This window comes from Geotrypetes seraphini, chromosome 1 (assembly GCF_902459505.1).
Source record: "Geotrypetes seraphini chromosome 1, aGeoSer1.1, whole genome shotgun sequence".
NCBI lineage: Eukaryota > Metazoa > Chordata > Amphibia > Gymnophiona > Dermophiidae > Geotrypetes > Geotrypetes seraphini.
This window is the reverse complement of record NC_047084.1, coordinates 262,187,315-263,146,384: the sequence shown is the minus strand read 5'-3', so window position 1 is coordinate 263,146,384 and position 959,070 is coordinate 262,187,315. Positions and strand designations below refer to the sequence as shown.

Sequence of the window (959,070 nt, the reverse complement as noted above, 5' to 3'; positions counted from 1 at the left end):
CAGCACCTCTTCTCCACTTCCTTACTTGCTCATCTCGTATCCATCTCCCCCTCCCTTCACTGCCTCCACAGTCACTGCCCTACTCGCATCAAGCTAAATTTGCAGTTGGACAGCACTGGTATGGGGCCTTTTATTTAAATTGTTGGGTTTAAAAAAAATAAATAAAAATCATTTTTATTGAAGAGGCAACCAGAGAAACAGGCATGACACAATGAGCATATATGCAAACAGGAGGAAGAGTACAAAACTGACAATAGTCGCCAACATCACATATCGTACCAGAATACATAGGCAAACAGACCGGAGGAGGAGCCCAACAACTCCCACCGTTTATGTGCAGAAAATGGAACCTGTACAGATCTAACAGAATGTGGGCTTGTTTAACAAAGCAGGTCCGCTATGCCAGAAAGGAAAAAAGAGAGTCACAAGGCTCAAGGCCTCCCTCTCAAGGCGGTCCAGATGGATGGCCATCCCGTTCCCTTCGTCGACCCCATAATTTTCCAAGCCATAATACCTATCCTCAACAGCTCCCTGTTCAAGGGATAACATGCACACCACACTACTCAAACCAGACATCCAAACAGACAAACCACATACACACTCCCCAGTCATGCCCCCCCTCCTCCCCTACCCTGTTGGGAGACTAGAGGTAACTGCAGGACCATCTTCCACAAAGCCAGATAGGCCAACACCTCAGGGTTTGACCAGCGTGTATAATAACAAAGCTCAAAACGGGCCAGCTCAGACATCTGACTTAGCCAACTCTCCAAGGGTCTAATGTTGTAAGATTGTTCTGTGAACCACCAACAAAGTCATATAGATAAATCTACGCTGTGGTACAGTAAGGCCTTGTGCTTTCAGCAGGGTCTGATCACCTAGAAGCAATGTTTTATAGTTCCACTCAAGGTCCCGCTGCAATACCAAATGAAGCTGTGCAAAGGAAAAGTTTCATAAGGAGAGTTTGGGACACTCCAGGAACGAATGCAATAGCGTCCCGGGGGCCCCCTTACATTTGGTGCACAATGCATCCCCCCACAAGCCCATATGGGCATCTCTCACTTTAGTAGGCCCTAATCCCACACCTCTTCTGCAATCCCTTTCTTCCCTCATTTTCCTTTTCAATTTATTTTCTGCATCCATCTAGATTATGTTCTTACTACTCTCTCATCAATTTCCTTTTTTACTGTCTACCTACAGCTCGCCTCCTCTTTCCCTCACCCCCTCCAGTATTTCCCTAACTCAATCCTTTTCCCCCTATCATGTGCTCTCCTTTTATTATCTCCTCCTTCCATCATGTGTCCTCTTTCTCTACATCTTCCATCTAGTACCTTCTCCTCTCTCTGTCCACTTCCATCTTCTGCTCCCCTCTTTCTCTCCTCCCATTTCCTTCCTGCATTTGCTCCCTTATCTCTCCCATTTGCACTTCCATCCAGCATAGGCTCCCCCTCTACCTGCCACACTACCATCCAATGTCTGCCCTTTCTCTCTTCATCCACCCCTCTTCAATCAGCATCTGCCCCCTTTCTTTCCCTCCAATCCAATTCCATCCAGTATCCTTCCCCCTTATGTCTCTCTCCCCTTTCCCTGTACATCAATTCCATCAGCACCACCCTTCCATACCACCCTGCCCTCTTTCTCTCCCTGCACCACTCTTTCATTCCAGCAGTCCCGCTCCTTTATCGCGATGACTGTAGCTGCCGGTCCACCCCACTCCGTCGTACTAGCTCTGGAGCAAAGTCGGCAGCCACGTGCTGGAAGGTCCCGCGATGACTCCAGGCTTTGCTCCGGAAGAAGTTACGTCGAGGGTGGGGGGGTTTGGCCCGGCAGACACAGGAAGTTGCGGCAAGGACCTGCGATGACTGCGTCTGTCGGGTCCACCCCCTCCAACATAACTTATTTCTTCTGGAGCAAAGCCGGAAGACGAGTCATTGGGGGACCTTCCTGTACCTCAGCGCAGCTGCCAACTCTGCTCTAGAGCAGTGTTTTTCAACCTTTTTACACCCATGGACCGGCAGAAATAAAAGAATTATTTTGTGGACTGGCAAACTACTAAGACTGAAATTAAAAAAACACATTTCCGCCCTGTCTCTGCAAGCTCAGTCCCCACAAACCATCTGATCCCATCTGCACAACTCTCAGTTATGATTTTATATTGAACATATTTTACTAAAGTATAAAAAGAAACAATATTCTGTACAATTGCCTTTTATAAATATATATATACAGAGTAAGGACCAACAAAACCCCTGTCTCCCTCCCCTTCACATATATCCCCTCTACTATCAAGAAAACTGAACAAACCAAATTATTATATAATGCTACACAGAAATATCATGCTAACAGAATACTGCAGACACACATGACAGGAATAGTGTTAGGGGACTGCAACTAGGGCAACTGCCCCCTGGTCCAAGAGAGCCCTAAGCCAGCTGGAAGCTAAAGAAGCACTGCCTGGACTTTGCAGTCCCCAGTTCTGTCTCTAACAGGATATATATTTCAAATCTGATATTTTCTAATGACAAAATAGAAATACAATGATTTTTTTCTACCTTTTGTTGTCTCTGGTTTCTGCTTTTATCTTCTTTTCACTGTTTTCCTTCCAGCGTCTGCCCTGTCTCTTCAATCCAGCATCTTCCCGTTCCATCCACTGTCTGCCCTTTCCAGAAACTGTCTGTCTCCCCCTGCAATCTCTCCTCTAGACCCCCCCTTTGGTCTAGCATCCATCATCTTCCCTCTGTTCCCTCATGGTCTGGCATCTTTCTCCTTTCATCTCTCTTTCCCTCCCCCATGTGGTTTTTAGCATCTCTCTCTTCTCATTTCCTCCGCTCAGATCTGATATCTTTGTCTCCTTCCCCATTCTTTGGCATCTCTCTCTCCTCTCTCTCTTCCCTTTCCTTCTCTGGTCTTCCTTCTTTATTTTCTGCCTCCGTCTAAATTAAATTCTTTCTTACTATGCAGTCCACAGTTTCCCTCTTTTCACTATGTCTACCCACACCATGCCACCCCTTTCCTTCACCCCTCCACTATCTCACCAACTATCTTCTTCCCCTATCCAGCATATGTCCTTTTTCTTTATCCCTCTTTCCATCCAGTATGTGTTCTCTTTCTCCACTTCCATTCAGCATTTGCTGTCCCTTCCCCCCACTTCCATCATATGCCCCTTCTCTCTCTTTCCCCCCCACTTCAAACATCTACCCTCTTTTCTCTCCCCACTTCCATCATCTGCCCCTTCTCCCTCCCCCTTCTCTCCACTAACATCATCTGCCCATTCTCCCTATTTCCATCATCTGCCCCCTTCTCTCAATCTCTCCATCCACCACAGGCCCATCTTTCTTCCTTCCTCACCTTTCCGATTTTGGCAACAAGATCTGCAATGCACCCCCCCCCCCCCGATGACACTTAAGATCGGCAACAGGCCTCCTTTTACCCCTGGCATCAACAGAACTTCAGATAGGCAACACAGTGCTCAGTCAAAAGCAGAAACAGGAAGCTGAGTCAGAGGGAAGCTTTTAACGTGAGCACTAGAGAATGACACGGGGAAAAAAACTCCCCGTCACCGCCATTCCCTTCACCGCCATCTCATTCACCGCCCTGTTACCGTCCCTGCAGCATACATACAAGCCTCAGTACTGCAATATTTAGCTTATTCCTTCCTTATAAATCAAAGTTCTGGCTGCTGAACTGGAGAAAGAGATATTCAGCTGGCAGGGCTTTGTTTATAAATTTTTATCAACACAACTAATATACTACTTTATCCTGAAGAAAAAAATATATAATTTTTTTCTACCTTTGTTGTCTGGTTTCTGCTTTCCTCAACTTCTCATTCAATTCCCTCTCTTCTCTCTGCATCTTCCATTTGCTCTGTTATTGTGTCTCTCCCTTTCTCCCCCCTTCCAAATTGGTCTGGCACCCATCTTCTTCCCTCCGCTCCCCCCATAGTCTGGCATCTCTGTCTTCTTCCTTGCCAGTGTCTTCTCTCCACTCTCTCTTCCCCATTTCCCTTCAGCGTCTTCTCCCCACTCTCTCTTCCCCATTTCCTTTCATAGAACAAGTCTACCCACTCAAGAACCCTCCCTCCCTTGAGAAACCATCTTTTAAGCATACTCTGTAGCAACCCCACCTGCCTGTCCCATCAACTCTTGAAGTCGAGCACGCTACTAGCCTCAACCACTTGTCGTGGAAGACCATTCCATTCCAAGATCAATTACCCTTTCGGTGAAGAGTATTTCCTGGTGTCACTATGAAATCTTCCCCCCTTAAGTTTTAGCGGATGCCCTCTTGTCGCCGTGGGACTCTTAAGAAAAAAGATTTCTTCCTCCACTTCAATGCGGCCCGTGATGTATTTGAATGTTTCTATCATGTCTCCCCTTTCTCTGTGCTCCAAGAGAGAATATAAGCGCAATCTGGTCAGACGTTCTTCATATGGGATATCTTTAAGTCCTGAGACCATTCTAGTGGCCATTCTCTGGATTGACTCCATTCTCTTCCTATCTTTTTGATAGTGTGGCTCCAAAACTGGACACAGTACTCGAGGTGAGATCTCACCATGGATCTGTATAACGGCAGTATGACTTCAGGTTTTCGGCATATAAAGCTCCTTTTAATGCAACCCAGCATTTGTCTAGCCTTTGCTGAAGCCTTCTCCACCTGATTGGCAGCCTTCATATCTTCCCGGATGAGTACTCCCAAGTCCCTTTCTGCAGTAGTTCTTGTTAAGTTTTCACCGTTCAAGGTGTATGCTCTGCATGGATTTCCGCTTCCAAGATGCATTACTTTACATTTTTTGGCATTAAAGTTCAGTTGCCAAGTACTGGACCATTGTTCCAGTAAAAGTAGGTCCTGTTCCACAGTGTTGGGCCTGGTTGCGCTGTCAGGTTCCGTTGCCCTGCCCGCAATGTTGCAGCGTCCTTCTCCCCCATGTCCTTTCAGCGTTCTTCTCCCAATTCTCTCTTCCCATTTCCCTTCAGCGTCTTCTCCCCACTCTCTCTTTCCCATTTCCCTGCAGCATCTTCTCCCACTCTGTCTTCCCCATGTGCTTTCAGCATCCTTTCCCCCCCCTGTCTTCCCCATGTGCTTTCAGCGTCCTTCTCCCCCCTGTTTTACCCATTTCCCTTCAGCGTCTTTTCCTCTCCACCCCACCTTGTGGTGCTTCCCCCCCCCAACAACAGGTCCGGTCCGACAAACCTCCCTGCCCTGTGGCCGGCGATTTCTAAACTGCCTTCTTACAGCAGCCGGAGTGTTGTAGTTGCATATGGCTGCCGTAAAGGTCGTCTCTGATGCAACTTCTGGTTGCATCAGAGATGACCTTTACGGCAGCCACACGCAACTTCAACGCTCCAGCTGCTGTAAGAAGGCAGTTTAGAAATCGCCGGCCACAGGGCAGGGAGGTTTGTCGGACCGGACCTGTTGTTGGGGGGGGGGGGGAAGCACCACAAGGTGGGGTGGAGAGGAAAAGTCGCTGAAGGGAAATGGGTAAAACAGGGGGGAGAAGGCAGTTTAGAAACCCTCTGTCTACCATTATAGGCAGAATAGCTCACATCTCCCACCCAGTCTTTGCACAGCTTCTCATGTTCAGCAGCAGTTAAATGGGTTTCTTGAAGAAAGGCCACGACAACAGTGTTGTTTACAGTGTTGTTTAAGCCAAGTAAGAATTTTCTTTCGTTTGATTGGAGAGTGGATACCATCAACATTAAAAGTAGCTACAGTCAAGTTAACCATAGCTGCTAAGTAAAAAAAGCCACCAGAACACCCAGAGGTTGGTCAAAACAAAATAGTCCAGAGAACGGACCCCCCCCCCAGATAGATCCATCTCCAGGAAAAAGCATTGGAAAAAACAGCAGTGCTCCCGCAGCTCCCCTTCTGCCAGAGATCCTACTCCCCCCACCCCCTGGCCCCCGACACACCACCCAACAGTCAACCACAGCCATAACACCCCCCCATCCTTCCACCACTTCCCCTGCTGCCCCGAAAGTCCACCCCTGGACTTCATATCCCCCGTCCCAAAAGAAACTGCATGCACTCCCACCTCCAATATCTCTCCCTAACCCGGGATAGAAAAAACTAAGGAGAAAAAACCCCTCCGAATTCAGCCCCTACTCCCACTCCCTCCCCACACTATCCCTGGATCGGCTAATCTACCGGTGGGACCCCCCTCCCCCTACAGAAGGAAGAAAGAAAAGGAGGGGGTGAGACCGCAACCTGTGCAGGACCACAAGAAAGTCATCCCAACACCCGTTGGGGTTCCGTACCCACTACCGGAGGATCCCTACACCCCCCTCCCATCTCCCGATCTTAGCGGATTGATCCGCTCTCACCCCCGGTAAATCTGTAGGGTTCCCCCCTCCCCACGATCCCTGAAGCCAACCCTCCTGAGGCAAGGAGCAGGACAAAGAAACCCCAATGTACAAGAAGCAAAAACCAAAATAGGCAATGGTGAACAGTGAAACAGCAGGGTAGGGGAACATATTTATACTAGCAGAGTACAGTAACAGAAGCATAGATACTGGAATGAGCCTGCTGGTCATGGCCCCAAGGGGCCAATAGCCATCAGATGCAGCAAGAGCACATATCGTCCAGCGGCCCCAGTCCTGCACATAATCCCCTCAATCTGTCCAGGAAAAAAGTGAAATGTGTAGGAAATGAATAGAGAAAAATACAAAATGGGGTAGCAGTCCCGCTTCAGAAGTTACGTGGGCCCCTGTTACTGCCACGTGCAGAGTCAGTAAATGGCTATGCAAGCCCCTACCAAGCACACGGAGGCCGCTGTCATGGCTAGGCAACAGAGAGAAAAGATAGGGGCCAGCAAGACTCACAAGCAACCAAGAGCAGTAAGAGAGGGATAGTGGGAAAGCTAAAAGAAAAATATAAAAACCAGAAAGATAATGAGAAGAGAAAAAACAAACAAACACTAGAAGGAACCCCACTAAGCCAGGAAAATGCCATGCATGAGGCAGAGGGAGGAGGACCCGAGCCCACTAAACAAACCACCAGGCAGAGTCAGTCAGTGTCCCCAGGAGCCCCAGGATCTAGGCAGTAAGCCCGGCAGGCCCTCCAGCAAGGTGCGGATTTCCGCTGTAGTAGAAATAAAGAGTGGAATAATAAGATAAATCACCAGCAATCACTAAGAGCAAATGAAATATTAGAAAAAAAGAATAAGTATGGAGGAGGAGGTACCGCGGGGCAAATGAAGATTTTATACCCTTCAAACTAAGCTGTTTGTCGGGCTGTCTGATACCCCTTTTGGACCTCATAAAAATCTATATCATTACTGCAAGGATTATATCTCAGTGGACTCTGTGAATATTTATGTGTTGAGATATCTTTACTTTACCATTAAGGAGAAATTGGTTGTTATAGGGGAGAGCACCCTTCAGGGATTCAAGACAAGGTTGGATAAGTTCCTACTGCAACAGAACATACGCAAGTAAGGCTAGACTCAAATAGGGCACTGGTCTTTGACCTAAGGGTCGCCGCGTGAGCAAATCTTATGTTCTGTTTAATGTACCTGGGGCAATGGAGGATTAAGTGACTAGTCATATTGAGCACCTAGATTCCTGTAGTGCTCTACCCAATCACTCCATCCTCCCATGCTCTCCCTAATTACCCTCCCTCTAAACACCAAATTAGAATCATGTCTTATGGTCTCAAGTCACTTCAGCAAACCTACAGCTACAGTATTCAAAATTAAGCTTCAGGCAAACAAGTATCCCAAATCTTCAAAAAACTGTTTGCCTCTCGAGTGATGGGGATCTTGTGCCTCCAAGATCAGGAGAATGCGAAATTTGTTTCTCTAGTTCCAGTATCCCGGTGGGCTATTCTGTGTCCAATAATGCATAATAACTTCCCCCATGATCGCTTTCCCCAATAAGAGTCTTGCCCCAGTAGTTTGTTATCTATGGACAATTGCTAAATGAGTGGGCAATGAGCTTTGGCACAAGGCCTTTAAACATAAGACAGTGCTCAAGCATTGCTGAGTCCCCTGCTCCTCCAGACGGTAACTCTTGCATCTGAAGGGCACTTCAGCACAGGCCTGTGTTTAAAGGCCTCACTCTGGTGCTGATTCTTTCAAACTTTGGCCTGGGTCCAGGAAGAGGTGGAGTAGTGAGAATAGAGAAAAGGGGAAAATGCTGGACATGGGGGGGGGTGTAGAGAAGGAAAGCTGAAAGGAGATGCTGAATGGGGAGTAGGGAGCATAAAGAGGGATGCTGGCCCCATGGAGGGTAGGGTAGGGAAGGGGCAATGCTAAAGTAGAGAGGGATAGGGCTTAGAGTCACTCCATGGGAGGTGACACACACAGATGAAGGTTTGCCTAGGGCATTAAATATACTTAGGCAGATGCTTCAGGTATAACTAGATTGTGAGCCAGTTTGGGCAGGGAAATAACTCATGTACCTAAATTTGTAATTTGCCTTGAAGACAGATTTAGGAAAAAGTAAGAAGTACATTTTTTAAAAAAATCCAAAAAGGCTTATAGAACAGTGCATTTCTTTCATTTAGCTAATCAAAGAGCTTGGTTACAAATTTAAGTTATAAATATTACAGTAACAAACAAAAATAAATTTATTTCTCTATATAAAGGTATAAGGCTTGTATTATTTTTTAATAATTGTTACAGTTGTCATATGGAATAGCATTCCATTGGAAGTGAGACAGGTTATGAATTATCTCAAATTTAGAAAGATAGTCAAGATGATTTTTTTTAAGAATATCTAAACTGATTTGACTTTGGGAAGTATAAGGTTGACATATATGAATGGCTTTTATGATTTTTTTTATGTAATTCCTGAATGTTTCTTGCTATCCAGTCTATGAAATTTGTAATTCACATAGAGCTGAGAGGTTCAGTGGTGGAATATAATAAGTACTGTATTGTATTGTTGCTAGGTTGGCATATTTTAATATATTTCTTACAATGCTCTACAGGAGGGACGGACTGCACCTGAGCACGGTTGGGACGAGGTTGCTGGCACGCAACGTCCAGAGCAGCATAGACTTGGCTTTAAACTGAGGAGAAGGGGAAAGCCGACAGTCGACCTGACCTCGACACATCGGACCAAAGTATCAAACAAGGATACTGAACCAGAAATTTGTAAAAGAGGGCTCGGGACTGAGAGGGAACTTTTGGGAAAAGGATACATGGATGCAATGCAGGGAGCCAATGCACAAACGAACCTAGCAAGCAGAATTAAGAGAGAGCAACAGGAGCCAGAGGGTCATCCAAACATGGGGGAGCAGGCTGAGGACAACATATACACACCGCAAGATGGGGATGAACACAACAAAGCTCCGGGGCTGGCAACCCATGAGGAGGTTGGCAGGGGCGCCAAACCACGAGGAAAACCAGCGGAAAAGGCAAACAACCAGGACTTAAATTGCCTATACACTAATGCTAGGAGCCTAAGAGCCAAAATGGGAGAACTAGAAGTCATAGCCAATACAAAGGACCTGGACATAATAGGAGTCACAGAAACGTGGTGGACTGACGACAACAAATGGGATGTGGCCATACCAGGGTACAAACTCTACAGGAGGGACAGGACACACAAGAAGGGTGGAGGAATAGCGCTTTATATAAAGGACTCCATACCTTCAACCAGGATAGAAACAACAGTAAGGGCGGACGACTTGGAATCACTATGGATTAAGCTACCTGGAGGAGCTGGAGCAGACATAAAATTGGGCCTGTACTATCGCCCACCTGGACAAACGGAAGCACTCGACCAGGACCTGGAGGCTGAGCTGAGGCAGATATGCAAAAGCGGAAGCGTGATGGTGATGGGAGACTTCAACTACCCTGGGATAGACTGGAGTATTGGACACTCAAACTGCACAAGGGAGACCAAATTCCTGGAAACCACGAGGGACTGTTTCATGGAACAGCTGGTCACGGAACCAACACGGGGGGATGCAACTCTCGACCTAATCCTCAATGGGCTAGGGGGACCTGCAAAGGAGGTGGCGGTGCTAGAACCCCTAGGAAACAGCGATCACAACATGATCCAGTGCAAGCTGGAAATTGGACCATCAAAGGTGAAAAGATCCACAGCGACAGCACTCAACTTCAAAAAAGGGAATTATGATGGCATGAGGAAACTGGTGGGAAAGAAACTCAATGGTAGCGAAAGGAAGATGGAGTCTGTAGAAAAAGCCTGGTCCCTACTCAAGGGCACGGTGCAAGAGGCACAGAACCTGTACATCCCCAGATTCAGGAAGGGGTGCAAAAAAAAACCGAACAAAAAACCCAGCGTGGATAACAACTGCAGTGAAAAAGGCGATAAGTGACAAGAAAACATCGTTCAAAAAATGGAAAAAGGACCAAACAAAGGACAACCAAATGGAACACAAAGAACACCAAAGGAAGTGTCACCGTGTGGTTAAAAAAGCTAAAAGGGAATATGAGGAGAGACTGGCGGGGGAAGCAACAAACTTCAAATCGTTCTTCAGATATGTGAAGGGGAAGCAACCGGCAAGGGAAGAAGTGGGGCCATTGGATGATGGAGACAAAAAAGGAGTGGTAAAAGAGGAAAAAGAGATAGCAGACAGGTTAAATAAGTTCTTCACGTCAGTCTTCACGAGGGAGGATACATCCAATATTCCGGAACCGGAGGACATCGTAAATGGGGATCGGGATGAAAAGCTGGTCCAACTAGAGGTAAGCCAAGAGGATGTCCTCAGGCAGATAGACAGACTAAAGAGCGACAAATCGCCAGGTCCGGACGGCATTCACCCAAGGGTACTAAAGGAACTAAGGAACGTAATAGCAGAGCCACTTCGCCAAATATGTAACCTATCCTTAAAGACTGGAGAGATCCCGGAGGATTGGAAAATTGCAAATGTCACGCCCATCTTCAAGAAGGGTTCAAGGGGGGACCCGGGGAACTACAGGCCGGTGAGCTTGACCTCGGTCCCGGGAAAAATGATGGAAGCACTGATTAAGGACAGTATCTGTGAACACATAGAAAACAATGGACAGCTAAAGACGAGCCAGCACGGCTTCTGCAAGGGTAGGTCATGCCTCACAAACTTATTGTACTTCTTTGAGGGAGTAAATAGACAGGTGGATAAAGGAGAATCCATTGACATCATTTACCTTGACTTTCAAAAAGCCTTTGACAAGGTACCGCACGAAAGATTGCTTAAAAAACTGTGGAGACACGGGGTGCAAGGGGAGGTCCACCGATGGATCAAAAACTGGCTGGCAGACAGGAAACAGAGGGTTGGAGTGAAGGGCCATTACTCAGACTGGCATGGGGTCACGAGCGGAGTTCCGCAGGGGTCGGTGCTGGGACCGCTCCTGTTCAATATATTTATTAATGACCTGGAGGCGGGAACAAATTGCGAAGTTATTAAATTTGCGGATGACACCAAACTCTACCGCAGGGTTGAAACCATGGAAGACTGCGAAGATCTGCAAAGGGACCTAACGACGCTAGAAGAATGGGCCAAAAAATGGCAAATGAACTTTAATGTAGGGAAATGCAAGGTCATGCATGTAGGGAAAAAGAACCCGATGTTCAGCTACAAAATGGGAGGATCACTGCTAGGGGTAAGTAACCTTGAAAGAGACCTGGGAGTGATGGTGGACACGTCTTTAAAGGCGTCGGCACAGTGCGCCACAGCCTCAAGAAAAGCAAACAAAATGTTGGGTATCATTAAGAAGGGTATCACGACCAGGACAAAGGAGGTCATCCTGCCACTGTATCGTGCAATGGTGCGACCGCATCTGGAGTACTGTGTCCAATATTGGTCGCCGTACCTCAAAAAGGACATGGCGGTACTTGAGAGAGTCCAGAGAAGAGCAACTAAACTGATAAGAGGTATGGAAAACCTCTCATATACTGACAGACTGAAAAAGCTGGGGCTGTTCTCCCTGGAAAAGCGGAGACTTAGAGGAGACATGATAGAAACCTTCAAGATCCTGAAGGGTATAGAAAAAGTAGACAGGGACAGATTTTTCAGATTACGGGGAACCACAAGTACAAGGGGGCACTCGGAAAAATTAAAAGGAGACAGGTTTAAAACAAATGCCAGAAAGTTCTTTTTCACCCAGAGGGTGGTGGACACATGGAACGCGCTCCCGGAGGCTGTGATAGGCCGGAGCACGTTACAAGGCTTCAAAGAAGGTTTGGATAGGTTCCTAGAGGATAAAGGAATTGAAGGGTACAGATAAGAGTAGCGGTAGGTTATAGGGATAGTCTGGGACCATTGCTCAGGCATTGCTCAGGCCTGATGGGCCGCCGCGGGAGCGGACCGCTGGGCGAGATGGACCTCTGGTCTGCCTCAGCGGAGGCAACTTCTTATGTTCTTATGTTCTTAATGTTAGCCTTTTACACTTCAATCCTTTTCCAAAAAATGTAATCACATTTACTTTGACTCTTTTCCTTTGGGAATCTGAAATGTCTGTATGAGAGCCAATCCCCGGAAAATGTTTTTGATTTTTGACTGTTGGAGCTAATAGAATTCCCTCTGACTTGTCCCTGCCCAGAATCTAGCACAGCCCAGGGACATTTCACACTGTTTTACTAATTAGCAAGTCACACTTTCCCAGAGAAACCTTAACTCCAGCTAAGAAGCATTGAAGCAATACTTCAGGAAAGTCTGTTCTTTCCTTTAACCCCACAGATTGACTTAAGCCTAACAAGCATTAGTATGATTTCTGGTGGTCAAAAAACCCCAAATTTTTATTGCAGGCTATGGTGGTAAAAAGTAAATTCGCTGATGACACAAAGTTGTTAAATTGCAAGAGAATTATGAAAAATTGCAAGAGGACCCTGTGAGACTGGGCATTAAAATGGCAGATGACATTTAATGTGAGCAAGTGCAAAGTGATGCATGTGGGAAAGAGGAACCCAAACTATAGCTATGTGATGCAGGGTTCCACGTTAGGAGTCACTGCCAAGGAAAAGGATCTAGGTATCATTGTTGAGGATACAGTATTCCCCGAACGGAACCCCTGCGAATGTTAAAAAACCTCAAATACGGTTTTTAGCAAGGGAGGCAGGAGAGGACAGCCGGAGTGCCGGCGAGTGAAGGAAATCACTAAGTTGTGGTATGCTCCAACTGCCTCTTCTTGTACTAAAGTTGGGCCTCATCAATCAGGAGCTGCTTTGACACGCAGCTCCTGATTGTTAAGACTGGCAGGAAGTACAGCTGCCCTCTCCTGCCCGGTCATTTGCAGTCGGAAAATACCGTGAATGACTGGGACCGCAAATCGCATACTGCAAATTCGCGGGGGAGCACTGTACTTTGAAACCATCAGCTCAATGTGCAGCAGCGGTGGTAGCTAAGAAAGCAAATAGAATGCTAGGAATTATCAGGAACGGAATGGAAAACAAAGATGAAAATATTATAATGCCCTTGTATTACTTTATAGTAAGGCCATACCTTAAATACTGTGTGCAATTCTGGCTGCCGTATCTCAAAAAAGATATAGTGGAAATAGAAAAGGTACAGAGGACAACAAAAATTATAAATGGGATAGGATGACTTCCCTATAAGGAAAGGCTAAAGTGGCTAGGGCTCTTCAGCTTGGAGAAGAGATGACTCAGGAGGAGATGATAGAGGTCTATAAAATACTGTGTGGCATGGAAAGGGTAGATGTGAATCGCTTGTTTACTCTTTCCAAAAATACTAGGACTAGGGGGCATGTGATAAAGCTATTAAGTAGTAGATTTAAAACAGACTGGATAAAATATTCCTTCACACAAAGTATAATTAAACGCTGGAATTCATTGCCAGAAATCAGTTAGCTTAGCAGGGTTTAAAAAAAGGTTTGGATAATTTTCTAAAAGAGAAGTCCATAGGTCATTATTGAGATGGCCTGCGGAAATCCACTGCTTATGCCTAGGATAAGCAGCATAAAATCTGTTTAGGTACTTTGGACCTGGGTTGGCCACTGCTGGAAACAGGATACTGGGCTTGATGGATCTTCAGTCTGTCCCAGTATGGCAATTCTTCTGTTCTTAGTAGATTGCTTAATGCTTGATTCCTGGTATATTTGATGTTTCTCTTTATCTTAGGGTTGTTTTTTTTTAGGGGGATATTAGTGGGTATTTAAAAAAAAGGAAAGTTATTGTTATGAACTGCACTAAATAGATCTTTGTGACTCAACATATACATATCTATGATCTACTTGCATTGTGAACTGTTACTATGGTAATGTTGCATTGGTTATTGTGTCTTGATTCACAATAAAATTGTTTAACAAAAATAAACATGAACATCTAATTATAAGTTTTAGACAATTTATCAAAGCCTGCTGTAGTTTATTAGTCATAGAAAACATGTCAAAATTAGTGTTACTGGGAAAAATGGATGACAAGCCACTTGGTGGTAGCTTGCTTATTTGGTAGCATTTTCACACTTCTCCTGTCATTCTCTTACAAAAAAAAGTTATAAACAAGGCTTTCTTTTAAGGCTTCTTCTGTTTGCTTGATTCATAAATAGCAACCACCCAGGTTCCCGTAATTTCAGTTTTAAGACCAAGATATTCAACTGCAGACTTAAGTGCAATGTAGGAAATAAAAGTCTGTCTCAGATGACCTTGCCAAGTTACTCCATATCTCAGAATCAACTAGCTACATGAGGCCCCCAGATGACAGCCTGCAGCCTGCAAAACAAATGAAATCTGGGTCTGGAGACTGTACCATTAACAGACAATACAAATTACCTTTTTGAGATATGAGGGCGGTTTGAAAGGTTCAGTAATAATACAAGTTAAACAAATGTATTTTTAAAAATTTGACAAAACCTATTTTTCTGATGGAATGGAAAAACTGGACACTTGCTGGACTAAGGGCTCCTTTTACAAAAGTGCGTTAGGGCCTTAACGTGCGGAATAGTGCGCGCTAAATTGCCACGCGTGCTAGCCGCTACCGTCTCCTTTTAAGCAGGCGGTAATTTTTCAGCTAGCGTGCGCTAATCTTGTGCATGCGCTAAAAACGCTAGCGCACCTTAGTAAAATGAGCCCTAAGTGTACAGCCCTTGATGGAGACTATGTTGGGGAATACAACTTTTAAAAAATATTTAACTTTTTTTTTTTTACCAAACTTTTCAAACTACTTTGAACAGCTCAAAATTGACATCCACATCTTACCTCTGCTAATCTTCTTTCTTCTAAATCCATACTCTATTCCTGGACAAGTAAGTTGTGAACCTATCCTTGCCAGACAGGCTTATAGGGAGACATAAATATTCATCTCCTCTCCTCTCGTTTCAGCACTGCCTCCCAGAGAATCAGTTTATACAAAAGCAGACAGCAACATCTGGAAAGAAAAGAACAAAAGGAGGGGAATGGGGAAACTCCCTGGCACATTAGTCTATTCTGCTCAGAACATGAACATTAAACGATCATGAATAATTGCAAATAGGCAAGAAAACAGTAGAGTCTGACCAAACAGTGCTATTAGGAGACACAGCCTGCACCTATGAAAGGGGGCGCTAGGATTAGAAATTCTAAGGAAAGTGCAAAATACATTCAGGTGGTAATCTTCAAAGGACTGGTCAGAAAAGACAAACATTCAGCTTACCATTACTTGTCAGGGTAGACGATCGGCGAATCAACAGGTTTCAGGAATAGAGTGTGGATTTACAAGAAAGAAGATTAGCAGAGGTAAGAACCTAATCTTTCGTTCTTGTACAATCCCACCATATTCCTGGACAAGTGGGACATAACAAAACCAGAGCCAGCCACCAAAATGGAGGAACCAAAAGTAGAATTTTGCTTGGCCATCACATCAATTTGGTAAAAGATATGCAGAGGACCAGGTAGCCGCCCTACAGATCTCCTCCAAAGAGATCACTGATGGCTCCGCCCAAGAAGAGAAAATGACTCTGGTAGAATGAGCCCTCACCAAGAGGGGGGGAGGGGTTTCTTCCCTGATGCAACGTAGGCAGTTGAAATGGCAATGTGAATCCATCTGGAGATGGTCACCTTGGAAGCTGGACGGCCTCAGTGGGCAGGACCCACCAGGATGAACAGATGTTCGGAGACCTGGAACTCATTTGTGTCCTCCAGGTACGGCAACAGAGTCCTACGCACATCCAGGGACTGCAGAGCCCAGCCCCACTTTCTTAAACTGGAGGGCACAAAAGTTGGAAGCCTAACCTCTTGGTTAACATTAAAGGCTGAAACTACCTTAAGCAGGAAGGATGGAATAGTGCACAAGGAGACACCCGAGTCTGTACACAGAGCCTGAAGCTCAGAAACCCTGTGGGCCAAGTAATGGCCACCAGGAAAACCATCTTAATGGTCATATCCATAAGAGAAATGCACTCCATTGGCTCATAATGTGGATGAGCCAGAAATAAGAGAATCAGGTTAAGATCCCACGTCAGACAAGGCACCTGGAATTGAGGCCATAGCCAGAGTGTGCCTCTCAGAAGCCAAGGAGAACCCTCGGGGGCTTCAGTCTGAGACAAGAGAGATGGCCAGTTGGACCTGAAGGGAAGCCACCGCCAGCCCTTTCTCCAAACCATCCTGAAGAAACTCCAGAATTCTGAGAATGGACAGAACTGAAGGATCCTCCTGTCTCTGCACGCACCATACCTGATAAACCTCCATGCCTTTGCATAAGCCGCCAGCATGGACTCACCACTGATGAGTATCCATTACTGACTAGGGCTGTGTGCTCAAGAGCCAGGCCATAAACCCAAAGCAGTCTAGATCCTGGAGTGCAATCGGACCTTGCATGAGCAGATGAGGGTGACAAGGAAGCTTGAGCCCCGGACCTTGTTGGAGACAAACCAGGTCGGTGTACCACAGGTGTCTCAGCCAATCGGGTGCAATAAGAATCACCCAACCCGTGTGAGATGCAATCTTCCTCAACAGGTGAAGAAGAGAAGACATATTGAAGACCCTCCTGTGGCCAGGGCTGCACTAACACATCCAAGCCTTTCGCTTCCCTTCTTGCGCCAGCAGCTGAAGAAGCGATCCACTTTCCTGTTGATTGTTGATGCCATGAAATCGAATGTCAGAAGACACCACCAGTCTATGATGTAGTTGAATGCTCTCTGGAACAAGGACCATTCCCCGGAATCCAGAGTATCGGTTGAGATAGTCCACCTGGATGTGGTCTACACTGGCTATGTGAGCCATAGAGATCACCAGAAGATGGTGCTCCGCCCAGTGAAACAGTAGTTGGGCCTCTACACCCAGGGAGGTATTTTTGATGCATCCCTGTTGATTGATGTAAGCCACCACTGTGGCACTGACCCACAGCTCATGCCTGAAGACATTGCATGAAGTGAAGCAGAGCCCGGAGAATCGCTTGCAACTCCAGTCAACTGATGGACCATCTCTGCTCAGTCCAAGACCACTGTCCCTGCACCAGATTGTGGTGACAAACCACTCCCCAGCCAAAAAGGCTGGCATCCATCGTCATGATCACCTAGCTGGAGATCTGCAGGGGAAGGTCACGGACCAGCGTCCGGGGACACAACTACTAGGCCATGCTGACCCGAGCCTCTGCTGTCCAGGGGAGGCACAAGTGTAGTGGGTCCCTCTATGGACTTCAGTGTGAAATGAGCATGTTCTGTAATGGGAGCATGTGGGCCCTGGCCTAAGGAATCACATCTATCATTGATACCATGGACCCCAGGACCTGGAGATACTGCCATGCTGTGGGAGCCGGAGTAGTCAGTAACAAAATGTTTATACGTAAACAGTTGCATTGATGAGAACAATATAAAAAGAAGAACTGAACAAGAAAGATGGAATGGTATTACAACCATGTCATCATATATGTACTTTGTAACCCTCCTCCAAACCCCCAGTGTGGATGAAAAAGAAAGAAAAAGGGAAAGTCATGTAAGCTAAGCTGCTTAGAATGATATTACAGTAGGTTTAAAGTTTGACCGTGTATGCTGTGTGGGAGGGTATGCAAGTAAGGATCCCAAATACTGAGAAAGTGCTTCTTCCACTTGTAAATACCCCTGGAGTAGCTTGCCTCCCATCCCATTAGTTCATGAATACTCATTCTCCACCCTCAATAAGAGGGCGAACTATCTGAAGTCCACTCCTTCAATATACATAGAAACATAGAAATAGACGGCAGATAAGGGCCACGGCCCATCAAGTCTGCCCACTCCAATGACCCTCCCTATCTATCTTTGCGGATAGATCCCACATGTTTGTCCCATTTGGCCTTAAAATCTGGCACACTTCTGGCCTCAATAACCTTAAGTGGAAGACTATTCCAGCGATCAACCACCCTTTCGGTGAAGAAGAACTTCCTAGTGTCACCGTGCAGTTTCCCGCCCCTGATTTTCCACTGGCCTTATAACCCAATATGCACAACTTTCAGACTCATAATCTGGGGCCTCTACCCCGTATCCTGCAAGAGCCCAACAACCCCAGTAAAAGGGCCTCTGGGGAAGCTATCAGATTCTGTCCCAGAGTCCGCCAAATATACTCCCCCACCCTCCTCCAAAAGGCTTGAACAGCCAAAAGGCATGAAAGAAGTTTGCCTCTTCTAAAACACATTTCAGACAATAGCAGGACTGTGAATAGCCCATCTTATGCATTTGGGAGGGTGTGAGATATGCCCTATGAAATACCCGGAAAGCACATTTCCATAGCAGAGAACACCCCAGGTGGATACCACTCCCCCCAAATACTGTATTCAACATTGTCGTAGTAGGGAAAAATCTTTGGGCTGGCCAGTAATGAGAAATGCTCTATGGGTCCCCGAAATTTATATCTTGCTGGAGGAGATAGAAACATAAAATTCTTTGAGTTTAGTTCTTATGGGAAACATCACCGCTCATCTATAAAGGGACTGATAGTAATGTTTCAGCTGACAGAAAGTGAAACAATCCCCCCACCTTGGGGTCACCCTACAGAAAAATTCTGTATATGAGATCAGATTTCCAGATGGGTCTAGCAGATGTTCTAAGGCAGGGGTGTCCAACCTGCGGCCCCGTGAAGTATTTTGTGCGGCCCCGGTCGAGGGTGATGCAGTGTTTTCCTCTGCTGTCCCCAGGTGTTTACCATCTTGCCGGCACCCTCCACTGTCTTGCTGCAGCGTTTGCACGGCCCCAGAAACATTTTTTTCAGCCAATGCGGCCCAGGGAAGCCTAAAGGTGGACACCCCTGTTCTAAGAGAACAATACCCGCCTCTTCCCAGTGCAGAAATACCTTGTTCTTCTGGCTTGGTTCAAAAGCTAAATTCCCTCTAATGGGCAGCAGAGTTGAGACTTGTAGATCACTTCCTAATTGGGAGACTAGGAAGCTCCATGCCTCGCGTAACGGCTCAACCACCCAACTATGTTTCAGCTCTATCGGTAATAATTTCTTTGAAACTTGCAAAATAGAAGTAAAGTGGAAGGGGGCAACAAAAGCCCTCTCCGTCTGTATAGGGCTGTAATGTTGACTACCTCCTAGCCAGTTGTGAACATGACGCAAGAGACATGCCATATTGTAAACTCCGGAGGTCAGGGAGTACCAACCCCCATGAGCCCAAGAGCCCCATATAAAGGGTAATCTGACCTTTAATTTCTTTATTAGCTCAACAAAACCTCCTGACTAACTGGCTGAAAGAAGATCAGAGGCCTTCAGCTTCAATGGTAGAACCTGCAACATAAACAGCCACTTAGGAAAAATTACCATTTTATACATATTAAGCCATTCTATAAGTGACAGGGGAAGATGTGCCACTTTGAATTCCTAGTTGCCAATCGTCACCCCTTTGATCTCAGAGGTCCCCACTATCTCCCAAAACAGGGGGTCCAGAGTTAGGATAAATAGAAGGGGTGACAGGGGGCAGCCCTGCTGGGTGCTTCTACAAATAGAAAACTGTGTCGAGCCATGACCATTCACCCAAAGATAGGCCCGGGAATTGCTAAATAACGTACAGATCGTCTGTACAAAGTACCCCTCAAACCCATAGAACTGAGAAAAGAAAGTCTCAGCGCACTCGATCAAAAGCCTTCTTCGCATCAAAACTAACAGAGAAGGCTGATGATCCCGCATTACCTTTTCTAATGACATAACAATCTGCCTCATATTTTTCACAATATATCTTCTCTTCACAAAGACGCTCTGAGATTTATGGACCAAAGAAGGAATAACCCTCGCCAATCTGTTGGCCATCACTTTGGCCAGCAGCTTTGTTTCAAAGTTTAGCAGGGAAATAAGCCAATATTAACTAGGGAGTGTGGGGTCCCTGTGAAGTTTAGGAAGTACTATTATCTTAGCCACATTGAGGCCTGCCGGCAAACTCCCTGCCTCTATACATGCATTATAAATCTCCATCAATGAGGGGGTAATCTCAGTCTAGAGAATTTTATAAAATTCGGCCTTGTAACCATCCACCCCAGGGGCCTTGAACAAAGCACTCTGGTTGTTGGCCCATTCGACCTCTCCCACTGTGATTAGGGCATTCAACTTAGTAAGATCGGAAGTGGCTACCTGTGGTAATGAAACATTGTCCAAGTAAATGGAACTGTCTAACTCTAATTCTGGGGGTGGCCCATACAGCTTCGAATAGTATTCCTGAAAAATCTGACATATCTGTTGAGCATCCGTGGTCTCCCGTCCTGTTTCTCTTTTCAAGCGTAATATCGGGGAAGGGCCCATCGCTGTATTGATCAACCTAGCTAAAGGTTTCTCACCCTTGTTCCCATATCTGTACAATTGATATTTGTAATAAGTAAGACTTTTTTGTTCTGTGATGTAACGGGGTATTAAGTTCTATCTGCTTGGCCAGCAATTTCTCCCTATCTCCCAGTGCATGAGTCTGCCCTTAAGAAGGATTTGGCGATACTTGAGAGGGTTCAGAAAAGAGCGACACGATTGATAAAAGGTATGGAAAACCTTTCATATGCTGAAAGATTAGAGAAACTGGGACTCTTTTCCCTGGAGAAGCGGAGACTTAGAGGGGACATGATAGAGACTTACAAGATCATGAAGGGCATGGAGAAAGTGGAGAGGGACAGATTCTTCAAACATTCGAAAACTACAAGAACAAGAGGGCATTAGGAAAAATTAAGAGGGGACAGATTCAGAACCAATGCTAGGAAGTTCTTCTTCACCCTAAGGGTGGTGGACAGTTGGAATGCGCTTCCAGAGGGTGTGATAGGACAGAGTACGGTTTTGGGGTTCAAGAAGGGATTAGATGATTTCCTGAAGGAAAAGGGGATAGAAGGGTACAGAGAGAGGATTACTATACAGGTCCTGGATCTGATGGGCCGCCACGTGAGCGGACTGCTGGGCATGATGGACCTCTGGTCTGACCCAGCAGAGGCACTGCTTATGTTCTTACAGCGACTATTCTAGAAAAAATAATTACTGAAAATGATATTGGGAGCTCTACCAATGCTCCCATTCCAACAGCCACCTACCTAATCTGAAACAAAATTTAGTGAAAATTAAATTCCCAATAAAAACTGAAAAAGAGAATGGCATATATTGCTGCAATATATCAAGCTGCAAACTATGTCAGCACATATCACAGGACCCCACAGTCAGTCACAATGGAAAAAATATTCAGCATAAGAGGATTCTACACATACTTATCTTCAAATGTAGTGTATAATATTCAATGCAAAAAAATGTGAAGAAGAATGCTATGTTGGAGAGGCACCACATTGAACACCATATTGCTAACCAGGGTGACACTTCTAGATAGGACAGCACTTTGCAAGGCTAGATCAAATCAGACCACTGCATCAATGACTTTATAGTGACAATAATAAAAGGACATTTTTAAACAATCTAGGAACTCCCTTCCTAATTTGAAGTTAAAATGATGAAATATTTCAACACTCACCACACTACTTAAAATTTGTGTTTTCTCTCACATTATAAACCATAAAAGTACTGTATACTGCTTTGCCACCCTCTGATCACCCATCCATCTCTTCATGTTTCTCACCTCCCCCATCCCTACCTTTTATCTGTGAAACTATTATTGGAATACTTACATATGTAACATAGTAACAAAGTAGATGACGGCAGATAAAGACCCGAATGGTCCATCCAGTCTGCCCAACTTGATTTAATTTAAATTTTTAAAATTTTTCCTTCTTAGCTATTTCTGGGCAAGAATCCAAAGCTCTACCCGGTACTGTGCTTGGGTTCCAACTGCTGAAATCTCCGTCAAAACTGACTCCAGCCCATCTACACCCTCCCAGCCATTGAAGCCCTACCCAGCCCATCCTCTCCCAAAAGGTCATATACAGACAGACACAGACCGTGCAAGTCTGCCCAGTACTGGCCTTAGTTCAATATTTAATACTATTTTCTGATTCTAGATCCTCTGTGTTCATCCCAAGCTTCTTTGAACTTCGTCACTGTTTTCCTCTCCACCACCTCTCTCGGGAGTGCATTCCAGTGATTCTCGACTCAAACCTGTTGCTCTCAGATCATGTATCAAAATTAGTGTCTTCATGTTTCTATTACCTATGCCAGCTAAAGTGCATCTGTGCTTACTTTTCAGAGAACGATTTTGCCCAGCTACTACTATATTTGATTTGATTTGATTTCTTATATACTGCTATACCGCTATATGCGTTTGTGTTATCCCGCTTAGATTATTGCAACACGCTACTAGTAGGCTTACCTGCAAAAACCATCTCCCGTCTCCAAGGCGTGCAAATTGCTGCAATCCAACTCCTGAAAAACCTGGGCTTCCACACCCACGTCACCCCTGCACTAAGATCCATGCACTGGCTGCCCTCCGAAAACGATGTGTCTTTAAAGCCCTGGTTCTAGCTTTCCCCAACCTATCACTGAGATCCCAAGCAGAAAAATGGCTAGCCATTCCACCCGGACACTCACTCATATCTGAAACAGCCCGGAAACACTCTTATTCCCATTTCATACCCAGATTATGGCACATCATTCCCCCATCTGTCAGATCTTTAAACAGTCTATGGAACTTCAGGAAGGCCTTGAAAACCTTCTTCTTTACAAACCCAGCTCCTTAGCTTACATCTGCATCTCTGACTAACCCTTATGTCGGACCACTGGACCAAAAACCCACCATACTTCAATGACGCACAAACCTACGAAGCTATTTTACCTTAAGTTAGGCTATGTCCATATGGAAAATGATGTAATTTAAACCACCATAGACTAATGTTGCAATTTTAACATTAACTGTTCTGATATTTGCTATCATTTGCTCATTTCTGATTTGAAGAAAGTATTGCCTTTGGAAGCTAATAAAAAATGTATTAAGTTAGTCCAATTAAAAAGTATCATTCCAGTTTCTTTTATTTTCTTTGGTTTGGAGAATGCCTGGAAAGATGGCACAGACTCACAAACTTGGAAATAAATCCTTCTGTGGTGTCCCTCAGGGTTGTCCACTATTCCCCATATTAGTCAATCTATTCAAGATTTCTCTAGATAAGGTAACATATCCTTCACTAAGGGTGATTGCCTCCTATACTATGCAGATGACATTTTTCTACTCATTCCACTTGGAAATGACTTGAGTGAAACATCCGCAAGAATATCAGAGAGCATAGAAATAATCTACTTCTGGGCTCTACACATCCAAAACCAAATTACTATGGTTCCACAACACATTCCAGACAGTCCTCACATCTCTGACTACCAACAGGATCATTACTAATAGACAAAACTGCTGAGGTTCTAGGAATCACACCTGGCTCCATCCTCTCATATGAACCCCAGATCTTCTATTTGTGGAGAAAAGCAAAAGACTGAAGCAACTAAGACTGATCCGTCCTTACTTCCATATTCACCACTTTGCCTTCTTAGTCCAAATGCTGGTCTTGTCAGTTTGACTACTGCAACTCACTCTACGCTGTCCTGAGTTCCTCTCTACAACACAAATTACAGATGATTCAAAACACAGCAGACTGATCTTCAGACTAAAAAAATATGATGCTTTATCAGAATATTACCACAAACTTCACTGGTTACCCATACATGCACAAATCACATTCAAGCTATCTTGCATCATGTTCCATACCTTACATGTTAATATCTCAGAGCAAATAATTCAACTCTTCTCCAAATCGCACTTATCATCCAGACTCCACAGCACAAACCTACTAATACTTCCTTCATTCAAAGGAGTCAAATACAAACAAATTTATAACTCTCTATTCACCTATTCAACAATCAAAACATGGAACAGTCTCCCAACAACCATTAGGACTGAACTACCTCAGCTTTCAGAAAAATAATCAAAACCTATTTATACGACATACCTCTTCAACCTATAACTTAAACACTACAGCTACCTCAAGAAAACTATCATCAGTAATACACCAATACATTATCACGGACATAGTATATGCACATGGAAAAGCCCCCCAAATTGTAATATACATATCTGACCCTCCACACTTATCCCTATGAAAATTTTTAAATTTGTAACCAAAATGTCATAGTATTTCCCCATATTATATGTGGGCCTTTTAACTTGTAAATCGCCTTGAACCTATTTTTGGATAAGAGTTATATGTAAATTCAGATTAGATTAGATTTATATTTAGTTAAGAGTGGATGATCAGGGCTGCCACACTACTTTACCTGTTGCCTTTAGAAGAATGCAATATATACAATGATGAAGGGAAAGACACAAATATAAATGGCAAGGGAGATCTGTGTAGAGCAGACAGCCGATACTTGATACTTTTCTGCGGTAAGGCCAGTTAGTGTGGGAATAATGAAAATTTTAATCTGCGTGGAACACTAAAGAGGGTTTTACAACAGGAATCAATGTGTGTACCAGAGTGTGAACCAGAGATGGACAAAACTGTATAGTCAAACAAATGTTAAAGATGTCGTTTGCTATGCCTTCCCAATGCTCAGAGAAGAGGGTATAAACAAACCTTGTTCGAACTGCTAGAAAAATAATACTAGCTCGGAACTGGTGGTGGGAGAAGGGGATTTGAAGAGAGGATTTCTTTTGGAAGAAAGCCCGTGCAAGCCTTAAGTGCTTGTACTGAGAAATACATGTGAGTCCAAGTAAACCCACTACCAGATTTGAAACCTGAGTAAAATGGTCTGGTAGCCATGCTAATCCACTTTTAAAGGTAATATATAGAAATAAAACAAAACAAAACATAAAGGAAATAAAGTGATACCTTTTTATTAGACTAACTAAGAATGACCATATTAGTCCATATTATCATTTACTTCATTGGCTGCCTTTGGAGGCAAGAGTATTATTCAAATTTTCCTGTATCTGCTTTAAGTTGATATCGGGATTGTCTCCAGCTTACCTTTTTCCTCATTTTGTGTTGCATAGACCATCAAGAGAAACTAGAAACTTCTACTTATTTGCTTATCCAAAAATTAATGGGTGTAGATATAAGACCTTCTTAGATAGGACCCTAGCATTTCAAGGCAACAATCTTGGTTAGGTAAATGTATTCAGCATGCTATGTTATTCTATTACAGTTTTTGGAAATTAATTAAGACCACTTTGTTCGATAAGTTTATTACTTAGTGAGTGTTATTATTGAAATTCTATTTTACAAATATTTGTATTTTTTACTGTATTATTGTATTTTGCCGATTGTCCAGCTCTTTTTAGTGTAAACCGCCTAGAACTTTTGGTTATGGCGGTATAAAAGGATAGTTATTATTATTAATTGATTTTTTGATTAGCTTTCAAAGGTACTCTTCTTCTGATCAGAAAAGATTTGAATCCGAAAGTGGCGCCTGTTTTGTATGCATAAATATAAGTTTTTCAAGTAAAAAAAATCCTGAAAAGTTTAAACTGTATTTAAAGGTACAAAAGAGCTGCATCAATATATGCTTCACAGTTGGGTTTACATGGCATATGCACACAAGAGCTGTGCTTACTGTAAAACTCTTGTGCATCTACCAAGCACATTCCTCCTCCTCGCTTTTGTATTTACACTATACATATAATCAGTGGCGTACCGGGGTCCATCATTTTTTGACACCCCCTCCATCTGTATGAAACACATGATTTTTAGTAACAATCCACACATCGCACAAGAGTGTACCTAGGAAAAGGCAGCATCTTACATACTGTAGTGAACAGTACATCAATACACTCATTGTAAAACTAAACAAGCCAGACTGGTACAGATCAGTCCCTCACAGTCAATCCTAACATAAAACCATGTCTTTCGAGCACACAAGTTTCCAAATTAATTCTATATTTAATATACTGACCATCAGTGAGTATCTGATCGGTTTACAGAGTAAAATTATAATGTAAATTACACTATTAAATTTAAAATATAGTTCTAAAATAAAAGAAAAGAAAGGTCACTAACTAAGTATTTACATAATTAATGGACAGGTCTTAGAATGGTTTGATACATAATGTAGAGGGGTTAGGGTGGGAGAATAAAATACATTGAAGTAAAAACAACAACACAAGTAATCACAAACGTAACCCTTCCCACCTTTAGAAAACTGTAGTGCGTTTTTTAGCCACAGTGGTAACAGCTCAGATGCTCATAGAATTCTGAGCATCAGAGCTGTTACCACCACAGTCGGCGCTAAAAAACACTGTACAGTTTTGTATAAGGGGGGGGGGGGATAAAATAGAAATATGTAGACAAAGGTTAAACTGAACCACCAAGAAGCTGGACTCTGCATACAATGCAACACCATAGAAACGGTGACACATGTCCCCTAAAGCAAAAAAAAGAAAAAGAAATTTTTTTTCCAAAAAAATCTTTATTACTAATTTATATACATTTTTAAAACTTTTATCTTTCATATTCAATCATTAATTAGTACATTAATTCATTATAAATCTCATTTCATAGTATCTAAAAAGAAAAAATCTAATTTCTTATACAACTTCTCTTAAGCATACCCTCCCTTCCTTCCCTCCCCCAACCCACCCCACCATCCCGGTGGAAGGATGTGTGCAGGAGATTCATGAAATATAAAGATATAAAAACTTTCAGTTAAGTAAGGTAGTATCTTTTTGGAGACTAATCCAAGTTTCATATGCCCCCCCAAATTATATTATAGCTATGAATTTGATTTCTGCAAAGAGCGGTCAGTTTCGACATCTGTTGTATATATTGAACTTCAGTCAACAATACTCGAAATGCCGGAAGATCTGGTTGTTTCTAAGCAGATGCCATAAGTCGACCTGCTGTCATTATCAAATGTATCCATTTCTGCTGCTTAAGCGGGACATCATCTGGTCCTATATTCAATAAGTAGCACCCCATAGTCTTAGGGATCTTAATGCCTAATACTTCCTCTATAAAGTAAGTCACTTTATCCCAATAGGCCTGTGCTTTAACACAATACCACCATATCAAGTTCAAGTTCAAGTTTCAAGTTTATTGGTTTTTTTATACCCCGATCATAAAACAAATATCTGACCGGTTAACAATAAAATTTAAATAGGAAAGAAAGATATATTTAATTGTGTTTAGAGAGAGTAGTGAGAAAAATAGAAACATATAAAACGTATAGACAAACCTGACAGTGAGGGTAAGTGGGAAGGTTAGGAAAAAGTTACATAATCTTAGGAGAAATGAGATAGAGGGAAGGGATATAACACAGGGGGCGGGGGTGCCTGGTATGAGTGATATGCTCTGAGGATGATAATTAGATTGAAAAAGAAATCAACAAGTGGACGAGAAAAAGATTAAGATTTAGCATAGGCATCTTTAAATAGATAAGTTTTAAGAAAAATCTTAAATTTTGGTAATTGAATTTCGTCCCGAAGAAATTGGGGGAGAGAGTTCCATAATGTGGGTGCAGTTATGGCGAAGTTAGTATTCCTGGTGTAAAAGGATTCTTTTAGAGAAGGAATGAAAAGGAGTTTTTGATCAGATGATCTTAAGGAACGAGGAGAACTTTGGGGGATTAAAAGTTTATCAAGAAATAGGGGTAGGTGTGAGTGTTTGATTTTGAAAGTAAGTAATATGATTTTATAAAGTATCCGATGAGAGACGGGGAGCCAATGAGCCTCTTTGAAAAGAGGAGTGACATGTTCGAACTTGCCGACGTTGTAAATGAGTTTAATAGCAGTATTTTGAACAAGTTGCAGCCGTCGTAGTTCTTTTTGGGGGAGTCCATTGAGAAGAGAATTACTATAGTCTAAATGTGAGATGACTAGGGAATGAATTAGTATATTGATCGAGTCGGTAGTTAAAATAGATCTATTCAAAGGTATATGTTCAAAGGTACCCACTTCTACACATCCTCTCCAACATTTAGCTGATCCTTTACCATACATAGCCCATAATCGTTCCAGAGTATAGTACCAACAAAAAAAATCTTATAACCATTTTCTATCATATTACTTGCTATAGTGCCATAAAGTTGGGAATGCATTATTTTAGACCATTCTTTATCAGTATAACATTTACCAATTATCTCTTTCCAACGCCGCCTATAAGGTGGATGAAGATGCTCCAATTGCGGTGATACTACCCCTCCCACTTTCTTTCATCATGGCACTCTCTAAATTTGATTGTTCAACAGTAACTAATTCTTTAATGATCGTTTTTTTAATATAGCTTTCAATTTGTCTGTAGTAGAATAGGTCTCTCGGTAAAAGGCCATATTCGTCTACCAATACTTCAAAAGGGACCATTTTCCCATTGTCCAATAGTTGACCCAATGTTCTAAGACCTTTTCTACCCCATATATGAAAGGCCATATCAGCCTCGCCCTGGGCAAAATTATGCATATATATAATAGTTGCCCCCAGAAAATAGATCTTATCTCCATACCATCGCCTACGTACCTGGGTCCACAAATCTAAAGTGTGCCGTATTACGGGGCTAGACATTTTAGCTATAGTAAAGAGTTGAGGTAGTGGGAGCCAGGATTATCGCCCATAACAGAAATGTACTCACTATGTTTTGCTCCATATTCACCCACGATTTCTCCATGTTCCATTTCCAATTAACTAAATATCGCAATTGAGCTGCTTGATAATAATATTAAAAATGTGGCACTGCCATTCCTCCCAATTTCCTAGGTTGGTCCATCGCATGAGTTACCCTTGGTGTTTTATATTTCCAAATATATGCAAATATCTTCCGCTCCAAATGGAGAAAAAAAAATTGGGGGAGGGAAATTGGCAGGGCTGAAAATAGGTAGAGCAATCTTGGAAGTACTACTATCTTAATTGTTTGCACTCTGCCTAGCCATGAAATATTAATATCAATATCCTGGTAGATTGCTTTCAAAAGGGGAGGGTAGTTAGCAACATATAACATCTCAATTTGCTTAGTCAAATTAATCCCCAGATATCGTAATGATTGTTGTGCCCATTTGAAGAAGTAATTACTAGTGATCCATCTACGGTCTAAATCTGACAGGGTAAGATCCAAGATTTCCGATTTAGAAATATTTATACGAAATCCTGAAATTTGTCCATAACTTGTCATAGTTTCCACTATAGCTTTGAGCGAAGTAAGAGGATCTTGTATTGTAAAGAGAATGTCATCTGCAAAAAATAATATTTTTGTTTCTAATCCGCCAATTTTATACCTGAAATATTTGAAGCCTGTCGCACAAATTATGCGAGAGGTTCCATAATCAATACAAAGAGTACAGGTGACAGGGCACAACTTTGACGGATTCCTCTCCCCAATGTAAAGCAATCAGTATATCCTCCATTTATATTGATTGATGCTAAAGGGGCCTTATATATCAACTGAAGCCAGTATAGAAAATTCCCAGCTATTCCCACCTTTTCTAAAACTTGAAACAGATAGGGCCAGTAGACCCCATCAAATGCCTTCTCGGCATCAGTGCCCAAGATATGAGTCGAGTCTTGTCCACCAGTTGTCTGCTATATTAAATGACAGACTCATCGTATGTTATCAAAAGTCTGGCGACCCCGTATAAACCCAGATTGGTCATCAACTATTAATTGTGGCATATATTTTGTAAGCGTTTAGCTAAAATCTTAGTAAATAATTTATAATCCACATCTAATAATGAAATAGGTCTATAAGAAGAACAGGATGTCTGATCTTTACCTGATTTTAATATCACAGTTATACCAGCTAAACGCCATGAATAGGGCAATTCCTGTCCATTTGTCAGCGTATTTAAAAAACGTAATAAAGGGGGGATCCTGGAGATTTTCTACCTTTGTCTTCTCTGGTTTCTGTTTTCCTCATCTTTTTGTCACTCTCTTCCTTTCATCCACTGTCTGCCCTCTCTCTCCATCCACCCCTCTTTTATCAGCATCTGCCCCTTGTCTCTCCCTTCCCCCCACTTCCATCAGCATCTGCCCCCTTTCTTTCCCTCCAACCCAATTCCATCCAGTATCCTGCCCCCTTTCTCTCCCACCACTCTTCCATACTAGTATCCTGCTCCATATTAAAAATCTTTGCCCTGAACGAGGGTGATGAAGTCTGCATTGTATTTGTTATTGTAGAGTTTCTCTTCCAAGTCCAAAGTTCTCTTACCTTCAATCTCGTCATCCTTTCTCTCTCCCTTCATCTCAATGCCATGCAGCAAGGTCCCGCGATGACTGCAGCTGCTGGCTCTGCTCCGGAAAAAGTGACGTTGGAGGGAGTGGACTGGCAGACATGGGGAGTTGCTGCAAGGTAATGCAATGACTGTGACTGCTGGTCCACCCCCTCAGACGTTACTTACTTCTTCCAGAGCAGAGCCAACAGACGTAGTCATCGCAGGACCTTCCTGTACCTCAGCGCGGCTGCCGGTCTACCCCCTCTTACGTCACTTGTTCCGGAGCACAGCTGACAGACGAAGTCATCACGGGACCTTGCTGTACCTTTCCACAGCTGCCGACTCTGCTCTGGAACATGTATGTCAGAGGGGGTGGACCAGCACCTGTGGCAGAGTAGGGCGGGAGGTTCCAGACCCCCTAGGGCGTGCACCCAGGGCGATCTCCCCTCCCCCTCATTTCCTTTGAGCTAGTTTTCTGTGCCATTTCAGCAAGATGGGGTGTGCGTTGTTGGCTTTACCATGGGAGTTCTGAGACTCAGCCTGAGAGACAGACCTTTTGTGTGCCCTTTCTTTTTCTCCACTCTTCCTTTCTCATGCCTTCAGTCTTCTTTGAAGAGTACTGTACTCAGCGTATTACTTAATTCCTCTCCCCCCTGCTTCTGAGAATAGTCACTAGAGATAAAGAAGGTATGCTCAGGTCTTGGTGACATACAATGGTGGTTTGAAAAGTTTGTTAAAAAAGCAAGTTAAACAACTTCACTCTCTAAATCTCAGAGCTGACTATCTCAATTCTGTATTGCTGTGTTGTCTTTTTATAATTTTTTCTAACCTATGACGTGTCTTACCATATTCAATTTGTCACGTCCCTGCCTAGTACAGATTGAAATTTCCTTTGCTTAATAGAATTTTCTACCTTCACATTTCTCTATTACCTAAACTTATTCTACAGTAATATTTTAACTTTATGAACTTCGTTTCCATAGTTATTACCGTAACTTACCTACTTTCCAGGGCACGTGTCTTCTCATAAGATCCGTTTGCTTTTCCTCAGGTGTATTCAATCTTGTCATCTCTGTACTTTGATTCCCCTATGCACTATCGGTTTTGTTTTTCTGCCTCTGTCAGTAACTAATTATGTTTTCATAAATTTTTATTGTGCTCCTGTCACTGCTTTCAGGGCTTCATTCTTCTCTCATCACAAATCTCAGGAGCTCACTGTAACCTCATCCGGCTCTACTGTCTTACTTTCTTATAGCATGATCACTTACTAGCCTCTCAGCTATACATGTAGAGGGGTATAATCGAAAGGGATGTCTAAGCCCATTTACGTCCATCTCGCAAGTCATCCAAAATAAAAAACAGCCTAAGACACATTTTCAAAAGATACGTCCAAATTTTTTTTCATTTCGAAAATCGTCTAGTTATACGTCCTGCCGATCTGATCGTCCAAGCCGCTAAATCGTCTATCTTTATACCACATTTCCGTCCAACTTTCTGTCCAAGTCCAAAATGCCTAGAACAAGCCTGGTTGGATGTGGGAGGGGTCTGCAAAGTGATGGATTGAACACCTAGACATGCCACTGCTGTGAACTTCACAAAAAGAGTGCCATGTCTTCTCCTCCCTACAGCTCCTTTATAGGTCATGATGAGCCTACCAAACCACCACCAGAATCCCCTAGACCCACTTATCTACCACCCCAATAGCCCTTATGGCTGCAGGAGCCACTTATATGCCAGTACAAAAGGGTTTTGAGGGTGTATAGGGGAGTGCACATGTTTCAGTATCAATGCAGTGATTACAGGGGCTTATGGGCATGGGTCCTCCTCTCTATGGGTCCCTAACGCACCCCCAAGATGACTTAAGCTGCCTCTGGGCTGGACGACTAGGCTTTCCTATGCCAGGCGGCCAGGTGATGATGGTCTGGAGGATGAATTTTAAAGTTACGATTAAACTTTTTATGGGGGTTGGGGGGGTTGGTGATCACTGGGGTAGTGTGTGGGGGTCTGTTTTATGTGTTTGCAGTGCTTATCTGGTGACTTTAGGTGACTTAGACCATGCTTTACATTGTCTAAGTCACAATGTCCAAGTTCCGTCTAGGGTCTGTTGTAAAACTTTCGGTTATAAATGCTGTACGACTAAGTCTAAGCCGGCCCACGTCCCGCCCTCGACACGCCTCCTGAAACGCCAGTGGCATACCAAGGGGGTGCACAGCTGGCCACCCACTGGGGAATAGGCTGCCACTGCTGCCATCGGGAACACACTGGCGCCGAGTTCTCCCTGCATTTCTTCCCTGCGGGGCCGACCAACTCTTGCCACCCGATGTCAATTCTGACGTTGGAGAGGACATTCTGGGCCAGCCAATCGCTGCCTGGCTGGCCTGGAACATCCTCTCCGACGTTAAAATTGATCTTGGGCGGCGAGAGTTGGTCGGCCCTGCAGGGAAGACAAGCAGGGAGGGAGAACTCGGCGCCGGCCTGTTTCCGATGGTGGCGGTGGCGGCCTTTCCCCAGCAGCGGTGGCAGCAGCATGTTTCCCAATGGTGGTGGCATTGAGGAGTGCAGGGAGAAAGAAAGAAAGAAAGAAATGGGGCACGGAGAGAGAGAAAGACAGACATAGAGAAAGAAAGGGGGCATGGAGAGAGAAAGAAAGAAGGGAGCAGGGTGAAAGAAAGAAATGGGGCACGGAGAGAGAGAGAAAGACAGACATACAGAAAGAAAGGGGGCATAGAGAGAGAAAGAAAGAAGGGGGCAGGATGAAACAAAGAAAAAGTTGAGGGAGGGAATGAGGTCTGGAGGAGAGGAAGCATACAGGAGGCTGAAAGAAGGGAAGAAATATTGGATGCACAGTCAGAAGAATGAAGTGCAACCCGAGACTGATGAAATTACCAAACAAAGGTAGGAAAAATGATTTTATTTTCAATTTAGTAATCAAAATGTGTCTGTTTTGAGAATTTATATATGCTGTCTATATTTTGCACGATGGCCCCCTTTTACTAAATCGCAATAGCGGTTTTTAGCGCAGGGAGCCTATGAGCGTCGAGAGCAGTGTGGGGCATTCAGTGCAGCTCCCTGCACTAAAAAACACTATCGCGGTTTAGTAAAAAGGGAGGGGGTATATTTGTCTATTTTTGTATAGTTGTTACTGAGGTGACATTGCATAAAGTCATCTGCCTTGACGTCTTTGAAAACTCACGGAATATAAATAATTAACATTTTCTCTGCATATAGTGTGCTTTGTGTTTTTAAAATTTTATTGTTGGTAGATCATTTTGACTTGGCTACAAAGTTAAGGGGGAGGGAGGGAGGGAGGAGAGCTGCTGAAAGACATCTAGTAATCCTTGCAGGCTTGACTGTGCAGGGAATTATTTTTGTAAAATCATGTTTTGTTATGTGACTGGCATTATTTAGACTTTAATTTCTATGAATAAATAGAATGAATATGATATAAAATTACTTGCTTGTTTTTTTGTGCGTGCGCTGAAGGAAAGTGGAGAGAGAGTGGGTTGAGGACGCTGAAGGGAAATAGGGAAGAGAGAGTGGGGAGAAGACGCTGATTTATAAATTGACAATTGTACAGAATATTGTTTCTTTTTATACTTTAATATAATAAGTTCAATATAAAACAATTCAAGGCTTGTGTGGATGGAATCAGGTGGTTTGCAGAGATGGGGACCGAGCTTACGGGGATTAGTCCAATAAAATGGTATTTTCTTATTTCTCATTATTTGTTTTATTTTTATTTGTTAATTTGTTATGGTGATTGTTATATATCAATTTTTTCAAATTTAAATTTACTGTCTTTATATTCTGCACAATATTAGAGGACATGTGTTACTGTTTTTGTGGTGTTGTGGTGTTGCATTGTATGCAGAGTCTGGTTTCTTGGTGGTTCAGTTTAACTTTTGTCTACATATTTCTATTTTTAGTTTGTGATTATTCCATAGTGGGCGAGGGTGTATCTCTGTTCTGTGTGTATGAAAAGAACATAGTTTTCAGTTGGCATTGACTGCAGGATCAATTGACTGTGCGGGATCTGGCTTGTTTAGTTTTACAATGTATGTGTTGGTGTTCTAGTGCTCACTGCAGTGTTTAAGATGCTGCCTTTTCCTAGGTACACTCTTGTGCGATATGTGGACTGTTACTAAAAATCATATTTTTCATATAGATGGGGGTGTGTGTCAAAAAATGATGTGCCCCGGGTGTCACATATGCTAGGTACGCCACTGCAAAACGCCCCGTTTAGCTTTGGTTGTTCAGCGGCACTATGAAGGCCTAGGTCATTTAGAAATACGTCCAAAACCCATTTTTAGTATCGGCACTTGGACGTTTTTGAGAAATTTTCGTCCAAGTGCCGACTTAGGCCGGTTTTTGGACGTTTTTCTCTTTCGATTATGAGCCCCTTAGTCTAGAGTTTCCAATTTTTTTCATAGCATAGGAAAAATAGCTTTTGATAAAACCTAGAAACTCATTGGACTAAGTGTATAGTCCTCGATGGAGACTACAATGTTAAAATTGCTTTTTTAACCAAACTTTTCAACCCACCCTCTTATTTGTATTATTGCTTTGCTTTATCTGCCTGATATGACCTTTTGAATAAGATGGGTATATTTAAGCCAAAAATTTCTTTGAGTGTATTTTTCTTTGCTTAATTGCATTTGCTTATATACATGAAATCCAACTTTTAACTGTTTTAAAGAAGATATGCTCAGATTTCTTCTTGCTGGTGAAAAGCACCTGGCTTTTCTTCTGTTGACCTCGCAGGAAAGCAGTGACCATGATTAGTGCACCAATCGCAAGGTTCTGATGAACGAGAGAAGCACGAGAAAGAGACAAGCCTTCTACTGAATGACATGCTCAATAAGCGAGACTTAGAATCTCTGTACTCAGTTAGCCTAAAGTCGGTCTGTTTCCTTCTGAGTAAGAGCAACTATAAATCAAGGACTATATGGAATTGCTTACCAGTCCAGTCGACGGAAGAACAATAGACAAGCAAGATCTAAAAAAAAGCGCCTAGTTTTATTTAAACAAAACAAGATTATTTTCTCTGAACACAGCACCACCTTCATTTGAATGATCTTAATACTGGAGCGCCGAAGCTTTAAGATTATGCAAATATAACTTAATACAAAGTCTGCGGTGTCTGAAAAAAAATTATAAAAATCCCAAAGGATTTTACTACTCTTTTCTTCCAATAGATTATCTAGTCTAGGCCATCAACAAATTTGTATTCTGCGGACTGCACTTACTCTGCCCTTCTCCTATCCAGCTTTTTCAAAGATACCGGGCCAAGCATATTACGTCATTATCAGAGCAAGGCGGCGCGCGCCGTCCTCTCTGCTGCAGTACTTTGCCGTCGCTCGCGCGCGCGTGGAGCGTGTGGCTTATCGCCGCAACTAAACTTGAACTTTCCTCTTTCACAGAAGCAGCGGCTGGAGTCTGCCATTTCCCCCTTTTTCTCCGCCCCCAGGAAACCTACGGTGGGATTGGTCGTCGGAGCTGGCAGTGCGCAGCTTCGCTCCGCCCAAGTTTGGTTGTGCTCTCCTCTCTGTCAGTGGTTGTGTTTCCTCTTGCTGCGGAGTTGGGGAGGGTGATGGGACGGTTGGAGGGTGTCGGTGAGCGCTGAGTCCGGCGGCTGCCGACCATTTATGTGGGTGCAGAGAGGCCCCTCTTTTCTCTTCATTTGCTTTCGTTTTGACCGGCGCTGTGGTATTTTGGAAGAGGACGGGCTGATTTTTCGGACATGGCCACGATGGAGAAGCTGATGAAGGCCTTTGAGTCGCTTAAGTCTTTCCAGCAACAACAGGGACCGGTGGCGGCGGCGGCTGCTGCTGCAGCGGCTGCGGTGGTTGTGGTGCCCGAAGAGCCGGTGCAAAAGCAGTGAGTGCAGATGATGGGCCCGACTTTGTTAGATTGATTTATTCGCCCTCCCCTTTCTCTTTCTTGCCACCAGCTTGCTTAGTAACTTTTCCTCTTCCATTCCCTATCTGCTTTGCCACCTGCTTGCTTAGTAACTACAGTAGTCTGCTCCACTGCCTTGGAAGCAGGAGCTCCTCACTGAATTTATCTTATGAAACCTTAAGTGCGACTCGCGCGGTGATGCAAAATGGGCAAAGAGCCCCTTGATCGGAAATTGCCAGAGAGCATTGCTATCTGTTTTCTTTAAAATAGACTCTCTATTAAAGAGGAATATTTTACTTTAGCTACGAATGTAAGTTATCTGCTCAATTTGCTCACTTTTGTTAATTGATGGCAGCATGAAGCTTGTTTTCCTAGTACTTTTTCTCTGGAGTGAATGTCGTGCTAATAATAGTAATTTATTTTGTTTGAAGTGTTTCAAATGATCAAAGCCAGTGTTTTTTGAGTAAAAAAGTATTTGCTCAAACCCTATCAGAGACTTTGTTGTTTTTGATGTTGGTCTGTTTCGGCACTCCTCTCTCCAGAGCGATGAACAGACTGCCTGGGCAATTATGAATGAGTGTGTGGCTGTCACCAAGTCTGTATGGAACATCCATTCTTCTTATAGGACAGACCAAGATGAAAGTGTTATCCTATCTGACTAGTCCTTCATCTTTTCCCCCTACATTTTCTTGACCCTTTTCCCTAGAGAGATGATGGGATTTTGGAAAAATATGATAGTTTGAGGATGGATGTTTTGAAAATTGTTTTTATGGACCACGATAATAGTAGTTTATGTGTTTAGCACTTTTGATATTCACATTCACAGTGCTGTAGAGGATATTTGGAATATGTTTGAACACAGGTTAAGTAAGTTGATAAAGCATAGTGACCCATTATTCAATTTCCTCAATTGGTATGCCATATTTCTGGCTTCAAATCTTTTTAAATTGTGTTTTTTTTTAAAGAACATTAAGAGATAAACATTTAACTGATAGTAGTTGGCATTTTTTTATGGCTGTCACTGGTGTTATGCTGAGCCATGTCTGGGCAGTGGCATTGAATATATGTGTTTATGTGGCTGGCTATCCCTTATTTGGTTAAGTGGGATATTCTACTATTGCTACTAGATGTACACAGCACTGTATACATTATATGTAGGTAATGTGTCTGTCCCTGGTGGATTTACAATCTAAGTTTTTGTACTTGGGGCAATAGAGGGTTAAGAGATTTGCCAAGGGTCACAAGGAGCTACACTGGGAATTCATCTAGAGAGCTGCATAGGAACAGAGCTGATGGGAATCATGTTTGGATGGAAGCACCTCTTATGGGGCTCCCGCGTTGTGTACCTGTCTCCTGGCGTCCTCCTCCTTTTTCCTTCCAAGCAGCCGTACATATTTCTTCACAAAGCTATGGGCAGCAGTTCCAAAGTGCTGCTCACAGCTGACCTGGAAGCCTTATTTGTAAATTGGTCTATACCAGAGCCACTAATTCAGTAGCATAATTAAATCAAATAACTACTTCTGAAGTTTATGGGGATGGGCGGGGACGGAAGAGATTACTTGTGATGATGGATGGATTTGATTCTAGCGGGGACAGGTTTGATTTCTGTCCCTGCACAACTCTCTAAATTGAATCCATTTGCCCAGAGTCACAGTACTTAACTCTTTAAATGAAACTAGATAAAGATAGGACTGAATTTTATATGGTTCAATTTATCGGATTAAGTTCTATTAGAATGTGCTAGCAGTTTATAGCACAGTGAGCCGCGCTGAATGGCCCGCGCTGCTCCCGACTAGAGAATGACACGGGTAAAAAATTTGTCTCCGTCTTCGCCCCGTGAGCTCATCCCCGTCTCCGCCCCGTGAGCTCATCCCCGTCTCATCCCAGCGAGCTCAGTCCCTTCCCCATCCCTGTGAGTTCGGTCCCCGTCCCGTCCCTGCAAATCATCTGATCGCATCCGCACAAACCATCTCCCTTCTGTGTTCCTATTCTCCCCATTTCTAATATCTCCCCTCTGTATCTGTATACTCCCTCCTGTGTCCGGCATTGTCCCCCCTGTGTCCATATACCATCCCCATGTATCTCCCTTTTATGTCTCTGTCCCTATGCACATAATTCCCCCCCTATGCACATAATTCCCCCCATGTATCTCCCCTTTATGTCTCTGTTCCTATGCCCCCATGTACATAATTTTCCCTCTGTTACCTTCCTGTGTCCAGATTTCCCCTCTCTTCCACTTCGACACCAATGTGTCTCTCTCCTCTCCAAGCTCATCTAGCTTCTTTTCCTCTTTCTCCCTCTGCTTCCAGCATCTGGCTCACCTGCCTTTCCTCCCCTTTCTCAATATTTGTCTCCCTCTTCATCCACTTGGCCCAGCATCTCTTTCCCTTTCACTCCCTCCTTCCTGCTGTGAGGGAACACGCGCAGTCAAAGTTTGCGCGGTCCAGCAGCCCTCTTTCGCCCGATTGCAGCATCCTGCCATTTCTCTCCCTCTCTTTCCCTCACCTTATGTGGCAAATTTAAGTGTTCTCCCAGCGGCACGCACGCTTTCATCAAGTCGTGTGCGGCTACTTAAGTTGAATCTTCTCCTCTGACACAACTTCCTGTTTCTGGGTGTGTCAGAGGAGGATTCAACTGAAGCAGCCGTGCCCGCGCGCCGCTGGGAGAACAACATTTAAATTCATCACATAAGGTGAGGGGGAGGGAAGGAAATGGCAGGACGCAGCGATCGGGCGGGATGCGTGACCGCATGTTGTGTTCCCTTCACTGCGGAGACAAGACCATTCACTGCTCCATGGGGTGGTGAATGGTCTGGTTCCCATCCCCAACGACTATTATCTTCTCGCTCCCCGTTTCGGCGGGGGTACCCGAAGGTATCAGCCACCATGTCATTCTCTACTCCCGATGCTCATAGAGTTTGTATGAGCATCGGGAGCAGCTTGGGCCATTCAGCTTAGCTATCTGCGCTTAAAGACTGCTAGCGCAGTTTGATAGAAGAGGCCCTAAATGCTCAATAGCAGCATTTTCACTGCATATGCGCCCACTATGCCCCCAGGATGTTTACAGAATCACTGTCTATGGCTTTAGTAGTTAGTTCTGCCGAAGATCAGTACTAGCTGGTTAAGTGCTGCTGAATATCAGCAGGTATAGTAGATCTGCATAAGTGATTTAATTGGACAGGAGCCTCTCCTGCTTAGTTAAATCACTTTTAGTGACCCCTAGGTATCCTTTGATTCCTGTTATATATTATGTGCAGTCTTATATCAAGCCGAATCCTTGCAAATTGGAGTTCTAGGGTTACAAGCAGCATATTGCTACATAGATTGCATAGAATTATACATACTACTACTAATCATTTGTATAGTGTTACTAGGCATACTTAGCACTGTACATATTCTTTGCAGGTACTTCTGTCACTGGTGGACCCACAATCTAAGTATTGTACGTGGGGCCATGGAGGGTAGGTGACTTGCCCAAGGTCACAAGGAGCTGCGGTGGGAACTGAACTCAGGCTCAGATTCTCAAAATTTTAACGCCGTCACTAAACCGTTTTCCGGCAATTTAGCCTATATGCAGTTTAGCGGCAGATTATCAAAAGGGATTATCTCTGTCTTTAGCAAGGTTTCTAGCAGTCTCTGACACTGACATGCAAATGGGCTCTTCAACAATGAAATGAGCCCTCCAATGGATTCTTTAAAAAAGCTGAGCCATTTTCAAAAAGCGGTGTTGGCTTTTGGTGACAAAAATAAGTGACTGGTCCAGGGGTGCCGGTCAGTGTCAGAGACTGCTAGAAAGCTCCGTGTTGTGATGCAGTGGGAGAGATGCCCATTCTCTCTGCTGCATCACAAAACCTGCAACAGCAGCGGCGAACACCCCCCACCCCCCCAGAACAGTGGTGACATCACCCCCTGCAGCGGAAGAGATGCCTACACTCTCCTGCTGCCCTAAAATCCCCGCCACGCCACGACCCGACCCCCTTGCCCTGCAGCGAGAGAGATGCCCCAGAGGAAAATGACAAAAATGGTAGGGGGATTTGCGCCAAGCCAAAAGAAGTACAAGAGACTTGAAGACCTCAACATCTATGCTCTGGAGGAGAGAAGAGACAGGGGTGATATAATGCAGACATTTAAATATTTGAAAGTATTAATATAGGACCGAATCTTTTCCAGAGAAGGGAAATTGGTAAAACTAGAGGACATAGTTGAGAGGTGGTAGACTTAAGAGAAATGTTAGGAAATTCTTTTTCATGGAGACGGTTTTGGATGCCTGGAATGGCCTCCTGAGGGAGGTAGTGGAATTCAAAAAAGTGTGAGATGAACACAGAGGATCATTAATTAGAATATGAATGAGTAAACTTTCACAGTCTGAAACCAGCTAAGGACAGTACCAGATAGACTTCTAAGTAGAGAGATTTATGGTGACAAATTTCATTACTGTTCCCGTCCCTCAGATAACTGCAGGAAACAATCCCGTGTCATTCTTCACCAGGGTTCTACACCAGGATTCTTCCGTGCAAGGCTTTGAGGGTCAGTGGTTATGCCCATTTATATTCTGATTCTTCCCTCTCTCCTTAAAGAATGACATGGGGATGGTTTCCTCCAGTTATCTGCAGGAATGGGAATGGTGACGAATTGTGTCATTCTCTACTTCTAAGGTCTATGGCCCAGAAATAACAAAGAACTAATGAAATTGTAATGCATGTAATTATAGGGCAGACTGGATGGACCCTTAAGGTCTTTATCTGCTGTCATTAACTATGTTAATATGTTTATACTTTCACACCACATCACTGTTTAAAAAAAGTAACTGCAGCAGGTTTCCTGAGTAATTATACTATGTATTTGTGCCACGAGTGAAAGATAATCAGCATTTAGCCTTCCTTTAGCCCTTTAGTGGCATGAAGATGCTCTAATAGTTAAGGTAGGGCTTCTCATTTTTCCCCTTTGCAAACTGAATTCCTCTATTATAAGGTTAGGTTAGAAAGATATGTGTGTGCGCATGTGACACATTTTATTTTTGTGTATTTGTACACCTCTCTCTGTAAGTAGAGCATTGTAGACATTCTTATGCTTCTGCTTCCCCTGGAAAAGGATTCCTTTAGTAAACATGCATTCCAGTCTACATGGATTACCAGTTTTACATGTTCAAATATTTTAAATCTCTTTTTAAACAATTGTATGATTTTCATCAGTATCTCCCATCACAACTCAAACAATTACAGCTCTCCAAGAATTTGTTTACTACTGAAAGTTTATGGCCTGAGCAACTTTCGATGTCTCCTTCAGAATATCTGTAGCTGTTGCCATTGATCTTGAGCATTGAGAAATTCACAGTGCTCTCCAAACATTTCAAGACCGTGTTCTTCACCAAATAGTGCTCATCTGCACTGACAATCAGGTTACCATATTCTTTCTCAACAAACAAGGAGGAATGTGATCTCACTCTCTCTGCATGGAAGCAATCTAGATTTGGTCTTGGGCAATTGCTCATGGAATCCTTCTTGGAGCAGTTTATCTTACAAGTAAGCAAAATGTGTTGGCAGACAAACTCAGCATACTCCTTCAGCCCCAGAGTGGTCTCTCAATATGTCTGTTCTGCGCCAGATTTTCTCCAAATGGTGTTTCTGGACATAGATCTCTTAGAGCACGGCTGTCAAACTCAAGGGGCCAAAATCTGAAAAAAAGGTTTAATCACGGGCTGAATTTTTAATTAAGATACTTAGGGGTCCTTTTATTAAAGTATGCTAACTGATTTAGCGTACGCTAAATCGCACCTTAATAAGTGACTAAGGCTTAGTCTTAGAAGTATAGGGTTATAACGTCTCCAACCTACATCGACTCTGTGGTGTAAACAAAATAAATATTGTAATAACAAAACAGAAAATAAAATTATTTTTTTCTACCTTTTGTTGGTCCCAGGCTCTGGTTGTTTTTTTGATAACTCGCTTGCCAGGGTCTCCTGCCCATTTGTCGTTTTCTTCTTTCTCCGTGGTAACCATCAATCTTCCATCTCTGTCCTCCCCGTCCGTTTCCCTTCCCTTCCCCGGAGGTCTGGCATCTTTCCTTGTTTTCGTGTCCTTATCCGCAGCTGCAGTAATGGACCCCACCATCCCCAGATCCACCATCTATCCTTTTCTCAACTACTCTTTTATCCAGCATCTCTCCCTCCTTCCCCACCACCCCAGAGTCCACCATCTCTCCGTTTCTCTTCACAACTACCCTCCTATCTAGTATCTCTATCCCCCCTCCATACCATCCCTTGTGTCCAACTTATCTCTCTTTTTGTTCCTTCCTTCCCTCCCTCCCTCCATCCCATTGCCCACCATCTCTGTCCTTCTCCTCTGTTTTATTTCTTACCCACCCCACATTCCACCCAGTCCGGCACATACACGTTAGGACTCCTCCTTCTCTCTCTCTTCTACATCAGGACCTATCCTGTCCCGAAGGCCTGCATGTTTTCCCCCTTTCTTCTTCCCGGTCTCATCTTCAGATTTGGCCTGCCGTTCCTACCCTCCCTCCATCCCAGCTTCCTGGTCTCCTCTTCAAATCAGCCTGCTGAGGATCACAGGCCGGCTGTAGCGAACCTCGCAAGCTGCCATTGACCTCAGTAGCACGTTCCCTTTGCCGCGGTCCCACTCCTTCTCTGATGTACGGGATCACATCAGAGGGAACGTGCTTCCAAGGTCGATGGTAGCCTGCGAGGTTCGCTACAGCCGGCCGGCGATTCTCAGCAGGCTGCTTTGAAGAGGAGACCAGGCAAAGGCAGACGCGAGTCAAGAGCAGCAGCATTGGTAACGGTTCGTGCCGGCGGGCCAGATTTAGTATAAAGTTGAAAATGTCTGGCGGGACAATTTTTAACTCACCGCGGGCCAAATTTTACATGTCTGTCTTAGAGGTTCCAATAATGGTGAAAGAAAGCCAGGAGGCTTTAAGGGGAAGACAGAGTAAAAGACTCAGATTTTCCCTGTCTTCTCAGCAGATTGTAGTTGCAAGGAAAAAACACAAAGTGTCTGTATACAAATGCTAGAAGCCTAAAAAATAAAATAGGAGAGTTAAGAATATATAGCACTGAATGATAAGAAACATATAATAGGCATCTCAGAGACCTGGTAGAAGGAGGACAATCAATGAGACACTGGGGTACCTGGGTACAAATTATATTAGGAGGAGTGTGTGGCGCAGTGGTTGGAGCTACAGCCTCAGCACCCTGGGGTTGTGGGTTCAAACCCTGCGCTGCTCCTTGTGACCCTGGGCCAAGTCACTCAGTTCTCCATAGCCCCAGGTACGTTAGATAGATTGTGAGCCCACCGGGACAGATAGGGAAAATTCTTGAGTACCTGATTGTAAAACCGCTTAGATAACCTTGATAGGCGGTATATAAAAAAAACCTAATAATAATAATAAATATTTCAAGGCTAGAAAAGATGAAATTGGAAGGTGTGTGTGCTATATGTTAAAGAGGGAATTGAATCAAATCAAATAAACATTCTGCATGATATGGATAGCAGTGTGGAATCCTTATGGATAGAAATCCTATGTGTGAAGGGAAGGAGTATAAAGGTAGAGTTATACTACCGTCCCCTGGGACAAAATAAGCCCACAGGTGGGGCCTAAGGCTACTGGGCCGATTCTGGTTTGAGGCGCCTGGGCCAATCAGGCCCTAAGGCCCGCCATTCGATGGATGGCGGACGGGCTTGGGACTCATCCGTCTGGCCAACTTATTTTCAGGTATGGGGGGGATCTCGCGGGTCAGTGGGTGGGGGGCCGATTGGGGGTTTTGGGGGGCGATCGTGGGAGGGAGGTGCACCGAGGGCAGGAGAGCTTGGGCTCCCTCCTGCCTGGATTGTGTCGGGGGGGTGGGGGGTGGGGTGGATCGCTGCAGGAGAGATGGCTCATCTCTCCTGCTGCTGTAGCAATCCCAAGTGCACTTGGTGGTATCGCTATTGTGGCAGGGGAGATTAGGCATCTCTCCTGCCGCGATGGTTGCGGTGGGGGTGGGTAGGTTGCCGGGCCGCTGAGCTGATCGCCGCCATCAGCTCAGCGGGCCCTTTTTCGGCACTTACACCTGTTTTGACTTGGTCTAAGTCAAAACGTATAAGTGCCGACCAGGCAACCTGCCTAAAATTTTGGTTATACCTGCTGTAGGCCTATGTCTAGGTCGGCCCACCTCTCGCCCTTTCCCCTCCTCTAAAAACGCCTCTCTTTGCTCTGTGCGTTTAGAGGCAGGGGAAAGGCTTAAGCTGGTTTTAGATACATGTAAAACCAGCTTTGGTTATGGGTACTTGGACGATCAGGCTTTTTAATCGTCCAAGTACCTATTCAGGCCACTTTTTAGACTTTTTTTTTTTTTTAAATTATGAGTCCCTTAGTGTTTGGATGTGACCAGTAGAGAAAGCAGCTTTTGGGGTTTAGGGATTAGGACAGAGATGTTTGTTTCCTTTCCATTTGGAAGACTGCTTTGTAACATCCTACAACTTCATGGAGTGAGTGTTTGGATGCGACCATTAGAGAAAGCAGCTTTTGGGGCTTTAGAGATCAGGACAGGGATATCTGTTTCCTTTCCATTTTGAAGACTGTTTTGTAAAATCCTACAACTTCATGGAGTGGTTCTAACCAGATTTTCAGAATCCAACAATGAATATGTATGACAGAGATTTGCATACAGCAGTCTGCATGCGAATGAGAAATTAGGTGTTGGGGGGGGGAATTGTGTGTTAGACAAGGCTACACACTCTCAATCAACCAGAAAAACAGTTATTTCGTATCCACCAATCCCCATGGGTGCTGGATAACTGAGATTCTACTTATATTCATGGTGGGTATCCTGAAAACCTGGTTGGCTGTGTCTTCAAGACTGGGTTGAGACCCTCTGCTCTATAATAATAACAAAATCTTTTAGTTTAGTTTTTTTATTTTTAGGGGTGGAGGGGTTCTGATTTCTTCCTGGTACTTTAAATGCTCAGGTCAACTAGAACCAATCTTCCTATTTAACTAACCAGACTTGTGCTCACAATTTAATTAATTTAGTTTTGCACCAACATACTATCTTGCAATAGTTCTTAGCCAGTGTTCACTAGTGCTGCCCGATTCACTATTCGAATCGATTCAATTTTAAGAAAAATCAGCCTCCCGATTCGATGGCTGACCCTTCCCCCCGTGCCTTCCTAAAGCAAGAGTGGCAGCGCTGCCTCTTGCTGGCCGTCCGCTGCCGCTCCTGCTTGAGGCGGGAGGGTCAGTTGGAAAGGCCTGAATGTTTCCCCAGCTTCCTCGCTCTTACCAGCTTAAGCTAATACGGCAGCCTGCAGATCGCTGGTGCTATAGCGATCCCTGCAGCTGCCTGTCATCCTCAGCGGCACGTTCTGTCTGCTACAGTACCGCCCCTCGTATGATGTCAGGGTCAGGATCACGGCAGAGGAAATGTGCCACTGAGGATGACGGCAGCTGCAGGGATTGCTGTAGGGATCGATCCTGCAGGCTGCCGTATTAGCTTAAGGTAAACGTGGGGAAGCTGGGGGTAGCAGGCCTTCATGGGAGGAGGCAGGCCTGTGCAGAGGGAGGAGGAGGAAGGAGTAAGAGAGGGGAGGGGAGATGCCAGACCTGGGGTGAAGGGAAGAGAGAGACCAAACCAAAAAGGGGGAGGAAAGCAGAGGAGAGGCTGGACTAATGGAGAGAGGGAAAGAGAAATGCAAGACCACAAGGGGAAGGGTACAAGAGGGATATAATACTCCAAAGTAGGTGGGCAAGGTGCAGGATGGCAGGAGAGATAGTAGGAGAAAGCCTGTACCTGGGGAAGGGGATACAGGAGGTAAAAAAGAAGAAGCAGGATATCAGGAGAGATAAGATGCTGGGCATGGAGGGAGCATAGGAACAGGGACACAAGGGGAACAGTACTGGAGAGGAGAATAGGGACAGGGACACAGAAGAGAGATGCTGGATGAAAGGGTAGTTGAGAAAAGGAGAGATGGTGGATCTGTGGATGGTGGGATCCATTGCTGCAGCTGCGGGGGGATGGAGATGAACAAAAGGAAAGATGCCAGACCTCCAGGGAAGGGAAGGGAAACAGAAGGGGAGGACAGAGATGGAAGATGGATGGTTAGCACGGAGAAAAAAGGGGAGAGTCTGATCAGAAGACAACCAGATCAACATGGGACCAACATGATTTGAAAAATGACCAGACAACAAAAGATAGGAAAAATTATTTTATTTTCTGTTTTGTGATTACAATATATCAGATTTGAAATGTGTATCCTTCCAGAGCTGGTGTTAGACCACGAACGTGAGCTGGGATTTAACAGAGAGAGGAAAAGTTTATTTTGTTTACACCACAGGACTAGTGTGGGTAGGAGAGGGTATAGGGGGTGAAGAGGTTATAAAATAAACCCACCTGGATGTTTGGAAAAAAACACCTAATTGGACAGGAAAATCGAATCGAAAAATCGAATCAAAAGGCTGAATCGAATCAAAAAATTTTTTTCCTGAATTGGGCTATTGTTCACCCCCCTGGATCCAATATATTGTGCTTTTTTGTGTGGTCTATTATGTGTCATTGTTTGTGTGATCTCACTACACTTTCGACCTGGTTTACAAGCACAGCACAACTACTCATGAAAGATCAGCAGAGTCCACAAAGAGAAGTACTAAACATTCCACAGGCATATAGTTCCAGAACAAGGCAGAAAAACCCACAATTCACACATCAGCAACGCTTCTTCTGTGAAAATTATTAAGAGGAGGAAAAAGCCTCAGATCCCCCCCCTCCACCAAACCGAGAAACTCAGGTTGAAAACAGGTGGAGTTTTACAGGGTGTAATAAAGTCACTGGCATAAAAAACCTCCTCAATAATATTTCAATAGAGAAAAGCCTTGTGCAATGCAAGTGGAATATACTCTGCCTTGTATCAGGACCCCTTATGATCTGAAAATGATTTGAAAAGCCAAATTCTATTGAGTAAACAGAAAGACACCGCACATCGACGGTGGCCAGCGTTTCGCTAATTATAAGTTGCCTCAGGATATGAATCACAGTCAATCCTGCAAAACACAAAGTTATATATGATCAAATACTTAACGTTTGAAGGATAGCTGCTCAAACCTCTCAATGAAATGGACCGGATTATATTGTTTGGTTTTTCGAGGGGCTTGTGTTGTGTTTGATTGTTTGTGTGATGTCAGATGTTCTCTCCATCCAACTCCCACATTCTCTAAGAGCTCTGAAATATATTTTTATGGAGTGATTCATTTAGATCTAATGTGCTTTATTGTTGTTGTGTGTTTTTTAATAGAAAGAGGGAGCTTTCAACTACTAAGAAGGATCGGGTGAACCACTGCCTAACAATATGTGAAAACATAATTGCTCAGTCTCTAAGGTAATTTATTTTGTTTCTTTAGTTAAGTGTTGTTGCTGTAAGTATGAAACATCTCATATTCAAAATTTCACCTTTTTCTGTTCTATTACTTTTTTCATTTATTTTTCTTAGTCATAGAACCTTTTTCTAGCTAAAACTCCCATCTCTGCTAGATTATCACCAGTTCAGGACAGGGATTTGTCTGATAGAGCTATAGCTCAGTAGAAAGTTTTAACACAGATGGCTTAGGGCTAGATTCACTAAGCAAACCGATCGTGTACCGATTGGTTTGCGACCCCTTAACGAGCAAATTTCCTTCTGGCCTGATTCACTTACCTCTCCTGCAATCCGCTTCGAATCCGTGCATGGAAATGAGGAGAAATGCATGCAAATTGGACAACGACCCGATTCACTACACAAAATTTCACATTGGATAGGGCTGGCTGATCAACACAAGAAGCGACTGCTGGAGACCAGTCGTTCAGTGGTTTCCAGCTGCATATCCTGCTCTCTGCCCCAACTCAAGCACAAATCTCCTGCCTCAAAGTCCTGCCGCCCTGCACTGCCCCGAAGTCCTGCTCTCTGTCCCAAAGTCCTGCCGCCCTGCACTGCCCCGAATCTCCCTGAAGTCCTACCGCACTACACTGCCCTTCCCCGCCCTGCGAGCCCGTGGTTTTAACCCGCGAGTTTAAAGCGGGTTAAAACCACGGGCTCGCAAGGCTCAAAACTACCCCTCCTGCTCCTTAGGCTCACCAACCCTTCAGCACCCCTTGACATCCAAGTTGGGAGCAGGAGAGGTGCTCGGTTGCTCCTGCTCCGTAAGCCCACCAACCCTCCCCCGGCCAGGCCCCTCCTACCTCCCCATGCGATGCACAGGGAGGAGCCTAAGGCCCTGATTGGCTGAGGTGCCTCGGGTTCCTCCCCCCTTGGGAGCAGTCTGAGGCACTTGAGCCAATCAGGGACTTTCAACGGGCTTGCACTGTAGGGAACAGCGGCAGAGAGCAGGAGAGTCCGGGAGCAGGCAAGAGAGATCTGGGCAGAGCAGGGCAGGCAGGAGAGATCGGGCTGAGCCGTGACAGGAGGCTGCTTCTCCTGTCTCTACTGGCAGCGTGTGCGCATGAGCGGGGATCGCTCTGGCCATGGGTAGGGGGCGTGTTAACGATCGTCCCCATTTGCATGCAGGCCTTTACTGAATTGGTCGGCCGGCATGCAAACGGAAACGGATCGCACACGGTTTGGAAGTTTAGTGAATCCTGCCCTTAATAGGCATTTAGGGGCAGAGGAGTCTTTTTACTAAGGTGGGCTATCAAATTAGTGTGTTAAGTGCTATGAAGTCCAAAGGTATACAATGGGTTGTGTGGCATTTAGCGCATGCTAATTCCATTAACACACCAGGATCCCATAGTTTTATGAGCTACCATTAAGACCTATTATTTTTGCCACTATTCTATTTTAGCACAAGTCCCATTTTATGCTGTAAGACTTAATTACTATTGACCCAAATTATTAGTAATTACTGTATATACTCAAATATAAGCCAAGAATTTTGGGCAAAAGAAAATGGCTGAAAAATGGGAGTCTCGGCTTATATTCAGGTCAGCGCCCACCAACCTGGTCCTGTTGCAGGCCTCCACCGGGCCTGCCATAAGACCTAGTGGGCAGGAACAGGAGGGATCCCTTCCGCCTCCTGTCCCAGATGACTGTGACGACTTTTAACTCCCTCCCACCTCTCCCATGTACCTTTGAAATTCCTGGTGGTTGAGTGCTGAGCAGGTGTAGTCTTACCATGCTTCTGCCCGATGCTGAGCTGCTAGCTGAATGGCTGCCACGAGTTCTTTCTGGTCCTGTGAGAACTCGTGGCAGCCTTTCAGCTAGTGGTTCAGCACGGGAAGAATGCTCCTGCTCTGGCCCACTGCTCGACCACCAGGGATTTAAAAGGTACGCGGGGGAGGTGGGAGGGAGTTAAAAATCGTTGCAGTTGGCTGGGACAGAAGGCGGGAGGGATCCCTCCTGTCCCGGTCCACTGCTGGACCACTAAGGGGAGACCTGCATGGCATCGGGAGGGAGGGGGGACAGGGCAGTCAGGGGGCAGGGGAACAGGGTGCCGAGCCTGGCAGGACAGAAAGGGAGGGGAGGGGTTCAGCTGGGCAGGGCATGCCATGGCACTTGAATATTAACTCCGCTGGTTTATATTCGAGTCAACTGTTTTTCCTCCTTTTTTGAGGGAAAAAGGTTACCTCGGTTTATATTCAGGTTGTCTTATATTCAAGTATATATAATAACACACATTAATAACATTGATAACTTTTCCCTCTATGCATCAAGGCTGATAAGCTATGCTTGGCTTTAAAGAAATGGTCTGCTAGTTTGCAAAATATTTGTGTATTGCTGGCTCATTTAAAAAATATTATTGTTTTCTGAGGCTAAAGTTTTGTGAGCATGTCTAGGTGAAATTGGACATCTTAGGGAAAAAGCTTAACTATTCCTTCCTGAGGGTGTGAAGAAAATTTGGAAAATTGTTGCCTTTATGAAATGCTTCATGCAAGCTTTTACTACAGTTGAATCATTTGAATAAAATATTCTCAGAGGACAAGCAAACATCATATTCCTTAGCGCCAGCAGCAGATGAATCCAGAGACTAGTGGGATAGCACACATCTACCAGTGGAGATAGAGAACTGATCCGCAGGAGTATATCTTGGATGGAACATATCCTGGCAAGCCAGTATGCTCTATCTCCAGCAGGTTGGATGGCTGCTATTCATCTAGCTCCTGGCTTCAGCTCCTGAAAACAAATTGATATTTTTTCTCCTGTTGCTTCGGCTTCAGTAAGAGAATAGGGGTGGCGGCCAGATGGAGCCGACTTTGGGGGCAACATCTGGGCTCCCCCAGGTCCCTTCCCCACCCACCCTGCCCGTGGAGAAAAAAAGAGGAGGTGGTTCAGAGTTCTTCTTTCCCTTAGAATCCTCCCCCCCCAAAAAAACCCCAAACAAACTCTTGAGCCAGGTTTGCAGGCGCAGTTCTGTGCTTTACAATGCAGGATATCTTTTTTGGTCTTGCAGTTACTGGGTGCACGTAAGTACAAGAGGGGCACGTTGTGCATGGTGGCGGAAGCGGCAAAACGGTGTTCCTGCTGTGGGAAGCAGAGAACGCCAGTGGGTGTGTGTTCGGCTGCTTGTGCGGGGAACGCGGGAGCGGCTTTGTAGGCACTGGGAGGTCCGCTTGTTCTCAGTGCGGCCGATGTGGTTGTAGACGCGAAGGTTGCTTTAGCTGTTCCGGCACAGGAACGGGCTTCCTCGGAAGTGGAAGTGTGTCGGAGTAGTTTGAAACCGGCGGTGGAGGAGAGGAAGGCGCAGGGAGGAGTTGCCGTACAGTGAAAGATTGGAGAAACTGGGCCTCTTCTTCCTTGAAAAGAGGAGACTGAGAGGAGACATGATCGAAACATTCAAAATACTGAAGGGAATAGACTTAGTAGATAAAGACAGACTGTTCACACTCTCCAAGGTAGGGAGAACGAGAGGGCACTCTCTAAAGCTGAAAGGGGATAGATTCCGTACAAACATAAGGAAGTTCTTCTTCACCCAGAGAGTAGTGGAGAGCTGGAATGCTCTTCCGGAGTCTGTTGTAGGAGAAAACACCCTCCAGGTTTTAAAGACTAAGCTGGACAAGTTCCTGCTAAACTTGGACGTACGCAGGTGAGACTGGACTCATTTAGAGCACTGGTCTTTGACCTGGGGGCCGCCGCATGAGCGGACTGCCGGGCAAGATGGACCACTGGTCTGACCCAGCAGAGGCAATTCTTATGTTCTGATGAGATGCGGCCCAGGAGTTGTTCCAGGCAGGGTCTCTGCCTTTCTCCCCGGAGTTTGTTCTTTTGCTGCATAAGGCTTTTTTATTGCAAAAGGCAAACTCAGATAGAATGGGGGAGAGTTCAGGGGGTAGCTTGGCTCAGGTTTTACTGGCCCTGCCACAGATTAGTTTTGGGGAGTTCAGTAGGGGGCAAAGTGGCGCAGGGTGGATCCTGATGAAGCAGAAGGACAGGTTTACAACCCTGAACTCTCTCACGCTCTTGGTTCCGCGCGGGATACCGATGGACAAGATTTAGAGATGGACGAGTTGTTGGGGGTCAGAGGTGGATGATCCCTTTGCGCTGCATCTATTCCATAGGGAGGAGTTGCCTTCATATTTCTCACTCTGACCCCAGGGGTGTCTGCCACGACCAATCCCCTTATGGCTGGCACTAGGAGGCCTCATAAAGCCTTTCTGGTACATGAGGCAATGCAGGAGTTAATTTCTGCGCAGTGGACTGTGCTGGAATCAGGGCTTAGAATGGCCAAGGCTATGGGACAGTTATTTACATTGTCTCAGGGGAGCTGGACATGTTCAAGCTTCCGAAAATGGATACGCTAGTGGCGGCAGTTACTAAGAAGGCCACTTTGCCGAGGGTGTGTGTGTGGGTGTGGCACTTAAGGATCCTCTCGACAGAAGACTTGAGTTGACCTTAAAGTCATCCTTTGGCGTGGCAGCCCTGACTCTGCAAGCGACTGTGTGCAGTTCTTATGCGGCATGGGCTTGTCTTCAATGGGTCTAGCAGATTACGGGTGGACTAGTTGAGTCAGGGGAGGCTTTGCCTCTGGAATTTCCCGATGTGGATTCAGGGCTGGCATATCTGGTGGATGCCTAATATGATGTTGTTTGTGCCTCGGCGAAGCAGATGTCTCTGTCGGTGGTGTCCAGACAGCAATTGTGGCATCGGCATTGGGCAGCGGATGCGGCCTCTGAATTGTGTTTGATCCGGCTCCATTTTAAGGGCCAGTGATTACTTGGATAAATTGGTAAATGATTTTGGTGACTCGAACACGTTTTCTAAGCATTAGCGCTTGGATTTGGTGGAGCGCGTGGATGTGTCCTTTGGTGCTTCGGTCATTGCAGAGGCGGTATGTTCGTCCCACCCGGTTTGAGGTTGGCTTTGCTATATCCAACTATTCTCTGTATTCATCTCCTGCTGGCGTTAAGGAAGGAAAAATTATGTTCTTATCTGTTAATTTTCTTTCCTTTAGACGCAGCAGATGAATCAATAGTCCCACCCAGTCTGGAGTTCTGCTATTGCTTTCCGTGCGGGTTAGCTCTAGTGATGGTTTAGGTTTCTGGATATAGTTGGTTCTATTATTTTTTTATGGGAAAGAAGTTTTGAGTTGAGGGGCATTGTTCTGATTCTTGGGCAAGAGTGATACTGGCTGGCCAGGAGAGGTTCCATCCAAGATATACTCCTGCGGATCAGTTCTCTATCGCCATCTGTTGGTAGATGTGTGCTATCCCACTAGTCTCTGGATACATCTGCTGCGTCTAAAGGAAAGAAAATTAACAGGTAAGAACATAATTTTTCCTTCTCGCATGTGGATAAAATATAAGAACATAAGAATGGCTGCTGCTGGGTCAGACCAGTGGTCCATCGTGCCCAGCAGTCCGCTTACGCGGCGGCCCTATGGTCAAAGAGCAGCGCCCTAACTGAGACTAGCCTTACCTGCGTATGTTCTGTTTCAGCAGGAACTTGTCTAACTTTGTCTTGAATCCCTGGAGGGTGTTTTCCCCTATAACAGCCTCCGGAAGAGCATTTCTACCACTCTCTGGGTGAAGAAGAATTTCCTTACATTTGTACGGAATCTATCCCCTTTCAATTTATAGAGTGCCCTCTCGTTCTCCCTACCTTGGAGAGGGTGACAACCTGCCTTATCTACTAAGTCTATTCCCTTCAGTACCTTGAATGTTTCAATCATGTCCCCTCTCAATCTCCCCTGTTTGAGGGAGAAAAGGTCCAGCTTCTCCAATCTTTTGCTGTATGGCAACTCCTCCAGCCCCTTAACCATCTTAGTTGCTCTTCTCTGGACCCTTTCGAGTAGTACCTTGTCCGTGTTCATGTACGGCGACCAGTGCTGGACGCAGTACTCCAGGTGAGGGCGCACCATGGCCCAATACAGTGGCATGATAACCTTCTCTGATATGTTTGTGATCCCCTTCTTTTTCGTTTCTAGCATTCTGTTCACCCTTTTCACCGTACATTGCATGGATGGCTTCATCGACTTGTCGATCAGAACTACCAAGTTTCTTTCCTGGGAGGTCTCTCCAAGTATCGTCCCAGACATCCTGTATTCATGCATGAGATTTTTGTTACCTACATGCATCACTTTACACTGATCCACGTTGAACCTCATCTGCCATGTTGATGCCCATTCCTCGAGCTTGATTATGTCACGTTGCAGATCTTCGCAATCCCCCATGTGTCTTCACTACTCTGAATAACTTTGTATCGTCCGCAAATTTAATCACCTCACTCATCATACCAATGTCCAGATCATTTATAAAGATGTTGAAGAGCACGGGTCCAAGCACCGAGCCCTGCGGCACCCCACTGTTGATGCTCTTCTAGGCCAAGTATTGTCCATTTACCCCCACTCTCTGTTTCCTATGCTCCAGCCAGTTTTTAATCCACGTGAATATTTCACCCTTGATTTCATGGCTTGCAATTTTCTGAAGTAGTCGTTCATGTGTAACCTTGTCAAACGCCTTCTGAAAATCCAGATATACAATGTCGACCGGGTCGCCCTTGTCTATCTGTCTGTTTATTCCCTCAAAGAAGTGCAGCAATTTCGACAAACATGATCTGCCTTTGCTAAAACCGTGCTGACTGGTCCTCATCAGCCCGTGTCCGTCAAAGTGATCAATGATGCGGTCCTCTATCAGCGACTCTACCATCTTTCCTGGTACCGAGGTCAGACTCACCGGTCTGTAGTTTCCCGGATCTCCCCTCAAACCTTTCTTGAAGATCGGCGTAACATTTGACACCTTCCAGTCTTCCGGAATCTTTCCCAATTTGATTGACAGATTGGCTATTAGTTGAAGCAGTTCAGCTATGGTCCCTTTCAGTTCCTTGATGACCCTCGGATGGATGCCATCCAGTCCCGGGGATTTATCGCTCTTAAGCCTATCAATCTGCCTACACACTTCCTCTAGACTGACCGTCAATCCTGTCTACAGAACCTGGTACACTACCAAATGCACTGTTGATTTAATTTTTTTAAGGCAGTGCCTTCCCGCCCAATGTTGGCCTAAGGGACCTACAGTTCTTTGTTTTCTGTGGCACTGAGTTTTTTCTTTAGCATGTGAAACCTTGCAGGTTTTTGTGCCTTCCCACTCTTATTTTTCAGTTTTTGTCGTAATCCTTTGTTTTTGTGTTCCTGTATTTCTCCCATTTTTTTACAACTTTTCACTTTTTGGCCTTCGGGCAACCTTGAACTTTTTTTCTTTTCTACCTGGGACAATCCCTTGTTTTGGGGTTTCTTTACCCTGGGCCTTTGATCCCTTTGACTTAGTGTCAACTGTTTTCCCCTCCATGTCAGAGGTAGTACTGATTGGCTTTAAAAAATGCTCTTGATATAATCTTGGGCTCTGACCCGCATAATTAGTGCGTCCAGTGTCCGAGTCCTGAACATCGGGGCATTGACCATACTCTCTGTCTTTGTATGCAGAAGAGGTCACTTAAAGCCCAGAAACTTCAATTCAGCAACATTTTTAGTACCACATAGGCATCGACATCTGCTGTGGAATCCGACACACAGCCTTCTACGACTCTGGCATCAGTGCCAAGTGCATTGACACTGAATTCAGAGTGTCGGACGTAGGTCCCCTTACAGAGCCAGTACTCTACATCAGTGTTTTTCAACTTTTTTACACCTATGGACCGGCAGAAATATAAGAATTATTCTGTGGACCGGCATCGGTCCGTGCACCGGCGGTTGAAGAACACTGGGCTAAGTCGTGGGCCAGACCCCGCCCATCTCTATCCAATCTCCACCTCAGACCCCGCCCCCTTAATAGTACTAATTGCACCTTGCACGTCCTGTGCCTCATCTGGTAGCCTTCCCTCTGACGTTGCAACTTCAGAGCGAAGGCTTCCAGTTCAGGCGCAGGATGCCCATTGGAGCCACTGCCCGTGGCTTTGTGCACTCAATCAGTTAGGAAGAGGGAGCTGGCTCGAAGAGAATGCCGCATCGATCGTACCGTGGACCAGCGGTTGAAGAACACTGTTTAGGGCTGGCCCTGTGGACCGGTAGGAAATTTCTGTGGATCGGCACTGGTCCATGGACCGGTGGTTGTAGAACACTGCTCTACATCATCTTCGTTGATGCCTCGACTCTGAAAGGGCATAGCATGTAAGAAAACTATGGAAGCGCAAACAATGTTTCCCTATTAGGCATACCACTGCATCTTCCCAGGCATAAACTTCCTCAACAAACAGTAAGCATCAACACAAGGATGACCGGTGTCCTTCCATGCAGACGATGGCTCCTCATAGGCATGCCTCAACATCGAGGTCTCCCACGCTGCACCAACTGGCACATGAGATCTGCTGCCATGTCATTGTCTCTCCCAGTTCTGGCACTCACTCTCCAGTAGGGCTATATTCTAGAAGGAGTTTTCGGGGCTGCTACAATTGCAGTCTACACAGGCATTAAAGGCTCCCATGCCTGACTCAACCCAGCCCAATAATGTGTCAGAGCATCATTCAAGGACGAGGTTATGCACATCCTCTCAATGTAGAAACATTTGCTTGAAGTGGACCCACTCAATACTCTCTTCAACACATGCGGGAGCCTGTAAAGAAGCTGCTCAACACCGAGCAGCAGTGCCAAATTGCGCGCCTGCTCCTGCTGCTCAGCGGCTGAAGAAACTTGCGGCAGCTAGTTAGCAGCGGGGCAGGAACTCTGAAAGTTCGTTCCTGCCCGCTACACCTCCACCGGGGATCAGCAGTAGAGGTATGAAGCTAGGGCAGGGAGAGGGGCACGGTTCAGAGCCTGGTGGTGGCGGCCTGCAATAATTTTGGAAAGGGGTGTATTGTTGGCTCGAATATAAACCAGGACCCCCAATTTTGGGCCAATTTTTTGGCCCAAGAATCCCGTTTTATATTTGAGTATATATACGGTACCATCCCTATCTACTGGAAAATATATTATCAAGGTAAGATCCTAATCTCTCTGTGTTAGTGTGCCCTACAAAATTAAAATCTGAACACAAATAGGGTAAACTTTAACTTGGAATTCTTTACTTGTTTGGTTGCTTTATCATTTTTGTTGACAGAGAAAGCAAAGTTGATTACATTTAATGGAGATTCTCTTTAGTCATTCTCACTGACTTACCCGACTGTCTACCTACCTTACTGGAGAGCTGACTCCTTTATGTTGAAATAGACTGAGGAAAGATGTAAGTCTTTGGCTTCATGGGAACTTTTGCACATAGACTAAGAGAACTCTTCCAGTTAACACACTGGATAGCATCAACCATACCTGTCCCTGACTCTAAACTAAACTAAACCTTAAATTTATATACCATATTCTCTCCATGATTATAGAGCTCAGCACGGTTTACAAGAGCTTAATAAAGGAAGGTTTACAAGAGCTTAATAAAAGAAGGTATAACACATTGTGTTTGGTGGTTCAATATAGGGGGAGGAGAGCATTACATTTTTGTGAAAAGCCTAGTTTTCAGGTGCTTTCGGAATAATTGGAAGGAGACCTGATTCCGTAGTGGGGTAGTAAGGTTATTCCAAAGCCCTGTGATTCTGAAGAAGAGAGATTTTCCCAATTTTCCCGCATAGAGGATACATTTTAGTGAGGGGAAGGATAGTTTAAGTTTTTGGGTGGGCCTGGTGTTGTCAGGACTCGAGGAGTTCCAAGATAGTGGGATTAGGGGAGGGAGGATGCCGTGTAGGATTTTAAAAGCTAGGCAGGTGCATTTAAAATGAACCCTGGAAATTATTGGGAGCCAGTGGAGTTTGGACAAAAGTGGGGAAACGTGGTCAAATTTGCGTTTTGCGAAGATCAACTTGGCTGCAGTGTTCTGAATTAGTTGAAGTCTTATAAGACTTTTTTTTTAGTTAGACTTAGGTAGATGGAATTGCAATAGTCTAGTCTGGAAAGGATGATGGATTGAACAAGGATGGCAAAATGTTGGTGGAAGCAGGATCTCACTTTCCTCAGCATGTGGAGGCTGAAAAAGCATGATTTTACCAGGGAGTTGAGGTGGTCGTTGAAGGAAAGGGAAGAGTCAGTGATGATGCCTAGAACTTTGCTTGAGAACTCAAGCTGCAGTGTGGCGTCAGAGGGCAGTGTGAAGAGAGTTGGCAGCTGTTCTAATTTTGGACCGAGCCAGAGAAGTTTTGTTTTGGATTGAGAGGGACTAGGATTGGAGTTTCGTTATGCAGGCTGTTATGTTCTCAGAGATATTGGTAAGGTTCGAGTCTGTCTCGAGAAGGACAAGGATGTCGTCAGCATATGTATAGATTGTTTCAAGGGAATATAGATGGAAGAGTTTCAGGGAGGACATGTAGATGTTGAAGAGAATAGGGGATAGAGGTGATCCCTGCGGGACTCCGCAAGTCAGTTTCCAAGGAGCGGATGTGGTGCCATTTGTGTTGACAGTGGAGGAGCGGGAACGTAAGAAGTTCGAGAACCACTCTAAGACTGTGGAGTCGATGCCTATTTTGGAAAGTTGATAAATTAGAATATCGTGGTGGATGACATCAAAAGCTGCAGAGAGATCGAATTGTAATAGGACAGCAAACTTATTATGAGAGTGTAATTGTTGCACCTTTGAAATTAATGAGACCAGAAGGGATTCGGTGCTGAAGTTGGGTCTGAAGCCGTATTGGTAAGGTAAGAGAATGGAGAATCTCTCTAGGTAGGATGAGAGCTGGGTGGAAATGATAGCCTCTAGCATTTAAGTCAGGAGAGGGATGTTTGCTATGGGACGGTAGTTAGAAGGATAGGAAGGGTCAAGATCAGCTTTTTTTCAGTAATGGGGACAAGGCAATATGTTCCATATCTGCGGAGAATAGGTCCGATAGTAAAGCACAGTTTATAAGTCTGGTGAGGGATGAGATGGCCTGCGCAGAAATATTCTTGTACAGGTAGAAAGGGAATGGATCCAGGGCACATTTGCAGGATTTCAGTTTGAGGCAGGGTTTAGAGATCTGGGGTTCAGATACGAGTTCGAAAGTAGTCCAGGATCTGTCTGCTGGGATAGGGTTAGAGTCGTTGGGGGCCAGAGAGTTGTAAGAGACTGCTTGAGGGAAGGAGTTCCTTATGGTAGTGATCTCTTCGTTGAAGAATTTTGCTAGGTCATCTGCTGATGGGGAAGAGGGGGGAATGGTGGATGGGCTGGGGAGGATTCAATGGCTGGGAGGGTGTAGATGGGCTGGAGTAAGTCTTAACAGAGATTTCGGCAGTTGGAACCCAAGCACAGTACAGGGTAAAGCTTTGGATTCTTGCCCAGAAATAGCTAAGAAGAAAAAATTTAAAAATTTAAATTGAATCAGGTTGGGCAGATTGGATGGACCATTCGGGTCTTTATCTGCTGTCATTTACTATGTTGTTTTTAGAAGTTAAGGTGCGCCAGATGTTAAACAGTGTGCTACTCTGGTCGTTGGATCTGGAAATTTTATCACCATAGAAGTTCTTCCTTGCTTTTTTTTAGTACTGAGTTATAAAACTTGATATTGTTCCTCCAGGATTGTCTGTCTGAAAGGGATTTGGATTTTTTCCATTTGCGCTCCAGTGCTCGACATTTCTGCTTCAGTTTTCTGTGGTACGGAAGATACCAAGGGGCCTTACAGGTGTAGGAGATAGATTTGGTAGATAAAAGGGCAAGAGCACAATAGGTAGTCTCGGAGAGGTTTACCCAGTTGCGCCAGCTGGATTCTGGGTCAGCAGGCTTAGGACAAGAGGGAAGTTGTTTGAGAAATTGGGTCCAGAACAGTTCGCTCGCGATTTTTTTGCGGAAGGTGATAGGATTTGTGGCACAGGGTGGAGATCCAAGGTGGGACATGAAAATGGAGAGGGAGGAAGAGCCTAAAAAGTGATCGGACCAAGGGACATGTTCCCAACGAGCATCTTCGGCAGAAGTTTTGTGTTCGGTCAGGTCGAGGAAGCTGCTGATGTCTAGTGTGTGCCCCTTTTCGTGGGTTGGGGAGGACGCTGGAGAGGGGAAACCTAGAGAGGTGAGGAAATTGTTAAATTCGGTTGTTGAATTGTTGAATTCTGCTGTCTATGGAAAATCTTTATTACCGGTAAACAACTTTACTTTTTTGCATCAAAGCACAACTTTAATTATTTTTCAGAGAAGTTGCTTTCTTCTTACACTTACTTCATATAGAGAGGCTCCTGAAAATGAGTTCTTTACATATGTAAACTAATAACTACCCTCTCTGTGACAGGTAGAATATGGGAGAAACCAATTAATATTTTAAAGGAAGGGAAAGTGGAAAACTATTCAGAACTCTGCTGTAGTGAGTCCAGTGTTTTCCCCAGAAATGTTTTCCAGCCGGGTGGCATGAAAAAGTAGCCGGGTGGGGCGGGACGGGGAAATTTGGTGGTGGGGAAAATTAAGGGCTCCTTTTACTAAGCTGCAATAGCATTTTTAGCACGTGCAGAATTGCCGCGCTACACGGCTAGAACTAACGCCAGCTTAATGCTGGCGTTAGTGTCTAGCGCGTGTGGCAATTCTGCGCGAGCTAAGCGCGCGGTAAAATAGCTATCGCAGCTTAGTAAAAGGAGCCCTAAATGTGTACTATTTGTATTAGTTAATTATTATTAGTTATTTTCCAATGCTCAATATGACTTCCTTTCTTAAGTTTTTACACTTGTTCCATAATATTTTTATTAAATTTAAGAAGTATCCAATTCTAGAAGTGAATAATTAGATATTTGGCAGCGTCTCTCAAACTTTTTTAACTCTGGCACACTAAATGCAGCAAATGTTTTTCATGGCTGGAAAAAATTTCTGGGGAGAACACTGTTGCTATTAGTTTTCAAGGTCCAATCACATCAAAGAATGATGCTTATCTGGGCAGTTGTATAATAAAAAGAATGGATAAGATAACATGAGAAGTGAAATTGTCATGAATCAGAGGGATACATACCCTGTAGGGCCTAAAAGCAGGCTTGTGGATTAGATATAAACTATGAAGGCAGTGGCGTACCTAGCATCTGTGACACCCGAGGCCCATCATTTTTTGACACCCCCCCATCTGTATGAAAAACATGATTTATCTCATGACAAGCAGGCAGGTATTCTCGCATATGGGTGATGTCATCGACGGAGCCCGGATGTGGACGCCTCACAAGCAGACTTGCTTGAAGAAACTCGAAGTTTTGAGTCGCCTGCACCGCGCATGCGCGAGTGCCTTCCCGCAGTTCTCAGTTTTCCGCGGAGCCGAGAAGTCCGTCTTTGACTCTCTGCGTTTAACTTCGTTCCTTTGTGCCTTCTCTCAACTGCGGTTTGTGTTTTTTTCTTCATGAATCGCTGTTTTTAATTTATTTCTTTTATTTTCAGTAAAAAAAAAAAATTTTTCTTCTTATGTTCGTTTTCCGGGAAAGGCCGCTCGGCCGCAGCCCAAGGGCTTCGATTTTGCGACGGCTGTTTTTCCTTCTATGTCCCGGCCTGCAAGTATCGGCGCGCGATCTCTCTTACGGATGCTGCCTCAAGTGCCTTGGGCCGAAACATCATCCTAGGTCGTACCTGCCTTGACAAACACTTCAGCCTCGTGCTTTCAAGCGTCGTTGCATTTTGGTGGACAAACTCTTCGAGATGGAGTCTTCTACTGATCCCTCGACTTCGAAGGCGTCTTCGGCCTCGACTCCTCCTTTTGCGCCTACTGCTTCCACCTCGAGCCTCATCAGACCTTTGTCGTTTGCAGCAGCTCTTGCTTCAGCATCATCTGCTGTATCTTCCCCTGTTTCCTCAGGTCAGATAGCTCAGCAGTCGGTTCCACCGGTGGTGATTAAAGTGTCTAAGAATCCCAGGTCAAAGTACACTCACACTACCTCGAAGGAACTGCCAGCCAAAGCAGGTCGACCGATTTCAGACTCGGATCCATCCTTGCCGGCTTCTTTAGAGAAGCAGTTTATTCAGTTCCTTACTAAAATGGGGACCCAAACTGCTTCCTCTTATCCAGCCTGGGCATTCAGCAGACTCCCGCGAGGTCGAGCTGCTTCCTTTGCCCCGGTCTGAATTTGCACACTCTTTGCATGGAGCAGAGTCTCTGCGAGTGTCTGATCTGGCATCCAAGCACGTAAAGCAAGGAGCAGATTCTTTGCAAGTGCCTCAACGGGAATCCTCACACTCTTTACAAGGAGCAGAGTCTTTGGGAGTGCATCGAGGTTCCTCCACCAAGCCTCTGGAGTTTCGATCTACAGCCTCTAGTCCTATTCATCTGATGGCATCGGCTACTCTCGTCTCCGAGGCGAAGTCTCCTCGATCCTCGAGATCTGGTTCCAGACACAGTTCTCATCAACGTTCGAGGCCTTTCTCGAGGCATCATTCCAGGCATAATTCGTCTTCTCAAGACAGGCCATCTTCCTCTAAGCCTCGCTCTACTCCAACCTGGTGAAAAACTAAATAAAAAACCCAAACCATGATAAAATGCCGAAACTGACTGCAAGTGGTAGTGAAAGTAGCATAAGGCACCCGTAGTACTGTTAGTGCTAGAGCTGCTTAGAATAAAGAACCATGAGAAAAAATAAATAATAAAAGAATGAGGTGATAAGATGTAAAGTGCTGTCCCCTCACTGCAACACTTGATAAAACTAAGGAGCGATGTTCTAGAGAAATGCTGTTGGGTCTTGCCTTCACGGAAACAGAAAGTAGGTGGGACCCGGCAGCAAGAACAGCAAATTGTAAGCTTCACTGACCTTAGCCTTAAAGAAATGGCCTTCACATGATTGTCTGATAACAGACTCCAGTGTTCTCACTAGGGTCTTTTAGCCGGGCGCTCCGCCCGGCTGTCATCCGATCATGAATTCTGCTGCTGCCGCCGCTGCTCAACATTAAAAAAACCCAACCGACTTGGAGATTTCACGCCTTAGCCCATAGCGAACTTATGCTCCGGGGCTCTAACATGTGCGTGCCGGCTTCCCTTCTCTTCTCTCCTCCCCCCCTCCCCCGACATAACTTCCGGTTTCGGAGGGAAGAGAAGGGAAGCTGGCACGCACACGTTACAGCCCCGGAGCATAAGTTCGCTATGGGCTAAGGCGTGAAATCTCCAAGTCGGTTGGTTTTTTTTAATGTTGAGCAGCGGCGGCAGCAGCAGAATTCATGATCGGATGACAGCCGGGCGGAGCGCCCGGCTAAAAGACCCTAGTGAGAACACTGGAGTCTGTTATCAGACAATCATGTGAAGGCCATTTCTTTAAGATATTTTTGAGAATTAAGAAATGAGATTTTTATGAGTTGAGCTAAAATGAGGCTCTGATGGGAGAGGACAGTTTCAACAGATGTTTAGCAGGGATGGCCTTACAGAGTTGATCCAGTGTGTAGGTGACTCCTATTATGAATGTAATTAGTGACTTAAGTTTGCATATATGTGTGTGTATGTATCCCTGGGTATTCCAGAATATTCAGCTTACCATCAATGCCATCATGCTGAACATCTGTGCCGGACCTGTCTTTTAACATCCGAGTTACATCTGATTCAGTGTGGGATGCTTTGCTCCCATTTGGTGATATAATCTACAACACTGGGTTAAGAATAGGTTTTCGATGCTGGATGTTCCAATGAAGGAGTGCAACTTATTCTCTTTTGGGTGGACTTTGGACTAGATTCATCAACTTGCCCGATCTGGCCCAATCCGGGCAGGTCTGACAAATTCTGGAAGATAAAATATGCAGATGGGGCGATCAGAAGAATGCCCCCATCTGCCTGCACGGATCGCTGTTCCGCAGACCAGCTGTAGATGGTCTGCGCATGCCCATCCGAGACGCAAACCTTTTTTTTTTTTTTTACTTTAAACTTTTTAGTTTTTAGCCCTGTGAGCCTATGGTTTTAACCCACTTTAAACCCGCAGGTTAAAACCACAGGCTTGCAGGGAAGGGCAGGAGAGATTCGGGAAGGGCAAGAGAGATTCGGGGAAAATTGAGGCAGAACAGGGCGGGGCGAGCAGCAGGAGACAAAAGAAGGGGGCAGAGCAGGACGGCATTCGAGGCGAGCAGGCAGGAGAGATTGCAGAGCAGGGCAGAGAGCAGGGCTTCCAGTCGGAAAGACGTTTTAGACTGGTCCCCAGCAGTCGCTTCTTCAGTTGGATCAGATTGATCGTGTTGTGAATCGCGTCCCTGCCTACTGTGCATGCGTTTCAGCCCATTTGCATGCACGGATTCCAAGCGAATCGCAGGAGAGGTAAGTGAATCAGGCCGGAGGGAAATTTGCTTGTAAAGGGGTTGCAAACCAATCGGTACACGATCGGTTTGCTTTGTGAATCTAGCCCTTTGTGCAGACTTCATGCAAGAGTGCTGGGTAATGGTTTTTGACACTATGGTATATGGAATCCTTGATAGTCTAGACACCGGGTCACTACACATACTCCTTCGAAATCAATTGGACCAGTAACAAAAGCATTCCAATTACTCAACAAACAACTTACAACTCACGCAAACATATAAATCCCACCACATTCTGGACAAAAACAGACACCATAATCCAATACTACACACCCAAAGACTTCATCTCACAATGGAACCACCTAAATACTGCTACCCTGGATGAACTAGCCCCAGAAAAACCTAAAACCAAAATAAACAGAAAATCAGACAAATGCAGCATGGATAGTAACAAACTGAAAATATAAACAAAAGCTGAAAGAAAAAAGAAAGACATACTATTGAACAAACTGAAATCAATAGGGTTAGGGAACACTCTAACTACATGGGTTGAGGATTGGCTGAGTGGTAGACTTCAGAGGGTGGTGGTTAACGGTACCCCTTCCAAAACGTCAGGCGTGATCAGTGGAGTGCCGCAGGGCTCGGTCTTGGGCCCGATTCTATTCAACTTATTCATAAGAGATATTACCCGAGGACTTAGAGGAAAGGTATCAATGTTCGCCGACGACGCCAAACTTTGCAACATAGTAGGTAAAAGCATTTTACCTGATAATATGACGCAAGATCTACTACTGCTTGAACGGTGGTCGGCAACATGGCAACTAGGCTTCAATGCTAAAAAGCGTAAGGTAATGCACCTGGGTAAGAAAATCCCGCACAGAACTTACATACTAAATGGTGAGACCTTGGCCAGGACCACGACGGAACGTGACCTAGGGGTGATCATTAGTGATGACATGAAGGTTGCAAATCAAGTGGAGAAAGCTACCTCCAAGGCAAGGCAAATGATGGGTTGTATTCGTAGAGGTTTTGTCAGCAGGAGACCTGAAGTTATGATGCCGCTATACAGGTCCATGGTGAGGCCTCACTTGGAGTATTGCGTTCAATTCTGGAGACCACACTACCGGAAGGATGTGCAGAGAATCGAGTCAGTTCAGCGAATGGCCACAAAGATGGTCTGGGGGCTCAAGGATCTCACGTATGAAGAAAGACTGAATAAACTGAGGCTGTACTCACTTGAGGAACGAAGAGAGAGGGGTGATATGATTGAAACATTTAAGTACATCATGGGCCGTATCGAGTCGGAAGAAGATATCTTCTACCTCATGGGACCCTCGACCACCAGGGGGCATCCGCTAAAAATCAGGGGAGGGAAGTTCCATAGCGACTCCAGAAAATACTTCTTCACTGAAAGAGTGGTGGATCATTGGAACAAACTCCCACTGCAGGTGATTGAGGCCAACAGCGTGTTGGACTTTAAGAGAAGATGGGATATTCACAGGGGATCCCTAGGGGAGTGAAACCAGAGGGCGGGTATTTGGAATGGGCAGACTTGGTGGGCTATAGCCCATTTCTGCCGTCTTTTTCTATGTTTCTATGTTTCTACTACTCAAAACAAATAGGAGAAGGACCCCAAGATACAAAAAAGCTATTCCAGCTACTAAAAGTTCTCACAGACACCACACCCTATATAGCCAACAGCAACTCCACCCCTCCTTCAGCCACCCTCTTAGCCACATACTTCAAAAACAAGATTGCAAACATCAGAGCCACGTTCAACGGAACCCCCTCACACATAGAGACCTCATTTCCCCCCACAGAAAAAGAACCAGTTGCAGCAGATAGAACCTGGTCCCATTTCTCACCCATACAATGGTCAGACTTCAACAACCTATGTAATAAATATAGCCACGCAGCCTGTGACCTCAACCATTGCCCCCCATAGCTATTGAAAACCTCAAGTATATTATTCCATTCCCTGCTTCTACAATTGATACAATCTTTACTATTAGAGGATCATTTCCCACAAGAACTCTGCAAAATCATCATAACTCCGATATTGAAAGACCCCAAAGGAACAACGGACCAACCATCCAACTACAAACCCATAGCTTTTATCCCACTGTACATCAAGCCGATGGAAGGCCTCGTAGCCAAAACCTTAACCTCATACCTAGACAAACACAACTTACTCTACCCACTCAGTCAGGCTTCAGAGCCAACTACAGCATGGAGACCCTACTAGGAACACTAATGTACATTGCCAGACAATACCTCTGTACAGGCAAGAAAATCCTGCTCATACAACTAGACCTCTCTGCAGCATTCGACCTGGTTGATCACGACATTCTCCTACAAACTCTAGACTCCATAGGAATTTCAGGCAAGGTACTTTCATGGTTCAAAGGCTTCCTAGAATCCAGGACCTACAGGGTTAAAACAAAGCAAGAAAAATCAGAACCATGGTTCAACCCCTGCGGAGTTCCCCAGGGATTACCCCTATCACCCACACTGTTCAATATATACATAGCCTCCCTCAGCTTCTACCTAGACAAACATGACATAACCTCATACAGCTATGCAGATGATATCACTATTCTCCTCCCCTTCGACCACAATGACAAGCACAATACACAGAACGCTTGAAACAGTAGCAACATGAATGACAGAGCACAAATTAAAACTTAACCCTGACAAAACAAACTTCATCCTCTTAGAAAACAATAAAATTCCTATCTTAACAAATCTAGTAATAAACTCGATCTCATACTCTATTCAACCCACACTAAAACTTCTGGGAGTACTTTATTGACAGAGGCTGTACCATGTAACCACAAATCAACAAAGTAATAAAAGCATCATTCGTGACCATGAGAAATCTAAGACAAATCCAAAAATTCTTCGACAGGAAACAATTCCTACTTTTGGTACAATCCCTTATCCTTGGACTAATAGACTACTGCAACATACTATACATCCCATGTACAGCGACCATGATAAAACAATTTCAAACTATTCAAAATACAGCCCTAAGACTCATCTACTCATTGAAAAAATATGACCACATCACAGAAGCATACCATAACTCTCACTGGCTCCCAATACAAGCAAGAGTACACTTCAAATTCTACTGTCTACTATTTAAAGCTATTAACGGAGAAAGCCCAACCTACTGGAATAACCGACTAACCCAATCCATTTCAACCAGCCACAGGAGAACCCACTCACTATTCACACACCCACCAACCAAAAATGTTAAATGAGGAAAATTATATGACAACCTAATAGCCACCAAAGCAGCTAAACTGGACAGACAAATCACCACTCTATTGTCATCGACCACAGACTACAAAACCTTCAAGAAAGATACTAAAACCCTACTCTTCAAAAAATACATAAAACCTATCTAACACGACCAGTTCCTGCCCAAACCCCACCTACCCACTCTATACCCTTAATATACTCTAATATGCCCCCAACTACCCAACTAATGCTAAATGCCTCTATTTACCCAACACTTACCACCTTAGATCTCGACAACTCTCTGGTAATTCATATTACCCAAACATTTATCACCTTGAGATAATAATAATAATAATAATACCACAAACAGTTCAAAGCGGTTTACAGTGTAAGAGACTGTACATTTACAGCGAAGATACAATGAGGACTGTACATATTCGGTAAAGGTGTTTATACAGCAAAGAACATATTCAGTAAAGGTGTTTATACAGCAAAGAACATTGTAGATTTACCATGCAGGAGACTATACATATACAGCAGAGATAAAGGTGTTTATACAGCAAAGAACATATTCAGTAAAGGTGTTTATACAGCAAAGAGCAGTGTAGATTTACCATGCAGGAGACTGTTCATATACAGCAGAGATTTGTATATAGTGGAGAGGCAGTGCGAGAGGCTTATAAAGCACAAAGCAGTGTACAAAACCAATGCAGGGTGGTGAATGTCAAGAAGACAACCAGTGTCAGTTATAGGATGGAAGTACTTGATTATTTGGTGATGAGGGAGGTTCAAGAAATTTGTCGTAGAGGAAAGATTTGAGAGCTTTCCTGAAGGATGAGTAAGATGGGGCAGATGAGATGAGGGTGGTCAGGCAGTTTGTCCATCTGCCAGCTTGGTATGAGAGAGTTCTATTGAGGAATCTTTTGTAGGTGCATCCCTTTGGGGAAGGGTATGTGAACAGGTTGGCATTACGCGTGCGAGTGGTTCCAGGGAACACGAAGTGGTGAGACAGATAAATCGGGGATAAACCAGTTAAGGTTTTGAAGCAGAGGCAGGCAAATTTGAAGATGACTCTCGCTTCTATTGGCAACCAGTGCAGTTTTCTATAGTAAGGGGTGATATGGTCTGACTTTTTGAGGCCAAAGATTAGGCGGACCGCGGTATTTTGGATAAGTCTCAGTCGTTTGATGGTTTTCTTGTAGGAGCCCATATAAATTATATTACAGTAATCCAGTGTGCTTAGGATTAGGGATTGGACCAGCAGTCTGAAGGAGGGGAAGTCGAAGTAATGTTTGATGGTACGGAGTTTCCAGAGGGTATAAAAGCATTTTTTGACCTGGGCGTTGGTGTGGTCCTCGAAGGTCAGGCAGCGGTCTAGGATGACTCCAAGGATTTTGATGGTGGGGTTAATAGGGTAAGTTAGGCCGTTGAGTTGTAAGGTGGTGTTCGTTAATTTGTGGTTGGGACTTGCTAGGAAGAGTTTAGTCTTTTCTGGATTTAGTTTCAGTTTGGACTGAGTGGTCCAGTGTTCGACCATGGTAAGTACTGATGAGATGTGTTGTTCTGTTTCTTGCGAGAATGAATAGTTGGGGATGACAATTGTGATGTCATCTGCGTAGATGTAGGATTTCAACTTTCGTTTAGATAACATGTGTCCCAGTGAAGTCATGTAGATATTGAATAGGGAAGGTGATAGGGGGGAGCCTTGTGGAACTCCACAGGGGTTGGACCAGGTGTGGGAGTAGGTTCCCTCGTTGTCTACTTGGTAGGTGTGGTTTTTTAAGAAGCCTGTGAGCCAGGTTAGTACCTGTCCCGAAATGCCTATGGAATCGAGGTAGTTGAGTAGAATGTCATGGTCTACCAGGTCAAAGGCACTACTGAGGTCAAACTGGAGTATAAGGGCACTGTTTCCCTGTGAGAATAGTTGGAGGAGGTAATCGGTTAGAGATGCTAGGACGGTTTCCGTGCTGTAGTTAGTGCGGAATCCAGACTGGGAATCATGAAGGATGTTAAATTTATCGAGGTAAGACATGAGGTTCTGGTTTACAAGGCCTTCCATAATCTTGAGGAAGAAGGGTATGTTGGCGATGGGTCTGTAGTTGGTGGTTGTGGAGAGTGGTTCTTTGGGGTTTTTGATGGTTGGAGATATGAGGATGTGGCCAAGTTCCATTGGGAAGTAGCCAGTGGACAGGCAGAGGGTAATCCAGTTGAAGAGCTCCACTTTGAGAGGGGGGAGGGGGGCAGGGGGCTATTTTCATGATGGAGGGTGGGCAATTGTCTAGAAGGCAGTTTGATTTGGCATATTTAGTATATAGCTGTAGGAATAGGTTCCAGTCTGGGTTCTCAAAGCGATTCCAGGTCATGTCGGTGGTAATACCTTCATTGTTTGGGTTGGGCAGAAGGGTTGATGGGCTGGTGCTTGTTGTTGCGAGAGAGGTTTTTAAGTTGTGAATTTTGTTGGCGAAGTAGTCAGCTTGGTTTGTTGGGGAGGGTGGAAGGTCTGTGGGGGAGCTTTTATATGAGTTGATGTCAAATATTGAGTTGATAAGTCTGAAGAGTTTATTGCTGTTCAGGGTTGGGGTGTTGATTGATTGGGCATAATATTTGGAGCGTTTCTCCTTGATCATTTTTTTGTATTCGGTAACTTTAGTACGCCAGGCATATCTATCTGTATCTGTGCCGGATTTGCACCAGATTCTTTCTAGTTTGTGTACTTCTCGTTTCAGAGCTAGTAGGTTGGCGTCAAACCAGTTGGCAGATGAGCGGTGATTTTTCTTATAGGGTTTCAGTGGGGCCAGGTCATTTAGAACCTGGGTGCTGAAGTTGTTCCAGCCTGGGATGAAGTTGGGGTTTGGGTCTGTGGTGGATGTTGGGTCGTAGTGGGACCAGAATTTTTCAGGGTTTAGTTGACCTCTGGTCCATATTGTTTTTTCTTTGTGAGTAGTTCTTGGAGTCCTTTGGCTTTGTTTTTTGAGCCAGTGTAAGTTAAAGTTGCATCGGAGGTGATCTGACCAGGGGGTGGGGGTCCAGGTTTTGTCTTTGAAGCTTATGCTGGGGGGTAGGGGAGGAATTGGGGAGGAATGAGATCAGGTCTAAGTGATGTCCTTTGGTATGTGTTTTGGTTGGGGGTGGTTTAGAGTATCCTAGGGATGTTAGGAAGGAGATCTCGACAACTCTTTGGTAATTCATATGTAACTCTTATGACATCTCTTATGCTATTCCTGTAAACTTTTATGTAATTTCTGAAAACTTTTATGTAATCCGCCTTGAACCACAAGGTATTGGCGGAATAGAAATCACTAATGTAATGTAATGTAATAGTGATCGTGTTCCTCCTTATTCAACTCCTTATCCAGAATTAACCTTATTGGTATCAAGTGCATTAATTAACATCCAGTTAGAAATAGAATTAATTCATAATTTTATTAGGGATAAGAATTTATAGCAGGCTAAAGAAATGACAATGTCTTTTTGCGTTTTCAATTACGTCCTTTGTCATAAGTTAGATCTATAGGAAGCCTTACCTATTTTGACTTGGGGAGAGGAAAGATAATATTTATACATAACATCAGTAAAACATGAGATGTGGGATAAAGTCTTTGGGAGTTATGCTTGATTGATTCCCATTTGAGTATGCAAGATCCCATTTGAGTATGCAAGATCAGTGTACATGTGGTTAGGTCATACAGTGGTGCCTCGCATAACGGACGCCTCGCACAGCGAACGCTGCGCACAACGAACTTTATGTCTTGATCCGTACAACGAACTTCGTTTCACACAACAAAGTCGCCCGAGCTGCATCCTTCCGCGCAGGCACTGCGCTTAACTGCCCTCTCTCCGCCTGGTTCCCTCTTGCCCCCCCGACTCCCCGACACGATCGGGGCAAGAGGGAGCTCAAGCCCTCTTGCCCCCCCGACTCCCCGACACGATCGGGGCAAGAGGGAGCTCAAGCCCTCTTGCCCCCCCGACTCCCCGACACGATCGGGGCAAGAGGGAGCTCAAGCCCTCTTGCCCCCCCCCGACTCCCCGACACGATCGGGGCAAGAGGGAGCTCAAGCCCTCTTGCCCCCCCGACTCCCCGACACGATCGGGGCAAGAGGGAGCTCAAGCCCTCTTGCCCCCCCCGACTCCCCGACACGATCGGGGCAAGAGGGAGCTCAAGCCCTCTTGCCCCCCCGACTCCCCGACACGATCGGGGCAAAAGGGAGCCCAAGCCCTCTTGCCCCGCCGATTCCCCAACCCCCCGACAATATCGGGCCAGGAGGGAGCCCAAGTCCTCCTGGCCACGGCGACCCCCTAACCCCACCCTGCACTACATTACGGGCAGGAGGGATCCCAGGCCCTCCTGCCCTCGACGCAAACCCCCCCTCCCCCCAACGACCGCCCCCCCCAAGAACCTCCGACCGCCCCCCCAGCCGACCCGCGCCCCCCCTGGCCGACCCCCACGACACCCCCAACCCCCTTCCCCGTACCTTTCTGTAGTTGGCCGGACAGACGGGAGCCAAACCCGCCTGTCCGCCTGTAGTTGGCCGGACAGACGGGAGCCAAACCCGCCTGTCCGGCAGGCAGCCATCGACGGAATGAGGCCGGATTGGCCCATCCGTCCCAAAGCTCCGCCTACTGGTGGGGCCTAAGGCGCCTGGGCCAATCAGAATAGGCCCGGGAGCCTTAGGTCCCTCCTGGGGGCGGGGCCTGAGGCACATGGGCCCAACCCGACCATGTGCCTCAGGCCCTGCCCCCAGGAGGGACCTAAGGCTCCCGGGCCTATTCTGATTGGCCCAGGCGCCTTAGGCCCCACCAGTAGGCGGAGCTTTGGGACGGATGGGCCAATCCGGCCTCATTCCGTCGATGGCTGCCTGCCGGACAGGCGGGTTTGGCTCCCGTCTGTCCGGCCAACTACAGAAAGGTACGGGGAAGGGGGTTGGGGGTGTCGTGGGGGTCGGCCAGGGGGGTCGCGGGTCGGCTGGGGGGGCGGTCGGAGGTTCTTGGGGGGGGGCGGTCGTTGGGGGGAGGGGGGGTTTGCGTCGAGGGCAGGAGGGCCTGGGATCCCTCCTGCCCGTAATGTAGTGCAGGGTGGGGTTAGGGGGTCGCCGTGGCCAGGAGGACTTGGGCTCCCTCCTGGCCCGATATTGTCGGGGAGTTGGGGAATCGGCGGGGCAAGAGGGCTTGGGCTCCCTTTTGCCCCGATCGTGTCGGGGGGTCGGGGGGGCAAGAGGGCTTGAGCTCCCTCTTGCCCCGATCGTGTCGGGGAGTCGGGGGGGGCAAGAGGGCTTGAGCTCCCTCTTGCCCCGATCGTGTCGGGGAGTCGGGGGGGGCAAGAGGGCTTGAGCTCCCTCTTGCCCCGATCGTGTCGGGGAGTCGGGGGGGGGGGGCAAGAGGGCTTGAGCTCCCTCTTGCCCCGATCGAGTCGGGGGGGGGCAAGAGGGCTTGAGCTCCCTCTTGCCCCGATCGTGTCGGGGGTGCCAGGGACTACACGGAGTCACCCACCGTACCACCCGATTCGGGTAAGCGCAGGTATCGGTGGGTGGCTTATTTGCGGGGGGGTGCCTTATTTTACATTTTTTTCTAAAAAGGGGGGGCTGTCTTATTTGATGGCCCTGCCTTATCATCGGGGAAACACGGTAGAAAAAAAAAAAAAAATGAACAGTTAAGTCCCAGTTTTTGGCGCTGAGACTCTGCCCTCTCACTGTAAAATTAGACTCTACTTAGTCTGTCTTTAAATTTAAAAAATGTGTGTTGTTTTAAAAAACAATTATGTTTTTAGATGTATCTAAATAAAAATAATAACCAAAAATTTATCTTTTTTTATGTCATCTTAGCATATTTTATGCTACAGGACGAATTATTTTTTTTAACATGTATTGTTATGGGAAAACGCGTTTCACACAACGAACGTTTCACATAACAAACTTGCTCCTGGAACGGATTAAGTTCGTTGTGTGACGCACCACTGTACTTTGATTCAGCTATGCTTATTGAGAGGCTAAAGACTGTTAACGAATTGATTTTAGGACAGTGGTTCATAATCTGGTTCTTTCAAAGGTGGACTACTATTAATGCTCAATACCTGGGTATTTTGATATCTAGGTATGGGATTGTTGCAAGTGGTCCAAAATACATTGGCTAGAGTGGTAATGGGAATATCAAAACATTCACACATCACTCCAGTTTTGAAATAGTTGCACTGATTGCCCATTCAATTTAGAGTTACTTTCTGGTATATGGTACAGGATTTGAAACTTATGCTCAGAAATTGCTATGTGGTTGTCAGTTCATTAGACTTTGAAACACATTATGCAGAAACTAGAGGCACTGTCTCTTCTTTTGTGAAATGCATAGCAGATCCAATTTTATGAAGTGTTGCCTCTGAATGTGCACCAAATCACTAATATATCAGTTTAGGAAGCACCTTAAAACACATTTATTTCAGCTTTTTTTTAAAAGCGATTAAAGATGGATTGATGATATGGTATGACTGCTATGTCAATAAGTGCTTATTGTTATAATAATTTTTATTCATTTATTTGTTAATACTTTTTACAGTTTTCATTGTTTTATTGACCATTTTTGTAGCATTTTGTATATAATGTTACCTACTGAGACCATTGGATACAGCAGGCTGTTAAGTTTTAATAATTATAGTAATCTAATTTTGGTGAAATGAATGCTAGTTAAGACAATTCTTTATAAATATGTACCTTTTATTTTTCATTCTATATCTCTGATTGATGTGTTTAATTCTTTTTTAGAAATTCTCCAGAATTCCAGAAACTCCTGGGTATTGCTATGGAGCTTTTCCTTCTCTGCAGCGATGATGCAGAATCTGATGTCAGGATGGTTGCAGATGAATGCCTTAATAAAGTGATAAAGGTAAAATCTGTGTGAAGTATAATAATTTCATGAAACTTATGCAAAATGTTCTGTTCTAATATTTCTATTTCAACTTTTAAAATGCACTAGCTGAGCTGTTACTACTCTGGGTTTTGGCCAGGTACTAGTGACCTGGATTAGCCACCATGGGAAGGGCTTCTGGGCTTGAAGGACCATTGGTCTGACCCAGTAAGGCAGTATTTAGTTAGTTAGATAGATTTATATGCCGTCCTCCCTGAGGAGGCCAGAACGGGTTACATGGTAATATACATAACAGTTAGCAAACAAGACACATAACAGTTAGCAACAAGGAACAGAAGATTAAGGTGATTGGGTACAGTGAGATGAGTCTAGTTCGGTTGTTCTGGATTAGTAGGCACTTGGAGCCTGAAGCATGCCCAGGAAGACAGTTGGTGTGTGCAAAGGGAGAAAGTCAGTTGAATATCTATTAAGATTACTATGGTTTGGGAGTAACCGTCTGAATGCTAGCTTGCCCTGAGGAGTCAGATGAAGAAGTAGGTTTTTATTACTTTCTTAAAGCTCAAAAGTCCATTAAGATATTTGATGTTAGGAGGTAGCTGATTCCAGTGCTTTGGTAAAAAGTGAGAGTATGACCTGCGTCTGACAATTTCTAGTTTGAGGCTCCGACCAGGAGGTATTTGAAGACACGTTTCCTCCTGGGAGCAGAGGGATCTGTTTGGGACATAAGGCGGGAGTTTGGCTGATATGTAGCCAGGCGCTATGTCGCGTAAGGACTTGAACGCAAGTACTAAGCCTTTGAAGATGCAACATTTGGCTATGGGTAGCCAGTGGGCCAAAGCTAGTGCTTGGGATACTGAATTCGGGCGCAAAGGTTCTTCAGTAGTCTGATTACTGCGTCTTGTACATGTTGGAAATGCTTAATATTTTTTACAGTCAGTCCGTTGAATAAAGTGTTGCAGTAGTCCATGCGGGAGAAGACGAAGGCATAGAGAAGTCGTGAAAAGTCTGGTTCAGAGAAATAGATTATTTTCCGTAGTTGTCATAGATAGTAGAATGAAGTCGAGACCACTTGCAAGATTTGGTTGGTAAGTGATAAGTTTGAGTCGAGAAGTACCCCTAGGCTGCGGACTTGGTCTTTGGAAGTTATGGTAGATGATTCCCAGTGGAGAGAGGGGCGATTGTAGGCGCAATGTTCTTTACGGATCCAAAGAAGTTCAGTTTTTGTGGTGTTTAGTTGGAGCTTGTTTGCGGACATCCAGATTTTGATTTCTGAGAGGATCATTCCATGTCAAGTGGACCAGGAGCCCACGCTCGACCCCCCTCCCCTTGAAATCCAACCAAATTTTACAGGAGTGCTGTCTAGGGTCTCAAATGAAACTGCAAAATTTTTTGGATCTATCTCAATTTGGTCAGGAGCTAGGGGTGGTTAAACAAAAGCAATCAGTCCACTCCCATGCCTCGTGTGATCTAAAACGCTAACTTTGCATAAGCACTACGGCAGTAGGAAACTACCTAGGAGTCTGAAATTTTGCATTTTGGTAGAACACCTTAGGGCAAGTTTCTGTGCCAAGTGTGTTTCCATTTCTACAGGTCAGCAAATAGATAAAAAAAGTTCACGAACGAAAATTTTTGGCAAAGTTTGGCTCCATACTGCTGCTAGTAGGTAAGTCAGCTGAAGGTACAACTTTATCAGCAGACATGTACCATGAGGTACTTCAAAGATTTGCAATATGAGCCTTTACACTGAAGTGAAGCTGAACATATGACCATCTAAAAAATATTGCTTTATGCATTGATTGAGTCGTCGTTATAGATTTTCTTCTGCTGGGGTTGTTTCTTAGGTGGTGATTGTTTTGTCATTTATGAGTGATTGAATGTGATAATGTGGTGGTCAGACCAGGGTACTGCTTTGATGGAGCAGTTGGTAGTTGTTGTGTTGGTAGATGAGTCATTTTGGATGAAGGTTAGGTCTAGCATATGACCTGCTCAGTGGGTCGGTGAGGAGACTATTTGGTGGAAGCCCAATAGGAGGAAATCCACTGGGGATCTGGTCTCATTTGGGTAGTTTGTTAAGTTAGTCTCCTAGGATGGCGATCCTGTTGTAAGAGAGTGTCACCTTGCCAAGGATAGCTAGAAGGTCATCTAGGAATCATCGATGAATATCAAAGCTATTGTAAGAAATCTGTTGTGTCCTACTGAAACTATGAGGCATTAAAGTGTATTTAGTGTGATAGCGCCTATTAATCTTGAGTTGAGGTTGGATTTGATGATGTAAGCGACATCTCCTCCTCTGTAGCTTCCATATTCTTATAGATATCTCTCTTGTTTATAGTTGTCATTTTAGTTTTTATGCTTTGTAAACTCTTTCTCTTCTCTCTTCCCATATTTTTAAACTTTGTAAACCGTGTCGAGCTCCACTTCATTGGAGAAGATGCGGTATATAAACCTAAGGCTTAGTTTAGTTTAGTTTATTTATGCTAAATTACCAAATAGTTTTCCCTGTGTTCTTTTTATTTCAGTAACAAACTTGAGGAGAAGTCAAGAGCTAGTTCTTGCTCAGGAAAGGAGGAAGGTGCTGGCACTGAATCAGGAGGAAAAAGTTAATGAAATCTTTAGATGGAGAAAGAAGGGCGAGAGTGGGATTCAGTTTGAGGATGGGAGATCTTACTGTATTGAGTTGGGAACTTTGATGTCTATAAATTGACAACTCTAGGTTGAAGGGATAAGTAAACCTAAAGTATCATATCTGGTGTTCAGTAAAGCTTTTGATATTGTTCCCTGCAGAATGATAGTGAGTAAGCAAGCTAACTAGTTTGTAGAAAAATTGGTTATGGTTGGAATGGTGACTCATGTTTCCTTTGCGATTGTGCCATGTTCTCAGCATCAAAATGCCTAGATTATATAAAGATAATAAAATATTAGTAGACACTTGGAAAACATTAAGATATGTGAGTAATTTAATACCTATTCCAATTCACAAATCAACAAATTAAACGATATGGTTAAACTCCAAGATTCAAATTGGCGGATTTAAAGTCATCTGGAAGCATTGGATGATTGCAGGGAATACGTGTAGTAGAAGATGTTATTTCTAATGGTAAACTGCTTGATTTTTCACAGTTGCAACATAAATATGGCCTCAACAAATCACAAAGTTTTAGATGGATGCAACTGAAGCAGGCCATTCAGGTGGGGTTCCCTGAATGGAAAAATCTTAACGATCAATATAGCTTGGAATTCTTATGCTTTCAGGTGGACTTCCTGGGAAACCAGGCCGCTCAGTGGTACAAATTAATATCTGGATTTATGAATAAAAAAACAAAGACTGGGCTTAGAGACATTTGGAGCATTGAGATTAAGCATCAAATTACTGCGTCTCAATGGCCACAAATTTGGTCTTGGAGGATGAGATGTACAATGTCTGCATCTATGAGACAAACATGTTTTTTTCTGTTGCATAGAGCATTCTGGACCCCTGTTCGTTTACAAAAATTAGATTGCTCTAAGTCTTATAGATGTTGGCATTGTCATCTTGAAACAGGGACTTTAGACCATTTATTGTTCTATTGTCCATTTATTATGGATTTTTGGAAATCAATGTGGGGCCAAATTAATAGTTTATTAGAAAATCATGTGGCATTATCATATGATACAGTACTATTTGGAATGTCTATGAGGGCTAGGAGCCAAATATCTTACAAAAATAATAAACTCTTACTTATTTTAACAGGAGTTGCCATACAACAAATAACATACAATTGGAAAAATTGGAATAGATTAAACTACAGTTTTTGGTGGAATTCAGTGTGCCATATTTATAAAATGGAAAGAACATTAGCTATTCAGAAAGGAAATTTTAATAACTTTCAAGATGTGTGGGGGCCATTAACAAATTATTGCAATGAATAAGTATTATTTTCCCTGATTTGTACAAATGTAAGAATGGGGTGGGGGGAGGGGGGATTTTATTATATGGTATAAGCTTTATGAATTGTTGAAAGAATGGGAGGGAAAGAGATAATTCTATTTAATATGAAGAATTGTAGAATTTCAAGTGATATATTTAAGTTAAAATGGTTGATACCTTTTGATGCACTTGATGTAAGTTCTAAAAATGAATAAAGAATTACCCAAAAAAGAAAAATAGCATAAATTATTGTATCTGACGTTGATGAGGCAGCAGGAGTCGTAGAGATGGGCAGTAAGATCACTTTTGAAGGATTGGTGACCAAATGTACCATAACTTAGGAATTAGTTGTAGATCAATCCTCTTCAACATTTTTTTAAAGTATTAATATTAAAAGAACTAAAAAGAAACGTATGCTTGTTGTAGATTTTCACAGAACAGCACTAAAAGTCTGGTCGGGGAGGGAAGGAGAAGAGTTGGGAGGGTGTATGTCTTTTGTGTTTATCACCTGTATGGGGAATATAAGTAAATTGAGAAAAGATAATTAAAAATTTAATGCCTTTATTTGATGAAATATTTTTAAAAATATCTTTTTGATTTTTAGACATGTTAGTGTTTATGGTTGTCTGTAGTCTGAGCTGCCAAGAATAGCTGTCCATTTGAAATAGCTGTTTGTTAAATAAGTTGTATTTCTTTATAAGTTACCTTTTCCTTGTTTCTAGTGGTGGGAAAAATGTTGCTTATTTTTGTGAAAAATTTATTCTAGTGCTACGTGTCTAGTAGTTATGCATCTGAACCTGCATGTTGCTTACAGAATTCTGTCAATCATCTTTGAACTCTGTCTCCTTCCATCTTTGAACTCCTGACCCCTCAGGTGTTTTTTTTCTGAAAGCAAGTTGCTCAGAACTGTTTCTGCTCTGCAGTTTTATTATTTTCAGGTATTTTTTCTTAGTGTTTTGTTGGAAGCTCGATACCTAGGAGTTCCCACTTGTTGGTACCTCTGCCTGGGAGAAGGTGTAGACTTGCGCTGCAGAAGTCTGCTGCTACCAAGATCAGCACTCATGGCACATAGCTAGTCAACCTGTTTTTGTATTTTTGGGAGCTTACTTACCTGCATGCATCCCTGATTTATCAGGATCTTGAACATAGGCTTTTTGGCTTTATCTCGGCTTGGCCAGGCTTAATAGTGAGATGGCTGCGTAGTCCTCTTCCCCTTTGCAGCATGAGGTTTTCCGGGTGTTGAGGCTTAGTCTGAGATCAGACCTACTGGCAGCCTGAAGACCAAGTTCATTCTACAAACCTGTGAGGCAGAGTTCTTCTCCATTTATCCCAGCTGTACTCCTAAGCTGAAGCAAGCAGACACATGGCACAGTGAGAAAGGCTATTATAGCCTATGGGGAAAATTGAAGGGAGTGGGGTTGTGTCCAGAAGTGAAATTTAAAAGTTTCTGCAGCCAGAGCAAAGGTCCCCCACCTCTAAACTCCTTTCCCTGTTTTTGGTGCGATTTTGCTGGCGGCAGCCATCTTAGGAAAAGTCCATAGCCTGTTATTGAGAAAGACATGGGGGAAGCCACTGCTTGCCTTTGATTGGTAGCATGGAATATTGCTACTCCTTGGGTTTTGGATAGGTACTAGTGACCTGGATTGGCCACCGTGAGAACATGCTACTGGGCTTGATGAACCATTGGTTTGATCCAGTAAGGCTATTTGTATGTTCTTAAAAACAATCTTTTTTTCTAAAGCCTCCATGTGCCTCAAAACTCCTCAATTTTACATAAAATCAATAGGAATGGACTCTTAAGCCAGGCTTGCACTGGATGTCTGGCCAAGGAATGTCCATGTTGCACCTTAGACTCAGCCTCCTCTGAGTCCTCCAGGGCTGGGGATCCACAGGAGGTGCGATCCCAAGGGAAGAAACCATTTTCAGAGTCCCCTGAAGGTGAATTGGCTAAGTGTAGATGCGTGTTTGCCATAGAGTCAAGGAGGACCTGCAGGGATTCCCTGCCAGGGTCCTTGAGACCCCCAGTACAAGGCTTCACCCTGGATTTAGTAAGCCTCATGTGGAATGGTTTTTTGAACTGCCAAGGGTCCTCAGCATCTGCTTTAAATGCAATGGCGGTGGGGATATCCCCTCAGAATACGCCCCGATCAGATGAGGACAAAGAGCTGGACCAGGATGTTCAGTCTGACATAGACTAAGAGGAAGAAAAGTCCTATTCCATGCCATTATTGTCCCAGGATGCAGTTTCTCTGGCAAAGTCTGGTTCTCTGCATGAGAGTAGCGATCAAGAAGTGGACCAGAGGAAGACCCCATGTTGTGCCGGCTGTTCAAAGCCTCTATCTCATTGCGGGAATTGAAGCTGGAAGTTCCTCCAGCCCCCTTGTCACAGTGCTCAATTATGAGCAGCTTAGTTACTCCGACTGCGTTCTTTCCCTCGCATTTGGACATCACAAAGCTGGTCATAGACCACTGGGAGTTGCCAGACGGGTCCCTCCGAGTGGCTATGTCCAAGCTTTAAATTAACTGAATTCTGGAATGCTTTACCGCTTACATTAAGAAGTTTAGATTCTTTTGCTTTATTCCGGAAAGTTCTGAAAACTTTTTTGTTTGCTAAACATTTTAGAAATTACGGTAACGATTTCACTCTACTTTTCCTTGTGAAGTTTATGTATTATGTATTACATTATTGTTAACCAAGTCGAGCTTCTCTTGGTTGATGACTTGGTCATAAGAACATAAGCAATGCCTCCACTGGGTCAGACCCGAGGTCCATCGTGCCCAGCAGTCCGCTCACGCGGCGGTCCAACAGGTCCAGGACCTGTGCAGTAGCCCTCTATCTATACCCCTCTATCCCTTTTTCCAGCAGGAAATTGTCCAATCCTTTCTTGAACTCCAGTACCGTACTCTGTCCTATTACGCCCTCTGGAAGCGCATTCCAGGTGTCCACCACACGCTGGGTAAAGAAGAACTTCCTAGCATTCGTTTTAGTTTAGTTTATCCTATGACTCTGGATGTCCAGCAGTTTGTTCAGTTGTGGATTCGCTGGTGATGCAGATCACCAAACAATTCTCGTTGCCTAGTGAAGGAGGTTTGCGATGTGGGAATGTTCAAGGCTCTCGAAGATTTCGCCCTTATGCAGGAGGCCAAGTGACTGAGTTCCTTTCAGAGGTCACAACAGAGGTTCAGTGGGGGCAGGATACAGCAAGCCTCTGGCTCTTGTCCCTCTCCAGACGCCAGGACAGGGGCCAAACCCCCCTAGATAAGGGGAAGGCTGTCAGATTATTTGTCGGTCTAGGCTCAGATTGGCATAGACCGTTGTGTCCTAGAAGTTGTTAAAGAAAGTTGCAAAATCGAGTTCTGTGCCTCCTTTCTGAATCTTTTTGTATATTCTCTGACTACTTTCCTTGATTTGACGGAAGCCTATCTTCATATTCCCATTTTTCTGGCCCACAGGAGATATTTGTGATTGCATATCCTGGAGCACCATTTCCAGTTTTCTGTGCTCCCCTTCGGCATAGCAACAGCCCCTTACACCTTTACCAAGGTTATAGTGGTGGTAGTAGTGCACATCCACACGGCAGGGATCTAAGTGCACTCATATCTGCATGATTGGCTAATCAGAGCCCTGTCCAGAGAGGAAGGAGATCGGGTAGTTTTGAGAGTAGTCCAACTCCTCCAAGACCTGGGATGGATGGTTGACTTCAAAGAGAGTCGGCTAGAGTCAACCCAGATCCTGGTGTACCTGGGAATTTTGTTTGACACAGCCTTCAGCTAGGTTTTTCTTCCATAGCCATGCAGACTGGAGCTCCAGAAACAGATTTTGGACCTGCTACAGAGTCCAATTTCCATGATGTGGCATTATCTGCAGGTTCTGGGGTTGATGGCGGCAGCTATAGATGTGGTCCCTTTGGCAAGAACGCACATGAGACCTCTCCAAGACTCTCTCCCCTCTTGCTAGTCTGAGGTGATAGCTTCTCTTTTGAGGGGCATGCCTCTCATTTCCTCCTGGGAGATACGGCCAGTGCCAACCTTTACACTTGTGGGGGTCATTGCAACGGACACCCTGATCAGGTTTCTTGGTCACTGGCTCAGAAAAAGTGGTTCATAAATTGTCTAGAACTTGGAAGCATTCAGCTAGCACTGCAGGCACTGGAGAAGTCTCTGAAAGGCAAGGTAGTTGGGGTCTTCTCAGACAATGCGCCAGTGGTGGTCTATGTCAACAGGCAAGGAGGCACCAGAAGTACCCCGTTATGCCTAGGAACACAATACCTCTTTTGGTGGGAAGAAGCTAGTTTGCAGGCTTTCTCAGCTGTGCACGTTGTGGGAGTGAAAAATGAGCATGTCGGCTTTCTCAGTTGGCAAACTCGACCCGGGGGGAATGATTGCTGCCTCATAAGGTGTTCAACTCCATTGTTCGGTGGTAGGGACGTCCAGAGATGGATCTATGGTCTCAGCAGTAAACACAAAGGTGGCTCACTTTTATAGCCATAGATATGAGCTGAAAGTGTGGGGTTGGATGCATTAGTCCAACTATGGCCGGAGAAGGGGTTCTTGTATGTTTTCCCCACAGCCCATATTAGGTCCTGCAAGTCATCCGGGTTTGTAGTCCTAGTAGCGGTAGACCATGGTATGTGGACCTTTTCCACCTCCAGAGGGACGAAGGCCTCAGTGTATTTTGTCACTCGGGGACCATTCCCTAAGAGAATTTGGAACACTTTAGTCTTATGTCATTCTCTTGAGTGGGCTGCCCTGACGAGCAAGGGTTACTTGGATGTGGTCATCGCGATGCTGCTAAGAAGCCATCGACGGTGGCAGCCTATGCTAAGGCCTGGAAGGCCTTTCAGCACTGGTGTGCTGTGGATGATAGAGATCCCTTATGAACTCCAATTTCGGTAGTCCTGGACTTTTTTGCAAGAGGTACTTCAGAAGGGTCAGTTGGATTGCTGAAAGTGAAGATGGTAGGCCTTTCCTGTTCCGAAGCTTGGGGGGGAAAGAAGGTCTTTGGCTTCTCACCCAGATGTCACCCGGTTCATTAAAGGGGCCCTCTGATGTGTCTTCCATTCCTGTCTTGGAATCTTAACATCATGCTACATAATCTCATTATGAGCCCTTATGGGAGGCTTCCTTTCTGGATCTTACGGTCAAAAGAGTGTTTCTGATGGCGATTATGTTGGCGAGATGAGTCTCCAAGTTACAAGCTCTATCCTGCAGGGAGCTGTTCCTTAAGATTATAGAAATAGGGCTTTCCTTTTGCACAGTTCTTTCCTTCTTACTTAAAGTAGTCTCTGCTTTCTACATCAATAAGGAAGTCTGTTTGCCCGCTTTTCACCCTATGGAGTCTAAGAACATAAGAACATAAGAATTGCCGCTGCTGGGTCAGACCAGTTGTTCATCATGCCCAGCAGTCCGCTCATGCGGCGGCCCTCTGGACAAAGACCAGCGCCCTGACTGAGACTATCCCTATCATGGTACATCCTTGTTCAGCAGGAACTTGTCTAACTTTGTCTTGAATCCCTGGAGGGTGTTTTCCCCTATGACAGACTCCGGAAGTGCGTTTCAGTTTTCCACCTCTCTTTGGGTGAAGAGGAACTTCCTTATGTTTGTACAGAATCTATCCCCTTTCAACTTTAGAGAGTGCCCTCTCATTCTCCCCACCTTGGAGAGGGTGAACAACCTGTCTTTATCTACTAAGTCTATATCCTTCAGTACCTTGAATGTTTCGATCATGTCCCCTCTCAATCTCCTCTGTTCGAGGGAGAAGAGGCCCAGTTTCTCTAATCTTTTGCTGTACGGCAGTTCCTCCAACCCCTTAACCATCTTAGTTGCTCTTCTCTGGACCTTTTCGAGTAGTTCTTCTTCATGTACGGCGACCAGTGCTGTACGCAGTACTCCAGGTGAGGACCATGGCCCGGTACAGCGGCATGATAACCTTCTCTGATCTGTTCGTGATCTGCTTCTTTATTATTCCTAGCATTCTGTTAGCCCTTTTTGCCGCTGCCGCCGCACATTGCATGGACAGCTTCATCGACTTGTCGTTCAGAACTCCTAAGTCCCTTTCCTGGGAGGTCTAAGAAAAAGGATAAAGCAGTGCATATGCTGGATGTCAAGTTAGTGCTTCTTCAGTAACTCGAATTTATAAATGAGGTTCATATATTCAGATGATCTTTTCTGACCAGTCATGCTAAGAAAGGGATGCTGGCATCTAAGGTCTCAATTTCCAGATGGATTAAAATGACTATTACCTCCGCATAGGTGGCCTGCGGTAAGTAGCTGCCGATTGCATTGAAAGCGCACTTCACCAGAGGTGTTTCTACCTTTTGGGCGGAGACTTGGGTGGTTTCACCCGAGGAAATTTGTAGAGCAGCTACATGGTTTACTTTTTATACCAAGTAAACACCAAAAAGTCCAACAGGACAGAGAACCCACGGGTATAAAATAGTATAAAAGGAAGTGGGAACAGACAATGAACACTCCACTGAAGATTGCTGATGTAAAACCAACTTGTTTATTTCAGAAAAGGAACCAAGCAGAAGCTGTGGACCCGACACAGCACTGTGTTTTGGCATCTGAGGAACGGCTGCATCAGGGGTCACTAAACATAAAAACATAACACAACATATTAAATCACATCATATAAAAATTAAAAAATTTCCATAATCCATACAAATAAATCAATACCAGAGGCCTTCAACAGGTTTTATAAAGTAGACATAGCAGCTAGGAAGAACTCTGCTTTTGGGTCCTCTGTTTTGAAAGCAGGCTCTGTGGGCCTGCCCTAGATTCAAGGGACTGCTCTGGTATGTCTCTAGCATTCAGAATTACTAGACACATTGCACTAGAAAGAAAGATTAGGTTCTTACCTTGATAATCTCTTCTTTCTTGTAGATGTATCTAATAGTGCTGAAGCACTGTTCTGTAAGTAAGTTTCACCTGCCTTCTTCCTTGGGATCAGTCTGGATTTGGAGACTTCTCTGTCTCTCAGATGAGCTGGGAAAAAACCCCAAACAAATCACTCAAGAAAGTTAATTCTGGTCTAAGTCTCTGCTTGATAGCTGGACATGTAAGTAGCTATGAGCTCTATATAATACGTGTATTAGTGCTGGTTGGTATTTGGTATCTTGTTTTGATCATTTACTTAAGAACATAAGCATTGCCGCTGCTGGGTCAGACCAGTGGTCCATCGTGCTCAGCAGTCTGCTCCCACGGCGGCCCTTAGGTCAAAGACCAGCGCCCTAACTGAGTCTAGCCTTACCTGCGTACGTTCTGGTTTAGTAGGAACTTGTCTAACTTTGTCTTGAATCCCTGGAGGGTGTTTTACCCTATAACAACCTCCAGAAAAGCGTTTCTACCACCCTGGGTGAAGAAGAACTTCCTTACGTTTGTACAGAATCTATCCCCTTTTAACTTTAGAGAGTGCCCTCTCTTTCTCTCTATCTTGGAGAGGGTGAACAACCTGTCTCATCTACTAAGTCTATTCCCTTCATTATCTTGAATGTTTTGATCATGTCCCCTCTCAGTCTCCTCTTTTCAAGGGAGAAGAGGCCCAGTTTCTCTAATCTCTCACTGTACAGCAACTCCTCCAGCCCCTTAGCCATTTTAGTCGCTCTTCTCTGGACCCTTTCGAGTAGTATTGTGTCCTTCTTCATGTACGGCGACCAGTGTTAATTGATATATTTGTTACAGAAGTGCAGAACAGAAATGTAGTGTTAGGGTTATTTCCATTTCCCTCCTTCCAGTTATGTCTGTCATTACAGTGCTGCGTGATTGCTTTTGTACAAACTAAGGGGGCAGGAGCATCTTCCAGGGAAGGAGGTGGCATTAAAAGATGATTGACAGAATTTTGCAAGCAACTTGAGGGTTTAGATGCATAATCCTACAGTAAAGGACTACTAGACACATCTACAAGAAATAAGATTATGAGGTAAGAGCCTATTCTTTCAGCTTATTTTAACAGATTTATGAATGCATTTTTTTTTGTTTTTTTTCCCTATATTACCAACTTCTGCATTTTGTTACAGACTTTGATGGATTCTAACCTTCCGAGACTACAACTGGAGCTTTACAAAGAAATTAAAAAGGTGAACAGACTTCCTTTTATTTTTGAAATCAGTGTTTCAGTATATAATACAAAATAGCCAAGTAGGTGTGTAGTGCAATTACATGAATAAAACATACATGGAATGTAAGTGGATGGGAAAACAATAGAGGAAGCAGAGGTTTTTTAAAAAATGTTTCTTTGAAGACAAGCAGGACAGTGGTGGTCTTCTGGGTAAAGTCATCCAGTATGGATGCTACCCAGCACTTTATAACTTTAAGAGACATTTTGCAGAGGCCTCACTCAACATGCACTTTGCCTTAATTATACAACTGATAATAGAAACATAGAAACATAGAAATAGACGGCAGATAAGGGCCACGGCCCATCTAGTCTGCCCACCCCAATGACACTCTCCTACCTTTCTCTGTGAATAGATCCCACGTGTCTATCCCATTTGGCCTTAAAATCAGGCACACTGCTGGCCTCAATAACCTGAAGTGGAAGACTATTCCAGCGATCAGCCACCCTTTCAGTGAAAAAGAATTTCCTGGTGTCCCCGTGCAGTTTCCCGCCCCTGATTTTCCACGGATGCCCCCTTGTTGCCGCAGGACCCTTGAAAAAGAAGATATCTTCTTCCACCTCGATGCGGCCCGTGAGATACTTGAATGTCTCGATCATGTCACCCCTCTCTCTGCGTTCCTCGAGTGAGTACAGCTGCAACTTATCCAGCCATTCCTCGTACGGGAGATCCTTGAGTCCCGAGACCATCCGGATGGCCATTCTCTGGACCGACTCCAGTCTCAGCATATCCTTACGGTAATGCGGCCTCCAGAATTGCACACAGTATTCCAGGTGGGGCCTCACCATGGATCTATACAATGGTATAATGACTTCAGGCTTACGGCTGACGAAACTCCTGCGTATGCAACCTATGATTTGCCTTGCCTTGGATGAAGCTTGCTCCACTTGATTGGCAGTCTTCATGTTCTCACTGACGATTACCCCTAAGTCTCGTTCTGCTTCAGTTCTTATTAGGATCTTGCCATTAAAGGTGTAAGTCTTGCATGGATTTTGGCTGCCCAGGTGCATGACTTTGCATTTTTTGGCATTGAAGCTGAGTTGCCAGGACCTAGACCAGCACTCCAGTAGGAGTAGGTCGTGCATCATGTTGTCGGACATTGAATTTATGTCTGTTGTGCTTTTGCCCACTACATTGCTTAGTTTGGCGTCATCGGCGAATAATGTTATTTTACCTCGCAGCCCTTCTGCCAAGTCTCTTATAAAGATGTTGAATAGGATCGGGCCCAGGACCGAGCCCTGCGGCACTCCACTGATTACCTCTGTCATTTCGGAGGGGGTGCCGTTCACCTCTGCCTCTGAAGCCTCCTTCTGAAGCCTACCTCCAAGCCAGTTCCCAACCCATTTCGTCAATGTGTCGCCCAATCCTATAGAACTCATATTGCTCAGCAACCTGCGGTGTGGTACGATATCGAATGCTTTACTGAAGTCCAGGTATACGATGTCCAGGGACTCCCCAACATCCAGCTTCCTCGTCACCCAGTCAAAGAAGCTGATCAGGTTGGATTGGCAGGATCTCCCCTTAGTAAATCCATGTTGACGGGGATCCTGTAGATTCTCCTCATTCAGGATCGTATCCAATTGGCGTTTGATTAGAGTTTCCATTAGTTTGCACACTATTGATGTGAGACTCACCGGTCTGTAGTTTGCTGTCTCCATCTTGGAGCCTTTCTTGTGGGAATCAACACTGCTCTAACTCATCCAAAACACTGCTGTAAGACTAATCTTCAACCTGAGAAAACATGACTCGGTCACAGCCTTCATCAAACAACTGCACTGGCTACCCATCCCATCACAAATAACTTTCAAAATATCATGCATCATTCACTGCATACTTTACAACCTCCAACCATGCATCATTCACTGCATACTTTACAACCATTCCAAGTTTTTAATCATAGAAAGGTAAGCACGTTTTTACTCCTAGAAAGGTAAGCACGTTTATACTGAAGATTTTTTGTGGATAGGAGATTTATAGTATTCTGTTGAAGGTTCTGTGAGAAGTAGACCATGCCATTGAAAAGTACTAGATGAGAGGAGCCGTTTTGGATCTGAAAGGTATCAAAAGAGCGCTCTGGGTTCCATACTTTTGTATGGAAACCCTGAAGTCTTTAATTCTTGCTGTCCAACCAGGGGAATTTCTGACTTCTCTCGATCTGACAGAGGCATATCTGCATGTTCCCATTTGGGCCTCCCATAAATGATTCTTTTGCTTTGCGATTTTGGGAGAACATTATCAGTTTTGTGCACTTCCCATTGGTCTAGCTAGGACGCTGCACACCTTCACCAAGATTATGGTAGTGGTGGCAGTGGCCTTGCGCAAGGATGGCATTCTGGTGCACCCCTATCTGGATGATTGGTTGATTTGAGCAAAGTCGTTGCAGAAGAGTTCCCGGGTTACAGCTTGGGTTGTAGAGTTCTACAGTCACTGGGCTAGGTGGTCAACCTGTCCAGAAGCTGGTTGATTCTGTTTCAGCTTTTGGAATATCTCAGCGTTCTTTTCAACACTAGCTTACGGAGAGTTTTCCTTCCAGAGGCCAGGGTGTGCAAATTGCAGATGCAGATTCGCTTGCTGATGGTTTGCCGTTGTCTGCTGGTGCAAGACTTTTTGCAGGTCTTGGGGTCCATGGCAGCCTCCTTGGAAGTGGTCTGGTGGGCTCTGACTCATATGTGTCCTCTTCAGTATGCGCTTCTTTGGCAGTGGTCGCCACAGATTCATTATCTGGATTCTCCGGTCCCTCTTCGGGGATTAGTTCGTCACAGCCTACACTGGTGGCTCCAGTCTTCCAATCTGGTTCAGGGAGTGGACAGTGCTCTGGTGCAGGCTTGACTGATGGCTGGCCTTCTTTATGTCTTTCCTCCGTGGCATCTGGAGGGCAGAGTTCTTTGGATTGCCTGGCATGCAGGCCACATGATTCCTATGGCTCCGGACTGGCCCATGCACCCGTGGTATGCGGATCTGGGTTGTTTGCTAGGGGCAGATCCTCTACACCAGTGGTCTCAAACTTGCGGGCCGGGGGACACATGCGGCCCGCCAGGTACTATTTTGAGGCCCTCGGTATGTTTATCATAATCACAAAAGTAAAATAAAACAGTTTCTTGATCATATGTCTTATAATAATATTATTATTAAGACAGCCAAAAGGAAAGATTTATAAACTGTAAAGAGTTTTACCTCATGCAAAATTGTCATCTAATATAATAAAATGGTAGGACGCGCATGCGCACTAAAAAAAATCGTGTTCCCTGAGCTGTCGCGTTTTTTTTAGTGCGCATGCGCGGGTTGCACGTCACCAGCCAATTGCCTCCACAGGCCGGACCGCAGCCAGACGGACCGCGGGAAGGAAAAGAGGGAGGGGAGGAGGGCTTCGAGGGAGCCGGCTGTCGGAGGAGGGCAGACGCGGGCCCAGGAGCAAGTCCAGCTGTACAATCCTGTCCCTAAAGCCGCGGTGGCGGCTTTGAAAACGGCTCCCTTAGTTCTTTGTTCGATTTTTTTTTAAAGTTTAATGCTGCCGCCGTGGCTCCTCTCACGATCCCGGCCTGTGTCAGAGAAGGCTTCCGACGCAGGCGGGATCGTGAGAGGAGCCGCGTCGGCATCTTTAAACTTAAAAAAAAAAAAAAATCCAGCAAATAACTAAGGGAGCCGTTTTATCTGCATGCTGCTACGAAGGAACAGGTGAAGGGGAGGGAAATGCTGATGCTGATGCACAGGGAGCAGGCAGGCATGGCAGGCAAACAGGGGGAGAGGGAAAGGGGCTGCTTTGGGGGTAGGGGTGTGTTGGGGGCACACAGCAATCATGGGCAGGGGATCACAGAGCAAGCAGGCATGGCTCAACAAGGGGAGAGGGAAAGGGGGCTGCTTTGAGGTGAGGGGTTTGCTGGGCCAGCAGCAATCATAGGGGGGAAACAGAAGGGGGCCACGGAGCAGGCAGGCATGGCACAAAAGGGGGCAGGGGCATTGGAAAACGGGGCTGTTTTGGGGGGAAGGGTGTGCTGGGGGCACACACCAAGAGATAGGCAGGCATGGTGCAATGGAGAAATACAGGCAGGCAGGGCACAAGGCAGAGACACAGACAGAAAGAATGACAGACAGACAGACAGCATCCAAGCACAGAGAGAGAAAGGAAAAAAAAACAGTCTACTCTAGCACCCGTTGGACAGGGGGAGAACGAAAGAGATGCTGATGGACAGGGGGGGGTGAAAAAAAAAGGAACGGAGGACTAATGTTGGACAGGGGGAGAAGGAAACAGGTGCTGCTGGACAGGGGGGAGGTAAAACAAAGGGAGAAGGGCTGCTGCTGAATAAGGAGAGCAGTGAAGGGGTGGTGGTGGACACAGGGGAGGTAAAAGGAAGGGAAAATGGACAGGGGGAGCAGGCAAGGGGTGGTGATGGACAGCCAAGGAAAAAGAAAGGCAGAAAGAAAAAAAGCGGCTAAGGAGAGAGAGAGAAAGAAATAAAGACACACACACACACATATGTTCTAGCACCCGTTAATGTAACGGGCTTAAAGACTAGTTCTTTAATAAGACATTAACTATTTTTTCTGGGGCCCTCCAAGTACCTTCAAATCCAAAATGTGGCCCTGCAAAGGGTTTGAGTTTGAGACCACTGCTTGACACCCTGCCCCTCTCGCCCGATCTTCTGACTCAGGGTCCCATTCCAATGTTTGATCTGAGTCCCTTTTGTCTTATGGCTTGGTTCTTGAAAGGGCTCACCTAAGGAAGAAGGGATATTCGGATACGATGATCTCCACTCTCTTAGGGTTTTGGAGAATTTTCACCTCTCAGGCTTATATCCACATTTGGCGTCTCTTTGAGGAGTGGTGTAGCATGGTTCCCCTTTGGGCTACTTTGCCTTACATCCTGGAGTTTCTGCAGGATGGCCTAGAGTGTGGCCTTGCCTGGTCTTCCCTTCGGGTGCAGATTGCCGCTTTGACTTACTTTTGTGGTCTCTTTAATGGTAAGAGTTTGGCCTCCACTGTGGATGTGATTTGGTTCTTGAGAGCTGCAAAATTACTCTGGCCACCAGTTCAGACATCAGTTCCTGCCTGGGTTCTCAATCTAGTTCTCTTCGTGCTTATTCATCCTCCATTTGAGCCTCTCGTCACCTGTATGTTGAAGGACCTTATTCTTAAGGCGGTTTTCTTGGTGGCCATTACTTCCGTGAGATGCATTTCAGAACTGCAGGCCTTTTCATGTAAACCTTCCTTCATGCGGCCGGTTCCCTCCTTTCTTCCAAAAGTGGTCTCGCCATTTCACATGAATCAGTCTATGGTTCTTTCGGTCTTGGGTAATCGAGAGGGCTCGTTGGAGCAAGTTGGATGTCCATATGGTCCTTCGCTCTTATGTTCAACAGATCCAGGAGTTCGTAAGTCGAATCGTCTTTTTGTCCTCTTAACGGGTCCTCATAAGTAGGGAGTTGAGATGTTATTGTTTTTCAGCCTTGTTGTTTTCTGCTTGGCTATTCGTTAAGACTGATTGTAATAGGGACTTCACTATCCACTTGTACTGTAGCCAAAAGTTAGTGTCTCAGTCTCCACCTGCTGGCAGAGGAGTGTAAACCCATCTGTTTCTGTGCCAGTCTGGAGCGTCTAAAAGAAAGAAAATTAACAGGTAAGGACCTAATTTCTCCTTTCATGAGGTAAATCAGAAATTGGAAGAGAGTTGTGATAAATAAAGGCTTTTCCCTTTCCTTCTTAAATGGTCTAGAGGCAGAAAGCATGGAGTATTCAGAGATGAGGGCTTCTTCTCCTCTTTGTGAGATTAAGAGCAAATATTTTTTTTATGTATGATAGTATCGTGAACTCTGTGGCTTTAGGTTGAATAATTTGGCAATTCAATAAAGCACATTTTGAGGTGGGCAGACATTATCTAGTAGAGAACATAATTAAAACATCTTACCTGAGTTTATGTTGATCTAGATGACTTCCATAGTAGCCTGTAGCCCCAAATCATTAGGATGGATTCCAGCATAATTTACTTTCAAGAAGCAGTAAGAAATGAGAGGTAAAAGTATTAATATATGTGATGCAATTAAGATCACTTCATGGTGTCCCAGAGACCATCCTGTTCCTTGGATATGCTCCTTTGGTGCTCACCCATAGTGCTGTCACGAAAATTTTTTTCTGGTTCACAGAAATGGCACTGATGCCAGACTTTGGCTGATAAGGGTGGGCATTTGATCAAAGCTTAACAGGTCATGCACAAGATTCATCAAAACCAAGGAGGCACACAGATGTCTAGTTCCCACTCAGCTGCCCTCTAGGACTCGCATGTTTATAACTGTTGAATGATATAGTTGATAACTTGACTAATGGTCATCTTTTCCCCTTGTATTATGGAACATGTGACTTAACATTGTATTGCCTTTTGCTTTATATGGGCAGATAATGACATTTTGATTTTCTACATTTTTAACAATTCTGTAAATGCATAATTTTAAAAAATATGAAAAAGGGGGAAGGAGAAAACTCTACTCTTCTGTAATTAGTGATGTGAGTGGAGTTTTAATCAGTTATTAAGAATGTCACGACCATATGGTATTACTAAGACTCCTCCACTGTTTTCATTAAAGTGTTGAGCAAGTAAATGTTAGTGTAAGAGCAGACCTTATCCCAGGACAAGCAGGCAGCATATTCTCACATGTGGGTGACGTCATCCACGGAGCACCGGTACGGACAGCTTTAAAAGTGTATCACCACTTTAAGTTTTTAGAAACTTTGCGACTGCCCGTACCACACATGCGCGAGTGCCTTCCTGCTCGAAGTAGGCTCGCAGTTCCTCACTTCTTCATTTTTGCATAGCGAAGAAGTTGAGTTTTCTGAACTCTGTTCAGTTTTTTTGCCTTGCCTTCCTGCTTCGTGTAATTTTTCTGTTTTTTCTCTATTTCCTTTTTTTGTACCTTTGTGTTGATGTAAAGAAAAAAAAAAAGAGACTTTCTTTCTCTCTCTTTCCTCATGGGCTTTGCCCTTCGAGGGTTCATTTTTTCTTCAGCAATTGAGTTTAATCTTGCTGACATGGTCTTTTCCGTCTGTCTAGACCGTTTACAGGTAGTGCTACACGTGTCGGATGCCTATTTTCTTCATCAACCTGTATAGTTGGTGCTTGCAGTGTCTTGGGCCTGAACACTGGGTAGAAACCTGTGCCCTGATGTCCCACCTTGCAGAAGCGCTCAATAAAAAACCGTAGTCTTTCAGCAGAAGAAATTGTTTGGGGCTGCTATGGACATTGACAAGACCTCACAACTATTGACATCGAAGACTCCTGCATAGACATCAACATCGGTATCGGGAGATCTTGCACCATCAGGCAAGCCAGCTAAAAAGTTGCCAGCTTCCCAACAAGCATCGCAAGTCATACCAGTATCAAATCCCTTGATGCATACCAAGCAGCATTGCCTACTTTTAAGGCTTGTCTCTCCTTCAAGGTGTGCATCCTCGTTGAGGTCACACTCTCCAAGGCAAGCCGCGGCACCAATGGTACTGGCAGATAAGCTTTCTGGGAAAAGAAAGATAAGCTTTCTGAGAAAAGCTCGATGGAGGTTGGGCGATATTTTCAAACTTCATGCACCAGAATTGACTCCCTAGGTACTGGCCCAGTCTGAGCATACTTCCTCGAGGCCCCATGGTACCTCAGTCAGCTCTCTGGCAGAATGTCGGCATGAATCTTCATCCAGTCACCATCGATCCTCTTGACGCTCTACTCCTAGACATTGATCATCACATTGACAGTCAAGTTCTCCATCGGTGCATCGATCTACTTCATCAAAACATTGACGCTCGTCTTCTTCCTCTCGACATTCGAAGTCAAGGAAGCACCGATCTCCATCATGTACTTCAAAATGAAAGAGAGCTTTATATTGTACTTCCTCAGATTGGTACCAGAGTCATTGAAAGCGTCAATCCCCTCAATGCACACCATCTCCAAAGCTTTTTAATGACTCTGATTTACAGTCTGAAACAGACGCTGATCTCTCTAGTTCTGCAACTGAGGTTTATGTTACCCCTTCAGAACCCTCTTCTCAGAAATCTCCGCCAAAGACAAGATCACATATCGAAAGACTGCCTTTTACTAAATTAATTAGGCAGGCAAAGACCTACCTGTTAAACTGGAAGCTGACTCTTGCCTTCAGTGCTGAATATTTAGAGGCTTTGGACTATGTTGAGCCTCCCAAAGAGCTCCTTAAATTACCATTGCATGGTATTTTCAAAAAGATTCTTCACAAGAATTGGAAAACGCCCTTGACTATTACAGTGACTTCCAGAAAGCTGGATTCTAGTTATAGAATCTTTTCTTCTCCGGGGTCTTTGCTTTGAAAGTCTATGCCTCAGTGCCACCAGGGCGTGAAGGCTAAACTATGGACAAGTTTGGACATCGCCTTTATCAAAATTCCATGTTGGCGAACAGGGTCCTTAATTACAATTTCTATGTATCCTGTTACATGAAACATCTTGTACAGAAACTACCTTCTTTTATTTATTTATTTATTTATTTATTTATTTATTTATTTATTTATTCTGTCCTCCCAAAGGAGCCTAGAACGGGTTACAAAGGTACATTCATAGTATAGATAGGACAAAATTAAGTGAAAAACATATTTGGCAGACATAGCTTAGAAGAATTTGCAGCATTCATAGAAGATATTACATGACATAGCATCGTTTTAGAGCAGCATTTACTGTACTAACAGAACATAACATAAAGGTACTAAAGCTTTAGTGTTGTAAGAGAGTACATGATTGGTGATCGGCAGTTAAGTTCTCATGAATAGCGTTGGTCATTAAGGAACTGGATTACATTAGGGATTTCTATTCCGCCATTCCTTGCAGTTCAAGGCGGATTACAAAAGAATTATAAAGGAAGTATTACAAGAATATCTTACCAAAAAAGAGATTTGGACATTTTCAAAGAGAGTAAGAAATGAGTTTGGTTATTTGTTTAAGATTATTGGCTTTAGTGAGAGGTGGTGTTTGAAACTTGCGGTGTTTCTTTTTGAAGAGGAAGGTTTTTACGGCCTTCCTAAAATTCCATAGACTTTCTAGTGATCTAATGGACGTGGGGGAAGATGTGCCAAAATCTGGGTATAAACTGTGAATAAGAGTGTTTGCGGGCTGTTTCAGTTATGAGTGAGCAGCCAGGTGGTAACATAAGAACATAAGAAATGCCTCCACCGAATCAGCCCATTGGTCCATCCAGTTCGGTGACCCGCACACGCAGAGGCCAATCCAGGTGTTCCCTGTTTACGTCCTAGGTGTTCCCTGATGAAGACACTGTTTTCCCGTATCCCTCAATGTGATTTGCAAGCAGGTGTGCGTCCAACTTGCACTTGAATCCCATAATGGAGATTTCCGTCACCACCTCCTCCGGGAGAGCATTCCAAGCGTCCACCACTCGCTGTGTAAAACAGAACTTTCTGACATTAGTCCTGGGCTTGTCGCCCCTCAATTTTAGTCTATGGCCTCTCGTCCGAGTCACATTTGACAACGTCAATAATGATGCTTCTTGTTCTATTATGTCAAAACCTTTTAGTAGTTTGAAAGTCTCTATCATATCCCCTCGCAGCCTTCTCTTCTCGAGGGTGAACAATCCTAGTTTTACGAGGCGTTCTTTGTAGCTCAAATTCTCAATATCTTTTACTAGCTTCGTGGCTCGCCTCTGCACCCTCTCCAGCAGAGTTATATCCTTCTTTAGGTAAGGAGACCAGTGTTGGACACAGTACTTCAGGTGTGGTCTGACCATTGCTCTGTAAAGAGGCATGATGACTTCTGCCGATCTACTTGTAATACCCTTTTTTATCATGCCCAACATCCTGTTTGCTTTCTTTGCCGCCGCTGCGCATTGTGCTGATGGCTTCAGGGTCCTGTCTATCAGTACCCCCAGGTCCTTTTCTTGTTCGCTTTTGCCCAATGTCACACCTAACATTATATAATCATGTTCCTTGTTTTTCGTACCCAGATGCATCACTTTGCATTTGTCTACATTAAACTTCATCTGCCACTTTTCTGCCCATTTTTCTAGCTGGTTCAGATCTCTCTGGAGTTCTTCAATGTCCTTATGTGATCCAACTGGTCGACATAGTTTCGTGTCATCTGCGAACTTGATTATATTACTCGTGGTTTCCTCTTCCAAGTTTCAAGTTTCAAGTTTCAAGTTTCAAGTTTATTAGGATTTTATATACCGCCTATCAAGGTTATCTAAGCGGTTTTTACAATCAGGTACTCAAGCATTTTCCCTATCTGTCCCGGTGGGCTTACAATCTGTCTAACGTACCTGGGGCTATGGAGGATTAAGTGACTTGCCCAGGATCACAAGGAGCAGCACGGGGTTTGAACCCACAACCCCAGGGTGCCGAGGCTGTAGCTCCAACCACTGTGCCACACACTCCTCCAGGTCATTTATGAATATATTGAATAATATGGGCCCAAGAACTGAGCCTTGGGGCACACTGCTTGTCACATTTTCCCAGTCCAAGAACTTTCCATTTATGCTTACCCTCTGCAATCTGTTCCCCAGCCAATTTGCTATCCATTGTAGTATGTCCCCTTCAATCCCATGGCTTTGTAGTTTCCTCAGAAACCTAGCGTGTGGAACCTTGTCGAACGCCTTCTGGAAATCCAAATATATTATATCCACCGGGTCTCCGCTATCAATTTGTTTGTTCACCTTCTCAAAAAATTGAAGTAAATTCGTCAGCCATGACTTCCCCTTCCTGAAGCCGTGTTGACTAGCTCTCATCAGGTCATGATTCTCCAGGTGTTGCACTATGCTATCCTTGATTATTGCTTCAACCATCTTCCCAGGAACAGACGTAAGACTCACAGGTCTATAGTTGCCCGGTTCCCCTCTCGATCCTTTTTTGAAGATTGGAATGACATTTGCTATCTTCCAGTCGTCTGGTATTTTTCCGGTTCTAATTGACAAGTTGGCTAGGGTTTGTAAAAGCTCTCCGATTTCCATCTTAAGTTCCTTTAGTACTCTTGGGTGAATTCCATCCGGTCCAGGGGACTTGTCACTTTTTAGCCTATCGATTTGATAGTATATCATGTCCAAGTCCACATCCACTGTAATGAGGCTATCCTCAATTTCTCCCCTGAATGCCTTCCCTGGTTCGGGCATTGTTGTAGTGTCCTCCTCGGTAAAGACAGATGCGAAGAATGAATTTAACCTATCCGCAATTTGTTTGTCTTCCTTGATGCACCCTTTTATTCCTTGGTCATCGAGAGGGCCCACTGCCTCCTTTGCTGGTTTTTTCCCTTTTATGTATCTAAAAAAGGGCTTGAAGTTTTTGGTGTCTTGCGCTATTTTTTCCTCATAGGCCTTTTTGGCGTCTCTTACCGCCTTATGACACTTCTTCTGATCGACCTTATGATTGTTCCAGGCTTCCGTTGTTCCTTCTCGTTTCCATTTTTTAAATGAGTTCCTCTTTTCCCTTACCGCTTCCTTCACCCCTTTATTTAGCCAAGCTGGTTCTCCTTTGTTCTTATTTTTCCTTCCTTTGGATATCTGCGGAATGTAGAGAATCTGTGCTTCAATGATGGTATTCTTTAGTAGGGACCATACTTGGTCAACCGTTTTGATTTTGGCTGTCATTTTCTTGAGTCGTTTTTTTACCATGGCTCTCATGCTATCATAGTTCCCTTTTTTGAAGTTAAAAGTTGTGGTTTGGGTCCTGGTTCGCTTCCCCTTCCCGATGCCAATTTTAAATTTGATCATGTTGTGATCACTCGTCCCCAGCGGGACCGAGACTTCCACATCTGTTGTCCTTCCAGTTATGCCATTTAGGACTAAGTCCAAAGTTGCGGTTTCTCTTGTCGGTTCTCCCACCAATTGTTCCAGGAAGCAGTCTCCTATTGTTTCCAGGAACTTTGTTTCCCTGCCGCAATTTGAGGTTCCTATGTTCCAGTTTATCCCCGGAAAGTTGAAGTCTCCAATGATCGTTACGTTTCCTGTTCTACATTCATGGTTGATTTCCTCCATCATTGCTGTGTCTGCTTCTTCCGTTTGTGCTGGGGGTCGATAGTAGAGGCCAATTTTTGCGTCTGCTCCGCTCTGTCCTGGAATCTTTATCCAGAGGGACTCTAGTTTTTCTTTTCCTTCCGTCTTCCCTTCTCTAATGGACTCGACTCCTTCATGGACATACAGGGCAATACCACCCCCTTTTTGCCCCATTCTATCTCTTTTGTATAGTTTGTATCCCTGAAGTACTGTGTCCCATTCATTTTCTTCATTCCACCAAGTTTCGGTTATTCCAATGATATCTAGTTCTTCTTGTCTTGCTAGTGCTTCTAGTTCCCCCATTTTGTTTGATAAGCTTCTGGCATTCGTGTACATACATTTGAGATCCCTTTGTGTTGTCTTCTTTGACTTTCCAGTCTTTATAACTCTTTTTGTTTCTTTTTGCGCTCTTTCTCTGTCACTTTCAATTTCTGCATGATCTTCCCGTTTATTTGAGCCGTCTCTCTGCTTGAGATCTCAGTGATCTGTTTGGGATGTAAATTTGTGGTTTTGATGTCATGTAGTTCGGTATCATCTTGTGGAAGGTCTTGAAGGCTAGGACCAAGCCTTTAAAGGTGCAGCATTTTTGGATAGGTAACCAATGCATGGATGTTAGTGCTGGTATGACGTGGTCTCAGAAGCTCAGGTTTTTCAGGAGTTGGATGGCTGTGTTTTTGCACACTTTGGAGGTGGGAAAGGGTTTTTGCAGGTAAGCCCACTAGTAGTGCATTGCAATAATCTAAGCGGAATAACACAAATGCATGCAGTAGTTGGGCAAACTCGTTTTTTGAAAAGTAAGCAAAGATGCACTTCAGTTGATGGAGGTAGTAGAAGGATGAAGACACTAAGTTGGATATGTGATCTGAGAGTGATAAATTTGAGCCAAGGTTCACTCCTATTCTGTGGATGTTATCTTTGGAGAAGGATAGGCGGGGATATGTGCAGGTGTCTTTGTGTATACAGAGGAGTTCGATCTTTGAGGCATTAAGTTGTAGTTTATTTGCGGTCATCCAGTTCTTTCGGTTAGGCAGCTATGGAGTTTTTTGATTTGTGCGTCTCGATGTTTGCCTAGGGGAAGGTAGAGCTGTATATCGTTTGCAAATGAGTGGATTTTAATTTGGTATTTCTCCTGTGATTTCGAGTACTGTTTTGACATAAAGGTTGAAGAGGAGTGGGGATAACAATGCACCTTGGGGAACTCTGTAGTGGAGTGGTTTTGGTTATGATATGGAGTATCCTAATAGTACTTTCTGCAATCTTTTGTTAAAGAAGGAGGACAGCCAGGCTAGTGTGATATGATGGATCCCGATAGAATGTAGTCTGGATAGAAGAGGCGAGTGATCAATAGTATTGATAAATATATTCCTGCATAACATCTTCAGGAATTTCACAACATCTTTCGCACTTTCCTAAACCAGAACATATTTGGTGAGCTCTGCTTATGATCCCTTTTAGTTATCTTCTAGAGCTTCAGCTATGTCAGTGGCGATGAGATGCCTGGCATGGTTGAAAGTCTCAGATATGGACATCAACCTTCAAGATAGATTAGCTAATATTCCCTGTTTGGGGAAAGAACTTTTTGGTGATTCCATTGAGGTGGCCACATAAAAACTGACTGTGAAAAGAATTGGAATGCTTTGGTTAAAACCAAGTCTAAGCCTCCCTTGGCTTCTCAGTCATCTAAACCACCTTCTTCATACCAGAGACATTTTTCTACCAAACCTACTGTCTCTTGTCCGCCTCAGCAGAAGACGCAAAAGCAACAGTGACCTCAATCAACAGCTCCTCAAAAACCTACTCAGTCTTTTTGACGGGCTCATGGAGAACATAGCTGCTGTTCTCTCTCTCAGGCTCTCCCTCAGCCAATCATATGTCAGCTCCAATTATACCATCCATGTTGGGCATTGATAACAACATACCTTTGGGCTCTTATAGTCATTCAGGAGAGTTACTCTTTTCATTTCATCACTACACCTCCTGAGCATCCTCCAAGAGAGTCTTATTTAAATCTTTAGCAAATGTCCCTTCTTCTTCGGGAGATAGAATCTCTACTTCTTCTGAATGCCATAGAGACTGTCCCTCCTGCTCAAAAGAATCTGGGTTTTTACTCAAGGTATTTTCTTATCTAATCTAGTCTTCAGTTTATATTCCGTGTCATCTCCCAACGGAGCTTGACTCGGTTCACATGTAATTAAGACTAAAATGCATAAGAAAGGGAGCATAGAAGATAAAAAAAGCTGGAGTATCATCAGTTCTTTGATACTATAGTTAAGCCATTTAAGTTTTGTGTAAACAGCAGAGTTTTCAGGGCTTTACAAAATTGTTGTAGCTGGCTTATCTGTCCAATTTTAGACCTTGGGGGCCTGAACAAATTCTTAGTAAAGAAAAAGTTTTTCATATTATCCTTGGCAACTCTTCTCTTAGATCAGAATGATTGGCTATGCTCTCTGGATCTAAAAGAAGCTTATACCCACATTACAATTCATCCTGCCCATAGGAAATTCCTCAGTAGCTCGGAGTATTCACCAAGTGCCTGGTAGTAGTGGGTAGTAGCTTTATAAGGGCTCAAGGTCTTCAGGTTTTTCCTTATGTCGACAATTGGCTAATAAAAGAAGCCACTCCTCAAGGGGTGCTCTCAGCAACACAGTCAACAATCCTATTGCTTCAGCAGTTGAGGTTCGAAGTCAGCTTTCCGAAATCTCAACTTCAACCCTCTCAAACTCTAAAATTCATAGGAGCCCTGCTCGACACTATTCAACTCAGGGTGTTTCTCCCTCAAGCAAAGACAAGACAATTTGATTCAGCTTTGCAACCAGGTTTATCACCTTCCCTTCATCTTGGCTAGGTGGATGATGGTACTAGTGGGCCACATGGCATCTGCGGTCCATGTTTATCCCCTTTGTGAGACTTCATCTTGGGTCTCTAGCATCTCAATGGTCTCAAGCTCTCAACCCACTCTCACAGGAGATTACAGTTACATCTTAACTTCATCAATCTTGCAGTAGTGGATAAACTCTTCAAATCTTTCCAGAGAGTTTTTGATTCAAATCCCTCCACATCAGGCAGTTCTGACCACAGACTCATCCGAGTATGCTTGGGGAGCTCATCTGGATGGTCTTCATACACAGGGTCACTGGTCCGCCCAAGAGCAACAATTCCACATCAATCTGTTGGAACTCGGGGCCATTCACAATGCTCTCAAGACTTTCCAGCATATTATAGCCAATCAAGTCTTCCTAATACACATAGACAATCAGGTGGCAATGTATTACATAAACAAGCAAGGTGGAGCAGGTTCTCTCCTTTGTCAAGAGGCCAAAGAGGCCGAGAAGATTTGGCACTGGGCTATTGCTCACAACATATTCCTCAAAGCGATCTATATTCAGGGAGAGAATTCTCTCGCTGACAAACTTAGCAGATTTCTCCAGCCGCACGAGTGGACGCTCAACTCCACAGTTTTGCATCTTATATTCTTTATTTGAGGGACTCCTCAGATAGACCTATTTACATCCTCCCACAATCACAAGCTGCCTCAGTTCTGCTCCATACAATACTCTTCGCCATGTCAAGAGGCAGATACTTTTCTTCTGGATTGGGCGCACAAATTCCTTTGTGTTTCCACCAATTCCTCTCTTAAGACGCTCACTCGAGGAACGCAGAGAGAGGGGAGACATGATTGAGACGTTCAAATACCTCACGGGCCGTATCGAGGTAGAAGAAATCTTCTTTTTCAAAGGTCCGACGGCGACAAGAGGACATCCATGGAAAATCAGGGGCGGGAAATTGCACGGCGACACCAGGAAATACTTTTTCACCGAAAGAGTGGTGATCGCTGGAATAGACTTCCACTTCAGGTGATCGAGGCAAGCAGCGTGCCTAATTTTAAGAAGAAATGGGATCGTCACGTGGGATCTCTGCACAGAGATAAATAGGGGAGGGTCATTAGGGTGGGCAGACTAGATGGGCCGCGGCCCTTATCTGCCGTCTTTTTCTATGTTTCTATGTTTAGTGAAGCACAAACGAAAATCGGCCATTATGATCCTCATAGCCCCTTGGTGGCCCAGACAACCATGGTTCTCCCTTCTACTTCAGTTCAATCTCAAGGAACCAGTACCCCTGCAGATCTTTCCAGCTCTTCTCATACAGAGTCAAGGATCTCTTATACATCCCAATCTCTAGTTCTTGCACCTGACAGCTTGGTACCTCTCGGGATGACCTCAGCTGACACTGATCTTTCTGATCCTGTCCGGCTCATTTTGGATGCATCCAGAAAACCAACAGAAGTGGACACAGAGAAATAGGCAACAGAAGTGGACACAGTTTTCTACTTGGTGTACTCTTCATCATCATGATGCTTCATCCTTCTCTATATCTTCAGTATTGGATTATCTTCTCCATTTATCCAACTCAGGTTAGAGTTCATCTTAGTGCTATCAATGCTTTTCATGGACCAGTCAACGGTAAACCTCTGATTGCTCATCCTCTTGTTTCCAGATTCATGATAGAACTGTTCAATGTCAGTCCACCTCTCATACCGCCTCCAGTGGTTGGGATCTTAATATTGTTCTCTCTAGACTCATGAAGCCTCCTTTTGAATCAATGTCTTCAGCTCATCTCAAATATCTCACTTGGAAAGTAGTATTTCTCATCTCTATTACTTCTGCTCGTTGAGTGATCGAGCTTCAAGTGCTGGTGGTGGGACCCGCCTTTTACAGTTTTCCACCACGACAAAGTAGTGCTTCGCACACATCCAAAGTTCCACCCAAAGATAGTCACTGAATTTCATCTCAATCAATCAATTGTGCTTCCAGTGTTCTTTCCCAAGCCTTCATACTTTGGACTGCAAATGAGCCTAGGCTTATTACTTACAGTGAATTCAGTCAAATAGAACATCTCCTCAACTGTTCATCTCCTTTGATCCTAACAGGTTGGGATAGCCTGTATCCAAGAGAACTATTTCCAGATGGTCCTCGACCTGGCAGCTGGGCTTCAACTCTAAGAAATGTAAGGTTATGCACCTCGGTAGCGGTAATCCTTGCAGAACTAACACCTTGAATGGAGAAACTTTAACTAGGACTTCAGCAGAACGAGATTTAGGAGTAATCATCAGTGCAGACATGAAAACTGCCAATCAAGTAGAGAAGGCTTCATCTAAGGCAAGGCAGATGATAGGATGTATCAATAGAAGTTTCGTCAGCAGGAAGCCTGAAGTCATAATGCCATTGTACAGAACCATGGTGAGACCTCATCTGGAATACTGTGTACAATTTTAGAGGCCACATTACCGTAAAGATGTTCTCCGAGTCGAATCGGTTCAGCAGATGGCCACCAGGATGATCTTGGGCCTCAAGGGTCTCTCGTATGAAGAGAGACTAAACAAATTGCAGCTTTACACTCTAGAGCAGGGGTGTCAAAGTCCCTCCTCGAGGGCCGGAATCCAGTCGGGTTTTCTGGATTTCCCCAATGAATATGCATTGAAAGCAGTGCATGCAAATAGATCTTATGCAGATTCATTGGGGAAATCCTGAAAACCCGACTGGATTCTGGCCCTCGAGGACCGACTTTGACACCTGTGCTCTAGAGGAACATAGGGAGAGAGGAGACATGATTGAGACATTTAAATACATCACAGGATGTATCGAGGTGGAAAATGATATCTTCTTTCTCAAAGGACCCTTGGCCACAAGAGGGCATCCGCTCAAACTCAGGGGCGGGAAATTTCATGGCGACATCAGGAAGTATTTCTTCTCAGAAAGAGTGGTTGACTGTTGGAATAAGCTTCCAGTGCAGGTGATTGAGGCCAGCAGCGTGCTGGACTTTAAGAATAAATGGGATGCCTATGTGGGATCCCTACGAGGGTCAATCTGAAGAATTGGTCACTAGGTATAGACCTAAAAGGATGGGTCAGTAGAGTGGGCAGACTTGATGGACTATAGCCCTTTTCTGCCGTCATCTTTCTATGTTTCTGTATGGTTCTGTTATGCTCAGGCTGGGTTGCAACTCAGGAGTATTGTAACACCACACAAAGTCCAAGTTATGGCAGCTTCAGTTGCTTTCTTACGTTCTACTCCTATTGATGAGATCTGTAAAGCTGCTACTTGGTCACTTCGACCAAGTAGTATTGCAGAATTTATTTTCTTAATGACCAACACTCCTTTGATCCCATTCTAGTAAGCTAGGGAGTCCCACATGTGAGAATATGCTGCCTGCTTGTCCTGGGATAAAGTACAGTTACTTACTGTAACAGGTGTTATCCAGGGATAGCAGGCAAATATTCTCACAACCCACCCACCTCCCCTGGTTGGCTTCTTAGCTTCCTTACCGAACTGAGGAACAACAAGCCTACGTTGGGCAGGAAGTCACTCGTGCATGCGTGGTGTGGGCAGTTCACAAAGTTTCTGAAAACTTAAAGTGGAAATGCACTTTAAAAGCTGTCCGTACCTGGGTTCCGTGGATGACATCATCCATATGTGAGAATATCTGCCTGCTGTCCCTGGATAATATGTGTTATGGTAAGTAACTGCTTTATGGCTCTTTGGCTTTTTGAGCAGGGGGTAGATTTGGATAATCTAGATCTCTTGCATGGGCCTAACTTGGCCTAATTGTTTTCCCTTTGTGCTGTGAATGTTGCGCAGTTCTCTATTTAGAGAGAGTCCGCTCGATATTTAGTGCTATTTAGCCAGCCAAGAACAGCTCCCGGTTAGTTAAATAACATTTGACTGGCTGACAATATTCAGGGAGAGATAGCTGGCTATCTCCACTGAATATTAGCCATTGGCGGCTAAACGTAGCTGGCTATGTTGCACAATAACCATGGATTTAAGCGCTGACAGGCCAAGTTCAGCAGCCAAATCGGGTTGAGCAAATAACAGATCTATTTGTGGCCAACCAAAAATAAACTGTATATTCAGTGCTGGTCACCGGAAATGGCCCGGCATTGAATATCTGAGGTCAGCACTGATTTAGAGAGTTAGCTGGTCTGCCTCCCCTGGTCTGAATGTCGGCCCTATAGAAACAAAGGTTACTAAGGAGGTGATTATTGTTGACTACAGAGACTAACAACTCACTGAATCTTTCTAGAATGGTGCTTCTCGAAGCCTTCGAGCTGCTCTTTGGAGGTTTGCTGAGCTTGCTCATCTTGTTCGTCCTCAAAAATGCAGGTAATGTATGCTAGAGATTAACAATCTTAAGACAACTAAAAATAGCTTGAAAAAATATATGGTCAGAGGATGTGTTTGGTCATTTTTACCTTTGTTAGAGAAAAATTAAACTGGCTATTTCTCTCGTTAGCTCTTCTATCTTAACTGAAATAGGACTCTATTAGATGTGGTACTGTGTCCCTTTGTTTTCTAGGTATCTATTCTCATTGTTAACCCCTACCAACTTCTATCTAGCCCAACCATCGCACTGATACTGTGGATTCTTCTGGCTCTCTGTACATATGTACCCTTGAGACATTTTGCCCTCCAGGGCAGTGCTTCATAAACTTTGTCACAAGTGTGACTTGAGAGTCACAACTTAGACTTCAAGTGACTTCAGATTTTGATTAGAACAAAATAGTAGGCGCCTCCTTTCTTTCCCTAACCCATTCATTTCTTCCCACATACTTAAAGTAAAGACATAGAGGTAGCAACAGTTTGTAGTGGTATCTCGGAGTAAGTGCTCCAGACCCAGGCTCTCTGCATTTATTCCTATGTATCTCTTTGGTGTTGCATGCATCTGTTACGTGCTTTACAAGTATATGATAACCTTGTACATGTGCTCAACGCTAAATGTATAGTTATAAACAGCGAAGTTACAGTCTTCATGCAGGATATAGTCTTCAGAAGCCTCAGTGCTAACTAGTTTCACACGAGCCACTCTGCCTGTGATTCACCTAAATCTTCATAGGCTTCAAATATTGTTTAGTTAAATACTCATAAAACACATATTTTTGGGAAAAAAAATCTTTCACAATAATTCATATCCAAAAAGATACTTAGCTTGAGAAAGTGTATTTATTATTAGAGACTTGGGCCACAGAGCCTTACATGGACCATATTTTTGCGCATGCTGTATCAAAGGCTCCAAACATTCTAAAAACCACAGACTCATCCGAGTATGCTTGGGGAGCTCATCTGGATGGTCTTCATACGCAGGGTCACTGGTCCGCCCAAGAGCAACAATTCCACATCAATCTGTGGAATCACATCAATCTGTGGAATCAATCTGTGGAATCCACATCAATACTCATAAAACACATATTTTTGGGAAAAAAAATCTTTCACAATAATTCATATCCAAAAAGATACTTAGCTTGAGAAAGTGTATTTATTATTAGAGACTTGGGCCACAGAGCCTTACATGGACCATATTTTTGCGCATGCTGTATCAAAGGCTCCAAACATTCTAAAAACCACAGACTCATCCGAGTATGCTTGGGGAGCTCATCTGGATGGTCTTCATACACAGGGTCACTGGTCCGCCCAAGAGCAACAATTCCACATCAATCTGTTGGAACTCGGGGCCATTCACAATGCTTTCAAGACTTTCCAGCATATTATAGCCAATCAAGTCTTCCTAATACACATAGACAATCAGGTGGCAATGTTTTACATAAACAAGCAAGGCGGAGCAGGTTCTCTCCTTTGTCAAGAGGCCAAAGAGGCCGAGAAGATTTGGCACTGGGCTATTGCTCACAACATATTCCTCAAAGCGATCTATATTCAGGGAGAGAATTCTCTCGCTGACAAACTTAGCAGATTTCTCCAGCCGCACGAGTGGACGCTCAACTCCACAGTTTTGCATCAGATATTCTTTATTTGAGGGACTCCTCAGATAGACCTATTTACATCCTCCCACAATCACAAGCTGCCTCAGTTCTGCTCCATACAATACTCTTCGCCATGTCAAGAGGCAGATGCTTTTCTTCTGGATTGGGCGCACAAATTCCTTTGTGTTTCCACCAATTCCTCTCTTAAGACGCTCACTCGAGGAACGCAGAGAGAGGGGAGACATTATCGAGACGTTCAAATACCTCACGGGCCGTATCGAGGTAGAAGAAATCTTTTTTTTTTACGTTATATACATAGCAATTCAAATATGCTGCAACCAAAATAAAAAAAATGTAAAAAGAATAGAGCAAAACTCTCTTCTTTGAAAGCATACACACTATAGACAACTAACTCAAAATACCTAATAAATCCCATACTCAAGGTCAAATGTTATAAGGACCTAGTTCGTCTTCAGACAGGCCCCAGTCTCAGACTATGAATGCAACCAGATCTCCTTTCTCAGGGACAAGTGGTCATAGAAGATCTGGATCGCTTTGCTCTTATGGCATGATTTTTGAGTACGAGGCATTAGCACATAAGGGATACTCAGAAGTAATAATTACTACTCTGCTCAGACTTCGCTCTGAAAAGCCAGCAATAGTCTTGGCCTATATTAAGGCTTGAGAAACTTTCCAACACTGGTTGTGTCCAGGAAAAGGAGGAACCTTTCTATGCTCTGGTCTCTGTGGTATTAGCCTTTCTCCAGGCTGGCCTTGGTAAGGACTTTCAGTGGCTTCCTTTAGAGTCCAAGTTGTGGGACTCTTGTTTTAGGGCTTGAGAATGCAGATCTATGCTGGTGTCTCAAATGGACATATGCAATGCTCCTTTTAGGAAACTGGCTCTCAGGCTCCCAGTAAATGTTTGTTTGGCATTCTTGCACTATTTGGATTGTTCATTGTTTAACATGTTTTTATCCATTCCCTTCTTGCGATCTTACATGATTTTGTAGGGTCTCAGCCAGGCTCCATACGAGCCACTAAAGGAAGTCTCCTTGATGGATCAGACACTCAAAACAGTTTTTATGGTGGTCATTACCTCAGCAAGGTCTGGAATTTACAGGCTTTTTCTTGCAGAGAGCTTTTCCTTAAATTTACTGAAGCTAGAGTCTCTTTGTTCACCGTTTCTTCTTTCTGCTGAAAGTGATTTTGGTGTTCCATATCAATCAGGACATCAAATTGCTAGTGTTCAAAGAAAAAGGACCGGATTCTGAAGAAGTTGGATGTTTAAAAGGGTGCTGGCTGAAGGTTTCTACGGAGGTTCACAGCCAAAACAATCTAGGCATTGTTTCTAAGAGGACAATCTCTTTTTAAATGATGAGGATAAAAACTATTGTAATGTAATAATGTATTCCTTGCAATAGATTCACGATGTACAGTGGTCTGTATGGAAGAACCAACTCTGTAAAGATTGTAGCTACCACCTGAGCCACTAAGCAGGTTTCAACAGTGCCCCTAGTGGCTACAGCAAAAATCGATCTGGGTGTGTGACTCAGAATGAAGTCAACCCTGCAGGGACTGAAATACTATATATAACCCCCACCCCCAAACTTCCAACAGCAATGGTTCTAAAAAAAATATATATAGTTTTAATAGTCAGAATGTGCCAAGTCAAAATGAAATGTAATTTCCAAAAAACAAACTTAAGAGGAAAATCCTGTGTAGTGCTCAGGATTTCTCCACACAATTCATTCAACTCCCAAAACTTTACTTTTTCACTCAAACAGTTTCTTTTCCAAAATTCTTTCCCCAGCCTGCGCAATGCAGGTCCCAGGTAAGTCCAGCTCCTTAGCTGTAGCATTCCAAGCATTCAAACTGCCCAAACACAAGAGCCTCCAGCTAACTCAGCACTGCTGGGACCAGGAGAATTGCCTCAAGTTTTGCAGAGCATACCTCCAATCAATCCTCCACAATAGTCTTCTTTCATTTCTCAGCAGACCGAACTCCTTCAACAAGAGCTCTTGGCTCTTCTGCAACTCAATGCCATCAAACCAGTATCCCTTCTGCAGAGAGACCAGGAGTTCTATCTATTCCAAATACTTCCTCATACCGAAAAAAGACTGGAGGTCTATATCCAATTCTAGATCTCTGTGCCCTCAACAGGTATTTGAGGAAGGAGAAATTCTGGATGCTCTCTCTGGGTACCCTATTTCCACTCTTGAAGAAGGATGATTGGCCTCCCAGACTTATTGCAGGCCTCTGCTGGGCCGTCTGGCTCTGCACCCTGTCCCCCTTCTCTGCCCTGTCCATTGTACCTCCTCTGCCGCTGGAATCCCTGATGGTCCAGAGGTATAGCAGGCAGGAGCAAGCTTTCTGCACTCCTGTCCCGCTGCTAACCTGGTCAGTCGCTTCTACGAGTTCCGGTTTCAGCCACTGAGCAGTATCGAGCAGGAGTGTGCTTTGGCGCTGCTGCTCACTGTTGAGTGGCTTTGTTGAATGGCTCCTGCAAATTCTCATGAGAATTCATGAGAATTCATTCATGAGAATTCATGAGAGCCATTCAGGAAGTCACTTAGTGCTGAGCAGCAGCGCCAAAGCATGCTCCTGCTCAGTATTGCTCAGTGGCTGAAGCCAGAACTCAGGGCAACCACTGACCGGGTTAGCAGTGGGGCAGGAGTGTGGAAAGCTTGCGCCTGCCTGCTACACCTCTGGACCACCAGGGATTCCAGCGGCAGAGGAGGTACTATGGACAGGGCAGGGAGGGGGGACAGGGTGGAGAGCCTGATAGAGGAGGGAGGGAAGGGGTGTGTGCGCAGTGCCTGGCAGGGAAGGAGCTGGGTGCAGAGCTTGACAGAGGAGGGAGGGAAGGGGGCTGGATGCAGTACCTGGCAGGGCACTTGAATATTAAGCCACCCGACTTACATTCGAGTCAACCATTTTTCCTTCTTTTTTGGAAGAAAAATGGGTGACTCGACTTATATTCGAGTATATCCAGTAATTAGCACAGTGTAGTGACAGAGTGGTGAAAGTGTATTTTTGTCACTTCATAGTGAAGTGAATTATCACTATTGCACTATGTTTATACTATTTCTCAAGATTTTTTTTCAGTTCAGTTTAGACATCCATGTTTTATTCTTCTGTTCCTAAGTTAGCTTGTGAAACAATGAGACTCCATTCTTCTGGAGTCTCTTACATTATATCAACATCCTTGGACACTTAGCATAACGATGAGAACATTTTTGGGCCAGATTCTATATAGGATGCCTACATTAGACATTGCTAGATGCACTAATCAAGGATGCCAACAATGCAAAACGTCAGAATCTGCATGGAACCTTTTTTAAAATTGGTGTGGTAATTAACCACACTAATTTTCAGCCAATCAAAGAAAATATATTAAACTAGTGTTTAAGCCCATTACATTAATGGGTGCTAGAATAGATGTTAGCCATTAATCAGTCAACAGGGATCACTATTAGACTAATAGAGTTTCTTTTTTTGGTATGCATTCTCGATACAGGTAGGGTTACAATATTTGTGAAGATAAAAAAAGAGGACACAACCCCATTCCCACCTATACCCTGACCCTGGCCCCACCCATGCCCCACCTCTACCATACCCAGACCCTGACTCCCACTGATCCCAGTCCCACCACCTCACCTTTCACAATTTCCTTAGTCCTCTGTACCCTTTTGGCCCTCATTGATCCTCCACTGCATTTATCACCCTTTCAGTCCCAACTCCATCCCTATCTATCCTTCCTTCCCTTGCCTCCAAGGCCATTCTTCCTGTCCCTATATTCCACCCCCACTCAGCTTCTCTTACTTTTTTACTCTTTCTCTTGTACTCCACCCCAGGACTAATTTCTCTCTTGTCTCTCCCCTGCCCCTCCCCACAGTACTGCAGCTCTCCCCCTCCCCATTCCATTTTAACCCTTTTCACCCAACCGCACCCAAACACCAGACCCACCTACCTCCTCCCCGGTCACTGCACTGAATCTTTGGGCAGGCTGGCAGAGGCTTGCCCCAAAAGCTGCATCTCTGTAAACCCAGCTTCACCTGTACCCTGATCCTGACCCCACCCATGCCCCGCCGCTACCATCCCCGGACCTTGCCTCTTATCCCTATCTATCCTTCCTTCATTTAACTCCAAGGCCATTCTTCCTGTCCCTATATTCCACCCCCTCCCAGCTTCTCTGCCTTTTTTACCTTTTCTCTTGTACCCGGCACCAATTCAGACCCCCCCCCATGGTATCCTTAGACCACTCTCTCCAGCTCCTGACTCCTCCACCTATCTCCTCCCCGGCCACTGCACTGAATCTTTGGGCAGGCTGGCAGTGGTTTGCCCCAAAAGCTGCATCTCTGTAACCCCGTCCCCACCTATAGCCTGACCCTGACCCCACCCATGCCCTGCCTCTACCATGCCCGGATCCTGCCTCCCTCTTATCCCAGTCTCACCACCTCACCTTTCACTATTTCCTTAGACCTCTGTACCCTTATCGTGCGCTGAGACGCTTCCCTGCTCGGCGGTTCTATTGTACTGCGCATGCAGAGGCATGGAGGCAGGAAGTTTCAATCCTGGTGCGCATGCGCTAACTAAGGGTTTTATTATTATAGATTACCACATGGAATTCTTAGAACGCCTAGCAACGCCTAATGACATCTACCTGAAAAGTATGCATGGTTAGGAGCAGAGAATAAGCATAGTAAACTTAGGTGGTGTTAGGCGTACGAGACAGGCGCCTGTACATTAGGCCAGATAAATAAAACCCATGCATATGAGCCATGGAGCTCTGGAGGGTGATAGGAATTGAGGTACTGAAACTTTTTCGAAAGTAGCAACGAGGAAGTGTTGAGTGTGGATGTTTCATTAACTGTGTTGAGTGTGGATGTTTCATTTTGACATTTCCAGATCAGGATGTGCCATGCTGTGTCTAAGCATGAAATTAGATTTGTAATGGGTAATAATATTCTGGTTCTTGTTGGGGAGCATCATGACACTCCATGCACTGATTGTCTTCAAATCTAATAATTTTAGAACAGAGTAAAACTCTTGTGATGTACAGCTGTGGGCTTCATTTCTTCTTAGGTTGGGAGAAAACGATTGATTTTCATGAAGGGTCCTGACTTCTGTACCTCAGTAGGAACAGATAACTGAGGAGAAAGGAGAATAAGCAGTTTAGAGTAGGGATAAATAACTTGTCTCTCTTTTGTTAATAGTTTTGTGGGAGGTGGCAGAGAATTTCTTTAAGCAGCTGGCTACCTCTGTGCATATAGCTCTGGGGACCAGTGTCCAAAACTCTGTTTATACTGGTAAAGGGGGAATTTCAATTTCTCCTATTTACTCTCTTTTTACCTGATTGTATTCTTCTGGCCTGCCTCCTGTGCACATAACTGACCACAGTTTCCCTAGTATTCTAGTGGTGCAAAGTAGGAACATTCCCCCTTTGCTCCTGCTCACTAGCTTCTAGGGTTCTAAGTAATATCCATGACAACTTACAGTAGTCTGGTAGTGGTAGCACCATGCAAATACTACTAGGGGTATTAGGCACAAGCTTGAACCCCAGTTGCTAGTGGGGTGGGAACAGAGGAGGGTGTCACTCATGCCCTGCTCTAGTAGACTACTTTGTAAGCCCCTAGATGGGGGAGTTCAGTAGAGAGGGGTTGTGATGGTGGGGGGGGGGTTGTGGGGGAAGAACAGATCGTTTGGTTTGTTGCTGTTTAGGGTGAATCAGATTGGGGAGGGAAGAAGGAAGTTTGGTGTAGCAATAGTCTGTTTATTATTATTGTGCTGGGACTTAAAATTCCACGCCTCAGCAGGTAGTACAGATGGATACATGCTGTTTGTTGAGGCATGTGTTGTGGGCTCATGTAATAAAGGCAGAACAGATGCTAGCCATATCTCCTGTGTGTACTAAATTTACTTTGCAGTTACCTCATCTTAAGTTTCGTACTTAAGGTGCAGTAAGCACAAAAACGTATCACAGTTTAGTAAGCATATTTCATAATGTAGTAGAGAATATAAACTGAGGAGCACTACAAACATACTGTGTGTGAAATAAAAGATACTCTGGCCTGTTCCATCCTTGCCACGTACCATTATGCTATAATAAGGAATGTGCTTGTATTGGATAACTTTTGAATTGATCTCTCTTAGCTGACTTGGTAATTTATTTCAATAGGCCGTACCTTGTGAATTTGCTACCTTGCCTGACCCGAATATGCAAACGACATGAAGAATCGGTACAAGAGACCTTGGCTGCTGCTATACCAAAAATAATGGCTGCTTTTGGCAATTTTGCAAATGACAATGAAATCAAGGTACTGGTGAAACATTTAAATGTAATTCAGGAAACTGCATTTTTTAGCATATCACCTTAAAATGACCACTGAAAAAATCAGCCCTCTTACATGAGTGTAATTCACTTTTATCTGTAACAACAGTAAAACAATGTATTCCAATTCAGGATGACTTTTATTCATGAAAACAAAGTTAGTGACTGACTCAGTAGCTGTCTAATTCATCATCATCATTATTATTATTATTATTTTTTTTAATGATGGACAGCATTTCAGTATTCTGTTTTCCCAAAGGATGGACAAAAAGATGTGCTTGTGCTTTTCAAGACACCCAAGGCAGGAGCTAATATAGTTTTGAACATCATTTTTCTTCAGGAGATATAAAAAAAAATCAGCATACATTAATGAAATACATTTTCTTTTTGCTGTGTTTCCTTATTTTGCATTCTCCTTTTCCCTTTGAAACATGGAGGGGTGTGGGGAATACCGTGTTTGTTTTTTAATTTTTTTTATACAGGGTTCTAATTTCTAGGAGCAGTTTTAGGTCATCTCACCATGGACATGGCCTATAGCACAAAGGGAAGATTAAGAACATAAGTGTTGCCATACTGGGACAGACTGAAGGTCCATCAAGTCCAGTATCCTGTTTTCAGCAGTGGCCAATTCAGATCACAAGTACCTGGCAAGATCCCAAAAGAAGAAAACCAGATTTTATGCTTCTTTTCCTAGAAATAGACTTGGGAAAATCCACTGCTTATCTTAATAATGACTTATAGACTTTTTTTTTTTTTTAGGAAATTATCCTAACCTTTTTAAAACCCTGTAATTCCAGAGTTTAATTAACATTCCCCTAGTCCTAGTATTTTTGGAAAGCAGTTTTTGTCTACCCTTTCCACTGCACTCAGTATTTTATTGACATATCATATGTCCCTTCACCTGTCTCTTCTCCAACTGAGAAGCCCTAGCTGCTTTAGCCTTTCCTCATAGGGAAGTCGTTGCAACCCCTTTATCATTTTTGCCACCCTTCTCTATATCTTTTTTGAGATGCTGTGATCAGAATTGCACACAGTATTCAAGGTGCAATCGCACCATAGAGCAATACAAAGGAATTATAACATTCTTCATTTTGTTTCCCATTTCTTTTCTATTAATTTTAATAATTCCAAAAGGTTATTTCTTAACTGCCTTCAATGTGTGATACTTAGAACCTTTTCATTGGCAGTAAGTCATTAATGTGGAACCTTGCATCATGTAGCTATAGTTCAGATTTCTCTTTCCTACATGTATCACTTTGTACTTGCTCACATTAAACGCCATCTGCCATTTTGATGCCCAGTCTCTGTCTCACAAGGACCTCTTGCAATTTTTCACAATCCTCTTGCAACTTAACTTTGAACATCTTTGTTACATCAACAAATTTAAATATCTCATTATTTATTACCATATCTAGATCATTGTTAGGATTGTTCAAAATTAGTAGTTCCAGCATAGACCCTTGGGGAATCCCACTGTCTACTGAGATTTATTATTATGGTTATGATTTGTTTACTTCCAATTTTACAATTTTAAAATCTTTTATTGAGATTTTTATAATTACAAACAGAAGTACATTATACTGTAAGTATGGTACAGCCAGAAACAAATGCAAGCAGGGAGCAACAAGCATCCATGTACAATGAGTGAATGAGAAAAATTATATGAAGCCATAAGAATAAACTATTAAGTTCAATAGGAGACTCATTAGAATTATACATAACTAGTCTTATAGCCTGTTACATTAACGGGTGCTAGAATATATGTGTCTGTCTTTATTTCTTTATCTCTCTCTCTCTCTCTCCTTCTGTATTTCTGTCTTTCTTTTTCCTCGGCTGTCCACCCATTCTCCCTTTCTTTTATCTTCCCTGTGTCCACCACCACCCCTTCACTGCTCCCCTTATCCAGCAGAAGCCCTTCTCCCTTTTTTTAATCTTTCCCCTATCCAGCAGCACCTCTTTCCTGTCCCCCTGTCCAGCAGTAGGCCTCCCTTCCTTTTTCTCCTCCCCGTCTCTTCCCCTGTCCATCACCACCTCTTTCCTGCTCCCCCGTCCAGCAGTAGGCCTCCCTTCCTTTTTCTACCCCCCCGTCTCTTCCCCTGTCCAGCAGCACCCCTTACCTCGCGTCTGCCCTCTGCCGACAGCCGCTGCGGCCTGCAGCCGCCGACAGCCGCCATGGCCTGCAGTCACCGACAGCCGCCGCGGTCTGCAGACGCTGACAGCTGCGGCGGCCTGCAGATGCCAACAGCTGCTGCGCCGCCCAAAGCCGACATCCGCCTTGGGAGAGAGAAATGCGTGGAAGTGCGCATGCACACTCCTACCTGCGGGGACCTACACCGCATGGAAAACGGGAGCATGCAGGTAAGAGTGCGCATGCGCGGCTTAGGCTTTTATTATATTAGATGTAGTCAGCATGAGATGCTGGGAAAGAAAGGAATAAAGTTAATGGTTGCTATTATTGGATCAGTTGGAACATATATAGACTGTCCCTGCTCAGAAGAGCTTATAATCTAATTAGGACAGACAAATGTGACAAATAAGGGTTGAGGAGTTTCTTGCAAAGAGAATGATAGGATGGACATAGGTATTTTACGGTGAGTTGGAGTTAGGAGTTGAAAGCAGCCTCGAAAAAGTGGGTTTTAACTTGGATTTGAATACTGCTAGAGACAGAGCTTGACAAATGCAAAGTGATGCATATTGGGAAGAATAATCCAAATCACAGTTATCAGATGCTAGAGTCTGCCTCGGGGGTTAGCGCCCAAACTAAACTAAACTAAACCTTAGGTTTGTATACCGCACCATCTTCTTGGTCGTGGAGCTCGGCACGGTTTACAGGAATTGTAATGAGAAAGGAACTCCAAGGAAAGGGCTAGATGAAGATCGGAGGAAAGAAGAATGTTAGAGGGCTAGGATGTCAGATGAGGAGGGAGTGTTAGATTTTTGAGAAAAGCTAGGTTTTCAGATGTTTACGGAAGGGTTGGAGAGCACTCAGGTTCCGAAGAGGGGAGGTAAGGTTGTTCCAGAGCACGGTGAATCTGAAGGGGAGGGAAGTCCCCAGTAAAAGGATCTGAGTTACATTGTAGACAGTGCGATGAAACCTCACAAAAGCTCCAACCTCTAGCATAATAACGCCAATGATTGGCATTATTATGCTAGAGGTTGGAGCTTTTGTCAACTAAGAAGATTTCTTCTGTGATATGTCTCCAACTTGGATTTAACTGGATGTTTCAGCTCCTGAAGAAGTTTGTGAAACGGAGTTCTGTCAAGCTGAGACAATCATTTGTTGGGATTCAGATAAGTCTAATGAATGGACTGTGATCTGTGACTATTGTGTGTTGGGACTTATTTAAGAATTTCCTTTTAGACTTTTTTGCACTTTAGCACTTAACACTTTTGGTATTTTTAAAAATCATTTATTTTAAGGGTGGGGCTTTTTGAGCTGTTTTTTTTGGCCCTCTATTTTGCTCTTAAGGCCTCTCACTGAGTGTTTATTTACCTTAATTATTTATCATTATAGAGACCGAATGATGTATGGGCAGGACTTATTAAGATTTTCTAAACCTGGTGCTGGTCACCTATGAGTTAATGTATTAAACTTAAGCCCGTACTGAGGTACTCATGGGTTGTTTTTTTCTTTTCAATGTATTTTATTAAGTTTTCAAAAAAAATAACACCAAACAGCAACATAGTGTATAACAAGAAGCAATGAATACAATAGTTCAGCCCAGTTCCTCGCCCGTTCCTGTCTTCCTTCCCCCCCCAACAACAACAGAAATCACAAACTGCAATAGAAATATTCCAGTCCAGTGTGTCTCATACCAGTGGAGATCATACATTAAGTAAATGGCTGCGAGGTCTGAGTGTCAATGTATTCCAAAATGGCTCCCAACGAGTACAATACTCTTGCCCCTACATTGAGTCCAGTGAGGAATGGTACAGATGTTCCATGGAGGCTTGTTGTAACAAGGATCTTAATATCCACATTAATAAGAGAAATTGGGTGATAAGAGTCAATATTGGCCTCTGGTTTCCCCGGTTTAGGGATTAAAGTGATATGGGCGTGATTCGCTCCCATGGGGAACCCACCCTCTGCCAGGGCCGCCGTGTAATAATCCACTAAAGGACCACAAAGAGAAGGAAATAATTTGTAAAACTCGGAGGAAAATCCATCCGGGCCTGTGGAAGTACAATTTTTGAGTTGGTTGACCACCCTCTGAAGCTCCTTTCCCTGTATAGGCCGATTCAAATGCAAGCGATATGGAAAAGACAACCGTGATACCCCCGCGACGGCCAAATCACCGGCCTCAGGTCCCTCTAAGTTTTCCTTTGCGAAATAAAAAGCAGCATAATATTTGCGAAAGCTATCTGCAATAGCAGGCATAATGGTCACCTCCACTCCCGACTTAAGGAGGAGGCGAGGAATATAGCGATTGGGACGAGGTCTAGTCAATTCGTCAACAATCTCCCAGATTTATTTCCAAATTTATAGTAATGAAATCTATAATAATAAAAATAGCGCTGCGTACGCTCATGTAGAAGAGTGTTCAGGGCAACTTGTGCCGCTGTCAGGGCCTCCCTCGATTAAGAAGAGGGATGTGCAATGTGTGCCCGCTTCAGGGTTCTATAGTCCTGTTCCAAGCGTAAAATCTCCTGAGAGAATCTCTTTCTCTGGGCCACGACGTAGGAGATAATGTCTCCCTGAAGAACGGACTGGCCGCCTCCCAAAATAATAACGGGGTATCCTTATGTTGAGAATTAAAAGTGACATAATCCTCCCACTTTGAAGTAAGATACCGGGTAAAGCCCGAATTATTAATTAAATAGGAGGGAAATCTCCAAGTCCCTTGAGTAGGAAATCCATCCCCGTGTAAAAGATCCACCCAAATGGGACAATGATCTGATATAGAGAGAGGGCCCACCTCTGAAGAATGAACCTGGGAGAAGGAAGCTGTAGAAAGCAATATATAATCTATTCTGGAAAACGTGTGATGCACCCTCGACTGTTGAGTAAAATCTCTGTCTGTAGGATGCAATAAGCGCCATGGATCAGTCAAATCTAGAGTATCGCAGAGAAAGGGGATACCCCTAGTTATACTAGGTTGTTGGGAAGGACCCGGTCCCGTTCTGTTTAAATCGTGGTCCAACACCTGATTTTAATCCCCCAATAATATCAGTGGAGATGTCTGGCCCCTAAGACTAAGGCATACCAGAGAGGAAAAGAATTTGTGTTCATATTGATTAGATGCATACACTACCATAATAAGATAGGATTTACCAGACATTGTAAGTTTACACGAGAATTCTCCCATCGTTGTCACCATATAAACGTTCCACCCTGCCGGGGAACCCTTTCTGCATTAATAGGGCTACACCTGCTTTCTTATTAGGCGAAGAAGCTGATATGACTTGTCCCTCCCACCCTCTCTGTAGTTTGGCATGTTCTGCATCCATAAGTCGGGTTTCCTGCAGGCATGCCAAATCTGCTTTGTGGTGTTGGAGACGTTGAAGCAGCTTAGTTCTCTTTACAGGAGATGTGATTCCACCCACATTCCAGGACAGTATTCTAAAGGTCCTACCACTCACTGCCTAGAGAATAAGCACATACCAACATGCCCACTGTAAAGTCCTCCCGGGCGCCAAGCCCTCGCCCGGGAGGCAAAAGATTAATCCCCACTATATGGGTTGGAGATAAACCAAAAAGGTGCTATACAAAGACACACTGGAATATAAAAAAAATACACCCCAACTCCCTCCCCACCCTCCTCTTCCAAATCCAACCGCTCCCCCTCAACCAACCCCAATGTTCCCCACCCCTACCCATCCCACCAAATACAGTGGTATCCCAAAGCCAACCAGGCAATAGGAAAAGAGAGCATGATAAAGAAGCCTTCAGAGCCCCTTTGCCTAAGTTAAGCTAGTAAACAAGAAAGAGAAAATCATGCTCGCAATGATTATGGAGCAAACCATGAACCACCTGTGTAGTAAGCAATTTTGTAAAACCAAGAATGCAGGAGCAGTCATGTAGGAATCAATGATGAGGACTCCAAACTATTAATAAACTCTCCTGGCAGAGTCGCTGAGTCAAAGACATGCCACTTTCCATTTTTCTGAATTTTTATCACTGCCGGATAAAGAAACATAAAGCGGCATTTCTGTTCAACGAGTTTAGCACAGAGAGGGTGGAACACCCTCCATTTATCCATTAAGGCCGCTGAGTAATCCTGGCCAATCCGCACTGGAATAGATTCATAATTCAGCAAGTCTCTCTTAGCTGGATAAGCCCAAAGCAATTCTACCTTGTGCCAGTAGTTATGTAATTTACCGATCACCACCCTTGGTCATTGGTCTGTCCCTGCGCGGGATTCCACATGATGTACCCGCTCAAAGCGTGCAGAGCCCAAAGAGGTAGGCATCGGCAACTCGCTGGCCAACCAAGATTTCACTACAGAAAGAAGCACTGAGTCAGCGATATTCTCCGGCAATCCAATATACCTCAAATTGCCCTGGCGCGATCTGTTCTTTAAATCTTCAAGCTTTTCTTGGCAAGTGCGTAATTGTGTCGTGAGGGTCGCAACATCCGACGCTATCGAAGTGGCTTCGTCCTCCACTGTGGAGACCCGGTTCTCTAATTCAGTTACTCGAGTAGAGTTGTCCTCCAGAAGCGATTCCAATTTGGTAAGTTGTGAGGAGATTTGCTCCATACGAGGACCTAGAGCTTGTAATATTGCCTGTTGTAGTTCCACTCTCATCTCGGAGTAAACGCCGGGCTAGCTGCATGAGGCGTGTCCGCCATTTTGTCATCTCCGGGTTTACTCTTCTCGGTCTTTTTTAGTAGTTTTTGAGGTCATTGCTGATTGCAATTTTGCCAAATATTTGTCCATGTAACAGCAACTAAGTGCACTGTAAAAGGCAGTCAAAGTACACACAACAATTCTCTTTTTATGGCTAAATGAGGAACAGGGCTCTGGAGCCGGCGCGAAGTGCTGCTTACCAGCTCACAGCATCACGTGATCTCTCGTACCTCATGTTTATTAACTCTTATTTATTTATAGCCAGTGGATATTCTTTGAGAGCTCAATACAGGGTACAGCCAATGCTCTAATGGTTTCAAGCCATCAGTTTGTTCTCCCAACAGAAAACTGAGCTCACATCTCCAAAAGTCACTTCAGTGATGGTTATTGCTGAATAATCTGCCTATTCAGCAAAGAGTGCCTTTTAAGATCATTGCAATCATTCAACAGATATTGTATCAAATTTCTCCAAGGGTACTACAAGAATTGTTTGAAATTTATTAACCTAGGAGAAACTTGAGATCTGAAAATGCAATGAAATTGAACTTAGAGGGTAGGATGTCTATTATGCATATTAGGATTGGAGCATCAATGATGTCAGTGGTGGGTATTAAACTTTGGAATGCTCTGCCTGGTATTCTGCGATTTTGTGCTGGGAAGATCAACTTCAAGAAAATGTTGAAAATGCATCTTTTTGTTAATGCTTTCCTATGAAAATATTGCTACCTTTGCTACCGTCTTAAGATACAGTGTTAATGAATATTTGGTCTTGAACTTTCTGCAGTTTTATTGCTGAAACTCTTGATTGATACTGTGTATGTCTATTGTTTGTATATATGTATGCGACCTAAGAGCAATTAGGATAATGTGTGTGTAACCAATATGTTAATTGAATAGTTTTATGCGGTGTATGAATTGTTAAATAAATAAATCTTTCCAAGGTCTCCTATTCCAGGTACCACCACATCAAAAGATTTTAACATATGCCTCAATTTTCAGTTGGGGAGCACATCTTGACAACCTCCAAAATGAAGATAGCTGGACTCCTTACAAGAAAACTCTTCATATCAATTTTCTTGAACTTCGAGCAATCCGCAATGCTCTATGCACTTTTCAAGATTATCTCCTCAATCAAGTAGTGCTGATCCAAACATACAACCAAGTAGCCATGTATTACGTGAACAAATAGGGTAGAACATGGTCTCTCCAACTCTGTCAAGAAGTGATGCAGATCTGGTCTTGGGCGATTCTCTGCATCATTTTCCTGAAGGCAGTCTACCTAGCATGAAATCAGAATGTCTTATCTGACAAGTTGAGAGACTCCTTCAACTGCACAAATAGTCATTCAAGTCCACCAGACCTTTGTGGATTGGAGGACCCCAGAGATAGATCTCTTTGCATCCCCTCACAACCACAAATTTCCACTCTTTTGTTCCATACTCTACACTCCCAGTTATCTGGAGTCAGATGCATTCTTTCTTTACTGGTGAAACAAGTTTATTTATGCTTTTCCACAATTCCTTTAGTCAGAAAGACTCTGCTCAAACTTGACAAGACCAAGCCACCATGATTCTCACAGCACCTCGGTGGCCAGGTGTCAACCTTTGTTCCTTTTCTGCAACTTATTGCATGGGAACCCATTCCACTCTGTGTTTCCAACATCGCTGACATAGAGCTAGAGATCTCTCTTCCATCCCAATCTACATTTATTAGCACTTACAGCAAGTAGATGCTTTCACACTATCTGCACTAGTGTTAGCCATCTTTGAAGCTTCTAGAAAACCTTCCACAAAACGTTGCTATCATTTCAAGTGGACTCGCTTCAAAGTGTGGTGTAATTTCCACTTGCTAGACCCAATCACTTGTTCTCTCCTATCAGTTCTGGACGATCTTCTACTCCTTTCTAACTCTGGGGTCAAGACTACTTCAGTCAGAGTTCATGTTGATGCTGTTAGTGCTTTTCATACACCATTGGACAAAAAACCATTGTCTTTACATTGTTTGGTATCCAGGTTCATGAAAGGCCTTTACCTTATCAAGCCACCTTTGAAGTCGCCTCCAGTCACTTGGGACCTTAATGATGTACTTTCCATTGAAATGAAGCTTCCATTTGAATCACTCCCGACTTCATCCCTCAAGCATCTCACTTGGAAAATAGCATGCCTCATATCTCTTACATCTGCACGCTAAGTCAGTGAACTTTCAAGCACTTGTGTCAGATCCACTTTATACAACATTCTGCCGCGTGATTCTTTGCACTCATCCCAAGTTTCTCCCAAAAGTCGTCTCTGAATTTCATCTAAATCAGTCTTCTTTTCAAGATCTCATTATCAACCTGGTGAAGCTGCACTCCACACATTGGACTGTAAACATCCTCTTGCTTTAAGGCAGGGGTGTCAAAGTCCCTCCTTGAGGGCCGGAATCCAGTCGGGTTTTCTGGATTTCCCCAATGAATATGCATTGAAAGCAGTGCATGCAAATAGATCTCATGCAGATTCATTGGGGAAATCCTGAAAACCCGACTGGATTCTGGCCCTCGAGGATCGACTTTGACACCTGTGCTTTAAGGTGACCATATGTCCTGTTTTCAACGGGACCGTCCTGTTATTGAACCGACCATCCCGTTGTCCCGAGCCATCGCTTCAGGACGCCGATGTCCCGTTTTCAGGGACAGTGTCCCGAAGCTGTGCGTGGGGACAAGGGGACGATCCCTCCAGCGCCAAACCCCCGCAGTGTTTTCCGCGCCCGGCTAATCCTGCTGCTGCCACCCATGTTCCTTCCCGGGCTGACTCCAGCATTCAAATTGAACCCACGCTCTGGGGCTCTAACGTGTGTGTGCCGGCTTCCCTTCTCTTCCCTCCAAAACCGGAAGTTACGTCCCGGGGGGGAGGAGAAGAGAAGGGAAGCCGGAACGCACACGTTCAAGCCTCGGAGCAGGAGTTTGCTACGGGCAGCGACGGAGGGAAGCTAAGGGAGACAGGTCAGCGACAGAGGGAAGCTTACAACTTGCTTCAGGCTTTCCTCGCTGCCGGGTCCTGCCTACTTTCTGTTTCTGCGAATGCAGGACCTGGCAGCGAGGAAGGCCTGAAGCAAGTTGTAAGCTTCCCTCCGTCGCTGACCTATGGAAGATAGGTCAGCGACGGAGGGAAGCTTGCGACTCTGCCGATGGGAGGGATGGGAAGAAAAATGCTGCTGCTGCTGCTCCCAAGGGAGGGGAGGGGGGAAGAGAAAAGCTGCTGCTGCATATTTTAAAGTCATCTGCCTTGACATCTTTGAAAACCCCCCAAATATAAATAATTAACATTTTCTCTGCTTATAGTGTGCTTTATGTTTTTTAAAAAAATTTATGGTTACTATTATGATTTAATAAGATAATATGTGTACATGAAAAATGAATGGAAGAAATTGAGGGCGGGGCTAGGGCAGGATTGGGGGTGTGGCTAGGGCGTGGTTGGGGCGGGACTGAATATTAATAGATGTCCTGTTTTGATGAAAAAAATAAATGGTCATGTTATCTTACTTATTACTTGGATTGGATTGGAGCAGACCTCATAGAACTTCATTCAGCTGTTCCTCTCATTTGATGCGGAGCTCCTGTAACCAAGAGAACCACCTCTACATGGCTGGCAGACTGTATCACATTTTGTTATGCTCAGACTGAGCTGATGCTTGAAGGCACATACAATTCAAGCAATTGCAGCTAAAGTAGCCCATCTGCGTTCTATTCCCATTGAGGACATCTTTAAAGCAGCCACCTGGTCCTTAGTTTACACATTCACATCCCTCTACTTTTTGGAGAATTATTCCAGACATGATAGACAGTTTGCCCAAGCAGCTCTACAGTTTATTCTCTATTTAGATGCCAACTTCCCTCCATGTTGGTTTTCCCAGGCTCAGGATAGTTGTCAATAACCCTCTTCTCAGATGCATGATCCTAGCAGCTAGGGAGTACAAATGTGAAAATATACTGCCTGCTTGTCCTCGGATAAAGCAAAGTTACTTACCTGTAGCAGATGTTATTTGAGAACAGTACACATATATTCTCATAACCCTCCCACCTCCCCTTCTTCGCTTTGTTACTGAACTGATAGTCCTGTGAGCCGGCTTCAGGCAGGAAGGCACTGGCGCATGCACAGTGTGGGTGGTCTTCAAGCTTTTGGGCAGTCTTCAAGCTTTTAAAGTGACAGTGCAGTGTTTTTAAAGTGACAGTTAAGTTGACTATCTGACAGTTAAAGCTGACAGTTAAGCTGACTATCTGTTCCGGGGCACCGTGGATGAGGAGTGTGTGGCGCAGTGGTTGGATCTACAGCCTCAGCACCCTGGGGTTGTGGGTTCAAACCCTGCGCTGCTCCTTGAGATCCCGGGCAAGTCACTTAATCCTCCATAACCCCAGGTACGTTAGATAGATTGTGAGCCCACCGGGACAGATAGGGAAAATGCTTGAGTACCTGATTGTAAAAACCGCTTAGACAACCTTGATAGGCGGTATATAAAATCCTAATAAACTTAAACATTTCACCCATGTGTGAGAACATCTTCTTGCTGTCTTCAGATAATATCTGCTACTGGTAAGTAACTTCGCTTTCTCGTGGTTGTTAAAATATGAAAAAGCTTTGTGGCAAGACATAGAGAAGTCTTTGATTAATGTTGGTACTTCTATCATTTATATTCTGCCAACTCCCACAGAGGTTAAAGCAGATTATAATCAGCTTGAGAATTTACAAAAAAAGTAGTAAAAGAAATTGCAGTACTATTAAATATGTGATAAGACATTTTCGAAAAGAACAATATGAATTCAAGGTTCTCAACACCTTTGGTAGGGTGCACCAGATCTGTACGGCCTGGAACAGACTGAGTTTTGTCAGACCTGACACTAAAGGAAAATATATTAAGCAAGAATTGCCAGCCTTAGATCTAACACTGTAAGGGAACAAAAACAGATCGATTAAGTGACATGAACTGTCAAAAATTTTATAAGTTATACATTCCAGTTTAAAGCTGATACATGTAGCCAATGTAAGCTTGCCTGTACAGCCCATGTAAGCGAATCAAAGCAGGAATAGCTCTGTCAAATTAATTCAAATGAAAAATCAGTATAATTGCAGTGTTTTGAAGAGTCTGAAGTTTGGAATGAAGTTTTACCATAGTAATTGAATACAAACTGTTGCAGTAGTCCAAATAGAGAAAGACAAGTAACCTGAACTAATACAAAGAAAGGTTCTTCAGAGAACAGAGAAAAAATAGCATGTAATAGATGTAATTTTAAGAAGGCATCACTCACAGTATAGTTAACTTTTGGTTCAAATGATGATGCATCCAAAGGATTCCCAGAACTTTAGAAGTATGTTCCCTTTAAATGACAGCCTATCTAGTAATATTGACTCCTCTGGAGTACTTGTATGTTTATCTACCTAGTATAGTAGAGAACCAATGAGGGGGGAAAGCAAAACTGGCTTAAATAAGGGGTAGTATCCTTCAAGTGGCCATGGTGCTATAATTGGCACTTGAATATTATTGCTTTTACAGGTACAGTGCCATTATCTATTATGTTAGCATGATTTGTGTATTTCATTTTTTTAATTTTTAATGTTTTAGGTTTTACTGAAGGCTTTTGTAACAAATCTTAAATCCAGTTCCCCTACCATCCGTCGAACAGCAGCAGGTTCTGCTGTAAGCATCTGCCAACACTCCAGAAGAACACAGTATTTTTATACTTGGCTATTCAATGCACTTTTAGGTAAGCTCAAGGAAACTTTTTAAGGTTTAAACAAAATGCATTTGATGCAATTGCAGATATACATATATCAGAAACCTGGGGGTAACTGAATTGGATGGCAATTAACAATCTTAAACAGGAGTAGTATGATACCTTAGGGTGGTCCAAAAAATAAAGTTCATGGGATATGATATGACCTCCACAAGGCTATTCTTAATCTATGTCTAGCTACTGTTAATTGTGCCAAATTATAAGCCTTTTGGTAGACATTTAGAGATTGCTCAATTTAATACATCAAATGCAAGTACAGAATTTATATTAATTTTCCATCTAAATCTAAATTGTAAGCAAGTGCACATGGAAAGAAGTTAAATACGTACTATGTTAACATACAGCTGAAAATAGGCTTGCTGGCCTAATGATTTATTATGCATTGTTCAATGTTCAGTGATGACTCTGCCCCCTTCAGTCATTCTGATCTGCTCTGTATATTTCTTTATTTTTTTGTGTGTGTGTTTAGCTCTGTCTGCATCTTCATTCCACAGTAAATACAAAATATTTGTTCTAGTACAATGTGTCTAGTGGTCCTGAACTCTAGGGTTTTGCATCTGAACCTGCAAATTGCTTGCAGAAAACTCTAAATCATCATTTCAATGCCACCTCCTTACCAGGGTGCTGCTCCTACCCCTCAGTTAGTTTTCTGCAGGCAAGTTGCTCAGAAGTGTTTCAGCTCTGTCTGTGGTTTTATTATTTTCAGGTATTATTCTAATTGTTTGAATGGAGGCTTGGTGCCCAGAGGTTCCCACTTGTTGGGACCTCTGCCTGGGAGAAGACTCAGACTCAAGCTGCTAAATGAAGTCTGCTGCTGGCAGGATCAACCCTTGGAGACACCTAGCTAGCCAGCCTTCTTTTGCATTTTTTTTGAAGCTCATGGACCATCCTCGGCATAGCTACTGTCATCCTTGCTTTATTTAGGAGCTTTGGTGCAGGCTGTTTGACTCCTCGGCTCAGATAGGATTAATAGTGGGCCAGCTGCATGGTCTTTTCTCCCTTTGTGGCGAGGTTTTCCGGAAGTTGAGGCTTAGTCCAACCTTGGTTCGACTGGCAACCCGAAGACCAGATTTGTCCTGTGAATCTGTAAGGCAGATTTATTCTCCATTTGTTCCAGCTGAATTCCTGTGCTGAAGCAGGTAGTCACCACATGGCACAGTGAGTAAGGTTATTATAGCCTACTAGTCTTATAGCCCATTACATTAACGGGTGCTAGAATATATGTGTGTGTCTCTCTTTATTTCTTTCTCTCTCTCTCTCCTTAGCCGCTTTCTTTCTTTTTGTCTTTCTTTTTCCTTGGCTGTCCATCACCACCCCTTGCCTGCTCCCCCTGTCCATTCTCCCTTCCTTTTACCTCCCCTGTGTCCACCACCACCCCTTCACAGGTCTCCTTTTGCAGCAGCAGCCCTTCTCCCTTTGTTTTACCTCCCCCCATCCATCAGCACCTCTTTCCTTCTTCCCCTGTCCAGCAGTAGACATCCCTTCCTTTTTCTCCCCCCTCCTCCTTCTTATCCCTATGATACACTTATCTTGCTCTGCCCGTGATCAGAGGCTCCCGACAGCCGCCCAGTTGCACCCATTGGAAAAGATCCCTCTGCGGCATCCCGCACCCCTCCTGACGCGACTCCCGCTGTCCCGCACCTGCCCCTGTGTCTTCTTGTCTTTCTGTGTCCCTCCCTCCGTCTGTCTGACCAAAGCAGCATTTCCTCCCCCCACACCAATTCCCTGTGCACCTGCCCCTATGTCTTTCTTCTTGTCTTTCTGTGTCCCTTCCTCCCTCTGTCTGTCTGTCCAAAGCAGCATTCCCTCCCCCCACATCAGTTCCCTGTGCACCTGCCCCTGTGTCTTTCTTCTTGTCTTTCTGTCTTCCTTCCTCCCTCTGTCTGTCTGTGCAAAGCTGCATTCCCTCCCCCCACACCAGTTCCCTGTGCCTGCATTAGCGTTTCCTCTACCCTCTTTCCCTTCCCAAAGTCGCGACTACAAACAGTCGCGGGCTCGAGTCATTTGACGGCCCCCCCCCCTCTTCCCTTACCGCGGGCCCGACTGGCGATTTAAGCAGCGTGTCAGCAGTCTTCACATGCTGCTTGGGGCCCTTCTACTGCCCTGATTTGCTCCAGAGTAAATCAGGGCAGTAGAAGGGCCTGAAGCAGCGTGTGAAGAGTGCTGACACGCTGCTTAAATCGCCAGTTGGGCTCGCGGTAAGGGAAGAGGGGGGGCGGCAAATGAGTCGGGTCTCGGACAGCGGAAAGTTGCTGGGCTCCTCGGTGGGGGCGCTGAGTGGCCGCAATCCCTCTCCTCCCAGACCCCCCCCCCCCAGAGGAACGGAGATCGATTTGCCGCAATTTTGAAGATCGTTCTGCCCTGCTCCTTGCCTTAGTATATTTTAAAGTTGAAAGACGCGGCGGCTCCTCTCAAGATCCCCGACTGCATTGAACTTCTGACGCAGGTGGGGATCCTGAGAGGAGCCGCTGCCTGTTCTTTCAACTTAAAAATATAGTAAGGCAAGGAGCAGGGCAGAGCGAAGAACATTGATTCCCATAAGATCATCCGCCTCGGGGGAGAAAGCTGCCGCGTCCGACATCCGTCTCTGGGGAGGAGAGAGAGAGTGTTTCCGGCGCACTCCTATCTGAGATGCTGTACGTCTCACGGAAAACGGACCCACGTGATGGAACTGCGCATGCGCGGCCTAGCGTTTTATTATATTAGATGGGGAAAATCATGGAGAGGGAGGGGGTGGGGGCGACCTCAAAAGTCAAATTTGAAGATTTCTGCAGCTAGAGCCTAGGTCTCCCTTCTCTAAAACCCCTTTCTAGTGCAATAGGTGTGCCATTCTGGATGGACAGGTATTCTCCACATGTTTGTGAGCCAAAATGCTGTTGCGGCGGCCATCTTGGATTTCACAATTTATTTTGGGCCAAAGTTCTTCAGAACCTTCAAAGCTCGTTGTTTTGCCTCAAAATTTGCAAGGATGGAGTCCTCAGTCTCTTTTATCCCTAATTTATGCCAAATTTACACTGGATGGATGCCGGAAGAGTTTCCTTGTGTCACATGCCACACAGTGCATGATTGGGGGGGAGCTTTAGGCTTAGCCTCCCCTTGGGATTCTAGGGCTGAGGAGACATTGAATGGCCTGTTGGCCAGGAGAAAATCTCTTCCAGAGCCTTTGAATAGCGGTTTGCCTAAGCATGGAAGCTGTGGAGCCCAAGAGACACAACATGGAATTACCTAAAGGGGACTTTGTTCTGCATAATACAGCATTTTCTCCTGAATTTGTTAATCTGATATGGAGAGCTTATATTTGGATGGATGGGATCCCCAGGGATACAAGCTATATCGCAGAGACAGAGTGGGTTAAAAAGGTGGGGGTATTGCCCTATACATCAAAGAGGGAATTGAGTCTACCAGAGAGAACACGCCAGAAATGAAAAATAAGGTATAGTCTCTATGGGCCAAAATTCCGGGAACAAATGGAACGGAAACACAGATCGGCATCTACTACCGACCCCCAGGGCAGTCTGGAGAAACTGATGGAGAAATGACGGACAAGATTAAATGCAACTGCAAGGGAGGCAACGCAGTTATCATGGGCGACTTCAATTCTCCGGGGATAGACTGTAACCTAGGCACCTCCGGCTGCGGTAGGGAGACCAAGTTCCTGGATGCTGTAGGCGATTGCTTCCTAGAACAGCTTGTCAAGGAAAATACGAGAGGAAATGCAATTCTGGACTTAATTCTAAATGGACTACGAAGATCGGCGCAAGGTGTAGAAGTAGAAGGGATGCTGGGAAGCAGTGATCACAATATGATCCACTCCAACCTGGACACAAGGGAAAACATCGATCCAGAACGACGGGCATAGAAACATAGAAACATAGAAGATGACGGCAGAAAAGGGCTACAGCCCATCAAGTCTGCCCACTCTGCTTACCCACCCCCTGTCTATGCCTTAATGACCCAATTTCCTTATCTTGACCCTCGTAGGGATCCCACATGGGTATCCCATTTATTCTTAAAGTCTGGCACGGTGTCTGCCTCGATCACCTGCACTGGAAGCTTGTTCCAATGATCAACCACTCTCTCTATGAAGAAATACTTTCTGGTGTCGCCATGAAATTTTCCGCCCCTGAGTTTGAGCGGGTGCCTTTTTGTGGCCGAGGGTCCCTTGAGAAAGAAAATATCATCTTCCACTTCGACACGTGAGGTACTTAAATGTTTCGATCATGTCTCCCCTCTCCCTACGTTCCTCGAGAGTGTAGAGCTGCAATTTGTTCAGTCTCTCTTCGTACGAGAGACACTTGAGGCCCGAGATCATCCTGGTGGCCATCCGCTGAACCGATTCAATTCTGCGCACATCTTTACTGTAATGTGGCCTCCAGAATTGCACACAGTACTCCAGATGAGGTCTCACCATGGCCCTGTACAACGGCATTATGACTTCAGGCTTTCAGCTGACGAAACTTCTATTGATACAACCCAGTATCTGTCTTGCCTTAGATGAAGCCTTCTCCACTTGATTGGCAGTTTTCATGTCTGCACTGATGATTACTCCTAAATCTCGTTCTGCTGAAGTCCTAGTTAAAGTTTCTCCGTTCAATAAGTACGTCCTGCATGGATTTCCGCTTCCGAGGTGCATGACCTTACATTTCTTAGCATTGAAGCCTAGCTGCCAGGCACTGAACTTCTGAAAAGAGAATTACGAAGGGATGAGACTCATGGTGGGGAAGAAGATAAGCACTGTAAAAACGCTAGAGCAAACATGGTCCCTTTTTAAGGACACAATCACCGAGGTGCAAAATCTATATATACCATGTATCAATAAGGGATCCAAGAGGAAAAAGAACAAGGAACTGGCGTGGCTCACTGTAGCAGTAAAAGAAGTGATCAGAGATAAGAAGACTTCGTTTAAGGAATGGAAAAGGTTAAAAGTGGACGAAAACTGGAAAAAGCACAAACAACATCAAAGCAGGTGCCATAAGTAAGAGACTACAAGTTAAAAATAACCAAGGAGGCAAAAAACTTCAAGCTGTTCTTTCAATATATTAAGGGGAAATGACCCACGAAGGAAGCGGTGAGGCCGTTGGATGACCATGGAATAAAGGGAGTGCTAAAGGAGAACAAAGCCATCGCCGACAAAGTGAACACATTTTTTGCATCTGTATTTATCGAAGAGGATATACACAACATACCGGAAGCCGAATGAAGATGGGAAACTGACAGGGTTGACGGTCAGTCTAGAAGAGGTATGCAGGCAGATTGATAGGCTTAAAAACGATAAATACCTTGGACTGGACGGCATCCATCCGAGGGTAATCAAGGATCTGAAAGGGGTTAAAGCTGAACTGTTTCAACTAATAACCAATCTGTCGATCAAATCAGGAAGTATTCCGGAAGACTGGAAAATGGCAAATGTTATGCCGATCTTCAAGAAAGGTTCGAGGGGAGATCCGGGAAACTACAGACTGGTGAGTCTGACCTCGGTACCAGGAAAGATGGTAGAGGCGCTGATAAAGGACCACATCATTGACCACCTTGACGGACATAATCTGATAAGGACCAGCCAGCACGGCTTCAGCAAAGGAAGATCTTGCTTGACGAACTTGCTGCACTTCTTCGAGGGAGTTAACAGGCAGATAGACAAGGGTGATCCGGTCGACATTGTATATCTGGATTTTCAGAAGGCGTTCAACAAGGTCCTGCATGAACGACTACTTAGAAAAATTGCGAGCCATGGAATCGAGGGTGGATTAAAAACTGGTGGATTAAAACTGGTTGGCGAATAGGAAACAGAGAGTGGGAGTAAATGGACAATACTCAGACTCGAAAAGCGTCACGAGTGGAGTGCCACAGAGTTTGGTGCTTGGACCCGTGCTCTTCAACATATTAATAAACGACCTGGAAATTGGTACAACGAGTGAGGTGATAAAATTTGCAGACGATACGAAGTTATTCAGAGTAGTGAAGACACAGGGGGATTGTGAAGACCTGCCACGTGACATAAACATGCTCTAGAAATGGGCCACGACATGGCAAATGAGGTTTAACATGGATATGTGTAAGGTGATGCATGTCGGTAACAAAAATCATATACAAGAATACAGGATGTCCGGTGCAGTACTCGGAGAAACCCCCCAGGAAAGAGACTTTGGAGTACTGGTCGATAAGTTGATGAAGCTGTCCATGCAGTGTGCGGCAGCGGCAAAAAAGGCGAACAGAATGCTTGGAATGATTAAGAAGGGGATCACGAATAGATCGAAGAAGGTTATCATGCCGCTGTACTGGGCCATGGTACGTCCCCACCTGGAATACTGCGTCCAGCACTGGTCGCTGTACATGAAGAAGGACACAGTTCTACTTGAAAGGGTCCAGAGAAGAGCAACCAAAATGGTTAAGGGGCTGGAGGAATTGCCGTACAGTGAGAGATTAGAAAAACTGGGCCTCTTCACCCTTGAAAAGAAGAGACTTAGAGGGGACATGTTTTAAACATTCAAGATAATGAAGGGACTAGACTTAGTAGATAAAGGCAGGTTGTTCACCCTCTCCAAGGTAGAGAGAACGAGAGGGCATTCTCTAAAGTTAAAAGGGGATAGATTCCGTACAATCATAAGGAAGTTCTTCTTCACCCAGAGAGTGGTGGAAAACTGGGATGCTCTTCCGGAGTCTGTTATAGGGTAAAACACCCTCCAGGGATTCAAGACAAAGTTAGACAAGTTCCTGCTGAACCAGAACATACGCAGGTAAGGCTAGTCTCAGTTAGGGCGTTGGTCTTTGACCTAAGGACTGCCGTGTGAGCGGACTGCTGGGCACGATGGACCACTGGTCTGACCCGGCAGTGGCAATTCTTATGTTCTTAACAGAATGGAGATTAGGTTTATATGTTCAATAATCTTCTTTCTGTTAGTCCCTGGAGGATTCCATACAACCCACCCTCTCTGTATTCACTCAATTGTTTGTAGTAGCCTGCTCCTTTCTACCTCATTACAGGCTTGATGATTTTCCAACCAGCTGCCAGATCCTGTGGGGAGTTTCTGTGAGTATGCACATTACCGAAGGCCTTTCTTGGGGTGCTCGTTACACACTGTAGGTTAGTACTACATTGTTCCTTAAAGTTTTTCTAAGTTGCCTTTGTGCTTGTTATCACTTTTTAATATTTTGCAGAGCAAACCAATTCATGAATTATTTCTGTTGATGGGGATTCTCCCCTGTACCCCCTTGTCATGGATTTGTTCAGGTATGTTGCTTGGCTTTGGGACGTAACTGGATTTGTTTACCAGCTCTCTGGCTAAGGGGGTGGAGCATGTACTCATAAAAGTTATGGATTTCTGCAGTACCCAGACTGCGGGTTGGGATTGAGCGTATGGAATCCTCCAGGGACTAACAGAAGATTATCAATGGTATAAATCTAATCTTCCAGCATTTTCCTCAAGGCTCCCTTTGATGATGTAATTGATCAGTGTTACATCTTCTCCAGGTTCCGTACATGTGGTGATCAATTCATTCCCACGAACTAAATTTGTAGAAGTAAGAATACTTACAGCTTTGAGTACCTACCATATGGAGGCGGAGCCCAGTAAACCTTCCTGTTTTTCTTCTGCAAGCGAATTGTGCGGAGGTGTTTCTGATCTTCTCTGCTTAGATTTTTTTCTTTCTTGTGTTCAAAGTTCATTTTTCTGAAGCTTCAGTGCCCTCATTTTTGGGGATTCTCTACCTGTGAAAGGACACAGGTTCCACTGAGCTGGACTGCAACTGTGCAGGGCAAGCCTTCGGGAGGACCTGGAGGGCCTGCCTGCTGTGTTACTTCTGCGCTCTTGGTCTGTTCCTCTGGATGCTGGCTCGCTTTCTAAGTTTCTCAATGGCTTGAGTGCAGGTTGTGGATGCCCTGTGTAAAAATTCTTGTGATATCAGGGTGCTAGCTGCATATTTACCTACTCCTGGCATGCTTCGAGGTCCTTGGGTGTGGAGGTTGGTATCGGTCTGGCTGGTAGCTTTGAAGATTCCTTGGTTTTGGAGATTCACAGGAAGTATATGAGACTGCAAATCTTTTCTACCTTTTCAGCTGCATTAAGAAAGCTGCAGACAGGCACCAGCAGAGAGCTGCAAGTACAATTCCATTGATTACTATGAGAAAATTGGGGTGGGTCAAAAAATCCCAAATTGGAGGGTTTCTGGGGTTAGGGTTCAGGTCTCCTACTTTCAAAATCCTTTTTCTGTGTTTTTGAACTGGACCCAAGGGAATGATCACTCTCGTACAGGGTGTTTGATCTAATTGTGCAGCGCTGGGGCAGACAAGTGATGAATTTGTTGGCTTTAGCCAAGAACGCGAAGGCCAGATGCTTCTTAAATCGAAGAAAAAACCAGGAAGCTTGGGGTTGGATGCTTTGGTCTAGCCCTGGTCAGTCTCCTTTATGTCTTCCTTCCTTGGGCCATGGTGGGCCAGATCATCTACTGGATTGCAACTCATCCAGGTCTTTTGATCCTGATGGCTCCAGATTGGCCTTGTCGGCCTTGGTATGCGGACCTAGCATGTCTACAAGAGGACAAAGACCTCAAGCTGTCTCTTTATCATAGTCTTCTTAGTCAGGAGCCAGTCCCTATGGAGAATCCACAGTGCTTTGGTCTTATGGTATGGCTTTTGAACACTCAGCACTAGTTATAAGGGCCATTCCAATGTGGTTATTGCTACGCTGCTATGGATTAAGAAGATCTCTACTCTGGCGTCTTACGCAAGGGCCTGGTGGGCTTTTCAGCAGTGGTGTGCTAAGGACTGGGTAGAGTCACTTCAGGCTCCCATTCCAATCATTCTGGCTTTCCTTCAGGCCTGGCTGGCTGTGGCTTCTCTTAAGGTACAGGTGTATGGTTTTTCTTGCTTTCTGATACAAGATCACAAGTCTTTGCTGACTGCTTATCCTGGTATGACGAGATTCCTCCGGGGAGCTTTCCAGTTGATGCCTCAACTGCGGTGTCCCTTTCTGACTTGGAACCTTATATCTTTTTTGAGATATGGCAACTAGAACTGCACACAGTATTCAAGTTGTGGCCGTACAAGGACATTATAACATTTTCATATTTGCTATGGAATAAAAACTTCTGCAACAGAACGCCCAGCACATCTTTGGGATCCAAGCACTGTTGCAGACGTTTTTATTCCGTAGCAAACATATGAGCTACCCACACGCATTCATTCATAACATTATTCGATATAACTTTGAAGACTCTCAAGACTCCTGAGGCAGGCCTGTTTGATCGAAACATGTACATGTCGAGTCATTGAGTTGTTGGATGAATAAAGTCATTTGAATCATCAGATGAGTTAAAGGACATTTGTATTTCTGTGTACATCATTCTGATTAGGACAATTCCACTCTATTTTTTGCATATTTGATTTTGTGGTTTTGTTTCCCCTGTTCTATTCCTAATCTTTGAATGATAACCATGACTCCTTTTAAACTATTGGAAGCTGTGAACACTGCCTCCACAGCATCCCTATCCAACATGGTTAGTAGAAAACTAGGCTCAGGGACTGAACTAGGGAATCTTCGACATGACAGTACAGAGCACTTCCACTAAATGGCTGGACCAGCCTTAGCAAAGTACTATTTCTAAATAAATGTTGAAGAAGTGCCTAAGAAAGGCTTACACTTGTTATCACCAGGAATTTGTAGATAAATGTTAGTAAAATGCTTGGTTTGTTTATCCCTTATTTTCGATTGATTTTCAACTGCATATACAATTCCACAAGAAATAAAGAAAATGAATATCCCTTATTTTTGATTGTAGGTCTGCTAGTGCCTGTGGAAGATGAGCACCCTACTCTACTCATTTTAGGAGTACTGCTGACGCTAAGGTATCTCATACCATTGCTGCAGCAACAGGTGAAAGATACCAGCTTGAAGGGCAGCTTTGGTGTGACGCAAAAAGAAACTGAAATTTCACCATCCCGAAAACAGCTTATACAGGTAAAATGCTTCTGTAAAACTAAAATAAATGTGCAGATTGAAATGTGTGTATGTTATCTATCCAAGTAGAGGAACTAGGAAATCACAAGCCTTTTAAAAAAATAAAACTATTGAGTTGCTGCTTTTTGCTGATGGAGAAACATCAGCACCACAAAGCAGCTACTAAAATACTTCTTGGGAATAAAGTCTGCATGGAATTCTCTGAGGACAAGGAGAGTATGACCTCAGTTCTGGGTGATGTCATCCATGGAGCCCCAGTACAGATAAGAACATAAACATCGCCTCTACTGAGTCAAACCACAGGTCCATCATGCCCAGCAGTCCGCTCCCGCGGCGGCCCCCCAGGTCAAATGACCTGTAAGTCATCTATTACTCGAAAGCATTCCGTATTGCATAGTACCCCTCTATTTGTACCCCTCAATTCCCTTTTCCTTCAGGAACTTGTCCAGTCCCATTTTGAATCCCACAATCGCACTTTGTTCTACCACTTCCTCTGGAAGCGCATTCCAGGTGTCCACCACCCTCTGAGTGAAGAAGAACTTCCTGGCATTTGTTCTGAATCTGTCTCCCTTCAACTTTTCCGAGTGCCATCTAGTTTTTGTTTCCCCGGCCAGTCTGAAGAATCTGTCCCTCTCTACTTTCTCTATACCCTTCATGATCTTGTAAGTTTCTATCATATCCCCTCTAAGTCTCCTTTACTTTCTGAAAACTTTTGGCAGGTCCAAACTCACTTGTGTGTGTGGCTTCTCACTTGTCCAACTCGTGTAGGACTTAGTTTCATGTATTCTTCGGAGCTGCTTAGACGTGTTTTTGCCTTATTTCTGATGCGCGGTTTCACTTTGCCCTTTTACTTGGCTTTCCTGTCTTAGTTGCTGTGAATAGTGCAGGACCTACTTTCTTTATTTTGGTTTGTGCATCCTTTTTTATAGTTTGCTTTCAACATTTTTGAAATTTTCTTTCTTTTCCATTGCTTGTGACCTTCTAAGGCCTGAGCTCCTGGTCACAGTTCAAAAAACTCCCAAAACATGAATTTTAAAAACTGAGCCATTTCATTTCACTTTGACCATGTTTCTGGATGTGTCCCAGTAGCCTTCCATAAGTTTTAAAAATGTTTGAGGTGTAGTAGGACTATGTCTGTGACAGACATTTGCAACTGGTGCCTTCCGTGCTTTGGTCCTGATCATTTGTCCTCTCACTGTAAAAACTGTTTTCAATTGCAGAAAAGAACACAGCAGAATAGAGAGGCCCAGCACAAGAAATTTCTTGGCATGCTGAAGTCTAGTTCATCAACATAGACATCAACATTGCAGGCATCGATCCCAACTGACATTGGGAGCGGCATCGAACACCAGAGAGACACTAGCACCGGGTATTGGTAGTATCTGCTTGGACTGAGTATCATCAGACCCATGAGCATTCTGCATAGTCATTGACGCTGAAGGATCCTGATGTCCTGCATCGAGCAAAGATGAAGAAGCATGGACGTTGGTCCTACTTGAAACATGCTGCCAGGAATTCTGGGACACTAACATTGCTGGTGCCCAAGAAGCATTGGCGCTTGAGGAAAACTCCTCCTTGGAAGCAGAGCCGATTCTGTAGCCTCCCTGAAGTCTGGACCCCACTTCCAATTCAACTCATACATTTTGACATTGTCTTTGCACCAGTATCAGCCCTGCTTTACTGATGCTTGACCTTGAGGAGTGACTCTGAATCATGTTACAAGAGCAGCTGGAGCACATCCTGGATTGACACAATCTTGAGGCATCAATGGTGTTGGTACTGACTATAGTGCTACTACACCCCATCTTGGAAATGCCATGTGCTGTCTGATGCCGGACAAAGTAATGCCATTTACAGGAACCTGACAGTCAGCACCAACTGATGTAGTGCTCCTTTCCAGCTCTTCCCTTTTTTAAAGCCCATGCGGTTGAACTTGTTCTACCAGGGGAAGAAGAGAAATGATTCTATTCCAAAAGGATGGGGGAATTTCTTCCAATGCTAGTCCTAAGGGTCCTGTACAAATATCTGGTCACTGAAAAGGTTTAGGATGATTTCCCTGGGCACCCTTCTTTCCATGATTCAGGGAAATTTTTGGCTATGGTCTCTGGAATTAAAGGATGTTACATCTGCATTATATGTCAAAGTCACAGGAGGAGTTTCAGATTTTTTTTAATTTTTTTTTTCCCTTCTTTATTCATTTTCAAATTTGACAATAAGTGCACAAAATAATATATTTCATCAAGTTATTACACAATAGCACTTTGATATCTACTACATAAAGTTTCAGATTTTGAATAGGGAAACACCACTGTCAGTATTGTGTTCAAGTTTATTATTATTAAGTTTCAAGTTTATTAGGTGTTTATATACCGCCTATCAAGGTTTATCTAAATGGTTTTACAATCAGGTACTCAAGCATTTGCCCTATCTTTCCTGGTGGGCTAACAATCTCTCTAACGTAACTGGGGCTATGCTCTGCCATTTGGCCTCTCTCCTGCTCCTAGAGTGTTTACGAAATGTCTTGCAGTCTCTTCAGCAATGCTAAGCAGACTAGGGGTGCATATGTTTACCTATCTCTAAATGATTGGTTGGTAAGGAGCCAGTATTCTTGTGGAAACTGCCTAGATGTAATGATAGGCAGGTTATTTAATAATAAACTTGATAAGAGTACATCAAAGGAAGGTGTTGATGAATCAATGTGAAGAACTGTTCAGGGGTTCATAATCAACTACCCAGAGTCCCACCTGCTTTCATTGCAGCAATTGGAGTACATTGGAGCCCTGCTAAACAGTGGTCAAGTTCAAGCCTGCCTTCCTCAAGTAAGGGTGGATGTGCTTATTTGCATCACTCATGAGGGTTGCAGCAATTAGCAGGTCACAGTTCAGCAGATGTTGAAATTATGGCAGATAAAGGCCAAATGACCGATCCATAGTAACCATTATTTCTTCCTCTCTCTAAGAAATCCCATGTGACTAAGCCAGACTTTCTTGAAATCAGACACAGTCTCTGTCTCTACCACTTCTACCGAGAGACTGTTCCACACATTTACCACCCTTTCTGTAAAAATGTATTTCCTTAGATTACTCCTGAGCCTATCACTTCTTAACTTCATCCTATGCCCTCTCATTCCAGAGCTTCTTTTCAAATGAGAGACTCAGTTCATGTGCATTTACATCACTTATTTAAACGTCTCTATCATATCTCCCCTCTCTTGCCTTTCCTCCAAAGTATACAGATTGAGATCTTTAAGTCTGTCCCCATATGCCTTATGACAAAGACCACACACCATTTTAGTAGCCTTCCTCTGGACCGACTCCATCCTATTTATATCTTTTTGAAGGTGCAGCCTCCAGAATTGTACACAATATACTAAATGAGGTCTCACCAGAGTCTTATATAGTGACATCAATACCTCCTTTTTCCTCTTCCTCTTCCTATGCACCCTAGCATCCTTCTAGCTTTTGCTGTCACCTTTTCAATCTGTTTGGCCACCTTAAGATCATCACATACAATCACACCCAAGTCCCCGCTCTTCAGTCGTGCACATAAGTTTTTCACCCCCTAAACTGTATCCTTCCCTCGGGTTTTTGCAGCCCAAATGCATGACCTTGCATTTCTTAGCATTAAATTTTAACTGCCAAATTTCAGACCATTCTTCAAGCTTCACTAGGTCTTTCTTCATATTATTCACACTATCCTGGGTGTCTACTCTATTGTAGATTTTGGTATCATCCACAAAGAGGCAAATCTTACCTGACAGTCCTGCAGCAATTTCATTTATAAAAATGTTAAAAAGAATAGGCCCAAGAACAGAATCTTGAGGCACACCACTGGTAATATCCCTTTCCTAAGTGTGATCTCCATTAACCATTACCCTCTGTCGTCTTCCACTCACCCAGTTCTTGACCCAGCCTGTCATTTTGGGGCCCATCCCGAGGGCACTCAGTTTATTTATTAGATGTCTGTGTGGAACACTGTCAAAAACCTTGCTAAAATCTAAGTACATTACATCTAGCGCACTCCCTCTATCCAATTCTCTGGTCACCCAGTCAAAGAAATTGATCAGATTTGTCTGACAAGACCTACCTCTAGTGAATCCATGTTGTCTCCGGTCCTGTAATCCACAGAATTTCAGAAAATTCACCATTCTCTGTTTTAAAAGCGTTTCTATTAATTTGCTTACCGCAGAAATCAGACTTACCAGCCTGTAATTTCCTACTTCTTCCTTACTTCCACTTTTGTGGAGAAGGGACCTCAACTGCCCTATATAGCTTCCACTGTTCATGTCATACCCTCGGTATGTTTCCATTTATGAAGTGCCAGCAGATTCTGATTTCCCCCAGTGGTCACAGACCATAGGGAGTCTGAAGGATGTCATCTCTGTCATCCCAGAATTACAGCAACCCATTCTCTGGTGTGTAATTTGAACCAAGTTGACCCAGGAACTTTCATTCCAGATTCCTCATCCCCAGAAAGTTCTGACCAAAGATACATCTAACCTGGGATTGGGTGCTCATGTAAATGGGCTTCACACTATGGCTCACCGGTCTGTTCAGGAGACTCAGCTTCACATCAGTCTTCTGGAGCTATGGGCAATGTGGAATAATCTAAAGGTGTTCAGAGATGGACTGTTGAACCAAATTGCTGCCATGTTCCTTCCTATCAAGTAGGGGCTATGGGATCCTATCCCTCGTGTCAGGAAGCATTTGATATGTGGCAGTGGGCCACCAGCCATGGCATCGTTTTTGGAGCCACTTACTTGGTGGGGAAAAACAGTCTGGTGGGATAGACTGAGCAGGATGATGCAATTGAATAAATAGTTTTTCAGTATGGGCATTGCCCTCAAGATCTTCCACAAGCAGGGCACCTTTCAGTTGATCTCTTTGCCACTCCCCTCTATAATGAAATCCCTCGGTACTGCTCCAGACTCAGATCACACGACAGGCTAGCATCAGATTCCTTCATCCTCAATTTAGGGAGGAAGGGACTTCTGTATACCAATCTCCAATCCCTCTAATAGGAAAGGCTATGCTGAAACTCAAGGCAGAACAGAGAACCATGATCCTCATTGTACTTTATTGGCCAAGGCAGATTTTGTTCTCTCTTATTCTGGAGTGTCCTCTGAAGAACCTTGGTAACTGGAGTGTTTTCTGACCCTCATGTAGAACAAGGGGTCTCTCATGCATCACAACATCCAGTTTCTGGTCCTCATGGCTTGGATGTTGAGAATATAGAATTTGCATACCGTCAACTGCCTGAGGGTGTTTCCAAGGTCTTGCTGTCTTTCAGGAATGACTCCACTAAGAGGTGGTGTTCTTTCAATTCAATTTGCTGTCTGGTGTGAGGGGCAAGAGCATAGATCTTTTTTCTTGTCTGATGCAAAAACTATTTTGTAAACCTCTGAGTCTGGTTGAAAATCCAACTCTGTAAAGATACACCTCGGTGTAATTAGTGTTTACCATCACAGTGCAGGCAGTAAGCCCATCTCTGTACAGCCTCTAGTTTCAAGTGAGGTTTGCTTCTGAAAAATTCTCCCTCCATGTCATACCTCCCATTGTGTCCCACTGGCCCTCCTTATCTTCACCCTACTGATGCAGATCATACCACAACTTCTCCAATCTTATTCCTGTTCCTCTTCTCTACCAGCATTGTCTACCTTTCTGATGTGCCCTGTGGAATACCCACTCTTGTCTCCAAAAAGCTTGCTTACATCCATGACCTCTTTTTCTCTCATTCTTTCCACCTGCTTGCACTAACTGAAACTTGGTTCTCCTCTGAAGATTCTGTTTCAGTTGCCTCCCTATGTTATGGACATTACCACTTCTCCCATATGCCTTGCCCAATAGGTTACAGAAGAGAGGTTGGGCTGTTACTCTTGCCCTCCTATAGATTTCAACCTCTTTGCCTGCTTCAGACTCACTGCTTTGCCTCCTTTAAAGTTCACTCTGTCCATCTATTTTCTCTTCTTCCCTTCCAAATAACGGTCATTTATCTACCTCCTAACAATCCCCTATCATCTTTTTCTCACTGACCTTGACCTGAAAGTCCTATGATGGAAAAACTGATTTGTGGAAAGTCATAAGGAGAATGCTGCTTGAAATCATTGCTTTGATTGCTGCTTTGAACGCTGCTTGAAATCATTGCTTTTGATTGGTTTGATTTCTGTCCCCAAGCAACTCTTTATTTTGGTGTTCTATCTAAATCACTTAATTGTTCTGCCAACATTTTTTCCCAGAACCTCATACCCATCCTGACAAAAGTACACTTCACATCTTAGACTGCAAGTAAGCTTTAGCCTTCTATCTGGAGTGGACTAAAGCCCATAGGCCAGGAGTGTCCAAAGTCGGTCCTCGAGGGCCGCAATCCAGTTGTGTTTTCAGGATTTCCCCAATGAATATGCATTGAAAGCAGTGCATGCAAATAGATCTCATGCATATTCATTGGGGAAATCCTGAAAACCCGACTGGATTGCGGCCCTCGAAGACCGACATTGGACACCCCTGCCATAGGCAGTCCACTCAATTGTGTTGTTTCTTTTGACTCAAAAAGGATGGGGGAAGCCATCAGTAAACACACTATCCAGTAGAGAATGACACGGTGACGGAATTCATCACCGTTCTGTCCCCATGGATAACTGCAGGAAACCATCCCCATGTTATTCTTTAAGGAGAGAAGGAAGAATCAGTATGAATGGGCACAACAACTGGTCCTCAAGCTTTGCATTATAGAATGCTGGTGTAGAAGGACTGAGGTTGAAATACACTAAAGAATGACATGGGATAGCTTCCTGTGGTTATCTGCAGGGACGGGAACAGTGATGAATTCTGTCACTGTGTATGCAGTTGGCTAGCACATTGTATCTCATTTACTTATGCCCTGGCTGGGCTGATTCTGAAGGGTCGTGTCACAGCTCATAATGTCAGAGCCATGGTGGTGTCTCTTTTCTATTTGAGATCAGCCTCCATTGAAGATATTAGCAGAGCTGTGATGTCTTCAGTTCCACACATTCATATCTTGCTACTGCCTTGAGCAGAATACCTGATGTGATATCTTGTTTGGTCAGGCAGTGCTCAGAATTAGTTTGGAGTCTGTAATCCAACTTCTCTTCTAGGCCCATTTTTTTGTTTCAGACTGCACCTTCACAATAGGAAAGTTTGTTGTTAGTGTTATTAATTCACGTTGACCTTGCTGCTGCAAGTCCTCATTGACTGTTTTTGTTTCTTTCAGTGAGCCTGGTATCTAGGGATTCGTAGATATGAGGACATAACTGTCCTGCTTGTCCTTGAAGAATACAAAGGTACTTGCCTTTAGAAGGTGTTCTTCAAGAACAGCAGGACATATGTTCCCATATACTCTCCCTTCTCCCTTAGGAGTTCCATTTTTATCTAACTGTGGGATCCATGTGAGTTGGGCAAGTGGGAAGGCATGCATGCATGTGTGTTCGGGCCTGCTAATTCTTCCAAAAAGTAAAGGCATGCTGGGTAGATTCTGCACCAGGCTCTGCAGATGATGTCCCACAGCTGTGATAATATATGCCCCATTTTCCTCAGAGAGAACCTGCTACAGGTGAGTGGCTTTGCTTTAGTGTACTATTTTAAAGTTTTATAAATCTTATAGTGTTAACTCCTGTGGCATCTGTAATTAAATAAATTTTGCATGCACGCATAGATCTATTGATGGCTCAAATCAGGAGTTGCTCCAAAGAATATAAGTATATTAATACAATAACTTGAAAATCATGGACAGGCTATCATTTCATATACATATGTTGCTAAGTATTTGTCCAAAATTGTTACAAGCCATAAGAGATTGATACAGGATTAAAGTATATTTTTTTAATGACTTAAACATCTATTTAAAACTCCAGGTGTATGAATTGACCTTGCATTATACTCAGCATCAGGACCACAATGTGGTGACTGGAGCATTGGAGTTACTACAGCAGCTTTTTAGAACACCGCCACCTGACCTCCTTCAAGCCCTAACCACATCTGGCAGCATTACAGAGGTCAGTGTATCCAGAGATGAATCAACTGGCAGAAGTCGTAGTGACAGTATAGTTGAACTTATAGGTAAGCCATGTTTTGAATCATTCATCTAACTATGCTTGCTAAAATAAGATCTCTATTCACTGTAGGTCACAAAAATGAGGGTTTTTTCCCCATAATCTTATATCTCTAAAACTAATGTTGAAACAGGAAATAATTAACTTAGAGGTAACATACTAGTCACCAACAGAGAAACAAAACTCTAGCACAGTTTGTAGCTTTTCAGGAAGAAAGACTTCAGCAGTCATAGCACATAACATTATAGTCAGTGTATTTTAAATGTGACTGTGTTTGTTACCATTGAGACTCTAATATTGTTCTTCAGGTTTAAAAACCTCCCCTGTTTTATATTTTTCTGATTTCAACCCTTTAACTCGAAATATTCAAAATATAAATAACACAATCACTTATTTGGATGATGGCCACTGTATTGGAAGAAATTGCCCAAGTTCCCATTTTATGCTTAATTGAGAAGGAACTGCTCTCTGGATTTCTGTTCTTCAAAGTTGATTGCAGAAAGACAGCGAAGTGGCTCACAGATAAAACACAGACAGAGACCAATATCTGAGGAAGCAAAATTTTCCTTTCTCGGATATTGGTCTCCACCTGTGTTTTATCTGTGGATCATTTTACTGCCTTTCTGCATTTTTTCTTTTTATTTTGCTGTTTTCCTCTGGCCTGTTTGCTTTAAAGTTGATTGCCGTTTTGTTCATCAGCTTGGCTCTAGTTCATTTTCTGTTTCAATAAATGTTTATTAAAAGTTTTACAATTTAAACAGAAAAGCAATTATAAAGTAGCAGCCAACAACAAATGTCTACCAAAGACAAAAAAAAAGACTATGGTCCTAAGGATTTCACCAACAGAGCAAAGAACCCAACGCAGTACAGTACTCCCTTGATATTAGCGGGAGTTCCGTTCCAGGAACCCCCGCGAATGTTGAATGTTCCGTTCCAGGAACCCCCGCGAATGTTTTTAGCAGGGGAGACAGGAGAGGGCAGCCGGAGCGCTAGCGAGTGAAGGAAATCATTTGCAGTATCGACTGCCTCTTCCGGTACTAAAGCTGGGCCTCACCAATCAGGAGCTGCTTTGACACATAGCTCCTGATTGGTGAGGCCCGACTTTAGCACAGGAAGAGGCAGTTGGAGCATACCGCGAGTGATTTCCTTCACTCGCCGGCGCTCCGACTGCCCTCTCCTGCCTCTCCAGCTGCCCTCTCCTGCCCGGTCATTCGTGGTTGGAAAATACCGCGAATGACCAGGACCATGAATTTGCGGGGGAGCACTGTATATTACAGAATCAGGTATCACCCCATTCACCCCCCCAAAAAACCCACTATCAACACAAACCAGCTATTGTGGATTGTGTCATAGTTGTCAAAGTTTGCGCTACCACTGTCCAAAAGAGTTGTATTTCCATACAATTCCATACAATTCCACCAAATATGCAAGAATATCCCTTTTTCTGATACACATCTGCAACAAACATCAGAAGCTTGAGGTTACATAGTATGTAATCTCTCAGGAGTAAAATACCAGCAAATTAGAACTTTATAAGCATTCTTCTGTATCAATATACACACATTCTAGCCCACTCTTCCCCCATAAAGGTACAGGCCAAATCATCCTCCCATCTCTTGAACTCCTGCCCCCTCAAGTAACAATAGGTAACAGAAATGGGCCTCGGAACCTTCCTCAAAAGTAGCCAAAGATTCTCTGGGTCCTCTGTTGTTATAGGTGAAGACCTCCCACCCTAGAGATACATAAAGTGTCTCGACTGCATATGTGCCAAGAAAATCCGCCCCCCCACCCGGGAGGTCATATTTAACTAGTATCTCCTCTCTACCTTTTGTACCAAGTCTCTGTCCATCGTCTGTATGTGTCTGGCCCTCTGATAACTTTGTTTATTCCTTCTCTGTTTGCTTTTAAATTTATATATACACCGCCTAGACTGGTTGATAGGTCGTATATCAAAATAAAAATAAACTTGAAACTTGATATTTATCTACTATGTCACCAAATGTTATTAGTCTATTCCCCCTCGAGTACATCCCAGAAAGTAACCTTACCTCTATGCTCCCATCGTTCACCCCCCCCCGCTAGAAATTTGGGTTACCTTCATATAGATGCTAAAGTGAATACCAACCTTTTCTGTCTCGTTGTAATGTCACACACAGCCTCACTAGATGCCTCATAAAGGGATTCTTCAAGCCACACAATCTTTCCCCCTCCGAACAAGAAGCCCAAAGCCAATATTTTAATTCACACCTGGCACCTGCCACTACACGCAGTTTGCGATACATTGCCTTAGAGGGAACAGCTATGGGAAGATTTTGGAACAAAAACAACAATCTCAGGAGTACATTCATTTTAATCACAGCAAATCTTCCCCACCATAACCCATGCCATTTCTGTAAATCTGCATGGACCTCACAGATTATTTGGGAAAATTTTAGCTCAAATAATTAAATCTTTAGGAAGCTGTATTCCTAAATATCTAATATGCTGTCTTGCCCACTTAAATGGAAAGAAGTATAACAACAGACTTGCACGGTCTGTGTCTGTATATGGCCTTTTGGTTGAGGATGGGCTAGGGAGGGCTTCAATGGCTGGGAGGGTGTAGATGGGCTGGAGTGAGTTTTGACAGAGATTTTGGCAGTGGGAACCCAAGCACAGTACCAGATAGAGCTTTGTATTCTTGCCCAGAAATAGCTAAGAAGAAAAAAATTTATGTTACTATGTAACTGTTGCTCCTCCAATTCAGGCAAAGTAACTCCCATAAATTCAGATTTATCCTTGTTAACTTTAAAACCCGCTAAATCACCATACTGATGGAATACATCTAATAATACAGGCAGCGTAACCTAGAACCTCGAATATAAAGGCAGGGTAACCTAGGATCTCAAATATAAAGTAAGATATTGTCTGCAAAGAGTGCTAATCCATGTTCTACCTGACCCATATGAATTCCCCATAAATCAACATGATCCCAAATCCAAATTGCCAATGGTTCAGTATACAGACCAAAACGTAATGGTGAGAGAGGGCATCCCTGCCGGGTACCCCATGCTATGGAGAAGAAATTAGTATAGGACCCATTAATCTTAATAGATGCCTGTGGAGAAGCATACAGTGCATACAGAAGCATACAGTGACTGGGTAACAAGAAAGTTGGACTTGGGAGAGTCTTTGGACGTCGTGTACCTGGACTTCAGTAAAGCTTTTGACAGTGTCCCACACCGCAGGCTGCTAAGCAAGATGGAATCGATGGGGTTAGGAGAGACACTAACTGCATGGGTCAATGATTGGCTGAGTGGCAGACTTCAGAGGGTGGTGGTTAATGGTACCCTCTCTAAAACATCGGAGGTGACCAGTGGAGTGCCGCAGGGCTCGGTCCTGGGTCCACTCCTTTTCAACATATTCATAGGGGATCTGACTCAAGGGCTTCAAGGTAAAATAACACTATTCGCCGATGACGCCAAATTATGTAATATAGTAAGTGAATGCAGTTTACAGAATTATATGGCGCAGGACGTGCTTACATTGGAAAGTTGGTCCTCAACCTGGCAGCTAGGCTTCAATGCTAAGAAATGTAAGGTCATGCACCTCGGAAGCGGAAATCCATGCAGGACGTACTTCTTGAACGGAGAAACTTTAACTAGGACTTCAGCAGAACGAGATTTAGGAGTAATCATCAGTGCAGACATGAAAACTGCCAATCAAGTGGAGAAGGCTTCATCTAAGGCAAGGCAGATATTGGGTTGTATCAATAGAAGTTTCGTCAGCCGAAAGCCTGAAGTCATAATGCCGTTGTACAGGGCCATGGTGAGACCTCATCTGGAGTACTGTGTGCAATTCTGGAGGCCACATTACAGTAAAGATGTGCGCAGAATTGAATCGGTTCAATGGACGGCCACCAGGATGATCTCGGGGCTCAAGGGTCTCTCGTACGAAGAGAGACTGAACAAATTGCAGCGCTACACTCTTGAGGAACGTAGGGAGAGGGGAGACATGATCGAAACATTTAAGTATCTCACGGGACGTGTCGAAGTGGAAGATGATATTTTCTTTCTCAAGGGACCCTCGGCCACAAGAGGGCACCCGCTCAAACTCAGGGGCGGAAAATTTCATGGCGACACCAGAAAGTATTTCTTCACAGAGAGAGTGGTTGATCATTGGAACAAGCTTCCAGTGCAGGTGATCGAGGCAGACAGCGTGCCAGACTTTAAGAATAAATGGGATACCCATGTGGGATCCCTACGAGGGTCAAGATAAGGAAATTGGGTCATTAGGGCATAGACAGGGGGTGGGTAAGCAGAGTGGGCAGACTTGATGGGCTGTAGCCCTTTTCTGCCGTCATCTTCTATGTTTCTATGTACTCCTCGCCAAACATCCCACCCCGTCCATTACCACCTCTTCTTGATGCAAATTCTCTTTATATCATAATTCACTCCCTTATAAATCTAAAATAGATTATTGCAACATTGTATAAAGGGCTGTGCCAAAAAGATATTAGGTGCCTGCAACTCATACAAAATACAGTCATCAAAATCATCTCAGGTTCCCAATTTGATCATGTCACCCCCTTGTTAAAGAAAGCCCATTGGTTTCCAATCCTGCATCGCATAACCTATAAAATTGCTCTTCTAACTTTTAAAACTTTACAGACTAATGCTCCTGCGTTCATAGATAGATTATTAATTCCTTACGACCCTCCTATAAGATCAGCTTCACAACATTCTCTTAATATCCCATCCTTAAAAGTAATTGGCACCCGTCGTACTCTTATTTTCTTAGTTACAGCACCTTCAATTTGGAACTCTCTCCCTTTATACCTCAGAGCTAAAGAAAATTTTGATAAATTCAAAAGTAGTTTAAAATGCTTTCTTTTTAAAGATGCCTACAATTGTTTTATCGTATACATATATTTATTTTATTAGTACCTGACTTGACACATTCCCCCCTGTTGTTGTTCCCATTTATGTGCTTTTTTAAAATAAATTGTATTATCCCAGGACAAGCAGGCAGGTATTCTCACTAGTGGGTGACGTCATCCGACAGAGCCCCGATACGGACATCCTGCAAGCATGTCTTGCTTGAAGAAACTCAGAAGTTTCGAGATGCCCGCACCGCGCATGCGCCAGTGCCTTCCCGCCCGATGTACCGGGCGTGTCTCCTCAGTTCTTTTCTTTCCGCGGAGCTGAGAAGTTATCTTCATTCTGCGCTGACTGAATTTCAGTTTTTCTTTGCCTTCTTTACCCGCGTTTTAGTTTATTTCTTTGAATTTCTTTCATTTTTACTTTCTTTAAAAAAAAAAAAAAAAAAAGTTAAAATTATTTCGTCCGGCGGTTCGGCCGGGCCGGCCTCGTGGCTGCGGCCTACCGCTTTCGACCTTGCAGCGTCGATTTTCCGGCCTATGTCCCGGCCAATCACCGGTTTTAAAAAGTGCAGCAAGTGCCAGCGTGCGATTTCGTTAACGGACCCGCATCGACGCTGCCTGCAGTGTCTTGGTCCGGAACATATTCCGAAATCGTGCCGGCCTTGTTCCACGCTCACTGCGCGCTCGTTTAAGAGGCGTTGCTTGCTTTGGGAGTCGATGTTCAAGATGGAGACTGCCAAGGATCTGTCTGCTTCTACGTCTGTTGAGGTTTCGCCGGTCCGCTCGAAACCTGCATCGACGACTCCCGCATCCAGCATCGTGAAGCCAGCATCGTTTACACCGGCTACGGCTTCAAGTTCAGCTGCGGCGCCTGCCTCCGTCTCCTCGGTTCAGGTACCGCCTTCCACTGTCCCTCCCGTGGTCATCAAAGTGCCCAAAGCTAACAAGCAGAAGCACTTGGCCACGAAGGAACGCGAAGACCGTGCAGGAGGACCCCCTTTCGGTGCGGATCCCTCCTTATCGGCTTCGCTTCGGTCCCTGCTAGAAGCTGAGTTTGTACAGCTTATGCAGACTATGGGGCCCCGGCTTATCGCCAACATCCAGGGTGAAGTCCGGGCACCGGTTCCAGGGGGCGGTCCGCCCCCTCCCCCTCCTCTTCGCCGTTCGATCTTGCTGCTCGACGAGGGGGATCGGCGGAGGGCGGCGGAATCCTCCAGAAGGGCTTCCCTTCCTGATATGCCACCTTTAGAGCCCATCACACCTCCACGCCAACAGGGTGCTGGGGCGGCCCCTGATAATCGGAGTCCTGGGCATACTGCATCGCAGGAAGAGTTCTTCCGCACTCCTTACCAGACTTGGGTGGCGCTGCGTGAGTCCGCTTCCTTGCCACCTCTGCGGTCCACCGCATCTAGCCCCATCCATTCCTTAGAGGCTTCGGGGGATCGTGCGATGCATGGAAGATCTCGCTCCCCATCCCGTCACCGGGAGGGGCATCGATCTCGACACTCATCTCGACACTCCTCACGCCATTCGGAGGTGTCTCCGCAGAAAAAAAATGCAGCGTTTGGGATACTCATCGTCAGATATATCCCAGCCGGAGGGACCAGAGTATGAGGAACCATCTACCTCCTACTCTCCATGCCGGTCTCAGCTCTCCCTGGACCCGGAGGCTTCCACTTCGTCTAGTCCGTCTCGACGACCGGCCTTGGCAGACCAATTGTCTTTCTCATCTTTTCTCCGACAGATGGCGGATGACTTGGATGTGACTTTGGACACTGGGTCTAAATATTCTAAAGAGTATTTGGATACTATGCATTTGCCTCACCCTCCAGCGGAGACTCTTCGGCTTCCTTTGCATAAATTGCTGGACCAAACTTTCATGCGCTGTTTTGAGACACCGTATTCTATCCCTGCGGTTCCCAGTAAGCTGGATGCTCGATACCGCATCGTTCACCACAAGGGGTTTGAGGGGGCTCAACTTTCTCATCAGTCCCTTCTGGTCGAGTCTTCTCTCAAGCGTTCTCACCCTTCCCAGGTCTACGCTTCGGTGCCTCCGGGCAGGGAGGGGAGAACGATGGACAAGTTTGGTAGACGTGTATACCAAAACTCGATGATGGCGACTCGAGTGCTCAATTACAATTTTTTCTTCTCGTCATATTTGGATTTCTTCTTGCCGGTACTCCGCAAGTTCATCCCTTTCATCGATGCTCAGGCTCGTTTCCAGTTTGAGGAGGTGGTGGCGACCCTGTCCCAGTTGCGGCTGCAGCTGATGCAATCCTCCTACGATGCCTTCGAGCTCTCGGCACGGGCTGCGGCCTGTTCAGTCGCCATGCGTCGCCTGGCCTGGCTTCGCACTATTGATATGGATCCGAACCTCCAAGACAGACTGGCTAATGTGCCTTGTGCGGGAGCGGATCTGTTCGATGAGTCTATCGAGACTGTTACTAAAAAGCTTTCGGACCACGAGAAATCTTTTCAGTCTATTCTGCGTCCTAAGCCTAAGCCTCAGCAGTCTCGTCCCTCTAGACCGCCTCAAATCTATCAGAGGCGTTATCAACCGAGGCAGGCTCCCCTGGCGAGACAGCCTGCGAAGAGGCAGCCTCCACAGAAGACTCAACAGAAGCCTCAGATGCCGGCTGCACCCAAGGCTACTCAGCCTTTATGACTCTCTTCCAGGGAGCATAACCGACTTCGTTCTGTCTCCTCCCGTTTTTCCCATCGGGGGTCGTCTCCACCATTTTTGTCATCGATGGGAGACGATCACCACGGACCTCTGGGTCCTTACCATCGTAAGAGAGGGATACTCTCTTCATTTCCAACGGGTCCCCCCGGACCACCCGCCAAGAGAGTATCCTTCCAACTCGACGCAGACCGCTCTTCTTCTACAGGAGGCGCAGGCTCTGCTTCGGCTTCGAGCCGTCGAGCCAGTGCCCGTAGATCAGCAAAACCAGGGGTTCTACTCCCGGTACTTCTTGGTTCCGAAGAAGACGGGCGATCTGCGTCCCATTTTGGACCTTCGAGTCCTCAACAAGTTTTTGGTCAAGGAGCGGTTCCGCATGCTGACCCTTGCTTCTCTCTACCCCTTACTCGAGCAGAACGATTGGTTATGCTCTCTGGATCTCAAGGAGGCCTACACTCACATCCCGATACATCCGGCCTCCCGCAAGTTTCTCAGATTTCGGGTGGGACATCTCCATCTGCAGTATCGAGTGCTTCCATTCGGCCTTTCCTCGTCTCCCAGAGTCTTCACGAAGTGTCTGGTGGTGGTGGCCGCTGCACTCCGGAACATGGGTCTCCAGGTGTTTCCATACCTCGACGACTGGCTCATCAAGGCACCGTCGGCTCCATAGGTCATTTCGGCGACCTTGACTACAATTTCTTTTCTGCAGAGTCTGGGCTTCGAGATCAACTTCCCCAAATCACATCTTCAGCCCACCCAGTCTCTCCCCTTTATCGGGGCTATTCTGGATACCATTCAACTTCGAGCATTCCTTCCTCCTCAACGCATGGATGCTCTCCTTCTACTCTGCCAGTCGGTGTCCTCTCGCCCGTCCATTTCGGCGAGACACATGATGGTCCTCTTGGGCCACATGGCCTCTACAGTTCATGTGACGCCTTTTGCCAGACTACATCTCAGAATTCCTCAATGGACCCTGGCATCTCAGTGGACTCAGGTGTCCGACCCGTTGTCCCGTCACATTGTCGTCACTCCTGCTCTACGGCAGTCTCTTTTCTGGTGGATGACCTCTTCGAATCTATCCAGAGGTTTGCTGTTTCACTCTCTTCCCCACCAGAAAGTTCTCACGACCGATTCATCGAACTATGCCTGGGGGGCTCATCTGGATGGTCTACGAACTCAAGGGTTCTGGACCACTGCGGAACGACTCCATCAAATCAATCTTCTGGAGCTCAGGGCCATCTTCAATGCTCTCCAAGCTTTTCAACATCTGCTTCACGACATGGTGGTCCTTATTCGCACAGACAATCAGGTCGCCATGTATTATGTCAACAAACAAGGGGGCACGGGCTCGGCCCCTCTTTGTCAGGAAGCTCTTCGGGTCTGGGATTGGGCGGTTCGCCACAACACCTTCCTCAGAGCTGTCTACATTCAGGGGAAAGACAACGTCTTAGCAGACAACTTGAGTCGTCTTCTCCAGCCTCACGAATGGACGCTCCATTCCAAACCCCTTCATCAGATCTTCGCTCAGTGGGGAACGCCTCAGATAGACCTCTTTGCAGCCCCCCACAACTTCAAACTGCCTCAGTTTTGCTCCAGGATCTACACTCCTCTCCGCCTCGAGGCAGACGCCTTTCTACTGGAATGGGGGAATCGCTTCCTATATGCGTTTCCTCCCTTTCCTCTCATTCAGAAGACTCTGGTCAAGTTGAGATCAGACCATGCCACCATGATTCTGATTGCTCCTCGGTGGCCCAGACAACCTTGGTACTCCCTTCTACTTCAACTGTGCAGCAGGGAGCCAGTACTTCTTCCAGTGTTTCCTTCACTACTTACTCAACATCAAGGTTCACTGCTTCATCCCAACCTGCAGTCTCTCCACCTGACAGCTTGGTTCCTTTCAACATAACTCCGCACCAGTTCTCTCAAGCAGTGAGGGAGGTCTTGGAGGCTTCCAGGAAGCCTGCTACTCGTCAATGCTATTCCCAGAAATGGACTAGATTCTCTTCCTGGTGTATTTCCAATGCTACGGAACCTCAGCGAGCTTCCCTATCTTCTGTATTAGACTATCTTCTACACCTGTCCCAGTCTGGTCTCAAGTCTACCTCTATACGAGTCCACCTGAGTGCTATTGCGGCTTTTCATCAGCCTCTACAGGGGAAACCTTTGTCTGCTCATCCTGTGGTTTCCAAATTCATGAAAGGACTTTTTCATGTCAACCCTCCTCTCAAACCTCCTCCTGTGGTTTGGGATCTCAATGTTGTCCTGTCTCATCTTATGAAGCCTCCGTTTGAACCTCTCAACACGGCTCCACTTAAGTATCTCACCTGGAAGGTGGTTTTTCTGGTGGCCCTCACGTCAGCTCGCCGAGTCAGCGAGCTTCAGGCCCTGGTGGCGGATCCACCATTCACTGTATTCCATCATGACAAGGTGGTTCTCCGTACTCATCCAAAATTCTTGCCTAAAGTGGTCTCTGAATTTCACATCAACCAATCCATCGTGCTTCCAGTGTTTTTTCCAAAGCCTCATTCTCATCCTGGGGAATCTGCTTTGCACACTCTGGACTGTAAACGTGCTCTAGCTTTCTACTTGGATCGCACAAAGCCTCACAGAACTGCTCCTCAACTTTTCGTCTCCTTTGATCCAAACAAGTTGGGACGACCTGTATCGAAGCGCACCATCTCTAACTGGATGGCGGCTTGTATCTCTTCTTGCTATGCCCAGGCTGGATTATCACTTCCCTGTAAGGTCACAGCCCATAAGGTCAGAGCAATGGCAGCCTCTGTAGCCTTCCTCAGATCGACACCGATTGAGGAGATTTGTAAGGCTGCCACTTGGTCCTCAGTTCATACATTCACCTCTCATTATTGTCTGGATACTTTCTCCAGACAGGATGGACAGTTTGGCCAAACAGTGTTAAAAAATTTGTTCTCTTAAAGTTGCCAACTCTCCCACCATCCCATTGGGGTTAGCTTGGAGGTCACCCACTAGTGAGAATACCTGCCTGCTTGTCCTGGGATAAAGCAATGTTACTTACCGTAACAGTTGTTATTCAGGGACAGCAGGCAGCTATTCTCACGTCCCACCCACCTCCCCTGGGTTGGCTTCTCAGGCTAGCTACCTGAACTGAGGAGACACGCCCGGTACATCGGGCGGGAAGGCACTGGCGCATGCGCGGTGCGGGCATCTCGAAACTTCTGAGTTTCTTCAAGCAAGACATGCTTGCAGGATGTCCGTATCGGGGCTCTGTCGGATGACGTCACCCACTAGTGAGAATAGCTGCCTGCTGTCCCTGGATAACAACTGTTACGGTAAGTAACATTGCTGTTCCTCCCTTCTATCCTATTGTTTACAAGTCGCAACTTCAACCTCGTATGTCAGTCTGGAAAGTCTATGTCCATAATTGTTGTTTGTTCACTATTTATACAAATTTTTTTTTTTTTTTTTTTTAAATGCACAACGCTTTTTATCCCAGGAGAAGCAAGCGTTCCATCAAATTTTTAATAAACTATGACACTCTAAAAATTCTCAACTCACTTGATTGAACGCTTTTTCTGCATCAATAGCAAATAATGCTATCTTATCCTGGGATTGTTGGGACCCTCACATCAAGTGTAATGTCGTCATTCCTGGTCCCCCTCTTAATAATTATCCCTCAGACTACAGCTTTCAAAGCATCCCAAAGAACACCATCACCTACTGCCCCAGTGACATTTTCCTGAACATCATTCACCATCTTAAGGTCTCCCAACAAAGATTCATTCAATCTCCAGTAGTGTCGGACCTGTTCTCCCCTCATCCCTTGGTACTCTATCCAGATCGGGGCATGATCTGACACTTGTATGGGGCTTATTTTTGCATTCCCTATGGAACCCCATAAATTCCTATGCACCCAAATGCCATCTATTTTAGTATAAGTTTGAGCGGCACTCGAGAGGGTTCAGAAGAGAGCGACACGTTTGATAAAAGGTATGGAAAACCTTTCATACGCTGAAAGATTAGAGAGACTGGGGCTATTTTCGCTGGAGAAGTGGAGACTTAGAGGGGATATAATAGAGACTTACAAGATCACGAAGGGCATAGAGAAAGTGGAGAGGGACAGATTCTTCAAACTTTCGACAACTACAAGAACGAGAGGGCATTCGGAAAAATTAAGAGGGGATAGATTTAGAACCAATGCTATGAAGTTCTTCTTCACCCAATGGGTGGTGGACACCTGGAATGCGCTTCCAGAGGGCGTGATAGGACAGGGTACAGTATTGGAGTTCAAGAAGATATTGGACAAATTTCTGAAGGAAAAGAGGATAGAAGGGTTTAGATAGAGGGTTACTATACAAGTCCTGGACCTGATGGGCCGCCGCTTGAGTGGACTGCTGGGCATGATGGACCTCTGGTCTGACCCAGCAGAGGCACGGCTTATGTTCTTCCTGGCCAGTCGTAGAGCCAGGACCTTTGCAATAATTTTCACATCTACGTTCAACAGGGAGTTAGGTCAGTAGGACCCGCAAAATGCTGGGTCTCTACCAGGTTTCAATAAAATTGTTACCCCCGCCTCACCCATGGCACTAGGCAAAAGGCCCCCCCTGTGAAACCCCATTCATGAATCACACCAACAAAGGTCCTACCTGATCCCCAAATTTCTTATAGAAACAACTCGTGTACCCATCTAATCCCGGTGATTTCCCCAGCTTGGTTCCCCGAATGACCTGCAAAACCTCCCGCAACGTCACCGGCTCATCAAGCTGTGCTTGATCATCAGGTGACAGAACTGGCAGCTCTATCCTTTCCAGAAAGCCTTCTACCTCCCCCTCTTCCCCCTCCCCTCCATGACTATATAGTCGTTGATAAAAATCCAAAAAGGATTTTTCAATACCCCTATCTGTAACCTGTATGTTCCCATCCTGATCCCTAATATGAGCAATAGTAGCTCGAGCTTGCTTTATTTTAATATAACGAGCTAATTGAGCACTACATTTGTTACTATGCTCGTAAAGACAGGACTGGAAGTGCTACCGTATATGATTATAATCCTCCATCTGGAGCTGCGTCAACTCCCCCCTTACTTGGCGCAATTGTGCCAAAGTTTGAGGATCTGGAAAGTTCTTATGAGCCAATTCCAAAGAAATCAATCTTTCACGTAAACCCAATTACACTCGAGCTCTACTCCGTTTAAATCGGGCTCCCCATTTAATAAATACTCCCTGCAGCATCGTCTTCAGCGCATCCCACAGGACTCCATCTGGCATCTCCCCCGTGTCATTAATCTGAAAATAGTTAGCTATGGTGTCAAGAACCTCTGTTACTACCTCTGAAGCTGCGAGTCATTAAGTCTTCAGTACTGGACACCACCCTCAGACAGGACTCCCGTGCATTCCACTGAAACCGAGGCATGATCTAAGACTTGAATCCCACAAATCTCTGCCTCCCTTATTTTGCTCCATTGATTTTGAGAAACCCAGATCCCATCTGTGCAAGTGTAGGTGTTCTGAGCATGAGAATAATGAGTATAATTACGCTGATTCCCATGAAGAAGACACCAGCAGTCCACCAACCCCAGAGTGTGCATAAACGCCCTAAATACCCACGAGTTCCTCCTCTGAGCACCCCTATCTCCCTTGGAATGATTCACCCTCCCATCCGGAAATGCATTGAAATTCCCCCCCCAAATCACAACAAATCCTCCTTCAATCCACTTTAGAACCCCACCTGATCCACATTGGGGGCCATAAATATTTATGATAGTGACCCTTTGCCCCTGTAATAACCCTTTCAGAGCTAAACATCTCCCCTGAACATCCCTATAAACCTGATCAATGACCAAACCCAATCCCTTTCTGACCAAAATTGCAATCTCACCCTTTTTTTGTGGGTGTGCGGACCTTGATGTGACCATATCTGTTCCTAGGCTGGATGTTGCAATAACGCTGCATCCCTGGGCCTCAAATGCGTCTCCTGTAACATGCAAATATCCCAATCCATTCTCTTCATTTCCCGATAAACAATACTCCTCTTCCCTGGACTGTTTAACCCGTTGACATTCCATGACCCGATCCTGAGTAAATTCCCATCCTTTCCAGTCCCCTTAGTCCCTCCCCTTAAACTCTTAGATGTTCCCAACTCCCCACACACTTGCCGATCCAGTATATGCCAGACCAGCCAACGAGAAAAGATGAAGTCTTCCCCAAAAGGCACCTGACTCCGTATGCTCCCCAACTTAGCACATACCCCCTTAACAAAGCAATAACTCCCAAACCAAAACACCCAATCACAAATCCCACCAATCCCCCAACAGCACTCCACAGATCCCTTTGCACACAAGCCATTCCTCAACCAAACCCAGTTTCAATGTTCTTATACATCCCTTACCTCCCCCCTGTCCACTCATGCTCCCTGTCCACAATCATTCATCCCAACAATCTCCCCCCCAATCAAGCATAAATTCAACTCTCACGCAGCTCCCCCTACGTTCTACTCCACTCAGCTAGATCCGCAAAGTCATCAGTTCACAAAGTGTGGAATGTAGCTGTACTTCCAGGCATCCGAAACAGCAACTGGAGGTCCCCCACGGAATCCGCCATCTCTCAGGTCTCCATTGGGTTCGACTTTTTATTGGCCCGGGTGACCGTGCACCAGGCCTCCATCGATCTGCCACCCTTTGTAGGTGTCCCCTCCACTGGCACCACCGGCAAGTTGTTATATCCTAAATCCTTCAAGGCCAGCCAGGCATCACCCACCGTATCCATCCGCCTCGACTTGCCATTCACAGTCATCCACACCCCAAACAAGAACAGCCATCGATTTCGGTGGCTTCTGCTCTCAACACTTGAGTCACTTCTCGGAATGTCCGACGTTTTTGTAAGATGGATAAAGCCAAATCCTGGAAGACCCCCACCGTAATGCCATGCCATTGAAATTGTGGCTGTCTCCTGGCTGCTTGTAATATTTTTTTCTTTCACCAGATAGTCTCCAAAGTCTCCTTAGGTGCCCCCGATCGACTTGCTCCCAAGCCATGATGTGCCCGCAATAGTACTATAGATCCAACCTCCATCTGCTCCTCAGGTCCCAGCAATTGACTGCAAAAGTCCTGTACCACCGGTTTACAGTTCTTGTGTCACATCTTCCGGTATACGTTTAAACCGTAAATTGCTCCATCGAGACATATTTTCAAGGTCTTCAATTTGCACCTGCAGTCGGCCAACTCTTTCATCTGCTGTGCCAGTGCAGCCTTATTTTCCTCAACTGTCACCTCCAGTCGGGATACATGCTGTTCCGAGGCCTCCACCTGGCCTCCCAAGTCACCAACCTCAGCCCGGAGTTCTGCCATTGCTGTTTTAACATCCTCTCGGACCCCTTGCATTTCTGCTTTCGTGAAACCAGGTCTGCAGCTTCTGATGCAGCACTGACATGCTGTCTCCAGGCAAGGCCAAGATTGGGGACTGCTGAGTTTGTCCCAGAGACTGCGCCATCTTTGTTTTTGCTGTGGGCAATACCGGAGTTTTCGTTGTCTTTTTTTCCGCTCACAGATTCGCTAAATCTAAATTTCTCCAGCCGCCTGCGACTCGCCATGCATTCCCCCAGCAGTGGCTCCGTCAACCGGGAGTTAAACAGCACTCGGGAAGCTATTTTTGCTCTTTGAAATACAAGCCCCACTGGAGTTCAAATTTTACCCTGCCATTCGGTAGAGTGACATCACTTCCTCCCCACATCTCTAGGAAGGCTACATATAAGTTTCTTTAAATATGGTTGTACTTGCTTTGGGAGTATTCTGATAAGGTTTGCCAGCTGTTTAGTATAATCCAGTGTGGGTTTTCCACAGTCAGTTTCCTGTAGTACATTTTGGTGATTTTTTGGGATTCGGCTTGAACCTGAGTAAACAAGAGCCATTACCATCATCGCCAGAGCTGAAGACCTGGGTGGCTGATTCCTTTCGTTATCTTTGTATCTCGCTCACGGTCTCCATAAGCTGACTTTATTCAGTTAATGTTAGGGAGTTACTGCATCGTACTTCCTGTCAGGTGGCGAGATGGAGAGACCTGCCCCTTACTTGCTTGGTAGAATCTCTTTGATCCGCATGGTATTTTTCCCACAATGGCTATATGTTTTTCAGATTCTTCTGTTGAGACTCTTAAAGAAAGACTTGAAAGCCTTACATTGCAGGCTGTTGCATTTTTATTGGTATGGGAGGAAACTTAGATTGCATTATAGTTTTCTTGAGGGTTGGGGGCAGGGGGAATTTGGTATTCCAAATTTTTGCCTATATAATTTAGCCTGTCTCTTTTGGCATTTGAAGGACTGGCTGTTTGGGAAATATCAGTATACCCCCACGTCCCGCGAGGCTGTCCTTTATGCTCTGTATTCTCTTCATGCCTTACTCCATCTGCCTAGCAGAGCTTTACCGAAAGAATTTTGAGGCAGTAAGCTTTTGGCTTCTATGCAGGTGGCCTGGGAGAATCTGACGAGACGTTTGGGTAGGGATCCAAGTGTCACTAATCAGTTACTGCTTTTGGGAAATCCTAACTTTGAACCTGGGATGGGCAATGCTAGCTTCTGCTGATGAAGGGAGCAGGGTGTTACTGTGGTGGAACATCTTTTGAATGAAGAGGGTAGTTTACACCCTCTTGCTACTCATCAGAAACAGATGGGGAATTGTTGGGAGTGACACGTTCGCCTACTGTCAGGCTAAACATTATATATTGTCTTTACCATGGGATAAACTTCACCACCCTATGGTATGCCATCTTAGAGACTTCCTTGACAAGGTTGAAATCTTTCAGACCTCTGTGTTGTCATTGTACAGAGCACTGCTTCAATTTGAGACCCCTAAGGATTGTCAGCATATATGATAGCTGGACAACGGAGCTTCATATTGGTTTAGATCATTGGCATGTTTCGCGGAACCTTGGAGGCCTCCTTCTGTTGATACGGGGTGCAGTATTGAGGGAGTGTTATGCTCGTGTGTTGTATAGGGCACATTTTACTCAGGTTCAACTTCATAAAATTGGAGGAACTTCATAAAATTGGAGGCATTGACTCCCCCTTGTGTCTCAAATGTGGCAGTGCACCTAATACTTTCTCATTCATTTTGGGACTGTTGGCATATTCCAGTATTCTGGTCTAAGGTGATAAAATACTTAGGTTTGCTTTGTTGCGGGTACGGTGGAACAGCTGGTGCTGAACATCCCAGGTTCATTTTGGGACTTATCTGTGGAGAGGGAATGATGTCTGTTTTGTCTTGTAAGTGTATTTTGCAACAATGGACTTCTTTGGATCCTTCCACTTTTTGGCAGTGGAGGACTTGGATACATACCTTGACTCTTTGGGAAGCACAAGAGGGTGGAGGGCCATATTAAAAGGTGACGTAATTTCTTGCTTTTCTGGGATTTTTATTTGAAGTCATTACATCCTAAGAGGTGTAGCCTTATTTTAAACACCCTTGCCTGATTGCTGGTGGGTCAGCTGAATACCTCCCTAGATTAGGACGCTAGTATATCTCTGCTCTCTGTTGCTGGGGTGGAATTATATTCTTGGAAGGGAGGTTGAGGACTGTTGGTTGCCCTAGGGCTATAAGAATCCAGGCCCTGGATTTGTCGTCTTTTAGAATTTATTTGGATGTATGTCCATCCTTGGTCATTCTTGTTTATTATGATGATGGTTGGGGAGGTTTATTGATAACCCATTTCTACTATTTGGCAGAGCTTTTGTTTTCTTTTTTGTGTATTTTCGACTCTGTATTTTGTTGTTATGAAATCTCAATAAAAACTGTTTGAAAGTAACATTATACTATCTATCCTTATGAAGTCTTCCTTTGAACTACTTACAACGTGCACTTTCAAACTTCTCACTTGGAACATCATTTTCCTCATAGTCTTTACATCTGCACACCATGTGAGTAAACCTCAAGCATTTGTATCTGATCCTCACTACACAAGATTTTACCACGACAGAATAATTATCTGAAGTCATCCAAATTCCTGCCCCAAATCATCTCAGAATTCTCCTTCATCTAGTCCATAGCTTATTTCCAAAGCCACAATCCCATGCTGGAGAAGTGGCTCGTCACACCTTGGACTGCAAACATGCTCTAACTTACTACCTAAACTAGTCTAAACCTCATAGAGGATCCTCCCAGCTCTTTGTGGCTTTTGTCAGTAGCAAACTTAGAGTTCCTGTTACAATCCATCAGCCAAGTGGAGATGGTATCTTCTTCATGTATACTCAGGCTGAGTTGACACTACAGGAATGTGTAGCATACCACAGTGGCTACTTGATCCTTCACCTCTTCAGTACTGTTAAGAGCAAAACTCCAGGAGAGACAATCAATTTGGACAAGCAGTTCTGCAAAATCTGTTTACTTCTTGAGCGTCAAGTTTCCCTCCAACTCTATTGAGTTTCTCTAGGATTATATTAATATATCCATTACCCTCATCCAGGGTCATGATTCTGGCAGCTTGGGAGTCCCACATGTGAGAATAGAATGGCCTTCTTGTCCTCAGAGAAAGCAGATCCTTACAAGGCTTTCAGGGACAGCAGGCATAGATTCTCACATCCCACCTACCTCCCCTATTTGACTTCTTAGCTTTATTACTAATCTGTAGGTTCTGCAAGCCGATGTCAGGTGGGAAGGCATTGGCATGTGAATGGTATGGGTGCTGTTTTAAAAAATTTAAAATGACAGTGCACTTGGTAATGTCCGTATGGATTCCTTGGATAACGACACCAACATTTGAGAATATACAGCTCTCCCTCCGTATTCGTGGGGGTTAGGTGCAGAGCCGGTCCGCAAATAAGTTTTTGGGCTGACTCTGACCCACCCCCATCTCCCTCCTGCATCCCCGGATCTTACCCTGTGGTTTAGCGGTGACACGGGGCAGGATCAATCGTCCTACGCTCCTGCCCTATGCAAAGCAGTCATCGAAATGGCTGCCGTGAGTCCCAATTGTAGTCTCGAGACTACAACGGGAACTCACAGCAGCCATTTTGATGATGGCTCTGCACGGGGCAGGAGCATAGGACGATCGATCCTGCCCCGCGTCACTGCTAGACCACCAGGTAAGGTCCAGGGAGGTTCGGGCATCCTGCAAAAAGAAGAAAAAAAATTGCGAATAATCAAATTCGCGAGTAGGGAAGCCACGAATCCGGATGGAGAGCTGTATGTCTGCTGTCCTCTAAGAATACCTGCTAAAGGTAAATATCTTTGCTTTATAAAACCCAGTATAACATTAGAATTATACTTTAGAATTGGTGGCTGTATATGGCAGGTGTGCTATATGTATGACATGAAAATCTGAATATTTTTGGATTGTAACTTCTATGGAGAAATGTTCTAGTTCTGATCTTCAGCTATCATTGGGGAGATGTAGGGTGTTTGTAGCTGCAGAGCATGTTTATACTTTCTTTATAAGAACTACTATCTTGTGTCAGCCAAAAGGTCCTTAAGCATCATGTGTGCAGTATATCACATATGTGAGCATCCATCAAATGTTTCCCAGCTGATAAAAGGTTGAGAACCATACTCCTCTAGAGGAAATGAGGGAGAGGGGAAATAAGATACATTGTTTAAATATTTTAAAAGTATTAATATAAAAACAAGTCTTTTTAAGAAATAGGAAAGCAGTAGATGACATGAATTGAAGTTGCAAGGTGGTAAATTTAGGGATAATATCAGAAAGCACATTTTTACTGAAAGAGTGATGGATGCCTGTGGTGGCAGATTTCAGAACATGTGGGATAAATATAGACTCCTTATATCAAGTTTGAATCAAAACGAGGCATAAATGACTTTCCCACTTTAAAAAAGGTATAAAGAGCCTGCACAGGGCAGCAGGTACAACTTTAATAATCTTAGACTAGATCAGTGATCTCAAACTCGCGGCCCACCAGGTACTATTTTGAGGCCCTTGATATGTTTATCATAATCACAAAAGTAAAATAAAACAGTTTCTTGATCATATGTCTCTTTAGCTATAAATTATAATATTATTATTGACTTAGCCAAAAGGAAAGCTTTATAAACTATAAAGAGCTTTACCTCATGCAAAGTTGTAATTTCTTTAATAAGACATTAACTATTTTTTTCCGAGACCTTCCAAGTACCTACAAATCTAAAATGTGGCCCTGCAAAGGGTTTGAGTTTGAGACCACTGGACTAGATGGACCTGCTTTCAATTTACTATGTAGTTGTAACCCCACATGCATGACATGGTTTTTTTCAGATGTCTTTGAGGTAAACAGATTTGCTTTACAGGGATGCACACAGGTCATATAATCTGTGGTGGGTCTTTTGGTATGCTATATTTGAAAGATGATTATTGGTAAGTAATTAGTCTCTTTCATCGAAAATTAATTAATAATATTTTGCAGAATAAAAGAATTAGGGCCCCTTTTACAAAGCCGCAGTAGCGATTCCCGGCATGGCAAATGTGATGGGCTTCATTGTATTTGCTGTGCGGGAATCGCTACAGTAGCTTTGTAAAAGAAGTGCTGTTTTTTCAAAGATGATTTTGATTACATTGAAGTTCAATATTAGCATTTATGAACATCAGATTTTAATTTTTTTAAAGGTACATTCCCACAGACTCCTTCCACTTATTTCTCTAGGTGTCCTCTAGGTGTTTGGGAGAATGCTTTTGAAATGCATGTTTTTATTGAATAAGCAGTGTAAATCGGATTTTAAAAAAATCTAACCTCTAATTTTTTAAATTGTTTTTTACTTTGCTATCCTAACATTTCTTCTTTTTAAAAACATGAAACAACCAATCTGATATCTCATAAAATGGCTGCTATTAGAAGGCATTCTATTAGCTGACAGATTAAATTATTTCTTCATTCCGTTGTTTGGCCTGTTTGCCCTTAATACTGTGCCAGGCATCTAATTTGTTATTGTGTAGTTCCTTGAGAAGATTATATGTGAGAAGGGGAACCATTTGAGGTTTCAATAAGTCTAGTAATGGAGCCTGTTAGTTCTTGCTCTTTGCTGCTATGAGAGAGGTTTTACATTCTTTCGGTTTCAGGCACCTACTTAGCTGTAAAGCAGCATTACCATTTCTTGCCTGTAATGGTGGGGGAGAAAGTTGTGGTTATTATTAAGGGTAGTTGGATTGAGAGCAGCATAAAGTCTGTTTTAATCTTTTGAGATCTTATCAGGTATTTGTGACCTGGATTGGCACAGTTGGAAACATGATAGATTTTTTTGGTTTGTAACAATATGGCAATGCTTGTGTTCTTATGATAGAGTTCCAGAAAGATCTGTAGTGCATGGCTGAACCTAAGAATTGTTGCAGTGACCTAAGAGCTGGGGGTGGGGTGGGACAGTATATTAAAATAGCACAAAAATTCCTAGATGGTTGTGACTAATTCCATCTTTGGTTTCCTGTTGAGCTGAAAGTAGAAAGAGAAAGGAGAATGAATGGAAATAAAAATAAACCAAATAAATCCAATTAAGTTCTGGTGCTTCTGAGCATTCTCATTAGATCCCTGTGCAGATGTTACTTAAGGTTATATGTAGGACAAATAGGACCTTATTCGCTAAATGCACATTCCAATTGCAGGCGGTGGAAGGCATCCTACTGTCATCTGGCAGCCAATCGGGACGGAAGAAGGAAAAAAGCACAAAGGGCCTTCAAGTCCAGGCAACCAAACTAAATTTATTGAACCCGACACGGGCCATGTTTTGATTAAATTGCCTGCATCAGGGTTCAATCGTTAGAGTAATAGTTACTAAAATGCCTTAAGGTTTCTAAATTTTAAATGAATGCACAACAAAACCTCTTTAAACCCAATACCACAAACACATCAAAACTTAATGCATGTGTAATTCCAAAATAGAAAAGCGATTTTGTTCTGGATTCTTCTGTTTGGTTTGTACTTTGTTTCCCTCTCTGTTAGCCAATTGGGGCACATCTTTAAAAAAAAATTGTGCAGGGAAGGACGCCTACATTGTAAACATCTGTAGTGTGTCATGAGTGTGGTTTTGCCCGGAAGTGGCCTTGGGCATCCCTACACGTCTCTGTAGACGCGAGACAGACAATTTAAATGTAGGCCTGCAAAATGTTGGCCTACATTTTAAGGTGTGTGTTCAGTAATGAAGACATGATTCTGTAAAGGACGCTGATGCTTGATTGACACATGATCGGCAGCTGCCGATATCGGCGACCTTTACAGAATCAGGCCTGTAGTAAATTCTAAGATCAGCAAGTAAAATGCATTTTATTCTACAAGTAGTACAAAAAGATATGTTCAAGTTCAATATATTTGATATACCACCGCAAATATAAAACCGAGGTTAAAATCTCAGCGGTTTACAATATAAAACAATAATTATAAAAAATAAAAAAGGTGAGAGAAGACAAACAGACAAAATTATCAAAATTGGAGACATAGGGAAAGGAGAAAAATTGATTGGTTATAATAAAAACAAAAGAGTGGGGAAAGGGAAGAAGTGAAACATAGAAGGTAGGGGTAAAGTGCTAGGCGTGTATGATTTCCGCCTATGCATGCTTGATTTCTGCCCATACATATTGGAATTTGATGGAAATGCCGAAAGAAGGTAAATTGCCCACAGATTGTCTGGAGACCAAAGAGAACATTCAGTGCAGAAGTAGTACATAAAATTACCGGAAGTTATAAGCAACCTTATGATAGACTAAAAGGACAAGGAAATAAGTCCATCATGATGTGAGCAATCTACTAAAAAACCTTTTAATCTGAGGCTGGAAAGGGGGAGGAAATAAAGTAATGTCCATGTACTAATTGGATCACCAGCATTATGAATAGCCACCTACTTTGCTTACTATAAAAAAGGCTGGCATATTGTACCTGTGAATGCTAGTTGGTTTAAAAAGATTTGGGTTTCTTTTTGTAATATAGTTCTATAAATCTTTCACCACCAGCTTCTTTGGAGACACTGTAATACAGGGGAAGGGAAGTATCCATTTTAGCTCCGCAGAAAATAATGAGATGTTGCTGGTAGATCTCTTCAAGTGCAAATTACCATACTTTTCCTGTGTATAAAAAGGGTATAGGAAGATGGAGAAAATCCTGAAAGACTCCTCTTTTCCTAAATATAACTTCTCAGACTATATAGGAAGAGCACTTACTTGTATGAAAATCCCAGAGTAGGGATTTTACACTTTGGTTGTGGTGTAAAGTAAACCACTTACATTTTTATGCTTGATGGTAGGCTATTAGAATTCCTTCTAGATTTCAGCAGCCTGTTTCTTATCTTCACTTCTTCTCTCCTGTGGATTGCAGCTAGAGGGGAGTCTTCATGCAGCCCTGTTCTTTCAAGAAAGCATAAAGGTGATTATCTCAAAGTTAACTATATATTTGAAATTCATCTCTGTTTTCATTTTCCTCCCTTATTTTGAAAAACATTCAAATATTGTCTCTTGTGAAAGCAAAAGGAGCATGAATTCATTCTTTCTCCAACTGAAATTAAAAATATTAATGTATTTGATAACACCTATTGGATAAAGTAGTGTGATTAGCTGTTAGTCCACTTGAAAATTAAGGTTAATAAATGAAAACAAAAAAAGTAAGTTTCAAGTTTATTAGGATTTTATATACCGCCTATCAAGGTTATCTAAGCGGTTTTTACAATCAGGTACTCAAGCATTTTCCCTATCTGTCCCGGCGGGCTCACAATCTATCTAACGTACCTGGGGCTATGGAGGATTAAGTGATATCCTTTTATTGGGTTAACTTTATATTTCTTAACAAGCTTTGGGACAACCATATTTTATAACTCAAATCTTGTTTATTTTACTGCCTGTTGCATGGAAGATTAATAAAATATTTTTTTCCAACTAACATTGTTTATATTTTTATTTTTTTTGTGCATGTGGCTCTCACTTATGATGAATCTGTGGAAGGTGACTGAACTGGGTCCAGATGCTGTTATGATGATACAGTATTTAATAGATGCCTATATTATCATTAGTCTGATAATTTTCTAGGTATTCATACACTGCATAATCTTTAGTCACAAGCTCAAAACTGTTAACAATTTCAGTCTGAAACCAGTCCATCAGATATTACAAAAATCTCAAACATAATAAATAGAAAACAAATTCTTTAAATAAGTAAAAATAACTTTATAAATCAAAAATAATGAAAATTTTGGTATACTAAAATTAATAGCTTATTCCAAGATTTCACAGCACAAAATTTGAAGTTGTTCTCAAAAAGTAATTTAAAATGATCCTTTTACAAAACTATGAAAGTGTTTTTTTAGCACAGGCCAGCATTCTGAATGCTTTGCGCTGCTCCTGGCACTCATAGAGTTCGTATGAGCATCAGGAGCAGCGCAGAGCATTCAGCGTGCCGGCCTGCGCTAAAAAACATTTTTATGGTTTTGTAAAAGGGGGGAGGGGGTAGCTATCAGCTTAACATCTGTATGTACAGAGAATTTCAGTTATCTAATTGCGAGAGAGTTAGCACCTATATTAATATCCTGTATTGATCTATTAAATAAATAGGAACAAATAAGTTGCAACTGTTTAAGTCTAAAAAAAAATGCCTTTTTGTATCATCAAATTAACTTGAGACTGCATACTCAACAAAGAATCTAATAGAGCACCTAAAACTTTCAATTCCTTATCCATGTTCAAAGAATAATTTTTGTGTATTTTATTGTTAAGTAGACTGGTTTGGAAGAAGTATTTTTCATGTTATGATTTAATGTTGAATAGTCTTATTTGGGAAGTTAGAGAAGTAGCCCAGTGTTTCTCAACTTCTTCAAGCCAAGTACCCCCTAAGTCTAACAAATATCAACCAAGTACCCCTGCCCAAGATCCACCCCAGACCTGCCCAAATTTCGCCCATAACCCCATCCCATAATAATAGTACTAATTGAAATGCAATTTCTTCCATTCATTTTTCATATATACACAATACAATCTTATTAATTTATAATGGTAACCACAAAATTAAAAAGCCCCCACAAAGCACACTGTATGCAAAGAAAATGTTAATTATTTATTTATATATATATATATTAGTGTTTAAGCCCGTTACATTAATGGGTGCTAGAATATATGTCTGTCTTTCTTTCTTACTTTCTGTGTCTCTCCCTGCCCCTGTCTCTCTCTTCCTTTCTTTCTGTCTTTCTCCCTCCCACTGTCTGTCCTTCTTTCTTTCTGGTTCTCTCTCTGGCACCCTGTCTGTCTGTCTTTCTTTCTGTCTCTCTCCCTGCCTGCTGTCTTTCTGTGTGTCTGTCTTTCGTTCTAATGCGCTGCCTGCCTGTCTTTCTGTATCTCCATGGCCCCCTTCTGTCTCCCCTCCCCCAAAGCAAACCAAGATTGCTCCCAGGCCCCCTTTCCCTCTCCGTCCCCTCCACTTCCCTGTGCAGCAGCAGCATTTCCCTCCCACCCTTCCTATGCAGCAGCAGCATTTCCCACCCTTCCCTGTGCAGCAGCAGCATTTCCTGGCCTTCCCTGTGCAGAAGCAGCATTTCCCCCCACACACACACACACACTTCCCTGTGCAGCAGCAGCATTTCCCAGCCTTCCCTGTGCAGAAGCAGCATTCCCCCCCCACACACACACTTCTCTGTGCAGCAGCAGCATTTCCCGCCCTTCCCTGTGCAGCAGCAGCATTTCCCAGCCTTCCCTGTACAGAAGCAGCATTTCCCCCCCCCCCACACACACACTTCCCTGTGCAGCAGCAGCATTTCCCAGCCTTCCCTGTGCAGAAGCAGCATTTCCCCCCCCCCCACACACACACACTTCCCTGTGCAGCAGCAGCATTTCCCAGCCTTCCCTGTGCAGAAGCAGCATTTCCCCCCCCCCCCCACACACACTTCCCTGTGCAGCAGCAGCATTTCCCAGCCTTCCCTGTGCAGAAGCAGCATTTCCCCCCCACACACACACACTTCCCTGTGCAGCAGCAGCATTTCCCAGCCTTCCCTGTGCAGAAGCAACATTTCCCCCCCCCCCCACACACACTTCCCTGTGCAGCAGCAGCAATTTCCACCCTTCCCTGTGCAGCAGCAGCATTTCCCGGCCTTTCCTGTGCAGCAGCAGCATTTCCCGCCGCCCCCTTCCCAACCGCCGCATTTAAATTCAGAGAAAAGCGCTGCACCGTGCTACCGCTGGCTTTGGCGTCTTCTATCCACTGCGGCCAACCCTAGTGGAAACAGGAAGTAGTCAGAGAGGGCGGGCCGCAGTGGACAGAAGACGGCGAGGCCAGTGTGCAGCACTTTTCTCTGAATTTAAATGCGGGTGAGCCGGTGAGAAGGAGGAGGCTTTGGCGGTGAGTGAGGGCGGGAGGGAGGAGTCGCCGGCTGTGCTGTGTTTCTCCGCTTTCCGATTTGTCTGGCCGCCGCATATGCACTCCTGATGGCCACGGACCTACTGATCACAGATCAGAGATCACAGAAGCACGCAGGTAAGTGCGCATGCGCTGCTTGGGTTTTATTATATAGGAGATATATATATATATATATTTTTTCAAAAAGATCAAGGCAGATGACTTTAAAATATACAATGTCACCTCAGTAACAACTATAGAAAAATAGACAAATATAGTGTAAAATATATACAGCAGATATAAATTCTCAAGACTGACACATTTCGATCACTAAATTGCAAATAAAATAATTTTTTTTACCTTTATTGTCTGGTGATTTCATGAGTCTCTGGTTGCACTTCCTTCTGACTGTGCATCCAATATTTCTTTCTTTCTGCTTCCTGCATGCTTCCTCTCCTCCAGACCTCATTCCTTTTCCCAACCAATATCTCCAATTTTTATTCCTCCGTCACCCCTATTGGCAACATGACTCCCTCTGTCTTTCTCTCATTCCCTCCCTTCCTGCAAAGGGAGTGGGGAAAAAGAGAGAAATGGATCCAGGGTGCATCTCTCCCACCCCCTCTACTGCCACATCCAACATTTCTCCCTCTCTCATCCCCCGGATCATGTGCTGCATTTTTCACCACTGCCCACGAGTCCCATGTCCATTTCTCCTTTTATCACCCCTCTCCAGCACAATGCCACAACTCTTCCTCCATCAATATGTCCAACATTTCTCCCCCTTGCATCCCCTTCAATCTATCCCTTTGTTCCCTTTCCACCACCAAATCCAACATTTCTCCCTCTCATTCGTCTATTCCCCATGCATCTCTATCTCACTCCTCTTTCTCTCTATGCCTAATTTTCCTCTTTCTTCCTTTCCCCATGTCTACCATCTCTTTCCCTCTTACTCACACATCCATGCCTAACAATTCTCCTTTTCTATTCCCTCCCTCCTATGTCCCAGGTTAGTGCCCCCTTCCTCCCTCCCTTCTGTGTCCCCACCCCCATCCCCTCGATCCACTTTATCCTGCTCCCCAATTTCATCTACTTCGTTGCCTGCATCCCTGTTCAATTTAATACTTAACTCTATGTAAATCTGTTCAATTAATATTTAACTGCATGTAACTATGTTTAAATTAATGTGAACCGCCTAGAACTCACTGGGTATGGCGGTATACAAGAATAAAGTTATTATTATTATTATTATATGCATGCCCCCTCCCTTCCTTCTGTGTCTCGAGTTTGTGCCCTTCCTCCCTGTCTTCCAGCCTTTGTCCCAAAATTGTGCCTCTCCCATGTTCCAACTCGCTTCTTCCCCCCTCCTTTCTCCCTTTGTCCCAGATTATGTAATAAAAGATTAAGTAATAATAGTTATAGTAGTTATATCTTATCCTTAAATAGTCCCCAGACCTTCTCCAACTTAGTGCACAATTGAGCAGACAACAGCAGTTAATTTCTCCATCTTATATATTTAGTGGAACTTGAGTACACGCTCAAAAAAAGGAGATTTGTGTGCAGCTTGAGTAACAATTCACACATGGAGAGCCACATCTGGCTCCTTACAAACTGCAACCAGGATCAGTCAATCTTCAAGCACCTTAGCTCCAAGCAAACCTTCCTCGGCCTCTAGGTTTTTGGGGAATTTGCAGCCACTCCTGCTCTGCTCGTATTACCTCTTCCCAGTGAAACCAACACCTCTTTGGGAGAAGAAATGCTCTGTGGGATAGAACCCATGCTGGATGTTGTAGGCTGCCTTGGAGGACTCCTAAGATCCTGGTCCAGGAGAGGCACCAGTAGCATTTGCTTTCTGATGTTTCTTATGCAGGTTATCAGCTCCAGATAACAAAGGATCTGATGCTTCCTGGATGAACTGGTCTAACGGACCGTTGCAGGAATGATCCTGGTCTCTGAGGGAAGGCACAGAGCTTCCCTTTACGCTTCACTATAGCAGCAAGTAAAGAAAAAGGCCAAAGAGCCGATACTATACCTCCATCATCTTGACTCCACCCCCTGGAACTGTTGCCATTTCTGATCACACTCATACATGGGTAGAAACATAGAAATATGATGGCAGATAAAGGCCAAATAGCCCATATAGTCTGCCCATCCACAGTAACCATTATCTCTTTCTCTCTCCGTGAGATCCCACGTGCATATCCCAGGCCCTTTTGAATTCAGGCACAGTCTCTGTCTCCACCACCTCTTCTGGGAGACTGTTCATGCATCTACCACCAGATACAAAAGACTCCTTGCCCATTAAGCCCAAGGTCTTGATGGCTTCTCTGGAGAATTCTGCAAGACTTTTGCTTCAGAACTAGCCCCATTGCTTACAGATAACCTTAACACAGTACATAAGGGTGGATCTTTATTGGCTACCATGATAGAGACATGGATTGCAGTGATTCCTAAGCTGCAGAAGGATGTGTTGGCCTGTCAGTCCTTCTGTCCTGTATAGGTACTTAATATTGATGTACAAATTTTACTAAAGTTTTGGTTAGTAGGCTTCACTTTGATCCTACTGACCTTAATGCATCCTGACCCGGTAGACTTTATTCCAGGGGTGTCAAACTCAATCACATAAGGGGCCAAAATCTAAAACATAGGCTAAGTCGTGGGCCAAATTTTTTATTAAGATACTTAGGAGTCCTTTTATTAAAATACACTAACCAATTTAGCGTGCACTAAATGTGCACCTTAATAAAAGGACCCCTTAGTCTTAGTAGAAGTATAGGGTTACAACCTCTCCAACCCCCATTCTGGCTCTGTGATGTAAACAAAATAAATAAAAATGACTTTTCCTCTCTTTTAGAACCTAGTTCACGCCTGCTGTTTAATACCAGCTTTGTAAGGTCAACGGCCATGCATTTGATACACCACCTTTCTGTGGTACAACTAAAATGGTTTACCTGACTTACAACAGACCTGAGAAGCGGGTAGAAGGTAGTGACATGGAATCAGAGAACATTTAGAAGCAGGAGAAAGACAGTGTTAGGCAGATAGAAAGCACTAAAAGGAGAAGAACAGTAAAGTGACAGACAGCTAGAGGGCACCGAGAATCGGGAATAAAAACAGCAAGAGGCAGGTAGGAGCACAGTAATGGCAGCGTGACAAGTAGGTAGAGAGCCCCAAGTAGCACAATGACTAGTAGGTAGAGAGCACTTTGAAGAGGGCTGAGAACAATGACATACAAGTAGACAGTACTGGAGCAGGTAGGCACCCCTCCCCCCATCTTTGTTTCGTGAGCTCCTGCAGTCTATTACGCCTCATTCTCCAGGCTCTTCCCATCTACCGGCAGCGTTTTAATTCTTTTTAAAGCAGGCGGTACCAACTGGCCCCAGGAAACTGAAGCACTACCTCCAAGCTACATGAGCGGCCTCTTGGGCGCCGCCACAGATCTGCACAGCTCAGCTGTTGCTGTAAATGTGCATCACCAGAGCCAGGCACAGGCCAAAGAGGAGCTCAACAGCGCACAACCATCTCCAGGTGCAGCCATTAGGTGAAGCGCAGCTCTGTCAATGTGAAAAGGAGCCACGTTGAAATCGGAGGGAATGTGCTGCGGCAGGGCTCCGATTTCGACGCGGCTCCTTTTCACATTGGCGGAGCTGCGCTGCACCTGATGAAGGGAAGGAAGGAACGGCGGGCCAAATCTCTGCGATGGCAGGAATTGTTTGGTGGGCCAAATTTTATTATGGAGAAAATCCACCAAATAATTACTAGAGAAGTGTCACTCCCAAATGGATACACAAAATTCACTTCTACAAACACATGTAATAAATCTAATATTTATACCACGCCTCAGAGACCGAGTATTTAAAGCAAAATTTGCTAAATACTTGGTTCGGTCTTAGTCTCTATCATTGGCAAGTGGTAAATTTGAGTATTATTTGTACTTTCAATGTTAATCAATATCTCAATCGTTCTTTATTTTAGTTATTTCAAAAATTTATCTTTCTTTAACCAGATGTATAGAACATCTTAACACACACCAAATACTATGAGAAATGTAAAGAAAGTGCTTAAATTCAAGGAAAAGCACTTATCTTATAAGAAGTTCACACTGTTTTGATCCCAACGGGGCCACCGTTTCACCTGAAGTGGCTTCGTCAGGGGAACGTCGTGGACAGTGTCTAAAATGGGCAAAAAGGTTATAATTTATAAGCATTATAGTATTTGAATGCAAACAAGTACTTATACTTTAACTTATATGTGTTAAATCAGTTAGCAAACTTACGGAACCGGTGTTTACTTCAACGTATATTTCTCAGAAAATGGCGTCGGTAAAAACCAACGCTGAGCTATTTAAAGAGCTCTTAATCAGCTGTCGGTACAGCGTCAAGAACGTTCCCCTGACGAAGCCACTTCAGGTGAAACGGTGGCCCCGTTGGGATCAAAACAGTGTGAACTTCTTATAAGATAAGTGCTTTTCCTTGAATTTAAGCACTTTCTTTACATTTCTCATAGTATTTGGTGTGTGTTAAGATGTTCTATACATCTGTTTAAAGAAAGATAAATTTTTGAAATAACTAAAATAAAGAACGATTGAGATATTGATTAACATTGAAAGTACAAATAATACTCAAATTTACCACTTGCCAATGATAGAGACTAAGACCGAACCAAGTATTTAGCAAAATTTGCTTTAAATACTCGGTCTCTGAGGCGTGGTATAAATATTAGATTTATTACATGTGTTTGTAGAAGTGAATTTTGTGTATCCAAATTTTATTATCCCACGGGCCAAAGTTTTACATGTCTGCTTTATTCTGAAATGGTAAGCATCGGATAGCATACACATAACCATTAATCTAATGAGGATTGCTCATGCCTCTCAACCACCAATATGCTTTCTTGGCATTGATACTGAGGAGACATTTTATAGAGTTCACGTAGACTCTGACTAAATTTGGGCTTAGCACCCATTTTTGAGGTTGATTAAAAGCCTTTTATGCCACTTCCTGGGCCTGTGGGAAAATCAATGGGGCCAATTCTCAAATGTTTGACTTGAGTAGGAAAGTATGCCACCCCAGTTTTTTGCTCTTGTTATGGAACCTCTGGCGGTGGCAATTATGGAGAACCCAGATATTCAGGATCTGAGTGGGTGCTATGGAATACAAAATTGCACTTTTCAGTGTTGATGTTTTGCTGTCCCTAACCAAATCTCATACTTGTTTCCAAATTTACTACAAGTATTGAATCGGTATGCTTCTTTGTCAGATTTTAAAGTAAATATGAACAAATCAGAGGTGTTTAGTATTAATTTGAGCAGTGCTACTTTAGCCTTCTTAAAGAGATCTTTTAAATGTAAATAGGTGGAACATAAAATTAAGTATGTGGGGGTATATCTCAGTGCTTCTCAGTATGCTAGGGGTACGCGAGCCTCTTGTAGGGGGTATGTGGTGCTGGCGCTGTATGTCTCCCAGCTTCCTTCTGCTGTCACGTATATGCAGCACTGGTGCTGTATGTCTCCCTTCCTCCTGCTGTCACGCATCTCCCGCCTTCCTCGTCTTCTCTCCCCAGACTCTCTCCCCTCTCCCACCCGAGAAGCAGCATCTCACTGTGTGACCTATGCTAGGCCAGTCTGCCTCTGATGAAAGAGGAAGTTGCATCATCGGAGGCAAGCCAGAGTAGCAAAGGCCCCGAGGCTGCCTGATGGAATCACTGGCTCAGCAGTACCTCTCCTCTCCCTAGAAGCAGCTCACTGCATGCTTTTAACTTCCCCACACAGCTGCTGCTAGCTTTAGTTTAGCTACGGTTCCATCAAGCAGCCTCGGGGCCTTTGCTAGGCCAGACTGTCTCCGACGAAAGAGGAAGTTGTATCTAGCAAAGGCCCCGAGGCTGCCTGATGGAACCGTGGCTAAACTAATGCTACCGGCAGCTGTGTTGGGAACTTAAAAGTACGCAGTGAGCTGCCGCTAGGGAGAGGAGAGGTACTGCTGGACAGGTAGAAGAGGTACTGCTGGACATGGGGAAGGGAGAAGGGGTACTACTGTACGTGGGGAAAAGGAGAGTTGCTGCTGACAAGGGGGGAGGGAAAGGGAAGGGAGAAGAGGTACTGCTGGACCTGGCATAAGGAGAGGGGAAGGGAAAAGGTGCTGTTGAACTTGAAGGAGAAATGGAGAGAAAGGAAAGGTGCTGCACATTGGAGGGAAGGATGAGATGGTGCATGGGGAAAGAGCATATTAGTTGTGAGTGGGAATGGGGGAGAGAAGGAAGGAAAATTGTTGCAGGATGAGTGAATGATGAGAAAGGGAGAAATGGACATGGTGTGGAGGAGAGGGAGAAATGGGACATGGGGAGAGAACATCATGTGAGGGATTGGGGAGAAATGGACTGGGGGTGGGAAGGAGGGATGTCACACTTGAGGGAAGGAGCGAGGAGAAAGTGTGAAGGAGGCAGAAAGTGTTGGACTCATGGAGAGAGGGAGAGATGGATAGGGAGGGCAGAAAGAAGGGAAGGAGAAATGCCACACTCAGGGGAAGGGGGAGGGCATAGAGTAAACAGTTGGACTCATGGAAGGGGAGGGAATGAGGACTGGAGGAGAGGAAGCGTGCAGGAGGAAGAGATAAAGAAATGTTGGACTGGTGGATAGGAGGGAGAAATGTTGGATGTGGCAGTAGAGGGAGTAGGAGAGATGCACCCTAGATCTTTTTCTCTCTTTCCCCACTCCCTTTGCAGCAAGGGAGGGAATGAGGGAAGGACAGTGAGAGAAGAGAGGGAGACATGTTCCAATGGGGGTGGAGGAGAGGAAGAAAAGTTGGATTCATGGAGGGACAGAGAGAGATGTTGGTTAGGGAAGGGAATGAGGTCCTGAGGAGAGGAAACGTGCAGGAGTCAGAGAGAAAGAAATATTGGATGAATAGTCAGAAAGAAGTGCAACCAGAGACTCATGAAATCACCAGACAACAAAGGTAGGAAAAATTATTTTGTTTGCAATTTAGTGATTAAAATGTCTCCGTTTTTTGAGACTGTAAACAGAGTGTATATTTTGCACTATATTTGTCTATTTTTTAATAGTTGTGACTGAGGTGACATTGCATATTTTAAAGTCATCTGCCTTGACCTCTTTGAAACCCCTCCCCCCAATATAAATGATAATTAAGATTTTCTCTGCATACAGTGTGCTTTGTGTTTTTTTAAGTTTGTGGTTACCATTATGTATTAATAAGATTATATTGTGTGTATATGAAAAAATGGTTAGAAGAAATTGCATTACAATTAATACTATTATTATGGGTTTGGGTGTGGGGCGGAGCTTGGGTGGGGGTACTCGGTTGATATTTGTTAGATGTAGGAGGTACTTGGCTTGAAGAATTTGCGAAACACTGGTATACCTCACAGAAGAGTATCATGCTTTGTTGCAGGAAATACAAGTGAACCTTGATTGCTGGGATCAGCTATCACTTTCGTGATTTGGCCGTATGGCTACAAATTTTGCCTATCTCAATATCTAAGTCTTTATTATCATACTAGTGTTTAAGCCCGTTACATTAACGGGTGCTAGAATATATGGCTGGCTGTCTTTCTTTATTTATGTCTCTCTCCCTGCTCCTGTCTCTTTCTTCCTTTCTTTCTGTCTCTCTCCCTCCTGCAATTTTTCTCTCTCTCTCCCTGGCACCCTTTGTCTGTCTGTCTTTCTTTCTGTCTCTCTCTGGTCCCCTGTCTGTCTTTATTTCTATCTGTCTCTCTCCCTAGCCTCCTTTGTCTGTCTGTATTTCTTTCTGTCTCTCTCCCCCCCCCCCCTTTCCTTTGCAGAAGCAGCAGTGATATTTCCCTTCCCCTCCAGATCCCTGTGAAGTAGTAGCAGCATTTTTCCCCACCCACCCCCCATTCCCTTCTCTCCCCCCCCACCACCACTTTCCTTTACAGAAGCAGCAGTGATATTTCCCTTCCCCTCCAGATCCCTGCTGAAGCAGTAGAATCATTTCCCCCACCTCCCATTCCCTTCTCTTACCGTGAGCTGCCCTGCTCCGTTCGGCCCCTCCCCCTTCCCTTCCCGCGTGCTGGCCTGCTGCAGGCTGAAGGTTTTTTTTTTCGGCGGCTCTTCTCACGATCCCCATGGTGGCTGATCCTCCTGTTCAAAGCGGCCTGCTGAGGTTCGCGGCCGGCTGTAACGAACCTCGCAGGCCGCTCTCCAACTCAGTAGCATGTTCCCTCTGACGCGATCGCGTCAGAGGGAACGTGCTACCATGTGGAGAGCGACCTGTGAGGTTCGTTACAGCCGGCCGCGAACCTCAGCAGGCCGCTTTGAACAGGAGCGGTAGCGATTGTTGCGAGAAGGGGGGGAGTCGGCGACGTGCTGTGAACAGGAGCGCCAGCGGCGGCAGGACCATGAGCCCTCCTCCCGCCATCCGCTGCCAGCCGCGGGTTTAAAGTTAGCCGGTCAGGTATTCAGAGCGGCAGGGGGAGGCAACCGGGTAAAGCGCCGTGCCGAGTAGAGGAAGCAAACGCCGTGGCAGGAGAGCAGGGAGTGAGTTTTTCCTTTGCGTTTGTTGGGGGGGGGGAGGGGGGGTTTGAACAGGAAGTAGAGCAGAGGCGTGAGTGAGCTGTTCAGCTTCCCCTATCTGGGCAAACCGCTCTGGCGAAAATGGAGTGAAGTGCCGCGTGGGGCCGTAGAAAGAGCGGGGCATGCTGCAGTCTTGGCGGCCACGGACATACGGCAGGGGGAGGCAACCTTTTATTCAATGTTTGCCGGGTAAAGCGCCGTGCCGAGTAGAGGAAGCATTGATTGAGTTTTTCCCTATGTGGAGAAACCGCCGTGGCAGGAGAGCAGGGAGTGAGTGAGTTTTTCCTATGCGGTTGTTTGGGGGGGGGGGGTTGTGAACAGGAAGTCGAGCAGAGGCGGGAGTGAGCTGTTCAGCTTCCCCTATCTTGGCAAACCGCTCTGGCGAAAATGTAGTGAAGTGTCGCGTGGGGCCGTAGAAAGAGCGGGGCATGCTGCAGTCTTGGCGGCCACGGACATACGGATCACGGAAGCACGCTGATAAGACTGCGCATGCGCCGCCTACGGTTTTATTATATAGACTAGTCTTTAAGCCTGTTACATTAACGGGTGCTAGAATAGATGTGTTTTGTCTTTCTTTCTGCCTCTCTCTCTCCTTAGCCGCTGTCTGTCATTTTTTCTGTCTGTATCTCTCCCTGGCCCCCCTGTCTGTCTGTCTTTCTTTCTTTCTCTCTCTCTCTCCTTGGCCGCTGTCTGTCTTTCTGTCTGTCTCTCTGGACACTGTCTTTCTGTCATTCTTTCTGTCTGTCTCTCTGGCCCCCCTGTCTGTCTGTCATTTGTTTTCTGTCTGTGTCTCTCCCTGGCCCCCTGTCTGTCTTTCTTTCTGTCTGTCTTTCTTTCTTTCTCTCTCTCTCTCCTTGGCCGCTGTCTGTCTGTCTCTCTGGCCCCCTGTCTATCTGTCTGTCTTTCTTTCTTTCTCTCTCCTTGGCCGCTGTCTGTCTGTCTTTTTTTCATTGTCTCTCTCTCTTTAGCTGCTGTCTGTCTGTCTCTCTGGTCCCATGTCTGCTTGTCATTCTTTCTGTCTGTATCTCTCTCTGACCCCCTGCCTGCCTATTTCTCTCTGTTGTGCCATGCCTGCCTGTCTCTCCATGGCCCCCTTCTGTCTCCCCCCCCCGAGCAAACCAAGATTACTGCCTGCCCCCCAGCACACCCCTCCCCCCCAAAGCAGCCCCCTTTCCATCTCCCCTTCCTTGTGCAGCAGTAGCAGCCAGACTCCTCGCAGCGTCCAGGCCAAAGGACACCCTCCTGCCGTTGCTCTCGGCGGTGAACCCTACTGCCGTTGCTCTCGCCGTCGCTAAAACCGCTGCACGTGCCACAAATGGAACACAGCCACGGAGGTACAAATCATGGCAGAAGGGATCACGTCGTTTCAACTGCGCATGCGCGGGGTAAGGGTTTTATTATATTAGATTCACTTTATATGGATCAATAAATGCCCCCAATTACCCAGAAGCATTCTTTATAGAGACTGTAAACAGAGAAGCCTTGTTTTTTTAATTTGGCCCTCTTTCACTGGCATGGTCAACTATCAAGTGGTTTGAAACACATCCGCATAAGTTGCGAAATCAAATAGGATCTGTACATTTGTTATCTCTGCTCTGAGTGCCTCAATAATTGAGATGGTTAGGTATCTCCACTTTCCCAACTACTCATTACACTTTACAGGTCTGGGTTCTGATTTCCACTTTACTTAAGTTTTCCCCAGATTATCCAGTTTTTCTTCCAGGACAAATCTTGGGGATTTTTAAGCATTAGAAGCTGAATAATTTGGCTACCTAGTAGCCACTGTTTGTTGAAACTAAGTTGATTCCTTTTGAAGAGCTGGCTCATGATTATTAATTATTGCCAAAAGACTGATATACTACTTACAACTTGTTCATTTTTTTAATTTACTGGACAATAGGGGGGGCGTGGCTTAACGCGAGCACGGATGGAGGTGTGATCGTGAAGCTCCTCACCATCCAGGCAATGAAATAAAAAAAAAATTATTTTTCCTTCAAAAAAATTATACAGAAAATATATATATAAAAAGCTGAACAAAAGATACAAGATAAAATCCTAAATTGCGACATTTAAAGAGAGGTATGTGCTGACAAGAGTCGGGAAATAACTCCCTATACAGCACTGCATCGGGAAAGCAGAGAACCGTTTGTGTTGGCGGTTACATAAAATTGAATACAGCGCTGAAGTATATATTTATATTCCGATCAGATATAACAAAAAACTGATAAGAGTCGGGAAAGCAGTCTGTGTTTTCGGAGGTATTAAGAGGCTTGAAAGCAGTGCTGAGAATACGAGATGAACGAGAACTGAAAAAAAAAAAAAAAAAAAAAAAGCTGATAAGAGCCGGGAAGCAGAGAGCTGTCGGTGTTTTCGGCGAATTCAAGAGACTGTGAGTTGTATGTTTGATTGAGAAAATATAAAGAAAGGTTGTGTTCTGACAAGATATAACTAAAAAAAAAAAAAAGCCGAATTACTATAGTTGAAGCGTGATATGTGCTGATAAGAGTCGGGAAGGCAGAGAACCGTTTGTACTGGCGGTTTATTGAAGTTTAAATGCAGCGCTGAAACCGCGAAGCAGAGGTGATTAAACAGTTTGGCGAAATTGTGAAAAAATAAGAAAAAGTTTATATTCAGAACAAATATAACTGAAACAGAAAAAAAAAAAAGCTGGTAAGAGTCAGGAAAGCTGAGTGCTGTCTGTGTTTTCAACGGATTCAAGAGACTTGAAAGCAGTACTGATACTGCGAGATGAATGTGAAAGACTATATAATCTGATTGGGAAATTGTGAAGAAAGATTGTGCTCAGATCAGATATAACCAAAAAAAAATTGAATTACTACAGTTGAAGTGAGAAAAGTGCAGACAAGAAACGGGAAGGCAGAGAACCATTTGTATCTTTGGTAGTTTCATTAAACTTGAATACAGCGCTGAAAACGCGAAGTACAAGTGAGAGATCAAACAATTTGATTGGAAAAATTGTGAAAGAATTTTGTATTCTGAACAGCTATATTGAAACCAAAAAAAGGGAAAAAGATTATTCTTTGATAAAAAAAAGGGGATTAAAAAAAAAAAATTTGAGAAAGAGGAATACTTGCATTTTCTCTCAATAATTAAGTGCTGAAGCACTGAAGACAAATAAATATCAGCTTACTAAAATAAATACTGAATATTAATTTCCTCTGACAGAGCTGCGATTGGGCTTGTGAGAGAGGAGACAGAGAAAAGGTTCAACGGAACTTTAAAAAAAAACTGGAACAGTAAGACATTGAGCAAATTGAGAGACGCTGAGAAAAAAACAGAAGAAAATTGCTTAAAGCTGGTCAAAATAGGAAAAATAACTCTAAAAAAGTGTTGCTCTCCTCAATCAGGGCTGCGATTGGGCTTGTGAGAGGAGAAAAAAAGAGTTCCCCTACTTCAATGAAAAAGTGAAAATGAGAAAAGAATTTTCAAACTGACATAGGTAAAGGAAAAAGAAAAGAGCTTAAAAAGAAAAATATCTACTTCAAAAGATAGAACAAAATCTTGGAAGAAAAGAGATTAAAAACCTAAGAATACCAAATCTAAAAGACTAAATACAAGAAATAAGAATAACCAAGAAAAAGAAAACAACAACATGACAAGTACCAGACAAAACAAAAATGAGGCTGGTACATCTGCAAAAAGACAGAAACAAGAACAAATAACACCAAGCAAAATACCACTTCCTATCGAAGAATCAGACACATTAAGCAAAGCTGAAGTCATGGAAGAATTAAAACAAATCAAACAAATGCTTAAAGAAACTATAACAAATATGTCTGAAATGAAAGAGGAAATTTTAAATATACATAGACAAATGGAAGTTAACAACAAAAGAACAACTGAACTAGAATCAAAAATGGAAAATATAGAATGTGAATCAAAAAGATGTAAAAACGACAGCCTGGAACTAAATAAATTAAAAGATCAACTGGAGGATTACGAGAATAGAGGAAGAAGAAAGAACATCAAACTCTTTGGAATACAAGAAAATCTAGAGGGAAAAAATACTATCCTTTTCCTTGAAAATTTAATTCCAAAAATTCTACAATTAGACTTGAAACAACCAATTGAAATTGAAAGGGCGCATAGAATCCCAATAAAAAATCTAGAAAATAAAAACAGACCAAGACCAATCATTTTCAAAATGTTGAGATACCAACAAGCACTAGAGATACTAAATGCTGCAAAAAAAGATAAAAACTTAAATTATAAAGGATCAAGATTATGGTTTTTACCAGACTTCGCCAAAAACACAGCAACTAAAAGGAAAAAACTACTAGACATGAGACCTCTACTCAAAGAAAAAGGATTTAAATATGGTCTATACTATCCGGCGAAAATGAGAGTGTCATCAGGAGACAAGTCCTTATATTTTGAGGATCCCGAAAAACTAAAAGAGTTTCTCTCTAAACCAGAACCTATGATATATTAACATAATATATTAAGATGGTTTTGAAGACTCTATGAAAAATTAGAAAATATAATATATCGAAATATTTGAAAAAATGGAGGAAAACAATACAAAGAAAAGACAATAATAATTATATGAAAGAAAGAACAGAATATAGGAAAATTATTAAATAATACACTGCATATATGTTTAAAATAATTATATGTTGAAATCATAATACTAAGGAAATACAAATTAACATATTGTTAAAAGGAAAATGATACATTAATAAAATGTTATGGAAAATGATTAAATATATATAAAAGATTAATATAGATAGATAGAAGGGAAATTTGTTTAAACAATTGAATATTGATTGCCTGGAATGGGGAGAATGTTAGGATTACAGTTCCAATGTGTATCCGTAAGCAGCCAATATATTGGGTGGGAAAGGGAGGGATAAGGAGAATATTTATTAGAATAATTAAGGGAGATACATTAGGGTTAAATATGTGTGTCATGAAGAAAATTTTTTGGATATTAAATATGAAAGAGGAGAGGAAGAATAAGATAATGAAAAGTATTAAAATATATAATGTCTTTTAAAATATATTCTATAAATGTCAATGGCCTGAATCACGTAATTAAAAGGAAAAAAATATTAACACTTTTAAAAAAACAAAATGCAGATATTTACTGTCTGCAAGAGACCCATCTTAATATGAAGGAATCACAGAAATTATCAGGTGGATGGATAAAAGAATGTTTTTTTGCTCCAGCAGTGGGCAAAAAAGCAGGGGTTGCAATCCTTATAAACAAAAAATGTATGGCCAATATAAAGGTTAAAAATTCAGATCCACATGGTAGATGGATACATATCGATATAGGTATGGGAAAAGATACCCTGACGTTATTTAATATATATGCCCCTAATTCGAATCAATCAGAATTTTTCAAAAAGTTACAAAATATGTTATTACCACTGGCTGCCTCTAATTTAGTGGTGGCTGGAGATTTTAATGCTGTAATGGATCCATTATTGGATAAAAAACCAGGTAAAAATATTAAATCTTTAGGTCTAGATAATTTGGTTCAGTCATGTGATTTGAAAGATATATGGCGTATTCTTCATTTTAATGATCAGGAATATTCATTCTGTTCACAGGTCCATAAATCATTTTCAAGAATAGATTATATTTTTGTTTCAACAAATAAAGTGCAACAGGTGAATAAAGCTTCCATTGATCCTATAATTATTTCGGATCACGCTGGAGTATGGATAGAATTACAATTAGATCAATTAGAAAATGATAGACCTCTTTGGAGATTTGATAATGCATTGCTTGTGGATGACAAATTTTTGGAAAATTTTAAAACACAAATTAATGAATTTTTTCAAATAAATTTAGTGGAAGATACATCTATAGAGAATGTATGGGATGCATTTAAAGCAACTATGAGGGGTAATATCATATCATATTCAGCTTTTATTAGGAAACAAATTAAAAAACAATATATAGAATTAGAAAAAGAAATAAAAATATTAGAAGCTAAATTGATAAGTAAATGGGAATATGAAGTTTTGCAAGCTCTTTTGAAAGTAAAAGGTAAATATAATGAATTAACTTCAAAAATGATAAGAAAAGATTTGTTTTCCAAACAAACGATGTATTATGGAAATTCTAATAAGGCGGGAAAATTATTAGCAAATTATCTTAAGGCAAAAAAAAGGAGAACTAATATTAATGGAATAAAAGATGATAATGGTATAATAACAAATCAAACAAATATAATATTAAAACAATTTTTAAATTTTTATAAGGATCTATATTCTTCCGAACCTTATTTGGAGAAACAAAAAGATGGGAAAAAATTTTTAGATTTAATAAATGGACCTAAGATTCCTGATCATATGAAACGAAGTTTAGAAGAACCTATATCATTAAAAGAATTAGAAACAGCATTGAGATCTCTTAGAGTTGGATCCGCTCCAGGTGGTGATGGTTACACAGTAGAATTTTATAAAACATTTCAAAATATCCTCTCCCCACATTTATTAAAATTATATCAGACACAACTTATAAAAGGTAATATAAAAGGTACTATGGCTGAATCAATAATAATTGTTTTGCCTAAGCCAAATAAAGATCCTACTTTGGTTTCAAACTACAGGCCTATATCTTTGATAAATGTTGATAATAAACTATTGGCGAAAATTTTGGCTTTGAGATTAGCCAAAGCTCTCCCACATATTATAGATATGCATCAAACGGGTTTCGTTGCTAAAAGACATTCCTCCAATAACTCTAGACTATTATTTCACATGCTAAACTTGTCAAAAAAAATGGATGAACCGGCATTTACAGTCTCATTAGATGCTGAGAAAGCATTTGATAGGGTAGAATGGAATTTTATGTATCAGGCTTTAGAATGGTTTGGTATAGGTTCTGGATTTATACAAATGGTAAAAACATTGTATAGCTTCCCGATTGCAAGATTAAATATTAATAATAAGATATCTGATGGTTTTCAATTGCAAAGGGGAGTTAGACAAGGTTGTCCTTTATCTCCTTTGTTATTTGATGTTGTATTAGAACCCTTATTGTTAGCAATACAGCAAACGAGGGAGATACAAGGAATTCCATATTCAGATATGGAATATAAAATTTCGGCTTATGCTGATGATATTTTGCTTTATTTGAGAAATCCAGAGTCTACCTTATCTTCTTTATTGGAATTAATTGATAAGTTTGGCAAATTTTCAGGTTATAAAATTAATTGGAATAAATCTGAAATTATACCCTTGAATGTTTACTGTGTAAAAGGATTATTTGATATTTTTCCATTCATATGGAAAGAAGAAGGATTTAAATATCTAGGCATTCAAGTTAAAAAAACAATTGAAGATACTGTAAAAGAAAATGAAAAATATGTATTAAAAAAAGTAATGGAGTTATGTGAACAATGGAACCCATTACATATATCTTGGTGGGGCAGAGTTCAAACTATTAAAATGATGATGTTGCCTGTGGTTTGCTACCAAATGAGTATGATACCTATTTATTTTCAGGGGTCCTTTTATAAGAAGCTTAATAGAATTTTAACAAAATTTCTTTGGCTTGGTAAAACACCTAGAATAGCTTTAGTAACCTTACAAAAATCAATTAAGGAGGGAGGGGTAAATTTTCCAAATTTCTATAGGTACCATCAAGCCTATATTCTACGTCAGGGTATGTATTGGATCCTCCCAGAACTTATAGATAATGCACCAGATTGGTTATATTTGGAATGGCGCCTTATGTTTCCCCTAAATTTAGTTCATTTACCAAGTATTAATATACCTAAAAGATACAGAGAAAATAAAATAATAATGGATACTTGGAAAACATTGAGATTTATTGATAAATTAACACCCATCCCAATATACAAATCAACTAATCAATCCATATGGATAAACTCCAAGATCAAAATTGGCGGAGCTCAAATCCTTTGGAAGAACTGGATTATTGCAGGAATTAGATCTCTAGATGATATTATTTCAGAAGGTAAACTGCTGGATTTTTCACAATTGCAACATAGATTTGGTCTTAATAAAACACAAAGTTTTAAATGGTTGCAATTGAAGCAGGCCATTCAGGTTGGGTTCCCTGAATGGAAATCATTAAACAATCAATATAGTTTAAAGTTCTTATGCTTTAAAGCAGACTTCCTAGGACATCAAGCCGCATTGTGGTATAAATTAATATCTGGATATTTAAATAAAAAACCAAAAAATGGTCTAAGAGACATTTGGAGCATTGAGATTGGACATCAAATTAATGCATCTCAATGGCCACTAATTTGGTCTTGGAGAATGGGATGTACAGTGTCAGCGTCTATGAGACAAACATGGTTCTTTTTATTACATAGAGCTTTTTGGACCCCTACTCGTTTACAAAAACTAGACAGTTCTAAGTCTAATAGATGCTGGCACTGTAATCTAGAACCAGGGACATTAGATCATTTATTATATCATTGTCCTTATATTAAAATATTTTGGAATTCAATTTGGCCACAAATTAATAAATTAATGGAAAATCATATTGCAATATCATATGATACAATTTTATTTGGAACAATGATGAGAAAAAAAAGTCAAATTTCACCAGAAAATAATAAACTTCTATTAATTATGACAGGGGTTGCCATTCAACATATAACTAATAATTGGAAAAATTACAACAACCTAAACTACACATTTTGGTGGAATACAATATGCCATGTTTTTAAAATGGAAAGAACAATAGCAGTACAAAAGGGGACATATAATAAATTTATAAAAATATGGGGGCCATTGACAAAATACTGCAATGATTAAATAATAGAATACTTTTTCTTCTTTTCTTCTATTAGAGATTTTCTTTTTTTTTATGACACACATATAGGGGGGATAAGGAAAACAATTTATATATAATATATTATAATATATGATACAAAATGTAATAAATGATTAAAAAATAATAGAAGGGTGGGGGGAGGGAAATTTATCTAGAATATATTGTAGTAGATATAAATATGTTATTGAATAATTATCAATTGTATTCCAATATGTTGTATACTTTTATAAAATTTGAAAATATTATATTAAGGCAATAAAAGGGTGGGGGGAGGGTGAAGGGGAAAATCAAATTCAGACATACATTGTGTTATATATAAAAGTGATACCATGCATATATCAAATGTATTTTATTATTATGTACACTTTTTGCAAAATTTGAAAATAAAAATATAATGGAAAAAAAAAAAAAATTTACTGGACAATAATGAACCTATGGTCACTAGAGAGAATACTTGTTTAGAAGACCTTTGTGAAGATTTTTGGAGTACTTGCAAGCTGATTACAGTATTATATTAGCAGCCCTATAAGTTGTCACATAGGTTTAAATTGGAAAGTAAATTAGGAATAAGTTGAGAGGAGCATGATAGAAACTGTCTTTTCTGGCTTATATAGAGCTGCCAATTTACAGGAAAATGGTGTTTAAAGTTATGTATTTCTCAGTCCAGCTGAGCTGAGTCATATGTTTCCTTCCGTTTCTCCACTTTGTTGGCAGACTTCATCATTTTTGGTGAAAACTCTGCGTTAACAAATTGAGGTATGTTTGTAGTTTATGCTGAATCTTATGTATTGCATTATTTAAGCACTAAGGGCTAGATTCACTAACCTTCCTGATTCACTCCGATCTGATGCAGGCCGACTGATTCACAACAGGCCTGTATTCAAATGGGGATGATCGGAGGAACGCCCTCCACTGACTACACGGATCACTCTTCAGCGATCCCGACGCATGCTCAGACCATCTAATTTGCCTGTAGATGATCTGCGCATGCATTTGATGTCTGTGTGTTTTTATTTTACTTTTTTACTCACAAGCCCGTGGTTTTAGCCTGTGGGTTTAAAGCGGGTTAAAACCACGGGCTTGTGTTGCAGGGAAGGGCGGAGAATCAGGCAGAGAGGGGGCAGAGAAGAATCGGGGCGGCCAGCAAGAGTTGGGGCAGTGAGCGCGGGGCGGCAAGCAGAATCGCAGCAGAGAGCAGGGAGCAAATTGTTCACATTCTCCGCCGCAGCTCGTGCAAGCCGGGCCCCCTGGGACTGCCTTGCGCCTCTCATCTCTGCTACTGTGCTAATGGGCCAGCTCTGCAGCTCCCTGCCCCCATTGCTGGCTCCCCCTGGGGCCCCACCTCCTGCCCACCACCGTGACAGCTTTCATTGCCCTCACTTGCTCCTCACAGTACAACAGCCCAAAACTCCAATCCTTGTCTCCCACTCAGGGAGGTTGCAACTGCCAGGGAACGAGATCTTTGGGAGAACCTGCATTTCCACCCAAAGCAAAAAGAGTTAACCCAAAGGGATCCACCATCATTTAAACAAATCTCCCCGATTCTTATGTGTGAGCAGTTGATGGGGGGATTGAACCCTCCTGAGAGGCAGCACATAGACAAGCCGACAAGCCTCAAACTAATAGTGGCAGAGAGCGGGGCAGGACAGTCGGAGCAGAGCTGTAAGTTGGCAGGGATTTCAGGGCGGCAATGGAGCAGGAGAGTCGGCAGGGACGTGTGCGACAGGTCCTCAGCAGTTGCTTGTTTTGGAATCAACCAGCCCAGTTGGTATTCCTCTTTTTTTTTTTTTTTAGTGAATTGCTGCCTGCCTATATTTGCATTCCATTCCCCCTCATTTGCTTGCGCGGATCGGGATCGGATTGGAGGATGATAGGCACAGAGGTTAGTGAATTGGGTCGGAGGAAAATCGGGTCACAAACTGGTCGAGACACAGTGTTCTTAGTGAATATAACCCTAAATTTGACTTCTTTTAAGTGCTTTCCTTGTAGGGGTTTAAAAAAAAAAATCTAATAAGATCTCTAAAAAAATAATGCTTTGGTGGGAGTTGGTATGTATGAGCTAGAGAGTTGTATGACGAGGTGGACTTCTACTACTACTACTACTACTTATCACTTATATAGCGCTGAAAGGCGTAGGCAGCGCTGTACATTTTGACATTTCTAGATGGTTCCTACTTGGAAGAGCTTACAATCTAACTTGGACAGACAAACATGACATAGAGAATAGCAAATGCAGAACCCAAGGCGAGAGGAGATAAGAGTCGAAAGCACTCTCAAAGTGGTGGGCCTTGAACACTGCCAGAGACAGAGCTTACTGTAGGGCTTCGGGCAGCTTGTTCCAAGCATATGGTGCAGCAACGCTGAAGGGACGGAGTCTGGAGTTGGCAGTTGAAGAGAAGGGCATAGATAGAAGGGACTTACCAGCTGAGCGGAGCTTACAGTTGGGGGGGATCATAGGGAAAATAAGTGAAGAGAGATAGTGAGGGGCAGCCGAGTGAGTGCATTTGTAAATCAATAAGAGGAGTTTGAATTGTATTCGGAAATGGATGGGAAGCCAATAAAGTGACTTTAGGAGAGGAATAATATGAGTAAAGCAGCTCTCCCAGAATATGAGTCACGCAGCCGAATTCTGGACAGATTGGAGGGGTGCGAGTTGGCTAAGCGGAAGGCTTGAGAGTAGCGAGTTGCAGTAGTCTAAGCGCGAGGTGACTTTCCAAATAATTGGCCCAAAGTTTTGTTAGCCCTTGCCTTTCTTAGTTCCTGAAAACAATAGAAAATAAACCCAGTGGAAAAAGATTGCTATAACATGTTGGTGTGAATCTAGAAAGCCTTAAATCTGGGGTTTTAGTCATTGTGCACCAGGGTTACAGGGTATGCAAAGTTGTAGTGCAAATTTCCACTGCAATCAAGTGTATCTCCTTGGGAGCCACATTAAATACTGCAAAGGGAGAGGGACTATCATGACCTACTCAATTCCAACCCAAAGTTTATATGGGTGGTTCTGAAAGCATTCTACAGCAGCCCTCATGTGGGCAGCTTTATTACAGAGCCCCAAATTTGGGACTCCCAAGCCACCAGCTCTGCTGTCATGAAAGAGAACATTCCTAGAGAATCAAAATGTTCATTTTAATTGCGGCAAGGTGACTGAACAAACACAAAATTAAACTTTTCCATCTTAACAAATCATCCCTAATTGCACTAAAATTTTTTAGTAGAAAACAGTCCAGTGAATTGAGCTTTCAATTGCACATCCAAGTATTTCAAACTCCCAGTAACCCTGTGAAATGGAAAGACGAACTGCAAGCGTTGCACTATTACCTGATATAACAAAACATTAAGGGCTTTGATCTTACCCATATTGGCATTAAAACTAGAAACCCAGGAGTAGTATGCAATTTCCTTTAACAAATTAAAGAGAATCATTAGGGACAATGTCAGAGAAAGGAGGATATCATCAGCAAATAAGCTAATTTTAAAATTCTATGTTCCCTATATAACTCTACAGTAAGGTTCATTACTGGTTTACCTAAGACAGATCATTTCACTCCAGTTTTGAAACAATTATATTGGCTTCCAGTACAACAGTGAAAATGTTACAAAGTGCTTTCGACTGTGCTTCAAGTTTTATACTTGTCTGTCCCACTATGTTTTCAAAATCTCTGGACAATCTATCAACCAGGTAGAAAGCTGAGGTCCAAGGGAGGGATGAGGTTTTTTACTTGACAAAGAAGATAGTTTATTATGTAAGATCGAGGGTGTCCATGTTCTCCATAGCTGGAGTAAAAGTTTGGAACTCTCTTCCCAGAACCTTGAGATTATGTATGGACAGCTTGGCCTTTAAGAAACTGCTGAAAACTCAGTAGTTTGTGGATGCTTTCATGTAACATATTATAGGGACATTGACCCCGGTATGGCTATTTTATGATACTGAGATCGAGAGAGGTAAAGGAAGAGAGGATCTTGAATTTTACATAGTAACTTTATTACAATATGTCACTGAGAAATGTAAACATTACTGTTTTTGTTAAAATCTGAGCTATATGTTGTTTGTTTTAAGATTGTGTGTTCTTATGTAAACTGCTTAGACTTAAGCGTTCTATAAATTTTTAAATAAATAAGTCGATGGATATAAGGGATTTCCTGAATAGAGACGGCAAAGAGCTCCTTAGTCAAAGCAAAAAGCATCATGAACAAGAGAAAGCCCTCTGTGTGCCTTCAGTTAAAGTAAATGCATCAGTTATCCCCATTTTTACTTACACGAGCCTTTGGTGTAGAGTATAGTTCTTGAACCTAACCTCTATAATAGTCCCCTGTTCCTTTATCAAGAACACTAAAAGGAAATTCCCCTTGAATCTGGTCAAATGCTTTTCTCGCATCAATACCCAGAAGGAACATTAGAATTGTTCTTTGCTGGGATACAGAAATTAAATCAACAATTCAGTAAATATCAGCTGCTTGTTTACTCAGGACAAGCCCTACTTGATCAAGGTAGATTAACAGGTGTAGGAGTGCCCCAAACTGGACTGCCAGTACTTTAGCAATAATTTTTTTTTAAATTTATTTATGACTTTTCAAATACATTCACAAGAATATATCTTGTTACATGAAATACAGGGAAAACAATGAATTTAAACAAATATAGAACAAAAGAAAATCAAAGCCTTTTATTTAGGTACCTTTTTACCTCCTTCTTAGACCACAATAGTGAGAGGAGGTCATACAAATTAATTGAAGATAATTAAAGAAACATTACCACTGAAAAAAGGCCTAGTATGCAGACAGTTAAATTTTATTTTTCTGCCATCTCTTTTTTTTAAATCATTTAATGATCTTTTTAACATCTATAAACTCCTTCAAATGAACCGGAGAAAAAAAGATTTACTTGACTCCCAGATATCTAACCAGGCATTTACAGGGATATGCAAGTAGGAATGATGCACCCAATTTCATAATATCCTGACGCAAAGAAAGAAAACCTTTTCTCCGCTCCTGAGTAGTTTTGGACACATCAGAGTATATCCATACTTTGTGATCCCCAAATAATTTCTGAGAATATCTGAAGTACAACCTTACCCACTCTTCTACGAAACTGTGCTAGCAGTTTCTAGCGCGGGGAGCTGCGCTGAATGACCCGCACTTCTCCCGACGCTCATAGGAACTCAATGAGCGTCGGGAGCAGCGAGGGCCATTCAGCGCAGCTCTCTCTGCACTAAAAACTGCTAGCGCGGTTTCGTAGAAGAGGGAGTTAGAATCATGTTTATATCCTGCTCAAAAACAAAAGACACCAAAAAAGTGGTTCAGTGTCTGCTGTTAAAGTTTGTTCTAATAGAGACGATATATTTTCAAAATCAATCTGGTTATCTCTCACTTTATTTTTTCCCTCAGTTCATTCTGCGGAATCTTTTTATTAGGTAAATAGTAAATTTTATTAGGAGGAATAATATTGGGGGGAATTTTTAAGATCTCAATCGGATATTTCTTGAAAAAGTCAATAGGCATAACCCCTGGGGCTACAGGAAAATTAAGGAGACAAAGATTTAACTGACGGTTAAAGTTCTCAAATTGTTCTAATTTTCTGTGAATCAAGGTATTGTTCTTAATTGTTGCTAGCTTGAATTGTTGTATACCCTCCTTATTCTGTTTGGTTTGTTCTGAAAAGTCAATTTTCATGGAATCTACTGGCTTTGTTAAAGAGTCAAAATTAGAAGCAATTTTTGATACCTCTTCAGTTGATTTTGTAAGTGTAGTCTCCAGTCTTTGGAGTAGTTGCCAGATATCTTTTAAGGAAGTCTCTGTGGGAGCTGGAAAATTACCTGCTCCCTTAGTTGTCTCTCTCAGTTCTTCTATCGCCGAGTCTGCTCCCTTGCTAGGAAACCCTGTAGGTTGCGTTTCTTCTGCATCAGATTCCCGGCAGAGGCTGGACATGGAGGGTCGAAGGTAGCCGAAGGAACAAGAGATGTCTCAAATCCCAAAAGGGAAGAAGGTTCTTTTGTATCTTTCCCCAGCGCCAGGTCCACTCCTCCAATAGCTTGTTCCACTGTTGGCAAAGCCGCAAAAAAGTGGTCAACAGTCAACTGCACAGGGGTTGAGGTAAGTGCTGGCGAGGGCGCAGCTCTAACCACCCCTTTCCTCTCTGAGCGCAGCATTGTCAGGGTAAGAACAGATAGACACTACCAGTGCCATATTTTAAACGAGGCAATAAGTAATACTGCAGGTTCAGGAAAATTATTTTGTAAAGTCAATAGGCAATTGAACAAAAATGTTCAATAGCGCGATCAAAAGATCAACAGAGTGCCAGTAACTGTTGCTGTGTTGTTAGCAGCTTCTCATATTGCAGCCATCTTGATCTTTGAGATCAAGATCAAACTTTGAAGCACACCACTGATGACATCCCTTTCCTGAGATAGATCTCCATTGACCATTAATTACCCTCTGTCACCTTCCATTCAACCAGTTCCTGATCCAGTCCGTCACTTTGGGCCCCATCCTGAGGGCACTCAGTTTATTTATTAGACATCTATGTGGAACACTGTCAAAGGCTTTGCTAAAATCTAAATACACCATATCTAGCGCACTCCCTCTATCCTATTTTCTGGTCACCCAGTCAAAGAAATTGATCAGATTTGTCTGACAAGACCTAGCTTTAGTGAAACCATATTGCCTCCGGTCCTGTAATCCACAGGATTCCAGAAGCATCGTTGTTCTATGTTTTAAAAGTGTTTCCATTAATTTTTTTTAACACAGAAGTCAGACTTACCGGCCTGTAATTCCCTACTTCTTCTGTACATCCACTTTTGTGGAGAGGGACCACATCCCTCCTCCTCTAATCCTCTGGTACCACTCCCAATTCTAGAGAAGCAGTGGAGCAGCCAGAACCTCCCTAAGTTCATTCAGTACCCTCGGATATACAACATCCGGCCCCATTGCTTTGTCCACCTTTAGTTTAGCTAGCTCCTCATGAGCACAATCCTTTGAATTTCGATCAGTGTCTATCTCACCTCCATCCCTACTTGCATTTGTCTTCTGAGGTCCTGCTCCCAGCGCTTCAGCTGTGAATACAGAACAGAAATATTTGTTAAGCAATTTAGCCTTATCTTTATCAGCTTCTACATATTCCTCCTTTTTATCTTGCATCTCATAATGCCACTTTTTCTTCCTATCAATAATATATATATAAAAAAGTCTTGCTTCCCCATTTTACTGTGTTTACTTTACTTTTCTTCCATCTGCATTTTTGCTCTCCTGACTACCTGACCAGACTCTCTTAATTTTTCCAGATATTTTAGCCTGTCTTCATCTTTCTGTGATCTTTTATAGTTTATGAAGGCTAGCCTCTTTTTTCTTTACCTTTTCAGCCACTACTTTTGAGAACCAAAGCGACCTTCTTTTCCTCTTACTTTTACTTACTTTCCATACAAAATGGTTTGTTTCCATTACAATAGATCCTTTCAGTTCTGCCCACTGCTTTCCTATTTCTTCCAGATTTTCTGATCCAGACAACAATTCCTTGATGTAATCCCCCATCTGAACAATGTTAGTTAAAAAAGGGAAGTCTAGAACCTTTACTTTTGAATGAGCCCTCTCTATACCCATCTTAATATTAAACCACATAGAGTGAATCGTTATTTTAAACCCATACTTTTCCATGATAGAGACTTGTATCTATAAGTAGTTTTCTAGCGTTATCAGACAGTTATCATTTTGAAGGTCTTGAGTACCATCTATCGGATCATCATCGGTACCCTGGAGGCATGCTTTTTTTTTATAAAGCTGAAACATAGACCATGTCGAGTTTGCAAGATAGATAGATAGATTGATTCTGATATACCGTCCTATGTAAATATACAGTAGCATGTTTTATTTTATAATGGTTAATTGTTTTAAATAAACTCTTCTTTATCTCAGACTTTCTCAGATTGATGTGTACATGTTCCTTCCCTAGTTTCTCTCTATAATATTTCTCATAGGGTTTCTTTCCTTGTTGTTTGGAGCAGATTAATATTAAACCACGCCATTGATCACTGGATGCTAGATGATCATCTACTGTAACATCTAACACTTTCCTTATTTGTACTAAGTCCAGTAGGGCCCCATCCCATGTGGGTTCCATTACCAACTGGGTGCCGAGGCTGCATTTCCAACCCCTACGCCACACTCTGAGACATAGTATTGTAGGAGGTAGCATGGCAAACATTGTCAGGGGTGGCAAAACATAGCAAAGCATAATATGATAAACATAGTATGATGAGAAATAGTACGGTGAGCCTAGTATTACACAGCATGGGTAACATAGAATGACATGATTTGGCAAAGTTGGTAAGGCAAGCCTGTGTGGTGAAACACAATATAGAAGACATGGAACAGCAAACACTGTGTGGCAGACATGGCATGAGAGATTGAAGCATGATAGATAGTTTGGCAAATATAATATGGTAAATATAGCGCACTGTACAGTAGGACAAATATGATGAATAGTATGGCAGAACATTGTATGAAAAAACTTGGTATGGTAAGACATAAGACAAAGCACAAAGCGTTTTAAATTTGAGACAGTATAGGGTCGGGCACTTTGTCAGATGGTTTGATTGGCGCACTCTTGTAGAAGGTCGGGGAAGAGGTGAGTTTTTATTGCCTTCCTGAAGTTCAGTAGGCCTTCTGACGATCTTATGTGGTTAGGTAGTTTCTTCCAGAGGTGTGGTAGGTAGTGCAAGTAAGATCTTTTCCAGGTGAGGCGGAGGGCTCGTCCCGAGGACATACATAATCACTTTTCATCTTGCGAACGAAGCAGTCGATTTAGAGGTTTCATTCTGCGAGCGGTGCAGTTGATTTGGGGCATAGGGTGGAAGTTTGGAGGCCATATAGGCTGGCACCATGTCATGGAAGAGTTTGGAGGCCATTATTAGGCCTGCAGGGTGCGTGTGTCGATCCACCCCTCCCCCGAACCAGCGGGGGATACTTAAAAGCAGCAACACCAACGAGAGTTGCCTTCCCCACATCGATACCGGTGGGCAGGCAGAGAGAGGCAGGAGCCCAATCCTGCAGGGCACGTGTGTCGATCCGCCCCTCCCCTGAACCAGCGGGGGATACTTAAAAGCAGCATCGAGGTGCACGGCAAAGGCACGTGCGCCTTAGTGCGACTAATGCAAACTATTACCATTAGATGACAGATTTGTTGAATTTAAATGTTTAAAACTAATGTTAGTTGAATTTAAAAATCTGGCTAATGCAAACTGCTACCACTAGATGACAGATTTATATTAGATTAGAAACTCAATATATTAAAATTGATTAGAAACTCAATATATTAGAATTGATTAACCCCTCGAACCCATACCATACACAATATATTAATTCAAAGATCACAACACTTAGCGCCATCATGAGAACCACATCACCAAATTTTCCACAAGCAATCCTACTGATAATCCTGCTCCTAACTGACTGGAAAGCAACTGCAAACAATTTATATCCAATACCAATCATAGCACATTCCAAGGGAATTACCCAACCATTCTGGTACCTCACAATAGACAGAAACTCAAACCATCAGCCTTACACATACCATCAGCCTTACATAAAATCAACAAGTAGAAAACCAACAAACCCATACAAGACCATAAAACAACCCCACCAAAGATCACTCATTTACCCAAAAACAACTCACAACATATCAGTAGAATACACCACTCTCAAGTGTGCATATGTGAACATCAGAGCCATTGGCCCTAAAACAGAACACATAAAAAACTGGATAGAAGAGGATAACTTGGACTGCCTTTTCCTCACGAAAACATGGCTTACCTCTGACTCGGACCCCAGAATAACTGAAGTTTTCCCAAAGAACCACAAAATAACGTTAGTCTGCAGAGAAAATAAAAGAGGAGGAGGAATTGCCATTATAGCCAGAAACACCATAAACCTAAAAATACAAGACAAAACAACCAACCAATACATGGATTTACTAGCCTGTTAACTTTCAAGCACATCACTTAAAGGAACGCTAACTTGCATTCTATGCTACATAACCCCAAGTAACTGGAACACAGCTAAACCAATATTTGAAGAATTTATTTATCAAAACTCTCTAACGACAACCTACTCCTAAGAGACCTTAACCTTCACCTCGAAAATCAGTCCTGCAAAAATGTAGAAACCTTACTAGCATATCTCGAAGCCCTAACATATAAAATCTTAGATCCTCAAACCACACACGAAAAAGGACACCAACTAGACATCACAGCCTACATGACCCAAAAGCCCACACAACCAAAGATCCAAACATCAAACGGAAATTGGAACCATTCCCTTTGGTCTGATCACTACATATACTCCTTCGAAATCAACTGGACCAGTAACAAAAGCATTCCAATTACTCAACAAACAACTTACGCAAACATATAGATCCCACCACATTCTGGACAAAAACAGACACCATAATTCAATTCTACACAACCAATGTCTTCATCTCACAATGGAACCACCTCAAGTACTGCAACCGTGGACGAACTTGCCCCAGAAAAACCCAAAACCAAAATCCTCAGAAAATCAGACAAGTGGTTCGACAACGAACTACTCCTACTCAAAAGACAATGCAGATAACTAGAAAGAAAATGGAGAAAAAGCAGCCAAGAGTCCACAAAAACAGCATGGATAGTAACAAACCGAAAATATAAACAAAAACTGAAAGAAAAAAGAAAGGCATACTACTCAAAACAAATAGAAGTACCCCAAGACACAAAAAAGCTATTCCAGTTACTAAAAGTTCTCACAGATACCATACCCTACATAGCCAACAGTAATTTCACCCCTCCTTCAGCCATCCTCTTAGCCACATACTTCAAAAACAAGATTGCAAACATCAGAGCCTCGTTCAACGGAACCCTCACACAAATAGAGACCTCATTTCCCCCCCACAGAAAAAGAACCAATTGCAGCAGAAAGAACTTGGTCCCATTTATCACCCATACAATGGTCAGACTTCAACAATCTATATAATAAATACAGCCATGCAGCCTGCAACCTTAACCATTGCCCCTATACCTACTGAAAACCTCAAGTACATTATTCCGTTCCCTGCTTCTACAATGGATACAATCTTTACTATCAGAGGGTCATTTCCCACGAGAACTCAGCGAAATCATAACTCCAATATTAAAAGACCCCAAGGGAGCAACAAACCAGCCATCCAACTACAGACCCATAGCTTCAATCCCACTGTACGTCAAGCTGATGGAAGGCCTCGTAGCCAAAACCTTAACTTCTTACCTAGGTAAACACAACTTACTCCACCCCACACAGTCTGGTTTCAGAGCCAAGTACAGCACAGAGACCCTACTAAGAACACTAATGGACACTGCTAGACAATACCTCTGTACATGCAAGAAAATCCTACTCATACAACTAGACCTCTCTGCAGCATTCGACCTGGTTGATCACGACATTCTCATACAAACTCTAGACTCCATTGGAATCTCAGACAAGGTACTTTAATAGTTCAAAGGCTTCCTACAATCCAGAACCTACAGAGTTAAAACAGAACCATTGTTCAACCCCTGTGGAGTTCCCCAGGGATCACCCTTATCACCCACACTATTCAATATATACATAGCCTCCCTCAGCTTCTACCTAGACAAACATGGCATAACCTCATACAGCTATGCAAATGATATCACTATTCTCCTCCCCTTCGACCACCCAGAACCCACCATGACAAGCACAATACACAGAACACTCGAAACAGTAGCAACATGGATGACAGAGCACAAATTAAAACTTAACCCTGACAAAACAAACTTCATCCTCCTAGAAAACAATAAAACTCCTACCTTAACAAATCTAGTAATAAACTCAATCTCATACCCTATTCAACCCACACTAAAACTTCTGGGAGTACTAATTGACAGAGACTGTACCATGCAACCACAAATCAACAAAGTAATAAAAGCATCATTCGTGACCATGAGAAATCTAAGACAAATCCGAAAATTCTTCAACAAGAAACAATTCCTACTTTTGGTGCAATCTCTTATCCTAGGACTTATAGACTACTGCAACATACTATACCTCCCATGCACAGCGACCATGATAAAACAATTACAAACAATACAAAATACAGCCCTAAGATTCATCTACTCATTGAAAAAATATGACCACATCACAGAGGCATTCCATGACTCACACTGGCTCCCAATACAAGCAAGAGTACATTTCAAATTCTACTGCCTACTATTCAAAGCTATTAACGGAGAAAGCCCAACCTACTGGAATAATCGACTAACTCAATCCTCCTCATCCAGGCACAGGAGAACCCACTCTCTTTTCACACACCCACCATCCAAAAATGTCCAACGAAAAAAACTATATGACAACCTAATAGCCACCAAAGCAGCTAAACTGGACAGACAAATCACCATTCTATTGGCATCAACCAAAGACTACAAAACCTTCAAGAAAGATACTAAAACCCTATTCTTCAAAAAATACATAAAACCTATCTAACAGGACCAGTTCCTACCCAAACCCCACCTACACACTCTATACCCTTAATAGCATATTAGAATATGCTTCTATCTACCCAACCAATGCTAAAATACCTTTATTTACCCAACACTTATCACCTTAAGATCTCGCCTACTCTTTGGTAATTCTTATTACCCAAGAGTTATTACCTTAAGACCTCGACAACTCTGGTAATTCTTATGTAACTCTTATGACATCTCTTATGCTATTCATGTAAACTTTTATGTAATTTCTGAAAACTTTTATGTAATCCGCCTTGAACCGCAAGGTATTGACGGAATAGAAATCACTAATGTAATGTAATGTAACATCTTCTGTCAATCAGCAGCCAGTGCAATTCCGGTCAGAGGGCTGGAAAGTAGCAAAGAGAGGTGTGGATTAGTGCTGCCTGATTCATGATTTGAATCAATTCACTGGTTGAGTTTGGCTGAATTGATTCAAATTGATTTTATTTTAGGTGGAAAAAACGGACTCACTGATTCAGGCCCGCTCTTGAGCTCTGCCAGGGTCCTTCTTTCTGATTTAACTTCCTCTTTTGCCCAAGAGCAGGCCTGTGAGGATCAGTGGTGAGGGCTGAGATGGTAGGAAGGGTGGTGTACTGCACTGTTTTCTCTGCTACCAATGCCAAACACGCAGTGGGGGGTGGGGCATTTCTGCCGCTGTTGCCGCTATTGGACCCGTGGAGGTGGGGTGGGGTTGCTGCATTTCATCTCTGCTACTGATGGGACTGGTGGGGGTGGGGTGGGGGCCTGGAAGTTGGAGGGAAGGGAGAAAGGATACTGGACCTGTGGGGGGGGAGGGGGAGAGGGTTCAATTTGACTGGCTGAGGCTAGAGCTGGTGGGAAGGAAAAAGAGAGAGGGTGCTGGCCATATGGGGTGGGGAGACTGGAGGGAAAGGATGAGAAAGACGGTGTTGGCCATATGGTGTGTGTGTGGGGCTAAGGGATGAAAGAGGGTGCTGGCAATATGGTAAGGGGGAGGCTGGAGGGAAGGGAAGAGAGAGAAGGTGCTGCCACATGGTGTGGAGGGAGTGCTGGAGGAAAGGGAGAGAGAAACACTGGTCTTGGGGATAGAGGTGGAGGGGAAGGGAGAGAGGGTGCTGACCCTTGGGGTGCTGGACCTGCAGGAAGGAGAAGAGGAGGGAAGGTGCAAAGATGGATGGTGAGCATGGAGAAAGAAGGAAATGGTAAATGGGCAGGAGACCATGGCAAGCGAGTTAACAGTAGATAAACAGAAACCATAGCCTGGGACCAGTATGATTTGAATAATAAAATAACCAGACAAAAAAAGTAGAAAAAATAATTTTATTTTCTATTTTGTGATTACAATACATCAGATTTGAAATATGTATCCTGCCAGAGCTGGTGTTAGTCAGCAAGCGCGAGCTAGAACCTAACCATGTTTTTGTTTACACTTATCAAAGGTAATTACTAGCACCTATGTCAAATAAATCTATAGCTATAATAATTCTTCAGTTGCTCATTTGTCTTACACACACTATAGTGAATCGTTCTCACCGAAGTTCCTCAGATTACCACACTCGCTCTTTAGATTTAGCAAATTTGTGTGGTGGTCTTCCTCACTTGATTTGATTCGGTGTTTTCTTCTCTATTACATCATTTGTGCTTTATATGTATTTTCTATATTTCATATATTCTTAAAGTGCCTGTGCTTATACTTTATGTTCAAATGATTTTTATTAAAGAGAAGAAAACAAGGGCAATGCAAACACTTCAAACATTTTGATCAAGAAGAAACAATAATCCCCCCTACCACCCCCAATACCCATCCCCATCCCTCCCAACCCAGGTCATTCTCAAAACAGCAAAACAAAAGACTATCAAAATGAAAAATTGTAAAGTCAAGCATCAGGAATTCAAAAGTCAACTCCACGCTAGAGGAGTCGACATATTCCAAAAGGGCACCCACACTTTATGAAAGAAACGTCCCTTGGGGGAAGAAAAATCCACAATGTCCCTGCGTTCCCATATCAAAAAGGAAATAACATGTGTCCTCCACAAGGAAATATCAGGAGCTTCTGCATCCAACCAACACAGGAGGATACACTTCAATGCAATCACCAATGTCCATTTGAGGAAAGTAAAAGTGCCCCGCTGCCGGGGATGGTATCTAGGAAGAATACCAAAAAGTAACTAAGGAGAACAACATAATTTTATCTGCCAAATACATTCAATGAAAGTGAAGATGCAGTCCCAAAAAAGTCTCAATCAAGGGACAAGACCACAGCATATGGCCCAAACTCTCCTCTGGACAAGAGCAACGTGGACACTGGGCAGAAGATCGAAAGCAGGCCAAATGCACTCTCTTAGGGAAATATAGAGATGCAACACCAATATGTAGTGTTGCTTCCAAAAAGTCATATTTCCAGTAAACAGTCAATTTCTTAAGAGCTATTGAGACCACATCTTCAGGTAACAAAATCTGTAAATCTCGGGCCCATGCTTCCCGAAGCTTTTGATGATCAAGCAAAGGGGACTCATCTTTCAAATGGCGGTGATGGAACTTAAGAGGGACCAATTGCTGGGCTCCAATAGTTGTGCTTATACTTTAAAAGTTTTCTTTCAATATTTACTTAAAATATATAAATAAAAAGACTTAGCTTTGAACAGTTACTGGTGGGGAATGAGATAGTTTACGTGCAATTACATCACTATTTATCCAGAGATAAATGATAAAATCATTTGACATCAATATGTGAACATTTCTTAAGAAAGAACTGAATATTTCATGGGATGTCCTATTTTTTTTCACATGACTGTATGTGTGTATACTATATATATATATATATATATATATATATATAATTAGAGACAAAAATGGAATTCAAAAAAATATAATTCAAAAATTTTTTTTTACCAAAACAATATTTTTAATCCTCTAATATACCCAGGAAAATGATCATGGATTGTCAGAATATTCTCATATATTATCACTTATTACATAATAATATATGAACCTAGAGGATTAAAAGCATTGCTCTGGGTTTCTAACCCAGAAATGTCTAAGAAAAAGGACAATTTAAATCATTAACTTATAGAGCGCGTACAATTGGGCAGACTGGATGGACAATTTAGGTCTTTATATGCCATCATCTGCTATGTTATGTTTAGAGGATTAAAAGTATCGTTTTGTTAAAAAAAGTTTGAATTACACTTTTTTGAATTCCGTTATTGTCTCTAATTTTATATAAAAATATATATATACAGTAAAACCTTGGCTTGCAAGTAACTTGGTTTGCAAGTGTTTTGCAAGACAAGCAAAACATTTGATTAAATTTTAACTTGATATACAAGCAATGTCTTGCAATACAAGTACATACAGTATACACACATCACAACTGAGCCGATGGTTCTTCTCTCTCTGACGCTGCAAGAGTGTAGTGACTGTTCTAAACGAGCAAAGTCTTGCAATGTGAGTATATACAGTATACATGTGTTACATCATCACAACTGAGCCGATGGTTCTTCTCTCTCTGACACTGCGGGAGTGTAGTGACTGTTCTAAATGAGCGAGGTCTTGCAATACAAGTACGTATAGTATTTTGTATTAAAGATTTTGGGTTGTGGAACGAATCGTCTGAGTTTCCATTATTTCTTATGGGGAAATCTGCTTTGATATACGAGTGCTTTGGATTACAAGCATGCTTTTGGAACGAATTATGCTCGCAAACCAAGGTTTTACTGTATCTATATATAAACATATATATAGTGGTACCTCGGTTTACGAATGCACCGGTTTGCGAGTGTTTTGCAAGACAATATATATATATACATATATATAATGTTTTGCTTGTCTTGCAAAACACTCGCAAACCGGTGCATTCGTAAACCGAGGTACCACTATATATATGTGTGTATATATAGTAAAACCTTGGTTTGCGAGCATAATTCGTTCCAAAAGCATGCTTGTAATCCAAAGCACTCATATATCAAAGCAGATTTCCCCATAGGAAATAATGGAAACTCAGACGATTCGTTCCATAACCCAAAATCTTTAATACAAAATACTATACGTACTTGTATTGCAAGACCTTGCTCATTTAGAACAGTCACTACACTCCCGCAGTGTCAGAGAGAGAAGAACCATCGGCTTACACACACACACAGTCATGTGAAAAAAATTCGACACCCAATGAAATATTCAGTTCTTTCTTAAGAAATGTTCACATATTGATGTCAAATCATTTTATTATTTATCTCTGGATAAATAGTGATGTAATTGCACGTAAAAAACAAAACTTTTCCTCGATTACTTATGAAACGAAAAATATACACAAAAATGTGTATTCTAACTGAGGAAGGTTCAAACAATTTTTATTGATGTGAACAGCAACAAAGACAACGCCAGGGCACCCCAAGGGTACACAGTACAAACAAGGATGCATCATATACAATAAAATAACAAGCATGTATAGAAGAAAAGTAACAGCAACCAAACTACCCCCCCCCCATCCTACTTATATAGGGCGAGCGAGATTAAGGAAGCGGAAAGGCACTCTGAGGCCCTGGATTCTTATGAGCCCCTAAGATGCCACACCACCTCTTCCCCCATCTATGCCCACTGATCCCATCCATAACTAAGTGCCAGAAACTTCCAATACCTGCACCTCCCCTCCCCAATCCCCCCTCTCGTCGCCCCCCAATGGTACACTCCACCCCGCCCCACCAGTACTCACCAGTACTCTCCCAGCCCAACTAATGAGCGCTCAGATTAGGACACCCATCGTAAGACCGCACTGCATCCCTTTGGATGCAAGGCTTGCAGATATGGCTCCAGATATTTAAGAACAACATCTTTTGCTTCCTAGCCCCTCCGGTATCTCGCGCTTCCCAGATGGCCAACTGATGCAACTGGTTCCACCAATGCCAAAACTCCAGAGGTCAGGGACCGTCCAGCACTGAAGAAAACATTTCCTGGCCAGTAAGCTCATTTTCCTACACAGAGCCCGATGCCCCCTAGGCAAATGGCCATAAGTCTCTGGCAAATCCAAGACAAAGTGGGCCAGGGTACTGCACAAGGCTCTCCCAATTGACCCTGACATGTAAGAGATTATACGCCTCCAGAAGTGCTGGATAATGGGGCAGGATCGAAAGGCATGTCCCAATGTGTATGCCCCCGTACCACATTTATGACACAGTGGTGTAGGGAGACCCCCACTATAATACAACTGTGTACAAGTGTAATAGGCGCATAAGGTCACCCTATAATATGTTTCCCGCAACCAAGCACATGGGGTCACCCCAGGCGTCGCCTGCAAGGTATGGGCTACATATGTCTCAAATTAATCTGCAATTCCCCTTCCCATTTACCCCGGATGTTCTGGTAGTCCTTGGCTGGTTGTAACTCTTGCAAACTAGCATGAATGCTAGACACCGAGAGGGATACCCCCTCCTCCCGCACAAACAACTCCCGTAGCCTGGCCCCCAAATGCAAACGCAATTGTGTTCTGTCGAGGGATCCCACATAGTGCTCCACTTGATGACACGCGAACTGCGCTCCACAGGTCTCCCCCACCTTAGCTAACAAATCTGCATGGATCATCCTCCAAAATATGTTCTAAACTTGAGACTCCTTTCACTCCCCAAGACAGGTACTCCCTGGATTATTCTAACTGAGGACACCTCCACATATCCTCCCATTTAAAGTTGCTGAAATCGCACACAGGTGTATCACATCAGGTGCACATGATTAGAGCATCGTTACTCAGCATTTTGAAGGAGGTTTGCCCTACTTAAACCTCAGACATTTACCTCCTCTTCTATGAAACCACACTAGCGGATTTTAGCGCCGAATGGGCCGCGCTGCTCCTGACACTTATTGAGTTCCTTTGAGTGTCGGGAGCAGCGTGGCTCCCCATGCTAGAAACTGCTAGCGTGGTTTCGTAGAAGAGGGTCTGGCCGTCCAAGCAAGTTGACCCCCAGAGTAGACCAAAAGATGCTAAAAGTAGTCTCTAAAAACCCTAAAATGTCATTATGGGACCTACAGCAGACTCTTGCTACTATTGTTGATGTGAAAGTGCATACCTCTATAATCAAAAAGAGATTGCACCAATTTAACTTGCATGGGAGGTGTGCAAAGAAGAAACCTTTGCTGTCTAAGAGAAACATCAAGACTGGACTGAAGTTTGCCAGAGAGAATGTAGACAAACAGCAGGACTTCTGGAATAGTGTTCAATGGACAGATGAGTCTAAAATTGAATTATTTGGACACCAAAAAAGAGGACATGTTTGACATACACCAAATACAGCTTTCCAGGTAAAGAATTTCATACTAACTGTGAAGCATGGAGGTGGGAGTATCATGGTTTGGGGATGCTGTGCTGCAGCAGGACCTGGCCAGCTCACCATCATAGAATCCACCATGGATTCTACCGTGTATCAGATGGTGTTTGTGGAGCATGTGAGACCATCTGTAAGAAAATTAAAGCTGAAGTGGAACTGGACCCTGCAACACGACAATAACCCAAACATACAAATGGAGAGTCCTGGAGTGGATGAGTCAAAGCCCTGATCTTAATCCCTTTGAGATGCTGTGGGCTGATTTGAAACGGGCTGTACATGCAAGAAACCCCTCAAACAGAATTCTGCATTGAGGAGTGGGCCAAACTTTCCTCAGACTGATGTCAGAGACTTGTAGATGGCTACAAGAAGCATTTCACTGCAGTTATTTCAGCCAAAGGTGGTAGCACTAGCTATTAGGGTGTCCTAATTTATTCCTTAGTTAGAATACACATTTTATGTCTATCTTTTGTTTCATGAGTAAATCAATGAAAACTTTTGTTGTTTATATGCAATTACATCATTTCCAGAGATAAATAAAAAAAGATTTGACATTGATATGTGAACATTTCTTAAGAAAGAACTGAATATTTCATGAGGTGTCCTAATTTTTTTTCACAGGTAAAAAAAAAAATAAAAAAAATATATATATAACAGTCAAACCTCGGTTTGCGAGTAACACGGTTTGCGAGTGTTTTGCAAGACGAGCAAAACACTTGAGCAAATTGTGCCTCGCAAACTGAGTATTGATTCGATTTGTGAGTGCCCCCCTGAGAACTGGCATCGCCCGCCCAAACACAAGCTCTTACCCAGATCTGGCACAGGCACGCAGCACCAACTCACAGGACGTGCCGATGTCTGAAGATCCTGCCTCTTGCCTGGGCTGGGCCTTGAGCATACACAGGGGAGGGTGTGTGGAAGCACAGCACATCCGGGGGGGAGGGGGGTGAAGCAAGCCAGTGGCTTCGGGAGAGGGGGGGGGGGATCTTTTTGGGATGTGTTAGGATGAGGTGGAGCAGCGCCAGCGGCCTCACGGGGGGGGGGGGGGGGGAACCAATCAAGCGAGTTTCCCTTCCAATGGGGAAACTCGCTTTGATATACGAGTAATTTGGTTTACGAGCATGCTTCTGGAACAAATTATATTTGTAAACCAAGGTTCCACTGTATCTATATCCTATCTATCTATCTATCTATATTATATATATATATATATATATATATATTTTAATTTTTTTTAAACCTCGATTATATATCTTTTCTCTAGGTTGCATATTGTCTTCATGACAAAGGGTCTTTCCTATTAACTGAAATTATTGGATTGTTCTATGCTTATGAACAAAATGTATCATAGTACATATAATTTGTAAACAGTCATTTTATTCAGCATCATTATGGATAATTTATGTAAAGTGTGACTTCTTTGGTAATATATCTATATTACTTTAATTTTAGTACTGTGTTAGCAGTTAACACTAATAGTGGCTAACAACAACATACTATATGTAGCTGTTAGTCATTAGTACATGTGTGGTTTAAGAAGGTGGTGTGATGGTTTCATTGATAAGTTAAAAGGATGCAGGGATCAAAAACTGTCCTTTGACCTAAGGAGTTCATTGAAACATACATGTTAAACAGGAGTGCTTACATTTTGTATACAACTGTAAAAGTTATTAAAAGTTTGCTGTCTATTGGTTGCTCTTTGAAATATTTAATAATTTTACTTTTAAGAGTTTATTATTCATTTAGCAGTGATAATACAGAATTTCTTGGTACATAATTATTAGGTAAAGTGCTTTTAGGAGAAGAAGAAGGCTTAGAGGATGACCCTGAATCAAGATCAGACAACTCAAGTTTTGCAGGTAGGTTTGCATTTTTATACTGTTGCATAATATATCACATTTTCTTTTGCAGGTAAATTAGCACTGGTTCATTTGAATTTAGGAACCAGCAGCTAAGCCCTCCTCTTTCATCACATGTGGTGGTAGTGGTGGTTGGGGGAGGGGTGTGTGACAAAAGATCTCTTCTGAGATCTATTGCAGCTCCTTTAGGGCATTATTTTTTTTAATTTTTTATAAATCTTTATTCATTTTTAAATCAAACAATAAGTGCATAAAAATATATCATAAAAATAATTTCAATATAGCACTATATTATCTAGCACATTTAGGGCATTATTTTCTAAAATTGTTTTCCCATTTCTTGTCTTGGATAAAAGAAAGCTTAGTAATTCAGGTCCTTAATGTGCACATTTTCAGGTCACTGGTAGAAGTACATAGCCAGCTGCTTTCCCCTCCCTTCCCGCCCATCTTGCTTTTTTCCTTCCCATATTCTCATCACCTGTTTTCACTATCTTTCCCCCTCCATCCTGTTGTCACCTAATCCTCCTTCCTTTAAAATTGGGTCACTGAGGCTTAGATGCACTAAAGTCAGTGATCGTCGCTAGGCCAGTTTTGACTGCTTTAGTGAAAATCACATTTGCCAACCCGATGCACAAACAGCTCATCACGTGCTTTTCCTCTCGATCACCCATTTTCCAATCCAGCCATACAAATTAGCTGTTTAATATTAAAACCCCATGCAAACTAATTGTGCAATTGATGTACAAAAAAAGCCATTAACCTTTTCCTATCGTGTGTCCCGGATGACGGGACATTCCAAAAATGTTGTTGCCATCGTATGTCCCATGGCATGGGACATACAGTACACCTTCTACCTATCATTTGTCCCATCTATTTATTACCAAGTAATTCGGAGTCTGAGTTGGATAATGATTCGGACTTTGATGCAGAAAATGTATTGGGCAGTAGCGATAATTACGATTGGAACCAGCATAACGTAAAATTTATTACGATAGGAAAAGGTTAAAAAAAGGCGACTGTTCAAGACCAGTCACTTACCCTGTCTTACCAGCACTTTTTTTTAATGGGCATAGATGTTGTGCATGTATTACACATGCACAATATCTGCCCCATTAAAAAGAAAAAAGCACCCCCATCCTCCTATGTCTCGCCGATGAACTGGCACTGGGGATCGACCCCCCTCCCCGTACCAGTGAAAATCATCAGGAGTGATGCCCACTCCCTCCTCCTTGGTGACTCCTTCCCCCCCACCCCTGGCTACCGCGAGAGAAAATAGGGCATCCCTCCTGCCAATTTTCTCTCACGCAGAGGGGGGGGGGGTCGGTCGGCATAGCAGGAGGGAAGTGAGCATTTCTCCTGCCGATTTTTGCTGGCATGGGGGGGGGGCGTTTGTTCCCGGTGCCGGTTCGTTGGCGAGACAGGAAAGACTCATCGAGTGGGGGGTCTTTTTTGGTCAGTCTATTTAAGTAGGTGATTCACAATATGAGTAAGTAATGTAAAAATGCCATCAGAAATTCTAAATTACAGCAATAAAGGCATGGGAAATACAACAAACAAGAACAATAGGGGCTTACAAAAAGTAGTGCACAGTTAATATTTGTGGCTTTTATTGGAATGTTATATTGAGAAATATATTTTCGGATTCTTCTACATATCTAAATAAGCTGAATCTAGGCAATAATTTTCAGCATTTAATTAATGTCTGCATTCTCTTTTAGAGCTAACTTTTTTTTATTTAAAGAGACTTGCTCTCTAGTTTACAGTATGCCAGTTCTTTGGATTTTTTGGGGTTTATCATAGTCATGCAGTGTTCTCCCCATAAATTTTTTCCATCTGGGTGGTGTGAAAAAGTAGCTGGGTGGTGCAGGATGGAGCAATTTGGTGGTGGGGAAAGTTAAATGTATACTATTTTTAGTAGTTAATTATTATTATTTTCCAATGCTCAATATGACTTCCTTTTTTAAGGTTTGACACTTGTGCCAGTATCCAATTCTAGAAGTGAATAATTAGATATGCACTCTCTTTCAAATGGTATAGAGGTTTAAAAAAGGGAAATGCGTTAATGAAGTCATTAGGTTCAAGCTAGCCATTTATTTCTGCATGAATTTAAACAACTGAAAAAAAAGATAAATATAGCTCATCCAGTCATACAAGAAACGGCTCTACAGCACCTCTAATAATGTTTTGATCACTAGGTTCCTTCCTGAGGTCTCACTGAGGATATGAAATAGATGCAATCCCCACTTCCAGACCTCTTCCACATAATTTATGGAGAGGTGTTACTGAGCCTTGAAGGAGACCTGTGTGATTGCACTACAGCAAAATAAAAAAGTAGCAGATAAAGGTCAAAGTGAGAGCTAGGGCAAAACAGTTTAGATGCAGGTGATAATTAGCAATGTATTAAAAAATATATATTTTTATTTGCTTATAATGTCATTTGAAAGCTGCTTGATGTTAATACAACTTTAATTTAATTCTTAATTGTGTGTGTGTGGGGGGGGGATAACACCTACGTCAACAGCAGTGTTCTCCCCAGCGCCTTTCAGCCGGGTGCCCCGCCCGGCTAGATTAGGTGAGCGCCCGGCTGTCATCTTGGCTGCAAATTCGCCTCCGCCTGACTTTTTTTTTTTTTTTTAAGCGCCAAAAAAAGGGTTTTCAGCTTTACTTTTTTAAACAATTTTCCTACTGCTGGTCGATTTTTACAGTCGCAGTTGGAGGCAGGGGCTGCAGGCTCATTATGACCCAGTGCACAAACAGGAAGAACCCCGACGTCGTGTTTACTTTTGTTCTGCAGCTTATCGCACAAGACGCTCCTGCACAAAGCGAAACCAATCGGAAAGAGGGGAGGCGGAAGCTTGCAGCCGCGTGCTTCAGTAACTGCTGCTGGCTAACGGAGGGAGAAGGTACCGAAGAGAAATGAAGTAGGTCCGAGAAATAGATTCGCTACAGGCTAAGGCGGGAGATAGGGCAGGGAGGAAAGCTTACAATTTGGTGTTCTTGCTTGCTTCGGGTCTTCCTCGCTGCCGGGTCCTGCCTACTTTCTGTTTCCATGAAGGCAGGACCCAGCAGCGAGGAAGGCCCGAAGCAAGGAAGAGCTCCAAGTTGTAAGCTTACCTCCGTCGCTGACCTATCTCCTGCCTTAGCCTGTAGCGAATCTGCCGACCGAGGCGGGGGGTGGGGGAGGAGAAGAGATGGGGGAGAGAAATGCTGTTACTGCTGCACCCAATTAGGGGGGAGAGAAATGCTGCTGCTGCACCCAATGGGGGGGGAGAGGAAGACCAGGGAAAGGAGAGGAGAGGAAAGAGATGCCAAGACCATAGGAGGGAGGGAAAAAAAGGAGATACCAGACTATTGGGGGGGGGAAGAAGGAGACAGATGCCAGACCAGGGGAAAGGAAAGAAGGAAGGAGGGAGAGAAAGGAAGGAGTGGAGATTACAAGATAATGGAGGGGGTAGGGGAGAGGAGTGAAATGCCAGGGCATGGGGGAGGGGAGGGAAAGGAAACTAAGGAGACAAATGCCAGACCAGAGGGAAAGGAAAGAAAGGTGCCAGAGCAAGGAAGCAGAGGGAGACATAGGAGAGGAGAGAGATTCTAGGGCATGAGGGGAGGGATGGGAAGAGAAATGCTGCTGCAACATCCAATTGGGGAGGGGGGGAGAGGAAGAGAAGTGCTGCTGCTGCACACAATTGGGGAGAGAGAGGGAAGAAGGAAGACCAGGGAAGGGAGAGGAGAGGAAAGAGATGCCAAGACCATAGGAGGGAGGGAAAGGAAAGGAGCTACCAGACCATGGAGGGGGGAGAGATGTCAGGGCATATGGGGGGAGGAGGAGGAGACAGATGCCAGACCAGGTGAAAGGAAGGAGAGAAAGGAAGGAGAAGAGATGCCAGATAATGGAGTGGAAGGGGGAGATGGAAGGAGAGGAGAGAGATGCCAGGGCATGGGGGGAGAGAAGGGGATAGAGGTGCCAGAGCATAGGGGAAGTGGTGGAGACAAAAAAAATGGAGAGGGGGTGAAGCTGAAATGGAGAGAAAGGGCACAGGAGTACAAAGGCACAAAGTACAAAGGTCACAGAGTACAAATGAGAGAAAGGGCAAAGGATATACAATTTATTGGGACATAGAAAGAGGGAAGATGCCATATGGAACAGAGAGAGGGCGGACACTGGATGGAAAGGGCAGAGAGGGTGGACAGTGAGGAGAGAGACAATGGGGGACAAGGGGGAGAGAGAGAGGGCAGAGGTTGGGTGGAAGGGTCAAAGAGAGAGGACAGATGTTGCATGGAAGGGAGCGAGGACAACTGCTGAATAGAAAGAAGAGAGTGAAGAGAAGATGATTAAAGCAGAAACGACAAAAGGTGGAAAAAAATTTGTTGTTGCTTTATGTAGAATCAAGTAGTATTGTAACTGTATTGATTAAAGTTTATCAATAGAAAATGGAAATATGGCAGTTTTTTTGGGACTAAACCCCTTTCCTCAGGTCAGGACAGGATACCATAACAGCAGTATACTGTACTGTCTTGAAGAAAGATTTGGCCTCTGAAAGCTAATTACTACTAATTGAAAAATGGATTAGTCCAATAAAATTGTATTTTCTTATTTCTCTCTTCCCTGTTTTATTTATATTTGTTAATTTGTAAAGTGGTGATTGTTATGTAGCAGTTTTTTCAAATTTACATCTACTGTCTTTATATTTTGCACAGTATTAGGGTACGTGTAACTGTTTCTGTGGTGTTGCATTGTACGCAGAGTCTGGTTTATTGGCGTTTCAGTTTAACTTTTGTCTACATATTTCTATTTTTAGTTTGTGATTATTCCATATTAGGCGAGGGTGTATCTCTGTTCTGTGTGTATGAAAAGGACATGGCTTTCTGTTAGCAATGACTGTACAGGATCAATTGACTGTGCAGGATCTGGCTTGTTTAGTTTTACAATGCATGTGTTGGTGTTCTAGTGCTCACTGCAGTGTTTAAGATGCTGCTTTTTCCTAGGTGCACCCTTGTTGTGTAACTCATGGATTATTACTAAAAATAACTTTTTTTATATAGAGGAGGGGGTTATTAAAAAATGATCAGCACTGGCTGTCATATATTCTAGGTACGCCACTGGATTTAATGATCCTATGCTAACTTTACTGTTGATGTAGGTGTTGTCCCCCCCACACACACTATAATGAATTAAATTAAAGCTGTATTAACATCAAACAGCTTTCAAATGACATTATAAGCAAATAAAAATAAAATATTTTTAATACATTGCTAATTATTACCTGTATTTTTACCTAAACTGTTTTGCCTAGCTCTCACTTTGATTTTTATCTGCTACTTTTTTATTTTGCTGTAGTGCGATCACACAGGTCTCCTTCAAATTATGTGGAAGAGGTTTGGAAGTGGGGATCGCATCTATTTCATATCCTCAGTGAGACCTCAGGAAGGAATATAGTGATCAAAATATTATTAGAGGTGCTGTAGAGATGTTTCTTGTATGACTGGATGAGCTATATTTATCTTTTTTTTTAGTTGTTTAAATTCATGCAGAAATAAATGGCTAGATTGAACCTAATGATTTCATTAACGCATTTCCCTTTTTTAAATCTGTATACCAGCGGTCTCAAACACGCGGCCGCGAGCCACATGCGGCCCCCCAGGAACTATTTTGCGGCCCGCAATCTGTCCTTGCCTAAAGCAGGGGTCCCCAATCTGCTTCCCTTCCCCACTGCCCTCCCCCAAGCCACTGCAATCGGGGAACAGGTCAGCGCCCGAGGTCTTAGCTCTCCCTACATATCTTCCCCAGCTCGGAGCCGACCAATTCTCGCCACCCAACGTTCAATTCTTTTTTTTTTTTTAAACATATGTTTATTGACAGCGAGAGAGAATACACCGCCCAGCAGGGCGCAACAGTAACCGGTTGAAAAGACAAATAACAGTCCAACACTCAGAACAGGCATCAACAATAGCAATACGTCCCCCAGGGTACCCCCCCATGCATGTGATAGACAAAAACAGAGCAAGGCAAAAAGAGCAATGAGGGCGTAAGCTGAGAGGAACATTCGAAAAGGAAAGTCACCCGTCTGGAGCAGTGATCTCCCGCCTTTTTCCATAAAAAGAACCCCCAAAAAACCCACGCGACACTCAAATCATCAAGCGCACTCAGCATCATCCAGTCGTACAAACCAGTCACTCATATCCCAGGAAACTCCCTCCCCCCCTCCCCTCCCCCCATCCCAGGGCACTAAAGTATAGAAAGGGAAAGCAAAAGAAAAAAGAGAGAGAAAAAGAAGGCTATAAAGAGTCAGTTAAAGGAGGCAAAAACCCCTAGGGCCAGCCAAGAAACGGAAAATCAGTTCCCTGCTAAAAAGGCCCCTGATCCCCCTCTCGTGCGTTCGACGGCACCAGGTCCCGCAGTCTCGCCCATAATCCAGCGTAATGTTGCTTAAGCACGCTCGTTGTTCTTGCTTGGGATCGAATTTCAAACATAGCTACCTCTCGAAGCCGGCACCGCCAATGCGGCAGCGGAGGGGGCTCCTCAGACATCCAGTATGTCAAGATCAGTTTCTTTACTACTAAAATAGCATTATAGAGAAACCTGCATTGGGGTGTGGTGAAACCCTGGTCCTGGAGGGGTGTCTGCAGACCCAGGAGTATGAACCCATAGTCCCATTCCACAGTGCGCTGCACCACCTGTTCCAACAAGGGGAGGGCTTCCCTCCACACATCTAGTCGTGGGCACTCCAAAAAGGAATGTATGTATGTTCCGGCACTGCTCTTGCATTTAATACAAAGACCGCTCTCCCATATTCCCATTCGCGCTCCCCTCTGTGCCGTGAAGTATGCCCTATGAAGGATCTTATATTGGAGTTCCTGGAAGTCTGCTGATTTAGTGTAGGAATATAATGTTGTAAAGCAGGCGGTGAACTGTGACTCAGAAATATCCTGCCCCAGGTCTCGTTCCCAGGATGTACGCACCGGTGTAAGTACCGACGTGACAAGAGACAACTTAAGGACACGATACCAGCGCGCCAGGGAATTTAGCGCGGGCCGAGTGGCCGAGAACAAGATATCCAGAGGGCCCCTGACCCAGGCTCCCGCCACTCCCCTACGTTCCGTCTCCCAGTAGTGACGAACCTGAAAATAAGAAAACATATAGCTCGAGGGAAGGCCCCACGCGTCCCGGACCTGCTGGAAGGAGGGAAATCCAGACGGAGATAGGTCAAGTACGTTTTCCATCAACCTACAACCCTGGGCCGACCAATGCTGAAACACAGATCGCCCCCTGCCCGGTGGGAACCTGGGGTTGCCCTCCAGGCGTACAAAAGGGGATATGTCCGGTGGTAGTTGCTGTCGTCGCCTCCACCAACGCCAAGCCAGTCTGAACGGGCGCAGAAAACGAGAACAAACCGTATAACGCCTCCCAGGATCATCATGTCGATGTATGAGGTTCAGAAATTGAAAGGGGGCACTCCAGCTCGCCAACCATCCTCGAGGGGAGTAGCGGGGGCACTCACTATAGTCTTCGTGAATCCAACGGAGGAGGGAGGCAACATTATAAAGCCGAATATCCGGGACATTAAGTCCCCCCAGTGATTTATCCAAGATAAGCTTGGCCATCGCTATCCGAGGAGTGCGAGACCTCCAAACAAATCGAGAGATAGTAGATTTAAAGACAAGTTCATCCCTCCTGGTGAGCCAAAGTGGCATGGCCTGCAATGGATACAAGAGCTTCGGTACCAGACTCATTTTCACTAAGGCCACCCGACCCAGAATCCCCAGCGGCAGGTCCTGCCAAGCTTGGCACAGTTTTGCGATGGCCTCAAGGGGCCGGCGGATATTTGCGTTGTAAAGCGTGGGAAGATCAGTGCTGAGGTATATGCCGAGGTATCTCATTGGTTTAGTCGTGGGTGCGATAGGTAACACCGCGTGCCAGGTCTCCGCCCGGCCCCCAGCCAGTAGCAGAAGTTCCGATTTACTACAATTAACTTGTAATCCCGACAGTGCTCCAAAGGCTCGAATCACCTCCAGAGCTCTGGGCAGATGCACGGAAACATGATCCAAGTAGAGTAAGATGTCATCAGCAAACAGGCTGATCTTGCATTCCTGTCCCCGTACCGCAACTCCCTGAATTGACCCATCCTGCCGGATTTTCGCCGCAAGGGGTTCGATAGCCAGTAGGAAGAGGAGCGGTGAGAGCGGGCACCCCTGTCTAGTTCCTCTCTGCAGACCGAAATCCTCCGTCAAACCCCCATTGATCATTAGGCGCGCCCTGGGGTTGTGATATAGGGCAGAAGCCCAGGCCAGAAAGGCACCCCGAAATCCGCCCCGCCGTAAGACCCAAAAGAGATAATCCCAAGAGATGCTATCGAATGCTTTCTCCATATCCAGTCCCGCCACCGCCTCTTGACCCCCCCTGCCTACCCTGTCATGAATCGCTCCCAAGACCTTCATTAAGTTCATAGAGGCGTAGCGACCCGGCACAAACCCAACCTGATCTGGGTGAATGAGATCGGGAAGAAGGCCATTCAAACGTCTCGCCAAAGTCGCAGCCAGAAGCTTAATATCCTGATCTAGTAGGGAGATTGGGCGGAACGACCCCACCAGATCCGGGTCCTTGCCCGGCTTAGGGAGTAGAACTATATGAGCCATGTTATCCGGAAAGGAGCCCCCTGATGTTGCCACTTCGTTATACATTGCACTCAGGGGCTTCGCCACCAGATCTTCTAGGATGCGGTAGTATTCGGGCCCAAACCCATCCGGGCCGGGCGCCTTTGCCAATTTAAGGGACTGAATGGTGACACGGAGTTCAGCCTCGGAAATCGGCAGGCTCAAAGATGCAGCCTGATCCTCCTCCAGGCGAGGTAGTGATAACCCCCTGAAAAAATCCTGAAGGGCCATCTCATCTAGCGGTCTCTTACCGTATAGAGTTTCATAGTACTTAACAAATTGTTCCGCAATTTGTCTCTCCCCTTCATGTCGAGTGCCCCCAGCATCGCGGATTGCCGTAATAATTTGACGTTTCTTATAAGGTCTCACTAGGTTCGCCAGAAGTCTCCCCGTCTTCCCTCCCCATCTATGCAGGTTATACCGTTGAAACGCAAGGGTCTGCTCCGCTCTTTGATGAAGCAGAGTCTCAATACGGTCACGTATAGTCTTGTATTCCTGTCGCTCCGTATCCGAGAGAGAGGAGATGTGGGCCCTGCGAAAACCATGCAGCCGTCTCGTGAGTGAGAGAAGCTCAGCGCCCCGGGCTTTGCGTTTAGCCGCAGTGTATGCGATCACATGCCCCCTCAGGACTGCCTTGGAAGCATACCAGTAAGATATTGGTCCAATATCCGGGGTGTCATTTGTAGCCTGGTAATCCGCCCATCGTGCCCGAAGATACGTCCGGAATTCCCGGTCCTGGTACAGGTGTAATGCCATTTTCCAAGAGGAGGCCTTCCTGCCAGCTGCCAGTGTCAGTGTGAGATCCACAGTAGCATGATCCGAGATCGTGGAATCCACTATCTCCGATCTAGTAACCCTAGAGAACAGCCGTTGGTCTAGTAGTATATAATCCAGGCGGGCATAGACCTTATGCACATGAGAGTAGTAAGTAAACTCCGAGTCATATGGGTGTAGTGTTCGCCATACATCCACCAGACCTAAATGCTGCATCAGGAAGCCCACCCCCTTATTATCATGATCTCTCAGACTGCTCCTGGGAGGTCTGCAATCCACCCCCGGGTCTGCAGTGATATTCATGTCCCCCCCCAGAACCACCTGATAATCCGGGTAAGCCGAAATTAGGGAGAGAACAGAGGAGAAAAATTTATGACAGTAAGAGTTGGGGGCGTACAAATTACAGAGTAACAGTTTTAGACCCCAAAGTTCCCCCAGCACAAGTACATATCTCCCCTCCCGATCGGTCAATTGTTTATGCAAGGTAAAAGGTAGTCTCTTGTGCAACAGTATCGCCACCCCGCGTTTCCTGCCCCCGGAGGAGGAGGAATAAACATCCCCAACCCAATTTCTTCGCAACTTAGAGTGTTCGATCTGAGTAAGGTGAGTTTCTTGCAGGAACGCCACCTCCGCCTTCAAATGTCGCAAGCTGGTAAGAATACGGGATCTCTTTACCGGGGACCTGATGCCATCGACATTAAAGGTTACAACTCTTAAATCAGCCATAACAGTGAGAGAGTAGCTCTATGCAGCACAATAATCCAGAAAGAAACACCCCTCCCAAAACGTGTGAACTCATCCATTTTCCACCAGCCAAATACGCATTCGTCCAATACAAAAAGAATAAGTGGGCCCAGGCGAAGCCTCCCAGCTAAGCTTCGCTGTCCCTGGTATTTCTGTGCCCTCCAGACCCACCCCCCAGACCCCCACCCTTCCCCCCTGCTCACTCATCCCATACACACCCACACGCTCCCATTCACTCCCCCCCCCCTAAACTCTCCCTCCCCCCTCCCCCCCCATTCTTGCCCCCCAGGCTGATCCCATCCCATCAGCATACAAACCCATACAGTTCCCCCAACCTGCCCGGAGCCCTCCCCCCCCCACCCACTGAACAATACTCCTAACATATAGTCCCCGCAGTGAATGCAAAAGCAGGAAGTTAAACACAAACAGTGAACAGTGAATAGGTGATACCAAGAAGTCCAAGAAAGTGCTCCAGAGCTGCCGCATGCCACTTCAAAAGGAATCCCCTCCAGCCAGGGCGGCCCGCACCAAGATCAAAGAGAGTCAATCAAAGGTTAGTGTAGCCGGCGGAGATACAGGAGTCCACTGGAAAGACGTAAGCACCACTGCCCCTCAATGCCAAGCGCGTATCACTCAGGCACTCCAGCCGCTCGGATTCGGGAATCATATCCAAGTCGAGGAAAGGAGCTCCACCACCGCAATGGCGGCTTGATCTCACGGGTCCGCTGAACGCTCAGGGAATAAATTCAAAAGGACTCCAACACAGCTCCCAGGAGTACTGAGCCGCATCTGCAGGTGAGCCGCAAAGCAGCCACTTCCGGTGTAGGGTAACATTAGGCAGGTAAAGTTGCCAGAAACGCCCTGGCCTCCTCTCCGCTGTTAAAGGTGAGAGTTTTGCCCTCATGCCAGACTCGGAGCTTCGCCGGATAGACCAGCGCGAATTTAACTCCTCTGTTGTGAAGGTCAGTGCAGGAGGGCGCCATAAGCTTGCGTTGGGCCGCCACCCGCACAGAGTAATCATTGAATATAAGCACTCGGGATCCGTTGTAATCCAAGGTGCCCGCCTTTCGGAAGGCCCGGAGTATGAGTTCTTTTTCCCTCCAGTTAGAGTAGCGGGCTATGGCGGTCCTCGCCCTACCCCCCTCCAGAGGTCGATTTCCAATGCGGTGCGCCCGTTCGCAGGCGAAGGCCTCCGCTCCCCCCGACAGATTCAAGGTCTCAGGGAGCCATTTGCTGAAAATCATGTAGAGGTCCTGGTCACTCACCGACTCCGGGAGCCCGACCAGCCGCAGGTTGTTCCGTCGGCTCCTGTTCTCCTGCTCCTCTAGGGCCGCCTGCAACTCCCGAGACGTCCGCGTGAGTTCTTCCACCTGGGCCGTCAGCGTCACACACGTGTCCTCCTGGTCGGACACGCGCTGCTCTACCTCTGTTAGGCGTTGGCTGTGGGAATCGAATTTCTCGTGCATTTCATCCACCGCTGATTGAATTTTATTCAGTTTATCTGCCAGCGCCGCCGTGACCGACCGCGTGATGTCTGTGATCCAGTCGCCAGCGGGGATAGTGAACGTGGCCTGCTCCGCCGCCATCTTGGAGGGGGTAAGAGAGGGTCTGTCCCGGGCGCCTTTCGTCGCTTTTATGGGCATGCCCCGTGCCGCAACAGTCGCTCCCGAGGACCAGGAAGGGAAAAAGCGGTCTGTTAGTCCCCGGTCCACCTGCTCGTTTCTGCCTTGGGGTCGCTGAAAGGCCTGTAGCGCCCGTCACTGTGAGCGGGGGTATGGTAAGAGCTCTCCTGCACGCGACCACCCAGGCAGGCAGCACCACGTGGCCCCCCCCCCCGCCTCTGCTTTCTCCCCCGAAGATGAGCAAAAAACTGGGTGGAGATCCCCTTCCTACCTGCTCGTTTCTGCCGCGGGGACTCAATATAATTAATATGTGTGCCGGGCTTAGCGGGGGTGAGGCCGGGATTGTCCGCCACGCGGCCTTCCAGGCAGGCAGCACCACGTGACCCTCCCGTCGCCGCAGTCGCCCCCAAGGAACAGGGATAGAGAGGCGGATTGTCAGTCACCGTCCCGCCTGCTCGTTTCTGCCGTGGGGTCTTAAAATCTTCGGTAGGAGCGCCGAGGCTAGCGGGGATGAGGCCAAAGTTCACCGCCACGCGGCCGTCCAAGCAGGCAACCTCACGGGACCCCCCCGCCGTTGCAGTCACTCCCGATGATCAAAAAAATAACAAATAGAAAAGCGGGGTGTCAGTCCCTGTCCCGCCCGCTCGTTTCTGCCGCGGGGACACGAAGGAGTCGGTAGTTTGGCCGGTTTAAGCAAGGGTGAGGCAGGAGCTCTCCGGCGTGCGACCGCTCAAGCAGGCAGCATCACGTGACCCCCCCCCAACGTTCAATTCTAATGTTGGGGAAGAAGTTCTGGGCCTGCCAATTGCTGCCTGGCTGGCCTGGAAGTTCCTCCCCGACGTTAGAATTGACGTCGGGTGGCGTGAATTGGTTGGCCCGCGCTGTGGAAGATATGCAGGGAGAGTTAAGACCTCGGCACTGGCCTGTTCCCCGATTGTGGCGGCGGCGGCCTGTTCCCCGATTGTGGTGGCGGCAGCTTGTTCCCCAATTGCGGTGGTGGCGGCCTGTTCCCCGATTGTGGCAGCGGCAGCTTGTTCCCCGATTGCGGCGGTGGCGGCTTGTTACCTGATTGCGGCGGTGGCGGCTTGTTCCCCAATGGTGGTGGCTTGGGGGGGGGACAGAGAGACAGAAAGAAAGAAGGGAAATGGGACACATACAGAAAGGGGCATGGAGAGAGAAAAGGTGGGCATGGAGAAAGAAAAAAAGAAAGGGGGCACGGAAAGAGAGAGAGAGAAAGACAGACAGACACATAGAAAGAATGGGGGCATGGATAGAAAGAGAAAGAAAGAAGGGGGCAGGGTGAAAGAAATAAAAAGTTGGGGGAGGGAAGGAGACAGATGCCAGACCAGGGGAAAGGAAGGAAGGAGGAATGGAGAGAAAGGAAAGAAAGAGATGCAGACCATGGAAATAGGGACAGAAGAAGAGAGAGATAGAAGGGAAGACATGGAAACATAGATTTTGAAAAGAAAGCAGAAAAATTGAATATTAAGTTAATGCCAAAGATGGATGCAAGGCAGAAAGTGAAGACGGAGAGAAAAACAGTCAAAGTTCAAGAAGACCCTGGAAACATAGTTAAATGGACAGAAAAATAAAGTCGATGCACAAAAGGGAGAAAGAAAGTCCAACGTAGTCTGTAGTAAACAACAGCAACCAAAAAACAACGAACAGACTGCAGATAATGTACAAGATGCAGGCGTTGTTTATTAGTAAATGCAGTAACATACAACCTTATAGCCAACCAAGGGACCCGACACGGTCCGTGTTTCGGATAACATGCCTTCCTCAGGAGTCCATGGTTAAGGTACAAAGCAAACTGCATAAAAGATAACAAACACACGCCAATCACGATCAAATGGCATTGTGTAAGACTTGCTTGACCCCATTTGATCGTGATTGGCGTGTTTGTTATCTTTTATGCAGTTTGCTTTATACCTTAACCATCATGGACCCGTGAGGAAGGTGTGTTATCCGAAACACGGACCGTGTCGGGTCCCTTGATTGGCTATAAGGTTGTATATGTTACTGCATTTACTAATAAACAACGCCTGCATCTTTGTACATTATCTGCAGTCTGTTCGTTGTTTTCAGAAAAATAAAGTCACCAGACAACAAAGGTAGGGAAAATGATTTTATTTTCAATATAGTGATTGAAATGTGTCAGTTTTGAGAAAGGAAAGATATTAAACTTTAAATGTGAGGGCTGCAGAAAAAATAAGGTACTTGGAGGACCACAGAAAAAAAAGTTAATGACAATTTTGCATAAGGTAAAACTCTTTATAGTTTATAAATCTTTCCTTTAACTGTTAAAGGAAAGATTTATAAACTATAAAGAGTTTTACCTCATGCAAAGTTGTAATTTCTTTAATAAGACATTAACTATTTTTTCTGTGGCTCTCCAAGTACCTACAAATCCAAAATGTGGCCCAACTAAGGGTTTGAGTTTGAGACCACTGCTCTATACCATTTGAAAGAGGGCGAATATCTAATTATTCACTTCTAGAATTGGATACTTCTTAAATTTAGTAAAAATATTCTGGCACAAGTGTCAAACCTTAAAAAAAGGAAGCAATAGTGAACATTGGAAAATAATAATTACCGTATTTGCCGGCGTATAAGACGACTGGGCGTATAAGACGACCCCCCAACTTTTAGTTAAAATATAGAGTTTTGTTATATACTCGCCGTATAAGACTACCCCTTCTTCCGCACACCTTCTCTACCGCCCCGGGTGCAGCACAGCTGGCCAGGTCCCCTTACTTTTGTGGCACTTCCCCGACCGACCGATAACAGCCCGGGTCCGACAAACCTCCCTGCCCTTAACTGCGAATCTAAATTACCTTCTTACAGCTGCTGTAAGAAGGTAATTTAGATTCGCGGCTACAGGGCAGGGAGGATTGTCGGACCCGGGCTGTTATCGGTCGGTCGGGGAAGTGCCACAAAAGTAAGGGAACCTGGCCGGCTGTGCTGCAACCGGGGCGGGGCGGCCACCCCTCTCCCTTGGTAGCCACTCGAACCGCGAGGCTACTCTCCTTCTCCTTATCTGCCCTGCCTGCAGCACAGAGCCGAACGGAAGTCTTCCCGACGTCAGCGCTGACGTCGGAGGGAGGGAGGGCTTTGTTTAAGCTTTGTTTAAGCCCTCCCTCCCCTCCGACGTCAGCGCTGACGTCGGGAAGACTTCCGTTCGGCTCTGTGCTGCAAGCAGAGAAGGTAGGGAGAAGAAGAGCCGCGTACATCCAGAAGACTGAGCATCCAGCCCCGCAGGAGCCCCGCAACCCTCGGAGGCGTCCCCATGGGATCCCCGCGACCCTAGGGGGCGTCCCCACGGGATCCCCGCGACCCTAGGGGCGTCCCCGTGCAGCTCTCTAAACAGTACCCGGCGTATAAGACGACCCCCGACTTTGGGGAGGATTTTAAGGTACTGAAAAGTCGTCTTATACGCCGGCAAATACGGTAATAAAAATAGTACACATTTAGGGCTCCTTTTACAAAGGTGCGCTAGTGTTTTTAGCGCACACACCGGATTAGCGTATGCTATCTGAAAAACTACCGCCTGCTTAAGAGGCGGTAGCGGCTACATGAGCGGCAATTTAGCGCACGCTATTCCGCGCATTAAGGTGCTAACGCATCTTTGTAAAAGGAGCCCTTAATTTTCCCCACCATCAAATTTCCCTGTCTCGCCCACCCCACCCAGCTACTTTTTCATGCCACCCGGCTGGAAAAAATTTCTGGGGAGAACACTGAACAGTATAGTTAGACTAGGGTCATTAAATCCAGTGGTGTACCTAGTATATATGACAACCAGTGCTGATCATTTTTTAACAGCCCCCTCCTCTATATAAAAATGTTATTTTTAGTAATAATCCATGAGTCACACAACAAGGGTGCACCTAGGAAAAGGCAGCATCTTAAATACTGCAGTGAGCACTAGAACAGCAACACACACATTGTAAAACTAAACAAGCCAGATCTTGTACAGGCAATGCTAACAGAAAACCATGTCCTTTTCATACACAAAGAGCACAGAAACACACTCACTCAATATGGAATAATCACAAACTAAAAATAGAAATATGTAGACAAAAGTTAAAGTGAACCAAGAAACCAGACTCTACATACACCACAGAAACAGTGACACGTCCCCTAATACTGTGCAAAATATAAGACAGTAGATGTAAATTTGAAAAAAACTGCTACATAAAAATCACCATTTTACAAATTAACAAATAGAAATAAAACAAATAATGAGAAATGAGAAAATACCATTTTATTGGACTAATCCATTTTTCAATTAGCTTTCAGAGGCCAAATCTTTCTTCAAGACAGTACAGTATACTGCTGTTATGGTATCTTGTCCTGACCTGAGGAAAGGGGTTTAGTCCCAAAAAAATTGCCTTATTTCCATTTCCTATTTATAAACTTTAATCAATACGGTTACAATACTACTTGATTCTATGTAAAGCAACAAAAACATTTTTTTCTACCTTTTAATCATCTTCCCTTCGCTCTCTTCTTTCTATTCTGCATTTGTCCTCGTTCCCTTCATGCAACATCTGTCCTCTCTCTTTGCCCCTTCCACCCAGCCTCTACCCTATCTCTCTCTACCCCTTGCATCCACTGTCCACCCTCTCTCTGCCCCTTGCATCCACTGTCCAGCTTCTCTGCCCTTTCCATCCAGTGTCCGCCCTTTCTCTCTTCCATATAGCATCTTACCTCTTTCTATATCCCTTCAATAAACTGTATATCTTGTGCCCTTTCTCTCCTTTGTACATGATTCATTTCAGCTTCACCCCTCTCTCTATTTTTTTGTCTCCACCCCCTCCCCTATGCTCTGGCATCTCTCTCTTCTCCTTTCCTTCCTTCCTTCCCACTCCACCCCATGGTGTGGCATCTCTGTCTCCTTCCCTTCTCTCCCCCCATGCCCTGGCATCTCTCTCCTCTCCTATCTCTCCCTCTCCCTCCTTCAATGGCACCTCCTCTCCTTTTTTTCCCTTTGGTCTGGCATTTTATGTCTCCTTAGTTTCCCTTCCCTCCCCCCATGATCTGGCATTATCTCCTCTCCTTCCATCTCCCCCTCCCACTCAATAATCTGGCAACTCTTCTCCTTCCTTTCTCTCCTTCCTTCCTTTCACCTGGTCTGACATCTGTCTCCTCCCTCTCCCCCCATATGCCCTGACATCTCTCCACCCCCATGGTCTGGTAGCTCCTTTCCTTTCCCTCCCTCCCATGGTCTTGACATCTCTTTTCTCTCCTCTCCCTTCCCTGGTCTTCCTTCTCCCCTCTCTCTCCCCAATTGGGTGCAGCAGCATTTCTCTTCCCCCCTCCCCCTATTGGATGCAGCAGCAGCATTTCTCTTCCCATCCCTCCCATCTCACACACCTGTCGGCAGCTTCCGTCCATCGCTGACCTATCTTCCATAGGTCAGCGACGGAGGGAAGCTTACAACTTGCTGCTCTTGCTTGCTTCGGGCCTTCCTCGTTGACGGGTCCTGCCTTCGCGGAAACAGAAAGTAGGCAGGACCCAGCAACAAGGAAGGCCTGAAGCAAGCAAGAGCAGCAAGTTGTAAGCTTCCCTCCGTCGCTGACCTGTGTCCCGCCTTAGCCTGTAGCAAACTCATGCTCCGGGGCTCTAAAGTGTGTGTGCCGGCTTCCCTTCTCTCCTCCCCCACCCTCCCGGGACATAACTTCCTGTTTCGGAGGTAAGAGAAGGGAAGCCGGCACGCACAGGTTAGAGCCCCGGAGCATAGGTTCAAATCACTTGCTGGCGTTAAAAAAAATAAAGAAAAAAGTCAGGAACACTGAACTTTCGGTGGCGAGTTAGCCCTGGAAATCTAAGCCGGTGAGAGGGTTATAAAAAAAAATGTTGAGTAGCGGTGGCAGCAGCAGGATTCACAATCGAGATGACAACTGGGAGGTCATTTAAACTAGCTGGGCGAAGCGCCCGGCTAAAAGGCCCTAGGGAGAATACTGTCATAGTAGTAGCACAAATGATTGGAAGGAAATGATTGAAGTGTTGAACATACACAGGATAAAATATCTTTGGAAGTAACATATTGGAAAATTAACTAACCATCTTCTTCTATTGACAATATTATTATGATTGTATAACTATTAAACTATGATTGTATGACTATTAAAGAAAATTTTTTAAAATTAATCTTAACTAGGTCTTTAACGTTGCTATGAGAGATAGATGTGTGTGTTAGAATTATTTGGGTTAGCCTGATGGTTTAGTGGCAGTGCCATCTGATTCCCAAGCCAGGCTTTTGTTTGTTGGACTAACCTGGTTAAGGATGTGCAGAGGCAGCATTAACTGCTTTTGTTAAGAAGTCATACCAGTCTTTTCATAATGATGATAGGACGGTGTCTCTCAAACCTTTTTAGCTCTGACACACTAAATGGAGCAAATGTTTTTTGTGGCATGCTAAATGAAGCAAATTGTTTTCGTGACACATTTAATTGAAATTATAAAATTGCAAAACCAACAAAAAAATCAAATTTGAGAGTTATTTAAAGTTCTTTAAGCTATTTTGGGTAATTATAACAATGGTGAAACTAAAGTAGATAGAATAAAATTGCTAATCAATGCAATGGATGTGTTTGTTTTTTAGTGCAAATTAACTCAAAACATCCTATATAATAAAAGACTAAGCGCACATGCGCACTTAGGATTTCGTGTTGCCTGCCTCTGTGGTGTGTGATCCGTGGCAGCCAACCCAGCGACAGGGAACATTCTGGCCATTCCCCTCCTCCCGCCCTCACTCACCCTGGAAGCCAGTCTCTCCCTGCCCGCGTCTTCGGCAGGGAACACACCTCGGCCCTCACTCGCCGCTGCTGCCGCCGCCGCTGCTGCTGATCCTCCTGTAAAGAGCAGCCTGCGATGGTGGCCGGCTTTAGCGAACCTCGCAGGCCACTCTCCAACTCGGTAGCATGTTCCCTATGACGCTCCCATGCGTCAGAGGGAACATGTTACCGAGGCTGGAGAGCGGCCTGCGAGGTTCGCTAAAGCCGGCCACCATCGCAGGCTGCTCTTTATAGGAGGATCAGCAGCGTGAGAGGAGCCGCTGCCGGTACTTTTAAAACTTAAAACAAAAACCTTCGGCCGCAGCAGACCAGCCCGCGGGAAGGGAAGGGGGAGGGGCCGAACAGAGCAGGCCAGATCGCAGGGAGGGGCCGAACGGAGCAGCAACAACAGCAACCAAAGAATAAGAGAAGGGAATTGCTTCAGCAGGGACCTGGAGGGGAAGGGAAATATCAGTGCTGCTTCTGCAAAGGAAAGTGGGGGGGGGGGGAGAGAAGGGAATGGGGGGTGGGGGAAAATGCTGCTACTACTTCACAGGGACCTGGAGGGGAAGGGAAATACCGCTACTGCTTCTGCAAAGGAAAGTGGGGGGGGGGGAGGGAGAGAGACAGACAGAAATAAAGACAGACAGGGGACCAGAAAGACAGACAGAAAAATAGCAGGAGAGAGAGAGACAGAAAGAAAGGAAGAAAGAGACAGGAGCAGGGAGAGAGATATAAATAAAGAAAGACAGACAGGCATATATTCTAGCACCCGTTAATGTAACGGGCTTAAACACTAGTGGCTCAATAGTCAACAAGCAAACACACCTTTCATTATCCACCATCATGCAATTGTTCAAAAAAAAAAAAAAAAAGATTTAATTTCTGTCAGATCTGAAAATCCATGTTTGCAAAGATAAGACAATCCAAACAATAACAGAGTCTTGATTGCTTTGTTGCTCAGGTTAGGATAACTATTGCATAAAAAATAAAATTACTTGCCATTAGTTTTCAAGGACCATTACTATTAAAAAAAAACAGCCCATACTACTCAACAAACCCCTGAAATCAACCTAACACCAAAAGAACCATCTCTACTCTCTAAGACAATCTAACACCACTAGAACCACCTCAACTTTCTATATCAACCTTCTCTACTCTCTAATTCCTCTGGAAATGACCAGATTTCTCCTTATGTAATCTGCCTTGAATCGCAAGGTAATGGCGGACTAGAAATCACTAATGTAATGTCAAAGAATGACACTTGTCTGGGTGGTTGTATCCTTTCACACACAGACGCTCATAACATTGACAGACCCTTGTGTAAGCGATGTGCATGTCATCTATTCTAGTGTATATTATGAAGGGAATTTTTAAAAATAAAGTAAAATTCTGGTATATCTCGTGGCACACCTGGATTCTCTTCAGAGCACACCACTGTACCTTGGCACATAGTTTGAGAGAGACTGTGATAGGAAATGGCTAGTATGCCTTTGGACTATGATTGTCCTTTTAAGGGCGTCTTATTATTTTTAGATGCATTTTAATCTTGCTTCACTCTCAGCTGTTTTGTCTTCCCTCCCTTTTCATTTTACTCTTTTACCTTCTTATAAAAATATTGTAGTTTTTCCCTCATTCTATCATTTCACTTTCGTTGTGATTTATTTTTGTCTGTTTTTATCTGTCTTTTGGATTTTTGTATTATGTTACCCTATTTTATCTTTGTAAACTGCCTTGTATACTGATTTGGCGATATAGCAGCAAATTTTAATAAAAATTTGAAAAAACCCCAAACCACTTGGGGCTTCTTTTACTAAGATGCATTAGGGCATTAATGCGTGGAATAGCGCGCGCTGAATTACCACGCGTGCTAGACCTTAATGCCAGCATTGAGCTGGCGTTAGTTCTAGCCACGTAGAGCGCGGTAATATCCTACGTGCGCTAAAAACGCTAGCACACCATAGTAAAAGGAGCCCTTGATCAGTGTGTCTTGAATGGGAGCCATGGTCTGTCTGTACGGTTCAGTCATAAGCGTGTGAGACAAATGCGCGCCGACAATTGAAAGCAGACAACTGAACGCAAGACTTCAGCGCGCCGCTCTAAAAGCTTCTTTTAATAGGCTACGACTGGGGGTTTGGGGGGACCCCCCCAGTTTACTTAATTGTTTTGGTGCTGCCGCTGGAGGTGGTTTTGGGGGGTTGTAACTCACCATTATACTGAAAATGTAACTTTTCCCAAAAAATAGGTAAAAAGTTATGTTTTCTGTATCATGTGGGGGGTTACACCCCCCACACCCCTCCAAATGTTTTGAAAGTGTCCTGGGCGTAGTACAAGACTTTAAGAATAAATGGGGTACCCATGTGGGATCCCTACGAGGGTCAAGATAAGAAAATTGGGTCATTAGGGCATAGACAGGGGGTGGGTAAGCAGAGTGGGCAGACTTGATGGGCTGTAGCCCTTTTCTGCCGTCATCTTCTATGTTTCTATGTTTCTATGTATGTAACATGGCAGCGCGAACACTATTACGTAAAGTGGGGGGTTCAACCCCCACACCCCCTGTCAGAGCCCATTAAAAGAAGCTTTTAGAGTGGCGCGCTGAAGTCTTGCGCTAGTTGTCCGCTCTCAATTGTCTGCGCGCGTTTGTCTCATCACCATCTGTACAGTAGTTTCAGGTAGAGGATACTCACTGTAATGGTTGACCTAGATGCTGTGGGACTTAAAAAGATTTTAAAAAAAATCTTAATTGTGAATTAAGCTTTGTGATACTGTAGTCCTAATTAGATGGTATTTTTCTGAGTAATCTGGGAATTCAAACAAGCAATCTTGTAAAAGTAGTAAAACAGAACAGAGAGGTGTTAAAACCATTAAACAGCATTCAGCTTCAAACAAATGATAACTTAATTTTTAAGGATGTGCAGAGGAAACCCCCCCCCCCCCATTTTGGTTTTGTTCTCTTTTAGCATACACTAAAATGGAATGATGTGCTAATCTGCCTATAGACATAATAAGTAAAATACAAATGATTTATAATTATAGCCTTTCTGAAATGAAGCAAATCCAGAAATCAGAAAAACAGATTTGCCTGCACGGTTACTATCTTTCTTTTTAAATTTTTTTTTACTTGTCAAAAAAACCTGGATAACTTCATTTTAAATCGCTCTACTATGAAGGTAAATTAGTAATTGAATGATTTAAAAAAAAAAAAATGGCTGGCAGACATCTACTTTAAGAATGGAGTTTGGAACAGTGTCATATTCCTCCCTTTCTTATACTTGTATGACTTGTGATGGTATCTACATGCTATGTGATTTCAATAAATTACAAGTTATTTGTACATTCTTGTAACCAGTTTACTTCTTAGTGTATTCATTTTCTTCTATTTCAGCTTCCATGAAGAGTGAACTAGGCAGTGAATTGACATCATCTGGTATATCTACTGCTGGATCTGGCTCAGCGTCTGACTCTACAGGGCATGACATCATTACAGAGCAACCACGTTCACAGCACACATTACAGTCTGACTCAGTGGATCTAAATAGTTCTGATTTGATCAGCACAATTACTGAAGGGGAAGAAGATGACACGCTTAGCCCAACTTCCAGCCAAATCAGCACTGTTCAGTCTGATAATGCTATAGACTTGAATGATGGGACTATCCAGGCTTCCTCACCCATTAGTGATAGTTCGCAGACAACTACAGAAGGTCCAGACTCTGCTGTGACCCCTTCGGACAGTTCTGAAATTGTAAGTGTGCAGCGGGCAGAGGGGGGATCCCAGTCTTCCACAGAAGGGCCCAACATATCTCAGAGCTCCTCCATGGAGGGCCCAGACTTGGATACATCTACTTACTCCTCATCTTCCTTTCCGTCCTCAGCTAGTAGCAATGGAAAGGTCAGCAGCTCATATTTTTACCTGAGAGCTTGACCTCATTTTTAACGCCTTCACTAGAACCTTCAAATCTAATGACATTGGTTTTATTGAATTGTTAAATCAGCACTTGGCTTTAAAATGGTTAAACAATGTCCAGAGTGTGAAATGATTTAATTAAGGTTAATTTCAGTACTTGTAAACAATTTGGAAAATAAACTAAGCACAACCAATTGGAAAATAAAAACCCTTAAGCACAATTAAATAGAAAATTATATAAGTCAAAGTGTAATTAGTAGATTGTAGAATTTAGTGATATATTGTGGTGCTAGGGTTTAGAGATTTTTTTATTTTTAAATATAGCACATTGTAGGACAATCTCTTGCATTTTAATCAATGTTCTAAAAGGTCTAGTGAAAGTGTTAAAGGATGAACATGCATTGTGATGCTGTCATTGTGGATCAGTAGCTCAGTTACTTGCAAGCCTCACTGTTAGGTTTCTTAGTTCATTGCTAAGACCTTGCTAGATTCTTGATTTTTGAATTGAGCAGAAGCATTTTTTAGCTCTGTACTGCAATGTTTACATTTCTCTATCGCTTAAACAGTGTTTGACTTTTTCTTTAGCCCATGTACATATTATAGTAACATATTATTTCTGCACATTTTAAATATTTATTGGCTGCGCATGCCAGTGTTAGAATAATTTTTATTCTGATCGGTTATGCAGTTACTTCTACATATTGGGACTGGAGGAACAGAAACATATCTGTATACAGAAATTACAGTGTATACACTATATTAGCTAATTGTATGTCTTTGTGTACTTGGTATATCATCAGTCTGATGTGGTGATAAAACATTTTGGGCTGGATTCTATATAGCAGTGTTTCTCAATTTCTTCAAGCCAAGTACCCCTTAAATCTAACAAATATCAATCGAGCAGCCCTACCCTGGCTCTGCCCCAGACCCGTCCAGGCCCTGCCCCAGACATGCCCAAGCGCCACCCCTAACCGCACTCCCATAATAATAGTACTAACTAATGCAATTTCTTCCATTCATTTTTTATATACTCACAATTATTAATACATAATGGTAACCACAAAATTAAACAAACACAAAGCACACTGTATGCAGAGAAAATCTTAATCATCATTTATATTCTTCTTTTTTTCAAAGAAGTCAAGGAAGATGAGTTTAAAATATGCAATGTCACCTCAGTAACAACTATAGAAAAATAGCCAAATATAGTGCAAAATATAGACAGCAGACATAAATTCTTAAAACTGACAAACTTCGATCACTAAATTGAAAATAAAATCATTTTTCCTACCTATGTTATCTGTTGATCTTATGAGTCTCTGGTTGCACTTCCTTCTGACTGTGCATCCAATATTTATTTTTTTCTGTCTCCAGCACGCTTCATCTCCTTTGGACCTCATTCCTTTCCCCAACCAACATCTTTCTTGGTCCCTCCATTAATCCAAGCCTTCTCTCTGACGTTAGCTCTGACATTGGAAAGAATGTTTTCGGGTCAGCTATGTGCAGCGTGTGAACCTTTGCCCGCAATAAGTGCCACTGAAGGCAGAAGGAGTGGATGCGGCTTGAACAAGGAGGTAACTGGGAACTCCCCCTACCCCCGCTGACCTGGAAGGCTTGCCTGTGATGTCAGCTTTAACATAATAAGTAATATCAAAATTTTGGGGGTTGTTTTTGATGATAAACTAACTTACCATAACCACATTAGTAATATTGTCAAATCTACCTTTTACAACTGCGTCAAATTCGTTCTCTATCCAAATTTTTATGCCCAAAGCCATTATTCTAATTCATTCCTTGATTATCTCAAAAATTGATTACTGCAATGCTTTATTCAAGGAAATAGCCCAAAAAGAAATTAGACGCTTGCATGCAGATTGTTCAAAACGCCTCAATTAAACTTATAATGAAAGCAAGGAAATTAGATCATGTCACTCCTCTTCTTAAGAAAGCGCACTGGCTTCCAGTTGCACATCGAATTCAATATAAATTAAGTCTGCTCACCTTCAAATCTCTGGTATATAAGACCCCTTCCTTCATTTATAAGTTATTAATTCCTTATACCCCATCCAGATCACTGAGATCTATCGACCAACATTTACTAGTTACACCATCACTCAAAGTTATCAACACACGGCGCCATTTTATTTTTTCTGTTACAGCTCCTCAAACGTGGAACTTCCTTCCTATTTATTTAAGAAAAGAAAATAACTTAGATAAATTTAAAAGTAAACTTAAGAGCTTTCTTTTTAAAGATGTCTATGATGCTTAGGAGTCCGTACCTACCGCTATAAACTCTTACATGGTTACTATCTTATTCCCCTCCTATTGTTCTCTACCATCATTGTTCCTCTTTCTATCATCAATATTGTATTTCCTTACCCATTCATTCCTTCTGTTTCTTCTGTTATTGTTTACATTGTTAGTTACTAATCTGTTATGTTTGCTTAGTGTCTACTTGTTTTTAATAACTCCAGTTTTAATCTGTAATTTGAAAGATTTGTTCATCGCTTAGAAATTTGAGTAAGCGATTAATCAAATACACAATAAACTTGAAACTTGAAACATCGGAGGGAAGCCCTCTGGGTCAGCTTCGGTGGAAGGGGGCAGGCAGGAAGGAGGGATCCCTGGCGGCTTTGGCAGGTGGGTGGAGGGCAGGAAGGAGGGATCCCCAGCGGCGGCTTCAGCGAATGGGCAATATTCTCAGCGGTGGACAGCGCCATGTACCCTCAACAAGCGGCTTGCGTACCTCTAAGGGTACGTGTACTGCATGTTGAGAAACACTGCTGTATAGGATGCCCAGTCTCAGCAGCCGCCAAAGCAGCTTTTGAGAATCTCACATGGGCATCCTATATAGAATTGCTTCTGGTCCTGACGGACAGATGCCTAACCACTCCGATTCTCTATCCTGCGTCTATGTCGCAGGCGCAGATTAGAGAATCATGTCGCTGCTGAGCTGATCACGACAAGGGAATCTCCCTGCCGTGATCAGCTCAGTGGCCGCTGCAGGAAATCCCCCAGTTGAGAAACACTGTTCTAGACTCTCCACCCTATCCTTCCTGTGCCTGCTTTCAGTTTTCAGTCTACTTATGCTTCTCTAAGCTGATTCATTGTGACCGGCCAGCCCTTTGGGTTTGTGAAGAATATGTACATATGTTCAACTTGTTAAGGAGTAGTTTCTGAGCCCCTTTGAAGCATGTGTTGGCGGTTAACGGTACTGTTTAGTTGTTTGTGAGCAGAACAATAGTTTAGCCAGTGGTTACTGGTGCCTCTACTTCACATGTGTGGGTGCCTTTCTTTGCTTGGGTACTGACTGCTAGAGGGCGCTAAGCTGATCTGTGAAGTACACTGGAGGCAGAGTAAAAAATCCGGAGTGGATTCCTTGTGCAGTCCATGCGAGTATGGGGAAATAACCCTGTTGTCTAGAATGTCTCACCTATCTACTGGAAAAGAGCTTACCAAGGTAAGTACATAATCTCTTTATCTAGCTGCTGCAGATCATTAATTACAATGGACAAGGTGGCATACAGACACAACAGACGTTTATTAAGGCTATACATTTAACAGGTGAACACAAGAACAGCCATACTGGATCAGACCAATGGCCCATCTAGTCCAGTATTCATTTTCTAGCAATGGCCAATCCCAGGTTACAACTACCTCTCAGAAGCACAAATTGTAACACCTCTTTATAAATTCTATATGGTAAACGCATTAGGCTCCTTTTCCCCCTTCCACTACTATCTGGCATCTCTTTCCCCACCACCTCCTTGACAGCCTTCCAAATTTGTACTAAAAGGAAAGTCTATAGTATACTGCAGTACCCTCAGATACCTGCACTGTTAAATTATTATAGATTTCGGCAAACAGCTTACACAGTTTCTGTGTTTTTTTATATATGTAAGGTGCAAATGCTTAGTGCAAATTCTCCAAAAATAAAGTGCTACAGTGTAACTGAAATAAGACAGCACTTATCTTAAAACGTTGTCGATTCTGATGTGATATCGATACATCCCACCGACTCCTAGTTCGAGGTCTCCGATGCCGGACCTCAAGGATGTCCCGGTCTCGATTGCCTTGTCCAAGTCACCAGGTTTCTTTGATCCAATCATCTTATGATGCCTTCGAATTATCTGCCCGAGTGGCTGCTTGCTCTGTAGCTATGCGTCATCTTGCCTGGCTTCGTACCATTGACATGGACTCTAACCTTCAAGACCGCTTGGATAACATTCCTTGTGAGCCTAATGACCTTTTTGATGAATCCATCGAGACAGCCACCAAGAAATTATCTGACCATGAAAAATCATTTGCTTCTATAGTCAGACCTAAGCCAAAGCCAGCTCCTGCTAAGCCTGCAAGCCCTGCTCTTATCTGTCAAAGGCGTTTTGCTCCAAAGCCGACTCCTTATACTTGTCCTCCTCTGAAAAAACAGCAACCTCAGAAGCAACAGAAACCCCAACCTTCTGCTGCTTCTCAGCCTTTTTGACTGTTTACAACAGAGCATAACCTCCACCGTTCTGTCTATATCTCTTCCCCCATAGGAGGTCGTCTCCATCATTTTTACAACCAATGGACGATAATTACATCCGACCTCTGGGTGCTTACCATCATCAGGGAAGGATACTCTCTTCATTTCACTCAGGTTCCACCAGAGCTTCCTCCAAGAGAGTATCCTTCCAATCCATCCCAGATCGCCCTTCTTCAGGAAGCTCAAGCTCTGCTTTCTCTCCATGCCATCAAACCAGTTCCCTTGGAACAGCAGAACAGGGGGTTTTACTCCTGTTACTTCCTTGTTCCGAAGAAGATGGGCGATCTGTGGCCCATTCTGGATCTCAGGGCTCTCAACAAATTTCTAGTCAAAGAAAAGTTTTGAATACTGTCCCTGGCATCTCTTTATCCCCTTCTCGAGCAGAACGACTGGTTATGCTCTCTGGATCTCAAGGAGGCCTACACTCATATCCCCATTCATCCAGCCTCCCGTCAATACCTCAGATTTTGGGTGTGGAATCTGCATTATCAATACAGAGTACTACCCTTTGGCCTGGCCTCGACCCCCAGAGTGTTCACCAAGTGCCTGGTAGTGGTAGTGGCAGCTCTCCAAAACCATGGTCTTCAGGTATTTCCTTACCTTGACGATTGGCTCATCAAAGATTCCACATCTCAAGGGGTTATTGTAGAGACCCAAGGAAATCAACTTTCCCAAATCTCAACTTCAGCCCTCACAGAATCTACAATTCATTGGAGCTGTTCTGGATACTGTCCAACTCAGAGCATTCCTTCCACAACAATGTCTGGAAGCTCTTCTTCAATTCTGTCATACAGTGTCTTCCCGCTCTTCCATCTCAGTGAGACACATGATGGTACTTCTGGGTCTCATGGCCTCCACAGTACATGTGACTCCTTTTGCCAGACTTCACCTTAGAATTCTTCAGTGGACCCTGGCATCTCAATGGAGGCAAGTTTGCGATCCTCCTTCTCGACACATTTCAGTCACACCTTCCTTGAAGAAGTCTCTCTGTTGGTGGATGTTCTCTTCCAGTCTTTCCAGAGGCTTGCTCTTTCAAACGCCACCTCATCAGAAGATCCTCACGACAGACTCTTCAACCTACGCTTGGGGCGCTCATCTAGATGGTCTCCGTACACAAGGCCACTGGACCAGTACGGATCGTCAATGTCACATAAATCTGTTGGAACTCAGAGCGATTTTCAAGGCTCTCAATGCTTTTCAACATCTTCTTCGCGACCAGGTAGTCCTCATCCGGATGGACAACCAAGTCACCATGTATTATGTCAACAAACAAGGAGGGACGGGATCTGCCTCCCTTTGTCAAGAAGCTCTGAAGGTTTGGGACTGGGCAATCCGTCACAACTCCTTCCTCAAAGCTGTCTACATTCAAGGGGCAAAGAATTGCTTGGCGGACAACTTGACTCATCTGCAACCTCACGAATGGACTCTCCATTCCTCGCCTCTTCATCACATTTTGCGGCTCCAGGATATACTCTCCTCACTGCCTCGAGGCAGATGCATTTCTTCTGGAATGAACGAATCTCTTCCTCTATGCATTCCCTCCATTTCCTCTCATTCGCAAGACTGGTCAAGTTGAAGAACGATCATGCCACCATGATTCTAATCGCTCCTCGGTGGCCAAGACAACCTTGGTACCAGTGTTCCCGCTAAGCTGCGTTGGCCTGCGCTCACGCACAAAATATTATATCGCAGCGCACAAGTTTCTCTTCACAGCGCACACACGCGTCGCAAAGGTAAGGGGAGGCTATAACAGCTCCTGCAGCTCTGCACTTCCCCACAATTGCCATGCTTCGGTTCCTCTTCTTCCTTCCTTCCTCCCCCCCCCCCCCGCGGGACCCTGCGGCACCATCAACTCTTACTCCCTCTAATGTCGGCCCTGCAGCTCCAGACTTCCTCGCACCTTCTCCCCTCCCCCTTTGGATCGCTATTATTTTAAATGTTATAGCCGCAGAGCTGTATCCATCAGTGGAGATGTCTAACCTCGGCCTGCCCCGGAACTCTTACTGCAACAGTGACTTCCTGTTCCTGCCTAGACGGGCGGCTGCTGCAGTAAGAGTTCCGGGGCAGGCCGAGGTTAGACATCTCCACTGATGGATACAGCTCTGCGGCTATAACATTTAAAATAATAGCGATCCAAAGGGGGAGGGGAGAAGGTGCGAGGAAGTCTGGAGCTGCAGGGCCGACATTAGAGGGAGTAAGAGTTGATGGTGCCGCAGGGTCCCGCGGGGGGGGGGGGGGGGGGGAAGGAAGGAAGAAGAGGAACCGAAGCATGGCAATTGTGGGGAAGTGCAGAGCTGCAGGGAAGAGTGTTGCGGTACCCAGCTGGAGGGAGAAGGAAGATGAGGGAGGGAATTAAAGGAGATGCCAGGGCTTGGAGCATAGGAGGAAGGTATGCCAGTCTAAGGGAAAAGGAAGGGGGAGATGTGAGAGCATGGAGGGGGAACGAAAGATGGAAGAAAAGGAAAGGAGAGAGATGCCAGAGAATCAGGGAAGGGGAGATACCAGACTATGAGGAGAGGTGTGGGAGAGGGAAGGCGAGGAGAGAGATGCCAGACCAATGGGGTGAAAGGAGAGATGGAAGGGGGAGGCATACAGTTTCTGGAAGGGGCATAGAAGGAGAGAAGATGCCATATAGGGGAAGAGAGACGGCAGACAGTGGATGGAAGGAAGAGAGTTACAAGAAGATGAGGAAAGGAGAAACCACAGAAGACAAAGGTAGAAAAAAATTTCTATTTATTTATTGCTTTAGGAGACATGTGTCACTGTTTCTGTGAAGCATTGTATGCAGAGTCCAGCTTCTTGCTGGTTCAATTTAACCTTTGTCTATGTATTTTTATTTTATCCCCCCTTTTACAAAACTGTGAAGCGTTTTTAGCACCAGCCTTGGTGGTAGCAGCTCTGATGCTCAGAATTTTATGAGCATCAGAGCTGTTACCTCCGTAGCTAAAATCCACACTACAGTTTTGTAAAAGAGGGAGGGGTTAGTTTGTGATTACATATTCCTTACTAGGCGAAGGTGTTTTCTGTGTTCTGTGTGTTCGAAAGACATGGTTTTCTGTTAGGATTGACGGTGTAGGATTGATCTGTGCTGGTCTGGCTTGTTTAGTTTTACAATGGGTGTATTGATGTACTGCTCACTGCAATATGTAAGATGCTGCCTTTTCCTAGGTACTCATGTGTGACGTGTGGTTTGTTACTAAAAATCATGTTTTTCTTACAGATGGGGGGGGGTGCCAAAAAATGATGGGCCCCGGATGTTACATATGCTAGGTACGCCACTGTATGTAAAGATACCAGAAAGCTGGCGTAGCAAAAACTTCTAAGTTTTGAGTATTTAACCCTCCCACAATCTCACGGGCACTCGTTTCAAGTTTATTGAGATTTTGATTTAAACGCAATATCAAATATTTTCAATGCGTATAACAAAAATAAATTTGGGGAAATAAATAAAACCATTTGAACCAGTGTTCCCGCTAAGCTGCGCTGGCGTGCGCTGGCGCACAAAATATTACATCGCAGCGCACACGTTTCTCGTCACAGCGCACGATCGGAAGAGGCGTACGGCAGATGGCAGGGCGGCGAGAGGAGAATCGGGCGAGTTGGCTCATAACTTGCTGGCGCCCGATATTTTTGGCTCACGGTGAAAAAAGTTTGCTCACAACACCCGCCCGCTTAGAGGGAACACTGCTTGGTACTCCCTTTTACTTCAACTCAGCACCAGGGAGCCATACCGTCTACCAGTTTTTCCTTCTCTGATTACACAGAGTCAAGGATCTCTGCTTCATCCTAACCTGCAGTCTCTACACCTGACAGCTTGGTACCTTTCAATGTAACTCCTCTTCAGTTCTCTCAATCTGTAAGAGATGTTTTAGAAGCTTCTAGGAAGCCTACCACTAAACAATTGTAGCCACATTGCAGTCTCAGACCGGGGCTCAACAGTGCTCCCTGTGGCTGCACATAGAAAGAACACCAGCGTGTGACAAAGCCTGGAGTCACCCTGCAGGATTGAACTGACACAAAAAAAGTGGGAACAAAAATCAAAACGCACACAGGAGGTTTAAATGAAAAAGACTTCAATTTACTGATCAAAATATAAAGGTGAGGATGGCAGGTAACACAGTCCATAATGCTCAAAGCAAAACTTCATTTCAAGCAAAACTTAAAAGAAAAAAAAAAACCAATTCAGGTAAAGTTCCAACTTTATCTTTCTTTTAGATTTAGTCTCTAATGCCTATGAGGTATGGCTCTCCTCAGAACCTACCCAGCCTGCCCTCCAAGCAGGTTGTTATGAAAACCAATATAGTTCACTGCACTGTTCCAATAATTCACAGTGTCTCAAAAATAAAGCCTCCAGCAGCATTTATGGTACCACTGGGAACAGGAGAGTGCCTTAGGTTTGCCTTAAACAAGCTTTTCAAAAAGCCTTCAAAATTCCCTACCTGGGTGACTGCAAACCTCTCCCCACTTAGGACACTTCCAGCTTCATAAAGCAAAAACCAAAAAGTGCTGAGTTCAAAACAAACAATTTTCACAAACAAAACTCACTGTTCTCCAGCTCACTGTTTAAAGCTGGTGAAAAAACCTACTTCCATGTCTTTAGGAATTACATTACATTACATTAGGGACTTCTATTCCGCCTATACCTTGCAGTTCAAGGCGGATTACAAAAGAGCTAACTGGACATTTCCAGTGAAGTTACAACAGTATTGTTTTGTTTTGTTTTTTGTTACAAGGGAGGAGCTGGATTAATTCCGGAAGAACTTGCAAATTGGATATTAAGTTGACTGTACGTTACTGTGTGATATAACAAATAAATTACAGTTAGAGTATAAATAAGATTACATTACATTTCAGGGATCTGAATACTTGGTTGGTGTTTTGGGGAGGAAGAGATTATTTAAGTAGAAGTTTTGGGGGAGAATTTATTTAGGAGGAGGGGGAAGGGTTGGGTTAAGATATCTGGATAAATTTTTTGAAAAGTAGAGTTTTGATTTCTTTTTGAAAAGTTTTGAAGTCGCCCATTGACGTCAACAGGTTGGAGATGGAGTGGTTAAGTTTTGCTGCTTGCGTCGCCAGAAGGTTATCAAACATCTTTTTGCACTGAGTGCCCTTGAGTGGAAGGAAGGCAAAAGGGTTCAGAGTTCTTCTTTGTCTTGAGGTGAGGATCTGGTTTAGGCGGTTGTTTAGATAGGGGGGGGCGGAGCCGTTTAATGCTTTGAATAATAGATAGTAATGTAATGTAATGTAATTTATTTCTTATATACCGCTACATCCGTTAGGTTCTAAGCGGTTTGAAGAAAATATACATTAAGATTATAAATGAGAAGTAAGAAGGTACTTAAAAAATTCCCTTACTGTCCCGAAGGCTCACAATCTAACTAAAGTACCTGGAAATTAATAAAGAAGAGAAAATAAAGATGGTTGAAAAAAGAAAAATTCTATGTGAACTTATAGGATGGAAATTAAACTGACAGTGAAGAACTGTATGAAAAATACATATGGAATGCAGTTAGAGAGGGTAGGTTACAATCTATTTATGGTATTTGTTTAATTGGAAGGTGTTAAGGTGGGTAATTTGGGGGAAGGTTATCTGAAGGTAGGTGAATCTTCTGGAGGTAAAAGAGGAGGGGTTAAGATATTTGGATGAATTTTTTGAAAAGCAGGGTTTTGATTTCTTTTCTGAATGTTTTGAAGTTGTCTGATATTGTCATAAGATTGGAGAATTTGAATTGAATTTGTGCTTGCATAGGTAGCCAGTGAGAGTCTAGGAAGGTAGCTGTAATATGATCATATTTTCTCAGGGAGTAGATCAGTCTGAGGGCAGTGTTTTGTATAGTCTGAAGTTGTTTTATCTTGTTGGCAGGACAAGGTAGATAGAGGGAATTGCAATAGTCCATTAGACCTAAGACTAGGGATTGGACAATTAGCCTGAATTGTGCTGGGTCGAAGAATTTTCTTATTTTACGTAGATTTCTCATAATTAAAAAAGCTTTCTGGGATGTTTTATTGATTTGGGACTGCATTGTGCAGCATCTGTCTATCGTTACTCCTAGGAGTTTGAGTTTGGGCTGTATTGGGTATTTTGTGTTTTTAATTTTCAGTTCTGTAATGGTGGGAGTTTTAGCCTTTTCGAACAGAAGGAATTTTGTATTATCTGAGTTTAGTTTCAGTTTGTGGTCTACCATCCATTTTTCCACTGCATCTAGGATTATTTCCAGTTTTGCTGTAGTGGTGGGCTCTGATTGGTCGAAGGGGAGGAGTATGGTGATGTCGTCTGCGTAGCTGAAGGATGTAACATTTAAGTTATCTAAAGTGGCTCCAAGGGAGGAAATAAAGAGGTTGAAGAGCGTAGGTGATAGAGGTGATCCTTGTGGAACTCCGCATGTGTTGGACCATGGTTCTGATTTGATATTATTGGACTTTACCCTGTAGGTTCTTGATTTGAGGAATCCTTGGAACCAATTGTAGACCTTGCCTGAGATCCCAATGGTGTCAAGAATCTGTAGCAGTATGGAGTGGTCGACCAGGTCAAATGCTGCGGAGAGGTCAAGTTGGATTAGCATCATCTTTTTGCCTTTGCTAATTTGCTGTCGAGCTGTGTCTAGTAGTGTTTCTGTGCTGTGGTTGGTTCGAAATCTTGATTGTGAGGGGTGAAGTAAGTTATGGTCTTCCAGGTAGTTGGTGAGGTATTGTGCAACTAGACCTTCTATTATTTTAACGTATATTGGTATTGAAGCGATTGGTCTGTAGTTGGAGGGGTTATCTATTGGGCCTTTGTTGTCTTTCATGATTGGGGTGGTTATGATCTCTCCAAGATCTTGAAGGAATTGACCTCTGTTAATGTGGTTTGAATCCATAGCATGAGGTTGGCTCTAAATGTGGTGGAGGAGTTTGATAACAGGTAGGTGGGGCAGTTATTTAGGTCGCAAGAAGCTTGGCTGTATTTTTTGTAGAGTCGATTCATATCCGACCAATGTAATATGGGGAAGACTGTCCAGCTTCTGTCTGCGGCGATGGCTTCTCCTGTTGAAGGGTTTGTTGTTATCTTGTCAAGGTGGGTGTGAGTATTGTTGAATGTGGTTCTGATCTTGGTGATCTTATTTTTGAAATGGTCTGCTAGTTGGATAGCTGTCGGTGGGTGGTTTCCTTGTGTAGCTAAGTGAGGTTTGATATCGGTGAGATTCTTTACTAGATTGAATAGCTTTTTTGTGTCTAGGGTTTCTGTGCCTATCATTTTGGAGTAGTAGGCTTTCCGTTTTTCCTTGAGTTTGTTCTTGTATTGGTTGATTTGAGTTCTCCATGCTGTTTTTGTGTGTTCTAGGCTCTTTTTTTTTCCATTCTCTTTCTAGTTGTCTGCAGAGCTTTTTTAGTTGGAGAAGTTTAGTGTCGAACCATTTGTCTGACGGTCTGCAGATTCTGAATGCTCATCAACTCCTCTGGCAATGGCTCTTGTACTTCCATCGGCATTTCCACATCAGGTGAAAACAAATTCAGGGTTTCACCGGCTTCCTCCACCTCCATAGATGTAGCTCTATTGCTCCTGTTTGGCCCAGGGAGGTCCTCAGGGAGAAAAGGCCTTAACCTTCTCCCTATCCTGCCAGCCTGACTGTTCCCAACTGCTGGCTTTTCTACTCTAGGGATACGCCCTAATCTGTCTGAGTCAGCAGGGAACTGGGTAGCTCTTTGGCTCCTCTGGTGGTGACCTAAATACTGACTGCCTGGAAGTTTCTTAGTTAGCTCAGGCCTGGTGGTCAACTGGGAAATTATCCTGATCAGGTTCAGGTCGGACTTTGTAAACTCTTTTCCTGGGTTTCCTATTCCCTTTCCCATCAACCTTTACAGGGACGCTGACAGACATGACGCCTGACTGGTCACACAATGCTATCACCAAAAGTGGACTAGATTTTCTAAGTGGTGTTTTTCTCATCATAAGGGTTCTCAGCATTCCTCCTTATCTTCTGTTTTGGACTACCTTTTGCACTTATCCAATTCTGGCCTCAAGTCTACATCTATCCGAGTCCATCTCAGTGCAATTGCGGCTTTCCATCAGCCTATTGAAAGGAAACCCCTCTCTGCTCATCCGGTGGTTTCCAAATTTATGAAAGGACTCTTCAATGTTAAACCCCTCTCAGACCACCTCTTGTGGTTTGGGACCTCAATGTTGTCCTTACTCAACTCATGAAGCCTCCATTTGAACCAATTGATAAGGCTCATCTGAAGTATCTCACTTGGAAAGTGGTGTTTCTCATAGCCCTCACTTCTGCTCGAAGAGTCAGTGAACTGCAAGCTTTGGTTACTGACCCACTATTCACTGTGTTCCATCATGACAAGGTGGTTCTTCATACTCATCCTAAATTCCTACCTAAAGTGGTCTCGGAGTTTCATCTCAACCAATCCATCATACTTCCAGTGTTTTTTCCAAAGCCTCATTCTCATCCTGGAGAATCAGCTCTTCATACTCTCGACTGTAAACGTGCTTTGGCCTTCTACTTGGAACGTACCAAACCATACAGAACTGCTCCTCAACTTTTTGTTTCCTTCGATCCAAATAAGTTGGGCCATCCTATTTCTAAGCGTACCATCTCCAACTGGATGGTGGCTTGTATCTCTTTCTGCTATGCCCAGACTGGATTACCCCTTCACAGTAAAGTCACAGCCCATAAAGTCAGAGCAATGGCAGCTTCAGTAGCTTTCCTCAGATCTACACCTATTGAGGAAATTTGTAGAGCTGCTACTTGGTCCTCGGGTCATACCTTCACTTCTCACTATTGTCTGGATACTTTCTCCAGACGGGATGGACAGTTTGGCCAAACAGTATTACAAAATTTATTTTCCTAAATTGCCAACACTCCCACCATCCCATTCTGGTTAGCTTGGAGGTCACCCATATGTGAGAATACCTGCCTGCTTGTCCTGGGATAAAGCACAATTACTTACCATAACAGGTGTTATCCAGGGACAGCAGGCAGCTATTCTCACAACCCACCCACCTCCCCTGGTTGGCTTCTCTGCTAGTTATCTGAACTGAGGAGACGCGCCCTGTGCTGGGTGGGAAGGCACTCACGCATGCGCGGTGCGGGCGACTCAAAACTTCGAGTTTCTTCAAGCAAGTCTGCTTGTGAGGCGTCTGCATCCGGGCTCCGTCGATGACGTCACCCATATGTGAGAATAGCTGCCTGCTGTCCCTGGATAACACCTGTTACAGTAAGTAACTGTGCTTTTTGGATATCCCCTCCTTAACAATTTGTCGGAGAGTAATTCTACCTCTTTGTAGAAGTCTTCAATAGAAGTACAGATACGGCGGATTCTAAGAAATGTCCTATGGGTAAGGCTTTTTTTAAAATTAATGGGATGGCAACTTGAATATTTGAGGTACTGTATTTGCTGGCGTATAAGACGACCCCCCAACTTTTACAGTTAAAATATAGAGTTTGTTATATACTTGCCGTATAAGACTACCCCTTCTTCCGATTCGCGACCCCCCCCCCCCCAAGCCGGCAAAAACAGCTTTGCACCGCAGGCCCAGCCGCCCAAGACGAGTCGGAGGCCCCTACCCGCCGCATCCTGCACGTGGGCAGACTCACCACAAACGCTGCTGATGGCCCCAATCGACACGCTGACCTCCCCGCGCACGCTGACCATCTTCTCTCTGCCTGCACTTTCCCCGCGGCCCTCTTCGGCGACTCAGCAGGGGCAGCGATCAAGACAGGCTGCAAACGTCGGGACCTTCCCTCTCTGAGTCCCGCCTATTTTGTTTCAACTTCCTGTTTCCGCATAGGCGAGACTCACAGAGGGAATGACCGCCTGTCTTGATCGCCCGAGGCTGGGAGGAACAGAAGATTTCTGCAAACACCATCGGGGCAGAAAATTTAACGGGTCCATCTCGCCGGTCCTGTGTGGACCGGCAGGAATTTTCTGCGGACCGGCACGTAAACAGTACCCGGCGTATAAGACGACCCCCGACTTTGGGGAGGATTTTAAGGTACTGAAAAGTCGTCTTATACGCCGGCAAATACGGTAGTTGTTTCTTTCTGTAACTTTAATGATGAACTTTGGTGTGTAAGGAGTTGCCATGCTTGACAACTTCAGTATCCAGAAAGGTTACTTGATGTAGATCCATAGTAGCTGTGAACTGTATGTACGTATCTCTATTGTTCAACCAGAGGAGAAAAGAGTTCAGTTCCTCCTGGGACCCATTTCAAATCATGAATACATCGTCTATAAATCTGGTCCACAAACTGATGTACTTAAAAAATGTTGAGACATACAGATGTTGTTCCTCGAATTGGGATTGGCTATCCTTCTATTATCTCTGCCAACTAAAGTGCATCCGTGCCTATTTTTCAAAAAGCAATTTTGCCCAGCTACTATATGTGTTTGTATTATCCAGCCTAGATTGCTGCAATGCTCTATTAGTGGGCCTACCAGCAAAAACACTCTCCCGTCTTCAAGGGGTGCAAAACGCTGCAATCCAACTCCTAAAAAACCTGGGCTTCCGCAACCATGTCACCCCTGCACTAATTTCCATGCACTGGCTGCCTATCCAAAAATGATGTGCTTTTAAAGCCTCAGTGTTAGCCTTCAAGACTTTCCACAAGATGATACTGAACTACATAGCATCAAAATTTATGTCCCCAACCGATCACTGAGATCCCAAACAGAAAAACGGCTGATCCTGCCATCTGGCAGTTCACTCAAGTCTCAAACAGCCAGAAGATGCTCTTATTTTCATTATTTACCTAAATTATGGCACACTATCCCCCCATCCATTAGATCTCTAGACAGTCTCTGGAACTTAGGAAAGCCGTGAAAACCTTCCTCTTTACAAACCCAGCTCCTTAATGACCCGCGTCCACATCCCTAATGGATGGACTGCAAGGACACCACTGAATACACCAATCGGAATCTCATTAAAACTCTCTAGCCACCGCAAATATAATCATAATTAATACCACATTCTCAAACAATCAAAGATGCACCCACCTGCTAAGAAAAGCTCCTATATCTCCATGTCCACTAAGTCTATATTTTAAGGGGCTTATAATCGAAAGAGAAAAACTTCCAAAAACCGGCCTAAGTCGGCACTTGGACGATCATAAACGAAAGACGTCCAAGTGCTGATAATAAAACGGGTTTTGAGCGTATTTCTAAACGACCTAGGCCTCCATAGTGCTGCTGAATGATCATTGCTAAACGGGGCGGTTCAGGAGGAGTGTCGAGGGTGGGAGTTGGGCAGGACATGGGCTGGCTTAGACTTAGTCGTACAGCATGTATAACCGAAAGTTATACAGCCCAGGATCGACGGAACTTGGATGTTGTGACTTAGACCATTTAAAACATGGTCTAAGTCACAAAAACCCACCTGAAGTCACCAAATAAGCACTGCAAACACATAATACAGATCCCCACATACTACCCCAGTGATTACCGAGCCCCCTCCCTTAAAAATCGTAATCACACCTTTAAAATTCAGCCTCCACCTGGCAGCCTGTCATAGGAAAGCCTAGTCCAGCACAGAGGCGGCTTAAGCCATCTTGGGGGTGGGTTAGGGACTCGTTGAGAGGAGGACCCATGCCCATAAGCCCCTGTAATCACTGCATTGATGCTTAAACATGTGCAGTCCTCTATACACCCCCAAAACCCTTTTTACTGGCATATGAGTGGCTCCTGCAGCCATAAGGGCTATTAGGGTGGTAGATAAGTGGGTCTAGGGGATTCTAGAGGTGGTTTGGGGGGCTCACCATGACCTATAAGGGAGCTGTAGTGAGGAGAAGACATGACACCCTTTAAGTTCATAGCAGTGCCCTGTAAGGTACATTTAGGTGCCATTTCTGAGTGTTCAGTCCATCACTTTGCAGACCCCTCCCACATCCAACAGGGCTTATTCTAGGCGTTTTTGACTTGGACGAAAAGTTGGACGGAAATGTGATATAAAGATAAGATGATTTAGCGGCTTGGATGATCAGATCAGCAGGACGTATAGTTAGACGATTTTCGAAACAAAAAAAATTTTGGATGTATTTTTCGAAAATGTGTCCTACGCTGTTTTTTACTTTGGACGACTTGCGGCGTAGACGAAAACGGACTTAGACATTCCTTTCGATTATGCCCCTCTATGTCTGTATGTTATGTCCACACTGTAAATGCTGAAATGTAAACCCCTTTGTCTATACTGTAAATGCTGTAAACTCTGTATTTCTCACTAAAGCATATCCTACCCATACTATGAATGTATTCTTGTAACCCTTCTGGGCTCCTTTGGGAGGACGGGCTAAATAAATGACTAAATAAATCTATCACCCTTTCTATGAAAAAGTATTTCCTTAGATTACTCCTCTTAACTTCATCTTATGCCCTAATGTATCTTAAGCCCTAATGCATTTTTTGGACCCAAAATTAATATGACACTGTCTTATTTTCGGGGATGCCTTATTTTTTTCATGTACAACAATCATCTCTCCCTTCCTCTTTCTTTCTCCCCTCCTCCCATGTGCATCATCTTTCCTCCCCTCTCACCCTTCCCCTTGTGGAGCACCTTTCTATCCCTCCCTCCCTCCCATCTCCCTGTGCAGCAGAACCCCATCGACCCTCCCACCATGAGACTGATATACCTCCGCTCTGAGGCCTCCTAAAGCAGGGATGGGGGTTGCTGAATCGAAGAGCCCAATTTGTTCAGCAAATCAGGTAGCACTAGTGTCAGGGATAGAGCAAGGGAATGTTGGGGACATTTGGGGGGGGGTGCTTCAGGGGTCGATATTAACTAGGGCTTATTTTTTGGGTAGGGCTTATATTAGGAGCATCTTTAAAAATCATGCTAGGGCTTATTTTCGGGATAGGTCTTATTTTCGGGATAGGTCTTATTTTCGGGGAAACGGTATTTAAATGTTTCTTTCATATCTCCCCTCTCCTTGTAGAGAATCCAGTATCTCTCTACTTCTAGAAGACCCCACAATAAGGGATACTGCAATTAACATCTGGCATGTTAAAATCACCTATTAGTAATACTTCCTCTTTTACAGCTATATTCTGAATGTCTACTATTAAATCTGTCCCCACTGTAAATGCATTTTCCATTCCCTCTTTCCAGTGCCTTTTTCTTACTCTGCAGATACTGCAGTTGTGAGACTTTAATATGATCTTTGACATATAACGCCATTCCCCTTCCTTTTCTTCCTACCATGTCTTATCCCAGGACAAGCATGCATCATAATCTCACATGTGGGTGACGTCATCCATGGAGCCCCGGTACGGACAGTTTTAAAAGTGTATCGCCACTTCAAGAACTTGAGAAAGTTTGCGAACTGCCCGCATCACGCATTTGTGAGTGCCTTTCCGCCTAATGCCACTCTCAGCGCCTCAGCTCTTAGTTTTCCGCAGAGCTAAGAAGTCGTGTTTTTGAACGCCATTCAAAATTTTTGCAATTTACCTTCCTGCTCATGCATTATTTCTACTTTTACTTAATTTTAAGTTTACTTTTCTTTAAAAATAAAAAAGCGGGGAAACTTATTCCTCTCTTTTCTCCTCGCAGGCTTTGCCCAGTGAGGCCTTTTCTTTTTCCTCAGCCATTGAATTCGATTTGGCTGAGGCCCTCTTTCCATCGATGCAGGGTTTTAAAAAGTGCTGCAGGTGCAAAAGGCAAATTTCAATCATTGACCCCCCATAGATGATGCTTGCGGTGCCTTGGCCCGGAACACCATGTAGAATCTTGTGCTCAGTGTTCTACCCTGCAGAAACATTCCATCAAAAGCCAGAAACTTCAACAAGAAAAATTGTTTGGCACCGGCATGGACACAAGACGTTACAACCTTCGACATCGAAGACATCAACACTGGCGTCGGGAAACATCACTCCATCTGGTAAGCCAGCTAAGAAGCCGTCAGCTTCCCAACAGGTGTCACAGGTCACCCTTGCATCGAGTTTCTTGATACCAACCAAGCGATGACATCTTGCGCCTTGCCTCACCTACATCGAGGTATGCATCCTCTTTGAGATCACCTTTTCTGAGGCAAGACGCGGCACCGATGGTACCGGCAGAAAGGTCAAATGTACTGGTGCTTTCCTTCTGTGGAAAGCTCGATGTGCTTTTCCAAGTGCTTACCCCGACATTGACTACTTTGTTACTGTCCCAGCCTGAGCATAAGGCCACCAGGTCCTGTAGTACCAACACTGGCTTTCCATAGTAGCATTGATGTTCCACGCCCTAGCATAGACCATCTCATCTTAGGTCAAGTTTTCCATTGAGACCCCGCTCCAGTTCATTGATGCATTGTCATTCTTCCTCCTCATCTTGACTCTCCAAGGTGGGTGGGGCTTCAGTTCAATGAGGGAGAGATGCGAGGTTCAGTGGGTTAAGGAGGGAAGATGGCAACTCCCTTTCTTCTTACTCTTCTGGATGGTGAAAAACCTGCTGCCACTGGAGTCATTGCTGGCTCTTTAAGGGCTGAAGAGAGAGACCCTAGAGAGAGGTGGGTGGGGGTTCAACTGAACAAGGGAGAAAAGTTGCAAGGTCCAGTGGGGTAAGTGGGGAAGATGGTGACACTTTCCTCCTTACCTTCTAGTTGGTGAAAAAGTCCAAAAATTTAGATGTCAGAAATTCAGACCAACTGAGAATTCGGACCCTTTAAAATTGCAATCCAGACTGCCTGAGAATCCAGACTTCTGGTAATGAAGGTCTTATGTCTCCAGAGGATAGCGTGAGGAAATGATGGTCTCTTGCTGAAAGAAAAGTTCTTCAGTTGCAGAATACGTAGAAGAAATGTCCAATAAAGTATGTTGCAGGTCCAGAGAAGAGTTCAGCAAGATGTGTTACAGATGTCCACTAGCGATCTAAGGAGAATATATGCCTGCTGTCCTTGTAGAACATCTTCTATAGGTATGAATCTTTGCTGTTTAAGCAATTACATATCTGGATCTATTGCAGTGAACAATTTTCAAATCTATAGGTAAGCAATCTATACCCCAAAACTACCACTGCATGTTAGACCTTTTAAAAAGAAAAATGCCATGGTGTTAATTATGACTGTCTTAACAATTAATTTCTGCAATTGTCAACTTTCGGTGGCCAAGGTAGGCGCTGAGGGGGGAGTGTAAAGATGGTGCATGAAGTGAACTGCGGTTAGGTCTTTTGTTTTTTTTTTGGTTTTGAGTTTCCTAGTGATTTTGCCTTGCATCATGCTGCATACTAAATGGAAGGCTGAAGTTAAGAACATAAGAATTGCCACTGCTGGGTCAGACCAGTGGTTCATCAGTTAAGGTGTTGCCCTCGAGCCTTAGGAACTGTTCCTACCTCATAGCTGACTATTGAGGCCTTCGCGGTCCGAGTCCCGATTCAAGACTCTGGAAGATTTCTATCATTGGCTCAGGGGGAAGGAGACTCTTTGGTATCAGGATTGGATTTGTCCTTCTCACCTCCAGAGAGCAATCCACTGCCTTGCCCCTTGGTTCCTGCAAGTTCGGAGGGATTTTCTCCTACGGAAGTCATTGGATTGGAGGCCCCTATCAGGGGTGAAAATGCATTGAATCTCTGGGGTAGTCATCTGTTAGCTGACAAGAAAACTTCTGAGACTGTGTTAGAGAGCATTTGGTTTGCTCGCCAGAATCTTGGTATAAAGGTAGAAGCATCGATTAAATAAATATCTTCTCTTGTGAATAAATCTGATAATTTGTGAAAAACTTTGGAAGGGACAAAAGTAGAATTTGCTATGTAATTGTCATCATTAAAACATAAAATAAGAACTTTAAAAGATACTACACTCCTCCCTCCGTATTCGCGGGGGTTAGGGACAGAGCTGGCCCGCGAATAGGAAAAAATCGCAAATAGTGTTTTGGGCCTGCTGTGACCCATCCCTGCCTCCCTCCTGCTTCCCTGACCTTACCTGGTGATCTAGCGGTGATGTAGGGCAGGAACGATCTTCCTATGCTCCTATCTTGTGCAGAGCCATCATCAAAATGGCTGCCATGAGTTCCTGTTGTAGTCTCGAGACTACAATGGCAGCTATTTTGATGACGGCTCTGCACGGGGCAGGAGCATAGGAAGATCGCGCCTGCCCCTCATCACCACCAGGACAACAGCTTAGAGCACCAGTAAGTGCTATATTGTGTACTACAGGATCAGCTCAGGCAAACATGATTTTTAGGATTCTTTTTGATAATCCCATTCAAATCGCATCAACTCAGTAACATAGCATTGCAGCTTAAACGGCAAACTTGAGTGTACCAGCCCATAAACTAGCCTACGAGAAGTAGTCCGGGGAGGTTTGGGCAGTCTGCAAAAAATCGCGAAGAATCAAATTCGCCAGTAGTGAAACCGCGAATCCGGAGGGAGAGCTGTACTTCATCTATAATTAAAGACAAACATGATTAATAAAAAGATTGAGATGTTAGAGAATCATAATAGGAATCATAATTGGAACTTCTCTTATTGATGTTCTGAAGAAATATTTGATAGAAGTATTAAAGTTTTCCTCATAAAATTTCCCTCCAATAAATAAAGTATATTATATTCCCTCAAAGCGAGTAAGAAAATCCTTGGAAATTAACAATCAAAGAATGAGAAATGAGGATCTCAATATCTCAGAAATTCTTGAATCTTCTATAACTGAGAATTTGGAGAGATCAACATTATTGGCATAATTTGTCTTTGAACAGGACATGAACTTAATAATTAGAAAATGAAAAATATAAATTAAAGAACTAAGGCCAGTACTGGACAGGCTTGCACGGTCCTTGTCCCATATGTGATGATTTGGTGTAGGATTGGGCTGGGGAGGGCATCAATGGGAACTCCACTAACTTAGAACTCGAGGATGAAACTGGCCAGGCTTTATGGTAGATATCCTGCAAACAGGATGGTTGGATAGGCTGGAGTGAGCTTAGATGGCAACCTTAACATTTGGACCCTAGGACAATACCAGGTGAACTTTACAATCTATGACCTAGATATATCAAAGAAGAGATAATTTAAATATGTATTTTTAATAGGTATAACTAATGGGCAGACTGGATGGACCGTTCATGCCATTTATCTGCTGTCATTTACTATGTTACTATGTATTTTCGGAATGCTCAAGTTTTGTTCTTTGGGAAAAAAAACTGTGGATTTAGCTAGATGTGACTCAACAGACACAAGATACAAGAAAAGCTTTCTTAGATTTGAGACAAGAAGTTCTATCTTTAGGAGATACTTTTTGTTGGCTTACCCATGTAAATGTGGTATAAAATATTTGGATGTAACTTATGTTTATTATCAACTGGAACATCTGAAGGCCTTTATCGATTTGAAGAAGATATCTACCGTATTTTTCACTACATAAGATGCACCTGACCATCGCACCCTAGATTTAGAGAAAAAACCATTCTGAACCAAATTCTGTACTAATATATACCAGGCTCTGCACCTAGCCCCCCTTACTCCCTGCCAGGCTCTGCACCCTATCCCCCCCTCTCTGCCATGCTCTGTACCCTGTCCCCCCTCCCCTCCCTGTCTAACACCAGCTCTGGCAGGAATTTCAAATCTGGCATATTGTAATTACAAAATAGAAACTAAAATAATTTTTTCTACCTTTTGTTATCTGGTCATTATTCAAATTATGTTGTGGTCCCAGGCTCTGGCTGTCTTCTGATAACTCGCTTGCCAGGGTTTCCTTCTTCTCTTCCCTCCCTCCATCCTGGCAGCTGAAGACAGGCACCTCCCTCAGTGGTCTGAGAGAGGAGGCCAAAGAGGGGCCCAACAGCCAAAAACAACCATCCAGGAAGAAGGCAGGCCACAAAGAAGGCAGGCCCTGATGTCAGCATCAATCCAATCATGACACTCAGGCAGGCCCCGCTGGGGGCCAATCAACCGCACAACTATGTCCAGGCACAGCGCAGCTCCGCCAATGTAAAAAGGAGACTCGTCGAAATTGGAGTCCCATATGGCTGTGTTGCAACCACCAACGTCCATTCACATTCCCTCCCCTCTCTCAGAAGACTTACCAGTATGTCCGCCTAAAAAGCCTTCTCTGCTGCTTCTATGGGACCGTGGCAGAGGGAACGTACTACGGTGCTGGCAGGGCTCTGAATTCAACTCAGCTCCTTTTAACATTGGCGGAGCTGCGCTACACCTGATGGAGGGAGAAAAGGAACAGCAGGTCCGCGGGCCTTGATTTAAAGGTACTGGGGGGGTTGGTTATATTTGCTCCTTAAGACGCATCCTTATTTCCACCCAGTTTTAGGGGAAAAAAGTACGTCTTATGGAGCGAAAAATACGGTACCTGAATTTCAAGCTAATTTGCTATTTAAGAATGTCTGGGCTTAATTCACGTTATGGCCTTTTTTACTTGCCTGTTATTCCTCTTAGATCTACTTAATCATTTATTCACTTTCTCCTCATTATTGGTCTAAGGAAGAAGTTTCTTTATGCTTTTTTTCCTTATTTAATGGATTTGAATCCTAGATTATTGTTTTCAGCTCTGTGTTTCCTAAACAAGTGAAAGCTTACATTGATTGCTGTATATACTTGGATATAAGTCGAATATAAGCCGAAACCCCCCATTTTCCCCCCAAAAAGGAGAGACTGGGGCTTAATATTCAAGTGCCATGCCCTGCCAGGATCTGTACCCAGTGTCCCCTCCTTCATGCCCTCTCCTGCCAGGTTCTGCACTCAGCCCCCTTCCCTCCCTTCTCTACCAGGCTTTGAACCCAGCCCCCTTCCCTGCCAGGCTCTGAACCCAGCCCCCTTCCCTGCCAGGATCTGAACCCTGCCCCCCTCACTCCCTGCCAGGCTCTGCACCCTGTCCAACCTTCCTTCCATGTATTCTCTTCCCCCTCTAGTTGTCTAGTGGTAGGCTAGGACAGAAGGAATCCCTCCCGTCTCCTGTCCCGGCTGATACTAACAATTACCCCCACTTCTTCCTCCCTCCCTCCGTCGCGTACCTTTTCACTGGTGGACCAGTGGTGTATCCTGCGCTGAACCCCACCTGCCAATCTTGCAGCCAGCGACGCACTCCAGCACACAGGAGTGATATTTTTGAGCTCTCACCTGGCCCTGCATCGCTGCTTGAATGGGAGCAGCAAGTACTGGCAGCAGCCTTTCAGGAAGCGATGCAGGACCAGTCGAGAGCTTGAAAAGTTCACTCCTGCATGCCGGCCCGGATACGCTGCTGTCTGCTGATTGCAGTATCGGCAGGAGGGGTTCAGCATGGGATGCACCGCTGGACCACCAGGGAAAAGGTACGCGACAGAGGGAGGGAGGAGTGGGGGGGGGGGGGTAATTGGTAGCATCGACCAGGAGACAGGAGGGATCCCTCCTGTCCTGGCCTAACAACAGGCCTGCAGCAAGTCCGGGATGGTGTTGGTCACTGGGTAATGACCTGAATATAGGGTGAGACTCCCATTTTTGGGCCATTTTTTTTTTGCCCAAAATTCTTGTCCTATATTCAAGTATATAAGGTATTTGAAATCCATATTAAAACAAAAAAAATGTTTGAATCAAAAGTCAGGTACTCTATCAGGGCCAGGGATATTTTCAGTATGGATTTCACACCTTTGATTTTTATTTTAGGCCATTCTATAAGCTTTATGTGGCTACAACACACCAGTGTTTAACCAAAACAACTTGTAAGAATACCCTAGCCTTTAGATAGTGAAAATATATCCTGCCTTTGTCTAAAAAAGTAATTTGTAAATATCATGAATTATATTCAGATTTACCTATATTTTGTATGCAGCGTTTGCAGATGCTTGTGTGAGGTTAGTATAATACATAATGGTTTTTTTCCCCAAAAAAACTATTGATCACCACGTAGGTACCTTTATGCTGTATATTTAAAAGAATGGTTATTCAGCTTATAAGTATTATCTGCGCATTGTATCTTTTTAAAGAATTTTCTAGTTTCTCCATGTTGAGACAACTATTTGAACTGAAAAGAAATGATTTGGAAATTGAAACTTGTTATGGTTCTTACACTGGATCTCGTTCATGAATGATTGAATGTAATGCATTAAGTAGTTTGGTATTATACTCTAAAGAAACTGTTTCTAATAATGACCTGCTTGAATACTTTAGGTATTAGATGGCACTGAAAACCAGTATTCTGGGATGCAAATTGGACAGCTGCAAGAAGAGGAAGATGACACGACAAACATTCCTCAAGAAATGTTAGATCCTTTCAGAAATTCATCACTTGGTATGTTTGCCTTTTCCCCTGTTGATTCTCTGGTAAGTCTTTGTAACTGTTTGGCTATCAGCAGTTTTTACTATATTAGCAGTGTAGCCTCATCTGAGTAATATGTGTACTTTAAAATCTATCCTGTTGCAACTGCTCCTTGAGTTGCACCTGCAGGACGTCAGCAATTCGCTCGCAACAGGCATAAGCTTCTAGTCACTAGAATCTAGTGTAAATAGAGCTACTCTCATATATTGATTTTGCAAGAAGAGTATGCTTGTATTAGTTAATATATTGCAAGGCTAGAATTAGGGTACTGTATTTTTTGCTCCATAAGATGCACCCTAGATTTAGAGAAGGAAAACAAGAAAAAAACCATTCTGAACCAAATTTTCCCTTCCAGGCTCTGCATCCAACCCCACACTCATTGCCAAGCTCTACACCCTATCCCCCTTCTGGTGTTCTAGTGGTAGGCTTGGACAGGGCGAGTAGGGACAGGGCACAGATATCAAGACAGATGACTTTTTAAAATATGCAATGTCACCTCAGTAACAACTATAGAAAAATAGACAAATATAGTGCAAAATATAGACAGCAGATATAAATTCTCCAAACTGACACATTTTGATCACTAAATTGAAAATAAAATCATTTTTCCTACCTTTGTTGTCTGGCGGCAGCGGGCGAGAGGCGTGCGCCTATCTAAATAAGGTAATGGGCGGGGGGGGAGGGTTGGGTATTCGCTCTATAGGACGCACCCTTTTTTCCACCCACTTTTTTGGGGAAAAAAGTGCGTTTTATGGAGTGAAAAATACGGTAGTTTGCCAATATGGTTTATTAAAATAGTAACATAGTAAATGACGACAGATAAAGACCTGAACAGTTCATCCAGTCTGCCAATAAATTATACTCACTAAAAAATACATGATTAGATTAACTTGGTCTTTTAGTCTTAATATACTACCTTTTATCCCAGGACAAGCAGGCAGCATATTCTTGACTGAAGGGTGACGGCACCGACGGAGCCCCGGTACGGACAATTTTAGAGTGATTGCACTCTAAGAACTTGGAAAGTTCTAGTAGGCCGCACCGCGCACGCGCGAGTGCCTTCCCGCCCGACAGAGTCGCGTGGTCCCCAGTTTCTTAGTTTCCGCGGAGCTAAGAAGACGCGTCCTTTTCAACGTCTGTTGAAAAGATCTTTTTCTATCGCCTTCCCGCTAGCGAAAACCCTTCAGGAAATATATTTTCCTTTTTTTATTTTATTCTTTGTTGTTTAAAAAAAAAAAAAACCTTTATTTTTTTTTCGGTTCGCCCCGGCGGGGCCTGTTGCCACCATCGAGGCCTTGGCCTTCGATTTGGCAGAAGCCATTTTTACGTTCATGCCCCCCCAACCCGGGTTTAAGAAGTGCCAGTGGTGCGCACGGCCCATTTCTCTCACCAACCCGCATAACTGGTGCTTACAGTGCCTGGGTCCTGACCATCGGGCGTCCACCTGCACCCGCTGTGCCACTTTAAAAAAGAGAACCTTGAAAAACCGTCAGATCCAGCAACGGTTATTGTTTGGTGCCAATATGTCTGATTCTGCGGCACTGGCACCGACATCGGCCCCGTCTCAGTCGGCACCCACCTCGTCGACACCGCACCGGCGTCGCACCCTTCAGGCAAGCCGGCTAAGAAGCCTTCCCCGCTGGAGCGTCCTCCGGTCTCAGTAGCAGCAAGCCCAGTCCTGCCGACCTCGAGGCGCCCGCAGAAGCGCTCCGCACCGATTGAGGTGACCTCGGGTTCCTCCTCTTCGGAGTGTCGAGCGGCACCGAAGGTACCGCAGAAGAAAAAAGCGGTACTGGTGCCTTTGCTGGACGAGCGAATTGCTGCCGTCCTGCAGGTGCAACTCAAGGAGCAGTTGCAACAGCTCCTTCCCGCACTATTGAAACCGAGCCTTCCAGTCCCGGTCCGGTCTGAGCCACCGGTACCGACAGTGGAGCAGCCCCTTTTATCTGCATCCACTTTGTCGATACCGGTACATTCTGCTTCATCGGTATCCATGCCGATCTTAGCATCGGAACCGAGGTCCTTACACCAGGCTGTGCAAACTTCGGCACCAACACAGCCCTTAACATCTCCCGGTACCGCTTCTCTAAGGTCGGGTAAGTCAACACGCAAAACTCGACACCTGGAACCTTCCACACCGGAGTCCCGGGATCGCAGCTTCCAAGTTAGGGATCCTGATCTGTGGGGTGACTCTGAAGAGCCTCTTCTCTCTGAGGGGGAGTGTTCATCAGCTGACAAGGATCCTTCTGTTTTAGATCCGTCCTCTAAGCCAGATGCAACCTCTTTCACCTCATTTCTGAAAGAGATGTGTGACTCTCTCTCTCTATTCCCTTGGAGGCTGAGTCCAAAAAATCCAAAGCGTTTCTTGATGCATTAAATTTTGACCAGCCTCCCAGGGAATTTCTGAAATTACCCCTCCACGATATCTTGAGAGAGACTTTTTACAAGAATCTGGAGAAACCTTTGACCATCCCAGGAGCCCCTCGTAAATTGGACTCCTTGTATAAAGTCATCCCCATTCCTGGCTTTGACAAACCGCAACTCCCACATGAGTCCCTCTTAGTGGAATCCACACTAAAAAAATCCACGGGAGCTAGTGTGTATGCCTCAGTCCCTCCTTGCAGAGAAGGTAAGGCCATGGATAAATTCGGCAAGAGGTTGTATCAGAATGCAATGTTGGCTAACAGGTCAGGGAATTATGCCTTTCATTTTTCTTTTTATCTAAAGCATCTCATTCAAAATCTGGCTGCTTTTGAAAAGTACCTCCCTGACCGCAAGAGAGCTGCATTTCACCAAACTTCTTCATCTCTCCTACAGCTTCGCAAATTCATGGTCTGGTCGATCTACGACACATTTGAACTGACCTCTCGAGCCACGGCCATGTCGGTTGCCATGCGTCGTCTGGCATGGCTCAGAGTTTCAGAACTTGATGTCAACCATCAAGATCGACTAGCTAATGCGCCTTGCTTAGGCGATGAGCTCTTTGGAGAATCCATGGACTCCACTACACAAAAACTCTCTGCCCATGAGACTAGGTGGGATACTCTCCTCAAAACTAAAAAGAAGACCCCACCTACCAGGCCTTTTAGGCAGCAATCGGCCTACCAACGCCGCTATGTGGCTCGTCCTTTACCACCGGCTCCTCAACAGCCTAGACGTCAGCGCCAACAACAACGGCAGACTCCTAGGCCAGCACAGCAACAACAGGTAAAGCCTCCTCCACCTCAAAAGTCTACCCAACCCTTTTGACTTGGTTCTCCAGGGCATAGCCAGCGTTCTACCATCTGCCCATCTTCCACGACCCATAGGAGGACGTCTTGCTTTTTACATCAGCCGTTGGGAAATCATCACCACGGATCAGTGGGTCCTCAACATCATCCGCCACGGCTACTCTCTCAACTTTCAGACTCTTCCTACCCAAAGTCTGCCAAGAGAGTCTGCTTCAAACACTCCTCAGTCTTCCCTCCTTCTTCAAGAGGTTCAATCCCTCCTCCTACTGAATGCCATAGAGGAGGTTCCTCTGGATGAAAAGGGGCAGGGATTTTACTCCTGTTATTTTCTGGTCCCCAAAAAAACAGGAGATCTCAGACCCATCCTAGATCTTCGCGATCTCAACAAATGCTTGGTCAAAGAGAAATTCAGGTTGCTTTCTCTGGCCCCTCTTTACCCTCTTCTCAATCAAGGTGACTGGCTATGCTCCCTCGATCTCAAAGAGGCATATACTCACATACCGGTCAATCTGGCCTCCAGACAGTACCTCCGCTTCATGATCAATCATTGTCATTACCAATACAAGGTGCTGCCCTTCGGTCTTGCCTCCTCTCCAAGAGTGTTCACCAAATGTCTGATTGTGGTGGCTGCCTTTCTACGCTCTCACCACCTTCAGGTCTTTCCTTACCTGGACGACTGGTTAATCAAGGCCAATTCATCTCAGACAGTACTTCTGGCCACCAACCAGACCATCCTATTTCTGCAGCTTCTGGGGTTCGAGATTAATCTACCCAAATCTCATCTCATCCCCACTCAGAGACTTCAATTCATTGGAGCGGTGCTGGACACAGTCCTCATGAGAGCGTTCCTGCCGTCCAACCGTCTTCTAACTCTTCAGTCTCTATGTCAGCAGGTGCTTCCACAACATTCCATCTCTGCCAAGCAAATGATGATACTCTTGGGTCACATGGCCTCCACAGTTCATGTCACACCATTCGCACATCTCCACCTGCGCACTCCTCAATGGACCCTAGCTACCCAGTGGTCCCAAGTGACGGATCCTTGCTCACAACACATATTTGTGACATCATCTCTTCGTCAGTCTCTGCAATGGTGGTTGATGTCCTCAAATCTCTCCAGAGGTCTTCTGTTCCATCTACCTCCTCATCAACTTGTCATCACCACCGACGCCTCCCCTTATGCCTGGGGGGCTCATTTGAATGAGTTCCAAACTCAAGGACTTTGGACAGCCCAGGAAATGAAGCATCACATCAATTTCCTGGAACTCAGAGCGATGTTTTATGCCCTCAAGGCCTTCCAACATCTTCTCTTTCCTCAAGTCCTACTTCTGTGCACAGACAATCAAGTTGTGATGTACTACATCAACAAGCAGGGTGGGACAGGCTCTCGCCTCTTGTGCCAGGAAGCCCAGAAGATTTGGGCTTGGGCCACAGATCACCAATTATTCCTGAAAGCTATCTACATTCAGGGAGAACAGAATTCCTTAGCGGACAAACTCAGCAGAATTCTCCAGCCTCACGAATGGACTCTCGATCCTTTAACTCTACAGTCCATCTTCGTTCAGTGGGGCACTCCTCAGATAGACCTCTTTGCAGCTCCTCACAATCACCAGCTGCCCCTCTTCTGCTCCAGACTCTACTCTCCTCACCGTCTGGCAGCGGATGCCTTTCTCCTCGATTGGTCCAATCTGTTCCTGTATGCTTTCCCTCCGCTACCTCTCATGTTACGAACCTTGTTCAAGCTCAAGAGGGAACAGGCCACCATGATTCTCATCGCTCCACGATGGCCCAGTCAACATTGGTTCTCCCTTCTACTTCAACTCAGTTCCAGGGAACCTATACTTCTTCCACTGTTTCCTTCTCTGCTTACACAACATCAGCAGACCCTTCTATATCCCAACCTCCAGTCTCTGCACCTGACAGCTTGGTATCTCTCGGGCTGACTTCGAATGATACTCTTTTGTCTCAGCCCGTTCTTTCTATTCTGGATGCCTCCAGGAAACCGGCCACTCTGCAATGTTACCATCAGAAGTGGACAAGATTTTCTTGCTGGTATCTTCTTCATCATCATGATCCTACGTCCCTTGCAGTGGAGACCTTGTTGGATTACCTTCTTTCTTTGTCTGACTCTGGTCTCAAGTCTACTTCCATCAGAGTACACCTCAGTGCTATTGCTGCTTTTCATGAGACAGTTCATGGAAAACTCCTGTCAGCTCATCCTTTGGTTTCCAGGTTCATGCGGGGTCTTTTCAATGTGAAACCACCTCTTAAAGCTCCCCCTGTAGACTGGGATCTCAATGTGGTTCTCTCCGCCTTAATGAAGCCTCCGTTTGAACCTTTGGCTACGACTCCTTTCAAGTTTCTCACTTGGAAAGTGGTCTTCCTTATTGCTCTAACCTCTGCCAGGAGGGTCAGTGAGCTACATGCACTAGTTGCGGATCCACCTTTTACAGTCTTTCATCATGACAAGGTGGTTCTGCGTACACATCCAAAGTTTCTCCCTAAGGTTGTCTCTGAATTCCATCTCAACCAATCCATTGTTCTGCCTGTCTTCTTTCTGAAACCTCACTCTCATTCTGGAGAACAGGCTCTGCATACTTTGGACTGTAAGCGGGCTATAGCTTACTATTTAGAGCGTACTAAGCCCCACAGATCATCTCCCCAACTCTTTCTGTCCTTTGATCCAAATAAATTGGGACATCCTGTTTCTAAACGTACGTTGTCAAATTGGCTTGCAGCGTGCATTTCATTCTGTTATGCTCAGTCCGGACTGACACTGGAAGGTTCTGTCACGGCCCATAGAGTTCGAGCTATGGCAGCATCTGTGGCTTTCCTCCGTTCCACTCCTATTGAGGAAATCTGCAAAGCTGCTACTTGTTCCTCAGTTCATACTTTTACATCTCACTATTGTCTGGATGCATTCTCCAGACGGGATGGACACTTCGGCCAATCTGTTTTGCAAAATTTGTTTTCCTAATGGCCAACCTTCCCTCCATCCCTCTTTTTGTTAGCTTGGAGGTCACCCATCAGTCAAGAATATGCTGCCTGCTTGTCCTGGGATAAAGTACAGTTACTTACCGTAACAGGTGTTATCCAGGGACAGCAGGCAGATATTCTTGCGTCCCACCCACCTCCCCGGGTTGGCTTCTTAGCTGGCTTATCCTAACTGGGGACCGCGCGCCTCTGTCGGGTGGGAAGGCACTCGCGCGTGTGCGGTGCGGCCTACTAGAACTTTCCAAGTTCTTAGAGTGCAATCACTCTAAAATTGTCCGTACCGGGGCTCCTTCGGTGCCGTCACCCATCAGTCAAGAATATCTGCCTGCTGTCCCTGGATAACACCTGTTACGGTAAGTAACTGTGCTTTACAAAAAGTAGCAACATGGTTTACCAACTCTTAGGGAAGTGTTTTTTGGTGCAAGGACTGTGGGACAGTGGCGGCCCCGGGGGACCTCTTTGGTAGCCCCTGATGTCATTCTGTCTTTTTTTTGCAGCTGAATACAGGCACAGGACTTGCATTGAAGAACACTTGGACAATGTATATTGGGGGCATGCTGAAGGAGCAATAGGTGGGGCTGTAGGCCAGGCCCCAGCTTTGCTCTGCTTGTAAAAAAGAGAAAGGTAATGTGCATAAGCACAGCTGCCTTCTTGCTTGGTGCACATGTAGCTTGGCTCCTGAATATTGCTGACCAGAATCATCTTCCTGCTGAAGGTGGGTGTCATTTAAACACACTGGTCGTGCAACCCCACATTGAAAATTTTTTGATGGCTCTCATTCTGCTCATTTGGATTCAAATTGACCCCAACTTAAAAATTAATGAAGACCACTGTCTTAAGGTATTAAAGTGAAATGCAGCCCTTTTAACTATAGTATAGGGCGGGGGTCGGCAACCTGCGGCTCCAGAGCCGCATGCGGCTCTTTTCCACCTTTGCTGCGGCTCCGGTAGTGTGTCACGCAGGCATGCACCTTACAAGTCCAGCGTCGCGGCGGGAAATAGCCATGCTGAGCAGTGAGCTCAGCACATACACAGATGAAAGCCTTGCTTGCTGATTGGTCCGGCGGCCCCGCCCCGCCGTGCCGCCGGACCAATCAGCAAACAAGGCTTTCATCTGTGTAGTGCTGAGCTCACTGCTCAGCATGGCTATTTCCCGCCGCGACGCTGGACTTGTAAGGTGCCTGAAAAAGAAATCATCCTGGCCGGGGTCGGTGTCATGCTCCGGAGATCTACAGCCTTCCTATCTCCCTCTCCCTTCTACCTGCTTCCGGCCACATCCCCTGCTCCGCGGCTCTCTTCGGCAACTCAGCAGCAGCGATCGACACAAGCTTCTGACGTCGGGGCCTACCCTCTGCGAGTCCCGCTTGTTTCAACTTCCTTTTTCCACAAAGGCGTGACTCGTAGAGGGAAGGCCTCGATGTCGGCAGCTTGTCTTGATCACCGCTGCTGACAAGTTGCTGAAGAGAGCCGCGGAGCAGGGGGGTGTTGCCAGGTGCAGGTAGAAGGGAGAGGGCCAGATGCAGGACTCGTGGGTGAGGGAGGAGAAGAGAAAGAGAGAGGGGAGGGAAACAAAAGGAAATCTTTCATACTGGGCTGGGCCGGAGTGGAGGGAGGGTGGAAAGATTCTAGCTACAGGGTGCAGTAACAAAGGAAAAGGGGGGGGGGAAAGATGAAAATGGAGATAGTGACACAAAGAAGAGAAAGGGTAAGCAGGACCTACTGAATAAGGATTGAGATACAGAGGGGACATGAAGAGGAGGTGAAATAGAGACATAGAAGTAATGCTGAAAAAGTGTGGGGGGGGGAGATAAAGACATTGAAAGGGCAAATGGTGAACATGGCGTAAAGATAAGGACAGAGACAAATGAAGATTCTGAAAAAGTGGTGAGATAGGGATATAGGTGAGATGGACACAAAGAAGGGTGATGCTGGAAAATAGGTGGAATGGTAATTCTGACAGACACAGAAGGGAAATGCTGGATCAAGGAGAGATGGGGCTCAGGCTGGATGGAATGAGGAGAAATGCCTTGTTGGCCCGGAACTTCCTCTCCTACGTCAGAATTGACGTCAGGGAGCGGGATGCTGGTCAGCGCAACACTTCTGCAGGGAAAGCTTGGGACGGCGGTGGCTTGGGGGCTGTTCCCCGATTGCGGTGGCAGCAAACCGAGTGGCTTGGGGGAGGGCACGGAGACAGAAAGAAGGGGGAACAGGGAGACAGAAAGAAAAAGTTGGGGGAGAGAATGAGGTCTGGAGGAGAGGAAACATACAGGAGGCTGAAAGAAAGGAAGAAAGATTGGATGCACAGTCAGAAGAAGAAAGTGCAACCAGAGACTCATGAAATCACCAAATAGCAAAGGTAGGAAAAATGATTTTATTTTCAATTTAGTGATCCTGTATATAGCATTAAGATAAGAAACAATATATGCAGTGTTAGATTTGTTTTATAATGGTTTTGCGGCTCCAAGTTTTTTTTTCTTTTCGAAAACGGGTCCAAGTGGCTCTTTATGTCTTAAAGGTTGCAGACCCCTGGTATAGGGTATGCTGAATTTCATATTAATCTAGAATCATCCAAATATTCTGGATTATATATAGCTTTCAGTGTTCTCTCCAAAAATTTTTTCCAGCTAGGTGGCATGAAAAAGTAGCCGGGTGGGGCGGGACAGGGAAATTTGGTGTTGGGAAAAATTAAGGGCTCATTTTACTAAGCTGCAAAAGCGTTTTTAGCGAATGCAGAATTGCCGCGCTACACAGCTAGAACTAACGCCAGCTCAATGCTGGCGTTAGTGTTTAGCACGTGTGGCAATTCTGCGCGAGCTAAGCATGCGGTAATACTACTATCGCAGCTTAGTAAAAGGAGCCCTAAATGTGTACTATTTGTATTAGTTAATTATTACTGTATTAGTTATTTTCCAATGCTCAATATAACTGCCTTTCTTAAGGTTTGACACTTGTTCCATAATTTTTTATTAAATTTAAGAAGTATCCAATTCTAGAAGTGAATAATTAGATATTTGGCCTCTTTCAAATGGTATAGAACAGCGTCTCTCAAACTTTTTTAACTCCGGCACACTAAATGGAGCAAATGTTTTTTGTGGCACACTAAATGCAGCAAATGTTTTTCATGGCTGGAAAAAATTTCTGGCGAGAACACTGTTGCCGTTAGTTTTCAAGGTCCAATCACGTCAAAGAATGATGCTTATCTGGGCAGTTGTATAATAAAAAGAATGGATAAGATAACATTAGAAGTGAAATTGTCATGAATCAGAGAGATACATACCCTGTAGGTCCTAAAAGCAGGCTTGTGGATTAGATATAAACTATGAAGGCAGTGGTGTACCTAGCATATGTGACACCCGAGGCCCATCATTTTTTTGACACCCCCCCCCCACCATCTGTAAGAAAAACATGATTTTTAGTAACAATCCACACATCACACAAGAGTGTACCTAGGAAAAGGCAGCATCTTTCATACTGCAGTGAGCAGTACATCAATACACCCATTTAAAACTAAACAAGCCAGACTAGTACATATCAATCCTACACAGTCAATCCTAACTGAAAACCATATCTTTCGAACACACAGAGCACAGAAAACACCTTCGCCTAGTATGGAATATGTAATCATAAACTAACCCCTCTCACTTTTACAAAACTGTAATGTGGTTTTTAGCCAAGGTGGTAACAGCTCAGACTCTCATAGAATTCTGAGCAATTACCACCATGGCTGGTGCTAAAAAACGCTCTACAGTTTTGTAAAAGGGGGGATAAAATAGAAAAACGTAGACAAAGGTTAAATTGAACCACCAAGAAGCTGGACTCTGCATACAATGCAACACCAGAGAAACAGCGATGCATCTCCCCTAAAGCAAAAAAATAAATAAATATAATTTTTTTCTACATTGTCTTCTCTGGTTTCTGCTTTCCTCATAGTCTTCTCACTCTCTTCCTTTCATCCACTGTCTACCCTCTCTCTGCCCCTTCTATATGGCATCTTCTCTCCTTGTATTCCCCTTCCATCTCTCCCTTCACTCCTATTATTTTGGCATCCATCTTCTTCCCTTCCCTCCTCCAGTGGCCTGGCATCTCTCTCCTCTTCTTCCCTTTCCTCTCCCACACCCCCATGGTCTGGCATTTCACTCTTTCCTCTCCCTTCCCCCCACTTCCAATAGCATCTGCCCCCTTTCTTTCCCTCCAACCCAATTCCATCCAGTATCCTTCCCCCTTATGTCTCTCTCTCATTTCTCTGCACACCAATTCCATCAGCATCTGCCCTCTTTCTCTCCCTCCAGCCCCCTTCCATACCACCCTGACCCCCTTTTTCTCCCTCCACCACCCTTCTATGCTCCTCTCTCCCTCCAAACCAGCAAAGTCCCATGATGACTGCTTCTGTTGCCTCTGCTTCTGGAAGATGTAAGTGACGTTGGAGGGGGTGGGCCGGTAGACGCAGGGAGTTGCGGCAAGGTTCCGCAATGATTGCAGCTGCCGGTCCACCCCTTCCGATGTCACTTATGTCTTCCGGAGGCAGAGGCGGCAAATGCAGTCATCACAGGACCTTCATGCACTTCAGTGCGGCTGCCAACTCTGCTTCGGAATAAATATGGCAGCCGCGCTGAGGTGCAAGTGCCATTTAGAGCAGCTCGGAAGGTTCTGGATCCAGCCGGCTGTGTACCCCGCCTAGGGCTGGCATCCGGGGCGTTCTGCCACTGTATGAGGGGGACAAAAAATAATTAAAAAAATGGATAACTTGATTGATTTAGACATGTCATACAATTATAACCACAAAAATATGTCATAAAATGTAGTTCTAAACTCAAAAGACTCCAGACGAAAAGCAGACTATAGAAAGGAAACCAGAAAAGACCAAATCCATAGTACTAACATCCAAATGCTAAAATTGGACATGTCCATTATGAAGAGACTAGTGCATCACCGCTAATTATAACGAGTGAGTCTTTAAAATATGATACGGTAACGGATAGCCAGACCTTGTGGATGGAAGTGGCAAATACTAGAGCCAAAACCAGAGCACCTTGATGAAACTTGAATGGAAATATGGATACCTATTTATACTTTTGAGTAAAATTGCGATGCGAACATGTCATAGAAAAGAATAAATAATGTATAAACTAAAAACCAAGAACAATATATTGTAACACCGAACTCAGAATTTATGAAATAACATGCTAAAAGAACTTAACACCCCCACCTAAAATAGGGCATATACATACTTAAAATGATGGCTGGTTACAAACAGTATGCCTAGACTATATAGACCTAAACAGGGCAAAAGTAAACGTATGGGAAATGAACAGCTGATAATACAGTGTATCTTGAAATCATAAGCCGATAGTAGCTCAAAGACAAGCTGACCGGGTAGATGAAAAGTGAAACCTGGGAAAGATCTAAATTATTATTCAAATGAGCTTCTATTAAAACCAAAGAATAAAACCACAGCACTCGGGAAAGTAAAAAAGGGAGAGTAAAATGGACTTACCGAAAAGGTCTCTGCACTGATGAGATAAACTCATACGCAGAATAAATGTGAACACGCAACAGTGGGTCTATGATATTTGATCCGTTGAAAGAGGCGCCAAAAAAGTGTTGGCAGTGGATTGGATGCACACTGATAGGGGAGGGGCATCGGGCTGTTAAAAAAGGCTGCTTTAATAAATAAATGAAAATACTTGTGAAAAACCAAAACCATGATTAAATGCCAAACCTGACTGCAAGTGGTAGTGAAAGTAGCCTAAGGCACCCATAGTACTGTTAGTACCAGAGCTGCTTAGAATAAAGAACCGTGCTGTACATGAGGAGATAAGATGTAAAGTGCTGGCCCCTCACTGCACTGCTTGATAAAACTAAGGAGCGATGTTCTAGAGCAGGGGTGCCCACACTTTTTGGGCTTGCGAGCTACTTTTAAAATGACCAAGTCAAAATGATCTACCAACAATAACATTTTTTAAAAAACACAAAGCACACTATACGCATAGAAAATGTTAATTATCATTCCTATTCCGGGGTTTTGTCAAAGAGGTCAAAGCAGATGACTCTATGGACTGTCACCTCAGTAACAACCATACAAAAATAGACAAATATACCCCCTCCCTTTTTACAAAACCACAATAGCAGTTTTTAGCGCAGGGAGCTACGCTGAATGCCCAGCGCTGCTCTTGACGCTCATAGGCTCCCTGCGCTAAAAACCTCTATTGCGGTTTAGTAAAAGGGGACCATAGTATAAAATATAGACTGCAGATATAAATTCAGACACATTTTGATCACTAAATTGAAAATAAAATCATTTTTCCTACCTTGTTGTCTGGTGATTTCATGAGTCTCTGGTTGCACTTTCTTCTTCTGACTGTGCATCCAATCTTTCAGCCTGTATGCTTCCTCTCCTCCAGACCTCATTCCCTCCCCCAACTTTTTCTTCCTCTCTCCGTACCCTTTCTTTCTCCCTGCCTCCCTTTCTTTCTCTCTTCATGCCCCCTTTCTTTTTTTTCTGTTTCTCTTCTTTCCTTCTGTTTCTCTGCCTGTCCTCTTTCTTTCTCCCTGCTCTTCCCCAAGCCACTGCCACTGCCATCGGGGAACAGGCTCCCAAGCTGCCGCCTTTGGATAACAGGCCCCAAAGCCGCCGCAGCAGCGACTCCAAGCTCTCCCTGCTTCGGGCTGACCAGCATTTCTCTCCCCGACGTCAATTCTGCCGTCGGGGAGAGGAAGGCTGATCGGCCCAAGATCGCGATCAACCTATTGGGGAAATACTGCCAGGTACTGCCTTCGTGGAAACAGAAAGTAGGCAGGACCCGGCAGCAAGAAGAGCAAATTGTAAGCTTCACTGACCTGTCTCCCGCCTTAGGCCGTAGCGAACGCATGCTTCGGGGCTCTAACATGTGCGTGCCGGATTCCCTTCCCTTCTCACCTCCCCCCTTCCCCCCTGGACATAACTTCTGGTTTCGGAGGGAAGAGAAGGGAAGCCGACATGCACACTTTAGAGCCCCGGAGCATAAGTTCGCTAAGGGCTAAGGTGTGAAATCTCCAAGCTGTTTGGGGTTTTTTTTTTGTGTTGAACAGCACCGGCGGCAGCAGCAGAATTCACAGCGGATGATAGCTGGGCGATCATCTAAATTACCAGGGCGGACCGCCCGGCTAAAAGGCCATAGGGAGAACATTGTCTTTGAATGTTTTACAGCCTCAGCCTTACCACTCCACCACTAATATAAATTTATAGGGTGAAGAATTATGTGAACTTTCATCATCAGCCATAAATTCATAATCTACTTCATTTTATCATCTCAGTTAATATTTAATTGTGTTTTATAAATATATAAATTAATTTCTTTCAGTAATAGTGTTTAAAACTTTACAGCCACTTATCTTAACAGCTGACATGATTCAGGATATTTATTGGTGACTGTTCTGGAACACGAATAGTTATAAAATTTTACATCATTTTTTTGCTATAAGTTGGGACTTCATATTAAGGCACTTATAATGACTGTTCTTCTATAGTATTTTTCCTGATAGTTGCATATTAATATTGTAGCTTGTACCAAGTCCTGAAAAACAATGCTTTCAAGGTTTGTATTCTTAATTTGCACATCTTAAAATCTGACAACAAAAGCCTCACTTGGAGTGTAGTGTTAGGGTTACCAGATTTTACCTTTGTAAAATCAGGACCAGTGGCCACGCCCCCAGGCCTGCGTAATCCCATCTGAGTTAGTGTTCCCGCTAAGCTGCGCTGGGGTGCATAGGCGCACAAAATATTACCTCGCAGCGCACAAGTTTCTCGTCACAGCGCACACAGTGTAGAGCACAGTTCTTCAACCGCCGGTCCGCAAACAAAATCTTGCCGGTCCGCGAAGGATTCGGTCCCCGCCGCAACGAAAGGCCGGCGTCAGCTGACTTGCAACTTCCTGTTGCAGTCGCTGTGCCGGGACTCCTGCCTTCGCCGGGACTCCTGCCTTCCACCGCGTTTGCCTCCTGCCTTGTCTCCGCACCTCCAGACCAGCAGCGGCAGCTGTGTATGCTTTTAACTTCGGCACAGAGCTGCCCCTAATCAATAGTTTAGCGCGGTTTCATAAGGCAGCCTCGGGGCCTTTGCTAGGCCGGCCCACATCGCATCATCGAAGCGGGCCGGCTATCAAAGGCCCCGAGGCTGCCTCATGAAACCGCGCTAAACTATTGATTAGGGGCAGCTCTGTGCCGAAGTTAAAAGCATACAGAGCTGCCGCTGCTGGTCTGAACTCTTGGGCCGCTGAAGGAGGGCAAAAAGCAGCTGTCCTGGAGGTTTCCCTTCCTCTCGCCTTTACAGGTTCCTTTTTTCCACCTTTTTTTTTTCCTTCAAACGGCAACGGGCCCCAGCATCGACATCAATCAAGTAAGTTCCACTGTCAATCAAGCGGTTCTGCTCGGTCAAAGCTTCCCCTGTGACATGAGCCACCCTCAGGGGAAAGAAAGTGACCCACAAAGGTGAGGGGAAGGGGGGCAGATGATGGAAGTTGGGGGGGGGGAGAGAGAGAGAGAGAGAGAAGGGGCAGATGATGGAATGGAGGAGATGAGAGAGAGAGAGAAGGGGACAGATGATGGAAGTGAGAAGAAGGGAGAGAGAGCAGAAGGCAGATGGATGTCAGTTGATTTTTGGCAAAAGAACATTATAATGCAAAAAAATAACATTTTCGCTATATTTTCTAATGCTTGGAGTACATGTTATAACAATCTCTGAAAAATTAAAACAGTTTGCCTCAAATTAGATTTCCCCTCCCTCCCAGTCCCCCCTGATAATCTTGGTAGTGTTAGTGACAGCTGTTTTAAAATAAATTTGAGTTTTTCTGGTAAAAAAAAAAAATAAAGAATTTTGTACTTTCAAGAATTAATGCGTTGTTTTGTGTTCTTAAAAATATTATTTAACGTTATTTAATTTAGCGTGTAGGCCTAAAATTCCTTTGAATACCTCGTCCTCATGTATCAGCAACTTTGACAACATATTTATTTGGCTCATAACTTGCTGGCGCCCGATATTTTTAGCTCACAGTGAAAAAATTTTGCTCACAACACCCGCCCGCTTAGAGGGAACACTGCATCTGACCCCTATCCTGTTCCACTCAGGTCACATCCCAGTCCCTTCCCCAGCCCCAACCCCTCAACCTGGCCTCTTGCTCAGGAGCTGTGTCAGAACGGCATCTGCGCATGTGCAGGTGTGACGCGATGACATCACAAGCATATGCGTGGCTTCACCAAGTCACACCTATGCATGTGCAGATGCCCTCCTGTCATCCTGGAAGCAGATGCTCTCCTGACCTGGAAGCTTTTCAAAACCTGGATGAAGTGCTAGGTTTTGAAAAGCCATCTGGATGCCTGGACATGCCCTCTAAAAAGAGTATGTTTGGTATATCCGAATATCTGGGAACCCTATGTAGTGTTAACTTATATTTTATCAAAATATTTTCACCACACTATATATAAATGAACAAGTGATCAGTTACTCAAAATATAGACAGTGAAGGACTTTGGAAAAGATAGCTCAATGTAGTTATTTTTCATTGCCTAAGACCCCTTTTAGGTGATTATCACGATGGTCTGTGATAATCGCTCCAATGCCTATAGCAGTGTTTTTCAACCGCTGTTCCGCGGCACACTAGTGTGCCGCGAGATGTTGCCTGGTGTGCCGCAGGGCCGCCGGGCCCGGAGCTTACAGGGGGCCCGAGGCAGGGGCGCCAGTAGCTCGCCAAGGCAAAGTGAGTCGATCACCCAGGACTCACTTTGTCTTGGCGATCTAATCCACAGTTCTTCAACCGCCGGTCCGCGGACCGGTACCGGTCCGCAGGAAATTTTTGCCGGTCCGCGCAGGACCGGCAAGATTGACTCATTTGAACTTCCTGCCGGTCCGCGCAGGACCGGCAAGATCAGCATCGGAAGCGTGCGCTGGGCCGGAGAGATCTTGGGGAGCCTCCGACAGTGCCTTTCTCCCCTCTCTGCAGCTCTCCTTTACTTCCCAGCGCAGCGATTCACGAAGGCAGCCTCGGGGCTTTTGCTGAGTCGCGGCTGCCTCCGATGATGCAACTTCCTCTTTCCTCAGAGGCGGCGCGACCCAACAAAGGACCCGAGGCTGCCTTCGTGAATCGCTGCGCTGGGAAGTAAGAAGAGCTGCTGGGAGGGGAGAAAACCACTATCAGTCTAGGAAGCTGCTGGGCAGGGGAAAAAAGGGACAGCTGCTACTGGAAAGGGAGAAGGAGAGATGCTTCTGGGAGGGGAGGAGGGAAAGGAATCTGGGAAGCTGCTGGGCCAGGAAAAAAAAGGACAGCTGCTACTGGAGAGGGAGAAGAAGGAGAGATGCTTCTGGGAGGGGAGGAGGGAAAGGAATCTGGGAAGCTGCTGGGCAAGGAAAAAAAGGGACAGCTGCTACTGGATAAGGAGAAGAAGGAGAGATGCTTCTGGGAGGGGAGGAGGGAAAGGAATCTGGGAAGCTGCTGGGCAAGGAAAAAAAAGGGACAGCTGCTACTGGATAAGGAGAAGAAGGAGAGATGCTTCTGGGAGGGGAGGAGGGAAAGGAATCTGGGAAGCTGCTGGGCTAGGAAAAAAAGGGACAGCTGCTACTGGAAAGGGAGAAGGAGAGATGCTTCTGGGAGGGGAGGAGGGAAAGGAATCTGGGAAGCTGCTGGGCCAGGAAAAAAAAGGGACAGCTGCTACTGGAGAGGGAGAAGGAGAAGGAGAGATGCATCTGGGAGGGGAGGAGGGAAAGGAATCTGGGAAGCTGCTGGGCCAGGAAAAAAAAGGACAGCTGCTACTGGAGAGGGAGAAGAAGGAGAGATGCTTCTGGGAGGGGAGGAGGGAAAGGAATCTGGGAAGCTGCTGGGCAAGGAAAAAAAGGGACAGCTGCTACTGGATAAGGAGAAGAAGGAGAGATGCTTCTGGGAGGGGAGGAGGGAAAGGAATCTGGGAAGCTGCTGGGCTAGGAAAAAAAGGGACAGCTGCTACTGGAGAGGGAGAAGGAGACGGAGAGATGCTTCTGGGAGGGGAGGAGGGAAAGGAATCTGGGAAGCTGCTGGGCAAGATAAAAAAAGGGACAGCTGCTACTGGAGAGGGAGAAGAAGGAGAGATGCTTCTGGGAGGGGAGGAGGGAAAGGAATCTGGGAAGCTGCTGGGCAAGGAAAAAAAAGGGACAGCTGCTACTGGAGAGGGAGACGGAGAGATGCTGCTGGGAGGGGAGGAAGGGAAGAGAGTTACTGCTGGACAGGAGGCTGGGAGAAAGAAAGAAAGGGGGCAGGCAGGGAAACAGAAGGAAAGAAGAGAAACAGAAAAAAAGAAAGAAAGGTCAGGGAGAGAGGAAGAAAAAGTTGGGGGAGGGAATGAGGTGTGGAGGAGAGAAAGCATACAGGCTGATAGAAGGGAAGAAAGATTGGATGCACAGTCAGAAGAAGAAAGTGCAACCAGAAATCACCAGCCTGGCTGGGCGGAACTTCCTCTCCGATTGCAGAATTGACGTCAGGGAGAGCATGCGTCGGCGTCGGCTTTGGGGCCTGTTATCCATTGGTGGGTCCTGTTCCCCGATGGCAGCGGCAGTGGCTTGGGGAACGGCAGGGAGAAAGAAAGAAAGGGGGCAGGCAGGGAAACAGAAGGAAAGAAGAGAAACAGAAAAAAAGAAAGAAAGGTCAGGGAGAGAGGAAGAAAAAGTTGGGGGAGGGAATGAGGTGTGGAGGAGAGAAAGCATACAGGCTGATAGAAGGGAAGAAAGATTGGATGCACAGTCAGAAGAAGAAAGTGCAACCAGAAATCACCAGACAAGGTAGGAAAAATGATTTTATTTTAAATTTAGCAAAGTGGAGGCAGTATTACCACAGTTTTCAAAGGAATTTGCCCAAATAACTTAATAGTTAACTGGGTAAATTCCCAGAGATGAAAACTTCCCTTCACTTACTATGCACAGTTCTGAATTTATATCTGCTGTCTATATTTTACAATATGGTCACCTTTTACTAAACCGCAATAGTGGTTTTTAGCGCAGGGAGCCTATGAGCGTCAAGAGCAGTGCTGGGCATTCAGCGCAGCTCCCTGCGCTAAAAACTGCTATTGTGGTTTAATAAAAAGGATGGAGGGTATATTTGTCTATTTTTGTATGCTATAAAAACCAAATACAGAGAGAGACTGAGAGCTGTTGACGAAGAGCTACGTGTGTGTCTTTCTTCGATTCCAGCCAGAATATCAGCTTTGTGTTCAGCCAAACAGGCCCAGGTTTCGCACTGAATAAAGTATTTTATAATTTTTATAATTTTTATTTCATAATAAAGTAATTATAAAATACTTTCTTTGTGTTTATTTGATTCCTATTCAAGAGAATTACTTTATATATAGTCAATATAGGCAGAGAGTTAAATTTTTTAACATTTTCTAATGGTGGTGTGCCTCGTGATTTTTTTCATGAAACAAGTGTGCCTTTGCCCAAAAAAGGTTGAAAAACACTGGCCTATAGTATTCAGTGGGCATTAGAGCATTTGCTGCACGGTAGCTACTAATGTGCCTTTGTTAAAGGGGGGGGGGTAAATTTGAAGAGTCCCTGTTTTAATATTTATATATGTATTTATATTCTGCCAATGACCATGGCAGATTACAACCTCACATAGACCATATTACCAGATATAAAAATAATAGACTAAACATTTATACATACAAATTGCTTGAAATATCAAGTCTCACCCTAGTAGAAAAAAAATGAAAATCACCCCCTCTTTAATATCAGTGCACATCACTTAAGCATTCATTCAGAAGCTCCAAAAGGAGGTATACATAGGTTATTGTTAGTTCTTTAAATTTTTATCTCTTTAAGTCTAATGGAGACTGGACACCCATCCATTTCCAGAATATTGCACTTGAAAAAAACCACATTTTTTCATCATCTAAAAATTTGCTTCAGGGGGAAATTGTTTTGGTGTTTTTTTTTTCTTCTAATTCTTTATTCATTTTTCATCTTACATCAAGTACACAATATTACATCAACTGAATCATACACATCACTTGAAATTCTTTCTATTATCATCTTAAATGCATAAATTATCTCCCTCCCCCACCTCCCCTTCTCACATACATTTGTTATATTCATAAATATTGATTAAACCTTTGATCCCATAATTATAATTATACTTTCAGTGTAAAAAGACATCTAATCATTACAATAAGTTATCAATGGCCCACAAATTTTTAAAAAATTATTATAATTTCCTTTTTGTATGGCAATTATTCTTTCCATTTTGTATATATGGCACAACGAATTCCACCAGAAGGTGTAATTAAGTCTAGTGTAATTTTTCCAATTTCTGGTGATATGTTGAATGGCGACTCCTGTCATTATCAATAAAAGTTTATTATTGCTTGATGAAATTTGACTTTTTATTCTCATTGACGTCCCAAATAGAATTGTATCATATGATAGAGCTACATGGTTTTCTAATAAACAATTAATTTGAGACCAAATTGATTTCCAAAAGGCCATGATACAGGGACAAAAGAATATCAAATGATCTAGAGTCCCTGCTTCCAGATTACAATGCCAGGGGGAAATTGTTAATAATCTAGTTCTGATTCAACTCGGTGTTCTGTCAGCTTGATTGCACTTAAGAATGGAGGACAGATAATAAGGAGCCTCCTGTCTAAACACTTTCTGAATCAATAGTTGAATCTTGAATTTTATTCTAAATTGTACTGGCAGCAGGCAATTTAGCTGAACCAACCAAACTGTGATAGTACAAAATGTGACACACATCTGAATTTTCTAACTTTGAACTTATCTGTAATGGTCAGAGAGTTGATGATGATAGTCCAAATATAAACAGACAAAGTAGTATAATTTAGAGAAAACTAGATTCTGCATCACTGCAAATCTGCAAGAGAAATAGTTGGCTTTAATTTCCTTGATAGATATAACTTAAAGAAGGAAGCCATTACTACTGTATTTTCACGCATATAACGCGCACCCGTGTAAAACGTGCACACGGGTATAGCGCGTGGGAAAACAACATTTATGTAAAAAAATTCCCATAGAGCGCGCACACGGGTATAGCACGCATTGAATTACTGGTAAAACCTCCTCTTGCCTTGCCGCCCGACTCCCCTCTTGCCGCTCTGCCCCGAATAGCTGCCCTGCTCCTGCCTTGTCGCCCGACTCTCCTCTTGCCGCTCTGCCCCGAATCGCTGCCCTGCTCCTGCCTTGCCGCCCGACTCTCCTCTTGCCGCTCTGCCCCGAATCGCTGCCCTGCTCCTGCCTTGCCGCCCGACTCTCCTCTTGCCGCTCTGACCCGAATCGCTGCCCTGCTCCTGCCTTGCCGCCCGACTCTCCTCTTGCCGCTCTGCCCTGAATCGCTGCCCTGCTCCTGCCTTGCCGCCCGACTCTCCTCTTGCCGCTCTGCCCCGAATCGCTGCCCTGCTCCTGCCTTGCCGCCCGACTCTCCTCTTGCCGCTCTGCCCCAAATCGCTGCCCTGCTCCTGCCTTGCCGCCCGACTCTCCTCTTGCCGCTCTGGCCCGAATTGCTGCCCTGCTCCTGCCTTGCCGTCCGACTCTCCTCTTGCTGCTCTGGCCCGAATTGCTGCCATGCTCCTGCCTTGCCGCCCGACTCTCCTCTTGCCGCTCTGCCCCGAATCGCTGCCCTGCTCCTGCCTTGCCGTCCGACTCTCCTCTCGCTGCCCTGCTCCCAGCTCTGTAAGCATGCGCAGACCAAAGAAGATGGTCTGAGCATGCTTGTGCTCAGTTTTCTGCTGCCGGGTTGTCAGCGCGCCTTTGTCGGGGTGCGCTTTTGATCACTGTGACCGTGTCCCCCTTCATCTCAATCTGTTGTCTATCTGGCCTTGTAATTTGCCCAGTGACCCATTGAATAGGATTTTGCCTATACAACATCATCCCAGCCTTTGGGTAAGCCTATAAAAGATCATTAATGCTGCATGTAGAGCCCACATTTTAATTTGATCTCTTCAGATTGGTATTCTGCATTTATCTAGTAGAGTTTATCAATTAAATTTAAATTTACCGCCATAATGCCAGGAATGAAACGAAAGTCATATACAGCGGACTTTAAGCTTAAAGTCGTTGCGAAAGCTGAGAAAATAGGCAACCGGGCCGCAGCGAGAGAGTTCGATGTTGGAGAAACATCGGTGCGTGAATGGAGAAAAGATAAGAAGGAACTGGAGAAATGCAATCCGCGAAAACGGGCACGTCGTGGGGCCAAACCAAAATGGTCTCAGCTGGAGGATGACTTGAAGCAGTGGATTCTGGGGAGAAGGGAGCAAAATCAATCAGTCTCTACCATTGCAATTCAGATGAAGGTAAAACTACTTGCCAATGGAAGAGGAATACCCAACTTCAAAGCTGGCTTCACATGGATCTCAAAATTTATGAAAAGGAACGGACTATCTGTTCGAATGAGAACAACTGTTGGCCAGCGACTTCCGGATGACTGGCAGCAAAAATTGATCAATTTCCGTGACTTTGTTGCCAAAGAAATATCTGAACTTGTCATCACTGCAAAGGGACGTCATCAACATGGATGAAATTCCAATGGCATTCGACATTCCAGCGACAAGAACCGTAGCCCCCACAGGTACTAAATCTGTTGCCATCACCACAACTGGGCATGAAAGAACGTGTTTTACAGTAGTTCTTGGTTGCTCAGCTAGCGGGGTTAAGTTAAAGCCCATGGTCATTTTCAAAAGGGTCACTATGCCCCGTGAAAAACTGCCCACCAGTGTGGTTGTGCACTGCAACAAGAAGGGATGGATGGACTGCGACGTAATGAGATTGTGGGTAGATAAATGCTTTAGGGCAAGACAGGGTGGATTTTTTTCAAAAAAATCCTTGTTAATTTTTGATGCCATGGCTGCCCACAAAGAAAAAAATGTTCAGGCATACATTAATTCTACTGGTGCCCACATCGCTGTGATACCTGGAGGCCTGACGTGTAAGCTGCAGCCACTTGACATCGCAGTGAATCATCCATTCAAGACTTTTGTTAGAAAGGAGTGGGAGGAGTGGATGCAGAGCGGCACGCACGAGTACACACCCGCGGGGCGGCTGAAGCGGGCAACTTTCACAGAAGTCTGCAAGTGGGTGGCTTCAGCATGGGATAAAATAACACCAGATACTATTCGAAACGGATTTAGAAAAGCGGGCATTGTTTATGAAACCAATGACACTACTACCAGTAATCATGCAGCGGAAGGAGGCAACAACACGGATATCGGCGATGATGATGATGACGATATCACTTCGGAAATAAATGAGGATCGTCTGCAGACCGTGCTCACTTTATTTAATGATGATGATGACAATTCGGATTTTGATGGATTCAACGATTCAGATGACTCTGATAATGATTACTGAATAAACCAGCAAACTTTGTTTATTTACAACTTTACCGTAATTACGGTAACTGTATTTAGATTATTTTGTCCTCGATACTTCGTTTGATCTAGATTACCGGTAAATGTTATAGTTTATAAGAATGAACATGTGATTTCTGTTCTTCTTGCTGAATTCATACTCACTAACTCTAGATTAAAAGTTATACGGTAGTTTATTAGAATGAACAGTTTTTTTCTTTTGACGTTTGTGGTTGGAGGGTGTGTGAATGGTGCGTGAGTTCTCCTATGTCTGGTTGAGGTGGATTGAATTATTTAGCTGAAGAAATTACGGTAGTTAACCCCCCCCATTCCACACACATTATGGTAATTCTCTTCCATTTTTGTTCCCATTATAAAAAAACACTAATAAGTTCCCAGAAAAAAATACATTAAAATAAGAAGTGAAAACAAAGGCCCCTATAGATGAGAACGTAAGAATAGCCTAACTGAGTCAGACCAATGGTCCATCATGCCCAGTAACCCATTCTTATCTTAGTCTATCCAGATCACTACCTGGTCAAAACCCAAAGAATAGCAACATTCCATGCTACCGATCCAGGGCAAGCAGAAGCTTCCCCCATGTCTTAATAACAGACTATGGACTTTTCCTCCAGGAATTTGTCCAAACCTTTTTAAAACCAGCAACGCTGTCTGCTTTTACCATAACTTAGATCTTTCCTTCCAAACAGAGACCTTGCTAGATGTCAAATACAGAAAGAACAAGGTAACTTCACAAGAACTTAGCTGTGCAGGAAATGTAAATCTCCTCATACACCCACCATATAGTGCAAAAATGTGTAAAGGTCTGGTTTTTTCTTTCGGTCACTACATAGCCTAATGCCACACAAGCAGCGCTGTTACAAACATATTCTGAAGGTCAATGCTAAGGTTAACAAAGTTTCCTTCCTTGGACCACAAGGAGATACTGACAAACCACTAGAAGAGATCCCAAAACAACTACCCAGGCACAACACCCAAAGACCCACTCAGTGTTTGAACCAGTTGAGTGGAGTGGACTAACTGGGGGGTGGAAATGGGCCCAGAGTTTGCTCAGCAGAATTTCCCAGACCACCTCTTCCTCTCAACACATTGACACGCTGGTAGGTTTATTTTATAGCTTTTTCACCCCCTATGGCTTCTCCTAACCACACTGCCCCCCCACCCCTTGAAGTCCTGTCCCCCCCTTAAAGTCCTGACCCCCTTGAAGTCCTGTCCCCCCTTAAAGATCTGCCTGTCCCCCTTGAAGTCCTGTCCCCACCCTGAAAGCCTAATGCCCCACTCCGAAGGACCGCTGGCCCCCCCACCCTGAAGGACCGCTCGCACCCCCCGACGTCAAATTCATCCCCCAGCCCCTCCCGCATGGAGAAGCAGCCTACCGTGGGTTCGTGATGCCAGTGAGCCCTGCGCTGCTTCCTCTGCCGCGGCCCCGCCCCTTCTCTGACGTCAGAGAAAGGGCGGGACTGCGGCAGAGGAAGCAGCGCAGGGCTCAGAGAAGGGGCGGGACTGCTAGCAGAGGAAGCAGCAGGGCTCACTGGTATCGTGAACCCATGGTAGGCTGCTTCTCCGTGCGGGGGGGGGGGCTGGGGGATGAATCGGACGTCGTGGAGGGTGCGAGCGGTCCTTCAGGGTGGGGGTGCGAGCGGTCCTTCAGGGTGGGGGGGGCCAGTGGTCCTTCGGGGTGGGGCATCAGGCTTTCAGGGCTGGGGGATGAATCAGACGTCGGGGGGGGGGAACCATGTTAAAAAAAAAAAATTGTACAATGCACTCTCTAATATAACGCGCATTGTTATGCTCGGTTTGTAAAATCGTGTATAATGCGCGCGTTATATGCGTGAAAATACGGTACTATTTTTATTTGCAACTTCAGTGATAAAGAAGAGTCCAGGATCATACTTGGAATACAAGAAATCTCTAACAATTCAATATGTCTTATTGAAAGTTCTTCCATTGCACATAAAATCAACAGTAAAATGTTACAGGTTTTTTTTAATGCTTATAAGTCTCCCTTTATTTTGTATTCACTTTTAATATTTTATGTAGTTCCCTGTAAACCGTTTTTGAAAAAACGGTATAGAAATTTTAAAAATAAATAAATACCTTTTTCATGTCCTACTCAAATTTCATCAACTTTGCTTCAGGAGTCTCAGACCCTTCATTATCGGGGAATAACTTATCTCAGTACCAGTGTCAGTCAGCATGTTGTGCCACTGTTATGTCGTGTCATTGAAATGGATATATATAAGAACATAAACAATGCCTCCGCTGGGTCAGACCTGAGGTCTATCGTGCCCAGCACGTGCTCACGCGGCAGCCCAACAGGTCCAGGACCTGTGCAGTAATCCTCTATCTATATCACTCTATCTCCTTTTCCAGCAGGAAATTGTCCATTCCTTTCTTAAACCCCAGTACCGTACTCTGCCCTATTACGTCCTCTGGAAGCGCATTCCAGGTGTCCACCACACGTTGGGTAAAGAAAAACTTCCTAGCATTCGTTTTGAATCTGTCCCCTTTCAACTTTTTCGAATGTCCTCTTGTTCTTTTATTCTTTGAAAGTTTGAAAAATCTGTCCCTCTCTACTCTCTCTATGCCCTTCATGATCTTGCAAGTCTCTGTCATATCCCCTCTAAGTCTCCTCTTCTCCAGGGAAAAGAGACCCAGTTTCTCCAATCTCTCAGCATATGAAAGGTTTTCCATCCCTTTTATCAGACGTGTCGCTCTCCTCTGAACTCTCTCGAGTAACGCCATATCCTTCTTAAGGTACGGGTACCAATATTGGACACAGTACTCCAGATGCGGACGCACCATCGCCCGATACAACGGCAGGATAACTTCTTTCGTTCTGGTTGTAATACCCTTCTTGATTATACCTAGCATTCTATTCGCTCTCTTGGCCGCTGCGCACTGTGCCGTCGGCTTCATTGTCATGTTCCCCATTACCCCGAAGTCCCTTTCTTGGGTACTCTCATTCAATAACATCCCTCCCATCGTATAGTTGTACCTCGGGTTTCTGCTTCCCACATGTAATACTTTACATTTATCAGCGTTGAACTTAATCTGCCATCTCGTCGCCCATTCCCCAAGTTTGTTCAAGTCCCTTTGCAATTCTTCGTAGTCTTCTTTAGTCCGAGCTCCACTAAATAATTTGGTGTCGTCCGCAAATTTTATTATCTCACACTTCGTTCCTGTTTCTAGATCATTTATGAATATATTAAATAGCAGCGGCCTGAGCTCCGAGCCCTGCGGAACACCACTCGTGACCCTCCTCCAGTCTGAGTAGTGGCTCTTCACCCCTACCCTCTGTTTCCTACCCACCAACCAGTTTCTGATCCATCTATGTACGTCTCCTTCCATCCCATGGTTCTTCAGTTTCCGGAGTAGACGCTCATGAGGCACCTTGTCAAAGGCTTTTTGGAAATCTAGGTATATGATGTCTATGGGGTCTCCTCTGTCCATCCGTTTGTTAATTACTTCAAAAAAGTGCAATAAGTTAGTTAGGCACTATCTTCCCTTGCAGAAACCATGTTGGCTGATCAGAAGTTTGTTTCTTTCAAAATGTTCATCGATGTTTTCTTTTATCAGTGCTTCCGCCATTTTCCCTGGAACCGAGGTCAGACTCATCGGTCTGTAGTATCCCATGAAAAACAATGCATGAGATTATATAATGATGTGATCGCATCAAAGACAACGCTAAATGTCACCCTTCACATATGATTAAAGTGTTTGAGTGCTATTAAGTAAATATATCTGTGGCTGTGTTACATTTTCTTGATCAGGTGGGAATACAGCATGAAATGAGTAAATATATTTATTTTTGAAGTATAGTTTTGAGATACGGTGGTTAAAAATCAATGATTTAAAATTTTTTAAAAAATCAGATTTTTAAATTTTAATAAAACTTTTTAAATAAAATTATTTTTGGAGGAAATATCTATCTAAGGATAGCTTATAAAATAAGGATTAGGTTTTAATTATGTAGCATGAGGCTGTAAATTCATGCAACATTTAAATTTTTTGGTAAATGAATTCTATTAATCTACTATAATAAAATCCTAAGCAGTGCATGCGCACTTCAAACTTTGTGATCCCTGCATCCGTGATCCATAGCTCCTTGCCGGTAGAACAAGTCTGTGGCGGTATTCTGGCTCCTGCGCATGCGGAGTTTGAAATGGTGACCACGGACGCAAAGAGGTGGAGAACATACCGGCGACTCCCCGCTCCCACCCTCACTCACTGTAAGTCATGACATGTCAAAATCTGGCCTGCGGGGTAGTAAATCTGGTCCGCTGGTACAAACCGCTGCCACTGCTGCTGCTCTTCATTCACGTCTGCCCTCCTCTTCAAAGCAGCCTGCTGAGGATCACCAGCTGGCTGTAGTTAACCTCGCAGGCCATGCTCCACCTCGGCAGCGTGTTCTCTCTGACGCGAACCCGTACGTCAGAGGAGGGGGTGGGATCGAGTCAGTGGGAACATGCTACCGAGGTGGAGAGCGGCCTGTGAGGTTCGCTACAGCCGGCCGGCGATCCTCAGCAGGCTGCTTTGAAAAGGAGGGCAGACGCAAATGAAGAGCAGCAGCAGCGGCGGCAGCGCTTCGTGCCGGTGGGCCAGAAGAGACCAGGAAGCTGGATTGGTAGGAACGGTGGTTTGGGATCAGGTATTAGGGAGCAGGGAAGAGGTGCTGCTGGACAGGGGGGGAGATAAAACAAAGGGAGAAGGGCTGCTGCTGGACAGGGGGAACAGTGAAAGGGTGCTGCTGGACAGGGGAGAGGTAAAATGAAGGGAGAAGGGCTGCTACTGGACAGGGGGAGCAGGGAAGGGGTGATGCTGGAGACGGAGGAGTTAAAAGGAAGGGAGAAGGGCTACTGCTGAACAGGGGGAGCAGGCAAGGGATGGTGGTGGACAGCCAAGGAAAGAGAGAGACAGAAAGAAAGAAAGACAGACAGACAGATACACACATCTATTCTAGCACTATTCTAGTTTTTCTGTCTTGAAGATATTATCACTGATGCTTGGTTTTGTATGTTTCAAAACTGAATTTATATCTGCAGAGATAAACATTCTTCACAGCAAAAATGTTATAAAATATACAGAGTTGAGAAAAAGACCTTAGCCCCATTGTTTCTTTGCAAATCAATATACACAAAATTAATCCCTTACCTCTTAAGTAATAAATTTATATATCTGTACAAAGAGGTAAGTGTGAAGAGGGAGGGGCAAGCAGTAAAAATGAAAGTGACACCTTATGAGCAGAGTACTGTACAAGTTTTGAGATCTTTGTGTGTATAGCCTGAGGTTTATCATATTATTTTGTTCTTGGAGGAGAAAAACTATAATGGCAGTATGCCGTAAAAGAGACCCAGTTTGGGAATACTTTAATGAAGTTCCTCTACCTATGTGTAAGGCAGACATACGTTAAAAATCAAACACTGCAACAAAGAAATGCAAGGCCTGGTGGCCCAAATGAAACAATATCATACACTTTTTTGGATTCCTAGCCTAATGTGGTTCATTTCCTGAAGGGAGTACAACTCGTTTGCCTGCCTTTGTTGTGACTCTGTCCGGATTGGAATCTCAACTTAGTTCTTGGTGGTTTTCTTAGGACTCTTTTTGGGCTTTCGCTTGCTGCGTCAATCTGGGTTGGCATCTTGAAGTCGGTCTTTCTCGTGGCCATGGGGCAGGTTCGATGGCAGTTGGTCACGCGTTGTCCTTCAGGGTTCAGTTTTTGCGCTTCCCGGATTAGAGAGTTTCAGTTCAGATGGTTGCTTCCTTTCTTATTAAGCTGGTTTCAGCCCTTCATGTCAATCAGTCTCTTTTCTTCCTTCAGGGAGGAGGATTACGGGGCTCTAATTCGATTGCTACATTTGCTTGCTGCGCATAATATGATCCTTCTCTACCTTCAGTTTCCTGGCGCTTTGCCATTCGGATCATCTTTTGGTCTTGTTATTGTTCGCAGGGTGTGACAGCGGTGTGGTGGCATCCATGGCATCAGTGGCCCATTGGGTCGGAGAGGCTTTTGCTTCACCTTATTTATTGAAGTGCATTCAGGGATATAAAGTTTGTAGACACAAAGCCAGAAAAACTATGATGAAAACCAAAAGGAACTGGCCTGTATAGATGACTAGCCTATGAAGGGTGATCAAAAAGTTTATAAAAAAGCTCAGAGATTTGAAACTCTGAAGGGAAGGTTGTGAGACCTCCCTTGGAGAGAGAGTTTACCTTCCAGTCATTGTCCTTTTATAGAAAATCTTTGATCACATCCTTCAAAGGTGTATGTGAAAACCATTATTAAAAGCTTCAAAAAATTGTCCAAACAAGGTACTGCCTTATAATTTGCAAATGTCACTGCACCTGTGGCAGATTCTAAAAGATTTACTTAATTTATAAGCAGGATTGAGGGGGTACCAACGCGGTCCCGTTTTGATCCCTACTTCAGGGGACCCGATTATAGACTCTCTAAACAGGTTCCTATAGTCGATTTCATGCTGGAAAAGTTTGCTTTCGTGACATGCAGCTGAAGATTCTAAAGCAAACACATAAACATGTCACGTGTGAGTGAACTACTATAATAAACCCACACCGACAAAAGAGTAATACATATTAAGGCATGAACCGGGCACAAGATGCATTAATCTCAAAAAGTCTAAAGAGAGGCGTACATACCGCTGATGAAACGTTGGTAGAGGTAGCTTCTAAATCTTCAAACCGCCAGACCAGAGCGATTATCTTGGCATGTTAAATACTAAATCACATGCTGACGCTGAGAACGTGATGATGTCATGACGTTGAAAAACGAGTCCTTAAGCAAAAATAGCAATATCCTTCCACTGCTCTGAATGTAAGCTACTAAGGTATAAAAGAGGGCTGGAAAACCACAACTGAAAATGTACATGGTGAATGCATATTGAATTTATTGTACCTACAGAAATGCTACCCACTCTATTTCATGATTAAGTCCATGGGGGCTCAGTGTATGCAAATTATAAATCCACTTCTGTTCTTTCCTCCACAACATTTTAGCTACGTCTCCCCCTCTTGTAACTGAGACTACATCCAAAATAGAGAATTGTAAATCTGACAGTTGATGCTGTGAATCTATCCAGTGAGATACTAGAGGGGCTTCCTTAACCCCTGATCTAATTCTGCTCAGATGTTCTCCTATTCTTACTCTAATGCTGCGAATAGTGCAACCTACATAGTGAAGATGGCAGGGGCACTGTATAATGTATACAACTTGTTCTGTGCTGCAATTAGTGGCTAAACAGCGGGATCTGGGTTGAACCCTAAAGGTCATATCCGATAGTTTAACGCTATGTGCACACTCTTTTGTCGGTGTGGGTTTATTATAGTAGTTCACTCACACGTGACATGTTTATGTGTTTGCTTTAGAATCTTCAGCTGCATGTCACGAAGGCAAACTTTTCCAGCATGAAATCGACTATAGGAACCTGTTTAGAGAGTCTATAATCGGGTCCCCTGAAGCAGGGATCGAAACGGGGCCGCATTGGGACCCCCTCAATCCTGCTTATAAGTTAAGTAAATCTTTTAGAATCTGCCACAGGTGCAGTGACATTTGCAAATTCAAAGGCAGTACCTTGTTTGGACAATTTTTTGAAGCTTTAATAATGGTTTTCACATACACCTTTGAAGGATGTGATCAAAGATTTTCTATAAAAGGACAATGACTGGAAGGTAAACTCTCTCTCCAAGGGAGGTCTCACAACCTTCCCTTCAGAGTTTCAAATCTCTGAGCTTTTTTTATAAACTTTTTTTGATCACCCTTCATAGGCTAGTCATCTATACAAGCCAGTTCCTTTTGGTTTTCACCTTATTTATTGGCAGGTAAGCTGTTGTTGGTGGTTCTATATGCTCCTTCAACTACAGTGGTAGCTATTTCATGGGCTGAGTCCCAGGAATTCTCCTTGGACTGGAGTTGTGGTGCTACGATATGGTCGTTCTCATACACGTTTTCTAATCATGACTGTTTGAATGTGGAGGTGCATGCAGAGGCATCTTGTTGTGCTTCAGTCATGGAGGAGATGATGTTCACTTCCCACCCGGATTAAGGATTGATTTTCTGCATCCCATTAGTCTCTGGATTCATCTGCTGCTGTTGCCAAGAAGGAAAAATTATGTTCTTACCTGCTAATTTTCTTTACTTTAGACACAGCAGATGAATCCATAGCTATCTCATGTTGTTTCCCTCACAGGGTGTTTGTTCCATGTTGCGGTTTGATTCAGTTCGAGGAAGTGTGTGATTTGTCATTGTTTCTGGGAAAGAAGTCTTTTTACTTGTGCAGTTGGTCTGTTCCTAATGATTGGGTAGAGAGCGATATTAATTGGCCAGGAGGAGTTCCATCCAAGAGGAGCACCTACAAATCAGTTTACTATCTCCACCTGCTGGTAGATGTGCGCTATCCCACTAGTTTCTGCTGTGTCTAAAGGAAAGAAAATTAGCAGGTAAGAACACAATTTTTCCTTCTTGCAGCCCTACAAAATACTTAATGATGAACTGACTGAAAGCAAGCTTTAAAATTTGAGTTTTAGAAGGGATTTAATCATAATTGAGGTATGATTCTCCTGGATGTGATAATTGAACTTGTTCTGTAGTTTTGGTACAAGACAGACAAGACCTAAAACACAGAATCAGCCTATTGAATATGAGGTACATCTAGTAGCTGTCACAAATTTGAAATGTTGTGCTATAGAGTAATTGCAGGAAAAATATAACTTCAGAAAATTTGCTATATCACTATATTTTTCCTTTTTTTAGACTTAAATTTTTTAAATAAGCCTAGTAATCATAATTCTGAAATTTTTAGGAAAATTACTATGAATATCACTTGAATATAAACCTTAATTACATTTCTCTTTTCTCTCTGAAGCACTAAGCCAAACTCATTTAATGAGACATATGGGACATAGTAGACAGTCCTCAGATAGCAGTGTGGATCGCTTTATAACCAAGGAAGAAACTGTGGAGCCTGGAGAGCTTGAGAACAAGGTGAGCAATATTATAGTTGGTATTAAAATGAGCTCTGTAAATAAACATAAAATATACTATATTATTCAAGGGCAGGCAGGCAGTATACTGTATTCTCACATGTAGGTAACATCATCCATGGAGTCCTGATACGGACAGTCAAAAGTGTACTGTCACTTTATCTTTTGAAGACCATCTGTACTACTCATGTGCTGTTGCCTTCCTGCCTCTTGTCTGCTCATGGGACCTGTTCTTTGGCGTTCTCTTCAAACGCAAAAAACTTTACTTCCTTTTGTACCTTCCCATTTTTTCATTTTTACTATTTTTCTTTTGTTTTGTTGTAAAAGTTTTGAATGTTTTGGGAACTTCGGGCTCTCAGCCTGTTTTCAGGCCAGGAGTGTTGAGCTTTTTTTCGGACTATTATCTACCGTATTTTCTCACATATAATGCGCGCGTTATACGTGGTTTTTATAAACCGCGCATACCCTTGCGCGTTATATGTGTGAGCGCATTGTCAAAATTTTTTTTGCATAGTTCCCCCCCCCCCGACACCCGATTCATCACCCGGAAGGAGCGCTCGCACTCCCACCCCGAAGGACCGCTCGCACCCCCACAGCCTCCCCCCCCCTCCCCCATGGAGAAGCTGTCTACCTTGTTTCCAGATGCCAGCCCAGCTGCTTCCTCTGCCGGCGGTCCTGCCCCTTCTCAGAGCTCTGTGCTGCGCTGCTTCCTCTTCAGGCGGTCCCGCCCTTTCTCTGACGTCAGAGAAAGGGTGGGACCGCCGGAAGAAAAAGCAGCGCAGCAGGGCTCAGAGAAGGGACGGGACCGCCGGCAGAGGAAACAGCTGGGCTCGCTGGCATCCGGAAACAAGGTAGACAGCTTCTCCATGGGGGAAGGGGGGAGGCTGTGGGGGTGCAAGCGGTCCTTCGGGTGGGGGTGCGAGCGGTCCTTCGGGGTGGGAGTGCGAGCGCTCCTTCGGGGTGGGGGTGCGAGCGGTCCTTCAGGGTGGGGGTGCAGGTGCGTGCGAGCGGTCCTTCAGGGTGGGGGTGCGAGCGGTCCTGTGGGGGGGTGAATCGGACGTCGAGGGGAGGCATCAGGCTTTCAGGGTAGGGACAGGACTTCAAGGGGGAAAGGAGAGTCGGGGCGGGCGAAAAGAGAGTCAGGGTCTCCAGAGGAGAGTCGGGACGAGCGAAAGGAGAGTCGGGCAGCATGCGCGGTATACGGGTGTGCGCGGTATATAAAAATTTCTGTACATAAATTTGTGTTTTTTGCGCGCTATACCCGTGTGCACATTTTACACGGGTGCGCGTTATCTATGTTAAAATACAGTACTACTCCAGACCATAGAGTCCTTCGATCTTGTGTCGGTGGTGTTCGCCTTGACATCCAAGCCTCCAAGTAAGTGGCTTCATGCAATGCACCCGATGCCAAAGAAGCATTTTGACTACAGACTCACATAATTGGTGTGTCTAGGTCTGGAGCACTGTGATATTTCTGGTCCACTTTGTTCTAAATTGCAAAAGAGGTCACTCAAGGCAAGACAACTGCAGTATGAAAATCTTTTTGAAACAGTCATGTATGCATCAAAAATGCTCACAGACTCCTACTCTCAAAATACTGCATCAACACCAGCATCAACGGAATCAATACCTTGGTCTGCATCTTCTTCATCAGTGTTGCCTTCCTCAGTGGGCACTCGTAAGAAAGCTAAGAAGCATATATACCTTTTTTCCTCTAGGTAGGCATCGGCTTCTTCTCAAGTATCTACTTCCACTCACCTATTCCTGTCATTTGATCCAAGCAGACTAGGAGCTCCTGTCTCCAAGAGAACCATCTCCACATGGCTTGTGGATTATATTTCCTGTTGCTATGCATGGACTTGCCATTGCCATTGCACATAAAGTTCGAGCAATGGCAACTTCAGTAGCTCATCTACGTTCCGTACTTAGAAAATGGACTCTATCCCAAAACAATATCAGCTGTAGGGTTGATAACCATACTTAAATCTGCAAACCTTGACCTGACTAAAGTAGAAAATTTCAAGCTGGTAGCGGGGATTCCATGGCCTTCCAAAATACTTGAATTCTGTGTTAGTATGCAACTAGCTAAATTCATAGACCAAACAGATGGATTCCACAAATCACAACATGGCTTTAGGCCAAGGCACAGCACCGATTCCCTATTACTTTGAACTAACATCTAAAGCAGGGGTGTCATATTTCCCCAATGAATATGCATGAGATTTATTTGCATGCACTGCTTTCATTGTATGCTAATAGATCTCATGCATATTCATTGGGGAAATCCTGAACACCTGACAGGATTGCGGCCCTCGAGGAGGGACTTTGACACCCCTGATCTAAAATAAGATATCAACACTGCAAAGGCAAGCAATCTATACTACTGCAATTTGACATCTTGGTAGCTTTCGATACAGTGGACCACTCACTCTTTTCAAGTTAAATGAACTTGGAATACAAAGTATGGTACTGCAATGGTTCTTACAATTCTTTTTTTTTTTTTTTTTTTAACTTTATTGATTTTTAATCTAAAACAGTGCCAAACAAAATAAAAGAACAATAGATCCTACATACAATGCACTATTATCTGTACAGGTAACACATATATCATTCACGATTTCTTACAATTAATAGTAACATAATATAACATATAATATAAATAAATATAATATAAATGAAGAATAAAGTTACCTAAATGCCACCATCAATATATAATTCCCTCCCCCCCATGGATATGTAAAGGTAAATGAACAGAAGGAAAGATAAATAATTAGGCATTATTATAAATCCACAAATTTAGTCAATGGGCTCTAAACCTTATTAAATACATCACTAAATCCCCTACATTCTGCATTAATTCTTTCATATTTGTATGTAGTGCACACATTCACCCACCAAAAAGTGTAACTTATTCTGTCATGGATTTTTCCAGTTACTCGTGATCAGTTGAATGGCTAAGCCTGTCATGATCATAAAAAGACGGCCCTTATATTTATTTAAAGTGGGTTTCACATGTAAAATCGTTCCACAAATTATAGCATCATATGATAGTGGAACATTTGAATCCAAAACCAAATTTATTTGTCCCCAAATTGACTTCCAGAATATAAAAGAACAAAAATATAACAGATGATCCAAAGTCCCTATATCAATATGACAATGCCAGCATCTATTAGACTTAGAACTATCTATTTTATTTAATCGAACTGGGGTCCAGAAAATCCTATGTAATAAAAAATAACCATGTTTGTCTCATAGATGCTGACACTGTACATTTCAATCTCCAAGTCCAAATTCATGGACAACGAGACACAGAAATATACTGTTTTATCTCGATGCTCCAGATGTCTCTAAGATTATTTTTTGGCTTTTTATTCAAAAATCCAGAAATCAATTTGTACCATTGGGCAGCCTGATGTCCTACTAGATCACTTTGGTAGAAAAGGATTTGTAGACTAAAATATGTTTTTAAATTTTTCCATTCAGGTTACCCACTCTGAATAGCCTGCTTCAACTGCAACCACCTATATTGTTGAGACTTTAAAATGCCAAATGATTGTTGTAGCTGTGAAAAATCAAGCAGTTTTCCACTAGATATAACATCATCTAATGTCCGAATATCCGCCTGCATCCAATTCTTCTAAGCGATCCCAGCACCACCTGTTTGAATCTTGGAGTTTAACCATAAGGACTGCAAAGTAGATTTCCCTATAGGAACATCCGTTAATTTATTAATAAATTTAATTGTTTTCCACATGTCAATTAAAATCACATTGTCTTTAGCATAACTAGGTATTCTGATATTTAATATATGAGAAAGTCGCATTGGGGACATAATTTTCCATTCAAGATATAACCAATCTGGCTGATGTTCCAAGAGCTCAGGGAGAATCCAATACATTCCTTGACGCATTATATAGGCTTGATGATACCTATAAAAATTGGGAAAATTTACCCCCACCCTCCCGAATTGGTTTTTGTAGAGATACTAAAGCAATTCTTGCTTTTTTCCCAAACCAAATAAACTTTGTCAAAATACCATTCAACTTTTTGTAAAAGGACCCTTGAAAATAAACTGGTAACATACCAATTTGGTAACAAACTACAGGCAAAATCATCATTTTCACTGTTTGAATTCTTCCCCACCAAGACAAATGTAAAGGGTTCCATTGCTCACACATCTCTCTGACCTTTAATAATAGAGATTTTTCATTAATTTTCATCGTTTCTTCCAATGTGCTTTTAATCAAAATACCTAAATACTTAATACCATCTTCCTTCCAAATAAAAGGAAATTCATCAAATAAACCTTTTGTACAATGTACATTTAATGGAAGAACTTCTAGTTTATTTTGTATCCAGAGAATTTTCCAAATCTATCAATCAGCTCCAATAAATTTGGGATAGTAGTTTCAGGATTTCTCAAATAAAGCAAAATATCATCTGCATATGCAGAAACTTTGTATTCCTGACCTGCATAAAGAATACCATTTATCTCCCTCGCTTGTTTAATAGCCAATAATAAGGGTTCCAGAACAATATCAAATAGCAATGGAGATAATGGACATCCTTGTCTAACTTCCCTTTCCAAGCAAAACTGCTCAGAAAAAGTATTATTGATATATAATTTAGCAGAAGGGGAGCTATGCAAGGTTTGAATCATTTGTATAAATCCAGATCCAAAACCAAACCATTCCTTAGCCTGATACATGAAGGACCATTCTACTCGGATCAAAAGCCTTCTCTGCATCCAAGGATACAGAAAAGGCCGGATCAGCCATCCCTTTTGACAAATTTAACATATGAAAGACTAAACTCGTGTTATTTGAAGAATGTCTATGAGCAACGAACCCTGTTTGGTGGATACCAATAATATAAGGAAGAGCCTTGACCAAACGTAAAGCTAATAATTTAGCTAATATTTTACCATCTACATTAATCAAAGAAATCGGCCTGTAATTAGAAACTAACAAGGGATCTTTATTTGGCTTTGGCAAAACAATAGTTAAAGATTCTGCCATAGTACCTGTTATACAACCATTCTGCCATAGTACCTGTTATACAACCAGTTGATCCTGATATAAATTTAGTAGATAAGGTAACAATGTATTTTGAAATGATGTATAAAATTCTACTGTATATCCATCACCACCTGGAGCGGATTCAACTCTAAGGGTCTTCAATGCAGATTGTATTTCTTTTTTTGAAATAGGTGCTTCAAGATTCCCCTTCACATGATCAGGAATTTTAGATCCCTTAATCAACTTTAAAAATTCTAACCCTTCTTTTTCTTTAGTTGAATAATGCACAGAAGAATATAAGCTTGTATAAAATTTCAAAAACTGTTTTTTTGTTGTTTTTTAAAAAATCTTTATTTATTTTCAAATCAAACATGAAGTGCACAAAAATATATCACAAAAGTACTTTCCATATAGCACTATAATATCTAACACATAAAATCTAATAGTGTAAAATCCCCATCCACCCACCCTTCATCACATTCTCAACTAAAATAGAATATACTATATTATACAACATATTCTAACATATCGTATTAAATTACATCCCAAATCCACCCTCCCCCTTGAGTGTTGCTAGATATAACTAAAAATGAAAAAGATAAGGAACAGGAAAGAAAATGATGTCTATTCATCACAATACTTTTCCAATGGCCCCCATATCTTTACAAAGTTATTATATGACCCTTTTTGTACCGCTATTGCTCTTTCCATCTTAAAAATGTGGCATAACGAATTCCACCAGAATGTGTAATTAAGATTCTTGTGATTTTTCCAATTATTGGTAATATGTTGAATGGCAACCCCTGTCATAACTAATAAAAGTTTATTATTATGTGATGATATTTCACTTTTCTTTCTTATAGCCATTCCAAATAAAATTGTATCATATGAAAGCACAACATGGTTTTCCAATAAAGAGTTTACTTGAGTCCAGATTGAATTCCAAAATAACTTGATGAAGGGACAATAATAAAGTAGATGATCTTAATGTCCCTGGTTCCAGATTACAATGCCAGCATCTATTAGACTTAGAGCTATCTAATTTTTGTAAACCAACAGGGGTCCAAAACGCTCTATGCAACAAAAAGAACCAAGTTTGCCTCATAGATGCTGACACTGTACATCTCATCCTCCAAGACCAAATTCGTGGCCATTGAGATGCAGAAATCTGATGCTTAATCTCAATGCTCCAAATGTCTCTGAGACCACAATTTGGTTTTTTATTCAAATATCCAGATAGTAATTTATAACACAATGCGGCTTGATGTCCTAGGAAGTCTGCTTGGAAGCAAAGGAACTCCAGACTATATTGATTGTTAAGACTTTTCCATTCAGGGAACCTCACCTGAATAGCCTGCTTCAATTGCAACCATTTAAAACTTTTTTAATGTATTGCTAGTTTGATGATGAATTGTCTTATTTTCATCTATAATTGCTGTAATATTTATTTTCTTCTTTTTTGCTTTTAGATAATTTGCCAATACACTTCTCCCTCCATATTTGCTGTGATAGGGGAATAACAGAACTGCAAATACAGAAAAACCGCAAATAAGTTTTTCATATGTTATTCGCTGTTTTCTGTGAAAAACCATCGTGAATATAGTGAAACCGCGAATAACATTGTGGGAGACCTGGTCTGTTCCTGAAGGAGAGGCAAAACACTGTGAAGAAAGTGCTGGGAATCAGCGATTTTCTCTGTAAACGCTTGAAATCAGCGATTTCTCTATGGAAGCTGATGTAATTTGGGGGTGGAGCTAGCAAGCTAAAAACCGTGAATAATCGAAACCGAGAATGCTGAAACTGTGAATACGGAGGGAGAAGTGTAATCTTCCCGCCTTATTCGAATTCCCATAATACAAAGGCTTATGAGACACCAACTGTTTTCTAGCCAATTGAGAAGAAATCTCGTTATAATTAAATTTTGCTTTTAAAAGAGCTTGATAAATATTTGGATTCCAATTTGACTTCAATTGTAATTCTAAATTTCTAATATTTTGCTCTATTTGAATAAACTTTTTATTTAATTGTTTTCTAAGGTATGATGAATATGAAATTATGTACCCTCTCATAGTAACCTTAAATGCATCCCATAGTGTTTCCATAGATATTTCCTCCGAGGCATTAAACTTAAAAAAATTCACTCATTTTTGACTGAAAATCTTCTATAAAGTTGGAGTCTGCAAGCAATGTATTATTAAATCTCCATACAGGTCTATTGTTTTCTTGTCCATCAATATCACATTCAATCCAGACACCTCCATGATCCGATAAAATAATTGAATCTATGGTTGCCTTTTTAACTTTTTGAACTAAATTGTCTGATACAAATATATAATCAGTTCTGGAAAATGACTTATGTACATGTGAACAAAATGAAAATTCCCGATCATTAAAATGGAGAATCCTCCATATATCTTTTAAACCACAAGCATTTACCAAATTATCTAATCCTAAAGATTTTACTATTTTACTAGGTTTTTTATCCAATATCGGATCTATTACCGCATTAAAGTCCCCTACTAGTATTATACTAGAGGTAGATGATGATAAAATCAATTTTTGAAGATTCTTAAAAAATTCTGCCTGATTCGAATTAGGTGCTTATATATTGAACAGCAACAAGGTATCTTTCCCTGAGCTCATTTCCACTTGAATCCATCTTCCCAATGGATCTATAGATATCATGTTGAATGTTGCTAAACACTTTTTATGTACTAGAATAGCAACACCAGCAATGGTACTGCAATGGTTCTCACAATTCTTAAAAAATAGAACATGTGAAGTTTGGAAAGACAACCAGAAATCACAGCAATGGAAAGCTATCTGCGGCATTCTTCGAGGCTCTTCTCTATCACCTGTGCTGTTTAACATCTATTTGAGAGCATTGGGAAATAAACTGCCTTCAACCTAGGATCACATTTTCTGCTATGCAGATGATATCTTCATTCTTTGTATAGCCAAGGCATCCTTTGATAATACCCTACATTACTTGAAAAACATTATCAATGACCTAAGTGAATGGACAAAGAGAAACTTTCTCAAACTAAACAAATCAAAGACAAGAATATTATAGTTCGGAGACTTTACCCAGCACAGAACTAGTACTGTCCACAGGCGAGAGACTAAAGATAGAAAATCCCTTCAAAGTAAAAAGTCTTCTTTTAGATGAAACAACTGAGAATAAGACCAGGCCAGTTTCAGGACAATTGCACAATCTGTCTTAATACCATACCTGGACTATTATAACTCATTATATTGTGGTATTACAGAAAAAGACATTGAGACTTCAGCTACTACAAAACACTGCTGCCAGACTAATTTTCAGAATGAATTGGTATGAGAGGGCAAGTTAGAATAACTGCACTGGCTGCCGATGAAAAAGCGAATCTAAGCCTGCATGGTCCACAAAATGATTTATAGAGAACTCGAATGGACTAACTTCTGATATCAAAGTCCTACACTCCTCCTTCAACTCACGAGTATTGCAACATTTCAAATTATCCTTCCCATCACCACAAGAAGCTCGGAAGAAGATGATGTTTGAGGCTACCTTTTAATACCATGGTCCTCTTATCTGGACCCAACTGCCAGCATACCTATGACAATTCACTACTTACCTTCACTTCTAGAAGAAACTAAAGACGCATCTCTTCTCTCTATAACCAACCTCCTATTCTCCACTTCTTCCCTTTAACAACCACAAGATCTGACTTAAAATAATGTAACTTCAAGAACTTGATTCAATTCTTATTGTAAATCTCATAGATTTGGTGTAAAGAATTGTTCCACTCCCATTGAGGACATGGTAGTTATAAGTAACCTTCATCTCTGAGGCATGACCCCGACAGCTAGGTAGTCCCACATGTGAGAATATACTTCCTGTGTGTCCTTGGATAAAGCATAGTTACTCACCTGTAGCAGGTGTTATCCTAGGACTGCAAGCAGATATTCTCATACACTTCCCACATTCCCTAGTTGACTTCTTAGCTTTGTTACTGAACTGATGGTCTCACATGTTGATGACTGTGGGAAAGCACTTGCGCATGCACAGTGTTGGGCAGTCTTCAAAAGACTTGGTGACATCCACTTCTTGACATCAGGGCTCTGTGGATGATGACACCCACATGGGAGAATATCCACCTGCTGTACTCTTGTAATACCTTCTACAAGTGAGTAACTATGCTTTTTCTTCACTTTAAAGAAAATATATTTATAAGATACTTGCAGGTTGTAATCAAATATTTTCCACAGCCTTGCAGAATAAAGGGAGACATTGGTCATTACACAGATGGAAGTGCAGCTCCAGTAGTTCATTGTGTTCGTCTCTTATGTGCTTCATTCCTGCTCACTGAGGAAAAAAGTGGTAAGTTCATAGGTTTTGCCTCTTATGTTCTCCATCTGTCCAAGAGCAGTGCTCTTTGATCTTGGTCCCCCCTTATCAGCCATTGACTGGAGAGAATTTGATCATGAACCTGAACACTCTAGTGTCATTCTTAAACCAGTAGCAATACTCTTATTTTGTTTCCTCCTGGGGCTCAGATGAAGCATTTCTGTGATATATTCATATCTCAAAATATGGGTGAAACAGATGAAATTCCCATGGTGGGGGCAAAACCTAAACATAAATCTGTCAGCTTTCAGCTTAGGGTATCCTATTTCTGTGTCAAATCTATTTAATTTTTCCAAGTGCAAGTTGCTTACTGATATTGGGTATTCTCTACAGACAGCAAGATAAATCAGATAGTTATATACCACCTTCGCAGTTGACTCCTCAGCTGTGTAATTTATTGAGGAGACTCCTGAAGTAGATGTGCTTATAGTTCTATACAAACTAAAAAAAATTGTCTCTGATCAAGTTGTATCACTATAATATTCTTAGCATTTGACTGCACAACTCATATTCTGGGAGAACTGCTTTACTCATGTTACCCCTCTCCTAAAGTTAATTTATTGGCTTCCCATCCATTTCCTAATACAATTCAAACTTCTCTTACTGACCTACAAATGCACTCACTCAGCTGCCCCCACTATTTCTCTTCACTTATCTTCCCCTATGATTCCACCCCTCTGCCCCTCCATCCGTGAACTCCGCTCATCTGGTAAATCCCTCCTTTCTTTGCTCTTCTCTTTGGCTGCCAACTCGACTCCGTCCCTTCCGCCTTCCTGTGCAGTATGCTTGGAACTAGTGGCACAAATCCCTACAGTGGGCTCCATCTCTGGCAATGTTCATGGCCCAGTTAAAAGCCCACCTCTTTGAGAGTGCTTTCGAATCCTAACTCCTCTCACCTTGTGCTCTGTATTCCTAACCCTATATGTCATGTCTGCCTGTCCAAGTTAGATTGTAAGCTCTTCCGAGCAGGGACTGTCTATAAATATGAAAATGTACAGCACTGTGTATACCTTTAGCGCTATATAAGTGATAAGTAGCAATAATAGTAGTAGTAGTAGCATTATCTAAAGCTTCCTGAATTTTGGTAGAATGCCTAGTGATAAATTAAGATTTACTGTTTCAAGAATATTGTCAGCTCAAAACAGAAAATGTTTTTGCCAAAAATGAACTGGGACAACATTGGTGGAAATTCACCCGCTATTTTCCAGACTAATCCGTGTTTGGGGATTGAAGTTAGAGAAAGTATTTTGATTTGGGCAAGTCAAAAATATTAGGAGACATAGAAGAAGTGTTTTGGGCCAGCGCTTTTAAAAGAATAGCAGAAAAGTATATCAGTTACACTGGTCAACAAGCGTTTTGCTACTGGAGTTCTGTCACCTGTATCTTAACAAGGGCTACATGCTGACTCTAAATCTGAAAACAGTTTTTGTCTATCACATCCTGTTTTAAAGTTATACGTCAGTTTGTATTTATATCATTTTTGTTAACGCTACCGTGAAGTGTTGGTATTTTACTGTTTCTGTAACACAATATTGAATTTTTAAATTTTGTTTGTTTTTGTCTAAGATATTATAATTATTATGAACAGATGAGGCTGTGTTAACCATCCTGATAATTTCTGTTATGTCTGCGGATAATTTACTGCACAAGATCAGTGAAAGAATCTGTCCAGTAGACTTCAAAGTGCATACAAGCATTATTTTGGCTGTAAAGTTGGTGACCAAGGTAAAGCGTGGGCACCTCATGTGTGCTGCATGTTTCTATTGTGGATTAACACAGTGGCTGAATTGGAAACGGAAGAAGATGCCTTTCACCGTACCCATGGTGTGGCGTGAACCAACAAATCATCACTCACTTATTTTTGCTTGGCAAAAATTGCTGGATTCACAAAGAGGAATAAATAAAAAACTGTGTATCCTGATTGTCTGTCAGCAATTAAACCCGTTCCTCATGACTCAGAGAATCCAGTTCATATTCCTTCCACTTCTGCAGCACAATGTGCCAAAAGTTCAGATGAAGAATGTGCCTCTGCTGCTGTGGTAGGATTGTTTGAACCTGAAGTGGATGAAAAACAATCTCACTGTTTACTCAAGATCTTGATCTGGTTAGAGACTTGTCACTGTCAAAGGAGAAAGCAGAATTGTTGCGTTCAAGGCTGAAGCAATAGAATCTTTTAAGACAGGACACCAAAATATCTTTTTTCCGTTATTGTCATACCATTCTGGCTTCCTTTTACCAAATGGAAGGAAACATTTGTTTCTGTACTGATATTAATGGTCTCATGCGTGAACTGGCTTATGAACATATTTCTGGCGAATGGAGACTATTCATTGATTCAAGCAAAGCAAGCCTTAAAGCGGTACTTTTACACAATGGAAACCAAAAGCCATCTGTTCCTGTTGCTCATGCAGTTGGGTTGAAGGAAACGTATGAGTCAGTGGAGACACTTTTAAAACTCATACGCTATACAGATCACCAGTGGAACCTCTGTGATGATCTCAAAGTTGTCACTCCTTCTGGGTCTGCAACTTGGGGTACACCAAATACATGTGCTGCTTGTGTCTTTGGAACAGTTGTGATGATTCCAACCACTACAGGCAGAAACAATGGCCAAACCGAGATGAATCCATACTTGACAGATACAATGTGAAGCACCTGCTGTTAGTACATCGTGAGAAAATCTATCTTCCAATACTTCACATAAAACTGGGTCTGCTGAAAAATTTTGTCAAGGCGATGGACAGAAATGGTGATGCGTTTCAGCACCTAAGAAGTATGTTTGGTTTTGAGAAAAGTGAAGCCAAAATCAAAGAAGGTGTTTTTGTTGGACCCAAAATCCATGAACTAATCTTTGATGATGCGTTCAAAACAGAAACTGAACCCAGCTGAATCAGCAGTATGGGAAGCATTTGTGCTGGTGGTTCAGTATTTTCTTGGTAATCACAGATCAGAGAATTATGCTGCGCTTGTGGAGAACATGCTGACTATATCGGCTAGTGGGTGCCAGAATGTCACTTAAAATGTACTTCTTACATTCCCACCTTGACTTCTTCCCACCCAATCTTGGTGATGTTAGTGATGAGCATGGGGAAAAATTTTATCAAGCTATCAAGGTGATGGAAAGCAGATATCAGGGAAAGTTCAATCCTAGTATGATGGTAGACTATTGTTGGTTCTTGCAAAGAGAGAGAAATGTACAGTACAAGCATAAAAGCAAGCATCTCAAACATTTCTGAACAAGCTGACATCACTTTTGTGTGAGTTAAGAGAGGTGTAAATATATGCTGTAGCATGTCGTCTCATTGTCTTCAGAGTAAACTCCTTAGCACAAATTTTGGGGGACATAGTTCATACTCACAATATTGTGCCGATATGGCAAACTGTCTAAAAAATCAGTAATGTGTATCTCAGAAACCTGATTTGCTAGCTGAATTTCAATTACAGATCTGAAATTGGTGTCATTAATTTAACTTAATTTAATTAATTTAATTTAACTTAATTAATTTAAGAACACTTCTTAAGTTCTCAGTAGCAAAGAAAAATGGTTTTGGTTTATTTTTGGTATTAATGGGTTATTAATATGAGACTTGTTGATCAAAATTGTAGTAAAGGTCTCCAAGTATAACATAAGAATATAAGAATAGCCTTACTGGGTCAGATCAATGGTCCATCAAGCCCAGTAGCCCGTTCTCATGGTGGCCAATCCAGGTCACTAGTACCTGGCCAAAACCCAAGATGTAGCAATGTTCCATGCTACTAATACAGGGCAAGCAGTGGCTTCCCCCATGTCTTTCTCAATAATAGACTATGTACTTTTTCTTCAGGAACTTGTCCAAACCTTTCTTAAAACCAGCTACGCTATTTCACTCTTACCACATCCTCTGGTAACGCGTTCCTGAGCTTAACTATTCTCTGAAAAAAAAATTTCCTCCTATTGGTTTTAAAAGTATTTCCCTTCATTTAAATTGAATCAGGTTGGGCAGACTGGATGGACCATTCGGGTCTTTATCTGCTGTCATCTACTATGTTACTATGTTACTATGATGCATTTAGGCAGAAAAAACAAGGAACACAAGTATAGAATGTCAGGTGCAACTCTGGGAAAGACCGAACAAGAAAAGGATAGATAAGACACGGAATCCGTCAGCGGAATGCGCAGCGGCGAAGAAAGCAAATAGAGAATGCTAGGCATGATAAAGAAGGGAATCATGAGTAGATCGGAGAATGTAATAATGCCACTTTTAGAGTGATGGTTAGACCACACTTGGAATACTGGGTCTAACATTGGTCTCCATACCTAAAGAAGATGAAAAACTGCTGGAGAGGGTGCAGAGACGAGCAATGAAGCTAGTGAAAGGTATGGAGAAACTGGATTATGAGGAACGACTTAAGAGGCTGGGGTTATTCTCCCTTGGGAAGAGGAGACTGCGAGGGGATCTGATCGAGACTTTCAAAATTCTGAAAGGAATCGACAAATTAGAGCAGGAAAAATGGTTATTTACAATGTTCAATGTGACATGGACAAGAAGGCATGGACTGAAGCTGAGGGGGGACAAGTCCAGGACAAATATCAGGAAGTTCTGTTTCACGCAGCGAGTGGTGGACACCTGGAATGCTCTCCCAGAGGAGGTTATTGCAGAATCCACCATTCTAGGATTTGAGGGTAAACTAGATGCACATCTCCGTATGAGAGGCATAGAGTGATATGGGTGACTAAAATTAAGCCAGGGTACACTTGGTGTGGCCTCCGCGTGTGCGGTTCGCTGGACTTGATGGACCTAGGTCTGATCCGGAGATGGCAGCTCTTATGAGTGTCCCCTTGTCTTTGTAATTTTAACAACTTTAAACAGTTTAGTGTCATCTGCAAATTTAATCACCTTACTCGTTCCAATTTCCAGATCATTTATAAATAAGTTAAATAGCACCGGTCCCAGTACAGACCCCTGTGGCACTCCACTGTTTACTCTCTTCCATTGAGAAAAATGACCATTTAGCCCTCCCCTCCCCTCCCCAAGAACCAATTCCTAATCCACAACTGAACTTTGCCACCTATCCCATGACACTTTAACTTTCTCAGAAGCCTCTGTCTTAGGGTTATTAACTAAAGTATTGGCACCTTGTCTACTTTTCTATAGACATTCCCCCCTTCTATGGTTTAGAGTAATTAATTCTCCTCTTTCCCTTTCTCTTATTTCAGATTTTTAAATTTGTTTCCTCTTGTGTTCTCTGCTAAAACCTATTTTTAATTTCTATATGATTTTATGTTAACTGCTTCTGTTACATATACACAGGAGTCTGTACTTTAGCTGTTGATTCCCAGTAACCGCGAATCTGAAGAAGGGTGTCATTTTAAGATCTTGAACTCCTCTCCTTCTGCAGTAGAGAATAGCCCCCTCTTCAGTTTACTCTTCTGCAAGTGAACTCAGAAGATGTTGTATTGTATTGTATTTATTTATTTATTTATTTATACCCCGCCTTTCCCAATAGAGTACAGCACAACAGGGGGGAAGGACAAATGCCTGTATCTTGGTGTAGTATACAGACCCCCAAGACAGCAGGTTGACCTGGATATGGAATTAATCAGAGATATAGAGAATATCACCTTGCGTGGGGACACAGTATTGTTAGGTGACTTCAATATGCCTGATGTGGATTGGACCACACTTTCCTCTGCAACCAGCAGCAGCAGGAGGCTATTCAACTCTATGCAGGGAGAAAGACTCAGGCAACTGGTATTGGAGCCAACAAGGAATCAGGCAATACTGGACCTGATACTTACCAACGGAGAAAGTGTCACAGAGGTCTCAGTGAGCGACACGTTGGCCTCCAGTGACCACAACATGGTATGGTTCAATCTCAGGAAAGGTTTCGCCAAATCTAACACATTAACCAAGGTCCTCAGCTTCAAGGACACCAACTTCGAGGGCATGGGGGATTTCATCCATCAGGCGCTGTAAAACCGAGCAGAAACAGATAATGTAGAAGAAATGTGCTCAACTCTGAAAGCTACCATAGAAGAAGCAACCAACCGCTATATAAAATCAGTAAGTAAATGGCGAAGAAACAATAAGCCACAGTGGTTCTCTGCGGAGATCTCAGACCTCATAAAAGAGAAGAAAAGAGCGTTCATCTCTTACAAACAATCAGGGAAGCAGGACTCTAGAGAAGACTATCTGGCCAAGTCAAGAGCCGTCAAAACAGCAGTCAGAGAGGCCAAATTCCGAATGGAGTAGAATCTAGCAAAGAACATCAAGAAGGGCGATAAATCCTTCTTCAGGTATATTAGTAACAGAAACACAGGTGGGATAGTACGCCTTAGGAAACCAGACGGGAACTATGTAGAATCGGACTCCAAAAAAGCTAAACTTTTAAATGAATACTTCTACTCAGTCTTCACCCGCAAGGCGCCGGGATCCGGCCCTCAGCTGCAGACAAGGGATAGCTCGGTAGACCCGTTTCGTAATTTCGAGTTTACGCCCAGCACTGTCTACTGTGAGCTGTCTAAACTCAAGGTTAACAAAGCGATAGGGCCAGACAACCTACACGCCAGGGTACTCAGGGAGTTAAGTGATGTCTTGGCGGAACCGCTATCCACGCTCTTCAATCTCTCCCTTAGTACAGGTAGAGTCCCGTCATTCTACTCCACAAAAAAGGATGCAGGACGGAGGCTGTGAACTACAGACCGGTGAGTCTCACATCAATAGTGAGAAAGCTAATGGAAACTCTAATCAAACGCCAATTGGATACAATCCTGAACAAGGAGACTCTACGAGATCCCTGTCAACATGGATTTACAATCAGCTTCTTTGACTGGGCGATGGGGAAGCTGGATGTTGGGGAGTCTCTGGACATCATATACTTGGACTTCAGCAAAGCATTCGATAGTGTACCACACCGCAGGTTGTTGAGCAAGATGAGTTCTATAGAATTGGGAGACACATTGACAGCATGGGTTGGCTTCATAGGGTGGTGGTGAACGGCATCCCCTCCGAAACGACGGCGGTGATCAGTGGAGTGCCACAGGGCTCGGTCTTGGGCCCGTCCTGTTCAACATCTTCATAAGGGACTTGGCTGAGGGGCTTCGAGGTAAAATAACGCTATTCACCGATGACGCCAAACTATGCAATGTAGTAGGCAAGAACACAACAGACAAAAGCATAGTGCCTGAAGAAAACTCAATGCCCAACAGTATGGTGTACGACCTACTCCTACTGGAGCGCTGGTCCAGGACCTGGCAACTAAGTTTCAATGCCAAAAAATGTAAAGTCATGCACCTTGGCAGCCAAAATCCATGCAAGACTTACACCCTTAATGGTGAGATCCTAGCGAGGACTGTAGCAGAACGAGACTTAGGGGTGATCATCAGTGAGGACATGAAGACTGCCAAGCAAGTGGAGAAAGCTTCATCTAAGGCTAGACAGATCATAGGTTGTATATGTAGGAGTTTCGTCAGCCATAAGCCCAAAGTCATTATGCCATTGTATAGATCCATGGTGAGACCCCCATCTGGAATACTGTGTACAATTCTGGAGGCCGCATTACCACAAAGATGTGCTGAGACTTGAGTCGGTCCAGCGAATGGCCACCCAGATGGTCTCGGGACTCAAGGATCTCCCGTATGAGGAACTGCTGGATAAATTGCAGCTATACTCACTCGAGGAAAGCAGAGAGAGGGGAGACATGATCGAGACGTTCAAATATTTCACGGGCTGTATCGAGGTGGAAGAGGATATCTTCTTTTTCAAAGGTCCCACGGCAACAAGAGGGCATCCGTGGAAAATCAGGGGCTACAAAGGTGCTCTGCTCTGATGCAGAGCCTTACAATAGAGGGCTTTGTTCAGGTATGCTTCATCATACTGCCTTCCTCCATGGGGAAATGCGCAGAACACCTTTGGAGTAGCATCAGAAGAGGTAGACTGACAGCAGTCACATGAGAAAGGCAAATCTCTGGAAGACATCCTGAACCTCATAAAAGCTGCTGTTGAAAGCCTGAGTACTAGGGCCCAAAACAATTTCCTTAAAATCAACAAACAAAAGACCAGGGTGCTCTGGTTCAGCAATTACAGTCAAGCTACTTTGCAAGGAGCTAGTGCTACTAATTGGTGCTAATAACGAACTCCGTTACAGTAGATTCAACGCTATCATTCAAGGGCCAAATCGCCTCTCTGACAAAGAAATTTTTTCTTCAGACTGAGACAACTGAGAATAATCAGACCAGCCCTGTCTCAAAGCAGCTTTAGGAAGGTGGCACAAGCCGTCTTACTGCCGCACCTAGACTACTGCATCTCCCTATACTATGATTCCACAGAGAAAGAAATAAAATGCCTACAATTGCTTCAAAATTCAGTTGCAAGGCTTATCTTCCAATCACACCGCTTTGAGAGGGCCAGCCCACTGCTACTCAAACTACACTGGCTACCTGTGGGAAAAAAGAACTCGCTATAAGTTAGCCTATATGATTCACAAGTCCATCTTTGGAGAAAACTCCAGCAGACTAGTGGACAGCATTCCAATCTCACACACCTTCCTTAACTCAAGGACCCCACACAGTGTTTTAAAATACCATTTCCATCTTCTCAAGGAGTATGGTGGAAGAGGATGTTCAACTCCACTCAGACATCCACTCAGGGCTGGATTAATGGATAGGCTCAGTAGGCACGTGCCTAGGGCCCAAAATAGTCAGGGAGGCTCGCTGAAGGACGACTTACCATGCAAACTTTTTTCACACGGCAACGGGCCCCCACCTGACAACGACGACAACACCGGCCGGCCTTCCCTGGCATCGACGGACGGCAATATGGCCTCCCACCTGCATCAATGGCAACACGGCCAACTGAGCTCCAAGAAGGTCCCGCAATGAATGCATCTGCCAGTCCATGTCCCTCCCAAGTCACTTACTTCTTCCGGCAGACGCAGTCATCGCTGGATCTTCATGGAGCTGAACCGGCCGCGTTGCCGTTGATTGGGGGGAAGGGGGGCCGTGTTGCCATCCGTTGATGCTGGGGGGAGGGCTGGTGTTGTCATCATCGAAGCAGTGGGGGGGGGGGCATTGCTGGGGGGGGGGGCGTTTCCATTGCCAGGTGGAAAGGGTGGTGGAGAGAGAAAGGGGGCAGATGCTAATGGAATTGATGTGCAGGGAAAGGGGGAAGACATAAGGGGGAAGGATACTGGAGGGAATTGGGTTGGAGGGAAAGAAAAAGGGCAGATGCTGATGGAATTGGTGGCAGGGAAAGGGGGAAGACATAAGAGGGAAGGATACTGGATGGATTTAGGTTGGAGGGAAAGAAAGGAGGCAGAAGCTGATGGAATTGGTATGCAGGGAAAGGAGGAAGGATACTGGATAGAATTGGGTTGGAGGGAAAGAAAGGGGGCAACTGCTGAAGGAATTGGTGTGCAGGGAAAGGGGGAAGACTTAAGGGGGAAGAATACTGGATGGAATTGGGTTGGAGGGAAAGAAAGGGGGGCTGATGCTGATGGAAGTGGGGGGAAGGGAGAGGAGAGAGTGAAATGCCAGACCATGGGGGTGTGGGGGAGGGAAGGGAAGAAGAGGAGAGGAAAGAGATGCCAGACCATTGGAGGAGGGAATGGAAGAAGATGGATGCCAGACCAATGAGGGTGAAGGGAAACATGGAAGGGGGAGGCATACAGTTTCTGGATGTAGCATAGAAGGACAGAAGATGAAAGGAAGAGAGTGACAAGAAGATGAGGAGAGCAGAAACCAGAGAAGACAAAGGTAGAAAAAAATTTTCTATTTATTTTTTTGCTTTAGGGGACATGCATCACTGTTTCTGTGGTGTTGCTTTGTATGCAGGGTCCAGCTTCTTGGTGGTTCAATTTAACCTTTGTCTACGTATTTCTATTTTATCCCCCCCTTTTACAGAACTGTAGAGCATTTTTTTTAGCGCTGGCTGTGGTGGTAACCCAGATGCTGAGAATTCTATGAACATCTGAGCTGTTACCACCATAGCTAAAAACCATACTACAGTTTTGTAAAAGGGGAGAGGTTAGTTTGTGATTACATATTCCATACTATCCAAAGGTGTTTTCTGTGTTCTGTTTGTATGGAAGACATGGTTTTTTGTTAGCATTGACTAACAAAAAACCTTGTTTGGCGAAATGCATCGGGCATGGTTCTTGGGAGTACCTGATTTGAATCTCCTTATTTTCTGCCAATCTTCTTTTGTTTCATGTTGGATTCTTTGGTGGACTCTTGTCTTGTTGTTTCATTGCAAGTTAACATACATGGAGTGGAACATACTAGAGGAGTTACAGATTTGGTTGTTTATACATACCTATGGGTTACAGTTGGTTGATGTAGAGTGAGGCAGTTGAGAGACGTTGTAAACTTGATTATTAATATAGACTTATATTTCAGATAGTATTACTGCTTTATAATATATTTGAACACTTTTATATAGTTCATGGAAAGGGTTCAGAGTTAAAGTCCTGGGTAAGTAGGTGGGAAGGGAAGGAAGGGGGATTTGTTCAGAGATGTTTGGGGGTTACATAGAAGAAAAACTGTGCACTGGTATGTGAATCTTTGTTTGTTTTGAATTTAAAAAAAAGAAATACATGTGGAAATAAAAAAGTAAAGAACAAAACAGATAAATAGGGGTGAGGCATGGGCAGGGCCAGGGGGGCCCAGTGTACTTGTGTGCCTAGGGGGCCCTCGAAGAATTAATTCTGTCCTGGCTCCACTTATGAGTTCCTAGGACCACATATCTGGAACAGTCTACCAACCTACCTGCGACAACTTCCTACACATTGCCTTTTCAGAAAAAAAAACCTAAAAACATCTCTCTTCCCTAAGTAGGCTCTACTCTGTCCCAGCCCTCTTCATCCCACAGACTTATCTGGCATTACTAATCTCACTTCTCAACAACACTGTACTACAAATGTAACCATCTTGCTGTAAGCTGCAATGAGTTCCTGTTGAAAATTGTGGGATATAAGAAGTTGTAATGTATTATAAAGGGAAGAAGATGTTGGCTACAGGACTGGGAGAGGGAATGGGAGAACAGATGCTGCACCTTGGGTGGTAGAACAAGGAAAAGGGAAGAGGAAGTGAGAAATGAGAGACTGGATCGGGGAAGGGAGATGCTGACCATGGGACAGGAAGAAGAAATGTGAGAGAGATGGTCACCTGCCATGCCATGCCTCTGGTATGCAACCTAATCACAAGTCATGATTTCTCAATACTTAAAGGTGTAAATTATGATGTGATGTATACACGTAGCCAACCTACTGTATTTGAGTATCTATCTTAAGTTACACTGATTTTCTAAAGGATCCGATATTCATATTTTCTCTTTGACAATTATCCCATAGAAAGTACATGCATACACTTACACATGTTCTTTGGTATAACAGATCTCTAATCCCATTCCAAGCCATTCCTTGGGATCACCTCTGCAGAAGTCAGATAAACTTATGTGCATACATCCTAGGTATGAAAGTCCATTTACCTGTAGAAATGCCTTGAAAAATTATTTATTTAGATTTAGCGCACATATTTTCAGTAATAGCTCAAGGTGAGTTATGTTCAGATACACTAGAGATGCTTTCCCTATCCCCTGTTCCCTAAAATTTCCTGACTTCAATTGGAAAAAGTGGATTACTTTGTCGATATTTAGTAACAGCTAGAGAAGTGATATTAATTTTTTGTTTGTTTGTTTCCTGAATTATATTTTCAGTGTTGGTTCCTGACAAGGAGGTGCGGGTGAGTGTGAAAGCGTTAGCCGTAAGCTGTGTTGGAGCAGCTGTTGGCCTATATCCTGAAGCTTTTTTCAGCAGGCTTTATAGAACTCCCACTGAAACTACAGAACAACATGGTATGTGGAATTTTCTAATGGATTTTGCATGTCTAGGGATTTATTTACTGAAGTTTTTTGTATATTGGGAAAAATGTTAAAAGAAATAGGATCCCTTTCTTCAATATATGACTATTCTAAATATTTCCCTTGTGCGCCATAATTTTTTTTTTAAACTATGTTGGTTCAGTTCTGATTGTACTACAACTAAGAAAAGGGAAGCTAGTATCTTATAGACAGTTTTGTAATAGATCATTTCTCTTGTATATTCTTCATTTATGTGATGTAGAGGTTGTGGTTTTTTTGGGCTTTCTGCACCTGTCAGGAAGGCACCAATTTTTCCGGAATACATAGCTGTTCAGAACAATTTGGAAGCCTCTGGAAGCTAGTAGAAGGTAAGGAGTGCCTTTGGTAACCAGTGGGAAGGGTCTGCTGTCAATAGTAGCTACACTCCTCACCCCTACACTGATTATATATTCCAACCCTTACCCAGCCAAACTGTCTTAGGTCCCATCTTCTGTCTCTGACCTGTAACTTTAAGGGTGACCCTTTCATGCTAAGCCTGCAGCTTAGGACCTGAAAGAAGACACTACTGCTATATTCTCACAGGTTAGCACTGCAAGGCAGTTGCTTACAGAGCAAGAAAGAGAGAACCAGGGCCAAGTAACAGAACCAGAGAAGTTGCTGCCATGTGGAGGTATGAAGAAACGACTGCACCCCTTAATATCCTAAGGAAGAGACTCTTCAGGTTACTTGCTTTGTCAGCCAGGTGCCCTGTCCTTATCATTATCAGAGCAGGTACTACCCAGAGCTGAAGGAGAATAGAACTAAACATCCACCTTAAGCATCCTGAGTAAACAGGATCCTAACTGCAAAGATAACACCCATTACCAGAGCTACTGAGTTTACCACCAGCTGCCTGCAGGATGCAAGTCTTACTATCTTGTGTACTGCATTGATAATTATAAACTAAATTGATAATTATAAATCCTGCAGTTTGAGTGTGTGTGTGAGATCCTCACTCCATCCAGTGAATAGGTTTGGAGAGTAGAGGTGAACTGAGGGGAAGATTCTCAAAACTTTAATGCCGTTGCTAAACTGTTTACCGATGGTTTAGCCTGTATGCATTTTAGCGGCGGATTGTCAAAACGTATTATCAGTCAATAGCGAGCTTTCTAGCAGTCTCCGACAAAGACATGCAAATAGGCTCTTCAACATTGAAATGAGCCCTCTGGTGGATTGTTAAAAAAAATGCCGAGCCATTTTCTAAAAGCGGCATCAACTTTTTACAACAAAAATAAGCGACTTGTCCAGGGGTGCGCCAGTCAGTGTATGAGACTGCTAGAAAGCCTGTGTTGTGATGCTGCAGGAGAGATGCCCATTCTCTCTCCTGCTGCATCACAACACTCCTCCCCTGCTGCGGTAGCAAACACCCCCACCCACAAACAGTGGTGATACCCCTCCTACAGTGGTAGAGATGCCCACTCTCCCCGCTGCCAATACACATGCTGCCACTCAGCTGCGCACACTGCCCGCAGCAGGAGAGATTCCCACGCCCCCACTGCCAAGACACCTGCTGCCACTCAGCCGTGCTCACCCCCCGCAGCGGGAGAAATGCCCACTCTCCCTGCTGCCAGCCTGAAGTCATAATGCCGTTGTACAGGGCCAGGGTGAGACCTCATCTGGAGTACTGTGTGCAATTCTGGAGGCCACATTACAGTAAAGATGTGCGCAGAATTGAATCAGTTCAGCGGATGGCCACCAGGATGATCTCAGGACTCAAGGGTCTCTCGTACGAAGAGAAACTGAACAAATTGCAGCTCTATACTCTCGAGGAACGTAGGGAGAGGGGAGACATGATCGAAACATTTAAGTACCTCACGGGACGTGTCGAAGTGGAAGATGATATTTTCTTTCTCAAGAGACCCTCGGCCACAAGAGGGCACCCGCTCAAACTCAGGGGCGGAAAATTTCATGGCGACACCAGAAAGTATTTCTTCACAGAGAGAGTGGTTGATCATTGGAACAAGCTTCCAGTGCATGTGATCGAGGCAGACAGCGTGCCAGACTTTAAGAATAAATGGGATACCCATGTGGGATCCCTACGAGGGTCAAGATAAGGAAATCGGGTCATTAGGGCATAGACAGGGGGTGGGTAAGCAGAGTGGGCAGACTTGATGGGCTGTAGCCCTTTTCTGCCGTCATCTTCTATGTTTCTATGTTTCTAAGTGACCTCCCCCTGCCTCCGAAGCCCCCTCCCCCACCTCTGATGTCCCCTCCCCCTTACCTCAACATAGATGCAAGGAGGACGCAGAATCCCTCCTCCCAGCTGGCCTGCCTGCATTGTCTAAAATGAGCCTTCCCCTTCCCGGAGCATCTTGAGATGCACCAGGGAGGGGGCCTAAGGCTCTGATTGGCCCAAGTTGTATAAGGCCTCTCCCATGGGAGGGACCTTATATAACCTGGGTTAATCAAGGCCTCAGGCCCCCTCCCCAGATGCACCGAGAAGGGGTCTAAAGCTCTGACTGGCCTGAACTCCTAAAGCCCATCCTATGGGGCATCCGGGCCAATCAGAGCCTTAGGCCCCTTCACGGTACATCCGCGGAGGGACCTGAGGCTCTGATTGGTCCAGATGTATAAGGCTCCTCCCTTTAAGTTATCGGCATTTGTGGATGATATCTTAGCACACCTTACGGATCCTGTGCCTTCCTTAACGGTCTTATTTGGATTTGATTAAAGAATATGGAGACTATGCAGGTTTTCGCTTAAACTTTGACAAATCAGAAGCGTTGGCATCCTTGGTAGCGGTTCAGGCCCTTTGGGGGAATGGGTTTCCTTTGACCTGGGCGCAAGGGCAGTTTGTGTACTTGGGGCCTCTGATGACTATGAAAGTTTCCCTATTATATCACCTTAATGTGGACAAGCTTCAGCAGCAGGCGGAGCTCTTGCTAGATACTTGTCAGGCATTGTCCCCTTTCTCTGATGGGGCGCATTTGCTTGGTTAAGATGTTTATCTTTCCCAAATGGCTGTATGTGTTGCAGACTCTGCCATTGTGTTTGACGAAGAAAGATTTGCGCATCTTTTATAAAGGGGTTACTCGTTTCTGTTGGGCGGCCAAGAAACCGAAATTGCAGTTGTCTCAGCTACTGGGGAATTGGCGTAAGGTGGGGTTAGGTTTACCAGATGTTAGGGTTTATAATTATGGGTGTTTACTTCGCCATTTGAAGGACTGGTTGAATTTGTCTAGCAGCTACACTCCTCTTCAGATGGAACGTGAGTTTTATGCACCCTTTGATGTGTTTGCGTTACTCCATAGCCCCTGGAAGGCACTGCCATCTTCTCTCAGATCTAGTGTGTTAGTATGTGCATTGCAAGCAGCCTGGCATTGGCTAGTGCGAGCCCTGGAGGGGGATCCGATGGTCACTGAACTCTTGCTATTGCGGGGTAATCCAGCCTTTCCTCTGAGTAGGGAGTCCCGGGAGTATGTATTTTGGGGAGAGAGAGGGGTTTATTGATTAGAACATCTCTTGGGGGCCGATGGGGAGCTGTTGGCCCATGCAGATTTGTTGACCATGGTGAGGGAGACCTGGGGAGCGCAGTTTGCATGTCATCAAGTGGAGCATTATGTGGGCTCCCTCGACAGCACAATTGAGCAAGCATTTGGGGGCCAGGCTGCGGGAGTTGTTCGCCAGGGAGGAGGGGGTGTTCCTCTCGGTGTCCAGTATTCATGCTAGTTTGCAAAATTTACTACCAGCCAAGGATTACCATTAACTCTAGGGTAAATAAGAAAGGGAATTGCAGATTAATTTGGGACACTGGGATGTTGCTCGTACCTTGAGGGCGACGCCTGGGGTGACCCCGTATGCATGGTTGCGAGAAATGTATTATAGGGTGACCTTACGTGCCTTTTATACTCGTACACAGTTATATTACAGTGGAGGCCTACCTATACCACTGTGTCTTAAATGTGGAACGGGGGGGGGGACACACTTTGGGGCATGCCTTTTGGGCTTGCCCCATTATCCAGCGCTTCTGGGGGCGTATCATCTCCTACATGTCAGGGTTGATTGGTAGAATTTTGCGCAGTACTCCAGCCCACTTCGTATTGGATTTGCTAGAGGCTTATGGCCATTTGCCTAGGGGAAACCGGGCTCTTTGCAGGAAGATAAGCTTACTGGCCAGGAAATGTATTCTCCAATGTTGGACGGTTCCGGACTCTCCTGCGTTTTGGCATTGGCGGAACCAGTTGCATCAGTTGACCATCTGGGAGGCAAGAGATGCGGGAGGGTCTCGGAAGCGCTAGATGATGTTCTTGAATATTTGGGAGCCATATCTGCAGTCCTTGCATCCAAAGGGACGCAGTGAGGTTTTAAGATGGGTGTCCTAAATTGGGTGCTCAGTTTGTAGGGATGAGAGAGCAATGTTGGGGCGGGGTGGAGAGTACATCCTGGAAGGGGGGATGGGAGGGAACTGGGGGAGGGGAGGTGGGGGGTGTTTTGAAAGGTTCTGGCATTAAGCTACAGGTATGTTCATTGGGGGGGAGTGTTTCTTTGGGGTTCATCAGAGTCCAGGGCCCTGGAGTGCTCTTCCGTCACCTCTGGCCTTGTTTGCCCAGAGTAGAGTACAGGGGGGGGGGGGTTGGCTGTTGCTACTCTTATCTTGTACATGTTTGATGTAATGTTGTTTATGATGCATCATTGCATATACTGTGCACCATTTGTGTGCTTTTGTATTGCTCTCGCTGTTGTTTGCATCAATAAAAATTGTTTAAACCTAAAAAAAAAATAAGAGTTATTTTTTAACTTTACATTTTGCAGAAAACCAATATGTGTCAGATGTTCTGAATTATATTAACCATGGTGATCCGCAGATAAGAGGAGCTACTGCCATTCTCTGTGGTACTATTATCTACTCCATTCTCAATATGTCTCGATTTGATGCTGAAAACTGGTTAGTGAGAATCAGAAGTTCAACAGGTAAGTCATGTCTTTTTTTTTCTAAACTCTTTATTTTTAACATCATAACAGAACTCATGAAGCACTTTTGTTTCTTCAATGCCTATGAATGAATGCACCATAATGCTAAACAGTATAACACCTCCCCCCATTCTTCCTTCACCAAATGTTTACCTAATAAATGGTTGTTACATAAAGCTTCTAGCTGTTGGCTTATCTCTTCCAAACAAATCCATGGTTGGCATACTTCATCAAAGTTTGGTACTTTTCGTTATATTTCAGTACTGTAAGTTTTGACATACTATATATATCGCGACCTTAGAATTACATGGTTCTAACTGTACCAAAAGTCATTCTCAGAAATTTGAAGTGGAGGTTTGTGGGGCAATTTGGTGTTCAATGACATGTGCGGATTTATTTATTAATTTAACACCAGAACAGAGTTTCTCCAAATACTACATGATGATAATATAAAGATAATGTCAGATAGAACCCTGAAGTCATCGGAGTTAAAAATACTGAAAATTGTCACGTAGAACCCTGTAATTCTAAGGTCACGACATGTCAAACATTTCTCTGTGGAACTGCAGTCTATTTCCATGCAGTTAATGCTATTCTTGCATCCTACATATATAGATCATTTAATGTATTCTCTTCCACTATCAGCTCTTATATAGGTTGGGTCAATAGGAAAATTATACTCCTTTTCACTACCTGCCCTATCATAGCAAGTCAATCTTTAGTCACCTATTCCCAATATATTATTGCCTTTGGGCAGTCCCACCCAGATATGACACAAGAAGCCTCAGGCATCACAACTGTTCTAATAGGTATTGCTGGTGGCAAAGAAATAACTTACAATAAATAAGAATGCTCCACTTATTTAAACTATAGGCACTACCTCCAATGGAAGAAAAAGCCTCAGGTATTATTGCAGCAGAGCAAGAAATGCTCAAACCTCCTCCACCCACATCATCGGCAAAAAACTTCCAGAAGGAGTGTGCTGCTACCACTACTCTATTTATGCAGGACTGAGATCGTTTGCAGCCTATGAACTGTGAAGATGAAACAACATGTTAACCAACGTTTCACAGCGTAGAGCTGTTTCTTCAGGGCTTTGTTAAATGTCACGTCCCCACTTGCGTCTGTGAAAAAAACACAAACAATCATGGTAGCAGCACACTCCTTCTGGAAGTTTTTTGCCTATGATGTGGGTGGAGGAAGTTTGAGCATTTCTTGCTCTGCCGCAATCGTACCTGAGGCTTTTTCTTCCGTTGGAGGTAGTGCCTATAATTTAAATAAGTGGAGCATTCTTATTTATTGTTATTTATTTATCCACTTCCACTTTTTTCAAAAAGAAATAACTTATGCATTCTTCAAGAACAAGCAGGCATCATATTCTCACGTCTGGGTGATATCATCCACGGAATGTAGCACTGACAGTCAAAAAATGTAATTTCACTTTAAATGTTTTTGGACCGCTGCATGCTGGTACCTGCCTTCCTGATGTCAGCTTGCGGGACCTGAGTTCTTAATTTCCGTGGAGCTGAGAAGCTATCTCTTTTGAGTTCTCTCAAAATACATCAAACTTTAACCTTTTTTTGTGCCTTCCCATTGTTTTTCCTTTCATTTTTGTCATAATTTGTTTTCTTTCATTTCCTTTTGTTTTTGGTTAAAATTTCATTTTTCCCCAACTTCAGTTTTTTGGCCTGTGGGCACTTTTCAGCCCGTTCCCAGACTAGGAGTGTTGACTCTTTTTCGGCTTGACATCTACTCGACCTCCCAGGCCATTGACTTCAAGTTGGCAATTTTTCCATCAATGTCCAAGGTACCTATGAGGTGTGTTCAATAATTTCATCTACCTGAGAATGAAAGAAAGTAGCAAGTGTGTTGAAACAAGTTTGTGCATGTTGTGACATATACCAAGATTACTCATGCACAGTTGCAGCTCATTATGAGTCTAAGATTCCAAAAGGCAGGATGTTAGGAAAGTCCTTGTGTGAATCAAGTAAGAAACTGCTAGATTTGGAGCATCATTTAGTGATAAAAATTATCACAAAAGAAGGGAAGAAGCCAAAGGATATCCACGAATGCATGACTGCAGTTTATTGTGAATCTGCCCCATCAATCTACAAAGTAAAATTTTGAAGCAAGCAGTTTAAGTGGGGTAGAGAGGCCATTGAAGATGACCCTCACATTGGACGACCTGTGGAAGCAACTTCCGCAGAAATGTGCAAGAAAGTCGAAGATTTAATTTTGTCAGAAAGATGAATTAAAGTTCCTGAATAACTGAAGAAATAGGCATCTCGGCAGATACAGTTTGGAAAAGAATTTATAAAAAGTTGAGCATATCCAAGGTTAATTCAAGATGGGTTCCAAGAATGCCGACACTGTTAAGATGGGAGGACATAAGAGAAGTGGAAAGACAGTGGTCTAAGATGAAAGGAGCGATAAAAATGGCTACGGACCTTTGTGTGAAGAAAATCAATAAAAACAAGAGAAAAAGGAAGCCGATATGGTTCTCCAAACTAGTGTCGGAGAAAATAAAGGCGAAAGAGTTGGCATTCGTGAAATATAAAAAAAACCAAGAAAAGGAAAGCAGAAAGGACTACAGGGTGAAACTGAAAGAAGCCAAGAGAGATACGTCTGGCAAAAGCACAGACGGAAGAACAAATGGCTAAAAATGTAAAAAAGGGTGACAAAAATTTTTTCAGATATATTAGTGAAAGGAGGAAGATGAAAAATGGAATTGCTAAACTAAAAGATGCTGGGAACCGATATGTGGAGAGTGAGGAGGAAAAAGCAAATGTGCTAAACAAATACTTCTGTGTTCACAGAAGAAAATCCTGGAGAAGGACCGAGATTGTCTGGCAAAGTTACATGAGAAAATGGAGTAGATTCTGCGCCGTTCACGGAAGAGAGTGTTTATGAGCAACTTGAAAAACTGAAGGTGGACAAAGTGATGGGACTAGACGGGATCCATCCCAGGATACTAAGGGAGCTCAGAGAAGTTCTGGTGAGTCCTATTAAAGACTTGTTCAACAAATCTCTGGAGACGGGAGTGATTCCTGGGGATTGGAGGAGAGCGGATGTGGTCCCTATTCATGAAAGTGGTCACAGGGATAAAGCAGGAAACTACAGGCCGGTGAGCCTCATTTCAGTTGTTGGAAAAATAATGGAAGTGTTGCTTAAAGAAAGGATAGTGTACTTCCTTGAATCTAATGGGTTACAGGATCCGAGGCAACATGGCTTTACAAAAGGTAAATCGTGCCAAACGAACCTGATTGAATTTTTTGATTGGGTGACCAGAGAGCTGGATTGAGGACATATGCTAGATGTAATTTACTTAGATTTCAGCAAAGCCTTTGATATAGTTCCTCATAGGAGGCTGTTGAACAAACTTGAAGGGCTGAAGTTAGGACTCAAAGTGGTGAGCTGGGTTAGAAACTGGCTGTCGGACAGATGCCAGAGGGTGGTGGTTAATGGAAGTCGCTCGGAGGAAGGAAAGGTGAGTAGTGGAGTCCCTCAGAGTTCAGTGCTGGGGCCGATCCTGTTCAATATGTTTGTGAGTGACATTGCTGAAGGGTTAGAAGGAAAAGTGTGCCTTTTTGCAGATGATACCAAGATTTGTAACAGAGTAGACACTGAAGAGGGAGTGGAAAATATGAAAAAGGATCTACAAAAGTTAGAGGAATGCTCTAATGCCTGGCAACTAAAATTCAATGCGAAGAAATGCAGAGTAATGCATTTGGGGATTAATAATCGGAAGGAACCATATATGCTGGGAGAAGAGAAGCTGATATGCACGGACGGGGAGAGGGACCTTGGGGTGATAGTGTCCGAAGATCTAAAGGTGAAAAAACAGTGTGACAAGGCAGTGGCTGCTGCCAGAAGGATGCTGGGCTGTATAAAGAGAGGCGTAGCCAGTAGAAGGAAGAAGATGTTGATGTCCTTGTACAGGTCATTGGTAAGGCCCCACTTGGAGTATTGTGTTCAGTTTTGGAGACCGTATCTGGCGAAGGACATAAGAAGACTTGAAGCGGTCCAGAGGAGGGCGACGAAAATGATAGGAGGCTTGCGCCAGAAGACGTATGAGGAGAGACTGGAAGCCCTGAATATGTATACCCTAGAGGAAAGGAGAAACAGGGGAGATATGATTCAGATGTTCAAATACTTGAAGGATATTAACATAGAACAAAATATTTTCCAGAGAAAGGAAAATGGTAAAACAAGAGGACATAATTTGAGGTTGAGGGGTGGTAGATTCAAAGGCAATGTTAGGAAATTCTACTTTACAGTGGTGGATGCCTGGAATGTGCTCCCGAGAGAGGTGATGGAGAGTAAAACTGTGACTGAGTTCAAAGAAACGTGGGAAGAAAACAGAGGATCTAGAATCAGAAAATAATATTAAAAATTGAACTAAGGCCAGTACTGGGCAGACTTGCACAGTCTGTGTCTGTATATGGGCCGTTTGGTGGAGGATGGGCTGAGGAGGGCTTCAGTGGCTGGGAGGGTGTAGATGGGCTGGAGTAGGTTTTAACAGATTTCGGCAGTTGGAGCCCAAGCACAGTACCGGGTAGAGCTTTGGATTCTTGCCCAGAAATAGCTAAGAGGAAAAATTAAAAAAATTTAAATTGAATCAGGTTGGGCAGACTGGATAGAAACATAGAAAGATGATGGCAGAAAAGGGCCACAGCCCATCAAGTCTGCCCACCCTACTGACCCACCCCATTAAGTCTGAATGCTGATGACCTAGTTCCTTAACTCTCGTAGGGATCCCACGTGGATGTCCCATTTATTCTTAAAGTCGAGCACGTTGGTGGCCTCGACCACCTGCACTGGAAGTCTGTTCCAGCGATCTACCACCCTTTCTGTGAAAAAATACTTCCTGGTGTCACCATTAAATTTCACTCCTCTGAGTTTGAGTGGGTGCCCCCTTGTGACCGAGGGGATGGAGCATTCGGGTCGTTATCTGCCGTCATCTACTATGTTACTATGACAAACAGTAGTTCCACAAGTTCCACACAAGCTGATTATCAAAAATATTATAAAACCACTAAAAGGATATTCATACACTGAATCCCCTTACCAGAGACTTCAATTTAGCAGGTATCTAAATTATATGGAGAAAAGACCTCAGTGTTCCAAGAGAAAAACTCGGGGAACTTCTATGGCAATTGCAAAATTGTCATAGGAAACACATCCTTGGTCTATGAAAAACTCCGTTCAATAAATTATTATCACAAAAACATATTTCCAAAAATCTTTTAAATATAGGACCTGCACTTATCTTTAATGGTATCTTTCTGTCCTCTGGTGTGGGCAAGATCACTGCAGCGCAGTGAAAAAGATCACTCGGTACTGTTTCACTTAATCTAGCATAGCACTGGAGATAATCAAGAAATTCCCGACAGGCCCTGTTTCGCAACCATGCTGCATCAGGGGAATTTATTCTTTTGTCCTTTTGTGAAGTGTAACTTAAGTAGCTCAGTTTTGTTCCTCTCCTGTTGAGGACATCTGTAACGCAGCCATCTGGTCTTCAATTCATATCTTCACTTTCCATTACTGTTCGGAGAATCATTCTAGACAGAATAGTTGGTTTGGCAAAGCAGTTTTACAAAATTTACTCTCTGCTTAAGTGCCAAGTTTCCTTTCAACTTTTTCAACAGGCTCATGGTAGTTGTCAATAACCCTCTTCTCAGAGGTATGGTCCTGGCAGCTTGGGAGTCCCAGATGTGAGAATATGATGCCTGCTTATCCTCGGAGAAAGTAATGTTGTTAACCTGTAGCAGGTGTTCGAGGATAGCAGGCATACATTCTCACAACTGGCTCACCTCCCCTAGTTGGTTTCTTAGCTGTTTTTTTTTTTAAATTTTTATTTATAAAATTTTCATTCTTACAATAAATGAATAGCATAATATATAGTTTATAATAATTATAGTTGTATGTACAATATCATATCATATATATTGAATCCCTTTCCCCTGTTATTTGTTTTTTCATTTTTCCTCATATTAATTTCTATATTTCCCTCCCTAACCCTATATTATTATTATCAATGTGTTAAGATATCTGATCTTTAGAATATTTTGTCAATGGATCCCATATTTTCTTAAAATTTTTTATATTTCCTTGTTGTAATGCCAATATTTTCTCCATTTTGTATATGTGACACACCGAGTTCCACCAGAATGTACAATTTAGCTTGGTATAATCCTTCCAATTTTGTGTGATTTGCTGCATGGCAACTCCTGTCAATATTAAAAGCAATTTGTTATTGCGCTTGCAAAAAATAGATAATACTAGATCTAATAGATGCTGGCATTGTAAAATAGAAGTAGGGACATTAGATCATTTAATTTTTTTTTGTCCTTGCATAAAAGCCTTTTGGAATTTAATTTGGCCCCAAATTAACATATTACTAGAAAATCATATTGGTCTCTCATATGATACCATATTATTTGGTACTGCAATGAGAACACAAAGTCCAATACCAGTTTCTTAGCTGTTTTATTGAACTGTAAGTCCCGTGAGCCGACAAGCAGGAAGGTACCTGCACATGGGCGGTCCTAAAAGATTTAAAGTGACTGTATACTTTTTGTCTATCTCTGCTGGGTTCAAGAGATGATGTCACCCAGATGTGAGAATATGTGCCTGCTGTCCTCTGAGAACACCTTCTACAGGTGAGTAACTCTTCTATCTCTGCCATTTTTCACAAGTGATGAAGCTATATTGATGAGATCTTATTAAGCTTAACATATATTTGTCTCCATTGACTATGTTAATGCATTCCCACTCAGAAATATAATATGATTTATCATTTACCATGAGTGATGCTATTTATAAAGGACTTATATCCCTTTCCCCTTCTTTAACATAATTTCCAACAATGTCTTATTTTTCCCAAAATCATTTCAAATTATATTCTGGTTCAGAAAATGCTGGCATTGTAGATAGAAGCAGAAAGCCTTATTGTCTGTTGGGTAAGTGCCTGTAATTCTCCAAAAGTAAGAATCAAGCCCTTATTCTAGATTGACCCAAACATTACACTCCTCTCCTTATCTATTCTTGTAGTATAGTACTTTGTATATCTGGAGGAAGTTCTGAATTATTATGCAAAAGCACTAACCTAGAAATTTGTTTGCCATTTAATAGTTGCCACTTACATATTTCCTACAGTTTCCCTGTAACCTTTGTTTATGTTACGTCCCTTCCAGATTCCATACACTAGGTGTTCAATCCCAACCCACACTGGGGAGGGGGTGGGAGCTCTGGACTTCGCCTCCTGCATGTCCTCTCGGGCTGGGGAGCCGGACTTGGTCTGTGCCTTCCAAAGAAAATCTTGCCCAGAGGCTGTTCTGGAGTCTGGCGCAGTTCGCCTGCGTTCTGAGTCTGGGGACTCTTTTGATGCGCAGCATGTACCTCAACAGTGCTTTTTCATGGTTGTGGAGTGGTTTTTCTATCAGATTTTATTCGGCTCCTCTGAATGGTGTTTCCTTAGACCCTGTTCGTTTGACGCAGCCGGCGGGTACGTCAGATCTTTTTCAGTCTATGGCGTCTGTGACAAAGCTTCCTTTTAGGAGCTCTCTTGTCTGGCCGTGCCAGATTTCGATAGCAGTAGTTGCCATGCAGATTTTCTGTATTTAATTTGGATTCGGCTGCTGCCTTTGCTGAAACTGGTCTCCTCGGCCTCCCTGAACATCCGGATTTGGAGGTTCTGAACCTTCCTCGTATTTTCAGCAATTCCTGTCTGCCTCTGTAAGAGCTCCATTTGGGTTTTTCACTTTCTAGGCTTCGGTCCTGGTGTTCCGCAGGGCTCGGTGCTTGGACTGCAGCTGTTTAATATATTTATAAATGATCTGGAAACAGGGACGAAGTGCGAGATAATAAAAATCGCGGATGACGCCAAACTATTTAGTGGAGCTTAGACTAAAGAGGACTGCGAAGAATTACAAAGGGACTTGAACAAACTAGGGGAATGGGCGATGAGATGGCAGATGAAGTTCAACATTGAGAAATGTAAAGTACTACATGTGGGAAGCAGAAACCCGAGGTACAGCTATACGATGGGAGGGATGTTATTGAATGAGAGTACCCATGAAAGGGATTTGGGGGTAATGGTGGACATGACAATGAAGCCGACGGCACAGTGCGCAGCGGCCGCTAAGAGAGCGAATAGAATGCTAGGTATAATCAAGAAGGGTATTACTACCAGAACGAAAGAAGTTATCCTGCCGTTGTATCGGGTGATGGTGCGCACGGATCTGGAGTACTGCGTCCAATATTGGTTGCCGTACCTTAAGAAGGATATGGCGATTCTCGAGAGGGTTCAGAGGAGAGCGACACGTCTGATAAAAGGTATGGAAAACCTTTCATATGCTGAGAGATTGGAGAAACTGGGACTCTTTTCCCTGGAGAAGAGGAGACTTAGAGGGGATATGATAGAAACTTACAAGATCATGAAAGGCATAGAGAGAGTGGAGAGGGACAGATTCTTCAAACTTTTGAAAAATAAAAGAACCAGAGGGCATTCGGAAAAGTTGAAAGGGGACAGATTCAAAATGAATGCTAGGAAGTTTTTCTTTAACCAACGTGTGGTGGACACCTGGAATGCGCTTCCAGAGGGCGTAATAGGGCAGAGTACGGTACTGGGGTTCAAGAAAGGATTGGACAATTTCCTGTTGGAAAAGGGGATAGAGGGGTATAGATAGAGGATTACTGCACAGGTCCTGGACCTGTTGGGCCGCCGTGTGAGCAGACTGCTGGGCACATGGACCTCAGGTCTGACCCAGCGGAGGCATTGCTTATGTTCTTATGTTTCAAAACAATGTGATTCCCGGACAGCGTTTTCAAATATGCTACAGCTATGTTTCAGCTTTATCTCCTGAATCCTGCTCTTTGGCAAGTCTGAACAGCCTGAGGTAGATTCTGCCGTAGCGCAGGTTTCCAGCACGCAGCCCTCCCTAGGGCTGGGGTGCGAATATTCAGGTCTCTCAGGATGCAGTAGTCTGTACTGATACAAAATATTATTTTCTAGCATACTTATTTTTGGTATGTGCCTGTCATTCCGGCCTGAGAAATGCATCCGCTGTGGTGGTGCATGCCTGTTCTCCACTGGTGCAGGTTGGTGTGGTTGCGGTACTGGGTGTCCTTTATGATCTCTTTTGAGTCTTAGTAAGTGTTCTGATGGTGCAGAGTCTGAGCGCAAGTCTCTTTGGCCCTGTCTTTGGATGCAGATGCAGCCTCAAGGTTCTCCTTCAGTGGCCGTCCTTTCAAGGGCCGGATTCTTGTTGGTATAGGTCGAGATGACCTCAGGTGTGATGCTCTTCACCCTACGTTGCTTCCTGTAATCCAGTTTCGCTGGCCTTTGGGAGGGGATTGTAGTTCTCTTCGTACCTCCCGCAGGTGTTGTCAGGGATATTCAGGTTTTTTCCTCCTAGAGACATTCATAGGGCTGTGCCTCTGTTACCATGGTTCTGATTCCAGGCATCCTTTGGTTCCTGTGCAGTGGCTATGTCACACATGTGCGCGCGCACGCACACACACACACACAAAATTAGAATAAAAAGTACCGATGTCGCTTGGGGCGGGCATGGATTCCTCACTCGCAGGCTGTCTTCTACCGTTTTGTCAGTGTGGATTCGACTTTCGTCGGTCACTTGTTAATTTACTTTGCTTGCCAGCAACAGAGTTCAGGGTCTGCGATATTCTGCAGCACCTCTTGGTCTTTAGGATATTTAAACCTGTTCCAGTACCCCAAATGAGGACTTAGGCGGATGCTCCTTAAACTTCCTCGTACCAGACGGGCTCAGTGATTTGAAGACATATTTTGGTTCTACGGTGGGTCACCCACTTCTTGGCTAGCTGCTGTCTCCAGGGGAGTTTCTACTGTCCTTAGATCTCCCAGAGATTTTTCTCCATTTTCAATCTCACCAGAGCATTGCAGGTTTCTTTACATGTTCCCCATCAGCATTTCCAGTTCACAGCTTTGCCCTTTAGCCTCTCTCCTTTCATCCCAGTGATTGTAGTTGAGCCAGCTTTCTGCCAGCAGGGGGTCCCCATCCACCTTTCCTGGGACAGCGGGTGATGGTGGTGGTGTCAGCCCATCTTTACACCCTGGGTATCTTGGTTCACCCTTATCTGGGCAACTGGTTGATTAGAGCTCCCTTGGAGTCTGAGGGGCATTGGGTGGTGGATCTGGTTGTGCAGTTGCTGCAGCACCTGAGCTGGGTGATCAACGTCTGGAAGAATCACCTCAAGCTGACTCAGGATTTGGAAGTACAGTACCTGGAACAAAGTGTTCCTGACAGTGTCACATCAGGAGACACTCTGATAGGTTATCAGGGTCTTTCTGACAACTCCAGTCCCTACGGGCTGGCAGTTCCTCCAGGTTCTGGGGACTATGGTGGCGACATTCAATAAGGTTCCTTGGGCTAAAGTTTGTGTGTATCTCTGGCAGGATGCTCTGCTTTTGCGCTAGAGTCCGCAAAGGAACTGTTACAAACACCCTTGTCTTGGTTGACAGTGGCATGGAACAGTCTGAACTGGTGGCCATGACCTCTCTCGCTTTCCAGAGTCTTCCCCTCAGGATTTTGGAGTGGGTGATTCTGACCACTGATGCGAGTCTCAGAGGCTGGGGGTGGGTGTGTATATCCATCCCTGTTCTCAAGGCCAGTGAAGTCTCTTGGAAAGCAAAAGGTCAATTGCCTGGAACTCTGGGCAATTTGACTGGCTCTCCTCCACTTTTACGGTCATCTGAGTCATTGTTCATCTGAGTTTTCTTGGACAATGCCACGGCAGTGGCTTAGGTTAACTAGCAGGAGGTGCCAGGAGTGCCTCCTTGAGCATGTGTCTTCCCTTTTATTCAAACAACTGCCATATTCTTAATTTTATTTTCTTTTTTACGAAATGTATGACTTTGCTCACAAAGGGTCAAAGATGATGACTATAAACCTGCATTTAACAGCTGCCTTTTTTTTTGTGATTAGGTCTCACTTACCTCCGCCTATATTCTTGTCTATAATAGAGAGCTGCACGGGAACGAGGATGACGGGAATCCCGCGGGATGCGCGGGTTCCCCTTTTGGGTCCCGGGGATCCCATGGGAATGCCTCTTCGGGTCATACGGATCCCGTGGGGACACCCCCTCGTGGTCTTGGGGATCTTGCAGGGTTGGAGGCAGCTCAAGCTGAGTGGCTCATTATCTTTTCCTGCCCTCCTGCAGCATGCAGCACTCCAAGCATGCCACATGTAGCCGACCCGGAAGTCTTCCCTCGACATCAGAGGGAAGGCTTTGTGTCAGCCATGTGCAGCGTGCAGGGCCCACAGCCCTGCGAAGAAGTGCAGCTCTGATGTCGGGAGAAGTACAGTCTTGCGGTAGGGGGGCAGAAAATGAGGGGTGGGGAGCGAGCGGGAATGCATGACACGCGTTACAACTATCGGCAGGAGGAAGCATGTTGGGAGTCCCATGATGGAAGGTTTGTGCGGGAAATGGACTACAGAGGAAGCTAGGATGTGGTATTTACCTTTTGTCTCCTCCTATTGAATTGAGAAGAAACTGCCTGGGACAAGAAGGACATAGAAGTTATCGCATGTGCTGACAAAATGTATCTTTACTGTAACCCACTTGTATCCCATGTACTGACAAAATGTATCTTTATTGTAAACCACTTGCATCTCATGCACTGACTAAACGTATCTTTATTGTAAACCGTTTGTATCCCATGTACTGTCAAAATGTATTTTTATTGTAAACCGCTTCGAACTTCACTGTATAGCGGTATATAAGAAATAAATTATTATTAGTATTATTATTATTTAAAGCAAGGTACGGAATACCTGTTTTGAAAGAAATTAGATGCTGAGAAAGAGGAAATTGGCTCACTGTTTTTCTTTTGGTGTTTCTTTTAATTACTAGCCAGAGGTGGAGGAAGTCAAATTGTGTTGGTACCATCCAGGGTGTGGAGGCTAGTAGCCTGAAAGCTCCCAGCACTTGTTCAAAGGGAACCAGTCTGCTTTATAAGTTAAAAGAAAACACCCAACTTGGGACATGGGAGGCAAATTGCAGGACATAAGAGAGGAAGGGAGTGCGTTTTTGGACACAGAAAGCATAAACTTGGAAGAGAGGACCAAGGAAGGGAGGGAAAGAGATACTGAGGTGGAGGAGGGAATAGAAAGGGAGAGTTGGTCGTGAGTGTGTCAGTGAGAGGGAAAGAGAGATTGTGTACACGGAGAATGGAAGAAAAGAGAGAATTTTGGTCATAGGGAGGGAGTGAGGTACAGATGATAGGGAAGAGAAAGATGAGAGGGAGAAATGTTGTGATGGAAAGGGAACAGTGGGACAGATTGGGAGGAATGTTGGACATAGTGGTGAAGGGAATGGAGGAAGAGATGTGGCATGGTTCTGGAGAGGGGTGATAGAAGGAGAAATGTTGGACATGGGGCTGGTGAGCAGGGGTGAAAAATGAGAAAGGGATAAATGCTGGACCATGGTAGGAGGAACCAATGAACAGCAACAGAAGAATTTATAGAAGACGCGAAAGCAGAAAGCAGAAAAAAGAAACTGGGACTAACTTGATGGAAAAATCTCCAGACAACAAAGGTAAAAAATGGAATTTATTGACTAAAATATGTTAGCTTTGGGAAATGTATATATCAGATGTCTTTGCATTATGTTCAAAAGAAAAGGAAATGCATTTCTGGTTTTATTTCTACAGTGTTGAAGTACTTGCTGACCCTTGCTGTGGCTGGTGGAGATCCCCCAAGCACTGCCAGCAGAGGACCTCCTCTAGAGATGGCCAGAACTTCTCTCCACCAAGCGCAGCAGTCGCTGGCAGCATCCATGAACCACTGAGCTTGGCAAAAGGGAGGCCAACTGCAGAGGAAGTCCTCAGCTGACAGCTTGGTGGTTCTCATCTGCTGAGTATTTATATTTTATGTTTACATTAGAGCAGGGGTGTCCAATGTCGGTCCTCGAGGGCCGCAGTCCAGTCGGATTTTCAGGATTTCCCCAATGAATATACATGAGGTCTATTTGCATGAACTGCTTTCATTGTATGCTAATAGATCTCATGCATATTCATTGGGGAAATCCTGAAAACCCGACTGGATTGCGGCCCTCGAGGACCGACATTGGACACCCCTGCATTAGAGGCTCTGGTAGAAACCTATTTACAAAGTATGCATTCTTCCCAATTAATATTTCCAAATTAATAAAGTGTCTTTGTTTATTTGTAAATGGGTCTCTACCAGAGCCTTTAATTCAGTAACATAATTAAATGAAATAACTACTTCTGAAGTTTATAGGGACGTGCAGGGACGGATTTTATTCCAGCAGAGATAGATTTGATTCCAGCGGGGACGGGTGGGGATGCGTTTTACTTCTAGCAGGGACGGATGGGGACGGGTTTGATTCTACTGAGGATGGGCGGGGACGGGTTTGATTTCTGTCCCTGTGCAACTCTCTAGTCTATAATTTTGCCATTACTCTTTTCAGATGCTGAAAGGAGATTCCCTCCTCTGCTGTATGGTTGAAAGATAGAAAACATAGTAGGTTTAAATCAGGGGTGTTCAATCTGTAGCCTGAGGGCCCCATGTGGCCCCATGAAGTATTTTGTGCGGCCCTGGTCGAGGGTGATGCAGTGTTTTCCTCTGCTGCCCCTGGGTGTTTACCGTCTTGCTGGCTCCCTCCTCTGTCTTACTGCAGCGTTTGCGTATTTGTGCGGCCCCAGAGAATTTTTTTTCCGACCAATGCGGCCCAGGGAAGCCAAAAGGTTGGACACCCCTGGTTTAAATGGTCAATATTCTCAATGGAGAAGGGTAAATAGTGGGGTTCCCCAGGATCTGTGCTGGGTCCGCTGCTTTTTAACATATTTATCAATGATCTAGAGATGGAAATAACTGGTGAGATAATTAAATTTGATGACACAAAATTGTTTAAATTTGTTAAATCGCAAGAGGACCTTGTGAGACTGGAAGACTGGGTGTCAAAATGCCAGATGACATTTAATGTGAGCAAGTGCAAAGTGTTGCATGTGGGAAAGAAGAATCCGAACTAAAGCTGTGTGATGTTGGGTTCTGTGTTAGGAATCATTGCCCAGGAAAAGGATCTAGGTATTTTTTGTTGAGGATACGTTGCAACCCTCAGCTCAATGTGCGTCAGCTGCTAAGAGAGCAAATAGAATGTTAGGAATTATCAGGAAAGGAATGGAAAACAAAGATGAAAATGTTATAATGCGGTGGCGGCGAAAAGGGCGAACAGAATGCTAGGAATGATAAAGAAGGGGATCACGAACAGATCGGAGAAGGTTATCATGCTGCTGTACCGGGCCATGGTACGCCCTCACCTGGAGTACTGCGTCCAGCACTGGTTGATGTACATGAAGAAGGACATGGTACTACTCGAAAGTGTCCAGAGAAGAGCAACTAAAATGGTTAAAGGGCTGGGGGAGTTTCCGTACAGTGAGAGATTGGAGAAACTGGGCCTCTTCTCCCTTGAAAAGAGGAGACATGATTGAAACATTCAAGATACTAAAGGGAATAGACTTAGTAGATAAAGACAGATTGTTCACCCTCTCCAAGGTAGGGAGAACTAGAGGGCACTCCCTAAAGCTGAAAGGGGATAGATTCCGTACAAATGTAAGGAAGTTCTTCTTCACCCAGAGAGTGGTAGACAACTGGAAAGCTCTTCCGGAGTCTGTTAAAGGGGAAAACACACTCCAGGGATTCAACACAAAGTTGGACAAGTTCCTACTAAACTGGAACGTACGCAGGTGAGGCTGGACTTATTTAGGGCACTGGTCTTTGACCTAAGGACCGCCGCGTGAGCGGACTGCCGAGCAAGATGGACCACAGGTCTGACCCAGCAGCGGCAATTCTTATGCTCTTATATATTGCTGTATGATACGGCTGCACCTTGAATATTATGTGCAGTTCTGGTCGTTGTATCTCAAAAAAGATATATCGAAATTAGAAAAGGTAAAGAGTTGGGTGACAAAAATGATAAAAGGGATGGGATGACTTCCCTAGAGGAGAGGCTAAAGCAGCTAAGGCTTTTCAGCTTGGAGAAAAGAAGGCTCAGGGGTGATATGATAGAGGTCTATAAAATAATGAGTGGAGTGGAAAGGGTAGATGTGAATCACTTGTTCACTCTTTCCAAAAATACTAGGACTAGAGGGCATGCGATGAAGCTTCTAAGTAGTAGATTTAAAACAAACTGGAGAAAATATTTCTTCACACAACATGTAACTAAACTTCGTTGCTGAAGAATGTGGTGAAATAAGCTTAGCGTTGTTTAGAAAAGGTTTGGATAATTTCCTAAAAGAGAAGTCCAGGGGCCATTATTGAGATGGTTTGGGGAAATCCACTGCTTATTCCTAGGATAAGCAGCATAGAATCTGTTTTGCTACTTGGAAGCTAGCTAGATGCTTAAGACCTGGATGGCCACTCTTGGAAAAAGATACTGGGTTTGATGGACCTTTGTAGGGTTTATGATCTTATAATGAATAATGGGCTTTGAGGGAAGGTAAGCGGGAGGGTTGCATTTATATTTATAGGATACAATGATAAGATGTTCAAGTGGTCTAATTAATAGTGATTATGAATTTTTGTACACTTGATGAAAGTTCACTTCTTCTCTTCTTCTTTTTTTTTCTTCTTTTGGCACACCAAAGTGGGGAGGGTGTTGGGTACAATTTTACATAATCTATATATATAAAATCGGAGGTATGTATGTGGGTATGTGCCGCGATCACGCAAAAACGGCTTGACCGATTTGAACGAAACTTGGTATGCAGATCCCTCACTACCTGGGATGATAGTATGCAGATCCCTCACTACCTGGGATGATATGTTCTGGGGGTCTCGAGGCCCACCTGCACACATGGGCGGAGCTACAAACAGAAAATCAGATTTCACCCATTCATGTCAATGGAAAAAATGTAAAAAGCTGCCATTCTCACAGTAATTCAAAAACGGCTTGACTGATTTGAACAAAACTTGGTATGCAGATCCCTCACTACCTGGGGTGATATGTTCTGGGGGTCTCGCGGCCCACCTGCTCACGTGGGCGGAGCTACAAACAGAAAATCAGATTTCACCCATTCATGTCAATGGAAAAAAATGTAAAAAGCTGCCATTCTCACAGTAATTCAAAAACGGTTTGACCGATTTGAACGAAACTTGGTATGCAGATCCCTCACTACCTGGGGTGATATGTTCTGGGGGTCTTGCGGCCCACAACTCTATGTTGCTTGCTCAAGGGTGGGTTCACCCAATAATTTATATGTTCTTGCTCCAGGAGGTGAAACTAAAATTGTTGTTTATAATCACGTTTTGCGTTAGTTGTATTGTATTCATTTTGTCAAATATTTCACATTATAATTTGAATATTGTACTTTTTATTAAGCTGTAAAAAAATAATTTCATTCACCACTATAAAGTATCTTTATTTGAATCCATTTACAGTGTTATTGCTATAATTAAATACCCGTGCAACGCCGGGGCATCAGCTAGTATGTTATAATATATTCTATAATATGTGTATATTCTGATTGAAAATATGATGAAGGTTGGGAGGTGGGAGGGGGGTAAACTTATCACTAGATTTTTATGTAGTAGATATCAAAGTGCTATTGTGTAATAACTTGTTGAAATATATTATTTTGTGCACTTATTGTCAAATTTGAAAATGAATAAAGAAGGAGGAAAAAAAAATGAATAAAGAATTAAAAAAAAAAAAATTTTTCAGTTCTAAACTGTAGTCTTGTTTTGGTTTTAATTCTGTAAATAAATAGTTTGGCATACATTCAGAATTCAAACAGATATTATATCCTTAGACATAATCCTTTTTAATTATTGTTAAAAAGATGAATTTAGTGAAACTTTTAAAAGCTACAGTATGTGTAAAATGCCTAAATAAACAGGTTATTAACTTTTCTTTGTTTTCATGGAAAATAACTTGTCTGCCACTTTGTTTTCTCAGGAAATGCCTTTTCCTTGGTAGACTGTGTACCTTTGCTTCAGAAAACCTTGAAAGATGAATCCTCGGTTACTTGCAAGTTATCCTGTGTAGCTATTAGGGTAAGCAAACTGTCTGTTTTAGTTGAAATGATTTGATTCCTTAGAGTAAACTAGCTAGCTAAAGTGTCTGACAAATGATTAAACAGTACTGTAGAACAATGTGTCTATTTCTGATACCTTATCATGTTAACCCTATTTATTAGGATTCAATTTGCCATTTCCAAGTTTATCTTTTTTTATTGAAATTTTTGAAAATACAATCCAAACAAAAGCAGCATCATTTTCCCAACAACCCACCCAGTCCCTCCCTCAAGCCCCTCATCCCCACCCTCTTATACAAATCATATAGAATAACTGAAAAGCCAATTATAAAACCTTGAGCAGTTAACCCCCTTCAGAGCACCCCACCCCCCCCTTCCCATCCACAACAACAGGACATCAACACAGAAGTTTACAGCTCTAACAGAGTGGAATCCGACCTCCAGGCAACATAGCTATCCCAGATTTTATGATAAGGGACCAACCTTTGACGCCGTAGCGCCATGAGTTTACACATTAAATGTGCATAATCCAGATGGCAGAGTAAGTATTGTTGCTCAGGAAGTGTTGTGGAACACTAGTGTTTTGCCAAGGCCAGGCGGGCCACAATACAAATAAACAAGGCTAAACAATTTTCTGATGGGGTATAACACCGGTATAGGAGCATTAAATAGGAAGCATTCCTTCAACGTAGGAAAATGCTTCTGGGTAATGTGAACTATCAATTGACCCACCATATTCCAATAAGGCTTTATCACAAGACACGACCACCATATATGTTGAAAAAATCCCACACATCCACAGGACCTCCAACATAGATTCTTCTGGTGGTCATAAATCTGGGACAAGCGCTTAGGAGTCATATACCATTGGTAATACATTTTTTAGCTATTTTCAATTAGAAAGGAAGTAAGTGGAATATAGAAAAGATATATATATATATATATATATATATATATATATATATATATATATAAAGTTAACCATGCAGAGTCTCCCAACCTTCTCCCCTAACTCCTGCTCCCATTGGTTCTTATAACAATCCTCAGGAGCCTCCCGGGCAAGCAGTGCCCCATATAAACGGGAAATTCCCCCCGACCTACCCCCCTCCGCAACGCTTGTTCCAAGCTAAGATCCCAAAAAGCATGTTTAGCTAGAAAGAGCCTTAGTTGTGTTATAAGAAAATGCATCCTTGGAAGACAGGCCATATTCCTCCTGCAGCTCTCAAAAGATAACATTCCCTTATCCTTTCAAAGCTGCCCAGCTGTACGTAACCCTGCCCGGACCCATTGGAAGTGGATAGGATCCTCTCCCCCGGCACAAAGCCCTCTATTAAAGAAATAGGAGGCTGGGCAAAAAACTTGCATTCTGGAAATATTTTCTTGTGCAGGGAATACCAGGTTTGCAAGATCACCCTCAAAAATTGATTTGCAATTCTGAGCCGAGCTCGCAGAATCACCTTATGGGACCATGGTAACCTCCAAAGAGAAATATCTGGAGAAAAGGCTTGTTCTAAAAGTATTCATGGACAATTTACATAGCCCACCCATGCTGCCACTTTTTGCATCAAAGCAGCCTGCTGATAAAGAAAAAAATTTGGAACTCCCATACCTTCTTTCTGCTTTGCTTGAAATAGAATTCCCCGCTGTACCTGGGGAGGTTTGTGTCGCCAAATATAGGCAAACACTTTTCTGGTCACGCGACAAAAAAATGCTTTGAGGATTGCAGTAGGCATTGCCATAAAGTGATATAGTAATTTAGGTAATATCATCATTTTTACAGCTGCAATTCTCCCCATCCACCCAATTATCATTCCATCCCAGCCATCTAGTTCCTGAAACAACTGTTTCTGCAAGGCCGGAAAATTAGCACTAAATAAATTAGCAGGATCTGCTGTCAAGTGGACCCCTAGATATTTGATGGATTTATGTGCCTAGCGAAAAGGGAATTGGGACTGCAACTCTTGAACCTGCTGCTCCCCTAAAGTAAGATTTTTCCATGTTCACACGGTAACCTGACGCCTGGCCTTATGCTGATAAAACCTGTGTCAACTCAGTCAAAGATTTAGTCAGGTCACTAATAAACAATAGCACATCATCTGCAAAAAGTAAGATCTTATAGGACTCATCCTGTACTCGTAAGCCCTGTATATCACGATTCACATGAATCAAGTAAGACAGAGGTTCTATTACTATGGCAAATAGTAACAGGGACATGGGACATCCCTGTCTGGTACCCCTCAACAATGTTACGGGCTCTGACAGAAAACCATTGACTTTAAATTGCGATGAGGGTTCATGATATAATAAAGAAATCCAGGTTAAGAATTGTTTTCCAAATCCCATTTTTTCTAAAACCCCAAATAGGAATTTCCAGCTGACTCTATCAAAAGCCTTCTTGGCGTCCAGAGAGAGTACCAGCGAAGGAAATTCCTTGTCCTGCATGCCACATCAAATGCACCCACTCAAACAAAGAGAGAAAGTTAATATGTTAATAGTATAGTTTCAAGGAATAAAAACCTAATATATTATTTATTTTTTACATTATTTAAATCTTTTTTTTTTAAATAAATTAACAACTTAATTCATTTTGTGCAAAAATATCAAGTGAAAACATCACTAAAATTTTAAAATCATGCTTCTTAACCTGCTCAAGAGACGTCAGCTGTCACTTCCTCCCAATCCTCCCGAGGTTCTCCAGAGCCTCCCTAATCTTCCGCTTCTTCAGTGATCTCAATTGCTTGTTTTGTACCAATAACACAATGACTTTGCCCCGCACTACTGCTTTCAGAACCTCCCATAATAACCCCATCTTAATATCCGCTTTATCATTAAATTCCAGGTATTCTACAGTAGTTTTAGATAGCTCTTCCATATTTCCCGGATCCAGGAGTAAGACATCATTGAACCTCCAAGGAGTCCTCGGATGCGCCTCCTCCAGGCCCTGCAAAGTCATCAACTCAGGAGAATGGTCTGAGAGAGTGCTGCTCACTATTTGATAAGATTGTGTTTTGGAGACCAATGACTGTTCTCCCAATCACAGGTCAATTCACGAAGAGGAAACGTGAACCTGAGAGAAATAATTGTAAGCCCTCTCGGCAGGATGGACTTTTCTCCACAATTCACAAAGATCTCAGTGGCACAAAAGGTACCAAAATCTGGTCCTATCCAATTGCCCATAAGGGGGACCCGAGGAGTAAAGTTATCTAATTTGGGTTCAAGCGTTAGATTAAAGTCTCTACCCATTAATAAAGTTCTTTCCACATTCCTCTGAATACAAAGTTCAAGTTTCTGAAGAAACGCCCCCAGATTTTCATTGGGCGCATAGACATTAGCCAAAGTAAACCAATGGCCCCCCAGTTCTGGACACCAAAATTATAAATCTACCCTTGGTATCCTGAATTACCTTTTTGCAGTTGACCTGTACCCCTTTTGTGATGATAATACCAATTCTCATAGATTTTTTTATTCCCTTTATTGGAGGCCAAATAGATCTCCGGAAATCTGGGATGTCTCAAGACATATTCGTGATGGGTTATATCATGGGTTTCTTGATCAAAATCAATATGGGCTTTAAATTGTAACAGTTCCAGAAACAACAGATGTCTCTTAGGCCCAACATTAAGCCCTCTAGCATTTATCGATAAAGCCTCAGCTCAGACACTGTACTCATTAATTACAGATAATATATAGCTGCAATAAAAAAAAAAGCTATCAGACCCCCAATGCTCCCAAGATGGAAGAGACCCCCCCTGCTCCACTGGTGTTGATCCCTGTGGTTACCTTGCAGTTTACCCCCCCCCCATCTGCTTCTCCAACCACCCCTCCCATCCTCCCCTATTCCCCTCTCCCATCTCTCAGTCCCAGGTAGACCTTCCTGCCCCCTGGCCTGACCGGATTTCAGGAGGAAGGGCTCTCTACATGCTCAGTCATACATACATATCACAATCAGCCAAACAGTAACACCAACACTTATCCAATCTAAGCAATCAAACCATCAGAGTATTAGCCCCCTGGCCCAAAACAAGAAAACAAAGCTAGTAACAGTCAAACACTCCCAGGCCACCCTTATAATGTCTGAAAGGTGCCAAGACACCGGCTGGAAAACTCAGATCCACACCCCGTTCTGAAGGCGCCACCTAATGTCGGAGGTCCAGGATGCATGGCGGCCACCGGGGAGTTAGTCTGCCCCCGGCACAGCCCACTCTCTGCCAATGAGGCCGGGGGTGGCTGTGACACTAAAGATGGGGCAGGCCCTTTTGCTGGAGCCATCCCCTAAAAAACTGTTCCGCAGGAAAGAGTTGGGCTATTTCTTCTAGGTACTGTACCATCTGCAGTGTTCCCTCCAGAATAAAACATTAGTGCGAAGGGATGTCGCCACTGATACTTCACATTTCTGTCCCGTAGGTAAAGCAACACTGGTTTCATCTCCGCTGTCCTCCGAAGTGTCACAGATGCTAGGTCTTGATACAGTTTGATCTCAAAGGTATCCCACTTGAGATTAGGTTGGGCTCTAGCTGCTTTCATGAACGCTTCCTTGGCTTTGAAATCGGAGAAACAGGCAATTATATCTCATGGCTGATTGCCGCGTTGTGCTGTGAGAGCTCATTGTGCCCTTACAATGCCAGTGGTATCAGAGAAAACTGAAGAGGTATCAGTGAAGAGTAGCATACTAGCCACCTGCTGGACCACCCGCTCACTGTTGACATATTCAGCCAGTTCAGGGACTCCACGCATTCAAAGATTTGAGTGAAGTCCTCCAGCTTATCTAACACATATGTTTGCTGCGTATGAAGGTCTTGAAGCTGGTCCTAGTGCTCATCCAGGCGCTCTTCCATCTCCCTGACGCAGTGCCCAAGTTCTGCAATATCGCCCAGGAGATAAGCAGCTAAAGTGGAGAGCTTGGCCTGCAATGATTTTATATCAGCTCTGATTTTGTGCAGGAGAACTTTCACTTCTTCCATCAGCTCTGGCTGGGCTGGGGCAGACATCGCTACCTCCAGGGCAGTTGGCAGAGCTGGGGAGGACGTATGCTGCCTGTCTTGCGCTGCCATCTTGGAGGCTTCCATACTATTATGCATGAAAGCAAAATCTTTCAGAGTTTTACAGGTGGCTGAGTCCATCCAAACTTTACAAACTTGAACCGCAAATATGCCTTAAATCCACGCTTCTTTTTTGCGCAAATAATGTGCGTTTTGGACAGTGAAGGAGCTAAATTAAGACCCGAGCATGTGGAATTCCACGTTCAGCCAATCATCTAGGACGGTAACATCACTTCCTCCCCCCTATTGATTGTATTTTTGCTTATATTTGGTCATTTTACTATTGTTTCATTTTAACATGATTTCAAGTTTTATTTTAAATTGTATAGAAACATAGAAACATAGAAAGATGACGGCAGATAAGGGCCATAGCCCATCAAGTCTGCCCACACCATTTACCCACCCTCTTAAGTCTACTGACCCCTAAAGTACAATAATTGTTCTGTCATTCTACTGACCCGCCAGTTCAAGTCCTAGTGACCCTATCCCTTGGCATGACCTCGTAGGGATCCCACATAGGTATCCCATTTGTTCTTGAAGTCTGGGATGCTGCGTGCCTCGACCACCTGCACTGGAAGCTTGTTCCAATGCTCAATCACTCTCTCCGTGAAGAAGTACTTCCTGGCGTCTCCACGAAACTTCCCTCCCTTGAGTTTGAGCGGATGTCCTCTTGTGGTCGAGGGTCCCTTGAGAAGAAAGATATCCTCTTCCACCTCGACCCGTCCCGTGATGTACTTAAAAGTCTCAATCATGTCTGTTACACCTCACCTCTTCATACAGATGGTTAAATAAATCCTGACAAATAAAGATATCAAAAAATGAAATTATAGATTACTAGTAATAAATCTGCAAATTCATTCAAATCGGTTACAGTAGCTGAAGATTGGAGTTTAGCCAATGCAACACCAACCTTTAAAAGAGGCCCTTGGGTAAATGAGAAAACTGCAGACCAGTGAGCCAGACAACAGTGCTGAGCAAAATGGCATATAAACTATTCTTATGGTAGTTGGCTTGGTTTTCTGTGCTGTACTATACTCAATGTATAAAACAATTCAGATTACCACTCAAATTACAGATACAGTATATACAAGACCACATTCTCGCTAAACTTTAGCTAGCAAGGATAGAAGTTGGCTGAAAATCCAGTTTAAACAATTCCTGGAGAAATGCTAGATATACGAAGTTGAAAGGTCATGGTGTCAGTTCAATTCAAACTATACCATAATAGACAGCATGGAAGAACATACAAAAAAATAGATATACAGTAATATGGTGTCAGCATGATACCAATAAAATACCTAATAAGTACACATTAGAACATTCAGATAATGTACATAAGGTGCTTATTTTGGGTGTTCTCTAAGTAGGGAATCTCAGATATTGATATGAGGGAGAGAAGCAAGATGGAAGATCAGGGATGGAAAAGAGCAGGAGGAGGGAAGACCAGGATGGAGGTGAGGAGGGGGAAGAACGCTTTAGGGTCTTGGCTAAAATCTGGAGAGAGAGGTGTCACTTGACTCCAGACCTGTTTCCCCTCTGATCCCTATCCACTGTCCAGGTTTTCATGCTCAATTCTCTCCTCACCTTCTCTTCCCTTTCCCATGCCATATCACACCAAGACAATATAGTAACATAAATACACATATGTACTCCTTGCCCCTTCTTTAATCTTTGATCTCTGTGCTGATTTCTACGTTTCTATGCTAGTGTAGAGCAGTGGCAGTAACCTAGGCTGCATTGTTTTCTGTCACCCAAGCCCTATTTATTGCTTTGTTTGATCTACAGCACAGGTGTCGAAGTCGGTCCTCGAGGGCCGCAATCCAGTCGGGTTTTCAGGATTTCCCCAATGAATCTGCATGAGATCTATTTGCATGCACTGCTTTCAATGCATATTCATTGGGGAAATCCAGAAAACCCGACTGGATTCCGGCCCTCGAGGAGGGACTTTGACACCCCTGATCTACAGCAACATTGTAGAGTCACAGTGTAAAGTAGAAGTTGGGCCTTAGATGGAGAGTGATGCTACCAGCCAGTTCAGATTTAGTGTTGAGAGGGGGTTGTTGGCATTGTGATGGTGGTGGTGGTCTCCCCTAGTAGTTTTGTGGTACCTGACCAATTCTGCAGGAGCGATCAGATTATACAGCGCTTTCAGCCATAGAACTGAGAGAGACTTAGGGCTTTCATTATTGGAGTATTGTAAAAGATTACTGTTCATATGTACCTCAGTTAGTTGTGGGAATGATTGTAATCTATGAAACATTACCCTAGAGGTGTATTGCTTTATTAGAAGAATCAAATACCCCATCTCCTCCTCTTCCTCCTCCTTTCCATGCTGTGGGCCACAGCAAGTTTAAGTTCAAGTTTATTAAAAATTTGATTAATTGCTTATCATGAATTTTAAGCGATGTACTGTACAATTAAAATAAGGGAAATACATATACTCATAGAAAACAGACAAAATGACAAAAACAATAACAGGCATTATCCCAGGACAAGCAGGCAGCCTATTCTCAACATGTGGGTGATGTCATCCATGGAGCCAGGATGTGGACAGCTTCACAAGTAGACTTGCTTGAAGAACTTTAAGAAAGTTTGCGACTGCCACACCGCACATGCGCGAGTGCCTTCCCGCCTGACGCAGGGTGCGCGTCTCCTCAGTTCTCAGTTTTCCGTGGAGCCGAGAAGTCCTATTTCGACGCTCTCTGCTAGACTCAGTTCAACTTCGTGCCTTCTCTCACCGCGGCTCGTGTTTTATTTTTTTACAGGATCGCTGTGTTTCTTTGCACGTTTTCATTTAAAAGAAAACCCAACAACCTTAATTTTATTTTTCCTTTGTGTCATGGTGGGGCCTGCCTTGCTATTTTTCCGTTTATGTCCCGTCTGGTCACAAGCTTCAAGAAGTGTAGCTGTTGCCAGCGCGCAATCTCCCTCACTGACCCACATAGGTGGTGTGTTCAGTGTTTGAGACCTGACCTTTGTCCGGAGTTGTGTGCCCGCTGTACTACCCTTCAACTGCAAGCCATCAAACGTTGTCGACTTCAGGTGGAGAAACTCATTGGCGGTATGGATCCACTTACCCCAGTCTCGACCTTGAATCCGGTCAAGCTTCTCACAGGGGTTCCGCCTTCTGCCTCGACCTTAATCAAATCCTCCTCGTTTGGTGGGTCCTTGTCCTTGGGCAAATCTGCTAAGTCTTCTCCTGAGGAGCCGTTTCCTCAGATCAGGTACAAGCAGTGGTTATCAAGCTGCCCAAGAAGCATGTCTCAGAGTTGAAGAGTCGTTCTTCCTCCTCTTCCTTGGAGACTATAGCCACACCAAAATGTACCAGATCCTCAAGTCTCGGTATCACATTTGGAGGCTATGATCCAAACCATTATGGATCAGCAGTTTAGTAATATGCTTGCCAAACATACTCCTATCTCGACTCTTGCTTCCTGCAGTCCAGTCTGAGCACTTAGCAGTATCACAAGGAGTCAAATCCTTGGTAGTGCCTCGAGCTGAATCTACCCACTCTATACAAGGAGTTGAGTTCTTGGGAGTGCCTCAAGAGGATTCTACACACTCTATGCAAGGAATCAAGTCTTTGCGAGTGTCTCGTCTGGAGTATAAGCATGCTACTCAAGGAACCGAGTCCTTGTCAGTGCCTCGACACACTTCGACACAAGGAGCTCAGTCCTTTTTGGTGTCTCAATCTCCAGCCTCCAGCCCTCCTTCCTCGCATAAGGCGTCATCCTTTCCGAGGCATAGGGTGAAGACTCTTCAACGTTCCTCTCAGCGGTACCTGCCTGGTTCGAGGCACAGGTCTCCACATCAGTCGAGGCATCCATCGAGGCACAGGTCCTCTTCTTGAGACAGGCCTCGTTTCTCCAGGCCTCGAGACTCTTCGAGGCCTCCAACTCCGAAGTTGAAGGTCCCACCTCCAGAGCTTTACACGTATGCTTCTTCTCCTACAAGGGATTCTATCCATTCTCTCAGTGAGTCATCTAAACCTGCATATTCAGACCTCAGGTATCAGTACTCCAGAGAAGCTTCACCTTTGTTCTCTGCCTTGTGAGGCACCTCGAGGTCACCTTCTTCCCCTCAAGGTCAATCTGTTCCATTTGTCTCAATCAGGCCTCAAATCCACATCCATTTGAGTCCATCTCAGTGCATTTACTGCTTTGCATCAGCCTATTAAAGGGAAACTCCTTTCTGCTCATCCTGTGGTCTCCAGATTTATGAAAGGTCTTTTCAATGTCAAACCACCTCTCAAACCTCCTCCAGTGGTTTGGGATCTCAATGTTCTTGCTCAATTGATGAAGCCTCCCTTTGAACCAATGGCTTCGGCTCATCTCAAATATCTCACTTGAAAAGTGATTTTTCTCATTGCTCTCACGTCTGCTTGCAGGGTCAGCGAGCTACAAGCTTTAGTTGCAGACCCACCTTTCACAGTATTCCATCATGACAAGGTGGTCCTCCGTACTCATCCTAAATTCTTATCTAAAGTGGTTTCAGAATTTCATCTCAATCAATCTATTGTACTTCCAGTGTTTTTTTCCAAAGCCTCATTCTCATCCTGGAGGAACAGCTCTTCATACTCTGGACTGTAAGCGTGCTTTGGCTTTTTACTTGCAAAGGACTAAGCCACACAGATCTGCTCCTCAACTTTTTGTCTCCTTTGATCCAAACAAGCTGGGACATCCGATTTCCAAGCTCACCATCTCCAACTGGTTAGCTGCTTTCATCTCTTTCTACTATGCTCAGGCTGCTACATTGTCGAGTCACAACCCAAAATGTCAGAACCATGGCGGCATCAGTAGCTATCCTTAGATCTACTCCTGTTGAGGAAATATGTAAAGCTGCCACTTGGTCCTCGGTTCATATCTTCACCTCTCATTATTGTCTGGATGTTTTTTCCAGACGGATGGCCATTTCGGCAAGGCAGTATTACAAAATTTATTCTCCTCAATTGCCAACACTCCCACCATCCCATTCTGGTTAGCTTGGAGGTCACCCACATTATTGAGAATACGCTGCCTGCTTGTCCTGGGATAAAGCACAGTTACTTACCGTAATGGGTGCTATCCGGGGACAGCAGGCAGCTATTCTCACAACCCACCCACCTCCCCTGGTTGGCTTCTCTGCTAGCTATCTGAACTGAGGAGACGTGCGCAAGTCTGCTTGCGAAGCTGTCCGCATCCAGGCTCCTTGGATGACATCACCCACATGTTAAGAATAGCTGCCTGCTGTCCCTGGATAACACCCGTTACGGTAAGTAACTGTGCTTACTGGAACGCTGGGAAAAGGGTAAACTACAGTGTTTTAAAGAAAGAAATTAGAAGTGCCTAGAACAGAGCAGCACAATGGTAGGGAATGCCAGGAAAGAAAAAAATATATTTTATATATTAACTATAACATGCAGCATTAAAAAAAGAAAAAAGATGTTCCCTTCAATAAACGGATTTTCAAATAGCCCATGGCATTTTAAGCAAGATAGTTTTCAGTATAATCTTCCACTAACTCCCTCCAGATAAAAAAGCAGATACCAGATAGCAAAGAAAATTAGCCATTCACTGGAAAATAATACCATGTTTCCCCGAAAATAAGACCTACCCCGAAAATAAGCCCTAGCATGATTTTCGGGATAGGTCTTAATATAAGCCCTACCCCTGTAAATGAGCCCTAGTTGCTGGCAACAGGGCTGGCAGTTTGTTACCCTGAGGCTATTGAAATAAAATATGTCTTCAAAAACTCCCATGAAATTAACTACCGACTATGCTAAGAAACATTTATGGAACACTGCAAGTCTAATGTTTTTTTTAAGTACAAAGCGGCGGGTGTGTGTGTGGGGGGGTATTAATTAAGAAATGCCAGATTGGGCATAAGGTGACGGGGGAGAGCTTTTTTGGGGGGTTGGGGCATTAGAGAAATGCTGGTCCGAAGGGATGAAGAGGGAAAAAAGAAAGATGCCAGACCTCGGGGGCGGAGAAGGGGAGGGTAGAAATGCCAGACCATGGTAGGTAATAGGAGGAGGAAAGAGAAGGAGAGAAGAGGAGATACCAAACCACAACAAGGGAGAAAAAGAAGGAGAGAGATGGACAACAAAGGTAGGAAAAATTATTTTATTTTCAACTTAATGATTGAAATATGTTGGTTTTGAGAATTTACATCTGCTGTCTATGCATTTATTTCTATTTCTCGTGTGTTGTACTACATGCATGCAGAGTCTGGCATTAGGGTTTTATTTGTATATATTAGGATTTTTAATTTGTGTTCCTGTATTTGCATAGAGTTGATCTATGTTCTGCATGTGTGATCAAGGCCAGATGTTCTGGTAGGAATGAATGATGAGAAACGTTATTAATGTCATGGCCAAAATAGGAACATATTTGTTGGCTCTCCTTCACCCCTTTTGGACTCAAAACGGCCCTTACATTATGGAAGCGGGGAGGAGAGAGGGGGCAGAGGCAGGCTTTTTTATCGCCAGCTGCGGCGATATTAGCTCCGATGCTCATAGGAATTCTATGAGCTTCAAATCTGTTACACTGTGGCCAGTGCTAAAAACCGCACTATGATTTTGCAAAAAGGGGGTAGTTTGTGATTACATATTCCATACTGGGCGAAGGTGTTTTCTGTGTGTATGAAAGACATGGTTTTCTATTAGCATTGACTGTGCAGGATCAGTCTGTTCTAGTCTGGCTTGTTTTTAGTTTTAGAATGGGTGCATTGATGTTCTGCTGCTCACTGCAGTATGTAAGATGTTGCCTTTTCCTAGGTACCCTTGTTGTGTGATATGTGGATTGTTACTAAAAATCATGTTTTTCATATAGATGAAAAAAATGATGGGCCCCAGGTATCACATATGCTAGGTACGCCACTGATCTTAAGCACTCAAAAATTTATCAAATAAAAAACTTTCAGCTAATGTGTAAAAGTAGTATGAGAAGAAGCTGCCATAATGTTCCAGGTATGTTTTTGAAAACTGAATTACCGTATTTTCACATAGATAACGCGCACCCGTGTAAAACGCGCACACGGGTATAGCGCGCAAAAAACACAAATTTATGTACAGAAATTTTTATATACCGCGCACACCCGTATACCGCGCATGCTGCCCGACTCTCCCGTCGCCGCCTGACTCTCCTTTCGCCCGCCCCGACTCTCCTCTGGCCACCCCGACTCTCCTTTCGCCCGCCCGACTCTCCTCTCCACCTTGAAGTCCTGTCCCCACCCTGAAAGCCTGATGCCCCCCCCCGACGTCCGATTCACCCCCCCCCAGGACCGCTCGCACCCCCACCCCGAAGGACCGCTCACCCGCACCCCCACCCCGAAGGACCGCTCGCACGCACTCCCACCCGCACCCGCACCCCCACCCTGAAGGACCGCTCGCACCCCCACAGCCTCCCGACCCCCCCATCATGTAGAAGCTCCTACCGGTGTCCCTGCTGCTTCCTCTTAGCGGTCCCGACTCCCCGACACGATCGGGGCAAGAGGGAGCTCAAGCCCTCTTGCCCCAGCCAACCGCGGCACCCCTGACACGATCGGGGCAAGAGGGAGCTCAAGCCCTCTTGCCCCAGCCAACCGCGGCACCCCCGACACGATCGGGGCAAGAGGGAGCTCAAGCCCTCTTGCCCCCCCGACTCCCCGACACGATCGGGGCAAAAGGGAGCCCAAGCCCTCTTGCCCCGCCGACTCCCCAACTCCCCGACAATATCGGGCCAGGAGGGAGCCCAAGTCCTCCTGGCTCTTGCGAACCCCCCCCCCCACTAGTTGTTCGGGCCAGGAGGGAGCCCAAACCCTCCTGGCCACGGCGACCCCCTACCCCCACCCCGCACTACATTACGGGCAGGAGGGATCCCAGGCCCTCCTGCCCTCGATGCAAACCCCCCCCCCCCCAACGACCGCCCCCCCCAAGAACCTCCGACCGCCCCCCCCAGCCGACCCGCGACCCCCCTGGCCGACCCCCATGACACCCCCACCCCCTTCCCCGTACCTTTGTATAGTTGGCCGGACAGACGGGAGCCAAACCCGCCTGTCCGGCAGGCAGCCAACGACGGAATGAGGCCGGATTGGCCCATCCGTCCCAAAGCTCCGCCTACTGGTGGGGCCTAAGGCGCCTGGGCCAATCAGAATAGGCCCGGGAGCCTTAGGTCCCTCCTGGGGGCGGGGCCTTGGGCACATGGTCGGGTTGAGCCCATGTGCCTCAGGCCCCGCCCCCAGGTGGGACCTAAGGCTCCCGGGCCTATTCTGATTGGCCCAGGCGCTTTAGGCCCCACCAGTAGGTGGAGCTTTGGGACGGATGGGCCAATCCGCCCTCATTCCGTCGTTGGCTGCCTGCCGGACAGGCGGGTTTGGCTCCCGTCTGTCCGGCCAACTATACAAAAGTACGGGGAAGGGGGTGGGGGTGTCATGGGGGTCGGCCAGGGGGGTCGTGGGTCGGCTGGGGGGGCGGTCGGAGGTTCTTGGGGGGGGGGCGGTCGTTGGGGGGAGGGGGGTTTGCGTTGAGGGCAGGAGGGCCTGGGATCCCTCCTACCCGTAATGTAGTGCGGGGTGGGGGTAGGGGGGTCACCGTGGCCAGGAGGGTTTGGGCTCCCTCCTGGCCCGAACAACTAGCGGGGGGGGGGTCGCCAGGGCCAGGAGGACTTGGGCTCCCTCCTGGCCCGATATTGTCGGGGAGTTGGGGAGTCGGCGGGGAAAGAGGGCTTGGGCTCCCTTTTGCCCCGATCATGTCGGGGAGTCAGGGGGGCAAGAGGGCTTGAGCTCCCTCTTGCCCCGATCGTGTCGGGGGTGCCGCGGTTGGCTGGGGCAAGAGGGCTTGAGCTCCCTCTTGCCCCGATCGTTTCGGGACCGCCAAGAGGAAGCAGCAGGACACCGGTAGGAGCTTCTACATGATGGGGGGGGGGGTCGGGAGGCTGTGGGGGTGCGAGCGGTCCTTCAGGGTGGGCGTGTGGGTGCGGGTGGGAGTGCGTGCGAGCGGTCCTTCGGGGTGGGGGTGCGGGTGCGTGCGAGCGGTCCTGCGGGGGGGGTGTGAATCAGACTGGGGGGGGGAACTATGTAAAAAAAATTTTGTACAACGCGCTCACGCGTATAACGCGCAAGGGTGTGCGCGGTACGTAAAAACCACGTATAACGCGCGCGTTATATGCGAGAAAATACGGTAATCACTTAAGTTTTTAGCATTGTAAACCAACCAGATACATGTTGATGGTCGGTATATCAAACTATAAAGAAACTTGGATCACCTACATTTTTTTAAGAGTTGGAGACTAATTACAGAACAGAAAGTATTCCTCCCATCTCGGCTGACTAACAATTTTTTTAACCAACCCCCCTCCCTCCCTGTGCATCGTCGTTTTTAATCCATGTTGGTCCAGCGGTATATGGGGCAGGAGCGATCTTTCCGTGCTCCTGCCCCGTGCTGAGCCTTGCACGCAATGTCTGCCTCTGATCTTGCGTGCAAGGCTCAGCACAGGGCAGGGTGCACCCGACAGGACTGAGCTTTTCGTGCTCCCTGTCCAGCCCCGTGTCGCTCTCTGAATGCTGCTACCAGTTCTCGTCCCCAGAGAGGGTACAGAGTAAGAAGGTGGGACAGGGTGTAAAGCCTAGCAGGGAATGTGGGGTTGGGTGCAGAGCCTGGCAGGGAGTGAGGGGAGCTGGGTGCAGAGCCTTGTAGGGCAGGGAGGGAAGAGGGCTGGGTGCAGAGCCTGGCAGGGAGGGGGGCTGAGTGCAGAGCCTGGCAGGGCATGGCAATCGAATATTAAGCCCCCATCTTATATTTGAGTCAACCATTTTTCATCCTTTGGGGGGGGGGAATGGGGGTCTCGACTTATATTTGGATCAACTTATATTCAAGTATATACAGCATGTACTTTTCACTTATTCTCTATGGGCACCCATAGAGGGTAAAATAGCATGTGTGCTTTGAAAATATCATGCATACAATGTTTTCCTCCCCTTGCCTAAATACACCCCTTGGGAACAACCTCATAATCCCTCGTACAAGTGAAATTTTCACTGTAGAAGCCACACTGTAGGAACTTTCTTATATATGTAGATGACTGGAGGAAGACTGTTTTTAGATGGGGCAATCTAGGCATGTTTAATCCTTTTTAAGGTAGCTAAATTTCTTTGAAAAATATACTAGAAATGTCTATATTGCACGTTATATTCTATCATTTTAACCACTACTGATTAGCTGTTAAAAGTATGGTAATTTGAGAAATGAATAAGTATGGTAATTTGTGGGTTTGGACATGAAAGCAGTACTCATAGAGGGTGACATCATACAAACAGGAAACAAGCTGCAAATCATGTGTATTGAGCACAAAGATTAAATATTAACACATCACATATTTTTTCCCTTTTTTTTAGCATTGCCTTATGAGTTTATGTAATAGCACCTATAGTGAATTAGGTTTACAACTGATTGTTGACCTACTGACTTTGAGGAATAGCTCTTACTGGCTGGTACGAACTGAGCTTTTGGAAACTCTAGCTGAAATAGATTTTAGGTAAGTGGTGTTTTTAAATAGTTTCTGTAAAGTTATTTGTAACATTCTCTCAAATGACCTTAAAAGATTTTATCAACATTTATATTTTGGAACATCAGTGTACTTTCTTGCACAGTAACAAAGTGGGAAGAAATGTGAAAAGGATATGAGGGTGTATATAGTGGCTTCAGAAAACTTCCCCTGTTAACATTTCAAGTCTCTGTATAAAAATACTTTTATGTTCCATTCCAAAGAAATGAAACTAAATAAATAATCAATCAGTTAAATAATTTCTGTTTACATAATCAAAAAGCACAAGCCCACATCATGGGATAATTTCTTTTTACTGAAATATAACTCATTCATTTTTGGCCTTTGATTTAGAAAGCTATCACTTCATTATTTTTTTAAAAATTTACTGACTTTTATTTCAGTGCATTCAAGTTTACTAGCACAGTAACTGCATTACTTTATCCATGTTAGTGCTTTGAGGATAACATCACCCAGGTGTGATATTCTCCTAAATTGCAAAGAAAAGCAGCATGAATTACCAATAAAAAGACTTACCTTCCTAAGGTATTTTCCAGAAAATTCTTGGCAATTCTTTTGGACATGTAAGGTAGTTCCTGTGCTCCAATAGCCATATAACATGCTTGAATTAGTTGTTTCCTCCCTACAAACTGGTCCAACCCTCACCACCCAAAAAGATACCCACCATCCTCAGTTACTGCTCTGCATGTAATGTATAAACAGAACACATAACAGAGGTACACACATATACATGCATATGCATGCAAACATGCAAAGGGGTTGGAAAGAATGTCATAAGCCATGGTATGCACATTTTCTTCACTTGTTGATCTCAGAATTTATCATGCCTTTCTCACCATTATGGATCCACTGTTCTTGATCCTTGCTTCTTGAATTCTATTTAGTTTAAAAATGTTTTTTGAATTACTTCTAAGGCAGCTACCTTTTAATGTTTATGTATCATTTTTATTAATATAGGTGATGGTAGAGGTTGGATTTAGTAGTGATCATGGAGACATGGTTCACAGTTATACCAGGCTATAATCTATTCAGGAAAGACAGGGTAGGAAGAAAAGGAGGGGGGCGTGGCATTGTATGTTAAATGCCATATTAAAGCCACACAATTACAAGATGTACAGGGTAAGGAAGAGGCACTGTGGGTCAAACTGGAAAGAGTAAATGGAAAATGTATTTACATTGGTGTGATATACAGGCTTCCTTCATAGACAGAAAGAAGTAGTCAGAGATTAAATAGTAGACATTCAAAATATAACTGTAAAAGAGGAAATACTACTAATAGGAGATTTTAACATGCCAGATGTTGATTGGGGTATCCCTAGTGCGGTGTCTCCTAAGAGTAAGAAGGTGCTGGTTTCTCTATAAGGAGAACTGTTCCAGAAGTTGGTAATGGAATCCATGTGGGATGGGGCCATATTGGACTTAGTGCTTACAAATAGGAAGGAGTTTCTGATGTTATAGTGGGTGATCATATGGCATCCAGTGGTCACTGCATGGTGTGGTTTAACATTAAAACAGGTGTAGAGGATGGCTCATTCAAAAGGTTCTATAGTATAATTGCGTTATAACGGACTTCAAGGGACCTGGAAAAATGGTCCGTTATATCCAGAATTGCATTTTTAAAAAACTTTATTTAGGGCAACTTGAAACAACATAAATCGATGAACAATAGTCACTGCACAAGATTATCAGCAACATCAATAACGAAACTCAGCAAAACATTGGTATGGCACGAAATGATTGCAAACCAGTACACTATACTGGAATGAAAAATACTCTGTCATTTTTTTTCTTGGCTGCATTTTGATACTATATCACTGGCATGCCATGTGCCTTGTAGGAAAAGAAGGCTGTTTTGGTTCTTAAAAGTAGTAGCTGAGAAAGTAAAGAAAAAAGGTTCGTTTTCATAAACTACAAAAGATCATAGAAAGAAGAAGACAGACAAAAATCTCCCCTCCATGATCTCCCTCAAGTCCATCTTCCCCCCTCCACCAAGTTCATCTCTCCCATCCATCTTCTCCCCATCTCTCCTCCAGTCCAATTCACCCAAGTCCATCTCCCCTCCCCCCCATCTACCTTTATTTTGACGTTACAACATGTTGCCGGTGGCGGTAGCTATTTAGTGATCCACTTCTGCCACCACTCCTTGCGTCTTCTCTCCACTGCGACTCACCCTCAGTGAAAACTTCCTGTTTCTGCTTGTGCGGCCGAATGGAGAGAAGACGCCCGGAGTAGTGGCAGGGTAGTGAATCGCATTCGCTACCGCTGCTTTTGCCTGGCTGGTGAGAAGAGAAATACTTCCGGCCGGGAAGGAGAGAGCCTTGCTGCCGCTGATTTGCACACAGAGACCCGTTCGGGCTTTTCCTCTGCCACCAGAGTCCTTGCTTCTGATGTAACTTCCGGTTTTGCAAAACTGGAAGTTACATTAGATGGAAGGATTCAATCTTAATGTTTTTCTTTGTTTTTTTCGTGTTTGATTGTTTTGTTAAACTTTTTAGTGATAAATCAATAATTTAAAATAGTACTTATCTCAGCCAAACCTGGGGAGTCAGACCCGACATGTTTCGCACAAAGTCAGTGCTTTATCAAGGGTCTCCCAAGGCCGCCGCCGTCATCCGACTCCAAATGATAGTATGAGCAAAAGAACATTTGGAGTCGGATGACGGCGGCGGCCTTGGGAGACCCTTGATAAAGCACTGACTTTGTGCGAAACATGTCGGGTCTGACTCCCCAGGTTTGGCTGAGATAAGTACTATTTTAAATTATTGATTTATCACTAAAAAGTTTAACAAAACAATCAAACACGAAAAAAACAAAGAAAAACATTAAGATTGAAAAAGACAGCCAATGATGAAGCACCACACTAAGCTTCCCGCAGTATAAAATCTTTTACAGCAGTGGAGTGGTGGGGCTGAGGCGTCCTTTCAAATGATATACAAGATACAGCTAATAGAAACAACATCCAGACCACTTACACAATAGTAGTTACATTCATTTTGAAGAGGCAGGCCTGCTAACTGGCGGGAGTTGACATTGCTCCATCCGGCCTTCATGTTGAAAGTACGGGGGGGTTGTTGGCATGGGCAGCGGTGAGAAGGAGTGGGCATCCCTCCTGCTGCTGGGGATATCGAGTGTTTAGTTGTCAGTGTTGTTTGGGGATCACAGCAGTAGATGGGAGTATGCATCTCTCCTGCCGATCTTCGATTTGGGGGTGTCTTAAAAAAAAAAATATATATGCGGGGGGGGGGGGGGGAGGTTCATTGGTTTCTGAGCTGTCAAAACTTACTATTCTGTCAGTGCCTGAGCCAATCAGCAGTCAGGCACTGATAAGAAATTAAGGCTACAACAGCTCAGACGGTGCTGGAAAATTTTGCTCACAAACATGCTACAAGATTAGAGAATCGCCCAGAGCCCAGAGTTCTCCTTTTAATATTAATGAGAACATTTTGCTAACATTTTAATATTAATGATCTCAATGTACTACATTTGCATGTCAGAGACAGCTAGGAAGCTTGGAAAAGACCATGGTGAGCTGTTTTGATGATCGGCCTGTAAAATACTGCCCCGCTAAACCGGCTGGAGCAGGTTTAGTGACCATGATAAAGGCTCGTTCAGTTTTGAGAATCTTCATTTCACTGTCTGGGAATCATACTTAAAGAAATTATCACCCAAACCACACAGTCAGATTTTGAATGTTTGTCCAATCCGCTATAATAATACCCTTAGTGCGCATGCACACTTCAATCCCTGTGTTCCCTTGCCTCCGTGGTGTCGTGTCCCCGCATGCGCAGTAGGAGCCTGCGCATGTTTCCCCAGCAACATTCCCGCCTGAGAGGAAAGATTGCTGTTAGAACAAAACCTCGGCAGCCAGTCGGGCTCTCCACCTCCAGTTTCAACTTTAAACAAAGGCAGCGACAAACTGCAATACCCCAACACTGCCATACCGACCTACTGCCTCACTGAATGGCCCGACCTCGGTAACCTGCTGCCGAGACAGCCGAGGAATAGAGAGCATAGTGTTGACCTCGTCCTCCGTTGCTGATGCCTACACCCACTTTGTCACTCCCACAGAGCTGTGCGGCCGCAGGCCATTTGCTAGGCCGGCCCACTTCGATAATGCAAGTCAGACCGTCCTAGCAAAAGCCCCGAGGATGCACGGCCTAGCGGATGCTGGACAGGGAGAAGGGGTACTACTGGACAGGGGAAAGCAGTGAAGGGGTGCTGCTGGACAGGGGTGAGGTAAAAGGAAGGGAGAAGTGAAGACAGACAGGGGGAGAGAGACAGAAAAAAAAGACAGACAGACAGATGGGGAATAGAGAGAGACATAAATAAAGAAAGACAGACAGGGGGCCAGAGAGTGAGACAGAAGGGCAGGAAAAGAGAAATAAAGACTAACATACAGAAAGAAATAAAAAAGAGAAAAAAAAGAAAGAAAAGTATACACATATATTCTAGCAACCATTAATGTAACGGACTAAACAACTGGTAGGATAATAAAAGGGCTATTCTGATCTCCCTAAGGGGGGAAGATTAGGATCTGGGGGTGTAGTCCAGCCTAAATCTGCTGTGAAACACTGTGGGGTACAGCATAGGCCTTATGTCATGTTGGGTACCATGTCTAACATTCACATTTTTAATGGTATGGTACAGAGCTCTTGGTTGGGGGAAGGTAGGAGATTTGGGGGAGGGGGGATATCAGAGTTAGGTTTCATTCTATAGTTGGGACCGGGGGGTAGAAGAGCTCCCTTCCCTGGTCCTTCCTTGGGCTAATTGGGTTTCTCTGAATGTAAAGGTGAAGTAGAAATGAAACCATGTACATGCTTATTGCTACTCCAGTGCACTAACTGAATAGCATGTGGTTAGTGCATGAGCCCTTTCTGCTTACACATTGGGTGGCAACAGGGGCTCATGCAATAATAGCCATTTGCTAATGGAAAAATTTGTGCATGGCCATTAATGGGGAAAATAGAAAAATTGGCCATCTTACCTTGGTGGTAAAAATGGCTTTAGTGCACGTGAATGACCTGTGTTAAGGATGCACTAAGGGCACTTCTTACTAGGTAAAGACCAAAATGGCCCATTCAGTCTGCCAAGCAAGGTTACCGGGGTTGTAACTTCCGCTGTGCAGGTTAGTATTCTTCTATGCATTGGCTATGCTGCTGTAGGAAATATAAAAATAGCCAAATGAGTATAGTTTCTACCCAATTAATGTTTGAAACTTTTGCAGAAGTCATTACTTTGTAGTTTGATTAGAAACAGCTGTGTTATTTAAACTATTTAGGTTGGTCAGATTTTTGGAAGACAGAGCTGAAAACTTGCACAGAGGGGTCCACTATTATACAGGGGTGAGTAAATGTTATATTTGTGGCATGTTTGATCCTCTTATATTTGTGGATACTATTACAGCTTGGGCCCAGTCATTGTAAATATAGGGCTCCTTTCTAAGGTGCGCTAGTATTTTTAGCACACGCTAGTGTTGCCCGATTCACAATTCGAATCGGTTCACCGATTTGAATCAGGTGAATCGATTCGAATCGGTTCGTTTTGGTAAAAAACCAGACTCACCGATTCAGCCCCGATTCAAGTTAATTTTTTTTTTCACCACCGGCAGCCAGACTCGTTCCCATCTAATGTAACTTCCGGTTTTGCGAAACCGGAAGTTACATCAGAAGAAACGAAAGGACGTGGGAGTGTTGAGGGGGGAGCGAGCAGACTTCGGAAGCAAAGGGTAACCGGCAGGAGGGCTGAGAATCAGTGGTTGGGGGGGGGGGGCTGAGAATCTGTGGCGACGGGGGGGCTGAGAATCGGCGGCAAGGGGGCTGAGAATCGGCGGGCGGGACTGAGAGCTGAGAATCGTCAGGAGGGCTGAGAATCGGCAGGGTGCTGAGCATCGGCAGGGGGCTGGTGAGTCTTGGGGACTGGGGATGGAAGCTGGGAATTAGCAGGGGGGCTGGTGAGTCTTGGGGGCTGGGGATGGAGGCTAGGAATCGGCAGGGGGCTGGTGAGTCTTGGGGGCTGGGGATGGAAGCTGGGAATTGGCAGGGGGACTGGTGAGTCTTGGCTGGGGATGGAATCTGGAAATCGGCAGGCGGCTGGTGAGTCTTGAGGACTGGGGATGGAAGCTGGGCATTAGCAGGGGGGCTGGTGAGTCTTGGGGGCTGGGGATGGAAGCTGGGAATCGGCAGGGGGCTGGGGATGGAAGCTGGGAATCGACAGGGGGGCTGGTGAGTCTTGGGGGCTGGGAATGGAAGCTGGGAATCGGCATGGGGGCTGGTGAGTCTTGAGGGCTGGGGATGGAAGCTGAGAATCAAGCAGGGGGGCTGGGGAAGCTGAGAATCGAGCAGGGGGGCTGGGGAAGCTGAGAATCAGGCAGGGGGGCTGGGAAAAATTAGAATCGGTCTTGGGAAGCTGAGAATTGGGCTGCCCGATTAACGATTCAAATCGATTTAACACGACAAAAAATCGGCCTCCCGATTCGTTGACTGACCCTCCCCACTCACCCCTAAAGCAGGAGCGGCAGCGCTGCCTCTTGCTGGCCTGCCGCTCCTGCTTTAGAGGGCGAGTGGGGAGGGTCAGTCGGGAAGTGGCTTCCCCACTGGTGTCCGGCTTCATCAATTTACCTAATTTCAGCAGCCTGCCCTGCAGAAGATCGCTGGCTCTAGCGATCTTTGCAAGTTGCCATACGTCGTCCGAGTTGTCTTCTCTCTGCCACAGTCCCGCCCCTTCTCTGACATCAGAGGAGGGGCGGGACCGCGGCAGAGAGAAGACAACTCGGACGACGTATGCAGCTTTCAAAGATCGCTAGAGCCAGTGATCTTCTGCAAGGCAGGCTGCTGAAATTAGCTAAATTGAAGACGCAGGCCTTCAGGGGGGTGAAGATGTTCAGGGGAGGGGGCCCTGGTGGAGAAGTACATGGAGGGAGGGAGGGAAGGGGGGGTTCAAAGAGACGGGCATATGCCGGACTTTGTGGGGAAGAAATAAGGGTCTAAAAATAGAGGAGAGGGAGAGAGATGGTGGACAGTGGGATTTAGGGATGAAAGTTACAGAAAGGGAGAGATGCTGGATGAAAGGGTAGTTGAGAAAAGGTGGATCTGTAGATGTAGATGAAAAAAAGGAAAGATGCCAGACCTCCAGGGGAAGGAAGGGGAATGGAAGGGGAGGACAGAGATGGCAGATGGATGGTTAGCATGAAGAAAGAAGGAGACCCTGGCAAGCAAGTTATCAGAAGACAACCAGAGCCTGGGACCAACAAGATTTGAATAATGACCAGACAACAAAAGGTAGAAAAAATAATTTTATTTTCTGTTTTGTGATTACAATATGTCAGATTTGAAACGTGTATCCTGCCAGAGCTTTTGTTAGACCACAAACGTGAGCTAGGATTTAACAGAGAGAGGAAAAGTCTTTTTTGTTTGTTTATTTTGTTTACACCACAGTGCCAGTGTGGTTAGTAGAAGGCAAAGGGGGTGAAGAGGCTATAAAATAAACCCACCAGGATGTTTGATAAAAACACCCAATTGGGCAGGAAAATCGAATCAAAAAATCTATTCAGTAGGCTGAATCGAATCGAAATTTTTTTTCCTGAATCGGGCAGCACTAGCGCACGCAGTAGATTAGCGTGCGCTAACCCCGCGCTACGCGGCTAGAACACCAGCTCATTGCTGGCGTTAGCGTCTAGCGCACGCTATTCCGCGCGTTAATGCCCTAACGTAGCTTAGTAAAAGGAGCCCATAGTTTTCAATTTTTATTCTTGAAAATAATTATAAAATGATTTATATATTTATTTTAAAACATTTATGGCCTGCTAACCACTTAAATGCTAGTCTTAATTTACTGTTGCTTAATTTTTTTGGTTTCTAAAAAGAGATGCAGTAGTTTTATCTCTAGTTCACGAATCATCTGAATTTTTTAAATTTTAAATCACTAGCTTTCTAAATTTGTCTCTTAGTGATGGTTGAAATGAAATATTAATTGCTGTAGTTAATTTTTAATATTGATCTTCATGTGCCATGTTTTATTAATAACAAATTTATTTTCTTAATAAAGTTATTAAAACTTCAAGATAGAGTACTCAGCAATGTTATCATCCAGCTACTTGGAGATGAAGACCCCAGAGTACGACATGTAGCAGCCTCTTCATTAGTAAGGTATTCCTTTTAGATAATTCCTACTCAGATTTTATATGACAGCAGTGGCATAGCTAGGATTCAGTGAGCCCTGTGCTGAAAATTTTAGATGTCCTCTAATATCACTTTTGCTGGTGACCAGGGTGTGGGGGAGGGAGAATGCTCATTTCCCAAAGCTGACATACAAGAGGCAATCAATAATTTATCTACCTGAGTATTAAAGAAAGTAGCAAGCGTGTTGAAACAAGTCTTTGCATGTTATGACATATCTCAAGGTTACTCATGCACAGTTGCAGCTCAGTGAGTCTATCATTCCAAAAGACAGGAAGTAAGGAAAGTCCTTGTATGAATCAAGTAAGAAACTGCTAGATTTGGATTATTCAGTGATAAAACTTCTCACAAAAGAAGGGAAAAAGCCAAAGGATATATACGAATGCATGACTGCAGTTTATGGTGAATCTGCCCCATCAACCTACAAAGTAAAATTTTGGAGCAAGCAGTTTAAGTGGGATAGAGAGTCCATTGAAGATGACCTTCACACTGGACAGCCTGTGGAAGCAACTTCCACAGAAATGTGCAAGAAAGTCGAGGATTTGGGCAGACTGGATGGACCGTTCAGGCCTTTATTTGCCATCATTTACTATGTTATACAGCTGAATTGAGGTTCCCAAATAGCTGAAAAATGGGCGTTTTGGTAGGTACAGTTTGGAAAATAATTTATGAAAAGTTGGGCATGGCCAAGGTTAGTGCAAGAGGGGTACCAAGAATACTGATGCCATGTCAGAAGGCCACAAGACTCCAATGCTGTCAGGAGAACTTGGAGATGCTCTGTGAACACCAAGTGAATTTTTTCATCGGTTGGTGACTGATGATGAATCTTATTTCTTTCACAGAGATCTTGAGTCCAAAATGGAGTCAATGCAAAAATGCAGGTAATACAAAAAAGTTCAAGACAGAAGAATCTGCAGGCAAAGTCATGGCAACTGTCTTCTGCAATGATGAAGTTTTGCTTATGGAGTTCATGCTACACAAGACAACCATAGTCGGGGAGAATTATGCCAATACAATGATCGCTTTGCAGGAGTCAATCAAGGAGAAAAGAAGAGGAAAACTCACAGCAGGCATGCTGCTTATTCACAACAATGCTGGTGTACATGTCACGACAATCGCATGCTGCTATCCGAGAATGTGGGTTTCAGCAGCTGACCTGGCTCCCTCGGATTATTTCCTGTTCTGAGTTTTGAAGAAATTTCTCCATGGACAGTGGTTTTCAAATGATGAGAACATCAAGGTCAAACAAAAGAATTCTTTTCAAGGGGGTGGTAGATGCATGGAACAGTCTCCCAGAAGAGGTGGTGGAGGCAGAGACTGTGTCTGAATTCAAAAGGGCCTGGGATAGGCACGTGGGATCTCTCAGAGAAAGATAGAGATAATGGTTACTGCAGATGGGCAGACTAGATGGGCCAATTGGCCTTTATCTGCCATCATGTTTCTATGTTTCTAAAAGTGGATGAAGTATATGGAGCTATCATGAGATTATATTGAAAAATAAAATAAACATTTTATGAAAACTTTTTTTATTTCCTATTGAGGTAGATAAAAATTGAATGCCCCGTAATTAATAAAGTCAGAAAAAATATTCTCCTTTTCTACCTTTGTTGTCTGAGCACTGCTTTGGTCCTAATGTTTCGGCAGATTATCTGCTTCTCTGTCTTAGGTTTTTTTTCTTAGTTCTTTCCTATGTCTCCTATCCTTTTGACATTTCTTATCTGTCTATCCATCTTGTCCAGTGTCTCCCCTCTGTTTCCTTGTCCCTATTCTCCCTAAAGAGCAGCTTTTTTTTTGTCCCTGTCCCTCCTATGGCTGCCTGTTTTCCTCTCTCTTACCTTCTTTGTGTGCCTCCTGATGGCCACCCAGTTTCTGTAGGCTGGCATCTCTTTCTCCCTCCCTCCATTGGGCCAGCAGTTCTCCCCCAGTCATTTGTCTCGCTTTCTCTCTCTTCCCTTCATTCCCTTGAGTTTAGAATCTGCCCCTTCTTTTCCCCTTCCTTTATGCTCCATGCCTTTCTCTCTCGCAGCTCTCTCACCCCCTGGTCTATCATCTCTCTTCCTCTCATATCCTCCTTCTTTGTTCCAGGTCTCCCTTGCACTCTTTATTATCCTTAGACAAGCAGGCAACATATTCTTACGTGAGTGGCATCATTCATGGAGCCCGGTACAGATAGTGGTAGAAGTGTATTGTCACTTTAAGATTTTTTGAAAGTTTGTGACTGCCCGCACTGCGCCTGCGTAAGTGCCTTCCTGCTCAACGCTGGCTCACGAGGTCACCAGTTTTTCATTTTACGCAGAAGACACATCTCAATTTTGTTCCCTCAAGTTTGCCTTTCCACTTCTTTTTTTTTTTTTTTCAATTATTTTCATACTTGTTCATTGTTTATTATTCTACTACAGGGGTCTCCAGAGTCCCTCCTCCTGAGATCTATATGCATGTACTGCTTTCAGTGCATATTCATTGGGGAAATCCCGAAAACCTGACTGGATTCGGCCCTCGAGGAGGGACTTTGGAGACCCCTGTTCTCTACCATAAAAAAAAATTAAATTAATATGTTTCGGTGTCAAGGGATCCTTAGACAACGTTCAAACCTTTGCCCCTGCTGTCAGCATCAATGGTTTGTCAGCATTTCTACTCCACCACAGTCTCGTCCTTTCCGGCTGGCCCTCTGGGGCTATAGACACAAATAAAGAACCAAAAGAATCAGATAGAGAAAAACAATAATAACAAACTACCTGAATATTTTCTTCCTCTCTTTTAGAAATATTAGGCCTGGAGTCGGATTTCCAGCAACTTGGACTTTTTTGTAGTGCCAATGCCTGTTGGTACTGTTGGACATCGATATCAAATAGTCTATTTGATGTATGTCTTTCATCTACGCCATTGCGGTGGAGATACCATTGCAGTGGACATTGACTTTGAAAGCATCATTGGCATGTCTAGCATCGAGTTTATTTGATGCATGCCTCTCATCAACACCATCGTTCTTTGATGCATGTTGTCATATCTGAAGTACATTGCCTATTGAGGCAACCATGCTTCTACACCTGCTGTACCTTCTGTACTAGCTAGCGGCATATGGTACCGGTGTCTCCTCTTCATGCATTAATGGTGCATCTCTTCATTTTTCTTCAGCGTCAAAGGGACTACATTAAGTTAGGTACATTAAGTTAGGTTGTTTGCATTAGGGACTACATTAAGTTAGGTACTGGCAGATGAGCCAACGGTATCGATGCATTCTTTCCAGAATCAACTGAAGGAGTTCTTCAAGATGAATATCACTTGCATGCAACACCGCTGCGAACGTCGAATCCCTCAGTACTGGCCCATTCTGAATGTTGAATATACAGGTCATGGATACCAACTCCAGTTTTTTCAGCAGCATCGAGGAACATTGAAATCTCAAGGGAACAACATCATGTTATAATTTTCCTTTCCTTTGACGTCATCGATCCAGTGCTGCAGCTGCCACATCAGTGATACCGGCTATTGACCAAAAGGTACCAGTGCAAATCTTCAAGGAACAACTCATTGAGTTTGGCCGAAGGGAGCTCGGTGACACAAATTGCATTCAATACTGGTGCTTACATCGCCTCCCTTGGAACAGGCCCACTCTAAGTATAGCACGTTGAAACCACATGGTACCAATTCTAGGTCTACATTGACACACTGCTATCAACGCTCTTCCAGTAGACATCCAGTAGATGATCCCCATCAAAAACTTGAAAAAATATTTTTCGATGCTCTCAATCCTGAACCATCTGGAATTCTACGTATGCCTTCTGACCTGTCTTCATGCATATTACTGTAAGCACTGAGTATGAATCTACATTATTTGCTTCAGGATCCTATGACATCCCATCGTAACCCTCTCCTCCTCCTTTTTTTCCTTCAGTATGTCAGGTGCCTCAGGAAAGCTCTATAATGGTTAGATATGGAGCCCAGAGCACGGATCTGTGATTTCTTCGATTGCGATAGACTTCTTCAGTTCCATCTGTACTCTTCTTCTGGATGCGCTTCTCAAGAACTAGAAGACTCTTCTTTCCCTTACTTTTGTTCCCAGCATATTTGTCTGTTTCGACCCTCAATTGGGAGTTTCCTGATTTTTCAGCTCTTTATATACTGAGCTTCATGGACTGGATCATCGTTGCTCCATAATCTTGTAGCCACCCTGCAGCCCTTGGCCGGGACTCCGCAGTGCCTTCAGTGGCCACCAACAAAAGTACACCAGCGTGTGACTCAGACTGCAGTCACCCTGCAGGATTTTCACGGAACTTAATCAAAACCCCAAACACAGTGATTTGAATTGCAATAATGCAAAATTTACTTGTCAAAAATAAAAGGTCAGAATGGCATAAATTTCAAAGCAACAACAAATGTTCAAAACTGGAAACAAAAACAAGGCCAGAGGAAAACTGGCAGCCTTCAGGATTTTTATTCCTAATGAAACAGTGCTCCCTGTGATTCACACTCTCACAGAGCAGCTTTATAATACAGCTTCCTTTTCTCCCAAGTCTGCTCCTCAGCAGGGCCTAGGTAAGTCTAGTTCATAGCATCCAAAAACAGTTCCCAGAGATATGCCTTTTCACTGTAATCTCTAGGGCAAACACAACCAAAATAAAGCCTCCAGCCCAAAATTGTAGCAAGGCTGGGTAAAGAGGAGTCCACTAAGTTTGCTTTTCAAAAGCACACAGAACAACTTTCAAAATTCCCACCCTGTTGGTAGCAAACTTCTCCCCACTCACTCTTAGCTTATCAAACCATAGTACAGTCCAGAAAAGTCTTTGAAAGTGACTAGGAGCAGGAAAAGAACCTAGCCACAAAATAAGAGTAAAAAAAAACTCACAGTGGTTCAGCTCAGGCTTGGAAAAGGAGTTGCTAATCCTCTTGGCTTCCCCTTGCAGCTTTATCAGACACAAACTGGCTTGTGCTGAAAAAGGTGGTGTGTACCCCAACTTCTTCCACATCCAGGTCTAAGGCATTACCCTAGCTTGCCAGAAATGCCCTACTTGGGAAGAGACCCATGTCTTCCCTCTCACCTCCTCTACCAAGAGCAAACTACTGACCTTTAATGGGGAGGAGCCACGCCCTGTTCTGAGTCTGATCTCACCTGGGCTCCTCAATGGCTCCCCCTGGTAGGCTTTAGTGAAACCGCAGGGACCAAGGCAGGCACGAAGCCTGACTGGTCACAATCTCCACTTTGAAACTGGAACTTTTACTCATGGTTCTATGCTGTGCATACTTGCATTCACAGCACCATTGATATTATTTCAGGGATCCACCATGGGTGTAAAGCCTGTAGGGTTGTATTTCCCTTTTTTTGTGTGCAATATAATCATGAAGTAAACAGGACAGTTTTTTTTTTTCTGCTTGTTACTCCATCATGATCATAACGTGTAGAACAGCTTAGGATAGATTGTCTATCCCATCCATCAAAACAACTCTGCTATATTATATCACAAAGATTCTAATGGAGGGATCCAATCTGTTAAGTTGGATTCCCTACCACATTTTTTCCATTCTCAAAAAGAACTACTATTGGGGTACATCTCTCATGTGGATTGCCTTCTTTTCCTTGACTATATGTTTCATCCATATTTTCTGCTGAGGCTTTAAGATGAAGAATACTATATAGACGGTTCATTAATTCGGTTCCCTCAGCAGGATCAACCAGGTTTTTCAATATGGAATGTCTACCACTGTACTATCAATTCTAATACAGTACTCTTGGAAATATTCACAGTATTCTTTTGGAATATCTTAACCTACTATCCTTTTCCTAATGTCAAATGGACAATTTCCAGATCAACCTTCACCTCCATCTCCATCTAAAGAAGTTGGAGGCTTGGGACTGGCTATAGGGGAGGAGGAAGCTAGTGCACATCCTATTTAGAATGTTTTTTTACCTTTATAACAGAAGCAAATGGACTGCAGAAATGATGTACAAAGCACAGGAACTTTATTGGAGTCAATAAAATTTTGTCCTAAAGGTGGTTCTCATTTATAAGAAGACAGGACCTGACAAAGTCCGTGTTTCGAAAAGCACTCCTTCCTCAGGGGTCTAGGATGTTCTTTGTCTCACTTATTGAGAACCATATGATATAGAGCAATTGGCATAAGAGTTGAAAAAAAAACAAAACAGGTGATGTGAAGCTCCTGTACTGCTGTTACATAGTTTACAAACTGATTGCACTTGCTATGGTCATGTTCAAGACATACCAGAGTTCTCTCACAGCCTTCACTGGAGCATTTTAAACATGTGGCTTTGCTATCAGTCCACCCTTATGTCTTTCTATGGTCCACAGTAACGTTTTTCTTTCCTTACTACTGTGTTTTTTTTCCTAGTTTCCTTGACACTATTCTAATCAATGGGAACCATGCTTTCATTTTGCTTGACAAAATTCCATCTGTATCTTGCTGAGCTACACTTGGGTTTACCTCCTCATTTTGGTCTGGTCGTCCATATAGTACATTTGCCAGTGTCCATTTTTTCTTTTCTTTTTGAATCTCTGGCGTCTTCCTCGCCTATGCTTGGGTTCCCCTGCCGCTAAAAGGTCACCTATTATTTACAACCTCTATTACTATAGTATGTTTGATCAAATTTGATATACCACCGAATCTTACTCAGAGTTCTCAGTAGTTTACATAAACACTAGAGGTATCTAAATAAAAAAAGGAACGCTATTTAGAATAGGAAAGCACATAGAGAACAACAAAAAATACAACAAATTCCAACTTTAAAATTTAAAATACATTGTGTTTTTTTCAGGATGATTTGCTGAAAATCTTCAATAGATATGATCCATTACTAGAGCATCTACCCCAAATGCTTGCTGGAAAAAATATGTTTTAAGAAGGCTTTAGTATTAGTCTCCACTCTGATGTTTTTATGGAGGCCATTCCAGAGACTAGGTGCTAGATAATAGATGGCTTTTGCACACGTCAACTCCCATTTTCTTCTACTTACTCCTGGAAGAACGAGTCTGTTAGCTTGCATTAATCTTAGTATGCGCATCGGAGAATAAGGAATTGTCAAAGAGCTGAGAGTTGGGAGTCAACATGTGAAATGATTTATGAGTAAGCAAGAGAATTTTGAATTGAATTCGGTATGCAATTGGGAGTCAATGATATTGTTTATATAGAGGGGTAACGTGGTCATATTTACCCTTAAGTCCTAGTAGCTTTATGGCTATATTCCATAATATTTGTAAACATTTGAGGTTTAACTTTGTAAGCCCTGCATAAGCTACATTACAGTAATCTATCCTAGATATCAGGAATGCATGAATAAGGGTTTGAAGGTTGTTGTCAAAGACTTTGAACCGATCTCGGTGTTCTTAACACATAGAAACCCTTTTTTAATACCTTCGATACTTGTGTCTTGAAAGTAAGTTTGGAATCTATATGTATCCCAAGATATTTAAATTTTTGTATGAGGGGAATATCCCTTCTGTGGAATTGCAACAAAATGTTTGGTGCTGGCAATTACCCAGTTAACCAGCATCCATAGCTCTTCTCAAGGTTAATCTTTAATTTGTTCTTTTCCAGCCATATTTTAATGCTCTCAAGACAGTTGACAACTTTAGTCAAAGTCAAAGAGGTTGGGTCTACTTTTGCTAATAGCAGGATATCATCTGCATAGCAGTAGATTCGAATTCCACATTCTTCTATGAGTAGAAGTAACGGTGCTAAGAGAATGTTGAACAATACAGGTGACAGTAAAGAACCCTGAGGGATACCCTTTATCCTCTTGAGGATGCAGTTCTTCTGTTTAATCTGTATTTATTCTTTCCCTTGCCTCCACCTACTCGTATTGGACAATATACCTGATTTTCTTGCAAGGCAACAAACATTTGTTTCTTTAGAAGTCAACTCTCCCTCCATCCCTTTACTAAAGCTAGGGAGTCCCACATGTGAGAATATGCTGCCTGCTTGTTACTTAATGTAACAGGTGTTATCTAGGGAGAGCAGGCAGATATTCTCACAACCCACCCACCTTCCTTAGTTGACTTCTTCACTTTGGCATAGAACCGATGACCTCGTCAGCCGGCATCGGGTGAGAAGACACTCATGCATGTGCGGTGCAGACAGTTGCAAACTTTCTATAAATCTTAAAGTGGCAATACACTTTTACTATTGTTCGTACCAGGCTCCGTGGATGACGTCACCCCCATGTGAGAATATCTGCCTGCTTTCCCTGGATATAACAGCTGTTAAGTAACTGTGCTTTTTTGTGCCTCCCCCCTCCCCACTCTGTTCTCATGTCTGGTGTGTCTCTACCCTCCCCTCTCTCTGCTTGGGGCCGGGATCTGTCTACCTGTGCACCCATCTCTCCCCCTTCATCCTGCTGGACTGTCAAATGCTGTGGCAGAGGCAGTGCTGAAAGTGCTCTCTGTCCAATGGGGCCTTTCCTATGTTGTGTTCTGACCCACCACAGCATTTTGAGGAAGGGGGTAGACAGATGTCAGAGGAAAGGAAGGGGGTGCAATTTCGGTCATTGGACATCCCTGGGAATTTTGACAGGCTTACTCAATAGTAACTACGTCCCTGAATGACAACATTTCCTTTATTTCCTGATTTTATTCCTAAATGAGTTGTATAATTCAGGTTTTTTTCACAGGTTTTGTCAGAATGATGCATTAAATGAAAATACTTTTAAAACTGTGTTCAGATTAAATTCTCTAAGATATATGCTGAATACAATAAAGGCATTTTTATTATAATGATTTGCTTAGGAACCTATTGACAGGTTGATGTTACACTCAAGCTGGCTTTGAATTGTAGGTCAGGTAAGGTTTCATGCGGAATGTCTGAGTGTATATTTAATAATGCCTTTTTGAAAATCTTTTTAAGGTAATCAGCCTCTTTATTAGAGAAGGTAGATTATCAGGCTATACTCTTATCACAGAGCGAGCCCTCACTGTCAGGAGAAGCAGGGTTGAAGGCAGGTTCGTATGTGCCAGATACAGTGATGGCCCTCCATCAAGGGGATGACCCCATGGTCTGCCGACTGTTTAGTTCCTCGGCTCTGTTAGATCCTATTACTGATTCTTTGGGAGTTAAATTTGGTCTCCCAGCAGGTTTCCTCCTCTTCCTGCTCTATAATGAGCATAGTAAGAACCCAGTCTTCTTTGTTTCCCTGGTGTATTGTTCAACAATGGCAGTGCTGCTACTGGAATTCTGTGCTTGGTGAATAAATTATCAAATGGTAAGCCCTCCGAGTCTGCCCCCCCTCCCCCGACTCGAGTTTTGCCTTCTTATGGCTTCTTCAGGAGGGGATACTTTCTTTTGGCTATCATTCCTTGATGAACCTTGGGCTGGAGCCGCCGGTTAACTGACAGAACGCTGCTCGTGGGAACTAACCAGCTGTTTTATCTCCTCTTAATTTTCCAGCACCGCTATTGTTGAACAATACATCAAGATAAGTACAGATTTATAGTAAATACAATAAACAGTTACATCCAACAGGGCAGTGGGACTTGATGTAGCTATGATGGTCCCATAACAACCCATGCAAGTGAAAAATATGTTTCACACACTTTTAACGTGGTTGTGGGTCTGAGCACATCATAATCACACTAAAGGTGATATGGTTAATATAAAAGTTGAGACAGCTTGAGTAGGATATACATTAAAGGAAGTCTGTGATTCAAAGAGAATAGACACAGTAGCTCTGGAGGAGTTTCTAGCCTCTCTGGATTTGACAGAGACCTATTTGCACATTCCCATATATCTGGACCACAGAATGCTCCCGAGGTTTCATGTCCTGGAAAACCATTACCAATTCTCAGCCCTTCCTTATGGGCTGCCGACAGCACCTTGCACATTCACCAAGGTGATGGTGGTGGTAGCTGCCCATCTGTGCAAGATGGGCTTGCAGGTTAATCCTTACCTGGATGACTGGCTGATCAGAACTGCCTCATTTCCAGAAGGATTCACATGGTCTGGGTCCTAAAGAGCCTGGGTTGGATAGTGAACTTCCAAAAGAGCCAACTGATTCCATCACAATCTCTGGAATATCTGGGGGTCTTTTTCAACATGGCAGACTGCTGTGTCTGTTTACCAGAAGCACACAGACAGAAGCTTTGTGCTCAGATATTGAGCTTGCTGGCTAAACCAGCTCCATCTGTATGGCCATACTTCTGAGTGGCTATGGTCCATGGTTCCTTGGGTGAAGGCTCACATGTTCTCTTCAGAATGAGATGCTATCTTGGTGGCCGCCTCAATCGGACTCCATGCAGGTGCCCCTGCTGTGGGCACCGGAAGCCCGGGCTAATATAGACTATGGTTCTGCCCGCAAATGTTGTCAAGGGCATGCCCCTCCACATAGCCTTCTGGGAAACTGTGACAATGGATGCCAGCCTATTTGGCTGGGGGGCTCATTACAACCAACACCTGATTCAGGGGAGTGGGTTGGCCTCCCAATGGAAGTGGTCAATTAACAGGCTAGAACCTTGAGCCATTCGACTGGCGTTGCAGAAACTGCAGACGAGTTTGGAGGGACAAGCAGACCGAGCATTCTCAGACAATGCTACAGCAGTGGCATGTGTCAATTGTCAAGGAGGTACCAACAATGCCCATCTGGGTTTAGAAGCATTCTTATTGTTCAAGTAGGTCGAGCTCCATCTTCAGGCTCTTTCAGCGGCACATGTAGTGTGCAGAAAAACACTGGATCCAGGAGAATGGATGCTGTCTGCAGCAGCCTTCCAAGACATTGTTCATCACTGGGGTTGTCCAACATTTAATCCCATGGCAACAGCAACAAACTAAGAAGGCAGACAGATTCTTCAGTTGAAAGTCTGAGCTATGGTCCAGCCGTAGCCAAAGAGTGAGTTCTTGTATATGTTTCCTCCATGGCCAATGATTAGCTCCTCCACAGGATTGCAAGCCATTGAGGAACAGTAATTCTCATGGCTCCAGATTGGCCATGCAGATTGTGGTATGTAGATCTAGTGCATCTTCAGACAGGTCCAAGTCTCAGATTGTGAGTATAGCTGGACCTTTCTCTGGGACCAGTGGTCATAGAAGATCAGATTGATTTGCTCTTAACAGCATGGCTATTGAGCACACGGCATTAGCCTGCAAGGGATTCTCGGAGGTAGCCATTGCTACTTTGCTCAGATCCAAGAAGCTGATGACAGTCTCTGCCTATGCTAAGGCATGGGAAACTTTTCATCACATTGAAGAACAAATTTTTCCAAAAGTTTTGCTTCCTTAAAACAAACTAGTGATTATGATAGACCTCTTCAAAATAAACACAAATATAGTTTCCCACTGACTGTATCACATAGGAATTTTGAGAAACACAATGACATCTTTAATTGGCTATAACATTTTTAATGCACAAAGTTTCTGATAAGCTGTGATAGGTCTCCGTGGCTAAAAGTGTTTTCCTGCTGATTTTCATTTGTACTGTGTTCAGTGCATTTCGTTGCAGTATCCAACAATGATCAGCCAGCATTGATGGATTCCAGTTGCCCTGATATCTTTTTTTCCATTCTGGCAATGTCCTGGTGAAACCTTTCATCATGTTTGTCGTTGACTGCACCAAGATTTTTCAGGAAAGAAGTCCAAGTGTGAATGTAAACTAAACAAAACTAAAACTTGGGAGTGTGTGGTGCAGTGGTTAGAGCTATAGCCTCGACACCCTGAGATTGTAGGTTTGAATCCTGCACTGCTCCTTGTGACCCTGGGCAAGTCACTTAATCCCCATTGCCCCAGGTACATTAGATAGAGTGGGAGCCTTCTGGGACAGTTAGGGAAAAATGCTTGAATACCTGAATAATTTCTAATCCGCATAGAATTGTAGGATATGCGGAATATAAAATACATATATATAAAAAAAATTATAGACCGAGTCATCTTCATATAATAAAGCTTGATTCGGTTTACAATAAATTAAAATAATTAAAAGAAAAACAGAACTTACAATTATGAGAACAGCCAAGTTTTTGCGAAAGGATTGTTTATTTAAAAGATTTTTATACCGCCAAAAACTCGTTGGTTTATAAAATTAACATACATAAAATATAAAACAAAACTCAATATCAACATACATATAATTATAACGTCAGATGTCACCCATGGTGATATTATCAATAAAACTCTATGGCAATAGCCAATAAAAATAACACAGTTTCAGAATAATAACTATTAAACCATGTCAGAAATATCGTTCCATTTTTCTGTTAGTTTGAATGAATAAGATTTCCCCAGTTTACCAATAGAAACAATACCTTTGAGGGATGGAAAAGACAGTTTAAGTTTTTGCATAGTCCTGACCAGACCCAGTCTTTGAGAATTCCAAGAAAGTGGTACAAGAGACGAGCCTTTGCCAAATAGAATCTTAAAAGTTAAACAGGCACATTTAAAGTATATCCTGGAAAATATCGGAAGCCAACAAGAACATAAGAATTGCCGCTGCTGGGTCAGACAGTGGTCCATCGTGCCCAGCAATCCGCTCCTGCTGTGGCCCTTAGTTCAAAGACCAGTGCCCTAACTGAGACTAGCTTTACCTGCGTACGTTCTGGTTCAGTAGGAACTTGTCTAACTTTGTCTTGAATCCCTGGAGGGTGTTTTCCCCTATAACAGCCTCTGGAAGAGTGTTCCAGTTTTCTACCACTCTCTGCGTGAAGAAGAACTTCCTTACGTTTGTTCAGAATCTATCCCTTTTTAACTTAGAGAGTGCCCTCTCGTTTTCTCTACCTTGGAGATGGTGAACAACCTGTCTTTATCTACTGTCTATTCCCTTCATTATATTTTATATTTCGATCATCTCCCCTCTCAGTCTCCTCTTTTCAAGGGAGAAGAGGCCCAGTTTCTCTAATCTCTCACTGTACAGCAACTCCTCCAGCCCCTTAACCATTTTAGTCACTCTTCTCTGGACCCTTTCGAATAGTACTGTGTCCTTCTTCATGTATGGTGACCAGTGCTGGAAACAGTATTCCAGGTGGGGGCGTACCATGGCTCAGTACAGCAGCATGATAACCTTCTCCGAACTGTTCATGATCCCCTTTTTAATCATCCTAGCATTCTGTTCGCCCTTTTCACCGCCGCCATGCATTACGCGGACGGCTTTATTGACTTGTCAACCAGTACTCCCAAGTCTCTTTCCTGGGGGGGTCTCTCCGAGTACTGCACCGGACATCTTGTATTAATGTATAAGATTTTTGTTACCGACATGCATCACTTTGCACTTATCCACGTTAAACCTCATTTGCCATGTCACAGCCCATTTCTCGAGCATGTTTATGTCATGTTGTAGGTCTTCACTACTCTGAATAACTTTGTATTGTCTGCAAATTTTGTCACCTCGCTCATCATACCAATTTCCAAGTCATTTAGAAATATGTTGAAGAGCATGGGTCCAAGCACCGAACCCTGTGGCACTCCACTCGTGACGCTTTTCCAGTCCAAGTATTGTCCATTTACCCACATGTTCTGTTTCCTATCCGCCAGCCAGTTTTTAATCCACGTGAGTATTTCACCCTCGATTCCATGGCTCACAATTTTTCAAAGTAGTCATTCATGCGGAACCTTTGTTGAATACCTTCTGAAAATCCAGATATACAATGTCAATCGGGTCACCCTTGTCTATCTGCCTGTTTACTCCCTTAAAGAAGTGCAGTAAGTTCATCAAGCAAGATCTTCCTTTGCTAAAGCCGTCCTAGCTGGTCCTCATCAGATTGTGTTCGTCAAGGTGATCATTGATGCGGTCCTTTATCAGTGCCTCTACCATCTTTCCCGGTACTGAGGTCAGACTTACCGGTCTGTAGTTTCCCAGATCTCCCCTCAAAACTTTCTTGAAGATCGGCATAACATTCGCCACCTTCCAGTCTTCCAGAATCCTTCCTGATTTGATCAACAGATTGGCTATCAGTTGAAGCAGTTCAGCTATAGCCCCTTTCAGTTCCCGGGGATTTATCATTTTTAAGCCTATCAATCTTCCTGCATTCCTCTTCTAGACTGACTGTCAACCCTGTCATTTTACCTAACAGTGGAGATACATGTTCAAATTTACTCTTACAAGAAACCAACCTAGCCGCGTGAAACGACCAGGTCCCAATTTGTATTAGCCTCGTTCTGCTGTCCTGCCGAAATCTCTGTTAAGACTTACTCCAGCCCATCTACACCGTCCCAGCCATTGAAGCCCTCCCCAGCCCATCCTCCACCAAACGGCCATATACAGACACAGACCGTGCAAGTCTGCCCAGTACTGGCCTTAGTTCAATATTTAATATTATTTTCTGATTCTAAATCCTCTGTGTTCATCCCACGCTTCTTTGGTGAGAGCAAAGACCATCCCTGCAGTTTTGAACCCAATAATTCTGCTTTTACTTTTGACAAACTTAAGTCCCTGACCAGGCCGTTTAATTCTGACTGTGTTATGAGTCTCACCAGACATACATGGTTCAAAATCAAGATCAATGTCTATCAGTGCTTGGCTGGTGCATTGCAGATTCTTCGTTGGTTTCATTTAAGCTACATTTCTCTGGTGGCTTCGATACCAGAAGACTGTCATCATGATGCACTTGTCTCATGGTTGAAAGAAGATTTGGGTATTCAATTGATTTCTTATTTTAACCAGAGAACCAGATATATTTGTCAGACAGAAGTTACAGTCTATCAAGTGATCCTTCTGTTCTTGCCATATCATTGGGATAGCAAATGGCATTGACTTCCGAGAACCTCGGAACCAAGCATTTGGTCAGACCACTATATTGGCAAATTCGACTTACGCTGGCAAAAACAGCGATCACACCCAAAATACAAAAGCAAAGACACAAAAACAATAACCAGCCGTGGTATTATAAACCCAACTGAATTCTGGACTCACTACGAGCTACGTCCCACAACCGACGAAATACAGGATTTCCCAACAAGATGGGGAAAGTTCAATAAGGAACTTTTAAACCAAATAGCCCCATACCAAACATACAAAAAGAAAGATAGAGCACTAAATGAATGGTTCGACTCAGAACTACTAAACAACAAACAGGAACTAAGAAAATTGGAGAGAACCTGGAAAAAAACAAACAAAGAAATAGACAAGACAAACTGGAAACAAAAAATGAAAATATACAAAAATCTGATCAAAGAAAAACGCACAAAGCACTACGCACAGAAAATAGGTACAACAAAAATAAACAGTAAAGAATTGTTCAAACTAGTAAAAAGATTAACAGACACAACTCGAATCCTGAAAAAAGACAATGAAAGCACTCCATCTGCTCAAACCCTAGCCAACTTCTTTAAAAATAAAATCACAGACCTAAGAGCAACTATACCTATGCCCAAAACCAATACACTTTTCTACTTTGAACCCCATGAGCATGAATCCAGAGCAGACATGATCTGGGACCACTTCGAGTTCCCAAGCTGGCATCAATTCCTAAATTTATTCAATAAATACACCAAATCAAACTGCCTACTTGACGAATGTCCCCCTAAAATCATGACAGTTGCCCCACCAGATTTCAAACTGGAACTATTCACCTGGCTAACAACTACCCTTACAAACGGAACATTAAACGAGGATATGGGACACATACTGATTACACCTATCCCCAAAGATCAGAAAATCTCTACAGCACTGACAACCAACTATAGACCCATAGCAAGCATCCCCCTATTCACAAAACAACAGGAAGGATTGGTCAACCTACAACTAGTAAATTACCTAGACAAATTTAACATCCTCAGTGAACACCAATCAGGTTTCAGGAAAGGATACAGCATAGAAACTGTCATAGCTTCCATACTAAACCACCTCTATGATCTTTTCAGCAAAGGCAGTGCTTTCGACCTAGTAGACCACGAAATCATGCTACATTGCCTAGATGCAATGGGGCTCTCGGAGAAAGGTAAAAAAATGGTTCCAAGAATTCCTAACAATCAGATCCTACCGAGTAACCAGCAATGGAAATTACTCCAACCCATGGAAAAACCCATCGGAGGTGCCCCAAGGCTCCCCACTATCACCATCACCCACACTGTTCAACATCTACATCGCATCCTTAGGCCATTTACTACAAAAATTAAACTTAAAGCATTACATATACGCAGACGATATATCCATCCTAATCCCCTTAAATGACATCACAAATGAAATTATAGTTAACCCTCACACACAATGATAGAAATCGAAAAATGGACTACCAACTTCAAACTGAAAGTAAACACAGAAAAGACAAAAGTTTTCTTGGCAAGCCCCAATGACAAAATAACCAGAACATCGTTAAAAATAAACGACCACGAATACCCAATCTCCAAAATCATAAAAATACTGGGTATCACACTAGATACACACTTAACCATGGCTGACCACACAAACTTACTGGTGAAGAAATGCTTTTACACGCTGTGGAAATTAAGGACTATTAAAAAATACTTCGACACAACATCCTTTAGATTACTGGTGCAGTCGTTGATCCTTTCTATCCTGGACTACTGCAACATCGTCTACCTGGGTATCCCAAAAAAAAACAGTACAAAAATTAAGAATAGTGCAAGACACTGCAGTCCGCTTGATCTTCGGACTGAGTTAAAAAGACCTTGTTAGCACCTCATCAGTAACGCGACAGAGTGAAATCCCTGACGGACAAGGCCAAGAAGCCTGTTTAGAGTGCTGCCGGCCTGACGCTGCTTCAAATGAAGGTAGGGCTCGTTCGTGGTTGGCGCGGAGGAAAGGATGGAGGGTCAGTAGGGGTTCAGCTGCACGGGGGTGGGGGGTGCTCAAAGGTTCTGCTGCATAAGGGATGGGAAGGAAGGATAGAAGCTGGGCAAGGGTTATGCTGCATGAGGGATGGGAGGGAGGGAAGGAAGGATAGAAGCTGAGCAAGGCTGCACGAGGGATGGGAGGGAGTGAAGGATAGAAGCTGGGCAAACTTCTGCTGCACAGGAGGATGGGAGGGGAGGAAAGATGCTGCACATGTGGGGGAGAGAAAGGAAAGAGGAAGAATTGGGGTAAAGGAGAGGAAAGGAGAGATGATCATGTGCATACCCCGAAAATAAGACCTATTGCCTTTTTTGGGCCCCAAATGACTACAAAACACTGTCTTATTTTCGGGGAAACACAGTAGCTTGGGTAGCTTATGAATAACATTATTGTTGTGAAATGTGCCAAATATGCTAGTCTTGTTAAGTGATTACAGAGTTTATTAGTTGAAGATTTATGCATTAAATACAATTATGATGTTATAGATATGTTTTTTAAAGCATGATGCCTAAAATGCTAGGTGTTTCTACAATTTTAGACTCTAGTGTACATATTGACAAATCAGGAAGGATACCTAAGAATAAGTGAAAAGTGAAAACAAAGGAAAAAATGAGCAAGATAATTTTTGATTGTACCTGGTACTGATGTAATATTACCATCCATTAGAGGAATATTATTTCTTGACAGAATGTTTATTACTTCTCAGAATTGCATATCTCTTTAACTGCCCAGTTCCTAAACTGTGCCAGCATAGGCAGAGAGGCACATATGCATATTCACAATCTCAGGACTCCTTTGCTGCACTTGTCTTCAGAGTATTTCCAATTTTCCTGTTTGCCTAGAATATTTCTTTCTTGGTTTAAGAAATGAAAATTGTTAGAGGTGTCAAATGATTTTTAATTTTATTTTTTTCAGACTTGTCCCAAAGTTTTTTTATAATGGTGACCAAGGACAAGCTGATCCAGTAGTGGCCGTGGCAAAAGACCAAAGCAATGTCTACTTGAAACTCCTCATGCATGAGACTCAACCTCCATCTCACTTTGCAGTCAGCACTATCACCAGGTAGTAATTAAAATTTATATATTCCCTTTCTTGACAACAAGATCATGGTATGCTTTATCCCTATGGCATTTCAGAAGTGCACACAGTTACACTAACATTTCTATTGTATATTGCTCTATATCAGTGGTTCCCAAACCCTGTCCTGGGGGACCCCCAGCCAGTCGGGTTTTCAAGATATCCCTAATGAATATGCATGAGAGAGATTTGCATATAATGGAAGTGACAGGTATGCAAATCTCTCTCATGCATATTCATTAGGGATATCTTGAAAACCCGACTGGCTGGGGGTCCCCCAGGACAGGGTTTGGGAACCACTGCTCTATATAATGCTGGCATCTTTGGAAATGAGACGAAGATTCATGATTAAAACTTCAGCTCAATTTGTAATTTAGAGATGATCTTTTATCAGAGTAGAAATCAGAGGTCATTCTTTCAATGCCAGATTTTGTAAAAGTTGTCTAGGTAAGAATTGGAATATTACATTACATTAGTGATTTCTATTCCGCCTTTACCTTGCATTTCAAGGTGGATTACATAAGAATTGTTATGATATTAAGAAGTACATATTGTTAAGATATTAAGAAGTATTTAAGGAATAGTTTGAACATTTTTGAATTTGATAAGGAGTAGAAAGTATTGCAGGAGGAGTTTGGGACATTTCTGGTTGTATTATATTGGTTTTATGTATTGAGGTTGAGAGGTACACAGTAGTGCTGCCCGATACAGGAAAAAAAATTTTGATTCGATTCAGCCTATTGAATTGGTTTTTCGATTCGATTCAATTTTCCTGCCCAATTGGGTGCTTTTTTCAAACATCCTGGTGGGTTTATTTTATAGCCTCTTCACCCCCTTTGTCTTCTCCTAACCACACAGGCGCTGTGGTGTAAACAAAATAAACAAACAAAAAAGACTTTTCCTCTCTCTGTTAAATCCTAGCTCACGTTTGTGGTCTAACACCAGCTCTGGCAGGATACACATTTCAAATCTGACATATTGTAATCATAAAACAAAATAAAATTAGTTTTTCTACCTTTTGTTTTCTGGTCATTATTCAAATCTTGTTGGTCTCAGGCTCTGGTTGTCTTCTGATAACTTGCTTGCCAGGGTCTGCTTCTTTCTTCTTTCTCCGTGCTAACCATCCATCTGCCATCTCTGTCCTCCCCTTCTGTTTCCCTTCCCTTCCCTGGAGGTCTGGCATCTTTCCTTTTTTTGTCTCCTTCCACAGATCCACCTTTTCTTAACTACACTTTCATCCAGCATCTCTCCCTCCTTCCCCACCACTCCAGGGTCCACCATTTCTCCCTTTCTTTTCCCAACTTCCCTCCTATCCAGTATCTGTATCCCCCCCTCCACACCATTTCTTGTGTCCAACTTCTCTCCCTTTCTTTTCTTTCCCTCCCTAAACCCCATTGTCCATCATCTCTCTCCCTCTCCTCTATTTTTAGACCCATTATTTCTTCCCCCCAAAGTCCAGCATATGCACTTCTCTTTGAACTCCCCCCTTCCCTCCCTCCCTCCGTGTACTTCTACATCAGGGCCCCCCTCCCCTGAAGGTCTGTCCCCCCTGAAGGCCTGCACCCCACCCCTGAAGGCCTGCCTGTCCCCCCTGAAGGCCTGTGCCACCTCCCTGAAGGCCTGTTTCCCCCTTGCAGGCCTGTCCCCCCCTTGAAGGCCTGCATTCCCCCCTGAAGACCTGCCTGCCTGTCCCCCCTGAAGGCCTGTCTCCCCCCCTTGAAGGCTTGTCCCCCCCCCCTTAAAGGCCTGCATCCCACCCCTGAAGGCCTGTGCCACCATCCCTTGAAGGCCTGCATCCCCCGAAGGCCGAACTGCTCCCCCCCCGGAGGGCCTGTGTGTTCCCCTTGGCCTCCCACTGGTGTCTGGCTTTCCCCCTGGCCTCCCCGCACTGTTTACCTTATAGGAGCAGGCTGTAGAGAAGATCGCGGTGCTAGCGATCTTTGCAAACTGCTTCGGAGCTGTTTCCTCTGCCGCGGTCCCGCCCCTCCTCTGACGTCAGAGGCAGAATCATGGCAGAGGAAACAGCTCTGAAGCAGTTTGCAAAGATCGCTAGCACCGCGATCTTCTCTACAGGCTGCTCCTATAAGGTAAACGGTACGGGGAGGCTAGAGGGTAAAACTGGACGCCAGGGGGGAAGCCGGACACCAGCACTTCCCGATTGACCCTCCCCCCTCGCCCTCTAAAGCAGGTGCGGCAGCAGCCGGCCAGCAAGAGCAGCGCTGCCACTCCTGCTTTAGGGGGCGAGGGGGGAAGGTCAGGCGAATCGGGAAGACAATTTTTTTTTTTTTTTTTTGTTTCAAATCAATTCACCCAAAGTGAATCTGTGAACCGATTTGAATCGTGAATCAGGCAGCACTAGTACACAGTTTACTATGTACAGTAGTTTCTCAGTTAACCAGCACCCATGGAGATTGATATATGCCAGATAAATGTAGTTTCTGGTTTCTTGAGAATTACTATTAAAAATAACCCTAATAAATACTATACCAATACCATACCATGAACTCTGTATTACTTGATATTAATATTGAAATACAGTAACTACTACTACTACTACTACTATCCATTCAGTCATGTTCAACACTTGGATAAGAACATATGAAATGCCGTGGCTGGGTCAGGCCAGTGGTCCATCCTGCCCAGCAGTCCGCTCACACAGTGGCCCTCAGGTCAAAGACCAGTACTCTAAATGAGTCCAGCCTCACCTGCGTACATTCCAGTTTAACAGGAACTTGTCCAGCTTACTCTTGAAACCCTACAACAGCCTCCGGAAGAGCGTTCCAGCTCTTCACCACTTTCTGGGTGAAGAAGAATTTCCTTATGTTTGTAAGGAATCCATCCCCTTTCAACTTTAGAGAGTGCCCTCGTTCTCCCTACCTTGGAGAGAGTGAACAGTCTGTCTTTATCTATTAAACCTATTCCCTTCAGTATTTTGAATGTTTTGATCATATCTCCTCTCAGTTTCCTCTTTTCAAGGGAGAAGAGACCCAGTTTCTCCAATCTCTCACTGTACGGCAGTGCCCTTAACCATTTTAGTCGCTCTTCTCTGGAACCTTTCGAGTAGTACCGTGTCCTTCATCATGTACGACGACCAGTGCTGGACGCAGTACTTCAGGTGAGGGCACACCATGGCCTGGTACAGCGGCATGATAACCTTCCCCGATCTTCGTGATCCCCTTCTTTATCATTCCTAGCATTCTGTTCACCCTTTTTGCCGCCACAGTGCATTGTGCAGACGCTTCATTGACTTGTCCATCAGAACTCCCAATTCTCTTTCCTGGGAGGTCTCTCCAAGTACCGCCCCAGACATCCTGTATTCGTGCATGAGATTTTTGTTACAGACATGCATCATTTTGTACTTATCCACGTTGAACCTCATTTGCCATGTCGATGCCCATTTCCCGAGCTTGATTGTCACTTTGTAGATCTTCGCAATCCTCCTGTGTCTTCACTACTCTGAATAACTTCGTATCGTCCGCAAATTTAATCACCTCACTCATCGTACCAATGTCCAGATCGTTTATAAAGATGTTGAAGAACAAGGGTCCAAGTACAGAGCCCTGCGGCACCCTGCTGGTGATACTCTTCCAGTCTGAGTATTGTCCATTTACCCCCACTCTCTGTTTCCTATGCTCGATCCAGTTTTTAATCTACGTGAGTATTTCACCCTCGGTTCTATGGCTTGCAATTTTACGAAGTAGTCGTTCATGCGGAACCTTGTCGAACGCCTTCTGAAAATCCTGATATACAATGTCGATCGGGTTGCCCTTGTCTATCTGTCTGTTTACTCCCTTGAAGAAGTGCAGCAAGTTCGTCAGGCAAGATCTGCCTTTGCTGAAACCATGCTGGCTGGTCTTCATCAGCCCATGTCTGTCAAGGTGATCAATGATGCGGTCCTTTATCAGCGTCTCTACCATCTTTCCCGGTACTGAGGTCAGACTCACTGGTCTGTAGTTTTCCGGATCTCCCCTCGAACCTTTCTTGAACATCGGTGTAACATTCGCAACCTTCCAGTCTTCCGGAATCTTTCCCGATTTGAGGTACAGATTGGCTATTAGTTGAAGCAGTTCAGCTATGGTCCCTTTCAGTTCCTTGATGACCCTCGGATGGATGCCATCCGGTCCCGGGGATTTATTGCTCTTAAGCCTATCAATCTGCCTACACACCTCCTCTAGACTGACCATCAATCCTGCCCTGGGGGTCGGTAGTAGATGCCAATCTTAGTTTCCAGTCCATTTGTTCCCAGAATTTTGACCCATAGAGACTCTAACTTATCCGTCAGTTGTGGTGTAGTCTCTCCAGTAGATTCAATTCCTTATTTGATGTATATGGCAATGCCTCCACCTTTTTGAGCCACTCTGTCTCTGCGGTATAGTTTGTATCCTGGTAGCACAGTGTCCCAGATGTTTTCCTCAGTCCACCATGTTTCCGTGATGCCGATGATGTCAATGTTACCTTTTTGTGCCATAGCTTCTAATTCATCCATCATATTTCTTAAGCTCCTTGCGTTCGTGTACATACACTTGAGTTTGTGGCCTGTTCTTTTCTTGCATTTCCTTCCCTCTTGTGTCCCTTTCAATCTGTCTTGCCTGTGATCTGGTTAGTCTTCCTCTCTATCTTCCTGCACGGTATCCGTTGGTGAGTCTTCCCCTCTATCATCCTGCATGGTATCCTCTGGATATACCGGTTCCTGAACCATCGATTCTCTCTCTCGGTCGACTGTCTGCTTTCCCATTCTTTCTAGTTTAAAAACTTCTCAACCTCTCTCTGGATGTTGCTTGCAAGTAGCCTTGTTCCTTCTCGGCTGAGGTGGAGTCCAGCCTTCCTGAATAGCTTGCTCTTCCCCCCAGAATGTCGTCCAGTTGCGCATGAAGTGGAATCCTTCTTCCTCACACCAGCACCGCATCCACGCATTGACTGCTTGCAGCTCCATCTGCCTCTTTTCGTCGGCCCTGGATACTGGCAGGATCTCCGAGAAGGCTATCCTCTGCGTTCTGGTCTTCAGCTTCCTTCCTAGCATCTGGAACTGGTCCTTCATTACTTCCCTGTTGTAGTTCCTGCTGCTCATGTTGTTCGTCACCACTGCCGTATCTTCTTCTTCCACACTGTCGATGATCCTGTTGATGTCTTCTACCTTGGCTCCCGGTAGGCAGGTCACCAGTCGATCCAGTCTTCCTTCTGCTATGTGGCTGTCGACTTGTCTGATGATGGAGTCCCCCTTGACGATTGCTATCCTCTCATGATTCTCTAACCGTAGGTGTGTGTCTTTCGTTCCCATCCATTTTCTCTCATCCTGGCATTGGCTTGCACCAGACTCGTCTTCCTGTGGGTTCCCTCCGCTGTTTCCAGATTTCGCTGCTGTTTTCATTTCTTCCTGGTGGTTGTCCGTTGGGTTCACACTCTCTGTAGATGTATCGCGGCAGTTCCACTGTTGCTGGTGATTTTCCATGGCCTCCCTGTATGCCTCCTGCATGAACTTCTCCAGCTCTCGGACTTCTTCCTCGATGATGCCCTCTGTCTTGGTGTTCGCTACGTCCTCTGTCTTGATGTTCTCTGCATCTCTGTCCTCCTCCTCCATTGCTTGAAGTGCCTCCAGTTCCAGTATTCTGCCCTTCAGGAGTCTGACTTGTTTCTTCAGGCTCTCCAGTTCTCCGCATCAAGCACATACGTAAGACCACCTCCCAGAGGGGAGGTAGTCATACATAAGGCAGACAGTGCAGAAAACTGGTAGTTCAATATGCTGCTTCCATTGCTGCCTGCTTGCTGGTCTGCTGTGGATGTCTTAAACTAAACTAAACCTTGGGTTTATATACTGCACCATCTCCACGAATGCGGAGCTCGGCACAGTTTACAGGAAGAAGGATGAGAGAGGAACTACAGTGGAGAGATTAAAGAGTTAGGTGTAAAGGGGGAAGGTGAGAGGCCTAAGAGGGGGGAAGTGTTACAGTTTTGAGAATAGCCAGGTTTTTAGGTGTTTGCGGAAGGGTTGGAGGGAGCTTGAAGTTCGGAGAGGGGAGGTGAGGTTATTCCAGATCTCAGTGATTCTAAAGGGGAGGGATGACCCAAGTTTGCCTACATGGGAAATACCTTTTATGGAAGGGAAGGATAGTTTAAAAATTTGGGAGGATCTGGAGGAAGTAGGGGTTGGGGAGTTCCAGGATAGAGTGATAACGGCAGGAAGGATGCCATGTAGGATCTTGTAGGCCAGACATGCACATTTGAAGTGGATCCTGGGGATTACTGGGAGCCAATGGAGCTTAGACAGGAGTGGTGAGACGTGATCAAATTTGCTTTTCGTGAAAACAAGCTTAGCTGCGGCGTTCTGAATCCGCTGAAGTCTGTGGAGGCTTTTCTTGGTTAGGCTGAGGTAGATAGAATTGCAGTAATCCAATCTGGAGAGGATGATGGATTGTACTAGGACTGCGAAGTGTTTTTGGTGAAAATAGGGTCTGACTTTCCTTAGCATGTGAAGGCTGAAGAAGCATTTCTTCACCAGGGATTGGAGATGTTCGTTGAAGGATAGAGAAGAGTCTAAGGTGACACTCAGAACTTTGCTTGAGAACTCGAGCTGTAATGGGGGGCCGGAGGACAATGGGATGGAGGAAGGTAGATGGTCTAATTTTGGGCCGAGCCAAAGGAGTTTTGTTTTGGACTCGTTTAGTTTCATATGCATTGTGAATGCCCAGGATTGGAGGTTCTTTATGCATGAGGATATGTTCGTGGAGAGGTTAGTGAGGTTCGAGTCGGTCTCAAGGAGGACGAGGATGTCATCAGCGTAAGTGTAAAGAGTTTCAAGGAGGGATAGTTGGAGTAGTTTCAGGGAGGACATGTAAATGTTAAAGAGGATTGGGGAGAGGGGTGAGCCTTGTGGGACACCACAAGTCGGGGTCCAGGGGGAGGATGAGGTGCCGCTCATGTTAACCATGTAAGAGCGGGAGCACAAGAATTTGGAGAACCAATCAAGAACTATGGAGCTAATGCCTATCTCGGAGAGTTGGAAAATTAGAATGTCGTGGTGGACAACGTCAAAAGCTGCAGAGAGGTCGAATTGTAGAAGGACAGCAAACTTGTTACGAGAATGCAGTTGCTGAACCTTAGAGATTCTGTGTCAACTGTGGCTATCCTCTGTGCCTGCTATGTCTGCTGTGTCTGCATGGCTATGTGTTCTCTGCGTCTGCTGTGGCTGTCCTCTGCACCTGCTGTGACCTCTTTGTCTGCCTGGCTGTGTCCTCTGTGTCTGCCTGGTTGTGTGTTCTCTGCATCTGCTATGTCCTTGTGTCTGCCTGGTTGTGTGTCCTCTGTACCTGCTGTGTCTGCCTGGTTGTGTGTCCTCTGCGCCTGCTGTATCCTCTGTGTCTGCCTGGTTGTGTGTCCTCTGTACCTGTTGGGTCTGCCTGGTTATGTGTCCTCTATGCCTGCTGTGTCCTCTGTGTTTGCCTGGTTGTGTGTTCTCTGTGCCCTCTGTGTCTGCCTGGTTGTGTGTCCTCTGCGCCTGCTGTGTCCTCTGTGTCTGCCTGGTTGTGTATCCTCTGCGCCTGCTGTGTCTGCCGTGTCCTCTGTGTCTGCCTGGTTGTGTGTCGTCTGTATCTGCTGTGTCTGCCTGGTTGTGTGTCCTCTGCGCCAGCTGTATCCTCTGTGTCTGCCTGGTATGTGTCCTCTGTACCTGTTGGGTCTGCCTGGTTGTGTGTCCTCTGTGCCTGTCTGGTTGTGTGTCCTCTGCGCCTGCTGTGTCCTCTGTGTCTGCCTAGTTGTGTGTCCTCTGCGCCTGCTGTGTCCTCTGTGTCTGCCTGGTTGTGTGTCGTCTGTACCTGCTGTGTCTGCCTGGTTGTGTGTCGTCTGTACCTGCTGTGTCTGCCTGGTTGTGTGTCCTCTGTACCTGCTGTGTCTGCTTGATTGTGTGTCCTCTGAGTCTGCCTGGTTGTGTGTCCTCTGCACCTGATGTGGTCTCCTTCTGCTCTCCTTTAGCGGTGACTCGTCCCTTCTCAAGGCCCTTATCAAAGGCGCTCTCACTAAGGCAAACGCCTTTAACGCTCGCCTTTGATGCGCGCCAAACAGCTGAGCGCCATTGGCCCTTCTTCTTTTAAGGGGTAGCTACGGTGGTCGACGTCGGGGGTAGGTGGAGCTAACTCTCGCTGATTCCCCCTGTAGTCTCCTGCCTCTGCTTCCCTCGTGTGCTTTTCTACTTTTGCTTCCCTCTGCTGCTCTCTCCTACTGCTCATTCTCTCCTGCTCATTGCCTGTCCAAGCTCGGATCGACTCTGCTCATTGGCCCCTCCCTTTTTAAGGGGGAGATTCGATGGTTGACGTCGGGGGTGGGCTGAGATAACTCTTGCCGATTCCCCCTGTAGTCTCCTGCCTCTGCTTCCCTCGTGCACTTTTCTGTTTTTGCTTCCCTCTCACTCTGCTGATCTTTCCTACTGCTCCCTCTCTCATGCTTGCCTGTCCATGCCAGTTCTTGCCATGCTTCCCTGTTTTCCACTGCTTCTTTCAATTGCTTGATGTTCATTCCCATGTTATTCTTGATGGTATCAAGCCAACGAGCCTTTGGTCTCCCTTGCTTCCTTTTACCACTGACCTTACATAAAGTACGTAAATGTGGTAAATAAAATCAAATTAAGACAAAGACAAAAAACAGCTTTGTGAATGCAGTGGTCAATTTTAGTTAACTGGCTGTCAATAAACTTTCAACTTAGTGACGGTCAGTCTAGAGGAGGTGTGTAGGCAGATTGATAGGCTTAAGAGCGATAAGTTTCAAGTTTATTATAAATTTGATTGATCGCTTATTCAAAATTCTAAGCGATGTACACATCAATAAAATTACAAATTTTTAGGGGACAACAAAACAAACGACAAAAACTAAATCTTGCAAGACATTAAAGACTAACCTTACAAACATTTCAGAACAAAAGGAAAGAATGGGAAGAGAAATACAAGTTGTTAATAGTAAATAAGACACTTATGGGAAAAAACAATGGAAAGGGAGAGATCCATGTACTTCAGAGAAGTTATGAAGTGGAATTGAAATAAGGCATCCATCTGAGGGTCATCAAGAAACTGAAAGGGACCATAGCTGAACTGCTTCAACTAATAGCCAATATGTCGATCGAATTGGGAAAAATTCTGGAACACTGGAAGGTGGCGAATGTTACGCTGATCTTCAAAAAAGGTTTGAGGGGAGATCCGGGAAACCATAGACCAATGAGTCTGACCTCGGTACCGGGAAAGATGGTAGAGGCGCTGATAAAGGACTGCATCATTGATCACCTTGATGGACAAAATCTGATGAGGACCAGTCAACATGGCTTCAGCAAAGGACGATCTTGCCTGACGAACTTGCTGCACTACTTCAAGGGAGTAAACAGGCAGATAGACAAGGGTGACCCGGTCGACATTGTATATCAGGATTTTCAGAAGGCGTTCGACAAGGTTCTGCAAGAACGACTACTTCGAAAAATTGAGAGCCATGGAATAGAGGGTGAAATACTCATGTGGATTAAAAACTGGCTAAAGGATAGGAAACAGAGAGTGGGGGGTAAATGGACAATACTCGGACTGGAAGAACATCACCAGTGGGGTGCTGCAGGGCTTGGTGCTTGGACCACTCTTCAACATATTCATAAATGATCTGGAAATGGGTATGACGAGTGAGGTGATTAAATTTGCAGATGATACGAAGTTATTCAGAGTAGTGAAGACGCAGGGGGATTGTGAAGATCTGCAACGCGACATAACCACGCTCGAGAAATGGGCAGCAACATAGCAAATGAGGTTCAACGTGGAAAAGTGTAAGGTTATGCATGTCGGTATCAAAAATCCCAGACACGAATACAAGATGTCCGGGGTGGTATTTGGAGAGACCCCCCCCCCTCTGGAAAGAGACCTGGGAGTACTGGTCGACAAGTCAATGAAGCCGTCTGCGTAATGCGCGGTGGCGAAAGGGCAAACAAAATGCTAGGAATAATTAAGAAGGGGATCATGAACAGATTAGAGAAGGTTATCATGCTGCTATACCGGGCCATGGTATGCTCTCACCTGGAATACTGGTTGCCGTACATGAAGAAGGACACAGTACTACTCGAAAGGGTCCAGAGAAGAGTGACTAAAATGGTTAAGGGGTTGGAGGAGTTGCCGTACAGTGAGAGATTAGGGAAACTGGGCCTATTCTCCCTTGAAAAGAGGAGACTGAGAGGAGACATGATCGAAACATTCAAGATAATGAAGAGAATAGACTTAGCAGATAAAGACAGGTTGTTCACCCTCTCCAAGGTAGAGAGAACGAGAAGGCACTCTGAAATTAAAAGGGGATAGATTCCGTACAAACGTAAGGAAGTTCTTCTTCACCCAGAGAATTGTAGAGAACTGGAATGCTCCTATGGAGTCTGTTATAATGGAAAACACCCTCCAGGTATTCAAGACAAGGTTGGGCGAGTTCCTGCTGAACCAGAACGAACGCAGGTAGGGTGGTCTTGGTTAGGGCACAGGTATTTGACAAGGGGGCCACTGCGTGAGCGGACTGCTGAGTGCGATAGACCACTGGTCTTACCCAGCAGCGGCAATTCTTATGTTCTTATGTTCAAAGATTCTAGACTTTTAAAAAACTAACTTTGTTTGGATGGGAGATTACGTCAAGGAATTGTCTGGATGGGAACATCTAGAAGGAGTGGAAATGGAATGAGCAAAACTGAGTAATTGTAAGAGTGACAAATCTTTTTCTGAGGCAAATAAGTAAAAGTAAGAGGAAAAGAAGGCCGCTTTGGATCTCAAAAGTAGTAGCTGAGAAGGTAATGAATAAGAGGTTAGCTTTCATAAACTACAAAAGATCGAAGAAAGAGGAAGATAGGCAAAAATAGCTGGAAAAGTTAAGAGAGGCTAATCGTGTAGTCAGGAAAGCAAAGATGCAAATGGAAGAAAAATAGCTGACATGGTAAAATGGGGAGATAAGACTTTTTTTAAGATATATTAGTGATAACAAGAAGTGCAAAAGTGGCATTGTAAAACTCAAAGGTGAAGGGAAGAAATATGTAGAAGCTGATAAAGAAAAGACTGAATTACTTAACAAATATTTCTATTCTGTGTTCACGGCAGAAGTGCCAGGAGTGAAACCACAGAAGACAAACATGAATAGGTATGGAGGATGATACGCCCTGATCGATTTTCAGAGAGTTGTGTCCGTGAGGAGCTAGCTAAACTAAAAGTAGACAAAGTGATGGGGCTAGCTAGATGGTGTATATTCGAGGGTGCTGAAGAAACTTAGGAAAGTTTGGTGCTCTGCTGACTGACCTTTTCAATGAGTTTCTAGAGTTGGGAGTGGTACCGGAGGACTGGAGAAGGGCAGATGTGATCTCTCTCCACAAAAGTGAAAGTAAGGAAGAAGTAGGGAATTACAGGCTGGTAAGTTTGACTTCTGTTGTAAGAAAATTAATGGAAACGCTTTTAAAACAGAAAATGGTGAAGTTTCTGGAATCCTGCGGTTTACAGGACTGGAGGCAACATGGATTTACTAGATGTGGGTCTTGTTAGACAAATCTGATCCATTTCTTTGACTGGGTGACCAGAGAATTGGATAGAGTGTGCTAGATGTGGTGTATTTTAGATTTTAGCAAACCCTTTGACAATATTCCACACAAACATCTAATAAATTAACTGAGTGCCCTTGGGATGGGTCCCAAAGTGAAGGGCTGGGTCAAGAACTGGTTGAATGGAAGGCGATAGAGGGTAGTGATCAATGGAGATTGCTCTGAGGAAATGGATGTTGCAAGTGGTATGCCTCAAGGTTCTGTTTTTGGGCCTGTTCTTTTTAACATTTTTATAAACGCTATTACTGCAGGGCTGACTGGTAAGATTTACCTTTTTGCAGATGATTCCAAAATCTGCAATAGAGTAGACACCCAGGATGATGTGAATAACATGAAGAAAGAACTGGCAAAACTTGAAGAATGGTCTGAAATTTGTTAGCTAAAATTTAATGTTAAGAAATGCAAGGTCATGCATTTCGGCTGTAAAATCCCGAGGGAACAGTACAGTTTAGGGGGTGAAGAACTTTATGTGTGGGACTTGGGTGTGATTTAGAGAGTTGCGCGGGGACAGAAATCCCACCCGTCCCCACCCGTCCCCGCCAAAGTCCCACCCGTCCCCGTGAGGAATCCCTCCGTCCCCACCCGTCCCCGCGAGGAATCCCTCCGTCCCCACCCGTCCCCGCGAGGAATCCCCTCCGTCCCCACCCGTCCCCGCGAGGAATCCCCTCCGTCCCCGCCCGTCCCCGCGAGGAATCCCCCTACATCCCCACCTGTCCCTATAAACTACAGAAATAGTTATTTCATTTAATTATGCTACTGAATTAAAGGCTCTGGTAGAAACCCATTTAAAAATAAGCAAAAAGACTTTATTAATTTGGAAATATTAATTGGGAAGAATACATACTTTGTAAACGGGTTTCTACCAGAGCCTCTAATGTTTATAAATTTTTATCAACACAACTAATATACTACTTTATCCTTAAGCAAAAAAAAAAAAAATAAAAAATTTTTTTCCTACCTTTATTGCCTGGTTTCTGCTTTCCTCATGTTCTCATTCAGTTCCTTCCATCCACTGTCTCTCTTCCTTCTGCGTCTTCCATTTGCTCTGTTACTGTGCCTCTCCCTTTCTCCCCCCTCCCAAATTGGTCTGGCACCCATCTTTTTCCCTCCACTCCCCCCATAGTCTGGCACCTCTGTCTTCTTCCCTGCCAGCGTCTTCTTCCCATTCCCTCTTCCCCATTTCCTTTCAGTGTCCTTCTCCCCCACCATCTTTCCCATGTCCTTTCAGGCAGCATCCTTCTCCCCTCTCTGCCTTCCCCATGTCCTTTCAGCGGCCTTCTCCCCCCTCTGTCTTCCCCATGTCCTTTCAGTGGCATTCTCCACCCCTTTGTCTTCCCCAGTGCTTTCAGGGTCCTTCCCCCCCCCCCCCTTCCTCCCGTTTACCCCATGTCCTTTCAGCGTTCTTTTCCACCCCTTTGTCTTCCCCAGTACTTTCAGCGGCCTTCTCCCCCCTTAAGCGTCTTTTCTTTTCCACTCCACCTTTCCTCCCTCCCTGCCTCCACCTTTGTGGCGCTTTTGCACCCGACCGACAACAGAACAGGCCCGGTCGGACAAATCTCCCTGTCCTGTAGCCGCGATCTAAATTACCTTCTTACAGCAGCTGGAGTAGTGAAGCTGCTGTAAGAGGTAATTTAGATTCGCGGCTACAGGGCCCTGCAGGTTTGTCGGCCGGGCCTGTTGTCGGTCGATCGGGGGACCTGACCGGCTGTGCACATTCTTCGGGGCGGACCGCCCCCTCCCCCCTCTTTCGTTCGCCATTGCCTTCTTCCTACCTGCCCTGCCGCAGCCGCACACAGCCGACCGGAAGTCTTCCTGATGTCAGCGCTGACGTCGGAGGAAGGGAGGGCTTTGCTTAAGCCCTCCCTCCGACGTCAGCGCTGACATCGGGAAGATTTCCGTTCGGATGTGTGCTGCGACAGGGCAGGTAAGGAGAAGGAGACTACCCTCGCGGCTCGACCAACCCCGCTGCGATCCAACCCCGCAGGAACCCCGCTACCCTCGGAGGCGTCCCCACGGGATCCCCGTGACCCTAGGGGGCGTCCCCACGGGATCCCCGCGACCCTAGGGGGCGTCCCCACGGGATCCCCGTGACCCAAAGGGGGAACCTGCGGGATCCCCGCGGGTCCCGCGGGATTCCCGTCATCCCTGTTCCCGTGCAGCTCTCTAGTGTGATTGTATGTGATGATCTTAAGATGGTCAAACAGATTGAAAAGGTAACTGCGAAAGCTAGAAGGATGCTTGGGTGCATAGGGAGAGGTATGGCCAGTAGGAAAAAGGAGGTATTGATGTCCCTGTATAAGACTGGTGAAACCTCATTTAGAATATTGTGTACAATTCTGGAGGCCACACCTTCAAAAAGATTTAAAAAGGATGGAGTCTGTCCAGATGAAGGCTACTAAAATGGTGTGTGGTCTTCATCATAAGGCATATAAGGGCAAACTTAAAGATCTCAATATGTATACTTTGGAGGAAAGGCAAGAGGGGGAGTTAGAGACGTTTAAATAACCTATATGACGTAAATGCGCATGAGTCGAATCACTTTCATTTGAAAGGAAGCTCTGGAATAAGAGGGCATAGGATGAAGTTAAGAGGTGATAGGCTCGGGAATAATCTAAGGAAATAATTTTTTACAGAAAGGGTGGTAGATGCGTGGAACAGTTTCCTGGTAGAGGTGGTGAAAACAGAAACTTTGTGTGATTTCAAGAAAGCCTGAGATAGGCATGTGGGATCTCTCAGATAGAGGAAGAGATTACTGTGGATGGGCAGACTGGATGGGTCATTTGGCCTTTATCTGCCATCATGTTTCTAATATTATCCTCTGAGAAAGCAGATACTTACCTTTAGCAGGTTTTCTCCTAGAACAGGAGGTATTCAAACTGCCCATCTTTCCTAGTTGAATTCTTAGCTTTGTTACTGAACTGCAGGTCCTTTAAGCTAACATTGAGTAGGAAGGCACCGTCACATATGCGGGGCCGCTAATCCTCGGAGCCTGACCCGCAGGGTGAGAGAGAGAGGCCCTGCTGGCGACGCCGAAGAATTGACCTGCAGAGTGGGGAAACTCGCCAGCCCTGACCTGCACAGGGAAGAAGCCCGTTAGCGACTCCAGCAGCAGGGGTCCGGCTCAGCCTCGGAGCCTTGTTCTTGCCCCGTCCCCGCTGGGCGTGAGAGCCTGCTCCGCCCATCCCAGGCCTGCCGGGAGCAGATTTGAACTTGCCAGAGAAGGAAAAGACGCCCACACCAACCCAGACGTCGGCAGTTGCCGGACCGCTCAGCCTCGGAGCCTGACCTGCAGGGGTAGAGAGAGAGGCCCTGCCAGCGACGCCGAAGAACTGACCTGTAGAGCAGGGAAACTCGCTAGCTCTGACCTACAGAGGGAAGAAGCCCATTAGCGACTCCAGCAGCAGGGGTCTGGCTCAGCCTCGGAGCCTCGTTCCTGCCCCGTCCCCGCTGGGTTTGAGAGCCTGCTCCGCCCATCCCAGGCCTGCCGGGAACAGTTTAAATTCCAGAGGAGTGAACGGCACTCGGCCATTCAGTGCGACGGCTAAGGCGCATGGCAAAGGCGACTGCGCCTTAGCACGCGCTTTTGCGAAGCGTCTGAGCAAAGCAAAAGAAGCCTCCTTCCACTGGTCAAACTGATAGTGCCATCTGATTCACTGCTAATTAATTATCCTAGAAACTGGAAGTAACAGAAACACCAAATAGCCATTGGGACAAGTAGGAGTCAGTTTAATCTGCAAGCATGCATCTCCTACTGATTCTACTAATCTATCTAATATGCAATAACATCAAGGATGTTAAGTCATTCTATCCACAGCTACACTCAGCCCATTATCCTGATCTACCCATCAGGCTTATGATTACCCAACAGGAAGACAGAGCAAACCACATCAAGATAATCTCAAGCAACGGAACACATCAACCTGCCCCAAAAAATAAAAAGATAAGCGAAGTAAAACCTATCAGAACCACTACATCCACCAGACCTATCACATCTACTTCCGTTCCCTGTGCATATCTTAACACCAGATCTGTTAGGAACAAAGCATTTTTAATTAAAGATTGGATCATCAACAAGCAAATAGCTTGTCTTTTCTTAACGGAAACGTGGCTACTGTCTAAAGATGACCTTATAATAAATGATCTTCTACCAGATAATTTTAAAATTCACATGCTAAATCGTGATGGAAGAAGAGTGGGAGGATTAGCAATTGTCACCAAGGAAGGATTTGTAGTTAAACTATTGGATTCCAAAATGACCAACCAATTAGAAATATTAGCTTGTAAAATTAGCAATAAGGAGCTAGAAGATTCCCTTTCTTGTATATTATTCTATGTTTCACCGAAAAGCTGGTCAAAAGCTAGAGAGGACTTCTGCGAATTTGTCCTACATAACTCAATCACTTCATCACATAATCTAATTGCGGGAGACATAAACTTACTTCTAGATGAAATAGACAATCTAGAAACGAAAGACTTTAAAAACTTTCTTTCTTTACTCAATTACAATCTCCCTTCACCCACTCAAACGCATGAAAAAGGACATCATTTAGATGTGGTAGCGATGTCCATAAAGGAGATCATATCCTCCCATCTCTCTTTCGGACGGTACTTGGTGTCATGATATCTGGTCTGACCATTTCACTTATTATTTCAATCTATTCTGGATTCGGCTAAAATCTAAGACACGCCCACGGACAAAAAGAGAACACCTCACAAGGGGCCATATCAACCCAGAGGAATATTGGTCACAAGCGAAGATAGAAGAAGGAGTTGATTTCTATGATCACTGGATGAAAACTAGCACATCCATTTTAGATATAATTGCCCTTAAAACGAAATAGTAAAAGCTGCTCAAACAAATACAACAAATGGTTTGACATCAAGCTCCTAACAATGAAACAATCAGTAAGACGATTAGAAAGAATCTGGAAAAAAACGGGAAAGCTGTCAGACCGAAACAACTGGAGATCCAACATAAAACTCTACAAACAGATAAAAGAAAAACGTAAAACTTTTTACTCATCTAAAATTAACTCATTTAATACTAATTCAAAAGGAGCCAGTTCAACATAGTTACAAATTTATTTGACACCACACGCTACACTCAACTCATGCATAATACCAAGCTACCCTCAGCAAATGATCTAGCACAACTGGAGATCCAACATAAAACTCTACAAACAACAGATAAAAGAAAAACGTAAAACATTTTACTCATCCAAAATTAACTCATCAAACACTAGCTCAAAAGGAACTAATACTAAAGAACTGTTTAACATAGTTACGAATTTATTTGACACCACATGCTACACTCAACCCATGCATAACATCAAGTTACCCTCAGCAAATGATCTAGCACTACATTTCGATTCAAAAATTAAAAACCTAAGAAATAACTACTCGATAATTGCTAAATACGAACATCAATCAACTGATATACAAAGAAATGAAATACCAGTGGACATGATTTGGAGTTCCTTCCACAATTTAGAATGGAATAACTACATCAAGTTATATAACAAATACTCTAAATCATACTGTGTCCTGGACTCATGTCCCGCATAAATTATGACAGCAGCTCCATTAGACTTTAAACTATCTCTATTGAATTACCTAACCAATAACCTAAACAATGGAAAATTCCTCACTAATAATGGTCATATTATAATAACCCCAATTCCAAAAAATCGTAAAGAATCACCAACATCAGTAACCAACTATAGATCAGTAGCATCCATCCCATTTATTGTAAAAATCATGGAAGGAATGGTACACACCCAACTGATGGAATATCTCGACCAGTTCTCTCTCTTGCATGAAACTCAATCTGGTTGCAATCTATCCCCACTGTTCTTCAATGTTTACATGGCCTCATTGGGTGCGCAATTGTCCCAATTGGGGATAAAACTATTTAGCTACGCTGATGACTTCACGATAATTATCCCATTTACTACCTCTGTCTCAGAAGTCACCCCCAAAGCAACAGAAGCACTAAATCGGATGGAGCAATGGATGACTGAATTCAGACTAAAGCTAAATTCAGAGAAAACAAAATTTTTTATAGCATCGCCACGCCCACTTGACACTAAAGCATCACCTTAGTTATCCCATTCAACCCACTATGAAGATATTGGGAGTAACACTGGACCAGAGCCTGACCATGAAAGACCAGGTAGACTCCCTGATTAGAAAGATCTTTCTCACCCTCTGGAAGCTTCGGTCCATCAGAGCTTACTTCGATGTCTCATCATTTAGAATTCTGGTACAATCCCTCATACTGAGTCAACTCGATTATTGTAACATCGCCTACTTGGCACTCTCCCAGAAGAACATGCGGCGATTGCAACTGGTACAAAATGCAGCGGTTAGGTTACTTTGTGGACTGAAGAAGTTTGATCACTTGACACCTTCCTATCGACTTCTGCACTGGCTGCCGATGGAGGCACGTGTGAAATTCAAGTTTGGTTGTTTTTGCTTAAAGGTACCGTATTTTCACGCATATAACGCGCGCGTTATACGCGTTTTTACCTACCGCGCATACCCCTCGCGCGTTATATGCGTGAGCGCGGTATACCAAAGTTTTAAAACATAGTTCCCACCCCGCCCGACGCCCAATTCACCCCCCCAGCAGGACCGCTCGCACCCCCACCCCGAACGACTGCTCGCACGTGCTCCCATCCGCACCCGCATCCACGATCGGAGCAAGAGGGAGCCCAAGCCCTCTTGCCCGGCCGACTCCCCGACGTCCGATACATCCCCCCCCCCCCCGGCAGGACCACTCGCACCCCCACCCCGAACGACCGCTCGCACGCGCTCCCACCCACACCCGCATCCACGATCGGAGCAAGAGGGAGCCCAAGTCCTCTTGCCCGGCCGACTCCCCGACGTCCGATACATCCCCCCCCCCGGCAGGACCACTCGCACCCCCACCCCGAACGACCGCCGACTTCCCGACAATATCGGGCCAGAAGGGAGCCCAAACCCTCCTGGCCACGGCGACCCCCTAACCCCACACCGCACTACATTACGGGCAGGAGGGATCCCAGGCCCTCCTGCCCTCGACGCAAACCCCCCTCCCCCCCAAGAACCTCCGACCGCCTCCCAGCCGACCCGCGATCCCCCTGGCGACCCCCACGATCCCCCCACCCCCCTTCCCCGTACCTTTGGTAGTTGGGCCAGAAGGGAGCCCAAACCCTCCTGGCCACGGCGACCCCCTAACCCCACCCCGCACTACATTACGGGCAGGAGGGATCCCAGGCCCTCCTGCCCTCGACGCAAACCCCCCTCCCCCCCAAGAACCTCCGACCGCCCCCCAGCCGACCCGCGATCCCCCTGGCGACCCCCACGACCCCCCCACCCCCCTTCCCCGTACCTTTAGTAGTTGGCCGGACAGACGGGAGCCAAACCCGCCTGTCCGGCAGGCAGCCAACGAAGGAATGAGGCCAGATTGGCCCATCCATCCTAAAGCTCCGCCTACTGGTGGGGCCTAAGGCGCGTGGGCCAATCAGAATAGGCCCTGGAGCCTTAGGTCCCACCTGGGGGCGCGGCCTGAGGCACATGGGCCCAACCCGACCATGTGCCTCAGGCCGCGCCCCCAGGTGGGACCTAAGGCTCCAGGGCCTATTCTGATTGGCCCACGCGCCTTAGGCCCCACCAGTAGGCGGAGCTTTAGGATGGATGGGCCAATCCGGCCTCATTCCTTCGTTGGCTGCCTGCCGGACAGGCGGGTTTGGCTCCCGTCTGTCCGGCCAACTACTAAAGGTACGGGGAAGGGGGGTGGGGGGGTCGTGGGGGTCGCCAGGGGGATCGCGGGTCGGCTGGGGGGCGGTCGGAGGTTCTTGGGGGGGAGGGGGGTTTGCGTCGAGGGCAGGAGGGCCTGGGATCCCTCCTGCCCGTAATGTAGTGCGGGGTGGGGTTAGGGGGTCGCCGTGGCCAGGAGGGTTTGGGCTCCCTTCTGGCCCAACTACCAAAGGTACGGGGAAGGGGGGTGGGGGGGTCGTGGGGGTCGCCAGGGGGATCGCGGGTCGGCTGGGGGGCGGTCGGAGGTTCTTGGGGGGGAGGGGGGTTTGCGTCGAGGGCAGGAGGGCCTGGGATCCCTCCTGCCCGTAATGTAGTGCGGGGTGGGGTTAGGGGGTCGCCGTGGCCAGGAGGATTTGGGCTCCCTCCTGGCCCGATATTGTTGGGGAGTCGGCGGTCCTTCGGGGGGGGGGGGAGGGATGTATCGGACGTCGGGGGGGGGCATCAGGCTTTCAGGATGGGGACAGACCTTCAAGGGGGGACAGTGCACGGAAGTCAGGGGGGGTGAACGGAGAGTCGGGACAGCGCACGGAAAGTCAGGGCGGGCGAAAGGAGCGTCGGGCAGCATGCGCGGTATACCCGTGAGCGCGGTATATCAAAGTTTTTGTGCAAATCATCGTGATTTCTGCGCGCTATATCCGTGTGCGCGTTTTATACGGGTGCGTGTTATTTGCGTGAAAATACGGTACTTTATGGCTTAGTCCCTAAATATATAACAGACCTTTTCTCCTTCACAACCAACAGATTCAGGAGAACCTCACATCCGAACTTTGTTTCTCCACCGGTTAGAGGTTGTAAATTTAAAAGTCATCACCAAGAGGGCGTGGCTTAACGCGAACACGAATGGACGGGTAATCGCTAAGCTCCTCTTCATCTAGGCAAAGAAGATAAAAATATTATTCCCTTCTTGAAGATTTCAAAAAAAAAAATAATAATTATTATTGATGTTACCCTCTTATGCTGAAATTGAAGTCTGTGAAATAGCAGCTGAAAGGTCAGAGTGCCGTTTTTCCTCAGTGCTGGAGCGAAACGATATTGATGTTTGAATCGCTGATTCGTGAAAGATAAAACTTTTAAAAATCAAGCCGTTTCTAGAGTGGTAGGGATCAAGCACTGAGTCAGAGCCCTGGGGTGGAGAATCGGGGAAATCCTGAAAGAGATGAAGGTAGAAGTGCCGGTTTTTCAGAGCTGAATCAGCAAGACAACGGGAAGTTAACCGACGAAAAAAAAAAAAGGGGGGGAAAAATCTATCAACGGAGATTATCTGATAATACTGCTGATATTGAAGAAAACCTGAAAGGAAAGAAATAGTAAGATTGTTTTGAAAAAATAAATTGAAAACCGCCGACATCAAAAGAAAGCTGAGAGGACGATAATTGAATCTTTTACCGGCTTTTATATGTGCTGAAAAGACGAGGCAGTGTATGAAGGCTGATAAAATTTGAATTGACTAACGGAGGAAAAGTTTCAGTGCTATAACTGTGTAAAAAATTGAAATAGGGGAAATAAAAAGAAAATATATTTCTCAGTTAATGGTTTATTAACTGCAGTGACCGCTTATAATGGAGCTGATTTGAAGCCTGAAAGAGAGAGAGCTGAGAATTCAGAGCACCGTTTTTTTTTTTTCTCAGTACTGAAACGAAGAGAAGTTGAAAGATATAAATTTAAAGATTGATGAAAAGTATACTGCCTGATAATCAAACAATAGTCTGAAGGAGGAAAGTAAAGAAAGAGGGTTTGTTTCGCTTTATGCTGAGTTCTTTCATGACAGGAAGTTGATAGCCAGAGCAACGGGGCATATTTGAAGTAAACTCGGCGTAGGGGACATCAGCCTGATATTATAAACTGCCAAGCCTGGGTAAGATATTGAAAGAGAAGCTTGAAATATAAAAAGTGTTGTTATTTCTCTGTGCGCTGAATAACTGTTGAAAAGGAAGCCTATTTTGATGTGAGGCTGCTGACGGTTGATTGTGGAGCTGTGACAGTTTGATACAGCCTTCTCCTGCCAGCGCTGAAAAAGGCTGATAAAAAACTTTTTCCCTCCGTGCTAAAACGAATAGATATTGGGAGAGAGTAAAGCTGAACGGAGCTAGAGGGAAAAAGAGCTGACAATATATGTGAAAGCCCTTCGGCGACGACGCTGAAAGGGGGGATTGATTGAAGAAAACTGAGAGTAAGGAATACCGGCGTTTTCTCTCAGTGATTGAACACTGAGACGCTGAAGACAGAGAAAGAATATCAACTTACTAAATAAACAAAATACTGAATTGAAATTGCTTTTCTCTTACAAAGCTGCGATTGGGCTTGTATGAGAGGAGACAGAGGAAGGGGTTAACGGAACTTTTGGAAAAAAGCTGAAGCGGCAAGACATCGAGGCAGTTGAGAGACGCTGTGAGTGAACAGAAAACAGTTGTTTCAAGTTTGTCAAAACAAGGGAAGAGAATTAGATGAAAGGTTGCTCTCCTCGGTCAGGGCTGCGATTGGGCTTGTGAGAGGAGAATTAAAAGAAAGGACTACCAAACAATTTTTTTTTTTTTTTTTTTTATTTATTCAGCGCTGAAGCGGGGTGTCATAAAAAAAAGAGTGACTGCCAGAGGTAATGAATTAAATCTGTGGAAGAACCCGACAAGTCTGCGAAAAATTTAATGAAGGAAATGCTGTTGGATTGAATATCCCCCTCTTTCATTGAAACAGTGAAGGGGCTTAAAGGAAAAGAACCATAAAAAAGGATTACTAGTTCTTTTTTTTTTTCTCACATCAATAAAACTGGAAACAAATAACTGACACTTACTTCAAAGAACCTTTTTACCAATATTAAAGAGATAAAGACACTAAAAAAGGAGTATATAAGATTGAGACAGATAACTGAGAAAGAGAAAAAGAAAAGGAAAAAAGGCAAAAAAGGAAAAGAAAATTTCTACTTTAAAAGATAAAACTAAATTTTGGAAGAAAAGGGATTAAAAACAACAATATGGCAAGCACCAGACAAAACAAAAATGAGGCTGGTACATCTGCAAAAAGACAGAAACAAGACCAAATAACACCAAGCAAGATACCACTTCCTATTGAAGAACCAGACATATTAAGCAAAGCAGAAGTCATGGAAGAACTTAAACAAATCAAACAAATGCTCAAGGAAACTATAACTAATATGTCGGAAATGAAAGAAGAAATTTTAAATATTCATAGACAAATGGAAGTTAACAACAAAAGAACAACTGAACTAGAATCAAAAATGGAAACTATAGAATGTGAATCAAAAAGATGTAAAAACGACAGCCTGGAATTAAATAAATTAAAAGATCAATTGGAGGATTACGAGAATAGAGGAAGAAGGAAAAACATCAAACTTTTTGGAATACAAGAAAATTTAGAGGGAAAAAATACTATCCTTTTCCTTGAAAATTTAATTCCAAAAATACTACAGTTAGACTTGAAACAACCAATTGAAATTGAAAGGGCGCATAGAATCCCAATTAAAAATTTAGAAAACAAAAATAGACCAAGACCAATAATTTTCAAAATGCTGAGATACCAACAAGCACTAGAGATACTAAATGCTGCAAAAAAAGATAAAAACCTAAATTATAAAGGATCAAGATTATGGTTTTTACCAGACTTCGCCAAAAACACAGCAACTAAAAGGAAAAGACTACTAGACATGAGACCTCTACTAAAAGAAAAAGGATTTAAATATGGTCTATACTACCCGGCGAAAATGAGAGTATCATCTGGAGACAAATCCTTATATTTTGAGGATCCCGAAAAACTAAAAGATTTTCTCTCTAAACCAGAACCTATGATATATTAACATAAAACATTAAGATGGTTTTGAAGACTCTATGAAAAATTAGAAAATATAACATATCGAAATATCTAAAGAAATGGAGGAAAACAATACAAAGAAAAGACAATAATAATTATATGAAAGAAAGAACAGAATATAGGAAAATTATTAAATAATACACTACATATATGTTTAAAATAATTATATGTTGAAATCATAATACTAAGGAAATGCAAATTAACATATTGTTAAATGGATAATGATACATTAAAAAAATGTTATGGAAAATGATTAAAGATATAAAAGATCAATATAGATAGATAGAAGGGAAATTTGTTTAAATATTGAATATTGATTGCCTGGAATGGGGAGAATGTTTGGATTACAGTTCAAATGTGTATCCTTAAGCAGCCAATGTATTGGGTGGGAAAGGGAGGGACAAGGAGAATATTTACTAGAATAATTAAGGGAGATACATTAGGGTTAAATATGTGTGTCATGAAGAAAATTTTTTGGATATTAAATATGAAAGATGAGAGGAAGAATAAGATAATGAAAAGTATTAAAATATATAATGTCTTTTAAAATATATTCTATTAATGTCAATGGCCTGAATCACGTAATTAAAAGGAAAAAAATATTAACATTTTTAAAAAAGCAAAATGCAGATATTTACTGTCTGCAAGAGACCCATCTTAATATGAAGGAATCACAGAAATTATCAGGTGGATGGATAAAGGAATGTTTTTTTGCTCCAGCAGTGGGTAAAAAAGCAGGGGTTGCAATTCTTATAAATAAAAAATGTATGGCCAATATAAAGGTAAAAAGTTCAGATCCACATGGAAGATGGATACATATCGATATAGGTATGGGAAATGATACCCTGACGTTATTTAATATATATGCCCCTAATTCGAATCAATCAGAATTTTTCAAAAAGCTACAAAATATGTTATTACCACTGGCTGCCTCTAATTTAGTGGTGGCTGGAGATTTTAATGCTGTAATGGATCCATTATTGGATAAAAAACCAGGTAAAAATATTAAATCTTTAGGTCTAGATAATTTAGTTCGATCATGCGATTTGAAGGATATATGGCGTATTCTTCATTTTAATGATCAGGAATATTCATTTTGTTCACAGGTTCATAAATCATTTTCAAGAATAGATTATATTTTTGTTTCAACAAATAAAGTGCAACAGGTGATTAAAACCTCCATTGATCCTATTATCATTTCGGATCATGCGGGAATATGGATAGAATTACAATTAGATCAATTAGAAAATAATAGACCTCTTTGGAGATTTGATAATGCATTGCTTGTGGATGACAAATTTTTGGAAAATTTTAAAACACAAATTAATGAATTTTTTCAAACAAATTTAGTGGAAGATACATCTATAGAGAATGTATGGGATGCATTTAAAGCAACTATGAGGGGTAATATTATATCATATTCAGCTTTTATTAGGAAACAGATCAAAAAACAATATATAGAATTAGAAAAAGAAATAAAAATATTAGAAGCTAAATTGATAAGTAAATGGGAATATGAAGTTTTACAAGCTCTTTTGAAAACAAAAGGTAAATATAATGAATTAACTTCAAAAATGATAAGAAAAGATTTGTTTTCCAAGCAAACAGTGTATTATGGAAATTCTAATAAGGCGGGAAAATTATTGGCAAATTATCTTAAGGCAAAAAAAAGGAGAACTAATATTAATGGAATAAAAGATGATAATGGTATAATAACAAATCAAACAAATATAATATTAAAACAATTTTTAAATTTTTATAAGGATCTGTATTCTTCCGAACCTTATTTGGAGAAACAAAAAGATGGAAAAAAATTTTTAGATTTAATTAATGGACCCAAAATTCCTGATCATATAAAACGAAGTTTAGACGAACCTATATCATTAAAAGAATTAGAAACAGCATTGAGATCTCTTAGAGTTGGATCCGCTCCAGGTGGTGATGGTTACACAGTAGAATTTTATAAAACATTTCAAAATATCCTTTCCCCACATTTATTAAAATTATATCAGACACAACTTATAAAAGGTAATATAAAAGGTACTATGGCTGAATCAATAATAATTGTTTTGCCTAAGCCAAATAAAGATCCTACTTTGGTTTCGAACTACAGGCCTATATCTTTGATAAATGTTGATAATAAACTTTTGGCGAAAATTTTGGCTTTGAGATTAGCCAAAGCTCTCCCACATATTATAGATATGCATCAAACGGGTTTCGTTGCTAAAAGACATTCCTCCAATAACTCTAGATTATTATTTCACATGCTAAACTTATCAAAAAAAATGGATGAACCGGCTTTTACAGTTTCATTAGATGCCGAGAAAGCATTTGATAGGGTAGAATGGAATTTTATGTATCAGGCTTTAGAATGGTTTGGTATAGGTTCTGGATTTATACAAATGGTAAAAACATTGTATAGCTTCCCGATTGCAAGATTAAATATTAATAATATGATATCGGATGGTTTTCAATTGCAAAGGGGAGTTAGACAAGGCTGTCCTTTATCTCCTTTGTTATTTGATGTTGTATTAGAACCCTTATTGTTAGCAATACAGCAAACGAGGGAGATACAAGGTATTCCATATTCAGATATGGAATATAAAATTTCGGCTTATGCGGATGATATTTTGCTTTATTTGAGAAACCCAGAGTCTACCTTATCTTCTTTATTGGAATTAATTGATAAGTTTGGCAAATTTTCAGGTTATAAAATTAATTGGAATAAATCTGAAATTATACCCTTGAATGTTTACTGTGTAAAAGGATTATTTGATACTTTTCCATTCATATGGAAAGAAGAAGGATTTAAATATCTAGGCATTCAAGTTAAAAAAACAATTGAAGATACTGTAAAAGAAAATGAAAAATATGTATTAAAAAAAGTAACGGAGTTATGTGAGCAATGGAACCCATTACATATTTCTTGGTGGGGAAGAGTTCAAACTATTAAAATGATGATGTTGCCTGTAGTTTGCTACCAAATGAGTATGATACCTATTTATTTTCAGGGGTCCTTTTATAAAAAGCTTAATAGAATTTTAACAAAATTTCTTTGGCTTGGTAAAACACCTAGAATAGCTTTAGTAACCTTACAAAAATCAATTAAGGAGGGAGGGGTAAATTTTCCAAATTTCTATAGGTACCATCAAGCCTATATTCTACGTCAGGGTATGTATTGGATCCTCCCAGAACTTATAGATAATGCACCAGATTGGTTATATTTGGAATGGCGCCTTATGTTTCCCCTAAATTTAGTTCATTTGCCAAGTATTAATATACCTAGAAGATACAGAGAAAATAAAATAATAATGGATACTTGGAAAACATTGAGATTTATTGATAAATTAACACCCATCCCAATATACAAATCAACTAATCAATCCATATGGATAAACTCCAAGATCAAAATTGGCGGAGCTCAAATCCTTTGGAAGAACTGGATTATTGCAGGCATTAGATCTATAGACGATGTTATTTCAGAAGGTAAACTGCTGGATTTTTCACAATTGCAACATAGATTTGGTCTTAATAAAACACAAAGTTTTAAATGGTTGCAATTGAAGCAGGCCATTCAGGTTGGGTTCCCTGAATGGAAATCATTAAACAATCAATATAGTTTAAAGTTCTTATGCTTTAAAGCAGACTTCCTAGGACATCAAGCCGCATTGTGGTATAAATTAATATCTGGATATCTAAATAAAAAACCAAAAAATGGTCTAAGAGACATTTGGAGCATTGAGATTGGACATCAAATTAATGCATCTCAATGGCCACTAATTTGGTCTTGGAGAATGGGATGTACAGTGTCAGCATCTATGAGACAAACATGGTTCTTTTTATTACATAGAGCTTTTTGGACCCCTACTCGTTTGCAAAAATTAGACAGTTCTAAGTCTAATAGATGCTGGCACTGTAATCTAGAACCAGGGACATTAGATCATTTATTATATCATTGTCCTTATATTAAAATTTTTTGGAATTCAATTTGGCCACAAATTAATAAATTAATGGAAAATCATATTGCAATATCATATGATACAATTTTATTTGGAACAATGATGAGAAAAAAAAGTCAAATTTCACCAGAAAATAATAAGCTTTTATTAATTATGACAGGGGTTGCCATTCAACATATAACTAATAATTGGAAAAATTACAACAACCTAAATTACACATTTTGGTGGAATACAATATGTCATATTTTTAAAATGGAAAGAACAATAGCAATACAAAAGGGGACATATAATAAATTTATAAAAGTATGGGGGCCATTGACAAAATACTGTAATGAATAAATAATATGATGTTTTCTTCTTCTTTTCTTCTTTTAAAGATTATTTTTTTTTTGTGACACACATAAAGGGGGGATAAGAAAAATCAATTTATACAAAGTATGTTATAATATATTATACAAAATGTAACGTATGAATAAAAGGTAATAAAAGGGTGAGGGGAGGGAAATGGGACAAAAATTGTTTTGATTATATTATATTAGATATAAAAAAGTTATTGAATATTTATCAATTGTATTCTAATATGTTGTATACTTTTTATAAAAATTTGAAAATTAAAATATTATATTAAAGTAATGAAAGGGAGGGGGGAGGGTGAGGGGGAAAATTAAATTCAGATATATAATGTATTAGATATAAAAGTGATAATATGCATTTATCAATTGTAATTTATTATTATGTACACTTTATGAAAAATAAGAAAATAAAAAATAATGGAAAAAAAAAAAAAAAAAAGTCATCACCAACATCTTTTCTCACATCAAGCAGCATTATGGGGTAAAGACCTGGAACAACTGCTCATGCCTACTACTTATAGGGAATTCAGGAAACGCCTAAAAATATACCTGTTCCTGAAGTACTTAGGTAACTGACCTATACAATCTTAGTCCTCAACAAATGATGTTTAGAACTGTTATTCACTAACTCTGAACTTAGTTTATTCCACTTGATCTGTAATACCTTTCAATCATTGTAAACCGCATAGAACTTCACGGTTCTGCGGTATATAAACTGTTATTGTTGTTATTATTATATGCAGTACAGGTAATGCTTTAAAATTTAAAGTAACTGAGTAAAAAAAAAAAAGAAAGAATTAGATTGAATGAAACTTAAACTCGATCCTTTGAAGATGTTGGCTGTATCAATGAGCTCTTAATAGACTCACAATAGCCTGCTTAGGATCCAGCATACATAAGTTTGCTGATTAGAGCTGTTAATGAGATAGAATTAAATTTAATGATATTACTGATACTGTCTACCTTTCAATTAGAGCCAGTAATTGTGTGGGCCATCATTTAGTGGTTAAAATGTAACAACGTGTTGAGATCATGAAGCTGTTCCTGGTAGAATGGTGTCAGGTACGGATGAAGCAAGACCAGAAGATTTAAACCATTGACTTATTTGGTAGAGGCTGCTAGCTGTGAGTGAGCCTTTATTGGACATTTGCTTCTTTTTCTTTTTTGTGGTTTAGTTGGTCATTAACAGGACTATAAGAATAGTTTGCCAGGACTCTTGAAACAGCCTAGTGTGGAGTCTCTTTGAACTATTTGAGTAATATTGGTTTTATATTTTGTTTTTGGGTTGGGTTTTTTTTTCTGTTTTCCAACTTCAGCTTTTTGTGATAATTTGACTAAGGTGTTGTGTTCTGCAGTACTCCTATGTTTAAGTGGACCACAACTATTGATGCCTTTGTTGAAGGTTTGTTGTGGAGTTTTTTCAGAGACCAATGACTGTGATAGAACCCGCTTTTCATGACGTAGTTGTGCTTATATGGGAATACATAATATCTGAGGTCTTTCTCCACTTTTTTCTGTTGATGCAGATATCTTTTCATAGTGATCTATACTGGTTAAGGATTTTGTTTATTTTTTTCTGATTTATATACAATATAGTATAATTCTTACGAGTTTCTGGTTTGATTTAAAATTTAAAGTGAGGGTACCGGGTTTTGCGGATGTCATCCCAAACATGTGAGAATATATACCTTTTGTCCTTGTCAAACACCTGCTTCAGGTAATTATCTTTGGTTTGTCTGTTGGCTAAAAATTTGTTGTGTTATTTTCATTCCCCTCCTTTTATGTTATCATGTTAGTTTGTTATTATATTTATATTTTCTATGTTAGATTTTAATTGTTTACCTAAGGGCAGTATATAAAATTTAATTAAATAAATTCAAGTTAGTCATGCCATTGCAAGACTTTTGTTTTAGTGTGGTGTTTTTGGTGAGCATGCTAGCTAAGGATTCCCAGGTATAATGATACATCTATCCTGCTTGTCCTTGGAGAACATCTGCTGTATATAGTTAAGTAACTTCACTTTTTATTTTTTCAAAATGTTCAGAGATCTCTTATTAAAGCTAAAATTGATAGCATGTGAATAAGCAATGAAAATTAAAAAATTACTGGAACATAGCACTTTCTTATATCCAGTAAATAGCAAACAAACACCTCCCATTTTTAATGGAGTTTCTGTAACCCCCCGTGCTCCCCCCCCTCGATAAAACATTTTTTAACCACTCAGTAAATGGAGAATATGAAGTCTCCATCACTGTGCAATATTAAGGGCTCTTTACAAAGTCGCGGTAGTGATACTGCTGTGGTAAATGCATAAAACCCAATAAGAAATGAATGGGCTTTGGTTCATTTACTGCGGCAGCATCGCTACCACAGCTTTTTGAAAGAGGCCTTAAAATTGTAAATATCCACAATATCCCCTTAAGAGAAATAACAAGAAAGGGCTCCTAAAGTTCTCACTTTGCCAGAGTCTTATTGTTCTGAGCCATGAGCTTTTCCATGTGCAAAATGTACTATAGCTTAATAATCCATTTATAAACTGTCTAAACTCCCAGGCTGCCGCAAGGTTAGGCAAGTTGCATTAACATACTGCTGAATTGTATCCCTTCAACTATCTAAGGGTGTTTCCAAGGTCCTGCTGGCCTCCAAGTAGGATTCCACTAAGTGGTGTTATATTTTCAAGAGGAAGAGGTTTGCCCTCTGGTGTGAGGGCAAAGCCCTACACCATTTTCCTTGCCATACACAAAAACTGCTTGAGAACATAAGAATAGCCTTAATGGATCAGACCAGTGGTCCATGTAGCCCAGTATCCAGTCTTCACAGAGGCCAGTCCAAGTCAATATGTACCTGGCCAAAACCCAAATAGTAGCAGCATTCAATGCCACCGATCCAGAGCAAGCAGTGGCTTCTCCCATGTCTCTCTCAACAGCAGTTTATGGATTTTTCCTCCAGGAATTTGTCCAAACCTTTTTTTAAAACCAGCTACATTAACTGTTCTTACCACATCCTCTGGCAATGCATTCCAGAGCTTTACTATTCTCTTGAGTGAAAAAATATTTCCTCATATTAATTTTTAAAAGTATTACTCTGTAACTTTGAGTGTCCCCTAGCCTTTGTAAATCTTGATGCAGTAAAAAATCGGTACACGTGTACCAGTTCTACACCTCTCAGGATTTTGTAGACTTCGATCATATCTCCCCTCAGCTATCTCTTTTCCAAGCTGAAGATCCCTAACCTCTGTAGTCTTTCCTCATACAAGAGGAGTTCCATCTCCTTTATTATCTTGGTTGCTCTTTTTTGAATCTTTTTTAGTGCCGGTATAACTTTTTTGAGAAAAGGAGACCAGAACTGAATACAATACGTAAGGTGAGGTCGCACCATTAAGCGATACAGAGGCATTATAACATTCTTAGTCTTGTTTACCATCCCTTTTCTAATAATTCATAGCATTTTGTTTGCTTTCTTGGCTGCCACACATTGGGTGGAAGGTTTCAGCATATTTTCCATGATGACACCCAGAACTTTTTCTTGAGCACTGACCCCCAAGGTGGACCCTAGCATCCGGTAACCATGATTTGGATTATTCTTCCCAATGTGCATCACTTTGCATTTGCCCACATTAAATTTCATCTGCCGGGGGGCGTGGCTTGGAACCTTGCACGAATGGTCGGGTGAGGAAGGAGCTCCTGCTATTAACAGACATTATATTAAATAAACTAGTGTCAGGAAAAATAGAAAGTTTTGAATTTTTTCAAATTAGTAAATCAGGATGGCCTCCGGTAAACAAACAAAAAATGACGCGGCAATAACAAACGCTGGCAGCGTAAAGCGATCGAAACCGGAGCCGGTGACACCCTCAAAAACTCCATTGCCAAAGGACAGCAAATGGGAAGAAGAAATGTTTAAAGAAATTAAAGCCATAAAAGAAATCGTCTTGTCAAACTCAAAAAAGCTGAACGAGTTACAGGATGAAGTATCCACATTAAATAGGAGAACGGAGGTCTTAGAAAATAAAGTTAACCAACTGGAAAAGAATGTTGAAGGGTTTGAATTTCTAAAGAAAAAACTTAAAGAGGACGGAGAGAAAATAGACTTGCTTACCAGGGAGCTGGAGGACTGCTCGAACAGGATGAGGAGGTCGAATTTGAGAGTGATAGGGATACCGGAAGGGGTGGAGAAAGGGAACATGATATCCTTCTTAGAAAACTTCATTATTAAAGTCCTGCCTTTTAAAGCAAAACACCCTATTGAAATAGAAAGGGCACACAGAGTCCCAACCAGAAGACCTGATAAATTTGTTGGACCTAGACCGATAATTTTTAAGGTGTTAAGATTTCAGCATGCCCTAGAAATGATTAGACTTGCAAAAGAAAATCAAAATCTGCGCTGTCAAGATGCCAAGATTCACATTGTCCCAGATTTTGCAAAATCCACAGCACAGAGGAGAAAGCAGTTTTTAGATTTGCGTCCATCACTCAGAGAAATTGGAGCTAAATATGGGTTGTTGTACCCAGCAGTTATGAAAGTTACAATGGGCAATAAAACATTCAGCTTTGATTACCCTGAGAAGCTTAAAGAATTTTTAAATCAAAGAGAGCAGCCTATGAATGAATGAATCTGAGTGGTTTATTCCAGTTGTTTTATATGCTTTATAGTATATATAATACTTGTTTTATATGCTTTATAGTATATATAATATAAAGAATTGTTTTTATATTTTAAAGTTTATTTTAATATGTACCGGTAAAAGAATCTTCCCAGTTTACAGTGAGGATTTGAATTGCATTCTGAGTTCTATAAGCACTACAAATGCATGAGGTAATATATTGTACTGAACATTCCTCTCTGGAAGATTTACAACTTACAAAATATTCTTATCTGCCTTTTCTTATTGCAGTAAGATTCTAACAAAGGTCTAGTCAAATATTGCAGGAGTAACTTTTAATTATTAGCTGCAGTAAGCATGCAATATATATTTTATGTATAATGTGCTGGGCTATGAGATATGCCTTTTATATAAACTGAAAAAATGGATCCTTTGTACATGATACCACATGTTGGACATTTTTCTGACTCGAAGAAGAAAGAATTTATTTTTTATTATTTTTCATCACAATGACTGAATTATAGAAGATGAGTACGAAACTAAGAATAATTCTACAGCAGGATTAACAGGAATATGGTGGAACATTATGCTCACTACATTGCCAAGTTGTATGATCACTTGCATATCGAAATGCATAGGGGATATGCCATTCATACTAAAACTTTTGAACTGAGGAGTTCACCTTTCTGTTCAAGAAAGAAAGAGACTGATTTCCAGATACGATTGGTATGGTGAAACGAGAATCTTTATTCAGAAAAGACACCAGCATCGAAAATGGAATTCTTGGAACTATTTGTTTATTGATTTGAATCTTCATCGCAGATATCATCTTTGGACTGAACAGTGGTTATTGTGCAAGGGAAGGACATATATAATTAACTGGCATGTCTCGTGCTTATTGCATATTAGGAGATGGATTGTATTCCTTGTGTCTCATTGCTCATTCCTTATAGCTCCTGAAATTCTAACCTTAATATATTATCGTAGTATGACTAGGAAGATATAAGAAAAAAGGAGAAAGAAGAACTGGAATATTGAGTTTTATGACTCCATTATTGTTTATAACTATGATTTTGGGATCAATTGGAAATAAATTTGTGCGCAGGGAATGTGACGCACTAGGATCTTTCACTGAGGAATATTCTTTCAAAAATGATCTTATCTTTGATCTAGTGCTGAACTCATTCTGTATAAGAATTAATATTTCAATATATTTAATTTAAATTTTAATTGCTTTTCATTGAATCTCATTGATAGCTATATAATATATTTTCAATAGGGAATATCTAATTCTAATATGAATCAAATTCATATGTCTTTAGTGATGGAAAATTTATTAATTAACATCTGTACACTTCTAAAGAGGATGGTTACTGTGCACATATGAGCAGAAGCGATTTGATTTCATTATGAGTAAATTATAGATTTATAATTTGTCTCCTTTTATACATATTAATATTATATGTTAAAGGATATTAAGAATAATTAGTTATTGATTATCCAAGCAAGATAATCTTAATATTATCTTCACATTAGATCAATTAGATCTATACAGCTTGGGAATTGGTTGTTGAGGTTTTTGATGGATATTTATGGAATGATTATAATAATAACAAGAGAATTATATAAAAAGATGAATATATTATAATATTGTCTTAATATTGTGGTCTGTTGGGGAACTTTCTGGACTCATCTGTACTTATATGTGTGATTCCAAGTTATATATGTCATTATTTAGGGGGGGATGGGTGGGAATGGGATTAACAAAGGGATTGATAATAACTGGGGGAAGTGTTATATTCTAATGAAGAGGGTTTGGAAAATGGCATCTAATCATGAATTAATTTGTTATTTATTCTTTACATTTGAGAAGAGATTTTTGATAATTATTAAATATAATGGAGACTAAAATTTTTTCCCTTAACGTTAATGGTCTCAATCATCCTGTAAAAAGGAAAAAAATGCTTACTTTCTTGAAAAAACAGAAAGCTGATATATACTTCATCCAAGAGACGCATCTTTCAGATGTTGAATCAAAAAGACTCGAAGGCGAATGGATAAAGCACTGTTTTTTCGCCCCTGCAGTTAGGAAAAAAGCGGGGGTTGCTATTTTAATAAGTAATAAATGTTCAGCTTCATTTAAAATGTTGGAGTTTGATCCCTTAGGAAGATGGATTAAGGTGGAAATGAGAATGGGAAATAATATCTTGACCTTGATTAATGTCTACGCCCCTAATTCGAATCAAAATGATTATTTTAAATCTTTACAACAATTAATACTCCCACTGGCTGCTTCTAATTTAGTTGTAGCTGGAGATTTCAATGCTGTGATGGATCCTTTTATGGATAAAAAAACAAGTAAAAATATAAAATCTTTAGGGTTAGAAAATCTAGTAAATTCTTGTGATTTAAAAGATATATGGCGAATTCTTCATTTTAATGATCAGGAATTTTCTTTTTTTTCACAAGTTCATAAATCTTTTTCAAGAATTGATTATGTTTTTGTTTCAAATTCATTGGTAAAACAGGTGCTACAAGCTTCCATTGATCCAATTATTTTGTCAGATCATGGAGGGGTATGGATTAAATGTAGTTTAGATAAACAGGAAATAAATAGATCAGTTTGGAGATTTGATAATACACTGATTGCAGATTCAGTTTTTCTTGAAGAATTTAAGGAAAAGATATCTGAATTTTTCCAAATCAATAATACAGTGGATATCAATACTGAAATATTGTGGGATGCTTTTAAAGCTACTATGAGAGGTCATATCATTTCTTATTTGGCACATACTAGGAAATTATTGGTTAAACAATTCACTGATCTGGAAAATGAAATTAAATTTCTAGAATCTAAATTAATTAGTAATTGGCAGAAAGATACTTTACAAGAACTCTTAAAAGTAAAAGGGAAATATAATGAGATTTCTTCAAGATTGGCGAGGAAAGATTTATTTTCCCAGCAAACTTTGTATTATGGAAGTTCCAATAAGGCGGGAAGATTACTTGCAAATTATCTTAAAGCAAAAAAAAAGAAAAGTAAAAATAATAGCAATTAAAGATAGTAATGGAAACTTGCATACTCAGATTAATGATATTTTAAATCAATTTCTTAATTTTTATAAAGATTTGTATTCTTCCGAGTCTTATGCTGATAAACTTCAAAGTGGTGTGGAATTTTTAAATTTATTAGTGGGTCCAAAACTTCCTGATCATATAAAAAGAAGATTAGATGAGCCTATATCATTAAAAGAAGTAGAAACTGCATTGAAGTCTCTTAGAGTTGGATCCGCTCCAGGTGGGGATGGTTTTACAGTAGAATTTTATAAAACATTTCAAAATGCGTTACTCCCTCATTTATTAAATTTATATCAATATCAACTAAATAAAGGTTGTATTACAGGTACTATGGCAAAATCTTTAACTATTGTTTTACCTAAGCCAAATAGAGATCCTACTTCGGTATCAAACTATAGGCCATTATCTTTAATTAATGTAGATGGAAAATTACTGGCTAAAACTTTGGCTATGAGATCGGCTAAGGCTCTCCCTTATATAATTGATGTACATCAAACTGGATTCATTGCGAATAGACATTCTTCTAGTAACACAAGATTGACATTCCACACTTTAAATTTAACTAAAAATATGAATGATCCGGCTTTTGCCATATCTTTAGATGCAGAAAAAGCATTTGACAGAGTGGAATGGGATTTCATGTATCAAGCATTGGAATGGTTTGGTATAGGTTCAGGATTTATTCAAATGGTTCAGACTTTGTATAGCTCCCCTATGGCAAGATTATATATCAATAATAAAATGTCAGTTCGTTTTCATTTACATAGGGTAGTTAGACAGGGTTGTCCACTATCTCCTTTGCTTTTTGATATAGTATTAGAACCCCTATTATTAACTATTAATCAAGCAAAGGGGATACAGGGTATTCCTCGTAACGATTGGGAATATAAGTTCTCTGCTTATGCAGACGATATTTTATTATATTTGAGAAATCCTGTTTCCTCCATTCCTTGTTTGTTAGACTTGATAGACAAGTTCGGTAAATTTTCAGGATATAAAATAAATTGGAATAAGTCTGAACTTCTTCCACTCAATGTACATTGTTTAAAAAGTATGTTTGAGTCCTTTTCTTTCGTTTGGAAGGATGATGGTTTAAAATATTTAGGAATATGGATTAAAAATACAGTAGATGAGACTGTAAAAGAAAATGAAAAAAGGCTGTTAAAAAAGGTTACGGAATTATGTGAGCATTGGAATCCATTACATTTATCTTGGTGGGGGAGAGTTCAAACGGTTAAAATGATGATTCTACCTGTAGTTTGCTATCAAATGGGTATGATACCAGTATTTTTTCATGGATCTTTTTATAAAAAATTGAACTCGATTATTATAAAATTTATTTGGCTTGGTAAAACTCCTAGAATTGCTATAGCATCTTTGCAAAGACCAATTAAGGAGGGCGGGGTAAATTTTCCAAACTTTTATAGGTACCATCAAGCCTATATTTTACGTCAAGGTATGTATTGGGTCCTCCCGGATCTCATTGAGTATACTCCTGATTGGTTATATTTGGAATGGCGACTCATGTTTCCTTTACATCTTTCTCATGTGCTCAGTATCAAGATGCCCAGATTGTACAAAGAAAATAGAATTCTAATGGATACTTGGAAAACATTACGGTTTGTCAGTAATTTAACAGCAATTACTATTAATAATTCAACAAATCAATCCATATGGCTAAACTCCAGGATTCAAATTGGCAGTTTTAAGATCGTCTGGAAACATTGGATAATTGCAGGTATCAGAACTTTAAATGATGTAATTACTAATGGTAAGCTGCTGGATTTTACACAATTGCAACATAAATTTGGGCTTCACAAATCGCAATTTTTTCGTTGGTTGCAATTGAAGCAGGCCATTCAGGCAGGGTTCCCTGAATGGAAAAATTTGAATACACAACCTAGCATAGAATTTTTATGTTTTCAGGCGGACTTTCTGGGACATCAGGCCGCACACTGGTATAAAACTATTAGTGAATTGGTTAAAAAAAAGCCTAAAAATACTCTTAGGGATATTTGAAGCATTGAGATTAAGCATGATATTTCAGCATCTCAATGGCCACAAATTTGGTCTTGGAGAATGAGATGTACAATGTCAGCATCTATGAAACAAACTTGGTTTTTTTTGTTACATAGAGCTTTTTGGACCCCAGTTAGATTGCAAAAGTTAAATAGTTCTTTGTCTAATAGATGCTGGCATTGTAATCTGGATATAGGGACTTTAGATCATCTTTTGTTCTATTGTCCCCATATCTTAGCCTTTTGGAACTCAATCTGGGATCAAGTAAATTGTTTATTGGAAAATCACGTAGTATTAACTTATGATACTGTACTTTTTGGTATGTCTATGAGAAAAAAGAGTCGGATATCAATGTGTAATAACAAACTTTTATTGATTTTGACCAGAGTAGCCATTCAACATATTACTAATAACTGGAAAGACCATAGTAGGCTCAATTTTAAATTTTGGTGGAATTCAGTTTGCCACATATACAGAATGGAAAGATCAATAGCGGTGCAAAATGGAAATTATAAAAACTTCATTAAAATTTGGGAACCATTAACGTCCTTTTGTCATGATTGATGCCATTTTCCTAATATTTCTATATTTAATATGTAAGATAAGGGTGGGGTGGGGGGAGGGTTTCTATTACATGAAAAATAAAAATTACTAAAAGGATTTCAGGATGGGAGAGGGAGGGTTATATTTACAACTATAAGTTATAATGATAAGATGTACAAGTGGTTAAATCTATGTTATTGTGTTGCAATTTTTGTACACTTGATGAAAGTTTTAAAATGAATAAAGAATTATTAAAAAAAAAAAAATTTTCATCTGCCAAGTCTTCCAATTTCCTAAGGTCTTCCTTCCTGCAGTTTTTCACAGTCCGCATGTGTTTTAAATGCATGTGGACTGTGAAAAACTGCAGGAAGGTCTTCTACATCTCTCTCAGTGTGGTTTATAAACCAGTAATGTAAGGATTTACCTCAGTGCAATTAGTGCTTATCACTGTGTAGAACAGGGGTGGGTAGCTTCAGTTCTCAAGGGCCATATCCCAGTTGGGTTTTCAGAATTTCCCCACTGAATATGCATGAGATCTGTTTCCATACAATGGAGGCAGTGTATGCAAATAGGTCTCATGCATATTCATTAGGGAAATCCTGAAAACCTGACTGGGTTGTGGCCTTCAAGGACTGAGGTTACCTAGCCATGGTGCAGAGGGTAAGCCCATCTCTATACACCCTCTAGTTATTGATTGCTTCTGATTGAAAAAAACTCAAAACATCAAACCTCCTGGACTTACCATACACAAAGTTTTATCAAACTTAATAGTTCTCCATGTACATCCTTCCTAAGGTAGTGTTGGAATTCCATCTTAAGCAATCAGTTGTCCTGTCAGTATTTTTTCTGAAACCTCATGCCCATCCTGGGAAAAGCACTCTGCACACCTAGGATTGCAAGCGAGCCTTGACCTTCTACCTAGAGTTAGTTGACTAAAACCTATACAGTCCACCCAGATTTTTGCTTCATTTGACCCAATCAGGATGGGAGCAGCCATTAGTAAATTCATTTTATCTAGTTGGCTAACAAACTGCATCTTCTTTGTTTAATCCCAGGCTGGGCTAACTTTGGAGAGTCACTAAGGGCCCCTTTTACAAAGCCCAATAGTGCATCCCAGCACATCAAATGCACCAAAGCCCGTAGGAATTGAATGAGCTTTAGTGCATTTGCTGCAGAGGAATCGCTACTTCGGGTTTGTAAAAGGGGCCCTAAGTGAATCCACCAGCTTTTTCCCTTACATCAATTGTTGCATTTCACTAAAAACTAGATGCAGAGTAGTTCTTCCTTCTTGCTGATTCCATGACCAATTGCACGAAGCATCTGTTTATGGTATATAGAGACTTGACCTCTCTAGCATATCAGTGTGTCAGTTCCCCATTAATTATTGGGGTGACTGAAATGTAAATAAATAACTGCTACAATTGCCATGGAACTGAGTGATGGAAATAATAACAGCAGAGCTTAAAATGAACTAAAACAATTGTTGGTCATACCATCACCCCAAATCTCTCAAGGAAGACAATGTGGAGGAAAAAACACACCAAATGGACAACCCCCTTCAAAATGATTTATATACAAGACAGATTTTGAGGTTATATAATGTAGACACAAAGAAAATCCAAGAAGGAAAATAAACATGTCAGGAAGCCAAAAAAAAGTAATGAAAATAAAAAATAAAACCAATGGTAAAAAAAAAAATTTTGTTACATAAATTACTTGTTTCTCATAGTGGTTCTGCTAAACTGATTCACGTTAGTTAATAAACAATTGAACAGATTATTTTAAAAACTTTCTCTGCTTTTCATAATACTTGATGTTGAAAATTTTGTTATGTTTTATAAGTGTTTGTTATTTATGCATACATATCTATTCATACTCTTTTTCAGAAATTATAGAGGTTATAATGTGCTACAATGTTCAACTGACATTAGTGTGGAAAATAATCTCTCAAAAATTATCACTGCAGTTTCTCATGCATTGACAACATCTACTACACGGGCTTTGACAGTGAGTGTCTTTATCCAGTTCTTAGACTGTATATATTGTAGTAATGATGATGATAGACATTTGTCTTCTAAAAATCTAAATGTTAAAATATAATTAGAGTGTTGAAGATCAAAATATACTTGCCAGAATATATACAGGGGCCTTTTATCAAGCTGCGCTAGCGGGGTTAGCGCATTGGACATTCATCACGCACTAACCCCCGTGGCCGGCTAAAAAACTATCGCCTGCTCAATGCAGGCGTTAGCGGCTAGTGTGGCAGGTGGTTTAACACGTGGTATTATGCGCATTAAACCCCTACTGCAGCTTGATAAAAGGACCCCCAGAGTGTTGATAATTTATCATTAATGTGAAACAGTTTTGCTAAATTCATTAGTTCTCTGAGGGCAAACAGGCATTATATTCCCACATGTGGGTGATGTCATCCATGGAACATGGTATGGACATTACCAAATGCACTGTTACTTTAAAATTTTTCACAGTATGTATGACTGTACACATACTGGTGCCTTATCACCCAACATCGACTCGTGGTACTATCAGTTCTTCATTTTCTGTGGAGCTGAGGAACTGTAACTTCATTGTTCTCTTCAGCTTGTCAAACTTCTCTTAAATGTTTGTGCCTTATCTGTCTTTTTACTACTTTTGATCATAATTCTTATTTTTTTCCATGTTCCTGTATTTTTACTCATTTTGGTTTAAGTTTGTCAATTTCGGTTTTGGCCTTCAGGACACGTTTGGTACTTTTTCCTTCCCAGAAGTATCAATCATTTTTGGGATACTTTTTACTCTCACTCACTGGGGCATTAAACCCTTTGATTTCATGTTGATTTTTTTTCCCTCCATGTCAAAGATGATATCAAAAGGCTTTAAGAAATGCTTTCAGTGTAATTGGACCATTTTAGACTCTGACATGCATAATTGGTGCATCCAGGGGTCTGGGTCCTGATCATCAGGACATTAACTGTGTTCTCTGTCTCTGTATGCAAAAAAGGTTACTCAAAACCTGGAAACTTCAATTTGAAAAACATTTTGGTACCACATCGATATTGAGCATGGCGGGGGACTCGGAACCTGACAAGCCTTCTACAACTCAGGCATTGATATTGATACCAAGTGCATTGACACCACACCACGTCCGATTCAACCCCCCCCCCCCCCCGCAGGACCACTCGCACCCCCAACCCGAAGGACCGCTCGCACGCACCTGCACCCCCACCCCGAAGGACAACTCGCACGCACTCCCACCCGCATCCGCACCCCCACCCTGAAGGACCGCTCGCACCCCCACAGCCTCCCGAACCCCCCCTCCCATCATGTAGAAGCTCCTACCGGTGTCCTGCTGCTTCCTCTTGGCGGTCCCGGCCCTTCTGTGAGCCCTGTGCCTGCGCTGCTTCCTCTTCCGGCGGTCCCGCCCTTTCTCTGATGTCAGAGAAACCCACGTGTTTGGATTTGCCTAATACTTTTAAAAGCCTTGTTATTTGAATATCTTTGTACCAAGAAGCCTCATGCACTCTTATCTGTGATAAAAATAGCATCTTGTCACCCTAAAGTTGTAAATAAGTTTGATGATGTCACCTTTCTTCCTTAGTTTGGCTGCTGTGAAGCTCTGTGTCTTCTCTCAACTTCATTTCCAATATGTACATGGAGTGTTGGATGGCATTGTGGTTACGTTACTACCTCCAGTATGCAAGCTTCTAGAATTCATGTTTACAAACATAGAGGACGCTCATTCAGGTATTAAAACATTTGAAAAATCTTTGTAGTCATTACATGAAACCCTCATTTTTGTGTTATTTTAAATATTCATATATAAATTTAACTGGAATTTGTTGTAATGAAACATGTTCTTAAAATTAATATTTTTATTGTTTTATATTTCTTTATTAATGTATGTTTATCTGTTTTTTATATTTTCTGACGTGTATGCTGTTTTCTGTTCTTTCATATTTATTGTAACATAGTGTGAGAGAATAAGGGGTTCTCTCTCACTAGTGTTACCCTTTCACCAGACAAGAGGGTTGCTGGCCTATTAATGGGTAAACTACACGGTTCAGGATGCACTGAGCTCAACCCTCATCCAGCAGGTGGTGCTAAACTGCCAGAACAGGCTACCCTGCTGAGTCATGGGGTAGAACTTAGGCAGAAGAGATTCATATGCCCAGTCTGGGATCATTGAGAGAGGTCCCAGAGTGAGAGGAGGCTTCCATAGCTAGAGGCTGATAACATGTCTTGAGACTTTCAGGAAAGAAACCAAGCCTGGGAAGTTAGGTAAGAGAGAGAAGGAGAGACTGTTGAGAGAGGATTATTCTCTGCGTCATTGAGGTAAACTAGCATGGTATAATAACTGTTGGAACAGGGCAGGAACCGACTGCATTCTTGTCTGAGCTATATAAAACCCAGGTGATATTAGACCGAAGCTGTTGAACTGAATATGTTTTCTTTCCCTGGGCTTATGCTGTAACATAGCTCAGTCAGTTAAAACTGAATAAAGAATTTCATTGAACCTTCATAGCTGTTTGGGTTGTGGTTGTGCTGTACCTATGTAAGGCTGAACAAGGGCTTCCTGGAAAACCTGTCCAGGATCTCACACACACAGGTATATTTTGAACATTGCTTTGAGCTGTGGTTGGGTTATTAATGAAATCTTAAAAAAATAAATGAGGTATTGTTATAATACTTAGCAATACATTTTAGAGTTGCAAACAGTTTATAAAAAATAAAAAATTATACTAATAATCACATTGTTATGATTTTTCATCACTGTTGGGCTTATTTCATGTTGTGTATGTTTTTAAAAAAATTTTTTTTATTTCAGTAAGTAGTGACTTATTGCTTTGGCATTTCCCTGAAGCCACATTAAAGCATTTTGGATTCCATGTGTGTTTGATTCAAGTGGTTACAAATGTTTAAAACAAATCATCATTAGGGTTGTGTGTGTATGTAAGTATATATATATCTACAGTAGAATCTCAGCTATCAGGCACCCACGGGGATTGGTGGATACCGGATAACTGTTTTTCTAGTTTATTGAGAGTGTGTTTGAAGAAACCTTATCTAACACGTTTCAATTCCCACACCCCTATCTTCCGCCCTGAAGCACCAGCATGGCAGTGGTCCTGAACCCACAAAGCCCTCCTCCCTCAAGCCCCAAAGTGGCAGAAGCAGGCGGCGGTCCTGAGCCATTAACCCCCTCGCTCCCTTCCTCCCTTCCTTACCCAAAGCACAGAAGTGACACATCAGATGAAAGGCCTTGCCAGGACTGGGTGCAAGCAGCCTGTTTTGAAGCTGACTGCTGCTGTTTTGAAGCTGACTGCTGTGCTTTGGGTAAGGAAGGGAGGGAAGGAGAGAGGGAGTTCACGGCTCAGGACCACTGCCTGCTTCTTCCACTAAGGGGCTTGATGGAGGGAGGGAGGAGGGCTCTGCGGCTCAGGACTGCTACTGCATTGGTGCTTCGAGGTGGGAGGGAGAGGAGTTCATCTCAGCTGCTTGGGTGCTTGAGAGAATGAAGGGGGGCTTGCGGCTCAGGATGCTGCCACGCTAGTGCTTCAGGTTGGGAAAGAGGTAGGGTTTGCAGCTCAGAACTGCCACTTCTTGCAGTTCTTTGGGGCTTGAGGGAGAGGAGTTTGCGGCTCAGGATCGCTGCCGCTGGTGCTTCAGGGGACACTTTTTTTCCCACCAATTATTTTTTTTCCCGGTTGGGTGAGAGTCCCGATTAACTGAGATTCTACTGTATACAGTCATTTTCACATATAAAAAACATGCTTTCCACACAGAAAAATTTACCCCATAAAGTAGGAATTATTTTGTAATGGATGTGTTATCCAAAATGTATATTTGTGCAAGGTTAATATACTGTTTATATTATTCAGCTGCTACTTTCCATCTTTGAAGGTATATGTACTTTATATTGAGTTTAGAGGGGAGGATGCCTGTTATTCATGTTAGAATTGGAGCAACAATGATGTCGGTGGCGGGTGTCAAACTTTGGAATGCTCTGACAGGCATACTGCGATTTTGTGTTGGAAAGATCAATTTTAAGAAAATGTTGAAAACGCAGCTCTTTGTTAATGCTTTCCTATGAAAATGTTGCTACCTTTTTCTTCCTGTAAGATACTGTGCCAACAAATATCTGGGTTTTAACTTGTTACAGTTTTACTGCTGAATGTTTAATTGATAAGATGTCTGTCCATTGTTTGTTCATATCTATGCGACTAAAGAGTGATTAATATATTATGTGTGTAACCAATATGTTAACTGCATAGTTTTATTCGGTATATAAATTTTTAAATAAATATATTACATACCTTCATAGACTGAAAGTAGTAGCTGAATGAAATGAATGATATCTCCCTCCCCAGACTACTTGTCAAAAAATTACAGTTTAACTGGTGGGGGGGTTTTATTCAGTGTTTCCCAGCCAAGTCCTACAGATGAGTACCGGAAGACTTGTACTGTTGGAATGGCCAATATGGTGTTGTCCCTCCTGTCATCTGCTTGGTTTCCATTGGATCTGTCTGCACATCAGGATGCCTTGCTCTTGGCTGGAAATCTGCTTGCAGGTAAATTTAAAAAATCCATGTATTGAACATTTTGCTATAGACAATATCATTAGGTTCACCTGCTGGTTAACTACAGTTCAAAATATACTTTAAAATAATCTCTCAATATTGTTTTTGCAGTGCAATACATACCTTTCAGATTTATAGTGTTAGAATATGTAGTAGCAAGCAGTTCTGGAAGGAAACTGTTAAGAGGACAATTTTCTCTGTGACTTTGGGTTTTCTTCTTGGCACAGGGCAGCTAGCTGATTGCCTGCCAGACTGACAAGGGTGCTAATATAGAATTTTACAGCAGTTTTTTTGTATAATCATTTTTATTAAGTTTTTGAAATACAGAGCATCACAAACCAACAACCACTGACAAGAGAAAGTGCTGAAACAATCGGGTCTTACGTGTCATTCCTTCACGAAAACCCACAGAAACCTAACCCCCCATCTGAACCCCCTACCTCTCCCCTCCCAGCACTCCAGTGTCAAAAGTTCAATAAAGAACTGCGAGCTCTAGGGGACAATCCCTCCCAAATTGGAGCCCAGATTCTCCTGAATTTCCTCCAAGGCCCAGGACCTCCCCTCCGAACATCCAGGTATTCAAATTTCAAAAGAGTAAATAGTTCATTCCTCCACATAGTAAGGGTCGGCATTTCAACTTGGCGCCACAACAAAAGAATACACTTCCAGGCCAACAAAGAGGCCTTTTGTAATAACAAGTTGCCTCCTCTGGACAGTCCCAAATGGACCCCCTGAGAAAAAAGCAGAACATCCGCTCTCAAGGGAATCTGCTTACGCAAAGCAGACTGCAGATACAGAGCTACAAAGGACCAGAATGTTTGAATGTGGTCACAAGACCAAAACATATGAAGTAGGCCTGCAGGGGCGGACTGGCACCAAGGACACCGAGCATGAGAGGCATATCCAGAAACATAGGCCCGGAATGGAGAGACATGCAGCCGCAGTAGAAACTTGAAGTGTTGCTTCTGCAGGACCATGGAACGAGTGATCCGAGGAAGATGTTTCATAAGAAGACGAATTCCGGAGCCCGTAATACGCTCAGACGGAGTGAGATCCTGATTCCAAATAGCTGCCACCACCTCTGGGTCCCAAGGGGCCATGAAGCAGCCCAAACTGGCTTGATGAAAGGATGAACTAATCCGAATCTGGCGGGACAGAGTCAGAGTCTCACACACCATATCCGCCATGTCTTCATTCAAAGTAGCAGCATCCAATGAGCGGATATAATGAGGCCCTAACGGTAGAAAAGCCAGTCCCGAGCCTCCAAGAGACCCGTCGCCTGCAGATCCTGAATAGAGCGAGGCACACCCTCCTCCGACACCACATTGCGCACATAGCATAGTCCTTGAGCACTCCAACGTTGTAAGTATAATTTAGAAGCGTCATGATCCAGGTCTCGATTACCCCATAAGGACAACAGAATCGTAGAGGTGAAAGGTAAATGCATACATTTGCACAACCATTGCCAACATTGTCTCTTGGAACGCAGCAGAGGATGAGACTAGTAGGAAAAATCCGGTGTGGGCACTTAGCATGAAGATAGTACATCAGGTGAGTAGGAGCCATCAACTGCTGCTCAAGAGTAACAGGCGTATAAAAACTGAGTGTTCTTAATCCAGTCCACCAAGTGCCGAAGAAGGCAGGCTATGTTGTATCTCCTCAGGTCTGGGAGTGCCAGTCTGCCCCGTCCCACAGGGAGAGATAATTGAGCAAGAATCAGTCTGGGTTTCCTATTATTCCAAAGAAATTTACGTAAGACAGTGAGATACATATTAACATCCTTATTAGTCATATACAATGGAAAAGTTTGCATCACATATACCCACTTAGGAAACAACAGAATTTTGTAAAGAGCAATGCGACCCCTAGGGACAATGGAAACTGAGTCCAAAGACTCAAAAGATCCGGGACCTGTTCAAGAGCACTGTGAAATTTTCTTTATAGGCCCGGGACAGATCGTCAGTGATGTATACCCCCAAGTATTTAAGTTTGTGTGCTACCTTTCGCAGGGGGAATGGGATCGACCAATCTTCATAAGCATACCCACCAACAACCAGACTTGTCCAAATTTAACTCCAAACCAGACACCCCACCATGATCACCAACCAATTACAACACCCTAGGAAGAGACCGACCCGGTTGGGTCAACAGCAACAAAATATTGTCTGCAAAGGCCAAACAACCTCTCGCCCCACAGTCAACCCAAAAACAGAGCCATCCTCCCGAATCCGCTGCAAGAGGGGCTCCAAAGATAGAATAAATAATAAGGGGGAAAGAGGACAACCCTGACGGGTTCCATGCTCCACTGGAAAATAACTAGAAACCAGACCATTAACCAATACTGCTGAACTAGGGTGATGATACAACAAATGGACCATGGTCAGAAAGGAACCCCCCCAACCCATAGCCCTCAAGCACCGCAAACAAATACTCCCAGTCCACGCAATCAAATGCTTTACTAGCATCAAGACTAATCAAGAGACCGGGGAGCAAATGGGTCACACTGTGGCCCAAAGCTGCCATGACCTTCCAAACATTCCAAACTGCCTGTCTACCCCGAATAAACCCACCTGGTCAGCATGAATCAAGTCCGGTAAAAAACCCACCAACCGGTTAGCCAGATTTTTAGCCAATATTTTAAGCTCGAAGTTAATCAAAGAAAGGGGACGATAAGAATCCACAAAAGCCGGGTTCCGGTTAGGCTTGGGAATCAGCACAATATGCGCCCTGTTAACATGAGCCAGAAAGGCCCCCGAAGCCTCCACCCCAGTAAAATATGTCTCCAAGGAACCCACTATATGATCCTGCAATATTTTATAAAATTCAGAAGAAAGACCATCAGGTCCCGGGGCCTTTGAAAGCAGAGAGTCCCGAATAACTTGCTGAATCTCCAAGGCCGCAATGGGAGCATTTTACAGCAGTTTAAAAGATGCTTGAGTACTATTTAAGAGGCATCACATACAAGTGTATTCTTCATGAAGGCTTATTGTGCTCTCTTTTAATGCTATGGTCCTGATATAATACAATAATGTAAAAATCCAAACTAATGTGGATTTTTTTTCTTAATTGAGGTTTTAAAGATATGCTAATGAAGTTTATGAAATGCTAATACTGTATGTCTGATATTAAAAAAAAAATTTACCAAAAATATCTCCTTAAAAGCAGATAAAATTTGCTTTAGACTTTGCGTGCACTTTTATATTGGTATTAAAAATAAGAAAGTTAAAAACTTTAATACCACTTTAAAGAAAAATAAAGGGGTAAGGGAGTAGAAACCTTGGTAGACCCTTCCCTCACTCTCTTGAGGGTGTTCTTAAGTTCATAATGGCTCAATGGACTCTGAAGTCTTGACTGTTTCATTAAATTAAAGCAAAACAAGCATACAAAAAGAGACCTGGTGAGTTTCTTTGACCTTCCCAAAAAATTTTGAGCTAAAAGCATCACCCAGAATTGAAACACAAAACCTTTGCTTCTGAATTCACTCTTTAGTTGGATTCCTGCACTGAGTAACTTGTTGACACAAAAATACTATAAGTGGAGAAAAAGACCTTGCAGAGAACATCAATAAGCCCAATAAGTATAGGGCTATAACACCTCCATCACTGGTCAGAAAAAAACTTCACTCTATCTAAAAAAATGCTTTACTTCTTTTTGTATATATGAAAATATGCTCAACAGCTACATAGAGTGAAACACAACCCACCAGAAAACAATCCAAAACAGTGCAATTCAGTGACAAAAATAAAAAAAATAGAGAATTTTCCAACTTAGCTGAAATCCATATATCCCAATACATCACTGCTGATCTTCAGTCAAGCTAGTACCCGACAGGGACTCCCCATTTTGTTTATAGCTGCATCAGGGGTAACTCCCCCAAAAACCTGCTGCTCTGTCACACTTTCCAAAATGGTGCTGAACCTATAGAATGCATAAGATTTAAAACCTTGTAGCTCCTGCCTCCCTTTTACTCAAATCAATCAACATTCAGCAAAGCTGAAGCAGTAGGTAAATTTTATATCTTGAACTTGTCAGATAAAAAGCAGACCATTCCGCGTGAATATTTAGACCTTTAGATTGGACTCTATTGAAATAATAGATTCACTTTTGTTCATGTTGTCTTAGATGGCATTTGATGTTTCCCTGTCTCTGGGTCTCTTCCAAACACTCTAAAATTATACAACATAAGTTGCCAAAATCATGCTTACGATGATAACAATGCTCCACCATGGGTTCCTCAAGCCACCTTGTATTAAAACAAGATTGATGTTCTGTAGGATGAACTTTCAAAGATCGTGAGGTTTGGCAAATATAAGTAAACTCAATATAGCAAAAAAAAAAAAAAAAAAGCACAAAGGGCTTCAGTGAACAAGGACTTGTCTGTATTGACCTGGACTTGACTCTATTGACTCAACACGAGCCGTGTTTTGGCTTACAATGCCTGCATCAGAAGTCAGCTAAAGAACAAAATGTAATTAACTCAGGAATCAGAATCAGTCCTTAAGTCAGAACACAGAAAGCAGTCTCTTGCTTCAACAGGAATGTGTTCTGGCTTAAGGGCTGATTCTGATTCCTTAATTAATTAATTAATTAATTAATTAAATTCATTTTCTAGCCTATTATCCCCAAAGAGCTCAGAACGGGTTACAGGTTTAACATACATTATTTCTGTACAAGTTTACTATACAAGTTTTTATCCTAACTTGATACATGCTATGGGCTAATGATAATATACAGTTTACTGGTTACAATTTGCTATAGTCTCTATGATGCAAGAATTCCAGTACAAGTTGGAATTGGACACGATTACATTTTGTTATTTGGCTGACTCCTGATGCATGTGAGGACACCGAAACATGACTCATGTTGGGTCAGTAAATACAAGTCTGGGCCAATAAAACAAGTCCAGGCCATTAAAGACAAGTCCTTGCTCATTGAGGCCCATTGTGCTTTTTTTTGAAATATTATATTTGCTGTACTCTGTCCCTCTCTGTGATGCCCAAGTATAAATAAACCCACAAGGGCACTGAATTAAATATACTACACAAGTCGATAATCACAAAGTAGAACTGCTGAGAACACACTATTTAAGACAGGATGCCTGTACTCAGATGTTTCCAACAACACAGGGCAAAAGCTACATTGCCTCCATTGTTGTGTGTCTAGGTGGAGATAGTCTTGATGCCGCCAACAGTGAACACAATTGATTTGGGCTTAAGCTATCACTTAAATTGCTATTAGTTCATAAGCAAACAAATCCTCATACCCTCAAAACAAGGATGCAACTTCAGTAATATCAAATGTGGCTGAATACAGTGCTTAATGTGTGATGATAGCGTAGTAAATTTAGTCACAAATGGGAGAACATCTTCTGGAGGAGCAGTGAAAGGTGAGTTTCTGGAGAACAAGGCCCCCATTGAAGCCTGGTCAACGGCACCCAACACAGATGCTGGTAAGATCTCATCTTCTGTGACTTAACAGTGATCATTTTGGAGAGTTGATTAAGCTTGCAGTAGTTAATATGGACGAACTGTGGAGAGCTATTGTAGCTATGGAATCCATCCTCAAAAAAGCAGTTTCAATGCTACATTCTAATTGTGCATCTATCAGCTCCCAAGTTAATGTTTTCACAGTAATGTTAAAAGAACAAAGAAAATACAGAGACATGAAGAACAGATTAATCTAGAAATGGAGATTGTTGAAGAAAGATCTTCTATTCAGAGAAAATTAGAGTATATGGAAAATATGCAGAGAAGGAATAATCTGAGGTTGCTGAATTTTCCTAAGTCTCCATTAATTCCTGGGGTGGAAATGGTCCGGAGATATTTGAAAGAGACTTTCTCAATACCAGTGGAAAGCTAACCACCAATAATTAGAGCTAGACTTAGTCGTACTGCAAGTATTAATGAGACTGCCTAGTCAGAACTTGTACGTTGTGACTTAGGTGATGTAAAATCAGGTCTAAGTGCCTTGAAAGTATCCAGAGTGACCTGATAACCACTGCAGACACAAAGTACAGACCCCCACACACTGCCCCAGTGATCATTGACCCTCCCCCCCCAACACCATAAAAATCAGAATAAAAACATACATAACTGCCTCCAGAATACCAGCACCTGGCATAGGAAAGCCTAGTAGAACTTCACAAAGGTGGCTTAAGTAGTCTAGGGCTATTGGGATTGTTTTTTTTTTTTTTTTAATATATTTTTATTGTAGGAACAAATCACAAGAGACACAATCAGCAACCAAGCCAAAAGGGAATAACACTGTAGAAACAATAATACAGATAAGCAATACAGCTAGGCAAGAGATCAAACAATCAAACAAAGCTCTCTCATGAAAGTCCATAATTTTCATTTTTTAGACAGAACAGCAAGAAAACAGACCTCCCACCCTCCCACCTCCCCAAACCCGCCCACCCCCACCCCCCCTGCATCCTTAGAAACCTACCCAGCTTAGAACGAGTTCCAGCACTCCAGATAAGCCACCGATTGCCAGCTAGTGGCACCCTTCTTGCGTTGTCTTTCCCAGACCGCCATCTGGGACATACTAGCTCTCCATTGTTGGAACGGAGGACACACACTCCCTACCCAGTGCTGCAAGATAAGCTTCTTAGCGAGCCCTAGAGCCAATAACACAAAGTGTTGCAAAGGCGCACTAATACTAGCCTCAGCCAGGGGACCCGTGACACCAAGCAGCAGAGTCTTGTACGACCACTCCAAGGAGCGCCCCAAAACATCCTCCACCTCTCGAAGCACCTCTCGAAGGTGTGTCTAGTGTGTTTTGGGGGGCTTACCATGACATATAAGAGAGTTCTCTTGAGATGTTTATGTGGCACCCTTTTTCTGAAGTTGACAGCAGTACACTGTAAGGTGCCCCACTACTGTGTTGCCATGTTTGGGTGACCAGTCTATCACTTTGCTGGGCGCTCCCACATCCAAAAGGTCGTCTTCTAGGCAGTTTGGACTTGGACAAATTTTTGGACGAGAATGTGATATAAATAGAGACAACTTAATGGTCTGGATGATCAAACGGCTGGATTAGACAATTCTCGAAAAAAAATATTTTGGATGTATTTTTCAAGAATGGACTTAAGACACTGCCACTGGGCGATTAGCGACTTAGGCCCAAAATGGACTTAGACGTATTTTTTTTTTTATGCCTCTCCACGTCTCATTAGAAGGAAAAAATTTTCTTTTCTTCAAATGGAAACAATTGTTGGAATTTATTGTGGCTAAAGAAGGGGGGGGGGGTAATTATTGGTTCAGTAGTGTCACCCGCAGTTTAACAAACCAGCTGCCAGGGGTTTATTCTCCTAATCTGTCCTAATGGCATACAAAAAAATCGAACACCCCATAAATTATTCAGTTGTTTCTTAAGAAATGTTCACATATCGATGTCAAATCTTTTTTTTTTATTTATCTCTGGAAAAGAAAGTGATGTAATTGCAGGGAAACAACAAAAATGTTCCTTGATTTACTTATGAAACAAAAGATATCCACAAAAATGTGTATTCTAACTGAGGAATAAATTAGGACACCCCCTCATATCTTCCCACTTAAGTGACTCAAATCACATACAGCTTTATCACAGGTGCACATGATTAGAACATTGTTACTCAGCATTTTGAAGGAGATAAATTAAAAAAAGAAAGATTTGACATTGATATGTGAACATTTCTTAATAAAGAACGTAATATTTCATGGGGTGTCCTAATTTTTTTACATGACTATATGTATAATTTTTTTTAAAATTTCTTTGTTCTTGGATCATATAATTTGTGGACTAAATTAGTGTTCTTCAACCGCCGGTCTGCAGACCGGTGCTGGTCTTCAGAAATTTCCTGCCGGTCTGTGGCTGGAACGTGCCTCGGGCCTGAGGAAATCAGTGCACAAAGTTGCGGGCAGCGGCTCCTACGCGCGTCCTGCGCCTAAATCGGCTCCCTTCTCTCTGACATCACAACGTCAGAGGAAAAGTTTCCGGATGATGCGCGAGGAGCTGCTGCTGCCAGTGGCTTTGTGCAATGACCTCCTCAGGCCCGAGGCACGTTCCAGTCGCGGACCGGCAGTGAGGAAGAGGGAGTCAGCCGCAGGCAGTGAAGAAGAGGGAGCCGGCTCCGGGCATCATAAAATGGTCAGGTTGGAGCTCTGGTATGTTTCTTGCAGAGGGGGAGGAAGACAAGAGAGACAGCTGGCTTTCTCAAGGCATTGTTTGTAAACAAGAGAAGGCAGGATACCCAGCCTCATCCAACTGCCGTGATGAAGGGATGGCACATGGAGGTAGGGAGACAACAAAAGTAGGGGGAATGATTTTATTTTCAATTTAGTGATTGAATTGTGTTAATTTTGAGAATTTTCATCTGCTGTCTATATTTTGCACTGTTCAGGAAGAAATGTATTGTTTCTTTTTCTCTGGGGTTGTACTGCATACAGAGTCTTGAATATTAGGGTTTCGTTTGAATATATTAGTAATTTTAATTTGTGGTCCCGTTGCATAGGGGTAATCTGTTCTGGTAGGAATAAATGTTGAGAAGCATACACTGTGCTTTGTGTAGTTTAATTTTGTTTATTTTGTCTATTATGTGTTTTTTTAAAATTCTTTATTAATTTTCAAACAGCCATCATGCATAACAATTATATATATATATATATATATATATATATATACAGTGGAACCTTGGTTTATGAGCATAATTCATTCCAGAAACATACTCGTATATCAAAGCGAGTTTCCCCATAGGAACTAAGGGAAACTAGCTTGATACATTCCCACCCTCCCCCAGGCCAGCGGCGCTGCTCCACCCCCCTGAGAACCGGCATTGCTCCCCCCATCTGCACGAACCGGCACTCCCCGCCCGAACAACTTAAAACTTACCCCCCCCGTCCCGGTGCCGCTTGAAGAACTTCTTGCCTTTGCTGGGCCTTGAGCATGCATCTACACATGCTCAAGGCCATCTAGTTCTCCCTCTCGCCGAGATATATACACATACATATAGTACAAGAAAAAGCACATTGAACTTATAAATATACATAAACAATCATTTTAACCCTCCCACCCACCTAATTAATAATCAAAAAAAATAAAAACATAGAACCTTTTAATAATTTTACCCAATTTAAAATAGTAATGCAAATCCCCCCCCCCCCCCCCCGGCCCACCCTGGATGTGTATGATGAAAGGGCCAAAAATGAGATCAGGACAGTTATCATTCCTTACAGAATTTTATCAATGGCTCCCAAACATTCAAAAATTTCGTATAATGTCCCTGCTGTATAGCCAACATGAGTTCCATTTTAAAAATATGACATAAAGATTCCTACCAAAAGGTGTAATTTAACTGATCCCAGTTTTTCCAGTTCTTTAAAATAAGTTATATGGCCACCCCTGTCATTATAAAGAGAAGTTTGTTATTGTGAGATGACATTTAACTTTTAGCTCTCATTAATGTGCCAAATAGCACTGTATTGTATGTTAATGCCACTGGATTTTCCAATATTTTATTCACTTGATCCCAGATGGATCTCCAAAATTTATGTATCAAGGGACAATAATAGTACAGTAAATGATCCAATGTCCCTACATCAAGATGACAGTGCCAGCATCTATTAGACTTGGAACTATCAAATTTATATGTTGTTAATAAGATTATATTGTGTGTATACCATATTTTTCGCTCCATAAGACGCAACCTAGATTTAGAGTAGGAAAACAAGAAAAAAAACCATTCTGAACCAAATTGTGTACTAACATATACCAGGCTCTGCACCCAGCCGCCTCACTCCCTGCCAGGCTCTGCATCCAACCCCACACTCCTTGCCAGGCTCTGCACCCTGTCCCCCCCTCCTCTACTAATTCTTTTTTTTTTTTTTTCATCTTTATTCCTTTTTATTTCTTTCAACAAGTGTACAATATTATTACAAGTAATTCACATCACTCACTTGACATTCTTAAGCAATATTATTACACATGTTTTAATTCCCTCCACCCACCTCCCATCCCCTCCCCTATCAACAAAATATTTTATCCAAACATATACATATTTAGACTCTCCCTCCCCCCCATTTTTACAAATTATCCCCTAAGGAAAAAGAATAACCCTTAATCATTACAATATTCAATTAATGGCCTCCACACCTCCTTAAACCTTTTAAAATATCCCCTCTGTACGGCAAGAAATCTTTCCATCTTATATAAATGACAAACTGAATTCCACCAAAAACCACAATTCAATCTAGAACAGTCTTTCCAATTAGTCGTTATTTGTTGAATTCCCACTCCAGTAAGAATCATCAATAATTTGTTGTTTGCTGCAGATATTTGACTTTTGGCCCTCATACACATTCCAAAAATCACTGTGTCGTAGGATAATGCTACATGATTTTCCATCAATATATTAACTTGATCCCATATTGATATCCAAAATGCCTGAATACATGGACAATAAAATAAAAGATGGTCTAAAGTTCCAATTTCAATTTTACAATGCCAGCATCTATTAGACTTAGAGCAATCTAATTTTTGTAATCTAGTAGGGGTCCAGAATGCTCTATGCAACAAAAAGAACCATGTATTCTAATGCAATTTTTTCCTTTCATTTTTCATATACACACAGCAGATATAAATTCTCAAAACTGACACATTTAGATCACTAAATTGAAAATAAAATCATTTTTCCTACCTTTGTTGTCTGATGATTTAATTAGTTTCTGGTTGGACTTCCTTCTGCCTGTGCGTCCAACATTTCTTTCACAATCCAGCCCCAGCCCCTTTGGGTCCAGGTCTCTATCTCTTTTCCCTCTGCATACCCTCCCCAGATCCAGTGTCATTTCTCCTTTGAACTTACCACCACCTTTGTTCCAGGTCTCCCTCTCTCTCCTCTGTTATGATCTTCCATTTCTCTGTTCTTCCTCAGGGTCTCTCCCCCTCTGTCTCTTCTGTCTGTACCTCCCATAGTCCAGCATATGACTCCTGTCTTTCCCCTTTGGTCCAGGCCTCTCTCTCTCTCTCTCTCTGTCTTTCTTCTGCTTATACATACACACACCCATGTCCAGCATTTGTTCTCTTTTCTTCCAGGTCTTTCTCTGCCTCTCTCTCTCTCTCTCTCTCTCCTTCCTTCCTCCCTCCCTGGTCCAGAATTTTTCCACCTCTCTGAAGTCTCTTTCTCTCTCTTCCCTCTATACACCCCCAAGCCCAACATCTGCCCCCCTCTCTTCTGCCTCCTCTTTGTTTCAGGTTTCTCCCTCTCTCTATCTTCCATCTGCCAACATTTTGAGTTCTCCCCTATCTCCCCCCTCTAGTCCAGCAACTGCCCTGTCTTCAAGTCTGTTTTCCCGCCCCTCCTCAACGTCCTTTTCTGTCTCTCTCTCCCCCCCCCCCCCCCCCCCGTGTCTAGATCTAGTGTCCCGCCAGGGCCCTCGCAATGGGCGGGGCCTTACCTTTTGGTAAAGTTTCTATGTAACTTGAAGGAGTGCATGAGACATTTTCAAGCCGTTCTTGAAGGCTGCTAGGACTTGTGGATTTTGCATGACCTGATCTGCCAGTTTTTTCACCACTTTCTGGTAAGTTTGAAGCAGTATTTTCTGCTTTATTGTTTGCTGCCATCCTTGGAATCCACCTTCAAACCTATCTCTCAGGTTGCCCATGATTGAGCCTGTACTTTTCCCCTTTTCCTGCGTCCCACCACCTCCGATGCTATGTCTTTCCCCTCGGCCGCAATTACTCTGTCGGAAACAGGAAGTGGCATCATAAGGGGCGGGACGCGGCCGAGGAGAAGTGATAGGACACTGGAAGTCGTTTGCCACACTGTGACCGCCGCTAAGCTAATTATGGCAACCTACACAGCGAACTTAGCAGGCTGCCATTGGTCTCCGAAGCACATTGCCTCTGCTGCGGTTCCGCCCCTCCTCTGACATCAGGGGCAGGACCGCAGTGTAGGCTGCCGTAATTAGATCAGCGGTGGTCACAGCGTAGAAGACGACTTATCTCGCTGGGTTAGGAAGCAGCTTGGATGCGATGGCCGGGACACTGGATCTGGACATCGCTGTTGAGAGAGGAGGCTTCAGGTGCTCACCGATGCTAGGGAGAGCCGTATGGGGCACAGGCATTTAAAATGGTACGTCGGGGTGGGGGTGGAGTGTTTTTTTTTTAAAAAAAAAAGTACCTTCGCTGCATAAGACGCACGGACATTTCCACCCACTTTTGGGTGGAAAAAAGTGCATATTATGGCACGAAAAATACGGTATATGAAAAATTAATGGTAAAATAGTGTTACAATTAGTACTATTATGGGGGTGGGATCTGGGGCGGAGATGGACAGGGTTTGGCCCATGACTTAGCCCAGTGCTCTTCAACCGCCGGTCCACAAAATAATTATTTTATTTCCCGACGGTCCATAGGTGTAAAAAGGTTGAAGAACACTGAACTAAATAATAATGATTTCTTAGAATGTTTAAGTTTACATATTTCTTCTCCCTTCATGTTCACCATCATTCCCTCTTTGTCCCTATCTGTCCTGTCTAGCATCTACCTTCTGTGTTTGTATCCCTAATCCCCCCAGGTTCAGTACCTGTCCATGGTATCCCCACCTCTCTTTCTTTCCAGCTTTTCCCCTCTATTCCCTTTCTCCCTTTACACCCCTCATCCTAGAACAAGCATCTCTTTTTCTCTCCATTTCTAGATTTAGCATCTTTCCCGCTTTTCTCATCTCTCTCTTCCCTCTACTCCTCCACCTCCCCTGACCCAACATATCTCTCACTCTCTTCCTCTCTTTGTGACTTCAGCCTTCCCCACTCTCCCCACTGCTTTATCTAATCTCTCTCTAGGCCATCTCCTTTCCTGCTTGCCCTGCAGTAAGGCCTTTTTTTTTCCTTCTCTCCCCCCCCCCCCCCCAGAGATTGGCACCCTCCATCCATGTCCCCCCACCGAGGTTTCAGAACTCCTCCTATTTCCTTTCCCCTCACCCTCTCACTTTCCTTTTCTCAGCACCCCTATGTTGGCAGCACAGCATTTGGAAGTGGCTGCTCTTACCGGCATCAGGCCTTCCTCTCTGCTGGGTCCCACCTATTTCTTGTTTCTGCAAAGGCAGGATGTGGCAGAGACGAAGTCTGATGCTGGCAGAGCATTGCATCCTAAACTGAACTCAAACACTTCAGCTGCCACTGCTTCTGATGAAGGGGAAGGAATGCTCTTGATGCCAGGCTCGGAGAACCTCTTCTGTGAATGCCGCTGCCCTCCCCCCCCACCCTCCCGGCGAAACGCCAAACGAAAAGGACCTTGTGAAAAAGCCGCTCGGATGTCCAATAGACCTCCAAAAAAGAGGACATGTCTGGGGAAACCCAGATACTGTATATGGTAACCTTACTCATAGGCTGATTAGCTGCTTCCTTTTTCTCTTCCTCTTTCTTATGCATTAGTCTGCTTCAAGAAGCGGCAGCCTGTTTGAAGAGCCCATAGTAATTGAGATACCTCTGGCCATTCCTCAGCTGGCAAATGAGGCTAATGAAGTCTTCAAACTTACTCTAAAAAACAGCAGGTGAGGGATTGTCTTTTTCTCAGCATGGGTCCACATCACCATGTGCAGAGAAACCAGGGGTTTTATTCCCGGTATTTTCTTATTCCAAAGAAGACGGGAGGTCTGCATCCAATCTTAGACCTCAGGGGCCTCAATAGGTTTCTAGTGAAGGAAAAGTTTCGAATGTTGTCTCTGGTAATTTTTATCCCCTCTTAGATTGTAACGACTGGCTATGCTCTCTAGATCTCAGAGAGGCTTATACTCACATTCCAGTGACTCTAACCTCCAGGAAAGTCCTCAGATTTCAGGTGGCACAGCATCATTATCAATACAATGTCTTTTGGCCTTGCATCCTCTCCCAGAGTATTCACCAAGTGTACTATATTTTAGGGAATCTCTCTGTACCCCTCCTTATGTATTCCTATATAGGGCTATTGCCTGCTATGTTGAATGCCAGCAACATTTCTTGGGTCAATAGTAAGAGTGAACATGAGGCCCCTACCGAAGTTGCTTCTATCTAGAGATGATTTGCCTGGTTGCAAGATTACGGTTTTCATCTGTTCCTGCAAGCATTAGGAAGGAGCTTAAATGGTAGCAAGTATCTCCTCACCTCCACAAGAGCATGAATTTGGAGACTTCCAGTTGGGTCATAGTAACAAAGGCCACCAGCCTGTTCAATTGTGTGGCACAGTGTCAAGGCAAGGTTGCATAGGGGATGTGGTCATGTCAAGAAGTATCACGGTCAATCAACTGATTGTAGAACACAGTGGTACACTTAGCCTTGCAGAGGTTTTTTTTCACTGTTTATGGGAATACCAGTGAACATTGTTAAACAATGCTATGGCTATAGCTTATTTTAAAAAGCAACAGGAAGCAAAGTGCTTAAGCAGCAACGGAAGTACAGGTGGGCGGAGATCCAAGTGGCAGCGTAGTCAACGCTCACATAGCAGGCATCAACAGTATTCAGGAGGATTTCTTCATTGGGAATGGCATGGACTCAGGCGAGTGGGATCTGAGGGCTCACACATTCCAGATGGGGATTACTGATGGTGTTCAGCAGCAGCTCCAATGCAGGCAGCCCTTCAGTCACAGAAGAGAGGTTGGCAGTTAGAGCTAAAGCTGTGGGATGAATTCTTGGGCTTGTTTGTTCTGTGATCATTGATAAGGTGGGTTCTGCAAAGGATTGCTAGACACCTGGGCCGAGTATATCTGGTGACTCTAGACTGGCCTCAGCATCCATGGTGCACGACCTGGTGAGCTTGTTGGAAAGAAATCCTCTGATTTCCTTGAGCCTTAGTTCTCCTGTTACAGGTGCCAGTTCTTATGGAAAACTCATACCTCTTCTGGCTTATCTCTTGAAAGATGGTAGTTAATGCATTAGTTTCCACAGCAGTGGTATATACAGTATATGCTGTTTAGAGCATGGAAGACATCAACTTGTCTCACATATGTGCAAGTCTAACACATGTTTGGCATGTGTCCTGAAGTTTTAGTGCTGTAGGTGCATATTATACCAATCTTTGCCTATTTGCAGGAAAGCCTTAAGTGGGGTCTATTGCTTAACTCTGTGAAGGTCCAGGGTGGCAGTGCTAACCTGTTTCCCAAGTAGGGTAAGGTGACATTATATTGTTTATGAAGATGGTTAAGCATGGAATTTGCATTTGGTCCTGGAAGCTACATATCTGCTCAAAAAAGTTTCCCTAAAAGTGTTCTTTTTGGTAGCTATCTGTTCAGCAAGATGCATCTGAGATCCCTATCTTGCATTCATTGAGGATGCAGTGTCACTGCAAACAGTTCCTTCTTTCTTGCTAAAGGTCATCTTGTTAAATAGTTGATTTCCCTCCTAGCCTTTTCTAGGAAGAACCAGGTAAGCTGGGAAGTGCTGTATTCTCTGGATATTTGTTATGTCTTACTCTACTATCTGAAGGTGATGAACATATTTCACAAGGGGGCTGCAACCTCTAAAGCTTCATTGTTGCACTAGGTTAAGAAAGCTATTGAGGTAGCTTACCTGCTGAACAGAAGAATGGTACCTTCCACTTACAGGCATACTCCACAAAGATGTAAGCCACTTAATGGGTTGTGGCTAAGGAAGTGGCTCTATAGCAGTCTTTCTCAAACTGTGTGCCACGGCACAGCGGTGTGCCCTGAAGGGAGTCCAGATGTGCCATGAGAGATTCCAGAATTTTACTTTATTTTTAAAAATTATTTTCATAAGTATACAGATGACATGTATGTCATGTATGCAAGAGTCTGTCAATGTTATGAGCGTCTGTGTGCGTAAGGATTCAACTGCCCAGACAAACATTATTCTTTGACGTGATCTGTCCTTGAAAACTAACGGCAAGTAATTTCCCCCCTCCCCCTTTTACAAAACCGCGAAAGTGGTTTTTAGTGCAGGCTGATGCACTGAATGCTCTGCTCTGCACCCAACAATCATAGAGTTCCTATGAGTGTCAGGAGCAGTGCCAGAGCATTTAGGTCGCTGGCCTGCGCTAAAACCCTCTTCCGTTGTTTTGTAAAAGGGGGGGGGGGGAGGTTATTTTTATTTTTTATGCAACGAAGCAGTAAAGGCTTTGTTTGGATCTTCTTATCTTTGCAAACTTTGATTTTCAGCTCTGACAAATTAAGTTGAATAAAAGAGATTGACTTCAGATGGTGGATGAAAGTTGTGTTTGTTTGTTGATTATTGAGCCACGTTTTGAGTTAATTTGCACTCAAAAACAAGCACATCCATCACATTGATTAGCAATTCTATTCTATCTACCTTAGTTTCACCATTCTTACAATTTCCCATGCAAAGCTTAAATAACTTTAAATAAATAACTCTCAAATTTAATTTTTTGTTGGGTTTGCAACTTTATAATTTCAATTATAATGTGTCATGAAAAACATTTGCTCCATTTAGTGTGCCGCAAAAAATATTTGTTCCATTTAGTGTGCTGGAGCTAAAAAAGTTTGAGAGAGACTGTTCTTGAGGATGTGGTTGTTGCTGCATTCCTTCAGTTAAGCTTTAGAACAGGGGTGGCCGACCTTTTGGCTTCGCTGGGCCGCATTGGCCGAAAAAAATGTTTCTGGGGCTGCACAAACATGCAAACGCTGCAGCAAGACAGAGGAGGGAGCCGGCAAGACGATAAACACCCAGGGGCAGCAGAGGAAAACACTGAATTGCCGGGGCCGCACAAAATACTTCACTGGGCCGCAGGTTGGACACACCTGCTTTAGAAATTGACAGCTAGATGCACTAAAAACAGTTTTTTAGTTTGGGTTTTTTTTGTGTGGCCGATTTCTAAACTGTGATCAGTGTTCAAATGGCTTCCCAAGTGGAGGGAAGCCATAATCCCATCCGATCACACATTTAGAAACTGGTTTTCACATATGTGCAGTGTCGGTTTAGGGAAGCCCGAACAGCTGAGCGGCAGGGGATGTCCCAAACCAGCCTCCTGCCACTCAGCTTTCCGAGGCTTTTTTCTTTTTTTTTTTAAATGGCACAGATGTTATGCACAATATCTGACCCATTAAAAAAAGGTGATTTGAACCCTCCCCCCCATGAATGCACCCAGCAATGACCCCGAGAAAAAAAATTAAAAGTGGCAGGAGGGATGCCCATTCCCTTCTGCCATCTGCGGACCCCGCCATGTCCCTCCCTTCTCCTTTCCTTCCCCACTGTCCTTAGAAAAAAATTGGCAGGAGGGATGACCATTTCCTCCTGCCTCAGCTCCTCTCACACCCCCCGAGCTACCCCTGTACCTCTGAATGAAGATGATAGCAAGAAGGATGCCCAGTCCCTCCTGCCTGCAAGCCCGCAACTCAAAAATGGTGGGCCTTCCCCTTCCCGATGCACAGGGAGGGGCCTGAGACCCTGAATCTGTCTTCTGTCTGTCTTTCTTTCAAAGAAATAACAATCACGAAAGCAGATTATATTGAAAAACTGATAATTTAATAAACCACATAAGAGTTTCTATAGCTTCAATTGTTCATAGCTTTATGATTATAAATTACTTTTTAAACAGAGCAAGTATGCTTTCCTATGATGCTGATCTCTTTACATTTTTAAATTTAATATTTTATTTATTGTTTATTGACTTTGTTTAATTACAGTGCTCCTTCCTTTCCTTGTTTTTAATTAGGTATAACTAAGGTGACCATACGTCCTGTTTTCAACGGGACAGTCCCGTTTTCGGGCTGACCGTCCCGTTGTCCTGACCCACCGCTTCGGGACACCAAATTGTCCCATTTTCAGGGACAGCGTCCCGAAGCTGTGCGCGGGGACACCAGGACGGCCAATCACTTTCCCTCCCTGCTGCGCCGAATGAAATGCTGGGCCGCCGCTGCTGCTTCTTGGCTTCATCCCGACGTCAATTTTGACATCGGAAAGGAAGTTCGGGGCCAGCCAATCGCTGCCTGACTGGCCCAAACTTCCTCTCTGACGTCAAAATTGACGTCGGGAAGAAGCCAAGAAGCAGCGGCGGTGGCCCAGCGTTTCAATTGGCGTGGCAGGGAGGCAGACAGGCAGGCAGTGACGGTACACGGGCGGACGGGCGGGCAGAGGGTTTGAATCCGCGGTGGGGTTGAATCTGCGGGTGGGGGGGTGTTGAATCCGCGGTGGGGGGGGGTTGAATCAGGCACTGGAGAGAGGGAAGGAAGTAGGCAGGCAGGCTGGCTTCGGGGGAGGGACAAAGGCAAGAGAAGACATAGGAAGGAGGCACTGGGGGCACTAGGGACACAGGACAAGCATTGGGGGCACTCTGGACATGGGAAGGAGGCATTGGGGGCACTCTGGACATGGGAAGGAGGCACTGGGGGCACTAGAGACACAGGACAGGCACTGGGGGCACTATGGACATGGGAAGGAAGCATTGGGGGCATTATGGACATTGGAAGGAGGCACTGGGGGCACTAAGGACACAGGAGAGGCACTGGGAGCACTATGGACATGGGAAGGAGGCATTGGGGGCACTATGGACATGGGAAGGAGGCACTGGGGGCACTAAAGACACAGGACAGGCACTGAGAGCACTAGCCTGCCTTCACAGGGCTTTAAACTAGGTATGTTGGGGGAGGGTACAGGCACAATTAACCTACCTGGCGAGCCAAGCTGCCAATACTTTGTTGAGACTGAGGTAAGTAAACATTGCATTTCTGGGTTTGGGTCTGGAGTGGATACACACATTTCCGAATCTGGGGTAGGTTCACATTGTAATTCTGGGTCGAGGGAGAGTGTACACATTTCCGAGTCTGGGGCAAGTTCACGCTTTAATTCTGTGTCTAGGAGGAGTACCCACATTGCAAACTGCACTAAAGGAGTCAAAGTGGGAATATCCCGACAGAGACACAGCAAACATATAACATGGAGGGCTATGTACGTCAATGCTCACAGTTTGGGAAACAAGATCCTGGAATTAGAGACGGAAATGAGGAACGCCGACCTGGATGTGGTGGGTATATCCGAGACCTGGCTCACGGACTCCCACGGGTGGGACATGGTCATACCGGGTTACAACTTGCTTCGCCGAGACAGGGAGGACAAAATGGGAGGAGGGGTAGCACTATATACCAAAGATGACATTAAAGTCACCAGAATCGCAGATGTCAGGTACACAGGGGAATCCCTTTGGGTGAATTTGGCCAGGGGGAAGGACAAATGCCTGTATCTTGGTGTAGTATACAGACCCCCAAGACAAATGGATGAACTGGATATGGAATTAATCGGAGATATAGAGAATATCACATTGCGTGGGGACACAGTATTGCTAGGTGACTTCAATATGCCTTATGTGGACTGGACCACACTTTCCTCTGCGACCAGCAGCAGCAGGAGGATATTAAACTCTATTCAGGGAGCAAGACTCAGGCAACTGCTATTGGAGCCAACAAGGGATCGGGCAATACTGGACCTGATACTTACCAATGGAGAAAGTGTCACAGAGGTCTCAGTGAGCGACACGTTGGCCTCCAGTGACCACAACATGGTATGGTTCAATCTCAGGAAAGGTTTTGCCAAATCTAACACATTAACCAAGGTCCTCAGCTTCAAGGACATCAACTTCGAGGGCATGAGGGATTTCATCCATCAGGCTCTGCTAAACCGAGCAGAAACAGATAATTTATTAGTAATGTGGTCAACTCTGAAAGCTAACATACAAGAAGCAACCAACCGCTATATACAATCGGTAAGTAAATGGCGAAGAAACAATAAGCCACCACAGTGGTTCTCTGCAGAGATCTCAGACCTCATAAAAGAAAAGAAGAGAGCGTTCATCTCTTACAAACAATCAGGGAAGCAGGACTCTAGAGAAGACTATCTGGCCAAGTCAAGAGCCGTCAAAACAGCGGTCAGAGAGGCCAAATTCCGAATGGAGGAGAATCTAGTGAAGAACATCAAGAAACAGAAAACACAGGCAGGATAGTACGCCTTAGGAAACCAGACGGGAACTATGTAGAATCGGACTTTGAAAAAGCTAAACTTTTAAATGAATACTTCTGTTCAGTCTTCACCCAAGAGGCGCCGGGATCCGGCCCTAAGCTGCAGACAAGGGATAGCTCGGTAGATCCGTTTTGAAATTTTGTGTTTACGCCCAGCACTGTCCACTGTGAGCTGTCTAAACTCAAGGTTAACAAAGCGATAGGGCCAGACAACCTACACCCCAGAGTATTCAGGGAGTTAAGTGACGTCTTGGCGGAACCGCTATCCGCGCTCTTCAATCTCTCCCTTAGTACAGGTAGAGTTCCGTTGGACTGGAAAATTACTAACGTCATTCCACTCCACAAAAAAGGATGCAGGACGGAGGCTGCGAACTACAGACCGGTGAGTCTCACATCAATAGTGAGCAAGCTAATGGAAACTCTAATCAAACGCCATTTGGATACAATCCTGAATGAGGAGAATCTACGAGATACCCATCAACATGGATTTACCAAGGGGAGGTCCTGCCAATCCAACCTAATCAGCTTCTTTGACTGGGTGACGGGGAATCTGGATGTTGGGGAGTCCCTGGACATCGTATACTTGGACTTCAGCAAAGCATTCGATAGCGTACCACACCGCAGGTTGTTGAGCAAGATGAGTTCTATAGGATTGGGAGACACATTGACAGCATGGGTTGGGGACTGGCTTGGAGGTAGGCTTCAGAGGGTGGTGGTGAATGACACCCCCTCCGAAACGACAGCGGTGATCAGTGGAGTACTGCAGGGCTTGGTCTTGGGCCCGATCCTATTCAACATCTTCATAAGGGACTTGGCTGAGAGGCTTCGAGGTAAAATAACGCTATTCACCGATGACACCAAACTATGCAATGTAGTAGGCAAGAACACAACAGACAAAAGCACAGTGCCTGGCGGAAACTCAAGGCCCGTCAGTATGGTGCACGACCTACTCCTACTGGAGCGTTGGTCCAGGTCCTGGCAACTAAGTTTCAATACCGAAAAATGTAAAGTCATGCACCTTGGCAGCCAAAATACATACAAGACTTACACCCTTAATAGTGAGATCCTAGCGAAGACTGTAGCAGAACGTGACTTAGGGGTGATCATCAATGAGGACATAAAGACTGCCAAGCAAGTGGAGAAAGCTTCATCTAAGGCTAGAAAAATTATAGGTTGTATACGTAGGAGTTTCGTCAGCCGTAAGCCCGAAGTCATTATGCCATTGTAACGATCCATGGTGAGACCCCCAACTGGAATACTGTGTACAATTCTGGAGGCTGCATTACCGCAAAGATGTGCTGAGACTTGAGTCAGTCCAGCAAATGGCCACCCGGATGGTCTCGGGACTCAAGGATCTCCCGTATGAGGAATGGCTGAAAAAATTGCAGCTATACTCACTCGAGGAACGCAGAGAGAGGGGAGACATGATCAAGACGTTCAAATATCTCACGGGCCGTATCGAGGTGGAAGAGGATATCTTCTTTTTCAAAGGCCCTGCGGCAACAAGAGGGCATCCGTGGAAAATCAGGGGCGAGAAACTGCACGGTGACACCAGGAAATACTTCTTCACCAAAAGGGTGGTTGATCGCTGGAATAGTCTTCCACTACAAGTAATTGAGGCCAGCAGCGTGCCTGATTTTAAGACAAAATGGGATCATCACGTGGGATCTCTTCACAGAGAAAGGTAGGGGAGGGTTATTGGGATGGGCAGACTTGATGGGCCGTGGCCCTTATCTGCCGTCTGTTTCTATGGAAGGAGGCATTGGGGGCACTATGGACATGGGAAGGAGGCACTGGGGCACTAAGGACATAGGAAGGAAGGAGGGAGGGAATAGAAAGGGACAATTGTTGGGCCTGAGTGCAGAAAGAAAGAAATGAAAGAAAGGATACACAGTAAGAAGGAAACACAACCAGAGACTCATGAAATCACCAGACAGCAAAGGTAGGAAAAATGATTTTATTTTCAATTTAGTGATCAAAACCTGTCAGTTTTGAGAATTTATATCTGCTGTCTATATTTTGCACTATATTTGTCTATTTTTCTATAGTTACTGAGGTGACATTGCATATTTTAAAGTCATTTGCCTTGACATCTTTGAAAACCCCAAATGATAATTAACAAATGATAATTAACATTTTCTCTGCGAATAGTGTGCTTTGTAGTTTTTTTTAATTTTAAGGTTACCATTATGAATTAATATGAAGATATTATGTGTACATGAAAAATGAATGGAAGAAATTTGGGGCGGGATTGGGGGGGCGGTGCTAGGGCAGGGTTGAGGCGGGGCTAGGGTGGGATTGGGGCGGTACTAGGGCGGGATTGGGGGTGGGACTGACAATTAATAGATGTCCCCTTTTGATGAAAAAAATAAATGGTCACGTTAGGTATAACCATTAATTTTTATGAGTATAAAATTAAATATTTACGAATTAAAGACTTAACCTACCCCCCTTTTACAAAACCATAGCGACTGCGGCGGTAACAGCTCCGACGCTCATAAGAATTGTATGAGCATCGGAGCTGTTACCGCCACAGCCGCTTCTATAAACCACGCTACGGTTTTGTAAAAGGGGGGAGTAAATTTGATAATTTTACAGTTCTTATGCTGTTAATGCAGTGCAAACTGTTCAAGCTATGCCTTCATAAGGTGATTAATATGAGAAACTCATTATTAAAATAAAATACTTTTTATATATTTTTCATAACAGAAAACTAGAATTTCTGTGTAGGTAGCTGTTGGTGTTCTAATTTTATTTCTGGTGTTGCATCATTTAGGGCTCCTTTTACTAAGCTGTGCTAGCGGTTTTAGCGCGCGCTAGACGCTAACGCCACTATTGAGCTGATGTATGTTCTTGGCGCGGGGGCAGCGTGCACTAAAAATGCTAGCGCAGCTCAGCAAAAGAGGGGGTTAGTTTCTTAATCTTGTTTTATAATTAGTGGAGGCTTTTTAAGTTTTGGTCTATTTCTGTTTTGCTTGTGTGTTATACATATTTATTTTGAAGTTGGAAAATAATAATGCACAGTAGATGAATCCAGCTTGAATGATAAATCAAAACTTTATGCTTTTCAGCTACTGCTCCAAAGTCTCTTAAAAACCCTTTTATGGCTGAAGAAGATATAAGTCAAGGAGTTAATAAACAGGAAGAACCATGGCCAGCACTGGGTGACAGGATTCTTGTTACCATGGTAGAGCAACTTTTTTCTCATTTACTGAAGGTCATCAATATCTGTGCTCATGTGATTGATGATGTAGCTCCTGGTCCTGCAATTAAGGTACTTTGCTTTATATAGTGTATTGTACATATATAGTCATCAAAATCACTACTCAGTTTATTTTTTTCTTCCGTATATTAATTTAAATTGAACAGAAAACAGTTTTCTCCGAGGACAAACATCATATTTTCACATCTGGGTGACATCATCCACGGAACCTGGCACAGACAGTCATAAAGTGTACTGTCACTTTAAAACTCTAGGACCACCCATATTACGTGTGTGCTGGTACCTTCCTGCCTACCATCGGCTTGCCAGGACCTGTAGTTCTTAGTTTTCTGCAGAGCTGAGAAGCTGTGTTTTAGAGTTCTCTCTAAGTATGTCAAACATTGGTCTTTTATGTGCCTTTCCCTTTATTTTTTCTTCAGATTTTGTCATATTTTGTTTTCTTTCATTTCTTTCAAAAAGATGTTATTTTTTTCCCACTTCAGGTTTTTCAGGACTTCGGTCTCTTCAGCCCATCTCCATGCTGGGAGTGTAAACTCTTTTTCAGTTTCACATCTACTCAACTTCCCTGAGCCATTGAGCCCTTTGATTTTGCGTTGGCAGTTTTTCCATCGATGTCAGAGGCTCCTAGCGGCTTCAATTGGTGCATGCAAGTACAGACCCACTTAACTTGTGTGTTTAGTGTCTGGGTCCTGATCATTGAGACATTTCATGCATACACTGCTGTCATATGCAGAAGAGATTGTTTAAGCCAGAAAGCTGTAATTCGAGTACAACTTCAAGGACATCGAGTATGGCTGGAGACTCTGACCCTGACACACAGCTGCACTACAGCATCAACACTGGCACTGACTGCATTTATGATGTGTTTCACATCTTTGTCTTCGGTGCCACTGACACTGGGGGAGCCTCGTAAGCGAGCTAAGTTGCATAAACATGTCTCCCTCTCGAAGCGTACATCTGCATCATCTCAAGGATCTTTTCCATCGATGTGCTCTAAGCATTGATGCTCTGGTGCCTGAAAACCATCTCTACAATTGGTGTCTCCTCCGATGCATGCCTTGACATCAAGGTCCCCGATGTCTCGAAACCCAACCAGTGCTTAATGTACCCTTGCTAAAATTGGTACTAGTGCCATCGCTGCAGGAACAGCTTTAACTGTTATACCAGGAATTATTTGGGCTATTGCATTCACACGCAGTGCAGATTCCAGCATCATCTTTCTCAGCTTCAACCCAGTACAAGCATCGATCATGCAGTCCATCAAGGCACCAATCTCAGACCTCTCATTGTCGAGCTGCTACATTGAAGGGACACAGGATCCATCCTTTCTAGGGAGCAGAGCACATTGACTTATCACCGGCATTCATCATCCCATTCTTGGCACTCCTTTCAATGCTTCCATCTAAGCTCTCTTCGAAGTTCTACTACTAGAAGAGCTGGCATTGAGGACTCTGATAATGATTTGTCACCATACTCTTCCGATGACTACCCAAACTTCTCTGCTGATGAGTCCTATGGGATATTGTCAGATTCTTCACCACTACCTCCTTGACGCAGGTCCCCACCTGAAAGTCTGTCCTTTACCAACTTTATCAGACAAATGGGCCAAGCACTTCCTATTAACATGGAGTTGGAGGAGGATCCAAAGGCAGAGCTCATGGAGGTTTTAGACTACAAGCAGTGGCCTAAAGATTGCATCAAAGTGCTCTGCATAAGTTTATGAAGGAGGCCCTCTTTAAAAATTGGGAAACACTATTATCTTATCTGTGTCAGTGGCACCATATAAATTATATACTGTACTATGTACAGAATCCAGGCTTGTACAGGATTTAACAAGCCACAACTACAATACCAATCTCTGGTAGTTGAGTCAGCACTAAAGCAAGCAAATAGTTCTCATACCTATGCCAGTTCTCCACCATGCAAAGAGGGCATAACCTTGTACAAATTTGGCAGAAGAGTATTCCAAACAATAATTCTCACTAATAGAATACTCAACTACAATTTTTACGTCTCTAATTTGAAGTCTACAATTTGAAGTCTCTAATTAAACAGCTACTGACATATGTGCAGTTCCTTTCATCAGACCAGCTCAAGTAGTTTCAACATTTGACCAATGATTTATTAGAAACCAGAAAATATATAGTCAGATGCCTTTGCCATCAGCTCCCGCACTTCAGCCATCTCCATTGCAATGCACAGACAGGATTGGCTACGCATTTCAGATTTGGATTCCACTATCCAAGATTGCCTCTCCAACATTCCATGCTTAGGAGATGATCTGTCAAGCACGAACTCATCTCAACAATAATCATCCTGAAAATACTCCAATACCTCCAAACACTCTTCTTTCTATTCCAAGCATTGGTATAATCAACCATCTACATCATCTCGACCAACAACTCTGAGACGTCAGAGTCAGCAAAAGACTCAGTCTCGACCACAGTCCAAGCACCAGCAGTCCTTTTGACTTCCTTCTAGAGAGTATTGCCAGCATTTCTCTTTTTCATTCTGGATTTTTCAATAGGAGGCAGATGCCACCATTTTTACTATCATTGGACTCTCATAATATTGGACCAATGAGTTCTCCAAGTAGTGGGTCAGGGTTATGGCCTATGGCCTATGAAATCTTCTGAATCATCCACCAAGAGAGTCTCTTTTCAACTCCCTCCAGAAGATCCTTCTTCACCAGGAGCTCTCAGCCCTTCTCCAGCTCAATGCAATAGAACAAATTCCTCTGCAGAAGAAGTGTCTAGGGTTCTACTCCAAATATTTACTGATACCAAAGAAAATGGGGGTCTCCATCCAATTCTACCCCTCTGTGCACTCAACAAATACTTAGTAAAGGAAAAATAAGTGTATAGTTTCTTTGGGAATTGGCTTACCATTATTGGAGATGAATAACTGGCTCTGTTCTCTAGATCCCAAAGAAGCGTACACTTGTATTTCAATATTCCAATAGTGTTCATGAAATGCTTGGTTATAGTGGCTGCAGTCCTCTGCTTAGGGGGTTTATATATTTCTTTATCTAGATGACTGGCTAATCTCCCATATACCGACAGATTGAAGCAGTTGGGACTTTTCTCCCTGGAGAAGCGAAGACTTAGAGGAGACATGATAGAAACCTTCAAGATCCTGAAGGGCATAGAAAAAGTAGACAGGGACAGATTTTTCAAATTAAGGGGCACCACAAGTACAAGGGGGCACTCAGAGAAATTGAAAGGGGACAGGTTTAGAACAAACGCTAGGAAGTTCTTTTTCACTCAGAGGGTGGTGGATACATGGAACGCGCTTCCAGAGGCTGTTGTAGACAAGAAAACATTAAATGGTTTCAAAGAAGGTTTGGATAGATTCCTAGAAGAAAAAGGGATTGAGGGGTATAGATAAGTATAGACCATTGCTCAGGCAATGGGCCTGATGGGCCGCCGCGGGAGCGGACCGCTGGGCAGGATGGACCTATAGTCTGCCTCAGCGGAGGCAACTTCTTATGTTCTTATGTTCATCATTGCAACAAGCTTAACATGCTATCATTTACACAGTTCATCTATTGGACCTTCTAGAGTTTGCAGTCAAAATTCATATCGTCAACCAACTCAGACAAGGCGCTCTCCTTGACATAGTAACATAGTAGATGACGGCAGATAGAGACCAAATGGTCCATCCAGTCTGCCCAACCTGATTCAATTTACATTTTTTAATTTTTTCTTCTTAGCTATTTCTGGGCAAGAATCCAAAGCTTTACCCGGTACTGTGCTTGGGTTCCAACTGCCAAAATCTCCGTTAAAACCTACTCCAGCCCATCTACACCCTCCCAGCCATTGAAGCCCTCCCCAGCCCATCCTCCACCAAACAGCCATATACAGACACAGACTGTGCAAGTCTGCCCAGTACTGGCCTTAGTTCAGTATTTAATATTATTTTCTGATTCTAGATCCTCTGTTTTCTTCCCACGTTTCTTTGAACTTAGACACAGCTTTACTCTCCACCACCTCTCTCGGGAGCGCATTCCAGGCATCCACCACCCTCTCCATAAAGTAGAATTTCCTAACATTGCCTTTGAAACTACCACCCCTCAACCTCAAATTATGTCCTCTGGTTTTACCATTTTCCTTTCTCTGGAAAATATTTTGTTCTACGTTAATACCCTTCAAGTATTTGAACGTCTGAATCATATCTCCCCTGTCTCTCCTTTCCTCTAGGGTATACATATTCAGGACTTCCAGTCTCTCCTCATATGTCTTCTGGCGCAAGCCTCCTATCATTTTCGTCGCCCTCCTCAGGACCGCCTCAAGTCTTCTTACGTCCTTTGTCAGATACGGTCTCCAAAATTAAACACAATACTCCAAGTGGGGCCTTACCAATGACCTGTACAGGGGCATCAACACCTTCTTCCTTCTACTGGCTACGCCTCTCTTTACAGCCCAGCATCCTTCTGGCAGCATCCACTGCCTTGTCGCACTGTTTTTTTGCCTTTAGATCTTCGGACACTATCACCCCAAGGTCCCTCTCCCCGTCCGTGCATATCAGCTTCTCTCCTCCCAGCATATACGGTTCTTTCCGATTATTAATCCCCAAATGCATTACTCTGCATTTCTTCGCATTGAATTTTAGTTGCCAGGCATTAGACCATTCCTCTAACTTTTGCAGATCCTTTTTCATATTTTCCACTCCCTCTTCGGTGTCTACTCTGTTACAAATCTTGGTATCAACTGCAAAAAGACACACTTTTCCTTCTAACCCTTCAGCAATGTCACTCACAAACATGTTGAACAGGATTGGCCCCAGCACCGAACTCTGAGGGACTCCACTACTCACCTTTCCTTCCTCCGAGCGACTTCCATTAACCACCACCCTCTGGCGTCTGTCCGACAGCCAGTTTCTAACCCAGTTCACCACTTTGGGTCCTAACTTCAGCCCTTTAAGTTTGTTCAACAGCCTCCTACGAGGAATTGTATCAATGGCTTTGCTGAAATCTAAGTAAATTACATCTAGCATATGTCCTCGATCCAGCTCTCTCGACACCCAATCAAAAAATTCAATCAGGTTCGTTTGGCACGATTTACCTTTTGTAAAGCCATGTTGCCTCGGATCCTGTAACCCATTAGATTCAAGGAAGTACACTATCCTTTCTTTCAGCAACACTTCCATTATTTTTCCAACAACTGAAGTGTAGTTTCCTGCTTCATCCCTGTGACCACTTTTATGAATAGGGACCACATCCGCTCTCCTCCAATCCCCAGGAATCACTCCCGTCTCCAGAGATTTGTTGAACAAGTCTTTAATAGTACTCGCCAGAACCTCTCTGAGCTCCCTTAGTATCCTGGGATGGATCTCATCTGGTCCCATCGCTTTGTCCACCTTCAGTTTTTCAAGTTGCTCATAAACACTTTCCTCTGTGAACGGCGCAGAATCTACTCCATTTTCTCATGTAACTTTGCCAGACAATCTTGGTCCTTCTCTAGGATTTTCTTCAGTCAACACAGAACAGAAGTATTTGTTTAGCATATTTGCTTTTTCCTCATCACTCTCCACATATTGGTTCCCAGCATCTTTTAGTTTAGCAATTCCATTTTTCATCTTCCTCCTTTCACTAATATATCTAAAAACATTTTTGTCTTCCTTTTTTACATTTTTAGCCATTTGTTCTACCGCCTGTGCTTTCGTCAGATATATCTCTCTCTTGGCTTCTTTCATTTTCACCCTGTAGTCCTTTCTGCATTCCTCTTCTTGGTTTTTTTTATATTTCATGAACGCCAACTCTTTTGCCTTTATTTTCTCCGCCACTAGTTTGGAGAACCATATCGGCTTCCTTTTTCTCTTGTTTTTATTGATTTTCTTCACATAAAGGTCCGTAGCCATTTTTATCGCTCCTTTCAGCTTAGATCACTTCTCTTATGTCCTAACAGCTGTTTCTTCAGGTACTTCAGGTACTCTCCCATTGCATTAAAGTCCATACGTTTGAAATCTAGGACTTTAAGTATCGTGCGGCCTCTCTCCACTTTATCCGTTATGTCAAACCAAACCGTTTGATGATCGCTACTTCCCAAGTGAGCACCCACTCGAACATTAGAGATACTCTTTCCATTTGTGAAGACCAGATCCAATATCGCTTTTTCCCTTGTTGGTTCCGCCACCATTTGTCTGAGCAGAGCCTCTTGAAAGGCATCCACAATCTCCCTACTTCTTTCCGATTCCGCAGACGGAACATTCCACTTAACACAGGCTCGAGCTTTTCTGCCTGAACAGAGATTGGACAATCTTATCCACCTGTGTCAGAAAAGTCTCCTCCCTACCACACATTATTGCATGACAAATTTTATGTCTCCTGGGTCATATGGCATCTGCAGACCACATCACTGCATTTCCACATCTACATTTCAATGGACCCTTTCCACCCAGTGGATGTAAGCCACCAGGGCTGTTTCTCAACCAATAAGAGTGACCTCAGAGCTTCGTCAGTCCCTTCAGTGGTGGATTCTTCCAGCCAGTCTTACCAGGGGCTTTCTCTTCCAGTCCCCACTGTACCAGAAGCTACTTACTATGGATGCTTCAATGCTCAGCTAGGGTGCCCACCTCCCAAGGCAACTCTCCACATCAATCTGCTAGAGCTTAGAGCAATTTGAAAATTCCTTTGCACCATCCAGGATCACCTCCAGAATCAAGTAGTCCTCATTTGCACAGACAATCAAGATACCATGTTCTACTTGAACAAACAAGAAGGCACATGGCCTTGACCATTCTGCCAAGAAGCAATACATATTTAGTCTTAGGCGATTGCTCACAACATATTCCTCAAAGCAGTTTAATTCGCAGGGAAACAAAATGTCTTAGCAGAATTCTTCAACCTCATGCAACAGATCTTCTAGGATTGGGGGACTCCCTCAAATACACTTCTTTGCTTCCCCCCACAACCACAAAGTTCCACTGGTGTTCCAGACTCTATACTCCCAATCATCTGGAGGACGCCTTTTTGCAGAGCAGCTTTCTATATGCATAACGTAATTCAAACTTTGTCTGGAGCAAGCCGCCATAATTCTCATAGCACCTCAGTGGCCATATCAACCATGATTTCCTCTCCTGCAGCTCAGTGTATGAGAACCCATCATGCTTCAACTGTTTCCAACAATGCTGATATAGAATGAAGACTTTCTCCTCCATCTCAATCTACACTCATGGTATCTCTCTCTAAAAGAATAGATGCATTCACACAATATACACCACTGTTGGCCATTATAGAAGCTTCCAGAAAACCTGTACATCAATGATATCACTTCAAATGGACTCACTTCACTATCTGGTATAATCTCTAATTGCTAGATCCGATCACTTGTCCCCTATGATCAATTTTGGATTATCTTCTTTGTCTTTCCAATTCTAGTCTCAAGACTACTTCAGTATGAGTTCGTCTCCGTGCTAATTTATTTTTTGTTAAAATGATTTATTCATATGAACAAGTCAAGTACATATACAATGATGCCAGATTTTTACATTAACAGTTAACAAAATCCCAAAGGAGACAATACATGCAAAACAGTAGGAGTCCAGATGTTGGTTGTTATAACCTAGACTCAACGTACAAATTACCCCACAGTCTACCCCTCATCCCCCCCACTCCCCTAACCTACCCTCCTAACAATTAGTAGAAGGCAACAAAGGAACCGTTGATTTCTGTAGTTTATTTACAATTTGACTCTTTACCGTGGGGGAAGGGCATCCAGATAAGAGGATCAAACAGACAAAAAGGTCTTACTCTGCCTTCTAGAAAAATGAGCTGACAGAGATTCCCAAACTATTAAGAAATTAAATTTATTCCTCCAGTACCAAATGGTGAGTGGGGAGTCCTGTAACCAATGGTTTAGAATGTATTTCTTCCCCAGGACACACATCTCCGTGCTATTAGTGCCTTTCATTCACTATTACACAAGAAACCACTATCTGTACATTCCTTAGTTTCCAGATTCATGAAAGGCCTCTACCATACCTAGCCTTCTTTCAAGTCTCCAGCCATTGCCTGGTACCTCAGTGTTATGCTGTCCACTCTGATGAAGTCTTCCTTTGAACCTCTTGTGACTTCTTCCCACAAACATCTGATTTGGAAAGTGGTCGTCCTCGTAGCCCTCACGTCTGCATGCTGGGCCAATGAAATTTAGGTGCTAGTATCGGATTCACCCTATACAACGTTCTATCATGACAGGGTGGTTCTCCACATACATCCAAAGTTCCTCCCAAAGGGTGTCTCTGCATTTCATCTAAACCAGTCCATAGTTCTGTCTTCTTCCCGAGATCACATTCTCACCCTGATGAGGTGACTCTACACACATTGGACTGTAAATGTGCACTGGCTTACTACTTGGATCAAACCAAGTCTCACAGAACTACCACTCTTTTTGTTGTTCGATCCTACCAGACTTGGACCTCTTGTGACCCATCTCCACACTGCTGGTGGACTTTATCTCCTTTGCATATGCTTGGGCTGGGCTGATGCTTAAGGGTTGTGTCACTGCTCATAAAGTTTGAGCAAAGGCAACTTCAGTAGCCCATCTACATTCTTCACTTATTGAGGATATCTGTAAGACAGCTACCTGGTTCTCAATCCATACCTTCACTTTCCATTACTGTGTGGGGAATCATTCCAGATGGGATAGTCAGTTTGGGCAAGTAGTTATGAAAAATGTATTCTCTACCTAAATACCAACTTACCCTCCAACCCTTTGGTTTCATCAGGTTCATGGTAGTTACCACTAACCCTCTTCCTAGAGGCATATTCCTGCAGCTTGGGAGCCCCAGATGTGAGAATATGATGCCTGCTTGTCCTCGGAGAAAGGAAAGTTACTCATCTGTAGCAGGTGTCCTCCGAGGACAGCAGGCATATATTCTCACAATCCTCTTACCTCCCCTAGTTGGCTTCTTAGCTACTTTACTGAACTGTAGTCCTGTGAGCCGATGTCAGGCGGGAAAGCACTAACAAGTGCATGTTATGGGCGATTCTAAAGTTTTAAAGTGACAGTACACTATTTGACTGTTTGTGCTAGGTTCCATGGATGATGTCACCAGATGTGAGAATATATGCCTGCTGTCCTTGAATAACACCTGCTACAGATGAGTAACTTTGCTTTCTTCTCCTGTTTGTGTTAGTTTTAACGATAGACATTCTTATGTTATAGGACAGGTGAAGGCTAGATATTTAGGATGTTTAAAATATGGTTTGTTTATTTGTCATACTTAATACAAGCTTGGAAAGCTTATAGCAAAACTGAAGAAAAGATTTATTGAAAGGTATAGAAAATCTTTTATTAAAGTATGCTATCAAATTTAGTGCAAACAAAAATTAGTATGTATGAGGTCTGACAAGTCGCAAACTCATCTTAAAAAAAATACTACATGCATCATTGCTGAATATCACTATAGTCACCCTCAAAGTACTCCCCTTGAGAAGCTATGCACCAATTTCAGCGCCTAGTCCACCCTTCAAAGCAATTTTGGAATTCTTTCTTTTTCTAGAATGCCCATCAGAGCTGTCTTCATATTACCCTTGATGTACTGAATGTCATCAAAATGTCTTCCTTTCAATATTTCCTTTATCTTTGTGTAAATAAAAAAGTAATTGATGGCCAGATCAGGTGAGTTGGGAGGGTGTTCCAATATAGTTACAGTCAAACCTCGGTTTGCGAGTAACCCGGTTTGCGAGTGTTTTGCAAGACGAGCAAAACATTCTCGCAAAACGTGTCTCGCAAACCGAGTGTTGACTCGATTTGCGAGCACCCCCCCCCCCCCCCGATAACCGGCATCGCCCCCCCCCCCCCCGGTCTGGCACCGGCACGCAGCCCACAGGACGTGCTGGTGCCGCTAGAAGATCTTTCTGCTTCTGCCGGCCTTGGGCAAGCGAGCTTCTAGGGGAATGGACCCTGAGTCCAGGAAGGGTGGCACACAGCAGGCTGACTCCACAGATCCACCAACGTTTCTCAGTGAAGCAGCAGTCCAGCTCCACGGGGCTGCATCCTTTCCTCTGACTGAGGGCCACTGCAAAGGGGTCTCAAGGCACTCAAGCCACTGAAAAGACCAACTTTAAGCGCAAAAATATGAAAAAGATGCAGAGCAAATCCAAAAGACTTCTGCACGGATTGCTTTCAGAAATTGAAAACTACGAGGGGCTCTAACTCTCTCTGACATGGGAGGAGAGAGTGTTAGAAAAGTGTTTGAATTTCTGCAACTCCTGGATTGCAGGAAGGAATTGAACACCTAGCATACTGAATCCGGAAGGCATGTAACAGAATTATAGTTATGTTAGATGTATATCTATTATTGAGTTTTACAGTGAAATAAAAAACTGACCAGACAGACCTTTTCCTTGCTCTGGCAGTATTATGAGCATTATGATCATTGCTGGCATAATAATTTAATAAAGTAAAATGAGCAAGGAAGAGGAAATATATGTTCTCCAGTTATAGAACTTCATATATCTTTGGCAATGTACATTTCTGTAGCTCAGAAAACTGTTAGAAAAGTTGATTGACTGTTGTTTCAGTTCTTGGTTAATAAAATAATTTTGAATAACCTTTCTTAATTCTAGGCAACATTATCTTCCCTGACTAATCCACCTTCTTTAAGCCCAATCCGACGCAGAGGCAGAGAAAGAGAACCAGTGGAACAAACAGCTGTACCATTAAGTCCTAAGAAGGCCAATGAAACTACTCCAGGTATGAAAAGGGGCAGATCTAAGAAAGGGAAATACTTATTTTCTTTCTTTTTTAAATTTATCCAGAACGTAAAATATATCTTACAACACATTTGAAATAGGAAGATAACATGCTGGAGTATACAAACAAGGAAATAAAGATAATAAATAAATATATATATCTTTTTTTTTTTTTAAGTTTGTATACCATCATCCTGATTACTTAATCAAAATGGTTTGCAATAATATCAGAAAAATAAAATCAATAGGATAAAGAACAAATATAACCAAATAAAAATATTCCCTCTCAATCCACCATGGAAATAAATATGTTCAATAATTTTTTGAATTCAAAGAAGTTAGTACTACCTCTGAGTTCTTCCAGGAAGTTATTCTACCTCTCTGGTGCTAGAAATCTAAATGCCCTCTTTCTCCAAACAGCTTTTCTTGTATAATAACCTCTGGAATCTTCACGACAGGGTTATGTATCTCTTTCAGCCTTGAACTGCAGGGAACTCAAAAACCAAACCCTAGCCCCTCCCTCTGTGGTCATCTGTCACTCGCCCCTGCAATGCCAGGGTTTTTGTCTCTTTTGCTCATGCTTCATTTTTAACTTCAACAAAGGTCTTGCCCTAGTGCTGTGAATTCACCCTGCGGGGACATCCTTCAGCGGGAGATCGCAGACTTTTGCATTTATATTGTCTGCTTCTGGAAGGTTACCTGTTAGTAAAACTGCAGTAAGCCCCCTGGACAGCCTGCATCAGATTGGGTCTCCAGAATCAGGAGCCATCTCACCCCGGGTTCTTCCGCTAAGGGGTAGAGCACAGGCTGTACAGTTCCATGGAGGCGTGCCGGGATCGGAACTGGACCGCACGTGTCTTCCCTAATTATCCGTTGAGGTCCTGGTAGTCACTTCTGGGGTGACTGGGAAGGTGAGGCGGTCAGAAGATCTGAAATCCAGTTTTTTCAACTCCTAAGGTACTGATCTTGCTTGCTTCGTGTTTAGCTGGCATGCCATTGATTTCTATTGCAGCACATGCCATTGTGAGTGTGTGTACCCACAAGTTTTGCGATTTTGGGGGGTCCTGGAAAGGGGTTTTGGGGTGGTTCCCCCCTCACCTGTAAAATCTAAAAATCGCTGTTTTTCCTGTGATTTCCCGTGTTAGGGCAAAATCAGCACCTGCAGCAGCCATCTTAGATTTTATTTAAAACTTTTAAAAGTGTATTTTTTTTGTCCTTAGGAGCTTTGTTTTTTCTCCAAACTTCACAGGTTGCCTCCTCAGGAAAGGATGACACGGTTTCATGTCATAATTGCGGCAGATGGCTGCTAGATTCACCGCCGTATATTACATGCACTGCAGCCCACGAGGGGGGTGAAATGTGCGTGGATTAAGCGCTCCCCTCCTCTGAAGAGGCCCTGCTTTCCTCCAATTCGACCTGAGATGCGTTTACTGCGTCCGGTGCGCCTAAGAAGGGCACAGAGGGCGCTTCCATGAAACACAAGCGCAGTTATGAGGGAAAGTCTTACAAGTCTGTTAAGCATTCAAAATTTGAGACTTGCAGAGCGGCTTTTGCCGCCGGTGAATATTTTCCCCCAGAATTTGTAAATATAATGTATCAGGCTTTTATGATTAAAAGGTCTATGCCTGCTTTTCCACTCAGAATCCAGAGTAGCAGATGGGGTCTGCCCCTCCTCTATTTTCCAGCATGATTCCATGTTCTATTTCTGGGGCACAAGAAAGTAGACAGGCGGTCCACTCCCTGCCATTGTTTCTGCTGCAGTTTCTGTGCCTTTGCTGTCACAAATTTATTTCGCTGTGTCCACCAATGTGGCTAACTTAGCGGATCTTAGTAATCCCCAGAACAGTGGGTCCCGAGATCTTGGGGATGACCCAACAGTGCGCCGGCTCTTTAAGACTAGCCGCCTGCCGGACATTATTTCTGAGTCCCTAAGTGCCCTGAACCTAATTTTAGACTGTATGGAACAGGCAGAATGTTCTGTTATGAGTGATCAGCGTCCGCTATCTGCTTCCTTTTCGGACAATCCGGATTTGACTAGGATATGCTTAGAGGTCTAGGAGTCCCTGGAGATTCCCCTTAAAGGTGCTAGGGCCCTGGCGCGATTGTATCACATGGACCTGGATTTCAGCTAACAGCTGGCCCTGCTGAAGATGGATTTGGCTGTGGCACAGGCCACTAAGTGCACTTCTTTAACATCCGATGGAGGGGTTGTCCTGAAAGACATTCAGGACAGGTGGGTGGACATTGTCCTCAAGCGCCTTTTCGATTCCGCAGCGGCAGGAGTAAGAGCTACAGCGACCACCTCCTTTGTTGCTTGTGCGTGTCACACCAAGCTGCGCCAGGATCCCGAGGAGGTTGACTTCCTAGTCTAAGGGTGAATTGTTTGGCAGGTGCTCTATGATGGTTTTTGAAGGTTTTTGCTAAGCTTGGAGCTTATTTAGTCTCAGCCCGGCGAATGCTGTGGATTCGCCAGTGGTCGGGTGATTCTTCTTCTAAGGCTACACTGAACCAGTTGCCTTTCAAAGATTTGCTCTTGTTTAGCCAAAGTCTGGATGACCTCATGGCCAGTGTTAAGGCCCTTAAGCTTAAGGTGCTACCCAGCTCAAAACCTCACCCGACACGGGGCTCAGGACGGCCAAATTTTCATCCTTACCAGAGACCTCGCCAGTTCGCTGGGCCCCCGGCAAAGGGGTGAAGGTTCGGAGCTCCTTCCAGACTGTGCTTTGGCAATCCAGCTCACCAACAGTCTTCAAACAACCGTCTCCCTGCACCCTCCAAGAGGAACTTCTGACACCAGGTCTCTGGCACCTCTCCCTCAGATCAGGGGGACCACTTTCGGCCTACCTACCATAGTGGCAGAGGGAGACTTTGGGCCAGTGGGTCCTCGAAGTACTCAGAGAGGTTATCCAACTGCAGTTTTTCTGACCCCTGTCGGATTTCTTCCTGACTTCACCCACAAAAACTCCGGAAGGAGCCCAATGCATGTGGGCCACGGTTTGCAGATTGCTGATCTGTCAGCAATACAGCCTGTTCCATAGGATGACTTGGGCTCAGGGAGATTCTCGATATACTTCATCGTGCCAAAGAAAGGCTCCGAAGATTGGAGACCTATTCTGGACCTAAAGGCAGTGAATGCGTTCCTGCGAGTTCTGTGTTTCCGGATGGAACCGGTGCGTTCAGTTGTAGCAGCAGTGATGTCTGGGGAGTTCTTGGCTTCCTTGGATCTCTCGGAAGCATACCTCCGCATTCCAATCTTTCAGGAACACAGGAGGTTTCTGAGATGCCATGTGCTCGGGCAGCAGTTCCAGTTCGCGGCTCTGCTCTTCAGGCTGGCATCAGCGCCCAGAACCTTCACCATCATCATGGTGGTAGTGGCTGCCCACCTGCGCTCGCAGGGTGTAGTAGTCCATCTGTACCTGGATGACTGGCTGATCAGAGCCCCCTTGCTGGCGGAGGGCCACAGGGCGGTTCACCAGGTGATGCATCTGCTGGAGTGTTTCAGCTGGGTGGTCAATCTGAAGAAGGGCCACCTCGAGCCGACACAGGATTTGGAATATCTGGGAGTCCGGTTCTACATAGGACAGGCTCCAGGTGTTTTTGCCAGACTCCAGGAAGATCAAGCTAAGGAGTGCCATTCGGGCCATGTTGGAAGTTCAGGCTCCTACGGCCTGGCAGTACCTATAGGTACTGGGTCTCATGGTTACAACTATAGATGTTATTCCATGGGCCAGCGCATGACTCCGGCCTCTTCAGCTGTCCCTCCTGACTTGATGGAATCCCCAGTGGGATTCTCTGGGTGTGACACTGCTTTGGGCTGCATGCTGTCCTGTGACTTTGGACAGAGGGCTGTCCTGTGACTCTGGACAGAGGGCTGACTCTGCAAGTCTTGGACTGGGTGACCCTGACAACGGATGTGAGTCTGTCAGGCTGGGGGGCAGTTTGCAGATCTATCCCGACGCAAGGCCAGTGGACTGCGTTGGAGAGCAGATGGTCAATCAATTGCCTGGAATTTCGAGTGATCCACTTGGCTTTGTTGTGATTTCAACAGTGTCTCCATTGGAAGGCTGTTCGTGTTTTCTCAGACAATGTCATGGCTGTAGCCTATGTCAACTGTCAGGAGGGCACAAAGTATCCCCTGCTGAGCCTGGAGGCTCGGATGCTCTTTTCCTGGATGGAAAAGCATCTGTTGGCCTTGTCCGCGGCCCATGTAGCAGGCGCGGACAACATTCAGGCAGACTTTCTAAGTCGGCAGATTCTGGACATGGGAGAATGGCGTTCGAGACCATAGTCTGGTAGTGGGGCTGTCCGTCCTTCGATCTGATGGCGTCCGCCAGGAACTGGAAGGCAAACAGATTCTTCAGCTGCCGCAGAGAGATCGGCCGCGAAGGGTTGGACACTCTGGTCCAACCTTGGCTCCAGGGGGAGATTCTCTGTGTTTTTCCCCTGTGACCCATGATAGGGTGCGTTCTGCGCCGGGTGGCCTCTCATGTCGACCAGATGATTCTGGTGGTCCCGGACTGGCCCAGAAGGCCGTGCTATGCAGGCCTGGTGCAGTTGAGCATAGAGAGGGATCTTTGACTTCCCCGTCATCAGCGGATGCTCACACAGGGCCCCATAGCGCTCCAAGATCCAGACCGCTTGGCTCTTGAGCACATGGCGCTTACTGCCAGGGGCTATTCGTCTGCATTCATCATTTCACTCCTTCAGAGTAAATAGAAATCTACTGTGTCAGTCTATGCAAAAGCCTGGCAGTGTTTCCAGGCTTAGTGTGAGATGGTTCGGGTGGATCTCACGGTCCCCTGATCTCTCAAGAGAGACGCAAAAGCATTGTCGAGAATTTCTTCTTCTGAGACCAGGGGTCATTTTATTGGGGGCTGCATTCTATTTAAGGCATCCTTGTAAGTGTATTGTTTGCCATCGATCAACTAAATAAGTTTTCTTCAAACCTCAACAACTAACTGCTTTTTTGGCCTTGGCTCGACTGGATGGGTATAAATCAAGTGCTCCATAGGTTAATATGTTACTCCTACCTCAGTTCTATAGTCTATAGCATATCTTAAATGTATAGATTTATATTTTCTTTTATCTCGCTTATGTGAAGTCTTGGATCCTAATATAGAGGACTTGAGCTGAGCTAGTCAAAAATGTATATTTCTTTTGTTTTCAGGGCAATTAAAGTGTAATATGTTTTATACTTTAACAAATGTAATATCTTGACTAACTAGCTTTTCTGTACAAGTGTATACTTGATATTTAATTTTAAATTAATCAATAATAGGGGGGCGTGGCTTAACGCGAGCACGGATGGAGGTGTAATCGTGAAGCTCCTCACCATCCAGGCAAAGAAATAAAAAAAAAAAATTTTTCCTTCTGTATAATCACATAGAAAATATATATGAAAGAAGCTGAGCTAAAGATATAAAAAGAAATCCTAATTTGCTGGGATTGAGGTGAAGTATGCGCTGACGAGAGTCGGAAGGGCAGAGAGCCGTTTATGATTTCGGCGGTTTTATTGAACTTGCAACGTTGAGATCGTGAGGTTTGAATGAGTGAATAACAAGGTTGGTGGGGAGATTTTGAAGAAATTGTCTATCCCAATCAAATACAGAAGAACTTGTAAGAGAAAAATAGTTTTGCCCTTTGGCGACGCTGAAAGGGAGATTGATTGAGGAAATACTGAGAGAGAGAAATACCGGCATTTTTTCTCAGTAATTGAACACCGAAGCGCTGAAAATAAATAAATAAATACCAACTTACTAAGTAAATGAAATATTGAATATTACTTTTCTCTGGCAGGCTGCGATTGGGCTTGTGAGTGAGGAGATAGAGGAAAGGGACAACGGAATTTTTTTTTTAAAAAAAAAAACTGAAGCAGCAAGGCGTTAAGGCAGTTGAGAAACGCTGTGAATAAACAGAGAACAGTTGCTTCAAGTTTGTCAAATAAGAGAAAAGAATTGGGTGAAGTGTTGCTCTCCTCGGTCAGGGCTGCGATTGGGCTTGTGACAGGAAAGCTAAAAGAAAGGACTACTAAACAATTTTTGTTCAGCGCTGAAGCGGTGTCTCATCAAGAAAGAATGAATGCCAAAGGTAATGAATTAAATCTGTGAAAGGACCTGACAAGTATGAGAGATATCTAAAGGAAGAAAAGTTTGTTGGACTGAATATCCCCTCCTTCATTGAGACAGTGAAGTGACTTAAGGGAAAAGAACCAAAAAAAAGGGAATACTGTTTTTTTTTTTTTCTTCACAATTATAGAACTGGAAACAAAACTGACAGTTACTCCAAAGAACCTTTTTACCAATATTAAAGTAAAAAAGACACTAAAAAAAAAAAAAAGAAAAGGAATATTTAAGATTGAGACAGATAACTGAGAAAGAGAAAAGGGAAAAAAAAAAAAAAAAAAAGGAAAGAAAATTTCTATTTCAAAAGACAAAACCAAAGCTTGGAAGAAAAGGGAATAAAAACATAAAAATACCAAATCTAAAACCAAGAGACTAAACATAAGAAATAAGAATAACCAAGAAAAAGAAAATAACAACATGGCAAGCACCAGACAAAACAAAAATGAGGCTGGTACATCTGCAAAAAGACAGAAACAAGATCAAATAACACCAAGCAAGATACCACTTCCTATTGAAGATCCAGACATATTAAGCAAAGCAGAAGTCATGGAAGAACTAAGACAAATCAAACAAATGCTTAAAGAAACAGTTACTAATATGTCTGAAATGAAAGAAGAAATTTTAAATATTCATAGACAAATGGAAGTTAATAACAAAAGAACAACTGAATTAGAATCAAAAATGGAAGCTATAGAATGTGAATCAAAAAGATGTAAAAATGATAGCCTGGAATTAAACAAATTAAAAGATCAACTGGAGGATTATGAGAATAGAGGAAGAAGGAAGAACATCAAACTTTTTGGAATACAAGAAAATCTAGAGGGAAAAAATACTATCCTTTTCCTTGAAAATTTAATTCCAAAAATTCTACAAATAGAATTGAAACAATCAATTGAAATAGAAAGAGCGCATAGAATCCCAATTAAAAATTTAGAAAACAAAGGCAGACCAAGACCAATAATTTTCAAAATGTTGAGATACCAACAAGCATTGGAAATACTAAATGCTGCAAAAAAAGATAAAAATCTAAATTATAAAGGATCAAGAATATGGTTTTTACCAGACTTTGCCAAAAACACAGCAAATAAAAGAAAAAGATTATTAGATTTGAGACCTCTACTAAAAGAAAAAGGATTTAAATATGGTCTATACTATCCGGCGAAAATGAGAGTGTCATCAGGAGAAAAATCCTTATATTTTGAGGATCCCGAAAAACTAAAAGACTTTCTTTCTAAACCAGAACCTATGATATTTTAATATAAAACATTAAGATGGTTTTGATGATTTTATGAAGAATTATAAAAATATGAAATATTGAATTATATACTAAGGAAATACAAATTAATAATTGAAAAATGGATAATGATATATTAATGAAATGTTATGTAAAAATGATTAAAGATATAAAAGATTAATATTGATAGAAAGAAGGGAAATTTGTTTGAATATAGATTGCCTGGAGAGAGGAGAATATTCGGGTTGCAATTCCAATGTGTATCCTTAAGCAGCCAATGTATTGGGTGGGAAAGGGAGGGAAAATGAGAATATTTAATAGTATTATTAAGGGTAAAATAAATAAGGGATTATATACATTAGGGGTAAATATGTGTGTCGTGAAGGAAAAATTTTTTTGGATTTTAAATATAGAAGAAGAGGGGAAGAAAAATATAATGAAAAGTATTAAAAAGTATAATGTCTTTTAAAATATATTCTATTAATGTCAATGGCCTGAATCATGTAATTAAAAGAAAAAAAGTATTAACATTTTTAAAAAAGCAAAATGCGGATATTTACTGTCTGCAAGAGACTCATCTTAATATGAAGGAATCACAGAAATTATCAGGTGGATGGATAAAGGAATGTTTTTTTGCTCCAGCAGTGGGTAAAAAAGCAGGGGTTGCAATTCTTATAAATAAAAAATGTATGGCCAAGATAAAGATAAAAAGTTTAGATCCACATGGAAGATGGATACATGTTGATATAGGTATGGGAAATGATACCCTGACGTTATTCAATATATATGCCCCTAATTCGAATCAATCAGAATTTTTCAAAAAGCTACAGAATATGTTATTACCACTGGCTGCCTCTAATTTAGTGGTGGCTGGAGATTTTAATGCTGTAATGGATCCATTATTGGATAAAAAACCAGGTAAAAATATTAAATCTTTAGGTCTAGATAATTTGGTTCAGTCATGTGATTTGAAAGATATATGGCGTATTCTTCGTTTTAATGATCAGGAATATTCATTTTGTTCACAGGTTCATAAATCATTTTCAAGAATAGATTATATTTTTGTTTCAACAAATAAAGTGCAACAGGTGAATAAAGCCTCCATTGATCCTATTATTATTTCAGATCACGCGGGAGTATGGATAGAATTACAATTAGACCAATTAGAAAATAATAGACCTCTTTGGAGATTTGATAATTCATTGCTTGTGGATGACAAATTTTTGGAAAATTTTAAAACACAAATTAACGATTTCTTTCAAATAAATTTAGTGGAAGATACATCTATAGAGAATGTATGGGATGCATTTAAAGCAACTATGAGGGGTAATATTATATCATATTCAGCTTTTATTAGGAAACAAATTAAAAAACAATATATAGAATTAGAAAAAGAAATAAAAATATTAGAAGCTAAATTGGTAAGAAAATGGGAATATGAAATTTTACAAGCTCTTTTGAAAACAAAAGGTAAATATAATGAATTAACTTCAAAAATGATAAGAAAGGATTTGTTTTCCAAGCAAACAATGTATTATGGAAATTCTAATAAGGCGGGGAAATTATTAGCAAATTATCTTAAGGCAAAAAAAAGGAGAACTAATATTAACGGAATAAAAGATGATAATGGTATAATAACAAATCAAACAAATATAATATTAAAACAATTTTTAAAATTTTATAAGGACCTGTATTCTTCCGAACCTTATTTGGAGAAACAAAAAGATGGGAAAAATTTTTTAGATTTAATTAATGGACCTAAAATTCCTGATCATATAAAACGAAGTTTAGAAGAACCTATATCACTAAAAGAATTAGAAACAGCATTGAGATCTCTTAGAGTTGGATCCGCTCCAGGTGGTGATGGTTACACAGTAGAATTTTATAAAACATTTCAAAATATCCTTTCCCCACATTTATTAAAATTATATCAGACACAACTTATAAAAGGTAATGTAAAAGGTACTATGGCTGAATCAATAATAATTGTTTTGCCTAAGCCAAATAAAGATCCTACTTTGGTTTCAAACTACAGGCCTATATCTTTGATAAATGTTGATAATAAACTTTTGGCGAAAATTTTGGCTTTAAGATTAGCAAAAGCTCTCCCACATATTATAGATATACATCAAACGGGTTTCGTTGCTAAAAGACATTCCTCCAATAACTCTAGACTATTATTTCACATGCTAAACTTATCAAAAAAAATAGATGAACCGACTTTTACAGTTTCATTAGATGCTGAAAAAGCATTTGATAGGGTAGAATGGAATTTTATGTATCAGGCTTTAGAATGGTTTGGTATAGGTACTGGATTTATACAAATGGTAAAAACTTTGTATAGCTTCCCAATTGCAAGACTAAATATTAATAATAAGATATCTGATGGTTTTCAATTGCAAAGGGGAGTTAGACAAGGTTGTCCTTTATCTCCTTTGTTATTTGATGTTGTATTAGAACCCTTATTGTTAGCAATACAACAAACGAGGGAGATACAAGGTATTCCATATTCAGATATGGAATATAAAATTTCGGCTTATGCTGATGATATTTTACTTTATTTGAGAAATCCAGAGTCTACCTTATCTTCTTTATTGGAATTAATTGATAAGTTTGGTAAATTTTCAGGATATAAAATTAATTGGAATAAATCTGAAATTATACCCTTGAATGTTCATTGTGTAAAAGGATTATTTGATACTTTTCCATTCATATGGAAAGAAGAAGGATTTAAATATCTAGGCATTCAAGTTAAAAATACAATTGAAGATACTGTAAAAGAAAATGAAAAATATGTAATAAAAAAAGTTATGGAGTTATGTGAGCAATGGAACCCATTACATATTTCTTGGTGGGGAAGAGTTCAAACTATTAAAATGATGATGTTGCCTGTAGTTTGCTATCAAATGAGTATGATACCTATTTATTTTCAGGGGTCCTTTTATAAAAAGCTTAATAGAATTTTAACAAAATTTCTTTGGCTTGGTAAAACACCTAGAATAGCTTTAGTAACTTTACAAAAATCAATTAAGGAGGGAGGGGTAAATTTTCCAAATTTCTATAGGTACCATCAAGCCTATATTCTACGTCAGGGTATGTATTGGATCCTCCCAGAACTTATAGATAATGCACCAGATTGGTTATATTTGGAATGGCGCCTTATGTTTCCCCTAAATTTAGTTCATTTGCCAAGTATTAATATACCTAGAAGATACAGAGAAAATAAAATAATAATGGATACTTGGAAAACATTGAGATTTATTGATAAATTAACACCCATCCCAATATACAAATCAACTAATCAATCCATATGGATAAACTCCAAGATCAAAATTGGCGGAGCTCAAATCCTTTGGAAGAACTGGATTATTGCAGGCATTAGATCTCTAGATGATGTTATTTCAGAAGGTAAACTGCTGGAATTTTCACAATTGCAACATAGATTTGGTCTTAATAAAACACAAAGTTTTAAATGGTTGCAATTGAAGCAGGCCATTCAGGTTGGGTTCCCTGAATGGAAAACATTGAATTATCAATATAGTTTAAAATTCTTATGCTTTAAAGCAGACTTCCTAGGACATCAAGCCGCATTGTGGTATAAATTAATATCTGGATATTTGAATAAAAAACCAAAAAATGGTCTAAGAGACATTTGGAGCATTGAGATTGGACATCAAATTAATGCATCTCAATGGCCACTAATTTGGTCTTGGAGAATGAGATGTACAGTGTCAGCATCTATGAGACAAACATGGTTCTTTTTATTACATAGAGCTTTTTGGACCCCTACTCGTTTGCAAAAATTAGACAGTTCTAAGTCCAATAAATGCTGGCACTGTAATCTAAAACCAGGGACATTAGATCATTTATTATATCATTGTCCCTATATAAAAATTTTTTGGAATTCAATTTGGCCACAAATTAATAAATTAATGGAAAATCATATCGCAATATCATATGATACAATTTTATTTGGAATGATGATGAGAAAAAAAAGTCAAATTTCACCAGAAAATAATAAGCTTTTATTAATTATGACAGGGGTTGCCATTCAACATATAACTAATAATTGGAAAAATTACAACAACCTAAATTACACATTTTGGTGGAATACCATATGTCATATTTTTAAAATGGAAAGAACAATAGCAATACAAAGGGGGACATATAATAAATTCATACAAATATGGGGGCCATTGACAAAATACTGTAATGATTAAATAATATGATGTTTCTTCTTCTTTTCTTCTTTTTAAGGATTTTTTTTTTTTTTTTCGACACACATATAGGGGGGGTAAAAAAAAAAATAATAATTTATACATAATATGTTATAATATATTATACAAAATGTAACGTATGAAAAAAAGGTAATAAAAGGGTGGAGGGAGGTGAAATGGGACAAAATTTGTTTAGATTATATTGTATTAGATACAAAAAAGTTATTGAATATTTATCAATTGTATTCCAATATGTTGTAAACTTTTTATAAAAATTTGAAAAATAAAAATATTTATATTAAAGTAATAAAAGGGTGGGGGGAGGGTGAGGGGGAAAATCAAATTTAGATATATAATGTATTAGATATAAAAGTGATAATATGCATTTATCAATTGTATTTTATTATTATGTACACTTTATGTAAAAGTTGAAAATAAAAAATACTGAGAAAAAAAAAAAAAAAAAAAAATTAATCAATAATAATAATAATAAAAAAGGTTAGGGCTCTTCAGCTTGGAAAAGAGATGGCTGAGGGGAGATATGATTGAAGTCTACAAAATCCTGAGTGGAGTAGAATGGGTATAAGTGGATCAATTTTTCACTCCGTCAAAAATTACAAAGACTAGGGGGCACTCAAAGTTACAGGGAAATACTTTTAAAACCAATAGGAGGAATTATTTTTTCACTTGGAGAATAATTAAGCTCTGGATCGCTTTGCCAGAGGTTGTGGTAAGAGCAGATAGCGCAGCTGGTTTTAAGAAAGGTGTGAACAATTTCCTGGAGGAAAAGTCCAGTCTGTTATTGAGAAAGACATGGGTGAAGCCATGCCTTGCCCTGGATCGGTTGCATGGAATATTGCTACTCCTTGGGTTTTGGCCAGGTACTTGTGACCTGGATTGGTTACCATGAGAACGGGCTACTGGGCTTGATGGACCAGTAAGGCTATTCTTATGTTCTTTATCTGTATACAAGTTTCAAAGTTGTCTGTCTAAAATTCAGATGTGGTTAACAGAACACAGATTTATTGTCAACTACAATAAAAGTTGTTCTTGCTGGTTGATGGGACATTTACCAGCAGCTGACCTTAGACTTATTTTTGATGGGATAAAAATATTCCCTTGGTTGAAAAATATAAATATTTAGGTGTAATAGTGGATTCACATGTAATGTTTTCAGACCAGGTTGCAAATGTTGTAAAAAGGTTTTTTATACTCTGAGGTCATTACGAACAGTTAGAGGTCTTTTTGAAAATAATGTTTTTCATACATTGATACATGCATTCTTTGTGTCAAGACTAGACTATTGTAATGTTATTTATGCTGGTCTCTCAAAATTTAATATTGGACGATTACAAACATTACAAAATGCAGCTTTAAAGGTATTGGGACATAAAAAACAAATTTGATCAAGTAACTCCATTATTTTTACATTATCATTGGTTACCAGTCGCATTTAGAGTTCAATTTAAAATTTTAGTCTTAAATCATAAAGCATTATAAATCTCTGAACCTAGCTATCTGCAGTCTTTGGCAATTCCCTATATGCCAGGTTGTACATTATAATCTCTGCAGGATAATAGAGGTTTTACCATCTGTATCTAGAACTAGATGGGAATCAACCCATAATAAGGCATTCTTTCTTTTTTTTTTATCTCCTAGCCTTTGGAATCAACTTAAGTATGATTTGTACTGAAGTTAATCATAAAACTTTAAAAAAGTTATTAAAACACATTTCTTTCAACAAGCCTTTGGGATTGACTCTTTTCCAAATGACCATATTCACTACTTGAGGGGTTCTCAGTCAATTAGACTACAATATGATACTATTTTATTGACTGGATGATGATTTATATGTATTCTTTAATGGGTGTCTAGTATAGATCTTTTCTATATATTATGGAGTTCTTTTCTGTTTTCAGTATATTTTTATCTAAACTGCCAAGAACTATTGCAAGATTTAGCAGAATATCAAATTTTAATAAACATATGCGGATGTGGATGGGAAACTGGTGAAGTGGCTTGAGGAGGAGGGTAATGTGAGCATTCTGAACAGATTGAAAGGGAGAGAGATGGTTATGTGGGAGGCCATTGAGAAGCAGGTTGCAATAATAGTCTAGGTGAGAGATGATGAGGGAGTGTATAAGAATTTTGGAATTGTGCTCAGAGAGCAAAGGTTGGATTTTGGTGATGCTATAGAGAAAAAAGCTACATGTTATGGCGGTCTGTTGGATTTGCGCAGAAAAGGAGAGAGAAGAGTCAAAATGACATCAAGGTTGCAAGCTGATGAGATAGGGAAGAATAGAGTGTTATCCACTGAGATAGTGAGTGGGTGGAGAGAAGATGTAGGTTTAGGCAGAAAAAGTAGTAGTTCATTCTTTGCCATGCCTAGTTTTAAGTGGGAGTGTAATTTGAACAGCGTTGGAGTCCTAACGGACAGTTAAGTAAAGTCTCGCACGTTGTTTATTGATTCTTTGAAGTTTATTAACAGTTGGAATGAAAACTTGACATTGTTCTTATTAAAGAATTGAGGAGATTAAGGAGTGTGGGGGAGAAACAAATGATTAAACAAGTTTGAGATTGGTGAAGTGAGTACTGAAATAGCTGTGCACTATAAGAGGCCCCATGATCCCGTTCCAATTGACTTTCTGATGTTTCTCTGCGTCATCTTCATTGCATATAAACATACTTTTTTGTTTTGGGGAGTTGGGATGCTTCATAAAATTTTCTTCATGAAATTTCTTGTCAAGATGCTTTAGAAGATTTAAATGGTAAAATATATATTTTTGTACCAGAGTAATGGAGGCCTTAGTGTCCATCTTGGAAGTAAATAGTGTATGATACTACCCTATTCTCTTTGATAGTTTTAAGTGACAGCAGGATATCCAGGCAGCAGTGTTGGACAAGTAAGGTGAGACTTGGGCATTGATTCATGTAGAGATTTCAGGTGTTCAGAGGTAGATCTGGGAGACTTCAGCATAGAGTTGATATTGAAAACCATGGGAGGAGATCAGAGCACCAAGGGAATGAGTATAGATGGAAAAGTGAAGAGGTTCGAGGACAGAGCCCTGGGGTATTCCGATTGATAGTGGGAAAGCAGTGGAGGAAGATACACCACTGCATACATTAAAGGTGCGATGTGAGAGCTAGGAAGAGAACCAGAAGAGAAAGGTTCAAAGTTTATTAATATTTGATGTATCGCTGAATCTGTTTACAAAGCGATGTACACAAGTAAAAAAGGGATAAGATTATAAAAATACAAATTAGAAATTCGTTAACATCGAATTTAAGACAAGACAAACTTTAACTGGGGAGGGAAGAAGGGCAAAAGTTACATCTGTTATATCGAGAAAAACAAATATGGAAAAAACAGAAGGAAACAGGCGTAGTTAAAAAATAAAAATATTAATATTAAGTATTAAAAGCATCTTTAAAAAGGTGCGTTTTTAAGGATTTTTTAAAAGAAAGAAGATCTTTTTCATTTTTAATATGTTGTGGCAGAGAGTTCCACCATTGTGGACCCATAACAGAAAACATATCTGATCTTCTTGTACCTATTGTTTTCAGGGAAGGTATAGCTAGTAAGTATTGAGAGGATGATCTGAGTGAGCATACGGGATTATGAGGAATTAACATTCTTGCTATAAACTGAGGTTTGTTGTGGGCTAGGGTTTTAAATATAAACAGCATGACCTTAAATAGGGGCTCTGGACCTTAAAGGGGCTGTGGAATCCAAGTGAGGAAAGAGCGTCAAGGAGAAGGCAGTGGTCTAGTGTTGAAAGCAGCGGATAGATCACGAAGGATGTGGATTGAGTAGTGGCCTTTGGATCTGGCCAGGAAGAGATAATGGGAGACTTTGGCAAGGTCAGTTTCAGTAGAGTGCAGGGAGCGAAATCCTGATTGGAGTGGGTCAAGAATGTCTAGGGATGATAGAAAGTCCAGGCAGTAGTGGTGAACAATACATTTGAGTAGCTTGGATAAGAAGGAGGAGGGAAATTGGTCAATACATTCACCTCTCTTTTCTTCTTGGAACAAAATTCTGGAAGAGAAAGTTGATTCAGTCGAGCAATTCTGCAAAATCTATTTAGTGCCTGAGCCCAAATGTCCCTCTAGCCATGTTTTGTTTTACACCAGGCTCATGTTTTATGGAAAGTAGCTATACAGCAGATATGATCCTGGCTGCTGGAGAGACCTTCCATGCTGAGTGCCTTCCGCATGTTGGAGAGCCTCTATCTGAGCCTACGCAGCCGAGTGCCGTCCCACCTGCACATTGCTTATGACACGCACAACGTCAATGATTGACGTTGTGCGTGATCATACACAATGTGCAGGTGGGACGGCACTCGGCTGCGTAAGCTCAGATAGAGGCTCTCCAGCATGCGGAAGGCACCCGGCGTGGAAGGCTGGCCGGCGGACGGAAGAGGAATTCCCCTGAAGCGGCGCTTCCTGCAGCTGTAAGTGTTCGTTTATCGGGGCAATGCTTGGTTTGCGAGATAAAAGTATGCTGAGTGTTTTGCTCATCTTGCAAAACACTCACAAACCGTGTTACTCGCAAACCAAGGTTCCACTGTACATAATAAAAATTATTTTCATTGTTAGAGTGGCTAATTTACACTGGTATCTATACTTCTTGCATCATCATTTACTATGCAAGACACTCAAGGCTGGCATTAGGGGTGGGCAAACAGGCTCTGGGGTCCCCCGAGGGCTAGCATGTCTTCCCCCTTCTCTCCGCACCAGTCCGATGTCGCCCACACCTTCTGTCTCACTGAAAAATCCGCTGGCCTCAGCAGTGATTCAGAAATGTTGCCCATGGCTCCCCTTCCTGCTTTATGTCTGCTGTGATCTACCCGGGCGGAAACAGGAACTTGCATCATTGGGGACAGACTGCAGCAGATGGAAAGCAGGGAGGAGAGCTGTGGGCAACATTTCTGAATCGCTGCCAAGGCCAGTGGATTTTTTCAGTGAGACAGAAGGTGAGGGCGACATCAGACCTGCGCGGAGAGAAGAGGGAGAACATGCTGGGCCGAGGAAGCCCTCTGGACTTTTTTTTCTTTAAGTACGAAGGGGGAGGATATTAAACGATGTGCCAGACTGGGCATGGGGGAAGAGCTTATGGGGCCAGAAACAGGAGAGAGAGAGAGAGAGGGAAGTGGTCTGAAGGGAGAGAAGTTGGACCTATGGAAAGAGATACTTGAAGGGAGGACTGTTGGGAAGAGAAAGGGAGAGATGGTGGACCTGGGGGAGGGAGAAATGTTAGGCCTGGGTGTGGAAGGGTGAGAGAGATTCAGCATCTATTTTTTCCCCCTCCATTTTATTGTTCAGCACCAAGGGAGGGAGGGAAGAAGAGCAACAGAAAACAGAGGGAGCAAAATGTTGGACCATGAGGGAAGAGAGGAGGAGAGATGGACCCATGGAAGGGCAGGAGGGAAGAGAGCTGGGATAAGTAGATGCTAGGGGATGGAGCGAAAGGGACAGGGAGATATAGCCTGAACAGTAAAGCGAGGGAGGGATATTCTGGAAGTGGTGAGCCGTGTGGATGAGGTCATAAGGGAGATGACAAGATGAATGAAAGAATAGTGAGTACAGTGGTAGAAATGTGGTAATGTGGAGTGGATAGAAGGAAATAGGAGGCCGGGAAAGGAGTGAGATGGGAGAGCTAAAAACTGAGAGGAGATGGAAAATTGAGAGGTAACTGAAAATTTAAATAGAAGAAGGGTGAGAAAGAAGGCAAGATTTGAGTGGACAGAGGCAGAAAAGAAGGAGGGAAAGTGGAAAAGGAAAAATCAATATGTTGTAGACAGGTATAAGGAGGGAATGGAACAAGAGAGAGGAGGAGAAAAAAATGGACAACAGATACTGGAAAGAGAATTAGTAGAAGATAGACAAAAAGCGGAAAGAGAAACTGGGACCAAGATGTTGAAAAAAACAAAATGTCCAGATAAGGTAGAAAAAATTGTTTTATTTAGAATTTATTAACTGGAATATAGCTTTGGGGTATGTGCATCACAATTATTTTTGTATTGTATTCAGTGGCATAGTCATACAGCTGATTTGGGGGAGGGACTGGAACCCAAAATTAGTAGATGGGCACCAAAGTTTCTCCCTGCCTTAGTACAATTTATAAATATTTGAGCTAGTGGGGATTCTCAAGCCCTGCCAACTGAAGGCATCTTCCTCCATCTGGCAACCAGAAAACTCCAAGCTTTGCAGCTAGTACCAATATTCCAATCCGCCACTGCTTTCATGCATGCATGAAAGCCAAACGGGTGGGAAGGAGGGAAGGCAGCTACAACAGCTCTGCAATATTGCTGCCAGCTACAGAACTTGGAAAATTCTGGTCACTGGACCTGAGGAGGGGTGAGGGAGGTGGCCGTCAGTTGGTGAACCTTGAGGATCCCCATCAGCTACAGCAAGGGAGATGTTCATTTTGAGAGAGAGCCTAATTTCAAAGTGGCAGGTCCAGCCCCCTCTCATGGTTAGGCCACTGATTTTGTTCAAAATGAAGTACTTATTGAGTTTAACTTTTTGGGATTTCCAGTTCAGCTTTGGTATTCATATTTCTATTTCTAATTTGTGATCCATTGTTCTATATTTAGTGAAGGTCTGTCTATTTTCTTTGTGAAAAAGTCATTTAAAGGTGGGTGGGGAAATTGTGAGATCTAAAACCGGCCCTGAAGATACTTAATTTCACTGGAACTGTATGGTATTGCTTCCAATATATTTTGCTTTTTTTTTCTTGTTAAGTTTCTAGGCAAAGTGATACAGCGGGGCTTCCTCCAAGCAGCAAATCTTCATCTCTTGGTAGTTTTTACCATCTTCCATCCTACCTCAAGTTATATGATGTTTTGAAAGCTACTCATGCTAACTACAAGGTACAGTACATTAAAATTAAGTAAAATGTTTTCATTTTCTCACTAGATTGAACTAACAAGGAACATTGAGGACAGGGGAGAGTTAGTAGAATCAGGGCTGGGGGAAATGTGCACTTAAACACACACTTTTGAAAAGTTACTTGTACATGCTGACGAGCACATGTAAATGTGAGCAGATAATTTTCATGGGTAATTTTCATATTGGAAGTATGAATGAACTCTGCTTTGAAAAGAGAGGAAAACATACATGTTTGTAGTTATAAATTCCCCTCAATGAGTAATTCTATAACTGGGTATCTCTGATTAGGCATCCATAGGGTGCACTATAAGAGCCTATTCTATGAAGGAAACTAGGCACCTAGGTTCTGTTATAGAATACTACAGTAACTGGGGATATACACACCTCAGTGCTGCAGCTAGCCATGTACCTTACAGTGCATCTGTGTTCTGCCCATGTTAACTGGGGATATACACACCTCAGTGCTGCAGCTAGCCATGTACCTTACAGTGCATCTGTGTTCTGCCCATGTTGTGCCCCCCCCCCCTCTTTTCAATTATGTGCTATGTAAGTTAAATGGGTATTTGCAGAATAGGACTTAGGTGACATGCTAGCATCTATGCATGGAAGTGTGCATGTACAAATATAAATACTATAAAAAATGTAACTCGTTACCATTACTAGTTACATGGGATAAAAAGTAACTAGCAACTGATTTCAGTTATTCTTCACTAAATTTAAAAAGACTAAATTTATAAAGTTATACTAGTTATTAAAAAAATTAACTAGGTAGTTAATAGTTACTTTGTTGATTAATTATAATTATATGAACTATATGAACATTACAACGACGAGTACTTTATTTTCAAATGAGCATCTTATTGGCTCTGAGCATTAAAAGCATTTCCAGTGCAATAGGTGAGACATTCTAGACCAGGATTTCCTCAACCTGCGGTACACGTACCATAGGGATACATGAGCTGTCCTCTGCCGCTGCTTGCTACCCACCCGCTGGCTCTATTTAATCCCCCCCCCCCCGCTGCTGCCGCCGCAACTCCATAAGGGCCAGGCACATGCAGCGATTGCAAGCCGCCAGCCCATAAGCCTTCCCCCGACGTCAATTTTGACGTCGGAGAGAAGGTCCAGGCCAGCCAAGGGACTTTGTGCTGGATCTGTGGATCCCTCTGGGGACTTGAATCCTGGGGATGATTCTTCTGTCCTGTACTTGTTTCAGTTTGCCTGACCATATTTCTGAGTCTCCGCAGGAATTGCACACTCAGATGGCTCTGTCCACTTCTTCTCCTGGCTTTGTGGTGTGCATTCACGGTCTACTTTCCCTGGCACCATGTTGTAAGCATTCTGATCTCAGAGTAGTTTGGCTCTCCGGAAGGTGCTCTGACATTCGCTAGAGCTATATCACACTTGTCCCCTCTAACATAGGAGTGTCAGGAGCTTTTGGGTCATCCCAGGGTGTATGCAGGACCGCCGTGTGGATGTGGTCCTCAGGACACTTTTTTAACGTAACTACTTTAGGTGTCAGCTGCTTTGGCAGCATGTTTTGTTGCACACGCCTGTCTTGCTCGACTGCTCATGCTGTAGAATGAGGCAGTGGATCCCCCTCTTCAACTTCTTTTGGTTGGGACAATTATATAGCTGCTGCATCGGATGAACTTATGCGAGTTTGGCAAAGGTGTCAGTGTACTCCATCTCTGCCCACCGACTACTCTGGATTCAACAGTAAGCTGGTGATTCCACTTTTGAGGGTACATTGGCTAGGCCATCTTTTAAGGGGGCAATTATTGTTTGGCAAAGGTATGGACGACCTCATGGATTCTGTGATAGACTATCGCCCTAAGACTCTACTTGATTGTAGATCCAGACCTTCAGGGGTTCTGGTTGTTTTATTTATTTAAAAAAATTTCTATACTGTTTAAGCCTAAATGGTTTACATGTCTTTAAATACATAATTCAATAAATCAGATAAGATCAAACAAACATAAACAAATAATCCCCAGAAAATCATGTAAAAATGCCCAGCAGAAAAACAATCACAAAAATCAAGATCTAGAAAAATGCATTTACAGATAACTGCGTTTTAAATAATTTTCTTAAACTACCCTTGTCACAGCATTTTCATAACTGACTGACAAGTGAGTTTCACAGTTTGACCCCTGCACAGCAAAATACCATTTTACCGGTCTCAACATATTTTGGGTTTGCATTTGTTTTTTAATAGGGCTGAGTTTATAGAACACAGAGACCTAGATGGTAGATAATTAGACATCTTTCTCTTAAACAGTTCAGGTATGATACCATACAAGAATTGGTGGCAAATCATTATTGCTTTGTATTGAGATCTGAAAACAACAGGCATCCAATGTAATTGTTGAAGATAGGGTGAAATATGATCATATTTCGATACACCCATTATCAATCTTGCTGCTGTGTTCAGCACAACTTGCAATGCGCTGTCTTCGTTATTCCAAGGTATAAGACATTGCAATAATCAAATGCCATGTCACAGAGATTTTCACAGGTCTCCCGATGACGAAATATGGACTACAAGTGTTCCCAGCCTTTCGCCTCCTGTTCTGTTCCCTCTGCTGGAAAGACTCAATGGCGCCAGGCCGAGGGATGCCCCTCTGTGGATAGGGGACCATCTCTCAGCATTTTTTGCCTGCCTGGATGTGCGTTATGTCCAACCAGTGGGTCTTGGACATTATTTGTTTGAGTTACCAACTGGAATTTACTTGACCTCTGATAGATTGGTTCATGAACTCTTCTTCCGGTCACCCGGATAAAGTGCTCATGGTTCAAGCGCTTCCTGGAAGAAACTGGATGTGTGCAGAGTTCTTCTGCATTATCTGGAGATCACCAATGAGTTTCTTCTCTCTGACCATTTGTTTGTGCTGACTCATTCAGTTAAGCAGGGTGCTCCCGCTTCCAAGGCCACGATTTCCAGATGACTCTATAGGGCCATTTCATCAGTTTACATTCTTTTTGGGAAACAATCTACCAGGTGTGTGGCTTCTTCGTGGGCCGAAACTAATCCTCTCTTCTAAGGAGATTTGCAGAGTGGCAACGTGGTCTTCTCTTCAAATGTTTGCCAAGTTCTATAGAGTGAACATGGTGACTAGACAGGACTCCACCTTTGGGTCCTTGGTCTTAAGGGTCAGCGCAGCAAGCTCGTTCTAATGTTTTGAGAGACAGCTTTTGTACATCCTTACTGTCTGGAATGTCTCACCTATTGAACTGGAAAAAATGATTATGTACTTACCCTGGCAAACTCTTTCCAGTAGATAGGTGAGGCATTCTAGACTCCCGGCCTGTCTTTACTGCACTTGCTTACAGTGTTCTGTCTGTGTTTGCTTCTCCAAGCTAATTCTTGGATGTCTGTCAGCCCTTAGGGGCTGGGAAGAATTTAAATATATGCTCCAATGTATTGGGGAGTAGTTTCAGAACTATGTTGGTGGTTAATGGTACTGTTTAGTTATGGTTTGAGCAGAACAATTTGTTTGAGCCAGTTGCTCCAGATGCCTCTATTTCATGTGTATTGGGTGGCTCTATTTGCTTGGGTACTGACAGAAGGTAGAGCTAGAGCCCAGTGAAATACAGCAGAGGCAGAGTGAAAAATCCAGAGTGGATTTCTTCTTCAGCATATGGCTAAAGGGAAATAACCCTACTGTCTAGAATGTCTCGCCTATCTACTGGAAAAGTGCTTACCAGGGTAAGTACATAATCTCTTTTTCAAAATGCTCATGGTTTAAACTGTTCCTGCGTGTTGTAAGATTCTGTCCACTGGTGTGCTTGATGGAAGGCTTGTATTCTTCAGAATAAACACTTCCTTCACAGTTGGATAGCACTGGAGACTGGATATATCACGTGCAGCATCATTCAAAAAGAGATCTAGTTCTGACTGCACAGCGTTGTCCCCTTTATTTGATTTATAGAAGCAGAATAACTGGTATCTTCACTGGAAGATGGTGTTGCATTAGGAGTTGTGTTTGCAGCGTCAGCTTGAGCCTTCATTGCTTGCATCAGCAAGTATTTGACATGAGCTCTGGCAGCATCTGAATGGATTCAGCGAAACTTGAATTGTGGCTGTGAAATACTTGCTACTATCAAATCATCCTTAGCTTCAAGTGGACCAAAGCACTTAATGATTCCATTCATTAAAGCATCAACATGTGGGCTGGAAAATTTGAGCAAAGGCCTGATGGAGGTAAGATGTGCATGCAGGGAAGAAATCGTTGGCAGGAGAACTCCCATGAAACATTGGACTTCAACCTGCACTGTGTCGAGTGCCATAGCAATCAGTTTCATCACCTTAATATACTCTGCCATGAAAGCAATTTCATTTGAGCAGAAAGCTGTTAGGGAAAGCATCTTACAAATGTCATTGAGCACAGTTTCAGACTTCTTCTCCACAATGGAATACACTTTGCTAACAGCATAACAGAATGAATTCCATCTAGTAATATTTGGTACAGCTGGCAGCTGATTTTACGGTTTGCCTGAGGCAAAAAGTTTTCTCTTTTTTTAGCTGTGGCGGGGGGAGGGGGGGAGGGGAGGCTGCAAAATGCAAATATGAGGGTTCCTGGGTCCAGATTGGGGGATCTCCCACCTCCATAAACCCCTTCCCTGACTTATTTTAAGTATTGATTTAGCTTCCCCGGGCTGTATTTAGCGCTAAAATCGCTATTTCAGTGGCCATCTTTAATTTCTCGATTTGAATTTAAAAGCCTCTATCTAATCTAAATCTTGGATTTATATACCGTGTCATCTCCCCAAAGGAGCTCAACTCGGTTCACATAAAAATCGATAATGGAAATGAAAGTAGTTAGATTAGAGAAAAAATAACTTAGTAATGAAGACCCTCATCCGACATATTAGAGAGAAGATAACTAATTTTCCGTAGAAAAATTTTCTAAGAACTGTTGAAATGACAAGTGTTTTCATAGATTTACGGAAAATCTGGAAGGAGAGAAGATTTTTAACACAAGAGGGAATCCCATTCCAAATCACTGTAAAAGAATTTGAGAAAGATCAAATAATATTGCCAATAGATTTTATTCCTTTTAAAGATGAAAAGGACAGTTTAAATTTCTGAGAGTTTCTTGAATCAGAAGATATCTTATTCAAAGATAGAGGAATCAAAGACGTAAATAGCCCATGTATGATTTTAAAAGCAATAGAAGTGCATTTAAACTATACTCTAAGACAGGGAGCCAGTGAAGATTTCTCAAAAGAGGAGACACATGATCAAAATTTCTCTTATCAAATGTATTTTGGATTAGTTGTAACCATTTTAGATTACCCTTACTCAGGCCTATGTAGATTGAATTACAGTAATCTAATTGTGCTAGGATAATAGCTTGCACAAATAGCTTAATATCCTTTAATTTTGCAAGAAATCATAGATGGACTCCTCAGGCTCCGATACTCTGGATTCATGCCAGATTTGCGCTGGATGGCAGGCCGAGGATCACCCATGTTCTACATGCTGTGCGGAACATGAGGAAGGGGCAGGGTCCTCAGACTCAGCCTCCTCGGATCCCTTGAGGATCTTGGGTCTACAGATGGGCTGCTTGGGGGGAGGTGTCTAAGTCCTTCCTAGAAGCATCAAAGCCCAAATCAGCATCCACGGCAAAGAAACGCAGCATGGAAGATGCTGGCCCCTCAAGGAGGCAAACGGAGCATCCACAGGGGTCAGTTGCGCCTCCTGTGCAGGTTTTCCACCAGACTTTGTAAAATTGCTGTATGATGCTTACTTGAATTATAAGAGTCAATCCACCGGTTCTTTGCTCACTCCTGCAGCAGCGCAGGGAAAAGCGACCTCCCAGAGCACAGAGTCTGCAAGGCAGGTGTCAGCCATAGATCCAGAAGGCCAGTTAAAGAAAGACTGGGTTACTTGGAACTCAAAAAAAAAAACCCATCAATATGCATCAATTATTAATAAACATAATAAAAGACAAATTCCAATATCAATAAACCCCACTTATCTATATGAGTTTGAACCTTTACCTTCCCTCTCTATACCCACCCCTTCCCACCCAATAGTACTCTCTACCCAATGATAATCTCATAAATAAAGAAATCTAACTTAAAATCTCATTACAGCCCTTAGGGTACAAAACTTGCAAATAAATACAGCATCAAAAGACATCAATAATGCATCAATTATTAATATACATAATAAAAAAAAAATCCAATATCATTTAACCCCCACTTATCTATATGAATTTGAACCTTAACCATCCCTCTCCACACCCACCTCTTCTCATCCAATAGTACTCTCTATCCAATGTTACTCTTTTCATTTAACTTAATAAAAAGCCCAATTAAGAGATCCAACTTAAAATCGCATTACGACCCTTAGGATGCAAATCTTGCAAATATGAATCCCAAATTTGTATAAATAACATCTTTCACTTTCTTACAATTCCTGCATCTCTAGCTTCCCAAATAGCCAACTGATGTAATTGGTTCCGCCAATGCCAGAACCTCGGAGGATCAGGGATCGTCCAATATTGTAATATACATTTTCTAGCCAAGAGACTCATTTTTCTACACAACACCCTATTTCCTTTTGGTAAATGGCCAAGAGCTTCTGGCAAATCCAAAATAAATAAAGAAGGAGTGAAGCACAATGATCTTCCAATTATTTTTATCATATAATTTATTATTCGCTTCCAGAAGTACTGAATTATGGGACAAAACCAAAATGCATGACCTAATGTTTGACTTTCCCTCCCACATTTATGACACAAAGGAGTAGGAAGACCTCCACTATAAAACAATTGTGTTCGTGTGTAATAGGCACGTAATATAACCCTATAATATGTTTCTCTTAACCATGAATAAGATGTCACCCCAGGTGTCGCTCTTAAAGTACGAACAACATCCCAATGTCTCAAATTAAGTTGTAATTCATTCTCCCATTTATCCCTAATTTTCTGATAGTCCTTGTCTGGTTGTAATTTTTGCAACATAAAATGAATATAAGGCACCGAAAGAGACATCCCCTCCTCCTGAGCAAAGAACTCTCTCAATCTAACACCCAAATGCATACTCAACTGCACTCTATCAAGAGATCTCACATAATGTTCCACTTGTATACATGCAAATTGCGCTCCCCATGTTTCTCCCACCTTAGCCATTAATTCAGTATGATTCAATAGTTCCCCCTCGTTTCCCAGTATGTGTTCCAATCTTAAAATTCCTCTTGCACCCCATAATCTATACTCCCTAGAATCTCTACCCGGAAGAAAAGCCAGATTACCCTGCAAAGGCAAGAGAGATCAGTACCAATGGATTTCCTCCCAATAATTGCACAAACCAACGCCATACCTTCTGTAAAGTATTAAATACAACACTTGAATGAATAAAAGATGGTAACGCATTTCGCGTACTATGCAGTAACGCAAATATATCATAAGGAGCTAAAAACTCCTGTTCCATCTGAAGTGGAGTATAAATGCTTGTCATATTTACCCAATCACCCAAATGACGAAGTAAACACGCATAATTATAAATCTGCATATCCGGCAAGCCCAACCCCCCTCTATTCCAATTACCTAGCAAATATGTCATCTTTAATTTAGGTTTCTTAGCAGCCCAACAGAAATGAGCAATTTTTTAAATAAAAGATCTTTAATTCCCTCTTGAATAAACATAATGGCAAAGTTTGTAACATATACAACCATTTAGGAAAGATAAATAACTTAACCAAGCAGATGCGACCCATTAAAGAAAGGGGCAACCCCTGCCAGGTATCTAACAAAATCTCCATATTCTGTTGAAGCCTATCCACATTAAGACGATATAATTGAGAAGTTGGCATAGACATTACTGTCCCCAAATACATAAATTGTTCTTGTGCCCAAGTCAATGGAAATTTCGACCCCCATAAAGCCTTTACTGCAACAGAGGACGCAAGTGCCTCAGATTTACCAAAATTTATACGGAAACCTGCATAATCACCTTATTCTTTAATCAATTCCGATAAAGAAGACAAAGGGTCTGTGAGGTGTACTAAAATATCATCTGCAAAAGCCGAAAGTTTAAAAGTTGTGTTTCCAATATCAGTCCCTCGTATAGATGACATTGCATATATATCCCTAATAAGGGGGGTCCAAAGTAAGCACAAATAATAGCGGAGATAACGGACATCCCTGTCTCACTCCCATATAGATAGAAAACTTTTCAGTTTCAAAATCTTTTAACACCAATTTAGCTTGTGGATGTGCATACAAAGCACGGACCGCAGATACAAAAAAACCATCAAAACCATACACTTTCAATGTATCATATAGGAAATCCCATCGTACCCTGTCAAATGCCTTTTCAACATCAAAACTGACCAGCAACGAAAATAAATTATATATTGCCCTCTGTTCCAAAGATATCAATAATTTTCTCATATTTTTAGCAATTCTTCTTCCCTTCACAAATCCCACTTGGGCATCATGAATGAGGGAGGGCAAAACAGAAGCCATCCTATTTGCCATAATCTTCGCTAACAATTTAGCCTCCGTATTTAATAAAGAAATAGGCCGATATGATCCTGCTTTTTCAGGGTCTTTATTCGGCTTAGGCAATACCAAAATTTGTGCCGTATTCATACCATCAGACAAAGCCTCTGCACCAACCATGATGTTAAACATTCTTGCAAGAGGATTGATAATCTCTTCTTTTAGGAGTTTATAAAATTCTATTCGCATACCATCCTCACCTGGTGCCTTCAGCAGAGGATTACTCCCAATTGCCCAGTATACTTCTTCTGGTGTAATTGGCTCATTCAGACGCTTCCTATCACTTTCAGAAATATATGGCAATTTTATCTCATCTAAATATGAATTTGTTAATAAACCTCTTTCTGATGGAGGGCCATAAAGAGACTTGTAATAACGAAAAAAAATATCTCCTATTTCCGGATCAGTTATAACTCGTTTCCCTTGTTCATTTATTAAAGCTGTAACCCTATTGGGACCCAATCTAGATGAAACCAAATGGGTTAATAGCTTCCCCCTTTATTTCCTTGTTTATACAGTTGATATTTATAATAAGCTATAGATTTATGTGCTCGCTGATGTAGAAGGGAATTTAGAGTTATTTGGTATTCCATCAACTCTTGTCTAAGCGTTGAGTCACCCAAGTGCCCATATTTCTTCCTAACCTTTACAATATCCCTCTCCAAACACAAAATTTCCCTATCCCGAGCTTTTTTAACATGACAACTATAACTTATTGTATCTCCTCTCAACACCGCCTTTGCAGCTTCCCAAAATAAGATAGGATCCTCCTCTGCATGAGCATTATGCCTCTTATAATCTACCCATGTACTCAATAGTCGTTATCCATATTTTTTGTCCCTATATAATGCAAGCGGGAACACCCATCGCCACCTCCTTTGAGACCCCCTACCATTCTGCCATCTCGCATATACCCATGCATGATCAGAAATTATATAAGGACCTATATCCGTTTGTACCAAATTCTGAAACACCGAATCTGTAACCCAAATTTAATCAATACAAGATTGTGTACCATGTGCTCGAGATACATGGGTATAATTCTTCTCAATACCATGTAATACCCTCCAAGAATCTATTAATTCTAAATTTTCACTAAATTTTTGTATCTCCCTTTCCCCTATTCGACGCATAGTACCCCCTGGCCCCATGCAATCCAAATTAGAATCATGTACAGCATTAAAGTCTCCCCCAATAATTAAAGAGACCTGAGCAAAAGGCAGTAATAATCGAGTTAAGTTGACAAAAAAACCTGGGTCACTATCATTTGGAGCATATACACAGCAAAAAAACAAAATTTTGTTGCGCTATAACCCCCTGACAGAGTACATATCGTCTCTCTCCATCTTTACTCAAAATTTGTAAATTATTCACTAAACCCCTACGAAACAAAATCACTACTCCTCTGTGTTTTTTTTGTGCAGAAGCTGCCACACATTCCCCAACCCACCATTGCTTCAATTCCATATGTTCAATATTATTTAAATGAGTCTCTTGGAGAAAGGCCACATCCACCTTGCGACGTTGTAATTGTTGCAAAATTTTAGTACGTTTGATGGGAGAATTAATTCCCCCCACATTCCAAAATATAAAATTAACCAGGATCCATTTTTATTAACCATTCCACATACACCTCCATCAAAATCCGTGTAACTCGGCTATCCCAGCCATTGACCAAGTTCCACCCTAACATTAGTTGATCATTCAGTTTCAAAGCTAGATAGAGAGTACCTTTTCCTTTCAACTATCCCTTTATTCCCAACATTTCCCCTATTATACCACTATAATTTCCCACCCCCCTAAACCCTACCCAAAATTGTATCTCAAGACCTACCATATAGATCTTAAGATCACAAGAAAGAAGTAACCTCATCATCCCAACCACCCCAAAATACTTCTCCAACTTCCAGATAAACACCTAAGAAATCCCCACCATGAAAAAAAATCCCATTCCACACACCTTACTACACTTAGACAGACCCACCCCTTATTTTCAACACCAATATTAACGCTAGTAAACCAATCAACACACTATCCGCACTCAAATAACACTCAAACCACTCATCAATCCTCCAAATACCCTCACAGTATATGCAAACCAATAAAAATGTCCAGGATTGACAATAAATCTTGTTAAACCAGTCAACTTCCTGTACTTTTCGCTGAGGCTCCTGTTAAACCAGTTGATTTCCTGTACTTTTCGCTGAGGCTCCTCTGGTTTGACGACGCCTTCAGGAGAACCAATTATATCTTTTCCTTGGTCACCAGCATATTCTTTCACCGGAAGATTAGGAGCTCCTAATTTTTGTAACGCCGTCCAAGCCTCCACTACAGTTTGAACACAACTAGTTGAACTCCCCACAGTCAAAGCTAAAGCAAATGGAAAAAGCCATCTATATTTAATACCCTCTTTACAAAGATAGGTAATCACCTCTTGCATCTCCTTCCTTTTTCCTAAGGTAACTGCTGCTACATCCTGATAAATATCCAATCGTAAATTGTTCCATTTGTAATCCTTTAGTTTTCTTGCTGCATGAAATATTTCTTCCTTCATTCGAAAGCTTCCCATACACATAATAATGTCTCGAAGAAATTTGGATTTAGGACGTCCCAAAGCCCTATGCACTCGTTCAATTTCAATCTCCGATACCTGTCCCCCACCTATCTTTGCAGTAGTGAGAATGCCTTTACAAATGTCCAAAGCAGTTCGGCGAGTATCCAAATAAGCACTTTCTTCCGGAACCCCTCTGATCCTTAGATTAAATCTCCGAGATCTATTCTCTAGATCTTCCAACTTATCTAAATGTGAACTTTTACCACTTCCTGTTGTACCACAATAATGTCTTCAGTCATGGTATTAACATGTGATTCCACCAAGTCTTGTCTTTTCACCAACTAACCAATTTCATGCTTTAAATCTGTTACAGCTTTAGTCACATCAAGACGCAGAGATTGCATTTCTTTTCAAATATCCAGAAGCAGATCTCTCAAAGAGTAGTTCTTAAAGATGTGCAGGATTGCAGGTTAGATTGAGTCCTCAAGAGGCAATATGAGGCCTTAGCACTGGGGATGAAAGCGACTGCTGCAGCATCATACGTGATACGCGCTTGTCATACTAGACTGCGCTGTGCTCCTTTATTGGAAGATAACACTTACCCCCACCTGGTCTTTGCAGGGCTGGATTATGTAGTAATGCTCTATACTACATGTTTAGGGACCTGAGCTGGGTGTCTGCTTATTCTATTTCTGCCTGCAGAGTGCTATGGATCAAGCAATGGACGGGTGACTTCTTCTCCAAAGCCACTTTGAGAAGGCTACCTTTTAAGGGGCAAATGCTTTTTTTAAAAAATTCAATTTTAATTAAACTTACAGCATATACGTGCATTAAGAAACAGAAATCTAAAGCTATATCAGCAATACCTTACATCAAAAAAAGAAAAAAGTTTGACTAGGTAAATTTCCATAACTGATTTCTCTATAAGTCCTCAACTTAATAGAAGGGAGAGCATACAAAAAAAGAGGCACAATTTAAACAGATCAAATTTCCCCACATAACATAAGTGACATCTCATTAGCTGTACATTTCTTTCTTCCTTTAAACTAAGTTCCAGTTTCTTCCCTCGGACCCAAAATCTGAACCTGTATTTTACGCTTATTTTCAAGAAAAGCCTTTAATTGTTTGGGATCAAAGAAAAGATACCTATTTGATTCAAATTGAATTAAACATTTACAGGGAAAATGTAAAAAGAAATGCGTACCCGGGGATAATACCTAAGGGCATAACATCAGGAATTGCTTCCTTTTTTCCTGTGTATCTACACAGAAATCCGAAAATACCCATACTTTTCCTCTCAAAAACAATCTCATCACCCAGTCCTTTTCAGACTCAAATACAAATATAACTAGGAGTGTAGTTCATACACACTCCTCTTCTAATGATGTTTCCAACATTTGTGTGATATTCAAACTGTCTATAGAAAGGTCTTCCTGGACATGAGTTTGCCGTTTTTTCCCTGGCAAGAAATAGACTCGAGAAAACGGAGGCACAGTTTCCTTTGGAACCCCCAGGACTTCCATCAGATATTTCTTAAGCAGTTCAATGGAGGCTATATTCTTGGATTGAGGAGAGTTGACAAAACGCAGATTCAAACTACGGGTATAATTCTCCATTTTTTTCTACTTTACTTCTCAATCCAGCATACCCTTGAGTAAAAATTAAGGTATTAGATTTTATCTCTCTAAGATCACGTTGGGCTTCCTCCAGACCCTTCTCAATCACAAAATTCTTTGCCTCCTGGATGACAATACGTGTTTTGCAGTCTTGCAAGGAATTATCTACCAATAACTTGTTCCCCAAGAAAATCTTCTCCAAAAGTACTACAGCATCCCAGATAGAGTCTAATGTAACATGGGAGGGTTTAGTCAAAGGTGTAAAGAGCTGCTCACCAATATCCTGCTGATGGTCCCAAATCTCAGTCCTGGAGCTTTCTTGGGACTGCTCCTCTACTCCCCCCATGGCACTTTCAAGCCCCAAGGGAAGCACAGAATCTGCTCCCATACTGATTCCCAGCTCTCTGGCATCTCCTTCCACGCTCAGGTTGCTCCCTTCTAATAATTAGGAAACCGCAGAGTGAATCACTTCCCATGGGCTCATCAGTTGCTCTGAGCGTGATCCCATGCCTGGTCAGAGGGCAGAAATCTCTCTTCCGGGCTCAGAGTCGCGTTGAGCTCAGGTAAGGCCGCCTCTCCGCTTGCACCTGCTCTGGGAGGTCGCACAGTGCAGACTACAAACTTATCCATGGTAGAAAGGGGAAGTGGAAAGGACTCAGAAGGGTAAGTCCTACCCTTTCCCCTTTCTCTTACCCGTCAAATTCAAAGTTTTTAGAACACTCTGGCTCAAAGAAAAAGTTCCAAAGCAGAGCCCAACACAGTGCTAAAGCTAGCGAGACACCATCTTGAATCAGCTCCCGTCGGGGCAAATACTTTTTGACAAGGGCTTAGATGATCTGATGACCAGTGTGGTAGAATGTTGCCCTAAGACCTAGCCAGATACACCGCCCAGGACCGCTAGTTGGTATGGTTATGGTAATTTTCATGGCCCTTGACTTTTTTTGCCAGTACTCAAGAGGTCCTTTGGGCAGAGATCCTACCAGGGATCCAGGCAGTGGTTTGCTGGTGCCCAGCATCCTCTTCCGGCTCCTGTTCCCCCAGCAATGATGCCAGGTCAATTTCTCCCCCGCTGATATGAGGGAGGCTATCAGAGTATTGGGGAGGCTTGGGCAGAGATATGCTCAGACCAGTGGGTTTTGGACATAATTCAAGAGGGTTGCAAGCTTGAGTTCTATCGTCCTCTGTAAGATTTATTCCTCATTTAACCAGCTGGCTAGCCAGAAAAAGCAGTTGGGATCTGAGCAACAGTGAAACGGCTCTTAGATATTTGAGCCATAGAGCCCATAATAGACAGAGAATCAGGCTTAGGCAGATATCTATATATACTTCGTCAAGCCCAAAAAGGACTCGCAGGACTGGAGGCCATTTCTGGACTTAGTCAGTAAATGTGGCATTAAAAGTGTCATGCTTCCACATGGAGACCATAAGATTGGTCATTGCCTGAGTAGCTCCAGGGAAATTTCTAGCCTCACTGGACTTGATGGAGGCCTATTCACATATTCCCCACTCACAGGAAGTACCTATAGTTACACGTGCTAGAGAGACATTTTCAGTTCTCAGCTTTCCCCTTTGGGCTCACAACAGTGCCTCACACCTTCACCAAAGTGATAATTGTTGTGGCAGCTGATTTGTGCAAGTCAGGAATCCAGGTGCACCCGTATCTGGATGATTGGCTGATCAGAGCTGAGGGGGAGATTGCAGTGGTACAGGTTGTGCAGATGTTGCAGCACCTAAGCTGGATAATCAATTTCTGGAAAAGCCACCTGTAGCTGACTCAGTCCCCGGAGTACCTGTGAATCCAGGTCAAAATGACAGCGGGGCATGGTTTTCTTCCCGAGCCACGCAGCCAGAAACTGAGGTGCCAGATGTTGGACATCTTAACGCTACAAGACTCCATTGCCTGTCATTACCTTCAGTTGCTAGGGTCAATGGCAGTCCCCCCTGGGCGAAGGCTCACACTGGTCACCTCAAACGGACTCTCTTCACAGGCCACTGGCCTGGACTCCAGAGAGACAGTCTGTGATGGTGACTCCGACCACAGTTCTGGCCAAGATTATGCCATTCTGCGTAGAGTCTTGGGTGATCCTGATGATGGATGCCAGTCTTTACAGCTATGCAGGTCATTGTGATGGTCATCCAGTGCAAGGCAGATGGTCGCCTTTGCAGAGGAAGTGGTCTATCAGTCTATTGGAACTGCAACCCATTTGGAGAACACCTTGGAAGGCAAAGCAGTCGAGGTCTTTTCGGACAGTGCCATATCAATGGTATATGTCAAGAGGCAGGGAGGTACCAGGAGTGCTGAGACTGGAAGCCCAACTGTTATTTCATGGGGCAGAAGTACACCTACAGGCTCTCTCAGCTGCTCATGTAGCTCATGTGTTCAGGCATACTATCTGAACTGACAAACACTGGACCCCGGAGAGTGGTTCCTATCCCAGAGAGCATTCAACACCATGCACTGATGGGGGTGTCCTTTGGAGGATAGTGTCAAAGCCATGGTAGTATTGGTGACCTAACTTAGGTTGGTGTTCATGGAAGGTATTTGCAAGACTTCAGTCCACACATTCATATTATATTATTGTTGAGAAGGGATTCCCAACAGGATTCTAGGTTTGATGAGTCTGTCCCAAGGGATCTCTTTGAAGTTGAAAATCCAGATTCATTCCTCCCTAGTGCTTCCTTTTTTTTCAGGTTGCCTTTATTAAACACAACAAATCAAATTCAAACAAGGCCTCAGGCCACCCAAAAAACTTGCCTGTTTATGGCCTATTAACGTTCTATTTCTTTCCATTTTAGTAAAAGTCATTCTTTAGCTAGAGATTCTTATTTGTGATGACTTGCATTACATTACATTCATTGGCTTCGATTCCGTCCTAACCTTTCAATTCTAGGTGGATTACAATAAGAAATATCTGGCTATTTCCAGAGAATTACATTTTAAACATAGTATAGGACAGGCTTTGAGTTATCTGATGCATTTCCTAAATAACATTGTTTTGATTTCCTTTCGGAAAGTTCTGTAGTTTGACACTGTTTTTAAGAGTCCGACAACATTTGCATCCAGTTTTTCTGCTTGGAACGTCAACAGACTTTATAATGTTTTTAGTCTCTTCACTGTCTTAATTGGAGTGTAGGTAAAAGGGGTTCAGATCTCTCCTTGGTCTTACTATTTCTTTCAGGATAAATCTGTCATTCAGATAGATTGGAGCAAATCCATATAACACTTTAAACAGAAGGCAGTAAAATGTGAATAAAATGCGGGCCTTCACAGGAAGCCAGTGTACCTTTAAGTAGGCTGCGGATATGTGATCATATTGCTTCAAGGAGAAAATAAATCTTAGGGCCTTGTTTTGCAAAGTCTGTAACTGTTTTATCATTGAAGCTGAACATGGCAAATACAAGATGTTACAATAATCCAGCATTCCGAAGATTAACTAATTTGGTTTAGAGAGGTGTAGGAAGAAGAGGCTGAGGAAGAGGAGAAGACAAAGAGGTACCTGAAGAAAGAAAAATAAAAACAAGTAAAGCCATCTAAGGAAAAGAAAGACACTTTAACTATATATGAAAGACTCTAATGCTTACCTGGAAAGTTAAATTTTAGTCACTGTAACACTGAAGGACAGACAAAGAAAACATTTGGTTATAAAATGATTTTTAAAGAATAGTTCCAATAAAACTGAGAAACATTTATTTTGAAAACTAATAACCTGTAAAAGTCACTGGAAAACTGTGGTATAAAAGCTTATGACACACAGAGAACAGTAATACAGTTAGGGGCTCATAATCAAAAGAGAAAAACGTCCAAAAACCGGCCTAAGTCGGCACTTGGACGAACATTTCTCAAAAACGTCCAAGTGCCGATAATAAAAACGTTTTTCTAAACGACCTAGGCCTTCATAGTGCCACTGAATGACCAAAGCTAAATGGGGCGTTTCGGGAGGCATGTCGAGGGCAGGAGTTGGGCGGGACATGGACCGGCTTAGACTTAGTCATACAGCATGTATAACCGAAAGTTATACAGCCCACGATCGACGGAACTTGGACGTTGTGACTTAGACCATGTTTTACATGGTCTAAGTCACAAAAACCCATCTAAAGTCATCAGATAAGCACTGCAAACACATAAAACAGACCCCCACACACTACCCCAGTGATCACCAACCCCCCCACCCCATAAAAATTTTAATCATAACTTTAGAATTCAGCCTCCAGACCATCATCACCTGGCCGTCTGGCATAGGAAAGCCTAGTCATGCTGCACAGAGGCGTCTTAAACCGTCTTGGGGGTGAGTTAGGGACCCATGGAAAGGAGGACCCATGCCCATAAGCCCCTGTAATCACTGCATTGATATTGAAACATGTGCACTCCCCTATACACCCCCAAAACCCTTTTGTATTGGCATATAAGTCTCTCCTGCAGCCATAAGAGCTATTGGAGTGGTAGATAAGTGGGTCTAGGGGATTCTGGAAGTGGTTTGGGGAGCTCACCGTAACCTATAAGGGAGCTGTAGGGAGGAGAAGCACCCTTTTAGTGAAGTTCACAGCAGTGCTCTGTAAGGTACCCCACTGTTTAGGTGGCATGTCTGGGTGTGCAGTCCATCACTTTGCAGACCCCTCCCACGTCCAACAGGGCTTGTTCTAGGCGTTTTGGACTTGGACGGAAAGTTGGACGAAAATGTTGTATAAAGATGGACGATTTAGTGGCTTGGACGATCAGATCGGCAGGACGTATAATTAGACAATTTTCGAAACGAAAAAAAAGTTGGACGTATATTTCGAAAATGTGTCTTAAGCTCTTTTTAACTTTGGACAACTTGCGAGATGGACGTAAACGGACTTAGACGTCCCTTTCGATTATGCCCCTCTTAGTGTGTAAAGACACTGGATCCCGTCAGGCATACATCAGCACTTTATAATTTATTGAGAGTTTTAAGCTGTGTTTAATTAATTTTAATAATATTTATTGGTTAAGTGCAATAAACTTATAAGTGTACTTTTAAAAAAGAGTCTTTCTGATTATCTTTTTTTTAAAGATTTGTAACACACAATCTGATTTTTCAACACACATTTAGTCCTAGCCAGGTTCTCTTAAATAATATTCTGATTTAAGAGTGGCTAGTATTATATTTTTCTGAGCTTCCTCCTTTTCTGTCTGGGTGTTGGGCTAAGCCACTCAAATACCACAACTACATGACTGCTGAATCAAATCCACAGCACCTTGGCTAAGAAAAGTGTGTGTGTGTGGGGGGGGGGGGGGATTACCGAGTTTATACTAATAGATAAAATTGTATTTCATTAAAAAATTTGCAAATTTGTCTCAGGTTGCACATTGTCATGAAGGATTTTCGGACTACATTATTAATCTGCAGCTGAAGTGTGCAGCATTTGTCTATCGTGACCCTTAGTAGTTTTAGTGAAGGGACCAGTGGATAGATTACAGCATTGATCTTTAAACTAGTTACTGTAGGCTGTTTGTCATTCTCCATCAATAAGAACCATGTTTTTTCTGTGTTGAGTTTTAATCTGAGGTCCTGCTTGTCCTCTGAGAAAGTGAATCTGCTTCATCTATCTGATGTTGTATGAGGACAATAAGAAGTTCTCACAGTACCTAATGTACCTACATCTCCAAAGAATTGGTATCTGTTAGAGAAACTAAAGTTCCACCCATTTATTTATATATGTATGTACAGTAAAACACTGGTTATCCGTACTAACCTCAGCAGAGGGCAGTCCAAATAATCAAAAATCTGGATGATTGGATATTATTTTTTTGTTTAGATTTTAATATCAACTGTTAAAAAATACCATTGGTGTACCTCCCCACCCTCCCCGAACAGACACCACCAATCCCCTCAACCCAGTGGAAAGATCCCCATACCTAACTTGTTTCCCTGGTAGTCTACAATAGTGGCACGCTGGGGCAGAAGTGATTCCCACTTGCTCCTGCCCATGCTTTTTCAGTGACAAAATAGTAGCTTAGACTTCAGCCTGGTAAGACTGCCACTGGAAGTCTTGGCAGCTATTTTCTTTGCTGAAAAAGCAAGGGCATGAGCGAGTGGAATCACTCTTGCCCAAACAATATACAAAAACAATATATAAAGCATACCATGAAAAATAAGCCAATTCATATACTAATTAATCATCTAAAATAAATTATAGTGTAATCCTATTTACTAGAAAGCTCTGTGAACTACTTGTGGAACAGTTCAGCATATCTCACCACATCATAAACGTCTTCACATCACCTATGTGTGAAGACATATATGATGTTCTCCTTCATTCTACAATTTAATTGTTCTCATTTAATTCATTTTTTGTAGAAATCATGGTTCATAAATTTTAGTTAAGATAAGGTTGAGATTAATGAGAAGTAATGGCCTATTTAAGACAACAATGCAAAGCTAAATAAAGGAGTGATAGCATATACCTTATCGTAGATAAATAAGGAAGAGGGAAGAAACATCTGATTTGATCACTAGAAATATGATTTGAAACCTTGGAAGTTGGAAAGTAGCCTAATGGTTAGTGCAGTGGATTGAGGAACTGGGTTCATTCCCCCTGCAGCTCCTTGTGACCCTGGGCAAGTCTCTTAATCCTCCATTGCCCCAAGTATAAAAGACACCTTATATTGTGAGCCTCCTATGACAGAAAAGTTACCTGCATATATTATGTACAGCTCTGCATAAGTCTAGTAGCGCTATAGAAATGATGAGTAGTAGTAGTAGAAACTTTGACTCAAATAAATTACTGCATGCTTTAGACATTAAATTGTTCTTTCATTTTTTTCTCCGCACAAGGTTACTTTGGATCTCCAAAACAATAGTGAAAAGTTTGGGGGATTTCTACGCACTGCACTAGATGTCCTTTCTCAGCTTTTAGAACTTGCATCTCTTCAAGATATTGGAAAAGTAGGTACTTTCTTTTTGTTTTTTTAGTTTTGGACATTTTAGGAAATTTAGAGCTTGTGAAAGGAATATTGTTGACAACACTGAAATCCACAAACTAAAAACTTTTATTCTCAACACTGGCATCCATCAGTAATTTATGCTTCTCGCTAGTTCTGCTATCTTTAATAATTTTTTATAGCCTCCCTATTTTTCCTCTTTCCCTTTCATTCTACCATTATAATATGGTCTCTGAAGTTTCTAGAAATTGATTTTAATTTTTGCTCCTTTTTGATCTATAGATTTTTAAGATCTTTCCAGCTGAAGACTTGATAAATATCTTAGCTCCCTTAAGTCTTTTTTTTTTTTATATGGTGAGGTATTGACTTCTGTAGGTTTTGGTACTGATGTAGCAAATTGGTTAACATAAGAATAGTCTTACTGGATCAGGCCAATTGTCCATCTAGCCCAGTATCCCATCTTCACGGAGGCCAAACCAAGTCACAAATACCTGGCAAAAACCCAAATAGTAGCAGCATTCCATGCCACTGTTCCAGCGTAAGCAATGGCTTCTCCTATGTCTGTCTCAACAGCAATTTATGTACTTTTCCTCCAGGACCTTGTCCATACCTTTTTTAAAACCAGCTACATTAACCGCTCTTACCACATCCTCTGGCAATGCATTCCAGAGTTTAACTATTCTCTGAAATATTTCCTTCTATTGTTTTTAAAAATATTTCCTCCTATTGGTTTTAAAAGTATTACTCTGTAACTTTATCAAGTGTTCCCTAGTCTTTGTAAATCTTTACTCTTTGTAAATCTTGATACTCAGGACACACATAGCCAGTTATTATACCTACAATGAATATTCATGAAATAGATTTGTATACAAAGGAAGAAGTGCATACAGATTTATCATATGCAGATTCATTGTGAATAACCTGAAAACTTGACTGGCTGAGTGTCCCAAGGGCTGGTTTGAAAACCCCTAATGTAGTATAAGTGGAGGAGTAGCCTAATTGTGAGCTAAGAACCTGGGAAACTGGGTTAAATTCCCATTGCAGCTCCTTGTGACCCATGTATAGAAACCTAGAATGTAAGCCCTGTAGGGTGGAGAAAGTACCTTTATAGAATATGTAGCTGGCTTTGGTTGTACCACCATAAGGCGGTATATTAAGTCCATGACCTTTTAATCTTTATAAGATGTGTGTTTAAATCAAGTGACAACTTCAGTATTGAATCTGTTGAACTCTAATGGTAGAGGCAGAAAGATTGTTGTATCACCTTTTTGTGATGTCACAATATTTAAACCCTATTAGAATACACTGCTGAAATTAGCTGTGTAAGTCAGATTTTGATATCAGTCTTAAAACCATCACATAACTGAGCTAACAACCCATTATGTTCACTGAAAATGTCTTTTGTGAACCTCTTAGTTATTATCATTATGAAGCCTTGTTTAAAATAATTAAAATCTACTTTGTGTTCTAAGATTAGCTGTGTGGACATTCAATTTTATATCATAAAAAATATCAAAATTCAAACTTACCATGTTTTTGTAAGAAGAGTAGAAAAGGTTTGAATGGTGATTTCATTTGTGAACTCCTTCTGTTGTTTTCATTAACATATGGGTGATATGTCAAAACATATATACCGTAAATAATTTTGCTTGTATTTTGTTTAGTGTGTTGAAGAGATATTAGGATATCTGAAATCCTGTTTCAACCGTGAACCAATAATGGCTACTGTTTGTGTACAACAGGTATGTTGAATTGGCAGTCTTAATGATGAAATTAAAGTAGCATTTTAATGGTTGTAGAAAGCGAGACTTTCACATGACCTGTACAGTATATGACTATTCTTAGCTATTCCGTTTACGGCTTTAAAAAGGTCATCTTGTACAATCCTACTTTATTCTGGGACTAGTGGTTATTTCCCTCTACCTGCTAGAACTTAAGCTCCACCCTTCTCACCTCAACATTGTCCCCTCAAGAATCAGTTTCTTTCCTTCAAGCCAGGCTATAGGAGCTTGTCTTTTCTTCTCTTGTTTATTTTTGTTCCAATTCAGTCTTTTTCTTTGTGGTCTTCACCCTCGTGCTGCAGAGGTTCCCTGTGGGGACAGTTCTGAGTGTGGGAGATCGCAGACCTTTGAAAAGTCTGCTTCCAAGGGGTTGGCTACCTATCAGTACACCCTCTGGACTGCCTGCACTTCAGATCGGGGCTCAGGGACTGTTCCCTTGAGAGCTTGCTCACTTCAGGTTCAGCTGCTAGTGGGTTGAGCACAGGCTGCGTAGCTTCATGGAGGTGTGCCCGGATCAGGACCAGATTGCATTCCTCTGCCAGGTGTATGCGTGGCGTTTCTGAGGGTAGCAGTGTACCCAGCTGTGGATGTCCAGCCTGTGGGGAAATCTAAAGATTTGAAGTCCTGCTTGTCTGCTTTCTAAGATAGAGGATCTCCCTGTAAGCTGTATCAGCTCTCAGCAGTGTTTTTCCAGTCAGCACATGTCACAGTGAGTTCAGGCTGACAGCCTGAATCAGAGATTTTGGGGGGTCTTAAGTTTGGGAGGTTTTCTTGCATGTCCTACCCCCACCTCCACCCTAAAATCACCGTTTTTGAGATATTCTGGTATTTTCTCGGGCTATTTTTGTGTAAAAGCTGTACCTGTGGTGACCATCTTGAATTTTTCTGATTTAGATTTTTATGTTTGAGTTCTTTTAGTACCCTGGGATGTATACCATCTGGTCCAAGTGATTTATCACTTTTTAACTTGTTGATTTGATTTAGTACAAATCAGATTCACCGAGATTTCTTTCAGTTCCTCCACATCATCACCCTTGAAAACCATTTCCGGTTCAGGTAGGTCTCTTACATCTTCTTCCGTAAAGACCAAGGCAAAGAATTCATTTAGTCCGAAGCTATGGTCTTATCCTCCCTGAGCACCCCTTTTGTTCTTTGATCATCCAACGAACCCACAGATTCCCTCACTGGTTTTCTGCTTTTGATGTACCTAAAAAAATTATGTTTTCTACCTAAAAAATTGTCATGTTTTGCCTCTTTGGCAAGTTTCTCTTCATAGTCTTTCTTATTGTTCTTTATCAGTGCTTTGCATCTAATTTGCCAGTGTTTGTGTCTCTTCTTATTTCCTTCATTCGGATTCTTTTTCCATTCTTTAAAGGATGTTTTTTTGGCTCTAATAGCCTCTTTCACTTCACCTTTTTTTACTATGCCGGCTCTAGTTTCCTCTTCTTTCCACCTTTGCTGATAACGTGGAACTGGTCTGGACTTCCATGATGGTATTTTCAAAAAACATCCACGCATGGTTTATAGTCTTAACCTTTGCAACTGATCCTTTTAGCTTCTTTTTAACCATTTTCCTTATTTTATCATAGTTGCCCTTTTGAAAATTAAATGCCTCTACAGTAGATTTATTTTGCGATGTCACTCCAGGTATCAATTCAAATTTGTTCACGTTATGATCACTGTGTCCCAGCGGATCCAGCACAGTTAACTCCTGTGCTATTCCACTAAGGACCAAATCTAAAATAACTCCTCCTCTTGTCGGTTCCTGGACCAGTTGCTCCAAGAAGCAGTCATTTATGACATCTAGGAATTTTACCTCCCTATCACTCCCGGATATAACATTTAACCAGTCAGTGTTGGGGTAATTGAAATCATGAGGTGCTTTGTCAAATGTCTTTTGAAAATCCAAATACACAATAACAACAGGCTCAGCTTTATCCACATATTCTCTCACCCCTTCAAAGAAATATAGTAGATTAGTGAGGCAAGATTTCCCTTGACTAAGTCCATGTTGGCTTTCTCTCATTAATCCATGCTTACATATATGAACGGTCAATACGGCGAAATACATATATGAACTGTCATTTTGTTTTTTATGATTATCTCTGTCATTTTGCCCTGTACTGACATCAAACTCACTGGTCTATAATTTCCCAGATCACCGCTCAAATGCTTTCTAAAAATTGGCATCACGTTGGCCACCCTCCAGTCTTCTAATACTATGCTGGATTTTAAAGATAAATTACAAATTACCAACAATATCTCTGCTCTGTTCCCAATCAGGTTAGTGAACCCACTATTTACAAAGTCAAACTGCAGACTTTAGAGTATACCCTGAAGAAAGCCACAGCATGGTGGCTGAAACATTGGTTTCTACCTGACAAGATGCAGCAAGACCCAGAAACCCTGTGAGATCAATATCTCTGCAAGTTCATTTTTAAATTCTTTCAGCACTCTGGGATGTATAATCATCCAGTCTAGGCATTTTGCTACTGTTCAGTTTATCAAATTGACCCATTGTCTTCCAGTGTTACAAAGATTTGTTTGAGTTTCTCTGGTTCATCAGCACTGAATACCATTTCTGGCACTGGTATCTCCCCTACATCTTCCTCGGTGAAGACCAAAGCAAAGAATTAATTTAATCTCTCTGCTTTGGCCTTGTCTTCCCTGAGAGCCCCTTTTACCTCTTAGTTGTTTATGTTTATGTTTCATGTTTATTCAGGTTTTTGATTGAACGCTTATTCGAAACTACAAAGCGTTTCACAAAATATAAAAATTAACATTTAAACAAAAATTTAACAAATAAGACTTACATTACCGTGATAACAAATCTATCATTAATCGAATAATAATAAAAAAAACTACATGACCGACAACAAATACGTACTAGGTAAAAAGGACCGTAAAGCCCCTGGACACAAATAGGAAGGGGGGAGAAATACAATCAGTATAGAAAATGTAAGAAACATTTAAGGTAAACACAAAAGGGAATTGGGAAAATAAATGTAAGATACAAGATTAAGTTAATTACTAAAACACAGTTGTTCAACTAAAAGCATCTTTAGCGGTCCAACTGATTCTTTTCCCAGTTTTTTGCTTTTAATGTACCTGAGGAGTGTGTGGCGCAGTGGTTGGATCTACAGCCTCAGCACCCTGCTCCTTGTGACCCTGGGCAAGTCACTTAATCCTCCATATCCCCAGGTACGTTAGATAGATTGTGAGCCCACCGGGACAGAGAGGGAAAAATGCTTGAGTACCTGATTGTAAAAACCGCTTAGATAACCTTGATAGGCGGTATATAAAATTCTAATAAACTTGAAACTTGAAACTAAAAAAGATTTTATTTGTGTTTTTGCTTCCAGTGCAATCTTCTTTTCAAGGTCTCTGTTTGCCTTCCTTATTGGAGGAGAGTATGGCATAATGGTTAGAGCTACAACCTCCCTAATTTCTGATAACATTTCAGCATCTGTCCATTCAATCTGGTCAGGTGAACAGTAGTACACTCCTATCACTATCCTTTTTCCCTTTACACATGGGATTTCTACCCATAGGGATTCTAAGGCGTGTTTCTGCTCCTGTAGAATTTTCAGTTCATTTGATTCAAGGACCTCCTTAACAGATAATGCTACTCCTCCCCCAATTTGATCCATCTTATTACTGCGATATAGTCTGTACCCTGATATGACAGTGTCCCAGTGGTTATTTTCCTTTTACCAGGTCTCAGAGATGCCTTTTCATTTAGGGCTCCTTTAATGAAGGCACGTTAGGGCCTTAACGCGCGGAATAGCGCGTGTGCTAGCCGCTACTGCCTCCTCTTGAGCAGGTGGTAGTTTTTTGGCTAGTGCGTGCTAAAAATGTTAGCGCACCTTCGTAAAAGGAGCCCTTAGTTTAATATATTCTAACTCTCCCATATTCTTTCTTAGGTTTCTGGCATTAGCATACAGACATTTCAAACAATATTTTTCATATGTATTTACAATTTTCTCAGCAGTTGGCATGTATAATTTGCAATCTTTAAAATCAGATTGCTCTGTATTTAAGGAAACCTGGTCTTCTGTGGCCTGTATTGCAATCTCGCTATCGGGATGCTCTGTCTTCCCTTTTATAGTGATATGTTTTTAAGGTACTTTGTTCTGAACTATTCTCTTTTATATGACTGTCATCCTTCCTCCAGTTTCTAGTTTAAAAGCTGCTGTCACCTTTATAAATGTTGACACAAGCAGCCTGGTTTCACCCTGGTTAAGATGGAGCCCATCTTTGCGGAATAGGCTCCCCCTTCTCCAGAATGTCGCACAGTTCCTAACAAATTTAAAACCCTCCTCCCTGCATCATCACCTCATCCACTTCATCACCTCTTGGATCCTGTGCATGGAACAGGAAGCACTTCTGAAAATGCGACCCAGGAGGTTCTTGAATTTTAACTTCCTACCAAGGAGCCTAAATTTGGCTTCTAGTTTCAAGTTTATTTTTAACTTATTGAATCGCTTAATTTAATTTGCTAAGCGATTTACAAATAAAAGAAAAAAAGGTGTGCACATTAGATTATTTATAAAAGATTACATAAGTTTGACATACTATCATACAAACTAACAGATACATAAGGGAAGAAAGGGCAGAACTACAATTGTATGCATAAAAGAAAACATAAATGGTAAAAACAACAGGTAAGGTAAATAAGATAAAAAAGAGGAGGAAAAAAAAATGGTAATCGTTAAATATGATTATAAATTAAAGGCGTCTTTAAAAAGGAAGCTTTTCAGAATGCCTTTAAAATGTTTCAGATCATTTTCCTCTCTTAGATACTGAGGCAAAGTGTTCCATAATTGTGGGGCCATTACAGAAAAAATATCAGGACGACGAGTTCCGATAACTTTTAGTGATGGAACTGTTAAGAGTTTTTGATTAGTGGATCTTAAAGAACATGATGTACTATGGGGGATAAGTAATTTATTGATGAATTGGGGTTCGTTTGTGGACAGTGTTTTAAAAACTAAAAGTAAAATTTTTAAAGTAATGCGATGAGCAACAGGAAGCCAATGTGATTCAATCAGGAGCGGTGTAACATGATCAAATTTTTTGCGGTTGTGTATTAATTTGATGGCAGTATTTTGAACTATCTGAAGACGCCTCTTCTATTTTTGGGTGACATTTATTAATAAAAAGTTACAATAATCTAGTTTTGAAATAATTAACGAATGAATCAATATGTTGAGTGATTTTGGTTCTAAAAATTTGGCAATTGAGCGGATCATATTCAGCCTATAGAAACAAGATATGACAGTGTTAGTTATGTGTTAGTGGAAAGATAACCTATCATCTATAGTAATACCTAATATTTTTAGAGATTTTACTGATTTTAGATGAACATTATCTAAAATAAATGGAGCACTTAGATTTATGTCTTTTTTCCAGGGGAAAAATAATGTTTTGGATTTTTGTATGTTTAAAGCTAACATATTAGAACTAAGCCATTGTTTAATATCTACTAACTTTTTATTTATTTCAATTATTTCATTTTTGTTTTCTGGGTTTAGTGGATGGACCAATTGAACATCATCAGCATAAGTGAAGGTAGTGAAGCCTATAGATTGACATAGGCATAGTAATGGAGAAAGAAAAATATTGAATAAAAGTGGTGATAATATTGATCCTTGGGGGATACCATAATTAGAAGTATAAGGTTTTGAAACTGTGTCTTTAAAGATAACAGCAGATGAACCTCATGTTTCTATGCTTCTAACTCATAATTGCTGCTCGTGCCGGCCCAGAGACGTCCCTCTGATGCAATTTCCTGTTTCTACAATGACAGGAACAGGTCAGAGAGAAGGTTCTGGATTGATGTGAATAGGGTCATTCCATGTCAAGGGGTCTAGGCCTCTCCACTTGACTATCTCAGAAGTTGATGAAATTTTTACTGGAAGTCAATAGGACATGAAATCAATATGTGCAAAGTCTTAGAGCAGGATCTCAACTTCTCCCAAAGTTAGGAGCTTCGTTATTGGGGCCATTTTTTTCGTTCGTGAAAAAACGTCAACTTTTGATTCAGGTTGTGGAAAGGATAGTTGCTTGACCAAGCTAAAAATCATATTTCTAGTACAACTGAAAACCTGGCTTTTCAGCAAATTGTAACTCTATCCTTCCCCCCCTCTTCTTCATATAAGTTCATGTAATCCTTTTTTCTTTCTCTCTACCTACTATTTTAAGTTCTTGTAAACCGTGTCGAGCTCCATACTCATGGAGATGATGCGGTATATAAACTTAAGGCTTAGATTAGATTAGATTAGATGAACGATCAGAGAGGAAAGAGTTAAACCAATCGAGAACTTGACCACCAATTCATATTGATTTCAATCTGTCAAGAAGTAATACGTGATCAATGGTATCAAATGCTGCTGATAAGTCAAGAGAGAAAAGAATAACAGAATTATGGTGATCTAAGTGATAAAGTATGTTAGTGGTTAGTCCAATTAATGAATACTCCGTAGAGTGATTTTTCCTAAAACCTGTTTGATTTGGGTGTAGGACATTAGTTGTTTCTACAAAGTCTGATAATTGTTCAAAAACCAGCCTTTCAGTTAGTTTTGCCAAAAAAGGAATGTTGGCTATGGGCCGGTAATTTGTGGCGTTCTCAAGACTGGTTTTGTGATCTTTTATTATTGGAATAATGGAGGCCTTTTTCCACGCTGATGGTAATAGTCCCAGTTCTAGACTGTTTCGGATAAGATTATGAATGTGAGGGCCAAAGCATAAGAAAAAAATTTTTTTAATTACTGGAGGAATGATCTCATCTCGAGTACCTTTTAAATTAACTCTTAGAAAAAGATGTTTTATATCTTCTAATGTGGGGAGGTTGAAGAGAAACATTTAGCAAGCGGTAGTTGACAATCATTAGAAATGTGTATCAGCGCATTGGATTTAACCGGAACAAATGTATTCCGAATATCTTTTAATTTTTTACAAAAATTATCAGTAAGCTCCTGGGTAGTGAAACTATTTGTTAAATTAGTGCCTAATCTCTGAGAGTTGGGGGCAATTGATTTAATGATAGAAAACAATATTGAGGAATTTTTTGTCTTTGAAATTTTATTAGAGTAGTAATTTTTTTTTGCAAGATTAATTTTGGTCCTGTAATAGTGGGCATGTTCTTTGTAAAATTGTAAATTAATAGGTGATTTATTCTAACGCCACTTCCTCTCGAGTGATCTTAGCTGTTTTTTTTAGAAAGACAAGCTCTTCTGAGAACCAAGGGTTTAATAATTTACGTGAGGAGACTGTTTTAGAAACTAGGGGTGCTTCTTTGTCTAATAAAGATTGAATAGCTAAATTCCAGTTAGTAAGATGAGTTTCCATTGTGTTAGTATTTTTGTTTGATGTTTGTATGTTAAATGATGAAGTTATATTTGATAATTCTAGATTGGAGAAATTACGATACGAGATATCTTTTTTTGGTTGTTGAGAGTGCTTTAAAGTATACTTAGAAGAGCATTTGATTGTAATAAGGTGATGGTCAGACCAGGGTACTGGTGTAATATGCAAATCTGAAAGAGTAGAAATGTTGGACTTAGGGGTTAAAATCATATCTAGTGTGTGTCCTGCAATATGAGTTGAGCTTTGAATATGAAGTTGCAAGTTAAGGGTGTTAATAGAAGTTAGCATGTCTGTAGTAATAGAATTAGTTAAGTCATCAAAATGAATATTAAAATCACCTAGGATCCAAGGGTTATTTGAAGAGGAATAGAAATCAAATATTAGATTTTGAAGTAAGGTTAATGTATTTTGACCAATTGGTGGGGGGATATAAATTAATAAAATATCGGTTATGGGCTTAATGTTGAGTTTTAGTTGAAGGAATTCTATAGCAACTTGACCAGATGAAAACTCAGTAACACTAATTAAATTATCCTGGGAGATGATGGCAAGACCGCCACCTGTGCATTTATTATGATGATTAAATTGATAGGAGTAGCCCGGGGGACAACAAAATGAAAAATAGGCTTTGTCACCATCAGTAAGCCAGGTTTCCGTGATAAAGAGGATGTGTAAGTTATGGGAAAGAATAGTTTCTTTTATCAGGTGGTACTTGCTTTTAAGAGATCTTGTGTTAATAAGTTCAAAAGTCAAAGATGAATTGTAAATAGTGTGATACAGAATGGGATGGGAAATAGTAGGTTCCTTTCCAGCACTGTCTAAAATCTTATCTAGGTGGTACGTGAGATCTGCCACCTTCGCACCAGGCAGGCAGGTGACTAAACGATCATCAGGTCCATCAACCACCCAGCTATCTATAATGGCTGTCCTAACCCTTCCCTTTTGGGCAAAAGCCCCTGGAGATACATCCTCTGTGCGAGAGGATATTGCATCTCCTGGTGGGCAGGTCCTGGCTACAGAATTGCTTCCTACTTCACCAGGGTGATTCTGTCTTTTAAGAACACCTCCCTTCTCCAAAAATCTTGTCTTATGTTCAAGTATATACAGTAGGTTTCTAAAGTTGGTTGTGTTGCACATTTCGATGCAGTGTTTTGCTTTTGCTTGATAGCAGGAAATGTCCCATTATCAATGTCTAAAGATGTTTCAGGCATGAACAAGCAATCATAGCAGCAAACTCAATCACCAAGTTCACATCTAGAACTTGTTCAGATAAACTTGAAAAGAAACAAAATGTAGCCCTTGTTTAAAGCTAGTTGGCAGAGACAGAATAAGTCACAGTAGTCTAACATGATGAGGGCCTGAAATATGTTGCTTCTACAATTACAGATTGGTAAAAATCATTAGGAGAGCAAGAACATTACTGCCTTTTACTATTATTTGTTGTTAGTATCATTATTTATTATTAGAAAAATATATACATTTTATAAATCCACAACAGAAGAAAATACACTAACTGCTCTGACCGAAAATTCATAAGTATTATAATAAAGTAATATTTTTAACCTCTTAGATAAAAATTGTGTGAATATATTATCCTATTCTTTTCTTAAAGCATGCTGAAATATATTAAGGCAATCATATTTTAGCTAAGACTTGAGCCACAGCAATGTATATTTGAATGGATCATGCTCTTGAGTTGGGAGCCAAATGTGCATAGGTTGATTCGAATCAAATTAATGCAGTGAACTCTGTTGCTTTACATACCTGTCTGATTTTCTTATATTAATATATTTAATCCTTATACTGAGTTTTATAAAAATTTTCTCTTTAGTTGCTGAAGACGCTCTTTGGGACAAACTTGTCATCGCAATTTGATGGATCATCTTCAAATCCCAGTAAATCTCAAGGCAAAGCCCAGCGTTTAGGCTCTTCCAATCTGAGGCCTGGTCTTTACCATTACTGTTTCATGGCACCCTACACGCACTTTACACAAGCTCTAGCTGATGCCAGTTTACGGAACATGGTGCAAGCAGAGCAGGAACAGGACACTTCTGGGTAACATTAACAATCTGTGTTTATTTTGTATATGAATATTGAATGTCTTAATAACTTATGTAGTTTTAATTAGTAACTGTATTGGCTCCTAGTGGCACATCTCTTGAATTTTGCATAAATATTTATGGAGCAAATGTTTATTCTTAGATTTGTACATAGGCAAATAATACTGAGAAGCTCTTTTTGAAAAAAATTTTCTATATAAAGGACTCCTTTTACGAAGGCGTATTAGGGCCTTAACGTGTGGAATAGCACACGCTAGCTCTACCACCTCCTCTTGAGCAGGCGGTAGTTTTTCGGCTAGCGTGCGCTAAAAACGCTAGTGCACCTTCGTAAAAGGAGCCCAAAATCTTTTTTCCTTCTGGAAACCAGAAGGGAAAAGAGACTAAGGAAGGCCAAGCATGGCATCAGACAGTTGAAAAGGACCTCTCTGAATTGGATATCTATTGGTCAGAAACATTTGATATCATATAAGACTTACAAGTGTGGAAGATGTGGTCTGTGCTCAGGAAGAAATAGTAAAAATAATACAAAATGTTGTAGCAGTTCACTTTGGGAAGAATTGAGTGCTTTGTGGTTGTATTGCGTGGTAAGAATTGCAGAGTCAGTCACAGAACACAAGGGATAGTATATGAAAATTTTAATTAAAATACAAGGGATGATAAAATAAGTCAAATATTTACATAATTGGGATATTTTCATAACAGATTATCCATGTGAAATGTCTAAAGAAATGCCTATGTTTAGCATATTTTTATAAAAGCCCTATCTCATATACACTTACTATTTATTTAAAACAGGGGTAGGGTACTCCGGTCCTCAAGAGCCGTATTCCAGTCAGGTTTTCAGGATTTCCCCAATGAATAGGCATGAGATCTATTTGCATGCACTGCTTTCAATGCATATTCATTGGGGAAATCCTGAAAACCCGACTGGAATACGGCTCTCGAGGACCGGCGTTCCCTACCCCTGATCTAAAAGAACAAAGAAGTAACTCTATAATGAATCTTTAATTTTTATGGATCATCAGAGAAGAGAGTGTAACAATATGTAGAAAATCTGTCATTAAATGCAACATTTTCAGCTCTTAAGATAAAATGATTGGTCATTTTCAGATTACTTGGTTGAAAAACTGTTTCAGTGCTCATATTCATTCCAAAATAATTTCTGATGTACCACTCCTACTTAGAATGTACCGTATTTTTCGTTCCATAAGACGCACCTTAGATTTAGAGTAGGAAAACTTAAAAAAACACATTCTGAACCAAATTGTGCCCCCAGCCTCCCTCACTCCCTGCCAGGTTCTGCACCCAACCTCCACACTCCCTGCTAGGCTCTGTACCCTGTCCCACCACCCTACCCTGTACCCTCTCCCCATCTGCTCCTTGCACAGTCCTATCTTCCTTGCAGTTCCACTAATCCTCTCTTTCATTCCATCGTCAACCTGTACTTTCAACTCCATTACCCCAATGCCTTCCTGAATCCCTCCATCACCATCCTCTCCTTGTGCTACCTATTCCTTGTTACGTCCTCTACACAACAAACACATTACTATACCATCTTCGCCCCATCACTGATCTGACCTAGCCCAGTTTTTGTGCCCCCACCTTTCATCTTTGTGCTGAGCCCATCCCCTCCAGCACAGTGGAGCAACCACGAACAGGCACACGCAGCCAACTAATCATACAGTGCGCTCCATGCCGCATGCTCATCCGGGCTCTGTTTCCAACAGCTGCGCTCTTCCAGAAAGGTTGGGTATCACAATAAAAGCCCTTTAATTTCCCCGTTAGACACAGTATACGGGCCGGCAGGAGCATGCTGTCTGTGCTGCTGCCTGGGCCCTCCCCACTTTCTGAAAGGCTGCAGTCAGTTCTCATGAATCTCACGAGAACTGACGCAGCCATTCCGAAAGAGGGACGGTCCCAGGTAGCAGCACAGACAGCGTGCTCCTGCCAGCCCATACACTGCTGGACACCAGGCTTCAGGGGTGTTTAAAAAGGTACAGCGGGGCAGGGGATGTTTTAAAGGAAGGGCCGGCAGGCAGGGGGTGTTTTAAAGGAAGGGCCGGCCGGCAGGCGAGCGGGCGGTGTTATTAAAGAGTACCAGGAGAGGGGGGTCATCTTCGCTTCATAAGACGCACCCACTTTTCCACCCCCTTTTTGGGGATGGAAAAACTATGTCTTATGGACTGAAAAATATGGTATCTTTAATAGGTGCCTGGGACAGAAAGGAACATACTTAAGAGTACCTGATTACTACACAATATATTTTCTTCAAACCAAGTCAGCTGGAAAGACTCATGTAGGGAAGCTAAGTAGTCATTTTATTAGGTGGTGATTGAACTTAGTTATGAGATAGGCCACATTAGATATATTTTTGTCTTAACTTTTTTAAAAATGAGGATTGTTTTCCTTTTCTCTTTTTCCTCCCAAGATGTGGACTATTGGTTTCTTGAAATGAGTGCTGTTAATATACTTATATAAATTTAATAAATAAAGTACCTGATTACTATTTAATGAATTGTAAACCGTTTTGGGTGAATCTCTTAATGAAAAGGCGGTTAATAAATCTAAATAAATAATAATAATAAATTACCATAATTTCCATTGTATGTGTTTCACTCTTAATATAAGTGCTCTAATCTACTCTGATGCAGTTGTGTTTCGGGGCAGCAACCTTGCTTTATATAAACTTCGTTGACTTTATCTAAACTAAACTAAACCTTGGGTTTATATACCGCACCATCTCCACGAATGCGGAGCTCGGCACGGTTTACAGGAAGAAGGATGAGAGAGGAACTACAGTGGAGAGATTAAAGAGTTAGGTGTAAAGGGGGAAGGTGAGAGGCCTAAGAGGGGGGAAGTGTTACAGTTTTGAGAATAGCCAGGTTTTTAGGTGTTTGCGGAAGAGTTGGAGGGAGCTTGAGGTTCGGAGTGGGGAGGTGAGGTTATTCCAGATCTCAGTGATTCTAAAGGGGAGAGATGACCCAAGTTTGCCTGCATGGGAAATACCTTTTATGGAAGGGAAGGATAGTTTAAAAATTTGGGAGGATCTGGAGGAAGTAGGGGTTGGGGAGTTCCAGGATAGAGGGATAACGGCAGGAAGGATGCCATGTAGGATCTTGTAGGCCAGACACGCACATTTGAAGTGGATCCTGGGGATTACTGGGAGCCAATGGAGCCTAGACAGGAGTGGTGAGACGTGATCAAATTTGCTTTTTGCGAAAACAAGCTTAGCTGCGGCGTTCTGAATCTGCTGAAGTCTGTGGAGGCTTTTCTTGGTTAGGCTGAGGTAGATAGAATTGCAATAATCCAATCTGGAGAGGATGATGGATTGTACTAGGACTGCGAAGTGTTTTTGGTGAAAATAGGGTCTGACTTTCCTTAGCATGTGAAGGCTGAAGAAGCATTTCTTCACCAGGGATTGGAGATGTTCGTTGAAGGATAGAGAAGAGTCTAAGGTGACACCCAGAACTTTGCTTGAGAACTCGAGCTGTAATGGGGGGGCCGGAGGACAATGGGATGGAGGAAGGTAGATGGTCTAATTTTAGGCCGAGCCAAAGGAGTTTTGTTTTGGACTCGTTTAGTTTCATATGCATTGTGAATGCCCAGGATTGGAGGTTCTTTATGCATGAGGATATGTTCGTGGAGAGGTTAGTGAGGTTCGAGTCGGTCTCAAGGAGGACGAGGATGTCATCAGCGTAAGTGTAAAGAGTTTCAAGGGGGGATAGTTTGAGTAGTTTCAGGGAGGACATGTAAATGTTAAAGAGGATTGGGGAGAGGGGTGAGCCTTGTGGGACACCACAAGTCGGGGTCCAGGGGGAGGATGAGGTGCCGCTCATGTTAACCATGTAAGAGCGGGAGCGCAAGAATTTGGAGAACCAATCAAGAACTATGGAGCTAATGCCTATCTCGGAGAGTTGGAAAATTAGAATGTCGTGGTGGACAACGTCAAAAGCTGTGGAGAGGTCGAATTGTAGAAGGACAGCAAACTTGTTACGAGAATGCAGTTGCTGAACCTTAGAGATTAGAGATCTGTTCATGATTGTACCAAAAAGGCATGAACTAAATCCAGATCCCCTACAAAAATGTGTATCAATGCTTAAAGCGGATATTCTCAACTCCTGAGCTTGATATCTATAAACAGGTCTAGTTCTCAGTGTAACCAAACCAAGCAAATTAACTTTGTTCTTGAACCAATATACATGCAAGTCTATCTGATAAATTTCAGTTATGGATCTCCTGAAAACTAGGCTTGTTTGTAGCCCTCACTGCTTAATGAACTTATGATTTCACTATCTCTTGTGGTTAAAATATGAAATTTTTGGGGTTTCATTGTGGTATTTAAATCTTTTGTTCTTCAAACCGTCTTAATTGTTGTGGAAAGCAGGGCTAAGGAGGTGAAGTCTAAAATAATTTTGTGTGAAGTTGGTAAAAATGTACTGATTCCATCTTCAAAATAAAAACTTAAAATATTTTATAATACAGTCAAACCTCAGTTTGCGAGTAACGCGGTTTGCGAGTGTTTTGCAAGACTAGCAAAATACTCCAGCAAACTTTGACTCACAAACCGAGTGTTGCCTCAGTAAATGAGCACTTACTCATGTGTCTATATTTCCTCTCTGTGTATGCAGCTGTGGCACCGGTAGAAACTGCAGGGCACAGAAGGCAAAGGCTGCTGCGGACAGGGCCCTGCACAGCTCCAGAGGCACCTGAACGGCACATTATGGGAGGGGGGAGGAAGTGGAGAGTACAGAGAGGAAGGGGTGGAGGCAAGGCCGGCTCGAACCGCTGCTGTCACCAGAAAATGAAGAGCCGGGTCAGAGCACGCTGCAGGTGCCCACATGGCCAGCCCCCCTCAGTGAGGGCTATCGAGCTACCGACTGTCCATGCGAGGCCACTGGAAGCTGCTGCCAAGCTGTAACAATATGCGGAGACACCGGCACCACCTCAAACATTGCCGGAGTCTGAGAACACCAGGGCAGTCGCATGGATGCCTGTCCTCCTGCCAGCTGCGCGTGCGCCTATTCAGCTGCTTCCCACCCAACTGCGGGGCACTGGCAACCAAAAGAGAGCTCAGGGATGCTGCCATTGCACCATAAACAGGGCAATCCTGTGCTTTCCTGAACTCAGGCAGGTGTTGGATTGCTAAAAAGGCTACCACTGACAATAAAGGACCCCGCTAGAGGACCTGTGGTTGTTAGAGGCAGAGACGCTTCATGGAGGACTGCTAATTCCTGGACTGCAGGTGACAGTGGTGTTGGCACTCCACCATGCCACACATAGTGGAGCTCCTGATGCTAGAGAAGCTAGAAGTGAAGGAAGTGAGTTGGACGATGAGGGAGGTACAGTAGTCGGTCTCGTTTGTTCCGGCTCCTTTTGGCTAAGAAATTGGGCTTAATTTCCTCTGCAGCTCCTTGTGACTCTGGGCAAAGTCACTAAGCCCTCCCTCTTCTGCGTCTACTTACTATCTGTACCAGTTTTTGAGATGTGGAACGAATCGTCCGCGTTTCAATTATTTTCTATGAGGACATGTGCTTTGACATACGAGTGCTTTAGATTACGAGCATGCTTCTGGAACAAATTATGCTCGCAAACCAAGGTACCACTGTATATGGTTAAATTTATCATTTTATACTTACAAACGTTTTTGTCCTGTTAAAGCCTAATATCTATTTACTTTTTCCAGGGCCATTAATCAATAGAACTTCACCAACTTGATGTAACATGCTCTCTGATCGGTTGATGGTTGGTATTTAAGACCATCACCTATTTCAGTCTAGCTTCTTCAGCTTGTAACTGAAAGGAAGGGAAGGAGACAGTGGGATTCTTTTACAAAGCCGCACTAGCGGTTTTATCACATGCACCGGATTAGCACGTGCTAGCTGAAAATCTACCGCCTGCTCAAAAGGATGCGGTAGCGGCTAGCGCACGGAGCAATTTAGCACACTCTATTCCACGCGCTAAGGCCCTAGCGCAGCTTTGTAAAAGGAGCCCATAGTTAGAATTTGTTTGACAAATTTTTTTAATATAAATCCTTAATGCCAAAGAATCTTCCCATGAACTCAGCTGTATTTGAGCATTTCACCCTAACTCAAGATGGAAAATATTTTTGTATGACACAGATGCTGTGATACCAAGATCAGCACACATTCAAGCAGCAATAAAAATACTCCTACTAGAGCTTCCAGTCTCAAAAACATTTACAGCATTTCAACCAGAATTATTCAAAGCTGTGAGAAAGATGATAGTAAAAACAAGGAACCAACACCCTGTATTGCAGCCAGGCAAAGGACCAGAAAACTTCACTGACATCACATATGCTGTGTTGTGTCTGCAACTGGCAATGAAGAGACAGTCTGCAAGAAGATCATGCAACTGCTCTGTTTTACAAGAAGAGGAAAGTAGTTACTACTGCCAGAACACCTAAAGTTGATTCCATTTTGAAGAGACAAGCCAGAAAAGGGGCAAATATTGATCAAGCCACATACTGGGGGAATTACCTACTTAATGTTTCAGCACTTGCATGATCTGAAACCCTTTGTTATGGACATGGCCAACCCTCAAGTGATGCTAAGTGAATGGAGAATAGAATTGGAAGAGTTGCTTCATCACCCATTTACAGTGACTAAAAAAAAATTGCATAAGAACATAAGCTGTGCCTCTTCTGGGTCAGACCAGAGGTCCATCATGCCCAGCAGTCCGCTCATGCGGTGGCCCATCAGGTCCAGGACCTGTACAGTAATCCTCTATCTATACCCTTCTATCCCCTTTTCCATCAAGAAATTGTCTAATCCCTTCTTGAACCCTTCTTGTCCTATCACACCCTCAGGAAGCGCATTCCAGGTGTCCACCACCCTCTGGGTAAAGAAGAACTTCCTAGCATTGGTTCTGAATCTGTCCCCTCTTAACTTTTCCGAATGCCTTCTCGTTCTTGTAGCTTTTGAAAGTTTGAAGAATCTGTCCCTCTCCACTTTCTCTATGCCCTTCATGATCTTGTAAATCTCTATCATGTCCCCTCTAAGTCTCCTCTTTTCCAGGGAAAAGAGCCCCAGCTTCTCTAATCTTTCAGCATATGAAAGGTTTTCCATACCTTTTATCAATCGTGTCGCTCTTTTCTGGACCCTCTCGAGTATCGCTCGATACAATGGCAGGATAACTTATTTTGTTCTGGTTGTAATCTTTCTTGATAATACCTAGCATTCTATTCGCTTTCTTAGAGGCTGCTGCGCACTGCGCCAACGGCTTCATTGTCATGTCCACTATTACCCCAAGTCCTTTTCTAGGGTACTTTCACCCATTACCATCCCTCCCATCGTATAGCTGTACTTCGGGTTTCTGCTTCCTACGTGCAAGACTTTACATTTCTCCACATTAAACCTCATCTGCCATCTCGTCGGCCACTCTCCCAGTTTGTTCAGGTCCCTTTGTAAATCTTCACAGTCCTCTTTAGTCTTAACTCCACTAAATAGTTTGGTGTCATCTGCGAATTTTATTACCTCACACTTTGTTCCTGTTTCTAGATCATTTATAAATATATTCAACAGCAATGGTCTGAGTACCGACTCCTGCGGAACACCACTCGTGACCCTCCTCCAGTCAGAGTAATGGCCCTTCACTCCTACCCTTTGCATCCTTCCCGCCAACCAATTTTTGATCCATCTATGCATGTCTCCTTCCACCCCATGGTTCTTCAGTTTCCGTAGTAGGCATTCATGGGGTACCTTGTCAAAGGCTTTTTGGAAATCTAAGTATACGATGTCTATGGGATCCCCTTTGTCCATCCGTTTGTTAATTCCTTCGAAGAAGTGCAATAAGTTCGTTAGGCACGATCTTCCCTTGCTGAAGATGTAACTCTAGGTTCTCCGTCACCAAGGAAGTGGTCGATCAACGATGGCAGTGGCTTATGTTAATCATCAGGGAGGAGCTAAGAACTCTCCCTTGGCTCAGGAGGCTCAACTTCTTTTCCTTTGGGCAGAACGTCATCTCGTGGTGCTGATGACGGTGCATGTGGCCAGAGTGGACAGTATTCAAGCAGACTTCCTCAGCCGTCAGATTCAGGATCCGGGCGAGTGGACCCTAGCGCAGCAGGCGTTTCGGGTGATCGCAAGGCGCTGGTGGCAGCCCCGCTTTGACCTCAGGACCACGGTGCAAAACAAGAAGGCACCACGCTTTTTCATTCGCAGATCTGAGCCCAGAAGCAAGATACTCAATGCTCTAGAGCAGTGTTCTTCAACCACCAGTCCGTGGACCGATGTAGGTCCGCAGAAATTTTCTGCCGGTTCACAGGGCTGGCACGTGCATTGGGCCCGAGACAGTGTTCTTCAGCCACCGGTCCACGGTGTGATCGGCATTGTCTTCGGGCCTGCTCCCTCTTCCTCATTGTTGCAGTGCACAAAGCCATGGGCAGAGGCTTCTACGTGCGTCCTGTGCCTGAACCGGAAGCCTTCTGTCTGATGTCACACGTGCACTGCAGCACTGAGGAAGAGGGAGCCGGCCCGAAGATAACACCGGCATAAAATGGCCAGGCGAGAGCAGGCCAGAAGGCAAGGCACAGCATGGAGGGAGGGAGACAACAACGGTAGGGGGAATGATTTTATTTTTGAATTTAGTGATTGATTTGCATCTGCTGTTCAGGAAGAAATGCATTTGTTTCTTTTCCTCTGGAGTTGTACTGCATGCAGAGTCTTGCATCTTATGGTTTGTTTGTATATACTAGTACTTTTAGTTTTTGGTCCCTTATTTGCATGGGGTTATCTGTGTTCTGGTAGGAATGAATATTGAGAAGCATACAGTGTGCTTTGTGTAGTTTAATTTTGTGGTTAATCATTATCTGTTGTTAATACGATTATATTTTGTGTGTGTGTGTGTGTATATATATGAAAAATGAATGGAAAAAATTCTGTTACAATTAATACTATTATGGGGTCAGAGACTGCGCAGAGATGGGTGGGGTCTGGCCCACGACTTGGCCCAGTATTCTTCAACTGCCGGTCCACATAATTATTTTATTTCCGCCGTTCCATAGGTGTCAGAAGGTTGAAGAACATTGCTCTAGAGCAACCGTGGCCTCCGGAGGTTCTTCTATACATTTTTCTGCCTTGGCCACTGTTTGTCCGGGTCTTTCAGAGGATTGAGACTCAACTCGGCTGCATCATTCTTGTGGTGCCCGATTGGCCTTGAAGACCATGGTATGCGGATCAAATGCGGCTGTGGGTAGAATGCAATCTGCGCCTGAGCGTCTATCCTGACCTTCTCTCTCAGGCCTGGTAGCCATGGAGGATCTGGGTCGCTTTGCACTTAACGGCTTGGCTCTTGATCGCACAGTCTTAGAACATAAAGGTTGTTCAGAGCTTGTGATAGCTACGCTTTTCAGGTTTAAGAAGTTGTCCACGGTGTCAGCTTACGCTAAGAGTGGAAGACCTTCCAGCACTGGTGTGACCCTTATTCAGCTCCAGTGTCACGAGTCCTTGTTTTTCTCCAAACTGGTCTGGAAAAAGGCCTCATGGTGGCATCTCTGCAGATCCAGGTAGCTGGTCTGTCCATTTTTAGATCCCAGTATCATCAGTTCTCTTTGGCATTACATCCGGATGTTGCTCGATTTTTGAAGGGGACACTTTGGGTCTGGCTGCCCAGCCTGGGAACTTAACGTGGTACTGAATGGCCTTGCCAGAGCTTCTTTGAGCCTCTTAGGGATGCTGCTCTTTTGGATTTAACACTCAAGACCGTTTTTCTGGTCACTATCACTTCGGCCCGTAGGGTTTCTGAATGGCAGGCGTTGTCATGTCAACACCCTTTTCTCTGAATTTCTGAGACTGGAGTTTCCCTGTGGACAGTTCCTTCCTTTTTGCCGAAAGTGGTTTTGGCTTTCCATGTCAATCAGGAAGTGTGTTTGCCTGTTGTTCAGCTGATGTGTTCCAAACGTCAGGATCGTTTGCTGAAGAAGTTGGACGTGCGCAGGGTGCTCCTGTGTTATTTGGATGTTACTAATGTGTTTCGCTTTTCTGACCACCTGTTTGTGCTGGCTCATTCTATTATGCAAGGTTCTCCCGCTTCTGAGGCAACGAGCTCCAGGTGGATCCATAGAGCAATTTCGTCCACTTACATTCTTATGGGATAACTGTCCCCTATTTCTGTTAAGGCACATTCTGCCAGGAATGTATCTTCTTCATGGGCCAAAGCTAGATTTGTTTCTCCTGAGCAGATTTGCAGGGCGGCAAAGTGGTCTTCTCTTCACACGTTTGCCAAGTTCTAGAGAGTGGATGTTGCTGTCAGACAGGACTCTGCCTTTGGGTCTTAAAGGCCAGAGCAACAAGCCTTCCCTAGCTTTCTTGGGGGAGTGCTTTTGTTGCGTCCCTATGGTCTAGATCAGGGGTGCCCAAATGGTTGATCGCAATTGACCAGTAGATCGCAAAGGCAACGCGAGTCGATCACGTTACTTTTGCGATCTTGTTCTTTCTGCCTCCCCGAGCCAGGCCTGGCGCGTACAAGCGCCAGACACACAAGCCTTCACCTCCGACGTCACTGCCTGGCTGGCCTGGAACTGCCTCTCCGACCTCAGAATTGAGGTCGGAGGTGAAGGCTTGTGAGTTTGGTGCTTGCATGCACCAGGCCTTGCTCGGGGAAGCAGGGAGAAATCGGCGTGGTGGCTTGGGGGGCAGGGAGAGAGAAAGAATCGGGGAAGTGGAGAAATCGGCACGATGACTTGGGGGGGCAGGGGAGAGAGAAAAAAGACAGGCAAGCAGGGGGAGAGAGGAAGAAAGAGAGACAGAAAGAAAAGGGGAGGGGGCAGAAAGAAAGATATATTGGATTTACAGAAGAAGGAAGTGCAACCAGAGACTCATGAAATCATCAAAAAGGTAGAAAAATTATTTAATTTTTAATTTAGTGATCAAAATGTGTCCGTTTTGATAATTTATATCTGTTGTCTATATTTTGCACTATGGCCCCCCCTTTTATTAAACCATGATAGGGTTTTTTAGCGCAGGGAGCCTATGAGTGTCAGGAGCTGCGTGGGGCATTCAGGTCCCTGCGCTAAAAAATGCAGTTTAGTAAAAGGGGAGGGGGCATATTTGTCTATTTTTGTATAATTGTTACTGAGGTGACATTGCATATTTTAAAGTCTTCTGCCTTGACCTCTGAAAAAAAAAAACCCTGAATACAAATGATAATTAACATTTTCTCTGTGTGCTTTGTGTTTTTTAAAATTTTATTGTTGGTAGATCATTTTGACTTGTTCATTTTAAAAGTAGCTCGCAAGCCCAAAAAGTGTGGGCACCCCTGGTCTAGAATGTACCTACCAGGGTAAGTACATAAGATCATTGTATTGTTCTATGGAGTGGCCCTTGAATACTGTGTTCGTTTCTGGTCACCACATCTAAAAAAAATAGTGGAATTATAAAAGGTACAGAGAAGGGCAATAAAAATGATGAAAGAAATGGGGTGACTTCCCTATGAGAAAAGGCTAAAGCAGCAAGGGCTCTTCAGCTTAGAGAAGAGACGGCTTGGGAGATATGATAGAAATATATAAAATAATGAGTGAAGTGGAACGGATAGATATGAATCACATGTTTACCGTTTCCAAAAATACTAGGACTAGGAGCATGCGATGAAGCTACTAAGAAATAGATTTAAAAGGAACCAGAGAAAATATTTCTTCACTCAACCTGTAATTAGACTCTGGAATTCATTGTCAGAGAATGTTTTGAAATCAGTTATCTTAGCAGGGTTTATAAAAGGATTTTGATAATTTCCAAAAAGAAAAGTTCATAAGCTATTATTAAGATGGACTTAGAAAAATCCACTTCTTATTCCTAGGATAAGCAGCATAAAATCAGTTTTACTTCTTGGAATCAGCCAGGTACTTGTTATCTGAGTAGGCCACTGTTGATACTTGGCTTGATGGACCTTTGCTTTGTTAGACAACTCTTATCTTCTTATATGTTCTTATGTAAGTCACCTATACTGTATAATATATGCCCTTCTACCACCACAATTTCAAAATATTACTATCCTAATGCATACATTTAAAAAATGAGCATATCAGTGAAGCTCTATAGTCTCTTATTTTCTGATGAATCTAATCTGACTTTCTAAAATAAAAAATGAAGGTGCTTTAGCTTATGGGGATGTACTTCTCAGATAAAGCTGAGATGACCTTGGATCCCAAATGAGGTTTGCCTACTGTTGGGAGGAAGCATACTCCTTTCTATTCTGACTAAAGCTTTTGGAGAGAGTTCATACAATTCTATAAGGGCTTTCAATCGTGATTTTTAAAATTATTATTATTTTGAAGTTTGGAGACTTGAGTCAGTTCATTTTTACCAAAATCAACTCCACCCAGAACAGCTTCTGAGTCTGACTTCATAACCCTGGTTACACAAATCCTCTCACTTTTCCTCCAGAGTTGTTCTGACCACCAGTAAATGCTAATATGTTAGACTGAAGGAAGCCACAAGACCACTAGAGCAGAAATTTATGTATATGTGCTATCAAATGTTTTTGCCTTTCCAGAATCTTTTTAGTCATAGTGTAGTCTGTGATCTATATCTGTGACTAGTGAACAAATATATTCAGTGAATACTTGTTAAAAATATGTAGTATTACTTTATTCTAGCATTTCTAAATTTTTGGCATTTACTTAATTTTGTTTGTGAATTTGTGGTATTCAGAAATGCTTGTATTATATATATATATGAAAGATAGAACAGTGTTTTTATTGTTTTTTTTGTTTTCTTATTATTTTTAATATCAGGTGGTTTGATGTGCTGCAGAAGGTTTCTTCACAACTGAAATCTAGCCTTACAAGTGTTACAAAGAATCGTGCAGACAAGGTATTTAAAATAGTAGCTTCTTAAGAAGAAGCATAATTATAGAACAGAAATATTGTGTAATGTAATATATTCTTAATGACTAGCACATAATAAACAAACATTTTAATTATGAGGGGCATTCAATAATTTATCTACCTCAGTAGGAAAGAAAAAAGTTTGCAAAACATTTTTGTTTTATTTTTTCAGTATGGTGCCCTGATAGCTCCATACACTTCATCCATTTTTCCTGCAATGCCTTTAACCCCTTTATAAAGAATTCATCATCATTTGAAAACCACTGTCCACTTGGAACAGGAAATTATCCGAGGGAGCAAGATCAGGACTGTAGGATGGATGGTTCAGCTGCTAAAACCCATATTCTTGGATGGCAGCCTGTGATTGTCGTGACATGTGCACTGGCACATTGTCGTGAAGAAGCAGCATGCCTTCTGTGAGTTTTCTTCATCTTTTCTCCTTGATTGACTCCCACAAAGTGATCATTGTACTGGCGTAACTCTCCCCAGGTATGGTTGTCTTGTGTGGCATGAACTCCAGAAGCAAAAGTCCTTCATCATCCTAGAAGATAGTTGCCATGACTTTGCCTGCAGATTTTTCTGTCTTGAGTTTAAGTTTAAGTTTTAAGTTTATGTTTAATAGGTTTTTATATACTGCCTATCAAGGTTATCTAAGCAGTTTTACAATCAGGTACTCAAGCATTTTCCCTATCTGTCCCGGTGGGCTCACAATCTATCTAACGTACCTGGGGCTATGGAGGATTAAGTGACTTGCCCAGGGTCACAGGGAGCAGTGCGGGGTTTGAACCCACAACCCCAGGGTGCTGAGGCTGTAGTTCCAACCACTGCGCCACACACTCTTCCTTTTTTGGGCCGGGAGATGACTTGTGCTTCCACTGCATTTACTCCATTTTGGACCCAGGATCTCTGTGATAGACTCAAGTTTCATCTCCAGTCACCAAAGAATGAAAAAATTCACTTAGTCTTCACGGAGCATCTCCAAGTTCTCCTGATAGCACTGGAGCCTCGTGGCCTTCTGATACGGTGTCAGCATTCTTGGAACCCATCTTGCACTAACCTTGAACATGCCCAACTTTTCATGAATTATTTTCCAAACTGTACCTGCCGAGATGCCCATTTCTTCAGCTATTCTGGAAACCTTAATTCGTCTGACTGACAAAATTATTTTATTTTTTTCCAATTCTTTATTATTTTCAAAACTTATAAGTGTAACAATAAATACAACATTTTTTTCTTCAATACCATAATATTCTATTAATATCTATTTCAGAATTAATCCCCCCTCCCTCCTAAACAATCACAATGTTCAACATATAAAATTTCTATATTGACCCTCAATTTAATATATCTAAATTTATTATCCTATCAGACCCCCAACCTTCCCCCTCCCGGATGTGCATGTTTATAGGGGAAAATAATGATTAGATGTTACAATATTTTGCTAATGGCTCCCAAGTCTCCTGAAATTTCTTAAAATTCCCTTTCTGAATGGCTAATGTTCTTTCCATTTTATATATATGACACAATGAATTCCACCAAAACTATAGTTAAGCCTCTTCCAATTCTTCCAATTGCTCGTAATTTGTTGTATGGCGACTTCTTTCATTATTAATAAAAGCCTGTTGCTCTTAGATGATATTTGACGTTTAGCTCTCATTGATCTACCAAATAGCACAGTATCATAGGATAATGCCACAGGATTTTCCAACAAATAATTTATTTGGTCCCATATTGATTTCCAAAAAGCCAAAATAAGTGGACAATAGAACAATAAATGATCTAAAGTCCCTACTTCGAGATGACAATGCCAACATTTATTTGACTTAGAGTATCTAACTTTTGTAACCGAACACGGGTCCATAATGCTCTATGTAATAGAAAAAAACAAGTTTGTCTCATAGATGCTGACATTGTACATCTCAATCTCTAAGTCCAGATTCGTGGCCATTGAGATGCAGACATTTGGTGCTTAATCTCAATACTCCAAATGTCCCTAAGACCAGTTTTTTGGTTTCTTATTTATAAATCCAGCTAACAATTTATACCACTGTGCAGCCTGGTGTCCCAGGAAGTCTACCAGAAAGCATAAGAATTCCAAACTATATTGATTATTTAAATTTTTCCATTCAGGGAACCCCACCTGAATGGCCTGCTTCAGTTGTAACCATCTATAACTTTGTGATTTATTAAGTCCAAATTTATGTTGCAACTGTGAAAAGTCAAGCCGTTTACCATTAGATATAACATCCTCTAAAGTACGTATTCCTGTTATCATCCAATGCTTCCAGGTGACCTTAAATCCGCCAATTTGAATCTTGGAGTTTAGCCATATAGTTTGATTTGTTGATTTGTGAATTGGAATAGGTTTTAAATTGACATATCGTACGGTTTTCCACGTATCTACTAGTATTCTGTTTTCTTTATATAATCTAGGCATTTTGATATTGAGAACATGTCATAATCGCAGAGGAAAAATGAGTCGCCATTCCAACCATAACCAATCTGACTGACAAAATTAAATCCTCGACTTTCTTGCACATTTCTGTGGAAGTTGCTTCCACAGGCCGTCCAGTGTAAGGGTCATCTTCAATAGACTGTCTACCTCACTTAAACTGCTTGCTCTAAAATTTTACTTTGTAGGATGATGGGGCAGGTGCACCATAAATTGCAGTCATGCGTTCATGGATCTTCTTTGACTTTTTCCCTTCATTTATAAGAAATTTTATCACTGAATAATGCTCCAAATTTAGCAGTTTCTTACTTGATTCACAGGAAGACTCTTCTGACATTCCATCTCTTGGAATGTTAGACTCACACTGAGCTGCAACTGTGCATGAGTAACCTTGAGACATGTCACAACATGCACAGACTTGTTTCAACACGTTTGCCACTTTTTGTCATACTCAGGTAGATAAATTATTGAATAAACCTCATTTTTTATATTCAAGATGAACTTACTGTATTTAGTTTGGTAATTGAGTATTAAAATTGTTAGAAGCTGGCACTGCAATTTCTTTTATTACAGAATCTCACATAATGGGACAATGACATTATGTTTTTCATGACCTGACACAGGCCATGTTTCAGCAAAACTGCCTGCATCAGGGGTCCATATGTAGTCAGTCAATCAATGCCACATATAATATGAGCTTTTTATACTCTCTTAAATTGCCCTGATTACTCCCTGAATATGCTCTTGTAAATAGGGTACTGAAAGAGTGTGGCACAGTGGTTAAAGCAACAGCTGAGGTTGTGGGTTCAAACCCATGCTGATCCTTGTGACCCTGGGCAAGTCACTTAATCCCCCCATTGCCCCAGGTATGTTAGATAGATTGTGAGCCCGCCGGGACAGAGAGGGAAAACTGCTTGAGTACCTGAATAAATGCATGTAAACCGTTCTGAGCTCCCCTGGGAGAACGGTATAGAAAATTAAATAAATAAATAAGTGTAATGGTTGGGCAATTTAAGGGAGTATAAAAAGCTCATATTATATATGACATTGATTGACTGACTACATTTGGACCCCTGATGCAGGCAGTTTTACTGAAACACAGTCCGTGTCGGGTCATTAAATAAACAACATCATTGTCCCATTTTATGAGGTCCTTGGTGCTTTTTTTGTTTGGTTGTACTGTGTGTATTTTGATTCCCTCTCCCATTGTGTGTTTTTGTTACAGAATGCCATTCATAATCACATCCGCCTGTTTGAACCCCTTGTTATAAAAGCCTTAAAGCAGTATACCACCACTACATCTGTACAGCTACAAAGACAAGTTTTAGACTTGCTTGCACAGCTGGTTCAGTTGCGAGTTAATTACTGTCTCCTGGATTCTGATCAGGTTTGTGTATTGTCCGCTTTTTTTGGTTTGCTTTCTTAGACTTCATATCCTAGATAAGAGAACTAAAGATGGTGGTTTGTTTGGGGGAGGGGGGTCACTGAGCTCCACTATCTCTGTTCAAAGTGAGAGCTGTTATGTTGGGACCACCAAGCCAAGCCAGCAGCTTAGTTCCATCTTGGTTTAAGTGGAGCCCATCTTTCAGAATATGCTCCCCATTTCCCAGAATGTTGCCCTGATTAAGAAATTTAAATCCCTCCTTCCTGCAAAGTGCTGATAAGTAAGGCAAAGATAGACCTTGAAAAGAAGATTGCTTTAAAGGCTAACTTTTTTAGGTATATTAGAACAAGAAGCCAGTAAAAGAATCAGTTGGACTGCTAGATCGGAGGATCCCAACACATGGGATGCGTACATCAAGGGATACGTAAGCCTCTGTCAAGGGGGTAAGTGGCGACCTTCTTCTCTCTCTTGGATGATTTCCAAGGGGTACACATTTCATAGCATTGGCGGTCCTGCATCTCTCTCCTGACCCTTAGCAGTGGCAATGATTCCAATAGGCTGCCTGTGACTGATCCAGAAGCCTTCTCGTTTCTGCATCATACCCCTTTCTGACACAACTTCCTATTCAGCCTGGTTGGAATGTGGCAGAAAGAAGCTTCGTGGGGGGGTCAAGCGCAGGCAGCTTGTAGCAATTGTTGCCACTGCTAAGGGAGAGAGGGAGGGAGCTGCAGGACCATGGGAGCCTCCATAGCCAAACCCTCCAGACCGAGCAAAAGGAGGGAGGAAGGAAAGAAAAAAAGGGAGAATTGTTGTGCAGGCAGGAGAAAGGGAGAGAGAGATGCTGCATGGGAGAAATAGACAAGGGGGTGGTCGAGTAGGAGAGATGCTGCACAGTGGGATAATGTTGGACATGCTTTTCTGAATTCCATCACTGTTTTCTCTCCACCACCTCTGAGAACCTCAGTGTTTATCCCACGCTTTTCTGAATTCCATCACTGTTTTCCTCTCCACCACCTCCCTCGGGAGGGCATTCCAGCATCCACCATCCTCTCCGTGAAAAATAATTTCCTAACATTACTCCTAAGTCTTCCTCCCTGTAACCTCAAGTTATGCCCTCTAGTTTTAACATTTTCCTTTCTCTGTAAAAGATTTGGTTGTATATTTATACCTTTGAAGTATTTAAATATATCTTATCTCCCCTGTCCCTCCTCTCCTCTACATATTTAGGTCTTCCAGTCCCTTCTCGTGCATCTTTTGGTTCAAACCCCTTACCATTTTTGTCACCTTCCTCTGGACCACGTCAAGTCTTTTTATATCCTTCGCTAGATACAGCCTCCAAAACGGAATACAATACTCTCAAGTATGTGATTTCTTTGTGCTCGGAGCGTTTCTTCAGTTCTGCCTATGTAGAGAAGAAGCAGACTTAGTTTTACAGCTGACGGGCCAATCCCTGGTGGATCTGTTGGCTAGCTGGCATTTGGCCATCCCTGCTTTTTCCTCACCTTCTGTTTAGCAGGGGTTCGAGCGCAGGCTGTTAGGCTTCCTTTGGAGGCTCAGTGGTGTGTCACATGGTGCTGGCTGCATTTTCGTGTGTCCCCCCCACCCGGTCCCTTAGCTCGTCTGTCGGTCCGTGGGGTTGGAGGTAAAGTCAGGCACTCTGTGATTGACAGCCCGAGGATCAGCGTTGAGGAGGCATTCCCAGCATGAGGCTGTGATTTCTTCTAATCCAGCTACTGTAAGAGAGCTGAGGCAGGCTGCAGCACATTTCCAGCACAAATCACAATGAGTTAGTTTTGAATGTCTCTGCATGTACCCCTGTGTTCCTTTACCTATAAAATCCTAAAATCACCATTTATGAACGTTCCTAAGAGTGAGAAAAATCACAACTTTGACGCAAATTTCTTATTGGCAGCCATTTTGGATTTTTAGCAATCTTTTTTTCAAAAGATTCCTCTCTCCTATGTCTGCAAATTTTGCCTCAAAACTTGTTGGGATGGAATCCTTGGGTTTCTCTACTGTAAATTATTGCCAGGATTACACAAATATAGTGCCTCAAGAGCATCCTTGCACCATATGCTGTGTGGTGCGGCTGGGAGAGGTGGCAGCATAAAGCTTAGCCTCCCCCTGACTAAGCAGGTATTAAAATGTTCAGCTATCCCTTTGGGGTGGCCTTCCTTATTTTGGGGGCTTGGCACAGCTGAAAGTTCTGTGTGCAAGGCTGCAGACCCTCTGCAGCTATAGAAGTGCAAGGTGAAGTCATCACAGGGTGCCTCTACACCTCAGAGTCCAGAGGCCTTCGCAAAATTTATGAAACATTTGTGGAATACATTTCAGAATAGCCATGCTTCCCCTGCACAGTCCTGCTCTGCCTCAGACTTGTCTCTCAGCGGTTTTGCCTCTTTAGGCACATCTTCTGCTCAGTATGCTGCTGTTCCTGAGTTCGCTGACCCTGATCTGGGCAATACTTATGATGATGATCAGCTAGTGGACCCCTTGTTTTCTGGCGATGCTGTCCATGTGGCAGGGGACTTAGGACAGTATGCCGGATCTTCGGATCCTCATCTGGCTTTAGAACCTCGGGCTGATCCCACGGTTCTGCATTTGTTTAAGTCTGCTGCTTTGAATGATCTCATTCCAGAGACTCTGCAAGAATTGAATTTAGTCATTCAACTGCCTCCTCCTACCTCCTCCATCTTCCGCTTTTCCCTGGCATCCTAATATGAACATTCTAATCTAGGAGCAATGGGATTCTCTGAAATGTGCTGTCAAGGTGGCGGGGGGGTATGTACTATTTGTACCCTATGCAGCAGGAGTGCCAGCAGCTTCTTAGCCTAAAGTGGGCTCTTTGGTTCCACAGATGACTAAATGCACCTCCCTTACCAGTGAGGGCGGTGTGGTGCTCAGGGAAATACAGGGCTACCGTGTGGATGTAGACCATATCGAGACGGACGGTCGGTTATTGCTCCAGTGGTACCAGGGGAATTTCTTGCATCTCTAGATTTGACAGAGGCCTACCTTCACATTCCCATTTTTCCAGAACACAGGAGGTTCTTATGGTTCCATGTTCCTGAGCATCACTTCCAGTTCTCAGCTCTATGGTTTGGATTGACCACAGCACTACGCACCTTCACCAAGGAGACTGGGATTGTTCTCCCTTGAGAAAAGGAGACTGCGAGGGGATATGATCGGGACTTTCAAAATATGAAAGGAATCGACAAAATAGAGCAGGAAAAAAAATTATTTACAATGTCCAATGTGACACGGACAAGAGGATATGGACTGAAGCTAAGGGGGGACAAGTCCAGGACAAATATCAGGAAGTTCTGCTTCACGCAACGAGTGGTGGACACCTGGAATGCTCTCCCAGAGGAGGTTATTGCGGAATCCACTATTCTAGGATTTAAAAGCAAACTAGATGCATATCTCCTTACGAGAGGCATAGAGGGATATGGGTGACTAAAATTACGCCAGGTGTACACCTGGCTGGGCCTCCGCATTGTAACCACACTGCAGCCCTAGGCCGGGGCTCAACAGCGCTCTCAATGGTTACCAACAAAAGTACACTAGCGTGTGACCTGGACTGGAATTACCCTGCAGGCTTTCCACAGAACTTAATCCAAAAACTCAAACACAGTGTTTAGAATGAAAATTTTATTTGTTCAAAATAAAAGTCAAAATGGCATAAAGTTTAAAGTAATCAACAAATGTTCAAACTGGAAACAAAATAAGGCCAGAGGAAAACTCTGGCAGCCTTCAGGATTTGTATTCCTTATTAAAACAGTTCTCTCTGGGACCCACACCCTCACAGAGCAGCTTTATACTATAACTTTCTTTTCTCCCAAGTCTGCTCCTCAGCAGGACTCAGGTAAGTTCATAGTATTCAAAACAGTTCTAAGAGATATTCCTGTTCACTCTAATCTCTAGGCAAACACCTACAAAAATAAAGCCTCCAGCCTAAAACTGTAAAGAGGAGTCCACTAAGTTTGCCTTCAAAAGCACACAAGACAGCTTTCAAACTTCCCACCCGGTTGTTGGCAAACTTCTCCCCACTCACTCTTAGCTTATCAAACCATAGAACAGTCCAGAAAAGTCTTTGCAAGTGACTAGGAGAAGGCAAAGAACCTAGCCTCAAAATAAGAGAGAAAAAAAACACCTCACAGTGGTTCAGCTCAGGCTTGGAAACAGGAGCTGCCAATTCTCTTGGCTTTCCTTGCAGCTTTGCCTCACACACTCTGACTTGTGCTGCAAATGGGGGTGTGGACCCCTGCTTCTTCCACACCCAGGTCTAAGGTATTACCCTAGCTTGCCAGAAAAACCTTACTTAGGAAAAAACCTCTCACCACCTCCTCCTCCAAGTGCAAACTACAGACTTTTAATGGAGAAGAGCCACGCCTTCTCTAACTGAACCTGATTTCACCTGGGCCCCTCTCTGGCTCCCCTGGTGGACATTAATAAAAGCACAGGGACCAAATCAGGCAAGGAGCCTGACTGGTCACAGCGTGTGCGGATCGCTGGACTTGATGGACCGAAAGTCTGATCCGGAGATGGCAATTCTTATGTTCTTATGTAGTAGCAGCAGCACACTTCACAAGACAGAGATACAGGTGCATCCATATCTGGATGATTGGCTGCTCTGTCTGAATCCGAAGGGAGGACTGCAGTGCAGAGTGTGGTTTAGCTCCTGCAAAACCTGGGCTGGATGGTCAATTTTCAGAAAAGCCACCTGGAACCATTACAATTTTTTGTGTGATAGATGAGGGAGTTTCAGGACAGGCCGGCACCAACAGCTTCACATTACCTGCAGGTGCTGTGGTTGATGGTAGCACTATAGACATGGCTCACTGGGCAACGGCGCACAAATGGATACATTACAGATGTGTGTACTGTGGACACATGAGGCACGGATCAGTCTGAGCTGGTGGCTTGAGCCATAGTCCATGTCCCGAGGAGTTCCATGCCACATTTCCTCAGGAGTGATCCTGACTACAGATGCCAGCCTCTATGGTTGGGGTTCACAGGGTACCCGGTTGAGGGATTCAGGCCCCCTTCCCAGAAGAAGTGGTCAATCAGCTGGTTGTAGCTGAGCCATCACCTGATGTTGCAGGTTTTCGGAAGTGTACTGCAAAACAAAGCAGTGCGAGTTTTCTCAGACAATGCAACAGTGGTAGCTTATGTCAATCAGCAAGAGGGCACCATCTTGTGTTTCACTATGCCTGTAAGCTCAAATGTGGTTTTGGTGGGTGGAGATCCACCTACTGGCTCTCTTGGCGGCACATGTAGCAGGAATGGATAATGTGTAAGCAGATTTTCTCAGCTGGAAGATGCCAGCTCCTGGAGAATGGGTATTCGCTCCATAGGTGGTCAACAGTATTGTGAGTCATTGGGGGCGCCTGACATTCAATTTGATGACATGTAATTAAACTCTGGAATTTGTTGCCCGAAAATGTGGTGAAATCAGTTAGCTTTGCACAGTTTAAAAAAGGTTTGGATGATTTCTTAAAAGAGAAGTCCATAGGCCATTATTGAGATGGCTTGGGGATAAGCAGTATAAAATCTGTTTTACAACTTGGGATCTAGCTAGGTACTTTGGATCTGGGTTGGCCACTGTTGGAAACAGGATACTGTGCTTGATGGACTTTGGTCTGTCCCTGTATGGCAATTCTTAAGTGTCATTCCTTGTATGTATGACTAGCAAGTTAGTTATTTCTTCCATTAAAGGCTTAGGTGAAGATCCAAGCTTATAGTGGGGTTCCTCCAGGATCTGTGCTGGGACTGCTGCTTTTTAACATATTTATAAATTATCTGGAGATGGGAATAACTGTCATCAGCAAATTTAATAAACTCACTAAAGTTGTTCAAAATTATTAAATCACAAGGGATTGTAAATAATTGCACTTGGACTTTGGGAGACTGGGCATCAAAATGGCAGATGTTTAATGTGAGCAAGTGCAAAGTGATATATGTGGGAAAGAGGAATCCGAGCTGTAGCTATGGGATGCAGGATTCCACGTTAGGAGTCACTGCCCAGGAAAAGGATATAGGGGTCATCGTTGATGATACATTGAAATTCTCAGCTCAATGTGCAGCAGCAGCTAAGAGAGCAAATGAATGTTAGGAATTATCAGGAAAGGAATGGAAAACAAAAATGAGACTGTTATAATATGTTTGTATTGCTTCATGGTATAACCATACCTTGTATACTGTGTGTAATTCTGGTCACTGCTTCTCAAAAAACATATCGGAATTAGAAAATGACAAAGGGGATCAGATGACTTCCCTATCAGGAAAGGCTAGAGCAGCTATGGCTCTTCAGTTTGGAGAAGAGATATAGAGGTATAGATACACCTTCTTGTCCAGTTTGTCTGTCTTGACTATATTGTAAGCTCTTTTGAGCAGGGACTCTCTCTTCTATCTTTTGATGTACAGCGCTGTGTATGTCTAGTAGCACTGTAGAAATGATAAGTAGTAGTATATACAGTCATGTGAAAAAATTAGGATACCCAATGAAATATTCAGTTCTTTCTTAAGAAATGTTCACGTATCAATGTCAAATCTTTTTTTTTATTATTATTTATCTTTGGAAAAGAAAGTGATATAATTGCAGGTAAACAACGACAACAATTTTCCTTGATTTACTCAAACAAAAGATATCCATAAAAATGTGTATTCTAACTGAGGAATAAATTAGGACTCTCCCACATATCCTTCCACTCAAATCACACACAGGTTTATCACATCAGGTGCACATGATTAGAACATCGTTACTCAGCATTTTGAAGGAGGTTTGCCGTACTTAAACCTCAGATATTTAGTTTGGTTTCCTCATAACTGCTGCGGTAAGAATGAATGCCATGGTGAGATCAAAAGAGTTGTCTGAGGCCTTCAAAAAGAAGATGGTAGCAGCTTATAAGTCTGGTAATAGATTTAACAAGATCTCAGAAGAATTTGATGCTAGCCATTCCATGGTCCGGAAAATAGTGTACAAGTGGAGGACTTTCCAAACAACTGCCAACATGCACAAGTCTGGCCGTCCAAGCAAGTTGAACCCCGGAGCAGACCACAAGATGCTAAATGAAGTCTCCAAAAACCCTAAAATGTCATCACGGGACTTACAGCAAGCTCTTGCTACTATTGATGTGAAAGTGCATGCCTCTACAATCAGAAAGAGACTGCACAAATTTAACTTGCATGGGAGGTGTGCAAGGAGGAAACCTTTGCTCTCTAAGAGAAACATCAAGGCCAGACTGAAGTTTGCCAGAGAGTACATGGACAAACACCAGGACTTCTGGAATAGTGTTCTATTGGCAGATGAGTCTAAAATTGAATTATTTGGACACCAGAAAAGAGGACTTTTGGCGTACACCAAATCCAACATTCCAGGAAAAGAATCTCATACCAATTGTGAAGCATGGAGGTGAAAAAACTAAGAAAAAACGACCACATCAGCCCCTACTATAAAAAGTTGCATTGGCTTCCAATTGAAGCACGAATACTATTCAAATTTGCCTGCACCTGTTTCAGACAAGCCTGGGGACTAGCACCTTCATACCTACAAACCCACTTCATCCTTCACAACCCCACACGAGTGACCAGAAACAAAAACATCTTTGCATACCCAAAGATTACTGGCTGCAGATACAAATCATTCCTGGATAGAACCTTTAAGTTCCAAGCAAACAGACAGCAAGTCTGGCTGAAAAACTACATAAACAAACCCAATCTGTCTTACAGTGCATTCCGCAAATCGATCAAAACCGCCCTATTCGCAAAATTCACTGACTAAAATTGTCCCCTCCCTCTCTAGGACTCCCCTCCCTGAAAACGCCTTCCTTTCTCTCCCTCAAGAAGCTCCTCATGTACTCATATATTCGCTGTTCCTAGAACTCCAATTCAAATGGAAGTTCTAAAAAAAAAAAAAAAAAAAATACTCAGATATTCTTTACCCTCTGAACACCAATCTGTACGTAACTTTCCCTTCTACACTATTGTATTATATTTAGACTCATTGTATGGTATTGTATCAAGACTTATCAAGACTTAAGTATTGTATTGTATTTAGATCTATTATATTGTATTGTATCTAGACTTGTTGCATTACATTGTACTGTATTGTACATAGACTCATTGTACTGTATTATATGTTGACCTATTGTACTGTATTGAGACCTCTTGTTATTCGCTGAATGTCCAGCCTTCTTGCAGTGTAAACCGCCTAGAAGTCGCCTGACTATGGCGGTATAGAAAAATAAAGTTATTATTATTATTATTATTATTATGTTAAAGTGTCATGGTTTGGGGATGCTTTGCTGCAGCAGAACCTGGCCAGCTCACCATCATAGAATCCACCATTAATTCTACCGTGCATCAGAAGTGCTTGAGGAACATGCGAGACCATCTGTAAGAAAATTAAAGCTGAAGTGGAACTGGACCCTGCAACATGACAATGACCCAAAACATGCCAGTAAATTCACCAAGGACTTTCTGAAAACTAAGAAGAGGAGAATCCCGGAGTGGACGAGTCAAATCCTGATCTTAATCCCATTGAGATGCTATGGGTGATTTGAAACAAGCTGTACATGCAAGAAACCCCTCAAGCATCTCATAGCTGAAAGAATTCTGCATTGAGGAGTGGGCCAAACTTTCCTCAGATCGATGTCAGAGACTGGTAGATGGCTACAAGAAGTGTCTCACTGCTGTTATTTTAGCCAAAGGGGGTAACTAGCTATTAGGGTGTAGGGTGTCCTAATTTATTCCTCAGTTAAAATACACATTTTTATGGATATCTTTTATTTCATGCAATTACATCACTTTCTTTTCCAGAGATAAATAGAAAAAAGATTTGGCATTGATATGTGAACATTTCTTAAGAAAGAACTGAATATTTCATTGAGTGGCCTAATTTTTTCACATGACTAAAATAGTTGCTTAGAATGGGTAGACATGAATTACTTGTTTACTCTTTCCAAAAATACTAGGACTAAGGAGCATGTGATGAAGCTACTAAGTAGTAGATTAAAACAAACCAGAGAAAATATTTTTTCACTTAACATGTAATTAAATCTGGAATTCGTTGTCAGGAAATGTGGTAAAAGCATTTAGCTTAGCATGGCTTTAAAAAGGTTTGGGCAATTTCTTATAAGAAAAGTCCATAAGCCATTATTGAGATGGATGTGAGGAAATTCACTGCTTATTTCTAGAATAAGTAGCATAAAATGTTTTATTCTTTTGGGATCTTGCTAGGTAATTGTGACCTGGGTTTACTACTGTTGGAAATAGGATACTGGGTTTGACGAATCTTCAGTCTGTCCCAGTCTGACAACTCTTATGTTCATATCCAAAATCACAATAACATTTTAAGACTCTGGGGCTCTCTCTCATGGGTGCTGTGTATGGAATAGGGTACATTTTTTAGGAATTCTATTCTAGAATATGTAGGTTCAACTTTTCAACCTAAAAACTTAAATTTTGCTCGTTGCACATCACAACTTTGCCCTGATTCCATTCAAACTGTGACTCAGGGAATATCCATAGGCAAACACTTTAAATAGGTCCCCCTTATAGTGCAGCTACTTCCATACATGTATACCCATGGAACCATTTTTTATGTTTAAAAACATTTTGCACATGAAATACACATTATAAAATTACTCGCCTAATAACTATTTTCCAGTTGTTAACTATTAGATGATTGATTACTAGTCTTAGTGTAAACATACTCAGATATATAGATGTATAATATCCAGATTTCACTTGAATCTGAATAATTCATGCTTCTAAGTAGGACTAAAACTGCAATCATATATTCATGTTTCTTTTGTGTAGGTGTTCATTGGATTTGTACTAAAGCAGTTTGAATACATTGAAGTGGGACAGTTCAGGTAAATTGTTTCTTCCTTTTCACTGTATCAAATAAAATTTAGGGTTCATAGAGTATTTTGTGGATATCTAGTTTTAAGCAGAGTGCACATTTATTTGAGCAACAATTATTCTTCTAAAAGCATTAAAAATGGTTTTATCGGGTTTCATTTTGCAGAGAATCCGAGGCAATTATTCCTAATGTTTTTTTCTTCTTGGTGTTACTGTCTTATGAGCGTTACCACTCTAAGCAGATTATTGGAATTCCTAAAATAATCCAGCTCTGTGACGGCATCATGGCAAGTGGAAGGAAAGCGGTTACACATGGTAACTATGCATATCTGTTAAATTTCTATTTATTCATTCCTGGTTAAATTTTGATATTGCAGTGACTCTTTAGGTGAACAGAATTTTACACAAATTATGCTTGATACAAATTTAAACAGGCAAAAATAAAAGCAGCAAGAAAGCCAGTAGGTGTAACCAAATTTTATTTGAAATGAAGGTATAAAAAGATAATTTTTATGTATGTGTCTCAATTCTTTCTTTAAAAATTTGTCCATCAGCCCAGTGTGTTTTGGTGCATAGTCTGTGTCTGTGGCATTTATACCTTTATCAATAGTCAGACTGTGGTTTATTTATTTATTATGGCTCTTAATATACTGCCCTTTGGTACTGGAATCAGAGTAGTATGCAAACTTTAGGGAAAACAGAAAGGAATACAATTCCATACAAGGACAGTGGAAAGATTGAGGAAAGTCATACATAGGAAGATAAACCTAGCAAGTAGATTATAGAGCTACTAGGGTGAGGTAAAGTAGCTGATAGCCCACCATCAGCCAGGCTTCAAACACAACCAGTAAAGGCCAGGGAAAATAAATGGGATTTTAACAGCCTCCTAAAATGGGGGTAGGATTCCTCAGTCCTAACATTCAAGGACAGAGAGTTCCAAAGGAACAGGGCTAGACAGTAGAAAGCTGAGTAATGAGCAGCCTCTAATTTGGCACAATATAGTGGAGAGACTATAAGGCAGTGTTCTAAAGCCAATTGGTGAAGCCATGGAGTCCTATATGGAGTTATCAAGTTGGCAAAGTAAGAAGGGATTCCCTGATGGAAAGCCTTAAACATCTTTGTAAGAATTTTGTGATTGATACAGAATTTAACAGGGAGCCATTGGGAAACTTTCAGTAGAGGTATGACGTGATCAAAACGATGTGTTTGGGAGAGGATATGAATTGCTGTGTTTTGGACTGTCTACAATTTCTTCAAGGCAGAAGCTGGGAGACTTGAATAAATTATATTTCAATAATCAAGTTTTGAAGCTACAAAAGCATAAAAAAGAATAACATAGCTACAATTGTCAAAGTAAGGGTGAATGGAGCAGATAAGATGCAAGAAATAAGAACAAGATTTGACCACTGAAGAAATATGACCATGGAATTAAAAGGATGACAAGCCAGACTTCCAGATATTTGAGTTAACCAGTCGTTTAGGGGTTTAAGTGGCCTGTGATACTAAGAGCCGCTGACTTCTGCTGAGTGAGAACTAGGTGGTTGAAAAATGAAGTTGCACTGCGATAGTGGCATGATAAAGAACCTTTGAACATGAGATAATATGGGAAATAAAGATTTAAGGAGCCTCAAGCCTGAGGAAGAGTCTTGAAACATGGTCATGTCGGGAGAGGTGATTGATTGAAAGAAGCATTAAGATAAGTGAATGTTTTTTACTATATTGATTTAATAATTTTGAACAACTTTAGTGAGTTTATTAAATTTGCTGATGACAGTTATTCCCATCTCCAGATAATTTATAAATATTATCTTTCTTTTCTTTTTTTTTGTAGTATATTAGTTGTGTTGATAAACATTTATAAACAAAGCCCTGCCAGCTCAACATCTCTTTCTCTAGTTCAGCAGCCAGAACTTTGATTTATAAACTGACAATTGTACAAAATATTGTTTCTTTTTATACTTTAATAAAATAAGTTCAGTATAAAACTATTTGAGGCTTGTGTGGATGGGATCAGATGGTTTGTGGGGACGGGGCGGGGACCAAGCTCGACAGGACGGTAATGGGGACTGAGCTCGCCGGGACGGTGACTGGGACCGAGCTCGTGGGGATGGGATAGGGACAAATTCACGGGACGGTGACGGGGACAAATTTTTCCTCGTGTCATTCTCTAATGCGAATATAATCTATACAGGACCAAGTATAATGAGAACAGGAGAGATGTGTATAATCTCTGTTCGTGAGGTGTAACAACCACTAAGGGTCAACTAAGTCCAGAGTTGCTCATAAATACGGAACTCCCTTATGAGAAGGTAAAGGCTGCTGACCTGGGGAAGACCTGTCTAGGAAGGATCAAGCACTTAATTCAAGTCCCCTGCAAAGATAAGAGGGCCTGCATCTGCATTCAAAGCAGTCTTAACCAGAGATTGTTAAAAGGCATGCTCATAAGTAGTAGGAGCATACACTACGAGGAGATTAAAACTAAAGGAACTCATAGTCATCCGCAATAGCACAGAGCAGCCATAATTATCTTTTGCAAGTAATTTAGTTTGGGACTGAAGATGTTTGCTAATGAGTACTGCCACTCCCCCTTTCATGCAAGTTGTAGAACAGTAAACCTCTCCCACCCACCCAGTTTTGAGTTTCATGTGCTCGACATCAGACAATTTGATCTCTTGCAAACAAGCAATGTCTACCGCTTGGTGGTGCAAAACAATAATTTAGCCCTTTTAATGGGAGAATTCACACATGACATATTCCAGGTCGCTACTCTCAGCAACGAGGGAGATTTAGCCCCCATCATCCCAAATAGAAAAAGGATCAAAGCATGAGGAGTAGTGGCTCGTGGCCAGCAGGGGGTGCTGTTTATGGGATGGTAATGGGAATGGATGTCAGGACATGATAAATGCAGTATTTTTTGTGAAGTTTTTCTACAAAAGCGCCAGTTTTTCGTATGATTCTGGGTAATTCTAGTTAGATACAAACATCTGTGTCAGTTAAGGACCACGCCCAAATAGAAGCGTACGGAAAAACAGGTGAATAAAAATTTAAATATAATGTAGCTAAGGCCAGAGAAAAATACACTAAGGATTAATATAAGGGAAAGCATAATAATATCTGTGTATGTACTTTGCTGTTGAGCCAAATCATGGTGGAAATCATGATTACATGGAATCCATTTTGGGTTCTCAGTTTGTACTATATCTGTCCTGTCTTTGGACACCATTTTGGGCCAGTGAATAGTATTCTGTCTTCTTTGTCTTCTCTGAGTTTTCCCGCTCCCAGCATCGTGGTGTTAATTAATACCACATGTGCTGTAGATTGGCTAGGAAGATGATGTGTCCTAAACTAAGATGCAGGAATTAAATATAGTTTTGAATGAATGGATATATGGGAGGCTTGGCCAAGCAAAGTATAAATGAATATGACTGGAGTGATTTATGTATGACTGTGTTGAACAAAAGCATAGGGTTTGAAAAACATAAAATATATTTGCCTAAAAGAAATCCTACAGCAGCATCTGGAAGTAATTAGAGTCAGTCTCAAGAATAGGAAGGGGGGCATTGGAAGCCCATGCTTAGCACTGTGTCAGTGTAACATGAAGCTGTCCGTTCATGGAGAGGGAGGGGGACCTGCCCCCCCTCCTCCTCCAGAGTAAGGTTTCTCTGTCAGTTTAGGAAGAGAGTTTTTCCTTTAGGGATGAGAATTTCTCAGCACCATGTTAATAATTGTAGATTCTCTTGAATACGTTATAATGTTAATTCAGAAATCAAATGTACTGTTCTAAACTTTTAAACATGGAAACATGGAGGGATTTATTTTTCTTTGTCTAAACTTTTAAGACCACCTCTTTGGTGAATTGTTATTGGTTGTTATACTGATGATGTCACTGAGCCAAAAGTTATATAATAGAATGACCAGAGATATGAGACCGTTATGAGAATGCCAGCATTTGGCCACTATGACGATCTCCCATTAGCGCAACCGTTAGCAATTATGCTGTCGCTTTTGATCTCATAATGGAAAAATAGAAACAATAATTCAATAAATCTTGGTTATAATTTTTGAAACCTTGCGCTGCTGTCATTTTGCATGTATTATTATTTTCAAACCTGAAGCTTTCACAAAGGCGTCGATGTCCCTTGCTCAAGCATAAGAAGTAAGTGAAAGAATACCTGGGTGCCCAGCCTTCACCACGGGTACCCAGCTGCTCAGCAACCATGCCCAAGAAGTGTGACAAAAGAGACAGCCCCACAAATGCAGAACCAGAATATCCCCCACATTCCCCCTATGCCCACACCAAAAAAAACCCTCCCAATGCTTCAAAGATTAACAGAGAGTTCAATAGCAGGTGAACAAAAAACAGAAACACTAGGTGCAATATATTCCAGAAAGTCTACCCTCTCCCCCCTCTCAAATCTTCCTTCCACCACAAATCCTAGCAACTTTGAACAAGGCTCGTTCTGCTCTGCTCTGCAGACCAGGACGCGAGTCATGCCTTGATGTGATTTGGCCCCCCACCTCACCACCCCCCACCAGCCCCCCCTTATAGGCATGCCACTATCATTGCCCCAGACATACCAATCCCCACCACCCTATATTTACCTTCCAGTCATAATAGTCAACATTCAACACAAGTAATAAAGTATCTGCACTCTGTGCTCAATGAACCTAAGTGCACAAGCACAGAATGATAGCACCCCCCGCCTAAGCAAAAGGATGAGTCTACCACCACACACTACACCTGGTGACACCCAAACTCCCTATATCTCCTCCCGCCACAACACATGTAACTCACAAACTCATCTTTCACTTCCAATCGCACCAAACCCGCTATCCCAAGCCGCAAATATCAAGTCTATAAAATACATATCGCAAGCCATATCCCACCACCCAAGTCTACCAACACACACATACAATCCCTCCCCCCCACCAATCCATTCAATCACTCAGAGAATCAAAAAGATAAGGGCTAGTTGCAATTATCTGTCACTCCAATACCATACATACTAAAGGCTATGATAAAGGAAATCTGCCTATAAGGAGCCACCATTAAAAAAACACGTGGCTTCTCCCAACCAAGCTGTTACTCATCAGGCACAAGAATGTACACTTTGAAGGCCAAAAAGCTGACATTACCCCTGAATATCATTTATCCCCCCACCCCCTTCTCTTAAACAGACACTATTCATTCTCCCAACTTACACCCAGAGTATTTACACTGATCAGAAACCAAAAGGTTACAGTAATGCCCAATCTCCGCAGAACAATTCTCCTTCAGCTCAATATAGTACAGTGAACAGAAATAATCCCCTTATTCCAGACCAACCAGCTGTAATGGGTAATAAGTTGTGTAAATAAAATAAGCTTTAGTTGCATACAATAATACCCCCACACAAATTTTCAGGCGCCCGCTGGGTTTCCGGATGCTTTGGGCAAAGTGTTGAGCTATGCACAAGCAGCTTCCAGAGTGTCAAACACCTTCCAGTCTGTCCCTGTAAAGATTTTGAGAATAGTAGGGTAACGAAGCATGAGTCGTTGCTCGCACAGAAAAAGCTCCGAGCAGATAGGAATAAAACTCTGTCGCTTCTTTAGCAGGGACGCCGAGTAATCTTGAAAGATCCGTATAGTTTCTCTTTCAAAACATAGTTGATTTTCCGGAGCTTATATTGCTTAAACAAAGCTGCTTTGTGTGCATAATTATGCACTTTGTCTATTATCACTCGCGGTCTCTGCCAATCTTCCATCTGACATCCAAGACGGTGTATGCGCTCCAGATGCAATGGTCCAGTTCCCACTTGAAGCCAAGTCTCTAAAGCAACAAGAAGTCGGACATCTGTCACAGATTCTGGGATCCCCATTATACAGATGTTATCCCTCCAGGAGCGGTTTTCTAAATCTTCAAGTTTAGCCGCTTGTGCGGCTAAACTGTCTTCCAGGATCCTCAGCTACCAAGAGTTCCAGGCAAATACTGACTATAATTAAGGAAGAAACTAAGGATTTTAACACTGATGTTGTTATCCATCTGGGAACAAATGACCTGGCCAATAACTCCACACTTGCAGCACAGAAAGCTTTTTGGGAGCTTGGTGAGGGCGTGAAACCTTTTGTAAAGACTTTAGCTTTTTCTGAAATACTGCCTGCATATGGAAAAGGAGAGCAAAGAGTGAAAAACACAGAGGACTTTAATAGATGGCTCAGAGCCTGGTGTCATCAAGAAGGCTTCAGGTACATAGGAGGATGGGGAAATACATGGAAGGACAAGAAGCTTTATTGCACTGATGGGCTACATATTACTACAGCAGGAAAAAGAAACCTTGCAGAGAAATTTAGACAATATTTTTCTAGGCATTTAAACTAGAAGGTGGGGGTGGTGTATGTACGAAGGACAATTATAGAGACCACCCCCGGCAAAAGAAAAGATGTGATAGCAGTAAAGGCTGCAACATAAGCAATATCAGCAACTCATTTCTTAGTATTGCAACGGAAAGTGAAACGACACAAAAATCTATACGAAAAAGGAGATTATCGCTGAAAAATAGCTGGAAAGCAATGACCACAAATGCTCGCAGTCTAAGCAACAAAGTTCATGATCTGCAAGCCCTGATATTAGAGGCAGATCTAGATATTGTTGCTATCACAGAGACATGGTTCAGTGAATCACATGGATGGGATGCAAACATACCGGGATATAATCTTTTTAGGAAGGACAGAGATGGTCATAAAGGTGGAGGAGTAGCTCTCTATGTAAAGATCAATATCCAAGTGACCGAAATGCAAGGGACCTGGGGAGAGGAAGAAGCGATATGGATTGCTCTGAAAAGAGAAGATGGAACTTCTATCTACGTGGGTGTAGTCTACAGACCTCCGACTCAATCGCAGCAAATTGATAAGGATCTGATTGTGGATATCCAAAAGTTTGGAAGGAAAGAGGAGGTTCTGCTGTTGGGAGATTTCAACCTGCCGGATGCGGACTGGAATGTTCCGTCTGCGGAATCGGAAAGAAGTAGGGAGATTGTGGATGCCTTTCAAGAGGCTCTGCTCAGACAAATGGTGACGGAACCCACAAGGGAAAAAGCGATATTGGATCTGGTCCTCACAAATGGAGAGAGTATCTCTAATGTTCGAGTGGGTGCTCACCTGGGTAGTAGCGATCATCAAACGGTTTGGTTTGATATAACGGCTAAAGTGGAGAGCGGCCGCACGATACTTAAAGTCCTAGATTTCAAACGTACGGACTTTAATGCAATGGGAAAGTACCTGAAGAAAGAGCTGTTAGGATGGGAGGACATAAGAGAAGTGGAAAGACAGTGGTCTAAGCTGAAAGGAGCGATAAAAATGGCTACGGACCTTTATGTGAAGAAAATCTATAAAAACAAGAGAAAAAGGAAGCCGATATGGTTCTCCAACCTAGTGGCTGAGAAAATAAAGGCGAAAGAGTTGGCGTTCATGAAATATAAAAAAACCCAAGAAGAGGAGAGCAGAAAGGACTACAGGGTGAAACTGAAAGAAGCCAAGAGAGAGATACGTTTGGCGAAGGCACAGGCGGAAGAACAAATGGCTAAAAATGTAAAACAGGGAGATAAAAATTTTTTCAGATATATTAGTGAAAGGAGGAAGATAAAAAATGGAATTGCTAGGCTGAAAGATGCTGGGAACAAATATGTGGAGAGTGATGAGGAGAAAGCAAATGTGCTAAACAAATACTTCTGTTCTGTGTTCACAGAAGAAAATCCTGGAGAAGGACTGAGATTGTCTGGCAAAGTTACACGAGAAAATGGAGTAGATTCTGCGCCGTTCACGGAGGAGGGTGTTTATGAGCAACTGGAAAAACTGAAGGTGGACAAAGCGATGGGACCAGACAGGATCCATCCCAGGATACTAAGGGAGCTCAGAGAGGTTCTGGCGAGTCCTATTAAAGACTTGTTCAACAAATCTCTGGAGACGGGAGTGATTCCTGGGGATTGGAGGAGAGCGGATGTGGTCCCTATTCATAAAAGTGGTCACAGGGATGAAGCAGGAAACTACAGGCCGGTGAGCCTCACTTCAGTTGTTGGAAAAATAATGGAAGTGTTGCTGAAAGAAAGGATAGTGTATTTCCTTGAATCTAATGGGTTACAGGATCCGAGGCAACATGGCTTTACAAAAGGTAAATCGTGCCAAACGAACCTGATTGAATTTTTTGATTGGGTGACCAGAGAGCTGGATCGAGGACATATGCTAGATGTAATTTACTTGGATTTCAGCAAAGCCTTTGATACAGTTCCTCATAAGAGGCTGTTGAACAAACTTGAAGGGCTGAAGTTAGGACCCAAAGTGGTGAACTGGGTCAGAAACTGGCTGACGGACAGACGCCAGAGGGTGGTGGTTAATGGAAGTCGCTCGAAGGAAGGAAAGGTGACTAGTGGAGTCCCTCAGGGTTCGGTGCTGGGGCCAATCCTGTTCAATATGTATGTAAGTGACATTGCTGAAGGGTTAGAAGGAAAAGTGTGCCTTTTTGCAGATGATACTAAGATTTGTAACAGAGTAGACACCGAAGAGGGAGTGGAAAATATGAAAAAGGATCTGCAAAAGTTAGAGGAATGGTCTAATGCCTGGCAACTAAAATTCAATGCAAAGAAATGCAGAGTAATGCATTTGGGGATTAATAATAGGAAGGAACCGTATATGCTGGGAGGAGAGAAGCTGATATGCATGGACGGGGAGAGGGACCTTGGGGTGATAGTGTCCGAAGATCTAAAGGCGAAAAAACAGTGTGACAAGGCAGTGGCTGCTGCCAGAAGGATTCTGGGCTGTATAAAGAGAGGCGTAGTCAGTAGAAGGAAGAAGGTGTTGATGCCCCTGTACAGGTCATTGGTGAGGCTCCACTTGGAGTATTGTGTTCAGTTTTGGAGACCGTATCTGGCGAAAGACGTAAGAAGACTTGAGGCGGTCCAGAGGAAGGCGACGAAAATGATAGGAGGCTTGCGCCAGAAGACGTATGAGGAGAGACTGGAAGCCCTGAATATGTATACCCTAGAGGAAAGGAGAGACAGGGGAGATATGATTCAGACGTTCAAATACTTAAAGGGTATTAACGTAGAACAAAATCTTTTCCAGAGAAAGGAAAATGGTAAAACCAGAGGACATAATTTTAGGTTGAGTGGTGGTAGATTCAGGGGCAATGTTAGGAAATTCTACTTTACGGAGAGGGTGGTGGATGCCTGGAATGCGCTCCCGAGAGAGGTGGTGGAGAGTAAAACTGTGACTGAGTTCAAAGAAGCGTGGAATGAACACAGAAGATTTAGAATCAGAAAATAATATTAAAGATTGAACTAGGCCAGTTACTGGGCAGACTTGTACGGTCTGTGTCTGTGCATGGCCGTTTGGAGGAGGATGGGCAGGGGAGGACTTCAATGGCTGGGAGGGTGTAGATGGGCTGGAGTAAGTCTTAACAGAGATTTCGGCAGTTGGAACCCAAGCACAGTACCGGGTAAAGCTTTGGATTCTCGCCCAGAAATAGCTAAGAAGAAAAAAAAAAAAATAATAATAATTTAAATTGAATCAGGTTGGGCAGACTGGATGGACCATTCGGGTCTTTATCTGCCGTCATCTACTATGTTACTATGTTACTATGTTACTATCTGCTGAAACCGCACAGTGTGCAACCTCCACAGAAGAAGCACGTGTTTGCAACTCTCCAGTTCCAGCAGGCTCTCCAAAGTTACCAGAGAGTTTATCAAAACATGGTTCCAGTGCTTGTACTACTGAAGTGGTAAGTGCTGTGATATTATCAGCTGATAAGTCAAGCGCCGGCTCAGTCCCTGTAACCGCCATCTTAGCATCCAGTCATTGTTGCTTCTCCTTCTTCTTCTCTTTTCTGTTATTTTTTCCACTCATCCCTGATTCCAAATGCACTACAAAGTTGTCCATAAATGTCTGCAAGGTCCTTTTCAATATTAACAACTATGAGGAGACACGATGGGGAAGGATGAGATCTCGGACCTAGGAGCTCAACCGAAGCACGTCCTGTTGTGCTCAACACATCACATGACCCGCACTAGTATTTTTAGCGCCAGCCACGGTGGTAACAGCTCGAATGCTCATAAGAATTCTCTGAGCATCGGAGCTGTTACCATGGCAGCCAGCACTAAAAATGCTAGCATGGCTTTGTAAAAGAGGAGGTTAGTTTGGAGATATATCAAGCCCTCAAATAATTATTGCATATCACTTTTTCAGCCAATGAGAGCAGAAAAGATTGTTTTTCATCTGATAATTCTGACAACCCTGTTAAAAAATGTGCAATTAACCTCCAAGGCAAAATCACAACACCTAAATTTTCACTATCAACATCCTGTAACAATTGTAAAAAAGTGTGATGAATCCCTAACATAAGATTTAGCCTTACTGACACTTGGTTTTAAATAATAATGATCAACATATTGAGACTGTGGCTCTTAATGAGGAACCCCTGCCTGAAACAATGGGGTATCCTGGAGATCTACTTATGGACTTGTGGATCTTGGAAATAAAATATATACTAGGCATCACAAGATGCCGCTGATACAAATGTTTGTATTCCCTATGGGTGATAAGACTACTAGGCAAACATAAGTATCTAGCTGAGGTTTCTGCATAGAAAGAGGGAACCATAAGCCTTGAGTGTTACGGCTTTGCTTATCAACTACAGACCCATTGCCAATATACCACTCTTCTAAAAACTTATGGAAAATCTAGTTAATCATGACCTCATGAAATACCTAGAGAAATTCAACATTCTTCACATCTCCCAGTCTGGTTTTCGTACAAATCATAGCACAGAAACTGTCTTAGGTAGGGCATATGTGTGCTAATCAATTAGTATGTTTGCATTTCTGCATGCTAATTCATTAGCATGTAAGCCCTTACTGCATACAAAATAGGTGGCGGTAAGGGCTTGCTCTATTCTTTTTTTAATGGTTGTGTGCTAAAGGCAAAATTAGCTGTGGCCATTAATTTGGAAAATGGAAAATTGGTCATTCTCTGGATGTACTAAAAATGGCCTTTAGGGATCTCTAAGGCCACTTTTTATCACACTTTAGTAAAAGGACCCCCTTAATAAGGAGTTGTCATGAATAGTGAATCCCATATTATGGTGTACAATGACATTGTGAAATGCCTTTCTGTTCATACTGCAACCATTCCTCTTAACAAGATTGCTATTTATGATGGTACTGTATATAGCAGAAAACGAAAAAATACTGACAGCTACCTATAATAAGTTTAAGATAAAAAGAATAAGGAGTTTGATTTTTAATGGTGGATGTATTTGAAAAATACTTGTCTTCAAATATAAAATAATGCTTTTTTTCTGTTTTAGCTATACCAGCTCTGCAGCCTATAGTTCATGATCTTTTTGTATTAAGAGGTACAAACAAAGCTGATGCTGGCAAAGAACTTGAAACACAGAAGGAAGTGGTTGTGTCCATGCTGCTCAGGCTTATCCAGTACCATCAGGTAAAGCATATAGGTGCCTGATTCTAGCTGAAAAACTAAGTTCAGTATTAAAGCCAAATATCATGAGCAAACTAGTCAAACTGAAGAGCTGGATATGAAATTTAGAAACTTTTGTAAAGTTTTTCATGCTTTTTGTCCCCCTAGACAATTCTAGATGCTTGGGTTATGCTCTCCTGCTAGCAGGTAGAGAATAAGAAGTACTGAACTTAGTATTTAGTATTTCTGAGTCTCCTGTAGGTGTTAGATCAGATAACAGGTACTTTTAGCTTCTTAAGACTTTTAGGAAAGTGGTTTGTTTTGGGTTTTCTGTAGTTAAAAAAAAATAAAGTAAGGAGCTAGCGAATGAGGCTTAGTCTTAAGGAGCGTGGCTGTTTTAGGATCATCCTCCCCTTTTTTCCAAGCACTCTTTTTTTTTCTTGGCCTTTAAGGGATGGCTTTTGAATGCCTCAAACCCTTTCTCACAAAAAGGGAACCTTGATTGCCCAAGCTAAACATTTCTGTAACAAACAAAAAGGTTATCCTAGAGGACCACCAGGCCATTTGGGTTTTCGGGATAGCCCTAATGACAGGGACAGGGTTGGGAACCACTGAGCTAGTGTATGGTACGCTTCTGTCTACTGTTTAAATTCTCTTTCTGTGAGACTGTTTCAGCTTTTTTGGTGTGATTGTATTTTTTTTTTTTTTTGTTCTCTTATGTAGTTTCATTGTATTGTTCCCTCCATCAGTGTGGTAGTGGTTGATTGAGCTGTTTCTTTCTCAGCCCAGTGAAGGAGCTAATATGTCAGTGTGTGTGGAGGTGTGAGACACTGATTTTGGCCAGTGGGGAAATCTCAGAGCTTTCTCAGTGTGATGTTCCTGCTAGTGGTTGGCATGTTCTGGGGAATTTTCTCCTTCTGTTGCAGAGCAGGTTTTAGCGGGAGCTGCCACCATTTTTGATGTGGTCCTAGTAATTTCTTCCCAAGTTGAATTGTCTGTGCTTCTGCCTTTGATTTCAGCTTCTTTTGAGCCTACAGGAGTTTTTTCCTGCTTTCGTTTTATTAATGCATAAAGCTTTTGTTGGAGAAGAGAGGTTGCAGCAGCTGGAGAGGTAGGAGCCTCGGGTTCAGCCTCTGACCACTTTATTAATTCTTCCAAATGACTGTTGGGATTAATAGGGGATGGTTTTAATCTATTTGGGTTCCATGATGCTGTGCCAGTGCCTAAGAAAGCTTCTGATGCCCCCAAAGCAAAAAGAAAACATGCTGACCTTCCTCTTGAAGGGTTTCTTGCTCCTCTATGCCCTTTATGTCTGACTTTGTGAACTTGCTCTGGCAAGCCTTTGTTGGTGGCGCTGAGGCACCTTCTGGGTCAGCTAGAGAGTGACCACCTGCGCAGCCTCCCCATTTTACAGCATCTGCTTCTCCAAAGAGGCCCATGTCTCCCCTGGACACCAACAGCTGGTTGGATGGGGTCCCTGAAGATGAAGATCTGGACACATCCTCTCTCCCAGGGAGAAGCCTTGGTCAGAGCCAATGCAACACTGAGCAAAGTGGATCAGAGTCTGAGTTCTGCTGTGGACCAGAGCAAGGACCTCTCTGTTCGCAGGCTATTCAAGTGTGCTGCTCTGATGGATCTTCTCATTGAGTCTCTGAAGAAGGTTTTTGAAGGGCATGTTATGCCTCCATCTTCTGATGCAACAGTCTTTTCCAACATGGAATCTTAATCCAGTCCTCCAGGCACTGGCGGGAGCGCCCTACAAATCTCTGGAGCATGCTTCCCTGATAGATCTCACCATCAATATTTTTGGTAGCAATTACCTCTGTACGACAAATGCCGGAACTTCAGGATTTGTACTGTAGAGATACATTTCTCAGAATTTCGAATTCAGGCACAGCCTTACACACAGTCCCATCTTTTTTCCCGAAAGTGGTTTCCAGCTTTCACATCAAAAGAAGTCCGCTTATCTGCCTTAATTCCTTCAGGATTGAGAAAGAGTGATCTGATGTTGAAATTGTTAGATGTGCGCAGACTCTTACTGCGGTATCTAGAGGTTATGAACAAATTTCAGTTGTTGACTCATCTATTCATATTGGCTGGGGCTGCCTGTAAAGGTCAACCAGCCTGGAAGGCAACCATTTCAAGATGGATCCATATGGCTATTTCTTCAGCCTATGTCAGAAGTGGAAAATGTCCGCCTATAGCCATAAAGGTGCATTTTACTAGAAGAGTAGCTTTCTCATGGGCAGAATCATTGGCAGTGTCCCCAGATGAATTCTGTAGAGCTGCCACTTGGTCTTCTCGCCATATGTTCACAAAGTTTTATAGGGTGGAAGTGGCGGCCAAAAATGACTCTGCATTTGGATCTTCAGTTCTAACAGCAGGCTTATCTGTCCCACTCTAAACTTGGGGAACTGCTTTGATATGTCCCACAAGTTCAGGAGTGGAGTGTCTGTCACACTAGAAGGAAAGTTTAGGTTCTTACCCTCAATAATCTTCTTTCTAGTGTCTGAATACAAACTGAATTGAATATGAAAGGTTTCTCTGAGATATAGTGAGCTATCCTGTTTTGGAAATTGCAATGGATTATTCCTACTGTTCTGCTCTTATGATGAGAGCCTCAATTATGTGGTTTATGTTTAAGTTTTCTAATTTCAGATTTTAAGAAGGTGAAATGTAATATTTTTTGAAAATATTAGACAGATTTAATCATGAACTTTCTTCTTGGGTTAGCTTTTTACCCTACAACATTTCCTCCCCAGAACTGAAATTCTGTCTTGGTATAGAATATGGCTATCCTCGTTCTCATGCTCCCTTTGTATTTATGTTAGTAATATGGTTTCTGATGTCAGCCACTGGAACCCTGAAAGAAATAAAGGAAGTCCCTTTCAACTGAAGGAAGGGAAGAGATTTTGAATGTTGCTCAAGCATTTTTTAGTAGTAGCTCAAGCTGAGTTATAGTAAGGTATATTAAAATTTTTAACCCACTGTATCTATAGTTCTGGGAGGATAACAATAACATACACAATGAAGTCGTAGGACAAAAGATTGCAATAAAACAAAACAAAAAAGTCATAATAAAAAAATTCAAAATATACACAATCTGGTGACCAAGTATAAGTCATCCTGCCACTGTATCATGCAGTGGTGCACCCGCATCTGGAGTACTGTGTCCAATACTGGTCGCTGCACCTCAAGAGGGACATGGCAGTACTTGAGGGAGTACAGAGAAGAGCAACTAAGCTAGTAAAGGGTATGGAAAACCTCTCATATACTGACAGACTGAAAACGTTGGGGCTGTTCTCCCTGGAGAAGCGGAGACTTAGAGGAGACATGATAGAAACCTTCAAGATCCTGAAGGGCATAGAAAAAGTAGACAGGGACAGATTTTTCAAATTATGAGGAACCACAAGTACAAGGGGGCACTCGGAGAAAATGAAAGGAGACAGGTTTAGAACAAACGCTAGGAAGTTCTTTTTTATCCAGAGGGTGGTGGATACATGGAACACGCTTCCGGAGGCTGTGATAGGCAGGAGCACGTTACAGGGCTTCAAAGAAGGTTTGGATAGGTTCCTAGAGGACAAAGGGATTGAGGGGTACAGATAGGAGTAGAGGTAGTTATAGAAATAGTCAGGGATCACTGCTCAGGCAATAGGCCTGATGGGCCGCCGCGGGAGCGGACCGCTGGGCAAGATGGACCTCTGGTCTGCTTCAGCGGAGGCAACTTCTTATGTTCTTAATACAATCTGACTTACATGCAATAAATAAAACTCCATTATTATTTATTTAAAAACTTATACCCCGCTTACATAAAAAGTTCATAAACTACATGCACAATCATAAATAACAGTACAACAATAAAATAATTTACATTCATCAAAAAGTTCTCCAGGATTACTAACATGAATTAAAAATTTCAAGAAAAAGCCTCTATAAATAAAGTTGTCTTCAATACCCTTTTTGAATTTCTGAATGTCTGAAAGCAGCTTAAGTGGTCCAGTCAAATTATTCCATAAAAGCACCCCTGCCACTGAAATTATTGAAGCTTTCATTTTTGCATAATGTACATTTAGTAGCCCTTCACTAGCCAATTTTAATATCCCCTCCGACTTTAAGGGTTTACATTGTTGATACACTTTCAGCACATGAGTCCGATACCAGGGGATCTCATAATGTATTATTTTGAAAATCAACAGAAGAACTTTACTTGTAGCCAATGAAGTTGTTTCAACAATAGTGATGCATGATCAAATCTGCAGCGTGCACAGCCTTATGTCTTACCGATACCATCCTTAGATACAGTGCATTACAGTAATCTAATCTCTGAATGATAATTGTTTGAACTACAATCCAAAAATCATAATTTGATAACATTGGTTTAAATCTACTGAGCACACACATCTAGAAGAAAGCAGACTTGACTAAAGATAATACCTGCTCTTTCATACTTAAAGTAGAGTCTAACCAACTCCCCAGTACTTGAAATTGCTTATGTATCAAGATTTTCACATCATCGATTTCAACATATTATGGCCACCTAACATCCTTCTCCTTTCCAATCAACATCTTATCAGTTTTACTAAGATTTAACGCCAACCTATGATTCATAATCAACGTATCAACAGCTTGTAGACACATAGATAATTTAGGCTGTAGCTCAGTTTCCCAATCATCCATCGGGAAAAGAATCGAATATCGTCTATATAGAAATGATAACTCACATGCAAATTTTGAAATACTTTCCCTAATGACACCATATAAAGATTAGACATCAATGCTGAGAGTGCAGAGCCCTGTGGAACTCCCTTACCAACGCACTCTAAATGAGCGCTTCTGGAAATAGGATACAAACCATTTCCACTTATTCCCATTGCCCTCAATTTGCCCAACAGAATAGTACTATCCACTGTTTCAAATGCAGAAGATATATCTAGGGAGACAGTTCAGAGTATTTTACATTTATGTCTCTTCTTATTTCGTCCACAGTAGCTACAAGCAATGACTCAACATTATGGCTGGCCCAGAATCTATATTGATAGTTATCAAGTAGCTTTTCATTCTCCACAAAGACTTCCAATTATTTAAGCACTATTTTTTCTGGTTTTAGCACTATTTTTTCTATTACCTTCCCCATAAAAGGCACTACTGCTATAGGTCTATAATTATTCAAAACTGTCTCATCCATCTGCACTTTTTTTATGTTGGTTTCACTGTGGCAATTTTCAATAAGGGAGGTACTACACCTGTATTCAAACATTTGTTCACAATCATAGAGATAGGTGAGGCAACCTTGTGTCCCAGACCCTGCACTACTGCAAGGGAACACAGATCATCAAGTGATCTCATTGGTTTCAGCGATTTCAAAATTCTAAAAACTTCCTGTTCATATACTACCTCAAATTTCTCCCATTTAACCATCACATCCTCAACAACAGGTACCTCCCTATCCTGAATACTAATAAAATTTTCTTGTAATTTAGCAACCTTCTCTAAAAGGAAATGTAAATATTCATCGACATCTGAACTTGCAGCATCATCATTGATGGTATTAACCTCCATCAAAAAAGTTTGCCGTCTCAAATAACTCCCTTGGTCTGTTTACTGCAAGCTTAATCCTCTCACGATAATATCTATCTCTTTCCAATTCACAATAAGCCCGATATTCAATCAATCGAAAGAAATAATTGTCATAATCATCCACATCGTTTGTTTTACTCCACAGTCGTTCATACTTCCTTCTCGTCTCAACTCCTGTATATTCTCTATTTTCCAAGGACAGGTTTTATTACTTAAAGCTACATTGACCATTCGTAAAGGGGCAATATCATCCAATCTCTTCTTTAAAAGTCCAAACCAGGCATCAGTCATATGAAGATACATTTACATTACATTACATTAGGAACTTCTATTCCGCCTATACCTTGCAGTTTAAGGCGGATTACAAAAGAGCTAACTAGACATTTCCAGTTAAGTTACAACAGTTTTGGTTTTTTTTTAAGTTACAAGGGAGTAGAGGTAGCTGGATTAATTCCGGAAGAACTTGCAAATTGGATATTAAATTGACTGTACGTTACTGTGTGATATAACAAATAGATTACAGTTAGAGTACAAATAGGATTACGTTACATTTCAGGGATCTGAATACTTGGTTGGTGTTTTGGGGAGGAAGAGATTATTTAAGTGGCGGTTTGGGGGAGAATTTATCTAGGAGGAGGGGCAAGGTTTGGGTTAAGATATCTGGATAAATTTTTTGAAATAAATTTGTCTCTAAAAACATCAATGTTAAATTTTGGACATATTAACACCTCTGTACAGTCTATATCTTTTTTTTATTCTGAATTTCTAGCACCTATAGAGTAAATCTAACTAATGAGTGATCCTTCAAAATCAAAGGTTGTACCTTTTGGGGCACTATTAATCTTCCTAACATTCTTACAGATATAAATGCCAAATCTAGTGTATGACTGGCCATGTGAGTCATTGCTTGTACTACCTGGATGAAAGCACATACCTCTAAAATCCAAATCAGATCACAATCTATCCTACCGTCCTCTTCCCAACCTTTCTTAATTGGTGCATTAAAATCACCTACTATGCAAAGATTTTCCATATCAACCTGAAGGTTCACTGACATCTCCAATAACAATAAACTATCAGTAACTAACTTTCCCGGTGGACTATTAAAATTTTTTATTAAATAAAAAGACCTTAAGGTTTTTTCAAAATGAGTGTTGCTCATTTTTTGTAATTCCAAAGGAAGTGTCTTTCAGAGTATTGGACCTGCCATGTAAAAATATTCAAGGGCTTACAATCTAAGTTGTACCTGAATCAATGGAGGGTTAAGTGATTTGAAAGTATCTTGCTTTTCTTATGGTGGGAAAATATATTTTTTGGTTCTGGATATAAGTTGCCAGACATGAATAAACTTATTGATAAACTAAACCTTAAGATTATATACCGCGTCATCTCCACAGAAGTGGAGCTTGACACGGTTTACAGGAATTAAAAACAAAGAAAGGAACTCCAATGGAAGGAAGGAGAGCTTGGTAAACAGGAGAGAGGGGGGGAAGGGAGGGGGAAGTTACATTTTGGAGAAGAGCCAGGTTTTCAGATGTTTTCTGAAGTGTTGGAGGGAGGTTGAACTCCGAAGATGGGCAGTAAAGCTGTTCCACAGCTCGGTGATCCTGAAGAGGAGGGATGTTCCAAGTTTTCCTGTATGGTGTGAGCCTGCCGGTGCCGGGTTTTGCAAATGGCCACCGACCAGGACTCAGAAAATACCGAACTTGTCGTGCCTTCAAAGGAAGTTGAAGGTCCTGCTGGTTCTTATGAATATAATAATAAAAAAAAAATGTCAGGAACAATAAAGCTTTTCCAAAAGAACTGGTGTCCAACTTTATTGCTTATCACAGTTCTCCAAATAGCAAAAGTGCCACAGTTCAAGTTTTGAACTCAAAAATCAAATATAAACAGAAAATTGGGACTTGTAAAAAAAATACAGCCCACCCCTTTCTTGCAGGTAAGTTCAAATGGTTCTAGTGTAGCCTTGCCCTGTCAGTCCCACAGTCACAAGGGCAAACTAAGGCTACAGGAATTACCCAGCCTTTACACGGCATTTGCCGTGTTTTAAACACTCTCAGAACGTGCTGCCTAGGCCTGGTTTTTAGCAGGCCTACCCCAGCCAACTTAATAGGTAGTTGGTGGGGGAGGGGAGTAGCTGAATCCACTTTATTTAAAGATTGCCAAAGAATTGGCCCCACAATCCCACCCTGAGGATCTTACGTGGATTCTCCCCACTACTACCCCTTTCACACGGACAGCCACAAAGTCCTCTCAAAATAGAAAAAGGCAAAAGTAAAAAATGCACCAAAAACTTTCTTCACTGTCCCCAAAATAAGGCACAGCTGCAGCAGTGAGCCTAGCACTGCTCCCACTTGTGCTTTCAGACAGCCCCAAGAAAAACCAAAAATTTAAATCCCAAACAGTCAAGACATTCCACTTAACTCTCTTCCATGTGGATTTCTTCAGGTTCCATGGAGGTATCCATCAGCTCTATGGCATCCTGGCTGGCTGGCTGGTTTGCCTCAGGGACAGTAGTAACATCTGCCATTTCAATGTCCTGATTTGGTGGGGTTTCAGGAGCCCAGTCCCTCGAGCCTCCTTCCTGGGCTGACCCAGGGTAGACTGACCTGTTTCTCCTGAGCTGAGCCTCTAAAGCCCTGAGCTGAACATGCCCTAACCTGCAAGTGGGAGGGACAATCTGTTGGTTCTGCTGAGCTTTCTGATTAGCCTTAATTGGGCTCAACAGCTGTGAATTCTCTGAGCTAGGAGCCTGCCTCCTAGGCTGTCCCTTTTTGCAAGGCACCTCCTGTTGCTCCTGGCTGTTGTCCCTGTATTCCTCCCCTCCCCAGGGTTCAGGATCATGTTGGTTCAACTTGAACTCAGAACCTCCTTGTTTGTCTGAGTAGAACCTGTTGCACTGATCAGCCCTTTTAAGGGTAAGGCCTGGGTTTTGAGGAGATTTATCTGGCACAAGCTTAGCCTTAAGACTGGGGTTGTGACAATGGGAAATGCCATTTAGAGAAGGGAAGGATAGTTTGAATTTCTGAGTGGATCTGGTGGAATGGGTACTCGAGAGCCAAGATAGAGGAAAGAGGGGGGGAAGGAGACCGTGAAGAGATTTGAAGGTAACATAAGTAAGAACTTCTTTAGATAAAACTACTAATACACAGAAAACGCCATGACAGTGAAATGCATCACTTGGGAATTCAGGCATGTTTAAGACAGATCATGGAGTTGAGTACCTGCAGAGTGCTAAAAAAGGGCAGTATTTGTAGGTAGAGATTAGCCCTAAAAATGTCTTACTCTCTGGCCCTAGCCTTATACATACACCAATATGGACTAATGGGAATCAGACAGTATTTGAGGAATTTATGTTTAGTGTTCAAATAAAATTTGCAGTTTAGTCCAGCACCTGTCATCTTTTTTTTTCATATAGGTGCTGGAAATGTTCATCTTGGTACTGCAGCAGTGTCACAAAGAGAATGAAGATAAATGGAAACGGCTGTCCAGACAAATAGCAGATATAATTCTTCCCATGCTAGCAAGACAGCAGGTAAACTACCTATAGAGCCTTAGAATTTTGTCTCAATTTATTGGTGAAGAGTAACAACTTGTGTTATATCTATTAACTCGAGTGATTCTGAAGTCTTATTTCTTGGAAGACTAGAATAGTTACCATGTTGATTTGCAGTCAGCTGGTTCTCAGTTAACCAAATTCATTTCTAAACTTGTAATTAGGTTTTCAACAGTGGTAAATTTTCTTTTTAAAATTTCTTCTCTCATTCTGTGATTATGATTTTTTTTCTCAGACCTCCTATTTGTGGGAATCTTTAAAAGTATTTTGTTGACAAACAAGAGTAACCTGACAGTTCTAAACTGGTACTATAACTTAACCTTGCCCTATCAGATGGAGCATGAAGGCATTAGTGATATCAATGCCAGCTTTATACAGTTGAAATTAAGTGAATAAGTCTAATTCTTCTGCAACAGCCATGAGGGTTGTAGAGAATCCACTGTTTTGTTTTCATGATTCACCTACCATCACTCTGGGATGAGCTCTGCCTACTTAGTCTTACTCTCTACAAGTGAGGAATAGGGAGCCTGTCTGCCCTGCTCGAGTTTAATTTTTTATTATTTTCAGGTTTTTATTTTCCGGTCGGAGGCTTTCAGTGCTGCAGAGGATCCTGGTCAGCCCGGAGCATCTCTGGCTGCGAAAAGATACAGACTCTCAAGGCTGAGGTCTGTAGCCCACAGGCATGTGCCTTGCATGATTCCTGTGTGGCCAGTCTGCATCAATAGTTCTCAGAGATCAGGGTCCATAGCCTTGGGAGCATTCACGGCCCAGGTTTTTCTGCAACAGGCTTGAGCACAGACTGAGTGGTTCCCATGGTGGTTTCATCCAGGATCGGGACTGACTGCATATCCCCCTTCCCTGACATCGGGCAGCTCTGACGGGGGTCTGAGGGTCCAATTCCACATCGGGGTATAACATATTCAAATCTGCTCCCACTGCATATCAAATGTGCTGCTGCATTTTGAATCACCTGCAAAGCTCTACATCAGTGTTTTTCAACTTCTTCAAGCCAAGTACCCCCTAAGAACATAAGAATAGCCTTACTGGTCCATAAAGCCCAGTAGCCCATTCTCACAGTGGCCAATCCAGGTCACTAGTGCCTGGCCAAAACCCAAGGTGTAGCAATATTCCATGCTACCAATACAGGGCAAGCAGTGGCTTCCCCCATGTCTTTCTCAAATAATAGACTATGGATTTTTCCTTCAGGAACTTGTCCAAACATTTTAGATGAGTTTGTTTTGTTTATTTGTATGTTTTGTTTGTTATATGATAATTATATTTGTATTTTGTAAACAGTTTAAGTTTAAGCGGGTTAGAAATGTTTTAAATAAATAAATATGTGTATGTACCAGGAAGAAGGAAAGCGTATACGTGTATTTTATAACATATGCTCATAAGGTGTTGATCCTGCCTGAACTCTGCCTATTCACAGTTCCATATATATATATTGTACAAAGGTATGCACTGTGATATCCCACTTTATGCTTTTGTGTATATAAACTCCTGGATAGTTTTAGAAGTCTGCTTGTTAGTACAGAAATTGTCCCCACTGAGTTATATTTTATAATACTTTTCTTTAAATGTGCCAAAAGGTTGAACACAGACTTATACGGGCTGTGTATAGGCTAGTGCTGCCCGATTCATGATTCAAATCGATTCACCGATTCATTTCGGGTGAATCAATTCGAATCGATTTACCCCGACAAAAAATTGGCCTCCCGATTCGTTGACTGACCCTCCCCACTTGCCCTCTAATGCAGGAGTGGCAGCGCTGCCCTTTGCTGGCCTGCCGCTCCTGCTTTAGAGGGTGAGTGGGGTGGGTCAGTCGGGAAGTGGCTTACCCGCTGCTGTCCTGTCCGTCTTCCCCACTGGCCTCCCGGAATCAGTCTTCTCTCTGCCGCGGTCCCGCCCCTTCTCTTACATCAGAGAAGGGGCGGGACTACGGCAGAGAGAAAACGCTCCGAAGCCGTACAGCAGCTTGCAAAGATTACAGCGATCTTATTGCAGGCTGCTGAAGTTAGGAAGATTGATTCTGGGAGGCTAGGGGGAACACGCAGGCCTTCCGGAGGGGGTGTAGTCCTTCGGAGGGGGCGGTGGGGCGGCCTTCCGGGGGGGCGGTGCAGCCTTCCGGGGGAGGGGGATACAGGCCTTCAGAGGACATAGGCAGGCAGGCTTTCTGGGGAGATGCAGGCCTTCAGGGGGGATGCAGGCCTTCAAAGGGGGGAACAGGCAGGCAGGCCTTCGGTGGGGGATGCAGGCCTTCAAAGGGGGAACAGGCAGGCAGGCCTTCGGTGTGGGATTCAGGCCTTCGGGGGGACAAGCAGTCAGGTCTTTGGGGGGGATGCAGGCCTTCAAAGGGGGGGACAGACAGGCAGGCAGGCAGGCCTTCAGGGGGATGCAGGTCTTCAAAGGGGGGGACAGGCAGGCAGGCCTTCAGGGGGGATGCAGGCCTTCAGAGGGTACAGGCCTTTGGGGAGATGCATGCCTTCAGGGGGGGACAGGCAGGCAGGCCTTCGGGGGGGATGTAGGCCTTCAAGGGGGGGGAAGCCTTCAGGGGAAGGTGTAGGCCTTCAAGGGGGGGGACAGACCAGGGGAGGGGGCCCTGGTGTAGAAGTACACGGAGGGAGGGTAGAGGGGGTTCAAAGAGACGTGCATATGCCGGACTTTGGGGGGGAAGAAATAATGGGTCTGAAAATAGAGGAGAGGAAGAGAGATTATGGACCATGGGATTTAGGGAGGGAAGGAACAGAAAGCGAGAGAAGTTGGACACAAGGAATGGTGTGGAGGGGGGATAGAGATACTGGATAGGAGGGTAGTTGGGAAAAGAAAGGGAGAGATGGTAGACCCTGGGGTGGTGGGGAAGGAGAGAGAGATGCTGGATGAAAGGGTAGTTAAGAAAAGGTGGATCTTTGGATGGAGATGAAAAAAAAGAAAGATACCAAACCTCCTGGGGAGGGAAGGGAAACGGAAGGGGAGGACAGAGATGGCAGATGGATGGTTATAACGGACAAAGAAGAAAGAAGGAGACCCTGGCAAGCAAGTTATCATAAGACAACCAGAACCTGAGACCAACAAGATTTGCATAATGACCAGACAACAAAAGGTAGAAAAACTAATTTTATTTTCCATTTTGTGATTACAATATGTCAGATTTGAAACGTGTATCCTGCCAGAGCTGGTGTTAGACCGCAAACGTGAGCTAGGATTTAACAGAGAGAGGAAAAGTCTTTTTTGTTTGTTTATTTTGTTTATACCACAGCGCCAGTATGGTTAGGAGAAGGAAAGGGGGTGAAGAGGCTATAAAATAAACCCACCAGGATGTTTGAAAAAAACACCCAATTGGGCAGGAAAATTGAATCGAATCGAAAAACCAATTCAGTAGGCTGAATCGAATCAAAATTTTTTTCCTGAATTGGGCAGCACTAGTATAGGCATTGCCAAGAGGGTAGTTTGGGCAGAACTAGGGTGGGGTTGCAATGTGTGCATTTTTTAAAAATAAATTACATGCGTAGAATAAATACGTTAATTCCAAGAGGGTCACTGAAAAGTTGGGGCAGTCTCCATCAAGAGCTATACGCTTAGTCCATTGATTTTCCACTTTTTTCACTCCATCAGAAAAATACAGAATGATAAAAGTGGAAAATCACTGGATTAAGTGTATAGCCCTTGCTGGAGACTACTCAACTTTGTTGGTTGGGTGAGAATTTTCAGCGACCCCTCGTATTTTTGGAACAGGTGTAAATCTGTGTGTCACAATTTGCATGTTATAGAGACAGTTTTAGGATATCTTATTTTACAAAGCCACCTAAATACTTGTGTTGCCTTCATACAGGCATCTTTTAACCTTTTCCTATCGTAATACATTTTATGTTATGTTGGTTCCAATTGTAATTATTTTAGCAAAGTTTTGTATTATTAACCGTTATTATTTACGGCTATTGTAAACATAATGTAAATAAGTCATAAGTCTGTAAATTCAAATATTTTGTGTTCCTGGCTCTTTATTAGTATGGGACATATGATGGCAATGACATTTTTGGAATGTCCCGTCATACGGGACACACGATAGGAAAAGGTTAAAGCCTACTTTAAACTTCCCACATAGGCATCTTGTTATGATAGGCTTTAGTTTTTATATTTTGCTTCAAGGATGAAGAAGATTTTGTCATTATATTTTTTTTTCTTGTCCATGCAGATGCAGATAGATTCTCATGAAGCTCTGGGGGTGTTAAATACTTTATTTGAAATATTAGCTCCATCATCTCTCCGGCCTGTAGACATGCTTCTGAGGAGTATGTTTGTGACACCCAATGCAATGGTAAGTTATCAGTAAACCAAAGTGATCTGCTTATATTTTGTTATTGTACAGTGTTCTTATTTTTTTTAATGTGAAAGCATATTTGGCACTGTAAAACACTGTTTTTCCCCTTTTGGTTGTTTTCCTCCTGGTTTCCTGATGCAGTTAATGCTGTTTATCCTCCTGTTGTAATCATGTTAAATTGTGTTAATCGGGTTTTCTGTTCTGCCTTACAAGAGGTTGGGTCATTTACCTAGGAAGTTACAATGGACAATTTAACATGGACATACATTAGGGTTGCTAATACAGGCTGATCAGTACAACTATTAATATAGGGGTCCTTTTACTAAGGCACACTAGCCAGTTTAGCACATACTAAATGCTAACGCGCCCATTATGGATGTATTAGCATTTAGCGCGCGCTAAATCAGCTAGCGCACCTTAGTAAAAGAGGGGGATAATTAGGTCATAGTTACAAATGCATAGTTACAAGTACAAGTAGTTGGGGGGGAGGGCAAAGCTGTTGTGTTTGTGTTGATCTGCATATCTTTTTAATGTTAGGAAGAGCTCGCTTTAGGGCTCCCTCTCAAGCTATTTTTATTGTTCCTATAAAATGGTATTTAACATCATTTCACATAGATGAGGTTCATGACCAATCTGAAGGTAGAAATGGAAGCAAGGCCACTAATTCTTTGCATTTTTTTTAACCTTAAGAGCAAACATTAATTTTGTTAAAGATTGTAGGATCTATTTAACCGGCATAACAGTTAAAAAGTATGCATCTGAATGGCTAACCATCCCAGTTATTTTTGTCACTAACACAAGGTGTTTGTATTTTTTCCTCAGACTTCAGTGACCACAGTTCAGCTTTGGATTTCTGGTATTCTAGCCATCCTCAGGGTTCTTATTTCCCAGTCAACTGAGGACATAGTTCTGTCTCGTATTCAAGAGCTCTCCTTCTCTCCATACTTGATTTCATGCCAGAATATTAAAAGATTGCGGGATGGAGAGGAGACATGCATATCCATGTCAGAAGATCAGAATGAGATGAATCAGAGTAAATATCTGCCTGAGGAAACCTTCTCAAGGTATATCATATGTGCTTTTTGGAGCTTCCTATCATGAAAATGCTAGGAGAAAAGTCTGGCAATAAATTATTAGTTAAAATGAATGACAAAATTCAAATCTAGTTTTGAGCATTGCCTATATAAAGCATTTATTTAAGTATAGCTGACATGTTTATTAAGTTACATACTTTAAAATATTATAAAACGATTCCTTTGCTTTCATTTGTGTTTGCTCTGTCATTACAATGATACTGAAAAATCAACAAAGCCTGCAATTACAGTATATACTCAAAAATAAACTGAGATTTTGGGACCAAAAAAAATGGCCCTCAAGTGGGGTTCTTGGTTTATATTCGAGTCCTCCCCCATCACCACTGCTGCAAGCCCCCTCTCCCCCTCAACCAGCAGACTTGCTGCCGCAGTCAGCCCGTGCCCCCACCCACACCTTCATCTGACTGGAGCTAGTGTTCCCTCCCTCCTAAGCAAGATTAACCATCCCCCAGGCCTACCGTGATTTCCTGGTGGTTTAGCAGCACTTTGGGGAAGGACTAATTCCAATTCGCTCCTGCCCATTCTTTCTCCGCAGTAGAAATGTTTGCCGAGACTTCCAGTGGCAGTCTCATGAGGAGCAGCCTCACAAGACTGCTGCTAGAAGTCTTGGCAGCCATTTCTACTGTGGAGAAAGAATGGGCAGGAGCTAATAGGAATCGCTCTTGCCCCCACCACAGTATTAGACCACCAGGAAATCATGGTAGGCCTGGAGGGGGTTATTGTCACTTGGGAGGGGGCACTAGCTACAGTCCAGTAGGGGCATAGGCACTCACTGACTGGCAGCAAAAGTCTGCTGGTTCGGGGGGGGGGGGGCGGTTGTGACAACGGTGGAGAGGGAGGACTACTGGGAGGAAGGGTGATAGGGCACCTCAGAGAAGGTAAAGGGAGGAATAGTAGAATATTATCCTTCAATTTATGTTTGACAGCATTTTTCCCCTGAAAAGGGGGTGAGGGGATGGTATCTCAGTTTATATGTGGATGGGTTTATATTTTAGTGTATAAGGCAAAATTAGACCTCATCCGCTATAATAAAACCCTTAGCGCGCATGCGCACTTCAAACTCCGTGCGTCCGTGCTTTGTGCCTCCACATGCGCAGTACACCGTTAACCGCTGGGATTGATGTGGTATGGGCTGTAGGGGGTGCGAACATGTGTGCTTGTGTGTGGAGTGGGGGGAGGGGAGAGGGGGGTTTCTGCTCCTCCGGTCTGGCTGCCGCATCAAGGGCAGTAACGGTTGGTGTTTGAACATCCACAGCTGCCTGCAAGATCAAGCAATCAGAGCTGTCATTGGTCAGGGTGGAGCCCACCGTTGAATGTGCAGCTGCTAATAGAATTGCTCCTTGAAACCAGAGACTCATCATCGGTCAGGGAAAACCCCGCCGTGATGGCTCGGATGTCCATCCAGTAAAGTCACGCCCACACCTCTGGTATTGGCGGAGAGAGTAGTTGTAATCATGAACCGGAACTATTCGTCGGAGAGGCAGAAGTTTCTGAAGCTGCGCCTAGCAGCTCTCCATTTTTGAACAAGATAATAAAGAAAAATAACAAAGACAAGGGCGTTTCAGCTTCCGACTGCTGTGGCAGTTGAAAAATAACTCAAGAAATTCTAGGTTTCGAATGAATATGTTAGGGTGGGAGATTGAGGTTGGAAGGGAGACTAAAACTATTTTTACAGTAACTCAAGCAACCAAAAACAGGGAGGAGGTAGGTGGGGGAGTCAGGAGCTAGAGAGAGTGGTCTGATACCATTGGGGGTGGGTTTGAATTGGTGCAGGCTCTGGTGTTGGGGTGCAGTTGGATGAAGAGGGTTAAAGTGGCACACATGTTGGAATGGGGAGGGTGACAGTTGCACTACTGTGGGAAGGGGCAGGGAAGAGACGACAGAGAAATTGGTAAAAAAATAAGAGAAGCTGGGTGGGGGTGGAATATTGGGACAGGAAGAATGGCCTTGGAGTTAATGGGAGGAAGGATAGATAGGAATGGAGCTGGGACTGAAAGGGTGATAAATGCAGTAGAGGATCGATGAGGGCCAAAAGGGTACAGAGGACTAAGGAAATGGTGACAGGTGAGGTTGTGGGACTGGGATCAGTGGGAGGCAGGGTCTGGGCATGGTAGAGATGGGGCACGGGTGGGGTCAGGGTCAGGGCATAGGTTGGGGCTATTCTAGCACCTGTTACTGTAACAAATGTAACGGGCTTAAAACACTAGTTGTAAAATAAAACTGCATGTAAGTTTTCAGTCAAGGTTAATCAAACTTGTGTATTTAGATTTTTCTCTAGCTTTATTTATCTTATATTGTTTATTAGTGAGACAGAGGTTCAGTTCTTGCTGCAGATTTAAACAGTTAGATTATACCAAAACTGGCTAGGCAAACCTCTTCCTCCCACAATCACGACCAGCATCTCCCTAATGACTTCCACCCCTATAATTCAGCATCTCCCTTTTCCTACCTCTTCCCCTTGGTGTTCAGCATCTCTCTCCTTCCTTCTGTGGTATGTAGCATCTCTTTCCTTCTCCCCCCCCTTCTCCCCCCCTCACTCCTCCCATGTCCTGCATCTCTTTTCTTCCCTCTGTGGAGTCTAGCACCTCTCTCCTTCCCTACTCCCCATAATCAGCCCCAACCATTAGTCAAAATAAGGTGGTTGCTCAGGGCAGCAAAATGCAGGTAGAGTCTAAGCAAAATAGTAGGTCCTAGTGTCCACACAAACTCAAAGATCCATCAGTGCACATTTTAATCTGCATTATTTTATGAACATAAGAACTGCCATCTCCGGATCAGACCTTAGGTCTATCAAGTTCAGCAATCCGTTCATGCGGAGGCCCAGCCAGGTGTAACCTGGCGAAAACTTAGTCACTCGTATCCTTCTATGCATCTTTTGAGGAGATGTGCATCTAACTTGCCCTTAAATCCTAGAACGGTGGGTTCCGCAGCAACCTCCACCGGGAGAGCGTTCCAGGTGTCCACCACTCGCTGCGTGAAGCAGAACTTCCTGGCATTTGTCCTGGGCTTGTCCCCCCTCAACTTCAGTCCATGATCACTTGTCCTGGTCACATTTGACATCGTAAATAACTTTTTATCCTGCTCAATCTTGTCGATTCCTTTTATGCTATCTTTGATCAGTGCTTCGACCATCTTTCCAGGGACAGACATAAGACTCACTGGTCTGCAGTTGCCAAGTTCTCCTCTTGATCCTTTTTTGTAAATTGGGGTGACATTTTCTATCTTCCAGTCGTCCAGTATCGGTCCGGTTCTAATTGACAGGTTAGCAAGGTTTTGCAGTAGTTCTCCGATTTCTACCTTCAGTTCCTTTAATACTCTCGAGTGAATTCCAACCGGTCCAGGGGATTTGTCACTTTTAAGTTTGTCAATCTGATAGTATATCCAGTCCAAATCCACTTCTACTGTGGTGAGTCTGTCCTCTATTTCTCCCTTGAACACTTTCACTGCTTCAGGTATTGATGTAATGTCTTCCTTTGTAAAGACAGACACAAAGAAGGAGTTCAATCTGTCTGCAATTTGTTTGTCTTCTTTGATGTACCCTTTTCTTCCTGGGTCGTCCAGCGGACCCATTGCCTCTTTTGCAGGTATTTTCCCTTTAATGTATCTAAAAAAGGGCTTGAAGTTTTTGGTCTCCTGCGCTATTTTCTCCTCATAGACCTTTTTGGCATCCCTCACCGCCTTGTGACATTTCTTCTGATCGTCTTTGTCGCTGTTCCAAGCTTTGGTTGTTCTTTCGCGTTTCCATTTTTTAAAGGAGTTCTTTCTTGGGGTTGGGGGGAGATAAAAAAAAAAAAGGAGTTCTTTCTTATCTCTTACGGCATCCTTCACCTCATTAGTAAGCCATGCTGGTTCTCCTTTGCTTTTATTTTTCCGTCCTTTGGATATCTGCGGAATGTAGAGATTTTGTGCTTCTGTGATAGTATTTTTCAGTAGGGACCATGCCTGATCTACCGTTTTAATTTTGTGTTACAATCATGATTTTCTTGGCAAGTCCCAATGACAAGATCGTGAACGCCTCTTTGAGACTAAACGGATTAGACTACCCAATTAATCCCACAACCAAAATCCTTGGCATCATCCTGGACTGAAGCCTGACGTTTGAAGATCACACTAATGCTCAAGTCAAAAAATGCTTTCTTACTCTATGGAAACTTCGTACCATTAAACAATACTTCGATTTCTTTTCCTTTCGACTGCTGGTTCAATCCCTGATCTTAAGCACCTTAGACTACTGCAACATTATATACTTGGGATTTCTCAAAAAAACCATCAAACGACTGAGAGTCGTCCAAAATGCTGCAGACCGTCTCATTTATGGCCTCAAGAAATTAGACCATGTAAGCCCATAGTACAGAAAACTACACTGGCTGCCTGTGAAAGCAAGGGTCATTTTTAAATTTGCTTACCTTTACTTCAAAACCATGACAAGTTCATCCCCAACCTACCTGTCTCACCAATTCGAATTCCCAGGCACAACTAATATACGCAGTACCTACCTGTTCGCTTTTCCATCCCTGAATGGCTGCACCTACAAGAGACACCTCGACAGAACACTATCATTCCAAGCAGGCAAATGGAACAAATGTTTAACCAACTTCATCTCAAACGCACTCTTGTACCAAACGTTTAGAAAGTCAATAAAAACCTCTCTTTGACAAATTTCTCTGACCCCACCTCAACCTGATGTATTTTCAATACACTTCCAGATAAACCTGACTAAGCTTAACAAGCCAATGCAAATTTGAAAGTTCGCTGTAATGTCGCTGTCTGTATACAGTCTCTTCCCTTGTAAACCGCTTAGAACTGTTTGTGGTATGGCGGTATATAAAAATAAAGTTATTATTATTATTGTTGAGTTTAATTATCAAAACCTTCAGGAGGAGTGACTGCAAGCTAGAGACTTAAGTTAATTGAGAGGTGGTGTAAGGCTGAAGGTATGCCTAGAGCACCCACCACCCCAGTACTGCCTCTATTATTTACCCAAACATGTGGTATCCAGCATCTCTCTCCTTCCCTCCCCACTCCCTTCCATGTGTCTCATAGCTCCCTTCTCTCCCCCCTCCTTGCTTTTAAGGTGTTCAGTGACATTCCTTCCCTTCCTTACTCCTTCCAGGGCAACAGTGATATGGCAGCCAACATGCTTATGGAAGACCTGACAGCTGGCATGTGGGCTTAATTGTTCTTGTATGCTGAAAGCTCACTAGGCCCCACCACTTCCAAAACAGGAAATTTGGAGGAGAGGACCTTGTATGCATGTTGGCCTTGATGTGCATGCCAATTGCCATGTCGGTACAGGCGCTTAGTCCACATAATAGGCCAGCCCTGGTGATACCCCACCCTACTTCTGAAACAGCCTTTTTTTTTTTTTGGTTCAAACTCTGCTGGATAATCGGCATTGAACGTACCTACCTATAACCCACCTGATTTAGTTTTTGCAAATAATGGCCTCACTATTATAACTCGAAGCTTCGTTGTTTTTTGCCTATGTTTTCTCTATCTCTCAACTTGATATGAAATTTGTAAGCTTCAGGAAATTGGGAGTATATGTCACTGTATGCCTGGTGGTGATATGCAAATGATTAATAATAATAATACTCTTTGAAAATAGCTATTGCCCTGAATTTTACTCCATTGGTTATTTATTATCTTACGTAATGATTTTTTTTTCTACTTAAAGAAAAAAATCATTACTTTCATCTTCAAAAAACTATCAAATTCTTATGCTGGAAATCTTCTTCCTTAGGGAACATTTTTGGACATTTGGACCCTGATTCTGCAAAGCATGTCTAAAGTTAGGCATGGTTTGGGCATCCAAGATAGGCGTCCTTTGTAGAATCGCGCTCAGTGACACTGAGCACTGTTTAGACGTCCAATTTTGAGACGTCCTTTAAAGAACTGGGTTTTAGGCGCGAGTTAGTCATCCAAACAACGTCTTTAATGTTATAATATTTTATTATTATGACGTTATTAGAATGACGATTTTATGGGGGCGTGGCTTGGAGCGCGCACAACATGGCAGCTTAACCGCATCGCTCCTCACACCCAGGCAACAAACTCGAGAAAACTAACTGTTTTACTTTGCTCACCTGAGCTAAAAATAATAAAATATAACTAAGGAAATGGCTGCGACGAGACAGGGGAAGCCTGAAAAGCCGTGTACATCGGCGAAGAGGTCAAAGATCACCCCCGTGTCACCGTCGAGTGTGCCGATCCCACTGGAAGCTGAGGAATTAACTGAAACATCGGATATCATGGCTGAACTATTTAAAATTAAACTTATGTTGACAGATAACGCCTGCAAACTTTCAGAGGTCAAGGAAGAACTGCTTAGTCTGAAACAGGAATTTCAAACTGACAGGCAGAGAATATCTGTAATAGAAGAAAAAATAGGGCAGTTGGAAACTTTCACACAAAAGTGTGAAGAAGAAAAAAAAGATGTAACTGCTTTAAAAAATCAACTGATAGATATGGAGAACCGAGGGAAAAGAAAGAACATTAGAATACTAGGTATGGCTGAAAATCTTGAAGGGGGAGACCCTGTACAGTTTCTGGAAAATCTTTTACCTAAACTGCTTCAACTAAATTCTAAATGGCCGTTAGAAATAGAACGTGCCCACAGAATCCCCACAAGAAAATCAGCAAACCAGACTGCTCCTAGACCTTTAATCTTCAAAGTATTAAGATACCAACAAGCCTTGGAAATATTGAAAGTTGCAAAAGCAAATAAAAACCTAAATTATAAAGGATCTAAATTAATCTTGGTTCCAGATTTCGCCAAATACACTGCAAATATAAGGAAACAATTTCTTACATTCAGACAGCAACTAAAAGAAAAAGGCTACATATATGGACTATATTATCCATCTACAATGAGAGTATCCACTGGGAATAAATCCATTTATTTTCAAGACCCAGCAAAACTAAAAGAATTTTTGACACAAGATGAACCAATGTTAACATAAAAAACTGATTAAAAGACAATTTTCAACTAAAGAAGAAAGAGAAAATACAAGATAACATAAAAAATAAGAAGATGGATAAAAGAAGAAAAAGACAATGATTTTCAAGATCCTGGAAAACTGAAAAATAAAAGAGAAGATTCATCTGAAGATAAGAGATAAAAATGCAAGATATAAAAAAATGGTTAAAAAGAAAGAAGACAACAATGATTATTAACAAAATGAATTATTTTTAAAAATGTTTGAAAATCTTTGATTTAACAATTTTTAAAATATTTTGGATGTTATGAATTAAATTATTTATAAATTTTATTCCATCCAATTTTAAAACATTGATAAATTTTAATTAAGCTATTATTAATATACTGGATATTATTATATATATTATATTAATAATAGACATCAATTTATTTATAGAATTATTGTTTCTATATTTATTACTGCTAATATTAATTGAGGGGAAAAATTGATTAACTAAGTAGGAAATCACTATAATATAGACATTAAGTATAGAATCTTAAAGATATATTTTATATATTATCTATTTATATTACTATGAATGATGATATTTAAAAAAAAAATGGTTTAATAATGATTTTATTTTAATTCTGAATTAATAACAACAAATATATTTAATTATTTATATGAATATTTAATATATATGAATTAGAACTGTATACAAATATTGTATTATTGAAGGATTAATATAATAGTTATATTTAATGATTTCAAAATATTATATGATTTATTCAATTATAATTGATATGAATTATAATATATAATGGGATCATTAATGAAGGGAAAATGAATAATAGGGTGGGTAAAGAAACATAGAATATATTGAATTAGAACTTAATTTTTAAAATAATTTTTGAATGATTAGTTGCCTGGGGCAGGGTATATAGGTTTTGCATGTCCAATGTGTGTTCCAAGTCAAACATTGATAGTGGCAGGGTGGGGTGGGAAAATAAAGGGAGGGAATGGGGATCAATATACATTAATTGTGCTAAGATCTAATCATGTTTATTATCATAGAATATTGCTTAAAATTTTAATTATAAATAGATGGATATAAAAATTTATTCTATGAACGTCAATGGTTTAAATCATCCTATTAAGAAGAAAAAAATATTATCATTCCTTAAAAATCAAAATGCGGACATCTACTTCATTCAAGAGACCCATCTTTCGGAAATTGAATCTAAAAAATTATCTGGGGGCTGGATTTCTAAATGTTTATTTGCACCGGCTTTAAAGAAAAAAGCTGGAGTGGCTATATTGATAAACAAAAAATGTAATGCAAATTTCAAATTAATAAATTATGACCCCTTAGGTAGATGGGTGCATATCAAAATGGATCTGGGAAATACTACCATGGATTTATTCAATTTATATGCTCCTAATACGAATCAAATGGAGTTTTTCAAACAAATTCAACAATTACTTTTACCACTGGCTACATCTAATTTAATAGTAGCAGGGGATTTCAATGCTGTAATGGATCCAATTTTGGATAAAAAACCAAGTAGAATTATGAAATCATTAGGCTTAGATAATTTGACTCAATCTTGTGATTTAGTAGATATATGGCGTATTCTTCATTTTAATGATCAAGAATTTTCTTTTTGTTCTCAGGTCCACAAATCCTTTTCACGAATTGATTATATATTTGTTTCCAATAACTTAGCGCAGCGTGTATTAAAAGCAGTAATAGATCCTATTATAATTTCGGATCATGCTGGTGTGTGGATTAATCTTCAAAATAATGATATTGAACATTTCAATTCAATTTGGAGATTTGATAATAAATTTTTAGCAGATTCAAATTTTCTGGAAGAATTTAAATTAAAAATACAAGAATTTTTTCAAATTAATGATTCGGATAATATTAATGCTGAAATATTATGGGATGCTTTTAAAGCAACAATGAGAGGGAATATTATTTCATATTCAGCATATATTAACAAACAACATAAAAAACAGTTTCTTGAATTAGGAAAACAAATTAAAGTATTAGAAAATAAATTAATTGAAAAATGGGAAAATAATACATTACAAGATTTATTAAAACTAAAAGTTAAATATAATGAGATTTCTTCTCAATTTGTGAGGAAAGATTTATTTAATAGACAAGTTCAATTTTACGGAAATTCAAATAAAGCTGGGAAATTATTGGCAAATTTTCTTAAAGCAAAAAAAAGAAAATCCAAGATTATTGCAATAAAAGATATACAAGGTAATACACACACTAATAATAAAGACATTTTAATACAGTTTCTTGATTTTTATAAAGATTTATATTCTTCTGAATCTTATGAAAATAAAGAAAGAGATGGACTAAGTTTTTTAAATTCATTTATTGGACCAAATGTTCCAGATCATATAAAAAGAAGTTTAGAAGAACCTATATCTTTAAAAGAAATAGAATCAGCATTGAAGTCTCTTAGAGCTGGATCCGCTCCGGGTGGTGATGGTTATACGGTTGAATTTTATAAATCATTTCAAAACATTATTTTACCATATCTATTAAAGTTATATCAGTATCAAATGAATAATGGGAATATATCAGGTACAATGGCTGATTCACTAATTATTGTCTTACCAAAACCAAACAAAGATCCTACTTTGGTTTCAAACTACAGGCCTATTTCCTTACTAAATGTAGATGGTAAATTAATTTCTAAAGTACTAGCAATAAGATTGGCTAAAGCTCTTCCTTTCATTATTGATGTACATCAAACAGGATTTATTGCAAAAAGACATTCATCACACAACACTAGATTAGCATTTCATTCTTTAAACCTAGCAAAAACTATGAATGATCCAACTTTTATGCTATCTTTAGATGCAGAAAAAGCATTTGATAGAGTAGAATGGAAATTTATGTATCAAGCTCTAGAATGGTTTGGAATAGGACCCGATTTTATTAAAATGATTCAGACTTTGTATAGCTCTCCTGGTGCAAGATTATATATAAATAACAATTTATCAGATAGATTTAACTTGCAAAGGGGAGTTAGACAAGGATGTCCTTTGTCCCCATTACTGTTTGATATTGTTTTAGAACCCTTGTTAATTGCAATTAATCAAACTAAGGAGATAAAGGGAATCCCATTTTCTTACTGGGAATATAAACTTTCTGCATATGCAGATGATATCTTATTATATTTAAGAGAACCGGGGAATACTATTCCAAATTTACTTAATCTTCTAGAGGAATTTGGAAAATTTTCTGGATATAAAATTAATTGGAGTAAATCAGAAATTCTTCCTATTAATGTTCACTGCACCAAAGGATTATTTGATTCATATTCATTTATTTGGAAAGAGGAAGGAATAAAATATTTAGGAATTATGATCAAAAATACAATAGATGATACAGTCAAAGAAAATGAAAAACTTTTATTGAAAAAAATTACAGAAATGTGTGAACAATGGAATCCTTTACATCTTTCATGGTGGGGAAGAGTTCAAACAATTAAAATGATGATATTGCCTGTGGTTTGTTATCAAATGAGTATGATACCAATATTTTTTCAGGGGTCCTTTTATAAAAAATTAAATAATATTATTACAAAATTTGTTTGGTTTGGGAAAAGACCCAGAATAGCTTTAGTATCTTTACAAAGACCAATTGTGGAGGGAGGGGTAAATTTTCCAAATTTTTATAGGTACCATCAAGCCTATATTCTAAGACAGGGTATGTATTGGATCCTCCCAGATCTCATGGAGAATGTACCAGATTGGCTATATTTAGAATGGCGGCTCCTGTTCCCATTACATTTAGATCATTTAATTAGTATAACAATGCCTAGAAGATATAAAGATAACAGAATTTTATTAGATACTTGGAAAACATTAAGATATATAAATAACCTATCAACAGATCCAATTTCTAAATCACTAAATCAGTCTATTTGGGTAAACTCCAGGATCAAGATTGGCGGATTTAAAATCGTCTGGAAACAATGGATAAGTGCAGGTATACGAACATTAAATGATGTCATTTCAGAAGGTTCACTGCTTAGTTTTTCACAATTGCAAAATAAATTTGGCTTAAATAAATCACAATATTTTAAATGGATGCAATTGAAGCAGGCCATTCAGGCAGGGTTCCCTGAATGGAAAAATCTTAATACTCAATATAGTCTACAAGTTCTATGTTTCCAGGCGGATTTCTTGGGACACCAAGCCGCAAAATGGTACAAATTAATATATGGATTTTTAAATAAAAAAAAGAAAAATGGACTTAGGGATATTTGGAGTATTGAGATTGGACAGACAATTTCTGTTTCTCAATGGCCACGATTTTGGTCCTGGAGATTAAGATCTACAAAGTCAGCATCTATGAATCAAACATGGATGTTTTTATTACATAGAGTGTTATGGACCCCTACGCGCCTGCAAAAGATAGATAGCACTAGATCCAATAGATGCTGGCATTGTAAAACAGAAATAGGGACGTTAGATCACTTAATTTTTTTTTGTCCCTGTGTAAATGCCTTTTGGAATTTAATTTGGCCCCAAATTAATAAGTTATTAGAAAATCATGTAGGACTCTCATATGACACCATACTATTTGGCACTGCAATGAGAACTCAGAGTCCGATCTCAGCAAATAATAATAAGCTGCTATTAATATTGACAGGAGTCGCCATGCAACAAATAACTCAAAACTGGAAGGACTACACCAAATTAAATTATACATTCTGGTGGAACTCTGTCTGTCATATCTATAAAATGGAAAAAGTAATAGCATTACAACATGGGAATCTTCATAATTTCATGAAAATTTGGCAACCATTGACAAATTATTCTACTGATTAGATTTCTTAGCACATTTATAATAGGTATATAGGAATGGGGAGGGACTTATATAATTTTTGGATTTACTATTTATGATATGATATATAGAATGTAATTACAAATGTTATGAAATAATTAATTATATTATATGTGAATTAATTGATGTAAGAATATAAAATTAATAAATAAATTATCACAATAATGATTATATTAGAATGGGGAGGGGAAGGGAATGTATATTATATGGTTTTAAGTATTGAAAAAATGGGAGGGATATATGTTATCTGATAATTGAATTATTTGTAATCACAATTTTTCATGCATTATTTGAAGTTTATATGTACAATTAAAATATTGTAAGAATGAAAAATTTATAAATAAAATATTAAAAAAAAAAAAAAAAGAATGACGATTTTATGGTGTTTTTCATTATAATTGTGATACTGGGAGTTGGATCTGTTTAATGCTTTTATTTATGTCTCTTCCATCAGAGAGAGTGAATAGGATTTGAACCAGCAACATTAGGTTTAACCAGTGTGCTACACAGTGAGCTAACAAGTTGCATAGCATAGGTTTAACCAGTGTGCTACACAGTGAGCTAACAAGTTGCATAACAATTGTAAAACTAGGTCCTATAGGCATTGTAAAGGAAGTCTACTTTTCAACATAGTTTGGGCTTCAGATAGACTTGAGTTCTATGGACGGAACTTAGGTACAGTTTAGATATCCTTAATGTGATCTGCTAAATAGCTCTCTGGGTTTTTATATTTGCTTTGTTAAGCTCAAAATACATTTAATAAGGCACCACATAAACAGGGCACATCAAAACAGATATATTGCATGCAAACCCTTCTATTTTTGTGGATAAACAGCAATGTTATTTGCTAATTAGAGGAAAATATCCATTTACTTAGGGGTGTCAAAGTCCTTCCTCGAGGGCCGCAATACAGTCAGGTTTTCAGGATTTCTCCAATGAATATGTATGAGATCTATTTGCATGCATTGCTTTCATTGTATGCTAATAGATCTCATGCATATTCATTGGGGAACTCCTGAAAACTCGACTGGATTGTGACCCTCAAGGAGGGACTTTGACACCCCTGCATTAACTGAAGCAGAGCATATGAAGAAAAAGCTAATCAGTGCTCCAATCAGCTCATTACTGAAAGTAAGGAAAGCACATGAAAAAAAATATATAGATTGCATACATAACTTCATTTGCAAAAGCTTAAACACTGAAAAAAACAGATACAGACCTTAGCATGGCTTCTACTTCAATGCAAATGGAGGTGTGCAGCTTCATTGTGAGATCATCAAGGTGCATCTGCAAGGTAGAATGCCACAATTAAAATATGTGCTGAGATTTGAACCCATGACCTCTGGAAGATGAGCACAGGGTTCTTCACAGCCACTTCCTTTCAGTCAGGGGGGTTCCTACCATGAGAGCTTAGTGATCCTAGTCATGTGAAGGTGAAAATACCTGACAAGATTATAGCTTAGCAGATCCCTAAGCTACCATATCAGATGTGAGAAAGAAAGACATTAGTGGAAGTTGCTGTGGATCAAAAGGCCTGTTTCCATCTTCCAGAGGTCATAGGTTAAAATCCCAGCACATATTTTAATTGTGGCATTCTACCTTGCAGGTGCACTTGATGATCTTACAATGAGGTCAGCATTGTGCAGCTGCGCACCTCCATTTACAATGAAGTAGTAGCCATGTTTTTAAGCTTTTGCAAATTAAGTTATGTATGCAATCTATATATTTTTTTCATGTGCTTTCTTTGCTTTCAAGAATGAGCTGATTGGAGCACTGTTTAGTCAGAAAAAAAGGGTAGCTTTTTAGCAAGAAACATAAAGCTGTGATTTTCATGTGCTGTGCTTCAGTTAATAGATCTTTACCTCTAATTAGTAAATAGCATTGCTGTTTGGCCACAAAAACAGTAGGTTTTGCATGCTATATATCTATTTTGATGTGCCCTGTTTATGTGGTGCCTTATTAAATATATTTTGAGCTTAATAAAGCAAAAATAAAAACCCAGAGAACTATTTAGCAGATCACATTAAGGACGTCCAAATTGTATCTAAGTTCTATCCATAGAACTCAGGTCTATCTGAAGCCCAAACTATGCTGAAAAGTAGACCTGGTTTTCATTCGCCTACAATGTAGGCATGAGATGGACGCCCTAGGTCGCTCAGCCTTATGCAAATGAATCGAAGGATGCCCATATTGAAGCCTCGCCCAGACCACGCCCATTCTACGCCTATTCCGTTAGGCGTGAGTTTTCCCAATGGGCATCCATGAAATTGTGGAGGCACCTACAAAGTGATGTCCACATCCTTTGGACGTCCATGTGCCAATTATCGCTCATTAAGACCCTTAAATGGCTCATTAACCACTTAGTTTGGACGCCTAAGTCCCACTCAGCCTTAGGTGGGACTTAGGCACCCTTTTTTATTTATTTATTTATCATTTTCATAATAAAACAATCAAGCATAAACTTGTACAGAAAGCTTTAAGCATAAAGTAATACTTTAAACAAAATAATACATAAAGCAACCATAAATGCTTAATCTAGCACTAGTCCTCAATTAATAGTTTCCAAGATTAAACTTAACGGAATCAAATAAATATTTAATGAAGAACTCGGCTGAAATCAAGTTGACATAATCACCTCATTAGTATCTCTATATTGCGCTTTAAATTATCTTTTAGATCTTATTTTCCCTTCTCCAGTCGTGACAGCGATAGGAAAGTTGTCAACTGAGCAAGCTCAAAAAATATATACTTTTGTGAAAGATATTGCACTACACATTTACAAGGGTGACGTAAGTAAAACGTTGCCCTTAAGGCAAGAACCCCCAGTTTCAACAACAAAAATTTTTTCCTACGTTTTTGAGTGTCCCTGGCCAAATCCAGATACATTTGTACTTCTGCTTACACTTAAAGAAACACTTCACAAGCCAAATTTTATCTGGTGCCATTGCTACTGTAAGTAACAATGTAGCAGGTGTAACAGTTTCACTGTCAGAAAGCTCAAGCAATTCTGATACATTTAAGTCAGGAGCAGTTCCTTGCTGCTGATCTTGAAGTTTTGCTGGTAAATAGTAAACCTGGGATAAAGGAGGCAATTGTTCCTCAGTAATCTCCAAGACCTCCATCATAAATCTTTTTAACATTTCCCTAGGAGAATACACAGCACTTCTAGGGAAGTTAATTAGTCTAATGTTGTTGGAGCGTGACGGATTTTCCAAGGATTCCAATTTCCTCCTAAGATTCAAATTATCTTTTATCAAAGTTTCTTGAATCTTTTTAGCTGAAGTCAATTCCTGATTCACTTTATCCACAGAGTTTTTGGATTCAAGCATTCCAGATTGTAAGTTTTTAATATCATTTGCTTGAGCTTTTAGTTGATTATCAATAAGTTGGAATTGAGGGTTAATTAATGCAGGCAGATTTGCTACAAGGTCCCAAATGGAATCTAAAGTTACCTTTTGGGGTTTCTGGACTTGAGAGAAAGAAAATGTCCCCAAAGAGTGCTGATCAGTTGCTTCTGTCCCACGCTATACACCCTCCTGGGAAGATCCGTCTCCACGATAGGTCGTCACTTCAGGATCCAAATTCGGACTTCCCTCCACAAGAGACAAGTCCGGCACAGTTCCTCCATTAGAAACTCCTCCGGCCTCACGGACTTGCAGCGCCTGCGTTTCTTGGCGCTGCTCCATCCACGGGGAGCTGGCGCTCTGAGGGCTGGGGGCAGAGCCCTGGTATCGGGTTCCAAGGAGACTTTCTCCGTTCCGCTTTCCTGGGCCGTCTCTAGCAGGAGCGTCTCCGATGAACTTGATGGGGTGACCTGCAGACGCCGCTAAAGCCCCTCTAGGTCGCCATAGACGGCCAAGGAAGGACTACGTGAGGCCCCAGCAGCGCTCTTCCCTCTCCATTTTGGCATTACGGTTAGAAGCAAATATCCCGAGCAGGCTTCTGAGCGTGCAGCTCAAATAAGTCTAGCCGCAGTCATCTTGGAGGTGCCCTTTATTGAATCAGGGCCTTGGTGCTATTTCTTCTTTCTCATTGCTCCATAAATTTTATTCTATGTAATCCTGTGGATGAATATCCAGATCAGTAAATTTACTGTCACATTAACCAAAAAATGACTTCCTGATTGACCATTGTTGCAGAGAGACTGTGAGAACTGAATGGACATCAAGCTTTTTTTTTTTTTAATTTACTCTTTGTCAGTCCCTGAGCATAGTGAACTCAGGAATTCAACAGAAGGAAAGGCATTTTCAAGGGACTGAGATTAAAATTAAAATGAAACAGGTTTTGTTGTCATAGACAATTACCTTTTTAAAGGAAAGAATAAATAGTGTATATAATGCCATGCATGCATACTTGCTGCTATTTAACTCTGGCCTTTCTTTCCAGGTTCTTGTTACAGCTAGTGGGTATCCTGCTAGAAGACATTGGTACTAAACAGCTCAGAGTGGAAATGAATGAACAACAGCATACATTCTATTGCCAGCAGCTGGGTACACTACTTATGTGTCTAATCCATATCTTCAAATCAGGTAGGTATGAATGTTATCTGACATTTTCATATTATGGAAGGACCATTTTAGATTTGTAAGTTGAAGCACTCTAGATATTTTTTCCTCTGACCAGCCTATTGCCTCTGGAATGAGACGGTATAGAACGAAGTTAAGAGGTGATAGGCTCCGGAGTAATCTAAGGAAATACGTTTTTACAGAAAGGGTGGTAGAGTAAAAAAAAAAAAAATTATCCAAATCCTCTACTTAGCTTCATTGTATGCCCCTATGATCAGGCCAAGCGGTCACCCCATCTCACATCCACTCCTCAGGTACCTCCTCTGTAAAAATAAGGACAAATACAACAGGTTTTAACACACTCAAAATTCATTCCCTTCTAAAATTCATGACCAGGTCTTCCTGGTCATTATCCAGGTCCTCCCTGCATTGAGGAGTGGGCCAAACTTTCCTTAGGCTGATGTCAAAAGACTGGTAGATGGCTGCAAGAAGCGTCTCACTGCAGTTATTTTAGCCAAAGGGGGTAACACTAGCTATTAGGGTGTAGGGTGTCCTAATTTATTCCTCAGTTAGAATACACATTTTTGTGGATATCTTTTGTTTCATGAGTAAATCAAGGAAACTTTTTGTTGTTTACCTGCAATTACATCACTTTCTTTTCCAGAGATAAATAAAAAAAAGATTTGACATCAATTTGTGAACATTTCATAAGAAAGAACTGAATATTTCATGGGGTGTCCTAATTTTTTCACATGACTGTATGTCTATATTTTAAGTCATTTTATTGAAAGAATGAGTATAAAAATGTAGGAACAGTGAGAATAAAGCAATGTGTTTATTACACACTTTAAACCAACAGGAAAAGAACAAATGAAATTTCTATACATAAAACAAATCTCGCATAAACAACCTGCCCTTCTCACTGACCCACCCTTAATGTCTAGGCTGTACTTCCAGAAATGAACCATGGATTTGTCCTATATCTGTTTTTTATTGTATTTTTAGTATAGCAGTTTTCTCTTTTTTTGGCTTCCAAATAATTGAGAACCAGCATATTTTGGCTAGTGTTGCATTGAGTTTTATTCATAACTGCCTGGGGTATCGTCCCTATTTTATTAACTTTCCCTTGCCTAGCCATTGTAATGATGGACCTTGTCTGGGCACCACAAGACGTTATTCTTTTTGAAACCTGGCGTATGTGCACCTTAGTTTCTAGTCACTTAGGCCCTGATTCTATAAATGGCACCTACCGAGTTAGGCACTTAACTTAATTTTTTTCTTAATTGGTTTAATTGGCTCAGTATTTGGAAGTTCAATTAAAACTGATTTTAAAAAACTTTTAAAAAATTAATTTTCGGATAGGCACCTAACTCGAGATACACCATTTAGGCATTTGCACTGAGGCGCCTATCTGAAAAGTGGGCATGGATTGCCTTAGGCACCAGTAAATTAGGCCAAGAAAACTGTGGCCAATTTAATGGTGCTTAACATTATGATGCCTACCGGTGCCTAAGGGCTTCTTTTACTAAGGTGCTCTAACATTTTTAGCGTGCACTGCCAATTAGCGCGCACTAACCCCCATACTACGCATAAAAACTAATGCCAGCTCAATGGTGGCGTTAGCATCTAACGCACGGGACAATTTAGCATGTGCTAAAACCGCTAGCGCAGTTTAGTAAAAGGAGCCCTAAGTCTATTTTTAAAAAATATATATTTTTTAAAAAATTTTACATTTTATTAATTTTTGGTGCCTAAGTCTTAATGGGAAAACAGAATAAGCAGGATTCTCTTCATAGAAACTACAGATCAACAGAATCACCTCAATCACATATATGAGTGCAGAACATGGATAGAGCCTTACCAAATACAAAATAAGGGGACAATTCTGGTAGATACACTGTAGGAGCTTATTCTTTAAAGAAACATAGGCAGCTACTTTCCTGTACAGAATACTAGAGTGGCTGGATATTAATGAGCCCAATATTTAGATGTGAAGACTTAGGCACTCACACTTACACCAGCTCCAAGTAAGCAGGTACCTGTGTAACTTAGAGGATGGAAGTAGAGAAAGGACTGAATTATGACAGTGAAATCACCAGAATATGCTGTTGTGCCCCTTGGAAGATTCCAGTATATTCTCTGCCTCTAGCAGTTGGTAGGTTGTGCTGATTGGTTCTCCTGTCCCTGGCCTTGCTTCCTGCTCTGCTGTCCATAGCCACACAGTATGATAGCTGTTCCCAGAGTTCCAGTCTCAGAACCAAACATGATCAGATTTGGAGTTTGGCTCTGCAGCAGCCCTCAGTAGTACTGCTTAATGCCTCTGTGTGAGGCTTTGGCTTGGTCCCATTGGATCTCATCTGAGGGGTTAGGAACCCCATCTCCTTACCCCTCCTGCCTGTTTGGCTCTCCAGGCTTCCCCTGCAGCCCCAGGTTCAAATTCTTTTTAATTGGCCTGGTTTGCCCTTTTTTCCTTATTGAGGGAATTTAGTGCTTTTTTTGTTGCTATTGCAGTTTTAACAGCTTCGGGAAAAAAAAAAAATCTTATCTAATCTATGTTTTATATACCGGGTCATCTCCCAGTGGAGCTCGACTCGGTTCACATATAATTAAGACTAGAGTACATAGCAGAAAACGTAGGAGAAGGAAGTACTAATTAAAAACTAAAGTACATAAGAAAAGCAGAAGAAAAATAACTATAATATTATCATTTTGTTGAGGCTGTAGTTAAACCATTTAAAAATTGTGAGAACAACAAAGTTTTCAGGAATTTACGAAATAATTGCAGTTGGCCTAAAAGCCTAATGGAGTCAAGAAGTTCATTCCAGATCTCTACAAACTTGAAAACAAAAGATCGACTGAGCTTCCCAGCAGATTTAATTCCCTTAAAGGAAGGGAAGGCTAACTTATATCTTTGTGTGTTTCTCAAATGGCAAAGTCTAAGGGGACAAAAGGATCAAATATTCCATGGAGAAGTTTGAAGATTATGCATGCGCATTTAAACTGGAATCTAAAGCGAACTGTGGGAGCCAGTGAAGCTTTATCAACAAGGAGGAAACACGATCATACTTTCTTTTCCCAAAAATGAGCTTAGCTGCAGTATTCTGTATTAACTGAAGTCGTTTTAGACTGCTCTGCTTACTGCCCAAGTAAACTGAGTTACAATAATCTAGCTGAGAAAGCACAGTGGATTGTACCAATACTGAGAAATGTTCTTGATGATCTGACTTTCCTCAACATGCACAGACTAAAAAAACACTTTTTTGTCAAGGAATTTATCTGTTCATGAAATGTAAGTGATGAGTCCAAGATGACACCCAGGACTCTAGCTCTAAGTATAGACTGGGAAATCCCTTCTATAGAACTTGCATATAGAGCTTTTCCCAGCTTTAGCATTTGTGAGAGCCAGAGGAAATGGGTGGTCATTAGGATCTCAGGCTGAGGTAGGCCTTGATCCTTCCGTGGGTCCCTGCTTGTCTGCCATGCGGTCTGAAATGCTGTTGGGCAGATGCTGCAGGACTTGTAAGACCCATCTGCTCAGCACAGCTGCCAGTTCTTGTTGTCCTCTGTGTGGAGGAGCAGTCAGGTCTGCTCTCTCAGCCAGTGCATAGGACCCATGGTCCTGATTTCTCTGGCAGGAATGGCAGCCATTTTGTCCTCAGATGCAGTTTCTTTTGTTCCTGTTTTACTGGCTTCCACTCCTTGGCAGATTCAGATTTGGAGGGTGCTCAGCCCTAAGCTGTGGGGAAGGAGCGATCCTATGTGGTCTGGCTGTTTAAGCGAGAGAAACTCCCTTGTCTCATTGATGAAATTAGAGACCCTTTCTATCCTCTTTCTGCTGGGGGTAACCATTGCATTTAGTGCTCTGGGCTGCAGTAGAAACCTCTACCGTGGCTTAGTAAAATAAAAAAGGGGGGAGGGGTGTAAATATTTATGCACTTCTTTACCAATTTGTAAAAAAAATAATCACACACTGCCAGATATTCCTCAGAAATTCTGTTACAAATAAATATTTGATTAGCCCCAAAAACTATTAATATAGCATGGTGCTGAAGTTATGACCCATGTACAGATTTCCAGCATTGGTTTAGAACTTTGTTGTAATTATAACAAGGAAATAAAAAATTATTTAGTTCCAATACTGCCATGCATTTTCTCATCGGTTTTAAATTTAAAAAAAATTATTTTTGCTATTTCTATTTTTCAGGAACATTTAGAAGAATCACAGTTGCTGCTACTAGGCTTTTTAAAGAAGATGGTTCTGATGATGGATTTTATACTTTAGCAAGTCTGAGCATGCTAGTTCAGTCTATGGTGCCGACACATCCATCTCTAGTGCTCCTCTGGTGCCAATTCTTGCTTCTTGTCAACTATACCAACTACAGCTGGTGGTCTGAGGTGCATCAGACTTTGAAGTAAGTCAGAAAATAAAATCAAAGCTAGAAAAGGCAGTGAGCATATTTAAACAACAGGAATTAATTGCTGGTGTTCCTCTAAAATATTTCAATTTTTCTTTGCTGAAAACTTAAGAAATGCGATGAAGTTGAACTGCATTTTATGAGGGCTCTGTATGACAGCACAAATCAAAGAAATATTGCAATAAGAACATATCAAAAATAGGAGGAAAATACTTAGAATACCCCAATACGCTTCAAAAACCTGTTTGGCACAAAACAATCGTAAGCATAAAACCCTCCTTGAAAAAATAACAACTTTATAAACTAATGTCAATAGATTTTTCAAAAAGCACTTATTTTAGCATTGTCATTTCCAGTCTTTCAAGTCAAGTCCATCAGTTGCCAACGTTTCATCAATCTGTTTCAAGGACATAGGAAGCCAGCTCACTTCAAACAGGTGTTAACAAAATGTCAGTTACCAGAACTCATATTACCCATCTATGCATTAAATATTTTTAGATGTTGGATATATTGTAATGTATTTAATAATGATCTATTGTTTATTCCATTGTTGCATCTATTTTTGATAATCTTCAGTATAATTCTGTTGCTGAATCAGCATTTTATATCCTCCTTCCACAAACATAGTGTTTGTTCTTTTCAGGAATATGGGCATCTTTGTAATAATTTTGAATTTTTAGCCCACTCTATAATTAATGCTCAAGACAGTTTACACTATTTTTAGACTTCAGGCATAATAAGTACCTCCTCAAAATCTTATAATTTAAGGAACCTACCTAAGGCAACAAAAAGATTATCAAGGTAAGTACAGTCAAACCTCGGTTTACGAGTGCACCGGTTTGCGAGTGTTTTGCAAGACGAGCAAAACTTTCGCAAAATCGGCGCCTCGGAAACCGAACTTGACTCGATTTACGACCACCCCCTTGCGATTCAGCATCCCCCTGCTCGTGTCGCCCCCCCCCCCTACGATCTGGCATCCCCCACGCACCCACCCACCCAAACACATTGGCTTACCCCCATCTGGCACCAGCACCAACACACAGGACATACCGGTGCCAGTGCCCGAAGATCTGCTGTCTTCCTTTTGCTGGGCCTTGAGCATGATTTTTTACTTGCACACCGTCATTTTGATTTATTACATAAATTGAGAGGTCCTGGGATGTTTTCACAGAAATGTACCCATAAGAGTTCAGATAGCTCAGGACTCTCATTTCACATATAATAATTTTTCATTTTTACAATTATTATTTTTATGTCTTTCACAGTGTTTAGAACGTGTTGCTATTGGCACTGTTCTCATACATCCTTAGTAGCTTCACAGCCTCTGTAATTTGAAAGAATTCTAAATTACTCAGTGTTTTGCTTATTCTTTCTTTTTGGGTTTGTTTGTTTGTTGAAATTGGTTCTTTCTTTGCAGCCGGCACAATCTTTCCAGTACTAAACTCCTTGGTCCTCAAATCTCCAAAGATGGTGATGAGCCTGAATCAGAAGCTAAACTTGGCATGTGCAATCGAGAAATAGTGCGAAGAGGGGCACTAATCCTTTTTTGTGATTATGTTGTAAGTTTTAAGGAATGCACACTATTACATATGCACCAGCACTTGGGGTAATGTAGTAGATGATGACAAATGAAGAACAATTGCCCCACCAATTTTGCCTAGTTATTCTGGTATACATTGGTAAGAATATGTCCCAGTTACCAGCTGTGTAAAGCTTGACCACTTGTAGGATATTGCTCCTGATTCAAGCTGTTTTTTTCTCCCTCTTTGCTCAGTTAGATAATAAAAGAATTTTCCATGCTTAATCCAGTACCAAGGGACCTCCCAGCTCTATATCTAGTTTTGTAATCTGAATAAATAGAAATACTGTATCAAGCTGATCAGTCTTTCATATGAACTGCCATGCTAGAGAAAGTCAAATGCAAAGAAAGTACGAAAGGAGATAATTGCCAAACAGCTTTGCGATAAGCAAAATAATCAACTATCTCTATAGATAGAAATGTAGTCTCTGTATGTGTATATCTATATTTCACTGGAAAGTCTTTGAAAAGTGAAATTTTAACCTTTTAGGGGGTAAGTTATCAACATGGACTACTTTTAAGATGGGTTATTTTATTGTTAACTTGAATTATTAATATCTAGGCCTCATTGCATAAAATGGGGCCTATGCTAACATTTCACAAGTTAGTGATAAAATAATCCATCTTAACAGTAGCAAATATTGATAACGTCCCCATTTGTTTATCCCTAAATCTATTTTAGATACTGAATTACTTTGTGTTTTACTTTATTTTTTGTTATTTTTTTTTTTTATAATCGTTAAGTATATCTTATAAGGTATTGCTTTTAGTTTAAAAAATCTTACATTCTAATCTTCCTTCCTTCTTATCACAATTACTGATCTCCTACTACCCTCAATGGACTCTTAGATCAAGTCAGCAGTGCATCTTTAATATACCTATTTAGACAAATAAGACACAATCACATCAGGAAAAAAATCTTGAGTGTATGGGACCAACCCTCTGGATTGGACTGCTTATCAAATTAGACTGGAGGATTCTTTAATTTAAAACTAAAATGAAGACCTTTCTGTTTGAAGATGCTTTCTAATGAGCCATCTTAACGATACACTTTTTTTTCTTTTCACTTCACCAGAACAAATGTCCTCCTCCTTCCTCAGGTGGTGGTGTAATGATATTATAAATAAGATATATCTCTACGCATCAATTCACAGGCATCTTAGGGATTTTCAGACATCCACCTAAGTAACATAACTCATGGTGGTAGAGATCCTCATTACTCCCAGCCTAGCATTTAAGGTGTTTTGACAATTTTTTTCTATTCTTCTTTTATCTTTTTTATACTCTGTTTTCAATAAATAAATATGTTAATATTTTGCAATAAATATGCTTTCAATGTACTTCATATGAAATTGATTTATGTAAAAAAATATCCACACAAAAATATTCATCTACCAATCAACATCAGAGATTATATGTGCCACGTTTCCTTAAATGGAGAAAATACCTCAGTGTTTCTCAGGAGCATACCCGGGAAACTGTCTATGGCAAGTATTAAGTTGCCACAGAGAAATACATCCTTGGTCTCAGAAAAACTCCATAATCACTATCAAAACTTTCAGCAAATAAATTTTCCAAAAAGTAAGAAACAAGCACTTATCTCAAGTAGACACTTTGTCCTCTGATATTAAGGAAACGTGGCACATATAATCTCTGATGTTGATTGGTAGATGAATATTTTTGTGTAGATATATTTATTTAAGATATTCAGCTTGTACTGATATATTGATTTATGTAAAGCAGAACTTAGCTTTAATATGTAGTTAATATCCCCTTGCCGACTCTTGGTGCCGATCGTTAGCATTCGACTTATACGCGATATGGTATTCTTTCATGATTGATCTTTTAAGCCAAATCCAACTGCGTGCCATTGTATTGTGCACTTCATCCATCATGTCTTTTAAGACTCCTGAGGCAGGCCTGAGGGCCGAAACATGTACATGTCGAGTCATTGAGTCGTGAATGTGTCCTTTAGATGTTTTGAACAATAAAGATCTTCATATCATCAGACGGATTGGAGGACCGCCTTTTTAGTGCACATCTCCTGCCAATCGAGCCTGATTAGTTTTTTTGACTGGGTTACTAGACAACTAGACGCCGGGGAGGCACTGGATGTGGTATATTTAGACTTCAGTAAAGCTTTTGATAGCGTCCCACACTGAAGGCTATTGAACAAGCTAAATCGATAGGATTAGGGGACACTCTAACTACATGGGTTGAGGATTGGCTGAGTGGTAGACTTCAGAGGGTGGTGGTAAACAGTACCCCATCCAAAATGTCAAGCGTGATCAGTGGAGTGCCGCAGGGCTCGGTCTTGGGCCCGATTCTATTCAACTTATTCATAAGAGATATGACCCAAGGACTTAGAGGAAAGGTATCACTGTTCGCCGACGATGCCAAACTTTACAACATAGTAGGTAAAAGCAGTTTGCCTGATAATATGACGCAGGATCTACTGCTGTTGGAACAGTGGTCAGCAACATGGCAACTAGGCTTCAATGCTAAAAAGTGTAAGGTAATGCACCTGGGTAAGAAAAACCCGCACAGAACTTACGTACTAAATGGTGAGACCTTGGCCAGGACCACAGCGGAACGTGATCTGGGGTGATCATTAGTGATGACATGAAGGCTGCCAAGCAAGTGGAGAAAGCTTCCTCCAGGGCAAGGCAAATGATGGGTTGTATCCGTAGAGGTTTTGTCAGCAGGAGACCTGAAGTCATGATGCCGCTATACAGATCCATGGTGAGGCCTCACTTGGAATATTGTGTTCAATTCTGGAGACCACACTACCGGAAGGATGTGCTGAGAATCGAGTCGGTTCAACGCATATGGCCACTAGGATGGTCTTGGGGCTAAAGGATCTCACATATGAAGAAAGACTGAATAAACTGAGGCTGTACTCACTTGAGGAACGAAGAGAGAGGGGAGACATGATTGAAACGTTTAAGTACATCACGGGCCGTATCGAGTCGGAAGAAGATATCTTCTACCTCATGGGCCCCTCGACCACCAGGGGACATCCGCTGAAAATCAGGGGAGGGAAGTTCCATGGCGACTCCAGAAAATACTTCTTCACCGAAAGAGTGGTGGATCATTGGAACAGACTCCCACTGCAGGTGATTGAGGCCAACAGCGTGTCAGATTTTAAGAGAAAATGGGATATTCACATGGGATCCCTAAGGGAGTGAAACCAGGGGGCGGGTATTTGGAATGGGCAGACTTGGTGGGCTATAGCCCTTTTCTGCCGTCTTTTTCTATGTTTCTATGTTTCTATCTCTCTTATTTGGACAATTCCACTCTGGTCTTTACATATTCAGTTTGTGGTGTAGTTTTCCCCTCTTTTTTTCTTCTTGTTATAAAAACAAACAAACAAAACTCTCAAAATTGAGAGCTATAACTTTAATATCAAAAATATTGTAGTGAATAGTCATCACTTCTTCTCTTCTCCTTTTCATTTTCTTTTTTTAGCACACTAAAGGGGGGAGGGAGTTAGAAATAATGTTACATATTATGTTATACTATGATATATAATATGTGTATATTTTTATTGAAAATATGTTTTCATGTTTTAAGTTTTTTATTCATTTTTCATATAACAAGTGTACAATCTAAATTCATACAAATTCATTAAGCATACACTTGACATTCTTTCATACCTTACTGTAAATATAACATTTCATTATATACTCTTTTACTATAATTTTTAAACAGCATATAATACTTAATAAGTAATAAGTATGTCAACTATTACTCAATTATAACCCCCCTCCTTCCCTTTACTTTGGGAAATGCATACAATAAAGCAAAATATAATGTTAAATTATTTATATTTTATGATGAATAAAATAAACCCACCTACCACCCCCCTTGTCAAATATCTTATTATGGGAAAATTATATCATTCATTGCAAATATGATGAAGGGTGGGTGGTAGGGGGGGTTATTGATTTTACTAGATGTTTATATGGCAGATATCAAAGTGCTATTCTGGAATAATTTGTTGTAATATATTCTTTTGTGCACTTGTTGTTTAATTTGAAAACAAATAAAGAATTAAAAAAAAAACATCAAAACATTATTCCATCTAAAGGGAAGCAAAACAAAGCAAGAACAGAAAATCGCACGAGGGGAAGAAGAGACAGGAGACTACAGGGGGGAATTGGCGAGAGTTAGCTCCATCCACCCCTGCCGTCGACCACCAAAGCTCACTGAGAACAGATGCTAAAGGAGAACAAAAGGACACCACAGCAGGCGCAGAGGACATAGCCAGGCAGACAAAGAGAACAGCCACAGCAAACCAGCAAGAAGGCAGCAATGGAAGCAGCAGACAGAAGCAAGATGTTGAGCTACCCAGTTTTCTGCACCGTCTGCCATATGTATGACTACTTCCCCTCTGGGAGGCGGTTTTACGTATGCGCTCGATGCGGAGAACTGGAGACCCTGAAGAAACAAGTCAGACTCCTGGAGGGCAGAATACTGGAACTGGAGGCACTTCAAGCAATGGAGGAGGAAGACAGAAACACAGAGAACATCGAGACAGAGGACACCATCGAGGAAGAAGTCCGAGAGCTGGAGAAATTCATAGAAGAGGCATACAGGGAGGCCATGGAAAATCACCAGCAAAAGTGGAACTGCTGAAAGACACCTACAGAGAGTGTGGACCATCCAACAGACAACCACCACGAAGAAATGGATGACACAACAGTGAGAACGAAGGATATGGACCTGCGGCAGGAGAGATGGACATACACCAGGGACACTGACCTGTGGCTGGAGAATCAAGAGAAGATAGAGAGGACAGCAATCTTCGTGGGGGACTCCAGCATCAGACAAGTCGACAGCCACATAGCGGGAGGAAGACTGGATCAGCTGGTGACCTGCCTACCGGGAGCCAAGGTAGAAGACATAGTGAACTGCATCGACAGGATCATCGACAGTGTGGAAGAAGAAGATACAGTGGTGGTGATCCATATGGGGACGAACAACGTGAGCAACAGGAACTACAACAGGAAAGTACTGAAGGACCAGTTCCGGATGCTAGGAAGGAAGCTGAAGACCAGAACGCAGAGGATAGCATTTTCGGAGATCCTGCCGGTACCCAGGGCAGATGAGAAGAGACAGATGGAGCTGCAAGCAATCAACGCGTGGATGCGGCGCTGGTGTGAGGAAGAAGGATTCCATTTCGTGTGCAACTGGATGGTGTTCTGGGGGAAGAGCAAGCTTATACAGGAAAGATGGACTCCACCTCAGCAGAGACGGATCGAGGCTACTTGCAAGCAACATCAAGATAGAAGTTGAGAAGTTTTTAAACTAGGAAGAAGGGGAAAGCCGACAGTCGACCGAGAGAGTCGATGGTTCGGGAACCAGTATACCCGGAGGATACCGTGCATGAAGAAAGAGGGTAAGACTCATCAGAGGATAACGTGCAGGAAGATATAGGAGAAGGCCCACTGGATCACAAGCAAGACAGATTGAAAGGGACACAAGAGGGAAGGAAATGCAAGAAAGGAACGGGTCGTAAACTCAAGTGTATGTACACGAACGCAAGGAGCCTAAGGAATAAGATGGGTGAATTAGAAGCTATGGCACAAAAAGATAATGTTGACATCATCGGCATCACAGAAACATGGTGGATTGAGGAAAACATCTGGGACACTGTGCTTCCAGGATACAAACTATACCGCAGTGACAGAGAGGCTCAACAACAAAAGAGTTTCAGGTGCTCACTGACGCTAGGGAAAGCCGTATGGGGCACAGACATTTAAAAAGATACTTTGGGTGGGGTATTTTTAAAAAAGTACCTTCGCTTCAAGATGCACTGACATTTACATCCACTTTTGGGTGGAAAAAAAGTGCGTCTTATGGAGCAAAAAATACAGTAGTTACTATGAAATTTCTTTAAGAACACTATGCCATGATCAAAGGAAATTCCAGAAGAGATGAGGAAAATAAGCTCTTTTGTTGTCCAAAGAGTTCTATTTTTGACTCATATATTCATAGAATGTTATCCCAAAAGGCTTGGGGATCATCCAGGTGTGTACTTGCAAATGTGAACTGAGCATCTATGTCACTCTTGGATAGCAGCTGTTTTTACCTTGCAACTCTCCCATGAATTCCACTTTTGTCCAGTCTCTCTCTAATTTCGGAGTCAGCAACACTGACCTTACTGAGACTGGAGAAATGGTGTTTTGTGACTTCTTCTCTTTGAAATAATTGTCCTCACTGTGGTTCAGTGGAGGCTCAGAACTTTAGAAATGACTTTGTAACCTTTTCAGACTGATATAAGCTACTGCATTATACTTTATTTTTAGATTCATGTTATGTGATCATTATGAATTTTTAAAAATTACTGTCGAATATTCTTATATCTACAGATGTATTCAAACTGAATTTTTTTTCTAGTGCCAGAACCTGCATGATTCGGAGCATTTAACCTGGGTTATAGTAAACCATGTTCAGGATCTGATCACTCTATCCCATGAACCTCCAGTGCAAGATTTTATTAGTGCAATTCACAGGAATTCTGCTGCTAGTGGCCTTTTCATCCAAGCTATCCAGTCTCGATGTGAAAACCTTACCACTGTAAGTATCTCGCCTAAATATTTGTAGATAGAAAACTTGGAGTTATTTTACTCCCTTTCTGCACAGAGCTCATGAGGAAGATATTGTAAATTGCTGAATCCATGGTTCTGTCTGTGAGACTTTTCCCTTACAGTTTACAAGGAAATTGTCATCTTAGAGTTGGGTTTTGGTTTTTTTAAGTGCTAACGACTTGTCAGTCACCTTAAATATTTGCAAAAAGAAAGGTGGGATCATTTATCAATACTTGCTATACCGCCTGTGCTAGCTAGAAGATCAGGCAGTTTACATTCTAAAATAAAAAATATTTAAGCAAGAAAAGAACTGCAAGAAAATAGGAATAATAATAATAACAGTTTATACCACAGGACCGTGAAGTTCTATGTGGTTTACAATGATTTAAAAATGCTACAAATTAAGTGGAGTTAACAAAGTTAAAAGCTAGTGATTAACATCTCTAGGGATCAGTTAATGTGGAATAAGATTGTGCAGGTTAGTTGCCTAAATAGATCTGTCAGGAATAAAGTCTTCCTAATTAATGATTGGATCATTAACAAGCAAATAGCCTGCCTTTTACTAACTGAAACATGGTTATTATCAGAAGATGATCCAATAATAATTGACCTCCTACCAGACAATTTTAAAATTCTTATGCTAAACCGCGTGGGGAAAAAAGGAGGAGGTCTAGCAATTATTCTTAAAGATAGATTTGAGTTCGAACTATTAGATTCCAAAATGACCGACCACCTAGAAATTCTAGCCTGTAAAATTAGCAACCGTCATCTAGAAGAATCCCTATCATGCATATTATTCTATGTCCCACCAAAAAGCTGGCCAAAAGCCAAAGAAGACTTCTGTGCATTTGTCCTAAACAATTCACTCGGTTCTTCTTACAATATCATCGCAGGAGACATAAACTTACACCTAGATGAAGAGGACAATACAAACGCGAAAGAGTTTAAAAACTTTCTATCCCTACTCAATTACAACTTCCCTCTACCCACACAAACACATGAAAAAGGCCATCAGTTAGATATGGTAGCCATGTACAAAGGACATCCCAAACCCTGCCATCTCTATACGTAAAGGCACCTGGTGTCATGATATCTGGTCTGATCAATTTACTTATTATTTCAAGCTAATCTGGTCTTATTCTAAATCTAAAACACGCCCAATAATAAAAAGAGAACATCACACCAGAGGCTATATTAATCCAATAGATTTCTGGTCACAATATGAATTGCAATCAGAGATAGAAGAAGGAATCGATTTCTGGGATCACTGGATGACAACCAGCACATCCATTTTAGATAAAATCGCCCCTATACGCAATAGCAAAAGCAATGCAAATAAATATAACAAATGGTTTGACACCGAACTTCTAAAACTGAAACAACTAGCTAGACGACTAGAAAGAACTTGGAAAAAAACAGGAGAACTAACAGACCGTAACAAATGGAGAGCTAACATAAAAATCTACAAACAAATGATAAAAGACAAACGTAAAGCATCCTACTCAATTAAAATCAACTCATCTTGTAATGGTTCACAAGGAATCAATACAAAAGAGCTATTCAACCTGATCACAAATTTATTTGACACCGCTCGCTACACCACACCCACACACAACTCTAAGTTACCCTCTGCAAATGACTTAGCACTACACTTCGATTCAAAAATTAAAAATCTTAGAATTCATTGTTCAACAAACGACCCTAGTGATCATCCGATACCTATCACCCAAGGAAATGATACACCGGCAGACATGATCTGGAGCTCCTTTCAAGATTTAGAGTGGAACAATTACAATAGACTATATAACAAATACTCTAAATCCTATTGCGTTCTGGACTCATGCCCCCCAGAAATCATGAAAGCGGCACCTTTAGTATTTAAACTATCATTGATGCAATATTTGGCTCATAACCTAAAAACTAATAATGGTCACATAATAATAACCCCAATTCTAAAAAATCAAAAAGAATCTTCAGCTATAATATCCAACTACAGACCAGTAGCATCCATTCTGTTTATTGTAAAAATTATGGAGGGATTGGTACACACCCAACTGATGGATTATCTGGATCAGTTCTCTCTCCTACATGAAACTCAATCCGGTTTTAGACCGTTATTCAGTACTGAGACAGTAATTGCGGCTATTTTAGACAATCTGCACCTACTGTTTAGTAAGGGCCTTAATGCCCTGGTTATGCAATTCGATATGAGTTCTGCCTTTGATCTAATAGACCACAGGAAACTGCTGCAATGCCTAGATGCCATTGGTATCAGGGACGAGGTGCTGAATTGGTTCCGTGGCTTCCTTATGTCCCGCACTTATCAAGTACGTTTTAATTATGAACTTTCAGATACCTGGAGCAATCCATCCGGTGTGCCACAAGGGTCTCCGCTATCTCCATTGCTCGTCAACGTCTACATGTCCTCACTAGGCACGCAGCTAACCCAGTTAGGGATAAAACTATTTAGTTATGCAGATGATTTTACGATCATCATCCCATTCGTTAATTCTATCTCTGAAACTATTCCTAAAGCTTCAGAAGCCATAAACGTGATGGAGCACTGGATGATAACCTTTAGACTCAAACTTAATTCAGAAAAGACAACTTTCTTCGTTGCTTTGCCACATCCGCTTGACACCAAATCACCACTATGTATCAATAATTTTAATTACCCTATCCAACCTACCATAAAGATACTAGGTATAACTTTGGATCAGTGCCTAACCATGAGAAACCAGGTGGACTCCTTGATCAGAAAGGGATTTTTCACTCTCTGGAAACTCAGATCCATTAAAGCTTTTTTCGATACAGAGGCATTCAGAACCCTAGTCCAATCCCTCGTACTGAGTCTACTTGACTACTGTAACATCGTCTATTTAGCAATTTCCCAAAATAACATGCAGCGTTTACAATTGATGCAAACTGATCTTTGGGCTGAGGAAGTTTGACCACGTGACACCCTACTACCGGCAGCTGCATTGGCTGCCAATGGAGGCGCGCGTAAAGTTTAAATTTGCCTGCTTCTGCTTCAAAGCACTACACGGACTTGCCCCTAAATATATAACTTGACCTTTTCGTCTTCTCAGCCAACAGACACAAGAGAAGCTCACATTCCAACTTCGTTTCCCCCCCAGTGAGAGGTTGTAAACTGAAAAAACACCATGAACATCTTCTCTCGCACCAAGCAGCATCATAGGGTAAAGACCTAGAACATTCGCCCACTACTTATGAGGAATTTAGGAAACGTCTGAAAGCACACCTGTTCCTAAAGTATCTAGACAACTGATCCTCTCTTCTCTCTCCCCTCTATAGCGATTAACTTGTTCTATTGATCACTCTCTCCTCAAAAATGGATTTCCTGTCCTGTTAACCCTCTTTCTTCCTCCCCTCTTAAAGTCAATCAATTTGTACCTTTGCTTAATCTTTGTAAACCGCATAGAACTTCACGGTATTGCGGTATATAAGCTGTTATTATTATTATTATTAAATACTTCAGGAACAGATAAGTTTTTAGGCGTTTCCTAAATTCCCCATAAGTAGTAGGCGTAAGCAGTTGTTCTAGATCTTTACCCCATAATGCTGCCTGATGTGAGAAAAGGACAGAGCACAGCTTTCATCTTAAGGCACAACAAACATCAGTAGGGCTAGGATAGGGTATAAAGGGAAATGGGAAAACTGAGGGTAATGAAGTAGAAGGGATAAAGGGGAAAGAGCAGTGGATACAGCCAGAAAAACCATATGAAAACTTTATGTAGGATTGTAGACTTGGAGAAAAAGAGTAAGAGATATTAAGGTCTGAACTCTTCTTTTTATGTTCCACATTGTATAGAGGTAAACTCATGTATTATTTTTAAGCTCTTTTATATAACAAGCTAGTAGGTTAAATATATGAATACATAACATGAATCGGGTATTGTTTGGTAATTCTTTGGTGCTCCTTCCAGACCAGTCCAAACCCTGTGGACTATGCCATTGACCAGCAGATGGAGACAGAGACTAAAAACTTATTAGCTTTATCCTATAAAGGAACTGTGCATCCATAGCTCTACAGTATTGCTCTGTCTTCAACAGATGGAGATGGGCAGACTGTGTTGGAATTATGCTCCAGAACCAATTGGAAAACCAAGTCTCAATTGAGCAGGGAGGCATATTTAAGCCCAACACAACAAGAAACAAAAAGAAGACCCAATATTCCACAGTGAGAACAATCCAACGATAAAAACAAAAGACTATGGATTTAGATGTTCTGAAAGATGATTTATTATTCGCTCTTTGCAATAAAAACATTAAAATGCAAATATAAGTATATAGTACATATATGATAGTTCAACCGGTCCGTGTTTCGGCGAACATGCCTTCCTCAAGAGTCCAGTGTTTTTAGTCTGTTCTTCTATATGTGTACCCTAAATCATCTGGACCCCTGAGGAAGGCGTGTTCGCCGAAACATGGACCGTGTAGGCAATGTTTCTTCTAAGTTTTCATAGGCTGTGTGTGCAAAAAATTTCATCTGTGCGCATTTTAAAGAAAAACTAAACTTGTGTGCGCTATAAAAATGATTGCCAGAGTGCCCGGAGTTCAGTTATGGGCATTTATGGGCAGTTCTTTGAGTTTAGTCTGAATTAATGAAAACAAAATGTAATTTTAGTTATACTTTATATTAGTTACACTTTATGTAACATAAAGTCTCATTTCAATAAACATAAATTATGTTTCATTGAAATGTTTCATTGAGCGCTACCTATAAATAAGGTATCATTGAACTTTATACTTAAAATTTAGAAAATAACAGCAATTTAGTTTTCAAAGTTTTTCCCTGCGATCTTTCATATTTATCCAGTCCGAATAAATTCTGTCAAGATCTGTTGAGCCTCTTAACACGCATCAGCATTTCCAAATGCTCTAAATGTAAACAATTCCTTTGTTTAGTCTTCAAATTGTTCATTAGACTAAAACCACGCTCACAATCTGAACTAGATGCTAAGAATGTGGCACCAATGTCCATCAATTTTGCTAAATCTGCAAATTGATCATTCTGAAATGCAAATTTCGTCATATCTGGAAAGCTGTTTATCAGATTGCTTTTGATTTTTTTCTGCAACAAGGAATTTAAAGTCATTGTATTGCTGAATAATAACACTTTCCTCCGGAAGAAATTGTTTATACTTTAAACAAAGAGATCTGATATCTCCTTTTCCGAAGTCAGTCGCATTGTGATATTGCTGTACAGTCAAAAGCAGACCATTCCTTAACTTCATTTTCAGGAAATCTTTCACCCAGATGCAAACATAGGATGTTGATGAAGGTTAATATGGAATTAGTATCCACTGAAACTTTTTCTCCAGACCTCATCCTGTTGTCAAGAAGACTGTTGACTTTATCACTCCACTTAACCTTGTCGCCTAAGTATTGCATTCAAAGTTTGTTCAATTTATCCTGTGCAAGATGATAAGCTTCCAATGGTGTCAAACCACGTTTTTGAAATGCCATAGTTAAGGAAGCCAGTTCTGATAAGTCATCATTGAAAACTTCAAGTGTAATATGAAATTGTTCACTGTTAAGCTTCTTATAGCAGTACTTTGCAATAGGATCATTATCTTTGTCTTCTTCAAAATATTTTAACAGGGGATCATAATTTTGAATAATTGCTTTAAGTGCAAAGTGTCTAGATAACTAGTACACTTCATTCAGAGGTCTGAAAGCAATTGATTCACATTCAGATGCATCTGCCATTTCTTGAAATTTGCATCATTTAGTAGAAGACTGACAGAACACTGTGCACACAGTTCCTACTTCTTTCATCAATTTTACTTCTTTCCATGAATCAGAAAGTCCCAAATCTTCCTGATGTGCAGCACAATGTTGCTGCACTAAATGTGGAATGTCTTTTCTCAGCTGTGCTGCAACACCATCTATTTTGCCCAACATAACAGAGGCACCATCTGAGGTGAATATAACCATTTTATTCAGGTCAAGTTCATGTTTTCTATAGAATTCCCTAATTTCTGTTACTATTGATGTAGCATCACATGCTTCCAACTGTAGCATCTCACCAAATGATGTCCTATACTCATTTGAATTGACTGGCCGATACTTAAAGTAGAGTATTAAGTACTCGTTGACAGAAATGGCAGAACTTCAGGAAGTCAAAGAATCAGAAGTGTTTCATATCCTATGGGCCATAGGCTATGGCCCTATGGGGCACGTGACGTGTCAAGTTCAACTGCCAAAGATAACGGAATGACGTGAATGACTTAAAATTTATATTTTAGCGCTTCAATAAATGTAATAAATGGAAAATCGGAACAGCTGGTCTTCTGCAACATTTCATTTTAGCAGTGAAAATCATTTTAGGCAAAAATTTATTTTTTTTGTGCGCGCTATTTTAATTTGTGTGCACGGGTTCAGCAAGTAGTATGCGCGTGCACAAGCGCACAGCTTAGAGGGAACATTGCATGTAGGTTCCGGTTGGACTATCACATTTGTACTATAGACTTGTATTTGTATTTTAATGTTTTTATTGCAAAGAGCAAATATTAAATCATCTTTCAGAACATCTACATCCACAGGCATATTTAAGCTTCATGCTCATAAAAAAAGGCATTTAAGGAATTTTCTCAGCCTCTTCCCCAACCCATCGGAGGTCGATTTCAATTGTATCATCAACACGACTCTCATCACTACGGACTCCTGGGTCCTCAAAGTAATTAAGGAGGGTTACTCTCTCCATTTTGTAACCATTTCCCCAAATCACCCTCCAAGAGAGTCCTTTTCACTTCTCAACAGATGTCTCTTCTTCTTCAGGAAATCGAAGCTCTAACTTTAACTAAATGCCATAGAAGTAGTTTCCCCTTCTCAGAAAAGTCCAGATGCTTCCTAATACCAAAGAAGATGGGAGGTCTTTTTTAAATTCTCGATCTACGAACATTAAACAAATATCTAGTCAAAGAAAAGTTTTGCATGCTCTCTTTAGGGATCCTATATCCACTTCTAGAAGAAATGATTGGCTGTGCTCTCTAGCCCTCAAAGAGGCTTACACACACATATCCATTCATCCCGATCACAGAAAGTTTCCACATTTTCTAATAGCTCAATGGCACTTTCAATACAAAGTTCTGCCATTTGGCCTAGCTTCTCCAAGGGTATTCACCAAGTGCCTAGTGATATTGGCAGAAACCCTGTGTATTCATGGGTTTCCAGATGTTTCTATCTCTAGATGATTGGTTGTTAAAAGCTACATTGCCTCAGCAACACAGTTGATGATAACCTTTCTCCAGCTTCTAGGGTTCAAAGTTAATTTCCCCTAGATGCAGCTTCAACCCTCTCATCTATTACAATTCATAGGAGCCTTCTAGACACCACGCTTCTAAGGGCTTTTCTCCCTCAACAAAGACAAGACACTTTACTTCATCTGTGCAATCAGGTCTTCTCTCTACACTCTATTTCAGTGAGACAGAATATGTGACTCAAATGGCACTTAGCATCCACAGTTCATGTGACCCCCTTCATACATCTTCATCTTAGATCAGCTCAATGGACCCTAGCATATCAATGATGTCAAGCTTTCGATCCTTTATCCTGAAGGATCACAGTCATCTCACCTTTTCGTGAATCTCTTCAGTGGTGGATGGATCCAACAAATCTCTCCAGGGTCTGCTGTTTCATATCTCTCCACATCAGAGTTCTTACCACGGATGCACCCATGTATGCTTGGGGAGCTCACCTGGACAGTCTCAGAACTCAGGATCAATGGTCTGCTTCTACATCAACCTGTTAGAGCTGCGGGCAATTCGAAATGCTCTAAAAACCTTTCAGGAGAGTCTTTCCAGTCAAGTTCACCTTGTTCAAACAGACAATCAGGTAGTGATGTACTACATCAACAAACAAGGAGGAGTAGGCTCTCTTCCTCTGTATCAAGAAGCAGAGCATAAAAGAACATAAGAATAGTCTTACTGGGTCAGACCAATAGTCCATCAAGCCCAGTAGCCTGTTCTCACAGTGGCCAAGGAGTAGCACATTTGGAACTGGGCAATTTCTCGAAACATATTCCTCAAAGCCATATATGTTCAAGGGAAATAGAATACTCTAGCTGACAAGCTTGGCAGATTACTTCAGGCCACACGAGTAGACTCAACTCCAAAGTCTTGTGCTACATCTTCTTACTATGGGGGACTCTTCAGATAGATCTGTTTGTGTCTCCCCAAAACCACAAATTGTCTCAATTCTGCTCCAGACAGTACTCTCCTCATAGTCTCGAAGCAGATGTGTTTCTTCTGGATTAGACAAACAAGTTCCTCTAGGCATTTCCATCAATCCCTCTCATTCTAAAGACCTTAATCAAGCTCAACCATGAATCAGCCACCACGATGCCGACAGCTCCTCGATGACCCAGACAATCTTGGTTTTCCCTTCTACTTCAATTGAGAACCAGTTCCTTTATAGATCTTTCCATCTCTGCTCATTAATAGTCAAGGATCTCTTTTACATCCCAATCTGCAATCTCTGTACCCTCACAGCTTTGGTACCTCTCAGTCTGACTTCAGCAGATTTTAATCTTTCTGACTCAGTACAAGCCATTATAGCTGCTTCCAGAAAACCTTCTACTCAGCAATGCTTTCAATAGAAGTGGACACGCTTCCATTTGTGTTATAATTTCCATCACCAAGATGCTTCCTCCTCTTCTCTTCCTTCAGTGTTGGATTATCTGCTCCATTTATCCAATTCTGGACTTAAAACCACTTCGGTCAGAGCTCACTTTAGTGTTTTCCTTGTTACTGTCAACAATAAACCTCTGGCCACTTATCCACTTGTTTCCCAGTTTATGAAAAGTCTTTTCATCTCCAAACATCTGCTCAAGCCGCCTTCATTTATCTGGGATCATAATGTAGTCCTAGCCAGGGTGATGAAGCCACATTTTGAACCACTGGCATCTACTCATCTAAAGTTTCTCACTTGGAAAGTGATCTTCTTGATCTCTGTCACTTCTGCTCGTCTTGTGGAGTATCATAAATGGAGCAGTTTGACCACAGAAGCGTTTTTTTTCTTTCAGCATTGATTCAGCTAAGTGTCCCCTGAAGAAGTCATTCTTTGCATGCCGAAACTGGGATCCTTGTTGGGACCATTGTTTTACAATAAAGAGTTATCACTGGTTGGAAAGACTCTTTCCTTGCCTTTTTGTTTGACTGCATATATCCCAAGGCGAGATGCTCTACTTTTTGCCTGCCTTTTATATTATCAGAGCAGAACAGAATTGTAATTCAGGGAGTTTCTCTATACCCCTCCTTCACATATGTTTATATATTGGGCTATTACCTTCTGTGGTACAAACTGAAGGGGGCAGCAGAGCCCTCTAGTGAAGGAGGAGGGATTCACAAACTGAAGTGAATGCCTTCTGCATGGCTCGCGAGCATGGAGATATTACCTGTCCGTCCAGAATGACACATCTACTAGAAAAGATATTAGGAGGGTAAGAACTTAATCTCTTTTTAATTCTGGACTGCTCAAGAGGCACTGGGTTTCAGACCTCATATGTTCTCAGATAGATCTACGATTTCTATTTTCCAAAAGATAGGATATTTTTAATTCGAAAACTGGTGATGGTGAAAAACCTAACTCCCTGCTGTCTTGCAGCTTGGCTTTTGAAGAGGTCATATTAAATGCACAAGATATTTGGAGCAGGTGATAGCCACGCAACTTTTTGTAGGAGACATTCTACTTCCACAGTTTAGGCCAGAATCTAATGAATATTGAGTGTTAAGGTACTTAGAGTTACATCCTAAAGCAAGTTAAAAATATCAAGTAAGTTTACTCCAAGGTTTAGCCCTAAGTTCTTTAAGAGCCTTAGTGGTAATGAAGGTGATGAAAATGGTAAGGGGTTTGAACCAAAAGAAGTATGAGAAGAGACTGGAAGACCTAAATATGTATAGTATGGAGGAGAGGAGAAACAGGGGAGATATGATACAGAAGTTTAAATACTTGAAAGATATTAATATAGAACCAAATCTTTTCCAGAGAAAAGAAAATGGTAAAACTAGGCATAATTTGAGGTTGCAGGGAGGAAGGCTCAGGAGCAATGTTAGGAAATTATTTTTTATGGACAAGTTGGTAAATGCCTGGAATGCCCTCCCGAGGGAAATGGTAGAGAGGAAAATGTTGATGGAATTCAAAAAAGCTTGGGATAAACATAGAGGATCTCTAATTAGAAAACGAAGAATGTAAATTAAAGAGCTAAGGCCGGTATTGGACAGACTTGCACAGTCTGTATTCCATATGTGGTGATTTGATGTAGGATGGGTTGGGAAGGGCATCAGTGGGAACTCTACTAACTTGGTACATGGGGATGTTACTGGTCAGACTCAATGGTAGATTTCCATCAAACAGGATGGTTGGATAGGTTGGTGTGAGCTTGGACGGCAACTTTAGCATTTGGAACCTAGGACAATACCAGGTGGACTTTACAGTCTATGACTCAGAAATATCAAAGAAGATACAAGTTAATTTAATTATGCATTTTTAATGGATATAACTAATGGGCAGACTGGTGGACCGTTCAGGTCTTTATCTGCCATCATTTACTATGTTACTATGTTTTCAAAACCCTTTAGAAAAGTTCTCCCTAATAGCGTATCTCAATATAGTGCTGTTCCTCAAAGCTGTATTGCAGATCTGTTCTGTGGTGCACAGTCCAGTCCTCATTGAAGTTTGACTTAATGGTCAGCTTTTTAGAAGTTTTGTCCTTTGAACCATTTAACTAACATTTAAACTTTTTTCTTGCAAGCTGTTTTTATAACTTATAGAAATTCTGATTCATAAGCATTTCCTTCCAAGGGGTGTTTTCTATAAGAACATAAGAACTGCCATCTCCGGATCAGACCTTCGGTCCTTCAAGTCCAGCGATCCGCATATGTGGAGGCCCAACCAGGTATACACCTGGCGTAATTTAAGTCACCCATATCCCTCCTAGAACGGTGGATTCCGCAATAACCTCCTCTGGGAGAGCATTCCAGGTGTCCACCACTCGTTGCGTGAAGCAGAACTTCCTGATATTTGTCCTGGACTTGTCCCCCCTTAACTTCAGTCCATGTCCTCTTATCCGTGTCACATTGGTCATTGTAAATAAATTTTTTCCTACTCTATTTTGTCGATTCCTTTCAGTATTTTAAAAGTCTTGATCATATCCCCTCGCAGTCTCCTTTCTCAAGGGAGAACAATCCCAGTCTCTTTAAGTCATTCTTCATATTCCAAGTTCTCCATACCTTTTATTAGCTTCGTTGCTCGTCTCGGCACCCTCTCCAGCAGTTTTATATCCTTCTTTAGGTTGGGAGACCAATGTTGGACACAGTATTCAAAGTGTAGTCTGACCATTGCTCTATAAAGCGGCATTATAACTTTCTCTGATCTACTCGTGATTCTTTTCTTTATTACATTACATTACATTCTATTTGCTTTCTTTGCCGCTGCTGCACATTGTGCCCATGGTTTCAGGGTCTTATCTATCAGTACACCCAGGTCCTTTTCTTGTTCGCTCTTACCCAGAGTTGCACCTGACATTCTATACTCGTGTTCCTTGTTCTTTCTGCCTAAATGCATTACTTTGCACTTTTCCACATTAAACTTCATCTGCCATTTCTCCGCCCATTTCTCTAACTGACACAAGTCACTCTGGAGTTCCTCAATATCCTTCTGCGATCTGATTGCCTGGCATAGCTTTGTGTCATCTGCAAACTTGATGATCTCACTGGATGTTCCTTCTTCTAGGTCATTGATGAAAATATTAAATAAGATGGGCCCAAGTACCGAGCCCTGGGGCACACCGCCAGTCACTTTCTCCCAGTCTGAGAACTTCCCATTTAGGCCAACTCTCTGCTTTCTGTTCTCCAGCCATTTGCCTATCCATCTTAGTATATCTCCCTCTGTTCCATGGCTTTGTAGTTTCCTGAGAAGTCTTTCATGTGGAACCCTGTCGAACGCTTTCTGGAAGAAGGGCTTGAAATATTTGGCCTCTTGCGCTATTTTCTCCTCATAGTCCTTTTTGGCATCCCTCACTGCCTTGTGACATTTCTTCTGATCATCTTTGTGTTTGTTACAAGCTTCGGTTGTTTTCGTGCTTTCCATTTTTTAAAGGAGTCCTTCTTTTCTTTTATGGCTTCCGTCACCTCTCTAGTAAGCCATGCCGGTTCTCCTTTGCCTTTAGTTTTCCTTTCTTTGGAAATCTGTGGAATGTAGAGATTTTGTGCTTCCGTGATAGTATTTTTCAGTAGGGATCATGCCTGATCTACCGTTTTAACTTTGTCCATCTTTTTCTTGAGCCGTTGTTTCACCATGGCTCTCATGCTATCGTATCTTCCCTTTTGAAAGTTTAAGGTCGTGGTTAAGGTTTTGGTATGTTTCCCTTTCCCGATGTCAAGTTTAAAGTTGATCATGTTGTGATCGCTTGTCCCCAGCGGGACCGTGACTTCTACTTCTTTTGACGGTCCCGTAATGCCATTTAGGACCAAGTCCGAGGTGGCGTTTCCTCTCGTCGGCTCTCCCACCATTTGTTCCAGGAAGCAGTCCCCTAGAGCTTCCAGGAACTTGGCCTCCTTGCCGCAGTTCAAGGTTCCCAGGTTCCAGTCTATCCCGGGGAAATTGATGTCTCCCATGATTAATACATTACCTGTCTTACATTCTTGTTTAATTTCCTCTATCATTTCTGAGTCTGTCTCCTCCGTCTGTCCTGGGGGGTCGATAGTAAAGGCCAAGTCTAGAAATCTTGATCCAGAGGGACTCCAGCTTCTCTGTCCTTTCCGTTGTAGCCTCTCTAACAGTTTCTACTCCATCCTGAACATATAGGGCAATACCACCACCTTTCTGCCCTACTCTATCTCTTCTGTATAGTTTGTAGTACTGTGTCCCATTTGTTTTCATCATTCCACTATGTTTCTGTTATGCCAATGATTTCCAGTTCATCGTGTGTACTTAAGCAATGGTTTGTTCCAAATCCTCCTTCCTTGAATACAAAGGAAGCTTTATTCCTTATGAAGGGAACTCACAGAGAAGAATTTAAATTGTTCTGTTGCTCTATATTAGTCATGTTCATCTAAAGTGTCTGGAGGCAACTAATGACTTTCAGCGATGCAGATTATAAGACATTTTTGCTTGCTAGTTTATAGAAATTGTTTCTTTAGTCTCTCTTCTAAAAAGGGCATTACATCCCCTAGGATTAAAAATACATGTTAAAGGGGGAATATTCACTTCTTGAATGGAGCCAAGTACTGTATTTAGCTTCACCTGGCATTTGCAAGGCAACAACATAATCATTGCTTCTAGTGTTGCAAGACATTATAAAACTCACTTTGGATGCCAAAGAGGAAGCTTTATTTTCAGGCAGGGATACCAATTTCCTACCCCTTCTTAAGGTTGCTTTGCTACATCCCACAGGTTCTGGACCAGCCTGATAAGAGTGCTAAGGAAGGAGAAATTGTATCTTACCTGATAATTTTCTTTCCTTTAGTCCTACCTGACCAATTTAGAGGTTGTCACAGATAGAAATAAGGAAGCTTTGCATTACCAGATCTGATGTATCTGTTAAGCTTTTAACAAAACTTTATATATAATTTTATATCATGTTGATTTTGCAAAACAGATGCTAAGTTAACACACAATCTCCATTGCTTTGTTATTCAAAACACCGAAGTCCTATGGTTGCATTATGCCCATAGAGGGCATAACTCATAAGTTTATCTCTCTATCTGCTGGTTTGACAGGCATAACCCACAGGTTTTGGACTGGTCTAGTAGAATTAAAGGAAATAAAGTTTTCAAGATAGACAAAATTTCTTCCTGTCATAATTAGTCTCAGTCCCTCAGTCTTTGGTGCCATCTAATAAATACAGGGTAAGACAGCAGATAAACTTCTACATAAATTCTTGTAACTTTCAGCAGTTCAGTTTTGACACAATGAGTCACTCTAACGAGCATGGCATAACTAAACTAAACTAAACCTTAAGTTTATATACCGCATCCTCTCCACGGAAGTGGAGCTTGGCACGGTTTACAAGAACTTAAAATATAAGAAGAGAAAGGAAAAGGTTTACATGAGCTTATATATAGAATGGAAGAGTAAGGGGGAAAATAGAATTACATGTTAGAGAAGAGCCAAGTTTTCAGTTGCTTGCGGAATAGTTGTAGAGAGCCCAGGTTCCGCAATGGGATAGTAAGGTCGTTCCAGAGACCTGTGATTTTGAAGAGAAGAGATTTTCCCAGTTTACCTGCATAGAGAATACTGCGTAGAGAGGGGAAGGATAGTTGATATCTTTGGACGGGTCTGGTGGAGTCAGGACTCGAGGAGTTAAAGGATATTGGGATTAGGGGAGAAAGGATATTGGGATTAGGGGAGGAAGGATGCCGTGAATGATCTTAAAAGCAGGCAGGAGCATTTGAAATGGATTCTGGAAATCACTGGGAGCCAGTGAAGATTGGACAGGAGTGGGGAGACATGGTCAGATTTGCGTTTTGCAAAGATCAACTTGGCTGCAGTATTGTGGATAAGCTGGAGTCTTTGAATACTTTTTTTTGTTAGGCATAAGTAAATGGCATTGCAGTAGTCAAGTTTGGAGGGGATGATGGATTGGACAAGGACGGCTAAATATTTTTGGCGAAAGTTGGATCTTACTTTCCTCAGCATGTGGAGGCTGAAAAAGCATGATTATGCCAAGGAGTTGAGGTGGTTGTTGAGGGAGAGAGAAGAATCAATAGTGATGCCAAGGACCTTGCTTGAGAACTCAAGGTGCAGAGCAGCGCCTGTGGGTAGTGCGAAGATGGTGGGCAGGTATTCTAACTTTGGGCCGAGCCCAAATTAAGTATTAACTATTTCTGTGCATGGACTTCATCTTTCACCAACTCAAGTGCGTTTGCAACATGTTAGGGAGAGGAGGAGATAATGGATGGGCAGCATGGATAGGCCTTTTGGCCTTTATCTGTCATCATATTTCTCTATTTCTATGTTATCTTCTCTCATTTCAGCAGGTTATTTATTTTTCAATGTTCTTTCAGACCTGAAGGCTTATCCAAGTTGTAGTATAGTATTGGTAATTTCCCTTCCAATTAGCAGTGGCCTATATTTTGTGTTATCCTCTGCCTGCTCTGTATTCAGAGAGAGAAATTAAGTTACAGCCTAAGTCACAGGCTATAGTCCTGCAGTATAGGGAAAGGCTGTATTATTATTATTATTTTTTTTTTTTTTTGCAGTTCATTGTCACAATTTTTAGGGGTATTTCTGATTAATTTTCTTATTTCTTTTTACAAAATATTGATGTGAGTTCTAATTCTTTCATATTGTTGTCATAACACAGTTATCAAATTAACAGCTAACCCTGAAATAGCAGAGGAGAAAGATACTTATGTGGCTGGGGATATGGGCAATGAGATTGGTTTAAATTCCAATTCCCTATAATATACAGTATAACTATTAGCCAACCCATCAACAAACAGAGACATGCCTGCATATGTGTTTTAATTAAATATCAAGTCTGTACTTTGTTGTGAAATATAAGTGCTATTAGGTCTAATAAAAATCTAAAGGCTAAGTGCTACTTTTAATATTTTTAGCCAACAACTCTAAAGAAGACTCTACAGTGCTTAGAAGGAATCCATCTGAGCCAGTCCGGGGCTGTGTTAATGCTGTATGTGGACAAGTTACTGTGTACTCCATTCCGTGTGCTGGCTCGCATGGTTGACACTCTTGCTTGTCGACGGGTAGAAATGCTTTTAGCTGCAACTTTACAGGTAAAGAAAAACATATATAGACTTATTGAGTAAGAGCTTCATAACGTGAAACTTATAACTTGAAGTTTATCTAATCTTAATGTTAGATTGAAACAAATTAGCTTTCATCTACATTGTTTTATGTTTGCTTTTTGGTAATTGTTGTATAAGCACCTATTTACCACGTTATAAAATATGCAGAATCATTTGCTTATGAGTACTGATCCACTGTTTGTCACTCTTGCAGAATAGCATAGCTCAGCAGAATAGCATAGCTCAATTACCAATAGAAGAATTGGACAGAATACAGGAACACCTTCAGAGCAGCAGACTGGCACAAAGGTACAAACTGATATTTTTATTAAAAAAAATTGTTTGAATGGCTATCAAGATGGTTTACAAAATTAAAATAACAGTAATACATCATGTTAGTTAAACTGATCCCCTGTTTTTTGAAATCTTATGTAAACCGAGTTGAGCCCTTACTTCAGGAGATGATACGGTATATAAATCTAGGGATTAGATTAGATCATATGCCTCACAGAACAGAATTGTCTTTAAGGTTGTAATGTTATTGTGCTATGCCTACCTCCTTTTTGTTTTGTCCTATATCTTGATGTCTCAGGGTCCAATGTTCAGCCATTGACAGTCTGTATTTTTCTGGCTGCAGCTGGCATTATACCCAAAAATTCAGTGCCAGGCCACATCCAGGCTCCGGGATTGAATTTTTGGGTATACAGAGCCGGAGAAAATATATCCAGTTAAATGCAATATTTAGCACTTAACCAGCTATGAAGAACTTCATAAAAGTAGGACTGCATTTTATGCAATCATTTTTTATGCAATTCTCTAAGCCATTTAAGAACTGAAAATACTATGGGCTCCTTTAACTAAGGTGTGCTAGCGTTTTTAGCGCACGCAGGATATTATCGTGTGCTATACTGCGTGCTACACGGCTAGAACTAACGCCAGCTCAATGCTGGCGTTAGGGTCTAGTGCGCGCGGCAATTCAGAGCGCACTATTCTGCACGTTAATGCCCTAACGCAGCTTAGTAAAAGGAGCCCTATGTAACAATTTTTGTTCCTGGGCAGTAAGTGTAATTTCCTAATTGCTCATGCCTAAAAGGTATAGAAATATCAGTTATTTCCATAAAACTTTGATTTTGGGACCAGGATAGTCAAATTTTGCAATTTACTTATGTGAAAACGTTGAATCTTCATCTTTTCATTCTTACAAAGTCATAAAAAGCAACATATGAATCACAATTAACATGTATTTATATTGAAGTTATACAAAGATGATTACAAAAGATTTAGAAGAGAGTAGTTTTTTGAGATTTGTAATTATATTATAAGTCACTTTCACAAATCAGCCCCTATAGTCTTCCATCATGTTCTCATTATATTACCCTTGGTAGCGGCATTCAAAGTCCAGTATATCCAGGTGGAAGCCTTGCCTTGCTCATCTAAGTACGCTCCCATTTTCTCCTTGAATGTCTCAAGATGAGTATCAAGGACATGGACTTTGAAAGACATCCTACAGCCCATTTTATTGTAAGTCTTCACCAGATTCTCAACCAATTCCATGTAGTTTTCAGCCTTGTGATTGCTGAGGAAACCCCGAACCACTGCGACAAAGCTGTTCCAAGCCACTTTCTTCTTCTTAGTTAGCTTCTTGGGAAATTCCTTGCGCTCCAGGATATCTTTATCTGTAGTCCAGCGAAGACACCAGCTTTGACCTTTGCCTCAGACAGATTAAGGAAGATGTCTTGAAGATACTTGAAGGCTGCCAACTCCTTATCTAAAGCTCTGACAAATTGTTTCAATAGGCCCAATTTGATGTGGCATCAGCACCTTCTAGGGGTCTACCATTGGTTCCCATTTGACGTTGTTTCACCCCATAGAGAACTCAGTCCACTGTGGCCAATCCCACCTTTGGTAGTGCGTCTTTGAGAACCTGTTGTCCCAAAGGAAGAAGATAGCAGGGTAACTTGGTAAAACCACCTTGGAGACCCATTAGGAATGCCACCATTTTGAAGTTTTCAATGACCTCTCAACCTAGTAAGGTCTTGATGCTGTTGTAATCCTCTTTGAGGTACACTGAGCTAGTGGAAGAGACAAGTACTAGTTCCTTTTATGGAACAGCATGGCTTTGATGCTCCTGGATGAGCTGTCAATGAAGTGACGCCACTCTTTCAGGTTACAAGTGATTCTAATTGTCTCAGACTGCTCACGTTGTGGCAGAAGCAGAGTCCAAGAAGGTGGAAAAAGCTTGGTGACTTGCACATTTTCATCCAACAAGTTTCACTGCTTGAGCCTAGATATCAAAAGCTTGGCACTAGACTTAAGGAGACCAAGATTTCTGATCAGGTAATTGAGTTCTTTTTGATTTGGACAGTATGGGTTTCTCTCATCAGCTGCACCACTGATATTGTAAACTGGATCTACAACATCTCCCTCACTCTCTGACTTGCTGCACTTTTTCTGAAGACAGCTGCTCGCTCTCTGGATGAGTGGGTATGGGGAGCACAGGGCAATGAGGCACCAAGGTGATGGATAAAGGAATGTCCAGATATGTGATTACAAATGCATGCTTGTCAATTCAACATTTAGAAAGGTCCACCATGCATAAGTAGCAGTTGCTTGAGTGGTCAGTGGGTTCCTGCTAAACTCTTAGGATAGCAAACTTCTTGGCTCTCTTTTCCCCTCACTACCATCCTGTAGAAGAACAAAATGAAATTGTGGTAATGAAAATAATAAATTTATTTCACCTATGACTAATGTATATGAGATTCTCGCAACATATTTCATATGTGATATATTTTCAAACAACATTGAAAAAATTTAAATATTAAAAAAATTAAACATTCTATGAAATTTTATAGCAGAAAATTCCACCATCCTAGTGAGAAACAAAATTGGCTTATCTTCCAGATTTTTTTGGCATTGCTTGCCCAAGGTTTGTCTTGATTCCCAACCGGCAAACCAAAATATGCCTTGTAGGCACGGTACATCTTAGCAGAGTATGGAGTACTTTTCCCTCTTGTCTTAATAAATTGGCCGCAAACATAGCAAAATGCATTTGCCAGATATTTGCATCCTCTGGATACCATCTAATACAATGCAAATATGTTACCACTAGGCAGTTGGAACTGAACTGAGCTGCTGGGATTAAGATCTCTGCAGTTATACTGTTCTACTATAAATTTCTTGAAGATATTCTAAGGGGCTCTTTTACTAAAGCCTATGACCAAAATTACTAAGGCCTATGGCAAAAAAGGTAACTTTCAAAATGTCAATGTCCTGGTCAAAACAAAGTTTGAGGGGAATGGTAGACATTTTCTATACTTTTGTAGAATATGCAATTAAGAAAGAACACTTAGGCCCTGATTCTGCAAAGTGCGTCCCGATTTTAGAAAGTTGTAGGCGTCCTACAGCTGTCTAATCAGCCAATCGAGATGCACGTTTAAAAAAAAAAAAATGCTCCCCAGGCAGGCCGCCTATATTGAAGGCGCCTCCGGGAGCCTAGGGAGGCCTGCAAGACGCCTAAGCTCGCCTAAGGGCCTTAGGTGAACCTAGGCGGCCCTATGCGTCTCCCTAGTAGAGGAAGAGACGCTTAAAATGTAGGCCAGCAAAATGCTGGTCTACATTGTAAGTAGACGCGGCCGCTATACTTATCGCGGCAAGAGATCTCCCTGCTGCAATAAGTATAGCGGCCGCCTGTCCCATCACTGGCAGGAGGATGCCCAACTCCTCCTGCCGGAACCACGAATCCCGGACCCCCCATCCCCCCAAAGTCATAATCGCCGGCAGGAGGATGCCCAACTCCTCCAGCCGGAACCCCCTGGACTCCCCCTCCCCCCCAAACTCATAATCGCCGGCAGGAGGATGCCCAACTCCTCCTGCCGGAAAGCCGGACCCCCTCCAGACCCCCCCCCCAACTAACCTCCCTCCTCCAACTAACCTTTAAATGTTGGTCGGCTGGACGGGTCTTGCTGCCATCCAGCTGACAAGCCCGCCTCGTGGAAATGAGACGGGCCCTCCCCTTCCCGGCCCATCCCCGCTAAATCTAAGGCCTGATTGGCCCAGGTTGAAAGAGGGGAAGGGTTTAATGGGAGGGTTTATGATCTCATAATGAATAATGTGATTAGAAGGAGGGTGGGGGGAGGGTTGCATTTATATTTATAAGATATAATAAGATGTTCAAATGGTCTAATTAATAGTGTTTATTATGAATTCTGTACACTTGATGAAAGTTTAAAAATGAATAAAGAATTAAAAAAAAAAAATTCAAATATTGAGTACCTAAGACTGCACAGTGCCTTTTAGCACAAAGCAGGAAAAACAAACAAAACTGCAGACTGTGTATAAGATGCAGGCAAAAATTTATTGTACCAAAATTAAAATGCAAATAAGTAAAATAAAACCCTTTTACCAATCAAGGGACCCGACACGGTCCGTGTTTCGGACAAACCTTCGTCAGGGGTCCTAATAAATACAAATACAATACAGAAAACATTAAAAACTCTTGTAAATTCTTATAAAAAGCGAAAAATAACAAGATGGTGTTATTATGCCATGCTACTAAGGCTTGTGGTCAAGTGACGTGAATGACAAGAAAGAGGTTATGTGAAATAGTAAGGAAACATACAAAGTAAGATAAACATCAAGGTAAGTTCAAAAAGAATATAAGGAAAATGATAACATTAAACAATAAAACACTATAAAAAATTAGTGACAAAAGAACGTGGCACAAAATGAAAAAGTGAGAAATTAAAGGAATAAGTACCTTTAATTTCTCACTTTTCCATTTTGTGTCACGTTCTTTTGTCACTAATTTTTTATAGTGTTTTATTGTTTAATATCATTTTCCTTATATTCTTTTTGAACTTACCTTGATGTTTATCTTACTTTGCATGTTTCCTTACTGTTTCACATAACCTCTTTCTTGTCATTCACGTCACTTGACCGCAAGCCTTAGTAGCATGGCATAATAACACCATCTTGTTATTTTTTGCTTTTTATAAGAGTTTACAAGAGTTTTTAATGTTTTCTGTATTGTATTTGTATTTATTAGGACCCCTGACGAAGGTTTGTCCGAAACACGAACCGTGTCAGGTCCCTTGATTGGTAAAAGGGTTTTATTTTACTTATTTGCATTTTAATTTTGGTACAATAAATTTTTGCCTGCATCTTGTACACAGTCTGCAGTTTTGTTTGTTTTTCCGGCAAAGTTGGACTTTCTCCTTTGTTTTTTAGCACAAAGCATGCAGGGCTATTTTTTTTGTCCTTTATCTCCATCTGGTGGTCGACCTCACAAACTACAGGTTCTGGACTGGTCTAGTAGTAGTAAAGGAAAGAAAATTAGCAGGTAAGATCTAATTTCTCCATAAAAGAGTCTTATGGTTTTCATTAAACATATTTAACACTGTCTTTATCAAACATGGTAGAGTTTTCTTAAACTAGGATATGAATTGAGTAATTAGAATGGCAAGCAACTTTAGATAATAAAGACCATTCTGATAGTTATTTGCATGTACTTCTTTTCAGACACCAGAGACTGTACTCCCTGCTAGACAGATTTCGTCGTACTGTTGCTCCTGAAACTGTTAGTCCTCCACCTCTGATTACTTTGCACCCACTTGATGGGGAGAAGCAGCCTACTATAGAGACACTAATTCCAGACAAAGTAAGTACAGATTAGGAACATCTGAGGAATTCATTCTGTTGTACAACTCGTTTTGGCCCCAGTGTATTAAAAGTACACTATTGTTTAGCGCAATGGTTTTACTCAAGATTTTCCTGAGCTAATCTTACTGCCAATGCCATAAGAATTTTTAGCTCAGAAAAATCAGTGGTAAAACCACTGCATTGAAGGCTAGTACAGTGCACATATAAATTGCTGAATAACAAATTGCAACCATCTCATAATTATAACTATCACCCAATTTCTCATCTGCCTTTAATTGGGAAAATAACTGAGCAAATAGTATGTGGAAAATTCTCAACAAGCATACTATTAGATCCAAGTCAACATGAATTTTGTACAAGTCTTAGCTTAGAGATACTGCTTATTTCAGCCAAAACCCATTACTGCAGAAAACTGATAATCATAATACTGCATAATTTTGATAACTCTTAGAAACATAGAAACATGATGGCAGATAAAGGCCAAATGGCCCATCTAGTCTGCCCATCCCCAGTAACCATTATCTCTTTCTCTCTCCGAGAGATCCCATGTGCCTATCCCAGGCCCTTTTGAATTCAGACACAGTCTCTGTCTCTACCACCTCTTCTGGGAGACTTTTCCATGCATCTACCACCCTTTCTGTAATAAAGTATTTCCTTAGATTACTCCAGAGCCTATCACCTCTTAACTTCATCCTATGTCCTCTCATTGCAGAGTTTTCTTTCAAATGAAAGAGACTCGACTCATGAACATTTACATTACACAGGTATTTAAACATCTCTATTATATGTCCCCTCTCCCGCCTTTCCTCCAAAGTATACAGATTGAGATCTTTAGGTCTGTCTCCATACGCCTTATGATGAAGACCACATACCATTTTAGTAGCCTTCTTTTGGACCGACTTCATTATTTTTATATCTTTTTGAAGGTGCGGCCTCTAAAATTGTACACAATATTCTAAATGAGGTCTCACCAAAGTCTTATACAGGGGCATCAATACCTCCTTTTTCCTACTGGCCATACCTCTCCCTATGCAACCTAGCATCCTTCTATTTATTAGACATCTGTGTGGAACACTTTCAAAAGCTTTGCTAAAATCTAAATCTAGCACACATCCTCTATCCAATTCTCTGGTCACCCAGTCAAAGAAATTGATCAGATTTATCTGACAAGACCTATCTCTAATGAATCCATGTTGCCTCCGGTCCTGTAATCCACAGGATTCCAGAAACTTGACCAGTCTGTTTTAAAAGTGTTTCCATTAATTTGCTTACCACAGAAGTCAGACTTACTGGCCTGTAATTCCCTACTTCTTCCTTACTTCCACTTTTGTGGAGAGGGGCCACATCCGCCCTTCTCCAATCCTCCTGACTCTAGAGACTCGTTGAAAAGGTCAGTCAGCTGAGCTACCAGAACTTCCCTAAGTTCCTTCCGCACCCTCAGGATGTACACCATCCAGCCCCATCACTTTGTCTACCTTTATTTTAGCTAGCTCCTCACGAACACAACCCTCTGAAAATCAATCAGGATCTATTACTCCTCCATCCCTATTCATGTTTGTCTTCTGCAGTCCCGCTCCCGGCGCTTCAGCCATGAACACAGAACAGAAATATTTGTTAAGCAATTCTGCCTTTTCTTTATCAGCTTCTACATATTCCTCCCCTTCACCTTTGAGTCTCACAATGCCACTTTTGCACTTCTTCCTATCACTAATATATCTAAAAAATGTCTTGTCTCCTTGTTTTACTGTGTCAGCTATTTTTTCTTTCATTTGCATCTTTGCTTTCCTGACTACACGCCCAGCCTCTCTCAACTTTTCCAGTTATTTTTGCCTGTCTTCCTCTTTCTGTGATCTTTTGTAGTTTATGAAAGCTAACCTCTTATTTCTTACCTTCTTAGCTACTACTTTTGAGAACCAAAACTGCCTTCTTTTCCTCTTACTTTTACTTACTTGCCCACCGCATTTCCACTCCTTCCAGACATTCCCATCCAGACAATAATTCCTTGACGTAAACCCCCATAAGTCTAGAACCTTTGCTTTTGAATGAGCCCTCTCTATGCCCATATTAATATTAAACCTTACCATGCAGTGATCACTGGATGCCAGATGATCACCCACTGTAACATCAAAAACACTTTCCCCATTTGTAAGCACTAAGTCCAGTATGACCCCTTCCTGTGTGGGTTCCATTACCAACTGCTGGAACAGTTCTCCTTGTAGAGAATCCAGAATCTCCCTGGGATACCCCAATCAACATCCAGCATGTTAAAACCACCTATTAGCATGACTTCCCCTTTTTTGGATATATTCTGAATGTCTACTATTAAATCTCTATCTGCTTGACTGGGTAACAAAAAAACTGGATGGGGGAAAATCCCTCGACATCGTGTATTTGGACTTCAGTAAAGCTTTTGATAGTGTCCCACACTGTAGGTTATTGAACAAGATGAACACGATGGGCCTAGGAGAAACACTGACTGCATGGGTAGAAGACTGGCTTAGCGGCAGACTTCAGAGGGTGATGGTAAACGGTATTCCCTCAAAAAAGTCAGAAGTGACCAGTGGAGTGCCGCAGGGCTCGGTCTTGGGCCCGATACTATTTAATATCTTTGTAAGGGATCTGCCTCAGGGACTTCGAGACAAAATTACATTATTCACTGATGACGCGAAACTATGCAACGTTGTGGGCAGCGCAGCAGAACCCGACAGTGCTACCATGCCCAACACTATGGAGCAGGACCTACATTTACTGGAACAATGGTCCAATACTTGGCAACTGAATTTTAATGCCAAAAAATGTAAGGTAATGCACCTTGGTAGCGGAAATCCATGCAAAACATACACACTGAATGGTGAAAACCTAACAAGAACTGTAGCAAAACGGGACTTGGGAGTAATCATCCAGGAAGATATGAAAGCTGCCAATCAGGTGGAGAAAGCATCAGAAGGAGCTTTATTAGCCGAAAGCCTGAAGTTATACTGCCGTTATACAGATCCATGGTGAGACCTCACCTGGAGTACTGTGTTCAGTTTTGGAGGCCACATTATCAAAAGGATGTGAAGAGAATGGAGTCGATTCAGCGAATGGCCACCAGGATGGTCTCAGGACTTAAAGATCTCCCATATGAAGAACGTTTGAGCAGGCTGCGCTTATATTTTCTCGAAGAACGCAGAGAAAGGGGGGACATAATAGAAACATTCAAATATATCACGGGCCACATTGAGGTGGAGGAAGAAATCTTTTTTCATACGGGTCCCACGGTGACAAGAGGGCATCCGCTAAAACTCAGGGGTGGAAGATTTCATGGGAACACCAGGAAATACTTCTTCACCGAAAGGGTAATTGATCGATGGAATAGTCTTCCACGTCAGGTAATTGAGGCCAGTACAACGCTCGATTTCAAGAGATGATGGGACAGACAAGTGGGGTCGCTCCAGAGGAATGCTTAAAAGATGAATTCTCGAGGGAGGGAGAGTTCTTGAGTGGGCAGACTTGTTGGGCCGCCGGCCCTTTTCTGCCGTCATACTCTATGTTTCTTTGTTTCTTCCGTCTGTGAAGGAGGCCTATTTATCACACCAATGCAAATATATTCCAAATTGATCCACAGTGCTTCTTCCTTGCCCTTCAGATCCTGCAATTGTGTGGCTTTAATATGATCTTTAACATATAATGCTACTCCTACTCCTTTTCTTCCTACCTGTCTTTCCTGAACAGATTATAGCCCGGTATAATTACATCCTAGTCATTGTTCTCTGTGAACCATGTCTCTGTGATCGCCACTATATCCAACTCCTCTTCTTCCATCACAGCTTCTTGATCCAGAATCTTGTTTCCCATACTTTGAGCATTAGTATATACTGCTTTCCAGACATTGCCCCCTTTCCCATCCATGTAACGGTATTCAGTGATTTACTTACCTGAAGGCTTATACTCACCTGGGAGCTTTGATCATCCTGCCCCATCACTTCTAGTTTAAAGCCCTCTTCAGTAGATTAGCCAGTCTGCTGGCGAAGGCATGTCTTCCCTTCTTTGATAGATGCATAGTATACCATCCCTGCTCAGCAGTCCTTGGAAGATCATCCCATGGTCCAGGAAGCCAAAACGCTCTCTGTGACACCATCCATGTGGCCATGCATTCATCTCGATAGGGAGGATGGATGAGAATACCACCTGCGCACCTGACTGCTTCACCTTCTCTTCCAGAGCCACAAAGTCACTTTTGACACGTTTGCAGGGGTACCTGGCAGTATCATTAGTGCCAATGTGGATGAACAGCATCGGATAGTAGTCATCAGGCTTGATGAGTCTCGGCAGCATACCTCTCATGACATCAAGTCTGGTCTGCAGATGGACGCTTATCCCAGGACAAGCAGGCAGCATATTCTCACACATGGGTGACATAACTGACGGAGCCCGGATACGGATACTTGAAAAGTGAATCGCAACTTTAAATTTAGAAAGTTCACGATAGCCCCGCACCGCGCATGCGTGAGTGCCTTCCTGCCCAACGGAGGTGCACGGTCCCTTCAGTTTTCTAGTTTCCGCGGAGCTAGAAAGACGCCTTCTCTACACCTGTTGAATTTTTTTTTTCTCTCTCTCTCGCTTGCCTTCCTGCTCTCGTGGATTGTGACTTTTTTGTCACAGGTTTTTCTTTTATTCTCTTTTACTTTCATATAAAATTTTTTAAAATTTTTAACTCTTTTTTTTTCTTTTACCTTTGCTGTTGCGGCCTTTTGGCCCAGCAGGGCCTTCTGGACTCTTTTCGCCATCGAGTTCGATTTTTCTACGGCAGTCTTCCCGTCCATGTCCTGCCCGTCGACTGGTTTCAAAAAGTGCAGTTGCTGTGCTCGGGCTATTTCTGTCACTGATCTTTACCGCTGGTGCCTGCAATGCCTGGGGCCCGAGCACCATCTCAAATCCTGCTCTCGCTGCTCTTCCCTCCAGAAGCGCACTCTCAAGAACAGGTTGCTTCAACAAAAACTGTTTTTCTGCGCCATAATGGAAGTGGAGCCTATTTCAGCTCCAGCACCATCCGCACTGACCAAGACCGCACCGACCAAGACGACATCAAGATCTTCAACTACGGTGGAACCACCAACTTTGACTCCGGTGTCGCAGTTCACTAGATAAGCTGGCTAAGAAGCCTTCCACTACCCCTTCCGGGACGCAGGTCCACGTTGCAGAGGATCAAGTCCTGCTGACCTCGCATAAGAGATCTTGAACTGAAATTGAGAGTCGACAGGCCCAAGACAAATGTCAGGAAGTTCTGTTTCGCACAGCGAGTGGTGGACACTTGGAATGCTTTCCCGGAGGAGGTTGTGACGGAGACCTCCATTATAGGATTCAAGGGCAAGTTGGATGCACACCTCCTTGCAAATCACATTGAGGGGTACAGGTAAACAAGGTCTCATCTGGGAACACCTAGGTCTTCATCAGGAAGCACCTAGTTAAGCCTCCGCGTGTGCGGGTCACCGGACTAGATGGACCAAGGGTCTGATTCGGTGAAGGCATTTCTTATGTTCTTAAGTTTCACAAGCACACAGCTCCGATATCGGTGAGTGCCTCTTCTTCGGCCTCATCATCCCCAAACCGTGTTGAGCAGCCACCCGTACTGGCCAAAAAGAAACAAACAGTACCGGCACTCTCCCTTAAGCAGAAGATTGACAACCTGCTTCAGGAGAAATTAGGAGAGCACTTTCACCTCTTGGCGCCAGCTCACCTTTTACCAAGCAAGGCACCAACTCTCCATGAACCGGTCTGGTCTGAGTTGCTCACGGCACCGACCACTCCTCTGACTGCTACTCCACCGGACATCCTCGACACCCCTTTGGCACCGGTCTTCTTCAGCTACATCTCGGGAGGCTACTCCGGCACGGTCAGGGAAAGTCTTCCATAAAACTAAACATCTGGAGGCCTCAACACCGCGCTGTTGACACCGATCCCACCAGGGGGATCCCTCCTGCCCGTAATGTAGTGCGGGGTGGGGGTAGGGGGTTGCCGTGGTCAGGAGGGTTTGGGCTCCCTCCTGGCCCAAACAACTAGCGGGGGGGGGGGGTCGCCAGGGCCAGGAGGACTTGGGCTCCCTCCTGGCCCGATATTGTTGGGGAATCGGCGGGGCAAGAGGGTTTGGGCTCCTTTTTGCCCCGATCGTGTCGGGGAGTCGGGGGGGCAAGAGGGCTTGAGCTCCCTCTTGCCCCGATCGTGTCGGGGGTGCCGCGGTTGGCTGGGGCAAGAGGGCTTGAGCTCCCTCTTGCCCCGATCATTTTGGGAGTCGGGGAGTCGGCGGTCCTTCGGGGTGGGGGTGCAGGTGCGTGCGAGCGGTCCTGCTTGGGGTGAATCGGACGTCGGGGGGGGGGGGGAACTATGTAAACAAAATACACAGCAGAAGCTGCCAGTTCCTGGCATAAAGTGTAGGCATAAAAATCGCAACAGAATCTGCTATCTGTACCCAGCCAGACATTTATTGACTGACTTTTTCATTCTAACGCAGATTTCCAATAAACTACATCTTTTACTGCCAATATTGATCCCAAAATGTCCAGGAAAAGAAAAGTTGACGGTGAAGGCAGACAATTTAATGACAAATGGGAAAATGAATACATGTTTGTGCTTAGTGAGGGCAAACCAGTGTGTATATTGTGTTATGAGACAGTGTCGGTGATGAAAGAGTACAATATACGTCGTCATTTTGACACCAAACATAATGTTAAGTATGGCAAATATACTTTGGAAGAAAAGCATAAAATTGTTAAAGAACTAAAAGGCAAACTACAATCACAGCAGCAAATGTTTACAAAGGCTACAGCGAAAAATGATGCTGCAGTGAAAGCAAGCTTTATAGTGGCTGAAGAAATTGCCCGTATTTCAAGGTGTTTTTCAGAGGGTGCCTTTTTGAAGCAATGCATGCTAAAAGTGTGTGAGAAAGTATGCCCAGACCAGATACAGAGTTTTCAAACTGTCAATTTGTCAAGAAACACCATTGCAGACAGAGTTCAAGAACTCTCAGGAAATTTATCATCACAGCTGGCCGAACAGGCATGCAGTTATCTCGCTTTTTCACTTGCTATCGATGAAAGCACAGACAACACTGATACAGCGCAGCTGTCCATCTTTATACGTGCTACGAAGACCGACCTCTCTGTCACTGAGGAACTTTTGGATGTAGCTGCCATGCATGGGACGACGACTGGTAGAGATATATTTGAGGCTGTGGAGAAATCTATAAATAATTTTAAATTACCCTGGGAAAAGTTGGTGGGGCTAACTACCGATGGCGCACCTTCAATGTGCGGAGAAAAGAAAGGCTTGGTTGGATTAATGAAGGAAAGAATGCAAAAAAGTCACTGCCACACACCCTTGATTACTTATCATTGCATTATCCACCAAGAGGCTATGTGTGGAAAAGTTCTGGACATGAATGACATAATGACCACAGTCATTAAAACTATTAACTTTATAAGGGCACGTGGCCTGAATCATCGCCAGTTCCAGCAGTTTTTACAGGAGGTGGGTGCAGAGCATGGAGACGTGCCATACCACACAGAAGTAAGATGGCTGAGCAAGAGCGCAGTCCTCAAAAGATTTTTTGAGCTCAGAGAACAAATTGCTCTTTTCATGGAAAGTAAAGGAAAGCCCTTGCCTGAACTGTCGGATCCCGCCTGGCTATGTGATTTTGCTATGATGTGTGACATATGCGAGCATCTCGCCCAACTGAATCTGAAGCTGCAGAGACGCAAACAAGTCATCACGAAGACGTCTGACATGATCACAGCATTCCAGCGTAAACTTCAACTATGGAAGTCCCAACTGGAACAGGACAATCTTGCCCACTTTCCCGTTTGTTTGAGTATCTCAACCACTATTTCTGGTACTTTTCCTTGCAGTCAGCTGGCTACCAAAGTTAGCCGTTTACTAAGTGAATTTGAGCGGCGCTTCTCTGACTTTAGAACACAGCACTCAGGCTTTGACATCTTTGCCAATCCTTTTACAGTTGATGTCAACAATGTGCCCCATCACCTTCAGATGGAGATAATCGAGCTTCAGTCTGACAGTGGCCTGAAATCAAGGTTTCAGGATGTTGAAATTGAGGACTTCTACCCTCTACTGCCCCCTGACTCAATGCCAGAGCTCCGACTTCATGCTGCCCGTATTCTATCCATGTTCGGGAGCACCTATCTTTGTGAACAGATGTTTTCAATAATGAATCTGAACAAAAACAAGCACAGATCACGCATTACCGATGACAACCTCCATGCTGTTTTGCGGGTTGCTACAGCCCAAGAAATAAAACCGAACATTGACTCATTGATACGGGGAAAACGGTGTCAGACATCTAGCCAGAAAACAAAACAATGAGCATTTTAGGTACATTCCAATATTACTGTTTTGCTTGATACCAATATTACTGTTTTGCTTGATAGCATGTGAGTTGGTTAACAGCACTGTTAAGGAAAAGATTGTTCCACTCATTTTAAATTCACATTTCTGGTTAACATTGTCAGTTTATGACTGTTCAGTAAACCATTCGGCCCGCGATTTAGGCTAGATTTTGGCCCCTTCTCTGATTGAGTTCGACACCCCTGCTCCAAACCATTCTCCAAGAGAGTCTACTTTAAATCTGACACAAACCTCTCTACTGCTCTAAGAGGTTCAATCCCTCCTCAATGCCATCAAGGAAGTTCCTCCCTCTCAACAAGATCACAGATATTACTTCCGATACTTCTTGGTTCCCAAAAAGACTGGGGGACTACGACCCATTCTGGATTTCCAAGCTCTCAACAAATATCTTATCAGAGAGAAGTTTTGAATGCTCTCTCTTGCCGTTCTCTATCCCCTTTTGGCTCAGAATGAATAGCTATGCTCTCTGGACCTCAAAGAGGCTTACACGCATCTACCAATTTATCTGGCTTCCATGAAGTACCTTCGATTTCAAATCAGTCATCGTCACTACCAGTACAAAGTTCTTCCGTTCGGACTGTCTTCACGAAGTGCCTAATTGTAGTGGCAGCAGCCCTCTGATCCCAAGGTCTCCAGGTGCTTCCTTATCTGGATAACTGATTGATCAAGGCTTCATCATCACAGGAGGTGGTTCTGGTGACGATTCACACCATTTCTTTCCTTCAAACCTTGGGCTTCGAAATCAATGTCCCAAAGTCCAACCTCCAACCAACCCAACGTTTCCAGTTCATCGGGGCTATTCTGGATACTACTCTCATGAGGGAGTTTCTTCCCACAGATCGCCTAACCGCTTTGCTTCATCTCTGTCAGCAGATGTTTCAATTGCAAAAAATCTCTGTGAGATGCATGATGGTCCTAGGCCACATGGCCTCCACCATTCATGTCACCCCGCTTGCCAGATTGCATCTTCACACTTCTCAGTGGACTCTCGCTTCTCAGTGGACTCAGGCAACAGATCCGCTCTCACAGCATATCTCTGTAACCTCATCTCTTCTACAGTCGCTCCACTGGTGGATGACCTCCTCCAAAATATCCAGAGGTCTACTTTTCCATCTTCCTCTGCACTACCAGGTACTCATGACAGATGCTTCTACATACGCCTGGGGGGCACACATGAGTGGCCTTCAAACACAAGGTCATTGGACTTCCAAAGAACGCAAATTTCACATCAATTTGCTAGAGCTCAGAGCGATGTATTATGCACTGAAAGCTTCCCAGCATCTCCTGAGCCATCAAGTCCTCCTCCTTCGCACGGACAATCAAGTAGCAATGTTCTACATCAAGAAGCAAGGAGGCAAGGGCTCTCTCCTTCTTTGTCAGGAGGCTCAAAAGATTTGGCTTTGGGCAACCACATGTAATCTTTTTCTGAGAGTGGTCTACACACAAGGAGAACAGAATTCCTTGGCAGACAACCTCAGCAGAATTCTCCAGCCCCAAGAATGGACTCTCAGTTTTGACAACTCTTTACACAATGAGGCACTCCTCAGATGGACTTATTTGCAGCTTTCCACAACCACAAATTGCCTCACTTCTGCTCCAGGCTCTACTTACCTCACCGCCTAGAAGCAGATGCGTTTCTTCTGGATTGGGCGCAAATGTTCCTCTATGCGTTTCCTTCCACTCCTTTCATCTTGAAAACTCTTTTCAAACTCAAGCAGAAGTCAGCCACCATGAAACTCATAGCTCCTCGGTGGCCCAGACAACATTGGTAATCCTTTCTACTTCAACTCATCACCAGGGAGCCCATACCTCTTCCAATATTTCCTACTCTGCTTACACAGAATCAAGGAGCTTTTCTTCATCCCAACCTGCAATCGTTACACCTGACAGCTTGGTATCATAACTGCGAATGATTTCTGTATTGTTTTATTGATTTGCTGTTGCATGGTGCAGCATCTGTTATTCCTAGTAGTTATAGCGTGGGTTGTATAGGGTAATTGATTGTGTTAATTTCTTTATTTCTTTATTAATTTTCCAAATAATACAGAAGAAATCTTCTTGTTACAGTAAATCAGAGTATTCAAATCTAAATTTTTAACAAGAATAATACCTAAGTCAGAAAAGAGAATAACAAAAATTATAAATGATAAATCAATATTAAATTTTCAAATAGGTATATAACCAACATATATGCCATATTTTTAAGATGGAAAGAGCAATTGCTTTGGAGAAAGGGAATTATAATAATTTTATAAAGATCTGGGGGCCATTGGAAAGATATTGTAATGAGTAAACATCACTTTTCTTAGATAGATATATGTACAAATGGGGGGGGTTGTGCTGGAAATCTTACTAAGATATATGTTTATAATATATTTATGATATGATTGATTATAATTATTTTAAGAAGGGTGGTTGGGTTGGGATATAATTTTCATGTTTCTATGATTATATATGAAAGAATTTCAAGTGTTATATTGTAGATATTAATGACATATTCCTGTTCACTTGTTGTAAGATTTTAAAATGAATAAAGAATATTAAAAAAACCCAACAAATAGGTATATAATTTGCTACCAAACTTAAACTCTTATATGTCCTCAAAATGGAGAATATAAAGAGTTCTAAATAATTCAAACAATTATTAAACAGAAAGGGCTTAACGTGAAGACATTCCCGGCTAAATATTTATAATGCAGCTTTTAATATGAAAACTAAGATATTTTCTTCATATCTAAGAAACTTCGAAGTTGCTCCGGTGTGAAAAAAAAACATATTTAGTCCTGGCATATCTAATAAGACATTTACATGGATAATTTAAGTGGAAAGTAGCTCCCAAATTTTTTACCTCTTCCGTCATATCCAAAAACAACTTTCTACGATCCTGAGTAGATTTAGTAACATATGGAAATAGTCATATTTTTGACTAAAAAAGAATTACGGAAGAACATTCTAATTAAAGCATTTAAATCCTGCTCAAAAACAAAAGAAATTAACAATGTGGGTGCTTTGAGACGGTAGTTCAGTCTTCTTCCTTGGAAGATAATATATCCTATTTATAGGAGGAATAGCTTCAGAGGTATATTTTAAGTTTTCCATTAAATATTTTTTAAACATATCCAAAGGGGTAAGTGTAGAAAACTTAGGAAAATTCAACACTTTCAGGTTAAGCCTTCTATTGTAATTTTCTAAATATTCAATTTTTCTTTGAAGAAACATTATCTCTTTTACGAAGGTACCTGAGAGTTTCTGTATAGAGGCAATCTCTGCGTTCATTTGATCAAATTTAAGATTAGTTTCAGTTTGAATAGTTTTCACAGATGTTGATAAAGTATCAATTTTACCAAGTATCAATTTTACCGATTGTGTTGATTTCTATGTTGGTTATTGTTGGGATTTTGTCATTTTCAAGGAGGATGAATTTTGTTTTGTCTGGGTTCAATTTCAGTTTGTGATTTTTCATCCAAGTTGCTACTGTTTCTAGTGTTCAGTGTATTGTGTCTGTCATAGAGGGTTTTGGTTGATCGAAAGGTATGAGAATGGTAATGTTGTCTGCAAAGCTGTAGGAAGCTACGCCTTGATTGTCCAGGTGGGCACTGAGGAAAGCCGTATAGAGGTTGAAGAGTGTAGGGGAAAGTGGGGATCCTTGGGGTACGCCACGGGTTGGACCAAGGTTCTGATTTTTCTTTGTCTGATTTTACTCTATATGTTCTTGACTTTAGGAATCCTTCGAACCATGAGTAAACTTTATCTGTAATTCCTATTATATCCAGAATTTGTAATAGGATGTTATGGTCCACCAGATCAAATACAGTAGTCAGGTCCAGTTGTATGAGCATCATTTTTTTTCCTGTGCTGAGTTATTGCCTAGCTGTGTCCATGAGATATCCTAATAGTATTCTCTGTGCTGAAATTGGATCTGAAGCCGGATTGCGTAGGGTGGAGAATGTTGTGGTTTTCTAGGTAATTGGTGAGGAATTTGGCTACTAGTTCTTCTATTATTTTGACATAGAGTGGTATAGAGGCAATGGGTCTGTAGTTGGATGTTTGGTCTGTTGGTCCTTTAGGGTCTTTTAGGATCGGGGTGATGATGATTTTGTTGAGGTTAGTTGGGTAGAGGCTGCTTGTGAGCATGGTTTGTATCCATTTTAGTAGAAGAGTCCGGAATTTTGCTGGAAGTTTTTAGGAGATATGGTGGACAGTGGTTGAGATCACAGGATGCATGGTTGTACTTTTTGTAGTATTTGTTGAATTCGGTCCATTGTATGTGGGGGATTGGGACCATATTCTGTCTGCAGCAGTAGATTATTTTTTTTGTGGGAAGAATTGTGAATTCAAGAAGGTGAGTAGGCATGTCATTGAAGGTAGCTCTGGCATTTGTAATTTTGTTTTGGAAGTGTTCTGCTAATAGGGTGGCTGAGGGGGAGGGGTATTGTTAATGGTTAGGTAGGGTTTGGTGTCAGTTAGGTTTTTTAGTATTTGAAATAGTTTTTTGGTGTCTTGGGTTTCTGTGCCTATTAGGTTGGAGTAGTGTGCTTTTCTCTTGTCCTTTAATTGTGATTTGTATTGTTTGTTGGTTTTTTCAAGGTGTTTTTTTATGGTCTAGGTTAGATTTTCTCCATTTTCTTTCTAGTCATCTACATTGTCGTTTGAGTTGTAGCAGTTCATTGTCAAACCATCGGTCTGATCATCTGCTGATTCTAGTTTTGGTTTGCATTGGAGCTAGTTCATCAAGGGTGTTAGTGCTCAATTTGTCCCATTGTGAGATGAAGTACTTAGGGTTGTTATCTTGGATCTATTTTAGTCCAGAATTTGGTGGGTTCGATGTGTTTGTGTGAGGTGTATGTTATTTTTTTGGATTTTGTTATGGTTTTGTTTTTGGCTCAGTTGATGTTAAAGGTGTAAGTGTAGTGGTCTGACCAGATGGATCAGGACCATGTTCCATTCGATGTATGAATTTCTAGTAGGGATGGTTGATGGGTCATGAAGACTATGATGTCAAGTTGGTGACCTTTCTCATGAGTGGTTTGTGGATTTAGCATTTGGAAGGATAAGGCTTTGAGAAATGAGAGGAAGTTGTCAACTTGTTTGGATGATTGGTCTTCTAGGTGTAGGTTTAGGTCTCTTAGGATTAAATTGTAAGTTGCTGTTAGTGAGTTTTGGTATATGAAGTCTTCAATTTCAGGTTTTGCTATAGTCCAGTTTCCAGGCGTTATAACAGAGCATGCAGTTTAGTGTGTCTTTTAGTGTGGTGCTTGAAAGTTGGCAGGTCCATGTATGGGGTGGACGTTTTTTCAATTATATTTAGGGTTAGTTCTTCTTTGATTAAGATTGCTAGTCCTCCTCCTCTTTTTTTTCTTTCTGCAGACTAATGTTATTTTGTATCCCGGTGGGCAGACTTCAGTTATTCTGGGACCTGTGTCGGAGGTTAGCCAGGTTTCTGTGAGGAAAAGGCAGTCCAGGTTTTCATTTAACCAGTTTTTTATAAGATCTGTTTTTGGGCCTAGGGCTCTGATGTTTAGGTATGTGCATTTGAGTGTAGTGATCTCTGTGTGATAATTGTGATTAATTTTTGGGTATATGAGTGATTTAGGGTGATGGTGTGGTTTGGTCTTTGGGTGTGTTGGTCTTCTTCCCCATGCTGGGGTAATGGGGTGTTGAATGCTGTTTTGTTGGTTTGAATTATCTTCTCCATCTCTTTGATTCTGGTCTTAAATCTACATATATCAGATTCCATCTCAGCACTATTACAGCTTTTCACATACCAGTGGAGGGAAAGCCTCTCACTGCTTATCCATTGGTCTCCAGATTCATGAAAGGGCTTTTCAATGTTAAACCACCTCTCAAGCCTGTCGTCTGGGACCTTAATTTGGTTCTTTCCAGGTTGATGAAGCCAACATTTGAACCAATGCCAACAACTCACCTCAAGTTTCTCACCTGGAAGGTTGTTTTTCTCATCTCGCTCACTTTTGCCAGGTGAGTCAGTCAGTTACAGGCGTTGGTCGCAGATCCACCTTTTACAATTTTTCACTATGATAAAGTAGTTCTACGCACGCATCCTAAGTTTTTACCGAAAGTGGTTACGGACTTGCATCTCAATCAGTCCATTATTCTAAGCCTCATTCTCATCCAGGAGAAACAGTGCTGCACACTTTAGATTGTAAACACGCTTTGGCCTACTACATTGACCGGACAAAGCCTCATAGAACATCTCCCCAACTCTTCATCTCATTTGATCCTAACAAGTTGGGTCATCCTGTAACCAAAAGGACAATTTCCAACTGGTTGGCTACCTGTATATCATTTTGCTATTCTCAGACCAGACTGCCTCTGTTCACAAAGTCCAAGCTATGGCAGTTTCTGTAGCTTTCCTCAGATCCACTCCTATTGAGGAAATCTTCAAAGCTGCCACCTGGTCCTCAGTTCATACATTCACTTCACATTACTGTCTGGAAACTTTTTCCAGACGGGATGGGCACTTCGGCCAGTCAGTTTTGCAAAATTTGTTTTCTTAAAGGCCAACTCTCCCTCCAACTCTTTCTAGTTAGCTTGGAGGTGTGAGAACATGCTGCCTGCTAGTCCTGGGATAACTCCAACTTAGATAGTATAGTAGCGCTAGATAATATATCAATGTTTTATGAATTCTTTCTTAGTCCAGTTTCTTTACAACAGTACATCTTAGGAATTCAGATATCCACCCTTATCGATAGATACACGTGGTGGGATTCTTCATGATTCCAAGTACTATTTCCCAACTATTTACTTATTTCAATTATTTTATATAAATATAATAAATAATAGACTTAGCTTATTCAAAGTCCATTCCCCTTCCCGATGCGTTTCACCGCACTTTCTCAAGGTCGGGGGAACTGGACATTACAGCATAGCTTCTCCTAGTATAACCAGCCATTCAAAGGCCAATGTCCTGGGATAAAACACAGTTACTTACCGTAACAGGTGTTATCCAGGGACAGCAGGCAGATATTCTCACAACCCTCCCACCTCCCCTGGTTGGCTTCTTAGCTGGCTTATCTTAACTGAAGGGAAGGCGCGCCTCTGTTGGGCGGGAAGGCACTCGCGCATGCGCGATGTGGGCTATCACAAACTTTCTAAACTTAAAGTTGTGATTCACTTTTCAAGTGTCCATACCGGGGCTCCATCGGTGATGTCACCCATGTGTGAGAATATCTGCCTGCTGTCCCTAGATAACACCTGTTACGGTAAGTAGCTGTGCTTTCTGTACCCCTCCCAAGGGAATCGCCAAGTACCACTACCTTTCGCCTCCCAGTGGTCATAGATCCAGTACTTTTTGGGATTTCAAACTCTGGTCCTTCCTCTCCTTGGGATGCTCTCATCTCCTCCACTTCCAGGACAGCATGCCGGTTCTTCAGTTCAAGGGTGGGGGGGTAGTCACAGTACAATCTTGCAGTGTTCCGTAACCTGAGTCCAGCTGTCTTCCCTCAGCAGAGCCTCTCCTTCCCCACTACTGGAAATCTTTGACACCTCATGAACCATTTTATCGTATCGATGTACCTCTCATTTTCACGGATGCTTCTCAATCTTGCCACCTCCTCTTTTAGTTCTTTTACTTCCCTCATGAGGGATTCAAGCTGAAGACAGCTTGTATATGGAACTACTCCCTCTGCCTGGGCAACATTTTCTATCTGCACAGAAACAGAAGTTGTATCCTGAGCAGCAGCAAGTACACGCAGCTCCTGATTGGTGAGGCCCGACTTTAGTACAGGAAGAGGAAGTCGGAGCTGCCCTCTCCTGCCTCTCCGGCTGCCCTCTCCTGCCTGGGTCATTTGCGGTCGGAAAATACCGTGAATGACCGGGATCGCGGACCACAAATTTGCAGGGGAGCACTGTATATTTGAACACTTTTATATACGTATTGAAAGGGTTCAGAGTTAATATCCTGGGTAAATAGGTGGGAAGGGGGATTTGTTCAGAGATGTTTGGGGTTGCATAGAAGAAAAACTGGAAGCAGGGACTCTAGATCATTTATTATACTTTTGTCCCTGTGTCATGGCCTTTTGGAAATCAATTTGGTCTCAAGTTAATTGTTTATTAGAAAACCATGTAGCCCTATCATATGATATAATCGTATTTGGGACGTCAATGAGAATAAAAAGTCAAATTTCATCAAATAATAATTAACTTTTATTAATAATGACAGGAATCGCCATTCAACATATCACCAGAAATTGGAAAAATTACACAAGACTTAATCACACCTTCTGGTGGAATTCGTTGTGTCATATATACAAAATGGAAAGAACAATTGCCATACAAAAAGGGAATTATAATAATTTTAAAAATATTTGGGGGCCATCGACAACTTATTGTAATGATTAGACGCCTTTTTACATTGAAAGTATAATTATAATTATGGGAGGGGGGTAGTATATAGTTATTGTAAAAAATTTGACCATGTCACACCACTTTTTATTGAATCTCATTGGCTCCCTATCTCTCATCGTATCACCTTTAAAATATTACTTTTAGTTTTTAAAACATTGATCTCAAATGAACCTCAATTCATCAACAGATTACTTATCCCATATTGTACTCCTCGCACTTTAAGATCAACCAACCAAAATCTTCTAACAGTTCCATCACTAAAAATTATTGGAACTCGTCGCACTGACATTTTTTCTGTTATGGCCCCACAATTATGGAATAGCTTGCCCCAGTATCTTAGAGTAGAAAAAGATTTGAAACAGTTTAAAAGTAGCTTAAAAAGTTTCCTTTTTAAAGACGCATTTAATGTATGAAATTAATTTTTCTAATTCTTTTTCAACTTATTTTTTTCTCTTCTCATTCCCTTACCTCATGTTTTTGTTACCTTTAATTTTTTTTTTTTTTTACAATTGTAGTTTTACCCTTTCTTTCCTTATATGTCCGTTAGTCTGTATGATTTTATTTTTAACAATGTATTAAATTTTAACTAACCTGTTATTTGCATTATTATTTGTAAATCGCTTAGTAAATTAAATAAGCGATCCAACAAATCAAAAATAAACTTGAAACTTGAAACTTATAATATAGGTTGAATCAATATCTATGAATATAGCACATGTATGCTATTTTTTTGATTGCAATATTTGTGAAAAGGGTGGGTGGGGAGGGAGATAATTTATGTATTTAAGATGACAATAGAAAGAATTTCAAGTGATATGTTTGATTCAATTAATGTAATATTGTGTACTTAATGGAAGATGAAAAATGAATAAAGAACTGGAAAAAAAAGAAGAAAAACAGTTCACTGGTATACTAATCTTTGTTTTGAATAAAAAAAAAAAAGAAAGAAATACAGGTGGAAATAAAGAAGTAAATAAGAAAACAGATAAATGGGAGCAGAGCAGGGGTGGGGTATGGGCGGGGCAGGACCAGGGGTCCCAGTGTACTTGTGTGCCCTGGTTCTAGGCATTGTGGTCTATAATGCTGAATTCCTTTTTTTGTTTTGTTAAAAAATAACAAACCTATTGTATATAAGTGTAAAATTAATTAAACAAAAATTCTCATAAATAATTTTAAAAAAGTGATGGATAAGCTTTCCAGTTTAACTGAGAACCAATCATGTTGAGTTTGATTATGTTTCAGGACTGGTATGTGTCTTTGGTGAGATCTCAGTGCTATACCCGGTCAGACTCTGCACTGCTGGAAGGTGCTGAGCTGCTGAATAAGATTCCTCAGCTTGAACTATACTCATTCATGATCAATAAGGTAATTAGTCTATGAAAATGAAAGACTTTGGAATTTCTTCTGCTGCATCTGAAAGTCACATGTAAAACACATTTCAAGTTGCATTTAATTTTGAAGAGTTTTTGCTGTCTACAGGGTACAGTTGTTATCATTTTTGCCGAATAATTTATGATTCAACAATGGAAATCTTCCTGAATATCTGTGAAGCATATTTTAATGTAAAGCAAATGTAATGATTTAATAAGTGAAATTCTAGTGCAATGTGTCTAGTGGTCCTGAACCGCAGTGTCTTGTATCTGAACCTGCAAGTTGCTTGCAGAAAACTGTTACTCATGTTCTCAACTCCATCTTCTACTCAGGGAGCAGGAGCTGCTCCTGCCTCCTCAGTCTGTTTTCTGCAAGCAAATGGCTCAGAAGTCCTTCTGATCTGCTCTGCAGTTTTATTATTTTGGGGTATTTTTTTCTCAGTATTTGTTTAGAGTCTTAGTGCCCAGAGGTTTCCACTTGTTGGGACCTCTGCCTGGGAGAAGATGCAGACTCATGCCATGGAAGATGCTACTAGCAGGATCAGTCCATTGGGGTCACCTAGCTAGCCAGCCTGCTGATATTTTTTATAGCTCATGGGCCGTCCTCTGCATAGCTGTTTGCATCCCTGATTTAGTCAGGAGCTTGAGTGCAGGCTATTTGGGATTCTTCTTTGCTCAGCTGAGATTAATAGTGGGCCGGCTGCATTATCCTCTCCCCCCCCCCACCCACCCCCTTTGTGACAAGGTTTTCTGGGGGTTAAGGCTCAGTCCAAACTTGGTCCAACTGGCAGTTCTCTTCTCCATTTGTTCCAGCTGAATTCTCTGCCTTGGTCTGTGGGAGAGTTGCCAGTGCAAGAAATGGTATTCAATTTTGATGAATCAGAGAAACTCAAACAAATTTCTAACACTGGATTATGTCTGTCCAGTTTTACTGGCCACCAGAGCAGCAAAACTGAACAGACAACTCACCAATCTGCTGTCATCGACCGCAGACTACAAAACCTTCAAAAAAGAAGCAAAAACCATACTCTTAAAAAAAATACATAAAACCTATATAACACAACCAGATTATCTCAGAAAAAAAAAATGTTCAATCTATCTTTATTGGGAGACCTTAAGATGGTGAATGATGTTCAGGACACCAACCTTTGTTATCTTCAGGAAAATTTCACTGGAGCAGTAGGTGATGGTGTTCTTTGGGATGCTTTGAAAATCTACTCCTTATGTATTTGCAAATATCATGACAACTCATATGTTATCCACCTTATTTATTTAGCAATATGACAATTCTTATGTAATCAGCCTTGAACTACCTTGACAATTCTTATGTAATCCGCCTTATGTATTAGCAATATCATGACAAATGCTTATGTAATCTGCCTTGAACCGCAAGGTAATGGCGGAATAGAAATCACTAATGTAATGTAATGGGTCAATTTGACAAACTGAATAGTAGCAAATCACCTGGACTGGATGGTATACATCCCAGAGTGCTGATTGATTTAAAAAATGAATTTGCAGAGCTATTCAATTTGAATTGATTCACCTGATTCGAATCGGTGAATCAATTCGAATTGTGAATCGGGCAGCACTAGTCAAAACTGTTTAAACACTTAGTGGAGGAAAAAGGAGGAAAAGCCTCAGATCCCCAAATGCTGCTAGTGCAAGATTGAAAAAGCATAGAGGAAAGGGAAAACACCTCATCAGCTGAAAAAAACCACCAACACCTCCCACTTTTAACATATGCTAGAAAAATAACTTTAATTATGATTTTTCTTCAGCAAACTTCCCAATTTGAGCATATGCTGGAAAAATAATGTTAATTCTAATTTTTCTTCAGCAAAAAAAGACTACGTTAAGAGTCAAAATTTTAAAAGAACTTATGTTGCTCAAACGAAGTAGAACTTATCTTGCTCAAATGAAGTTGTTCACTCAACGTTTAAACATTCAAAGCACTGCATGCTGCCTCTGCAGTGCCCCAGTCCACTGTCAAAGATAGCTAGTTGGCGTTTCGCCAAAGGGCTGCTTCAAGACTAAAGGACTCACTCTGTCGGCGCTTCAGCTTAATGCTTACTGTACAGCACTTTTGCCCTGAAGCTGCCCTTCGGCGAAACGCCAGCTAGCTTTCGTCGGCAGTGGATGCGAGGAAAAGCATGCTCATAATTGAGCACTGAAACAAATTTGCTGGAGAAATTTCAGTGCTTTTCCTCGCATCCAGACATCACTAAGTTGGTCACAGACCACTAGGAGTCTCCAGAGGTGTGATTAAACACTCATAGGCAGTGCAACTACAGGTGTTACTATCCAACTAGTCTTATCCAAACAGATACCCGTGTTAAAAGCAAAACGCATTCAAATACACAATGTGTAGGGGGGAAAAAGACTTCCGAGACCTTTAGAGGCAAGACTGCTGGAATTTAGCAAATGTGGCAGGTCATGCCTCGATCATAGTTTTTTGTGCTGTTAATTTGAAAACAAAGATAGCACTAAACTTTAACTAATTGCATTTATCTTAAGTCAGATGTATAGATCACGCCACACTCAGACACCAGCACAGATCTCTCAAATTCTAGGAGACCCTCATTTTACCATCATAATGAGGCCATCAGGAAAATTGCTATAGTGCCTTGGAATAAAGAAAAAAGTGTGGCAAACATGATACATGGTCAAAACAGTGCAAAATTTAAATGCTTCTCAAAGAGAAAACAATGAAACACTACTTGACTGAAAGAAATCATTCAAAAAATGGTGCCTGTGACAGGACGGGTCTTTTAATCACTCACAGTGGATTGCATCATTTACTGACTTGCCAATTTTTACTGAATGTAAAAACCACAAAGAACAAAGAAAAAACTGAAAACTCAATAGAAAGCACTCAGTAAAAAGCATCCCATTCAATTTTATCATTTAAACCTTGAGGGTATAAAGATTGCAAAGTAAAAATCCAATCTGCTTCTCACCATCTTAATGCCAGACAGCGGTCCCCTCCTCATCAATTCTTTTGAATAGCTTTAATTGTGAAATAGCGCAAGTCTTTGAACCTATGATGTTGAGAGATGCAATGTTAAACAAGGGGTTCTTTGATCACGTTCCTTTTGATATTAGATTTGTGTTCTTTTTTTTTTTATAAATCTTTATTCATTTTTAATCTTTCAACAAGTGTAAAAATTAATATCATACATATTCTTGAAAACATCACTTGTAAATCTAACAAGAAAAACAACAATTGTATATATATAAACCCATAACCCACCCCCCTTCCTATTATTATTAATAGTATACACAATAAAATAAAAACCCTTCCCCCTCTCTATTATTCATATTGATATTAGATTTGTGTTCTAATAATCTTATTCTTAGTTCTCTGGTCGTCATCCCAACAAAATAGTTGGTTACAAGAGCATTTGATGATGTACACCACATGGTCTGTTTTACAAGTACTAAAAATTTTTAAATGGTATTTCTTGCCAGTTATAAGGTTCGTGAACTCTTTTAATTGTAAAGTAACTTCAAATATTGTGCATGAACCACATTATAATGTCCAACAGGGAGTAAATTGCCAGACTGTTTCTGTGGCAATGATAACGGACACAGGAATTCTTTAAGGTTTTTTTTTCCCCTGGAAAAAGTAAATCAGAACTCCATGTTTGAATAGGGGGAAGTGATTGAACAATGTCCAACGTTGCCTGATTAAATCAGCTATCATGGAACTTTGTGTAGAATGTTTCAAGATGCAGGTAAACTTCTGGTCATTTTCATTATCTTTACAGAAGTTGATCATTGTTGTTAAATTTAGCTCTGGTGTAGGCATGACGTAGAATGTTAGGTGGATATCCCCTAGATTTAAGTTTTGTGGATAGATGTCAGGCTTGTACTTTAATCTTCAATGTTAGTACAATTTCTTCTGAGCCTTATCATTTGCGAAAAAGGCAAACTTTTTTTAAATGATGAGGATGATGACTTGAAAAAAATAAAAAAGTATTTTTCGCAGTTGGTTTCAAATGTTTTAATGCTATAACCCAAATGATCATACATCATTAAAATGTCAAGAAAATGAATTTGTCTAACTGGCAGTAAGTGAATTGTATATTTGAGTCACATTGTGTTCAACTATTTGACAAATCTTGTAAGTTATGACTAAGATCCTGTCCATAATAAAAATAACGTTGTCTATATATCTCTACCAGGTATTGATTTTTTCAATGAAAGGTGACTTATAGACCCAGGTTTCTTCATACTAGATCATGTAAAGATTGGCAACTGAAGGAGCAAAAGTTGCACCCATTGCAACCCCTTTATGTTCATATTTTGCATTTACTGTTTTATTCTTTGCATAGTTGGGATAGAAAGAGTGGTAAATTTGCTTAGTAGTAAGTTGTGAATTTCGATTTTAGGATTGGATAGAGTCTGTGTTGTGGCATTTAATAGTAAATTCCGTAGTTGTTCTATCTTGTTTGTGAAGTATAGTGCCAGGTCTTGTGCTGGAGGGTTCTCAGTGTTAGGGGGGTTTTGTTTATTGCGGTGGTGATCTCCAAGAGGGGTAACAAGATTCTGGAAGGGAGATGGTTAGTTATATACAGTAAAAGTATCTTATTGCAAAATATCAGTTTGAATAAGTGCGTCTTCTGGTGCCTATGGTGAAGTGTCAGGAGATATTTAACTGAGATATTGAAAATTCCAGAGGCTTCATATCCTCCTCTCTCAATTTATTATTTGCCTAAGAAAAAAAAATAGAGTCCTAATCAGCAGAATTTGTCTGCAGATAGTTTGGACTTAAATTTCCTTGAGAAATCAGATATTGATGTGATGGTGAGAATTGTATTATGCAGGAGATAAGGGGTGCCCATAATCCTATATGTATAAGACACCTCTTACCTGGGAACCTGAAAAGACACTAATACATATATATAAAAGGATGGAGCTAAATGATAGAAATGCGGAGATTTGGACAGCTTTCAGAGTACAGTAAAACCTTGGTTTGCGAGCATAATTCATTCCAGAAGCTTGCTTGTAATACAAAGCACTCGTATATCAAAGCAAATTTTCCCATAGGAAATAATGGACACTCTGACAATTTGTTCCACAACCCAAAAACTTTAATACAAAATACTATACATACTTGTATTTTAAGACCTCGCTCATTTAGAACAGTCACTACACTCCTGCAGCATCAGAGAGAGAAGAATCAACGGCTCAGTTGTGATGTGTGTATGCTGTATGTACTTGTATTGCAAGACGTTGCTTGTATATCAAGTTAAAATTTAATCAAATGTTTTGCTTGTCTTGGAAACCAAGTTACTTGCAATCCAAGGTTTTACTGTATATATTTTTCTGTTACAGGTGAAGAGAGAAAACATATTTTGGTTTAATATCTGGAAAGTGTGTGTGATAGACCAAACATAACAGTTGACGGTAGCTAAAAGTCATTAAAAAAACTTATAAATAAGCTAGGGGGTGTCGCACTGCCCTATTTGTACTGCTCCCTTGGCAACTGGTTGGGGAAGCGAAACTTAGCTTAGGTTTGCTGGAATGTCTTGTGATTCAGTAGCATGTGATAATTTAAGTCATTACTTGTTGCTAAGGAAAATTACTAATGAAGTATGATTAACCAGAAACCATGTGACTTGAATAGAACCAATAGAGTGTTGCTGGAGTATGCAATTTGTAATTGGATTCTAGTGAGCAATTGTAATCTAATTGGAAGATGTACCATAATGAATTGCTCTATAAAGCGGCATTATGACCCTCTCCGATCTACTCATGATTCCCTTCTTTATCATGCCCAACATTCTATTTGCTTTCTTTGCCACCGCCGCACATTATGCTGATGGTTTCAGGGTCCTGTCTATCAGTACCCCCAGGTCTTTTTCTTGTTCACTCTTACTCAGAGTTGCACCTGACATGCTGTACCCGTACTCCTTGTTCTTTCTGCCCAAATGCATTACCTTGCACTTTTCCACATTAAACTTCATCTGCCATTTCTCTGCCCATCTCTCTAACTGGCTCAAGTCTCTCTGTAGTTCCTTGCTGTCCTTTTGTGATCTGATTGTCCGACATAGCTTGGTATCGTCTGCAAACTTGATGATTTCACTGGACATTCCTTCTTCTAGATCGTTGATGAAAATATTAAATAAGATGGGCCCAAGAACCGAGCCCTGGGGCACACCGATAGTCACTTTCTCCCAGCCTGAGAGCTTCCCATTTATGCCTAACCTCTGCATTCTGTTTTCCAGCCATTTGCCTATCCACCTTAGTATGTCTCCCTCTATTCCGTGGCTTTGTAATTTCCTGAGAAGTTTTTCATGTGGAACTTTGTCGAAAGTTTTCTGGAAGTCCAAGTATATTATGTCCACTGGTTCCCCGTTATAGATTTGTTTGTTTACTGTTTCAAAGAATTGTAGTAAATTCATTAAGCATGACTTCTCTTTCCTGAAGCCATGTTGACTGGCTCTCATCAGGTCGTGTGTATCCAAGTGCCGGACTATGCTATCTTTAATCAGTGCCTCAACCATCTTTCCAGGGACAGACGTAAGACTCACCAGTCTGTAGTTGCCCGGTTCTCCTCTTGATCCTTTTTTGAAAATTGAAGGTTGTCATATCAGTCAGTAGGATCCCCAAAACATTCCCAAGGCCTTGAATGTTTAAATTACACTTTTGTGTCTTATAGTTTTTTTTTTCCTTGGCCTCCTCTGGAGATACTACTACTACTAATTGTTTCTATAGCACTACCAGACGCACGCAGTGCTGCACAGAGTCACAAAGAATAAGAAAACAGTCCCTGCTTGAAAGAGCTTACAATCTAAACAGGCAAAACAGACAAACAGGATGTCATGGATACTGTTAAGGGGAATGGTTTATCAGCAGGCTGGGTTGAGGGCAGAGGAGTAGGGTTAAGGATTGAAAGCTATATCAAAAAGGTGGATTTCAGTATGCTTTTAAACAAGGGAAGGGAAGGTGCTTGACGGACAAACTCAGGTAATTTATTCCAGGCATAGGGGGAAGCTAGATGAAAGTAACAAAGTCTGGAATTGGCAGTGGAGGAGAAGGATAATGCTAAGAGTGACTTAACTGAGGAACAGAGTTCTCCAGGAGGTGTATAAGGAGAGAGAAGCGAGAAGAGATATTGAGGGACAGACTGAATGAACACACTTGGTCAGCAATAAGATCTTGCGATGGCAGATAAGGAGCCAGTGAAGTGACTTAAGGAGAGGGGTGACATGAGCGTAGCGAGGTTGGTAAAAGAGGAGTTGTGCAGCAGAGTTTTGCACAGATTGCAAGGGGGAGAAGCGACACTGCAGGATACCAGTTAGGAGTAGATTGCAGTAATCTAAGAGTGAGGTTACGAGAGCTTGGACAAGGGTCCAGGTAATGTGCTCAATGAGGAAGGGGCGAATTTTGGTGATATTGAAGACATAGAAGCGACAGGTCTTAGCAGCTTGTTGGATATGCATTGAAAATGAGAAGTCTGAATCGAAGACCACTCTAAGGTTGTGAGCAGAGGAGACTGGAACATTTGAACCAATGTCTATGGATCATTTCTTACATGGAAAGTTATTTTTCTTATTGCACTCACTTCTGCCAGAAGAATTAATAAACTTCAAGCATTAGTGGCAGATCTACCTTTTACCTTGATAAAGTGGCTCTGCGCATACACCCAAAGTTTCTGCTGAAAGTTGTCACTGAATTTCATCTCAATTAGTCAATTGTGTTTCCATTTTTTTTCCCCTAAGCCTCATTCTTATTCAGGAGACACGACACTTCACACTCTTGATTGCAAACAAGCTTTGGCTTATTATTTCAACAGAACAAAGCCGCATAGGACATCTCCTCAACTTTTTATCTCCTTTGATCCTAACAAGTTGGGGCATCCGGTTACCAAGAGAACGATATCCAAATGGTTGGCTGCATGCATCTCGTTCTGTTATACGCAGGCTGGGCTGCAACTGGAGAATCGTGTTACAGCCCATAAAGTTAGAGCTATGGCAGCTTCATTAGCTTTCCTCCAATCTACCCCTATTGAGGAAATTTGCAAAGCTGCTACATGGTCCTCGGTTCATACATTCACTTCACATTACTGTCTGGCATCTACACACTTGATGAAAGGAGTAGATTTTTTGCGAGTTTCTTGATTGGAACCTTCACACTATATACAAGGAGTAGATTCTTTGTGAGTGTCTCGACAGGAATCTGCACACTCCATACAAGGAGCAGAGTCTTTGGGAGTGCTTTGAGATTTCTCGATCCAAACCACTGCGTTTCGATCTACAGCTTCGAGCCCTATCCATTCACCAGCAGCGTTGCCTGTTTCCATACATAGGGCAAAGTTTCCTCGATCTCGAGACCTGCTTCCAAGCACTACTTTCATTGCTGATCGAGGCCTTCATCGAGACATCCATCGAGGCGCAGATCTTCTAAAGAGCAGCCTTCTTCATCTGGGCCTCATTCCAGACCTTCCAGTTCTTTGAGGCCCCCAACTCCTCACTCCAGCTCACCGCTTCCGGATCCTGAGAGATCAGGTGCTTTCATTGCCTCCTCCAAGTTTCCATATTCTTTGGATTGTCCCTTCTCCAGAGAGGCTTCACCTTCGTTCTCCGCTCAAGGCATCTCGAGGTCATCGAGCCCTTCTCGAGGCAAGGCCTTGGCGGATCAGCTGATCTGGAAATTCAGTTTGATGCTGTTTCTAAATACTCTAAGGAGTATTTCAAGGTCATGCATATACCTCAACCTTTTACAGAGTCACTTAAGCTTCCTTTTATCAAGCTTTTATCTCAAGCTTTCAAACGTTGTCTGGAGACTCCTTATGCTATACCTGCTGTTCCAGCCAAATTAGTCTTGAGGTATAGATCTCTGCATTGCAAAGGGTATGAGAATTCACAATTATCTCTCCAATCCCTCCTTCTGGAGTCCTTTTTGAAAAGAACCCATCATTCCAAGGTCTATGCTACTGTTCCTTCTGGAAGGGAGGGTAAGACTATGTACAAGTTTGGACGCCGTCTATATCAAGTTCCTTATTGATCTTCTTCCAGGTTTTCTGAAGAACCTGGACTTACATAGACATTTCGAGTTCCAAGACGTCACTACTACTCTGTCACAACTCAGATTGCATCTTCTCCAGTTATCTTATGATGCCTTTGAACTGTCGGCTAGGGCCACTGTTTTTATGTAGTACTGTGCCGCTTGGCCTTGCTTCGCACCATTACCATGGATTCTAATCTTCAGGACCGTCTGGCTAACATTCCTTGCCAGGGCAGTAGCCTCTTTGATGAATCCATAGAGGCTGCCACTAAGAAGTTGTCAGAAAATAACAAATCTTTTGCTTCCATTGTCAGACAATAGCCAATGTCAGCTCCTACAAAACCTTCAGGCCCTACTCCGGGTTTCCAGAGGCTTTCTGCTCCAAAGTGGCTCCTTACATTCGAGCCCCTTCCAAGGAACCGTAGCATCAGAAGCAACAGAAACCTTAGCCTTCCGCTGCACTTCAGGCTTCGCAGCCTTTTGGACTGTCTAAACAGAGCATAACCTCCATCGTTCTGCCTCTGTCCTTCCATTCCACAATAATCAGGGATGGACACTCTCTTTCTTTCACTCAGGTTCCACCAGAGCTTCCTCCAAGAGAGTATCCTTCCAATCCATTCCGGACCACTCTTCTTCTTTAGGAAGCTAAAGCTCTGCTTCATCTCCGTGCCATCGAGGAAGTTCCCCTGGAAAAGCAGAGCAGGGAGTTTTACTCCTGTTACTCCTAGTTCCCAAGGCGATCTGAGACCCATTTTAAATATAGATCAGAATGATTGGTTATGTTCTCTGGATATCAAGGAGGTTTCTATTCACATCCCCTCTCATCCGACCTCCCGTCAGTATCTCAGATTTCGGGTGAGGAATCTGCATTATCAATACAGAGTGCTACCCTTTGGCCTGGATTCATCTCCCAGAGTATTCACCAAGTGCTTGGTGGTGGTAGCAGCAGCTCTAAGGAACCATAGTCTCCACTCCAGGTGTTTTCCTACCTAGACGACTGGCTCATCACAGATTCAACAACTCAGGGTTTTTTTTAGTGACACAACGGACTACGTGGTTCCTACAAAGTTTGGGATTCGAAATTAAATTTCCCAAATCCCAACTTCAGCCCTCTCACAATCTTCAATTCATCGGAGCTGTTCTGGACACTATCCAACTCGGAGCATTCCTTCTGCAACAACGTCTGGAAGCTCTCCTTCAAGTCTGTCATGCAGTGTCTTCTCGCTCTTCAATCTCTGCAAGACACATAATGATACTACTAGGTCACATGGCCTCCACAGTACACGTGACTCCTTTTGCCAGACTTCACCTCAGCATTCCTCAGTGGACACTGGCATCTCAGTGGACGCAGGCTTGCGACCCACTCTCTCGACACATTGCAGTCATTCCTTCCTTGAGACAATCTCTCCACTGATGGATGCTCTCTTCCAATCTCTCCAGAGGCTTGAAGTCTTAAACGCCCCCTCATCAAAAGGTCCTCACAACAGATTCTTCGCCCTACGCTTGGGGGGGCTCACCTCGATGGTCTCTGTATTCAAGGCCACTGAACAAGTATGGCTCGTCACTGTCACATCAATCTCTTGGAACTCAGAGCGATCTTCAATGCTCTCAAAGCTTTTCAACATCTTCTTCACGACCACGTAGTCCTCATTCGGATGGACAACCAAGTTGCCATCTACTATGTCAACCCACAAGGGGGGACGGGATCTCCCTCCCTTTGTCAAGAAGCTCTGAAGCTTTATGAGTGGACAATCCTTCACAACACCTTCCTCAAAGCTGTCTACATTCAAGGGGCAAAAAACTGTTTGGTGGACAAATTGAGTCGTCTTCTGCAACCTCACTAATGGACACTCAATTCCTCGCTTCTTCATCACATTTTTTCACAGTGGGGAACGCCTCAGATAGATCTCTTTGCAGCTCTCCACAACCACAAACTGCCCCAGTTCTGTTCCAGGATATATTCTCCTCGAGGCAGATGCTTTCCTACTGGAATGGACGAATCTCTTCTTGTATTCATTCCCTCCGTTCCCTCTCATTCTCAAGACTCTTGTCAAGTTGAAAAACGATCATGCCACCATGATTCTGATAGCTCCTCAGTGGCCGCAACAACCTTGGTACTCCCTTCTCCTTCAACTCAGCAGAAGGGACCCATACCTTCTACCAGTTTTTCCATCTCTGCTTTCACAGAGTCATGAATCTCTACTTCATCCCAACCTGCAGTCTCTGCACCTGACAGCTTGGGTCCTCTCAACATAACTCCTCTTCAGTTTTCTCAACATGTAAGAGACACTTTAGAGGCTTCTAGAAAGCCTGCCTCTAGACAATGCTACCACCAAAAATGGAGTAGATTTTCTACGTGGAACATCTCTCATGATAAGGAGCCTCAAGATTCCTCCTTATTTTCTGTTTTAGATTCTCTTTTGCACTTATACATAGATCCGAGTCCATCTCAGTGCAATTGCTGCTTTCCATCAGCTTTTTAAAGGGAACCCCCTCTCTGCTCATCCAGTGGTTTCCAGATTCATGAAAGAACTTTTTTATGTCAACCCTCATCTCAAACCACCTCCAGTGGTATGAGACCTCAATGTTGTTCTTGCTCAATTGATGAAGTCTCCATTTGAATGTCTACGGCTTATCTGAAGTATCTCACTTGGAAAGTGGTCTTTTTCATTGCTGCTCAAAAAGTCAGTGAGCTGCAAGCGTTAGTTGCTGATCCACCTTTCACAGTTTTACATCATGACAAGGTGGTTCTCTGTACTTGTCCTACATTCTTACCTAAATTGGTTTCAGGATTTTATCTCAATCAATCTATTGTACTTCCAGTGTTTTTTCCAAGACCTCATTCTCATCCTGGAGAATCAGCTCTTCATACTCTGGACTGTAAATATGCTTTGGCCTTCTACTTGGAACGCACCAAACCACACAGAACTACTCCTCAACATTTTGTCTCCTTCGATCCAACCAAGTTAGGACATCCAATCTCTAAGCGTACCATCTCCAACTGGATGGCTGCTTGTATCTCTTTCTGCTATGCCCAAGCTGGATTACAACTACAGAGTCAAGTCACAGCCCACAAAGTCAGAGCAATGGCAGCTTCAGTGGCTTTCCTCAGATCTACACCTATTGAGGAAATTTGCAAAGCTGATACCTGGTCCTCGGTTCATACTTTCACCTCTCTCTATTGTCTGGATGTTTTCTCCAGATGAGATGGCCATTTTGGCAAGAGAGTATTGCAAGATTGATTCTCCTAAGTTGCCAACACTCCCACCATCCCATTCTAGTTAGCTTGCAGGTCACCCATATGTTGAGAATAGGCTGTCTGCTTGTCCTGGGATAAAACACAGTTACTTACTGTAACAGTTGTTATCCAGGGACAGCAGGCAGCTATTCTCACAACCCACCCACCTCCCCTGGTTGGCTTCTCTGCTAGCTATCTGAACTGAGGAAACTAGCCCTGTACTGTGCGGGAAGGTACTCGCGCAAGCGCAGTGCGGCTAACTCAAAACTTCTACATTTCTACAAGCAAGTCTGCTTGCGAGGCTGTCTGCATCCGGGCTCCGTGGTTGACGTCACCCATATGTTGAGAATAGCTGCCTACTGTCCCTGGATAACAACTGTTACGGTAAGTAACTGTGCTTTACGGTAAGTAACTGTGCTTTATTGTAACATCATTTATCTAGCCTCCAGTAAAAATAATATCAAAAGATTGCAGATCATTCAGAACATGGCTGTTCGGTTGATTTTCAATTTGAAAAAATTTGATCATGAAACTAAATTCTATCGGAAGCTACATTGGCTCCCAGTTGAGGCAAAAATATTATTCAAGTTAGGTTGTACCTGTTACAAAACATTGGGGTCCTTTTATTAAAGTGCGCTAACTAATTTAGTGTGCATTAAAGATTAGCACGTGCTAAATGCTAAGATGCCCATAGGAATATAATGGATGTCTTAGCATGGAGAAATTCAAATCTTCCCTTAAAATGTTCCTTTTTAAAGATGCTTTCCAAGTTTAACTGTCCTTTTAAGGATTTTTTTAAACTTTAGTCCAGTTCCCTTGCACTGACATGTTGTCACTCCATCTTTTTGTATTTTCCTGCTCTCCTCTCCTTTAATTATATTGTAGTTCACCCTTTCTTCTTGTACCAGTTTGTTTTGGTTTCATCTGTCTTGTTGTCCTGATTGTTGTTTAATTACAGTTGTTTTTGGCTATTATTTGTTCTCCCCTTGATTTTATTGTACAACCACCTTGAAATATATGTTAAGATGGTATAAAAAATTCATAATAAACTTGGAAACCTCCTTGACTCCCCAGCCCAGCCCATGCAGCATCTGTCCTTCCCAACCCCCTCTCAGCCTGAGCAACGTCTGTTCTTCCCTATCACACCACCCCCCCAGCCCAACCCAGCATCTGTCCTCCCTGTCTTCCTAACCCCCTAACCCTTGCCCATGGCATGCACACCATGCAACATATGTTCTTTCTTTCCTGCACCCCAGCTGGATCCTTTAGCACGATCTCTTTAGCTCTGGACTCCCCTAGAACTGCCCCCCTCCTGGATCATTCTTATTTTAAATGTTCTGGCAGCTGCGGCATAGCGTCCAGGAGATGAGCCTTCTGCCGTCAGCCTTCCCCAGAAGTCTTAATTCAGCAGCAACTTCCTGTTCCCACCTAGGCGGCTAGCTGCTGAATTAAGACTTCCGGGACAGGCCAACGGCAGAAGGCTCATCTCCAGGACACTGTACCACGAATGTCGGAACATTTAAAATAACAACGACCCGGGGGAGCAGATGTGGGGGAGTCCGGAGCTGAAGAGATCATGCCACAGGGTCCCGCTAGGGGGAGGGAGGGAGATTTAAAGAAAATTTTAAAATTACAGCCAGATCAGTGGTGTACCTAGCATATGTGACACCTGGGACCCATCATTTTGGACACACCCCTCATTGTATGAAAAACATGATTTTTAGTAACAATCCACACGTCACACAAGAGCGTGCCTAGGAAAAGGCAGCGTCGTACATACTGCAGTGAGCAGTGCAACGTCAGTACACTGATTGTAAATCTAAACAAGCCAGACTAGTACAGATCAATCCTGCACAGTCAATCCTAACAGAAAACTATGTATTTTGAACACACAGAAAACTCTGTTCTGGAACAAGTACGTCGGAGGGTTTGACCAAAAGCCGTGCTGAGGTGCAGGTCCCATGGCAGAGTAGGGCAGGAGGATCCAAGGTGGTCTGCCCCCACCGCCACTGAGCCAGATCGCCAATTTGTGAGGAGGCCACAGCACCTGTGCCCCCCTCCCTACCCCCCCGTTCCTATGATCTTATCCGTGCATTGAGATTCCAGAGCTTTGGAGGGAGGAGAACAGGGGATTAAGATGGAGGGGCAGATAAAGTGGAAGATGTGCTTAAATTTGGAATAAACGTTTGGGCTCGTTAGAATATCCAGCAATAATATAAAACAGCAAAGTGGTACCACATGCTCAAGGCCCAGCACAGGAAGCAGATCTTCGGGCACCGGCACCAGCACAGGACATGCTGGTGCCGGTGCGGAGGCTACATCAAAGTAAGAAGAGGGTTCGGGTGGGTTGGGGGGACCTCAGGTCGCGGCGGGGGGGGTGCCCGATGGTGGCGGGGGGGGGGGGGCCGGATCACGGAGGAGGGGGAGGGTTCCGGTTCGCAGTGGGGCCTTCGGGGGGGAGCAATGCCGGTTCTCGTGGGGGGGGGGAGCAACGCTGCTGGCCTCGGGGGGGGGGGGGGATGGAGGGTGGGAACCTATCAAAGCGAGTTTCCATTATTTCCTATGGGGAAACTCGCTTTGATAAACGAGCATTTTGGATTACGAGCATGCTCCTGGAACGGATTATGCTCGTAATCCAAGGTACCGTTGTACTTAGATTCAACAACATTATGATATTCTCTATATTTGGAAAGGAAAGAGTGATGGCTCAAATGGTGAGCAGTGCATCAAAGCCACTCAGCCCATCTAACTTGCTCCTTTCAGGAGTTCCAAGCCTGAATGGAACCAAGGAGGGTGTTTAGAGATTGGCATGAACAGTTTGTAGGGGGCCAACTTGTCCAAGATACTTATGAGGGAGGTACAGAGTGTAGTTAATTGTGGTTTTAGGGGCTCATGCAAAGAAAAAGAAAGTAAAGTTGTCAACTGAAGACTAAGAGATTATATATCGAGATTGGCTAACAACCTTCTATGGTGTTGAGCACTGAAGGAGAAATTGGGTAAAAGAAAAAAATAAAAAGATAATGATTAGCCCAGGGCTGAGAAGTATCCAGAAAGTTGGTACATTTCAGTATGAGGCAGACCCAGTAGGCATTACAGTTTTTGTAGGTGAAAACCATTCAAAACAGCATCCAAATCACTCAGGGACTTCTTTCTCAGTATATTATTCGTTCAAATCTGGCTAGATAAAATACTGTACATATAAATAAAAAAACATCTGAACAATTCAGCAGGGTTTAATAAACTCTCATATATCTCTCATAGAAACTAGACTTTCTTAAATATCTGGGTGAACAAAAGTCTTATATTTTCTGATAGACTCTATAAGAAATGTCTTACAGGTTTGACTTCTGATATGAGGAAAAGGTCCTAGATCTTTTATGCTATAAATCTGGGTAGCATCATTCATTATTTTAGGATAAAATGGGGGGGAAAATTACAAAATGAAAGCATTCCATTGAAACTTAGCAGCTGTAAATATTGTCGTATTTCCTTGTAAATAAGTAGAATAAATTCTTATAAGTGCTTGCTGTTGTTGAGCTTGTAAGTTCAATAATTAAATCATCCAGCTGAACCGTGATATACTGAGACTGCATTCTCTTTGAAAGAACAGATTATAGTAGGCTTTTTAGTGTCACAGTGATGTAGTTGAGTAAACATTTTCTTCTATCATTGACAAATGGCACAGACACTGGTAACACTTTGCAAACTGATAAGCAAAGCATACTGTAGCTATCAACCTTGTAACCTAATGCCCAGGCTAATTTCTTGTTGTAAACCATCTAGAACTGAAAGGTATTTGCGGGATAGAAGACGTCAATGTAATGTAATGGATTAACTTGGCAATGCTTTTTTGGGGTAATCTTAGAGAATTCATTGTGTAAACAGATTGAACTAAAGCTTTTATCTTACTCTCCCCTCCCTTTTTTGTTTTTTTTTTTTACAACTGTGGTAGCAATACAGAGCATTCAGCATGCCAGCCTGTATTAAAAACTGCTATTGCGGTTTTGAAAAAAAAGGGGGGGGGGGGAGTTTTTTGCATTCATAAACTCTAAAGAGAAAAAAAGCTTGTTACAGTCTTGTTTTTATCGTTCAGTTGACTTTTGTAGAGTTGTCTAATTCTAGTCCCTGAATGTCATTTTAGGATTTCAACTTGAGTTTATTGGCACCCTGCATAAGCCTGGGTGTGAGCAGGATATCAGGAGACCAAAACAGCGTACTTTTTGAAACTTCACTTAGAGTGACTCTGGATCATGTAACCCACATTGTACAGCAGCTTCCTGCCTGCCATCAGGTCTTCCAGCCATTGCAGCCTTTTGAGAACACACCTTACTGGAACAAACTAAGCAACATATATGGTAATAGAACTATGTCTGTAATGGGCATTTATTTGCTTTTATCATCTCATTTTCTGAAATACCTCTTAATCAAATCTAGTTAACTGCTTTTATTAAAATGATTTTATTTTATAAAATGTGAGCAAATAGTTTGTCTCTCTCTTTTATAGGTGATGCAATGTTCTATCAGCCTGTGATCATACTGTCCCGTGCACTGGCTCACTATATCATGTCACTTTCGAAACTACCAGTCTCACTCCAGATTCAACCTGATAAAGAGACTGACATTCTGCTTTTTGTAGTGCTATCACTAGAGGTAGGATAAAAACTGAACAAAATAATCTACTTATTTGCTTTACATTTAAGTAATATCTGCTTGTGTTTGGTGCAGTATAGAGGGCTAAAGATTTGAGAGTAACAGCTAGACTCTGTTTTGCCATGGTGGTGACAGATGAGTTACCAGCAGAGTGATGATAAAGCATGCTCACCTGAATTACCATTTTTTTTTAAATTATCACCAAGGCAGTTGCCTGGAGTTGACCATCCTAGTTCCCTGGACACTTACCTCCTCATTCTTTAACTGCATGCTTAAATTTGTAGAATACTGCCATTCATACAAGTATGTGTACACTTATTACATGTTTAGGAAATTTGGTATTTGAGAAATTGTTAGAATGAGTTATTATGTAAATAGGCTGCTGTTGTTCAGCTGTTATCTTATGTAAACCGCAAAGAACCAAGAGGTATTTGTGATATACAACTAAAATTTTATGTTCTTGTACAATCCCACTTTATTCTGGGACCAGTGGGTTATTTCCATCTACCCGCCAGGACTTTGTAGGAAGCCTCAAAATTTCAGAAACTTAAACCCCTTCCCAAGCCAGGCTGTAGGAGCTTATCTTTCCTGCTTGTGTTTCATTTTGTGTATTTTCAGTGTTTTGTGTTCGCAGTTTTCACCCTTGTGCGGAAGAGGTTCCCTGCAGGGACATCCTTGAATGCAGGAGATAGCAGACCTTTGGAAAAAGTGTGCTTCTAGGGAGTTCCCTGCTTGTCAGTAAGCCTGTTGGACAGCCTGCACATCAAATCAGGGCTCACCCTAGATTCATCCGCTAGTGTGTAGAGCGCAGGCTGAGTGGTTACGTGGAGGCACAACTGTGTTCCTCTGCCAGGTGTCTGCATGACATATTTGAGGGTGGTGGAGGACTCCGGCCAGGCAGTGGTCAGGCTGGTGGGGCAATAAGAAGATTTGAAATCCAGATTTTCAGAGGCAAAGGATCTCCCTGTGAGCTGTTGTCAGCTAACTGCAGTGTTTCCCATTCAGCACATGTCACAATAAATGCAGGCTAACAGCCTGAATCGGTGATTTGGAGGGATATTAAAAAGGGGGCTTGGGGTGGTTTCCCTGCATGTCCTACCCCTCCCCACTTCTAAAATCACCGTGTTTTGAGGATTCCTGTGGTTTTTCCGAGCTATTTTTTAATCAAAATCAGCACCTGCGGCGGCCATCTTGGATGTTTCTCGATTTGAATTTAAACATATTGTTTATATTTCCAAGCTTCGTTTTTGCAAGAAAACTACATAGATGGCCTCCCCAGGGCAGGATGAGATGGATTCATGCCTCATTTGCAATGGATGGCTGTTGGATGTGCAGCCTTGTTCCACGTGCGCTGCGGCCTGTGAGGGGTGCAAGGCTTGCCCGGATTAGGTGCCTTCGACCTTCAAGGAGGGTCTTTTAGCGCCTTCTGCCTGTTTCCACAAATGTGGCATCAGGGGGCCCTGGGGCGTGTACTGGTGACATTTCGGCAAAGTGCAAGCGCATCTCTGACAAGAAACCTAGCAAATCCTCCAAACAGTTCAAAACTAATGTGCAGAAGTCAGCTGTCGCCACGGAGGATGGGTTTCCCCCAAAATTTGTAAATATGCTTTAACAGGCATACTTAGTTAAAAAGTTTCTGCCTGTTTCCCTTCTGCCGGCCCCTGTGCCAATCACAGGGGCTCCTGCACCTCTGGACCAGGGTCTTTTCTCTTGCCTTCCTTTGGGGGTGCTGGCAGGTAAGCAGGCTGTGCCTGTGATTGTGCTGGACACTCTTTCCATACCTCTGCTTTCGCCAGGAGGCACTGCGCCGGTCACTGCTGCAAACTTGGCGGATCTCCAGAATCTGGATCAGTGCGGAGCCCCAGATTTGGGGGAGGATCTCACTGTCTGCCGATTTTTCAAGCATATGCACCTTGTTGATTTTATCTTGGAATCTCTTCAGGAATTGAAGCTGCAGGCTGAGCAACTAGCCATTTCAAAATGTTCCCTCGTGATTTATCAGAGGCCACAATCTGCCTCCTTTCCTGATTATCCTAACCTCATACGGATCCTTACAGACATCTGGGAGACTCCTGAGGGTCCCTTGAAATATGCTTGTGCGATGGCATGGCTGTGTCCCATGACAGATGCCTTTAACAAGCGCTTGTCTTCCACAAAGCTGGATTCCCCAGTGGCCCAAGTCACCAAGCGCATATCTCTCCCCAGTGTTGGGGGAGTTGTCCTGAGGGATGTTCAGGACAGATGTTTGGATTTTGACCTTAAGCATCTGATTTGGCTGCTGCTGATGTTAAGCCGGTGTTGGCCTTTCGTGGCTCAGGTGTGCCATTCCAAGCTGCACCATGATCATAACACTGTGGTGCTTCATGACTTGGATTTTCTCATCTCCGGAGTGGATTATATGGTGGCTGCCTTGTACGACATCCTGAAAGTTTTCACCAAGCTCATCACCTATTCCATTTCAACTCACAGAATGTTTGGATGCGGCAGTAGTCTGGCGATTCATCTTCTAAGGCGATCTTGAGCCAGTTGTCCTTTAATGGACAGCTGCTGTTCGTCCAGGGTCTAGATGATGTTATGGCCAGTGTACAGAATCACAGGTTCAAGTCATTGCCTGTGAATAGATCCCGCCCTTCCAGAGGTTCATGGTGTTCTAATTTTTGTCCCTTCAGATGCTCTTGTCCATACTCGGCATGACCGTGGAACAAAAGTCCTCTTCATCTTCCAGACCGCGCTTCAGTGGGTCTCAATGTCAGCAGTCCACGGGGAGTCAGCCAGCTGCTTCAGCAAAGAAACAGGTCTGACGCCAGGCCGATGTCTCCTCCTCCACAGATCGGAGGGCGGTTGTCAGCTCTTCTGGTGGAATAGCAGGCAGTTACCTCAGACTGCTGAGTCCTGAGGTTCTCAGGGATGACTACAAACTGGAGTTTCTCTGTCCTCTGACCGAGTATTTTCTGAATTCACCTATGAGCCGCCCTGAGAAGGTGCTTTGGGTGCAGACCACAGTCAGCAGGCTTCTGCATATTGTGGCCATAGAACTCATTCCAGAGTGAGACTCGGGCTTTGGGACATACTCAATATACTTCATCGTTCCAAAGAAAGGATCCGATGACTAGAGACTGATTCTTGACCTCAAGGCGGTCAATTCGGTGCTGCAAGTGCCTCACTTCCACATGGAAACGGTATGCTTAGTGATAGCATCAATGGCACCGGGGGAGTTCCTAGCCTCCCTGGATCTGACAGAGGCATATCTGCACATTCCCATTTTTCCAAACCACTGGAATTATCTGTGGTTCTATGTCTTGGGGCAACATTTCCAGTTTGCGGCAAACCCCTTTGGATTAGCAACGGAATCCAGACCTTTACCAAAGTGATGGTGGTGGTGGCAGCCCATCTTCACTTCCTTGGTGTCCTGGTTCATCCGTATCTGGACGACTGGTTGATCAGAGCTCCCTTGCTGTTCGAGGGGCATCAGGTGGTACAGTTGCTGCAGCACTTGGGCTAGGTGATCAACTTCAGGAAGAGTCACCTCGAGCCAACACAGGATTTGGAATACCAGGGAGTTCGATTTCACTTGGGTCAGAACAAAGTGTTCCTTCCTGTGTCCCATCAGGAGAAGCTTCGATAGGTTGTCAGGGACCTTCTGGCCACTCCGATCCCGACAGCATTGCAGTACCTCCAAGTTCTGGGGAACATGGTGACAACAGTGGATGTGGTCCTTTGGACCAGAGCCCAACTGTGTCCACTGCAGGATTCTCTGCTTTTGCAGGATCTGTTACGTACACCCCTGCCCTGGATGACTGTGGCGTGTAACAGTCTTGCATGGTGGTTGCGACCCCTCTCACTTTCCAGGGGCCTTCCCCTCTGGATCTCAGATTGGGTGATTCTGTCTACGGATACAAGTTTGAAAGTCTGGGGAGCGATTTATATGACCATCCCTGTTCAGAGCGCAAGTGGTTGATCAGTTGCCTGGTGATTTGGCTGGCTCTTCTCCACTTCGAGAGTCGTCTCCGTCATCGAGCGATCCGTATCTTCTCAGAGACTGCCACGACAGTGGCTTACATCAACCATCAGGGGTGCACGAGGAGCCCCTCAGCTTCTCTTCTGGTGAACAGAGAGACACCGGACTGCTTGAGTACCTGAATAAATTCATGTAAACTATTCTGAGCTCCCCTGGGAAATAGTATAGAAAATTGAATACATAAATAAATTACAGACCATAAGAACCATCTCATTAGAACATTGTCAAAAATAGACTCTAAAATATATAGTACATATTGTGATTTTATATTTAATTTATTTTTATTAAAAACAGTTATAAACAGTCATATCACCTGAAACCAGTGAAACATGCAGCAGACTACTATACTACACTGTGTCAAGCTCAGTACATCAAGATTAATGTTATGCAAATAAAAAAAATTTCCCCTACGCTGCACTGCAAGTCCAAAAGGATTAGCTACTGTATCAACAAGTTAATACTGTATTTGACTTCCAGCCACTGGCGTGAATGTTATACCAGGTCAACAGAAAAATTTTGTATAGCAAGTTGCTCTATCTGTAGAAGAGTACGGTAATCATATTAGATCTTCACACTTGCTGTTGAAGAAAGCCATTGAGATAATACTGTTTTCTTAGCCATAACCACCACTCATTTAAAACCCTGCATCCCTCATGATGCTGGGAAAATCACAGTAAAGCTGTTAAGTAAGAGTAGTGGGGACAGATGAATTCACCAAGACCACCAATCAGTAAAGTTAACAGGCTGCCTTCAAATTGTTGGACTACTGGACATTGCCAAAACATATGACTAAGGGTAGCATGAACATTTTGGGCAGTGTCCTGTTGAAGGCAATCCTGCTTTATGCACTTGTCACAGTGAATATACAAATGAAGTGCAAACTTATATTGAAGCTTCCAGCAAAGAGACATTAGCACTTAACTTGCGTTCTCCTAACAAGAAGGATTTTAAGTGCACTACTGTCAGTCTCCTGTAATTCTCCACTACAAAGAGCTGACAGGCAAGTATAATCAATTTCTGCAGTAGTCTCTTGTAGATATGTGTGATTAAAAGTCAATGGTACTTTCAGTAGCGAGCCTAATGTAAAAGCTGTGAATATTTCCTGAACATCCTCACACAAATCTTCCCATGGTAGACTGGATACATAATGCTTTAGTTGTACATAGGCAAAAATATATCAATTCAATAAAGCTTACTCCTTTTTAAGATCTAAAAAAGACTTCATTTGTCCCTCTTTATTCACTACCTGGAGTTTTTATCCCATTCCAAAAAAGATTTATTATCTGACCCAGGCAAGAAAGTGGGATTATACCAAATAGGCAAAACCCTTGCAGAAAAAATTTTGTTTTCTAAAAAGCCAGCATCACACCAGTTGATATGTTCTGAAGAAGCCATACATAGTCCTGCAAAATTCTAGGCGCCAGACCTCCAAAAGTATGCAGAAGCTAGCTAAAATGTTTTTTTCTTTGCTAGCCGAGCCTCAATAGCAGTTACAGAGAAGTCACTTGTAGCACAAAACTAGTCATTAATATGGTACATCCCACAAGCAACTGCCAAATACCTCAAGTTCAACAGCCTAAACTCCCTTGCACCACAGAGGTATGAATAATGGCCAAAGGTAAATGAGGCCGCTTGCCCTGCCATAAATAAAATTGCAAAGATCTAGTATGTATCATTAATTCATCTTTAATTTTAAGGTATAAGGGAAGCATTTGAAAAACATACAACCACAGAGGATGTATCAAGACTTCTGACATGTCTGTAGGAGAAATGTGTGGCATAGTGGTTAGAGCTACAGCCTCAGCACTCTAAGGTTGTGGGTTCTAACACCGCACTGCTCCTTGTGATCCTGGGCAAGTCACTTAATCCTCCACTGCCCCAGGTACATTAGACAGACTGTGAGCCCACCGGGACAGATAGGGGAAATGCTTGAAGGACCTGTATGTAAACCGCTTTGAGTGTAATTGTAAAACTACAAAAAGGCGGTATACAAGTCTCAATCCCTTCCCCTTTTACCTTAGTGCTGCAGATGAAAAGTTCTGTGTATTTTGCATGACTATTGAAGTGAACTGTGAAAGAAATTTTAGAAACTGTATACTTTATATCTAGAAGCTAGCTTGTTTAACACTACAGTTCCATTGTCTATTAGATTTTTTTTTAATTTTTTATAATTCTTTATTCATATGAATCATTGTAAGTTGTCAGAATTTCTTTTTATACCTTTTTCAAGGTGTCCTTTTCTCTTTCTTTTCTGTAGGCATTGTCATGGCACTTAATGCATGAGCAGATTCCATTGAGTGTAGATCTACAGACCGTTCTTGACAGCTGCTGTCTGATGTTGCAGCAGCCTATTCTTTGGAATTTGCTGTCTTCCACTGCATATGTGACACACACTTGTTCTTTGATCAATTGTGTCAGATTTATTATTGAAGCAGGTAAGTTTAAGTCCATGTGGGCTGCAGGATTAACTATTACAGGCAGTCCCCAGGTTAAGAACCTGTTACGTTTTGAAAGCTGTTCTTAAGTTGGATTTGTACATAACTCAGAACTTATAGATTTTAAAATTCTTACAGCTTTCCTCTGCTCCCAGCTGACAAAAGGGCCAACTGTCCCTACCAGTGTTCCTTCTAAGGCAGTGTTTCTCAATTTCTTCAAGCCATGTACCTCTAAGTCTAACTAATAACAACTGAGTACCTCCGCCCAAGCTCCACCCCAGACCCCACCCCTATAATAATAGTACTAATTGTAATGCAATTTCTTCCATTCATTTTTCACATACACACAATATAATCTTATTAATTCATAATGGTAACCACAAAATTAAAAAAACACAAAGCACACTGTATGCAGAGAAAATGTTAATTATCATTTATATTTGGGGAGGTTTGTTTCAAAGAGGTCAAGGCAGATGACTTTAAAATATGCAATGTCACCTCAGTAACAACTATAGAAAAATAGATAAATATAGTGCAAAATATAGACAGCAGATATAAATTCTCAAAACTGACATTTCGATCACTAAATTGCAAATAAAATCATTTTTCCTACCTTTGTTGTCTGGTGATTTAATGAGTCTTTGGTTGCACTTCCTTCTGACTGTGCATCCAATATTTCTTTCTGCCTCCTGCATGCTTCCTCTCCTCCAGACTTCATTCCCTTCCCCAACCAACATATCTATCTGTCCCTCCATGAGTCCAACTTTTCTTCCTTTCTCCTCCACCCCTATTGGCAACATGTCTCCCTCACTGTCCATCTGTCTTTCTCTAATTTCCTCCCTTCCTTAGCAAAGCAGCAGATGAATCCAGAGACCAATGGGATAGCTCACATCTACCAGCAGGTGGAGATAGAGAAACTGATTAACAGGTGTACTTATTTGCTGGCACTCCTCCTGTCTCATCAGTATTCTCTATCTCCCAGCAGGTTGAAGTCGCTATTCAACTAGCTCCTGGATTCTGGCTGTGACTGGAACTTTATTACCTCCTGTTGAGGTTTTCTCTTCAGTGAGACTGCCATTCTGTTTCTCCTGTTGAGATGTTTTCTCTTCAGTGAGACAGGGGTGTCCGGCTAAACGGTGCCGGCTTTAGAGATTACACTTGGGCCCCCCCTTGTCCCTGCCTCACCCTCCCTCCGATGATAGAGGGTCTGCCTTTGTCCCTAATTTTTCTTCTTTCCCTTAAAAAAAAGGGACTTCCAGCTAATGTTTTGCCCTGCTAGTACTAAGCATTTGCCAGCACTACTAACAAGGTGGTGAGTATATGTTTATTTCACTTTGTATTGGAACTGCGGGGCTGTTTTGTGCCGGTATGAACGCTGGTGGTTCCCCGTAGAGTAATTCTGCCCTACTAGTGCTGAGCAACTGGCTCTCCTTACAAGGTTGTGAGTATATGTTTAACTCTTCTTGTATTTGACCTGCGGGTGCTGTTTTGTGCTGGGGTGAGCTCGGTTGTTTCACTGTTAAGTGGTTCTTCTGGCTAGTACTTTTCTTTGGTTAGCCGCTGTTTTCTTGTGGGGAAACGTTTGGTTTTCTCCGGAGTGGCTTCGGTGCAGGGCTATGCTTGGTTAAGGGAGCCGGTGCCTTCCCACGTGGTAGAAGCACACGCTTCTTTCTTTCCCTGGCAATAAGAGCTGCAGTGGTTGTGAGTCTCTAGGGCTGTTCCTCCTCAGCGTTACAAGCAGCCAGTGGGGGGGGGGCATATTTGAGCGGCTCCCGGTGTTGTCTTGGGGAGACGCATATTTTGCACGGCTCCCAGTGTGGCCGCGGGGAGGTGAGATCGGCTCCGGGTGTGTTCTTCGGTCACTGTCCGGGAGCCGGGTCTTTCCTGAGTGCGAACGGCGTACGCTTGTTCTCCAATGCTGTTGAGTTCATGCGCCGGCCTTTGTTTCTTTTCCTCCCCACGGTGTATTTTCAGATATTTCGGCCATGGCTATGTGTCTGTTTCTTATCGGGGCTCCGGGTCTGTGTTGCAGAGCGGTTCTGGGAGCCGACAGATTTTGGCGCGTAGCTTCCCGCGCTTGGGTCTCCTCTGAAAGCGGCGATGCCACTGTGTGTTCGGGGAGCGTGTTTATACTGCTGACTTTTCAGCATGTTCCTGGGCTTATCCGGTTCGGGGTCCGGTCCATTGAGGCTGTTAGGGCAGCTTTGACCCTTGGGGCAGTGCTCAAGTTTGCTGTGTGTTTGTGTGTATTCCACTAGCTTCATTTGCTGATAGGCTGCTAGTTTTCTTGGGCCGGTCCTGGTATGTCTCAAGGGACTTACAGTAGAAGTTTCTGCTGTGTGTGGCCGCCGACACTCAGTTTTGTTTTTTTTCTATGTCGTGGGCGATCGGTAGGCACAGTGAAGTGCCCGGAGAGTTCCCATGTTTCTTACAGGGCGTTTCTTGTCTCTCTCAGGGTCCCTGAAGGGTGGAGGAGCTATGTATGTTAGAGGTTTCATTGATCTTTCTTCCTCTGTACAGCGCTGCATCTGTCTGGTAGCGCTATAAAACTCCTTCTTCACCATGTGAGGGGTCTCTCTTGGGGCTGGTTGGCTCTTCCCTTCTTCCTGGGGGTTTGGGTGTCTCTGAGGTCTGTTGGTTGTTAAGGCGTATCACATGGAGGTCGCTTTATACTCCTGGTGCGTACTAGGCAGCCCTCCGATCTCACCGCAAGGTCTATGGGGCTGATGATGGCTAGGGGCCAGCTTCCTCTTCTTCCACATGCTTAGGGTGTCCTACGCTCTATGCCTGTTGCCTCGCCCATGATTCTGCTCATGACACATGCTAGACGGCACCCCGACCAGACAGGGCTATTCAGCTCATTCTCACCAGGAGCCAGTTACCTATTCTATTAACCTGCGGAAGAGCACGCGCCATATGGCTGTTGGCATTATCCCGGCAGCTCTCATTAACGATGGGAGCTTTATCTATACCTGTTACTGTTAGTCTGCTGTTTTCCACGGGACGGTGGATGCAGCATCTTGATTGAGTCTCGTGGGTATTCACTTTGGAGGCCTTACATATTTCGCTCACGTTACTGTGAGTTTGTACTGTGTTCATGATGCCAATATACTCCTCTTTGCATTGCGTCAAACTTGAGTTTTCTTTGAAGAGTTTCTTTCTTCTTCTTCAAGTTCTCATCCGGATGTTCCCTGACCTTCTGCACTGCATTCTGAGGGGCTCTTGGCTTCTTCCTGAGTCTCTTCAGGCTTTTTCTGGAGGGGGAGGACACTATAATGTTTGCTCAGGGGGCTGTGGATGTTTGTTTTTCGGGATGCTTGCAATTTTGCATCTTCCTCAGGTTTCCGGTTCGTTCTTGGAGGCTCAATGCTTTGTGTTTCGCTATGTGTTACATTTTCCCTGTGTGTTGAATTTTCCCTCAGAACTAGGTTGGCTTGCCTCTCTTGGAGCTGTGCTTTTGGTTTTGGCATAGGACATTTCGCCTCCCCCAGGCTTTTCTATCGTTTTTGCAAAGATGGGCAGTGGTACCGTTGTGGCAGTGCCAGCACTGCTGGGCGATTCGCTTACTTCCTTTTAGACGGCATGCTTGATTCGGCCGTTTTCCAGTCGGGCCCTTTGACTGGCACGAAACGGGTGGTTGCTGTGCCTCAGTGCTTTGGGCCGTGAATCGTCGAATTTACGCAGCACTCTTTTCTCCGGTGATAATTTTGGGTTTATCAGGGAGTTGTTGGTATTCATATAGGAAAGACATGTGTTTCTTCCCACGGACTAGGGTGATGGGGCCCAGTCTCAGGTTTGTTTTCATCTTCGATATCCGTGACCAAAGGTATGGGTTTCGGTACAGGTTCTGGGAGCCAGGTTACTGACGCCTCTGGGAACTTCGGATTGCTTTCCCGTTATACTGCTCCAGCAGTCGCTTTTATTCCGGTGGTTCCCGGTATCTCGGAGCTCCCGTTCTTTGGTATGGTTCTCAAGCATTGCTCAGTGTGATTTTTTCTTTTAATGTGCATGCCTCGGTCTTGGCTGGACTGGCTTCTGGTCCCCAGACATTCCGACCTGGTGGGTTTGGGGGGGGCTCAGTGCCCGCCATCCTCAGATCCTCCAGTCTGGTCTTGAGAGGCGACTCGATACTTGTGTAGTATTCTGCTCTGGAGCATGGTCAGGCTACCTTTCTGGGGCTTTGGCCATTCTTCCGGTATTCCGCTGAAGCTCCTTTTAGTCAGTATTGTGATGGTGGTTTTTCTCGACAGCCTGGGCTGTAGGTGAGATACTCCATAGCGGGTTACGTCAGGGTCCTACTTCCTGGGTGGACCCTCATCTGACTCTTCAGTTGGCAGCTCATTTTCCGGGTCAGGAAATGGGTTTCTTTAGACTTCTCTCCGTGTAATCTGAGCATGGCTCATGTTTTGTTTGTGATGGTGTACTGCACTGTGTACGCTCTAGCAAGTGTACAGGTTAGTCATAGTGAGATCTTCTCCATTCTGGATATTGTGAGTTTTAACTCAGGCGTTCCGGCTATTTGTATGGAAGTGAGTTCTCCTTGACCTAGACCTCATGGCCTCGTCTCTCAATTCTAAGCTTCCTAGCTTCTTCAGCAGGCCCAGGGAGTGGGAGTTAGAGGGGGTGGCTACATGGCTCCTTTCTCGCCTCTGCCTCCTCTTTTTCAGTGTTTTCCGCTGGCTGATGATGGCTTGGTTTCGCCATTTCGAGCTCGCTTTCTAGGCACAGTATTTGTAGACTCTCTGGATTGGCGGCGCCATCGTTACGATGCGGATTTGATGAGTCTTTCGACAGCTGGACTAGGAAGTTTCCTGGCGTCTCCGGCTTTGCCCGCCTAGGGTCCGATCCACATGGATATTTGTACTACTTTAGTATTACAACCTAGTTTTTTGGTTAAGCTTGGCTGACGTGTACGGGTTATGCGAAGATGGTTGTTTCTTCTCTTATCCAGGTGCTACGGACATCTCCTGTGGCTTCTGCTTCCTGTTGGAGGGTTTTTTCCTTTCTTGGGCGCTTCTTCACGTTTGAACCACTCCAGAGTTCCTTTTTTGACACAAGTGTATTGCCAAGGGCTTAGCGTTCAATTCCCTTCCGCTTCTGGAGCCTTTCTTGGCTTGTTACAAGGACTGGGTAGATTGCTCTGCGTTTCCTTCTCAGCTTTATATAGTTCAGTCCCTAAACAGAGTGCGGTATGTTCAGGCACCTCATGGAGAGCACGATTTGGAGTACATTCCTCACGTATTTCTTCGTAGTTTACCGAAGGCTTTATTTCCTCCTTGTCTTTTGGGGATTCCAAAGGGCTGTGCCGTTGAACAGGGTGTTCTTGTGGCCATGGCTTCAGCTCTGCAATCTTCTATGTGGCAGGCCTTGTTCAACGGGTATTCCTATTTCTGATTTCCAAAATATGGGGTATCAGTTCGGCTGGTACCACTATTTCTTTCTAGGAGGGTGTCATCCTTTCTTTTCCGTCAGGCTCGTTTTTTCCTTCCTTCTTCCTGGGAGGGGATATTGGGAGCAGTGCTTTTCTCCACTGCAATTTTTGATACATATGTCGAGTTCTCCGCGAGCTCGGTTCTATCAACTGTTAGTTGTTTATATCTCCTTTTGATATTCTTCAAGGGACGCCTCAGGCGTATGGCGGTGTACGATGCCTACTTCGCTCATTAGGTCCAGGAGGACATTCTTTATGCTTGCCTACTGGCAGGGGAGTGGGTGGCGATTGAACTTCATGACCATTCCGCTGGAGCGATGGCTGCTTCTTGGGCTCGGCCCAGAGGGTTTTTGCCTTGGAGGAGATTTGTCTCACGGCTAACTGGTCTTCCGAGAGTACCTTCTCTCCGCATCTCTGCATGGATGTGCGGGCACATTCGATAGGGGTTTTTTGATGCTTCGGTCGTTGCGAAGGCGGCGTTTGCTTCCCACCCAGATTAAGGATTGCTTTGCTACATCCCATTGGTCTCTGGATTCATCTGCTGCTTTGCTAAGGAAGGTAAAATTATGTTCTTACCTGTTAATTTTCTTTCCTTTAGAAGTAGCAGATGAATCCAGAGCCCCACCCTTTCTGGTATTTGGTTGTCGGTTTTTTCGTGTGCGACTTTTAGTGATTGGGTGTTGTTAACCCTTTCAGGACCAAGGGACATATTTGTCCCATAACTTTAAAATCCTATAAATTTTGATTGGGATAGTCTACAGTTCTAAATTTGATATGTACGGATTCCATATGATACTGCCTTTATGTAAACAAACTGGTTCCGACATTCATTCATTAGCGTCGTTGCCAGATTGACGAGAAGATTCACTTGCCACACTGTCCATAAGCCAGAAGTGTGATTTTTAAAAAAAAAAATAATGATATTTCACAAAAAAAATCAATTTTTTTGGCATCTGCAAGCCCTTTTTACCATAAAAATGTCGTCAAAACCACAAAAATTGGCCTACGATCCTTATGGTCCTGAAAGGGTTAATGATTGTATTCTGTATCGTTGCTGTTCGCGATGTGTTCTGGGAAAGAAGTTTTTTACATGCTATACCTATTGATGGTTAAATGTGCTTGGGCAAGGAGCTATACTGATGAGACAGGAGGAGTGCCAGCAAATAAGTACACCTGTTAATCAGTTTCTCTATCTCCACCTGCTGGTAGATGTGAGCTATCCCATTGGTCTCTGGATTCATCTGCTGCTTCTAAAGGAAAGAAAATTAACAGGTAAGAACATAATTTTACCTTATTGCAAAGGGAGTGGGTAAAGAGAGAGAGAGAGATCCAGGGTGCATCTCTCCCGCCCCCTTTACTGCCACATCCAATATTTCTCCCTCTCCCCCGGATCATGTTCAGCATTTTTCCATTGCCCACCAGCCCCAAGCCCGTTTCTCCTCTCACCCCTCTCCAGCACAGTGCCACATCTCTCCCTCCAACACTATGTCCAACATTTCTCCCCTTGCATCCCCTTCAGTCTTTCCCTCTGTTTCCTCTCCACCACCATATCCAACATTTCTCCCTCTCATCGTTTTATTCCCCATGCATCTCTACCTCACTCCTCTCTCTCTCTCTCTCTGTATGCTCAATTTTTCTCTTTCTTCCTTTCCCCATGTGCACCATCTCTTACCTTCTCACTCACGCCCAACAATTCTTTCTTTCTATTCCCTCCTTCCTATGTTCCAAAGTAGTACACCCTTCCTCCCTCTCTTCCTTAGGTGTCTCGAGTTCTTGCCCCCCCCTCTCCCTGCCTTCCAGCCTTTGTGCCCAAACCATGCCCCTCCCATGTCCCAAAGCGCTCCTTCCCCTCCCGTGTCCCAACGTGCTCCTTCCCTCCCATCCTTTCTCCCTTTGTCCCAGATCGTGTCCTTACCCTTACTTGCTCGCTCTAGGGCCGCACTTGCTTCCTTCAGGGCTGTCCAGCTGGACTGCTCCTTCTGCCTTCAGCGGCACTTGTTGCAGTGACATTCAGACAGCAGCTCACACGCATGTGGCTGACCCACAAGCCTTCCCTCTGACATCAGCTCTGATGTCGGAGAGAAGGTTTCTGGGTCAGCCATCTGCAGCGTGAAAGAGCCGCTGATGCATCCCTGCAACAAGTGCCACTGAAGGTAGGAAGGAACAGCCCACCTGGAAGGAGGTAACTGGGATCCCTGCAGACCCAGAAGGCTTTCCTCTGCCAACTCTGACATTGGATGGAAGCCTTGGGTCAGCTTCGGTGGAGGGGGCGGGCAAGAAGGAGGGCATGGGATCCTCAGTGGTGGCAACCATTAAGGAGGAAGGGGGACAGGAGGCCTGTGCAGTGCCACGTACCCCCAACAAGTGGCTTGTGTATTGCTAAGGGTATGTGTACTGTGTGTTGAGAAACACTGCTCTAGGGTACAGCATGCACAACAACACTTTGTTCTTAATGTGATCATGTATCATTTCTGAATCTGCAGCACGAGAAGTGTAGAAGTCTATGCCAATGTTCTTCAACCACCGGTCCATGGACCAGTGCTGGTCCACAGAAATTTCCTGCCGGTCCACAGGGCCAGCAGGCGCATCAGCCCAAAACAGTGTTCTTCAACCGCCGTTCCATGGTGCGATCGATGCGGTGTTATCTTCGAGCCAGCTCCCTCTTCCTAACTGATTCAGTGCACAAAGCCATGGGCAGTGGCTCCTATGGGCTTCCTGTGCCTGAACCGGAAGCCTTCTCTCTGATGTTGCAACATCAGAGGGAAGGCTTCCAGATGAGGCACAGGACGTGCAAGGTGCAATTAGTACTATTATGGGGGCGGGGGCTGGGGTGGAGATTGGGTATAAATGAGCGGGGTCCGGCCCACGACTTAGCCCAGTGTTCTTCAACCGCTGGTCCACGGACCGATGCCGGTCAACAGAATAATTCTTTTATTTCTGCCGGTCCATAGGTGTAAAAAGGTTAAGAACATAAGAAGTTGTCTCTGCTGAGGCAGACCAGAGGTCCATCTCGCCCAGCGGTCTGCACCTGCAGTGGCCCATCAGGCCCATTGCCTGAGCAATGGTCCCAGACTATCCCTTTAACCTACCGCTACTCCTATATGTACCCCTCAATTCCTTTATCCTCTAGGAACCTATCCAAACCTTCTTTGAAGCCTTGTAACGTGCTCCGGCCTATCCAGCCTCCGGAAGCGCGTTCCATGTATCCACCACCCTCTGGGTGAAAAAGAACTTTCTGGCATTTGTTCTAAACCTGTCCCCTTTTAATTTCTCCGAGTGCCCCCTTGTACTTGTGGTTCCCCATAATCTGAAAAATCTGTCCCTGTCTACCTTTTCTATACCCTTCAGGATCTTGAAGGTTTCTATCATGTCTCCTCTAAGTCTCCGCTTTTCCAGGGAGAACAGCCCCAGCTTTTTCAGCCTGTCAGTATATGAGAGGTTTTCCATACCCCTTATCAGTTTAGTTGCTCATCTCTAGACTCCCTCAAGTACCACCATGTCCTTTTTGAGGTACGGCGACCAGTACTGGACACAGTACTCCAGATGCGGTCGCACCATTGCACGATACAGTGGCAGGATGACCACCTTTGTCCTGGTCGTGATACCCTTCTTAATGATACCCAACATTTTGTTTGCTTTTCTTGAGGCTGTGGCGCACTGTGCCGACGCCTTCAAAGATGTGTCTACCATCACTCCCAGGTCTCTTTCAAGGTTACTTACCCCTAGTAGTGATCCCCCCAGGGTTCTTTTTCCCTACATGCATGACCTTGCATTTCCCTACGTTAAAGTTCATTTGCCATTTCTTGGCCCATTCTTCTAGCATCGTTAGGTCCCTTTGCAGATCTTCGCAGTCTTCCATGGTTTCAACCCTGCGGTAGAGTTTGGTGTCATCCGCAAATTTAATAACTTTGCAATTTGTTCCCGCCTCCAGGTCATTAATAAATATATTGAACAGGAGCGGTCCCAGCACCGACCCCTGCGGAACTCCGCTCGTGACCCAATGCCAGTCTGAGTAATGGCCCTTTACTCCAACTCTCTGTTTTCTGTCTGCCAGCCAGTTTTTGATCCATCGGTGGACCTCCCCTTGCACCCCGTGTTTCCACAGCTTTTTAAGCAGTCTTTTGTGCGGTACCTTGTCGAAGGCTTTTTGAAAGTCAAGGTAAATGATGTCAATGGATTCCCCTTTATCCACCTGGCTGTTTACCCCCTCAAAGAAGTACATTAAGTTTGTGAGGCATGACCTGCCCTTGCAGAAGCCGTGCTGGCTCGACTTTAGCTGTCCATTGTTTTCTATGTGTTCACAGATACTGTCCTTAATCAGTGCTTCCATCATCTTTCCCGGGACTGAGGTCAAGCTCACCGGCCTGTAGTTTCCCGGGTCCCCCCTTGAACCCTTCTTGAAGATGGGCGTGACATTTGCAATTTTCCAATCCTCCGGGATCCCTCCAGTTTTAAAGGATAGGTTACATATTTGGCGAAGTGGCTCTGCTATTTCGTTCCTTAGTTCCTTGAGTACCCTTGGGTGAATGCCGTCCGGACCTGGTGATTTGTCGCTTTTTAGTCTGTCTATCTGCCTGAGGACATCCTCTTGGCTTACCTCTAGTTGGACCAGCTTTTCATCCCGATCCCCATTTACGATGTTCTCCGGTTCCGGAATATTGGATGTGTCCTCCCTTGTGAAGACTGACGTGAAGAACTTATTTAACCTGTCAGCTATCTCTTTTTCCTCCTTTACCACTCCTTTTTTGTCTCCATCATCCAATGGCCCCACTTCTTCCCTTGCCGGTTGCTTCCCCTTCACATATCTGAAGAACGATTTGAAGTTTGTTGCTTCCCCCGCCAGTCTCTCCTCATATTCTCTTTTAGCTTTCCTAACCACACGGTGACACTCCCTTTGGTGTTCTTTGTGCTCCTTTTGGTTGTCCTTTGTTTGGTCCTTCTTCCATTTTTTTGAACGATGCTTTCTTGTCACTTATCGCCTTTTTCACTGCAGTTGTTATCCACGCTGATTTTTTGGTTCGGTTTTTTTTTGCACCCCTTCCTGAATCTGGGTATGTACAGGTTCTGTGCCTCTTGCACTGTGCCCTTGAGTAGAGACCAGGCTTTTTCTACAGACTCCATCTTCCTTGCGCTGCCGTTGAGTTTCTTTCCCACCATTTTCCTTATGCCATCATAATTCCCTTTTTTGAAGTTGAGTGCTGTCACTGTGTTTCTTTTCACCTTTGATGATCCAATTTCCAGCTTGCACTGGATCATGTTGTGATCGCTGTTTATGATCTATGCCACTGGAAATACTGCTCAGTGAAATCAAATGAAGCTGCAACCGCGTTCTTAAGTACGAGTCATACTTAAGTCAGGCATCTGTAACTCGAGGCCTGCCTATTAAAAAACAAAACTTAAGTCAGGCATCTGTAACTCGAGGCCTGCCTATTAAAAAACAAAACTTAAGTCAGGCATCTGTAACTCGAGGCCTGCCTATTAAAAAACAAAACATATATTTTTTAAATGGTGTGAGACCAGAGAGAAGACCTTAACAAGTATACCACATACATGGCTTCCAGAATTACTTTTCCTTTGAAATCTTTCGTGTTCACTGTTGAGAACCATTACAAAAATTTCTTAGGTTACTTGTAAAGTAAGAAGTAAAGTAAGAATGCATACTGATGCTGAAATGTAATTGTTAAAAATAAATTATATGAACTAAATAAATTATATGAACTAAATCAAGTGAGTGGGGTCTCTGTCCATTTCCCAATGGTTAGGTGTCCTTATCACTAAGATTATAATTTGGCACCATCATTGTGCACTCAGCAGAAAAGTCAATTCCAATTTTTCCCCAGAAGTAATCCCTCCCTAGTAGCATTGAGGCACTCTGTCAAGATAGTTTGAGGAAGCTTGCACTGTTGCTAATGTTCATTGGCCAAACAGTAACAGAATTCAAGAAAACATGAGATAAGTGCAGGACATCCATAGTTGGGAGAATTTGAAAGTAACTCCTGTGGTCAGGTGGGCTTTGTGGTGTTGCATAGGGAATAGACATTTTTGTTTGTCTTTCTGTTTCATTGCTACCTCCATAGACAGCAGGATTAATGAGACATATCCCACTCATTTTCCCAAAAGTTGACCTCAACCTTTGAAACAGAGAAGATTGTGAAGAATGCTTTGCAAGAAATGCCACATGAGTTCCTGGAGAGCTGTCTGTTATTGCTCTCATTAGATATTGTCAAATATTTGTGTCTGATTAATTGTGCTATTTGCAGAAAATATGTTACAGGTAAACAGGTTTGCTTTTCCAGTAGTGTGTCCTTTGCTCTAGCATAGTTTAAGGGTAAATAGCCATTCCCAATTAACTTTCTATACACCATTCTTGATTTTATCAATATCTGTCATTTCTCTACTGTTTTCTCTTTCCCAAGCTGTAGAGCTTGATCCTGATGATCTTGTCTTCTTAAGAGAACATTATCATTTTTCTAGTGTAATAGGTGTGTCATTCTGGACAGATGGGTAATAACCCAGTGCTCGTAAGCTATGCAGAAGGAATCTACTCCAGCTTTTGAATCCCTCCTTCCCTCCACTTGCTTTTTTCCTCATGAGTTCTGTCACCATTTGTTTGAGCAGAGCCTCTTGAAAGGCATCTACACTCTCCCTACTTCTTTCCGATTCCGCAGATGGAACATTCCAGTCTGCATCCGGCAGGTTGAAATCTCCCAACAGCAGTACCTCCTCTTTCCTTCCAAACTTTTGGATATCCACAATCAGATCCTTATCAATTTGTTGCGATTGAATCAGAGGTCTGCAGACTACACCCACATAGATAGAAGTTCCATCTTCTCTTTTCAGAGCGATCCATATTGCTTCTTCCTCTCCCCAGATCCCTTGCATTTCAGTTGCTTGGATATCGATCTTTACATAGAGAGCTACTCCTGCACCTTTTTGACCATCTCTTTCCTTCCTAAAAAGATTATATCCTGGTATTTTTACATCCCATCCCATCCATGGGATTCACTGAACCACATCTCTGTGATAGTGACAATATCTAGATCTGCCTCTAACATCAGGGCTTGCAGATCATGAACTTTGTTGCTTAGACTGCAAGCATTTGTGGTCATCGCTTTCCAGCTATTTTTCAGCAGTAATCTCCTTTTTCGTATAGATTTTTGTTTCGTTTCACTTTCCATTGCAATGCTAAGAAATGAGTTGCTGATATTGTTTACATTGCAATCTTTACTACCATCACATCTTTTCTTTTGCCGGGGGTGGTCTCTATAATTGTCCTTCATACATACACCACCCCACCTTCTAGTTTAAATGCCTAGAAACATATTGTCTAAATTTCTCCGCAAGGTTTCTTTTTCCTGCTATAGTAATATGTAGCCCATCAGTGTAACATAGCTTCTTGTCCTTCCATGTATTTCCCCATCCTCCTATGAACCTAAAGCCTTCTTGATGACACCAGGTTTTGAGCCATCAATTAAAGTCCTCTGTGTTTTTTACTTTTTGCTCTCCCTTTCCATATGCAGGCAGTATTTCAGAAAAAGCTAAAGTCTTTACAAAAGGTTTCAAGCCCTCACCAAGCTCCAGAAAAGCTTTCTGTACTGCAAGTGTGGAGTTGTTGGCCAGGTCATTTGTTCCTAGATGGATAACAACATCAGTGTTAGTTTCTTCCTTAATTATAGTCAATATTTGCCTGGAACTCCTGGTAGCTGAGGATCCTGGAAGACATTTCACTATTTTAGTCTCCTCACCTTGTGTTCCAAGGTTAATGCCTCTGATGATGGAATCCCCCAACAGTAATAGTTTTCAGTTTTTGGCTTTTTTATTTGTGCTTAGGGTGCGCTTGTTCTCTTGAGTTGCCTTCATTGGTTCCAGTCCCACCTTCCTTCTGTTTTCTTGAGTATCGCAGTGCACTAGTGGAGCGAAGGAATTCTGTAGAGGTAATATTTGTGAAGGTGGATGTTTCTGGGTTACATGTCACAGTCTTCCTGAGCCTATTGTGACCCATTTATTCCTGGGCTGTTTTATTCTTTGAGGTAGAGGTGGTAAGTTGGTATGATTTTGTGGAGTGATGGAAGCTGCTTTAATTGTATTCAATTCCTGATTAAGTTTGCAGAGCTCCTCCTTAATACTAGCAAGTTGAAGACAGATGGGGCAAGCCTTAAGCCTTCAAATAGTGTGTCTTGAAATTAAAGCACCACAGTGATTGCATAGAATAAAGGTCATCTTGATTGGTTGTGAAGTGACTTGATTTGAGTAGTCCTGATTATTTGGGTCTCTATATATAAGCAGTGATCCCTGGGGTGGATGGGTGGGTCTATAAGTCTTACCTTTATTCTTATGAAGAAGAAGAGGAAATAAGATTTAACAGAAGACAGAGAAGGGTTTATTTTTTTTTTTTTTTGGGAGGGGGGGGTTAAGTAAGAAACAGGGAGGAAGAGAAATTAAGCAGATATAAAGCTGAAAAACAGTGAAAAGAGCAGAATATGAAATTCTGAGTAACTTAGCTTTTAGAAGTTCACAGGTGGCAGTGTTTCACTTTTTCTTTCTAAATCACTTTTGATCTCTGACCTTTTCAGACATCAATCATGTCAGTGAAAAGCCAGTTAAAAAACTTAGTCTTGACATCACCATCCTGGCATCTGTATGTATGTTCTAATCTACAAGGAACAGATTCTCCCTATAAAAACCCCAAGTTTCCTGTTCCTCTGAGAACCTTATCTATAAACTCCATGGATGTATTTGAAGAATGGTACATAAATTTGGCTATGTCTTAAGAGTCACAAAATCAACCTTCTGAACTTTGTAGAATAGCTAGAATGTAGAAACAGCAATTTAGATAAGGAGTGCCAATCTGTGAGCTTAATCTTTTAATTACAAGGTCTCAAGGCTGAGTTTCCAAATTTTAATGTATAGATACTGTGTTTTAACTTATTCACTTAATTTTGATTCATTCACAATCTCAGTTTTCATATCAACAGTGATAACTGTCACACCTGTAAATTCCAGGAAATCTTCAACATTCCCTCTCTTGTAAGAAGACTCTGTTACACATATGCTAGCTAGTAAGTTGGTATTCCCCACTCACAAAGATTTGTAGAAGATTGTTGAGGCCTGATAAGGTGGTGTAATAACTTAAGCTTTTCTTCCTAGTAGCTCAAGCATGTTGGTGCTCTTAAAGCTGAGAGACATCATCAGATGTGAACTGAAATGTCATGAATTGCATCAAAACAAGTATAAGAATGCCAATTGTAAATCTTGGCTAGCCAAATAATGAGAGTAGGACCCCCATGCATGAGACAATGTAAAAAGAGATTTTTCCTACTTCCTTAAGAAACTATAGTCATAATTATTCATGTTAAAATCAATCAAGGTTTAAAAATGTGACTGATAAGAAAAAGCTTCATAATGTAGACATCAAATCATAATATCTTGCTCAAACGAAATTCATCAGGGACATCAGTGTTAGAGGACTATAGTTGGCAATAAAACTTCACATTAGCCTACAATATTTGGTTCCATCACTACTAATAAAGTAGTTCCTTATTCAGACATCTTAAACTACTGTTCTTATACTCATGTACAGTTAAAGATATTATAGGATTTCATCCTGACAAGAGCTTACTGCACATAGGGAAACAAGTTAACAAAACTCTTCACTTCAAGAAACACTTTTCCTGTGTTCTAAGACAGCTGTGACTAGAAGAAATTTGATCACTCTGGATTTCTTCAAGTTGTCCCACATTGCCCTCTCATGATCATGAGGTGGAATCTGTTGCAGAAGCCATGGTCTCATCTCTTATCAGCCGGTGGTATCTTCATTCTCTTCACTGTACTGTCAGGAAAGAATCTCTTAAAGTGAGTGAAAATAGGACAGATAAAATTCCAGACAGGATGAAAATGCATACAATTTTCTTAGCATTGCATTCAATAAACTGCATAAATACTTTCAATTAGCCTATTGTTGCCTTATAATTTCATAGGCTTAGTAATAAATTTCAATAATAAGAAAAGCATTGCTTAATTGTTGGGGAAAAGATAAAGCTTTAAAATAAAGAAATAAGTCCTTAGTTGTAAGTTGTAAAGTTCAGTCTCATAAAATTTCTTTTGCAATTGTCCCGTAATCCTGGCAGCAATGGTCATTCGGTTCCCCTCTGGTGGCCAATGAAGAAAGAGTCCTGAGAAAGTCATAAATTATGTTGTTTCATGTTGGCATTAATACTCTGTATGGGCTTTTAGTGAAGACTCACTAAGGCACTTTCTCTGTAACTTGGTCTTCTATATTGAAGGTGCCACCCCCCTCTTGATACACTATAAATAAAAGGACTTCAACAAATGAAGGTTCTGTTGAAAACAGTAAATCAGTTGAAACACATCTATGAACGGAATATGGGTCTCAGATTTGTTTAAGTAACAGTGCAGTCAGTCTCTTCATCACGTTTATCTAGCTTTATTAAATAGACTCAAGTCCTCACACCAATCTGGAATACATTGCTTGCAAACTGGAAGATAAGACTAATTCCACACAGAACAACGTAGGAATCCTAACTCCCAACCTAGCTCCATCACCACAATAATGGAAATAATCATACAACCTAGCTTGCCAAATCGATAAATTAATCATCCTGGCAGATATCAATCTCCCTCTTGAATCCACGGTCAACAAAGAGGTCACCAAACTCAAAGCCCTACTTGATGATTGCCAAATCGCAATTGCCCCCTCAGGCCCACACATGAAAAAGGCCACACGCTTGATCTACTCGCATCCTCCTCCTCCATAAATCTCACTAGCAATGTCATATGGTCCCCGGTCCCATGGTCTGACCACTACCTCCTAAACTTCTGCCTCAAATTCAAAGACAAAGACCAGAACAGCAAGATCACCACGGATACAAGACCAGTGCGCAGAAAGGTGAGACCTGAATTATTCTGGAACACAGTATCTGAGTCTCTCACCGCCCCATCGAAAAACACAACTCTAATGCTAGCCAACTAGAACAAAACCATAACTAACACACTAGACACCATTACCCCTCTCCATCCATGTAAAATAAAACAAAATCGAACCTCACCCTGGTTTACATACTCACTAAAAACAGACAAACCACAATGCAGACGATTGGAGAGGAAATGGAGAAAGAGTAAAAAGACAGAGCACAGTGGCGTGCAGCTATTAACAAATACAAGTTCAACACAAATTAAGCCAAGAAAAACTTCTATGCAAGCAAACTAGGAAATAAAACAACCAATAATAAAGGCCTGTTCCGTCTCATACGACAGCTTACATCCCCACCAGACCAAATATCAACCGGTCACGTCGACAAAATATCCGCACAAGACTTGGCAGACTATTTCCTCAGCAAAATCAAATCAGTCCAAGCAGAAGTCGCAAAGTCCACCATCCCAAACAACCACCACCCTAGCACTGCCAAGCTCCACACAGAACCTATTGTAGCAGATGAAATCTGGACCACTTTCACTGAACTTACCAACCACGATCAAGTTTCAAGTTTATTAGGATTTTATATACCGCCTATCAAGGTTATCTAAGCGGTTTTTACAATCAGGTACTCAAGCATTTTTCCCTCTCTGTCCCGGTGGGCTCACAATTTATCTAACGTACCTGGGGCTATGGAGGATTAAGTGACTTGCCCAGGGTCACAAGGAGCAGCGCGGGATTTGAACCCACAACCCCAGGGTGCTGAGGCTGTAGATCCAACCACTGCACCACACACTCCACCAAAACACTTGTATCAAAACTCTCTACGTGCAATAGTCCTCTTGACAACTGCCCCGCTTACCTACTGTTGGCCATTCCCTCCCCCCCCAAAAAAAAAATCATAGCCTGACTCACTAACCTCCTAAATAGCTCCCTGAACCAAGGCAAATTATCCAAGGAATTAGGCAAAATTGCTCTCACAACCATACCGAAAACTTCAACAGCAGAACTTTCCAAAACTTCAAACTACGGCCCATCGCTGGTATCCCTAGTCTAACAAAAATCCTTGAAACCCATGTAAGCATACAGCTACCCTCTCATATTTAGCTACATTCATGCCTTCACCCATCCCAATATGGATTCATAAAGCAACACAGCACAGAACTCCTTATCATCACCCTAATCACCAAAGTAAAACAACTACTAAGCATCGGCCATCAAGCAATACTATTCCAGTTTGATATTTCCGCTGCCTTTGACTCAGTAGACCATCATTTGCTCATAACCAAACTATCTGAAATCGGAATTACAGGAACTGTGTTAGACTGGTTCACAGACTTTCTACAAAATGAGAGTACACGGTTAAAAAAGAAGGAGTATTCTCCAATCCCTGGAAAGCATTCTGAGAAGTTCCGCAGGCTCCCCGTTATCCCCCATCCTTTTCAACCTTTTCATGAGCTCACTTGGAAACATTAAATTAGAAGATGACATCTTACTATCCTATGCAAACATTCATCTCCTCATCCCTATTACAAACAAACAACCAAATATAGACGAGAAAATTTCAAACAACATTGAAAAAATCCACACCTGGGCAATCACAAACAAACTTAAACTAAATACCATCAAAATAAAAAGCCATCTGTTTCCACACCACTCAGCAGAATGCCCCGACAAGCATTAATCTTCAATCCGGTACCACCCTTGCAGTAGAGAAATCCTCAAAAGTACTTGGCATCATTCTGGATGACACACTCACAATGGATTCTCAAATCTCCAGCCTCTGGAAAAAGACCATCTTCAATATGTGCCAACTAAGACTTATTAAGCCATACTTCCACCAATATCATTTTGCTCTGATTGTCCAGCTGATGGTACTACCCCCAACTGGACTACTGCAGCTCAACATACTTGGGGATCAACTCCTCTCTAGTTCACAAACTGCAGCTTATTCAGAACACAGCTGTCAGACTTATCTTCAACCTAAAGAAATATGATTCAATCTCAGCCTACCTCAAACAATTACACTGGCTACCAATTTCATTGCGAATATTCTTCAAAACATCATGCATCCTACACCACATAATCTACGGAAACTCAGCCACTCCTCTCACCCAACTATTCTCAATGGCCTGGTCTACCTCCAGGAGACTCATAAACAGATTATGTAAAGGAATTGTCTGAATGGGACCGTTTGGAAGGAGTAGAAATGCAGTGGGCAAAACTGAAAGGAGTTATTGTAAGAGCGACAAATCTTTTTGTGAGGCAAGTAAGTAAAAGTGAGAGGGAAAGAAGGCCTCTTTGGTTCTCAAAAGTAGTAGCTGAGAAGGTAAGGAATAAGAAGTTAGCTTTCATAAACTACAAAAGAAAGAGGAAGACAGGCAAAAATATCTGGAAAAATTAAGAGAGGCTGGTCGAGAAGTCAGGAGAGCAAAGATACAAATGAAAGAAAAAATAGCTGACACGGTAAAACAGGGAGACAAAACATTTTTTAAATATATAAGTGATAGGAAGAAGTACAAAAGTGGTATTGTGAGACTGAAAAGTAAAGGGGATGAATATGTAGAAGTTGATAAAGAGGCAGAATTGCTTAACAGGTAGTTAGGCTAGATGGACCTATGACTGGATTCAGAATAATAACTTTTGTTATGCATTTATGGAGTGAATACCATCGAATCTCCAGTTCAGTCTGAAACCCCCGCCTTTTCACCACTTCTTTTCTTCTATCCTATTATGTTCATTTTTTTTCCTAATTTTAGTGTATTTTAGGTACTTATTGTTGTGCATCCCACCCCACTTGTTTGCTATATCTCTTGTGTCTATGCCATGGCTACTCAGCTTTTATATACAGTAAAACTTTGGTTTGCGAGCATAATTCATTCCAGAGGCATACTTGTAATCAAAAACATTTGTATATCAAAGCAAATTTCCCCATAGAAAATAATGGAAACTCAGATGATTCATTCCACAACCCAAACACTTTAATACAAAATACTGTACTGTTGTGCGTGCTTGTGTCGCACTTATATTGTTCTCAGTTGCGATGCTTGTGCTTCGTTCAGTTACGCTCAGCGATGCAATGCGCATATGTTGCACGTGCTTGTCACGCTTATATTGTGCTCAGTTGTGATGCTTGTGCTGCGACACGCATATGTTGCGTATTTGCTCATATTGCAAGACAACACTCGTTGATCAAGTTAAAATTTTATAAAATGTTTTGCTCGTCTTGCAAAACACTCACACACCAAGTTACTCGCAATCCAAAGTTTTACTGTAAACCACTTTGATATCCTTGGATCATTTGGTGGTGTAACAAATGTTGAAATACATAAATATGCTACTACTGTAGTTCATTTGTCAGTGCTTCCATATTAATAGTGTTTTGCTTCAGTTCATCTGAATCATCACTTATAAAGAATAAGTTCAGCATGCATCTGTCTCCAAAATCCTGCTCCCTTAGCTTTGAGCACCCCTTTATATTGCCCGATCATATAATACTACAGCTCTCCCCTATATAGACTTCTTGCCTCAAATTTTTCTTTCTTAGCTGCAAATGTTTCTCTCTTAGCTGCCTTATCAATGTTGTATATCTAATTTGCCAGCGCTTAAACTCAGAGCAGGCCCAACAATTAGGCAGATTAGTTAGTTGCCTAGAAGACAGTTGCTTTTGGAGTACAGAAAAGAGTACCGGTAACTGCAATTAAATCAAAACATTAGATCCTGAAAGCCAGATAACTCTAAAAACCATTAGCACATACTTTTACCTGAAGGAAGAGTGAGTAATTTTCAGTCTATTTACCCTTTTAAGTGGCTTGTTAGTTTTTAATATTAAAAAAAAAAAATTATAAGATTGTTCTGGGAGAAATGGTGTTGAGATTATTATGAATTTTGAGTTAAAGTGTCAAAATGTTGGGAAAGGGGAGTTCTATAGGTTTAAAAGTTAATTTTAAACCTGTGGGGGCAAGAGTGAAGAAGACACCTTAGACTGTCCATGTTTATATTCTTGTTTTCCATTTTCAGGATGCATTTTTCACTTCATAATCATCTTTCACAGCATCTTTCAGCCGTGTTGGTAGTGTTTGGTCATCTTTTCAATCTTTCTATATATGTTCCACCCAAGCAGTAGTTCCTATTGGGGAGGCTCCATCTGTCTAACTGTCTGTGTGCATACACATAGACACACATACCTCATACGGACCCTGTCATCCTGAGATACATATTACTATGTCTTTTCATACACAGTCCCTGAACAGACTTGAATGAGTTTGCAAATGGAAGAAGAGGAACCATGCTATTTTGACACACTGTGGACCAAAATCTATAAATGGTGCCAAAATTTTGGCACAAAAACAATGAATGCTATAAATGGATGCCATTTATAGAATAGCACTTAGCACCAGTATCCACACCTAACTTTTAGGCCTAAGGATTTATATCAGTGGTCTCAAACTCATTGCCCGGGGGCCACATGCGGCCCCCCAGGTACTATTTTGAGGCCCTCAGTATGTTTATCATAATCACAAAAGTAAAATAAAACAGTTTCTTGATCATATGTTTCTTTAGCTATAAATGACAATGTTATTATTAAGACTTAGCCAAAAAGAAACATTTATAAACTATAAAGATTTTTACCTCATGTAAAATTATCATTTCTTTAATAAGAGATTAACTATTTTTTCTGAGGCCCTCCAAATACCTACAGATCCAAAATGTGGCCCTGCAAAGGGTTTGAGTTTGAGACCACTGATTTATATGAACTGAACCCCGGTATAAATTCTTACATCTAAATAGGCACAAATTCTTGGAATGGTTATGCCCTTTTTCAGATCTGTGAGCATCTTTATAGACTAGCACCTAGCAAGATGCAAACATAAATTCTAATAGTTGCCAATTAGCGCTGTTAACCAAAACCCTCCATGAAAGACACTACACAAAACATTAGAAACAATAACAACATGGATGAAAGACCACAAACTGAAACTAAACCCAGACAAAACAAAATTCATTCTCCTCGAAAATGATAAAACCCCATCCATAACAAACCTAGTAATTAACTCAACCCATGCAACCCACTCTAAAACTACTGGGAATGACGATTGACAGGTGCTATACCATGCAACCACAAATCAATAAAGCAATACAGAAATCCTTCGCAATCACGGGAAACTTAAGACACGTGCGAAAATTAAGAACATAAGAATTGCCACTGCTGAGTCAGACCAGTGGTCTATCATGCCCAGCAGTCCGCTCACGCGGTGGCCCTCTGGTCTAAGACCAGCACCCTAACTGAGTCTAGACAAAACACAATTCCGGATCTTAGTCCAGGCCCTAATGCTGGGTCTTCTAGACTATTGCAACATTCTCTATCTCTCCTGCCTCGCAACCATGATTAAACAACTACAAACAGTCCAAAACACAGCTCAAAACACATCTCTGAGACTCATCTACTTACTGAGGAAACACAACCACATCACCAAGGCATACCTCCACTCACACTGGCTACCAATACAAGCAAGAATACAATTCAAGTTCTACTGTCTACTATTTAAAGCCATGAACGGCGACAACCCAACATACCTGAACAACCGCCTAATCCAAACCACCTCAACCAGACAAAGGAGAACCCACACTCCATTCACATATCCCCCAATCAGAGAAGTCAAACGGAAAAAAACTATATGATGGACTCCTGGCCACACAGGCAGCAAGATTGGACCACCAACTCTCCACTTTGCTGATAACGACCCCAGACTACAGAACATTCAGAAAAGAAATAAAAAACATACTATTTTTTAAAACCCTGCTACTCAACAATTCCTTGAAATCAACCTAACACTATCACTATTCTCTTAAACAATCTAATGCCACAAGAACCACCTCATCTCTTTGAACCAACCTCTCTATTCTCTAATTCCTCTGGAAGTGGCCAGATATATCCTTATATAATCTGCCTTGAACCGCAATAGAAATCACTAATGTAATGTAATGTTAGCTCCTAATTATTGGCGCTGTCTTGCTAAGCAATTAAATTGTGCACACAACATGGGCATGCAGTTTTGAATTCTATATATAGAATTAGGAGGTATATGTGCAATTTTTTACATGTGGAATATGCTTTATCTGGGTTTCCAAGTTAGTAGTTTCAAACTTAATGCCTCTTGCTAACTTTTAATACTCAGAACTGATTCCTTTGATTTAGTTCCAAATAACATCCTGATTTTAATATGAATTAGAGCCTAGGTATATGCCTTTGTTAGACAAATCATTGCAGTACCTGAAGGTGTCATCTGGTTTGTTGTAAGTGTAAAAATCTTGAGAAGTGTGCCTTTGAATCAGATGTTCTCAGATTTAAGACATCACATAAAGCTAGAACAGATTGTGATGTGATAAAACAAAGCAACAAGAGACATTTAAGGAAACGATATAACAGCAAAAGACAATTTAGTATTTGTGATTTTAGTTGCAGTGGAACCTGGAGATCAACTTCTTTGTCCAGAGAGAAGAAAGATTAGTACATCAAAAGGAAGCAATGAGGATGAATTTGATTCAAATGTACCAAGTAAGTGAGTAGAAAAGAAGAAATGAGGTTTAACTGCAACTTTATATGGGTTTTTGGTAGCATCACTAATTAATTTGAGAAATGGATATATTTCATAAAGCTAAAAATGCAATATTCACTATACAGAGAACCTCACACACATCTTCAACCTTTTTTTTTTTTTAAACCAACATTCATCCAAAGTGGAGAAAAAAGCCTGAGTTAAAATGAGACCAGCCCTCAGGAACTTAAAGACCACCTCAAAATCACTCACCATTTAATAAAAAAAATCCACTCCATTAATGGAATGGGATTAAACTTGGCATATTGGAAAAAAACTTTAAAAGGACACTTTTTTTGGGGGGGGAGGGGAGGATTCATGAAAGGGTGTTAAGCGCATTAGCACACACTAAACACTAAAGAGACCTATTCTATGGGCATCTTTAGTGGTTAGCACATGCTAACACACTTAACGCCCTTTCATGAATCCTCCCCTAAATCGAACAGGAGGCTTCAGAGTACTTAGGGCTAGATTCACTAAGCCTACCGATCAAGTCCCGACCACTTAGCAAACCCAATTTCCCTCTGACCCGATTCACTAACTTCGTGGCTAATCATCCTCCAATTTGATCTGATCCAAGCATGGAAATGAGGAGAAACGGCATGTAAAGTGGGCAGGCAGCAATTCACTAACAAAAAACTGAAACACCAATTTGGCTGGCCGATCAACAAACAAGCGACGGCTGGGGAACAGTCGCTCACGTCGTTTCCAACTGCATCTCCTGCTCTCTGCCCCTATCGCTGCCCTGCTTCTGCCCTGACTCTCCTGCTCTCTGCCCCAACTTTCCATCTCTCTGCCCTCGACTCTCCTGCTGTTTTTCCCCAATCACCACCCTGCTTCTGCCCCGACTCTCCTGCTCTCTCAGACATCCGACTCCTGCTCTGACTTTCCAGCTCTCTGCCCTTGACTCTCCTGCTCTCTACCCTGATCGCCGCCCTGCTTCTGCCCGAGGGTTTAAAATGGGTTAAAACCACAGGCTCGCTATAAAAAGTAAAGTTAAAAAAAAAAGTTGCTTCTCTGTAAGCATTCACAGACCATCTACAGATGATCTGCGCATGCATCGGGATCATTATTCAGCGATCCGTGCAGTCAGTTGGGGGTATGATTCCGAGCATCCTCATTTGCATGAGGACGCTTCATGAATAAGCCCCCCCACCCACGGATTGGAACGGATCGCTCACGGATCGAATCTGATCTGTGGACTTAGTGAATCTAACCCTAAGTCCCTTGGAAAATTATCCTAATACTTTTTTCCAGTGCAATAAATGTGTCATTCTGGACAAGTGGATTATCTCCCCATGGCCACAAGCCTTATGTAGAAGGAATCCACTCCAGATTTTTTTCTGTGATCCTGCTACTCCACTGGGAGCTCTACTGCCACCTGCAGTTTTTCCCTTCTGTACACAAGCCAGAAGGAGTATTTCTGTTTTGCTCGCCCCTTTTCTTATTTTATTCATTATATTTGACTTATTTGGTGATTTCAGTGCACGGCGCTTTCATCTTGGTCTCGGCTCTGCCTGCATAGAGAAGAAGCAGACTGTGGTATGCAGCTGCCAAGCCGATCCCTAGTGGTAGCTGTTAGGCAGTCTGCACAAGTATTTTGGGAGCTCGGGACCAATCTCGCTTTAATCCCTCACCTACTGCTTAGCAGGGGTTGAAGCACAGGCTGTTTGGCATCCATAAGAGGCTCAATGGTGTCTCGTAGGGTGCCAGTTGCATTTTTCACCTCCTCCCTTCTGTTAGTGCATTGGTCGGTCCGTGGGGGTGGGAGTATGGTCAAACGCTGCATCTGGCTGGCAGCCCTAAGATCAGCGTTGAAGAGGAATTTCCAGCATGAGGTAGTAATTCTTTTCCTTTCCAGCTACTGTAAAAAAGAGCTGAGGCAGGCTGCAGCACATTGCCAGCTCAGGTCACAGTGAGTAAAGCTGTTACAGCCTATGAGGTGAATTGAGGGGGGTTCTGAAAAACAGAATTTTGAGGGTTTCTGCATGTTCCTTTTCCTTCCCCTCCTGAAAAATCCTAAATTCACCGGGTTTTGACTTTAGTTTATGAGTGTGGTGGGGGGGAGGGTTTAAGAGTGAAAATCTTGACAGTGTCCATCTTGGATTTTAGCAATCTGTTTTTTTTTCAAAAGTTCCCTGCACTTTCAAAACTTCAAATTCGGCCTCAAAACTGGTTGGTATGAAGTCCTTGGGCTTTTTTTACCCCAAATTCATGTCAGGATTGCTTAAATTGTGCCCCTCAAGAGAGTACCTGCGCCACTGTCATACAACATTGATCGGAGAGGTAGGAGTGGCCAGCTTAACCTCTTCTCTGTATAATAATAATAATAACTTTATTTTTGTATACCGCAAGTACCACAAACAGTTCAGAGTGGTTTACAGAGGAAGAGACCGTGCATAGACAGCGATGATACAGAGAGTAGTTTCGAATTACATTGGTGTCAGGGGTGCAATAAGTATGTCAGAGACGATGTTACAGAGAAAGTTACAAAGAATAGTTTCAAATTACATAGGTGTCAGGGATGCAATAAGTATTTCTGAGGTACAACAAGGTCGGAAGGAGTCAGAGAAATTTATCAAAGAGATAGGTTTTAATTGATTTCCTAAAGGATTGGTAGGAGGGAGTGTTTGAGATGAGGGTGGTTAGGCATTTATTCCATTTACCTGCTTGGAATGACAGTGTTCTATCAAGGAATCTCTTGTAGATGCAGCCCTTTAGGGAGGGGAAGGCAAACAGATAGGCGTTGCGTGTACAAGTGGAGCTTGGGAATACAAAGTGGTGTGACATGTAGATTGGGGATAAGCCTGTTAGGGTTTTGAAGCAGAGGCAGGCAAATTTGAAGATGACCCTTGCCTCCATCGGCAACCAGTGAAGGTCACAAAAAGGGCAGCCAGCCTGCTGGCTTGGCTCTTTTCTGTTTTCAGGGCCTGGAAATGGTGACACAAATAAGGACATGGACAACCCGCAGCCCAAAAAATACAAAGTAAAATTATCACTGGGTGACTCCATGCTCCCTGATCCTGATGCCTTCACAGATTTCTTGAAGTTTTTGTGGAAAAGCTTTCATGAGAGCCATGCTCTGCACAGTCCCACTGTGCATTGGACCTGCTTTGTCAAGGCACAGCCTCCCAAGGTATGTCTTCTTCATAGTCTGCCACTCTTCAGGACTTGGGAGACCTCTTTCCAGGGGACACAGATGAGGATTATATGGATCCCTTATTTTCTGCAAATGCTCCCGTGATAGGGGACCAGGGACAGTATGCTGGCATGTTAAATCCGGTTTTGGCTTTAGAACCCAGGGTCGATCTCATGGTTCTGTGTTTATTTAAGTCCACTGCTTTGCCAGATATCATATTGGTGTTAGCAGGATCTCAATTTGGTCATACAACCAGCTCCTTCTGCCTCCTCCTCTCTTATGTGTGGAGTGAGGGTTCAGTCCTCTGCGTTTCCCTGGCATCCAGACATTGATGTCTTGATTTTAGAGCAGTGGGATTCTCCTGAAGGGTTTCTCAAAGTAGAAAGAGCCATGTCCAGGCTGTATCCTATGGCACAGGAGTGTCAGCAGCAACTTTTAAGTCATCCTAAAGTGGATTCCTTGGTTGCACAGGTCACTAGGTGTATCTCTCTTCTGAACGAAGGCAGTGTGGTGCTCAAAGATATGCAGGACCGCAGGGTAGATGTGGTTCTCAGGAGACACTTTGAGGTAGTAGCTTTGGGAGTCGAAGCTGCTTCGGCGGCATCTTTTGTCACTTGTGGCTGTCCAGACTGCGCATATTGGGGAGAAAGGGCGCTGTCGACAATATTCCAGTTTTCCGGGGCTGAGGTTCTCTGGATCCAGGCATAACCAGGTTTCCGCTTTCCAAGAAATTGCAATGACACCAGGCCGAGGGAGGCCTCTCTTCCTATAGGACGTTTCTTCAGGCCTGGGTCCAGATTTCATCCGACTGCTGGGTTATGGGCATCATTTGGTCTGGCTACAAGCTGGAACTTGCCCGGCCTCTGATGGATTGGTTTGTGGACTCACCTGCAGGGTGCCCAGGAAAGGCAAAGTGCATGCCACTGTGAGATGATTTCTAGATATTTAGACTATAGAGCCTGTGCCGCCTGAAGACTCAGGCTCAGGGAAATACGCCATATACTTTATCATGCCAAAGAACAGTTCCAACGATTAGAGTGACCTTACATAAATGCAGCGCTCAAAGTTTTGCACTTTTGCATGGAAACGGTTCGATCTGTCATTGCGGCGGTATCCCTGGGAAAGGCCTACTTGCATATTCTTATTTTCCCAGATAACAGGAAGTTTCTCAGATTTCATGTTCAGCTCTACCCTTTGGCTTGACGACAGCTCCTCGCACCTTCACCAAAGTGATGGTTATGGTAGGAACTCTCCTGCACAAGTGCATCCCAACCTGGATGACTGGCTGATTAGGGCCCCTTCATTGTCCGAGGGTCGGCATACAATGGATCAGGTGATTCAAGGTCCTCAAGGATATGGGTTGGATTGTAAATTACTGAAAGAGCAATCTGATGCTGTTTCAAACCCTGGAGTACCAAGGAGTCCTGTTCGACATGGCTGTCTGCTGTGTGTGTCTATCAGAGGCATGCAGACAGAAGCTGTGTTCTCAGATATCGTGTCTCCTAGAAAAGTTCGCTCTGTCAGTGGCATGGGACTTTCTCCAAGTCCCGGGGTCGATGGTGGCCACAATGGATGTGGTGCCTTGGGTGAGAACCACAAGTGTCCTCTCCAGCATGCATTACTCTCATGCTGGTCTCCGCAGACAGATGCATTACAGATGTGTCTACCCTGGAGGCTGGAGCCAGCATAGAGTGGTGGCTCCATCCTCAGTTCCTCTCCAGAGGCTTTCCTCTTCGGATTGCTTCTTGGGTGGTCGTAATGACAGATGACATTCTTCTCGGTTAGGAAGCTCATTGCAACTGTTATCCGATTCAGGGGCATTTCGATGCTCTCTCAGAGGAAGTGGTCGATCAACAGGCTGGAACAACATGTCATTTGGTTGGCTCTGATGAAATTGCAGAAATCTCTAGAAGGTCAGGCAGTCAGAGTCTTCTCCAACAATGCTACAGTGGTGGTGTATGTAGTGCATCTCTATGTCTGGAATCCCATATGCTCTTTCACTGGGCAGAGCATCATCTCCAGTCACTAACGGCAGTGCATGTCTCAGGAGTGGATAATGTCCAAACGTATTTCCTCAGCAGACAGTCCTTAGACCTGGGCGAGTGGACGTTGTCGATGGCAGCATTTCAAGCCATTCAGCACTGGGGCCATCCACGAATTGACCTCATGGCGATAGTGAAGAACAAGAAAGCAGACAGTTTCTTCAGTCAAAGATTCGAGCCAGGAAGCAAAGGTCTAGACACTATAGTCCAGGCTTGGCCTCAAGGCATCCTGTTCTTTTGTCTTTCTGCCCTGGCCTATGATAGGCCAAAACCTTTAACGGATTGCAAGTATTAATAATAATAATTTTATTCTTATATACCGCCAGACCAAGATGGTTCTAGGCGGTTCACAACAAATGGAGCTGAAACATACAGTGATAACTATAATACAAATGGAAATACATCATATTGTAAATATAAAAAACTCTAAGAGATTAAAATGCGATGCTTTAAGATACAAACTTATCTAATAGTTGTGTCTTTAACAGTTTTCTAAAATCAAATAAGAGGAAACCTCTAGCATAATTTTTCCAAACCAAACATTCAGTATAGTGGCCTGAAAATAGAGAGTTCTTTCAAGGAACTTCTTATAACGACAGGATTTAGTAGAAGGATATGTAAACAGATGGGCTCTGCGTAGTCTTATTTGAGTGGCTCAAAGAAAAAGGAGGAACAAGATAGCCTGGTGACATACCGAAGATTGATTTCTAACAAATACATGAAAATTTAAATAAAACTCTAGACTCAATCGGCAACAAATAAAGTTTCTGATAAAAAGGAGTAATATGCTCCCATTTTTTTAAACCAAGTAATCAGAGAAAGGTCATTCTAGGGGCTCCGATCTGATGTGTCTTCGCACAAGCCAAGGCCTCAGACATCCTTTTGCTGGGTCCAATATGCATGGAGGATCTGGATCACTTTGCTCTTATGGCATGACTCTTGAGTGTGAAGCGCTAGAATGCAAAGGATATTCAGAAGTGATCGTTTCCACCCTTCTCAAGTCTAAGAAGTCATCTACGGTCTCTTCCTACACTAAAGCGTGGGAGACTTTCCAGCAGTGGTGTTTCCAGAAATGGGTACAGCCATTTTCAGCTCTAATTTTGGTGGTGTTAGCCTTGATAAGGGCCTTACTGTGGCTTCCCTTCAAGTCCAAGTCACAGGGCTCGGGATCGCAGACCTACACTGGCATCTCATCCAGACATTGCCAGATTTCTGAAAGGAGCTCTTCACATCAGACCACCAATTAATCTTAACTTGGTTCTGCGAGGTCTTACTAAAGCTCTGTTCGACCTGCTTGAAGAAGCATCCCTCTTGGACTTGACGGTGAAGGTGGTTTTTCTTGTGGCTATGACCTTAGCAAGATGAGTCTCGGAGTTGCAGACTCTTTCTTATGTGGTGCAGTGGTTAGAACTACAGACTCGGCACCCTGAGGTTGTGGGTTCAAATCCCACCCTACTTGTGACCCTGGGCAAGTCACTTAATCAAAAATACCTCTCTTTTTTGTTATTAAATATGTACTTTATCAGGGAGAAATGGCAATGAAAAATCTTATTCCCCACCTTGTCTTTAATGTGTTTTAATGTGTATAAAGGGGAATGAGCCTCAGATCCCCGTGCGTTGTGAAATCACTTAATCCCCATTGCCCCAGGTACATTAGATAGAGTGGGAGCCCGCTGGGACCATTAGGGAAAAATGCTTGAGTACCTGAATAATTTGTAATCCACAAAGAATTGTAGGATATGCAGAATAAAAATTATTAAGAGAAAAAAGAGAAAAAGATTTTGGAGACTGATGTTCATTCTTTTCTGCCGAAGGTGGTTTCGGCATTTCATGTTAATCAAGAAGTTCACTTACCTGTATTTCAGTCCAGAGGTTCTAGAAAACAGAACCACATTTTCAAGAAGTCGGATGTGAGAAGAGTTCTTCATTATCTGGAAGTCATCAATGAGTTTAGACTCTGACCATTTGTTTGTGCTGTCTCATTCAACTATGTTTCCAATAGACAGGGACAATGTAACAAAAGGAGTCAGAAAAATGGTTGAGCTATAATTAAGAGACTGACTCAAGTCAGTTAAACCAACATACGAGAAGGACCCGTTGTAATGTAACGTAGCTCAGAGACTTGTAACTCTGAAGAGGGGGAGGTTACCCCCTCTTGGGTTAAGAGTTTTTCATCCAATCATAGCATGATATTTAGCAAAAACGGGTTCAGCTCTTGAAGGTAAAAATTAATTAGTAACTGTATTCAACACTTAAAACGATACTGCTTTCAAAACTTTTGAAGAGTGCAAAAAAAGTAATTGCATTCAGGTTGTACTGGAAGTGTAAGAATGTACTTAGCTTGTGTGCAAAAATACAACTTCTCAGGGTCCCGACGCGGCCCCGTTTCGGCGTCTGCTTCAGGAGACCCCGCCAACCGAGAGTTAGATATTTTCAAAAAGACACACCATGTATGAGTTCTTTAACTGTAATCTGAAATGCAACAACAAAAGGAAAGTGAAATGCACCAGATACAAGCACTGAAACTCAAAAAACTGCTGTACCTGTGCAAGATTTTAAAGTATTAACAGCTGACAGGGAAGAGAGACACAATAAAAATACATACCGGTCAAAAATTGAAAAGTTCCGTGCAACGGAGAACGCCGGCACCCGCTCTGACTTTTAAACCAGAGGGGGAGGGGAACAGCCGAGCGTGGGAACGTGATGACATCATTCATTCACATTACAGAAGAATGAAACAATGTATTACTACTGCTACAGATGGGAAGCTGTGACGCCAAACAAAATCAAAGAAATGCTGCCCATTCGATTTCATTGTTAAGGCCATTCGGGTGGAGGGAATTTAAGTTAAAGATCCATTTTTGTTCTCTCCTCCACAACATGCGGGCAATGTCACCACCCCTTGAGTTTGCTAGATGTAGCACAGGTGGCACTTAGCATGAACTATTTTCAATTTGACCAGCACTTTTACAAACAGATTAAAGGCACTGCTATGGGGTCAAAAATGGCCCCTTCCATAGCGTGCCTGTATGTGTCTCAATTTGAACAACGTTTTTTATATCCATCTGAGTTTTGGCAGTTCTTTTTGTTCTGGAAAAGATATATTGACGATGTCTTTACTGTATGGATTGGTACAGTGCCTGACCTGATGGCATTTTTCGACTGGCTTAACAGCTATGACTCCAACCTCCAGTTCACCATGACTAAGGATTGTCATCAGGTTTCTTTTTTGGATATCAATATAATTTTGCATCAAGGGTGTTTTCAGACATCTATATACCGAAAGCCCACTGACAGGAACAATTTACTTCAATATGATAGTTTCCATCCTAAACATTTAAGGAACAATATACCTACTGGACAATTTTTACGTCTTAGGAGACTATGTTCCACGGTGGAAGAATATGTGCACAGGGCAGAGGAAGTTAGGTACAGATTCTTATTAAAAGGATATCCACCAGCAGTACTCAAGAAAGCCTACAAGAGAGGCTTATATGCCAATCGGACTTTGCTATTACAGTCACAAGCCAAACCTGAATCTCGCTCACTGGTGTGTGTTATACCATATTCTATTCATGCTTTTCAAATCAAGAAAATCATTAAACAACATTGGCCTATCATGCAGTACCATGAAGCTTTTCACGATGTCCCTAGGTTTGCTTTCTCCAAACCTTTGAATCTTAAACAGAAACTCACTCACTCTCAGTTCCTAAGTCAGCCATCTCAACAATCTCCACAGGGGCAACATTCTCCATGTGGCCGCTGTAAAATATGCCGATATAGTGTCACAATTCAACAAATGTCACTTACGCCTCACCTGAAGTACACGCAGCACAGTACGAATTGTAATTCTCATCACGTAGTGTATGCCATATCATGCCCGTGCCATCTCGTTTATGTAGGGTGCACCACCCGTAACCTGAAACTTCGTATTGGGGAGCATATGAGTCGCATTCGGACAGGGGTGCAAGAAGCCCCCCTGGTTCAGCATTGGCAACAAGCTAATCATGCCGTGGAAGATCTTACATTTACAGTGTTGGACTGCATTTTTAGCCCCAGGGGTGGTGACATTGCCCGCATGTTGTGGAGGAGAGAACAAAAATGGATCTTTAACTTAAATTCCTTCCACCCGAATGGCCTTAACAATGAAATCGAATGGGCAGCATTTCTTTGATTTTGTTTGGCGTCACAGCTTCCCATCTGTAGCAGTAGTAATACATTGTTTCATGCTTCTGTAATGTGAATGAATGATGACATCACGTTCCCACGCTCGGCTGTTCCCCTCCCCCTCTGGTTTAAAAGTCAGAGCGGGTGCCGGCGTTCTCCGTTGCACGGAACTTTTCAATTTTTGACCGGTATGTATTTTTATTGTGTCTCTCTTCCCTGTCAGCTGTTAATACTTTAAAATCTTGCACAGGTACAGCAGTTTTTTGAGTTTCAGTGCTTGTATCTGGTGCATTTCACTTTCCTTTTGTTGTTGCATTTCAGATTACAGTTAAAGAACTCATACATGGTGTGTCTTTTTGAAAATATCTAACTCTCGGTTGGCGGGGTCTCCTGAAGCAGACGCCGAAACGGGGCCGCGTCGGGACCCTGAGAAGTTGTATTTTTGCACACAAGCTAAGTACATTCTTACACTTCCAGTACAACCTGAATGCAATTACTTTTTTTGCACTCTTCAAAAGTTTTGAAAGCAGTATCGTTTTAAGTGTTGAATACAGTTACTAATTAATTTTTACCTTCAAGAGCTGGACCCGTTTTTGTTAAATATCATGCTATGATTGGATGAAAAACTCTTAACCCAAGAGGGGGTAACCTCCCCCTCTTCAGAGTTACAAGTCTCTGAGCTACGTTGCGGTACAACGGGTCCTTCTCATATGTTGGTTTAACTGACTTGAGTCAGTCTCTTAATTATATGTCTCATTCAACTAAGCAAGGTGTGCTTTCTTCCAAGGCCACAGTTTCTAGATGGATCCAAAAGGCCTTTACGTCAGCCTACATTATCTGTGGGGAAACTGTCTCGTTTCTGTCAAGATGCATTCAACAAGGAGTGTAGCTTCATCATGGGCCGAAGCTAGGGCAGTCTCTCCAGCTGAAATTTGTAGAGCGGCAACTTAGTCCACTCTCCTAGGTAGAGAGAACGAGAGGGCACTCTCTAAAGTTAAAAGGGGATAGGTTCCATACAAACGTAAGGAAGTTCTTCTTCACCCAGAGAGTGGTAGAAAACTGGAACGCTCTTCCGGAAGTTGTTATAGGGGAAAACACCCTCCAGGGATTCAAGACAAAGTTAGGCAAGTTCCTGCAGAACCAGAACATACGCTATAGGGGAATCCAAGACAAGGTTAGACAAGTTCCTGCTGAACCAGAACGTATGCAGGTAAGGCTAGACTCAAATAGGGCCACCGCGTGAGCAGACTGCTGGGCACGATAGACCACTGGTCTGACCCAGCAGCGGCAATTCCTATGTTCTTAATAGATAACATCAAAATTCTTGCTCTGAAATTAAAAAAATAAATAAATAAAAGATGACAACCAGCAAATCAAACTGTAAAGCTCAGATCTTCCAAAAAAGACTACCACCACTGAAGTACTGTCCCTTGAAGTCCCAACTACCATGTTGCCCCGAAAATAAGTTCTAGCATGATTATCGGGGTAGGTCTTAATATAAGCCCTACCCTAAAAAGAAGCCCTAGTTGAAGCGCTTGATTCGCCGGCAGCAGCACTTCCCCCTGCCCCCCCCCCCCTCTGACCCTTCCCTCTCTCCTTCCCATCCGAACCCCACAGACCATGAGACTGACATACCTTCTTCCAAACAGCAGCGTTAGCAGCAATCTAAACAGGCTGCTTCGCGGCCTTCTCCCGCCGGAGCATTCCTTTGCTGCATCACTGATTATGTAATCAGCAACACGGCACATGAAATGCCCTGGCGGGAGAAGGCCTTGAAGCAGCCTGTTTAGATTGCTGTTGACACTGCCGTTTGGAAGAAGGTATGTCGGTCTCACGGTCGGCAGGATTCAGATGGGAAGGAGAGATGGGAGGGAGAGATGGAAAGGTCAACAGGGGTTTGGCTGTGCTGCTGAGGAGGGGGAAATGGGAGGTAAAGAAAAATGCTGCATGGGGGGAATGGGAGGAAATGCTCACAAATAAATGCATCTTTGGGCCATATGTTTTGGTTCTGCCCTGGTGTCCTTCAGTTTTGGCACCGTTTGGGATCTTTTATTTCCACTCTTTGGGGTCGACGGTGGTCTCCAGGCCCTAGAGCGCTATTTGGTTTCTATGATATTGTCTCTCCCAAACCTAAAGGCATGTCAGCCTTCTTGGCTAGAGCCACATTATTTGGTAAAAAAGCGATACTACTACAATGGATAACTAGTGATGCCCCGACCTACAGCCAGTGGAAATCTTTGATGATCATCCATGCCTCTTTGGAACGTCGGCACTTCACTGACTTTGATTCAGGTCCAGGCCGCAGATTTACTGAGATTTGGGAGCACTTTTGGATGACCCTTACTCCAGCGGCCAGGAACAGATTTTTGAACTGTTAAATTATAATTTCTAAATATTTTTTTTTTTTTTTCTATTCTTTCATTTAGGGATTTTCTGTTTGGGGTTATGTTGGGGGACGGGGGGTTGGGATGGTTGATTTTGCCTTTGTACATATATGTCTGTCTTCTGTATTACTTACTCTGGTTGTAGTTGTTTTTCTTGCACGTTAAAATGAATAAACACATTTAAACATAAAAAAAAAATAAGACCTATCCTGAAAATAAGACCTAATGCGTTTTTTTGGTCCCAAAATTAATATAAGACAGTGTCTTATTTTTGGGGAAACACGGTATATGCAATATAGCATTAAAAGCTTCACATCCATTTATCAAACGCTGAACTCAAATCAACAGAACCAAAATCACCTTTCTCCGTTTATCTAACCAAAAGCAGTCTTCACCCAAAATGCATAGCTAACATCAGTTCTGCGCTTGACCCTCATAAACCCTGCCAAACCATCATCCAGCAAATTCCATTCTTTCACAAAATCCACAATTTGTATAGCCATCTTTCCTCCAACAATTTTGCCATCATAGGCAGGTTAGAAATTGGCCTATAATCTGCACAAACCTCTCCCTGCAGATCCTGCTTCTTCAATATAGGGGTAACTACTGCTTCCTTTTCTATTGTGTTGGGCATCTGTAGTGTCTGTGTGGGACGCAGAAGGGGATGGGGAGACACGCAGGGCTCAAAGTTGTAGGGGCAGTATGGAGCATGTATGAATTGCTGTGGGAGAATCACACAGTAACAAAGTAAATGATGGCAGATAAAGGCCAGCATGACCCAATAAGTCTGCCCAGAAAGCCTGCCAGGGTTGTATCGACAACTATGTGGGTTACTTCCCCACTCCTTCTGGTTTTGAAGATGAGGTAATTTGTAGGGTGGAAAGGCAAATGGCAAGAGATAGTTTCTGGGATTGGGAGAAGTCTATTGGGTGCTGTGTCAATTACAGTAGGGTAGTTTTGGGGATTGGGAGGGGAGAGTTTGGGGAAGTAGTTTTTGAGAAAAGGGCAGTATGTTTATTGGGGAGCTTTTTAGGATGGGATAGATTGCAGGACACTGGAGAAGCTTCAGGTTCATAATCTGTGGGCCATGGGGTTAATTTGAGTATTTGGAAGAGTAGGAATTACTACCTTTTCAACTGCCCTGCCCTGTTCTCTAACTACTACATTTTGCTCTAAGTTTTTATGTTATCAACACCTTCTTCCATATAAAGAAATTATGTCCTTACCTTGATAATATCTTTTCCAATAGATAGGTGTGTCATTTATTTTTTTTAAATTATTTATAACCCGCCTATCCACAAATCTAGGTGAGATTCTGGACAAGTGGATTCTGTCATTCTGGACAAGCAGGTTATCTCCCCATAGCCACAAACCATATGCAGAAGGAATCCACTCTGGATTTTTTCTGTTATCCTCCTACTTCACTGGGAGCTCTACTGTCACCTACAGTTGGTACCCAAGAATGCAAGAGCTCCATCAAAGGTATGTGAAGTAAGGACATGAATGGAAAATTTACCAAACCAAGCTACTGTTTTACTCACACAATATAACACTTGAACACTCAATGAACAAGTAACAGCCAACAGAAGCATCAAAGGAGCTCAGGTAGTACCTCCTGTAGACAATATAAACATATTATACAGAATTCTTCAGGGCCCAAAGGGCTAACTGGCAACCAAGATACAGCCATGCAGAAGAATAAACAGAATGAGACAGTAGGCAACCGCAGGAAGGACAGGGCGGGAATCCAGAATAGAAACATAGAAATAGACGGCAGATTAAGGCCATGGCCCATCTAGTCTGCCCACCCCAATGACCCTCCCCTACCTTTCTCTGTGAATAGATCCCACGTGTCTATCCCATTTGGCCTTAAAATCAGGCACGCTGCTGGCCTCAATAACCTGAAGTGGAAGACTATTCTAGCGATCAACCACCCTTTCAGTGAAAAAGAATTTCCTGGTGAACAACCTGTCTTTATCTACTAAGTCTATTCCCTTCATTATCTTGAATGTTTCTATCATGTCCCCTCTTAGTCTCCTCTTTTCAAGGGAGAAGAGGCCCAGTTTCTCTAATCTCTCACTGTACCACAACTCCTCCAGCTCCTTAACCATTTTTGTTGGTCTTCTCTGTACCCTTTCAAGTAGTACCATGTTCTTCTTCATGTACGGCGACCAGTGCTGGACGCAGTATTCCAGGTGGGGGCGTACAATGGCCCGGTGCAGCAGCATGATAACCTCCGATCTGCTTGTGATCTCCTTCTTAATCATTTCCAGCATTCTGTTCGCCCTTTTCGCTGCCGCCGCGCATTGCGCAGACAGCTTCATTGACTTGTCGACCAGTACTCCCAAGTCTCTTTCCTGGGGGTCTCTCCAAGTACCACACCAGACATCCTGTATTCGTGTATAAGATTTTTATTACCAACATGAATCACCTTACACTTATCCACGTTAAACCTCATTTGCCATGTCGCGGCCCATTTCTCGAGCATGTTTATGTCACGTTGCAGGTCTTCGCAATCCTCCTTCGTCTTCACTACTCTGAATAACTTCGTATCGTCTACAAATTTAATCACCTCACTTATACCAATTTCCAGGTTGTTTATAAATATGTTGAAGAGCACGGGTCCAAACACTGAACCCTGCGGCACTCCACTCGTGATGCTTTTCCAATCCGAGTATTGTCCACGTACCCCCACTCTCTGTTTCCTATCCACCAACCAGTTTTTAATCCATATGAGTATTTCACCCTTGATTCCATGGTTCGCAATTTTACGAAGTAGTCGTTCATGCGGGACCTTGTTGAACGCCTTCTGAAAATCCAGATATACCATGTCGACCGGCTCGCCCTTGTCTATCTGCCTGTTTACTCTCTCAAAGAAGTGCAGCAAGTTTGTCAAGCAAGATCTTCCCTTGCTGCAGCCGTGCTGGCTGGTCCTCATCAGATTGTGTCCATCAAGGTGATCAATGATGCGGTCCTTTATGAGCGCCTCTATCATCTTTCCCGGTACCGAGGTCAGACTCACCAACGTTGGTTTTGGCAAAGAGCCATTAAGATAAGTGTTCTGTTCTTCTTCAATGGTTTTTGGAAATAAGCACAATGTAAGCTGTTTGTTTTTTGTCAGTCACAGTTAGTTTATGTGAGGTGTGATCAATTGTTTTGTTTTGATTTTAGCATTCGATATAGTAATAAAATAATTTATTAAACTATTAAAACATAAAAAAATATATATATAAAATACAAAAAAAGATCAACCTTAAGTTATGTACAATAAAGTGTAGATTAAAAAGTGGGAAGGAGGTTTGAAGTAAATAATTATATCGCACTCACCCAGGATGAGGACCTGAAATAACATAAAGGTTATAAGAGGTCCCATGTACTGAGACTACAGCATCTATATGATACTTCACCTCCTAGTTTATTTTCTCATGTGGGTGAGTTTGGTAATAAAGTGGGACACCATATCAATGGTGTTAATTTAAAGAGGAATATAAATTATACATTGAGTTATAAATAAAATTCTGACACAAACGTGTAAGGAATCTGATAGAACACTATATATATTATCTAAAATACCCCCTATTCTCATGATTGATGACTACATTTGCAGTGCTTGCAGGGGAAGGGGAAAGAGGAAAAGGAAGACAGGAACGGAGTGCCTAGTTGCCTGCCCATGGTTGTTGTTGTGCCCTCCCAGTGGTGTTATGGCATTACCACTAGAGTAAGCAATTGGCAGATTCGCATAGTGTTTTGTGTCCATATTTTTATGGACACATAACACTATGTGAGATGTGCCCAAGAATCAGGTTAGGATTGCAAACTGTTTGGCTTTTGTTCAGAAGTAATCAGAATTTGATATTAACATCCAGAAGATAGATGGACAATTTTCAGAGATTAAAACCAACTCTATTTGCAGTGTTCTATTCCTCCGGCTCCCCACCCCCCATCCCCATGAGTGGGTGTGCCCTGCCTTGTCTACTTTCATTGTAACTGGCAGTAAAGACTGTAGGATGGATCCAGCCAAAGGAAAGACAGTAGAAGTAGAGGATTCATTTTAATAGTCATTAAGGAATCCCACCTTTCAAACCGTCTTCCCTTTTTTATTTAAGTTCTTATATACTGCCCAAGTGCTATATATTCAGGTATAGGAAGTATCTTTCTGGTCCTGGAGGGCTCACGATCTAAGTTTGTACCTGAGGAAATGGAGGGTTAAGTGACCTGCCCAAGATCATAAGAAGCCACAAGTTGGATTTGAACCAGGTTCCCCTGCCCTGTCCCCCACTCCTAATCACAGAGACACAGAAAGCATAAAAAGCATAAACACACACATCAAAGCATAAAGGGAAATGGGATTTGTATACTGCTTTTTTTCTGTGTGGTTTATACAATCAAAGCGTTTTATACATTTCAGACAGGTACTTATTTGGTACCTGGGGCAATGAAATGTTAAGTGACTTGCCCAGAATCACAAGGAGCTGCAGTGGTAATCTCACCCACATACATGCATGCAGAACTACATGTAAGCCCCCCCCCCCCTCCTCAAAAATGTACTCACAAATGCATTTACACACAGAGAAGTTGGAAAGACTTACATATACCATGTTCTGCATGCTTTCCCCACCTGTTTGTTCAAATAAAATTTTTGTTTCCTTGTTGGTCTTCCAGTTTAGTTCCAGCCTTGTTGGAATTTTACTATGAGACTTCATTCACAATTACTTGAGATTTTTTTTTTTTACCTGTTTTACATCTCTTTCTCTCTCTCTCTTTACTGGGGGCCATGTACCAGGGTTTGTTTCTGAATTTTGCAATCGTAGGCCCTAAATCCAGCTACTAAATGTTGCCACTGTGTGATAACAGGACTCCTCTACTTAGTGGCTGCAGATACTATTTCTCAGCAACTTCAACCCTGGATAACCCAGGAATAGAAATCTGAATTAAGAACTAGAGCTAGACCTTTCCCATCATGCAGCTGTGGTTATATATGTTTGCAACATGTTTGTGCTTACATTCACTGAATATTGCCTTTTTTTTTTTCTTCTTACCAAGAACCAAAGTACATCACAGCAGCTTGTGAAATAGTGGCTGAGATGGTGGATAGTTTACAGACTGTTTTATCTTTTGGGCACAAGAGAAACAACAGTATTGCAGCATTCCTCACTCCTATCCTTAGGAATATTATTGTAAGCCTGGCTAGATTACCACTTGTTAATAGCTACACAAGAGTGCCTCCATTGGTAAGTGGTTTCTATAATTATTTTCTCTAGATAAAAATAATTTGAGAACTATAAATGTGTAACCTAATATGAGTTATATGACTGTTAAATTCCAATGCATTTAGAAATTTCTTTCATGGATTTTCATGTAAATGCCACCTCTTCTTTAGGAAAGATTAGCTCATCTCTGGTTGTGGCATCTGCTCAAAGATTTTTCCTTAAGTATTCCTTCCCAGTGGGAAGAAGTGTAGTGCTTACCTTGCTGATCATGTAAAATCAAGTTCGACTAATATGCCTCCGCTGCAGAAATTGTACTATCTTAACATTTTGAAAGAGGAAAAAATAAGTCACCTACATATCCTGGAGAGTTGGATCTTACCAGGATGTTGGAATCCTCACAGATTGAAATTTCAGCGAGAGCTACTTTGCTTGTGACCTTTGTTTTCTTGCAAGACAAAGAAGCTGTTCTTCGTCTCTTCTATAGAACTGAAAATGTTGAATTTTATGATCACAAGATTGCTATTTTTCCTGATGTTTCAAAGTGGATGCAGGCTAGACGCAAGAAATTTCTGATGTTTCGTCAGTCAGTTCTGGGTCTGGGAGCAACCTATCAGCTTAGATTTCCTTGTAAATGCATTACTTATCAGGCGAACAAATATATCTTTTATGAACCAGAACAATTGCAATTTTTTTTGGAAGGAAAGGCTGCCATTAAGGCTCCAGACCCCTCCATAATTTCTACCACTCAGGCCTAAATGTAAATAACCAAAAGAACCCTGTACTTATGAAGGACATGTGTTAATATGACCGTGAATGATTTCCTAAAGTCAACTCCCCTTGACTAGGTTTGGCTTTACCTCTCCCAAATGTGGACTGTGATCATGGTATTAGTAATAGGAGTGTTTTCTCCTTTTCTTGTGTTTTGATGATAATTTCTTCAATGTATATTTAATTTCTTTTAACAAAGTGTTTTTTGTTCTTTGATGTGAAAATGAATAAATAAATTTTAAAAAAATCAAGTTCACCATTGATATTACAACCTGTGATGAAAACCCAGGCAACATGCTAATCTGTCTTGTTCTTCAACCCTATCCATACACTTCAAATTGGCTTAGTTGTAGAGCTACTGCCTCTGCACCTACAAGTTGTGGGACTGCATCCCAGGGCTGCTTCTTGTGATCCTGGGCAAGTCACTTAATCCCCCATTGCCCAAGGTACAAAATAAGTACCTGGATATATGTAAACCACTTTGAGTGTTGTTGTGTAACTAATATCCATCTTTATTTGGAGGCATTGTGCTAACTCCTTTTATTAAAAATGTATCTTTAGATAAAAATCTTCCCTTAAGTTATATTGAACATCACTTATTTTGATAGTTTGGCTCTAGCCTTGATTGTTATTGTTTGGTTATTGTCCATTTGCGTTCAATAAACATATGTTTAAAAAAAAATTCTTCCCTTCAACTAAACTAAACCTTAAGTTTATATACTGCATCCTCTTCATAATTATAGAGTTCGGCACACTTTACAAGAGCTTAATATAAGGTTGGAAGAGCATAATGGAGTTGGAGGTTAAGTATAGGGGGGAAGAGAGCATCACATTTTTGTGAATAGCCTAGTTTTCAGGTGCTTTCGGAATAGTTGGAAGGAGCCCAGATTCCATAGTGGGGCATTAAGGTTATTCCAAAGCACTGTGATTCTGAAGAAGAGAGATTTCCCTAATTTTCCCGCATAGAGGATACCTTTTAGTGAAGGGAAGGATTAAAGACAGATTGTAAGCATATCTTTAGTAGCTAAATTAGCAAACTCCTATATATTTGAATTATCTGAGTATCTGACAAAATTTGATTGGTTAAATCTTTTACAATTTGGATTTAGACCTTCTCTCTCTCTCTACTGAATCTGTTTTATTGGCATTGGTATCTGGGATAGTTATTTTTTGCTCATGGTCAGTTAGCAATCTTGCTACAATTTTATCTTACAGCAGCATTTCATATAATGGACTATAAAATTCTACTGTTTAAATTGTGTTCTTTGGGGATAACAGATAAAGTTATTTAGTCAAGAACAAGCAGGCAGATATTCTCACAACTGGGTGATATCATCCAAGGAGCCCAGTACGGTCAGTGCAAAAGTATACTGTCACTTTTAAAAAGAAAATATATGAGTGCCTTCCAGAGGAGAGTGTGGCATAGTTGTTAGAACTACAGCCTAACCCCGCGCTGCTCCTTGGGCAAGTCACTTAATCCTCCACTGTCCCAGGTACATTAGATAGATAGTGAGCCCACTGGGAAGATAGGGAAAATGCTTGAAGCTTGTATGTAAACTGCTTTGAGTGTGGTTGTAAAACTACAAAAGGTGGTATACAAGTCCCACCCGCCAACTCGCAGGATCATCTTTCTTTTCCAAGGAGTGGAGAAAACTCTTAGAGTTCCTCTAAGGGAGCCTTTTTTTATATGCGTATTTTGTGCCTTCCCTTCTTTTACTCATAATTTTTCATTTTCTTCTGATCCCTTTCATTTGATACCAAAATTTTTGGGTTTTGACTAACTTCTGTTTCCAGTGCAATAAGTGCGTCATTCTAGATTAACAAGTTATTTTCCCATGGCTGTGAGCCATATGCAGAAGGAATCCGCTCCGGATTTTTTCTGTGATCCTCCTATTTCACCAGGAAATCTAGTGCTACCTGCAGTTTTTCTTTGTACATGCGAGCTGAAAGGAGTAATTGCATGTCCCCTAGTCCTAGTATTTTTGGAAAGAGTGAACAAGTTTCAAATTTTATTTTGATTTGCTCAATCGCTTATTCAAATTTACTAAGCGAGTTACAATAAAAGAAAGATAAACATACATTTAGACATACTATTTAAAATTTTAAAATAATGGGTTAGACCGACAGATTTACAAACTAATCGATACACAAGGGATGGAGGAGTAAAGTTACAGTTCAATGCTTTAAAGTTGAAAAAAAAGAACCATAGAAGGAAAAAACATCTACCCCTACCACTTCACTCAGTATTTTACAGCCCTCTATCACACCTGAATTATCTCTTCTCCAAGCTGAGCCCTAGCCGCTTTAGTTTCTCCCCATAGGGAAGTCGTTCCAAACCTTTTATCATTTTTGTTGCCCTTCTCTGTACCTTTTCTAATTCCACTATATCATTTTTAAGATACGGCAACCAGAACTGCACACAGTATTCAAGTTGCAGCCATATCATAGAGCAATACAAGGGCATTATAACATTTTCATCTTTGTTTTCCATTCCTTTCCCGATAATTCCTAATATTCTATTTGCTTTCTAAGCCACCGCTGCACATTGAGCTGAGGATTTCAACAATGACACCTGGATCCTTTGCCTGGGCATTGATTCCTAATGTGGAACCCTGCATCACATAGCTATAGTTCAGGTTCCTCTTTCCCACATGTATCACTTTGCACTTGCTCACATTTAAACGTCATCTGCCATTTTGACCCTGTCTCACAAGGTCCATTAGAATGAATAAAAATGCATCCCATAAAGGATAGCGAATTGTTTACAGGTCTGTATGTGTATATCCATTCTATTTGCTTATGCTGTGCATGTGGAGAGCTAAAAGTAGTTTAAAGGGCAGTTTGGGGTCTATTGGGGTACTTGCAGGGGTTAGTTTAGGTGGTGGTGGAGTTGTACTTATGCTGAAGGTTTGGGGACCGACATGTTGGAGAGGGGTAGGGATAATGGATTGCATGGTTAATTTTGGTAGTTGGGGGCTATTGCAGAAGGGTAGTATGGGATTGGGGCAGTTGTGAGAGCAATTGTGAAGGGATAATTTTGGGGATAGGGGTAGTAGAACACTTGTGGGGGTTAGTTTTGGGGGATTGAAGTGGTTTGGAGGTGGTGTGGCAGTTGCAGTGGTGGTAGTTTTGAGATTTGAATACAATTTGAAGGTTGTAGAACGGTTCCAGGAAGGGGTAGTTTTATGGGGTTGAGGTACTTCAGAAGTGGGGTTTGTATGTATGTGGGTGGGGGGTGTAGGGTGGTGTAGTTCGAGGGCAGTTATGAAAGGGGGCAGTTTGGATGATGATATTGTAGTTTTGGGGGGTGCTGGAAGGGTTTTCTGAAGAGAAGATTTGGGGGATATAGTGTAAGTTTGGGAGTTGGGAGAATAGAGAATAGGCACTGTAATTTGAAAGGAGCTATTTCCTAACTCAGGGCTTCCCAAACTGTAGGTCTCTGGATCTCAAATAGGGTCACAAACTTTGCTTTTGGGTCATGACCTAGGCAGACTTTCCATAGGTGCATCATTATTCTGTACCTCCCAGGGCCACACTTTTGTTTGGTCACAAGTATTTTTTTATTTATTTATTTAAAAAGTTTCTATATCGCCTAAAATCTCAGCGGTTTCCAAGATTACGTGCATAAAAAACATAAAATGCACTAAAACATAACAATCCAAGATCACCACATGTAGCTATTGACACAGAAACTGCCATTTACATTTTTTTTTTTTTTTTTAATACTCATCTGCTTTAAACTAGGGGATTAAGACAACTTCAAAGAAATTATCATGTCGTATTAGAAGTAAGCATCAAGTAAGTTCAATTATTATTTTCTGATACACTTGTAAGATATAAAATGAATAAAGAATTTTAAAAAAAGAAATAAGCGTCAACAAATAACTTTGTCTTAAGCAATTTTTTAAAAGTGGAATATTCTTCACATAACCTTATTTGACCACATAACTTGTTCCATAATGATATCCCAGTAATCGTAAACATTTTCATTCCTGTAGATACATAGTTTATATTTGTAAATGGTTGACATACTAATTTCATACTACTAACTGATCATAGGGCTTTACCAGGTCTATATATCTTCCAGAGACACTGGTACCAATATGGCACCATCCGGTGCAGAGTTTGATGCACCAGAGATAATACTTTAAAGTGAATCCTCTGTTCAATTGGTAACCAATGTAAACTTTTTAATACAGGAGTAATATGCGATGTTCTCGTTGTACCACTAATCAGTCTGGCTGCAGAATTCATCATAACCTGCTATGCTCTCAGCTTTACTTTAGACAGTCCCAACAGCAGCAAATTACAATAATCTAGCCTACTCAAGAATAGCGATTGTACCACCGTTCTAAAGTCATATGTTAGGAGAGGTTTTAATCTATATAGTAGATGAAGCTGAGCATAGCCTTTTTGAACCATATTCAGAACTTGTCGCCCCATATTCAATATAAACACTAATTTCAATTGGAGTATTAAATATTATAACTATGAATCCTCTAAAAAAAAATTTTCATTATAATTCAAAAAGAGAAATTCTTCTATCAAAAAATATATTCTATAAAATAACAAATAATAAATAATGCTTAGTGATAGCCAAAAAGAACTCCAAAGCATAAGGACACGGGCTTCTGCCAGTTCAGGCTTAAATACATCATAGCACTCCTCCCTTCCTACCACTAAACAGCTAAAGTTCTAAAAGACTAAAGCTCTAAATAAATATCGAACAAGGAGGGTACTTATCTCTGCTGGAGTTATCATAAGGTCTCGGACCTCTGCTGATAATCCAAAAAGTGCTCAGTGCTCCAAATCCAAAAAAGTACTTTGTGCTCATCCAAACAATTCAAAAAGAAAAAAAACCCAAAATATAAAATCCACATGTTATCCAAGTCAATCCTTCATCACAAAATCCATCTGAAGTGTTCTGCTTCTCTTCCAAAACTTCCTCGACACAGTATGTGTAATCCAAAATCCTTTAACACAGTACGTGTTTCCCCTTCTGCTTTCTTAAGAGGAAGATCTGTTTTGCACTTCTAGAAAAAGCAGCATCATATCAATAAAGAAGTAAAAAACCACACATCTTATCAAAAACTTATGAAACTTTCACAAAAACTCATATTCAATGACATATCTAGACATACACCCAGAATATTGATTTCATTCCTTACTGATATCGCTTCACCCATAATAGCCAATGTCATTATCACATTCATCTCACTATCTCTCCTTACAATCATTAGTTCAGTTTTATTCACATTCAGTTTAAGACCATGTTGAGTCATCCATTCACAAACTTTCGTCATACAGTAATTCAATCCCATCTCAACCTCACGCTGTTGACACTTAATCAGAAAAAAAGAGGATGCCATCTGCATAGATCCGATATTGGACCCTCAAGGTTTGGAAAACCTGCCCAAGTGATGACATGTAAATGTTGTATGGGGTCACAGTCACAAAAAGATTGGGAAGCACTGCCCTGTTTATTTTTACTTTATCTGTCTATGCTGCAAAGGCTAAAACTGTTTCTCTTATAGAAATGCATTGGGCTATGTGGGGGGGGGCGGCTTATTTCACTGGAAATTTAAGCCCAGTCAGGTCCATTTATGACCTCAATGTTTCTTTTCACCAGATTTCCCCCATACCAAGTTTCATCTCATTCCATTACATTTTTGAAAAGTTATCTTCCCCCCTGCCAGACAGCCATTCTTGGCCCCTTTTGGATAATTGTTCCCCACTTGCGTTGGATTAGAAAAAACTTAGAAATGGAGTGGATCAGCAATAGGTAAGTGAATATCCTTGAGTACCCCAATGAAAGCCCAGCCTAGAAACCAACAAAAAATCTGTGGTAGGACTTTAAAGACTGCAGTTCACAAACAATCCCTAGTAAGTTAAACGAGCATGAGCTACTCTGCCAGAAAAATAGGCAACAATTATACCACCTCATGCAAAAATGTATTTCTAAATGACTCATAGCTGTTATTGCTCCCAAAGGGGTTTCTAGCAAGTTTTGATTCATGGAGTTTGAAAACTTATGCAGCCAAGATTTTCTTATTATTCTTAATTGCTTTTTGAATATTTATTTACCCCCCTCTTTTACAAAGCCGCATAGCAACAGCCCAGAATCTCTTTAAATCTCTATGGGCTTCTGGGCCGTTACCGCAGGGCTTTGTAGAAGAGGGGGTTAGTTATTCTTTCTTACTGAAAATGTATTGTATACTGTAGCTAAGAGAAATAAACTTCTACTTTAATGCAGGTTGAATTGTATTTTTTAGACAGCAAAATATGAAAAATATATGAGTGTGTAGATTTTTACAAGATGTTGTAACTTCATTGAGAATCTGCATTTAAATATTAATCAGGCTCAAACAAATTATTTTGTTCTCTTGAAATGTTTGTTTTCTTTCCCTTTTTTATTGCTTTTAGTTTGTTTTTTTATTTATTTAGCAGTTTTATAGCCTGATTAGAACGGGACTTTCTTGAACTACAGCCACAATTGCTTGGGAGTGGCTCCTCCTTTTTATAATCCTGTACCACTTAACCCAGGCATTGCAGTGGCAGGCCTAAGTCGAAAGGCTACAGACAGTGTCTTCCTTAAGAACTTGGTATACTTGCACCCTGAGTCTAAGTAGTAGATGTTGCCATTGAGCATTGACTCAGGCTCCTCCCCTCCCAAAGGCTCTGAGTATCACTTCCACAGTATCCTGGGCCAACCTAGTAAATAGAAGCTGGCCCTGGGAACCTTCTGCACTATGATGCAGAACATTGCTTTAGGCCCACCTATCCAGCCCTTGTTTTCTATATAATGCTGGCAATTTAGGTTTAGGTTCTATTTTATTATTTTTTGTTTTACAGGCCTGGAAACTTGGTTGGTCACCTAAACCTGGAGGTGAATTTGCCACAGCTGTCCCTGAAATCCCTGTTGAATTCCTTCAAGAAAAAGAGATATTTAAAGAATTTATCTATCGCATAAACACAATGGGTAAGTTTTGCAAAATATCAAGTATAGCACATTCTGGATGAAACAAGAAAAATTTTCAGTGCTCAGTTTCATTATTTGTTAGAACTAAACTAAACCTTAAGTTTGTATACCGCATCATCTCCACAATCGTAGAGCTCATGGTTTACAGGAATTGGTATAGAGAAGGAACTCCAATGAAGGTTAAAGGACAGTAAAGAGAAAGTTTAGAGGGACTTAATATAACAAAGAGGAGGAAGTATTACATTTTTGAGAATAGCCAAGTTTTCAGATGTTTTCGGAAAAGTTGGAGGGCGCCCAGATTCCGAGGTGGGGTAGAAAGTTTATTCCAGAGCTCTGTGATTCTGAAGGAGAGGGATGTCCCTAGTTTTCCTTTTAATGAGAGGAAGGATAGTTTGAATTTTTGGGTGGATCTGGTGATATTAGGATTCGAAGAATTCCAAGATAGTGGGATAAGGGGAGGAAGGATGCTGTGTAGGATCTTGAAAGTTAGGCAAGTGCATTTAAAGTGAACCTTAGAGATTACTGGAAGCCAGTGAAGCTTAGACAGGAGCGGGGAGACATGGTCAAATTTACTTTTTGTGAAGATTAGCTTAGCTGCGGTATTCTGAATCCGCTGAAGTCTTTGAAGGCTTTTCTTTGTTAGGCTTAAGTAGATGGAGTTACAATAGTCCAGTCTGGAAAGGATGATGGATTGTACGAGGACAGCAAAGTGTTGTTGGTGGAAGCAGGATCTTGCTTTCCGCAGCATGTGAAGGCTGAAAAAGCATTTTTTTACCAAGGAGTTGAGGTGGTCGTTGAAGGATAGTGTAGAGTCAATGATGATGCCAAGAACTTTGCTAGAGAACTCAAGCTGCAGTGTGGTGCCGGAGGACAGTGGGATGAGGGTGGGTAGCTGATCTAATTTTGGGCCGAGCCAAAGTAGTTTTGTTTTGGACTCGTTCAGTTTCATTTGTACGGTAGGGCCCAGGATTGGCGGTTTGTTATACATGAGGATATGTTCTCAGAGAGGTTGGTGAGGTTCGAGTCCGTCCCGAGGAGGACAAGGATGTCATCAACATAAGTGTAAAGTGTTTCCAGGGGGGATAGATGGAGGAGTTTCAGGGAGGACATATAGATGTTGAAAAGAATAGGGGATAGAGGTGAACCCTACAGGACTCCACAATTCGGTTTCCAAGGAGAGGATGAGGTGTCATTCATGTTAACAGTGTAAGATCGGGAGCGTAAGAATTTCGAGAAACAATTTAAGACTGTGGAGTTAATGCCAATCTCATGAAGTTGGAAAATAAGAATATCATGATGGACAACGTCAAAAGCTGCAGAAAGGTCGAATTGTAGAAGGACAGCAAACTTATTACGAGAAATAAGTTGTTGAACCTTTGAGATTAATGAAGCTAATAGGGATTCGTTGCTGAAGTTTGGTCTAAAGCCATATTGGTAAGGAAGGAGAATGGAGAATCTCTCTAAATAGGATTAGAGTTGGGTAGATATGATGGAGCCCCCTGTGGTTTTTAATTTCTGCAAGCAATCCATGCAGAAGTCTTTTGGATTTGCTCTGCATCTTATTTTTTGCTTAAAACTTATCTTTTTCATTGGCTTGAGTACCTTGAGACCTCTTTGCAGTTGTCCTCTAGTCCCGCGGACTCTTTTTGATCCCATCCACACAAGTCTTGAATAGCTATTTTATATTGAAATCATTTTATTAAAGTATAAAAAGGAACAATATGCTGTACAACTGTCATTTTATAAATCACAAATACAGAAAAAGGATCAACAAAACCCATCTCCCCTCTCAATATCCCTCCACTATCAGGAAAACTGAATGCTACATAGAAAATTCATCCTAACAGTGCGAGTATTCTCAGACATTGCCATATACAATTCATGAAGGGGGCACAAGAAGCATTCCCTGGGTCTGGAGGCTCGCATGCTGTTTCGCAGGGCAGAGTTACATCTTCTGTCTCTTTCAGCAACACATGTGGCTGAAGTCGACAGACTTCCTCAGTTGACATGTCCTGGACCAGGGAGAATGGTCCCACTCGCAGAAAGCATTCCATCTGATCGTACAGCACTGGGGTCGGCCCCAGATGGACTTGATGGCATCAGTAGAGAACTCAAAGATCAGGTGCTTCTTCAGTCAAAGAAAAAAGCACATAAACTTAGGGCTGGATGCCTTGGTTCAGCCCTGGTCAGCTCACAATCTCATTTATGTGTTCCCTCCTTGGCCTTCAGTTGGTCGGGTTATGACAGGTATCGGCGCATCCCAGCTTCGTGATTCAAGTTGCTCTGGACTGGCCTCATCATCTGTAATTTGCAGATCTCATCAGTCTTCAGTGGTATAGGAAGCTCAACCTTCCTCTTCCTAGGAACCTTCTCAGTCATGGTCCAGTGTCTATGGAGACCCACAGCACTTTGGTCTTTCAGCCTGGCTCGTGAGTGCTCAGCCTTGATGAAATGTGGTTATTCAGAGGAGGTCCTCTCGATGCTCTTGAAGTCCAAGAAATCCTAAACTATGGCTTCTTTTGTCTCAGCCTGGAAGGCTTCCAACAATAGTATGCTAAGGACTGGGTGGTGCCTGAGCAGGCTCCCATTTCAGTGGTCCTTGCTTTTCTTCAGGCAGGCTTAGATAAGGGTTTAGCGGTGGCCTCCCTTAAAGTATAGTATTGTGTTCAGTTTTGGAGACCGTATCTGGCGAAGGACGTAAGAAGACTTGAAGCGGTCCAGAGGAGGGCGATGAAAATGATAGGAGGCTTGCGCCAGAAGACATATGAGGAGAGACTGGAAGCCCTGAATATGTATACCCTAGAGGAAAGGAGAGACAGGGGAGATATGATTCAGACGTTCAAGTACTTGAAGGGTATTAATGTAGAACATAATCTTTTCCAGAGAAAGGAAAATGGTAAAACCAGAGAACATAATTTGAGGTTGAGGGGTGGTAGATTCAAAGGCAATGTTAGGAAATTCTACTTTACGGAGAGGGTGGTGGATGCCTGGAATGCGCTCCCGAGAGAGGTGGTGGAGAGTAAAACTGTGACTGAGTTCAAAGAAGCGTGGGATGAACACAGAGGATCTAGAATTAGAAAATAATATTAAAAATTGAACTAAGGCCAGTACTGGGCAGACTTGCACGGTCTGTGTCTGTATATGGCCATTTGGTGGAGGATGGGCTGGTGAGGGCTTCAATGGCTGGGAGGGTGTAGATGGGCTGGAGTAGGTATTGACGGAGATTTCAGCAGTAGGAACCCAAGCACAGTACCGGGTAGAGCTTTGGATTCTTGCCCAGAAATAGCTAAGAAAAAAACATTTAAAAATTTAAATTGAATCAGGTTGGGCAGATTGGATTGGCCATTCAGGTCTTTATCTGCCGTCATCTACTATGTTACTATGTTAGTATTTATTTATTTTAAAAATTCTATACCATTTTAAACCAAAACGGGTTACAGAACTGTTACATACATAAAATTTTACAACAAATTAAAATAAATAAAAACAGAAGAATTCAATTCTTTTGGAAAATCAATACTTAAAGGAGTGCATTTACAAATAATTGTGTTTTAAGTAGCTTTCTAAATGCACCCCTATCGCTGCATTTCCAAATTTGCCCAACAAGTGAATTCCAAAATTTTACTCCTGCATATTTGTCTTCAGCAGCGCAAAATTTTTAGAGCACAATGATCTTGTTGGTTGGCAACTAGTCATTTTATTCTTAAAGAATTCAGGGATCGTACTGTATAAAAGTAGTAGGCTTTTCATGCTTCATAGCACGTAGGGGTTTTGGTTCGCTTCCTGCTCATCAGGTTGTGAACAGGTTTTTGAGAGGGGTGCTTCATTTAAGGCCTCCCTTGCGTCATCCTTTCCCTTCGTGAAATCTTACCATCGTTCTACAGGGCCTTCTGGAAACCCCATTTGAACCACTGAAGGCTGCTATTCTTCTGGATCTGACACTCAGACTGTCTTTTTAATTGCTTTTGTCTCGGCATGGCGTATTTTGGAGTTTCAAGCTCTTTTGTGCGGATAATCTTTTTCCATATTACAGTTGCTGGAGTTTCTACTTTCCATGTCATCCAGGAGGTTCATTTGCCTGCGTTTCATTCCACATGCTCAGAGCGAAAGGATCAGATCTTACGTAAGTTGGATGTCAAGAGAATCTTGCTCCAATTTTGGACAGGATTAATGATTTTCGGATATCTGATCTCCTCTTTGTCCTGACTGCTTCGCCTTGGCATAGTCAGCCAGCGTCTATGACCTCGATCATTTGATGGTTTCATATGGCCATTTCTGCAGCAAGCTGCTGCTGGTTTCCTTTCAGGCCCACTCCACTAGAAGTGTTACTGCTTCGTGGGCGGAGTCTTGCACCTTTTCTCCAGATGAAATTTGCAGGGCAGCTCCTTGGTCCTCTCTACCTACCTTTACCAGTTTTTTGTCAGTGGATGTGGCAGCTTGCTCTGATGCCTCTTTTAGGACCTCGGTGTTGCGGGCAGGCTCTTCTGTCTCTTCCTAGATACTGCCATTGCTTTGGTATGTCACCTAGCGTACTGAATCTGGAAGGGATGTAGCACACCAACGATGGCCAGCGTTTCACATTTATGGCTGCTTCAGGGTGTGAACACACTGCAGAGACCTGTGTTGTCAGAAACCATCTCAGTGGTGTCTTGCTGCCTATGAGGTTTTTTACTCTGCTATACCTGTCATCTGTCTCAGTAAGGTGGAGGTTGGGATTTCAGGCTTTTTACTCCTGATTTTTCATTTTATTGGTTGCTCTGCTTCTCTGGGCAGATGTTGCAGTGCCCCTATTTTACTGTCTATGATACACTTATGTACCTGTTTTGTTTTTGATGACAAGTAGAAGTGTGTTTATTTATTATATGGCTAAAATTATCCCAGAGGGCATATAAGTTGGACATTAGGAATATCTTTGACTGTAAGGGTGATCAAACATTCAAATATACCACCTACAAAGTTAATAGGACCCCTGTCATTAGAGTTTAACAGCAAGGTTAGTATTTATCTGGAATGAGCTAGGTGTAGTGTATCCTGGTTGGAGATGGGCAGATTGTTACTTTCAGCCTTTTTATGATTGTTAGCCTGTGGAAGAAAGTGATCCTACATAAACTGATTTGTTTATGCCTGCCCTTTTTGTTTCTAGGATGGACAAGTCGTACTCAGTTTGAAGAGACTTGGGCCACCCTTCTTGGTGTTCTTGTGACCCAACCTATTGTACTAGACCAAGAGGAAACCCAGCAAGAGGTGAGCTGTTGATATAAGTTGACACAATAATAGCTTGTGTTGTAGATAATTTTAAAAACCTTGGATTTATTTTTATATTTGCCCAGAAATAAAATTTGCCATGTTTTCAAATGGACTACTTAAACATTTAAAATTTTAAAACATTCTTTCATTGAGTTGATGGTTACTTTAAATAGTAGAACACAAGTCTAATATATGAGCTTGTAAGAATAAACTGCTCCAAATTTATAGTTTCACATGATTTACTACTCACACGCCATTAAGTCAATTCTTCAATTTTGTGCCATAAGGTTACACACCAGAAAAGGAAAACTATTAATAATACATTCAGATCAAGATCATAGGATAGGAAGAGCACTCTAATGTTTAGAGTGTTATATGTGATTCAAGAGTTGTTGCATTCGAGTTCTACACCCTATTTCACATCTTGCAGTTTTGTACTTCAGTGAAGTTTGTGTATTCAAAGAATATTTAATTTCTCAGTCAACAAGCAAAATGAATTTAGTCATACATTGGTGTGTCTGATTGATGCTGCTGTCTATAGAAAGCCCTGTTAAAAAATGAGCAACTTTACTTTATACAAAGTACTTGCATGCACATTTCAGTTTAATTTTTTCTTTTCTTTCTTTTCTATTCAGTTACACATTTCTATATTTATTTCAAGTCTTCATATTTTAGTGGGTGCATTAAAAATATCATGAATCTGTCCTTTTTAGACTAGTCTTTTTTAATCAACTTACTTCTTACATTCTGTCAGTCAGACATTCTCTTTCCGTAAATCTTTGTGGTGACTTGTTGATTATTTGCTAGGTCCGTTAGAAACTTAGCAAACATTTGATAACCAAACCCAAAATATTTGGCTTACTAGAGCAGTAATTTTCAACCCAATCCTTGATACACCTAGCCAGTCTGATTTTCAAAGAAATTTGTGTGCACTGCCTCCATTGTATGCAATTCTATTTCATATATATTCATTGAAGTTGTCTGTAAAGCTAGACTGGCTGAATGTGTGCTAAGTAATGGGATGAGAATCACTGTACTAAAGGGAATAACATTTTATAGATGTTCAAATTCCAATTAAAATGCTGCAAAATGCTGTTATTAACAATGTTTTGGGCGTAAGTATGATAAATAGCATCAGAGTACCACATTTTCTTAGAGTACAACTGTTGTAAAAGGGATTCTATGCTGCTGTTTAGGGTGTTTTGAAAGGTAAAGTTATTTGGAAGGGCCTTAAAAAGATTTTTGTTGCATGCAGAAGGCAAAGCCAGCTTCTATGCTGCATTATCACTTAACTATTGCTCTGTCTATGCCCCTCTCCCCTAAAGAATTAGTTACCTGCCTAAATAAGTGATTTTGTTCATTTCCCAAGGCTCCAAGTAGACCCATTTCTAGGTAGAGCAGGAGCAAATTCGGGCAACTTCCCTTCTACACATATAGCTACCATGAAAATTGTGCTTTTTATTTCCTTTGCTTCCATAGAAAATCAGGGGAACCAGCCTTTGCCATCCTCACTCCTTTTACTGTATCAGATGTCATTGGAATGAAATTGGAAAAATGTATCAGGTTAGAGTTGGGGGAAAATCCTGTTTCTGAGCACATTACAGGACTTGTTGATTTATAAGCTGCTTTGACAGGGTCTACCTGCTGGGTAAGCATCCTGACGCTCAATCTAACAACATACTGCTCCTTTCTCTTCCCACTAATATTCATGTATCATCCTCACAATTGCTCACACATATGCTACTGGGATGAGTACTTTACAAATAGACTCATACTCCAGCATTCCCACCTATCATTTCCATTGACACTTCATTAAACATATTCATTAACATTAGAAGATACGGAATTTAAGAAAAAATTAAGCCAATTTCTTTAAATAAAAAAGGCTATAATGCAATTATTTTGGTTTCTTCCTCTTCACTGGGGGAAGGATAGCATGAAGCTCGCGAAAAAAAAGACAGGATGCCTCACAGTTCAGAAAGCAGAAAATGGAAAGAAGGCAATGCATGCAACTATAACTTAAGTAAGGGGTATCTTTTAAACTCTAGAGAAAACTGCAGAAAATGATAAACATGCATCCATTAGTGGCATGATTGAACTGCAAACTGTCAACTCATTGACAGCTTTCGGTGTTTATGAGAAACAGGAGAAGTAAGAAGGGTCAATTTGCTGGCTTAGTGGTAGTGTTATGCATATAAACAGTCTTCCATCAGTATAGTACATAACAGTCTTCCTTCGGTACATCAGTGTTCCATCAGTACATAGATGAAACTTATCTGTTCAGAAGCTGTCTTGTATCCCAGGCAATATACTTATTATAGAGCCTAGTTTTAAATTAAGCCTTTCTCAGGTACACCATATCATTAATCATTGTAACTAATATAGAGAGGCTTGTACACTTGTAAATTGGTGGGGCCATCAAATATATCCCTGTTACATGAAGTGACAGTAGGAGTCACGTGGAGCATCCTGTACTAGAGAAAGGTATGCCAATTTGTAGAATAGTAGTTGTAGAAGTTGACAAGGTGCTTACTGTAGTAAAATCTATGGATATAGAACTTCTACTTTTAGAGTATGATGCAGAGATATATAGGGTAGACGATATTACAGCAATGGAGCTCTGTGTGTGACAGAGGAAAAATGACTGCCTATAGCCATTGTACCCTTTATGTGGAAGGAGGTTGTGAGACTATAACAAAGTAGGAACTGTGGAATGCATGATGTTTGGCTACTGTCTTGTGAATACCGTATATACTCGAATACAGGACAAGATTTTTGGGCCAAAAAAATGGCCCAAAATGGGGATCTCATCCTATATTCGGGTCATCACCTGGTGATCACCCGACACCCTCTTGGACTTACTGCAGGCCTGCCGTAAGGCTGGGACAGGAGGGATCCCTCGCATCTCCCGTCCCGGCTATACAATTTTTTTACCCCTCCCCCTCATACCATTACCCTGGTGGTCCAGCGGTGTATGGGCAGGAGTAGCGAGCTTTCCACGCTCGAGCCCCTCCTTCCGATCTCTCAGCCAGCGGTGCACCTGGGCTGGCAGGTAGGAGCGAGCTTTTCGACCTCCTGCCCTGCACTGCTCCCTGAATGCCTGCCACCACTTCTATCATCTTCCCCCTTCTCTCTCTCCCCCCTTCTCCCCACTTCCATCATCTGCCCCCTTGTTTCTCTCTCTCTCCCCACTTCCATCATCTGCCCCTTCTTTCTCTCTCTCCCCCCCTTCTCCCCACTTCCATCATCTGCCCCTTCTTTCTCTCCACACTTCTTCCCACTTCCATTATCTCCCCTTTCTTTCTCTCTCTCTCCCGCCTTCTCCCCACTTCCATCATCTGCCCCCTACTCTCTCTTTCCCCCCTTATCCCCACTTCCATCGTCTGCCCCTTCTCCCCACTTCCATCGTCTGCCCCTTCTCCCCACTTCCATCGTCTGCCCCTTCTCCCCACTTCCATCGTCTGCCCCTTCTCCCCACTTCCATCGTCTGCCCCCTTCTCCCCACTTCCATCGTCTGCCCCTATCTCTCTCTTTCTCTCCCTCTATCCCAGGCAATTCCATCGCATTATTCTGCCCCCTCACTTCCTCACCGCTGCTGCTGTTTTCCCATATGCTCCTGTCACTGACCATTTAAACTCTTGGCTCATCTCCCTCCCTTCCTCTCACCTCCGTGGGTCACCTTGCTTTCCAATGGGTTTTTTTTTCTTTCAAACAGTGATGCCCCCCCACCCCCCAGCATTAATGGCAAGTATGTTCGGCAACCATTATCTTGCAAGTGGTGCTGCTCAGCCAAAGCTTCACCTCTGACGCGAGCTGCCAGGTGTAAACAAGAAGCTGCGTCAGAGGGGAAGCTTTGGATTGAGCACCGCTTGCAAGATAACGATTGCCGAATTTACTCGCCGTTGATGCTGGGACCTGTCGCCATTTGGAAAAAAATTTTTTAAACCATCGGAAAGCAAGGTGACCCACGAAGGTGAGGGGAAGGGAGGGAGATGGGCCAACTAGAGGAAGAAATGCTCAGACCGCGGAGACCCCCAGGGCAGCTGCTGTATTTGCCCTCCTTCAGCGAGCCCCCCTAATTATTTCGGGCCCTACTGAGCCTACCCTTTAATCTGACCCTGTGTTTACTTACCCAGAGAAATATCCTTTATCCTCCCCCCCTCATCTCTGAAAATATGTCCTCTCCTTTTGTCTCAGAAAGAAATATATCCTCACATTCAAAGACTGTGGAGCAATACCAAGATCCATTCCCCATCAACTAGCCAAAGAGGAAAGACATCTGTGTGGACACACCTTGATCATCTGTTTTCTTTGTTCACAGCTGAAGTGCCGTGAGCGGGACCACAGACAATCAACGCCTCCCCCTTGCTTATACACCTCCCAACAAAAGGAAAACCCCTCCACCCCCACAAAATGACACAATTATACAATAGCCACAAAAAAAGCCCCATGCTCCTTCATTGTGTGATCTAATGTTAAATGGTATATTTTCTTGAGGCTTTTGTTTTGTTTTTGTGGCGTATATCTGTTTTGTTCATGAAATATATAGATGCATATCATTAATAGTATTGTTATAGCTGTATGGATTTGTGTCACATCGTTTGCCAATCCTTAAAAAAGGTCTCCCCCCCTCAAGGGTCACCCCCACACATCCTACAACCCTATAGATGCATCCTCAATATACCACTACTTCCCAATAAAAGAGACCCCACAAGACCCAACCAAGTACACAAAACGCATTCAAGTGCCCAGTCCAGTACCCTCCAGTTTCTGCTCCATCAAATGTCGCTTCAGGCGACCACCATCTCGGTGAACCCGTTGCCAGTGAGCAGGCGGCAGCAAACCCTGGTGCACTAGACCGTCCAACTTTTGAACCTTAGAGTCTGCTGAAGAGGGCAGAAATTATATGCCTGGGAAAAGCTCTGCAGCCTCCTCCAAAGTCTTGACAGTGCACAGAGTACCATCCAGATAAAAAAGTACCGCAAAAGGATGATGCCATCGGTAACAGATTTTCTTCTTATTTAGATACCTAAGTAAAGATTTCAGTTCCGCACTTCTGCGCAAAATAACCGCAGAAAAGTCTTGATATATTTCCAACTCAAAAGTGTCCCACTTAAGATCCTCCATACCGTTTGCCTTATGATAAATTGCTTCCTTCACTTTTAAATCTTTAAAGCATACAATTATATCATGCAGCTTGTTGCCCCTTGGAGGCGCCAAAGCACGATACACCCTTTCAATGGCTACTGGTAGTGAAGGTCCCGCATCCACTGCTTCCACAAACAGTATACCTACAATTTGCTGTACCACCTTCTCGCAGACTTTATATTCCACTACCTCCGGAAGTCCTCGAATTCGCAAATTAACTCAGCGGCTCCGATTTTCAAGATCTTTCAGTTTATCAAAAATAAACGTCTGTTGCAATCAAGATCTTTACAGCGTGCATCTATCTGTCCCATCTCCACATGCTGTTCATCAACCTGGGTCTCCATCTCACTAACACGGGTTCCCAACTCCACACCGCAAATCTGTGGCAAACGTGGCAAACTCCCCCATAGTTCTTTCATATCATTGCGAATTTCCACCAATAACGCTCGCACCTCAACCAGTGGATCCGCCACTACAGTCGGCACGTTCTCAGCTGCGGTGAGGCATCTATCCCAGCGGGTGGCAGCAGCGCCGATTTCACTGACGCAGGCCCCACAGGACCGAAAGAGAAATCCCGCAGCGTCTTACGGGTGGATTGAGTCATAGAGCTCTGAGTTTAGGAGAGTACTAGTTCCCCCGGCCAACACAGCCACGGGATGCAGGCACAAACAGTTGGGGTCAGGCGAAACCAGCACAAATATACAGAGGACATATGGAGCTGAAAAATCACACGTCAATCTTGGACGATGATGTCACTTCCCCCCCCCCCCCTTCATATTATACTTTTTTAAGATCTGGTAGTCCAAGGCTTCCAACCTACCAATTCTCATATAGATATTTCAGGTTCGAATTAGGTTTTTTGTACCCCCACCCCAGCAAAATCTTGCCATTACTCAAGGAATGTGCTTTAGATTTCTCTGTGATAGGCAAAATCAAAAGTAATTGAAACAGACAGGGCCATCTTTGGAACAATGACACTTTTTCTTACTTAAAATATCTTTAGAAGTGTCCAGCAGTTTTTACATAATCTGTTGGACTTACAGCTAATTTAAATCTATTTTCTGAAGAAAGACAAACCAGTCATTGTAGAGATTGTCCTTGGCTAGGAGCAAAGAACTAGGGCTTACAATCATTGGTCTTAAATTTAGCCATTTTATCTCACCACTGCACAATGACTGGGACTCCTTTCTTAGCGGCTTTGAATGATACCTGTATAGAATTCCTCACCCTGAGTGGCCAGGGAAGAAAAAGAGAAACAAATCCAGGTTCTCTGCACAACAAATCACTGTCACTAAGCCACTGGGTTGGCCCAGGTCTTTATTGTTCAATGTTGTACATATATCTTTCTGTAAAATCAAAGTGAAATACTACAAAGTGAAAGCACATTAGAAGGCTTATCTCAATTTAGACTTTCATGTATTGGCAGATTTGTTGGTTCAATGTTACATATTTAGGGGCAGATTCTCAAAACTAAAATCTGCATGCATGTATTTTAATGGCGGATTATCAAAATAGCTTACCAAGGTCTTTTCTGAGTTTTCTCGTAGTCTCCGATACTGCCATGCAAATGTAGTACAGCAAAGTCATTAATATTAAAATGATCACTTCAAGCGATTCTCTATAATCACCGAGTAATTCTCTAACCTCGTTGTGCCACATTTGCAGCCAAAATTTACCAACAGGTCTGAGCTGTCGTTGCCTTACTTTCTGATTGGCTCAGGCACTGACAGGAAAGTAAGATTTACAGCTCAGACCCCCCTACACACAGACAAACACACACATGCACACACACAAATTAAAATAATAATAATAAAAATAAATTGAAGTTCAGCAGGAGAGATACCCACTCTCTCCTGCTGCGTCGCACAGTCATCTGACACTGCTAACTCCATACATACAAATTCAAATAATAATAAAAAAACCAACCCAAATTGAAGTTCGACAGGAGAGATGCCCACTTCAATTTGCCCCATAGGGAGGGGCCTTAAACAACCTGGGCCAATCAGAGCCTCAGGTACCTTCCTGGTGCATCCCAGAATGCACCAGGGAGGGGAAGACCCACCATTTTGAAGAGGTGGGCATGCTGGCTGGAGGGAGTAGGCATCCCTCCAGCCAGCCATCATAAATAAGGTAAGAGGGAGGGGGCGGGAGTTCATCAGAGGCATGGAGGGTGGGTATCTCTCCCACTGTCATGTGGGGTGTTGGGGGGTCGTTGCTTGGCAGGAGAGAATGGGCATCTCTCCAGCTGCCAGAAGGGGGTGTTGCTTGACTTCAGTGACTCAGTGGTTTTGTTTGCATTTATTTTGCGCATGTGCCCATCAGTATCACTACGATGGTTACATGCAGATTTAGCGAATCTTTGCTACTCTCTGCAACCTCATTTGCATGAGAGTTGTTTGGAGAATGAATCAATTTTTTTTAAATCGCTACAATAACAGCTGTGATAGCAGCTCATTAATTTTTAATGCAGATTTTTGAGAATCTAGCCCTTAGTGCCTTAATCAAAAATAACTTCATTTCTGTGCAGTAGAAAATATGTGAGTACTATATCTTTAATTTAACAAATACTGTACTTGAAAATTTGGCAGATTTAAGTTTTGGTAATAAGATGCCAGCTTGGCTCATACTGAGCATCTGGAGTCCTTGAATGTAGGTATTTTAATCTGTCCAGGTCATAGATGAAAAATTGTTAAAATGAAAGAGAAAGACAATAGATTTTTTTAAACATCTGAATTAATAGTATCCTAGAATAGAATCAGAAGTAAGTAGATGTTTAAATGGCAATCATGGAGTGATTTAAAAGTTCTTGTTTTAAAAAAAAAACAAACTAAGGTCCTCTTTTACTAAGCCACGGTGGAGGTTTCTACTGCGACCCGGGATGCTAAATACTCCACTGCTGCTCCACCGCTTATAGGAATTCTATGAGTGGCGGAGCAGTGGTGGAGTATGTAGCGTTCCAGGTCACAGTAGAAATCTCCACCGTGGCTTAGTAAAAAAAAAAGGGGGTTAAAGGAGGCATAAATAGAGTTTAAATATGGGGATATTTGTATGCTGTCACGAATAAAAGTTGCACATTATAGCCCGTCATGCTTCTGCTGTCATTTCATGCTTCAGTTTATATGTTCATATTATCTGTAGTAAATAAAATTTTATCTAGTTGATAATTTTTTCCTCATTACTGATCCACCCTTCCTGTATCTTTGTCATAATTTTCTGTTATCAGGGCTTTTTGCAAAATCAGACATTGTTCAGATCTCCAAGGGCCAGTTTGGGATGACCAATTTTTGATGTACTGTTTTTCTGTCAGTAAGCAGGACTGAATCAGACACACAAGTGGGTGATATCATTGCATGTTTCTGAAATGGACTAGCTCTCCCAGAACTCTTGGCTGTGTTCTACGGGAGTGGTTTAAATTTGAACAAGTCCTAGTTGTCAGAAGATGATGTCAGATGTCCAGTAATGTTTCCTCTTAGGAATTTCACCTCCTCCCATGATCCTCCACTTTGTACAGGGTATTGCTCTGTTGTTCTCCTGGTAGTACCTATTCATGACCTCTTATAATAGGTCACCTAGATTTGGAGGGCAGGCAAGTACCTGTTGTTAGCCTATTTTATAAAGACAATTAAGTACATTTGTGTCTTCATAAAATATTATGGATAAACTGAAAGAAATCTCAACTATATTGCAGTTGTCAGTACCAGCTGTCTGCCTTGGGATTATCATTAACTCCGCCCCTCAAGTAATGTCATTTGGGGACACCAAGCTTAAAAATGAGCTGGCCAATGTTGGAGGCTAGAGAGATTTATTCCATGTGCCTCAATTGAGTGCTACTACATTCTGCTAACCTGAATTTCCAACTTCACAGCTCTCTTTGATTGTCTGTACCTACCCCAAGTGACCTCATTCATGGGTGCCAAGATTAAAATAAGCTGGCAAATGCTGGAGGTGTGGCACCTCCTCTGTCGTGCCAACAAAAGAGCATGACCAAGGAGCTCCTTTGTGTTCTAGTTAGGGCAGACTTTGAATTGACTTTTCTTGTGAGTGTAAAGTTTTATGGTAAGGGAGATTATTCCTTTTATTGTAAGGAATGGAAGGTAAGAACAATTGTCTTGTCTTCCAGAGAGTCATATAAAATGTTTTCTATTAAATATTGAGTGTACTAATGTTTTAAATAATGTTAGAAACACTATCTACTCCATTTGCTTTGATTAATATGTGCTGCGTTAAATAGGTTTCAGTTTTATCTGATTTTATTCATGATTTAGTTTGTTTGTATCACAGAGACCTGGTTAGGTAATTATGATACTATAGTGTTTTCTCATGTATGTCCAAGGAGTTATAAGGTTTTGTTTAAGTGTCTTTCTATAAAGCAAGGAGATGGTTTTATTTTTAGGGAGGAAATGGGTTCTCCTGTTAAAGAATTTTTGGATCGGGAAGGCTATAAAACATTATTTCTGAAATCTGTTGATTTGAATATACCGTTACATTATTTTCCTCCAGGTTTGCTTTATTCAGGTTTCTCTCCTTTTATTGAAACTATTGCATTATTTAATCTCAATTCCAGTATGTAATACTATTCTACTGGGTGGGGGGAATTAATTTACACATAAATTAGTTTTCTTTCAACTCTACTGTAACTGATTTCTTGGGGATATTTTCCTTGTTAGGGTGGTTGTAAATAATAGACAATTCAACTCATACACTTGGGGCTCCTTTTACAAAGCTACAATAGCGGTTTTATAAGCACGCGCTAAATTGCCCCACGCGCTAGACACTAACACCAGCATTGAGCTGGCGTTAGTTCTAGCCGCGTAGCGCACGTGGTAATTCTGTGTGCGCTAAAAACGCTATCGCAGCTTTGTAAAAGGAGCCCTTGGTCATATTTTAGATTTGGTATTTGTTCCTGAAAAAATTGTTCTATTGGGGTAATTACATATAATGTTGACTGTCATGTGGTCAGATCACAAATTGATTACATGCGAGTTTACATTAGAAATAGGAAAAAATGAACTACCTATAAAGAAGAAAACAATGACTATACGTGACTCTTATGAGATCGCCGGTGTAAAGAAGGCATGGCTGCCCCATTTGAAGTATTCTAATTTCGACTTTGTAGTAGACATTGGAGAACATTGGAGATACTTTAGATGCTATTGCTCTAACCAAAAATGTAATTGTTAGGCGCAGAAATTTTGCCTCTTGGCTTACAACTGTACAAAGGGAACAAAAAAACCTTTACGGAGACTTGAGTCTCCAACATGTGGCCCCATTGATGCCTTCAAATAACTGGCTGAAATTCTCTTCAAATCCTTTAAATATTCTAATTTTAATCTTGCCCACTTGATATATAGTAACAAACAAATATCGGGATGGCTCATTGAATTTAAATTCTCTTTCAAAAATGTTATCATTTACTCAAACTATAATTAAAGGGCCCAAGATATATGCATAGCTACTTTTTACAGTTAAATAATTACACCCCTCCCCCCCCACACACATTTTTACAAACTGTGCAAAAGTTTTTTAGCACCAGCCAGCACACTGAATGCTCTGCACTGCTCCAACACTCATAGAAACTTTATGGACATTGAAGCAGTACACCAGCCAGCGTTAAAAACCTCTTGCGTGCTTTTGTAAATGGAGGAGTGGGGGAAATTAATTTTTAGTGAAAGTGCTCAGAGTGCAACACTTTTACAGTGTGTGGCTATCATAATTATAATTATGTATCATAATTAGCACTAATCTAATAATTATTGTATCAAAAAGATATTTTACTTATCTCAAGTCTAGACTATAATTGCAAACAATCTCTTGTGTGTTATTCAGGTATCTCATTTATGGAATTTGCCACTGTTGACCATCCAAAATAAAAGTGAGAGTTTTTTAAAAAAAATACATCCTTGAAGTGTTGTAAAATCAATATTAGTATTAATTTTTAATTTTAATACCCAGTCTGAATAAGCAGGTCAAAGCAGTTTACAAAAGTATGTTTAAGTGTGACATGGTGAAGTTCTCAATCACTGGCATTCCACCAGAGGGAGTCTGAGCAGCTAAAAGAAGGGACTAATTTGCATAAGAGTTGCAAGTGCTGCTGGGAGCTTTCCACTCACCCTGAGTGGATTATGGTGCTGAAAAGAACCCTCCCAGCATAGAGAGCTCAAAAGGCAAGGAGCTCCTTTGGGTGCTGGGAAACCTTCGGGAGAAGGATTGCTGGCCTCTGGCCTAACTCCCAGTAAGCTCTGAAGGCCACAGCTGACTGTGGACTTGGGGCAGTGGAGGAGAGGTTGACAGGCTGATTAGTCCTGACAGGGGGGACTGGAAGCCCGGTGGTGGGAGGGTCTGTGGGGACCTATACCCCAACAGAGAGATCTGGCCTGTAATAAAGCCCAGTGGTGGGAGGGTGTGCAGGGACCTATACACCGGCAAGAAAGAGATAGAAGTAGCCAGAGAGCCTGGTAGAACCTGGAGTCGAGTGTGGCTCAAGCTTGACTACCGGTGGTGGGACTGAAGAATCCAGGTGGTAGGGACCCAAAAAGCCAGGGAGTGAGGAACTGGTAGTGGACCCAGAAAGAAGAGTCCTCAGTGCATGTGTCTGTGATGATGACTGAGGGGCTGGGAGAGCTCTCAGTGCACGCGTGCAGGATAAGACGACTCAGCTACGGAGAAGCTGGAAGAGTCCAAGGCTGAGGGGAAAGGACTGACAGCTGACCGGTGGAGGGACCAGCTGGGACAGTCTCAACTGGTAGAGGGACTGATAAATTGCACCAGAAGTATGCTGAGGACCTAGAGGGCCAATTGAGGGTAAGAGAGGAAGGATTCGGGGGAAGACCTGGAGAGACAGAGTCAAGGAAGGACCTGGATAATGACCAAGGAAGACCTGGTCAGGGATTTTAATGGAATGTATGTATGTAATCCTTTATGTTGTGTTTTAACAGAGTCCAGAAGAGAACAAAGGTGCCCTGAGGGTAGATATGTGACAGGTGTTACTGCTCGGCCTCATTACATGATCACAGAAAGCTTGAAATCTTTTGGTGGCCCTCTGAGCATTGTCATATTCACACTGTGGCCCTTTACATGAAAAAAGTTGGGACTGAATATCATAAGGCAATTTTAGTATGCAAGAAGGATTATTTTAACTGAGAAAAATACTGTCTGCTTTTTCTCTATCAAAATAATTATTTTCAGTTGTTGAACGGATTTCACAGCCTAGTTAACTTGTGTCAAGCTACTCTCTCCTGCCAAGAATTTTTTTTAAGAAGGCTGAGACTACATTCTCATTGTTGGATCATTAGTTCGCTTGTAGTAGAGCCGTGTGTTGATTCCATCTACTACTACTATTTATCATTTCTATATTGCTGAAAGGCATATGCAGTGCTGTACATTTAATAAGCAATAGACGGTCCCTGCTCAGAAGAGCTTACAATCTAATTTGGATAGACAGACTGGACATATAGGGTTTGGGAATTTCATGCAGAGAGATTTATAGGATGGACATAGGAAGTCCAGACAACAGCAGTGAACAGCACGTTCAAGTTGGGAGAATTTAGAATAAGTGTCTACAGATAGTTGTTGAGACCATTAAAGCTTTGAATAGCACTACTAAGAGTTTGAATTTATGTTCTAATGAAGACTGTGCGTAATGATATTGTTCTGTTAGTTGCTTCTCTAGTGAATACTGTGTTGAAGATTTGGTTCCTAAAAATCTTAAAGATGCTGTAGTTAGACCTTTGTTGAAGGGTGTTGCTTTAGATCCTCTGGCAAAGCGTCCCAGATCTTAATTATTCTCTGAGTGAAAAAATATTTCTTCCTATTGGTTTTAAAAGTATTTCCTTGCAGTTTCATCGAGTGTCCCCTAATCTTTGTAATTTTTGACAGAGTGAAAAATCGATCCACTTGAACCCATTCTACTCCACTCAGGAATTTGTAGTCTTCAGTCATATCTCCCCTCGGCCTTCTCTTTTCCAAGCTTAAAGCCCAAACTTTTTTAGTCTTTCCTCATACGAGAGGAGTTCCATCCCCGTTATCATCTTGGTCGCTCTTCTTTGAACTTTTTCTAGTGCTTTGATATCTTTCTTGATAAGGAGACCAAGTGAGGTCATACCATGGACCAATACAGAGGTATTATAATATCTTTAGTCTTGTTAACCATCCCCTTTTTAATCATTCCTAGCATCTTGTTTGCTTTTTTGGCCGCCGCACATTGGGCAGAACGTTTCATCGTATTGTCTACCTAGCATCTAGTAACTGTGATATTCTTCCCAATATGCATCACTTTGCATTTGTCCACATTAAATTTCATCTGCCACTTGGACACCCAGTCTTCCAATTTCCTAAGGTCTGTCTGTAATGTTTCACAATCTGTATGCGTTTTAACAACTTTGAACAGTTTAGTGTCATCTGCAAATTTAATCACCTCACTCATCATTCCAATTTCCAGATCGTTTATAAATAAGTTAAATAGCACATTGCTAATGTAATAATGTTTAAAAATAGCTGCATACTAGTGGCAACAGTATTACTTATCAACAAAGTGCTTTTTACCTTCTGTTCAAAAATCTTAAGAATTGAAGCAAGAAAGACCTCTACATTCTGGAGTGTAAATGGTCCCTTGCCTACTACCTCAACAGGATTGAGTCAATCATGAAATCAACACAGCTGTATGGCTCCTTTGACCCCAACAAAACTGGCATGCTACCTGCCAAAAGAGCTCTAGCTAATGGGCGATATCCTGCATCCAGTTCTTAATGAACAAACAGGCGCTGCTCTAAGTACTATAGTAAAATCTCAACAGAGCCCCAGAGTTGTTATGGCCCTCCTGAAGTCTGCTTTTTTGGACAGTACTTGTAAAGCAATGACCTGCTGTTCATTGCATACATTTACCTTGCACTACTGCTCAGACAAATCCAAAGTAAAGAGCAGTGCATTTTGTCAAGCTGTGCTGACTAATCTGTTTTGGTAAGCTAGTAGCACTCATGTTGTTTTCTGTGCTGCTTGTTCCTAAAAGTGTACTATAAATAAATAGAATATGAGCAGCCCTAAGCTTGGGAGTCACCCACTTTTGTGCCTGATGCTGACTTGCTTGTCAGCAGAAAAAGCATTGTTGCTAATGTGTAACAGATATTTTCCAGGATTGATAGGCACACAGTTGCTCCTACCTCCCTAAGAGCTGCATTAATTCTAAAGCTATGGAACTAAGGCCACGATTCACTAAAGTCAGCGATCATCACTAAACCTGTTTTCACAGGTTTAGCGACAATCGCTGCTACCCACCCGTTTCACTAAATGGCCCACGACATGTTTTTCCCCATTGTCCGATCCGATCCAACCCATGCAAATTAGTAAAACCCCATGTAAAATAGCCAAGCGATTGATTCACTAACATTTGCTTGGCTATTTTGAATCGAGTTTTACTATCCTAAAACCTGACTGCTGTGTTACCGACAGGTCTGCAGGGTTTTTATATTCATTTTTTTTTTCCATGGCACAGATATTTTGTGTATATTACACACGCAAAATATCTGACCCATTTTAAAAAAATGAATGAAAGACAGGCAGACTTGTCAAAGAATCTCCCCGCCCCTGTGACCCACAAATAGCAGGAGGGATACCCACTCCCTCCTGCCACCCGACACTCCCCCCACTATGCTGAAAAATATGGCAGGAGGGATGCCCATTCCCTCCTTCCATTGGCCCCTCTCCTTACCCTCCCCCAAACAAATGGCAGGAGGGATGCCCACTCCCTCCGGACAGCGGACACAACCTTTCCTTCCCCGTACCTTTACGTTGGGATAAGGAGGGGTGCTGAGTCCCTCCTGCTTCTCCGACTTCCTCTGACGCATTGCAGGCCTTAGGCCACACCCCGGTGCATTATATGATGCCCAGGGAAGAGCCTAAAGCCCTGATTGGCTCAGGCGTCTCAGGCCCCTCCCAAGGGAGGAACCCGAGGTGCTTGAGCGAATCATGGCTTTAGGCCCCTCTCCGTGCATCACATGATGCACCGGAGTGGGGCCTAAGACCCTCATTGCATCGTAGGAGGCAGGAGGGACTGATCACTTCTCCCAATGTAAGGGGAGGGGGAGGTGGCGTCTGGTGGCAAGAGGGAGTGAGCATCCCTCCCACCTTATTTTTAAACATGGGTGTATGGCAGAGGCGGCCGATGGCAGGAGGGACTGGGCATCCCTCCTGCCATAAGTCTGGCGAGCAGGCAACAGAAGTCCTTACAGCAGTGACAGTTAGCTGCTTCTCCTGTCACTACTTTCAGGGCTCTGCTCCGACTCAATTGCTCACTGAGCAATTGAGTTGGGGAGTTTGCATGCAAATGATTTGTACCTCCATGCAAATTATTTGTATGCAAACAAGATAGTGAATCAATCGCTGTTTCAAAATTGGCCAGAGAATCAGCCAACAGCAATTGCATCGCTATCTTTAGTGATCTGGGTTTAACTGAAGAGACTGCTGTGTATGGGAGGGGCTGCAGATGCTCAGAATTTTACACCCACTTGTGTGCCTAATCAATCCTGCTATTTTTAGAAAATACCTGTTAAAGATGGGACAATAAGAGCATAGCATGACTGATAACACAATCCAGGTACTTGCTGAATAATTTATTTTCAGATGCTAATAGAAAAGTAAATTCATGGAAACATGATTTATTGTGAGAAATTGATTTTGAACATCTATGCTGCATGTAAATTATTGAAGGGGTAATATAACTACTTGCATTAGTGATATTACATAGATATTTTTGACTCTGCAGACTGACAAATTTAGTGGAGCTCAAAAGAGTAGGAATACGGTGGATGTATCTACCAATGTCCAAATCCCAAGGGCAGAGCCCCAACTTGGGTGCCCAGGTGGCACATAAAGACTCCCAAGATCTAACAGGAGGAAGCTGATAAAAGGCTCTATGCAATAGCGTGACTGTAAGACCCATATCCAGAAACTGGACAAAACCCCCCCGAAGCTTGCCCCCTAGCCGCCGCAAAGACCCTCCTCCCCCAGAGAATGTAACTGTAAATACGTGAAGTGATCGCTGGTCAAGATCCCCTCCTTTTGCTGTAACTCCCGCCAGGGCACTAAAGAACCATACAACTGAAGTACATGTTCCAACAAGGTTACACCAGTCCACTGCCACTGCTGAAAGGAGGAACTATCCCATCCCGGGACAAACTGAAGATTCCCCTGAATTGATAATTGGTTCTAAGTCCCAGGCTGCCCACCCAACAAAAGGACCAATTATTTCCGAGTATCCCTAGGGGAACCTAATAAAAAACTGGAGCATTGCCCTCGGAACATGGAGTAGATAAGAACATAAGAATTGCCGCTGCTGGGTCCGATCACTGGTCCATCGTGCCCAGCAGTCCGCTCCTGCGGCGGACCTTAGGTCAAAGACCAGTGCCCTTATTGAGTCTAGCCTCACCTGCATACGTTATGGTTCAGCAGGAACTTGTCTATCTTTGTCTTGAATCCCTGGAGGGTGTTTTCCCTGGGAAACTACATGCACACATTTACACCTGCTATTTCCTGTGAATTAGGTTACTTGGTGGAGAGGGGAAAGCAGTGTGTGAACTTTTGTGTAAATGCAAACACAGGTAATGATACAAGTATAGGCTGTGCTCTCTGCTTGCTCAGTTCAATAGTACATTGATACCAGGGCTATACTTGTATATCAGGTGGGCAGTTTGTTGAGTTTTTTTCCCAAATTCTTTATTCATTTTTCCATCTTACATCAAGAACACAGTATTACATGATTGTAAACATTACTTGTATTTCTTCTAACATCATCTTAAAAACATAAATTTATACTCTCCCCACCCACCCTTCCCACAAATATTTTAATCAAAAAATATCATATAAATATTATAATCTTATCTATTGATCAAACCTTTAATATAACTTTATACCCTCCCCCCTATGTACTTTCAGTGGATAATGGCGTCTAATCATTGCAATAATTTGTCAATGGTCCCCAAATCTTTTTAAAATTATTATAGTTCCCTTTTTGTATGGCAGTTCTTTCCATTTTATAAATATGACATAGCGAATTCCACTATTTTTGTAGATAAAGTACTGGCTTTACCAATGAAAATAGTTTTGAAAATTACCTTCTAAAAGGGCATTTCTGTAACTGGGCATCCGCATGTACATGCCACTTGTGAGCATAAATGTACAGAATAACCAGCACTTTCACAGGTAAGTGTACACTATGTATATGAGTGGTAACAAAGTGCCTAAAGTGTAGTTATTAATATGGATTACTATTAAGATGTTTTACTGTTAACCCCAGATAGTAGAAACTAGGTCTCATTGCATAAAATGGGACCTGTAGTAAAACTTCACAAGTTAGTGGTAAAATAACATGTTTTAACAGTAGCTCACATTGATAACTACTGTACACCCCTAAGTGATATAGCATGTAAATGTAAGGGGAGAATTCATAAGGGAGGCACAGCTTACAGGGTACTATAAATGCCACTCAGGTTCGCCAGGTTCATGATTGGTATAACTGGGAGTATGTAAATTTAACGTGTGCTGATTCTCTATAATGGAATCAGGGCATCCAAGTTCTGTTTGTAGAATGAGCTCTCCTAAAAGGAGATGCTCACTTACAGAATTGCTACCTAAAACTATGGTGGATACCTAAGGTAAAGCTAATCATAATGTTCTTAAGTTTGTTCAAAAGAAAATAGTTCATAAACTTCTTTGAAATATTTTTAGTAACATATTCTGATAACTTCTGCAATATTATTCATGTTTTTCCCCCCTAGGAAGATTCGGAGAGGACCCAAATCAATGTTCTAGCAGTACAAGCCATAACCTCTTTGGTGCTGAGTGCAATGACTATTCCTGTTGCAGGCAATCCAGCAGTTAGTTGCCTGGAACAACAGCCCCGCAATAAAACACTGAAAGCACTAGATACAAGGTATTTTACTATTATTACTAATACTTTAGAATATTTATATAGTGTTAGAAGATATATGTAGAATTACGTAAGCTTACAATTTGTTATAATGGTTACATCAAGAGGGCCATAAGGAAGAAGTTCAAGGGCATGAATGGGGGAAATAAGATTTTAATTTCTAAAAGCATCTCAAAAAGGCACACTGGTGAAGCAATGATTATTTGAGTCCTGGTTCAGATTTTCATTATGGGTCTCTTAAAACACGCACCCTATCTAATGTTTACCCCTTTCAGTACTCACTTGAATATGCAATTAGCTTATTTTCATTTTCAGGTGCTTGCAGGTCTTCACATGCTTTGAATTCTTGTTTACCATGCTGTCCTTCAGTCCAAGATGTTCGCTACAAGAATATAGTAGCATATTCTCTGTGCTACAAGTCGATCCATCTCTGGAATTCTTTATCTAATGGTCTGAGAACTTTGAAATATTATATAAGAACATAAGCAGTGCCTCTGCTGGGTCAGACCAGAGGTCTATCATGCCCAGCAATTCGCTCACGGGACGGCCCATCAGGTCCAGGACCTGTATAGTAATCCTCTATCTATACCCTTCTATCCCCTTTTCCTTCAGGAAATTATCTAATCCCTTCTTGAACCCCCAATACCATACTCTATCCTATCACACCCTCCAGAAGCGCATTCCAGGTGTCCACCATCCTTTGGGTGAAGAAGAACTTCCTAGCATTGGTTCTGAATCCGTCCCCTCTTAATTTTTCCGAATGCCTTCTCGTTCTTGTTGTTTTTGAAGGTTTGAAGAATCTGTCCCTCTCCACTTTCTCTATGCCCTTCATGATCTTGTAAGTCTCTATCATGTCTATAAATCTCTTACAATATACTTGTTTAGAAAGCATTTTTTAAGTTAACAATTTCGGTAATTATGAATCTCTTTCCTTTTCTTTCTTTTGTGATCCATGTTGAATCTTATATTAGGGAATTATCAGAATGCAAGCATTCTTATAACATAGAAAAGACCATATTTGCCCCGGCAAGAAGAACATGGCGCTGGGTCTGTTGCTGTTTGAAACTGTCAGCCAAGATCTCTCCTTTTCTCTCTCTTCAGGGAAATGGAGATTTTTTGCCGGGTATGCAGTCGGTTGCTTTTCAAAGGTGGGCCACATTAGGTTTCAGGTTTATCTTCCAAATGTATATAGAAGGGGTCAATTGGCTTCTTTTACATCTTTGCAACGTACATTTGGACTTACTGGACTAGATGTCTTTGCCTATTTGCAAGCCAGACATTATGTTCGCTCCCTTCCTGCTTGTCATTTGACTGACACTTGTCAGGAAATACTTTCGGAGATATTTAGTTTGTCTGCACAAAAAATAATTCCCCTTCGTTTTCATTATGTGGGCATTCAAGATTGTCAACCAGGCCCCAACTTTACCATATTGGCCGCAACTTAGGCAGAGGATCTCCAATGTGAGCTTATTGCTCGCCAGGTACAGCAAGTGGTGAAAAATTTGAGGACTGTGTCAATGTTATACACTGGGAATTGCAGCTTAAATTTATTCTACACCTATATATTTTATCCACGCGAGCATGTCATGGGCATTACCCAAGATCATCATTGCCCGAAATGTAGTCAGGCCCATGCCTCGCTGGGACATATGTTCTGGTCCTGCCCACATATTCTTCAATTCTGGCTGCGATTGGGTCATACCACCTCTCTTTGGGGTAGACGGTGGACTCCAACTCCAAGAGCGCTATTTGGGTTTTATACTATTGCCTCACCCAAACCTAAGGGACTTTCAGCTTTTGTGACTCGAGTGATCTTACTGGGCAAAAAAGCAATTTTATCCCAGTGGCTGGCCAGTGAACTGCCAACTTATAGTCAATGGAGATCTTTAATGATTATTCATGCTTCTTTGGAACAACAACACTTTTCCGAGCTGTACACTGGCCCTGGTCGCAGATTCTGTTGGATTTGGGAACGCTTCTGGCTAAGTCTTACGCCAGTTGCTCGAAGTCGTCTGTTGAACTTATAGCTTGAGTATTCTACTGAAAAGCTGGCCAAAAACTAGAGAGGACTTCTGCGAATTTGTCCTACATAACTCAATCACTCAATCATTTCATCACATAATCTAATTGCGGGAGACATAAGCTTACATCTAGATGAAATAGACAATCTAGAAGCAAAAGACTTTAAAAGCTTTCTTTCTTTACTCAATTACAATCTCCCTTCACCCACTCAAACACATGAAAAAGGCCATCATTTAGATGTGGTAGCGATGTCCATAAAGGAGATCATAAATCCTCCCATCTCTCTTTCGGACGGTACTTGGTGTCATGATATCTGGTCTGACCATTTCACTTATTATTTCAATTTATTCTGGACTCGGCTAAAATCTAAGACACGCCCACGGACAAAAAGAGAACACCTCACAACCCAGAGGAATATTGGTCACAATATGATCTACAAGCGAAGATAGAAGAAGGAGTTGATTTCTATGATCACTGGATGAAAACTAGCACATCCATTTTAGATAAAATTGCCCCTAAACGAAATAGTAAAAGCTGTTCAAACAAATACAACAAATGGTTTGACATTGAACTCCTAACAATGAAACAATCAGTAAGACGATTAGAAAGAATCTGGAAAAAATGGGAGAACTGTCAGACCGAAACAACTGGAGATCCAACATAAAACTCTACAAATAGATAAAAGAAAAATGTAAAACTTTTTACTCATCTAAAATTAACTCATCTAATACTAATTCAAAAGGAGCCAGTACAAAAGAACTGTTCAACATAGTTAACAAATTTATTTGACACCACATGCTACACTCAACCCATACATAATACCAAGCTACCCTCAGCAAATGATCTAGCACAACATTTTGACTCAAAAAATCAAAAACCTAAGAAATGACTACTCTACAATTGTTGCATACGAACATCAATCAATTGATATACAAAGAAATGAAATACCAGCGAACATGATCTGGAGTTCCTTCCACAATTTAGAATGGAATACCTACATCAAGTTATATAACAAATACTCTAAATCATATTGTGTCCTGTACTCATGTCCCCTAGGAATTATGAAAGCAGCTCCATTAGACTTTAAACTATCTCTATTGAATTATCTAACCAATAACCTAAAAAATAGAAAATTCCTCACTAATATTGGTCATATTATAATATCCCCAATCCATAAAAAATCATAAAGAATCATCAACATCTATTCCATTTATGGTAAAAATCATGGAAGGATTGGTACACAACTAATGGAATATCTCGACCAATTCTCTTTTCTGCACTAAACTCAATCTGGTTTTAGGCCTCTGTTTAACACTGAGACAGTAATTGTGGCTATCCTGGACAATTTGCGTTACCTGTTTAGTAAGGGCCTCAACGCCCTAATCATGCAATTTGACATGAGCTCTGCCTTTGACTTGGTGGACCATGGAAAACTGTTACAATGCCTAGATACAATTGGAATCAGAGGAGAGGTACTGAACTGGTTTCAAGGTTTCCTCATATCACAAGGATATTTCAGAAAGTAAAAAACCCCTAGCTGTAGCACTCCAAGACATAATAAAAGAAAGTTTCTCTAATGTTTGAATTTCTTTAGAAAGATCAGGAAACATCTTTTGATTTGTAAATCTTTATTCATTTTCTTATGTCACAACAAGTGTTTCAATAAAATTCATTAGAAACTTGAACATACACACTTGGCCATCTCATATATTAACATCAAATTTAACATTTCATTAGAAAGTTAATGTTATATAAAATTATAATATTATGCAAGAAATTTAATTTTATATAATTCTTATTAGATATAACAATCCCCTTTCCCTCCCTCCCTCCCTCCCAATCAAGAATACAAAAATTCAATCTTTACTGTAAATTCATTCAAAATTAAATTAGTGTATAATAATCAGAATTAAAAGCCCATCCCCTTCCCTTTTATTCAAATATCTTATCTTGGGAAAAGTTAATTATTCATTAGAGAAATCTGTTAACGGTCAATTTTTATTTATGGGGAAATTTATTATTCTTTACAAAAATCTTTTAATGGTCCCCATATTTTTTGAAATTTATTCATATATCCTTTATGTATTGCAATAGCTAGTTCCATTTTGTATATATGGCATACAGAATTCCACCAAAACATATAATTCAATCTATCATGTTGTTTCCAGTTGAATGTAATTTGTTGTATTGCTATTCCAGTTAAAATAAATAAAAGTTTGTTATTACTTGATGATATTTGACTTTTTTTTCTCATTGTTGTTCCAAATAATATAGTATCATATGTCAAGGCTACTGGATTTTCTAGCATTCTATTAATTTGGGGCCAAATTGATTTCCAGAATGTTAAGATGAATGGACAAAAGAATATAAGATGATCTAATGTCCCAATTTCAGCATGACAGTGCCAGCATCTATTGGATTTAGAGCTATCAATTCTATGTAAACGTGTAGGGGTCCAAAATGCTCTGTGAAGAAGAAAAAACCAAGTTTGTCTCATAGATGCTGACACCGTACATTTTAGCCTCCAAGACCAAAGTCGTGCCCATTGAGATGCACTAATTTGGTGTTTTATCTCAATGCTCCAAATATCTCTAAGACCATTTTTTGGTTTTTTATTTATAAATCCAGATATTATTTTATACCACTGTGCGGCTTTATGTCCTATTGAGTCCATCTGGAAACATAAGAATTCCAAACTGTGATATTTAGCAAGGTTTTTCCATTCAGGGAACCCTTCCTGAATAGATTGCTTCAATTGCAACCATTTAAAATATTGTGTTTTATTAAGACCAAATTTATGTTGCAATTGTGAAAACTCTAGCAATTTATCATTTTTTATTACATCATCCAAAATACGAATGCCTGCTGTCATCCAATGTTTCCAGATGACTTTAAAGCCGCCAATTTTGATCTTGGGGTTTAGCCATATTGTTTGAGTAGTTGATTTATTAATTGGAATTTGAGTTAAATTACTTATGTATCTTAGAGTTTTCCAGGTATCCATAAATATTTTATGATCTTTGTATAACCTTGGCATTTTGATACTAACTACATGACTAAGACGTAATGGAAATATAAGTCTCCATTCCAGCCAGAACCAGTCTGGAATATTATCAGTGGGCTCTGGGAGGATCCAATACATACCATGACGTAAAATATAGGCTTGATGATACCTATAAAAGTTGGGAAAATTTACCCCTCCCTCCTTAATTGGTTTTTGCAGCGACACTAAAGCAATTCTTGGTTTTTTATTAAGCCAAATAAATTTTGTCAAGATTCTATTTAATTTTGTATAAAAAGATTCTTGAAAGAAAATTGGTATCATCCCCATTTGGTAGCAAACTACAGGTAAAATCATCATTTTAACAGTTTGTACTCTTCCCCACCAAGATAAATGTAAAGGATTCCATTGTTCACACATTTCTGTCACCTTTTGTATTAGACATTTTTCATTAATTTTCATTGTTTCATCTACTGTTTTTGTAAGAAAAATTCCAAGATATTTAATTGATTCTTCCTTCCAAACAAAAGAGAATGTATCAAATAGACCCTTTGTACAATATACATTTAGAGGAAGAACTTCTGATTTGTTCCAGTTAATTTTATATCCAGAAAAACTTCCAAATTTTTCAATTAGTTCAAGTAGATATGGAATGGTAGATTCCGGATTCCTCAAATATAATAATAAATCATCTGCATAAGCAGATACTTTATATTCTCTGTCTGAATGGGGTATACCTTGTATCTCCTCCGCTTGTTGGATAGCTAATATTAAGGGTTCTAAAACAATATCAAACAGCAGAGGAGACAAAGGACATCCTTGTCTAACTCCTCTCTGTAGATTAAATTTTTCTGAAAAAGTATTATTGATATATAATCTTGCAGAAGGGGAGCTATACAATGTTTGTATCATTTGTATGAATCCGGGACCTATACCAAACCATTCCATTGCCTGATATACAAAAGGCCATTCCACTCTATCAAAAGCCTTTTCTGCATCTAATGAAACAGCAAAAGTAGGCTCATTCATTTTCTTTGTTAAATATAGCATATGGAATGTTAATCTGGTATTGTGAGATGAATGTCTTTGAGCAACGAATCCTGTTTGATGCATACCTATAATGTGGGGGAGAGCATTAGCCAATCTTAATGCAAGTATTTTTGCTAATAATTTTCCGTCTACATTTATTAAAGATATTGGCCTATAGTTTGAGACCAAAGTGGGATCTTTATTAGGTTTTGGCAAAACAATAGTTAAAGATTCTGCTATAGTGCCATTAATACAACCTTTATTAAGTTGATATTGATAAAGATTTAATAAATAGGGTAATAAAAAATTTTGAAATGTTTTATAAAATTCAACTGTATATCCATCACCACCTGGAGCGGATCCAACTCTAAGGGAATTCAAAGCTGTTCCTAATTCTTTTAGTGATATTGGTTTTTCTAAACTTCGTTTTATATGTTCAGGAATTTTTGGACCCTCTAACATTTTCAAAAATTCTAAACCATCTTTTTCTTTGTTTATATAAGTCTCGGAAGAATAAAGAGATTTATAAAATTTTAAGAATTGTTTTAAAATGGGTTCATTTTGTGTATGTATATCACCATTTTCATCTTTTATAGCAATTAGTTTTGTTTTTCTTTTTTTTGCTTTAAGATAATTTGCTAATATTCTTCCCGACTTATTTGAGTTACCATAATACAATGTTTGTTGAGAGAATATATCTTTCCTAATCATTTTAGATGAGATCTCATTATATTTAACTTTTAGTTTTAGTAATTTTTGTTGAATAGAATATTCCCATTTTTCTATAAGTTTTGATTCTAAATTTTTAATCTCTTTTTCTAAGATTAAAAATTGTTTTTTAATCTGTTTTTTAAGAAAAGCCGAATAAGAAATTATTTGTCCTCTAATTGATGCTTTAAAAGCATCCCATAAAGTTTCTCTATTAATCTCATCTTTATCATTTATTTGAAAAAATTCTTTCATTTTTGTTATAAGGTTTTCACAAAAAGTTGGATCAGTCAACAATGTATTATCTAACTTCCAAATTGGTCTATTATTATTTTGATCAATAATTTTAATTTTAATCCATACTCCACCATGATCAGATAAAATAATAGGATCTATGGTGGCCTGTGTCACCTGTTGTGCTAGATGGTTTGAAGTAAAAATATAATCTATTCTTGAAAAGGAATTATGAACATGAGAACAAAAAGAAAATTCCCGTCCATCAAAATGAAGTGTTCGCCAAATATCTATTAAATCGCAAGATTGAATTAAATTTTCTAATCCCATAGATTTCATAATTCTGCTTGGGTTTTTATCTAATAAAGGATCCATTACAGCATTGAAATCCCCAGCTACTATAAGATTTGTAGTAGCCAGTGGTAAAATCAGTTGTTGAAGAGTTTTAAAGAATTCATTTTGGTTCGAATTAGGGGCGTATATATTAAACAACGTCATGGTAGTATTTCCCATATTCATTTCCACAATTACCCATCTTCCATGAATATCTGAAGCTTTTAATTTGAATGAAGCAGAACATTTTTTATTAACTAAAATAGCAACACCCGCTTTTTTCCCTATAGCTGGTGAGAAAAAACAGTGTTTGACCCAACCTCCTTCTAGCTTATTAGATTCTATATGTGAAAGGTGGGTCTCTTGTATAAAGCATATATCTGTATCTTGCCTTTTTAAAAATGATAATGCTTTTTTCCTTTTTATCATATGATTTAGACCATTAACATTTAATGACATTATTTTAAGATCCATTTATCTTTTTAAATTTTTCAGTAATTAAATAATATTTTAAATAATATATATTTTTAAGAAGAATAAAATTTTCCCAATATTTTAAATATTTTATATCTTTTCCCTCCTTTATATTCATATTTTCTTTATATAATTCCCTTTTATTCCCTCCCATCCCTCCCTTCCCTCCCTTATTAATTACGAAAACTTGGATACGCAGATTGAGGTTAGATTTAGATAACTCCTTCAAGCTATTAATAATTTATCTAAAGTGCTACCATAAAATTCTCTATATTATAAAAAATTTTTTCCCCCTAAATCAAAAAAATATATTTAAACAATTTGGTCATTCTTAAAATATAAAAGATAAAATTTTTTTTTTTTCCTTTAAGATTATAAGAATGAATTATTCCATGTGAAGTAAAATCTATCATTTTTATATATTTTTTTTATATATGATGAATATATATCATCTATATTTCAAATATTTCAATTATCAGTATATGTAGTTTTAAAAACATCTATTACAATTTTTTTTTCCTTTTCAAGGTGATGAATTGTTATCACCCTGGAAAGCTTACAAAACTGGGTATTAATGGTGATAAAATATTGTATTAAAGGCATCCAGACTTAAGCTTTCCCTTACGAAACCGCAACAGCAGTCTCCAGCACGGGGAGTCTCTTCACGTTACCTTGGATGGTTTTCAATTTTCTAAGAGCCTTGGGATCAGCGCCATCCATTGTGGCTTCCCGTGTCAGAAACCGCCATCACAGCTTCGCAAAAGAGGGAGTTAGTCTATTCATACTGGGGATGCCATTCCGAACAAGCCTTCCTCCTTATTATGAACAAACCTTAAGTTCAAGAGAAATAAATAAAAAAACCTAATCGGAACCTCCATATCTCAAACACATTCTTCCCCTTAATATCCTCTAATGTTGCGTATATGAAACGCATTATAATATACTTGGAACGCAAATTTAACCGGAAGTACCGCCTTTCATAAAAATCGTTCGAGTAAACCAATCATTACATGTTTTTCTCCCCTCTTCTATAATCTTCTTCGTGATTGAAGGATAATTCTCCTTCTTTTCATACTCCGCCCACAATATTCTTCAACCAATCAGTATATCTTTTAGTCTTTTGTTTAAGAAGAAAAAGTTCCTTCGTCACCATTCGAGGATGGATCTCTGTCCAGTTTACATTCTAACATGTAAGTCTATTCTATTTAGAATTTTTTTTTTTTTAAAATTGAATCTTGTGTTTTTCTTCAGGTTTTATCTTCTCTTTGCTTTCCAGAAGAATGTTGTTCAAATCTTTAGTTCGATCCTGTGTGTTCTTTTCCGTTGCCTTGAAAGTTCCAAATCCTTAACCGATGTTTTTTTAAAAGTTTCTTTTTTCCATATTGAAGTCTTTTAAATCATATAAAGTATATAAAGTATATAAGTCTTTTAAACCATATAAAGTATATAAAGTTATAATTTTCATAAGATTGTTATCACTTGTCTTTAAATTGCCATTGGTTGTTCGTGTTGATCCAAAAATTCTTGTAGTTTTTTGGGATCCGTAAAGTTTTGTGTTTTGTTAGCTATAGTTACCTTCATTATCGCTGGGTAAAGGAGCCCAAATCTGGCTCCTAGAGATCTCAGTTGGGGTCTCATGTCTAGGAATTGTTTTCTTCTTGTTGCTGTTTCTTTCGCAAAGTCTGGGACTATATGTATTTTTGAGTCCTGACATTTGAGATTCTTGTATTCTTTGGCTAGTTTACATATCTCAATTGCTTGTTGATGCCTTAAGAGTTTAAATATTAAAGTTCTCGGACCCGTTTGAGTGTTTTTTCTTTGTGTTGGAATCCTATGTGCTCTTTCTATTTCTAGTTCTGTTTTAAATTTTAGTGGCAATATTTTAGGCAGAAAATTTTCTAGAAAGGCAATCGGATCATTTTTTTCCACTCCTTCAGGTAATCCAATTATTCTCAAATTATTCCTTCGTTCGCGATTTCGGCTGTCTTCAAGATTTTGTTTGATTTCTGTCACTTCCTTCCATATGATTTTGCTGTGACTCATATCTATGTTTAATTGTTCTGTATTATCTTCCAATGTTGAAATTCTGTTTTCTGTTATGTCCACTCTTTTAGTAAGTATTGCGGCTTCTTCTATCGCTTTTTGTAATTTTTTATTACTATCTAAGACAATTTCTTTTATTTGTCTTAGTTCTTCCATAACGTCAAGATTTTTTTCCTTTGGCAGCGGGGTTTTAGAGGGTGTACCTGGCTCTGGTTTCGACCTCTTGTTGCTTCCCGATGTTCCGGCTCCCAAATCAGCTTTTGTTTGTTTAGTAGAAGTCATGTTGTATTATATTTTTGTAATTTCTTAAAAAATATTGGTAGTATTTCTTATATATATGCTTGTCAATGTGGAGCTACTCGTTTATCCAACCATCCGAGTTCGCGTCCAAGCCACGCCCCCTGAAAGATCAGGAAACATCTTAATCTTAGAATTCAAAACTAACGGCCTCTTTTACAAAGCCGCACAGCAACAGCCCCGAAGCCCTTTAAATCTCTATGGGCTTCGGGGCCGTTAGCGCAGTGCAGCCGCTAGTGCGGCTTTGTAAAAGAGGCCGTAAATCTCTGTGTTGACAAAATTTATATAGAACCAGTCTGTCAGATTTCAATGCCAGGGAAATAACATCTGTATAAGATGAATCTAAAACATCATAACCATTTAATTTAGCCTCATTTTCTTCTTCCATAGCATTGAATAAGCTTTTCCTAACAAAAGGTAGATAATAAATCTTAAGTCATTGGTGGAATTTGATCTGAGGATATTTTTAATGTCTTGTCAAGTAATGTAGGGAAGTTTCCCATGGAGATCTCAGTGGAAGTCAAGGAAAATTACGATAACTAATCTCAGATTAGCTGATTTAGCTTCAATTTCTAAAGCTTCAACTCTACATCTTATTATTATCTTTATCTAGAGCCACATTTGGATTCTGAATAGCTGCATTAGTGGTAACATACTTGTCCAACTGCTTCAATACAGAAACGTCCTAGACAGAAAAATTCAGTTGATTTTTCTGATGTTCTATTTTTCTGATGTTTTATTTTTAAAGTCAAGATATCTGTCTGTCCCAATTCCAAAATCACCTGTCAAATTGACTCCAGAGTAAACTTTTCAAGACGAGCTGATTGACTGACCACAGGGACTGCAATTTATATTGTGCTGGTTGCTACTACAGAGGCTATTTATTTCTCTGACGTCTCAATCCAGTATCCATACTTCCCAATACTACACCACTCCACAGTCTGGAAGTTTTGCTTTGTTCTTTCCTCCTCAGATCCCAGATCGTAAATCATCAATACCTTATGTATGGCCTGGATTCTCAAAACAGTGCTGGAATCAGCTGGCATCTGAAAAAATAGTGCTGGTCACATGTCACTCAAACTATGGTGCCGTTTTATTTTACTTGGGAAAACTTTGATATATTTTTTGCTTCCTAAGTTTTTAACGAGCTATTATCAGGGAAAAGTAGTTTTTAAAAGTTCAACTACTTTCATTCTAGACATATGCTTTCATGGGTTTAGATTCCATTTTAACGTTCAATAATTTTTATTGATGACTTCAGAAATAGACATGGTACAGAATATACAAATAAGCCCCAGTCATCCGGTTTTTGAGTACCCCCACAAAACCCCCAAACTGTGAACAAGTATGTTGATAACAGCATATAAAAACCTTTAAATAGAGCATCAAAGTATGAAAACAGTGTAAACAAGAACAGCAACCATACAAACCATCGAAGAACTATCAAGACAGTACTTAATGCAAAACCCAATCCAATCCAAATAGGGAGGTTTGCATCTCATACCAACCCCTCCTCCCACCTCAGTACTGCCAAACCACAAAAACAACATCCCCTTGATTCAGATCCCACCTCCTTCCAAACCTGCACCCCCCCCTCCCAAGCTGTGATAATCAGAGAAGAACCCATCCACAATGATACATAAAAGAGATAGGGACCTTCACAGGTCCAGTGCATTCAAGATCAAGCTCCAAGCCCTAGGAGGCAAGGATTGTATGTACGGCTCCCATGTCTGCATGAACAATTTTTTTGCGGTGATTTGCTCAGCAAGCCTCCCAAGCCTCATATGTCAACAATAGATGAAATTGATTCCTCTAATGCCAGAAACCAGGCAGAGAATCTTTCAATCAGTACTGTAGAATACACTTATGTCCTACCATACAAGCCTTATGGAACAGTGAGCATCTCCCTACCCCATATACCTGATATCTTTCTGCCTGGCCAAAGATAACCCCCCTGGGTGAACTAGCCACTGAGCCTCCCCAAATAGGACAGGATGGCCTGCCAAAAGTGTTGAACATGCATGCAAAGCCACACAGCATGGGAGAGAGTATTAGCAGTCTGTCTGCACCATCTACATAATGGAGTTTCTACCATACCAGAATAAAATGCCTGTACCTGGGTGAAATATGCTCTGTTGAGGATCTGAAAGGTACACTCCCTCCAAGTAGCCCCTGATTCCATTTTTAGTAGTGTTCTATCCTTACTAAACTCCTTTTGAGGAGACTTAAAAAATAACAATCAAAAACACTAAGCCAACTTTTGGGTTTTTGCAAGGATATTAAACAAATCCGTTCACACTTTCCTTAAATCTTTGAGGGGATTTCAATCTTACTGCCATATTGTTTTGATAATATACTTCCCCTCTACTGATTTTCTCATTTTAAGACTTATTACATTAATTTTTCAGCCTTCGTGAGATGTAACAGAATAATACCTTTTTATCAAGAGGTTGTTTTTCTATTCAATAATAATAACAACATTATTTTTATATACCGCAATACTACAAACAGTTCAGAGCGATTACAGAGAAAGAGACAGTATTAGAGAGCTGCACAGGGATGGGGACGATGGAAATCCCTTGGGTTCCCCTTTGGGGTCATGGGGATCCCGTGGAGACACCCTCTTGGGTTGCAGGGATCCCGTGGGGACCCCATCATGGTCTCGGGGATCCTGCGGGGTTGGAGGCAGCTTGAGCCGAGAGACTCATCTTCTTTTCCTGCCTGCAGCACTCCACAAGTAGCCAACCTGGAAGTTTTCCCCTAACGTCAGAGCTGACTTAGGGAAAGACTTCCAGGTCAGTTACGTGTGGCATGCTGCAGGCAGCACTTCTGTAAATTTAACATCGTCAAAAGAGCTTGAGCTACAGGCGATTCCTATCCCTTTCTGGTCCGAAAGAGGGGGGGATGGACACATATAAAATGGTCATCAGTGAAAAACCAATCAAAGAACCAAGATGGCGCACTGAGTGAGCTCGGCAGAACGCCGTCATCTCTATTACCTTTTTTCCTATGGTAAGATATAAATCGAAGACCCAGATATTCCCTCCAGAGCCCAGGTCGGAAGCAAAGATGCTGGGACCGATGGACGCTTTTATCGAGCGGCAGCCTAGGGGAGCTCTGGCAGAAAAGTCCTCGGCTAGAAGGGAGAGCATATCGGAGAGCTCTCAGACTTCCTGCGAGGTGGTCAGTCTTTTGCCGGAGGAGCGGGAAACGCTGGCGTAACTACCCCCCCCCTAGTCAATGTCGTTCGGCACGGCAAGTGAGGAGAGTAAGGCGGCAATGTCCGATAGCTGCAAAGAGAGTGAGGAGTTTGCAGTTCAACAGTTAACTGCTGAGTCTGTTTTACAACTGCTGTAGCGTGCGAACTTGGATTCAGCACAGGAACCGCAGAAGTCACCTGAATTTCCTAAATCTGCAGGTACTGAGGTAGCTAAAGATGTTTCATCTAATTTGCAATTGCTCCTTTGAAAGAGCCCCCCAATAATAGACCTTAACTCAATTTGGGAAGCTATTTCACAATTGCAGTCCTCATTGGGAACTCAGATCCAAAATTTATCAAGTCAGTGTTCAGGAGTTCTATCTGAAACTACTAAACTACAACAAAGGGTTGGGAAATTAGAATCGGAATCTGTGGAGCAAGGGAAAGTAATGGGAATACTAGGAGCACAAAATCAGCTCCTTATAAAAGAAAATGGGAACATTAGCTTTAAGTTGGAAATGCTTGAAAACATTATGAGACGACAGAGTTTAAGGATAATTAACTTTCCTAAGCTAGCCACAGTCTCTGCATTGGACATGTTTAAGAGATATGTTTCAGAGATATTGAAAGTTCCACAATCATCATTTCCACCTATTTAAAAAATGTATTATCTACTCTTGGGAAGATGAAAACTGCTGAAGAACTGCAAGTTCCTACTTTTGAAATTTTTGACTTGACTAATATATTAGAAAAGTCAGATTCAGAGCAGGTGTCAGTAGCTACATTGTTTAATTAGCTTTGGATTCAGATAAACCATCAACTCTTGAAAGCCATTATTAATCTCTGCGTCATTTAATTGCAAAATTATAAAAGGGAGGGAAAGGTAAGATGCAAATGTGGGGCTTCGCCAGGATATGATGTGTTTGGTAAAGTTGAATATGTGCATCCAGATACTGATTTCTTCTGTTCTTTTAGGTTTGGAAGGAAGCTGAGTGTTGTCAGAGGAATTGTAGAACAAGAAATTCAAGCAATGGTCTCAAAAAGAGATAATATTGCGACTCACCACTTATATCAAGCTTGGGATCCTGTTCCTTCTCTATCTGCAGCTACCACAGGTATTCTGAATATAAAGGTTTTGGACAAGATAATAAGTTGCAAAGCTTTTAAAAACAAATTAACGAGTTGTTATCACACTTTGAGTCATTAGGAAAACTGAAGTAGAGAGAAATCTAACTGCAATTTAATGCAAATTTGAAGGGGGGCAGTAGTAAGCCTATGGTGGATAACTTTTTTTTTTTTTTAAATGCTGACCACTATCGCAAGGATCAAGTTTAAATTAGGCACACCGCCTATAAGATCCTGAGAGGGGGGGGGCGTGGCTTGGAGCGCGCACGATATGGCAGCCTAACCGCAGCGCTCCCGTATCCAGGCAACAAACGGAATAAAAATAAAACTTCTACTTTATCATATCGATATTAAAAATATATAAAACAACGTCGGAAATGGCTAGCATGAAGCAGGGGAAAGCTGAAAAACCTTCAACATCGGGAATATCAGCAAAAAGAACAAAAGTTACTCCCCTGTCACCAACAAGTGTCCCGTTCCCGATGGAGACTGAAGAACTCACTGAAAAGTCTGATATTATGACTGAACTATTCAAAATAAAACTGATGCTGACTGAAAATGCCAATAAAATATCTGAGGTAAAAGAAGAGCTTCTTAACATGAAACAAGAGATCCAAACGGAGAGACTGAGAATGACAGTGCTGGAAGAAAAAATGGAGAGGTTTGAATCCTTCACACAGGAATATGACAAAGATAAAAAAGAAGTAGCAGCTTTAAAAAATCAAATGGTGGACATGGAAAACCGAGGAAAAAGAAAGAACATCAGAATTTTGGGGCTGGCTGAAAATATTGAAGGGGGAGATCCTGTACAATTCTTGGAAAATCTTCTACCTAAACTGCTTCAGCTCAATTCAAAATGGCCGTTGGAAATTGAAAGAGCCCACAGAATCCCCACAAGAAAGCCAGTAAATCAGGCTGCTCCAAGACCTTTGATATTCAAGGTATTAAGGTATCAACAAGCTCAAGAAATATTAAAAATGGCAAAAGCAAATAAAAACTTGAACTATAAAGGATCAAAACTGATTTTAGTTCCAGATTTTGCTAAATATACAGCAAACATAAGAAAACAATTCCTCACATACAGACAGCAGCTGAAAGAAAAAGGATACATATATGGACTATATTACCCATCTACTATGAGAGTATCCAGTGGAAATAAATCCATATATTTTCAAGACCCTGCAAAACTGAAAGAATTTTTGTCACAAAAAGAACCTATCTTTACATAAAAACAGAATAATTCAGCTGAAGAAAGAAGACAGAAGAAAGAAGAAAGAAGATGGAAAAAAGGGAAAATAAAGAAGATTAAAAAAAAAAATTTTTAAGACATAAGAAATGATATTAACTGGAAAATTATTCATTGATATAGTGGATGCAACAATATAATATTATTTTATTAAATTAATAATTAATGGATTAATAAAATATTAACATCCACAATCATTAATATTAAAAAAAAAAAAAATAATAATAATATAATAAAATAATAAAATATAAAAAAAAAAAAAATTTTTTTTAATTATTAAATTATTAAAATATAAATAAATGAATTATTTACTTAGAAATTTGTATAAAGTACACATTTTAATCAAAATAGAGAATTTATTCGATTATATAGCATATTAATTTATTATGATTAATGAATAATGAATGATGAATAATGAAATGATTATAATGAAAATATCATTAAAAATATAGAAAGGAAATTTTATTATTGCTATATTGAGAATAAGTTAGAAATAATGAAATATATTAATTTATTATAAATACAATATTTTAATTCTGTGAAAGAAAATTACAATTTTATGAAATATATACAAGAAAATAATTTGATTATTGAAAGGATTAATTAATAAAATAGATGTCTACTATAAGATTTTTTTTTTTTTTTTAAATTCAATTATTCAGTCACATTAACTTATTATAAAAATAAGAAATTAAGCTAATGATTGGTAGATAATTAATAAAATATGAATTTACTATAAAACTTATTTATTGATATAAAAATGTATATTTTGTTCAAATATTTATTTAAATCAATTTATTATGAAAATGATCTAAGAAATGATTGAAATGCATTATTATTAATAATAATATTTTTATAAAAATGGATATATTTAATTCACATGATGAATAACAGAATATATAGAGAATAAGAGCTATAGTTGTAATATATTTATTTATTCAGAGTTTTATATTACATATATGCATGATATTGAATTAATTTTATGAATCAAATATACACAACTCTCAATATATTTATAAAATTTTATAGATGAAATGGACATGATTTACAATGATATAAGGGTGGAAGTATAAAGAATATATAGAATTTAGAAATATGTTTTTGAATGATACAATGAATTATTAGTTGCCTGGGAAAGGAGATTTAGGTTTTCCATGACCAATGCGTGTTCCAAATCAGAATATGATAATGGGTGGGGAGGGAGGGAAAATTATGGGTGGGATAAGAGATAAATTTTTATTGAATGTGCTGGGAACTAATCTTGTAAATTATCATAGAATACTGGTTACAACATAATTATTAATTAGATGGACATAAAAATGTATTCCCTGAACGTCAATGGTTTAAATCATCCTATTAAGAAGAAGAAATTATTATCGTTCCTTAAAAATCAAAATGCGGACATTTACTTCATTCAAGAGACCCATCTTTCAGAAATTGAATCAAAAAAATTATCTGGAGGTTGGATTTCTAAATGTTTATTTGCACCGGCTTTAAAAAAAAAAGCTGGAGTGGCTGTTCTAATAAACAAAAAATGTAATGCAGATTTTAAATTAATTAATTATGATCCCTTAGGAAGATGGGTGCATATCGAAATGGTTCTGGGAAATACAACCCTGAATTTATTCAATTTATATGCTCCTAATACGAATCAAATGGAGTTTTTTAAACAAATTCAACAATTACTTTTACCACTGGCTACATCTAATTTAATAGTAGCAGGGGATTTCAATGCTGTAATGGATCCGATATTGGATAAAAAACCAAGTAAAGTTATAAAATCATTAGGTTTAGATAATTTGATTCTATCTTGTGATTTAGTAGATATATGGCGAATTCTTCATTTTAATGATCAGGAATTTTCTTTTTGTTCTCAGGTCCATAAATCTTTTTCACGAATTGATTATATATTTGTTTCTAATAATATAGCGCAGCGTGTACTAAAAGCAACAATTGATCCCATTATAATTTCAGATCATGCTGGTGTGTGGATTAACCTTCAAAATTATAATGTTGAAAACTTTGATTCAATATGGAGATTTAATAATGATTTACTAACGGATTCAAAATTTCTTGAAGATTTTAAAATAAAAATGCAAGAATATTTTCAATTTAATGAATCAGATGATATTAATGCTGAGATCTTATGGGATGCTTTTAAAGCAACTATGAGAGGAAATATTATATCATATTCAACATTTATTAACAAACAAAAAAAAAAACAATTTTTTGAGATGGGAAAGCAAATTAAATTATTAGAAAATAAATTAATTGAGAAATGGGAAAATAATACATTACAAGAATTATTAAAATTAAAAGTAAAATATAATGAGATTTCTTCTCAAATTGTGAGGAAAGACATTTTCAACAAACAAGTACAATATTATGGAAATTCAAATAAAGCGGGGAAATTATTAGCAAACTTTCTAAAAGCAAAGAAAAGAAAATCTAAGATTATTGCAATTAAAGATACACAAGGTAACACACATACCAACACAAAAGATATTATAACACAATTTCTTGATTTTTACAAAGAATTATATACTTCCAATTCTTATAAAAATAAAGAACAAGACGGATTAACTTTTTTAAATTCATATATTGGACCAAATATTCCAGATCATATAAAAGGAAGTTTAGAAGAACCTATATCTTTAAAAGAATTAGAAACAGCACTGAAATCTCTTAGAGTTGGATCCGCTCCAGGTGGAGATGGGTATACTGTTGAATTTTATAAATTTTTTCAAAATATCATATTACCACATCTGTTAAATTTGTATCAATATCAAATAAAGAATGAAAACATTTCTGGTACTATGGCAGAATCGATAATTATAGTCTTACCAAAACCAAACAAAGATCCTACTCTGGTTTCAAACTACAGGCCTATTTCATTATTGAATGTGGATAACAAATTAATGGCAAAAGTATTAGCATTAAGATTGGCAAAAGCTCTCCCTTTCATTATTGATGTACATCAAACAGGATTTATTGCTAAAAGACATTCATCAAATAATACTAGATTAGCATTCCACTCATTAAATTTAGCAAAAAATATAAATGATCCAGTTTTTTTAATATCTTTAGATGCAGAAAAAGCCTTTGACAGAGTGGAATGGAATTTTATATACCAAGCTTTACAATGGTTTGGTATAGGATCCGGTTTTATTAAAATGATTCAGACATTGTATAGCTCTCCTGGAGCAAGATTATATATTAACAATAATTTATCAAATAGATTTAACTTGCATAGGGGAGTTAGACAAGGATGCCCTCTGTCTCCTTTACTTTTTGATATTGTCCTAGAACCTTTATTAATTGCAATAAACAAAACTAAGGAGATAAAGGGAATATCATTTACCAGTTTTGAATTTAAATTATCTGCATATGCAGATGATATACTACTATATTTAAGAGAACCGGAAACTACTATTCCATGTATGCTTAATTTAATAGAAAAATATGGTACTTTTTCTGGATATAAAATTAATTGGAATAAATCAGAAATTCTCCCAATAAATGTTCATTGTACCAAAGGATTATTTGAACCATATTCATTTATTTGGAAAGATGATGGTATAAAATACTTAGGAATTATGATCAAAAATACAATTGAAGACACACTCAAAGAGAATGAAAAACTTTTATTGAAAAAAAATAACAGAAATGTGTGAGCAATGGAATCCATTACATCTTTCTTGGTGGGGAAGAATTCAAACAATTAAAATGATGATATTACCTGTAGTTTGTTACCAATTGAGTATGATTCCAATATTTTTTCAGGGGTCATTTTATAAAAAACTTAACAATGTTCTTACAAAATTTGTTTGGTGTGGGAAAAGACCAAGAATCGCATTAGTATCATTACAAAGACCAATTGTGGAAGGGGGGGTAAATTTTCCAAATTTTTATAGGTATCATCAAGCCTATATCTTAAGACAGGGTATGTATTGGATCCTCCCAGACCTTTTAGAAAATGTACCAGATTGGCTGTATTTAGAATGGCGGCTCCTGTTCCCTTTATATCCAGAACAGTTAATAACTATAACAATGCCTAAAAGATATAAAGACCACAGAATTTTATTTGACACTTGGAAAACATTGAGATATATCAGTAATCTATCACCAGAACCCATTCTTAAATCTCTAAATCAATCAATATGGATAAACTCCAGGATCAGAATTGGCGGAATTAAAATCGTCTGGAAACAATGGATAAATGCAGGAATAAGAACATTGAATGATGTTATATCAGAAGGATCACTGCTTAGTTTTTCACAATTGCAAAATAAATTTGGATTAAATAAAACACAATATTTTAAATGGATGCAATTGAAGCAGGCCATTCAGGAAGGGTTCCCTGATTGGAAAAATCTAAATAATCAATATAGTCTACAGGTTCTATGTTTCCAGACGGATTCTTTGGGTCACCAAGCCGCAAAATGGTACAAATTGATATACGGATTTTTAAATAAAAAAAAGAAAACAGGTCTTAGGGATATTTGGAGTATTGAGATTGGTCAGACAATTTCTGAATCTCAATGGCCACGATTTTGGTCCTGGAGATTAAGATCTACAAGGTCAGCATCTATGAATCAAACATGGTTGTTTTTATTACATAGAGTGTTCTGGACCCCAACGCGCCTGCAAAAAATAGATAGTACTAGATCTAATAGATGCTGGCATTGTAAATTGGAAAATGGGACGTTAGATCATTTAATCTTTTTTTGTCCCTGTGTAAACGCATTTTGGAATTCAATTTGGCCTCAAATTAATAAGTTACTAGAAAATCATGTAGGACTCTCATATGACACTATATTATTTGGTACTGCAATGAGAACTAAGAGTCCGATTTCAGCAAACAATAATAAGCTATTACTAATATTAACAGGAGTCGCCATGCAACAAATCACTCAAAATTGGAAAGATTATACCAAATTAAATTATACGTTCTGGTGGAATTCTGTCTGTCATATTTATAAAATGGAAAAAATAATAGCGTTACAACAGGGAAATCTTCCTAATTTCAAGAAAATTTGGCAACCATTGACAAATTATTCTAATGATTAGTTTCTTAGCACAATGATAAAAATTATATATGAATGGGGTGGGAACTGATTAATTAATGGAAACATATTATATAAAAAAGGAAAGGGATTTATATTCTATATGTTATTGTATAATCTTTATCATATTATATTTTAAATAATATGAATTATTAATGATAAAATTTTGATATGTAATAATTGATAATATTATATATGAATCAAATATTGTAAGAATGGAAAATTTATAAATAAAAATTTAAAAAAAAAAAAAGATCCTGAGAGGGATTTCCCCCGACTACCTAACAGAGTTGGCCACCCTATTCCAGGGTGCCTCCATCAGAATTCTTTTCCACTTAAAATTCCCAGCATGCAACAATATGAAATCTACAAGGTAATTATGTTATCCATTCAATATCAATTAGAAAATGCTGGCATCAACTACCACTTACATTATGGTTTTGTGACTACTATCTCAGCTTCCGAAAACTTTTAAAAGCATTTCTGTGCCAAGACAGGGAGCCAACCTGGAGGTAACTGAATTGTAAAAGCCCATTTCTAAACTTTCCAATGCAACTCCTGGAACATAATGATTTATTTGTAAACATGACCTAACTGTATTAATAACTGTACTAATCTACCTGTACTAGCAACTCTATGTCCGTTTCAAACTAACTGACCCAACCTCTTGTAATGTAATCTGGCCTTGAATTGAATAGGTAAAGGCGGAATAGAAAACAGACCATGAGTACAACAGCATTAAATATTCAGCACTAGTATCCAAATTCTGGTCACCACTGAATATCTGGGAATCGATGCCAACTAGTGATCTAACGTGGATTGCTAACCAGCTAGTGTCACAAAACAGTGATAGGATAAAAGAACAGCCTTTATGCTGTCCTGATTTTATCTGGTTTATTATCCAATTAACAGTTAGAATGCAGTTGCTAAGGGGATTGTATGGTACAGTGGTTAAAGCTACAGCCTCAGCACCCTAGGGTTGTGGGTTCAAACCCACGATGCTCCTTGTGACCCTGGGCAAGTCACTTAATCCCCCCATTACCCCAGGTACATTAGATGGATTGTGAGCCTGCCAGGACAGACAGGGAAAAAGGTTTGAGTACCTGAATAAATTCATGTAAACCGTTCTGGGCTCCCTTGGAGAACGGTGTAGAAAAATGAATGAATAAATGAATAATATCTGGCTCTGCCCATGGACTGCCCCAGCACTCCAGACAGTGTACAGGGGCTCAAAGAGAATATTTAGTGGCACTATCTAGTTCAGTGTCTCTCAAATTTTCTCGAGCTGGGGCATACTAAAGGTAGTGGTCACGGCTTGAGGCACCCAGAAGCAGGGCTGGATTAAAGGGTAGGTCCAGGAGGCACATGCCTAGGGCCCGGAATTGTCAGGGGGGGCCCTAGAGTCGGCGTTAGGGGGGAACAAACAGGACAGCTGCCCTGGGCCTTACAGATCCAAGGGGCCCCGCGGTCTGAACTTCTTGATTAAACTCCTACATTTTCCTTTTCAGAGGGGCCCTGACACAGCAGATGTTTTCACGAACTGCCAGCGGCTGCCCCCGAAGCTTTCCCTCTGCCGTGATCTGCCCTGTCGGAAACGGGAAGTTGCAGCAGAGGGAAAACTTTGGGGCAGCCACTGGCAGCTTGTGAGATTAGCTGCCGTGTGTCGGGGCCCCTCTGAAAAGGACAATTTTGGTTGTGGGGGAGAAGCGATCTCTTGCCTCACCTCCTCCCCCCATACTGTCCAGCTTTCCCTCCCCTGCTGGCCAGAACTCCTCATCTTTCCCCCCAAGAAATTCAGCAGTTTTCCTTCCTCCCTTCTCGGCTATATTGGCAGGTAGGGCTGGCGTTAGGGGGGAACAAGGAGAGCAGCTGCCCAGGCCCTTGCCTTCTGTTTTGAGCAACGGGCCCACATACCTTCTTCCTTCCTCCCCCCTCCCCCCAAAGTCAATTTTGATGTCAGAGAAGAAGTTCTGGGCCAACCAGGCAGCAATTGGGTGGACCGTTGCGTTGGGGAAGAAAGGAGAAATTGAGGGCGGTGGCTTGGCGAAATCAGCAGCAGCAGCAGTGGTGGCCGCGGGGGGCGAAGAGAAAGAAAGAAAGGGGCAGGGAGAGAGAAAGAAAGAGGGGGCAGGGGGAGAAAGAAAGAGGGGCAAGGAGAGAGGAAGAAAAAGTTTAAAGTTGGAGGAGGGAATGGTGTGTGTTGGGTGGCAGGGGGCAGGCAGGAGGGAGGAAGAAAAATTTGGACTCATGGAGGGACAGAGCGAGATGTTGGTTGGGATGAGGTCTGGAGGAGAGGAAGCATGCAGGAGGAAGAAAGAAAGGATGCACAGTTAGAAGGAAGTGTAATGAAATCACGGACAACAAAGGTAGGCCTAGGGGCCCTCGAAGAATTAATCCTGCCCTGCCCAGAAGTGCGCAGACAATCGCCGTGATGACATCACATGTATACGTGATGTCATTATGTTGACATCTGTGCATATGCAGAGGCCCTCCAGATGGGCCCTGAGACGCCAGTAGGGGGTGCCAGAAGGGAAGAGGGCCAGAGAGAGGGAGAGGCATTGGCGCCAGCTGATTGCCTACAGCAGTGTTTCTCAACTACTTCAAGCTAAGTATCCCCTAAGTCTAACAAATATCAACTGCGTACCCAAACCACAGACCTCCCTAGGCTCACCCAAGCTCTACCCCAGATCCCATCCCCTTTTCTAATTGTAATGCAATTTTTTCATTCATTTTTCTTATATACACAATATTCACAGCAGATATAAATTCTCAAAACTGACACATTTCAAACACTATATTGAAAATAAAATCATTTGACCTATCGGTGATCCTCTGCAGGCTGCTGTAATTAGCTTTAAAGATGAGACCGGGAGGCCAGGGGGGAAGTTGGAGGACACTAGAGAGAAGGGGGAAACATGCAAGCCTTTGGTTAATCGGGCAGTGCTGGCGCCGTGCCGCGTAGGGAAGTCAGCTGGCAGGTGCCTCTCTTCCTCCTCAGTGTGCTGCAGCACACTAGGAATCTCAGGAGGCACATTAGTGTGCCCCAGCATACAGTTTGAGATACACTGATCTAGTTAGTGCTGCCGATTATTCCACTGGCCAGCACTTAGCCAGTTTGCAGCAATTGCTAACTGAAAACATGCCTTTGTATATTAGCTAGTTGGTGTTTGTTTTGAAAAATATGATCTTCCAAGGACAAGAAGGATATAAAACCCTCATAGCATGGGTGACGTTATCTATAAAGCTCTGAGTGGAAAAGCTTCTTTAGCTTAGGTCTATCAGAAAGCTTTTGAGAAACCTACTGCATGTGCATCACTTTCTGCCTACTGTTGTCTTTTTGCAGAACTGATTGACCACATAATTAGGTGTACTTCAACAAGGCTATTTTTCAAGTGATTTGATTTTTACTTATTTTATCCTCATGTTCTGTCAGTGTTGTGTTCCCTAGTGTTCTGGTAGAAAGCATTTTAGTTAGGTTTTGGGCCAGTTTTAAATTAATTTTTTCACGTTCACCCAATCATACACTTTTGTGGACCTAGGACACTTTAGCCAGATACATTTTCAAAACGGAGTCATTTTTATTTTGCTGTGATTTCTGAAGAGGGTTTGACTAGCTTGTCATCAGATCTGTGTCCACCACATGAAAGGAGAAAGTTCTCACCCAAGTTATTCTCTTTCATCAATTTATCAGTGAAATGGCTGAAGCCATTCCATTTGATAGAGAAGGAACCATGGCAGAAACATTGTATATTCTCCAATTCCTCAACCCATCCAAGGAAGGTATGATAGTGCTAATTCCCAGGATTCCTAAGGATGTGCAAATGAGAATGTGAAGATTCTGCCCCCTCCCCCCCCCCCCCCCATATACCTTATAAACAGTATACTGTACAGTATAGAGTTCAGAATGCTCCTGGATTCAAGAAGCAAAAGTTTCCTCACTATTCCAAGGTGGTTGAATCTACTCTTAAAAGGCTGTTCCTGGGCAAAGAGCTCAGACATTGGAGTCTTTTGGGAATTTCTTTTTTCAGAATGTTATGCTTACATCCTGTGTAGCTTCGTTCATGGGCATGTGCTTGTGAAACATTGTATACTCGTATAAAATTGAGGCGTTTGCAGAAACTCTCCCTTAAGAGAAAGCCACACAGCTTCAGCCAATAAGAAAAGGGAAGGAGTACAGAAACACATAATCCGAGTGGCTAATGATGATTTTGATATAGCATTGAGAGCCTCTGTAATACCTGACAGAAGAGCTAGCAATGTGGGAGAAGATAAGGGACTTAGGAAGACAGTGGACCAAATTGAAAGGAGCTTTAAAAAGGGCAATAGACCTGTATTAAGAAAGTAAACAAAATGAAAATAGAACCATGATGGTTTTCCAAGAGTTAGCTAACAAAATAAGAGCTAAAGGGCTAGCATTCACAAAGTATAAAGGATTACAAAAGGAAGAACATAGATAAGAATATCGAGTAAAGCTGAGAGAAGCAAAAAGAAACTGGAAAGGCAAAAAATTTAAAAGGAAATGACAAAACCAGTTGAATTTCACGTACCAAAAAAGGTTGCAGGTAGAGAATGACACAGGAATGGGGACCCATGTTAACAGGAAAAAAATAGAACATTTACTGCGAGTGTAGAAGCAAAACTTGCTACCACCCCATGGAAATGGTAAGAAGCCTTTCTCATAGGGTAAAAAAAAAGTGGATACCTTAAACTTAGTGGATACCTTAAACTTGGAGTTTCAATCATGCTACCTTTGCATTCAAAATGTGCTCATTTAATCACTGGCCAAAAAACTTCACAATGTTCTTATGGTATCCTCCTGTTTATAGAGACTCTAAAGTCACAAAATCACACACAAGTGCAAGAAGCCAACTAGCAAAATTGTTTAGTGAAAGGTGACTATTAAGTCCACAATGTGATTTAAAGTTTACTATGTGACCTAAAATAAAGTGTGCATTTTATCTCCGAGTTAAATAGCCTCCACACACATGGAGTACAGCTAATAAAAATTGAAACTAGAAGCCATGGTACTTTTTCAGCGACTAACTTTGTATCACACTCGGAGTGATAGTTGATGTTATAATTCCATATGCTAATTCCTGAGGAGCTTATCCTACATTTACAGACTTAAATTCCAGGTAAAATTTTTTATCAAGAGCACTTATTTGGAGCACTCTATTTATCATATAAACTCTTGTGCAATATCATAACTACATAATCTGCAATTGTAATACCCAAAAAATACAAAGATATCCACCACCCCCAAACCAGGACTAATTTTTAATCTCTGGTGATCCCTTACTCTCCAAAATTACAGAAAAAATCATTCACTCCCAATTAACCGACTTTCTCGAAAAAACTCATGCATTACACCCTTGTCAAACAGGCTTTCGCTCTTCACATTCCACTGAACTATCTTTACTCGGCCTTATTTCAACCATACAATACTACCACGAACACCAAAAATCTGTCATTCTAATCTCTCTAGACCTCTCCTCAGCTTTTGACACTATCGATCATTCTCTTCTTATCTCAAGATTAAAAGACTGCCGCATTTCAGGTTCAGCACTTTCCTGGTTCTTATCTTACTTTCAGAAACGCAGCTCTAAAGTCTGGGTAAAAAACGAAATTTCATCAACTATATTTCAAACTTTCGGAGTGCCACAAGGTTCAATATTATCACCATTATTATTCAATGTATTCCTCTCCCCTCTCCTTACATTAGCCCAATCGATAGGATTCACCATTTTTGCCTATGCAGACGATATTCAACTTCTTCACCCTATTAATATCACTAACACCTCTGATATAAAAGACATAAATAATAAACTGGATAACATAAACGAATGGCTATACACAAATAAACTTTCACTTAACATTGACAAATCTTGTGGGCTACTACTCCCGATCAAAAAATCTGAATCACTACCAGGAACTATCTCTATCAAATCTGTCCCACTACACATGGAAACTAAAATTAAAATACTTGGCGTTATCATTGACAGAGATCTCTCTTTCCACGAACATATTAGCTCCGTAGTAAAAGTCTGCTTCTATAAACTTCGCATCATCAGATCATTAATATCCATTCTGAATACTGACTCTATTACTATATTAACTCACTCTTTAGTAATTTCTCACTTAGACTACTGCAACTCGCTCCTCAATGGTCTTCCACAAAAAGAATTACGACGCCTTCAACTCATACAAAATACCGCAATAAAACTTATCTACAAAAAAACCAAATATGATCATGTCACTCCTCTCTTAAAGGAAGCCCACTGGCTTCCAATTTCTTATCGTATCACTTACAAAATTATTCTACTCACTTTCAAAATCAAACTCTTACATCAACCTACATTCCTCGATAAACTTCTTATTCCTCAAAGTTCCACTCGTACATTAAGATCATCTGACCAAAAACTCCTTTATATTCCATCTCTTAAAGATTTTTATTATACACGCAAAACAAACTTCGCTATAACAGCCCCTACCTTATGGAACTCACTTCCACAATACCTCCGCGACGAACAACAACTAGTCAAATTCAAGATCAATCTAAAGACTTTCTTATTTCGAGATGCTTTTAATTAAATCTAAAAGCATCTTCTCTCTCTTCCTTCGGTCAGCAAACTTCCATTATCTTAAGGTTCCCCTCCCTTTTGTTCAATCCTCCCCCCCACTCTTTCCTTTTCATCTATACAATGTAACTTTTTCCCCTTCCGCTGTTACTGCCCTCACACTCCAGTTCGTCAAGTCTTTGTCATTTATGTTTAACTTAAGACATCTTTTTACACATACTGCTACTTTTAATACTTTTTTATTATAATTTTATTGTAAACCGGCCAGACATTTGTTTGATGGTCGGGATATTAAAAACCAATAAACTTAGTGGTATAGTTAAGGCAGGAGCTATGCCCCAAACTACACCATCAAGGATTGTAAGATAGGCCCAGGGGAGCCTACGGAAGTCCAGGAGGAGGGGCAACTCATTCCTGTTTGAGGAAAGAGGGAGACAAATGAGACAAAACACAAATGTTTTGATGTCTATCTAAAACGCATGGTCATTTTGGTCCAAAACTGAAAGTATGGCTGAAAATTAAAATAACCTTTCGGCTGAAACTGAAAATAAGCAGAAAATGGATTTGAGGCCAGTTTTAGTGCATAATCGAAAGCAAAATTTGGTCATACCTGCTCTCTTCCCCAAGGAGCTGTATTCTACTCTGAGCTTGAACATAGAAACATGATGGAAGATAAAGGACAAATGGCCCATCTAGTCTGCCCATCGGCAGTAACCATTATCTCTTCCTCTCTCTAAGACAGGGGTGTCAAATTCAATCACATAAGGGGCTGAAATCTAACACACAGGCTAAGTCACGGGCCAAATTTTTTATTAAGATACTTAGTCTTAGTAGAAGTATATATCCTCCCTCACCCTCAAGACATGTGTGATGCGGTCCAACCTAACTTTTACACTGGGACTGGGTCCTTCTGCCTGCAAATGGGCACTGAAGCAGTGGGGTGAGGAGCTTAGAGCATCGCTGGGAGGGGGGCAACGCATTCACACACTTGGAGCACATCTGGGGCTGCATGGTCAGGCGCTTAGATGCAGCACCGTCACCGTGGGCCACAAAAAACAGCCAGGCGGACCGGATTCGGCTCCAGGCCTTGTGTTTGACATGTATCTAAGAGATCACACGTGCCTATCCCATGCCTTCTTGAATTCAGACACAGTCTCTGTCTCCACTACGTCCTCCGGAAATATGTTCCAAACATCTACCACCCTTTCTGTAAAAAAGTATTTCCTTAGATTACTCCTGAGCCCCTATCACCTCTTAACTTCATCCTATGCCCTCGCATTCCAGAGCTTCCTTTCATATGAAAGAGACTTGACTCATGCGCAGTCTCCCCTCTCCCGCCTTTCTTCCAAATTATATATATTGAGATCTTTAAGTCTGTCCCCATACGCCTTATGACAAAGACCACGCACCATTTCAGTAGCCTTCCTCTGGACTGACTCCATCCTTTTTATATCTTTTTGAAGGTGCGGTGTTCAGAATTGTACACAGTATTCTAAATGAGGTCTCACCAGTGTCTTATACAGGGGCACTCTCCAGACCGGTATAGGAAATCTTACAAGGGGGTATATATCCCAATCATGACCAGAAGGTGGAGACTGAAAACAAAACTGTGGATAATGCATAATAGGTACCTTCCCCTGTTCCTATCAGTCTTCTTTCAATCTCCAGCAGGTTTGAGTGAGCTGTACCCATCTCCCTTGGTAGGGCTGTTGAAATTTGTTTAGGGATTCTAGTCCCTGTTTTTAGCCGGTTGAGCTTGGGTGGGCCCTGTTTGGGGGTCTGTCTGACCTCAGAGGTATCAAACCTGGCAGATCTCGTGCTGGGTCCCTCCCCAAATTTCCTCCACCTCCCAGTAAGCCTTGCCCCCTAATTCAAGCCAGGCATATTGCTTTGAGAGCTAGTGGAGTCTATTCTGTTAAAAAAAAAAAAAATCCCGAGGTAGTGCCGGGTCTGAAGGGTTGCTTCCCTTTAAATTTGCAGTATTTTACTGTACTTTTTTTGCTCTCCGGCACTTTTGTTTTAGCTAGGTCGTGTATGGAGCAATGAGCACTTCACAGAGGAAAAAGTGCTCATTGTGCTCCAGATGTGAGGCACTCGCCAGTCTGTGCAAGCGATGTACAGGCTGGTGCGGTAGTGGAGCTCCATCGGCAGTGGCTGCAGGTGCTTAGAATTCCCTGCCGCTAGTGCTTCACGAGTCGGCTCGAAGCAGTAGGGAAGCCCGGTTTTCCCCCACCGCCCACAAAGGGTTTTCCTCAGCTGCCGATGGTAAGGGTAAAAAGGATTCCCTTTCCGCCGGTTTGGCTCGGGACTACCTCTCAGCTAATTTTTTAACAGCTGATGCCGGCTTGCCTGCTTTAGCGACTGGGACAGTTCAGGCTTCCCAGCCGCTAAAGACCCTGGAGGGGTTGTTTTTGGTGGGAACTTCGCCATTTTCTCAGTATGGCCCCTCCATTTTATCTGCAACCTCAGGTGACCTTCCCCCTGTATTGGAAAAACAGGGGCAGGTTTCATCTGGGTCCCCTGCTATGGCAGGGAGTCCCTTGGGACCCCCGGGGGGTTTTCCCCCTGATTTAATTTTTGCAATGTGCAGAGCCTATTTTCAGGTGGCTGGGGGTCCAACGTGCGCCCAGGGGGTTTCGGGGGGGAGGGTCCTCTGCACCCCCTGTGGCTTTGCCTCCCTCTTCTCATTTGGCGTCCCCTCTTCCTCCTCCCTCGTCCAAGCGTCCAAGGGTGGCTTGGGATGAGGATTGGTGGTCAGAGGAGCATGTCGGCCTGGATGAGGATCTGAACCCTTTTGAGGAATTCCAGGATCCTCTCGAGGGGACGGCCGCTGGCGGCGGGGAGGTAGGTTTCCCGCCTTCCAGCGAAGAGGCGTCCATGATGTGCCTTTTTCAGAGGGTTGAGCTACCAGACCTGATTCAGCAGGTCTCATCGGTGCTGCGTTTTGAAGAAGGCCACTGGAGACCCCGCGTGTGGGGGACCCTCTTCTTAAGGGGATCCATACTGTTTCCCGCTCTTTCCCTATGCATCAAGATATTCATTATCTGGTACTGGCGCAGTGGAATACGCCGGAGGCGCTGTTTCAGTTAGCGCGCGCCATGGCTCGTTTATATCCCATCCCGGAGGGGGATAGGGTTACTTTAAAGTCACCAGTGGTAGATGCAGTGGTCTTAGCAATTGCTAAACACATATGCATGTGGACTCCTTCAATCGCCCTTCTTTGTAGAGTCCTTCCCCCCTCCTCTCCTCTTTGCAGCATCCTCCAGTTTCCCCTCTGCCCTCCCGGTCTCACCTTCAGCTAATTAGGGCAGCCTAGATCCGTGCCTGTTGAGGGCGGTTCTGCCTTGCGGGACTCTAAGGAGCATAAGTTGGAGACTATTCTTAAGCAGAATTTTGATGTCTCTGCCTCGGGGTCCAGGCGGCTATTTGTGGGGGGCTGGTAGCTTGCGCTGTGTTTCAATGGGCCGAGCATGTCCTGGATTGCGAGTCTGATCCTTAGTGGTCTTTAGTGGATCAGGAGGTGGCAAAGATTGAGATGGTTGCCTCCTTCCTCTCAGATGCTCTCTATGACTTGGTGCGGACGTCGGCCATGTCTATGGATTTTGGAGTGGCTGTGCGCCGTACCTTATTGCTTCGTGCTTGGTGGGCGGATGCCGCATCCAAAACTAAGCTTACCAAATTTCCCTTTCGGGGGTCTTTTTTGTTTGGAGAGAACTTAGATAAGTTGGTCCAAACTCTGACAGACCCTAAGGTGCCCTGCCTGCCTGAGGACCGTGCCCGCCTGGCGTCTCGGGGTGGCACTGCCCGCTGGTGTCAGAGGGAATTCCTCAAGTAGCGCCCTGGGTGTGGGTCTGCTACTTTCCAGGCTTCAGGGTTTTCCCAGAATTGGTTTTATCAGCGCATTCAGTCCTTTCGGGGGGGCCCGTCGGGGGGCTGGGAATCCCTCCGCCAGTTCCCCCGCTGCCCATCCTGCACAATGACTCTGTGTTGGTGCCCCCTTTGATTCCGGTGGGTGCCTGGCTGCGCAAATTTTTTCCCAAGTGGGCCGAGATCACTTCCGATCAGTGGGTCCTGGAGGTGGTGCATTATGCTCTGGAGTTTGCCTGCTCTCTGCCAGATCATTTTCTAGCCTCTCCATGTCAGGCAGTATGGAAGACGCAGGCCTTTCGCCAAACCCTTCAACGCTTGCTAGATCTCAAAGCAGTTGTTCCAGTGCCCCCTCAAGAGTGTGTCATTGGCAGGTACTCGATTTACTTCGTGATTCCTAAGATGGAGGGGACCTTTCGGCCCATCCTAGATTTAAAAGGGGTCAACAGGGCTCTCATAATTCCCTCTTTTCGCATGAAAACACTGCGGTCTGTCATTCTGGCGGTTCAGCCAGGGGAGTTTCTGACTTCTCTCGATCTGACGGAGGCCTATTTGCATGTAGAGAGTTGTGCGGGGACAGAAATCAAATCCATCCCCGGTAGAATCGGACCCGTCCCCGTCCCCTCCTATAAACTTCAGAAGTAGTTATTTCATTTAATTATGCTACTGAATTAAAGGCTCTGGTAGAGACCCATTTACAAATAAGCAAAGACACTTAATTAATTTGGAAATATTAATTGAGAAGAATACATACTTTGTAAATGAGTTTCTACCAGAGCCTCTAATGTAAATATAAAATATAAATACTCAACTGATGAGAACCCTCAAGCTGTCAGCTGAGGACTTCCTCTGCAGTTGGCCGGAGGTCCCTTTTGCCAAGCTCAGCAGGCAGCAATAGTGTCCAAGTCACAGATGCTAGCAACTCAGTGGCTCATGGATACTGCCATTGACTGCTGCGCTTGGTGGAGGGGAGTTCTGGCCGTCTCTAGAGGAGGTCCTCTGCTGGCTGTGCTTGGGGTTCCCCACTAGCCACAGCAAGGGTCAGCAAGTACTTCAACATTGTAGAAATAAAACCAGAAATTATTTTTCTTTTCTTTTGAACACAATTCAAAGACATCTGCTATATTCATTTCCCAAAGCTAACATATTTTAGTCAACAGATTCCATTTTTTACCTTTGTTGTCTGGAGACTTATTTTTCCATCAAGTTGGTCCCAGTTTCTTTTTTCCACTTTTCCGTCTTCTGCAAATTCTTCTGTTGCTGTGCATTGGTTCCTCCTACTATGGTCTAGCATTTATCCCTCTCTTATCCCCCAGACCATGTGCAGCATCTTTCGCCCCTGCCCATCAGCCCCATGCCCAACATTTCTCCTTCTATCACCCCTCTCCAGCACCATGCTACATCTCTCCCTCCATTCCCTTCATCACTATGTCCAATATTTCTCCCTCTTACATCCCATACAATCTGTCCCACTGTTCCCTTTCTACCACAACATTTCTCCCTCTCATCTTTCTCTTCCCTATCATCTGTACCTCACTCCCTCCCTATGACCAAAAATTTTCCTCTTTCTTATATTCCCCGTGTACACCATCTCTTTCCCTCTCACTAATACACCCATGCCCAATTCTCACTTTCTATTCCCTTCCCTCCCCCACCTCAGCATCTCTTTCCCTCACTTCCTCTATCCTCTCTCCCAAGTTCATGCCTTCTGTGTTCAAAAATGCATTCCATTTCCCCCTTCTGTGCCCCGCATTTGAGCCCCTCCCATATCCCAATGTGCTTCCTCTTTGTTGCAACACGAGCGTACTCTCGCTCCCTCCCTCTTTTTCTGCCCCTACCCACCCACCCACCCCAGGGTCCACCAGCTCTCCCTTTCTCTTCCCAACTACCCTCCTATCCGGTGTCTCTATCCCCTCCCCCATCCCTTTTGTCCAACTTCTTCCTTTCTGTTCCTTCCCTCCCTAAATCCCATTGCTCACCATCTCTCTCCCTCTCCTGTTTTCAGAGCCATTATTTCTCCCCCCCCCAAGCATATGCATGTGAACTCCTTCAATCCCCCTTCTTTGTAGAGTCCTTCCCCCCTCCTCTCCTCTTTGTAGCATCCTCCAGTTTCCCCTCTGGGCTCCCGGTCTCACCTTCAACTAATTAGGGCAGCCTAGATCCTTTTCCTGGGCGGTGTCTCCTCTGAAAGGAACTTTTTCTCTGCCCTCTCTTTTCTGTAGTACCTCTCTCAGCACCATATCCAGCTTGTCTGACCCAAATTTCCACTTTTCACCAGCGTTCTTTTTGCAGGCTGCCCTAATTACCGTAGCTGAAGGGCAACACTATTTCCAGCTGCACTTCTTCTCAGGAAAGACTAAAGAGGTTAGGGCTCTTCAGCTTGGAAAAGAGACAACTGAGGGGAGATATGTTCAAAGTCTAGAAAATACTGAGTGGTATAGAATGAGTACAAGTGGATTGATTTTTTTTTTTTTTTTTACTGCTTCAAGATTTACAAAGACTAGGGGGCACTCGATGAAGTTAGAGAGTAATACTTTTAAAACCAATGGGAGGAAATATTTTTTCACTCGGAGAATAGTTAAGCTCTGGAGGAAAAGTTCATAAACTGCTTTTGAGACAGACATGGGAAAAACCACTGCATGCTCTGGATCGGTGGCATGGAATTCTGCTACTATTTGTGTATTTGCCAAGTTCTTGTGACTTGGATTGGCCTCCGTGAAGACAGGATATTGGGCTAAATTGACTAATGGTCTATCCAGTAAGGCTATTCTTATGTTCTTACTCTGTCAGATTGTATATTATGTATGTGTTCGGAGCTCTTTGGGGAAAATGGGATAGAAAACAAATTAAATAAATAATTATGTAAAATAAAAAACAGAGATGGAGAGAAGTAAAGTTTAAGGAGGCACTACCTGTTGGCAGGCTTAATGGCCACTGCCCTGAATTTCTTCCCTGGGCCCTAGCCTATGTAACACTGGTTCTGTTAATGCTCCTTTCTTTGGAAATAACATGCTACTTAGCTGCTGTTCACCTCCTTAAGGCCAAAACAACCTTAAAGTGTACTTTGCATAATTTCTAGCTGATTATTTTCCATGAGGATTCAAGTTTAATCTGTGTTAATTTAAGAAGAAAAATAGATAAAATGTCATTTGTTTCAACCTATCTGTAAAATATTCATTTTTCTTTATTTTAGGTGCTCTCATTAGTCACGAAAAACTTCTCTTGCAGATAAATACTGAGCGAGAAATTGGGAACATGGGCTATAAACTGGGACAGGTTTGTTCATATCAGTACTTCAAATAAAAGTTTATGCTATAAAATTTCAGTTCACAAGTAAACACAGCATCTCTATATTAAAATGCAATAATTTTTTTTGATACTTCAGCTAATATTGTGCTTGTTTTTACTGAATTCCATCACTGTTATGCTAAAATTCATTCTGTTAAGTATAGATACTTCAAACTTCAGCTCTCATATAGTAAACTAAAACTGTTCAAAGTTGTTCAGTCACATGCAGACTATGAAAAATTGCTGGCTGACCGTAGGAAATTGGAAGACTAAGCATCCAAATGACAAATTAAATTTACCCCTTCCCCCCTTTATGAAACTGTAGGTCAGTTTTTTGCGCCGGCCACAGCAGTGACAACTCTGACGCTGATCAAAGTTGTTTCTGCCATAGCTGGCGCTAAAAAAACACTCTACGGTTTTGTAAAAGGAGGGGGTTAGTGTGGACAAATACAAAGTGGTGCATATTGGGAAGAATAATCCAAATCATAGTTAACACATGCTAGTGTCCACCTTAGGAGTTAGAACCCAAGATCTAGGTATCATTGTAGTCAGTATGCTGAAATCTGCCCAGTGTGTGATGGTAGCCCAAAAAGCAAACAGGATGCTAGGAATTATTAGGAAAGGGATGGTAAATAAAACCAAGAATATTATAATGCCTCTGTATCGCTCCAATGTGCAACCTTACCTTCAGTCTTGCATTCAATTCTGGTTGCCGTATCAAAAAAGATATAACTGAACTAGATAAGGTTCAAAGAAACACAACCAAAATGATAGAGGATGAAACGCCTTTCATATGAGGAAAGGCTCAAGTGTTAAGAAACTTTAGCTTGGAAGAGACACAAATAAGGGGAATATGATTGAGGTCTGCAAAAACCTAAATTGTATAGAACAGGTAAAAGCGAATCGATTTTTAACTCTTTCAAAAATTGTTAGAGGGTCAATCAATGAAGTTGCATGGAAATACCTTTAAAACAAATAGGAGGAAATAGTTTTTTACTCAGCAAATAGTTAAGCTCAGGAACTCATTGCTAGAGGACATGATAACCATGGATGGCATATTTGGGTTTAAAAAAAAGTCCTGGAGGAAAAGTTTATAGTCTGCTGTTGAGACAGATATGGGATCACCCTGGCATAATAATAATAACTTTATTCTTCTATACCGCCATAATCTTGCAACTTCTAGGCAGTTCACATTGAAAAGAGCTGGACAATCAGCGAGTTTCAATATGTAGATAGTCAGTGAAATTATAGTAAGTAGAATCTTTTTAAAAATGCAGCGAATTACAATGTACAGTTTGTTAAGAATTTCAGAGGGGACATTGAAGAGGGCACATTGAAGAGAGCTGGACAATCAGCGACATCAGTAGGATGGAATGTTGCTACTATTTGGGTTTCTGCCAGATACTTGTGACCTGGGTTGACTACTGTTGGAAGCAGAATCTGGGTGAGATGGACCATTTGTCTGACCCAGTACGGCTATTCTTATGTTCTTATGTAAAATGAATGTCTAAATTGAATTTCTTATATAATCCTTCTCTATTCCTGGACTAGTGGGTTATTTTCCTGTGGTCATCAGTCAGCTTATAGGAAGCCTCATTATACAGAGTCTTGAGCCCCTCCTCTTTTACCTCAGGACTGCCCCCAAGGAGTCCTGTTTCTTTCTTATAAGCCAGACTGTAAGAGCTCGTCTTCTCTGCACATGCTTATTTTTCTTTAAAATCAGTCTTTTTATTCGTGGATTCCACCCTTATGCTGCAAATGTTCCCCATGGGGACAGCTCTGGCTGTGGGAGAAGGGGCAAATTTTTATCAGCCCAAGTACCCTCCACCTCCGAAGGGGGGTCCTACATCTGTTTCTGGCTGGGGCACCACAAAAAGTTGAAAACAGGCCCCGAGGACAGCACAATTGCCGTGCCCGTGAAACTCAGCCACGATTCGTCAGCCAAAACTCCTAAGTCCTCCAAGAATTCTAAGAAGGGTCCGCAGGAGGTGACTCCTGACCCGAATGATGGGTTTTCACCTGAATTTATAACTATGACGTGTCAGACTTATTTGGCAAAGAGAATTATGCCAGTTGCATCTCCACAGGTGTCCACACCAGCTGTGGGGATACCTCCCTTTGCAGTACAAAAAACGGTACTGTCCAAGGAATAACAAATCGCATAGGTAAACTGCTAAACAAAAATAACATCAAAACAACCTACAGTTCACCACAGAAACTTGCATCCACACTTAAACATGTGAAAGACTGGTTATCTCTGCTCCAAACCCCTGGAGTGTATGACATCCCATACAGTTATGGCCAGTCTTACATTGGTGAAACTGGACACACCATAGAGGAAAGGTTGAAATAGCACAAGAGCCACCCCAAGCTATGTAACACAGAAAAATCAGCAGTAGCCCTCTATGCCAATGAAACTGGTCATATGATTAGATTTGAGAACAAAAAAGGTCCTGAGAAAGAAGACTGCTGGTGGCTGAGAAGACGCAAGGAGGCACTAGAGATAGCAAGACACCCCAATAACTTCAATGGAGATAAAGGGCTCTCAAACAAAATATGTTAACCGCTTATCCAAAATAAATTTAGTGCAAAGAGGACTGGGGCCGAGGTACGTTAGATAGATTGTTAGCTCACCGGGACAGATAGGGAAAATGCTTGAGTACCTGATTGTTAAACCTCTTAGATAACCTTGATAGGCAGTATATAAAAACCTAAGAAACTTGAAACAAATGCCTTCTCCCTCTATCTCAATGTTCCAGCTCTTTTCTTACAGAATTTAAAAATGTGACCAACAGACTGCTGCCAATTTCAAATTTGTGACCAACAAACTTTCCCGCCAAAATTCATATTCATGACCAACTAATGTTTCTGCCTCAGTCACCTCAAACCCCAGCCAATCAGGTTAGAGGACTCACTATATATAAAGACAAACTACAGACTTCACAGCATACCTTGAAGAAAGCCACAGCATGATGGCTGAAACGTCGGTTCTATCTACCCAGACAACTGCATCAATTATATTTCCTTTGTTGGGTTTTAAGGAGGAATATGAATGAGTGTGGTCTTGCAGCATGTTAAGGGATATGTAAGATGTTTTGTGGTGGGGTAAAGTAAGTGGGCTGCATATGTCTGCAGTACACTGAAGGGATGGTGATATATTAGTCAAAAGTTACAGACCTAAACACAAACTAATCAGGTTTATTATTATTATTGCAGTGCTTAAACCCAATGAAGTAGAATGTAAATGGGCAGAAAACGTGCTCAAATACCAACTGCAACATAAATATCTATGGAAGTATTTTAATCATTACTGTGCATGTTAAACACCCCCCCCCAAAAAAAAAAAATCTGACACGTGTTATCAAATAACCAAATATTAACTTACATAATCAAAAATCTCAATGAAAACTTATGCCACTAGAGCCACAATATAAGGGTCACCAATGTGTCCATATACACCCATCTCTTCCTGTCACATTTTCTCAGTGTCTTAACTTGGTACTGGATTTCACCGATCCTTAATATTGTGGTTTCAGAGACATGAAGATATGTTTTCATTGAGATTTTTTGAAATATATATTGTGACCGGGTGCAGCTGGACCTGAGCAGGTTAGTGGCTGGGCCCAGGTCACACCAACCTCAGCCGAGCAGAAGGCGAGGTATTGTGGTAACAGGGTTATGCAACAATAAAGAAGTTTAAGCCATCAAACTGTCCAACTTAACTTTTTATTTTGCTTCTCTGTGAATTTTATGTTCACATCTCAAACTTAACTTAATTCCATGTGTCAGTCACAGGTAAGGCAAAAATCAAAATATCTTCTTGTTAGGTTGCAGTTCACCAATTCAAAACACACAGCTCAAATAATGCCAGAATACTACTGCTTTATATCACAAGAACACAAGAACTAGCACTCCAAGGCATGTAGATAAGAATTTTCAGATTCCCGCCCAAAAATCCCAACTAGTTGTTGTGCCTTCAGAGAATTATGCCTGGCAAAAAAAAACCCACACTTTCAGCAGGTATGATTCAGTGAGCAGCTTTTCATTGCAATAATACAAAACACAAAATATGGCAATCTGCCAGCATGCCTTTGTATGGTTGCCCACTACTCTGCTGCTATCCAAAAACAAACACTTATTGGGTAGCTCTGTGTCTATTCCTTCCCAAATATGTAGGCAATAGCACTCCTTGCATTGCAATAGACAGTCCTTTAAACAGGCTTTATCACAAGTCCATATTCTCTGCACTGAGCAACTCTGTAAGTTCAGTTTCCATCTCACAAGATCTTAATTCTTCTTTCATTTCAGCTTCATTCACAACAATATAATTAAAGACCTCTGAAGCCTCATCATTGAGAGCTCCTACCTGTTCAGCCTGAAAGTCTGGTGCCTGTTACCTTCTTGCCCTTAGCTGGTGAGATCTGCCTTCTTCAGAGACCTGGGAAGCTCTGAAGGGTTGTGGTTGCCCCTCCAGGTTAAAAGACACACCCTTTTCTTTGGGAACTCTGTTCTGATTAGCCCCAGCTGCAGCTGTGTTTCTGGGATTTGCTACTCTAGCACTCTGGAACATTCTAAACTGGTTAAAACCAATCCTACTTTGGCTGGTCACAGGAACTGCTCCAGTCCTGGAATTTGGTTTGGCCTGACAGTAGCCTGCTGGGATTTGTAGTCTTTTCAGTTTCCCTGCTTCTATATTACTAGGAAAAGATAAACAAGTCTTTCTATTGGGAACTTTTGCTTGTGTGTTTAAGGCAAGGGTGTCAAACTCAATAATAATAATAATAATTTTTATTTTTATATACCGCCAAAGCCATAATAATTTGAGGTGATTTACAATAAGAAGAGCTGGACAATCAGCGAAGATAGGCACAGTGAAAAGTCATTGAATACATGTGATAGAGCTGGACAATCAGCGAAGATAGGCACAATGAAAAGTCATTGATACATGTGAGCAGGATACAGAGATAAGAGGAGCTGCAAAATCAGCGCACGATTGGCAAAAATAGGCACACTGTAAAGTCGTCAAGTACAAGTAGGCAGGGTATTAAGAAGGCTTGAAAGATCTTGGTTACAAATTGGTTAGAGTAAAAAGGGAAAGGGCTTTAAGAGATCTTAGGTTACAAATTTGTTGTACAAGTTAGTTTTTACTAGTTTTCTAAAACTTAGATAGGATGAGGAGTGTGTAATAATGTTACCAAGCCAATTGTTCAGATGACCTGCTTGGAAGGTGAGTGTTCTGTCCAAGAATCTTCTATATCGGCAGACCTTTATAGATGTCTGGATAAACATGTGGATTCTACGTGTAGGCCTAATGGAACAATCCAAGTTGAAATGAGAGAGCAAGTACATAGGGGCCAAACCAAGAATAGATTTGAAACAAAAATAGGCAAATTTGAACAGAACTCTTGCCTCCAGTGGCAACCAATGAAGTTCTTGATAGTAGGGGGGTAATGTGATCCCATTTTTTTATACCAAAGATCAATCGTACTGCCGAGTTTTGAATAATTTGGAGTCTTTGTAAGGTTTTCTTGAAAGACCCCCAATTAAATGATGTTGCAGTAGTCGAGCATGCTTAGAATGGAGGATTGCACCAGTAAACGGAATGAAGTTGCTATATGTTAAAAATGTCTGTAGTGTCTAGCATACACAAGTGAGGCCAGTATGTCCAGTTTATCCATCTGTATGTCCAGGTTATCCATCTCACGTTGAAGTACTTTCTGATGGTTCTTAGTTTCCATAAAGTCAAGAAGCCTTTTTTAACCAAAAATTCCATGTGTGCATCTAGAGTAAGGTAATGGTCCAGAGTCACTCCCAGAATTTTTATGGAATCGACAATAGGAAAGACTTGTCCGTTCAAAGAAATTGAAGAATCTTTGATTTTGTCATTCAGACTCGCCAGGAAGAATTCGTTTTTTTTCTGGGTTGAGTTTCAGTTTGAATTTCGTCATCCATTGTTCAATTTGCTTTAAAATAGAAGCCAGATGGTACTTAGTCTCAGAAGTCATGTTTGTTAGGAGGAAAACTATAGTGATGGCGTCAGCATAGATGTAAAATTTGACTTTTAAGCTTTGCAGTAAATTACCCAATGAGGCTAGGTAAATGTTAAACAGTGTAGGGGATAGGGGGGAACCCTGCGGGACTCCACATGAGTTAACCCAGTTGAATGAATGATTGTTGTTACTGTAAACTTGGTACAATCGTTTAGTCAGAAAGCTCTGAAACCATTTTAACATGTTATCTGAAATACTAATTGATTTCAGACAGTCAGTTAGGATGATGTGATCGACTAAGTCAAAGGCACTACATCAAATTGCAGGACTAGTGCACTTGTACCCTGACTTAATAAGCTGTGGAGGGAATCTAGCAGTGAGGCAATAACTGTTTCAGTGCTAAAACCGGAGCGAAAACCTGACTAGTTATCATGTAGTATGTTGAATTTATCCAGATAGGTTACTAAGTCCTGGTTAACCAAACCTTCCATCAGCTTTACAAAAAAGGGAATGGTTGCGATGGGTCTGTAGTTCAATGTCAACTTGAAAGATTCCTTGGGATTTTTTACGATAGGAGTGATTAGAATCTGGCCTAAGGTCTCAGGGAAGGTATCTGACAGTAGAAGAGAGGTAAGCCAATTATGTAATTTGGCTTTGTAGGCAGCTGGAGCAGCTTTCATAATATTTGGAGGGCAACAATCTAATTTGCAGTAGGAGTCGGCATATTTTGAATAAAATTTGCAGAATTGTTGCCAGGTAGGGGTGGCAAAATTATTCCAGGTCATGTCTACCCTAGGTACGGTCATGAGTTGATCAACTAGGTAGTCCGAATGGTTGGTTGTAGCGACCGAAAGGAAAGATCTCAGATTGATGATTTTGTTGCTAAAGTACTCAGCCAGAGCATCGGCCGATGGTAGGGTGGGAGAGGGTCAGTATGTCGTAAAGATTGTTGACTAATTTAAACAGATTTCTGGTGTTGGTATTTGGAGAACCAATTTTTTGAGCGTAAAAATTACTACGTTTTGTTGTTATTATTTTTTTATATTCTTTTAATTTTAGTCTCCAATTCATTCTCCCTTTACTGTCTCCTGATTTCAGCCATTGTCTTTCAAGCTTTCATAACTCCCGTTTCACTGTTCCTAGTTCGGCATCGAACTAGCCATCTAGATTATTGTTTCTCATTATTCTAGTTTTGATGAGGGCCATTTTGTTTAATATCTGTGTACTCGTGTTGGTACAGGATTCTAGCATGAAGGAATCAAGATTTGAGTTAGAAGTAATGTCATAGTGTGACCAGAATTCCACAGGATTTACCAAACCTCTAGTGGCTATCATTTTCTTATTCCTTTTAGTCACCTTGAGGTTGGATGGGGAACGTTTAGATTGCCAGCTGAGTTGAAAATTACATAGTTGGTGATCTGACCATAGAGAGTCAGACCAAGTGATTTGCTCCCAGAGAATCTTGGGGTTGGCTAGTTCTTTGGAGGAAAAGGTTACTAGATCTAGTTGATGACCTTTTTGATGGGCCTTCTCATAAGGGGCCGAAATCACATAAGGGGCCGAAATCTAAAACACAGGCTAAGTCGTGGGCTGAATTTTTTATTAAGATACTTACCCCCTCATTACTAAAGCACAGCGTGGGCCCCACTGCTCCAATTTTCACAGGACTTCTATGAGCATCGGATCACTCACCGCCGCCAGCGGCGCCAAAACCCATGCTAAATGCCAGCAAAGGAGGGGGTTAGTCTTAGTAGAAGTATAGGGATACAACCTCTCCAACCCCACACCGGCTATGTGTTACATACAAAATAAATAAAAAAGACTTTTCCTCTCTCTTTTAGGTCCTAGTTCACGCTTGCTGTCTAACACCTTAGCTCTGACAGGATACACATTACAAATCTGACATATTGTAATCACAAAATAGAAAATAAAATTATTTTTTCTACCTTTTGTTGTCTGGTCATTTTGCTTTTGGTCTCAGTTTCTCTTTCTGATTTTTTCTATCTTCTAATTCTCTTTCCAGTGTCTGCCGTCCATTTTTTTTCTCCTCTTCTCTCTTGCTCTAGTCCCTGTCTACAACATATTGATTTTTCCCTTTCAACTTTTCCCCTTTTTTCTTTTCTGCCTCTGTCCACTCAAATCTCACCCTCTTTCTCATCCTTCTTCTTTTAAATTTTCAGCTACCTATCAATTTTCCATCTTCTCTTATTCCTTAGCTCTCCCATTTTCCATCTCATTCCTTTCCCAGCCTCCTATTTCCTTCTGTCTCTCCTCTTGGTCCAACATTTTGCTCCTCTCTTTTCTATTGTTCTTTTTCCCTCCCCCCTTGATGCTGAACAATGAAATGGAAGGAAAAAAAAAGATGCTGCATCTCTCTCTCCCTTCCATTCTCGAGCCTAACATTTCTCCCTCCCTTCCATCTCCAGATCAAACTTCTCTCCCTTTCTCTTCCCAACTGCCCCCATCCCATCTCTCCCCCTGTCTGCCTGCCTCCCTTCCTTTCCCCAGGTCCACTATTTCTCCCTTTCTCTTCCCAATGGTTCTCCCTTCAAGTATTTTTCCCCTTTTCCTCCACACTACCCCAGGTCCAACCTGTCTCCCTTCATCTCTCTCTCTCCTCACAGCTCAGCATGTATTTCCCTCCAGGGCTGGTCCCTCTCTCCTCACAGCCTAGCATGTCTTTCTCTTCAGCGCCTGTCCCTCTCTCCTCGCAGCCTAGCATGCCTTTCCCTCCAGCGCCAATCCCTCTCTCCTCACAGCCCATCATGTCTTTCCCTCCAGCGCCGGTCCCTCTCTCCTCACAGCCCAGCATGTCTTTCCCTCCAGTGCCAGTCCGATGTCGCCACCAAACTGAAAAATCTGCTGGCCTTGGCAATTCAGAAATGTTGTACGTGGCTCCCCCTCCTGCTTTTCGCCTGCCGTGGTCTGTCTCCAATGACGCGCAACTTCCTGTTTCTGCCTGGGTGGACCACAGCAGACGGGAAGCAGCCGAATTGCTGCAACAGTAGGCAGACTTTCTAGCGTGATGGCGACATCAGACCGGCATGGGAGGGAAGACAAGCTGGGCTGTGAGAAGGGGAAGTTCGGGAGCATTGCCGCGGGCCACGTAAAAAGGCCAGGCGGGCCTTGTGTTTGACACATGTGGTTCAAGGGAAGTTTTCTCCCCTGCAGGGCTCTAGGGATGGCTTTAGAGTTAGATGCTACAGAAACTTGTGTTTCTCCCCTACCTTTAACCTCAGTTTCTTGAAACTGTATGATTTTTATAAAATCTCGCAGGGCTTTCCCTGTGACAATATGCAAGTTTCTTGATAAGGCATGTCTGAATTGAGAAGGGAGGGGGATGTTCACTTGAACGGTGATTATTAAAATAGTTCAATTGGTATTTAATCGCATGTGCCCCCCCCTATTTATATTCTGTTTCATTGGGTTTCAACATTTCATAAAATTTAAAAAAGTAAAATTATCATTTGATGACCATTGTTTTAAAGGGTAATTTTATAACAGGGTACCTGCAAATTAATAGGACAGGTCAATGCATATGGACACCTTCTACCAACGGGCATTACGTTTTACCAACGTGCATTATGTTTTGAGCTTAATGCATTCTAACACAAAATCTTAACACGCGGCAAGCCCAAAACTAGAAGTATCAAGAAGAGGCAATCCCACAATTTTAATTGTAGGTTGTGTGTTAACATTCAGATTAACATATTGTACCAGCTCCCAATTAATGTGGAAGCACTTAGCACCTCTTATTTAGCCAGTTGGCACTCAGTAAGGGTAATGTGCTAGCTGGCTAATGCTTCCATGCCATACACCCTGGAAGAAAGATTCTGAAAAAGTCAGTAGCATACAGTTTAATGCATGGAAACAGGCAGACAACCATAAACCCCTTAACAGGATCTCACAGTTAATTGTTTTAATGCCCTTTAATAGAAGAACCGCTGTGTCGTTCTAAAATACTAGCACAAATCCTGCAGCAATAGCAGGCCCTGAGATTTTTGCCTGCTCAGGAGCAGGTCTAACTGTTAACCTCCATAGTACACACACATTTTATATAACGCATGTGTTAATCGGACTCCACACATGTTTTGACCAAACCCCTCCCCTAACTGCCTAGCTCAGGGCTGGAACTAGGGGTGGTAAATGGGGCATCTGTCCCTGGTGTCATTTGACAAGGGGTTTCAGGCAGCACACTTTCCCTTGAGTCCTTCCTTTTCTCTGTTGTTCATTCTCCTAATCCCCCCAGGCTGAATGAGCCACTACAGGATACACACACTCAATTCCCCTCTAACCACTCATCCTTACAGGATTTATTAATTTTTTTTTATTTATTTATTCATTTTTCTATACCGTTCTCCCAGGAGAGCTCAGAACGGTTTACATGAGTTTATTCAGGTACTCAAGCATTTTTCTATGTCTGTCCCAGCAGGCTCATAATCTGTCTAATGTACCTGGGGCAATGGGGGGATTAAGTGACTTGCCCAGGGTCACAAGGAGCAGCATGGGTTTGAACTCACAATTTCAGGGTGCTGAGGCTGTAGCTTTAACCACTGCGCCACACAATTTATTTAATAAATTTATATACCGCCTATAAATAAAGGATTGCAGCAGGAGACATATTTAATCTCATGTTGTTGGAGCCAGATCTCTTAAAAAGAGCTGTGAGATTTTTTTTCAGGGCAGCTGCTAGCCAATAAGTGATGCAGGGTAGGAGGAGGATCAAATGTTTGTAATCACATGGTTCTCTTCATCTGGGAGAATGGTAAAATTACAGAACTGAGGTTAAAAGCTTAGGAAAAGCAAGCCAGGGCGAAAAGGAAGGAGGAAGGGTATGAGAAAGAGAACATTAGGAAGGAAAGCATTTTTAAAAGAAGGGAGTGAAAAGGGGAAAATTATGCTTTATTATGTATGCAAACTTATAACCCATTCTGAGCTCTTCTGGGAGGACGGGATATAAATCCAAATAAATATGTTCACTTATGCAGCTGGCTCTAAAATCACCACCTAGGTGTGCACATGCTAACTTAATTAAGTTATGAAAACAAAATAAAGTACTGTATTCTTGCTTCTGTGGTTTTTTTTTAAATTTGTTTCTTTTTATAGTGTAAGAAAGACTAGTGCGTGCTTCTTCTGAAGCTTTTGTATATGTTTCAGGTCTCTATCCACTCAGTATGGTTGGGAAATAACATCACTCCATTAAGAGAGGAAGAGTGGGATGAAGATGAAGAAGATGAGGGTGATACACCTGCTCCTTCCTCGCCTCCAACTTCCCCAATTAATTCCAGGTGTGTCAGGCTATCTCCTGTTTTTCCTAGTATATTTCAATGGGATTATGATACCAGTAATGTTTTCCTTTCCTTTTCATTGCTAGAATTGCCTTAGGCAATTGAAGTGGTAAAGCAAATTTACTAATAAACCATGAATCAGATTTTTGTTTTAATTTTATTTATTTATTAAATCATTACAAGCTATAACACTCATTCTAGAAATAGAGCCATTTCAAACAAAGAAAAATTATCTAGGAAAAATATTTTAAAATTGGTCTCTTCCTTAGACCACTGAAGAGGAGGAGATAGAATTTAAGGGAGACATTTTACATTAAACAATTTAAAGAAAAGGCTTAGACGGTTAAACCTTGGCTCTTATCTTTTGCTTCATCCCAACCCACTGGTTAGCTTCTTAAGGTCCAAAAAAGATCTCAGAAGCTCAGGGAGGAAAAAGACATATCTTAAACTCAAGTATTTAACTATGCATTTACAGGGATATGCTAGCAAAAAGATAGCACCCAATTTTGTTTCATCTGTTATTGTAAAAAATTCTCTCCATCTCTCTTGGGTTGATCTCGTCACATCTGGATATATCCTTATTCTCTGCCCACAAAACAGAGTTATTCTTTTTTAAAAGTAAATTCTCGTATGTTAAAATGTTAATACCAATGTTGATGTACTTCATGTAAGTTATAAAATGAATAAAGAATTATAAAAAAAAAAAAAAAATGTAAATTCTCATAACAGATGTGAGGTCTTGTTCAAAGACAAAATTTACTATCAAAGTGACTTGCTGCTTAACCTTGGAGAGAGACTCTTCAAGGATTGCTGTTAAATCTTGCAAATTTTTTTCAAAGTCCCATTCTGATTTACAGGTAAATCTACTGTCTCAAATTTCTTATCTTTAACAACCGGCAAGTAATAAGCTTTATTTATAGGAGGAATACTTTCGTGTGGAAAATTCAAATTTTCTAAAATAAACTTTTTACATATTTCAGCTGGAGACATAGCCAAAATTTTAGGGTAGTTCAAATGTCTATTCAAATTTTCAATTTACTCAGTCTTCTTTGTAACAAAATTCTGTTCTTTAATTATTGCAGATATGGATTCTTTCAATGTCACAGTTTCTGTTTGAATCTTTTCCATACAATCTTTAAGGTAAAAGCATCAACTTTAGCTACTAATACCTCCATATCCTTCGCTGTTTTCCCAACGTCGAGTCCAAGGACTTTATGGCTGCCATAAGGGTTTCCAATGTAACTGCTGGTGTTGCTGCTGACTCTCTAACCTCCTTGGTATTCTTCTCACACAGCAGTCCTTCCATGGGTGAAGCTCCACCCAAATCAAGCTCCAGGGTTTCCTTCTCCACTCGCCCGGAACTCGACTCAACACTCCGTGTCTCTTCTGGACAAGGAAGCACAGTAATCATCAGGGGTGACAAAGAGATGTTTGGTTCCAGTGAGTCGAGTGCTCCCACTACTCGATTGCATGTTGGAATCCAACTCCTGATTTTCCAAATGAGGCATGGCGGCCAACTGCTACTCCAGGACCTAAGGAAGCATTAGTTGAATTGGATAGGAGGAAAGAGCTGGCGACATCGCAGCACTAACCATTTATTTCCTCTTTGAATGCAGCATTCCAAAGCAATTTTTCAGATAACATAAGAATTGCCGCTGCTGGGTCAAACCAGTGGTCCATCGTGCCCAGCAGTCCACGCGGCGGCCCTTAGGTCAAAGACCAGTGCCCTAACAGAGACTAGCCTTACCTGCATATGTTCTGGTTTAGCAGGAACTTGTCTAACTTTGGCTTGAATCCCTGGAGGGTGTTTTCCCCTATAGCAGCCTCTGGAAGAGCGTTCCAGTTTTCTACCACTCTTTGGATGAAGAAGAACTTCCTTATGTTTGTACGGAATCTATCCCCTTTTAACTTTAGAGAGTGCCCTCTCGTTCTCTCTACCTTGGAGAGGGTGAACAACCTGTCTTTATCTACTAAGTCTATTCCTTCATTATCTTGAATGTTTCAATCATGCCTCCCTTTCAATCTCCAATTTTCAAGGGAGAAGAGGCCCAGTTTCTCTAATCTCTCATTGTAAGGCAACTCCTCCAGCCCCTTAACCATTTTAGTCGCTCTTCTCTGGACCCTTTCAAGTAGTACTGTATCCTTTTTCATGTACGGCGATCAGTGCTGGACGCAGTATTCCAGGTGAGGGCATACCATGGCCAAGTCCCCTTCTTAATCATTCCTAGCATTCTGTTCACCCTTTTCGCCGCCACCACACATTGCGCAGATGGCTTCATTGACTTGTAGACTAGTACTCCCAAGTCTCTTTCCAGGGGGGGTCTCTCCAAGTACTGCACTGGACATCCTGTATTCGTGTATAAGACATGCATCACCTTACACTTATCCACATTAAACCTCATTTGCCATGTCACAGCCCATTTCTCGAGTGTGTTTATGTCACGTTGCAGGTCTTCACTATCCTCCTGCATCTTCACTACTCTGAATAACTTTGTATCATCTACAAATTTAATCACCTCACTCGTTGTACCAATTTACAGGTCGTTTACAAATATGTTGAAGAGCACGGGTCCAAGCACCGAACTCTGTGGCACTCCACTCGTGACACTTTTCCAGTCCGAGTATTGTCCATTTACTCCCACTCTCTGTTTCCTATCCACCAGCCAGTTTTTAATCCATGTGAGTATTTCACCCTCGATTCCATGGCTCGCAATTTTTCAAAGTAGTTGTTCATGCGGAACCATGTCAAACGCCTTCTGAAAATCCAGATATACAATGTTGACTGGGTCACCCTTGTCTATCTGCCTGTTTACTCCCTCAAAGAAGTACAGCAAGTTCGTCAAGCAAGATCTTCCTTTGCAGAAGCCGTGCTGGCTGGTCCTCATCAGATTGTGTCTGTCAAGGTGATAATCTTTCCCGGTACCAAGGTCAGACTCACCGGTCTGTAGTTTCCTGGATCTCCCTTCGAACCTTTCTTGAAGATCGGCGTAACATTCACCACTTTCCAGTCTTCCGGAGTCCTTCCTGATTTGATCGACAGATTGGCTATTAGTTGAAGCAGTTCAGCTATAACCCCTTTCAGTTCCTTGATTACCTTCGGATGGATGCCATCCAATCCCGGGGATTTATCGTTTTTAAGCCTATCTGCCTGCATACCTCTTCTAGACTGACCGTCAACCCTGTCAGTTTCCCATTTTCATTTCCTGCGTATAGTGTGTCGGCTTCCTGTATGTTGTGTATATCCTTTTCGGTAAATACAGATGCAAAAAGTGTGTTCAGTTTGTCGGCGATGGCTTTGTCCTCCTTTAGCACTCCCTTTATTCCATGGTCATCCAACGTCCCCACTGCTTTATTCGCAGGTCGTTTCCCCTTAATACATCGAAAGAACGGCTTGAAGTTTTTTTGCTTCCTTGCTATTTTTTCCTCGTAGTCTCTTTTGGCCCTTCTTACCACCTTATGGCACCTGCTTTGATGTTGTTTGTGCTTTTTCAAGTTTTCGTCCGTTTTTGACCTTTTCCATTCCTTAAATGAAGTTTTCTTGTCTCTGATTGTTTCCTTCACCGCTACATTGAGCCACACCGGTTCCTTGTTCTTTTTCCTCTTGGATCCCTTGTTGATACGCGGTATATATAGATTTTGTGCCTCGGTGATTGTGTCCTTAAAAAGGGACCATGCTTGCTCTAGCATTTTTACAGTGCTTATCCTCTTCTTAATCTTCCCCACCATGAGTCTCATCCCTTCGTATTTCCCTTTTCAGAAATTCAGTGCCGTGGCCATTGTTCTGGATCGATTTTTTGCCCCTGTGTCCAGCTTGAAACGGATCATATTGTGATCATTGCTTCCCAGTGTCCCTTCTACTTCTACACCTTGTGCCGGTCCTCGTAGTCCATTTAGAATTAAGGTAATTTGTGATAAGAAAAATTGAAGCAGGATGCAAGCACCGTCCACCATCTTGACTCCTCCCCTGCCCAACCATGAATCAGATTTTCATTGACTTTTCCAATTTTATTTCCTTTGCAATCCTGACAATTGATTTTCATTATATGGAATAAGGTCGTGTGGAACCCAGACCTTTTTATTCAGTCCACTGTATGGAAGTATAATGCTGCACTATAATAAGTTTTAATATTTGCTGACTTTTGTACAAAAGCTTGTACCTAGCAGCTAAAATGTTGTCATTGTCAAGCAAGTTTTAAGTTATAGCTTATAGTTTGAGGTGTTATAAGCTTACTTCATGTTTCTCTGCAGCGATGTCCAATATGTATCAGAAAGGGAATAGGAAACCTGCAAATACTTGAAACAAGGAAGTCACAGAATCCATGGAGCTTTAAGCTGAAATAACAGTTTTAGTGGATTTTTAAGAATTATTATTGTTCATCCTCTTATCATACAGGAATACCTTTTATAACTATGTAAATTATTCTAGAAGAGCTGTGTCTAATTCAATGCTACCTCTATTTTAGGAAGTTTTTAATATATGTTGTGATTGTCTATCCCGCCCCCCTCACGTGCCCCACTGCATGTGAAACATGAACACTCAACCAACCATCCAATGCAAATTAGGCATGATATAGGAGTAAAAAAGCCTGAGGAGTCCATCAATTTTAAGCAAAATTGAGGTGTTTTGAGACAGAGAAATCCAAGATTGTTACCGTGGCAGTTTTGGTGCAAAAAAAGAAAAGGAAAGGGGTTTATGGTGCTGGGGGACCTAAATCCTGGCCCCAGAAACCCCCCCAAAAGTTGAATTTCAGATCTCCCAATTTCTCCCATAGCCCTCAATATCCTTTACTCACTATGCCTTGCTGGTACTGGGAACTGCTGAACTCAGCTGAGGCTGAGAAACTAAGAAGACTTCTGCCTCAGAAAGCATGCAAAGGTCCATATGCTTGTACCTTCGAACTGCCAGTGAGACCGAAGTCTGGACTGAGTCCTCAGATCACATCAGCTCTGCACGCATCAACAGGGGGAAGAAAAATATAGCTAAAGCCCAAAGACCAATCTGGGGCCACACAGCCTGTGCTCAAGCTCCTGATAAATCAAGAGTGAGCCATGCTCCAAAGGGAACGGTCCCCGAGCCTCTAAATTTAATAGTGCCTGCCGGCTAGGCAGGTGCCCTGTACGAGAGAGTATCCTACTAGCTACAGCCTTCTGTGCTGACAAAATATTTCATTGCAAACTAAAAAGAGGGAGAGTGTGAGAGCTCCATAACTGTTAAAGCAGGATGCAGTCAGGTAGATGGCTAATTTGTTTCACCTTGGTTTATGTCTAGTTTTTATTGGTCTTAATATGTTTTGCTTCACTGATCATTATATAACAGAACAGAGTTCATGTTATCGGAGAGGTTCCCCGTACCCTCCTTCCTATTTCTTTTCCTAGTGATTGGCAATTGCTTTGGTATAGACTGAAGAGCATAGCACAGCCCACTGGGGAAGGAGGCAGAGCTGAGAAAAGATATCTTAATCCTTCTGCAATCTCACGATTAGAGAGGGACATTACCCAATTGTCAAGACTCCTGTACCCTTCTACCAGAAAGAAGACTATTGAGGTAAGAACCTAATCTTCCCTTAAGTGATTTTTTTTCTTCTGTAAAATTAATCTTTTGTGGGTTTTGAAAGATTTGTCTTTTTGATTATTTCTCCCTTGAAGTTCTTCCACAGGTATCATAAGGCAGAGATGAACATATATTTGTGATTTAGCTTTATAATTCTTCTTCATTGATTGTTTTGTAGGAAACATAGGGCTGGAGTTGACATACATTCTTGCTCTCAGTTCTTGCTCGAGCTGTACAGCCAATGGATTCTTCCTTCAAATCCTAGCAAAAGGACTCCAGTCATCTTGATCAGTGAAGTAGTGCGATCAGTAAGTCTTTCTTGAAAATAAAGCACACACATGAGTCATTAAATTTCACATGTGTAGTTCCTGTTCAAGCATAGTTTGCTTTAGTTTATACTCTGCTTTCAATATTTGTAGGGATATCTGTTATTTTTCCACTATCCTTAGTTGAAAAAGGAAAAGGAGTAAATTATTGTTCATTATTCTGCTACTTTGTATAACAGAATGGAAACGCTTGTGTAGCTTCAGACCAGTGCCTGCAAAATAAGTTTTAAATCAAAATGAGTTTTAAATCAATCAAACTGTATTTGAAAACATGTAAAAGAAGTATGTTTTCCTTTACTATTTCATTTTAAATTTTTAGAAATTTCTTTCCAGCAAGTGCAGAATGACATGTGAATGATTTTTTATCTGTGTCCTATCTCAGTTTCTAGTGCAATGTGTCTTGTGGTCCTGAACGCTAGGGTTTTGTATCCCCAACCAGCAAGTTGATTGCAGAAAACAGTCAATCATGTTTTCCACCCCCTCTTCCTTCCCAGGGAACTGCTCCTTCCCCCTCAATTAGTTTTTTACAAGCAAGTTGCTCAGAAGTGTTCATTGCCATTTTATTATTTTCAGCTGGTTTTGCTCAGTGATCTTTGGAGGCTCAGTGCCTAGAGGGTCCCACTTGGTGGGACCTCTGCCTGGGAGAAGATGCAGACTCGGACACCAGAAGTCTTCTGCTAACAAGATCAGACCATCAGGGACGCCTAGCTAGAAAACCTGCTGGAATTTTTTTTAGAGCTCAGGAGCTATCCACTGCATAGCTGCTCACATACCTGATTCAGTCAGGAGCTAGAGCGCAGGCTGTGTGGGCTCCTTCCTGGCTCAGCTGAGACTAACAGTGGCCGGCTGCATGGTCCTCCCCCCCTCCCCTTTTGCAACGCGGTTTTCAGAGGGTTGAAGTTCAATATGACTTCAGTCTGACTAGCAGCCAGAAGACCAGGTTCATCCAATGAGTCTGTGAGGCAGATTTCTTTTTCCTTTAATTCCAGCTCAAATCCTATGCTGAAGCAGGCAGGCACCACATGGTACATTGAGTTAAGACTATTGAAGTCTATGGGGAAAATTGGAGGGGTCCTTAAAATTTGGATTTTAGGGTTTCTGACCCCCCAGAGCCTAAGTACCCCACCTCAAACCCCTTTCCCTGTGTTGGTTTTTTTCTTTCAGGGAAGTTTCCACATGCTGTTTTTGGCATGATTTTTCTGGCGGTGGTCATCTTGGATTTTAAACAATCTTTTTTATTTTTTGCCTCCATCTGCCTCAAAATCCCTCAATTTTGCTTAAAGTCAACTGGGATGGACTCTTATCCATATCCTTATATCATGCCAGGTTTGCACTGGATGATTGGCCATGGAAGCATCCATATCCCACGTGTGATGGAGCTTGCGGAAAGGCAGGAGCCTCGGGCTTAGCTTCCTCCAAGTCTTCCAGGGCTGGGGATCTGCAGAAGGCGCATCAATAGGGAAAGAGACCCTGTATTGGTGAATCTGTATTGGCCAAGCGCAGTTGAGTGGGGGGCTACAGAGCCCATGAGAACCGGCAGGGGGTCCCTGTTGGGGTTGGAGAGACCCCCAGTACAAGGCTTCACACTGGATTTTGTGAATGTTATGTGGAATGCTTATTTAAACTGCCGAGTGTCTTCAGTAGCTGTTAGCAGTGCACCAGTGGCAGCAGCACAGAGGTTTCCCCAGCGGCAGGCACCCAGACAGATATGGACACAGACTTGGACTAGGAGGTTCAGTCTGTCACAGACTGGGAGGATAGCAAGTCCAATTCCATATTACTTTTATCCCGAATGAAATTTCCCTGGCAGAGTCTGCTTCAGTGCAGGAGGACAGTGAGCATGAGGTGGTGGTGACACTGGATCAGAGGGAAGACCCCCACAGTGAGCCGGTTGTTTAGGGCCTCTGCACTTTCGAGCGTTATTTCCACCTCACTGCAAAAGTTAAAGCTGGAAGTCCGGTCAGCTGCTTCTTCTCAATGCTCAATTATTGGCTCAGACTGAGGGGTTTTTCCTCTCTCACATCCGGACATTACTAAGCTAGTCACTGACCGCTGAGAGTCATCAGAGGATCCCTTTGAATTGCTAAAACTATGGCCAAGCTGTATCCGATGCCGCCAGATTTCCAGCAACTGTTCAACCGAAAGTAGATTTGCTGGTGGTACAAGTCACTAAACGAACCTCCCTCAGGACCTCAAAGTGGACTTGCTCCTCAAGTGTCAAGTTGAAGCCTTGGCCCTAGGCATTAAGGTGGCAGCTGCGTCTTCCTTTGTAGCACATGCTTGTCACACTCGCCTGCTTTGGGCCTCTGATCCGATAAATGGGAAAGATTCCCAGAAGCTCCTATCTGGGGTAAATTATATTGCTGATGCTCTGTATTATCTTATCAGAGTTATGAACAAGGTCTCAGCTTATACTGTCTCCGCCTGACAGATGCTCTGGATCACACATTAGGCAGGAGATATTACCTCTAAAGCTATGCTAATCAGGCTAATCAGGGGCAGGTGCTCTTTGGCAAGGGCCTAGATGACCTGATGACCAGTGTGACAGACCGTCACCCCAAGTCCTTACCGGACAGGACCCCAATCGGCCCAGCATTCAAATCAGGGCAATTTTTGAGACCTGGGAAGATTTTGTATGTATTCGAGAGGCCAATTGACACAAAGACACTTTCAGGTATCATGTCAGAGATTCAGTGCGGACAGGAGACACCAAGCCATAAGCTCTCACCCCCTCACCAGCCACTAAGAAAACACAATGTCACCAGGCCAGAAGCTGAGCTCCCCCAGATAGGTGGCAGGCTTTCAGCCTTTTAGTCAATCTGGACTCAGATTGGCGCAGACCGCTAGGTTCTAGACATAATCCAGTTTGAGACTTCTCTGGCTGGCCAGAGAGAGCCCTCAATAGTTCAGGCTAAGGTGAAAAAGCTTCTGGCTCTTCAGGTCATAGAACCGGTCCCAGACTCAGACATGCCAAAGAAAAGCTCAGATGACTGCAGGCCAATTCTAAACTTCAAGTCAGTCAACGCAGTTCTGAAGATACCACACTTCCACATGAAGACCATTCAGTCAGTCATAGTGATTGGCTCTGGGGAAATTTCTTGCCTCCCTAGATCTGACAGAAGCCTGTCTTCACATTCCCATTTTCCCGGCCCACAGGAAGTACTTGCAATTTCTTGTGTTGGAGCAGCATTTCCAGTTCTCCGCACTTCCCTTTGGCCTGGTCAGGGCACCTCACACCTTTTCGAAGGTGATAGTAATGGTAGCAGTGCACCTCTGCAAAGCTGGGATACAGGCGCATCCATATTTGGATGATTGGTTCATCAGGGATCCATCCAAGGAGGAAGGTGAGCTGGCAGTTTTGAGAATAGTACAGCTCCTACAGGACTTGGGCTAGATAGTCAACTTCAAGAAGAGTCAGCTGGAACCGACTCAGCGCCTGGAGTACCTGGAAGTATTGCTCAATGCAGCCTTGGGCTAAGTGTTTCTTCCAGAGCCACTAAGACTGAAGCCCCAGAAGCAGATTTTAGAACTGCCCCAGAAACCAGCTCCCACAGCTTGGCATTATCTACAAGTCCTAGGGTCAATGGTGGGAACAATAGAAGTGGTTCTTTGGGCCAGAGCACACATGAGACCTATCCAAGACTCTTCTCTCACTGGTCCCCCTCAGTCGGACTTGCTGCAGCAGCCGCTTCCATGGCTGCCTACAGCAAAGAGCAGCATGAGGTGGTGGTGGTGGCTGAGGCCAGCGACTCTTTCCAGGGGAATGCCTCTTCGTATCTCCTCCTGGGAGATACGACTGATATCAGAAGGGCCTGGAAGTGAAAGAGCACATTTACATAGCTTCAGCAGTGAACACCAGGACACCTCATTTTTACATCTGACGATCCAAGCTCGGAAGCAAGGGGTTAGTCATGTTTGTCCAATTGTGGCCAGGAATGAGCTCTTTATGTGTTTCCCCTGTGTCCCATTCTCGGTCGAGTCATTCACAGGCTTGCAATCTATTCTGGCTTAGTAGACCTAGTGGTGCCTGATTGGCCTCACAGACCATGGTATGTGGGCCTACTTTGTTTCCAGAGGGACAAAGGCCTTAGACTTCCCGTCCAAGTGGATCTTCTCACTCAGTGACCTGGTCCTTATCAAGAATCCACAGCACTTGGGCTTACAGCATGCCTCTTGAGTGGACAACCTTAACAAGCAAGGATTTTCGGACATAGTCGTTACCACATTGCTCAGAACGAAGAAGTCGTCCACTGTAGCAGTTATGCTAAGGCCTGGAAGTCCTTTCAGTGCTGGTGTATGGCAAAGGATGTAGAGCCCTGGCAAGCTTCAATTTCAGTAATTCTGGACTTTTTGCAGGAGGGACTTCAGAAGGGGAGCTCAGTAGGTTCGCTGAAAGTGCAGGTAGCAGGTCTTTCCTGTTTCCAAGCTTGAGGGGAAAAAGACCCCTTGGCCTCTCATCCAGGTACTGCCTGGTTCATTATAGGGACTGCAGTTGTGCCCTCCGGCGCATTTCCCTTTCCCTTCCTGGAACTTTACCATCAAGTTACAAAGTCTCAGTACTGCTCCATATGAACCCTAACAGGAGACTTCCCTCTTGGATCTTACAGTCAAGACAGTGTTCCTGGTAGCAATTACATCAACGAGAAGGGTTTTTGAGTTAGAAGCTTTTTCCTTTAGGGAGCCATTCCTTAGGTTCACAGAAGCAGGGCTGTCCTAAGGCACAATCCCTTCTTTTTACCAAAGGTAGTCTCAGCCTTCCATATCAATCAGGAAGTCCATTTGCCCACTTTTTGCCCTACGGGGGCAAATCCAAGCTAAAAGCCCACTTTTTTGAATATGTTTTCAACTCTTAACTCCCACTCACTGCTGTCAGATACCTATACCCACTGTATCATTTCCTCTACCATAATCTCCCCAACCCTGAAATGTCCTGTCTAAATTAGATTGTAAGCTCTTCTGAGCAGGGACTGTCTGTTGTAAGTTAAAATGTACAGTTCTGCGTACGCCTTTTAGCACTATAGAAATAATAAATAATAGTAGTAGTAAGAAAAAAGATAAAGCATTGCAAGTGCTTCTTCAGTACCTCAGAGTTACCAAAGAATTACGCCTTTCAGATCTCCTTTTTGTTCTCACATGAAAGGGAGGTCGGCGTCTAAGGCCTCAATTTCCAGATGGTTTAAAATGGCCATTTCCTCCGCATATGTGGGCTGTGGTAAACAACCACTGATTGCATTGAAATCACACTTCATTAGAGAAGTTTCTGCCTCATTGGCCAAATACTAGGGCTGTCTTGCCCAAGAAGATTTGTAGAGCTGCTACGTGATCTACCTTTCATACCTTCACCAGGTTCTATAGAGTGTACATAGCAACTGGGAAGGGCACCTTTTTCGGGGCCTCCGTCTGAAAGGCAGGCGCAGTGGACCCACCCTAGACTCTGGGAACTGGTTTGGTACATCCCTAACATTCAGGACTACTAGACACATTGCACTAGAAAAAAAGTTTAGGTTCTTACCTTGGTAATCTTCTTTCTTGTAGATGTGTCTAGTTGTCCTGAAGCCCTGCCCTTTGCCTGCCTTCTGCCTTAAGATCAATCTGAATTTGAAGAATTTCTGTCCCTCGGAGGATCTGAGACATAAACAAAAAAGAAGTTGATGTATAAATATTTCCTCATAACCATACAACATCAATGCAGGTGCCATAAAGCGGTAAAAGGGGCCAGAAGAGATTATGAGTTAAAAATAGCCAAGGAGATGAAGAACTTCAAGCCGTTCTTTCAATATATTAAGGGAAACGACCCACGAAGGAAGCAATGGAACTGTTGGATGACCATGGAATAAAGGAAGCGCTAAAGGAGAACAAAGCAATCGCCGACAAACTGAACACATTTTTTGCGGCTGTATTTACCGAAGATCTACACAGCATACCGGAACTGGGGAAAATGGCAGAAGTGCTGCTAAAAGATATCATCGAGGAGCATCTAGAGAGGCATAAACTTATGAAAACAAGCCAACTTGGCTTTTGCAAGGGAAGATCGTGCCTGACGAACTTATTGCACTTCTTCGAAGGAATGAACAAACGGATGGACAAAGGGGACCCCATAGACATTGTATACTTAGACTTCCAAAAAGCCTTTAACAAGGTACCCCATGAACGCCTACTTCAGAAACTAAAGAACCATGGGGTGGAAGGAGACATACACAGATGGATCAGGAATTGGTTGGTGGGCAGAAAGCAGAGGGTAGGAGTGAAGGGTCACTACTCGGACTGGAGGAAGGTCATGAGTGGTGTTCCGCAGGGGTCGGTGCTTGGACCACTGCTATTCAATGTATTTATAAATGATTTAGAAACGGGGACGAAGAGCGAAGTAATAAAATTTGCAGATGACACCAAGGTATTTAATGGAGCTAGGACTAAAGAGGACTGCGAAGATTTACAAAGGGACCTAACAAACTAGGGGAGTAGGTGACGAGATGGCAGAAGAAGTTCAATGTAGAGAAATGTAAAGTCTTACATGTAGGAAATAGAAACCCAAGGTACAGCTACACGATGAGAGGACTGTTATTGAGTGAGAATTCCCAAGAAAGGGACTTGGGGGTAATAGTGGACATGACAATGAAGCAGTCGGCACAATGCGCAGTGGCTGCTAAGAAAGCAAATAGAATGCTAAGAATAATCAAGAAGGGTATTACAAGCAGAACAAAAGAAGTTATCCTGTCGTTGTATCGGGTGATGGTGCGCCCGCATCTGGAGTACTGCGTGGTCGCCATACCTAAAGAAGGATATGGCGATACTCGAGAGGGTTCAGAAGAGAGCGACACGTTTGATAAAAGGTATGGAAAACCTTTCATATGCTGAAAGATTAGAGAGACTGGGGCTTTATTTGCTGGAGAAGCGGAGACTTAGAGGGGATATGATAGAGACTTATAAGATCACGAAGGGCATAGAGAAAGTGGAGAGGGACAGATTCTTTTCGACAACTACAAGAACGAGAGGGCATTCCGAAAAATTAAAAGGGGACAGATTCAGAACCAATGCTAGAAAGTTCTTCTTCACCCAACGGGTGGTAGACACCTGGAACGCACTTCCAGAGGGAGTGATAGGACAGGATATGGTATTGGAGTTCAAGAAGGGATTGGACAATTTTCTGAATGAAAATGGGATAGAAGGATATAAATAGAGGGCTAGTATACAGGTCCTGGGATTGGACAATTTTCTGAAGGAAAAGGGGATAGAAGGGTATAGATAGAGGGCTAGTATACAGGTCCTGGACCTGATGGGCCGCTGCTTGAGTGGACTGCTGGGGATAAGGGACCTCAGGTCTGATCCAGCAGAGGCATGGCTTATGTTATGTTCTTATGTAACTCATCAGTCTATATGCTGGAAACGAAGATGGAAAGCTGACAGGATTGACAGTCAGTCTAGAGGAGGTGTGCAGATTGATAGCTTAAGAGCGATAGATCCCCGGGACCGGATGGCATCCATCCGAGAGTCATCAAGGAACTGAAAAGGACCATAGCTGTACTGCTTCAACTAATAGCCAATCTGTCGATCAAATCGGGAAAGATTCCAGAACACTGGAAGGTGGCGAATGTTACGCCGATCTTCAAGGAAGGTTCGAGGGGAGATCCGGGAAACTACAGACCGGTGAGTCTGACCTCGGTACCGAGAAAGATGGTAGAGTCGCTGATAAAGGACCCCATCATTGATCACCTTGACGAACACGGGCTGATGAGGACCAGTCAGCATGGTTTTAGCAAAGGCAGATCGTATTTGACGAACTTGCTGCACTTCTTTGAAGGAGTAAACAGACAGATAGACAAGGGCGACCCGGTTGATATTGTATATCTGGATTTTCAGAAGGCGGTTGACAAGGGTTCCGCATGAACGACTACTTTGGAAAATTGTGAGCCACAGAATCGAGGGTGAAATACTCATGTGGATTAAAAACTGGCTGGAGCATAGGAAACAGAGACTCGGACTGGAAGAGCATCACCAGTGGGATGCCGCAGAGCTCAGTGCTTGGACCCGTGCTCTTCAACATCTTTATAAACGATCTGGACATTGGTACGACGAGTAAGGTGATTAAATTTTAAGACGATACAAAGTTATTCTGAGTAGTGAAGACACAGGGGGATTGCGAAGATCTGCAACGTGACATAATCAGGCTCGAGGAATGGGCATCAACATGGCAGGTTCAGTGTGGATAAGTGTAAAGTGATGCATGTAGGTAACAAAAATCTCATGCATGAATACAGGATGTCCGGGGTGGTACTTGGAGAGACCTCCCAGGAAAGAGACTTGGGAATTATGATCGATAAGTCGATGAAGCCGTCCACGCAATGTGTGGCGGCGGCAAAAAAGGCAAACAAAATGCTAGGAATGATTAAGAAGGGGATCACAAACAGATCAGAGAAGGTTATCATGCCGTTGTACTGGGCCATGGTACACCCTCACCTGGAGTACTGTGTCCAGCACTGGTCGCCGTACATGAAGAAGGACACGATACTACTCGAAAGAGAAGAGCGACTAAGATGGTTAAGGGGCTGGAGGAATTACCGTACAATGAAAGATTAGAGAAACTGGGCCTTTTCTTCCTCGAGAGGGGACATGATCGAAACATTCAAAGTACTGAAGGGAATAGACTTAGTAGATAAGGACAGGTTGTTCATCCTCTCCAAGGTAGGGAGAACGAGAGGGCACTCTCTAAAGTTGAAAGGGGATAGATTCTGTATGAACGTAAGGAAGTTCTTCTTCACCCAGAGAGTAGTAGAAAACTGGAACACTCTTCCAGAGTCTGTCATAGGGGAAATCACCCTCCAGTGATTCAAGACAAAGTTAGACAAGTTCCTGCTGAACTGGAACGTGCTCAGGTAGGGCACTGATCTTTGATCAGAAGGCCGCCGCGTGAGCGAACTGTTGGGCATGATGGACCACTGGTCTGTCCCATCAGCGGCAATTCTTATGTTCTTATTCTGGTTTAAGGCTCTGCTTGTCAGCAGGGGCATGCGAGTTGCTACAAGCTCTACATAGTTGGTGCTAATTGCACAATATGTTTTTTCCTATGATTGTTACAGAGCAAAACAAAATTTTGGTGTTGGGGATCTTTCATTTCTCTCCTTCCTGTTATATCTTTTATTACAGTGTTACTTAATTGCTTTTGTACAAACTGAGGGGGCAGGAGCAGCTCCCTGGGAAGGAAGAGGGATTGGAAAATACAATTGACAGTTTTCTGCAAGCAACTTGCTGGTTGGGATACAAGACCCTAGCATTAAGGATCACTAGATATGTCTACAAGAAAGAAGATTACCGAGAGAAGAACCTAATCTTTCTTTACAAGCTTAAGTTTACTTTGCCTTGAAAATTAAACTTGTAAATGGAAGACACAGAGGGAAATCGTATGGCCCTTCTATTTCATAATTCACAATGAAAAAGGAAGGCCATGTTCATGAAGTTGCTCTCTGTTCTCTGCTTCTGCCACACAATCTAAGTAGGGGACCTGGTGATGGGGAATGAAGCCTGAAGATAGAAAGGTTCCATTATATTTCTGTCCCACATCTACATATAAAATCAACTTCCTCAAATACAAATTCTCATGTAAGGAACCCCTTTGCAAGTTTCTGTACTCCATGATGTACACCTGTCACAAGAACATAAGAGTTGCCTTACTGGTCAGACCAAAAGTCCATCAAGCTCTGTATCCAGTTTCCATCAGTGACCAAAGTAGGTCACAAGTACCTGGCAAAACCCCGAAGAGTAAAACTGATTTTATGCTGCTTATCCTAGGAATAAGCAAGGGATTTCCCCAAATCCTTCTTAATAATGGCTTATGGACTTTTCTTTTAGGAAGTTATCCAAACCTTTTTTAAACCCTTTAAGCTAAATGCTTTTACTACATTCTTTGGCAGCAAATTCCAGAGTTTAATTACACATTGAGTGAAGAATTATTTTCTCCTGTTTGTTTTAAATCTTCTACTTACTAGCTTCATTGCACATCCCCTTATCCTATTATTTTTGGAAATAGTAAATAAAACAATTAACATTGAGTAGTTGTAAATTGAACCCATTTCCTTCTTATCTTTTTGGGGACATTACTTCTCAAGCTATTATATGGCTGACTTCACTATTAAATCATTTTCTTGAAAATGGATACTTTTCGCTGAGTATGGGGAACATAACTTTGAAAAGCGCCGATCTGGACCCTATAGTTCCTTCTCATCACCCACCGCCTGATCGCAAATATACCCCTTTTGACAAAAATGATGGAGTCAATTATTTCTAGCCAACTTTCCAACTACATGGAGAAATTTTCTATTTTGTTACCATTTCAACATGGGTTTAGACCAAATTTTAGTATGGAGATTCTCCTATATCGTTAATTTCAAATATTCAAGATTTACAGCCACAAAATAAATGTGCAGTATTGTTGTAATTTGATCTGTCAGCTGCGTTTGATGTTGTCCACCATGACATCCTGATTCATATGTTATCAGATATTGGTTTAAACCAAGTGGTACTGAATTGGTTTAGTAAATTCCTTTCATTGCGATCTTATCAGGTTTATTTGGAGGGTGAGACATCCTCTTCATGGAAATCCAGCTGTGGGGTGCCACAAGGCTCCCCGCTGTCACTGCATTGGCTGCCTTTCGAATCCAGAGTCTTATTCAAATTCGCCTGCTTCTGCTACAAAACAGCTTTTGGCCTATTACCTAGATACCTCAATCACCACTTCACTATGAATCTCACCAATAAGAAATCCCGCAGAATCCAGCTATTCATCTTCCCCTCCCTAAAATTATGTCAGCTCAAAAGATTCCTCAACAAAACCTTTGCTTTCCAGGCGGCTAAGCTGAACCCTTGGCTATCCCAAATGGTACTCGAGGCCCCCACCTACCTCAGCTTCAGAAAGCTACTCAAAACGCACCTTTTCCGCGAACAGGACCTTTAACCCCTTTCCCCCCGCAATAACCCCTCTCCCACACTCCCCACACTCCTTTTGCTCTCCCCCTTCCCCCTCCCCCCACTTGGTTTCTCTCTCGCTATCTCTTACCTTCTAACCCAACCTTCGACGTTGCTTGTACTTCTGTTAAAACTCTGTTAAAGTGTTCCCTCTCTCCCTTCTTCATTGCTTGTAACTTTGACAAAATTTTGTAAATCCGTGTGTCATCGCGGATCTTAATTAACTGATGTGAACCGCCTAGAACTTCTTGGATATGGCGGTATACAAGAATAAATTATTTTAATTATTATTATTATTATTAATGTATATATGACTTCTCTGAAAAACTTTTGCCTTTCATCAGTAGAGTCGATATTTACTTATGCAGACAATATTTTTATCTTATTAGAAGTGGACCCTGATCTTAGCAACCTGGTCTCTAGTATAGACTGCTGCATTTCTAAACTTCAACTGTGGGCATTGTCTATTCAAATGAAATTGAATGCTGCTAAAACTAAATTGCTTTGGGTTGGGCCAAGACTAGAAAACCTCCCTTCCTCTGTAACACTGAACACAGGCGTTTCACTACATATACACATCTAGAGTGCCGGGTGTCATCTTAGACTCATCACTTACATTTCATGAACAGATAAATTCTTTGACAAAAAAGTGGTTTTTTTAGTCTGCGTATGTTGAGAAAGGTTAGATCATTATTCTATCAAGAACATTTTTCAGTGTTGGTACAATCCACTGTGCTTGCACAGTTAGATTACTATAACTCAGTTTATCTGGACATTAAGCAGGGCTGTCTAAAACGACTCCATTTAATACAGAATCCTGCAGCTAAGCTCATTTTTGGGAAACGAAAGTATGATCATGTATCCCCTCTGTTGAGAAAGCTTCACTGGCTCCCAGTTCGCTTTAGGATCCAGTTCAAATGTGCATTCATAATCTTTAAGCTTCTCTATGGAATATTTGACCCTTTAGTCCCCTTATATTGGAATACTTTTAGACTTTGCCATCTGAGAAATACTCAAAGATATAAGCTACCCTTCCCTTCTTTTAAGGGAATTAAATCTGTTGGGAAGCTTAGTCAATCTTTTGTTTTCAAGTTTTTAGAGATCTGGAATGAACTCCCTGACTCCATTAGGCTTATAGGCCAGCTGCAATTATTTTGTAAGACCCTGAAAACTTTGTTGTTCTCGCAATCTTTAAATGGCTTAACCAAAGTCTCAACAAAACGATAATACTATGGTTCTTACTTTTCTCATGCTTCTTTCTCCATGTACTCTAGTCTTAATTATATGTGAACCGAGTCGAGCTCCATTGGGAGATGACTCTGTATACAAACCGAAGATAAGATTACACTTCATTCAGTATTTTATAGACCTCTATCCCCTGAGCCGTCTCTTCTCCAGGCTGAAGATCCCTAGCCAATTTAGCGTTTCCACACAAAGAAGTCCCATTGTATTGTATTTATTGTATTTGATATACCCATCCCTTTTAACATTTTTGTTGCCCTTCTCTGTACCTTTTCTGATTATGCTATATCTTTCTTGAGATGCAGCAACCAGAATTTCACACAGTATTTGAGGTGTGGCTGAACTATGGAGTGATACAAAGGCATTATAGCATTCTCATCTTTGTTTTCCATTCCATTCCTGATAATTTCTAACATTCTATTTGCTTTCTTATCCACCGCTGCACATAGCTGAGAGTTTCAATGTTTCTTCAACTATAACACCTAGATCTTTTTCCTGGCAGTTATTCCTAACGTGACATCCTGTATCACATAGCTATAGTTCAGATTTGTCTTTCTCACATGCATCACTTTGCACTTGCTCACATTAAACACCATCTGTTATAATTCCCAGTCTCAAAAGGTTCTCTTGCAATTTTTCACAATCCTCTTGTGATTTAACAACTTTGAACAACTTTGTGTCATCAGCAAATTTAATCCTGTTGTATCAAAATTATCCTAAACTTTATATTTCTTTTCACTTCATTTTATTCATAGGTCATATTTATTTTCAAAACTGTATTCTGTAATTTCATAGTCAACCTTTGCTAAAATATTTCTGGTAACAGTTGTATGTGATTGTTTGTTTTGTTTTTTTCCAGCTTCTGGCAGTGTCTGATTTATTCACAGAGAGAAATCAGTTTGAGATGATGTATACTACCCTGACAGAATTACAGAAGCTACATCCATCTGAGGATGAAATTCTCAACCAATATCTAACTCCAGCTATCTGCAAAGCAGCTGCTGTGCTTGGAATGGTAGGGCAAACTTCAGCAGTCCATGGGCATCTAAGATTTTCAAAGTAGATAAACTACTTTGCTGCTGCACATTGGACTTCCAATTTGTATTTTTAGCCTGTCTTTCTGAATAATGCTTTAAAACATTATTAGAATTGGGAATGTTGCCACTGGGGTCACTTTGCAATGTTTAGATTTGCAAGGCCTAGATATATTCTTATGTTCATTTTGGAATATAAACAAACATTGTTCATACATCATTCAGTTGCCTTGCGCCTTGCAGTGTGGTATGCCTATATGAGTGATACAGTCCGTTAAATGCAAGAAATTATCTTACAAATGTGCCTTACTCCATTTTAAACTTCTTTATTCACAAATTTTTTATAGATCCTCAGAGGGCCACCACGCACTCAAATATATTTCATAGTGCGGGCTTTATGCACCCTTTCGTCACTGGACCTGATTTTTTAGTTAAGTGTAACATTTTAGTGTTATGACTAAAGTATAGGTATTCTTAAAGTACTTAGCTTTTAGTTGACGCTAGTCGGGAGGGTAGAAACATAAATGTCCAACATGTTTCGCCCGTCTGTCTCACAGGGCTTTATCAAGGCTCCCTCTCCCGTTCGGTAACAACTTTCTCCAACCACTGCGTCATTGAATTTTCGTCAATGACGCAGTGGTTGGAGAAAGTTGTTACCGAACGGGAGAGGGAGCCTTGATAAAGCCCTGTGAGACAGACGGGCGAAACATGTTGGACATTTATGTTTCTACCCTCCCGACTAGCGTCAACTAAAAGCTAAGTACTTTAAGAATACCTATACTTTAGTCATAACACTAAAATGTTACACTTAACTAAAAAATCAGGTCCAGTGACGAAAGGGTGCATAAAGCCCGCACTATGAAATATATTTGAGTGCGTGGTGGCCCTCTGAGGATCTATAAAAAATTTGTGAATAAAGAAGTTTAAAATGGAGTAAGGCACATTTGTAAGATAATTTCTTGCATTTAACGGACTGAATTATGCAATAGTCTCCATTTAAGTTAACCAAGTGCTGAGATTTTCATTATATGAGTGATACAGACATATTTAAGAAACATTGTTGAAGGTACAAAGTGGAAGAAAGCCTATAGGGTTTGAAAATCCACTTACTAGATTTTATCTCCTAATAAGAAGGCCTCAGGAGCAGGAGACAGCCTTTTCAGCCCCAGACTAGACCCAGTATGACGAGGCATCCATGGGAGCAAGCCTGGTAACAGAACATTTTGATGTCTCTGATTAGGCCTACAGGGTAAGAGGAGGATGTGTTTTCATAACAAAATCAAGGTCTGGGAGGCAGTAGCAGGGGTACAGTGAGGGATGCAGAAAGAGTGAATGTGTAGAGTAGAAGTGTGAGAAGGCTGAGAAAATGGGGATGGAGTGAGGAGAGATAGGTGAGAAAGAGAAGGATGGAAAAATAGAAGCTAGAAAACTGTATGGGAGGTGAACCAGAGGAGAGAAAATATTTCATCTTGGTTGGATAGAGAGGACGAGAAGGAGAAATAGAGGAAGAGGTGATGAGTGAGGATCTGTTAAGGGGAAGAAAAACTCCATTAGAATATCTTACTTGATGGTATTCAGACTTGGGAAAATGGTGCAAGTACTTCTGCAACCACAGTATGGCTAGGAAATACTGTGTCACCAAAGCTGTTGCTCAGATTACAGCTTCTGTGTCTCTGAAGACAGAAAATGTTACCAAAGCAGAGTAAGTGGTTCCATGTGCAAGCTGTCTTCAGCTTGAATTCCTCATGAAGGAAGTAAAGGAACTAAGAGAGGAGGTGGCAAGATTGAGAAGAGAGGATGAGAGGAGCATCAATGAAATGAGGCATCAAAGATTTCCATTAGTGGGGAAGAGGAGGCCTTGCTGAGGTATACGACTAGATTCAGATTATGGGAATCTGCAGGACTGATTCTGTGACTCCATCTGCCCTTGAACTGAAGAACTGGTATGCAGTCCTAGAAGTGGAGGAGATGAGAGCATCCCAGGGAGAAGAAGAACCAAAGCATGAAATCCCCATAGTTGCTGGATCCTTGACCACTAGGAAGCATTAGGTAGTGTGGTGTTTGGTGATTCTGTTCTGAGGGGTACAGAGCCATCCATCTGCAGACCAAACATGATGTCCCGGGAGGTATGCTGTCTGCCTGCCAAAATCCAAGATGTTATGAAGAGCTTGCTGAGACTGATCAAGCCTAATGACTATTATCCAATGCTGCTCATCCATGTTGGCACTAATACTGCTAGGTAATTCTCCGAATGCATCAAAAGTGACTTTGTGGCTCTGGGAGAGAAGGTGAAGCAGTCAGGTTCACAAATGCTATTATCATTGATTCTCTCTGTCATGGGTAAAGGCCAAGGCAGAGAAGCTCGCATCCTGGAGTTGAACTCGTGACTGAGTGGATGGTGTCATCAAGAGCACTTTGGCTTTCTGGATCAAGGGATTATTTTCCAAGGACTGTTGAGCAGGTATGGTGTGCATCTATCAAAGAAGGGAAGAAGTGTCTTCAGCATCAGACTGGCTAACCTGCTGAAGAGGGCTTTAAACTAGAATCATTGGGGCAGGGTGATCATAGTCCCCAGATGAGTATAAGCCCTCAGGTAAGTAAATCACTGAATATCTCTACACAAATGGGAAAAGGGGGCAATCTCAAGAAAGCAGTATATGCTAATGCTGGAAGTATAGGAAACAATGTTCAGGATTTAGAGGCTGTGATGGAAGAGACTGAGTGTGCCAACTAGTGATTGCACAAAAGCAAAAGTGAAATCATTAGTTGACACACTCATTCTGGAAGGGTGTGCATCTGGATGCCGGGGAGTCCCTAGACGTGATATATTTGGACTTCAGCAAAGCTTTTGATAGCGTCCCACACCGCAGGCTGTTGAACAAACTAAAATCGATGGGATTAGGGGATACATTCACTACATGGGTAAGGGATTGGCTAGATGGTAGGCTTCAAAGGGTGATGGTAAACGGTACCCCATCCAAAACGTCAGCAGTGATGAGTGGAGTACCTCAGGGCTCCATCTTAGGGCCGATTCTATTCAATTTATTCATAGAGGAAAAGTATCACTGTTTGCCGACGATGCCAAACTATGCAACATAGTAGGCAAAAGCAGTGTGCCTGACTTTATGACGCAGGACCTACGACAGCTGGAACAGTGGTCATCAACTTGGCTTCAATGCTAAAAATAAAGTAATGCACCTAGGCAAAAAAAATCCACACAGAACTTACACACTAAATGGTGAAACGTGATTTAGGAGTGATCATTAGCGATGATATGAAGGCTACCAATCAAGTAGAGAAGGCTTCGTCCAAGGCAAGACAAATGATGGGCTGCATCCGTAGGGGTTTTGTCAGCAGAAAACCTGAAGTCATAATGCCACTGTACAGATCCATGGTGAGACCTCATCTCGAGTATTGTGTTCAGTTCTGGAGACCACACTACCGGAAAGATGTGTTGAGAATTGAGTCGGTTCAGCGAATGGCTACCAGGATGGTCTTGGGGCTCAGGGATCTCACGTATGAAGATAGGTTAAAAAAACTGTGGATGTACTCACTGGAGGAGCGAAGAGAGAGGGGGGACATGATTGAGACCTTTAAGTATATCACAGGTCGTATAGAGGTGAAAGATGATATCTTCAGTCTTACAGGGCCCTCGGTAACCAGAGGACACTCGCTGAAAATCAGGGGAGGGAAATTTCAAGGTGATGCTAGGAAGTACTTCTTCACCGAAAGGGTGGTCGATCATTGGAACGAGCTGCCTCAGCAGGTGATTGAGGCCAACAGCGTGTCAGATTTTAAGAGAAAATGGGATATTCATGTGGGATCTATAGGGGAGTAAGAATCAGGGAGTGGGTCATTGGTATGGGCAGACTCGATGGGCTATGGCCCTTTTCTGCCGTCAATTTCTATGTTTCTATGATAAGTCCTTTTCAATTATATTTATCCATTCATTTATTTTTCCATAAGAACATAGAACATAAGCAGTGCCTCTGCCGGTCAGACCATAGGTCCATCCTGCCCAGCAGTCCGCTCCCGCGGCGGCCCAAACAGGCCACGACCCGTCTGAATCACCAGAAGGGGCTCCCCTGCCACCCTGGCATCCCGTTCAAGTCCTGCCCTCCCATCGAAGTCCCAGCCCTCCAGTCTTGCACATGCACGACCTGGTTGGTTTATACTCATTACCTGGTTAACATTCTATACTTGTGTTACATCCCAGCTCCTCCCTCAGTATCCCACGATCCCTTCATCCGTCAGGAATCTGTCCAATCCCTGTTTGAATCCTTGGACCGTACTCTGCTTGATCACTTCCTCTGGTAGTGCATTCCAAGTGTCCACGACCCTCTGGGTGAAAAAAAACTTCCTTGCATTTGTTTTGAACCTATCTCCCTTCAGTTTCTCAGAATGCCCCCTTGTATTTGCTGTCCCCTTTAGTCTGAAGAATCTGTCCCTATCCACCCTCTCTATGCCCCTCATGATCTTGAAGGTCTCTATCATATCTCCCCTGAGCCTCCTTTTCTCCAGAGAGAAGAGCCCCAGCCTTTCCAGCCTCTCGGCGTATGAGAAGTGTTCCAGCCCTCTTACCATTCTCGTTGCTCTCCTTTGGACTCTCTCAAGTACCGCCATGTCCTTCTTGAGGTGTGGCGACCATGTTCATTTTTTTTTTTTCCATTATATTTTTATTTTCAAATTTTACAAAAAGTGTACATAATAATAAAATACATTTGATATATGCATGGTATCACTTTTATATATAACACAATGTATGTCTGAATTTGATTTTCCCCTTCACCCTCCCCCCACCCTTTTATTGCCTTAATATAATATTTTCAAATTTTATAAAAGTATACAACATATTGGAATACAATTGATAATTATTCAATAACATATTTATATCTACTACAATATATTCTGGATAAATTTCCCTCCCCCCACCCTTCTATTATTTTTTAATCATTTGTTACATTTTGTATCATATATTATAATATATTATATATAAATTGTTTTCCTTATCCCCCCTATATGTGTGTCATAAAAAAAAAAAAAAGAAAATCTCTAAAAGAAGAAAAGAAGAAAAAGTATTCTATTATTTAATCATTGCAGTATTTTGTCAATGGCCCCCATATTTTTATAAATTTATTATATGTCCCCTTTTGTACTGCTATTGTTCTTTCCATTTTAAAAACATGGCATATTGTATTCCACCAAAATGTGTAGTTTAGGTTGTTGTAATTTTTCCAATTATTAGTTATATGTTGAATGGCAACCCCTGTCATAATTAATAAAAGTTTATTATTTTCTGGTGAAATTTGACTTTTTTTTCTCATCATTGTTCCAAATAAAATTGTATCATATGATATTGCAATATGATTTTCCATTAATTTATTAATTTGTGGCCAAATTGAATTCCAAAATATTTTAATATAAGGACAATGATATAATAAATGATCTAATGTCCCTGGTTCTAGATTACAGTGCCAGCATCTATTAGACTTAGAACTGTCTAGTTTTTGTAAACGAGTAGGGGTCCAAAAAGCTCTATGTAATAAAAAGAACCATGTTTGTCTCATAGACGCTGACACTGTACATCCCATTCTCCAAGACCAAATTAGTGGCCATTGAGATGCATTAATTTGATGTCCAATCTCAATGCTCCAAATGTCTCTTAGACCATTTTTTGGTTTTTTATTCAAATATCCAGATATTAATTTATACCACAATGCGGCTTGATGTCCTAGGAAGTCTGCTTTAAAGCATAAGAACTTTAAACTATATTGATTGTTTAATGATTTCCATTCAGGGAACCCAACCTGAATGGCCTGCTTCAATTGCAACCATTTAAAACTTTGTGTTTTATTAAGACCAAATCTATGTTGCAATTGTGAAAAATCCAGCAGTTTACCTTCTGAAATAATATCATCTAGAGATCTGATTCCTGCAATAATCCAGTTCTTCCAAAGGATTTGAGCTCCGCCTACTTTGATCTTGGAGTTTATCCATATGGATTGATTAGTTGATTTATATATTGGGATGGGTGTTAATTTATCAATAAATCTCAATGTTTTCCAAGTATCCATTATTATTTTATTTTCTCTGTATCTTTTAGGTATATTAATACTTGGTAAATGAACTAAATTTAGGGGAAACATAAGGCGCCATTCCAAATATAACCAATCTGGTGCATTATCTATAAGTTCTGGGAGGATCCAATACATACCCTGACGTAGAATATAGGCTTGATGGTACCTATAGAAATTTGGAAAATTTACCCCTCCCTCCTTAATTGATTTTTGTAAGGTTACTAAAGCTATTCTAGGTGTTTTACCAAGCCAAAGAAATTTTGTTAAAATTCTATTAAGCTTCTTATAAAAGGACCCCTGAAAATAAATAGGTATCATACTCATTTGGTAGCAAACCACAGGCAACATCATCATTTTAATAGTTTGAACTCTGCCCCACCAAGATATATGTAATGGGTTCCATTGTTCACATAACTCCGTTACTTTTTTTAATACATATTTTTCATTTTCTTTTACAGTATCTTCAATTGTTTTTTTAACTTGAATGCCTAGATATTTAAATCCTTCTTCTTTCCATATGAATGGAAAAATATCAAATAATCCTTTTACACAGTAAACATTCAAGGGTATAATTTCAGATTTATTCCAATTAATTTTATAACCTGAAAATTTGCCAAACTTATCAATTAATTCCAATAAAGAAGATAAGGTAGACTCTGGATTTCTCAAATAAAGCAAAATATCATCAGCATAAGCCGAAATTTTATATTCCATATCTGAATATGGAATTCCTTGTATCTCCCTCGTTTGCTGTATTGCTAACAATAAGGGTTCTAATACAACATCAAATAACAAAGGGGATAAAGGACAACCTTGTCTAACTCCCCTTTGCAATTGAAAACCATCAGATATCTTATTATTAATATTTAATCTTGCAATCGGGAAGCTATACAATGTTTTTACCATTTGTATAAATCCAGAACCTATACCAAACCATTCTAAAGCCTGATACATAAAATTCCATTCTACCCTATCAAATGCTTTCTCAGCATCTAATGAAACTGTAAATGTCGGTTCATCCATTTTTTTTGACAAGTTTAGCATGTGAAATAATAGTCTAGAGTTATTGGAGGAATGTCTTTTAGCAACGAAACCCGTTTGATGCATATCTATAATATGTGGGAGAGCTTTGGCTAATCTCAAAGCCAAAATTTTCGCCAATAGTTTATTATCAACGTTTATCAAAGATATAGGCCTGTAGTTTGAAACCAAAGTAGGATCTTTATTTGGCTTAGGCAAAACAATTATTATTGATTCAGCCATAGTACCTTTTATATTACCTTTTATAAGTTGTGTCTGATATAATTTTAATAAATGTGGGGAGAGGATATTTTGAAATGTTTTATAAAATTCTACTGTGTAACCATCACCACCTGGAGCGGATCCAACTCTAAGAGATCTCAATGCTGTTTCTAATTCTTTTAATGATATAGGTTCTTCTAAACTTCGTTTTATATGATCAGGAATCTTAGGTCCATTTATTAAATCTAAAAATTTTTTCCCATCTTTTTGTTTCTCCAAATAAGGTTCGGAAGAATATAGATCCTTATAAAAATTTAAAAATTGTTTTAATATTATATTTGTTTGATTTGTTATTATACCATTATCATCTTTTATTCCATTAATATTAGTTCTCCTTTTTTTTGCCTTAAGATAATTTGCTAATAATTTTCCCGCCTTATTAGAATTTCCATAATACATCGCTTGTTTGGAAAACAAATCTTTTCTTATCATTTTTGAAGTTAATTCATTATATTTACCTTTTACTTTCAAAAGAGCTTGCAAAACTTCATATTCCCATTTACTTATCAATTTAGCTTCTAATATTTTTATTTCTTTTTCTAATTCTATATATTGTTTTTTAATTTGTTTCCTAATAAAAGCTGAATATGATATGATATTACCCCTCATAGTTGCTTTAAATGCATCCCATACATTCTCTATAGATGTATCTTCCACTAAATTTATTTGAAAAAATTGATTAATTTGTGTTTTAAAATTTTCCAAAAATTTGTCATCCACAAGCAATGTATTATCAAATCTCCAAAGAGGTCTATTATTTTCTAATTGATCTAATTGTAATTCTATCCATATTCCCGCATGATCCGAAATGATAATAGGATCAATGGAGGCTTTAATCACTTGTTGCACTTTATTTGTTGAAACAAAAATATAATCTATTCTTGAAAATGATTTATGAACCTGTGAACAAAATGAAAACTCCTGATCATTAAAATGAAGAATACGCCATATATCTTTCAAATCACATGATCGAACTAAATTATCTAGACCTAAAGATTTAATATTTTTACCTGGTTTTTTATCCAATAATGGATCCATTACAGCATTAAAATCTCCAGCCACCACTAAATTAGAGGCAGCCAGTGATAATAACATATTTTGTAGCTTTTTGAAAAATTCTGATTGATTCGAATTAGGGGCATATATATTAAATAACGTCAGGGTATCATTTCCCATACCTATATCGATATGTATCCATCTACCATGTGGATCTGAATTTTTTACCTTTATATTGGCCATACATTTTTTGTTTATAAGGATTGCAACCCCTGCTTTTTTGCCCACTGCTGGAGCAAAAAAACATTCTTTTATCCATCCACCTGATAATTTCTGTGATTCCTTCATATTAAGATGGGTCTCTTGCAGACAGTAAATATCTGCATTTTGTTTTTTTAAAAATGTTAATATTTTTTTCCTTTTAATTACGTGATTTAGGCCATTGACATTTATAGAATATATTTTAAAAGACATTATATATTTTAATACTTTTCATTATCTTATTCTTCCTCTCCTCTTTCATATTTAATATCCAAAAAATTTTCTTCATGACACACATATTTAACCCTAATGTATCTCCCTTAATTATTCTAATAAATATTCTCCTTATCCCTCCCTTTCCCACCCAATATATTGGCTGCTTAAGGATACACATTGGAACTGTAATCCTAACATTCTCCCCATTCCAGGCAATCAATATTCAATTGTTTAAACAAATTTCCCTTCTATCTATCTATATTGATCTTTTATATATATTTAATCATTTTCCATAACATTTTATTAATGTATCATTTTCCATTTAACAATATGTTAATTTGTATTTCCTTAGTATTATGATTTCAACATATAATTATTTTAAACATATATGCAGTGTATTATTTAATAATTTTCCTATATTCTGTTCTTTCTTTCATATAATTATTATTGTCTTTTCTTTGTATTGTTTTCCTCCATTTCTTCAAATATTTCGATATGTTATATTTTCTAATTTTTCATAGAGTCTTCAAAACCATCTTAATATATTATGTTAATATATCATAGGTTCTGGTTTAGAGAGAAACTCTTTTAGTTTTTCGGGATCCTCAAAATATAATGACTTGTCTCCAGATGACACTCTCATTTTCGCCGGATAGTATAGACCATATTTAAATCCTTTTTCTTTGAGTAGAGGTCTCATGTCTAGTAGTTTTTTCCTTTTAGTTGCTGTGTTTTTGGCGAAGTCTGGTAAAAACCATAATCTTGATCCTTTATAATTTAAGTTTTTATCTTTTTTTGCAGCATTTAGTATCTCTAGTGCTTGTTGGTATCTCAACATTTTGAAAATGATTGGTCTTGGTCTGTTTTTATTTTCTAGATTTTTTATTGGGATTCTATGCGCCCTTTCAATTTCAATTGGTTGTTTCAAGTCTAATTGTAGAATTTTTGGAATTAAATTTTCAAGGAAAAGGATAGTATTTTTTCCCTCTAGATTTTCTTGTATTCCAAAGAGTTTGATGTTCTTTCTTCTTCCTCTATTCTCGTAATCCTCCAGTTGTTCTTTTAATTTATTTAGTTCCAGGCTGTCGTTTTTACATCTTTTTGATTCACATTCTATATTTTCCATTTTTGATTCTAGTTCAGTTGTTCTTTTGTTGTTAACTTCCATTTGTCTATGTATATTTAAAATTTCCTCTTTCATTTCAGACATATTAGTTATAGTTTCTTTAAGCATTTGTTTGATTTGTTTTAATTCTTCCATGACTTCAGCTTTGCTTAATGTGTCTGATTCTTCGATAGGAAGTGGTATTTTGCTTGGTGTTATTTGTTCTTGTTTCTGTCTTTTTGCAGATGTACCAGCCTCATTTTTGTTTTGTCTGGTACTTGTCATGTTGTTGTTTTCTTTTTCTTGGTTATTCTTATTTCTTGTATTTAGTCTTTTAGATTTGGTATTCTTAGGTTTTTAATCTCTTTTCTTCCAAGATTTTGTTCTATCTTTTGAAGTAGATATTTTTCTTTTTAAGCTCTTTTCTTTTTCCTTTACCTATGTCAGTTTGAAAATTCTTTTCTCACTTTCACTTTTTCATTGAAGTAGGGGAACTCTTTTTTTCTCCTCTCACAAGCCCAATCGCAGCCCTGATTGAGGAGAGCAACACTTTTTTAGAGTTATTTTTCCTACTTTGACCAGCTTTAAGCAATTTTCTTCTGTTTTTTTCTCAGCGTCTCTCAATTTCCTCAATGTCTTATTGTTCCAGTTTTTTAAAGTTCCGTTGAACCTTTTCTCTGTCTCCTCTCTCACAAGCCCAATCGCAGCTTTGTCAGAGGAAATTAATATTCAATTCAGTATTTATTTTAGTAAGCTGATATTTATTTGTCTTCAGTGCTTCAGCACTTAATTATTGAGAGAAAATGCAAGTATTCCTCTTTCTCAAATTTTTTAATCCCCTTTTTTTTTTATCAAAGAATAATCTTTTTCCTTTTTTTTTGGTTTCAATATAGCTGGTCAGAATACCAAATTCTTTCACAATTTTTCCAATCAAACTGTTTGATCTCTCACTTGTACTTCGCGTTTTCAGCGCTGTATTCAAGTTTAATGAAACTACCAAAGATACAAATGGTTCTCTGCCTTCCCGTTTCTTGTCTGCACTTTTCTCACTTCAACTGTAGTAATTCAATTTTTTTTTTTTTTTTTTTGGTTATATCTGATCTGAGCACAATCTTTCTTCACAATTTCCCAATCAGATTATATAGTCTTTCACATTCATCTCGCAGTATCAGTACTGCTTTCAAGTCTCTTGAATCCGTTGAAAACACAGACAGCACTCAGCTTTCCTGACTCTTACCAGCTTTTTTTTTTTTCTGTTTCAGTTATATTTGTTCAGAATATAAACTTTTTCTTATTTTTTTCACAATTTCGCCAAACTGTTTAATCACCTCTACTTCGCGGTTTCAGCGCTGCATTCAAACTTCAATAAACCGCCAGTACAAACGGTTCTCTGCCTTCCCGACTCTTATCAGCACATATCACGCTTCAACTATTGTATTCGGCTTTTTTTTTTAGTTATATCTTGTCAGAACACAACCTTTCTTTATATTTTCTCAATCAAACATACAACTCGCAGTCTCTTGAAATCACCGAAAACACAGACAGCTCTCTGCTTCCCGACTCTTATCAGCTTTTTTTTTCAGTTCACGTTCATCTCGTATTCTCAGCACTGCTTTCAAGCCTCTTAAAACCTCCGAAAACACAGACTGCTTTCCCGACTCTTATCAGTTTTTTGTTATATCTGATCGGAATATAAATATATACTTCAGCGCTGTATTCAATTTTATGTAACCGCCAACACAAACGGCTCTCTGCTTTCCCGATGCAGTGCTGTATAGGGAGTTATTTCCCGACTCTTGTCAGCACATACCTCTCTTTAAATGCCGCAATTTAGGATTTTATCTTGTGTCTTTTGTTCAGCTTTTTATATATATATTTTCTATATAATTATTTTGAAGGAAAAATAATTTTTTTTTTTATTTCATTGCCTGGATGGTGAGGAGCTTCACGATCACACCTCCATCCGTGCTCGCGTTAAGCCACGCCCCCTGACCATGTTCATTATTAAGCATGTTCATTATTAAGAATCTTGTTGATTAAAACTCCTGAAGCAGGCCTTTTTGGCCAAAACACTGTCATATCGAGTCTCAATAAATAAAATTAAGGAATTGAGCACTTAAGGTCACCTTCGCTGTTTTCTTTGCATTTCTACCCTGGAAAGGTAGTATCTCCTGTTTCTTTGTGGCTTTAACATATAATGCCACTCTCCTGCCTTTTCTTCCTTGTTTGACATCCAGTAAATGCAATGCTTTATCCTTTTTCTTAGACCCCCCCATAAGGCAAAAAGTGGGCAAATGGCTCTGAAAATCAATCAGGGTCTATCACACCTCCAGTGGAGGTCGATTTTCAGAAGATTGTGTTCATGAGGAGTTAGCTAAACTAAAGGTAGACAAAGTAATGGAGCTGGATAGTGTACATCTGAGAGTAATGAAGGAACTTAGGAAAGTTCTGGCAGCTCTGCTGGCTGACCTTTTCAATGCTTCTCTAGAATTGGGAGTGGTACTGGAGGATTTGAGAAGGGCGAATGTGGTCCCTCTCCATAAAATGAAAGTAAGGAAGAAGTAGTGAACTACAAGCTGGTAAGTCTGGCTTCTGTGGTAAGTAAATTAATGCTTTCAAAACAGAGAATAGTGACCTTTCTGGAATCCAGTGGATTACAGGACCTGAGGCAACATGGATTCTCTTGTCGGACAAATCTGATCAATTTCTTTGACTGGGTGACAGAGAATTGGATAGAGGGAGTACACTAGATGTAGTGCATTTAGATTAGAGAATGACATGGGGACAAATTTGTCCCCATCCCTGCAGGAACTAAATTTCCCTGTCCTGTCTCAGCGAGTTTTGTTGCTGACCCTGCTCCATTCCTGTAAGCTCTGCCTTAATCACACAAGCCTCAAACACTTATGATTTTAAAGTGTTTAAGGCTTGTGCAGATGAGGACAGAGCTTGCAGAAATGGGACAGGGACAGGAAAATGAGTTCCTGTGGAGGACGGGGAAAAATTTGACCCTGTGTCATTCTCTAATTTAGATTTTAGCAAAGCCTTTGACAGTGTTCCACATAGGTGTCAAATAAACTGAGTGCCCTTGGTATGAGCTCCAAAGTGATGGGCTGGGTCAGGAATTGGATGAGTGGAAGGCGACAGAGGGTAAGTGGTCAATGGAGATTTCTCTGGGGAAAGGGATGTTACCAGTAGTGTGCTTCGAGGTTCAGTTCTTGGGCCTGTTCTTTATAACATTTTTGTAAGTGATATTGCTGAAGGGCTGACTGGTGAGATTTGCCTCTTTGCGGATGATACCAAAATCTGCTATAAAGTAGACACCCCTCATGGTATGAATAACATGAGGAAGGACCTAGCAAAGCTTGAAGAATGGTCTGAAATTTGTCATCTAAGATTTAATGCTGAGAAATGCAATTTCATACATTAGGGCTGTAGAAACCTATGGAAACAGTACAGTTTAGGGGGTGAAGAACTTTTGTACATGAAAGTATGATGATCTTAGGGTGGCCAAACAGGATGAAAAGGCAATAGCAAAAACTCGAAGGATGCTAGGGTGCATAGGGAGAGGTATGGCCAGTAAGAAAAAGGAGATAGTTATGCTCCTATATAAAAATCTGGTGATACCTCATTTAGAATATTGTGTACAGTTCTAGAGACTACACCTTCAAAAACAGGATGGATTTGGTCCAGAGACAGGCTACTAAAATGGTCAGTGGTCTTCATCATAAGGCATATGGGGACAGACTTAAAGATCTTAATATGTATATTTTGGAGGAAAGGCTGGTGAGGGAAAATATGATAGAGATGTTTAAATACCTATGTGACAAATGCGAATAAGGCAAGTCTCTTTCATTTGAAGGGAAGCTCTGTAATGAGAGAGTTCACAGGATGAAGTTAAAGAAATACTTTTTTTATAGAAAGGGTGTTAGATATGGTAGAAGTGGTGGAGACAAAGACTGTGTCTGAATTCAAGAAAGCATGAGACAGGAACGTGGGATCTCTTAGGGAGAGGAGGAGATAGTGGATGCTACAAATGGGCAGACTGGATAGGCCATTTGGCCTTTATCTGCCATTATGTTTCTATAAGAGTTGCCCTACTGGGCAGACTGAAGGTCCATCAAGCCCAGTATTCTGTTTCCAACAGTGGCCAACCCATAGAAACATAGAAAATGATGACAGAAAAGGGCCATGGTCCATCTAGTCTGCCCACACTAATGACCCACCCCCTAACTTCCTCCATGAAGAGATCCCACATGCCAATCCCATCTTTTCTTAAAATCTGGCATGCTGCTGGCCTCAATTTTCTGTAGTAGAAGATTATTCCAGCAATCAACCACACTTTCGGTGAAGAAATATTTTCTGGTGTCGCCATGAAATTTCCCTCCCCTGATTTTCAACGGATGCCCTCTTGTTGCCGAGGGTCCTTTAAGAAAAAAGAGATCTTCTTCCACCTTGATACGGCCCGTGACATATTTGAACGTCTCGATCATGTCTCCCCTCTCTGCTTTCCTCGAGTGAGTATAGCTGCAACTTACTCCACCTTTCCTCATACGGGAGATCCTTGAGTCCTGAGACCATCCTGGTGGCCATTCGCTGAACCGACTTAACTCTCAGCACGTCTTTTTGATAATGTGGCCTCCAGAATTGTATACAATATTCCAGATGGGGTCTCACCATGGATCTGTACAACGGCATTATAACCTCAGGCTTACGGCTGACGAAGCTTCTACGGATACAGCCCATGATTTGTCTGGCCTTGGATGAAGCTTTCTCCACTTGTTTGGCAGTCTTCATGTCTTCGCTAATGATCATCCCCAAGTCATGTTCTGCTACAGTCCTTGCTAGGATCTCACCATTTAGGGTGTAAGTCCTGCATGGATTTTTGTGTCCATGAATCAGCCTTATGAACAGCTGGCAAGATCCCAAAAATGTGTAAAATGTATAAAATGTGACAAATTTTTGTTATGGATTGATTGATCTCAACTTTAACAAGGACTACAGAAGAACGAGACTTGGGAGTGATCATCAGTGCTGACATGAAGGCAGCCACTCAGGTGGAGAAGGCTTCATCTAAAGCACGGCAGATGATAGGTTGTATCAAGAGAAGCTTCGTCAACAGGAAACCTGAAGTCATGATGCCATTGTACAGAGCCATGGTGAGACCTCATCTGGAATACTGTGTGCAATTCTGGAGGCCACATTACCGTAAGGATGTGCTCAGAATTGAATCGGTTCAGCGGATGGCCACCAGGTTGGTCTCGGGGCTAAAGGGTCTCCCGTACGAAGAAAGATTGAGCAAATTGCAGCTCTACACTCTCGAAGAGCGTAGGGAGAGGGGAGACATGATTGAGACTTTTAAGTACATCACGGGACGGGTCGAGGTGGAAGAGGATATCTTTCTTCTCAAGGGACCCTCGACCACAAGAGGACATCCGCTCAAACTCAAGGGAGGGAAGTTTCGTGGAGACGCCAGGAAGTACTTCTTCACGGAGAGAGTGATTGAGCATTGGAACAAGCTTCCAGTGCAGGTGGTCGAGGCACGCAGCATCCCAGACTTCAAGAACAAATGGGATACCTATGTGGGATCCCTACGAGGTCATGCCAAGGGATAGGGTCACTAGGACTTGAATTGGCGGGTCAGTAGAATGACAGTACAATTATTATACTTTAGGGGTCAGTAGACTTAAGAGGGTGGGTAAATGGTGTGGGCAGACTTGATGGGCTATGGCCCTTATCTGCCGTCATCTTTCTATGTTTCTATGTTTCTATTCTCTGTCTAGCTATAAATCCTGTAACAAAATTAAGCTACCATTTTGTCAAGTAAATGAAATTTCACTTTATGTGCATCTAGATAAACTTTTTATATTTTCTCAGCTCCTCTTTTTTCTTCTAGCTCAGTTGGAACCAATGCCAAAATTCTAATGCCATGAGTCTTCCCCTAGAGATCTGCCCCTATTTCCACTGGTCAATGCAGTAATAATCCTGAGGCCAGGAGTCCTGCACCAAAGCTGCTTCCTATATAATTGTATATATTCTGTTTCAAGGTTTTGGCATTAAAAAATGATTATGACATCAGTCTCACTTCTGTGGTGGCACAGTCAGTAAATGCTGCATCCATAATCAAACTGTGGTGTGGAGGGTACTATCTAGACCAGAGGTTTCAAACTCAAACCCTATGCAGGGCCACATTTTGGATTTGTAGGTACTTGGAAGGCCTCAGAAAAAATAGTTAATGTCTTATTAAAGAAATGACAATTTTGCATAAGATTAAATTCTTTATAGTTTATAAATCTTTCCTTTTGGCTAATTCTTAATAATAATATTGTAATTTATAGCTAAAGAGACATATGATCAAGAAACTGTTTTATTTTACTTTTGTGATTATGATAAACATACCGAGGGCCTCAAAATAGTACCTTGCGTGCCACATGTGGCCCCTGGGCTGCGAGTTTGAGACCACTGATCTAGACAGATCAGGGTGTATGTACTTGATATCCATAAATGCCACTAATATGCACCCTTTAAGTTAGTGATCCTATAATTAAGAATCACATGTGAGGGGTAAATTTTCCAAATTTCTATAGGTACCATCAAGCCTATATTCTACGTCAGGGTATGTATTGGATCCTCCCAGAACTTATGGATAATGCACCGGATTGGTTATATTTAGAATGGCGCCTTATGTTTCCCCTAAATTTAGTTCATCTGCCAAGTATTAACATACCTAGAAGATATAGAGAAAATAAAATATTAATGGATACTTGGAAAACGTTGAGGTTTATTGATAAATTAACACCTATCCCAATAAACAAATCAACTAATCAATCTATATGGATAAACTCCAAGATCAAAATTGGCGGAGCTCAAATCCTTTGGAAGAACTGGATTATTGCAGGCATTAGATCTCTAGATGATGTTATTTCAGAAGGTAAACTGCTGGATTTTTCACAATTGCAACATAGATTTGGTCTTAATAAAACACAAAGTTTTAAATGGTTGCAATTGAAGCAGGCCATTCAGGTTGGGTTCCCTGAATGGAAAATTTTAAATAATCAATATAGTTTAAAGTTCTTATGTTTTCAAGCAGACTTCCTAGGACATCAAGCCGCATTGTGGTATAAATTAATATCTGGATATTTGAATAAAAAACCAAAAAATGGTCTAAGAGATATTTGGAGCATTGAGATTAAGCATCAAATTAATGCATCTCAATGGCCACTAATTTGGTCTTGGAGAATAAGATGTACAGTGTCAGCATCTATGAGACAAACTTGGTTCTTTTTTTTTTTTTTTTTTTTTTAATTTTTTTTTTTAATTTATAAATTTTCCATTCTTACAACATCTGAATCATAGTAAATATTATTAATTATTACATATCTGGTATATTATCATTAATAATTCATATTATTTAAAATATAATATGATCAAGATTATACATTAACATGAAAATATAAATCCCTCCCCCTTTTTGTATAACATGTTTCCAATAATTAATCAAATCCCACCCCATTCATATATAATTTTTATCATTGTGCTAAGAAAACTAATCATTAGAATAATTAGTCAATGGTTGCCAAATTTTCTTGAAATTAAGAAGATTCCCTTGTTGTAACGCTAATTTTTTTTCCATTTTATATATATGACAGACTGAATTCCACCAGAACGTAAAATTTAATTTGGTATAATCTTTCCAATTTTGAGTAATTTGTTGCATGGCGACTCCTGTTAGTATTAGTAATAGCTTATTATTATTTGCTGATATCGGACTCTTAGTTCTCATTGCAGTACCAAATAATATGGTATCATATGAGAGTCCTACATAATTCTCTAGTAACTTATTAATTTGGGGCCAAATTGAATTCCAAAATGCGTTTACACAGGGACAGAAAAAGATTAAATGATCTAACGTCCCTATTTCCAATTTACAATGCCAGCATCTATTGGATCTAGTACTATCTATTTTTTGCAGGCGCGTTGGGGTCCAGAACACTCTATGTAATAAGAACAACCATGTTTGATTCATAGATGCTGACTTTGTAGATCTTAATCTCCAGGACCAAAATCGTGGCCATTGAGACTCAGAAATTGTCTGACCAATCTCAATACTCCAAATATCCCTAAGACCTGTTTTCTTTTTTTTATTTAAAAATCCGTATATCAATTTGTACCATTTTGCGGCTTGGTGACCCAAAAAATCCGCCTGGAAACATAGAACCTGTAAACTATATTGATTATTTAGATTTTTCCATTCAGGGAACCCTACCTGAATGGCCTGCTTCAATTGCATCCATTTAAAATATTGTGTTTTATTTAATCCAAATTTATTTTGCAATTGTGAAAAACTAAGCAGTGATCCTTCTGATATGACATCATTCAATGTTCGTATTCCTGCATTTATCCATTGTTTCCAGACGATTTTAAATCCGCCAATTCTGATCCTGGAGTTTACCCATATTGATTGATTTAGAGATTTAGCTATAGGTTCTGGTGACAGATTACTGATGTATCTCAATGTTTTCCAAGTGTCAAATAAAATTCTGTGGTCTTTGTATCTTTTAGGCATTGTTATAGTTATTAACTGTTCTGGTTGTAAAGGGAACAGGAGCCGCCATTCTAAATACAGCCAATCTGGTACATTTTCTAAAAGATCTGGGAGGATCCAATACATACCCTGTCTTAAAATATAGGCTTGATGATACCTATAAAAATTTGGAAAATTTACCCCCCCTTCCATAATTGGTCTTTGTAATGATACTAAAGCGATTCTTGGTCTTTTGCCACACCAAACAAATTTTGTAAGAACATTGTTAAGTTTTTTATAAAATGACCCCTGGAAAAATATTGGAATCATACTCATTTGGTAACAAACCACAGGCAATATCATCATTTTAATTGTTTGAATTCTTCCCCACCAAGAAAGATGTAATGGATTCCATTGCTCACACATTTCTGTTATTTTTTTTCAATAAAAGTTTTTCATTCTCTTTGACTGTGTCTTCAATTGTATTTTTGATCATAATTCCTAAGTATTTTATTCCATCTTCTTTCCAAATAAATGAATATGGATCAAATAATCCTTTGGTACAATGAACATTGATTGGGAGAATTTCAGATTTGTTCCAATTAATTTTATATCCAGAAAAAGTACCATATTTTTCTATTAAATTAAGTATACATGGAATAGTAGTTTCCGGTTCTCTTAAATATAATAATATATCATCTGCATATGCAGATAATTTAAATTCAAAACTGGTAAATGATATTCCCTTTATCTCCCTAGTTTTGTTTATTGCAATTAATAAAGGTTCTAGGACAATATCAAAAAGTAAAGGAGACAGAGGGCATCCTTGTCTAACTCCCCTATGCAAGTTAAATCTATTTGATAAATTATTGTTAATATATAATCTTGCTCCAGGAGAGCTATACAATGTCTGAATCATTTTAATAAAACCGGATCCTATACCAAACCATTGTAAAGCTTGGTATATAAAATTCCATTCCACTCTATCAAAGGCTTTTTCTGCATCTAAAGATATTAAAAATGCTGGATCATTTATTTTTTTTTGCTAAATTTAATGAGTGGAATGCTAATCTAGTATTATTTGATGAATGTCTTTTAGCAATAAATCCTGTTTGATGTACATCAATAATGAAAGGAAGAGCTTTTGCCAATCTTAATGCTAATATTTTAGCCATTAATTTGTTATCCACATTCAATAATGAAATAGGCCTGTAATTTGAAACCAGAGTAGGATCTTTGTTTGATTTTGGTAAGACTATAATTATCGATTCTGCCATAGTACCAGAAATATTTTCATTCTTTATTTGATATTGATACAAATTTAACAGATGTGGTAATATGATATTTTGGAAAAATTTATAAAATTCAACAGTATACCCATCTCCACCTGGAGCGGATCCAACTCTAAGAGACTTCAATGCTGTTTCTAACTCTTTTAAAGATATAGGTTCTTCTAAACTTCCTTTTATATGATCTGGAATATTTGGTCCAATATATGAATTTAAAAAAGTTAATCCGTCTTGTTCTTTATTTTTATAAGAATTGGAAGTGTATAATTCTTTGTAAAAATCAAGAAATTGTGTTATAATATCTTTTGTGTTGGTATGTGTGTTACCTTGTGTATCTTTAATTGCAATAATCTTAGATTTTCTTTTCTTTACTTTAAGAAAATTTGCTAATAATTTCCCAGCTTTATTTGAATTTCCATAATATTGTACTTGTTTATTGAAAATGTCTTTCCTCACAATTTGAGAAGAAATCTCATTATATTTAACTTTTAATTTTAATATTTCTTGTAATGTATTATTTTCCCATTTCTCAATTAATTTATTTTCTAATAATTTAATTTGTTTTCCCATCTCAAGAAATTGTTTTTTTTTTTGTTTATTAATAAATGTTGAGTATGAAATAATATTTCCTCTCATAGTTGCTTTAAAAGCATCCCATAAGATCTCAGCATTAATAGTATCTGATTCATTAAATTGAAAGAATTCTTGCATTTTTATTTTAAAATCTTCAAGAAATTTTGAATCCGCTAGTAAATCATTATTAAATCTCCATATTGAATCAAAGTTTTCAATATCATAATTTTGAAGATTAATCCACACACCAGCATGATCTGAAATTATAATGGGATCAATTGTTGCTTTTAGTACACGCTGCGCTATATTATTAGAAACAAATATATAATCAATTCGTGAAAAAGATTTATGGACCTGAGAACAAAAAGAAAATTCCTGATCATTAAAATGAAGAATTCGCCATATATCTACTAAATCACAAGATAGTATCAAATTATCTAAGCCTAATGATTTCATAATTTTACTTGGTTTTTTATCCAAAATCGGATCCATTACAGCATTGAAATCCCCTGCTACTATTAAATTAGATGTAGCCAGTGGTAAAAGTAATTGTTGAATTTGTTTAAAAAACTCCATTTGATTCGTATTAGGAGCATATAAATTGAATAAATTCAGGGTTGTATTTCCCAGAACCATTTCGATATGTACCCATCTACCTAAGGGATCATAATTAATTAATTTAAAATCTGCATTACATTTTTTGTTTATTAGAACAGCCACTCCAGCTTTTTTCTTTGAAGCAGGTGCAAATAAACATTTAGAAATCCAACCTCCAGATAGTTTTTTTGATTCAATTTCCGAAAGATGGGTCTCTTGAATGAAGTAAATGTCCGCATTTTGATTTTTAAGGAACGATAATAATTTCTTTTTCTTAATAGGATGATTTAAACCATTGACATTCAACGAATACATTTTTATATCCATCTAATTAATAATTATGTTTTAACCAATATTCTATGATAATTACAAGATTAGTTCCTAGCACATTCAATAAAAATTTATCTCCTATCCCACCCATTATTTTCCCTCCCTCCCCACCCATTATCATATTCTGATTTGGAACACGCATTGGTCATGCAAAACCTAAATCTCCATCTCCAGGCAACTAATAATTCATTATATTATTTAAAAACATATTTCTAAATTCAATACATTCTTTATACTTTCACCCTTATATAATTGAAAATTATATCCATTTAATCTATAAAATTTTATAAATTTACTGAAAATTATATATATTTGATTCATAAAATTAAATTCAATATCATGCATACATGTAATATAATATTCTTAATAAATAAACATATTACAAATATATCTCTTATTCTCTATATATCTGTTATTCATCATGTAAATTAAATATATCCATTTTTATAAATATATTAATATTAATAATAAATACATTTCAATCATTTTCATAGATAATCTTCATAATGAATTAATTTGAATGAATACTTGAATAGAATATACATTTTATATCAATAAATAAGTTTTATAATGAATTCCTATTTTATTAATTATCTACCAATCAATTATTTAATTCATTATTTTTCCATAATATAACTGAATAATTGAATTAAATATAAATTTTATAGTAGACACCTATTTTATTAATTAATCCATTCAATATTCAAATTATTATCTTGTATATATTTCATAAAATTACAATCTTCTTACATAGAATTAAAATATTGTTTTTATAATAAATTAATATATTTCTTTTTTTTTTTTTTTTTTTTAGTCTTATTCTCAATATAACAATAACAAATTTTCCTTTCAATATTATTAATAATAAATTCATAGTAAATCATTTTCATTATTCATTAATCATAATAAGTTAATATACTTATATAAATAAATAAATTCTCTATTTTGATTAAAATATATATTTTATATAAATATTATTAGTTTTATAATTTATTTATTTATATTTTAATAATTAATAAATAATTAAAAAAAATTTTCACTAGTATTAATGAATGTGGATGCTATTATTTTATTAATAATTAATTTGATATAATAATATTATATTATTGCATCCACTATATCAGTAAATTATCTTTCCAGTTAGTAATATTTCTTATGTCTTATTTTTTTAATAATCTTCTTTATTTTTTCCTTTTTTCCATCTTCTTTCTTCTTTCTTCTTTCTTCAGCTGAATTATTCCTTTTTTTCTGTTTTTTATGTAAACATAGGTTCTTCTTGTGTCAAAAATTCTTTCAGTTTTGCAGGGTCTTGAAAATATATGGATTTATTTCCACTGGATACTCTCATAGTGGATGGATAATATATTCCATATATGTAACCTTTTTCTTTCAACTGCTGTCTGTATGTGAGGAATTGTTTTCTTATATTTGCAGTATATTTGGCAAAATCAGGAACTAAAATCAGTTTTGATCCTTTATAATTCAAGTTTTTATTTGCTTTTGCCATTTTTAATATTTCCTGAGCATGTTGGTACCTTAATACCTTGAATATCAAAGGTCTTGGAGCAGCCTGGTTTACTGGCTTTCTTATGGGGATTCTGTGGGCTCTTTCTATTTCTAACGGCCATTTTGAATTGAGCTGAAGCAGTTTAGGTAAAAGATTTTCCAGGAATTGTACAGGATCTCCCCCTTCAATATTTTCAGCCAGCCCTAAAATTCTGATGTTCTTTCTTTTTCCTCGGTTTTCCATATCCACCAATTGATTTTTTAAAGCTGCTACTTCTTTTTTATCTTTATCATATTCTTGTGTGAAGGATTCAAATTTCTCCATTTTTTCTTCCATCACTGCCATTCTCTGTCTTTCGGTTTGGATCTCTTGTTTCATGTTGAGAAGTTCTTCTTTAACTTCAGAGATTTTATTGGCATTTTCAGTCAGCATCAGTTTTATTTTGAACAGTTCAGTCATAATATCGGACTTTTCAGTGAGTTCTTCAGTTTCCATCGGGAACGGCACACTCGATGGTGACAGGGGAGTTACTTTTGTTCTTTTTGCTGATATACCCGATGTTGAAGGTTTTTCAGATTTTCCCTGCTTCATACTTGCCATTTCCGACGTTGTTTTATGTATTTTTTATAGCGATTAGACAAAGTGAAAGTTTTATTTTTTCTCCGTTTGTTGCCTGGATACGGGAGCGCTGCGGTTAGGCTGCCATATCGTGCGCGCTCCAAGCCACGCCCCAAACTTGGTTCTTTTTATTACATAGAGCTTTTTGGACCCCTACACGTTTGCAAAAATTAGACAGTTCTAAGTCCAATAAATGCTGGCACTGTAATCTGGAACCAGGGACATTAGATCACTTATTATATCATTGTCCCTACATTAAAACTTTTTGGAATTCAATTTGGCCACAAATTAATAAACTGATGGAAAATCATATATTAATATCATATGATACAGTATTATTTGGAATGATGATGAGAAAAAAAAGTCAAATTTCGCCAGAAAATAACAAGCTTTTATTAATTATGACAGGAGTTGCCATTCAACATATAACCAATAACTGGAAGAATTATAATAACCTAAATTATACATTTTGGTGGAATACAATTTGTCATATATTCAAAATGGAAAGAGCAATAGCAATACAAAGAGGGACATATATTAAATTTATAAAAATATGGGGGCCATTGACAAAATATTGCAATGAATAAACAATAGAATTTTTCTTCTTCTTTTCTTCTTTTTAATAATTTTTTAGTGACACACATAGAGGGGAGGTAGTGAAAATAATTTATACAAAATATGATATAATATGATATATAATATGTAATATATGATTGAAAAGTAATAGAAGGGTGGGGGGAGGGAGAGGGAGAAAAAATATATTTAGAACATGATGTATTAGATATAAAAGTGATATTGTATATTCATCAATTGTATTTTAATAGTTTGTTCACTTTATGAAAAATTTGAAAATAAAAATATTGGGGGGAAAAAAAAAAAGAATCACATGTGAGATGTAGCCCATAGAGTAAGTTTTTCTGGTCTCCATGCTCTTTTGTCCCTTCTACATCCTTAGTCTGTGTTTTTTACCTCTCTGTTCTTTCCTACCAAACATTTTTACTGCTTCCATCTTCCTCCTCTGCTTTCCTTCTATTATGAAAGTAACAACAGGAATCAAATGAAAGAACACCCAAAATAGCCACTTCTTTCAGAGCCCAGCAAACCTGCCATAAGTGAATTCTCCCAACTATCTTCAATCTCTAGGATACCAGCTTAGCTTTAGCTTGCACTTTTCATGGGCAAGATGGTGTTGAGGGGATTAGATGATCTTCACTCTTGGCTATGTAGGTCTGGGGTGGGGTCATCTTTCTGCTCAAGGGCTGTAGTATTGTGTGTGTGTGTATGAGTGAATGCTTGTGTTTCCTAGGGCTGCAAGGTCAGAATATATGTGTGCAGGTGTGTGCTGCTCTGGCACTGCAAGATTAAGGTGTGTGTTAATGCTGTCTATTCTCAGTGATGCAATTCCTTGATGCTTAGGAAAGAAAGGAATAGGTTATTTGAATCACCTCTGAGAACCTTACTTCCCTCCATCCCCTATTTGAAACCACTAAAAATGTCAGACATGGTGCCCTTTCTTCCTCCATCTTCCACTTAGCACACTCTTCTTTGAGAGGGTCCCCATACCCATCCATACCTCTCGGTGAAAAGTGGAGGGACCCCTGCTTTAAGTGTATGCTGCATTGAAGCACTGATAAGCATTTGATCTACTGGCTATCAGATTGATTCCCTGCTATTCTTTTTGTTGTGTATGTGCATTAGGAGAAAACTGTAGCAGAAGCAGTAAGTCGCTTATTGGAGACAACTTTGCGCAGTACCCATATGCCCAGCCGGATTGGAGCTCTGCATGGAATCCTCTATGTCTTAGAATGTGATCTGCTTGATGAAACAGCAAAACAGCTCATTCCAGTCATCAGTGATTATTTGCTGTCCAACCTTAGAGGCATAGCACAGTAAGAACTAATGGCATCTAATTTTGTTTTTATTTTCTTATAACATAGTGGATGACAGTGGATAAGAACCAATTAGCCTACTCATTCTGCTCATTTATTCCTGTTCAGTTAAAGGGGATATCATTTTAGTCATGCAAATTTGATTGTCTGCAAGATCTCTCCCTATCCAAGTTAGGTTTGTCATCTTCTTCCTTGGTTCTTTTTTAATCTTGAGTAGAGGAGGAAGTAAGTTGCCATGTTTTATACAACACAGGCTTAAAATGTTCAACCTTTTTTCTATTTCTGCTGTCTGATATCTGTCCTAGGCATGCTTTACATTCTGTCACAACATTGCATTCTGCTATCTCTGCTTGTATTCTATTCCAAGTAAATACCATCTTCTCAGTAAAAAGTGTTTCTGCTGAACCTCCTGCCCTCCTTCTTTCTGTTGTGACCCCCTATCCTTGAATTTATTTTCTATACATCATCCCATACCTGCCTGAACCTGCCATATATATGAATATTTCTATTATACCTACCCTTACCTTTCTTATTCCTATGAGTGCACTCTGAGTAGCTTAAGCCTTTCTGTGTTTAATTTGTTACAAGAACTGTATCATGTTAGTAACAATTCTGATGCTACTTCCTGTAGGCGGGATACAGCAAAGGAAAGGCCCCACCAGCCAGAACATCTTTCAGTACTGCCTCTGCTGTGCCTCACTACAGCATTTGAAGGACCAGTGGGGAGGGGAATGTGGGTCATGCCAAATGCAGGAAGAGTCAATGGACCCAGGGATTGGGAGGGCGAGAGAGTAGAGGGAAAAGAGAGAGGGAAAGAGAAATGCTGGACTTGGAGGAGGAGAAGCTGAGGGAAGGGAGAGAGACCTGGTGTATAGGATGAGAGAGAATAGAGGGGGCAGGTGCTGGAGTGGGAGGGGGTTTGGAATGAGAAGAGACACACACAAAGACTGGACTGGGAGAGAGACACTGGCCCAATGGAGAGAGGGTAGGAGAGAAAAATGCCAGAATACAGGAGGTGGATACATGTTCATGGGGGCACAGGTGGAAGAGAGTAGAGTGGAGAGAAGCCAACCAAGAGGAACGACAGGGCCTCAAAAGAAGTGCTGGCTCTGGAGTGAGCATAGTAACAGGGACATAGAAGGAAAACATTGGACAGGATGGAGAGAGACACACAAAAAAAAAAGATGGATGGTGGACATAAAAAAGAAATGTCAAAAAGATGAGACCTTGGAGAGAATTAAGAAAAAAACAGAAAAGCAGATGAGAAACACTAGGACCAAAGCAATCTCAGACAACAAAGGTAGACAATGTGCATCCTTCCTCTCCTCTGGTCCCCACTATCTTGGAAGTAATGGTTTTAAGGGTCCCATTCAGGTCAAGCTGTTCTACTCCTTACAACTGCCCCATCTCAAATACTTGCTGCTGTTTGTTCCCTGAAATCTTTCTCTTCCCTCTGACTTCCACTCCTGCATCCTCCCCTTGCTTGTTTTTCTCTTTTTATCATTGCTATCCCAAACTTTTGCTTTTGGGTCATTCCATGTCAAGTGGTACAATATTGAAAATCATCTCCACTCGACCTCCTCCAAATTGTGGATGTTCCTTATAGCCTCAAATGAATCCATGTAAAATTTTCTGTTAGATCTCTATTGGTTTGAGACCTAGAGGCTGTCGAATGTAGGTCACTCTCAGAGTACTGTTCTCAGCGTAATACAAAATGGCAAATTTGTCCAGCCACTACAGCCCAACAAAGTCTCAAAAAGAGCTGACATTTTGCAGTTTCATGCAACCCCTGGCACTAACTTCATGTGCAAAGTTTGGAATGTAATATTAGCAAAGTAGGAAAAAAATGTTGTAAAAGAAATGTAATGCCTACTTTGTGTTCTCATTGCTCCTGACCTGGGCAGGAAACTTTTTTTTTTTTTAATGGGCACAGGTGCTGTGTGTTACAGAAGCACAATATCTGCCCCATTTAAAAAAGAAGAAAGAAAAAGTCCCCGCCAGCCAATGACAGCCCTCCCTGATGACCCCCCAATGAATGCAGCACTAAGAATCTCTCCCCCCCCACACACACACACACTTCTCTAGTGAAACCAGGTAGGCCTGTCGGTGACACGGTTACTGACTAGTTTGCATGGGGTTGTAGCTAATTTGCATGGCCAGGTCGGAAAATGTACAATTGAGGGGGAAAACACACTGAGCCGTTTTGTGCAACGGGTTGACAAATGTGATCATCGCTAAAGCTGTCAAAATAGATTTAGCGATGATCGCTGTCTTTAGTGCATCTGAGCCTTAGTCCTTTGCATGCTGTTGACCTTGGTTGTAAGTGTAATTGGTAACTTGGTTGTATAAAGAACAGCAATGTTTGTAGGTAAACTATCTTGAGCCCCTTAGGAGTGAAGTTCATTACTGTTATGACTTGTGTGAAACTAACTCATTTGGAGTATGCACCCCTCCCCCATATTGGTCTATAAAAGTGCTGCATTGTCAAAGTATCTGTATTTTAGTGTATACTTTTCCATAGGTAGGCAGCTAAGAATAGCATATTAGTTTTGCAAAGTGTAAGTCTTTTGTAGGAACAAGTTCCAGGCAAAGTGCTTGCTTGGTACATTTTGGTATTTAAACAGTTTAATTGTATGGCAATAGTGTACCGTATTTTCACGCATATAACGCGCGCGTTATACACGATTTTACAAACCGTGCGCGTTATACGTGTGAGCACGTTTTACAACTTTTTTTTTCAATTCCGATCGGCAACCCCCCTGCATCCTCCCCCCCGCTCGCGTCACCCCCCCCCTCCCCCGCGATCCTACATCCCCCCCAGCACCGCAAAATATTTCTTACCCGATTGGGCACCGGCACCAATGCACAGGACGTGCCAGTGCCAGTGCCTGAAGATCCTTCCTCGTTGGTTTGGTTTGGGCTGGGCTGGGCTGGGCGGTGCGGTGCGGGAGAGATCCTCCTTCTTCCTGCGCCGGGCTGGACTAGGCTTTGAGCATTTGCGCATGCTCAAAGATAATCTCGGAGAGAGCGAGACCAGAAGGCTTTGAGCATGCGCAAATGCTCAAAGCCTAGTCCAGCCCGGCGCAGGAAGAAGGAGGACCTCTCCCGCACTGCACCGCTCAGCCCAGCCCAGCCCAGCCCAAACCAACGAGGGAGGATCTTCGGGCACTGGCACTGGCACATCCTGTGCATTGGTGCTGGTGCCGGTGCCCAATCGGGTAAGAGATGTTTTGCGGTGCTGGGGGGGATGTAGGATCGCGGGGGGGGAGGGGGTGACGCGAGCGGGGGGGGGGGATGCCGGTTCGCAGGGGGGATGCCGGATCAGATTGAAAAAAAAAATTGTAAAACGCAGGTAAGCGAGCGGGGGGGAGCATACCGGATCGGATTGAAAAAAAAAAGTAAAACGCGGGTAAGCGAGCGTGGGGGGAGGATGCCGGTTCGGAGTAGGCGGGAGGAGGTTTTAGCATGCGCGGTATACGTGTGTGCGCGCTATATTAAATTTTTTTAACATAAATTTGTGTTCCCCGTGCGCTATACCCGTGTGTGCGTTTTACACGGGTGCGCGGTATATGGGTGAAAATACGGTAGTCTATAAAAGCCTTCAATGCTTTGACTATCAATGTTTTTTAAAGACTATACATAAAATGCATTTTATTCTGCATGAAATTGTCTTATTAATGTATACATCAGCTGTTTTGCTCATATTTGCAGCTGTGTGAATGTGCATAACCTACAGCATGTCTTAGTAATGTGTGCTGCAGCGTTCTACTTGATAGAAAATTACCCCCTCGATGTAGGCCCAGAATTTACTGCTGGAATTATACAGGTATGTGTGGCAGAGATGTCAGGAAAAATTTATTTTGTTCAATGTGTCATATAATTCTCTATTAATTTTTTTTCCAGTACTGACTTTTTTACCCTCTGAGGATCACATGTATTAAAATCTGTTGGGGTTTTTTTTGGTTTTTTTAAATAGTATGCATTCAATTTTTAGCTCTTCGACCTTTGGTCTTTTGTTTGGTACATATTATTTAAACATCCAATTTCCCCCAACAGCTGCTCTCATAAAAGGGGATACATGGTAATAATCAGTGATTTATTTTTTTACACAGCTAGAAACAGAAAATTGTAGGACACAAGAGGTCGATCCACCATAGACATATTGGTTCCCTCTGCTCTTTTCTTGTCCTAGCTCAGCACTTTTTTTAGCATTGATTTATTGTCTTCTAGGGGACCTCCATGTACATTAACTTCCACTTAGGGAAGCAATATCTTTTTGCCATAATACTCTTTTACTGAGGAAGAAAAATTTTTATTTTATCTCATGAGACAGTGGCCCATTTATGCTATCTTGACTCCTCTTACTTTTTCATATTCCATTGTTCACTCGCAACATATACTGGCCCCATCAACAAGGTATGAAATACTTCTAATTTCTGTACCCAAGGATATGTGGAAGCAGGGATATCCCACTGCTGATCTACCTCCTAGAACAGCTGAAGGAATACAGAAATCCAGGAACTGGTTGCCATTATTCTCTCAATTAGACAATGAGCATATACATATGATGTGTACTCATTAATAGTATTTCCAGTGCAATAGATGAGGCATTCTAGACAATAGGGTTATTTCCCCATACTCGCATGCTCTGTGGAAGGAATCCACTCTGGGTTTTTCACTTTGCCTCTGTAGTACTTCACTGATCGGTTTAGGGCCCTATACAGTCTTTTCTTCTGCAAGCATGTCTGCAGCTGTGTGTTTTCTGCTCGCCCCATTTTATTGTTTTAAATTCAATGTAATGTCATCCCCTTTTTGGGTAATTTCATGTTTGAAGCAATTTTGGAGCTCTGCCTACTTGAGAATTTGCAGACTTTGGTCTGTAGCTGACAGGCTGATGATCCCTTTTTGGGTACCTGTTAGCCAGTCTGCATAGTTTTCCTTGGAGCTCAGGGCCATCCCTGAAGTAGTCTCACCTTCTGTTAAGCAGAGGTTGAGCACAAACTGTTAGGCACACTTAGGGGGCCCATCATTTTTTGACATCCCCCTCATCTATATGAAAAACATGATTCTTGTACAATCCCTCTGGAGGCTGAACTCAAGAGATCTTGTATGTCTGGTAGCTTCTACTGCAGGGCTACTAAAACTTGGTCCCTCCCCTTTGGGCTACCTGCTCGGGAGTTTCCTGTCATGCTCAGTTTTGTACTTCTGCATTGCTGAAATCAGTCTCTTCTGCTCATGATTTGTTTTGAATTCCTAGTCTTTTTTTATTTATTTTGCAGGTTTGCCCACGTGCTGCGGATTAACTCTGTGCGAGTGATCCTTCGGTGGGAAATCATAGACATTTTAAATTTTGTTTGCTTCTGGAGGGTGCTCTCTAGACAGCCTGCAGATTGGATCGGGTATCCAGGATCAGGAGCCATCTTTCTCCGGGTTTGTCCGCAAAGGGGTAGAGCACAGGTTGCTGCGATTCCGTGGAGGTACGCCGGGATCGGAACCGGATTGCGTGTCTTCCCTAATTTCCCTGAGGGTTCCTGCTGGTTGTGATCTGTGGTGAAAGGGAAGGTGAGGCTGTCAGAAGACCTGAAAATCCAGTTTAATCAGCTCCTGAGGTACTTATCTCCTTGCTTGTACTGTGTATTACAGGCTGCCATAGACTTTTATTGCAGCACATGTCTCTGTGGGGTCTGTAAGTCACAGAGTTTACCAATTTTTTGGGGTATTCAAATCGGGGTTTTGGGTGGTTTCCCTGCATACCCTGGTCCCCCTCCCCACCTGTAAAATTGTAAAATCACCGTTTTTCGCATTTTCCTGTGTTTTTAACGGGTGTTTTACAGGCAAAATTAGCACCCGCAGTGGCCATCTTGGATTTTCTTTAAAGTTTTTAGAAGCATATTTTTGGGTCTTAGAAGCTTCGTTTTTGCTCCAAACTTCACAGATGGCCAGCTCAGGACAGGATGGCATGGATTCATGCCGTAAATGTGGTGGATGGCTGATGGGTTAGCAGCCGTGTATTACGTGCGCCGCAGCCTGTGAGGAGCGTGAGCCGTATATGGATCCCACACTATCTTCCGGGGAGGACCTGCTTTCTTCCGATTCCACCGGAGACGCGATTTCAGCGTTCAGGATGCCAAATTTGGGCGAGGAGGGTGCCTCCGTGAAACATTCCAAATCTGAGTCCCGCAGATTGGCTCTGGCCGCCGGTGACTATTTTCTGCCAGAATTTGTGAATATGATATATCAGGCTTTCATGAGAAAGCGGGCTCTGTGTCTCCCTCTCAGACTTCGGTGGGGCAGTCTGTTCAGCCTTTGGATTCCAGCATGTCAAATTGCTCCTTTGCTGGTCCACCTGAAAGCCAGCGGCAACTTCCCGCTATTGCCTCGGTGCCTGTGTCAATTTCTGTGCCGTTGCTGTAGCACAGCTCTTCGGCGGGCTCCGCTGATGTAGCTAGCCTAGCGGATCTCGAGGATTCCCAGAACACTGATTTCCGCAATCTGGGAGCGGATCAGCCCGTGCGCAGGCTTTTTAAGTCCAGTCGCCTTCCTGATCTTATCTCTGAATCCCTGTGGACATGGAAACTTGATTCAGATTCGGCGGTTGAGGCAGAGTGTTCATCATGAGTTCTAAACCCCCCCCCCCTTTCCACTGCATTTCCGAATCATGCAGATTTGGTGGAAATGCTCTTGGAGGTTTGGGAGGCCTCAGAGGGTCCCCTGAAGTGTGCTAGGGCCATAACTAAATTGTATCCCATGGCATCGGAATTTTCCAAGCGCTTAGTCCCGCTGAGGGTGGATTAGGCAGTGGCTCAGGTCACTAAACGTACCTCTTTGCCCTCGGATGGAGGGGTTGTCTTGAAGAATGTCCAGGATCGAAGACTAGATTTTGTCATGAAGCATCTTTTTGATTCTGCTGCAACGGCCACTTCCTTTGTGGCCCAGGCATGTCATACTAAACTTCGTCAGGATCTTGAGGAGGTTGTCCTTCGAGATCTCAACTTCCTGGTTTCTAGAGTGAAATATTTGGCAGACGCACTCTATGATTTTTTGAAAGTTTTGCTAAGCTGGGAGCTTCTTCAGTTTTTGCTAGGAGAATGTTATAGATTCTTCATCTAAGGCTATGCTGAGCAAATTACCCTTCAAAGGTTTGCTCTTGTTTGGCCAGGGTTTGGATGACCTTATGGCAAGTGTGCAGGACTGTAAGCCTAAGGTGCTTCTTGGCTCTAGATCTCGTCCATCCAGGGAGACAGGACGACCAAATTTTCATTCCTTGTGGAGAACCTCGCAGTACGCCAGACCCCCTGCGGCAGGATAGCGTTTCGGAGCGCCCTACAGACCTCACTTTGGAGGTACAGTGCGTCAATAGCCTTCCAACTCTCAAGCTTCTGTCCCTTCCTAAAAAAAATTTTGACGCAAGGTCTCTGGCGAGGCCCCCCTGAATCGGGGGGTGGCTTTCGGCCTTCCTTTCAGAATGGCTAAAGATAACCTCGGACCAATGGGTCCTGGAGGTACTCAGGGACGGTCTTCGACTGCAGTTCCGGCTACCAGCGGACTTCTTCCTGTACTCTCCTGAGGGAAATCCAGACAGGGCCAGCAAGGTGCGCGCTATGGTGCACCGGTTACTGGATCTGGCAGCCATAGAGTGATTTTGAGGACTGTGCCTTCTTTTCTTCCGAAAGTGGTTTCCACTTTCCACATCAATCAGGACGTTCATTTGCCAGCCTTTATTCCTTCGGGTTCCAAGTCTTCGGACCTTGTTTTGTGGTCTCTGGATATACAGCGTCCCCTTTTGAGATATCTAGAGGCCGCTAACGACTTCCGTCTGTCAGACCATCTGTATGTCCTGGCGGTCCCCGCGCATTGGTGTCGGCCTGCTTCCAAGGCTAACATTTCACATTGGATACGTGCGGCCATTTCGTGCCCTATGTGGCAGCGGGGAAAAAGCCTTACCTTGGGGTGAAGGCTCACTCTACCAGAGGAATGGCTGAAGCTCATGCGGTCTCACCTGAGGAGATTTGTCAGGTGGCCACGTGAGCTTCCTTTCATACCTTTTCCAGGTTTTACCAGCTTGATGTGGCGGCTAAGGGTGATACGGCCGTTGGCGCTTCTGTTCTCGCAGCAGGCTCATCGGGCCCTCCCTGAGATTTGGGACTGCTTTGATACATCCCTCGAGTTCAGCCTCCACAGGGATTGTACAAGAATGAAAGATTAGGTTTCTTACCTCTGCTAATCTTCCTTCTAGTAAATCTCCTCTGGAGGCTGAACTCCTGCCCATCTTTTTTGTCCGATTTGCAGGTCACCTCTTCAGTAACTGGTAAGCTGGATTTTTGTCTTTGACCAGCCTCACTAAGAATTACATGCGTATTCCCTTTTGTAAGGCTTAAGGGTTGGTGTGGTTCCCAGGGGGGGGGGGGATGCCCCTTGTGATCTTCAGGCTGTGTCTATGTTCCATAAATTTCCTATGTTTTGCAGTTTTAAAATGTTCACATTCTATGTTTGATTACAGTTGGCTTTTTTTTGGCCGTGGTTTTTAGTGTAATAATTTCTTGAGCAGAATTGACTGGTAGCGGGAGTTCCCGTGTCCTCTTTCTTTTCCTGTTTCCTGTTGTCTTAGATCTACCTGGTTTTTCTACTAACTGAGCATGACAGGAAACTCCCGGTCAGGTAGCCCAAAGGGGAGGGATCAAGTTTTAGTAGCCCTGAAGCAGAAGCTACCAGACATACAAGATCCCTCGAGTTCAGCCTCCAGAGGAGATTTAGAAGAGGGAAGATTAGCAGAGATAAGAAACCTAATCTTTCATTTTTAGTAACAATCCATACATTGCACAAGAGTGTACCTAGGAAAAGGCAGCATCTTACATAATGAAGTGAGCAGTAAAACATCAAAACACCCATTGTAAAACAAGCCAGACTAGTACAGATTAATACTGCACAGTCAGTGCTAACAGAGAACCATGTCTTTCGTACACACAGAATATAGAAAACACCTTCACCCAGTATGGAATATGTAATCACAAACTAACTTCACTCCCCACTTTTACAAAACCATAGTGCGTTTTTAGCATCAGCCATGGCGGTAACAGCTCTGACGCTCATAGAATTCCTATGAGCATCAGAGCTGTTACCATCACGGCAGGTGGTATAAACTGCACTATGGTCTTGTAAAAAAGGGGTAAAATAGAAATATGTAGACAAAAGTTAAACTGAAACACCAAGAAGCTGGACTCTGCATACAAAGCAACACCACAGAAACAGTGATGCATGGCCCCTAATATTGTGCAAAATATAAAAATAGCAGATGTAAATTTGAAAAAAAACAGAGAAATAGCAATCATCACTTTACAATTTAACTAATAACCCCCACCCCCCCCTTTTATGAAGTTGCGTTAGGGGTTTTTATTGCAGGCTGTGGTGGTAAAAGCGCTGACGCTCATATGAATTTGCAGCATCGAAGCTTTTACTGCTGTGACCGGCGATAATGTGGCTTCATAACCCCCCACCACCCCCCTTTTATGACATGGGACATGGGTTTGCATTTCATTTTGGTCTTCCTAGATCTGTCTACCTCCCCCAATATAGTTGCTCAAACATATCTGATAAGGCAATTAGAGGAAATAAGTGCTGTAGTTGTTTTAGTACGGGTTTGTTCTTTTTTGGGAAAAATAAATGTTACACAGTAAAATGAATTCATCATTTCATTAGAGCATCAAGTGACCTGTGGTATTTCACAAAGATTATTCTTTCATCAATATAATTTACATATTAACTATTTCTGAACATTATTTTTTTAATATGAGAGAAACTGTGTTCTTTTCATAGATTTATATATTTTATTTTGCTATTTTAACTCATTCCTTTTCAGTAGTAGCTCAAGGCTAGTTCTTCCAGGTATGCTAGGTATTTCTCTGTCCTAGAGGGCTTTCAATCCAAGTTTGTACCTGAGACAGTAGAAGGTTAAACAACTTTCCTAAGATCATAGCAAGCATCAGGGATTTGAAAACTGTCTTTTATGGATTCAGCCCAACCACTAAACTGCTACTCCATTCCAAATGATGATCAGTTTATTGGTGCCAATTAATGATGACCAAGAAAAGACAATACAACATTTGGCTAATTGTTTGAGCAATATATGTAGTTAGAACAGAAGCCTTCTAAAACCCAAAGTTTTGAGGACAACAGGATGACATAATCTGATGGAGCCTACATGGGAATGCTCACCATCTTGTTTACAACAACTTTTTAGAGAGTTGCACTGCGCCTGCCATACCTTCCCATCTGTCATGGGACCTAGTCTCAAATATTTTGTGGAGCAGTTAGGCCTTACTTCAGTATCTCTCCTCAGCTGGCATCAAACAGCCTCTTTTACAAAGCTGCGCTAGTGGCCCCGAAGCCCATAGAGATTTAAAGGGCTTCGGGGCTGTTGCCACGCGGCTTTGTAAAAGAGGTCACAAGTTTGTCTCTATGACTAATCTTTTGAGCAAGATTTGCCTCTTTGGTGTCTATTAATCTTGTCATTGCTGTGTGCGTGTATGTCTGTACTTTCATTTTATAAAATATGCACTCATGGCATCTCTGCGCCTGGTGTGCCCAAATTATACTCTTAGGAATACTGGTACACAGTGGCCATGTATGTAACACAATAAATGACGGCAGAAAAAGACCCTCATGGTCCATCTAGTCTGTTCAACAAGGCAACCAGAGCCCCACCCACTACTGTGTAGGCCCAGGTCACCCTGTTTAAATGCTGTTTGTGAAATCACCACCATGCCAACCATATAGGCAGCCAAGTATGTATGCACCATCTTGTCAGTACACATTCTTATACATTTTTCTGCCAGCAAGCAAATTTATAAAAAAAAAAAATGTTTCCATTGAAAAGCTGTCTTTACATTTGGATAACCAAAAAGACTCAGATATTGTGAAAACCAACAGTACTAATAAAACACTTTCACAAAAGAAAGATGCACTATGTCACATAGTGTATTTAAAACACAGTACAGGCTGAGTGACCATTTTCAAATGGAGGAAAAAGCTTCAGACAAGGGCCCTCCCACCGCCACAGTGGATGTGAGAGATACGTTTAGCGTCCAATTTAAAGTTTGATCGGATACGTTACACCAGGGGTGCCCACACTTTTTGGGCTTGCGAGCTACTTTTAAAATGACCAAGTCAAAATGATCTACCAACAATAAAATTAAAAAAACACAAAGCACACTGTACGCAGAGAAAATGTTGATTATCATTTATATTTTTTTCAAAGAGATCAAGGCAGATGACTTTATGCAATGTCACTTCAGTAAGAACTATACAAAAATAGACAAATATACCCCCTCCCTTTTTACTAAACTGCGATAGCAGTTTTTAGCGCAGGGAGCTGTGCTGAATGCCCTATGCTGCTCTCGATGCTCATAGGCTCCCTGCGCTAAAAAACGCTATTGCAGTTTAGTAAAAGGGGGCCATAGTGCAAAATATAGACAGCAGATATAAATTCTCAAAATGGACACATTTTGATCACTAAATTGAAAATAAAATCATTTTTCCTACCTTTGTTGTCTGGTCATTATTCAAATCTTGTTGGTCCCAGGCTCTGGTTGTCTTCTGATAACTTGCTTGCCAGGGTCTCCTTTCTTCTTTCTCCGTGCTAACCATCCATCTTCTATCTCTGTCCTCCCCTTCCATTTCCCTTCCCTCCCTTGGAGTTGGCATCTTTCCTTTTTTTGTCTCCATCCACAGATCCAGCTTTTCTCAACTACCCTCCTATCCAGTATCTCTATCCCCCCTCCACACCATCCCTTATGTCTAACTTCTCTCCCTTTCTGTTCCTTCCCTCCCTAAATCCCATTGTCCACCATCTCTCTCCCACTTCTCTTTTTAGACCCATTATTTCTTCCCCCCCAAAGTCCGGCATATGCATGTCTGTTTGAACCCCCCTTCCCTCCCTCCCTTCTACACCAGGGCCCTCCCCCCCTGAAGGCCTGCACCGTCCCCCCTGAAGGCCTGCCCTCCCCCCCCCCCGGAAGGCCTGTGTGTTCTTCCATGACATCCCGTGCATCCCTTTACTTAATTTTAGCAGGGAGCAGCCTGCAGAGACGATCACCAGTACTTTAGCGATCCTTGCAGGTTGCCATAGGCCTCAGGAGCTGTCCCGCCCCTCCTCTGACATCAGATGTAGGATCGCGGCAGAGGATCATCTCTGCAGGCTGCTTCCTGCTACAATTAAGTAAAAGGATGCGCAGGAGGCCAGAGAGACAGCCGGACAGCAAAGAAAGGAAACTGCATGGCTCAGCGATCGACCGGGGTTGCCTGAGCGCTCAACCGGTCGATCGCGATTGAAGTATTGGGCACCCCTACATTACACCCTGAGGCAGCAGACTTGTGAAACGTTGGCCACCGTTGGTGTACCGATCAACAGAAGATAAGTTGGTTATTTTTTCATCTATCTGTAACATCTTCCAAACAAAGCATAACACAGCACAGTGCTTGTTTCATTTAAAGGAGGTTTTTTGCCAGTGAGGTGAACGCTTAACCACCACTATTCCACCATTGTGGAGGTGGGAGGGCCCTTGTCTGAGGCTTTTTCCTCCATTTGAAAATGGTCATTCAGCCTGTACTGTGTTATTAATACACCATGTAACATTTTACATTTGGATAAACCATTTATAAAATTACTCCTTCAATATCTTCATCAAATGATACTAGAATATTTTTCTTGTCTTATTTCAGTATGGGTCTACATTTTCAGCTAAAAATTCATCCTAATTTAGGAAATTAAAAATTAATGTTTATAAACTAGGACTATCATTCATTTGCCTACATTTGTAAGCCTAATGCTGAAAAATCAATATTCAGCTCCTAACCATTTCTCTGTCCTAAATCTGCCCCTTTTGCCAGACACTTTTTATGATCCTAAATTTAAGAGTTTAATGACATTATAACCACTAGTGAGTATAATTGATCAATGGCAAAATCCCAGTACTGGGCAGACTTGCACAGTCTGTATATGGCCGTTTGGGGGAGGATGGGCTGGGGAGGGCTTCAGTGGCTGGGAGGATGTAGATGGGCTCATAGAATTCTGAGCATCAGAGCTGCTACCACCATGGCTGGCGCTAAAAAACGCTCCACAGTTTTGTAAAAGAGGGGATAAAATAGAAATACATAGACAAAGGTTAAATTGAACCAGTAGGAAGCTGAACTATGCATACAGTGCACCACAGAAACAATGACACATGTCTCCTAAAGCAATAAATAAATATACATTTTTTTTCTACCTTTGTCTTCTGTAGTTTCTGCTTTCCTCATCTTCTTGTAACTCTCTTCCTTCCATCCACTGTCTGCTGTCTCTCTTCCCCTATATGGCATCTTCTCTCCTTCTATGCCCCTTCCAGAAACTGTATGCCTCCTCCTTCCATCTCTCCTTTCACCCCCATTGGTCTGGCATCTGTCTCCTCTCCTTCCCTCTCCCACACCTCTCCTCTGCAATCCCTTTCCCTTTTTTCCCTCATTTTCCTTTTCAATTTATTTTCTGCATCTGTCTAGATTACGTTCTTACTACCCTCTCATCAATGTCCTTTTTCACTGTCTACCTAAAGCTTGCCACCTCTTTCCCTCACCCCTCCAGTGTTTCCCTAACTCAATCCTTTCCTCCCCATCATGAGCCCTCCTTTTATTTATCCCCTCCTTCCATCATGTACCCTCTTTCTCCAACCCTTCCATCTAGTACCTTCTCCTCTCTCTGTCCACTTCCATCCAGCGTCTGCTCCCCTCTTTCTCTCCTCCCATTTCCTTCCTGCATTTGCTCCCTTATCTCTCCCATCTTTACTTCCATCCAGCATAGGCTCCCCATCCAATGTCTGCCCTTTCTCTTGCCATCCACCCCTCTTCAATCAGCATCTTCCCCCTTTCTTTTCCTCCAATATCCTTCCCCCTTATGTCTCTCCCCTTTCTCTGTACATCAATTCCATCAGCACCACTCTTCCATACCACCCTGCCCCCTTTCTTTCCCTCCCTTCATGCAGCAAGGTCCCACGATGACTGTAGCTGCCTGCTGCCAGTCCTCCCCATCCAACGTACTTGCTCTGGAGCGGACTCAGCAGCTGCATGCTAGAAGGTCCCGCGATGACTCGTCTGCTGGCTCTGCTCTGGAAGAAGTAAGTTACATCGGAGGGGGTGGACCCAGCAGATGCAGGGAGTTGTGGCAAAGTTCCGTAATGACTGCATCTGCCGGGTCTACCCCCTCCGACGTAACTTACTTCTTCTGGAGCAGAGCCAGCAGATGAGTCATCGGGGGACCTTCCTGCACGTCAGCGCGGCTGCCGACTCTACTGCAGAGAAAGTAAGTCAGACGTAATGTGACCATTTATTTTTTTCATCAAAAGGGGACATCTATTAATTGACTATGTATCCTTTCATTTCTTTCTTTCTGCACTTATGCCCAACAATTGTCCCTTTCTATTCCTTCTCTCCTTCCTTCCCATGTCCTTAGTACCCCCAGTGCCTCCTTCCTGTGTCCTTAGTGCCCTCAGTGCCTCCTTCTCATGTCCTTAATGCCCCCAGTGCCTCTGTCCTGTGTCCCTAGTGCCCCCAGTGCCTCCTTCCCGTGTCTATAGTGCCCCCAGTGCCCCCGTCCTGTGTCCTTAGTGCCTCCATCCTGTGTCTATAGTGCCTCCTTCCTGTGTCCATGGTGCCCCCAGTGCCTCCTTCCTGTGTCCATGGTGCCCCCAGTGCCTCCGTCCTGTGTCCATAGTGCCCCCAGTGCCTCCATCCTGTGTCCATAGTGCCCCCTTCCCGTGTCTTAGTGCCCCCAGTGCCTCCTTCTTATGTCCCCCGACAGCCTTCCAGATTTTGTCCACTGTCAAAGCCAGCCTGCCTACCTATCTCCCTCCCTGCCGCGCTAAAGCCAGCCAGCTTGCCTGCCTACATCCTTCCCTCCCTGCCGTGGAAAGAAAAAGCACCTCTCTCCTTCCTTTACCCCGTTCTGCGCCGTTGCAATCTTACCTCCCCGCTGCTGCTGCTGCTCATCGCCGACAAGAAGTCTTCTTTCCGACGTCAATTCTGACGTCAGAGAGGATGTTCCAGGCCAGTCAATCACTGCCTGGCTGGCCCGGAACGTCCTCTCTGACATCAGAATTGACGTCGGAAAGAAGACTTCTTGTCGGCGATTAGCAGCAGCAGCGGGGAGGTAAGACTGCAGCGGTGCAGACTGGGGGAAAGGAAGGGCAGGAGGACCCGGGTAGTAGGGCAGGAGGACCCGGACCTGGCCGGCTGTGCACCCCCCCCAAGCCGTGCACCCGGGGCGGACCGGTCCCCCCCCCCCTTGGTACACCACTGGAAGTAAGTTAAATTGGCCCTCTGAAAATTTACTATGGTCTTGTGCTAAATTTATACTGAAAATTTCACTATCCTCTTAAATTTAGATCAATTTAAGAGTACTGTATAACTCTCCAAATTGAAAGCATAAATTCTTTGACTATCAGGCTTTATATATTCTGGGGTGGATATTCAACTTAGTACAATTTATTTGAGATTCTGTAACTTCTCCTAGGCTGGCAACTAGTTTTTTAATGCAATTTTTTGTTCTTTGCCTTCATCATTCTAATTTGTTATATCTCATCTGTATTGCATGTACTAGCTCAGCTTGTTGTGAACCACCTAGAACTTTTTTGGTATAGCAGTATATAAGAATAAAATTATTATTATTATATGTTTTTTGTAATCTTGAGGAGTTATTATTTTATTATATTTTTTATTGAAATTTCAAATACTTTTTACATACATAATATATAAATCAGAAAAGGAATAACCATTACTAAACTTTATTATATTGTATTATTATAAAGTACTTATGTTAGCCAGTGTATAAAATAATAAGTACATTCAAGAGAGTCAACTTTGGGTATTCACAGTCACCACATATAACTACTATTGATTGATCCTTAGGAGCGCTCATTAGAGAGTTATTTTGTAAAGTGTGTTTTAACTTTTTTTCACCCATACTTAGATATACTTGTGCTTGATTAATAAGAGAAAAATTTTGTTGCTGTGACCACCTCTCAAACATTTGGCCTTCAGCCAGTGTTGAACCTTTGGCTGAGATTGAGAACGTGCAATTGTGGGTGAAGGCAGTTAACATCCTGCAGCCTGTTTCTATTGGTGCATGATTTTTATAATTGTTTCCAATGCAGTAGGATTTAAACCTTCTGTTAAAAAACAGATCCACACATACTACGTTTCAGCCATTTGGCTGGGATCTAGGTATAAGGTCTGAACTGTGAGCAGAGGTTGATTCTGTTAGCCATCCCCACAAAAAATAGTGTCCAAACACTTCACAATTTCAGTGAATCACTCAGTAATACCCAAATCAATAATAATAATAAAGTGAAAAGGAAAGGGGGGAAAAAGACCACTGATGCCAGGGATCTAGCAACTACGATCAGTACAATGCTTTCAAGTTGCAACCATTTAAAGGCTGACTTTAATCATTGATCAAAAAACCTCCCTCCTACCATTGGGCTAGGTTCACTAAGCTAACCGATCATGTACCGATCATTTTGCGAACCCTTAGCAACCAGATTTCCCTCCTGCAGTATTCACTAATCTGTGTAGCTTTAAACCCGCAGGCTCGCATTGAAGAGAAGGAGGGAAGAGGCTGCCGCCACCGCCGCATAGGAGCAGGAGAGTCGGGCCCCAAACATGCCTGCCCCGACTGCCTGTGCAAGCCCATGGTTTTAACCCAAAGCGGGTTAAACCCACGGGCTTGCAAAAGTTTAAAGTTAAAAAAAAAAGTTGCGGCTAGGACGGGTCCGATCGCCCCCGTCTGCATATTTTAGGTTAGTGAATTTGTTTGGACCTGCCTGAATCGGAAACAGATTGTTCCGATTCGGGCAGGTTAGTGAATCTAGCCCATTGTTCAGTAATCATCATAATGTCACTATGAATGTTCATTAACTGTCAATTCTCAAATTAATTCTGAATACCATATGGCAAAACGCAGCTTTTTAGCGTGCGCTAAACCCGCGCTATGCAGCTAGAACTAACGCCAGCGTCTAGCTCAGCCGGCAGTTTAGCACGCGCTATTACGTGCGTTAAACCACTAACACGGCTTCGTAAAAGGAGCCCTATGTTAAACAATAAAAGCAATAGGAGCCCGTTTCACCAATAGCTTATTCAGGGGAATGATTTCACCTGAAATAAACAGCTTAGTCTTGCCAGAGTTTAAACACTTTTAAAGGGCATGGTGTAATTGTTACAGAATGAGAGATTTTAATTCATAGTGTAAAATTTTTGCTGGATACTTGTACATGATTGGGTTTTTTTTAGTGTTTTCTGATTTGTTTTTAATTGTGATTTTATCTTATTTGTTGTATTGTAAGTTTCTTATGTGTATGTGTGATTTTTGCTCTTGCCCATAAATTGTTTGATAAAGTAGGATAGACATTTTTTAAAATAAATATCAACAAAATCTGAGTAAATTTTGTATAAACTGTTAATGAAATCTGCTATTCTAAGGTTTTTGGGTTTTTTTGTGGCTCAGATGTGCGGTGTGATGGTCTCTGGAAGTGAGGAATCCACACCCTCAATCATTTACCATTGTGTCCTGAGAGGCTTAGAACGTCTCCTCCTTTCAGAACAGCTTTCTAGGCTGGATGGGGAAGCATTAGTTAAGCTGAGTGTTGACAGAGTCAATATGCAAAGTCCCCACAGAGCTATGGCAGCACTTGGCTTAATGCTGACATGCATGTACACAGGTAAGATTTAATGCTTTATTTTATAAAGTATCAACAACCCACAATACAGTGCCAATATACCTCTAAAGTCTATACTTTCAGAAGTCTGATCTGTAAAAATATGCTTTCACCAGATTGTTAGCACTTAATTTGTCATTTGATCTGATACTTCTGTTTCATTATAGCAAAGATTTATCTTTCATTATCAATCCTTTTTTTGACATTTAAATTTACGTTTTTTTTAAGAAAGATTCTTAATTATAGAATGTATCTATTTCTCAAGAGTTAGGTGGGGACACAGACTCCAACATGTTTTGCCTCCTGGCTTTTTCAAGGAAGTCCCCTCCATTCACCACATTACTCCATCCCAATTGTCTTTTTCTTATTCAATACTTCTTTTTTTTTTTTTTTTAAGTTAGCATGTTTGCTAACAAAAACTCACACAACTCCCCACTGAGATCATGGCTGCATGTTGACCTTGTACTCCATCTGCACCTTCTGCCTTGGGCTCAGCACAGCATGAAAACCAGGTGAGCACAAAATGTGCACAGCCCTTCCCCAACTATTTGGGTGGCTTATGCCCCAGACCCAGTAAATTGGGTCAGCTCTCCTCATGCACATGCAACCAACCATTGCTTTGCTCCTTCCCACCCAGGGAGCCCTATGGCTGCAAGCAAGAAAAGCAAGAAAATTTAAACAGGCAAGTCTGCCATGACCCTCACTACATTACAGCCTCCAGGTCTCTGAAACCAGAGGTCAGCAGTGGCGCAAAATACTGTCAGCAATAAGGGAAAGCACAGATTACTTTCAGGAAGCTGCTCCAAAGCTTCACTACAGGTGATCTTTTCTCAGTGTACAATCACATGACAAAGAAAAAGGGAATGAGCAGATATGGCCCAGCTAATTTTTATTCCAACAAGAGCCACTGCCACCCTCAGCCATTTCATTAATTACATTACATTATTGTTTATATACCGCATAACCTTACAGTTCTATATGGTTCACAATCAAAAGAAGCTAAGACAATCTCAGGAAATACAGCTTAACAAATTATCCAGTTCTAATTTTGTAAAAATTTATCAAATAAATGTGTTTTCATATAGGACACAGCGTTGACTAATCTGATTGCTGCCTGAAAAAAGAATAGCCTATCAAATTATCTCTTGTATCGTCAGTTCTTAACAGAAGGAAAGGAAAAAAATGTCGGAATACGTTGTGAACATTTAGATGTAGTAAGTACAAAATGATCCAATAAATAGTCAGCTGTAAGACCGAACAACACTTTATGACACAATAATCCGAACTTTAAAATAACCTTCGCCTCAATTGGAAGCCAGTGCAGCCTACGATAAAAAGGAGTGACGTGATCTGATTTTTTTCAAGTTAAAAATCAACCTTACGGCCGTATTCTGGATCAGTCACAATCTGTGGAAATTACTCTTAAGGCCAGCATAGTAGATAATATTACAATAATCCAGAGAGCTGAAAATCAGAGATTGCACCAGCAATTTAAAGGCGGGAAAATTAAAATAAGCTCTTATAGTACGTAGTTTCCAAAGTGTGTAAAACATTTCCGAACCAACTGGTTAGTGTGTTCTTTAATGCTGAATTTGAGCACAATTCTTTGTCTTTCAATATTTGTGGAACAGATCATTTAAGTCTGGCTGGCATCAGCCTCAGATTCCACTATTTTTGCCCAAGGAAACATCTTTACAGCCATCTTGCGTTTTCATCTTATTTCTATTTAAGCACCCCATGTGTCTATCTCATGCATTTTTTAATTCATTCACAGTTTTAGACTCTCTGGGAAGGACATTCCATGCATCCACCACTCTCTGTAAAAAAAAAGTATTTGCTGACATTACTCCTGAGTCTACCTTCCTGCAACCTCCATTCATGTCCTCTAGTTCTACCACCTCTAATTTTTATTTTTTTTAATTATTTATATTCCGCATATCATACAATTCTATGAGGATTAGAAATTATTCAGTTACTCAAGCATTTTTCCCTATCTGACTCACACTCTATTTAATGTACTTGACGCACTGGGGGATTAAGTGACTTGCCCAAGATGTTGCTGGAAGATGATTGAATATTAATACCTTTCAGGTACTTAAATGTCTGTATCATATCACCTCTCTCTTTTCTTTTTCCAATGTATACATATTCAAGTCCTCCAGTCTCTTATACATCTTAAGGCACAAACCCTGTACCATTTTTGTCACCTTCAGAACTATCTCAAGTCTTTTTACAACCTTGTAGAGATACAGCCTCCCAAACTGGACACAGTATTCCAAGTGGGGCCTCACCAACCACTTGTACAGGGGCATCACCACCTCCTTTCTTCTGCTGGTTACACTTCTTTATGTAGCCTAGCATTCTTTAGGCAACAGCCACTGCCTTGTCACATTGTTTTGTCACCTTGAGATCTTCAGACACCATCACTCCAAGTGCTCTTTCCTAATCCGTGCCTGTCAGTCTCTCACCCCCTAGCACATACTGTTCGCTTGAATTTCTGCACCCCAAGTGCATCATCTCATTTTGTCCACACCATCCAGAGAACCCACTCTGTTGCAGACCTTGGTGTCATCCACAAAAGGCAAACTTTTCCTTCCAAAACTTCAGCAATGTCGCTCACACATATGTTGAATAGGATCGATCTCAGTACAAATCCCTGAGGCACTCCATTACTTACAATTCTATCCAGACTGATAACTAAGTTGCAATATATTATATCAATAAGCAAAGAGGCACAGGATCCTACAAGCTTTGCAGGAACTCTATGCATCTGATATCTTGTGTTGGTCATTCTTGTACAAATTCAAGCAGCTTATCTTCTGGGTGAATACAACCAGCTTGCAGACTCCTTCAGCCACAAGCTAGACCCACATGAATGGTCATTTCTCCTGAAGGCACTAATCTCCCCTTTTCCACTGGTAGAGCCACCCAGACATTGATATCTTCACTGCTCTAGAAAATACTACATGTCTCACCTTCTGCTTCATTCTTGAAGAGTTGCACACAATTGTTTTGTCATACCTTTGACACGGGGCCTCCTATAAATGTTCCCCTCTTTTTTGCTGCTGACCACTGAAAACTCATCAAGTCAGAGCATATCTCATCCTCATAGCCCCTTGGTAGCCCAGACATGTGTGTTACTCATTCCTCCTCCCGGTACACTTCCCACTTCAGTATTCCTAATTCAGTGACAGATTTTACCTCTTCGCCCCAGACATTCTCTCTGACTGTGTAATACTTGAGCTGAACTATCTTGGCAATTACTCCAGAAGTCAAGGAAGTTCTCTTATCAGCTCATAATCCTTCTATTCAATGATCTTACCCCTTCAAATGGACTGGCTTTACATCCTGGGCAGAGTCTTTGTGATCAATCCCTTTTCCTGCCCTGTACAACAGATCCTCTAATATCTTTTGTATTTTTCACAGAAAGGTCTCAAAACCACATCTATCTGTTTTCATCTGGCAGTGATCGCAGCCTATCACAACTAATTGGACAATAAATCAATCTCAATGCATCTATTCATCTTCAACTTCCTGAAAGGGCTTGCAAATATTCAGCCTTTCATTTGGCACCCACCACTGCCACAACCTCAACATCCCCCTCATTGCACTAATGCAACCTCTCTTTAAGCTCTTTGGCATGGCCATTCTTAAGCTTCTTACTTGGAATTAAATATTCCTGATAGCCATCACATCAACTAGATGAATCAGCAAATTAGAATCACAGGTTGCCTATCCATCATATAACCAGTTGTCCCATAACAGAGTAGCTGTGTGCACACATTCAAAGTTGCTCCCTAAAGTTATGTCTAAGCTAAACCATTATGCTTCCTTTCTTCTTTTGAAACATTTAACACTTTGGAGTGCAAATGGGCTCTTTGTTACATTCAACCCAGTAACCCAGGCTTGCTGCCTCCAAGCAAACCTTATCCTCATGAATATCAGACTGCTTAACCTGCTGCCATCAATCCCCATTAGATCACCCTTTCAGGATCAGCACTCACCATCTCAAAGCCATAGCTATACCTCTCCTGGATGTCTGCAGACCCACCACCTGTTTATCAGTGCATATATTCACAAGACACTACTACTTAGACTCACCATTCACTCAAGACACTGACATCGGTCAAGCAGTTCTCCCTAACTTGTTCGCATATTAACCACACTTCTTCTCGCTTCTTCCTGATCATTAGAGACATATCTAACTTTCAACAACCACAACCGTGGCCAAAAGCTAGGGAATCACCAGTAGTGCGCCTGCATATCCCTGCTTGTTTGTGGGAAAAGCAATATTCCTTACCTGTAACAAGTTGAATTTCGAATTGAACACAAAATTTTGACTATTATACATCACGTACTCTATGGAGAGGCACCATGGTATTTGACCCAAGCTTTGAGAAAATACGTGCCAAATCAGGCTTTACAATCAGAATCTGCAATTGAACTAACCATGAAAAATAATCACGATGTGCACTACAGAAAAACTTGTATGGAAGCTGTTTCTGTGGCAGGTCCAAGGCTATGGAATTAAATGAAAGGTTCACTGAGATTGTGCAGAGACTGTAAGTCTTTTAAAAAAATCTCTGAAGGCATAACTATTTGTAAGAGCATTCCATAATTGAGCAGATGTCAATAACTTTCCTATGAAGACTGAATCTAAGATGGTAGTTTGATGTAGTTTAGTGTATAATATGTTTTGTTTCCCACTTAGTATATAAGCGGGATATAAATTTTTAAAAATAAATAAATAGACAGACAGACAGTAGGAGAATGCAGCTACACTATTCTACCCATCCTACCTTGCTGAAGGGCCATGCATCAAACTAACTTTAGTAGCCTACTAACCAACCATTAGCAGAAGCTTTGAGACAATCTGGCCTCTGTACCTTACTTCTATTCTACCATGGAAATTCCTACACACACACAAACTTAATACCAGGGTAGATTTGATTTAAATCATGCCTGCAAAAGATTCAAACTGTAGTCTTAGCTAGTGGAGAGAGCTCTAGTATGTCACCACTTATTCCCCTGCTGTCTATAGAGAACATCCATTATAGGTAAGCAATTTTGCTTTCTCAAGGGCCAGTGCAGAAAGCTACCATGGGCTACAGTGTACCCTTAATGAGCAGTTTACTTGCTCATTAATAGTCATTGTATGCTACAAAGGCTTTTGCCCTGCCACAATAAGACATCAAGACTCAGCACATTAAAATGCATGCAAAATAGCTGATTAAAGCTGCCCCGCAGCATGCAAGGCTATGTGCTGATATCTACCACAGGAGCTCAAAGCCAGAAACATACTACCAGGTCTGAGTCTGGCATTGAGCTCTTGTGATCAGCCCTGGCACTGGGACCCAGATTGGAAAACCTTTCTCCTTCCCTCCTGACAACTAACCATAAATGTAGTGGCTAGAATGTCTTATGGGCCTGAGTCCTCTTCTCTAAGGCTCATAAGCACATCCACAGGATTACTTAAGATATCTGTGTGATAGTCTATGAACCTTTTCCATACCAGATGCTGTTGTTCTAGAGACAGGTACTGTTTTATTCTTATTTTTAGGGGGTGTGAGTCCACCAAAACCCTACATTACTATCATATAAGTGTCACCTGCAGTCATAAGGGCTATTGGGGTGGAAGACAGGTGGGTATAGTAGGTTTGGGGGGAAGTTTGGAGGGATCACCTTAAATTATAAGGGTTTTTTGGTGAGATATGCATCTGACATCCTTTATGTGAAGTTCACAGCAGTGCCCTCTTAAGGTGTCCCACTGCTCTATTGTGATGTCTGTGTGGCTGTCCAATACAGTGTTTGCTCCTCCCACATCTAAATGGTGCCTATTTAAACATTTCTGACTTGGACTGTTTTTTGGTCGAAAATGGTGAATAAAGTTAGGTGTCCTGGTGGCCTAGATGTCCTAGCGGCCAAGATGTCCAAGTAGGCAATTTTTTTAATTTTTTGGGTGTTCTGTTCAAAATGGCCATTTCTCCACCTCCAACTTTGGACATTTTGCAAAAAATGTCCAAAGTTGGACTTAGATGTCCTATCGAAAATGGCCCTCCACATCTTTTGAGATGTGTTGACCAGATTTGCACACAATATTCAGTCGTACCATGGAGTAATAGACATTATAATAACCTCGGTTTTGTTTTTCATTCCTTTCCTAATAATTCCTAACATTCTATTTGCTTTCTTAATCACTGTTGCACCTCATTTGTCAACAGCCCCAGCACAGACCCTTGGGGAGCCCCACTATTTACCCTTCTCTATTGAGATTATTGATATTGTTGAAATTAAGGGCTCCTTTTATGAAGGCTCGTTAGGGCCTTAATGCGCACAATAGCGCACGCTAGCCGCTACCACCTCCTCTTGAGCAGGCGGTAGTTTTTCAGCTAGCGCGCACTAATCCGGTGCGTGCGCTAAAAATGCTAGCGCACTTTTGTAAAAGAAGCCCTAAGATTAAACTCTAAATTTAATGTGTTGTTTATATTTTTAAACAAACTTGAGAGGTTTGTAGATGATGAAAGAAGAGGGCAGGACAAGCATTTGGACATTTGGAAGTGGCACAGGCCTGCATGGAAGTGAGATGCAGAAAGTAGGGAAGAGAGAGAACTATTTGGGTATGGTTAATTATTAATGTGCCAGATAGGGGCAGGGAGTTAGGTGCAAAATGTTCTAATAAACAAGTCCTAATATCAAATATGAATTCATGTCTTGCATTGCTGACCACCTGCTTTCTATCCAGGAAAGGAAAAGATCAGCCCAGGTCGAACTTCAGATGTGAATGCCACAGTTCCAGACAGTGAGTCTGTTATTGTTGCTATGGAACGTGTATCTGTTCTTTTTGACAGGTAAATTAAAATTTCCTTTTATTTATATATGGTTCCAAAAGCTCATGTCACTGCACAGAGTTCTATTAAATGGTATACTTCACCGGAAATGAAAGATAAGACTTTAAACATGACAATAACAACAATGAAATTCTCTCAGAGATAATATCAAAAGTAGTGCCATAAAATATTTAGCATTGCATTTAAGCAAAAATATTTATGTGGACTGTACCACTGTCATTGGACTATATCCTGATTGCTGCGATTTGGGTGATTTTCTGATCTTAATTATTATGCCCTGAAAATATATCTATATATGTTCTTATGTTCTTATATGAGGGTAAATCATAAAGTAAAGGCAAAATACATTTTTTTTAAATGGGTCAGATATTTTGTGTATATTACACACGCAAAATATCTTGCCAATTAAAAAGAAAAAAGCCCTCCCTCCCCCTGAAGAAAAAGTCAAGAGGGATTCCCACTCCTTCCTACTCCCCGACAAAAAAAAAACACAAAATGGCAAGAGGGATTACCATTCCCTCCTGCTGGCAAATACCTCCCCCCATCCCTGAAAAAACCCAGCAGTAGGGATACCCACTCACTCCTGCCACTGACCCATGACCCCCTCTCCCCGACCCCCCTCCCTGTACCTCAAAAAGTTGGGAGCAGGAGGGTTGCTCAGTCCCTCTTCTTCCGTAGGCCTCCTGGATGCAACTGGACCTTAGACCCCTCCCCAAGCATCATATGATGCACCGGGATGGGGCCTAAGGCCCTGATTGCTCAGACTCCTCCCTTGTGAGAGGCCTGAGGCGCCTGAGCCAATCGGGGACTTCCTTATGGAGCAGCCTGAGGAAGTCCCTGATTGGCCAAAGCAATGGCCAATCAGAGATTTCCTTAGGCTCAACACTAAGGAAGTCTCTGATTGGCTCAGGTGCCTCAGGTACCTGAGCCAATCAGGGCCTTAGGCCCCTCCCCGTGCATCACATGATGCACTGGGGCAGGGCCTAAGGTTCAGTCATGTCCAACAGGCCTATGGAGCAGGAACAGCACCCACTCCCTGCCAGCAAATACCGCCCTCCACCCCTGAAAATACCTGGCAGAAGGGATGCCCACTCCCTCCTGCCACTAACCCCGTACCCCCGCTCTCCTCCCCCTCCCTGTACTTCAAAAAGTTGGGAGCAGGAGTGTTGCTCAGTCCCTCCTGCTCCGTAGGCTTCCTGGATGTGACCGGGCTTTAGGTCTCTCCCCATGCATCATATGATGCACCGGGATGGGGCCTAAGACCCTGATTGCTCAGGCACCTTGGGCTCATCCCATGGGAGGGGCCTGAGGCGCCTGAGCCAATCAGGGACTTCCTTATGCTCAACACTAAGGAAGTCCCTGATTTGCTCAGGTGCCTCAGGCTCCTCTCAAGGAAGGAGCCCAAGGTGCCTGAGCCAATCAGGGTCTTAGGCCCATCCCCATGCATCACATGATATAGGGCCTAAGACTCAGTCACATCCAAGAGGCCTACGGAGCAGGAAGGGACTGAGCACCCCTCCTGCTCCCAGCTTTTTGAAGTAAGGGGAGGGGAGTGGGCATCCGGGGTCAGTGGCAGGAGGGAGGGGGCATCACTCCTGCTGGATTTTTTGGGGGGTGATGGGAGGTATTTGCCGGCAGGAGGAGGTCGGCATCCCTCCTGCCTTTTTGTTCAGGGGGTTCAGGGCTTTTTTTTCTCTCTCTTTTTTTTTTTTTTTAATTGGCCAGATATTTTGCGTGTGTAACGCACGCAAAATATCAGTACCATTAAAAAATAAAAATTAAAAAACAGGCAGACCTGTCGATAGCACAGTTACTAATAGGTCTGCAGCAGTAAAACCCGATGCAAAATAGTCAAGCAATTGTTAGTGAATCAATCGCTTGGCTATTTTGCATGGGGTTTTACTAATTTGCATGGGTGGATCAGAGAGGAGATTGATCAGGCAGCAGTTTAGTGAATCGGTTCAGGGTTGGGGAACGATCACAAAACCATTGGAAGGTTTAGTGAATCTTGCCCATTATTCCTTACATTTAAGGTGCAATTGAGTCATTCGTCTGCATTCATCAATAGGCTCTTGACACCATATACCACATCTAGAGCACTTATATCCACCCAACAATACCTTCTTTCCACTCCTTCCATGCGCCAAATAGTATACACCACCAGAAAAATATTTTTTTCTGTTGTAGCACCAATGTTGTGGAACTCTCTTCCCATTAACGTGAGACAAGAATGTTGTCTCTCAAAGTTTAAATCAGGCCTTAAAACTTTTCTTTTCAAAGACACTTTTGGCACCTAAATTACGACACTTTCATCAAAATCTTATTAAAATTTTGTTCTCTTCTCTCCTTTCTTCATCTGTCTTCACTTCTCCTTTTATTCTCTTCTTTTTCAATCTCTTGTTACCCACCCTTCTGGTCTGCTCCTTTCCCCTTTCCTTTTATTTTATGATGTATCCTCTGTTTTTCCCTTTTGGGTCAAGTATGTCTGTCCATTGTTTTTAACAAACCTTGTGCGTCTCCCCTATTTTATTTATACAGTATTTTTTAAAGATTTTTGTAAAATTTGTATGGAAACCGCTTGGCTTCAATAAGCGGTATATCAAATATAATGCAACTTTAACTCAGTTCTTCTGGTTGTCAGGCCACTGCACTATCAGGATACTCCTCCATGAAGGCAGTTTGATGATATATAGTAGAGAATGACACGGTGGTTGTTACCCGCAGCTAGCCGCGAGTAGCCACGGGTAACCCGCCGAAACGTGGAAGAAAAAATAGTGGCCTCTGCGGGGATGGGGACAAGGCCATTCACCGCCCCGTGGAGCGGTGAATGGACTTGTCTCTGCAGTGAGGCAATCAAGGATTGCGCAGTCCCCACCCGCCCTATCGCAGCATTCTGCCATCTCCCTCTCTCCACCTCACCTTAGATGTAGAGCACTGTTCTTTAACCGCCGGTCCGCAGGAAATTTCTGCCGGTCTGCGCAGGGCCGGCAAGATTAAGGAACAGGTGTAAAAAAAAAAAAAAAGCCTCCTTCCATTTCCCCTGCTCTTACCGCCCTGCTGCAGTTGCTAAAGCCGACAGGAAGTCTTTCCGACGTCTGGGCCCAGAACGTCCTCTCCGACGTCAGAATTGACGTCGGAAAGACTTCCTGTCGGCTTTAGCAACTGCAGCATGGCGGTAAGAGCAGGGGAAAGGAAGGAGGGAGGCTTTTTTTTTTTGAGCGGCAGGGAGGCAGCAGGCTGGCTATGGCTAGGGAGAGAGGGAGAGAGGTAGACAGGCAGGCAGGCAGGATTCGGGGGTGGGGGTGGGACAAAGTGTGGAAGGCAGTGAGAGGGACATAGGAAGGAGGCACTAGGGGCACTAAAGACATGGGAAGGATGCACTGGGGGCACTAAAGACAGGAAGGGGCACTAAGGATATGGGAAGGAGGCACTGGGGCACTAAAGACAGGAAGGGGCACTAAGGATATGGGAAGGAGGCACTGGGGGCACTAAAGATAGGAAGGGGCACTAAGGACATGGGAAGGAGGCACTGGGGGCACTAAAGACATGGGAAGGAGGCACTGGGGGCACTAAAAGCATGGGAAGGAGGCAATGGGGGCACTAAAGACATGGGAAGGAGGCACCGGGGGCACTAAGGACATAGGAAGGAAAGAGGGAGGGAATAGAAAGGGACAATTCTTGGGCCTGAGTGCAGAAAGAAAGGATACACAGACAGAAGGAAACGCAACCAGAGACTCATGAAATCAATCACCAGACAGCAAAGGTAGGAAAAATTATTTTATTTTCAATTTAGTGATCAAAACGTGTCAGTTTTGAGAATTTATATCTGCTGTCTATATTTTGCACTATATTTGTCTATTTTTCTATAGTTACTGAGGTGACGGAGCTCGCGGGGTTTTTAAATTTTAGTCCTAGTAGTTTGCCAGTCCACAAAATAATTATTTTATTTCTGCCGGTCCATGGGTGTAAAAAGGTTGAAAAACACTGATGTAGAGTATGACGGCTTTCTTTTTCGCCCAGCCGCATGCGTTCAAAAAGCCGCGCACACGCAGCTGCTCAAGTTGATCAATCTTCTCCTCTCCTGCAACTTCCTGTTTCCGGTTGTGTCAAAGGAGAATATTGAACAAATGAGCAGCCGCGCGTGCGGCTGGGTGAAAAAGAAAGCCGGCATACTCTACATCTAAGGTGAGGTGGAGGGAGGGAGATGGCGGAACGCTGCAATCGGTCAGGTGTCTGCTGTTTTTGTATCACTGCCTGCCTGCGCTCACGTTCCATACCCTCCTGTTGCTCATTGTACTGCAGCATCTGCATGATTATGTGCTCAGGTGGGCATTTTTAGTGTGCACAATTGACCTGATTCGAGCTATAGGTGAACATGGGGGACACGTCATTGCAAGGGAGGACAAGTCAATTGATTTATTTTATGTTCTGTTTTTACTACAGGGCAGAGGCACTGAAACAGATTCTCAGTGCAGTAGTAGTAGTGGCAGGACTCTCTTCTGTCTTCATGGTGTTTCGCAGTACTGAGGCTTATATGGATGCTGCGGGGACGGTGACGGGGCGGTGAATGGGATGGCAGTGACGGTGACGGGGCGGTGAAGGGAATGGTGGTGAAGGGGACGGTGAGCCGGGGACGGGGCGGTGACGGGGACAGATTTTTTCCCCTTGTCATTCTCTAATATATAGTCAATCTATGCATGGAGAACATATTTCGTATTGACCACCACACAGTTTTCTGATAGTAATGATTTTCATTGCCAGCCTGGAAGTAAAAATATATTTATTCCTTTATTAATCCACTGAGTCATCCAGATCTCCAAGACCAAACTTTTTCATGTATCTTAGGGATAAGCGAGAAATGGAAGTACTGCTGCAATGAGAGTATATCAAATATAATTGTGATGCATTCCATTGGTTTAGCATTCTTTGGTTCTAAAAATATACATATAGAGATTGTACATTTGAATTGAAATCTGATGAATCTAAAATTGTGTAATATTTCTTATACTTTAACCATATTTAAGTAATATCACTGTCACAATAATTTCTTTCTCCCAAGGAACTGAACAAATTGCATCAAAAAATTGATTTGCAGATGAAATATAAGAAAAAAGGGGATTTAGCTTCTTTTGATTTGTCAGAGATTCTTTTTGATGATCAGTGACAAGATGATGAATGCAAAGGGAGGACAGCAACAGACTTACGCTCTGAGCATAATTGTCAGCTTGAAGTGATGAACATCAGAAATTCAGTGATGTTGCCTGAGCAATTGAAATAAATGAGAAAAAGCCACTTGTGAGGAATTGTGCTTTATAGCAAAACACAGTGAAAGCAGATGGTGTAAAGAATGATCAGCCTTTTAGGGCTTTTGTTTTAAAAAGGGGTTTCCAACAGGCTTAAGCTATCATGATTGCAGAAGAAAGATCATGACATTTATGGACATAACATTTATTCCAGTGCAATAGGGGAGACATTCTAGACAAGTAGGTAGTATCCCAAAGGCCATCTGCAGATGGAATCCAATCCAGATTTTCTCTTTGTGACTCTGCTCTACTTCAATGTGCTTTCTAGCTCCACCTACAGTTTTTCCCTTCTCCACATGTGCCAGCAGGAGTGTATTTGTTCTGCTCCCTCCTTTATCTTATTTTATTTGGTGTTTTTTGTCCCTTTTTTCAGGATTTCTTGTGCTCAGAGTGATTATTAAGCTCTGCCTGCGTGGAGAACTCAGACTTCTGTCTGCAGCTGACATGCTAGTCCCAATGGGTACCTGTCAGCCAGCCTGCATCTGCTTCTGAGGAAGTTGGACCGTCCCCATTTCTCCTACTGTCAGACATAATTTGGTGCAGGCTTTTGGGCATACCTAAGAGACTTGGTGGTGTCTCAAAGGGTGCTAGCTGCATTCCACGCCTTCGCCCATTCCTGAGCGCATCCATCGGTTTGCAGGGGTGGAGGTGTGGTCGGGCATGGAGTCTGACTGGAAGCCCAAAGATGAATATCATGAAAGCATTCTAAGCATGAGGCAATGGTTCTCTGATTCCAGCTACTGTGAGAGAGTTGTGGCAGGCTATATTTAAAGCATTTCAGCACAGGTCACAGTGAATAAAGGCTGTCACAGTATGTGAGGTGAATCGATTGGGGAGGGGCTAAATTTAGCAGTTTTCAAGGTTTATGCATGTCCCTCTGTGTTCCCCCACCTGAAAAATCCTAAAATTGCCATTTTTATTGTTTGCTATATACAAAAAAAATCACAATTTTGGCATAAATTTCTTAGCGGTTACCATCTTGGATTTTTAGCAATCTTTTTTTTTTTTTTTTTCAAAAGCTCCCTGCTTTTCCAAAACTGCACTTTTGCCTCCTAACTTGTTGGGAAGGAGTCCTTGGGTTGCCCTAATGTGGATTCTTGCCAGCTTTTGGAGAGTTTTGCACCATATTGCGTGGCACAGCCAGGAAAGGTGGCAGCGCAAAGCTTAGTCTTTCCCCTGATTCAGCAAATGACTAAATACTCTGCTAGCTTGGTGGAGTGACTTATTTTGTTTTGGGGGCTCGGTACGGCTGATGGTTCCATGCACAAGGCTACGGACCCACCACAGCCTCAGAACAGCATTCTTCCATCATCTCAGGGTGACTTTGTGCCCCAGAAGCTAGAGGCTTTCACAGACTTTATGGCATTCTTCCCCTGCGCAGTCACACTCTGCCTCTGATCTGTAAGTGGCATTTCTTCTATGGGCACATCTTCTCTCAGTCCGCCGCTGTTCCAGTGCTGCCTAATCCTGATCTGGGTGATTCTTCAGATGATGACCAGCTTGCTGGTCTTGTATTCTCTAGTGCAGCACTTCCAGGAACAGGAAATCAGGGACTGTATTCTGGCTCTTCGGAGTCCTCAGGAGCAGCTTTGCCGGCTCTTATGTCTGAGTCTCTGCAGGAATTGATTTGGTCACTCGGCCGGTTCTGTCCACTTTTTCCTCCTGGCTTTGTGGATTGCGCTCCCAGTCTTCCGCCTTTCCCTGGCACCCTGATATGAGTAATTTAATCTCAGAGCAGTATATCTCTTTGGAAGGAGCTCTTAAGATAGCGTGGACATTATCTCGCTGTTATCCGCTGGCACAGGAGTGCCAGCAGCAGCTGGGATAGCCTAGGGTGGATTTTTGAGTTGTGCAAGTGTTTTCCAGCACCTCTTTTCCAGGGCAGGTGTTGTGGTGCTTACAGATATGCAGGACCGCCAAGTGGATGATGTCCTCTGGAGCTTTTGCTGCAGCTGCTTTAGGCATTAAGATTGCTTCAGCGGCATCCTTTGTCGCTCGCACCTGCCTTGGCTGAGATGCTCTAGAGCAGGGGTGTCCAACCTTTTGGCTTCCCTGGGCCGCATTGGTCAAAAAAAGTGTTTCTGGGGCCGCGCAAATGCTGCAGCAAGACAGAGGAGGGAGCCGGCAAGACGGTAAACACCCGGGGGCAGCAGAGGAAAACACTGCATTGCCCTCGACTGGAGCCGCACAAAATACTTCACGGGGCTGCAGGTTGGACACCCCTGCTCTAGAGACTGAGGCTGTAAAGCTTCCTCCTCTCCTTCTTTTGTCATCTTATGTGAGTACTGGCTAAGGTGCTGGCATACTCTGTTCTTGCTTGCTGGATGCTCCGGATTTGCCACTGAGTTGCTCATTCCCTTTACAAGGCTCCTTCGGCTAACCTTTCCTTTATGGAATGGTTTTGGTTTGGCCAGGGACTGGATGACTTCATGATTTCTGTGGTGGACCATCACCCTATGAACCTGCCTGATGGCAGACTCAGATTCTTTAGAGGTTCTGGTCGCTCTTCTTGTTCGTGGCTCTGGGCAATTCTGTCCATATACGACTGCCACGTTTTCCCTGAGCTCCCACAGTGGTACTCCAATTGACAGCATTTCCAGCCTTCTGCCTCCTGTTTCTCTCACAAAGGTGCAGTGATACCAGTCCGAAGTATGCCCCTCTATAGATAGGGGGCAGATTCTCAGTTGCCGGCCAGCCTGGGCTCGCCTTTCGTGTGCTCTGTGGGTCTTGGACGTTCTTTGGTCAGGCTTCATCTCGGACTTGCCTGGCTTCTGATGGATTGGTTTGTGCACTCTCCCACAAGTTGACCTTTCACAGGACTCAAGGGGCAAGCTACTGTATAACGCTTGCTGGATATTCAAGCTATAGAGCCAGGGCTGCTCAATATCTTGAGCTCTTGTGGCTATTCCATATTCTTCTTCATGCCTAACAAAAAAAAAAGAACAAAGAGGCTCTGATGCTTGAGGGCCTGTCCTGGCTCTCCAGCATGTAAATGTGGCTCTCGTGGTTCCACGCATTTGCATTGAGACAGTTCGATCTGTCATTACAGTGATGGCCCTAGGAGAGTTCCTTGCCTCTCTGGATTTCACAGAAACTTACGTGCATATGCCGATTGCATGTTGCATGTTTAAAAAAAAAAAATGAACAAAGAATAACAATCATTGCCCATTTTGGGCTCTCCGTACCTTCTCCAAGGTGGTGCTGATAGTGGCAGCTTATCTATGGAACATGGGTCTGCCAGTCCACTCTTACTTGGATGACTGCCTGATAAAGAGTTCCCTCATTACCCGAGGGTCGCCATACAGTGGATCCAGTGATTCCTGTTCTGGAGGACCTTGGTTGCATTGTGAGCTCCAGATGGAACAGTCTGACACCCACACACCCTCTGGAATATCTAGGTGTTCTGTTCAAAGCAACAGCTGGCCGCGTCTGTCTTACAGATGCAAGTTTACAGTAGCTGTGTTCTCCCAGTTTGTCCCTTCTTGTAGGAACCTACTCCATTGGCATAGGGCTGTCCTAAAGTCTCTGGCAACTGCATTGGATGTGGTTCTTTGGGTGAGAGCTCAAAGGTGCCGTCTCCAGCATGCCTTTCTTTCTTGTTGGGCTCTGCACAAGACTGCATTATGAGCCAGTCTTCCCTGGAGACTCGGGCCAGCATGACTTGGTGTCTTCTATCACATTCACTGTTCGGGGGCATACTGCTGAGGATTGTCTCCTGGGTTGTAGTGATGACAACATGCCAGCTTTTGGGGCTAGGGAGCCCAATGTACTCCTTGTCCCATCTGAGAACATTGTCAATCGACTGATTGGAGCTGAGAGCCATTCGGCTGACTCTGATACGATTCCAGTTTGTTTATAGAGGGCCAAGTGGTCAGTCTTCTCCTACAACACAATGGCAGTAGTCTATGTCCATTGCCAGTGAGGTGCCAGTAGAACCTCTCTGGCTCAGGAGGTCTACCTTCTCTTTCTGTGGATGGTATGTCATCTGCAGGCATTTTCTGCAGCACATGTGGCAGGAGTCGACAATGTACCAGTCGACTCTTTCTGCAGACAGACTTTGAATCCGGGCAAGTGGGAGCTGTCCTCAGCAGAGTTTCAAGCCATTGCGCAACGCTGAGGCCAGCTCCACTTCATCCTCAAGGCCATGGCATAGAGCATGACAATGCCTCAATTCTACAGTCACAGATCCGAGCCTGACAGCACAGATCTCGATGCACTTGTGCAGCTGTGGCCTCAGGGGATTCACCTATATGTCTTTCCTCCCTGGCCCATGATAGGCTGAGTCATTTAGTGGAAAGCTACCATACCAGGCCATGTAATTCTGGTGGCTCCAGACTGCCCTCAAGCCATGGTACACAGATCTGCTTCGTCTTGGCAAAGGTCGTGGCCTTAGATTCGGCGTCCCTCCGGACCTGCTTTCTCAGGATCCGGTCTCTATGGAGGACCTGGTTCACTTTGCTCTTAGTTTTGCTCTTATGGCATGGCTTTTGCCTATGCAGCTTTAGCGCACACAGCCTATTCGGAGGTAGTTATTGCCACGCTCCTCAAGTCTATGAAGTCGACTACTGTGTCTGCCTGCACTAGGGCATGGCAGACTTTCCAGCATTGGTTTGACCAGGAATGGACGGAGCCATATTCTGCTCCAATTTTGGTGGTTTTTGCCTTTGTGTCCAAGTGGCGGGGCTCTCTTGTTTCAGAGTCCGGGACCATCCTTAGTCTTGGGCGTCTCACCCTACCAGTGCCAGATTTCTGCAAGGGGCTCTTTGCATTAGACCGCCAATAAAACCACTGTTCCCTTTGTGTGACCTCAACCGGGTGCTGTATGGCTGTACCACAGCTCCTTTTGAGCCTATTTGGGATGCTTCCCTCTTGGCCTTGACTTTCTAGATTGTCTTTCTGGTCGCTGTTACTTTATTGAACCATGTCTCAGAACTTCAAGCTCTTTTTTGTAGAGAGACATTCTACCAATTCTCAGTAGCTAGTCTTCCTTGCACACAGTTTCTTCTTTCCTGCTGAAGTTGATTTCGGCTTCCATAATGTTAAACTCGCTTTTCTCTTAACACTGTATCACAAATGTAACTCATCTTGCTGTAAACCGCAGTGATTATCTGTTGAAATTGCAGGATATAAGACGTGGAGTTGTGTTTGCCTGTTTTTCAGCCTACTGGTTTCAGGCCACAAGATCATCTTTTGAAAACACTTGATGTGCGCAGGGTGCTTCTTCGCTACCTAGAGGTCATTAACAACTTTCATCTCTCTGACTATCTGTTTGTGCTGTCTCATTCTGTTAAGCGCTTCCAAGGCCCCCGTTTCCAGGTGGATCCGTAGGCCATTTTGTCAGCCTATATTCTGTCCAGGACTCAGTCTCCCGTCTCTATTAAGGCGCATTCTTCTGGAACTATGATTTCTTCGTAGGCTGAAGTTAGTGCGGGCTCTCTTGAGGAACTCTGCATGGTTCTCTTTGCACACGTTTGCCAAATATTTCAGAATGGATGTGGCAGTGAGACAGGATTCTGCCTTCGGGTCGTCAGTTTTCCGAGTCAGTGCAGTTAGCCCACCTTAGCATTTAGGGACTGTTTTGGTACGTCCCACTTGTCTAGAATGTCTCTCCTATTGTACTGGAAAAAGAAATTATGTACTTGCCTTGGTAAGCTCTTTTCCAGTAGATAGCTGAAACATTCTAGACTCCCACGCTTTCCTTCCTACACCTGCCTACTGTCTGTTTCTGCTTCTCCAAATTGCTTCTTGGATGTTAGTCAGCCCTTGGACTGGGAAGACTTTGCTTATATGTCACTGTTTTATGCAAGGGTCGTTTCTGAGCTCCTCAGATGCATTTGTTGTTTTCATGTTTATCCTTAAGCAGAACAGTTGTTTGTGGTCTTCCTTGCCATGGGTGTCTCTACTTCACGTTATAAGATGGCTCTTGGTGCTTGGGTACTAACTGTAGGTGGAGCTAGAGAGCACACTGAAGTAGAGCAGAGTCACAGATTGGATTCTTTCTGCAGATGGCATGTGGCCATTGGGATACTACCCACTTGTCTAGAATGTCTCCCCTATCTACTGGAAAAGAGCATACCAGGGTAAGTACATAATATCTTTTTACTGGAGACAGCAGTCTAGGCCAGAAGGATTAGCAGAATGATAGCTATGTTCTCCTCAAGTATTGGAACAAGAAAATTTGCTATATATGTTATAAGGGCAGTTCTATAACTGCATGCATACAGTTCCACTTACCTTGTGCACATAATTAGACTGCTCAATATTCTATAAGGGTGTGCATAAGCACATTAACATGTAACTGCATGGGGGCATACTCATGGGCAAAGCATAGACAGGACATGGATATGACTCCCACTTAAGCACATATACTGTCACATTTCTATATTGTAAGCCATGTTGACCATGTGGGTTTACACTACTATTCTATAACAGAAATCTTGAATACCTACAGTAGATTCTGTTATAGAATAAGTGTTCCCCATGCAGCACTGGCCACTTAGAAGAGAGCATCCAGTTATAGAATGCCCCCAAAATGTCCAGCTAAATACAGTTGCATTATACTAATTTCTTGTTTCCTTTCTTTTTAAAATCTAGGATCAGGAAAGGGTTTCCCTCTGAAGCTCGAGTGGTGGCACGGATCCTCCCTCAGTTTTTGGATGATTTTTTCCCACCTCAAGATATTATGAACAAAGTTATTGGAGAATTCTTATCTAATCAGCAACCTTATCCACAGTTTATGGCAACAGTAGTTTATAAGGTACAGTATCTTCTAGTTGAGACTTGGAAATCTTGGTAGATTATCATTAAAAATAAGATGAATGACTGGTGCTTTATTAAACAAAAAAATGTGAAGGGAGCTTTCACAGGCTGGCTAACTCCATGGCAAGTATTGCTGCTCAATGCTAAGCGGGTTATAGGTTGAATTTCCAAAGCCAGCTATGGATCATTGGGTTGCCCAAAACTGGAGTTAATAAAGAACTAGCATTCATTCACACCTATTGCTGAGTAGTGTCACCTATATCCAGAAACAGAGAAACATGATAGCAGATAAAGGCCAAATGACCCATCTAGTTTGCCCATCCGCAGTAACCGTTATCTCTTAATCTCTCTGAGAGATCCCACTTCCCTATCCCAGGCCCTTTTGAATTCAGACACAGTCTCTGTCTCCACCACCTTTTCTGGGGTTCCATGCATCTACCACCCATTCTATAAAAAAATATTTCCTTAGATTATTCCGGAGCCTATCACCTCTTAACTTCATTCTATGCCCTATCATTGCAGAGTTTCCTTTCAAATGAAAGAGACTCTACTCATGTGCATTTACAGTACATAGGTATTTAAACGTCTCTATCATATCTCCCCTCTCCCGCCTTTCCTCTAAAGTATTCAGATTAAGATATTTAAGTCTGTCCCCATATGCCTTATGATGAAGACCACATAACCATTTTAGTAGCCTTCTTCTGGACCGACTCCATCCTTTTTATATCTTTTTGAAGATGCAGCCTCCAGAATTGTACACAATATTCTAAATGAGGTTTCACCAAAGTCTTACACAGGGGCATCAATACCTCCTTTTTCCTACTGGCCACACCTCTCCCTATGCAACCTAGCATCCTTCTAGCTTTCACCGCCAACTTTTCAACCTGTTTGGCCACCTTAAGATCATCACATACAATCACACCCAAGTTCCATTCTTCTGTCATGCACATAAGTTCTTCACCCCCTAAATTGTACTGGTCCCTCAGGTTTTTGTAGCCCAAATGCCTGTCCTTGCATTTCTTAGCATTAAATTTTAGCTGCCAAATTTCAGACCATTCTTCAAGCTGTGCCAGGTCTTTCTTCTTGTTATTCACATCATCCTGGGTGTCTACTCTAGTGCAAATTTTGGTATCATTCGCAAAGAGGCAAATCTTACCCGACAACCCTTCAGCAATATCATTTATAAAAATGTTAAAAAGAATAGGCCCAAGAACAGACCCTTGAGGCACACCACTGGTAACATCCCTTTTCCTCAGAGCGATCTCCATTGATCACTAAACTCTGTCGCCTTCCACCCAATCAGTTCTTGACCCAGCCTGTCACTTTGGGGCCCGTTCAGAGTCTGGATATATTGATTTTCAGAGGGAACCAGAGCCCATAGCTTAGGCCAAGGATTGTCATGATCATGGTTGGGTTAGATGAGAGGGAATTTTAAAATATTGAAGGAATATCTGTAGTTAACTAGTGTCATGGTAAACTTATACTTAAAAGCTGGTTCCAAGTGAGTTGAGACCAAAGGAGAAAGAAACTGCTGAGTAACACATGAAATGCATTTTTCTTTTTAACAGGCATTTCTGTTTTGTTTTATTTTAAGATGTTTATTCGAGGACAAGTAGGACATCATTTAATACTTATGGGATTTTTTTGTTGTTCTTTTCTTTTTATTTGAACAAATAAAAAGCAAAATTAAAAACAAAAAAGGTCCCATAAGTGGCAATATGTGTTCTGCTGTCCTCAGAGAACACCTGCTGCAGGTGAGTAACTTCACCTTACTGAAAGACAAAATGCTTGCACAGTTGTCCAAATGAACATGCACATGCAAGTGAAACCATAGAAACGTCAACTTAGAAAACTTAAATTTCTCCAAGGAGAATTTTGAGCTCTCAGCATCACATATGGATGATGTTACTAGTGGAGCCCACAGATGAGAAAATATCCCAGCTTAGTATAACTGAAAGCTTCTGAGCTGCCTCACTATACATGTGCATCATTTTCTATCTGCCACTGTCAACTTTCCATGAAGCCAGTCGATAATGCATCACTGGAGTTGATGTGAAGACATGAGCTTTCCACCTTTTAAGTTGCAATTTTATATATATATATTTTTTACTTGTTCCATTACTATGTATGGCACTTTTCCCAGTAGTGCCTTAGTGAGATTTTCAGCCATTTATAAGTTTTCTTTCCTTAGAGACCTCACCAGACTAGTCTGTAACTTGTGAGCTGTTGTTGACCAGAAGTTGTAGATAAAGGAAAGAGAATTGTGAGTTCTGCACTATAAGGCACTGTGCTGCTGCTACCAATCAGTATGTTCAGTACGTTGAAACTTTACTGAAGTGTGTAACACATCTCACCTTAACAGTTATCATTATAACTGCAACAATATTTTCATATACCCACCCATCTCACAGAAACATATTATTTTATGAATGCATTACTCAGATTCCCCACTAAAGGACTTAAGAAGGGAGCAGACCTCGGAGTTTACAAACACAGACAATCAGTAGTAAAAAGTACCTAAAAGAAAGGTTGCCATTCCAAAGCGGTGTTTAATCCCTGTGGAAAGATTGTATTAAGATAATGAATCCATTGTTGTTCTCTTTGCCACAATGTCCTTCAAATGTCCCCTCGCCGTAGTGACTCAGGAATTTGATTGATCACCCAACATTTGAGATTTATAAACAAATGTTCTACAATTCAATGGGATACAAGAGATGCAGACAGTTTCTTCGTATGTTAACAGCTTTTATGTTCTGTCAGTCTAGTAGTTAACATTCTAGATGTCTGACCCACATAAAATAAATCACAAGGCTGAAACAAGGCTGCCCTGTGAACTTCTAAAAGCTAAGTTACTCAGCATTTCATATTCTGCTCTTTTCACTGGTTTTCAGCATTATATCTGCTTAATTTCTCTTCTCCTCCCTGTTTCTTACTAAAAAAAAATATAAAAAAGCACAAAAAAATAAATCCTTCTCTTTCCTCTGTTAAATCTTATTTCCTCTTCCTGCATTTTTTTTTTTTTTTTTAAATACTGTGTTTTAGGTGGTATAGAGCCTATATTTCTGGTGCCTGTGGCTCAGGGTGACTAAAGTAGGGAAAATCTGTTATAAATCCTGTGTTTTAGGGTAGCACTGATAGAACCTGCAGTTTTGTTTAAAATACTGTGTTTTAGGTGGTATAGAGCCTATATTTCTGCCTTACTTGTAGTCTTACTTATAGTCCCACCAACCCCAGGGACCACTATTCATATATAGAGACCCATATAATCAGGACTACTCAAATCAAGTCACTTCACAACCAATCAAGATGACCTTTATTCTATGCAATCACTGTGGTGCTTTAATTCCAAGACATACTATTTGGAGGCTTAAGGCTTGCCCCATCTGTCTTCAACTTGCCAGTATTAAGGAGGAGCTCTGCAAACTTAAACAGGAATTGAATACAATTAAAGCAGCTTCCATCACTCCACAAAATCATACCAACTTACCACCTCTACCTCAAAGAATAAAACAGCCCAGGAATAAATGGGTCACAGTAGGCTCAGGAAGACTGCGACATATAACACAGAAACATCCACCTTCACTAATATTACCTCTACAGAATTCCTTTGCTCCACTAGTGCACTGCGATACTCAGGAAAACAGAAGGGAGGTGGGACTTGAACCAATGAAGGAAATTCAAGAGAACAAGAGCACCCTAAGTACAAATAAAAAAGCCAAAAACAGAAAACTATTACTGTTGGGGGATTCCATCATCAGAGGCATTAACCTTGGAACACAGGGCGAGGAGACCAAAATAGTGAAATGTCTTCCAGGATCCTCAGCTACCAGGAGTTCCAGGCAAATACTGACTATAATTAAGGAAGAAACTAAGGATTTTAACACTGATGTTGTTATCCATCTGGGAACAAATGACCTGGCCAACAACTCCACACTTGCAGCACAGAAAGCTTTTCGGGAGCTTGGTGAGGGCGTGAAACCTTTTGTAAAGACTTTAGCTTTTTCTGAAATACTGCCTGCATATGGAAAAGGAGAGCAAAGAGTGAAAAACACAGAGGACTTTAATATATGGCTCAGAGCCTGGTGTCATCAAGAAGGCTTCAGGTACATAGGAGGATGGGGAATACATGGAAGGACAAGAAGCTATATTGCACTGATGGGCTACATATTACTACAGCAGGAAAAAGAAACCTTGCAGAGAAATTTAGACAATATTTTTCTAGGCATTTAAACTAGAAGGTGGGGGTGGTGTATGTACGAAGGACAATTATAGAGACCACCCCCGGCAAAAGAAAAGATGTGATAGTAATAAAGGCTGCAACATAAGCAATATCAGCAACTCATTTCTTAGTATTGCAACGGAAAGTGAAACGACACAAAAATCCATACGAAAAAGGAGATTATCGCTGAAAAATAGCTGGAAAGCGATGACCACAAATGCTCGCAGTCTAAGCAACAAAGTTCATGATCTGCAAGCCCTGATATTAGAGGCAGATCTAGATATTGTTGCTATCACAGAGACATGGTTCAGTGAATCACATGGATGGGATGCAAACATACCGGGATATAATCTTTTTAGGAAGGACAGAGATGGTCATAAAGGTGGAGGCGTAGCTCTCTATGTAAAGATCAATATCCAAGCGACCGAAATGCAAGGGACCTGGGGAGAGGAAGAAGCGATATGGATTGCTCTGAAAAGAGAAGATGGAACTTCTATCTACGTGGGTGTAGTCTACAGACCTCCGACTCAATCGCAGCAAATTGATAATAATAATAATTTTATTCTTATATACCGCCATACCCAGCGAGTTCTAGGCGGTTTACAATAAATTAGATTAGGATCCGCATAGACTTGTAGATTTACAACAAATTTATCGGATTTACAACAACTGTCGCCAAACTTGGCAGATGAAAAAGGGAAATTTACAACAAATTTAGCCAACTTCGTAGATGAAGAGGGCAGAATTACAACAAATTTATCGGATTTACAACGGATTTGGTCAGACTTGGTGGATGAGGAAGGAAGTGGGTCTGATTGTGGATATCCAAAAGTTTGGAAGGAAAGAGGAGGTTCTGCTGTTGGGAGATTTCAACCTGCCGGATGCGGACTGGAATGTTCCGTCTGCGGAATCGGAAAGAAGTAGGGAGATTGTGGATGCCTTTCAAGAGGCTCTGCTCAGACAAATGGTGACGGAACCCACAAGGGAAAAAGCGATATTGGATCTGGTCCTCACAAATGGAGAGAGTATCTCTAATGTTCGAGTGGGTGCTCACCTGGGTAGTAGCGATCATCAAACGGTTTGGTTTGATATAACGGCTAAAGTGGAGAGCGGCCGCACGATACTTAAAGTCCTAGATTTCAAACGTATGGACTTTAATGCAATGGGAAAGTGGGAGGACATAAGAGAAGTGGAAAGACAGTGGTCTAAACTGAAAGGAGCGATAAAAATGGCTACGGACCTTTATGTGAAGAAAATCAATAAAAACAAGAGAAAAAGGAAGCCGATATGGTTCTCCAACCTAGTGGCTGAGAAAATAAAGGCGAAAGAGTTGGCGTTCATGAAATATAAAAAAACCCAAGAAGAGGAGAGCAGAAAGGACTACAGGGTGAAACTGAAAGAAGCCAAGAGAGAGATACGTTTGGCGAAGGCACATGCGGAAGAACAAATGGCTAAAAATGTAAAAAAGGGAGATAAAAATTTTTTCAGATATATTAGTGAAAGGAGGAAGATAAAAAATGGAATTGCTAGGCTAAAAGATGCTGGGAACAAATATGTGGAGAGTGATGAGGAGAAAGCAAATGTGCTAAACAAATACTTCTGTTCTGTGTTCACAGAAGAAAATCCTGGAGAAGGACCGAGATTGTCTGGCAAAGTTACACGAGAAAATGGAGTAGATTCTGTGCTGTTCACGGAGGAGGGTGTTTATGAGCAACTTGAAAAACTGAAGGTGGACAAAGTGATGGGACCAGACGGGATCCATCCCAGGATACTAAGGGAGCTCAGAGAGGTTCTGGCGAGTCCTATTAAATACTTGTTCAACAAATCTCTGGAGACGGGAGTGATTCCTGGGGATTGGAGGAGAGCGGATGTGGTCCCTATTCATAAAAGTGGTCACAGGGATGAAGCAGGAAACTACAGGCCGGTGAGCCTCACTTCAGTTGTTGGAAAAATAATGGAAGTGTTGCTGAAAGAAAGGATAGTGTATTTCCTTGAATCTAATGGGTTACAGGATCCGAGGCAACATGGCTTTACAAAAGGTAAATCGTGCCAAACGAACCTGATTGAATTTTTTGATTGGGTGACCAGAGAGCTGGATCGAGGACATATGCTAGATGTAATTTACTTGGATTTCAGCAAAGCCTTTGATACAGTTCCTCATAAGAGGCTGTTGAACAAACTTGAAGGGCTGAAGTTAGGACCCAAAGTGGTGAACTGGGTCAGAAACTGGCTGTCGGACAGACGCCAGAGGGTAGTGGTTAATGGAAGTCGCTCGAAGGAAGGAAAGGTGACTAGTGGAGTCCCTCAGGGTTCGGTGCTGGGGCCAATCCTGTTCAATATGTATGTAAGTGACATTGCTGAAGGGTTAGAAGGAAAAGTGTGCCTTTTTGCAGATGATACCAAGATTTGTAACAGAGTAGACACCGAAGAGGGAGTGGAAAATATGAAAAAGGATCTGCAAAAGTTAGAGGAATGGTCTGATGCCTGGCAACTAAAATTCAATGCAAAGAAATGCAGAGTAATGCATTTGGGGATTAATAATAGGAAGGAACCGTATATGCTGGGAGGAGAGAAGCTGATATGCAAGGACGGGGAGAGGGACCTTGGGGTGATAGTGTCCGAAGATCTAAAGGCGAAAAAACAGTGTGACAAGGCAGTGGCTGCTGCCAGAAGGATTCTGGGCTGTATAAAGAGAGGCGTAGTCAGTAGAAGGAAGAAGGTGTTGATGCCCCTGTACAGGTCATTGGTGAGGCCCCACTTGGAGTATTGTGTTCAGTTTTGGAGACCGTATCTGGCGAAAGACGTAAGAAGACTTGAGGCGGTCCAGAGGAGGGCAACGAAAATGATAGGAGGCTTGCGCCAGAAGACGTATGAGGAGAAACTGGAAGCCCTGAATATGTATACCCTAGAGGAAAGGAGAGACAGGGGAGATATGATTCAGACGTTCAAATACTTAAAGGGTATTAACGTAGAACAAAATCTTTTCCAGAGAAAGGAAATTGGTAAAACCAGAGGACATAATTTGAGGTTGAGGGGTTGTAGATTCAGGGGCAATGTTAGGAAATTCTACTTTACGGAGAGGGTGGTGGATGCCTGGAATGCGCTCCCGAGAGAGGTGGTGGAGAGTAAAACTGTGACTGAGTTCAAAGAAGCGTGGGATGAACACAGAAGATTTAGAATCAGAAAATAATATTAAAGATTGAACTAGGCCAGTTACTGGGCAGACTTGTACGGTCTGCGTCTATGTATGGCCATTTGGAGGAGGATGGGCAGGGGAGGGCTTCAATGGCTGGGAGGGTGTAGATGGGCTGGAGTAAGTCTTAACAGAGATTTTGGCAGTTGGAACCCAAGCACAGTACCGGGTAAAGCTTTGGATTCTCGCCCAGAAATAGCTAAGAAGAAAAAAAAAAAATAATAATAATTTAAATTGAATCAGGTTGGGCAGACTGGATGGACCATTCGGGTCTTTATCTGCCGTCATCTACTATGTTACTATGTTACTATATAAATCACATTCCTCGCCTATTGAATTTCCCTAAATCTTTGCTTATGACCCCTCTAGATCTGTTTAAAAAAATACTTAATTGAAGTTTTGAAGTTTCCTCCAGAAAATTTACCGCCAGTTAATAAAATCTACTATTTATCAATGAAGAAGGAAATAGATCCAAATCGAGAGGTGGGGGCAATGAATTTAGATGCTAGAGAAAACATCAGTGTATCTGACCGTCTTGAAACCAGTTTGTCAGAATCAACAGAAAGAGCCACATTATTGGTATTACTAGTATTATTTTATGGGAAAAGGATTTGGATGTATCCTGATGTCACCAGACAAACACAGGATCGAAGAAAATAATTCCCTGAAATGAGATCTGAAACTTTGGCATTAGGAGCCACATTTTTGTTGGCATATCCCTGCAAGTGTTTGATTAAATATATTGGTTTGAAATATACATTCTATTTACTGGAGCAATTAAGGGCTTTCTTAGATTTGAAGAAATTGGTGACTGGAACTGTTTAGCTAAATCAGCAGTTGAGATATTGGGACCTTCCGATAAGCCAATACCGCTTTACTTAATATGTCATATAATTGCAGTACTCCTCTCTTTTGTTGGGGGTGGGGGGGGTGGAAAATCTTGTTCAAGTTTGTGGTCTAAGAAGGGGAAAAGCTATATTCCTAATTTTGTAAATGTACTAATCTCTTTAATTTGTTTTTTTCTTTCCGTATTTCTAGAACAAGAGTATTCTTATAGATTTGTATAAAAGAATAAAATATTTAAAAAAAATAAATAAATAAATCACATTCCTCGAATGGCAAGATGTTACATGTCTCAAATGGTGTATCTTGCCTGAATTGTGATCAGTAAAACAAGTTATTGAGACCATAATGTTGCAATTAGAACATGTCCCACATGCTTGATATCTCCCTTCTAAAACAGCATCCTCTTTATCAAATTTTTCTTTAGATGTATGGCGCAGTATATCACTTAAATTTTTATTCCTTGACTTTGCAAAAATAAACAGCTTGGTCTCAAAACATGGCAACGTCTAATGGTCTTTTAAACATCTTAATAATCCTATTAGAAGCTTGGGTTTATTTAATAACACAAGAAATTGTTTCTGTAGTGTCTTGTGTTTGTCTATATTACAGCTCACTCCAAGGATTGTAAAATGCTCTTTTCTTAGCTTTTTTCACAATATTTTTGGGATACTGCCGTTGTATAAACCTTTTCTCTAATTCTGCGGCTTCTTTAAGAAACTCCTCATTGGTACTACATATGTGTCTGTATCTGAGAAATTGTGCAAAAGGAATTCTTGTCTTCAAATGCATGGGATGTATAGTGTCAAACCTAAGTAACATGTTGCAATCTGTGCTCTTCCGAAAAATTGATGTAGCCAGCTTACCATCCACCAGATGAATCTATACATCCAGAAAACCAATCTCTTTGGAATCAAAAGCCATCCCAAATTTAATGGAGTGATGAATTCAGTTCAGCCTCTGTACAAAATGAAGCAGCTGGTCCCTAGAACCCATCCATATCATAAATATATCATCTATCAATCACCACCATCTCAATGCCAGCTGAAATTCTTGCAAATATATATATAAGTCTCTTCAAACCAGGACATATATAAGTTAGCAACAGATGGGGCAAACGAAGCCCCTATTACTATGCCTCATAACTGTTGATAATAATCGCCATTAAAGATGAAATAATTATTTTTCAGTACAATGGTACTCAATTCTGAAATAAATTCAGAAGGCTCCTCATGGGTTCTTACCCTTGAATCCAAAAGATTCTGTATAACATTTACGGCCTCACTTTGAGGGATGTTTGTGTATAAGGCACATACATCAAACATGACTAATAGGCAATTGTCAAGAATATTTCCTTCAGTTTCATTCAACAACCTTAAAAATGAGTCATGTCTTGAATATAGGACTTGATGGAACACAAAAAGGGCTGCAATTTCAAATCATTTGCAAGATCTCTCCAGGTGGAAATCTCTTGCTGAAACAGTGGGGCGGCCTGGGGACTGACTCGTGGCTCGTGGCTCGTGGCTAGCGCTGTTTATGGGACGATATTGAAATGGATGTCAGAAGCATGATAGTGCAGTATTTTTGTAGCGCCAGTTTTTCGTATGATTCTGGGTAATTCTAGTTAGACAAACATCTGTGTTAGTTAAGGACCATGCCCAAATAGAAGTGTACGAAAAATAGGTGAATAAAACATTTAAATATAATGTAGCTAAGGCCAGAAGAAAAAACACACTAAAGATTAATATAAGGAAAAGAATGGTGTTTTCTTGTGTACTTTGCTGTTGAGCTAAATCATGGTGGAAATCATGATTACATGGAGTCCAGTTTAGTTTCTTTACTATAACTGTCCTGTCTTAGGCCACCATCTTGTGCCAGTGAATAGTTTCTGTTCTTTGTTCAGCTTCCCGCCTTTAGCCTCGTGGTTCTAAATGATAACAGATGTGCTTAGGCCAGTTAGGAAAAGGATTAGACTCCATATTCCAAACTGAGATATAAAATGTATGAAGTATGAATGGCCAAGATATGAATGAAATTATGAATGTTTGGGGCCCATGAATGTGATATGTGGTGATATAAATGGTTTATAAGAAGAAACACTAAGGAAAAATCCTGAGCACAACATCTGGAAGTGATTAGAGTCAGTCTCAAGAATAGGGAGAAGGGGGGCATTGGAAGCCCACGCTTCAGGAAGAGGAGAGGGGGATTTAACCCCCCCTTTTTCTCCAGAGTAAGCTTTCTGTGTAAGGCCATGCAATTTGAATCTGTCAGCTTAGGAGGTTTTTTTTCCTTTAAGACTCAGAACTTGTCAGCATGGAAGAAGTGAGAATTTCTCAGCACCATGTTAATAATTATAGATTCTCTTGAATGTTATAATGTTAATTCAAAAATCAAAAGTAATTTTCTGAAAACTTTGTATAACTTTTAAACATGGAGGAATGTTTCTTTGTCTAAACTTTGAGACCACCCATAGAAATGTTATTGGTCGTCAGACTTGATGATGTCACTAAACCAAAAGTTATATATGGACATGTAACTGCTAAAAAACTTTAGAATTTTTTATGAGAAAGGCCAGCGTTTGGCTTCTATAATAATTCTCTGATGCAAAAGATACTCAATTGATTTGCTAATAAAATTAATTGCGTACTCTTATGACCTAATATTGATATCTAATAAAAAATAAGATTTTGGATTTTATGAAAATATTTTGCATCATTATTTTTTTCCATTTTCATTTTACAACCCTAGAAAGCTATAAGTACGCATGTGTGCAATCAAAACCAATTCAGATCTTTATGAATTTTAGGTAATAGATAAAAAATAGGTATCTTAAAGTGTTGAAGGGTCATAAACTCAAACTCCTTACTAGTTAGAAACCCAAGTTCTCTCCCTCTTGATCTCAACTGGGCTATCAATTCCACTTTATCTTTATTATTTTGGATTATTTTCAGTTATGTTTGTCTGATTGGTGGTTCCTTTGTCCATATAAGGTTTGTATATATATAAGAATTTAGTAATTTATCCAAACCTTTTTAAACCCCACTAAGCTAACTGATTTCACCACATTCTCTGGTAAAGAACTCCAGAGTTTAATTACACATTGTGTGAAGAAGTAGTAACTTTATCATATGCCCCTTAGTCCTAGTATTTTTGGAAAGAGTAAACAAGCAATTCACATTTACTCTTTCCACTCGACTCAGTATTTTATAGACCTCTATCATATTACCCCTGAGCCATGTCTTCTCCAAGCTGAGGAGTCCTAGCTTCTTTAGCCTTTCCTCATAGGGAAGTTGTCCCGTCACTTTTATCATTTTTATCACCCTTCTCTGTACCTTTTCATCTTTGTTTTCCTTTCCTTTCCTGATAATTCTTAACATTCTATTTACTTTTTAGCTGCCGCCACACATTGAGCTGAGGGTTTTAAAGTATCCTCAATAATGACACCTAGATCCTTTTCCTGGTCAGTGACTCCTAACATGGAATCCTGCATCACATAGGTCTAGTTTGGATTCCTCTTTCCCACATGAATCACTTTGTACTTGCTCACATTAAATGTCATCTGCCATTTTGATGCCCAGTCTTGCAAGGTCCTCTTGCAATTTTTCACAATCCTCTTACGATTTAACAACTTTGTGTCATCAGCAAATTTAATTATCTCACTAGTTATTCCCATCTCTAGATCATTGATAAATCTATTTTGCTACTTGGGATCTAGCTAAGTGCTTGGGACCTGGGTTGGCCACTGTTGGAAACAGGATAATGGGCTTGGTGGACCTTATGTCTATCCCAGTATGGCAATTCTTATGTTCTTATGCTAAAAGCTGTGTTCCCAGTACAGACCCCTGGGGAACTCCACTATTTACACTTCTCCATTGAGAATATTGACCATTTAAACCTACTCTGTTTTTTCTTTCAACCAGTTCGTAATCCATAATAAAACATTACCCCCTATCCCAAGACTTTCTGATTTCCTCAGAAATCTTTCATGATGTACTCTGTCTAATGCTTTTTGAAAATCCCCTAAGAGCAGACTTGAAAAAGTAATTAGGCTATTCCCAACTATAGGAGTGAAGCCCAAATCCTCACCATAACTAAGTGCTTCACAGTAGTTCTGCTCAAACTATACACACTGGCAGTTGGAAAGTTTGTCAGATGTCAGTCTTCAGAATCAAAATTTAGATACAGCCGTGACGTAACTGAACATCACGATATGTAAAAATATTCAACTAATGAAGAATTGCAGATTAATACCCATGCTTACATCTGTTACTCTCTGAAAACTATTGACATCGGCTCTCCTGAAGCAGAGATCGAAACGGAGCCGCATTGGGACTCCCAAAGCAGTATACAGAGCTAAGTGACTATAGTGGTGGCAGTTCTTATGTTAACCAAGTGAAGATATTCACCTCATAAAGTGGAAAGATTTTAAGAACTTTGATTTTTTAAACATGTTATTTTTTTTGAGTCTTTAAGTGTGCCCTATGGACTTGTCAAGCTGCTATGACTGGAAGGTGAACTCTTTTCTCAGGGAGGTTTAACAGCCTTCCCTTCAAAGTTTCATATCTCTGAGCTTTTTTACAAGCCACATTGGGTCACACTTTACAGACTTGTTTTCATTGAAGCCAGTTTGTTTCATTATATCCAATACCTTTTCTGGTTTCTCTTTGTTTGATACTTTCACCCTGAACCATTGATCAACAAACTATACGCACAGCAAGCTGACCCAGATAGCATCTGGTTAATGTAGAGATAAGTCACTAACCCAGTCAACACCAGCAGTGGTCTCTCACACAAGATTAGAAGCCATAATTATCGGCTTGTACTTCTCTGTAATGGCTCAGAGAGACAATCTCTTTACAGAGCTCTCAGATTTACGTCTGCTCTCACCTCACACCAAAACTCTTCCCTTCTTTGTTCACAAAGTCCAGTACCAGACTTCTATCCATTGTCCTCACATGATTGTCTTGGCCCAATCAGATCTCACATTCTTCTTGTCCAGCAGACAAATGCAGGCCTGGAAAACAAAATAGGTCCATGTTGTTTCAGACACCCTCCTTGAAAGTGCTGGCACTAACCAAAGAGGGCCTTACCGCTGTTTATTCAGTCGGAGGTTATTTTTTTATGTTATGAGAGCACCACCTGCTGAATGTCAATTATACCCCTGAAAAGATACAAAAAGGAGGCAAAAAATGTCAATAAGGACTCTATGAGTGTGTCTATCAGCTAATCACTCCTAACAAACCAAACCACACAGGTACCAAATATCAATTGAAGGATAGGGGCGCTCTCAGTGTGAGGTTGTTAGCGACGGGAGAACAAACTCCAGCGCTTCCACTTACAAAGACGGAGGTGAATCACCCCGCCTGCACACCATCATCGGGCGTCCCTAGTGTGCAAAATCAACTGTGCAGAATTAATAACAATAAATAAGTCACAAACAGTGAACTAGTGAGAGAGTGAATCAAACTGAAAACCCACTCATAGAGTCCTCCCCAGCCTAATCCCCAAGATACAAAATGAAACCACAGCCAACTTAGCTTTTTAAAGCGAGCCAAATGAAGTCAATGAGCATTGCGGGAGACCAGAATAGTCATAGGATCAACCGGTTTCGGGTGAAACCCTTCATCAGGATCTGCTTCCCTCCCAGCCGGTTCTGCTCCAGCCTTAAGATCCTGATGAAGGGTTTCACCCGAAACCGGTTGATCCTATGACTATTCTGATCTCCCGCAATGCTCATTGACTTCATTTGGCTCGCTTTAAAAAGCTAAGTTGGCTGTGGTTTCATTTTGTATCTTGGGGATTAGGCTGGGGAGGACTCTATGAGTGGGTTTTCAGTTTGATTCACTCTCTCACTAGTTCACTGTTTGTGACTTATTTATTGTTATTAATTCTGCACAGTTGATTTTGCACACTAGGGACGCCCGATGATGGTGTGCAGGCGGGGTGATTCACCTCCGTCTTTGTAAGTGGAAGCGCTGGAGTTTGTTCTCCCGTCGCTAACAACCTCACACTGAGAGCGCCCCTATCCTTCAATTGATATTTGGTACCTGTGTGGTTTGGTTTGTTAGGAGTGATTAGCTGATAGACACACTCATAGAGTCCTTATTGACATTTTTTGCCTCCTTTTTGTATCTTTTTAAGCACCTTTTGGCAAACTTAGAGGAGCTTATAGTTCAATTATACCCCTGAGGCAGGCTCCTAAGCCGAAACATGAACTGTGTCGGTTTCACAACACACAGTGAATATATGATAAAGACTGTTACATTAATATCTTTACATTACATTACATTAGTGATTTCTATTCCGCCTTTACCTTGCGGTTCAAGGCGGATTACATAAGAATTGTTATGATATTAAGAAGTACATACTGATAAGATATTAAGAAGTACTTAAGGAATAGTTTGAACATTTTCTAATTTGCTAAGGAGTAGTTGGAAATGCAGGAGGAGTTCGGAACATTGTTGGTTGTGTTATATTGGTTTTATGTATTTTTTGAAGAGTAGGGTTTTTGTTTCTTTTTTGAAGGTTTTTGTAGTCTGTGGTCGAAGTCAGCAGATATTTATTAATTTGACCTATCCCTGTACATTTGACCATGTGTACATTTGACCATGTGTACAGTTCCTAACCCAACTTATATGATTTGAATTGTTTCCCCATGGGACTCATTTCCTTATTTTTTGCATCATACTAGTAAGTAGCTTCATTTTTTGTGTGTGAATGTAATCTTTCCTATCTAATTTTGGAGTTCTTTTTCTAAGATTTCAGATTAACAGCTTAGACCTGTGTGTCAGATATAGCGGTCTAAAAAGTATGAATAAATGAAATGAAAATTTCTAGTAGATCTCTAACCCTCTGTTAATCAAATATTCTTCACATTTCATGAAAGATAAATTATGCAGTGATTCCTATTGTTTTTACAGGTATTTCAAACCCTACATACTACTGGACAGTCATCCATGGTTCGTGACTGGGTGATGCTGTCTCTCTCAAACTTCACTCAGAGAACACCAGTTGCCATGGCAATGTGGAGCCTCTCTTGCTTCTTTGTTAGTGCTTCCACCAGTCCATGGATTTCAGCAATGTATCCTTACCAATTTGTAAACCAGTCATTCTTGCCACAGATACTCTAAGCTTCTCTAGTGCCTATCAGTATAAAGTTTCAATAAGTGCTATTATTCAGCATTTGGAGAGTGAGAGAGGTTTTCATAAAAATGTCATTCCACAACAGTATTAGGGGTTTGATATTTGAACTTTGTATGCTTTGTTGTCCTCATTTACACGTAAATTAATAACTGTGCTATGGTATGATAAAAATACAGAAGCTATGTGCTTTGAAAATAAAGAAAATACTTTTTGCATTGCTTATAATCACACCCAGATACAACAATCCTGTCCTTAAAAAGAAGGGTCTTTTGGCCATTAGAAGAATAGTTTCTTAAATATTTTTTTCTGTGGACTAGACAGTTGTCATTAGTAATAAATGTTGATATTGTAGAGACATACTAAGATAATGGCTGGCAAGCTGTCAGTACTACTAGCAGCAACAGGAACACCAACAAGCTGGTAAATGTCAGCATCATTTATGTTTGAAAATTTAGGTCCCCTTTTATCAAGCCACATTAGGGTTTTTTTTTTATCACCAGACACTTTAGTAAAAGCTCAGATGCTTATGGAATTTCTATGAGCATCGGAACATTTGCTGCAGCAGCCGGCGTTTTGGTTTTTTTTAAAAACCCTAACGCAGCTTGATAAAAGGGGACCTAAATTTTCAAACATAATTGATGCTGACATTTGGGACAAAAAGGTCCATAGATGTACTAGAACTGACTCAGCCTGTTCTGTATAATATGGAACTTGTTGGCAACTCAAGTTATCCTTACATCATCAGTCATCTTTTCCCTTCCGGAGGCCCAACTACAAAAATAACCAAACTGTATCAAACTGCAGAAATTAGAGATTTTAACTTGGATTATCTGTGCCACTCTACACAATATTGTGGCCAAACAAAAGATCCTTTAAATGCAGATTCCTGGCTATATTGCCGTCTTGCATGTATTCAGGCTTGGTTGAAGGAATTAGAATGTACACATAACTTTCTAAGTGTATTCTATAGAGTGGTACGTGTAAATTTCTGTGTGAATCTCAAGAGGGGATGTGGCCAGGGGAGGAGCATGGGTGGGTCATGGGCATTCCTAAAAGTTAGGTACATTGTTAAAGAATATACCCGATCTGCACACAACTTAAGCATAGTTATTTAGCCTGGTTACATTGGTCTAAATCAGGGGTGCCCAGTAGATCGCAAAGGCAACGTGAGTCGATCGTGTTGCCTTTGCAATCTCTATCTCCCTGCTGCTTCCCCGAGCCAGGCCTGGCGCGTACAAGCACCGGACTTATAAAACTTCACCTCCGACGTTAATTCTGACGTTGGAGAAGTTCTGGGCCAGCCAATCGCTGCCTGGCTGGCCTGGAACTTCCTCCCCGACATTAGAATTGACGTTGGAAATGAAGTCTTGTGGGCCTGATGCTTGTACGTGCCAGGCCTGGCTCGGGGAAGCAGCAGGGAGAAATCACGTTGGTGGCTTGGGGGTGGGGGTAAGGAAAGAATCGGAGAAGTGGAGAAATTGGCACAATGGCTTAGGGGGGCAGGGGGAGAGAGAAAGAAATGCAGAAATATAGAGGGGAGCCGGGGGAGAGAGAAAGAAAGGCAGAAAGAAAGAAATATTGGCTTTACAGAAGAAGGATGTATAACCAGAGGCTCATGAAATCACCAGACAAAAAGGTAGGAAAAATTATTTTTTCAATTTAGTGATCAAAATGTGTCCATTTTGAGAATTTATATCTGCTGTTTATATTTTGCACTATGGCCCCCTTTTACTAAACCGCAATAGCGGTTTTTAGCGCAGGGAGCCTATGAGCATCGAGAGCAGTGCAGGGCATTCAGCGCAGCTTCCTGTGCTAAAAACCACTATTGTTGTTTAGTAAAAGGGGAGGTGGTATATTTGTCTATTTTTGTATAGTTGTTACTGAGGTGACATTGCATATTTTAAAGTCATCTGCCTTGACCTCTGATAAAAACCCCAAATACAAATGATAATTAACATTTTCTCTGCGTACAGTGTGCTTTGTGTTTTTTAAAATTTTATTGTTGGTAGATCATTTTGACTTGGTCATTTTAAAAGTAGTTTGCAAGCCAAAAAAAGTGTGGGCACCCCTGGTCTACATGGATGCGCCTAAATGTTAGTCACATTTATGGGCGCTAAGTGTGATTCTATAAATTGTGTCTAACTTCTGAAGGCATTTTATAGAACTGCACTAAACACCATCCTTTTTCGGCCTCCTTTTTTTTTTTTTTAGGTGTCATACATATAATATGGCCCTGAGGCAACTTTCACATCTGCACCTTATGATCAGTATTGCAGTATGAACCATGCAAATGATAGAGCTGATACCACAAGAAAGACTCCACAATTAGAAAAAATGCCTTTGTTGTCTGATCACTTTATTTTTCCTGTTCCTCTCTTTACCACTTTTCTTTTGTTGCTTTTTCCTAAATCTTTGTACAGAATCTCATTTCTATTTTCTGTTTATTTTAAACTCTTTGGCTTCTTCCCTCCCTTCATTCCCTTCCCTGCCCCACTCCTGCTTCTCTGACATGGACCCTATTCCTCTTCTTTCTCCATTTTTCTGATTTTTATTTTTATCTACCTATAGCTTGTATACATACCTCCTTATCCCCAGCCCCTACATTCAACAGTCTCATTCTTTTCACCTTTTACCTACTTTTTACTTCACCTACTTTCCATTTCCCATTCTTAATTCCCTAGTCTTCCCATTCCCCATCTGTGTCTTATTCCTTTCCTAACCTCTCCTGCCTCAGCTTTCTCTTACTTTCTAGAACAATAAAATATATGATCTAGCTACAAATATACAAAGCATCCAGAAATTGTTTTAAAAATGAGCACAGAAGGAATACTATTTTCCCCTGTAAATACAGATAATCAACTAAGAAATCTCCTGATGTGGAGAGACGAAAGGGAAAGTTAGGCTGTGTAAAAATTTAAATTGCAGATTTGTATACAGGACTAGTTTTCCTTAAAAAGCAACCCTAAATACACTGCAGCCATGCATACAAATGGCAAGATTAAGAAGTATATTCAGTACATATTTGTTTTAACCCATCTTTCTGTTACGTCCCTTCCGAATTCCATACGCTAGGTGTTCAATCCCAACCCACAGTCTGGATGTTGCAGAAATCTACATCTTTTCTGAACACATACTGCACTCCCCCTAGTGTTAGAATCTGTTTCAATTTCTGCAAGCAGTCTGAGCAGAAGTCTTTTGCTGTTGCTCTGCTTCTGTTTCTCGGTGGCTTCAGTGCCTTCACACTCCCTCCCTGGTGGTCCGCTGTTGGAGAAAAGGATGCAGTCCTGCATTGCTAGACTTCAGCTTCACAGAGAAACTCAACTGCTGTGTGCCACCTCTTCAAATGCCCAGGGTCCTTTCCCGTGGAAGTCTGCTGGCCAGTGATTCTGTCACAAGTTTCTAATGCAGGCACCTGGATTTCAAGGTGTAGGCTACCTTTCCCACCCCCAAACGCATGGCAGAGGATCCGTGGGGACAGAGGGTGTAGTCAGTCTCTGGCCAGTTGGCAGCCCAAAGATCTTCAAATCCAGTGAATTTGGAGCTGTTTCTGAGGCAGAAAGTCCTTTTCTCCACTGAGTTGTTTTAAAAATGCTGACAGGTAAGGCACTGCAGAGACTGTGAGTACCTCCATTATTTCCTATGGGAACTTCGGGGGTGGCTTGTAACTTGCTTTAAACTCCATTTTTTACAGTTTCTGAGGGTAGGGTTCAGGTCCCCCACCTCCCCAGACCGCAAATTGCTTTTTTTTTACTTTCAGAATTTGTTTATATTTGCTTTTTTAGCACAAATTCGTGACAGTGGCCATCTTGGATTTTAAAATAGATCTTTTTTTCTAACTTTAAATTCTGCCTCAAAAACTACTCAATTTGACTCAAAATTGTTTGGGATGGACTCCCCAGCCCCTAATTTATTGGATTTGGACATTGATTGTGCCGGATAGGCACCAGATTGGCGATTTTGAAACACTTACCATAGTGCACCGGGGAGGGGATTGGAGCGGGAGCTTCAGACTTCACCTCCTCCATGTCCTCTTGGGCTGGGGAGCCAGCCTTAGTCCGTGCCTTCCAAAGAAAATCTTGCCCAGGGGATGTTCTGGAGTCTGGCGCAGTTCGCTTGCGTTACAAGTCTGGGAACTCTTTTGTCACACCACATGTACCTCAACAGTGCCCTGCCATAGTTGCGGAGTGGGCCTTTTTACCGGATTTTATTCAGCTTCTCTGAGTGGTGTATCCTCAGACCCCGCTTGTTTGATGCAGCCGGTGGGCGTGTCAGGGCTTTTTTTGATCTATGGCATCTGTGGCGAAGCTTCCTTTTCGGAAGCTCTCTTGTCTGGCTGTGCCAAACCTCAATTGCAGTTGTTGCCATGCAGATTTATGTTTCTTCTGTCTCCTGCCACTGTATTTAATTTGGATCCGGCTGATGCCTTTGCTGAGACTGGTCTTGGCTGCCCTAAGCATCCGAACTTGGAGGTGCTGATCCTGCTTCACATTTTCAGCAGGCTTCTGTCCGCCTCTTTATGACTGATGTTCTGATAGAACTTCATTTGGATTTTCCACTTTCCGGGCTTTGGTCCTGGTCCGTTCTCCTGTGCCTTTTCCATTCTGTCCACAGCTCCGGGGTCTGGTTTCAGAACAGCTTTTTCTGATCTGGTAAAGCTATGTCTAAGCTTTATTTCCTGAATCCTGCTTTTTGGCAGGTCTGTACAGCTTGAGGTGCATTCTGCCATGGCGCAGGTTTTCCAGCGCGTAGCCCTCCCTAGTGATGGGGGGGTGAAGTTCAGGACTCTCAGGATCGCGGGAGGCTGTTATGATACAAAATATTCTTTTCTAGCATCCTTAGGTAGCCAAGTGGTATTGGCCATTTCATTTAAGTTGCGTTCCTGTCATTCTGGCCTGTGCACTGTGTCCTCTGAGGTGGTGCATGACTGTCCTATGCTATTGTAGGTTGGTATGGCTGTGGTGCCGGGTGACCTTTATGATCTCATTTGAATCTCAGTACATGTTCTGCTGGTGCAGAGTCTGAGCGCCTGTCTTTAGATGAGGATGCTGCCTTGAGGATCTCCTTCAGCGGCCGTCCTTTCAAGGCCGGATTCTTGTCGGTATAGGTCAGAATGACCTCTTTGCAGGTGTGGTGAATGCCACCTTACGTTGCTCCCTGTGAACCAATTTCACTGGCCATCGGGAGGGGATCGTAGTTCTCTTTGTTCCTTCCACAGGTGTCGTCAGGAATATTCAGAAGTTTTCTCCTAGAGACATTCCTAGGGCTACGCCTCTGATACCACGGTTCTGATTCCAGGTGTCCTCACCTGGATCTACGCCACACACAGAAGAAAGAAGAAAGTGCTGATGTTGCCTGGGGCGGGCATGGCTTCCTCATTCGCAGGCTGTTTTTTGCTGTTTTGTCAGGAGTGGACTCGACTTCTCATCGGACACTTGTTAATCCTACTTTGCCTGCATCCAGCTTGGTTTTTGGACTCCAGCAATTTGACGGCAACAGATTCCAGGGTCTGCAATATTCTGCAGCGCCTCTTAGTCTTTAGGATGCTTGAACATGTACCAGTCCACGAATGGGGGCTTAGGCAAATGCTTCTTATACTTCCTCATGCCAGAAGGGCTCAGAGATTTGGAGACATATTCTGGTTCTATAGTTGGTCACCCACTTCTTGCGAATTTCCCTTTTCCAAATGGTCAACGGAGTACACTGTTTCTAGCTGCTGTTTCCTGGGGAGTTTCTAATATCCCTTGGTGCTCCCAGAGGTTTACTTCCATATTTCATTCTGCCCAGAGCATCGCAAGTTTCTGCATTTCCATGTTCTGCAACAGCATTTCCAGTTCACAGCTCTGCCCCTTGGCCTCACGAGAGCTCCTGCACTTTTGTCAAAGTAATTGTAGTTGAGGCAGCTTTCCGCCAACAGGAGGGCCGTGTCCATCCTTCCTGGGACAGCAGGTGCTCCAGGCTCCATCTCATTGGATGTACAAAGGCGTGGTGGGGGATGGTAGTGTCTCTGCTGTAGGCGTGGGCAAGTTCAGGAAGAGACATGGGGCATCCTCCCAGTCCCTGGATTTTCTAGGGTTTCTCTTTGTCTCCAGACGGGATTTTGTGTTTCTTCTCAGGGCGAATAGACAGAACCTTCGTCAACAGATTATAATTCTCTTGGATTGTCTGGCTCTCTCAACCTGGATTGATCTGCAGGTTCTAGGGTCTCGGGCAGCCTCCTTGGAGGTGATCCCCTGGGCCAGAGCCTTCCGCTGAGTTTTGCCACCTTCTTGGATGAAGCCAGATAGCAGCATTTTGAGCTGGTGGCTTCAGGGTGGCTCTCAGCCAGGGCTGGCTTCTTTGGATTTCCAAGTGGATAACTCTTAACACGGATGCCAGCCTGTTAGGTTGCAGGCTTATTGTGGGGTCTGTTCCATTCAGGGGTAGTGATCTCTGGGGCATGGCAATGGCACCAACCAAGATGGCCGCATGAGAGAGTAGCTCCGGGCTGCCCTTGCAATTAAAGCGTATTTCTTTTTTTTTTCCAATTCTTTATTCATTTTTAATAAACTTACAATAAGTGTAACAGCATTTATAGCATTTTAAACTCAAATACAACACTTAATATTCTGTTAAAACTCCATATCAGAATTTATCCCCCCTCCCTCCTAATCAATTACATTCTTTAAATTCAAGAAAACCTACCATAAACCCCATTCCTATATACCTTATTTAATGTTCAGATCAAAAAACCCTTCCCCTCTCCCCCATCCTGGATGTGCATTTTTAAGGGGAAAAATAATATTCAATCATTACAATACTTTGTTAATGGCAACTAAATCCTGAAATTTTCTAAAATTTCCCTGCTGTGTGGCTATTGCCCTTTCCATTTTATAAATGTGACATAAAGAGTTCCACCAAAAATTGTAATTAAGTCTCTTCCAGTTTTTCCCAATTACTCTTAATCTGTTATTAATCGTAATTAAAGCGTATTTCTAGCAGGTGTTGCAACCTCCTCTTTCACAGAGTGGTGCCTGTAGCATGGCAGTGATCTTATCAACCATCTCTGATGAGTAAACAGGTCCTAATCTTGGATCTTTCGAGCTTTGCTTACACACCGGAGGTGAGGCTCGCTGCACATGCAGATATTTGGGGCCAGGCAGTGTGCAAGCCCCAAGACCTTCTGCTGATATCTCTCCTCCGGAGAATTCCTCGTACGAGGCCCTGATGGAGCCTCGGCAAGTGGATTCCATACAGGAAATTCATTCTTAGATGAAAGAGATATGCACGGATCTTAAGGCGGTTCGCTCAGACGTGGCTTCCCTGGGGGCTGAATTGAAAGCAGAAATCCAAGAGTTGGGCACTAGAATCGAGGAAGCTGAACAATGCCTCGATGATCAGGTGGAATTAATGGCCATGGTGGATAAGCATTTAACTACCCTCCAGAAGGGCTATACCTCCTTGCAAGACAAATTGGAGGACTTGGAAAATTGCAGTAGACTGCACAATCTACGCTTCAGGGGTATCCCTGAAGTCCCTAACTATACTAACTGTGCACATGTAGTAGAACAGGGGTAGTGGTCTCCTGGTCTACAAAGTTCATTTACTTTTCATCTGGAGCTTCAGAAAGTTGGCTGGCGCTACTCGCTCTCCAGTTCCTTCAGTAAGACCAGCGGTGCAAGTTTTCTTCAACGCCATAGCAGTGGGGTATGTACTTTACGAGGGAGCTCCATTGCTCTCTCTCTTGGGCCATAAAGATTAATGACCCACTGGTCGGAAGAGCTTCTTCTGTCTTTCTCGGCATCCCATGGAACCGGAATCGACAATGTTCCAGCAGTCTTCCTTAACTGACAGTCCCTGGTCTCAGGAGCATTTTCCTCTTGCTGGAGTGGGTTCCGTCTGCTCTTACAAGAGCTGGAATTAGCCCTGTTGGGTCTTATTGGCTTTGGTAGAGTTCTCAAAGATCGGGCGCCTTTTCGGTCGACAAACAGCGTGGAAGCTAGGGCCAGTTGCCTTGGTTTGGCCTTGGCTGGCTTACGGGTTCCTGTATGATGTTCCCTCCAGGGCCTCTGATTGGTCAGGTCATTCACTGGGCGGCGATATCCCACCTTGGTGTCTTTAGTGGATCTGGATTGGCCTCGCCACCCATGGTATGCGGTTCTCATATGTCTTTAGCGGGACATGAAGCTCCTGTTCCCTTTTCATTGATATCTTCTCCGTCAGGGACAGGTATCCATGGAGAACTCTCAGCGTTTGGTCTTGCGGCAAGGCTCTTGAGCGCTCAGCCTTGATGATGAGTGGTTATTTGGAAGTACTAGTTATCTCAACTCTTTTGCGCTCAAAGTACACTCTACTTTGGCTTCTTTTGCCAAAGCCTGGTAGGCTTTACTCACAGGGTGGTGCTAGGAGTTAGGTGGAGCCAGAGCAGGCTCCCAGTTAGGTAGTCCTGGTTTTCCTTCATGAGGGTTTAGTCAGAAGTCTGGCAATGGCCTCCCTGAAAGTTCAGGTTGCAGGCTTTGCGTGTTTTTGAGCACGCAGAGGAGCTAGTTTGCTTACTGCTCTTTCAGATCTGACCAGGTATATGAGGGGGACGCTTCGTCCACGTCCTCCCTTGCGTCTTCTTTTCTCTTCGTGGACTCTTGATATCATTTTACACGGCCTTGATAAGGCTCCCCTAGAACAACTATAAGATGTATTTCTTCTGGACTGGATGTTCACGATGGCTTTTCTGGTCAGCATTATCTCAGCACAGTGTATTTTGGAGTTTCTGCTATTTCATGCAGAGAACCTTTTTTCCGTATTACAGACGCAGGTGTTTTCCTCTGTACTGTACCTTCCCTCTTGTCAACAGTAGTCTCGGCTTTCCGAGTTAATCAGGAGGTTAGAGTGCCTGTATTTCATACGATAGGTTTGGAGCACGAAGATCAGATCTTCCGCAAATTAGATATACGAAGGATCTTGCTCCTTTATTTGGAAAGAACAAATTGAGTTCTGGGCTGTCTAATCACTTTTTGTTCTCACTGCTGCATCTCACCATGGTAGATCGGTGTCTAAGTCCTCAATCGCTCAATGGGTTCGAAGGGCCATTTCCACGACTTACGTCACCCGTGGCACACAGCTGCCGATTTTGCTTACAGCACTCTTGATGAGAAGTATGGCTATGTCATGGGTGGTATCTCGCATGATTCATCCTGATGAAATTTACAGGGCAGCTACTTGGTCCTCTCTTCATACTTTTACCCAGTTTTACTGAATGGATGTGATGGTGTGTTCTGATTCCACTTTTCGGGACCTCAGTTTTGTAGGTAGGCTCTTCTGTCCCTCCCTAGCTACCGTGGCTTTGGTATGCCACCTAGCATATGGAATCCGGAATTGACATAATAGAATGGAAGATTAGGTTTATACCTTCAATAATCTTCTTTCTGTTAGTCACAGTCACTGTCATTACAGGTTTGAAGTTTTTCCAGTCAGTTGACAGATCCTGTGGGGAGTTTCTGAGTTTACACATTACTGAAGGCCTTTCTTGAGGTGCTCGCTGCACACAGCAGGTTAATACTGCATTGTTCCTCAATGTTTTTTCTGAGTTGCCTTTGTGCCTGTTTTTCATTTGTTAATATTTTGCAGAGCAAGCCAGTTCATGATTTACTTGTATTGATGGAGATTCTCCCCCGTACCACCTGGTCCTAGATTTGCAGATATGTGCTTGGCTTTGGAACTGAACTGATTCTAACACTAGGGGGAGTGCAGCTTGTGTTCAGAAAAGATGTAGATTTCTGCAACACCCACACTGCGGGTTGGGATTGAACACCTAGCCTATGGAATCCTCCAGAACAGAAAGAAGATTATCAAAGGTATAAACCTAATCTTCGATTCTGCACACATTTTACATGTTTTAATTCCCAGCTGGGTGATTTCAATTTTCTGGTAGTATAGCAGAAATTTCTGCCAGAAAATGATACTTATAGTTGACAGTAAAACTGTCCAAATGCCTTCTCTTTGTCTCCAGATTTTGATTTGATTTTTTTTTGTGTGTGTGTGTATCTGTCCTTAACACCTTCCACAGTCTTCCGCACATTATCAGCCGTATGGGCAAATCGGAGCAAGTGGACATTAACCTTTTCTGCCTGGTGGCCATTGATTTTTACAGACATCAGATAGATGAGGAACTGGATCGGAGGGCCTTTCAGTCTGTGTTTGAGGTTGTGGCTTCCCCAGAAAGTCCATATCACCAATTATTAACTTGTTTGCAAAATGTTCACAAGAGTACAGCATTCTGATATCTCCTGACCTTGTGTGCATTTGAGGAGAAACTGAGACTTAAACTGGATTCTAGAATGAAGATTGGGAGAAGGGTAAATGCACTAATCTCACCTTGATTGTGTTTCTGCAGTGACTGTAGATTTGTCCATTTTTAAAAGTTAGGCCCATGCTATTGATTGTACAGAGAGGAAGAACTTTGTAACCTAGTAGGAACCATGAGAGATCATGTCTGATTACATTGAACCAGCCATATGAAAAAAGGAGTGCACTTGGATACAAGCATGTACACAAACAGGACCAGAATTAAAGCTTCCAGAATTATTTTACTATTGAAGAAATGAGCAAATACTAGCCATAACGTAGCAGATGCTATATTTTTTAAGAATGTTCAATGTAATAATTCATCAAGATGCATCTGATTATACAAATTTCAGCAGAAGTATTATATGCAGATAGTTCCTCCATGCAAGTAGTAGTCGTACAAAATCTTGCTTGTATGTAGATGTACTGTTGCTTGAAACACATTTAGAAACTGCTTACTAATATCTGCTCGCAGTTAATTACAAGACACCTCAAAGGTTCTAATGGCTGTCAACTCCAAATATGTCATTCATCTGTTTATTACATCTATGAGATTTTCTACCACCGTGTGGTGTGTGCCTGTGTTGATGGCTTGGGACTTTGCATACAGATTCATACAAATCTCATTTTTTTCTCTCCTTTATATTTATAATATGGAAATATTGGTAAAATGATTGCAATTTATATATTTCTACATCATGTATAGTATATATAATTGTAAAGCCTGTGATGCATGAAATGTTTAGTTATTGGAGATGGCAAGAAATATGTCTCCTGACAGTCCTGTTCCTAATTCATCAACATTACATAACATAGCATTGTCCTCTGTTTCCTGTTTGCACATGAGTGAATGTGAGACCATAAGGTGTCAACATATTTGTTGTTGTGTTTCAGTTTTATCTTCCCATGGAGGCTTGCTTTACCCATGTGCCGCAGTTTTCTTTTAGCAGCATTAAAATACTGATCTGTGTAAGTTGTGTCTCTTAGTGACATGCTCCTCTGTAACTTCTCCTATGATTGTCCTTTCTGTTTGAGAGGAGAGGAGGAGAAGACTAGTTTTTCCTCTGTTTTGATCCTGTCATTGTAATATTTTTGAGAAGAAACTGATGGCCAAGGATTGTACATGGCAGTTGTTTTCTAGTGGAATTAATGAAAATGGTGTTGAGCATCTGAGAAACTTCATTCTCTTGGGACTGAGATTAACAAACCTGCTAAAATGGTACATTGTTCATTTTTAGTAACTAAAGTTTCCAATTCTGCAAAATTTTGTGAACTTTTGAGACAAATATGAAATGTTTATCTTTTTCTTTATATAGAATATAGTACATAGGTTATTGAACTGTAACACTTATTGGGATAATGACTTTACCAGTTCAAAGTGCCCTATAAATGCTCAATATACTCAAAACTAATGGTTTGTGTGTGTGTATATCCTCTATAATAAAACCCTAAGCACGCATGCGCACTTACGATGCCGTAATCCCTGCCACCATGATGTGTGCCTCCGTGGCCGTATTCTATTTGCGGTGTGTGCAGCGGCTTGTGGTGCATGCAGCAATTTGAGCGGCAGTGGCAGTTTGTCTCCTGATAGCTGATAGGCGAGCAACGGCAGGAGGGTGTCATGCAGGTGCTGCAAGGTGTCGCATGCTGGTAAAAATTCTGCTACTACTCAGGGAAGTGGAGGGGGAGAGGGGGGGAAGGGTGTGCTGGGGGGCAGACAGCAATCATGCTTTGCTCTGGGGGGGGAAGACAGAAGGGGGCCATGAAGATACAGACAGGCAGGGGGCCAGGGAGAGAGACAGAAAGAAAGACAGACAGGACCAGAGAGAAAGAAAGATAGACAGACAGCCAGCAGCCAAGGAGAGAGAGACAAAGGAAAAAAGACATTCAGACAGCCAGCGGCCAAGGAGAAAGAAAGAATGACAGACAGACAGGGGGCCAGACAGACAGAAAGAAAGAAAGACAGACAGCCAGCATCCAAGGAGAGAGAGAGAAAGAAAAACTACCAGTTTCTCTAGTGGCCAGATCGGGAGCCCTTTCCAGCAGGGCACCTAGCATCATCTACACCCCTCCCCCGTTCCAGCTGGGGAGAGAACTACAGGAGGAGCAGCGCTGACGGTGCTCAGCAACAACTGCCAGTTTCACTAGTGGCCAGATCGGGAGCCCTTTCCAGCAGGGCACTTAGCATCATCCACACCCCTCCCCCATTCCAGCAGGGGAGAGAACTACAGGAGGAGTAGCGCTGACGGTGCTCGGCACCAACTGCCAGTTTCATTAGTGGCCAGATCGGGAGCCCTTTCCAGCAGGGCACCTAGCATCATCTGCACCCCTCCCCCATTCCAGCAGGGGAGAGAACTACGGGAGGAGCAGCGCTGACGGCACTCGGCACCAACGGCCAGGTTGGGAGCCCTTTCCAGCAGGGCACCTGGCATCATCTCCACTCGCTCCCCATGCCAGCAGAGTTTGTGTTTTGCAGAGAACTGGAGAAAATACTCCGCCCCTCCCCCGATCCAGCTAGGGATAACTGTGAGCAAGAGGGAGATTCCAGGGCAGCGCCGAAACCAGCAGCAGGTAGCAGAAGCAGCGGCGGGGACTTAAGAGCACAGATCCATCCCTCCCCCAATCCAGCAGGGGATAACTGTGAGCACGAGGGAGACGCCAGGGCCGCACCGAAAACAGCCGCAGGCAATATTAGTAGCATGTTCCTTCTGACGCGATTGCGTCAGAGGGAATGTGCTTCATGTGGAGAGAGGCCTGCGAGGTTCGCTACAGCCGGCCGCAAATCTCATCAGGCCGCTTCAAACAGGAGCGGCAGCAGTTGGTGCAGGAGGGGGAGTCGTCGACTTGTTCCCTACCGACACTGCTGCGGCGCAAGGGGATCGGGGCCATGCTGCCAGCGGGACAGCCCCCAGCCCTCTCCCTCCTCCCCTTGCGGGCTTTGCAGATAAGTAATTCCGCGCTGTGGAGGCGATCGTTGGCTGGCTGCGGTCCCGGCTTGGAGAGGGCAGGGGGTGCTAGCGGCCGGCAGCCGCCGCTCCGTAGGTGAAGAGCAGGGAAGGCCGCGCATGTGCACTTCCTATGGGTCGCTACAGCTCACGGAAAACAGATGCACGCATAGGAAGTGCGCATGCGTGGCTTACCGTTTTATTATATTAGATTTGCAATTTGGCATGCATTTGTTTTATAAAGCATATGTGTAAATATAAATCCTCCCCAGCTTCACTCAGGGAACACCTGAAGTCTAAATAAATTTAAGCACATAAAAGCATTATATGTATAATTATATGAACACACACGTTAGGCAGTCACTTTTATATACCCACTTATGTTCATAAAACGGTGTTTTACCTGCAGAAATACTTTGAAAATTAGCCTGCCTTTGCTTTGGATTCGGCTATAATTCTGCATACTGTTTTGGGGACTAAAAAACATAATTATCATGGTATAGTGGGTTTAACTTAGAACCCAATTGCTTAAACTGAAGGGGGCAGCAGAGCCCTCTGGAGGAGGAGTTGAAAACCTGGAATGGATTCCTTCTGCACAGCCTGCAAGCATGGGGAGAATAACCTACTGTCAAGAATGACTCACCTATCTACCAGAAAATATATTAGCAAGGTAAGAAACTAATTTCTTTTTGTATCTCCTCCTAGTAGAGCAGAGGCTTGTTTTCTAAAGAAAATAGTGTAGATTTCTTTTGAGCTGCTGTATGTGCATTTCTGTAAATCTAGATTTTTGTCCTTTTTTGCCTGGATACTACTAGAAGAATTCTTTATTCCATACACACTAAATGTGGAATTTTGGTTTTTCCTTTGTTTACAAACTTCTGCTTACCCACTGCAAAGTTTCCTTGTAGACTAGCACCTTTCAGTATCGCTCAGGTGTCAGTAAGTATTCATGTTTACACCAACAGTCATATGTCCCCCCAGGTTCTCATTCATATCACCTCCTCAGCAGACCCGCACCTTGAAGTTTATATCCTGCGCTGTAGTATATAGCAGCTGAACCATGAGATGGTCTTAGAGAGTTGGGATTTCTGGCTATGTGTCACATCCTATACAAGTTCTATAGATGCACATAACACTTTTGAAGATTTCACGTGTTTAAAAACTCACATATTTGATTATTGTACTTGTGTCTTCAAGTCTTTATCAAGTGATGACATTTTATATAGATTAAAATAATTAGCCAACTATTGGGTTTCACTCGTATCATTTACTGATACAATTGACTACCATAATACTGATACAATTGACTACCATAATACCATAAATATGAAAATAGAAATATTGACTAGGCCAAATTAACTTTATAGTTTCTTTCTCCAAAATGGTTAAATTTGCCTGAAGTTGTTAAATCTACTGTTGGGGTGTATTATGGATGTTGCTGGTTCCTTCAGAAATTAATCCCTTCCTTTACAAAGTCGTGCTAGTATTTTTAATGCCAGCCTTGGTGGTAACAGCACCGACGCTCATAGAATTTCTATGAGCGTTGAAGCTGTTACCACCACAGACTGCTCTAAAAACCGCGCTACGTTTTAGTAAAAGAGGAGATAAGTTATAATCTGATCTTTAGGTAATTATTTTGTGCCATATGATGATTTATTAATTTAGGTGCTTTAAATTTGGCATCCGGTATACTGTAATGTGCAGCTTTAGTCAGTATGAAGAGACTGTTTTTTGTACTCTTGGCATGGTGACACCATTCCTTTTTTGTTTTTCAGCTTCAGTTTTTTTTCTATCAGACCCAACACTCACCGCATGCCTAGTTTCAGAGAATGCAATAGCAACTGCCTTATTGTTGGCTAGTAATTAAGTTGATGGCTTTGCAAACCATTGCCACTGAGGGCATAAGGAGAGGTGGTGTTTGTATTGTAAGGAGGATATGTTTTAATGTTTATGCAACAGTAATTGTAATAATTCTGTGTGCAGTTGTGCAGAAGACCTAGATTCAAAACTGGACTAAAGACAAAGTATTCACCATCCTGGGGGAAATAGAGAGCGTATAAGCCTTTGCACAAAAATGGTAGCAGAAAGAAATATTTACCTGTATTCATAAGTTGTCATGATCTGTGGCATGGACAATCATTACAGTGGCTGAGATGGACAAGGTCCAGAGAAGGCTCCTGGAGTCAGATCTCTGCTCATTTATAACTGAACTGGAAAGACCAAAGGAGCAGAAGAAAACATCTAGGCCATAAAATCCACAGTCTAGAATAAAATTACTGCTTTGAAAAATCCTCAAAAACAACTTTGGCAGGGAGGGGGAAACACTAGTCATTAAGGGATAGAGTTGTTAAAATCACAAGCTGACACATATCCACTATGTTGAAATAACTTACATTTTTGAAAACAGTCAAAGCAACTTGTCCAATAAGCAGAAGGACTGTACTATGAAAAGAGTGTGTACTCCACATGATAATGCATCACTCCTGACTTCTCCCAGTTATTAGTCAGCAGCTTTCTTAGGGGAAAAACACTTGTAAGTTTAAAAAAAATACTACCTACCTAAAGTGTAAATGGAAACAAATGCCATCTCTCTAAACCACAGTGGAATGAACAAAATAATCGGTGGATTGTCTGAATTCCTATAATTTGGAGATAACCTTCCATAATTAACATATGACTTCACTTTCATCTTTCACTGATAAGTTTTAATCCGTTGGTTATGATATATATTGCATTGTATTCTCAAGCCTTTAGATGAATGTAAATATACAGATATTTTTGTATCTCAGGGACTAGAACAAACAAGACAAAAGCTATACCCCACTGCTCCTTACTCTTATCTGCTCATCCAAATTGAGAGGAGAGAACTTGAAGGATCTGTGATGGATTGACAGCTGTAAGTCCATTAAGTTCAGTACCATGGTGTCTTTGGTGGCATTTCACATCCATACACGCTCGCTTAATCTCGGGATTAACATGGCTGCAGCTTTATATGTTCACAGCATTCTGAGCTAAGTAAACATTTGTCCAATCTGCAGGACTTCCCCCCTCCTTCCCTGCACCCCTCAGATCTTTTCTCAGCTTTGGATTTACAGCTGGCCACTCAAGCACCTTTTTGCTTTAATGCGACATCACCACCAACACCAGGGTACCACCACCACAGGATCCTCACTAATGCTTCTGTAATAATGCTGAACCCCATTGGGTATATCAGCCTCTGAGATTATCCTCGGAATGGCACAGATGGCTTGACTGTGTCCCCCCCCCCCCCCAATCCCTTCAAAGCAGGTCTTTTTACTCTCAATTTATACCAACTGACTCGAGCATCATTCCCATATAAATCAACATATTTACAACATTCCCCGGATTCTATATATGGCATGTTGAGTTGCATGTGCAACTTTTAATTGAAAATGAGCCAATCAGTGTTGGTAAATGGGCAATAACAAGCAATTATCGGCAATAATTAGAATTTATGCTTGCATCTTTTTAGGCATATTCTATATAAAGAGGTGCATGTAAATTCTAGTTCATGGATCTGAAAAGGCATGGCCATGGGTAGAGCAGAGGCATCCCTACAATTTATGCCTTTTGTTATAGAATTAGGGACCTGTGCACCTGATTTACACCAGGTTTTTATTGGTATAAAATGGTTATGCCTAAATGTAGTCACGGTTCCTAGCGCTAAGCACTATTTTATAAACCATGCCTAACTGTAATCACAGTTTATAGAATAGCACTAAGCACTATGACAATGTTTTAGACCCCATATACAGAATTCTATATGTATACAACCCAACAAACAACTTGTCTTAAAACATGCCATGTGCTGTGGTACCCCATCCCCCGAACTCTGACTGGATGGAAGAATGAGTAAGCAAGCAAGCAGCCACCAGCAGAAAAAAAAGGCAAAGCAATTGCCACTGTACACATGTCTAATGCTTGTCTCCTCATCCCATGATACCTTCACTGCCCAGTTCAGCTGGGTGGTTTAAATCCATGAATTTTCTTTTGGCACTCTACTCCTGCATCACCCGCTCTGCCCTTTCCTTGGGCTGGCCCACTCACTGAGCCATATTAACCCCAGTATCTTGGACCAGTAAGGCTACCTCAAAAATAACACTGGTACTCATGATGCCCTAGATGTTTACATCTCATACTTGCTTAGCAACACCTTGGGACTAATATAGCCACAGCTGCATTTGTACATGATTCCAGATGGAACTTGTCTGATCAGCATGAACCCCTCCCCCCCCAACCCGTCCTTTCCAGGAATTCCAAATTATTGAAAACCTTGTATTCCTTAGTCTAGATCAGAGGTGGGCAATGAAGGCCGCAATCCAGTTGGGTTTTCAGGATTTCCCCAATGAATATGCATGAGATCTATTTGCATCCTAAAAACCCAACTGGATTGCGCTAGCTGCACCCTTATTATCTCAATATGGCTTCACCATTAGCACCAAGCCACCACCACCAGATCCTTGCCACCACCTCAACAAGGCTTCCGTAACAAAGTTGAATCCTGTTGGGTATACTATCCTTTGACTTGTCCTTCTGGAGTTATGTAAATGATTTGCCTTCCCCCTCCCCAAGCATAGTTGATGGAGTTGACCACATCACCCCACAAATAAAGTGTGATTATCTCTTCAAAAACGTAACATAGCCTTCTGAAACATGTTATTAAATCAATGCCCATCAGTCTAAGAAAAATGATTTAAATGATTCCAGTCAGTCATGCATAACTCAAAAACCCACTTGAGTTTGTAACTAATTATCTATTTGCCTATGAATCTGTTTGACTCCTTTGATCCACAAAGTCATTTCCATCAACTTGAGTTGAGGAATAATGTTTGACCAACCAAGCTTTATGTCCAAGTGCCAAGCTATCAATGTTGTCTTTTCTTGCCACCTTGATTAATTTTCTACGCATCAGCTTACCCAAGTTATTACCACCAATCTCTTGTTAGTCTTGTGCTACCAGCTGAACAGGCATCTGGAATTTCAACTTATACCAACGCATATATTTGATGCTTGGAGCAAATTGACACCGCAGCTGCAGAGTGAAGTCCAAGCTGTTATGGTCTTCCCAGTGCTTACTGGAAGGCTCAAAATACAAATGAATGACCCAGACTATTTGCACACTTTCATCCCTTCAAACTGAACTGCTTCTAAAATGCAAAACATAATTAGTCACTTGTACCTGGTTCACTTCTAGTCATCCTAGTGGAAAAAGTATTTAAGTAGCCAGAGAGAACCCTTGAGAAAGCCGGATATTCACAGTGAAATGGGTCTCGTCGGGCCTGGGCTGCTTGCAACTATCAAGATAAGTGTGAGCTGTCCTATGATGCATGTTTTATTTGTTCAAAATTAAATGGCAATAGTTTTCAAATCCAGATGTACATATAACTTCTCTCAATAAGTACTGGATTTGTAAAGTATTACTATATATATTTTTTTAGTTCAAAAAGACGCCTCAGAATTAAAAAAAAAAAGAGAATTAAAAAAAAAAAAAGAATTAAAAAAAAAAAAAGAATTAAAAAAAAAAAGAATTAAAAAAAAAAAGAATTAAAAAAAAAAATCAAAAAGACGCCTCAGCCCCACCTCTCCACCACTGTAATAATTTTATACTGTGGGAAGTTTGTTGTGGCACTTCAACATTGGCTGTCAATTTGATTTTCTTTTATGTTCATTTAGTTTTTCATTTTGTGCTGTTAACAAATATATTTATTTTGCAATTTGCAAAAGAAATATATTTGTTAACAGCACAAAATGAAAAACTAAATGAACATAAAAGAAAATCAAATTGACAGCCAATGATGAAGTGCCACAACAAACTTCCCACAGTATAAAATTATTACAGTGGTGGAGAGGTGGGGCTGAGGCGTCTTTTTGAACTAAAAAAATATATATAGTAATACTTTACAAATCCAGTACTTATTGAGAGATGTTTTATTTGTTCAGCATGCAACACAAGTGAATTAAAAGTTTTTTGCATGTAGATAATCACAGAAAAATCATAACAAAAATATAATAATATTTGAGAGGTTTTTCAGAATAGATGATAAAAACGTGGAACCTTGTAAGCCTTGGTTAAGGTTCATTCCTGATATCAAACAGGTTTCTGAGATCCTTTTCCTCTCAAGAGATCATTTATTGTATTATTGGTGGGATTTTTGTTGATTTATGAGGAAATTTTTTTGAGCTCAACCAAACAGCTGCTTCACCACAAAAGCACTTTGCAGACTGCCTAAACCCTAAGATCGCATGGAAAATGAGAAACCTGCCATTGCTGAAGCTCGTACAACTTATGATAACCCTTTTATTCTGGCATCAGTGATAAACTCCAACAACCATGTTTCCTCTCTCTTTCATATTTCCAACCCTTCTTTTCTAGTTAAGATCTCATTCTATGCCTCTGCAACTATATGACAATTTATACAGTGTATTTGCAGTCTGTGTGTGTCTGTTTCCATTCCATACAGTTGTTGAAAGAGCATTCATGATACAAGGGTCATGGCTATGCAATGCACTGCAAAGGGAGTTGTGACGAGAGAGGCATTTCCTTACATTTTGGAAGAGAGTTTAGGCTTAGATTTTTGTCAGATTTGATGGTAGGGATGTGAGTTGTGATGATCTGATAGATTGGGATTGAAGGGGGGGAGGTAGAAAGGATTGGATGGGGGGTCAGTTTTGTGGAAAAAAGGCTAAAGAGATTAGGACTCTTCAGCTTAGAAAAGAGACTTCTGAGGGGGATATAAATGAGGTCTATAAAATCCTGAGTGATGTAGAACAGGTAAAAGTAAATCTTTTTTTTTTTTTTTACTCTCAAAAAAATACAGACTAGAGGCGAAATACAATTACATATAAATACTTTTAAAAACAAGTAGAAGGAAATAGTTTTTCACTCAAAGTATAGTTAAGCTCCAGAATACGTTGCCAGAAGATGTGATAACAGCAGTTAGCATATCTGGGTTTTAAAAAGGTTTGGACAAGTTCCTAGAGGAAAAGACCATAGTCTGCTATCGAGATAGACTTGGGGAAAGCCACTGGATACATTTTTCTGGATACATCATCGCTCCTCCTAAACTTACTTGCTCCACTTCATCAATGACGCTGAAACCGTGGATTGAAGACTAAGTTTTATTTTTATTTTTCTTTCCAGATTATGATTTATCTTTAATTTTATCTATTGTTTTACCATTTGTCTTTGTTTTGTTCTATTTCTATCATTTAAATTTCCCTAGAATTCTACTATTCAACGGTTACACCTTTTGCATCTATTCCTTTCTCTCCTATCTTCTATCTTCCAAAATATTTAGATCAATGCTGTTTTATTAAAAATGTTTATTTAATATTTCCTCTATCTCTACTTTTCACTTCTTTATTACCCTCTAGGTACTTTAGTTAGATTGTGAGCCTTCGGGACAGTAAGGGAATTTTTCAAGTACCTTTCCCATTTTTAATCTTAATGTATATTTTCTGTAAACCGCTTAGAACCTAACGGATGTAGCGGTATATAAGAAATAAATTACATTACATTACATTACACTGCTTGCCCAGGGATTGGTAACATGGCATGTTACTACAATTTGGGTTTGTACAGGTACCTGTGAACTGGTTTGGTCATTGTTGGAAGCAGGACCCTGGGCTAGATGGACCATTGGTTTGACCTAGTATAGCTGCTATTATGTTGTTATATTTTTCATTTGGTTTGTAACATATAATAATATAACAAATTCATTTATATACCACAGTAACCTCTCAATACAATGCGATTAACAACAAGCAAGAGACTTTACAAGCACAGTGTATTACAATCACATTCAGAATAATTTGTCAAATAAGTAGGTCTTTAGCATTTTCCTAAAGGAAAGAAAGGAGTTGGAGTTTATCAGGACAGAGAAGGGTTTATCCCATAATACAACTTGAAAAGATAAAATTCTATGGAAAAATTTTTTGTATATGCAGCCTTTTACTAAAGGATATAAAAGTGAGTTTTCTAAGTCTTTCTGACAATCCATGCAGTTGTTTTTAACATGTGGATATGAGTAACTGGAAATTCCTAGAGCCATGTACACTCAGCATGTTATATACAAGGTTTGACAATTAAGTTTACAAACTCATTCTAGAAAAAGTGCTACATAACTCATTATTGAATATCACTACAGTCACCTTCAAAGTACTCCCCTTGGGAAGCTATGCATTGATGTCAGCGTCTAGTCTACCCTTCAAAGCAAATTTGGAACTCTTTTTCTGGAATGCCCATTAGAGCTGTTGTAGTATTACCATCCTGAGTTTGTAAACTTAATTGTCAAACCTTGTATATAACATGCTGAGTGTACATGGCTCTAGGAATTTCCAGTTACTCATATCCACATGTTAAAAACAACTGCATGGATTGTCAGAAAGACTTAGAAAACTCACTTTTATATCCTTTAGTAAAAGGCTGCATATACAAAAAATTTTTCCATAGAATTTTATCTTTTCAAGTTGTATTATGGGATAAACCCTTCTCTGTCCTGATAAACTCCAACTCCTTTCTTTCCTTTAGGAAAATGCTAAAGACCTACTTATTTGACAAATTATTCTGAATGTGATTGTAATACACTGTCCTGAATGTCATCAAAATGTCTTCTTTTCAATATTTCCTTTATCTTTGAGTAAAGAAAAAAGTAATTGGGGGCCAGGTCAGGTGAGTAGGGAGGGTGTTCCAATACAGTTATTTGTTTTCTGGCTATAAACCCCCTCACATACAGTATGCAGCAACAACCACAGCCAAAACCTGCATCCCTCACCAATACTGTCAGCAGTCTGACCACTGGATCAAGCCACGACCTCCCTCTTGTCAACAGGACTGAATTTTGCAATAACACCAAATGAGGTTCACAACCCAAGCATCAAAGATGGAATAGAGGCTGCTTTCAAAGGACTGCCTGATGATCAAGCAGACACCTCGTCACAACTTACCACTGGAAGAATGCCTGGCACTGCAAGCCCTATAAAAAATGACAGGACCTGGTGATTTTCCTGCAGACAAAGGGAATACAACTGTAGTGATTGATGCCAAAGATTACCACCAAAAAATATTTGACCTCCTAGTGAAGGACACATACATACTGCTCCCCAGCAACCCACTCCAGAAAGTTCACAGAGCAATAATAAGCCAGACAAACAATGCCACTTCTATCGAGCTGGAGTTAAAACCTCGCTTGAAGCAAGGTAACTACCTGACACCCAGATTCTAAGGCCTACCCAAGATCCACAAACTAGGAATCCCTCTATGACCCATTTTAAATGCAGTTCATGCTCCCTTACTCCCTCTAGCATGTTATCTAGCCCAAAAGTTAATGACTTTAACTGACAACATAGTTTCAAATATTAGAGATTCTGCTCATCTCATTGAGATTATCACTGACCTACAACTTATTAATATAGACATTTATGTCCGTTTCAATGTAGTTTCACTGTTCACCAAAATCCCAGTGGACGAAGCAATCCAGGTCATAAATCAGAAGCTACAGACATGTGGTCTATCAATGGAATAGGCAAACTTAGCATCTTTCTGTTTAAAGACAACTTTATTTCAGTACCAGGAACAGTACTATGCCCAAACAGAAGGCACAGCAATCGGCTCCCACTCCCTCCCCAGTGGTAGCCAACATATTCATGGAGTCTCTTCAAACCACCTCGCTTGAGAGTGCCAAACTCAAATCTAAATTGTGGATCCACTACATAGACAACACTTTTGTCATTTGGCCCCATGGATGGGAAAAACCTCTAAATTTCTAAACCATCTGAACAATGGCCACTCCAACATAAAATTTCCTTTGGAGACAGAGACCAATGGATGCCTTCCCTTTCTAGATGTAATGATCAGAAAGTAGTTAGATGGAAGCCCAGGACACACAGTATATAGGAAATCCAACCAAACCAACCTTTATCTACATGCAAAGTCCCATCATCACCCATCCACAAAAAAGAGGGATTCTACGCACACTAGTGAATGGAGCACTAAGGGGTAAATTCTCTATACTGCGTTTAAACTTAGGCGTGCTTTAGACGTCCGAAGTAAGTGAATAATTACGGAGTTAAGAGTCTTAATTAGTGTTAATTGGGAAATAGACGGCACATAGACGTCCCCAAAAGGTAGTTGACGGACTGACGTCTATAGAAAGCATAGTCGCGTCTCCAAATCTGGACGTGGGCACCTTGATGATGTCACAATGAGGTCAGCATTGTGCTGCTGGCTACTTCCTCTTCCTGTGAACTAGAAGCCACATTCTGGTCTGATCTGTGTTTTGATTCTGTTTCTAAGTTGGGCCAGTGTAAGTTATGGGATTTACCTTTGTTCTGAAGAATGAGCTGATTGTAGCACTGTTTTAAGACCAGGAGAGTGTTCTTTCGAGCAAGATATCACTTCTAAACTATCCTCTCTGAAATAATGTCTCTGGGAAATCCAGAGAAAGCTTATTGGATGACTTAGGGTGCCTTTCCTGCCAGTCTTTGTGGAACTTAAACGAAGTTTATAAGAAGTCTATATGGTGTTCAAAGTCCTATCCTTTCCACTTCTAATAGGAGGTGAGTATGACATTACTGTACAGCTTTCTGTGTAGCATACATCTACCGGTTCCCACCTTCCATACTGATAATGTAAGTTCAACACCCACTCGGAACATTTCATCTTCTAGTTCTCCTTTGAAACATAACATTTTTTTTCCTTGTATTATTGGTAAACTGTACAATTCTGATATCCTAGAGGAAAAAGATACAACACAGCAGTGTTCTCTGTCTGCCATTCCCTACCTCACTGATATTGCCAGATCAACTAATATATAGTTTACAAAATGGTATGCTGTGTTTTGATTATCCTTTTCATCATCCTATACTTTGGGTTAATTATGTGACAGCTTACAATGCTGAATGACTGATAATAAATCAGTAAAGAGTATAAAAAAGTATAATTACAAAAAAAAAAAATTGTACGGACGTCTATCTAGCGTCTATGATCGGCCATTTGGAAATGTCTAGATGACGTTTCAGAAACCTGCGTCTATCCTGCGCCCACCGGCTGTAGAGACGTCTACCGCACGCCTAAGCACCGTTTGATTGACACTTGCGTTTTCCGGATGTCTAAAGCATGCCTAAGTTAGACGTAGTATAGAGAATTTACCCCTAAGAGTTTATGACCTAGGCAGCCTTCAGAATGAAAAGGACACCCTCCAGGACACATTTCTTGCTAATGACTACAGCAGAAAGGCTACCTTTCTAGCCCTAGAACTTATAAACAGCGCAGCCTAGAAAATCAGCAATGGCCAACAGCCATTAGAAGACAATGCTGTGACAGAACAAAAAATGGTAGTGCTTCCTTATGTCCAAGGAGTAACAGATCACATAACAATGTGTCTCAAACTTTCTCAAGCCGGGGCACACTAAAGGTAGTGGCCACGGCTTGAGGCACCCAGAAGTGCGCGGATGTTGCCATGATGACATCATGCATATGTGTGACATCATCACGTCAATGTTCGCAGATGTGCAGAGGTCCTCCAGATGGGCCCTGAGATGCCAGTAGGGGTGCCAGCAGGGAAGAGGGCTGGAGAGAAAGAGAGGCACTGGCACCAGATGATTGCCTACAGCAGTGTTTCTCAACTACTTCAAGCTAAGTACCCCCTAAGTCTAACAAATATTAACTGAGTACCCCAACTACAGACCTCCCTAGGCCCACCCAAGCTCTGCCCCAGATCCCATCCCCTTTACTAATTGTAATGCAATTTTTTCCATTCATTTTTCATATATACACAACAGATATAAATTCTCACAACTGGCATATCAATCACTATATTGAAATTAAAATCATTTTACCTACCAGGCGATGCTCTTCAGGTTGCTGTAATTAGCTTTAAAGGTGAGACCGGGAGATCAGGGGTGAAGCCAGAGGACGCTAAAGAGAAGGGGGAAACATGCAGGCCTTCAGCGAATTGGGCAGCGCTGGCGCTGTACTGCGTAGGAAAGTCAGCTGGAAGGCACCACTCTTTTTCCTCAGTGTGCCGCAGCACACTTGGAATCTCAGGAGGCACACTAGTGTGCCTCGACACACAGTTTGAGATACACTGACATAGAGAAACCACTAAAGAAAAATAACATCAAAAGAGCCTACAGTGTGCCACAGAAACTCGCATCTACACTCACACATGTGAAAGACTGGTTACCTAAGCTCCAAACCCCTGGGGTGTACGAAATTCTATGCAGCTGTGGCCAATCCTACACTGGTGAAACTGGACACACTATAGAGGAAAGGTTGAAAGAACACAAGAAACATCACAGAAAAATCAGCTGTAGCCCTCCATGGCAGAGAAACTGGTCATACAATTATATTTGAGAACACAAAAGTCCTGGAGAAAGACCACTGATGGCCAAGAAGAATCAAAGAGGCAATAGAGATAGCAAGACTTCAATAGAGAGAAAAGGCTCTCCATAAAAAAAAGCATGGCAACCACTCATCCCAAAAAAATTCAGCTCAAAAAGGATTGGGGCTGAGGACAAATGCCTTCTTCTAGCTAAAAGTTTCCCCCTTTTTCTAACAGAATTTTTAAATAAATGTGGCCACACCAGAATTTAAAATTGTGTCCAACAGATGTTCCTGCCAAAATTCAAATTTGTGTTACCAATGAATTTTCCTGCCATAATTCAAATTCATGACCAACGGTCCTCTCTATTCTCAATCAGGTTAGTGGACCCACTATATATAATGACAAACTACAGACCTCACAGCATCAAGAAACCCACTTAAAGAGCTTTTAATCCAGTTTGTCACTTGAGGGTCCATACCTCATGCATTCAGTTTATTTATCAATCGCCTATGTGGCACCAAGTCAAAAGCTTTGCTAAAGTCCAAGTACACTGCATCTAGCGCCCCGCCCATATCCAGCTGTTTGGTCACCCAGTCAAAGAAATTGATCAGATTCATCTGAAAAGACCTGTCTCTTGTGAAACCATTCTGCCTCACGTCCTTCAGTCCATTCCATTCTAGAAATCTCACTATCCTCTGCTTAAGAAGCGTTTCCATTAGTTTACGCACTACCGAGGTCATACTAATCGGCCTGTAGTTCCTGACCACCCCCTTACTTCTGCTCTTGAGCAGAGGGACCATATTTACCCTTCTCCAGTCCTCCGGGACCACATCAGATTCTAAGGAAGCATTGAAAAGATGAGACAACAGAGCTGCCAGAACCTCTCTGAGTTCATTGAGTACCCTTGGATTTCCCTTGTCTATTTTTAATTTAGCAGGCTCCTCACAAACACAGTCTTCTGAGAATCTTTCCCAGTCTACGATACATCAATTCCCATTTGCATTTGTTTTCTGCAGTCCTACCACCAGTCTTTCATCCGTGAACACAGAACAGAAATAATTGTTAAACAATTCAGCCTCATCCTTATTGGTTTCTGCATCTTTGTCCCCTTCACCCTTGAGCCTCATTATGCCATTTTGTCACTTCTTGGAAGGAAAAATTAGACTCAGTAAATGGGCCCAGTGAATGTGTGGAACAGGATTGACCTTCTAATGGGCCCTAGGCAAACATGCACATTGTCTCCCCCCCCCCCAGTCATAATTATAAGTACATTTTAAAAGTCTCACAAACAGGATGAGGTGTGGTTTTGCATGCACAGGAAGTAGTAAATAAGAATTGCTGCTTAGAGAATGACACAGGGACAAATTTTGCCCTGAAGAGATCTATTTTCTCCACTCCCTGCCATTGTCCTCCAGGATAAATAGTAAGCAGCATGTTCCCATCCCCATGGGATCTATTTCCATCCCTATCCCGTCCTTGTGAGTTCTGCCCCTGTTCCTGCCCCATCCCTGCAAGCTCTGTCCTCATCTGCACAAGCCTTGAACACTTTAAGTGTTGAGGGCAGGGACATAACATTGATCTAAGAATAAAGCATTATGGATTTCTTTTAACTTGGGGAAAAAGAACTGTTGTTGCTCTGAAGGCAAAGAAGTTCCTGATCTCCCACATTCTGCAGCACTCAACAAATTCATAGCTGTTATCTGCTCAAACATAGTGAGGTTTTCACAGTTAATAAAAGAGTAGTCACAATCGCCTCTGTGTTTAAAGGAGCCTAATCTTTATGAAGTTTTCTCACAATGTTTTCATTTAGACTGTAAATGCAATGGTCTGAAGCAGTGGTCTCAAACTCAAACCCTTTGCAGGGCCACATTTTGGATTTGTAGGTACTCAGAGAGCCTCAGAAAAAAATAGTTAATGTCTTATTAAAGAAATGACAATTTTGCATGAGGTTAAACTCTTTATAGTTTATAAATCTTTCCTTTTGGCTAAATCTTAATAATAATATTGTAATTTATAGCTAAAGAGACATATGATCAAGAAACTTTTATTTTACTTTTGTGATTATGCTAAACATACTGAGGGCCTCAAAATAGTACCTGGCAGGCCCCGGGCCACGAGTTTGAGACCACTGGTCGGAAGACATGCATAATCTACATCTTAATAAAATGATCAAGATGTTGGCCTGTGTCCCATTCACGTGGGATGGGGAGGGTCAATTCTTTTGAATAATATTTTATCCAGTGGATCTAGGTCACCAGAATACTAAACTTTTAAAACTATATCTGTGATATTTTTCCTGAAAGAAGTATTTGAGCTTAAGAATTGCCCCAGTATCGTTTTTCCAACAGTGGTCAACCCAAGTACCTAGCTAGATCCCAAGTAATAAAAGAGGAAAAAATGGCTACAAAAGGTTCCAATCATTTTGAAGTGAAGATCATTGAATACATTCTTTTGAAACATAAAATGGTTTATGTTAGGAAGCAAGGCATGCTGGAACTGTTTTTGTTTTTCAACCCGGCATCTGTGCCTTTTGTTTTCATCTTTTACTGTTTAAAGGATTGTATAGAGTTCTGGCAACATTTCCTGGTTCTGAAAGTATCTTGTTTTAATTAACTCTGAATTGCTTTAATGTTTGGGGTTTTTTTCTCCTACATTCCACTGAAACGTTATGCACTCTAATAGAAAAGGCTTAAAAATAATCTGTCACTACTGTTTCTCAGCTGCTACAAGCTGTCTTTTTTAGGTGACTTCATACCAGATTCAAACAAGTAGGGAAAGTAGCAAGGGTGGACAACCACAGTCCTTGAGTGCTACCACCCAGTCAGGTTTTCAAGGCTTCCACAAAGAACATGTATGAGATTGATTTGATTGCACTGCTTCTATCTTATGCAAATCAATGTAATACATATTCATAGTGGAAATCCTGAAAACCCAATTGGGTTATTTATTTATTTTAAACATTTATATTCCACATAACCTACAATTCTATACGGATTACAAAAGACATCCAAAATGTAACAGGACCTACAAATAATAATTTACAACCTAGTAAAATTCCAGACACAAAATAAATAAAATCATAAAAACTATCCCTGCAGCAATACAACTTTCTGCCTTCTCCTACTTTATTTAAAATTGACAGTTAGCATGTCGTACACTACTTCAGATTTAGAAAGTGCACAAAAACAATAAAGTTTTAAGCCCTTTCCTGTACTGTAGTGCAGCGGAGGTTTGTATAAGGTCAAACACATAATATAACATTATACTTATAGACCGTGTTACCACAAAGTTCTACGCGGTTTACAAAAGATTATAAACATTAAACAGAATTGTATATTTGAATGAGTCAGTTAGTCAAATGGTAGCTTATTCCAGCAGATGGGGCCCTGGACAGAAACATTGTCTTACGAAAGCACGACTGTCTCACTACACACACAAAGGTGCACATCTAGATATAATTTGTCCTTTGAGCCAGTTTCTGACCCAGTTCACCACTTTGGGTCCTAACTTCAGCCCTTCAAGTTTGTTCAACAGCCTCCTATGAGGAACTGTATCAAAGGCTTTGCTGAAATCCAAATAAATTACATCTAGCATATGTCCTCGATCCAGCTCTCTGGTCACCCAATCAAAAAATTCAATCAGGTTCGTTTGGCACGATTTACCTTTTGTAAAGCCATGTTGCCTCGGATCCTGTAACCCATTAGATTCAAGGAAATACACTATCCTTTCTTGCTGAAAGAAAGGATAGTGTATTTCCTTGAATCTAATGGGTTACAGGATCCGAGGCAACATGGCTTTACAAAAGGTAAATCGTGCCAAACGAACCTGATTGAATTTTTTGATTGGGTGACCAGAGAGCTGGATCGAGGACATATGCTAGATGTAATTTATTTGGATTTCAGCAAAGCCTTTGATACAGTTCCTCATAGGAGGCTGTTGAACAAACTTGAAGGGCTGAAGTTAGGACCCAAAGTGGTGAACTGGGTCAGAAACTGGCTGTCGGACAGACGCCAGAGGGTGGTGGTTAATGGAAGTCGCTCGAAGGAAGGAAAGGTGACTAGTGGAGTCCCTCAGGGTTCGGTGCTGGGGCCAATCCTGTTCAATATGTATGTAAGTGACATTGCTGAAGGGTTAGAAGGAAAAGTGTGCCTTTTTGCAGATGATACCAAGATTTGTAACAGAGTAGACACCGAAGAGGGAGTGGAAAATATGAAAAAGGATCTGCAAAAGTTAGAGGAATGGTCTAATGCCTGGCAACTAAAATTCAATGCAAAGAAATGCAGAGTAATGCATTTGGGGATTAATAATAGGAAGGAACCGTATATGCTGGGAGGAGAGAAGCTGATATGCACGGACGGGGAGAGGGACCTTGGGGTGATAGTGTCCGAAGATCTAAAGGCGAAAAAACAGTGTGACAAGGCAGTGGCTGCTGCCAGAAGGATTCTGGGCTGTATAAAGAGAGGCGTAGTCAGTAGAAGAAATAAGGTGTTGATGCCCCTGTACAGGTCATTGGTGAGGCCCCACTTGGAGTATTGTGTTCAGTTTTGGAGACCGTATCTGGCGAAAGACGTAAGAAGACTTGAGGCGGTCCAGAGGAGGGCGACGAAAATGATAGGAGGCTTGCACCAGAAGACATATGAGGAGAGACTGGAAGCCCTGAATATGTATACCCTAGAGGAAAGGAGAGACAGGGGAGATATGATTCAGACGTTCAAATACTTAAAGGGTATTAACGTAGAACAAAATCTTTTCCAGAGAAAGGAAAATGGTAAAACCAGAGGACATAATTTGAGGTTGAGGGGTGGTAGATTCAGGGGCAATGTTAGGAAATTCTACTTTACGGAGAGGGTGGTGGATGCCTGGAATGCGCTCCCGAGAGAGGTGGTGGAGAGTAAAACTGTGACTGAGTTCAAAGAAGCGTGGGATGAACACAGAAGATTTAGAATCAGAAAATAATATTAAAGATTGAACTAGGCCAGTTACTGGGCAGACTTGTACGGTCTGTGTCTGTGTATGGCCGTTTGGAGGAGGATGGGCAGGGGAGGGCTTCAATGGCTGGGAGGGTGTAGATGGGCTGGAGTAAGTCTTAACAGAGATTTCGGCAGTTGGAACCCAAGCACAGTACCGGGTAAAGCTTTGGATTCTCGCCCAGAAATAGCTAAGAAGAAAAAAAAAAAAAATTTTTAAATTGAATCAGGTTGGGCAGACTGGATGGACCATTCGGGTCTTTATCTGCCGTCATCTACTATGTTACTATGTTAAATTCCGTGACATCTGGTAAAATTGCAACATCGAACGTACTACCATGGGACCATCATAATGCAGAAATTTAAATATTAAACAAAAAATCTTAAATTCAATGCGAGCACTGATAGGCTGTTTTAGGATAGGTGTAATATGCTCAAAATGGGACATGTGTGCAACCATGCGAGCGGTAGCATTCTGAGCAATTTGTAGTGCTTCGAGACCACATTGTGGCAAGCCTAAATACAAGGTATTGCAGTAATCAAAAATGGGATTCAGCGTCATCGCAACAGTGGTTCGAAAATTATCCTCAGACAAATAATCCCTTAGTCTAGGCAACATTCGTAGCTGGAAAAATGCATTAGACACAACCAATTTTACTTGTGCCTTGAAGGATAAAGAGGAATCCAAGATTACACCCAGATATCTACACTGCTGTAACACTGGCACATTATCCAGAACAACTTCAGTGGGGAAGGCACATAATTGATTCGGTCGACCAATACATAACATCTCAGTCTTAGAGACATTCGACTTCAGCTGATTTGTGCCCACCTGTATGGCTTTAGGACCACTTTGCCACATATATTTGGAGATGGGACATAGGGGTGTAAGTGAATGTTTGGGGGAAAGTATTATGTTTAAAGGGGATATGTGTGTGTGTATGTGGCTGGCTGATTTATGTGGTTGTGTAGGAGTGGGGGAATATAGGAGTGTGTGGGTTCTGGGCTGCATGTACATAAGGAAGAGGGAGTGTATGTGAGGGTGTGAAGAATAAAGGCAAAGTAATCACTGGACACAACAGTGCACACAGCAAAGGTTTCTTTTTTTGGGGCTCATTTGTCCACAGACTTTCTAAAGAGATAGCATGGTGACCAGGATAAGGTGCCCTATTTGTACACCTCGGAATAGCTTGGATAAGGGAACAGATGGGTAGAGGTATACATGAGTAGGTTTGGGTGACAGGTGAGTAGGAATGTATGGGGACTTTGGATGAGTGGGTTTGTGCGTGGCTATGATTGTAGGCATCGGAGGAGTGTGTTTGGGGGTGGGCATGGCTATGCTTGTAGGCACGGGATGTGTATGTGTGACTCTGGGGCCCATAATCAAAAAACATAGACATCCTAAATCAGCACTTGGATGTCCTAATCATCAGGACATCCAAGAGCCGATAATCAAAACCATCTTTCTGTACATCTAGCAAAGTGTTCTAGCCTCTGTACATTCAGAACATGAGATGGGCATGGCGGAGGCGTGCTATGGACTGGCTTTGGGCAGCCTCAAAGGTGGGTTAGACATGGACGTCTTGCAAAATGTTTGATTATCCCAGCAAGACATCCTGGACAGAACTTATATGTTTGGAACTAGCTGTTCTAGAAGGGTCTGCGTGCCACAAAGGTGCCCAAACTGACCAGGTGCCCACTGCATGCATCAAGGTAGGACATTCCCACACTCCTCCAGTGCTCATGGACCCTCTCACACCCACAAATATCAGAATACAAACGTACATACCTGTCTCCAGAATATCAGCACCTGGTATAGGAAAGCCTAGTAGAGCTGCACACAGATGTCTTGAGTATTGTTTTCAGTTTTTAATCTACGTGTCTTTATATCAGGATTTTTAGGGACCCCTGAGGAAGACAGCATTGTCGAAACATGGACCGTGTTGGGCCCATAGTTCCCAATGGTTTGGATTATCAAATTGTATAATTTTTAAATAAAGCCTGCATCTTGAACATCTCCAGAGTTTTCATTTTCGGGTGGGTTAGTGAACCATGGAGAGGAGTAGCAAATCCCAGAAGCCATTCTAACCACTACATTCATGGTAGAAAATATGAGCCCACCAAAACCTACTTAAACCCTACTGCCATATAGGTGCCACCTGCAGCCATAAGGGCTATTGAGGTTGTAGATAGGTGGGTATAGTGGGTTTGGGGGGCTCACCATAACTTATAAGGGAGCTCTAGTGAGATGTTTATCTGGCACCCTTTATGTGAAGTTCACAGCAGTGCCCTGTAAGGTGCCCCACTGCTCTATTGCCATGTCTGGGTGGTCAGTCCATTACAGGACTGACCTCTCCCACATCCAAATGGTCCTGTTCTGGGCATTGAGACTTGGATGAGATTTTGGTTGAAAATGTGGTATAAAGAGAGATGTCCTGGCGGTTTGTGTGTCCCAATGGCCTGGACATCCAGATAGAAGACATAAGAATAGCCTTACTGGTTCAGACCAATGGTCCATCAAGCCGAGTAGCCCGTTCTCATGGTGGCCAATCCAGGTCACTAATACCTAGCCAAAACCCAAGGAGTAGCAATATTCCATGCTACCGATCTAGGGCAAGCAGTGGCTTCCCCCATGTCTTTCTCATTAACAGACTATGGACTTTTCCTCCAGAAACTTGTCCAAACCTTTCTTAAAACCAGCTACGTTATCTGCTCTTACCACAACCTCTGGCAACGTGTTCCAGAGCTTAACTATTCTCTGAGTGAAAAAAATTTCCTTCTATTGGTTTTCTTACTGCCGACTTTGGATGTCTAGCACCATAAGTCCAAATTGAACTTAGACATATGTTTTGAAAATGCCCCTCCACACTTGTAGGCATGGGATGAGTATGTGGGGGGGCGGAGGTGGCTATGCTTGTAGGCATGTTGGGTAGATGGGTGTAAGAGTTTGTGAGTTGCAGTATATGTAAAAGGGTCACATTCACTTTGGAAATATGGGAAAGGTGGCTTTAAATGTGATTTTATACTATGTTTGCCAAATTCTTCAGTTACTTTTCCTTGCTCTGTGCCAAACTGCTAGAAGGTGAAGACTTTTGGAATGGAGCAATAGACAGTTATAACAGCTTTCCATAGAAAGTAGAAGAAGTGGTTTATTTGTTTTTGGAGGCTCAGTTCTCTAAAACAAATACTGCCATGATTTGAGATATTCACATTTTCTCCCTGCATGCTAAAATCTGTGATTTTCTGTCCCTACAGACATAAGGATATCAATCCAAAACCCTTTTTGTACAATTCTTTCCAGAATTCTATATATTTTTAAAAAAAAACATACAAATTAAACCTGCAAACATTTTCCATTGCCCTGCTTTAAAAGGGAAGACATGAACTGAACTGTACAAAGAATCATAGGTTCTCTTATGGATGTGATTGTGACTTCAGCAGAGAACTGTGGTTGCAGTGACAGTCCACATAAATATGTGGAAATAAAGGTAAACAAAAAAAGTTGCAGACATGGGAGAAGCCATTGCTTGCCCTGGATCGGTGGCATGGAATGATACTACTTTTGGGGTTTTTGCCAGGTACTTGTGACTTGGATTAGCCTCCGTGAAGACAGGATACTGGGCTAGATGGACCATTGGTCTGACCCAGTAAGGCTATTCTTATGTGGTACTTTTTTACTGGACTAACTTAATATATCTGTGATTTTTTTTTTTAGATATATTTGCTAGTTATCTTCTCAGTGAAAAGAAAAACAGAGCAGTCCTCCTACTAGATTTAAATGGTACAGCGTAGAGAATGACAAAGGGACAAATTTTTCCCCGTCCCCGCAGGAACTAATTTTCCTTTCTAGTGAGTTCTTTTCCTGTCCCTGCCTAATTTCTGCAAACGTTGTCCTCTTCTGCACAAGCCTCAAACACTTTAAAATCATAAGTGTTCAAGGCTTAAGCAGTTAAGGCAGAACTTAAAGGAATGGGGTAGGGACAGGGACAGCGACAGCGACAAAACTCGCAGGGATGGGACGGGGATATTGAGTTCCTGTGGGGACTTGGACAAATTTGTCTCCGTGTCATTCTGTAGTACAGAGTAATCTAATGGAGGGAGGAAGGAGTGGCCTAGTAGTTAGAGCTACAGCCTCAGCTCCTTAAGGTTGTGGGTTCATATCCCATGCTGCTCCTTGTGATTCTGGGCAAGCCACTCAGTCCTCCATTGCCCCAGGTATTTTAGATCAGAGTTTCTCAACATGCAGTATGCATACCCTTAGGGGTACCTGAGCCGCTTGTTAGGGGTACCCGAGCCGCTTGTTAGGTGTACCCAAGCCGCTTGTTGGGAGTACGTGGCACTGTGCTGGTCTCCCGCCCCCTTCCTCTTTAATAGTCACTGCCACTGGGGATCCCAAGCCTACCTTCCTGCATTCCCCCTCCACCAAAGCTAACCCAGAAGGCATTCCTCCAATATCAGAGCTGATGTCAGAAGGAAGCCCAGTTACCTCCTTCAGGGCTTTCCAGCTGGGCTGCTCCTTCCTGCCTTCAGCTGCATAGGGACATTGGTGACAGCTCTTGCACACTGCACATGGCTGACCCGGAAACCTTCTCTCCAATGTCAGAGCTGACGTTAGATAGAGGGCTTCTGGGTCAACCACATGCATCACTGTGTGGCTGAAGGCAGGAAGGAGCAACCCAGCTGGAAAGCCCTGAAGGGAGCAAGTGCAGGCCTGGAGTGAGCAAGTAAGGGAGAGAGGTGGGACAAAGTGAGAAAAGGGAGGGGGAGGAGCACATTGGGACATGGGAGGGGCATGAATTTGGGACAAAGGCTGGAAGGAAGGGAGGGTGGCACGAACTGGGGACACAGAAGGAAGGGAGGGGGCATGAACATCGGACACAGAAGGAAGGGAGGGAGGAAGGGGGCACTAACTTGGGACATGGGAGGGAGGGAATAGAAAGGGAGAATTGTTGGGCATTAATGTGTGAGTGAGAGGGAAAGAGATAGTGCACATGGAGAAAGAAATTAAGAGGAAAATTGGGCAGAGAGAGAGAGGGGGGAGTGAGGTAGAGATGCATAGGGAATAGAAGGATGAGAGGGAGAAATGTTGGATATAGTGGTGATGAAGGAACAGAGGGACAGATTGAAGGGGATGCAAGAGGGAGGAAACTGAGGTTAACATCTTCCAGAGATAGTATTTTCCATTGCATTGGGCCCAGGGAGTGGAATAACCTCCCTGAGTATATTTACCAACAGAAGAATATACATAATTTCAAGAGATTACTCAAAAGGCATCTGTTTTGTCAGATGAAATACAAAGTCTGAGATTGAAAGAATGAGGAAGAGTAGAGATTGATGATAGTAGGGTGCTGGCTACTGATGTATTTTATTGTCTGGATTGTTTTCCCTATTTTGTAGGTATGTTTGTCATTGATTCAACTTGTCTGTTACATGTAATTTTATATTTTTGTATGTGAGTGTGTAACTCGCCATGGATAAGGGTGGGGTATAAATACATAAAACAAACAAATCATATCTCCCCTCGGCTGTCTCTTTTCCAAGCTGAAGAGCCCTAACCTTTTTAGTCTTTCCTCATATGAGAAGAATTTCATCCCCTTTATCATCTTGGTCGCTCTTCTTTGAACCTTTTCTATTGCTGCTATATCTTTCTTGAGATAAGGATACCCCTAATGGTAGTAATGTGATTGGTGGACAGCTGCTCAGCTTAGAGGGAATAGTGACAAATAGTATAATTTTCTTTGACCTGGCAGTTTCTTTCTGCTTCTTTATACTTCCAACTCATTCGGAACCAGGGCTGGGCTCTGGTGCCAAGAGCCTTCATTTGGACAGTGCCTATCTCATTATGTTCAGTTAGCTCATTTTCTATTTCCTGCATGCAGTTTCTCAGATCAGTTATGCTTTGTTACAGTTCAGGAACTACATAAGAACATAAGAATTGCCATACTGGGTCAGAGGAAAGGTCCATCAAGCCCAGTGTCCTGTTTCCAGCAATTGCCAACCCAGGTCCCAAGAAGATCCCAAGTAGTAAAACAGATTTTATGCTGCTTATCCTAGGAATAAGCAGTGGATTTCCCCAAGCCATCTCAATAATGGCCTATGGGCTTCTCTTTTAGGAAATTATCCAAGCCTTTTTTAAACCCTGCTAAGCTAAAAACCTCCTAGATCAGTGGTCTTCACTAATTTTTAAGTTAGGGCCACTATGTATCCAAATGAACTAAAGGAGAGCAACCAAATATTTTCTCATGTGAGGCATCAACACTGCTGATCAGTGTGCGTTAATGATTCCCACCCCATTGGTGGGCCAGTTTATGTTTAGGTTACAAATATGAAAAGATGAATGCAGATATTTTGGGGAATATAGCAAAGTATTTAAATTGGTAAGGGGGCTGTTGACATCCTTTGTTAATTCAACATAATTGTTTTTATTTAATTTACTGTTTATTTTTATATATATCCAGGACGGGAAGGGTGGGTGGGGGATATCTTTTTGGTTTATTTCTTGATTGAATTGTTGGAAGAAAGGGGAGGGATATTTTTCTTCTGTAATGTTATTTATGGATTTTAAGTGCTTATGTTGATTATTAATGTTTGTATACTTCATGGCACTTTGTATTAGTCTTGAAAATTAATAAAGATTTTTTAAAAAAAGATTCCCACCCCACCTTCAAACTTTTTATTGTGTGTATCCTCAAGGAGGGTAGGTATTTCCAAAACATTCTGTTTGTCAGTTGAGAAATGCCCTGTCCTTCAATGCACTTCCTCCCATCCACTTCCCTTTTTTTCAAGAACTCGGGTAAAGAGTCAGAGAGTAGCAGAAATACTACTACTATTTATCATTTATAGCGCTTAAAGGCTTACTCAGCGCTGTACATTAAAATCAGAATGATGATGAGAGCTACCCCACAGGTCTCCAGGGGCTGCCACTGGCTCCTGGGCCTTGCATTGAAGACCACTGTCATAGATCTTACTCTTTCCAAGAGAATATAATTTTTGAAGTCATATGTAAGCTTAATAAACAAAAATGAAACAAAAATAAAGAGAACCCCCTAAGGTGATGTCTTATTGAACTAACAATTATTATTATTATTATTATTTTTTATTTTTTTTTGGGGGGGGTAACTGTCTTTTGTAGGCCAAAGCCTCCTTCCTCAGGTCAGGACATATTTAATTCCTTTCTTGTGAGGTCTCTCTCTTCTCTGCTATAGTAATTGAATTGTAAGCCTACTTCCCTTCTCTCAGAACTGCCTCGTTAAAAATTGAATTGTTTTCCCTCCCCCTTCCTGGGCTCTGAGCTTAAGTGATCACATGACAAGGAATTGTAAGTCTTCTCTCTCAAAACTGCCTCATGTTTCCCTCCCCCTTCCTGGGCTCTGAGCTTGTGATCACATGACAAGGTGATTAAAAGAACACCACTGCCCCCAGATCATTCCTTTCCTTGTTGTGGGGTCTCTCTCTCTCTCCTCTACTATAGTAATTATATGTAAGCATAGATTTTTCTGTCTGAAAATGTAATGCATATATTGTAATGCAAGGCTAACTTGTAATGTGTAAATATATTTGTCTTTCTAGGAATTGTAAGCCTTCTTCCCTTCTCTGAGAACTGCCTCATCAAAACTGAATTGGTTTCCCTCCCCCTTCCTGGACTCTGAGCAGATTTATTTTTACCCATATTGAAACCCTGCTGCCTTATTATGACATCGACGTAAGCATGTCTTTCGCGTGTGACCCCCCCACCCCCCCTTCCTGGTAAGCTACCTTTCTATGCATCCCCTTACCTTCAGATTCTGAGCCACTAGCCCTTAGCCAGTTTTCTTCCAGTGTTTCCCTCTCCCCTTCTATCGCTATGGCTCGTGTATTAAGGTTACCAGACGTCAGGGAAAACCCGAACATGTCCTCTTTTTAGAGGACTGTCCTAGTGCCCAGATGGACTTTCCAAAACCAAGCAGTTTGTCAAGGTTTTGGAAAGCTCTGGCTACGTCTGGAGGGCCTCTATGCATGCGGGGATTACGTCACACGCGTTCTCACATGCTCGGCCCTCAAACGTGGGGCTGGGGGTATGGCTGGGGCGGAATAGGCCGTGGCCATGCATTTGGGATTTTTGGACGCAAAATATGGTAACACTATCCTATACACCATCTCCTCCTGAAACTGACTTTCCCCAAACTCTGACTTCACCCCAAACTACTGAACTCCTCAACACCACGCCACTCACTTTTTTATTACATTACCTCACCCTCTCTTTTGTCCACTACCCTCTTCTCAGCCCTAAAGCTTCAACACTTTCTCCCTCTCATTCAGCCATCCCCACTCTCCCTGCGTGCATCTTGCCTGTGGCGCAGCAAACCTCCCCATGCCTCCGCCGCTTTCACTCAAATCTTCTTGCTCTCTGTTGGGGATATCCACCCCAAACCTGGTTCTCCCAGCCAATCCCACTTTACTCATGTGGGTCACACTGCAATGTCACCAATCTTATTTCTGTTCCTCCCTTTCCCCTCTTTCCTGTCCTTCTCACATGCCCTGTGGAATGCCCCCTTCCCTCTGTCTTCAACAAGCTTGCCTACATCCACCACCTCTTCACATCTCAAAGTCTTTCCATCTGCTCGCACTAACTGAGACCTGGATCTGCCCTGATGACTCTACTTCGGCTGCCACCCTGTGTCATGGAGACTACCTTTTCTCCCATATGCCTTGCCTGGGTGGTCGTGAAGGTGGTGTTGATTTGTAGATTTGAAACCCTTCTCCCACCTCAGTCTCGCCACTTTTTATCTTTTGAAGTCTATTCCATATATCTACTTGCTCTCCTACCCCTCCACATAGCTGTCATTTACTCAGTGGCGCAGTGAGGGTGAGCGGCACCCGGGGCAGTAGCGCTTTCCCCCCTGCTGCGTGCGTGCCCCCTTCCCTGTTCCTTTTTAACTTCTCCGGTGTGCCCTTTGACGTCACTTCCTAGGCACGGGTCCGGGAAGTGATGTCAGAGTGAGAACCGATGCCAAGCAGGCAGCAACCTCGCGCTGGAGAAGTAAAAAAGGAATGGCGGAAGGCAAGGGGCATGTGCGCGGAGAGGAGCGGGGTAGGGGGGAGTGCAGAGAGGAGGGGTGCCATGCCCTTAGGAAGACCTTGGTGGTCCGCCTCTCCTCCCCTGCATCCCCCTTACTATGACCCTCTCTTCCTTCCTCACTGACTTTGACTGCTAGCTTTCCTTCTTTCTTGCATATTAATCTCCCTCCTTTATTCTTGTTGATTTTATGTAACATTTGCACTAAGAACACCTACGACTCATGCTTCTAAGTTTCTAGGCTTCTAGCCCTACCATCCTCTTTCAATATTCAGCTGTGTTCCACTACCCCTATCCAACAAAATGACTACTGCCTTGATCTTGTCCTTTTTTGTAATTGTTCTATCACAGATTGCCCTACCACAGTCCTTCTCCTCTGACCATTATCTGATAACCTTCACAATTCATAAACCTCCCCCTCTGTTCCGGTTGATTTCCACCTGTACATTTCTTCAGGCCATAGACCCCTGCACGCTCTCCACTGCTGTTTCGCCTCTCTTCACTACCACTGTGCTACACAAATTTGTAAATAAGGCTGTCTCCTCCTATAATACCAACTCTCTCCTCTGCTCTAAATACCCTTGCTTCCCCCACCCCATGCTCTGTAAGGTATGCCAAACCCCAGCCCTGGCTAAACTCTAAAATCCGCTACTTATGCTCCTGGGCCAGGTCTGCTAAACATCTCTGGCACAAATCCTGCATTCATGCTAACTTCATTCATTTTCAATTCTTCCTGACCTTATGGTCTTTTCTCTATTACTTGCCAAACAAAATTATTATACCCACCTGACTGACTCAGCTCCAACCCTCACCATCTGTTTGCCACACTGAACTCCTTACTCAAGGTCCCCCATATCTCCAACCCCTCTATCACTCTCCCCTCAGACTATGGCCAAGCACTTCTATGACAAGGTTCAAAAACTTAACCTTGAGTTCTCAACCGAGCCATCTCCCCCACCCCACGCTATTAACCCACCCCTCGCCGCCACCTTTTCCTGAAATCACCGAGGAGGAAACTGCTCATTTTCTTTCCTCCTCCAAACTCACCAATTGTTCCTCTGATCCCATCCCTACTCATCTACTTATGATTATCTTTCCTACTGTCATCCCCTCTATTTGCCATATCCTCAACCCATAGGTGTCAGAACGGGGGTGGCTACAGGGGCCGTGGCCTCAAAAAAAATTTAGCCCTGGTGGTCCAGAGGTGCAGTGGGTAGGATCAAGCTTTCTGCACTCCTGCCTGCTGCTAACCCGGTGGGTGTCTGCAGATGCGAGATGCGTTTTCTTCTGCTGCTCAGTGACAACGAGCACGAACACGCTTTGGCGCTCCTGCTCGACACTGAGTGGGTTTTTGACTGGTTCCCGCGAATCGTGAGAATTCAGCACCGAGCAGGAGCACAAAATCACATTTATGCTTGTTGCTGCTGAGCAGCAGAAGAAAACATATCCTGCGGCTGCCGACACCCATCGGGTTAGCAGCAAAGTAGGAGGGCATGGGCTGGGTGCAGTCTGAAGAGGGGGGGCGAGAAGGGGGCTGGGTGCAGAGTCTGACAGGGGGGTAGTGAGGGAAGGGGGCTGGGTGTAGAGCTGGGAAGGGGGCTGGGTGCAGAGCATGACAGGGGGAGGAGGGAAGGGGGATGGATGCAGTGCCTGACAGAGGGAGGGAGGGAGGGAAGGGGGCTGGGTGCAGAGCCTGGCAGGGAGAGGCTGGGTGTAGGGAGTTGGGAAGGCAGGGAGGACAGATGCTCAGGGGGTTGGGAAGACAGATACAGAACATACTGGGAGAGGGTTGGGAAGGACAAATGCACGGGCAGAGGGGGGGTGGTGTTAGGGAAGGATGAAAAGAGAGATGCTGCACAGGTGGAGTAGTGGGAAGGGAGAGAAAGAAATCCTGCTGGTGGGGAAAGGAAAAGGAACGGAGAATTGTTGGACATAGTGTGTGGCGTGAGGGAAAGAGAGATGATGTACACGGGGAAAGGAAGAAAGAGGAAGAATTGTTGGACATGATAGTGGTGAAAAGGAGGAAGGGAGAAATGTTACACTGGGAGGGAGGAGAGATGACCCAAAGAAGGGAGAGATAGATGTCAGACCACTAGAATGGGAAGGAGAGAGAGAGATGCCAGACGACAGAATGGAAGGGAAGGAGGGGAGAGAAATGTTAGACCTTGGGAAGAGGGAGGGAAGGAGAGAGAGATGCCAAACCATGGGAGATTCCAGGCTATGGGAAAGAGAGGAGAAAGATGCCAGACCATATGAGGGGGGAAGGGGGAAGACAGAGATGCCTGACCATGGGAGAGGGATGAGATGGTGCATAGGGATGGGTGCAGCAAGGAAGAGATAAGAAGAAATGCTTCTTATGAATAGATGGGAGTGGGGGAGAAGAAAGAGGGAGGAGATGGTACACATGGAAGAAAAATGGAAGAACGTTGAATGTTAAAAGTTAATGCGAAAGATGGATGTATGGCAGAAAGTGAAGGAGAGAAAACCAGTAAATGGATGAGGTGGCCCTAGATACACAGTTAAGAGCACAGACAGAAGAAAGTGCAGCCAGAGACTGGGAAAGATGGTTTGAAAGCCAAAATCACCAGTGCTATCAGGCAAGGTAGGGGAAATGATTTTATTTTAGTGATTGAATTGTCAGTTTTGAGAAATTACATCTGCTATCTATATTTTGCACTGTTAAGGAAGAAATGCATTTGTTTCTTTTTCTGTGGGGTTGTACTTCATGCAGAGTCTTGAATCTTAGGGTTTCGTTTATATATATTAGTACTTTTAGTTTGTGGTCCCATATTTGCATAGATTTATCATTCTACAGAAACTGCCCTTACTAAAATCTCCAATGACCTGCTCCTGGCCAGATCCAAAGGCCTCAACTCTATCCTCATCCTCCTTGATTTATCTGCGGCTTTTGACATGGTAGATCACCACCTATTCATCAATACACTGTCCTCGCTTGGGTTTCAGGGCTCTTCTAACTCATGGATTTCCTCCTATCTTTCCTATTGCACTTTTAGTGTATCCTGCTGTCAGTTTGGTGTACCTTAGGGCTCTGTCCTGGGACCACTTCTTTTTTTTCCATATATACTTCTTCCCTTGGTACTCTAATCTCCTCACCTGGCTTTCAATATCACTTCTATGCCGACGACTCTCAGATCTATCTCTCTACGCCTGAAATCAGGCCCGAGTCTCAGCCTGCCTGTCTGACAACACTATCTTGATGTGTCACAGCCATCTAAAACTAAACATGGCCAAGTCTGAGCTCCTTATCGTTCCTCCTAAACCCACCTCTCCTCTTCCCCCTCCTTTCTTTATTTCTGTGGACAATGCCTTCATCCCCCCTTTCTCGTCGGCTCACAACTTCGGGGTAATCTTTGACTCATCTCTCTCCTTCTCTTCTCAAATCCAACAGACTGCCAAAACTTATTGTTTCTTTCTCTATAACATCACTAAAATTTGATTCTTCCTTTCTGAGCGCACTGCTAAAACCCTCATCACCTCTCACCTAGACTACTACAACCCTGCTTCTCACTGGCCTTCTGCTAAACTATCTCTGTTGCACCCATGTTCTGCCAATATCGCTATGGTCACACTACCCCTCTCCACAAGTCACTTCATTGGCTCCCTCTCCTTTTCCGCATACAGTTCAAATTCCTCTTACTGACCTACAAGTGTACTAACTTTGCAGCTCATCAGTACCTCTCCTTTCTCCCTATCCTCCTCCCTGGGAACTCCGCTCATTGGGTAAGTCTCTCTTATCTGTATCCCTCTCCTCTATGGCCAACTCCAGACTCTGTCTCTTCTATTTTGCAGGCTCCATATCCCTGGAACAAACTGCCTGACTCGGCAGTATTCAAATTCTTGCTCAAGGCCCATTTCTTTGAAGCTGCTTTTAGTACCTAATGAAAACCCATCTGCTAAGCATCCCTCTGTTTTATCATTCCCTCTGTAATTCCCCCACCTGAGCACTGTCTATAGATGCACCTTTTTCCCCAGTTTGTCTGTCTTAACTAGATTGTAAGCTCTTTCAAGCAGGGACTGTCTCTACCATGTTTGGTGCACAGCTCTGTGTATGCCTGATAGCACTATAGAAATGAGTGGTAGTAAGTAGTTTATTGGCTGAAATTATCCTCCTTCTCTACATCAGTCTGTCATACAGAGATTTCTTTCCTTATTAACCATTTCAGATATTTGTTGAACAAGTGTCATGCATCAATTTTTTTTCCAAAGGGAAGAATGCTTCTCTAAAAGCAGATATTGCCAGATATTTTTGGTTGGCATGATGTCGGTTCATCTGCTTACAAAGGTTTCTGTGTGTAGGTTTTATCGCAAACTGAACTTATGTCTTTTTTTTCCTCTCAAAGAAAATATTGTATAGTATTTAGTGTAGCTAAAATAGGTATAGAGCTAGATAAATCCTTAAAGATAAACAGAAATTCCACAGGGAAATATATATCTATATTTATATATCTTTATATATATATATATATATATAGAGAGAGAGAGAGAGAGATGTATTATTATCATTATGACTAAAGGCTCTTAAAGGGGCTTTCACTATGCACTTGGACTCTGTCCTTTCAGACTGCTAAATAATTTGCAACGCCCAACTTAAAAGCTTATTCAGGGGACCACGACCCTTGCTAGAAGCTTCTTCTTTTTGAAGAAGACAGGCTAGAGAGAAGAACTTAAAAGTGTTTTCAAAAAAGGCTGCATGGATCTTTTTTTCTCTCTTGCTGTTTCTCCTGCTGCTGCTGCTGCTAAACCTCTTTTCAAAGCCTTTAAAAGCTTTAATATTGATGGCCTGTCAACTTTGTCCTGGTTATTTGGCTTTCAGTTAAAAGGCTTTTGTTGTTCTAGCTTATGCAGTTGCTCTGTTGCTATGGGAACGTGACATCAAAATGACGTTTCTCTGTTTAAAAGCTTTTAACTAAATTCCTGCCTGTCAGATGTAGGCCCCATTTTATGCTCTCAAGCTCCAAGCTGTTGCAAAGAGGTTTCATGTGCTCTGTTGTCATTCAAATTCTTCTTCCACGTGTGGAAAGCCTTGCACTGCAGAAATTTATACTAAAATAACTTAAATCTTTGTTTAAGTGTCTTCTTTTAAAGCCCTTTCAGGTCATTTAGAAATGGCTGCAGCAGAAATCCCCAGTTATGTTGTTTCATCTCAGAGTGAGAAGCACAGGAGGGCCAGGAATTGGACTGATGCAGAAATGAGAGGCTTGATGCTGGTCTGGGAAGAATATTTTGATGAACTGAAACAAACCAAAAGGAATGCCAAAGTTTATGAGAAAATGGCTAACAAACTCTTTGAGATGACTGAGGAACATCGCCATGGAGAGGAAATAAAGATCAAAATTACAAACATGACATTCCAGTACAGGTAAGCTGCACTGAATTATGTTTTGTGAATATTATTTTTCTGTTTTGGGGCTCCTCGGTGGTGGTGGTTGCGTATCTTGTTCTTGTCCATTCCTTGTGAGGAGATTACAGACGTGAGGCTTTAGTATCACTTGAAAAAAATATTTTACTTATTTTAGCAACTGCTGTTATTATTATAATATTCTTATGTTCTTTGCTCACTGAAAATCTTATTGATTAAAATAAAACCATGCAGCCAGGATCTATTAAGTTCTGTTTCCTATGGGACTATTAAAGTGAGCACAGCTGAAGCAGTGCTGTTTAAAGGAGCTTGCCTTATTCCAATCATCACACTGCTTACAAGGAAAAGTTCAAAATTCACATGTTGTCATTTGGCTTAAAGTTACCAGGATCTGACATTGCATATTGAGGGGGAGACACTTCAGGAGGTCAAAAATAAAGCAACATGTCTGACTGTTGCTAGACCTACTCTAATTATAACTAGCATCAGCAAGGGAAGTCTCATAAATTCAGAGAGAGAGAGAACTGGAAAATGACAGGGAAAAGTGCTGCAAGGGAGGAGGAAAGGGATTTGAAAAAAAAAAAAAAAAGAAACCAAGATGATTGTAAAGAATTAGGAATCGCAGACATGTTAGAAAGTTGAAATGCAAAAATATAAGGCCTGGAAACTTTTGCTGCAGAACAAGTATGGTCCTATTGAAATAACCAGTGTACTATCATTTAAAACCCCAAAACAAAAACTACATGCGTACACATGCTAGCTTAGAACACACATAAATGAATAATGTATATTTTTACAATGCAATTGCAATTCTAAATTATTGAACATATTACCTTTGTGTGTTATTTTAAATACTCAAATCTAACTATGGAAACATGAATGTTTTAGCATGAGATAATTAATTGTAATCTACTTGCTCTATAAATAGTTCTTGCCCACTGTATTGCTATTTTTGACTTCCCATCCAGAGCCAGGACTAGGGGAGGGTGAATGTGGTAGCTGCCCTGCGTGTGTATGGGGGGACGGGACGGCGGGGGCATCAGGGTAGTGAGCCTCTGCTGCTGAGGTTACACTTGCATGGTGGGGAGGGCCTCTGGAGTTTAAACATGTAGTCCCATGCTGTGCTTACTGGACTGCAAAGGCTGCATGTGCTGGAGTAGCAAATTACTGCTGGCCTGCTGCTGTGCTGCCTTTCACTGTGGAGAGATGAGCAGGAGTAGAAGGCTGCCACTGTGCTGTCAGAGGAACGGCAACCTTGATCACTGCCTGTTCTGTGCTAGGGCCACGGATCCACCCTTTGTGGAATCAAGAGGACGTGGAACTGCAAAGGAAGAGAAGGCCAGCTATTAACTTACCATCTGTCCACACTGTTCCCTGATTTGCCCACTAGACATTACAGTGAGGTCTGGCTTCTCTTCTCTTGTCCAGTAGCCAACTTTAGTGGCTATCCTTGTTCAAGAAGTAGCTGAACACAGGAAAAAGGAAGGGGCGAGATGCTGGATGGGAGGGTAAAAAGAGAGAGCAAACTGCGTGCAGCAATAGAGAATGACACAGGGAAAAATTTTTCCCTGTCCCCGCGGGAACTCATTTTCCCATCCCGTTCCCGTGGGTTCTTTTCCTGTCCATGCCCCATTTCTGCAAACTCCGTCCTCATCTGCACTAGCCTCAAATACTTTAGGTTCAAACAATTTTTATTGATGCAAACAATAACAAAAACAATGCCAGGGCACCCCACGGGTGCACAGTACAAACAATGATGCATCATATACAATAAATAACAAGCAGGTACAGAAGAAAAGTAACAACTACCAAACTCCCCTCCCCATCCTACTCTACAAAGGGCGAGCGAGAATAAAGCGGCGGAAAGCACTCCGAGGCCCTGGACTCTTATGAGCCCCGAAGATGCCACACCACCCCTTCCCCCCACCTATACCCATTGATCCCAACCGTAACTAAGTGCCCAAACCTTTCAGTACCCCTCACTTCCCCTTCCCAATCCCCGCCACCCCTTCCCCCCAATGGTACTCTCTGCCCCATCCCACCTATACTCACCAGTACTCTCCCAGCCCAACTAACTGAGCGCCCAGATTAGGACACTCATCTTAAAACCGCACTGCGGCTCTTTGGATGCAAGGCTTGCAGGTACGGCTCCCAGATATTCAAGAACAACATCTTTCGCTTCCTTGCCTCTCTGGCATTTCGCGCCTCCCAGATGGCCAACTGATGCAACTCTCAAATACTTTAAAATCATAAGTGTTCGAGACTTGTGCGGTTATGGCAGAGCTTGCAGGAATGGGGCAGGGACAAGGAGAGTGACAAAACTTGTGGGGACGGGTCGGGGAAATTGAGTTCCTGTGGGGACAGCGAAAAATTTGTCCCCGTGTCATTCTCTCTGCAGCATCTCTCCTTTCACTTTTCTGCATCTAAATACTGTAATAGGGGAAGGGAAGGGAGAAGAAGAATGATGTAAGTTTGATTACATCTCCTGCTACCAGCAACATAGTAAATGACAGCAGATAAAGATATGAATGGTATATCCAGTCAGCCCTGTAATTACTTGCATTAAAATTTAATGATTAAATTAAAATATATTTTTTCTTTGTTATTTCTGGGCCATAGATCTTAGAAGTCCACCCAGTACTGTCCTTAGATTCCAACTACTGGAGTTGCCATTGAAGTGCACTCCAGCCTATCCGAACCATCTCATTTGTGGGATTCAGATTGTGAAAGTTTGCTCATTCTTTTTCTACTTAGAGATCCTCTGTGTTCATCCCACACTTTTTTTAAATTTTGTCATCGTTTTCCTCTCTTCTATCTCCATCGGGAGGGCATTCCAGGCATCCACCACCCTCTCTGTGAAAAAGAGTTTCCTAACATTACTCTTAAGTCTACCACCCTACTACCCCTCAGCCTCAATTTATGTCCTCTAGTTTTACCAATTTCCTTTCTCTGGAAAAGATTTGGTCCTATATTAATGCCTATTAAATATTTAAATGTCTGTATCATATCATCCCTGTCCCTCCTCTTCTCCAGAGTTTACATGTTGAGGTCCTCTAGTTTTTCCTTGTACTTATTGTGGCGCAAACCCCCTAACATTTTCATCACTTTCCTTTGGACCGCTTCAAGTCATCTTATATCCTTGGCCAGATATGGCCTCCAAAACGGAACACAATACTACAAGTGGGGCCTTGCCAATGACCTGTACAGGGGCATCAACACATCCTTTCTTCTGCTGGTTACACCTCTCTCTATACAGCCTAGCATCCTTCTGGCTACAGCCACCACCTTGTCACACTGTTTTGTCGCCTTCAGATCCTCAGACACTATCACCCCAAGATCCCTCCCCCTGTCCATACATATCAGCCTCTCACCTACCAGCACATACATTTCCCTTGAATTTGTACTCTCCAAATGCATCACTCTGCTCTTCTTTGCATTGAATTTTAGTTGCCAGACATTAGACCATTCTTTCAACTTTTGCACTTTTTCAAGGAGAGGAATTGGTAATTGAAGCCACTAAGGGTGACTAGAATGGAGCCTGAGGTGGGAACCTTGTAAAATATCAGAAGAAAGTGAGAAGGAGGCTGAAGCCAAGGGATGGAAGGAAATGAGATACAGGATGGGGGGGGAGTCATCTTTAGATAGGGTACTTATGTATCTCAAGATGTTTGATTTGACACAGCATATAGAATCCTGGGTATATAGTTTGGACAGAGCAAGGGTTAGGGGAGATCAATGTATGTGTTGGGTTTTTATTAGTACATGTGCAAATTTAAGACTCCTCTTTCATTCTTGAATACCTCTCAGAGCTGGACCAAACTCAGATATGGTCACAGATGCAGTTCCCTCTGGCTGACTAGCCCTCCTCGCTGAGATCCAAAGGATATGGCTGTGTCATCTTTTCCTTTTCCAGGACCAGTGATTCCCAGCTTCTCTCCTGTATTCCAGAGTTGCTTAACTCTTTCGCCTTAAAAACAGTGATGGAGATCACGTGATTCTGCAATGAGCGTGGCTGTGTCTTCGTGCTGCTCCCGAGCCCTGCATTTCAAAATCGTTATTTACTTGACTCTATAGCTTCTTTTTGCACCAGACTCTCCCTCTCACACAGTGTTCATTGCATAGACAAATTTTTGCTTCAGTTGGGAGCAGTGATGTCTGGAAAAATGAAAAAAAAAATTGAAAGAGTTGGGCTGAAATGCCCCCGACAAGATGGTGGATCCCTCCCCAGTGCCAGCTTTGGAGTTCACAGAGATTCAGCTTTTCTAGGTAATGGTGACGGTGACACACACACTAGAATCGCAACTAACTAAACAGTCCGGGCAACTTGGGCATCTGGAAAACCTGCTAGCAGATACAACACGACACACGGGGGAATTAGAAAGCAGAGTATCAGCGCTGGAGGATTCTACTGCCACAGACCCACCAGCACTTGCCATGCTCGAGACCCAATTGGCAGAACATGCAGCCAAGCTGGAAGACTTAGAAAACAGCTCCAGGAGAAGGAATCTTTGATTTATAGGCTTCTTTGAAAGCCTCCCAGACCAGCAACTAGGAGTGATGGCTACAGCAAGAGCTCCCATTACCGGTGGGGAAGGGCCCCGTATGTCTTGAATAGGCACATAGGCTGGGCCGCTCAGGCGTTGATCATACAAAACCAAGAATTATTATCACTAAAGTACATAACTATTTACACAAAGTGGACATACTGCACGCAAAGAGGGATGGGCTGACCTTTGAAGGCAACTCCATAAAATTTTTCAAGATTATTCAGCTGGCTTATCCATCCCATCTGTGCATCTCATGCTGCTCAACAAATACGATTTCAACTCCTATATCCTTTTAAAGGTACATATGAATAACAAATGGAAGACCTTTGACTCATTGGAGGAAGCTCATATATACATACATTCTTTGCCCTCTTGACCTGCACACTTTGGGGGTGCTCCTTTTTTGCTTTCCCCAAAAGGATTTGTTGCTCTTAATATTCTGTATTCTGTGGTGGCCTGGCATGGTTCAATAGTTGGACTTTTGATGTGGGGCCCTCTGCATCCATAGTGAATCTCGTCATCAGTACTCATGTGTTGTAGTACTGGAGATACCTTTGGGTTTGAATTTGTGATTTTCTGTTTGGGGGATAGGGATGGGTTTGGGGTAGGAGAACCTGACTGTGCACATGTATGGTTCTGAGGTAGACTGTATGGGACTGTTGGTTGATTGTATGAGTCTGCTTTCTATTGCTAGCTTCCCTATAAGGGTACGCTGTTTCCTTCTAAAGGCCCAGAGAGGTGAGAGCAGGGGAGTGAAGGCTGGGCACCCCTCCTTCAAAGTTCTGAACACACTTGCTCTCCCTTTCTCCTTAATCCTTCTTTATGTCTACTAACCAAATGCGTATAATATCTTGGAACATGGGTGAAATCACATCCCTGATTAAGTGAAGCAAGATCGATCCTGCAGTCTCTGCAGATGCATGGAGCAACCATTGCTTGCTTACAGGAAACTAGACTTTTTGTTGAAGAGCATCAAAAACTGAAGCGTTCTTGGGTTGGGAATGTTTACTATTCTTCTTCTAGTTGTAGACGTGGGGATGTAGCGGTATTGATTCACAAGTCCTTACGTTGCCAAGTTACCCCCTTGCAGGCAGACTCAAAGGTCAGATTTTTGTTATTTGAAGTAAATTTACAAGGTAGAGAGTTAGTACTACTGGTGCTTTACAGCCCAATGCACAGGGACAAAACATTTTATAGACATCTGTTATTCCTATGTCTTCCCTATACAAATCATAATTTGATGGTAGTGGGTGATATGAACCAAGTGATAGATGCTTGGTTGGACAGATCCACTGGGTCTCCTTCATCATCTGGTAAATGATTTAACTGTTTTTGCCTCCTCTTTAAATCTAATAGACACCTGGCGATCACTGCACCCCCATGAACAGGACTACATCCATCTCTCCAGGGACCATGGCACATATTTGTGGTTAGACTACATCTTTGTCCATCAACAATTTTTTTCTTTTATCTCTTTAGTAAAAATAGATGCTGAGGTCACGTGATGCGTCGGACCTAAGCAGACGCGTGTCTCGGAGCTCTCTGGCCCACAGCCTTCAAACGCCTGCCTAACTCCCGATATAAGCCTGTTTGAAGCGCTTCTGCCTGGCCCGGGGCTTTCCACAGGAGGGTATGCGAGTGTGGGGCCTCCGGACAGCGTGCATCAGCCCGGCATGCCGGTAAGATCGGCGAAAACGCCGAAGCATAAATCTGCTGTTCCCGTGCACAAAATGGCGTCGGCGTCGATTCCCGCTTCTGCCCCGGCACAATGGGGCGAATGGGCCCAGGAAATCTCCAGAATGGTCACTGCGGCCCTGGAAGATAGACTCCACAAGTTACAATCGGCTATGGACTGTATTAATGAGCGCTTTGAGGCGCAGGCTGGCCGTATCGCAGCGGTGGAACAGAGGGTGTCTGACGGTGAGGATGCGGCGCTGCGGGATCGCGCGAGTGTGGTTGCTCTGCAAGCTCAGGTGGCAGCACTGACGGGCCGGCTGGATGACCAGGAGAACCGTCAGTGGCGAAATAATCTAAGAGTTGTGGGGCTGCCTGAGCTCAGGGCTGATCAAGACCTTTACCACTTCTTCCAGGTTTGGCTCCCCACGCAGCTTGGCCTGGAGATCCCAGCAGCTGGTTTTATCTGCGAGTGAGCGCACCGCATGGGCCAGCGCGTGGGGGATAACAACTGCTCGCAAGCAGCGATTGCTAGATACATCATTTGGAAAGAAAAGGAGCTCATCATGCAAGCCTTTCGGAAATCTGGTCGGCTAGAGTATGAAGGGAAAAAACTGTTGCTGTTCAATGACTACTCCTTACACGTGGCCTCCCTTCATAAGAAAATGGCGCCGCTATGCTCCACGCTTCACCGTCGGGGAGTGCGGTTTGCGCTTGTGTATCTGGCTTCTCTCCACATTTGGCGAGATGGGAGGCCACAAACCTTCACAGACAAAGTGGCTGCACAACACTTTATGGACTCTATGCCTGAGACAGCGGATGGCGGAGCCCAGGCGGCTGATCCGGTTGTTTAATTCTACCTGACACCAGCCATGCGGTTTCCCTGGAGGACTTTGCCTGCTTAAGTCAGTTTTTGGTTGCCCTGGGCAGTTGAGGCCCCATCGCCTGGCTTCTGTCACTCCGCATGGAGATGCGTTGCCCTGCTTGGATGGTTCTGGGCTTGGTGCTCTGGCCTGTGCCCCGGATATGTTCCTGGTTCTGAGAGTTGGATTGTCCGCTCCCGGACGCAGTGCCTTTTGGTCCCACTGCATCCACTTACTTCCTTGTTGGACTTAACTTAATGCTGGTGAGAGACTCTTGGACATCAGCACCGGCTGATCCCTCTACCGCACAGGCAGCAGTTGTCTATGTGGGAGGCTGTGGGTCTATGAGAGCACGGACTTGGCCTTTAGGTTGTTCCTGTTTTTGGGAGTGCAGTTTTTTGTTCTTAGTTTTTTCGGTTATGTGGGGGGCGGGTTTGGGGGGGTCTTCGGAGATGGTCTGCTCTGGGGGAGGGGGTGGGGCTGGTTGGGACTGTGGGGGGGTGGGGTCTGGGAGGGGGGTAGGGGAGTGATGTGTGTTCTGTGTGCATGTTGGTATGTGTGGGGGGTGTGCATGGGATGTGGGGGGAGGGTTGGATGTGTTGTGCTGTGACCTCCTTGGCGGGATTTGTTCTGCTCCAGAGCCCCTGGGAATCTTCTGGGGTGCTGCTGTCCCTGGTATTCTGGATGGGAGGCCTAGCTGTGGGGCCTTCTATCTTTTCCTGCTGGTTGTTCCCTGCTATTGTGTCTGGCAGCCTTTTTCCTCCATGACTAAGTTGACTATAGCCACTTTCAATGTGGATGGGATCCACTCTCCTGTCAAGAGGAAAAAGGTTTTGTCCTGGTTCCGGAAGAGGGGAACAGATATTGCTTTTGTACAAGAGACCCATTTGTCCCCGGCTGAACATCTTAAGCTTCGCAGGGAATGGGTGGGTGAGGTCTATTATTCATTCTTTGGCACTCGGAAAAGAAGGGTTGCAATACTTATTCATAAACAACTGCCCTTCCACCTTCATAAAGTTTTCCAGGACCCAGAAGGCCGCTATGTTGTAGTATTGGGGGAGTTATGGGGCCATCATTGGTTATTATGCAACCTGTATGCTCCTAATATGTATAACCACAAATTTTTTTTCAGCTCTGTTGGCCAAGATAGCCATGTATCCTACTTACCAACCAGTAGTGGGAGGGGATTTCAATATTACTGTAGATCCTGCTTTGGATTGTAGCCTGTCAAAGGAGGGGACGAGGGACCATGGAGCCAAGGGGGTAAATTTTTTGCTTAGCCAGTTGCAGCTGTTGGACACTTGGAGGACTTTGCATCTGACTGAATGCACTTATACTTTTTACTCCCATCCCCATAATGTCTATAATCGGTTAGACTATCTGCTGCTCTCTCCCTCTCTGCTCCACAGAATGTCTGGGATTGATATTGAGGAAGCTCCTTTCTCGGATCATTCCCCGGTTATGGGTCCTTCAGTTTACACCGGATCATGGACCTTCAGTTTACACCGGAGCCGGGTTAAAGCATTGGAAATTTCCATGTTCCCTTTATAGAGATCTAGATTTTCATAAATTTCTTAGGGAGCAGTGTCTGGAGTATAATTCTCACAATAATACCGATGATATTCACCCGGTGACATTTTGGGAGGCCTCCAAGGTGGTTTTGCGGGGGTTTATTATTGTCTATCTTTCTCGCAAGCGGAAAAAATTGGATGCTGATTTATTGGCTTTATCAGGGGAGCTTCGACACTTGAGGGTGCGTCACAGTATTTCCCTTTCTGAGGAGGATAGACTATGTCTGCTGATGGTACATCGCCAGATTGATGCCATTTTAACGCAGAGGGCTTCCCGGGATATTTCTTTTCAACAGTATAAACTATATTCTTGGGGGGATAAGACAGGGTGTCTGTTGGCTATTCTGGTCCGTCCCCCACGTACACGGCAGGTTATCTTGTCTATTCAGGACGCGGCTGGTAATCGTTACACCCAGGCACAGCAGATTCAACAATAATTTGTCCAATTTTATGAATCCTTATATGCTAACCGACCGTTCTTGGAATCTGACAGGGATGCTTTCTTCCAGGGGCTTCAGCTTCCTAAACTGACGGTTGCTCAGGTGGAGCAGTTGAATGCGCCTATAACTCCCGAGGAGGTGCAGCTTGGTATTAAGAAACTCAAGTTAACTAAAGCCCCTGGCCCTGATGGGTATGGCTCTGAGTATTACAAGATATTGTCGGATCAGATCTCCCCTGCATTGGCGGCGGCGTTCAATGTGCTCTCCGAAGAGCGGGGTTTGGGGACCCCTAATATGGCCCACATTGTGCTTTTGCCTAAGCCTGGCAAGGATCCGGCCCGGATGGGATCTTATCGACCTATTTCCCTCCTTAATCAGGATGCTAAACTTTTTGCCGCACTTTTGGCACACAGATTGAATACCTTTTTGCCGTTGTTGATCCATGAGGACCAGGCAGGATTTGTGCCAGGCCGCTATGTGTCGATGAATCTTGTCCGAGCTTTGATGGCCCTTCATTCCAGGCGGGGACAGGAGGGAGACTCAGCCATTGTAGGCTTGGATATGGAGAAAGCATTTGATAGTATCTCCTGGCAATATCTTTTCTGGGTTTTGTGTCAGTTTGGCATTGAGGGTTCTATTCTTCAATGGATTAGTAGCTTATATATACGGCTTATATATACGACTTATATATGCAGGCCCGACTTTTAGTCAATGGTCAGTTTACTGAACCATTTGCTTTGGGAAGGGGGAAGCGCCAGGGATGCCCGTTGTCCCCGCTACTTTTCGTATTAGCTATCGAGCCACTGGCTGCTAGGATTCGTGGCGACCCGACTCTTCAGGGCATTCGTCTTGGGGACAAGGAGAGTCGCATTAATCTCTTTGCGGATGACATTCTCCTTTATCTTGATCAACCCCACCAGGATTTGGCGCAGGTCCTCACTTTGGTTCACTCCTTTGGAGATCTTTCTGGTTTGCGTGTTAATTGTGATAAATCTGAACTTCTTCCATTAAGGTCCACTAAGGTAGAGACATGGCATGTGAGCCTAGAGATTCCGCTGGTGAAGGGGCCGATGTACCAATCTAATGTGACCCGTCATCTGGAGGCGATTCAGCGTTTGTGTGATAAATGGAGAGATCTTCCGCTGGGTGTTTGGGGTCGTGTGGCTTTGACTAAGATTGTACTTCTCCCTAAGATTCTGTATCCCTTGCAGGCAGTACCTCTTTGGGTTACTGATAAAGAGGTGCGGCTATTTCGGTCGATCATTTCCTCCTTCATCTGGCGGCCTAAGCAAGCCAGGATTAGTTATGCCACTTTGTCTTTGGATAAATATAGGGGTGGGTTGAACCTTCCTGATCTTCGGTATTACAATGTCGTGGCTCTGTTTCGTTTTATCCATGAAGGATGGTCGGGTTGTTATAAATTCTCTCCCCAGGGTTGGGTAGAATCTTGGTGTGCCCCTCACTCGGTCCTGTCTCTTCTTCATGCTCCAATGTCTATTATACCGGGGAGAGGGGCTAAGTTTACGTATCTTCTTCCCATGCGGCGTGCGTGGCGGTGGTGGCGGAGTCGGCAGGGTAAAACTCCGGCAGCTTCCCTTTTGTTACAATTGTATGGGAATGTTGACTTTCTCCCGGGAGTGGGCCATTCCTGGTTTCGGCAGTGGGAGCAGAGAGGGGGTAGAACTCTTCAGGACTTCCTCACAGTGGAGGGGGTCAGTTTCCCACTTTTGCTCAGCTGCAAGCTCACTGGCACCTGACTCACTTTTTGGCTTACCTTCAAGTCCGGCATTACTATTTATCCCTTGGTCATAAATGGGGGGATGCTTGGCTCTGTGGTCCCTTGGATGTTCAGTTTTTTCAAGTGTCTCCTGCTTCTAACAAATTAGCTACTTGGTACCGTATTCTGAAGAATGCAATGGACCTGGGATCTATTGATCGATTGGCTTCCCGGTGGCAATCAGAGCTTGGCACTACCCTGGATCGAAGGGCATTTTTAGATCTTTTTGCCACTGTGCACTTCTTAAGGGGTTCCACAGATTTTCAGGAAATGCAATTTAAAATTCTGCATCGGGCTTATATTTCTAGGGCCCAGGGGGCTCGCATGGACCTCTGGGAGGGAGTCGTTTGTACTAAATGTAATCGTTTTTTGGGTACCTCATGCACCATTTTTTTGAATGCCCTTCTTCGGCCTTATGGCTGAGAGTTCTTCCATTTATGGAACGCATTCTTCAGCGAGCTGTGCTCTGGTCTTATGATTTCCTGCTGTCTTGGTGGTCAAAAAGCTCCTGTTGCAGCATTGGGTGGATGACTCGGTGGCCTCGTTTCTGCAATGGCTTACTCGCTTCGCTGAGGTGGGGCGGTATGAGCTTTGCTGCGTTTCTAGAGTTGAGACTCTGGCCCTCCGCGGCTATCACGATTTATGGAAGTGGGCGTTAACTGTCTGTTGTAGCTCGGAGCCGGAGGACTCGGACCCCCTTCCGTGTTTACTACTTTTGGTAGGGCTGGTGCTTGATCTTTTCTTTTGTTTTCTCACCGGGAGGTAGCACTTGTGCATGTGAGTGTATGTGTATTTGGGTGTTTGGTGGTTTGGGGGTATGACTGTGGAGTGTTTGCTGTCTGCTTGTTGTGGTTTGAGGCCGAGTGCTTGAGGTTTGTGAGTGTCTGCTTGGGGGGTTTTGTACTTCAAAAACAAAATGTCAATGGGTTCCTGTTTTGTGACTCCTTTGCTGTCATGGGTTTCTAGAGTTGGTATCTATGCCTGATCTGTTTATTCTGCTTGTTGTGATCCTGGTTGTATGTTCCCTTTGCAATTGCTAATAAAGATAATATAAAAAAAAAAAAAAAAGTAAAAGTAGGTGCTGGAGAGATTTCTGACTATTGCATGGTGTGGGTGAACGTGGACCCTCCGGCCTATTACCAAGGCAAGAGAGGATGGAGATTCCCTTCGTATCTATTTCATGACCCCCACTTTTTAAGTTATCTTCAAACTAAGTGGGATGTCTATGTTAAACATAATTCACAGCATATTGCACAGCTGAAGCTTTTATGGACTGCAGCTAAGGCAGTGCTTTAGGGAGATGTGATCGTGTATGTTAGTGCCAGGAATAAATGCCTGGCAGCAGGTATTTTAAATTTGGAACGCCAACTACAGCAGGCTGAAAGGAAGTACATTTAATGTCCTTTGTGTGGTAATAAAGACATTTTGCATGCTACTCAGGTAGCCTTGGATTCTTTGATCCACGAGCATACTTCCCTATTGCTCTTATACCGTAAAGGGAAGTTTCATAAATATGGAAATAAGCCCGAGAAAATGTTGGCTCACGTTGTATGAACTTGGGGAGGTATTTATTTATTTTGTTTTCTATCCCGTTGTCCCCAAAGAGCTCAGAACGGGTTTAACATAAGTTCCATACAGGTAATAGACATATTGCATCCATCAGAGACTCGCAGGATCAGATCTAGTCACGCACTGACCATATCGCGAAAGTTTTTAAAGATTATTTTGCCACCTTTTATTCTGCTGGCCAGCAACCAACAGCTGATGATATGTCACACTATTTTTGGCAATCAGGTATGGGCACATTATCACTAGACCACTTATCCCAATTTAATTTTCTACTAACAGCAAAAGAGCTACAGTGAGCGATAAAATCTTTGAAATTGGGCTGTTCCCCAGGCCCTGATAGCTTTTCTAATGAATTTTATAAGCTACTTCAAGTGTTGCTCCGGGGCCCACTCTTAGCATATTATGACAAGGTGGTGCAAGATGGATCTTTTCCCCTACATGAAAACAAGGCATTAATAACCCTACTTCCCAAGCCTAATTTTTCTCCCAAACTTGTGACTTCTTATCTCCCCATTTCATTAATCAACGTCGACGTCAAGTTGCTTTCTGGAGTACTGGCCTCTAGGCTAGCAGGGATAGTACCCACCTATATTGGTGAGGAACAAATGGGATTTGTTAGGGGCTGTCAATCTGTTCTCAATGTTAGGAAGTTACTACTGGCTGTGGTATATTGTCAACATTACAAGGTACCCTCCCTCACGATTAGCCTAGATGCAGAGAAGGCTTTCGATAGTCTCCTGGCCTTTCATGTTTTCTGTTCTGTCCCCCATGGGTTTTCAGGGCTGGTTCCTGATGGCATTATACGATTCCCCGCTTGTATGTATAGTGCTCAATGGGGTTCAAACATCATTGTTCCCTACGAGGCACGAGGCAGGGGGTGTCCATTGTCTACTCTTGTGTTTATACTCACTTTTGAACCACTGCTTCATGTTCTCAAAACCTCTCCAGGGATACAAGGGTCCCCTTTTCCCTGGCACATATTAAGGTATTAGCTTATGCAGATGACCCACTAATGACTATTACAGACCCATCTAGATCTCTCCCCTTACTACTAGCTCTCTTTCATAAGTACGGCAGTTTTTTTTTATTTTCTTTGAACCTTGCCAAGTCTAAAGCACTACCCATCCTCCTAGAAGTACGGGAGACTTGATCTGGGGGTTTTCCTTTGCAATGGTGGATCACTCTTTTATCTACTTAGGGATCCAGATTTCCGCTCGTCTGTCTCACTTATATGCTATTAATCATTTTTTACTGGAGACCTCTGTTAGATTGAATCTCTGGCAAGCCTACTTGCTTTCCTTGCAGGGTCACATTCATCTCTTTAATATGTTACTGGCACCTAAGTGTTTATATATCTTTCAGATGCTACCTTTATTCTTAAAGCCAGTGACTCAAAGTTTGCGCAAATTAATACAAACATTTATTTGGTCTGGGCGTTGGGCTAGGTTTCTTATGCTATGGTAAGCATACCCTCTCAGTATGGGAGACTTGGGTTATTGAATATTCGCCATCTTACTAAAGCTTATGGTATGCACCACATTAATGATTGGTATCGTATGACTACAGATTTTACAGTTTCAAATTTTGAATTATCTTTGAATAATGTACATTTTACATTCAATGGGCCAGCCACACCCTTTGATTCTGAAACTTTCACATATTTTGCCTTCAGCGATCTCAGTTTGGCGCTGGGTTGCTGGGAGACATCAATTTTCAGTAAAGGTATCTCCGTATCTGTCTATTTGATTTAACCCTTCCTTTCCTGCAGGATCATCCTCCTGGGCCTTTCAGAGATGGGAGCAGAAGGGCATTAAATATTTATTACAGGTTGTGACCTTGGAAGGTAAAATAAAACCATTCAAAGATCTTCAAGCTGAATTTTCTTTAACAGCGATGAATGTCTTTCCCTACTTGCAATTGAAACAATATGTAGCCAGCTTATCTTGGACTAATCTGACTGAAGATGTGCAGGAGGAGTTGACATCTCTTTATATTTGTATATACACTAATGCTAGGAGCCTAAGAACCAAAATGGGAGAGCTAGAATTTATAGCCAGTAAGGAGGACCTAGACATAATTGGAGTCACAGAGACATGGTGGTCCGAGGACAATAAATGGGATGTGGTCCTACCAGGGTACAAACTCTATAGAAGGGACAGGACACATAAGAAGGGTGGAGGAATAGCGCTATATATAAAGGACTCCATTCCTTCAATCAGGATGGAAACAACAGTAAGGGCGGACGGCTTGGAATCACTATGGGTAAAGCTGACAGGATGAAATGGAGCAGACATAAAATTGGGACTGTACTATCGCCCACCAGGACAACTGGAGGCAAACAACCAGGACCTGGAGGCTGAATTGAGGCAGGTATGTAAAAGCGGAAGTGTGGTGGTGATGGGGGATTTCAACTACCCTGGGATAGACTGGAGCATTGGACACTCAAATTGCATGAGAGAAACAAAGTTCCTGGAGGCAGTGAGGGACTGTTTCATGGAGCAGCTGGTCAAGGAACCAACAAGAGGAGATGCCACCCTTGACCTAATCCTCAACGGGCTAGGGGGACCCGCAAAGGAGGTGGTAGTACTAAAGCCACTAGGAAACAGCAATGATCCAGTGCAAGCTAGAAATGGGAACATCAAAAGTGAAAAGAACTACAACAACACTCAATTTTAGAAAAGGAAATTACGAGGCCATGAGGAAAATGGTGGGAAAGAAACTCAGCAACAGCTCAGGGAAGATGGAGACCGTAGAGGAAGCCTGGGCCCTATTCAAGGGCATGGTGCACGAAGCACAAAACCTGTATGTCCCCAGGTTTAGGAAAGGGTGCAAAAAAAATCAAACCAAAAACCCGGTATGGATAACAAATGCAGTGAGAAAGGCGATAAGTGACAAGAAAACATCATTTAGAAAATGGAAAAAGGACCAAACTAAGGACAACCAGAAGGAGCACAAAAGGCACCAAAAGGACTGTCACCGAGTGGTTAGGAAAGCAAAAAGAGAATATGAGGAAAGACTGGCGGGGGAAGCAAAAAACTTCAAACCATTCTTCAGGTATGTGAAGGGGAAACAACCAGCCAGGGAGGAAGTGGGACCTTTGGACGATGGAGACAGGAAGGGAGTAGTTAAGGAGGAAAAAGAGATAGCTGACAGGTTAAACAAGTTCTTCTCGTCAGTCTTCACGAGAGAGGACACATCCAATATCCCAGAACCCGAGGAGAACATAAACGGAGACCATGATGAAAAGCTGGTCCAACTAGAAGTAAGCAAAGAGGATGTTCTCAGACATATAGACAGACTGAAGAGCGGCAAATCACCAGGTCCGGACCGCATCCACCCAAGGGTATTAAAGGAACTGAGAAACGAAATAGCGGAAACACTACGCCAAATTTGTAACCTATCCTTGAAAACTGGGGAGATCCCAGAGGACTGGAAAATAGCCAATGTCACGCCCATCTTTAAGAAGGGATCAAGGGGTGACCCGGGAAACTACAGGCCGGTGAGCTTGACCTCGGTTCCGGGAAAGATGATGGAAGCACTGGTCAAGGACACAATCTACGAACACATAGAAATCAATGGACAACTGAAGACGAGCCAGCACGGCTTCTGCAAGGGAAGGTCATGCCTCACAAACTTATTGTATTTCTTTGAGGGAATAAACAGCCAGGTGGATAAAGGGGAATCCATAGACATCATTTACCTTGACTTCCAAAAGGCCTTCGACAAGGTACCTCACAAAAGACTGCTTAGGAAGCTGTGGAGCCATGGGGTGCAGGGGGATGTCCACCAATGGATCAAACACTGGCTGGCAGGCAGGAAACAGAGGGTTGGAGTAAAGGGCCATTACTCAGACTGGCAATGGGTCACGAGCGGAGTTCCACAGGGGTTGGTACTGGGACCGCTCCTGTTCAATATATTTATCAACGACCTGGAGACGGGGATGAAATGTGAGGTTATTAAATTTGCTGATGACACCAAACTCTGCAGCAGGGTTAGAAACACGGAAGACTGCGAAGACCTACAAAGAGACCTAACGAGACTGGAAGAGTGGGCAAAAAAGTGGCAGATGAGTTTTAACATAGAGAAATGCAAGGTCATGCATGTAGGGAAAAAGAACCCGATGTTCAGCTACAAAATGGGAGGATCACTGCTAGGGGTGAGCAACCTTGAAAGAGACCTGGGGGTGATGATGGACACAACATTGAAAGCATCAGCACAATGTGCGACAGCCTCAAAGAAAGCGAACAGAATGTTGGGTATCATTAAAAAGGGTATCACGACCAGGACGAAGGAAGTCATCATGCCGCTATATCGTGCAATGGTGCGCCCACATCTGGAGTACTGTGTCCAGAACTGGTCGCCGTGCCTCAGGAAGGACGTGACAGTACTTGAGGGGGTCCAGAGGAGAGCAACTAAACTGGTAAATGGTATGGAAAACTTTTCATACACTGACAGGTTGAAAATGCTGGGGCTGTTCTGGAAAAGCGGAGACTTAGAGGAGACATGATAGAAACCTTCAAAATCCTGAGGGGCATAGAGAAGGTGGACAAGGACAGATTCTTCAGACTGTGGGGAACCACAAGTACAAGGGGTCACTCGGAGAAATTGAGAGGGGACAGGTTTAGAACAAATGCGAGGAGGCTCTTTTTTACCCAGAGGGTGGTGGACACATGGAACGCGCTTCCGGAGGTTGTGATAGGCCAGAGCACACTACAGGGTTTCAAGGAAGGTTTAAATAGGTTCCTAAAGGATGAGGGGATTGAGGGTTACAGATAGATGTAGAGGTAGGTTACAGAAATGGTCAGGAACCACTTCACAGGTCACAGACCTGATGGGCCGCCGCGGGAGCGGACCGCTGGGCGTGATGGACCTCTGGTCTGACCCAGTGGTGGCAACTTCTTATGTTCTTATGTTCTTAAAGGGTGCCCCTATCCTACCATAACAAAGAATTGCAAGCATCCACAGTTGATCTGCATTATCATTCCTATACCCAGGCCTGGGGAGATGACTTGGGCTTTGTTTAACTAAGGAGGTATATTGTTCTTATCCCAGGACAAGCAGGCAGCATATTCTCTACATATGGATGACGTCATCCATGGAGCCCCGTAGCGGACAGCCTCGCAAACAAACTTGCTTGAAGATCTTCAAAGTTTGTGAGTGCTGCACCGCTCGTGCGCGAGTGCCTTCCCGCTCGAGTCAGGGCACGCATCTCCTCAGCGTGGCCTCAGTTCTTAGTTTTCTGTGGAGCCGAGAAGCCCTGTTCCTCAGCTCTGCGTGCCAACTAATTACCTTCTCCTCGAAGGCCCCATCTGCCGTGCCTCTTAACGCCCCGTCCTTGGGTAAGTCTCCTCTTCCTCCTCCAGGTACGCAACCTAAGAAGCGTCCCACTGAGTCTCAGGCAACGAGTGCAGTCATGCCAGCCTCTATGAGACCTCCCTCCAATGTCAATAATTGGGAATTACAATATAAATTTGCACTATGGCTTCACTTCTCTCCGAGAAGAATGCAATTGGCTGATATTACTGCCTCTCACTGCTATCCTAAATGTGGCTCCCCGGCAGCTTCCTTAGGGCATATGTTCTGGTCTTGCCCTCATGTCTACAATTTTTGGAGGATATTGCTCCAATATTTATCTTCCCTATGGACTTGCGGGGTCAAGATAGAACCTAGTATCCTGTTTGGTGTCTATTCTTTACAGCAAGCATGTCAAACTCATCTTTGTGGCCTAGCCAATGTAATCCAATAAGTCATAACTAGAGTCGCGAAATTTCTCCTGCAATCCATCGGCGACAAGCAGTTACCTATCTAAGCCAGTCGAAAACAGCGATATAACGTTTGAGTATAACCAGTTGCTTATTCTTATTAAGTACTATGATGTGGATGCCTTTGGTACCCAAGACAAGTTCATGCCTCTAGTCATAACGCACCATTTCTCCCCACTAATACTAACAGTGAATCAAATGATAATAATACCTACCACACCATTAGTCTTGTATTGACTTGCTTGGTGCACCTAACAGGAAATATTTCGCCTTTGGATTACAATAAAAATACGATATAAGTTTATTTACATTACACTTATTAATTTGTACAATTATTCTGTGCCTGGTAAGTTAATATTTAAGAAAAGATATTGATTTTTTGAAATTTTTGATTTTTTTGTGCTAAAAATTACTTATTTATTTCAGCTCTTTGTATTTAGTATGTCTTTATTGAAACTAAGGGCTCCTTTTACTAAGCTGTGTTAGCGGTTTTGGCATGCTTGTGGTGCACGCTATAATGCCACGCACGCTAGATGCTAATGCTTCCACAGAGCTGGTGTTAGTATTTTCCGCGTAGCGCGGGGGTTAGCGCGTGCTAAAAACGCTACCGCAGCTTAGTAAAAGTGGTAAGTAAGTGGTAGTAAAACTACCCTAAGTGGCCCTAAGTGGTAGTAAAACTAAATGAAAAATTGCTGATGAACATTGAAATTTCTAAGAAAAGTGGGAATTGGAGTATTTTTGCTGTGAAGTAAAAAATAAAATAATTTGCTTGAGATGTAATAATGCTATTAGTGTGCCAAAGTTATATAACATTAAACGGCACTATGAACAGCATAAATCAAAATATGACAATTAGGAAGGATTAATGAGACAAGAAAAATTGAAAGAGCTAAAGTTGGGACTGAAAAAACTATAGTTCATGTTTACTAAAGTATCACAAAAAAGTGAAGCGGCGGTGTATGCAAGCTACACCTTGTTGGAGTTGATAGCTAAATACTCGAAACCTTTTACTGAAGGTGATTTCATCAAGAAAAGTCTAATTAAAGCTACAGAAATTGTTTGTCCTGGAAGTATGAAGGTTTTTCAAACAATCTTTGTCTCAAAATACAGTTGCAGAAAGAATTACTGATTTGGCCAGCAATTTAAGTGATCAGATCAGAGCAAAATCATCTAGTTTCAAAGCTTTTTCTATTGCCTGTGACGAGAGTACGGACATTGGGGGCGTAGCTCAATTAGCTGTGTTTCTTCATGCTTGCGACTCAGATTTTAACATTTTTGAAGAATTATTGGAACTAGTACTGATTTGTGGCAGTACAACGGGACAAAATATATTTAATTGTGTTTATGAACTTCTGCAAAAATACAATTTACTTCTGTCAAGACTAACTTATGGAACTCCTTCAGTGTCCGTAAAAGCTAACGGTTTTGTGGCATTACTGCAAATAAAACCAAAGTGAAACTTTTGACAGATCCAAGATTCATCATACGCATTGCTTTATACATCAAGAAGTATTATGCACAAAGGTAATAAACATGGAAAATCCGTTGACATTTGTCAAAAAAATTATCAATTTCATAAGATCTCGAGGCTTAAATCAGCAACAATTCTCTGCTTTCTTAAGTGAATTAGAAAGCGAATATTCCAGTTTGTCCTACTTTACCGAGGTATGTTAGCTATCCTGCTCCAAGGTCCTTAAACAATTCTGGGACTTGAAAGAAGAAATATGTCAGTTTTTAATAACTAAAAATCAAGACACAAGGTTGTTTTCTGATCCAGTATGGTTACAAGATTTATCCCTCATGGTTGATATAACAAAACACTTAAACGATTTAAATTTAAAACTGCAAGGAAAAGATCAGATCATTACGAACATGTGTGATCAAGTTAAAGCATTCCAATGTAAGCTAGTTCTTTGGGAAAATCAGTTGAAAAATGAAGATTTAACGCACTTTCCGAAATGCAACATAAACCAATCAAGTTTAGGTGAAATTGCATAGTATCAAAAATACGCAGAAATAATTTTAAGCCTTAGAACTGAGTTTGAAACAAGATTTGCAGCTTTTAAATCTTTGGAAGACAAGTTTTCTTTGATTTCCTCAATAAATATAGAATCAGTACCTAATCATTTGCAAATTGAAGTAATTGAGATATAGTGCAATTCAGATTTGAAGACAAAATACAGTGAAGTTGACTTGCTTGAATTTTACAAATATTTGCCAGCCAGGTTTGAAAATACTAAAAAATTTGCATATGAAATTATTTCCATGTTTGGAAGTACAGTGGTACCTTGGATTACGAGCATAATCCGTTCCAGGAGCATGCTCGTAATCCAAAATGCTCGTTTATCAAAGCGAGTTTCCCCATAGGAAATAATGGAAACTCGCTTTGATGCATTCCTCCCCCCCGAGAACCGGCATTGCTCACTTCGAAGGTCCCCCCCCTGCAATCAGGCACCCCCCCCTGTGATCCGGCACCCCCCCTGCCTCGAACCGGCACCCCCCCGCCACAATCCGACCCCCCCGACACGATTGGGCACCCCTCCGCCACAATTTGGCACCCCCCCGCCGCTTCTTACCCTCATCTGGGCACTCTTGAAAATCGGCCTCCTCGTCTGCTGGGCCTTGAGCATTTGAGCATGCTCAAGGCCTGCGAGTTCACGTTCTGAACGTGAACGTAAACTCGCAGGCCTTGAGCATGCTCAGATGCTCAAGGCCCAGCAGACGAAGAGGCCGATTTTCAAGAGTGCCCAGATGAGGGTAAGAAGCGGCGGGGGGGTGCCCAATCGTGTCGGGGGAGTCGGATCATGGCGGGGGTGTGCCGGTTCGAGGCAGGGGGTGCCGGATTGCGGGGGGGGGAGGGTGCTCGAAAATCGAGCCATGCTCGGTTTCCGAGGCACCGATTTTGCAAATGTTTTGCTCGTCTTGCAAAACACTCACAAACCGGTGCACTCGTAAACCGAGGTACCATGTACTTATTGGTACGAGCAGTTATTTACACTTATGAAAGGAAATAAATCTCCTATCAGATCCAGAATTACCGACATTGGGTCAGTTTTAAAAGCAATCACTGCAGACAAGATTTCCCCAGAAATAGGAAAAATAGTAGCAGAGAAGAGATGCCAAGTGTCACGAAGAAAACATTAATTTTATTGTTGCTCTTATTCTTTATTATACTTTACTTTTTTAAAATAAACCTACATTTCTATGAAAAATGACATTTTTGCTTTTTTTGCGGCCCATATAAACTTAAACCTTGTATTTATTTGGCCCATGACAGCCTTTGAGTTTGACATGCTTGATTTACAGTCTCCTACTCCTCGAGGTTACTCAGCATTTTTACACTGATCTGTCTTGATGGGGAAGAAAGTGATTCTGCTCTGTTGACTGACCTCCCACCTGCCCACACTACAACAATGGAGGATGTATATGATAAACTTGCTAGAGAATGACATGGTGACTGTTACCCACGGCTAGCTGCTGGTAGCCACGGGTAACCTGCCGAAATGGGGAGGAAAAAATACTGGTTGCCACGGGTACGGGAACAAGGCCATTCATTGCCCCATGGAGCGATGAATGGCCTTCTCCCCACAATAAAATATCTTCTGCATTGCTTCCTTTCCCAGCCCTCCTCGCGATCGTGACACTTGCTCCCTGCTGATGGTGGCAAAAAAAACCTAAACAACCCATCTGGGCATCTCTTCCCTTCACCTAGCCATTTCCCTCCCTTCCCCTCACCTTTGTGGGTGCTCTTCAAAGTTTTCTATTTCTGAGATGTCCGGATGCTGCAACCTTCTCACCAAGACTCGTGTGACTTCCCCAAAGCTTTTCCTCAGACACAAGCTGCCCAGGCAGAAACATGAGAAGCTTTGGGACAGTCTCACAAGACTTGATGAGAACGTTGCTGAGTTCAGACACCTCAGAAACGGGAAAACTATGAAGAACACCCACGAAGGTGAGGGGAAGGGAGGAAGGTGGCCTGTTGAGGGGAAGAGGTTGAGTGGCGCTGAAGGGAAGTAGAAGGAGAAGGGGGAAGGGTAACAGAAGCTGAAGTGGAGGGGAAATAAGGGGGAGCAGATGCTGGTTGGAAGGGGAGAGTGAGACAGGGGAACAGATGCTGAAAGTGGAGAGAGAGGGAGCAGATGCTAGAAGGAAGTGGGGAGGAGAAAAAGGGTAGCAGATCCTGGATGGGAGGGGAGAGAGATTGAGAGGGGAACAGACACTGGATGGCAGAGAACATAAGAACATAAGAATTGCCACTGCTGAGTCAGACCAGTGGTCCATCGCGCCCAGCAGTCCGCTTCTGCGGCGGCCCCCAGGTCAAAGACCAGAGCCCTAACTGAGCTCAACCCTACCTGCGTACATTCCGGTTCAGCAGGAACTTTTCCAACCTTGTCTTGAATCCCTGGAGGGTGTTTTCCCCTATAAAAACCTCCGGAAGAGCGTTCCAGTTTTCCACCACTCTCTGGGTGAAGAAGAACTTCCTTACGTTTGTACAGATAGAGAGGGGAGCAGAATCTGGAAGGAAATGGAGAGGAGAGAGCAAGCACATACTGGATGGAAGGAGGGAATAAAGAAAAAGAGCACATGCTGGATTGGGGTAATAGGATAGATTTAGTGAGATACTGGAAGGGGTGAGGGAAAGAGGTGGCAAGCTGTAGGTAGACACAATGAAAGGCAAATTGAGGACTGAAAAGTAAGTAGACAAGAGGTAGAAAAAAAATTGAGAAGGAAGAGCAGAAAATAAAAGGAAGAGGAGAGAGAGATTCCATAGCAGAGAGGGAGGGGACAGATACCAGATCTGAATGGAGGAAAGAGAAGAGAGATGCTAAAAACTACCTGGGGGGAGTGAGTGAGAGATGGAAGGGAAGAAGACAGAGATGCCAGACCATGGGGGAGCGGAGGGAAGAAGATGAGTGCCAGACAATGGGGGAGGGGGGAAGAGGGAGGGAGAGGTGGAAGGGAGAGACAGACAGTTTTTGGTAGATGCATAGAAATAGTGCAGATGCCATAAGGAAGAGGCAGAGAGAAGGCAGACAAACTGAACACATTTTTTGCGTCTGTATTTACACAACACATACACACACACACACAACACACACACACACACAACACACAAACAGCATACTGGAACCCATCAAGCTATATGCTGGAAACGAAGAGGGGAAACTGAAAGGGTTGACGGTCAGTCTAGAAGAGGTATGCCGGCAGATCGATAGGCTCAAGAGCGATAAATCCCCGGGACCGGATGGCATCCATCCGAGGGTCATCAAGGGACTATAGCTGAACTGCTTCAACTAATAGCCAATCTGTTGAGTAAATCAGGAAAGATTCTGGAAGACCAGAAGGTGGCGAATGTTACGCCGCTCTTCAAAAAAGGTTTGAGGAGAGATCCAGGAAACTAAAGACCAGTGAGTCTGACCTCGGTACTGGGAAAGGTGGTAGTGGTGCTGCTAAAGGACCACATCATTGATCACCTTGACATACATGGTCTGATGAGGACCAGCCAGCACGGTTTCAGCAAAAGCAGATCTTGTTTGACGAACTTGCTGCACTTCTTCAAGGGAGTAAATAGGCAGCTAGACAAGGGCGACCCGGTCAACATTGTATATCTGGATTTTCAGAAGGTGTTTGACAAGGTTCTGCATGAACGACTACTTTGGAAAATTGCAAGCCATGGAATCGAGGGTGAAATACTCATGTGGATTTAAAAAATGGCTGGAGCATAGGAAACAGAGAGTGGGGGTAAATGGACAATACTCAGACTGGAAGAGTGTCAAGCGGACGATACAAAGTTATTCAGAGTAGTAAAGACAAAGGGGGATTGCAAAGATCTGCAACGTGACATAATGAAGTTGGAGAAATGGGCATCGACATGGCAAATGAGGTCCAACGTGGATAAGAGTAAAGTGATGCATGTCTGTAACAAAAATCTCATGCACGAATACAGGATGTCTGGAGCGGTACTTGAAGAGACTTCCCAGGAAAGAGACTTGGGAGTTCTGATCGACAAGTTGATGAAGCCGTCTGTGCAATGCACAGCGGCGGTGAAAAGGGCGAACAGAATGCTAGGAATGATAAAGAAGGGGATCACAAACAGATCGGAGAAGGTTATCATGCCGCTGTATCGGGCTATGGTAAGCTCTCACCTGGAGTACTGCTTCCAGCACTGGTTGCCGTACATGAAGAAGGATATGGTACTACTCGAAAGGGTCCAGAGAAGAGCGACTAAAATGGTTAAGGAGCTGGAGGAGTTGCCGTACAGCGAAAGATTAGAGAAACTGGGCCTTTTCTCCCTCGAACAAAGGAGATTGAGAGGGGACATGATTAAAACATTCAAGGTACTGAAGGGAATAGATTTAGTAGATAAGGACAGGTTGTTCACCCTCTCCAAGGTAGGGAGAACGAGAGGGCAATCTCCAAAATTGAAAGGGGATAGATTCCGTACGAATGTAAGGAAGTTCTTCTTCACCTAGAGAGTGGTAGAAAATTGGAACACTCTTCTGGAGTCTGTCATAGGGGAAAACACCCTCCAGGGATTCAAGACAAAGTTAGACAAGTTCCTGCTGAACCAGAACATATGCAGGTAGGCTAGTCTCAGTTAGGGTGCTGGTCTTTGACCAGAGGGCTGCTGCTTGAGTGGACTGCTGGGCACGATGGACCACTGGTGTGACCCAGCAGTGGCAATTCTTATGTTCTTATGTTCTGTTACTGCTTACTTCTTCTCTGCTTCTTCTGGTACAATGACGGACCTAGCTTGCAATGGCCAGGGAACCAAAGATAAGGATTTCAAATGGGGCTGGGGTTTTATACCAATTCTGTTTCCTTCCAAAAAGTGTCTTCTACTGTTAACTCAGTTATTAGCTCTTCTTATTTCTGGAAACTTCAGGGTACAGATGGGACAAAGTACAACATTTTTGTAGAACCACTAGACCTCTTTGCTATCCACTTAAAGCAGAACCGTAGGGGTTTTTACAAAAGCAAAGCAATACCTTTAGGCTGTCATTTTTGAATCCCTATTTGCATTTTGGATGTGCATAAACTAGCATTTAGACATGTATGTATTGTATACATATCTATATCCCGATTTTAGAAAACTAGGATATATACGTCCAAAATGTGAACATATGATAAGGCAAGGGGGCTCTGTTTTGAGTGGGACTAGGGCAGGGTAAAAAGATAAACTTGTATTCCCCATTTCAGAAGGGAAATGCATTTTTATGTCCACTGACATCAACATCTATTCTGGTAATTCACAGAGGGAAAGCTAAAGATCATTTCAGCAAAATAAAATCTCCATTAACAGGAAAAATAATGCCTGTTCCACAGTGGCAATAAAAATCAATTTCTCTATATCTGGAGGAAAAAAAACAAACAAGGATCAATTTCCACCCAATAGATTGTGCTAGGAGGCATTAGAAAGAACCAGAGTCCATTGCTCTCTCTGAACACAGAATGATTATTTTAAATGGATGATACATCTTTAAAAGGGGATATGTGTTTCTGTGCGTGTTTGTAAAACACTAACTAGATTCTTCCAAACATTAACTTGCCTGTACTGTATTTTAATTCTAGAAACTCCTTTCTTACTTGTCTAAGTGGCTGGCCTATTTTTCTCCACATAGGTATACTGAAGAAGAGGCAGTGAAACAGCTATTTGGTTTGAGATCTGGAAAATTTAGGGTTAGCATTTATGTCTTAAAATCATAAGAAATTGCCTTCAGTGAAGGTGCAAACCTCAGCAGATTTCGACAGGCAGTGGCCCTGCTCCAAAGCACACTGATACTTTGTTGTGCTAAATACTAGTTGGACCATGGCCCCAGTGGCTACCCCCATTCCATTGCCTATGTATTGAAGTAAATATATTCAGCTGTCTGCCAACTATATAACATTATATAAGGAGGTGCTGAAAGGTTCTCTGCCCAACCAAGGAGGGAATGACGTGGAGCCATGAAACTTACAAGTTATTTCACATATACACCCTTGCTCAGCACACTTGCCATGTCATGTCTGAAGTTTCTGAAACCCTTCCAAAAAGTACTCTGATGTCTGGTCACCGAAATACTGCTGCAAGCACCTCTGAATCTCTTAAAAATTGTCACCCTTTCGAACTCTTTTTAAGGTTTGGAAACAGCAAATAGAGTGGGAGTGTGTGGCACAGTGGTTAAAGCTACAGCCTCAGCATTCTGGGGTTGTAGGTTCAAACCCACGCTGCTCCTTGTGACCCTGGGCAAGTTACCCAGGAACGTTAGATAGATTGTGAGCCCACCGGGACAGACAGGGAAAAATGTTTGAGTACCTGAATAAATGAATGTAAACCGTTCTGAGCTCCCTTGGAAGAATGGTATAGAAAACTGAATAAATAAATAAAGTAAATCTGGTGAGAAGGGTAGATGGTCTATTTACTGAAACCCCAACTACATCAAAACATTGTTTTGCTAGCCTTGTGAGCAGATGCATTGTCTTGCAAAAAGAGAAATCCTTTATGCAGCTTCCCTCTCCTTTATTCTTTCAATGCCTACTTTAATTGGCACAGCAAGTTACAGTAGTATTCTGCATTAACTGCTTGATCCCTTGGAAGACATTACAAGGGGAAGGGGATTGTGACTTATATACCACCTTTTTTTGTAGTTTTATAACCACATTCAAAGCAGTTTACCATTAAATTTCACATTAAATTTCATCTGCCACTTGTACACCTGCCCAGTCTTCCAATTTCTTAAGGTCTGCCTGCAATTTTTCACAATCTGCATGCGTTTTAACAACTTTGAACAGTTTAGTGTCATCTGAAAATGTAATCACCTCACTCGTCATTCCAATTTCCAGATCACGTATAAATAAGTTAAATAGCACCGGCCCCAGTACAGACCTCTGCGGCACTCCATTGAGAAAAATAACCATTTAACCCTACCCTCTGTTTTCTTAACTGATAACCAATTCTTAATCCACAACTGAACTTACATTCAAGTCCTATGTCTTGAAGTTTCACTTAAATGTTTATTTTTATTATTATTTATTTTATTATAACTTATCATTAAGTTGCTATTACTTCATTAAAGGGTGGAGTGAAAACATGATTAGCAGTTTTCTGCAAGCAACTCATTAGTTCAGATACAAGACCCTAGTGTTCTGGACCATTAGACACATCTACAAGAAAGATTACCGAAGTAAGAATCTAATCTTTCTAACCCACCAAATCCTCATTAATTAGAGTTCTAAGTGGGTTGCAAGCAGTATATTGCTACAAGGATTCTGTATAGAGGTAAATGTGTTACAAAGAATTATACATGCTATAGAATTATATCTATATATATAAAATCGGAGGTATGTATGTGTGTATGTGTGTGTGTATGTGCCGCGATCACGCAAAAACGGCTTGACCGATTTGAACGAAACTTGGTATGCAGATCCCTCACTACCTGGGATGATATGTTCTGGGGGTCTCGCGGCCCACCTGCACACGTGGGCGGAGCTACAAACATAAAATCAGATTTCACCCATTCATGTCAATGGAAAAAATGTAAAAAGCTGCCATTCTCACAGTAATTCAAAAACGGCTTGACCGATTTGAACGAAACTTGGTATGCAGATCCCTCACTACCTGGGATGATATGTTCTGGGGGTCTCGCGGCCCACCTGCACACATGGGCGGAGCTACAAACAGTAAATCAGATTTCACCCATTCATGTCAATGGAAAAAATGTAAAAAGCTGCCATTCTCACTGTAATTCAAAACCGGCTTGACCGATTTGAACAAAACTTGGTATGCAGATCCCTCACTTCCTGGGGTGATATGTTCTGGGGGTCTCGCGTCCCACCTGCACACGTGGGCGGACCTACAAACAGAAAATCAGATTTCACCCATTCATGTCAATGGAAAAAATGTAAAAAGCTGCCATTCTCACAGTAATTCAAAAACGGCTTGACCGATTTGAACGAAACTTGGTATGCAGATTCCTCTCTACCTGGGGTGATATGTTCTGGGGGTCTCGCGGCCCACCTGCACACGTGGGCGGAGCTACAAACAGAAAATCAGATTTCACCCATTCATGTCAATGGAAAAAAAGTAAAAAGCTGCCTTTCTCCCTGTAATTCAAAAACGGCTTCACCGATTTGAACGAAACTTGGTATGCAGATCCCTCACTACCTGGGGTGATATGTTCTGGGGGTCTCGTGGCCCACCTGCACACATGGGCGGAGCTACAAACAGAAAATCAAATTTCACCCATTCATGTCAATGGAAAAAATGTAAAAAGCTGCCATTCTCACGTTAATTCAAAAACGGCTTGACCGATTTGAACAAAACTTGGTATGCAGATCCCTCACTACCTGGGGTGATATGTTCTGGGGGTCTCATGGCCCACAACTCTATGTTGCTTGCTCAAGGGTGGGTTCACCCAAGAATTTATATGTTCTTGCTCCGGGAGGTGAAACTAAAAATTTTGTTTATAATCACGTTTTGCGTTAGTTGTATTGTATTCATATTGTCAAATATTTCACATTATAATTTGAATATTGTACTTTTTATTAAGCTGTAAAAAATAATTTCATTCACCACTATAAAGTATCTTTATTTGAATCCATTTACAGTGTTATTGCTATAATTAAATACCCGTGCAACGCCGGGGCATCAGCTAGTATGCTATATAAAGTTATCAAATTGTTAATACAGTCTGAGGTAATATATCAAAGATAGCAGCTGACCATTACATTGTCATTATTTTGGATGACTTGTATTATTAATCTTAGTGTCTTTGGACCCCTGTAGGGATTTCTTTAAATACATGTTTTTAGATTTTTGTGAAACTGTGTGTATATTGTGGTTGTGTGAATTACGATGGGATTTGAGTTCCACGCTTTTCCTATTTTGTGGCTGAATGATTTGCTCTGCAATGTCTTGTATTTTAGATCTTTCAGAGTTGGAAATGATAGAATTAGGTTGTAACGCTGATCAGCAGATCTACCCAATAGTTCAGTAAATCTGGGGAAGCTATTAGGGACATCACCGTATCATAGTTTGAATTCTATTTGTGTGCCTATTCTTGGCCTTACTGTATTACAGCAGTGGCTATACCATGTTACTGTGTCACGGCAGTTTTTTCACCCTACATAATTTTGGAAAATATTACAAACTATAGCTTAAATAATGAAGTTATGTAATACCTAAAAAATTTATGGGTTATCTAGTTTAGGATATTCCTACTTTATTTTCTTCTATTTTGAAATGATAACCATATAGAAGTAGAAGGGACGCTGGGAAACAGTGATCACAATATGATCCGCTTCGATCTGGACACAGGGGAAAAGCATCAGTCCAAAACGACAACAAAGGCACTGAACTTCCGAAAAGGGAATTATATGAGACTCATGGTAGGGAAGAAGATTAAGAAGAGGATAAGCACTGTAAAAACGCTAGAGCAAGCTTGGTCCCTTTTTAAGGACACAGTCACCGAGGCGCAAAATCTATATATACCGCGTATCAACAAGGGATCAAAGAGGAAAAAGAACAAAAAACCGGCGTGGCTCATTGTAGAGGTGAAGGAAGCAATCAGAGACAAGAAAACTTTGTTTAAGGAATGGAAAAAGTCAAAAACGGATGAAAACTGGAACAAGCACAAACAACATCAACGCAGGTGCCATAAGGCGGTAAAAGAGGCCAAAAGAGACTACGAGCCAAGGAGGCGAAGAACTTCAAGCCATTCTTTTGATATATTAAGGGGAAATGATCCGCGAAGAAAGTGGTGGGACCGTTGGATGACCATGGAATAAAGGGAGCACTAAAGGAGGACAGAGCAATTGCCGACAAACTGAACACATTTTTTCCATCTGTATTTACCGAAGAAGATTTACACAGCATACCGGAACCCATCAGGCTATATGCTGGAAACGAAAATGGAAAGCTGACAGGACTGACGGTCAGTCTAGAGGAGGTGTGTAGGCAGATTGATAGGCTTAAAAGTGATAAATCCCCAAAACCGGATGGCATCCATCTGAGGGTCATCAAGGAACTGAAAGGGACCATAGCTGAACTGCTTCAACTAAGAGCCAATCTGTCGATCAAATCGGGAAAGATTCCAGAAGACTGGAAGGTGGCGAATGTTACGCCGATCTTCAAGAAAGGTTCGAGGGGAGATCCGGGAAACTACAGACCGGTGAGTCTGACCTCGGTACCGAAAAAGATGGTAGAGTCGCTGATAAAGGACCGCATTATTGATCACCTTGATGGACATGGGCTGATAAGAATCAGTCAGCACGGTTTTAGCAAAGGCAGATCATGTTTGATGAACTTGCTGCACTTCTTCGAGAGAGTAAACAGATAAATAGACAAAGGCGACCCGGTTGACATTGTATATCTGGATTTTCAGAAGGCGTTTGACAAGGTTCCGCATGAACAACTACTTTGGAAAATTGTGAGCCATGGAATCGAGGGTGAAATACTCATGTGGATTAAAAACTGGCTGGAACATAGGAAACAGAGAATGGAGGTAAATGGACAATACTCGGACTGGAAGAGCGTCACCAGTGGGGTGCCGCAGGGCTTGGTTTTTGGATCCTGCTCTTCAACATCTTTATAAATGATCTGGACATCGGTACAACGAATGAGGTGATTAAATTTGCGGACGATAGAAAGTTATTCAGAGTAGTGAAGACACAGGGGGATTGCAAAGATCTGCAATGTGACATAATCAGGCTTGAGGAATGGGCATCAACATGGCAGATGAGGTTCAGCGTGGATAAGTGTAAAGTGATGCATGTAGGTAACAAAAATCTCATGCATGAATACAGGATGTCTGGGGTGGTACTTGGAGAGACCTCGCAGGAAAGAGACTTGGGAGTTATGATCAACAAGTTGATGAAGCTGTCCATGCAATGTGTGGCGGCGGTGAAAAGGGTGAACAGAATGCTAGGAATGATAAAGAAGGGGATCACAAACAGATCGGAGAAGGTTATCATGCTGCTGTACCGGGCCATGGTGCGCCCTCACTTGGAGTACTGCATCCAGCACTGGTCGCCGTACATGAAGAAGGACATGGTACTACTCAAAAGGGTCCAGAGAAGAGCGACTAAGATGGTTAAGGGGCTGGAGGAATTGCCGTACAGTGAAAGATTAGAGAAACTGGGCCTTTTCTCGCTCAAACAGAGGAGATTGAGAAGGGACATGATCGAAACATTAAAGGTACTGAAGGGAAAAGACTTAGTAGATAAGGACAGGTTGTTCACCCTCTCCAAAGTAGGGAGAACAAGAGGGCACTCTCTAAAATTCAAAGGGGTTAGATTCCGTACAAATGTAAGGAAGTTCTTCTTCACCCAGAGAGTGGTAGAAAACTGGAACGCTCTTCTGGAGTCTGTCATAGGGGAAAACACCCTCCAGGGATTCAAGACAAGTTAGACAAGTTCATAATGAACAAGTACGTACACTGGTAGGATTAGTCTCAGTTAGGGTGTTGGTATTTGACCAGAGGGCCGTTCTGAGCATGATGGACCACTGGTCTGACCCAGCAACAGCAATTCTTATGTTCTTACTCTGTTTTCTGTAACAAGTGGTTTCTTGTGGATTTATTTCAAAGTGTATAAATAAAGAATAAAAAATAAGGTTATGGAAGCTGTTACTTGCTGGTTTAGAGAAAAAGAGAGACTGCATGCCACTAAGAAAACTGTTGAGGGGGAAAATCTTTACAAACAAAGTTACTGACATTTCTGCTTTGGCTACTGTTTTGCTTCCTTGATGATACACTATACTGGCCACTAACTGTGCGAGACTATTACAGCAAGCTTCAAAACTGTCTTTAAAGCTGTATGTTACACCCATTCCAACTTTGATCAGCAGGAAATGGTTCTCCTCAGTAATCCAACATTGCTGTTTTGTTTCCTTTCTTTCAGGAAATTAAAATGCATGACTGATGGTGAGTCTGCTCCACCTGACTGGCCTTATTATAAGACTATCGATCGAATATTATCAAAGGTTCCTGAGCAGAATGAGGTGAAATTGCATGAGAGCCAACTGCCGGGGCCTTCTACGTCTCAGACTGAGGCTTCCCAGTCTCCATCTGCCAAGTCTATACCGCTGTACCTGCCTTACAACCAGTTCACCTATGAAGGAGAGGAAGAGTGCTTTAAAGATGAACATTCAGACAGTTCATCCAGTTTATTGACGTATAAACTCAGGTAGGGTCTTTATTTTCGGTGACGGGACAAAAATGTGCGAGACAATCGAGCACCGACAATACCGAGCAGACTTTTTTGACTATGAACCTTATTTTCTTCTGCTTTTCCTGTGTCAAGGCTTACAGAATAAATAGACTTACCTGAAGATGAGATAGCTTGATCTAGGGACAGAGGAGCCATAAAATAGACCTTAAAAGGAATTACTGAGCAAGGAAGCCTTTTCCAAATGTGGAGAAGCTGTAGAATTAGAAGGCATGATATGAAGCTGCAGGGAGTTAGAATCAAATTCAGCATCAGAAAATATTTGCTACACATGAGAGGGGTGTGTCCTGGTTACATGGTAGCTCACTGTTGGATTTGTACCCCAGGGTAGACACTCCTACTCACCCCCCCTGTACCACCGAGAACCATATGCAAATACATCGCTAGGAGCTCAGTAGTATTTAAATGAGCTCTCCTAGCGATGCACAAATATCACAGGCACAACAGCATTTTTTTTAAAATGCAGTCTTGCTGGTTGGGGGCCCCAAAACTGTGACCCTCTGAGAGCACCCAACACCAAGCCCCCCCTTACCATCTCCTGGAGTACTCTCACCACCTCAAAACAAAATCCAGGTAATCTAGTGGGCTGGAGGAGGTTGGGTCAGACTCTCCCCCCCCCCTCCCGCTCGAGGACCCTCTACCACCGACACTGCCCCTGTACCTTTTGTCGAACATCAGGCAGGAGGGATGCCCACTTCCTCCTGTCTTGAAGGGCCACCTCTTCAAAATGGTGGCTCTTCCCTTCCAGATGCATCCTGGGATGCACTGGGAGGGGCCTAAGGTCCCGATTGGCTCTGGTGCCTAAGGTCCCTCCTCTAAGGAGGGGTCTTAGGTGCCTGAGCCAACTGGGGCCTTAGGCTTTGAGTCTGGATTTTAATACCATCAGGGATGGAGCCTGGCGTACAGATTCAAGCAAGTTGTTCTAGGCATATGGTGCAGCAATGTAGAAAGGGTGGAGTTGGCAGTTGGCAGTAGAGGGGAAGGGTACAGACGAGAGACTTACCCAGAGAGGGGTAGAAACATAGAAACATAGAAAGATGACGGCAGAAAGGGGCCATAGCCCATCAAGTCTGCCCACTCTATTATCCCTCCCCAAACTACCCTCCAATGGGTCACGCACAGGTGGCATCACCTCTACACTACCCTCGTAGAGATCCGACATGGGCATCCCATTTTTTCTTAAAATCTTGTATGCTGCTGGCCACGATCACCTGCTCCGGGAGTTCGTTCCAATGGTCTACCACTCTTTCTGTGAAGAAGTACTTCCTGGTATCCCCATGAAATTTTCTGCCTCTGATTTTCAGCGGATGTCCTCTTGTGGCCGAGGGACCTTTTAGAAAGAAAATGTTGTCTTCCACCTCTATGTGACCAGTGATGTACTTAAATGTCTCAATCATGTCTCCCCTCTCCCTGCACTTTTCGAGAGAGTATAGCCGCAATTTATGCAGCCTGTCCTCGTATGAGAAATCTTTGAGCCCCAAGATCATCCTGGTGGCCATGCTCTGAACCGACTCAACTCTCGGCACATCTTTACGGCAGTGTGGCCTCCAGAATTGCACACAATACTCCAGATGAGGTCTCACCATGGTTATGTATAATGGCATTATGGCCTCCGGCTTCCGGCTAACAAAGCTTCTATGGATACAACCCAGCATTTGTCTAGCCTTGGATGAAGCATTTTCCACTTGAATAGCTGTTTTCATGTCTCCACTAATGATCACCCTAAATCCCTCTCTGCTGTAGTCCTAGCCAAGGTCTCGCCATTCATTGTGTATGTTCTGCACGGATTATTGTTGCCAAGGTGCATGATCTTGCATTTTTTCGCGTTGAAGCCCAGCTGCCAGGTCGTGGACCAATGTTCCAGTAAAAGCAGGTCTTGCTTCATGCTGTTTGACAAATCATTTTTACTTACAGTGTTACATAATTTGGCATCGTCGGCGAATAATGCTATTTTACCTTGAAGCCCCTCCTATGAATATGTTAACAAGGATCGGTCCCAGGATCGAGCCCTGCGGCACTCCACTGGTCACCTTCGACATTTTAGAGAGGGTACTGTTAACCAACACCCTCTGAAGTCTACCACTTAGCCATTCGTTGACCCATGCAGTTAGTGTTACACCTAGTCCCATTGATTTCATTTTGTTCAATAATCTACGGTGGGGGACGCTGTCAAAAGCTTTACTGAAGTCCAAGTACACGACATCCAGGGACTCTCCCTGGTCTAGCTTTCTAGTTACCCAGTCGAAGGAGCTGATAAGATTGGATTGGCATGACCTACCCTTGGTGAAACCATGTTGGTGGGGATTGCGTAGATTCTCCTCGTTCAGGATAGTGTCTAATTTGCGTTTAATTAGCGTTTCCATGAGCTTACTCACCATTGAAGTGAGACTCGCCGGTCTGTAATTCGCAGCCTCTGCCCTGCAACCCTTTTTGTGTAGAGGAACGACGTTAGCTGTTTTCCAGTCCAAAGGGACTTTTCCCGTACTCGGGGAGAGATTGAAGAGTACGGCTAATGGCTCCGCTAGGATGTCACACAGTTCTCTGAGCACCCTGGGGTGCTTTGTTCACCTTGGCTTTGTTCACCTTGAGCTTTGATAGCTCGCCGTAGACGTCACTGGGTGTAAACTCGTTCTGAAGCGGGTCTCCCGAGTTATGCTTCTCCTGCAACTGTGGGCCGGACCCCGGCGCCTCGCAGGTGAAGACTGAGCAGAAGTACTCATTTAGTAGTTCGGCTTTATCTGTATTTGATTCTGCATAATTCCCATCAGGTTTTCTAAGGCGTACTATCCCATCCGTGTTTCTTTTTCTGTCACTAATGTACCTGAAGAAAGATTTGTCCCCCTTTTTGATGTTCTTTGCTAAGTTTTCTTCTACTCGAAGCTTGGCCTCTTTGACTGACTGCCAGTTTGACAGCTGCTGACTTGGCCATATACAGTATTTTATTCTAGCCTCTTTTTCCTCTGAGCGTTTGTAGGAAATGAATGATCACTTCTTGTCTTTGACGAGATCTGATATCTCTGCGGTGAACCATTGAGGTCTCTTGTTCCTTCGCAGTTTACTTCCCGATTTAATGTAGTGGTCTGTTGCTGTGTGTAAGGTAGATTTCAAGGTTGACCACACCGCTTGGTGTTGCAGTGCCTGACGGACAAAATCTCCCATGCGTTTAAAGTCCGAGCCTCGAAAGTTGAGTACTTTTGTTGTCGTGCTTGATCTAGAGAAACCCTTTTTGAGGTTGAACCATATCATGTTGTGGTCGCTGGAGGCTAGCTTATCACCTACCGAGACCTCCGAGACGCTTTCTCTGTTCTCTAGGAGTGTAGGGATATTGCAGAGCCACAGAGTCAGTAGGTCAGTAAAAGGAGTTTGAACTATATGCGGATGTGACTTGAGGAGAAGGGGAAACATGAGCATAACAACCCTGGCAGAATTCAGAACAAATTGAAGGGGTGAGAGATGGGTTAGCAGGAGACCTCTGAGAAGTACATTGCAGTAATCCAGTTGAGAGGTGACGAGGGTAATATAGTGGATAATAGTCTTGGCAGTATGCTCAGAAAGGAAACTCCAGATTTTAGTGAGGTTGTATAGAAAGAAGTGACAAGTTTTTGCGGTTTATTGGATTATGTGCAGAGGACAGAGATGAGTAAAAAATGACCCGAGTTTGTAAGCCCACGAGACAGAGAGAATGAGAGTGCTTTCCACTGAAATAGAAAATGTAGGGAGAGGAAAGGCAGGTTTAGGAGGAAAGATAAGGAGTTCCATCTTGGCCATGTTTAATTTTGTATGGCGGCGAGACATCCATGTAGCGATGTCAGACATGCAGGCCAAGACTCAAGCCTGGATTGCTGTAGAAATTTTGGGCATAGAGAGCTAGATTTGCGAGTCATCAGCATAAAGATGGTACTGGAGGCTGTGGAAGGAGTTTAGAGTTCCAAGGAAAGAAGTGTAGATGGAGAAAAGAACAGGTCCCAGGACAGAGCCCTGAGGTACACCAACCAATAGTGGAATGGCAGCTGAGGAAGATCCTCCAGAGCACACACTAAAAGTGGTGATCTACAGTGTTAAACACTGCAGATAGATCAAGGAGGATGAGGGCAAAGTAGTGGCCTTTTGGATTTGGCCAGGAGCATGTCATTGGAGACTCTAGCAAGGGCAGTTTCTGTAGAATGGAGAGGGTGAAATCATTTCACTGAGAGAGAATTTACCCACATGTTCAGAACACACTCTATGCATTCTCATATTGACTATCTTTTGGTATCCAGAGGGCTTTTCACAGATATAATGAAAGAAATAATAGGACCCTATACAATATCAGACCACAATGGGCATGGTTCAGTTGGAAGTCAAAGAATGCAGCTCGAAGGGCCAATGGGTGTATCTTCTGTGTTAAGTAAGGACCCTTGATTTTTTTTGCATTTTTTGGTGAAATATTGGAAGGATTATCAACTTCATAATCAAAGGCTTATAGGGGATCCTGTATTTTATTGGTAAACTGTGAAATTGATGCTCCAAGAGAGATTATTAGAAAGCAACGAGACAAAGAAATTTTGCACTTGACCCATCAGGTATGTCTGGCAAGAAAACGGTATAGGAATGCCCCAAGCTTAACAAACAATCTTTGCTTTCACTACAGGTAACTTTGAAGGAATGCCTACATCAGAGAATAGTTAAGACAATAGCATATTATAAATATCAGCTTTATGTTCATGGCCAAAAAAGTGGTAAAATGCTGGCATGATTAATTTCCCAGTGGGAGGGCCAGCGGAAAATAATGACCTTATGCTTTGAAAGGAAGGGTTGAGTCACGAAGGATAAGGTGGGAATCACTTGTTGTAGCAATCACATCAATTTAGGTGGACTGCGTGTTCGACTGTCTTCCCATCATCACAGGTCACATTGGGAGCTTCTGTCCAAGGGGATGCATGAAATTCCACGGGGTCCCCAACCTCTTACAGCATTAAATATACTGTCAGGTGCCAGGGATGCATTGCCTGCTTACTCCCTTTTAAATAAGTACCTATGGCATTCCTTGTATTGGAGCACTACAGGCATCCAGGACTAGCGAAAATTACAGTCCTGGAATTCATAAGGCACTCGTACCATGGTATTCTCTACTACCAACCATACTCTGTTATATATATGGAAAAGTATATGGGCCTCACTGCAAAAAGAAATGGTAGTAAAACTTTTACTAGAAATAAGAGCCTTACTCTAAGTGAGAGGGGTCAAAATAACGTGAAACTCCAAAAAACAGACCACCTCTATATTCTCCAGACACCTGAAGGGTTTTGGGCTAACTGAACCCCTTATGCCAAATATTTGTTTGGATGTTACAAACAGAGTTTTATATCAGTAAGTGGGAACTCGTGTGAAAGGTTTTGTCCGAGTTCACCAGGGTTCAACACCGCCAAATGCACAGGTGTGCTTGGCAGACATTACCCACTCACATCATTTTAAAACACTCTGTGGGCTAATCTAAAAATCTATAATTCGTAGTGCAAAATTTTTTTTTTAAACTACTTTTTTACTTTTTCTCTTTAAGCTATAAATTAATGCAAAAATTATTGTCAATCGCCCAAAGCTCTGGTGTCTATATAGTGTGGAGAATTAAATTTAAATAGGATTCAAATAAATAAATCAACAATTCAACAAGAAAAGCTCCTGAGAAGTATAAAGCCTGGGGAATTTTAAACCCTTAGTAAAATGGCTGAAAAACAGAAACTTATCTGCAAACTGTTGTTTGTTTTTTCATGCGGGGTGCCAGCTGATTGCCCTACAGAGCCCCGTTTCGTGTCCTTCGTCAGGGGCAACCTTAGGGACATCTCCCAAAGCAGTACGTATCAAAAGCTGGTTCTCACTGTAACGTCTGCCAAGCACACCTGTGCATTTGGTGGTGTTGAACCCATAGATTTCTTTGCACTTATGTGAAATGTTTGTTTAACAAAGAGTCTCTGACTGACAAGACCAGCATGCCGGAGATCCAGCCCTCGGCAACCTAGACACTTTGTGCGGTGTCCAGAGAGAACGATGAGCAACATAAAACAAAGATTGAGTAATGGAAGCTGATAAAAGTGGACGACAGACTCTAGGCCAAAAAGTTGCCCAAATCTCCATATCTAAAACTTCTCCCAATTCATGCTCCCAAATATGTTCTAAAGCAGAACATCTAGCATCACTCTTGAATTTTCTGTAAACCGAAAAAGCTTTCTTGTTTTGTCTATAAAGCCCCACATAAATAATAGAAATCAGTATTTCTTTTCTGCACTTGTTCTGATAATGTAGAACTTTTCAAATAATGTTTAAGTTGTAACCAACGATAATACTGGCATGAACCTAAACCTTATTCCCTGCTTAAATCATCAAAGGATTTAAAAGTATTCCCATTCAATAACTGGACTAGGTTCCAAATCCCTTTATTTTACCAATCAACCAAACTAACTAGATCTTTGAATTTTAATTTCAGGATTATGCCATAAAGAGTTGAAATTGACAGATGGCCAAGACAAATGTAAGCCATCTGCTAAAAAATGAAGCACACGTGGAGTAAACTGCAAAACAAAGGAAAATGGCACCACAGACAATGTTTGCATAGTACATAAATTTACTAAGGGGATAGGAAAGGCCATAGCTCTCTCCTGCTGTAACCACCGTGGCTTACATTCTTCATCCATTGGTGAAAACCAAACCAGCACAGCTGCCATAATATAAGCATAATGATATAATTTGAAATCAGGGAAGTTAATACCCCCCTTTCTCTAAGCAATTTGAGCTTTCTCCTAGCAATTCTTGAAGGTTTACCCCTCCAAAGAAAATGAGAAATCTTATTTTCCAAGTTTGTATAAAATGAATTAGAAAAAGGCATAGGTACCATACTCAATATATAATTAAGTTTAGGGGTTAATGTCATTTTAATTGCCTCAAACTTACCCCACCAGGACAAATATAAAGGTGATTAATTTGTAGTTAGTTTATTTATTTTCTTTCTTTTAGTCTTTCTGTTGTTCTTTCAGAATTTGCTTGAAGAGTGCATTTTTTTCTATGGGATCTTATGTTTTTGATAGGTTATGGGAGAGATGCAAACACTTGGGTGCTCAACTAAGATGGCGGCTGGTCGTTTGTGGTGAGACACTGTGAGAAAGCTGGTGGAAATTATTGCCTTTACCATCTGTTTTTTCTATGGTTAAGAGGAAATCTAAACTCCAAGTTCTCCCGGAGGAATCTAATATACCTGAAGGCCCGATGGATCTCTATCTTGAGCATGGCGCTTGAACGCAGGCTCCAGAGGAATCCTCAGCTGTGGGAGGCGAGCAGGCTGAAGCATCAATCCTCTCCACTGAGGGCACCACCCTGTCTCCGGAGGAGCGGAGTCCTCTGAATCACCCTGGGACATTAAAGAGGAGTTTGGAGGAAGAACAGTCCTGAAGCATTCTCTTGCCTTTCCAAAAGAGTGTGGAAATTGACTCTAGAGGGGGGTCAGTGAAGCCTTCAAGATCTGAGCACTTGGAGAGTGAGAAGCAGTAGATCCTGGAAGATTTTCTTAAGCTGAAAGCGACTCTTGCTGAGGCTATAGGTACTTTGAATCAACCAGTGAGTCTTGGAACAGAACTTGCACCCTTGCAAAGACCTGAGGTTTTTAATATGGAAACTTTGTGGGAAGCAATATCTGAATTACAACTCTCCCTGGGGATGTTATACGACAGTTATTTCAAAAAATTTGGACTTAAAAAACAGAGTATTAAGCCTAGAAAATAAGACAGATGGTCATGAGACCAGATTAAAAGCTGTTGAAGCTCAAGCCTTAACTTGGGTTAAGGACAGTGGGAATCTTCATTTTTTTTAAATAAATCTTTATTAAATTTTCAAAACTAACAAAAGTGCAAAACAATATACATACATATATTAATAATCATAATAAGCACTTTAATCAATCAGTAGTAATACAGAAAAAATAAAAACCTCTCCCCCATCCAACATCCAACCTCTCCCCCATCCCCCATCATCATGAAATAAAACCAGATAAAATAAACCCCCCCTCCCTCCCTCCCTGGATGTGTGTGTACTAAAACAACGGAAAAAAAAAATTAAAAAGTTAAAATTAAAAAACAACTATAAAACGAAGCCACAAAAGACATCAATGGACCCCAAACTAATTTGAATAACTTATTATGCCCCAGCATGTCAGCAGAGCAAACAAAACAAAAAACTGCAGACTTTGTACACGATGCAGGCAGCCTTTATTTATAACGAATAAAACATTAGATTAAAAACCTTTTACCAGGCAAGGGACCCAACACGGTCCGTGTTTCGTATAATCTTCATCAGGGGTCCAATAAGTGACGTGCTGAGGAAATCTGAAAAGCTGGTGACACGCTGAAAGTGCTGCCGAAGTAAAAGCATGTCAGCATTCATCTTCTCATACTTGTAACATAAGCATAAGTTTTCCCACCAAAAGGTATAACTAAGACGATCTCAATTTTTCCAATTACGAGTGCTATTCTGGTCATAGGTAATCTTCATTTCAAAGCAGAAATGCTGGAGAATGTATCTAGGAGATCTGTGTAATCTTCGGATTATAAATTTTCCAAAGTTATCACTTTTGTCACCGCAAGAAATTTTTAAGAAATATTTAAAAGAAGTTTTGAAAGTACCTGAATCTTCCTATCCACATCTCTCCAAAATTTATTATTTACCAAATAGAGATAAAGCTCAAAATCCAAACCAGCAGAATTTATCTGCTGATAGTTTGGATTTAATGAATTTCCTATAGAGATCTGATGGTTAGATATCAGCTACTGTTACTGCTATTGCCATTGATTCCGACAGAGAATGGCTGCTTAAGCTTTTTTCAAATATAAGGATGTTCCATTTATATCTAACATAGTAAAAATGTATCCAGACGTGTCACGTTTAACACAAAGAAGAAAACAGTTTCTTATTTTGAGACCCAGGCCGTGCAGTTGGGTGCAACATTTGCTCTGAGTTACCCCTGCAAATGTGTTATGCCTAGATTTCAGCAAGGCATTTGATAGCATACCACACCGCAGGTTGCTAAGCAAGATGAGTTCTTTAGGTTTGGGCGACACATTGACAAATTGGGTTGGGAACTGGCTTGGAGGTAGGCTTCAGAGGGTGGTGGTGAATGGCACTCCCTCCGAAATGTCGGAGGTGATAAGTGGAGTGCCACAGGGCTCCGTCCTGGGCCCAATCTTGTTCAACATCTACATAAGAGACTTGACAGAAGGGCTCCGAGGAAGAATAACATTATTCGCCGATGATGCCAAGCTAAGCAATGTAGTGAACAAGAGCACAACAGACAATAATTCGATGGCAGATGATATGATGCATGACCTACTTCTACTGGAGCGCTGGTCTAGGTCCTGGCAACTCAGTTTCAATGCCAAAAAATGCAAAGTCATGCACCTGGGAAGCCGAAATCCATGCAAGATTTACACCCTAAATGGCGAGATCTTGACAAAAACTGAAGCAGAAAGAGACTTAGGGGTGATTGTCAGGGATGACATGAAGTCTGCAAGCCAAGTTGAGCAAGCTTCATCCAAAGCAAGGCAAATCATAGGTTGCATACGCAGGAGTTTCGTCAGCCGTAAACCTGAAGTCATTATGCCACTATATAGATCCATGGTGAGACCGCACCTGGAGTACTGTGTGCAATTTTGGAAGCCACATTACCGCAAGGATGTACTGAGACTGGAATCGGTCCAGAGAATGGCCACCAAGATGGTCTCGGGACTCAAGGAGCTCCCATACGAGGAGCGGTTAGGGAAGTTGCAGCTCTACTCACTCGAGGAACGTAGAGAGAGGGGAGATATGATCGAGACATTCAAGTACCTCACGGGTCGCATCGAAGTGGAAGAGGATATCTTCTTTTTCAAGGGTCCCGCAGCAACAAGGGGACATCAGTGGAAAATCAGGGGCGGGAAACTGCACGGTGACACTAGGAAGTTCTTCTTCACCGAAAGGGTGGTTGATCGCTGGAATAGTCTTCCACTTCAGGTTATTGAGGCCAGAAGCGTGCCAGATTTTAAGGCCAAATGGGACAAACATGTGGGATCTATCCGCAAAGATAGATAGGGAGGGTAATTGGAGTGGGCAGACTTGATGGGCCGTGGCCCTTATCTGCCGTATATTTCTATGTTTCTATGTATGTTTCTATGTTTCTATGTATGTTTCTATGTACTTTCAAGGGAATAGATATGTATTTTTCGAACCTCAGCAGTTGTCAAAATTTATTTCCGCCAAAGGGCAAATTGTAGATATCAGATGAGACCTGCTACTTGTATATTAGTTCAAGGAAGGTAAGTTTGAAGCCCACCTAGCCACATCATTTTCTTCTTTAATAATTACTTTTGAAATATTTTAGTTAAATTTGAAGTTCTAGCCTCCTTTAATTGTGGACTAATTCTACAAGCCAGTATTGTTGTTCTTTTCCTGGTAAATGGTAATATATTTCTTTTTTAGAATAATTGTTAAACTGGTATTGTATATATTTCTTTCTTTTTGATCATGTCTTTGTCAAAAAGTTAAAAATCATAAATAAAGAACTTAGAGAGTCACGTGACAATGTGAGCGAAGTGGTCGTGTTTTTGCTCTGCTCCCGTGCTCCACTCCACCTTGCTGCCAGTATTGCATCTTGCCTTCAATTTCGGGCTGCCGCTTTGCTCATCAGGCTTTGCCTAGCATATAGACAAATTTTTGCACCCTTTCGTAGCAGGTATGGCAAGTAAATCAATGAAGAAGCTATGGGAGGCAGGCAGGGAGGGAGTAGACAATATGGCACCGCAGCCGCAGTCGCCGGCTCCCCCGGAGTTCTCACCTGCCCAGCTCACACAGCTCACTAGCACTGTGAAATGCGTGCTGGAGCCCCAGCTAGAAAAATTGTCATGTCAGCTGGGGCAGGCGGACATGAGGAGGCGCACGGGAGAGCTGGAGCGGCGAGTATCCACGCTGGAGGATGGCAACTTGGAGACAGCTCCTAAGATCGCAGCCTTAGAAAAGCAGGTTGCTAAACAGGCTGCCAAGCTAGACGATCTAGAAAATAGGTCCCGGAGGGGGAACCTCCGTTTTGTGGGGTTGCCAGAAGACCTGCCTGCGCAACATCTTGGTGCTCTTCTCACCTTTTGGCTCCAGAAAGAGCTGCCCCTGCCTGCTGATATGGGGCCCATTTGCTTTGAGAGGGCTCATTGCTTGGGACGGGCTGCAGAGGGCCAGCAGAGGCCGCAAGCGGTTATAGCTAAAGTGCACAACTTCTTACACAAAACAGCTTTGCTGTGGTCTTATAGAGATCATCGGGATATTTTAATCTACAATGGCAGCAGAGTCCAGATCTTCAAGGACTATTCTCCTGCGTTGCAGCTTCGCCGGAAACAATTCCATCCTATTTGTGCTTCCTTGGTAGATAAGAAGATTCACTTTCTTTTTCTTTATCCTGCTACCCTAAAAATTTTTCATCAGGGCTCCTGGAAGGTGTTTGATTGTGCAGCTCAGGCACAGGCTTTTCTGGACACACTTAATACTTGACTCTCTAAGCTTTGGTTACCTTGCTTGTTGATGCTGTTATTCTAGTTTGGTTTGCTACCTGGCACAGGATGCCCATTCCCTGGCTTGTTGGGCGGTACATGGGTGGCTGGTGAAGTGGAGGAGGGGCCCTATGCATTTTGTGATTCTCCTCAGCGAGAGGAGACTGAGACGGGACATGATCGAAACATTCAAGATACTGAAGGGAATAGACTTAGTAGATAAAGGCAGGTTGTTCACCCTCTCCAAGGTAGGGAGAACAAGAGGGCACTCTCTAAAGTTAAAAGGGGATAGATTCCGTACAAATGTAAGGAAGTTCGGCTGTTTTAGGGGGAAAACACCCTCCAGGGGTTCAAGACAAAGTTAGACAAGTTCCTGCTGAACCAGAACGTACGCAGGTAAGGCTAGACTCGGGGCACTGGTCTTTGACTTAAGGGCTGCTGCATGAATGTACTGCTGGGCACAATGGACCACTGGTCTGACTCAGCAGCGGCAATTCTTATGTTCTTAAGTAATCTGTCTAAAATTGCTGGAGAATGTTCTTGCCTAGTTTTCAAAGTAAGAAGCAAAATTTTATATGTCAATTGGTGGGTGATCGGCATCCAGTGTGCATTGATAAGAAGCGGAATGATATAGTCAAATTTTTTTGCTTTTGATAAAAGTATAACTGCAGTGTTTTGTATTATTTGGTAAATTCCCTGATACAGAGAATTGCAGTAATCAAGATGTGTAATGACAAGAGAGTGACTCAAGATATTGAGTGATGAAGGTTCTAAAAGAGCTGTAATTGAACATATCATTTGCAATTTGTAGAAACATTTTTGGACAACAGTACTTATTTGTTGATGAAAAGTTAATTTTATGTCCAGAGTTACACCTAATAATTTGATAGTAGAGACCATTTGAATTGGAATTGATCAAATACAAATAGGGGCTCTTAAATCTTCTTTATCATTACATGGGAATAAAAGCACTTTTGTTTTGGTTATATTTAAAGAAAGCTTGTTTTCATTTAGCCAATGACTGAATTGTTTTAGATTTTGATTAATCTCTTTAATTTCAAGGGAATTTTGAAAGTTTAAGGGGTATAAAAGTTATATATCATCTGCATATGCAAAGACTGAAACCTACAGATTGTGCTAAAGCTTGAATCCCGCATGAAGGAAGTAAATGAACTGAGAGAGGAGGTGGCAAGACTGAGAAGCATCTGTGTTAATGAGAGGTACATCAATGAAATGCTTCATGAGGCATCAAAGATTTCCAGCAGTAGGGAAGAAGAGGCCTTATTGAGGAAGGACATCTTGACTCAGATTACAAGACCCTGTAGAATTGATACTGTGACTCTACCTGCCATTGAACTGAAGAACCAGTATACAGTCCTGGAAGTGGAGGAGATGAAAGCATGCCAGGGAGAGGAAGGACCAAAGCTCCAAATCCCCATAGTTGCTAGATCTGTGACCACTAGGAGGCATAAGATAGTGGTGGTTGGTGATTCCCTTCTGAGGGCTACAGCGGCATTCATCTGCAGACCAGACATGATGTCCCGGGAGTTATGTTGTCTGCCTGGTGCCAAAATCCAAGATGTTATGGAGAGCTTGCTGAGACACATCAAGCCTAATGACTATTATCCAATACTGCCCATCCATGTTGGCACTAATGATAACTACTAGGTACCCCTCCAAATGTATCAAAAGTGAGAAGGTAAAGAAGCCAGGTACCCAGGTGGTATTCTCGTCAATCGTCCCTGTTAAGGGTAAAGGCCCAGGCAGAGAAGCTCGCATCCTGGAGATAAATGTGTGGATGGTGTCGTTGAGAGTGTTTCAGCTTCCTAGACCATGGGATGATTTTCCAAGGGTTGCTGAGCAGAGATGGTGTGCATCTATCAAAGAAGGGAAGAAGTATCTTCAGCAGCAGACTGGCTAACCTGCTGAGAAGGGCTTTAAACTACAATTGTTGAGGCAGGGTGATCAAAGCCCCCAGGTGAGTATAAGCCCTCAGGTAAGTGAATCACTAAATACCTCTACACAAAAGGGAAAAGGGAGCAATGTCTGGAAGCTGTATATGCCAATGTTCAAAGTATGGGAAACAAGGTTCTGGATCTAGAGGCTGTGATGAAAAAGGCTAAATTGGATTTAGTGGCTGTCACAGAGATGTGGTTCATGGAGTACCATGACTATGATATAATTATACTGGGCTATAATCTGTTCAGGAAAGACAGGGTAGGAACAAAAGGAGAGGGAGAGGCGTTATATGTTAAAGATCATACTAAAATTACACAATTGCAGGATTTGCAGGGAAGGAAAGAGGCATTATGGATCAATCTGGAAAGAGGGAATAGGAAATGTATTTATATTGGTGTGATATACAGAACTCCTACACAGACAGAAATGCACAGTTTCTTAAGCCCCACTATTCCCTACCTAATCCTCAAGTCCTTACTCTTTTGCCCCACCCAGTTCCTAAATCCTTCCTTACACTCACAATCACAGCTAATCCTAGAGTCTGTGTTCTTCTGGTTTCCTACCCAATCTTAGAGTCCCTGCATATGTATGAACCCATGCTGTCCCTCATCCTTATGTCTCTGTAATCTGCTTTCTTGCCTCTTTCTTACTTTCCCCAGCATCTATTGCTCCTTCCTGTTCCACATACTGTATATACTAGAATATAAACCAATTTGATTATAAACTGAGGTAACCATTTTCCTCCCAAAAAAGGGGGAAAAAGGTTCACGCGAATATAAACGGGAGGGGGAGTGGAGGTTATATTCAATTGCATACCTTGTACCCAGCCCTCTTTCCCTCCCTCCCTCCTTCCTGCCCTGCTCTGCACCCAGCCTCTGATGCCCACTGCAGACCTCCCTTAAGCCCTGGTGGTCCAGTGGTGAGCCAGGACAGGAGTAATCCTTCCCGCTTCCTTTCCCGACCAGCTGTTAACCACCCCACTTCCCATCCACCTCCCAGACCCTTCTCCAACATACCTTTTAAACCCTGGTGGTCTATCAGTGAAGAAGGGCAAGAGTGATTTTTCTTTGCTCCTGCTCCATGTGGAGCCGTGATCAGAAATGGTTGCACAAGTTCCCAGGGCAGTCTCGCGAGTTTTCACAGTCTCACGAGACTTTCCCCAGGAAGTTCCACAGCCATTTATGATCACGGCTTCATAAGGGGGACATGAGAGAAGAAAAATTGCTCCTTCCCTGCTTCACTGCTAGACCACCAGGGTTCAAAAGGTAAGTTGGAGAGGGGTCCAGGAGGTGGGAGGGAAACAGGGTGGTTAACAGTTGGCCGGGATAGGATGTGGGAAGGATCGCTCCTGTCCCAGCTCACTGCTGGACCACGGGAGGCCTTAATTTGTCCAGGTGGGGGGAGTTTGCAGACCTGAGGACCCGAATATAAACCAAGACTCCAATTTTTGGGCCATTTTTGTGGCCCATAAATCTCTAATTATATTTGAGTATAAATGATACTTCTTTGTTTCCTTGCTCAGCATCTGGTGCTTCCTTCTCCAATATTAATTGATCCTGCCTTTTCTCCTCTGTACTGTAGCATCTGCCCCTTTGCCCTTCCCTTTCCACCTAACCCCTGCATCTGCCCTGCTTCTCATCCCCAACAATATCTGGCATCTTCTCCCTTCTCACTCCCCCAGCATCTGCCAGTATCAGCTTCTTTCTCTTACTCTTCTTAGCCTTCCCTCCCCCCATATGCCTACCTGCCTGCCCCACCACATCCATCATCATACCTTTGCTGGCAGTAATGCCCAAGTCCTGATAGCTAAATTGATCCTCTAATGAGCCCCACACATGCTGCCTGAGCAATGGGAAAGTCTGGAGTGCTCGAGCTGCTGATGCTGGCACTTCTGCATATAATCAGTTCAGTGCGGGAGTGCTATTGTCAATGGTTGGAGCACCCCCACCGACTTCCTGGTGCTCAGGAAGAAGGAGCTTGGGTCTGGTGGGGCATCCCTGCTAGCCATACATCTGATGCCACAGTTTTGGATGGGGCTTGAGCCCAAAATAAGGAGAGGCCCCCCCATGGATACGCCCCTGCCCTGAAGCTTGGATGCCAAAAGCCAATGCTTCGGCTCACTCAGTAAGCTGACCCTGATTGTTTTCAGCTGTCTGTTTCTAATTTAGACCATGTTGATATTATTTCAGAGCGGAAGAAAGACCGGTGAAGAAGAGAAAGCTGCAAAGCTGCAATTTCCAGAAGAAAAAGCTAAAAGTTATGGAGGCCATGTTAGAAGAGCAAAAGAAGCTGAGTAGGGCGATGGAAGAAACATGTCGGGAGGTGCGTAGGATTCTGGACCAGCAAAACATCATTCAGGTCCAAAGCCTACAGCTACAGGAGAGAATGATGAACCTGCTGGAGAAAATGATCTCAAAAGTCTAATGTTTTGGGTTTTTTTTTAAATCAATATAGATGTCTACTAAAGTAGATAAGCTATCAGTACACAGCTTGTTATGTTAGGTATGTTGCATTGTTACAGAATTCCACTGAGAAAGAGAATCTGTAACGGACTAGCACAAACCAAATGCTTGCTTGACTAATATACAGCTGTGTGTCTTGTGTTTATTTACCAGAACAGACCCAATAAACCGATCAGATCATCCACGTAATTCAGCCCTCAGATGTACTATTAGCTAAGTACAAAATCTTGTGGATTGGGATCTTATACAATGTAGTGGGAAAGGCAATGAATAAGCACACTGGACGATGCAGTACTCCTTTGTACTTGGTAAACATAAATAGATGTCATTGGAGGACTGAATCGTAGTCTGTATGTAGTCTGCTAACAGGTGCCCTAAAGTGTTGCATAGTTCTGCAGGCTTTTCTACACTGCTCTGTAAAGTATTGTAATCTGGGGATTGACTTTACAATTCCCTTGTTGATCGTCATTTCTGTTTCTTCTCCTTCCAACTTCCTCCCTCCTCCTACATCTGACGTGACTGAAGTCCTTCATCCTCCCTCTCTATATTCAGAACATCAGACCTGTGGACACTAAGGGCCGGATTCTCTCATATCGCCAGTAAAATCCGACGGGTCGCTATAGCAGCCATAAATCTAATGATTCAAAAAAAGATGAGCCATTCTCAAAGAACCGTGCATGCAAATGAGGGTCTTGGAGGGTTGCCAAATTTACATGAGATCAGTCGCTAGTGATAGCGATCGGCACATGCGCAGAATAGTCCACGGAAAGAGGCATGGGTGGATAGGAGGGGCGGAGAATTACCAGCAAAAATTACATCGTTATGTCAATTATAAGTGTGCCAGCGCTATTGGATGGAGAAGAGATGGGAGGTGTAATCGTCGGCTTTCAAGAAGGGCATATAAGACGCGCCTTTAATACATATGCTCGAGACATTTGCTTTTGAGATTTTTTTTTTCCCATCACTATATTACTATAATTTATGTGAATAATGTGTTTAAAAATTTTTTTTTTATCATGAACCACAACCAGAAACACACCTGAGACGTGCGTTTCACAGTACCGGCACCCCCTGGACTAGCCGGTAATTTTTGGTCATTAAAAGCTGGTGCTTCATTTAGAGAACCACCCAGCGATGATAGAGAATTGCCCAGAGTTCTCGTTTAAATATGAATGAGCCCATTTTACAACCACTGTAATAGAATGACCTCGTTGTACTACATTTGCAAGGCAGAGTCAGAGGCAGCTAGGAAGCTCGGCAAAGACCACAGTGAGCCGTTCCGATAATTGGCTGGTAAAATACTGGCATGCTAAACTGACTGGAGTCAGTTTAGTGACCATCATTAATGGCATGGTAAATTTTGAGAATCCAGCCCTAAGAGCACTGTGCTGTCTGTCTTCTTGGTTGTCCTTCCTCATTTAAATATGAAGCACATGGTTAGGGGAGAATGAGAGACAACCATAGGGACAGGTTCTGGCATCATCCTGAGGCTCTGGCAGGAGTATGAGGGAAGGAGATGTGGTTTACTGCTTTGAGAATAAGGCAGGTCAAAGATCTTTGGGTACTATCTAAAAACAATGGCCTCAATATTCAGACTGGGAGGCAGCGATCCTGAATATTCAATGCCGGGGCTGTATGCAGCCACCAACGTTAAATTTCTGGGATAAAGTTCCCCGCTGTGGACCTAGCTGACCAAGCCAGTATTCAGCGGCCTATCTGGCTGAATGTCTGAGCTGGTGAGCAGCTGAATATTGGCAGTTTTCAGCTATCTGCCGACCCGGATATTCAGCGGAAGATAGCCAGCTATCCCCTGCTGAATATGGCAGAAAGCAGACTATGCGATTTGGCCCGCCAGGAGCTGTTCTTGGCTGGCCAAATAGGGCTAAATATTGGCTGGAATATTTCTAACTACGCTTGATCCACAGAGCGTTCATGCAAGTTAGCGCTGTGATTGGAACTCTGTCCTAAAGGGGCTCATATGGGTGTCTGTGTGAAAGGTAGCTTGCTTACCACCCTACAAGATTAAATTGGCACATACCTGGGAGCCTCTCAAATGTGTAATTTAATGACTTCCAAAGCAGATTTATGCCCCAGTGAATCAGCTGTTGGTAAAAGAAGAGGAGGGAAAGGAGACGGACCAGAGCCACTAATGCTTTTAGAAGACTTTCTGTTCTCCCCACCCCTGTGCAGGAGGAACTGGCAAACAGTGCTTCTTACTTGCCGCTCCTCTGTCAGATTTCTTTGCAGTCAGAACAATATGGAACCCCATTTGTAAGAGTTTTAAAATATATACAGTGCTACACTAGGGACCCAACAAAGTTGTTTTTTGCCTAGAGCCCAGAAAAGGTTAATAGTGTTCTGCTTACCATATTACCTCCATCATAGACTTCAGCTCGGACTCCACATGTACAGTATTACTTACAGTAGTTTTATGATGTGGGCAAGATTCTTTGAATGCCATCCTCAAGGAAAGTAATATTTTGAAGAGTTGGTTCTTCCATTAGGTGATTGTCTAGGCTTATTTTGGATCCAAATGAGTTGAAGGTGAGCTGGCAAATATCTTCCTATACAGGGCCATGACAAAGGAAGTGTTAATGACATCTATCCCCACCACCTGCCTTGAAATTTTTCATTGGGGAGGTATACTCAAGCAGGTGGGCCTTTCCAAATGTGATCTCTCTCATGTATTGAGAAAGGCCTTATCCTTCAAATATTGTATATACTTGAATATCAACTGAGATTTTGTAGCCAAAAAACTGACCCCAAAATAGGGGTCTCAGTTTATATTTGGATCCTCAGGTCCTTGCCAATTGTTAATCACCCAGCCTCCTGGACCCGTTGCAGGCCTCCCATGGGCCTGCCTTAAACCCTGGTCATCCAGTGGTGAGCTATGACAGGAGCAATCTTACTGCGTCCTGTTCTGGCCATCTGTTAACCACTCCATCTCCCTCCCATCTCCCAGACCCCTCTACAACATACCTTTGAACCCTGGTAGTCTAGAGGTGAAGCGGGGCTAGAGCTGTCTTTGTTTGCTCCTGCCCTGTCCAGAGCTGCGATTAGAAATGACTGCTACATGTTCCCAGGGCAGTCTCTTGAGACTGCCAGAATTCCCAACAACAATTTCTGATTGTGGCTCTCACAGGGCAGAAGAGAACGAAGATAGCTCCTGTCCTGCTTCACCTCTAGACCACCAGGGTTCAAAGGTATGTTGTAGAGGGATCCAGGAGGTGGGAGGGAGGTGGGGTGGTTAACAGTTAGCCGGGACAGGATGTGGTAAGATTGCTCCTGTCCCAGCTCACTGCTAGACCACCAGCATTCAAACTTTAGAAACGTGACAAAAAAAATGAAAGTTATGGATACTATTCACTTTTAATGCATAGCACAAGCATTTATAAAACTCACAAGATGATTTTTTTGTTTTTAAATTGCTTTAAGTACATTGAATTGGTGGAAAACCTTTTAAAATTATTATTGTCTTCTTGAGCTAGCATATAAGGCAGGCACATTTTTCACACTTGTTGGTCTTGTGTTTCATCCACTGCTTCTGACCAGCTGATATCCAGCTCAGTCATATCTGTCTTGGCTTTCCTCGACCTCTTTTCCCTTCTAGTTTGCAATTCAAGCCTGCTTTGGTTTACACTGTATATCTATCTATTCATACAGGTGCCCAAATCATTGAAGTCACTATTGCTATAGTATCTAATTGGTGACTGTTTTGTTGTCTCTCTTTATAGTTTAATCTGTTTTATTAGAGAAACATATAAACAGAACACAACAATGAAACAAAGTCTTAGTGTGTTTACAATCCAAAAATAACAAGCAGAGCCCTGTGTCTTGTGGCCCCACTCCAAGAACTGAGTTGTCAGTGAAAGAAACAATTCCTGAGTGGAAGAGTAGCCTAGTGGTTAGTGCAATGGACTGAAATCCTGCTCCTTGTGATTCTGGGCAAGTCACCCAACCCTCCATTGCCTCCGCTATCAAACTTAGGGCTCCTTTTATCAAGCCGCGCTAGCGGGCAGGGCAGGATTAACCAATAGGCCAAGTAGGCACTTGCCTAGAGCCCGAAATGGTCAGGGGGGCCCAATGAAGGAGGGCATCAACATTGTTTTTTCCAAACGGCAATGGGCCCCTCCAGCATCGATCGGCAATGTGGGCCGCCCCCCCCCCTCGATTGGCAACGTAGCCCCCCATCAACGGAAAGTAAGACAAGCAAGCAACGCTGGTAAGAAAGTCAATGGAAACTATAATTATGCAAGCGGTGCTGCTTGCCAAAAGCTTCCCTCTGACGCAGCTTCCTGTTTCCGCCTGGGCGCATGGTGGGGTGGGGAGGGGCAGGGGGCCCAGTGTACTTGTGGGCCTAAGGGCCCTCGACGAATTAATCCTGCCCTGCTAGCGGGGTTAGCGCACGCGATGTATCATCCCACGCTAATCCCTGCGCTGGCCTAAAAACTACCACCTGCTCAAGGGAGGCGATAGCGGCTAGCGCGGCCGGCAGTTTAACACGCGCTATTAAACTAGCGCGGTTTGATAAAAAGAGCCCTTAGATTGTGAGCCCACTAGGCAAAGAGAAAGTACCTGCATATAATGTTAACAGCACTTCATATACCTAGTACTGTGATAGAAATGATAAGTAGCGCAGTTATTAATTGCTTTCTGCCCCATATCTTACCCAGTCTGTTTACACCTGATGCTACTTTACCAATTCTAATTTTCATTGTTTGTAAGTGTTATCTTTTATTACCTGACTTCCTAAATAGGTGAATTCTGCTATTTTTTCTAGTTAAACTTCTAATTTTGATTACTATGTTATAGGCTGTGTTTATAATCGTAAATTTCATCGTTTTGCTAAATATAGTTAATCCATCCGCTAACCAAAATGCATTGTTCTACCTGTCTTATTCTGCATGGCTTGATGAGAATTTGCAAACTAGGCCATCTACAAAATTCATGACCTCTTACTGCTTGTTTCAAATCATGTGATTCCTGTATTTTTAACTCCTACTGCATTCTACGTTAACTAGTCCATAAGCTGAACAACTGGGTGAAACCATATAATAATAATAATAAATTTTCTTATATACCGCCCTACCAACCGTTCTAGGCGGTTCATAACAGTAAAACTGAACATTTCAGTTAGTAATACAATTTCAAAAAACACAGCTATCATAACTACTACATCCATTAAATATATCATCAGATAAAAATACATTTAAAATACAGAACCTAAAAATGCAATCTTGCTTGACTTCATTTACTATTTTAAACCAATTCATGTAACCATCTTCTACTCTAGGGTCACAGTCTGTTCTGGAAACACCAAGAAGGCCATTACACAACAAAAAACAAACCGTATGACAAGGTTGTTTATTGATAAAACAGGACCCAACATGGCCATATTTCGGCAACTGCCTGCATCAGGGATAAACATCCAACAATCGGAAGACGATGATAAATTCAGAAGTTGATCAATTGTCGGAGAGAAATCTTAATAATAATTTTAGCCATTTCCTTACGCTTGAATTGGCTGCAGATTATCGTGAAGATTTACGTCAGTCGGTCAACCTCTGTGTATCATTATCTCCAGGTTGTTAGATGTTTACCGCTGATGCAGGCAGTTGCTGAAATGTGGCCATGTTGGTTCTTGTTTTATCATTAAACAACCTTGCTATATTGATTGGTTTCTGTTGTGTTTTTGATCTTCCTGGTGTCTTCAGACCAGGTTGTTTTTCTTTGACCTTATGGTAGTATTGCCTCTTCCTCTGTTGCCATTTTCTACTCTTGATACAATATTCACTGTTTTCATACAGGTTTTCAATAATGCTGATAGACCTGGTATGATTTCATAATATTCCATAAAATATCTTTGTCAATGCTGTCAAATGCTTTTTCAAAATTTACATTTATAACTACTGGGATTTTATATCCAAGAACCTTTTCTAATACTCTGTGCCGTATGAAAAAATTTGGTCTATGCAAGATCTGCTGGTCCTGAAACTTATGAGCGGGCACTGCAAGGTCAGCAATTAGGCTGTTATAGACATGCCAGCCTATGAGTTACAAAAATGCTTCCAGGGGCCACTGGCAGAGATCATCCTGGTCACAGAGGTAGGTGGATGATGGCAGACCCAGGGCAGGATTAATTCATCGAGGGCCCCTAGGCACACAAATACACTGGACCCCCTGCCCTGCCCCACCCCACCATGCGCCCAGGCGGAAACAGGAAGCTGCGTCAGAGGGAAGCTTTGGGCAAGCAGCACCGCTTGCACAATTACAGTTCTCATTGCCTTTCTTACCCGTGTTGCTTGCTTGCTTGTCTTACTTTCCGTTGATGGGGGGGGGGGGGGGCGTGTTGCCAATCAGGGTGGGGCCCACGTTGCCGATCGATGCTGGAGGGGCCCAGCGCCATTTGGAAAAAACAATGTTGATGCCCTCCTTCATCGGGCCCCCTGACCATTTTGGGCCCTAGGCATGTGCCTACTTGGCCTATTGGTTCCTGCCAGCCAATGACTAAGAAGGGGGACCCAAGACTTCTGCTGGGCTGCATCCTGCCAGCAGCTGAAAAAAAACGAAATGGCCCAGAAGTGGGGGGTGGAATCTGAGGAGAAAGAACACCATCTAAGTGTAGGGAGAGGAAAGAGAGAGCAGGGAATGCTGGGCACTAGTAAAAATCTGGGGTGATGCTGTGCTGAGCAGAAGGTAAGGGAGACAAAGGATTCTGTGTACAGTATTGTAGATATAGGGCTTAGGGAAGGATATGCTGGACTTGACAGAGGGTGAAGGGCGATTCTGAATGGGGTAGGGGAGGGACTGATACTGTCTTAAATTGCTGCTGCTGCTGCTACACACATTTTGAAGGAGAAATGTTAAAGACTGATGGTTCTCAGATCATATAACACCCTTGCATTGTCCTATATAGCACTTTAATTTATGGGGAGGGAGGGGTGGGGACATGCTTTAGTTATTCTTCTGGAACATGTTCTGTTGTATCAACTTATAAATTTTTATTGCTAGTGAAAATAAAAAAGATAAGCACAAGAACTTTCATGTTCTTTTTTATATTACCCTGTGACCCATAGAAAAGGAGACACAGAATTCTCCACCTGAACCATGCCACTTATAATAATATTTCATTCAAAATGGCCTCTCACTCATAATACTGCTTGGTTAAGTGGAGTGCCAGCTGATAATAGATGAAGCTTCACGAGCATGAGTGGTTAACAACAGGAAACTGACAACTTTCTATACGTGGAGTGCAGCAGCTTCTTGCCCCTGCACCGAACAATCCAAGTCTCGTATATTCAAGATACTTTCACTGGGATTCAATTGTTTTCTATATTAAATACATTAATCTTTTCTTTTTCCACCTTTGTGCTGTGTGGGTATTAAACAGTGGCATATGAAGTTAATGGATAAAAGGCCAGATTCTATACAGATAGTTTCATTTATCTTGTAAAATATTATTCATAGACACTAAATTATTTCATATTTTTGGAATACTTACAATTTGTTGTGCTTGTCATAGAATACAATGGTTCATAAAATGGTTGGGATAGGCTAAGGAAAGCAATTAAGAAAAATAATATACCATATATACTCGAATATAAGTTGAGATCACCATTTTTTTCCTCCCCCACAAAAGGAGGAAAATGGTTGACTCGAATATAAATCGGGTGGATTAATATTCAAGTGACCTGCCCTGTCAGGCTCTGCACCCAGCACCCCCTCTCTCCCCTATCAGGTTCTGCACCCAGCCCCGTACCTGCCAGGCACTGCACACAGCCCCCCTCTCTCCCTCCCAGGCTCTCTATGTCCCCCCTCCCTGCCCTGTCCATCATACCTCCTCTGCCACTGGAATCCCTGGTGGTCCAGAGATGTAGCAGGCAGGAGCGAGCGTTCTGCTTACTGCCCTGCTGCTAACCCGATTGGTTGCTGCCGTGAGTTCCTGCTTCAGCCGCTGAGCAGTACTGAGCAGGAGCGCGCTTTGGCGCTGCTGCTTGGCGCTAAGCGACTTCCTGAATGGCTTCCACGAATTCCCACGAGAATTCACAGGGCCAATTTTTTGGTCCAAAAATCCCGGTTTATATTCGAGTATATACAGTACTTTCAGCCACACATACAAAGCTTGAGTATTTCCCAGGTTTGCTTTCAGAATGGTGAAGTAATGGTATCAATATGGACAATATGGGGCTCATAATCGAAAGAGAAAAACATCCAAAAACAGGCCTAAGTCAGCACTTGGACGAACATTGTCAAAATACGTCCAAGTGCCAATAATAAAAACGGGTTTTGGACGTATTTCTAAACGACCTAGGCCTTCATAGTGCCACTGAATGACCATAGTTAAATGGGGCGTTTTCAGGAGGAGTGTCGAGGGCGGGATTTGGGCGGGATGTAGGCAGGCTTAGACTTAGTTGTACTGCATGTATAACCGAAAGTTATACAGCACAGGATCGACGGAACTTGGACGTTGTGACTTAGACCATTTAAAACATGGTCTAAGTCACAAAAACCCACCTAAAGTGTTCAGATAAGCACTGCAAACACATAATACAGACCCCCACACACTACCCCAGTGATCACTGACACCCCCCCAAAAAACATATTAATCACAACTTGAAAATTGTGCCTCCAGAACATCGTCACCTGGCAGCCTGGTATAGGAAAGCCTAGTTGTGCTGCACAGAGGCGTCTTAAGCCATCTTGGGGGTGGGTTAGGGACCCATGGAAAGGAGGACCCATGCCCATAAGCCCCTGTAATCACTGCATTGATACTGAAACATGCACCACCAAAACCCTTTTTTACTGGCATATAGGTGACTCTTGCAGCCATAAGGGCTATTGGGGTGGTAGATAAGTGGGTCTAGGGGATTCTGGAGGTGGTTTGGGGGGGCTCACCATGACCTATAAGGGAGCTGTAGTGAGGAGAAGACATGGCACCCTTTTTGTGAAGTTCACAGCAGTACCCTGTAAGGTACCTCACAATTTAGGTGCCATGTCTGGGTGTTCAGTCCATCACTTTGCAGACCCCTCCCACGTCCAACAGGGCTTGTTCTAGGCGTTTTTGACTTGGACGAAAAGTTGAACGAAAATGTGGTATGAAAATAAATGATTTAGCGATTTGGATGATCTGATCGACAGGACGTATATTTAGACAATTTTCGAAATGAAAAAAAATGTGGATGTATTTTTCGAAAATGTGTCCCAAGCTGGTTTTTGCTTTGGACGACTTAAACGTTCCTTTCGATTATGCCCCTCCACGTGCCCATAATCAGATCTTGCTAATTTGTTCTTACGCTTCAGCAACACACAACTACAGATGGCTGATGAGCTGCCCTTCCCATGCACCAGTTCTGTGGCTGCTTGACTCAGATTCACTGACTTTGATAAGAATGGAGGAGTAGCCTAATGGTGCAGTGAGCTGAGATCCCAGGACACTGGGTTCAAGCTCCACTGCAGCAACTTGTACTCCAGACAAATCACCCAACCCTCCAGTGCCCCAATTACAAAAAAAAAAAAAATAATAATAATAATCCAACACAGATTGTAAGCCCACTAGGGACAGAGAAAGTGTACAACACAGTGCATATGAAGTGTACAACACAGTGTACATCTAGTGGCACTATAAATATGATAAGTAATAGTAATCTACATCAGAATTACAGTTTGTGTGAAAGTTCAGGTTTGCTAAGATTGGGATATACCTAAATAATTGCAGGTGCTTAATTATTTAGAATATCCCATATATCTGTAGGAGGCACATTCAAGGATTTGGACCAGGGGCCATTGCTCCCACTTC

At 42.3% G+C, this 959,070-nt stretch overlaps 2 protein-coding genes and 1 long non-coding RNA gene across 12 annotated transcripts; 2 read left to right on the top strand and 1 right to left on the bottom strand.

The window, feature by feature from the left end:
* Positions 1-14,350: 14,350 nt before the first annotated feature.
* LOC117363118 lies at positions 14,351-35,763 on the bottom strand. The gene is made up of 3 exons (XR_004539979.1): positions 35,611-35,763; positions 15,095-15,263; positions 14,351-14,608 (listed from the first exon to the last, which is right to left on the bottom strand). It is a non-coding gene; the product is annotated as an uncharacterized LOC117363118 (long non-coding RNA).
* Positions 35,764-35,865: 102 nt separating this feature from the next.
* On the top strand, positions 35,866-867,777 carry HTT (huntingtin). Of its 6 annotated transcripts, none has more exons than XM_033950363.1 (68): positions 35,866-36,241; positions 47,544-47,627; positions 73,804-73,924; positions 85,832-85,891; positions 105,003-105,082; positions 112,853-112,991; positions 125,389-125,530; positions 135,335-135,513; positions 143,381-143,585; positions 166,363-166,410; positions 207,294-207,368; positions 229,325-229,683; positions 254,415-254,535; positions 286,042-286,160; positions 295,432-295,543; positions 307,264-307,401; positions 312,199-312,357; positions 329,317-329,414; positions 344,785-344,924; positions 350,233-350,296; positions 352,998-353,098; positions 370,761-370,907; positions 410,561-410,681; positions 412,270-412,415; positions 415,089-415,240; positions 438,254-438,456; positions 448,976-449,102; positions 467,419-467,546; positions 487,046-487,156; positions 488,817-488,894; positions 498,133-498,356; positions 511,110-511,188; positions 514,880-515,041; positions 524,861-524,916; positions 525,072-525,220; positions 536,241-536,377; positions 545,349-545,465; positions 549,682-549,804; positions 550,630-550,871; positions 567,090-567,232; positions 571,413-571,620; positions 573,041-573,182; positions 579,605-579,784; positions 595,383-595,559; positions 595,804-595,880; positions 601,089-601,227; positions 619,233-619,355; positions 635,755-635,968; positions 636,118-636,263; positions 642,539-642,716; positions 665,541-665,639; positions 682,455-682,642; positions 690,242-690,368; positions 695,512-695,612; positions 697,095-697,178; positions 713,531-713,685; positions 727,998-728,137; positions 748,098-748,180; positions 759,340-759,470; positions 765,200-765,329; positions 778,405-778,560; positions 803,670-803,860; positions 807,572-807,686; positions 821,385-821,598; positions 828,338-828,443; positions 840,341-840,503; positions 855,681-855,841; positions 865,943-867,777. In XM_033950363.1, exons 1-68 carry the CDS (start codon positions 36,105-36,107, stop codon positions 866,154-866,156), a joined length of 9,468 nt encoding a protein of 3,155 aa, XP_033806254.1. In that variant the 5' UTR covers positions 35,866-36,104; the 3' UTR covers positions 866,157-867,777. The 6 variants fall into 6 exon arrangements, with proteins under 6 accessions (XP_033806254.1, XP_033806245.1, XP_033806264.1 ...); XM_033950354.1 differs by having other exon boundaries at positions 595,786-595,880; XM_033950373.1 differs by lacking the exon at positions 166,363-166,410 and having other exon boundaries at positions 35,867-36,241; positions 595,786-595,880.
* A 25,998-nt stretch (positions 867,778-893,775) lies between these two features.
* On the top strand, positions 893,776-952,168 carry MSANTD1 (Myb/SANT DNA binding domain containing 1). 5 transcript variants are annotated; one of them, XM_033931447.1, is made up of 5 exons: positions 893,881-893,959; positions 894,049-894,225; positions 900,703-900,914; positions 932,996-933,280; positions 949,002-952,168. In XM_033931447.1, the coding sequence occupies exons 3-5, from the start codon at positions 900,745-900,747 to the stop codon at positions 949,234-949,236; spliced, it is 690 nt and encodes a 229-aa protein (XP_033787338.1). In that variant the 5' UTR covers positions 893,881-893,959; positions 894,049-894,225; positions 900,703-900,744; the 3' UTR covers positions 949,237-952,168. The 5 variants fall into 5 exon arrangements, with proteins under 5 accessions (XP_033787070.1, XP_033787156.1, XP_033787338.1 ...); XM_033931179.1 differs by lacking the exons at positions 893,881-893,959; positions 894,049-894,225 and adding an exon at positions 893,776-893,797 and having other exon boundaries at positions 900,641-900,914; XM_033931265.1 differs by lacking the exons at positions 893,881-893,959; positions 894,049-894,225 and adding an exon at positions 893,844-893,873 and having other exon boundaries at positions 900,641-900,914.
* The last annotated feature ends 6,902 nt before the right edge of the window (positions 952,169-959,070 follow it).

Bases quoted from the DNA above. Each gene is read 5' to 3' on its own strand.
- HTT (XM_033950354.1), top strand. From the start codon at position 36,105: ATGGCCACGATGGAGAAGCTGATGAAGGCCTTTGAGTCGCTTAAGTCT. The intron at 254,536-286,041 runs GTATGTTTGCCT...TTCTCTCTGAAG, and splicing joins TTTCAGAAATTCATCACTTG to CACTAAGCCAAACTCATTTA. The intron at 550,872-567,089 runs GTATATCATATG...CTTTCTTTCCAG, and splicing joins CCTGAGGAAACCTTCTCAAG to GTTCTTGTTACAGCTAGTGG.
- MSANTD1 (XM_033931179.1), top strand. The intron at 900,915-932,995 runs GTAAGCTGCACT...CCTTTCTTTCAG, and splicing joins AACATGACATTCCAGTACAG to GAAATTAAAATGCATGACTG. The intron at 933,281-949,001 runs GTAGGGTCTTTA...ATATTATTTCAG, and splicing joins TTATTGACGTATAAACTCAG to AGCGGAAGAAAGACCGGTGA.